The sequence below is a fragment of the Candoia aspera genome, chromosome 3 (assembly GCF_035149785.1).
Source record: "Candoia aspera isolate rCanAsp1 chromosome 3, rCanAsp1.hap2, whole genome shotgun sequence".
In the NCBI taxonomy this organism is placed as follows: domain Eukaryota; kingdom Metazoa; phylum Chordata; class Lepidosauria; order Squamata; family Boidae; genus Candoia; species Candoia aspera.
Window position 1 is genome coordinate 41,640,436 of NC_086155.1, and position 1,153,433 is coordinate 42,793,868.

The 1,153,433-nt window shown below is 38.6% G+C and overlaps 2 protein-coding genes, 4 long non-coding RNA genes and 1 pseudogene across 7 annotated transcripts in view; 6 read left to right on the forward strand and 1 right to left on the reverse strand.

The window, feature by feature from the left end:
• The first annotated feature begins 413,936 nt into the window (after positions 1 to 413,936).
• Positions 413,937 to 897,091, forward strand: PLXNA2 (plexin A2). The gene is made up of 31 exons (XM_063297455.1): positions 413,937 to 415,199; positions 418,732 to 418,914; positions 580,670 to 580,804; positions 674,595 to 674,695; positions 680,576 to 680,699; positions 682,359 to 682,512; positions 686,097 to 686,193; positions 691,325 to 691,439; positions 719,221 to 719,421; positions 733,936 to 734,032; positions 740,551 to 740,750; positions 760,741 to 760,892; positions 781,285 to 781,402; positions 794,641 to 794,777; positions 802,434 to 802,601; positions 805,322 to 805,415; positions 815,100 to 815,339; positions 817,206 to 817,349; positions 827,402 to 827,636; positions 830,844 to 830,986; positions 833,336 to 833,604; positions 861,453 to 861,519; positions 862,079 to 862,225; positions 862,948 to 863,107; positions 864,183 to 864,286; positions 875,511 to 875,610; positions 880,598 to 880,788; positions 881,442 to 881,611; positions 891,635 to 891,847; positions 894,012 to 894,162; positions 896,629 to 897,091. The coding sequence occupies exons 1-31, from the start codon at positions 414,015 to 414,017 to the stop codon at positions 896,722 to 896,724; spliced, it is 5,691 nt and encodes a 1,896-aa protein (XP_063153525.1). The 5' UTR covers positions 413,937 to 414,014; the 3' UTR covers positions 896,725 to 897,091.
• Positions 897,092 to 943,275: 46,184 nt separating this feature from the next.
• Positions 943,276 to 952,287, forward strand: LOC134494836 (uncharacterized). The gene is made up of 2 exons (XR_010067703.1): positions 943,276 to 943,365; positions 951,976 to 952,287. It is a non-coding gene; the product is annotated as an uncharacterized LOC134494836 (long non-coding RNA).
• Positions 952,288 to 1,014,410: 62,123 nt separating this feature from the next.
• On the forward strand, positions 1,014,411 to 1,049,285 carry CD34 (CD34 molecule). The gene is made up of 8 exons (XM_063297456.1): positions 1,014,411 to 1,014,697; positions 1,031,770 to 1,031,916; positions 1,033,940 to 1,034,193; positions 1,035,742 to 1,035,825; positions 1,041,750 to 1,041,885; positions 1,043,925 to 1,043,977; positions 1,046,082 to 1,046,246; positions 1,047,963 to 1,049,285. Exons 1-8 carry the CDS (start codon positions 1,014,619 to 1,014,621, stop codon positions 1,048,152 to 1,048,154), a joined length of 1,110 nt encoding a protein of 369 aa, XP_063153526.1. The 5' UTR covers positions 1,014,411 to 1,014,618; the 3' UTR covers positions 1,048,155 to 1,049,285.
• Positions 1,049,286 to 1,094,013: 44,728 nt separating this feature from the next.
• LOC134493151 (uncharacterized) lies at positions 1,094,014 to 1,098,607 on the reverse strand. Its single transcript, XR_010067554.1, has 3 exons — positions 1,098,514 to 1,098,607; positions 1,096,722 to 1,096,842; positions 1,094,014 to 1,094,978 (listed from the first exon to the last, which is right to left on the reverse strand). It is a non-coding gene; the product is annotated as an uncharacterized LOC134493151 (long non-coding RNA).
• A 7,146-nt stretch (positions 1,098,608 to 1,105,753) lies between these two features.
• On the forward strand, positions 1,105,754 to 1,134,347 carry LOC134494837 (uncharacterized). Of its 2 annotated transcripts, none has more exons than XR_010067705.1 (3): positions 1,105,754 to 1,106,250; positions 1,133,703 to 1,133,771; positions 1,134,159 to 1,134,347. It is a non-coding gene; the product is annotated as an uncharacterized LOC134494837 (long non-coding RNA). The 2 variants fall into 2 exon arrangements; XR_010067704.1 differs by lacking the exon at positions 1,105,754 to 1,106,250 and adding an exon at positions 1,113,353 to 1,113,661.
• Positions 1,112,729 to 1,112,887, forward strand: LOC134495065 (U2 spliceosomal RNA; annotated as a pseudogene).
• Positions 1,134,348 to 1,150,249: 15,902 nt separating the features above from the next.
• Positions 1,150,250 to 1,153,433, forward strand: part of LOC134493160 (uncharacterized) — an 8,878-nt gene continuing 5,694 nt past the window's right edge. Inside the window, exons 1-2 of the long non-coding RNA XR_010067559.1 lie at positions 1,150,250 to 1,150,426; positions 1,152,807 to 1,152,918. This is a non-coding gene — a long non-coding RNA (uncharacterized LOC134493160). The remainder of the gene's footprint in view (positions 1,150,427 to 1,152,806; positions 1,152,919 to 1,153,433) is intronic.

Below are 1,153,433 nucleotides of genomic sequence, written 5' to 3' on the forward strand. Positions count from 1 at the left end.
TTTGAGTTTTACTTGGGGTTTGAATTTAGTTATAGTATTTATTATTATGGGGTTTTTTGCCTTTTGTTTGATGTTGTAAGCTACACAGAATCCTGTGAGACTGGGGCAGATTGTAAATACTGTAAAATAAATAAATAGCAATATTTACCTCTGTGCAAACATTTTTAGGGTAGCACTGCAATGCTGTTTGTGAATTCCTTAAAAAAACCGGAATGTAGAGAGCATTAAAACAAATCATAGCACTCCTGAAATTAATGTTAGAAGATACAGGAAATGTTTTTAATTGAAAAAGAAATCTGGCAGACTCCAATTCATTATGAGCTATGCCACTTTTTATCCATGGAACTTTGATCTACTTAACATTTTCCTTTAAATCCTCCAGCTCAACCCCTGTGTTGAAATTAATCTTCCCCATTCATATAACAATTAGCTACTAACTGATGGTAAAAATATGCTTGTCATTTGCCATCTCCTATCTAACATACTAGATAAAATGATCTTGTGACAACATCAATATATCTTATGTGAAAGGATGTGCCTTGCGTCTATCTAGATGAAAACATGCATGTCAGCCAGTATCAATAGAGATATATATTGTATAGCAGGAGTGGTGCCAGTTTATGAATCAAAACTTGTCAGTACCATGAAGATTCATGTAATATGGTTAGTGTGTTGTAGTTGGATTGGCAGGACTCTGCTGCTACTGAATGGAATTCACAGATAATTCCTTTTTGGCCAAGAAAGCTAGGACATGAGAAAACTTAATTCTAGCTCTTTATCTTTAAGCTGTGATGTCAAAAATGCATGTGTAATTTCAGAGTAACCTTATGCTCAAAGGAAATTGCCAGCACGGTCCTTTTTGAGCATTTGGACACCTCTGGCTTCAGTATTTAAAACAGCTACTGGCACTGAAATTTCATGCATTTAAATATTGCTACATCTTGCATGACTAAGAGAGATTAAATAGTCTTCAATGACAAACATCACTTAGTAATGAAAATTGTCATCCTACAAAGGCTAGGGGCTGTTTTGGAGGACTTTGGTATAAGAACTAGATCAAAACAGACCCTGCTACTTAACCCTTGAAATTCTAGTGTATACTGTATTATCCAAGCAGTACAGTAGGATCTAAGAGTCTGGTGTCTAGTAACAGAAGGACATACAGTAGTCTCTGTGAAAAGCATGTAAATGTAATAAATAGCATTTATAGAGTCATGCTGGCCACACGACCACAAAAGTGTCTACGGACAAACGCCGGCTCTTTGGCTTTGAAACGGAGATGAGCACCGCCCCCTAGAGTTGGACACGACTGGACTTCATGTCAAGGGAAACCTTTACCTTATGTTTTTAACATTTTTACATCCATTATCTTGTTGCAATTCCCTGCAGGAGTTAAACGCTGCTCTTTTTGAGGGCTGATGAAAATGGCTTGCAGAAGAACTGTATGGCACAGGCAAGGTTAGAATTGTGTACTTCCTAATTCATAGTTTAATCTCTTGTCCACATCACTATGTAGAAATGAGGTCAGTGTCATAGGAAAACCAAACAAAGCCTTGAAGTCATGTATATAACTTACATTTTACATTTCTAGATATCAGGATGTAGAAAGTGATGTGAAGTATCATGCTGCATCTAACTTGATGCAACCCTTAGCCTTTTTCTTTGTCTGCCTTCACTCATCTAAATCTTAAATACTACTTTAAATAAGAGGTCAAAGGGAAATGAGTTGAGAACAGAAGATTCTTGCTGAGCAACTTTGAAGATTCTCTAGCAGCAGAAGCACCATTAGAGTACCATTACCACAAATGTCGCATCATCCACCGCCCATTTCTTTAATTATCCTTTCCTCCTCTGATAGAATTGTCTCTATGCAGAGGAACTTTAATTATTGCTCTGAATGTAGCCACTCTTTCTTAGGACCTTGCAGGAATCAATATTGCTGAGAAGGATGGCTTGCATCCAGAATGATCTGCCAGTTTTAGACTTAGTGCCTACTGTATTCTCCCCAATCACCAAGTGACTGGGAGCAGGTACAGAAACAAGGAACTTGTTATGATCTCTTCTCTGATTCAGCACTAACACCAAAGCACTAGGTGAAGTAGGATAAGCTATGCTTGGAAGTGGTGACACTTTCAAAAAGTCATCCAAATCCACTGACAGATAGATAGAAATTGCACTTGAATGCATGTTTGGATACACACTGACATACGGCAAGTGTTCTAAGAAAACACTTGCAAACAAAACTGCCATTGATAGAACTGTGGAAAACAAGACTGGGGCAACTTTTCTTACTGTTTCTTCCAATGTCTGAAGGGTTTCCAAGACTTGTATTTGAGAAAATGAAGGAGATAATTTTGCTTTTTAAAAATTTATTTTCAGTGTGATTGGACATCCTTCATAACCAGGTTTTCTCAGAGCATCAAAACATATTGAAATCACAGAATGAAATGTTGAATAATCATTAAAACACACAATAACATAAACACATTAAAGTATACAATAAAACAGTATAAAACCAGACTAATTGTAGAGCATATGTATTTAAAATTGGCATGTTAATGTTAGAAAATAAAAATGTATTTGCCCAGGATTGAAAAGGCAATGTCAGCATCTAATGTACTTCACTGCAGAGACATTCCAGAACTGGGAAACTATCACTGAAAAGGTGACCCAGTCCCTAGACCAACTAAGGACTATAAAGAGACCTCCAGAGACTCAGAACACTTTGAAACAAATGCAGGTTTACAGCTGTTATTGTTCAGTTTCTAAATTAAAGGCTGTATTCACTTACACTTGGATTTTGAAGAAGCAGGATAGGAAGAGTATTGACACCTTTGAACTGTGGTGTTGGAGAAGACTCCTAAGAATACTATGGACAGCCAAGAAAACAAACTGATGGATCATCAAACAAGTCAACACAGAGTTCTCACTCAAGGCACAAATGACCAGGCTCAAATTATCCTACTTCAGGCACATTATGCAAAGCCCAGCTGTCTGGAAAAGGCTCCCATGCTTGGAAAGGTAGAAGGAAAGAGAAGAAGAGGATGATCAGCAGCAAGGTGGATGGACTTAGTTACAGTAGTGATGAGTGCACTGTTGGGAGGCCTGAAAGAACAGATAAGGTATAGAACATCATGGAGAAAATCTGTCTATGTGGTCACTAGGAGTCAAAAATGATTTGATGGCACATAATGAACTGAGAGCAAGGCCCACTCCCTCTTTGCACTGAAGATGTTGCCTAGTCTGGCAATGAAACATCTGCAAGAAAACAACAAGGCTCAGAGAGCACCAAGGACTCTACAGTTCAACCCTGAGCTACAAGTATTCTCTTTGATTGGCACATAATCAGTCAATCCATCAATCACCCAAGCATCCATACCTGCCCACTCAAAGTCTAATTGGCTAAGCTAGATTTGAATAAGGTTATCTTATGGGAGCTGCAAAAATCCTGATGACTACTAGGTGGGAACAAAGAGAGTTCTTTTATATCTCTTTGTCATTATTAAGTTGTCATCTGGAGTTTTGCTGACCACATATGATGGCCCTAGGTTTGAATTCCAGAAGAATTGAGGCAGAACATCAATTCTCTGTCTCTGTCTCTGTCTCTGTTTCTGTCTCTGTCTCTGTCTCTGTCTCTGTCTCTCTCTCTCTCTCTCTCTCTCTCTCTGTCTCTCTCTCTCTCTGTATTAGTCTGTGTAACGGCTCCAAAGGACTAGAATTTCCACACACTTTCTTAGAAGTTAAAAAAGCTTTCTTGGAAGTTGTAAAAGCATGAAGGCTTGAGAAATCCTTCTTTGGCACTTTTCTCACACTTCCTTAGAGTTTTCAGCTAGAATATTATTGCTTTATCCAGTTTACATGGGAACCATTTTTGTTTTGGGAACTATCTTTTGTTGTGAGGATTATATTCTGTACCTTCTCAAAGCTATCATTGTCCACATGCTGCACAGGCTGAAAACCTCCAGAGCAAATCTTTCTGCCTCCATGGCCTGCTTTGAGTGGGTCTCACATACTCCATCTTTCGTGCATGTCTGTTCATATAAATACATGCTAAAAAGGTACTTATTACCACTCTACCATGACATAATATATAATCTGTAAGGGTTGAGTCTGACTCTTAGGCTGAGGAAGGGCAAATCGAAACCTGTGCTCAGCAAAATTGGGAAATCGAAACACAGAGTGAGTCAGCAGAGTGGGAAAGTCCAAAACCAGGAACTGGATTCAAAGCCACCATTCAGTGCAAGGGAAAGGTGAGCTGAAAGATGCGCCAAGCAAAAGGAAGCTTAATTGGCTCCAGAGGAAAAAAGGCATGAAGGGAACACAATAAAAAGAAGCCAGCGCAAGGACCTGGCTGCCGGAGACAAATGTTCCACTGAGCTAACAGCTTCCAATGGAGAAGAAAAGCTGGAACTGTTCTCAGAGCCCTGCCCTGTAGCCACTACGGAACCAGAGCCTTCCCAGCCTTCCTAACCCTGCCTTGCTACCTTGCAGTGAGCCTTGCTTTGCTGTCTCACCATGAAATCCAGTCCAGCCTTGCCTTGCCATACTGCCATGAAGCCCAGTCATGTCGAGCCCTGCCGCCTTGTCCCAAAGCTCAATTGAATCAAGCCTCGCCACCTTGCCACGAAGTCCAGACCAGTCAAGTCCTGCTGTCTTGTCACAAAACCCAGTCAAATCAAGTCTTGCCACCCTGCCATGAGGTCCTGCCAAGTCCAGTCTTGTCGCCTTGCCATGGAGTCCAGTCGAGCCTAGCCTTGTTGCCTCATTGCGATCCAAGCCAAGTTTTGCCTTGCAGTCTTACCTTGTTCTCCAGCTGAGGCTGGTTCAGTCATCTTGTCACCAGTTCCTGCCGAGTCCTGTCACGCCTCCTTGCCACGGCCTCCAGTCGAGTCCTGCCTAGCCGCCTTGCCGCAATTCCTGATCAAGTCCAGCCCAGCCTCACTGCGGTGTTCTCCAGCTGAACCTGACTTTGCTGTCCTGCCAAGCACTCTGCCATTGCCCGGTTGGGCTTGAATTGAACTGAACTGTTATTTAAGAGACATTTACTGATAGTATATAGTTGTATTGTAAATAAAGAATTCCATTTTACTTCCTGGTTGCCTCATAGTCTAAACAGAACATAATCACTGGCATTACATGCATATTAGTAAAAAAAATAGTGGAATTCATACACTTATATATAGTTAAGATTTTATAACACTGGATAGCTGTTTACCACATCCCAGCATGGGAAAATACCCAAAACAGGGCCCCTGAAGTGGATCTTAAGCTGTGGGTAGGAACATTTGGGAGGAAGATCACATTGTGATCTCAGCCCAAACAGCATCTTGAATAAGGACCAGAAATATACTGGGAACTGGTGAATATCAGATAAAAGTCTTGTAATAGGTTTGTAATGCCCAGTCTCAGTCAGTCCTTTTGCTTCAGTATTTTGTGCTAACTGAAGCTTCTGGACTATCTTTAAGTGTAGCCTTGTGTATAATGCATTATAGTAATCTGAGTTATTTAGGCATAGGTTATTGTAGTAAGGCTACCTTTTTGATTAGGGTCATAGCAGGTGCAGTAACATGAGCTGGTAAGAGATAAAATGCTAACAAAGATAAATTTGGAAGATGGCAAAGTAAGTTTTCTATATCAGGGAATGGATTTGGGAAATTGTTGTTCTGTAATAGTTCTATTCTCCAGCACTATAAAAATCTGTGATTGTCTTTAATTCTGCTACTTTTGAAACACTGAAAACAAAATCCACTGCTTAACTAGCCCACTATCCACTGCTAAGAAATAAAATAGATTGACCCCATGCGTTTTTGCACTCATAGCTGTCTCCTTTTTTAAAATATGATGATTCTGATGGCTTGCTTCCATGTGCTCAGTATTTGCTCTGATGGAGCAAATACTGTGAGATTTTAACCTTAGAGGTAGATCTCTTCAACTGGAGTTGCACAGTTCCATGCACAAGATGTCAATCACACTCACAATCTGCTCCCTGCAACAAATGATCTGCTCCCTGCAACAAATGAATGTTTTCAAATGAGATTTTGAATTGTTTGGGTAGTCCAATACAGTCTAGAATTGAAGCATTCTTTCCATTGGTTGTGTGCCATGTAAGTTAGCATTTTATAGGGTATTAAATATTGGCTTTTTCCAATGGTTAGCCCATTCTCTGCTGTAACTTATAACAAGAGCAATCCATTATCATTTAGTTCTCCATGTGCCAAATTTACAAGTGTGTTTTCCCATCCTTCCCATTTCTCCAACACAAGCATTTAGATCTCCTACAATGATGATCATATTACTGTGTTGCAGGGAGTCCAACGTGGCTTGGAGTTGGGAGTAGAATTTATCCTTTGCTTTAGCAGAGCTCATCTGAAATAGAACCAGAAACCAGCTGCATTTGAACAGTAATTAATGAGGTGAGCACAGCAACTTGACTCAAAATAAGTTGAAAAGGTACAGGACTATAAGATGCCTTTCTGTTTGCTGCAAAACCAATGCATAACATCATTCATTCTTCACCAGCCATTCTTCACCAGCCAGATAATGTTGTCACCAATATTCAACAAAATAATTCATGCACAATGATTTCTTTCCAGCCAATAAGGAAGCCAGTGAGGACATTCTAAGAGCCAATGTTGGTTATTTCTTTGGGTTGAGAATTATCCATTGTTGGCCTTGACCAATAGTTAATTTTTCATTGCACCCTGGTCTCAGTTATCTGCCAATGCCAAGGCATCAGCTGAAACCCCAGACACAGTAGCATTTCTTTCTCATGCCTTGTGTAAGTTCATCCTCATTTTGTGATGCCTCAACTTTCTGTTACCATCCATATGGCTGGGTTATGTATATATATATATATATATTTAAAAATGTATCAAAGTGAGAAAGAAAGTTTATTGTATGTTGTACAATAAAGTGAATAGATTTGGATTATGGAATGTGTTGCATGAATATTTTTATTTATTTAATTCACCAAATTTATATGGTGCCCATCTCACAAACAAGTGACTCTGGGTGACATACAACAGAGCTAAATAAATTAATATTTACAAAACAATGATTATTATTACCATTATTATTAAAAACTTTAAAATTAAGAAAAACAAAAAATAAAACAATAGTGGGCAAATATGGAATTGAAGGTTGGTTGGTGCATGAGATATAAGTGATATATAATGCAGGTAAAGCCTGAGTTGACATTAATAGAATGCTTAGCGAAAGGTTCAACTCTGAGCATGAACTAAAGTAAGAATGTGTGATGTCCCTTTGGTTATTTAAAGTAATTATGGATAAATATGTAAATAATATTTGAAGTGAGATTAGAGTTGTGTTAGCTGGGGATGAATATGTGTGTGCTTTTGTATACAGACAATGGCATGTAGACAATAGCTGAGAATCTGTCCTGGCCAACTAGACTAGACACGGAAGAGGTGTGAACAAGATCTGTTTATTGCAATAACTGTTTATACAGTAACTGCACTGATAAATCTAGCACAGTCTGGACTCAATGGTCAGAGGTCTTGCACCCAAGGTGGGCTCTCTCTGACGAGTTGCAGTGTGGATCTGATGTGGCAGCTGGCTTGGCCTCAACAGTGTAGGAAGGTGCCACAACAAGGCAGGGCCGGTCAAGGCAGTATTGAGAGCAAGGCTGGAACAGCAGCAAGGTTGGTCTGGAAGACTGAGGTCAGCACAGCAGCAAGGAGAGGCAAGTCTAGGCAAGGCAAATGCAATGACAAGGCTGGGGCAGCAATGAGATGGATCTGCAGGTTGGTAAAAGCACAGCAGCAAGGCTAGACACAGCAAGGCTTCAAGCGAGGAGCGGCACGGCCACGGTACAGACCTCAAAATCTGGAGGCAGCTTGACAGCAAGGCAGGAGTCTAAGGCTAAAGGCAGCATGGCATTTGCCCAGAATTGGAGGCAAGGAGCTGCTTGGAGGCTTGGCAAGTTTCGGAGTCCGGGTGGAATGGAGGAAGACAGTCTGGTGTGGAATCGGAAGCCAGCAGAGAAGGCTCTTCAAGAAAGGTAATGAACTCGGTCTCGGCAGCCTTGCTCAAAGTCAGAGGGGGTAGCGAGAATGGTTGTCTCCAACAACCTGTTCCTGGGCCATTCGCCTTTTAAGGAATTGAGTTTCCCACCATTTGCAAGCGGGAGCCAATTGCCTTTCTTTCTGCTCGGCTCTTCTTGCCACTTTTCTGGCACACGCGCTGATTGGTGGTGGTGATTTTTCTTCATTGCTTCTACCAACCAGGGGCTCCAGATTTTGCAGCTTGGCTTCAAACCACTGTTCCTGCTCTTCCTCTTTCGTGCCCTCCTCTGCAACTGTTGGCTTGCCTCCTCTGCCTCAGAGTCAGCCTCCATCCTGACAGAATCTGAATAATTTGCATTTAATGTTTGATTGTATAATTCAATGAGGATTACAGCTTTGAAAAGTAATATATCAAAGTCCAAGATAATTGTGTTGGAACAGGGAAAATGTTGTGAGTGATTGCAAGTTAAACATAGATGGTGAAAAATATACCAAGTAGATGAGCTGTGGATACCTTGAAAGATTACAGTTAATTGCTAAAGATTAGAAAATGGATGGAGAAATCTCAAAATATGCCAGAGCTGGCAGAAATGCAGTGAGTAGCATGTGATCTGTTGAAAGGAAGGGAGGTTTGTTGAAGGAAGTGAAAATGGCTTTATATTACAGCCATATATAGTGCAGTGGAATGGGTTACTTTAAATTGTGTGTGATCAGACAGGAAAAGAGGGAGTCAGAAATGAATGGGGTGCTGAATGAATATGGACTGAATATAAAAGTGAATAACCAATACAAAAGAAGAGCACTGAGGTGATTTGGTCATACTGAGAGAGTAAATAAAGACTGAATTACAAAACAGATATATGAAGGAAGAGTTGATAGGTTGAGAGGAAGGGGAAGACTAAGAAAATTGTAACTGGATGGAATTTATGATAACCTCCAAAAGAAACAGGCAAGAAATTTAAAGAATGAAGGACTAAGCATCAACCAATGTATGGACAGAATGATAGAAATAAGATGTTTTGTAAGATGGGGAATGCACGGAGCACTATAATGAATGTGTTTGCATAAATGAGCTCACTGTATCTTCTTACCTTATATCTTTGATTTCTTTGGCATACTGTTTTTCACTCCTTCTATATATTGCATAAGCTTTCTTATTCCAAAAAGACAAAAACATGATGGGTATGGATGTACTGTACATATGAACTATAAATTAAATAGTAACTTATCAGGTTGCAAAAAAGAGTATTCTGTATTGTTTTTGTTTTTTTGTTGCTATCATCTAGGGTTTTTTATAGCCAGATGTAGTAGCCCTAAAATCAATCCATCTTAACAAAGAATAACCAGATGATCTACATTTGGATGCTGACTTTGGATGAGCATCACAAAAGACCCCAATTATTAATATTTAAACCCATAGTCCAAATACAATATGCCTCCAGAGAGAGGAATGTTCTTTGACAGTTCTTCAAATAGAGGATTGTCCTCTATAATGCAAGACAGAGTAGCACTCTAATACATATTCTTTCTCTATCAAACAGGTAGATGTTTTGATATATTTCCAAAAGCTGTAAGCCAAGTTGTTTGAAATCTTTTCCCAAAATCTTGTGAGAGTGAGCACTAAATTACAGGGGTACTTAGTGAGAAGTTCTTCATAAGTCTGACATCAGATCACAAGTACTAAGATAAGCAATCAGGGAAAATATTCTGTCAACAATTCTGATTTAATGTAACCTTCATTGGTGATGAATGGGAGGAACAATCAGTTTCCCTGATACATGACAGCCTTTTAAGGATGGAATAACAGGAAGCGCAGTGGTGCCTTTTGGCTCATGTGTGAGGTCTTATTTTTTAACCAAATGGATGATTCTTTAATGAACCAAAGGACTTAGTATCCCTATTGTCAGCGAATAAATATAATAAGTTTCAAAATCAAAGAGACCAAAAACAGACTGGATATTTGCAGCTGGGCAATTCAATAGTGAGACTGCCAATTATACATTTGATTTAAGGACAGTAAGTATAGCACCTTAAGGAGTATATATAATCATTCAGTTGATACAGTCACAAGGAGGTGGAACTAGTGAAAGAAAGAAGGAAATATAAAGAAATTAAATTTCATCAGTGTATGAAGGAAAGCTCCTTGCACCTTGCTATAGCTTATAGGTGTTAGCAAAGGGCACATGTAAACTTTAAGTGAAATCTCCATTGCTAGAAGGTTATCTTCAGCAGAACATGGAAGAAGAAATTCCTCCACCACCTTCTGCCCACATGCCTCAAAACTTTCCATTTGATTTCACCACTGTATATTCAATGTCTGATGAATATACATGCAAGAGAATTGCTTTCTTTCTGTCCTCAACTTTGCAACCAGCACCCTTTCAAATAAAGCTTTAAAGACCAATTGAGAGTCTCCTTTAGAGTTGTAGCTTCTTGTTTGAAATTCTACATCTTCTGCACAGTTCTCATCTTCAAGTATCCTAAATTGTACTGCAATATATCATTTGTATGTGGTTACCATCCACTTCAACAGCAGCAAAGGACCAATAGCAAAGGACCAATAGACCTGTATGTTATACAATTTTACTGTATGTAAAACCCAAATAATTTACAGCAATTTTTATAATTTGCCTAATGGCATCATTACACAAATTAGGTAAATTGGCATAAATGATATATTTTTGCAAATAATCTCTACTATTTTGGATACAACGGACTTTGTCCATTACTTTGGGGTGATATCTAGAGGAAAAATATCTCCATTGTATCTGAGGTCTGCTAAACTGATTTTGGGGACGTGGCAAGTCAGTTCTCTAAGATAAGTATTAAGACCTAGAGGAAGAAGAGCTGACCAGGTAGAATTTTTGTACCATTTGAAAATAGTGAGTGTTGAAATACCAGTTTAGAAATGGGGATTGCTACCCCTTCTGTCTAATACTATCTGCAAGCTTCCTGAAGTCATCTGGCAGTAAGCAGCTAAAAAAAGGATAGTGAAGTACAGTTGTAAGGCAAGATGCTGTTTATAGCCACTTGAGAGCCAATGCTGCTAAATCCAATTGCTTTTGATAGAGGCTAATGAAAACAACACATCCATATTCCTATCTTCTAAGTGTCTGCATGTCTATCTAGGGAATGTCCTGAAAACAGCAACTTTAATTTTAGAATGGATCCGGAATGTATTACACATTTCTAAAAATTCCCTGCCAAGAAGAAGAGAAAGTCACACATTTGGTCTGATATAGAATAACAGTAAGAACTTCTGTAAAAAGGCTTTTTTGGGGTAGATTTGTGAGCAACCTAAACTGGAACAATATGTTTAGGCACGGCTAGCTATTAAAAATGAGCTAATTCAGAAGAGCCGCATTTAAATAAATATAATGCAAAGACATAATGGCTCAAGATAATAGTTTTGAATGGGGAATTATAATGACTTGGAGTGCATTTTACAAGGCAATTAATACACACAAAAATGTGGTGCCATTCAGTTAATGGAAGGCAGGGCAGAGAGGGGGGCGAGAGAGAGAAAAGAAAAAGGTTACATCAGATAAAAATAGGGGTTGATTTTCTTTTCGGAAGGATCACTGCTTACAAACATAATACAATGAGAGGGGTGAAAAATAAGCATGTCAGGTTCTATAATGCAGCTTGTAACACCCAGAATGATTAGTTTCTCAAGACAGGCGAATAGGCTGCTTTTGCATATGCATGTGACTTCTGGGGAGAAGGCAGTTGCTGATTCCAATTCTGTCCAACTTATCCAATAACACGCCTAAAATATATTTTATTCTCATTAAATCTCGTGTATCATCCCTTTCATTTTGTGAAAGGGACTATTGCCAATGCAAATGCCCTGGATGCTCTTAAGAGATTATTAGGCTTTATTGACTCTAACAGAAGGTAACAGATGAGGGAACATAAACTGGGTAGGCTTCTGAGAAAAGCCTTAGTGATATAAAATGGAAATATTTCACAAAAGGACTATTATTCCTCACGACAGGAGAATTGGCAACTGTCTATATGGCTAGAAAGGCTACCGACCACCAGCACAACCAGCAGCAATATAGGACTATTATTTCTAAAAGAAAGGGAATATGTACATGAATGATACATGAATGATACATTGAAGCATAAAAAGCTTGCAATGTATAAACTCCCAGTGGAGTCCCTGCTCACTTCCCCACCCCATTTTGATCAGAGATTTTCCTCCTTTTTCCAGAATTCGTTGCATGGGATATTGCAAAACTCCCTCTATTGCCTCTCCCTTGCACAGTATCACCGATCCCCTAATATTTTCATGCATATAATATTTCATGTACAGACAGTTTTATTGACTTTGATGAACCAATTTTTGCAGCAAGGATAAAGGACTGAGCTAAGGAATAACAGCCCAGCCCTTCCATCTGTAATATGAGTATGTGTGTGTAAGAGAGACAGAGAGAATGGATGTCCCTGTGTGTGTGTGACCAGCTGTTCTAGGGAAAGACCAAATGCCCGACTTCTACTCTGTAAGGTTCGATACAGGGTGCAATAAAATCATTCTACTCTGCCCAAATTGGGAAGTGGATTTTAGAAATCAAAATGTCTTCCACTGGAGTATGAACACCAACAACAAATACCTAGCTGAGTCCAGCCACCATGAAAAAGGACTCTCCCTCACCCCAAGTTGCTCTGCAAGCACAAATCTACTTTCAGAGCAGGTTGGAAGTACAGGGGCTCCGAGGAACAAAGGAAAAAGCCAGGTTCCATTCTACAAACTTTTATCCATTCACATAATGGTTGTATATGCTGATCTAATACACTAAGATCACTATGTTTTCAATGCAGGGTGCTAAAACATCATGTATTAAGTACAAGGATTCAACATAAAAGGCTAATGAGTCGGTATGGGGGTAATGTGATAACTATTAATCCCATTGGCATTAGAATGTGGAAAGCAGTAAATACAGAAAAGTTTCAGAGAGGTAAGGGTCTCAAGTAGGGTATATAATGTCTTATTTTCATCTTTGCTCAGCATGGAAAGCCACATTCTTGATTAGCATGAATGTACTTGCTGCCTCTTCCTCTGAGCAGTGGTCTTTTTTTATGGTGCGGTCTGTCCTCCAAACCCAGGACACACACAATTTGCAGACAAAACTAACTGCAGAAAGCCATGGCCAGCTTATTTTCTGTGATTAGTTCCAGCTGGAAGCAATATGCTTCCTGTGTTGAGACAACATGCTTAATGGTTAACGAACCACCAATGGTCTATAGGAGGGAATTGCAAAATCTCTATTTAGGATACACCATAAGGATACACTAAGGTAGCAATTCAGCCAATTGATGGCCAGAGTCCTATAGCTCAGAGAATCATAAAATCAAAGACTAATAGAATTTGAAGAGGCCATTTAGGCCATGAAATCCAATATCCTACTCAGTGCAGGAAACCAAATAAAAACTGTTTCAGCAGATGGCCGCCTAGCCTCCACTTGAACACATCTGGTGAAGAGTAGCCCACCACCTTCCTAGGTAACTAGTTCTACTGCTGAACTGCTTTTACTATGAGGAAGTTTTTTCTAATACCCAGAAATTGCCTTCTTGTAAATTAAATCCATAGAGTACAGGTCTTGGCCTTCTTTGTGAAAGCCTTTCAGGTATTTGAAGAGTGCTTCTCAAGACTAAACATTCCCATTTCATTTGTGAATCTCTCTTCACAGGACTTAGTTTCGAGTGTTCTTATTATCCTCATTGCCCTTCTCTGAACCTGCTCCAGTTTATCCAAATCCTTCTTAAGTTGTGGTGCCTGGAACTTGAGGGACAGATTCTGACCAATGTAGGAGGAGTGATTATGTCCCATGATTTGTAAATTATTCTTCTAACCCAAAGTTACATTAACTGGCAACTACATCACACTGCTGATGTATATTCAGTTTGAAAATATTTTTCATAGGAAATATTACAAAGCCAAGTATCAATTCATTCTCTTCCTATGCACTTGATTTCTGTTTTCTAAGTTAAGAACTTTGTGTTTAGCTCTGTTAAACTTCATTTATTTTCAGTTAAGATTGTTTTGAATTTTATGTTTCTCTTATAGGGTATTAGCTATCCCACCCATTTTGTGCCATCTGCCAATAAGCATTCTTGCTACCCATCCCCTCATCCAATCTCTCTCTCTCTCTCTCTCTCTCTCTCACACACACACACACACACACACATACTGGGTACCACCTGACTGAATTAGTCCCCTAGGAGGCTGTTGAATCATCATCTTAATGACTACATGCATACATGTGTACCTCAGACCAAACCAATAGTGCTCTCCCCCTCTTTGGGAATAAAAAGAAGTAAACTCTACTTGTTTATTTGAGCCAGTCTGTCTCCAATATTCTAAATAGCAATGAAATATATTCTTAGAATGTGCTTTCATATTTCTGTTATAATCTTTTCATGGCATGAAATATATAGTATAGATAGTAACTGAGGTTTGTAGTTCTTCCCACCTAATTTGTCAAAACATTCAGTATGACAATTGTCTACCAATTTTAAAATCCTTCTAGTAGCTGCATCGCTCAGCAGTCTTGATATGCAAGTTGAGCCACCTTAAATAACAATAACAACAACAACATCTGCCTATCCTAGGTCCTTGGGAAGGACTCGGTGGATAAATATGCCAGATCCAGTCTAAACAACTATAATAATAACAACAACAAGCAGAAGTAGTTAGCAATAATTTCTCATCTGATATGCAGAGATTCTGTCTTGGTTATAATTCCTCTTGATTTCATCATCAAGGAGACACACAAGCACAAAGGTGTCAAAGAACAATCTGTCAAAATATTGAGGTGCTTAATTTAAAAACAAAATAAAACAAAACAAAAAAATAGATTTTGCATCTTTAGTCACTAGGAGCCCCTAATATGTCTCATTACTCTGTTTTGAGGACTATAGGCTATTAGAGGATCTCAGCGAATATGGGCTATTATGTTTGCATATATTGCATTATGGTCCCAATTTGAACTAGAGGCCCCTGCATCTGCAGATGGAAGCACACATATACTGAACATCCAAAACTAACAGTGAGAGGAACATCTTTTTTGTTTCACAAATAGGAGAGCATTTAAATGTGCAATCCCCAACCTAAAATAGTTGTTGGAAAATGTCCAAATCCATTAGAAAAAAAGAGTGAGGAAACAGTAAGAGAGCATCTGAGGGCGTATGTAGTTGGGGATGCAATTTGACAAAGAGAAACATCAGATCTGAGTTAAAGACATTTCCCCACCTGATGTGTCTGCATTCAGAGTTGCTCCTCCCCAAAGCATTTTTTCCCCTTTAAACACATGAATAAATAATATCTGGACTCAGTTACAAACATTTATATTTTCATGGTCCTACAGTCAAGGAAGGGCTGTTCTATGTGATATTTTTGAACATATAGAATGACTCACACACATTACTGCTTTGATGGAATTCTACTTTCAAAGAAACCTTCTGCATGTCAAATGATGGTTTTATCAAGGAATGAATAGTTCATTATATTCTTACTGAAAATAAATCTTGCTTCTAGTGTTTATGCTCTTGGCTTTGACAGGAATAATATTGTGCTTCTGGTAAAATTTTTTGGCTACATATATGAAAGGATATTATAGTTTTAGAACCAATATATAATTCAGTGAAGAACAACTATTTTTCAGAACATTGTGCTTGCAATTTAAGTCTTCTGTTTATTCTTTGTGATTTTAAAATAGTATTAATGTAGTTAGCTCTCCAACCATCATCCCAGGAAGATCGATGCTTTTGAACTGTGGTGTTGGAGGAAAATTCTGAGAGTGCCTTGGACTGTAAGAAGATCAAACCAGTCCATCCTCCAGGAAATTAAGCCAGACTGCTCACTTGAGGGAATGATATTAAAGGCCAAACTGAAATACTTTGGCCACATAATGAGAAGACAGGACACCCTGGAGAAGATGCTGATGCTAGGGAGAGTGGAGAGCAAAAGGAAGAGGGGCCGACCAAGGGCAGGATGGATAGATGATATTCTAGAGGTGATGGACTTGTCCCTGGGGGAGCTGGGGGTGTTGACAACTGACAGGAAGCTCTGGCGTGGGCTGGTCCATGAAGTCACGAAGAGTTGGAAGCGACTGAACGAATAAACAACAAAATTTGTTCCTTGTTCCTGATATGCATCCATCATATATCAAGATCATCAGTGTGAGAAGTCCTGATTCATGGAAACACTTGTGTCAATAGTGGTTAACGTTTGCCAGAAACAGAGCATTAAACAGCTGTTTGTTCAAAAAGTCATTTGCAAAACTGTCATATAATGTCATATAGTGCTATACTCTATCTTTGAACAGCATACTGTCTAAACCAAGTAGGTATATTAGAACCCTTTAGGAACTGAAGTGAATGCAGTGTTTCACAGAGAAAGCAAGTGAAAATGTACTGCAGAATTGAGTGACTCCAAATGGGAAAGGGACCTGGCATTCCTCACCAACATTACACAGTACTGATTGTGCTAATCATCAGGTTGAAGGGGCCCAGTCTGTCTCTACAGTCACCAGTAAGAGCATTTTAAGATGGCAAATAGAACTTTCAGAGGATTGTTTCCCAGCACTAAAAAAAGAAACAGACAAATTTCTGACAATAAAGGGTCAGAATCAGATTCAATATCCAAGGGTGCAAAAATGCACTTGGTACTTGAGAGACTGCTGACATGACTAAATTAACATGTCTGATTAGGGAAGGAATTATAACTGCTGTAATGAAGATTGGAAGTCACTTCTTTAGATATTTTTCTTTCTTTTTTCCCTTCTCTTTGACTTTGACTGTTTTTAACTTTTATCTTTTCATATATATTTTCTTTCTTCTAATTTTCTCTTTATATTTCTGTAGTTTTTAATCTTGTGTGTATATATAAATATATACATACAGTATATCAATAAAAAATATAGGTAGGCAGGTATGTATATAATATACTTGATAGATTTCAGTAGCAAAACAAATAAAAACAAGAAAAAACTTTTTTCAACATGTAATAATGTTGAAAACAAACTTTCACCATGAATGTGAGACATCAGTGGACTAATGATCAAGTACAAACTGCTTGCAATGTTGTGGAACTGCTGGAATTCTACAAACTATGTTCAATTTTTCAAACATATCCCAAAGTGGAGGACATATTGCTGTGAACTGTTCTTCTCAAGACTTTCTTTGTAAAGAACTGTTATTGTGCTGGAATGATAAGCCTCAATTTTTAAAAGTAGTTTAGAATAGTAATATCATCAATTCCACAAGATATCATGTGGGTCTCTAAGGTATTAATTTGATCTCTGTATATGTGTGTATCTACGTGTGTGTATTCCTTAAGTTTTTAATTGCTCATTTATATTTATGCTGGATTGCAACTCAGAAATGTGTAATTTCTGACAAATCAATATCTAATGTGGTTCTCTACCTAAAAGATATTGCCCACTTCTGTTTTAAATCATTAATAAAATTAAATAAAATGTAATGATGTTTGACCAGCATCAGAAAATCAGATGTAGGGAATGCAGTCTTCCAATCTTCAGTATGTTATCAGTTAGTTGATGTTATTATTTGGAAAAATGTATACACTATACTTCTGGTCTAGAAAGTCTGTGACCTATGGATAGTTGAAAAGCCTAAGTCTAAGTTTTGAATTAAGCAGTAAGGCAGCATATTTGTTCCTTCTTCCAAGAGTCACTGGGAATCAGTTGGTAAATAATATAAATTTATTATTATTATTATTATTATTATTATTATTTTTATTATTATTATTATTATTATTATTATTATTATTATTATTATTTCTTGCTTCTGATCTGTTAGCTACATTCTTTGTGCCACTCTCAAAAAATGTGTAAGCAGACAGGGGCATCTTTGCAAACAAAATAGCAAACCATGAGCTCTGATTATGGTGGTAGTGGTGTTGCTTTTTGTATCTACCACAAAATTTTACATATGCATATATGCATATACATGGTCTGTAGCCCAGTTGTTATAGAATGCAGAACAATTAAATTCTGCAACAACTTCAATCATTTATTTATTTGGAAGATTTATACGACTGCTTAACTTGTGTTAATGGCAGTTCCAGGTGACCTATAAATGACTGATAGACACTTGTGCCTGCCTATGGTGTTAAGACAACAGTTCTATGAGGGAAGGAAAGAGTGACAAAGGGAGGTGAGGGATCAGAAGGAAGGGACATGATAACATCCTTTCCATTTCATTGACTATGATGCAAAGAGCCCCTGCTAGCCTATTATATTATTAATAAAGGTCAGGACGAAGTGCCATAAATTTCTTTTTTGATTATCAAGATGAGACATTTAGCCTTCAAATAATGATTTTCATATAAATTGGAGCATTGAGCAAAAAATTATCATGAAAATCTGGTTTATCTGAATTATCCAAACTAGTACTGACTGAATCATAAAACAGGCTACTCAGCTTGTACTAAACATGTGTTTAGTCCAGAAATTTGTTGGCTTATTTTGAATCAGAGAGGAAGCTGATTCCAATAGAAAATAACCCTTCAAGTTTAACAATTCATGTATTCTAATTCATGCTCTCTTAGAAAGTATCCAGGAAGAACAAAAAGAATTATCTGGACCCCCTTCAATCAGGTTTCAAACCTGGGCATGGGACTGAAACAACATTGGCCACACTTTTGGATGACCTCTGGAACAGGATGAGGGTAGTGCACTCATCCTTGCTGTACTTGATCTCTTGGCAGCCTTTAATACCATCAATCCTGGTATCCTTCTGGACTGGTTGCCGGGGTTGGGGGTGGGCAGCACTGTATTGTGCTGGATCTCTTCCTTCCTCTGCAGTTGGTTCCAGTCAGTGTTGATCAGGAGTGAGAGGTCACACCCTTGGCCCTTGTTAAGTGGGGATCCACCAGGTTCAGTTCTCTCTCCATTCCTGTTTAACATCTACATGAAGCCATTGGATGAGGTAATTTATTGCCATGGGATGAGATACCATCAGTACACTGATGATACCCAGTTGTACATCTCTGCCCCTGGCAAATTAAGTGATTCTGTGAAAGTCCTGTCTTGGTGATTGGAGACTGGGTGGTTTGGATGGGGAACTTTGACTCAACCTTGGCTGAGTGAGTGGCTGAGTGAGTGGCTTTGGGTTTTGGGACCTCTGGGATCCAGGAATTTATCATCCTTGGTGCTAGATGGGGTAGCACTGCCCCAAACAGACCCTGTGGCAATCTGGGGGTGCTTCTGGACTCACAATCCTGCTTAAGGATCAGGTGGCAGACATGGCTAGGAGGGCCTTTGTTCAACTTCAGGTTGTGCACAAGTTGTGTCCATTACTGGATCAGGAGGTTTTATTTTTTGTCATTCATACCCTGGTCACCACCCAGGTACATACTGTAACATGGTCTACATGGGACTGCCCTTGAAGAGCATCCGGAAGCTACAGCTGGTGCAAAATGCAGCAGCATGGGCAGTTATGTGCGCTCCAAGATCAGCACACATTACACCTCTGCTTCACAAGCTGGGTTGGTTGCCAGTTTGCTTCCAGGTCCAATTCAAGGTGCTGGTTATGACCTATAAAGCCCTACATGGCATGGGGCCGGGTTACTTGAGAGACCACCTCTCCCCATAACATCTACCTGTCCCATCGGATCTGGCAGATGGGGCATGTTGCAGTTTCCATCAATGAAGGAGTTCCATCTTATAGGGCCCAAGAGGACAGCCTTTCCTGCCATGGCACCTACCCTCTGGAACATCATCCCCCTGAGGTTAGATTGGCCCCAACCTTCCTGACCTTTAGGAAGTCCCTGAAGTCATGTCCCATCAGGCCTGGGGATCCCATGGATGTGGGGAGCCTGCAAGATGGTGAGTTGTAGGTTGGTACTTTGTGCTGTGCTTTTATGTTTTTGGTTAATTGTTTTAATTTATCTATTGTTTTAACTTCATTTTTTTAACTTGTGAGCCACCCAGAGCCACATACTGTAAGTGAGATGGGTGGCTATACATATTGAAATAAATAAATAAAATTGGAATCAATTTTAATAATAGTTGAGCAGTGAAGAGCAAATGAATCCAGATGAGCTTCTCAGACATTTTTGGATACGTTGTTAAAAAGTCACATGGCTGAAGTCAGCAGCACTGTAGCAAGAACCAAGGTTGAGAGGAGCTTAGCCTCCTTTGCACTCTTGGATGGTTCTGTTCCCCTTTCATCTCACATTTTTAAGCTGATTCTCATGTAGAAGCTGCATGCTATCAACAGCTCTCTTCTGCTTGTAATTGCCTTTTTATCTGGTACAGTTGGCAGTGTCCAGTTCATATTTGCTCTTGATTCATTTCATGTAAACATCAGATGCATAGAGATTTGAACTTCCTAACTGTGCAAGCAGTAAGACAATAGAATAAACTTAACATGACCTCTCAATATATTTTCTTTTCACTTTCTCCTCTATACATTTTCCCAGTTGCTTTCTGAATGCTCTGCCTTCTCTTCCTGATTTCATACAATAATTTGTTTTGTTGCCTCTTTTCATGGATAGGTAGAAAAAAAAAAAACACCAATGGTTCCAATAGAAGAGAATATCTGTAGCTCAGGGTTAAACTGTGGAGTCCTTGGTCCTCTCTGAGCTTGGTTGTTTGCTTGCAGATGTTTCATTTCATTACCTGACTAGGTAACATCATCAACATCTGCAAGCAAACAACCAAGCTCAGAAAGCACCAGGTCTCCACAGAAAGCATGGCTTACACAATAGGACATAAATAGGACCTTATTTATATATTTATTTATATTTCAAATTACGTGCCTAATTCATGACTCTGGGCAGATAACAGCAATTAAAAATACCATATAATCACATATAACTAAGATTGAATTTGAAAATGAACTGTGTACAAATGATGAACATTCTGATTATAAATGTATAAACATTTGTTGAAATTTGAAACTGTAGAGGAACAAGTTAGAAATTGCTTGATAAAATGGGCTAAGAATTTTGGTTATAATGTACAGATGGATTAGTAGGAGAGAATGTGGATAAAGGGACTGAAACTCGCATTGTGTTATAATTTAAGAGATAACTTTTACAAAATGATGTACTGCTGGTATATGATTCCAGAGAAATTATCTAAGATGTATAAGGTACCTCTTCTCAGTGCTGGAAATGTGAAAAACATGAAGGGCCATTTTACCATGCATGGTGGACTTGTGAAAAAGCAACAAAACAAAACAAAACATGGAAAAAAATAAATATGATGATACAAAGAATTTGAAGATTAATACTGAGATGAAACCAGAACTTTTTTATTGGGAATTATGGATAATCAGTTAGAAAGACTTACAGAAGATTTATTTTATATATGGTAACTGCAGCAAGATTATTATATGCACAAAGATTCAAGATAAAAAGTCAAGATAAAAATGCCAGCAAATTAATGATACATTAGCATCTGGCATACACTATACTGTCCTGTTCTGGTTACTACCTTTGAAAAAGAATGTAATAAAAGTAGAAAAAATACAGAAGAGAGAAACAATCAGGGGACTTGAAACATGTACCCTACAAGAAAACAGTAAAATGTTTGGGACAATTTGGCTTGGAAATAAAGGTTAATGGGAATAGGAGAGAGAGAAGATGACTGAGGCATATAAAATCATGCATAGCATGGAGAAAGTGGACAGGAAAAACTTTTTTCCTATTCTAATAAAACCTTAGAACTAGACACCATCCATGAAGCTAAGTGCAGGATGATTTAGAACAGACAGATAAAATAATCCCTTCTTCTCAAAGCAAGTTATTAACCTGTAGAATTTGCTACCACAAGATTCAATGATCTACTAGTTCAACAAGTCAGCTTGAATGACTTTAAAATGCGATTGGATAAATTCATGGTAGGGGGCAAGACTATTAAAGAGTATGAGTCCTGAAAAATCAATCTTAGCTACAGGTCTGGGTAGTATGCCTCCAAATACAAATTGTAAGAAAGCAACAGCAGGAGAGAAATATGTCTCCATGTCCTGCTTGGGAGTATCCCAGAGACAGCTGGCTGGCCACTGTGATAAAAACAACAACGACAACAACGCTGGACTAGCATGGGCCTTGACCTAATCCAACATCATTAAGATTATATTTTCAATTCTTGGTGAATTAATAGGTATGTCCCTATGTTTTCTAGGCAAAAATATGGAAATGGTTTCCCACTGCATTCTTCTAGATTTTTTTTTTTTTAACTTTCCAGTCTAGCCTACAACCTTGGTATTTTCTGGAGATCTCCCATTCAAGAAATAAAGCTGGCTGAACCGTGCTTACCTCCAAGCTCAGACACAGCTGGCTAGGCCTCACCACCTTCATTTATATACAGCTTGCCTAAAAACAGATATGGACTGTATTGGGCATTTTCAGCAAGGAAAACTTCAGTGGTCCCTATTAGAGCAGTTCATACAAGAGACTATGATCTAATACCTTCCTACTTTAATAAAGAAACCCAGGAAGGACAGGACTCACGACTCCTGCTTGAAGAGCAGGTGGCAGCCATGGCCAGGGGATCCTTCACACAGCTTTGTGTTGTGTGCCAGCTACGCTCCTTCCTGGATTGGGAGTCCCTCCAGTCAGTCACTCATGCCCTAGTCATCTCCCATATAGACGATTGCAATGCACTCTACATGGGGCTACCCTTGAAGAGTATCCGGAAGCTACAGCTGGTTCAGAATGCGGCTGCGCAAGAATTCTTAGGAGCCCCAAGGAGGGCACATATAACACCATTGAACTGCTTCCAAGTCCAATTCAAGGTGTTGGTAATGACCTTTAAAGCCGTACATGGCATGGGGCCAGGTTACCTGAGGGACCTCCTCACCCCCAGAGAGGGCATGTTATGGACCCTGTCTATGAGGGATTGCCGATTGGCAGGGGCCAGGAGGAGGACCTTCTCTGCCGTGACCCCCATCCTGTGGAATAAGTTACCCCCAGAGGTAAGGCAGACCCCCACTCTCCCAGCCTTCCGGAAGGGGGTTAAGACCTAGTTGTGCCACCTTGCTTGGGGTGGGAGTGGGGGATACCCAATCATGGGGGTGGTTGGCACCTTGATGGGTCTGATAAGATCATTACTTGCCATCTTGAATTTTATATTTTATATTTTTGTACTATTATATATATACACACACACACACACACACATACATAGACATACATACATACCTACACATACACACACACACACATATACACATACATACATACATACATACACATACTGTATTGTTTTAGTGATATGTTATTTTTATTTTTAATTGTCTGTAAACAGCACAGAATCATTGTAATACAAGATGGGTGGTAGAGAAATATGACAAATGAATAAATAAATATTGTTTCTATAACAAAATCAAATAACAACAAATAATTGATAAATGGCAATGCTATTTTGTGTCTCTTGAAAGTATAAAGCTGAAACCGTCAGATAGATGTTAAATGAGCTACTGCTCGGTAGTACAAAATATTGTTATTTTGGGAAACCTGTATGCTAGTTGCAATATACTGCCATAGTGTGTCAAAGAGAAATGTAAGGAAAGGGAGTTCCAAAATTTTTTATGGAATAGAAGCAATGACATTATCTACTATAGAACCAGGGAAATTGCCAAGTAAATTATTTCACAGTGAGATTTTTCAGGTTTTAATATTATTTGTGACAAAATAACATCCTAGATGTCAAATGATGAGATAAATATACAGAGGGTAGATATTTACTTCCTTTTCTTTGTTAGTATTACTACTTTACAACATTCATCAGCCTGAATGGAAATATTAGAAACATTCCCATTTAAATGCAAAAGATAGCATTTCAAAAGCCTGAGGATTTTAGGTAACTATATGTTGATGTCATGATTTGTAAATGTAACTGTGAAATGTTATCAGTGGTTAATTTGTTTTGTAGAGTTTCTGTATTTTATTATGGTGTTGAATACAAATAGTAGAAAATAAGCATTCATAACTATTTGAGGTACAAATAAGACAATTTAAATATCAAATGTGAGTTTAAAGAATCACATGAATGCTTCTATGATTTAAAAATTGAAAATGTGCTCTAGCAAGCAAGAGTGAGGGAAATATTATGAACCTTGAACCAGAACCCTTAGCAAAAATCAATAATTGATAATAAGGCTTCAGAGACAGGAAAATTCTGGGCCTGTTCACATGGTACCTGAATCACTAACTAGCCAACCAGATTTTAGTCTATATTTTCTGTGAACCCAGCTCATGTGGTTAGTGTATGATACACTGTGCTGCATTAATTGGGTTAATCATGTCAACCTTGTTTGTTAACCATAAGTGTGTTGTGTGAAAACAGCCACTGTTAGAAGTCCCTAGAAACAGAAGACAAGTTACCACCTCTGAAGCAGAGGAAGGTTATGTACAGATCTTACTTACATCCTGCTAACTTAACATCAGCCACAGTTTGGGTAAAAATGTAGTGTTTTCAGGGAACTTTCTAGACTAGGCATGGCTAGCAGTTCTACAGAAGAGCTGTTGAGTAAGAATTGGTGCTGAAGCAATGTTGTTGCTAGAGGTTTTGTATTTATTTGCAAAGCTTTTGACCTTCAACATTGCAGATTGTTTCTTTATAGCTTCTGATTCCCTGTGTATTTATTGTAACTTTGTCCTGTATAACAGGTTGTATCTGGTGTGTAATGGTTACCTTGTTCCCCAATAAGGCACGGACTCACTTAGATGGGGCTAAGGATTTCCGTTTATTGGGTACAAAGTGCATACGCGCAAAAAAGACGGGAATGCGGGCGTGGTTGCGGGGTACCTTGTATATACCCGCGGTGCAGACCTTGCCGTCCACCCCCCCCATTGCCCCACAAGCTGGATCCGGACCCTTGATGGGCGATCTGGAAGCGATACCGGTCAGTTGATGGGCGATCATGAGGATCATCGCTGGTTTCCTCTGTCTCCTTCCTGTGTCCGGTGCAGGTGTGTCCCCCGGGGTAATGTGGAGATGTTCAGGCGATATGTTGATGGCTCCTCTGGTCCGGGCAAAGGTGTGCCTCCTTTGTCCTTGTGATTTCTTTAGCATTAAAGTGTTTAAGGGATTAGGATTATTCCTTCCTCCTTCCTTCCCCCTTCCTGAAAGGCATGTTCCCCGTTGTGATGCATGGGTGCCTTGCAACAGGGAACATGACACGGTGTCTGATTTTCAGTTTCACAGGCTATTTGCAACCTGAGGATAACACCTAGAGCATGGATGTCTTAGCAATTGGAATTACTACTCTGGAAATGTGCTAACCAGGTTGCCATCTCTGTTAGCATAACATGCTTATCCATGGATAACTTAACTTTTAACTCAGTTTTCTCAATCTAAATGAAAAACTGAACTGTGAACTAAATATAGGTACTGGCTTTGTACATTGTTGGGTAGTTATAGTTTAGTATGCTACACAAACATAGCTACAGTCTTTTCCCCAGAACTGATCTCAGGGGAAGCTGAATCTTTCAACTTTCAGAAGAATTGACTGGCTAGGAGCCACTGACAACCAAAATCCATTAAACCCAGATAAATGTTTCAGCTTAAAAATTGTGGGGGTGTGATGTGAGTTTTAAGGCACAAAATCTGCTGAAATTTCAAGTGTACTGAGAGCTAAACACTGGGGGAATGAAGAGGAAAGCTGAAGTACTGAGTAAAGCACCAGTTTCTCATTCATATAGACAAACACCCAGTTGGACAAATCAAACAAAACAAATACCGGCTTTTGATTCAAGTCTGAAATTGGTATATGGATAGGATGAGTAATTGAAGTCATATGTTGGTTTAAAATTTATCAGTTTCATAGCAGAATCATTTTTAAAAAATCACTCTTCAAAGTGATGTTAGGTATGAAAATACCCACTTAGATCAGTTATTCAGAACAGAATAAATGTAAAGAATGGAAAATTGGTTAATATTCTTAGAATCAGATACAGAAAAGGGTTTTGGCAAGATCAAGAATTACACTGCCAGAAGTAATTCCTATCCAATAAACAAATAAATAATGGTGAATATTCATTTGTAAGAGATGGCTGTAACATCTGATCAATCAGAATCCCCCATCCTTTCTTGGCTAGCTTATAGTGTCCCAAAACAAGAGGGGGCCAAGTCAAATAGCATTGGGAAACTTGTCCTTAAAATCAGCATTTTCCTTTTAAATTTTTCTCTAGCAGATGAGTAGATACAAAAGTGATCACTGCATAATTCATGAATAGCTACAGCCAGTTCCAACAACTGTTGGGAGGTAGCAAGCTGCAAGTTTAATGAGGTGGTGACACTTGAAGGGCATACATATATCCATGGGACAGATAAATATTATGAAGAAGAGATAGTGAGTTGCCAGTGATATACTGTGTGAAAATCAAGAGCTGGACAGGGGGGAATTTTTTCACCCTTTCCCAATGCTATTTTCTTTGAAGGGCAATAATTGAACCTCTGGGATTACAATTTGAAAAAGTTGGGTGGAAATAAGTGCTACCATTATTTTTCCATCCTGCTCACAGGTGAACACCGTAACTATCATTGATGGCTAGCTTAACTTTCATCAATGGCTGTTAGGTTAAATTAATTCACAAAGGGTACATAAATAATTCCCTCTTTTAATTACTTTGATAGAAAACTCCAGCCTGGATGGAACCAAAATAGAGCAGCTGAGAAACAAAAGGGAGATATTAGCATGCTTGGGTGAACCTCAACATTTGCAAAAGGGGGATAACATGACTTTTTAAAAAATGTAAGTTGAGCACATCAAGAACCCATAGAATGCTGAATGTCTCAACTGGAAAAAGAAAACTTGAAAATTGGGAAGGGATGAGAGGTTAGTCATCTTGAGCATCTTACAGCTTCTAACTGCCTTCCCCAATTTTGGCATCTTCCAGAGGTGTTTTACTAAAGCTTCCGTCATCTCCAGGCCATATGGCCTTACAGTATCCAGCAGGAAGCATTGATGGCTTGAACCCTGAACATGAAGGTATAGCATATTGACTTAGCTCCCACTTGCTGATAACTGCTAATTGCATGAAATCAAATGTATCCATTTTCAGTAACTGTTTAAATTTCAACTTTGTTTCAGAGCATCTAATTACCTAATTAGATATCTATATCTAATTTAGATATCTATATCTAATTTAGATATGTATATGTATAAGTATATATATATAATATATCTCATTTAGATATCTATATCTAAAAATATCTAAAAAAGAATAGTAGATTTCAAGTCTCATTCTTATTAGGATGTTTTTGTTTGAAAAGAAAATGCATCTAATATATCTGTGGCAAAAAAGAGCTATTGTATTGTGATGATGAACAAGTTGTCTGTAATCTGCCAACAGACATCAGTGCATACCTGATTCCCTGCGCATATGATGGAAAATGAGGCAATTCAGCCACTAGTTCTTAATGCATCATAATTTCTCCAATGATTAGTTTCACAGGAATAGCAGCAGCCAAAGAAAGTGTCAAAAGGGTAGAAATCTATCTATCTATCTATCTATCTATCTATCTATCTATCTATCTATCTATCTATCTATCTATCTAATTTGTCACCGCCCATCTCTTCCCACCAGAGGGACTCTGGGCAGTTTACAACAAAATTGTCAGTAAAACAATAAATGTACCATCCAATTACAATATCTAAAACACACTACATAAAATACAATTACAAACATCTAAAAATATAGATAAAAATAAAGTCCAGATGGCTATGATCCAATTCAGTCCTTGTGTTGGAGGAGCAATTTTAGGGCACTAGCCATCCCCAGACATAACTATTCCCCTCCCCACCCCAAGCCAGGTGGCAGAGCCAGGTCTTCAGACAGATAAGGGATGGGATATGGCCTTATATTCCTTATTGGGCTATTGGTCCTTATACGGCTGTTGGTCCTGAGGTGAAGTTTTTACTTTAAAGCCTAATGATCGATACATTATTTCAGAAGCAAAAAGGTACTCATGCATGTGTTTGGTACTAAAACTCAAAATATACAGTATTACTAATGTAAAAGAAAGTTATAGATACTGGACGTGAGCTTAACTGTCCTAACAGCCAGGAACCACGCTGAGACAAGGAATAGGTCTCTAGTGCTTTATTACTGCTACATTAGACAGAAAATCCTAACAAACTGAAGAAGCATGGGAAAACCCAGACAGATAAACCCCAAAAGTCAAGGTGGGTCTGTTCTGTGCCTCTTTGAATGGCTGCTTAACTCCTCAGTACTACGCATGTGTTTTCCCCCCTGGATAGAGCCCCCCTCCTGCTCACCATCAGTACTCATGCCATTAATTGATTCTTAAATGTGCACTCTAACTCCAATTGACTCTTTTGGAGAAAAAAAAAAAGTCTGATGCACAGACTATGGAAATCAAACCTGATTGGTCAGCTGCAAATTCCTTATGTATTATCAAAGCAAGCATATCTTGATGATGCCTCACCAATTTGTTGAATGGTTTGAAGTATTCTTGATTTTTGCAGATACCAGGTTACACAGCTTCTGGCAAATTGCAGGTATTTCAGCCTTTGCATCTTCTTTCTAGACTTTATTTTGTTTGAGAAAATATTTTGTTTAAAGATAGATAGGAAACCAAAAAAGAAATTCTAATAAACAGTTATTTCCTTTTCTAGTGTTATCTCTTCAGTTGTCTAAATCAATTTAAAAGGTTGACATCAGTCAACTAAGTTTTGAATTTGAACTCAGAATTATTTGGCATTCATAGATTCAGGTGGAATAAATGAAAATTAGACCTTAACTTAAAAAAAGGAAGGGAGGGAGGGAGGCAACCAAGGAACAGGAAAACCCCAAGGATCTTCCATTTTACGTTCTGCTTTGGTAATGCCAGGGAAAACTCCAAGGGTACTTGATAATGATATAAATCCACATAGCTGCCATCTTTCACTTAGCCTCAGAGAACTGCTGTAGACTTTCTTGGCTGGAGCCTGAGAATATCTAGCACATGATTTCCTGCTGGTGATACTGAGGTTTGTAGTTAGGGAATTTCCCCTAAGTTTTACTGGTCCTCATTTTTAAACTAAGCTTTCAAGTTTCTCTTTGTGCTTTAGCAAGGCAAGTGTAAACTCCATGCCACCTGGGTAAGATCAAGGAAGCAAGAACTGCACAGATTTCCATCAGATATCCTTAATGCTAGCCAGGGTAAATACAGAATCTTGGAAACTGTAACAGGAATTTCCCACCCGTTTTCACACTGAGTTATTTAAAGCAGAGTTTCTTTGATTTGAAATGCTTCTCCCCAGATTGTTTGCCACCTGGCCTAAGGTGCTGTTTTTGAAATGTGCTGTGAACTGACTCACCTTCTCTCTCTTGATTGTTTATGCCTACTTTCTCTTCCATTCCTTTCCCAGCCTCCCCACAACCTTTTGCATTCAAGGAAGGGATGAGCACTCATAACAACGCACATGGCATGCATATACTCATACAAATCTTAAAGAAATCTTCATAAATTCCTTTAATTCCTATCAAGGGATGGTCTGGACAAACATGGGAAGTAAGATGGGACTGTACATCATTAGAGCACAATGATGTGCAGGAAAGAAATAGCTGAATGTTTTCTCTTAATAATAAATTGAAATAATATTACTGGGAAAAGTGGATTTCTTAGTTCCTGAAAAGATTAAAAATATAAATGACCAGCAGACTTCATAATTCATGGACTATTGGGAAAGTTTAACAGATCTGTGCATGTTCAGCTTACAGAAAAGATGACCAAAGGGAGATATAATAGTAGTATTCAAATATCGGAACAGTTGTGACAGGGGCATTATGAAGAAAGAGACTCTTGATAAGGCCTAAGACCAAATTCATTATGAATTTTTTCCAGTAGAAGACTGTTATAACAGAACACTTACGTCACTTAAGGAAAAAAAATTCACCACAATATCAGAGAGAGACTGCTCATTTTTATATATTAAAAATTCATTGAGGTTGGAGTAGATAAGATTGCTAGCCATAGGTTGTATCTAGTTTTGTCTACTAGTTGATGAAATACCAGTGGAACAGATATCCCCTTCTGTGTGTGTGTGTCCCCAAATCTATTCTGGAGGAAGTAGAATGCTTAGCAGCAGATTTGAAAAGCATGGGTTTCACCAAGAGAAGAAAGGAAATCCTTTTCTGTGAGAAAAGCCCGTTCACATAAGATTTGATGTATCCCCACACATTCAGATCACTATTTGCCCTATATCTCAGTATCAAGTATTCTTTATTATACACACACATACTTTAGTTGAAACGAGACAATCTTAGTATATAAAAATTGGAAAAAAGTAACTGGGCTTGTAGATTTTGTGCATTTTCTTAAAATAAAAGAACAAAGGGCATATGTAGTTTATCTGAGCATGTACCAGTTTCTGAATCACATGAATCATGGTTGTGTCTACAGATCCAAACTGCTATAGAGCAGACTCAGAACCTTGTCAGAGATCTGGATTGGCTTGACTCTTTTCTATTTCCAGAAATTCCATTGTTCTTCTTAAATTTTAAGTTATTGCTACATCACACTCAGGTTTATCACTGGCCAGGAAAACACCAGTAACTCTTTATTCTTCAAGCAGTAGTCAACAAAAGGGAAGTAGTGGGTTGTTTCCAATGATTTTTCAGCTTTCTCATCAATAAAGCTGTCCCATGGTTTCCTGTTTATTTATTTTCTAATTACATATCACCGTTTCTAATTAATTTACTAGGACCCAAGATAGTTATCCCATTCACAGGACAGGACTGATAAGGAAAAGTATTCTAGATGCTTGTGCTGATAAAAGTTCCTCCTTTCTGGTGGTGATTAATAAGTCCTTTCAGCTAGGATGTTCCAGCCAATAAAGCCATTTCACAGAGGTTATCAGGACAGTACACATTTTCATCTTAGTTGGACAGATTGAACAAAGTACACACATAACCTTCAAATAAGGTTAGAATAAGAATTAGTGACAATTCATCTGGGCAGAAAGCAAGGAAAGCTTTCCAAACTGGAAAACTGGGCTTTCCCCCTTCATTTAACTAGCAAATAATAATAATAATAATAATAATAATAATAATAATAATAATAATAATATCATCAACAGCAAGTTTACTGAATCTGTGTTGAAACAGGGGGCTAGCAGAATGTGCCTGACTGATAGCAATAGCAGAGTTCAATCCATACTAATTCTGTTAGAGATGTATATTTTTGACCCTACATTCCCAGAACCTTCAGATAAGGAAGCATGCTAACAAAAAAAGAGAATGTCACATAGAAGAAAAGTATGGAATATCTGTGCAATGAATTATTCCACTGACAGAAGGAAACAGAGGAATGACTCATTCAACACTGAGTGTAGTTAACAGCATTAAATTGTGTACAAAAATTAATGCCATTATTAGCACCTATATAAGTTCATTATACAGTTCATAATAAATATCTTTATAAAGTTGTGGGGGGGGGGTGCAAGTAGCAGGCACAGGATCTGTCTAATCTAACCTCTGTCTTCTGCATGGTCATACTTTTTTACTTTTTAATAGACTTACTTTTGTCAAAGGTATGTTTGAATTTGACTAGAGCATGGCTCCTGATGACTACATAAACACAATAGAAAAAGTTTGCTATTGCCAATTTCTGGGATATTTTTCAACTTCTCCATTTAGCCTACAACCCTGGGATTTTCTGGTGGTCTCCATCTAAACACTAACCAGATCTGATCCAATTTAGCTGCTTTTTTTATATGCCATTGAAGTTTGCTTACTACTGCCATCTTCTATATTTAAAATATAGCTAGTAATAATGTTCGTATTCAAAGGAGTTCCATTTGCTGTTATAAGTGCTCTTTCACTGTACAGGGCTGCTGCTACTATGGAAGGCCCATTAGGGACAGAGTTACTCAAATACTGGCATCACATACGCACCCATGCACAATATTAACACAGATACTTTATATATATATATATATATATAAAACCTTCAGAAGCACTTATCAGTCCCCACCACAACCCATTTAAATCATTCAGATTTGTGGTTCAATTTTGCTAAAGCAAACTTGGGTAACAATGGAAGTATCCTAGGACATCTTGAGATATTATACAGTAACACATCACCACATTTTGATAGCATAAAGAACTGTGAAATTGGTCACCACCTAGCAAAAATACATAATTTGTCCCTTAAGTCAAGCTCAGTGCCAGAGGTTTAGAAAACAGTCAATGTGACACCAGTTTTTTAAAAGGGACCCAGGGGAGAACTGGGAAAATTTAGCTCAACTTCTGTTCCAGGCAAATTGGTAGAAATGATTACTAAACATTTGGGGAAAAAAATGGGCATGGATTCTGCAAACTCCTACCTAAACAGATTTCTAGGCTTCTCTGAGAATGTTAACAAGCATAAGGATGGAGATGACCCTGTCAACATGGTATACTTGGATTTTCAAAAAGCGTTTGACAAACTTTCTCATTAAAGGCTCCTAAGAAAACATAATGAACATGAATAAGAGGACATGCCCTTTTATGGATTGCTAATTAGTGTTTGAGTGGGAATAAATGACAATTTTTTTTCCAGTGGAAAAAAGTAAGAAGTGGAGTCCCTCCAGAATCTGTTTCTGAAATTGGGTTTTTTAACTTAGTCATAGATGAACTTGTCTTAGGGGTAAGCACTGAGCTGGCCAAATTAGTGGACGATACTAAATTGTTCAGGTTGGTAATATCCAAAAGTAAATGTGAAGAGCTCCAGGAATCTTTAAACGGAATTAATGGCCAACCAAATGGCAAATGTGGTTCTTGTTAAGTGTAACTCCTCTTAAAACACAGAATCTGTTTTGGGTTCAGGAGCTGGTTCCTTCCAAAATCTCCCAAGCAGGATTCCTTCCAGCACATATATAGTTTACTTTAAACAAGCCTGCTGCCAATCTCTAGCTAGCAGAGAGCTCTAAGGGGCAACATCTCCCATTCCTATTAGAGCATCCAATAAGAAAAATATTAAGACTTCAGTTATGAACAGACAGAAACAACTTTACAACTTGCATTAACAAAACAACCATACAGACAGGATCTCACAACAATAATTTCAAACAACATTGAGCTATTGAACTCAATGGGATGAATCTCCTTGTATCTTGCTGAGAAGGTTGTTCAGAGCTAGCAATTCATATATATGATAGACTGAGTAGTCTCCTTAAAGGTGCAATATATTTTGAAAGCACAGTATATATTTAAACCAATTCTGTTCCCTCCCTTGCAAAATACCCACCGCAGCAACAGCTATCCTTCAAAAATTCTCATCTAGCTGGTTTTCTCACTCTCCCCTGCTTGATTCCTTCTCTTGGGTTGCACTGATCCTTCAAGCTTCAAGCCTTGCCAGATGATCCACTGGAAGGTTTACTTACTGGTGGAACTTGCCTCTGTCAGCTAATACTCCCAAATCCTTTGCACTCATTAAGCTTCAGGAATTCCAGCTAGGCAAAATGCTGCAGGGAGAAAAGCAACATGGTTTTCCCTCTTTCCCTCCTGCTTCTGGCTTCTTCCAGGTATAGACCTGTGTGAGCAGAGTCATGTTATTTGCTTTACTGTTCCTAATAATTCCTGCCAGTTTGCACCAAACTTGAATGTTTTTTATTTACTTCTCAAATCTATTGTAACCTTCTGGGTTGCAAAAGGAAGTGAACAGTGATGCACATTGGGGCAAAAAACTGTAACTTCATATATAGAGGTAGGTTTGAGTTGCCTGAAGCCAAGCAAGAAAAAAGATCTTGATGGGCAGCTCAATGAAGAGGTCAAATCAGTGTGTAGCCACTATGAAAAAGGATACACAGACACACACACACATACACACATATACATACACACACACACACACATACATACATACACACATATACATATACACATACACATGCATATACATATGGTATCATTAGGAAAGGGACTGCAAATAAAACTGCCACATTATAACATCATTATATAAATCTGTAATACCTCCACATCTAAAATACTCTGTACCATTCTGGTCACTTTGACATTCTCTGGGAGACAGGTGGTCCCTCATGTAACTGAGCCCTGTGCCATGTAGGGCACCTTAGATTACACCAGAAAGCAAATTGGCAGCCAGGCATGCCCTTCACTGCCAGCACTACTGCATTCTGGACCTTTTGAAGCTTCTGGGTGGTCTTCAAGAGTGGCCCTTGAATAAAATAAAGTGTATTAACTTGGAAATAATTCCATTTAAGTAGGCGAGCTTGGGATAAACACTTTGACTGCTAAAAAAGTGAAGAAACTCAAATTGCCATTCATTTGCAATTCATTGTATAATTAACACTGTATCATTAACAATAATATTTAGCGTTGCATTAATATTTGCATCACTACTAATATAAGAAAAAGTTGAACTCCTGTTCTGCATGTAAAACCCACCCCACATTTCTGTGGCAGAAATTTCTATAAGCCATGTCATCCTGCTCCAATAAAGCTACTGTGTAATAAGGACAGAAAGCCTGCAGAGCAGAATATTGGTTATTTTGTGGAACAGAAAGAAGAGATGAGAAAATAAGTGAATTTGCTGAATGAAATGGAGCAAATTGAGGGAAGGGCTGCCCTTTCCTGTCTCCTTGCTGTATTTCTTCCTTGGATTAATAAAGCATTTCAGTCTCCAGGGCTGCCTGCAACTTCCATTCATTTTAAAGGGATGCACACAGTCACGTGGAAAGAAAAGCTTCGTCTTGACTTATTGAGTAAATTCACTAAGGAAGCCACTGAGGGAGAATAACTTCCTCAGCATGGAATGTCATTTCCTGGCACTTTAATAGCACAGAAGTAAATGTGCACATGCAGTAGAAAGTGAGAGAGAACCATTTTTTAAATAATAATAATAATAATAATAATAATAATAATAATGGGTTTATGTAGAAAGCCAAGCTATCTGCAAGAAGCATCTGGTAGAATACAATGCATACCACTCTCTTCTGACAACACAGCTCTGCATCCTCTTGGTACGGAAATGTGTATTAGGGCAATTAAAAAGGCTGGGGGCGTGGGGAGGACACAAATATTTGTATTTGCAGTGAATCCTGAGAGAAATTGTTAGATTTATTTCCAATTCAAAATCTGGAGTGTGGGGAAAAGTTTAGTGCTTTATATACTGTATAGTAACAAAACTAGAGAAAGTAGGGAGAAGCTGGACTGCCATTAACAAACTATGCTGAGTAAAAGTAATTTAAAGTGCATTTGTGACCATTGATTGAGAAATCTAATTGCCCAAAGCAAATTATTAATGCACTACTTATATGTCTGTATGTAAGTAAGGTATGTATGTAACGAAATTCAGATGGGATGCCTGAAAGGGTCAAAGAACTGATAACTGAATAAAAGTCCTTCTTTTACCCCAGGGTATAGAATCGAAATGGAAAACCGCTCACATATGATGCTAATTTGCTATACTATCTAATGGTTTGCATTTCACAGAATGTCTGCATTTTATTTTATTGACATCTTTGATCTTTTCTGAAGAAAAGTAGAATATAAATATTTTCAAATCAATAGATATAAGCAGTCTGCCTGGACTAATTCTACATGATTTTTGTTGTTGCTGTTGTTATTTAGACAATCCTGATGATCAATCTGAGAGGTTTTCCATGATGATCCCTCTGTGAATTAAATACAAGACAAACACATCATTCACTGAGACAATGTGGTGCCTTGAACTATGTACAGCATGATTTCTGAAACACGTGTCATTGCAAACATCCATAGGCTTAATTAATGTGATCGACTAGAATAGTTCATGTCAGTCTCTTCTCGTGTTTCAAAAAGTCTGCATTCACATGGGAACATGTTTGCTTTTCATTTTCCTGATATTTCATAGACTTTCACTCACTTGAGAGTAATTTGAAATACGCTGATACTGGTGAGACCAAAACAGAGCACAGAAGATCAATACAAATTAAAAGCAAATTAAAAATCTGCAAGGGCTAAAGCATGTTGTTCAAAATCCATTAGCTTCTGGTTTACAGTTTGGTGACCCGTGATTGTTTGCTATGGGATAAAAATGATCAGAAAAAAAATCTATTAAATTCCTTGGTACGCTTGGAAGCTCTTGGTCCTATAGAATTATTTGCTTATTTTGATAAATCTAAAGTACCATTTAGATTAACAGAAGATCATCTCAGCAACCTCAAGAAAATATCAGAATTTGGTACTGGAGCAAATGAAGATGAGCTTGATTTGGAATTATTGAATAGTCACTAGCTTTAGCTTGGGAATCAAAAGAACTTGAGTATTATTAAATTGCCTGAAATGATTCCATACACAGAGATATTATACGATAGCAATTTATTATCAGTAACATGTGGATAGACTAGCATAGAATTAAATTATATGGATACACTAGCATTAATCTTTAAAATTATGTGAATACACTAGGATATATTTTTTAAAAAAATGTAATATGCCCTTGTTATGCCACATAAACAGATTTGCTTATTACCAGTTTTAAGAAGGTCAAACATAATCAGTTGAGAAGCAAAATATAAACTAAAAAGGACTGGGTTTTGCTTTCACGATGATTTACTACATGCTTTTTAACACTTCAGAAAATGTGTAGTTTTAGCTGTTCAGAATTGCATTACACTGAAATTCAACATTTAGGAACAGATCCAGAAGAAGTTCTTTGGACCTTGTTCAAGCACAAGCATAACACTTCTCTACTATTCCTCAAAGCTTCCCCACTTTTTTTCATCCATTTATATGAGCCTAAAGAAAAAAAAAGTGTGACCACTTTAAGTAGTACTTCTTCTTCTTAGTGTTATTCCCACGCTCTGGCAGGGTCCTCTTGTTGGCATATCCATCTCCATTTGACTCAATCCAAGGCATCTTCTGGAGTGACATTCATGTGTTCCATGTCCTCCTTAATGCGGTCCATCCACCATTTCTTGGTCCTACCATGGGGCCACTGGCCACCAGGGTCCAGGCACATGGCAGTTCTCACCACCGAGTCTTCTTTGCCACATACGATGTGTCCATACCATCTAAGCCTTCCTTCCCATAGTTTTGCCATGATTGGCATGACTCCCAGTCATTGCTGGACATCGTCATTCATGGCGTGGTCGAATCGTGTTAGTCCATGGCACCATCAGACCATTCACATTTCCATCATGTGCAGGGCCTGTTAGTGCTTTGCTGTCACTGGCCAGCACTCCGATCTGTAGAGGGTGACTGGGCACACTACCATTCTATAGACCTTTGACTTGATGCATAGGGGCATCTGATGATCACACAGGACTCCTGTCACCTGGTGTCACTTCATCCAGGTGGCGTTGACATGGGTATGGGCATCCGAAAAGCTATCACCATCGCTGCATATGAGGGAGCCCAGGTACTTGAATTGCTCTATTTTTTTCAAGTCTTCTCCACCAATGCTGATGGTTCCATCAGTTTTGGGGCCGCGTTCCATATATTCCGTTTTCTTGATGTTCAGTCGGAGTCCAAATTTGCTGAGCCATTCATTCCATTGCTGCATTTGCTCTTGGAGGCCTGAATGGTGTTCATTCGCCAAGAAGACATTGTCGGCATAGAGAAGTGACCATGGATGAGGCAATTGGAGGTCAAGCATCCCAGTGTCCATGCAAAGGATGAATAGTAGGGGCAAAAGTGCTGATCCTTGATGTACTCTGATGTTGATGGTGAAGGGAGGTGATATTCCCACTGCAGATTGGACCATGCTGGTGATGCTGCGGTACAATAGTTGAATCTACCAGACATAGGCTTTGGGGACATTATGAGATTGCTTTAAGTAGCACTAACAACTTAATGCATGAACCCCTTAAAGCAGCAGCATCTTTTTTCAGACTCATGCAAAAATCTGAAAAAATCATACTATTTTAATAGCAGGGAATTATGGTACCACTCCTTGCCCAAGATCCTAAATACTTTTTCCAAATGGTTTTTAAATTGTGCACAGTCCTAGTATGCAAAATAAAGATTCCTCCAACAAATGACTATCCTGAAGATATTTACAAAGTAATGATGCCATATATCTCAGCCAAACTGCCAGCAACAATCACATCCTAAAATCCCTCCAGAACAGTTCAACTTTCACTAGCTTCCAGAAGACCATTACTTTTCAAGTCAGATGGGTCAAGAAGCCTGATGGGCAGGAGGTGTTTGGGTGTACAGTGATATCAAATCCTGCTTTAAGGGATTGCCTCTCCTCATAGACATCAGTCTGGACTGAATCTGAAGAACTTCTAAAGTTCTTCCTAATTTCCTACCAAGCAAAGTGTGCAGCTACTAGAGAAAACATAATTTCCATGGTAGCATTCCAATTATTTATTTTATCAGCAGTGGCTAACCTGTGTTCTTGGGTTATTTCAAGTCTTTCTTCCTTAGCCCTTTAATTTCTAATCAGTAAACATAAATGCTTTACATGACCTGTAAATCATGTGTCTATTCCAGAGTGTAGGTTATATGCGAATTCATTGCTGGTAGTTTGCATTACCCTTTGCAGCTAGTCTTTATGCTGCGATTGGATTCAGTGTTTTACTTATCAGCTCTGAAAATAAGGTATTCCCCAATAACTTTTTAAGGAGGACAGCATATCAATAAACTGAAGTACATTTAAAATTAACACATACATAAAAAAGATAAAAATATTTGTTCAGGTTTCTGCCTCATATCACTGTATTCCTACTAGGGTTTGTTTCAGAAAGCTCAGAATGAGTGCAACCTTGAATTACTGTGTTGGGAAATAAGATTCCTCAGATCTTCCATGGATGTTAACTGTAACATCAGATAACTAAGACTTACATTTGTTGGTGATTGGTGGTATAGGGCCCCTGCATGTGGGAATGTACAGATTACACATAAGTACAAGAAGAACACACAATAGAAATAAAACTTAAATAGTGGGACCAAGTGGGCTGCTAAGATTTTGTATATGCTACTGTGTCTTCTTCAGTCTACTAGCACTGCCTGACATTGATTGGTAGGAGTCCTGTAGATAAGTAGAAGTAGTGTAAAGATTATCTTTTGCAGCATCTCATTGGTGTTGCCATATCAATACCTGATATGTCATCAAGTAATGCTTGCTGATCACATGTGATTGAAAGATATTTTCAGATTTTCAGAAGGAAATATCAGAGACAGAAGACAGACAGACAGACACATTTCAAATGTGTGCTGGTCAAAAAGATTAAACTAAAAATGACTTTTTTTTCCACACTAGGCCCAGTGGCCCATAAGCTCCTCTTATTCAGAATGGTAGCTCCTGCTGATTGATGAGAAGTAATCATTTCTTACAAAATGTAGCCACCAACTGAGAAACTAATGGTAAAATCAGAGCACTCTTCCTTTCTCTCTTTCTCTTCCTAGCCTTTTTTTTTTAAAATCTTCTTGGTTTTGAACATATGTTGTGGATGACCAAATAAATTCAGCATTCAAAAATCAGTATTTGCTAGACTTCAGTTAAAAGATCTGCATATGAATTCCAGACATAGTTGTATGCTTATCAAATAAGCTGATGAATATGCTGTCTCTCCCCCCCTCTCCCCCCGCCCATACCTCAAACTTGGGATGAAAGAGATGAAATTCTGGATGGAAGGCAGGTATGAGTAAGCTAGCTTTGAGGAAGAAAGTTCCTGGTTATTCAGGAAAATCTCAAAAATCTTGGTCAGCACATATTTGAGTAATGAAAAAAGTATGAAAAACAGTGGGCCTTTCCTAATACCGAGTTATAGTACTATCTGCCAATGAGTAGAAAACCATACTAGCATAAAAATATTTGCCTCTAATGCTCATCCCTACACTCCTTCTATTGCCTTTGTTCCCACTCATTGCCAGTCACCTGACTCTGTCCGAGTTAATTAGTGAAGCTTAACAAAGTTTACATACCTGAGATGAAAGTAATTTTTTTGAAAGGCCCGGTCCTGATGATGTTGCCATGTTTGTTTGATGGATACTTAGAAATGAACACATGACTAGTGTGACTGACAGATCTACAAAACTGCAAGCAAGCACAGTGGAGGCATCAGCCCCAGCTTGCTCTTATTGTTCTAATGCTGATTCTTCTTCACAAGGACCTGCTTTTAATTTTAGTTTGTCATCCGTCACATGTAATTCTCTATCATTCATTCATACATACATACATACATACATAGCTAACCTACTGTGCTGTGTCACTGTAAGGAGCTCTTTCTTCTTACATTTGTAAGATGCATATGACATTCTGAATGCAACTTTCTAACTCATGCTGTTGCCATAGAAATTGAAGCAGAAGGAATCTTTGAGTTGTTTACTCATGCCCTCTGGGATTTTAAATGTTCCAAGACCTTGCTGCTTTATGTTTACCAAGCTCATACCATTTACTTTGGGAGAATAACCTGCCAGGTTCAAATCATAGAGAGAGAGGAAAGGGGCAACTTTGCAGATCTAGAAAAAGGGTCATCGAAACACAACAGATACAATGCAAAACAAAACCCTCAGAAAGTGATAGATACTAGCACCACAAATGAACTTTAAAATAGTAGGAATAAGAAAAGCATTAGAGGACAAGCACAACAATGAAAAATCTGATTATTTAAAATTATCTGTGGCTAAGAAATAATATAACAGTTCATAGGACTACAGAAATTGTGTGTGTGTGTGTGTGAAACATATGCATAGATACACAGTTTCAAATGCAACCCACTAGGTCAGATACATTAGTATATGTCTGCTGTTCTTTGATGTAACTAAGTATGGTATTTTGTGGTTCTTCATAGCCATAGTTCCCCTCTGGGCATTTCTTTTGCTATGCTATACTACCCTGTCAGAGGTCATGTGGTGATTATATTATTCTTATCTTCATTATGCTGTGTAACATCTTACTGTATATGCTTCAGTAAATGAACAATCTCACAGTAAGAAAACAAAGTCTATTCAATGAAGCAATGCCTTTTTTATTAGTCTTAATCTGAAGAAGATGAACAATGTGGCAACTCTACAAAGAATTAGCAGTGGAAGGAAAGGGAAAGGAAGGGAAGTAAAATCCTTCCCAAGAAACAGATGCTGGTTATCTGGTAAGTACCAAAGGCATTGCCTTACTTACCTCTAGCAGGAGCAAGGAAGCAGAACCATAGGAAGAACAGCATGAATGCGTCACACTTATTTTCAATCCCTTCCAAGCTATTCAAATAAATGACAAGTAGAAAACATTCTTCTTTCCTTTATTTCTTTTTTAGAATTCTGTATTGATAAAAAGATCTTCCCTATTTTAATTGAATCTCAACTATGTGGTATATTCCTGGGACTCTACCTGACTGAAATATAGTTTAGAGTGCACTGCCTGAGGTCCCATGGCCACATGACACTCCTGAAAATATTGAGTGCAGCTTCCAGAGACATCAAGTTGCTTTGAATGTGACAAAAGAGAAAAATGATTCAGTATGGAATTAGAAGAAAATAAGTATATTTTTCAATTTTAATCATATTTAAATATAAATGAAATCAAATACAGTTTTTTCCTGACCTCCATGTCCACTTCTGTTTGGAGTGCAGCCCCTGGCACACCACTCAAAGCCCAATGGTAGTCCTTGATTTGTCTTAGAGGAAAAGGAAAACAAGAACCTGTATATGGAACATGGAAAAGTGAGATGCAACCTAAAATCTACTATCAAAGGAGGATGTATTTCTGATACTTGAAGTGGGCCTTTGCATGTTGAAGACTCCAGCCTCTCTGTTAGATCATGCCATGCTATTTGACTTCAACCGGTTTTTGCACAATACATCATTATTTTCCGAATCTTTTAATGAACCTGTGCAATTCTCCCAAGGCAAGACAGATCTGAATTACACCAGTATTTATGCTTTCAGAAATGAGGGTAGAAGTGGTAAATTATTGTTGTTGTTGTTTGTCCTCAAAAGCTCCATATGATCAAGTACCTGCACTATCACTGCAAAGCTATTTAATTCATCCTGCAATATCTGATTCTGAAGAGCACAACCACAACAACTTCTGGGTCTTCAGAAGTAGGCAGTATAGAAATACCATAAATAAAAATAACAGAATAAAATATCTGGTTCCTTCAACCTGCTCTCATCCCATGCTTTTTGGTGACGAATAGTAGTGGAGAATTCAAAGGCTTGCAAATGTTTCCATTGCATTTTCTTTGATAAACTGTCCATCTGTGAATTTGGAGTTCTAATCAACAGCGTGCATCTAAGAAATATATCTAGTGATGTCTGTTTGCAGGACCAAGGACATGATGGAATAAATCTTACTTCTTTTAAAGTAGTAGGGTAAGAATATGATAAGACAAAATGAGCTATAAGATAGGGAAGTAACCATGTGTGTTAAGAAGATGCTGCTTTCAGAGAACAAGAAAAAGGCTGAATTCACAGATCTCAGAGCACTATAATTTGTTATAACCTTGCTTGTTGAATAAGCTACAATAATTGACTTCACATACTGTACCAAGTCATTAACCATGTTTTGCAGCTCAGAATGGCTGGGTTCACATAACTTTCTAAGCTAAAACTAAACAAACCACATTATGGCTTTAGTGGCATAGGTATGCAATACCAACAATGATGAGGAAAATATTGTGGGACATGCATTGCATGTCATAAGGCAGACCTTGTCCTTTTATATGTGCATTCTGATATGGGATGCAAGTACCTAAATTATGGTTTGCATCATGATATCCATTTCATCATTTTCCCCCTCAGCCTTCCCCACCCCACTGTGGATAACTGTGCTTAGTGGGCTTGTGAAAAATAAAAACTCAACTAGGTATTTTGATGGTTTCAAGTTACACCTAACATTTCTGATATTAACATACAAAAATGAAAATATGAGAAAATGATTGACTGATCTGATGTTTCTCCTATATGTACTCACTCATTTAACATTTTATTGGCAGCAAACTACATTGCATTTTTAAAATATTTTATTTATAATTACAGGTCTGTGTATTTTATTGTTGCGCTTTCTGGCCCAAAGGCCATAATAAAGGTTTGACTTGGTTTATTTGAGCTCACTCAATAAAAAGGGAACACAACTGTATTTTGTATTGCTATAAAACTGTTTATATTTTATATTTTATATATATATTTTATATGTTTAATGTATACAGTGGGGGGGTTGGGGGGTCTTTTTTATGCTGTAAGATGCACAGAGTCATATTGTTTGAGCTGGGCAGCCTTATAAATCTCATAAACAAACAAACAAACAAACCATGATTCTTTACAAATGCTCTGAAATAATCATCTCTCCTTTCTTTGACTCTCCTTAATCCAGCAAGGGTTTCTCTGGACTTTAATTAATGAGATAATGAAAGGGAAACATCTAATGAGCAATTCTACCCCCACCTTCAAGTTGAGGACTTTATCTGTGTTTTGCAGCTGCATCTTTCTTTCTCTTCCAACCTCTCTTAAAGCTGTATTCTGAGTCCCATCAATACAGTTTCCCATTAAGTTAAATAGCTTATTGACTGGGAAGAGACGTTTCCATGAGCCTGATAGGATCTGCATGCAGCACTTTCTCAGTGCAGACAATGGCAGGTCACTGTACAGTAAATCAGTCTGTAATGGAGTTTGAACTCAAAGAATCAGTTCTGTGTACCTTTTTTATTCGTTTTTAATTTGTATCAATGGTAATTCTGTCAGTTTCAATTTATATGATGGCAGCGCATTGAGGAACCACAGAAATGTTGTTTGTCTTCTGAGTGGTCTTTTCAAATGTGGCATGGCAGTCAGTGCAGCAGATGCCTCTAATATTTTATGTTACTTCCTTTTTTCTGAGGAGCACTAGCACAGAACACAATGGCAATTAGATGAATATGGAACTATGATCTATAGGGTCATAAGGTGCATATATATATATATATATATATATATATATGGGACAAGAATGGACGTTTTTTAGAAAAAGTAATAACTTGGCCCAATAACAGAGAAGAGCATACAGCTTGGAATGTAACTATTGAGAATAATCATTTACATATTTAATTGCCCCATGTAATCAGATGCCAGATCCATGCACAGATCCTTGCACATTCTACCCAGTGGTCTTTTGTCCTATGCTCTTACCTGTATCTTGAGGTAAGCACACAGTTAGGATCAACCTGAAGATAACTTCTGGTGCTCCACTTTAAAAGTGGTAGTTTCCTTACCGTCTCAGTTCAGCACGGTAAGGCTCAGCAGAGAGTAGCACACAGCAGACCCTGTCCTGGCTGTATAGTACAGATACACTTTGGGGGAACCTGATTTAAAGTGTCATGCTTTCCCACTGTCACCAGCATGGGATGACAGCAGGCCTTTGAAGCTTCATGAATTTTATCAGTGTCTATATTGTTATATAAATTTCATGTGACAAAGAAAGAAAGATTTATGGGATTTTGTAAATACTCAGTTTTACAGATGATTTTTTAACCTCTGCAACTAAAAACAAACATAAACTTTTATTTTAGACATAACAATGTCTTTCTGTTTTCTTAGATAAAGAAATGATCACTATAGCATGTAATCTGTAGATATTTTCCTATTTCACCATATTTTCATTTCCCAGAATTACTTTGGCCCTTTACCCATTTGTTCAAATTTAGCATTTATGCTAAGTCCAAACAGCATATTAAAAGGAGTAAAGGTGTTCATTATATTTGCCAGTGGTTGCAGTGCATCTGAATTAACAAACTTGATTTCTTAATCATTACTATAGAATAGGGCTCCCATATCTAGATAAAAAAAAAAAATCTTAATGCAACAAAGGCATATAGGAAATTCTCTCTTTGCTGCCAACCTAAAGATGGCCCAGTTTATCACTTCCAAGATATTGTAGGCCTACTATAGAAATATTCTTTATGGCTACGCCATCTCTTGTAACATAAATATATTAATACTAATTTAAAAATATATCCTATTTTCCTTAATAAACCTTAGTTCCAGAAAAGCATCCATAAGATATATCATACATACAAACATGCCCATCATGCCATTTCCTTCAGGGATAGTTATGCAAGTTATACAACATGCAGAAAAAGAGTGCAGAATAGTCTGCAAAGAATATTAAAAGCAGGAAAAGTGAGCTGAGGAAAGGTATATTGCTCTATACTTTGCTATCCCTACAAATCATCCCTGCTTCCCCCATGTCCCTACACTGCTTCGTACACTGCCTTAGAGCTAAACATTCTCATCTCTCATTTTGAGGATCTTATCAAGTGCATCCAGCCATTACTTTTTTTAGTCTTCTCCTTCATCTTGACACATTCTCTCTTCCTTCATAGATTTATTCTGTAATGTAATCATTGTTCATCCTTTCTATATAACCAAATAACTACAGTGTGCTTCTTTTGCACTGGGCAGGCACTTTTGTATAGAGTCCACATTCATTCATCACACATTCATACTTGAACTTGAACTTATCTTTTCTTGTATTTATTTATGCAATTTATATGGCTGCCTAACTGCCAAACTGTGATTCTGAGAAGCTAACATAGGATTAAAAACACAAAAAAGGTAGCCAATGAACATAAACATTTCAAAAACAAAACATAAAACAGCACAAACCATGATCAAATCCAGCACATTCAACAATGAAAATCATTTACCAGAAAGACTCACCCAACATCCTGTCCCAATGCTCAGGGGAAAACCAATTTTAAAGCCTTATAGAAGGCCAATAGGGGTGGAACCATCCGAATCTTTGCAGGCAGCACCATGACAGAGAACGTATACCCGCTGGGTCCTCCTGTTAGATAATACTGTTGTATTAAGGAAGCACAAAGCATGCTAACTCTGTCAAATTTTGGGGATAAGTAGACACAATCAATATGAGGTCCCACAAATATTCCAGTCCTGTGCCATGAAGGGTTTTATAGGTGATAACTAGCACCTTGAATTCCACTTGGAAGCCTATAGAAAAGCAGTGCAGCTCACAAAGTAGTGGTATACTGTGGTGCACCCATAAGTACCTTTGTCAATAAATTCTGGACCAATTATAGCTTTTGTGTAGTCTTCAAGGGAAAACCCATGTAGAGTGGATTGCAATAGTCCAAGCAGGTGGTGACCAAGGTAGAAGAGATTGTGACAATGGGCTCCAGATTCAAGAATGGGAACAAATGTGAAGACCTTCTTGGCCATGGCTGCCATCTGCTCTTTAAGCAGGAACTGTGAGTCCAAGAGGACTCCCAAATTGTGCAGCAACACCATTCAGAACTAAAAATAGAAGGTCTCCTGGTTAAGAGTTCCCTAAAACCAATAGGGAACCATTTTAGCTGAAGCCTGTTCATTCCCATGCAGACCCCTACAGCCCCCAGGCAATGGGAAGGAACCTTAATGGCATCACTTGATTGGCCCAGGATAGAGATTTATAACTACATATCATCTACATACTGATGATACTTAACCCTATGATGACAGATGATGTAGAGGAAGATCAGGAAATAGTATGCAATGTTGTTATATGATCGTGGGCTTAATATGTCCCACTTAATATGTGTGCTATTGCATTTTATACTAGTTATAGTTTCTGGGTGGTCTTCAAGGGTAGTTCCATGCTGATCATACAGTATTACATTAGTCCACTCATGAGGTGAAAGGGCATCAGTGATAGTAGTCAATGTCTTCTGCTCCAGGAACTGGTATACCAGCCAAAGCTGAACAAAGGCTGCCCTGGCCAGAAGAAGCAGAAAGTCCAGGAGCAACTTCAGGCTGTGTATGTGTTCTTTCTAAGGGAGCTCAACCCCATCTTGAGTTAAAGTTGGCATTGTCCCATGCCATAAGATTTCAGTAAGACTCTCTGAAAGTTGTCTACACCTGCTAGGTCCAGTGATGGACACTTGAAGAGGGGGTACACCTTTCCCTCCCTCAAAGAGGAAGTCACCACCATATGGACCTAACCACATCACCTCCTGAGAGGCCTTCACTAACCAGGAAGGACAAGAACCTAACAAACAGGTGGCCAGGTTAAAAGTCCTAAGGACCCTGCCTACTTCCTTGGGAGTAACAGAATCAAACTCATTAGTTGCCTGGGTGAACTGATTTAATATGTCCAACCTCCTTGTGTTGGGTGAAGTATCAGCAAGACAAAAAGCAGCCAGAGAGTGAGCTGAGCATGACAAAGGACTCACTGAAACATCTTCTTGCAGATTACACTGCAAGTGCCTTGAGACAAAACCAAGACCTACCATGTAACCACCTGTTTGGATGAGCCGTGGTTGCCATGTTGGATATGAACTCCTCAGGCACCTCTGATTTAATGCCACAGAAGAGCAGTCTGTGTTCTCCCTATAGTCATCTCTGTGCTAAAGCAGAGATATTGCTGCGTGGCAGAGAAAGAGGTACAGCAGCAACAAAACCAGCCATTCTTCAACCATAGGGCCTCACGTATGGTTATCTGTGGCACGGGGCCTCTGAAAGCCATTAAGACTTCCTGGTTAACAACTGCCACCTCACCCACCCCCCAGGGTTGCAGCTGGGCTTATTTCAGCAAGGGACACACATACACACCCAGATCTTAGTTATACATGCTAGGTCGGCTGCCTATCAATGAATCAAATCATGGATGAGGGCAGCTTTATTAAATATCAACCAGGCATTTAGTACAATAGTCCAAAGCCACTGAGGATATGTGACTTAATATTGGGGACAATTATTGAAGGCCAAGAGGCAGAATTGGATGCAAACACTGACACTGCTTTTCCCCCTTGTAGTCCACCCTCAGATTCCCATCATTTCTCTCTCTCTGCCCATCATCACCCAGAGGTCACTACATTCCCTCTCCATTCCTGGAACCTTGCCCTCTCCCTCCCAAGTCATAAGGCCCATCTAACCTAACACATCCATTCCACCTCCAACAACACCACCATAACTATTCCTGCTCCTGAGCACTCAGCAGCAGTTGCCATGCCTGCTTGCACAGTCACATATCTTACATCCCCACACAATCCATTTTCTACTACTAGCCCCAAGCCATCCAAATCAGCCATTGGCAAAATCCATTTTTATCTTACAATCCTCAGTCCTCTATTTAGTCCATGGTGGTCTCCCATCCAGGTCTTATAATTAGACAGGCATCTCAGCTGCTGACAAATGAACATACAGTAAATCCACTGGAGTGATTTTGTTTGACAGAGACCTGGATGTAGGCACAGAAGACCTATGCCTGGGCAGCTACAAGGCTTGGACCAGATATGTCCCTTAGCCTGACCCTGCTTCTGCTGTCAAAGTTCCTTATTGCTGTACCTCAAGTCATTGCTGGAGGGGAAGCACACTTCAGATACAAAGGTTCTTGCTGCTGCAGCTCCAGTTGTCCACTGCTCTTCTCAGGCTGAAAAACTCCATTTGAACTTCTCTCTACTGATGCCACCAAATGTATGCCAGACCTGGATGTGTCCACCTCCTAGTACCTCACCTAGCATGCAACTCCATTTCATTCTCTACTCTTGCTCCATAGCTATTCACTGTTCTCCATTAGTATTTTCATTCATACAAATACCACCGCTAACATACCTCCCACAAATTCTGTGAACATTTTCAGCTCCATCAATTCTGAGAATACAACAGGCAACCTACCTCTGTCACCCTGCTAACATTCAGTCCTTCCCAGGTCCCATCTTGGGAAAAAAATGAATAAATAAAGTGTCTTTAGTTCCTACAAGGTTTACCTTAATGAATTTCCACCTCACTTTATTATACTGAAGCATAGACCAGGCTCAGGTTCACTGTGTTCAGTGGGAAGCACAGTACACCCAAGTGAAGCTTGCTTAAATAGCTTGGCTGCTGGGAAATTGCATAAAGTATCCTGTGTTTAAACAGGCATCATGATTAAAACTAAGCAAGGGATTCCCTCAATAAACTTTAGGCAAGATAGCCTCCTTTATTGCTTATTCATCCACCTGCTGGAAACCTTTAGTTGCTTAATGGCTTGACTGAAGTGGTATAATGAGGCAATTTTGTGTCAGGATGTTAAAACAGGGTAAGACATTACATCTGAGGAACTTTATCTGCAATAGCTGAACTATAATGGTCAGTAAGTGTCAATGAAGCTACCTTCAATATTCCTATCGACAAAGAGCCATTCTAAAGTCTGGCTGCTGGTTTAGAGAGCTGTCAAAGCAGGAGGCATCATTGCATCTTCATGACATTTTGCATTGCAAAAGGAGAAACGGAGGCAAATGCTTTCTGCTATGTTGACGCGCATACAGAAAGACAACACACGGTGCTTCTCAACAATATTTTGGGAGTGTTAGGAAAACTGTCACTTGTACAACTTCTCTGAAACCAGGGTGTGATTTTTCATTGTAACTAAGTTATCAATCTTAAACAGAATGGAGCCAAGCTGGGGAAATAATCCAAAACTGCCTTTATAATGATGGAGTGAAAAAAGCTCCCAGAATTAAATCAAACGCTTCACAATTAACTGCCCCATCCTAAACAGTCAAAATGGTTGAGGCCTGGCTAGGTTGACATTGGGCTGGCTGAATCTATGTTATATATAAACCTGATATGTTCTAAAAGTCAGAATCAATGGCTTTTGCTGTTCCGTTGATTCAAATTTACCTAGGACTATCCTCAGCCTTAAATTTGTGTTTGAATTGCATTCAACTTAACCATATCTAGGGTGTGGATATGGTATAATTCCTTTTTTATTCCCAGCCCAGCTCTATCCTTTGGAGGGGGTGTGCTTTTTTAATGGTATATCTTTACATTTTGGAAGAAATGCCTCTGCTAACTTATTTTGGAGTCAGTTGATGACTCCAAGAGACTTCTGACTCAACCTAGCCCCGTTCAGTCAGTGTTTGTGTGAATATATGTGTATGTATATATAGCCCTCCTCAGCTGGTGTGTGTATGTGTGTGTGTCTATGCATAAAGAACAGAAAACAATGCATGAAGAGATGCATGAATACTGTAGAAGTAGGCATGAACCTGAAGGACAGAAAATTTAGGAAGAGTGCACTGAATTGCATTGATGTAAACTGAAAAAACTTTTAGCTTGAACTTTAAGAAATCATTTCTGATGTGGGACTGGGATGTAACTGTATGAAGTTGAAAAATATAAACAATACATATCAAGCTATAGTTGATTGCCTAGCAGATTGGAATCAAGTTATAAAAGAAAGATATGTTACAGATAATCAGGCCCAATGGTCTTTTGCATTCCATAAAAAACTGATCCATCATCTAAAAAGAAAACACCTGTAGTGCTCTCTTTATACAAGCTAGAAAGAGCTTCATTGAGACAGAGTACCAAAACTAAGATGCTGAAAAAAGAGGAAGAAGTATGATGAGGAATAATGCAACCACAATAAACTGGTGTAGGCTTTCACAGCTGGTTAGCACTGGACTTCAGGGTTTACTGACTGTGGTCTAGACAACAGATTTCCTGATGTTTTGCTGGCAACTGTGGTTGGCAACTTCACAGACAAGGTGATCTGCTATGCAGACCACAGGCTTAACTAGCATTGAAAATGATCATACTCTATTGACTATATTCCATAGAAAATGTCAGAAATAATTAACAAAATATCAGGGGTATTCATGGGAGATGGTAAAAAAAAGTCAAGATGATGAGCATAACCATATGATTGAAGCCCCATCCCGTTTTTGCATGTGGGACAAGGCTTTGGGCATTTGCAGCTGCCATCTTGACTTTTTTGACATCACTCCCCTGCAGAAGCCCTGTTTAGCATCTGTAATGTTTACAAGTTTTTGTCTCCATCAAAGGTCACAAAATCTTATTTTCAAATTTCAAAAACTTTTCAAAATGTGAGTGGAAAACCTCCAATGTTCATAATTTCTCAGCCTAATCTTACTCTCATGATTGTTTTGGTAAAAAAAATAAAAATAAAAAGATGGAAGAAGAATCCATTATCAGCAGTATATTGATGATACATACCTATAACTCTTAGTCCCAGGCTGACCAAGTGATCCTATCAAGATCTTGTCACAGTATCTGAGTATCTGAAGGTTCTCTGGGGCTGGATAAGGAGGAAGAGGCTGAGGCTGTTTAGATTGCCCAAACATCTGGAGTGGTTCCATCATTAGCCCTGAATAGGTTGCACTTCCCCATTCAGAGCTGGTGCACAATTTGAGGGTCTTCATGGACTCACAGCTCCTGTTTGAATAGCAGATGGCAGCTGTGGTCAGGAAGGCCTTTGCACAAGTTCATCTGATGAGCCATTTTCACCCATATCTGAACTGGGAGGCCCTTATCCACACTTCAATCATCTTGTATTGGACTATTGCAATGCACTCTCTATACGGCTGCCTTTTAAGATCACTCAGAAGCTGCAGCTGGTCCAGAATGCAGCAGCTTCGGGCATGCCATGATATACTGTATCTAATACTTCTACTTTGTGAACTGCACTGGCTACCAGTAGACTTCTGGGTGCAATTCAAGATTCTGGTAAACACCTATAAAGTTCTTCATGGCCCAGGGCCTGGTTATTTGAGGACTGCCTATCTCTGGTAGTTTCTGCCTGTCCCAGAATTGGCATGTTCCATATATTGTCATCTGGTGGGACTCAGGAAGCAGGCCTTCTCTGTTATGGTGCCTGCTCTCTGGAACAATATTCCCTTTGAGATTTGTATGGGCCCCACCCTGACATTATTTAAATGGACCTTCAAAACCTGGCTGTTTCCCCAGGCCTTGGGTCAGAATAATTGATGGATCCTTTGTACAGTGTTTTGTTTTTAGTTGGTGTTCTCCCAGACTTTTTTTGTTGCTGCTGTTTTGTATTTTCTGAAGGCTGCCAAGAGTCATGATAGGTTGGGTTGATCTATAAACAAGCTGGGAGAGTGGCTCCAACATACCTGAGCAATGTCAAAGTTCTCTGTCCAGAAGAGTACAATGCTAGATACAGCTAAGATACTGCACAAAACCCTCAATCCTCCCAGGCCTTTGGTAGGGGACTCAAGGTTTAGGAAGATACATACCACCCATAGGGGTGCGAAGGAAATCTCTCTCTCCCTCTCTCTCTCTCTCTCTCTCTCTCTCTCTCATCCACTGCACCAGTACTTCAGATCACTTACACCATGAGAAATTCATAGCATAGCTCCAGGTGCATGTGAGGGTACCTATAGAGCAAAATCAAGGAAAATGTGTTCAATACACATTCCAGAGGCATTCAATGCATGCAGCACTACATTAGCATACAGGTTTTTTTGGCTTATACTCTGATAAATAATTTGAATTGTGGGGAGGATCACATTTGTTGCATATGGTTTGCACTAGTAGCTTTAGCCTTCAAACTCTGAAGCTTTGTGCTTCATGCCTAATCTGGTTCACATTTCTGAAACTTCAGTAGATGGCTGAAATATTAATCATTTATCCCATATGGAGTATATAAAGAAACCTGACAAGTTTTTTTGGAGGTACAACAGGAATGCTAATACAATTTAGTGAGTATTTTCTATGTAAGGGCTGTAACTCAGGCATATACAGTATAAACCATTCAGTTCAGATATTCAAAGTATGTAGTTGGGAAAGAATGTTGCATTTTAATGGCTGGTCCTATTCCAATCTACATTTAATCAGTGTTGTACAGCTTTTAGAATTCTCTTTCAAATATGGTATCGGTTTGTAACCGGAACTGGGCTAAATCAGACTAAAAGCCTATCTATGGGAAACCTACAAGCAACTAGTATTCAGAGTCATACCTTCTTATTCTGAAGATAGCTTATAGACATCATAATTCATAGCCATTAACTGGTATATGTTCTGTGAATGTGTCCAATTTCCATAGCAGCAGAAAATTCCATCATTTACTTATGTTTTATGCACAGCATTTCCTTTTTCTGTTCTGAATTTTTCACCATTCAGTCTCACCCTGGCCGTTACTAGGATTAGAAGGAGAAAAACTGTTGTGAACATGCCATCCCTTTCTACATGGATTAAATGAATAAAAATAGCTAACCTTGCATGGGGCGGGAACACTTTGGTCATATAGTGGGATTCAAGAGAGTGGCAAACTGTGGTTCCTGACAAAAGACATCAGCTGGAGATAGCAGCTCCCTAGCATGTAGATACACTCACGGGTGTTTCTTTCTCAATATATAGTTTTATAGCATATTGCTTGTTCAAGTGCACTCTGTCAGCCCTTGCAACATTATAGATTTTTGAGGCAAAAACACAAAGAATAAATAATATATTTTCTTTTAGCTAAAATAAAGTTCCAAAACATACCTCATAGGAAATATGTTTATAAAACCTTCATATCAATAATCTGTATCTATTGAGCACCCTTGTAAAGAAAATAAATGAATGCAGATTTGCCATGGCTTGAATGATAATTCCTGCTGAAGGGATGGGGATGTTCATCAGTTCTCCCAAGTATGTGCAGTGGCTGATTTTAACTACTACTATTTCCTTCCCTTTCCATCTACTGAAGTGAGAATTGAGAGCATATTACAGAAAGTGTCAATGGAGGAAAGAGATGAAAATCACATATTTGTCAGATTGTTTTCTTCCTCAAAACCAAAACCAAAACAAAACACCTGAGCTCTTTAAAACACCTGTGGATCAGGTCTTCTTTATAGATTAGTTAGTCATCAAGAAAATATTTCTGTGTGGATGAATAAGCACAAATAAATTTCAACAGTTCCCCAACTTGCAGGCCTGCCGGATCAAGAGAAATACTTCCACTGGCATCCGTTGTGCTAGAAAAAATTCTAACTGCCAACTTTTTAGAAAGTTGCATAAACTTTGCAAGGAAGTGATTTAAGGAAAAGTAGGTTAGAACTTTATAATAAAGCTTAATTACACTTTACAATGGTGTGTTTTATAATAGAGCACATATTGCAGAAAAAATATGTAGAAATAGTACACAGTATTGGGAAATTCGCATTAAAAATACCCTATATCCTGGATTAGTTATATTAGCACAGCATAGCATAAGCTTTATTATGATCTTGGACCAGGCATTATAAATAAAATACATAAAATATGCATAAAATTCCCCATAATTCATTAAAACAAAATAAAAGGGAAAAAGGGAAGGAAATAAAGTTAGGGCTGGGGTTAAAGTTAACTTTAAAGACAGGGGAGGAGTACAGTTGTGATAGACAATATTTGTTGCCTCATTGTTATAGCAGCCAGACGGAATTTTCCTAGATCAATCCATACAGTAGAAATATACATTTGCCACAAGCAGAGAGACAGGTACAATGCCGAAAGATGCTTGTAAAACTAATAATTCCACATGCCTCAGGCTAAGAAGCCAAACCACATACTGCAGGAGAAATTGGGTCAACTCCTTCTTCATAGCAACCATATACTGTAAGTCCTATGAGACAACTTTTTACTCTCTCTAATTCAGTTCTTTATATGAATCAAACCTGTGTGATATATTTACACCAAGTTTCTTTTCACTCAAAGCAAACCTCTAATTTCTTCCCAGCTTCCTTTCTTACTGACAACTTCTCAGCTACCTTGTCTTCTAATCTGTATGTTCATTTATATTATGGATGTGCTTTGTATACAGCCAACCCTGAACCAGGAGAAATCAGCTGTAAGAGGTAAGGCAGAATCCTTATGAGAAAGCAGAAAATGAACCAGACAACTTCATGGTAGTTCTGTGCTTTGTTTGTTGTTGTTTATTCGTTCAGTCACTTCCGACTCTTCGTGACTTCATGGACCAGCCCACGCCAGAGCTTCCTGTCGGTTGTCAACACCCCCAGCTCCCCCAGGGACGAGTCCGTCACCTCTAGAATATCATCCATCCATCTTGCCCTTGGTCGGCCCCTCTTCCTTTTGCCTTCCACTCTCCCTAGCATCAGCATCTTCTCCAGGGTGTCCTGTCTTCTCATGATGTGGCCAAAGTATTTCAGTTTGGCCTTTAATATCATTCCCTCAAGTGAGCAGTCTGGCTTTATTTCCTGGAGGATGGACTGGTTGGATCTTCTTGCAGTCCAAGGCACTCTCAGAATTTTCCTCCAACACCACAGTTCAAAAGCATCAATCTTCCTTCGCTCAGCCTTCCTTATGGTCCAGCTCTCGCAGCCATATGTTACTACAGGGAACACCATTGCTTTAACTATGCGGGCCTTTGTTGTCAGTGTGATGTCTCTGCTCTTAACTATTTTATCGAGATTTGTCATTGCTCTTCTTCCAAGGATTAAGCGTCTTCTGATTTCCTGACTGCAGTCAGCATCTGCAGTAATCTTTGCACCTAGGAATACAAAGTCTTTCACTGCTTCTACATTTTCTCCCTCTATTTGCCAGTTATCAATCAAGCTGGTTGCCATAATCTTGGTTTTTTTGAGGTTTAGCTGCAAACCAGCTTTTGCACTTTCTTCTTTCACCTTCATCATAAGGCTCCTCAGTTCCTCTTCACTTTCAGCCATCAAAGTGGTATCATCTGCATATCTGAGATTGTTAATGTTTCTTCCAGAGATTTTAACTCCAGCCTTGGATTCCTCAAGGCCAGCTTGTCGCATGATGTGTTCTGCATACAAGTTGAATAGGTAGGGTGAGAGTATACAGCCCTGCCGTACTCCTTTCCCAATCTTAAACCAGTCTGTTGTTCCGTGGTCTGTTCTTACTGTTGCTTCTTGGTCGTTATACAGATTCTTCAGGAGGCAGACAAGATGATTTGGTATCCCCATACCACTAAGAACTTGCCACAATTTGTTATGGTTCACACAGTCAAAGGCTTTAGAATAGTCAATCAAACAGAAATAGATGTTTTTCTGAAACTCCCTGGCTTTTTCCATTATCCAGCGGATATTGGCAATTTGGTCTCTAGTTCCTCTGCCTTTTCTAAACCCAGCTTGTACATCTGGCAATTCTCGCTCCATGAACTGCTGAAGTCTACCTTGCAGGATCTTGAGCATTACCTTACTGGCATGTGAAATGAGTGCCACTGTTCGATAGTTTGAACATTCTTTAGTGTTTCCCTTTTTTGGTATGGGGATATAAGTTGATTTTTTCCAGTCTGATGGCCATTCTTGTGTTTTCCAAATTTGCTGGCATATAGCATGCATTACCTTGACAGCATCATCTTGCAAGATTTTGAACAGTTCAGCTGGGATGCCGTCGTCTCCTGTTGCCTTGTTATTAGCAATGCTTCTTAAGGCCCACTCAACCTCACTCTTCAGGATGTCTGGCTCTAGCTCACCGACCACACCGTCAAAGCTATCCCCGATATTGTTATCCTTCCTATACAGGTTTTCTGTATATTCTTGCCACCTTTTCTTGATCTCTTCTTCTTCTGTTAGGTCCTTGCCATCTTTGTTTTTGATCATACCCATTTTTGCCTGGAATTTACCTCCAATGTTTCTAATTTTCTGGAAGAGGTCTCTTGTCCTTCCTATTCTATTGTCTTCTTCCACTTCCGCGCATTGCTTGTTTAAAAATAATTCCTTTTCTCTTCTGGCTAACCTCTGGAATTTTGCATTTAATTGGGCATATCTCCCCCTATCACTGTTGCCTTTTGCTTTCCTTCTTTCTTGGGCTACTTCTAGTGTCTCAGCAGACAGCCATTTTGCCTTCTTGGTTTTCTCTTTCTTTGGGATGTATTTTGTTGCCGCCTCCTGAACAATGCTGCCAACTTCTGTCCAGAGTTCTTCCGGGACCCTATCTACTAAGTCCAGTCCCTTAAATCTATTCTTCACCTCCACTGCATATTCCTTAGGAATATTAGTGAGCTCATATCTAGCTGATCTGTGGGTCTTCCCTAATCTCTTTAGTCTGATCCTAAATTGTGCAAGAAGAAGTTCGTGATCTGAACTACAGTCAGCTCCAGGCCTTGTTTTTACCGACTGTACAGATGTCCGCCACCTTTGGTTGCAAAGGATGTAATCAATCTGATTTCGGTGTTGTCCATCTGGTGAAGTCCATGTATAAAGCCGTCTCTTAGGTTGTTGGAAGAGAGTGTTTGTTATGCAGAGTGAGTTGTCTTGGCAAAATTCTATCAGCCTATGTCCTGCTTCGTTTTGTTCTCCCAGGCCATACTTACCTGTAATTCGAGGTGTCATTTGACTGCCCACCTTTGCATTCCAGTCTCCTGTGATGAAAATAACATCTCTTTTAGGCGTGTTGTCCAGTAGGTGCTGCAGATCCTCATAGAACTGCTCTACTTCAGCTTCTTCAGCATCTGTGGTTGGGGCGTATATTTGGATCACTGTGATGTTAGATGGCTTGCCCTGAATTCGAATTGAGATCATTCTGTCGTTTTTTGGGTTGTATCCAAGCACTGCTTTAGCCACTTTACTATTAATTATGAAGGCTACTCCATTTCTTCTGTGGTCCTCTTGTCCGCAGTAGTAGATCTGGTGGTCATTTGATGTGAAGTGGCCCATTCCAGTCCATTTCAGTTCACTGACGCCCAGAATGTCTATCTTTAATCTTGACATCTCACCAATAACCACATCCAATTTGCCCTGGCTCATAGATCTTACATTCCAGGTTCCGATGGTGTGTTGATCCTTAGAACATCGGATTCGCCGTTCACCACCAGCACCGTCGGCCGCTAGCCGTCCTTTCGGCTTTAAGCTAGCTGCGTCATCACGTCTGGGGCTAGTTGAGCTCATCCTCTGTTCCTCCCCAGTAGCATTTTGACCATCTTCCGACCTGGGGGTCTCATCTTCCGATGGTATACCGACATATCTCTGGTTGTACTGATCCATTTAGTTTTCACGGCAAGAATACTGAGGTGGGTTGCCATTACCTTCCCCAGGGATCGCATTTAGTCTGACCTCTCTGTCATGACCTTCCCGTCTTGGGTGGCCCTTCACGGTTTAGCTCATGGCATCATTGAGGTGCTCAAGCTCCAGCACCACGACAAGGTAACGATCCTTTGCTGAAGTCTGTGCTTTGTAATGTTAAGAAAAAATAGATAGTAGACCTGTTCAGACCTTTGAATGCATAAAGCAATCAAGCTAGGAAGAGAATGGGAGCATGCATGTAACTTTGTTTGAGGTCTGAAGGAAAGCTGTACCTGTACAGGCTTGAACACTTTCATAATACTTCATATGATCCGGAACCCACATAAGGCTGAATGCTGGATCATGCTGGTAGCTATACTTGTATTCAAGTGAAGATAATTACAGCTTCCTTTCAGACTCCCTGCTTGAATGCATGGAGGCAGGGAGAGGGAGGGGCAGGGGCAGAATTATGTATGTTTTCCCATTTATTTCCCACTTGAGCTTTCATGCATTCAGGCCAATACCTGAATAGAGTGTCTGTTCAAACAGGTACATTGTTAAGTCAGTAATCTGGTGACTTACAGTAGCGCAGAAACCAGACAGTACATGAGTTTCAAGCAGATGAGACATTAAGAAAAACAAGCTGAAATATCAGAGTTCCTGAAATGCTGTATCTGGAATGGCTATAGCCAATTATAACCTAGTTTACTCTTTCTTTCTCTTACTAAAAGGCAATCATATGACAGCTATTATTGATAAAAGCCACGATGAGCAGCAGAACTCAGTATCTAGGGGCCTATCTGTGATAATAATGGCATATGGGAGATTGTGACTTAAAACATTAGGTGAGTAAATTTTGAAGAGTATCAATTCAGAAATGAAATGAAGAAATATACAATATGTTGTGGGTATGTGAAACTAAAAGAAAGTGGAAGAATTAATAGATCTAAATGAAGGTGGTTTGATTGGGATGGATTTCATGATTATAGGTAGGGAAGCAAAGATGTAGATTTAATTATGAGTAGGAGGAGAAAAATGAAAACTATGAATTGATGTCATCTACAATGTTGTACGTGTGCAAAGTAAAAGTGCAGAGTTTAGTGATAGTTGCATGTGTTAATGTAAGAATCAGATATGAATTCTGGGAAAATTGTAAGACATTCTGAATGAATGCAGTCCAAAACAAAAATAATATTGTGCTAGATAACATGAATCAATTAGTGGGAATGAGGCAAGTGAGTACACAAAAACAACTGAGTCATTTGAAATCATAAGAATAAATTAGAATGATATCTGCTTAGAAAAAGATGTATTTATTTCACACATTTGGATTAAGGATAAGTTTATTCACATTAACACATGGCAGAGGAAGGAAACTAAATCCAACAGAAAGATTGATTTGATTGCTTATGATAAAAGACTGACAGAATTATTGAAGAGCAAAAGGCTGAAGAGAAATTTGGAATGTGAGATAAACATTTTCTCTAATTTTAAAGATTGGATTTGGGGGAAAATTGATTTCATAAACTGTCCTCTTTCTCTTGATATTAAAAATATATTGTCATATTTGGATGTGCACAGATGGACAAACTAAAGAGTTTTTAAGCACTTGGTGCTACAAATGATTTGTGGCTCAGAAATGTTTTACACAAACAAAATAAAATATTCATTCTGTTCCAATTTTAAAAAGTGAAGGGAAAAAAAATCTAGCCTGGAGAAATAAAACACAAAACTGCATGTTAAGATTGTCTCAATGGATTGGCAGCCACTTCTGAAAAATTATCAGAGATTTTGGCTTTATTAAATAGCCTTCAGTTATATTTATGAAAGCAAATGCAGAGAGATGGGAAAAGAAAAGTGAGAAGAAGGGAAAATATCTAGCTCTTAAACATTATTAATATCCTGTTCTGGGAGCACTCACTAAGAGTATTTTGAATCCTTTCCCCTGGTCATCTCATTCCAGGAATCAGTGCAGTATAATTTACTATTTGCCACAAATGTTTAAGATTATTTTTCTAACAATGATTAAAAAAAAAAGCCATTGGTTCTTTTCAAGACCTGCTAGGATATAAAATATCTAGTGTCCTAAAAATGTCTAAAATGAGGATTCCCAATATTCTTTCTTTGTCTTCTTACATAATGAATATGAAACTATGTTTCAGAACCAAATGTAGGATTTTTTCCTTCCTTCCTTCCTTCCTTCCTTCCTTCCTTCCTTCCTTCCTTCCTTCCTTCCTTCCTTCCTTCCTTCCTTCCTTCCTTCCTTCCCCCTTGCAGGCTTCTTTATGCACATAATATTTTGGTCTGCATATATAGAGTTTTACTGGTTTTCTTCCACATGGCAACCTTAAGCTGGTTGCATCCTGTGCATAAACTGACTGGAAATGAAGCTGGGTTAAGAAATTCTTTGGCCAAAATGATGCTTGAGGCTCTATCTGAACACATTTATCATTGCCTGCAATTAGTGGATTCCCCTGCTTCTTTACCCCTCCTGGACTGGTTAAAAAAAAAAAAAAGGAAATCACCACCATTCTTCTTGGGTCCCGTTACTTGGGCTAGAAGGGGAAAGGAGTAGGCCCCTTGTCATTTTCATCTCACTTTTTTTTAGATGGGCCCATGTTTCACTGTTCCATCAGTAAACTTGTAAAAAACGAAAAGAAAAGAAATTGGCTGCAGAGAGCAGCAATTGGTGACTGGAGGGGAGAGGGCATTTCTACCACAGTACACAGCAGCCAGCTGGAGTGAAGATATATGAGAAACAGGCAAACTAGATAGCCCAATTTAAACCAATGCAGGCCAGAAAACACCACTTTTGATATATAACAGAAAAAGATGGGCTGAATGTGGTAGGGAATGACATCATGCATTCTTGCCCTTGAGAAATGGTTAGTGGCCTGTACTCGCACTGGGGCAAGCTGGTCATGCAGATCCACACATCATATCTAATGACATCCATTTTGCAATCTTCGGCTAAAACATATTCACAGAAAACATTGCTGTGAGTCAGTTGGGGAATTGTCTATTCTCCTCTCCCCTGTCAGCTCAGCTGACAATAACATATTAAAAATGATTGCTTGGGATCAAGAGACCCCTTCCACTGGAAAATGCTTCTGTAGATTTCGGCATCAAAGATATCTTCTGTGCTACTCTTATTAACATCATAACTCAACAGCCTGTCTTGTCTCTACAGCAAAATATTCCAAAACCTAGAGATGCTATTGCTGGCCATTGCTGAGGATTTGGGCTTTTCATTTTGCCAATTCAAGGATCAATGTTTAAAGAAGCTCCACAGTGCACCTCTCTATTTTCAGCTGCTACCTTGATGGAAAAATAAAAGTAATGGTACTAATGTCAGTTTCATTGAAGGTAACTTTGAACTCTCTTACCCTTTTCACTGGCAACATCAATTTCTGTGAAAGGCTGGAACTATACTTAAAGCATCCTTGAAGTTTGCTTAATTGCTACCTCTCATAGCACCTCACCAATCTTCCCTTCTCTCTCATCCCCAGTACAACTTCCCCAAAGAAGCTTGGAATTTGTTCCAAATAACTTGGTATCAGCTGTTCCAGTGATAGTAATCCAATCTAATATTCATTGGATTACATTGACAGTCATTTCAGGAACATAATTAATGTTATAAAATCACTTCTTTAGGGAAGTGTTGTTATGGATCCAAGATTCCTTTTGAATACTAGGGATCTATGTTTCCTTGGGAGGCCTTATAGGACAAAGTAATTCCTAGGAGTCAATATGCCCTAGGGGTTCTTTCATGCACAACTTTTTCTTTCTATTGACTTTGTTTTTAGACATGATAACAACATAATGGAATGAGGAATTGAAGTGCATAATAGAAACTGAAGTGAATAGTAGAAGAATTAAAACTGGATGCACAGGTCAGAAAATATGGTATGATATAGGTATGGTGACCATATTTTCTTGGAAAAAAATAAAAGACAAACCTGAAAAAGGGGCAAATCTGAAGGAGGTTCATAAGGATGAAAAAATTCAATTGTTTATGTTTATAACTTTGTATTACAAAGGAAAATTCAAGAGCAAAAGCAAGAAAAACTTTACAAAAGCGCATAGTCTGATAAAAATATCTAAAATCAAACAGTATATGTAAATTTATTTTTAAAAGACAATTCAAACCACAGTTCTGTGAAGTAGGGTGGGCAGAAAGAGAGAGTTTTCATGGCCAAGACTGGATTAATCCACCACCTTAAACACTGGCTCTGTGAAAACCCAATTACTAAATTCTTGTAGAAAGAAATTGGAGGAAAAGATCTTTTTGTTGTTGTTGTTTATTTGTTCAGTCGCTTCCGACTCTTCGTGACTTCATGGACCAGCCCACGCCAGAGCTTCCTGTCGGTCGTCACCACCCCCAGCTCCCCCAGGGACGAGTCCGTCACCTCTAGAATATCATCTATCCATCTTGCCCTTGGTTGGCCCCTCTTCCTTTTGCCTTCCACGCTCCCTAGCATAAATGATGATATAGTAATCCTGTGCTTAGCTCTCCCTTCATTTTGCTCTTTTTCTAATGTTTCCTGGTAGGAAATGTTAATATAATTCAAACTTGTTTACTCTCAGCCTTAAACAAAATAAAGACTTCTAGAGTGTCAGCAAGATTGGGAAAGGAAAGGAAAGGAAAGGAAAGGAAAGGAAAGGAAAGGAAAGGAAAGGAAAGGAAAGGAAAGGAAAGGAAAGGAAAGGAAAGGAGAGTCAGTATTCCATAGCCCATCAAATATTCCTCATCTTCTGGGGAACTTCCAGATGGCTGGGATGATGATCAGGGGTGAGGAATTAAGCAATTTCCCATTAGTCCTCTTCCCAGAATCTCCATTTATTTCCAGGAAAGGGGATCTAATTTACTAAACTAATCCAATTCACCAGGTGAAAAGCAGTAATGCTAAGCTTTGGTTTAGCATGACATATTTAGAGCTGCAAAAATTGAATGGCATCAGAACAGCCTTACAGATATTGTATTCATGCCAAAGAACAGCAGTATCTATTATCGTGATTAAATTGCATTCTTTCCATACATACCAGTGTGTTTAGGGAAGGCAGATACTGAGTTCAGATCCATTTGCAAGGAAAACAAAGAGGGAAATCAAGCAGCAATCTGGGTCTCTGGTAATCCTGTGGCATTTAATTAATATAAGCACAGTCACAGTTCTCAATGCATTTGTCTGTACAATAGAACTTCCTATGCAGCATAAAAGACATTTTCACTCACATGTACACATACAACCCTACACTCAAATATACAGCCGTCAGTAAAGAAAATCAAGTTCACATGCTCATCCAGTGATGGTGGGGAGAAGATAGCAACCATATTTGCCATGGGAGGAAAATCCAAAACAATGCATCAGACTTACTGAAAATTTGTAGAAGGAGTGCAAACTTTGAAATTTTCTAGGATTCTTAATAAGGCAAGCCAATTAGAAGCAAGGGGAAAAAAGGGTGAGGGGAATATGGCTGACACTCATTCCATGTTTGTATCAGGTCATACTATAATGGAAGGGAATCACCTTACTCCATCCTAGAATGGGAAGTAAAGTGAAATATGTAAAGTGAAGAATGTACTATTAGATGAAAAACAAAAACAAAAAACAGAAATCTGAGTTCAGCTTAGCTTTATACTTAAGAGAGCACTGATAATGTTGCTGGGATTCCATGAAATAATTGTGGGGAATTCCTCACTTATGTTTTGAAAAAATCCAGCCTTCTGCAATATCTCCCAAACTTTACATAATGAAATCAAAAGCAGTTGTTTATTATTGTTAGGTGAGTTCCATTTATAAAGGAAAAACAACAAATCAAGGTCAGGTAGCTTAAAGAAAAGAAGAAAAAGCTTTAAGGCACCTTCTGCCAATCTTCCCCAGCCATAAAGCCACTGACCAATCGCATTGAAAACCTGTGTACCATCTCTCACAGTGGAAGAATGGATGATTAAATTAATGGAATTGGCTCAAATGGCAAAGTTAACAGCATTGATAAGAGAAAATACCACGTCTGGATTTGTCTCTACTTGGCAACCACTTTTAGATTATTTGCTTGTGTCTGAAAAAAATGAAGTTTTGATTTTGGGTTTTGATGATTAAATGGTTTGATCTTACAGAAATAATGTTACTAAGATTTAATTAATGGTAAGAGATTATATCTGTATAATATGCATTTATATCTGTATTGGAGAAGCTCAGAAGTCACTCATTTTTCTGCTTTCTACCTAAATTTGCACCTTTATACTTTTTCTTTTTTCTTTAGTTCTGTATTCTATCTTATCTATACTCTATATTTTGTATTTTAACTATACTTTGAAAATCAATAATGTTCTTTAAAAAGAAAAAGAAAACCTGTGTACCATCCAATCATTAGAGGAACCTTTGGAATAATTTGGGATTCAGTATGAAGGAAAGTTACAGTGAAAAGAGAATTGGTGAAATTTCAGGGCAGAGTTCAAAACCTCCATAGATCCATCAGTCTCAGGATGCGACAATGTGGACAGTGCCTGTTTGGTGCCAATCAATTTTAAAAATATTTCCAAAACTGGGAAGTGAACCGTGTCCCACGGTCGCTGACCAAATGGGAGGGGCTACTGTGGAGACAGTAGATGTGGATAAGAAATAGGCAGGCCAATTGCGGGGCCGACAGGATGGACGCACATGGAATGAAATGGGCTTGTTTGGAGAAAAAGTCTTTTACAACCCAAATGACAGTTTTCTTCTGACTGGGGGGTAAATCCACAATAAAATCCATAGAAATCTCATCCCAGGGACGGGATGGGCTGGCCACTGGCTGCAGAAGCCCCTGTGGTTTACCCCCTTTACGCTTTGACATGGCACAAACAGGACAGGAAGCAACATAGTCTTTTACATCACGCCTTAAGGTTGGCCACCAAAATTGATGGTGAACCAAATGCAAGGTTTTAACAATACCAAAGTGTCCAGCAAGCTTGTCATCATGGGAATGCTGCAAAACATCAGCCCTCAAAGTTTCAGGCACATAAAGGCGGGGCTCCACCCACGCTAGACCATCTTCAAAAGAAACATTGTCTCTATTAGCTAGCAACCAAGTGTCAGATTTCAGTGCCTGGAGAAAGTCCTTCTGTAACTGACAAGGAACTTGCATTTTTCGCCTCCCAGATGGGGCTGGGGGCGGGGTTGCCTGTGCATGGGTCTGGCTCCAGGTGACGGCAACCAAGCTCAGTTGTGGTTCACTAAGAACAGTCCCCACTATATCTGCCATGTGGTCAGAGTCCTGAGGTAAACCTGACAAAGCATTGGCCAGAAAGTTTTTCTTTCCCTGAATTAATTTTAACTGGAAGTTAAAGCGACTGAAAAATTGAGCCCAGTGAATTTGTTTAGGACTGAGATGCCAGGGGATGCAGAGGGCTTCCAAATTCCTGTGATCAGTCCAAACCTCGAAAGGGCAGTTAGCGCCTTCCAGGAGGTGACGCCAGGCTTCCAAAGCGGCTTTTACAGCAAAAACTGCTTTTTCCCAAACATGCCACCAGCGTTCAGTTTCAGAAAATTTTCTAGACAAATAAGCACAGGGTTTTAAGTGATTGTCAGAATCCCTCTGTAACAATATAGCCCCAATTGAGGAGTCAGAAGTATCAACTTGGACCACAAAGGGGCGTTCAGGATCAGAGTGCTGTAAAATAGGCTCAGCAGTGAAGAGGGCTTTTAACTTCTTGAATGCCGCCTGGCATTCAGGTGTCCAATTCAGCACTGCCCCAGGGTTTTTCACCTTGCGTGTCTCTCCCAAACCCTTGGTACATAGCAAGTCAGTAAGGGGCAAAGCAATCTCAGCAAATCCCTGGATAAACCGCTGATAATAATTACTGAACCCTAGAAAACTTTGTAGTTGCCTCCGGGTGCGGGGATGTTCCCAACTTAAAATCGCCTGAATATTTTCAGGGTCCATCTCAATGCCTTTGTCAGATACCCTATAACCTAGATAGTCAAGTTGAGTTTTGTGAAATTCACATTTGGAAAGCTTGGCATAAAGCTTGGCATTTCTAAGCTTACTTAACACCTGTTTGAGAAGGCGTTCGTGTTCCTCCTCGGATTCAGTGTAAATGAGCACATTGTCCAAATAAACCAGGACCACTTTAAACAAATGATCATGTAATACTTCATTAATCAATTGCATGAGGACCCTGGGTGCCCCTGCTAACCCAAAAGGGAGGACTGAAAGGAACCCAATGGGCAATTAAAAGCAGTTTTCCACTCATCTCCAGTTCGTATGCAGATGCGAAAATAGGCTTCACGAAGGTCGAGCTTGGAGAAAATCTTGCCCTTTGACAAATGGGCTAACATGTCTTTCATTAGTGGTAGAGGATATTTGTTGCAGATCAAGATGGAATTTAACCCCTGATAGTCCATACAGAGTTGAAGCATGCCATCTTTCTTTTCCCAGAATAGCACAGGGATCCCAACTGGGGAATTTGCAGGTTCAATAAACCCCCTTGACAGATTTTTGTCGATAAAGTCCCATAATGCCCCAAGCTCCTTCTGAGACATTGAATAAATTTTTGGCTTGGGCAATTGAACGTTAGGAACCAACTCTATGGCACAATCAGTTTTCCGATGAGGGGATAGCTGATCTGCTTCCATTTCTCCAAAAACATCTGCAAAATCTTGGTATTGATCGGGCAAGCCCTCTAAACATGCCAAACTAGGGTGCAGCATGGCAATTGCAGCCCTTTCAACCCCCGCTCTTGAAGCCCTCTCTGCGGCAGGGGCTTGGTAAAACCCATCCTTAAAAGTCAGAGTTCTGTGTTCCCAATTTATATGGGGGCTTCGGTAAGTCAACCAGGGAATTCCCAGAATCACTAAGGGGTTGCCAACGGGTGCTACTATAAATTTTAAAGTCTCACAGTGGCTGCCCATTTGCATTGCGACAGTTCCAGTGAAATGGGTCGCCCCCCCCGCCATTGAACCATCCAACTGTGTGAAGATCAAAGGCTGCTCGAGGGGAAAGCTAGGCAGATCCAAAGCAGCAACCAGATCAGGCTGAATCAGACACGTGGAACACCCAGAGTCAACTAAAGCCCAGACCTCTGTAGTCTTTGTGCGGGAGCCCAATTTCACTTTTACTGCTAGAGTGGGACAGTTAGCACTCACCATAGCATCTTTGTGCCCATCCTCCTCCACCTGCCCGCAGGTGCTTTTCAGGGCAGGTGTCTGGCGTTTCCCGCCGGCTCCTTAGAGTTGTCTTCAGCCTCTCCTGAGAAGTAGGGTACTTCTTCAGCATCGGCCGCCCCCTTGGCTGCCATCATCCGCTGGGATGAGGGTGGCGATTTGGCTGGCAGTTTGCCCGCTCAGTCTCCAGCCTTGGCTTTTGGCAATCAACTGCTTGGGGCCCTTCCTTTCCACATTGGAGACACTGACCCTTCGCATAATGCTGATCTCTCTCCTCTTCCCAGGCTCTATAGCCTGGCTGGGTAGCAGTTGTGGCACTTCGGGGTCCCGTCATGGTAGCTGATTGCTTTTCAGGTCATTTGGTTTGCATGTAGGTATGCTGGGCCTCAAAAAAACCAAGATTATGGCAACCAGCTTGATTGATAACTGGCAAATAGAGGGAGAAAATGTAGAAGCAGTGAAAGACTTTGTATTTCTAGGTGCGAAGATTACTGCAGATGCTGACTGCAGTCAGGAAATCAGAAGACGCTTAATCCTTGTGAGGAGAGGAATGACCAATCTTGATAAAATAGTTAAGAGCAGAGACATCACACTGACAACCAAGGTCCACATAGTTAAAGCAATGGTGTTCCCCGTAGTAACATATGGCTGCGAGAGCTGGACCATAAGGAAGGCTGAGAGAAGGAAGATCGATGCTTTTGAACTGTGGTGTTGGAGGAAAATTCTGAGAGTGCCTTGGACTGCAAGAAGATCAAACCAGTCCATCCTCCAGGAAATAAAGCCAGACTGCTCACTCATATTAAAGGCAAAACTGAAATACTTTGGCCACATCATGAGAAGACAGGACACCCTGGAGAAGATGCTGATGCTAGGGAGAGTGGAGGGCAACAGGAAGAGGGGCCGACCAAGGGTAAGGTGGATGGATGATATTCTAGAGTCAACGGACTCATCCCTGGGGGAGTTGGGGGTGTTGATGACCGACAGGAAGCTCTGGCATGGGCTGGTCCATGAAGTCACGAAGAGTCGGAAGCGACTAAATGAATAAACAACAACAATGCTGGGCATGCTCAGCCTTGCCAGCCAAGCAGATCCATTCGTACAATGTCTCTGGGTCGTCTCTACACAACACCCACCTCAGGATGTCCCTGTTGAGTCCCTCTTTACATCGTTCTATTAAGGTTGACTGAGACCAGTCGGGGACTTTCCCAGCTAGAGCCTTAAACTCCAGGGCATAATCAGCTACAGACAATTGGCCCTGGTTAAGATCCTTCAGTGCCTTTTTAGCCCTTGCCTTGGCTTGTGGATCCTCAAAATGCAGCTTTAATGCCCACATGAATTCCTCAAAATCCTCAAGCTCCGGGGAACTAGCCTCACTTAACTGAACATACCAGTCAGCCACTCGTCCCTTCAGCTTGGTGGCAATGGCAGTTATTTTAGCCTCTTCGGAAGGGAAGCATGATCCAAACTGCTTCATATAAATTTTAGCATTAGTGAGAAAGAAAGACAACTTAGTTGGATCCCTGTCAAACTTGACAGAAAAGTCTTTCAACCCCGCTCCTGTTGGAGCTGAATTAGCACCTGCTTGAGTGGTTGGGCCCCAGGTCACAGTAGTTCTCCTGTCTCGGGGTGGGGACACTGATGGACAAGCTCTGCGGGATGGAGATTCATCCCGGCGTCATCTCCGGCCCCGCTCCGCCGGTGGTCTGGGTGAGGGGATGGAGGATGATTGCGTAGAGCTGGAATCTCCTTTGTGCCTCGGCTGCCCCCCCCCCCATGACAGAGACAGGGCTTTAAGCATGTACTCCATCGATTCCAATTTAGCCTCTACTACTCTTAGCCTTTCAGGGGTTTGAGATTCTTCCCTCCCTCACACGTTAGGCTGTCTCCCTTCTAATACCATGATGTTTGGGGATAGTGGGACCCGATACTTCCAGGACACCTGGGACATCCCTGCCTGGGGTTCTTCCATTTCATCCCAGGTGATCAACTCTGCGGGCGATTCGCTGGGTGCTGGTTGCTCTGGTGCTCTCCCATCTTCGAACTCCTCTCCCTCAAGGCTGGAACTCGAATCCGCCCATAACCCTGAAGGTTCTGGGGTGAGGCTCCGTTCTCTGCTCCTGACTGTTGACTTGGGCATCAAGCCAGTCGGTTCCTCAAGTCCCCCAGTTGTGAGCTTGGACTCGGCCATCGTTAACTATTTTCCCTCACAAGGAACTAATCTTGGTAGGAGCTAACGGTACAACTTTGGTGATTCTCAGCTTTATGTAATGGTTGCCTATTCTAAAACACCATCAGACTCATGAGCAGGATCACAAAGATATCTGATTTATTAAAGAATAGTATGCAGGATCACAAAGAAAGCTGAGAATGGGAAAAGCATGCCAAATGCAAACTAAAAAACCCTTGGTACAAACAAAATCCCTCCCCCCGTAGAATCTTCCCAGGCTCACAATCCCAGGTGCTCCTAACGGCTTCTGATGGTCCGCGGGAAAAGTCCTTGAGCAGAGCACATAACCCAAACACATTCCATTGAAATGAACATAGATACAGAGCTTGGCACAAGGTTTCACAGCAGCTCCCTCCCAACAGAAACGCGTGTCAGCACCATGGCATGTGAAACGTTATGATCTACATTGCACATTGAAACAGTGAACATAACAGAAAAGAGAACTGGTGAAATTTCAGGTTTGATGGAATGAGCCAGTAGGACCACATGCTTTGGTTTAATTTTGGAAGACTTCTGCAAGAGAGCAGTTAGAAGCTAGGATAATGTATCATTCACTTTAAAGAAAAGTTGATCCTTAGCTCACATAGTCTGGAAAATATAATAGGAAACACCATTGTGCTCCCTACCTCTTCAGCTCTTCAGTTTTATATCCATTTTAGCAATGTTTCATCGCTTACAACAATCTCTCTCTCTCTCTCTCTCTCTCTCTCTCTCTCTCTCTCTCTTTCTTCTTTCCCTTCTTTCCTTTCTCACACACATGCCTCTTCTTAATTGGCTCTGCCTGAACAAATACTAAGCCACTAGATAAATGATGATTCAATCATTCATTGCATATTTAGAGGTGTAAAATCAATAGTCACACATAGTTAGCTTTATCATATAAAATCATTATGGTCCAAACAGCTGTGTGCAAAATGGCTGTTGTGCACTAGTGCTTCATGACACTGCATCATACCCTCCCATGGGCACTCCAGGAGGTATGAAAAACCAGGTGGCCATAGAATGAGAGCTTAATGTCACAATGAATGATTGCAGGGTTAGTTTTAACAAAAAAAAGAGCAATGGAAGGGAAATTTCAGCTACCTTGTAAAATTAAAAATGATAATCAGCAAAAACCCATTCAATGGTTTGCCCAGACATTTCAGGGAAAATTTTGGTTTCCAATATCACCTCATGAATTGTTGAAAACTCCCTATAAAACAAGGAACATAAAGCTTGCAGTTCATAACCTGGAGGGGGAATGTCATTTTAATAATCCTTGCCTTCTTAATGCATAGTCTTCCAGATTGAAGAACACTTCCTTCCAGTGTTCATGTATAGAAATGTGTTTGTGCAGAAGAGTTGTGTCGTATATGTTAAGTGATGCAGAGCATTGTTGGAGGATGTGCATAGATCCAACTAAACTTCATTGTTCAGGTCATAGTTTTTGGCATACAAGTAACTAAAAAATCATTGCTATGTATTCTGTTGCCATGCTTGTCAATTTCTTTATAAAACATTACTACAAAGTATTGATTGTTAAGGGTTGCCCAAGAGTGAGGCAAAGGAAAGCACTCCTCATTACAACTTTTCCCTTCTATTTTCCATGCCCTTTCTGTTAATTCAGTGATAGGGTGTATGACCTCCCTCCATGCTTGCCATGCTCCTAGCCTTATCAGACCGTAATTTTTTAAATCGTATTTTAAATGTAAACCTGACATGCTCTAAAGCAAAGTTCCACCTCTAAATTTATCTTCATTTACAAGAATGGCCTCACGTAGACTTTATAGGCATTCTTATAAAAATGAAAGGCTGCAGCCTATGTCTTTGTTTGGGCCTGCTCAGAAACACCATCTTAAGCTGGGGTAGAAGAGAGCATGTTAGAGATGGGAAAAGGATTGCAGAGGACAATCTCACTAGTTTGTCTTCTGGAAAATGGATGTTTTGTGACATGTCATGCCCATCATCATATCATATGGGAACTGGCAAACCTTCTGAGTGTTGCCACTTTGCACTAGTCCTATTAAAATTCCAAACTGTAAATCAATATATAATGTTTGCATACCCTGTCCTAATGGCATTTTTTACAGATGGGAAATAACAGCCTGCACTTTGTGCTCACTGAATAAGCTGTATAATAAGCTGAATAATAAAATCATGGATCATATGCACTTAGTGAGCTTCCTTCCTTCCCTCCCTCCCTCCCCCTCCCCTCCCCTCCCCTTCCCCCTTCTCCTTTCCCTCCCCTCCCCTCCCCCTCCCCTTTCCCTTTCTCTCCCAAAAGAATATTCTAGGTCTGGTGATGATTTGAAACCCAGACCACTTGCAACAAAGTAGCATTTTCTGAAATATACTTTATTAATTAAATGTTGGAAAAGTGAATTTCAGGCTAAACTTTGGGGCTGTTACGAGCTGTCTTTAGCAAGTGGATTACTCATACATCAGTCCTTCCTTTGTACAATGTGAAGTTCTGCACGAATTGCCTTCAAGGCAGTGATCATCCTTAACTCTATCCAAAAGAAGCGTAGAGCATTTAGATAATCAACTCCATTCTGATAAAAATCCACACCATGCAATTATTTCTTTCAATGTGATATTTTGGATGAGGACTGAGATCATAAATGAATTGATGTTAAACATGTGCATTTGTGCAGCTATCCATCACTGTATTTTTTAACCATGCAATTATAAACTAAGGACATAGGAATGAAATTAAGAAAATGGAAAGACATGCTGTGGCATCAGGATGAAAAATAAAAGCCTAAGGTCAATTTGTCTATGGAGGAGGAATGTTCTTCGGGGCCAGTTTCAATAATAGGGGAGCTTGACATGTATTTTGTGTTTGGCTGACGTAACCCTAACAGACTTTTTAGCTCAGGACTATAAAAGCAGTAGAAGCAGAGGCTTGTGAGGCTGTCAGGTAGATAAATAATGCCCCAAGAGCTGCAGAGGAGGAACAGCCTAATTGTTTAAAGGTTTCCTCCATTGCTACAACTAAAGGACATTGTTGCTATGGAAGTGCTGGGCAGGCAAATCACCCAGCTAGCTAACCCACAAGAATAACTGCTCATTGGCCAATCCAGCATCCTAGTGGGTGGCTAATATTTGTCTCTGTGTGTGTGTGTTCTCTGTAGCCAAGCTCTCCATTCTTTGTCCTGTTCAAAAAGAACTAATCCATATAATTATATTAGGATAGTTTTAACATTTAATTAATATTTATTATTAAGGATTCAGTACAGCAGAAATAAACTTAAAAGAGGCCTTGTTATGCTTAACTTTAAATATCCTTACAGAAACCAATAATTATATGATTGGGATTTGCTGCAACTCCTTTTGGAGATGCATGGTATCCTGGAATGGTTAAAGTTAGCCCAGTATTTGAGAAAAAAACATTCAGAAATTCTCTTCTCTCCTACCCCTCCTCTCCAGATTCAGTACTACACATACTAGGTACCACACAATTGATATATACTCTCTCTCTCTCTGTGCGTGTGTGTATTCTACTTCTGGAATTCACTTATTATAAAGTATTTCTGAAAGTACTGTCTGATATATCCATTAGAGAGTAATGTATACATATTGTCAGAGAGCCAGTCTGGTGTAATGTTTAAAGCATCAGGCTAGAAACTAGGAGACTGAGAGTTCTAGTCCCACCTTAGGCATGAAGCCTGCTGGATGACCTTGGGCCAGTCACTCCATCTCAGCCCTAAGAAGTAGGGAATGGCAAACTACTTCTGAAAAACTTTGCCAAGACAGCTGCATTCACTTGTCCATGCAGTTGCCAGGAGTCAACACTGACTTGAAGGCAAAAACACATATTAAGTTTTGTACTTTCTATGTCTTGTTAAAACAGGATGAATTCCAACAAGACTCCATCAACTGATGAGAATATGAGTAAACTGGTAGCCATAAAGGTGGGTTTTGCCCCTACATTTCATAGCCAGCATTGTGTGGCCTTATTTTCATTTGGGCCTTTGCCTTCTTCTTCCCTCCCTGGACATCATAGCTTTGTTTATATTAATTCAGCCTGGAACAATCATGCTACTTGTTTTCAGAATGCTGGTTGTTGATCACTTCTGTATAATTACATATATTGCAGGTCTTGAACTAGCAACCATTTTTAATATCCTTGCTCCTTGAATGCCAGAAATCAAAACAGATCAAATGTAAAAATTGGGATTACTGTAGAATAACCCGTCCTGAGTTACAAATTAACCACTGATAACCCACTGAAGTCTGCTTCAATATACTTTAGGTAGTTGTAATAAAAATGTTTTCTGACATGGAAAAATAATCTATTGATGCTATCTTGCCATGCTTCTGTTCTTCACAGATACAGAATTGAAAAGAGTTGCATCAAACTGACCTTCTGTGAATAGATATTGATGATTTGGAATTCCTTGCAAAGCAATTGACATTTAAGAAATATTTCAGTGCATCCAAATGTGAGCTATATCTCCCTGTAGCCAACTACATCTATTCTACTACTTCTCTTGTTTTCATCAGGCCTTTCCCTGTTACTGAGTTGGACTGCTATCTACCATTCTTGGATGGGCAAAAAATTAACTGACATAACGTTTCTTGCCCCACTGCTGATCTCATTACCAATTATCTCCATTTGGTGAGTAAACCTAATACGTTTATGGGTCCTGAGGCTGAGCTTAGATGATGCTGGGATGGGAAGAGAATTGCCTGTATAGCTAAGGATGATTTAAGACCTCCTCACTCAAGGACTGGATACAAAATGAAGGCAATATCACAGCAGGAAAAAAAAATGTTGCCAAGACATGTTTGTGACTTGTAAACTTCTATTACTTAATGAGTTACCATATAGTTTTGGTCAGTTTCTGGGGTATTGTATAAATTCTGTGTTGAAAAATAATGAGGAATAAATGAGGAATAGAAAACGAAGAAACTAATACATGCCCATAAGATGGATTAGCATCCTGTACATCTGTCTCCATCTCTTTGGCTTTCAGAGTAGGAGTTCTAGCATTCATACCCCTTGTATAGCATTTCTGTTGACAAATGATGCACAATGCACAATGATGACACCCAGAGCTGTTTAAGAGGTTTCAGTAATACCAATAAAGCTAAACATTGCTATCAAAAATAAAACTGTGTGTTACTCTAAATGTAGTTCTCTAAGGCATAGATTTTAGTAAGTATGTAGTAGTAAATAAGTAGTAACTATTTTAGTAATAGTAACTACTACTATTACTATTACTAATAATAATAAGTGCAAAATAATAGGACTAACAATTTAAAACAAAATAATTTATCTCAGCTCGGTAGTGGGATTAACTTTTCATATGAGGGCTAATTATTGCAAAACTTACTTTAAAAAATGGTACATACTTTTTAAAAAACAAATCCTGAGAATGGAGCAATGTTGTACACACTGCAGTAGGAATGTAAATAAAAGAAAATCCATGTTTAGATTTTACAACTGAAGACAAGGAACCCTAAATTTAATCAACAAACAAAATATCCAATTTTAAAACAGTCAATCACACAAACTTCAGTTCTTTCAAGTATCACTGATTACAGTGGAAGAGATTTAAGCTTTAGCACATGTTTAACTAAGCCATTGTATTAACTGGAATTAGAAGAGATCACTAACAGTCAGTCTTTGAACATTTAGAAAACATTATTGGAATTATGAAAGACTCAGCATAGTATTTTGAAGAACACTGTACTACTCAAATAATATTATCACCTGTTTTGATAATGTTATTAGCCTAGTAGACCTGGGGAATGCTTTATGCTTATAATATCTTAATAAATTCTACTGTGATAATTTTGTTTGCAAGTTAATAAAAGATGCTATCCTGTTAAGTTGAATTATAAATGCGTAGTTATAAATGGTTTGACAATATGCAAAGCATGCTTATTAGTACTTCCAATTTAGAAAGTAGAAAAATGTAGACAACTTACATTAGGCTGGGCCTAATATTGTCCAACCTTTTAAAAACTGATTTGAATAAAGAAAATGCTCATTAGAAGAAGTATGGACTGGTGGAAGAGGAGATTTTATGGAATGTTATTTTCAGCATAAGTATTTGGGTGAGTTTTATTAGAGTACCACTAATCATATAAAACTCATCCAAATACTAATTAATTTTAACAAAGAGTTCTCAGGGAACAAGAACCCAAACTTCACCACATCTATAAGGCAAAAAGTATGGTAGGGAATGCAGGAACCAGGTGCCTGCCTCACCCAAGGAGACGCTAGTACACCCCCTCCTCAAGAAACCATTGCTGGATCCAACTGTGTTGGACAATTTTCGTCTTGTCTCCCACCTCTCCTTTTTAGGGAAGGCGGTTGAGAAAGTGGTGGCATTGTAATTCCAGAGGATTCTGGATGAAATGGATTATCTAGACCCCTTCCAGTCAGGTTCCAGGCCAGGATATGGGACAGAGACTGCATTGGTCGCACTTATGGATGATCTCTGGTGAGAGTGGGATGGAGGGAGTGCATCCATCCTGGCTCTTCTTGACCTCTCAGTGGCTTTCAGTACCATTGACCATGGTATCCTTTTGGGTCGGCTCAGGGAGTTGGGGGTGGGTGGCGTAGTTTTGCGTTGGTTCACCTCCTTACTCCAGGGCCGGTCCCAATCGGTGGTGACAGGAGAGGAGAGATCTGCCCCTCGACCCCTTCATTGTGGGGTGCCGCAGGGTTCGGTTCTCTCTCGTCTCCTATTCAACATCTACATGAAATTGCTAGGTGAGATCATCCGTCACCACGGGATGAGGTATCATCAGTATGCTGACGATACCCAATTATACATCTCCATCCCGGGTGAGGTAAGTGATGCAGTAGCTGCCCTCTCCAAGTGCCTGGGGGCTGTGGGGGTCTGCATGGGGAATAACAGGCTTCAGATGAACCCTGGTAAGACCGAGTGGCTGTGGGTTGATGGCTCCTCTGTATCCAGGAAGTTATCATCTTTAGTTCTGGATGGGGTTGCACTGCCCCATTCAGACCTGGTATGTAATCTGGGGGTCCTTCTGGACTCATGACTCCTGCTCAAAGAGCAGGTGGCAGTCATGGCCAGAAGGCCCTTTGTACAATGTGCTGTGCACCAGTTATGCCCTTTCCTGGATCGAGATGCCCTCCAAACAGTCACTCATGCCCTGGTCATCTCCCATATAGACTACTGCAATGCGCTCTACATGGGGCTACCCTTGAAGAGTTTCTGGAAGCTTCAGCTGGTCCAGAATGTGGCCATGTAGGCAGTTATTGGTGCCCCAAGGTTGGCACATATGACATCACTGCTGCAGGAGCTGCACTGGGTGCCAATTTGCTTCTGGGTCCAATTCAAGGTGTTGGTTATGATCTTTAAAGTCCAACATGGCCTGGGGCCAGGATATCTTAGGGATCATCTCATCCCCATAACATTGACCCGTCCCACCCAGTCATGCAGAGAGGGCATGCTACAGACCCTGCAAGTAAGGGAATTCCAATTGGCAGGGTCCAGGAGGTAGGCATTCTCTGCAGTGGCATCTGCCCTCTGGAACATTCTGCCCCTGGAGGTGAGGCAGGCCCCTTCACTCCCGGCCTTCTGGAAGAATTTGAAGACCTGGTTCTGCCGCCTTGCCTGGGGTGGGAGGTGCAATAGTTCTTCCTGGGGGTGGCTGGCATGGTAGATCCCTCCTCAATGAATGAGATCTTTGCTTCTTGGATTTTGTATCTATTTTATTCTTATTTATTGGTCATTTATATTGTAATTTATATTTTTTTATGCCTTTAATTGCTGATTTTATTGTAAACTGCCCTTTTTGGGGGAGATGGGTGATGATAGAAATTTGAAAAATAAATAAATAAACAAACAAACAAACAAACAAATAAATAAATAAACTCTAATGCAAAAATGTATCATAAGCCCAACCCCAAAACAATATCTTAAGCATAACATACATCTAGGTATACTACTAACCATAAAAATACCTGCTAATATTCATTGTGACATGATTTTTAACTAGAATCCTGAATGAACCTGAACTCTAATCATAACAACACCATAGCTCGTCATAAATGTAGTTCAAATGTGATCCCAGAAGACAGTTTCAATAATGACAGCTATATAAGCTGACCACTAACCATAAAAAACCAGCTAAATACTCTGGCTGAGATTAATTTTAACCAGAATCCAGGAACTGAAATCTTAACCCTAATTTCAGTGTATCTGATGTACTGTAAACCTAACCCAAGCAAAACACCTCAACTGTTAACATCTATATCTGACTACCACTCACATAAAAAACAATAATTTTAACCATAACCTAATACAACCCATACAGTACAACCATATAAAGTAAACCATACCCCTTAATAAATCAGCCATAATATAAATCAGTGTTAACCTGTAAGTACTAAAATGGACTTTTACACCAACAGTGATTTTAAATTTAGCCTTAAAACAGTGAACCCAAATCTTCCTCTAATTTCATCATATCTGCAATGTAAATGTGTATTATAAACCTAATCCCCAAAACAAATCTTGACAACAGAATGGTGGGTGAACGATAGAGGCTATTCTGATTGAATTTTTACATGACACTACATTAGAGACACCTAATAGTTTAGTTGTCAGAACCTAGATTGAACCTAGAGAGCCAGTTTGGTGTTGTGGTTAAGGCACTGGGCTAGAAACCGGGAGACTGTGAGTTCTAGTCCCACCTTGGGCACAAAGCCAGCTGGGTGTCCTTGGGTCAGCACTCTCTCTCAGCCCTAGGAAGAAGGCAATGGCAAACCCCTTCCAAAAAACCTTGCCAAGAAAACTGCAGGAACTTGTCCAGGCAGTCTTTGAAAATTGGACAAGATCGAACAGATTAAAAAAAAGTTTAAGAGTCAGAACATTGAAAAGATTCTTGATGAGGTGGGGAACTCTACCAAACTAACAAAATAAATTTTAATAGAAATTAGATTTTGCTAACCATCAGGCTAGAATGTAATGTTTATAAAACACAAAAGTTGGAATGTATTAAAGGTTAATGCAATTCTAATGCACCAGACGATGTCTAAATTTTAAGAAACAATTGAGCTTTTTTAGCATCAAAAGTATTGGGCATACAAAATAGAAGTGATCAAAATTGATGGAAAGTCTGAAAGGGTCAGAAGAAAGTTTGGAGTCTTCTGAATAAATATTAGGAAGAACTTCCTGGTGATATAAGCTGTTTAATAGTTAAACAGTATGCCAGAAAATTTGGCAAAAATCTTTGCAATTATTGAGATCTGACTTAAAATGAAATCTACTGTTGTTCTCACAGTTTTTAGCTTTATTACCTTGTGTGTGTGTGTGTGTGTGTGTACATCCCTTTTCTTTCCTTTTTAAAAAAAACCAAATTCTAAAGCTGTTTGAAAAGATTCTGCATAGAAGTTATCTCCTGCTTGGAAGTCCTCATGAGAATGCAATACAAGGTATGTACCAGCAGGTTTTAATCAACAATCTGCATATAGTCCAGCTGTTTGATCATTGTTGCAAGGCTTATAGAAGCAGCAGGGGTTTCTGTATTTTTCCTCTGCAATTTCCACATTCCTGGCTTAACTCTGCCTAGATACAGTTGTGCATCTGAATGTACTGAGTTTCAGATTGAATCAATACTATGATTTATACATAAAAGCTCCCAAGCCCAGTCACACAATTATACTACTAATTTTTCATGAAGCAGACTTAAAATGCTTGCCAACAGGCAAAATTACTCTCTTGTTAAATGCTCTGTTGTTCTCATGCCTTTCCCCCTGCTCTCCTATGTAATCCTTAATATTAGTAAGTGTTCTTCAGCACCAGAGAACATTAGCATTTATGTCTGTATTTATTTATTTAGACACATTTCAAATACACCAAACTTCCTCTCATATTCATAACTGAGTTCAAAGACAGCTGAACAAATTTGTCTTTCCTTTAAGCTGTCCTTTTTCATTTACGTAGTCATGAGGATGCATTCACATTTAGTGGCTTCAGGTAGTATATAAAAGAGACCCAGATTTCTGTGGACTGGAGTTGCAAAATCTGCAAAAACATATTTTACCACAGCAGGGGCAATAGCCTGCCTGCCTGCCTACCCAGAGGACTCTGCTAATACAGGCAAACAACCACAACATAAAACCCATGGCGCCCAAGGATAAAGCCATAACCCCACTCAAATCCACACACACACCCCCGCCAATCAACAGCAGAGCTCAAATCATTTCAGTTGGGTTATGATAAGAAATCTTTAAAAAAAATCTGTTAACAATCTTGGTTCTTCTACTACCCACTGGGGAATATATCACATTTTTATGTAAGTTAATACATAATTTGTTTTAAAGCTACATATAGATTTTTCATTTTATTAAGTTATGGGAAGCCCACCTTCTTTGTTTAAGAGATCTTTTGTGAAAACAGCTAAATGTGTACATATCCCTTAAAGGACATTTACATTTCCTTCCTTTCAGTCAGATATAATATTGTTCTGTAACCAAATTGCAAATTATAAAACTGCTTAGAATTTGCATGGTCTAGAGAATCTTGCAGCTGCCTTCAGCTACAATCCAGTCGCTAATTAGGGTCAGGCAGTTAAAAGCCAAGGTCAGTGAAGTGATCTACTATTATCATTTAAGATGACCTTTTGGCTTTTTGCGTGCTTGTGGCTTTTTTTGTTCATACTGGCAAGTCAATTTAATTTTGTTAAAACCTCAGAACCTGATAATAATAGTTCCTATTCATTTAAAGCCTGCTTTATCTATAACAACAGAATTCTATTTAGCTTCAAACTTTTGCAGGGAAAAAACTAAGGAATTTCACCAAGAACTTTTCTTCTAATATATTATTGGTACAAAATAGTATTCTAACACAGAATGGCAACAGCAATATAGGAAGAAGCAAGAGACAGTTTATCACTTTAATGACAATAGGAAAGGCATCATTTCATACTGGATACATGCAAGAGACGGCAATGGTAAACCACTCCTGTTTTTTTACAAAGAAAACCACATGTACACCCAGTACAAAGTGATTGATGATATAGTGCTAGATGAGGGGTCAAATCAAAGAGCACTCAGCATGATACTGAGAAAGACCTAAGAAGGAATGATGTTGCTTTCATAGCCAAGAAGGATATAGCAAAGACAGCACCTGGGTACAATGTAATCAATGACCATAATATCAGTGAGAATCATCCAAAGCAGAATAGAGCTCTACATAGAAAGGGAAATACTAGGTATTCAACTGGTTTCAGTAAAGGTCAAGGAACAAGATATATCCTTGCTCTTGTATGCTGAATAATTTAATAATAATAAAGAATACTAAAAAGAAATCAACATGTGCTTGTGAAATCAACATGTCCATTGACTATAAACTTTGACTTTGCTTGTAGCATATCGAGCTGTGGAATGCACTTAAAAAATGGGAATCCCAGAACATCTCATTGACCTCATGCAAAACCTAACATAAGACAGGAAGAGACAGTCTGGATGGAATGTGGCAAAACAGACTGGTGTTAGGTTGGCAAAGGAATAAGACAAGGCTGTATGTTATCTCCTTATTTATTAAACCTATATGCTTAGCAGATATTGAGGGAAGCTATGGTGCTGGTGACATTACTCTGATAGGCGAAAATGCAAATGATCTAGTAATGCAAGTCAAGGAGCACAAAGAAAAAAATGGAACTAAAATTAAATATGAAGAAGACAAAATAATGACAACAGGTATAGTAACCAGCTTTTGAATTGGCACTAAAGTTGCTGAAGTGTTGAATAGCTTCTACATTTTATGATCAACTATTTATTTTATTTATTCTCTATCCCACCTTTATTATTTTTATAAATAACTCAAGGCAGAAAACATACCTAATACTCCTTCCTCCTTCTATTTTCCCCAAAACAACAACCCCGTGAGGTGAGTTGGGCTGACAGGGAGTGACTGGCCCAGGGTCACCCAGCCAGCTTTCATGCCTAAGGCAGGACTAGAACTCTCAGTCTCCTGGTTTCTAGCCTGGTGCCTTAACCATGCTTTCCTGTGTTCAGATTACAGAGTATAAAAGAGACAATTAATCATACAAATAAACAATTTGGAGTCAGGCAATGTTTGTTATTATGAAAAGAAATAGATGCTTTTCAAAGCAACATAAAAGAACAGCCCTGTGCTTTTCTGCTCCTATGTAATGAGTGCATTTTAGGTCTCTTGGATTCATTTATACAGTGAATGAACAGTTACTACGTTTTATTTTGAGGATATATGTGGTATTTTGAGATGGGCGGCTATAGAAATCAAATAAATTAATTAATAATTAAAAAAATCTTATGTATTTTTGGATCACTTCTATTACAAAAGTAAAACCCAGGGCAGAAATACAAGTTTGTCTGATAAACTGTGATAAACTATATTAGCAAGCCAAGAACATCTTCATTGACTTTTTCTGCAACCCAGAACAAAAATCAGTGCATAAGTTAGCAAGCACATAGACACTTTTTTTTAAAGTAAGAAATTGAATTGTAATTGTAATGCCACATTTTCCAGGGTGATTCTGTAAATTATAGAAAATGATAGTATGTGATGACAGCTGATGAAATTAATGAGCTTGAATTCTTAAGCAATAAAATCAAATAAAGACAAGGGAGCATTTACATTAAATATCTCTACTTTAGACACTATGGTCTAGTTGTCAGGTTGACCTTGTTTTTAAAAATAATTTAACTTCTTTTCCTTTAATATTTCTCAAACAGATGGTAGCTCCACAGATGTAGTATCAAACTGATTTTGGGGTAGTAATTTTAAAGAAAGTTGTGCCCACATACAATTCTATGTTATTGAAAGATAAATCAATTCTAGGGATGAATGAGGGCTGAAATGGAACAGGAGTAGCAACTCCATCTCTCACACAAATAAAATCTATGCCCTATATGCTACTGTGACATTGCAACTGAAGTAGTCAAGAACAAAGAACAAAACTGGAGAGTGCAAATAAATGAAGGCTCAAAAAAATGTCTCTAGGAGACTGTTTGTGAAACCATTCCAATGATGCTAATGAAACTTCAACAAAATAGACTAGCCAGAGTCAGTGAGATGTGAGGGCCTTCCTTCCTTCCTCCCTTCCACCTTATAAGCCAATATAATATGCCCACAACCCACCAGCTAGAAGGTATATGCACTGTGTGACAGATTCCTGTCTTCCTTTCCTTTTCCGTTGCTTATTTTGATCCAGAAACAGGATATTTAGGAAGAATTGGGGTAAACTGCAAGCTGCTTTCATTTTGAATTCACTAATCTGTCTTTGCAAAAGTCATATGCCTCCTCAGTGTCAATCTTCTCCAAATGTTAAGACCAGGACCATGTCCACCTACTCAGTTACTCAGTTCACTTCAGACTCCTAGACAATACATTCTCAGGTTTATTTAGTATGAAGTGTTTGTAATGGATACAAAAAGAAAAAAAAAAGAAAGATTCCCAGCTTATGATACTCAGTTATCAGTTACTAGGCCGAATTTGCTATAGGAGGATTTTAACGGAAACAGCCTAGTTCTCACTCCTGGGCCCAAGGCTTGAAACATTGGACATGTGGTTACTGTGGTCATCCAACCTTATTATAATCAATTGTTTGTCTCTTGACTGATAATTCCTGCAGTCTCAACAGACTCACACAACAGCAAGTACTTGAATTTCTCATTTGGCTCACTAGCTCCCCTTTTATGGCAACGTGGCAGACTGACAGCAAAGAAAGTCAATATAAGTTTAATCACACTTTACTGAAATCGCAGGCAAGCAATTTTACATTAATACATTAAAATCATAAAGCAAATACCAAAAATATTTACAGATTGCAGGTTCATGTGAGTTGGCCAAACTGACTTGAGCCTGGTAAAACAAAGAAGCCAAAAGGAGGCAAGATGCAGAAAAATAGGGTACAAATAGGGTGGCCAGGTCCCTCTAGAGGAGTGCTTCTCAAATGTGGCAACTCTAAGATGGTTGGACTTCAACCCCCAGAATTCCCCAGCCAGTAGAAGTCCACAAATCTTAAAGTTGCCACATCTGAGAAACACTGCTTTAAACTCTTACGCAACAGCACAGTTCTTTTATCCTCTAAATATTCAAGCTGCTGGCCTCACCTCCCTGAATGAGGCTTCCTGTTGGCTCTTTGTCTGCTTTTTGTCTTTTCTCCCAGATTGGTTATCTTGCAGCTCTAGCCAATAATCTTATCTCAGGCTTGGTTTGTGTGTATTCTCTTACATGTGTCCACCCCAGCAATGTACCAAATTCCCAACAGAAAAGTAACATTCAGAGGTCACCTCCTTCTGTCCAGCGACTTGCCATCTGTTCCCTTATACTCACCTTCCTTTGCAGATTCTATACAATTTCCGCTCCTTGTGATTTAAGCTACATTCTATTATTTACTTAGCTTTTGCAGTTTTAAGTTGACCTACTTTTGCTCTGAAATGTGTTCATAAATGCTATCAAGAAAAAGAATGGGAAAAGTATACTTTTTCTAATAATGAAATGGATACATTTTTTTAAACAATAGCAGAAGCAATCATAACAATAATAATCACAGATAAAGTCATTGGAAATGACAGCAAAAATGGATGGGATTTTAAAATTCAGACTGAGTGATGCCTGGAACATAATACAACAGATATTACTATCATTAATGTAGCCGTTTCAAGAGGCAGTAATGTTGAAGATAAGCAACTGGAAAAGGTTACAAAATACAAACAGAGATTGCAAATATTTGGAAGAAGTTGACAATAGTACCAATTATTAATGGGTCACTAAGTTCAATTTCATGAAGGCTTAGAAAGAATTTGGATTATTATAAGTTGTTCCAAAATATGACAGCCCAAGTAGAAACAACAGCCTGTTGGGTATCTCATACATAATTAAACACTACTTTTATTATTTCAAGTCCATAGGAAGAGCTAGGATCATGAAGAAAACTGGCCAATATTGGCTGTGACACATGTTTAGTAGAATTGGAATAAGGATAAATTAAAGGAAAATAGGGCTGTTCCTAATGTTACTTGATAATCAGATATATTGGATTTAAAACTTTGTAAGCCCCTTGTAAAGAATATGCATATTGTTGGGGTTTTAGCGAATTGAAACCAACCACACTTAAAAGTCATCAGTATCAGAAAGACTGATTGATTAACCATGTGCCATCCAGTCAGTGTTCATACTTAGTGACCACGTAGATAAACCTTATCTAGAATAATCTGTCCTCAACCTGGCCTTTCAAGTTTCCCAATGGTCAATCCATTGCCACTGTAATCAAATACACCCATGTTGGACTTCTATTTCCTTTCATCTTTCCCAGCATTATGGACTTTTCAAAGGAAATGGGTCTTCGTATAATGTATCCAAAATATGATAATTTGAGCCCAGTAATTTCTACCTTGAATGACAGCTATGGAATGATCTGATCCAAAGCATCTATTCTGCTTCTTCAGGTCCAGCTTTTGGCTCCATAGAATGTTACAGAGGAAACCATTTTATGCATGATTCTAATATTTGTAGATATAGATATGGCATGGCATCTGAATATCTTTTCCAAAGCTTCATTGCTTCTCTAGCAAATACTAGTCTGCAGCATATTTCCTGACTGCTAATACATTTACAGTTGATAGTTGTGAGTTCTAGTCCTGCCTTAGGCACAAAAGCTGGCTGGATGACCTTGGGCCAGTCACTCTCTCTCAGTCAAACTCACCTCACAGGGTTGCTGTTGTGGGGAAAATAGGAGGAGGAAGGAGTATTAGGTATGTTTGCCACCTTGAGTTATTTATAAAAATAATAAAGTTGGGATAGAAAATTGTGAAGATGTGAGCTGTCCTTATATCCCTCAAAGAGACTTTGTCCTTCATTTCAGGGTCAACTACATCATTTTATCCCTGCAAAAACTGCAACAGATCTGTACTAATAAATATCTGTAATTGGAAGATTTTAGAGACAGCATAATGCAATCTTTTTGGACTATGGGGTACACTGAGCCAATGAATAATATGCAGAGGAATTTACACCAAAACTGAATGAGCCAGAACAAAATTTGATTAAATAAAAAACATTACATTCAGTTAATGTTAAATCCAGTTCCTCTTTCCCCTCAAGTTAAAAATTAGAAGTTGGTAGTGCCTTGTATGGGATTTAGTAGGGTGGCATGAAGCCTCTCAGCTGTTGTAAAGATAATTCAAGAACCTTAAATACACAAAATATTAGGTAGGATAAGTATTCTCACACTTAATTGCTGTCTTTCTCTCTGACTTGACTAATCAGTTATTTAAAACTCATAAGAGAAGTGGTAGTAAAAATAAACACATTCAAATGTACACATAACTATTCTAACATGGATGAATAACACATTCAGTAGTAAAACTAAAATAATTGACAAAATTGTAATTTCTCCCCTTTCACCCCTGGAGTGGCTGTGGAAATAGCAAATACAATACCACTTAAGGCTGCTGCTTATTAGAAAAAAATGTAATTTATCTTAAGACATAATTATGTCAATCTTCTATATTGATTATTTTCATTATTATATATAATGGTTATTATTGTTATTAGGAACATCAATCATAAAGAAGGACTTCATTGTGCAATTGCCTCTAAAAGAGATTTAATCTACTTAGCACACTTGAAAAAAGCCAGTGGTAACTCAGCACTTAGTGTCCCAAATCCTTCAATGAAGTCACTAAGGTTGGGGAGTGAGTGAGGGACTTTTCTGAAGGACTAAATAGGAACTTTTGGATTAGTTAACTTACGTAATGCATCTAAAGATGAAAAGGGGTGGTGGTTAAACCAAATGTTTCTTTGAGTGAGGGTTCACACAACATGTTAAATTATTATATGGCTTTTTGAAACCTGATCGATTTTCTGCTGATTGTTAGAAAACAAGAGAGAGAGATTTTGTGTTTAACCAGAAATTAATATATTTGTTGATCTTCACATGGTAGTTGGATGACTAAAATGTTTTTCCAACATTACCGTCTCAGGTTTCATTGTGAACATTAGCCCTATTTTCTCTTTTAAATGTGGAATTCCATACAACAAAAGTCTTGTTCAGACAATATTTTCACAAGTAGATCTCAGCACCTGAGGTGTGATGTGCAGCTCCTCTTTCTCTAAAATTCATACTGTAACATCACTGATATTCATAAGTACAGACTATTAAGTACAGTAGTAAACCTTCATATACATACAAATATGGCTATTTGAGCTTAAACCCAGGTTAGAGATACATAATCACTCTTTTCAGAATGAAATAAACATGTCAGGAGATTAAATATTGTACAAAAAGTAGAATTTTATGTACACCAATGAATGTAGTAATCATTGACTCAGATTTTTAACAATGATATTTATATTTAAGATTGGAAAATATTGAAAAATGACAATGTCTTTGACACTCCTGAAGCAAAGGTGACAATAGTGCAGTGGAAAAACTGTAAAACTCCTGGGGGGAAAAATGTTTACCTGCAGAAATGTTTAAACAAATTATAGATTGATGTGTTCCCATTCTGACACAATTGTTTATAAGGGTTTATAATGATGAAAAATACATCTTGAGCTCAAGTCCTTTCCTATTGCAGGCAGAGTCCATAAAAAAGCATTGGAAAACAATGTAAAAATTCAGAATAAAACAAAGCAAAAAACAAAAGCAAAAAGCAAAAAAGCAGGACCATGGAGAGCTCTACCCCAGTTGTACAGTTCATAAAAGAGAGATAACAGTAAAGACGGATATGATATTTTTAAAGTCCTATTTGCTACTAAATCAACTAGAATCATAAGAAGAATGAAACATATTTTGATTGTAATATGATAATTCCTCCAAGATCTATTATGAAAAATTCTTTTGTTCTTGTGCATTTCATCTCTAAATGAAATAAGCAATTTGTAACCTCTGTGGATTTCACTCACTCATTTGATCTGATTAATCAGAAATGATCAAGAAGTAGGCTAGCACAAACTAATAGTGGTTATGGGTCTCTTATTTTGATGAAAAAAAACTGTATCTTCAAAAATACTGCACATAAATATGTTTGATGCAGAATTTAGATCCATGATTTATAATCCATAAAATTGATATAGAATGTATTTTTCAACATTTATTTTTTTAAAAAAAACATTACATTAATAATATTGTGGAAATGATGGTTCTTAGGGTTTTTTCCACCCAAGAATCTTTGTCTCTATTTAGTTATCATAAAGATTAGCTTAGCTCAAAAGATGCACATTTTTCACCAATCTTGCACTATAGCTAAGGATGAATTAATTAGCATGGGGAAACATCTATGTAACTCACTGAATTTGTAATAACAGCATACAGTTCCAGTCAGAAATCATTTATGAATATTCAGAGACAAAGGACAGTAATATTTTAGGCTTCTCCTTGTAGTTTTAAGAACTGTGAACAGAGAAAAAACTTTAATTTGCCTTGTCTTAAGCAGACAAGTAGACTATTTTGGCTGACAACAGAATAGGCACACACTTAATTAAACAATCAGTAGAAAGTCTGAAAGTGGCTTCTATCCTCAACAATTTCCTCCCAGTTCCATAATGGGGGAAGCCCGTGAGATGATTATATTGTATGTAGGATGCTGGTCTATTCTCCTGCAGTTTTATTTTTATTTTTATTCTATTTTTATTTGTAATTGTGTCTAATTGTTTTTAACTATTTCTTTAATTGTTTTGACTGACTGCTTACTGTACGCTGCCCAGAGTTACATTTGTGAATATGCTATATAAATCTGATAGATAGATAGGTAGATAAATAAATATGCTAATCTCCTATGTTGTGTTTTAATAAAAGTATGACATAAATCAACCCATTCCAGCTGTATTATTTCTTTTTTCGAGGGATGGGTTATATCTAGTAAATACTTCATTTTACTTTAGAGATACGGTAATGGGCACAGCTGATATTGCTCACACAGCTGCATTTTTTTTAAAAAATCTCATTATGCCTACACTAAATGTATACTTTATAATTCTCTGAGCCAAAGTAGACATTTTTATATCTATTCTTAAACAATGAAGTAGCTTTGGGCATGAGCAATGAAGAATAACTAACTGACCCTCACTCACCCAGGCCTTCTTCTGGTTTAAAAGAAGCATCTAATATTTCATGATTTTAAGGTGGTTGCTTCTTCCCTCCAATTGTCATCTGAAAGCCCCAGGCATCAACACTTCTTTTAAACCTTAATGCTATCCTCTCCCAGAGCCCTAAATTCTATTCTTCATTTACCCAAGCCTCTTAGGCTTGTGGCAGCAGGTATTATATTCAATACGTTTTAAGACTTTAAAAAGGATTTGCCTTGGGGACAAAAGAAGTTGATGGTTAAACCACATGGTAAAAATGAAAAGTGTTTCTCCAGAAATAACCATCAACTTCTCAGCATACCTTCTCAATGACTGTAGGAGTCCTGGAAGCTCTCATGAAGCTCTCCAAGTTAGCATTTTTCAGTCCATTCAGTGGAATGGCATTCATTTGAGAGAGGCCTTTTGTGCTGACGCTCTTCTTGTTGCATCCTTTTATGTGATCCCAGAAAGCAGAGAATTTGAGAGAGTTGAGAGTCAGAAGCCAAATGAGCCTGAAGGCTGTATAAAAGCAAAAGGAAAAAGGAAAAAGGAAAAAGGAAAAAGGAAAAGACTCTGAGGGCTTTTCAGTCAATAGTTAGCTATTCACTTTGTATTTAGCCAATTAGCTGTAAGAAATAAAGAGATCACTTTTTGAGGAAGGGGATATTAATGCCTATATGCCTATATTCTTCCCTTAACTGTCTTTTCACAGATAAATTGTCAAATAGCCATAAAAGGGAAAAGGTAAGTGGCCATTTATGAGGGAATAATAGTTATCCCTACCAACCTACCACCGCCACAAAATAACAGTGTTTTCTTTTCATAATTTTGACATCATGGGCTTTACTAAAAGAGTAAATAAGTGAATTACAGATTACAAAATCCAACCATGACAGAACCCAGCTGGTCGCTGTCTCCAGTTGCAAGCATTTTCCCACCAGTCAAACACAATTTTATGCTCAGGAGATGTGCATCGAGACCGTACTACTTACTGTTATTGGCCTTGACTGTTAAACTGTAATATTTAAATTTCTTTAGAATGAGTGAATGAGGGAGCTATAGATGGCAGCTGCTCCTTGAATTTTCTGGGATGTTTTTAAAAGTTTGTTGCTCCTAGATGCATCTTAGGGTAATTAACTTAAGGAAGAGAGCCAGTCATATCACATTCACTTAAAGGGAAATGACAGCCAAATGGAGGCAAGGGGTCACTGCAAATTAAGAGGTTATGGAGGAAAATGCCATTCACGGTTGTGAAAAGCCTTGAGAAGGAAGAAATAGAATCAAGTCTGAAACCACTCTGGAGAGAAGTAAACTTAAGTGAAACAAATTTGTCTCCTGTATCTTAAGAAACATTGCTACTCCTGTGTTGGACTTTCAAGAGAATGTAATTCACAGCTTTGGCTCTGAAGTATATATTTCAAGCATGACGTCTGCCTAACTGTCGAAGGTATCTTTTTCTAGTGTTTTGGTATATTGTCACAGAAATAAAATTCAGCAGTGTGATCTTTGAAGTTGGTAGTTTTCAAATTATCTAAAGAATTTCTTTCAGGGTTCTTCCTTCACACTCTTCTCCCTGCTTCACTCCAAGATACTGCTGGTTTCAATTTCTTTCAAAGAACTACAAGTTCATTTTATCCAACTATGGAGTTTTGCTTTTTCCCTCTTTTGTAGCCACATATAAAGCTCAAGAAAGAAGAAAGTATATTAATTTAAGTGTAAACATTAAAACTTGACCATAAATCAATCTGATAAATTCAATTTGGATTTCAGGAATTCCATTTAAAATATTTGCATATGTTTCCTTGTAGGAATTCTGATATTGAGTTTGAAGCTCAAATAGTAGTTTGTATTCTATGACACTTAATCATTTAAGTCTTTAAAATGCTTCAGGCCTCATTTTGATTGTTACTGTTATGTTTATGCATTGGTTTCACTGAACCTCATAGGTAAAGATAAAATAATCATCTATAAATTTAGTATACCCAGGAGATACTAAGGCTTAGGCAGCAGCATTGCCAACCGACAAAACAACCAGACCCAAACACCTCTGTGGAACTGAAAACTCAACCTGGTAGGTTGAAAACCCTGATGTGTCAGATGCTTCAGTGTGAATTATTAACTGCAGACCTAAACCTAGATAGTGTAATGAGTCCACAATGACTCAGTTAAAATCCCCATTAATTAGATATTAGCTCTTTAAGCATTGATCTGATGTGCCAATGCAGGTAATACCCTGGTATGAAATTCTGGAGAGGCAAAGGAGTGCTAGATTTCTTTTGCGGCATGGTTTCCCACTTTCTCTAAAAGGAATAGATGATCACCTCACAACTTCAGTTTTGGACTATCCATATGTGCTACAACCATTAGCCAGCCTCACAGTTCTTCCTGGCTGTAGCTCTCCCAACATTTCAATATTTTATTTTCTTATTTTAAAAAATGATTACTTCCTTGTTTTTCCAGAATAGAAATTGAAGTTTGGGATTATGAATAGGCAGAGAAACAGGACCAAGAGACATACATCAACCCTCAGAACTTTACTAAAATCAACTACTATCCATCATCTGCTACAATTTGGTGAGAATATGGAACTTAGCTCTTTCAGAAAAATTACCACGTAGTTTAGGTCACATTAATCTACATAGTTTTCTGTTTAAATATTTTGTTGATTTATGTTCATCTTCTGAAAGTCATCTTCAGCTGGGTCCTCTGCAACTCAGTAAGCATCCTGGGGAAGAGGAAGAACTCTGTGTTTAATCCTTGAATTTTCAGGACAACTTTAGTATGTTAAACAAAGGTGCATAGCATGACATGAATTCTGCGCAACATATATGACCCCACAGCATTCTTTTTGTGAACTTCAGATTATCGAAAGTTCAGCAGAGGAGGCAGTGGCAATATTTTCAATCTGGGATCTATGTGCTGGGGTGGTTTAAGGGGGGTTAAGCCTTCCAAAAGCTTGCTAGCTAGCTATCTCCATAAGTTTGGGATTTTTTTTAAGGGGGTACCATTTTTCCCCTTAATATTTTTTAACATATTCCCCAAAAGTTTGGGGGAAAAAGTGGCTCTGCTCATTTGGGGGACACATACCATCACTCAGCTTTGTGATCTTTGGAGCCTTTTTTCCCCCTCAAAAAACAGAAGAGGCAGTTCCTGGCTACTATAATGAAATGTACCTTTGCTGTAGAACACAAACTATAATTTTGCCTATCTTTCATTTCTTATATATCATAACATACATTTAAATTTTGATTACCTTACCAGTTTTTCCACCAGTTTTTTTCAAAAATAGTAGTGTTATGCAATCTAGTCCTGGATTTTGTATGCTTTGGGCATTTTGCCTTTAGACTAAATTTTATTTAACATATTCCAGAAATGGTGCCTTCCTCCACTGAACAGGAGAAGGATTATCCTAGTACTAATATAACATCTAAAATATTACATTATGGTTCTATGTGATGGAACTCAACTTTGTGATCTCTTGATTACTATATGGCAGAACATAAATAAATACTTTATGATACTAATATCACTCTTCCATTAACAGAGGATTTATTTCTACTATTTATAATAGATGACTTTCATATTGACATGAAACAGTCCTTATGACATGAAAACATAAGGCTTGGACACAGATGAACAAAGGGTAAAGAAAATAGAATATAGTTTATAGTAATGGATCAGTTTGTAAGAAAATGGGTCAGCTACTGAGTAATGTAAGATATATTTGACTGGATCATTTTTTATCCAGTAGGAAGCTACTTGATGGCTTGCACTGCAAATTGCCAAAATATTGTGGCTTAATACATTACCCATCACATAGCAGCAGAAAGCACATACATTTGTATCTTTATAAAGACATACAGACAAATAAAGTACAAGGAAGATGAACCTTTATGCAAAGCAGTGGTAGAAGACCTTTTTCTGTACCTCCAAGAACTCACAAATGAAAACAGTTCATGGGTAACTTTCCTATTTTCCTGAGGATGCAGTTGAATGCTGTGGGTGTGTTTTAGCTATTGATCCCTAATCTGTTGTGCGGGAGAAAGAGAGGTAATACATTTTATTGCCTAGGCCAGTGCCTCTCTTGCTATATTTTATTAGTACTTTCATTGCACATTGTCACTGGAGAATAGTACCTCCATCCTAATCCAGTTCAGATTATATTTTCTTATTCATGTTTGGGTTAATAAGATAAAGATATAGGGATCACATTGAAGATAATGTCATGCAAATAAGCAGCATCTTCATTTGAATGGGTACAAGTACTACATTTACTTCAAGGGGGTGGGCATTATTTCCTACTGTAATTTTCCAACCACAGCTTTGCCTAATTAGTCCACTAAGAGTAAGTGAATCATGGTAACAAACCCTAACTCCAGTTGTCTTGCCAATGGGTCCTACAGCAGCTGAAATCTGCATAACTAATGAATATTAATGTGACTTGTCTTCATTCCTCCCTTCTAATTTCCACAATAGCAATAACAAATCTTGCTCAAGGATTTGGAAATATTTGAAGACGGTACACAAGCTACCTTTATATATATGAAATAAAACTAAGCATTTTCATTCTAAGGCAGGGGTATGTAACCTGGGCTCCAGGGGCAAAATATGATTCCTCACAGCATGTCCAGAAACTCCAGAATGGGCAGGGAAAAAAAAAATAGTTTATTTCAGGTGGATAAGGAGTTTTAAAGGAGTTTCATCTACCCTTCCAAAATCTTTTCTATGCTGTTGAAAGATGCTTTGATTTGCTTTGATCAGGTGCTTTGTGCCATGAAGGTGATGCAGTTTGCCTCTCAGGTGTGAAAAGGCAAAATATGATCAGCCTCTTCCAACTATTTCAAGTGCCAGAGTTGGTTTCAGAGAAGCTGCAGAAGACAGCAAAATGAAGCAACATGGCCACTGTTTTTAGAAGCAAGAGGTCTGTGTCGATTTGTGAAGGAGCTTTGAGGTTCTTTGTCTGAACTTTCATCAAAGCAAATATCCCCTTGAAGATCTGCACAGCCCTAATGTGTTCAGCTACTGTTTGCAATTTCCTTAGTTTTATCATGCCTGAATACGGCTTTACTGTAGAACCTTCCAAAGGATTTATTTTCCTAGGTGCACATTTTAAAAACTTATCAGAAAACAAAGATTCAGTAAAAATCCTCAACTCTAAGTGGTTCTTGGAAATGAAAGAGATATCTTTCCATCAGATAAGACAGTGAGCTGTACATTTCTTTGGGCAATATATTTTACATAATTTTATATCACAGTGAAAAATGATTGCTAAAACAGTCAGTTATCAGCTTCCAGAAAAGCAAGACAATTAAAAACTGAGATTAGGGTAAAGCAGAGTTCCATCTGAATCTTGGTTTTGATCATAGCCTCTATAGAGTGCTTTCATAGTGATCAGACTAAATCCAAACTGTTTGAGGATAACCCCAAATGCTGGTGTGGTTCCCCTGCCAACTCCCCCCCCCCATTAACTCCAGATTTGGAGATTACCTGAAAATGAGGTTGTCTCTCCTGTGGCTCCTGTGCTTCACAGCCAATAATTTGTCTTCCAAAAATATACCTTGAAGATAGTTCTAAAATAAAACAAGGAAAATATTATTCCAGGTGGGGAGTAGCCATGACTCATTACCCTGGAAAAAGTAAACTGAAGATTAAAAATAAAAGTTCTTATGGTAAAAGAGATTAGGGAAGACCCACAGATCAGCTAGATATGAGCTCACAAATATTCCTAAGGAATATGCAGTGGAGGTGAAGAATAGATTTAAGGGACTGAACTTAGTAGACAGGGTCCCAGAAGAACTATGGACAGAAGTTTGCAACATTGTTCAGGAGGCGGCAACAAAATACATCCCAAAGAAAGAGAAAACCAAGAAGGCAAAATGGTTGTCTGCTGAGACACTAGAAGTAGCCCAAGAAACAAGGAAAGCAAAAGGCAACAGTGATAGGGGGAGATATGCCCAATTAAATGCAAAATTCCAGAGGTTAGCCAGAAGAGACAAGGAACTATTTTTGAACAAGCAATGCACGGAAGTGGAAGAAGACAATAGAATAGGAAGGACAAGAGACCTCTTCCAGAAAATTAGAAACATTGGAGGTAAATTCCAGACAAAAATGGGTATGATCAAAAACAAAGATGGTAAGGACCTAACAGAAGAAGAAGAGATCAAGAAAAGGTGGCAAGAATATACGGAAGACCTGTATAGGAAGGATAACAATATCGGGGATAGCTTTGATGGTGTGGTCAGTGAGCTAGAGCCAGACATCCTGAAGAGTGAGGTTGAATGGGCCTTAAGAAGCATTGCTAATAACAAGGCAGCAGGAGACGATGGTATCCCAGCTGAATTGTTCAAAATCTTGCAAGATGATGCTGTCAAGGTGCCAGCAAATTTGGAAAACACAAGAATGGCCATCAGATTGGAAAAAATCAACTTATATCCCCATATCTAAAAAGGGAAACACTAAAGAATGTTCAAACTATTGAACAGTGGCACTCATTTCACATGCCAGTAAGGTAATGCTCAAGATCCTGCAAGGCAGACTTCAGCAATTCAATTGTTAGATGTACAAGCTGGGTTTAGAAAAGGCAGAGGAACTGGGGACCAAACTGCCAATATCCGCTGGATAATGGAAAAAGCCAGGGAGTTTCAGAACAACATCTATTTCCATTTTATTGACTATTCTAAAGCCTTTGACTGTGTGGAACATAACAAATTGTGGCAAGTTCTTAGCAGCATGGGGATACCAAGTCATCTTGTATGCCTCCTGAGGAATCTGTATAACAACCAAGTAGCAACGGTAAGAACTGGCCACGGAACAACGGACTGGTTTAAGACTTGGAAAGGAGTATGGCAGGGCTGTATAATCTCACCCTACCTATTCAACTTTTATGCAGAACACATCATGCGACATGCTGGGCTTGAGGAATCCAAGGCTGGAGTTAAAATCGTGGAAGAAACATTAACAATCTCAGATATGCAGATGATACCACTTTGATGGCTGAAAGTGAAGAGGATCTGAGGAGCCTTATGATGAAGGTGAAAGAAGAAAGTGCAAAAGCTGGCTTGCAGCTAAACCTCAAAAAAACCAAGATTATGGCAACCAACTTGATTGATATCTGGCAAATAGAGGGAGAAAATGTAGAGGCAGTGAAAGACTTTGTATTTCTAGGCGCAAAGTTTACTGCAGATGCTGACTGCAGTCAGGAAATCAGAAGACGCTTAATCCTTGGGAGAAGAGCAATGACAAATCTTGATAAAATAGTTAAGAGCAGAGACATCACACTGACAACAAAGGTCCGCATAGTTAAAGCAATGGTGTTCCCCATAGTAACATATGGGTGCAAGAGCTGGACCATAAGGAAGGCTGAGAGAAGAAAGATCGATGCTTTTGAACTGTGGTGTTGGAGGAAAATTCTGAGAGTGCCTTGGACTGCAAGAAGATCAAACCAGTCCATACTCCAGGAAATAAAGCCAGACTGTTCACTTGAAGGAATGATATTAAAGGCAAAACTGAAATACTTTGGCCACATAATGAAAAGACAGGACACCCTGGAGAAGATGCTGATGCTAGGGAAAGTGGAAAGAAAAGGAAGAGGGGCCAACCAAGGGCAAGGTGGATAGATAATATTCTAAAGGTGACGGACTCATCCTTGGGGAAGCTGGGGGTGGTGACGACCGACAGGAAGCTCTGGTGTGGGCTGATCCATGAAGTCACAAAGAGTCGGAAGCAACTAAACGAATAAACAACAAAATGGTAAATCTTATCTGTTTCCCATCTGCAATAAGTCCCTGTCAGTTCAGAGGAGTTTACTCCCATCAAAGTATGCATAGGGTTACAGCCTTAGCTGGAAAACCGCTATTAAGAATGGATGTTTCCTGAGTAATATAAATTAAAATACACTATATATATGCTGACAAGTTGGTTTACAATTTATTTATTTAATCTTCTAGGTCTCCTGGCACTTGACAGATATTCATAGCATTAAATATTCTTGGTAAATATAAATATATCAATCAATCAATAACAATCCCTCAACCCAACTCCCAAACCATTCACAATACAAAAAAAAAGCCAGATGGCAGCCACTCAGTCCACAAAGGCTGTGCAGAACAGTCCCATCTTCAGCATCTTCTGAAATGAACCCAGAGGGGGCCACCCTGATCTCAAATAGGATCCTGTTCCAAAGAGCAGGTACTGCCACAGAAAAGCCCCTTTGTGCCTCAATTACCCTCAGTTCACAGAACTGGGTACTCCCAAGCTCTTACCCCAGAATGATTGGGTCAGTTGGGCTGATTCCAGATGAAGTGTGCAGTCTTGGAGATATCAAGACACCATCTTGATTTATATTTCTGATGTCAGTTGCATACAGTTATGGAACTTAGTCTCATCTCAGTGTATGTGGGATTGCAACATTGCAATAGATTGTGCATATCTACTCAAATGCAACAAGCAAGCTTAAACATTTGCAATTAGTTTTTCATAAACAGGACAGAAAAAGAGACTGAGAAAAGGATTATAGGGAGAAAACAAAACTGCCAGATTCATCCATTTCTAAGGGGAGTTGTGACTTTCCTATGCAGGCTAAAGATGTGAGGAACCAAAACTGGAAGCAGGGATCAAGCACAGTCACAAAGTATAATAATTCTATATCTCATCTTGATAGCAGTGGTGGCTGGGGAGTTGGGGGAAGGGTTAGGCTGTCAGCTGTGTCTCAGCCTCCCTGCTCTTTTCTACTTGCATTTTATCATTCACATGCCCCCAAAGGGCAGAGCTTATGTCATAATGATTCAACATCCCTTGAGTTATTCTGAAGAAACTATAATGTTCCTGTGGATGCTGTTGCTTGGTTGACATGCATAGTGGGCAACAATGTAGATGCCCAATGCATGTTGTTTTTTTTCCTAACATAAGAGCATGGAAAGTGTGTTTGGATGTGTGTGTGCACATCTCTCTCTCTATACCAATATAGATATTTGTCAAGCCTGATAAAAATTATCAGTTTCTTTCAGAACTCCAAATCAATTTGATTTGGATATCCCCATCAGATCAGAAAATTGGAAGGAAGGAAGGAAGGAAGGAAGGAAGGAAGGAAGGAAGGAAGGAAGGAAGGAAGGAAGGAAGGAAGGAAGGAAGGAAGGAAGGAGAACTTTTGCAAGAGGCATTGCATTGGCAGATCAAATAGGAAGCAATTGATCTAATTCAATAATTTGATACAGATCAGCAATGTGATTCAGAAACTAGGTTTAATTTGGAGATTTGATGAAATCAATTTCAAATTGGTTCTTCAAAGCAATTATTCATACAGCCTTAATACATTCACAACCATATATATATTCACGTGCACTCCGAATCTCAACATATACTGCTTGTTATTTTCTTTGGGCAGCTGAGAAGAAAGATAAGAAATCACCATTTCCATATTTTAACATCTATATTCATCAGTTAGTTGTTTAATCTAACTGTGGAATGCAAAAGAGGCTCCTGATCATACTGAAGTAGAAAGAAGGATATAATGACAGCCTAACCTTACCATGTTAGCATGAATGATTTGGGAAGTCCCATGTTTTCATATCGAAGCTACTTTCAAACTTGCATCTAGTTTATAAACCTATATCTCATCTTGATTGCATAATTTTCAAACGTCCCTGATTACTTCTTTAAAATCAGTCCAGATCCTGCTAGATAGGCAGAACAAAGAATATCCTGAAGAATCAGAAATTGGTTACCATATTTATATACAGTATAGAGAGTTAGAAACATTAACATATCCCAGTTTTATCAGGATTATGTACTTATTAACAATATTCCTATGCTGCCTCATGTCAATTAATACCAGTTGCAGCAACAGAGGCAACATCTTTAGTGTGTGAAGTCATCCTCAGCTCCAAAAACACGTGACTGCAAACCAAAAAAGCACTCTAACCTACTCATTCCCTGGTTAGAAGACCGTATGTTTTCCTTTTCTAGAGATCTTGGTGAAGGTTATTAAACTGCTAACAATTAGTTTATTTTATTTTAAGAGCCTCCCCACCATTCTGAAGCTTCAAAACATCAATGTATGTATGTGTGATTTTAGGGAGTGGAAGGTCACTTTGAGGCCAAAAAGTAAAGCAAATGAAAACATTTTTACAGATAATGATCAGGTAATGATAATGAACTACTATATTGGCTTGTCCTAAAGATCAATTAATTTCTTCAGCATTTGTTCTTCTGCTTTTCTTTCCTGCACATAGTCTAGCCTCCTGATGGGAATTTCAGCTGCCATGTTTATAATCAAATCAAGGAAGCACTCAGGTAGACTGGAAATCTTTGCAGCTGTTTCATGTCACACTTAACATATAAAGGCATTGTAAGAATGAGAGACAATCAGAAAACACTTCAAGGCAGAAAATAAAACAAAAATGTATCTGCCAAATCATCTGCTGGACATAGATAATCAATTCGGTTGGGCTCAAAGCAGTTCATTAAAGTGCTAAACAACAGTAACAACAACAACAACAACAACAACAACAACAAGGAGATTTATCTGAAAGAAGTAACCTATTCAATTCAATCTGGTACAGTGATGCTGGAGAACAACTTGTCATACTGTTACTTCATAAATCATTCTGCCCTTAATTATGGAGGCATGATATTATATACATAAGGTAGCATGCATTATATCATACTTTTGAAATAAGTGGAAGTTTTTTTCCTGACATTAATACCAAGTTCTCATTTTGCCAATCTTTTTTTTTTCTCTTGGAATACTGGGTTGTTACATCTTAACCTGTGCAAAAAAAAAAATCCAACCTGACATTAGGAGCTTCCTGCACAATCAGCATTATGGAAGAACTCTAACCTAGTTGCAGGAGGGGCAAGGAGAGAAGGAAAAGGAAAAGCAAGGAATGAGATTTAATTTAGATAGCTGTGGCTGGGGAGGGAGAGAGATGCTGCATATTTTGTTTGTAAAAATTCTACATTATGAACTAACAAATACGTAGATTTCAAAAGATGACAGGAGCAAAATAAATGCAGAGAATACCAACAGTACTTCAAATATGGCTTATGCCTGGTATCATACCTTCTGATTAAAAGTAAACCAATTAGGTACTTTATGATATGAAAATGTAAAATGATTTTCTCTATGTCCCACTAAGATCTCATCAAGCATATTTGAAACTAGTGTTTGAAGTATGAATTAAAATAAAATTTCATTCCCAATTGAAAAGCCCAGTGTAGTTTTCAGTTCTTATTAAAACAAGTGGGATAGTATACACTACCCTGTATCTTCCCACCTCTTTGAGTACAAGATCTAACCTAAATCTATCAGCACATTTGCTATCAGCAAAATAAAATTTAAATAATTTTAGTCTTTAACTGTGTTATTGTATTTTGCACCTTGCATTTTATTTCCAGTCAGCTGTCTTGAGCATTCATTTAAATTGAGGCAGGATGCAAAGGTACTAAATAAATAAATTCTCACCACATGGACCACATAAGCATTTATAGCTTAGATAGGCTTTGTCCTTCTTCATTCTCACCCTATACACAAAAATGGTTAGGATGATACTGGGAGGATATCTTGCAGACGTTGCTAACTGACATAGCAACTGACAATACAAATAATTATGTTACCAGAGTTTCAGTTAAGTACTGTTACTGTGATGCATTTCCATTCCATCCTTAATGTTGCAGGAAACAAATTGTGTTCAAAATTCTGGATGTGGCAAGTAATTGGAATTCCTTTCCAATATGCCAGATGTGCAGGATCTGCTAAGGTTGTTTCTTAACTGGACTATTAAAATGCATAAATTAGTAGGACAGCTACAGCACCTCAAACTCCAAAAATGCAGATTATGAAGACAGATAAAAAATTGGCACCCATACCTCTTTGCCCAAATGTAGGACAGATTTACATCATGTTCAGACCTGTTTCATCACTACATGGCATAGCCATTCAGAGTAGGCTTTGAAGAAACGACAGTGTTCAGCAACTCTTAATTTTGCAGACAAATCTGATTGAATTCAGCTCACTTTGGATTCTAGTATCATAGGGAAGTACCTTCAGCAAATACTTTTCAAGTTTCTGTGGATTTTTTTCATCTTGTCAATCTCAAGGACACATTGAAAACCTTTTCTGCAGCCTCATGTCCTCAGAAAAACCTACTGAGATTTGACAGAGGTGATCCATAATACAAGGGTTCTCAAACTTTACATTTTGGTGACCTTATAAAATGTAAAGGACTTTGGTAACTCTTTCCCCCAGGGATAGCAAGAAATAACTATACCATTTCATATTAAATTTTAAGCTATATATCAAATAACATAATATTAAACCATTCAACTTTATAAAATAAACAATTTTCTCTGGAATTAATGAAGAAAACATTTCATTTCAAACCATCTTTTTTTAAATGAGAAGGATGAGCTGTTTTAGTTCTGCATAATTTCTGAAAATTGAGTTTTATTTTTGATAAAGCCACTTTCATTACTCATTTCACATTTGCTTTGGATCAATATTTGCTTTTGATTGCAGCAACTGTAGAAAATTATGGATTTGCTGCCAGCTTGTCCATCCAGAATAAGAACAAATTTTGGTTGTGGTCCACCTCTGGGCATGCACACCATGAGGCTCAGTAACCCTTAGCTTTTGCTTTCTTTGCTTCTCTGCCTGGACAAGCCAGTTCTAACCAGACAAGAAGACTGGAGAGAAGGCCAGTGAATCAGAAAGTATGCTTAAGGCAGAAGCCATTTGGCTTCTTGGTGCAACAAACTGAGATATAAGGTGGGCTGTGGGCATGATCTCCTCCCATCTGTCAACACAAATTGAAACCAGCCACAGAGAAAGGAGGAAAACCACCATAAAATGGTACCTTCCACCTCCAACCCATGAAGCCAGTCCGAAAAGGTACTATGGTCGATGGTACTGAAACCCACTGAGAGGTCAAGGAGCACAAGCATTGACACGCCACCCCATCTGGGCTCTGCCAAGGTCACCAACAAGCACAATGTCATCTCCATATTAAACCCTAGTCTGAAACCTGAATGAAATGGGTCCAAATAATACACATCCTCTGGGATCCTCTGGAACTGAAGCCTGACTACCTTCTCTATCACCTTCCTGAAAAAGGGAAGGTTGGAGACTGGACAATAATTGTCCAGGACCATTGGGTCCAGCAATGTCTTTTTGAAGAAAGAGTGTACCACAGCCTCCTTCAAAGTTGAAGGGATCACACTTTCCCTCAAATGATGCTTTGCACTCCAAAGTATCAAGTGCAACCCAATATATTTTGCAAATGTTTCCATACTTCAGTAGTTTTTGAAATCTTTTTTTGGAAATGATGTGAACTTCTGTATGGCTATTGGTAAAAGGACAGTACATTTGCTTGCCTAAACAACTTCTTTGCATTTGTACAAATAGTCATTCTAAGGGTGGCATCTGGAGGGATAAACATCTGGATCCTCCTTTCCTAGCAAGGCAATATGACATGAACAGCTAAAAAATACAAATTGAAAGGATGGAGTGGAAGAATGGTTGTGAACATATTTGTTACTATGAAAGGACAACTTTTGTAGACCCACTTCTGGTTTCCTAAATTATGGTATTATGTTATTTATGGTATTTTTTATGGGAAGTGATGCATTCTGCTGGAATTTCTTATCTGTTACCATACTGGCTTGGAGTTTCGAGTTCCTCTGCAATGAAGAATTGGAAGAATCCCAATTTCAGGATTAATGTTGCACTGTTAACTTGTTTGGTTATATTTATGGATCAATAGATAAATTGAGGAAAAGAAAGAAAAAAATGGAATAAATAAGCACACAGAGATATTTATGTAGTGAAATTCCCAAGACTTTCTGCTCAGGGATATGGAGCCAAGGGTCAAGATTCATCTTTGGGATGTCCTCTAAATCATATCATCCCATCATTCAATCAATGATTGAATGTTCACCATTCAATCAAACCTGAGAGCTAGGGTGATGTCACCTACCTAACCTACAGGTACATTATTTTTATACAGACAGAAGTAGCTTCCTGCATAGATACTTTGCATATCCTACTCCAATCTATTTTCTAATATTTTGCCTTTTTATATATTAGCAACTATACTATGAAAACATTAGCAACAATATTGAAACTCATATTTTCCTGTTTAAGGATAATTTCCCAAGTCCAAAGATTTATTATTTTCTCTGATTCAGGCGTTGAAGATAGAATATATATTTTACTTGATTCAAGCTTGAGGTGATACCTGGTATTGTACACTTTAGGAGACTTTCAGTTTATGTAGAAAATAGTAAGGTATGACCACTATGTCTCCTGAGTTTGAGTATGCACAGCTAAGGGGGAAAAAAAATAGCTTATCAGGAAATGCCATGAAGAATCAAAGCTTCTAGTACTAAGGGACCAGCTGCAAATGGAAGAGCTATGGTTTTTCTGACACTTCTTTATATACAACTGTTCAATTTTTTGGCTCAGATTGGTAACTGGGAGAAATAAATGGCCTAAGCCAACTATAACCTAATAGATTTCCTATAACTTAATGCCAAAGTTCTTCAATCACCCTATTAATGCGTATAGTAAATGTAAGGCTCAAAAGAGCAAAAAAGAATAATGTTTATACATAAATATACATGCATTAGACTCCTGCTGTGTGGCAAACATGGATATGCCTTGGAGTGATAGAATGGCTCAGCCTCTGATGTCATATCACATGGAAGTATAGACATAATCCATTAGTAAGCACTCTCCACAAGCCTTGTGGAGGAATTGTATTTCTACTGAGCTTCTTGTGACAGGTCTCTCACATATAAATACACAGTGAAAGAGATTACTGGAGGCTTGAGCCTCAGTTCTTATGATTGCTGATGCTACCTGGGCACTTTTAGAGTAAGGACAGAGTAAGGGAGGAGGGCAGAATCCAGATGCGGAAGGAAGATGGGACAAAGGATGGTTCTCAGGAAAGACAATGAAATGTCTCAAATCTTTCTCAGATTTTGCAAAATTCTTGAAAAATGTTTGGGTGAGAAGAGTATTTGATGTAAAATGTATGATGCAAACTACTAAGTTATCTCTTTTCTTTCCTTCTGAACCCGAATTTGTTCTTGCTTTTCCAACTCTATTCCTTTGCTTCCAAATATACTGTATCTGTTCTTCCCACAAACACAGCAAAATGCAGGCTTTGTCAGTGAAAGAGGCAGTTTAGGGGTAAGATATATGCAATTTGCTTGGAAATTGCCACTGTTAATGAAACCAGTAAAAGCTCCATACAAAAAATTAAAATTTCTACTAAATTTAAGTGTGGTGTTGTCCTTAATCTCATCACTAATCTCATAGGTTGGTTGAAATGAGGAAAAATTGGGTGGAGTTCTACAACTACTTCCTTAAATTGTTGGAAGAAATAAAGGATACATTATCAGTAAAATATTTCCGTTAAATTTAGCTGTTCAACCTCTTATCTGCAATAACTTGTAGTTTTTTACTTGTACATACAAGTACAGTATATGCATATGGCTCATGGAATACAGAAAACTGGTGCCATAGTTTTTCAATTGCTTCTACCAAACCCACTGCCATTCCACTTGGTTTCATTCGATGGCCTTTAAAAGTTAAGAAAAGATGAACAGACGCTCTGTAATTAGCATCCTCTTTTGGGGGAGATGGGCAGTAACAAAATTTGAATAATAATAATAATAAAAAAAAACATGTATTCTTATCTTCCATGAATATGCTTAATGCCCTTTCAGACTCATCTAAGACATTTTACCACTTAACTGTATACTGGGTGGGAAGGATGCTTGTCTGTCTTAGATTTTTAACCAGTCTTTATTTCTTCTGATAGAAATCCTAGAGTTATGAAGGAGGGAGATAACATATTTTTCAACCCAAAGTTTCTCCACTATGGTGACCTCTCACTGGGTCATACTGTAATCTCATACTTACCAGCCTCGATGAATGAGTAGCTAGAGAATTATGGCAGTGGCAATAAAATAGTGCTGGATGGCATCATGATGGGGAAAGCTGATGTAATATATTTACATTGCTTTAGCCCATTTTAACCTTAAAAACCTGGACAAATAACATTTCTTATATTATTTTTCCTGCTCATGGCACCCTGAATCCATGCACCTAATTTTTCATGATATTAAGAACAATCCTTTCTAAAGAGGTTTTCCATAAGTAAGAAATAAGCCATCCAGTGACGTAGGTTCATGGAAGAGATAATGAGTTGTTCAAGGTTACTTTTTGAGATTCATAGCTGAATGGGGATCTGAACTAGCCAAGCATAAAATCCTACATTTCTAGCTCCCTTGGCTGAATGGGGGATAAGTAGGAAGTTGCCCCAAATGTCTTCTTATGTCAAAAGGAAAAAAAAATCCACCAAAAGGGTGGACATAATTTAAGGTGTTGGATTAGGATCAGAGTGTTCCAGATTATCAGCCGTGGACTCTCATTGGGTGACTTTGTGTTAATCCGGCCCACTCATTCCAGTCTACCTTGCCAGGTTTGCTGTCATGGAAGAGGGAATGCTGCCACCCTGAGGCCTTAGAGGAAGAACAAGATATAAATATAGTTTAAAACTTAAAGAAGAGCCATATAGATGCATGGTTGAACAAGTGCCTTGAGGCCTCATCCCAAGCAACAATGGTACCACATGTTTTATTTCATGCAGAAATATCAGCTGTAGTAGTGGGACACATTATATTTCTAGTCTAATCAATATCTGACATTCTTTGGGCATGTCACAATATTTTTAAATATAATAATTTTTATGATATGAAGTATTATGGTTGATATGAAGTATTATGAAGCCAGATATAGGAAATGTTGTCCTCAATACCTCCAGTTCCATTTCATCATCTTTCCATGGTGCTATACAAGGCACCTCGATCTTGTAAAATAAGTTTGCATTCAGTAAGACTTTCTTTTTTGCAATACATATTGCAGAGGTGAGAATTTTCACTTGGAATGGGCCTATTCCCTTCTTTTCCTATTTAGATTAGATTATTCATTGAAAATACAAACATACAACATGTACTTAAAGATAGGTCAACATACAAGGCCTTGGTGAAATTCAAGAAAGGCAAAAGCAGTATTATTTTACAAAAAAAAAAAATAGTTAACTTTTTGAAATTCATCCACTCAAAACATTATGATTACCTTCATTTTCAGAGATAGCTGACCACTGCCTATACATTTTGGAGCAGAAACAATTGACCATGTGAAGCTTGTAAGCTACCTGGAAGCAAATGGATGATAGACTCAATGGGTCATTGGTGTGACCCAGCAAATGACTTGTATACATTCTCAGCTATAAGCAGAGGTTTATTGGAAAAATATGTCAGCCAGTAAAGTTCATTTGATATTGATTTCACTGCCTTTGCTTCAATTCTTTTTCAGTCGTTCATTTTAACAAAGATGTTATCATTCATATGCTCTTGTTCATATTCTGCATGGAATCTATTGTTTTATTGCTGCATAAATATTGGCAAAATATGTATACTATGAATTTAAATGATTTAATAGCCATTCTTTTGCCCTCCCAGATTTATTGAGATTGTAATTCCTGGGAGGACCAGGAATCACTACAATTCTGAGCACTAGTAGAAACCACAATTTGTAGCCAAGCTACAATTGCAATCTTCTTGGACATGAATGCACTCCAGAATAAAAAGATGAAGCAATAGCCCTGGAGCTGAACTACCACATAAAATTCCTGAACTTCAATTAAACAAGATCCTACAACTGTGTGGGATACCAACTCTTGTAAGAACTATACCAGAGCTATCTGTTAGGGTTCTTTCCTCCTTTTCTTCCACTTTTTCCCAGGCTAATAAATAATAAATGGCCAGTTTATTCTATAATATGTGTATTTCAATTGTGAAGTCCCAATATTTCACAGTTTTTCCAGTTCCTTTTGAACTACTCTGGCATCGCCACATCTGTAAATAAAGTTTACTTTTTTTCAACTGCTATGATATATGCATGTTGTGTTCTAGATGTTGGTCTGTTGGTCTGAATTTAGAAGTGTCATAATTGTTTTTCACAAAAAGAAAGCCATATGATCATGTCTTGTCATATAATCTGGGCAATTTTATTATAGCTGTTTATTAGATAGTCAACAGTCTCATCTTTCTCTTTGTGTAATCTGCATTTGCTGTTTAGGGTTTTATTTTTAAGGGAAGTGCTAGTGCTTGTTCTGATGCTATGAATATTAATCCTTCTGTTTTCTTCTTGAAGGATCCAATCTGAAGCCATTGCCAGATTGTGTAACTATTCATATTACCTAATATTTCTTGGCCATCTTTTATTGGTTTCTCTTTCTAATTTTTCATTCGCTGTTGTTACTGTTCAGTTTGTATGCCACCTTTGATTCTGTCATATTCAAAATGTTTTCCTTGCAGACATTTATTAGCATCCTATCTTTGCTTGCTTTTATGTAATCATTTGACCTCTGATTCCATTCTCCACTGTCTGCTTCACTTGCAACAAACCATGATCACCAATTTTATTTGTATGTATTGGTAAATACAAATAATCTGTATCATTTGGGGGTTATAGTGCATGATGCATTACCACAGGTTTTCAGCTCTTGCAATCTAAAGCATCTTGTTCAGCTTGGGCCCAGTCAATTATGCTTGCTGTATATCTTATTACAGAGATCGCCCAAATATTAATGACATTATTAATTGTATTATAATGATTCATCTTCAGTTTTAAAGCTTTTCTATATCTTTTTACATATTAAGAGCTGGTTTCCTTTTTCAAATCATATTTTTTCAAAATATTGTTTGTTTCTAAAACACCCAGATACTTGTAACTATCCTCAATTATCAATGCTTTGATTTTAATGTCATTCAATAGATCAATTTCACCTGTGAATTTAATTTTTTTCATTTTTTTATTGCCAGTGTTGCATATTTACCCAATTCAAGTTCTACTTTGATATAATCATTAAATATTTAAGTAAACTGTATTTAAAAAGTAAATAGCTTGCATATAGTTTCAAATCATCTATTCTAAGTAAATGCGAAACTTATGTCTCATACCTGGGTAATTCATAGCCCAATGACATTTTATTTAAAATTGTCAATGGAATCAGAGTCATCTTAAAAAGTAATGGATAAAAAGAGTCTTCTTGAAAAAATCCTGTTCTGATTTTCACTTCTCTAAGTTCTTCTGTTTTCCATGAATGTTGTTTTCCATTTTTTCTATTGCATTCTTTAATTTTTTAAATAATTTTCTTATTAATTCCAAACTTTTCCAAACATTTTTAATACAGCTATGTGGGAATGAGTTGAATGTTTTTGGTAATCAATCAAGGTCATGTAAAGTTTTTTTTAAAAACTTTTAGAGTTTTAAAATACTGTTTTATCAGTCAAAAGTTGGTATTTTGTACCTCTTGAATTTTTGAACTTTTTGCTGTCCAGGGTACAATGAATTTGAGATCAGGTGTTTATAGATGTTACTGGCAAGGATTCCTATGAACAACTTGAATGTTGTAGGCAGAGAAGTGATTGGATGAAAATTATTGTCTGTTGCTTCTTTTGTTTTGTCTTTCATGATCAGAAATATTCTACCTGTAGTGAACTACTCGTTCATTGATCCTGGGTGAGATGTTTGATTGAAATGATTTGCAAGAAATAACAGAAAATGGATAGATGTTTGAGTGCAAATCTATGAAGCTTGTCTTTTCCTTTTATACTCTTCTTTATCCTCCCCCTCTGTTTTAATTCTTCTTTGACTTCTGCAATTGCTTTGCTATCCCTGTTGTATTGCTTTTTCGAGCTTGTTTCCATTTTCTCATTTGTTTCAGTTTTTGTTGATTTAAGTTTTGTAAGTTGCTAATGCCATTTTGTAATGGATTTATTTTATTTATGAACCTAATTTCCACTTTGGCATCTGAGTTTTGGTTTGTTGACTTACTTTTAATTTGTAACCTAGTTCTTTGTCATTCATTTTTCAAGGCTTGTTGATCATTTTTGTCATAATTGATTGGACAACCATATTTGCATCATGCAAAATTTCATTTAAATGTCTTGTTTGAGTAAATCCTTTACAATTGTCTACAATTTCTTTCATGCACTCCAATTTTTTTTCTCACAGTTATTTTTCAAACTATTGTAGTTCAGTTTCATGGTTTTGATTTGGCTGTTCAAAATTTTCATTGGGTCTGTACAAATTGCTGTTTATATTTATTTATTTAAAAGATTTATACAGCTGCCCATCTTAAACACAACTCTAGGTGGCTCACAATCAATAATGTTTTGTTTTTTTTGTTTTTAATAATTTTATTGAAAAAAGAAATATTTAAAGGAGTGACTTCTGATCTCCTTCTCTCTAGTCTGCAGTTTCTCTTATGACTTAAGGTAGACTAAACAATTTAGTTACCACAAAGGTGCTGTTTATTTATATAATTATTTCCAAAATCTTATAGCAAAAGTCCTAATAATCCAAATTCATTTGGCCCTTAATTCATTTATAAATTTCTTGGATTAAAGTCTTATTTAACTTTTTGCCATTTATTTCAAATTCTTTAAATTCTTAAGCTTATAGTTAATTTTTCTTTTATTCTGGACTGAAGGTAAACTCACCAGGTGGCTTTGCAAACTTGTTGTTTTGAAAATCTCTAATAGCCATAAAATGTCATGAGTAAGGATGGCGAGCAGGGGGCTCTCACCCAGACTGTCAAGCGCATGCGTAGCACTGAGGAACTGTTCAGCCATTCAAAGAGACACAGATCGGGACCACCTTAACCTTTGGGGTTTATATGGCTGGGTTTTCCCACGCTTTCTCAGTTTGTTAGGATTCTTGTTAAGTACTACTAATAAATATTAGAGACCAAGTCCTCGCCTCAGTGTGTTTCCTGGTAATCAGGACATAAAATAGTTAAATAGGTAATTTCTGAAAGTGATTAGAAAGTGAAGTTAGCTAACCCAATGTTCTTTAAAAGACTCCATTGCAGTTGAAAGCAACATGGCTTCCCTTCATCTCCTGGTACTCAAACTCACAGGAAACCACTGTCCTGAAGTCTCCTTCTGAAGAGCAGCCATATGGAGCACAAATGGGGCATTATCTCATCCTCTCCTTATTCAGACAGTTTCCATGGGATCAGTCTACTCGCCGGACCTTCAGTTGTGGCCATGACATTATCTCTGCTTGTTCGGAGACATGCTAGCTCACCATTCTTGACCCAGAAGTCCACAATATGTCAATAATGTTGACTTATCCTTCCATAGTTTTTGTAGCATATTTTTATTTATCAGCTTCAAATCTTCTGTTTTCATTATTTTTTTTATTGTTGCTCCAATCCATTAAGTTCAATGGAAATTGTTCTGAATATGAAATATCTCTGTTAAGTTGTTGTACAGTAATACTTCATTTGAGAAATTTCATTTTCCAAATTTCATACATTTGTTCCTGGGACTTTGAGTCAATGGGTCTGAGTTATAATAGCATTTCATAATTTTTTTATTTTAATTAATTGCCAAATTCTTCCCCAGACAATCTCCTACCACTAGCATTGTAGTTCCTTGCTCTGGTTGTCTAAAAGAGAGAGTTGAGCCCTGTAGCCCATGTGTCACCTGATGCCCAGGAGTCATAACTTTAGATGCAGCCCTTGCTAACCTGGGCAACAGGAGATATAGTATGGAAATCTGTTTTCTAGCTTTCACCATTTGGAATAGATAATTGGGATGTTCTTGATTTGATTATCTCAGTAAAAGTCTGTCAGTATCTATGATACCACCAGCATAGCTCTTTGCTTCACTGAGGACCTTAAGCAACCCCACCATGACAAGTGGCATTTCATGATAGGATTTATGACTATTTCTAATTTTCTTCCTTCTTCCTCCTTTCATATTAATGATGTCATGGATGCTCACTGGCCAGGCAGATTCCATCTGGAACTCAGAGATTCCCAGATCTTAAGCCATATAAAAATAGATTTTAAAAATGGCAGAATGAAGTAATTCCCAGTTAGGAACCTATTCCTAATAAGGAAGCACAACCCTGTCCAGAGCCAAAGAAGGACTTTCTCCAAAAATCCAGAGCCGCTCCAACTTACTTGAATTTTATCTAATTATTTTCCCCCATCCTAACAGTTTCCAAATACCAGCACAGAACTTTGACATCTCCTGATTGCCTGAAAGTGGAAATCTATAATTGTGCATCATCAACATACTGATAATACCTCAAACCATAGCAGTAGTTGACCTCTCCAATTATGTAGATGTTAAATAGTAAAGGGAAAGAACTGTGGAAAATTCCCCATCCCTATCCTCAAACTGGAATCAACTGCTTAAAGATCTACAGCCTGTCTTGGTCAATGAAATATCCCTTGCACAAGATCTCAGTAGCAAGCAATAGTTGTGTGTGTGTGTGTGTGTGTGTGTGAGAGAGAGAGATTCTTTGCCTCCAGTTTTCAAAACAATTCAATTACTTTTCACAATTCCCCCCCCCCCTTTTCCCTATCTTTACTCCTCAAGTTTATGTGTCAGTGATAAAACAAACATTCACGTATGCATGCTCTGTACCCAGGAGTGTGCATGGCCTACACTGTGAATCAAAATTAGGCATCAATAAATCAAAAGAGTCCTAGACAGGGATAGAGCAGGTTTTTAATTTCTATCCCTAGATAATATCAGCCAAGTATTCATCCACATTCTGAAACCATCTGTGACTTCATTATGCTGAGGGCCAGAATCAGCTCCTGCCCCCCACCCTCCTTCAGCTCAGGCAGATGGAATAGTTTACCTGTTTGCTTGGATGTAAGCCTCACTGAACTCACTGAAAATTACTTCAGATTAGCTGTCCATAAAGTGGTGTTATATGCCTTCAATTTGCATTAGGATATGCAAAGCTTAGTCATTAATCTGCATGAACGCTGGCCACAATCCAACTGGTACACTTCAGTTCATTAATTCTGATGGACTTACTGTATATACCATTTAATATTGATTTTTTTCCCACACATTTACATGGTTGTTTTGCCAGAACTGGGCCAACCACAGAGGTAAAATATTATAAAATATCAGAGCACATACTCCTCACATATGTACATAATAGCTGGATTATATTATTAGCTTTCTGATTTCTAACAGTTCCTTAAGCTAGATAAGGCTGTATGAGGGAACCTAGAGAATTAATCACAAAATCAGTTGAGAATGGGATTATTATCAAGTTAAGATTAAGATTTCACCTTTTCTAATCTCTGCTCAGCAGATAAAATAGCAAATGGAGAGGAGGGGAGTTTTACTTGTTTTCAGGGTTGAACAACCTTTGTAAACCCACTCTGTGTTTCATTTTATATCATACCTAATATTACACAGTCAACAGTTAAGTGAAGTCAGGATTCATTACAGCAGTGCAGCTTTCTTCCTGGTTCAGGCTAAAAGCTAGGCCAGGTGTGAATAGATTTATCTTGGTGGTCAAAGAAACATGTCAAACAAGGCATTCTCTTTTTCACCACTGTAACATAGAAACTTAAAGAGTCTAGAGACAGACAAATCTATTTTACTTCCTATAATAATCTTTTTTTTCTTCAAACAGTCCTGTTTCTGCATTAGTTAATGAATGATGGTGATGGCTGTTAAAGGCTACACAACCATTTTTGTGCATTTTCTTTAGTGCATCTTGGGAGTACTTTTTCTCTTGTGATCATGCAGTTTCTTTAAGATAATCAGTAGCTTATCAGTGGTTGCCATTTTCAATTAGCACTAACCAGAATTTGAAATCAGTAAGTTCAGAAATAATAACTACTCTGTGTTTGCACAGCAGGCTTACCACAGAGGAGCCAGTGACTGTGATTAGGAAGTTATGCAAGAAGTGGATAAAGAGCTGATGCACACAATCACATCAACCACCTAGTTTAATGTGCCATGGAAATTTGTAGAATGGATGCTATTTTTCTCATGTACAGTTTTTTTTTTGTATGCAATCTTCCCTGATGTATGCATTCTTTTAAAATTGGAAAAGTGTATCATAAAATCCAGAGAGGTATGGAATCTGAAAAGATAAATGTCTTAGCACAATTTAGCTATGTTTGCATCAGACTGTGAACTGAATTTCTCCCATATCCTTAAAGAGGAGTTGGCATACATTTTGGGATTTCATTATTAGAAATATCTACTTCTATATGCAAAGAGGGTTAGATAATGGGTCTTCTGAATATTAGAAATTCTCACAGGAGGATCCCATCAACTCTGCCCATACAGGAGCAACTACATAATCAAGCTATTTCTCCTGCAGAATGATCTATTCTTTGCTGAGTGTTTTAGAAGAAGATGGGGGAGGGGAAAATTCTCTGGTACACCCAGCCTCTGAATTGACTGAGGAACATTGCATCTTGACCCCAATCTCTTTATGCCCTGAAGCATGAGGATGTTAGCAGTTTTTATGCTAGTGCAGTTGGGGAAGTTATTGTTATGATCATTGTGGAAGCACTATTTTTCTCCATATTGTAAGAAATAAATTTCTATTCCAAGTACTCTCATCGTTTTGAAAAATTATTGTTGTACATAATTTCTTCCCTCTTCCCTCACTATGACCTCCAGAAAAGCTTAAAGTATTATTTGCCATTTGTCTTTCTATAGAAAACAAAATGTAGAAAGGTAATAAAACAAAAATAAAGTATGATGACAGCCAATCTGATCATTCAAGTTTCTTTCTCTATGTTTCTGATTAGCTTTCAGATGCACAGTCAAGCAGACCAGACAGAACATATGGGAGATTTCTATGTGACTTGCAGGGAATGAGGAAGGGTTACTCACTTCAACTGTTTTTACAACTGAACAAAGGTTGTTCTGCCTTTCTCTCCCTTGCATTGCTCGGAAAAATTAGAATAGAATAGAATAGAATAGAATAGAATAGAATAGAATAGAATAGAATAGAATAGAATTCTCAAAGACTAGGAATGGATTTTGAGTGAAAACTGGGAATTTGTTCAGAAGTAATCTTTATTTTTTTTTTAATACTTCTAAATATATGTTTTTCTACTAAGCCACTATGTGACCTCAATTCAAGTGGTAGAACATAGGAAATATATAGTAAAACAAAATGGCTTCCATATACCTGAGGTCTGCCTCTTAATGCAGGCATTAAATAACCAGATTCAGAAAAGGATCGGATTCAACTTGTATTCATAACTGTTTGGAGAAAACAATCTAATTTGGAAGATATAGTTTCCTGGATATTTAAAAAAAAAATTGCACCAAACCCTACATATGGCCATTCTAAGCTGATTCTGGCAAACAAGGTAAACCCTTTTGAAAAGATGTCTGTATTTCCCTTGAAAAACCAGGAAAATATCAAAAGCAAAGAAGGCAGTGATGATATAAATTACACTTTCTACTGGCAATTGAATTCAAAGAAGTTTATAATCAAAGACAGAAAAAAACCTGAAACTAATATTTGGAATAAAGAAAAGAAAGGAAAGAAAGAAGGAAAGAAAAAAAGAGAAAGCCAAAAGTGCAGGAAAAACAAGAAAATATAAAGAAGTAGCTTCTGATTTTCTTTACAGCAGTTATAATTATAAACTTACCTCTTCTTCTATGGTTACAGCATGACTTTCATTTTTTCTATAATCTATTTTTTAATCATCAAAACCACATACCATCAGTTCATTAGTTTTTGTTTGTTTTTATCTTTATTAAAATCTTAATAAGGTTATATTGAAAAAAGAAAAAAAACATGAAACATCAGAGCAATTGTAAGAAAAAAACTGAGTTTTAAGTGTAAAAGAACATACAGCTAAACAGATGAGTGTTGTCAAGCAAATCAAAGGGAAAAAGCAAGCAGAACATGAGGTGCTATTGTGGAAGATTTTTGTTATGGTGGAGAGATTTGGTGGTGCGCATAAATTATTTCTCTGTGCCTTTATATATAATAGACTTGTTTAAAGCAACTGCTTTTTCTCCATTTTCTCATTAGCTGGCTATCTAGAATTTTTTCCATCACAAATTCAGGCCAGCCATACTTTAAAGCCAGCCACCTGGAGGGAAGAGGGAGAGTGTGAGGATGAGAAACTGGCACCAGAGGAAGGTTTCTGATTCTGATTGATAAATGAATCTAAGCAATATACAGTAAGTCCCTAATTAGGATCATGAAATGGTATACAGTAAAAAGTTTGGAACTTTCTCAGAGGTAGAAACTAAGCATAAACTGAGTATTCCAAACTTTTTTTTCCAGCAATTTGTCTTGGCGTCCTTCTCTTAAATATCTACTAAAACAAATAAATTAACAGATGACATATAACCAAAGTTATCCAATCTAGTGTCTTTTGTTAAAGCAGTGTGCATTTATGTGTGCATATATCTGTTTACTGAAATGTATCAAGACCTATTCTATATCATCCCAGAGTGTGGGTCACAAAATTGTGGATTTCAATCACAAGAAGGCAGATTCCAACTGAATGTTGGGGGGCAGGGGGTAAGTGCTAATAGTAAAAGAATTACTCCAAGAAGTAATGGGTTCACCTCACTAGATATATTCAAAGAGAAGTTGGATGCCAATCTGGTTTCATTTGGACCCTCGCCCCTCCCCCCATTGATCAGGGGTTGAACTCATTGACCTATTCAGTTGTATGATGGTATGGTATAATAAGCAAATGGGAGACAAAACTGGTTTTTCAAGAAAGTCATACATAGCTTTTCCATATTCAGATTGTGCAAAGTACAGATGCATGTATTAATAAATCTAGCAGTGGATCTGAACTATATTTCTAAAATGCATCAACCAGTAAACTTACTAGAGTTATCAGTGGTCATGGTTCATCCTTATTCAGTTATTAAACTAAACATTTCCATTGTCTCCATGGTGGTCAGCTTCAGCCCAGAACACTGCTGCCTATATTCTTCTTCTTGTTTAATTTCAGTATCTGTAGGCAAGGGGGAAGAAAACAGTTAATCTTTCCATGGAGTTTACTCTATGTCTTCACCTAATCTATTCTCTATGTCATTTTTTATTACTTATTTAGAGCCTGCTGTTTATCTTGTTTTTTGTTTTTTGTTTTTTTTTTAATCCTCAGCATTTTCCTTATTACTAGATAGCTCATGGGGATTGGTAATTTATGAGATAGGGAGCTTTTCACAGCAAGGTCAGTGGCTCAAAATTACCCTAAGTTACTGGCAAGAAGATGTTACCAGAAATGTGAGAACTGTGGAACAAAGCTGTAGGTTCCAGCTCTTAATCAGGATGGGGCAAGCTGTTCAGTAGAGTTCTGGTTAGCCATTGATTTTTAACAAGAGTCATATTTTAAGCTGTGGGACAGCAATACTGCAGTCCCCAATTGATTCACTACACAGAAGCAAAGGGTTCCTGACTCTCTTCCTTCCCAGCAGCTTTCCTGATTATTTACTTCAGCTGCTCATGCCAAGACACAAGAAAACAAATGACAGCTTTTGCAGCAAAAGTTTCTGCAGAGTTTTCTCCTTTCATGATTTTTCTGTCCTTACATAGAGACTCTTTCCAGTGTTTGGATATACATTCTACCTACCATCTGAGTATATAGTTATATATATAATCAAGCAGACTTTAGTCCAAAAAGGTTTAAAGTACCTAGTGAACCTATTTCCCCCCCCCCCAAATGTCTGTTTTTTTCTCCACAATTCTGTTCTTCTTTGCTCCTATGTAAGACACAGCCTTAAATAATTCATTTCTGTTTATTTTATATTTAATTGAACATGGTCTAGGAACTGGAGTAATTATTCTCTTACCTTTACTCTCTCAAGCACTTTTCTGTTCTCTTGAAATACAATCAATGAAACAAGGTGCCCACTTGCACATGATGAACTCTTCTCTATTCCCTAGAAATGTAATATTGTGACTTTGGAGAAATCTCATTCAAATGTATTTTGATGGAAAAAACAAGTTAGCCTTTGGCTTAAAATAGAATCAATGTCTTTTCATGCAAATACATTACAGATAGGAGTGACCTCTCTAGAACTTAGGTTAAATGTGCTTTTCTGTAACAACAGCATAAGCATTGAAACAAAAACAAAAAACAAAAAGGTCTATTTGGTGTGTTTGTGTGTTTAGAGAAAAAAATCATTTAATGAAAATGTATCTGTGTTTTCCTATATTCCACCTGGAACCACATAGATCTCCTGGACCTCATCAGATGATACGTTCCCAAGCCTCAGGGAGCTCCAGTATCTTAAAACCCAAAACTGAAGTTTTATGGTTTGAGATTTGGAGCATTCAAAATAGGGAAGAAGAAAAAAACAGCTTTGCTACTCAGAAGAGATCTAAGGTAGAAACCCAAGAATATAGCAGCACTGCAAGAGCCATTCCAAAGGCCCATCTGAAAGATCATTAAGACTCTAAAAGTGCAGACTCTAAAACAAATTAGCTTCATTTAAAAAGAAGTGGGGTGGGAGAGAAGAAAAATCAAATGCATACATATACAGTTGTTATAAAATTATATAATAGACTGTACACAATTCCAGGTATGTTGTGGCTTTTTACAGATACAGTATAACCTAACAACCTACATTATTTCCTTTTTTAAACAAAATGATAACTACTCATAATGAAGAACAATACACAGGATTTCATCAAACTATTATTGACTATGAAGATTTTTTAAAATAACCATGCTTCATAGTTTGAATGTATTTTGATAGCAGCTTTCACATTTTGGGAGGGACTAGCTCAAAAGTCTTTAACATTTAGAATTAGCAAGTCTGGAATAAGCTTGTCTGGGAATTAGTACAACTCATCCACCAGCTGTAGCTTGGCATCTCTTGAGTTTATGAAAATGATGTGTAAATGATGTCTATTACATGGAACTAAAATGGGCAAAACTGCAGGAGCCTCCAGTTGGCGAGGATGATGTTCCTCTTTGCCAAAGGTTTTCTTTGCTTTTGTAGGAAGCATTTATTTCCTCTTTTAGAAAAACAAATATACGTTACCACAAGTATATCATATAAATAAATGTATAACCCTCAAATCACAACGAAATCAAGTTAAGCAGAGATGAAGAGAAATTAAGACAAAAGTTGCTGTATTGCTTATGTATTCTATTCACTTGGTTTACATAATCCATGTTGTTTCTGTGGGCCAGATGTTTAACTTGAAGCAACAGAGTGATATAAAAGCACCCTTCCACTCTACCTAAAGTTGCTGAAGTCTGAGATAGTAAATCAAAGCTGAGCTAATCTAATCCTTATTGATTTCTGGAAAACCACACATGTCTAGAAAATGCTAGGGTTTTTCAAAAAACTTTCCGATGTCTCAATTTTGTAGTTTATTTGAAAACTCAAGTGATTTTTTTGTGTCCTAAACATCATTATTTCCCATGCTATCTCCATGGTCAAACAGCAAAAGAGATAAAAGAGAACGATTTTCTGCAATTTGTAAAAAGTGTATATGTGAACAGCCTGGGTCCATCAGTAAGCAATAGTTTCCTCTTCTCCTAACAGCTACCTTATGCACATCTGACCTGCATGAAGATTTTTTTTTCATGATAAAAGAGTTAGTGGAAGCCTTGTGTGAGGACTTATTCTAGAAAACATTGTACTCAAAACCATCTGATCCTTTTATTTCTCTATATAACATGATTGATCTTCATTTAGCATTATGCAACACAATCTAATATGCTATGGACTACCATCCTGAACTGGGGCTTTTTTAAAAAAAAAATACTTATTTAGCTTATTTACAACCTGTATACTCCCAGCAGAGTCAGCCCATAGCAATTTCCTGCAAGAATGCTGAAGAAAGTTAACTCCCACCTGACAGATCCAGACTTCATGAAATCAGATGCCTTTCCTTCTCAACGAATCACACAACATGGTTTAGGACTAGATTTCATTGTAAGTAGAATAGCGACCAATTAAGGCTAAATGATAGTGAGAAACTCTCAATATATAAACAGATCCAAACTGCTCTACTTAGTTTCCAGCTCCTCTAGCATATGTCAGTGAAGATTCTCAGTCATCCAGGTGGAATTGTCTGTAGGTTGAGTCATGGCAACTGGATTTCTTTCTTTTGGTTGAAACATTTCGCTGCTTGTCCAAGCAGCTTCTTCAGTCTGGGCAGAGACTGGTAAGGGGACCCTATATATGTCTTCCAGGGTGGCTGCATTGTCCCTACACCTGAATGGCTGTTAATTGTGCCATGGAGGTGTGGATTGTCCTCTAGCATGCTATTTCTCCTCCCCACCCCCCACCCCCCAGGTGTAACTTCCTTGCTCTCTCAGTATTATCCCTAGAGAGATCGATAAAGCACTATCCCTTCTGAATACCCTGACAAAATGTCTAAAACAGCCTTTTCAAACTTGGCAGCTTTAAGATCCATGGACTTCAACTCCCAGAATCAATAGCAAATCCAAAAAAATGAAATATGTCAAATATCATAAAACACCACATCCTAAAAAGAATAATCACAAAATCAAAATTATTTATAAAAGGCAAAAATACACCATCAGCATCAAAAGGTCAGGCAGCAGACTGAAATGCAGCCTCAGTGAGGGAAAAGCTATGGTATCAAAATATTGTTTTTTAAAAAAATGTTTCCTAAAACATCTCAGAAGACACCAACTGAACAGATAGGGAGAAGAAATGCCATGGTGCTGGAGTAACCACTTAGCCCTTGTAGATTCATGTGAGCCTCCTGCTATTCTTTAGAAAGCTATATGAAAACATGTTGAGGGAAGTTAACCCCCACATAACAGATCCAAACTTTAGGAAATCAGAGTTGTGAGAGCTGAAGTCCACATATCTTAAAGTTGTCAAGTTTGAAAAACAGTGGTCTAAAAGTTGGCATCAGGTATTCCAAAAGTATTTTGAATTACCATACAGTGTACCAATTGGAAGGCATTTATGTAATAAGTATTAGCATATTTGGATAAAAATGCAAGTTGAAAATGTAAACCCTTTCAGTACTGTCAGTATTGCATGTAATAATATTTTTCTATAGGCTGTAATGTATATGTATATAAAAGCCCAGAAAACAGGTTTCACTGTATTGATCCAACAGGTATTGGATGGGACCTTTCCACTCCATAGCAAATGGCAGAAATGGGATGGAATTGAAAAAGGGCTCATATAATAATCTAGCAAAAGAAATTTCTGGAAACTGTTTTCAAAGCTTTACATTTGAAATTAAGTATGTGATATACAAATGGGTACTGAATTTGTCCCTGAGAATGCATTCAGATTTGCTACAAAGGGTTAAAGCAATATGGATTTCTTCTGCAAAGTTTTTCCCCTTTCTTTTCTTTGCTAGAGAAGATTTGACAAGCAACACTTTAATTTAAACAAACGTTCAGTTCAAGAAACTGACTGAGCCAGCAAAATTCAATGTTGCATCGAACGGGTACCTCATCAATTTTGCACCAGAATTTTAATTTTATCTGGGAATAAAGCATAAACTTCCCCATTTTGCATCATCCGTTCCTGCAAAAAGCTCAACAAACTAAGAAAATCAATAAACTATCTTTCCTCTAATATCTAAATGGACATTTTTTATATATGTGTATCTTAAACTCAGTAATGGTTTAACAAAGGTCAGCACTGATTTGAGTCAGACTTTATAACCAAAATTGCTTTTAAAAAATAATAAAAAAGAGAGGGAGGAGGAAAAAACAGTAAAGGAAAGTATTACTTTCTTCCTGTACTGGGAATGCAGAAAGATATAATTCATATAAATGTTCATTTATGTTTAGAATATCATTATACACTGCACTGCTGAAACAGCCCTATAAAATGTTAAAGGAGACTCAAGATATTGTTATCTTGCTAGCAAGGTTAAGTTAGGGACTGTTAAACAGTTTCCACATGTGACAGGGACTCACCTGATAAATGGAGTAGCATCATCAATCTATACAAAATGGAGACACATGTGAAAAATTGCTGGACCAATGATCTTTGCCCTGCTTTAATGTTTGCATTGTTAGGGTGCATGACAGTCTTTCCAATGATGGATCTTACTCCTTGGAAACTCATCTTCTTAAAATGAATCCATTAGAATAGAAGTCCTTGGTGTAAACAGTATCAAAACTTGGAGTGAGTAAACCCAGGGACTCCAATATGATTAAAAAATAATGTTTAATTGTATAGCAATCTCTATTTACATAATTCTATTCATTTATGTGGACCACCACTCACAGATAGGGAGGCCTCTAACAGAATTGATGCAAATGGGAGTTCCCAACTGAAGATTTACATTCATTTGCAGGAAATTACATCATTCAAAAGTATTGGATTTTGATTAACCATCTTGGATTAAAATTCACTGCTCACAAGTTTTGAATTAAAATACTTTATTTTAGTGGCGACCAAAAAACAAGATTCATATTGGTTCAACATATTAGATCTTTTTTCCAGGCTATTCATAAATGTGCACAGCATTATCGGTACACATGTTCATATTTCTTTGTATATAAATAGAGTTCTTAGGTGGGGGGAAAGGAGAACTTTTGAAAAATTTAAAATAATGTCATATAGCCCAAATATTCCTGAGTGCCTAACTCTTTGAAGGTTAAAACTATTTCTTCAGATGTAGGAATACTACAAAAATGTTCACTGTTTTATGAATAAATACAGTAGCCATCACTGATTCGGTTCCATGTCTGATTCCACAATGTAAAGGAAGCCTGATGTCTTCCTCATATTTATCAGGGTGGGGTGTGGTGGGATGGGATGGGGAACTAACTTGAATGTGAATTTAAAGGCGGCTGCCTTCCAATACCACCCATCAAATAGATACTTAGTAAACAGTAATAATGTTTATCAACAGCATGAATTGTGGCATAAATGCAAATTCTACTGTAAATACCATATAGATCAAATCTTATCATGGAAGATATCCCTAATTTCCAGAATGTAATTTGGCAGCTCAGAGCACTCTTTATAATAATTTCCATGATGTTCTGCTTAAACATTTCTGTCTTTGTTTTGTACTTTCCTTTTATTTTTCCACAACAAAATCAGATTCCTCAAAATGTATTAACTATTCAAGGGAAAATATTCTATTTTTCCAAAAGATAATCCACTGTGGTACTTTTGTTTATTCTTTGTTTAATTTCCTCAGTGGGTCTGTACTATCCCAGCTACCAAAGCAGTATCTTCTGTGCTGTCCCAAAAGCTTCACCATTAATGGAGCAATCCCCCTCAGGACTTTCCAGAAACTTGTAAAAACTTGGCTGTTCTGGGGGTCCTTGGGACTTAAGTGTTTTAGAGCCAGGAACATTGTATTAATTGTAAATTTTAAAACTATAATTATATATCTAAACTAATACAATACAATAAAATACAATATGTAGCTGCATCTGCTTTCTAGCTCTGTGAAAGTACAGAGGTATTTCACTCAAGCTCAAAATGCTTTGTCCAATGTTCTCCATGGTCTTGGTACTCAATAATCAATATATTGGAGAGTGCTGACAAAACTTTGAATGAAATATCCAAAAGCCTTGGAAAGCATCACATTTCTCCTAAAGTTGTCATCAAATGTAATTTTTTAGATGAGAGAAGGTACAAATCTTAAATACATAGGTTACAGTCATTACAGTTATGCAGCAATCTGGATTTGAAGGACAAAATGTGAATCCAGCTATGTGTCTTTTCCCAGGAACACTTATCAGCTGCAGAGAACAGCCACATGACTTCAGGAAAAGACACAGCTGCTTTAAAGTGTTCTTGTTAGATGATACATATAAGCACAGGAGTATTCAAGTCATCTGGATCTCTGTACAGCCATAATCATACTAACTTAATTTTTAACTGATTTAGTTTAATCAGATTTGGTTGGCCCCTAGTACTGCATACTTCGATGCATGCTTTTCCTGACATTTTTATCAAAGGCCTTCAAAATAAAAAGAAAAAGAAAAGGTGTTTGTTTTTTTTTAAAGGAAGAAATAAAGTTGTTGAATTTTGACAAGCCAGCAGACCAAAGTTTTTCTTTCCAGGAAGTCCAATAGCTTGACTGGAGATTTAACCACAGTTTAGAGCAGCTGATGTTCACTGAAGTGAAAGACAATTATTATGTTTTAGGAGAAAATAGATCATTATTTAAAAGAAACTTGTCAAATTCTTCCTGTGTCATCTTCTAGGCGTCCAAAGTTATATGTCCTTTTTCAGATCTGATACCAGCAAAATAATTTATTAATTAATAGCACTGGTTCTGTAACTATGACCAGAGGTGAAGTCAGGAAGAATTTCACCATTTATATAGGGCAGTGCAAGACAAAAAATAAGTTCATTGACTTTGAAATTCAGTCAGATTAAAGAAGAGAAAATTAAATGTTCAAGAATTAAATTTTGTCTACATTCTTAAGCACACTTAACTAATTCATAGTTCCTAGACAAATATGTAAATGAATGGGAATAGAGCTAAGTTTCACAACACAGTTTTTGTCACATAAAAATAGGTAAATATTCATTTAAAAAGTAAGTAGCTGTGTATTTTGTGAAAGCAAGTGTTTAAAATATGATTGCTGTATATTTTCTTAACTGCAGAATTAGAACTGAAACAGATAGATAGATGATAGATAGATAGACAGACAGACTCCTGTACAGTCAATTGTAATCCATTCATCTGCAGAGCAGCAACCCATCCTTTAACCAAAAGGCAGCTGGTTAGCTTGACCATGATTTGTTTTCTAGACTGTAATGTCGTTATGTCATAATTATTGGCCCCAGACCTTGCTGGACGTTAGAAGCAACTGACTTTTGGTAATATAGAATGTTGGAGGTGGGGAGCATAGTCCTCACAAGCTCTGAGTAAATAGTGTGAGAAGTTAAGAGGAGAAGAGGGAAGAGAGAAGGACAGAGGTAGAAGTTTGAGAGAAATTGGGGAGGCAATTCCAGAGGCAGAAAGAGGTAAGTGAAAATAAAGTCTCCTTCATGCACAGGTTCATATAATTTTCTTTATGGCCTTGATCTTTGGTAAAGTATGAGAGAGTGAAGATTAGGGCAGCTATGAGTTGCCATCTCGCTGGGCAAGAAGAACAAAGGAAGAGAAAAGAAAAGGAGGAGACAAACAGGAGTTGAGAATGGATAGGACAAAATGAGATAAAGAGACTGAGTCATATAGAAAGAAGACAGATGGCCATCTTGCTTTCAGTTCAACTATGTACCACAATGGAGATGGATGGGTGTGTGTGTGTAGGTTATGGCAATGCAACAAGTAGTACACCTTAATTCAAATAAAAAGGGCTACAAAAGCAGTAATACTTTTATTTTATTACATTTCCTGCCATAAAAAAAAACATATGCAAGAGGAGAGATTTCAGAGAGATGGTTAAATAGCTACTTATCTTAGATAATCTGCAATGAGTAGCTATGATATTAACACTAAGAAGGAAGTCATTCTGTGATGAGAAATATTCATTAGTGACATCCTAATGCATCCAAAAAAGTAGGTGAGTGTGACTTACCAAAAACATCAGTGATATTAATTATATTCTTGATAGAGAATTCTGTAGCCACACAGAGGACTGATTCCCGCCACATGATGTTTTGTCTGGTGGAAAAAAAAGTGCAATGTGACATCATCAATCTAAGCCAGAGAATAGAATAGATTTTCTGATTATGGGGTTAAGTGATGCATCAAGATGGAGCAGACTTGATCATTGCTAATTTAAATTTAGGAAGACTGAGTGCTATGACATTATCTGAATGGCATTAAAGAGTGGCTGTTTGATGTCAGCTATTTATATGTGTCTTTTCTTCTCTATGTCTTTATTTATTATGCTTAGATGAAGGAGAAGCAAAGCTAAGGCAAATTAAGCAATTTTGCCCTTTGGGCTCTGTTCACAAGTAGATTTAATTAAGATCAAAGCAATAATTTCATGAAAAGACTTTTGGACATTAAGAGAAAGATTCTTCATCCACTTTAGGCTCTGTAAGCCTCACTGAAGCAAAATCTTTCATATATACAGAGTGTGTGTGTGTGTGTGTTCTCCAGCATATAACAATTAGGGTGTATTAGCCATCCTGTTAGCCAGGCAGCCTAATTCACTTGCTACTCAAACGTAGATTTCTAATGTGATATTTTATAGTGTAAATCATTACAGTTTCTCATCCTGAATATTTTCTATATAACCAAAGCAACTTTAAATTGTACGACTCACGATGATACTATAAAATGTCCACTTATAAAACAGTATTCTACTGTTTCCCATGAAATACAACAACCCATAGAAAATTTTAGTTCCTAATGAACTATCATTACATGTAGGACACTTTTAGTTTAACTGTTTCATAAATCAATTACACATATTTAATTATATCTATTGGCTACTTTTTTTTTTCAAATTGGCTTTCTTAGATTTGCAGCAAAGTTTGCAAAAAAGATAAGGCAGTGCATGGTTTGGAAAGGATTTAGAAGATGTGCTTCAGACCTTGTATGAGCACTGCAGTTCAAATTATCAAATGAAAAAGATAATGGTCTTGGCCAAAACTGCATAATTGGCTCTTTGATGCACACAAGATAGAATAAGGAAAATATTCCAAGTGACTTGGAATGGTGTTCCCATTTTGTGGGTGTATGAAAGTTCAAATGGAGTATGTAACTAATATTCTGATATATCAAAGAGCTGAACAATTATTCCAAAATCTTTCTGCACACAAGGGTGTAGGCTGATACCTGCAGTCATAAAATTATTTCCGGTGAAACAATTAACACAGCTTTTTTTATGATACACAAATCGACCCTTATCGCTACAGTACATCATTTGAATAAGTTCAAGACAAGTTCATCAGAGCAATTTTAAGCTGCCTACGCATGTCCCAAATGCAGCTCATACAGCCAGAGATTGGCCTTCAAGGAGTGGAAACAGGATTGGTTAACTATTGTCAACTACTGGTGAAGAACTACTGGTCTCAGTGGTTTGATTTCTCATGTACTCCTTCAATAACATTCAATTTAGAGGAAATAGGCAATACTTTTAAAGACTGGCTCCCTTGGTCTCTCCCTAGAATTCTTACTTTCCTTGAGTTGACAAGCAACCTAAAGTGGCACTAAAGCACTGAATCAGGGTTATAGCTCACCAAGAAGAATTAGACTTACAAACAGAGGCAGCTAGAAAGCAAATTACATGACTCCAAGGAGAGCCTGTCAGCCATCTTTCTTCTCCTTTATTTCCCAAATACAGGAAAGCATTTTCAGAATTAAGATTTGATGTGGTTCCTTCTACTGTCCTACAGGGCAAATTTCAAACCATCCCTTATAAAGAATATACATGCCCTTTTGGACTGGAAATTATAGAAAATGCTGGCCAAGTTTTACTCTATTGTGCCTTCTACAGAAATTACCACACCAAGTAAATCACAGCCTTCCTGTTGTATTTCCAGTTCAATCAGAGCAAATGTTTGTTTCCCTACCACTATCAGGTAAAAATGATTTTATAATAAACAATGTTACAACATCTTGTATGACAGTCTGTAGAGTTTAGCTCAAGATGACATCTAGGCCACCTTTGTAAATTGACCACTAGACTGTTAGCTGATCAATCTAATTTGATTGTTTGTCTCAGAGTGATCTTAAAGTATAAATGGGTATATGGGGATGTACAGCTAGATTATGTTGGTATATTCTCTAATAAGTGATTTATTGTTCTTGTATTATTGCTCCATATTGCTAAGCGTTGTATCTGGCTGCCCTTTTGCTGTAATAAACTTCAATTTCAAATAATAAATTTCAGTAATTAAAATGGCTATAACCTTTACAAGATTTTTGTCCATTTTAGCTTGGAAAAAAAATACTGTTGCATAAAGAGTAGAATCTTTAAAGCAAGTCATAAGCAATCATGGAAGCCTGGAAAAAGACATGCCTGCTTTAATGAACAGCAGAGGGGTGATATACTTGCACAGAATTCCAAGTCTGCATTTTCCTACAAAATGATCCGTTAGATAAAAAATGGCCTTTTTATAGTCTATGCATTAATCCTATTGCTTCCTGTGGCTAATGCATATTATGGACATATACGTAGCATGTAAAGTAAAAATGCATTATTTTGTATTTCATGCCATTCTGAATGGTATCTGTGGCTGTGAAATGCCCTTCGACCAAAAAAAGGAAAGGACATTTTCAATGAAGGATAGAAATGGATGGATTTTCATTCACACTTCTGGTCAAGGTGAAGTGTGAATGAAAAACAGCTAAAATGGCTATCTCTAAAAATGTCCCAGTATGAGTTACTATTGTCCATTAAAAACAAAAACAAAAAACTTATTTTATGCCAGTGCAGCACTTTTGTACTTTGCACTCTAGTTTTATATTTTCCGACCTATCCCTCTTGTTCCAACAACCATAACCCTAACATTTAGCAGAGGACAAAAGTTGTAGGTCAGTGTGATTGTATGCTCCTTTGGCAATATTCCCATCCATAGTAATAACTTTTTAGAATCCAGGCTGAGAACTCATAAATTTTTTTCTCCTTTGATTTCATAAAGGACAAGAGGAAAAAGAAAGGAAGAAGAACTAGGTTGCAACCTTTAGAAAGATTTTAATTATTTTCTGAGCTAGTGTCATTATGTGGTTAAAGAAGTATAGTCTTTAGATGAGATAATATGCATGTGAAGATTCAGACTCATAAGGAAGAGATTATAACTGGGAAGCCTTGTAGAAACTAATATTGCTCACCCCCAACTTTGGGAAGTGACTGTTCAGGGCACAACAGAAAGAAAAGATAAGTAGTAATTATGGAATTTGGTGGTAGAAATTCATGCCCTTATTACCATGTAATTAGATTATTGCTGCATGTTCTGTGTGGCCCTGGAAGACAATTTGGAAGTGGCAGCAAGGGAAAAAACATGTTAGCAGGAAAAAAATTGCTGTTACTGTAGAGAAACCCTTATTTTGTGGTCACTGCATTGGCTGCCAGTAGGTTTCTGAAGCCAATTCAAGATGCTAGTTATCACTTATAAAGTTTTCTACCACTCCAAGTTACATCAGGGTCTCCCTCTCCAATATGAGACATCCATAGATGGCCTGTCAAGGATTCCACCCCCAAGAGAAATAAGAGAGGTGTGAACTAGGAAGCAGGCCTTCTCTGTAGTGGTCCACATTCTATGGAACATGTTGCTGCCATTGAATATCTACCTTTTTGGCATTCCATAAAGCATTTAAAACTGAGCTTTTCAGACCGAGCAGCCCCTGGAAGTTAATTCTGAGTGATTTTTACAGTTTAATGAATTATTTTGCTGTTTTTATGTAGAGGATACAGATGGACTTTTATTGTCTGTACACTGCCGTGAGTCTGAGAGAGTGGTATATCAATCGAAGCAAATATAGAAAAGCCAAAAGACAGAACACCTCCTTGCCAGCAATCAACACCCAGATATGCAAAGATTAACACCAGGATTAACACCAGATGAACAATCATACAGCACAAGTTACCCTAATCAAGGAAATATTAACTCAGTCAATCAACCAAGCAGCAAACAACAGCCCAATCAAGGAACTCCCAAGGAGAGAAAAACACCTCCACCAACACAAGCTGGACAAACCACAGTATATAAACAGAGAGCAAGGCCCACTCCCTTTTCACACTGAAGATGTTGCCTAGTCTGGCAGTGAAATGTCTGCAAGAAAACAACAAGGCTCAGAGAGCACCAAGGACTCCCCAGAGTGGTATATAAATATAATAAATAAGAAAAACCAACAAACTTGGGAAGTATTTGGCAAAGGTTAATCACCCCAGATAATATAAAGTTTTAACTTCAGTTTTTGTATGGCAAAGTAATCTTGTCATCTTTTCTTGTTAGGTATATCAACTTAAGAATACTGCATGGTTGTGATGGCTAAAAGTAATTTGATACAGAAATGCACAACCAGATGCTTCAGGGCTGAATGTGGTCCCTGAAAGCCTTTAATCTGGCCCTTCGAGATCTCCATAAATTGTTTGCAAATTGTAATTATAAAAAAAAGTCAGAAGGGAGGAATTATGAAATACATGCCTGGAAAGTTATCATATCACATATTTTTAATTTTATTAGATTTAAATGTTGGCTATATCAAATAAACTTCATTTTCTGTCTTGTCCCCCTTTTTAGAAAGGCAGCTACCAGCATGCTACTCAGGAACTAAGTGAGATTCTCATCAGGGAAATGTTGGGCACCCACAAGCTATTCATCTTTATTCACTTATTTGCTCTTGACTGCTCAACAGATTTCTGTAATTGTCATCTTAACCTACAGAAAAAGAAAAGCTATCAAGCAGTTAATTGGTATCAGTTCTATACTTCAGTTTGTAGCAAAGAAAGCAGATTGAAATTGAAGCTCAGCTTATAGCAATAAACTATAAAGGTGTCCCATAAAAATAGGAAGACTTCAAAGCATGAAGAGAATGGGGACATGCATGCTTTCTTTCCCCCATCCTGTGGTGGGTGCAGCAGGTCACGATGATGACAATGACAATGCTTGCATGATGATATCGTGATGAAACTCTCACCCTTACACACTTGATACTGATGTCTAATGCATACAGGTGAGTTGCAGTATTTGCAACACAATGTCATGAAGCACACAAAACGAGGAGGAGCGTTGTTCGCACCATTGTGGCTGCCACCTTTACACCCCGTTCTCCAAGAGTTTAGTAGTAGGAAGTCTGCAGGGAACCTATACTCATATTTCCTTGAAAATATACCTAGAACAATATTTCTTAGGGTGCTGAATTGTGAAGAATTTTTTACTTTCATTAACCTTATTCTCCTTCTGAATTCCTGGCTCAAATGGAGGGAAATTGGGGAAAATAAGTAGCATAAAAGACTGACAAATACCTAAACAGAGGTCTCAGTAAGAAACAATGAAAGGAGAAGGAAAAAATGAATGATACTTGTTAGAGTACTTCCCGTTCTCTAGCTACTTATGTCTGGGAAAATATCACCCAGCACAGCTGTGTCCACCTAAAATATTGTATAGTGCAGTCACATTTTGTCAAAATAAGGAGTCTGGGGATGAGAACTGACAGCTAGCCAAGAAAAACTTGCATGGGTATTTCTCATCTCTGGGACATTCCTGCCTTTGACAGCTTCAATCTTTCATTCTGAGAAGTATATTGATTGGCTTAGGAATCACTGTACACACACTTCTCTACAGGGGAGTGATAACAAAGCAAACTTTCCCCCAAAGTGTCATATCCCAATAGGATGAGAATGATTGATTTTTGCACATCGAATGCTTAAATTCTGCACATTTCTATCCAGCCAATTTTCTTTCTAGAGGCCCCACTCCAGTCCACTTAATGGTGTTTTCTAACCACAGAGTTGAGAAGGATATGTCACTGTAACTCTTGCAAGCAGGCACAAATTTCTTTAAGCCAATTCTTTTCTTTTGCAGCTTTGATAATATCAGTGGTGATTTGGTGCCTGTTAAGAACAATGAAATATTATATTAAATTTTATGGGAAATAGAAAGATTAAGGCATTAAGAAATAGATTGCCCTAGGATGTATGTGTTTATAACTTTTATTGAAGTACAATTACTGCAAATACAGCCTTCTCCTTTGGTCGGAATAATACATGTTGCCTGATTCTGATTTCCAGATAATAGCTTAGGAAGAGCAATTGAAATACTTATTTCCTCCAATTTTCTTAGAACATTTTTAGTATTTATGGTTTATGTCAGTAGAATAGCATCTAGAAGCTGCAAGAAGTCTTGAAATTGGATCTATATATTAGATAGATGATAGATAGATAGATAGATAGATAGATAGATAGATAGATAGATAGATAGATGATAGATAGATAGATAGATAGATAGATAGATAGATAGATAGATAGATAGGAGAAAGATAGAACCACATGAGAAAATTCCCTATTGCAACTGCAACTGGTTCATCAGGAGCATATGAATATCCTGATACCCAAAGGTGGACAAATGAACAAAGGAGTTCTCATTTGAAGTATGAATTCTGGGTAAAAGGAGAAATGCTCCCTCCATTATTTGTGCTTCCTTTGGGAAGTAGAAATAGGGTGTTCCAGTTGCTGTCATTAGGTGAATCCTACGTGGTTGCAGCATCCTGCAGTCATGTGATCACCATTTGCAACCTCTTGCCAGCTTCCCCATTGACTTTGCTTGTTGGAAGCTGGGAGTGAAGGTTGCAAATGGCGATCATGTGACCATGGGATACTGCAACATTGTAATTGTGAGCTGGTTGCCAAGCACCCAAATTACAATCACATGACTGCGGGGACGCTGCAATGCCTGCAACTACAGGGACCTGTCGTAAGTCCCTCTCATTCAGTGCCATCAAAACTTAGAATGGTCGCTGAATGAGTGGCCTCATAAGGCCTAAATATTGCAGATGCCCTACCTGTAGAGATAGGGGATATTCAGTATTGTAACCTGTATACCTAAAACCTGATATGCAGGGAAAAAAGAATGCTAGTGGATAGGCACATTAGCAAAAATGTTCTGACTAGTCCCATTATCCTTTCGGAGTGGTTTTGTTGTTGATTAATTTATTTACTACTTGGATATCACATATTTATTCTTGAAACTCTTCTTACCAGTGGCAGATTTAGGATGGGAAAGAAGTCCACCAAGGTGATTGGGCCAATATTTTATACATTGGTGCCTCCAAAAATAAACTCAGGATCGGTGTCCACCAGTACTGTCTCAGCAGACTTGGAAGACAGTCTCTGCTAAAACAGAAATGCACATCTTAAGACCCCAGGGCTGGATGCTTCCCAAGTTCTCCAAAAGTAGCTATGAAATCGAATGTTTAATGTGACCAAAAAGGCGAATTAGTAAAGCCTCATAAGGAACTGAATTATCAATAGTTAGCTTAACAGAAATGGAAACCAAAACATTTTTTTAGCCTGGACTCTTTTATTGATTTTGCAATTATTATCATGCCACTCAAAGGCCAAATGTGATCCTTAGCTTCAAAAATAAATATAAAAAATGAATCCATTCTAGGAAGAAGAAATTCTGTAAAAGCATTCTAAAACCCAGCACATAACATCCTCCTTTATTCTTTGTTGATACTGATGCAGGGATGAGCAAAGAAATCCGCTACACAAAATGCCATGCCTTGGGGTGTTAGAAGAAGATAAGAAAGCCTGCAGGCCTAGATTTCCCTGGATTTGTATTTCATGGTAACAACTAACAGGGACATCAAAGCTCTCATTTTGTCCTCTTGCAGAAAAAAAAAGGGGGGGGGGAACAGCTATAGAGTTCAATCGTATACACAGACAAGTGTATCAGGTAGATCTTGTTATAAGCTAGGTCACCCACCAAACTTTCAAAAGTCCTTATATAATTAGCACATTCTAATTAGCACACCAAGCATCATGTTCATGGGTAATATAATGAATTCCACCCTTGTTCTTTGTGAGCCATTCAAAGAAGGGGCTGAATATTTCAAAGTTTCCATACTATAGATCAGTGTTTCTCAACTTTGGCAACTTTAAGATATGTAAACTTCAACTCCCAGAATTCCCAGCCAGCACCCAGCTAGCACTGGACATGATACCAACAGCTTAAAAGACTGCAGCTGTAACAGAAATATATGGACATCAGATTGAATGTTGCACTTTGTCAGTGTCATGTTTCTTGATCAGCATCAGTTGATGAGGCAGGATACCAAATTGGTCTCATGGAGGCCCTTGTCTTTTATGGACTGGGGTGGAGAGGAAATTGCAGGCTTTCAATTCACTCTGCCTCAACTTCTTCTTTCAGTCGGCTTCTGAGTACTCTAAATTTCCTGTGTGCCAGCTGATTATTTTTGGATCAATCACACACAGAAATAGAATGTAGTTTCTTGCTGAGTTTTCTTTCACCACCACAGTCAGTTCAAAGGAACTTCATCTGGTAAGTCATAGATATGGATCCAAGCTTCTTGAGGATGCAGTCTGTAAGGATTCCAAACTTGCTCAGGATTTCAAGTCAAGGCTGCCAGAAAGGCTTGCAAACATAAAAAACATATCAGTGCAACATACAACAATAAAACATTCTATAAAAGAGCCAACTCAACAGATTAAAAACAATAAAAATCCATCCATCATCCATAATGTCAGTAAGTGCTAAAACTGAAATGTTATGTTGGATGTAATGTAGATCCAGGAAGCTAGATATATTGATCAGTCTGTTATATGTGCAGCAGCTTCAGTCTGGAGAAGATTATTGTGCTCCAGAGAAATGGAGCACATGAGTTGACTGATTGCTTTTGAGCAGTCAGGGGGTTATTTACTTAATTTCTCAGCCTTATTTGAAAAGTGAATCCTAAAATACACTAGCTAAGGCAACATCGTAGGTACTGTGCATTTAAGAATCGGTTTTGTTTCATGAGATGAAGCTTGGTCGCTCTCTCTCTCTCTATATATATATATATATACATGTATACATATACATATATAAACACACACACAAACACATTTGACAATTAAAAATAAAACAAACCCCAGCAATAGCTCTGGAATAAGAGTCTATTGGTATAATATTATATACATTTAATTAGAAGTAAGTCCCATAATATTTTGTAAGGATATTTAGAATTCAGTCTTTAGATGAAGAACTGCAATCTTTTTAGAAAAGTCAGCATGTTTTGCATTTACACAATACTCTGAATAAATCTGTTTTGCCATTAAGCAAGTCTATCATGCTTGCTTGGCCCCTCTTACCAGCAGGAGTGGTGAAAGAAACCACAAACATCTATTCTGTGGTTTGTATAGCATGATATGCAAACCAGGAATTCTGGCTTAAGGTGATGAATGAGTCTGATTTCTTGTTTTACCTGTGATATATTACTAAATACAACACAGAAGGATCTTCCATCATTTAGTCACACCTGTAGATTTGGAGAATGGCAACATGCTGCTTCAATGTAAGTCAAACTCCTGTACAGTTTTGGCTTAGTGTGATGACTTAGTGTGATGAATAGATGTAGCTACTTTTTGAAGTTGACTGTAGGGACTGAGAAAGTACAGATAATTACCACAACATTGCTCACAAATGCATCTGAGTATATGTCAGCCTTCAAGGTAGACCAGGCCAGGAAAACAAAGTCATGCACACTAATGCTACTTTTATTATAAGGTTATAGTAACAGAATCTTGCAAGTCTGAGATGCTTACTCAGGCTACAGTTCTGGCCCGGAATCAGTTTCTTTTATCTGACCATTGTCTTGGTAGTGTCTTTTCTTCCTGTTCCTCAAGTTTATTCCTTCTGACCATTATAATACAGGATTTGACAAATACTGAACAGGTAAATATGTATCTTTTCTCCTGAGATTCATACCCCTTAAATATTTTCATTCTCTCCTTACTTATTACTTGATTACTGGCTGATTATGTGGCATTAAGTCAGTGTCAACTCTTAGTACCACATAGATAAATCTTCTCCAGAATGTCCTATCCCCAACCTGGCCCTTCAGGTCTTCCGATGGTACTGTAATGGGCAGAAGGAATAACCCTGACAAACAGAAGGAAGAGCTACTACCAAGACAATGGTCAGATAAAAGAAACATGAGTCTTAGACAAGACCCTCCCTAGTTTTCCCAAAGATAAAGGGAGGGAGGGGAAAGTGCATTCAGACTTGCAAAATCCTGTTACCATAATCTTATAATAAAAATAGTATTGGCCTGTATGACTTTAGTTTCCTAGTTTGGTTGACCCTGAAGGGGTAACAGATATATCCATTACTGCTGTAGTGAAGTCCATTCATCTTACTGCTAGTCATCTTCTTCTTCTGTTTCCTTCCATTCTCCGAGTATTAGAGATATATCTAGACAGTTAGGTCTTTGCATAATGTGTCCAAAATATAATTTGAGCCCGATCATTTGTGCCTCAAGTGAAAACTCTGAATTGATTTGTTCTGTGATCCACCTGTTTGTCTTCTTAGCTTTCCACTGTATTCTACAATATCAATATTCAAAAGCAGCAGCAGCTCCTGCTTTTTCACAGTTCAACTTCCACTTTCACAAAGTGTCATAGGGAAAATCGTTGCCCCCATTATTCTAATCTTTGTAGCTATAGACACGTCATGGCCTCTGAATATCTTTTCCAAGGATTTAATTGCTACACTACCAAGTGCAAGTCTGTGGCATACTTCTTGACTGTTTACTGTGCCTAAAGGCAGAAGCTATCCACCACTTCAATATCTCCATTGTCCATTCTAAATAATGAGGAGAAGGAAGGGTGTTTTTTTTTCCAATGCTGCAACAAGAGAGGACTCTGGCAAGACAATAAAGGATTGTCACAATTGTTAATAAATATACATCTGTATCAATTTTTGAGAGGTTCCTGGGGACATCCAAGGCTCTTGGGGCCTAACATGGCCCTTGCACTGCAGGATTTCCATCCCCATTCTGTATAAAACTCATATTACTACACAAGCAGAAGGCTGACTCTGACTGTGCACCTAGCAGAAAAATTTTAATTCCACTGGAAACTTCCATGAAGGGAAAGGAGAGAGTGATTATTAAAAACCCCACCCTTCTTCTACAGCCTTTCACATGCCACCTCCTCTACTGCTCCACCAGGTCTCCAATTTAGGTGACTCAAAAGAAACTACAGAAAGAATGGGAATTCACAACAAAAGCCACCTCTTCCTCTCCCATTTTTCTGCTCACAATAGCCTCTCCTGGATTAAAGATCCTTCCATCACTGGATGGGACATAATTTGCTACAAGCCAGAGCTTGGCTTTGTTTTTTGTTTTAAATCAGGAATATTCTATTTTTGTTCAGGCAATAGAGAGGGGAATTTTATTCCCCAGGCAGTAAATCAGCAAAGCATTTTAAATCCCTTTGTCCATAATACTGAGACTGGTTAGGACAAAGCCATCTGCAATTGATCTACGGTATCATGGGTTTGCTGGATTATTGACAAAGTGTTCTGTAATCATCCCACTGGAACAAGAAAGGAAACAAGACAAGCCTGAGGAATGGAGAACAGATCAGATGTTTGTCATATATTAAAGACTCAATCACTGAGACTGCACGCCTGATTAAAAGCAATATTGGAGGAGCAGTCAGGCTCTCTGCTGTAAACACTTTCAGCTCATTTTTTTTTTTTTTTGCCATAGTGTGAGAACTCTCATCACTCAGACAACTTGCTCTTTCTCTGCTCTTAATTCCTACCTATCACAAAGACAAAATGAGACATTTGGTTCAGGAGATGCTCCTGAGTATATTTGCCTTGACAGATTGGGGGGCGGGGAGGTGTTCTGTTTTCAATGAAATCTTCTTTCAATAAAAGGAAGATTCTTCCTCACTATTGTACAGATGAAAGTATCCCATGGGGTGTGGGGCAAGATAATTCTACTGGAGCAACAGCAGCAACAAAATCTTAAACACACAAGCATATAACAGTACACACACATATCAGACACATGTATCAATTGTAGTTCATTCAGATATATTAATTGAATTTACTTCTTTATTCAATATACTTATCACCTTTCCTCTAAAAGCTCAAGGCTGTGTACACCACACTCCCTCCACCATTCTTTTCCCACAACAGAGATGTTAGGTAGATTGAGCTGACTAATGCGTAGGTAATCTGCTGAAAGTCACCCGCTGAGTTTCCATAGATAAGGATGAACATGAACAAGGGTAGTTTAACAATGTGAAACACTATATCATATCTATCCTAGTCCCCATTTCTAATTTCCTTTATGTCTTGAAGCATAATTCCGCAGCAGGGAGCTGTATCGCAGTAGGCTACCGATGACGTTGACATGTAACACTTAGGATGCAACAATAGGATCAATGGTTTCCTGATGAGAAGTAAAACAATAAGGGAAGCCGGGAATGATGGGTGAGCAAGCGTGTTAAAGAGTAGATGCACCTGTGCCTGAATGTTTGCACAATTATGGTTCCAGCAGCACGTGAGCCTCTGGAGGTAGCAAGTATTGCCAAACTCTGCGATAATAAACCATGAAAAGAGCTTCTGTAGTTTCTTTATCCTCTTCTTTTGGCAGGAGAATGAAAGCAAGAATAATGGCATGCACTTCTACACTGATAGACATTCCACTGCTTTAGCATTGAAGAGCATTTTGTTGGCATGGCCACTGGTGGACTAGAGTCTTACAGAAAGCATTGTTATACAAGAAGGAATGTAAAGCTGATGATTTGTTCTGCAATGACAGAAATACCATGAGAAGTGAGATAACACTTAAAAATCATGGTTCAGAAAGCATCTAAGTGCATTATTTCTCTATACCCAAAGTGTGTGTTTCATAAAATTAACCTTCTTTATATAGACAGTTGGAAAGGGTATTTGCTTTTCTGAATAACAGGGAGTTTCACCATGTTTGCTCTAACACCACTTTTCTTATATCCTTGAATTAAGGTGATGTTTGAATTCTAAGACATTTGTTCCACTAATACATCTATTAACTGGTACAAAAGAGTGCCAATGGTCTTGTACAAGCCTCTTTAAGTCCAGTGGCACTCGAAAGGAATGACACTTGAAAGGAATGCCACATCTGCTACTGCTGCAAACTGAAATCCAAAGGAGATATCCCACTCTCCTGGGGTTCCAGAAAGTCCTTAAGATCTGGCTTTGCTCCCAGGACTAGGATGAATGTATTTGTGGGGGGCCTGTTATGTTTTTATTGTTATGGTTGTTTTTAGTCCGGGTTGTCACATTCTATTTTATGATTTTTTAAATGTTTTTAACCATTTTAACTGTGTATTTGGATTTTATAAGCCACTCAGAGTCTACTGGAATGGGCATCCATAACAAATTTAATGACATTAATGAAATAAATCCCTCTCTATGTCTCAAAAAATGTAACACTGAGAACTGGTTCTTGTCCATGAGGTAGCTTATTCACAGCACTGGCAGCATTTAGCCTAACTTGGCTGATTTGGGAAGCTAAGCAGAGCCGTCTAAGGTTAATATCTGACTGGTGGACCACCTGGGAATTTCAGGGCAATTGGCTAGACCTAGAAGTTGGGAAAAAAAATCTGGAAGAAGGCAATGACAAACTATCTTTGTAATGTTGCCAAGAAAACCGCAAGACTGCAGTCATCAGGAGCTGAACACAACTCAGGGGCATCTGGAATTTTGTAGCTTGTTGAAGCTCATCTTGGACATGATGAAGAGATTTCATTAAGCCTTTTATAACCTGAGTAGTCATTTAGTATTCAGGTACCTAGGAATCCAGGTACCTAGGGATCAGCTTTGGACACTCAGTGAAATAAGGGATAGGGATGTGTGGAACTGTCTAATACTATCAGGTTGCTGAATTATTTATTCATTTAATCAATTTAGATGGCCATCCAACTTACTGAAACTCTGGTAAGCTAACAGAGAATTAAAACCAATACAAAGACAATATACAGAACAAGGGCAAGCCACAGCTGAGGCCAACCCATAATCATTCTATATCTACTCATTTTGCACTGGCTCATCCACTCATTAATTTATTGCCTGGATTTGCTTGATACATTAAACCATAAACTCAGGTTGGGTTTGTGCAACATATCAACATGCAAGTAAGCCTAAGTAAAACCTAATCAAACTTAGCATGTTATACAAGTGTATCCACTTGGTCTTTAATGGACCTGCTTAAATATGCTGTGTCAATTCAGCCTCAGTATGCATTCAAGCATTTATCCATTCTATTTTTTTTCTTCCTAGATCATTTTTTTTTAAAACAAGGCAAAACAAACACAAAACAACCCATTGCCATTGCAGTATATGATGAAGTTATATCCATTTTGTAGTTATTTTTCCTTAATATACAAATATTTGAACATCACCTTCCTCAAATGTATTTTTATGCAGCCCCTCCAGTATGTTCAGTTTTTCTACACATTTTTCTCAGATTGCACTTTCATTTTCATCATAATGTGCCAACTTCATGTGTTTCTGTATATAACCTGAGAGCCAAGAAATATTTTAAATTGGTTACTAGTGAATTCTATGATTTACACACCTGTCTATGCTGCAACTAATTCCATTCTTATCAAATCATACAATTTCATGGAAAATTAAATCTATCTCCTATTAAAAAATAAAGCAAAAATATGAGGACATATTCCAGAAGTCTAGTTAGGATCTTTAGCTGTCCTGTACAGTTGAGTTTCATACATGCTTCCTTTCTTTCTAGTATTACAGTGCTGAAATATTGTCAGTCCTTTAAGCTGGTTTAATTTAAGGTCCTTTTTTTAGCACTAATAATGGGAAAATAACATTATAGATGTCCATATGGGACAGGAGAGGAGGAGATTGTGGGTTATAGCTTCCTATTCTGACCCTTTTATAAAGATAATCCTGTTTGTTTGTTTGTTTACTGTGCTCATAGACTACTCCAATCACTGACACCTCTTAGTGCATGCATCTGATATCTGTAAATCAGATATAAAAATAACATTGCAGCACAAACATCAAAATGCACCTATCATCCACCCACCCATCCATAGATCTACATCTACATCTACATCTGTCTGTCTGTCTATATATCAGATTAGGCAAAGCCAGAGGGAACACTATTAAAATGTCACAACAATAAAACCTAATGGAACAGCCAAGATTTATGGCCTTCCTTAAAAACAATAGGGAAGGACCCACATGGATTTCTGTGGAAATGCTATTCCCCAGTTGGGGGGAAGCAATTGAGAAGGTTCACTTATGTAATCCTGGTTGATGATATTCCCTGAGACAAGGGATACCAAGATAATCTATACTACTAGATCTCATTGGACAGTAGGCAGCCCCAAAAACACCCAGGTCCTAAACCACCTAAGTCTTCAAGACAACCAACACCTTGAATTGTACCCAGAAGTCAACTGGTAACCAGTACAGCTCTCAAAATAATAGTATTCTATGGGTGAATTAAGATGTTCCCAAGACTACTTGAGCATCTGCATCCTGGTTTAGTTGTAGCTTTCAAATGTTCTGCAAGGGCAGTCCCCAGTAGAATGCACTGCAATAATCCATATGAGAGGTTACTAAGGCATGAGTGGCTGTGAGGAGAGGTCATAATTATGTAGCCAGGAAGAGTCATAATTGATGCTGAAGGTGTTGCTGTGTGGGGGCCTCCTAGCCACAAGTGTCACCTGCTCATTGAAAAGGAGCTGTGAGTAAGGGAGGGCCCCAAATTATAACCCAGTTCATATGGAAGAATATGAACATCCAAAATCAAAGATGGAATCTCCCTGGATTAGGATCTGTACCAAAGTCGCTCTTGTTATGATTGAACTAAGCCTTTTCCACCTCCTTCACTCTGTAACAATCTCTAAGCACCAGACAGCATCTTGAAGACATCATTAGTTTGACCTAGCAATTTTAAAACTATTGTCCAGTAATTATTTCCACAAGTAAACAGCAGTGACAACAACAATATTATAATTGGGCTACCAGGAAACATGAGTTTGTTTTGCATTTCCCCCAATAGTTTCAATGTGTCTAAAGGAAAAGAAAATGAACCTAGCTATTTCCAGCTATGGAACCACTTATTCAGACTACTGAATGCTGCAAAATTCACCAGAGAACTGAGTTTTGACAATGACTGCTAAATGTGGTAGGTTGAAATTGTCCTTTGAAAGCTTACAGGAGTTAGCTAACTGTTCTCAAATCCAAGGATGTGAGTTCTAGCCTAATCACCAGAAGTCCTCCTGAGTAAATAAGCTGTAGATTGCATTCTGAATCATTAAAACACCTGTGATTATACTGCTCAAAATTAACCTAGAAGGCGGTTTTTAAATGTGAATTGATATCATTATAACGCCTGTCAGCAGTTATTAAAGAAAGGAGAGATGCTAAGTTAAGCTTTGTATTATCCTGTTTGCTCTGATGGTGCTTATGGCACTCTATCCTGTGGAAAAGCTCTTTTCAATTTATTTTTATTGCTTGCCTCTAAAAGTATTCCATTAAAGGAATATTACACTGTATGAAGTTTTGAGCCACTGTTGGCAGTTTATTTGCTTGTTTTTCTGGAATGGAATAAACAGTTATTCATTTAGCTGTTATTGCTGCTTCATGTTTGCAGTACCATAGTTAAGGGTCAATGGATGTTTGTTCTTCACAGCACTGTGCCTATATGCTACATATCTTTGTTTTCAGGATTTTTTTAACTTGGATCATTCATCAGTCAAATTCAGCAGGGAATGTTGGGAGTTATCTGCTAATACAGAACAAAGGACTTGGGTGAGGCTGTATATTTTAATTGGTACATGAATGGCTAGGTTTAAAACAGCACCCTACTGGGTGAGCTGAACCAGTAATAACCACAGACTCAAGATTTGAACAGAACATAATTCTAGATAAAGGACAGTAAAGAAACAAGGAAGCAAATAGAGCTAATAAAGAACTAGATAAAAGCCTAATCTAAGGAGAATGAGTAAGAAATACTAAACAAGACAAAGAATTTGGTAGAAGTAATAAGAACTCAGTGGAATTCAAATGAATGAAGTCTTTGTAATATGTGTCATCATCCTAAATTTTCTTCAGCAAGCCAAAGAAACTAATTTTCATATTGTGTTCTAAGTTGCATAGCATTCTCATAATCTAAGCAATTCATGACTGTCAGAGTCTGTACTTAAAAGAAAAATTAATGGGGAAGGAAATAATGGGAATTTCTGTTGTCAAATTCTGTTCAAGAAAGAGTTAAAAAAATAATAGCATACTTAATGTATCTGAAGTATGAAAATTAAACCATGATCCTCATGGTATTAACATAACTACCATGTATAACCAAAATCCTGTACCTTTGGAGAATGCAGGTATCTGAAATGTGGAATATTATATTTTTCCCAAGTGCAAAACTGCATATTTGAGTAATCTCACATATTTGTGTCACAATGCAGAGCACAATGTGCTCCTTTGAGTCAGGTGCAATGGTGCTTGATTGGGGTAAATAGCATTTCTCAGGATTCTGAAGCCACATTAAAGGCATTGTTCTTGCTGTCATGTGTGATATGAAGAACAATACAGGCAGCAATAATTGGAATTACATTCTGCTTTTCAACCTCATGTCAGATACCTAGCCAGCACCAGCAGTTCTCTGACCCACATTTCTACCTATCTGCCAGCAAACACTATCATATTTATAAGAAAATCAGTGTTTATATCATCATATATTATGATGACAGCTACTTCTCTAGCTTGAGATTCTGTGGGTAATTATGCATTTTATGAACACCTTTTCGATAGGAAACCACCCTTCAACTACTACCTAGCATATCCTCCAACAAGAAATCCAAAACATTACTGTTATCTTACTTAGCTGGCTTAATGATGCTAAAAAAATTTCATGGAAATGCACATATTCCTCTTGCATATATGAACATTATCACTGCTGCAAATAAAACCAAAACTGTTTGGTTTATTTCTTCCAAGTGTCTTCCAAAGTGTGCATGTATTGGGGGTGGGAAAGAGCTTCCTTGTCCCTTACTAGAGGAATTTTGCTATATTGTGAAGCCTTCATCTGAGGAAATTTTGCAAATTTCCTATAGCTATAATCTGATAGCTCCTAAAACTGCATGCCAGAAGCCTCTGAGTTTATTGTTTTCTATATCCCCTCCTAAATTCAAAGTCAGTTTTCTAAGCAGTGAACTGGACCCAGAATAGGAAGGACTAGGACTTTTTAAACCCTTTGTTGTATTAGTCTGAAATAATTACATAAATAAATAGGTTTGTGTGTGTGTGTGTGTGTGTGTACAGTGCAAGTCCTCTTTGCTACTATTTTCATATGGAAATACTTCTGATAATAGATGTAGGACCTTTGGTGTCTGTATCAGCTCTAAAGTCTCATCTCAACAGGCTCTGCCCCTTTCCTTCTTTCATTAAGCTGGAAGGTCCACAGAAGGCTTTTTTCACTTGAATGCATTTAGCTGAATGTCCTACAAAATTCCTGGTTAAGAAAAATATTGCTTTGCACATCCAGCTGAATGCAAGAAGAATTCTTTTTAGGATTATTCCTACTCAGTAAAAGGAGATCAGGATTGGACACAGTGGGAGGAGACATCAAACGGCTTATGAGCCTGAAGCTCTTTCACACTTACTTTCTCTATGATGATTGAAGAAGACTTGTCACAAATAATATTCTGCTTAAGGGACAAAATCATTCCTCCAAGTCATGATATGAAGGTGCAGCAGGTTGATAAGTTACACTGATCGAAACATGCAACTGATTTCAATAGTTATCAGATACAAATAGGGAACAGAGAGAAATAAATATTCCCAAAGAGATATTGGGATTAAAAAGACAACAAATGCAAACCTCTAATAAATGATACACTAAGTGATTTGCATTGGACATGCCACCTTAACAATCCTGGGCACAGCATGCCTTTATTTTAGAATAGATAAATAGATAGATGATAGATAGATAGATGATAGATAGATAGATAGATAGATAGATAGATAGATAGATAGATAGATAGATAATTTAGACCAATACTCTTGTTATAGACTGAGTTGAATATTATTCTAGATGTGGAGTAAAGTGAGAGTCAGGTTGAAGGAAACTCCAAGGCAGATTGTTCTTAATGAAACTCCAAGCCTGCCTTCTTAGTCTCAAAAGGCATACTGTACACAGACATATGCAGACACACAAACACATTTATATACAACTTCTATAAATAAGTAAATCACAGTGAAGGGCTTGGTGTCCAAGTATAATGCAATGTGCCTTTTTGTTAATGGAGGATCCTAATAAGAAGAGTTCTGTGTTAACTTCCTGATAGGGAAATGATTTCTAGAAATCAAATGTTGAAATTCTGAGAATGTTGTTTTAAACTTCAGAGAGCAGTGTAGTCAATGCAGTAAGCAATAGGTATGTGACTGTATAGCACAGCAAGCAATGATGTCAGGTTTGGGAATCAGAAAAATTGCAGATAACAATGGAGAAGGCAAGTGATCCTTGAGGAATATAAACTGATAGAATGAGATGAGGTGGATGAAAGCTCCTCTCCCATTTTTAGGCAAAGTGGAATGGTGCTCATTAATATTAGGAAATTTCCTTACAGAAGTGGGACAGAGGACCTCAAAGGCATGTTAAGGATAGGCATGCTTGGAGGGGGGGAAGCAATCAAAAGTTTGAGGGCACTTTTCAGAGTAATAAGTTTATTTGGAGTAAAGTTTTGCTGAAGGGAAAGATGTGGAAGCAGAGAACACAGTAATGAGGAAAAAGTAGAAATGTTCAAAGATCTAGTCATAATCTGTTATTGAGGAAACATTTCTGCATTAAATAATACTGAATTCAGAAGGAATAATTTGAGCATTTGAAATCTGTAGCCCTGCTACAGATGCTACTAAACTAGAACTTGCAGCAGTTGCATTCAGTGATGAAGGATGATTTACAAGGAAGCATCAAAAACATCCTATTTATGCACAGAATGCCATTTATGTATAGGTCTCTGTAAGTTATTCACAATTCCTGGATATCCCTGTTATTTTCTGGGAGTTCCAAGTCTCCATCAGTTCAACACAAACATATACAAAGGCTTAGTATGGCTGGTGATATCTTTGCCCCCTCTCCCCCCTGGAATATTCCCTTCCTTCTTTAGTCTCCCTTCCATCTGATCCACCAAACACTGATAAATTGTTTCATCTGTTGCCCTTGAGCCTCACAAGCTTCTAGAAGACTGGAAGCTATAAAAGGTTGTGCTACTATGATGGATGAAAAAGCAGCTTTTTCCCAATTGTGTCCCAGACAGTTTGAATGGCTGAACAGCTCTGTCTGTTCCCTGAATTCTTTTTTTTCCCCTGAAGGATCTAGCCCAGTCTAAAATTTATTCCCTCCTCCAGGATTAACCCAGTTTTTTCATCACTTAATGGAGCCAGTAATTCATGTCTGATGGAGAGCATGTGGGTGACAAATAGGTACACTCATATAATCCATGTGAAGGCAATCTGTCAGTAGTCAGCTCATTCTCATCTCTGCCCTAATTATAGGCAAGGTTGGAAAAGCAGTTCCCACCATCTTCTGACAATGAACCATATACATCACTTCCTTGGGCAGCTTTCCAGTGAGTAAGATAAGAGAGCAAAGAGGAACTCCACTGGGAAAAATTGCAGATATCCCTGGAAAGCACCATAGCCACTGCTAAACTGCACATAGTATTTTTGCTAGGACAAACCCTGAAATTGTGGGTTTTAAAGGCAAACAGCAGCAGGACAGCCTTACATCCATTAGATTGTTCAATAGAGCAGGACTTTTCAAACTAGGTTCTGCAGAACCCTAGGGTTCAATGAGAAGTTGATGGCAGACTAAGGGGAACAAATGTTCACACAAACACAGCCATTTTTCTATCACTAGAGCTTTGCTTCATGATGAGGGTTTCTGGGAAATTTCTTCAATCCTTGGATTGGATGGTGGTGCACTTCATCTTCAAGAAGCCATTGCTGAACCCAAATCCTTAATAACTTCTGGCCAGCCTCAAACTTTCTTTTTCATGGAAAGTTGTTGAGAAAATTTCAGAGACCTCTGGAGGGCAAAAATTATCTGGACCTTTTTTACAGTATACAGGCCCAGGTTTGGAATTGAATCCATATTAATCACTCTTGTGTGATGGGACCAGGGCAGAGGAACTCTGAACCTCCTGGTTTTGCTTGTTCTCTTTATCATCAGTGATACCATCAATCAAGGTATCCTTTTGGACAGTCTGCAAAGGTTGGGAGTCAGTAGTTGTAGGTGGTGAGAAGTAGAGACTTAGGGCCTTCTGTTGTGGAGTTCCTTGAGGATTGATTCTTTAACTTCTATATGAAACTACTGGTGGAGATCATTTGCTGGCACAAAGTCAAACATCTTCCATGATTCAGGATTTGATAGCTATGGGACTGCCTTCTCTTAATAGTCTCTGCCATCCTTTAAGAACTGGAAAAGATAACTATCCTGACCCTTAAAGAATGTTAACTGGATCAGCCCTTCCTTGTGCTTTCTCCCCTCTCTAGAAAAGCATTCCTCTGGAAATCAGACAAGTCCCAACCTTGAAGGGTGAATGTTTATATGTGCTATGGATTTTCCTTAGCCATAATTTTCAAATAATTTCTGCTGTATTTGGTTTTAAATCCTATCACTGTTTGGAGGTCTGTAAGCCACTCAGGGTCATGATTGGAGCAGAACAGAAGCATAAAATTAAACAACTAAGACTCTGGTAGGCATAACAAACTTATTTTACATATTCTTTCTGACTCTTTTTCCTCAATATTGGGAGAAAAAAAATCTAAAAATTGCAGCATGAGCCTTCTGATGATATCATTTAATCACTGCCATGCTGCCCCCTGTTTTAATTTTTTTTTTTTTTTGGCCATCCAAAGAAGCAAAACTAAAAAGGTGACTCTACTGGCCAAGCAAATATTTCCTACCTATGTTCTAAAAAGTTATTATAACACCTGCTTTTTGAATAACACCTCCAGAACACACAAGCCTCAATGAGTCTTCAGTAGTTGCCCGGAGTGCCATCATATCTAGCAAAAAATATTTTGTATGATGGCCAGGCTAAGTATACCAGAAGGAGCACTCTAGAGCCCAAGCATATTAACTTGGTGTGGAATGGGGTCACCATGCTTGGCTTGCTATTCTGCATTTAATTCTATCATCACAGCTTTAGGCAGGAGAGTGTAATTACTTTGACTCAGTAGGACATATCACTCTACTGCACAAACATATCACACTCAGCAGAATTAAATAATTAATTTAGTAAGCCTTATCTGACATGAATCCTTCTATCCCAAGCATGTAGATGCTAGTACATAGTGCAAGAAGAAAGCTGAAGGCCCAGAATCCATCCATCCATCCTTCCTTCCTTCCTTTCTCCCTCCCTCCCTTCTAATGTTTCATTTGGGGTCTCTGTCTGGAAACAGTCCCATTTCAGTCCCACAGTGCTCTAGTGTAAGTCCATAATGCAGATTTAGCTCTTTTTCCTGCAAAATACAAAGAAGGAAAATATACTGTATAACCATTTTCTTCTTTCCTATGTGAATGATTCCATGCTGATTTAGCCATTGTGGACTCCAACTGAATTGCTTGTCTAAGAAGGAGGTGGCTGTGGGGAGGAACAGCATGAATCTGAAATGAAATTTCTAAAAGAGGGAAAACGAAAACATGGCTTTGTTGTTTTTTCCCAAATCTGAAGGATTGTTTTTTTTTTTCCTGTATCATTCTTTCTTAGTCCTGTTTAGTTTACATTCTTTCTTTTCTATTAGATGATAAGGTGGAAAAATAATAAAGCTTCTACCTATTTTTTTAATCAAGGACTTAACAGAAGAAGAAGAGATCAAGAAAAGGTGGCAAGAATATACGGAAGAGCTGTGTAGGAAGGATAACAATATCGGGGATAGCTTTGACGGTGTGGTCAGTGAGTTAGAGCCAGACATCCTGAAGAGTGAGGTTGAGTGGGACTTAAGAAGCATTGCTAATAACAAGGCAGCAGGAGACGACGGCATCCCAGCTGAACTGTTCAAAATCTTGCAAGATGATGCTGTCAAGGTAATGCATGCTATATGCCAGCAAATTTGGAAAACACAAGAATGGCCATCAGACTGGAAAAAATCAACTTATATCCCCATACCAAAAAAGGGAAACACTAAAGAATGTTCAAACTATCGAACAGTGGCACTCATTTCACATGCCAGTAAGGTAATGCTCAAGATCCTGCAAGGTAGACTTCAGCAGTTCATGGAGCGAGAATTGCCAGACGTACAAGCTGGGTTTAGAAAAGGCAGAGGAACTAGAGACCAAATTGCCAATATCCGCTGGATAATGGAAAAAGCCAGGGAGTTTCAGAAAAACATCTATTTCTGTTTTATTGACTATTCTAAAGCCTTTGACTGTGTGGACCATAACAAATTGTGGCAAGTTCTTTGCAGTATGGGGATACCAAGTCATCTTGTCTGCCTCCTGAAGAATCTGTATAACGACCAAGTAGCAACAGTAAGAACAGACCACGGAACAACGGACTGGTTTAAGATTGGGAAAGGAGTACGGCAGGGCTGTATACTCTCACCCTACCTATTCAACTTGTATGCAGAACACATCATGCGACAAGCTGGCCTTGAGGAATCCAAGGCTGGAGTTAAAATCTCTGGAAGAAACATTAACAATCTCAGATATGCAGATGATACCACTTTGATGGCTGAAAGTGAAGAGGATCTGAGGAGCCTTATGATGAAGGTGAAAGAAGAAAGTGCAAAAGCTGGTTTGCAGCTAAACCTCAAAAAAACCAAGATTATGGCAACCAGCTTGATTGATAACTGGCAAATAGAGGGAGAAAATGTAGAAGCAGTGAAAGACTTTGTATTCCTAGGTGCAAAGATTACTGCAGATGCTGACTGCAGTCAGGAAATCAGAAGACGCTTAATCCTTGGAAGAAGAGCAATGACCAATCTTGATAAAATAGTTAAGAGCAGAGACATCACACTGACAACAAAGGCCCGCATAGTTAAAGCAATGGTGTTCCCTGTAGTAACATATGGCTGCGAGAGCTGGACCATAAGGAAGGCTGAGCGAAGGAAGATCGATGCTTTTGAACTGTGGTGTTGGAGGAAAATTCTGAGAGTGCCTTGGACTGCAAGAAGATCCAACCAGTCCATCCTCCAGGAAATAAAGCCAGACTGCTCACTTGAGGGAATGATATTAAAGGCCAAACTGAAATACTTTGGCCACATAATGAGAAGACAGGACACCCTGGAGAAGATGCTGATGCTAGGGAGAGTGGAAGGCAAAAGGAAGAGGGGCCGACCAAGGGCAAGATGGATGGATGATATTCTAGAGGTGACGGACTCGTCCCTGGGGGAGCTGGGGGTGTTGACGACCGACAGGAAGCTCTGGCGTGGGCTGGTCCATGAAGTCACGAAGAGTCAGAAGCGACTAAACGAATAAACAACAACAAAATTTGTGAAGAAATTACTACTTGTATTCACACCTTGCAACTAGAGATTAAGAGAAATGCATTTAGTTCAGAACTGAATGCAAACTGATCCAGTTTGGTATTCTAAACCAATGCATCAACTAAAACTTAGTTATCATTTGAAATTCCCAGTTTCCCAAATTAGGTAATGTGGTTGCTAGTAATAAAAATGTATTAAGGCAAAAGTCTATATAAAATTATATATATGCATATATGCATACCCATCATTCTATTCCCTTTTAGGGTAAAGAACATACATATTCATAAACACAATGTATAAAAGTGCATCTAGGGAAAGTTGTCTGCAAAAACTGCAATTTGCAAAGTTGCAAGCAAAAATATATATGTTTAGAGAAATCTGCACCATATATAAAAAATCTTCAAGGTTGGCAAACAGGATATGACATTTTCACAAAAATGAGAAACCAAGAGAAACATAAATTGACAGATTCATTTCTATACACCACTCAGAATGGCAGGTCTGGCCCTGAGTTGGATGAACTTGCATAAAGGACCTTGGCAGTTGGGGGGAATACTTTCAATCCTTTTGTCCTATTAATGCCTTAAAGGGCTCTAAAAACATCCATAATGGGAGAATAACCTTTTATACATGAAATTTATTTTAAGGTAAGTAACATCCTTGATATTCTTATTATATTGTCCTGGTAAAAATCTGATTCATAGAAACATTGCGCTTCTTACATTTCATGGTCCTTTGACCTCAATGCTTATCTTTTTGTTGTTGTTGTTCTCTGTACCTTTATATGTGTTGCAAGCTAAGGAAAACACTTATGTATTTGAAAATGAATGCTTTTGTTTCCTTAATGAAACCATACAGTATAAGAGGTTTTTAAGCTCCAGGTTTTTGTGATTATGAGCAAGATATACTTTAAAAGGAAGTGGCATTTTAGGCCTTTGAAACAAAATATGAATTTTAATCTGTTTTAAAATATATTTTTAAATGCATATTTTATTGTGCTTTTTTTAAAAAAATGTGTATATGTAAATACACATATGAAATGGGATTACAGGTAAGAGTATGGAAAGCTGACTTGGCAATCCCTAATGGCAGCAAAGGAATTGAACTTTCCCTCTGATACCTATCCTTTTATGTCTTGAATGTTACATTTTGAATTGCTGTTACAGCTGGAATATTCACCCATGAATATATTTCTTAGGGGCAAAAGTAATGTAGCTGACACACTAAAATACCTTGCATAGTGCAAAGATCTGGTCAAATGTGCTACAACATAGGCAACAGAAGACAAAACTTCAAGAAATTGGTTCTCATTGAAGCACGTCTAGTTGAAAGAAATTTCTCTCTTGACTATTGGCTATCTATTGGCTATTTAGAGAACTTAGGTGACACCATCTGCTATAAACTGTATAGAAGAAGGCACAACTCTACCGCTAGTAACTTTGTACTTTAAACCAGGGATGGTCCATTTGTGTCCTTCCAAATGTTGGTGAACTCAAATTCTCATCAATTCTAGCCAAAATGATATGGGATGATAAGATTTGTAATCCGGCATCCCCTGGAGAGACCCTTATTGCTCCTTTCTCTTTTATAGCTAACTTTCTGATTTCTAATCCAAACAAATCCTTGTGAAAATCATCTCTGTGTGAGCCTACCTTGTGATTTGTATGGAATTCAAACTATATGTCAAAATAAGATTGACAATCTAGCCAACTAGGTCACATCAAAGCCCTCCAAACAATGTATACATAATAACTCTGACTGAAGTCCTGTGAAGAATGTTGAAATAAGCAAGCCAGGATATTCCTCCCTCTGTAAAATAATTTGTTCACAAATTCAGGGAATGTTATTTGCAACTGCATTTTCCAGGAAAGAAGAACTAAGGCAATAAGCCACCAATTCCTCAATGTGCACTGTTTCCTGGCTCTTGGACATTTCTGTGTTTCCACAGTTCTCCATCCAGGCCACCTCATCTACCCATACATGAAACACATCCCACAACAACAGTGGACTACCCCCTCCATATATCTAACCAGGCAATCAGCAAGACCACACTATTTCTTCTTGCATTAAACTCATGATGAACTGGAAAAACAAATTGCAGGAAACTTGTCCAAAAATCTGCTTAATTAGAAATATATATGATTTGCACTTTTTGAACCTACACAAACTGAAACCTTACTGTTTTCTAATATTTACATTTTTTTCCATTTTTGAGATGGACACTTCCAAAGAAAAAGAATGTTTACTAATCTATAGATTAAGGAATAATGTATAAAGAAATAATGTTTAATAATGTATAAATTAAAGAAAAATATGTTCCGATAGGTAGGTAGGTAGGTAGGTAGGTAGGTAGGTAGATAGATACTGTTTTTAAAAATCCATTTACAAAAGTGAAACTAATGAGGTTTCATTAGTTTCACTTTTGTAAATGGATTTTTTTTTTTAATTGGATATGCCCATTATGGAAGCTATATTGTGAGCTCAGCTGTAATAACTTTCAAAATTTCAAGTAGACTGATTGGCCCAAAAGAGTGGGGACCATTGTGTATCAGCTACATACCATAGATAAGAGCTGTGAAACCAGTAAAAGCTCATCTGCTGTGCTGTTCCTTTCTTCAAGTGCCAACCAGAGAGAGATGAAAAGCATAGTCTGCTCCATCAATTTTGCTGAGAAATCAGCTCCCTTGGGCTTCTCCTGTCCCTGAACTGTTTCTATTCAGACTGATTATCTTTTAATACTAAGAAGTGGTGTCTAAGTTGGCTTGCTTTTTACTTTCTTCCCCATTTCTTTTTCTCTTTGTGTCATGTCTTTTTGATTGTATACCTAAGGACAGAGACTTGTTTATTTTTGTTCTCATGTAAACTACTCTGGGAGCTTTTCCCACTGAAGACTAGGGTTTAAAAAGTGTTTTAAATCAATCGTGCAAACAATCAAACAGTCTCTGTGTACTTTGCACTGGCACAGGGATGGCAGGCTTAGGGGACGACTTTAATAGCAAAAGCAGGACATGACATGGGAAATTCATTAACAGGGAAAGTAAACAAAATTTCCCTTCAATCAAGCTTGCATCCTTATGATTATAAGGAAAAAATGTCCAATTTTGATCAATGAACACCTCAACCATTATAAGGGGATTCTTTCTTCTTCTTATATCACTCTCTGATCAAAATCCAGTTGCTTTTTCTTGAACTCTGGGCACATCCACACAACCTCCTCACCACACTGACAGAATACCACACCACCTGTCCCAGAGTATGTGTTCTCATGTCTCCACCTGTATCTCACAAAAAAACCTGCAGCGTGGGCACCTGAAGACAGTTTCTGGTGCTCTACTCTAAAGGTGGTGATTTCCATATTATAATATCTCAAGGCTCTGCATGTAGGTAGTATAAAATAGGTTGATACTGATGTGGGAACCAGTCGGCAATGATGAATTTCATGGTGGTAAACATTGTGGGTCCCGCTGATTTTATCTGTTTCCTATGAGACTACCCCTTCCCATCTAATCCCTGTCCTCTTCTCCTCCTCCTCAGTCCTCTTTTGGCTGTGAGAGTAGCCAGTCCCCCAGATTCCACAAACACCTTTCTTTTTCCATTAATGAACATAGTGATCAGCCAGATGATTGATCTACTAAAGATTCTGACTAGCCCATAATGCATATAGGGGAAGTGTAATGAGAGAATTGCTCCACAAGAACTCATCTCTTCTACTTTCTCCATGGATGCCTTCCCCCCCCCCTTAATTTTATTTTATTATTGTAAAAACTGATGACCATGTAGTTAACATAAGGACCCAAGAAGTGGTCAACACATCACCCTTTGTGCTCAAACACAATCATTCAGTATGAGGGAACATGATACATGTTTATATGATGCAACCTGCCATTCTGGGTGATCTTTCAGTTACCTTGTGATAGGACCATGCCTTATAAAGTGGCTTGTTTGGAACAGTAACAAAAACTGAACAGTACATCTAGTTGCTGTTACTCAGTGCATTGGAGATCAGTCACCTCAACAACTTACAGTTGTAGTCAATGGTCAATGGAACTCTGGGGTTGGGGAGAAGACTGGTCAGCAAGGATGGACTTTGGGGGCAGCCTGATTTAATGTGTCATGGTTTCCCATGAGCACCAGCATGGAATGAAAGCAGGGCTACATGGTTCTATGAATTTGGCCTCTGAGTACCTGGGCAGAAAGTTATTCAACACCCTGTCCTTTCATTTCACTATATCTTATATGCCTTTTCCCTCTCTCCATAGAAGTTAATAGTCCAGTAACTTTGAATGTATGAGAACAACTAAAATGCTAAACTATTAGAATTCAAATAATTATGTTTACTGCTTTGAATGAGAAGTATCAGTCCCTTTATTATTTTAAATACTCAAGTTTGAATGCCCATTATATGTAGGGGTGTTAGGGCAATTGCACCTCTTATCCTTCCAAAAGCCTGTTAAAATATGTTAACCATATACAGTATGACAACATTAATGAAGGAACCATATATCAGCATAATAGTGTCAATATATTTTCACCAGCATGTAATATGTCACAATCATAATATATTGCCATGGCAAAAGGAGACTATGTAGCTTTTTGTCATGTATTTGGGTGAATGGTGAATAGACATGTAGGAAAGATGGTGAGATCCACTCAAAGCAGACAAAAAGGGCAGGTTTGCTTAGGGGGATTTCTCCTTATGCAGCATGTGGAAAATAGTTGGAGTTTGAAGGACAGCCAACAAGCTCTGGTTCCCAAAACAACAGACTGTTCCCACATGAGCTGAATGAGCCAGTGGAACTCTGGTGGAAAAGCACCAGAATGTGTGAGGAAAATGCCAATGTGGAAGTGATCAAGCTTCAATGGATAGTATAAGACTGTTTGGGAACTGTAGTTGTTGGGATTCATTATATAAAATGAGGTATTCTGTACATGGGCATCCTGCCTCTTCTGGAATTCAAACTTAGTTTGGCCAGCTAGATTTTGAGTTGCAAGGTATGCATGGGTGTGTGCACATGTGAATGAGCAGAGTTTTTAGTTCAGAAAGTGCATAATAAAATGATAAGCCAGGATTTGTTTCCACTTGTCTGAGTTTCTGATTAAAAAAAAGAACAAGTAGCACTAAAGGTGCTACATGGCCCTCAGTGGGACAAACCTGGCCAATACCATTGTATCATGCCTATGTCATTTTCCATAGCAAACCTTTTAGTAGCTGAAATGTGCTAAATTGTGAAAATAGCAGGGAAGAGGGTTAAGCATCCTTCTGTTCTAATTAATATGTCACCTTCATTACTATTTTAAAATAGAAAGCAAGCCTGAATATCTACCACGTCCTGTCTATCACAGCCACCAGGCCAAGAGAGATTCTACTTCCCTGCTATTAATACAAACCTCACTCTTAATACTCTGTCACCTTCTTAGTGCATTGGGGCCAGGATGTAAAGATCTTGATACAAAATGAATTTCAAAATAAGTTCTGTCTTGACCTCTACCAGTTTGTGCTTCTTACATGTTCTTAATGGCAACATGTTGATTCCCATGATTTGTTACATTATTATTGCCCTTTCACTGCCTTTCCCTGGGGTGATCATGGTAATGTCAAAGTACCAAACCTATTTCTTTTGAAACTGAAGTGTAAAATAGAAGTGCTAGATTAGACTTTACAGCATAAAACTGCTTATGTTATCATTTGCCAAGGATTCTGAATGTCATTCTACTGTTAACATCTTGAAAACTTGTATTGAGGGTGATTGTTTTTTCTTATAATCCCCATTTGTAAGCATTTTTAGAGTGATACATTTTTAAGTGCCTGGGACTTGGAGTGCACTTTGCAAAAAGGAAAAGGTTGGAGGGAAACTGAATCAATTACCCCAGTAAATGCATCTAAATAATAATTACCAGATGGCCTTCCTTTATTAGTAGATTTTCACTTCCCCCTCTCCCCCCACCCACACAATTTGGGAGAAGAGCAGAAAAGCCAATATAGGGTACAAACACAATTAATGAGTATAGCACATTCACAGTTAAAACCTGTACCATGACTACAGTATGAGAAAATAAGTGATGATAACATTTGGCTGTCAAAAAGCCCCCACTGAGTGGTCTTACAAAAAAGACATCAGTTCCAATGTCATTTCTTGTACTGTACAGTCAATGTACAGTTGACAGGCAAGTTGGACAAAACTTTTATAGCCTCTCACGTTTTTTTCTGAACTTCATCCCATCTTTCCTTTGGAGAGTTCAAGTTGGTCTATTTTATCTCCCACCACAATAATCCTCTGAGATTTGTTGGACTGAAGGAGAATGACTGATCTAGAATCACTCAGGGAGCTCCATACAAGGAATTGAGTGAGAACATGAATCTGGGTATCTCTGATTCAAGCCTAGGACATCACTACACTGCACTGGCTCCTTAGATAGCCCCTTAGTTCTGCTCCATATTTATGGAGCTTTTCACTGTTGCCTCTCTAATATTTGATAATTATAATCATTTTCTGATTAAGGAGTTTTTCTTATTTTTCTCTCTTTTTTTTTTACCATTGACCCAGAAACCATTCATTACTTTTTATATACCATGGGAGCACATTATTATTCTTATTATCTATGCTTATGTATTTGAGGGTAAGCTCAGGAAAATTTGGTGGGACATATGTCTGAGTAGATCTGCAATTTCAATACACTAGATAGATATAAAGGAACCATGAAGCTAAGCTGGTTCCCCCTGAATAGATATACCTGCAGTTGTGTATTTATTTTTGGATTGGGAGATGTGCTTGACTAATTCTTTTTTAAAACTTGGAAAGATTTTTTTATTGTACCTCCCCACTTTGTTATTGCCCTGCTGACATTCAGAATTTGTCCTATGAAATCTTTCCTAAATTGGTGTTTAGCTGGAAAAGGTTTGTCGCACTTTTTACAATAAAACATAAAACATAAACTGGGTTGGCCACCGCTATTCATATCTGATACACAAATTGATTTGTTAACTTAGTTAAACCCACCACTACTGCTGCATCTTTCCAATGAATTGCCTGACTAGAGTCATCATAACTGCAATATAAAATACAATGTTGCAACTTGAGTGGACTGCCTTGATTTCTTATTTTCTCATCAGAGCTTGTTTCTGAAGAATTATATATATATATATATATATATATATATATATATATATATTAAAGAATCCTAAATTTTAAATAAAAATAAATGCCAAAAACCACAAGGAATGATATGCTGATTGTCCTCCACAGGGCTCCACTTAATCACCATTTGAGGCAGGCTTTGGTGCAAGACAGATCATGATAAAGGTTTTAATTATTTAATGCCAAAAATAGAATTAGAAATTGACAGCCTATCTCAATTTTGACTCAGATTCATAAACAAATTCCACTAGATTCAGTAAATGTTTGCTCTCAAATAGGTGCTCATAACTAGGTAGAAATGTATTATCAAAAACTCTTCTGTCTTTCTCCTCTTATTTTTCTGAATTGATAAGTAATTTCTTCATTAAATAATATATTGAGGCACCATAGTAATTAATTCTAATGTTCTTTCTAATAAAATGTATCATTTTGTTTACTCCAGTTTCCAGTAAACAAAAGGAAAATAGAATCAGAAAATACAGACATAAAAGAACAGTTTGGTAGGATTCTGGTCTCTTTCAGAAAGAACAACTGTTAAAATTTTAATGTGTTAAAAAGAATTGTAAGAACATTTCATTTACAAAACAGAGTGGAAGATGTGCTTTTTCATATACTCACATTTAGGAGGTGTTAAATGTACTGGAACATAGCAATAACCATAGACTGCAACTATATTGCAAGCTAAAATTGTCAAGGCAATCAGAGCTGGAAAAAGGGGACACAAGCTTTTTCTCATCTTCTCAACATCCTAAGGGCTGGTGTTGTTTAATCCAAATGAAAGACTTTACTTTTAATTTGAAACTAATGCTCCTTAGTAGAGATATCCAACTTGGCTGACTTCAGAACACAAAAACTGCTTCTTTTTGTCCCATGATACAAAACTGTTGGACTTTTCTGATTTGACAGACTTATTCCAAAATTGGGCAGGTTTTCCTGTGAATTACTCAAACTCTTGATGGAATCTTTGAAGTGGGTCATTTCAGGTGTTTGATATTCGCAGAGTAAAGCCTTTTTTCCATATTATCCTTTTGATGTCCTTCTGCTATTCTGGCTCTGAAAAGGGATTACCACATTCTGCATAGTATTTAGCATGCCAAGATTTGTGTATTAAGCTTATCCTGTTCTTCCTTCCTTCCTCTCTCTCTCTCTCTCTCTCTCTCCCTCTTTCTTTCTTTCTTTCTTTCTTTCTTTCTTTCTTTCTTTCTTTCTTTCTTTCTTTCTCATACTTTTCAAATCATTGAAGTGATTTAAACCATCCAAATAAACATACATTTTTACAATTAATATGGCAAAGCCAGCTAGGCTATGAAATCTGCAGGTACTTTACAAGTGTTAGCTATTTTCAAAAAAGGAAAAACAGTCCTGGGTAGATAAATTATTCTGCACATTTTTAAAAATCCAGTTTGATGAAAGTTAATTCTCTTTTTCCCCCCAAAGAGAAGAGAATTCTCATGGTGGGGCATGGCATTCTTGCCTTACTTAGTTACAAGGCAGCCAAGGAATGTGTTATGCATAATTTCATGTCTTTGAAGTACAGACATCTCCCTTGAGATCTTGCAAACATTTCCAACATCTCAATTAAATCCCAAGAGTTATTATAAAGGAATTCCTTCCACTGAACCTTGAGCACTGGTACTATTGTCATTGCTAAAATAAAGTTCTGTACTTGAGCAGTTGTTGGAGAATTTCTCTTTCCCTCAGAGAAATTATAAGTTCTTCACCCACAAATTTGGTGAAGAATTTAAAAGTCCATTTATGGCCAGGTCTTTAAAAATGGGAGAAGGGGGATGATTCATTATTTAATTAGGGCGATAAATGGTGGCTTGCTCTGTGTAAGACATCCAGTAATAACTTTAAAGACAAAGTGTTTCTTGCATAGATACATTATCTGTTTATTAAATAGTGCTATTGTTTCAGATTAGATACTGATGCATCCTTTGTGCTAGGGCTGAACCAGTTTTTCCTCCATCTACCACTTGAATTTGAATTTGCAAGAATAAATAATGTCCTCCCCCTACATCTGTGGATCTTCTTTTATTGGAGTCGCTCTGAAAGGCATCCAGGAGGTACCGGGACACATTTTTTGTGCATAACCACCCACGCTCAACGTGTTTTACAGACAAACATGTATGGGTATTCGATGTTAACAAATTTGGTCAAGAATTATCAAAATAATGGCAGTCTTTTTTAGCAGAGTTAACAAATTTTAAACTATTTTTTTATCCGTGGTCAAGCAACACAGAGGGAGCATTTATGATACGAAAGGGGAAGCCCAGGATTCTGAAGCCATTTTTTTCTCTTCATTCTGTTGACTTGCATAGATTAAAATTTTATAGGTGCACTAGATTGATATGCTAATTTTACTTTCTGCTGAGAGTTCATGGAAAGTATCTAACTGGTCAGAGGATTCTTGTAATTTTTGATGATGCAAACATGTGGGGTCATTTGGCTGAGCATGAAAGGGCTGGTTGTGAAAGCAGAATGAACACTTTCCTAATCCTAGTATGCACTGAGTGCAGCAGCTTCCACCAGGGACAGTGCCCAAAAAGTCAAATGGCAATTGCACTGTGATTGAACCCCCATCTCTTCTGTATATGTGGTGAGGTTTGAGCCCACTTCTGACTCTGAAAATGAAGCTTATCCAGAGTCAGAAGGGGAAAACGAGACTCATCAGGAGGGACTTGGAGAAGCTGAACCAGGAAGTGACTCAGCAGAGCGGGAGAATCTGCAGACGCGGATTGGACAAACTCCGGAGGGGAGTTTGAATCCTCCAATCAGCACTCAAGACAGGAGAGCAGAGAAGCACGTGAATCAGAAGGCAGCTCGATTGGCTTCAGAAGGGAAAAGGCACGGAAGGGATTGCTTTAAAAGGCAGGCGTGTGAGGAGCAAGCTGCCAGAGACAGCTGATCCTTCAAGCTCGCAGCACTTGCAGAAGAGTCCTTACCAGCTTCAGAAGCCTTGCCTGTAGCCAGAGTGGAACCAGTGCCAGCGCCTTCTGCCATCGCGGACTCAACTCCTGCACAAGCTGCTCCAGTTGAGCCTCTCCTTGCTGTCCCTGCTAGGTACAGTCTTGTGTCCACCAGGTGTGCTCCCAGATTCAAGCCTTTCCTAGACTCCCCAGTCCAGTCCAGTCTTGCCTAGCCTCCACGTGTCAGCCCGGTCCTATCTGCGTGCCAGCTCACAGAACCTTGCCTCCAGCTTCTGCCTTGCCACGCACCCTAGCTTCACCAAGCCTGGCAGCTTCAGTCAGAGAGTTAGCTGAATTCTGCCTCGCTGTTCTGCCACAGCCTGATCCTGCAGCCTTGCCTGTTCATCCAACATCGCCTGGGTGGTCTTGATTGAAATTGCTTTGCTTTCTTTATTCACCAGGACTTTACTGTTGTAAATAGTTGTTTTAAATAAAGAGTTTGATAATTCTGTCTGGCCACCTCATAGTCAGAACAGGACATATCTGCAAAGACCTAAAAAGAGATTCCTTGAAATGCTAGTGTTAGTTTATGTCTGTTTCATTGATGGATATTTTGATTAAATTTCTCAGGTTGGAGAAGTCTGTTTTCTCTCTGCAAAACTTCTGAATGGACACAACCTACATACTTCCCATGACCTACCTTTTGGGGCATTGTTTCCTTTTGTTCTCTTCACTTCCCTTGCTATTATTGTGCTATGTCATTCTCCTGCAACAGAAAAGGCAAGCCAATGGGGAGAGGTGGTTAAAGTACTGGACTGGAACTGGGGACATCTAGGGTCAAATCTCCACTGAATCATGGGTTTCATTGGGTGAATTTGTGCCTGTCGCACATTCTCAGCCCAGTCTATTTTACTGGGTCATTTTGAGAGGAAATAAGCTGAGAAGAGACTACTATGTACACAGCCTTGAGCTCTCAGAAGAAAGATGGGATTTAAATGCAATAAATGAATAAATGTTGCAGAACACAATAAAAGCATAGGGTCATAAACAGGAGTCACCTTTTCTTAGAGCTAGTTCATATATGCACATGCTGTATATCATTTACTCATTTCTCAAGAGACCTTCATATGAATATGTAAACAGAGATGGGTGAAACAATCTGTGTCTAATGCAGGGCAATTTTACATATATTCAGTCATGCATTTCATCTATCTAGCTTCCATGTTAGCCTCTAAACTTTTTTTTTAAGTGTTAAAATCATGCTTTTTTTGCTACAAAATTTCTGTTAATAGAGTCATTCTGTATGCCAGCTTCCCTAGTATAAACATTTTTGTACTAAATGTTATAACATTTGGAAAAATCTGTGATCATTTGTATAATTGTGTTCCAATTTACTTATTTGTCTAGAATGTATGATCCAGGTATCAATAAATGATCATCATATTATTTAAACCAGCTTTTAGATTTGCCTGGTGATTTTACACCAGCTCAGAATTTGTATTTGCTGTCTTCATATACCTGAAATGTATACATAACAAATAAGTAACAAATATCACAATCAGCTTTGCTTCATGGTTTTAAAAATGTTCTTTTTTCCTTTATTATGACTGATATAGTGATTAACAGCTGCAAAACAGGTTAAAGTTCCATTTTGGAGGACAATCTTGCACTTCTCTTTCTCATCTAGGATATACTGTGCTCTCTCTTTCCTTCCTCTGCTCTCTTTCTCTCTTTCTCTTTTCTTTTCTTTTCCTTCCTTCCTTCCTTTCTTTTCTTTTCTTTTCTTTTCTTTTCTTTTCTTTTCTTTTCTTTCTCTGTGCTTTTTGGCTAACATGCAGCTATTAATAGCCCAAGTCCTGCCTGGCAAAAAGGAGGCAACAACATTTACCAGCTTCTGTGCCTATTCTGGCAGAAGATATTCACTATTCATTTATTTTTTCAGATTATGTATATGGGAACATTTTTTAAAAAAATCTCAGTCACTGCAGACAACTGGTGGTTTTATTTCAACTCATGCAAAAATAATATAGGATAGTCATAATGAACCAGTTTCTGGGGTAGAATTAATGTGAGATGGTAATTGTGATTAGATAATTATTAAGTACTGTTAGTATTTAACCTTTCCTATGACAGACACATCTGGCATTACCTGAGTTCACATAGACTCTCTGAAAAGAATTAACAGTTTTAAATCAAGGTATTTAAGCTGTTAATGAAGAATTTTAAAAGAAACTCTAGAGAAGAGCAGAGCATGTGCATTGTCCTCATGTTTTTAATATTTTGGAATTACTTGAACCCAGATTATTATTATTATTACTATTATTATTATTACTATTATTATTATAATTCCTGCTCCATGCAAGGTTTTCAGGATAGGCATGCTTATTGGCATTCACCACTACTGGGATGCTGGACTCAACACATTCTGGATGATAAACATTCTGGACTCTTCACATGCTTCCTTGTCCTCTAATTCAGAGGAATCATCCTTGCAATTAACCACAACTTGGGGGGCAATAGGAAGAAAAACTTTTTAGTCCTCATGGAACTGGAGTTTTCTGAGGAGGACACAACCTGTTGTTGTGGGGAAAATAGGAGGAGGAAGGAGTATTAGGTATGTTCGCCTCCTTGAGTTATTTATAAAAAAAAATAAAGGAGGAATAATTAATAAATAAATAAATAAATAAATCTATTTAATTTTCCTTTAAGGAGACAAAATTACAGCACACAGCGTTATAAACTACAAGTTGAGCTGTCCATGGTGCTGACTACATGCATATTTCTCCCATGACTGGCTTGTTTGTCCCTGGAAGCTCTAGTTTAGAGGTCCAACTAGTGTAATAATAGCTGCTGGTATCCACTGTAGGAATGACTAGTTACAGTTATTCATATCCTACAATGTTAATTAATATATCGCCTCTAATATTAGTATGCTGAATTACTGCAATGTTTACACCTGAGACATGCAATTGGTCTTCTGTGTTTCTCATTAAAAATATTAGTGAAAAGGGAGAATGTTGAAGGAAAGCAACTCTCTTTCCTTCCCAAAAATGCTTGGCTCATCACTTCCTATCATGAATTGAGTCCACTTTTATGTAATATCACATGATGAATGATCACCACAATTCAGTAAGAGGTGACGTGGGAGGCAATAAGAAAACAAAATCTATCAAGATATATAAACTTTGTCCTTCTGTTGGAGAACTTGTTCATCTGACTTCTGTGCCTCTATTAGGAAGGCAAATGAGAAATTAAAACCAGTTAGCTCTGCTGTAATTTTTAATTATGATTGTTTCTAACCAGATGTTATGCATTTCCCTGCAATTCTTTTTTGCACTGAAGAGAAAATGTCTTTTATCTGACATTAAAAGAAAAAACAAAAGTTGTTCCCTTCATCTTCTATTTAAGAACTTTCAATGTAGAGTAATCTCCTCCTATAGAGATCAAATAATATCTTAACCTTCTGTCTGGAAGAATAATTACACTGATGGTTCAGTCTTCAAAACATGTGCCAGATTGCCTTTAAGTAATCAGATCTAAGACCAGCCTAATGCAAGTGCAATATTGTGCAAAATGAAAGTGAAATATTCTATTACTTATTTTAATGGTTTTACAATATTATAATCTAGCAAAAAAAATAAGCGTTTAAATGTAGAATAAAAAATATTTGACATGCATATATCAGATTTGCCCATGTGTATAATTCCATTTTTCATTGGTATGAACCTCTTTCTAATACACAGATTTTTTATTCATTCTGTATTCATCTCACTGTATCAAAGAGTCTTCTTTCTTTGTCTTTATTAGTAGTCAGTAATATGTTAATGCATTACTTGGTGGAAATGTGCTCTTAACTGTTACCCTGGTCACTCATTTAACTGAATTTGGTAGTGACAATGACATTGGAAAGGTTAATGATCCAATCCTTTATTTTATCAAACAACATTTAATACTGTGTTTCATGATGTCCTAGAAAGTTGTATTTACTATTACTTTGATAGTACAATGACATCCATGCCCTTTATGCAATCAGCACCATAGAATTATTCTCTATGTCCTGTCACAATTTATTAGTACTGTGCTGAATTATAGAATGATTACTGTTACTTTCTGCTTCTATACTGGGAAACAGAAAAAAAAATAGGTAAAACCAAAGATGCTGAATTTTAGGGTAAACCAACTAAGTGCTCTTTTTAGTAGATTTTCAATAGCCCTTTCATTAATACCAACTCCAGCAATCACTTATTTTCTGTCCTTTCCAAATGCTGATTTTCTTGCAAGTCAGTTTTGACTTATTTTCCAGAACTTGCAGGACATTTCATTTCCAGATCACTCACAGCGGAATTAACATGACAAAATTTCCCATACCAATATTTTGGCATGGACAAAATCCTCAAAGTATATCATATGTTCATAAATAATGTATTGCATAAATTCCAACAAAGAGAGATTGTTCTCCTTCCTGGACCTCTAGAAATCATGTAACCCTTTCTGTGACAGCAAAGAATTCACAGAACTCATATTCTTTGGTCACTTTGAGTTTGACTTGGAAGCCTATTAGTAATCAATCCATCAACCTGATTATACCCATTAACAGCCAGACATCAAAGAAGAAAGCAGCAGAGAAAAGACACTGGTGAACTAGTATAAGGGAAAATGTTAAGAGAGAAAGATATGGGTGATCCAAAGTGAAAGCAAAAATAAACACTAAAGATAAGGCAAATAAATAAATAAATAAATGAGCACAGTTAGACTTTCTAGAATGAACAAAAGGTTGTATTTAGATTTACAGTTAGAATAGGATATAATTGATATTTTTGAGGGTAGTGCTTGCATAGAAAATCTACAACTAAGATTACAAACTGGGCGTAGGGAATAACATTGGCTGAAACAGGATTCTATTTAACAAAGTATGGCTTCCTCACTAACCATCTCAAAAATAGTTTGTGATGTTGCATTATGTCTGCTGTTCAAGAACACCAATGTATAATGTTTAAGTTGCCATGAAAAGCTGGTTGCTGCCCTGGATTTTAACTACATACTTAAAAAGATTCAATGTCAGGAATTTGTTTCTCTAGATAAAAAAGTATTAGTACTCACATGCATACAGTATTCAAGGCATCACCCCTAAAACCAAGATGAATAACTGCAGAGGTTGCCTGTGCATTCACACAAGCACATACACACACTCACCCTTTCATCTCCTTTCTCCCAGAGGTGAGTTGTGTTCTCCCTGGGAACACTAGAAGGAAGGGAAACACAAGTCAAAAAAAAATTCTTTTATCCCAAATATTCTGTTCACAGGCCATTCAGAGTAGAAGTCAAATTCTCCCTTATTTCAAGTTTCAGCAGGGTCATTGGAAGGATGAAAACCTTCATTTCTCTCTCTGTTATGGTGTTCAAGGACATTGGTTCTCTGGCTAGCTAATTACCTTGTGCCCTTCTCTCCACCTGGCATCTGATTAGTATGATGTATTGGCTGGCAAGAAATATGGTTAGCTTTCTACTGCTGATTAAGGGAATTAATAGAATTCATAGAAAACATTCATGTAGATGCCCAATTAAACCTTATATGTGCAAAACACACCAGTGTATAATGTACATTATGAAACAAACAAGCTGAAGGGGTATGGGGAAGGTGATGTATGTGTGACAGTCCATTCAGGGCAGATACACAGTAGCTGAGCAATGAAAGAATTACATCTAGGAAAAGAAATGGTATTTGGTGTCACTAGGCTGGAATCCAGCAAAAATATTCACCAAGGGACTTGGAGATGCAAATTGCGTAATACAAGAACCCAAGATCTTGATAGTGGTTGCTATTTATCCTCCTACCATCTTTTCTCTTTCTTTGAAATGCCTCTTGATTGAGCAGCATCTGCTTCTTTCAAACTTGAACATGATTCTCTTTATACATCTCCATGTGCCTTTCCAGCAAAGACATGCAAGCAAAAGAATGCATATGCACAGTGAAAAGATAGCCTGACTGGTTGCAGTGCAAATAAAAAAAAGTAGAAGCTCTATATAAAAGCATTGAGAAATCATGTCTATTCAGTATCATCATGAGCAAACAACAAGACCCAAAAAGAGATTTCTAACTGAAGTAGATGAATTAAGCAGAATTGTTCCTCAATATAGAAATTTAATAGAACAACTACAGAAAGGATCAGCCACCAGTTTATTCACAGAGTCTGCAGAATTTAGTAGGCATACTTTCACTATACCCTCATTGAATGTGGTACATGCTTTTCTAAATTTTTTCATCTAGTGGACACTGATGTTCTGCACAGCTCATGATGAAACACTAATGTTCTGCAACATCCTATCTGGAGATGCCTTTCAGCTTTCAGATGTACAAGTTGATTTGATTCTTCCAAAAAGTGATTTTGTTTTCCCTAAGACATCTACCTGAGTTTCAGTAGTTCACTTTATTTGATCTTTCATTTGTTTATTTATTGAATATATTCATTATTTGCCAAATATTATAATATGCATTAATTAAAAACAGAATAAAATAATAAAGTAGATGTTTAAATCCTGTAACACTAACCAGTTTAAAATCCAAATATGTTTGACTTCCAGATGAAAAATAACAGTCCGATCATCCATAGCAGAGAGCTGTAAAGCCTAAAAATGCCATATTCTCCCCTCCCCTCTAAACACCTTTGGGAACTATCAGGAAAGATCTACAAATTACAGATCATTAGCAGCAAATTCCTCCTGGAGATCTTGATTCACATATGGGAAACCACCCTTGAATGTGCTCTTTTGGTAAACAAACAAACAAACAAACAAATCTCCTTCGGAAACCCAAGATATTGTCCACCCTTAGGGAATATAAGCAGTACATTAACCTATTGCAATTGGGGCACCTTCCAAGCACATGGACACTAACTATCAGAATTCTCCAATCAGCATGTTCATTGAGAGAATTCTGGGAATTGAGGTCCACACCTCTGGAGACTGCCAAGATTGGAGGGGGCTGCAGTAAAGATCCTAGGTTAGTTAATGGCCAGATGAGGAGCATACTGTATACCTAACAGATATAATTCCTTGTAAGTAGTATACTACATATGAACAAGGTCCGCCCTGTAGATCAAGCCAATCTTTAACATTCTACAGCTAAACTGGAGTCACCATGTGTGAGTTGGGCAGCCTTATAAATCTGTTTAATAAATAAAAAGAAAATAAACTTTGAATGGGGCTCTGAGAATTCAACTACAAAAACTCTTGTTCCAGATTTCTACTAGTTGAACTAAAGCCTTTTGCCCAATTAACTGTTCATTTGCTACTGTATTTTGGGTTTTTTTTAGTTAAGCAATAGCCACTGAAAAGGCTATTTCTCAGAGACACTGTAGAGTTGGGCAGCCTTCTACATTTAAATTTAAATAACTTCTCTCCAACTGAGTTTCCAGTGATGGAGAAACAGAGAGGTTCCTTTTACACAGAGCAGTTTGTAAGGGAGAATAAGTGTTTCAAATAGTTTGGTACCAACTCATGCAGAACCTTATAGGAAATAGCCAGGATGTTAAACTGTTTCTGGAAATGATCTGGTAGTCAGTAGAGCTTTTTAAAGAGAGTTATACATTCCCTATCTCCAGTCCCAATCAATATTTAGGTAGTATTATCTTGGACCAGATGTACTTTTAGAAACTGATTTTATAGCATTAAGTTTGTCCTCTGATCCATTTAGTTATTAAGTCTAGACCTCAGCCACCCCAGCTTGGTTTATTTGAGTTTTTCCCTTTGTAATTCTCCAGTTCTTAAAGTTGCCCCTACTCTGTCTCTGTTAGAGCTGTTTTGCTCTAGCTTGATTCTAGGGTTGTAGAGATGGGGTAAATGGAGGAATTCAAAATGTGTCCTACTTGTATTTCAAGTACAATTTAAGCTGCCTAATTTTTAATATGCCTTAAAACGGGGTTCATTTTGCATTCCACCAACTACACCAACATTCCCTTTTGAAAATGGTATGGTAGGGTTTTGAAATCTGGCCATTTCAGAACAGTAAAATGCCTTCTTATCATAAAGAGTTGGAATAACCTTATAATATTTTACTAAACTCTCAACTCTATATATGGAAATCTACTGTATGTATGTCACTCACAGTTTTAAAGAGCCTTTGCCAGCTCATTCATTGACAGCGTGAAATTTGGACTATTTTATGACAGTACAGTTGCTTCCAGGCATGACAGACAGTTTCATCATCTATGGTGTTGTAATAGGAAAAGCTGCTTATTATTGTAAAAAAAAAAAAAATCCAAGCAATTCTATGTCCAATACAATACAGTGGCTGGACATCAATCAATGATATATATTTTTGTTATCTCCAGTCAGTTCTCCAGTTTCATGGTACCATGTAACTGTTCACTACAATAAAAAAGAAAATTTACCTTTAGTTTTTAAAGTGATCTCCATTTATGATCATTTAGATAGATTTTTTTTTACCCCTGAGCTCAGTTGTTTAAAATACTTCCTCTCCTGACCTTTAGCAATACTGCAAGGAGATTTGCTACTTCTTTATTGAAAACTTCCTCATTTTTATCAGTATTCCTGTCCTTGCTCTGGACTGCTTGCCTTGCATCTTTCCTAGGCCAGATGAGATACAATTTTAGAGCTGCAGTTATAATTTTGCAGCTGTCACTTTCTTAGGCCTTCAAGGTTCTTTGTACTTGAATAAGATTTAACCAAGAAACTGGTAAGCAGCCCTAGTAGAAAAATCTCTCTCTGTACTAGGAATATGCGTGAATTCTTATTACCATTTCTTCTCTTGCTCTCCTCTCCCAAACACAAAGAGCATGTCCCTTTGACTATTGCTGATTACTAACTCTGGCTCAGGACCAGCAGTCTGGCAGGCTGTGCCTGTCTCTGAACCACTTTCTGGACTATCCTTTGCTTTGCTTCCTGGAATTTAAACTAACTTTTGCTCAATATACCAAAATTACTTAGAAGTAAGTAAGCATTCCTTCTTGTAGTTTCCTTTGATTTCTGATCATGCTCTATTTCTCTGGATACTTGAGTTGTTCTGAAGTCACAGTGAACCTGTATGACTCTTTCAAACCAGTCAATTGCTTGACCTTGTATCAGATCCTCTGATAACTAGGCTTGCTAGTGAAGACTGACACAGTTGCAGCTTCAGCTTCTTATAGATACAAGTCACTTGAGCAGTAAGAGACTTTAACTGGAAAGATACAGCTGAATAGTATATATGGTAACAGTGAATTATGCAAGGCTACAATTTATACATCATCAATGCATTCAGGCCACTTCCTAGCTTGATAGAAATAGATACATAACATAACAACACAATAACAGAACAGAACAGAACAACACAATACAACATAACAATTGGAATTTCATTTCAAGCACACAGTGTGTGTTTGCTCTTTTTTGTAGCTTTGGTCAAGCCAATGACAACTAATAATTTGGCTGATAGATTGCTAATTATTTCCTCTTCAAGAGGTAGGTTGGCAGGCTGATGTTTTATTTGAATCTTGAAATAAATCTATAAATGTATCTTTAACATTTAGAGGCAACATGCTATTTCGTAACTGGAACTCAAATAATAGCATTATCATAGAATATCTAGAAGTACCTTAATATATTATATGCTTCTACAGGGCAATCTTTAATGACTATTTCTCAGACTACTTAGTACAATAAAACCCTAGTCAATTATTTTCAGGAATTCAAACAGCATTAAACTACTGTAAGGGCCTACTATTCCTTTAGAATTTGTTTGTTATATTACAAACTAGGGCCTCCCATAACACCAATGCTGTCTGGACATTTACCCTACAGGTTATTAAGAAGGCTCATACATTCCAGAAGTCAAAAATAAAACTATAATTTGTAACCAATCAATGCAATTTATTAATTTTTCAGACTAATGGTATAAGGGCAAATAACCATGGTTGACAATTTATGGGGAATATAGCACAACTGAATTGATGGCTTTCATGCTGGCCTGAACAAAAAGTTACTAAAAACTGTGGCCCAAAAAAGTTTTACAGACTTATTTTGGTTAACAAACAAGGTTCCAAAGAAGGGCCAAAAGTTTCCAAGGAAGAATGGATCAATCATTGAAAAGCACAGCATGGCACAGGAAGAGTTCATGGCTCTGACAACATTATTTTATGCAAATATTCTTTTCCTACATCTGCTATTCTTTTAGCAAGACCTACTAACCAGTGATGCACAGGAAAAGAGTTGAGGGGGATATCTGCACAAGGGAATGACTGTTTGGGGAATGTCAACCTTGGATTTTTTAAAATATTTGTATTCCCTATCCTTACCAGAATTGCTGTCTGCAGGAGATTATGGGAGTAGATATTGAAGGTACCCTGCTTTTTTTTTTCCAAATTGGGCTCCCTTCCCCAGTTAGACATGCCTGTGAGATGACTCTGAACACATAAGGATAACAGTTTTACTGTAGAAAGTAATTGTTCTCTGTGATCAGCATTTTGACCTCTGGGATTAAACACAGTATAATATTTGCACAAACACCAAGCCAAATTGGGGATACAATTTAGAGGAGAGGGGCAAACTATATAATATTTTCCAATACTTTGATTAAAATGGTGCCATAAGATGGAAAAGAGACCAGAGAAAGTGGTTTGCAATTAGAAGAGATGACCCTGGGCTAGATGGCCAAATTGTCTAATTTAGCAGAATTATATTCTGCCTGGTTAAGTTTTGTTTTGTTTTGGAGGGTAGCTTATATGTAACTTTTAGTCCTACTACCACTTGTAAGATAGAGAAAAGCTCAGAAATATGTATCCATGCAGTTTCAAAATAGTAGGCACTTAACAGCTGTATACATTCCATTGTTCAAAACAATTGATTCTATTCTGTCCACTCTAGAAACTGGTAAGAGACAAGTCTGTTTTCCATGGCTAATGTGTATTAGGCTAATTTTGGGGGAGGGAAGAGAGATGGGGGTGTAGTGGCTAACAAACCAAGATGGATGTTTTTACAGGCATTGGCTGTAAAAAAAATGTTGTTTATTTCCAGGAATTGCCCAAGTGGATCAGGGAGTCCTAAGACAAGACCCACTGAAGAAAGGAGGAACTATGGAACAAATCTGTGAGATGGTCTCCATAGGGGAGAGTGAAGTTTGGAGAGTTAAGATTGGAGATGCCAAGTTCTACTAGCCAGAGACTGAATTAATTCCAGCAAGTATAATTAGATCTGTCTTATTTCTAATTAGAAAGTAGGTAAAGAACACAGAAGTAGCAACATTTATTTTGGATAGCATGCTAGGCTATATGCTTAACAAAGTAGACTTGGCCAGAAATAGGAAGCTTCACAAAGCTAGTAAGTAATGCTTTACTTTAGAATGATTTACCAGTTGAAAATGGCTCAAGCCTTGATTCATTGCCTCTGTCTTTTTTTCTGCTGTTTACCCATCAGTTGGGCAGAAAAAGCAGAGAGAAGAGTCTATCTAGTTGTGAATATCTCTTGCAAAGGAATGATGGCTAAAAGCAAATGTGGAAACCTGTTTTGTTTTACATTGTTATCCTAATAAAGAGAGAGAGAAAGACAGAGAGCAAGTAGTGTTTGATGTTCTGTGTCTTGTATCAAGTCTTATTATAAATACCTTTAATATCATATTCATAAAATTCAAGCTTATGACATTATCCTTCCCTATTCAGATCTAAAGTTACCCCAAATCTCTCAGTGAGGCCTTTTGTTTATCTCATGAATACAAATACAAGTCACTTCAGGTTACAGATTAAATCATTATTAAAGCAATATCTATTCTACGTGGGACCATCAGGTGCTTGTATGTGGGTGGGTAGGGAATCTCAGCCATGAAGCTGCATGAGAAAAGAGAGTTGGCAGGTCAACAAACAGGCAACCATAGGGGTTAAACAGGGACATTGAAAATGGTTGTGGAGTACCAAAAGCAGTGATTACAGCCCAACATTCACAGCTGGAAGCACAGAGTTAGATTTTTTATTTTCCTACTGCATAGAGAGTGATACACTGGAGTATAGGATGGAAATTGTTATTTGCACATGAAGGATCCATATAATAAATGTGCTTTAGGACTTCTCAACAGATGTGGACAAGCTTAAATCAGCCATCCAAGAGGTTCAACAACACACCGGATCATGAGCCAGTAGGACTATAGCATAATGGTGTGTTTGCCTGCAAGCTGCATTTAATGAAAGCCATTCTCTACCCAAATTCCTCCTTTGTTTTATTTTGTTTTTCTCAGTTCCAAGATACTGGCAATCATTTCCAAGTCTATTTTTTTTAAGCATCACCTATAAGAAGATAGACTATTATTGAACAGTCCCCTGCAGCAGCTTGTGACAGTTTTACTGCCATTTTTGTTATCTCACAGGAGGACGGCAGCTGCATTCCTCAATTGAAATTCAGGTTGTAGATTGAGCCACAGAAAGCAGAATACATCCTTTTCTAAGCATAAGGGCTGTCCCATGGTGGGATGATAACTGAACTGTCTGAATTTACACTAGGATGATCAATGAGAAGGATCACTATAGAAGTTTATGTGTCACCAAAATAAACTCCTTAGTTAAATGTAGAGGCACCAGACTTGCACTCTGACTCCCCATTCCCTTCTTTATATTGGCTCTTCATAGTCAATTTGAAGATACTTCTAGAGGTTGGGTAACAAATTCTCAGGTTTCATGGAGAGATGGCTTTTGTAAATTCAGAGGTCATGGCAAACTTGGAGCTTTCTGTCTCACAGACAGATGTCTTCATTCTAGAGTCTCCTTTCTGTTTTTAGTCTAAATGCTTTTGTGTCACATTGTCAGTGCATACAGCTTCTGTATGATTCTTGTCTACTGAGCTAATAGTCCTGCTAATATTCAGAAATAATAAATTCATTTTCTCAATAGGAATAAGAATCTGTGGCAGTACTATGTGATTTATTTATTTGTTTGTTTGTTTGTCAAATTTTGCCACCGCCCATCTCCCCCAAATTTTAGGAGTCTGCTTTGCTCCAAATATACTCTGTTCAAGTTTGATTGCATGAATACCCTAAGTCTTCAATATTCTCTCCTCAAAAAGTAACAAAAAACAGAATAAGTAGTATTCTGCTGGGATCTGTTCCTCATTCAGGTCTGTGGGCAGTACTTGATGTATTCATAAATCATTAATATATTCACAAATATTTGTACATTGAATAAGATTATATTGTCCTCCTTTATAATGTAATCCCTAAAAACAATGAACATTTCTCCCATTTATCTTCCATTTGTTTTTCCACTGTTTTAGAATTTTATGTATAACTATTCTCATTTATTATAGGGGTGAGAGCTTTGATGCATATATGAAATTCCCCTGGTAATTTTCTGATACCACTAATTTCATTGAATAATGCATCCATGTACATATATCTTTTCATACCTTCCTTTAATTTTTAAATTAATGTGCAGCTCCTGGGTACTCAAACACTGTGGGGCTCAGAGGACAATTACCAGTAGTCCAAATTGGGATATGTACGTTTATTTCTGGTTACTGAAACAACTTTGATCTTGGAACTTGTGAAAGTATTCCCTTTCTATATTTTTGTTAGCTTAATTTGTTTATCCCATCTTATCCAAAAGCTTTAGGGAGCTAACATGAGTAAATTATTTCTCTTTTGTTTGGGTTTTCCCTGGGTAGCATGGCAAACTCCACTGGTTCTTCTCTTTCTATTCTGGCAAAATAACTAATAGCTGTAGTAACTTCCCAAAATGTTTTGGGAGGGGGGAAATGATCACATAATCTGCCAAAACAGAATCTGTTGCAGCACAAATAGAGACATAACTTACAGAGTCCACTATCATCCATCTTATAATATTTCTTAACTAAAACATTGCATATCAAAGGGTATAAATTTGGGGAAATGGTGCACAACACTGGATACATTCGAGGAAGCTATATATGAAAACAGATAAGATTTTTTTTTGCTGTTTATAAAATGAGGGGAAACTTTGACAGAACTGGCCAGTGATTGAAGACATATGATGCTGATGTAGATAAGATATAGTCCATCCGTACAGGTCTATCTGACATGCTCTTAAAAATATTTGTTTACCTGCGTAAGATATATCAGATGATATATCCCTCACAATAGCCTTTTGCCATTTTCATAAGCCAAAGCAGACAATCAATCTAACAGATAATATATGTCAATAAATTGAACATTTATAATGCAGATGTTTAGTTTATTGCCATATTTATAATGCAGATGTTCACAATCTGGAAATTGTGAATATTCAATATTCATACTGAATTCATATAGTGAATATTCAATATTCATTATAAAGGAAGACAATATAATCTTATTCAATATTCATAAACTGAATAATATTATATTGTCCTCCTTTATAATGTAATCCCTAAAAACAATGAGCCTTTCTCCCATTTATCTTTCATTTATTTTTCCACTGTTTTAGAATTTTATTGTTTACCTGCGTAAGATATATCAGATGATATGTCCCTCACAATAGCCTTTTGCCATTTTCATAAGCCAAAGCAATCAGTCTAATAGATAATGTGTCAATAAATTGAACATTTATAATGCAGATGTTAAGTTTATTGACATTTTTATAATGCAGATGTTCACAGTGTGGAAATTGGGGGAGGATTTATTTTTCTGGGTATTTCTGGGTACATTTTTTTGTTTAAATGAAAGAACAAATGGGATGAAGCTCAATAGTCTGAATCAATGCACAAAATCTATCACATATTTTACAGTTTGAATGAAGTTTTATGGTTGGTTCTGTTTTGCAGAAGGCATTTCTACCCAGTCAGTAAACCAGTTCTTTAGTTCTCATACTTTGAGTACTAAATATTTAGTTTACAGGACCAGACAAAAATTACTAAGTTGAAATTTAGATTTCAACTAAATATTATCATATTCTTCCTAAGGGAATGAATCTTTCTGATAATTCAACAGTTTGTCATAGAGTGATAGGCTTTTCTTCAGTGGAGGTATTTCTGGACAGACCGGACAGCTTTTTATTAAGAATACTGTACTTAGCATTTATTATTATGGTCACAGCCAGAATAACAGTAGACATGTGAAAATAAAGAATTAGAAACATTGCACATTATCTTGCATTATTTATACAAGAGAGATACAGAGGCTATGAAGAATTGGTGGGTATTGATGCTGAATGGGATCCTGCTACATACACATTCTGAGCTATCATGAAATATAACGAAGTGGCTGTTAATTGCTAGTGTATTCTGCTGCTACAGCAGATTTAGTTACATTTTAAATTATTTTTGAATTGTGATCAGACAAGAGATGTTGAACATAGAATATATTAGGATGACTGGTGAAAGTTTGAATGTGGGCACTAATAGCTTTTCTCAGGCTTCTCTATAGGAAAAGCAATATAAAAGGAGGTGGAGCAAAGTGCCACAAAGTTAGCTTCCCATGTCCTAAGAGTGCCTACTATATTTATGTCCTTCAATGCAGATCCCTTCAAAACTTTCCTACTCCATAATGCTATATAGATTCATCAATCTGTGCAGAGCAGCCCTATTCTGCCTCAAGCATGACTTTGATCTGGACTGCTGCAGGCGGTGCCTCTGTTTGAAAAAAAATAAGTTGTTCCACATTAACAGTGCAAGCTGAAGATTTTCTTGGCTCCTATTCAGGTCCTTTCTTCACTTCTAGCCCCAGAGAAAATTTCGTTTCTACTGCCTAGAGTCACTGGGAGTTGGGCGGCATATAAGTTTAATAAATTATTATTATTACTGGATTTCAGAGGCAGCTCTGACCCTTTTTTCCTAGAATTACTGCCCTGCCATTTGAGGATTGCTTGGTTCTCTGCTTCTTCTGGAACCAACCTCACCAAAACCATGTGGCTATTTCCAGTTTCCATCTTGCTTGCATCTTCCAGCATTCTTTCTTTTTCTTCCAGATGTTCTTTTCTGTTGATCTCCTTCCATTGATCTTCATTTCACATCCTTCGATTCTCTCCTTCCCTGTTGACTCATTATTACCAGCAACAGGGGGCTCAGGAGTACATGTTAGGCCTGGGAAACTTCTTTTTTCCTTCACCCCCTTGAAGCTTGGATTTTGCAGTCAATATGAACTCACCTGCAGTCAATATGAACTCAGCAATATATACATACATACATACATACATACACACATACATACATACAGGGTGTCTGATTGTAGCTCAGCCTCTGCAACTCTGAATAAATGTGGGGAAAGAGGGTCTGCAATACCCTGCCCAAGTGTGTGAGGTTTTGCTAATTCACAGCAATAACATAGGAAATAAAGCTGGCTGATTTTTCATTGCTAGACATTGTTTTGTAACAAGCTTGTATTGTCACCAGTCTAAAACCCCATGTAGGTATGGACTGTCATATTTCATTCATTTCAATTGAATAAATTGCAGAGTTACATCATGTATACTGGAAGCCCTTTGTAGGCAGAAATGTCAGGTTTATGCTATATCCAGCAGTGCATCAGAAGATTCAATACATTTTGAAATATTTTATTTCTTTTAATATTGACCCTGATTTGAGGCATAATGTAATTGTACCTAATTTGTCAAATATCAATTCCCAAATGCATATTTTGGTCACCTTTTTCTACTTGCCTGTCCTTCCTGGTCATTATATCTCATCTCTCATCTGTACAGCTGGATTATCCTTGAGTGCATGTCACTGGCCCTCTTTCCACAAATCCTCCTATGTACCTCTGACCTATAAGAGCTTTTCATTTGCATTGGTTATAGCCATTGCAATCAGTCTTATCCAGATTCTGAATACACAATAGCCGTATATGCTTTTTTTAGAACCTCAGAGACAAATAAAATGACCTCATTTAAAAATGTTTTATTCAAGCCTTTTGCAATTGAACTTCTGTACTTTCCTGCACTCCCCCTGGGCCTTTCTCTCAAACCTCAACTGGAGTCTTCTTGGAATAGGCTATGTATTTGTCTCTTGCTTCCTTGCACACCCATTATTATGTGGAATGCAGGAGCTCAGCTCAGCACCTCTGCTTAGTGGCTCAAAGTGGGTTGAATTGTAGCCAGCGGCAGGGGGGAATAAATGTAGTGTAAGATGTCTTTTTCCATAGCAAACTGCAAATTGCCTCAGTAGCATGGTGCACAAAAGGTTCCTGTGGAGTGAATTTATCTCCCATTGTTGTCCCAAAGAGGAAAGCGGATAAGACCAGGCATTTTATTTCTAAAAAGTCACATTCTGTCTTGTTCAGCTTGGAGTCCACAGCACTTTAAAGGACTTTCCATGGGGAAAAGAACAAAAAGGCAGGGCTGAGAATGCAGCTAAGATAAAGAGATTTCTTTTTAAACAGCAGACAGGGTTCATGGCCACGTAAGCATTTCAATTTCTAAGCCTCTCTTTTTGGATAATATAGTGTACCAATGTGAGTGTTGTGTCACACAATGACCCATGAGGGGAAAAGGTTGGTAGAGGAGGAAGGGGAATAGAAAAGGAAAAAAAAAAACCCTAATGGTCATCACATTCTGTCTTAAAGGGGCAAAATAGGCCCAACACTTACTTTGCATCTTGATCCCAATTATTGCATTGCCATTTACATAGAGCTGTCACATACAAATAAAAGGTTATGTCACCCAGTATGTTGTTCAGCAGCTAAGATTACAAATATCAACCACCTCGTCACTTCATAATTAATAATTAAGTGGGAAAGCAACATATCTCAACAAGTGACAAAAGCTTAGTAGGGTTAGTTATTATACTGGTTAGTATTTGAATGGGAAACCAGCAAGGAAGACCAATTACCTAGGCTAGAAGGAGAAGTAAACAAAATGCAGAATAAGGCAACTACTTCCTTACTGATATCATAAAAACTATGTTAAACAACCCATGAAGTCCCAATAGTCAATCTTGGTTTAAAGGACATTTGATTTTACTGCAAGGAAAAATCACCACATTGCAAAGATAGAACAAAAGTGATATAACAATGACAAAAGGATCCATCAATAATAGAAATCCATTCATCTATATATATTTTTTCAGAAATAAAATATCTTGAGTATAGGCTAGATCCTTAGCTTTTAACATATTATATAATATCTCATTTTTGTACAAAATTCATTGTGAAGAAACTAAGTGATTATCACTGAAAAAGTTGCCAGTTTAGAAGATACCATTCTTGAACCTTGGTACCTTGTCCCTTCTTCAATCAGTTCATTGCTTTTTTTTTTTTAATCCTTCAAATGTAAGTGAAAATGTCATATGAAGTGGAGATTGGAAAGCCACCAATGTCATTTGGATTAGTACTATCTGTCAACTTTTTAAGATCAATCCTGTGATAAAATGCTCAATTTCAATAGGGTATCAGGCCACTCTAGACTTCAGAAATATGCAGCATAAGATGGTAGTCATAGGACAGTGGTCAAGAAAACAACATCTAAACCAATTTTCTCTATGCATTTATTTTCTCTCAGGCTAGGGGAAAACAGACTGGCCCTTTTATAATTCATTGTGCTATTCTGTGCAAAGTCATACACTTGCATGCCATGATTATATATACAAACATTTTATATGTCCATTTTTATAGAAATATTTATTTAAAAAATGAAGAGAAACCACTGCAAGGTTGCTAAATAGCATTCAAATGTATCCCACAATGGAGAATGTCATGGATGGACTCTTGAGAACAAGTACTATAGGTCACAAACAAGGTGATTTTGTAATGTGAGCACTGTAGCATATTAAACTTTGTTACCAATGAGAAATAAATTGCATTGGGTCAGGAACATAATCATGATTTCTGCATTAATAAATGAAGAAGTAAAACAAAAAAATAATGATGAAAATCCTTTCATGTCATGGAACCAGATGGAGCTCATATATCTGAAGGAAAGGTAATGAAAACAGTAAAGTGGGAATTCCAATCCATAAATCTGTTTTTTTGTTTTTGTGTTTTAAATCATATAAACACAATATACTTCCTAATATTCTGGCTCACCAGTTTTTCACATGAAAGAAGTGCCTTCAAGTCTTTCAGCAATTCTTTCCCCCCCCCCCTAACATTATGTTAGTGAATGTATTGTCACATTAGTTATTCTGTTTTATTCTCTCATTATGTCTACCCAGTTGCTAATTGCTTTAAGCTTGCTGCTGTCTAAGCTTCCTTCATCTTTAAGTTGAGAAAGTGTGTACCATGCTTTAAATAGCATATGTTCTAGCATCTGAATTGACAGAACCTAAGTGAACAATTAATGTGATCACAAGTGGTTTTTGGTGTGTTATGGATTCATAAGCCTGGCTCTGAAGCAATTACATGCAGTAAAATGAGTCAAAGTGCCTCATGTCTATTCAGAACAGCAAATATCTTATACAGTGTTGGTTATTGGTGTTATATATTCTGCTTGGTCAGTCAAGCAGAAGTACATAAAATTGCTTGTTTTGATTATTTCTCAAAAATCCTTATTAGTCAAAATGGGAGATATTCTTGGTCCCTTTTCTCCTGTCTGTCTGTTTGTTTACTTATTTATTTATTGAATGTATAACCCACCATAGCCATAAATAGACTCTTGGCTGCTCACAAAAGAGGACAATAACTTAATGTTACAAGATAAAATGCAATAATTAAAAACCCCAAAACAATAACTGGTGTTAACCCCCAAACACTCTCCAGAAAAGCTCCATTTTCAGGTGTTTCCAGAAGGCAGACAAGATTGGAGCCAATCAAACTTCCCACTGGGGGCCATTCTGGAGAGCCAGTCCCATGACAGATATACAGTGCCTCCTTTTTTTTTTCTATTTCATGCAAAAAGTCCATAAAGGGTTTCCAACATTAAATGTAGATACTTTCTTTTCTCTGTTCAAAGAAGTCAATTTAGCCATCTCAGCAAGTTCCATCATCTTCACCAGCCATTCCTCCATTGTGGGTAGTACCGAATCTTTCCATCATGAACTTATGATTTATGGTTTTGATGATGAAACAGAATAGATTATAGAAAAAAGAAAGTTATGTTGTAAACACAGAGCAAGAGGTAAATTTATAATTGTATTTATAACTGCTGTAAAAAAGATCAGAAGCTACTTCTTTTTTCTTTTCTATTTTCTATTTCTTTTTTTTTCTTTTTTGCACTTTTAGCTCTCTCTTCGATTTCTTTTTTCTTCTTTACTTTTTCTCACTCTGTATTAGTTTCTATTAGTCTTTATCTTCTTTCTTAAAAAATCTAATAAAATTATATAAATAGTCCCTTCTCACCCCTATGGGTGGTACGTGTCTTCCTCAACCTGGGTCCTCTACCAGAGGCCTGGGAGTTTGAGGGTTCTGCGCAGTATCTTAGCTGTCCTAGAACTGTACTGTTCTGGACAGAGAGCTCTGATGTTGCTCCTGGGATCTGTTGGAGCCACTCTCCCAGCTTAGAGTCACAGCCCTAAGTGCTCCTACCACCACTGGTACCATTTTGGCCTTTATTTTCCACATCCTCTCTAGTTCCTCCTCCAGGCCCTAGTACTTCTTCAGCTTCTCATACTCCTTCTTTCTGATGGTGCTGTCACTTGGCATTGCTACATCTATCACCACTGCTGTCTTTTGATCTTTGTCTACTACCACAATGTCTGGTTGATTGGCCAGTACCTGCCTGTCCATCTGGATCTGGAGGTCCCATAGGATCTTAGCACTGTTATTCTCCATGACCTTCTATGGAATCTTCCATCTGGACTTGGGAGGGTCTAGCCCATACACTGTGCAGATGTTTCTATACACAGTGCCACCTTCTATCTATCAATGGCAGTTGCAATGTCTGTCAAGTTCTTCTGGGCCATTACTCAGGTTGCATTAGAGGAAAGAGGAAAAGAGGTGTATCTTATTTAAACAAAAACAGAAGAAGTAGAGTCTGAAATACTTGGAATCTATTTTCTGTAGCCTAACACATTTCAAGGAACGTTTTTTTTCAAGGGTATTAAAATTAAGATACATTTATCAGAACATTTGATTCCTGAATTTGTTATAAGTATTCAACAGACATGGAGCCTGAAGAACAATTTGTAATTCTATCTATCTATCTACCTATCCATCCATCCATCCATCCATCCATCCAATGTCTCCATGATTTTACCTCCCCAAAATAGGGGACAGTCAGATGCTTCTCCAAGCAGGATCCAAGAGTCAGGCTGACTCCATTGAATTGAAGAGACCTAGACTTGCAGGTAATTGGGACCAAGCCATAAAGGGCTTTATAGGTTAAATGGCACATTAAACTGCATTTGGAAGCTGATGAGAAGCCAATGCAGAGCCTGCAAAATTAGTGTAACATATGCTTACTGGGAAGCACCCATGAGCACCTTGGCATTTGCATTTTGTATCAGTAGAAACTTCTAGGTGTCTTTAAAGGCAGGCCCATATAGAATACACTGCAGTAGTTTAAGTGAGGGGTGATGAGGGCATGGGCCACTGTAATCGAGCCTTCCTGCCCCAAATAAACCTGCAACTGGCACACCAGCCAAAGCAGGGCAAAGGTTTCCCCTAGCAATGGCCTCCACCTACTGATCTAGCAGGAGCTGCAAGTCAAGGAGGATCCCAATTTGCAGACTTGCTTCTTCAGAGGTAGTACAACCCTGTCCAGAGACAACAAAAAGGGCATAGAGAAACCCCAATGCACAAACAGTAGCTCTGACTTACTAGAGCTCATTTTGAGCCTGTTCTTTCTTATCCAGGTTCCAACTGCCAAAGGAATTAGCATAGTAATTTTCTAAAACTTTGGGGATGTAATCAGTTTGGTTAATGTCCAAACCAATCTAGATATTCCAAATCCTGTTATCTATGAACCTACTTGTTCCCACCATCTCCATCCTTAAACAACAACCACCAGATACCTTGTTTCTCTTTGAACACCTCCTACTGGGTTTGTGAAAGCCACTGAAATGATGAAAATATAAGTAGAATACATCCCAAAAACTCCTGAGGGTATTGGGGATGATTTTCATGAACGGGCCCTCAAGCTATGGATTCCCTGCAATGGACTAATAACTTTCTCTTTCCTATAGTAGTTTACAAAGTTGTAGACAAAGAAAAGGAAACAATAAGTCAACTGAAAAGCAAAAGTTGTAAATTATCTGTGATCTCTGGGTGGACTTTGACTATTTCATCTGGCCAGGAATTGCTCATGTGGAGCTTTTCTGGTCATACAAACAGGCTTTCCTAGTCTGGAGATCAAAGAAGTCTAATGTCCTCTGAAATAGGAGGCTGTGAATGATTCCTGTACCTGAACTAGGATTTTCTTAGCTGTTCAAAGCCATAATTTGGGACCTTGAAGTTTGATTAAGCTGGCAATACCTCTTTCAGTAGTGCAAGTTAGTCACACAGAAGGCCAAGATTTTATCTCTATCCTCCCAAAGGTAGGACATAGAATAAAGGATTTAAATTATAAAGATTCCAGATGAATTTTAACTAGGCTGACCATATTTCCTTGAGACAAAAACGGGACATTGGGATGGCAAAACGGGGCAGGGCTGGGTGACGGGCTGGATCAGCAGGCAGAAACTTCTCCAGTTTTCTCGGGCTGGGAATCTTCAGATTCCTTCTTTTGCAAGAGGCAAGGAGAGTCTAGTGAATGGTTGTCCCCAACAAGCCATTCCTAGCTGTGCTTTTACATTCTTTTCTTCCCACCGTTTCAAGGCAGGAGCCAATCAGCTCGCCCTTTGATCACCACCTATCAGCTGATTCTGCTTTTTTCTTTTTAGGTTTCCCTCCAGGTTGAGCTCTGCGGCTTTTTTCTGGCCATTTCTGCTGAGCTCCCCCTCCTTCCACTCAAAGTCAGACTGCATTCTGACAGGTTCGTGGGAACTTTCAAATTTTTAAGTAAGATTTTTAAGAAAACAGGACAAAATAGACATTTATATTAAAATGACGGGACAGTCTGGAAATGTTAAAAAAAATGGGTCTGTCCCATTCAAAACAGTATATATGGTCAGCCTAATTTTAACAGAAAAAAAAATTCATAAAGCAATATTGCTAGCAGAACCTATGCTCCAAAATAATGGCTCTATTTTATTGGATGTGTTCAAGAAGAGGCTGGACAGATGTCTATCAGAGATGCTTAGATCTGAATACCTGCATGGAACAGGAAATTGGACCTGACACCCTAAATGGTTCTTCCAACTCCATAATTTTGTGACCTGATTGAAATGAGGCCTTTGTATACCTGGCAGTAATTTTCTAAGTTTTCAACTTAATATCACATACTAGAATGACATTTTATATAACAAATACCTCAAGTTCAAATATCAGCTTGCTTCTAGGTTTTAACTTTAAATTTACCATGCTGTCCTTATATCTTAATGAAGCTCAGGCTCTGTACTCATTTTGAAAAGGGTCATGTCTTTTTTACTGATCAAATAAAGAATAAGAGATAGGGTTTTCCTGCTGCCTGCATTACTGAAACTTTCAATAGAACAAACCCCAACGAGCCTGTGAGAATTACACCATATCCAGGTAGCCCAAGAAAATCAAGCCACAATATTATATCCAGGCATACTTAATTAGTCAATAACAGCTATATCTCTCATACTCTACAAAGAGGGCAAGTAATAGACATATTTTGACATCTTTTAAAAATTCAAAACAAATGTTAATGCAATATCATAAATGTGATCTTTCAAACTCTGCATTTTTATTTATTGCTAATGGAAGTTATTCAGACACAGATTGAAATCTCATAAGCAGTATAGAACTATATGATGTAGATCCCATAAGCTATCCATTTAGAAAAAAGATCCATCAATTCAACAGGAACTTATCTATTTCTCTAATTATATAGTCCTCTTGTTCCCAGACATTATCAGTGAATACATTATAAGAAGGAAGAGTTAGAATTCAATAATTAACAAAGGTAATAGAGTAATCATTAAACTGACAGTACTTTGCCTGGTAGTGAGAAGTAAACTATCTTTCTTAATTTGTCTGCTGAAGAAACTTGCCATCAAAGGCAGAAAGTCACATATTTCAATTAATTAGACATACAAAACAAAGGGGAGACCAAGACCCACTAAGCCAGCACTTAGATTAAGATGCAGTTAATATGACACCTGCTATCACATCTACGTTTTCTATGAAAGCAAAGGTGGTTTACTGAAATAAGCGATGGGTGGAGTAAGTTTTCTAATGTTCAGTACCATCACTGAATTCTATGAAGGATTATTTTGGGAGACCTTATGAAATAAGAAAGGAATGGATGGAAGGAGACAATGTTCTGATTTATTTTAAGACTCAGAATATTACAAAACAGTGTCAAAGTGTAAATGGGAAGGAAATTATTTCCTGAAATGGGTGATTTGATAAATTACTACTGTTCGCTGTAGTTGCTGTGCCACTTTGTTAATTTTACTGGTCCACTAGCAACAGTTATCAAATGAGGTGGTCCTTTCCCCATGGATTTTAGTTTTTCAGTAGTACATTATTCAAACATTAAATCACTTGTCTGTAAGTGCCCCAAATAAACCTTCAACTCTTTTCCTACTCATTTTGCTTCCACATATATTTGACTTAACATTATTTGCTCTGGCTTTTCATACTTCAAGTAGTTTACAGGTCTGCTGAGGGTAAATGACCTTTCGGGTAGATTGAAATGAAATCTCTATGGTCAAAAAAGAGAAAATAGTTGAAGAATAAGAGAACAGCATTTGTAGATCTTGGTAGTTGTGAATTACAATTCAGCCAAACAAAGAATGTAGAAAACATAATATATTGGTAAATTGTCTAATTCTGGATAGGATCTGATCAGCCTTTATCTACAGCTAAAACTTAAAACTAAAAATCAAATAATCTATAGAGAATCTTGGCCTATTAATCTATTTATATAGTGTCCAGTTCATATCAATAAATCTAAAAACAAATTATCTTACAGTACCTCATGAAATCTATACAGTCCTGCTTCACCATATCCTGAATGATGTCAGCCAGAAGTTAAAATTACTTTTCTTTAATTTGGAGGTATACTGAAAGAATCAAAGTAACGTTACCTATTTTAAAAAAAATAGGCTGTCCTAATAACAAAGCTAGAAGGCAACTAAAACAAAGGTTAAAAGCTAAGATTAAAAAAAATATTCACATAATTTTGGAAAGCCCATAAATAAGGTGACTATGTTCTTTAATTGGTTTGCTACATTTAGGCTCCTGAAGATGTTATGTTTCAATAGATATAAATTGCTAAAAATAATTGTCAGATAAACTTGTCCCAAGCTATTTATTTTATTTAAATTAAAACCAGCTCTGTAATTTGACCAAGAAACAGACTGATTATTGAAATGTATATTCCTAAAATGACAATAGCACTTGCTTCTAATGAGCTTTAGGGCCCAAACTGTATTGAATGAAGACACAAAAATGTACAACAATGAAGCTGTGTGGATTTCTTCAGTCCTAGCTATTAAAGGAGAGTATAAGCTAGCACCAACTCCAGGGACAAAGTATTGATGATCCAAGCTTTTGACCACACATTTAGATGCTGAAAATGCCTTTTCAATCATTTCAGCTCCACTATTCTAAGTAGGTGATCTATTCAGGTTGCAGAAGTTTCCTTTGCCCTCTCCTGAGTTCTGTGACATTAGATGGGAAGTCTTGAAAATCCCAGCAAACTTCAGGAATTTGGGGCAGGGGTTGGCTACTGGAAATTCATCCACCTATGAATCAATCAAAAGTTGTGTGCCGAAAGTTAACATGTAAATAATTCTCAAGTGGACAAAAAACGGCCAATATTAGTTGCTATGTCTCAAGCCCCTTTGGCATTCAGAATAGTCTAATATTGCTCTTGGAAACCACTGAATTATATTTCTCCATTATTTTACTCTTTTGCCATCAAAATCCCATGCTGCTGCTGCTGCTGCTGCTGCTCCTCCTCCTCCTCCTATAAAAAGTTGTTCCTATCAAAAAGATCTTCCAAGGGGACAAACCACCTTGAACTGAGGGTAAGGCCAATATGGTGTAAGATATTGGTATGATCATCCTTGTTGTTAAGGTCAAAAAAGGAAGACTTAAGCAAAGCAACCCACAACAGGGGTGAGAGTAGATGGAGCTCTGAAGTCATGATGCAGACTCTCAATCCACCTATGAGAAGAATCCCCTCAAACTCAAAAGACAGTGATGGGAAACAACTTCTATATTGTTGCCACGTAAGCTGTATGGATTTGGCTCATATACTGAGACATATTTGAGTGCCAGATTATGAAATCCTGATCCCACCTCCAATCAGAAATCACTGTTGTAGTTACTGGGGAAGAATGCAATCTTTCATGAATAGATCTGGAGGTGATGATATGGTGAGGCTAAAGCTGCAAAGAAATCTGGTTACTGATAGGGCCAAGTATTAAAAGACACATTCCACATTTTACAAGGACACATGCAACTGGGACATCAACTATAAGAAATATGAACAACAAGAAATCATTGAATTTTTTAAAACAGGAATGAAGTATGCTAAATTAATTATTTAAGTAAGCTTAGATGTCCAGAATGGGCAACTTTAGATCAGACAATTATGTGCTAATCATGGGACCATAAAAAGGAATGTAATGGCAGTGATAACTTTAAAAGAACACAACTAAGTATGTGCTCAGCTATAATCAAATAAACAACAGGATCACCTCTATTAGAATTAATGGCTATCTAGTGAGTTATACAAGTCTATGATCATTCTGCAAATGTAGTGGTGGAAAATGCTGAGGAATTCTATGGTGAATTGCAAGAGGGGAATGAAACATCTAGAAAGGACATAGTACTACTGACAGACTGGAATGCCAAGTTGGAGACATAGTAGAACATGGAATTACAGGAATATTTGGACTGGGTAACCACATAACTGGTAGAGATAGTTAATAAATTTTGTGAAAGGAGATCTTTGTTCATTGCCAACATCTGCTCCTAGCAACAAAAATAAAAACTCTACATTACCAGAAAAGCAATGGTAGAATCAAATAGACCACATAAGAGGAAACCGAAGTAGCACAATCCAGTCAGTCTGGATGCTTCCATGTGTAGGAACAGAACATGAAATATTGGTGTCAAATATATGGATTAAATTTAGAAAATTAAAGAGAGCAGGTGCACCAGCAAAAATTGACCTGGAGTTCATGCAGGCAGAATACAAGATCAATGGAAGGAATAGATTCAGCATGGTTAACTTATGTGAAAAAGAACCTGAGGAGAAGGGAAAAAAATGTATCCCTCAAATTTCAGAAAGAATATCACAATGGCCAGGAAACCAGAGAATAAAGGCATTGTTAAAATGAAGGATTGATGGTAACTGAACTCAGACTCCCAAGACATAAAAGTACAAGGGAAATTATCTTAATTGAGAATACGAACACTTAAAAGAAAATTACAAGAAATGAAGAATGAAAAAAGAAACAAGACAAACTTTTTAAGAAGATCAGAGAAATCACAGGAAAATTTACAACTGAGGCAGCACTACTCAAAATCACAGAAGAGATCTCATGGAGATAAAGGAGGTTAAAGGAAGATGGAAAGAGTATACCAAAGCACTGAAAATAAGATTATAGAATGACAGAAACATTTGGAGAGAGTGAATATATACAGGAAAGACTGTGCTGAAAAGTGAGATATGATAGGCAAGGAACTAGCTGTCAAATGCAAAAGCGTCAGGCACAAAATACCCTCTGAACTAAAACTGTAGGAGAAGAAGCATGAACAGTTCTATGTCAACAAAAATGAAATAAATCTGTGCAGCCTAGAGTTTGGAAAAGATAAGTGTGTGTATACAGTACATCTATACTGAAGAAAGGGATTGAAAGAGAATGTGCAAATCACAAAACTATTGCACTAATCCCCCAAAATGTATTTATGACTTGACAGAGAAGAATAGAGCCATATATGGAAACAGAAATGCCAAGTGAACAGGCAAAGGAAACAGAAAGCAAATTAGACAGTTGACTTAAGATAGATAATGGGGAGAATGAGAGAATATAAGAATGAGGTTTACCTTTGCTTTATTGACCAGAGTGTATGGATCATGCCAGAATGTGGAGCACATTAAGCTAATTATTCTTTAGTCTTCCCTTTACAATTAACAAGCAGCTGCTATAGAAGTTGAGTTTGGAGAAAGGGTGCTCAGAATAGGGAAAGAAGTGTGGCAAGGATGCATATTCTCTGAATCTGTTTAACTTGCACAACAAGTACAAATATGGCCAGACTGGAAGAGACAACAACTGAAATCAAAACTGGAGGTTGAAACACTGACTATATATAGGCGACATCACTCCATTAGCAGAAGGTAATGGAGTCTTAAAACAGCTCATTTTGAAAGTAGAAACAGAAATTAAAATCTGGGATTATGTTAAATACTAAAAAGACAAAGGTAATACCAATGGATAAGGTGGATCAGTAAGATCAGGAATATCAGTGGGATGTCCTAGGAGAACCATGGATTGTCACCAGGTACAGATAGGAATGGAGGACATTTCTCCACATGTTAATAGGAATTGGGCAAGTGTCGCTCAACTAATTATGCAGTAAAGCATGTAAGCAAAGAGTCACCAAGGTTCTCCTAACTAAGATCCAAAACTCAAGTTTAATCAAAGGTATTCTCTCCTTCTAGCAAAAGGGATTTCCTGGCTCAGCACATATGATTTACCCAATGTTGGACAGAGAAACTGAAACGCCTCTGCAACTCTGGTCTGTTTTAGTCCAATGTGAAATGAATGTAGCCCCTTCTCTCCATGAGCTATACTTCCATAAGATCAAGCATCCTATCAAACATTGAACTCTCCATGAATTCAAGGAGGGTGGTCCATGAGGGTGGTCCATCATTGGGGAAGACGCCCCGGCATTTGGTACTGGTTGGTGTTCCAGCCCTCTGCACTTAGACCCGGGCCCTGGACAGCAGACCCATCAAGACCCTGTCTTTCGGTTGCTGCTTTTGAATGCCAGGTCGGTCAACAACAAGGACCCCCTCATATGTGATCTGATCTGAGGAGGGGGCAGACCTGACGTGCATCACTGAGACCTGGCTGGGCCCTGAAGGGGGGGTGCCCCTTTCAGAAATGTGCCCAGCTGGGTTTACGGTATGGCACCAGCCAAGACCCCAGGGCGGGGGAGGAGGGGTGGCTGTGGTCATCCAAGAGTATCTAGTGGTCTTCAGGGGCACTGCACCACAAGTGGCTGGCTGTGAGATCCTGTTTTTCAATTTGGGCTCCCAAGAACAGTTGAGAGTATTGCTGCTGTACCAGCCTCCTGCTGCATAGCAACCTCCCTGCCTGAGCTGCTGGAGGCTGTCTTGGGGTTGGGGGTGGAGTTCCCCAGGTGGGGTTGGCGGTGGAGTTCTGGGGGACTTCAACCTGCCATCCCTGGGGTGGGCCTTGGAGGCAGCTCAGGAGTTCTTGGCCACCAAGGCGGTCAAGGGCTTGTCCGAGATTATTCAGGACCCAAATCAAGACAGCGGCCTCACCCTGGACTTGGTTTTCTTGTCAGAGCAGTGGCAATGTGATCTGAGGGGAAAGTTACAACTGTCCCCATTGTCATGGTCAGATCACACCCCAGTGGCCCTGAGATTCTCTTATACCACCCCCCTTTGCAGGGGGGCAGGACCCATTCAATTGGTCTGCCCCTGGCAACTGATGGACCCAGCAGGGTTTCAGAGGGAGCTGGGGGTTATACCCAAGGAACTGCTGCTCGGTCCAGTGGAGGCCCTGGCTGCTGCCTGGAATAGAGAGGCAGCTGGGCCTTGGACAGGATTGCACCCATGTAGCCTCTCTTGTCCCATCAAACCCAACACTCCCCATGGTTTACAGAGGAGCTGAGGGTTCAGAAGAGGATTAAGAGACATCTAGAGTGTCGCTGGAGAAAGACAAGGACCAAACTCAACTGAACACAAGCTAGAGCCACTGTTAAGGCCTACCTTGTGGCAGTAAGAGCAGCAAAATGCCAGTATTTTCCCACTCTTATTGCACCCACAGAATACTACCTGGTGGCCTTAAGATAACCCAATCTCTTTTAGGGAAGGTGGATCTAGAAACCCACCTGCAGGACCATGTGGAGGAGTTTTCTCAGCTTCTGGAGGATAAAATCACTTGGATTCGTTCAAAGTTGGATGCCAAGTGTGGTGTGGGGTCTGGAGAGATGCCCAGGGAGCACACTTGCCCAGTTATCTGGGAACAGTTTGATACTGTTGGGCCTGAGGAAGTGGACAGGAGGATTCCTGGGTCTGTAAGTATCACCACTTGCCAACTAGATCCCTGTCCCTCCTGGCTGGTGAAGGCAGCTCAGGAGGTGATGTGTGAGTCCAGGCAATGGTGAATTCATCCTTAGGGGAGGGAGTGTTTCTGGCAGCCTTTAAAGAGGCGCTGGTGTGCCCCCTCCTCAAGAATCCATCACTGGACACTACTATTCTGGACAATTTTTGTCCAGTCTCCCACCTTCCCTTTTTAGGGAAATTGGGTTTCAGGCCTGGATATGGGATGGAAACAGCATTGGTTGCACTTATGGATGATCTCTGGTGGGAGCGGGATGGGGCAGTGCATCCATCATTGCTCTTCTTGACCTCTCAGCGGTTTTCGATACCATCGACCATGGTATCATTTTGGGGCAGCTCATGGAATTGGGGGTGAACAGTGTGGTCTTGCGCTGGTTCACCTCCTTCCTCCAGGGCCAATCCCAATTGGTGTTGATAGGGAGTGAGAGATCTGGCCCGTGGCCCCTCAGGGTTCAGTGCTCTCTCTGCTCCTTTTTAACATGTACGTGAAACTGCTGAGATCATCTGTCGCCACAGGGTGAGGTATCATCAATATGCTGATGATACTCAATTATTGGCTGTTAGGACAATTATACATCTCCACCCTGAGTGACATAGGTGACGCTGTTGCCACCCTTTCACGGTGCCTGGAGTCTGTAAGGGTTTGGATGGGGAACAACAGGCTTCAGCTGAACCCTGGCAAGATGGAGTGGCTGCTGGTTGGGGGCTCCCAGGTATCTGGGAATTTTCCATCTTTGACTCTGGATGGGGTTGCACTGTCCCAGACAGACCTAGTTTCTCCTGGACTCATGACTCCTTCTCAAAGAGCAGGTGGCAGTCGTGGCCAGGGGAGCCTTTGTACAACTTCGTGTTGCACACCATCTACACCCTTTCCTGGATCAGGAGTCCCTCCAAACAGTCACTCATGACCTGGTCATCTCCCGCATAGACTACTGTAATGTGCTCTACATGGGGCTACATTTGAAGAGTATCCAGAAGCTACAGCTGGTGCAAAATGTGGCCACAGGAGCAGTTTTGGGAGCCCCTAGAAGGGCACATATAACACTGTTGCTGTGTGAGCTGCATTGGGTGTTTGTTTGCTTCCAGGTCCAATGCAAGGTGTTGGTTATCACCATTAAAGCCCTACATGGCATGCGTCCAAGTCACCTGAGGGACTGCCTCACCCCAGTTACATTGATCCATCCCACCCAGTCAGGCAGGGAGGGCATGCTACAGACAACTGTCCATGAGGGATTGCTGATTGGCAGGGTCCAGGAAGAGGGCCTTCTCTGCCATAGCACCTGCCCTTTGGAACAAGCTACCCCTGGAGGTAAGGCAGGCCCCCACTCTCCTGGCCTTTTGGAATGAAGTAAAAACATGGCTATGACACCTGGTCTGGGATAGGACAGAGGACAGCCATTCATTATTTTAGACTTTGTATTTGCATTTTTTATATATTTATATTGAATTGTTTTAGTGACTCACTATTTTTAGTATTTGTAAGCCACCCAGGGTCACTGTGTGCAAGATGGGTGGCAGAGAAATTTAATAAATAAATAAATAAATCCCCTTGCCATTGTGTGCCCCATAGAATGCCAGCCATGTTGATGCATGGATAGCAACTATCTCCATATTCAAGAACAGGAAACTATTTCAGTCGTACCCTTTGAGGGCACCTGCTCACCATTTTCTTGGCTTTCTAAGTACAGAATCTGATTTCTGCTTCTAATAGACATAAGCTCAATGTAAAAGCAATTAAGATGGCTTAGTGGATATCAATGCACCCTCCAAATTTGAACTTAGTTCTTTGCATAGGTGTAATTGAATTGGCTTACATAGTTGAAGGGAATGAAGCATGATATTAAATGGAGATGCACCTACAATATTTCACAAGATTACATAAGTCAAGCAAGAAATGGGGAACTCAGCTATTTGTCTCAAATTTATGGAAGCACATTATGAAACAGGGTTGTTGCAATTTGAAGGTAAATGCAGAAGCACTGCCTTTTAATCTCAATCAGTTAAAAATCTAAATTACACTAGCATCTGATTAAGTTCAAAGACATTTTGTACCCATTTAAAAATATTTCACATTTCTGTTATCTGTTTCTATTGTTGTTCTACTCACAAGTTATTTGAATACCCCAGCAAAGGTAATAATTATTGAGTCAAAGATCTGCTGCCAGATATTTAACTAAGGTTGTTTTAGATCTGTATGTGACACAAGCAAAGTGCCTTATCCAGAAAAGAGAGAAAGGTCCTAGCTTCTTCCCATTATGGGGTATTATTTCCAATTATTTCCAATCCTTCATCCATGACTTCTTTCAGCCACCTTGGCACCCCTTTCTATTTAATATATACATATACATATATACATATATATACATATATATAACCATTTTTCTAGCAGTGGTGCTAACTGGAATAAACTTTTCAAAACAAAGGAAAACCCATGTAAAAACTAATGAATTATGTCTGTACAAACTGGAGCTAAGTCATATATGATTCACAAAATTGAAGAAAAGCTGGATGACACTGCAAAATACTAAGTCTATAACAGCTACTGTGGAATACAGTGAATGCACTAAAAGCCTACAATGTTTGTTTTGGTTTTGTTTTGTTTTGTTTTGTGTTTTGGTTTGTTTTTTTTTTTTTTTTTTATGATTCATTCTTAAGATTTAAAGTGGAAGTAGCAAGCACCTGGCCAAGATACTAACGGAAAGAAAAATGCCAGAGCAGATGAGAATGAGGTCATTCTTCTTCAGAAAGGTGGCTGGCTGTGATCAAAGTGTAACTGTCAATGGTGTTTCAACTTTCATTAGAGGCAGAAGAACACCCTGATTAATGGGAGAGGGGGCAGGCTGCCATTGATCCTGATGAACTGAGATAAACTCAGATGAATTCAGGGGGAATCAAATTTCAGAGAGTTTGCAGTAATCACAAGAAACTTGCTGGCAAAATCTGTAAATTATTGCTTTCTTTAGTTTAGTAGAGAAAGTAGAAAAGTAGAGAAAGATACACCAGCTACATACTAGGAACCCTTTCCTTTTAGGAAGTCTGTTTCAAAACATCACTAGGCAAATGTAACAGCCCTAATCTATTTTGACATTCATGGCATCAAGAACTGTGTGATGATCTACCATTCCTTCATGAGCGGTCACAGGTGAAAACTAGCTCAGCCATTCCCTAGTTCCACACAAAGAATTCTCTTTATTTGCAACTCTGAAAATTGGCTCAGAGACAGGAATCCAGTGTGCATTACCAACTGCACATGCAGTTCCTCTTTTGGTTTGGGATCTATGCTGAACACCTGCTTGTCTACTCATTTGGCCACTTGAAGGACTTTGCCACAGATGTAGAACAGTATCTATTGTTCTAAAAAAACAGGGCCGTGATGCTGTCTTGTTCAGAAATACCAGGTTTCATTCAGAATTTCTCCTCGGTGGCAGAAAAAAGAAATCAAAAGCATGTTATCAACCTTAAAAACTAATACAATAGTGAAATAATGAAGTAGCAAATTAAAACATCTTTTAACACAGAAGATCATTGAAAATTGAAATCTTTCTGACACATTATTGCTGAACCCTACAAAAATGCGGGGTGGCATGGACTTGCCAAATCATACTGGGGACAGCATTCCAAAAATGTCTTTATTATTTATGTTGCTATCCTATCCTATCCCACCCTAATTTATACTTTATTTCTATAAATTCTACCCATAGTCCAAATGCTAGGTTTTATACCCTCTGCTAAGCCTCCTGCAGAGACAAGGTAGATGTAAACAGAAGAAAAACTGTACACACATAAAACAATATTACCAACACAATGTAGCCTCAATATTAATAACAATGGCATTAAAAAAAGGAAAGCAAGAGAACACATGGGAAGCAAGCAAAAAAAGGAAAAAAAAGCCTGAGAAATTATGTTACAATTAGAACAACTCCATACAAATTGGCCTTACTGATCAACACTATTCTTTGCTCTTGTTTGCAAATAGTTTGCATGTTGATAAACAACACATATCAGCAATTTAGATGGATCAGGTGAAAATTTCTCCTTCCAATAGAATATGATCTTTTAAACAACTCCTCCTTCCCATTCCTGAAAAATCCACAATTGTTGATAGATTCTAAATAGTAAGGATAGTGCTAGGAGTATCCAGAGGGTGACATAAAAAAGAAAATATAGTGGCCATGATGGTGCATTGCACATAATAAACAGGTGGCACTTTGATCACATCATCACAGCTGCCATCTTGACTTGTTTTAGCACACCCTGCACCCTTGGATAGTGCCAAGACAGACAAAGATGTGAGAGATAAGATGCTAGCCAGAGGCACTCAGAGCAGAGTTCCCAATTATGTCAACTGCCAGCAACTGGTCAGTTTCAAGGCCATGTAGCATAGGGCAGATAGTCCTTTGAAATGTGGGGAAAAGAAGCAGTGGGTTAAACTGACATTGATCTATTAGCGAGTTACACTCTCAGGCTGACAATAACAGTCAGTGGTTCAACATGGGTCAGTCCTGTTTGTAATCAAGATTCTTATGTGGCCACAGTGTGTCAAATATCTAAGATGTTTGGCTAAATTTGGGCCTACCAGTCTAGTTAAACTATGTAAAATTGGGAATTGGAGATTAACCCCCCAATCCTAATCTGACAATTTTCAACTTTAACAAACAACAATAAGGGTCATAGTATCTACCCTGTGGTTTCAGTAAAAAATAATTTGGCAAGTCTCAAGCATGTCAGTTTAATGTTTCAACTTCTGAGTTGTATGTCTAACAACAAAGTGATACAATCAATTATTAAATATTCTTTAATGGTTAATAAGATTAAAACAGGAAAGGCTTTTTTTCCCAGTTGTTGCATAAATAATCAGTTTCATTAACTTCAGCTTCCATAAAGAAGGGTTAGTGCCTTTCTAGCCACTATACTTCCTTGGTTTCTACTTATACAAGTGGAACATTTTGCAATATAATATGCTAAGCAACACTGCTTGTTACCTGGAAATAGAGGGAAATGAAAATAGTGTATCAGCAGCAGCGCCTGATGAGGTTACCTAGTTGGATAATGAAACATCTGCAAGCAAACAACCAAGCTGAGAGAGCACAAGAATTCCACAGTTCAACCCTGAAATATCAAAACATCTTATCATCATTATACAAATGATGCAACATAAATTACATAATTTGTCTAATTCGTGCAATGATGAGCTGGCATGTATGATATTACTATTGCTTGTACCAAAAGCCTATGCAGCAAAGTTGTTTGCAGAGGCAAGATACTCTCCATGTAGCAGGCTGATTGACCGCAATGAGCTATTTCACTTCAAGGGACATGACTTTTCACATGTGCTGCTCATGTGAAAAAGCCACTTTGATGAGTAACGCTAAGTAGTGTGGCTACTCTGCTGTTCAGAAGAAGAGTGCTTCAGCATTTCCCAGAGGCACTTCAGAGGAAAATGCCTTTTTGAGGATCTGTTCTAATGAACAGATCTAAATCTAGAACTTGTTTGGTCCTAAAAATGCAGAGATGATTTTTGAAACCTTTGTATTGCCAAGTACTCAAGATATGTCTGCAGATATGATCTTATACCATTCTACTATGAGACAGCTTGGGACTGGAAATGTTCTGGTTGCTAATTCAAAACTGACCAGATGGAGCAATAAGCAGAGTGGGTGGATTAGAAATTCATGGGACACATCATCTATGTTTGGGGATGAAAATTATTGTACCAGCTGTTATTAATAATGAGATATTTTTGTAGTGCATATGGCACTTCTCTTACTTCTATGACACCTGCCACATAGTAAATGTGTTGGTCGACAAAACATTATTGAAGGAGTCATTTATCATTTGCACAAAATCCTAATTAACATTATACTCAAGTTTAATCTATAAAATATATTTCTCAGTAAACAATCCAAAGAGTCAAATTGCAGAGTTCACCTTTGAAGCAATTCAGATAGAAAAGACTGAAGCAAGTGAGATATTCTGCCAACTTTACATTGCAATGAAAACAGGCAAAAACCCTTCAGACTTTTTCAATCATCGTTACATTCCAAAATCCAGAACTAGTCAAGTTTTGGCAGGGAGTAGGTGGGTAAAGATGATGATAATGACAAGGACACACATGCAGGGTTACATTCATATTAATTAATTAGGACTATTCTTTACAAAGTAAAGTTCCCCTCAGTTTGAGCTTGACTCCTGGTGGCTCCATGAACACATTCATGTAGTTTCTTGGCAACAATGTGTAAGTAGTTTTATCATTGTCTTCTTCCATAATGCTCAAGCAGTGAAGAATTATTTGAGCAGTCTATCCAGAAATAATTTATTGGTTTGGAGGGATGATTGACTACATTGATTATATATGCACAATATGTGAGGAGATATAAATCTCCCACTCTGTCTTTTTATTCTTTATTCTTTTTCATTTTTGCAGCTTAGGAAGAAAGGAGAGTGGGTATCTGGGTGTTGTTTACATGTCCCAGCTGAGAATCCCTAATAACATAATTGCCATTTTAAAAAGTGTCCTGGTTTGCTATGTTGTATCTAGCTTTGTTTGTAGAGCTGACTTTAGTCTGATTCATGCATTTTTGTTTTCCTACATTGGCTGCCTATGATTATATTTATTTCTTAAGGTTACTTATTTATAAGAGGTTTCTTTTTCTTTTTTCTTTTACTTATATTGAATATAAGTTAAAATATATCCGCTCAGAGTCCCTCTTGGGGGGGGGGGAGATGGGTGGTAGCAACAATTTGAGAAATAAGTTGAGAAATAAATATTATAATGCTTAAGATAAAGTTTCAGTTTTCTGAATTTTTGAAAACTTGTACTGTAGACCTGGGATCTAGTCTGATCACAGCTCCAGAAAATAATCTCTCTCTCTTTCTTTCCCTCTCTCTCTTTCATGACATAGAATCATGAAGGTTTGAGAAACATAGCTACATATTGGAGGATTTTTAAAAATAAATTGAAGGCAACAAAGTCTGAAGATTGGTGTCTCTGTTTTTGAGAAACCAATATATGAGAATTAAATTTGTTCCAGTGGAAATGCAAAATCAGATAATATGATTCCATATTCATATTATAATATATCCAAAATCTTGGATTCTTGTTTATTTGTTTTTCTTTTCAAAATGTCTTTCATTCCCCTTTTTAAAAAAAAGTTAGTTCTGCTTAGATTTCTCCTTCTATGTGTATAGTATTTCCTACAACAGAGTTGTAGTTTACATGTAACTTTGTTATTACGTTGTCAAATGTAATGTCTTTATAAAATTTAATTTTAAAAAGTAGGAAAAAAAGAATGTTTCTCTCGATGGGTATTCCTCCTTCTCTTTAATCCCTCCACAAGGAAGGGTCTGATGTAATTTGATGCTATAGTACATTCGGCATGGATCTTTCTCTTCCTCTTCCAGAAAGTTGAATCCCTGTGTTCTCTGGTTACAGTGATCTCATATAGCAGGGTGAGAAAGATCCATGCCTGAAGCTCTTAAAAACCTTGGTACACAGTACTGATTTAGTTGGACCAAAAGTCTAATGCAATATCAATCTTTTTTTTTTTAATGGAAAGAGCAAGTTTCAGGTAGTTTTTTAGTCATCTTGCAATGAAAGAAGTATGAGGGGGAACCAAGGGCAGAGAAGGTTGATCTGTATATTTCTTTTTAATTCTTTATTCCTGCAGAGTCACTGAGAATTTGAGTGGCCTTAAAAATGTGAATTATAAATAAATAAACTTCAGCAGAAATGTGGAGAGCATATAACCAGAGCTCCTAGTTATAGCTAACCCAACGAATACCAGTGTTGCATGAACTATATGAATTTAGAATGGGGGCATTTGAACTGCTTTGGAATGTACAACTTTCTCATACAGTAGAAATCATTGTGGTTGTTATTATTAGATTTTATATGCTGGCAAATACTGAAATATCTTTGCTGTTTGCAATAAAGAATTGATATGAGAATTAGAAAAGGTAATGGCAACTTCTACATTTTAAAGCAGAGGACACTCCAGTAAAATATTTCAGGAAAAACTTTAGTGCTCTAAACATCAGGAACTGCTGTTTCAAAAATGAATGTTAAAAGGATATTAGACATGAACAGTTACTTTAATTATGAAATGAACACTTATGTTTCATTTGCCATTGGTATTTTTTTTTAAAAAAATAGCTGTATTCCTGAGCTTGCTTTCATTTCCAGATATCTCAGCTTTTCATAGAGGTATCGAATTATTATAGAGCCGTTATAAGGCAAGGACTCTTGAATATCCAGTTCTTTTAATGGCTCCTGGGAATTCTCTGCATTGCACAAAGGAATTCACCAACATTACCTCCTGTTTGGATAATATTCCACTAAATATGCTATTTTATATTCATTGTCATTTCTATTTAGCCTGTGTCTAGTTCCTTGTCAAGCAAAACATAAAACTGTGTTTCATTTCATCACTTAGGCTATAATTATTCCTAAAGATGGTCATATTCCAGAGGATGATTGCAAGCCACAGCTTCTATCATAGTTCTGTAATGGTAAGAGATGTCTCTCTGCTGAAACATTCATCAGAGGTTTAACTGAGGTGGGTTAAGGCAAAGCTATTTCTATAGCTAGGCCTGGTGAAGCAGCCATTTTAGAAATCTGACTGTAAACATCATGAAGAGGCAGCAAATTGTTAACTATTTTATATGGTTTTACAGATAAAGAGGTAAATAAGGGCTTATAGAATTGTATGCCCCAGTTATCAAAATAACTTGGCCCCAATCCTGGCTTGGTTATTATTCATCTTGATTTGGGAGGAAGACTCATTTGGGTCATTTCCACATCAATTCACAATTTTTCTTCATTCTTTAATCATACGTTCATCACGTATACTTACTATATAATATATACACATTTGTAATCCCCAGTGTATATATTTTGTAAAGAGAACTTCATTATATCTGAGAAAAATGTGAGCAATCTTTCCTTTTTTTCCCCAGAGGAATAAGGTATACTGCCTTTGTATTAGCTAGACCCTTTGGGTCAAAATTTTGATTCTTGAAATTGGAAACACAGGCCAGCTAATTGGCTTGTGGAATTATTAAGAACAAGAGCCATATTAGTGTCATTGTTTATGTGTTTCCTCTACTAATTAGGTTAAGAGTAAAACTACTTCTTCCATTATTTATATTAAAGGGAATTTTATAGAGACAATGCATATCAAATTCCCAAAGACCATCATCTTCAAAAACCATGAGGATGGGTCAAAATCAAATTGACCAGCCCATGGCTTGATGAGGAAAAGAGTTAAATCAAGAATTTCAGTCCTTAATTACTGTCCATTTCAACTTTGGCAGCCTACTTGCAGCCTGCTTGCAAGAATGATCATGCAAAGCAAAAATCTGGTGAGATTTACTTCAGTGTTCCAGATGAACCACTTGGTGAAGAATTGGCACTAATATGCAGACCAAAACAAACAAGGCAAGTTCCAAAGTGCCTGGAAAATGTTCACTGGTTGTCCGACCATTTGAGATGAAGGTTTTTATCAAGGGCATTACTTATTTTTAAAAAAATGGTTATCAGAACATTAGATAGATAGATAGATAGATAGATAGATAGATAGATAGATAGATAGATAGATAGATAGATAGATAGATAGATGAAGAAAGAAAGAAAGAAAGAATGAATGAATGAATTACAGGCTCCATGTCTGTTGAATACTTATAACAAATTCAGGAATCAAATGTTCTGATAAATGTATTTTAATTTATAATACCCTTGACAAAAGACATTTTGAAATGTGTTAGGCTACAGAAAATATATTCCAGGCATTTCAGACTCTACTTCTTCTGTTTTTGTTTAAATAAGATACACCTCTTTTCCTCTTTCCTCTAATGCAACCTGAGTAACGGCCCAGAAGAACTTGACAGACATTGCACCTGCCATTTTTTTTGGCACTAGATATATTTCCAATGCACTTGCTCATCTCCTTTTCTGGATATTCTGCATTTGATTTGACACATGATTGGCCCAGAATCAGCAACGTAATTCTTCTTTCCTAGAACCATTTGCCTGTTTCAAGAGGAAGAACAGTATAAATATAAAGTAATAAAATAATTTTTCCTTGATTTCTAATCCTTGGTTCCTGGATTAGGACATTTGTATTCTTTACCCCACCTTGTTGCCTGGTTTACGTAAACATGTATATTCATTAAAAATGTGCATGAAGTGTTCATATTAGGAATAAATGCATACAGAAAAAATATATTGGTGAATACAATATACAAAACTATGCATTTATTCATTGATATTGTTAAATATAGGGGTTCTTTTACATGTTTTTGTGTATATCATCTAAAGTACATCAACAAAAAAACAAAACAAAATACAAAAAATATTATTCCAAGAATATTTATATTTTCATGCATTCTGCTTTAATATTCATCAGTTACAGTAAGTTTTAAGAATATTAAAAATCATTAAATCTAATGAAAGTCATTTTAACTCTATTAACTGTAAAATACAAATATAGTTTTACCATCAGAAAAATGGGATAACCTGTTAAACTTGGTTATGAAGTTAACCCATTTCTGGATTTATATAATACACTAAACAATAAATTAGGGCTACCAATCCAGATGACCAGTACCATCAAATACTAACTCTTTGTTGTCCTCTAAAGTTCAAGTGGATCTTTGCATCCATATGTAGTAGCCGTACAATACACTAATCAAACAGAGCTAGTCCATTTAACAAGCTAAGCTACAAAAACACTAAGCTGAACAGGTTATACCATGCAGATGCTAGGTCTGACATATCTAAATGTATTATGTAAATATAGACACGGACTAGTATATCAATCAAAATAAAATAAAGTATATTTTATACTAGAGCAGTGTTTCATAACCTTGGCAACTTGAAGGTGTGTAGATTTCAACTCCCAGAATTCCTCAGCCAGCATGAGTAACACAGTACAATAAAGTATTAAAGTCAATCAAAGGGCAATCAGATTTATTCCCACACTGAAGTAATCCAGGGCCATGAAGGGTTTACCTCAGTCAAATGCTGTAGATTACTGTAATAGTAGATTCCTGAACTTGGCAGTAGATTGGGTCTCCAAGATCCCTTCCAACATTTACATTTTATTTTATTTAACTTGTATGCTGCCCAATTCTCAATGACTCTGGGTCAGTAAAATTGAGAGATTTCATTTTATTGGAAAGGAAGGGAGGAAGGATACATTGAAGTTTTACAAAATATAAAAATTACATAAGAATTTACAAACTCTAAAGAAAACAAAGAAATACATTTCACTGTTATTTGTACAAGTAACATTAAATTGGAATCAATAAAAAAAAAATAGTATATCAATTTGGCATAATATTTGAACTAACATAATCAAATCAGAAATAGACTCCCCAAAAAATTAAATGATAAATATTAACATACCAGCCATAACATATGTGTGTGTGCCTTTAAATCATTAGTGACTCCTAATGACTACCTGGACAAGTTCCTGCAGTTTTCTTGGCAAGGTTTTTCAGAAGTCGTTTGCCCTTGCCTTCTTCCTAGGGCTGAGAGAACGAGTGACTGACCCAAAGTAACTAGTTGGCTTCATGCCTAAGGCAGGACTAGACCTTACAATCTCCCAGTTTCTAACCTGGTGCCTTAAACCAAACTGGCTCTCAGCCATAATTTGGTAACTACCAAACCCAGCCCAGATTGTCCCCATCTCTCTGTTGTTGTTGTTTATTCGTTCAGTCGCTTCCGACTCTTTGTGACTTCATGGACCAGCCCACGCCAGAGCTTCCTGACAGTCATTGCCACCCCCAGCTCCCCCAGGGATGAGTCCGTCACCTCTATAATATCATCCATCCACCTTGCCCTTGGTCGGCCCCTCTTCCTTTTGCCCTCCACTCTCCCTAGCATCAGCATCTTCTCCAGGGTATCCTGTCTTCTCATTATGTGGCCAAAGTATTTCAGTTTTGCCTTTAATATCATTCCCTCAAGTGAGCAGTCTGGCTTTATTTCCTAGAGTATGGATTGGTTTGATGTTCTTGCAGTCCAAGGCACTCTCAGAATTTTCCTCCAACACCACAGTTCCAAAGCATCTATCTTCCTTCTCTCAGCCTTCCTTATGGTCCAGGTCTCACAGCCATATGTTACTACGGGGAATACCATTGCTTTGACTATGCGGACCTTTGTTGTCAGTGTGATGTCTCTGCTCTTAACTATTTTATCGAGATTTGTCATTGCTCTTCTCCCAAGGATTAAACGTCTTCGGACGTTACTGCATCTGCAGTAATCTTCGCACCTAGAAATACAAAGTCTTTCACTGCTTCTACATTTTCTCCCTCTATTTGCCAGTTATCAATCAAGCTGGTTGCCATAAACTTGGTAGGGTGAGAGTATACAGCCCTGCCGTACTCCTTTCCCAATCTGAAACCAGTCCAGTGTTCCGTGGTCTGTTCTTACCGTTGCTACTTGTTGTTATACAGATTCCTCAGGAGGCAGACAACATGACTTGGTATCCCCATACTGCTAAGAACTTGCCACAATTTCTTATGGTCCACACAGTGAAAGGATTTAGAATAGTCAATAAAACAGAAATAGATGTTTTTCTGAAACTCCCTGGCTTTTTCCATTATCCAGCGGATATTGGCAGTTTGGTCCCTAGTTCCTCTGCCTTTTCTAAACCCAGCTTGTACATTTGGCAATTCTCGCTGCATGAATTGCTGAAGTCTATCTTGCAGGATCTTGGGCATTACCTTACTGGCATGTGAAATGAGTGCCACTGTTCGATAGTTTGAACATTCTGTAGTGTTTCCCTTTTTTTGTATGGGGATATAAGTTGATTTTGTCCATTTTTATGTTTTCCAAATTTGCTGGCATATAGCATGCATTACCTTTACAGCATCATCTCGCAAGATTTTGAACAATTCAGCTGGGATACCATCATCTCCTGCTGACTTGTTGTTAGCAATGCTTCTTAAGGCCCATTCAACCTCACTCTTCCGGATGTCTGGCTCTAGCTCACTGACACACCATCAAAGCTATCCCTGATATTGTTATCCTTCCTATACAGGTCTTCTGTATATTCTTACCACCTTTTCTTGATCTCTTCTTCTTCTGTTAGGTCTTTACCATCTTTGTTTTTGATCATACCCATTTTTGCCTGGAATTTACCTCCAATGTTTCTAATTTGCTGGAAGAGGTCTCTTGTCCTTCCTATTCTATTGTCTTCTTCCACTTCCGCGCATTGCTTGTTTAAAAATAATTCCTTATCTCTTCTGGCTAACCTCTGGAATTTTGCATTTAATTGGGCATATCTCTCCCTATTGCTGTTGCCTTTTGCTTTCCTTTTTTCTTGGGCTACTTCTAGTGTCTCCGCAGACAGCCATTTTGCCTTCTTGGTTTTCTCTTTCTTTAGGATGTATTTTGTTGCCACCTCCTGAACAATGTTGCGAACGTCTGTCCAGAGTTCTTCCGGGACCCTATCTACTAAGTCCAGTCCCTTCAATCGATTCTTCACCTCCACTGCATATTCCTTAGCAATACTAGTGAGCTCATATCTAGCTGATCTGTGGGTCTGATCCTAAATTGTGCAATAAGAAGTTTGTGATCTGCACTACAGTCAGCTCCAGGTCTTGTTTTTACCGACTGTATAGATGTCCGCCACCTTTGGTTGCAAAGAATGTAGTCAATCTGATTTCAGGGTTGTCCATCTGGTGAAGTCCATGTAGAAAGCCTTCTCTTAGGTTTTTGGAAGAGAGTGTTTGTTATGCAGAGTGAGTTGTCTTGGCAAAATTCTATCGGCCTATGTCCTGCTTCATTTTGTTCTCCCAGGCCATGCTTATCTGTAATTCCAGGTGTCATTTGACTGCCCACCTTAGCATTCCAGTCTCCCGTGATGAAAATAACATCTCTTTTAGGCGTGTTGTCCAGTAGGTGCTGCAGATCCTCATAGAACTGCTCTACTTCAGCTTCTTCAGCATCTGTGGTTGGGGCATATATTTGGATTACTGTGATGTTAGATGGCTTGCCCTGAATTCAAATTGAGATCATTCTATCATTTTTTGGATCATATCCAAGCATTGCTTTAGCCACTTTACTATTAATTATGAAGGCTACTCCATTTCTTCTGTGGTCCTGTTGTCCACAGTAGTAGATCTGGTGGTCATCTGGTGTGAAGTGGCCCACTCCAGTCCCTTTCAGTTCACTGATGCCTAAAATGTCTATCTTTAATCTTGACATCTCACCAATAACCACATCCAATTTGCCCTGGCTCATAGATCTTACATTCCAGGTTCCAATGGTGTGTTGATCCTTAGAACATCGGATTCGCCGTTCACCACCAGCACTGTCGGCCACCAGCCATCCTTTCAGCTTTGAGCTAGCTGCATCATCACATCTGGGGCTAGTTGAACTCATCCTCTGTTCCTCCCCAGTAGCATTTTGACCATCTTCCGACCTGAGAGTCTCATTTTCCGATGGTATACCGACATATCCCTGGTTGTACTGATCCATTTAGTTTTCATGGCAAGAATACTGGGGTGGGTTGCCATTACCTTCCCCAGGGATCACATTTAGTCTGACCTCTCTGTCATGACTTTTCCGTCTTGGGTGGCCCTTCATGGTTTAGCTCATGGTGTCATTGAGGTGCTCAAGCTCCAGCACCACAACAAGGTAACGATCCTTTGCTGAAGTTCCATCTCTCTAGTATACACTAAAAAGAGACAGAAGGAAAGAGGCAATTGTCCCACCAACCACGCTAGCAAAGCCTCACATTTATTTCTCCTGCCCATAATCATGTCACCATATCCACAAATAAGAAATTTGAACTGGCTATTGCTCTGCCTTCTTCTCTGTCTCTTACTGTAAGCCCTGTGAGGTAGTCCAGACAAGAAGTACAACCAGGAGTACTAGCTCTATATTATAAGATTACATTAAGCAAGTAATGTAGTTATCTCCTCCTTTCCTTTACTCTCCAGAAAGCTAAGGAGGGTTCCTCTTGAAATGCTTCCCATGGCCCCTCCTCTCCTGTGGATTGAGTTATCTTTTACATGCTAGTTGTTCAGTCTGCAGCTCTCCCTCCTGTCTCCCAGGGTCATTCCCACTCACCATTACACATATATAAATTTGGGGAGATAAATCACATCCCAAGCAGAGTCCCACTGCTTACCAATTCTTAAAGAACAAACTGCTACTGTCATTCAAGCAAGACCTTGAATGTTTAGGAAAAGATACAAAATATATTTATTTACCCAGGCCTTTTAATGATACTGTTTTTGTTTTGTGTTTTGTATCTGCCATGCTTTTAATGCTCTTTCTAAGGATATTTTTATTTATATGTGCAAACTATCTAAAGCCTTAAGGTGTATAAATCTGGTAAATAAATACATATTATAATTACTGGGAACAAGGATCATATACATAGATTGCTAACAACTGTGAACTGAATGACTTGGTGCCTCAGATGACCAGTAGAGGGAGATAAAACAGCAGTTGCAGAAACTGAGTTTGTTTCTTATTCAGTACATCTGGAGAGACAAAGAAATTAAAAATATTTTTTTTTCCTTCCTTGTTTGGGTTTAAAAAGAAATCTGTGCTTTGGTTGCCATATATAGTAAAAGACCTCTCCTTGTGCCTGAATGTTCTCACCACCCAGAGGCAGTGAGGAAATACACTGAAAACTTAAAGCCAAGTATCTGACAATTTGGTTGGGATGTGGTTTTGAGAAATGAAGAATGTTACTGCAACCCAGATTCTCCTTTCAAATCTGGTCAACAAACACTGATGTTAATAGAGACATTCCAGATTTAATCCTTCATCTTATCTAATCACAAAGGAGTGTGACTTCTTGTATGTAAGAATGTATGAAGTAAAATCGATTGCATAAAAATTGTCTATAACTACACTGTCTTTGAATGATGCTAACCTCAATGTATATACACAGTCTTAAAATAAAAATATCTAGATTGTATGCACTTGTACCAAGTGGAAGAATAGCCCAAAAAAAGTTATTCCAAATGTTTTATTATTGATTGATTGGATTTGTTAAGACCACCCAACTCCAAGAAGGCTCTGGGTAATGTACAGTACAGTAAGTCCAATGCATAGATTAAAGAACATGTTAAAAACCACATAATTACCCAGACCAAAACATTACTCCCCAACATGCAAAAAACTCAACTGGGTCTCCACAACCACCCTAACCCCAGGCTGGGGAACAGAGCCAGGTCTTAAAGAATTCCAGAAACCAAGGAGAGTTAGAGCTGTCTGTATCTCCAGCGGGATGCTGTTCCAGAGGGGCAGAGGCCGTGACAGCTTGCTACTATAATTCTTCTTTTTCTTTCCTTTCTGAAGTAAGACAAAGAAAGATCTAAACAATGAAAGTTGAATCCATACTATTTTTGGAGATGGGGCATTATTATTTTTTTAGGCTGAAGGTAAGCAACCTGCTGTCCTCCAGCTATTTTGCACCATCCTCAACCTTACCTTTGCAAACTGGGAGTTGCAGGCAAAAGCATCAGAGACAAGTTGCTTATCTCTCCTGATATAGATGCTCCATTTTTATAACCACAGTATTTTCCTACAGGTTTTTGTGTTATCAAAAGAAAAGACCTTCACACCTCTTCCCACCACTATTAAAGAAATCATTCTACCTTTCTTTAAAAATAAAAAAGACCTTGAGTGGAGAGCAGTCTCATATATCTCAGTTACTTCTTTTCAGCTGGGTTTTTGATGATGATTAACTAATTGGAAACCAGCATAAATTCTGAGACAACATAAATGTTATTTTTCAGGATCAAGCTGGGCCAACAGTTTGTCTTCCTGAAACATTCTTCCTGCAGCCTGCTAGGAATACATTTTCAATATTAATGAATTTTATTTAGAACACAAACCAGTTGCTGTTGTATCCAATTTTTCCACAGGCACCTAAGTATGCATCACATCAAGATCACCTGCATTCTGAAAGAGTGTGAAAAGTCATACTAAAGGTGCCTTCAATCCAGCATTCACAGATGTTGCTTCAACAGAGCAGCTTCTTCCAAAGGAGGATTTAGATGTCTGACCATGAAAAAATTGCACACAACAGATGTTGCTGTAATGGACATTTTGTAGCTCAGTGTCTTTACACAAAGCATTCTTGAGCTTTGATTCTTGATAAACACACATTTGTTCAAAACTCCACCAGCAAAGGAAACACAAGAGGAAGAATAGTTTGAAAAGCAAAAAAACTCAAGTAATTATTAAAGAAGAGTAATGGGTTGCTTAGCAGATTCCTTTTTAAGGCATGCCTTCATAGAAGCTTTCTTGGAGCAATAATTCAAAACACTTGATATTCTTATTGACCAAAATTTGATACCTCTGGTAGATCAGGAGAATTTCAGCCAGAACAGGTGCAAAGTTCACTAAGCAAAAGAATTAGTATCATATTCCACTATAACCTTGTGTTTGTTTTAACTGTCATTATGCATCTTTCATGTGCTTATTAAATGTTCTTAGCCAGGTGTATAAAATATTATAAATCAAACAAATGAAGAGAGGATATGGTGCTTTTGTGTTTCAAGCAACTGGTTCAGAGGGGTGCTTTAAAAAAAACACCTCTGTCAAATGGTTTTGCATAGGTTTTGCATAGGGACGTGGTGGTGCTGCAGGTTAAACTGCTGAGCTGCTGAGCTTGCCGATTGGAAGGTCAGCGGTTCAAATCTGCGTGACGGGGTGAGCTCCTGTTGCTAGTCCCAGCTCCTGCCAACCTAGCAGTTCGAAAACATGCAAATGTGAGTAGATTAATAGGTACTGCTTCAGCGGGCAGGTAACAGCATTCCGTTTAGTCGTGCCGGCCACATGACCACAGAAGTGTCTATGGACAAATGCTGGCTCTTCGGCTTTGAAACGGAGATGAGCACCGCCCCTTAGAGTCAGACATGACTGGACTTAATGTCAAGGGAAACCTTTACCTTTACTACTATATAAAATGTTCAGATTATCAATATTTCAGGGAGAAAGCATTTATTGTGGGGTAATCAAAATAACAATTTGTGACTTACACCAGTACATCCCTTTTTAAAGGCTAAGGGTTATTGTAGAATAGCACTGAATATGATGGATTATTCCAGTGGCAGCCAGGGGTAGGGGATGGGGAGTGGAATGATGAAAGCAGAGTCACACCCTCATGATGCAAGCCCCACCCCTTTTTGTTTGGGCTTCCTGATACTGCATGTCCAAGGGGGTGGACAGTACTGCATTACTTTCATTATTTTGATGAAAGCAGTAAGATCCTGTTTTCAACCCATCAAGAATAGGATTAAGTTGCTTAGCTGCAATCCTAAATATAGTTATCTGTTTTATTATTATTTTGCACACAATGGGATTTACTTGGTAGTACATTAAGCTATCTATAATTATCTAAAAATAGGCAAGCAGATTTGTTACATATGTTTCAGATCATTGGTTTTATGATCCTAGCATTCTTGTCTCTCAAAAGTTTATTGGAAATGATGTAGATGGCATTTAGGTTTGTCATATCTTTGAAAGCAGGATTTTCAGTGCTTTGCCTTCCTTTCAGTTTGACTTCATCCAGGTTCTGCCAAGTGAAGTTTTGTTGATTTTGTTGAGATTATGAAACATACAGATAATTTCTTTCAATGGTGTTAAGTCACCAGCATACCTCTGTTTGTTTTATTTATCTCTCTAGCCATTTTTTTAAAGGGGCCATGTAAGACGTCAGGTTTCAAGATTCTTTTTCAGTTTTACCTGATTATAAGTTTCCAAATTCTAATAGATCTCTACAGTATATTTAATGCTGAAGCTTTTTATTTTATATACACATTAATGTATCTAGAAGGTTGTTGGATAAAAAGTCTAAATTATAATGTGCAGCCTGCTAGGATACAGTCTTTTATTAAAAAAAAATAATTTACTTAAATGTAATACGATTGTTATGTTTTTGAAAGAATTTACTAAACATAAATTTTGGCACGTTGCTCTTGAAAATTGCACATGGCAACCATATCAATGACTACAATTTCACAATGACCGGAGCTATATTTCTCCTTTCAGCAGACTTGCCAGATCTTCCAAGTACAGTAGGTTAAGTGATTTCTTAACCTTCTGTTTAATGCAATAAACTTTGTCAGATGTTGTTATCCTTTTTTCTGTGAGCACTATGCAAAGTGTAAAATTTGCATAAAATATGCCTTGACATAGTGAACACTTTAACTAGGAGAGAAACAGAGATTTAAGCAGGCAGTTGCCAAGATACCATTTATTTGATTTAGATAAAGCATTATTTAAATAAAATAAAATAAAATGTCACTGAATTTCACTGCAAAATTGTTATTTGCACAAACAATGTAAAATGAGGGCAATGGTGGTCAATTTTCCCTCCCTTCATTGCAGTTGGATGTGTATTGACTCTCCAATGTAAAGCTTAATTCCAACTTAGTAGGCTTGCTCCTCAGAAAGACAAGTTTAACATTCCAACAAGGTTAAGGAAATAACCACCTAAGATAGCCACAGCTTGTCATAGTTAAACTGTAGCAAATTGATGCAAATATCTAGATGACCTATGGAGATAAATAACATAATCCACTCATGATGCTTCTGAAATTGGAGGGATAGCAAAATAACCCAAAACAAAACAAAAAAGGCCCTCTGGAAACATAAACCTCATTAAGTACTTTGGAAACATAAGTACTTTGGAAAAATACTTTGGAAACAAAAACCTCTTTAAAAATGATTACAATGTTATTACCCCTAACAGATTCATAGGGTCACTATTCTTCTATACGTATCTTTTTTTTTTTTTTGCGGGGAGGTCCAAGGTGTCCTTCTGTAACTCAGTCTATCAGAAAGAGTGAATTGGTGGATGTTTGGTTCCAGATTCTCTTTTTTTTCTTCATACAGATTTATAGACTTAGTCATACAAATGCAACAGAACCATGAAAGCAGACAAAAACTGATGATATTTTTTTAGTAAGTAAGAAACCTGAAATGAGGTGGCCACTAATGGTGAGGTGGAAAGACAGAGCTTTGAGAGGACAGAGAGGACTTGGGGTTTGGAGATTTTATTTGGAACCCTGCAAGGTGGATGGGTCAGTCTAATGACCCAGAAGAGGCCAACAAGCCAAAAATTAAATTATCATTCTGCACTCTACAGTTCCTGATATTGCTCCTATGACTGCTGTTTACATTTTCTTTATGTTGCATTAATGGAATTAACATCCCATCAAATTACATTTGAGTTGAATAGCACAACAATTAAGTGAACACATAGCAGGCTTGAAAATCATACTCATAATTATTTGTTCTTCAAACTCAGGAAAGGTTTCAAGGGCTCTGCCACAGTGTTCAGTCCTATATCCTCTACTTTTCAATATTTTAAGTAATACTTTGATGAAGAGGTAAAGTTTAGCTAAGTACAGATGAAACAAAACTGGATGGGTTAACCCAAACTCTAGGAAACAGAAGAAATTATCAAAATTTTCCTGGTAGGTTAAAGAAATGAAAGTAATAGATGTAAATTTAATAGAGAGAAATGCAAAATTATTCATTTAGGAAACAAAAATCAGATGCATAGATATCACATGGAGGATATCTGGCTTGGTAATGATACTTGTGAAAAATATTTTGGAATAGTAAATTATTTTTATTCCATAGCAGTCGTGTAACAGCAGTCTGGACAGGTTGGTTCTACTGGAAAAAGTGGTCTTAAAATTATCTAGAAACCAAGGCATTTAGGGCTTTCAAGATCAAAACCATTGAATTGACTCTGGAAAATCAGTGGCAACCAGTGCAGTGCCTGCAATATAGATTCAGTTCTCAGCTGTCAGCAGTGGGCCACTACATTCTGCATCAGCTGCAACTTCTGGGTAGTCTTCCAAGATACCCCCATGTAAATGGCCCCTTCAAATGTTATGATTCTATAATTTAATTAAATAAATATTGGAATATTTATATGCAAATATTTCCAATCTCTTTTCATTATACACATATATGAACTTGCATGTGTTCACTTGCACAACTAGTCATCAAAACAAATCTTTTCATAGAAGTGTAGACACACACAAGGCTGAATTCGTGCAGTGATGGTTCACTAATTTGAGGAATAATTACTCCTACTTTCTATTAGCTCAAATTTTCATTCCAATCAAAAAATATCAGATATTAGAGTGGACATTAAAAAGTATTAACATTTAGAAACAATATGTAAAGATTACCTCAGACATAAGAGTTCAAAATAACAGAGGAGCAATAATTCATTCAGGGAAGAGAAATATGTCTTTGCTAGCACAGATCTCCATCATAGGTAGGCAACACAACACAAGTCATATTGGATATAAGCAAATCCAATATGACTTATTTTATGGTGCCTCCAAAGCAACTCCTCATCACACTACCAAAATTTGATAGCAGAACCACTAATTTCAGTGATGCAATGTTTTGCAAAATAAAAGACAAAATAGACTCAATTTACTTATTTTGTCCTTGAACTTCCCAACTTCCTAAATTAGACCACTATCTTCTTCAGTGATACCTTGACCTGCTAAGCCCCTCAAAACCCTTGATGGCCCCCCAAGTTTTTTTTTCTTCTGGTTCTTAAAAACTGCAAATTTTTTGCCCATCTATAGTACATGATTTGTATACTAAACCTGTTGTTCCTAACTTAAAAATAAGTCAGAGTTAGGGGGAGTTAGCATTTGTAATACATTGATTGGAAGTGGACATAAAGGAAATAGTAGGAATTCAGCAGCTCTACAACCCAGAGGGCTGGGAAACAGAACAAGGGCTAGAGCTAGAAAGAGAGTCTCGACGAACCCATATATTCTGCTATATCTCAACTGTGTCCTCTAAAGTGTCTGGTGAATTGAAAAACCATAAGACCCCCTGAATATAATGCATTCTATGCTTTTCAGACGCAGTGGCACTGCGGGTTAAACTGCTGAGCTGCTGAGCTTGCCGATCGGAAGGTTGGCGGTTCGAATCCGCATGACAGGGTGAGCTCCCGTTGCTAGTCCCAGCTCCTGCCAACCTAGCAGTTCGAAAACATGCAAATGTGAGTAGATTAATAAGTACCGCTTCGGCGGGCAGGTAACAGCATTCCGTGTAGTCATGCCGGCCACAGGACCACGGAACTGTCTATGGACAAACACCAGCTCTTCGGCTTTGAAACGGAGATGAGCACCACCCCCTAGAGTCGGACACGACTGGACTTAATGTCAAGGGAAACCTTTACCTTTACCTATGCTTTGCAGAACATGCACTCAAAATGTAATCCAAATAATCCAGTTCAGACACAACTGGCTTTGTGTTTGGGCCTCTAAATGCAGAGCAGTTAAACTAGTGAAACTAGCTTCAACATTATTTTTTTATTAGTTCCTTAGACCACTGACATTAGGAAGGATCTCATTGTCAAACTATTGAAAAACAAACAAACCCAAAACATTGAACTGCCAAAGCAATTCACTATTTTTATTTTTAAAGAATGCCTATGTAGAATCTGGAATCACTTTTGTAAATATGATGCTAGAAGCCAAGGGTCTCTTTGCAGCATGTCAACTTACCAAGTCTGGTGGGATAGGAGAGTCGGTATACAATCAAAGGAGAAATCCATAGGCAATAATTAGCCATGAGAATGAGATTATGGATAACATAGTACAAAAATGTGTGGAAGACATCAGCTTGCTTCCCATGATCTAAGCCATCTCACTGTGCAGTTGGAGGGTAATAGAGTAAAAGGACATTCCTAATTCCAAGGAGACAATGAGGTATGAAACTAAAAAAAAAGTTATTTTCTACATAAAGTAACATGTAAATCAGAGCACCAATTCAGCTGTTGTAGCATGAGTTTCCATTTATACCAGAGCAGCCAATATGACAATCTAAGATTGAATGGCCTGAAAGTGAGCAAGCAACAGGTTTTCCATTACACAGGTCAATGGGTAAGACTCCAACTCTCAAGGAAGATATTCATCACAGCAATTGGATGAAAAGGAAGAACCATGATACCATCCATGAAGTCAAGAATTGTCTGTGATATATTTAATCTTATCCAAGGTTATCCAAAGAGACAAGGAAAGCTGGAAGGAAGATAACAATAACAAAAAAAGAGCACTTAAGAATGCACTTAGCTAACTTTGAAAAGGCTCTGGTTTATACTGTCCACTTTAAGAGGAGGAAAACAAATGAATGGGGTCATGTAGCTACCTTGAAAAATGAGAAATCCCAGTTTGGATTTTTGTTTGTACTTTTTTCATTTGTCACTTACAAAAACTGACAAGGACATCACATCACAGAAGCAAGAGCTGAGAAGAGGGCAATCTCCTAACACTTGAATTGGAGAAAACTTTCCATTATAATATTGACAAAATGCACTCACTGCCTTATTTTGACTGATAGCTCCATACAAGAACAACTGGTTTTGACTTTATGTACAATGTACAATGGTTGAAACATTGCCTGCAGCCTTCAGCTGTTACACACAAATAATGAATAAACCATAATTGCCCCTGAAATAATAGTGTTTTGCAAAGTGTGGCAGGGATAGTACTAAAGGAGATAGTGTATCTGCTTTATTCTAATGAATTAAATTGGATTTGTAACATTACAGCATGCCAAGTGTTGGATGAGGAGTGGAAGAACACTGGTTTACAGGTCCAAATCATTATTCAACCAATAGACTAATAAAATGTGCTTAGTGACCTTGAGCTATGCATTTGCTTCTTGCTTGTCAGGTTGGGGAGAGGAGGAGGAGGAGATGGAGATGATGATGTTATGGTCCTAAGCATAGCCTATATGAGGAAATATTATTATATGTAGCCTCATTATACTGAGTTATTAGTTGACATCTATCTGTCCCTCTCTCCATTTTTAGTACCATCTTCTCTGACTAACAGTGATTGTTAGCCACAGATCACAAATCACAGATAGGAGGAGTTGTTTAATTTTTTTTTTTCCAATTGGAGCTTCAAGGAATTAAACCCAGAACTTTTTTCATTCAAAGCATGTGCCCAACCAATGAGTTACCTCCATAAAACTGCACAGATCTGCTCTTTTTGAAGTACTTATCTGTGATTCCTCTATCAAACATTTCAACAAAAAAGGATATTGATTTTCATGTAATCAACATAATTTATATGTATGGATGCAAATGTTTGAAAAGTATAATGAAATTAAATTAAAATGCATCTCATAGTGGGAAAGACTAAGATGGAGTAGCCCACATACTTATTTAGTCTGTTCTTGTAATATTAACTGCTAATAGGTAACTTCAAGACACCTAATCTACCTTTCTATGGCTAAATCAAACTTCAGTTAGATTACAAAGACTGTCCATTAAAAGCCTTCAGAGGACTAATCCCTACTTTTAAAAAAGGACAGGTGGTTACCCTAATCCAGATATTATTTATTTTTTGCCATTTTAGCCTGTTTTTCATTGAAAGCAATGTCAAAGGGTATACAATGAAACAAAGCAATAATCTATAAGAAATTATGAAAGGTAAAACCATCACATAGGAACATGATAATTTTTTTCAACAAATACCAGTGGCAAACCTTAATTAACTAGTACGATTCACTGTCAAATTTTGGCAAGTTACTATGCCTACAGTAGATGTCATGAAACTTTAAAACTGCACTATTTTATATCTGAATTATTGCTGCTTTTTCAAAAAAGCATAAACCAGAGGAGAAAACCATGCATTTTTTTTTCAAGAGCATGCCTATAAACATCCATTTGTTTTATTAGTTTCTATAAGAATCATAATTATCCCTCAGTAGGCTGACAGCTGGCAACTCAAAGTTTCAGCTTGATTTGAAATGGCTGAGAGATGAATTCTGGACTAAAATAATCCCAGCTGTGTAATGGACATACTGACAGAGCCTTTAACTGCAATGTTGTTCTTCACCATAGCAAACAGCCTTTGCAATTATAGGTCAGGAAGGAGAGCTGTATTTCATGTGATTAAAGCTTGTTTACATTCCTCTCCATTAGAAAACAAAAATAGGAGGGAAAAAGGCTGTATAAGGTATATATATAGGAGATTTGCTCAATTTCTTGTTAAATCAATCTTACGAGAATGGCATTACAGCATGGTCAGATATGTGAAGAGAAAAATGATGACCAATAGAAAGTTTGAGAGTTGGTTTATAGTAAGATACTTAGAAAAATCCCTAATCTAGCTTGAGGTTTGTAGGTACAGAAGTTACAGCAGCTACAAAAGGCCATTCTAGTGTTCCCCAATGACAACATCCTCTATACCAGTGTTTCTCAATGTCCTCTATGCCAGTGTTTCTCAACCTTGGCATGCTGGCTAGGGAATTCTGAGAGTTGAATTCCACCCATCTTAAAGTCATCAAGGTTGAGAAACACTGCTCTTTGCCATTGGCAGTGCATTATATCACCTATTCCATTTCAAGATGGTCTCTTACTTGACCCATTTCTGTAGCTCTCTACCATTCTTTCCATAAGCTGAGTGGAATTCTTTCTCCTTATGGAAAGTTTAAATAATTTGGGATCATGATCAGATTGGCTTTGAGAGGCCTCTCTGCATAAGAAAAAGTGCTTCTTATTTTTCTGAACTGGCCCATAGTGGCAGCTGGAGCACACATTTTTATTCCTTATACTAACTAAGGCAGAGCATCAAATGATACACCAATGCCTATGAATTCGTAGTAACTAAAGCCAGCCAAGTTATTCTGTTATTTAAAGGGCAAAAAAGCTCTGCTACCATATTTCACTTCTTGACAATAAAAGGACAATGGCAACAGATTAAATAATGATCATTTTTTTCTCTTTCAGAGGAACCAGATTCTGTGGCCTGAGATATAGGCCTCATTCAAGGAATTCTGCATTTTTTTCAACTAGTTTGATAAAAAAAAAACAATTAGCTTTAGAAATGCTTTCAGAGCAGAAGAGAAATTATGATGGATGGAATGTGGTATTATTTATTTATGAGATGGCTAAGTGGTGTGCATGTGTATGCCCTTTTCTTTGTTGTATAATCATCTTCCTTGTAGTCTACACCTTCCCTAGTTTCAGATGCTTCAAGTAAATCACAGAGAACCACATCATGAAGATATTCCTTCTGCTGGGCTTTTTCATTAGAAGTGCTGCTGTCACTGCTAAATGGAGTCCTTCCTTTTGAAAAATTGTTGAACATATTCTTCCCATGGAGAAACTTGGGAAAATTGTATGCCCAATTTCTCTGTCCACAAATTTCAGTACAGAATTTAGAAAAAAACGTATGTTTAAATTACATGAAGAATATGAAACTGTATTTCTACAGTGATCCACAGATTACCACATTTCTAATCACCCCCCCCCCAAAAAAAGACTACAGCTGCTATTGTTGTTGTTGTTGGTCACACTGTCAGCCAGATGTTAAGACTGGATTTGGCATTTTTGTCCACCTATTGAGTCCTTCCCAAGGACTTGGGATAGGCAGATGTTGTTGCTATTATGTTGTTGTTATTGTTGTTGTTTTACAATTTAAGATCAATTTTTAAAAATATTAGAATATAACAATTTATCAAACAGAAAATAATAAGCTTGTACAGGAAAGCCTGAAACAATTAGTAGTGTGAAGGAGGTACCAGGTGACTTCCATGAGGTATAACTATTGTTAGAAATTTGGCAACCTTTTTGGAAATAGCTGAGGTTTGATCTCCTAGGAGGAAAGTAACCCAGTGCTTCAAAGTATTCTTCTGCAAAACTGCAGGCCATTACATTTAGCCCAGATGACCAATGATAGCAGTGGATACCACCTACTGAGTGTCTCTAGTTTAGGAATTCAAAAACAGACAGCTAAATGATACAGATTCTTTTAAAGAAAAAGAAAAAGGATAGAACAAGCTATAGCATGCAACATTTTCTTATTTGTATTTGGTTCAAGTTGGACATTTATTATTTGAATTATTAATGTGGATTGTGCCAAATCCACCTTTTTCCCAGCTGAAATAACCGCACATTGGCCTTGTCCAGCCCAGAATAAATCAATAAGCAAACATACCCTTCTCCATTTAAAAGAGAAAAAAAATCTATAATGATGTCTGGAGGTGGAGGAGGAGGAGGAGGAGGAGGAGGAGGAGGAGGAGGAGGAATAATAATAATAATAATAATAATAATAATAATAATAATAATAATAATAATTGTGGTTCTTATATCAATATATTGGCAGCCAGGAAGACAATGTAATGGCCAGCTTGTTCTAGCATGAGAACAGCCCACTGGTTATTTCTAGAGAGCCAGAACTCTACCTGCATCTAGTCTACCTCCACCCATCTTTTTCTGCTTCTCATCATAACTACTGTTTTCTGGGGTGTGCAAAATCAGGCTATGGTTCACCTGCTGCATTTCATTTCATTGTAGGCAAAAATCTCCATTTGGTTGCTGTGCATTATGGCAGGAATGTTCCATCCCCTTCAGTCACTGATTGCTGCCCTCCACAGCCATTGTGAAACAATCATTCACCAATGGACTAATGATTATTTGTGTTGGCACTTTAACTCATATGTTACGGTCATGTTCTTTGTTATACTCTTTTTGAAATAATGTTATACAATATGTTGTCAGAATTATCAGGAAAATGTTAGTTTTTAAAGAAATGCATATTGTATTAAATTACAAACCTACTACTTGGAACTTAACATGTTCTGAAGAAAGATTGGGGACAGTGCTCTAGGAATAGAAAAAATACTAATCCTTAGGAGATGGAAAATGCTATAAATCCAGATATAAAGGATCGGATTTTAGAGATGTGTGAACTAGCAATTTTTGAGAAAAATATGTATTCTTTCAGTCAGAAAATATCATATTATCTTTCCATTTGGAAAAATTATTGGACAGGCTTGGTGAATTTTGAAAGCTTAATTTCTTCTTTTGAAAATTTATAAAATCAGGTGAACTTGAAATATATTTGTAATTACAGCCTTTTTTTGTCTTTTTTCTGTTTTTATTTGTTGTTTTGGATTTTTTTCCTTTCCTTTTGAATGGTATGCTGTTCATTTTATTTTATGTACATTTATTTGAAAATGGGCTGGCTTTCCTAGTATCTATCCTTAAAATGACCACCAAGCTGTATAGCAACCAAGAATACTCCTAACTGGTTGGTTCTGAAGTCCATGGGTTGAATATGGAACAAGGAAACAAAGAAATGATGTATGAAGAAAAAAAAATCTTCCTCAGTTCAGTGAATGTACCAACAAGTAGCTATATATGTCTTTATATTTTTATTTCAAATATTAGCTTGCTGTTTCTCCATGGAAGCTGATTTATTTGAAATGTTATTACTTGAAACACCCTAATCTTTTTGTAATAATTCAAATACTGGAGATTACAGTTTTGGAAGGCAGCCCAGCTTCAATCCTATTTATGGATTAAAGGATTTGAACAGCCTTGCAAGCTAGATCTCCAACAGCAAGGATAATGTAAACCCAGTTCCATATAAAATGCTTTACCTCTGGAATAATAACCCTATTAAAAGCCAATTGTTGGAGGATACTGAACAGGAGGATTTTTTTTTTTTTCTCATTACATGGGATAGGGATGTCCTGAGTCCTGAAAAGCATGTTCAGAGCCCTTATTAGGATCCCCCTCAACTTCCTTTGACTGTTTTGTCATTTATTTGGAAGGCTGTCAAAACAACTAATTATAGAACCTTTAAGAGAGATTCTAGAAATTCCCTTGTGTGCCTTTTTCCTTAAAAGAATCCTTCTTTCTACAGGAATCTGAGCTATCATGATGGGGAAAAAAAATCCCATTAAACAGCATATATTTCTGAACTTTTGCCAGAACAATGCAATAAAACATTTTCCAAATCAAAGGAAAAATCCACTCCTCCAATTCCCCCATACTGCAGTTAGGCTTTTAAAAATCCTCTATTGGCCTTAGAGAAAGCTATTGAAAACAGCAATAAAGGAGGGTTTCTCTGTCCCCAATATCATGAGTTAAGCCTAAGGTAAATTTCTGATCATCAGCTGGTAGATGATCATAACTTTCCCTGGCATGGGGATCATGTGTTGAGTTCTGGATTGTAGCCTTAAATTCTTATTTTAATTGACTTCCCCACCAAGCCATTTTTCCATCCTGGCTGATTGCTAGATGTTGGTTTTATTATCTAAAGCCAGCAGGCTCTGCTTCTATTACCACCATTCCCTCCTCCAAGCTTTATTATAATTATACCAAAATAATAGTATTTTTAATTATTAAATCTTTCTGCCTTGCTTACACAGAACTGCAAAACATGTGGATTAAAAAATACTTGAAATTTGAAAGAGTTGTTTCAAGTTCAAAACAGGTTGTTCTTATCTTATATTGTCCTGACCATTCCAGAAATGTCTAAAGCTTCAGCCAGGTGTTTCCAAATTTTAAAGGGACGTGGGGCTGGAGAGGTGTTTTCAGAATGCTCAGAACAGCTATTTTAACCTTTCTGGACTGAGCATTTCAAGCTTGAAATATTTCAAAACCAAAACCACTCCAGAATAGAATGTCCTCATAGCATTTTTTCAAGTATTGAAAATACACCTCTTTGGGGAGTGTATTTGTATATCAAACATTGACCTTTATTTGATAGCCAATTTTTCAGCCAAGAAATTATTTTAAATGGACATAACTGCAATACAGTATTACATAAATACCTGTTACAGTATGGATGTGGGTTTAGTGGATTTTTCCCTTGAAAATCAGTATGTGACTGATTTCTTTTACAACGCTTCATGGTGATACAGCAATAAGAAGCACTGCTACAGCTAGTCCTTGTTTAACAACCACTTGTTCAGTGACCGTTCGAAGTTATGATGGCGCTGAATGAGGAGACTTACAGCCTGTCCGAGAAGTTGCAGCTTTTGCTGTGACCCCACTGTCACAAGATTGTGATTCAGGTGCTTGGCAACCAGCTCACAATTACGATAGTTGTAGCATCCTGTGGTCACATAATTGACATTTCCAACTTCACTGCCAGCTTCTGACAAGCAAAGTCAATGGGGAAACCAGCAGGAGGTTGCAAAAGGTGATCACATGATGTTGCTCCTAACGACCGCATAGGATTCACTTAACAACAGCAACTGGAACTGCCACAATTGCCTCTCTTAAGTTGGCACAGTCACATGATGTCACGGTTTACAGCCACGTCACTTAGCAACAGAGTTGCTGGTCCCATTTACTGTTGTTACTGAGGACTACCTGTACTGCAAAATGGCTGCCTGATATCAAAGCACAGAGCTTCTGTCAGAAAAAAGCTGCTAATAGTCTTTAACATCTGTGGTTGAGTGAAACTGATGCTATGCATCATAGAGACAGTCTGCTGATGATGCCTACTTTATTTTCTAATCTTGATCAAATGGGGGCCCCCTAAACCCATTTTAACCCCCATCTGTAAAATGGCCCAGGGGCAACATGTGATTGGGTTCTAGCAGTGGTTAATTCATCCTTGGGAGAGGGGATTGTTCCTCTACCTCTTAAGGAGGCATTAATTTGCCGCCTCCTCAAGAAGCCATTGCTAGATCCCACATTCTGGATAACTTCTGTCCAGTGTCCAACCTCCCTTTTTTAGAGAAAGTTATGGAGAAAGTGGTTCCTCAGTGTCTTCAGTGGACCCGGGATGAAGTGGATCATCTGAACCCCTTTCAGTCAGAATTCAGGCCTTGATGTGGGATGGAAACAATATTGATTGCTCTTCTGGATGATCTCTGGCAGGAGCAGGGGTAGTATATCCATCCTGGCACTACTTGACCTCCTGGTGGCTTTTATTTATTGATTTGATTTCTATAGCCACCCTTCTCAGCAAGTAACTCAGAGTGGCTTACAACAATAAAAACTATAAAACAATTAAAACAATTTCAATTAAAACAACTAAATTACAGAATAAATATACATGGCCACCAAGCAAGCAGTGTATAGATGTTAATATAACCAAGAAACAGGACCATTCACATGTTCAGGGCCCCAGACCTGGGCATATAACCAGGTCTTCACGGCCTTACGAAAGGCCAACAGGGTTGGGGACATCCTAATCTCTGTAAGGAGGATATTCCAGAGGGCAGGTGCTACAGCTGAGAAGGCACGCCTTCTAGTCCCCGCCAACCGACATTCCTTGGCTGACAGGACCCGCAGCATGCCCAACCTACCAGACCGAATTGGACAGGCAGAACAGGCAGAAACAACTGGGAGAAGACGGTCCCTTAGGTACCGTCTTAAGTATCTGTTGATACCACCAACCATGCTATCCTTCTGAATCAGCTCCAGGAGTTGGGAGTGGGTGGCACAGTATTGTGCTGTTCTCTTCCTTCCCTAAGGGGCCAATAGCAGTCAGTGTTGATCAGGAGTGAGAGATCCCACCCTCGGCCCCTACTCAGTCAGTGCTCTCTCCACTCTTGTTTAACATCTACATGAAACTGCTGGGGGTGATCATCTATTGCCATGGGGTGAGGTAACATCAGTATGCTGATGATACTCCATTATATCTCTCCACCCCTCATGTCCTGGTGCCTGGAGGCTGTGGGTGCCTGGATGGGGAAAAACAGGCTTCAACTGAACCCTGGCAAGACCTCTGGGTTTTAGGGCCTTCTGAATCTGGGACTTTACCATCTTTGGTACTGGATGGGGTGTCACTGCCCCAAACAGACCCAATGCACAATCTGGGGGTCCTTCTGCACTCACAATTCCTGCTTGACTTTGCCTTGTGCATCAGATTCCTGGATCGTGAAGCTCTGCTCACAGTTACACATGCCCTGGTCACCTCTCAGATGGATTATTGTGATGCCCTTTACATGGGGCTGCCCTGAAGAGTATCTGGAAGCTTCAGCTGGTGCAAAATGCAGTGGCACGGGCAGTTATGTGTGCCCCTAAAATGGCACACATTATACCTCTGCTCTGTAACTGCATTGGCTGCTGGTTTGCTTCTGGGTCCAATTCAAAGTGCTGGTTTTGACCTCTAAAGCCCTACATGGCATGGGGCCAGGTTATTTGGGGGACTGCCTCTTCCCAATTACATCTACCCATCCCATCAGGTCTGGCAGGAAGGGCATGTTGTTGGCTCCATCTGTGAGGGAGTCCCATCCATTGCTCCTAGGGAACAAATAAAGGTAGGAAGAATTTACAATTTCAGCCTATGTCCTGTTCCTGGACTCTTCATCTGGAAGCTTCAGCTGGTGCAAAATGCAGTGGCACGGGCAGTTATGTGTGCCCCTAAAATGGCACACATTATACCTCTGCTCTGTAACTGCATTGGCTGCTGGTTTGCTTCTGGGTCCAATTCAAAGTGCTGGTTTTGACCTCTAAAGCCCTACATGGCATGGGGCCAGGTTATTTGGGGGACTGCCTCTTCCCAATTACATCTACCCATCCCATCAGGTCTGGCAGGAAGGGCATGTTGTTGGCTCCATCTGTGAGGGAGTCCCATCCATTGCTCCTAGGGAACAAATAAAGGTAGGAAGAATTTACAATTTCAGCCTATGTCCTGTTCCTGGACTCTATACATTATTCATACAATTGTCTGTATAATCAAGAATCAAGGGCAACAGACAAATCCTTTCCACATCTGCAGTATCACTGACTCTTGATACCCAGTACAGATACTTACTCGATGGGTAGAAAAGCAATTCTATCTCTGTGCACCAAAGCAGTCAAAAATACAAAAAGTACTAAGTCATAATACTTTTTGCCATGGGTACTTATACACTAGGGTGATGTTTATCAGAAGGAATATTTTATTCCTTTGAAACCAGAAAAGAAATTATGGAAAGATGGAAATACTTACGGGCTTTCCAGCAGCCAAAAAATACTGGCATATTTTATTAAGCTCCCGTATGTGAAAAAACATCTACCATATATCTATATAGAAAGCTATGGATAACTGCTTATAGAAAAAGAAAGGTCATCAGTTCAAGTTTTAACACTTAATTTAAGTACACCTGGGTTTCTTTTTTCTCCAATAAACTATAATTCAGCAGAAAAGATATATCCAGGAATGGTAGCATTCTGGCTATTTCAGTCTGTAAGCAAAACACTACATGTGGTATCCTGTATGCTGTGCATAGATGAACTTTGTGTTCTGTTAGTTCAAGCTGCTCCTATACTTTTCCTGTAAACCCAAATAGGTTACTATCACCATATGAGAAATAAAATGCTTTGGATAGCCTTCTGTGCCATTTTTGTAATTATTTTTCATGATATCAAGATTTCACTTTACGATATCCTCCTAGTGTGATGTATGAACCTGATCCATAATGTATTTTAATTTTGGCACATTCTGATGCATGAACCCAGCAGTTATGGTTTAGCATAATGGGTAAAGCAGGCCATCATGATTCAATCATGGATTTAAAAAATCCTGACGTGTGACCATAGTCTACTGCAAATGATCTAAAGTAACCTAATTATCCCACTTGCAATGCACACGTTTGTAAACAATACTGCCCATGGAAGAATTTTGAAAATCATTTATGTTTGGAGCCTATCCTCCCATTGCTTCATTTTGCATAATGTATTTATTTGTGACTCAAATTAGTCTGCCTCCCTTTATTGTTTTGAATTTTGAATTCAAGAAAGTCTATTCTGCCATTCATACATCACTGTGACTTACAGGCAGAACGTTCTTTGTTCCTTTTATTTCTCTTTAGTATTTTAAATGCTCCCAAACAACACTGCAGACAAAATGATTCATTTAATGCCTCCTAAATGCTTCTGTAATAATTCATGCAGCCTTTTGATGCAGCCATGTTCTGGCTGACAGCCCAAATGTTTAATGAAATCTCAGATGGAGCTTTGATGGAGATTTGTATGACTTGGGATGCTTCTACAAATAAACAGAACCAGCATGGCATCCCTGCCTACATACATATACAAACACATTAACCCAGGGGGAGGGGGGAGGGACTAATTTTACCTCTGCTTTGAGAATATAGAAGAATCTGTTCAGTTTAGCAAAATGGATTCTGTGTGTAGGCTATTTTCTGCCTATCCAGCTAGGGCAGATGGTGAAAAGATGGGCAGAGTCAATCTTTCTAAGATTTAGAGAACACTTACATAACAAAGCAGGGGGCTCTCTAATCACACTGCTGTACAATACTACAAAAGGCAAATGATGCTCTTCTGAATATCTCCTATCCACATTAGAGAGTGATTAAGGAAATGAGAAGGATAAACACTATTCCTGTATAAAAGGCAAATGTATTCCACTCGATCCTTCAGTTTGTTCTATAAAATTTCATTCCAGGGCTCCCTTTTCATCACTGGAGGACAAACTACACAGGTTTCATCTGCACAGATTGCAAGAACATAGGATGCATCTGAAGCACTTGGTGCATGGTCCCTATATGACTGATGTGCATTAAGGGTTTAAAATAATAATAATAAAAAACCCTTCCCTCTATAGTTCTAAAATCAGGTACTTTTAGTATCTTTATCTTGAGTTTATATTCTATAGTTCTAGAGGATTCTTAAGGTAACTAAAAATGAAACACTATGTTTCATATACAACATGTAACATGTCAAGCAAGCAAGTTTAATTTTTATGTATACATTCACATCATGAGATCTGAATACAGAGGAACTATCTATGTTTAAAGGGCCATGTCTCCTCATAGGGGAAAGAATGAATTTTAGAGGAGAACTTTTGTTTTTAACTGTCCTATGCTTATTTTCATTTATTTTCATGTTTTTCATTCTTCAAAATGACAGGAAATTGTGCTGTCAGCATTCAGCAGTCATGTTCAAGAAGGACCCCAAGGGCTCCTGAAGAGGCACATGGAGACCACAAATTGCCCACTGCTGCCTTAGATCATCAGCAAGGCCCTTCATAACATTTGTTTGATTATTACATAGGTATCTTACTTTTCACCAAGTACTCAAAGTGGTATACATAAGCATTCCCTTCCTTGAATTCTCTCTGCAATAACCTGTGAATAAATTTGGGTTGAGAGATATTGACTGGCCCAAACTCATCCTGCAATTTTTATAATTGTCAAAAGTATCTCTGATGCTAATCCAACATCTTAACCACTTCCCTATATTAGCTTTCTTACCTTTGAATCTGAAGTCCTTTCTTACCTTTGAATCTGAAGTCCACAAAGCATGGTAGTTAGGTCCTTTCTAGGCTGGTTTAGCTGGTGCTTATTTCAATTACTTTCCAGAACCTTTATTTTCCCAAGGTATTAATATTAACTTTGAGAACAATTTACCTTCTATTGTGCATGATTCAGCATCAGTCTCTCTGAGAAATCCAGGGTTGGGCTACATTCTTGCCAGCAGGGTAGAGATGAAGGAGAAGCAGTGAGTGTTTCTCTTCCCTGGCCATTATTCAGCTAACGTCTTGAAGGGCACATAAAACAAATCCCCAAACTGCAACAAATTTATCCTTGTTCAGTTGGACACAGAATCAGTAGTGCATGTCCTTCTCTTTTGCTCTTGGTATAAAAATATCAGAAAATGCTTTATCCATTGCTCATTTAAAGACTTAAAGAACATGCAGTTTTTGTATAATATTTTACTTCAAGAATTATCACATTCATTACTATTAATGTGCTTAAGCATCTAAAAGCAGCTACATGGCTTAAACCAAAGGTAATGTGACTTTTGACATTAATGACAGCACACTCTGAAATGTTACTGTATACATTTGCTTTGATTGTATTTTTATATTTGAAGAATTTATAGTTGTGATTCTACAGCATGACTATATCAGCTTCCTGTATTTTTTTTTCCTGGTAAAAATAAATAGAAAAGACTCCTCTGAGTCACACTCAACTCTTAATGCCATCTTCAACACATAAGTGTAGTTTTCTTGGAGATAATATGGAACCATTATTTATTCATTGGGATTTCTCCCAATTTGGAGGACAGTTTGGGAATCAACAGAATCTGGATCCAGAGGATCCCACTGTTCCTTCCACTACCTCTCCTGTCCCATACTGGATCACCTCCTTTTAATGTCATAAAGAACTGCCATTGGACATTTTTATGAAGATTGCATAACAGCCTAAGATTAGAAGCCTAAGATTTCTTCTTTCAAGGTCAGAGTTCCCTCTACAATCTGAAAGGGAGAAAGAGAAAAGAAAGAAAACTCCCATGGCTATTGGAATGTTCAAAAATCCAAGGCCCAATCTCTGGCATTGCCAGGTAGGCCTGGAAAAAGCACCCATTAACATTAAGTTACATGTTTCTTTTAAGAAAGAGCTAGTAGCTGCATCACAGTTCCACTTACTGAAATATCTGGGGACATTATTTGGATTCCAAACCTAGCAGGTGTGATTTGGAGCTTTCTTCTTTGCAACTCTGAATGAAATGCAAAGGTAATGTGAGGAAGAGGAGAAAACAATCACAATTTTCATTGACAAAAAGGATGCTCGAACAAATCAATCTTTTATGACAGTACCAAATACAAACACAAAGCCCTCAATCTAGACTGATCCTCCATTGATGGGCAAAAGACTAATATACCCTCATACACTCAAGCCCTGGTCCAGACTGAGCCCCTCTCCTGGCATTTGAATTGTAAGGGGAGGAAAACATAGCTGACACCCATGTCTTTAAAATAAAACTCAATCCTATGAGCCTGGAGAGGTGGTATCATTAGTTAAGCAGCACTGAATTAAATGGATCGAAGGTCTGACTCAGTCTGAGGCAGTTTCTTAGATTTTTCTCCCATTTTGCTATCAACAGTCATACACCAGCTGTTTTCCCTTTCATGAAGAAGAAATATGCATCTATTAAACTTTTTCCATTTATGGAAGAAACAAATTCCTTTTTTAAACAATTAGTAACTTATATCAAACTAAAAGGATACATGTGCATGTGTGTGTATACACACCACACAAACACATAGTTTTTTTATCAATGTGATGTAATATTAAAAGCAAAGAAGAAAAAAAGGAATAAAGGAGGAAAGAAAACACTGGAATATTGTATCATAAACAAAACAACTGATCAAAGTCATCAGCATTTCCACCTTTAATGAGGAGTTCACAATGGAATAGGTATAGCCACTTGTCCCCATCCTCACCTGCCACTTTTCAGTAACACACAAATCTACCTTTTTCTCCATCGTTAAAAAAAAATCAAAATCAAAATCCATAGATTGGGACTAAGGCATTTTGTGTTTTACAAACTAGGGGGAACAACCATTCCCAGCTTGACACTACTAGCACCTAAAATTAGCAATATATGAATGCCATCCTAACACTAAATGTAGTTGTTAAGTCACTCTGGATATGCCCTGATTGATTCAAATTCAAAAAAGGGATGGTTCAGTTTGAGCTGAAAATTATTCAACATTAGTTGATTTGATTTCAGCTGATTTGAAAAATGATTCTTCCATACAATATAAAGGGAAGGCATCAAAATACCTGGACCTGTTTCATTTCCTGGCAAACTGGGATAAAAGAAAGAAAGATGGTGTACCCTGATGACATTAACCTTGCCATGAGTTTCACCACAATACATTTTGGAAACATTCCCCTGTACCACTTTTCAGCAGAGATAGCAAAAATGAGGAAATGCTGGAATAGCAACATCCAGATTATCCAACAAAGAGCCTAAGATGTACTGGGCAGTGTAGAAAATGTCTTATTTTAACATAAAACTTTCAACTTTCACTTGCTTTTCTGGAGTAACAGCCTCAACAGGATGACCAAAGAATTTGTAGGGTGGTATAGTTTTGCTCTGTCAGATCATGGGTTTACTGGTTGACAAATGTGGTTCTTCTTAGGAACTGTCCCCTCATCACTTGGCAAGTTTGAGCTCTTCTGGGCAAGAATTGGTTGTGTCAGGATTATATAACCATCTTTACTTAAAAACAGTAAACATTTTGGCCAATACTTGTGTTTGTCTGGTACCTATTCACTCATTGTCTAGAGACTTAAACCTGCCCCACTAATACAGAACTGAAAAGTAAGAATGGAAACAGGAATGTTCAGCCTTCAACCTATATTCAGAGTGTGAGAGCTGAGTTTAATTCCCAGTTGTGTTGGCAGGATCAATGCAGAAGTGCTTCTTTCCATTAGCGAAGAAAAGAGCAAAGGCAAGGCTTGTAGCTGGCCATACTGAAGAATAACTGAGAAAATGGGCGAAGCCCAAGACAATATTAACCTCATGACCCATAAGTGGCTGGGCTAAAAGCTATTAGCTATTAGGATGCCAGAAAATTCATGATGAACTCTACTGCCCTCCAAGTTCTTCAGGTATGGAAGTAAGCTTGCATATTGTATATTGTCTGTAGTGATCTGAGAGGCAAGAGAAAAGCCATCAAATCTGCAAAGGGCTTTGGAAGGTTATGAAGTACTTCACAGCCACCTCATTCAGTTTGCTGCATTGAAGTAAATTTGCATTGAGGGAATGATTGAATCAAAGTTTTGTCAAACTGAAGTACAAACTGTGCATAGTCCTGCTGGTTTAAAATCTGCATCAGATATTTTTAATGCCTTCCCCTTCCTTTGCTTTCTGTGGCATCTTGACTAACAGAGAGAGTTCTGGAGAACTCAAAAGCTTGCATACTCATTTGGGTCATTTCACTCGATACTCCTAAAGATATCACCCAACAGAACTATACGCAATGCCTCATTTTGACCCTAATATGGAAATTGCTGCCGATACCAATTTTATTACCTTTAAATTATTACTACAGTTTGGTCATCAATATACCAAACAGCAGTCAGCAGTAGGATCAGATCTGGTTTTACTATTAATGGTCTTTGTTCCTAAATAAAGGAATTTTAGACTTTGGCAGCTATGTATCCATTATTTATTTATAAATGCTCAGCATGTCTGCCTTTGAATTTACTTACTATAGACTTGAAATAATAACTCCAGGTTAAAGCAAAGCATCCAGGGAGGTAAATTTAATCTTAAGATTGGGGGTGGGGAGGTACTAGCTACATTTAGCTGAGTATACTTACCAATTTCCCATTCATCAGGAACCTAGATAAGGTAGGAATCCAAACTGGACGGAATTTCCTAGTGCACAGTGATAGGCATCCTTTAACAGTTCTTCAGACATCTGTGTTCAGCACAGCTGGAAATTTAAGAAGGCCATGCATTTGGGGTTTTGGAGGATGCAATTTACCTGTAAAATCCCTCATCCTAGGCAGTTTTAGAACCACTGTATGCAGAAAACTACCTGTATAATGCTGTAACAGTGGAGCAACCATTTATAGCCCTAATTGTCTTCCTGCATGAATAACTTTTCTCTAAAGAAGCAATACACATTCATAGACACTATTGGGTTTTAAGGAAGTCCCTATGCAAGGTGTCTTGAGCACCTTCTGCTCCTACCTCTCTGTTTCTTCTTTTTCTCTCATCACTGCTGTCCATCACTTCCTCCTTTTCCTCATCGTTACGCTCATGCTCCTTCTGCTCCCTGCACTGGTACTCTAGGACCCTCTCCCACTCCTTGGCTTCTGAAAATATAGTACTGTAAGTATGACAGCCTATTGAGGCTGCTGTACGTCATTAGAAATTGTATTGTTTAATGTAACAATGAGCTTTTGAATCAAATATTGCCTTTGGAGTATATAGCCAACAAAAGCACTGGTATAGCAAACACACTTACCCACAAGGTGCCCCTGTATCCTCTTCTCTTAACTCCAGAGGATAGGAAAATACTGGCTTTTAAAGTACATGGGGCTGCATCTCAACAGATGTCCATAATAGGACTTCCCAGAGGTAAAAGCAACAGCAGCAGTTGACACAGTGGCAGCTGCATCTATAGCATGTTGTTTCTACTGAGGTGTGTGTGTGTGTGTGTGTGTGTGTGAGGAACCCACCTTGAACACAATTACAATTGGACAGATAATATATGATTTAAAAACTAGTATTGAGGTCATCACAGATTAGATCTAAGGCAATGATTTACAGATCCAAAAATTTGAATCTGTCTGTCATTTTTAAATACACTTTCAGATCAGTCTCAGTCTTGTCCAGTAAAATTTGTTCCTCTTCCATAACATCTTTTAAATACAGTATCTATAGAGGAAGACACTCTTAAAATTAACTTCTGGGTTCATTGTTCTTTTAGTATTTTAAATGAAAGGATTATTTTTTTCAGTCTCAGTTGTTTAAGTATTTCAGATTAGCCATCAGAAAAAGATGAATGTTGGCTGCTTATTTGTATGTCTGAGCAAAATAGAAAGTTGGCATGCCCTGTCACTTGAATATTTGAAGGGAGTGGTGTTCCAGAGAGATTCTGTCTCGGCAGTTTGGAAATCATAAAGTCATTCTTTGCAGCGCCTACCAAAAAATTGGAGGCTGCTCTTGATAATTACAGTGTGACATTTATAACAAACAAAACAAAAAAGGAAGGGAAGATAAAGGATAAGAGCTTTAATGTCCTTGCTATAAAAACCCAGTGATAAATAAAGAATATTGTAATTCAGAGTCACAGAGTTGTTTGTCTGACAGTAAAATAATGGCTAGTGGATGAGTTGTTGAGGAGCATATCAGAAAATCTGTGTTAGAAGATAACATTCAAAGGCTCTCAGAACCATGCTGAATGGTCTGTGTAAATTAAGAGGAACTGAATGGTACATGGGAGATGGGAGAAGAGATAAATATCTGTTTAACATTTGCAGAATAAGATGTTGTCCCAAAGTGTGAATCTCTTATTTTCTGAGATACTCAAAAGCAAATTATGCAAGTTAAACATAGGAAGTTATGAATTACAGTACTTCTGCATCAAATAACTACCTTCTAAGAAAGGGAATTGGAACAGCCAGGCATATGGCACAACAGCAAACAGCATTTCATTCTGTTATACATAGGGTCGCCATGAGTCGTAAACGACTCGACGGCCACTAACAACAACAAAAAGGGAATCACATGTAGATCTGCACATACATGTTAATTTCATGTACTACTTTTCAAAACAGATGAACAATGGGGAAAAAAATAATGAAACTGCTCTGGATTTGATATGACTTCCTTGGCTCCATGAATGTCATGAGCTGCAACCAATAGGTGCCTTATCTATGGGTATTTTCTACTCTTGGTTTCCTTTTTGAGAAGATGATTTGGATTTCATGAAGCTGCTCCTAAGAAAGACTTTTTTTTTTTTTCCTGACCCATTTGAAGAAACCTTACCTGTGCAGGAGGGCGTGCTCCAGGTCCCTTCCCTTGAATGTTGCCATCTGATGAGATGTGCCTTTTCCATGGCTTCCCAACCCTTTGGAACAGCCTCCCCCACTAAGATTCAGAGGGCCCCCATCCTATTAGCCTTCCAGAGGGCTGTGAGGATCTGGCTTTTCTCCCAGGCTTTGGACTAGGACAGAGGTAAGCCCAGCAAATGAAAGAGCATGGGGAGTCTATGTGATGTTGCGGCATTGTGGTTGGGATACATGGTGTTGTCATAAGATTTAGTCTGCTTTGATTATTCTGCTTTCATTGAATACTATTGTGAGCCATCCAGGATTATCTCGTATAAGATAGGCAGCCATGTAAGTTTCTAAATAAAATACAGGTAGTCTTCATTTAGCAACCACAACTGGGACTGGTAACTTGATCGTTAAGCAAAGCAGTCACTAAGTGAAACTGCAACTGTGCTTACAATCTTCCTTCAGCTTTCCTTTGTTTTACAGATCTGTGAAGGTCCTAAATGTGAGGATTGGTCATCAAGTTACTATTTCATTAATGGTGTAACTGCAAACAGTCACTAAATGAGGCAGTTGCTGAAGAAGGTCTACCTGTAAACTACAGTTTAGTGGATGATGAAACTTCTTTTCCTGCCTTATTCTTAAAATACCATACACACTTCATCTTAGCCAAAAGGCTAAGAAGTGCACACATACTGTACACATTCTGTAATCATGATGGGCACTTTTCACACATACTTTCAGCATGGCAGCAGTTTCTGGACTGGCCCTGTGGCTATTGCTGGAATATACAAAAAGAGCCCTGTGTTTGGCAAATATGTCCTAGTTATTTTAGAAGGAGGAGGAGACTCCTTGGCCACTGATAAAAGAAGGTAAGCATAAACATGCTTGACTTGATTCCCCCCACCATGCACACAAACTTTTTTGTGTTCCCCTTGAATTGTAAAAATAGAGAAGAAATCTTTGCACAACAGCCAGAAACAAAAAATAAAAAAGCCTGCTTTCCCAGAAAACATATGAGAATCCAAGTGTCACTCTTGCAGTGATGAAATTATCCTGCTGATTTCAGTGCTCTAAAAATATTACATTTGTTCACAGCTAACATTCCTTTACACATAAATTCTAAGAAGCATGAACAAAGTGGCACAAACAATGCAGCTATTCAGACTGCAAGGCAATTTCACCCTAGATCAGCATTTCCAACACTACAAAATACAGTTTTGTTATATAATGAAAATAAGGAGTAATAAGTGACAGGATTTATCTGCTAGTATGTTGCTTCTTGGCAGAATCAAAGAAATCCCTCCTCATGCCTCCACCAAAAATATGCTTTTATTTGACATTTGTTTGTTGTTCTCTCCTAGCTTGTACTTGGTTCAGTTGGACCCTGGAGAACTGGAAGTTTGTGAAGGTCAGCGGATGGTTCAGTAAGAACAGGGGAGCCCATCTGGCAAAGGGAATGGGATAATATAGTGTGTAAAGCTGCTCAAAGATTTGATTGGCAGACAGGGCTGTAAACCCACCTGGAATGGCTGTGAAGAATAGAGCCATTTCAAGAACACCACTCCTTCTTTCTCTTCTAAGCACCAGGAGACTTGGAAATTCTATCTGCAAAGCTTCTGTGAAACTGTCAATGACTATATAGACAAAGCCAGCTTCTGATGACTTAAACTTTATTTAGCAGTTGGTCCTTTTCATTGTTTAACCCCCAAATGCTCAATTATTAGAGCTATGCCAGCTGAGTAGTAGGAACTGAAGCAAAAGAAATGAGGAGACTTCTCCCAACAAACTTTGAACAAGAATGGGAACAGGTGGGGGTGCAATTGTCAGCTGCCTGCACAGCTGGTCCAACACAAATCAGTTTCTTGCCAGCTTAAGGATAACTGCTCCATGTTTTGGTGAGGCCTCAATATAAAAGAGGGAAAGGGTGCGGGGAGATAAAACTCCCAGTGCTTACATTGAACACAATTGTTTTTAGGTTACCACTTCAGCAAACATCATTATCACATACAGTATAATATTATCACATATAATCACAAATGGCTATTTGAAAATTTTCACCAAATTTGAGGGCAGTGAAATTGGGTTGATAGTTTTTCTCTCCAGCAATTTCTCAAGGGCAAGACTTTCACTTTTTCACTATTGAAAAAGCTAAGTAAAATGGTTCCTCCATGATTATATTCCTTTCCTTGAGATTTAATGGAGGCCAGAAGCAAGGGAGGCTGCAAGCTGCTGGAGGAATTATTGTAAATAATAATAATAAAGAAGAACAGAATATTGACACATGTACCTTGGCCACCTCATAACTAAATCAGTACATGAACACAAGGTTTTATTTATGAGCATTTCTCTGAAATTCTTTTTCTCCTTTGAAAGAAATTCTAAAGCAAATTTTCAAGAGAGAGAGGAGAATTTCTCTGCCTGGCTGTCGCTTTATTACATCAGATTAAAAGTTAGACTGGAATATATAAAAGCTCTGTTGGCCACATTCAGGACATATTGAGGCTGCCACCCGATTTCTCAGAGGTAACCCATAATATCTATGGGAAGCTTACAACCAGAGTATAAGGTGCAGTGGCATCCTCACAGTATTGTTCCCCAGTGATCAATATTCAGAAGCATAGGGCTACTGCTAGTGATCCTAGAGATAGGATACAATCATGTGTAGTAGCCATGTGAGGAGTGAGCCAATTTGTTCATTCCTCTATTAAAGCAATTTCAGGTACGCACTCACCACCTCTTGTGGCAGTGAATTCCATACTGAATTATGCAGATGTGACAATGTTTGTCCAAATCTCCCACCATTTAGCCTGAATTGATGATCACAGCTTGTAGTCACTATGCATTATTTTATAAACCCATTTCAGTTTCCTTTTTTTCTGAACCGTTTCCATTCCAATATTGTTATTGTTTTGGGGTCTTTCAAAACCAGTCTCTCTCATTGCAATAAGATTTTTCCCCTTTCCTTCCTAAGGAATTTGGTTTAGTTAGATCTTATCCTAACCTGTACAAAGAATTACCTGACTGGAAGTTCACTAATCTTGTTATTCTTCCAGCTAGGAAAAAGGTGGACAACCTGTCTAAAAGGGAGACAGAAATTTGGTCAGAATCTGAGGGGAACAATAAATCGGTGTGGTACGTTCAGATACACATACATATACATCACAGAGTGCTTTACTAAATATATGTCTGCCCATCAGATCTGGACAGCTAGACAGTGTCTGGTGAAAAAGGGATCAGTCTTAAAAATCATCTTCAAGTTGATTTTAGCATCAGCAGAGAGAAGAGGTGTGTCTCCTGTTGTTTCTAGTGTAGCATGAATAATACTAATCATAGCAGTATTCTCACTTGGTGGCAGCACCTTGCTGATCTCAAAAAGCTAAGCAGAGTCAGAATAGAAATCTTTTCAATGACCCTAAAGTAGAGCCGCTGCACATCATGGTTGGGTTTCTTTCTTTAAAGTTGCCTTTTCTAATCTGTCACCCCTCAAATGAATTGTAGATGTCAGAATTATGGCTGCCAGCCAGCCTATATTGTATGAGAGCTTGAATTAAACAGGGAAGTGGTGGACAGAAAAGAAGTTCTGAGGGGCTACCAACAGCAAAGCAAGGTAAAGCTGCAAGATCTGGGCTTCAGAATTCCAGGTACTCACTACACGACAGCAAAGAGTTGTCATTTTCTGAATCTCTTTGTTTCCATCCAGTTGCATTCACAAATCTGGTAGCCTGACTTATACAAACTATAGTACCTCTACATCTGTGAAGGAATATAGAGATAACCTTGAGAATAGGGAAGAAATGAGCAAGCCATTGGGGGGAACTTTGTGAAGAGTTTACTCAGTCATGAGAAAGAGGAGAATATGAGAAAGAAAATAAAAATAACCCCACCTTGAAGTTATTTAGTACTGTATAAGATGGGTTTAGAAAAGGCAGAGGAACTAGGGACCAAATTGCCAATATCCGATGGATAATGGAAAAAGCAAGGGAGTTTCAGAAAAACATCTATTTCTGTTTGATTGACTATTCTAAAGCCTTTGACTGTGTGGACCAGAACAAATTGTGGCAAGTTCTTAGTGGTATGGGGATACCACGTCATCTTGTATGCCTCGTGAAGGATCTGTATAACGACCAAGTAGCAACAGTAAGAACAGACCACGGAACAATGGACTGGTTTAAGATTGGGAAAGGAGTATGGCAGGGCTGTATACTCTCACCCTACCTATTCAACTTGTACGCAGAACACATCATGCGACATGCTGGGCTTGAGGAATCCAAGGCTGGAGTTAAAATGGCTGGAAGAAACATTAACAATCTCAGATATGCAGATGATACCACTTTGATGGCTGAAAGTGAAGAGGAACTGAGGAGCCTTATGATGAAGTTGAAAGAAGGAAGTGCAAAAGCTGGCTTGCAGCTAAACCTCAAAAAAAACCAAGGTTATGGCAACCAGCTTGATTGATAACTGGCAAATAGAGGGAGAAAATGTAGAAGCAGTGAAAGACTTTGTATTTCTAGGTGCGAAGATTACTGCAGATGCTGACTGCAGTCAGGAAATCAGAAGACGCTTAATCCTTGGGAGAAGAGCAATGACAAATCTCAATAAAATAGTTAAGAGCAGAGACATCACACTGACAACAAAGGTCCGCATAGTTAAAGCATGGTGTTCCCCGTAGTAACATATGGCTGCGAGAGCTGGACCATAAGGAAGGCTGAGAGAAGGAAGATAGATGCTTTGGAACTGTGGTGCTGGAGGAAAATTCTGAGAGTGCCTTGGACTGCAAGAAGATCAAACCAGTCCATCCTCCAGGAAATACAGCCAGACTGCTCACTTGAGGGAACAATATTAAAGGCAAAACTGAAATACTTTGGCCACATAATGAGAAAACAGGACACCCTGGAGAAGATGCTGATGCTAGGGAGAGTGGAGGGCAAAAGGAAGAGGGGCCGACCAAGGGCAAGGTGGATGGATGATATTCTAGAGGTGACGGACTCATCCCTGGGGGAGCTGGGGGTGTTGACAACCGACAGGAAGCTCTGGCGGGGGCTGGTCCATGAAGTCACGAAGAGTCGGGAGCGACTAAACGAATAAACAACAAATAAGATGGAACAGAAAGAAACCTGAACAAGCTTTCAAGCTTCTATAATTGTACCATACTACAATAAAGAGCATTCCTGGAATCCTGCTGCACCTGTTTCTTGATCCTGCCTAACTCAAAAGGCTGCCAGCACCTGAAAAGCTATCTATAGTTCTGGCTGCCATACTTGGAAAATGAAATAATAGAGCTGGAAAAAGTGCAGAAGGGAATCAGTGCAGAAGGGAATTTGGGTGGCTTTAAAAAAGGAGTGGATACATTCATAACAAATAGGTCTATCAAGAGCTGCTGGTCTTGAAGTTTCACTGTACTTCCAGGTTGGGGTCAGCATGACTCCGAACACAAGTTGCATGGGAACAATAGCCAGAGAGGGGTATGTCTCTGTCTTTGGTTTGCAAGCACTTTAGAGACTGCTGATTGGCCACTGAAAAAACAAAATACTTAACTAAGTTGGACCTTGGCCTCATCCAGCAGAACAGTTCTTATGTTCTTACTGGAGGTGAGCCGAGCTGGGGAGAGACAGTGGGAATAGGTAGGAAGAACAGTTGAGCCCTTCTACTCTTACAACTGGATATCAGACAGACATGCATTTTTTAAAAAAAAGTCACTCCCTACCTTGGTCCTTTGGTAAATCATAGTCTCTCCCTTTAACCTATCTCATAGGGGTATTTTTAAAAAAGGCTATCAACCTTGGAAACTCACTGACTGATTTGGGGCCAGTCACTCTCTTAGCTTAATCTACATTATTGGGTTATTACTGTGGGGTGAAATGAAGGGAACTCCTGGGAAAAAAAGGGATGTGAATAGCTTTATCCAAAAACATATTTTATTTAGAAATCAATGGTACATATCTTCCAAATAAACAAGAAAATGATTGGGGACTGCCATGGTCCTAAATATTTGAGCAACATCTGGAAAAGATATCCATTACTATGTACGTAACTGCTCTCTTGTGCGCAACCATCTCTGGGACTCAGTATTTTATTAATGCGGTGTAAAGAAATGCCTACAGCTAAAAACAAATAGAATACTTTTGCTGAGTTTGAGAGAGGGAATAAAAATTATACTTCTAAATTACATGAACCCCACAAAGATTGCACTTAGGGCTAAAAGACAATTATGCTGATTATACATCTTCCAGCCATTAAATACCGATTTGTTTAGCTCATAAAATTATAGCTGAGAATTGTCTGTTTAATTTATTACTAGAATATTATAAATGTATATCTTTTTAATGAGGATTTAATTGTATATCTAAATGACCAATGCAGTTTTATTATTTATTAAGCAGAAGTTATTCTTCAAGGCTTTTCAAACTTTTAGTAAAGGAATAATACCATTAATATAAAATATTTAATTTCTTTAATATGAAGGTCTTGATAAATGCTTTTTTAATTAATTTCAAATTAATATTAAATGAAGTAGGAAAGGTATAATTGTTTTCTAAAGGTATTGCTGTTTCAGTGGATATGTATCAAAGCTACAGCTATTAATTACTTTAAAATACTGGCATAGTAGTAAAAACAAAAGTATTTGTACATCTGTTAGTAGTTTTGATATTTTTACTAGAAAGTTGAGGTTAACTGTGAAAAATGCAGCCAAAGTCTGTCTGAACTCTCAGTTAAACTTGATGGTTTTGGAGAAGTTACTGTTTCTTGGCCGCATCTATCTCAGTCTCTGCAGGTGCTAAACTGCTGATAGCTTACTGTTATGTGTGGACGTAGCCAGCCAAAAAAAGAAAGGAAGGGGAGGGGAGGGGAGGGAGGAGAGGAGAGAAGGGGAGAGGAGAGGAGAGGAGAGGAGGGGAGGGGAAAACATGAAACTCTATTGTGATAATATACTTTCCTATGCAGTATAATCCCTTTCTTGTTCAGGCAGAAGATTGTTGAACTTAAATAACATGCCCATGTAAATGCCTATAGAACAATCTGATAATATATAGTTTGTTGAAACTGACTTGATGAAACATAATCAATCAATCAAATACTCAACCTATGAGTTCCCTGGGCATTATGTCAGCATTTTTATTTTTAAAACATGGACATGAGTGTCCATGGAGAAGGTCAAGTGGGACATTGACATGAATAAAAAGACTTTATTACACAAATGCCAAGTCTTATGTACTACTTTCAGGTGTCATAATGCAAATACATAATCATGGTACCTTCATGATTACATCATTGTATACATGTTTTCATTTTGGTATCACTGTGGTTTGTTACACTGCTGCTGAGCATGGAATATGCTTTTTTACTTATTATTTTTTATTAAACATGTTAGAAAAAAGAAAAGAAAGAAAAATCAGAAAAGAAACAGAAAAACTAATGAAAGTAGAGTAAATTGAGAAGAGATTTATAAATATTATAAAACTGAGGAAAATGAAATAAATTCAGTATAAATTTTCAGAGGAATATTAATTCAGTTCTATATATTTATTTATATTATTCATTTATTTATATTTCAAATTTAGTCACCACCTATCTCACTCCAAAAGTGACTCTGTACATCATTTTTAAAACTACGCTTCATTATTAAAATCTTTACTATGTGAATATCAACAACAGCAATCAGCACAGTATCAAAGGAAATCAAATCAAATTTCTTTTTTATTTTGATTTCAACAAGAAAAATTACAATAATTTCTGGCTTGCAAATAAGAAATATATCTATATTTAACAGATCATCCAAGGTTTAAATGTTAAGTTTTATGTTAAGAGAAACTTAAGTTTCAGAAGGGGTACAAACCCATGGGTAAAACTGTAGTCCCAAAATGGTTTCCATGTTAAATTAAATTCAATATCAGATTCAATTTTCAAATACAAGGCTATTTTAGACATCAAAGCATACTCCCCCAATGTAGTTTACCATTCTTCTACAGAAGGAATCGTTCATACTGTACTTTGCAATGAGAAGCATAAAGTATCTTAACAGCTGTTAGCACATACAAAGCTAATGTACTTTGTGGGAATCTAAGGTTTAATGGTATTTAATGAAAAGATGATAGGTTATAAGTTCAACTTTTATAATTTGTTTCATTCTATTATACATCACTTTCCAAAATTGTTGACCTTTACAACATTGCTACCAAGTATGGAAAAATAATCCAACCTGATCATTACATTTCCAACAGTTTTTAGAATGAGTTATCAATTCTAGCAGTCAATACTGGAGTAATACCATTGGTGAAACCTCTTATATCAGTTTTCTCTAAGTGTGATATTCACTGAATTTAAAATTTATTCACTGATTTTAAAAATTTTCTTCCACTGAAATTCCCATTGTTGTATATCAGTTGTTCTATCCAAATTCTGTTATCCATTTAATCATATATTTTTTAACTTGTTCAGATTTTGAGAGACATTTCACTAGCAACTTCTACATAAGGCCCATTAAGTGCTCCAGTTTTTGGTAATAAGCTGTCCTGACTAAGCAAAGACCTTGCCAAGATGAGGAGAAAGTCTTTAGTGTTTTATTTACTGCTATTGTAGACAGAAAATCCTACAAAACTGAAGAAGCGTGGGAAAACCCAGACAGAGAAACCCCAAAACTCAAGGTGGGTCTGTTCTGGGTTTCTTTGAATGACAGCTCAAAGTCTCTAAACTACTCATGCATTTGCCCCCTTGGATAGGGGCCTCCTCCTGCTCAGCATCCCTACTCATGACATAAGCTTTTCAAATTCAGTCAAATCTCTGAGTGTTCCACCTAGTTATTTGTAATTTCTTCAGAACTGTAGAGCTTATCTGAAGATATTAGAATCAGTCAAGAGGTTATGACCCTTACAAATAAAAAAAAAAATCTCAGAGGATTTCATCTTTGTGTGGTTTTAATTATTATTTAATAATTAAATCTTGCAATCTGTATTATCATCTCTCCACTGACCAAATTTTATACATTTCATTGTAAGTTTTTCTTTGGTTATCATTTGTACCAACTTCCCAGAAAGTATGTTCTGCAGTTTCTCCTGGGTTACTTTTATTTATTAATGTCACACTGGTTACTTTTCTATTGATTCTTGAATTGCTTTACATTTGTAAAAATGAGAAAATGAAACAATATAATTCTTTATGGTCTAGAATTGATAACATGCTAAAGGACTGAGCTAGTTCTATATTAATTTTATACAGATTTTTTTTCTTTTATGTTTAGTTAATTTTAAACATGCTATTTAATATTAACTGTTATAGTTTTTTCTTTATTACATCTTGGTTATATTTTACAAAAAAAAAATTAAAAATTGACACTGAGGTTGATTTTGGGACATTTCATGTTTTTGCTAGGAACCTTTCATATCCTGAGGCCCAGAGTTCCTTCTGGTAGGGACAAACAAACAAACAAACAAATTTCTGTTATTTTAAGAACTCCCAGGTCAATGCCATTTTGTTGTTTATTCGTTTAGTCGCTTCCGACTCTTCGTGACTCCATGGACCAGCCCACGCCAGAGCTTCCTGTCGGTCGTCAACACCCCCAGCTCCCCCAGGGACGAGTCCGTCACCTCTAGAATATCATCCATCCATCTTGCCCTTGGTCGGCCCCTCTTCCTTTTGCCTTCCACTCTCCCTAGCATCAGCATCTTCTCCAGGGTGTCCTGTCTTCTCATTATGTGGCCAAAGTATTTCAGTTTTGCCTTTAATATCATTCCCTCAAGTGAGTAGTCTGGCTTTATTTCCTGGAGGATGGACTGGTTGGATCTTCTTCAATGCCATTAGGACCTGGTAATTTGTTTTTGGTAGTTTTCAAGATATCCTAGAATGTCTTCCCTTGTTACCTCAATTTGTTTTGTTTCATTTCCCTCCCTAAGAAGGTCAGTAAAGGCTCAAGTATCTGTCCTATAACTTCTGAAGTAAAATAAGATGTAAAGGACTGCAGAATCTATATCTTCCTTAAGCACTCCTTTCACTCATTTTTATTTTATTTTATTTTATTTCCCACCTTTATTATTTTTATAAATAACTCAAGGCGGCGAACATACAAATACTCCTTCCTCCTCCTGTTTTCCCCACAACAGCAACCCTGTGAGGTGAGTTGGGCTGAGAGAGAGGGACTGGCCCAAGGTCACACAGCCTAAGGTGGGACTAGAACTCACAAATCCCTGGTTTCTAGCCCAGCACCTTAACCACTAGACAAAACTGGCTCTCCAAGAGACCAAACCTTTGTTCTCTAATGGTCCAGAAAACTCCCCTGGATAGTTTTCTATTTCAAATTCTTGTTTTCCTTATAATGCCCCCCCCACCCAAAAATAGGGAAACTATGGATAATTAGTAGATGAAAGAAAATTGTTCAGACTAACTATAAACAACATCATGACACAGTAGCTACTATGATTAGCACAAAAATAAAATTTTCCAACTTTACTAAATGTGGTATGATCACAAAATTGAAAAAGTTGTTGAAAATGATGGTGTTAATATTTTGTTGGATTTTCACATACATACTGATTGCCAGCTAGAATATAACACCAGATATAACACTAATTGAAAAGAAAATACTATGTTTTGTAGATGTGGCAATATCTAGGGACAGCAGAATCAAGGAGAAAGAATTGAAAATAAATACAAAATATAGAAATCTAATTATCAAAATGGGTAGATTATGGGAAAGGTCTTGCAAAGTCATTCCTACAGTTATTGGTGTATAGGGCAGAATAACAAACAGATTAAACAGATTTTTTAAATATTTTGGCTATTAGCAACTGTGGATTTCCGAAATCTACCTCACTGGGCGCATGTTGTATCTATCATCTTAATTGAATAATTGCTAGGTTCTTGGCTGGAACTCAATTTTTCAAAGGACACCAGTCAATGATGTGATTATTATTGTTTGTTCTTTATATTTCCTTGATAGAATAAAAACAGCTCCGTACAGAGATCACATTATCACAGATACAGGAAGCAGATAGTGGACACAATCCTCATTGAGAACCATTCTTCAATTTAACATTCTCCTAATAAAATTGGCGACCACTGTATAAATCCAAGCCAGGGTGTCTTGGGGGGACGAGGGGGCTGGCTGAGGATTATTGGCCCTGTAGTCCCCATACCTGTGAATGTAAGGAAAGGATGAATTACAATGTGGAAAAAGGACACAAGCATTAGAAAGTATGATTATTCTTCAGACAGATACTTTGTACTTCATAATGCTACACATGTTGAAAACTCTAAGTGTATTCTACTATCATTCAACTTTTTTTCTCTTTTTTTTCACTGACCTCTCTGGAATAACTTATATGACTTGCAGTGGCAATTTTTTTCCCCTGTGCAGATTTATTTTGTGTGAATGGTAACTGAAAATCCTTTTGGCACATAATCATAAAAAAAATAAACCATGTGTTGTTAATAATAATCCCCTGTTACAAAGAAAACTTTTTCAGCACAGCAAGTTCCTTAAGCATCATATGTCAAGAATGTGATCTGAAAGTCACTTGGGGGCCAGCAATGCAATTCAGTGAATCTTATATACAAGCAGCTGTTCCCAGAGATCATTTATTAAGTGTTCACCAGCATTAGTCAAGGAACACTGAAAAATATGCATTGGGCTTTGAAAATAAAACATTAAAAAGAGACAAAAATATATTTCAACCTGCAATGTTCAGAAAACACAGCAAATTTGCAGCAAAGTGATCAGAGACATGTCAGAAAGCCCCTATCAAAAAATTCAATTTCAAATTATAAGAGTTTCCAAACAGAAGCAAAGATAATTCAAGAATCAAGGAGACACACTCAGTAAGTTATTGGCTCTTTCAAAATAGAAAAATGTGGTCAATTTTTTTTTAAAAAAAAGCTTACTTTGGAATGAAACAAATAACAAGTCTCAGTTTGGTTTTAGAGGGAGAGGTGATATAATTCCCTAAAGTTTTTCTTTTTCCTGTGTGTTGCACTGTAACATACTTATTAGCAATCTGTAGTGTTTCAGATTCAATCCTGAAAGGTGCTCCAGAGCACACAGAGACATGAACATAGCACCTGCCTGCAACTCTTTCAAGCAGATGTATCTTTTCCCAAAGGTCTTCTTGCAGCTATTGTGAATCCTGAAAAAAGACATCACTTCTTTAAAGAGTTGCAGGCAAGTATCATCTTTGCACCTTTGCATATTCTGAAGAACAAAGCATTCCACAGATCTAGTATCAGTTTACTTTTATTTATTTGTGCATTTAAAGACTTTTCTTTTAGTTGCAAACTAAAGAATGCTGCCAGATTCTCAAGTGTGCATTTGGATACATAAAGAAAAAATGGGAGGAGAACAGTGGCAATCTGCATTTAGTTAGTATTTTTAGCCTTGTTAATATGTTTTTAAGTCTATTTCTTTCTTCTTCTCCTTTTCACTGCTAAGAATTCTTTTATTTTTCCTAAACAGAAAGAATTCTAAATAACACCGGTATGTTTCTCATTCCAGCAATCCTATGAAGACTCCTAGATATCTGAAACCATCACAGCCTCTGACAAAGTTGAACTGTTCATGTTTGCAGTCCCTTCCCATATTTCATCTTAAGATAGTCTCTAAATGTGGGTGTCATGCCTTTAATACCAGTTATTTCCCTTTCCTTTTCCCAGTTCATTTATCATCTTGGCTGATGACATCCTCTAGGGAACTCAAAAGATTGTACTACGTATTGGGCGTTTTAAGCAGACTAATTTAGGTAGTATCTAAATACTGAATTGGGAAAACAAAAGTAGATGCAGAAAAGCATCTGTGCAGGTACACCTCATGGCCGCTGAAACTTTGCCAACTCTCTCCCTCAACATAAAATCAATGATAGCAAATAATTACAATCCAGGGCATCAGGATACTCTATGTCCATTCCCTTTGTTGCATACTTAGAATGCTTCAAGGAGCAAAAAAAAATTCCTGCCTGCATTTGTTTCCTCATTCAGAAAAGCAGATTTTGACCAGACAGAGCAATCCAAACAGGATGAGGAAAAAAAATCCATATAAAGGAACAACCAAATCCTAAAACTCTGCCAGAAAGGAGGTGGCTGCCTGCAGGGAATTTTTTTTTTTCTTTCTCCTCCAGCCAAATTCATCCTTGAAATGCTCCTTTTTGCTGGTCCTGCCAGAGGAGCAATTGCTTATTTTTATCCACACTGCCTCCCCCTCAGCTTCCACCATTATAGATGAACACAGAGTGGCCTTATGATCTTGGTTATATGAAAAAATTCTGTGCATATTTATTTGGGAATAAAGCCATTTAATTCCATGCTACTAATTCTCAAAAAAGTCTGCATAGGACTACTGCTTTCAGCTTCACAGAGCATAGAACATCTTCTTCAACCCAGTACCCTCCAGATGTGTTCAGCTGTAGAACCAAGGTAGTTGGGGGAGTGTATATCCACAAGGATGGGCAATGGGAGGTGTTGAACTGGCTGTTAAAGGAGAATGGAACCTGTAGTTTGATGCTAGTCCTTGCTTCTGGCCCATCTGCCTTCTATCAGTCCACATCACTGGATGCCTTAGTCTCCAGCTGTTGTTGGTTAATATCAAGTCTGTTCACAATAAGATCACATTCATATAAAATCTGGTGGTAGATGATCATGGTCTGCATCATGGAAATCTGATTAAGTGAAGACGGATGTGGCTATATTCAAGATTTGCCCTCTTGAGTTCCAAGTATAAGAACACCTATGAATCCAAGACCAGGGAGGTGTCATGGTAGTGATTTTTCATGAGTTCTTGGCTATAACCAGAGGTGCTCCTTCTCAGGCAGCTAGAAGTGAGAGGTGAGCTGGGGTTGCTGCTACTGTACCATATACACTGCTGTCTGGCAGCAGCACTGCCTAAGATTGATCTCATATGTGGGCTGATGGTAAAATTCCCCAGACTCTTAGTGCTAGGGGAATTCAATTTTCATGTCCTTGGGAGGAGAATCCAGAGGGGCTTCAGATTTCATGGCCTCCATGGCAGTCATGGCTGTCTCCAGAGCTCAGACCTGACACATATAAGTGGTCACATGCGATACTTGATATTTACCTGAATACTTGAGACTTGTTAAGAATATGGAGGGTATTGTCATCAGTCCTTTGTTGTGGTTAGATCATTCTTGTTCACATACATATTGTCACCATGCTTGATCTCTACAGGAATGAAGTTCTCATCAAAACGGTCTGACTCTTTAGGCTTTTCCATGCAATCAGGCACACCTTGCCAGACTCTACAATTTGGAGTCAATGGGGCATTAATTGAGATTTCTCCAAGGTAGCTCTGATCTATGCACAGATGCTGAGGGATTTCATGGTTCATGGAGGAGCTGTGGGAGATGAAACAACTGAAGACAACATATCTAAAGAATGGTAGTAGAAAACAAAGAGTAAATGTGAACAAATAAAGTTGTATACCCACTATCAGAAGTGTGAATACTTTTCTGCAGATATTGCATCAAACGATTCTCATCTAGTGGCTCTGTTCAAGATTACTTTGGGGAGAAGATATTCCTGCAGGCTACTGTGACAATTTTGCCAGATTCTTCAGATACTGTATAAACTGTTCACATTGACAATTCCCTGGACAGAAGATTTGGGCAATGTCTTGTGAGACTATGTGAGATTCTTTTCAGCTTGTGGAATCTAAGGAAGTGACAGGGTTCTTGAAGGTATGAGCTCTGCCACCTACGGGATAGATTTGGGAGATTATTAATGCCCCTTGAGGGAGGAGTTGATACCTTCTGGTTGAAGAAGTCAGTGATGTGCCCACTCCTGAAAAGGTCATTTCAAGTTCCAACAGCCTTGGCCAACTTTCACTCAGTTTCTCTTTGGAGGAAGATTTTGAAGAAGGTAGTGACACTTCAGCTAAAGAGGATCTTAGAGGAAGCGGTTTATGTAAGTGGGACAAAAGAAAGCCAACAAATCACAGAAAGAGGGAGATGTAGTTTGTAGGTGATCAGTCTGATTCAATTCAGGTTCTAAGACTGATGCTGGAAGGGGTTTGCACTTACCCTGAAGAAGCAGGTCTACAATTTGGGTGTCCTGGACTTGCAGCTTCTTACATACAGAAGTCTCATTCACAGGGGCCTTTGTCAAGCTTCAGTGGTGTGCCAGTTGCAGGGCTTTTTGGACTGAGAAGCCCTTATGAAAGTGATTTACATGCTCATCACCATTTAGATTACTGAAATGCATCTTTGAACATGATTCAGCAATTATGGTTACAGAAGTAAAGTGGAATACTTTGGTTACTGCTTTGGATACCAATAGGCTTCCAGTCTAATTGAAAGTACTGTTCTTGACTTATAAAACCCTATATGGCTTGGCCTCTGTGTATCTTCATGAATAGTGTTTCCAAATTCCCAATAGAACTTTGGGATTCAGGAATTAGAAATCAGAATTCCCAGGAATTCTTGGGAAATCCTAAAATCGTATGTTCTGTATTTTTCCTAACATGCAACCTGAAAGAGCTTTACACTCTCGAAGTCATCCAGTTAGTGCCAAGGCATGTCGTCATGTGTTCACTGATCTCCAAGACTGAGATAGAGGCCCTTTGCACCTCCTGTAAGGCTTAACCTGCAGGAGGAGGAAAAGGAAGAGAAAGTCAACAGGAGGAAAGCCAAGGACCTGTTTTATTGGGTCTGGTTATACCCAGGGTACCTTTTGTGTCAGCTTGGGTGTCAGCTGCCCCAAGCAGGAAGTGTTCCTCAGAGCTCCATTTCCTAGGACCTACAAGAAAGCCACACTGCCTTCCAAAAGCTACAATCAGAACAGTATAGGGCACCTCCTAGCCAGTGTCCTCAGCACTTTTCTTCCCATTTTCCTGATTTCTTAACTGATTTTTCTCAGGATTTGGAAAAACGTAAATTTCCAGAGAAATGCAGAAGGGATTCCTGCATGGAAACACTGTTCAGGTGCATCTTTCTTTTCCAGATTTAGTCCATCTTGTGCATTCATCCTGAGAACGGAAGTTGAGACATCACATTATGTAACAGTTTCCCCCTGAGGTTCGGGGTGTTGATGGACTATAGTAACATAGCAGGTTCTCAGGAAGGAGGGAGCACATTCCAAGTAGAGGGTGCGGTGATACAAGAGACAACACAGTCCTGAGTTAGATCGTGGGAAGAGTAAGAGATTTAGAATAGCCACTCCCTAGAATCTCCCAGGGTATATCCATTAGGTTAGAGTTATGCAGCTTTAGTCTGGCAAGATTCTGTCTATACTCTGTAAGCAAAAAAAGAACTGAACTTTGGCTGGATTGCTTCTATGTCATTCTTGGGCTGAGCCTGACAGGGGGCCACCATCCTAGCTGGCAAGACCATACTATACTAACAAGCTTTTGGTGTTGATAGAGGGTATAGCCTGCCTTTATGTTTTGATACATTTTGAATACTAGGTTTCATTGCTATTTTTATATGGCATATACAGTTGTAAAGAAAAAAACAAACAAATATAGATACTGTATATACAAACATAGATAAATAAGTAAAATATTTACAACAAATTATAGAAGCTGAGTTCACTAAAGAGATCAAAAGCAAAGAAAAAGAAAACACAAGACCACTGTATATGTTTCCTTACCCTCCTTAAGTAAAATTATTCTTCTTAGTTTTATGAAAACTTCATCCTGAAAGCACAAAGCAGTTGTATTAGGTTAGCAAGATTGAGTTGTTTAAAATTTCAGGGATGTCCGCCAAAAAAATAATAATAGGAAGTTGTATGGAAAGAAATGTGCTGACAGCAGTAATGTTTTGGTAATAATTCATGTGTTGTAGATGATGCTCTGGAACGCAGCCCAGCTGGCTAATGCAGATTGGTGATGCTCTTTTGCTGATGGCTGTACAATTGATTGACATTTCTGCTCCATCATGAAATCAGCTTGCAAATTAAATGGAAAGAAATAAAAAGGTAGGAGAACTTAAAAAGGGACTTGGTGCCTGAGTGTTTTACAGCATATAAAGTTTGGAGGGCTGATTTTTTTCTCATAAGACACAAGCTTCATTTCTCAGCTCAGTTTGTTTTCAGCTGGGATTCCACCATCCAGCAAATATATGTGCTTATCTTCTGCCTGTTCCACTCCATCTCTTCTTCCTCCAATTCTCTGTATTTCATGTACTACTGCCATTATATAAATATGCAACTCTTGGACTTCACCAAGGCCTATGTCATTCTGATTTTTTATAGGCAGTGTGCTTGTAAATAATAAAACAGGGCATCACTAGCTGAAGATAACAACTTCTCTTCCTGAAACTTCTTGTGGGACAAAAATACCACATGCTGCTTGCATAGAATATTGCCCTCCAGGTAACAAGGAGGCTTTAAAACACTGGCACTACTTGATGAATGATGGTAGACAATGACTTGATGCCATACTTTTCACCTAAGGCATGAGTGTCCTGCAACTGTTTTAGTTTGTCTTGTGCTTGATCATGTGCTTTTGTAACTTTATGAAGGTCTATTGAGTAAAACCTAATAGGAAGTCATATACATGTTGTAACTAATGGGATCAACTTCAGAGTAAAGATTGGATTATTATTTTTTTTAGCTGCATCTATGCCACATCTTAGATTAAGCCTCAATGGGTTATGCAAGTTGTAGGAATTCAGCAACTGTCTTGCCATGTTGCATGGACCAGGCCATTGTGTTAATCCATAATATGGTTGTTATTTGGGGGGGTCTGCATGCTAAATAAATAAGATTTTAGGCACTGAGTTTACTCAAACAGCAGTAGTTTCTCAACTTGGATTCATCAAATAACCACATCTGCATCAATTTAGGCTAGCCCTTGCAAGCCACAAAAGAACTGTACAAATCCATGAATCAGTGCCAGCTAATCCATTGTAGAACAGGGAAATTGTAAACTACAACATGTATTAAATTCCAGAATTTTGTACAGTGCAGTACCTTTTTGCAAACATAGTTCCCACATGTTCACTATAGTGCTAAAGCCTGAATTTGGATTTTGAGAAATTCCTATGTAGAATATGGTTATTTACTTAAATCTGGAAACCAGTTTTATTGTGTAACTCTCCTGCAAGCTCTGCACTGTACACTGAGTTAGTCGCCCATCATGTAGCATTATGGTGCCAAATCACAATGAAAACAATGCTTCCTCACTGTTAAAGAAAAATGGTATACATTAGTACTCAGGGCTTGTCTGGACTTATGTGTCATTACAGCACTCAACTACCTTTGAATTGCTAGTTCAACCACTGAAAGTGGCATCAAAATCAGGAGTGTAGATGTAAGAATTAGTTAGGATTTGTCTCTTATTTATAAGTGTTACTGTAATATATATCTACCTAAATCCAAACTCATCTTCAAAGGTTAATAGACTATTGCTGTTTGAGTAAACTCCGTACCTAAAAGCATAAAACGTATTCAGTCCTAAGGATGAATTAACCAAATACAGTTTTTGTACTTATTTAGCCCTAATAGCCAAGGTGCTATCTAAAACTTGACATTTTCTTTCCATACTGAGTGAAGGGGGGAAATCCAAAAGAATCAATGGGCTCTGGGACCACTGTTCAGGAACAATAAAATGGCTTTCTTAGTAGAGTGCAAAATATACAAGACAGTATTGTGTGTGTGTGTGTGTGTATCACAGTAGTAATAATAATATTACAAGATCATACAAGTCTCATATCCTTGGATATTCCATCCCATCTCTGTATTAGATCAATAACTTTGAAGCATCAGGTAGATATCAACTGATGATATATCAACCTTTATTTAGATAATTAAAACTGAATAACTAAATGAATGTTGTGCTTTGGATGAGGTAGTTTCAGCCTAAGGGCCTTCATGCATTGCCCATTTATCCAGTCACCAGAAGAGGCAAGCAATATTTCTGGAGAGCATAAACAGATGACATCTCCAACTTTTAATCCCCTACTCACTGTCAAAATGACACAAGGGCATATTTTTCTTGTGTAGTTCTATGCTTTTCCATATTATGTAGCCTTAAGACTCCTGTCAGTTGGATAGTGTGCTTCAGTTTGTTGCAGGTTAACCACAGCAGCTTATTGACTACTTTGCAGGTGCAGGAATGCCCCTTCAACTCAGTCATTGCTTGCTATGCTCCCTAATATGTTTAGAGCTGATTTTTGTTCTAGATACTATAGTAGCATAATGGCTATAACTCTTGCTTTGTAAATAGAAGGTTGCTTGTTTAAAACCCAACATAAATGTTTTTGTTCAATTCCTTTTTTTTCTTTTTTTATAAGAATTTTATTAAGTTTCAAGCAAAAATAAAAGCTGCAGAGAAACAAAAAACTACAATGAAAAAAAAAACTAAAAAAGGGTAGAAACACAAGAGAAAATTTTCAAAATTACAAAAAGAAGTGACTTCTGACTTTTAACAGCAAGAATATAAAACTATTTTCCATAATTAATCCCTTACTGTATATTAAACCAAAATCACATTATTTCTATAAATTATTCCATTGGCACATTATAAAAATCACTAAATCAGTTGCTCCCTCCCCTTAAAATAATATATATTATATTATATTATATTATATTATATTATATTATATTATATTATATTATATTTTAAGCTGATTAGGAGATATATATCTCTCCTAATCAGCTTCCCCCCAAAGTTAACATTTATTTAATTATCTCCTTCTCACTACTATTCTATATGTTCCTGTCTACTATAATAAAGACCATACTAAAATATATATATAAATTGTCTGCCATTATACTTGATAATACAACAACTTTAATAATCTTAATCATATTAAACCCAAAACCAAACATTTATTATTTTTTTAATTATAACTTAATAATCTTAATCCAAATGATTAAAGATAAATGAAATCAGCCAAACCCTAAAAACAATCCAGACAGCTATTCTTAAACCCTTATCCCACTTCAAAATAAACCAGAGTGTTTACATATCCCCACAATATGCACAGAGCTATTCCTCCCCACCCCCCACCCCCGAACCTCCTACTTTTCCCTATGCCTGCCTACCTTTTCCAGCTCTATACTGCTTCACTGTGTTTTGGGCTAACTGAAAGCTGAGTGTGAAACCGTTCTACCTCATGCGACTAGAAAAATGGTGAAACAGTGCACTACGGGGAGGGAGGGAGGGAGGGAGGAAGGGATGATAGACAGACAGACAGACAGACAGAGATGCATTCCTGCTAGGTTTCAAACCAGCAACCTTCTATTTACAATGCTAAAGATATAGTTATTGTCCTATTGTGCTCATGGTAAGGATAACTCTAAAAAACATTAGAAAGGAATAAGATTTTTTTTCACTTAAACATGCCTGTTATGCCTGCATGAAGGTGCATCTTGATGCTTTAATTTGTATATATGTATACAATTTAACTCTGTATGTATGTATAAAAGTATATATTTTTCTTAAGGCAGCTTAGAGTCAAACCAGCATTAGCACAGGAGAGGAATGGTATCATTTAAATAGTAAGTGCAGATATGCCCTAAGTCTCCTTCAAGTTGAGCCTAAAATGAAGCAGAATGCTACTTCATGGAGATTTAATTAAAACATTTGAGAAACATATATAATTTAATGAAGTTAACTTTTTAGGCAATATTTGATAAGCATGTACCTAAGAGTAATTTGCTGGATTATTAAGAAAATCTGTGAAACTGGACTGCAGATGAATTTGATGGGATGACACATAGGAATATGCCAACAAAACAGACAGTGTCCCTGCACAGTATTGAGAATTGGGTAAATTAGTTGACAATTGCTAGTCCATCAATGTCACCATCCCAGGTAAGCCCAGGGCCGCAACTAGGGTCTGTGTCACCCGGGGGAAACATGGACTCCGCGCCCATCTTGGTGCCCCCCCCCAGCGCTCATTCCGGTGCCCCACCAGCGTGGCTGCCCAACCCCCTAGTTGCGGCCCTGGGTAAGCCCCCAAAGCTCATGTTTTATCAGTTTCCTTCATTGTACATTTTCAGCATTAATTTGATTCCTGATAACAGTTAAATATATTTTGAAGTATTTTTCCTCCTATTATTATCTGTGTGTGCCTTCAAGTCAGTGTTGACTCCTGGCAACTGTCTGGACTAGTCCCTGCAGTTTTCTTGGCACGTTTTTTTCAGAAGTGGTTTGCCGTTCCCTCCTTCCTAGGGCTGAGGGACCCAGTTGCCCAACTGGCTTTTTGCCTAAGGCAGGACTAGAACTCATGGTCTCCTGGTTTCTAGCCTGGTGCCTTAACCATTAGGCCAAATTGGCTCTCTTTCCTATTGTTGTACCATTCTGTATTTAGTTTAATTAATAATCAGAACAAATAATCCCTCCATCTACTTTTCCTTGTGACAGTCAAAGTGCTAGCAAATAACCTAATCATGGAACTGTTTGATTTACTTAATCCTGAATGCATACCTGAGTTTGATCATGGTAAATTATCTGTAAAATTCTATGGGAGCAGATATATCTATTTTGAGATTGAAGAATGTGATCTTTAAAATTTCCCCCAAATATGCTGGTAATATTTTCAAAAAAGCCTTTTCCTGGAGTATGGAAGTTCTGGCTCCATAAATATCATTTTGCATTTTTTGTAATGATAACAATTTCAGGTTTATGTATTTTTACTGAAGAAGCATTATTCCCCAGTTGTCCTCTCTGAACTAACTTTTAAAAAAATGCATTTGGTCCAACCACAGCATCTCCATCAAGCTGAAACTTTTCTAGAGAACAGTAAGACAGTTCTACCAGATTCTCTTCAGCATTAGTAATTTAATCTGGCATTCAATGTAGGCATCAAGAGACGTCTGTAACAAAACCCAAGGTTTCCTCCTGCACAGCATCTTTTCTTATTGTAATAATATGCTTACTGAATTTCCTTCAATAGTCATTAAATAGAAAGGTCTCTATAATAAAATAGATTATGCTGTGTTAGCACAATTTACTTGATAATCAGAAAATGTATAATTGGATGTGCAGTATACATTTATATCTCCTTGGTCAAGAACTCAGCTGGTATAATATATTTGATTTTTAAAACATGTAACAATACTTCAATTATGGTTTGATCTAGTTTCTAGCAAAAGGCTATTAATCACTTAGCAAAATTGAAATATAGAAGTTTAAAAGCAAAATGGTTCAGATTTCACTTTTTCAGCTGTGTTGAAACAGAGTGCAGCAACCAGTATGATAGTTACATATTTTTTGTATTACAATATTCCAAAATGTAGCATTGGTTGTATATGACTGATAGCAATTATCTTTCATTTCATGTAGTATCATTGATCTGTTCTGAAATCTTTTATATGGTAATGTCTCTGGATCAAATGGCATAGTATTGAAAAAACTGATAACTTGGGCTGTGATTATTGGAATGGAAGGCTTTACAGTAGGTTGCTCTATTTTTTCTTTCAAATTGCAAATTTATGGTTTTGAAAATTTGTGCATAGATCAGTTGTTGTTTTAGTTAAATACATTCAACAACATAAATGTGCAGTGATTTTTTGTTGTTGCTGTTGTTGTAGTATATAGTATGTTCTGTCCATTATAGTACTTTGGAAGTTTTTTCTAGGATAAATGCAAGTGATGCAACTTGGATTCACAAGGATATGGTCCAGAGAGATTTTGGAACTTCTGAATTTGTGGCCCTCCTAATGCTATAGTAAAAGATTTATTGACTATTTTTTAAGGCAACATTAGCTAACAATGGACAACTGACAGGAGATGGTGGATGGAAACCTTCCAGCAAAAGGAAGCATCTTTATTTTTTGCATGATTCACTGCTTTGGTAATGACTTTCCTTTAAACAAGGTTCTATAATATTATAAGTTAATATTATACTCAGTTATATATGCAGAATATTCTCTTCACAAAGATATTTAAGATATTTCTCCCTTTCTCTTTCTTTCTCGTATTTATGCTATAAATACATTTTATTCTGATAGTCAAGCAATGCTCTTTATGAATTTAATACAACAGGATTTCCAGTCCTGTTCCGGTAGATGTAGACAGTAGTAACTATTTCGTATTTTTCACTCTAAGAATTTCAAGGAAAGATTTGTTTAGAATTTCACTTTTAGTGCTAAATTAAATTTGATATAGTTGATGTACTATGTGAACTATTCCAGACTTTTTTGCCCTTTGCCAAGACTACAACAATATCATTATAGTTTTACCACCACACTAGATGTATGCTATGGATTTTTGAGAATGTCCTTTTCAAGTTTTTCCCCCAGATATATTTAAATAAGAAAAAGCCATGTGAAAATGGCTGTATGATTTACTTATTATCTACAAACTGGGGGTTACCTATGTGGATTTAAAAAACCCTTTGCAATTATCTTTCAAACAGCAGCTGAAATCCATGCTTTTCATCCATGTAAGCTCACTCGTATTTTACTGTTTTCAGCATTTTTAATAACCATTATAGGACAAAATGTCCTAAAGTGTCATACAGTTGAGCCTCAATGTTTAACTGAGATTTTGGCACCAGTCCAGCTGTCTGACCTATCTTCCTTTGTTTCACATTTTGAAAAAGGAAGTTCCCAAGATTTTGTAGGAAGGAGGACTAGCAGGGCCAGGATATTGGGCAGAAAGCTGAATGAAATGCTGACCTGCAAAGATGTAGCAGGAAGGAAGAGGAAAGCAAAATTCCTAACTATGACAACATGAACATTTCGAACAAAAAAAGTATAAAGTCTTGAAACAAAACCAACTCATTCTAGAAGATTCTAGGTTAGATTTTGTAATCCTCTTTGATTTAGTGTATTAAGCTACCTAAGCTAATGGGGACACACAACAGGTATTGATGAAAAAAGAAGGGGTGCCAAGACAACTCCCATAGATGGGGAGAAGGCTGCAAACCAGCTTGTTTAGCAGCAGACTGAGCCAACTTATTGCCTTTAATATCAGGATGTGCAGGAACTTTATTATTGTAATTGCAGAAGGAATAGTCAACAGAGAGCTCAAATCAAAGCCTCATGTTTCAAATTACTAGTAATAAAGCCTCTATTACCTCATAGCTGTCCAAAATCATACAAATGCCAAAAGCATATAAAGAGTCTGTATAAATATTTCCAGAGACTGAGCCAGTAATTTGAAGTACATGACAGAGGGCAAGTAGTTCAGCTACCTGAGCAGACACAGCAAGAAGGATGGTATGAGCTTCCAGAACATTACAATTGGTAGTAATAGTATATGTGGACAGATGCTTGCCATTGTTCACAACAAAGCTAGTACCATCAGTATACAATTCCCAGTCAGCATTAGGCAGAGGAATGTCTTTTAATTCTGAGTAAAGTTTAGTCATTGTTAAAGTAAGAGTTAAACAACTGGTATGTTCTGGTACCCTATCAGTATGTTCCAAAAACTGAGCAGAGTTCAGGCCAAAAGATCTTTTGACAGTCACATTAGGAATTTGTAGCTGGAATATATCCCAGGTTCTTAAATGAGGGGTGGTCATTAGTAACAAATGACCATGTTGTAATAGAAGCACCACTTATATGACAAATAAACTATGGGACGAGTATGGCCCCCATGCTCCTGCACTAATATCCCATGAGCTAACACCCCTTTCCATCCACATACAAAATAAAGGGTTTGTCATAATCTGTCATAATCCCCAATAGAGGAAGATCAGTTTTTAAGGTATCATACAAAGGCTGGAGCAAGGCAGCTGCATCTGGTATCCAATATCAATTAATCCTAATCTGTCCAATGAAATAACAGATTTTTTTTGAGCAGCAGATGGGGGCTGCAGAGTACAAATGACATGAATTCTTGTTGGGTCCAGGCACTTATCTTGTTCTGAAAGGAGATGCCCAATAAATTTTACTTCAGCATGAGTCATCTACAATTTCTTCAAATGCCCACAATATCTGGAGTTCTCATGCAAAGGCAGAGAAAAGAAAGCATAGGTCAAGTCAAGGATAGAAAAATTACACATTTTCCCCAGGAGGGCAGGCAAAACAGTATGTGGTTTAGCAAGTGGAGGTGTTTGTTTATTTGCTGCTGCATTTACTTCTCATAGATCATGCACCAGCCTGTATTTAGGAGAGCTATTGGGAGAGGTTAAATAGATAGAATAGAATAAAATAGAAGTACAGCAGTATTCTAAAAAAAATCTGTAAATGGGCACACTAGGGGAAAGAAAGCATTTTAGGATGAATTATTGATCATACTTTCAATTAAAAAAACTATGACAGGGCCTGGATGAGCCAAACAAAATTGCATCATCAGGTAGTAAATATTGCATTAAGGAATAAAGCATCTCTACCTGATAGGCTGTTTATTAACTATGCTCTATTTCAACAGCCACTTTGAGGTTCAGCAAACTTATTGTGGATATTTGCCAGAAAATATGCCATTAATGTGAAAGATTTGGGTATGCATAGTATTGTTAGAAATTAATAAGGACGACAATGATGCTTGAAAATGGCTCACACTCAACAAGCTCTCATTTTAAAAACCGCTAATCATTAAGAGGCCCAAAATCATTTTATTTATTTATTTATTTATTTATTGGCTTTTATCACTGCCCATCTCCCCCAAAAGGAGCTTCTCTCCGAGATCTCATCCCAGGCAGCCAGATAAGAACACGAAGTGGAATAAGAATTTTTGTCTTAAACTATAATCTGAGCCAGAATAAAATTCCTTCACCAAATTTCAAAAATCTACAAATTACCCACAAATGCTATCGCAAGTGGAAATTTATATTCTCTTGACCGTTTGATGAGCTGAGTAAGAGTGACTATATGATCAGTAGTACTGTACTTGCTTCTAAAGCCAGCCTGCTGTTTCTAAAGTTCTTGTAAGACGGTTTGTAATCACTTTTGTGAATAGCTTATAGACAGTCAATAATAAGCAAATCGGCCTATAATTTTTGAGACCTTTGCGATCTCCCTTCTTGTACAGTAGGACTGTAGTAGACTCCTTCCAGCAGTCAGGAATTTTTTGCATCTCTACATACCAGGTGAAGTGCTCCGCCAGTGCTTTCCATAGTTCGTGACCTCCAGCCCTCAGTATTTCTGTTGTTATACTATCTTTTCCTGGAGCTTTCCCCAGTGTCATCTGATGCAAGGCATGCCGAACTTCACTCATTAGAACGGGCAGTATATGCTCGGTCGTGATGGTCAGTGGCAATATTGGAATGTCCAAACGGGATGCAAACAAGTCCGTGTAGAATTCTTTGCAGATTTGCTCAACGTCTTGCTTTCCTGTCTTTTCCTTTCCATTTTTATCTTTTAATGCTGCTATTGTTGTTTTACACAGTGCTATTTCCTGTTTGCACTTTCTGATGCTGCTTCGCTTATTTGCTGCCTCAAGAAGTTTCTGCTCTTGGAATAAATACTAATTAAAATACAGTAAAACAACATCAAATTTTATTTTCTCAATGGGATTTACTCTCCAGTAAGAATGAACAGGATTGCTCTGCAATACATTCCTAAACATATTCACTCAGAAGTAGGTCTCTCTGTGATTAATAGACTTGCTTCTGAGGAAATGTGTTTGCCATTGCAGCCTTAGATGTAATTCTAGTCAGATATATACGAGAATATGGACTGACAAAATCTTGCCACTCCTGTGGACTAGTGTCATGGTATCAGCCACTGATAATGTACATTATAGACTGCAAGTTCGCTATGATCCCATTTCATGCAGACCTTAACCCAGTTTCATGCAATGAGGGAGCAAGAAAGGAAGGCATTGAAAAGAGAGAGGAGGAAGTAGCAAATAGAGAGGAAAAAATTGTGAACTGCAAAAAAGAGGTAAGATATTGCAGAGTCAGAGAGATGGGACTGGTGTAAAAAGAAAAGAAGTAGCCTCAGACTTCACTGGTTTTAGTCCCAGCCATTTTTGGCTCCAGCCCCAAACATACATGCATGCATACATTTATATATATTGATTTATATGGCTGCCCATCTCAACAATGTGACTCTGGGAGGCTAAAAGAATTAAAATGTAAATATAATTTACATTTTAATGTAAATATAATTTATACCATCTTTTCCTGGAGCTTTGCTCAGTGTCATCTGATGACAAACTTCACTTATTACAACAGGTAGTAATCATCATCATCATCATCATCATCATCATCATCATCATCATCATCTCTGACTACATTGCACTGCTCAAAAAAGCAAATACCAACTGCTTCACAAATATTACTCTCTTCGAAACTGAAATACGAATACCAGTGGAGAAAAGTATAAAGCAAGGCGATACAATTTCACCTAAACTTTTCAACACTTGCTTGGAAAATATCATGCACAAAGTGAACTGAGAAGACAGAATTGATATAAATGGAGAGAAGATAAACCATCTCAGATTTGTGGACGATGTTGTACTGATTGCAAAAGATGCTCAAAATGCTTCGACCACTTGACATCTGAAAGCAGAAAGGTGGGTCTAAAGCTGAATCGCACTAAAACAAAATATATGCAGATAGGGAACCTTCCAAAATTCCAAATGAGGCTTCAGAATGAACTCATCAAAGAGGTCAACCACTATGTCTACCTGGGACAGCTAATCAAAATGAACAACGATCAAAGAGAAGAACTGGTCATAAGAAAGAAAGCTGGATGGGCTAGATACAACTCTATTAGAGAAGTCTTACAAAACGAGAAGGTTGATGGAAAATTGCATGCTAATCTTTTTAATCAACTGTCTTATTGGTGGTGCTATATGGAAGTGAAACACGGTCATTAACAAAGGCAGAAGAGGAAATGCTTTCAAAAGCAGTAAGGGCTATGGAAAGATCCATGCTGAAAGTTTCTCTCCGAGACCACATCCCAAGCAGCCAGATTAGAACATGAAGTGGAATAAATGATGTCGTTGTCGAATATCAAAAATGGAAGCTACAGTGGGCAGGACACATCATGAGCGTATCAGATGGCCATTGGACAACAGCAGTTAGCAAATGGTATCCAAGAGAAGTAAAAAGACCTACTGGCCAACCTCCAAAGAGATGGGAAGATCCAATAGTCAAGGACTTTGGCCAAACCTGGAGAAGAAAAGCCAGGAATTGAGATGAATGAAAGCGAGTTGCAACCAGCAGGACTCGGTCTGGCGACAGTCTGGTCAATCGAGTTGATTGAGGTGACCAATTACCCCACCTCCCAACACACACACACAATGCGCTAGCTGGGTTATTTTCTAAAGGATACTAGGTTTTGTTGGCAATTGCCCAGCTTGTTTTTCAATCCATTCCATTATGAGTTGTGGGGGGGTATGGGTAGTGATCCACTTGTAGACAATAGTAACTAACATGATTCTGATAAATCTTATACTGAGCAGTACTTCCTACCTGAACTTATTGCTTTGTCCATTGGACACATACTCAAACTGCCTTAAACTATATATAACAAATCGCACTGGTTGGAGTACTATAACAATAATAACCCCAAACCGATCAAGCTATATTAGGATAGGAATAGCCTAAAAGCAAATGTAGGTGGTTACATACATACACACATACATATTGTCATGAGTAAGGATGGTGAGCAGGGGGCTCCCATCCAGGCTGTAAAGCGCATGCGTAGTACTGAGGAATTAAGCAGCCATTCAAAGAGACACAGATCAGGCCCGGCTTAGCCTTTGGGGTTTATATGTCTGGGTTTTTCCCATGCTTATTCAGTTTGTTAGAATTCTGTTTATGTAGCAGTAATAAACATTAGAGAACTACTCCTCATCTCAGCGTGTGTCTCACTGTTAGGACATCAATCCTAACAAACTCCTACTCCCATCGAAAGAGGGAGGAACAAAGAAATTAAAGGAGAGACATTTGGAAAATGTCTTCAGAAAACCAAGAAATTTGGCTTGCCATCCAACAATTGGCAGCAGCCCTGCAACAACACCAACAACAGGTAGATCTACAGGTCAACACATTACAAGCTGCCATGCTACAGCAGTTACAACAACCAGCTCCGATTAACCCACAACCGGTGCCAGCAGCAGCAGCAGCAGCTCCGCTAGTAGTCTTGAGATCCCAGGGCAGTCTACCAGAGAAGTTTGGAGGAGAAGCGGACAGTTGAGAACCTTTCTCACACAGTGTACAATGTTTTTCGACAGCAGACCGGCAGAGTTCCCCACAGACAGAACCAGAGTCACCTTCATCCTAAGTGTGCTAAAGGGACCAGCAGCCAAATGGGCTATTCCCATGGTGGAGAACAACGACCCAATTCTCAACGACTACCAGAACTTTTTGGCAGGGTTCCGAGCACACTTTGACGACCCAATCAGAGAGGTCACTGCCAGCCGGGAAATTTGGAAGATCAAGCAAGGTAACAAGAGGGTGGGAATCTACATTGCTGATTTCAAGTTGTTAGCAAGAGATCTGGACTGGAATGAGAGTGCATTAAAAGACCAATTCAAACAGGGGCTGGATGAAGAAATTAAGAATGAATTAGTGCGCCAGGGAACACCTGCTAACCTAGAAGTCTTATATCAGTTGTCTGTGGTCATAGATGCCAGGCTAGAAGAGCTCAGACAGATGCAGCCGGGGAGAGGCAGGGGCCTCAGGATGCTCCCAGAATTTCCAGCTCTCTCCGTAGCATCTCCACACTCAGGACCAGAGGAGCTGATGCAGATTGGGGCAAGCAGGAGGCTTATTTCTGAGGCTGAGAGGCAGAGAAGGAGAGAGAGAGTCCTCTGTTTCTACTGCGGAGCCCAGGGGCACATGGTGAGAGCTTGCCCAGCGAGAAGCCAAGCAACTTCAGTAAGAGCCCCAGGGCAAGCAGCTGAAACAAGAGCCATCTCTGCCTCTGCTTCCAACCAGGGAAACTCCGTCGGTCTCCCTCCACAGAGCTCAGCAGGGAGACCATCAATCAATTAAGGAGGGCTCATTCCGAGGATTCCAGGCAATCCTTTTACTACTTACCAGTAATAATGCATGTCAACCCAGAGCACCAGGTCAAGCTAGAGGCCCTCGTGGATTCCGGAGCTTCAACCAATTTTATTGATGTGCAGACCATACAAGACTTCAACATCCCAACCATAGAATTGCCACGCCCCATAAAAGTGGAGACCATTGACGGCCAGCCCCTCAAGGCAGGGCTGATTAGAAGGTTCACAGAACCGGTGCAACTGACAACAGGAGACCACACTGAGTGGATCCAGCTTTATGTTACTGCATCGCTTAATGTGCCTGTAATCCTAGGCACGCCTTGCCTGAGGATCCACAACCCATTGCTGAACTGGACTACAGGAGCAATCTCCTTCCCAGCTAAGGAATGCCAGCACCACAAGATTCAAGCTGCTCTCCACTCTCCAGCAACCAACACAGTCACGGAAGCAGGGGGGGTCCAGTTGCCAGCCAAGTATGCAGATTCCGCAGACATTTTCAGCGAACAAGAGGCCACAGCACTACCCTCCCATAGGGACTGTGATTGCACCATTGAGTTGATACCAGGAGCCAGGATTCCAGCAAGGAAACAATATCCCATGTCTCCCAAGGAACTAGGCACCTTAAAGGATTACTTGGATTCTAATCTCCAAAAGGGGTTCAGCTGACCATCTACTTCCCCAGTGTCTGCTCCTACCTTCTTTGTACCAAAGAAGCCTGACCTGTTGGCACCTGCAAACCAGGAGACACCCATGAGAGTGGTCCATGATTTCAGTTTTTTAAATAAACTCACAAAGAAAGAAACTTATCCACTGCCCCTAATATCTGATCTGCTGGATCGCTTACAGAAAGCACGCATTTTTACCAGGTTGGATCTCAGGAATGCGTACAATCTGATCCGGATGAAAGAGGGGCACGAATATCTAACTGCCTTCAACACCAGGTTTGGTAAATTTGAGTACCTTGTTTTGCCCTTTGGCTTGTCTAATGCAGGAGCCATATTTTCCCGATTTATGAATCAAATTTTCTCTGATTTACTAGATAAGTATCTGGTCATTTATCTAGATGACATATTAATTTTCTCTGAGGATGCTACAACTCATGTAACCCATGTACGTAATGTCTTACAAAGACTGAGAGAGAACAAGCTATTCGCCAAGCTAGAGAAGTGTGCCTTTGATTTAACTGAATTACATTTCCTGGGCTATAAGGTATCAACAGAAGGCATATCCATGGATCCTTCTAAGGTCCAGGCAATTCTCTCTTGGCAACCTCCCCGAAATGTTAAAGATGTACAAAGATTTCTAGGATTCTCCAATTTCTATAGGCGGTTCATAAAGAATTTTAGTGACAGGGCTAGACCCCTCACACAGCTTTTGAAGAAAGGATCAAAATTCATTTGGGGGGAGAGAGAGCAAGCAGCCTTCCAAGAGTTTAAGCAACTCTTTGCATCCCAGCCGCTGTTAAGACACCCTGATCCCACGAAGCAATTCATAATGCATTCAGATGCTTCCGATATTGCCATTGGGGCAGTGTTATTGCAATATACAAACAAAACCGAGAATACATTGCTTCCGTGTGCCTTTTTTTCACGCATGCTCTCACCAGCAGAGAGAAACTATGATGTTTTTAACAAGGAGTTGCTGGCAATTAAAGCAACATTCCAAGAGTGGAGGCACTGGCTAGAAGGTGCAACCTTTCCTGTGAAAGTTTGCACCAATCACAAGAATTTACAGCTTCTACAAAACACCAGATCCCTCACCCCACGCCAAATCAGATGGAGCCAGTTTTTCTCCCATTTCAATTTTGTTATTTCTTATGTGCCCAGGGCGCAAAACTGCTTGGCAGACGCCCTGTCTCGATCCTTTCAGGCAACCCCCGCCACTCACCAGGAGGTACAGGCTACTATATTACAACCTCACAACTTTGATCAGTCTATGAGGGGGAACCAAACAGAGATTTTAGCAGCAGGCAGACAAGCAGAGGGCCTATTTTCAAGAGCCAGAGCTCAGCAGCAACAGGACCCATATGCCAGGGCCAGGATGGATGACCTCCAGAGGGGCCCGCAAGACACTGCCCCCCCATTCAATGTGGAGGCAGGAATCCTCTGGCATAGTGGGCGATTATATATTCCCCTTTCATTGAGGGAAGAAGTACTGAGACTTTGCCATGACCATCAAACGGCAGGCCACAGAGGTGTTTTCAAAACTCTCCATAGAGCTCTGAGAGACTACTGGTGGCCTAAGATGACTGCAGACATAAAGGGTTACGTTGCTTCTTGTCACACCTGCAGACAAGACAAGCCTCTCCCAGGGAAGCCCACAGTACTCTTGCAACCCCCTACCCACCCCCAGTAGGCCTTGGGATACAATCTCCATGGATTTCATCACTGATTTACCCCTGGTCCAGGGCTGACTTCCATACTAGTGGTGGTGGACCTTCTCACAAAAATGGCACATTTTATTCCTTGCAAGGGCCTCCCATCTGCACAAGCCACAGCACAGTTGTTCATGGACCATGTTTTTAGGTATAGAGGCATGGTGAATCACTTGGTGAGTGACAGAGGCCTACAGTTCACTTCCAGGTTCTGGAGGGCGCTTTTCCAGTCATTAGGGGTCCAGATCCACCTATCATCATCGCATCATCCAGCTAGTAATGGGCAAGCTGAGAAAATTAACCAATGGTTACAGCAGTATCTCAGGTGTTACACCACTTATCAGCAAGACAATTGGCCAGCCCTACTCCCCATGGCAGAATTTACTTATAACAACTCTGTGCAATCCTCGACCAAGATGTCCCCTTTCCAGGCACCTTACGGGGTTAACCTCCTCCCAGCAGGGAACTGTTCCAGCCGCGGCTGATTTTCTTAAAGAGCAACAAGCCGCACAGGAGTTGTTAAAGGAGCAGTTGAACAGGGCAAAGAGTGCTTACAAGAGAGCTGCAGATGCTCACAGACAAGAGGGGCCAGCGATTGCGGTAGGAGACAAAGTGTGGCTCTCTACCAAGTTTTTGACCTCTACCAGACCCTCCAAGAAGTTGGACTCAACTCAATAATTGTGGAGGGGGAGGAGGAATACAAAGTCGAGGAAATTCTGGACTCTATGAGGAGGGGAAGGGGCATCCAATATTTCATACACTGGAAAGGGTACCCTGAGGAAGAGTGCACGTGGGAGAATGCCAGAGATGTGCATGCACCAACGCTGGTTCAACGCTTTTCCCTCACAAACCCAAGCCTCGCACTCTACCAGAGATTCCTCACTTGGATGAGCAGGCAGAGGAATTAGTAAGTTTGCACCTTCCACCCCCACCTGAAGCCTTGACTCCAGTTACAGAGGAGGGGGGGGCACAGCCCTCCACCTCAGGCGTGCATTTTCCAGGGGGGAGGGGGGACGACTCTTCTAATTATCTAGCTATTTTCCAGCAGCAGCCACCTGGGCCAGAAGTGTTATCAGAGCTGGAGAGCAGCACTGATTCATCCTTGGAGGAGTTTTCCTTTGAAGACTTTCCATCCTTGCCCAGTTCCCATGGGACCTTAGAAGGAGACATAGACTCTTATCAAGCCTCTGGAAGGGAGGGGGCTGAAATGGAATGTGAATCTGGAGGGGAGGGTGATGTAATGAGTAAGGATGGCAAGCAGGGGGCTCCCATCCAGGCTGTAAAGCGCATGCATAGTACTGAGGAATTAAGCAGCCATTCAAAGAGACACAGATCAGGCCCGCCTTATCCTTTGGGGTTTATATGTCTGGGTTTTTCCCATGCTTATTCAGTTTGTTAGGATTCTGTTTATGTAGCAGTAATAAACATTAGAGAACTACTCCTCGTCTCAGCGTGTGTCTCACTGTTAGGACACATATATACAGTACATATATATTGGAAGGTTGGTGGTTCGAATCCGTGTGACGTGGTGAGCTCCCGTTGCTAGTCCCAGCTCCTGCCAACCTAGCAGTTCGAAAACATGCAAATGTGAGTAGATTAATAGGTACCGCTTCGGCGGGCAGGTAACGGCGTTCCGTGTAGTCATGCTGGCCACATGACCATGGAAGTGTCTACAGACAAACACCCGCTCTTCGACTTTGAAATGGAGATGAGCACCGCCCCCTAGAGTTGGACATGACTGGACTTAATGTCAAGGGAAACCTTTACCTTTACCTTAGCCCTTGTTTAACCACTGCAGTTGAGACTGGCAACTTGGTTGTTAAGCAAAGTGGTTGCTAAATGAAAAATCACATGACCGCAACTGTGCTTATGACTTTACTTCAGCTTTCCTTTGCTTTACAGCTTTAGAAGGATATGACCCTAAACAGCTGGGTGAGCCCAAACGGCAGGGAAGGTTTCCAGAACTCAACTCACGAGGAAGCCAGATAGAAGGGCAAATCTTATAGCCCTTTTCCCCCACTCTCCCACCCTTTGGAATGCTCACCTGGTGCTGGGCTAATTAACAAGAAGAAAATTAGTGTTTGTATTTACATTCATTGGAAAGGAAGGGATCACAAGAGAGTAAGCAGGCACACAGTGGGGAATACACATCAAAAGGAATGTGCTAGCACTGTTTTTTGCCCAGCCTGCTCATAGCTGCAAGCTGTGAGAAGCTTATGAGTTAAACAAAAGCCCTTAGTGTGAAACTGATTAGGGTCTTGTCAGTGTCAGGCAGCAGTAGTCCAGAGGGTTCTAATCAACTAATTAAGGTCACAGAGCTGAGCTTGTTAACTTGCAGGTAGCACATTTTAGGGACATGCTGCACTGTGGAGAAAAGTAGCTCAGATTATTTAGGCAATCTTTCCACTCTGCGAGGCAAGAGGAGAAAAAAAAAAAAACCAGGTCAGGCACAGGGCAACACATACTAACTGACTGTAATGATTAACATGTGACTGACAGAGACTCTGTGAAGGTTGTAAATGTGGGCATTGGTTATAAAATTACTTTTTCATCACCATCAAAACTGCAAATGGTCGCTGTCTGAGACAGTTGCTAAATGAGAACTACCTCTATAAGTACTCCTTTGTCTTATTCCCATACATACATTCATATCACTTAGCAGAATCAATTTTTCCCTGGATTCAGAATGTGGCAAATTTCTCCCAAAATTCATACCTGGTTCTTCCATTATATCATTTGCTGAATCATAACATACAACTATAATCAGCTAATGGATTCCTACTTTCATATGCACTCACCACAACCTAGATTTATACCAATTCATACTTATCCATATATTCTATTTTACTCATAATTAAGCCTACATTTTCAGTTTCCTGGATGTCTTCACTCCACTCCGTAAGTTCAGACCACTTTCATTCAGATCTAATTCATCCGTCCTCTTTTTCTTAGTTTCGGAGACACACAACATATTTATTCCTTTTATTCCTTATTTCAAAAATTCATGCTTTTTACCATTTACTCCTCTTATATTCTATGTCTCTCTGCCATGATATTCACCAGATGGGCTCATAGATATTGACCTGCTCTGTATATTATCTCATTAGACAATATAGGCAGTGAGGGTCATTCTACAAAAAGACAACTCTGGATAGTAATAAATGAAGCAGAGTCAGCTGAGCAAATCTAAAATCTATTTTTTAATTTAATTTAATTTTTAATTATTTTTCTATCCCGCCTTTATAAATAACTCAAGGTTGCAAACATACCTAACACTCCTTCCTCCTCCTATTTTCCCCACAATGACAACCCTGTGAGGTGGGTTGGGCTGAGACAGAGTGACTGGCCCAAAGTCACCCAGTTGGCTTTCATGCCTAAGATGGGACTAGAACTCACAGTCTCCTGGTTTCTAGCCTGTTGCCTTAACCACTAGACCAAACTATTATTGTATAAAAATCAAGATCTTCCACCCTGTGATTAATATTTGTGATTTTTGCCTGGAAAATCTGTGGCAAGTAAAATCTCATCTGGAGGACTCAAAGTGATGTTCATTTGTACATCTATTTATTAGCACTTGGAAGGTAAGGTAGTTGTAGAAAAGGAAATAACTTCTCCATTGTCTATAGTCCTACACCCATGCTTCTACTTAGATGAATCCCATTATTCTGCTGTATAGGATTTTCACGTCCCTTGCCTCCATACATTCCCACTGGCTTTGTGAACCATGAAATAAAATTAATAATTAACATAGGCATGGAATAGATGAATTTCCACAGTATAGGTCTGGATGGAAATATCCTGACCAAGCTAGCAGGAATGGATTTCAACAGAGATCCCTGAACTGAGAAGATTATCTAACTCATTACATGAATGAGAAATGAAATTTCTTGCTCACTTTCTCCTCTTTATGATGAAGTAGCTTGTTATATATCAGATATATGAGTTGCAACAATAGTGAAGTGTGATGCACAACAGAATGTATGTTTGAGAGTAGTAAGGAAGGAGAATAGCTTTCATAATTATAGTCTGTCAGATTGACCATGATCAGTCTTTGTGAGGATAAATTTGGCTGGTTCAAATGTGGTTTCCAACCATATATTTGCATTTGTACATATATAAAGAAAAGCAATGACTTTTCAGATTAAAACCTATAGCAATCTTTGGTAAAGAACAAATTCAGCCAGGGTCAGTTGGTCTGTGTATGTATGCATGCATATAAATATATATTCCCTTCTCACCCCTATGGGTGGTATGTGTCTTCCTCAATCCTGGGTCCTCTACCAGAGGCCTGAGAGTTTGGGGGTTATGTGCAGTATCTTAGTTGTTCCTAGCCCTGCACTCTTCTGGACAGAGAGCTCTGATGTTGTTCCTGGGATCTGTTGGAGCCACTCCCCCAGCTTGGGAGTCATAGCCCCAGGTGCTCCTCCCACCACTGGGACCACTTTGGCCTTCACTTTCCACATCCTCTCTAGTTCCTCTTTCAGGCCCTGGTACTTCTCCAGCTTGTCATAGTCCTTCCTGATATTACTGTCATTGGTACCCCTTCATGTATCACCACTGCTGTCTTCCGGTCCTTGGCTACTACCATGATGTCTGGTTGCTTGGCCAGTACCTACCTCTCTGTCTGGATCTGGAAGTCCCTGTTATTCTGTGAAATCTCCCATCTTGACTTGGGAGAGTCTAGGCCATACACTGTGTAGATGTTTCTGTACACAATGCCAGCTACTTGGTTGTGCCATTATGCTGTTCCTGCCTGAATCTTTTATATATATATATATATATACATATATATATATATATATATATATATATATATATATATATATATATACATACATACATACATACATACACACACATATATACATACATACATACACACACACACATACACACACACACACACACATACAAATAAATAAATAAACAAACAAACAAATAAATAAATAAAAATCTGGGTGAACAATTTTATCCATGCCATTCAAAATCCATTCAGAATTTTTTCCTGCAATAGTGACAAGATCCACATAATATCCCATTAATTCTCAATCTTTAATTATTCTTTTTTATTTTTCAAAATTCACATTATTATTATATATATGAAATAATCTTAACTATTATTGGAATCATATCAATGATCAATAATTGACAAAAGTAGCCAATATAGTAAGAATCATAAATCAGAATAAATAATAGAAATTTCTGTCAAATTGAAAGAATTGATCCTTACTATGACAAACAGACAAGACCTAATATTTTAAAATTTTGCATGTAGTGCAAGTCCATGTGTGGAAGATAATCCATAAACAGTTTCTAAGTTAAATTAAATTCTGTAACAGACTTTTTTTAATAGGAAATTATTTCTGACATCAATGTGAACTCTACAACTCTGCCATTCCTCTACAGAAGGGATTGTGTGTGATTTCCAGTAAGAAGCATAAAATATCTTGACAGCTGTTATCATATATAAAGCCAACTTGTATACTTTGTAGAGATATCCTTTATGATTCCCCAGCCCCATCTTTAACTCATTCATATGCCACCATTCTTCTTCTTACTATTTTTTGTTAAAAAGGTGAAGAAAGCCCAGCTCCTGGTGACTTCATGGACACTTCCATGAAATTTTCTTGACAATAATATGGGAATGGTTTGCCACTGGATTTTTTCCCCAGTCTATTTTACAACCATGAGACTTCCTAATGGTATCCCATCCAAGAACCAACAGGCTTGAGCTTGCTTAGCTTTTCAAAATCAGCCTTTTGAAGGTCAGCTAGATGCAGCACAAAAAACTCCAGGTACTGTCCGAATAGAGGATTCAAATTACTGGAATAGTGAGAAGCACAAAGGTGGCAAAAGACTGGAAAGGTTTTCTTTTCCTGTAATCCCTTAAGTACCTGATACCACCTGTTCTGTAACCCCTAGACTGGGCCTCCAAGAGAGCAGAGTACACTTTGTCTATTATCTATATTACTTTGTCTATAATCAAGATATTATTAAAACATATAATGCAGAATATAAGATGGACAGAATACAAGTCTAAAAAAGAAACAGGAAAGGCTAAAACAGTGCAGGAATAAGCAAAAAAGCATATCAGACCAATTATCAATGTGGAAACAGGATTCAACTGCCAGTCCAGGTATGTTGTATAAGTGAAATGGAGGTTGGACAACCCAGTTAGCAAAACGACTTGGACAGGACCTGTTGCGTGTAAAGGAAGAACACAATTAAGATAAATGGATAGCCATGAACTAGAAGTTGAAGCCTTGTTGGCTTGGATTAATAACCAAACCAGAGAAGAAAACTTGAGAGTTGCAATTATGTATACCTGAGGGGAGCAACTGTCAGGCACCTATGTTAATACTTTAAGCTGAGACTTAGTACCTTGGTAGCCTAAAAGCCATGGTTGATTAACTCATATTTATACACACAACTTTAGAATTATTAACTGCATATACTATATAAATATCTCATATTTTCTCTCACAAAGTTGTGGAGCTGAAATATTTGATTAGGGAAAATAATCAATAAAGTGCACTTAATTTATACAATCAGAGAGAGAAGAGAGAGATAAATTATATTGTAACTCCCTGTGGATAGCTATTTGAACGGGGAAAAGCACTTCAAATCAGCCAAATTGAACTAGTATTGGCTGATATTGAGTTCAATGTACTTTATGAATAAATTAGTGAAATAATTCATTTTTAGAAAAAGAAACTTGGTGCAAAATAAAGTACAGTCATGGGAGGAAAATCTACCCAATGTCAGTATGAGAAGGATCTCTGAAGCATGGGACTCTACGAGCTGGTCAGTGTCAGTGTCAGGGAAAGAGTCTGTGACAGAAGTCCAGGATTCCAAATATATTACCATAGTTTGAAGTAGGTAAAATTATATGTATTAGCACTGAAAGCAGGAAGCTGTGCTTCATTTTTTTAATATATTGTTTAGTCTCTGATGGGCTAAATGTACGTCTGGTCATGTAGTGATATCACCTGGTGGGTGGGGCCAAATTTTCTGACCTTTCTGTGTTTTATTGGATTGGGGGTAAGCATAGACATTTGTATGTTTGCCTTTCAGGGGCTTAAGCCATCCATTACCATCTTTATTTTGCTAAAAACAGCAGAAAATGTGCAGCTGAAAAATCATCATGTTGATACCAAGCAGTGCTGTAAGGACTACAAAATGGATGCTGAGGGACTACATGCAGCCTGGAGGTTATGAGTTGCTCTCTCCTAATATAATGAAACAGAGGCCATAACAAGTCCATTATTTAAATATGCTTAATTATATGCTTTAGGGGTGAGCTGTGGGTGGTAAGAGTAGACTGAAGGAAGACTCTTGATAGAATAAAACACTACTCTTCAGCCTAAACGTTATTTTCTTCGAACTGTGGGGAGGAGTTTGAAGATCTACTGAGGTCAAGTGAGCAGATCAGAGGCAAATAATTAAAACACTGACAAGAAAACTTTAGTAAATTAAAATTAAACAACTTCCAATTTTTTTTGAAATGCGAAGACAAGCAAGGTAAAGGAAAAAATAATTTTAAATCAGACCAAGAAGAAACAATCTTTCTCTCTCTCTCTCATCTTTATTTGTGGTAATTAGAGGCTACTTATTTTCATTTTCATTTCATATATGAATAAGGATACTATTATTAAAACTGCATAATTGATAAAATACTTAACATCTGAGAGCATTGTTAACATCTGAGAGCATTGTTAATTTGTGACCAGAAATTTTATTGACTATCTGGTAGACCAGGATTGTCAGATCCAGAATATTAATAGTTTTAATCACTTGATAGTATTCTTGGTTTCTTCTATATACATTTATTTACTTAAAGACATTAATAATTTCATGACAAAAGGATTTTACCTCAGATGTTCATTGCAAAAAATAAAGAATAGAATGTAAAAATATAATATAAAAAAAAAAGAAATGTATATATTATTATAATATCTAATAAAAATTCTACACTTTTACCAATTTCAACAGAATTATTGCTTCAAAGTCTATAAAAAACTACTTAATACTAAAAGTCTCAGTTGTCGTTCTTCCCTCGCTAATGTGAAGAAATGCAATCAATTTAATCATCTCTGCCACTTTGCATAATTTAATTAACCATTACTTTAGGCTTGGAGCCTTAGGATTAAATAATTTTTTTTCTGCCCCCAAATGTCTGTGGAAATATAACTTGTGTCTTCTTCCGATTCTTCATTCTGGCAATTTCATTTATACCAGTCCCGAACTTATTTTAACATTTTCATTCTAAGTATAATTATGATAATAGGATCAATATTACAGAACTCTTGGATAATGTGGGCAAAGCTATTCAAAATCTTATTTCAAATATACCTTATTTCCAAGAAACCTCACAAATAGGCATAATGGTAGTTCAAAATTCAAGGGGCTCAGAATAGTTGCTGCTACTGCTGCTGTGTCATGCAGAGCCAGAAAGTACCTCCGCTGCTGATCGTTCTTTTTTATCTAGAAATTCAATACACAGAAACAAATGCAAGTTTACAACTTCTCTCATTAGCTTTCTGAGCTAAAGGGTCTACTAATTAGCACATTCATATCCCTATGTACTGTATATAATCTATCAGAATGATATATACAGTCCACCTTCCCTTAAATTCTCACAGACAGAGAGAATGTTACATTATATCATGCCCCTCTGTATGAGGTTTTAAATAACTTTATCCCCCCACCTCACTTTAGGGGAAGATTCCTCTATTTTTGCACAGTGTTTTCACTGTCTCCTGGTGGTCAACGCAACTTAAATCCCCATGCATATGCATTTCCATATCTAGCTGGCTAGTTAATGTTTAAGATCCAGAAGAATTGAGGTGGAACACCAACATAGAACATTTGTTCCATGCGATGGCCTCCTGAGAACTAGTTCCCACGTACACATTTTTATATCTTCCAAAAGATTTGACCAGTCCCAGCTTGGCCCTTTCCTCACACTTCCTGGTATTTTCCACCCAAAATGCCATTGTCTTACCAACTTCACATGGGAACTATCTTTTTTATTGGGAACTAACTTGGGTCTTGATCTGACTCATCATTCCGATGCTTTCCCAATAGCTATATAAGCTGAAATCTTCTTGAGCAAATATTTCTGCCTTTATTGGCCTGTTTTAAGTGGATTTTGCATGCTCCATTTTTCATGCATGTTCATTCATACAAATACATAATGGTATACATTATTATTATACCATTGTGCTATATTGCGATTAGCATTATGTGTTAGTAACTTTATATAGTCATTAATATATTGATATACAGTTCATTAATTAATGGGTTATGCATGGTTAACATATTCTAATAGCAGCTGCTACCACCACCACCACTCTTACTACTACTTCTACTACTACTGCTATTTGGTGTTCTGAAAGTCAGTGATATCTAACAGGACCCTCTGTGGTTATTTGCAGTTTTCAATTCCACAGGCAATGGTAAGTTCTAATATTCCATGCCTCTCAAAGTTGGTTCTTCATTTTAAATAGCTCAATGCCAAACACTGCTTTCCTAAATAATGAAATGTTGGAATGAAATTAGGGTTCCCAAGGGAGTACTTTTGGACTTCCATGTGCCATGATACCGTTAGGACTCCTTGTACCATCTGAAGTTTCTGTAGTGATTGACTATTGTTGGCAGATGCTGGGAAAGCCTTTAGCCCAGGAGAGGTCAACAAAAGTCACACACCAAGCATTTCTATAAAAATAACTTATTTACAGGAAGCAAAAACAAAAGCAAAACATTTAAAGGACTTAGCTCCCTTTGGAGCAAGCCTTGCTCGCCTACATTGCCGGCAGAAGGAAAAAAAAAAGAGGAAGTGAGAACAAGTCCGGGCAGGTTTCCTCCCCCCAGGCTATTTTGCATGAAGCACGTTAGAGGAGACAATCTAATACAACCTTTTAACCCGGCCAAAATGATTAGGCACAATAGCAGTCTTAATCTATTAGTAGGAAAACCTCAACACTCCCCTTTTTACACTACAGATTAAGATGCATAACCAATCTTCTCTGACACCTTTATATGTCTTTCCATTCACATTACTTTACCATTATCTCCCCTTTGGTTTAACAGAAAGCTACCATTCTTCTTCCTGTGTTTTTCCAAACCTAGGTTATTATAATTCCAAGGCTTTTTAATGTGAAATGGCTTTTCATGCAGGCTTCAAAATCAAGCCTTTGTTTTTCTGTTGATGTGAACAGCAGCAAATCATCAACATAAATGCAGAGATACATACAGCCTTGTTTGTCCTTCTTCATATATACACATGGATCTGCTTTTCCTTTTTCAAAACCAAAATTCTGCAGTTTTTCATCTACTTTTTGGTTCCAGGATCTAGCAGCTTGTTTTAACCCATAGATTGACTTCTGCAGTTCACAGACTAGATTCTCCCCTTTTTCATAGCCAGGGGGTTGCTGCATGTATAATTTGTGATCTAAATCTCCATAGAGAAATGCAGTTTGAATGTCATAGTGGTTAACTGACATTCCCTTGAGTGCAGCAACTTTTAACAGTAATCTAATTGATTCACCTTTAGTAACTGGTGCAAAAGTCTTGTCAAAGTCTAAATCTTTCCTTTGAGTGAACCCTTTTGCAACCAACCTTGCTTTATATTTTTGAATTTTGCCATCAGCATCCCTTTTCAGTTTGAAAACCCACCTACAACCCAGACAGCGTTCATTGGGAGGTAGATTTACCAGTTTCCATGTTTTATTTTCTTTCAAGGATGCTAATTCCTGTTGCATGGCAGAATGCCAATTTTGTGCAATCTCAGGTGGTAAAGCATTCACTTGTTCTAAAGACTCAGGTTCTGTGAATATGTGAAAAGCCTTTACTGTTTCAGCCTGAAAACGTGATGGAGGAACGCCTTTATTACTCCTCTGAGATCTGCGAGGTAATACAGGGCTTACATTTTGACTCCTATCACTTTCCTGAGAAGCATCTATCTCATCAGACAGATCTTCAGTTTGCTTTTCTGGTTTAATGTCCTCATCAGGCAAAAGATCACCATCAGCAAGTCCTTGCTGTTCTCTTGTGGTGGTCAGTTCAACTGGAGAGCTAGAATTTAATCTCCCCCAGTTTTGTTCAGCAAAAGAAGCGCTTTTGCTAATTATTAATTTCTCTCCCATTATGAACCTGTAGCTCCTCTGGCTTTGTTCATAGCCAACAAAGATGGCTTTATTTGTTGTGGGGCCTCCTTTCCTTCTCTGCTGTTTTGGAATGTGAACCCATGCAGTGCTACCAAACACTCTAAGATGGCTTACCTTTGGTTTCACACCATAAAACAAATGGAATGGAGTGTCCTGAATCATAGAGTTATACAACCTGTTCTGAACATAAGTGGCAGTCGATATTGCCTCTCCCCAGAACTTAAAACATAATCGTGAATCTTTTAACATGCATTCCATCGCATTTTGCAAGGTTCTGCCCTTTCTTTCAGCAACACCATTTTGCTGAGGGGTGTAAGGGTTAGAAAGAATTTTTTCTATCCCCTTTTCCACTAGGAACCTTCTGAATTTGTGAGAAAGGTATTCTCCTCCTCTATCACATTGGAGTGCAGATACAGGCCTAGGGAATTTTCCATTTGCCCATGTCACAAAACTTTTAAATTTCTCAAATGCCTCATCTTTATGTTTTAAGATGTAGATAAATGTGTATCTTGAGAAATCATCAATGATGGTCATTGCATACCTTGCTTGTCCAAGACTTGGAGCAAAAGGACCAATAATGTCAGAGTGTACAATTTCCAAAGGTCTAGTTGTAACTCTGTCACTGTGCTTACTCACAGGAGCTTTTAGTGTTTTGCATTCTTTGCAAACTACACAGTCTAAGTATTTATCACAGGGTTTTATCTTTAGGTCAGCACACAGCTGTGGCATTTGTGCTATATACTTGAAATTAGCATGACCAAATCTCCTGTGCATCAGGTGTACACATTGGTCATGACATGGAGTGTTGCCAACTGCAGCCTTGCAGCTTGGCTTCCTTGCATTTTGCACAATGTACAAGGAGTCTTTTAACATACCAGTAGCACACAATTTCCCATTTTTCCGTATCTCACAACCATTTTTCTTAAATGTTATGATATACCCTGTTGCAGCCAATTGTGCCACAGATAAAAGGTTTGATTGTAAATTTGGCACATACAACACACCTTTTACAGTTTCTCCTAAGCAGGATAAATACAAGTCACCTTGTCCCATAATTTTGGTCACAGACCCATCAGCCAAAGATGCACTTTGTCTTTCAGTTTTAGACAGTGACACAAAAGAGCTTTTACAATTACATAAATGACAACTGGCCCCAGAATCTAACACCCATACATCAGAATTACCCTTCTCAGCAACCTGTGCAATTTGGGTTGTCTGAAGAGCCTTCTTCTGTGTTGCCCTTGTGTTCTTCTGCTCTGTCTTTCTACTCTTGGGTCTCATGGCACAGTCTCTTTGCAAATGTCCAGCTGAACCACAAGTGAAGCATCGCTGGCTTGCTAGCGCTGTGGCCTCAGGTTCTTTTCCCTTCTTTTCCCTCATTTTCTGGTCTTGCAGCTTTCCAGAAGAGATGGGGGGGGGGGGATCTTTCCTCTCTCTTCTCCCATTCAGCGAGTAAGCGCTGTGTAACATATGATGGGGTGAGGTCTGCTTCAGGCATAGCCTCCAGGGTACAAATCAGCGTGTCCCACGTTTCATTTAGTGAGGACAGGAGGATACATGATTTTGTGAGAGGTGTAAATTCCATTCCTCTCTCCTGCAACTCAACAAACAGCTGCTGAATAAAATGCAGGCGCTCAGGAAGGCTATCTCCTTCTGCAAGGTAGGCTCTGTACAGCTTTTTCGTCAGAGTAACTTTACTCCCTGCTGTTGCCTTTACATATAAGTCTCTCAAAGCGTCCCAAAGTTGCTTTGCAGATGGCATGTCTCGCACGTGGACTAGCTGATTGTCCTCAACTCCCAAGATAATGGTGGCTCTAGCCCGCTCATCCTGTCTCAGCCATTCAGCACTGGGATTTTGGGGGGGGGTTTGCTCACCAATTGGCAGCCAAAGATCCTCTCTGCGAAGATACATTTCCATCTTCAGGGCCCAATTCAAATAGTTGGTCTCTGATAGGCGCTCCAGAGGCATCGCTGAGGGCTGGGAGGTAGCCATGGCTTCTTCCTTCTTTTGCAAGTCACTTCAGCTGGCTTCTTTGTCCTGTAGACTGGCAGTTGCTGGAAAATCTCCAGGTGGCTCCAAAGAAAATTTTCACAGGTCTTTGTTACCTGCCTTTAAATTGTGCATGAGGTGTGGAGCTGATCTCTCTTTTCTCTCTGGGTTTTACTGGGCTTACTGGGCACATAACCTGTTGGCAGATGCTGGGAAAGCCTTTAGCCCAGGAGAGGTCAAAAAAGTCACACACCAAGCATTTCTATAAAAATAATTTATTTACAGAAAGCAAAAACAAAAGCAAAACATTTAAAGGACTTAGCTCCCTTTGGAGCAAGCCTTGCTCGCCTACATTGCCGGCAGAGAGAAAAAAAAAGAAGTGAGAACAAGTTCAGGCAGGTTTCCTCCCCCCAGGCTATTTTGCATGAAGCACGTTAGAGGAGACAATCTAATACAACCTTTTAACCCGGCCAAAATGATTAGGCACAATAGGAGTCTTAATCTATTAGTAGGAAAACCTCAACAACTATGCCATGATGCCAGCCATTTCATGAATAGTTAAGCTCTCCCACCTAGCACAGTGTCCACAACTTGTTCTCAGTACTCCATGTGTGCTCACAAACCAAAAATTTATCAAGACTTGCTAATTTGGATTAGTAGCCAGTTGTATTTGGTTCTCCATCACAAGAACACATCCATTGGTGAATTCCTTTTTCTCTCTCTCTTAGGTTTGTTGTTGTTGTTTATTCGTTTAGTCGCTTCCGACTCTTCGTGACTTCATGGACCAGCCCACGCCAGAGCTTCCTGTCAGCCGTCAACACCCCCAGCTCCCCCAGGGACGAGTCCGTCACCTCTAGAATATCATCCATCCATCTTGCCCTTGGTCGGCCCCTCTTCCTTTTGCCTTCCACTCTCCCTAGCATCAGCATCTTCTCCAGGGTGTCCTGTCTTCTCATTATGTGGCCAAAGTATTTCAGTTTTGCCTTTAATATCATTCCCTCAAGTGAGCAGTCTGGCTTAATTTCCTGGAGGATGGACTGGTTTGATCTTCTTGCAGTCCAAGGCACTCTCAGAATTTTCCTCCAACACCACAGTTCAAAAGCATCGATCTTCCTTCTCTCAGCCTTCCTCATGGTCCAGCTCTCACAGCCATATGTTACTACGGGGAACACCATTGCTTTAACTATGCGGACCTTTGTTGTCAGTGTGATGTCTCTGCTCTTAACTATTTTATCGAGATTTGTCATTGCTCTTCTCCCAAGGATTAAACGTCTTCTGATTTCCTGACTGCAGTCAGTGTCTGCAGTAATCTCTGCACCTAGAAATACAAAGTCTTTCACTGCTTCTACATTTTCTCCCTCTATTTGCCAGTTATCAATCAAGCTGGTTGCCATAATCTTGGTTTTTTGGAGGTTTAGCTGCAAGCCAGCTTTTGCACTTTCTTCTTTCACCTTCATCATAAGGCTCCTCAGTTCCTCTTCGCTTTCAGCCATCAAAGTGGTATCATCTGCATATCTGAGATTGTTAATGTTTCTTCCAGAGATTTTAACTCCAGCCTTGGATTCCTCAAGCCCAGCTTGTCGCATGATGTGTTCTGCATACAAGTTGAATAGGTAGGGTGAGAGTATACAGCCCTGCCGTACTCCTTTCCCAATCTTAAACCAGTCCGTTGTTCTGTGGTCTGTTTTTACTGTTGCTACTTGGTCGTTATACAGATTCTTCAGGAGGCAGACAAGATGACTTGGTATCCCCATACCACTAAGAACTTGCCACAATTTGTTATGGTCCACACAGTCAAAGGCTTTAGAATAATCAATAAAACAGAAATAGATGTTTTTCTGAAACTCCCTGGCTTTTTCCATTATCCAGCAGATATTGGCAATTTGGTCTCTAGTTCCTCTGCCTTTTCTAAAGCCAGCTTGTACATCTGGCAATTCTCGCTCCATGAACTGCTGAAGTCTACCTTGCAGGATCTTGAGCATTACCTTACTGGCATGTGAAATGAATGGCAATGTTCGATAGTTTGAACATTCTTTAGTGTCCCCCTTTTTTGGTATGGGGATATAAGTTGATTTTTTCCAATCTGATGGCCATTCTTGTGTTTTCCAAATTTGCTGGCATATAGCATGCATTACCTTGACAGCATCATCTTGCAAGATTTTGAACAGTTCAGCTGGGATGCCATCATCTCCTGCTGCCTTCTTATTAGCAATGCTTCTTAAGGCCCACTCAACCTCACTCTTCAGGATGTCTGGCTCTAGCTCACTGACCACACCATCAAAGCTATCCCCGATATTGTTATCCTTGCTATACAGGTCTTCTGTATATTCTTGCCACCTTTTCTTGATCTCTTCTTCTTCTGTTAGGTCCTTGCCATCTTTGTTTTTGATCATACCCATTTTGGCCTGGAATTTACCTCCGATGTTTCTAATTTTCTGGAAGAGGTCTCTTGTCCTTCCTATTCTATTGTCTTCTTCCACTTCCGCGCATTGCTTGTTTAAAAATAATTCCTTATCTCTTCTGGCTAACCTCTGGAATTTTGCATTTAATTGGGCATATCTCCCCCTATCACTGTTGCCTTTTGCTTTCCTTCTTTCTTGGGCTACTTCTGGTGTCTCAGCAGACAGCCATTTTGCCTTCTTGGTTTTCTCTTTCTTTGGGATGTATTTTGTTGCCGCCTCCTGAACAATGCTGCAAACTTCTGTCCAGAGTTCTTCCGGGACCCTATCTACTAAGTCCAGTCCCTTAAATCTATTCTTCACCTCCACTGCATATTCCTTAGGAATATTAGTGAGCTCATATCTAGCTGATCTGTGGGTCTTCCCTAATCTCTTTAGTCTGATCCTAAATTGTGCAAGAAGAAGTTCGTGATCTGAACTACAGTCAGCTCCAGGCCTTGTTTTTACTGACTGTACAGATGTCCGCCACCTTTAGCTGCAAAGGATGTAGTCAACCTGATTTCGGTGTTGTCCATCTGGTGAAGTCCATGTATAAAGCCGTCTCTTAGGTTGTTGGAAGAGAGTGTTTGTTATGCAGAGTGAGTTGTCTTGGCAAAATTCTATCAGCCTATGTCCTGCTTCGTTTTGTTCTCCCAGGCCATGCTTACCTGTAATTCCAGGTGTCATTTGACTGCCCACCTTAGCATTCCAGTCTCCTGTGATGAAAATAATAGGTTTATAAATGATAAATAAATAAGTTAACCCCAAAATTGCATTTTGTAGTCACTTGAGAACTTTCAGCAAGTGGAGCAATTGCTTTACCTTCTATCTCAACCTACATAAAAGAAACCAAACAACTCATTTGACACTCCTAAAGTTACAAAAAAGAAATATTCTGCAAATAATCCAATCACTCTAGACTCCAGTTTCAGTTTCTCAGCTAGAGAAGGAACAAGATGGGTAAATTGATAGCTTAAGACCTCTGTTCCATTATATAACAACCATTCTTCACATGAGTTTATTTAAGCATGAAATAACCTAAGCATTTCTTAAAATGCTAATAAATTTATTAAGTGTTACTGGAATCCTTGTGGAGCACAATACTGAGGAGCCTTGTGTTTATTAATCACAGCAGGTGGCAATATCTAGACAGTCTTGGATGATCTTGAAAAGTTGACTAGGGTAAGGTAAGACCTGATTTGTATAAGGATTACCAAAAATCTCAGAGCTTTAAGGAAGTAAATAAATAAATAAAATCCTAGAAGAAGGCAGTGGCAAAGTATTTCCCTATTGTTGCTGAGAAAATAACATGGATGTTTCCCTAGGGTCACCAGGAGTCAAGCTTGACTTTAAGAAGTCTACTTGTGTTTATTAAATCTATCCTTTATGCTGTATAAAGATTAATTAAAATATTATGTATATCATATGAGCTATGGCCATGCAGAAATTTACAAGTAAGCACATTCAGTTTTATACAGTGTTTTCTCTCTAGCATACTTCTAAATTATAAAATGGTGCTACACTGTTGCCCATGCCACAACTATATTTTGACGGGATAAAGATTCATTTATTTCAAAACAATAGTTTGTACAATGTCAAATCCAAATAAATGAAGTCAAGCAAGAAGCTAGACAGAGGATTTTATAGAAGAGAAAGCATTCCACTGTGCTATATATTCACTTATGTATACCCATTTATTGTTATGGGACTAGATTTACTCCAGCACACACGAGCCTTCTGATTTGGAAAGGACTTTCAAGCAAAGCAATGTAATACGTTGAGCATTCCAATATTTTAAAAACGTTTTTCTTTGTTTTGTGAGTCTCTCTCTCTCTCTCTCTCCCCCCACACACACACACACCACTTCTGAAAAATTAAAAAGCAAGCAAATGAACTACGTGAAAATGACAGTAAGGCAGCATTTTAAGGGTTTTTTGCAAATTATTTTGAAGGTCTAAATTAAAGAGATGTGAGCATTTCTCTCCTGAAATGCTGAGGGAGTGGAAATTCTGTTTTAACTCTGAAGAAATAGCAGAATGTGGGAATAAGGCAAGATTATGACCTTTCCAGCATCCTCCACAGACAGGCTTTGTACTGTCAAACTGGCCTCTCCTGTAGATCTTAACACCCAGGCAATGTAATATGAGGGAAAACAGCCAATTCCTTAGATAGCCAAGTCCTGAACTATTTAAAATTTAACTTGAGACCAGAAAACAATTGCTAATTAGTGCAGATCTTTCAATATACTGTATTTGTGATACTCTGTAACAGCACCCTATAGATCACGTTACTTATTTTATTTATTATAAATGCTTTTATGCTTCTTCAATCACTTTGATAGATTCAAAGCAGCTCAGAAGCAGCAAAATATAAACGACAACAATAATACAATAGTGAATAAGAGATTATATCAAAATATATAATTACATAATAATTCAAATCATAGCAATTCACAGGCTTAGCATCACAAAAGATAACACTGTACATCATTAGAACTTTTCGTCACATACTCCAGATACCTCTATTTATTCATACCTCAGTCTCCTAATGCTCGTTGGAAAGGTCACATTTCAAAAAACCAAAAATTAAGTATCTGGAGTGAGGGTGCAAATCTTGTATCTGATTGGAGGACAACCCATAAGAGAGGAGCTCCTGCAGAAAATGCTTGCCTCTGAATTTCTTCTTGCTGTATTTAGCAGAGCTGCAATGGGGGGATTTTGGGCAAAACTGCACTCTCTGCAGGCATTACTGGGGCAGGAAAATTTTAATCTGAATAAGCAGTCTCACAGATGAGCAGGCCCCAAGCCATATAGGACTTTAAAGGTTACAACCAGCACCTTCAGTTCCATCTGGAAACAATCCTACTGCCAATGCCGCTACTGCAGTATGAGCATTATATGAAAGCATTGGTTTGTCCTTACTATTAACATGTGGACCTCTGCATTTTGCGCTACTTGCAGTTTCCAGTTAGTTTCAATGGCAGTTCCCTATGTAGCATATTGTAATAGTTGCCTATGGGGTGACAAGTTCATGACTTGCCTTCTGTTCCAGGAATGGCTGCAACTGGCACACCAGCCAAAGCCTGGCAAATACTCTCTATTTTTTTTCATAGAAAACTTTATTAAAGCATTTTCAAAATACAGAGCTTTCTTATTGTCAATTTCAAATTCTACAACCTGCTTTAAAAAGCCCAAATATTAGTCCAAAATCGTCCAGCCTGTAGAATTTAATTCTCTTTCTTGATCATGGTGGGGTGGCAACACTGTCTTCTTATCTTCAACTTCTGACAGCTCAATTTTCCCTTGACTATTTAAACCTAAGTCACCAATTCTCATATTTTTCTTTGGAGAAACCTCTTTACTCTTAAGGTGGTTTTAAGCCTTATCAGTTTCTCTCGATTCTTTTGACAATTTGGACTCCACAAATTCTGAGAAATGCTCCAAGACTTGAAAAACAGCATTGTAGAGATCTTTAAATATCAAATTAATTTCCTCCATATTTCTTAACAATAAGATAGGTTATGGCACCTTCTAGTGCTTCAGGAAGGTTAAGTCATTAACACTGTAACTGAACACTCTCTCCAGCCTTTTTATCTCCGCTGTGGCCAATCAGGAAAATAAAAAGTAATAACAAACAGCATTCCCATGGGAAAATGAAAGCAAATAGATCAGAACTCCAATCCACAGATTCAACGAAGAAGATAACATTTTATATTCCTCAAAAATCACTTTAATAAAAAAGCAATAAAAAACAAAATTATTTAAATCTCAATTTAACAAATTATATATAAAAAGCCAAATTACCAAGTTAATAATTTTCAAAAATAATGACTCACCAAGAGATTCCATATTTCTTTGTTGTAGAAAGCCTCTCTTTGGTAAAGTTCAAACAAACTGACAAACAAAAAACCTTAGTGCTGCAGAAATGGGGTGGGCAGCTTTAAGGTCTGTTATGGCTTCAGAGTGGCTTGGGAAGAAGATGATGGCCCTGCCTCCCAGCTAATCTCTTACCAGTCAATCGCAAAACACCGACTGGAGAACACATGGGGTGATTCCTGCGGTTCTCCTTAATCCGGAGGATGCTTCTGGGCTCCAGGGAAGTTTGCTTGAGCGCAAGAAAAAAAGCCACTCTGACATGTCAGTTCGTAGACAGCAGGAAAAAAAAAAAAACAGCTCAAGCAGCCATTGTCCCCACCGGAAGTGGCAAATACTCTCTTGACAATAGCTCTTCCACCAAGACTTGAAAGATTATGCAGCATCTCTTTTAGAGGGAGAACAACCCCATCCAGAGGCAAAGTTGGTATTATTCCAGAATCAGTTATTTTCTGAAAGCATAGCCACTCTGTCTTCTAAGGCTCTCAACTTGACTTGAATCTTGGTCCCGCACAGTATTGATTTTAGTAAAGATGTACAATTGGGTATCATCTGCATATTGATATCGAACTTCAAAGAATTCTGCAACTTTGGCTTGCTATCCCTCCAGGTAGCTCACACCTTCTCCAGCTTCACTATCAGCCAGGTCAATAGGATCCGACTTTGATTCCTCCATTTCCACTCTGTCCTTTTTAAATTCAATTTAACTTTTGTTGTGTTCTACACTTTACACAGCTCAAGAGATTTTCTAACAACTTTCAATCCCCCCCACCTCTAAAAAAAGGCTTTGTTCACCGTTACTACTTGCCTAAAATACTTTCTCTTCCTCTAGTGGTATTTTGCGAGGATTAACACTTCTTCTGGATATTTTTCTAGGATAACTCTATGTACAGCATGCTACAATAATCAAAACATTATGTTAGGAAAATGAGGGAGCACTAAAAATAGTTGTACAAGCACATTCTGCATCACCCTTATTTGTAGATCCAGAGCTAGAATAGATTAAGAAGTGCACCAAAGCCACAGACTAGATATTTCAGTGGAAACCAAGTTGCGCCTTCATGCTGGAGAGATCCATGAGTTGGATATGGACTTGAATGGCAACAAATGCAGAAACATGTACTGAATTTCATTCCCATTATTAGGATCTTGTTTAAGCTGGGAAGAATTTCTTTCGATCAGCAAAACCTATGCTCTAAAATTTTGGCCAAGAACCTCTTTAAGAAGAAATGACATTTTGCAGGTCACCGTTACATTCCTTCTCCTCTCTGGCTGTGATTCCCTAAATACAGCTTGTTTCCTTCTGGGTTGGCAGATGTTAAGTTAGATTTGATTCAGTCCTAAGTTTCACAAAACAGCATACCAGGGTTTATTTTTCTCTGTCTTTCTACCATTGTGATAATAAAAGGAATAATGCCACTATCCATGAAGAGACAGAGTAAGCAAGTGAGGTGATCCAGTATGTTACCACATGAGTTCATTGTAGTGAATAAATTGTTGCCATTTTGTACAAAATTTTGTTGCCCCAAAATTCCTCAGTCTCTGATGAGATTGGTTTTGAATGTTTTTCTCCAAATATGTCAGTGATGTTTATCAGTCAAGCTGTGCATAAATCTGTTTTTATTGCCTTTCTTTTCTTTCTTTCTTGTTAAAACAAAAAAACAAAAAAAATTGCAACCATAATTCCAGCAGAGAGTTCACAGGCAGCGTAGTTGCCGTGAAAGTCAAATGCAGCAGTGAATTTCAATCTGTGCAGAATGACTGCTGAGTTGGCGACCCCAAAAATCTCCTTCCACCTGCTCATCCTAATCACACTGTTTCCTAAATCTGTGCCTTGAACCAACCTCCATGCTCACGAGCTCAAAGTGGGTGTGGCAGGTAGCCAAACAGCCAAGCCAGGAATAGCATGCCTGTTTATATAAGCCATTCCAATAGCACAGAGCAGCAAGCATCTGTCCAAGTATTAAGGATTTTGATGGTTATCCTCTTGCCTGAGCCCACTGGATTTGAAAGCATGTTGTTTTTAAACATGTAATTCGAATTTCCTTCTTTCCTTCTTTCATTCACATAAACACAGGGGTATATAATCTGCATCTTTGCTGCTGAGAAAAAATTGCTTTTGGGGCAGCATTTGGCTCATCTTTTATTTTACTTCATTCTTGTCCCTTGTTACATTTTTTTAAAAGTTTTCCTGTATATTCAGTTCATACATGCTTCCTCCTTCTAGAATGTTTGGAAAGTCAGTTTTTCAATGAATACTGAAGTGCACAGATCTACCATACAGGCATACATCTAGAGATATCTCAGTATTGCTTCTCCTATTTATTCAACATTTATTTATTTAATTAAAATGCTTTAGATAACTTTGGGAGTATGCCTTGTGAATACCAAGCTGGGTGTACGTAATAAAAGTAATATTCTAATAAAGTAATATCAAAAATTAAAAACGTTAAATGTGAGTGAATCATCAATAAGAATTCAAAAGCCCCAACTGACACTCATTCCAAAAGTCTCTCCCTTGGTGCTGGATAAATAAGAAGCTCAACTGATGTCTGCAGAACACAGGCAGACTGGCACAGCTGAAGATAATCCTTCAAATAGCATGGGCCGTTCTGGCAGGCCTTAAAATTCAAAAACAGTATATTTATTTATCTGTCAAATTTCTAGGCATCCCAACTCCAAAATGACTCTGGGAGCTGCATAAGGTTAAAAGAGACAACAACATTATGCATAGAAAGCCCCTGACATTACATATAAACACAAGAATCATCTGAGAAAACAACATAATATATATCCACATCACCAAACCGTCTCCCCTCAACTATTACCCCAAACAGGCTGAAACAAGGCCTGGGCAGGGAAGAGGAACACGTTTCTAGAGACTGCTTGAAGGTAGTGGTTGTATGGATCTCTGGGGGATGCTATTGCAAAGGGCAGATGCAGCAACATGCAAGACCTTTTCCTAGGTCCTGCTAATATCATTAATTGATGGGCCTGAAGCAGGCCTCCTCTGTCAGAGTGAACAAGACAGGCAGACACTAGAAAAGACAGCCTGTTCTCACATAACTGGGCCTCATACTATTCAAGGCTTTATAGGTGATAACCAGCACCCTGAATTGCACCTGGAAGCCAATTGGCAGCCGGTGCAGCTTGTGTGGTCCTTCTCCCCAACCTAAAGGACCTAATAACCAGCTGAGCAGATCTCTGTTAAGGCAAAACTGTCTCCTCATCCTGCCAGGTTTCAGTAATACATGCCCAGTCTGCTGCTTGATCCACCACCAAATTGTAAATGAAGATGGTCTTACTGCAAACAGGTCTGGCATTAACCATCAGTACATTGAGGCCAGTTGCATCAGCAGTGCTGCCACCTGGTCCCCAGGAGAGGATAATCAGGTCAGAAACAGAGATCACCCATATATTGGAGGTCTTCTTTTCCTTGAAATGGCCCACCTGATCCCCCCACCCCTGACACTATATCCCTCAGCCCAATACTATAGGAACATAGCTGCCAAAACTCTCATCCTAGTTAGAATAACTAGTTCCAAATAGGGATAGAATATGTAACCTGCCTTAAAGCAGATGGTAGTGCATCTTCTCTTGAAGAGGCCATCTTTGAATCCGGCCATAATTTTCACCCAGTCTCAATACCTTCTATTTCTAGGGAAAGCTGTTGAAATGATGGTGGATAATTGGATTGCAGTGAATCTTAGGAGACAGAATATTATCTGGTCATTTGTAGTTAGGATTCAGGCCCAGCTATGGGACGGAGATGGCATTGGTTGCTCATTTGGATGATCTATGTCAGGACCTAGATGGGAGAAGCATGCCCCTTCTGGTTCTGTTGGACCTCTCAGAAGTTTTTAATACCATCAACCATGGTAGCTTGCTGGACCACCTACAGGAGGTAGGAATTGGAGATATTGAGAAGATGACCTCTTGCACTGATGATGTTACCTAGTTGGGTAATGAAACATCTGCAAGCAAACAACCAAGCTCAGAGAGCACCAAGGACTCCACAGTTCAACCCTGAGCTACATATATTCTCTTCTATTGGAATTGGAGGTATTGTTTTGCAATTTTTCCCCCTCAGTGGGTGATTTCTCTCAGTGATTGTAATGGTATGTGGGAATGACCTTGAGAGGCAAGGGGAAGAGATGCTACCTAGAGAATGATCAGATAAAAGCAGGAGGAGCCTGCAGCTGCATAACAGACACAGAAAGAAACTTAGAAAGAGATGGCAGGAGATTTGTATTTTCAGACTTGCAAGATTCTGTTAATGTAACCTTAACAATAAAGTAGAATTAGCTCATCTTATTGTGTTTCCTGTCTGGTCTACCTGGGAGGCTGACAGTGATAGTGGGGGAGGAGAGATCAGCCTGATGTGTTATGCCACAGGGGTCAGTCCTTTACCTCTGCTGTTAACATCTACATGAACCACTGGGTGAGGTCACCCAACATTTGGGATATGATATTACCTGTATACTGATGATACTCAATTGCACATTGCTATTCCAGGCTATAGAGAGATGCCATTGATGTCCTTTCCTGGTGCCTGGAGGCTATAAGGTTCTGGATGGGAGACAAAGGTTGAAGCTGAACCCTAGTAAGGTGGAGTGGGTCATTTATCCATCAGAATTCTCTGTTGACACCATGGTTGCTTCTTAGCAGATGGGCACTACCCATAAAGTAGATATCTGTAGGTTGAGTCACAGCAACTGGATTTCTTTCTTTTGGCTGAAACGTTTCGCTGCTTGTCCAAGCAGCTTCTTCAGTCTGGGCAAAGGTTGGTAAGGGGACCCCATATATGTCTTCCAGGGTGGCTGCATTGTCCCTACACCTGAATGGCTTTTTAATTGTGCAGTGGAGGTGTGGATTGTCTTTGGGATGTCTTACTCCTAAATCCTTCACTCATCCCCAAGTGGATCATTAAGTGTGGCCTTCCTGGTGAACTTGTGAAGTGGTCTTAATCTTCCTAGGGACTAATGAAAGAGCAGCATGAAGAATGGGGGACAAGTTGTGTCTGAGGCCTCCACCTCTATTGAGGGAAGGATTTTCCACTTTGGCATGAATGGATTCCTTAACCTCTCTCTCTCAAACCACCTATCTTCTCTGTCCAAAATGTGAACATTATTGTCCTCAAATGAATGTCCTTTTTCTTTTAGATGAAGGTAAACTGTTGATTCTGGTCCTGTGGTGTTGCTGCTCCTGTGTTGGGCCATCCTCTTGTGTAAAGGCTGTTTGGTTTCTCCAATGTAGAGCTCAGAACATTTGTCACTGCACTGGATTGCATATACCACTTTGCTCCTCTTATGTTTCAGTGTTCGATCTTTAAGGTATACAAGCCTCTGTCTCAGTGTGTTGGTGGTTTGAAAAATACAGGTATGTGGTGTTTTCCAAATATTCATTTTATCTTTTCCAACATGCCGGCCATGTAAGGAATGACCAGGTTCTTCCATTGACTCTGAGTCTCAGCTCTGCCTGCCATTGTTTTGGGTCTGGGGGTAGACTTAGATTTAATGAAGGCCCAATTTGGATACCCACAGGCCTTCAGAGCTATCCTCAGGTGCTGGTTTTCTTTCTTTTTGGCATCCATGGAAGTGGGAATGGTTTCTGCCCTGTGAAGTAATGTCCTGATGACTCCTGCAGTGGATGGTGGGAGTCAAACATCAGGTATTCGACTGTGTGTGTGGGTTTCCTGCAAATTTCTATTTCTAGCTTGCCACAGGTCCCAATAAGAACCTCACAGTCTAGGAATGCCAGCCTGTTGTCCTTGATGTCTTCCCTGGTGAACCTAATGTTTGCATCTATGGTGTTTATATGGTCTGTGAAAGCCTGTACCTCCTGAGCCTTGATTTTTACCCAGGTGTCATCCACTTACCTGATAGTGAACTTCTGGATTCACAACTCCTGTTTAATCAGCAAGTGACAGCTGTAGCCAGCTTTGGCTGGTGCCCAATTACACCTTTACCTAGGGAGGAAGACAAGGTTACAGTAACTCATATGCTCATTACACCCTAACTGCAGCTGATTCAGAATGCTTACTGGTGTCATGTTGAGCTTGGACTCAGATGAGGAGACAGACAATGAGTAGCCTGTTCCAGAGTTACTGGATGAATCACCGCCTGAAGATTTGGCAGTTTATTCTTGTTGTGTGTGCATGTTCATTTGTGCTCACACTCTCCCTGCTGCTTGGGCACTTGTCTCACAAAATCAACAGTAAAGTTTGCAACCACCTCTCTTGGTTTGTGTGTGTGTGCATATTTGGCCTGGGACAGGACAACTGTTGGGAACATATAACAACTCTGCAGGACCCACATTGGTTACTGATTGGTTTTCAGGTACAATTTAAAGTGCTGGAATTGACCCATAAAACCCTTTATGGCTTGGCACCTGGATACCTACAGCACCTGCTGCTTCAAACAGTATCAGCCTGACATTAAAAAAGGCAGGGAGAACTTATCACCATCACATGTTTTCAAGAGGTTCATGGAGCTGAAACTAGTAGACATTGCTTATCTTTGACAGTGTCAGTACTTTGAAACAACCTCCTGATAGGAATCAGGCTGGCCTCCTCCTTTCTAGTTTTCTGGAAAATGTTCACTACTGAATTGTTCCAGAGGACCTTTTCTCAAGTTTATACCAGATGCCATTTTGTCTTCTTGTTGGGTTCTTGTTGCTTTTTATGTTTTTATGGGGTGTGTGCGATCTGGTTATTGTTATTATGATTTGTATTGGTTTTAACCCACAGTAACTATGGATATTTTAATTTTGGTTCTACATATACTGTAAGCTGCCCAAAATTGTTTTGATTGCAGTAGGGAAGACATATGATAAATACATACATAAGCATTTATCTTCTCCCAAACCTGGCCATGGATGCATTGCCTAGCAGATAAACCACTGGGTGTTCCAGTTAGGGTATCATAGGACTCCGTCCTTTATTCAACATCTATATGTGTGTGTGCGCACACACACATGTGGAACAGAAGCTTGAAGAACTTCCACATAGGAAGTAAATGCAAAATGAAAAAAAATATCTTCTTCAAAACATTAGAATTTCTTGCTTGCTGACTTTGCTCAATGAGTCCATATATATAACCTTCCCCCACCAAATTTTATCAGCTGGCTGCTGTTTAAAGTCTCAACATTCTCCCCTTCTCTCCATGGTTAGAATGTTAGTTGTTTTAATTCCAACGCAAAGCAAGATTGAAAGCAACATGACCTGAATTAAAAATGATCAGCAACTCTGGCAGATGAAGAAATACAGGAGTTATGGCTGCCAATATCCATTTATTTAGAATGTTCTGTGTAAGAGGAAAGGATGGACACAGCCATTTGGAAGGTCACAATGACTTGCTTAAATCATAAACTGTTTTACCCTACTTTGCATCTCTCCAGTAAAGATACTTTGCCACGTAAAAAGAACCACATTTTGCCTCTGTTTGTTAATGTATTAGCTATAAGAGACATTTTAATAATAGCTCTATTAACCTCTTTGTTTATCATGAAAAATGTAAGGCTTTCAGAGGCACAAGTAGAATAAAGAAAACTGACATTAATACTTTACACAATTAGACTTGTAAAATGACCTCTGTACATTTCATTAAGATAATATCAGCTTCAGGAATGTCTTACAAAGTCTTCTTCATAGTGGAAGAATGCACAGGTCGAATTAATCTACTTGAAATAGTATTATAAACAGCTGTTTAGACATGCTAGTAAAATTACTACCTGCATTTCTTATTCCTTTTGTTTTTAAGTATAGTATTTGATATAACTTACCTTTTTCTCCAATGCTTCAGCTTACAATGACAGGATGATCTTATCTCAAGGTAACCTAAACTTCTGGAGGGCGTGCATAACACAATTCTTTCAGCTGCATACATTACATACACATGGGGATGGCTCACGCAGATGTTCCATACAGTGAAAGAATAAGCTAGGAAGAATGGCAGGGTGGTACTTGTTAGACCAAACCCTGTCCCATGGCCACATCATTTCTTCTTGGATTGCTAAAGGGCAAGAATCAGCCAATAGTGTTTTTGTTGAGCAAGTTAATCTAAATGGTTGAAATATTGTGATTGAAAAGTTCTGGAATAAAAAAAAAAACCCATAATATACTATCCAATAAAGGACTGGGCTACCCAAATAAATCCTGTACATCATGGCAAGAAATGTACATTCTTTTCTGACTGTAGGAACCACACTATCCCATTTATATTAGTGACAGCTGGTTTGGAGGATCAATAATGCAGAAACCATAAATTTGAATAGATCCATGCTTTAGGAGAATGATATTATTAGATGTTCTGTCCTTGATCTCTCTCTGGTAATACTTGCCTAATGTACATGTCTATCATAGTTCAAGTTTATTACAGTAATTGAGCAATTTTTATACAAATATAAAATTATAAAGTTCCAAGAAAATTAAGAACCAAAGGAAAAGGAAAAATAGATACTTGCAGTATGTAAAATGAGTTTAAATGAGAATAAAGTAATAGTAAAAAGAGATAAGATATACCAGCATATGAATAAAATATAATTATGCAGATATTAAGAGGTAAATTAAGAACCCCCAAAATATTGGTATATCAAGAAAGAAAAATTATAAACCATAATCTCCTAGAAAATCAGAGGTGACAGTGAGTTTCCATAAAATAAAAAGAAATTAATCAGTGTTCTGGGGGAGGGGATACCTATCATAGAATAGGGTGAGGTGGGAGAGATTCCTTGCAAAAGATTAAAAAAAGAACTTTCTGATGATGGATCAAGTGAAAATGGATCGAGCAAAAATAAAACTTAACCTAATGAATTGAAAATCAATTGTTTGTTTGCAAAAGGAAGTGCTATCACACAGATGCCCTCAAAAATAAATTTGGACAATGAAGTATGAATATAATAATAGCAACCATATATATTTCTTGATTTGCCCCATTATCTTGCCATTATTTCCAAGGATTGCAATTGGGGGACTAACCTTTTTATCTCTGAATTTAATGGTTCTTCCTCCTCCTTTTCTTGTACAAGGCTTTTTGGTTTTTCTGTTTGTTTGTGCATTTTTCCAAAGCAAAAGCTTTTTAAAGAGACATTTTAAATCATTTTTGGGTGTGTGGCACTGCTGAGAACACTGAGCTCCCAAACTGTTAGGAAAAGCGAAGCTCCATGTATGTTGTGTAGAATATCTCACTTGCATCTTGGGTGGATTAAAATACACCCCCAATTATACACTAGGTAAGAGGTGGACCACAGCCCTATTAAAGACCTCACCTGTAATTGGGCATGTCCTACTAGGCTTAGAGCATGAATTTAAAAGATATTTCTATATCAGTTGGCTTTGTTTGGCTTTATTATGTATTCATAGCTTCCAGAAGAAGGGAGGGAAGGAAGGAATGGTAGAAAACAAGATAGATTCTCATAAGGTATTGAATAAGAACCAGATAAGATACTGTCCTAAAAAAATGGCATTCCTAAAAATATACTGTATGTATTCCAATGTATTTAAGTTCTGATAGCTCTTTGTGGCTCCCGCTTATCTAGGAAAGAATACACTGCAGTAGGATCATTTAAATTTTGTAAATGCTTCAACACCTCTGCCTGAGGTATGCTAGAAATGCCTTGAGTATTGCTAACCAAATTTTTCTCCTTCCTTTTCTACTGGTACAAGCAACCTGTCTCTAAGTAACTGCTTAATTTTTTCTTCTTTTGGCTAGATACATGGAAAATTTCTTGGATTATGTCCACCTGACTACAGCAGTTTCTATCAACAGTGACAAAAACTTAAACTAGAATTAGTTGTGGTCTGTTTTATCATTATTTGTCATTGCCTTCTTGAGGCTCTGCCATTTGATGTTTATAGACATGTCATTTAGGCTAACAAGCATATTCTGAAACAACTCTTCTCTTAGATATTTACTTTTTATCTGGTAAGAGTCATTTATATAATCTGGGAATAAATAAAAGGTAGAGAATTTCACAGCAGTTTGCAGGATGAGCTTCCTCAGTGAAAAAATATTAGAAATGTAGACTTCTGATAAAAACTAGCCTATTTACAATATGCAGATTTATATAAAGATTACAAGGTGTAGTATAAATGCAAACTACTGCTAGTTTCAAGTAGAGATGAGAGAAAGAACAAACAAGCCTTTGAGCAGGGGTATCTGCAGGATATGGTCAAGAAAGTCAAGATGATGGCTGCAATGATGCAACTGAAATTCTACCTGGTTTTATGAGTACCGCATGTGTGACACACATAAAAACAATGTGGAGCCGTGATTACACTGTTGTGGCCATCATCTTGACTTTTTTACCATACCCTGAGGACACCCCTTACTTTGAAACTTTTTTTGCAACTAAAATAGTCAGAAACAAGCCAAGCACTTATTCTAGAGTCTACCTGGAAGGGAAAGACATTACGCATCTCAAGGGTTTGGATTTTACAACAAATATCAGGCTCAGAATAACCAAGTTTCCAACTCGCAGCACTAACTTTCATTGTAAATCTTGCTTCCTTGCTTTAAGATTTGTATTTCATCTTGTTACGAACCAGGTTTCCCTAGTAAGTGGCATTTAGGATAGGCCACCACCAATAAGCAGGGGTAAACTTCTAGATGCACCCTTGTCTGTCAGCTGGAGTGTTCTTAGCCCTTCTACCCTGGAATTCCCATTTCAACCCAGCCCTAGGAAAATGGAAAGGAAGGTGCTTTGTATCTTCTTGCCCAAAGTCTAGAAATAAGGAACTTAGCAAACCTTGTTCCAGTTCTGACACACAAGTAGTGCCTACATAACCATGCAGTCTTGCATGTGTAGAAACTTTTACTGAGAAATCCCCTTATTAAACCAATGAAGCCAACCTTTTAGATATAGAAAAGAATGACTGAGGAAAGGGAACTATAGAAAAAGTAAGGAAAAGCAACAACAGAAAAAAAAACCTAGGGAAAGCAACAATCACATATAGTTAGTCTAGCTAAACTATTTACTTATTACCTCTTTGAATATGATGTGGGTTTCAGCCCACATTTAGAATTTACTGGAAACAGTAGAAAGGGACAGAGATCATCTAGGTCTCTGGCTTAAAAAACAGAGGCAAAGGTAGACCTTCTTCCATCGTTGCCACTTTTTTTTCCTTTTTTCTTCTTGAGCACTATTCTTAGTTTTATTGAAAGATGGAAAAATGGAAATCTAGCCTTTTTGGAGAGATTGACTGTTACTTTATGCAAACAAAGACAATTCTCTACTTTTAATGACCTCGGTCAAGCCAGAAAATCAGAAAATGCCAGCTGGCTAAGTCTACTGTCCTAATAACCCTTTGAGGAATGATCAAGGAGCAATCTACTTTGCACCAATTGTGCATTTGTACTGATTATATGAGAGATGAATTTTCTGGGAAATAAAAGCTGTATTCCATCTATACAGGCCAAACTACAGAATTTAGGTGACACTGTTAGGTTATATCAATGATGAGGGTGTTGTCACACCTTTGTAATTAATATTGGCCAACATGCACACTTATGGTCCAACATTGTTCACATTAAGATTTCAAAGCCAGATATATGCTGTTAGCACTTGCTCAGAATTTATTTCTAAAATTAAATTGTTACCAATTGTTGAAGCTGATGGAACACAATATGGAAATATGTTTACAGATGGGCACCAGAATTCAGTTTAATAGCCTTTAATTTTGATTAGATATGGCAGAAAAAATAATTATGCTTTTTTTTTAACTCAAAATTTCCTCCAGATATGCAGAGCTAAGTAGGGCTGGGGGCACTGACTTGCCTACATATCTTACCCATGGCATCTCTACATGCCTGGCTCCTTGAAATATATTTGCCCCTTTAATCTGAAAGGAGGCTGTAAAAATATTCTAGTGTCTACCTGCAACCAGAATATTTGCCGGGATATTTTATGGCAGGTGGGCTTGCAAGAACATTCATTGGGATGCCCATATATCTTCTTTTCAGATCTTTGTTCTCACCATGGAAACATTTTTGTGGGAGCTCTGTGCAATGTGACATGGTATCACCTAACTAAATTCTAACTCAAAAAAATTAAGCAGAGTCACCAAATGCTGGTTAGTATTTGTTTGGGTGGCCACTAGGAAATTCCACAGATGCAGACTTGACTGGGAAATTTTTTAAAAAGTCAATTGCAAACCACTATTTTGATTTTGTTTATTTAATGTATTGATGTATTAAGCCAAAAATACAGCTACCCATCTATCCAAGAAACTCTGGGCAAGATAAAAACAAAAATTCCAGCAAACCATATAGATATAGATATATATATAAACTGTATAAAACTGCATTAAGGCTCAATAAAACCACAAAACCACTAATCACAAAGGCCCCCTGCTAACATCCAAATGCCTGGGGTAAGTGCCAAGCCTTCCTAGCCTTATGAAAGTCCAATAGAGTAGGGGCTGTTTGTATTTCAGGAGGGAGGCAATTCCATAGAACAAGCACCATAACAGAGGTGGCATGTTTCTGGGGACCTGTCAGATGACACTGTGTTATCAATGATACCCAGAGCATGCATAGTCTGCTAGATATGGAGGGGCAGGCAGAAACCATTGGAGAAAGGTGATCCTGCAGGTAGTCATGCCACGCCATGCTATGCCAGGCTTTAAAGATGACAACCAGCACCTTGAATTGCATCCAGAAGCCTATTGGGAGCCAGTACAGTTAATGTAGCAACAGTGTTGTTTGTTTGTTTCCAATCGAAGCAAATATTTGTAGCTCAGGGTTGAACTGTGGAGTCCTTGGTGCTCACTGAGCCTTGTTGTTTTCTTGCAGATGTTTCATTGCCAGACTAGGCAACATCTTCAGTGAGAACAGGGAGAGGGCCTTGCTCTCTGTTTATATACAGTGGCTTGCCCTGCTTGTGTTGGTGGAGGTGTTGTTCTCTCCTTGGGAGTTCTTTGATTGGTTTGTTGTTTGCTGCTGGGTTGATTGACTGAGTTAATAGTTCCTTGATTAAGGTGCATTGTACTGCTTGATTGTTTATCTGGTGTTAATCCTAGTGTTGATTTTTGCATATCTGGGTTTCATGAAACCATCAACAACATCTTTAATGGGATAAAATTCACAAGGGAGGAAGCAAACAACAACACACTACCATTCCTGGACATCCTCATCAGTAGAGGAAATGATGGCAAGTTAGAAACACAAGCCTACAGGAAAGCTACCCACACCAACCAAGTGCTCCAGTACCAAAGTAACAATCCAACCTCCCACAAGAGAAGCTGTGTAAGAACATTATTCAGATGAGCACTTACATACTACAGCAACCCAGAACACCAGAAAAAGGAAACAGATCTTCTGTACAGCATCTTCCAACAAAATGGATACCCACTCAACTTTATCAAAAAGTGCCTCACCACCCAACCCACTACAACCCAACCAACAGAAGCTATGAAAAGGATAACACTGCCATACATCAGAAACATCTCAGAAACTACCAACCAACTGTTAACACCACATGGCATCACCGTAGCACATAAACCAACTAAAACTGTTCAAAACATCTTAAGTAACCCAAAAGACCCAGTAACCCAAGAAGAAAAAAACAGGAGTTATTTACAACATACAATGCAAAGACTGTAACAGCCACTATGTAGGACAGACAGGCAGAAGACCAGCAGAACACATCCACGAACACCAACTAGCAGTCAGAAGCCACGATGAGAACTCCTTAATCTCACAACACATGGACAGACTCAACCATACTTTCAACTGGGAAGCTGTGAGCATCCTAAACCAAGCCAAATCCAAAAACGCCAGAGAATTCCTGGAAGCCTGGCACTCAGACAAAGCAGCCATCAACAGACACATAGAGGTAAACAACATTTACATACCATTCAAAAGAGACAATAGAAAAGCCAAATGACCAGAACACCTCCTTGCCAGCAATCAACATCCAGATATGCAAAAATCAACACTAGGATTGAAACAGTTAAAAACTGTTGGAAGTGCAATGAGCATTGGATTTTTTCCCCAGGTGTGGTGGCAATGTGATAAAGAGATGCAACCATTTGGACTCAAGGAGATGAACTTCATGACTATTTTTCTCTAGGAAGCCACATTTAGTATTAGGCATTTAGGTGAGTACCTTTAGAAAACTCTGGAGATATCAACACTTACATAATCACCCATTTCTGTCTTTGACTTAAATACAAATTACTGTAGAAGCCTGCTATTGGAAAACCTGAATATTTCTATTCTACCAATGATTGTAACAGGGAAATGAAAAAAAAGTCTATTTAAAACAAATAAATACATGTTGATGTTAATAGCAGAGATGCTAGTCCATCTGCTGCATGGTCCAGCGGAGGCCCTGGCTGCTGCCTGGAATAGGGAGACGGCCGGGGCCTTGGACAGGATCGTGCCTGTGTGACCTCTCTTGTCTGAATGAACCCGACACTCACAGTAGTTCATGGAGGAGCTGAGGTTTTGAAGAGATGTCTAGAGCATTGCTGGAGGAAGACAAGGACCAAATCCAACCAAACACAAGCTAGAGCCGCTATTAAGGCCTACCTCGTGGCAGTAAGAGCAGCGAAACGTTAATATTTCTACACTCTTATTGCATCTGCAGAATGCCACCTGATGGCCCTGTTTAAGATTTATATATTTATATCGTATGGTTTTAATGATTTTTAATCTTTTATCTTTAATTGTTTGTAAACTGCCCAGAGTTGTTGCAATACGAGATGGGCAGTAAAGAAATATGGTAAAATTAATTAATTAATTAATCCAATAAGATCTGTCAATTTTCCCAAACAAACAGGTGTTGCAGATTTGTTCATTTACCATTTTTAATAAACAAAACAAAACTGCCATTAACTGTTAATTCTTTGCAGAGCTCTATTTCCTTTTTTATCCTTTTCCCCATCTTCTCATTGACAATACACTCTTTCCTTTTTGATCAAGAATTTCAGCTATTCCTTCTCATTCCTCTATTAAGCTGCTGTATGTTCTCTCAGTTAAAAATAATTATTAAGACTGATGATTTTTATGTATTTTTTTATCTGTTAATTATTGTTAATGCACAGCTTTTCAGTGTACTTTTTTCTATTAATAGAAATAATTTGGTAATATTTTTAGACTGGATAAAAGAACATCAGGAGGCATCCTTGCATAGATTCAGTGAATATTTAATATTAATCTGAACAGAGAATTTCCATTAATCCTGAAGCAACTATACAATAATTAGATTTCTGTGGATCTTACGGCGTAGTGAAATTTCTTTCTGAACTAAACAGGACAGTCCAAAAGAAAATAGACATTTTTATTTATCTTGCTTCTTTTTTCTTCTTTTTCAGTTTGCCTACCTCTCAACTAAATTATAATACAACAGGTTTTTTTTTTTAAACAGCTCATGTATATTTTACGACCTGGACAATAGTGTTTATGATGATGCACTGATTTCTACCTTGGAAACCATCTCTAAGTGGAAACAAATGGATGGCAATATGTCACCATGTTCCTTTGGCAGCACACTGACACTGAATGTGTGGGAGAAACCAACTGTCTTGCTACCAAGTTTTTTTTAAAAAAACAACTTTACACCAACTCTTCTTTTCCATTTGAAAAATTGAAGGCTATGCTAGGATGCTTCTCAAAGGATCTGAGTTTTTAAGCCAGCATTCCCAAATAGGATGGCCTCCAGATGTGTTGTGATTGCACTCTCACAATCATCATGGCCTTCTGGAAGATGAAGTCCCCAATACATCTTGAGAGTTCCAAACTTGAAACAGCTGATCTACTAATAATGATTATTTGGATTTCTCTGTTGGGGTAAATAATTAAGGATTAATTCAATAATTTAATCTCTGAACAAATGAACTGCATTTTTTTTTACAAGGATGCAAGTGAAATAGAGAACATATGCATTTCTGGAATTTCCATGCATCAAGAAGAGAAACAGAGCTGTTGAAAACAAACAAGATTATGATTCCTTGGGAACAAAAATAGTCATAATCAAATTTTTCATACCTTTGGATGGCTCATTTAGAAAGACAATTTGTTTCAGCAGTGACATTTAATCCTAACCACTCTTTTTATCTGAATGTTAATATCAGCCTTCTCCAACCTGGTGCCCTCCAGAAGCAATGGATTAATTAGATGCCATCAGGTTATGTTTGCCTCCTGGTAATTGCACGGACAAATACTCACAAACTCAATCTGTCTCTACTAATAATGTATCAATCCTTCAAGAATGTTCCTGTAATCAACTGAATACTATCCTTCCCCTTCTTCTTCTTCCCTCAATTTTACCAAACATAACTGTTTTTTCCTAGTCTGTCATCCATTTGCATCGCATGTGTGAAGTATATGAGTTTCTATCAGCTTTTATTTGTTCTAGACTGAATAACTGGCATTTCCTTGCAATGCATGGTATTGTTGTAACTTTCTCAAGCTCATAATTTGAGAAAGACAGCTATCTTGTTTCCACATTCTTTCTCAGTGTCCATCTCACACAGCCATATGTAACACTGGAAAGTCCATTACTTTAATTATTCTGACTTTTGTTGTCATTGAAATGCCTTTACCCTTGTCTCGTGTGGCTCAGAGTGGTCGGCGGCAGTACTGCAAGCAAAACGCTCCCCATATAATCTGCCAGGAAAACATCGTGAAAGTGGCATCCCCCCAAAGGGTCAGACATGACTCGGTGCTTGCACAGGGGACCTTTCACCTTTCCCCATGGATTGTCTAAGTTTGTCATTGCTTTCTTGCCTAGAATTAATTTCTTTTTTTACTTTTCTAGCACATTGTTGATTGTTCTCTACTTCTGAGCTGAAGAAAATAAAACTTTCTGTCACGTCACTTCTTCACTGTTTATTTATTTATTTTTAGTATCTATTGAATTTATATGGCCACCCATCTCACAAAAGGTTATTCTGGATGACGTACAACAATTAAGTAAAACAATAAATATATAAAAACAATCATTAAAAATATAAAACAGTCATAATTAAAATATAAACCACTAAAGAATGCAAGCTGACCTTCTCATTGTCTTCCTAATATTTTACATTAACTTAGATTTTTTTTTACTTTCATTTGTTTAACTTTCACAATGAGTTCTTCTGAATATTCTTTATTTTCACCTAACAAAATGTTGTTGTCTGCGTATCTCAAATGTTAGTGTTTTTATCTCCAATTTTAATGTTTTAAGGTTGCCTGTGGAAAAATTGCTGAAATTTTCAGTTGTTTTCCTTCTTTTAATTTACAGGCATTCTTACAGGAATATATTATTACTTCTATTTGTATGTGAGAGCCACTTTGGTGTAGTGGTTAAAGGGACTGGGCTAGAAACTTGGAGTGTGTGAGTTCTAGTCCTGCCTCAGGCATGAAGCCAGCTGGGTGACTCTGGGCCAGTCATTTTCTCTCACCCCTGGGAAGCAGGCAACATTAAACCACTTCTGAAAAACATTGTTCAAGAAAATTATGTGGACTTGTCCATGCAGTTGCCAGGATTCAAGACTGTTTCAAAGACACACACACACACACACACATACACCCCTCATGTAGAATAGCAAAGTTAATACTGTAAGACCTAACACTTCAAGGAATATCATAGAAGTGTGTTCCATCTGCCATCCAAATAAGCAAAATAAATGTTACAACCATTCAGCAAATAAGAAGACACCCAACTTCGGCCAAGCTTTTAGCAACATTACCAGGAATCTGGAGAGTTAGCTGGAAAAACATTTAGAAACTAAGATTGCAGATTATCCAAATAAAGCAAGAGTTTGTTTTTCAATTAAAGAAATAAATCAGTCTAAGTGATCCATCTCATCAGAAAGTTACTGTATTTTCATTCATATGCAGTAAACAGCATTCTCTCTGTCTCCTTCCCTACTCCCTACCCCATTCTCTGTTTTTTCCTACAATAAACACAAGGTTGTGCTAACATCATCCTTGAGATAATCTGAAATTGAAACTTTAATAGACAATTTAAAATCAGGAAAAGCTCCAGGGCTCGATGGATTTTCACCAGAACTGTACAAAATACTGAAAAATAAACTTGCATCCCTGCTACTTAAAGTTAAATGAGAAGGTAGAGAAACAAATCAATTGTCTGGTTCCGTATATGACATACACATTTTGTTGTGTTAAAAATGGATAAAAATCTGATATGCTGGTCAAGCTGTAGACTTGTCTCTATTGATGGTAAGATTATATTGTTTTGAGATTGCTGTTGATTACTCTGCCTGTACTGTCACAATGAATTTTCCTTAAAATGATGCTGGATGAAGCCTGTGTTTGGGTAAAATAACATTAATGGCTAAAAATGTACATTTTTTTTTCTTTAACAGGAATTACAAGAAAAACTGGAAATAAAGATTCAAGACATGAGTAAGTGGAGTAAACTACAAGATCTGAAGAGATAATGGACTGAGCAGGAAACTAGCATGGGTGGATAATACATGAACTGCATGATGCATGAAGATCCCTATCATAGTAATAGCAACCAGCATAGGGGCAAACCATGACTGTTTTTCCTGCTGGCCAGCTTTGATATGACTAAAATGGCAAAGCATTTTTTGAGCAGGATTGCTAGAAGAGAGAAAGGCAAGGTCCTCCTTTTCAGAAAAACTGTTCAAGATTCATTCACTGATTTCCTCATTGGATACAAATTGAACAGTTTAATTGGCTTGATCTGATTCACCTAGAATTTGGTGGAAGGGTTTCAGGAGTCTGGAAAAGCTATTATACATTTATAGTAAAAATCCACATTTAATTCTATTATTTCTACAAACATAAAAATCATATGTTTGTCTTCATTTAGATTTTGAGTATATTTGACTGCTACTTAATTTTTGAAGCTGAGATTAGGAACATATGACATTTGCTACATATATAAGAAGCCTCAAACAATTCATGGCAGCTCTCCACAAACTGGGTACCTTCAAATATATGGACTTTAGCTCCCAAAATTCTCAGCAAACAGCATGCTAACCAGGAATCTGGGAGATGAAGTCTTCATATCTGGAAGACATTCAGATTAGAGAAAGCTGACAAACCCATTACTTGTTTCCTTGTTGTGTAAATATGTTAGTGTACATATTAACATGATACCATCTGTTGTTGTTATTAACATTATTATTATTAATTTCATCTTTGGTTCCATCCAATTACAGGCTAACTCTGGGTAGCTCACAATATAGAAATACAACAAAATAAATAGGAACAAAATAAAGGAAATAAACAAAATGGCAGATCCAGACAAATACATCAGAATGTATGTAACATATATCTAACAAGGAGGTTCTATCTACCCTACCCAAAGTCCTGTGAGAACAGCCAGGTCTTTAAGGCCTTCCGGAATGCAGGCATCACTTCAGAGATGATGAACCTCCTGGGTCCCAAAAGAAGACCTAGAGAACACCTACTCTGTTGGCTCTTACTGGCTGGGCAGAAACTATGGGAAATAGGTGGTCCCTGAGACAACCAAGCCCCATAACTTGTAAGGCTTTATAGGTTATATCCAGGTCCTTGAATTGCGCTTGGTAGTAACCAGTGGCAACTTTGGAAGAACCGTGGCAACCAGTGCATCTTACAAAGCAGAGGTGTCACATGGGCATACTGAGGCAGGTCCCTCAGTGCTATGTTCTGGACCAGTTGTAGTTTTCAAGGGCAGCCCCATGCAGAACGCATTGCAATAGTTGAGCTGTGAGGTGACAAGGATGTGAGTGCTTGGTGCTAGTAGCCAAATGCATTGAAGGAAATTGTTAAATTTGTTTGCACTGAGCAGGAAACTCAACTTGAAGGCCACATGAAGACTAATTCATTCATCTGAGGACAGCAACTCTAAAGCCTTTTTATACACTGATATAAAAGCTTCTAAATTCTTATGGTGCACATAAAAATGGTGCATGAGGTTATACAACTATACTGTTTCTGTAGCTTTTCAGTGCTAATGATATTGCTCACTAATTATAGGTTGTGCAATAATTTGGGCTCTGTCTCTTTCTGAATAGGGATGCTAAAGTCAACTAAGGCCTGCAGAGGGTGCAATGCTGACAGAATCTGCTTGCTATCATGCTATTCAACAAGATATGAAGGGCTGGTATCACAGAATAACATATGCATATTTACCATTGTGATAGCTGAACAGTGATGGTTGGTGGTTTCTATTGATATTACACATGGGCATGTAGTAAAGGCAGAAAAGTCACCTCCCTACCCTGCTCCCACCAGAGCCAGTCCTGGGTTATCATTCTGCACTGGACTTGTGGCTCCTACTATTGCCTGCCTAACTCTGCAGGACCTCTTTACCTACTGTACATGAGACACCACAGCACAGCAGCTCCTTTGTGGAAGATTCAGAATGAGAAGCACAGCTTTGCACCTGGATATTGGACTCTGAAGGGTGGCTGCACTCTTAGCCCCACACCGAGTCACCATCAGAGCTAGAAGCACAGTCTGCTGTAACCACCACTGCTGCACTTCTTCCTGCTGTGGCCTTAGGGAGAGAAACACAGCTCCGTACTCAGCTGTGAGCTGACAGGCACTAGCCCTGCCTGTGATAGCACCATGATTATTTTTTTAAATATCAGTAAATGAATCAGATGAATGTCCACAATTTTGGAATAGAGAATTAGAGTATCCTATAGTGATACAATCACTGGGCTCAGATTTGTTTCTTGCTATTTGAAATCCAGGTTAATCCAACAACAGAAAATCTTCAGGTCTACAGGAACCCCAGCAGATGTTTACAAATGGATGTTATTGTCCTTTATTGGAGATGCATTTAGACTGAAGGTATATTAGTAGATATATTAGGGAATCTGGAATCTTTTCCAGCTAACAAATTTTACTAAAAGGCATAAACTTTTGTGAAACTGCAGCTCATTTCATCAGATGCACAGAGTGGTGAAGTGAGCTGCAACCGCAATAAAATTTGTTAGTCGGAAAAGGTGTTACCAGATTCCTGATTTTTTGCCACCACACACTAACAGGGCTCTCCTCCCACTCGACAATGGTACATACATTGTGGTTGTACCCCTTGGTAGCTCCTTTTAGGTTAGATATTAGGACAGTGGTGGGCCAAGTACTTGGAAGGAAGTTAAATGTTTAAGGAAGTTAATGTATTTTAAAATTATATTCCCAAAGTCTGGATTTTTTTTTTAAAGGAACTTTGAAGGTATAAAGCCTAGATCATTGCAGAGGGGGGGGGGGGAAGTCATTATGTATTCTGGAAAAGATGTATGTGAACCAGACTCTAAGGTTTAATTGAATGAAATTTACCAACTCTCACCTTTGTAATGATTCATACAAACATAATAGTATTACTTTTGTATTACAAAAAAGTAGAAAACTTGTATTATTCTATTTCTTTTTATTATTATTTTCATTTTTTTCCTAGTTTGCATTATTCTTTTTAATGAGTATAGCTTTTTTAAATAGTTTGGAAATGAGTTAATGAGTTTTGTTTTTAATTGCTATCATTTGTATTTTTCAAGAACATAATAATAGCAATGAATAGATTGTCTGGGGATTTATATTACTGTATAGAAATATCTGACCAATGTTAGTACCATCACTCATCTGTGCATTTATTCTCTTTTTTTAAACACATTTTCATATTCAAGTGAAGACAGGAAATATAGTAGACTATATTTAAGAAACTTCAATCTGGCAAAGGCAGATCACAAGCAGTTAATAATCAGCTGTTCAGAAATCTCTGAGAATAAGATTTATTTGTTCCCCATACCTATGTTTTGGGAGCAGCATGCATGTATATATGTTGTGTAGTGGAAAACACACCTAAAACACACACCAGAATAACTACAGAGGATCCAAACAATTGTTTTGAACCCATTGATCTGGGTGGGGAGGACAAAGAGCCCCAATGTAACATTTCTCTCTCTCTCTCTCTCTCTCTCTCTGTGTGTGTGTGTGTGTGTGTGCGTGTGTGTGTGTGTATGAGAGAGAGAGAGAGAGAACAAGATATGCTCAATACTGTGATGCTGATGAGCCCCTAAATTCTGAATGGAAGACACTACAAAGGGTGCTTTGGTGTGCATTGTGTATACTTCATTAGAGCATATATAAGATGCTTAGACGGTGAGTTTTGGATTGAGAACATTATGATTTATGCAGACACCCCACCCCCCAAATTTCAAAATTTGGAGGCTCAATCCCAGCTGAGAACCAGCCTCTAGCCTTACTATTTTGACTGGGTCTAAATACTAGAAAGAGAGCCAGTTTGGTGCAGTGGTTAAGGCACCAGGCTAGAATCTAGGAGACTGTGAGTTCTAGTCCTGCCTTAGGCACAAAGCCAGCTGGGTGATCTTGGGCCAGTCACTCCTTCTCAGTCCTAAGAGGCAGGCAATGGCAAACCACTTTCAAAAAACCTTGCCAAAAAATCTTGTCCAGGCAGGGACTTGTCCAGGAAGTTGCCAGGAGTCAACACTGACTTGGAGGTGTGCGTGCACGCACACACATACACACACACAAGGATATGTAGGCCATTCAATAGTCCTTGAGGCATCTGGTTTCCTAGGACATGAACCTTTGTCATGGATCAAGGAATGAGGCCCTGGAACCCTCAGTTATGCCCAGTTATACAAGTAGGCTCTACCATTAGAAAGTGAAATTAGTATCTTAATATAAGACAATTATTTCAATGAATATTATCTATGATGCATGTATAGTGTGTAAATATGCATCAAAATGTATATGATTAAACTGAGTGTATGGTATGTCTGTCTCAAAATAAAACATTTCAAGTGGCAAATGGCATGCTTAAGGAATAATGTCTTCCATAGTTGCTCCTATCATTTCCTTTTCAGTTGGAGAGTCCATGTCCTGTCCATATCCCCCTGACTCCTAGGTCAGGACTAGAACATGGAAATAAGAGTAATGTAGAGGAAGCTTGGGTTGGATTTGCTCTCATCTGGGGATGGCTTGTGATCACTACATATAACAGAGCTCATACTAAAATGGTTCCGTTTTTTTAATGAGCACAGAATCAATATTCCTTTATATTAATGTTACATACAGATACATAGTTTGTATCTTTAGTATATGCTGTTTTCTTTTTGCTGCATGTTCATACTTCATAATTTTTATTGACATATGGGGTTTTTAGGATCAAACTATCAAATAAATAATTAAGCCAATTAAACAGTGGTCTTGTTGCTTATGGGAAGTATCTGCAATGAATCAGCACATCAGAGTGCTCATTAAAAGCCTGTCTGGCCATATACATAGATCCATTTGCCAGCAGCAAATTATAACTCTGGAGTAAATTATCTATCAACTGAACTATTAAACAGTGCTTAACTCAGGGGCATATGCCAATTTGCTATGCTATAGAATGTCATGGGTTAGCATCTGACTGTGATGCCAGCATCTTTGCCATCACCAGTTTTGATACAGTGTCTATAATGCTATGCACACATCTTTTACTAGTCTGTAATCTGTAATTCTGTTAATCAGAAGGAAAGGAATGCACTGATAGGCTTTGAATTTTGAATACACTGGTCCTAATTTCAAGATCAGATGGGTGGAAGAAGAGGAAGAAAGGTTTTTGAAAGTGCAAGCTTGCTCTCCAGGGTACTTCAGTTGATGAAAATTCTATCCACAAAGAAAATCAACTTTGGAAATCATTTAAGAAAGATCTTTTTTCAAGGCTGCCTGCCAGGTAATTGAGCTCATCCATGTCAATTATCACATCACTGCATTCTGTAATACATTTGCTTATAATATCTGTTTTGGGATGATAAATATTATTTAAAAAAAACTTGCAAGCCAAAATGCATTATTTTTCACTAAAGCAAGGAGGCACAGAGGGCACGCTTTGCCCCCATGCTATGTGTCTCGTGAAGCAGAAAAGCAATTCAGTCAGACTAAAGGCTACAGACAAAGCAGTAGATTCTTAGCAATAAATGCAAATGATTTGAATTCATTTCCTTGCTAAGAGAAAGACAGAGGGAAGGAGGGAAAAAATAAAGCCAAAGATGTTGCAGATCAAGGATTTCAACTTAAGCTGACACAAAATTAGCATAAAAGAAACCAAGCAGCTACAGAGGGCAGAGTGGAAGAAAAAAAATTGGTGAAATAATCTGTGCTACTGAACAGACCTTGTACTATGTTTGAAGTACCACTCTGCATACTCTTTCTTTTTCTCCCCCCCCCTCTCTCTGTCTCCCTTTTTCCCCCTCCCCTGCCCTCTTTTTTCTCTCCTCCCCTCTCCATACAAATAACATCAGGCCTTGGCTGTAATCAGTCTGCTCAGAACAGCTTGTAAATATTTGGATGCTCATTGGCTCATGAGGATAAATCGTCCTCCCTTAACATCAAAGAGTTCTTTTGCTAGTTCCTTTGTTAGGTAACAAATCATTGCAGTTTCTGAAACACATTCAGATTCCTTTTAATAAGTTGTGACATTTTTCTTAGCCTGTTCTTTCTTCTGAAGAAAAGTGAAGTGGTCCACCCTTGATTATTAATCATGATGAAGCAAACAAAAAAAAATCATAATGCAGATTTCTTTCATTTTCATAATGAAGACTAGAAATAGAAGTTTCTAGTGGAAAGATAAGTGGATTTTCCTACAGAACAATTAGAGTATATTCTTGTATATAAGCAGAAATAAACTGAGACCCTCTCTGGCACAGCATCCAGGAACTCCACTGAATCTTTCCTTTCCTTTCCTTTCCTTTCCTTTCCTTTCCTTTCCTTTCCTTTCCTTTCCTTTCCTCCCTCCCTCCCTCCCTCCCTCCCTCCCTCCCTCCCTCCCTCCCTCCCTCCCTCCTTCCTTCCTTCCTTCCTTCCTTCCTTCCTTCCTTCCTTCCTTCCTTCCTTCCTTCCTTCCTTCCCTACAATGAAGTCAGGCACTATTGTTACCCCTGGTGAACTGTATCACTGGGTAACTTGTAACAGTGACTTTGCTTTTTTCTCCATGGTTGTCCATTTTTAAAGCTGGCAATGCTGTGGGTATTAGCTCACTAAGAGCTATAAGGAATTCCAACACCATAATGAAGATACTTTAAGAGCAGGGTCTATAACTTGGTCATGGAATCATGTAGCTGAGGTCAGATTCCAAGGATGGATTCCTTAGGTGGTCATATTTTGAAAAAGGAATAGAAGGATAAAAGAAAGGCTAAAGATTTCATTCAGTTCATTTTTTAAAACATGAATTTATCAATGTTCCACCCATTTCTTCATTAATGGGACTATTTAAATATGGGAGAAAGGAAAACCGGCAGAGTCTTCCATCCAGGCAGATATCTGGCCTGCTTAGGTTCTAAAGGCCTGGGTTTGAATCCCTGAGTATTCAGTTATGCTTATCTCTTAGTCTAACAGATCTATAGCAAATAGGTACAATGTGGTCCCCTTCATGCTTGGAATATGAAATTTTGTTGTTGTGGACATATGATAATTTTGTTTGGTGTATTTTTGCTAGAAGGTCCTCAGATTTGTACATTTCTTCATAAATAAAACAGAAACAACTTGAGGGTTTTTTTTTTAAATAAGAAATGGTGGAGCAGTACTGACAGATCCATCCATGCTTAGGTGTAGGTTGGTACAAGTGGAACTTTGATATGAGGAAGGCAAAGCCATTTAGCATAAAAATCTTGCTGCAGATTTTTCTGAGACCTACTCAAGTTGCTTGTCAGTAAGAGCAACAACTATACAGTAGAAATCTCTGCTTCTTATTTTGTCATAGAAATATTCAAGTAATTTATATACTGCATTGCTACATGATGTCTGTATTTCCAGTTATTTTGAACAGCAGTCAACACTTAAATATTGGACTGTAAGAAGAATCGTAACATATAATCCTCTTTTGTTTTGTTTTTAAGAAAATCACCAAGTTTAGCCTCCTACAACCTGTTGATAGAACTGTAACATTCAGGATACCTCGCTAGCCTCTATCCTGCTATACCAGGTATGTTTAAATAACTGGTAAATCATTTACACATTTTGGGGTTCTAGGAACTGGTCTCCAAGGAATTCCCTGCATCAAATCTGTTCAGCAATTTAAAAGTTCATCAAGTATTGGCAGGCAACTCTATGGTTTTTCTTACTGCCAATCTATTTTTTCTCTTCCTAATCCAGATAACATCAGGAGACATGCAACAATAACAACAAAAAATATAATTAAAAGCAGTCCTTCCTTATAATCAGGGCTGTTAAAGTTAGCTCATTAGGTGCTGAAGGCAGTTAAAATATGCCAAACAAAATGTTCTTGTTTAAACTTTCCCTTTAACTAAACACAAGAAAGGTCAGGAAATGGGACTTGGCAGACACTCCTGGATTTTGCTCATAGGATTTTAGTCATGAGGAAGAGTAACCACTGACTTTGATCCAGCTTTTGTTTCATATACTGTTGCCTGAAATAGATGGCTGGCCTGTTTAGCTATATGTCCAAGAGGATATATTGCTTGAGGAGCACTTGGTACATCTTGCTGTGGTGAATAACAATACAGTATTAATACTTGTTTCCCATTATGTGCATTTTTCATCTTTCACTAATATATATGCTAGGCATTTTGTTACTAATGGACCATAGTAATACCCCCCAAAAAACTCTCACATTGAAAATGAGAATTGTAAGACATACTTTGGTTATTATGGGATCTAAAACGTAGAGCTAGAAATCTAGGATATAGCCTAAACATCCATAGCATAAAGTAGGGGAAAATCTGAGCTAGCAGTATTCTGAATATTTTTCAGGCTGCCAATCGTGTAAGTACAAATTGAATTGTTTATATCAAAATGTTCAGAACATTGATAGACAAATGCAGTATTTCCCTTACTTCACATCAGCAGTTGAGCTGCCTGGGGTTATATCTTCAATCTAAAAAAAATAACTGGCAAACTTTAAAAGATCTAGAGGACGGCAGCATATAGACCAAGTAAATACATACATAAACATTACATTTAATTAATGCAGCTGCCTTTATTGGCAGCTTTCCAGTTTCTCATAGCATTTAAGAGAATTGTATTCATAACTTCCGTGCTAGGAAGGGAGTGGCTGTGGTTTGTGGTAACTTAGACTAGTAGATAATTTCACTGAAGCAAAGAAGTGGGTTGTACCCAGTAGTGGTTTTGTGCCACTGGAAAGCACTAATTTTTGCAAGGCCCAACACCTAAACCTCCAGGCAGATATGGCAAAGATAGGAAAAACTGGTTAAAAACAGATGCTTACATTACACAAACAAGAGTGTTTTCCACTCCCTGCATGATTTATTGGAAACAATGGAACTCTTTTTCTTTGAATCCCAGGCTTCTTCGCCTAAACATAGTGAAGTGATTTGCCTGGTTCCTCTTTCTCCCCCTTCCTTCTTCCAGCTCTCGAAACAGATCTTAATTTCAGTTATTTTATTGCTTTTGATTATATGGTTTCCCTTCTAATGTCTTCCATTTTGTTTAAATATTGTGGCTCCAGTTAGCCTGAATCTTACTTCAAAACTTCATACTAAACTTTGCTAAACACTCCTGATGAATGTGCTGTACATTTACACTAAGTTCACATCTTCATTGCAAAACAGTTTATGTTACATTCTTGATTTCCCTTCTTAGAGTACCCTTATATTTGACAGTTCCATTTTTTAAAAAAATATTTAATTTCATTTTCTATCCTGCCTTTATTATTTTTATAAATAACTCAAGGTGGGGAACATACCAAATATTCCTTCCTCCTCCTATTTTCCCCACAACAGCAACCCTGTGAGGTGAGCTGGGCTGAGAGAGAGGGACTGGCCCAAGGTCACCCAGCTGGCTTTCATGCCTAAGGCGGAACTAGAACTCTCAGTCTCCTGGTTTCTAGCCTGGTGCTTTAACCACTAGACCAAACTGCTCCCCTATTAGAAATATGTTCAATATTTTCAACAGTAACTAATTCCAGAGCAAGTATGCTACATCTGTATATGGATGTAAATCTGATTTTGTGAGGGTATGGGTTTGGATTCTATAAGTGTCTCCTGCTATGAAGGGGAAAAAAAGATCTCATGTAGGTCTGAGCAATGTACATGTTTAACACAACTATTTATCAGTAAGGACTTTTTCTCAAAATTGAGTTTATGGAACGGATGAATCTCCTTACACTGAGGGAAAAAAGAAACTAGTCTCTTGGCCTAATTGTCTCTGTTTTGAGTGGCAATGGTTTTATACATAAATCTGCTGTCTATAATCCTTTAAGCTGGGGTGGGGAACTGGAGCTGGTCCAGGAACTGGATCAAGTCTTTCATCTGCCTCAGTAGATTAGATGGTGTCAGGAGGCTGATTTAAGAGAGGAAAGATGCCTCCTCCACTTAGATTTAACAGATCTGGGCTGCAAAAATACAGGCAACCATTAGATGGCAACAGAGAAATAAAGACATTTCTAACTCTTTGCTGCCATTTTGGTCACTTGTGGTTTGCACCCCAGATTTGGTAGCCAAGGGGAGACAAGATAATTGTGGGATGAATCAGAGGGCCATTTCACAGGCTTTTGCCCTGGAAACCTGGAAACAGCAACTCATCTAGCATGCATATTTCCTGACAGGAAAAGGCATGCAATACACAAATGAACAAGAAAATATATGATGACCAGCCATGATAGGGAGATTGTTGAGGATGTTAAAATGCCTGGGATTAAATCTGAAACCTTCTGCGTATAAATCATATGTTCTTCTACTGATCCATAGACTGGGAGACTCTGTACAACCATGTAAAGCATGTTTATTATTAACCCTGCCTATCTGCTCAAGCACAGCTAACAAAAGCTTTTTAAAAACATAAAATCTACACTGAAATTAATATTAAACAATTAAAAGATGGGCAAAAGTGATGCATATTTACAAATCTCTTAAATATAGAGAAAGTATGAGCTAAATGCACTTCCAGAGGAGTGCTATCCACAACCTAGGAAGAACAGAGAACAAGTCCTCTCCTGTCTGCCAAATAGATGGGCTTCTGATGGGGGAGGGAATCTTCTAAAGTTCCTGTCCTGCGAATTGTAACAACTGAATAGGTTCATAAAGACAGTTCTGGCCCCTGAGATAGCCAGAATGTCAGTTGCTTAGAGCTTCTAAAGTTAATACCAACAGCTTATTTTCTGTCAGTAAACAATTAGCAAACTATGCAGACCCTTCAGTGTAGACATCATGTGATTCTTACAGCTTGTACCAACTGCAACCTCTGGGCACTTTTCAACTGTACCATATGTAGAGCCCATTGTCAAGCTGAGATCTAATCAAGACATGGACAACTGTTGCCAAATCCAATCAGAAAACTGCAACGGAAGCACTAGCTTAAATTGTGCAAAAAGCTGCACAATTGTGAAAATTCCTTTTAAAATGTTATTATGGATGGACTTAACTTCAGCTTTTTCTCTTTTTCTCCAGATCATTATCAAATTTAGTCAATATTCAAGAGTTACCTCTGATTGCTTCCTTGGAGTTGGATAGCAGAAAGCAGTAGAGCTGGATATAATCACCATATTTTATTTTATGTATTAGATTTATATCCTGCCTTATATTCTGTACAACTCTGTGTGCTATACATAATGCCTCCTGTTGTCCCCACAACAACAACCCTGTGATGATTTGGGCTGGGAGGAGAGAGAGTGAATAGCCCAAAGTCATCTAGCTGGCTTTCATGCCTAAGGGAGGCCTAGAACTCATAGTCTCCTGTTTCAAGTCCAGTACCTTAACCACTACACCAGACTGGGTCTCCTTTGATATTGATAGCATACACACCAAAACTCCAATGGCCTTCCACAATGATTTCATATAGATACTGAACATCACAGAAATGAAGATGCTGGTAGAACACTATAGATAGGTGATAAACATCAATCCTCCTGTATCATCTCTACATGTCCTGACAGGGTGGACTGGATCTACTTGAAAAACAGTACTTTCAAGGCCTAATTCCACCAAACAGACTAGAAGGAAACCACTGTATACTAGTGAGAAGGCCAGGAGAAATAGCAGGAAAATTTTCTCCCCATCCAGTTTTTTTTGGCCAGTATGGTATCCTGATAAAAACCAAACTGAAATAAGCCTGATTAATCAGAATCATTTAGATGCCTCTGGAGACATAATCAAGAAAAGATTTCTATATCCTCACACTGTGATCTGAAAAAAAATTATCACTGGTGTGCAGATAACAAGGATAGCACAATCCCCACTTATCAAATTGAATAAATTGAATTAATTTTTTTAAAAAAATTATGCAAATCATACTCTACCACTTTCTCTGATTGATTCCCAGATGTCAATCTCATTATGATCCCACTGAAATATAACATGTAATTTTATCATTAGCCTACAGGCTTTTATATAACAGGACAATCTCTGCACATATATGTGGGTTGGATGTCAATTGACCAAATTGCTTTCAGGTGTACTGCTTTGTGTGTGTGTACACAAACAGAGAGAGTAATTTTGGACTTTCCACAGGAAAAGGTTCCAAGGAAAGATTGGATTGAAGCAAGAGTTAATCAGTTCCCTCTTTTTCTATGGTGTCTGTCTGTCTCTCTATCTTCTATATACTACTCACACATACATATATACTTCTCTCCAGCTGTAGCCTTTTCCTGTTTAAAACATGGCTACTAAAGCAGTGTTACATGATGTAATGTCTGGTTTGACTCCATCAGATCAGACCAATTTCATAGATGTCTTAAACTGACATGATGAGCAGCTAGTACTGAAAAGCATGAAGTCATTTATCTACAGTACTTTCTATGGAAAAAGATTGCAATCTCAGCTTTTTTTTCTAATAAACAGGAATATATTTATCTCTTTTGTTCGAACAGTGTCAAATCTAAAAGTTCTTGATTATCTCCAGGGATAATCTAGGTGTTTGAACTTTTCTGGTAGCTGCAACCAAATTTTGGTAAGCAGCCCAGTAATCACTTTACTCAAATATTTGTTTAAAAGAATCCCTTTTTTCTTGGAAATGTTGGAAAGCTGAACTATTGAGCTCTTGGTATTACAATTTGTTTCAGCTGCCTAATACTAGCATTTCTGAGTTTTCAGAAACAAGTATGTTAGGTCATAGGGCAAAAATACTTACTGTATAGAATTCTCTGGGAACAACAGGCTGTTTATCTATCTAGACCCATCCTCACATCTCCCTCAAACACTGGTATCTATTTTTTAAGCCATGTCCTCATGGTATTGCCTTTATCTCATCCCCAACCCAAAACTCAGGTACTTTATAGTCTTCTCCAATTGTTTCAATTTTAAAGTCATACTTTCCCTCTTTTCCCAACTTAATTTTTGTTATGGATACAAGTTAATGTAATGATCCAATGATTTGTCAACCATGGGAGCTGGCAGGCAATCAACCACCTGAGGCAGACCAGGCAGACAATGAGAAGGAGCAGGTGAGGGCAGATTCAGATGACAAGGGGCCAAATCATGGCAGGATGCCTAGCCTCAGGATGCGCTGGCAATTTCAGAGAACAGAGCAAACATGATCTGCTTGGCTACCTGGATGTCATGTTCACCGTTTCAATATGCATTGTACATCGTAACATTTCGCATGTCAAGTTAAGTTGCTGATGCGTGTTCTGTTTGGGAGGGGTCTGCGAACTCCTTCTGCTGGGTTTGTTATCTGTCTTCCCCGGGAATGGAATGTGTTTGGGTTATCTACTGTGTTCAAGGTTTTCTTCCCATGAGATCAGCAGAACTTGTTACCAGTACCTGGGGTGGGGAATTTGAAATGGTTGGGCGAGGGGAGGGTTTTTAGTTTGTATTTGGCGCGCTTTTGCTCATTCTCAGCTTTCTTTGTATTTGCATACTATTCTTTAATAAATCAGATCTTATTAAGCTCTTGCTTGTGAGTCTGAGTATGTTAGGATAGGCAATCATTACACTGGAAAGCAAGGACAATGCTTCCCCTAACTGAGCTATGCCTGCTGCTGGGGCCACTGAGAAGTAGCTGTCAGGACCTTGCTGTCCATTGGAAACAACTCTTCAGTGAGAGCTGAAGGTACATAGCTGTACCTTGCTATGCTTGTGGCCTCTAGGCTATACAACTTGGACCAGCTTGTAGAACTCTCTGTGTTCAAATCCTAAACTGGCACAGACCATTCTAGATTTTCTGCCTCACCCTGTTTTCCTGAACTGGCACGCTGTTAGCTGCCAACTTCTGGCCCTCTCTTACAAATATGATTCTGGAATGGACTCTGCGGACCTCTAAATCCCTGAACTCTTGGTTTCAAACCTGAATTGGCTGCATTTGCACTGTGCCTCAGTTACCTGGCAAGATCTCACCTCCTCTGTATTTCTGCAGGAGAATGTGTGCAACTGCTCAGCTGGGCATTCCACTTGCCCTGTTAGTTGTTTGAACTACAAACTCATCATTAAACCAGTTACAATTGGCAACGGTGTGTTTGTTCACCCTACAACAGGGCAGAATCTACTCAAGTTCTGTAAGCAAGCCCCCTCTTCACTGGTAACTTCATAGCCATTTTCATTTGGGCTGCAGGACAGGCCACACACTGGGCTTCCACAGATGCATCTGCCCATGTAATAGCTGACTGGAGCTTTTTGTCATGTCTTACATGAGCGCCTCATAAACATGTGCTTAGCACACTTTTGGAAGGGTTCTCAGCTGTCTTTTAAACAAAGATTTCTTGAGAGAGCTATACCCAAGATCACTTTAAACCAGGAAAGACTGCAGATTCTGTCACCTGTCCATTGCTGGTTCTATGACCATTCGGTACACTGCAGGTTTATTTGTTTTGGCTTCTTCCACCAACAAGGGGTTTCATGTGGCAGTACTTTTTACTGTGGGGTGGCATTTGCCTACTCCATTCTGGCTCCATGTTTGAGCACTGGCTATTTCTGGATGATATCAGACATGAGGACAGAACTGGAATTCTGTCTGCATTGCCATGCCCAGGCATCCCTGGTGCTTGCTTGTTATCAGTTGCCTACTTCTCTTTCGCCCCTGTCCCTCGGGCTATTTTTGAATACAGGCTCAGCATCTTTCAGAAGAGCATTAGACGCACATTCAGAAGTAGCCTGTCAGACAGATGATGGGCACAGAATACCTGCATTGCTCCAACTTTTTAGTTAGGTAACTCAGCAGTTGATGTAATACACCATTCTGAGCCCCCTCCAGCACTTGCCCAACCTCACTTCTCTCCATTTCAGGGAGAGTCATTGATAGCTGTTTTCCCAATGCTTTATGGGAGAGGACATGAACCCAGAGGACTCCATCCACAGTTTTCCTTAACTTGTCTGTCACTGAAAAAGTAAGGCCTACACCAATATTTAATCTCATTACCCTGACAGACTAGGAATTCAAATTCTATGCCAACTCAAGAAGTGTTAGATGTCAGTTTTATGCAACTATCTGGCTATGCCCTCTATCTCCTTAGAATGTTCAGTTAGAAAAAGCAGGTCCAGAAACATGCCTTCCTTGGTATATTAGTTTGTTCAGTCAAAGCAAGTAAGAGATTTGTGGCAACTTAAAGTAGAGATGGGCCAACCATAGTTCTCCCAATGATCATGAATACTATTTCCTCCCTACCAATAGTACTGGGAAAATTGTGATCTTAGCCAGAGTCACTGCAGGAGAGAGGAAAGTTTAAACCTTCCTTTCCCCAGAAATCCCAGTTGGCAGCCTAAAAATAGCAGGGAAATAGCAATAGAATTATGAGGAAATTACCATTATGAAGAAAATATCTAGGACAGCAGCATTAACAACAGACAAAACAGGGATTTCTTGCCTGCAGGGATCACTGGGAAGAAAAAAAAAACACTCCTTCTTTGTGAGGGACACCTCAGGCAATATGGCATTGTATGCATGGAGTAAATAGCTACTGGAGTAAATAGGTTTTGGGTCCCTACCTCTTACTGTTCTGCTTACACTTGCAGATCCCAATAGTTCATGGTCCCCAAAAATATCATTTCTGTTCTGAAATTTTAACAAGACTTCTTGGATTAGAGTTTAACTTAATGTAAATGAAGTGCCATTTTCAGTTCATTGATACAGTATAAGAAATATGCATATATGAGACTTTACTATACATATGAACTGAGGAGCCTTATGAGAACTGAGGAGCCTTATGATGAAGGTGAAAGAAGAAAGTGCAAAAGCTGGTTTGCAGCTAAACCTCAAAAAAACCAAGATTATGGCAACCAGCTTGATTGATAACTGGCAAATAGAGGGAGAAAATGTAGAAGCAGTGAAAGACTTTGTATTCCTAGGTGCAAAGATTACTGCAGATGCTGACTGCAGTCAGGAAATCAGAAGACGCTTAATCCTTGGAAGAAGAGCAATGACCAATCTTGATAAAATAGTTAAGAGCAGAGACATCACACTGACAACAAAGGCCCGCATAGTTAAAGCAATGGTGTTCCCTGTAGTAACATATGGCTGCGAGAGCTGGACCATAAGGAAGGCTGAGCGAAGGAAGATCGATGCTTTTGAACTGTGGTGTTGGAGGAAAATTCTGAGAGTGCCTTGGACTGCAAGAAGATCCAACCAGTCCATCCTCCAGGAAATAAAGCCAGACTGCTCACTTGAGGGAATGATATTAAAGGCAAAACTGAAATACTTTGGCCACATCATGAGAAGACAGGACACCCTGGAGAAGATGCTGATGCTAGGGAGAGTGGAAGGCAAAAGGAAGAGGGGCCGACCAAGGGCAAGATGGATGGATGATATTCTAGAGGTGACGGACTCGTCCCTGGGGGACCTGGGGGTGTTGACGACCGACAGGAAGCTCTGGCGTGGGCTGGTCCATGAAGTCACGAAGAGTCGGAAGCGACTAAACGAATAAACAACAAAACAACAACTATACATATGTATATACTTAAGGGAGGAGGTGAAAGAGGCAGATAGGAGTCACTAATAGGCTTTGTAGATTGATGTCAAGCCATCTCCAGTTATCAAATAAAGTAAGATTAGGCAACTTGTGGCAGTCAGATTTTGCTGGACTACTACTTCTAGCAGCTCCAGCTAGCTTGACCATGGTGAGAGATGCTGGAACTTCAAGACAGATACCAGTCATCATCCCCTGAACTACAGCATGTCTGAATTTGACTTCATCCTCTTTCCCTTATATATATTATGTCTCTTTCTTTGTTTGCATCCTGAATTCCTTTCCATTGGACAGCTAGAAAGATGACTGAACCTCTCAATATATTTTACTATTGATGGGATCTTGAATGACTGCCTTGGAATACTGAAACTGCTCTGGTTAACAGAAAGAATTGTGGTGGTTTTTAATGAATATCTTCTTTAAGGTAGCCCTTTCAGTAAGCAGTTATGTGTACACATTATCTATGTGTGCCCACCTTTCTATGCACCTATAATGTATGAAATGCCTTAGACTTATCTTAGCAGCCAAGAATAGATACCATCTTTGCTCAGGATCTGACTGAGAGAGCTTTTTTCAAAAATAGAGATATGGAATCCATAAACTGGTCATTGCCAAAGGAAAGGCAAAATGGGTTGTGGCAAGAGGTGGGGTGGGATGGTAGGGAGGAATCTCAAATGCTTAGTCAAAATAAAGACCACTTATATCCCCAAACTTGCTTTTAAAATGTTGTTTCAGTCTCATGACTGTTTTTCTCAATGATTTCCAAGGTAAAGGACGAAAAGATCAGCTGTATGGCAAAGACTCCATAGGAACCATTTTGACAACATTGCTATTACTGGTTTTTCAAAACCCTCAAAAAGGGCTGTGTTTAATTAGTGTTCAGGTGAAATAAAATGTTAAAATATATGCAGTGGCTGAGTTTCTTTGCTGTACAACTAATCTCCCAACATCCAAGGGCCCCTTGCTGAGTGTTCAACTAAAGATTTTACAGAATATTTGGTGGATCTTAAACATTATGATTGCCATGGAGGTAATCTTCTTAAAATATAAGCCTTAAGAACTTGACAGAGTACCTATTTCTTTATTTTCACTTCTTATTATTGAAGAAAGGTCTGTCAAGTTTAATTGATGTATTGGGTTATCATATGATAAAGGTACCTAGGGAGTTTTAGTTTTTTGGTCCAAAAATACCAGTGGTGATTTCTCTTATATGTTGGACCAAAAAGCTAAAACTCCCCAGGTACCTTTATCGTATGATAACTCAATACATCAATTAAATTTGACAGACCTTTCTTCAATAATTACTAAGCCATACAATAAATCTCTTTCAGTGATAATTTCTTTGCTCCTCACAGCAGACTCTTTTGCATGTGGGAGATATACGTATATCAGCTTGGCAAAGAAGAAATAATTACTATTATTCAGTCACATAACCTAGAATGGTTGTTTTGATGTCTTATATCTCAGCTGCCCATGCATGCCTAAACAAAAGACATATGTCTAGGAATAACATTGTCAGATTACATCATAATTCAAAAAATGCTTTTGCAGTACAAATCCATATTCTTAAAGTATTGAACATAGTCTAACTGCATGTTTTCCTAATACAGTATTGTGCTTTCATATTGCTTCTATTTGTTTAAAAATACAAAAAAAAAAAAACCCCTTCCAGTTGGATTGTGCCCTCTATCACATCTGCACAATAAGAGGTAAAAATAAAGAAATAGGTTCTCTGTCAAGTTTTTAAAGTTTATATTTTAAGATTACCTCCATGTCAATCATAATGTTTAAGATCCCCCAAATATTCTGTAAAATGATAAGCAAACAGGCCATTTACCCAGCTGTACAACCAGTTCTGAATTTTTTGTTAGAAAAAAATGACTTGTTTTAAAGCCATGGATATTATGATTTGCCTTTTCTTCCTTATAGCCTTATTGCTTTCCTCTTTTCTCCCTACCCAATGTGATTTTTTTCCCCAGGATCTATCAGAAAGTAACTCTTCTAAACAGTGTTTGCAATGAAAATAGAATATGTATATTATTTATAATTTAATACTGATTTTTCCTCAAAGAATCTTGCTCAAAGAGTCACAATATGATATGCAAGCAAAAAAAAAAGGACATACAAATTTAAAAATCGTCAAATGCTAAAAAGCAATACCTAAAACCCTGCACAGTCATAATCAATGTCAAGAAGATGCAAAGTCTGTGTGACAAGGCACACTTTAAATTGAACTACTAATGATGCCTGAAATACAAGGAATTCAGTAGTGAGGGTGCCTCAGCTGAGAAGGCCCTCAGTACTCCTGGACATTCATTGACATCAAGCAAGCTCCCAAGGCTCTCTGCAGGGGGAGTGGGGGGTCAAAAAAGTCAAGATTATGGTTGCAACAGTGTGATTGAAGTGTGATTGAAGTCCTTGAGAGATTTCAAAGGCTGGGCTGGTTCACACTGGCAAACGGTTGAAAAAAATTATTAGTTCCCAGCCTTTGTAGAGTATGTTCTCAGGATTTTGATTTTGACACAGCCTATCCATAGCTTTTTGGTATTTCGACCCAAAATACAGTACATAAGACACTGCATGATAATTGTTTTTCCTCATTTTATTTAGCAGACAAAGCAACCCAAGCTTTAGTTTCAATTCCAGGCTGCCCTGCTTGCTGCCTCCTCTCCCACCTACTTTACTGATAAGCTGTGGAAAAACAATTGTAAAGCCAGAAAACACAGTAAAATCAATGCAGGCTGAACTGATACATGGTTATTATTAGGCATTTCTAAACTCAGCACTTCTTTGCTAAGTAAAGTTTCCTCCTCCTGGTAAGGTCTGTGTTGTAATATGTGTAGTCTAGATCATTGACTAAATATGAGTATGGCTATTCCTATATTCTATCCATCCTTCCTATTTAGAGATAAATAAGAGGTAATTTCACTAGATGACCTTCTTTCTCTCTCTCATGCTGACAGTTCTTCTCCCACTCATAGCAGGATGTGGACTATTCCCCTCTTTTCAGTTTCAACCATGAATGGGTGGTGGAAGACAGTTGGATCTAGATTAAGATAGCTATCTCTACCTTAAGGTAGATATTGAAAAACTCACATTCAGCCTATCTCCCATCATCTTCATTATTTGGTTACCAAGTGCACTTTCAGTAACAACAGTTCAATGTACACAAAAAGACCCCCCCAAAAAATAAAATATAAAGCCATTATGAAAACAGCACAACAAAGCCAAAGAAAGCCTTATAACCCATAGTGCTAACTATATTTTCCCTGAAGTGCCAATATGGACATGACCTGCTCTCTTTGACAAGTAGATATTCCTGCTCATTATAAAATTATTTATATTCTGAGTCATGACAGTTACATCCTAAGCATTTACCATAAATAAAGACAAAAACTTTACATACACCCACGTACACAAGCCATCCCAATGCAAGCTTATTCTGTTTGGTTTATTCAAGTACTATATTCTCTAATACAGGTTGTCAACATGAGGCTTGTGGATACAAATGGAAATCTCCTTTGGTGCCACCAGACTCCTTGCCTTCCTTGCTTCATGTTTTAAGAGGAACTTGGTATGCTACAAAGTAAAGAACTACCTTTTAACATTTTTATTTGCAAGAGTGCTTCTAAAATCCACAGACATTCTTAGAAAATGAGAACGGCTGCAGCTCATTGCTTTTTTTGGAAATGGGCCCATCAGCCCCCAAACAGAAAAAGATAAGATAAGGGAGAATGGTGGGCAGCATTTTTGGAGTCTACAGGAAACAGAAAAAGCAAAGTTGCTAATTTGCATTGTGAACTGGTGCCCCCACCAGTAGAGGTTTTATGTGAGCTCACATGAAATGATATCAAAATTCCAAATATTTATATTGCCCTACAATGTTGTCTATCCCTATTTTAGAGTTATCTAGTCTCCTTAAGCAGCTTACCATAAGAAATACTCAAATAACCACACAGACACACCTTAAAAACATGAAATGTAAATTGTGCTAATAAATAATATCAGGAAGGCTAAAATCATCCAAATGTTTAGGATTTTCCTAAGAATCAACAGAGAAAAAAGGTATGCATTTTCCCGGGAGGAGAAGTCCATTCCAGTAATCACCCTGTCTCTTATACTTACCATCCCAATAACTCTTTCTGAAGATGATTACAGGACTGAGGTGGATTGATATGAATATAAGTGATCCATCAGATAAACTGATCCCCAATAGTTATAGCCTTTAATGCTTTAAATTAGGCCTAGAAATTAACTGGCAGCTAATTTAGCTGGCACTGAAACATTTGCAGACTTTCTCTTCTTGTTGAAGTGAAACTCCTCACCATGAGCAGGGAGCAACAACTACTATTCTAGACAGTGGGAAGGAGGGGATGGGATCACTGAACAGTCATGTGACTCTTCCAAATAATGTCTAGATTGGTAACTTTTTACAATTTCAGGGAAAAAATATCCTCCCTCCCCTCCCTTCTCCTGCTGAACTTTCCTTAGAGTTTCTTTTCAGAAGGCTACCTTTCTCACAGTCCATCTCATGGATGTGGATCGCCTCACACAGATTATAGGAGAAAAGGTAAGCAGGCACTTAACAAAAGCCATAAACCATGCTGACTCTTCCCAAATTTTAGTGATATCATAGTTGTCCTTTACCCTTCTAAATAAATGCTAGAGGAGTCAGTATAAAAAGTAAGGGCACCAAGTCCCTCTCTCTCTCCCTCTAATTGAACAACTATTTTCATGTGGGGAAATCTGTATGTATACATAATGCTACATATGAATTATGTACATGTTCACACATGTGTGCATTATAAAACCATAGGTGTCCCTTCCTATTAAGCTCCAAAAAAGCTTAGGGAATTGCTCTGGGCTACTGTGTTCTAAAAGGAGGAATATCTATTATTCTCAAGAAAGCTGTCATTTCCTGGAATAAGGCATGTTTCTTTAAAATAAATGATAACTAGCAATTCTGGCACATACGTATGTCTACACCTGCACTCCTACATATTCTGACAGGACAAGTTCCCAGATGAATGCACAAGTTGACAGTTAAAAGATGTTTAAATTGTAAAAGGAGTAGAATAACTCAGTTTGTCTGTTTCAGCTCAAGAGCTATGGGAAAGTGTCTTTGTTAATTAATCAATAATTGAGTCAAGGACTATAATGGCTCATTCTGATCAGATACAGTCCATTGGGCAAATGTTCAGCAAATGATGACATACTAGACACTTTTATAGGTTCTCTGTTCATCCACAGTCACACAAATTTAATTCAGTTGATTTTTCTTAGATTGGATTCCATGAGAAGCTACAAAACCTAATTATGTATTTACAGTGCCCTAACCCCGAACTACCTTGAAAAGTAGATTCTCTGTGAATTGGAGGATCAATCTCAGAAAACCTGTCATCATTAGTGATGCTTCTTTATTGACATCTTTTGTGCAGAGACACACTCCCAGCTTTCCTCCAAGACAGAACTAGAGATGTTCTGTCTTTGTAAATATAACAGAAGTATAATATCCAGATCATAGGACTAATCCCATTCTATTCTGCATTGGCTATGCCTCATTTTGAAGTACAATGACCAGGACTGGCCTGGATGCCATATTTTACAAAGAACATTGAAAATGCATCCATAGAAGAGTGATCAGAATAGTGAAGGGTCTAGAAACCGAGCCTTATGAGGAATGGTTGCAAGAGCTGTTTGGCCTTGAAAAAATATTAATAGGAGACATAATATTTCAGATATTTGAAGACAGATATTATTCAGAATATGGAACAGAAGGCTAGAAAAAAGAGTAGGAATGGCTGCTGAGGGTAAAAATTACAGCTAAGCGTTAGGAAAAACTCTCTGTCTGCAAAAGCTAGTTGGTAATAGAGCTGTATCAGGAATTGGTGGTTCTCCTTCACAGACTGTACTTAAGTAGAAGACAGGCAGTTACCTATTAGGGATGCGATAGCTGCACTCAGAACATACACAGAGCAGCAGGATGTTGGATTTGAAAGTTTCCACCTTTTAACCATTTGGGAGTCTTTGGCTTTGTTTGTTTTACTATTGTATCATACTCGCTTTTTGTTTGTTTGGAGAAAAATACTTTTTTTTTATAAACCACATTGGGTATATATTTAAAAGAAATTGGGCCAGAGGGTTTATTCAGTGAGAGCACTGATTCAACTCCTTTCTGACATATACCTTAGGGGAAAAAACTATCAGCACCAGACATGCTAGAGCAGAGATACTCAGTCATGGTGCATCTGTGTACAAACACATATCTTTGGGGGAAGAGTCTTTAAATTCAATAATGTATTATATTTATTTAAGGATTGTATATGCTATTTTCTTGTATCCAAGGGAGGTACAAAACTTAAAATTATTTAACATCAAAATAACAGTGAATTTTAAAGTCAGCCAAAGAAACAGCTTGATAATGAAGATGTGTCTTAGCTGATACTTTATATCTGTTTCTTCTCACAAGAGAAATAAAGCCCTAGGTGACCATCATCATACTACTAGTGGAAGGATAGATAAGGAGAGATAAAAGAGTACTTAACAAATTTAAGTAAATTCAAGTCTCCAGGACTAGATGAATCATATCCAATGGTACTAAAGGAACTAGTTGAAAGCCTGCTTAACTTGAATCTTTGAATCTGGAGAAGTGGTTAGGTCCAAGAAGACAGAAGGGGAGCAAATGTTGTCCTTATCTTCAAAAGAGGGAAGAAGGAGGATTCAAGAAATTACAGAACTACCAATTTGATGTCTATGCTGGTCAAGTTCCTCAAACAGAATATCAAGCCAATCGAAGCAAATATTTGTAGCTCAGGGTTGAACTGTGGAGTCCTTGGTGCTCTCTGTGCCTTGTTTTCTTGCAGATGTTTCATTGCCAGATTAGGCAACATCTTCAGTGCAAAGAGGGAGTGGGCATTGCTCTCAGTTTATATACCGTGGCTTGCCCTGCTTGTGTTGGTAGGGGTGTTGTTCTTTCCTTGGGAGTTCTTTGATTGGGCTGTTGTTTGCTGCTTGGTTGATTGACTGAGTTAATAGTTCCTTGATTAGGGTGTATTGTGCTGTTTGATGGCTTATCTGGTGTTAATCCTAGTGTTGATTTTTGCATATCTGGGTGTTGATTGCTGGCAAGGGAGTGTACTGGTCTTTTGGCTTTTCTATTGTCTCTTTTGAATGGTATGTAAGTGTGGTTTACCTCTATGTGTCTGTTGATGGCTGCTTTGTCTGAGTGCCAGGCTTCCAGGAATTCTCTGGCATTTTTGGATTTGGCTTGGTTTAGGATGCTCACAGTTTCCCAGTTGAAACTATGGTTGAGTCTGTCCATGTGTTGTGAGATTAAGGAGTTCTCAACATGTCTTCTGACTGCTAGTTGGTGTTCGTGGATGTGCTTTGCTGGTCTTCTGCCTGTCTGTCCTACATAGTGGCTGTTACAGTCTTTGCACTGTATGTTGTAAATAACTCCTGTTTTTTTTCTTTTTGGGCTATTGGGTTGTTTAATATGTTTTGAAGAGTTTTAGTTGGTTTATGTGCTACGGTGATGTCACGTGGTTGTAACAGTCTGTCGGTGGTTTCTGAGATGTTTCTGATGTATGGCAGTGTTATCCTTTTCATAGTTTCCATTGGTTGGGTTGTAGTGGGTTGGGTGGTGAGGCACTTTTTGATAAAGTTGAGCGGGTATCCATTTTGTTGGAAGATGCTGTACAGATGATCTTTTTCTTTCTCCTGGTGTTCTAGGTTGCTGCAGTGTGTAAGTGCTCATCTGAATAATGTTCTTACACAGCTTCTCTTGTGTAAGAGTTGTGTAAGTTCGCATCCACGAACACCAACTAGCAGTCAGAAGACAGGAACAGGAAGAGCAGGTGGTGTTACAGATTCCAAAAGAGGTGCCTTCTGCAGACTCAACCATATTTTCAACTGGGAAAGTGTGAACATCCTGGGCCAAGCCAAAATCCAAAAACACTAGGGAATTCCTGGAAGCTTGGCACTCATACAAATCAGCCATCAACAACACATAGAGGTAAACAACATTTACATACCATTCAAAAGAGACAATAGAAAAGCCAAAAGACCAGTGCACTCCCTTGACAGCAATCAACACCCAGATATGCAAAAATCAACACTAGGATTAACACCAGATGAGCCATCAAACAGCACAATACACCCTAATCAAGGAACTATTAACTCAGTCAATCAACCAAGCAGCAAACAACAGCCCAATCAAGGAACTCCCAAGGAAAGAACAACACCCCTACCAACACAAGCAGGGCAAGCCACAGTATATAAACTGAGAGCAAGGCCCACTCCCTCTTTGCACTGAAGATGTTGCCTAGTCTGGCAATGAAACGTCTGCAAGAAAACAAGAAGGCTCAGAGAGCACCGAGGACTCCACAGAATATCAAGCACCATATTTGTGAGCATTTGGATAGGAATGAAATAATTATCAAGAACAGCAAGCATGGGTTTGACACAAAAAAGTCATGCCAAACTAATATCATCTCCTTTTCTGGTAGAGTTATACTACATTGAGGAAATGCCTTGGACATAGTATACAGTAAAGCATTCAACAAAGTTTCTTGGGATAGCTTCATAAACAAAATGATTAAATATGGGCTAAATGATACAATTGTTAGATTCATAATTAGCTGAATGACCACATCCAGAGAGTACTCATAAACAACTCCACATCACCCTGGAGAATAATATCAAGTGAAATGCTACAGGGCTCTGTCCTGTTTAACATTTTCATTAATTACCTGGATAAATGGGTTGATGGGATGATTATCAGGTCTGCAGATGATATAGAACTAGGAGGGGTGCCTAGAGAAGAAAAAAGATTCAAAAAGATCTGGACAGACTTGAACAGTAGACCACAATGTAACAAGAAGAAATATCAAATCCTACATTGGGACAGGAAAAAAAAATGAAAGGCATAATGGGGAGACCTGACTTGGAAATAGTACATGTAAAAATGATCTGAGTGTTCTAATAGGTCAGAAATGGAACATTTGCCAACAGTTTGATGCAACTGCTAAAAAGGCAAATCTATTTCAGGGTGTAGTAATATGACCATGGAGTCCAGTTCATCAGAAGTAATTGTTCCACTTTACTATGCCTTGGTCAGGCCCATCTGGAATACTGTGTCCAGTTCTGGACACTGAAGTCTAAAAAGGACATTGACAACCTTGAAGAAGTTCTGAGGAGGGCCACCAAAGTAGTGAGAGGATTGGAAACCAAATCCTATGAAAAGCAATTAAAGGAACTGGGAATGCTTAGTCTGGAGAAGAAAAAAATGAAAGCAGGGGGATGGGGTATGACAGCAGATATCTAAAGGGTTATCTTATAAAGAAGGTAGTTGAGTTGCTCTTTGTTGCCCCAGAGGGAAGAAACAGAACCAGTGGATTCAAACTGCATTAAAGTACATTCAGGTTAGATATCCAAGAGGAATTTCCTGATGAGAAGAAGGATTAACCAGTGGAATAGGCTACCTCATGCAGTGGTAAATTCCCTTTCACTGGAGATCTTCAAAGGTTAGAGAGCCAAGTATTTATTTTATTTATTCAGTGTTGATGCCACCCAACTCCAACCGACTCCAACTGATTCTGGTTGGCCAATTGTTCAAAATGGTTTAGTAGATCCTACATCAAGAAGAGGCTTGATCTAGAAGACCTCTGATGGACCTTCCTACACTATGATTTCATTATTCAGTGAGACAATTCAAGCATAAAAATCAGCTGAAGAAATTGTAGCTTGCCAAAAAATTGTAGCCAATTACCTGCGGCAATTTACTTTTTTGCCCTTTCTATCTTGCCTTTCAGTATTCAGCAGATCAGAGCAACAAATATGGCCCTTCCACACTAATCCCATTTTATCCTCACAAAAGCCTGGGAGGCAGATTAGATTAACAGATAGTGACTGACTGCAACTGCTTTGCAACCTGTATGATACCTGTTTTGGTCTAATTTCAGTGATAAGCATATAGCCTCTGTACATTAAGATTTGAAAATAAATACCAGCCTTCCAGCTAACAGCAAAGATGTTAACAGGCTTTAAGAAGTGTGAGAAACCAATTCATCTCCATATTCAACACACACAGTAGCTTCACTAATGAATCTGCCAAACTAATCACCTAGAAGGAATACTTATTCTCTGCAAATGAATGTCTGGCTAGAGAAGTCTGCCAAATATACAAGAGGGTACTGTAATGGGTAGATTTCTTTCCCTACCAATCCTCTGCCTATTAAATGGAGACAGCATCAGGCACTTCCTCTGAATCACCTTAAAAATGTCTTACTTTCCTTAAAGTAAGGAAAGATTTAAATGGGTTTAACTCATTTGCTAATGAAACTAGCTCTTAGTTCACATTCTTGCATAAGGCACACATTTTTGCTACTGTAATGGTTGCCTATTCTAAAACACCATCAGACTCATAAGTAGGAATTCAAAGATATCTGATTTATTAAAGAATAGTATGCAGGACCACAAAGAAAGCTGAGAATGATGAAAGCGCGCCAAATTCAAACTAAAAACCCTCGGTGCAAACAAAATCCCTCCCCCAGTAGAATCTTCTCAAGTCCACAATCCCAGGTGCTCCTAACGGTTTCTGATGGTCTGCAGGAAAAGTCCTTGAGCAGAGAAAATAACCCAAACACATGCCATTGTACTGATTTCACATACAGAGCTTGGTACAAGGTCTCAGAGCAGCTCCCTCCCAAACAGAAACGCGCGTCAGCGCCATGGCATGTGAAACATTACGATGTACAAACTACATTGAATCAGTGAACATGACAGCTACAGTCAGAAAGCTGGGGTCTGCTATTTTGTCTCCTTTAATATTGTCATTGCTTTCATTCTGAGAGACTTTTCCATTTGGATTGAACTGTCATATAAACATGACCCTAGCAACATTTTCTCTTGTATCCCCAGATGCTGCCCTCATCTCATCCACAGCCCATGGGTGAAACAGCCTTATGTAGTCTTTAACTGTATCAGTGTTAAAGTAGTCTTTTCCCCTTAAACCAACAGCATGGGTGTCTGCATGACAAGAAGGCTGCCATTACTTTGTGAATGAACTCCCTCCCTTTTTTTTTTAATGTGTCACAAGCATGATGTACATAAAATAGGGGGCTTTCATCATGCAGTTGTGGCCACCATCATGACTTTTTTATTCCTCCTGGCATGCCACTTCCCATCCAATCCCCATTAGCCCCATATACCACCATTCTGCCACTGTTTCCCTAAAGAGCTGGATACAGTGGTACATAAAACCAAAAGACTTACCAGGGCTTAAAATGGTCCTATAGGGAAACAGCCTAACACTGAAATAACAGGACAAAACAGCCCTTCCCACTATCTCTTGAGCAGAACACAGCTGAATGTGGAAATCAGTATTTGTTACCTATATGAAGAAAGAAAAGGAAGGTAAATAGAAAAATCCTAAGTAAAAGTGCTACTTGTCATTCATTTTCCTTTGTGATTCAGGTCTATTTTTTTTTTAAACTATACTCAGTGCAGTTTACAACAGAATATGAGATGGAAAGAGGGGCAAGAGAAAGATCCTATAGTTCACAAATGGAATTCTGCTTCCATGACCACCCCATTGCTGTTTCAGTGCCATGACTGGGTGTGGGTTTTCCTGCTGGCTGGAGATATGCCAAAGATGAAGGCAAAACCAGAGGAATCAACCAATTATGTTGCTTGTCACAAAAGCACAACATTGGGGCTGTGTGGTTTGTCTCTGAGGCAAGAGGCAAGAGAAGGAAAGACAGGGATTGGCAATAGGGGCAGCATATATCTTAGCAGAATAATTTTTGGCCCACTTGAGCATGGGCCTTTTAATTCAGCAGTGGGGAACAATCCTCAGAGATAGGTGAGGATGGATTCCTACAGCATTTTCCCATCTCAGGTAAAACTATTTTTAAAAATGAGCAATATACAGTATAAAATAATGAGTTTAACTGAAGAGGAACCACCAGCCTGAGGCAATAACTTCACAGTATCCAATGGTAGGGCTGGTTCTAACAGATAGTGAGAATGAAAAAGAAGAGGAGTAGGACCAGGAGATTGCAGGAATCAGCGATGCAGTCCCTGCTAGGGGAAACTTGGGCAAGTCTAAAGAAATTCTAATGGTCCTAATATTGATCTTAGATAACCATGTTTATAGTAGAAGTGACAAAACAACAGAAGCAAGGATCTGAATGAACTATAGATATCAGACTCACACAGAGAAGCCACCTTTCTTCAACTGAAACTCTAGGCCAGAACGAAAATACTTTACAGACTTTTATTTGGGTTGTGCTGAAATGTTCTATGCTTTTAGACCATTCTCAACCATTTTGAAGAAAAAGCTATTTTTTAAAAAAAAAACATTTCAAATGAAAATTGAGAGAAATTCTCATGGCAATTATGAATGGTACGTCTGTTTATTAGGTGATTGAAGAAGATAAATAAGTGTGCTGTTTTCTATTATTCATAAGGGTATGTGCTGGAAGAGAGTGTCAAAATATGCAAAATGGTAGATTTGGTATCACAATTGAAGTGTGAGTCTGATATCTACGTGAGTCTGATTTTTATCCCCCTCTCTCCACATGGAGGCCCCTGGGTGTTCAGCCATCCGTTTCTCCAATGCTTTGCATCATCTCTGGCTGCCTACATTTCAATTAAAACCCAAGGATAGATCTTCCCATGGGACTTTTTTTTTTTTCAAATTAGAAATTTGGGCACTCAAGGAGATTGCAAAATTATAGAGATGTAATAGAAAAATAAGTAGTAGCATTCTGTGCCACCTTGTAGCAATAAGGCAAGTGCAAAACAGCACTAAAACAAACTGAAATAAATTTTAAAGCATTCTAAGAATAGAAGGCAATTTCACAAGGGAAGAAAATGTTCAGGAAGTCAGTAGACAGATTTCAGAGCAGTTCCATGTGGTTTGTATCATACATAGCATAGGTCTAGTTTAACAGAAGGACAGACTGTAACAAAATATATCTCCAACTGTGTGGATGTGTGTACATATTCAGCTGAATGTCTACTTTCCTTCAGAAACATATTCTAGGACATAATGAAGCATTTGCTCAAGGAAAAAGACTAGATATAAGGTTTTTTCTTACTTTTTAGAATATTAAATGGTAATGTAGAAATCAAAGCAGAGTGCTATTTACTTTGTCCTTTCACAATAATAGGTAATTCCCAGAGATGTAACTAGGAAAGATGTAGAGGGGTATTGCTGAAAAGAATTATGAAGCCCAGTAATACCCTATGGATATTCTACAAAATTATTTCTCAGTTTGGGAATAAAGTAAATGTATATAGAATTGCAGCCAAGTTGAGCATGCAGTTTCCTTGCTGTGTTAACTTCATTCCAAACTGGAATAAACTCTGACTGGTTTTAATATATTGGTCAATGAGTTACTGGACTAAATCAGCCATAATAATGATGGTAATCATGAAGCATCAACTGTAGAAATATAGCTACTGCTTCCAGGACATCAGTAAATATAAGAATGGAAGAACAGCTAGATCAAACCAAAGATTGAGCCAAGAAGCTCACAATGAGGGCATGAGTTCAAAAACACTCTCCCATTGCTGCTTTCCAGTACTGGATATCTAATGTATGCTATATATGATTCATAAAGTAGAGCACAGTCACCAAGCTTAATAGCCACAAAGCTACTCTCTTCTCCATGAATCTCTCTAGCCCCCTTTCAAACCATCTCAGCTGGTGATCATTACCCTGTGGATTCTATAAATTATCTATGTTTAACAAAGTATTTGTTTAATCAGTTCTGGATATCTCTGTATTCTGGTTTTTTTAATGAGAAAACTTATGCCATGCCTAGTTTTATATGCATTTATATCTCTTCTTCTACACCTTCTCTTTATGCTAGAAAGCCACAAAAAACTATAGTCCTTTTTGAATGGCCATTTAAGTTCCTTCCTTTTGCAACTTCTCCATGTCTGTAATATCCTTTTCGAGGTGCAGTAACCCCAGCTGACCTTGGTATTCCATGTGTGGTTGCATAATGGATTTCTGTAAAGGCATTAGTTATTGTCTTCAGCAATAGGATCGTTACCTTGTCATGGTGCTGGAGCTTGAGCACCTCAATGATGCCATGAGCGAAACCGTGAAGGGCCACCCAAGACGGGAAGGTCATGACAGAGAGATCAGACTAAATGTGATCCCTGGGGAAGGTAATGGTAACCAACACCAGTATTCTTGCCGTGAAAACTAAATGGATCAGTACAACCAGAGATATGTCGGTATACCATTGGAAGATGAGACCCCCAGGTTGGAAGATGGTCAACATGCTACTGGGGAGGAACAGAGGATGAGTTCAACTAGCCCCAGATGTGATGACGCAGCTAGCTCAAAGCCGAAAGGACGGCTAGCGGCCGACGGTGCTGGTGGCGAACGGCGAATCCGATGTTCTAAGGATCAACACACCATTGAAACCGGGAATGTAAGATCTATGAGCCAGGGCAAATTGGATGTGGTTATTGGTGAGATGTCAAGATTAAAGATTGACATTTTGGGCATCAGTGAACTGAAATGGACTGGAATGGGCCACTTCACATCAGATGACCACCAGATCTACTACTGTGGACAAGAGGACCACAGAAGAAATGGAGTAGCCTTCATAATTAATAGTAAAGTGGCTAAAGCAGTGCTTGGATACAATCCAAAAAACGATAGATTGATCTCAATTTGAATTCAGGGCAAGCCATCTAACATCACAGTGATGCAAATATACGCCCCAACAACAGATGCTGAAGAAGCTGAAGTAGAGCAGTTCTATGAGGATCTGCAGCACCTACTGGACAACACGCCTAAAAGAGATGTTATTTTCATCACAGGAGACTGGAATGCTAAGGTGGGCAGTCAAATGACACCTGGAATTACAGATAAGCATGGCCTGGGAGAACAAAATGAAGCAGGACATAGGCTGATAGAATTTTGCCAAGACAACTCACTCTGCATAACAAACACTCTCTTCCAACAACCTAAGAGACGGCTTTATACATGGACTTCACCAGATGGACAACACCGAAATCAGATTGACTACATCCTTTGCAGCCAAAGGTGGCAGACATCTATACAGTCGGTAAAAACAAGACCTGGAGCTGACTGTAGTTCATATCATGAACTTCTTATTGCACAATTTAGGATCAGACTCAAGAGATTAGGGAAGACCCACAGATCAGCTAGATATGAGCTCACTAATATTCCTAAGGAATATGCAGTGGAGGTGAAGAATAGATTTAAGGGACTGGACTTAGTAGATAGGGTCCCATAAGAACTCTGGACAGAAGTTCGCAACATGTTCAGGAGGCTGCAACAAAATACATCCCAAAGAAAGAGAAAACCAAGAAGGCAAAATGGCTGTCTGCTGAGACACTAGAAGTAGCCCAAGAAAGAAGGAAAGCAAAAGGCAACAGTGATAGGGGGGGATATGCCCACTTAAATGCAAAATTCCAGAGGTTAGCCAGAAGAGATAAGGAATTATTTTTAAACAAGCAATGTGCGGAAGTGGAAGAAGACAATAGAATAGGAAGGACAAGAGACCTCTTCCAGGAAATTAGAAACATCGGAAGTAAATTCCAGGCAAAAATGGGTGTGATCAAAAACAAAGATGGCAAGGACCTAACAGAAGAAGAAGAGATCAAGAAAAGGTGGCAAGAATATACAGAAGACCTGTATAGGAAGGATAACAATATCAGGGATAGCTTTGATGGTGTGGTCAGTGAGCTAGAGCCAGACATCCTGAAGAGTGAGGTTGAATGGGCCTTAAGAAGCATTGCTAATAACAAGGCAGCAGGAGACAACGGCATCCCAGCTGAACTGTTCAAAATCATGCAAGATGATGCTGTCAAGGTAATGCATGCTATATGCCAGCAAATTTGGAAAACACAAGAATGGCCATCAGATTGGAAAAAATCAACTTATATCCCCATACCAAAAAAGGGAAACACTAAAGAATGTTCAAACTATCAAACAGTTGCATTCATTTCACATGCCAGTAAGGTAATGCTCAAAATCCTGCAAGGTAGACTTCAGCAATTCATGGAGGGAGAATTGCCAGATGTACAAGCTGGGTTTAGAAAAGGCAGAGGAACTAGGGACCAAATTGCCAATATCCGCTGGATAATGGAAAAAGCCAGGGAGTTTCAGAAGAACATCTATTTCTGTTTTATTGACTATTCTAAAGCCTTTGACTGTGTGGACCGTAACAAATTGTGGCAAGTTCTTAGTGGTATGGGGATACCAAGTCATCTTGTCTGCCTCCTGAAGAGTCTGTATAATGATCAAGTAGCAATGGTAAGAACAGACCATGGAACAACAGACTGGTTTCAGATTGGGAAAGGAGTACGGCAGGGCTGTATACTCTCACCCTACCTATTCAACTTGTATGCAGAACACATCATGCGACATGCTGGGCTTGAGTAATCCAAGGCTGGAGTTAAAATCGCTGGAAGAAACGTTAACAATCTCAGATATGCAGATGATACCTCTTTGATGGCTGAAAGCGAAGAGGAACTGAGGAGCCTTATGATGAAGGTGAAAGAAGAAAGTGCAAAAGCTGGCTTGCAGCTAAATCTCAAAAAAACCAAGATTATGGCAACCACTTGATTGATAACTGGCAAATAGAGGGAGAAAATGTAGAAGCAGTGAAAGACTTTGTATTTCTTGGTGCGAAGATTACTGCAGATGCTGACTGCAGCCAGGATATCAGAAGATGCTTAATCCTTGGGAGAAGAGCAATGACAAATCTCGATAAAATAGTTAAGAGCAGAGACATCACAGTGACAACAAAGGTCCGCATAGTTAAAGCAATGGTGTTCCCCGTAGTAACATATGGCTGCGAGAGCTGGACCATAAGGAAGGCTGAGAGAAGGAAGATCGATGCTTTGGAACTGTGGTGTTGGAGGAAAATTCTGAGAGTGCCTTGGACTGCAAGAAGATCAAACCAATCCATCCTCCAGAAAATAAAGCCAGACTGCTCACTTCAGGGAATGATATTAAAGGCAAAACCGAAATACTTTGGCCACATCATGAGAAGACAGGACACCCTGGAGATGATGCTGATGCTAGGGAGAGTGGAAGGCAAAAGGAAGAGGGGCCAACCAAGGGCAAGATGGATAGATGATATGCTAGAGGTGATGGATTCATCCCTGGGGGAGCTGGGGGTGTTGACGACCGACAGGAAGCTCTGGCGTGGGCTGGTTCATGAAGTCACGAAGAGTCGGAAGCGACTAATCGAATCAACAACAACAATTAGTTATTGTCAGTTTCATTTTCAACAGCTTTCCTAATGATTCCTAGCATGAATTAACCTTTTTTACAGCAGTCATACACAAGGTTGACATATTTTCCCTGAGATATCTATTATGGCTTCAAGCACACTATACTACTCAATCATTGTCATGAGATGTTTGCAATTAATTAAATGTTTATTTTGGCAGCCATAAGCATTGTGTTACCTGTTTTCATTTTGCACGCTACTCCAATATGACAATTGTCCATTAATTCCTACTTTCTTCTTACTGTTATTCATCCGCTCAGAAAAAAGTTACTATGAATTTCATCAAACTCTATCAGAATAACAACAGTGACAACAACAGTATAGTAATTTGTTCATTTTCCTTGAACCAAGAGCCTTGGACTGCTTTAAACATAAGCTACTTCAGAGCCCCTGAGTTTTATTTGTCTTCTTGTTAACAGTAAACTCAGACCTAAGCTGAAGTGGGTTGTGCCTAAAGCAGTCCAAGGCTCTTGGTCACAGGTCTTTCAAAATACTGATGTGGATCTGAATTGAAACTACAGTATCCTGAATTTCTCTAAAATCCAATAATATATTACTTTCCTTGATCTGAAAGCCATTTCAAAAATGAATGGAAATAATGGGGTAAGAGATTAATTTGTAGACCAAGCTGGCACTTTAATTAGGCAGAGTGAGGTAGTCATCTCAGTTGGTGGATTCAAAGTTGGTGGATTCTTATCTGTTGTCAGGTATGGTAGCAAGTACTCCAACATTAACATTGCTGAAGAAAGTTTAACTGTCAGTGGGAGAGGTACTGTAGAGGGAGGAGGAAATGTCCTTGAAGGACAGGAAGAAGAGCCACTACCAAGGCAATGGTCAGATAAGAGGGGTTTGGCCAAGACCAAGCCAAGAAAATAATGTGAGAAAATGTCTCAGACAAGCCTCTTCCTAGTTCACATGAAAATGTGAGGGAGGGGAAGCACATTCAGACCTGCAATATTCTGTTACTATACCTGTTACAATAGAAGTAGTCCTGACCTATATGGCATTGGTTTCTTAGTCTGGTCTACCTTATTGGGCTGACTGGTACTCTTTTATTCAGTGCTGAACAGATCAAAGTATCTTTGATTGGTCCTGTATCTAGAAGAACACCCTTTCCATTTTTTCCCTTAGCATAATGAAGGAATAATTCTACAGTTCATTTTTATTTTAGTGAACATCTCTCCCCCTCACCCCATTGGCATATTGATTAAAATGGCACCAGTTCATCTCAGACTTCAAGGTTCAGTTGGGATTCTTTTCATTGTTTCAGAAGATACTCCGAATGTATCTGTAATACTTTTTGCACAATAGGGATTCATGCATCAAAAGATACAAACAATTAGTACATTGGTATGAGTTACCATCACAGTTAAGAAAATGCCAGACAAAAGTATACCATCTGCTGTACTGTTGCCTCACTTTTAATTATGTGGAGAACAAATAATGCAAATTAAGATTCACACTAGCATAAATAGCTGGCATAACATTCACCCTGTTCTTACAGTGTGTCAGCTAACAACATTAGGATACAGCAAAATTCAAATGTAATTTTATCTTTTTCTGCGTATTCTGTCTTCCTTCTTAGAACCATTCTTAAGTAGCTTCTGAAGGCAAGTTAAAACACTATATTATCCAAGCCTTCAATTTTTGATATCTGTGCAGGAAGTGTTGGCAATTGTGTTTTTGACAGCAACAAGACATTCTGTAACTCAAAAGTCCTAGGCATTCTGTTCTGCTGTCACTGAATGTAATGAAAACATATTTCAACAGCAGGGAAAGAGTCTATATCAATTTTTTTTGTTCCATTTAAATGGCAAAGTTTGTTCTTTATAAAATGTTCCTGCAAGGGTTTTGGTTCTGACCATCCCTTCTGGCCATCTAATTTAATTTGCACTTGGGATCCTGGATGCAGTTCTGACCAAGCAGTGCTTGATGACTGTCAAAGTAGAAAACTGGACTGGTATTATTTTTGCATCTAATGTATAAACTTCCTTAAGAGCCAGTCAATGAGAGAGCAAGTTTGTTTCCAGGGTTGGAACTGGGATTCATAGTTGCTGGCCTATGATTATTTGTATTGGATTAAGGGAGATATACTGTAACAATGAAGAATGGGTCTTTCTCTGCTAGATTTTTCTGTGCAATGTAAATCCCCAATTTCTGTTTCCTTTTTGGCTTGTAGATAGTGAAGGGTAATTGTAATATAGCAAAATTATACCTCAGCAAAAGTTCTCCCCCTGTGAATTGTGGGGCATTATGTCTTGAGTTCAGCAGGACAACCTCATTTAGCCATTATATTTTTAAAGCAATCAATGGTGGTGCATCTTGAAAGTTTGACCATGGTGGCATTCTGAAAATATCCCAGAAAAATAGTCAAGATAACTAAGTACTTGTGACTGCCAAGTTCACAAATATTAATTCCAGTTCTCTTTCACAACTTGTCTAGCGTTGATGTAGCCATAAGTGGTTCTTTTTTGCTAAGAAGATGTTTATCTTTTATCAAGAATTACAGTCTTATTCAACTGTGGCCACAAAAGAGATAGTTTGTGCATTTAGCGGTGTCGAAATGGCTTCCATTAAGTATTTCCAGTACATCTTTATCTCAGCTGGAATAACAATTCTGTTAACATAAAGAATTAGTTCCTGTGATAGTGTAAGTCTTCCTGTCTTCAAAGAACCAGTGGAATGTGGTAGGCCTGCATTTAATGGCCAACTATACAACTATTTTGTATAAGGTTCAGTATTGCCTGCAGGTCTGGAGCAGAATACTAAAAAAACCAGTTATAAATAGGCTTTGAAGCATACAGCATTTCTTTATTAGGTCTCTACTTCTTCTAAAAGTTAAACTGAATCTAAGTCAGAGAATTTTAATGGGTGTTTGGGCAAAGAAACTACTATGGTAACTATTTTGACTGGATGATATTCCTCATAAGGGTTATATCTCATCATCCAGAAGACAAGTCTCTGGCATCTCACTCGAACTCATTCTTTTCTTTTCTTTTTTGCAACTTATCAGAAGAACCAATGCCTTCTGATCTATTACAGCCTGAAGAATTCCAATGCATAAAGATACTTAGGAGAATCAATCACATGTAAACTGAAGCAAGATACTTTTTCTTAATTGGGGCATTAATTAGGTCATGGGGCCATGTTTCTGGATCCATGAATGTTCTGGAACAATAGCTTATTGGTCACAGCTCTTTTTCATGGTCTTTCACATATTCCATGGCCACTAGTATAAGTACTCAGAAAATACACAGGTTGATATCATAAAATACACTAGAGCTTTGGTTAAGAGTTGTCTGATATTCATGAAAACTTCATTTTGTGCATGTCCCCATTGACAACTGATGCCTGTTTTAACCACTTAATTTAAAGGGGGCAAGAACTCTGCCAGTCATAGCACAGATGTTCCAAACATTGCACCACACCTCCAAATTTTCAATATGGATTTTAAAAATAGTTTAAATTGGGGTGGGGTGGGGTGTGCTCACTTCATAGACATTCATGTGATGTCCAATCTTTAGACATCATAAGAACATTTGCTCTCCCTCCGTTATAGTGCTAAGACTTTAGACAGTCTCTAGCCATGTTCATCCTCAGTAAGGCCATAAAGCAAGATGTCATTCATCACTAAATAAATATCCTCTTGGGATTATAGAATAGTATACATATATCTTTAAAGCAGCCAGGATTTGCTAGAAATCCCTAAAGGTACTCCCTTGAAGTAAAATAGATGAAAGGGTGTAATAAAATATGTTGGCACAATCTGGTCTAACCGGATCTGCCCAAATCAACTGGCAGATTCTTTATTCACAGGCTATGAGAATATGCAAGCATCTGCAAGATTTGTGGGAATGTAATTTTTAGTAGGGAGGAAAACACATCTGTCTTTTCACAGCTTTGGTCAGCTATTTTCAAACTATATACAGACTTCTTGAACACTTCCTATCAGTGCATACCATTCTACTGGTTTAGAGTTTGTTCAATCCCTCCATGTTGAACTATCGTCTGAATGTCTGCTTTTACTGTAGGGGATAGTGGGACTGATATTTTTTCTGGCTGTAAGGACTGCATATAGAATAGCTCCTTCAGCCTTATCTTTATTGGAAAAATCTTTTAAGTTTTCAGTTTCTGTGTAAAGCTAAGCAGAAGGTCATTCCATGCAGACACTAGGTCCATTGCACCAGATATTACACAACTCAAAAGTTTGTTTAAAAAGTCCTAAAATACATACACTTTTAACTCATATTCTCTGTCTATGCAGTACCTACGCAATGTAAATTGCTCTCACCTGGGCCTGCAGGGGATGCAGTAGTCTGTGGATACAAGCCATGTTCTGGAAACCACTCTAGACAGATCCTGAAAGCACAATTACATCAACTTCTTATCAATATTAGAGTATCCTGCATGGCCATTGACTTGCCAAGACACATCCCATGATCTGGCAGAATCATCTGGACATACATTTGGTTAAGGTAAAGGTAAAGGTAAAGGTTTCCCTTGACGTAAAGTCCAGTCGTGTCTGACTCTAGGGGGCGGTGCTCATCTCCGTTTCAAAGCCTTGGAGCCGGTGTTGTCATAGACACTTCCGGGTCATGTGGCCAGCATGACGACTCGGAACGCCGTTACCTTCCCGCCGAAGCGGTGCCTATTGATCTACTCACATTTGCATGTTTTCGAACTGCTAGGTTGGCAGGAGCTGGGACTAGCAACGGGAGCTCACCCCGCCGCGCGGTTTCGAACCGATACATTTGGTTGCCAAAAGAAATATGTATTGGTTTCATCATGATTTTCAATCACTATGGTATGCAAAGTTACTCATGTTCTTACTTTAATGACATTCAACAATTTAACTACCTTTTGTACACACCTGAACTCAAAATCATCTGCTTTCTTTTTCTTGTGCAATCTCAGCAGATTCTCCATTCTTATGTTTCCTTTGGTGGCAAAAAGACAGTAATCTTTATCTGTTACAGCAGAAAAAGAAACAAGTTCTAAAATGTTGCTCTGTTGCTCTGCCTCTGTCCCTGTGAGATAAATGAACATGCATATCTGGATTTTTCATTTTGCATCTAGTTTGGTAGCAATTCTATGTGGGAGAATCTCTTCTTCCAATCAGGTCATCCAGTATGCCTGCTAAAAATAAAGTCTAGAGTGGGAAAAGTCTTGCTGTGCTAGGCAATGGGGTCCACAAAAGGGGGTCAAAATCTGCAAATTGGCAGGCATGGCATTGCAATCCAAGCCCCGCCCCTTTTGTACTGCATATATGTACGCTCTGCATGAATGTACCAAGCAGGCAAGGCTTTGATTGCGATACCACACCAGCCACCTTGCAGATTTTGACCCCACCTGCTAGGTCTGAAAAGGACTTAGGCTTCAGATGTAAGTTCTACTTACTGTATGCCCAGGAATCTCCAAAGCTGAAAAATGGTTCAGATTTCTGACACCAAGACATGAGACTTACAAGTATTCAGCCTTAACCAGGTTTATTCATAACAGTTATGTTATATATGGCATATTCATTGCTTAAAAGTACTTATCTGTTTTTTCTAGTACATTCCCCAGCTAACTCCAGCTCCTCTATTTTCTGGATTTCTCCTTAATATGTAAGGAATTGGCCCCTCCTTCCCGTGTTTACTTACTGTGCAGTAGTGGATCACATTTCTCTACAGTGGGAAAGCAGCATGCTGCAAAGCAAAAATAAAATATTTCATTCCTTTCAAGGAAATAATACAGACAGAGCAAAATGAATGAAAAACAGCTTACGAACTTTTTTTTGTTTTGGTAATGAGGGAAAAATACAAAGTAAAGGCTTCTTTTTAACAGTTATTTGCTCTCTATTTGTATATGTGTATTTTCATGCTTAATGTTTCCATTTTCTGTTGAAGGCAGTAACTGAGTGGAAATAATTTTTAAAGTAATTGCTTGTGATTCTCCTATAGTAGCAATTACAGTTAAATAATTATTAGCTTCCTTGAATATTACTTTGAAGTGCTACCAGTGCCTCTGAGCAAAGCTTTCTGTTGCAGACTACATTGTAACTGTCTGCTTTGTACCCTAACAGCCCTATAGGTGGTGCTATGTTCTCTCCCTACGATTTCCAGATAAATCAGAAATTCTAAGCAGACACATTCTTGGACAATGCAGGATCAAACATGTATTCCTCCTTACGTATAAGAGAGAATGGATCACTTAATCAATTAAAAAAAATATCAGGAGGAAAAACAGGAGTAACAATGTGTTACTACATCCAAAGGCAAATTTATTGTGATGGTTCAGTTCACTCACTTTGACTCCAAAATAGTAACTCTATAATATTTAGCATTTTTTTTAAAATATAGAGGTCATCCTCTTTTTTTCCTAAAAAAGTTTTCAAACATTTTAATGTGACCATTTAAACAGTAAGCTAAATGCAGTGAAAGGTACAGTCTATAATCAGCAGAGAATAATATGGATTAATTAACAACAGCAATTCATTTTTTTTTCTTCAAATAGTAACCCACAGAATTTTCATGAAAAGTTTGCACATGATCACGAAATGATAGCAAAGCCCCACCCCAACAAATAAAACCCATACCAGAGCCTGCTTGAGCAGAAAATATCAATGTATCACATATTAGGAGAACCTCAGATAGAGGTTGTCTGAAGGTGACTGAGCCTCACACAGGTAATTCTTTAGGTATCCTGTAGTGCCTTGCAGTGAATAAAACTATCAGGAAGCCAATGCTACATTGCCTTTCTTCTGACAAGATAAAAATAAGCATCCATACTTCACAAGAGACAATATATTCTCCATTATCTCCTCTGAAGAAGCTCTAAATGCTCTTCTGAAACCCTGCCTGCAGATAGCTAGGGACAATGTGGAACATTTTCTCTCACAGGTTGTTTTTTTTTTTTAAGGTAAGGAAATTGTACATCAGAATGATTCAAAGTCCTTGAGAGAAAAATGGCTCAGGAAGATGTATTATTTTGGCTGGTTTTGTACAATATACAAAAATATAATATTTAGACTAGACTAAAATGGATTTTGGCAGTTTGTGGTTCGGAGTGCTGTGGGAACCCTGCCATTGCCTGAGCATATCACCTGAACTAGCCCATCATGTTAAGTTGTAATATGATTTAGTACATATAATATTATTATTATATGGGGCACCACATGTTATGTGAACATAGAAATTATGCTTTATTAACCTCAGTTTAGGATTCAGTATGTTGCTTGAATCAGCCCCATATTCTTAAGTCTGGGAAGAAAAAGAAATGGCAGCCAGTGTGACACATACAATCCACCAGCATCTCTTTTGATGTCCCCGGTGGCAGAGATGATGGGCTGAACCCTTTTATTCTTTCCAACCCAATGGAATGTTGGAAAGAAATTATGTAAAGTGGGTCAGGCTCTGGCCATACTGTATACCCATTAGCATGCTAACTCTGAAAACTGACTAGAATGGGGCCAAAGCTGTTGTGGGGGAGGAGCTAGAAGAAAGATCAGGTTCAGGTTTCTCCACAGCAGGGAGCTTGGAGAAAATAAATATTTCCCCAATTCATCCCTATGGGAAAGACAATTGGGCAGACACTCAGAATGTTGGTGATGCAGTACCTCCATTCTAAATTATTTCCCTTCTCCCTCCCAGTCAGGTGACCTCAAGTGAAAAACCTGACCCATGCTTCCTAGTGTACACATACACTTTTTTATAAGCAATATCCAGCCAGGAGGAACATGTCCATGAGTGGATGGAAGATAGTCTTTTGCTATGGAATCTTTTCCTCCCTCATATATATATATATATATATATATATTAATCCATTCAATTGTGTCTAATTCTTGGAGACTGCCTGGACAAGTCCCTGCAGTTTTCTTGGCAAGGTTTTCAGAAGTGGTTTGCCATTGCTTCCTTCCTAGGGCTGAGAGAAAGTGACTGGCCCAAGATCACCAAGCTGGCTTTGTGCCCAAAGTGGGACTAGAACTCACCATCTCCCAGTTTCTAGCCTGGTGCCTTAACCACTACACCAAACTGGCTTTCCTCACATATTAGCTTTGTGTTTATTTAAGGAATGTGAATTCACTATCAAAATTCTATATTAAAAAGTATATTTGAAACCAAATATGCTGCTGAAGTTTTTTTTTATATAAAAAAAATCAGCTAAAACTTCCCAGAGTCCCCTTTTTGGGAGAGATGGGTGGTGATAGAAATTTGAAAAATAAATGAATAAATAAAACAAAATAACATCATCCTAATCCTTCTGCCCATCAAATAGCTGACTCACATAATCACAAATTGTTTGAGAAAAGATGAATGTTTGGCTCACACACATATGTGAATTACATTTGCCAACTATATGAAACCAATTCCAACAGTTCCCTTTCATATGTCCCAACTGTACATGCTAGATCAAGCAATAAATGTGAGCTGTGAACGGGAGTTAGTTTGTATCCAGTGGTAATTGCTTTTTTCTACAGTATGAGTACTAGCACTGTCTTGAATGGTAGATGATCACCCCCAAATTATATAAATTCAGGTGAAAACACGTTTGTGCCCAGACTGTATCTTGAATGCCAAATAATCCTGAAAACTGGTTATACAAACTGCAATATTCATTGCTTTACGTACAAGCAAATACAGGTTATTGAAGACCATGGAAGCTGTTTTTATCTCATCTGCATCCTGCTCATAACATGCAATGGTTGTTAAGTCAGCTGTCAAAACTGCCTTCTCAGAAGCCTCCACTCAGCTGTCCTGTGTGCTCGGAAAAGAAGCAATTTGCAATCAGTAAATAATAGACAGGATGCAGACAGTCAGGCAAGAAGAGAAATGATGGTGATGCTCTAACCCTGCCTTGGGTAACTTGCTGTGTAAGGAGCAACTGCATTAGTGGTATATGATGCTTAACCAATGCAGATTTTTCAATTGGTTTGTAATGGAGTGTACTTCAGCATAAGATGTAGACAACATCTTTAAAAGGCCTCTGTTCTGCTGGACTCCAAATGCCTTTCTCTGGGATCTGCTTCTGGCCCTTTTTTGTTGTAATTCCAATGTTTATTAACTAGATTTCTGTCTCACCTTTATTTTGTACAATACAAGGCAGCATACATAATGCTGCCTCCCCCTATTTTCTCCACAACAGCCCTGAGAAGTGGATTGGGTTGAGAAAGAGTTGACTGGTCCAAAGTTACCCAGCCAGCTTTCATGCCTATGGGAGGACTAGAACTCATTCTCCTGGTTTCAGTCCAGCAACTTAGCCATACACCACTGGCTGTCTAATATGTCCCACATAAAGCATTGGCTTTGGGGACTATGCATAAAATTGTCCAACATCCCTTCATTCAAAAAATATATGACTATTCTGTGTACACTTTTTGTTATGCTAAATCTTATACCCCCTGATTTCAGACTAACCCTAATGAACTGACTGGAACTCACTTTTGAACAAACACAGATAAGATTGTCTTCATACTTACATCCAGGTAAAACATATAAGATCACAGATAGTCCAGGGTATAACTCCCACTAAAGTTGAGCAGCATAGAGTTGGCTTCTCTATTCTACAAAAGCAGCAATGTTATTTTGACATAAAATTGCTCAAACACTCTTCCATTCCTTACAAAAAATACCATATTTACTATGATCATTCTTTTGTTTTTGCTGAAATAATTGAAATAACATGGTTGATTCATTTTGCCTAATAGTAGATCTTTAGGTTATATACATTCCTAATTCAGAAATGTTATTGCCTAAAGACCTGGGAGGGAGAGAGGGAATGACAATTCAAACAAACAAGTTTTCAAACAGACAACAATATTATAGGCAGCAGCCTATAGGCAATGACACCAATATGCCAACACCTGCATGACCATGTAATCATGCAAATGCCACAATTACATACTTGTATCAGCAAGTCTGATGCAAGTGCATAATTCATACTGTTTGCATGATTATGTAATTGTGCATGTTACTTTCCACTCCCAGGCACCCCATGAAGATGCCCATGATGACAGGGCATTCCAAAAGACAAAAACAAGCAGATAAAAATATGTCCAGATTTAGGAAACAAGGACACTGAGAAGAGATTATTTCCCAGGGCAGTGCCCTCAATGATGTCTTAGTTATAAGGGACTTTTTTCCACAGGGACCCAAAGAATTTAACCAAATTTGTGGCTTTCCAGGAATTGGAATTCAGAGGCAATCTGATCTTAGTAGTACTGGTAGTAGATAATACACATTAGGAATTTGATAATGCACATTAGGAATTTCCTCTTTAGAAAGCCATCTAAGTTAGGGTATATCAGTACATCCTGTAGAAACAAACTCCATCATTTAATTAGTTGCTGTGTATTAGTTGCCCATTACCTGTACTCTGAACCTCCTAGCACTAACTCTGCCCTGGTATCACATCCACAGGGCTAGCCTTTGTCCCAGAATACATGGCAATAAAGACTTCACAGTTATACATTAGATAATTATTGAACAAGGCATTGACTGTTAATGAAATTATAAAGGCAGCCTCTTTTCCCTTATTTATGAGAAAAAAAACAGATTTTCATAGACCTATAGTTCTGTTTTATGAGCATCCTATCTCCTTGAAAGTCACTTGAATTTTCATCCCAAACTCATCAACAACACAGCAGCAAGACAAATATTAAATACAAAAATATTAAATACAATCTAGACTTCACATTAAATTTCTACATTTGAGTTAATATGTATTATCCATGGTTTAGATTATTTTTTAGATAATATTTATTTCAGTCAGTTACCAGATAAAACAGAACATATATGAACTAAATACAGCAAAGATAGAAGAGAAAACAATCAAACCATCCACATAGCCATAAGTTAAGTGAATCAGGTACAGGGATGTCAGTGATTTGCATACATTCACAGCAGCTATACAGAATTTTACTAAATTATGGGTATTATCCATAGTAGATATTGCAGAAAGACAAAAGTATACCATTTCAAGACACTTTATATACAATAAAATATTTAATTTTCAATCTAAAGAACTCTATTTGCACCTCTGTATATAAATTAAAAGAGAGAGAGAGACTGGCTGTTTTATCTTTAAATGGGTCAAATTTATCTTTAATGGGTCAGTATGGCCTTCACTTTAAAAAGTAGTCTAAGAAATGGAAGATACAATGTTCTTGTCTTCAGGATCCAAGGGTGGAGCTTTTTAGAAACCTTCAGCACTGGAGTGGGTAATTTGTTGGGAACACCATCAAATACCACAAATAATACCATTCCCTCCTGGCTAGTAAAAGCCCCCCGGGAGGTGACATGTGAGTGGGTACTGGCAGTGACGAATGAATCTCTGAAGGAGGGGATAATGCCCCAGCTTTTTAAGGAGGCTGTGGTTCGCCCCCTCCTTAAGAAGCCATTGCTGGATCCCACCCTGATGGACAGTTTTCATCCTGTCTCCAACCTCTCCTTTTTGGGGAAGGTTTTTGAGAAGGTGGTTGTGCTGCAGCTCCAGAGGATCCTGGATGAAACGGATTACCTGGACCCCTTTCAGTCAGGATTCAGGCCTGGATATGGGATGGAAACGGCACTGGTCACACTTTTTGATGATCTCTGGCAGGAGCAGGATGGAAGGTGTGTGACCATCCTGGCTCTACTTGACCTCTTGGCAGCTTTCGATACCATCGACGATGGTATCCTTCTGGAGCGGCTTTAGGGTTTGGGGGGCACTGTGTTGTCCTGGTTTACTTCCTTCTTCTGGGGCCCTTTCCAGTAGGTGGTGATCAGGGCAAAAGGTCCCACCCTCAGCCCCTGCTTTGTGGGGTGCCGCAGGGGTCAGTGTTCTCTCCACTCCTGTTTAACATCTACATGAAGCTGCTGGGTGAGATCATCTGTCACCATAGGTTGAGATATCATCAGTATGTGTCATGAGTTCTGATGGTGAGCAGGAGGGGGGCACTATCCAGGGGCAAAAACGCATGCATAGTTTAGAGACTTTGAGCTGTCATTCAGAGAGACACAGAACAGACCCTCCTTGACTTTTGGGGATTTATCTGTCTGGGATTCCCCACGCTTCTTCAGTTTGGTAGGATTTTCTGTCTACTATAGCAATAATAAAGCACTAGAGATTTCTTCCTCATCTTGGTGTGGTTCTTGCTTAGTCAGGACAGTATGCTGATGATACTCAGTTGTACATCTCTGCCCATGGTGAGTTAAGTGATGCCATGACTGCCTTCTCCTGGTGCCTGGAAGCTGTTGAGGTCTGGATGGGGAGCAACAGGTTGAAGTTGAACCCTGGCAAGATGGAATGGCTGTGGGTTTGGGGCTCTTTGGTTTCCAGAGAATTACCATCTTTGGACTTGGATGGGGTTGCACTGCCACAGACAGACCCTCTGTGTACCCTGGGGTTTCTCCTGGACTCATGACTGCTGCTCGAAGAGCAGGTGGCAGTCATGGTCAGGAGAGCCTTTGCACAACTGCCTGTTGTGCGCCAGCTACGCCCATTCCTGGACCAACAGGCCCTTCTCACAGTCACCCACACCCTAGTCACCTCCCGTTTGGACTATTGTAATGTGCTATACATGGGGCTGCCCTGAAAAGTATCCGGAAGCTTCAGTTGGTTCAAAAGGCAGCGGCCTGCATAGTTTTGCACAAGCCTAGATTTGCGCATGTGTCACCTCTTTTGCTGAAACTGCATTGGTTGCTGATTTGCTTCCAGCCAGGTCCAATTCAGGGTGCTGGTTATTACCTTTAAAGCCCTACTTGGCTTGGGAGCAGGTTATTTGCAGGACCGCCTTTCCCCAGTTACATCCACCAGGCCCACCAGAGAGGTAGGTCCCTTCAGTTAGAGAGGTACTGTACATCTAGTGGGGACAAGGAAAAGGGCCTTCTCTGTAGTGGCTCCCTCCCTTTGGAACATCATTTCTACAGATATAAGATTTGCCCCCTCCTTGCTCCTGTTCCGGCAAGCCCTGAAGACATGGTTCTGTCAATGGGCCTGGGGACCCCAGGCTGCTTCAGAGCCAATCAAGTGGCTGATATGAATGTGTTTGCTGCCGCTGGGGGGTGTCTATTGTGTTTTTATAGTTTTTAATGCTGTAAGCCACCCGGAGTCACCGTGTGTGAGTTGGGCAGCCTTATAAATCTGTTTAATAAATAAAATAAATAATAAATAATGGTCCTCACTGCAGAATAAGCTTTGAAATGGCTGTCCTGGAATTCTATCCTATGGTCAATTTGACATTAACAGAAAACAAAACACCAGAATTGTCTACATTTCTAATCCAATAAAAAATAAACTGCAGCAGCATCTGCATCAAGTTGGATTCAGACTTTGTCCTTCTCTCCTCCGTGATACATCAATTTAACTATTATAGCTTAAGGAAAATAGTCTGATAAAGGATCTGAGAATTTTCTCTTAGACATTCTTGGGGATTCCCTCTCCCAAGACTCCCCCCCACCCCGCACACATACAGTTTCTCATTTTCTATAAGATGGAATGGCCATTAAAACAGTTTAATTCTGTTGTAGATTTCATTCCATATATACTGTATGTATACTTTCTGTTGTTACAGGCATGACACCTACCACTAGAGGGAATCAAATTACCCTAAACTTACTTTCCCCCAAGAATGTGTCAAGAGAATTAGTTCTGTGCGTAACAAATGCATCTTTATTTATATCATCACTTATTCTATGTGCCACAAATGAAAAAATATTCATGCAGAACAACTTCTGCATAGTAGGAACTTCATCTGCGGATCATTTCAGAAGTGAACTCGAATTTAGACACTATAGCCAATAGCACCTGCTCTCTGCTATAGGTGTGATCATTTAGCTGTCAGAAAAAGATAATGAAAGAGAAAACAGCCCATTGCCATTTCCCTTGGGTTTGGTTGGCTAAAAACCTCAGCTGCTCCTGCACATATGGCTCTCCTTTTGTCATAGTTGGTATTATTTGTACTTTTCTAGATGAGAGACTTATGTATGTCAGATGAATCTCTGGAGTTCTGCGAAGCATTTTTTGTGCTTTTGTTTTGTTTGATTGTTTGTATGTTCAGCAATCCATCTGGAATCATGTTCCTCCAAAACTGGTTATCCTTTGCATAGTGCCAGGATCCTTTTGATATTTGCAATGAGGCAGCATCAGAGACTCCTGACTGCTTGAAATTACCATGTTTATTAGAAGGCCAGATATTCGTAAATGGATTGTTTTCCCCCAGCCCTGACCAATTTGTTGTGGAATAGTGATTCCCCATATGAGGAGCAGAAAAGGCCAACAGGTAAAGAGGAAAGTTTATTCAACAATGATAGAATGAAAAAGAGCAGATACCAGAATTCAATGGTTACAGTACATTTTTTGCATATACAAAATATTTTGTTCCCTTGTCTTGAAAAATGCTGACTGCCCCTTCCTAGAATATCCTTGAATGTGACCTGTCTGTTTACAGATAATGGAGAAGGGCCTTTATTTGTCCATACAAGTGCTCCTACAATGTTACTGGCTGCTTCAGAAAGCCACCTATGCAGGGGGATCTGTGCTGAGGTTAACAAGTTGCCTTTGAGCTGATCAGAATGGAAGAAGGGCAGGTCATCAGCTGAGGTTATATTGGATTAATTCAGTCTGAATTGTTGCTGCCATCCTTCATAAGTGTAAAATTGTCCTTTAATTCTGTCTAGAACCAATAAGCGGGTTGTAATCTCAGACAATGTAGCACACTGATAAAGAGACAGGCTGCTTAGTCAGCAAGCTGCTGAATTTTCCACTGGCTTTCACCTCTTTTGGGCCTAAGGAAATAATCCCTGCATGAATACTTGACATTAGTTTCATCTTATTTGGAAAAGGTTGTGCCACAACATGCATGCTGCCCATGCCATGGCGATCTATCCCACTTCAAATGGGGAGAGGGCTAGCTGATTTCCCCAAATATATTGCTGTATTGTGCACTTGCTGGTTCTCATGTCATATTACGTTTATTAGAGTAAGAGCAATATTATGGTTGTCGTCATCATCATCATCATGACTCTGGATATAATTTATTGTGGTCCAACTGGTAAAGAAAGCTGTGGGCAGCAGACACACAAAGCAGTGTGTGCTGGACACACAAATACATTTTAGAATTCAATTGTCTCTATAAAAATGTTTTTTAATTGAAAATGAGCATAAAGCAAGAAAGGAAGCTGTAGCTAAACATCCAAAAAACTCTAGTCTTATTGGGATAATTCTTCAGATTTCTGGAATATAAAATTCTGGGATTCTTAGGGCTACATTGTTAAAAATATAGTAAGTAGTTTCCCTTAACTGAAAGTAGAAGGAAAATAATGTGATATTTTTAAAAATAATCTTATTAAAGATTACAATTAGAAAAAATAAAAATACAAACTGCAAAAATATAAAAATGAAAAAGTGCAGAAAATAAAAAAACAGGAAAAAAAAGAATAATATAAAGAAGTAACTTCCCCCTTCATCACGACAAGCACAAATAATTTTGGCAACTTATCACCATCTCTTAAAATACAACAAATGCTCTCTTCTTCCCATATCTAATCTCTTATCTATAAACAAAATCTTAAAGTCTCGTCATACATTCCTAGTCAGCAAAAGTCCATTAAGGATTACCAGAGATAATTACATATCTATTTTAACCTTGATCAAATAACCCAACTCTATATTCCTTCCCTGTACTTTTAACAATCTTGGCTTTTAATCCCTTCAAATAAAGTCCTCAAAATTTATGTCCTAACAGTCAGGAACCGTGCTGAGACAAGGAATAGGTCTCTAGTGTTTTATTACTGCTACATTAAACAGAAAATCCTAACAAACTGAAGAAGCGTGGGAAAACCCAGACAGATAACCCCCAAAAGTCAAGGCGGGTCTGTTCTGTGTCTCTTTGAATGGCTGCTCAACTCCTCACTACTACACATGCATTTTCCCCCCTGGATAGGGGCCCCTTCCTGCTCACCATCAGTGCTCATGACTATTTATCTCTTTTCATCTTCTGTCTCCTCTCAGAAAATCCTTCAAAACTTTAACAGATCTCTTTTGTAAATCCAGTAAAAGAAAGTCATCCAAATCTCTCTTCTGATTTGATACTTATATGTCCTTTTCAAATATCAAGACATCAACCAGTTTCATTTGTATATCCAGTATCTCATCTTCTTCGATATGATTCTTGTAACTTGACATGTTTAAATCCACGTTCAAATCAATTTCAGTCTTATCCAGTATAGCTTGTTCCTCTTCTGTAACAATATTTGCACACCATCCATCTATGATGTTAGACATTCTTAAAATTAATTTCTGAGTCCATAGTTCACAAATCTCCCTAAAAATATTTACTGTTAAAGTGTTTTGCTCCGTTCTGTACTACCGTGTCAAATCTGAGTATAAAGTTAATTCCTTTAATGAGAAGGAAGCCTGGACCTAGTTCCAATATTATTATTGTGCAATTCCTCCATGTTACCACAAGAGATGAGATTTTTACATATATTTTGCCAGGAATCAGGAAAATCTCCTTTGAGGTGGGGTTCTAGTCAAAGCAAGATATTAATTTATCCTGATTTACTAAAGTTGCTTCAGAAAAGAGAAAGATGTTTACAAAAGCTTGAACTCCTGCCAGATCAATACAACCTCAATATTTCATGTGTTTTCCAGCTACATTCTGCTTTAATCATCAAGATCAGATTCACAGATTTGATAATCCTTTGAATGCAGAGGCCTTTATCCTATCTTTAAAATCTGCTAATGGACAAGCCTGATTTTGTTTCATTCCATGGAATCTGCAGTGGGAGAAGTTTGAGTGTGCTTACAGCTCTGCTGTAAAAGCCTGTTTTAAAAAATCTCAGTATTCTCCTTTAATTGTAATCTTTAGTTTCTTTGGTTCCCCCTAGTGTCTGAAATTCAAAGTCCCATCTTATCATGTTTTTTTTCCTCCCCAAAACCCAAAACAACCAGTTTCCCATGGGAAGGATTCTTATAACACCCTTTTGCTGTTTATGCCAAAAAAGTAATTATTTTGTAAATCCCTAAACTTGTATTTAAAATTTCTTTTGCAAAGGAGAAGGAAACTCACCCAGTGAATGCAATAAAAACAGCATTCTGTTTTCAAATGTTTTAAAAACCAGGTCTTAATAATTCCAAATGTGATTAAGAAATGAGGCTCAGTCAAGCATTTTGTCCGTAAAGGCTGTGTTACGACTGTGAGCTTAGATGCAATCCCTTGACTCCCAGCTGGTCGACTTATAAGCCAACCACAAAAACCTTGGTTCCTGCAGTCTACTCACAAGGAGAAGCTGTCTGGCATGAGTGCAGGCAATCTCACGATATTTCTTTTCTCCTGAGAGATTTCACTAGCCATGATCCAGCATCTAGCCGCGATCTCTGCCATAAATGCTGTCCTGCTCAGACAGGGACATCTAGCTCATCATGGCCTCACTGGAAGTCTGAAAATAATGTGAATTAAGTGGAACTCTTCATACTTCACTCCTCTCAAGGATTTGGGAGAAAATATGACCTTTCCTTTTTCTCTGGGTAGCACCAGAAGCAGCACTCTAGATTTGTTTGACCTGTTAACCTCCAGTGCCAGCCATGTCTCATTCCATCAATCTATGTGTGTACAGGCAGGTGTGCATAATTTGCCATAACATCCTTACTGTCATGAGTAAGGATGGCGAGCAGGGGGCTCCCATCCAGGCTGTAAAGCGCATGCGTAGCACTGAGGAATTAGGTAGCCATTCCAAGAGACACAGATCGGGCCCGCCTTAACCTTTGGGGTTTATATGTCTGGGTTTTTCCCACGCTTCTTCAGTTTGTTAGGATTTTCCTGTTATGTAGCAGCAATAAAACACTAGAGACCTGTTCCTTGTCTCAGCGTGGTTCCTGGCTGTTAGGACACTTACAGATACATTTTGGTTCAGTCATGATCTCTTTTCTGCTGCTGCTGCATTTTTTCCTCCATGTAATTCCTTTCCTGAAAAGACAGGGCAAAGTGAAAGGGGCCTCCTAACCAACACCCAAAATTATTTGTAGCATGAGATATACTGTATTCACTCTCTTCTTTCTAAGTAGAATATAAAGGCATATCTGCAGGTATACTATTTAAGAGATTTCAGCACATTTCCTGGAGGTCCAACTCATCTACCGTATTTTGTGATGTTGACCAGGGATGAGAAGCTTTTCTTTGTCAGGGTTCACATTTCCTTAAGTGTAATCAGTTGGGACTACATACTAAAACTAGGAGAGACGTGCTCAGAAAGCAAACATGGTGGCTGATTAGAAACCTTCCTCATGCATCATATCTAACCAACCCAATGTTTAGGGTTAGTTGGTTGGTTTTTGCTTTGACATTCCTATAAGGTATGGCTAAGATACAGGGCTATCACTTTATCACTGTAACAGGCAGAGCTAGGTTTTTTGCCTTAGAGGTTTGTTTGTTCGTTTATTTAATGGGGGTAGTGTTGGCACTGAGGAAGTTTTACATGCAGAACAAACCTAGGAGACATTTAATGCCTCTATTCTAGCCCCTCCTTAATGTAAAAAAGAAATACAAATTAAGCTGCTCAAGATTGCCATTTTGCTATGAAAATTGGATGGTCATTTGATCTAGGGGAGAGCTGTATTGGTACAAAAAAAGGACTGAGGCCAATTGGCCATTTCAGATCTAAGCCAACTCTTTCCTGAATAGAACAAAAGTGGAGTGTATCATTTTCTGTGTTAAAGAATATCAATTGTCTGTTGCTGCCCATTGGCAGTACTTACAACTGTAACATCTACTGATATATTGATTTGCACCCATTACATTTTCAGCTTTAGAGATACCTAAAATATTAGAAGTAGTCAGTAAATCTTATCAGACAAAAAAAGCTTCCAATTAGTCCTTATAAGCACTTGTTATCAATAAGTCAATCTGATATATAAATTTTAAAGATGGAATAAAACAAGAAATTGGAGGTCCCAACTTTGTCTGAACAATGTTTTCATGTCCAATAAAAAACATCAGTAGATCTTTAGATTATAGCTTATTCAACAAAAACTATTTTGGACTTATTAGATCTTACTGTGTTTATACAGCAAATGAATCATGTTATTGGACATACAATGAGAATATCACTTCAGTTAACCCTTTTACCCGCCCCCCATGTCCTAAAATGGTTATATTATGAGATGGAAAAGTTAAAAATATTCATTTGACTTTGAAACAGGGTTTAAAACTTCATTTACACATATTAAATAGGGGTGTATGTGTGTATGGTTGTTGTTATTTTGATTTCTTTTTTTGTTTTGTTTTGTTTTTCTGTTCTGTTTAATTACATGAGGGAATTTTTAAAAAGTCAGGATAACAGCAGAGTATGATAATGTTAGCAATGGTCGGCATCTGTTTATAGCAGGTGGCTATCAGATATGTACAGACACTGAAAACTGTGTTTTCATGTCTCATTTTTGCTTCATTTTTCGCTGTTACGACCAATAGACATTGATAGAAATGTCCTCTATAATTTTATGATCCTTCTTTAAAACAAATCTAGAGATTTATACCATATTGTGGGCTGGCAATGAATTTTATAAATTTAGCTGATTTTTTAAAAAATCCATTCTTAGAGAAGATATGATTTTTGTGGATTTTTAAAACCTAATTAGAGAGGGCTAGTACATTTGTTAAATATGTAGTTTTTCTTAAAATTGAAAATGTCAGGGAATCATTCCCTTTATTCTTAAGGGACCTGCCCAGGGAAACAAAGAAGCACTTCACGGCAGCTGAACTTCAGCTCAGGGAGGCCCCTTGTGCAGCTGATTTGATTTGCCTTTTAAGGTTCTTTGTGTCATTCTAAGGCCTCATCCAACCACTCCTGTAGCTGAAGAAGCTTCCAGCATATATTATGCAGATGCAAATACCTCTTCCAGTAGTTCCAAAAGCTGACTGAAAGGGTCAGAAGAGGCATAGGCAGAAGTTTCATCTTGCTACTAGAGCAGCCAGATGTGAGCAGAGAATGGCACAGAGCAGCAACCTGGCCATTGGTTTACAGAAGCACTGCCTGAAGGAACTGCCATAGCCAAGCATTGCCTGTAGGAACAGCCATAGCATTCCTTGGAAGTTTTGCACAGCCCTGGTAAATAGGTGGCTCACTGAGAAAACAACCAGATATCAAGCCATTTCGGAACCATTAACTTTTAAATGTAAGTTATTTATTTATTCAATCACTTGCCATCACAATCAAAAGACTCTTGGCAAGCTACAGTTCCATCAAATTGTGCTAAAATATGCAAAACATTTTTAAATTAGATCAAAATAAGAAATAAAGAGTAACAATTAAAACTCCCATACAATAGCTTATTAAAGAAAACTCTAGAAAATAAAACCAACAAATAGATATCAATATTCATAATTCAAAAGCTCCCCTCAATGGCTCTGTTCTCAGTAATGTCGGTAAAGCTAATAAAGTGGGAGCTGACTGAATATCTCAGGAAGGGTATTCTAAAGAGCAGGCACTACAACAGAGAAATCATACTTGTAAACCTCCATCTGCCTTCTCCACAAAGTGAAGAACTGATGACAAATTTCCCCAGGACCTATGTGTTGGATGGGTGGATATTGGGTGGAGCCCAATATCCTTGAAGCTACCTTAGAACCAAGCAATGTATAGCCTTGAATTGAATTATACTCAGAAGCCAAAGGGGAGTCAGTATAGGGACTGGAGCACTGGAGTCATGTACCCACCAATAACTGGACCACTGCATTCTAGATTAATGCAGTTTCTGGGTGATCTTCAAAATGGCCCCATGTGGAATGCATTACTGTGATCCAAAGAGTGATAATGGAAGCATGAGTCATTGTTGTAAGCTTCTCACATTCCAGGAAAGGCTGCAACTGAGGCACCAGCTGAAGCTGTGCAAAGCCCCCCTCCCTCCCCAGCTTCTGCTTATCTGCCTATCTTACTGCCTATCAAGCAGTAGCTATGAGTCCAAGAGTATCCCCAGATCTTCAGCATGTGGAGAGCCACAGAGATGGATAAACTATGCAACAAGAGTTACAAAAACATGTTTTAAGTCCAGAAAACATGACTGCACCTTAACTCCCTGGGGTATAAGAGGGAGGAAAGGGAAAACACAGACTTTCAAGATTCTGTTACTATAGCCTATATCAATAAAATAGAGTTCCAGTCATGGAGTGACCTGGCCTACCTCAAAAAGCTGACACAGGGACCGTGCTACCCCCATCAAGAAACAATGCAGGACATGACAGAAAACTGCAATAGGAAATAACTCCTCCTTGCTTAGATTCAGCTTTGCAGCCTCCATACACTGGATTGAGCTCTCGATAGCACCTCTTGTTCATCTTGTGATAGCTAGGTACAGTTGGGTATCACTGGCATATTGATGATACTGCACCCTGAACTGATAGATTACCTTACCCAACAACAACACATAGGTATTAAAAAGCAGAGGGAGAGGAACAAGCCCTGTGGCCCCTACAAAGAAGAGGCCACCTGATCAATCCTCTCTCACTATAACTGGAACTACCCATGGAGGAAGGAGCAGAACCAGTGCAAAACAATGCTCCCAACCCCCAGTACTGGCATAGAAGGATATCATGGTTGATGTATCAAAGTCCTACTCTGGAATCTTCCTGCAGAAGAAATATATTTTAATCCTGATTCTTCCCATTCTTAAAAGGCCTGCAAGAAAAGATTGAGAGCTGATCATCAGAGGGAGGAATATTAAGGTAGTCTCATGTTTCTTATAACTCTGCTCTATTCTATTACTATTAATACTATCTATTAGTAGACAGAGAAATACTCTTGTATTTTTTCTGCCAATTCTCATTCAGTGCCATGAGAGAGAATTTGCTTTGGAAATTATTTCAAAAGAGGGAGAAATTCTCAAAAGTGGAGTATGGTGCCTTTGTACTTACTTAGTTACAGGTCTCAGCAAGTGACTTATCTGAACTTGGAAGCTAAGCAGGGCTGGGCCAGATAAATATTTGGATGGGAAACCACTAGGGAATTCCATTGCTGTAGGTTAGATAGTGAAGTTGGAAAAAACAATCCCAGAAGAAAGTAATAACCAGAAGAATGAAAACTTATTCTACAATATATTATCACCAAGAAAGCTGCATATGTGTAATCGTTAAGGGCTGAACTCAACTTGAGGGCATGTTTACCTTTATGGTATGGTAAGGAAGGAAAGATGTTTTGCTCAAACAGGAATGATTTTATCAACAGCTGGCATGGAAAAGAATCTTGGGTGCGTTTTCCACAAATTTCTTCAGGCCATGATATGCTGAGATGCTTAAATATTAGGAATGTATATAGCTGCTTCTAGATGATGTTATGCCATCAGCTATGTCACAGTCATTCTGACTGATTTTAGTAAGAGATTATATACACAAGTCATTAACCAAATATAAATTTGTGCCTTTAATTAGAGACTTTCCCAGTAGTTTTTTTTCTTGTATAATAATTTCACAATTGTTAGTTCTTACTCATGATTCCAAAGGCTTTTTATGATAACACTTTTTTATTGGAGGAAGTTTAAGATACACGGCTTATTTATTGATCAAGCCTGGTATGGAGCTTTATTAATGGAAGAGCTTTTTCCTGCCTGAATACTAGAATTATGTGCTGAGACCAGAAGCAACAAAAGAAAATAATGCAATATTTAGTTGTAGCCCTATTTGTGGAAATGCCTCTCCAAAGTACCTCATTTGTTCCTTCTTCCAGGCCTTTTGGCATGCATGTTAGGCATGCTACAATGCAATCCTGCAATCTGTTCAGAAGTATGTTGCATTCTGTTGTTGTTCATTCGTTTAGTGGCTTCCGACTCTTCGTGACATCATGGACCAGCCCACGCCAGAGCTTCCTGTTGGTCAACACCCCCAGCTCCCCCAGGGACAAGTCCGTCACCTCTAGAATATCATCCATCCACCTTGCCCTTGGTCGGCCCCTCTTCCTTTTGCCCTCCACTCTCCCTAGCATCAGCATCTTCTCCAGGGTGTCCTGTCTTCTCATTAGGTGGCCAAAGTATTTCAGTTTTGCCTTTAATATCATTCCCTCAAGTGAGCAGTCTGCCTTTATTTCCTGGAGGATGGACTGGTTTGATCTTCTTGCAGTCCAAGGCACTCTCAGAATTTTCCTCCAGCACCACAGTTCAAAAGCATCTATCTTCCTTCTCTCAGCCTTCCTTATGGTCCAGCTCTCGCAGCCATATGTTACTACGGGGAACACCATTGCTTTAACTATGCAGACCTTTGTTGTCAGTCTGATGTCTCTGCTCTTAACTATTTTATTGAGATTTGTCATTGCTCTTCTCCCAAGGATTAAATGTCTTCTGATTTCCTAACTGCAGTCAGCATCTGCAGTAATCTTCGCACCTAGAAATACAAAGTCTTTCACTGCTTCTACATTTTCTCCCTCTATTTGCCAGTTATCAATCAAGCTGGTTGCCATAATCTTGGTTTTTTTGAGGTTTAGCTACAAGCCAGCTTTTGCACTTTCTTCTTTCACCTTCATCATAAGGCTCCTCAGTTCCTCTTCGCTTTCAGCCATCAAAGAGGTATCATCTGCATATCTGAGATTGTTAATGTTTCTTCCAGCAATTTTAACACCAGCCTTGGATTCCTCAAGCCCAGCATGTCACATGATGTGTTCTGCGTACAAGTTGAATAGGTAGGGTGAGAGTATACAACCCTGCTGTACTCCTTTCCCAATCTTAAACCAGTCCATTGTTCCATGGTCTGTTCTTACCATTGCTACTTGGTCATTATACAGATTCCTCAGGAGGCATACAAGATGACTTGGTATCCCCATACCGCTAAGAACTTGCCACAATTTGTTATGGTCCACACAGTCAAAGGCTTTAGAATAGTCAATAAAACAGAAATAAATGTTTTTCTGAAACTCCCTGGCTTTTTCCATTATCCAGCAGATATTGGCAATTTGGTCCCTAGTTCCTCTGCCTTTTCCAAACCCAGCTTGTACATCTGGCAATTCTCCCTCCATGAATTGCTGAAGTCTACCTTGCAGGATCTTGAGCATTACCTTACTGGCATGTGAGATGAGTGCCACTGTTCGATAGTTTGAACATTCTTTAGTGTTTCCCTTTTTTGGTATGGGGATATAAGTTGTTTTTTTCCAGTCTGATGGCCATTCTTGTGTTTTCCAAATTTGCTGGCATATAGCATGCATTACCTTGACAGCATCAACTTGCAAGATTTTGAACAGTTCAGCTGGGATGCCGTCGTCTCCTGCTGCCTTATTAGCAATGCTTCTTAAGGCCCATTCAACCTCTCTTCAGGATGTCTGGCTCTAGCTCACTGACCACACCATCAAAGCTATCCCTGATATTGTTATCCTTCCTATACAGGTCTTCTGTATATTCTTGCCACCTTTTCTTGATCTCTTCTTCTTCTGTTAGGTCCTTGCCATCTTTGTTTTTGATCACACCCATTTTTGCCTGGAATTTACTTCCGATGTTTCTAATTTTCTGGAAGAGGTCTCTTGTCCTTCCTATTCTATTGTCTTCTTCCACTTCCGTGCATTGTTTGTTTAAAATTAATTCCTTATCTCTTCTGGCTAACCTCTGGAATTTTGCATTTAATTGGGCATATCTCCCCCTATCACTGTTGCCTTTTGCTTTCCTTCTTTCTTGGGCTACTTCTAGTGTCTCAGCAGACAGCCATTTTGCCTTCTTGGTTTTCTCTTTCTTTGGGATGTATTTTGTTGCCGCCTCCTGAACAATGTTGTGAACTTCTGTCCATAGTTCTTCCGGGACCCTATCTACTAAGTCCAGTCCCTTAAATCTATTCTTCACCTCCACTGCATATTCCTTAGGAATATTAGTGAGCTCATATCTAGCTGATCTGTGGGTCTTCCCTAATCTCTTGAGTCTGATCCTAAATTGTGCAAGAAGAAGTTCGTGATCTGAACTACAGTCAGCTCCAGGTCTTGTTTTTACCGACTCTATAGATGTCTGCCACCTTTGGCTGCAAAGGATGTAGTCAATCTGATTTCAGTGTTGTCCATCTGGTGAAGTCCATGTATAAAGCCGTCTCTTAGGTTGTTGGAAGAGAGTGTTTGTTATGCAGAGTGAATTGTCTTGTCAAAATTCTATCAGCCTATGTCCTGCTTCATTTTGTTCTCCCAGGCCATGCTTACCAGTAATTCCAGGTGTCATTTGACTGCCCACCTTAGCATTCCAGTCTCCCGTGATGAAAATAACATCTCTTTTAGGCGTGTTGTCCAGTAGGTGCTGCAGATCCTCATAGAACTGCTCTACTTCTGCTTCTTCAGCATCTGTGGTTGGCGTGTATATTTGGATCACCGCATAGAAGTTAATAAAATTTACTCATGGCTTACATCCCCAAATATACTTATTTAGGGGATAGTGCCACTAAACCTAGTTGAATTTTACTTCTAAATCAGAATGGCCTTGTGGCTTGGGCCTTCTTTCAGTTCTACTCTTTTTTTGTCCTTTTTAAGACATATTAAAATTGATATATGTTTAAATGCCTTAAGCCTTGTTTGAGTTTGTGCTGATTGATAGTTCTTAATGTATACTTTTCAATCTAAGTTCCATTTTTGCGCCTAGCACAATTACATACAGAATCTATCTTAAAAATTTAGAACATGAAAAGCTTTCTTGATAAGCATTTATTTACTTAAACCTTCCAACTCTATTTTGTGCCTGAGAAATAGTATTTCTCTCACTTTAGCCACAAGTTACAAAGCACAGGTATGAATGTTGTTACCTTCTGCGCAGAACTTGTGTAACCCCATTGGTGATGAGTGGCAAAGTTCCTTCTCTCCCTCAGGCCAGCTCAACTTTGTGAAAACTTAAAACAAGATTTCTTTTAAATTATTTAGAAAGTGACCATTTCCTTGCTGAATCACTCCAGTGCTTTAAGTGGTCTTCAAAAATAAAAGCTTGGGGTTGAAAATCCTTTGTGTGGCAAAACTGAATAATTTGTGGATTTGGAAAGCATACTTAACATGCTGGATTCAGTTATTTGTTTGGCTTTAGTTTAGTATGTTGTGTAAACTCAACCACTGTGGTTTGTAAAACATGGCTTATGGCTTAGTGTGCAAAACCAACCAATTATGGCTTATTCAATCAACCATGGTTTTTCAAACTATCACTCAGCATAATGTGTGAACCCAGTCACTGTTCTGGATTAAGGCTTACTGCAGGAGACCCTGTGCTGAAGCCTTTTCTTTAACCATAATAAATAACAGGGTGCTGAGATTTATACTGAATGCTTGCTAGTCCTTAAATCTCCCCCTAATTGAGCCCAAAGCTTCTGGCTGAGCAGATAATTTACAGTGATTCAGTGCCAGAATTTTCAAGACAGCCTGTGTGGGGTAATGGCTAGAATGCTTGATTTGAACCCTGGAGACTTGGGCTGTTGTGTGTATAAGATGGGATAACCTCACTGGATATTTCTCTGGACTTCTTGCCAGACATTATGCCAGAAATGCAATAAATAATCATACAGTAATGTTGTCATTGCTGTAGGAATGATGAGAAGATAAGAGCCTGCAAGAATTCCACCCTGGAATTCTACCCTTCAACTCTCTTTCTCATTCTCTCTTTCATTGGCAGAGATCGGGCACTGGAAGGAAAGGTTGGAGAGAATTAGTTGAACACAAGCTTTCTGCAGGCAGCGTGAAGCCTGAGTTTGCACAGCACCCTTACTTTCCTTGGGAAAATAGAGGGGGATGAAAGGGTTAGCCTCCACTGGGTGCTCACGTTGCAAAGCAGCAAGGCTGCAACGTCTGACTCTGCTTGCAATCAAGAGGTGGATGCAGCCCAGTTTTGCTGGCTTTCATTTGTTGACTTTCCCTCTCCCTTTGGCTGCTAAATTAAAAGAACCATCTGCAATCAGAAAATCCTTTTTGACTGGAAGAGCAGATTGATTAATCACTTTTTAATGTTCTTTTTCTTCCCGGCTCCTTTGCCAAAGGATCCCCTAAATCATGGTTGTTTGTCTAACAAAGAGGTTTATTCTTGCATGCATTTTAATGTTCACGTTTCCTAATCTGCTTTTTTAGATTGCCACAATCAAATATCTCCTATGAGCGACACCTCTTAGAGCTGTAACGCAGAGACTATTTTTTCTCCGAGCGCTTCTCTAACTTACAGTGCTGTTGACTTCCTTAATTTCTTCTCTTCCTCCCAGGCACCTGCTCACCTTATTCGCTGAATTTTCAGAGAGATCAGGTGAAAATTGCTGTTTTCTGCTTTTGAGGGTAAAGGAGAGCTTATTACATTGTCCCCGCCTTGCCTCCCACGGCGCAGAGGCCTGCGAACCTCAATCTGAGAAATCTCCTTACTTGCAGGCAGGCAGGATGTGACAACTTGTCAAGGCTAAACCCAACAGCCTCCCATATTAGAAACTTCAACCCCTCCATTAAATAATTGCAACTCTCGCCGGAGACTTTAATTAGAACGCGCAACAAGCAGGAAGGAAGCTGAAAAGGCAAGAAAGACTCCCGCGGGTCTCCTTAGAAGGCGGCGATCCCACGCTCTCTTGCTTACTCGGATGAAAGATGAAGCAGAACCCGGAGGCGCTTGCTTCCGAGTAAACCTGCCGGGGATCCGAGGACGGCTCTCGAGTAAACCGCAAGGCTGCAGGAAGAGGCGGCGAGATTCCTTTTACTCTCTTAGATCTCCTTTTAGCCGAATGAGACCCATCCCCTCAAGGGCGGCCCAGTTGTGTACCTGAGCAGGTTGGGCGACGGCAGGCTACCCGCCCCTTTTACCTTTCGGCCCTTTCCCCTTCGACGGCCTCGGTAGGTCGTCCCTTGGGCTGTCTTGGAGTTGGGGTTGCCTCCTTCTCTTCCCCCTCCCAGATAAGCAAAGGCACCAACCTCCCCCCCCCCCCGCAAGTAGCTGCTGTCGATCGATAGGCGAAGAGGGCTGTTCCTCCCCTGACCCCCGGGGACCCCAACTGCTGCGGCGCGGACCTGTTTTTAAACGGTCGGCGGCCCCCGTTCCCTCCGAGCCAGACACACAGATAGACACACACACGTTTGATTTCGCTTGGCTCTGACGTCGCCGGGAGTGGGAGAGGGAGACAGAGAAAAGAAAGGGGGCCCCGAGACTGCAGCAAATTGGGAAAGGCCTGGCATTCTCGAATGGCTGGTCGGGGAAGGGTTAACCCGCTGTGACTGTATGTTAATGAGCACCACCGCGATCCAAGGAGGCCGGCTTTAGCCGTCAGGCTGCTGGCGCTACCGCTCCTGCCGCCGCCGCCGTGCTCCCACCGGTGGGGGGCTGATGAGCGTCGTGCCAGTCTAGAGCCGAGGAAGGAGTGCAGAGCGGCTGTGGCACTGGCAGAAAGCGACCCAGCGAGCGGCAGGCAGAGGGAAAGGGTGGGAGGGGAGGGAGAGGGGGAAAAAGCCGACCCACATCCCCGGAGAAAGCGGCGCTGGAAAGAAAGCCCGCAGGAGCGGCAGCGGGCAAGGCAGGGCTTCTGGGAACTGCCGATGCCAGGCAGGAGTCCGAAAGATACCGGGCTGGGGAAACCGTTCGGCAGCCCCAGCTAGAGCGCCGGCAGCCGGCTCCAGCTGCCGTGCACGGAGGAGCTTCTGGAGGCATGACGGACTGCAGGCAGGCGGGCAGGCAGGCAGAAGCAGCTGAGCGACTTTAGGAATACAGATCGATGCCAGCTCTGGGGACTCGAGCTGGTGGATTTCAGTGACTTGGGGTTCTGGGTGGATTACCACTCCGTAATTCCGAGGCGGAGGAGGAAGAGGAGTGGGGAGGAAACGGGGTGCCTCCCCCCTCCCAGGAAAAAGGAGCGCAACAAGAGAGTCGTCCTCCGAGCTTAGGTAAGTCGCCGAAGCCCGGGCAGCTCTGGCACGTTGGTGCCTTCCGCCGAAACCTGCTTCCCGCTCGTTCTGCCTGCCGCGGGGGGGATAGCGGCGGATGGAGCCCGTCCCCTGGTCATTCTCCCCCGACCTTTGATTTTGATTGTATTGTGTGACGAGCGTAGCGCCAGTCTAGAGCCGGCTGTGTGATTCTGCTCCAGATGATGATGAATTAATGAATTAATTGAATTTAGTCTTCTCCGCGGGCAGCCGGGATTCTACACCAGTCAGTGTTACGGCGGTTAATTTCTAAGTACCGTTAGGACTTGCGCCCCGCTTGGCATTGGCGCTATTCACCGGCAGCTTTCTAGCGCTGCAGGAGGAAGGGTTTTTTCGCGCCCCGCACCTCAGCAACCTGACCCAGGTGAAGGCTCTCCGGGTTCGCTGTTTCACTGCCAGACCGCCGCTATTCCTTCCAAAATCCAGAGGGCTGCATCCTTGCCAGAGCCCGCTAAGGTGGCAAGAACTCTAAAGAGAAAGCAAACAGGTACAAGAAAGTTCCCAGAGAGAAAGAGCGCGCGAGCGCGCGGCTAGTTTTCAAGGGCTTTCAAACGCCAGCCTTTCTCTTCTTAGGGAATCATCTTTCTCCTAACCCCGAAGCTTCTCTTGAGCAAGTAAATGAATCCTAACTGTCCTGGGTGGCCTGAACACTGCTGCATGGATTTTCTCCAGAACCCCATATTATTCGCTTCCCAGTGCAGCCTGCCACGGAAACCTGCCTTATTTCGATGGAGTGCATGGTAGGGACAGCACGCATCGTTCTGGCCTCTTTGCCCGGTTTCTCTTCTTTGCAGTGCAGGTAGCTCCAAAACTTCATCTTTCTGGAGGGTGTGGATGGTTACCTCAGAGAGTAAAAAGTAAAATAAAGTCCCCTTCCATCTGAGCTTGATTCCTGGCTACTTACATGGATGCATCCATGCAGTTTTCTTTCCAAGATGGGGGCATGGGTGGCCTTTGCCTTTTTCCAGGATGGTTTCTTTTTTTCCCCTCTTACTTCCCAATCAAGCCAACAGCCCTTCATAGTTCCCCCATCCAAATGGTAACCAGGGCTGACCTTGCTTAGCTTTCCAATGTCACATCAGATGAAAGCTTGTACATTCATAAGGAACAGAGGGATTATCCCTGGGTGGGTGGGGAGAGATTGATCCCTTTGGTGGCACAGATCGGTACATGGATAAAAGAAGAAAGAAGACTCATTATACACCTATATGCAGACCCAAAGTAAACTTGTATTTGCTACCATTTCCCCAGGTTTTGTGTAACTTGTGACTTGACCAGTTCTGATTGTGGTTGAAGTGCCATCATTGACTGGACTGCTTAATTGATAATACTGACTCAGTGACCTACTTTTTTCCCATGATCAGGAGATTGATAACTGTATATTGGAGCAAAGCAAATGTCATTCAAACCAGGAACATAATTACATCAAACAATTAATTTCCTTCTATGCCCTTTGGACAGCTGAGTTTCATATTCTTTCTGTATCTCCAGGATCATTTGCTTTACTGAATTAAAATCTCCCAGGTGAACCAGAAAGTAACATCCAGTTGAAGATAAAAGAGCAGTCCAGAGCTTTAAGAGCTTAAAAAACAGCATATGGAAAAAAGTTCTCCATTCTATCCAATGCTCACTGCATATGTATTTTAGGTGTCTTTCCATTCTACCTCAGCGCTTTTGTAAAGTTCAGACAAATGACAGATGATTTTTAGAACCTTGAAATTATTTCTTTTTTCTCATCCCTCATCTCTACTTCTCTTGGGGATCTCGAATCACCTCCTCCATTGAACCTGCTCTCCCAATTTTTCTAGAAAATAAATAAGAAACAGCATAAAACAAGATACTAATCCCAACAGTTCCAATCACTCTTTGACTGGTGAGCAAATGTCCCCCCCTGCCTTTGGCTCTTTGATTTTGTTTTAGTAAATCACCTTTTAATACTGGACAAATTGGCTCTTAGAGCAGCTAAACGAAAATAATATCTATATTGGTTGCAGTGGAGACACATGGACCAGACACAGAGCCTTTTGAATGTAATTGAAAGTTTTGGTGCTGAAAGGAACTTTCTGCCCAGTTTCAAGATTGCTTGAATGCTCTAAGACGTTAGTAAGTGTCTCCCACTGCAATGTTTAAGAATTTGTACAGATGTTGCTGAAAAGAAGCTGCTGCTTTAAAGCCAATGTATAACACTTGAAAACAATGATAAATGTTATATTAGGATTAATCAACCCCTCATTACTGTTGTACTGGTATCTCAAGCATTGTGGTGAATGTGGATGAATGGTTTTTCTGGAATTCTTCAATGTCTGCTTAGATACCATATTTGTCTTTTTCTTCCCATTTTTGTAATTGTTCAGAAAGTTGACTTTCTCAAAATGTGTTGCAGAAGGGTATTAGATTCTAGTAGAAACAGTGATGTAACTCCCCCACCCTTACTTCCCTTGCTTACTGATTCAGAGAAAGATATGGATCAATGTGTCCTGGAAGTTCACTGCTCCCACTTTTCTTCTTCTTCACTTTTTTCTTCTCTCTCTCTCTACCTAAGAAATTGCACCAGTTGTAATGCTCCTGTTTCTCACCATCAAGCTTATTCTCTCTTTGGGAAGATTTACTTCTCTGCCTGCTGGTGTTATAAGTTATAAGAACAAAGTCCATCTCCCCAAATTGAGCCTGGGGTGCTTTTGAGACAGGTCCATTTTCTGTTTTGAAACATTACTGATTATTCAACTAATCTTTCTTTCATGGGCACCTTAGAAGAAACAGAGGGAGAGAAAGTGGAAGGTGGTGACACATTGAAAATACACAGAAAAGGTGCTGGCAGGAATATAATTGGCTTTATTCTGCTGACATGAAATATTTATAGCTCTTAGTTATTATGAGGATCCCTCATTTCCTTTGTTTCTCAAGCCATTATTGTTGTTGTTGTTGTTGTTGTTGTTATTTTCATTCCCTCAGTAAAATAATATTTAAACCATTTAATATGGGATTGCTATTTCTGATTCTTTCCCCCTCACCCAGCTGTCTCTGCATGTAGCCACACACAGCTGTCTGCACTCATAGCCAGAGGGTACAATGTACTTCTGTCCATCACTACAAATGGGAAAACCAGGAACTGCTAACCAAACTACACACATCATAGAGGCCAATACATTGTGTTACCTTCTGTTAACTAGAAATATTTCACAGCCACCTTTTTAGCTAGCTAGAAGAAGGGAAACCTACTACCTCTTCATTTCAGGTGCCTGTATTTTGTACCCAAGGGTTGTGTTTCCCCTTGAATGTTCAGCTATTGATCCATTAGATTTGATTTTTCTTCTCTTGTTTGCTCCTTCTTGGTATGCTGCCCCCATCTACTCCCTTTGTTTTAAACTCCCTCCCTGCACAAACCCCCAATAGCCATACAATTCAAATAGTAGTAAATAGATAGAGCTCCTTTAAGGGAAACATTTTTTCACTTAGTTACAAATATTTCATGGCTAATTAAAGTAAACGTTTTCCAAATGTTAATCTCTTATCCACCGTGGCACTTTCTTGTAACAAGGAAAGGCTGAAGAGTATATAGTGGAAGGGGTGGATGGGCCAGCATTCCCCAAGATCAGCCTTAGATATGATCCAAGTTATGTTATTTAGCTTAATATATACTCTGAAGCATATTTATCCAATATAACCTGAACCCATGTTTGACCCAATCTTTACAACACACTCACTTAAATCAGTTGAGCAGCTTAGACATAACCACATTCTATTGATTTTACTGAGTCTGTTCTAAGCACAGCTTTAGTTCAGATTCAGTGGTTACCTATGAAAAAGTAGGCAACTGAAGTTCTTCTTTTACAAGAAATGGTTCAGCATACAGAGAGAGTCAAGGCAGCATATGGTCTTTGTCAGGTATAGACTGCTGACAAATGGAAAATTCATGCAATGCAGCTAAAAATCTGTTCTGAAGTAAGACATTGTTTTAAAAAGCTATCCCCAACCTGGTGCTTTTTAATCCTGTTGGATTACAGCTCCCTCCCATCCCCATTTGCTGTCTCATTGTCAGGTATTTAGGGAGGATGGATATTGTAGTTTAACACATTTGGAGGGCACTAGATTGGGGAAGAGTACTGCAAAACCTCTGAAGTGAAGAGGCTAGTCATTGATCTAAAATTCTCAGTTTGGTGCTTTGATCTCCTTGGGTAACAGTTGATGAAATGTGGTAGCTATTTCCGAACCCCAGTTTCCAATTTTTGTAGAGGAGGCTCAACAATTTTGTCTTATAAAGATGATCAGGAACATGCACTTTAGAAACAAGAGCCATCTGGATGTAAATAAATGAATAAAATAGGAAAATTGAAGTAACCATACTTTCAGTTTTGCTCCAAAGGCCAGTTTATGTTAATGGTGGGGAGATAATGAAGCAAATATTTAGAAATGTTTTTCTAAAGTTCCTTTCAGATCTGTTTTTTAAAAAAATCCTGCCAATTCACTTGTGCATGAACAGCAGCTAGTAGTGATGTTTTTACTTAAAAAAAAATCTACCTATTTGAAGCAGATGGTTCTTGTCAGACTTGGATTCTGTTGTCTCTGTTAAATAATTTGAATGTAAACTCCATTTAAGAGGCTCCAGGTCATCAAGGCCAGCAGAACCTGAAGTTGGCCAGACAGAATTCTGAATTTCAAATGCTAGGTTTTTATGGTTATAATTCCCTCCCTCCCTTCCTCTTGTCTTTAAAATCAGTGTTTCTCAACCTTGGCAACTTGAAGATGTGTGGACTTCAACTCCCAGAATTCCCTAGCCAGCCATGCATGGCTGGCTAGGGAATTCTGGGAGTTGAAGTCCACACATCTTCAAGTTGCCAAGGTTGAGAAACACTGCTTTAAGATATTCAAAGTGTTTTTCAGTAAGTTAACATCTTTCATTCTCTTTGTAAAAGCTTGTGGAAAACTTCAGTGCCACTTTTCCCCGCTAGAGGGGTCTCCTGCAGACTAAGGTTGATATACAGTATTTTGTGTGGAGCATGAGGAAAAGATCCATCTGAAGAATCTACTAAATTTGTCATTTTTGTCTTCTATGCATCTTACAGCACAGTGAGGGGCGTGTGTCTGTGCACACACACATGTTCCTGAGTCTGAAATGTGTAAGGAATTTGAGTTACTGTTTTGTGAAAGCCTAGCCATGAATGAAAATTGCTTTATTGCAGGAGAAAGCAATGGGTACTTGACAAGTGTCCCTGGATAGACTAGGTCAATATTTTCTCTGATTTTATCATGGATATTGGAATCTTTCTAGATTGGTTTTAATCTTCTGCCTCCCCTCCTGTGACTGTTCACACAGATGATGGTCAAATTGTATTTGGAAAACTCAGAAATGTAGCAAAGTAGTCCCCTAGTAAACCAAGCTCAGAAGCAAGTTTCTCTCTAATCCAGTATGATCTACCCTTGCTCTGCGTTGTTTGCTGCTTTGCTTGAATTCTGCCCCATACTTGTACACCATTGATTGGGAGAATATTTGGCTGCTGTTGCTGTGTGATTGTGCAAGCCAGGGATAGGGTGCTGAGAAAGAAGTGGTCTCCCATGGTCTGATCTGATCTGGCCCAGCTCATGTTTCTGAGTTTAATCTCTGCTTCTTTTTTGGTTGAAACTGAACCAGGGGAGGGGGGAAGACTGAAAATATGAAAAGAAAGATAAATGTATCATGTTATGAAAGTTTAATCCTGCTTTGCTGTGGCTAAAATTACATTCAGAGCAGGAGATAAAAGGCATTGGAGTAACGTTATAAAAAGCCAGATCATCTTAAAAGGCAAAGCGATAGTGAGCCAAGTCAGACAAGCTATCAATCTGTGGCTCGCACACAGAGGCATTTCCTGGGGAAAGAAGCAAACGGAGTATGCTGCCTGTTTTTCTCCTGCCTAATATTGCTGACATTCTGCAGGAAGGGGAAAAAGGAGCTTGGCACAGAAACCAGGACCTGGTTGATATTTGCTCTCTTCAGGATATTGGCATAGTCTGTGTCTGTGGTAGAACCTTGAATAGGAGGTGCCCAGTGACAACAGTTCTACAATCTGGGGTAAATTAGTCACACTGGGGATCACAAAAGTTGCTAGGAACCAGAGTTAGCTCACACATAACTCTGCTCAAAAAGGTCAGGTGAAGTAAGTGGGAAGGAAGAAGCACAATAAAAGTGAAACATTGGAATGTTGTCAGTGGTTTGTGTGGCTGAGGAGGTTTGCTCAAATAAGGTTATGTGTGCATTGAATTGCATCAAATTCAATTGTATTAAACTGCTATTGTGCACATCTTTTGAAAAAGCAAAAGTTGGAAGAGTTCACTGCCAGTCTAGTTCCTGATATTTCTAGGACAAGCTTCTTCAACGTGTCACTCTTCAGAAGGGTTAGGCTACAATCCCTAGAATCCTTAGCCAGCATGGCCATGGGAATTGGAGCTATGATCCTAAAAGAAGTTGAGAGTATCTAGAGGTGATTATCAGACGTCTTGGCTTTCCTCCATGTCTCTGTGCTCCCAACCTCTGAAGCCCTTACTTCATTGTACTTCTTAACCATACTTAGGTGACTGAATTGGTCTCCTGTCAGCCATGAGTATGGAAGCTAAATAGCCCAGACTTGAAATTGTCTATCCTGCTTTATTTACTGAAATGTGATATATGGATTAATTATAGAGCAATCCTGTCCAAACTGTTGTTCTCCAGATGTATTTATTTATCGTATAATCTGCTAAGACTTCCAGCAGTTAAAACCAAGTGTGTTGGTGGACATCAGGTTGGGGTAGGCTGATTTAGAGCTCGATAGATTTCTAATTTCTTCTGATATCTTAGCTGGAATTAATATCATCTTCTAAGTTGTTATTAGACTGTGTCAATAACTGATGTTGTCAGTTATGATTACAAAATTTCGTGACATCCCCTACAGACTAAACCAATTCCTGCTAAGTGCTAATGAATAAATTTAATCAAAGCTATCTGTGGGTCACTCACAATGGTTGCAACTGAAATAATGACGGGTTTGCTTGTTTTTCTTCCACTTTTCCTATACCATTTCTGTTTTGTGTGTGTGTGTGTTCAATTAGAACTAACATTTCATGTAAAGGGATGAAGGATACTTATATTAATTTGCATTGTCTTGCTTAAGATGCTTCAACACTCTTTTCCTGTTTTTATGAAAAAGACTAAGATACTATCCCTCTGAAATTCTTTTAAAGAACAAAGATTCTTTATTTTAATTACCACATTTTGCAATTTTGCCAAAAAATTGCAGAGTAAAAATGCTATTAAATGGATAAGGACTTGTGCTGCCTTTTAGCTGACTTTTAATCACATAGGCTGGTTACAGCTATAGGATGTTAGCCAAACACCTTCCTAATGAGCATGAGCATTATGAGCTGGTTTATGCAGGACTCATCAGTGCACATGGTGGCATCCTTCTGGTGACTTATAGAGAGCAGCTTGGTGAGCCTTGCATTACAGCCTTTGTGAAAAAGGCCTTTCACTTCACTTGTAGTTTATGTAGCACCAGAACACCCTGGCAACCCCAAGGTTTGCCCTTGAACAGATGATATGGATCTTATTTCAGCCTTATCTCAACAATCTTATGTTGTTCCTTTAATATCCAGAAAAATGGCTATTATTTTTCCCCTGTTTATGCCATCATAGAATTAAAATGTATAAAGTATATGCTGCTCTTTCCATGCTCTGGGCAATGTGTTCACATAAGCAAGCTAGCGTTCATCAGTCACTGGAAGATTTCTAGAAGATATCCCTCTGTCTTTCAGGATGTCATTAAATACATGTCATTAGCTAGTTACCAGACAACTAGATTCCTCAAAATATTCTCCCTTTCCCATGCTAATGAGAACAACACGTTTTGTTAACCAACCAGGACAGCAATATGAGTCAAGATAGACTATTGTTATCCTGGCAATACAGCATATTGAAACAGAAAAGACTGAGCTATGGTAAAGATCCCTTAGAAGGAAAGGTTCACACATTACTAAAACATACACAGGTAGAGCTTTTGGTTAGGAGAACACCGGTTAGATGGGTAGCAGCATGGGGAGTTTGCCTTGTTTTAACTTATTTGCTATGATTGTGTTTGTATGAATGTAAGCTACATAGAGTCTAGAGAGTAGGTAACACAGAGATAGTAAAAATAAATAAATCATCCTCTGCTTGCTTACCTGGAGGTAAATTCCGTTGAATTCAGTGGGATTGGCTTCTGTGTAGACAGTTACAGATTTGCACTGTAAATCATGACTAATGTGTGTGGTGACCAATAATGCATTTTTAATCCTAAAGTTTTATAGTGGTTAAGCAAACAGAAAACAATACAGCTTCTGCCTGCAGGTTTGCAATTGAACTGGTTCAATAAAAAGGGAATGTGAGATGTTGGAGAAACAAGAAAGCAGGCAGATCCAGAGTTTCCATCCTGCATGAAGTAACATAAATTTATGCTCATGTGGTCACTAATGGCTAATAAAGGAGATGGTTTTCAAATGGGAAAAGAAGGTAAACAGCACTAGGTCGCACTGATCCCCTTGAGAGCTGTGCTGTCAACACCTCTCCTTCTGAGCCTGGTGTAATGGCTGCAGCAAATCAATAAACAAACTAGACATCAAAAATGCCCATAACAACAACAAAGCTTCCATTGCAGATGGACCGGCATACTCATATTTACAAGTATAACTCATCTCCTCCGAACTAGCAAAATGATGTTTCAGTCTGAAAGCTCTGTTTTATTTGTCTTCTTTTTCTTGGGGTGGGAGGCAGGGTTTAAGAAACAGAAGCACATTTATTAGATTTATAGGTATGGCATGAGAAGTGCCACTAAGATGCCTTTTTTATTCACCCTCTTTATTTCCAAAAATACCTTTGAGCCCCATAATAAAATGGCAGGCAGCTGCAACCCAGTGCTTTATTTGGCAGAGTGATTACCTCCCCCCTCCCAAAAAAAGTCAAAGATAAACTCTGTTTAGAAGAAGTGTTCTCCAAGAGGGACAAGACTTCCCAGCATTATTGCTTATGAATTTTCTTCCATGAACTCATTGGGTGAATATCCTTGGTCACCTGGGAATCCAAGTGTAATTAAGTGTAATTCACATGTCAAAAAGCATGTAATGAAAGTGTACCCCACTCCCCATTGTTTAGGCTATGTGCCAGTGTGACCAGTATAAAGTAATGAATGGTGGGGAATCACAAACCAATCCAGTAGGAGACAAGGGAACAAAAACACACTAAATGTAAACAAATATTCTGAAGTCATGATGCAGCTTCCCCAACTTGGTGCTTTTCATTATGTTTAAAACTATAGCTCCCATCACCCCAAATGAGCTCAGACATGCTGGCTTGAGTAACTTAGCTATTGTTGGATATATCCATATGTGCCAGTTTCAGAGAGAGTTTAAAATATATGCAATAAGAATCAATCTGGACTGTTTGTAAAAAAGAGCAGATGGGCCAATGGTCAATAGAACAGATGAGTGACTTGATTTGGCTGGAGAATTAGTGTTATACTGAAGCAACATCAGAACAGAGACTTCAGAAATGGATGGCATGCAAGTCAAGTGATAGACAGACAGACAGACAGACAGATACAAATTTATGGTGAGTCACATACTTAGATAGATCAGAATAGCAGATCAAGAGCTAGAACAGAAACAGAAAGTGAATGATAAGCTCAGTGAAAATGCAAGGAGTTTCCTTAGCTACTTTTGAATCCTGCATCTACTAGACCTGTGGTTGAATATGATAGTCTACCAATTCATGGTTCATTTTCTCCAGGCATTGCACCTTATATGAACCTAGCAGTTATATTTTTATCTCTGGCTTAAGGTTTAGAGCAAGCCTGCATAATTTGTAGAAAATTATGGGGAAAGGGCCAGACTGTCATCTTAAAAATAATTGTGGAGCACGAAGGAACAGCTGGCGTGCTGATCAGCTGTTTGGCAGCTAGTGGCACAGTGGCAGCATTGGAGCTGGCAGTGTCTGTGGGGCCCAGAGGCACTGGAGGCCCTAGCAGTGTGTCCTTCAGGGAAGAAGTGGCTGCAGAAATCTAGGTGGTGGCAGATCCTTCCCAACAGCAGCATTTGTTGGCAGTGGATTATTTTTCAAAAAATGCTGGCAAGCTTCAGAAGGCTGCTTGGTGGGCTGCATGTTGTACAGTATGAACTCAACCAGTTTATAGACTGGGGAACAGAGCTTGCTTTAAGACCACCTGGTAAATTCATGGCTGAGGTATGCTTTCAACTAGTGAGTTTGCTCTCAGCTTAACTCTTCGACATTATATTATTATATTAGTTTTTAATAGCTGTTGGGAAGATACTTTTAATACCTCCTCCTCATATCCATTGAACAGCGTAAGAGAGCTAAACTCCCAGTCTCCTTCCCCTTTTTTCAGGAAGCTGAGAAAAACAGGAAACTTCTAGGAAGCTGTGCACATTCACAGACTGTTCTGCAGGCCAGGATTCTCAAGGAAAGTATGGGCCACTCATTTATTCAGAAATACCAGTCCTTGGTAGGATACTGACTCACTTTGGAACAGTTTATTCTGGGTATTTCCAAGCATGATCTCTCAGAAATAAATGCCTCCAGGAGAAATCTTCATGCTTGCCTGAGATAGTGTATATTTAACTAGAGGTCATTTCCCCTTTTTTATCCTAAGGGGGCCTATGAAATGTAACAAACACTTCAAAAGGCAATAGAAAACCTGCATGCATTTTTACTGTCCTACCTTTGCCATAAAAGTGGGAATTCTGAAAAGCACTGCTCACACAAAACTGGGCATGCAGAAACAAAAGCAGGGTTCCATTCTCTTACATCTAACAAATCCATACTGAGTAAGCTGCCTTCATCCAAAGCAATCTGCCTCTTAAGCTCCAGACAAGTAGTTTTGGGAGGAGGGGGAATTAAGAGCAATTCTGCTCCCCATAGTGGGCTTATTTACAATTACCTTTAGTTACAGCCCAGTAGCAGATTATCAGGTGGGAGTAAGTTGTAAGAAAGTTTAACATGCTGTTATTCGATAATTACAGGCAGTGGACCATGGTGGCTTTTAGATGTAGGTTTCTTGGCCCTAAGGCTGTTTCCTCCTATGTAACTTTGGATAGGGGAGTCTTTCATAACTATCATGCCCAGAGATTTGGAGAGGGAATATATGCTTCAGCCTAGGGCCTTAATATTTTGTCTTTGTTAAGAGTCATAATCCTATGAACCTAAGTTAATACTTCTTAGTTAGCATGCACTGCATTATGCTGTATGTTTTGTAGTCTTTGGTATGTTCTCCCCTGCTTTTGGTTGACTTTAATCTTTCTAAACATTTCTATTTTTATTTAATGCATTTTGGTGCTATTCAGATAACCTAAAGCACTTTGAACATAGAGCCCATAGAACAGCACAGATATGCAGGGTATGATTTTATGGTTTTGCTGCAAATGAACTGTGGCTGCATCATTATGGCTGTATAGAAGGGAAGAAACAGAAGCCACAGTATGCCTCCTTTAACTTGCAGAAGGGATTAATTAAGATTTGTTTGGCTATGAGTTTATGTCACTAGTGGATCACTAAGCCATCTCAACAGTCTCCTAGGGGTCTGGAGCAAGAAGCAAAATTTTGAGAGTTATTAAGCTGTGTGCAAGTCCACACAGCATTGCAGTGTGTAGACAGCTAAAATGCAAAAAAGATGTATGTCCAGTACATCTAGATTACAGTAGTTATTCATATACAAAGGGCACATTTAGATAACATGACAAGTTGTCTTATAACCTAGCTGCATGTATACTAGGAGGATTCACTCTTTCCCTGGACAGCACAGCTACAGCACAAACTACTCATCCATAATTTGCTTTGAGCTACCTTGTTATCCAAATGAAGCGTAATGGTTTCTTCTAGCCAGAGCAAGGCAGAGAATGCAAAATTATTTAAAGCTTGCTTGCTTGCTTGGAACATACTATAGTACCGTATGGCAGTATCACACTAAATCAGTGTTTCTCAACCTTGGCAACTTTAAGATATGTAGACTTTAACTCCCAGAATTCCCCAGCCAGCCAAGGCTGAGAAACACTGCACTAAACCATGCATAGGTCACCACCTATTTTATTGTTTGCATCCATAAAACTTAGGAGTCACCCCCAGGTGCTTCCACAAGTAACCACAGAACAGGTTTACTGTGCGGTCCAAATGTGATCATAGCAAAACATTCATATCAGCCTTTTTTTGTGCTTTTAGTCAAACTAAACAAGTATTTCATACCATGCCAAAATCTACAGCATTTCTTGCTGGAATTCTTCCTGATCATACTTTGGAAAGCACTTTACATACATTATGAGAAGATGTGCAAGCTTCCAAGTTATATACTTTTCACTGGGAAAGATGTTTAATATCCCATAACGCAGCGGTTCCCAACCTTTTTAGCACCAGTTTCATGGAAGACAATTTTTTCCATGGACCGGGGTGGGTGGGGATGGTTTCGGGATGATTCAAGTGCTTCCTCTTTTCCCCAACCTTTTATTCTTTTTTCTTTGCGCCATTTGGAGATAGCAGCCAACGGGCTTGATTTCTCTGACAGGAGGCAAAGCTCAGGCGGTAATGCAAGCGATGGGGAGCGGCTGTAAATTTACACAGGCTGTAAATTCGCTTGCTCGCCCACCGCTCACCTCCTGCTGTGCGGCCCGGTTCCTAACAGGCCACAGACTGGTACCGGTCCACGGCCCGGGGGTTGGGGACCCCTGCCATAATGGATTTGGGGGAGGAAAAGGAAAGATGCCATTGATTTTATGCCATGTCTATGACTTAATGAAGAATTTTTGGAAGTTGATTGAATAAATATGATTCTTCACTATGGTGTGTGCTTTTATATACCTCCTAGGCAACTCATTTTCTTTTTAAACTTATAGAAGATTCACACTTCTGTCATACACGTCCTTCTCCATTGCCTAATGCTCTCAGTATAATGCCGTCTAGGCAAAATTCATGCCCATGCCACCTTTAAAACTGTCTAGCAATGGTGGAGAGTCTGAAATTTCTTTGCAGTAAAAGAACAGTGTAGGAGTTCTTACTTGCTTGGCTGCTCTCCATGTAATAATGTTCTGATAGAAAGGTCTCTGCAACGCAGCTTTTCAAAGCATAGAAATCACATGGCATGGACAATTCTAGTGCATCAGTTCCACCAAATAAATTTTCTGACTTGGAGATGATCACAGATTGTGGCAGCCTAGGCTATAAAGCACCACAACCAGTTCTCAGGTCCCAGGAAATTTTACAATTTAAACAGACGGCTGCTGTTTAAAGACTCAGAAATTGGGGCGGGGGTGAAGTAGAGGGCCAATAAATAATTAAGCCCACCTACCCCCCTGCCCCATAGAGAAGAGGACTGATTGAAGTTTCCTCCTCACTTACCACTGGCTTCTCAAAAAAGACAGTTGTGGCTGTTTTTTGTTTTTTTTTTGTTCTTTTTCTTCCAAGCCATTCCTTAGAAGGAATCTCAGCTTTTAAAACCTCCCTCCACCCTTTATTTTAAAATGTCTTATTGACATTCAGTACACATTTTTAAAAAGAACACTATTCTGGTTCCAAGTGAAATGTTCCATTAGAACAAATAAGCTTGTACAGCAGTAAAAAAAAGCTAGAAGCAGTCAAATCTATAAAACTGCAACAGAAACAAAAGGAATTCTAGGGAATGATTAGAGGGTCTGGGTTACATCATTAACACTTAAGCAGGGTGGTCATTGCCTGGAATCGGGACTGTGTGGGATTCCCTGTGCGTGAGCTAGGAGCAACGTGATCCATTTGCTATATGGGAAGCATACATTTGTCCTTAATATAGGACTTTCCTTTTCTTCAGCATTCAAACCATAATGGTCTTACTCAATTTCTGCAATTTTCACCCATCTCATTGCAGTTACAAATGGAACACAGAATTAGATTGTAATTCTGTAATTGAGGACAAGTATTGGACTGTATCTACGATATCACCATTGCTAAGCACACAAGTGAGCGGGCCTGCACTTCCTTACCATGTTGAAAGCCTTCATGCAACAATTTGCATCTGACCTGAGCCTTGGAATATATTTTCCAAATCAGGAGGCTGAATCTGGTGCAAGAAACTGCCCTTTTTGTTTGAGAAATTAAGCACAAATATCAGGAGATATTCTTGGTCTAATATTTATTTATTTATCAAATTTGTCACTGCCCATCTCCTCCAACCGGAGGGACTCTGGGTGGTTTACAACACAGAATAAATATACAATAAAAATTCAAATAAAAACAGTAAAATTCAAATAAAATCCCATTAAAAACCAAAACAATTTCTTAACTACCCCAGCTCATAAAATCCAGATGGCTATGATCTCTTCAACCATCATGTAGGAGGGGCACTTCAAGGCACCAGCCAACCCCAAGTATGTCGATTCTCCTCCCTGCCCCAAGCCTGGTGGCAGAGCCAGGTCTTCAACTTCCTCCGGAAGGCTAAAAGCGATGGGGCTAATCTTACCTCTGGGGGCAAGATGTTCCAAAGGGTGGGCGCTACTGCCGAGAAGTCCCACCTCCTGGACCCCGCCAGATGGAATCCTCTTATTGACGGGGTCCGCAGCATGCCCTCTCTGCATGAGCGAGTGGGATGCGCTGATGATACGGGGAAGAGGCGGTCCCTCAGGTAACCTGGTCCTATGCCATGTAGGACTTTAAAGGTGATAACCAACACCTTGAATTGGACCCAGAAGCAAACTGGTATCCAATGCAGCTCATGTAGCAAAGGTGTTATGTGTGCCCTTCCAGGGGTGCCAAAAATAGCCCGCGCAGCTGCATTCTGGACCAGCTGAAGCTTCCAGATACTCTTCAAGGGTAGCCCCATGTAGAGCGCATTGCAGTAGTCTACATGGGAGATAACAAGGGCATGAGTGACTGTCCGAAGGGCTTCCCGATCCAGGAAAGGGCGCAACTGGTGCACAACATGAAGCTGTGCAAAGGCCCTTCCGGCCACGGCTGCCACCTGCTCTTCCAGCAGGAGTCGTGAGTCCATGAGGACCCCCAGGTTATGCACTGGGTCTGTCTGGGGCAGTGCAACCCCATCCTGTCCTAACAGCCAGGAACCACGCTGAGACAAGGAACTGGTCTCTAATGTTTTATTGCTTGTACATAACAGGAATCCTAACAAACTGAAGAAGCGTGGGAAAAACCCAGACATATAAACCCCAAAGGTTAAGGCGGTCCCGATCTGTGTCTCTTTGAATGGCTGTCCAATTCCTCAGTGCTACGCATGCGCTTAACAGTCTGGATGGGAGCCCCCTGCTCGCCATCCTTACTCATGACACATCCAGAACTAAAGATGACAAAGTCCCGGATACGGAGGAACCCTTAACCCACAGCCACTCCGTCTTACCAGGGTTCAGCCAAAGCCTGTTGTTCCCCATCCAGACCCCAACAGCCCCCAGGCACCGAGAGAGGGAAGTCACAGGATCACTTACCTCACCTGGGATGGAGATATACAATTGAGTATCATCGGCATACTGATGATACCTCATCCCGTGGTGATGGATGATCTCGCCCAGCGGTTTCATGTAGATGTTAAATAGGAGAGGAGGAAGGATCGAGCCCTGCAGCACCCCACACAAGAGGGATTGAGGGTCGGATCTCTCCCCCCCTATCACCACCGACTGGGGCCGGCCCTGGAGGAAGGAGGTGAACCAGCACAAAACTACGCCGCCCACCCCCAACTCCCTGAGCCGACCCAAAAGGATACCATGGTCGATGGTATCGAAAGCTGCTGAGAGGTCAAGAAGAGCCAGGATGGATGCACTACCCCCATCCTGCTCCCGCCAGAGATCATCCATAAGTGCGACCAATGCTGTTTCTGTCCCATATCCTGGCCTGAAATCTGACTGAAAGGGGTCTAGATAATCCGTTTCCTCCAGAATCCTCTGGAGTTGTAATGCCACCACTTTTTCAACCACTTTCCCCAAAAAGGGGAGGTGGGAGACTGGACGAAAATTATCCAGTACAGTAGGGTCCGACAATGATTTCTTGAGGAGGGGTTGTACCAGTGCCTCCTTAAAGGCAGCTGGAAACACCCCCTCCCTCAAGGATGTATTAGCCATCGCCTGGACCCAACCACATGTCACCTCCTGAGCTGCTTTCACCAGCCAGGAGGGACATGGATCTAATTGGCAAGTGGTGGCATTTACTGTCTGGAGGATCCTGACCACTTCCTCGGGTCCAACAGGATCAAACTGTTCCAAGATAACATGGTAAGTACGATCCCTTGGTATCTCCACAGACCCTGCCTCATGCTTGGAGTCTAGCGTAGAGTGGATCCGAGTGATTTTGTCTTGCAGATGCTCCGAGAACTCTGCATGGCCCTGCAGGTGGGTCACTGCACCCACCTTCCCCAAAAGGGATTGAGTGATTTTAAATAGGGCCGTTGGGCGGCATTCTGCAGACGCAATAAGAGCGGAGAAGTATTGATGCTTCACCACTTTTATCGCCACCAGGTAGGCCTTAATAGCGGCTCTAACCAGTGTTCGGTCGGATTCAGTCTTTGTCTTCCTCCAGTGGTGCTCTAGATGTCTCTTAGTCCTCTTCAAAACCCTCAGCTCCTCCATAAACCATGGGGAGCATTGAGTGTGATGAGGCAAGAGAGGTCGCACAGGTGCGATCCTGTCCAAGGCCCCAGCTGCCTCCCTATTCCAGGTGGTGGCCAGGGCCTCCGCTGGACCATGCAGCAGATCCCCGGGTTTAACCCCCAGCTCCCTCTGAAACCCTACTGGGTCCATCAGTCGCCAGGGGCGGACCAATCAAATGGGTCCTGCCTTCCTGCAGAGGGGGGTGGCATAAGAGAATCTCAAGGCCACCAGGGCGTGATCTGACCATGACAATGGGGATGGCTGTAACTCTCCCCTCAGGTCACATTGCCACTGCTCCGACAAGAAAACTAAATCCGGGGTGAGGCCACTGTCTCGAGTTGGGTTGCGAATAATCTGAGTCAGGCCCATGGCTGCCATGGTAGCCATGAATTCCCGAGCTGCCTCAGAGGCCCACCCCAGGGAAGGCAGATTGAAGTCCCCCAGAACCATAAGCCTGGGGAACTCCACTGCCAACCCTGAGATGGCCTCCAGCAGCTCAGGCAGGGAGGTTGCCACACAGCAGGGAGGCTGGTACAGCAGCAACACTCCCAACTGCTCTCGTGCACCCAACTTGAAAAACAGGGTCTCACAACTGGCCACTTGTGGGGCAGGGCCCCTGAAGGCCACCAGAGACTCCCGGATGACAACTGCCACCCCTCCGCCCCTGCCCTGGAATCTCGGCTGGTACCATACAGTAAACTCAGCCGGGCACATTTCCGAAAGGGGCACCCCCCCTTCGGGGCCCAGCCAGGTTTCAGTAATACATGCCAGGTCTGCCCCCTCCTCAGTGATCAAGTCACTTATGAGGGGGGCTTTGTTGTTAACAGACCTGGCATTATGTAGCAACAGCCAAAGACCAGGGCCCCTGTGGGTCTGCTGACCAGGGCCTGGGTCTGAGCTCAGAGGGCTGGAACACGCCACTGGCAATAAACACAGGGTGCGTCTTCCAAAGATGGCCTGCCCTCTGGCTCCCGCCATAATGTCCCCTACCCATCACTACCTCAATAGTATGGCCCGCCCTACAGCCCCCAGAGCCTCCAAATCCACCTAGCCCCACTCCAGCACTTCCTGAGTCTCCCACTTGGAGTAGAGGTCCCTCCATCCACTCACACACCCTCACACATACACAGTTACCCACAGGGCAATGGCAAGACCTCTGGCGCACCAGCTCATGCTCTTGGCGCCATCTGGGCCCAGCCATCACCCACCCATGCATTCTTCAATCACTCTCTTCCCTGTTCAGCCTCTCTCACCGGTCGGCCAGGGGCATCTCATTCGCTCCCCCTCACCTCCTGCCTCTCACTCAGGAGGTGAGTGCTCTCCCACACTGTCAGACACTTCCTGACTCCCCCCCTCGTCTCTCACCCCAGGAGGGAGTCCTCATTCACACTGGAGGGGCCCCAACAGCTCTCCACCGCTTCCGGCAAGTAGGGAGGGGATGGCCCAGATCTCCTTGCCCAGCTCCCTCCACGTCCTCAGGCCTACAACGCCAAGGCCTATAGCCTTAGGCCTATCCCGGGCTCTCCCTGGTCGGTCAGTCAGTTCACTTACTAGCTGGTAGTCAACCTGCTCCACCAAACCGGGCCTCCAGGCTAGTTCCGCCAGTTCGCTGGGCTGCTGGGCTGCTGCACCACTCACCCGCTCTGCCAGGCTGGGCCTCCAAGGTGGGTCTGCAGGTCTGTCTCACCACTGGTCTACTGCGCCGCCGAACTGCTCCACTGGGCTGGCCCTCCAAAGTTGGGCCATCACACCACTGAGCCGTCCATCTGCCGTGACGCCAAACTGTCCCACCAGGCTGGTCTACCAAGGCCGGTCAGCTGGCCCGCAACGCCGTCGATTCACCGTGCCATCAGGCCGCTCCCCCGTGCCTCCAGGCCACCAGGCCACCGCAGGCCACCATCCAGCATCCCCAGGGGTCACCCCGCCAACAACCCTCATGCCATTTGAGCTTCTGAGTCCCATGCACTGCCAATCTGCTGTGCCGCCAAACCTCCGGGACTCGCCACGTCGCTTCGCGCTGCCGGGGCTCGCCCAGGTCTGCTGCCCCTCGCCGCTCTGTCCAGGGTGCTCCGTCCAACCCCGATCCAACAGGTATGAGGGCCAGGGAGTCTAGAAATCCCCCTCCAACCCCCCCCGATCAGATGAAAGCCGGGGGGGGGGGACCCAGGAGTCTTCCCCTTAGAGCAGCGGTCGGCATCGGCGTCTGCTCCCAGTCGCCATCTTGGATTCCATTTCCTTGTTCTAAATTAAATTCTAAATTTGCTTTAGAAGTCATGGGTCCTAGGAAGATACAATCCTGTGCTCCATAGGAGGGTGGTTATGAATCTGAAGGGTGTTTCAACCTCTGTGGGTAAAATGGCAGGTTCACAGCTGGAAGTCTCCCTAGTGCCATCTGGGCCAGAAAAAGCTAGCTATAGGGCAAAATAGGGAAGACGTTGATCCCAAAGATCCTGTGTTCACATGTCTGTATCATAGAGAGTTGTTATTGTGAAGATACAGTGAGAGGAGGAACTCTTCCTCCCCATGCCATGTCATGCTCTCAGAGAAAAAGCAGACTATAAAGTGGGGGAGGGAGATGCTAGCAGGCTGTAAGATTTTACCAGCCCAAGGGCTGGTAGAATTTATTGCCAATGTGTTTCAGTGGGAGAGGGAAGTTCAAAAACCTAAAACCTTCTAGCAAAGGAATCAAGCCCACCATTCCCTTACCATCCTAACTACTGTGGTGTGACTTCACCACAGATGTCCCTTGGATATGTAGGATTGTTTTGCAAGTGTAGATTCTGTGCATCCTTGTACAGCGTTTCTCCATACAAACTATGTTCAAGTCTGTTGCAGATGCTGGGAAAGCCTTTAGCCGAGAGGTCAAAAAAGTCACACACCAAGCATTTCTATAAAAATAATTTATTTACAGAAAACAAAAACAAAAGCAAAACATTTAAAGGACCTCGCTCCCTTTGGAGCAAGCCTTGCTGAGCTATATTTCCAGCAGAGAGAAAAAGAAGAAGTGAGAAGACAAGTCCGGGCAGGATTCTCCCCTCCCCCAGGCTATTTGCATGAAGCACGTGAGAGGAGACAATCACTTGCAACCTTTCACCCGGCCAAATGATTAGGTATAATAGTAGCTTAATCTGTTAGTAGGGAAACCTTAACACTCCCCTTTTTACACTACAGATTAAGATGCAAACCAATCTTCTCTGACTTTATATGTCTTTCCATTCACATTACCATTATCTCCCCTTTGGTTTAACAGAAAGCTACCATTCTTCTTCCTGTGTTTTTCCAAACCTAGGTAATTGGTCACAACTCCAAGGCTTTTTAATATGAAATGGCTTTTCATGCAGGCTTCAAAATCAAGCCTTTGTTTTTCTGTTGATGTGAACAGCAGCAAATCATCAACATAAATGCACAGATACATACAGCCTTGTTTGTCCTTCTTCATATATACACAGGGATCTGCTTTTCCTTTTTCAAAACCAAAATTCTGCAGTTTTTCATCTACTTTTTGGTTCCAGGATCTAGCAGCTTGTTTTAACCCATAGACTGACTTCTGCAGTTCACAGACTAGATTCTCTCCTTTTTCATAGCCAGGGGGTTGCTGCATGTATAATCTGTGGTCTAAATCACCATAGAGAAATGCAGTTTGAATGTCATAGTGGTTAACTGACATTCCCTTGAGTGCAGCAACTTTTAACAGTAATCTAATTGATTCACCTTTAGTAACTGGTGCAAAAGTCTTGTCAAAGTCTAAATCTTTCCTTTGAGTGAACCCTTTTGCAACCAACCTTGCTTTATATTTTTGGATTTTGCCATCAGCATCCCTTTTCAGTTTGAAAACCCACCTACAACCCAGACAGCGTTCATTGGGAGGTAGATTTACCAGTTTCCATGTTTTATTTTCTTTCAAGGATGCTAATTCCTGTTGCATGGCAGAATGCCAATTTTGTGCAATCTCAGGTGGTAAAGCATTCACTTGTTCTAAAGACTCAGGTTCTGTGAATATGTGAAAAGCCTTTACTGTTTCAGCCTGAAAACGTGATGGAGGAACGCCTTTATTACTCCTCTGAGATCTGCGAGGTAATACCGGGCTTAAATTTTGACTCCTATCACTTTCCTGAGAAGCATCTGTCTCATCAGACAGATCTTCAGTTTGCTTTTCTAGTTTAATGTCCTCATCAGGCAAAAGATCACCATCAGCAAGTCCTTGCTGTTCTCTTGTGGTGGTCAGATCAACTGGAGAGCTAGAATTTAATCTCCCCCAGTTTTGTTCAGCAAAAGAAGCGCTTTTGCTAATTATTAATTTCTCTCCCATTATGAACCTGTAGCTCCTCTGGCTTTGTTCATAGCCAACAAAGATGGCTTTCTTTGTTGTGGGGCCTCCTTTCCTTCTCTGCTGTTTTGGAATGTGAACCCATGCAGTGCTACCAAACACTCTAAGATGGCTTACCTTTGGTTTCACACCATAAAACAAATGGAATGGAGTGTCCTGAATCATAGAGTTATACAACCTGTTCTGTACATAACAAGCAGTCGATAAAGCTTCTCCCCAGAACTTAAAACATAATCGTGAATCTTTTAACATGCATTCCATCGCATTTTGCAAGGTTCTGCCCTTTCTTTCAGCAACACCATTTTGCTGAGGGGTGTACGGGTTAGAAAGAATTTGTTCTATCCCCTTTTCCACTAGGAACCTTCTGAATTTGTGAGAAAGGTATTCTCCTCCTCTATCACATTGGAGTGCAGATACAGGCCTAGGGAATTTTCCATTTGCCCATGTCACAAAACTTTTAAATTTCTCAAATGCCTCATCTTTATGTTTTAAGATGTAGATAAATGTGTATCTTGAGAAATCATCAATGATGGTCATTGCATACCTTGCTTGTCCAAGACTTGGAGCAAAAGGACCAATAATATCAGAGTGTACAATTTCCAAAGGTCTAGTTGTAACTCTGTCACTGTGCTTACTCACAGGAGCTTTCAGTGTTTTGCATTCTTTGCAAACTACACAATCTAAGTATTTATCACAGGGTTTTATCTTTAGGTCAGCACACAGCTGTGGCATTTGTGCTATATACTTGTAATTAGCATGACCAAGTCTCCTGTGCATCAGGTGTACACATTGGTCATGATATGGTGTGTTGCCAACTGCAGCCTTGCAGCTTGGCTTCCTTGCATTTTGCACAATGTACAAGGAGTCTTTTAACATACCAGTAGCACACAATTTCCCATTTTTACGTATCTCACAACCATTTTTCTTAAATGTTATGATATACCCTGTTGCAGCCAATTGTGCCACAGATAAAAGGTTTGATTGTAAATTTGGCACATACAACACACCTTTTACAGTTTCTCCTAAGCAGGATAAATACAAGTCACCTTGTCCCATAATTTTGGTCACAGACCCATCAGCCAAAGATACACTTTGTCTTTTAGTTTTAGACAGTGACACAAAAGAGCTTTTACAATTACATAAATGACAATTGGCCCCAGAATCTAACACCCATACATCAGAATTACCCTTCTCAGCAACCTGTGCAATTTGGGTTGTCTGAAGAGCCTTCTTCTGTGTTGCCCTTGTGTTCTTCTGCTCTGTCTTTCTACTCTTGGGTCTCATGGCACAGTCTCTTTGCAAATGTCCAGCTGAACCACAAGTGAAGCATCGCTGGCTTGCTAGTGCTGTGGCCTCAGGTTCCTTTCCCTTCTTTTCCCTCATTTTCTGGTCTTGCAGCTTTCCAGAAGAGATGGGGGGGGATCTTTCCTCTCTCTTCTCCCATTCAGTGAGTAAGCGCTGTGTAACATACGATGGGGTGAGGTCTGCTTCAGGCATAGCCTCCAGGGTACAAATCAGCGTGTCCCACGTTGCATTTAGTGAGGACAGGAGGATGTAGGATTTTGTGAGAGGTGTAAATTCCATTCCTCTCTCCTGCAACTCAACAAACAGCTGCTGAATATAATGCAGGTGCTCAGGAAGGCTTTCTCCTTCTGCAAGGTAGGCTCTGTACAGCTTTTTCGTCAGAGTAACTTTACTCCCTGCTGTTGCCTTTACATATAAGTCTCTCAAAGCGTCCCAAAGTTGCTTTGCAGACTGCATGCCTCGCACGTGGACTAGCTGATTGTCCTCAACTCCCAAGATAATGGTGGCTCTAGCCCGCTCATCCTGTCTCAGCCATTCAGCATTGGGATTTTGGGGGGTTTGCTCACCAATTGGCAGCCAAAGATTCTCTCTGCGAAGATACATCTCCATCTTCAGGGCCCAATTCAAATAGTTGGTCTCTGATAGGCGCTCCAGAGGCATCGCTGAGGGCTGGGAGGTAGCCATGGCTTCTTCCTTCTTTTGCAAGTCACCTCAGCTAGCTTCTTTTTCTTGCAGACCGGCAGTTCCTGGAAAATCTCCAGGTGGCTCCAAAGAAAATCGTCACAGGTCTTTGCTACCTGCCTTTAAATTGTGCATGAGGTGTGGAGTTGATCTCTCTTTTCTCTCTGGGTTTTACTGGGCTGTTTTACTGGGCCCATAACCTGTTGCAGATGCTGGGAAAGCCTTTAGCCCAGGAGAGGTCAAAAAAGTCACACACCAAGCATTTCTATAAAAATATTTTATTTACAGAAAACAAAAACAAAAGCAAAACATTTAAAGGACCTCGCTCCCTTTGGAGCAAGCCTTGCTGAGCTACATTTCCAGCAGAGAGAAAAAGAAGAAGTGAGAAGACAAGTCCGGGCAGGATTCTCCCCTCCCCCAGGCTATTTGCATGAAGCACGTGAGAGGAGACAATCACTTGCAACCTTTCACCCGGCCAAATGATTAGGTATAATAGTAGCTTAATCTGTTAGTAGGGAAACCTTAACAAAGTCTACTGATCTTGCAACAGATGTTTCCATATGCCATGTCATACAGAATTTACCTGAGTATATTTTTGTTGTTTATTCATTCAGTCGCTTCCAACTCTTTGTGGCTTCATGGACCAGCCCACGCCAGAGATTACTGTTGGTCGTCACCACCCCCAGCTCCCCCAGGGACAAGTCCGTCACCTCTAGAATATCATCCATCCATCCTCCCCTTGGTCGACCCCTCTTCCTTTTGCCTTCCACTCTCCCTAGCATCAGCATCTTCTCCAGTGTGTCCTGTCTTCTCATTATGTGGCCAAAGTACTTCGGTTTTGCCTTTAATATCATTCCCTGAAGTGAGCAGTTTGGCTTTATTTCCTGGAGGATGGACTGGTTTGATCTTCTTGCAGTCCAAGGCACTCTCAGAATTTTCCTCCAACACCACAGTTCCAAAGCATCGATCTTCCTTCGCTCAGCCTTCCTTATGGTCCAGCTCTCGCAGCCATATGTTACTACGGGAAACACCATTGCTTTAACTATGCGGACCTTTGTTGTCAGCGTGATGTCTCTGCTCTTAACTATTTTATCGAGATTTGTCATTGCTCTTCTCCCAAGGATTAAGCGTCTTCTGATTTCCTGACTGCAGTCAGCATCTGCAGTAATCTTTGCACCTAGAAATACAAAGTCCTTCACTGCCTCTACATTTTCTCCCTCTATTTGCCAGTTATCAATCAAGTGGTTGCCATAATCTTGGTTTTTTTGAGGTTTAGCTGCAAGCCAGCTTTTGCACTTTCTTCTTTCAGCTTCATCATAAGGCTCCTCAGTTCCTCTTTGCTTTCAGCCATCAAAGTGCAGATATCATCTGCATATCTGAGATGGTTAATGTTTCTTCCAGTGATTTTAACCCCAGCCTTGGATTCCTCAAGCCCAGCATGTCGCATGATGTGTTCTGTGTACAAGTTGAATAGGTAGGGTGAGAGTATACAGCCCTGCCGTACTCCTTTCCCAATCTTAAACCAGTCCGTTGTTCCATGGTCTGTTCTTACCGTTGCTACTTGGTCGTTATACAGATTCCTCAGGAGGCATACAAGATGACTTGGTATCCCCATACCGCTAAGAACTTGCCACAATTTGTTATGGTCCACACAGTCAAAGGCTTTAGAATAGTCAATAAAACAGAAATAGATGTTTTTCTGAAACTCCCTGGCTTTTTCCATTATCCAGCAGATATTGGCAATTTGGTCCCTAGTTCCTCTGCCTTTTCTAAACCCAGCTTGTACATCTGGCAATTCTCCCTCCATGAATTGCTGAAGTCTACCTTGCAGGATCTTGAGCATTACCTTACTGGCATGTGAGATGAGCGCCACTGTTCGATAGTTTGAACATTCTTTAGTGTTTCCCTTTTTTGGTATGGGGATATAAGTTGATTTTTTCCAGTCTGATGGCCATTCTTGTGTTTTCCAAATTTGCTGGCATATAGCATGCATTACCTTGACAGCATCATCTCGCAAGATTTTGAACAGTTCAGCTGGGATGCCGTCATCTCCTGCTGCCTTGTTATTAGCAATGCTTTTTAAGGCCCATTCAACCTCACTCTTCAGGATGCCTGGCTCTAGCTCACTGACCACGCCGTCAAACCTATCCCCGATATTGTTATTCTTCCTATACAGGTCTTCCGTATATTCTTGCCACCTTTTCTTGATCTCTTCTTCTTCTGTTAGGTCCTTGCCATCTTTGTTTTTGATCATACCCATTTTTGCCTGGAATTTACCTCTGATGTTTCTAATTTCTGAAAGAGGTCTCTTGTCCTTCTTATTCTATTGTCGTCTTCCACTTCTGCGCATTGCTTATTTAAAAATAATTCCTTATCTCTTCTGGCTAACCTCTGGAATTTTGTATTTAATTGGGCATATCTCCCCCTATCACTGTTGCCTTTTGCTTTCCTTCTTTCTTGGGCTACTTCTAGTGTCTCAGCAGACAGCCATTTTGCCTTCTTGGTTTTCTCTTTCTTTGGGATGTATTTTGTTGCCACCTCCTGAACAATGTTGCGAACTTCTGTCCATAGTTCTTCCGGGACCCTGTCTACTAAGTCCAGTCCCTTAAATCTATTCTTCACTTCCACTGCATATTCCTTAGGAATATTAGTGAGCTCATATCTAGCTGATCTGTGGGTCTTCCCTAATCTCTTTAGTCTGATCCTAAATTGTGCAATAAGAAGTTCGTGATCTGAACTACAGTCAGCTCCAGGTCTTGTTTTTACCGACTGTATAGATGTCCGCCACCTTTGGCTGCAAAGGATGTAGTCAATCTGATTTCAGTGTTGTCCATCTGGTGAAGTCCATGTATAAAGCCGTCTCCTGAGTATATACAGAGTGCAATTATATGATGCTCGATAACCATATCTGAATGATTAGGGATTCTCAGCTTAGAATATATTGCTTCCAGGCTGGTCTTAATGCTAGCCACTTTCTCTTCTGGTTATTTACTGCTGTAGATCAGAATGTTTTTACAGCATCGTTACTTCAGCCAGTAAATGACTGTATGTTTGAAAACAGACATCCTCTAACATGTCTGACACTAGTTCCTTCCTCTGTTTGTTTAAATTTGCTTTTAATGTTGAAAAAATGTAAGAAAAAACCTGCAATATACTGACTCATAACATGGTCATCCTTAATTATTCCTTTTCCTTTTTTTTGCTAAGCAGCACCAGCTGTAAATAACAGCAAGTGCTATTCTTTCTCATCAATGAGCCATCTTGCTATCAAGTAGGATATTATGTTGCTTTTCTTCATCTTCAGCTTGTTTTCTGTTTGAAAGTTATTTCTTTATTGTCCTTGCAATATAAGACTTGGGATTTTATTTATTTATTTGTTTGTTTGTTTGTCAGATTTGTTATCGCCCATCTCCTCCCACCAGAGGGACTCTGGGCAGTTAACAACAAAATAATCAGTAAAACAATAAATATACAATAAAAATACAATATCTAAAAATACAATTACAAGTCAGTGATAATTATAAATAAAAATAGAATCCAAATGGCAAATGATCTCAGTCAGTCCTTGTATGCGACGAGCACCCTAGGGTACTAGCCGTCCCCAAACATGATGATTCCCCTCCCTGCCTCAAGCCAGGTGGCAGAGCCAGGTCTTCAAATTCCTCCCGAAGGCCAGGAGATTCCTCTGGAAGGCCCTCCAGGGGCAAGATGTTCCAGAGGCGAGAGCTACTGCAGAGAAGGCCTGACTCCTGGACGCCGCCAGATGGAATTCTCTTATTGACAGGGTCCGCAGCATGCCCTCTCTGCATGAGCGAGTGGGATGGGCTGATGATACGGGGAAGAGGCGGTCCCTCAGGTAACCCGGTCCCATGCCATGTAGGACTTTAAAGGTGATAACCAACACCTTGAATTGGACCCAGAAGCAAACTGGTATCCAATGCAGCTCACGTAGCAAAGGTGTTATGTGTGCCCTTCCAGGGGCATCAAAAATAGCCCGCGCAGCCGCATCCTGGACCAGCTGTAGCTTCCGGATAATCTTCAAGTGTAGCCCCATGTAGAGCGCATAGCAGTAGTCAATATGGGAGATAACAAGGGCATGATTGACAGTTCGAAGGGCCTCCCAATCCAGGAAAGGGTGTAACTGGTGCACAACACAAAGCTGCTCAAAGGCCCTCCTGGCCATAGCTGCCACCTGCTCTTTGAGCAGGAGTCGTGAGTCCAGAAGGACCCCCAGGTTACACACCAGGTCTGTCTGGGGCAGTGGAACCCCATCCAGAACCAAAGTTGAGAATATCCCGGATATGGAAGAGCCACTAACCCACAGCCACTCTGTCTTACCAGGGTTCAGCTGAAGCCTGTTGTTCCCCATCCAGACCCCTACAGCCCCCAGGCACCGAGAGAGGGCAGTCACAGCATCACTTACCTCACCCAGGATAGAGATATATAACTGGATATCATCAGCATATTGATGATACCTCATCCCATGGCGACAGATGATCTCACCCAGGGGTTTCATGTAGATGTTAAAAAGGAGCTAGGAGAGAATCGAACCCTGCGGCACCCCACACAAGAGGGATTGAGGGTTGGATCTCTTGCTCCCTATCACCACTGATTGGGACCAGCCCTGGAGGAAGGAGGTGAACCAGTGCAAAACTATGCCGCCCACCCCCAACTCCCTGAGCTGGTCGATGGTATCGAAAGCCACTGAGAGGTCATGAAGAGCCACGATGGATGCACTGCCCCCGTCCCACTCCTGCCAGAGATCATCCATAAGTGTGACCAATGCTGTTTCCATCCCATATCCGGGCCTGAAACCTGACTGAAAGGGGTCTAGATAATCTGTTTAATCCAGAACCCTCTGGAGCTGCAACGCCACCACTTTCTCAACCACTTTCGCCAAAAAGGAGAGGTGGGAGACTGGACAAAAATTGTTCAGTATGGTAGGGTCCAGTGATGGTTTCTTGAGGAGAGGGTGTTTCAGCGCTTCCTTAAAGGCCGCCGGGAACGCTCCCTCTCCCAAGGATGTATTAACTATCGCCTGGACCCAACCACATGTCACTCCCAAGCTGCCTTCACCAGCCAGGAGAGACATGGGTCTAGATGACAAGTGGTGGCATTTACTGTCCAGAGGATCCTGTCCACTTCCTTGGGTCCAACAGGATCAAACTGTTCCCAGATAACTAGGTAAGTACGCTCCCTTGGTATCTCCATGGACCATGCCTCATACTTGGAGTCTAACTTGGAACGGATCTGAGTGATTTTATCTTGCAGATGCTCAGAAAACTCCTCTGCATGGCCCTGTAGGTGGGTCACTGGGCCCACCTTCCCCAAAAAGGATCGAGTAATTTTAAACAGGGCCGTTTATTTTATAACTCCTGATGTATATGTGTGCATCTGTATGCAAATGCTGAATATCAAACCACATCTGCATTAAGAATGGGATTTTCCAAATCACTTCCTTGGGAGCATAACCTAAGATTGTTTTTTGACTAGTGATAAGGGAGACAGTATTCTTCTTCCCTCCTCTAGTATATGCATGCCCACATTCAGAAATCCCTGATCTGCTAGCTAAGTCTTCTTGTTCAATCACAAATGCTACTTCTGATTAAGCAACAGGATGGGGAAAGAGCTTGAGGAATTTGGGAACTAAGCTGGTTTTCCTGTGTTCCCATGAAGAAAATTCCCATCAACAAATAAGCAGGTTTTGAAAGATTTATCTGCATTCCAGCTGATGCTGGATTCATTTTCTAGGGTTGGACAGAGGAAGGAAATGAGTCACTTACTCTGCAGTCCAAAGTAACTTTGACATGTACTGTACAGAAGATTGACGTGGAGCTAACTTTCTTAAACTTGCTTTGTTGCAAGGCCAGTGCAGAAAATGGTAGTTCCACTCAGAGCAGGACCAGTAAAATGCTTTTTGGTCCCAGTGCAGTCATGTCCCTGAACACAATATTTGCTTTATTCCCATCAGAGCAGAGCTGGACAGTTTTACTGCCCAAGGTTGAGGAAGCCCAAGGTCAGGTCCACCCCTAAACACCCCTCTTCAGTGAGCCAATCTCCCTCTGTCAAACCAGTCCATGTCATGGTTCTTGTTGTGTGGACAAAATGATGGGCTACCCCCACATGTCAGCTACTCTGGTTTCCTGAAGAAAGGCAGGATATAAATCTAATAAATAAATTACAAATTACAAATAGCTTGGGGGCAACTTATTTTAAGGGGTTTTGGAGGAGGATTGCAGGTTGTATACCACTGATATAAATTCTCAGGCTGCGTCACATATCCCTTCATTTTGTTCACCCAAAAAGATGGCTAAAAATGAGGATGAGAGGAAAGGAGATGAACCTTTCCTCTCAACCTCATTTTTAGCCATATTAATATAACATTACCAGGTTATTAGTCCAAATTCATTTTCCATCTGGGCACACTAATTGGTTTAGGTATTGATGTGTGTAAGGCTTTTCTCAATGGTTTCAAACATTAGATATTTAAATGAAATGAATTTTTTGGCCATTCAGTTCTTTTTGTCCAATATAGACATCTTTCAAACCTCAGTCACATCAGAGTGCACTCGTCCTCTGACCTCCGATTTTTTTTTTAATGGTCCTTTGATCCTTGGTTCCTTTCTTCCCCCTGAAACACAGCGAAGAGCCAGCATGTTGACAGGCAGCAGAGTTGCATTTCTGTTGGCATCGTTTGGTGCTTACTGCTCAGAAACTCCAAACATAATCCTAGAATTATTTATCCAGTAACTTGAGAGAATCTTTCAGGGCTTGCTTCTTAATAATATCAGTGCTGGCAGCAGAATGAAATCTATAGCTGCACAGCCAGAATTCAGAATTTTAGAACCTAATTTAAACAAATGTACATTTTCCTGGTTTACTTAGGTAACGGTGCTGTGGCTTCTGTCTAGCCACCATGGGGAGCATTCAAGATAACTAACACCACTCTCTTTTAAAGAGTTGGCACAGCCAAAGGCTTGTGTTGTTTTAATGGGGAGCCTGGGGACTCATTTAATTTGGTGCTGGGAGGGATTGTTTGCTGCCGGTATGTTTTTTTAGCATGCAGCTGGGAGAAAACAAATAATCTCTTGGACTACTTCTGTGATGTGCTTTGTGGCAGGCTTGCAGTCTGTAGGCTGAACTTTGACACCAGTGTCTTAAATTCAATTTATTTTAAGTCAATTTTTGATATAGATTCTCTTCATGACCTTGGACAAGGTTATGTTACTCAGTATCTGTTTTTTTCTTAAATGCTTCCTTGCTGCCATCACCTTTCAGAGCTGCCAAAGAACTCTAGTTTTCTAGTGTTCTAGTTTTCATGTGGAACTATGGAAGCTTAGTTGTTGTTACTGTAATGGCACGTTCACAGTAAACTAAGAGTGTATAGTAACAACCCAACACCTTCTCTTTCTTTGGCCTAGAAGAAATCCATCTGGTTTCCTATGCTGAACCAATTGTTAGGACACTAGGTAGAACTGTATAGTTTCAGTGATGGACAGCCGGAAGTGAAGCAGCTACTTGTAGCATCCTCCATGTTCATGTCTTGAAGAAGTGTCCAAAAATGTAGGCAGTTGCACAATCAATACACACAGATAAATACTATTCACATACATAGGTTCTTGGGAATAAAAGTGACTAGACTCAGTGGTGGTTATTCTTACTGCATTAAACACATTGAGCTTTAACAAAAGGTTTTTGCAAGCTAAAATGCAACCTTTAGCTTTTAATTAGAAATGCCAATAACTTTTAGCTGCTACTGCAAAATAGAAACTCATCTGAGACAAAGTATCCATCCTTTGATTCTCTGTGTTAAATTCTCATAAATTTATTTTTCTTTAGATTTATAGCCCATCTTTCTTCTAGGAGCTCAGGACTCTGTTCATACCATTCTAGTTGCACTAAGCCCCAATTATGGTTTATAATCTACAAGGCTTGGTCTACCCATCATTGCCAAACCAAAACCAAAACCCTCATATTGTCTCTTAATGCAGTGTAAGAGTCCAGCTTTAATCATACGTTGAGTGACCCCACTTAACACTGATTTCAGTGGCCTACACTCAGTACAGCTAAGGCTGGATAGAATCCATCATTCATTTACACCTTTTTTTCTTTCCTTCTCTTTGTTCCTACATTCTTTTCATACAAAAGATATAAAATTACTTGAAAATTCACTTCAAAGTGCGAGAAAATTTTGACAAACAAATAAACCTCTGATTTCCTATCTAGAATTGCTTTCATCTTGAGAGAATTGTCCTTATAAAAAACTTACCTCAAAATTATGAGGTGTCTTTTCAGGTCACTCTGAATCAAGTTTATCAGATAAGTCAGTTGAAGGCAGATGACTCTGAAGTTATGGAAAGTCCTGCTGGGAATCCAAGCTGTAATTTCAGTCTGGTTTCTCAAATGAATCTGAAATGATCTCAACAGGCATGATGTGACAGATACACTATTGGGCAAGAGTTCATTGAGCTGGTTGCAGCTTTCTTCAAATTATTGTTTACTTAAATTTCCCACTGTGCTAAATGTTGTATATATCTAGATCACAAGGCTGAAATTATTACCTTAAGTACCAAGTCACACAATGTGTTTGGATAGGAACCCATGGCTCAGCTAGATACAGTCGTCATTCTGAGGAACAGAACTCTACTCTTTCCGTCTGTACATTCAGGGATTTCAAAAAATTCTGTAGGAAGGAGCCCCCTCTACCATTATCACAACAGGTGCTAGATTGTACATCCGCCCTGCATTAGAAGAACAGAACACTCAAGTGTGTGTGTGCGTATTTTGTTCAAGACTAGCTTTTCCTGATACGGTGCCCACAAAATGTATAGGGACTTCAACTCCTGCAATTAATTCCCAGACATGATAGCCTTGCTAGCTGGGAATTCTTCACTTGTGGCCCCAACACCCTTGGAGGCATCAGGCTGAGGAAGGCTGCCCTAAACAACACTTTCCACTTTTGACTTTAGGTAGTTAAGAAACATGCTTTGTATGAAGATGGCCACTGGTTCATGTCCTGGCATCTGTAGTTGGAGTGAGAAAGGAGTCCTCTCTAAATCTTAGAGAGTTCCTGCTAGTCATTGATAATGCTGAATTAGATGGCCTAATATTTTGACTCACTAGAAGGCAGCTTCCTATTTGGGTTAGGTTGGGGAATTGCAACTCCAAAATGAGACATTCCTTGGCTTGTCTCAGCTCTTGAACATTTTCATGCTTTGTGCCTTGTGCTCCTACTGCAATAAGATGTCTAGACCATAGCAAGAAAAGCTCAATTACTGGAAGTAACTCATTCAGAATCATTCAGTTAGTCACTGGCAAAACTAGAACTAGACTTCCCTGGCTGAAAAACGCTATTCTTCCAAACAATATTGTTCCAGCTCAATGCTGTCATAACTTGCAATTTGCCCACAGCGATGCTTATGGACTGATTCTGCTTCCTCCTTTTCCCCCAGACAAGCAAATGTGTGCAAAGCAGAGATACGGGGTAGAGGGTAGGAGACGAAAAAGTAAAGGCTCATCCGGTACATTTGTTGAAAAAACAATAACTGAAACTGGGACAATAAGTGAGAATTAAGTCCATAATTCACGTGATTATGTTTGTTATCGGGGAAATGCCTTTTCACAGCTGGTTTTCATTCCTTCCCTCCAGCTCGCTCCTCTTTGAACCCCTCCTCCTCATCCTGCATTTTTTCAGGAAGCAATTATCACAAAACTGTACTTAGCCCTCCCAACTATTTCTCAAACTTGGGGAGGCAATGTTGCAAAAATATTATCTTGGTATATAAGTCAACACTGAAAGGGAGAGGTGGATCAGCAGGTCCTGGGCACTAAATGCTACTACAGCTATGCAACTCATCTGTCCTTATTACCAGTACAAATGCATAGTCCCTCTAATGCAGTGCTGGCTGGGTAATTCTGGGAGTTGAAGGCCACAAGTCTTCAAGTTGCCAAGGCTGAGAAACACTACTCTAATGCTTTAACTACTCATCAAAATCACTGGCAGCTTCAGTCTGTTTGGACCAGCAGATTTCTCTTGAGTTTTTTGCCAGGAATGCAGGAAGCTAAGGTTGCTTTTTGCACAGTGCTAGCTGCAGATGGCAAGTCTTCCTCCTAGCCCCAAGATAGGGGGTAAGGCAAATGGAAACTATTCCTTCTTACTGTTGTCATTACTTGCATCCTTGGATGTGACAGGCAAACAGTCATTAAGAATAACATGGGGAACTCTGACTATCTTATTGGCTGTAGACCTTGATTGGTCCCCACCAATGATGCTGATCTGTGAGGCTGATCCTTACACTCCTTTTACTGGTTTGTTTTCTTTCAGAGCTAGCCAGGGATAAAAATCATAAAGTCAACATATATTAGTGAATTATCATATAAACATTAGCATATGGAAAGTCATCTAGCCCAAATGGAGCACTTTTCTACAGCAGCATTTCGATGAGAAAATTGAGCTTACCTCTCTTCCACTAAAATCAATGGGATACGAATTGCTTACACCTGGGTTGATCATGCCCATTTCCCCCTTCTTAATTTGGCAGAAATGTTAGTCCGTCCTAGAACTATAGCTGTGTTTCTATTTTTCTCTCAAGCCTTATAAAACAGGGCAGCTATATAGAAACCAATTGACTCCATTTGCTTTATGGCTAGGAAAATGCTCCTGCTAGCTTGACTGTTTCTATTGCTGCGTTCTTCAGCTTTGTCTGAATCCTGTCATGGGAACAAATGGCCATTCTATATTGTGACAGACAGGATTCATACTCTGCTATGATATACTGGGACTACTAGATCTGGGGTGCAAAAGTTCATCCATCAGCAGAGGCACAGAAAACTTTGCTGCCACCTCATGCTTGTCCAGATTTTTGCAGCCCAGATTGCTAGCATTACTAAAAAGAAATAGAAAAAGACTATGATAGACTCCCAAGTCTCAGAATACTTTTCTTCTTACATTGTTATTCTGCCCTTTGGGGGAGGTGTATTGGCAAAGTAAAGTTAATGATAATTCAGTTTCTGTCACTTTTCACCCAGAACTACATTTACTTTATGTTGCAAATTCGTCATTCTTCCACCAGCTGCTGCAGGGGTAGCTCTCGGATGGGTGGGGCCTGATTTGAAGTTTGGGTTGGCTAAGACTATTAAGTTAGACTGAGCTCCAAATCCTGAGATCCTGTATCTTTGAATTACTGGGGTTCTTTCTTTAGGAACTTTTGTCAAATATTGTTTCGGTTTAAGATTTAACCGAATTCCAAAACTTTAACACCTGCGACTTCCTGTCTCTAAAGGGTAAATATAAATATCCAGATTCCATATCTGTTTTAAATATTTATCATCTTGAATCCTTTGGTTGGAAGGATGATGATATTAATGTGAGAAGAGATGAGTGTCATATATCTGAATTTACAGGCATACTTACTGAAGCAGTTACACAAGAAGAAAAATTTTCAGTTAAGAAATTTAAGAAATGATATTGGGCTGTATCAGTGGTGTCACTGTACTGCTGGAGGTTCTTTCATCCAGCTTAGGGGTGGACAACCTGATATGCTTCAGAAGTTTTAGCTTTGCTGGCTGGGGAATTCTGGGAGTTGAAGTCCGCACAGCTTAGAGTTGCCAAGGTTGAAGAACCCTGGTCTAAGGTATCTGGAAGGCATCTGAATCTTTTACCAGCTCATTTAATTTGAGTTTTGTCCTACTCTAAACCTCATGTTGCTTTACTGTATAGTGAATCACACAATTGGGCCATATACTCCAGTTCTGTCTAATGGTGACTTTTGGAATAATTTTTCATCACTTGTTGAAATAAAAACAAATGATACTAAGAACAAACCTGGATTTCTTGGTCCTTCTCACTTACATAGTTCCCATCAATTCAGCTGAGCCCTTTAGATCCATTTAAGCCACTAAGAAGCTAGAGTAAACAGGAACAGATAACATAGCTTCATAAAAAGTGGGAAAGGTTGAAACTGCTTCAGTAAAAATTCTCATATACATTTTTTAAAGAGTTGAAATCAGTGAGGCTTGCAAGACCTGCCCTTTTAGTGATCCTTATTACAATATATAGAATTCTAGGGATTTTCTGACAGGCTGGTGACATATAACTCTGGTCAGTAGTGTGAAACAGTGCATCCCTCTGTTCTTTGCTAGCCAGTAGTTAATCATACTTTGACATAAAAAAGTGAGTGAAGCAAAAGCATCTGGAAAACTAAAAGGTATTTGCTGGACATCAATTCCATTACAGTTGTCTTGTGATGGTCAACTTATCCATCTATCTGATGTCCATTAATATAGTTTATTTTCAGTTTTCTTTCTGTTTCTTATATTGCTATACTTATTTCCATAGTTAAATTTTTAAAACAATATTGTTGGTATTTAACATAAGCAAGATTCCTGAGCTATCAGAAAAATGTGCATTGAAATATGTATAGTTTTTGTATTTAATGGTGTAGCACCTTAACCTCTTTGAGCATAATCTCTTGTAGAAGCTGCAATATCCAATTAAACCGACTATAGCTATATGCCTACATATACACTAAGAAGCTAGAGTAAACAGAAGCAGATAACATAGCTTCATAAAAAGTGGGAAAGGTTGAAACTGCTTCAATAAAATGTGCTGCTTCAAGTAGCACATTTCTAGCAATTCAAGAACCCATTTGAGTTGAGGTTAGGAGAAAAAATTGAACAAAAATGTTTCTCTTTGAGGATGATGGGGATACCTTGCAACATTTTGTTATAATTTCTTCATATAGATTTGGAACATTATTTTGATAAGCAAATCTGAAAATACTGTGTTGTTTAGAATGGACAAGATGATAGAAACTTTGTGATAGTACTTTAGATTAAGAATGGAAATTGCCACTGAGAAGACAACCTATATCTACATCTTACATAGGTTTATATATGGCTGAAACCTGATACATCAAGGGTTATGTTTTAGTAAGCATTCTAAGGGTTGCAATGTGCTATGTGTATATTTTCTCTTTCTGATGAATCCTCAGATGTAACTATTTTCCAAAATCTGGTGATAAGTACAGAACAACATATAAACACAAAGAATTTCTAGTTAGTCACACAAAAATTAGGATTAGAATGCCAAATCTCTGTCCTTTGTCCATTGGTCATCACATTCTGTTCTATAGATCATGGATTGTTAAAAAGAAGTTACATCTCTTTCAACTCAAACTCAAATTCTGATGAATTCATAGAAACATCCATGTAGTTTTCTTAGCAACATTATGAAAGTGGGTTATCACTGATTTCTTCTATTTCCTGCCTAGCCTATAGCCCTTGTATTACTCCCCTCCAAGTACTAAACAGATCCAACATTACTTTTTGAGATCAGCCAAGGTCAGCAAGGTGCTGCTGTAGGATTGCTTGTTTTGATATTTTGGCAGTCATGTGTGTGTGAAGAATGGAAAGCGCACCACATTAAGTTTTATAATTTCTTCAGAATGTCATAAATTGTAAGAAAACACTATCAAACATGGTCTTATAATCCTTTAAAATATATATCAATCCAGAATTGGTATAATTTCAAATACATATACATATACATATATATATATATATACACACACACAAACACACATTTGTGGGACTTGGTGGGTGAGTGTAGCCTCTTTTTTAAAAAATTGTAGTATAGCCATCTATTTTTTGGGGAGAAAGATCAGAGAACAGAGATCATGTAATGGGCTGTGAAAATAACCTTGAGGAACAGGAGGAAGAGCCACAACCAAGAAAACGGTCAGATGAAAGAAATCTGAATCCAAAGCAGGAATGGGATGTGAAAAAGTGTCTCAGGCTTCATCCTCTCTAGTTCTCTTTAGGATAAAGGCAGGGAGTGGGGAGGTGCTTTCAGACTTGCAAGATTCTGTTACTGTAACCCTATAATAAAAGTAGCATTAGCATTCATAACTCTGGTTTCCGAGTCTGGTCTCCCTTGAAGGGCTGACAGATCAACACAATAAAAGTCATGGATTTAACGGAGTTAAGAGTAGCATTTTTGACTGCAGATAATTTAACATTAGCAAATAAAGGTGGAAATGAGGAAAGGTTGACCTTCTGTTAACTGTTTTTGATCAGCCTCAGTATTTGTTATCTGGAAAATATGTATGTGAATCAACACTTTTTGATCTGGTCATCATTCGGTGGTGCTTTCCAGTTTTAAAACTTTGTGTTAGAATTACTCATCTGTGCTAAATGGGATGTAGAATAGCTCCTCAGGATTTTAGCAAAAAGGAAGGTAAATCCCATAACCTTAACATCCACTCACCCCTGCTATAAATCATGTGACATGGAAATGCATTGATGTAAGATGTTCATTGAGTATTGGGCACTTGTTGCATGCTGCCATAAGAAACCTTTGAAAGGATCCAAATTATGTTTTGATGAGGGTGGGAGAAAGTCAGTTTCTCTGAAAAGTATTTCCTGCCTTGGATTTTTCTGAATATTTGCATATCTCTGAATATGCAAGATTCAGAGCTTCATGTGGGTCTTCTTGGTGTATAATAGGAATCTGAGAAAATAAACCTGTTTCATTTATTTCATAAACAAAGTCATCTAACGTATGATGCACCAGTGTGACAAAGTAATAATCTCCTTAGATCCAGTACCACTTTTAGCTGCAATAATTACAACCAAACTCTTGCTGTAAGTGATTATCTCTCTCACACACATAGTTGTATATGCATTTTATCTTATTTCTCCATGGTGAACTGTTGAACCCAGTAAAAATCGGTGGCTTTCCAGCATGAACTGCTTGTTCCACATCTGCCATAACATATCTATTAGATTTATTTTTCTTTTTTGTATATAATTTTTATTAAGAATTTTGATTATAATAGTAAAATCTAATATAAACTAAACTTAAAGAAAGAAAAGAAAATAGAGAGGAGTAAAAAGTGCAAGGAAAAAGAAAAAGAAAAAGAAGAGAAAAATAATATAATAAAAAAGAAATAAAGTAGTGATTGCCAATCTTCATCACAAGTATAAACAAACTTAGTAACACTTCACCATCTCTAAAGTTACAAACATTTATCTTTTCATCCCATATCCCATCTCTTATTTATAAACAAATCCATAAAACATCACCTTTTCAGTCCTGGTGTCAGCAGAAAGTCGAAAAAGGGGAGCCAGAAATGACAACACGTCTTATTTTAAACTTGATCAAATAAGCCAACTTTTTATTCCTTCCTTTTACTTCTAACAGACTTAATCTTTAGTCTGTTCTAATATTGTCATAGGGTTTGATTCCTCTTCATTTCTTCTTTGTCCCATCACACAGTGTTCTTCAAGGCTTTAACAAGCTTCTTTTGTAAATCCAGTAGGAAAAAATTATCCAGGTTGCTCTCTTGGTTTGTCATTTGTATTTCCTTTTTAAATTTCAAAACCTCAGCCAGTTTCTTTTGTAGATCCAGTGAATCATCCTTTTCTAAGTCATTCTCTTGGCCTGTCAGTTGTAAATCCACTTTGAATACCATCTCTATCTTATCAGATAAAATTTGCTCTACATCTGACATTTCTTCAATAACATCTTTTGGTCATAGTCTGTACATAGAAGCAGACATGATCACTGACATTGTTGATATTGTGGCTATTTTCTGATTCCATTCTTCAAAAGTCTCCTTCAGTATTTTTATTGTCATAACCATCTGGCAAGCCTGTATATCTTTCCTCTACCTAAAATCTTTAGTCCCCTCTAGTGTCCAGTTTTTGAAATCATGAAAGTATCTATCTTGTGTATTGTAAAAACCCAAACAGGATCTATTTCCTATGAGAAGCTGTTTGTACTTTATAATTAATTCCAAAATCTTACTGTAAAAGTTTCAATATTCCAATTTTAACTGGACCCTTAGAACATTTATAACTTTCTAAGGTCAAAATCTTTTTTCTTTTTGATGTTTATTTCAGATTCTTTAAATTCTTAAGCTTATAATTGAAGTTTTCTTTCATTCAAGATTAAAGGCAAACTCACCCAGTGTTTTCAAACTCGTCATTCTGAAGGTCTCTAATAACTTAGAAGTAGTTAATGAGCAATTTCTGAAAGTGATTAGAAAGTGAGGTTTGCAAACTTAGTGTCCTTTAAAAGTCTCCACCGTGGTTGCAAGCAAGATGGCTAATCCCATCATCTCCTGGTGCTCAGACCTATGGAAAACCACTGTCCTGCAGTTTCCTTGTGGGGAACAGCTGTCTGGAGCACATGTGGATGATCTCCCATCCTCGCCTTATCCAGAGAGGTTCTACTCACTGTTCCTTGGTTCTTTGCCATGGTCATCAGCTGTTTTTGCAGAGCTGCCTTCAGTTTGCCATACCTCCCCTGGAAGTCCCAGATCTGTGGGATTTCTATCTGGACTTTGACTTGGCCATTCTAAACACTGAATTTATTCTTCTGCACTTATTCTCCTTTAAACTTGATTGGGTGTTTGGAATCATTGCTTTACTGCATGGGCTACTTGCACTTCAGTTTCAACTGATGATCTGATATTCTCCTCTACAATTCTTTGTTACAAGCAAAATTCATGTTTCCTTCCACAATGACAGTCCAGGTACTACAGCAGCAAAGTAACTATAAACGATGACAGTATCGCTTCCATGCTGGACAGCAGGTATGAAATCCTTATTATCAAATGCAATGCTTGGCTTTGACCAGATGTAACAACACCTGTGTAGCCTTAAACATCCCATCTGTGACTCATCTGATGATAAAATATGCATCCAGATGTTTGGAGTATCATTTTGGTACTTTTTGGCAAATCTAAGATGAACATCAATGCTTGTCTTAGATGGCTTCTGCCTTGCTACTCTCCCATGAACTCCGTTTTTATCCAGTGCATTTCTGATGCAGTGTTTCATGAACACTGACTTTAGCCAAGGCAAGAGAGTGCTGCAAAATCTTGGATGTTGTTCTGTTTCTTTTTTTTAATGACTTACTGAACAATTTTCTCCTGTCCCCTTCATGTTATTTTGACAGGACAGCCACTCTTGGAAAGATCACTTTTGTCCCATGATTTCTATTTCAATATCACATCTTTGAATGTGGATTGGTGAAGCTCAGAACTTTAGAAGGGGTTTTGTGATATTTTTTAGACTGATAGGCATATGCGACTTTTTTACGCAGATCTTCAGATTGTTTTAAAGTAGGGAATGATGCCTGTAAAGTAGGGAATAAAGTAGGGAAAATAAGGAATGATGTCTAGAATCTCTGTGATGAAAACTATGGAGCTACGAAGCCAAAATCTGTGATTTGTATACATGGCAAGCCTGCCCCAAATCAGACCTGATTATTTAATGAAGAATTGGCCCTGGATATGCCTTTAACTGATTAAATGGGAGGAGGGGGAGAGATTATTTTTTCACATTAGCACACTGCATGTTGGATGACTTTGCTTATCAAATAAATGAAAGAGGGTCCATGTTTAGGTGCAATTTGTTCACTCAGACTCCCTTTATATCAAAAGGACCCATATGAAGCTCAGAAAATATTCAGTAGCAAAGACATGTAAATGTTCAGAAAATCTGAAAAGGAACAGATACTTTTTCACAGAACTGTAGGAGCTTCTGGGAAAGAAAAAGGACTTGAATAATTGTGGACAAGAAAGTAAATTTGCCTTTCCTTTCAAAGTAGTCTAGTGTAATGAATTGTACATAACTACAGAATATCCAACATTTTATCTCATTTCCATTGTTTTTTGCAGGAGATTCTCATATGTCTATTCCTAATATTCTTCATATGATACTGATGGGAATCCATAGGATCTGTCTGCTACTAAGAGTGAAAAGTTAGAGAGAGAGAGAGAGAGGAGATTAATCATACCTCCTGCCATCACATGATGATTAAATGACACTTTCCTCTTCTCCTGTCTCTGCCAAGTCTGATTCCTGCTTTTTCCTTCAGTAAGAATCACAGACCTTGGGAACAAAATACCATGGTCTCCATTAAGATAACAGTGGCAGAAAAATCAGCTCTAACCCTGTGATTATGCTTTCAATCTAATAATTATTTAAATACCAGATAACACCTTTTGAACTAATTGAGGACTTTCAGCTGCCTGCCTGTGATAACATGGCTGCATTTACTTCATCTCCAGTTCCTTTACCAAATGGGTCCAAATTGCTTTTAAAGTTGCATTTATCTGCTACATAAATTACAGAGCACTCTCCTCCACACACAAGCCAACCCCATGAAGTGACTGAACAATATAAATTATTTATCTTGCTTGTATATTTGCTTGTATTATTCTGTTTGCAAAATAAGGCAAAGGAAGAGGATAGTGGGTAAATTAGGTGCCACACCTCAAGCAGTAGGTTTAACTCTATTGTATCAGGAAGATAGGAAGAAAAAATATTTGCTCTAAAGATTTCAAGCTGATACTTCTTCTTAAATTAGGGTGGTTTTCTTCACGATTGTGACTAATAGCTCTTGCTATTACTAAGTATTTTATTTTTTTCAGGGAGTTGGGTTAAGGAGGCTGTCTTATTTATTTTAGGAACATAGGAAACTGCTTATAGAGACTCAGTCTCAAATAATTACCCAATTAACCCTGTCTTACTGACTGGTGGCAGCTCTTCATTCCTGTTTTCAGGAATTATTTTAGTCCATCTGTACCTGTCGATATTTGGAATTGAACTGGGGATCTTCTGTACACTAAGCAAGAAGAAGTTGGGCTATACATTTTAATAATATAGATTAATTTATCAAATTTCATCACTGCCCATCTCTCCAAATAGTGTAGTTTTTTTGTTATAAATGAAACGTTCATAAATAATTCTTTAAAACATAAGCCATGGTGACTGCAGATGTCAAGATGGGGTCTCAATGGTATCAGAGCTTTCCTTCTGGTCTGAATGTATTTAGGGTAGTGATACATCTAGAACTAATGCAACAGAAGTAAAACATTGTATAGATCCTTACAGTCTTAAAGATTTACTGATCAAGAACTACCTTCAACTCCAAATAGGATGGATGGATGGATGGAATTTGAAGCTGAAGGGTTCTAAGCGTGCCATGCATCTTTTTAGAGATAAATAGTTCCATAGAAGAAGGTATTATGCAGATACACCTTAACAGAGCTGAAAAAATACTGAAATTGCTGAAATTGTCATAGAATTTCTGTCTTCTTTATCCCAATCCCACTTGCAGTTTTTCTTGAAAAAAAAAATTCTGAACCAACAATAAGAAAATGATAGTCAAGACACTGATGTGAATCATGTTTGATTGGCTTGCTTGACACTTACTTGTGTTCCAGCCTAGCAATTGAAAACTGAGTTATATGGTCTTATAATGACTTTCTATGCTTCTATAATGTTCAAGCAATAGATTCTGCATTAAAAATCTCCTGCTATAGATCTTGGGTCTGTATATTAAATGTCACTATTGACTTTCACTGAATTATATATTAATAGATACAGCCAAGTGAACAGGCTAAAGAGAGCTGGAATAAATCAGATGTTGGTTTGTGTCATACATAAAGAATTATCATGCTATAACTTTCAAAGGAAGCAGTGTTATGCAAAGCACTGAATGCAGTAGGACTAAGAAACAGTAACTTCCTCCCACCCAAAAACAAAATATGTCATGAGAAAAGAAACAGAAAATTAAATTACCAAATGGGCCCATAGATGTTGATCTCCACTTCCCATCCTGGCTTTGATCCATCACTGGTTTCACATAATGCTATTTAGCAAGATAAAGTCTAAGTGTAGACTAGATTACTATCCTTAACTACACTTGTAACACATGCATCATTCCCTGTTAATGGTAAGGACAATATTGCTCAGTTCTGGCAGATTTTGACTAGTATGCCTGAAACGCATCCAGTTTTACCCAAGCATGCTCATGCTATTCTATGCTATTCTATTCTAGGTTCTTTAATCTAGAAACTATCTTACGCGCCAACATACTGTAGCCTGCATCTCATCAACCAGGATCTACTTGTCATGCTCTGACACACTCAGGGTGCAATTTTTTTGTGATTGAGAAAATGCTTTGTTGGAATAATGTTTCTAACAAATTTAAGAGAAAAGACATGTCATCTATCTAAATTCTCCATCTGATTCTAGCTCTAACGTTAGATCTCCTGACAATGCATGCCAAATTAATTAGCACATAGCTATTGAGAAAATAAAGAAAAATGTTAGAACAAAACAGTTAAATATCCATAACCAACAACTACTACAATGTATGTGTGATTTGCTTTGGCTTTGATAAAGACCAGGATAATTTGTTTGGTAGACTAATAAATTACTAGCCAGCAGCAACACTGCAAGCAGCAGGAATTTCACATGAACTGCAGTTCACAAAACAATTCCCATATCTGTTCTTCTTGCATCACAGCACCCGAGGTAGAGTAACCTCAAGTTATAGAAATGGCACCAGAAATGACATGTTGATAGCAACTGTTTTTGTTTTTTGTTTTGTATTTATTGATCAAGTATGAGGCTTCCTCCTTGTGGAAAAGGAGATGGAGTGGATGAAAAGATCTGTTCTCCATTTCCTGATGCAAAGAGGGACTTATTTCTTACTAATCACCATTAATGTGGATTGAGCTACAAATAATTTGCATACAAAGAGAGAATGTAACAGAGAAGAAGCATTTGGAATTAACAAAAGTTGTTTTCATCATATGGAAGCCCTTCCAGATGTATCCCAGGTTTTTCTCTTGGTGATCAGGTCGCCCTATGTTGACAATTCTCATATTTACAGTACATACATACATGCATACATACATCTCAAGTTTTGATTTCCCCAAGTGTGTGTGTGTATATAAAACAAGTTTAGATTTCCCCAAGGAAGAGGTTATTGAAACTCGAAATGCTCTAGATTTCCTATATGTTATTCTTTTTTGAGCACGTTCATACCATCAACAATTGCAATATGGAATTATTTCCGAGGACATTTATTTAGGACTATAGAGTTTGCCAGAATTTACTGTTCCATCTTTATGTACAGCCCAGTATATCCTTTCCTCCGCTATAGAACAGCAGAACAAAGGTGACTGTCTTACTGCATATATTTGTCCTTTCTATGCGTGTGCTCGCACACTCCTTGCCATCTCCTTTCAGGCTGTACTGTCATTTTATCGGAGAACAAAGCTGCTGTCTCCTGTTCAGGTCACTAGTGTTTATTACAGGTTATCGGGCACCTTTTGTACACTTGAAAAGCAGTTTGCAGCCTCAAATGTTTTCCTCAGAGCAGAAGCACCTGAGCCACTTGATTTTGCCCTTTGGAAATAATATTTCTTCAGTAAAGAGGAAGGCGAATTTCATTTTGTAAAAGTTGGCTTGGAAGATTAATGAGAGGAAATATGTGAGTGAGGTTGACTAAAGGGTGAGCCAGGTGACCTTGAATTCCAGTCCCGCTCTGTTTCTACCCTCTAATTTGTGTTCTTCTCACAGTAACTCTCCAACTTCACTGTGGCAGTCTTCTTTCACATAATGACAACTGTAGCTTTCATTAACACCAAGAAGTATCCATCACCGCAAAGAAGAAAAAAAGAAGCCTCCAAGAAGAGAAGTCACTACTTAGCTTGCTGAACTGGCTTCCTGTGCTCATTGTCCTCTCCACCTCCCCTGTCTTTTCCCTGACCCCCAAATGTGTCTTGCATCCTTCAGAAAAACACCTGTCTCTTTGCAGTTTCCCTGTTGGGGAGAAACGCTCCCAAAGCTTAAAGGAGAAACCGTTCAGTGGATCTTATTTAGCAAGTCTTGTTTTGGACAGAGCTTGTGGAATCTATTTAAAAAGAGAAAGGGAAACAAAAGCAATAAAATTAGATTGTTTTCAAAGTCTGTATGGACACTTTGGGATTGCTGGAACTGTATGGCCATTCTTACCTTGCCAATTCTATATGGCTATGTGAGTGCTGGAGGAACTTTAGGTTTCTGGAATCTCCATTCCCTGAACATAAGAGAAGGTTTAGATGAGTTCCATGCCTGTATACAGGGCAAATGTGGAGACATGACCAAGAGTCTTGGGTTCTGCTGCACATGCTTCACAAGAGGGGCAACTGCTCACTTCAAGAGCAATGTCATATGTCGTTTGAACCCAAACAGTGGCGTTCACAAGAAGAAACCCAACACTACTGTAGTTGTTTGCATTCTGTTGTGGTACCTTCTGATACTTTTTGCCACCCCCTCTTAGATGCATATGGGCCATGTAGTCTAGCAAAGAGATTCTCCCATTAGAATAATCTAGTTCACATTATTAAATACTGAGTGCTAATGAAGTCATGTAAATGACTTGGTAGTGTTAATATTTACAACACAGTATAAACAGCAGAGAATACTGGTGTGAAATCTATTATTCAGGATTAAAGTGCAGCTGACTTGCTTGATTTTTTTAAAACTCCAAAATAATTACAAAAGCACATGATTGGGGTGTGGGCCTCTGTGGGACCTAAAGAAGAGGTTTAATTCTTTCCTTCCCCACCTTCCTGCTCCATCTGCAGGGGTGTTTATTTAAAGCCACAGTTGAGATCTTTTTAAAAACTGCTGAAATAGAAAGTGGATTTTAGAGTGATCAAACAGGAAGGGAAAGGTTAAACTTCCATCCCTTGCATGATAGTCCTAATCCAAACCAACCTCTCTGCTTACTTTGGTGTAAAATGAGTTAGAAGCAGCTGCACATTTCATAACGGGCATAAAAACATAAATACATTGTTTCATGTTGTGCTGTTTTGAAAATGCCATCTTTTTTTACCATTCTCATACATACTGATGTAAAGGAAATTGCTTTGATTTGTTTTTCCTCATTATCCCATGCAGGGTTTTTGTACCTATCTTAGTTACAGGATGACGAAGAGGAGGTGTGCATATGAATATTCTCTTTTTCACTCTCTGGTCATCTCTCCAGTTTTTTTTACAGCTTTTTGGGCTTCTTGCACTTCAGTTCAATTCCAAAGAAAGAGCTCTTGAGAGAACTTATCCTATGGACTAAGGAAGAATAGAGAGGTGTACAACCAAAAGCTAAATACCAGCACCCTCCACCTTTGAGCATGAACTAACAACTGCACCAAAAGAAATGTTAAAGTAATAGGAATCTTTTAGACTTGAGATTTTTTAATCTTCTGCTAGAGAAGAAAGCTTTGGAGAAATTAGAAGACCACTTTTGACATGTTAGAGCATCAGATACAGCTTTTGGATTACATGGTAGAACAGTATAATCTTCCTTCAGAAATGTGGCTAATTGAGATACTTAAATTTTCAGTATCAGTTGACTCACACATGCTTATCTGTGGATTGTAGCCTTAAGTTTTTGGAAATGTCATCTGTGGTTTAAGTTGGAGTAAAGGAAGATTAAGCAATATATCCAAGCAATCTGGGAGATGTTTCTGTGATCCAGTAAATTCTCTGCAAGCAAAGTGTAAGATTAGTGTGTTCAAAGTATTTCAAATGCATTATCTCTGTGGGCCTTGTCTGAGTCCTTCAAAGTCAAATCACTGTTATTATACTTAAAATGGGAGAATTGCCATCCACCATTTCTGATGCCTACTCTTACCATTCCTCTGTTGTACCAGTTGTGATGCCTACCATTATCATTCCTCATTTCCAGGTGAGTCTGGAAAAACTATTTTAAAATTTCCCCAGAATCCCTGAGTGGATTTTTTTGGAAATTTAAAATGATGCTTCCTAGCAGCCCAACATCATTAGGTAAGCATGCAGCCTTCTATGGCACAGACATAGAAGATCTGTTGATGAGAATCCTCTAAAATCCAGAAATCTATGGGGTAATTCTGGGTGGAAAAAAGATTTAGATTCTCTATGACATATACAGTAGATCTTCATTAGACTGTGCAATGCTTCAGATTTGACTCTAAAAAGTGCTTTGGGGTGTTTTCTCAGGTTCAAGTAGATGAATGCTGCAGCAGGATTCAGAAAAAGATATAGTTGTATAGGAAGTTGCAGACTGGTGCCATGTGTACATCCCTGTGCCCTGCAAGACAGCTTGCAAGATTCTGTTATTATAACCAGTCTCGATAAGAGTAGCTTTAGCTTTCCTGTAGAGTTGATTTCCTGATCTGGTCTACCGGGTGGGGCTGACAAGAACTGTGCAAGTTGTATTATGCTGTAATTCCTCCCCCTTCTTATACTCCAGTGGATTAGGGAAGCATCTGTTTTCTGTCTGTTGTGGACTTAAGATATGTTTCACCCCTCCTCTCTTTGGTAACAGAGCTTGCACATCTCCATTAAGGTCATCTTCCTTACTCTCTTCAGAGAGAGACTTGGGGGAAGTTGGAGGGCAGACTTGAATATTGATTCATGATTTGGGCTTCTGTGTGCCAGGTGTGCTAACTAAAGGAAGCTTCTCTACCTTTCCTTGCAGAATATGTAATCGGGTTGATTTCAGTGTTGCACATCTGGTGTTGTTCATGTGTAGAGCCAACTTTTAGCTTGTGGGAAGAAAGTATTTGTTATAAACAATGAATTTTCTTTGCAGAACTCTATTAGTCTGTCTCCTGCTTTCTTTCACATTCTCAGCTCAGATTTTCCCATTATCTTGGATGCATTTTTATTTCAAAATGTAGGATTATGTTCTCCTATTATTAGTATGATGCCTTTTAAAGCATTGTATCAAATTCCAACTTCCAGTTCCTTTGGATCTGTGATTGGAGCATAAACCTGAATCACCATAACATTGATTGGCTTGACTTGGAGTTAAACTGAGATCATTTTATCATGGGTGGGTTGTGTCTGAGCACTGATTTTTGATAGCCTTTTGTTAATAAAGATTGAATAATGAATTTCTTCTTCACTTCCTTGTTGGAGACAGAAGATACAATGCTCCTCTGATGTGAAATGACCCGTTTCAGTCCATTTCAGTTTGTTGAGTCTCAGAATATCAGTGTTAGGCCTTGACATTTCTGCTGTGACAACATCACATTTCCTTTGTTCATGGTTCTAATATTCCACATACCATTGGTGTGCGTGTGTGTGTGTGCATACATACATATCTTTGTAGCATAGAACTTTTATTTTGCCTATGGACACAGCTAGGCATCTTTTCAACTTTAATCCAGCCATATCTTAAGCACCAGTGCTACTCATACTTGCAATCTGATTTTGTTTAGTGGATATTTTTCATTGGGGCAGGGGTGGGGAGCTAATCTTGTAGTATCTTGGCAGGAATCTGGAATTAGTTGCCATTTCTTCCTCTATTGAATTGTATTTAGACTAAATGCTAACATTTACTATATCATCCTTCAATATCTTGTTCATAGAGTAATAGGGTGCATATCTTTACCACTACTTCCTTGAAAGCCAAATTGACTTGACTACTTCCAGAAACTTGACTGTCTGCTTTACACAGCTTCTTAACCTACTTTGCATCAGAACTGCTGAATCACAAAAATAAGGTTATGGCAGAAGGTGATCTTTATCTTGAAGCACTAAATCTTGCACTGTGACTTGCTGTATTGTACTTTCAGCTCCTTTCTGCTTTTCTTCTAGCCTGAGGGACAGCTCTAAGCTACAGGTTTGAATTAGGCTGAGCTGTTGCTGCAGGAAACAATCAGATTCCAACCGAGTCAATTCATCCTGTCTTTCTAAGAAAGATAAACAGACTAACAAATGCTCTTCTGATAGAACTCATCTGATTATTACTGTGCAGGAATTTTAGAAATATAATATGGGAGGATTCATGCCCCATGTATTACTGAACATGGTAATTTAGAGCTAGAAAAGATATAGTACCTTCATTAAAGGAAAAGGTAAAATATGGCTTTTAGTTAGGGAAAAGAGATTACGGGAGTGGAATAGGAAAGTTATAATTGCGAAGAGAACAATTGGAATCTACAATGTTGCAGTAAGGAGTGTTCTTCAGGAATCCAGTTATTCCATCCCAGTGAACATGCTTAAAATATTTAAAGGCTTTGTTTCTGTTTTTGAGTGGGGAAGACATGTTTCTTCTGTAAAATTTGGAGCTCCTCAGCCCTGTTGATATTCCTTTCTTGTGTATTCAGGTGCCATCTCATGGCATAACTGATGAAAGTCACTACTGGTAAGTGATAGATGGAATAATCAATATGATTTGTTTCCTTCTAAAGGATGCTGGGATTTAGGCTCATGTGATAAAGTTGATTTCTGATAGTGCTTAATTTGCTATTACAATGTCATGATATCTTAAGATATTGTTATTATATAAATGTATTTGTGGCTATTCACTATGACAACTAAAGGGAACCTCCATTTTCAGCATTAAGATGTCTCTATGTATCAGATAGAGAGCCAGTCTGCTATAGTGGTTCAGGCACTTGGCTAGAAACCAGGAGACTGTAAGTTCTAGTCCCACCTTAGGCACAAAGCCAGCTGGATGACCATGGGCCAGTCACTCTCTCTCAGCCCTAGGAAGAAGGCAATGGCAAACCACTTCTGAAAAACCTTGCCAAGAAAACTGCAGGGACTTGTCCAGGCAGTCTTTGAGAATCAGACACGATTGAATGGATTTTTTTAAAAAAATCAGATACTCGCAATAAAAAAATAGTGTTATTTTTATGTCTTTCTGATTTGATCTAGTAGTGTCAGTTTGGCCCTAATGGAAACAGAAAGCTGCATTAATTTTTGGACTATTTTCTCTCTGGTATAGTGAATACTTAAGGAGGTGTTAGCTTTTTCTATAAGATGGGGTAAACTGTGGTCTATGGGACATTTGAACCCCCAACCCTATTTGCAGAGCATCCCTAGATGACACTGCCAAATTGGCTGCAAAATAATCAGTTTTCAGCTTGTGATTTCTCAGAATTTTTGCATCAATATCAGGAAGAAAGAAGAGTTGGTATTGCATTAGTATAGTGGCATCAACTTTCTACTCCATTTGTATGCTATGTGCCTATCAACTGTTATCTAAGAAAAGGTTACATTCACAGGGCAAGTATGGACATGACTCACCTTTATGGAATCTGCAAGTTGGAGTTAAAAGGAATGTTGCACTGTGGTGATCTCCTGCTCAGTCAACAGAACTTTTCTTCCCTTGGTTTTCTGTTTCCTTTTCTCCACAGAATACATATTGAGACTTTTTTGGACTGCTGGAAAAAAGTTCATTATTTAGGTTTTTCCCCCTCAATATTTTTTGTACTTCTATAACCTTGAGTTCTCCCAAGCCTCTTGCCCAATGATAATGCCATTTTGGCTGCTTAATAATTCCCAGCAGAAACATGTGCAAGTGGAAGAGACAGTGAGTTTGTCAGCAATTGGTTGTAGTTCCCACTTGTAAAATGTAGCATACAAAGGACTGGAAACTGGTGATATAAATTTTCAATACAGAAAATGGCAGTAATTAGAAAGAGAACTGCTTTTGTCTTGATGAAATACTACCCATGTCAAGGTCCCTAGTGGTTTTGGTGGTAATAATCATACAATAAAAGTTTATAATTTCTGTTGCTTTTATGACCATACAATTCCATGAACTGAAACTTAAATTATCACAGTGAAAACAAATAAATGCACACTCCTGCCCCCCACCCCCCAAATCCGGCATATGGGAATACATTGGAACCATCACTCAGATCGGAAGCTTTTTTGAGTACTTTTGTTAAAAGCATATTCACAGGTTTAAGTTAAAAGAAGTTCTGATTTCTGCATGGGTATTATTGTTCTGTAAATAAAATGGTATCACTGCATTCCAAAATGTTTCAGGTAAGCTGCAACTTCTTGGGTGAAAAAGGGATTATGATGCATAAAGCATTTATCTTATTTTTCTTATCCTTATTGTTGTTTTTTCATTGTATAGCTTGAGGAAGGGGGTGGATATTTGTGGAGAAGACACACACAGAGATGCACACAAACACATCTGGCTTTGAATAAGTTTGTATTCCAGAAGGGTGATTAAAAGGCTCCCTAATATAAGTTAGCACTATACAACCAGTGTTTTTCTAGGGCAAAACTCCCATTTCCTAAGGAAATCCTAGTTTTATGATTTCTCATTCTGTTTAACATGGCTATTTTTAAATGAGAAGAAGTAGGAAAAAGGATCTGGAAAAGGTCCAGTTCTAACCCTTGCCACTTACCTCATTTAGGTCATCAATTTAGCATATCAGACACACAACCATAGGAACTTCTGGTAGCTGACTGGTAATTGTACACTGTATTCCATGTAGCCAAACTCAACCCCGATAGACCAGCCTTTCTCAACCTTATGACCCTGAAGGGACCCTTGAAATATTTTTCAGGCCTCAGGGAACCCTTGCACATTCAGGCTCAAATATAGACCAGTAGTTACAAAATTATTATATTTGTTTCCTGTGTAGGCCTGTAAGGTAAAGGTAAAGGTTTCCCTTGACGTAAAGTCCAGTCGTGTCCGACTCTAGGGGGCGGTGCTCATCTCCGTTTCTAAGCCTTAGAGCCGGCATTGTCCGTAGACATTTTCCGGGTCATGTGGCCAGCATGACGACACGGAACGCCGTTACCTTCCCGCCAAAGCGGTACCTATTGATCTACTCACATTTGCATGTTTTCGAACTGCTAGGTGAGCAGGAGCTGGGACTAGCAACGGGAGCTCACCCCGCCGCACGGTTTCGAACCGCCGACCTTCCGATCGGCAGCTCAGCGGTTTAACCCGCAGTGCATATGCATTAATGGTGTTCTAAAATTAAAAATAAAGAATGAAACTTACCTCTTTAATGTGAAGTTGCCCAAATTTGAAATATTTTTTTAAATAAATCATGAACTCCTAAGGAACCCCTAGTGATCTCTCCCTGATACAGACATATCAATTTATTTTCTTCACAGTCATTACCACTTTCTCAGATGGATGTCCTGGTAGTCTCCCATCTAAGTATTAATCAGGCCTAATTCTGCTTAGCTTTTTTGAGATCAGCCATGAACTAGGTTCTGTCATCTGCTAGGAAGAAGCACTGCTTTATATGCCTTTAACTTCCAGGAGTAAAAAGTACATATGCATGCATCCTTCAGTATCTGAGTACACACATCTGGGCAACCTAACTCAATACCCAAGGTACCAGATTTGAGGATAACTTTGCTTTACACAGATTTTGTAAATCTGATATAATTGTTGTATCTGCAATAATTGTAACCTTTAACTGAGCCCTAAACTTCAAGTTACTAGAAATAGATGTGGTGAGTGCTATATAGATCAACATCTGAAAATTGATGTCCATTACCACCAAACTGAGAATCATAGCACTCTCTGATCTTGTCTAAATAATTTCCCCCTTCTTGCAAAAAAGGGGGAAAACATTCTCACCCCATTTGAGTTTTTAGATCTGGTGATTGGGTAGGTGAATTGTCCGCAAAACATTTTTGTTTTTGAAATCATGGCTCAAAGCATATCATGAGCAGTTTAATTGTGTAATAATTAGTGCACAGAGGCAGGCCAGAGCACTAAAGCTTGCACTGCTTACCCAAATTGGAACCTTGCTTATGGTTTTAGAAATGTCTTAGTTTTATTTCAAAGAGTCTTTAATGGAAATGTCTGCTTAAATTGTAACTCTAGGATGAGATCCATCTAATCTTTTGCTCTGTGCATGTGTTCTTTTTCTTCCTTTCTGTAGAACCATGTAAGGAAAGCTGCTGTGGCTAGAGACGCACACAGGGAGTTTTGAGATATCTGCTCCCTTTCTTCCTTGGTCTTCTCCACAGGATGGAACAGAGAAAGCTCTGGCCTCGGACATGGGACTCCGATGGCTGGTCAGTGGCCTTGGTGTTTCTTTTCTTAGTCTTTTCACAGAATATCGACAGCACTCCTGTCTATAATACATTTCACCCTGAGAACCGTGACTGGACTTTCAATCACTTGACAGTCCATGAAACCACTGGGGCAGTCTATGTGGGAGCCATCAATCGGGTTTACAAGCTGTCTGGAAACTTGACTGTCTTGGTAGATCACAAGACAGGACCTGAGGAGGACAACAAGTCCTGCTACCCACCACTTATTGTGCAACCCTGTACTGAGATCCTGACTCTGACAAACAATGTTAATAAGCTGTTGATCATTGATTACTCAGAAAATAGGCTGCTGGCCTGTGGGAGTCTCTATCAAGGAGTCTGCAAATTGCTGCGCCTGGATGACCTCTTCATCTTGGTAGAGCCATCCCACAAGAAAGAACACTATCTTTCCAGTGTTAACAAGACTGGCACTATGTATGGAGTTATAGTCCGTTCTGAGGGAGAGGATGGGAAGCTGTTCATCGGCACAGCAGTGGATGGTAAGCAGGATTACTTTCCCACCCTCTCCAGCCGGAAGCTGCCACGTGACCCCGAATCCTCAGCTATGTTGGATTATGAGCTCCACAGTGATTTTGTTTCATCACTAATCAAAATCCCTTCAGATACACTGGCCTTGGTCTCTCACTTTGACATCTTCTATATCTATGGATTTGCCAGTGGAAATTTTGTTTATTTTCTGACTGTCCAGCCAGAGACTCCTGAAGGCGTGTCTATCAATTCAGCTAGTGATCTTTTCTATACATCTCGGATTGTGCGTCTCTGCAAGGATGACCCTAAATTCCACTCCTATGTTTCTTTGCCCTTTGGTTGTGTCAAAGGTGATATGGAATATCGTCTACTACAAGCAGCTTACCTTTCTAAGCCAGGGGAGGTGCTTGCCAGATCCCTGAATATCACTGCCCAGGATGATGTCCTTTTTGCCATTTTTTCCAAAGGACAGAAGCAGTATCACCATCCCCCTGATGACTCTGCTCTTTGCATCTTTCCCATCCGTGCTATCAATGCCCAAATTAAGGAACGGCTACAATCCTGCTACCAGGGGGAAGGCAACTTGGAACTCAACTGGCTGCTAGGGAAAGATGTTCAATGTACCAAGGCGGTAAGAATGATCATTCTATTTTAAATAGGCTTACTTTAAAGGAAGGTATGGAGAATATTAGTAGCAATGTTAGAAATTCTGGGATCTAAGAATTTGTTTCTTGGCAAGTAGCTTGAGGAGGAGTTTTCTAAATGAGAAAGCAGATTTAAATACTAGCTCAGGACAATGTTTTTTCAACATTTTTTTCAGGCAGGAATTTAAAAAGTTTCAACTTGACCTACCCATTGTATAAAATAGGTATGAATGGGAATGTTCAAACATTTTCCCACTTATATGTGTTGTTATTATACAGTCTTCTCTGCCTGAAATTGAAAACTATATTTCATTCATTTACCATGATAGAAAAGTGATTTTTTTTAATGCTGAAAGTCATTTTGTTACTAAAGCAATGGACGCCAAAAATAATAAGTAATTGGTTTGGAGGCCTTATATTACACACACACACACACACACACACACACACACACACACATATGTCTGGCCAATCAACCAGACATCATGGCAGTAGACAAGGACCAGAAGACAACAGTGGTGATAGACGTAGCAGTGCCAAGTGACAGCAACACCAGGAAGAAGGAGTATGAGAAGCTAGAAAGTACCAGGGCCTGAAGGAAGAACTAGGAGGATGTGGAAAGTAAAGACCAAAGTAGTCCCAGTGGTGGTAGGAGCACTTGGGGCTATAACTCCTAAGCTGGGAGAGTGGTTCCAACAGATTCCAGGATCAACATCTGAGCTCTCTGTCCAGAAGAGTACAGTGTTAGGAACAGCTAAGACACTGCGCAGAACCCTCAAACTCCCAGGCCTCTGCTAGAGGACCCAGGATTGAGGAAGACATCTACCACCCATAGGGGTGAGGAGGAAATCTCTATCTCTATCTCTATCCAAGAAACTCAAGGTTCCAGTGAACAAATCTCAAACATTATTGACAATTTTAATGACATTTTATCCTCTTTGTCTTAATTAATTCAGCTGCCCCAGGATGATAAATACAAGAGAACTGTGGCCTCCTTGCCTTGGTCAGAATAAAAACAAATTGATTTCTAGTATCATAGCATATAAAGAAAATGGAGTGGCTCTTAGAGGCATTGCTTTTAATGTTTTACATGCATGCAGCCTAACTGCACTCCTGGAATAATCAATAGTGTTAACATGAAGCTCTTTCACTCATATTCTTCTTTTGTACCCCTCAAGTATTTGGTTGATGGGGAATAGGATATTTAACAAGACCAACTCTGATTAGAGAAGAAGAGTTTTTCTACTGACTGCAGGGACCTGGACTACTTTTAACTTGCTACTAACTATCAACTCATTCTTCTTTTTGGATGACTGGGAAGAAACAGGAAATATATTAATTATTATATTGCTTTATTGCTGATACTGGTTTATATCGTATAATTTTTTTTTACCAGCACTGCACTTAATTATAAGTTTATACAAAATAAAAAATTCCTCCTCCTCCTCGTCTTCAGCCATCACATCTCTGCTAGATCCCTTCTTTCCTCCCTCTCTCCCTCCCTCCCTCCCTTCCTTTCTGAAAAAAAGTCTTGGCTGCAACTGAATAGGGAGAATCAAATGTAATTGTGAAAATGACAGTAATAAACTAAACTCAGTTTCAGTTGGATAGGTACTTGGCTGAATCTTGGACCTGTTGAATCATGGAAGTAAAATACTAACTAGGGATACAGATAAAAAGAGCTGTGCATGGATGTGGCTTAGGGTGAAGCATGCACCTTCAGATGGAGATGACATCTGAATCAGTTCTATACATACTTCTGGGATTGTTTTAATTTCTACACCCAAAATAATCCATTGATTTTTTGCAGTCATCTTGATGACTCTCTAAAATACACGCTGTATACTTATAACAAAACGGGAGAAGAAAAGTGTATAAAAGTTTTTTCAATCCAGTGGTTTCACATTCTTGGTGGGTAAGTTTTGGATTTCAGTCCTACTGATACTTCTACAGAATAAAGTTTACTGGAGTCATGGATTGGGCTGCATATTAATCAAATAGGAGATAGGGTCAGTTTTTCTCTGAAGGGCAGGAAGGATAATAGGTAGGAATCTGGACAATCATCCAGGGTTACCCAAGAGTACTTTGCAAAGTCTAGATTTTCTTATATTTAATAGAACAAAATTCTCAGAGGAAACATCAGATGCTGGAGAAGTTGCTGCTGGTTTTTTTCTGCTATCTCACTGTTTCTGTCATTTGAGATAATAGTTTTTAACCTAATAATCTTCTTATTAGGCCTATGCAAATCATTTGATGAGGCACTCCTTTAGATTTGCTCCTCAGAGCTGCAATGCACAGAAGACCATGTGGGACCCACAGAGTGGCTGTGATGAGCCTTTCATTGATTGCTTCATCACACTAAGGAAAAACCAAAGAGGTACTTCACCAAACGACTTGCACAGGCCTGATTCTTAAGCAATTTTTGGCTGCCCAGCATTCATTCCTAATGCAGATTTTGTGAAAACTGTGTACAGTGTATTTGTCATCATTCAAACTCAATCTCACTGAAGTTGAAGTATGAGAACTGGCTGACAAGCTCGAATGAATAGAACCCAGCAAAATTAATCTAGGGACACCAAGGGTATGAAGGTCAGTCTTAAGTTTTTAAACCTAGTGAAGGCTGCAGAGAACTAGAAGTCTGAAGGGCTACAAACCACAGCTGTGTTATTAAAGAGGTAAATGCTGAGATGTTTGTATGCATGTGTGAACTTCTACACATGTGATGTGAGTAGATCTGTAAAGTATCTTAACAAAACTGAGACACAGTGAACAGAAACATAAAGATACGTTTGTTTCGATTGGTACATAAAGATAAGCCTTTTAAGAAGCCTAAAGTAGAAACAGTGATACTGAACACTTCTGGGAAAGGCTTTTTGTTCTGAGGAGGGATGCAATCATTCTGAGCCAAGCAAGAGATTTTAGTAAAGGTTCTTATGTAACTTTCTTCCATCTGAAATGTTTCCGTACGTGCTGCTCTTCTTACAACAGACAGACAAATAAATGGATCATAATAGAAAAAAATATCATCTGCACTTACCTCTTGCCCCATCATCTGAACTACCTGGCAACCATTTCCAGAAAGCGATATTGCCCTCCACTGATCTTCCTCTTGCCCTTAAAGCAGCCTCCATGTCATCTGTTTCTGGCCTTCAGAAATGCTTGCAAGCCACTCACACAACAGGGCAAGAAGTAAGTATAGATGCAGCCAAAGAAAGCAAAGCAAGACAGGCCCTTTAAGCTAGAAGCACGTCACCTCAGAACCTGATTATTCCAGATTTCAAACTCCAGAATGTTGGTTATACTCCAAATGAACAATGGCTTGTCATGTCAGATGTTACTTGCAATTGTTCAAAATTTCTACACCAGTTTTTCCATCTTGTCTTCCAGAGGCATTGGGACCAATAGCCATGTTGGCTGGGAATTCTAAGGGTTGTGGTCCCAATATCATGGAAGACACCAAATTAGGAAGTTGGTCTATTGTTCACTGATCCTTGTGTCTAAATATTTCCTCCCTTTCAGCCAGTTCCAATAGATGACAACTTCTGTGGATTGGACATTAATCAACCACTGGGAGGCTCCATACCAGTAGAAGGAGTGACCCTTTACACATCCAGTCGTGATCGGATGACTTCTGTTACATCGTATGTCTACAATGGCTACAGTGTGGTGTTTGTTGGTACCAAGAGTGGCAAGTTAAAGAAAGTAAGACAACTTTTTACCTCTAGGCATTTCATTTCTCTATGGATATTGATGGCTGGAGGTTTTACAAAATTCTATTTTACCTATTTTCAACCATTATTCAGTTTATTTATTTGTTTGTTTGATTTTTATCCTGCCTTTATTTTTGGTCAGCTCAAGATGGCAAGCATACCTGATGCTCGTGTTTCCTATTTTCCACACAACAACTATTCTGTAAGGTGGATTGGGCTGAGAGAATGACTGGCTCAAAGTCACCCAGCTGGCTTTCCTGCCTAAGAAAGTTTATATTGCTGTAGAGCAGCCTTTCTCAACCTTCTTATCCTGGAGGAGACTTTAAAATAATTTTCAGGTCTCGGGGACCCCTGCATATAATACTAAGACTTCACAAAACAATTTACTTCTAACTTACTCAACCCATGTTTACAATATTTACAACAACAGCAAAGTGGCAGGCTGGCAGCTGAGTTGTTGCATAAAAATTCCCACCACTGTGAGCGCTAGCATTGTGTGGCACATAAAGTTCAATGGTTTGTTTGTTTTTCAGTCACACTCTCTCATGTAAGCCCTACCAAACCCCAGTTGAGAAAGGCTGCTTCAGATTATTTTTCCAAACAGAACAAACATGTTTTGAGAATTCGTCATGCAGTGTGGTGTTTTTGTCCTTACCTTAATGTTGAAGCAGCAGAGGAATGTGTGATTCTCTTCTATGTCTTTCCTTATACAATCATCTCTCCAGTCAACCCTAACTTCCCTGGCTACTTCTGCTTCCATTAAATCCCCAAATCATAAGGATCGATGGGAGTTTTTCTGATCAGGAAGCAAGGGCAGCCAAGGAGAATGCAGAGTGATGTAGAGGTATGTAAACTGAAGTCAGCAAAAACAGACATTGAAAGTATGAAAGCAGTAAAAACAGACTATGAAAATAAGGGGACACCGAAAGCCTATGGTATGTAGGAATTATCATTCAGATTCTTGAGTTTTCTTTGTTTTAAAAAATAAAAATACTCTTGCGTTAATGATTGTCAATATTTCTGTTTCATTTGCTTAATAGTCACTGTTTTCTGCAATTCCAGTTATATTTTTAAAAGGCCAATTTATTTTTGTGTACCTTTCAAACATGATCCAAACTTGATTCTATTTCTGCTTTGGGGCACAATATTTTTCAGGGCTATCCCAATTATTGCACTTTTGAAGACACAGGCCTGTACAACATCTCTGTGTTAATGTGATTTTTTTTTGCTGAAACAAATAGCTTTTGAAAAAGTGGCTTTCATTGGAGTCAAAAGATATTTTTTTTTATTCATCTGTCAGCATATGATAGAGCAGTGAGAAGACTCAATCTATATTTTCCTGGAATTATCACATATTCTCAGGAAACTTTTCATAATGGCCTTTTGTGGTCTTTTGACAGTATGGTATTTGTGGATTAGTTTGTAAATTTGTATCCAGAATATAACATGTCTTAGTCAAATGTTTTTGCAACAGTAATCAAAATGGCCATGTATTATAACGGTAACTGAAAGCCTTTGTTTACAGCAGACAAAATATACTCTTACAGGAAAAAAAAACCGAATGTGAACATTTAAAAAATAAACATTAACATATCTGATACTGATATACTATGTAACTACATTTTAGGAGGTGCAATATGTCAGATATACAGGACATGATTTTATTTTCTAATTTATTCTGCCAGCTTGAATGCTGGGTTTTCTCTGGAATACGCAGTGTTTCTGAACTAGAATTTTCTTTTCCCAATCACTTCATCCAGCAGTTAGTGAAACGTTATTTTGATGAAGTTGCATGAATCAGAAGGAATCTGTCACATATCCTGAGCATCTACTAGACCTCTTCCCCTTTTGAAACCAATGCCGCTTTATTAAAAAGTGTACCACGTTATAAGGAAAATTCAAAGTGCCATATTAGGTCAAGACAGCTTCCATTTTCAGAAGTCATTAGATAACAATATTAGGACTTCTGATCTCCAATATTCTAAATATGTAAGATGCTTCAAGTAATACTGGAACAAACAGCTGCTGGGATGAGCTATGGAATTTGGTTGGTGTCATGAGTGCCGTTGAGCTAAAGTCATCAGCGCAATGGCACACATGACAATGACAAGGAAATAGGTGAAGGGGTACAAGTTAAGTAGCCATCAACCTACAACGACTAACGGCCAACAAACAATAGCCAAATGAATCACGGAGCCACCCAAACCATCAGCGGCAATACAACGGGGATCGCCCAGCTGAAAGCAATCAGCAGAGGAATGGAAACCTGATGATGGGCGATCCCGGAAACCCTCACCCACCGGCAGGGCAACGCATGGGACAAAAGGGGGGTGACGTGACCGTGAGCGAGGGGGCGCTGACCGGCGCGGGGTATTTAAACCCCGCACCGGCGCGCTCCTGTCACTCTCAGCTTTTTTCTACCAACGCTGTACCTGCCCTGCAATAAACCAGAGCCTGATTCGCAAACCAGTGTCTGAACGTTATTCAGAGATAGGCAGCGCATGACATAAAGCTGAGAGTCATAAACTCAGCCTCGCCGAGCCCCACCGGACGACAACGAGCCGCGGGAGGAGTAGACGGCGAGAAGACCAGCAAGATGAGGCCGGAACGGCGCGGGCAAGGAGGGCGAGCCGCGCGGCAAGAGACAGAGGAGGACCGACCAAGGCCAGAGGCACCGCGGACTCCCGGAGCCATGGACGCCCACCCCACCCGACCCGAGCCTCAGCTCCAACCCCAAGGGGAGATGGCGACGGAGGCAACCCGACCGCGGGAGGGAGCAGCACGACTTCCGAAACCAGCGGAGGACCCCGCGCCCCACATCGCACCCCAGCAACGGGCGTGGAGCGACAGCCACAAGGTGCTCAACACGGAGGAGGACGACGGAGACACCCATCAGACGGAGGAGGAAGCGGACCCGCGGCAGAGGGACGATGAACCCCACCGGCAACCCACCCCCGAGGACGCGCCAATGGAACCGACCCCAGCGGCGGCGCGGGCTGTGGACGAGGAGGCACGAGCTGAACTCGCGGCCATGCGGGCTCAACTGACGGAACTCCGGACCATGCTCCAGGCGCTTATGCCCCCCGCGCCACCCAACGACGTCCCCGCACAAGCCCACACCCCGAGCGAAGCACCGAACCCACACGGGCCAGCGGAGAGCCAGCAGACGGCACAGGCGGCCGACACCACACCCCGGGAAGCGAGAGGCGGGGCCGCACAAAACGCCCGGGCCCCAAAGGACTTCCCCATCTTCTTCGATGGGACCCCCACAAAACTCTCGTTTTTCGTGACCAACGCTAGGGAGTTCATGGGGAGGCACGGACACTCCTATGACTCCGAGGCCGACAAGATCGCCGCCGTGGCGATCAAACTCCAAGACAGGGCGGCGGACTGGTACGTCCAACTGTACGAGTCCAGCTCCCCCGCCCTCGCCACCTTCCCTGCTTTCATCAAAGAGATGAAAAACTACTTCGAAGACCCCCTAGCTAAAGTACGGGCGAAAAGCGCACTCCAAAGACTTAAACAAGGCACACGCACGGTCCCTGACTACGCCCTGGAGTTCAAAGCCCTCGCGGGGAAGGTCAGCGACTGGTCCGAGACCACCCTGCTGGAAATCTTCAAAAGGGGGCTCAACCGCGATGTTCTCCAATGGGCCCTCTACCGCGACGACCCAGAAACGTTACACGGGTGGATCCACCTCGCGGGGAAAGCCGAACACGCGCACCGCACCTTCCTCATGACAACCACGGAAGACACAAACTATGCCGGGAAAAAGGTACCCGCACCACACGGGGGGATGGCCGGCCCCATATACCCAAAAAAGAAGTTCAACCGGGAGCCCTGCGGGAGGTGTGGCAAATTAGGGCACAAGACGGCGGATTGCTTCGCCAACCGACCGCCGACCAGCGCGCCCAAGCCCACCCCGAAAATTAGCCCCAAACCACCCAACCCGGGGCCGCCTCCTCACCGCCGAATGACCGTGGCCACAGCGACACCGGAAGAGGGCTGGGACGCTTACTGGGGGGAAGAGGACAATACCGACCCCGACCAGCCGGCGGGAAATGCTCCCCGCTTGCCCTGAGATGCGTGGCGAGGCAGGCGGTGGGACAGCAACGCGGACCACCTCAACGGAACGACAAAAGCTCCGTAATATTGGCAGCAATTCAACTCTCTGCCGGCAACGGAGCCACCACGGCCGCGGCACTAGTGGACTCGGGGTGCTCAAAAAACCTCATCCACCCCGACCTAGTCGCCAAACTCGACCTCCGCTGCTTCCCCCTCCCCACGCCGCTGGCATTCCACCAGCTGGACGGCTCTACAGCGGGAGGGAAACCAGCCACGCTACAAACCGAGCCGGTCACCCTGCAAATGGGCACTCACACCGAGCGCACATCGTTCGTAGTCACGCACATCGGACGGCCCATTGCAGTCCTGGGGATGCCATGGCTCGCGAAAAACAACCCGCGGATCAACTGGGCGACCCGCACCTTCACATTCGGCGACGGCGAGTATCGAGCACCAGTACCAGCTGGCAAAAGCAACCCCACGGTAGGACGAGCGGAGGCGACCACACAAGACAACGCCGCTACCACAGCAGACCTACCAGAACAATACGCCGACTTCTCCGAGGTCTTCGGAGAGGCAGAGGCGGACCAACTACCCCCCCACCGCAAGACGGATTGCCGGATCGACCTACTGCCCGACGTCCCCTTACCTAGACCAAAGATCTATTCGATGACCCCGAAGGAGATGGCAACCCTCCGGGAGTTCATCGATAAAAACCTAGACAGGGGATTCATAGAGCCAGCATGCTCACCGGTCGGAGCCCCCGTCTTATTCCGGGAGAAGAAAGACGGGACCCTACGGCTCTGCACCGACTACCGGGGCCTAAACGCGGCTTCCCTGTCCAACAAATACCCCTTACCCCTGGTGAAGGACATGCTCGCCCACCTGTCCACGGGCAAAGTCTTTTCCAAATTGGACCTTCGCGAGGCGTACTATCGCATCCGAATCAGGGAGGGGGACGAATGGAAGACGGCGTTTAACTGCCCCCTAGGCGCTTTCCAGTACAAGGTACTGCCCTTCGGACTTGCGGGGGCCCCTGGGGTGTTCATGCAGCTCATCAATGAGGTACTGCATGAACATCTGTTTAAAGGGGTCCTGGTCTACATCGACGACGTCCTTATTTACACAAAAACACACGAGGAACACGTAACCTTAGTCAGGCAAGTCCTCGACAAGCTCAGAAGGGCGCAGCTCTATGCGAAGCCTACAAAGTGCGAGTTTCACAAAGAGCGCCTAGACTATTTGGGGTATCGAATCTCCGGGGACGGCATCGAAATGGACCCCGCAAAAGTCGAAGCGGTGCTAAACTGGGAGCGGCCCCGCAACAGACGGCAACTACAGAGCTTCCTGGGATTCGCGAATTTCTACAGGTCATTCGCCCGGGGGTTCGCTGAGATAGCCCTCCCCTTAACGGACCTCCTCAAAACCAAAGGGGTGGGGGACACCCGACGCGCCAAGAACCCAGGCACAGTGCTGAATTGGACTCCCGCGTGCCAGACCGCATTCGACAAGCTGAAAGCGCTGTTCACTACGGAGCCAATCCTCGCGCACCCGGACCCAGAACGGCCGTTTGTGGTCCAAGCCGACGCCTCAGACTTCTCCCTGGGAGCCATCCTGCTACAGAAAGACTCCACGGGGCTCCTGAAACCATGCGCCTACCTGTCAAGGAAGTTCTCCGAGACAGAGAGGCGATGGCACGTCTGGGAGAAAGAAGCCTTCGCGGTGAAATCGGCACTAGAGACATGGCGACACCTACTCGAGGGAGCCACCCAACCATTCGAGGTCTGGACGGACCACCGGAACCTCGAGGCCCTACGAACGCCTAGACGCCTTAGCCCAAAACAGGTCCGATGGGCCCAATTCTTCAGCCGCTTTGATTTCCAGCTGAAGTTCATGCCGGGCAAGAAGAACTTCCTGGCCGACGCCCTCTCCCGACTGCCCCAAGACGAAGAGCCCGCCCCAGACACCATTGGGACGGTCCTATCCGCCTCGCAACTGGGGATGGCCGTGACCACCCGAAGCGGCGCACGGAGGCAGCTCGACGCTACGGCGCAGCCGACGGCGGGACAACCGGCGACGGAAAGAAGCCAACCGCAACTACCAGGGGGAATGCGCACGGACCTCGCCGCCGCCCTCAAAACTGACCCCTGGTTCCTGGCGAACCCCGACAAGGTAACGATGGCGCAAGACCTGGCATGGGGGGAAGGCAGAATCTACGTCCCGGACTCGCAACGCCAGGCGATCTTGCATAGGTCACACGACGCCAAGCAAGCGGGATACTTTGGGTTCCTCAAGACCCTACACCTAACACGGCGCCAATTCTGGTGGCCCGCGCTCAGGCGAGACGTAAAAACCTACGTGGCGTCCTGCCCAACGTGCGCTAGGGCCAAACGGGCACCAGGCAAACCCGCGGGGCTATTGCAACGGGTGGCAGAACCCTCCCGCCCATGGGAGGAAATCTCTATGGATTTTATAGTGGACCTCCCACCCAGCCAGAAGAAAACGGCCATTTGGGTGGTGAAGGACTACTTCTCAAAGCAGGCCCACTTCATCCCCTGCACGTCGGTCCCATCCTCACAACAGCTAGCCAAACTCTTCCTCATCCACGTGTACAGGCTACACGGATGTCCCGCACGTGTGGTGACCGACAGGGGCACACAGTTCACCTCCAAATTCTGGCGGGCCTTCCTGAAGCTGACGGGGACCCAACAGGCCCTATCTACGGCTTGGCATCCTCAGACGGACGGAGCCACTGAGGTTCTTAATGCCACCTTAGAGCAATTTATACGATCATATACGAACTACCACCAAGACGACTGGGCTGAACTGCTCCCGTTCGCCGAAGTCGCATACAACAACGCCGTCCACACGAGCACGGGGAAAACTCCGTTCGAAGTAGTCTCGGGGCGCGACTTCGTCCCCATACCGGAGCTACCTCAACCCCCGGAACCCCAGGTGGACGCCAGCGACTGGGGACGGAAGATCGCGGAAGCATGGCCAGTAATCACGGCGGCGCTGAAGGAGGCACAGGCTGCTTACAAAGAGCAGGCCGACAAGCACCGGCGCCAACAACCGACGTTCCAGGCGGGGGATATGGCCTATCTATCCACCAAGTTCCTAAAGTCAACCCAACCCTCGAAAAAACTGGGGCCTAAGTACATCGGGCCGTTCCGAGTCACGCAAATAGTGAACCCGGTAGCAATACGCCTGGACCTGCCACACAACCTCCGGAGACTCCACCCGGTGTTCCACACCAGCCTCCTAAAACCGGCAACCACCTCCCGATGGCACCCAAGCACGCCACAGCCCGCACCGCTAATGATCGACGGGCAACACCACTTCGAGATAAGGGACATCCTCGACTCCCGCAAGCAACGAGGAACTCTACACTATCTGGTCAGGTGGAAACACTTCCCCCACCCGGAATGGGTGGCGGCGCACAACGTTAACGCGCCTGACCTGACCAGAGCATTTCACCGGGCATACCCCGACAAACCGCAACCAAGGTCAGCAAAACCAAACCCCCCCCCGCAGGCCCCCCCCCGCCTCCCGTGCCCCAAGGGAAAAGGCCCCCCCCAAGCCCGCGACTTGGGTGGACCTTCCCCCCCCCGGGACTCACTCCCCCCGCCCCGGGCCCACGGGGTGGTGACAAACGATCGCCAGCACCCTCCCCCCGCCCCCCGGCCGCGGGGGAGTGGCAAGCAAGTCAACGGGGCAACCTGGGGGCAACGCCCAGGAGACACAACAAAGGCGACGCACTCTAAATAAGAAAAGAAGGGCCCTACCTGGAGCTGAGAAGCACCCGACCAGCCACGCCTCTCGCCTCGCCGAACTGAGCCAAACAAACAGGGTGTGGTTGGAGCATGCGCACGCCAGGTCAGAACCCGAGCATGCGCACCATGGACACACCCTGGGAAGGCACGTGGTAGAGGGAGGAGCAAAGGGAGGGGCGACAACTACTCCGGCGGGAACTTTGAAAAAAAAAAAAAAAAAAAAAAATTTGGCGTTTTGACAGCTCCACGGGGAAAACCCAGAAAACCGGGGGAGAACACTATTCGAAAAGGGGGCAGTATGTCATGAGTGCCGTTGAGCTAAAGTCATCAGCGCAATGGCACACATGACAATGACAAGGAAATAGGTGAAGGGGTACAAGTTAAGTAGCCATCAACCTACAACGACTAACGGCCAACAAACAATAGCCAAATGAATCACGGAGCCACCCAAACCATCAGCGGCAATACAACGGGGATCGCCCAGCTGAAAGCAATCAGCAGAGGAATGGAAACCTGATGATGGGCGATCCCGGAAACCCTCACCCACCGGCAGGGCAACGCATGGGACAAAAGGGGGGTGACGTGACCGTGAGCGAGGGGGCGCTGACCGGCGCGGGGTATTTAAACCCCGCACCGGCGCGCTCCTGTCACTCTCAGCTTTTTTCTACCAACGCTGTACCTGCCCTGCAATAAACCAGAGCCTGATTCGCAAACCAGTGTCTGAACGTTATTCAGAGATAGGCAGCGCATGACAGTTGGTCAGCTTCTTGAAACAAATGTGGAGAAATAAATAAATAATATAGAACCCCTTTGTCAGGGATGCATCTTAGACTCCTAGCTGTATAAGGTGCCCAGAAGCCTGAGCAACAAAAGTAGAAGAAAAATTGTATAAGTAATAAATCAGAAATTTTATTTTCTACTATCAGAAATCAGTTAACTGGCTTTTACACTAAAAAGGATTCTGTTCAAGTGGAGAAACATGCAGCTTTTCCAGGTTTTCAGTATTAAAAGCACATCTGGCTACTTTCATAGTGATGTTATTGTCTAGAAGTAAGATGTGCTATATTTAAGGCTCATCTCTTTATGCTTGGTCACATATTTCTGTAGAATATGGATACAGTAATTAATCTCTTCTGAGTTATCCTCTATAGATATTTATAAAAAATCTGGAAAGATGTATTCTTAATTTCATTTTTGCTTTTTAGCAGTCAAAATCCTGGTACTGGCAGCAACTCCCTTCTAATTTTTAAGAAAAATATATGAGTCAATTGGCAATGGTAGTCTTTCAAAGGCCATAGTCTAACACAGGCATTGCTGTTCTACACTCTAATCTTGCTGTTCGCCATTCTGCCCTTTCCATGGACTTTCTCCTGTGACTAACTGACCCATTAGATAAAATTCCTTATGGCCTGCATTACAAAAGCAGACTACTTGCCCAAGGGGCATTCTACATTCCTTTGCCTTTAAACAAAGGCTTCCTTTTGTGAAACTTGGGAAGCCGTGATTCATTGTGGCTTTTTCTTCACACATATTCATGGTAAGCAGTAAAGCTCTGTGGTAAATTAGATGTTCACATAAATTTAAACTTTCCATTCCACTTAGTGTTAACAACAGCTTTAGTTTAGAAATTGGTGGTTTTTAACCAGTCATGGACATAACCTCACTGCTGAGTGATATCATTTCCCATTTGACTGTTGAGAATGCAGCCTGATACCCCAGGTCATAAGCAGTAATAATTTTCTCTTAGGATTAAAAGAAGGGAATAGACAGTGATTGTTTGCCTCCCAGTGCAGACTCCATGCCCCTAAAAATCTGCTCTGGAGAGTTGGATAAGGTTTCAAAAATCCAGATAACCATTGTATGATGGTTAAAAATCCAGATAACATGTATGATGACACAAGTATGTTTTAGTCTAGGAAAGCAGATCTGCTCATTTTTGCACCACCATCCCCATAAAATCAAGTGATACTAGACTAAAAGTTTACGAGTCAGTGCATGAGATCAATCCCACATTGCATAATTAAACTCGTGTGTGTGTGTTTAAATGTAGAACAGTGCAATCCTTTGCATGATTATTCATAAGTAAGACTTATGTGTTCCATAGGCCTTAATCCCATGCAATTGTTAATGTATATTTGTACAGAATTTGTCTCACTGCCTACAATTTTATAGACTCATTCCCTGAAAATAGTTGCACTGAACATGCAAACATCTGAGCTGTTGACCTCTGGCTTAATTTCAAGACTGTAGATGGTTTGTCACTCCATAATTGTTGTTTTCAGTAACACTCTTAATATTGACCACAGCTACTAGTAGTACTATACAGTACTTAGTTATTGGTTTGGTAAGTTCTTATGTAATTCATCTTTACCTGTTTGTCTCTATACTCTGTTTGAAACAACATTTTTCAAAGGTATGCTAATTAAATAGTGTGTGGCATCAGTGTATGTGCGGGTGTGCTTAGGCTACTGCATTTTTGGCTGGAAAGGCTTTACTTTAAAATGCACTTAAAGAGAGTAGCTTGTATCTTAATGTTGGTTATTTAGTGTACCAAGGGAAATTGTGTTTCATTAATTATGTAGGATTACTAAAGGACTGCTCTTTTGGGGTTGGCTTAATCCCTGATGGCATTTCTATAGTGAAAGCTTTTTTCAACGGATGCATTTTTGATGCAAAGTAGATTTATAGGATTTAGGCTGCTTTGCTGCATTTACAGAGTCATATAGGGTCATCACATCTGGGTTGCAAAACTCCAGATGACCACTAGAGTTTTCTGTACCCCTCTACAGATATTTAATCTTGGTTTGAATGTTTGCAAGCCATATATATGGAAGCTCTAGAACAGTGTGTTTCTCAATCTCAGCAACTTTAAGGTATGTGGACTTCAACCCCTACTGAGAAACACTGTCCTAGTGTAATATATAAAAAGATGAAATGTGTATCGATGTTAATGCTTTTTACATTCAAGAGGTCAGGAAACATTTATTAGAAATTAAAATTCCAAAAATTTAAACAAAAATATTTGTATTAGCACAGGTGTTAAGCAGGATTATTAGTAGTGGGATAGGATGCTTTTCTCAGCAATCCTGATTAAAATCATGTTTCCAGAGCAGGAACTAAGCAATTTGTTGCCAGGAATGAGGTTGCTGGAATTGAAGGCTTGGGGGACTTCCCTCTTACTCCCCTCAGTGACCCTGTTCAAACTGCTGATTTTCTCATCACTACATTTTAGTTGTGGGAAGAAACTCTGAGTCTTGAGGGGATTTGCCAGGATATGGTACAAATGTGCCATTCAAGCAAGGGTGAATTTACTTAAAATGTACTTATTGGGTTGAGCCAATGACTTCTCCCTGTAAAAGGATTGTTGTACTTTAGAGCTCAGAGCTTTCTGTGCTCAGTGCTCTCCTAGAAAACTATTTTCAGTGTTTGCTTCTTACCTGAGGGGAGAAGCAACAACAGTTGGAATCGTTTTTGATATTTTTAGGTTAATATGTACTCTAGATGAGAAGAATATAAATGTGGAAATCACTGAATGAGGAATGAATTATTGATGAAAATTACAAAGGACCCCCCCATAAAATCAGAAAACAGGCTTTTATGTTAATTGTAAAAAATCATCAGCATCCTAAGTCCAAAACCTTTTTGCATATCTTTTTACTACCCTGTGTGTTTTTACTGATATTAAGGCATCTGAGGACCTCTGATCTTAAGGTTATGCATGTTTCAGTTCCTCCTGCTTCCTAAAACAGGGACTCGTCTTTTGTAAAAATCTGTTCCTGTGGGTGTGGCCAACAGTGATCGAGGAGAATTTAAATGGTTTTAGGAAATGTTTCTCTCTGAAATTTTATTTATAATGGGAACAGGATCAGGGTGTTAACAATGGATGGGACACAAATCTGCTGTGGAATTATCCAGATACTTTGCAGCTGCCTGCCTCAGTTTCCCAAATGTGGCAAATAGTTTGGCAGTCTTAAAACGTTATGGTGTAGAAGTGATTTGTAAAATAAAATCACCATTTAAAAAAGTATTACTTGATGACCAGTCTGAGTTCGGAACTGGGAGTCTTGATTGCCACAATAATCCATTATCTGTGGTCTTCTGCTGAGTTGATTTTTTTCTCCTTTTGCCCTATGGGGATTTTCTTGCTGGAAAGGATTTGGGATGCTGATTCTGACTGTATCATTTTCTAAACTTATCCCTGTGTCTTATGAGGATTCATAACCGAAAACAGGGCATTATTTCAGTGATGTGCTACTTCCCCTTAGTCGATTAGTCAATATCTGTGAAATCCTTATTGCTAATCTATTTGTCTCTTTTGGCTTCTATGTTGCAAAGCATCTAACAGCAGTTGAAGGAACTGCAGTCTTTTCTTGGTGTAGGCTGTGTCATATCCTGATAGGTGGTGTATCTAATATGCCTAAATTTAACCGCAAAACATTCCATCTTAAAGCCAAACAGAACATTAGGATATGAATGCTGTTCTGACTGTAGTAAACAAATACTGTATATACGTGTCTTGGCTACAATAGCTCCACAACTTGGAGAAAGTCAAAATTGATAATTCAGTTTTGATAATAACAGCTCTTTAGGTACACTTGGGATTTACTGTGTCTTGGCTGGTGGCACATGAGGAACGGAGGAATGGAGATAAAAGTTTAATTCTGACCACCTACAAATTCACAAATCTGCCAGTGCCAGGAATGCCTTTGTCCAGCTTTCATTGTTCTCATTCTCAAGGAAAGTACACATAGCCCCACGTGGTATTTCCAGGTGAAGCTCTTGTGCAGTTGCCGTATCTCATACATAGAGGTTTACAGGGTGATTGAAAAAGGACCCTCCGTTTCTTATTTTCCTGTAATGTCTTCTTTGGTTTATTTTTCCCCTTCTGATAAAAGCAGCCTAGAGTCCTGGACCTCTGATGAATATAATGGATCACTTTTGCAGATAATGCTTTTTTGTGATCCCCCCCCCACCTTTTCAATATTTTACAGAAAGACCTTTCTCTGTGAGAATCATCTAGGATGGTTTCAGATCTTTATTTCCAGTAGTCATCATTTTGGGTCAAATCAAACTGACAGTATTTAACTTCCGGGTTTGGTGAGCACACAGTTTTCCAGTAGGAAAGCACTGCTTAAGATGAAATAACAAGCGATGGGTACTGAAAAATCAATGCTTGTTTATGAAACTAACATTTTGTCATTGTGATTCAAGTCTGAAGCTTTTGGAGATATGGAAACACTTTAGGTCTGCCACCAATTGCAAGGAGGCGTGTGACCGCCTGTGTGTGTGTGTGTGTGTGTGTGTGTGTGAGTCCTGAGGTGGCATTCAGTGCTGTCTTCTCTATGGCTATAAAACCCCTCCCCCTCCCCCTTTTCTCCAGCAACCTGCCAGTCACAGCTATAACTGACTTTTGGAAAAGAGGGGATTCTGTCTGCTCTAAAAAAGCCAGAGCTTAATGCTGCTTCCCCCATAATGAGATTGGCGAGCTTCCCAGACTCCTGCTAGTGAGCTTGCTGTTTGTTTTGTTATTTTATGAGCCCCAGAGGGCTGAGTGAGCTGGGCTTTTGGAAGCTGGGCAAGGCCAGTGCTGGCAGTTTATTTACAGTTTACAACCCGCCTATGGGGGAACTTTATTTTTGTGACAAGTTTAGAGACTACTGGATCCTCCAGGGAGTAGGCCAAACTTTATCCATGTCAAATCGCAGAACACTTGGCTCTCCTGAGGCAAGGAATGAGGTAGACTGGGTAGATCTAAATTCTGGCAAGGGACTAGAAGTTTTGTTCAACTGTTTGAAACTGGGTGTCATGATGCTATCTGGGTAATTCAGCATAATATTTTCTCATGATCCTTTCCCATTATTTTTGTAGTCTCTCTACTACCAGTAATTGTAGTTGTCTTGGCATGCTTCCATATGCACATTTTTACATAAGGCAATTTCAATCATGTTTTACACATGGCTTGAATATGCAAAAGTAGCCAAATCGTAATTTCAGAAATGATGATAGGCACTTATTTAAGTCCCAGAGGAATTTCAGTGAGATTAAACCACTTTAAATTCCATAGAAAATGAGTTTAAAACAATAAAAACTGTTAGCAAGCTATGAGATTTGCACCAGCATTTAAACAGGTGGAATAACAGTAGATATCTGAGAAAACTCTGCCATGGAAAACTTTTCATACTGTTTGGAAATAGAGGAAATCTTGGTGATGTCAAATCAGAGACAACTCCCTAATGAAGGAATGCTGAGAACATTGTTTCAGTAGATAAGGACAAAATAATCTAGACTCCATGATAAGTTGTGTGTCTTTTCATTTGGTGGTTTTTAACTAAAGCACACTGGGCATTTTGCATCTTGTGAGAAAGGTCTTTTTGGGTTCTAGCCAGAAGAGACTTGATGTTTTCTCTCTCTGCCTTTATTTTTTCCCCACATCTTAAATTGGCATCTATTCCATTAATTTCAGTAAGCCAGAAGAGCCTATGATCCCAAGATCAAAAGTGGTCTTCTGGATACTTTCTTGAGATCCACTGTGAATGCTCAGAATTGTCTTGCTTTTCTTCCACTTTCTTGTTCCATCTAACCTAACAATGTTTCTATCTATTAGCAGTGCACCAGCTAATGCACAGAGTAGATGCTATGGTTGCTGGGCCTTTTCTATGGGGCTTTCCAGAATAGTTAGAAAAGTAGTAAATCAGGAGAGGAGGCTTTATATTCCCTCCCTGACAGTAAATTACACTGAAATCACTGGGAGGGCAGGGAGAAGACTGTGTGTGTGCCTGTTCGTGCGCATATATATGGCCATGCATATGCATGGCCCCTGGCTAGGGTTACCAGACATCCAGCAAAAGGAGGATGTGTCCTCCTGTTGGTCATCCTCCATCTGTCAGGCGTAGCCTTGAAATTGAATATTGTCTGACTTTTTGTGGGTTTTTGTGCTTTTTTGGACTGTTTTCACAACCATAGTCTGTCAAACTTTTGTGTACTGTGACCTTGTAAATTGTCTACTTCTTTCTTTCCCTCATCTGCCAACAGACTTGACAGCCTAGATTTATGTTATGTAATTCCTGATTCTAGCAATTGGCTTCAATCCAGCCTCTTCAAATCTATGATCACTGTACTCTATAGATCACATGACTCGTCATAACTTTCTGTGATGAAATTTGAAAAGCATGTCATTATCAATTCTATATTATCACTAGCATATGTTCTTGAAAATAAAGATGTGTTCGAAAAATACTGCAATTGAAAAATCAGCCTTTCTGGTGCTGGAAAACATAATTTCATACACATGTAGACCTAAGTACCTTTTTTTTCAGATTTTGCTATAATTTTTGTCATGGATGCCAAGAAAGTTAAACAATTAGTGTGTCTTCCTTTCCCCCCATTTGTCCTCCTTTCCAATTGTCCATGTCATCCTTTGTCTGTGTAGATATCTAGTAACCCAACCCCTGACTCATTACTCAGCAATACATTCAAATCTCAGAGACAACATAGCTTCCCATCCTGAAATAGACAAGGTGCTCCCACCTTATAGATAAACAATCCTGCAGGGAAGAAAAAATCCCATTCATTCCACAGCTATCTTGGCAACCTATACAATTGCATTTGAAAATGGTTAAAATTTTCATTCTTATGAAATTCTACCATCCACCAGAATCATTTTCCAATGTGAACATAATCATTCCGCTGGTATGGATGACTGTACAAACTCTGGCTGATTGCATGGATGTGTCATGCTCCTCGATCAAATGTTCCCAGTACATCTTATCGTGCTCGCATCCATTTTGGTGCAACTTGTGTCAGCTTGTGAGTTGACCAGCAGGGAGGGGGAACATGCTTGGAGTGTGAATCATCCTGTTTAGACTACCACCTTTCAGCACCAAGGTCATCCACAGAAAACCGTTACAGACAACTGCTGGCACGAGAAGGAGGGGTGTATAGCTAAGGGTGCAGTGGGGAGGAATTTGAACTTTAAGAGTTTTAATTGTAGAAATGTGTGGGAAATTTCATGTGCAACTTTTTCTCTGTATTGGAGTCTTCACACCATTAAAATAGATTTCTAAGCAAAAGCTTATGAGTCGTAATTGAATGAGTGCATGAGCATTCCAGCCATCACAGGATGCATCCATGTATCTCTGAGAAAAATACAGCCATTAGTTTGCCATTACCTTCTTCTAGGATTTTTTAAATTTTCCAGTCTAGCCTGATAGCTCTGAAATTTCCTAGTGTACTCTAAGTCAAGTACTAATCACCATGACCACTCACACAGATACAAATATACACAGAATGCTACTGTTAAAAGTCCTAAGAATTGTATGAAATTAATGAAGTATTACATGCAAACATATGAACACAGATTTCTCTGCAACAACCTGGAAAAGTCCCTTCAAGGACTTTCAAAGATTTTAAAAATATTGTCAGTTTCACCTGTTAGTGATAATGTTTTGCCAAATTGCAGCAGAATTAGGGAGATTGTTGGGCTGTTGATTGCTGGAACCTAAGCCCCAGAGGTAAAGAAACATACTGTGCTTATCTAAATAATGCTGAATTTTCCAGGTTTCAGTATTAATCCTAATTTATACCAAACCATTAAACCATACTGCAAGGAAACAGAGGGGAAAAGAATGGCTTTTCAGGAGGGTAGGGGTGTAACCATTAATATGCAAAGATTATTTCAGAAATATGAGATTTTCTGCAGATAAGGAGTGAAGGCTTGGGAAGGAATAAAGTTCTTCTCAAAAGATGCTAACAAAGTGTAATCAGTAATACAACAGGGGAGGGAAATTGTTAAATATGTTTGGAGTAAACATATATAAATTGTATTTAATTTTTGTCTTGGCTTTTTGAAGGATGAAAAAAAAATCTCATGTCAAATCTGAATTCCAGTGAGTTCTTTACTTACCCACGGCAAGTTGCTGAGACATACCTACCTACCTACCTCATCAGCTTTCCATCGGTAACTAAAGGAATATAGCAAATATAGCAGATGTTTGCTGGATATGGTTTAGAGACATAATGTGTCTATATTTGGAAAATAATGTCCTGGTTTTTGCTTTACTAAAAGCACCAAATGTCTGAGCTGAGCGTATCACACTAGTAAAGGTCAACTTTAAAAGCTGGGGGAGGTGGCTTTTTTCCCCCCCAAGTGTGAGTCATGGCAACAGATATTTAAAGCACTGGTCACAATCTGAGCCTAACTAATTTAATCCTGCTGTATCTGGTTTTAAAATGATCTTCTTACTTACTCTAGTGCTTTCTATTGCTATCTTCTTGTTAGATATACTATTGCCTAAAATGCATTGTGATGGCTTTATTAGAGTAAAGAATCATATGGGAATACAACATGTAAATATTATGCTGGGAAACATTTTGTTCTAGTTGTGGTTCAGATTAATGAAGGGGAACCTGAACTACCCAGAGTCATTTGCCTAGATGGAGAATGGAGAAATGTGATTGATAAATAAATAAATAAATACATTTAAAGCTGATGTACTATTTGATACTCATTTGAGAAAAGCAACAAATATACTCATGCAACTAGGCGTGGAGTAATATCAATATTTTTCACCATTCAGATACATTAGAAAAATTATATGAAAAAAATGTTACGAGTGATATTGACTAATGCTAGTTTTGCTGATTGTGTTTCACTTCACCTTCTATTAGGTTAAATGTAGATTTTACACTTACTCCAGTTTTTCCTTCTAGTCATCACCTCACTAAGTTCCACATGCTTTGCATTCCTCATGTTGGGGTCATGTCCCCTGTTGTGTTACAGGAGGAGAAATGGAATGACTAGGGTAGATTGCGTAGCTCATGGGTGAATAATCAATCTTGCCTTTCATACCAAGAAGTAGTATGTCTTCTTATAGCTAATAAATCAGTGAAGTACCCTTCATCCAGCTCGTCAGTGGAAGACAGTGTTTGTGTGATTGAGAATAAATGAAGGCCAGAGTGCTATCAGGCATAGGGAAGTGTATGTATAAATTTGCCATCTTGCTGTTTATACCTGCTGTCAGAAGAAGAATGAGATTGCTTGAATAACTTTAGCCACAGAGATCATAAGCAGTTGGGGTCACAGAAACACCCAAGAAAAAATATTGCATCAGTAGCTTTGCTGGTGGTTTTGCCTCCTTGTTTGAATAAAACTAATTCCGTGGCATGAAACTTAATCTTCGTGTTCTAGCGGGAATTTTGGGTTAGATAAATGATCTGGATTTTCCGCCTACAGTAGATGAGTCCATCCTTTTGAGCCCAAGCTTCTCATGTCTCAAAGATTCTACTCAACCTATGCTTTAAAAATGTTGTAATTGAATAGCTTTTAATGATTTTCTTTTAAAAAAATAAAGTAGTCTATATTACAAAAAGAAAAACGTATTGATCAATATCTGTGTAGTTTTGTTATGTAATAGTACAGTATCATTCTCTTAGTCAAAAACTGAAGAATACAGAAACAGCCATTGGAGGATCAGGGTAAAGGGCATGGCTGTCCAATATCTTGTGCAGGGCACAAGGACAGTTATACCTTTCCTCTTGCTCTCCCAAAACTGGTATTTGGAGTCTCATTGCCTCTTCTATTGAAGACAGTGTATAACCAGCAACTGATTCAAGTTAGTATTCTTACAGCTGTATTTAGAACTAACTGGTCAGAGTTCAGAGACCACCTCATGTACATTATATAGCAATCTAACCAGAAAGGGAGCAGAACATGGATAATTGTCGCAGAGACTGTTTCTATCCAGGAAAAGCTGCAATAAACTTCAGTGACAGGTATTTCAAACTACAATGATAAAGCCATTGGATCCAATACTTCCTGCAAAATTTGAGCTTGATTCTTTATAAGGACTGCAACCTTATTCAGAATATTATTCACAAACATATTCACAAAAATCAAGAAATTTCAGGTGAAAATCATGAAAATCATCACCTGGTATCCATGGAGGGCAATCCCATCAAGAAATTGAAATCCATATCTGGGAATGGATTGCCTATCTGTCTAGAGGTGTTGTCAATCAGCTACAGTTCCAGACACAAAAACAAATAATAACAATTATAAAACTTAGCATTTATATGTCATGATTTGTTTGTATGCTCTTTTCATATAGATTATTTCATTAATCCTTACTGCTGTGCATTGCTACCCTTCATATTTGCCAGTTCCTCAATCCGTATATAGTTATAGTCTTCAACATCAATGATCTACTTCTTCCAACTCTGGTCACAGCCATTTTTTTCCTCCCAAAATTTCACTAAAACAAACACATGCAGTAAACAGCATATTATGCAAAACTGAGTAATCTGCTCACTTTGTTTTAAACAAATCAGGATTTACTTTCTGGTCACAGAGTATAGAAGCCAGTGAAATCCTTTTCAACCATATTTCACTGAACTATTTTTTTTTAACTGAGAAGTTACCACATTGCTTGGACATTTGCACCATGAAATATGCATTTGTGTGCCATTAAATAAACAATGATACGATGCTTGGAAGTTTGCCAGTTTGCCAAGAGAGTTTAATAGAACAATGTGTTATGTCAGACTGAAAAATGAATCTCTACCATGACAAGCCCAAGCAATTTGGACCAGACACATTATGCTTGTTTTCCTCTGTAAATTTTTATTTAGCTTTTTCCTTCCCCCACCTTTCTTTACATTAGTAAACTGTCTTCCCACCTCTTTATGATCTCAACTATGAATAACAAGTCCATCTTGATATCACTTTTTTATCCCAGCCTTCTTGCAAGTAACTTCAGTGATATACATATCCTGCCCCCTGTCCCCTTCCCCATTAACCTTACAATCCTTTTGTTTTGGCTGAGAGACAGGGACTGATCCAAATCAGCCATTGAGCTTCATGACTGACCTGGGGTTTGAATCTGGATTTTGTTAAGCCTAGTCCTACTTAAGCCTAGTCCTAGACTGCTCTGATCTGCTGCCCTCCTTGTAGTTTGTAACTTTTAAATTGTACTGGAATCTCACACCACAGAGTACCGTTCCAAGTTTCCCGAGTCAGCTTTGCCCTCACATGAGTATGTCGTTTATCCTTCATGATGAAAGATGATAAGTACTGAATGCTTCTCAACAATCTTTGCAAAGCATGCTTAGTGTATTAGTCTAGAGATGCAGGGTAAGTTGAAGAAGGAGATTGAGGCCCCTTTCGTATAAAAACTCTGCACTAATTTGAAAGCAGAACCAGATTTCTATGATCTTGTGATGTCAGCTGTGTTTGAAAACTGAACCAATTTATTTCTGGCTCAGCTGTAATGTATTTGAAAACACAGTAAAACTGCTGAAGGCTTCTAGCTTTGTAGAGCTTATGGACAGTCTGTTTCCTAACTTAGAGAAATATTTGTTTCATCCCACCTTCAATTTTTTGATCGTACAGTAGTACTTTTAAGGGAAAAATGGCTTAACAGCTACAACATTCTGCTCCCTGCTCTCTCCCTGCTTCCTTGCAGGAAATGCTTGGTGGTGATGTCTGTCTGTCTGTCTGTGTAGTGATCAAATGCATAGGACATGACTTAAGGACAAAGCTAGGAAGGGGTCAGACAAGCAATGTTTTAATGTACCTTTTGCATGGAGTGGAGATGAGAGGATTTTTGTTACTTCAGGATCTCCGAGCCAGCCAAACATCAAATGAAGTTCTTTGCCCATTTTTCAGCATTTTGGAGTTGGAGAAAGTGAAGGCAATTATTCATAGTATTCAACTGTTTTGGAGGGATTGGGGAATTGGGGAATAGAAACTGAATCTGTGGCAGGGTGGAAAGATTTGGACAAAAATGATTAGGTATTGGAGTCATTGTTTAGAAGATGAGGCTTTTCCTGTTGGATAAGGAAGCTTTTTAAGCTTTCTTCTTTGTCTTTCATTGTTTGCTGAAGGTAATTCTTCCATACACGCAGCCATTAAAATGTGATTGCACTGAGACATTTTTATTTTATAACTCCAGGTCTCTATGCGGTTGGCTTTATGTAACTATTGAATATTTCAGTGCACAGTGCTTATTGCTATCTGTATTCATAAGTCAACAGGCAGTGGACAATAGCTTCATTTTCTACTTAGCTAAATAATAGTGGGAAATGATGATATTTGCCTTTTTTTCTTGACTGGGTAACTTTAAATGTGAGGCCTTTCCACAGGTGAGCTGAATAGATCTTGTTCAATTGGTACAGCTTAAGGGTCCTTAAACACAAAGGCCTCTGATCACCATCCAGAAAGCAGCAGATAATGGGAGCAATAGCAAAGAGGCCCTCTCACTGGGGCTGATAATGTTTGCTACAGCATCCTTTCTCTGTTCCTCTTCCTCAGAAGTCATAACCAAGGAATGGCTTTCAGTATGCACAGATGCTCATATTATTATGTTCTAAGTATGTTAACAGGAACAAACATAAGTTTATTTTTCTTCTCATGATAACTTATGAAAGCTTAAAACATGAAAGTTTGAAATGCTCGGAAATTGTATTCTTTTTTTTTAATAAGAATTTATTAAGTTTCAAGCAAAGATAAAAGCTACCGAAAAACAAAAAAACTACAAAGAAGAAAAGCTTAAAAAGTGTAGAAAAGCAAGATTTTTTTTTTTTTTCAAAATTACAAAAAGAGGTGACTTCCGACTTTTACCAGCAAGGATATACAACAATTTTCCATAATCAATCCCTTACTCTATATTAAACCAAAATCACATTATTTCAATAAATCATTCCATTGGCACATTATAAAAATCACTAAATACACTTGCTCCGTCCCCTTATATTAAATACATTATATCTATCTATCTATCTATCTATCTATCTATCTATCTATCTATCTATCTCCTAATCAACTCCCCCCCACAATAACATTTATTTAATTATTTCCTTCCTACTACTATTCTATACATTTCTCTGTACTATAATAAAGATAAAACTAAAAATCATAAATTGTCTGCCATTGTACTTGATAATTAACAATTTTAATACTCTTAATCATATTAAACCCAAAACCAGACATTTATTTTTTATTATACCTTAATTATCTTAATCCAAATCACGAAAGACAAATGAAATCAGCCAAACCCTAAAAGCAATCCAGATAAATATTCTTAAACCCTTATCCCACTTCAAAATAAACCAGAGCATTTACACATCCCCACAATGTGTACAGAGCTTCTTTCTTAAAAAATTGAACAGCCCAGCTGCCCCCTCAAAAACCCCAGCTCCCCTTCAGGAGACCTCCCATATATAGTAACCCCTTCTTTTCCATGGTGTTCCATCAGAAGATCAATTTCACTTATGGCTTGCAACTCGATCTGTCCCTTTAATTTCTTCAACTCGACTATCCGATCTTCATCCAGCATTTCAACAGAAGTCCCAATCTCACTCTTAGTAGAGACATTTCCATTGCTGTTAAATTCCTCAGTTTCATCCATGACACCCCCAACCAGATGAAACATGTTAGACCTCATATTTTCCACAATGTCCAGAATACCTTGCATAAAAACTTGGTAGGAATCAGAAAGAATCTGTTTAAAATCTCGGTGGAAGTCAGAGAAAGTCTGTTTAAAATCCTCCATGTCTCATGCAGCAGATTATGGTGCCCCCTAGGAGCTTAACCAGTGAAAGTCAAAGATATGAGTCTGTTTATCGTAAACCTCCCAGAGTCCCTCCTTGGGAGGGAGATGGGTAGTGATAAAGTTTGATAAATAAATAAATGAAAGAATTCTGGAATGTGTTTACACAAGCAAAAGTGAGATTACAGACAGTTCCGCAGGGAAAGTAGAAGCAGAAAACTGAACGTTCAAAACAGCTGATTCAATGTGTAGGAGAATGCTAGTATCTTCAAATTGAGTACAAAAATAATAACAGGGAGACAATTATTTACTTTCAATCTTCCTTAATATTCTTAACAAGATTTTTTTTAAAAAAAAATTGTTATGGAGATCATAGGCGAGGAAGAACAGGGTGCCTTCCAGGGTAAAAATGCACTCATAGCGTAGAAGACCTTGGGCGCCTGGCCAAGAAGTTCAGGCAGGACCCACCTTAGAGTTTCTGGGTTTTTTCCTTTAGAGCCTGCTAGTTTTGCTCAGTTTGGCAAGATTCTGTCTATATGGTAGAGACAATAAAGACTACAGCTTCATTCCTGGCTCAGCATAGTTTCTTCACCTTATTCCTGACAAAAATTTATCCCCCCCCCAAAAAAAACGATAAGCACCAAGAGAATCTGCTTCTCCTTGCTGTAGAAAACCTTTCTTAGGGTATGTGTACTTAAAAGAAATATAAATTGGGTGATTTAGAAATGGGGTGGCCAGTCTTAGTGTCCCTTTAAGGCTACAGTGTGGCTTGGACATGGTGACTTCCCAGCCACCCGGCTGCTCTTAAAGAGTTGAGTGCAAATGCTGTTTGTGATCTTCTGGCTGCAAGCAGCCATCCAGAGGACAGATGGGGTTATTCCAGGTGTTTTCCTTTTTCTGGAAAAACACTCCTGGGCTTCAGGAAATACCTGCCTGAGCCCGAAAAAACTGCCACGTTGACAGTGCTGCCCGCTAAGCCCACGGGCACAGCTATTCAGTCAGCCATGTCCCCACTAGAAGTTGGAAATTGTATTCTTGTTGATCAGAATGGTTGGCAGGAAATCAGAAATGCCAGTTGTGTTATACTTCCAGCAGTCTGTAAGGCCACTTTAAAACCATTGGATCAAAAGCATAAAATTACATTGTAAAGTATTACTTACCATACATGTAATTGTTCAATATGAAACCTCTATGAGAATGTTCATTGTAGTCACTGTGTAAGTGTTGATCTTCCATATACTTTGTAGCATTTTTAATAGGAGTTGGTTTGCAACAAAGGGGAACCCCTCCTCAAAATAATAGCACATGAAGTACAAGAAATAAAAATACGTAAGTTGTTTGTTTATGAAACTAAGAAAAAAGGCAGATATAATTAATTCAGTAAAGGTGTCCTGTTTTAATATAAGACAATATATAGAGAAGGAAATTGTCACAAAGACAGTTTTCATTTTGATACTGTGAAAACCCTTCAATTGTTCTTTCTGACATTTGGATCTATTTTTTATTGCAACATGCAGGAGCCAATGTATGCCATGGACTTTCAGAATAAGTTACATCTTGGAAAGGGGAAATAATGAAGAAGGAGCAAGGACTATTTTACACATCTTTAATCAGGGCTAAAGGTGCCATGGTCTGCCATCTCCAACATGGCTGGAGACTCAGAGGTAGAAAGTCTAATGTAGCCTGATGATGCTATCTGGGATTTGAGTTCATGGATTCTGAGGAGGTAGATAGAGTTCTCTAAAACACCAGCTCTATCACTTGAGGGCTGGATCCATGCCCTGTCTGATTTCTTCAGGTGGCTGGTATGTGTGTGTGGTTGTATTTGAGAGATGGTAAATAGCCCTTTGGGATAGAGGTTGGTACTAGCCATCTTGAAGGGGATGATGATGTCCCTACTCTTAAATAAGATGTAGCTTGATCCAACCATATTAGATAATTTCCACCCAGTATCCATTCTACCCTTTTAGAGAAAGTAGTGGGGCATCAGGTATTAACTATCCTAGATGAAGCAATTTATCTGGACCCATTTCAGTCAAAGTTCAGCCCAGGATATATGAGATGGAATTGCATTGGTTGTTCTGAGTAGCCTGTATTGGGACATGAACTGAGGAAGTGTGCCTCTTCTGGTCCTTCCAAACTTCTCAGAGACTTTGATACCATAAAGCAGAGTATCTTTCTGCACCAACTGGGTTTGGGTGTAAAGCCACTGTTTTGCAATGGTTCTGCAACTTTCTTAGTGGCCAGTTTCAGATGGTGGCTATTGGGGAAGAAAGATCAGCCCAGTAGCAACTCCCAGATGGGATGCCATAAAGATGAATCCTCCCCCATTTTTAAATATCTGTATGAAATTTCTGGGGAAGGTTGTCTGTAGGTTTAAGTGAAGCATAAGCATCCTGAGCCAAGCTGGATGTAAGAACTGACACTTTTGTATCCCAATAACAACCTGATTCATGCACAATTGAAATATGCAGAATTCAGATTTATTGAGAATGTGTACAGATCAAGAGAAAAGCTGTGATTGAAAATTCCCACCTAAGCTACTTAATTAAAAGTTACCAGACACCCCTCTCCCCCATTATATCTCTTCCCACCTAATTCCAATGGACAGTCATGCCAAGCACAGATGTCTCTGATGGTACAACCTCGACTTCCCCCACTTAACCAAACAGACTCCTTGGTGTCCCCCCTCCCATCTGGTTCTTGACCCGTGTTGACTCATCATGGCAGACAAACACGATTAGATGATTCATCAATCATTTGATTGTGGAGTCTGACACTGGAGATGCAGTAGAAGTCTAGGTCCAATGGCTGTAGGCTCTGGGGGACTGGATGGGATGAAACAAGTTAAAACCAAATGTTAGTAAGAGTGTAATGGTTGCCTAATCCCAAATACTCAGTCTCACAAGCTCGGGCTTAAAGATAACTGATTTATTAAAGGAATAGTATGCAAATACAGAGAAAGCTGAGAATGAGCAAAAGCGCGCCAAATACAAACTAAATACCCTCGCTTCAAACCCAATCCTGCCCCTCACCCCACCATAGCAACCACCCCCTCCCAGGTGTTGGCAACCGTCACACATCGGCCTGGGAAAGTAACCTTGAAGACATGTCATAACCCAAACATACATTCCTGCAGAACAGCAAGGAGATTACAGCCTGGTACGGCTGAAATTCCCCTCCCCGCAAATGACAGACACAGAACAGGAGAGTGACATGTGAAACGTTGCGATGTATTCAAACCATTGGAATGATGAACATGACAAAGAGAAAGTTACTGTCTCATGCCCCAAAACCATATGACTCTCTGTTGGTTCCTGTCTGGCTCTGGCTGGGGTGGCATCCCTCCCTCCCTGAAGAAGCAGGGGGACTTGGGGGTTCTTCTGGACACATGGCTACTTTATAATCAGCAGATGAAGACAATAGCCAGGCAAGCCTTTGCCCATCTTTGGCAACTGCACCTCTATTTGGAGTAAGAGGCCTTGACAATGTGACTCATGACCTCATCACCTTGAGGTGGGGCTATTACAATGCATTGTGCATGCAGTTGTTGTTAGAGGCTACTTGGAACTGCAATCAATACAGAATTTGGTTGCCCATGTGTTGGTGGTAATTGCTGTCACAGCCACATGATACAGGTTCTGTGTGTTCATGTGTGTGTGCGCGCATCAGTGTGTGTGCATCAGTTACTAATAGGTTTTTGAGCACAATTCAAAGTGTTGGTTTACCTCTAAAATCCTGCATGGATTGGTTCCCAGGTAACTGTCACTCTCCGATGGAATCCCCTTGTTGGGTGTGCTCAATCCAAGAAGGCATATTTGGGACCTCCTCATGAGATCTGGGGAGAAGAAGCAAGTTTTCTCGATGGCTACCCATCTGTTTTAGGGGACAGCCTTCCCCTAGAATTCAGGATGCCTTCTACTATGCTGTCATGCAGGAAGACTGTTTAAATATAGACCCTTTGGGTTTAATGGTCTATTAAGATTCCTTCATCTGTGAGGGTATTTTATTTGGTTTTATGTAATTATCTGATTTAATCTTCATTGTCATATGATGGTTTATGATGCTATCATTTTGTTTCTATTTTATGGCTGTAAACTGTCACTGTCCAGAGCTGGGATGGAGTTGGACTGCCTAAATAAAACGATAAAGAAATAAACTGTTGAAAGTAATTTTCAAGTTGGCAGTATATAAATAATGTAACAAATAAATATTGCTCACTGCAGATTCCTGGTGAGAGACATTACCACACTCTACATGTCTTTTTAAGATTCTCCATTTCCTAGCAATGCAATGAACTGGGCCAGCGAGATAGGCAGACTTGGTTATATAGAAGAAAATACACTTTCACCATAACAGGCTTTTTGCTGCTTGGGAGCTGTCCAAAGTCCTGAATATCTGACAAATCTTTCCTGGTTCTCCTGAAACTGTGAATCCTAGTCAGCCCATTATTTCTTGTTCTGGTTTTCTCTAGACTACTGAAGAGTTGTTTTCTTGAAACACCTGGTTGGGATTAACATCACCAAAATTACAGAGAAAAGCATACTGTAATAATAAATGGGTCTGTCTGGAGACCCATCACACATTTTGCTATATAGAAATAATTACATACCACCTGAGGCTCAGAAACATAATCTAAGCCCTTTATTCCCATTGATTTCCATTGCAGAAATTAAAGAATGTGAAACCCTCCCACTGAAAATAATTGGTATGAAAAGTGCTTAACTTTGGCTAGAAATTGCTTTAAATCATTTAAAACTTGACACTATTATTTAGGTTCTGAACCCTCCCATAGTTGTTGCAAATCCAATAGTAGTTACCATGATAAATGAGCAATAAATTACTACATAAATGTCAATACACTTCATAGAATTTAATTGGAAAATATACATTGACTATGACTTGGAACATTCTGCTTATGCCTATTAGCTGTAGCAATTCCATTCTGCCAGTAGTGAAGGTCTGTTTAGTGATCTGATCCAGAGCCATAAAACAGATTTTTAAAAATGAATTCTGGTCCTTTTTGAAAATTGGTTTTCTAAATTTCAAGCTTCCTGAAATTTGTACATGAGATAGATCACGTTTTTTTTTCCTCAACACTATGGAACAGAAGACACTGGTTTGTTTATTTTTAACTCTATGATTTTCACAATGGGTTTAATTCATACTCCATTTATTTTAATGGCAAAGCTGTCATAGAATTATGTTGCAGCCATTATAACTTGGAACTGAAACATTTAAGACAATACATTTCACAAAATTTACTAAAATGTTGAATTGGAAATGGAATCTTAAGCATAAAGATGAATCATGGAAGTTTGGGTGTTGAGAGGCAACAGTAATCCTTAGAATAGAAGGAAGCTATTTTCTTTTCTTTCTGATATAAGCAGCTGACAGAATCTTAGAACTTTCTGGGATTTTAAGGTCTTTGCAGGCAACCAGGAATAGCACAGTCTTGAATCTAGCCTTAGTAGCATTATGTTCTGTACCAATTCAATAAATGGAAAGGTAGCTTTGCTACAAATGCACAGTCAATGCTGCACAGGCATTGTTTTACTCCCCCCCCCCCCCCCCCCGCCATTAGTTGTTTTGCTTATTAGAGAATAACATGTTTCACACAGTTTTACAACAATATTGTTTTGTGTTACTGTAATAGCCTATGATCACTATGAAAAAAATATATTCATTGTTTAAGAGTACACATACATATAGGAATGACCCAGTTAAACCAAATGGGACTTCAATCTTCATAAACACACATCAAGTCAGGCTGCATGCTTGCAATAAGCATACTTTCTTGGAAGAAAGCCCCAATTACATTTGAATCAGTATTTGGGGGCTAGGCAGTATGGCAAAGAAAAAGGAGGAAGAGGAGAAGGATTGTAAATTACAATTAAAAGACTTAGAATTAGTGGGATTCCCAAATATGAAGAGTATGCCCTCCACCTTAACTACAACTGACTTCAATCAATACATTTACAAGAGCAAAGTTACTTTGGTACTCATTGAGTATATGGCTTGTCTTTTGAATGTTTAAGCAAATAGTCAGTAGGGAAAGGACCACAAAAGTTATATTTCTAAGGGATTCAGAAAAGAGAAAATAGTATATTGTGGCAAATGTTAGAGATTTTTCGCTGGGTGTGTATTTCAATACTGATTTTCTCTAATTCAAGAGCTATGAACTACAACAGGGATCATAAGTGTCAGTGTGAATTACAAGTGATTTGTAAAGATTTGGCAAGTGGATAAGAGACTGTCTATCTTCTGAGAGTAAATTTTGGAGAACTATTACGAGTAGAAAACTGTTCAATAGTATAGGTTATAAGTGCTGATACTATTTGTTTGCTTCTCTTGCACCATCATGTCACAGGAGATCTTGTTTGGACTTAGTACTTGAGCCATATGCAATAAACTGAGAAAAAAAATCCAGAAGAAGACAGTGGCAAACATCTTCTGTATTATTGCCATGAGAACAGCATATTTATGTCCATGCAGTTATTACAAACTGAACTTGACTTGGTGGAGATTTTAGCTTAACTTGCACTAGCATAATTGGAAACTATAAAATTCCCTAAAAACCTAAATGAAACAAAATACATTACCTGAAACTCTTAATGGTGATCCTATAAACTTGCCCCTTATTACATCATGTCTCCCACACAATCATTTAAAATTGTATTTTTTAAAATAGCAGAACAGAACTCATGTTCCTTCATTTTTTTGTTAGCCAGCAGCCTTTTTCACCAATGTTTAGGCATCCTTTCACATTGAGACTTCAGCAAAGGATTGTTACCTTGTCGTGGTGCTGGAGCTTGAGCACCTCAATGATGCCATGAGCTAAACCATGAAGGGCCACCCAAGACGGGAAGGTCATGACAGAGAGGTCAGACTAAATGCGATCCCTGGGGAAGGTAATGGCAACCCACCCCAGTATTCTTGCCGTGAAAACTAAATGGATCAGTACAACCAGAGATATGTCGGTATACCATCGGAAGATGAGACCCCCAGGTCGGAAGATGGTCAAAATGCTACTGGGGAGGAACAGAGGATGAGTTCAACTAGCCCCAGACGTGATGACGCAGCTAGCTCAAAGCCGAAAGGACGGCTAGCGGCCGACAGTGCTGGTGGGGAATGGCGAATCCAATGTTCTAAAGATCAACACACCATTGGGACCTGGAATGTAAGATCTATGAGCCAGGGCAAATTGGATGTGGTTATTGGTGAGCTGTCAAGATTAAAGATTGACATTTTGGGCATCAGTGAACTGAAATGGACTGGAATGGGCCACTTCACATCAAATGGCCACCAGATCTACTACTGTGGACAAGAGGACCACAGAAGAAATGGAGTAGCCTTCATAATTAATAGTAAAGTGGCTAAAGCAGTGCTCGGATACAATCCAAAAAACGATAGAATGATCTCAATTCGAATTCAGGGCAAGCCATCTAACATCACAGTGATCCAAATATACGCCCCAACCACAGATGCTGAAGAAGCTGAAGTAGAGCAGTTCTATGAGGATCTGCAGCACCTACTGGACAACACGCCTAAAAGAGATGTTATTTTCATCACGGGAGACTGGAATGCTAAGGTGGGCAGTCAAATGACACCTGGAATTACAGGTAAGCATGGCCTGGGAGAACAAAACAAAGCAGGACATAGGCTGATAGAATTTTGCCAAGAAAACTCACTCTGCATAACAAACACTCTCTTCCAACAACCTAGAAGAAGAAGAGATCAAGAAAAGATGGCAAGAATATAAAGAAGACCTGTATAGGAAGGATAACAATATCGGGGATAGGTTTGACGGTGTGGTCAGTGAGCTAGAGCCAGACATCCTGAAGAGTGAGGTTGAGTGGGCCTTAAGAAGCATTGCTAATAACAAGGCAGCAGGAGATGACGGCATCCCAGCTGAACTGTTCAAAATCTTGCGAGATGATGCTGTCAAGGTAATGCATGCTATATGCCAGAAATTTGGAAAACACAGGAATGGCCATCAGATTGGAAAAAAATCAACTTATATCCCCATACCAAAAAAGGGAAACACTAAAGAATGTTCAAACTATTGAACAGTGGCACTCATCTCACATGCCAGTAAGGTAATGCTCAAGATCCTGCAAGGTAGACTTCAGCAATTCATGGAGTGAGAATTGCCAGATGTACAAGCTGGGTTTAGAAAAGGCAGAGGAGCGAGGGATCAAATTGCCAAAATCCGATGGATAATGGAAAAAGCCAGGGAGTTTCAGAAAAACATCTATTTCTGTTTGATTGACTATTCTAAAGCCTTTGACTGTGTGGACCATAACAAATTGTGGCAAGTTCTTAGTGGTATGGGGATACCAAGTCATCTTGTAAGCCTCCTGAAGAATCTGTATAACGACCAAGTAGCAACAGTAAGTGTTAAGGTTTCCCTACTAACAGATTAAGCTACTTTTATACCTAATCATTTGGCCAGGTGAAGGGGTTGCATTTGATTGTCTCCTCTCACGTGCTTCATGCAAAATAGCCTGGGGGGAGGACCTGCCCGGACTTGTTCTTCACTTCTTCTTTTTCTCTCTGCTGGAAATGTAGCTCAGCAAGGCTTGCTCCAAAAAGGGAGCTAGGTCCTTTAAATGTTTTGCTTTTTTGTTTTCTGTAAATAAATTATTTTTATAGAAATGCTTGGTGTGTGACTTTTTTGACCTCTCCTGGGCTAAAGGTTTTCCCAGCATCTGCAACAGGTTATGGGCCCAGTAAACAGCCCAGTAAAACCCAGAGAGAAAAGAGAGGTCAGCTCCACACCTCGTGCACAATTTAAAGGCAGGTAGCAAAGACCTGTGAAGATTTTCTTTGGAGCCACCTGGAGATTTTCCAGCAACTGCCGGTCTGCAGGACTTAGAAGCTAGCTGAGGTGACTTGCAAAAGAAGGAAGAAGCCATGGCTACCTCCCAGCCCTCAGCGATGCCTCTGGAGCGCCTATCAGAGACCAACTATTTGAATTGGGCCCTGAAGATGGAAATGTATCTTCGCAGAGAGAATCTTTGGCTGCCAATTGGTGAGCAAACCCCCCAAAATCCCAATGCTGAATGGCTGAGACAGGATGAGCGGGCTAGAGCCACCATTATCCTGGGAGTTGAGGACAATCAGCTAGTCCACGTGCGAGGCATGCAGTCTGCAAAGCAACTTTGGGACGCTTTGAGAGACTTATATGTAAAGGCAACAGCAGGGAGTAAAGTTACTCTGACGAAAAAGCTGTACAGAGCCTACCTTGCAGAAGGAGAAAGCCTTCCTGAGCACCTGCATTATATTCAGCAGCTGTTTGTTGAGTTGCAGGAGAGAGGAATGGAATTTACACCTCTCACAAAATCCTATATCCTCCTGTCCTCACTAAATGAAACGTGGGACACGCTGATTTGTACCCTGGAGGCTATGCCTGAAGCAGACCTCACCCCATCGTATGTTACACAGCGCTTACTCGCTGAATGGGAGAAGAGAGAGGAAAGATCCCCCCCCCATCTCTTCTGGAAAGCTGCAAGACCAGAAAATAAGGGAAAAGAAGGGAAAGGAACCTGAGGCCACAGCGCTAGCAAGCCAGTGATGCTTCACTTGTGGTTCAGCTGGACATTTGCAAAGAGACTGTGCCATGAGACCCAAGAGTAGAAAGACAGAGCAGAAGAACACAATGGCAACACAGAAGAAGGCTCTTCAGACAACCCAAATTGCACAGGTTGCTGAGAAGGGTAATTCTGATGTATGGGTGTTAGATTCTGGGGCCAGTTGTCATTTATGTAATTGTAAAAGCTCTTTTGTGTCACTGTCTAAAACTGAAAGACAAAGTGTATCTTTGGCTGATGGGTCTGTGACCAAAATTATGGGACAAGGTGACTTGTATTTATCCTGCTTAGGAGAAACTGTAAAAGGTGTGTTGTATGTGCCAAATTTACAATCAAACCTTTTATCTGTGGCACAATTGGCTGCAACAAGGTATATCATAACATTTAAGAAAAATGGTTGTGAGATACGTAAAAATGGGAAATTGTGTGCTACTGGTATGTTAAAAGACTCCTTGTACATTGTGCAAAATGCAAGGAAGCCAAGCTGCAAGGCTGCAGTTGGCAACACACCATATCATGACCAATGTGTACACCTGATGCACAGGAGATTTGGTCATGCTAATATCAAGTATATAGCACAAATGCCACAGCTGTGTGCTGACCTAAAGATAAAACCCTGTGATAAATACTTAGACTGTGTAGTTTGCAAAGAATGCAAAACACTAAAAGCTCCTGTGAGTAAGCACAGTGACAGAGTTACAACTAGACCTTTGGAAATTGTACACTCTGATATTATTGGTCCTTTTGCTCCAAGTCTTGGACAAGCAAGGTATGCAATGACCATCATTGATGATTTCTCAAGATACACATTTATCTACATCTTAAAACATAAAGATGAGGCATTTGAGAAATTTAAAAGTTTTGTGACATGGGCAAATGGAAAATTCCCTAGGCCTGTATCTGCACTCCAATGTGATAGAGGAGGAGAATACCTTTCTCACAAATTCAGAAGGTTCCTAGTGGAAAAAGGGATAGAACAAATTCTTTCTAACCCGTACACCCCTCAGCAAAATGGTGTTGCTGAAAGAAAGGGCAGAACCTTGCAAAATGCGATGGAATGCATGTTAAAAGATTCACGCTTATGTTTTAAGTTCTGGGGAGAAGCTTTATCGACTGCTTGTTATGTTCAGAACAGGTTGTATAACTCTATGATTCAGGACACTCCATTCCATTTGTTTTATGGTGTGAAACCAAAGGTAAGCCATCTTAGAGTGTTTGGTAGCACTGCATGGGTTCACATTCCAAAACAGCAGAGAAGGAAAGGAGGCCCCACAACAAAGAAAGCCATCTTTGTTGGCTATGAACAAAGCCAGAGGAGCTACAGGTTCATAATGGGAGAGAAATTAATAATTAGCAAAAACGCTTCTTTTGCTGAACAAAACTGGGGGAGATTAAATTCTAGCTCTCCAGTTGAACTGACCACCACAAGAGAACAGCAAGGACTTGCTGATGGTGATCTTTTGCCTGATGAGGACATTAAACCAGAAAAGCAAACTGAAGATCTGTCTGATGAGATAGATGCTTCTCAGGAAAGTGATAGGAGTCAAAATTTAAGCCCTGTATTACCTCGCAGATCTCAGAGGAGTAATAAAGGCGTTCCTCCATCACGTTTTCAGGCTGAAACAGTAAAGGCTTTTCACATATTCACAGAACCTGAGTCTTTAGAACAAGTGAATGCTTTACCACCTGAGATTGCACAAAATTGGCATTCTGCCATGCAACAGGAATTAGCATCCTTGAAAGAAAATAAAACATGGAAACTGGTAAATCTACCTCCCAATGAACGCTGTCTGGGTTGTAGGTGGGTTTTCAAACTGAAAAGGGATGCTGATGGCAAAATCCAAAAATATAAAGCAAGGTTGGTTGCAAAAGGGTTCACACAAAGGAAAGATTTAGACTTTGACAAGACTTTTGCACCAGTTACTAAAGGTGAATCAATTAGATTACTGTTAAAAGTTGCTGCACTCAAAGGAATGTCAGTTAACCACTATGACATTCAAACTGCATTTCTCTATGGTGATTTAGACCACAGATTATACATGCAGCAACCCCCTGGCTATGAAAAAGGGGAGAATCTAGTCTGTGAACTGCAGAAGTCAATCTATGGGTTAAAACAAGCTGCTAGATCCTGGAACCAAAAAGTAGATGAAAAACTGCAGAATTTTGGTTTTGAAAAAGGAAAAGCAGATCCCTGTGTATATATGAAGAAGGACAAACAAGGCTGTATGTATCTGTGCATTTATGTTGATGATTTGCTGCTGTTCACATCAACAGAAAAACAAAGGCTTGATTTTGAAGCCTGCATGAAAAGCCATTTCATATTAAAAAGCCTTGGAGTTGTGACCAATTACCTAGGTTTGGAAAAACACAGGAAGAAAAATGGTAACTTTCTGTTAAACCAAAGGGGAGATAATGGTAATGTGAATGGAAAGACATATAAAGTCAGAGAAGATTGGTTTGCATCTTAATCTGTAGTGTAAAAAGGGGAGTGTTAAGGTTTCCCTACTAACAGATTAAGCTACTTTTATACCTAATCATTTGGCCAGGTGAAGGGGTTGCATTTGATTGTCTCCTCTCACGTGCTTCATGCAAAATAGCCTGGGGGGAGGACCTGCCCGGACTTGTTCTTCACTTCTTCTTTTTCTCTCTGCTGGAAATGTAGCTCAGCAAGGCTTGCTCCAAAAAGGGAGCTAGGTCCTTTAAATGTTTTGCTTTTGTTTTTGTTTTCTGTAAATAAATTATTTTTATAGAAATGCTTGGTGTGTGACTTTTTTGACCTCTCCTGGGCTAAAGGCTTTCCCAGCATCTGCAACAGTAAGAACAGACCACGGAACAACAGACTGGTTTAAGATTGGGAAAGGAGTATGGCAGGGCTGTATACTCTCACCCTACCTATTCAACTTGTTTGCAGAACACATCATGCGACATGCTGGGCTTGAGGAATCCAAGGCTGGAGTTAAAATTGCTGGAAGAAACATTAACAACCTCAGATATGCAGATGATACCACTTTGATGGCTGAAAGCGAAGAGGAACTGAGGAGCCTTATGATGAAGGTGAAAGAAGAAAGTGCAAAAGCTGGCTTGCAGCTAATCGTCAAAAAAACCAAGATTATGGCAACCAGCTTGATTGATAACTGGCAAATAGAGGGAGAAAATGTAGAAGCAGTGAAAGACTTTGTATTTCTTGTTGCGAAGATTAGTGCAGATGCTGACTGCAGTCAGGAAATCAGAAGACGCTTAATCCTTGGGAGAAGAGCAATGACAAATCCCGATAAAATAGTCAAGAGCAGAGACATCACGCTGACAACAAAGGTCCGCATAGTTAAAGCAATGGTATTCCCAGTAGTAACATATGGCTGCGAGAGCTGGACCATAAGGAAGGCTGAGCGAAGGAAGATCGATGCTTTGGAACTGTGGTGTTGGAGGAAAATTCTGAGAGTGCCTTGGACTGCAAGAAGATCAAACCAGTCCATACTCCAGGAAATAAAGCCAGACTGCTCACTTGAGGGAATGATATTAAAGGCAAAACTGAAATACTTTGGCCACATAATGAGAAGACAGGATACCCTGGAGAAGATGCTGATGCTAGGGAGAGTGGAGGGCAAAAGGAAGAGGGGCCGACCAAGGGCAAGGTGGATGGATGATATTCTAGAGGTGACGGACTCGTCCCTGGGGGAGCTGGGGGTGTTGACGACCGACAGGAAGGTCTGGCGTGGGCTGGTCCATGATGTCATGAAGAGTCGGAAGCGACTAAATGAATAAACAACAACAACAATCACATTGAGAATGGATCAGCATTAATGTAATTAAAAGAATGGTTGCCAAGATATTATTCATAATGTTTAAATTATCTTCCTTCCCCCTTGTGCCTCTGTGCATGTTCATCCTTCTTATGATCAAAACATTTTATTCCTTTTCCTTGTGTTTCTCTTGGAACAGATTCTTATTGCTTCTATTTGAAGCAGTTGCTAAAGGTTCAAAATACACGTCAGATATACTCATAATCTGGAGCAAAGCCTATAGAACACTAGGCATGTTTTCCTAGTCCTTAAGAGAGTAATTGCCAAATTGAGTGAGTTCTATCATCATCTAAAAATATAAAGATGCCCCCCAGTCAAGTTTGACTCCTGATCACTGCATTCATGGCATTTTCCTGACAGTGTCATGGCAGTGATTTGCCACTGCTTTCTTCATGGATTTTAATGTTGTCTTTCCCAGTTTAAAACAGTCCTAGAATTCCTAGTCAGTCCCCCATCCAAGTACTTAAGTGATCTTGCTTAGCTTTTGAGTACAGCAAAGAATTCCTAGGTGCTGCTTTTTATAATAATTTGCTATGCATGCCTATGTCTAAAATATATACTTGCCTACTCAGCTGTGCTGAATGCATGAAAGTAGAATTAGGTACATGCCTATTTTAAAACTTCAAAAAATATACCAGAAGGATCACTAAGAGTCACTAAAAGTTAAATAAAAGTCTGGTTTTATTTAGTTTGTAATCATGTCTCTGTTGATGGCTAATACTGAAGATTTCACAGGTTAACTTAATCTTCATACCTTATATGATACTGTTATGTTTTTTCCCCTCCAACCTTCCCAAGCAGGCTTACCCCTTAAACACTCTCAGCAAAATGCCTTGCTTCTGTATATAGAAGCAAGTGCAATTATCACCATTGCCCTCTAACCAAAGAAAATTTTGCCATGGATGAATTTTGTGACTCCACAAACAACTTCTTTGTCCGTCCTTTAATGGGAGCTGAGAAATTGTACAATCTTTTATTAAGTTAGAGATTCCCACATTTTCTGAACCAGAAAAACTGTGGATAATATCTTTCAAAGAAGCCAGGATATGTAGCCCATTATTGCTCGTCTTGGAACAATAAGTAATAGTTTCATAGTCCAAATGAAATAAGAACATATGATTTCTGATTTGTTTTCTCATGTAACTGAAGTAAGGCATGAAGTGACAGAATTAATTTATCTATCTATCTATCTATCTATCTATCTATCTATCTATCTATCTATCTATCTATCTATCTATCTATCTATCTATCTTACAAAACTGAAATAAGATTCTCTGAATGTAGCCATGGTTCCAGTCTTATAGATCCATCCTGCCACTTAGTTTTGGGGTAAGGAACATTATGTAAAGCACTGAAAGGGAGTAAGAAATAGTCACAGAAATAAAAGGTGTGAGATAAGGATATAGCTAAAGACAGTTTAAAGCAACTCATTATACATCTCCACATCTTTCTATCCATGCAAATTATCTAATCAACATTTAGTTTTTCTATTCATGGTTACTACCATTCCCTCTGTACATTGGAACAATAAAGGCTTTTTAATTATGAGGCACAGATGTGGTCTATATACACACTTAACCAAATTAGTTCATTACTTTTATTTTTACTTCCATTCACCCTGCTGGAGGCTCTTGTTTAGCACTTTCTTCCACATCCAAGACGATTTTTTAAATTTCCATCAAAATTGCTCTGACTTTCCTCTGCTTCTTTTAATCTTAACTGTTCCTTGCTCTGTTTTACCATATTCTTTGCAATATTTCTCTTTCTATATATATGTTGTTCTGAACAATACCTTTCTTTCAACCTCATTTTCTTTGCATCAACCATTTTCTTAAATATATTTTTCCTTACCCACTGCCTCTTCCACTTCATCATCATTTTACATATTTCCTATTAGCATAACTTCTTTGCTACTCTGTAAAATAATTCCTTTCACTCTAGTCAAAGGAGCTTCAATATCCTCATTTTTTTTATATTTACTTTCCTTTCATTCTGTTGAGAGATTAATCTTTTTTTAATGCTTTTTCACATAGGGCACACACTTTCTCTTCCTTCAGACTAGTCTTTTTCACATCTTTCCCTTTTTTCTATTTCCATGTTTTTCCTGTGATCTATTCTTGACAGAAAAAATGGCTGGTCTCACATCCAGAATTTCACCATTCTTCATTAATTTTCTCAATCTTGCATTCCAACAATCAGTATTACATGTAGATTTATATCCATTTGTTTGCCATATGTACATATGAATAGACATGTTTAAACCATATGTTCACAATAAACAGATTTTTTTTTCCGAAGCAGATGCTAATCAAACTGTTACAATTCTCTTTCATTCTTGGGTCTCCGAATGACCCTGTACCTTTTTCTTATTTAGTTGTCTTATTCCCACCCATCCATTATGCCAGAACAGCAAAACAGTATTTTTGTTGTTGTTGTTCTGGATTATAATCATTCAGAATGTTGCACCATTTTTTTCAAAAAGTAATTGCTTTTCCATTATCACTGATTCCTGGAGTGTAACATACAACATTTTGTTGTTTATTCATTCACTTACTTCTGACTCTTCATGACTTCATGGGCCAGCCCACACCAGAGCTTCCTGTCGGTCGTCAACACCCCCAGCTCCCCCAGGGACAAGTCCGTCACCTCTATAATATCATCCATCCACCTTGCCATTGGTCGGCCCCTCTTCCTTTTGCCTTCTACCCTCCCTAGCATCAGCATCTTCTCCAGGGTGTCCTGTCTTCTCATGATGTGGCCAAAGTATTTCAGTTTTGCCTTTAATATCATTCCCTCAAGTGAGCAGTCTGGCTTTATTTCCTGGAGTATGGACTGGTTTGATCTTCTTCCAGTCCAAGGCACTCTCAGAATTTTCCTCCGACACCCCAGTTCAAAAGCATCTATCTTCCTTCTCTCAACCTTCCTTATGGTCCAGCTCTCACAGCCATATGTTACTACTGGGAATACCATTGCTTTAACTATGTGGACCTTTGTTGTCAGCGTGATGTCTCTGCTCTTAACTATTTTATCGAGATTTGTCATTGCTCTTCTCCCAAGGATTAAACATCTTCTGATTTCCTGACTACAGTCAGCATCCGCAGTAATCTTCGCACGTAAAAATACAAAGTCCTTCACTGTCTCTACGTTTTCTCCCTCTATTTGCCAGTTATCAATCAAGCTGATTGCCATAATCTTGGTTTTGTTGAGGTTTATCTGCAAGCCAGCTTTTGCACTTTCTTCTTTCACCTTCGTCATAAGGCTCCTCAGTTCCTCTTCACTTCCAGACATCAAAGTGGTATCATCTGCATATCTGAGATTGTTAATGTTTCTTCCAGTGATTTTAATCCCAGCCTTGGATTCCTCAAGCTCAGCATGTTGCATGATGTGTTCTGTGTACAAGCTGAATAGGTAGGGTGAGAGTATACAACCCTGCCATACTCCTTTCCCAACCTTAAACCAGTCCGTTGTTCCATGGCCTATTCTTACTGTTGCTACTTGGTCGTTATACAGATTCCTCAGGAGGCATACAAGATGACTTGGTATCCCCATACCACTAAGAACTTGCCACAATTTGTTCTGGTCCACACAGTCAAAGGCTTTAGAATAGTCAATAAAACGGAAATAGATGTTTTTCTGAAACTCCCTGGCTTTTTCCATGATCCATCGGATATTGGCAATTTGGTCTCTAGTTCCTCTGCCTTTTCTAAACCCAGCTTGTACATCTGGCAATTCTCGCTCCATGAATTGCTGAAGTCTACCTTGCAGGATCTTGAGCATTATCTTACTGGCATGTGAGATGAGTGCCACTGTTCGATAGTTTGAACATTCTTTAGTGTTTCCCTTTTTTGGTATGGGGATATAAGTTGATTTTTTCCAATCTGATGGCCATTCTTGTGTTTTCCAAATTTGCTGGCATATAGCATGCATTACCTTGACAGCATCATCTCACAAGATTTTGAACAATTCAGCTGGGATACCGTCATCTCCTGCTGCCTTGCTTTAGCAATGCTTCTTAAGGCCCATTCAACCTCACTCTTCAGGATGTCTGGCTCTAGCTCACTGACCACACCGTCAAAGCTATCTCTGATATTGTTATCCTTCCTATACAGGTCTTTCATATATTCTTGCCACCTTTTCTTGATCTCTTCTTCTGTTAAGCCATCTCTTAGGTTATTGGAAGACAGTGTTTGTTATGCAGAGTGAGTTGTCTTGGCAAAATTCTATCAGCCTATGTCCTGCTTCATTTTGTTCTCCCAGGCCATGCTTACCTGTAATTCCCGGTTTCATCTTACTGCCCACCTTAGCATTCCAGTCTCCTGTAATGAAAATAATGTCTCTTTTAGGCGTATTGTCCAGTAGGTGCTGCAGATCCTCATAGAACTGCTCTACTTCAGCTTCTTCAGCATCTTTTGTTGGGACATATATTTGGATCACTGTGATGTTAGATGGCTTGCTCTGTGATGTCGAATTGAGATCATTCTATCGTTTTTTTGGATTGTATCCAAGCACTGCTTTAGCCACTTTACTATTAATTATGAAGGCTACTCCATTTCTTCTGTGGTCCTCTTGTCCACAGTAGTAGATCTTGTGGTCATTTGATGTGAAGTGGTCCATTCCAGTCCAATTTAGTTCACTGATGCCCAAAATGTCAATCTTTAAGTGAACTAAGTTCACTTAGTTATTAATCCTTTTAGGGCATCTCAGTGAACAAAAGCTGATGGAAGCCAACTAGTTCCATTCTGCAGATACAGTTTAAAAAAAAATCTAGAAGAGATAACAGATAGAATGGATAACTTGGGCCAAATGAGGATTTAACATTCTTCCAACGTTTGCATCAGCAACTAGGAAAATGCTAAGAAGCTGCAGCTTAGAATAATAATACATACAAAATAATTAGTGGACAAGCTGGCTCTACCATATTATCACTGTATTTACCTTTTATCTTTTTAACTGATAGTTAAATTCTTATCTAATTCTTCCATTTGTCTCATGATATGATTCTGCAATAAAATGAAACACATGGATAAAAGTGGGATGCATGTAAAATATATATGGATACTATGAGAGAAGATAACAGAGGTGATTACTTACAATATTTTGAATTACATAAACATACTGTCTAAAGGTCTTATACTTGCTAACCTGATTTTTCTCTCAGGCAGCAAAACTCCAACCTAGCTGGAAGTTGTAGTTCAGCACATCTGGAGAACAGGTTGGGAAAGTATATTCTAAAACATAGAAACAAAACAACACAAACCCTTTGACTGATTAAAGGTGGTAATAATGTCTCCTTTGCCTTCCTTTCTCCAACCCTACTCAATTATTCAAACTGCCATACTTGCTGAGTGGTTACTCATTTGGCTCCCCCTACTATCTTAGAAATCTCAGTAGATGGCAGCACCTGGCTCTCCTTGGCTTAGCATCTTAGCAGGGTTTGGCCTGGTTAATACTCAGACAGGAGATTACCAGGACTGCACATTAGACAAAGAAATCAAAAAGAACATCTTGGAGTAAGGTAATGATAAATCACTTCGCATTGTTGCTTAGAATTGCTGTTCATCTGGTCATCAGGAATATAGCACAACTTGAAGGAGATCCTACTTTTACTATTGTAGAATGAAATGTGTGTTCTGAATCTAAGACCTCAGTTTCAAAAGGTGGATAAAGATGAATTATTCTTCATAGTACAGCTACTTCTAATGAAATTATCAGAATTTAACTTTTTCTGTACTTGCTGTTTCCTCATTCTATCCTGCCCCTTGGATAGGTTTTCTTTTGAACAGTTGGCTTTGAGTAACTTGAAACAAGGACCTATCTGATTAAGAGTGCCTGTTCTCTTCCCCGTTGTTTTTTAATTACAAATCATTCCTGTTATAACCTGTGGTTGGATATAACCTAGGTCTACCATATCTGGGCTCCAAAAATCCAGATGACCATTAGATAGAGGGGTTACATCTATTACGTAACAATATAATGAATCCTAATTCATATGTAATGATTGCTGATTTCTTCGGCAGTGGTGACTCCTGATTTGTAGCCTATGAAATGTGTGATGCTTTTACTTTTAGAATCTGTCAATCACATTGGATGTGAATACAGGTTGTAACGATATAGAAAACAGTCACCGTGGGTTCCCTGAATATAAGTTGCACAATGTCCAAAGAGCTAATTGACAAAACAAGCAACCGATACATATTAGTGTGTGTGTATATACACATATAATCACATACCAGCTGTGTGAATTAAATCCAAGCTTCAGGAAAAAAAAAAACAACCTACAAGTTTCTGGTTTATTGGTAAAGATGGCAATTGATTACCTTGCTTAGGAAAACTACAACTGTAGAAGTGTTAACTGTTGGTCTTTTATTGGTCCAGTTTATGAACAGCATTCCTAGCAATGAAGATGCTTGATTTTGATGGTACGGCAACAGTGGTTTCAGGCAACAGGATGTACCGGCCCAAGTAGAAAGTTTTCTTCCAGAAGTGACAGTTCTGAGATTTGAGTAGGTATAGAGAGGAAGGAGTAGCTTCTCCTTCTGCATTCATTCTCGAAGAAAGGCTGCCTGTCGGGGTCCACCATCCTAGTATTGCCTTCCACCCCTGCCTGCCTTGTTGACAGCTTTATAGCACCTGCCAGCACAGCTATGCGGGACAAAGACATATTACATCAGGGCTGATCTCTTGATTAGCAACCATTACTTTTGTTTAACAGTCTGGTGGTAGGAATTCTAGCCCCCTGGAGAAAGCGATTCCCCCTCATTTTAGTGCTGCCATCCTAATTATGCTCATGCAAAATAAAGTGATCACAACAAGGTTTATACTTCTCGAACTCTGTTTCTGTTATGTCCAGATAGGAAGGGACAGATGGAGCCTATTTCAATAGATGAAAAGATTTGAAGGGAGAAGCTGGGGTAATGAACTCATTTTTACACCTACAGTCGATAGCAGAGTTTGCCCAGCTTATGAAGGGCTATAGACTTTTTGTACCTTATTAATTCCCAGAAAGCTGATGCCCTGATGTCCAAATTGGACATTTTGTGGGAAGTACTGTATGTGTGACTGCCAGGTGTAATTCCAGAGGAAAGGAATGTTTGTGTAATTGGAAGAAATTTTGATATAACTTGTTTGTGTGACATATAATAGGCTGGGATGGTTTGACTGCAAAGGCAGTACAATGCCTATAGTGAAGCGTGGATTACCAGGCCTTATAAATTCTTAGCATATAATCACTTGCCATAAACCGTAAATTCAAGGAAGTGGTCCAAAGATAGAATATTTGGGATCAATATGCCATATTCATTTATTAATGTATTTATAATTTATATGTATAAGGCCACCCAACTCGTCATTGACTCTGGGTGATGTACAGATTAAATCAGATATAATACTTAAAAACAACAAAAATAAACATGTCAGGGTAGAACAAACATACTTCAATCAAAACAGACACTGAAACATGCCATGACTTATCCCAAAGCTTGGAGAAAAACATGGCTTCTCTAAAATCATTTAAGAGTTTGTAAGGTGGTAAAAGTCTGAACCTTGGGAAGGAGGGGGGATGCTATTCCAAAGGGCAGGCTCTGTGACAGAGAAGGCGTGCTTTCTGGGCCCCATCAGATGACATTGCTTAATGAATAGGACACAAAGTGCACCTACTCTGTCAGATCTTATGGGTCAGGCAGAAATGATGGGAGAGAGGTGGTCCCTAAGAGAGTCAAGCCCTATGCCACCAAGGGCTTTATAAGTGATAACCAGCATCTTGAACTGCACATGGAAGCTCATTGGTAACCAGTGCAGCTCTTGTAGCAGAGATGTTACATGGGTGAAGTGTATTCAGGAAAGGGTGCAATTGTGTAGCAAATGAGCCTGTGCAAAGGCCTTCCTGGCTACAGCTGCCATCTGATATTTGAGCTGGACAGTGAATCCAGGAGGATCCCCAAATTGTTTATCAGTTCTGTATGGGTGAGTGCCCCACAATTCAGAACCAAAGAAGAGATTTTCCAGCACCAAGAGAACCATGCACCATAGTACCAAGGGAACCAGCACCAAGAGAACCATAGGCTGAACCACACACAGGAAGGCTAAAACTATGTTTATTGAGATTGTCTATAATAGCAGACTCTTGCAAGTCTGATTGTGCTGTTCCTCCTCCTCTTCCTCCTCCTCTTCCTTTAAGTTCAGTGAGTTAGGGAGGCATCTGCCTGAGCTGCTTCTGAATATTATCTTACTGTTCTGGATTTTAAAAAAGCTTTAGCCCCTTTTGCCAAGGCAGTGGTTTCTGTCTGTCTGTCTGTCGTCTGGCTGAAGTTATTGACCACCCAACTCCAGTGGACTCTGGGCAGTGTATAAAACTAGGAAAAACATGAAAAACAGTTAAAAACATTGAATCACCCAGGCAGCCCACACTGAAATAATCTAACAGATGGCAAAAACAACAGCACAAAACAGGGGCCATTGAACAAATAATAAACCTCAACCCCAGTCCTGGGACCAATGCCAGGTTTTCAAAGCTTTCCAGGAACCCAGGAGAGAGGGTGCTGTCCTTATATTTGGGGGTGGGGATGCTGTCCAGAGGGTGGGGGCTGCAACAGAGAAAGCACACTTCCTAGATCCCACAAGATGGCACTGTTTAATGGAGGGGACTTGGAGCGCACCCACTCTGCTGGAACATACTGGGCAGGCAGAAACAGTTGGAGATAAGCGGTCTCTCAGATATCAGGCCCTATACCATGCCATATCTCCCCCATCTGACTCTCTAAAGAAACTGGACAAAATTGTCCAGAATCATTGGGTCCAGCAAAATTTATTGAGGGTGTGTGTGTGTGTGTGTATCATTGTCTCCTCCAGGCAGACAGAAAGACCAACTTTCTCAGGAACAACAGAATATAAGTATATAAGACAGGAATATAATTTGAAAAAATATAGGTTTGGAATGCATACCCATTTTCCATTTTTCCTTTTTTCATAATTTTTTTTTGAAAATATTATCCAGGCCTTAACTACTTAATGCTACTAATTTCATTACATGTTATCACATTGTCAGTTTTACTTTTTTAATTACAGCATAGGGAGCCTTGTTTTTTTTTTTTTTTTTAAATCAGGAACTAAACTCGTGAAAAGACAGATTTAATTCTTCCCTTCCCTACATTGCAACAAAAAACACCCTCCTATGGCAATTAATTACAGAACAATGTAAATGTTCCCAGTGGTGTCAATGGCAGATTTTTTCTATGACCTAACCCCAAAGGGAATATGGGTTTATGTGGTATTTAAGATGTGTTTGTAACCAAAAATGGAAGGTTGTTTATTCTTCTTATTATAAGTCCTGATGAAGTGGGGGCCTTTCATGCCAACAACGACAACAACAAAGTAATTGTAAGCTCTGGTTCATGTCATGAGCAGTTATGCTATATGTTAGGTAGCTAAATTAGAGTAGAGAAAAATTATTTCAGATATGCCAGAATCAACTGTGCTAAATCAGGAAAACTCAGACTACATGCTGGAGTCACTTGTAGTGAGCGAATCAAGGCTGCATATTAAAAAAGGGGAAAAAGCATTATCCTATCTAAAGTAAAGAACTGTCCAGACTTCAATAGCCATTGATTTCCCCTAATCTGGAACTTTGAACTTTTGCCAAGAAAGTCTTGTTTGGGTCTCCTGCTGCCTTTATCTCCCATCTACCTCTTGCCTTCTGCTCCCTTGGGGCAATTATCTTAATTTTGTGATCTCAGCCAAATCAAATTCTTCTCTTTTGAACAGCTGATGACCTCACCTTATGGCTGATGGCTGCTAGAGTTGTGTGACTCCTACCCATACTCAGAAGGCATTTGCTCTGGCTGCTGTGAATTTTTTCATCAGTTATTCTGGCTGCAGTTCTTAGTTGCAGTGAGGCAACATCACTGGCTAATGGTATTCCACATTTATGTTGAGGGTCACATCTGCAGAGTCCAATTTGGTCATGTAGGGTTGCTATCTAGACATTGGAATGTTGTTTCCTTTTGATTGGGTCAGAAATAGTGTCCGAGCCAGGATTAATGAATGGCCATACACATGTGCTGACCTAAGTGGTGTCCCTCTAGACAGCTTACCTTTGGGTGCCTTGTACATTTGTTCTTTGAATAGTTTTAGTTTCCTCCAGTCTAGACTAGATGACTGTGGGAAGTTTCCAGGAACTGAACAGAGAGTAGCTAACCACTGCAAATTATACATTATTCAAACCACACCAGAGTGCTCCCCCCCTTTTCTAATGGAAAGTAAGAATACACATTCTTTTTCCACAAACTGAGAGATGGACAGTGTGCTGACTGTCTTGGATGTTTTAGGTTTTCTATTCTTGTTCCCTTCTGTTGACTTGAGATCACAACTGATAAAAGACTTGCATTAATCAAAGGGTAGGTTAAAGATAGAGAGCAGCTTTGATTTGGGCAGCTGCTTTGGGCACAGGGGGAGCCGGAGACAGAAAGGGACAGAATAAAATTCAGCCTATTAAAACCCCCTGTTTGGATTAGGGCTTCCTTAGCTTTCCAAAAGGCCTGGATTTGCAATGAGTGATGAGAATAAAATTGCCATGAAAATGGATAAATCCTTTTTCTTTTCCAAGATATTGTCAGTATACCAGAATTAAGGAATTAACAGTTTTTATGCCACAAAATCATTTCATCTCTCTATCAGTTCTACTTTTCCCCCAGCTTTCAGCTTAATCTTGGTCATTCTTTAAAACAAGAAGTTTAGCTCATGTTTAGGAACATTCAGAACAGAAGAATTAATCTGATGATTTTTGGTCCTTGAAAAAGAAGTATGATAATGAAGATTGAATTATCCTCTTTCTGTGCAGGGGTACAGGTTATCTTTCAGGGAATGATACACATCTCAATCTTTTAAAGAACCAAACATTTTAAATACTAAAAGAACCTGTTAATATATGTTTTCTACTACAGATTAAGGTTACTATGGTAACTAATCATTTTGGCCGGTGAAGAGGTTGAATTTAATTGTCCCCTTTTCACGTGTTAATGGTTGCATTGCCTAAGGGGAGGAACCTGCCTGGACTTCTTTTAGTTTCAGTTTCCCTTCTGTGTAGGCTTGCAGAGAATATGCAGCTGAGAGAAATCTCTCCTCTCAACAAACAGCCTTTAAATATGTTTGTTTTCTGTAAATAAAATTATTTTTATAGAAATGCCTGGTGTGTGACTTTTCTGATCTCTCCTGGGCCAAATGCTTTCTAGCACTCTGCCAACAGAACCAACTGTATTACATCCAAAACTTCCCAAATTCACCTTTATCCTTTGGAAGATAGTTTTGTCTCCACTTTTGGTACATTTTGAGAAGTTAGGGGGGTTTTTTTTCCCAGAGAGTTTTTTTTTTTCCCAGAGAGTTTTTTTTTAATTAACTAAATTTAAAAAAAAAAGAAAAAAGAATAACCAGAATTATTTAAAAAAGGTAAAAAAGGTAAAAAAAAGAAACAAAAACATACAAAACATATATTTACAGACATACATATATCAATAAATTAAAGATTTGTTAATCTTCAGCTTTATTAACTAGAAAAAAAACCTTTGAAGATTCAGATTGTTGTGAGTTGCTTGTTCAGTATCAAACACTGATGAGCAGAGACAGAACAAGTTGTCTCTTGGGGGAAATATAGATACATACTGTACATACATACATACATACATACATATACACACACACATGATTTACTCTTAGCTACCAACAGATAGACAGAAAAATAGTCTTTTATACAGACACAATCCATTATTTCATGCAAACACAAGGCACACATATGTAGGAGTATAAAAACTGAGCCTGGTCTTTTGGGCTAGATTCTAAAATATTGCATCCTCCAAACACTTCCTGCGTGGGATGATTCATTGCAATTAGAACAACCTGGGAGGCTAGTCTTATATCTGTTGAGGATAGGAGTCCCCTGTTCTAAGAGTACATAAAGAGTTGGGCCATTTATTTTCTGAGCTGGTTCTGCATGTTTTCTATCTGCAAGAGGTGCAAAATGTAGAATTGGATTTCAGCCTATCTGGCTGCTGTAGTGGAGATTGTGGGAGAGGAGAGAAGGCAATCTACCAATTGACTATAAGGATACGCAGGGTGTATGAGGACCCTGCATGCTCTTGCATTTTCAGAACTGGAACACAATCTGGCCCAAATCTGGATCTTTCTCCAAAGCTATTTTGTAGGCAGGATCATGTCAGAACCCTACTCCATCACATATATGCCTTTTGGGTTTTCAGGAAGAAGCTGACTCCTTTCTGAAAGCTTGGATCTAAAACCCTCTCTGTAGACACAGCATATTTGAAGTTAGAACAGTAGTATTAAACCTCCAGAAACTTCCCTTGATTCCTACCCAATAACTTGTTTTATTAGAGTCTTTTAAAAATAAATGAAATAATGAACTAGAAGTTATGGTACAAAATAACCATTAGCATAATCTTTATTTATCACAAATCCTCAGAGTTCCATGTGGGCCTCATTGATACTTTGAGTGACTTACAGCACAGTGTTTTCTGGGGAAGTTAGCTCAAAAAGAAAAGTAAGCTAAAGTGATAGATACCATCCTTGATGACTAGAGAGAGTGGTGGGGGTATCTTGCATTTTGGTAATGGGTATTTACCAATTTGGGTTATGGAGTGTTCTGGATTCAGTTAGGAAAAGTGTTTTGGAACATACATCAACATGCGTAACTCATCAAAGCATTTATTTTTTAGGACTACATGGCTTCATGAGAAGCCTCTGCTGTCTACTTGGACTTTTTGCAATTTATATATGTGTTTTATGCACACCATTCACACCAGTGTTCTCCCACTGATCATCAGCTATAAGTTGGAAGATTGATGTCTACTGGGCTAAATTCTTGAGTGAAGCTTAGATAGAAAGGATTCCTACAACTAAGTATTACCCTAATTTCCATTAGCATTTGATTGGTATTATTATTATGGTTAATTGCACAGTCAGCCAGATGTTTAGACTGGTTTTGGCATTTTTGTCCACGTACCAAGTCCTTCCCAAGGACTCGGGATAGGCAGATGTTGTTTAATAATATTAAAGGTATCATTGCAGGATGTAAGCTGTTCCAAATAAAGCTGCCTTTTGCAATTGACTGATGATTTTGTCAATGCCGATGGTGTTCAAGTGGTGCTCCAGATGTTTTGGAATTGCACGCAAGGTGCCTATTACGATTAGTACTATCTTTGCTTTCTTTTACCACATAAGTTCTACTTCTATTTGCAGGTCTTTATATTTTGTGATTTTCTCCAGTTCTTTTTCTTCTCTTCTGCTGTCTCCAGGTATCGCAATGTCCACTATCCAGACTTTTTTTGTCTTTCTTATCAACAATTGTTAAGTCTGGGGCGTTGTGTGGCAGATGCTTGTCTGTTTGAATTCTAAAGTCCCAGAGCACTTTGGCTTCTTCATTTTCTATTATTTTGTCTATTTTGTGGTCCTACCAGTTTTTGCTTACAGGCAAGTGGTATTTCTTGCAGATATTCCAATGTACCATTGCTGCTACTTTGTCTCTGCTGCAAGAAGTCTGTGCAATCTTCCTGCAGCAGCTAACTAGGTGATCCACTATTTCTTCATCTTCTTTGCAGAGGCAGCATTTGCTGTCTGTTGCTGTCTTCTCAATTCTGGCTTTATATGCATTTGTTCTTAAGGCTTGGTCTTATGTTGCCAGAATTAGCTCCTTTGTCTCTTTCTTCAACTTTCCTGCTGTTAGCCATTGCCAGGTCTTGTTGTTATCTGCTTTGCCCGCTAGATTTTTTTTCTTTAATGTACTGGCCATGTAATACTTGGCCATGCCATGTCTCTTTTCTATTCTTCATTTGGTCTTTCTTACAGGCCAGTTTGGTCTCCTTGGTATTCAGTAAGCCTTCATGGTATACTAGCTTCAGTGCATCTTCTTCACTGTCCTTCAGACATTCTTCCAATGCCCTTTTTACTTCTTCAACTGCCTGGCATACTTGCAGCATTCCATGCCCGCCTATGCTCCTTGGTAAATAGAGTCTATTATTATTATTATTATTATTATTATTATTATTATTATTATTATTATTCCTATAGGAGACTTTTTTGCTTCTCTGCAGTACACTTAGCCTGTGACTGGGTATGAAATATATATCACAGATCAGAAAACCATGGGATATTGTTATGGCAATTAACTTATTATTGGCAATGCATTTGGTAGCAGTGGCAGAACTCAATTTCAGTTTCACAGCACTGAGCACAGTTGCATACATGGGGCACAGGAGCTACTTCAGGAGAGAAAAAGGCTGTTATGACCAATGTGTTTGTGGATGTATGCATGAAGAATTTGCTCCAGGGAATTGTAAGAAAAGGTCAACAGGTTCGCCAGTAAAAATGATGTGTTGCCTGCCTATTTCTGTGTTCTATTGTCAGGAGAAAAAGATGATGCTTTCCACTTAACCAGCAAAGGAAAGACCTGCCAAGATTTCTTGTTAAGGGAAAAGTAAGAAATAGTAATCACAGTATAGCCTTCAATCACTCTTTTATCTTACAGACAGGTAGGCTGTTGATATAGATGCTGACTTGGCATTCTGAGCTCTTCTTTCTGGGACAAGAGGAGTTCAGAAGGTCCCAAGCACATTTTAACTTAAAATCAAAGCAGTATTTGCTATGTAGAAGGCACAGCTTGGTTTTAGTCCTATGATAGCAAGAGTTGTCTCTCTCTCTCTCTCTCTCTCTCTTCTCCATCTGCATTGCAATCCAAGGCTTACATACTCAGAAATAAATCCCACTGGGTAAATTCAGTGGGATATACTCCAGGCTAAGTGGGTACACAATCACAGCCTATGAATTAAATAAATATACCAAGATGGAAGATACTATTTTGGCTAGACTGCTGGACTGAAAGTCATTCTTAGATAAGCAATAGCTGAATTCTATTTGTAATAGTGACCAAAAGAAACTCCAAAGTATATGCAGATTTTTTTTCCTTTTATTTTAAAGGAAAGTATTCACAGTAAAGTATATTTCATTGGGTGCTTATAAATTGTTTTGTTTGGTACATAAATCAGAAGAGATTAGAGTGAAAGGGGTGGTTATCGGCCAGGAGTCATTCTCTGGGATCATACATCTTGCTAGTCTATAATGGTTTGTTTTGTTTTTTAATTAACTGATGTTTGAATGCACCTGTTGTATCTAGATATATTTTAGCTTGTCTATTTAGTATTGTGGACTACTAATTAAGGAAAATAGACTACCTTGCTATTTTGGGTGTACCTGGAAAGCATACCTTTATAAAAAAATAATAAAGGAGACAATATCTTTTCTAATACAAGGTGCATTTTTATTACCATATTCATTTCCAGATATTTCTCGTGATGTTCCAAGTTGGAGAGGATTCAAGCAAGCAGTAAAAATGTTGAAGGAGCTGGAATTAGCTCCTGGAGATGAAATATGGCTTGCTTAGCCAAGTGATGAGTAAGCAGGACTTGACAAGCATCTGCTGTGAATGTGTTTGAAATGTGCTACGTCCAGACTTTCTGAACTTACTGGAAGAATTGCTTGGAAAAGTTTCCAGTGGAATAGTTGTGGTAAATCTCTGCTATAGCAGAGAAAATAATTTTGCAGCATTTTAAAGCAATTCTTTCCAGAATTCTTTACAAGCACAATTTCAGGTGTGGAAGGATCCTGAGAGACTAAGAAAACAGTATTATGACACTGTTCATAGTAGTATGAAGCAATTTTATTAATCTGCATTGGTGAGGTGACAAGCCTTCAGTCTTGGCCTCTCTGCCATTCTAAAATCATGGTTCCTGCTGCCAATAATAAAGGGAAAATGGCAATCTTTATCAGGATCATTGGGAAAGATGAAGCAAGGACCACTGTTTCCTTGCTGCCAATAGAAATAGGGAAAAGTCATCCTTGAAAGGATTACTCTTCTCCAAGTCCCAAGATCCCACTACAGTTTGAGAATGGGGCTGCAGGAAGGATAAATATATGTTCCACTTGAGCCTCTGTATCTGCAGGTGTAGTTCATCTCATATGCTGGTCACCAGGTTAAAAAAGACAACCCAACTGACAATAAGTCTCCATGATCCAAGTTATGCTTTTGGGAAGTGATGTCATTTTTAGTCAACTATATGAGAAAGTAAGGGACACAGTGGCACTGCAGCTTAAACAGCTGAGCTGCTGAGCTTGCCGATCGGAAGGTCAGCGGTTCGAATCTGCGTGACAGGGTGAGCTCCCGTTGCTAGTCCCAGCTCCTGCCAACCTAGCAGTTCGAAAACATGCAAATGTGAGTAGATTAATAGGTACCGCTTTGGTGGGCAGGTAACGGCGTTCCGTTTAGTCATGCTGGCCACATGACCACGGAAGTGTCTACGGACAAACGCCAGCTCTTCAGCTTTGAAATGGAGATGAGCACCGCCCTCTAGAGTCAGACACAACTGGACTTAATGTCAAGGGAAACCATATGAGAGAGTACCAGTTTGGGGAAAATTGAGCTAGGTTTAGCAAAGAGAATCTTAAAGGCTGGGGTTGAAAAGAAAAACAAAAAGATTGGCTGAGTAAAAGTCTGATGCTAAGCAGGACCTTTCCCTTCAAGTCTCTTTAGTTCCTATTATACCAGGCTAGATTAATATTGGAAAATCTGATGTAGGCGAATGGATTGTTTGCTTTGCCTCATGAGAGAAAGAAAAGGAAATCAGAAGCAGTATGTATCATATTTTGAAACACTTTTTCTTTAATACACTGACCTGTTTTCCCCCCCTAAGAATCTGTAGCTATGTGTACATGCCATCTATAGCTGCAGAAGAGAGATTCCTGTTCTGTCTCCAACAGTATCTTTTCGGTAACTACATACCTCTCATCATATAGGTATAGAGTACAAAGTCAAGAAGTTTCCCTATTGTCTTAAGTCCATGCATGATTGCTAGACCTGTGCATGGTGTGAAAATGCTTCTGAAGAAGTGCTTTGGACTTCATCAGAGGACAATGTAGCAGCTCTCTCCTATTCCTTACAGCAGCCCCATTTTTTTCAGGCCTGTGGGGAAACCCAGAAAATAGTGCTTTAAGAGTCATATTAACTATAGAGGATTTCTTGAAGCACCTAGCTCTTTTTTTTTTCCAGGCTTCTGCAGAGGAGCAGAGAAGTTATGTTCTTGCTTTTCCATCAGGTCCAAAGTATTACTTCCAAATAATTTTTGAAGCAAGCCCTCTGCACTGTGTGCATGAGTTTTTTTATTCTTTAAAAAAAACATTATTATTAGGTCTTTATGCTATCCAATAGGAGTGAATATTTGTGCATTAAGCAAAACTGGCCTGGGAAGTTAATTGTATGTATCTCCTCTCCCTTCATTGGAAGAGAGTCTAACTGAATTTTCAGAAGCAAGAGAACAAAAGACAATCTTGGAGCCTATGATGATGTTTTGCTCTTCACTCAGAAGAGTAAAAAGACTCCTTCCAGTTCAATTGAATTTCTGATGACTACATGGCCATGCCCATTATTTTCTGGCAGCAATACGATTCCCACTGCCTTCTTGAGGAGTGTTTTTCAACTTTCCAGTTTAGCCTAGAAAGCCTATAGGCCTAGAATTTGATAGTGATCTCCTGTCCAAGTACTGTCCAGGTCTAAACCTTCTTATCTTCCTTTGGAATCAGCCAAGGTTGGCAAAGTGCTGTCATTTGCTGAGGCCTAAAGGGAGTTCTTATCACTGTACCTCCCACCATCTCTCACCATTGGCCATGGTCCCTAGAGTTAAGGGGAACTGGAGTTTAACAACATCTAAAAGAGAACCCTTTGTTTATCCTTAGTTTAAAAGATGGAAGTTCTCACCCTGGGGTCTCCTTTGTTATGGACTACAGGAAAGGAAAGAGGAAGTTTCAAGGTAATGTGCTAGAGCTGACTATATAGCCTACTTGACAAATGACTGTATCCTCTTTGGAAAGTTCCCTTTTGTTAACTGGATTCAGAATAGTGATCTATAACAAGAGAAAGCAGGGTCATTTAGCAGCTGGACAGCTGATTGATCAAGCACACAGATCACCTGGTCATTCTTTTTCACAGTATGGCAAGATGCATTTTATAAATGTATACAGTATATGTACGTATAAATTAGCATGTATAGATTCACACCCCCTTTTTGTGGTGATACATTTCTTCTCTTTGTTGAAGTCTAAGTGACCATCCTATAAACTGTGACTTTGTTGCAGCAAATAAAGATGCCACCCTTCTATTAATAATCTGGTACTTAACTCTGAGGATATCTAGCAAGATGGCAGCATCTAGCTGATATCTGCTGGCCACAAGTAGCTATGGAGACTTGGACCTGATTAATATTTAATGTAGATGGGAGCCCCCAGGAAATCCCAGGGCTGTAGACTAAATTAAGAAGCAAACACAAATACATTGATCTGGATTTGAAATGGGGAAAGTGATTTGGAGTGCACAGAGGCACACACATTGCACCTATCACCTTGAATTCTTTTTTGAGAGTAACCAAAGTTTGCCTAGATATAGACTAAGGGTAGGCCTATAGAGATCATCAGAAAAAAAGTGGAAATCTATCAGCTTTAAGCTTGATGGATGTAAACAGTTTCTAATTTTTAAGCATCTAAGGTCTCAGATTTACCCTTTCTATGCTGGATTCCATAGACTTCCTCAGCAGGGAGACATTGCTGTAAAATGGAAACAATGGATAGATTGCATACCTATCCCCACTAAAACCATAGTATATGCTACTTAGTATCCTTTTCTTCAGAAAAAACTTCAAAACTGTCCATTTGGCTTTTGGGCTACAGCATTCACTAATATGGTAATTCTAAGGAACAAGCAACCTTCAAACTGTCCTGACTGGCTTCTTTTAGCCACAGTTCTTGGTTAACAAAATGCTTAGGCTGAAACAGAAGTGAAAGCTTTTAATCCACAGTGGTCAAAGCTGTCCACACCGGGAGGTAAGGGGGCAGGGGAGCAAGACATGAAACCTGGGTTGCAATGTCATGGCACAAACTCTGCTTATTACGTCCTTGTGTGCAACATCACAGTGCAAGTGCAAAAGTACAAATATTGCATTATGACATTGCTATGCATGTTTTATTATTTTGGCATCATTGTACCTAGCTGCAGATGTTTATGCATCTACTCATTCTGTGATACGGCAGTCCAGATACCTGAGCTTATTTAACAAAAGTTACATTTCATAGAAAAGGACCAAGATAATGGACCAGAGTATATTTTTCACATTCCAGATCTCAAGGAGAATCTAGTTTTAAATTATTTTTAAAGAATAACATGAATTTGTGTGTTGCACAGGGGATGCTACTTGGCTACTTTTTATAAACATTAAAATAGTTGCATTTTTTTTAAAAAAAATAAAGCATGGGTGAGAAAAATTAAAAATAATCTATACAGCTTGCGGACTTAACGACTTATTCAGACTACATGTTCTAATCACACTTTTACCTTCTGTGTGATGATTTTGAAAGGCCCATACGAAGATGAATATGACATCTAGTTCGACATGATCAGGAGGGGATCATACATTCTTGTTCTGAGCGTTGTTATATTTGGCTGTCCATATGTTCCCAGCAAGTACAAACAGCCTGGCCAGTGGTGAAAGATGCTTACAATTGTAGTTCAGCAACATCCAAAGGGTGGCTGGCAAGGACTATTTCGAGTTTAGGGTGGAGTGTTATTTATTGTTATCTGAAATACTCCCAGTGGATGAGTGCACCCAAAGAGCCATCTTCATTGTGATCTTGTCCACCCACTGATGCAAACAGGAGAGGGTCTTGTATGTTGAAAATACAGTTGGCAAGAAAGGGAGAGATGCCTTCTTGTTTGTGCTCTAGCCCTTTCCTTATTTGTCTTCTATTATTTTCTGTTGTTTGCTTCTGCGTTGTGATTTTATTTGGGGGGTTTGGGGCTTTTTTTTTTTTAACCTGGCTGAGTGCCTAATTTCTGTGGACATGGACATGCTGAAACAAATTGCCTCATGCAGTATACCCTCAAATATACCAGAGCAGAATATGAAATGAGGAATTACTCCCTGTACAGGGCAGATTTCTGAAAAATAAAAAGCACCCATTTTGTAAAAACCAAACAGTGAATATTTAATGCCACAAGCTCAACTGGATCTGTAGTTTCCACCATTCTGTGAGTGTTTTCGAATGGTTTCTGATAGTCTCAGTTTAATGTGAGATGGTTTGTTCAATTATCTTTATCATTATTGATTTCTAATAGTAGCCCTATTTGAAAGAAACTCTTCAATTGTTGCAAGTAAAGGAGGATAGAGGGCCCTTTAATACAGTGTTTCTCAACCTTGGCATCTTTAAGATGTGTGGACTTTAACTCCCAGAATTCCCTACCCAGCATACTGCCTGAGGAATTCTGGGAATTGAAGTCCACGTATCTTAAAGTTGCCAAGGTTGAGAAACACTGCTTTAATAAATGTACAAGTCCACACACAAACACACCCCATTTCTAAAGAAACAATGCTCCCTCCCCTTGAAACAAAGGGTAATAATGCTGAGAGTGGGCTGTGTATGTAAGCAAAGCTCTGTGTGAGCTGCAAAGTCAGTGGGCACAGCTGAGAAGTCTCTGTCAGACCACATTGATTTTTGTTTTAAAATATTCTGGTATGTGTCATTTCCTGAAATTTAAAACATACAGTTGAACTTTAGTTCAAATCAGAACTGTCCAGAATTCTCATTTTTATGCCTTGGTGTTCTCATATAATCCTTTGCTTTCTTTGGCAATGTACTGAAATTGGCTTTGGGGATGAAGATGTGACAACCCAACAAAATTTTGTAGTTAGCAGTGTGCTGTGGATAGCAAAGCAGATGGGCTTCCATGATATGAGAAGCTGTCATTTTTGTACTTTGATTCCTACTTGATTCTCAAGAACACACTGGGTAGAATCTGTCCAGTTACAAGGGCATTGCCTTGTGAAGTCACTTTGGATTCATTTGAACCTGTGAACTATGAGAAAGTGTACAGGATTCTCTGTGAGTGGAGCTCTGCCACAAGTAGGCTGTATCCTTGCCCCTTCTTGTTGATCAAGGTTGCCAGAGAAGGACTGGTTTTATGGAGGGAAAATGTCTTTTTGAGGGACAGAGTGATCCTGCTAGCCCTGAAAAAAGGCAGTGCTTTTCAAGAGGCCATCTTTCAACCCAGTTACTTTGGACAGCTATTGCCCTGTTTCCAACCACCCCCTCATCTGGTTCAGGACTTAGCATGGGACAGAAGTGGCATTGGTTACTCTTGTGGATGACAAGTAATGGGATCTAAACTGGGAGGATCTCTGTGGTGTTCAATACCATCAACTACAGCATTAGTTACCTGTGATAATTGGGGATTAGAGGCATTGTGTTGCAGTTATTCTGTGTCTTCTTAAATGGACAGTCCCAATCAGTGTTGGTTGGGAAGGAGAAGGTGAGGTTTTGGACACAGTTGTAGTCTTTTCTGGATCAGCAATGTTTTTCCAAATAATTTTAAATGGTAGAGGAGACTATTTAAATGGAAGCAACTGCTGATGGGGGATGATTGTATGAGTGGAGATGATATTATGTTACTATAATTGTTTTTCAAAATTGTTTTTATTTGTATTTTATTTTGCTGATTATAAGCCTCCTAGAATCTAGAATGAATTGGACAGCATACAGGTTTATGCAGCAAACACACTGTCTAGGTGAATGGAATCACCTTGTTTTCCCAGGAGGCAGTTGCAGACTAAAACTCTAAGGGAAACACTAATTTTGCAAAATATTTTTCTCTTGCTGAATAAGTTTTTTAGAACACTTTTGTTTCTCCCAATGTTTCCAGTCATTGACTTATTCCCAGAAAAATCAGACATAATGCACTGCAGCACTTTCTGAAGAAAGATTGTGTGTTACTGCTTATTTCATAACAGCAAACTGTACTGTGCAATCAGTAGCTTTCTAGAACTTGAAATGAGTTGGAGCATGAAAAAGAAGATAACTTTGAAGAGGGAGAATGTAAATCAGTTTACATTTTGTTATGAACTTACCATATTTATGTTTCCTTAATCAAACTGCAAAGCACAGCAGTTGTTCTTTTGTACTTTCACTTTTCAGTTGTGCAATACATTTCCGCAAGCAAAAATGCATGCAGAGGTGTGTGCAGTATGTTAAGGAAAACTGTACAGAAAATAGATATGTATTCCTGAGTCCTATTCTTAAAACAGACCTAGATCCTGAGTGCTTTGTGAAACATTTCCCCAAGTTAGCATTATTCTTCTTGCCCCAACATGAATGGGAAGAGAATTTCACAGATGCCAGAGCTCCTTGTTTATCTAGATGTGTCACCAGAATCTTGGGTCAGAGAGGGGCCACAAATCTATCACTTTCTCTTCTTGAGTTTGGGTGAATTCTCCTGCTGATGGCTCACAGGCAGTGTAACCTTCAACCCCACTCCCCACAGTCTGAATGGATTTGACATGTGTGCCAGAACTTCTGACAATGCTGAACCCTTCTACTACCAGGAGAGAAATGACCTGCCATGTGTGTGCATTCACCTGGGTGGGGACAGTGCTTTATGGAATATGTTTGATGCTGCTAAATGTTAAAATATTGCTTCAGCTGAAAATTTCTCAGCAACTAATTAACATAAGATATACAACGGAACAGGCATTGCATGACGTGGCTGATAGGACCTATGCCTCAGATCTATCATGTGGCTACTTTTTAATGGTGTTCAAATCCTGCCCCAGAGTGAAGCTTCCTGCATAATGGATATAGTTTCTACCCTGAAATTTCAATGTGGGAGGCCCTGGCAGTAGCAACTCTCTCAAATCTTCCTTTTCTTCAACCTCTTCTCCCTCCCCCTCCCCTCCGTGAGGTCAAATTCAGCCCCTGGTTATTTCTGCATTCCAGCTCACCCCATTGCTGTGGTTAATGATGTGCTGCCAGGGACTCTACACTTCCTTCTGTTATCGCTTCATTTATTCCATCTTGACGCTTTCTTTTCTGCAGGCTGTGCTCGCTCATAACAGCATAAGAAGCCAATGGCTCATTCCTTTAAGTGTCTTATTCTTGTGGGTGATAGTGTTTCCCTTTTGAATACCAATAGAAATTACCATTCTGTTTCTGGGGGAAAAAACCCACCAGGTTCTTTTAAAATTGTACTTTCATCTGCATTGCCATAAAAAGAAAATCTTGATTCCTTCGAAAGAGGTTATTCCTATATGGCACACTGCAAAGACCTAGAGTTACTTTCATCAAGAACCACCAACCTCCTTTTCCATTTTTTAAGCCTCTAAGGGCTGTAGGTGGCTTTACAAGGTATTACTGAAGAGGAGGGAGATTTTGAGATCTTTTTTACTTTTGATGGATTTGGCCCCTTTTTTAAAGAAAATAAAAATAAAAATAGGTATAATACATCTATTATAGATTTAATGTATCTATTTTTTGTTTGTTAGTGATTTTAAACAAGGAATACCAGAAAAATCCTGCTGCTGAATTTTGATGATTTTGGGAACTTTGGAGGCTGCAAAATAATTTTGGGGACTGCATATTGTCTGTGGGCTGCTCATCATGTTCTAGTAGGCTTCCTGTTAATGGAGAACCCTGAAAGTAACACCTATCTTTGGAACTGAAGGTAAAATAATGCATTAAGTACATTATAGACTGTGTTTAGCTACAGCTAGCTACTGTTTCACATAGGTCAATGACTAATGCAAAGATAGCAGTTATGAAAAAGAGTAATTGCATAATGCTACTGCTTAACTGTATACTGAATCAAATAAGTTTACATCTAGAATAAAAGGAATTGCCTAACAGGAATAAATCTTATGGTAACACGAAATTTTGCCCTTTTCTTCATTCTAATTTTATTCTATCCAATATACACATACCATTCTGCTTCCTTCTCTCTCTCTCTTTCTCTTGGAGAGAGAGGGAGGGAGGAAGGGAGAGAGAGAAAAACAGACATATATATGCATATAAAAGAGTTGTCTAAGTTCCTGGATCTGTTTTGTTCTTTTAACACCTTACTAAGGTTGGGCATATGTGACCTTATCCACACTTGACAGATGGAGACTGGAATGTATTTAAAGTAAGCCTGCACAGTAAAACTTTTTTTCCTAGTTATTTTTATGTTGTTCTGATTTACAGCATATTTCTCTGCCTTCCTATTCTTTCTATCCCTTGCACATGTTCTCCTCTACTTCCCTTTTGACGCTCTGTTCTAAAGTTAGTTGAGTTGTCACTGGGGTGGGCAGTAGATCAATGGAAGTCTAGACTCCCTGGGGGACTTTGCAATAGATCATCAGGGGTTCTGGAATCCTATTGCTTAATACAGGGTGAAGGGCCAAATTACTCCCATATATATCAACAGTGAGCTAGAAGATGTCATTAGGTGGGGTTTCAAGAAAGGAAAACCCACCCCTTGATCTCATCCCTCTGTTTGAGACCACCACCCATCAGAAATAAACTCCGTTTCTGGGAGTTGATGGGAAAGGATTCTGAGGAGAAACAGGAGAGAGAGACAGAGAGAGGGACAGACAGAGAGAGAGAGGTGAGTTTGAGGAGAGGGGCAGAAGAGAAGGAGCCATGTGAGGGACCTCTGCAGATCAGTTCGAGGCAATAAAAATGGGTCTCGTTTAACAGTGACAACAACAAAGGATTTGGTCTTCTCCAGATTTAGCTGTTAATATCCCTGATATACAGTCACTGAAAAATAGATTCATACCAACTTCTGAGCTACTGTTTTGCATTTTGTTGTGTACACAAACAGGCACATACACATACTGTTCTATGGTCTTGGTAATAAAAAAGACAAAACAGACCTTTTGACCTTGAGGACAGTCCATGCAGGTGAAAAGAGATAGTTTCCCTGTTTGTTCTTTTCTCCAACTGTGGTAAGGATTGTATAGTTGTATAGTAGATGGCGATGGTGTAGCATGATTTCAACGGCTTATTGTCTTTTCTTGTTCTGATATCATAATTGGACAGAAGATCATGAGGTATAAAAACTGCAAACAAGTCAGGCAATCAAATGTCTACAAATTTGTTTTATACAGAAGCTGTATCATCTTTTGTATCTCTGAAAGTGGAGAAATTCACTAGGATGGTATAGCACATTATAAACACATGACAGTTTTGTGCCAAGCCTACGTACAACTCAAAGATCCAATTTTTAGTGTAGTCTAGTGTAGGATTTTGGTCTGTGCCTGTTTTGCACCCATGCAAAATATATAGCTCAGAGTATACTAGGTCTTCACACAGTTTACTGTACTGGTTTCAAGTACGTGAACAGCACTGATGAACAGCCATTAAATAAATATGACTAATAGCATTAGTACAGCGATGCTCCTGGGAAGCTACCTCAAATGGCACAAAATTTGCAGAAAACACAGCCACACATTTCCACTACCAATTATATTCCCTTTCCCATGGGCAATTCCATCTGAAAAGAGAGATCAGGTTTGCTTTGAGCAAGCAGGGGGCTACTGTCTGTAAACATCCATCCCACGATTGCCTCAGGTGCAATCAACTCATCTCTGTTCTGGGAACATTGCCCAGGGAGGGAACAGCAGGACCCCAAACACGGTAAGCTTCTGCAGCTCTGGTCGTTAATAACCTTTCTGGGTACATCTTTCCTGCTGTAGAAACAAGAGACTCTTCCATCTCACTGCCACAAAAGGGTATCTCTCTGACAGGCATTATCCTGATCAAGAGCATGTTCCTGCAAGACACACACTCATGGGGAGCATTCAGTTTCCTCCCTGGCAGGTAGACTCTTCCTTTAATAGAAACTTGTAGAATTCATTTTTCTGGCAAAGAAGGGTTTTAATGCAATACAAAGCTTTCCCTCCCCCTCTTCACCCCATGTACACAAAAGCCCTGTGTGAATAAGGTTGCAGTAAATGTCTCCCTTTCCTAGATTTATTCCTTCATTAGTAATTTAAATAAATTCCACTGTATAGGAGAGACTTCCATAAAACTGGTGCATTTTCCTCTCCCTGCAGAATAAATACTGAGGCTCATCTCTGATAACACATAAACAGTTCTTTTCTCTCTCACTCTCTCTGTTTTCCTGTTATAAGATTGCAAAGGGTAAAAGATTTGTTTCTAGAATCTATGTAGGATCGGTTTATTCAATACAGATCCTCTTTCTCCTGGCTGGATAAAAGAAATAATTTTCTTTGCTACTCTAGTTAAGACACATGCGATACGTGATGATCGTATCTGAATTGGATGACTTGAAAAGGGGATTAGAGGTGTTCAAGAATTTACTGACAGATCCATCATGATAGCTACATGTAATTTCAGTATACAAAGCCATGTGTCACTGAATATCTGATGCTGGGGGGAGGGGATGGGGATGGGGGCTATCATGTCCTGAATTTTCTGGAAGTACCTGGATGGAATCTGCTTCAAATGGCTTGAATTTTTGGTCTAATCCAGCAGGCCTCTTTTATTCATATCCAGCCTGGAACTCAGACTAACACATTTATAAGACTGGTGTTATCTCAGTATTCTTAAAAGCAAACATATTCTCTATAGGGGTTAAAAGACCATCAAGGTATGTCTATTTTTATAAATAGTATTAAGATAAAGCACACAGTTGCATTTTTAAAACTGCCCGCCCCCTTCTTTCATGTCAGATGCAGCTTGCTTAGAAGGTCTTCCAATTATTCTGTTACATCTATGGGAATCCTGAACTAAAACCAATTCCATCTTCCATTCCCTTCCAACATTTCTTCTTGAGGTTTGACTCTTTCTGTTAGAATAGAACTTTCCCCAGAAGACCAGTGCAAGCAGTCACTGAACCAGACAAAACAGAAGCCAAAAAGGAAACTAAAATTAGTCAGCAGAGCTGCCTCAGGCACTAGATCACTTGGGGATTTCTTGATTTTACTTTTAACTTCCTTCATCTCTATTTATAATTTATAGATGATTGATTTTTCCTCCTCTGCATGTGACAATGAAGAACATTATTAGCATTTGATAGGGCCTTCTGAGTCAAGAGAGGCCAAAAAAAGCTTGCACCCAGTGCCTCCCTTCAAGATATGCACTTTAGTCATTCCTACAGCTTCTATTTTTGCACAGAATCTGTACAAAGTGTTTGGGAAAATGAAATATATATCTCAGATCTCTACAAGATTCAGAATCTTGACATGGAGGAACTGATTGTGGAGCTGATGTGTATGACACAGGGTAGAAAATATATAGATTTCTTCCATAAATACGTAATCTATGACTTTAGGTTAGAAAGAAACATCACTGTTTTGGAACTAAAGATTTCTATCTCTGTGATGGAAGACAGAAATGTGCAGCCTTTCATGTCCATCTGCTCTACTGCAATCCGTTTAGCTCAACCTGGGAAAGAACTGCAGTTCCTTCTCACCAAAGTAAACAGTCCAGCAGATCTGAAAGGCTTCAGGTTAGGAAAGGTAGCTTAGTATAAAACAAGTATAGTGTTTGTCATTAGCCCTCCCTCTTAAACATTACTTTATATATCAAGGCATGCTGCTAGCTTCTTGAACATCCCAACTTTTTTTGTGGTTCATTTTTTAAAATCCTAGTCCATCTCCAAGGACTTATCACACATGTCAACCCTCATACTAGGAACTGTGCATCCCTTATTTTTTGAGAATAGATAGTTTTGATGAATCCAAAGAACTCTGCTGTTTCTATACATATTTTCCTTTTTAAGTTCATTCACTATCAGTCTGAGAATCTAATGTTCTTTGTTCCCTATCATATTTCTAAATCTAGTTTGTCAAGGATGTGTAAGGATAGCAAAATTTACAGTATTTTCAGTAAACATGTACTCACCTGAATAGCTTCTTCTGTACTGATAAGCATATGAATGGATTTTCTTATGGCCTTTGACTAACCAAAAAAGTGCACTAAACCCCATAACTGGAATATTATACTTAACATAAATAAAACTAATTTAATATATTCAGTGCAGTTACATCAAAAATAATGGGGTTGCAAAAAAACTTTGCAACCATTTTAGTTATTTCTGGGCTCACATCTACAAGACTGTAAGTTACATAAAAGAAATAATTTATGCCTGAGAATCTAGTGATTTTACAAGTTTCTTTCTTATATCCCAATAGAGGAAGCAGTATAGCAGAGTCACAATTTTGAAGGCACCAGAAACACAGGGACAGATGCCACTTGAGGATTGGTGCCTTGGATATCTCTTCTGTAGGATGGATGAAGGAAGTACATTTAGACAGGCCTTGGTGAAAGAAATCCCCAAAGATAGCAATTTGCCCTTGTTGTTCAAAGGAAAATTATGCCAAAACTGAGGGGAGAACAGATCCCGTGAGCCTGAGCTGGTAGATCTGATATGATAAAGATGTTGGGAAAGGGTTTCTTTTGCTTTTCCCCCTCTAGATAAAATAATTCAAATGGGGAGAGTCCAATTTCCATAATTTTATTATTTATAGAGCCTTGTAATAACAATCAGAGGTAAGAAGGTTCCTGTATCATAGAGGCAATGGGAAACTATCCAGAATAATGCTACCTGAAAATAAGCATGAACAGTAGGTGCCAGGAGTCAAGTCTAACTTAAAGGCAAAAAAAAGTTCCTAGACTTTACATACTGTTGGAAAAGAGCCAGTTTTTAAACTGAGAACAGAGTATGATACTCATCTAGGAACACTCACAATGACTCTTTAAAAATAGATTTATTGTTCCAACTCATCTGTGATATCCTGCACCTATATGGGGACTCCATAAGAAGCTGGGATTAGATTTTGGAATGAAAAATCTCAAGTTCCATAGGAACAAACTGACACCCTTTTGAGTAGTGAAACTGTAAAATAGAGCTTAAAGTGTTCCTCGCTTGTGATAGTGCTGATGACCTGTGAGTATTCCAGTTCAAGGTCTAAAGAAAATTAATACCTATTTATATGTCTGCACCTGTTCAATATTTTTATTTATTTACAAATATTTATATGTTACTCATTCCCACACTCAATACAAATAAATAAACTCACTGAAAAAAAAAATAAAAACCTGAACAGCAACATAAGGGAATATATGAAAGAGAGATTAGCTCTCTATATGGAGACAGTTTCAAAGAGTGGAGGCAGCAGTCCAAAATGCCTGTTTCCTGGATCCCATCTGATGGCATTTTTGCAGAGATGAGAGTTGACACTGTTCAATCTGAGCTGATGGGCAGGTGAATAGAGAAAAAGGTAGTCCCTCACATAACGCAGTCTGGAGTCATGTAGGGCCTTAAGGGTGACAACTTGCACCATAGGTCCAGATAATTTGCTTCTTCTAGAGTCCTCTGAAGTTGCAGCACCAGGGACTTCTGGGAGAGGTATGGCAAACTGAAGACGGCTTTCACAGAGCCAATGACTGTGGCAAAGACCAAGGAACCAGTGAGTAGACCGGTCCCTTGGAACCTCTCCAGAAAAGGAGAGGATGGGAGATTGCCCACATGTGTTCCAGACAGCTGCTCCTCACGAGGAGACTATTGGACAGAGGTTTTCCATGGCTCTAAATACTGGGAGACAAAGGGATTAGCCATCTTGCTTGCAACCACAGAGGAGCCTTTTAAAGGACACTAAGTTCACAAACCTCACTTTCTAATCACTTTTGGAAATTGCCTAGTAACCATTTTAAAACTATTAGAGACCTTTAGAATGACAAGTTTGAAAAGTCTTCATTGGGTGAGTTTATCTTCAACTCTGAACAAAAGAAAAAAAACAAGTGTAATTTGAAGAACTTAAAGAATCTGAAATAAACAGCAAAAAGCTAAATAAGATTTTGATTCTAGAAAGTTATAAATGGACTAAGGGTCCAGACAAAATTGGAATATTGAAACTTTGGAATTTGGAATTAATTATAAAGAACAAACAGCTTCTTGTGGGAAATAGATCTGTTTTGGTTTTTGGAAGACATGACAGAGATAAGTAATTTCATGATTTATAAGCTGGATACTAGAAGGGACTAAATATTTTAGGTAGAGGGGAAAAATGCAAGCCTATAAAATGCAAAATATTATAACAGTGAAAATACTGAAGGACACCTTTGAAGAATGGAGTCAGAAATATCAGCCACAATATCAATGTCAGTAATTATTTCTGCTTCTATGGATAGACTATGTCCAAAATATGTTATTGAAGAAATGATGGATGTAGAACAAATTTTAACTGACAAGATAGACATGGTATCGAAAGTGGATTTACAACTGACAGGCCAACAGAATGACTTGGGAAAGGATGTTTCACTGGATCTACAAAAGAAATTGGCTGGTGTTCTAAAATTCAAAAGGGAAATACAAATGGCAAACCAAGAGAATGGCCTGCACAATTTTTTCCTATTGAATTTACAAAAGAGGCTTGTTAACGCCTTGAGTAACTCAGTGTGATGGGACAAAGATGAAGAGAAATCAAATCCTATGACAATATTTTAATGAACTAAAGATTAAGACTGTTAGAAGTAAAAGGAAGGAATATAAAGTTGGTTTACTTGATCAAGGTTAGAACAAGATATGTAGTTACTTCTGGCAACCCTTTATGGACATCCTGCTGACACCAGGACTGAAGAGATGAAGCTTTATGAATTTGTCTGTAGATAAGAGATGGGGTATGGGATGAAGAGATAATTGTTTGTAACCTTGGAGGGAGTGAAGAGTCACTAAATTTGTTTATACCTATTGTGATGAAGGTTGGAAGTCGCTTCTTTATATATTTATTTTCTCTTTATTATATTCTTTTTTCTTTCTTTTTCTTTTTTCTTTTCCTTTTTATCCTTTCTCTTCTCTTCTTTTTCTTTAAGCTTAGTGTGTATTACATTTTACTATTATAATCAAAATTCTTAATAAAATTATATATGTATTTAAAAAAAGAATGAAGTTGCAGCACCAGCACTTTGTCTACCACCTTCCCCAACAGGGGAGGTTAGAAACTGTTCTAAAGTTGGCCAAAGTAGTAAGAACAAACAATAGTTCCTTGAACAGGTGGTGCACTACAGCCTCTTTCAGAGGAGATGGAAATGCCCGCCTCACCCAAAGCAGCATTGACTCAGGTCCAACCTCCTGTCACTCACAGGGGCCTTAACTAGCCATGTGGGGTAGGTATCCCGCTAAGAAATAATGGAGCTGACACCACAGAAAGCCCACTCCACTCAAACTTATTCCAGATCACTTCATAAAACAGAAACCCAGTCATCTCCAATGATACTAAATAGCCAGACTGCAACTCAGCTTGGATCTGGGCTGTTTAATTTGCCAAACATCACACGAGCCTTTCTAGTGTTCTTGGTAATCATCCTTCCCTAGAAAGGAATGGGTTGCCTTAGAAAGGGCTGCTGGGTGGCATTCAGCAGATGCAATGAGAGTGGAAAGCATTTCCTTTTTGCCACCTATATTGCTACTGCATAGGCTCAAACATGAGCTCTTACCCATGACCATTCAGATTTGAGATGGACATTCTTCCAGCAGTGCTCAAAGTATCTCTTCTGCTAGTTCAGCTCCCTAAGTTCCTCAAAGAACCAAGGAGTCATAGTGCCTCTGGGAGTGGGGAAACGCTGTTCTGGAGCAATCTGGTCTAATGCCATGGTTGCTCTCCTGTGTTCCAACAGACAGTCTTGGTCTTGACCAAAGTACACAGCTGGTCTTCAGGAAACTCTCCAAGTGCTCCCTAAAAACCATCACAATCCATTAGGCACTTGGGACAGACCAATCTAATAGGTCATGCCCTACTGTGTGTGTGTGGGGGGGGGGTGACACTGTGAAACTCAGTGATGATAATCAGAGGGTAATCTATCCATGACAAGTTGCTAACCTTGGATGTCCCCCACTTTCAGATCGCATTGTATGTCCCCCAAGGCAAATGCCACTGGAAAAAGTTTTTTGATGCCTGTAGAAGTAAAGATAGCCAAACCTACTGGAGTACTATTTCTGGGGCTATGGAAAAGTGGTGGCAGATGATTGCTGGCTATTTAGTCCCTAATAGTGGAAGAAGATATTTGAGAAAATAATTTTTCTGCCAGTATTACATAATCTGTAACACTGCTACCATTGATGGAGACATACATACTGTTTATTCTCCATAGATATTGAAGGGCAAATTATTCAGAACTAAAGCAAAGCATCCCAACTAGATGGATCAGGTGGACTCTTGAATGATTTATACTGCAATCCATAGAGAGATACAGAGAAGCAGGATATTTATTCTTCCAGTCACCCCATTTTTAGTGTCTGGATGTTTAAAAAGTTAAATAATCAGAGCTACACCTTGAATTAAATTCACCCAGCTTGGGAAAAATAGTCATAATATCATAATTATATATATGAATCTAATTGTTCCCAAGTAGAACTAATGATATTGGCACTTTGGATGGATGGAAGATAGACATTCATAAGCAAAACTGCCTTTTCCTGGTCTGAATCAAAATAGATGTAAGGGAGCAGATAAGGTAACTAACTGTTCCCATATTCAAAGTCAACCTCACATAGCATGCCAGCCCTGTCTTAGGCCTATCTTTATTGCTGAGTGGGTATACACAGAATATATTTCATAACCATTTATATTCATTTCTTCTTGAAGCCATGTTTCTTGAAATAGCAGAATATCCCATAGATGAATAAAAGTCCCTATCATTCTTCTTCCTCTTCCAGTCAGCTATATTCCACAAAAGTAATTTCAGAGTTTGGCTTTTATCATATTCCCTTCTTGGTACCGTTTGATTAATCACTACACGTGAGCCCATGGAATTTAAAGGGTTGCTTCTATTAGGCTTCCCTAAGTAACATAATCCCACTGTCAGCAAATCATTGCCAGAAAGTGTAGCATTATGTTTGTAACATGTCTCCTTAATGGAGATATTCTCCCTACTGTTATCCATGTCTGGGGATACTGAGTTCACAGGGTGGCTTTGCCTGCTGATATTTGATGTTAGGTCATATTTATCTATACCATGTCTTTTCTTCTTATGTCCAACAAATTCAGAGTAATGTTACAAATTTCTCCACTTCGCATTTTACACACTTCCTATTTAAGTTGTCCTAAATAGCACTGGCTGGGTCAGGAAAGGTAAGATCAGGATGATGATTATTTATCTGTTTTTCTGATTTAATAATTATATATCTTTGGTCTGTCTTTCTTAGGCAAATAAAAAAACATGTGGTTTTCTAGCACCAAAATCAGTACAATCTGGAAGTGATGTAACAAACCCCATCCTCTTCATTTCTCATAATAATTTAGCCATCCTGAATATCATTTGGGACCTTGCTTGCCTGAGTTAAAAATAGAACAGTGGATTACGTATACCTGATTAGTTTGTTTCTAAGGATATCCATTCATTAGCTTTCCTAATATTCAATATTCCAAGTAATTATATTGAAATTAATTTTGTAAAATAACATATCAATCAGAAATATTAAACAAGCCTTAAACCCCTGTTTTATCATTAAAAAACATCCTTTGTGAGAACTTGCTAAAACAGCAGTTTCTGATAAAATACCTTGAGAAATAGAATGAATGGAAAGAGGTATGCCAAGTTCTTGAGGTCTAAAAATTTATATTACATCCAGTTTTTTCAGGGAGTGGGGAGAAGAAAATGGATGCTGAGATGCACTAGCCACTGGGGTTGTAGACTCAGCATTTACAACATTCCTTTTCTGTACATTTTGTTGGTTATCTTGAAGAGAGCAGGAGAGACATTAAAGTGAGAAACTCCCAACCTTGCAGAAACTATTGCTACATTTCCTCTTGTGCAAAATGTCTAATGTTCTGGCTCTCCATTAGGCAGTAAGATGGCTTAGAAGATTGTACAGATGAATACAAGTTTTGGAAACTCCTAAATATTAGGACATGCTGATGAAAAAAAAATAGTTTTCAGTCTAAAGACCTCCTTAGCAACTTTGTGTGAGGAAAAAGTTCCTATAATTGCTCTGTTTAAATTATGGTTCATTATAATTATAATTATTACAATAACCTTGAATTAAAACACCAGTGAGGAGCAAAGGATGATTAAGATGGAGCAAATGAGTGTTGGAGTCTGATTGTGTTAAATAGCTGTTTGGCTTCAGTTAATTAGAGAAACTAACTTGTTTGTGCCAATTTGCAATTGCCAAACAAAATTAGTCTCTTGTTCCTTTTTTGCTCACCAAAAGGTTTTCATGCACCAATCAATTATGCCTGCTTATTTTGGCTGCTTCATGCTTCCCCCCCTCCCCCCAAATGGGTTAGGATTATCAGTTGATGGTTGACAGCCACCTCTGTAAATTTATGTGCCCATGCTGTAGTCACAACACAGTTATTGCACAAATCAGTTATGCCTGCCGTGGGCAGAAACTTTTCAGAAATGAGATTTTAACACTAGTGGTGGGCAAAAAGGGAACAAGAGTCCCAAATTATTCACTTATGTTATAGGGCAAAAAGTGTTGTGGCTGGCAGCAGATATGTCAGGCTATGTAATGAGTCCTTCAGGTCTTCATTCTTACTATTTAAAGGCAGTTTTCCTGAGCTAGTAGGGCTGGCCAAGTAGTTTTCAGATTCCCTGTCCCTACCTTTTGAATCAGACTTAAGACCCTGGTTTGAGTCTTGTTTTTGCAGCTGGTTGTTGGTATTTCTGTTTTGTTCTTCCTGGGATTGTGCTTGCCTTTTTAAGGCTCATTTTCTCTGTCAAGAATATTTTTCAATTTTTTAAAGTTTATCTTCTCCTCTAGATTATTATATTCAGATAATATTTTTGCTCTTTTTAGTATTGGGATGTTTTCTATTTATTTCTTTGTAAATTTTCCTATGACTTCTTGACTTTTTTTTTATTGGACAGCTACCTCACTATACAAATGCTCTACTATCAGTGGGGGAGTTGATTGACTTCAGCTGGTATCTTCTTCCCATTTTTGTGTTTCATCTGTGGTGATGCACTCACCACTTTGTAGCCACTTCAGTCATCCTTGTTAACAAGGCTTTGCATTCTGCTGAAAAGGACTTTGAATTTCTGAATTCCACGCTGAAGCAAGTTCATTAATGCTCACCCTTTGCTTTTCTAATATATGAAAGCTGAGCATCACACTGCCCATCAGGATAATCAAGCTCAGTATTAGATTCTGAAGTCTTGTTCTCTTGTTCGTTTGTCCCATCTTGTTCCTTAGTCACCACTCTAGGTTGTAGCTGACTCATTGAAGAAAAACATTGTGTATTGGCTGCCAGGATAACCTCCTTTTCAACTTGTTTATTTCATTGGCCAAATTATTCACAGCTTCATTATATGCTGAGGAATACAGAGGAAAATGGTCCTACTGACCAGTTATTAGGGATTGACTCTAAGGTAATCTTATCCACAGCCACAGACACTTAAGAAGTACCACAAAGTGAGAAGAAATGTGTAACCTTTTGCTAGTTTATATTATGACTCTTGTCTTTGCAGAAAATATTCTTGAGTATCTTCAAGGACTGGTCAAAACTCAATCTTCTACAACCTCCTCTTGTACAAACCATTCTAATGAATCTTCAGGCAGAGACATGAGAAGCAAGCAGTGCAAAGAGAGAAAGCAGAAACCACCATCTTCATCATCATCCTGTTAATGAATAAAGTTATTTCTTTCAAAGAGAGCCAAAGTTTCAAACAGGCAGTCCTTGCTTATCTTAAAAGATAAAATCAGAAGAAAAATATAGTTGCTTGCAAATCGTCGCCCCTTCTTCTCTCCTAATAAATCGGCTGTGTGGGTTGCATAACCATATTAGTTTTAGAGGATTCCCTGAGATTAGCTTTCAACAACTTCTCCAGGGCTTAGTAAAGTGGCCTTATGCTCTGACCTCCACTCACTTCATTAAAATGTCTGTGGGGAAAAAAAAAAATGAGATAGCAGCAATGAGATTATATTTGCTTTTTTCTAAAAGAAATTAGCAGAGCAGGTCTGCAAGCTAAAATGTACTTGAAACGTAGACCGGCCAACCAACCAACCAAAAATCCCACAAAATGAAAGGCACTTGTTTCTAGCTCAAAAAAACACAACCTTCCTCATTGCCTGTTTACCAGAAATCTCCTATGCTGTCATATATAGTACATGTAGCCCTTTTCTTGGGCTAGTTCTATTTGATACTGGTGCTGAACTAATGTTATAGTTGTGCATCAGAAGCACAATGAGAGGAAGATTTCCCCAACTGTATACATCTTTTGCAGTGTCACTTCAGCACAACTCCTTTGCAATGTATGAGTGAAGACCCTGCTTTTGGAGGAATTCCTGACTGAATAGAGTTCATGTGTTTAAAATTTGTGTGTATGCAAGCATACAACTGAGAGTAAAGTTATCCATCAGTGTGGTCTATGTTCACTTACGCAGATCTATTTTTCATCCAGGTTAAATTTGGGATAGATCTGCAAGTCTTTCTCTGATTTAAATATAAATTATATCCTTTTGTCTTCCATGTGCCAAGCTTAGTTGACATGGAGTTGTTACTTCTTCGGAAATAATTGATTCCTTCCCCCACCCCGTTGCCCTAAAAAAAAAAACTCTTTAACAACTTTGCAGACTTGACTTGTTCTGAGGGCCTCCTATTGTTTTGCAATTCACACTCCCAGTATGATAGTCAGCAGTCTTTTCTATATGTCTGACACACATGTCTAAAATATTAATAGTAATGTGTACAAGTACAGTAGTTATTTTTTGCAGCTCCAATTGTCTAAATAGATAAAGGATGGTCAGAGTTCAGTTAGTTTGAAAACTACATTGGTTAGATTTTGGGTTCCTATTATTAACAAGGAACCTCCATCAAATCTGTAACAGCAAGATCGCTCTGATCATTATGATGCTATAAATTATTCCTCAGGATGCTAAATTTTAAACCCAATTCTCAAGCAATGAGAAATTTCTATCCTGCATTTTTATTTTCTCTGTAAAATGCATGGCTTGCCTCATCATGTAACTAAGTATGCAGGCAGAGACAAAGAAAGGCAGATGTGGACAAGTCATTCTGAGTTTATCCCAGTTGTATATGACAAGTTTTATTTCTGTTTCTTTATGGCAGATTTATTTATTTATTTAGTCAGTCAGTCAGTCAGTCAGCCCCAGCCTATCTCCTCCCATCGGAGGACTCTGGGGAGTTTACAATAAAATAATCAATTAAAACAACAAACATACAATATAAATACAATACATAAATATATCATTACTCTTAATAAATATAAAAATAAGAATAAGAATAAAGTCAAAGTGGCAGAAGAATCCAAAACAGCCAATATGTGGGAGGAGTGGTCTAAGATACCAGCCATCCCCATGTGGAACTATTCCCTTCTCTGCCCCAAATGAGGTGGCAGAGCCAAGTCTTCAGACTCCTCCAGAAGGCCAGGAGCAATGAGGCTAATCTCACCTCTGAGGGCAGTGTGTTCCACAGGGCGGGAGCTACAGGGTCCACTTCCTGGACCCTGCCAAACAAAGTTCCCTTACAGATGGGGTCCATAACATGCCCTCTCTGCATGATCAGGTGGGACAGGCTGATGTAATGGGAAAGAGGCAGTCCCTCAGGTAGCCTGGCCCCATGCCATGTAGGGCTTTAGAGGTGATAACCAACACCTTGAATTGGACCCAGAAGCAAACTGGTACCCAGTGCAGCTCACGCAGCAGCGGTATTACATGTGCCCTTCTGGGGGCACCAAAAACAGCTTGCGCAGCTGCATTCTGGATCAGCTGAAGCTTTGAGATACTCTTCAAGGGTAGCCCCATGTAGAGTGCATTGCAATAGTTTATATGAGAGATAACAAGGGCATGAGTGACTGTTCAAAGGGCCTTCCAATCCAGGAAAGGGCGTAGCTCGTGCACCACATGAAGCTGTGCAAAGGGTCTCCTGGCCACGACTGCCACCTGCTCTTTGAGCAGGAGTCGTGAGTCCAGAAGGACCCCCAGATTATGCATCGGATCTTCTGGGGCAGTGCAACCGCATCCAGAACCAAATATGACAAAGTCCCAGATATGGAAGAGCCATTAACCCACAGCCACTCTGTCTTACCAGGGTTCAGCTCAAGCCTGTTGTTCCCCATTCAGACTCCTACAGTCCCGTTTTTTGCAACAGAATGGCTTCTTACTCTGTTTTGAATTGATCCAGGATTCTAAAAGCAGTCCAGGTGGACTGTTTTTAGATAATGGAGAGGAGAAGGAAGGAGACAAGATATGTTATCTTACAATATTATAATCTACACGTAATCTAATTTTGTTTTCATGTATATAGCAACTAGACTGTATGTGCTGCAATTCAAAACAGGATTCAGTTATCAGGCTTCCCAAATTTGTGATCTGAATATAAAATTCAAGACATTTTTATTCATGAGACTGAAAGAAAAAAACAAAACAAGGCATACTAGGGTGATGGCTAAGAGTAGAGTTTAGGAGCGAAACTTTAACCACAATTTGTAATTGTAGCTTGCATTTCCCTCTGTAAAACAATGTTATGTTGTGGGACACAGGATATGTGCCTTCTCAGCCATAGTGGCTGTACTTTGGAACAGCCTTTCCCCTGAGATCTAGATGGCCTCAAACTTATTGGCCTCCTGGAAGGCTGTGAAGACCTGGTTATTTCCTCAGGCTTTAGGGTCTTGACATGCTCTGTGTTAGTGTGTGAGTTGTTCTGAGGTCCCTTGGTTAATGTATTGTATTTTTAATAGTATTCTGTTTTATATTTTATTAGTATGGTTGTTGGTTAGCCACCCACAGTTACTTGTTTAAGATTGGTGGCCATATAAATTTTCCAGACTAAAAAATTATAAACAAATCAATAAAATAAGCCTAATCACAATATGGCTTGGCATATTGTACAAAACAAGGTAACTGATTTCTAAAGTTGTTTTAAAGACTTTAGGTAAATGCATATGAAATAGTGAATATTTAAAAAAGAGAATACTATGGACAGCCAAGAAAACAACCCAGAGTTCTCACTTGAAGCACAAATGACCAGGCTCAAATTATCCTACTTCAGACACATTATGTGAAGACTCAGCTCTCTGGAAAAGGCTCTAATGCTGGGAATGGTGGAAGGAAAGAGAAGAAGGGGATGACCAGCAGCAAGGTGGATGGACTCAGTTACAGTGGCGATGAGCGCACCATTGGGAGACTTGAAAGAACAAGCTGGGGATAGATCGTCTTGGAGACAATCTACCTATGTGGTCGCTAGGAGTCAAAAATGACTTGATGATACATAATCAAATCAATCAATATAAAATAGTGCATTTTCCAAGTGAAGATTTTGATGCAATCATGTAGAGATATGGCTGTGCTCTACCACATCTCTTTCTTCTAGGGATATAAAAGAGGTCCTTATCCTGTAATGCTGACTTTGATGGAACCATCAGTCTACAGCATAATGAGAAGAAGACAGTTCTTGATTCATCCAAAGAACTTACAATACAACAGGCAGCTGAGTAAAAGTGAAGAAAATGGATCTGATGATGGATATAGAAAGAATATGTATTTCAGTCGGTTACAACTTCTTAGGCTTTGTCCAGTAGGGATGATGACATATCAATGTAGTGTGTATTGTAGAAGAAGAAACAATATAAGTGGTTAGTGTGTCAGATTGGGTGACTTTGGGTTATTTGTATTCAGCAGATTAAAAGAAAAAGGAACGTTAAAGTAAAGTGTGAGCTCCTTGGAGAAAGCGTAGGAAATAAATGTGGTATAAACAAACACAGATCTAAAAAAGTCTCTATTTTTTTTTTTTTAAAAGCATGGGTTTTTCTTAGAATTTCCTAGAGAACATAGCCTTTTGGGGGAAACTGAAAACCAGGCCTTCATACACATTCTTTGCTAATGCTATATGAAATACCTTCTTTTAAGTGTGGCCATTGCCTTTTTTTCTTATTGGCTTTAAGCATTTTTTAGAATTCCATTTAGCCTGTTCAGAATAATGGACCACTTTGGGATTCATAATAAACCCTGTCATGATAGAGTGAAATCTTCAGTGTTGTATGGAAATGAAAACCATGATGATTTTGGTGCTTTTAGTGCCAAAGTTTAAGAGGCATACTTGTTTCTCCTTCAGAAGCAGAATGAGGGAGTTCATTGCAGAAAGCACAGAACGGCTCTCAGAAATAAAAACCTCTGGTGAAAGATATTTTCATATTGAGCCTGGAGAAGGGACATGAGTAGGAGTGTTTCCGCATGAAACTCATTTATGACATTTTTCTGGGGTCCAGACAAATAATATTTCACTTGGTAAGTTTTCAGATGCCCCACTGCTTCTCCCATCTTTTTCCTCTTCACCAGAAAAAGTCCGCAAGGAAAGAAAGACTGAATGCCTTTTGAATGGCACTCCTTGGACATGTCCATTGGAAACACCCTCTGAGGAATTTCATGGGTGTAAAAATGTGCAAGAATCAAATACAAATACGTGATTGTAGTGTCAATGCACTCTACATCATGACAAGGTTTCTTTTTTCTTCAGGAAACAGACATCATTCATGATAAAGGACACAACAAAAGGGAGGCATTTTTCTCTATTTAACATGCATCTCTGTATGTTAGAGATCGTGTTGATGACATTTCCAAGCAAATAGCTGTCCCTTCCATTGATCTTCCGAGTTGTTTTCCGTGTTATTTTGCAGGGAAGATGGCAGTTATGTGGCATATCTCCCCTTTTTGTGACATAGCTAGAAACTGCTGCTAACACTTACATATGGTTTCTGGACATGGTGAGAATTGTCTGCGTACATAGTAAACAAACTTTTCCTGTCACAAAGATTGGATTGGATGCCATTGTCTATTCTAGAATTAGTGCAGTAGCTCATTCTCTTTCCACAGCAACATTCAGTGAGAAAATTAGCAGCTGACACTGACATCAGTCTACCTTTGGATGAAAATCGACATCAATAGAGGGCTAAAAGCATTTAAAGACTGATTCTTCCAACTCTTATTTATGTCACTCCAGCTGTTGGAGTAGAATATATTTGAAAGTCAACTGAATTTACCATGCTAAGCTTGTTCAAATTCAATGTGCCCAATTAAGCCTGGGAGCCATAATTACAAAGCTGACTAATGGTCCTATTGATATCAACACACTAATTGGAAACTTTACCTTTGGACATTAGTGAGGTTGCAGTACACTTCAGGCAACTGCAAGTATCTACCACTTTATATTGCCCAGAATGCAATTTGGTTCAATAGACTCCTATAGAAGATAAAGTCAAACTATAGGCAAAGCAGCATATAGGTGAGTGATGACATAGTAAAATTGGCATATGTAGACCTTAGCAGGAGTCCAAGGAGGACCAGTGATAATGCTAGATCCTGATAAAGCTGTTAGCCTCATAATTCTTATGAAATGTAAAACAGTATTGATCCATCATAGACCTTCAAAGACATTTTTGAAAAGCTGAATTATCATAGTGCTATGGATGCACTGGAGGCTCAGGAGGCATAAATGGAGAAAAATATTATTAAAAATCACTAGCTAAGGAGGTGAAAGTTCTGACTAATTACAAGAAAATTCTAGTTACAGGTCAAGATGAGCTGTAAGTGGCATGTATGAGTAGATGTATGATATTTAAGTGAGGACTTTTTCTTAGCAAGCTTCAAGTCTGGTTTGAGGATTTCTATATTCTGCAGTACACTTACTTAGAAGTAGAGTAAACAGAATCATAGGAGCTATAAGATCTGGATGCATTGTGGAAACTTTCTTTTAGCAATTCAAGAGGTTAAAAGTTGAAAAGCCTAATGTTTCATTCATAATTTAGGTATCAATGAGGCTTTGATCCCTTTCAGGTTAAAAGGAGTGCATGCTGATAAGGTTACTACTGTGATACAGTTCAGAACTTGTGTAGGTTTTCTTTGTCAGGTTTTCTTTTCAGAAATAAAAGCAAATTGTGTGTGGCTCTTCAGGCCTGGTGAAAGGCTAGAGAAACTCCTCTGTTTTGGGTCACTGATTTGACCTTTGCCCAGGTCAGCAGTTGTCAAAAGTCATTATTGTCAGCTTGCTGTTCACTGGTCTGTGAAAATGGACCCCTAGGTCTTAGTTTAGTCCTGCTACCATGGGCAGATGTCCATTGGATGGTTTCTATTTTAGCTAACCAGGCAACTACAGAAGTGGTGCCCTCTAGAATCTAGACACAAGACTTGTAGAGATGGATTTGGTCCGTAACAGATTCATGCTTTCTTTTGAATAGATAATATAGAATATAGCAACTTGGAAGTAACTTGATATCAGAAAGTCTTACCTAATTGGTCTACCTCTTTATTGGTTTAATTACTAACTCAACAGCAGAAGGAACTGGAAGGGAACACTGAATCAAAAGAGAATATGTCTATACATAAATACAGTCGTAAGATTTTTTCCCTTCATTACTTATTTCAAGACTTATTTCAACTTCTGCATAAAAAATAACTTGCACCTTTTTTAACCTCAAGTAAAATGTGTTGAAGTATAACTTTGTTACCTCAAAATGGTATCGCAGAGCCAGTATGGTCTAGTGGTTAAGGCACTGGATTAGAACCTGGGAAACTGAGTTCTAGTCTTACTTTAACTACAGAAGCTAGCTAAGTGATTTATGACCAGTCACTTTCTCTCATCCCTAGGTACTGGCAAGCCATTAATGTTGCCAAGAAAACTGAGGTGGACCTGTCCCTATAGTTACTGGGTGTTAGGGTTGAGTTGATCGACCTAACCCTAACCCCAAAGTGGTAGAGTCCCAGGTAGCTTAATTTAGCAATGTTAAAGCTGAGGACCACTTTTGGCATTCCAAAAATGTATGTTACCCTATATGACTAGGGCCTGGACAAAAACTACTGGATTTAAATCAAATTAAAAAAATTTTTTTGTCAATTATATGTACAACCCTTATTAGTGAATTAAAAACTGTGGCTTGGCAGCAACTGCTTTGGCAGAAGATTCTAGTGGGCCAGATCCTTGACTTGTGTGGTAAGCATAAAAATAGTAACATCTTCTGTCTTTGAAGCCTAGATTAATTCCATTAATTTGATTCAGACTTTTCTTATTGATTGTTCATAGAAGAAGGAATTATAAGCACATACATATTTTTTTCTCAGTTAGAAAATGACTCTGTATTTCCATGAAGCAAATTTCCCTGTCTTTTATTTTCACATCTATTTGGTTTCACATGGTTTCAGTATATGGGCTTATGGGTTTTTTTATGAATGGGTGTTTTTCTGGCAATCTCTAGCCTATGGCCCCAGCTGGCATGGTAGAGATTACAGCAGAACCAGCTTGGACTAGCAGATGCTGCACTCAACTGATCTCCTTGGCTTGCCTTCATGACAGTGAAGCTTCATACCCATTCCATCATTTTTAAGAGGTCACACTGATATTGAAGGGATTAATCTAATCTCACCCTTCTTACCCTAAGCTTATCATGCAGCTGGTTCAGGCTTTTCAGCTGTTAGTGTTTTATGGTCTTCTTTTTTATCAAGTGTTATGAAGCTTGTAGTAGAAACCTCTAGTCTGTAAATGATCATTCTTGCTAAATGCAGCCTAGGTAGGGCTGGTATTCCTACAGATCCAGAATGCATGATGGATGAGTAAGAATTTTTGGCCAGATGAATAGGAAGCTTGGAAAAAGATTTCCAAGAAGATTTGGCAATCTACTGTTTGTTTCTGTAGAACTGGAACATGAACAAGTCATGAAAAGGACAACATTAAAAAATTTGTTGTTGAATGATAAACAAGACTTACTTTGTACCTGTTTCCCAAAATTCCACAGTATACCTGGTTGATTCTGTTGCTGCTTTTATTTATTTATTTATTTATTTATTTATTTATTTATTATTCGGATTTCTATCACCGCCCATCTCCCCCCAAAAGGGGGAACTCTGGGCACTTTACTTTTCAACCAGATGTTTAATCTTCATTTTTAATCCTTGGAAAGAAAAGAATGGCTTTGTCATTATTGTGGATGGTCAAATAGAATGGTAGAAGACAAAGTCTTAAGAAGGTTCACTATTATGTAAAACAGTACATATGTAAAACAGTACATAAATACTATTTATATCAGCACTCTAAGACTGAAAACTGATATGTATTTAACATGGATTATTGCTGCTTCAACATACAGCTGGTAGATAGGTTTTTTTTTTTTTAACATAAAGAAGTACTATTTTATAAAATCCCTGTTAGGAATGGATAAATATATGGCTTTATGTCATGTTACTTTCATTCTGTGCCTACATATAGCCTATTTTTTATTTAGTTTATTATGTCTTTAGAAGCTTTACCCCCATATCTTTTAGCCTCAGCATCTTTGTACAACTTCCTTCTTTTATTCAGTGAAGTTGTGGACTATTATCTTATTTACACTTAACCTACTCTTTTGGAGATGCTGCTTCTCAAATTGCTAATTGAACTTTGCAGTAAGAATTCCCTAAGGCACCACAGTGAGAATCAAAATGACCGTACTCCCATTCTTTCCAAGAACAAAACCTATAATAATAATTTTGAAAAGTTTATCACTTCTTACCAAACTCAGTAGTTTTTAGTTTAAGCAATGAATGCCACCCTTTCAAATAATATTTTTAAAGTTTGCAATACAAATAGAATACATACTTGAAACTCATTCCTGATTAACTGTATGAATGGGTCAGTTATCAATTTCTGCACAAAGACTGAACCCATAGAAATTCACATATGTGTTACTATGGCATTGTTTTCATAACATTATTTATGAAGATGTTGGCTTCCCACCCACTTTTCAAGCTAATAAGAAAATACTAACTTCTGTACAAAGATTGTGACTTTGGAGAGACTCAATATTTTTCTTAACAGTGTGAGGCAATATCCTATGTCTACATATTCAAAACTATGTTTTACTATGTTAGGAATGAATTTGATTACAATAGTAGTTGACTGAAAACTAAATATGAATAAACAGTATAATATGGGTAAACAAAAAAGATAGCTGCATTTTACGTATATCGATAGAAGCATAGTTTCTAAATCATGGGAACAAATGATTCCATTTTATTCTGCATTGTTTAGATACTGTGTCCAGTTTTGGACTCCATATGCTAAAAAGGATTCACAAAAATTGGAATAGGTTAAGGGAAGGGCAAGAAGAATAATTAGGGATTGAAAAGATTAGAGAGTGAAGGAACTAGAAATGGTTAACCTTCAGAAGAAAACACCAAGGAAATACAGTATATGATAGCATTCTTCAACTACCTAAAAGGTTGTCACACAGAAGATTTAAGTTCTGTCCAGAGAGCTTAATATTCCAGTGGAACATGGAATAATGGATTTAAATTATAGTAAAGTACTATATTTTGATAATGAAACCAATTATCCAGAGAAGTAGTAGATACCATTTCACTATGTAGTTTGGTTTGCTCTGCTGTTATCCATATACTTGCTGATTTCTGTTATAAGGCAGAATGGAATCTCAAGTTTTTTTCTGCCTTCTCTCTCTCTCTCATTTAGAATTGTGCTCTTTTAGGGTAGTCTCAAGTTCCAGAATGTCTTACAGTCCTTCACTCCCTCAATCAATTTCTCTCTGTCTCTCTTGAAATTCCAGGAGACCTCTTTGACTACAATTTCCAAAAAATACAATAAAATAAAAATCAGCAGCATACAGTAATTTTCTAGAAATTCAAAGTAGAAAACATATAGAAACTATGGTACACATTAATTGTGTGTATTTTAAGAAAGAAAGAAAATATGACTCCCACCAAATCTTCCTCAAAGTGCCAGGAATTATACAAAAAAGTCTTGCCCTGCCATATTCATGACATGGCCAAGCCACTTTGCATTATATATGCTATAGTTTCTGGTCCCCAAAAACATTAAATGTGGGCTCCAGATACAAGCGTTCCTCTTTCTGATTTAGTTTGCTCAGTAATCTTGGACTGTGTATATTTAACTATATGAATCAGCAATGAATCTATCCATTCTGATCATTGAAAATCAGTCACTGAATCCCAAACGTCACAGTGATATTACAGGTTTCCCAGGATTCAATGCATGTTGTCTCCCAGCTTATATGGAGCAAAAATAAATCAGCAGCTGACAGTGAAAGGTCTTTGTGAATAACTTTCCATCATTCAAATCTGAGAGGTCTGACTGAGTCACCTTGATTTGGGATTAGCAGCTTGTATGCAAATCATATGTTGAAATGAACCAAAATGTTATCTATTCCAGCACCATGCCAAGAAATAGGAATTTTTAATTTATTGGTCCACCACACATCGGTCTAGGCAAGACAGATCACAGCATGCCACAAACCGAGACTACCATAGAAATTTAGTGTGAAATGATGGGGAACCACACACTGCGTGGGAAAACAGCCAATGTGACCTCAAGGAAAATTCTTCCCCTTCATAAAATATAAAGATTAGTCATGCCTGTATGAGTAACGGCTAAACAGATCTTGCCAAAGAACATTTCATAGGCAGCATACCATGTCTGAGACATCAGCACTCAAAGAGGTGGTGGTGATTTACCATGATCTACAAAGGTGCTGATGAAGCTCATCCTTTGAGTTCTGGGGCCTCAAAGTAAAGTTCTGAATCTGAACTGGATAAGCAACAAGCAGTTCCATCACCCCTTTCTCAGTTTCTGGAGGTCATGCCTTTTCCTCCTTGTCTTTGGCTTCCTGCTGCTTCTAGAATTCCAGCTAGGAAAGTGTTTTTGTAAGCAGAAAGATAGTGAGGGGTGGAGGAGAAAAAAATATTTGAAAAATCAGGCAGTTATTGACAGTCAAGGGAAAGTTAAGGATTTATGGAAGGATACATTTGGATTTGGTTTGGAAATAAGACAAGCCCTCTTCTCTCTCTCTTTCTCTCTCTTTTGAGGTAGGGAAGAAAATTACATTCTTGGTTTTGAAATAATCTGAGGCAAGCCAAGAGGAGTTTGGCCACCACAAATGGCATTTTTTTTCTCTTTAATTAAAGGTAATGAGCCAGCTTCATACAATCATATTCCCAATTTCTCAACAATAATTATGTTTATGCACATTCTCCACAATGTACACATTTCATCACAAGGCAGTCCTGCATGACTTGAAACCCTACTAGCTGCATATGGTGAACTGATGAGTGCTTGACAGCCCCTTGTTTTCATAATCCCAGGCAAGCAGTAAAAAATTAAAAGAGGTTTATTGAGGCTCTGGTCTGTCATATGTGGCAGATAATCTAAGTTTAGCATGGCAGGTCGCAAGTTGTTCACACTTGCTCCAGAGACCTTGACAGATGCTCCATACTGCTTGCTAAAATAAACACTTCTGTCTTAAAAATGTAGGAAAATAAGAAAAAAAAATCACAACCTTTTAGGCTTCTTTAAGCCCCCCCCCACCTTTTTAACCAATGTAATTGGTAGTGCTTTTTCTTTAGCATAGTAATTTTCCTTCCATTCTCATTGTCTTAAAGATTTAACTAGTCTTTTTTGTTTTAGTTTTGTTTTTACTCTTTAGTATTTTTAATTGTTTTATATCCTGGCAGCAACATGGAAAGTTTTCAAATCTGGGTACAGTTTTTTAAATAGGAAGGTGGCACAGACTTATAAAGAAATAAGTGCTGGCCTTGGAAAGTGTCTTTACTAGAATGAACAGCCTCTTATTCAGTGAATAGTATTGTGGTGGCTGAAGTTCTTATCATATATCACAAATTTCTTTCAGATTTAAATAAACACTGCTCCACATCAGCTGCTCTGTATTGGGCTTCAAAAGTAATCTGCCAACTCCATTGTTGCATCTCCCCAGTTGATAATAATTGCTTCAAATCACTTCAACTCTCATTAAAGTTTCTTTTCTCAGCGATGGGCTGAGAATTGTTCTAAAACCACAGGAGCAAAGGTGGTAGTCGTAGGGAGAGTAGTTGGGGTGTGTGTGTGTGGAATAGAGCAAATCAGGAGACAGAGATGAGAAACCTCCATGCTATTAGGAAGAAAAAATACCATTTGACTATCTGCCTCTAGCAATCTGTTGATGCTGTCTGTGAACAGTTTTCCTGTCAGCACCCACCAGAATGAGTAAAGTTAGAAGAAGAATGCCAAGTACATATTGGAGAATGAAAGGGTAGTAGCATGAAGAGGAAAAATTCAATGAGAGCTGTACTGGATTCACTTATGGCTTGGATACATCTGGGCAGGGAAGCTCTAATGGCTGTTTAGAAGTCTGTGCATGGCTCAAAGGGCTATAGTACTGTACTAAAGTTCATCCGCTCCTCATACAAATAGTCCTAGGTTCAGTCCCTGATAACTCCAAGTAGATGTATGAAAAGCTCATACCTGAAACTCTGCTTTGCTAGAGCCATTTCTTACATTTCTATGCTTGTTTCAAGGTACTTGGCATACATGGAAGCCCCTTGGCCTTTATACTAAGTGTAGAGTATTGTTTTAATTGTTGGGTTTTAGTCTTTGCACACCGGCCAGAGTTACTGTTGTGAGATGGGCAGCCATATAAATTAGGAAGGAAGGAAGGAAGGAGCGAGCTTGAATGGAGCAATGTGCCCCTAGATAATTCCCCTAGTATCTATTAGCTTCCCTGCCCTACCTTTTTAAAAAAAGATTAAATAAAGACTAAACTATCATACCGCAAAACTTAAGTGGTATCTTATAGCATATTTATGTGCAGGAATGCTTTTTGAACCCACAGAGGTCCCTATGAGAGGGCTTCTCGAACTCTATGATACCATGAACCTTGAAAATGAGAAAATGAATTTGTGCAACACTCCCCCTTGAATAAAACGAATGATTTCATTGGGATTAGAGTTGGGCAATAAATACATATGCCATTTATAGCTAATTTTTTAATCTATACAGTACATAAAATAATTCAATGAGAGAATCTTAGGACTTTTAAAAATAAAAATGCTTCATTAAAAAAAACACAGTGAAATGCTTAGTTTTGCATAATTCCTGAAATCTAGATTTCATTCTGAAGACAGCAGCTTTCATTCATCAAAGAATAAAAAATGAAAAGGATGTTTCCTTGCATTAAATCAGTTTGTCTTAAACTGTCCTATAAATGCTGTAGCTTGCAAAGCACTGGCAGGCTGTGAGTTGCTTTTGGCAGTAATATGAAATACAGTGCATCTGCAGCACTGAAATAACCACCACAAGCCTCATTTCTCTTCCCTTCCTATCTGTTTTAATTCCCCCTACAGTGTGAGCATCAAGCAAGATTTTCAGAGCTTTGCATTAACACCCTATGTCCTCCAGGCATGATTACTGGTCCTTTGAAAGACAAATGCAGAGTGTTAGAAAAATGCAAAAAGAACACATAGGCATTATACAGGGCTCTAGAACAATCTGTATTGCTTTGCATTCAGCATGCTTTTGCACTGAAGTGATAAGCCTGGTCAAAAAGAAATGTGGGGACAGCACTGTCTGGTGAACCTCCATCCACATCTCACATTTTGCAGAATGCTTCCCTTTGGGATGACAGAGAGCATCTTGGGGATTATATCAGCTTCAGGGAAGTTGGTGTTTTGAGACTAGCCGTGCCCACCATGGTAGCAATACTGTGAATAAGCAAGTCTTCCAGCCATTTTGTGAGTATACACACCACCAAATTTCAAAGTGCCCCTCACCCAAAAAGCTTGCCTAAAGCACTTGTTTAGGGAAGGAATGTAACATAGCTACATGCACATGGTGTGCATGTAGAAAGTCTCTGATTCAAATTCAGATGATTGCTGACATCTCCAGGACCTGTCCTGGATTTACCTGTTGCAAGTCAAGGTAAAAAGTACTGAGCTACATGGATCACTGATCTGACCTGGAATAAACAGGTTCGCACGTTCCTGTGTTTCATATTACCACAGGAAAAGATTATGAATACGGCATAGCAAAGAGGCTGGAAACAAAGAAGGAATATTCAAGCTGTTGCTACAAAGTATTATGAGATCTATGAAAGTATCATTGGCAGCTGATATTTAGCTTGCTTAAAGAAACAAATAAATCTACTTGTGGGGGTGAGGTTGAGGTGAGTTTCACAGTAATGCCCAGATCACTGGACTCTTTCCTGTGCTATCAACTTTCTCTAGCTCCCTCTCTTTTGCTTTCTCTGTTTCCCCTCCTTCTCAGACTGTAATCTATCCATCTCTTCCTTTTGCAGCTGCTGACGTATAGCAAATCTAATAATCCATCTAGATGTTCTCTCCAGCATTTCTGTGGCTGGATGGAATCTGCCATTATTTTGAGTGTTAATGCACCCAAAATAGCATGCTGAAGCTCTTTAAAATGGACATTTAAAACCTCCACAAAAAGAATATCTCAGCCATGAAAGAAACTTTCATAAATCAGTGGTATGCCAACTTTGAAGTATGAAATCTTGCCCCTTTTAAAAGTGAGTTGACCTCAGTATTCACAGGTAAGATATTATGAAAAACTCTGAAGTGCAGCATCTTCTTTTATCGCCCTCCCACCCATTATTCATTATAAACAATAGATGTCTTGTGAAAATTAATGTCAGACCTTTTGGGCATATCTAACTAAGAGTAAACTATGCTGGGAATGCAAGTGAAATGACTTATTATTCCTTTATCTCAGCAGAGGAGTTTCTGCATCTTACCCAATCAAGTAGCAAAGAGGAGAGGCAATAAAAATCCATGAAAAAGTGATTGATTAAACAGCGGTGCTAAAATATCTCAGTACTATTCAGATTAAGGAAATCTCTACTAAACGTTCAAAGCAAAACCGAATCTTGTCTTCCTGTACATTAGAATGAATGGTGCATTAGAAGAATAACTTGTATCATAAGATCACAATTGTTTATCTGAGCATTTTCTCATATCTTGTGAATTATTAGTCGACATGTCATGCCTAAGGTGGGAGCTGTAGTTTAAAATTACAAAGCTGGGTAGAATTTATCTTCTCTAGGAAATAGTCATTGACTTTGTGTTTGCTCAACTTCGTTGCTGCCTTTGGATCCATGCAGAGAAAAGGCTCTGTGAATGGCATGCAGTTGACTAAATACCATATGGCGGTCATTAAAATATATTAGAGCCCTGGCTCATGTATCTTTTACTGATTGTGAAGTCCATTCCCTATGGCTGCATGCATATCATTGTAGCAGGAGATAATCATGTGACACATAGGATCTCAACACTCTTAGGGTAAAGTCCACTTTGGTGATTTACGATAAACAACTGCAAACACTAACATATGTACCCCAATGGAATCGATTGACATCATTCAAATGGACCACAAGAAGCTGTATTGCTGCTTTCAGGAACTTTCCTAATTCCCCTGCCCAACTTGTATGTTATTTATTTATGTGTATACATGTTAGATTTATATCCTTCCTCTTCTCCAAGAGCTCAAGGAAGCATACAAGACTACTTTCTCTAGTTTTCCCCCACAAAAATATCTCGTAAGGTAGCGTTTGAGAGACTTGATCTACATCCAGATCACAAATCTGATAATTAAACAGCTGCCATTGCAAGATGATACTATGGCTTGATTTCATTTCAGTTGAGAGATCTGGATTTGTTTGTATGATAACATTTATAGATCACCCAATCTGAAAGACTCTGGGGGATATACATTAGCAATCCAAACAATAAATATCTCCATACTGTAAAACACCCTACATTCAATAAAAGTTATAAGACAAATACAAACCGTAAAAAACCCATATCTTGCCAGTAAAACTCTAGGGCCCAAAGACCCATTGAATTTAAATAGCTTTGAGGGCCTTCCTGAGTGCAAGGAGGGAAGGGGCTAATTGTACCTCAGAGGGTAACATGTTCCATAAAGTGGGGGCTGCTACCAAGAAGGCCTGTCTCCTGATCCCAGCCCGCTTGACTTCCCCTGTGGGCTAAGATCCAAAGCAGGCTCTCCCTCTGTGTCTGAACCAGACATGCAGAGTCTTCCTTGGTAAGGCATTCTATGGTGTGTCCCTGTGCTTCATTAGGGCTTCATAAGTAATAACCACTGCTTTGAACTAGGCTTATAAATCTACTGGCAGCTAGTGGAGTGCAATATTGGTGGGTTTTTTTTTGTTTTTTTTAAATTTGTTCAGTTGTGTCTGATTCTCTGAGATTGCCTGGACAAGTCCCTGAAGTTTTCCTGGCAAGGTTTTTCAGAAACAGTTTGCCATTGCCTGCTTCCTAGGGCTGAGAGAGAGTGACTGGTGCAGCTGGCTTTGTGCCTAAGGCAGGATTAGAACTCACAATCTCCTGGTTTCTAGCCTGATGCCTTAACCACTACACCAGACTGACTGTCTAATATTGGTGTTACCCTACAGTAATGGATCTCCCCAATTCTATTCCATATCAGCTACAGTTTCTGATTTGACTTCAAAAGCAGCCCTTCATCATACAGTCTTTGTGGCTTGCTCAGCTTTCAAGTTATTCTGTGTGACAATTCCTCTTTTGCTACCAGCTTCTCAGACTGCATACTGTCTTTGGGCCCTTTGGTCATTTTTTTTTTTTTTTGGGCTATTACAGTTTCTGTAGGCTATGTGAACTGACTTTGCTAGAAATCTATAACCACTGGCATCTCACAGCTGCACATGTCTACGTACAGAAACAAATAGGTAGTATTTGGAATCACAGATGTCTCAACATGATGCCCATTAGAAACAAGTTGCTGAAGACATCCCTCAAAACAATCATCATACAATTCATGGAGGTAGACTTGTAGTAACAAATCTAGCTAAAGTTATGGTTGACATATGTAATGAATAGATGTGGAGTAACACGGGCTGAATTTCCTGATCTTTGTTGCCTCTGGAAACTGAATCTGCCCCTCAAATTGGTTTAATGTGTATTTCTTCTCCTAGGACCCCTTGAGTGTTGTACAAAGAGGTTAGAAATCTTTAGTAAAATATCTTCAACACTCAGCATTAAACCCCTCAAACAGCACAGGATATAACTGAAGGTTGTTCCTTTAGTATAAATATGGTATGGGGGAAAGTGAGTTCAGTTTGGATCAAAGTAAACTGTATTCTTGTGGTATTCTTGGGAAAACATAAAAAATGGAAATAATGCTTTATAGTCTCCATGAAAAGCAGCTATCCCATAGCTGCTTAGCAGTACCTTTTGCAACCTTTCCCATTCCATTTTGAACTGTAGACTTTTGTGGGAGTGTGTAAGTAAATAAATCATAGATTGGTGTTACCTCATTGTATTGTCTAGAGAGGCCCTGGACATGTGACAGCTGCAAATCATGCACGATGACACAGCAAGCATGTAGGCTTACTCACTGTACCCTCCTTGATTGTCTGCCTCCTCCATTGAAGACTTTGCTGTGTTGAATGAAAGGTCTGAAAAGGTGTTCTACTGACTGGTATAGAGATTGATGGTGGGGCAGGGATGATGTAGGGGTAGAGCCAATATGTCTGTGATTGTGTTGTCTGATGCAGTTTATAGCATTCATGCATTCAGGGAAGAATGATGTGTATAAGATTTTGGAAAGTCAAAATTCCTTATAAATGAAAACAGTAATAGCATTAAAGATAGCTGAAGTCTTCTGTGAAGCATTATCTTCCATATCATTGATATAACCCAGTGTGATTGGGAATAAGTACAGCCATGCTGGATTAGTTCTAGCTCACTACTCTTTTTCCACAGTAGCCCTTCAAGATGCCTGTATGAGTTCCAAAAAAGGAAAGTTGATTACAATAGTCTTCTGCTTGTTTTCCTCAGAAGCCAGTAACCAGAATAAGTAGTAATTACTGATAACCTCTTCTATTAATTTTTCTAATCAACTTTGAATTAAAAGCTGACTTATGCATCACTAAATTTGGGAAGCAAATTTTATAATTTAATTATGCAGTATGTAAAAGAGTTTTTCATTTTATCAATTTCCAATGGGGTGGCTGTGTTAGCAAAAAGAGCATCTATTCCTAACCATAATGATGCCAAAACGATGAAACATGTTGCGATATCATAGCACAAGTTTCAGCCTTTCATATATGCAATATGACAATGCCCCAAGCATTTGGACCAGGAAGTTAGCCCTGTTGTTGATGTGCTTTTTGGAAGATGTCATTTATCCAGGGCACCATGGGTTATTGTTTTAATTGTTGGGTTGTAATCTGTGTATGTCACCCAGATTTATACTATATATATAGTATGCAAATACATAAGATGTGGGGTCTATGTAGAAGTATTACAATGTACATTTCTTCACTTGCCCTCCTCCTGTGGATGTCAATTAAAAGTAGCAAAGCATTCTGTGGCACTATACATAATACTTACTTACAGGTCTTATATGGCTGCCTATCTCTTACAATGATTCTAGGAGGCTCACAGCAATCCATAAAACATATTTAAAAACAAAGGTGCCATTCCCTTTGGGTAAATGTGTTAGACCAGGTTCCTGGATCATGCTAAGTCTAAAAGTGATTATTTGTGGTTTGACATATAATATGAACCCAGCATTGTGGTTTAGAAACAGTGATTTGTGGCTTAGCATTTGTTATTATTGTCAGTCCAGTCAATTGTGCCTTGTTAAGCAAATCACAGCTTAGTGTGGTGTGTGAACCTAGCTTTTGTCCTTAAGATACCACAATACACATTGTTATTTTTCCTTTCATCAGCAGATCAAGTACATCAGCATCTCTTGCTGAGATGTATTTGTTTCAGCTACATCTGTGGTGGTAAATTACAGAGTTAAGTTCCCAGCTCACAACCACAGAACACTGCTTCATGTCCTTCCATTCTTCTATAATTGGGGATATGTACAGTAGACATAAAGGCCTGACTGTTGTTTTGCCTTCCCAGCTGTTCCCCAGCTGTGTTGCAGCCCAAGGCAGATGCATATTCAACTGGAACACACATTTTCCAGGCAGTGAGTTCTCCCCCTGCTTGCTTTTGTTAAAGAGCAGAAGTGCAACAAATTACAGCATACAAACATTACATGTAATTTAAAACTGTGAAAATTATTATTTTTTAAATAGCAATAAGTTATTTTAACATATTAATTTAACCAGGACGATTGACTTTATCATCCCCAGCTTGTAGCTTTTGCATTGTGCATTATTTTTCCTTTAAAGTGATGGTCCTGCTCTGATTCCCCATTATCCACATTTGTACAACTATTCTTTCTTTTGTGCACACAAACCAGCTTGTCAGCACAGCTGCACTTCTGCTGACTTTCTCTGTTTATGTACAAAATCACAGAATCACACAGGTGATATGTGCCATGACTGTTGTTCTTTTTAGTCGATTGGGAAACTGTTGCAATAATAATAATGGACATTCTTTTATTGCTCATACTGTGAACACTGAAGTGGGAAGGTGAGTCATGAAGGTCCAGTTCTAATGCAATGAATTCTTCAGTGATCATTTTATCAATGAAATCAGAGACCTAAAACAGCTATATTAGAACATATGACCCCTAGCTAATTTAGTTGAGAATCCTTGGCAACGGTGGCCAGCTTGATTGATTGATTTCATTTATATATCCTTGTATTTCAATCAATACACTGGGTGGTATACAAAATACAATTAAAATATCCACAATAAATTGCATAAAAATGAACCATCCATAATAAATCAATAGTAGTAATAGCAATAAATTAACTAATAAAACACCCCACTTGATTAATACTGGATGACGATGATGATGATGATGATGATGACGATGACGATGATATTTTTATCCCACCTTTTTTATATAGAACTCAAGGTGGTGAACAATCAAACGTGATGGTGTCATCTCAGTCTAAATCCTCTGTGAAAGAAATTGGTTTTAACAATTTTCTGACTAATATCAGGAAATGGTAGGTCAAAATTCAATTTGGACGGTATTCCAAAAAACAGACACTGCCACTGAAAAGCAGCACCTTCTAGCTTCCACCACTTACTTCCCAGAAGTAGGACACTATTAGCTGCCTTTCCCAAGATGGTTGCAATAGCTGGGATGATTCTTGTTAGAGTATTTGATTCTGGAGGTAGCAAGGTGCCAAACTGATAAAGTTTTATAGGTCAAAACCCCCAGTTTAAATTGCACCTGGAAGTCAACTGGAAGTCAACTGGGAGCCAACACATAGCTCATAGCACAGGAGTAATGTGTTACTGGCAATGTATGCCAGTTAACACATGGACCACTGCTTTCTAGACCAACTCCAGCTTCCCAATTATCTTTAAAGGAGCCCTGTTGTGGAGCACATAGCAGTAATCCAGCTAGGTAATAATGAGGGTATTAGTTACAGTGGCAAAGTCCTCCCATCCCAGGTAGGGCCAGAACTAGTACATTAGCCAAAGCTGAGCAAAAACCTCCTTGACTACAGCCTCCACCAACTGTCTTTTTCCAGTGCCATGCAGCTGCTCTGTGAGCTGTTCCTGTTTTCTCCATATGTGGATGTGTGCAAAGCAACTTTGCTGGAAAAAGGCAAAGCACAGTGGCCATGCATGCACAGATATGGGGAAACAGCTGAGACCTGCTTAAAAAGCAGCTGCACAAATATAGAAAAAGACACGGCTGTTTTAACTCTTTGAAAAAGAATGTTTTGTACATTCTGCCACTCTTTTGAAGGAGTTTGGTGTAGTGGCTGTGGTGCTGGCCTAGAAACCAGGAGACTGTAAGTTCTAGGCCTCCCTAGCTGGCTTGGTGACTTTGGGCCAGTCACTCTCTCAACCCAACCCACCTCAAAGGGTGGGTTATTATATTCTCTCTCTTTCTCTATCTGTATATATAAACAACAATAACAACAACTTTCATTACAACTTTTAATTTCCCCATTATGATTTTCATTTCATATCTAACTTGCGAGAGTGTTCCTGTTAGCAAGATGATCTTGTAAAACACTTGTCAGTCTCAAGTCTAATTACAAAAAGTGCATTGGCCTCCCATATTTATCACTTAGTTTGTAAGGATTAGAGTGTCTTGCCTAGGGATAGTATTATAGCAGTTGGGTTTTTAACATTTGTGAATAGTCTGATTCAATGAGGTTTTGGTACAAATCATTGTCTCTGCTGGTCCCAAGTGGGACAGAGCTGTCTATCTCCTATGTTCTTGCTTAAACAAGTCCTGTACCATTTGAACACCGGCTATCAACTCGCTAGATTAAAGATGGGGAACTTTATATTGCTCAGATGTTGCTAAAATGAAACTTGCAACAAAGAGCTTGGGATGGCTGGATGGAGTCCACCAGCATCTGGAGGACAGGTCTTCAGCTTTCTTTTATATGTTTAGAGAGGTATTTAATACATTAATGGATGTCGCCTCCCTTCACCATCAACGTCGGAGTACATCAAGGATCGGCGCTTTCGCCCCTACTATTTGTCCTCTGCATGGACACTGTGACACATGACCTCCAATCACCTCATCCATGGTCACTCCTCTATGCCGACAATGTCTTCTTGGTGAATGAACAACGTGCAGACCTCCAAAAGCAAATGCGGCAATGGAATGAACAGCTCGGCGAATTTGGACTTCAGTTGAACATCAAGAAAATGGAATATATGGAATGCGGCCCCCAAACAGATGGAACCATCAGCATTGATGGAGAAGACTTGAAGAAAGTAGAGCAATTCAAGTACCTCGGCTCCCTCATATGCAGCGACGGCGATAGCTTTCCGGATGCCCGCACCCGTGTCAACGCCACCTGGATGAAGTGGTGCCAGGTGACTGGAGTCCTGAGTGATCATCAGATGCCTCTATGCCTCTAGTGAAAGATCTACAGAATGGCAGTGCGTCCAGTCACCCTCTACGGATCAGAGTGCTGGCCAGCAACAGCAAAGCACGAGCAGGCCCTGCACATGATGGAAATGCAAATGCTCCGATGGTGCCTTGGACTAATGCGATTCGACCACACCATGAACAATGATGTCCGATGACGACTGGGAGTCGCACCAATCATGGCAAAACTGCGGGAAGGAAGGCTCAGATGGCATGGACAGGTCATATGCGGCAAAGAAGACTCAGTGGCGAGAACAGCCATGCACCTGGACCCTGGTGGCCGGCGGCCCCATGGTAGACCCAAGAAACGGTGGATGGACTGCATTAAGGGGGACATGGAATGCGTGAATGCCACCCCTGAAGATGCCTTGGACTGAGCCAAATGAAGACGGATATGCTGACAAGCGGATCCTGCCATAGCGCAGGAAAAACGCTAAGAAAAAGAAGAATGGACTCCTAAAATGACTAAACCTTTCAAAAGGTTCCATTGCCACAACAGAACTCTCCCCCAAGGCAGATTGAGATGCAGACTGATTCTGTGCCTTGCGCTAAGCCACAGAGTTTTGTTTTATCTTGTTTGCTTCTGGCTTAAGACATTGCACAAGCCCTCCTTTGTAAAGTATTGTTTATGACTTAGCCTGTTGTGTGAACATAGCCAATGCACAACATATGAATTCAGAAACTGTGTCACTTAAATAACTCCTAGGACTGATCTGTAATTCTTACATTTGGCATAATGTAATATTGAACAAGTTTTGACTAGAAACCATTTGATTTGACCATTGTTACTTGGAATCTACAAACATGACATTCAAATCTTGTTTTCTGTTATTTCAGTCAATCTGAGAATATAATTTAGTACTTTGGAGTGCAGCAGACTTCACTTTGATTTCTTCACCAATCTCCAAGGATTCTGTGAAGGACTCTCCAAATAAACAAATTAAGATGAAGAAGGGACTCCATGGTGCACAGTGTAACTTAGTACTGATTGCATTGAGCAGGAGACCTTCCCTCGGTGATGTGGCACAGTTCATTCACTGGTTTATCTATCTCCAATATGAACAGTGCAGTTCAAATAGTGATGAATTTATCATCTTCAGAATATAATGGATGATTTCAAACAGGAGAAAAGATGCCAATTATTAGATATTTAATTACAGTCTGCCTAAAAATAAAGCTGTTCTAGCAGGCAAATTCAGTGTTCAGTTGTTGCATTTAATCAGTTCCAGGCATTCAGACTGAAATACAGGTCAGGCAAAAAATATAAATGAGTCCTTATTGGGTATATTGTTACACACACTAGGTACAATCTCTTCCAAACTCACAATTTGATTCTTTCTCTTTTTCTCTCTCTTTTTCTCTCATACAGATATGTTTGTTTAGGTGTATGTGTGTGAGAGACAGAGAGAGAGACTCTTCTGCAAGCATAGGGATAGTCGATTGTCTAATCTGAGTACCCTGGAACTTTCAGCATGCTGATTCCAAGTTTTACTCCTCAACTATACTGAGGGAACAAAGTCCACATTTTAAAACTGTTGAACTTTATGAAATCATAAGATGTCTCATTTCTTTTGGCAACCTGGGAGTCTACCGCCAAGTTAGCAGTATCTAAATAAGTATGACTTTAATGTGATTCCAATCCCACATACTGTGAATATGAACGTGGGAGAATGTTGAGTTTGGGGAGATGACTGTGCCCAGAAGTTTAGAATTAACCATGTCACTTGAGAGAAGAAGACAGAAAAGGTCTTTATACTGACTCAGACAAATCAGCATTTATATTGACTGGCATTTCTCAGGGTTAAAGACAGAGGCTTTTCTCTAACCCTGCTTGAAAATGCTGAGATATCTGAACACTACACATGGGCTCTGGTGTAGGGCCTTTCAACAGAGATGTGTTGTGATGAGTAGCAAAGATGCTTCTAATCTACCAAACTTGTTAAACTGGACAGGTTCTTGAGTTCTTGGGGTGAGGGTGGGGACAAGTAAATATGGATGTAATAGCTTATTTTTTTTTTCCCATGTGAAAAAATATATGTCCTATATACAGTATATGTGTACCAGTTCTTGGTAATAGGTAAAGGTGAGAGGCCTTGTGGAGTGCACAATAATCACATGTAAGAAATAGGGGGTTTATAAAGATGAAGTATTTTTTGTTCCTTTTCTTTAAAGAGTTGTTGAAACTGCTGCAGTAGGACCTGAGATTTTGCTATCCAAGCCTGTGTTTAAAAATACAATAGCTTAAAAGCAGGTTTCAAATGTTGCTGGGAGGTTTGTAGGTTCACGTCCTAATTAACACAAGCAAATGCAGCAATAGTGCTAAACAAAGGATACATCTGTTAGCATTTAATTACATAAGATAATCCAAGTCTATGATGGCTGCTGTTGGGAACAAAAGTAGCAAGCAATATACAGTGGACTAGAGTTTATTTTTGTAATCTCATAATGAATGAATTTACAGATGCATTATTGGCTGTTTCAGGGAAATCTAGAGGTATAAATGAGCCATGGAATTCTGTTACTAAGGTTGGATAGCTGCCTGCTTCCTCATGATTTTTAATCAATGTCTAGGGAGAAATTGTCACTAGATTCAGAAAGAAGTAGATATGTTCCTTTAAAGAGAAAATTGATCGATTTGACAGATTCAGTGGCACTTTCTGCCATAAGGAGCATACTGAGCTATATTGATAGAAGGTACACAGTCTTGCAAGGCCTTGAATGAATACTCAAGTTGTGCAGCTGTTAGTGATGCTGTTGCCAATATGATCCCTTCCCCACTGAAAATGAGACACAGACTTGAAGGAATTAGACAAATGATGCTATGAATGTCTGTTTTTGCTCCAAGGGTACCTTTAAAAAAACAAAAAAAACCTTATACTTGTTGGTAAGGTTTCAAATACCAAGAAAAAGCACCATTTTTTGCATATAGTTGTCTGCTTACAGTGGTTGTGCCCTAGAATTGTGATTGTGTGATTCCAATGCTCTGGTGGTAATATCTTTTCGTCATCCTGTGAATAGTCCCACTCTTTAAGAGGTGCATTATCAGTTATCAATCCCTAACAAAACAGGCCCAAAATTCTCTTTCAAAGGGAATGGCCTCTAGATCCTAAGGAGGAATTGTGACATTTCTGGAAATATAAAATATAAATATTTAGAACTATAAATGACATAGCTTGAAGTGGTTATGCTGATATGTCCTTAACTGTTTTGTAAAAACAGCATTCATTATCCTAGTTTCTGTTGTGAGTTGCAGTGAACATAGCTTCACTGCTAGCTGATAGACTCACCACTGTATACCCACTCATGTAAGAATGGCTCTTAGTCATGTACATGGTCAGATTTTCCAGTCGTTGCCTCTACTGGAGATATGAGGACCACTTTAAAGGTAGTACAGAATTAAGAAAAGAACTCCAGAGAAGCTGGGGGAAGAGACTAGATAAGCAACAGGGTCATCTCTCTCCTTAAAAGCCTCTGAGGAAAACTCGTAACCCCCAAGATCTGGATCAATCCAGATCTGGATCAATCCAGGGACTCTGAAGCAGAGGATCATTTATTTATTTATCTGTCTGTCTGTCTGTCTGTCTGTCTATCTATCTGATTTTATCACTGCCCATCTCCCCCCAAATGGAGGGACTCTGAGCAGTTTACAATAAAATCAAAATATAATATTCAATACAATTATAAAAGTTATTTATTCATTCAGTCACTTCCGACTCTTCGTGACTTCATGGACCAGCCCACGCCAGAGCTTCCTGCTGGTCGTCAACACCCCCAGCTCCCCCAGGGACGAGTCCGTCACCTCTAGAATATCATCCATCCACCTTGCCCTTGGTCGCCCCCTCTTCCTTTTGCCCTCCACTCTCCCTAGTGTCAGCATCTTCTCCAGGGTGTCTTGTCTTCTCATTATGTGGCCAAAGTTTTTCAGTTTTGCCTTTAATATCACTCCCTCAAGTGAGCAGTCTGGCTTTATTTCCTGGAGGATGGACTGGTTTGATCTTCTTGCAGTCCAAGGCACTCTCAGAATTTTCCTCCAACACCACAGTTCAAAAGCATCTATCTTCCTTCTCTCAGCCTTCCTTACGATCCAGCTCTTGCAGCCATATGTTACTACGGGGAACACCATTGCTTTGACTATGCGGACTTTTGTTGTCAGCATGATGTCTTTGCTCTTAACTATTTTATTGAGATTTGTCATTGCTCTTCTCCCAAGGATTAAATGTCTTCTGATTTCCTGACTGCAGTCAGCATCTGCAGTAATCTTTGCACCTAGAAATACAAAGTCTTTCACTGCCTCTACGTTTTTTTCCCTCTATTTGCCAGTTATCAATTAAGCTGGTTGCCATAATCTTGGTTTTTTTGAGGTTTAGCTGCATGCCAGCTTTTGCACTTCCTTCTTTCACCTTCATCATAAGGCTCCTCAGTTCCTTTTCACTTTCAGCCATCAAAGTGGTATCACCTGCATATCTGAGATGGTTAATGTTTCTTCCAGCGATTTTAACTCCAGCCTTGGATTCTTCAAGCCTAGCATGTCTCATGATGTGTTCTGTGTACAAGTTGAATAGGTAGGGTGAGAGTATGCAACTCTGCCTTAATCTTTTCCCAATCTTAAACCAGTATGTTGTTCCATGGTCTGTTCTTACCATTGCTACTTGGTCATTATACAGATTCCTCAGGAGGCAGACAAGATGACTTGGCAACAATTATAAATACCATAAATATAAATAGACAATTGAAATATAAAATGTGCTAAAATCCAGATGGCTGGATTTCATGTATCAATCCATGAGTAAAGGGTCATTCTAAGGGGCAAGCCATCCCCAGAAATGACTATTCCCCTTCCCACTCCAGGCATGCCTGCAAAACCAGGTTTTTAGTTTTCTTTGAAAGTCCAGGAGCATGGGGGCTTCCTGAAGCCTTCCTTTTGCATTTGCTTCCTGAAGCCTTCTACTTCTGAAGATAGGTGAACTGTCTAATGAAGTCTATTACATTAGGTTATTTTTTTGTTTCTGAATCAAGTCTTATGGTCTAATGTTTTTATTTTTCTAAACAAATTATGAATGCCAGCCTTTTAGTTAGACTTAAAGATATGAGTGAAGATATCACATTTTTCTCTAGAATGTCTTATAATGTCTAATATTAATATAAAATATCTAGCCTGTCTCTTTTTATGGAGTTTTTGGGGCAAAGAATAAGCCATTTGTAGCAGAACAGTGTCATCACACAGACTGCTTGGAGCATTGTATTTTCTTTTACCATTTTGCTTTTTAACTTGCTGTTTTCCCATTATTTGAAAAGCTTTTTTAAAAAATTACCATCATATTTACATTTTAATACTTACAGTTAATAAGCTCTTTTAAATTTTATTTCTCTTTAAATAAAGCTTGATTAAAAAAAAAAAAAAACCTCTGGCGAAATTGGTCTATCTCCCAAGGAAGAAAGAAAGGACTGAACAATGCCTCTACTGTCCACAGCCAGGAGATTGTACTATTTTACTTGTTGCAAGTTTACCTTCTTATCACCAGATAGGCAGCAAAGGCTGTGAGAATGCTCTCTCTCTCTTACACTGGAGTTACAGTGTAGAGTAGCAAATATGTCATCCTCCTGGAAGATAGGTGATGACATCTGGAACTGCTAAGCCATTACCACAAACCAGGCAGCCAAATGAGGGGTTGAAGCCCCTGAAGGCTTCCTTGAAGGGTTTGAGGCCTCCAGACTTCCACCCTATGGACTTGAGCTGCCACTACCTGGCTGCACAAGCTTTGAATTCACTAAAAGAGGCTATGAATTAAATTTTATTGTCATCTAAGATATTTGAGGCTGCCCTTGAAGATAATTGCAAATAGTACAAAATCTATGTGCTTGAATGTCTCATTTGTTCCACATGGTTTGAACTGTTGCTGTTAAATTTAAAATCCTGCTTTAAAATAAGGCCTCTCCCTATACAAACTGTCTATGTCTTAAGATCTTCAGAGGATTCTAAGTTATATAGATACAAGAAAGGAAGGGGAAATGACAGAGAAAGCTTATGGAACTCTCCTCATAAAGCCAATCTTGAAACCTTCTTAGTGCAATCTTTTACATTGCCCAAGCATTTTAATTATTTGCATATGCCTATTTGTTCTTATTTTAGCTGTTCTTCAATTATCTTTAGCGATAATGTAGCTGATGGTGTAGGGTTTTTTAAAAAAAATCATATATGCCCTATTTTGGTCATCCTTTCTTCTTATTTTGTATGGCTTGTTATTCATTCTTTTTATATATTATCTTGGTATCCACAGGAAAAATGACTAATTTAGAAATAAATCCTAACTGGAATTCAGGAAGTCAGCTAGTGGTTGCTGATACATTCTAGACCTTATCTGTTTATCCATTTCAGTTTTAAATGACTTCATCTAATGTATCAAAAAGTTTCTCCAAACAAATACATAAATATATTGATTTATTATTTAATCTTGTTTTGTGTATTCTTTTTATTAGCTGTTTTATAATAATTTCTTTAGGAGCTGATGCAAAATTTAATTTCATAAGATTTCACTAACGTTTCTTTTAAATGTGGCAAGCTTTGCGTTAAGTTGAATCTGAGCTTTTCTGAAAATTGGAGATTTAGTTTTTTGTAAGTTGCTCTGTTTGAATGTAGCAGGTTAATAAAAACAAAATAGCTTAATACTTGTTTATATTTTCTTAAAGCTATTTTAATTACAGAGTAAAAATTTTAGTGGCATTCACCATCCCACCACCTCATCCATTCCACCAAAGCCAAGGATCAGTCAAGCAATATGCCATGTGAAAAAAACAAAAAAAAAACCCACCAACCCGAAAAGAACACAGTGGTAAACTACATCTTTATCACTGACAAGTAGATTACATGCATGTATCTGTTGTTACACACACTCCCAGGTTCAGCTTACAGTCACTCACTCACAGATCGACAGCCTGTTGAGGCACGCAGATCTTGTCAGCCCCCCTTGCTTTCTACCTGGGTTTTCCAGATAGGTGTGGCTAAAGCAGACACACAGTCCTGGTCAACAGCCGGGAAATGACTGGTACATTTGCTCTTTCTCACACGCACACACACTCATCCACATTTACCCACGTCTTTCTCAACTAGGCTACCAGGCATTAGCTAGAGGGATGGAAGCTGCCAAGTCTGGATCCAAAGACGACTCAAAGAGTGGATGGGCTTCAGGATCCCTTTTTATCCCCCAAAGTTCTTGCTTTCTTGATTAGCTGGGACTGGGTTTTTTTCCATGTGCTCAGGCCCAACTTCCATTATCTGGTTCAGGTGACATTTTTTCCCTTTGTTTCCTTAACAACTTGCTTCCTTCTTGTCTACCCGCCCCCTCAAGGGATCTTTTAGACAAGATTCCTGGCCTTTTGTCCTCTCTGCTTATAGTACGTGCCTGCTTCATCTTTAGTTATGGCAGCTTTGGCCTAGTCACATACTGTAAAGTCATTAGGGATTGAGCTTGACTTGAAGGGGAGTTTATCCTTTTTAAATTTACAGGAGTTATTTTAGCTTCCCACAGTGAGCTTAAATAGCCACTTTGTTTATCTTTATTTCTATTTAGTTTTGTTTTTGTCAGAAATATGGCAAGTGACTTTAAAACACATGCTTTAAATTATGTCCTAGTTCTGCCTAACTGGTTTTTATTCTGAATTCAGTGGGATTCCACTTAGTCTCTTAGGGTTTCATTCCACAGGATTATCATAGCAATTCTATGTGAATCCAAAAGACCTGAGGGTAAAAGATTCCTTTAGGAATACTGCAGAGAAGAGGGGTAAAGCAAAATATCCCAGAAGAAGATAGTGGTAAACCACTTCTGTGTGGCTGCCAAGAAAACTACATAGTTATGTCCCTGAAGTCACCAAAACTCAAGTTTGACCTAGAAAGAGACATTGCCCTTTTTTTTTTTTGCCTCAACACAATAGTGGAGAATGGAATAATTGAATAATAGGAAAACTGGGAAATCTGTACTTGAATCTCACTTTTTGCACTGCAGCACAGGGTGGGTTTGCCCAACAGCTTTACCAACAGGAAAGCTCTATTGCTTGGTACAGAATTGCACACTTGAATATGCAGCTCTCTATTCCCTGCATCAATTGAATTGAAATGTGAAATATTTCATCCCCTCAGAAGGACATCTGCTTTGCAGTATGATTCAGTTTTGCCAATATAATAAAATAAGACTATATAGCTATTTGTTATTTAGAAACATGCAGTAAATTACATGCAGTATTTATCTGAAGCTCCAAACCAAAGAACCCACTGTGGGTTCATTAAAAAAAATAATGAAAATGAAAAACAGTTTCATTATGTTTGAATAAATAAATGAAGGACTGTCCTGTTCAAATTCATTGTGGGTTCTGAAGCATTTTTTTCCCCCAATGAACATGCAGGTCATTATATATGACTTTCAGGAAGTTCTTCATCTAATGCTTCTCAAACTAGCTGCCACCATTACAAGGAATTGCATTGATTTTATCTCCAAATGAAAATTAAAGTTGTTAAATTTGAGAGAGTCCTGATTTTCAGGGGAAAACAAATGATAAAACATATGATAAGGCTTTCCACTTGAATAGATATTAGGCCTGTGGAAAGCCTCAAAAGAGCACTTCAACTCAGTTAAGCTTTTACAGAAATGGCCCTTCGATGGAGCTCTGCAAACCAAAGAAATGCCCCATTTCTAGGGGCCAAAGCAGAGCAACTGTGTCTCACTGAAGCAGGCTCTTTATTGGTTGTCAACAGTCTTCTGCCCATGCAGATACAGTTTTGCTGAAGCAAAGCCTGGCTTAGGAGTGACATTGGGCTAGGACTGGGGAGACTCAGATTTAAATTCAGCCTCAACCATGAAAGACCTTGGGCAAGTCACTTTCAGCCCTAGTGGTTTAATTGATCTTCAGACCTGGATACTTACATGGACACCTCTGTCTGATGGTTTCTGCCCTTTCAGTAGGGTCTAGCAAGGTTGGCATGCTCTGGATCTCATCTGTGAAACTGTAGATCAGGGCTTCTCAACCAGGGTTCTGCGGAACCCTAGGGTTCTGCGATAGGTCACTAGGGGTTCCCTGGGAGATCATGATTTATTTAAAAATATATTTCAAATTCAGGTAACTTCACATTAATGAGGTAAGTTTCATTATTTTTAGTTTAAGAACACTGTTAATGCATATATACAGGCCTACCCATGAAATGAATATAATAATTTTGTGACTTGTGGCCTATATTTAAGCCTGAATGTGCAGGGGTTCCCCAAAGCCTGAAAAATATTTCAAGGGCTCCTCCAGGATCAAAAGGTAGGCTGCTGTACAGAATCAAGGAGATGACCTTGAGGGAAATTCGCAAGAACCATTATATAAGCAAAGAGGGCTGAAATGTTCCTTAGTTCTGGGAAACAAGATAATATTTGGAAGAGGGTCGGGCAGGCTCCTCCTTGATTCATTGGAATATGAGAGGGAGGGGAGGTCAAGCACAAACAGGCTTGCATGATACTGTTATTATAGCCTATTTCAATAGTGTAGCTCCAGTCTTCCTATGAAGTCTGCTTCCTGATCTGATGTATCTCAGGGGCTGGCAGAAACAGTACCATCATGTGGAACCCAGAAACATGCCTTCTCTGTGGCCACCCCTACCCTGTGGACTAATGTCCCTCTGGAAGTCTATATGGTCCTGACCTGCTGGACTTTAGAAGAGCTGTACAGTTCTGGCTTTTTTGGCAGGCCCTGGCAGGGTGATTTGTGACCCTGCTCAATGACTTTTTTAATGGTATTGTTTCTTATATTGCTGTATTTCTGTTTTTAATCCTTATTTTCTTGTATACTGCCTAGAGTTTTTTCAGTGACAGAAGTGGTTTACCATGTGGATTAAATAAATCTACCCCCCAAGAATAGGAGACCTATAAATCTAACAAATACACAGTGAAGTACTGCATTTTAAGGTGCTTCCTTTTCCCACATCACAGTGCTGCTTCATTCCAGCCATTGGAGTTAAGTGGTTCTGCAAAGAATCATTTTCTACAATCTCAAGCCTATCCTTGCCAAAGCTCACAGGTTTTCAGTTAAGTTCTAAAATGGCAATAGGCCATGGAATTGCTCTAACTTATACTTTGTATCCAGAGCTTTGCCAGCCTCAGCAAGGGCATTTGGCCTCATCCACTGACATAAAAAAACCATCTATCTTGTTATAGTTCAATGAAGATTAAATGTAGGGACTTGGCTTAGATCAATTGGAATGGCTTTGATCTGACCATGTGTAAAACATCTAAGGCAAATATAGAATGACAGGTTTGGAGTCACTGATCTGAGGCATCAAGAAGCAGAAGAGATAATAAGTGGTAATAAGCAGGCTCTGTTCCAGGTGACTGCAGTGCAGCACCAGCCGTAAAGCCAGAAGGCAGAAGGTCCATGACCGTGCTCAGTGGAGGCAAGGAGACCACTTGTAGATCTGTGTTTAAATTATCTCTAATTGGACTGGAGAAACAAGTTACATTGCATTCCCAATTTAACTTATTTCTCTAGTTAAATCATAAAACCAGTGAATCTGGGACTGTTCAATAATGTCTCAATACATTACTTTATCCTTCCTAGATTAGATATATGTCTGTATATAAATTTAATAGATACCTTTATTATTTTGGAGAAGGTCTAACATCTTAGAATAAGTGATTGAGTAATTACCATAATGTAAAGCAATGGAAAATCAGCCAAGATCTTGCAATAGGACTCTTTGACCTCAAGCATTGTGTCATATTATGAGCAAAGAATCGTGTGCATTTGTTTTGGTGCGTTTCATAATAATCTAACTTAATTAGGGCCCTTCTCATATCAGTCTGAGATCACTGCTGCCTTTGTGTGTCCCCATGCTGCTGTGGGGTTCACTCTATAAGTTAATTAGTTCGGCTCCGATTCTAGAGAAGACAGTGTTAATTCTCCTGCCTCTGCTGTTAATCATGCTCCCTAGAGAATTCCCCCTTCCCCCCAGAAGCCAATATACTGTGGTAGTTTGACTTTATTTTGCTCTCACAGGAGTGGCCTATTTCTTTCTTCCCCCTTCTGCTCTCACCAGCAGAAGACTAGTGTGTGAGGGAAAGAGTGAGAATGGGCAAGAGTGGGAGCAGCACTGGCTGGCTAGAAGCAACACCTTTTCCCTCTCTTACTGGACTGAGTGGATCAGAATGGGGACCGCTGACCTTTGTGACTTCAGGGCTGTGAGGAATAACTGTTTTATTACCATGAGTGCAAAGACCACCAACATGTCAGTTCTGAAGTTTGAAAGCATAAATGCAATTTCCCCATAATGTGTCGGGCAGCTGAGGAAATATAACATCTGCATAATGATTACAGATTTTGCAAAACAATTAGTAAGATTGCTTGACTTTTTGGTGCTTTGAGCTGAAAGTTCATTCATGAGCAAAGTTCATTCATGTTTGGGGTTATGCAGATCTTTTCTAGCTCTGTGGGATGACACTTCGATATTCCTTGTCTCAGATGATTATTGCCACTTCCTGCCTAGAAGACAGGAGTACATTATTGGTTAAGTGATTTATAGTCTTTTAAAACTATGATATTTATTTATGTATTTGTTTGTTTGTTTATAGAATGGAAAGTGCTACGTTAATATAACTTATTCTTGTATTAGCAATGAATGGGTGTAGAATATTTTATATGTACAGACTCATAAAAGTAGAAAATGCAAGGATTTCTGGTGGGAACATGGCTGACTGAACAGCTGTGTCCACAAGCTCCGCAGGCAGAACTGGCATTGTGGCAGTTTTTTTCAGGCTCAGGCTGGTCTTCCTGAAGCCCAGGAGGGTTTTCAGGACCAAGGAAAATGCTCGGAATTGACCATTTATTCTCTGGATGGCGAGTTGAGTCTGTGATCGATGGGTAAGACATCGCTGGGAGGCTGGGATATCACCATTTCCAAGCCATGCTGCAGCCTTAAAAGGGACATTAAGTCCAGCCACCCCATTTCTAAAGCACCCAATTTTTTTTTTTAAGTATTTCTATCCTAAGAGAGACTGTCTACATTAAGGAGAACTGATCTCTCTTGGTGTGTATCATTATTTTTGTGATTATTTTTTTATTTTTTTTAAAGCTTTGGATTTTGCTTTCCATCCCACTAAGGATGCTTGAGAGTATGTTATTGTCTCCCTGTTATTATTTTTGTGCTAATTTTGAAGATTTTTGCATTTTTCCTACACGCTGAATCTGCCATTCTGAATGTTTACTTTCCTTCTGCTAGTTTCTCTGGGGAACTGCCTGGTATCTTAACTCAGTTCGGAAATCTTCCATTACTTTTCACTTCTGCCAGTTAAGTATTTAGGGGGCACCATAATTTATTGCCTCAGACATGGAGGATCTTAACCAGGCTTTCTCTGACTTTCACCAAGATATTAAAGCAGATATTAAGCAGATTTTTTATGATTCATGCCAAGTTATTATGCAAGATATTCAGAGCATTGTGGAAAATATGTGGTCTAAAATGTGCCATCTGGTTGGGGATGTTGTGGATGGAACTGAAGAATCTAACAGTGATGGAAATTCTCTCCTAAGAGTGAGATTTGGGCTTCTGTTGAAATCCTGGATGAAATTGACAATGCTGAATTGAAGAACTTAAATGGAGAAATTGAGCTGCAAGGCATGAGTGAATTTGACTTTCTGATGGAATGTTATGGAAGAGAAGGGGTTATTATGTATGGGAACTTTTTTGAATAGAAGTCTGTGTTGGTGAGGGGAGCAGTTGGGCTGTTTGATCTCTTTAAGAAAATAGCTCTGTGTTTATTATAGGGATATGTAAATGTTTTGGTCTATTTTGAAGTGGGTTAAGGGACCAAAAATATTTATCTGGATGGTCTTTTGGCTTTGAATGTTTTACTTATTGTTAATTATTGGGATTATGATTATTAAGGTTTTTAAAAAAATATTAATATTAATTCATGTTTCTTGTATTATTAATTATAATGGCAGACAATTTACATGCTTTTTTTATTTTTGATCATTATAGTAGACAGGAATGTATAGAATAGTAGTATGAAGGAAATAATTAAGTAATTGTTATACTGAGGGGGGGAGTTGATTAGGTGATTTATACTTTTTTTCATTTAATATAAAAGGAGGGAGCAATGGTATTTAGTGATTTTTATAATGTGCTAAGGGGTTGACTTGTAGAAATAATGTGATTTTGGTTTAATTTAGAGTGAGGGATTGATTATGGAAAATTGCTGTATATCCTTGATGTTTAAAGTCAGAAATCGCTTCTTTTTGTAATCTATTTAAAATTTTTCTCTTGTATTTTCACACTTTTTAGTTCTTTTTTTGTAGTTTTGTAGTTTTTCTGTATTTTTTATTTTTCTCTGAAATTTAATAAAATTCTTTTAAAAAAAGAAGAAAATGCAAGAAAAATGAGTAACTAGATATGACTATAAGATGTCTTTTTACTTATTCACCTCTCTAAGAAATATATTGATGTTAGTTGCTGTTTGGTTAAAAATCATCTTCTCTACTGGTTGATAGCATCATATGAAAGACTCCTTGAAGGGAATATTTTGACAGAAAGTATGATAAAGTATAATAATGTGGATATCTCCCCATTTGCTACTTATGAGAGATTTCGCTAGCTAGAGGGATTAATTCTATAGCATGTTGTAGTACAATATATATTTAATTGCTTTTCACTGCTGTTCCTTTGCATGTGTAAAAAAGTCAGCCTTCTTAAACATTCCACATTATATGGCAGATTTTGCAGCAGAAACCTTTAGTTCACAAGCTATTGTGATTGTTCTCCTCCACAGCCCGTAAGACACCATCCCACTGAAGATAGCTGGAATTTCAGGATGAGAGAGACAGAAAAATTGTTTCTTTCACTTTTGTGATATCTAAGGGTCTTTTAGATCATATCACTGCATGACCCTTTTGGTTCATCATGCAAACATAAGAGAAAATTGCAACAGCCTGTTACCTTTTCTCATCTCTTTTTATAATTTATTACGGTCCTGTGTCAAAACTGTGAATCTTGTTTTTCTGCATGCAAGGCTTGTGGCAATTCTTCTGTCATTCCCAGACATGTGGGTGGATAACATGTGTGGATGTCCAGAAGTTACACATCTAAGCCTCCTTAAATCTATAATGCTTCTTTTGTTGTTGTTTATTTGTTTAGTCACTTCCGACTCTTCGTGGCTTCATGGACCAGCCCACGCCAGAGCTTCCTGTCGGTCGTCAACACCCCCAGCTCCCCCAGGGATGAGTCCATCACCTCTAGAATATCATCCATCCACCTTGCCCTTGGTCGGCCCCTCTTCCTTTTGCCCTCCACTCTCCCTAGTGTCAGCATCTTCTCCAGGGTGTCCTGTCTTCTCATTATGTGGCCAAAGTATTTCGGTTTTGCCTTTAATATCATTCCCTCAAGTGAGCAGTCTGGCTTTATTTCCTGGAGGATGGACTGGTTGGATCTTCTTGCAGTCCAAGGCACTCTCAGAATTTTCCTCCAACACCACAGTTCAAAAGCATTGATCTTCCTTCTCTCAGCCTTCCTTACGATCCAGTTCTCGCAGCCATATGTTACTACTGGGAACACCATTGCTTTAACTATGCGGACCTTTGTTGTCAGTGTGATGTCTCTGCTCTTAACTATTTTATCGAGATTGGTCATTGCTCTTCTCCCAAGGATTAAGCATCTTCTGATTTCCTGACTGCAGTCAGCATCTGCAGTAATCTTCGCACCTAGAAATACAAAGTCCTTCACTGCTTCTACATTTTCTCCCTCTATTTGCCAGTTATCAATCAAGCTGGTTGCCATAATCTTGGTTTTTGTGAGGTTTAGCTGCAAGCCAGCTTTTGCACTTTCTTCTTTCACCTTCGTCATAAGGCTCCTCAGTTCCTTTTCGCTTTCAGCCATCAAAGTGGTATCATCTGCATATCTGAGATGGTTAATGTTTCTTCCAGCGATTTTAACTCCAGCCCTGGATTCCTCAAACCCAGCATGCTGCATGATGTGTTCTGCATACAAGTTGAATAGGTAGGGTGAGAGTATACAGCCCTGCCGTACTCCTTTCCCAATCATAAACCGCTCCTTTGTTCCGTGGTCTGTTCTTACTGTTGCTACTTGGTCATTATACAGATTCTTCAGGAGGTATACAAGATGACTTGGTATCCCCATACCGCTAAGAACTTGCCACAATTTGTTATGGTCCACACAGTCAAAGGCTTTAGAATAGTCAATAAAACAGAAATAGATCTTTTTCTGAAACTTCCTGGCTTTTTCCATTATCCATCAGATATTAGCAATTTGGTCCCTAGTTCCTCTGCCTTTTCTAAACCCAGCTTGTACATCTGGCAATTCTCGCTCCATGAATTGCTGAAGTCTACCTTAAAGGATCTTGAGCATTACCTTACTGGCATGTGAAATGAGTGCCACTGTTCGATAGTTTGAACATTCTTTACTGTTCCCCTTTTTTGGTATGGGGATATAAGTTGATTTTTTCCAGTCTGATGGCCATTCTTGTGTTTTCCAAATTTCTGGCATATAGCATGCATTACCTTGACAGCATCATCTTGCAAGATTTTGAACAGTTCAGCTGGGATGCCGTCATCTCCTGCTGCCTTGTTATTAGCAATGCTTCTTAAGGCCCAATCAACCTCACTCTTCAGGATGTCTGGCTCTAGCTCACTGACCACACCGTCAAAGCTATCCCCGATATTGTTATCCTTCCTATACAGGTCTTCTGTATATTCTTGCCACCTTTTCTTGATCTCTTCTTCTTCTGTTAGGTCCTTGCCATCTTTGTTTTTGAACATACCCATTTTGGCCTGGAATTTACCTCCAATGTTTCTAATTTTCTGGAAGAGGTCTCTTGTCCTTCCTATTCTATTGTCTTCTTCCACTTCCGTGCATTGCTTGTTTAAAAATAATTCCTTATCTCTTCTGGCTAACCTCTGGAATTTTGCATTTAATTGGGCATATCTCCCCCTATCACTGTTGCCTTTTGCTTTCCTTCTTTCTTGGGCTACTTCGAGTGTCTCAGCAGACAGCCATTTTGCCTTCTTGGTTTTCTCTTTCTTTGGGATGTATTTTGTTGCCGCCTCCTGAACAATGTTGCGAACTTTTGTCCACAGTTCTTCTGGGACCCTATCTACTAAGTCCAGTCCCTTAAATCTATTCTTCACCTCCACTGCATATTCCTTAGGAATATTAGTGAGCTCATATCTAGCTGATCTGTGGGTCTTCCCTAATCTCTTTAATCTGATCCTAAATTGTGCAAGAAGAAGTTCGTGATCTGAACTATAGTCAGCTCCAGGTCTTGTTTTTACCGACTGTATAGATGTCCGCCATCTTTGGCTGCAAAGGATGTAGTCAATCTGATTTCGGTGTTGTCCATCTGGGGAGGTCCATGTATAAAGCCATCTCTTAGGTTGTTGGAAGAGAGTGTTTGTTATGCAGAGTGAGTTACCTTGGCAAAATTCTATCAGCCTATGTCCTGCTTCATTTTGTTCTCCCAGGCCATGCTTACCTGTAATTCCAGGAGTCATTTGACTGCCCACCTTAGCATTCCAGTCTCACGTGATGAAAATAACATCTCTTTTAGGCGTGTTGTCCAGTAGGTGCTGCAGATCCTCATAGAACTGCTCTACTTCAGCTTCTTCAGCATCTGTGGTTGGGGCGTATATTTGGATCACTGTGATGTTAGATGGCTTGCCCTGAATTCGAATTGAGATCATTCTATCGTTTTTTGGATTGTATCCGAGCACTGCTTTAGCCACTTTACTATTAATTATGAAGGCTACTCCATTTCTTCTGTGGTCCTCTTGTCCACAGTAGTAGATCTGGTGGTCATTTGATGTGAAGTGGCCCATTCCAGTCCATTTCAGTTCACTGACGCCCAAAATGTTTATCTTTAATCTTGACATCTCACCAATAACCACATCCAATTTGCCCTGGCTCATAGATCTTACATTCCCGGTTTCAATGGTGTGTTGATCCTTAGAACATCGGATTCGCCGTTCACCACCAGCACCGTCGGCCGCTAGCCGTCCTTTCGGCTTTGAGCTAGCTGCGTAATCACGTCTGGGGCTAGTTGAACCTGTCCTCTGTTCCTCCCCAGTAGCATTTTGACCATCTTCCAACCTGGGGGTCTCATCTTCCGATGGTATACCGACATATCTCTGGTTGTACTGATCCATTTAGTTTTCTTGGCAAGAATACTGGGGTGGGTTGCCATTACCTTCCCCAGGGATCACATTTAGTCTGACCTCTCTGTCATGACCTTCCCGTCTTGGGTGGCCCTTCACGGTTTAGCTCATGGCATCATTGAGGTGCTCAAGCTCCAGCACCACAACAGGGTAACCATCCTTTGCTGAAGATAATGCTTCTTTACCCTTCTTGAAAACATGAGACATTTTTCTTCCCTTCCCAGTTTTAAGTCTTTCCTCATGTGGTGTTCTTAAGAAGTGCTATTCGATCATAATAAATTAGTGATTATATATTTTATTGAATGCTGATCTGTACATTGAGTTTTTCCACCCTTTCTCTTGGAAGTTATTCCTGTCTAGGACATTATAGGTAGACCTCACTTACCAACTGCCTCATTCAGTGACCATTCAAAGTTACAATGGTGCTGAAAAAATAACTTTATGATCAATGCCCACATTTATGACCTTTGCAGCAAGCCTCAGTCTCATGATTACCATTACAGTCAGTATGTATTGTCCTGTGTCTGACCTGTTTTTTTCTTTTTTCCCCCTTGCAGAGTGGAGAGATTGGAGAGGAAGGGATTACAAGAGAGTAAGCAGGCACACAGTGGGGAATACACTGGGCTGTTTGCGTAGTGGTTCATGGCTGCCAGCACCCCCATATTCCTTTTGATATGTATTCCCCATTGTGTCTGCTTAGTCTCCTATAATCCTTTCCTCTCCAATGAATGTAAATACAAACATTAATTCCGTTCTTGCTAATTATCCCAGTGTGGGGTGATCATTCCAAAGAGTGGGGCAGTGGGGAAAAGGAAAGCACAGTTGGGGTTACATAATTTCCCACTTAGTGACCACTGCACTTAACAACAGAGATGCCAGTCCCAACTGTGGTTATTAAATGAGGACTACCTCTATCATATTGTTATGTTTAACTATAAAATGATCCTCTGGTGGTAGCGGTGTGATGGGGTGGTGCAGGTAGACTTTGAGAGAACACAAGAACTTTAGATTATAAACAGAGGAAGAGCTAGAAGAGCAGAGCAGAGATCATGCAGTATAGAGAGCCATATGTTAAAGATCATTAGCCCCCTTTCCATGCACTGAGATGTCAGAAGACACTCATCTTGATGGATATCATTGTTTATGTATATATGAAAGAGTGTGTCTTTTCTATGCTGAATGCCCCAGTGCTAGCTCTAATTTTTTGCTACCAAATTAAGAGATTTTAGCACTTTAAAAGATTTCTTTTTAATTTGATGGTGTTATTATTATTTTGAACACTGCTCAGGAATTGCTTTTGCTAAAGGTAATATACATTGTTAACAAATTATTTGGGACCATAATTCAAAAAGATGATCTCATGATTGTGCCATATTTTTCTTTAAATTAATAAGGATGTGTTATGATCTTCTTTTAATTTTTTTAGATCTATGCTGCTAAATAATAGACCACACTTGCTTTCATGCAAGACACATGGATGGTTGGAGCAAATTTAAAGAGCTGCTCAGTTGATGTATTAGACTGATTGATATTCCTAAATAGTAAGGAATTTCACACATTGCTTTAAAAAAATGTTGATTTTAAAGAAACTTACATCCAACAATGTTGCACTCAGGAATGTTGCCCTTTTTTTTCCCTTGTCAAGTCTATCCTGAGTAATCTCTTATGTCAGTTCATAAAATCTGCAAAACAGGTGAAGCATAAAATGCCCCCCTTCAAGGTAACATCTTGCTTTTAAAGATTAATGGTTTAGCAGGACCTCATTGTTCAGAAACCATGATTTGAATCAGCATGCATGCATATTCTTTCTGCAAGCCTTACAGTATATAAATCTGGCCTAGCCACATTGGCACAACTGCCTTTCTGTGTATATGTTGGCAGCTTGTGTGTTCACCTAGGGCCAAAAACATTCTTCAGACAACCTTTCCTGGAGTTTTCAAGGCTTCTCTCCCAAAATAAACCAGGCCACACAAAAATATGTTGGGATGGACAAGTTTCTCTGATTCCATTTTGCAGTTGCTTCATAGTCTGCTCAAGACTACACTTTGCTTCAGCTATATTCCAATTTACATGGAGAATTCCACAGCCAGTGCACATAGAACTTGATCTTGCACATTTTTAAAATTCCATCATAATATCTAGGGACATCCTTGCACAATTGAAAAGACTCTTTTTGTTCAAGAATTGGGGTTTGAGGAGGAATGTGAAACTGTTAATAGAGGTGGTATCACACAAGGGTACTGAATGACAGTTCTAAGCATTCATAGAACCAAGGGAGAAAGCACATAATCATTACTAAACTCAGTATTAGTCTTTTATAGCTTTAAAAAAAATGTTTTAATTCTTTTACTGGGTTGAAGAATTGAAGAGGTATCTTGTAGTATTGGACAAAAGCAGTAGTTTGCCCAATTGTGTGGGTTTCTGAGGCATGCTTACACTGAAAGGTGTACATTGCATAAATATCTGTTTTTCTATTATAGAAAGTCTGTCTTACATAGGACGTAATTCTCACTCACTGGGGATTCTTCTTAAGTCCTCATTCTGACAGTTATGATGTGGTTCATCAAAGTCTTCTCTCTGCAGTTCAAATGCCTCCCTTCAAATGTGTGAAAATAATTAAGCATTAGGAAAAGGAAATTCAATAACTGTGGGAGGACATGCAAGGAGATCATTATATTTCTAACCTCAGCTTTCTAGAACTGTTTCCTGGTGTTCCATGGAATCTTTGAACACATTTTCTTTATACTGTGTCATCCAACATTTTACACTTGGACAAATTTGCTGACACATTTAGTTCACATTAAACCACTATGCAGTGAAATAGTTCTGACCAGTATTTTGGACTGAACGGAAGATTTTGAAAGTTCAGACTTGTTTCCATATGCCATCCTAGTTGAAAAGAATTTTAATTGGCAGGATGTGAAAAAAATTTCACATAAATATAAAAAGACAGAAGTACAGGGGGTGTTGACGACTGACAGGAAGCTCTGGCGTGGGCTGGTCCATTAAGTCACGAAGAGTCGGAAGCGACTGAACGAATAAACAACAACTCTGTAAGGATAGATGAGTTAGTTGCATGTTATATCGCATACTTTCCTTTACATTTTGGGGACCACTGCTATAGAACAGTAGAAGAAAGATCTAGGCTATGGATAGGCAATCTTGTGGCCTCTAGATGTTTCCACTTTACCAGTCTAAACTAGCATGGCCAACATCAGTGGATTTGGGGAGTTCAATCATGTTGCCTTTCTGAGATCATATTTCAAGTGGTCCTCAGTATGCCATATCTTCAGTCTCACTTCCACATTAGTAAAATGGATAATTCAATAACCATGACTTCATAATATAACTTTTGAGTAAGGAAATAAGGAAAAAAAGTTGTAAAGCACATCAGAAGTGTTTTATTTTTAACTGCATTTTTTAAGAAAAAGGGAATTTAAGGCCCATTTCTGTACTGTAACACTATCCTAACTGTTTTTGTACTCTGTGTGTGTTTGCCTTCGAGTCAGTGTGGACTCCTGGCTACTGCCTGGACTAGTCCCTACAGGCTTTTATACTACTGCATGCTATAAATCACTTGTACAAATTGAGATCCATATAGTTTAAGCTCAAATAAGCAAAAATCTTCATATAATAAACCACTGCCTGCTTCTTAGAGCTGAGAGAGAGAGTGACTAGCCCAAGGTCACCCAGCTGGCTTCATGCCTTAGGCGGGACTAGAACTTGCAATCTCCCAGATTCTAGCCTGGTGCCTTAACCACTACACCAAACCGGCTCTCTTATACTTATTTACTTCCCTCCAAATATATAACTAAGTGAAGACATAGCTCTACTGCTGGGATCTTTGCCATCAACTGGGAAAAGATAACAATGTTGGAATTGGATGCAGTAATTATTCATGTGCAGATCCTTCTGCATCATAGTCAAATCCCCTTTCCGACAGGCTGCAGCATGATGCACAACACAGCATTTTGTTGCCCCCAATCTTTTGCCCATTTTTCTTCTTTTCAGGCTTCCCTTGCTTAATACATCCTACTTGCATTTCCAGCAGAATCACTGAGATTGGGTGGACCCTGGCTGGAAAGCAGCTAGGATTAGTTTACGTGTTGTGTTTCTTCTAGAAAGATAAGGGGGAAAACAAGTGAAAGTGCTCAGCAGACAGGTTATGCATGAATCCATTCTGTAAAATTAAAATCAAGAAATATGCCTGAGGCTACCAAAATTTCTATGGGATTTATTTTGGAAATGGAGTATTTTACCTCAGGCAATAGACCTGTCTTCTTCACCCCACTAGCTTCCAATCCAATGCTGAGAAGGCCAATGGATACATTTTCTGCCAGATCCGTGAAACAAGTCTAGCTTGCAATGCAATATTGAGAAGTTTAATTTCATGCTGGGTACAGCAACAGCATGCACCAGTAGCAGCTGTAAAATTTTTATATGAATAGCTGTACAGTATTCAGAAGAGGAAGACCCTTGTCATTTAGGTTTCATTTCCTCTGGCTTCTTTGCTACATGCATATCATCCTTGTGGTCCACAGACCAAACTCTTTTCTGCCAATAAGGTCCGTACAGCAGTGAACATCATGAGCAAGTCCAGAGCCTTTCGTTGCCTTACTTTTCATGAGAAGATCCAAACATGATAGCATTTTACTTGATAGGTAATATTTTTTCACATCCTGCTTTTCTTGCTTGGCTTTAAACCTGAAGAGTGGCAGTAAAAAGACAGAATCCATTAGTACTGCTAAGATTAGAGGAGATTGTTCAAACAATTAGCTCTTTTCATATAGGAGCATTTGGTCTCCTTCTCCTCAAAATGTGAATTCAGCCACGAAAAAAAAATCAAAACAGCCCTTTCTTCCAGTCTTTTTTTTTGGGGGGGCGGGGGGATCCAAGAGAGAGGAAAGGACAAAGACACCACCTACAGCAAATGTGATAAGAGTTGCCAGATATTAATAGGCTAAAGGCATACTAATTGTACCTTTTTCATTGGGATCCCTTTGGAAGATGTTTAAAATGGGTGGACAACCAGTAGTTCTAGACCAGGAGATGGGCCTTGGCCAATATCAAAATACTTCTCACAACTAACAGATTACTACTCAGCAGAGGAAGAATAGCAAAAGAAAGGGGGAGGGGAAGCAATCTATTCTCAGTCATTTGGGCTTAGGCTGTGTCCATTTTGACCATATCTCATAATAAATTCATTTTTATTTGAGGTAAAAAGGCTATGACTGTGTTTAAACAATACACTTATCCATAATTAATGAGTCATGCTGCACTCATTCAACTCAATTTTCTGTACATTGTAGGAAGATAGTTGTATTAGTCCATGGTGGCAAAAAAACAGGGGTTTGGTAGTACCTTTTCCAACTAACAAATTTTATTAAGAAGTACACATTCATGACAGTTTATGCCTTTTAATCAAATGGGTTAGTCAGAAATGGTGCTACTAGACCCCTGATTTTTTGCCACCATGGATTAATATGGTTTTGATCTGAAGATGAAATCTGGTAATCTGAAATTTGAACTTTGGCAGAAATTTCAGCTGATAAACCTACAAAAGCTGCATACATGCTCAGGGAAACAATGCATTTTTTCCCTAATACTTTATTTGAAAAGAGAAGCTTTACATGTTTGCATACTGTATTGCTTCTAAGGATAGCTATATTAGCATGATCACCCAAATTAATAGACCTAATTCACAGATAAATAATCTTCAACTATGCTAATTGTCCATATTAGTAATGTGCTGTAATTCCCTGAGAAGCGACTACAAAGGAGAGAATTTAGGGTCTGAAGGAGTCATCAGGACAACTAGTATAATTGGCTGGGATAACTAAGTTTGTAAATGTAATGAGAAGTATATTCATGAACCAAGCTCTTTTTTCATCTTCTCTCCTTGTCAGCTCTTGGCAATGCTTTTAGCTGAAACCTAACAGTAACAAAGAAAGCTTTTGCATATACTGCCAACTTCCTTGAAGGATGGTGGAATCCAGCAGAATCACCAGATGGACATTGCTTTGTATTAATTAACAGTCGTGATAGGTTTGTCTGGCCACAGGACTGCAGATACTTAATTCCCAGCTGTAATTCATGTTCAATCCACCAGGCTTTGCTGTCACAATAAAAAGCAACTTTGGGCTTGATTTGAGGGTTACACAGTCTCCTAAAATGGGAATGTCCAGAGGAATTAGTAATTTACAATGTGTGTGTCTTTCGAGATTTTTTTAAAAGACAATTATCACTCGTATTTGATACTACTGATTCAAGGGATTTCTAATAGGAAACACACATAATGTTTCAGTGTAAAAACTACCTGTAAATTTGATAAAGGATTAATACATAATACAAAGCTAATCTCTGTCATTTTTTTTCTGTAATGTTCAAATAGAAAATCTCCAGATTATGATGATCATTCTGTCCTTTAAAGGCTCTTTCAGAAGAATGTTTCTTAAAATCATGTTTTCTTCCAGAAGAAACAGAGAATTAAACCTTTATATTTGGAGTAAATATATGACATGATAATGGAATTTCACACACTCCTGTATCCAAATATCTACTCTGTGTTCATTGATTTTTCCTCCTCTGAACAGCTCTGCTGCACAATGGGAAGTATTTTGCTAGCATAAAATAATTCTATGGCTAGATTCACATATCATGTTAAGCCATATTATGTTTTATTTGGTTTAACATGTTAGATGAACCCAGATCTTTGTGCTTTATTCAATAAATGATTAATCAAACCATGGCATAATATAATCTGTGAGCACAGTTTGTTTTCCATAGGCATATACATGAGACATAACTATGTAATAGAAGTTACTTTGATTTCTTGTACCACTATGTAGATTCTAAGTACTACTTGTTCTACAAACATGAATGCTAAAATTGTCACAGGTTTTATCACAAACCTCTACAGCAAGACAAAATCATTTTTCATATGAGTGGCATGCATCTGATAAGCTACATATTGCTATAAATCTGCATGCTTAATTTCTGAGTGTGAATGCATTTTAGCACATTATCTGTATGGACATACAAACTATTTAGACTAATGGCTATGGATTAATACAGCTGGGGAACTCATTAAAGAGTTCAACAGCAAAGCAGCCTCATAATTAATAAAATACGGACTTTGATTTGAAATCACTGCCCAGAGTAGCTTGGTAATAAAGGCAGAACCATCTGCTTGGTCCAGTCAAGTGCTCAGTTTGCACTATTCCTGTGGAAACCCATAGTCTCAAGATGGTTTCTTCCTCCAGATGTTAACTGAAGGTACACATCATGTCCAACAGTATTCCCAACAGTGCTAGTTCACTAAATAGTCTTTATAATGGTTGTGGTAATTTAAAGGAAAAGTAGCATTTCTTATATTTTACGCATGTGGAGTAAGCTGAAAAGAACATTATCAACAACAAAATTTCTTTTCCTGGAAGAAAAAAAAATAGCCAGGCATATATTGTGAGGACATAAGGTTTACAGTTAGTCGGTTTTATAGGTAAACAGATTAATAAATGACATCAAAAACAAATACTCTGTAAATTGCTGCTTCCCACATGTTGAACTGTTAAAGCTCTGAGTAACGGTAAGTTTGAGATAACAAAGCTTTAGAAATTACAATGGTAGGTTCAAACTTTGAAAATAGCTTTTATAATCTGTACCAGCCTTTCTCACTCTGGTGCTCTCTCCAAGACTGTACAGCCATGGACCATGCAGCCAGTTTAAAAAGGCTGATCTATACCATAGTTTTTGCGGTAGAAGAGTTTGGAGCATGACCATGGCCAAACATAGCTTTTTGGTTGCTCTAATTCTGTGGTATCTAATATTCATGTTATTCTCTCAGTGTTCACAAAAAAGGGTTATATTCTGAAGGCATGATTAAGTGTTGCTGCAGCATTTTTACCAAGAATTAAGACAATTCCAGAGGAGTATTTCTTAAATCATAGTATGCTCTTAGGAACTCAGATTCAATTCCCTCTGTACAGAAAACTTTATCAGACCTGTTGAATGTTTTCTATCCTGTAATTTTGTAAAACTATTTCCACTACTTCCCAATGAGTGATCTAATAGTCATCTGTCAGCATGGTTACTATTTAGAGGGTGATACATACATGGTTTCATTGGTAAAAAGTGAAGGAGAACTAGATCTAACAGTGCACCATAAATCTGGTGTATTTTGCTATGTTTTCCAATATTACTGCATAATGTCAAAAGCTTCATATCAGCATGACTGAGCTAAAGTATTTTTCCATCAGTTTTGCTATATAGGATTCATTTTAGTATATATGCAGAGTTCATACAACACATTCATTCATAATGTTTTGCTTAGTCTTGGCTTATGCATGAACTTTGCATTTTTGGCATGTACAAAAATGATTTATTGCTTAGAATGCTATGTTAATGTTGCCAGTTGTGGCTTGTTAACCGAGCATGATTGAATCCACTCAAAAACATTACAATAACGGTGGTAACAGGAAAGTAAGAACTCTGCGAGGCAATACATGCTAATTCTCAGCTTTCCAACCCTAAGAATCCCCAACATGATGCAAACAAGGTAAACATGTGTGGCCATTTACCACCCTCTCTGATGCTTTGTATCAACTGACACGCCCCCTGCAGCCTCCAAAACAGAAGTAAAGTTAAAGTGAAGCTCATTGGCTGAAAAACATTTCCATGTCTGTTCTGGAAGGTTGGTACACCTTAAAATATAGTTAAAGATTTAGGACTTTCCCAGCAGTCTAAACCACAGGATTGGACCTCAGAATGTAATTTGTCAACAAGTCTTTTGTCGGTCTTCATTCTCTGTTCTTAAGAGACTGCACTGGAGAGGCTGAAGTCTTGAAGTTTGGCTTCCTAGCTGTATTCTGTGAAGCTGAATGTAAACCACAACATGTTTAATGAAATGTGATATTGCAGTAACATTTCAGTCTTGAAAAACAAAGCTGTTTTAGTTGCATGTGGACTTTTAGAAAATAATGTAGAGAAGTAAAATAAAACTCTTAGGAAACCAGCCATAACCTAAAAGTAAACACACTGATGGGAAATTGGAAAGAATTGACTAAGATGGTAAAAGATCCTTCAGTGAGTACTCCTGGTCAAAATTTACAAAAAAAAATGTTGAAGTGACAGCTTATGGAAAGGATTTTTAAAACCACTAATAAACATCACTATTTTAGAGAGTCATGTGAAAAAAATAAACGATGTGCAGAATAGTAGCATCTTTTTATCCTGAAAATATGGTAATATAATATTCAATACTGAAACCATAGAGCAAGGCATAAAATTATCCTCCTGGCCTCCAGTGCCTTTATATTTACTAAGTTATTTTTTTAAAAAAAAATAGCTTATACATCATACAAAGTAATATTTCCAGTATAATCTGAGTTGGTTAGAGCCTGTCTCAAGTATTGTGCATAGTTTGGATGCTACATTTTAAGAAAAGTCTTTGGTATGAGTATAGAGAAGGGCAGAGATGATAATCTGAGAACTGAAACTAAGTCTGATGAGAAGATATTGAAGGAACTGGATATGTTTAGCCTTGAGAAGATAATACACAGATGGAATTTGATAGCACTTTTCAAGTACCTGAAGAAATGTCACGTAGAGGACATTCAAGATCAGTTATCTATTTTCCCAGAAAGCAAGACACTGAAAAAAAATGACCCAAAGTTATAGGAAAAATACTCTTCTTGTTAACCGAAATATCCTAACAGTAAGGAAGTTTGATAGTGAAATCAGATATCAAGTGAGATGGTACATCTCTTCAATGGATGTCTTTAATGCAGAAACTGTATAACCACCTGGCATGGATACTTGAATTTGAATTCTTGCATGGAACGGGGAGTTAAACTTGATGATCTAAAATATCCCTTCCAACGTGATGCTTCTTTGAAATGTCATAAAAATCTCCCCACAGCTCGGCATAGACCTTAATTTTGCAAGGTTTCCAATCATGTATGAAAATGTGGAAGGATTATCCTTCTAAAGAGTCATACATTTACTTGAATATGTAAGAAGAAAAGTGGACATTGATGATGTGAGGAAATCAGTGTTCCATATTCCATTCCCAGTTCCATATCCATCCCTCAGAGAAAGATGTTCCTAAATCAAAGTAATTCTTTCTGGAAGTCTCATGGCAGAAGAGGAGCTCCTACTTTATTTTAGATCTCCTTCCTTTGGATGCAGAGTTCTCCCTCTGATACCAAATTGCCATTTTAGCCACAACCCAGCCTTAGGGAATATAGATAGCAGAGAGAACAAAATCTTTATATATATAATTTTTATTAGAATTTAAAAATACGAAGATAAAAAACTAATACAAACTATATATATATATATATATATATATATATACATATACATATATATATATATATACACATACACACACACACACACACACACACCAAAAAAAAGAGAAAAGAGAGAACAGAAAGGAGAAAAAAGCAGATAATTAAAAGATGACTCCCCCTCCCTCTAGACAAGTATAAACAATTTCAGTAACTTAACACCTTCTCTAGTATTTCAATAAACAAACAAAAACAAATCTCTTCTCCCCATATCTCATCCCTTATCAATAAATCATAAAACCTCATCATTCAATCCTAATCTGCAAAGATCTATTAAGAGCTACCAGAAATAATAACATATGTATTTTAGGCTTAATAATAATTTTAAAAATCCAGCAGAGATGGAGATGGGTGGTGATAAAAATATGATAAATAATAAATAAATAAAAATCAATCAATGGCCAGAAGAACTCATCGAAGAAAAAAGTATTAATTGGGAGTAACAAGCTACTCATAGATAAGGCCCTTCTTAAGTTATAAGCAACAGCTCAAGGTCATATCTTGTGGCCTTCAGCTGAGGCTTAGTCAAAACTCAGAGTTCATCAATTTAAGAGTTCTAGTTGCCTGAATAAAGTTTGTCTCTTTGTCTTCTGTTTGTTCACCTGTTGCCTGTTTCTTTTCCAAGCTATTTGTCCCTTGGACTTTTTTCCCCCCGATGATCATTTTAGCTTCATTATAAGCAGAATACAATGTCTGAACTGATCACTTTCCAAAACTTACTATGTTTTGAGAAATGGTATGAGCAATGTGTTAGCAAAAAAGTGCTGAATAAGGGCATGGATATAGATCTTTCAGAATGCCATAGGAAGCATATACTGTATGTAATTATGGGGGGGCCAAGATTAAAATGTATTAAAATCTTTCTAAGAACATATCTAGTCTTCACTAAAGAAGAACATCTCCATCTTATTTGCACAGTCTTTGGGAATTTGGGGCATCTTATTTTAACTTCATGAAAGTCACATACTAGATTTACCAATCTGGGCTATAAAAATCTGGGTAATCACTAGATGGCAATGAATTGATAAAGTGTTCTGTACCTCTTTGCTACCACCTAATGATCATCCTTTTTTTGTAGCCCAGATCTGGTAGCCTTGGCCAGTGGGACCTGTTCTTTGGTTAGCATTATCCATGAACCTCCCTTGATATTTCTACATTCCTATGTTTTTTCCCCCATAATAAGCTATATCTGTACTATTTTAAATGTTATACTTTCATGGCAATTTTAATCACATTTAACAATTACAATATAGAACTGCTTTTTTCAGCAATTTGGATGAAAGAATGATTAGCAGGGTTGATTTTTGCTAAATTATTAATGCAAAGAAGCCTATAATTGTGTGCTACCAAGCACCTTTTTTACCACTCATTTACATATTGCTACAACCACTGCTGCTGTTACTCATTTTATGATGTTGACATACAAAAGGGATATAATCCGTGCCTAAGTTTAGAAATCTATAATGGTACTAGATAGTGGGAAAGGTGAATGACTCATGAATGAGTAGTACACAAAAGTGTCAGTGGAACTGATTATCTGGTGAGAAAGATGGTTTAGAAAAAGCTTTGATGAAGATTACAGTCTGAAAGAAGCCGTTATAGGGGAAAGTAGCTTACATGAGAAGATACTAGGGCTTTTTGAAGCCTCAGAGAGGTACTTTGCTTCAGCTAGAGTTCCCTTACGAGGTTGTTCTGCAAAATGATATGGCTGAACTGGTCCTCTGTGCACATTGGTATTTCCAGCATAACAGCTAGGTAGAGTGAAATGGCTGGCCACAACACCTTGATTGGAGATGCTGAGGTGATGTCTGAAAGTGGATCGCAATCACATATTAAGAGGAGTTTTTAATGGATTGAAAAGTGTGATATCTGCTTTCTCTATGTCTTCCTGCTTTAGAGAGTTCTTATGCATTTATGCAATCTGCAACTTCTTATTTCTCCCTTCTCTTTTAGATTCTGAACTTCTTTCAATGGCAAGAGAAAGTTAGAGAATGTATGGCTTCGTTATCTTCCAGTTAAAAAACTTGGGAGTCACCATATTTCATTACTGTTTTGTTGTTTATTCGTTTAGTCACTTCTGACTCTTCGTGACTTCATGGACCAGCCCATGCCAGAGGTTCCTGTCAGTTGTCAACACCCCCAGCTCCCCCAGGGACGGGTCATCCATCCACCAATATCATCTATCCACCTTGCCCTTGGTCGCCCCCTCTTCCTTTTGCCTTCCACTCTCCCTACCATCAGCATCTTCTTCAGGGTGTCCTGTCTTCTCATTATGTGGCCAAAGTATTTCAGTTTTGCCTTTAATATCATTCCTTCAAGTGAGCAGTCTGGCTTTATTTCCTGGAGGATGGACTGGTTTGATCTTCTTGCAGTCCAAGGGACTCTCAGGATTTTCCTCCAACACCACAGTTCAAAAGCATCGATCTTCCTTCTCTCAGCCTTCCTTATGGTCCAGCTCTCGCAGCCATATGTTACTACGGGGAACACCATTGCTTTAACTATGTGGACCTTTGTTGTCAGCGTGATGTCTCTGCTCTTAACTATTTTATCGAGATTTGTCATTGCTCTTCTCCCAAGGATTAAGCGTCTTCTGATTTCCTAACTGCAGTCAGCATCCACAGTAATCTTCACACCTAGAAATACAAAGTCTTTCACTGCTTCTACATTTTCTCCCTCTATTTGCCAGTTATCAATCAAGCTGGTTGCCATAATCTTGGTTTTTTTGAGGTTTAGCTGCAAGCCAGCTTTTGCACTTTCTTCTTTCACCTTCATCATAAGGCTCCTCAGTTCCTCTTCGCTTTCAGCCATCAAAGTGGTATCATCTGCATATCTGAGATTGTTAATGTTCCTTCCAGAGATTTGAACTCCAGCCTTGGATTCCTCAAGCCCCGCATGTCACATGATGTGTTCTGCGTACAAGTTGAATAGGTAGGGTGAGAGTATACAGCCCTGCCGTACTCCTTTCCCAATGTTAAACCAGTCCATTGTTCCGTGGTCTGTTCTTACTGTTGCTACTTGGTCGTTATACAGATTCTTCAGGAGGCAGACAAGATGACTTGGTATCCCCATACTGCAAAGAACTTGCCACAATTTCTTATGGTCCACACAGTCAAAGGCTTTAGAATAGTCAATAAAACAGAAATAGATGTTTTTCTGAAACTCCCTGGCTTTTTCCATTATCCATCGGATATTGGCAATTTGGTCCCTAGTTCCTCTGCCTTTTCTAAACCCAGCTTGTGCATCTGGCAATTCTTGCTCCATGAATTGCTGAAGTCTACCTTGCAGGATCTTGAGCATTACCTTACTGGCATGTGAAATGAGTGCCACTGTTCGATAGTTTGAACATTCTTTAGTGTTCTCCTTTTTTGGTATGGGGATATAAGTTGATTTTTTCCAGTCTGATGGCCATTCTTGTGTTTTCCAAATTTCTGGCATATAGCATGCATTACCTTGACAGCATCATCTTGCAAGATTTTGAACAGTTCAGCTGGGATGCCGTCGTTTCCTGCTGCCTTGTTATTAGCAATGCTTCTTAAGCCCCATTCAACTTCACTCTTCAGGATGTCTGGCTCTAGCTCACTGACCACACCGTCAAAGCTATCCCCGATATTGTTATCCTTCCTATACAGGTCTTCTGTATATTCTTACCACTTTTTCTTGATCTCTTCTTCTTCTGTTAGGTCCTTACCATCTTTGTTTTTGATCATATCCATTTTGGCCTGGAATTTACCTCCAATGTTTCTAATTTTCTGGAAGAGGTCTCTTGTCCTTCCTATTCTATTGTCTTCTTCCACTTCCACACATTGCTTGTTTAAAAATAATTCCTTATCTCTTCTGGCTAACCTCTGGAATTTTGCATTTAATTGGGCATATCTCCCCCTATCACTGTTGCCTTTTGCTTTCCTTCTTTCTTGGGCTACTTCGAGTGTCTCAGCAGACAGCCATTTTGCCTTCTTGGTTTTCTCTTTCTTTGGGATGTATTTTGTTGCCGCCTCCTGAACAATGTTGCGAACTTCTGTCCACAGTTCTTCTGGGACCCTATCTACTAAGCCCGGTCCCTTAAATCTATTCTTCAGCTCCAATGCATATTCCTTAGGAATATTGGTGAGTTCATATCTAGCTGATCTGTGGGTCTTCCCTAATCTCTTTAGTCTGATCCTAAATTGTGCAAGAAGAAGTTCGTGATCTGAACTACAGTCAGCTCCAGGTCTTGTTTTTACCAGCTGTATAGATGTCCGCCACCTTTGACTGCAAAGGATGTAGTCAATCTGATTTCGGTGTTGTCCATCTGGGGAAGTCCATGTATAAAACCGTCTCTTAGGTTGTTGGAAGAGAGTGTTTGTTATGCAGAGTGAGTTGTCTTGGCAAAATTCTATCAGCCTATGTCCTGCTTCATTTTGTTCTCCCAGGCCATGCTTATCTGTAATTCCAGGTGTCATTTGACTGCCCTCCTTAGCATTCCAGTCTCCCGTGATGAAAATAACATCTCTTTTAGGCATGTTGTCCAGTAGGTGCTACAGATCCTCATAGAACTGGTCTACTTCAACTTCTTCAGCATCTGTGGTTGGGGCGTATATTTGGATGACTGTGATGTTAGATGGCTTGCCCTGAATTTGAATTGAGATCTATCTATCGTTTTTTGGTTGTATCCGAGCACTGCTTTAGCCACTTTACTATTAATTATGAAGGCTACTCCATTTCTTCTGTGGTCCTCTTGTCCACAGTAGTAGATCTGGTGGTCATTTGATGTGAAGTGGCCCATTCCAGTCCATTTCAGTTCACTGATGCCCAAAATGTCGATCTTTAATCTTGACATCTCACCAATAACCACATCCAATTTGCCCTGGCTCATAGATCTTACATTCCAGGTTCCAATGGTGTGTTGATCCTTAGAACATCGGATTCGCCGTTCACCACCAGCACCGTCGGCCACTAGCCGTCCTTTCGGCTTTGAGCTAGCTGCATCATCACGTCTGGGGCTAATTGAATTCATCCTCTGTTCCTCCCCAGTAGCATTTTGACCATCTTCCGACCTGGGGGTCTCATCTTCCGATGGTATACCGACATATCTCTGGTTGTACTGATCCATTTATTTTTCACAGCAAGAATACTGGGGTGGGTTGCCATTACCTTCCCCAGGGATCGCATTTAGTCTGACCTCTCTGTCATGACCTTCCTGTCTTGGGTGGCCCTTCACGGTTTATCTCATGGCATCATTGAGGTGCTCAAGCTCTAGCACCACAGCAAGGTAACGATCCTTTGCTGAAGAGAAAAAGAAATACAGGTTTGTTAGCCAAGATTTGCATGGGTTCCAATGAGAATAAACTAGGCCAAAAAGTTATACTTTCCATTATTAAAATCTGAAGCATAGTCACTACACACAAACACACACACACACACAATAGTTAACACCTTTGCAAGAGAACATTCTGCATTAGGCACTACTGAGGAGCACTTCCCATCCTTCGAAACTAAATGCACTGAGAAACAGGATCAAAAAAGGAAGTATTTGTTTATACAATGCATAGCTAAACTATCATTAGGCAGCCTATTTAGTGTCCATCTGGTCACCAGGAGGTGACTTCTTAAGTTTGATTTGAGAAAGGTTTTATTTTTTAAAACACAATGCCACTTCATTAACTGAAGTAAGAAAAATACTCAGAAAAGCTCATTAGGTAAGTAAAAATACAAAATACATGTTACAAATTAGGAAGCAACAGTGTCAGTCTACTTGCTTAGTGATTCTTGAAGAAGTTGCATCGTTTTCTTGAGATCAAGAATAAATAGATAATATGCTGTAGAAGTAAAGAAGAGATTCAGCACCACGACAAGGTAACGATCCTTTGCTGAAGCATTACTGTTTAAAACTGTTATAAAACTGAGTTGCTCACATGAGAAAAATGAGTCATATAGTTACCTGGGAAAAATTGTTAAGTACATTGAGTGAATAAGATTCAAAATGAGCTGAATAAACAATGCATAGTTTAAGCAAGCTCACTTTGTAAAATTTCTGTTATATTAATTCCACTGTCTGTTTCCTAAAATTAAAAAGGTGATTGCCTTTGGCTCATCATTTTGTACAGCCAAGTATCTTAACAGATCAAGCAAATACTTACACTGAAATGGAGCTGTCAAAAAGAGGCTCTATCAGCCACATTCTCCCCTTTTCAGCAACTGCTAGCTATTTAATGTTTAAATAGGCGCATGTCAAGATAGTTGTGTGGCAGCCGCTAACCTTATGGCTTTTGAAGTGTGATTTGAAAAGCAGCCACAATCTGTTGCTTTGTCGTCCCCAGGACTTGACTTCAGATACAGCTCCACTTGGCTCATAAATCAAGCATGTCAACTCCTGGTTGTGTGTTTGAGGCATCTCCACCATCCTCAAGATGCTGTAAAATGGCTGTTGAAAAATTATTGAACTGATTTGATTGTGCTTGCTACTTTATCACCTGCCAAGTGGCTGTGCAATATGCTGGAGAGAGGTCAAAGCCAGTTATGTAAGTTTTAGCCACTCTTCCTTAGATCTCTGCCCAGGAGCTGAGCTTTTTCTGACCAATCTCCAACCAAAACTTTTGTGCTTCAGGGGCAACAGAGGGAACAGGTCCTCTCCCTACCAAGCAAGTCTGTTGAAAAAAGAAACAGAAAACTAGGCTTTAAAAGTGTGTATGTGTGTGTGTTTGAAGAAGTCATGGAGGATAAGGATTTGGATGGGAACTATGTTGGATGGCCCTGAGGCAGAGACCACAGGCCATTGAGACAGAGGCTTAGGTTACTGGTATTCCATGGTGCTTGCTTTGATTTCCCAGCAGCTCAGTTTCCCAGCAGCTCAGTTAAATTACAAAAACTGCAAACAGACCAAAAAAAAAAGTTTTGAAATAAGTCTCTCTGCTGCAATCACAGTATGTCAATTTGATATCCCAACTGGTGTGTGTTAGCAATTCAACACCTCCCTCCCCTCCCACCAATCATCATGTGTTTAGCTTTGACATGGCTCTTGTGGCTAAGGAAGGAGGATTGGCAGTATGGAGAGAATGACTTGCTTGTAAGTGTCCTATGTTGCTATCCTTGGAATATCCCAGGTTCCTGGGAAGAGGCATACCCTGGAGCAATTCTGCATTTCTTCTCTCTCTCTCCTTTGAAAATTCATGGTTCTCTCAAGCTGAATATAATTCACAAATTTTGCAAAACTTAATTGTTTGGGCTGGCTTGTAGAAATTAGCATCAAGCCAGTAAGAGGAAAATTTAACTTTGTTTTATTTTCTATTTTTCTATTTTATTTTATTAAACTTTATTTCATTTTCTATTCTATTTAAGGAGGAAGGGGGAGAGTTGTAGGATATCTTTATTTGTTACTTTTGGTTGTCAAGATAAGCCCAACTGTAAAGCTCACTGATTACACTTCTAGCAAAACTTAAAGCAGCACAATATTCCTTGAGAAAATAGACTTTTAAAATCTGTTTTTGAATTCTGTTAAGCAGCTCAAGATACTTTATATCCCTGTTTGATATGAATGTATCCAGATGACATTAGATTTAAAAATAAAGCTACCCTCAAAAGATGGTTGAGGCAAAATTTTTGTTCTCACAGTTATGTTACTATACTACTACATTTGATCATGAGAAACAGCCAAGCAGGATGCTGATTTACCTGCCCTTTTGAGTAGTGGAAAAGAAGGCTGAAGCTGTAACTCTGTGCCAGTTGTAAGAGGAAGTCCGAATTAAGATCTTAGGGCGGGGTGGAGATGGATGCTGGCAAAATTTGAAAAATAAATAAATAAGATCCTGGAATTCACTTTTGAATGGAAATGCACATAACTGTTGTAAGCAGCTACACAAGCTATGCAGTTGCTTCTCTCAGTCAAAGCTACTCCATTACAGAGGGTGGGGGCAGCTACTGTTCTTTCTAGGGAAAGTTCAACTGAAGTACCTATCAAGGAACATATACATAAATCACCATGACAGCATGCAGTAAAAATATGTCCCTGTTTTGAGGCAAAGAACGCCACTCTAGAGTTGAGTTAAAATTGCTTAGAAACATTGAGGTTTTCATTTTACTGGTTTATAAGCTCCTCTGTAAGGCACAATGTACTGATTGCATGGCATAAAAGAATGGCACTGATGCTACTCCCAGGAGTGCTAAACTGTAGCTGTAGACCAATTGTGCAATACGTGGAATTCCTCTGAACCGTGTGAACAGATACTGATCACCATCAGCAGGAGAAACAAAATGTATGTTTGAAGTGCCAGACTGCTTACGAGGCCTCAGGAGGATAGCCATTCTGTTATGGGCACTGGGGAGGGAATCCCATTTCACTCTGGAAGAACACAGAACCTCTCTAAAGTGGTCTGTATTGATCTGGGATTCAATATTTGCCCAGATCAAATACTTTTTATGTCTTGTAAGCACATCGCCCTAAATTGCTGTTGTCTAAAGACTGCAGAACAAGGGGAACTAAATAGCCCTGATGTTATCTAAGCTTCAAAACTGCATATGTGGACTGTTTGTCTTACAAGCTGATCTGCCCAAACTCCTTTGGGACAACATATTGGACTTTTTTTCTGGTTCACTGAGGGTACAGAGGGAGTTGTTACATATTTGTTGTTGCAAACTAACACTACTATTATTGAAGTTCTGTCATCAAGCCAGAAGGCTATAATCAATGTCTTGTTTCTTGATGCTTCCCAAGTGTGAGAAATATGAACATTGAGGTGGAAGGCTGGCTCACTTTGTGCAGTGATGGGTATCAGCTAGTATTTTGTTTTCTGTAAGTCAAGCTTTTGTGTGGAAAAAGGTAGTTTTATACAATTGTGTATGATTATTACACAATTTAGTACAGAGCAAGTTCTGGATTGGTAATAAGGAGAAAGTGAGTAATTGTTTTCAGGAGATTTTTAGGCCCATAAGCCTGAATGTGGACCTATCAAAGAGGAAGAATTGTTCATTTGAACAGCCTGGTTTTCAGAAAGGGACAGAAATCAGAATGAAGAGCAGAATTTACAAAATGAGTCTATTTGGGATTTCTTGTTTATAAAAGAATGGGCCACTGAGGTTAATGTAGACACACTGTATTTAGAGAAAAGGAATTTGAATATTAAGGTAAAGCAGCAGGTTTTAACAGGATTCTACTCCACTTCCCACAGTCATGCCATCTGATGTCACTGGAACAGGATCAAAACCTGTTCTCATCACTCCTCCCATGACATTATATGGCTCTCTGAAAAGATCCAGTTCAAAGCCCCACTAGTGCTTTGAAGTGATTCTTCTCTGAGAGTTGTTTTGGCGACACCACATCTTATCCTAAAGTCATATTTGCAAGCCATCTTTGCAAGCTGTCATGGGTTGATTGCTGCATAATTCTTGGATGGCTGATGACATTTTGGGAGCAGATTGATGATATTGGTTTTGCCAACCTAGGCTTTCACCAAGGAGGTGGGGAATTCTGCAGAGGAGCTGAAGCAAAAGTGTCCTTGCAGGTAGAGTATCTGCGAATGTTGCTACTAAGGATGGGGAAGAAAGGGGGCAAAATTCCTTATTCCTGATGTAAGATGGGCAACTCAGCCTTTCCCTGTCAGTTTTGGATCTGTTCAGTTGCACTCATTCAGTTTCCACATGTCTATGCTATTTTTTAAATGCATAAAAATATGTATTCTTTTTTTACACTTTTTTTTCCCAATATGCACATTTGTATTTAATTATGAGCAAAAAGTATATCACAAAATTTAGAAAAGTGTACAAGCCAAATAAGTCTGTCATAATTCATAAATTACTCCAGGAAGTGCAAATTAAGATTGATTTGCTTGAATATACAGTTCAATTTTCCCCCTTTATTCCTACAGATTGGGTTTTCTGACAAAGAAAACAGCATTACTTTGTAGGGAATTCAATAGAGCAGCCTTATATAGATATTCTATTAGTCTATAGGACAGCTACATAGAGTTTCTACTGGGGAATAGGCTAAAGAATTAATTGAATGCTATGAAGCTCAGAACACTTTCTATCAAATACATGAAGAATAAGCATGGAGAGAAATCTATTTTCTTGTGTGTCATTTGTTAGCTAATTCTTTCTTTTTGTGTACTTTGGTTTCTGGAATTCTAGATGTTGACTTCTAAAGTTCAATTCTTTCAGGACCATTCTTTTATTCCTTTCTAAATGTCTAAGCTCTTTGGTATATTTCACAACCACATAATTGGCATATAAAGTTCATCCCTTTCAATTTACATAAGGTTTTTCCCATCCCTGTCCTGCCCTTATGGTTTGATTTTTCCTATGCTGGTTGGGAAACCTGCAAGTTGTAATTTGAACACATTAGAGAAATAACAGTTGTTGAATACATGGGAGGATTTTCAGTTGCATTACAGCACAGTGATGGGGTGACTAATATACAGTTGTAAGAGGCAGCAGTAGATAAATAGTGCAATCCTTTATGAACTATGTTAGCAGAAACAAAGCACCCTTACTCAAAGTCCTTGAAGGACTGTCAGGTCTGCCTCAAAGGCATTCCCTGGCAATGTACATGAACAGACAAATTTCCACTGAAATGCTAGCAAAGCAAATGGGTGATGCCTGCACGCACATGTCCCAACAGCTGAAGGAAGTCTTTGAAGTGCCTATATTGATCTTTCCAGAGGACTCTGCTGCTCTATCCCTCTAAGGAGGGCTTCTTCACTCATGCTGAAGCCCAGCAAGATGGTATCTAGATGCATCAGAGAGTGCTACCTCAGTGTGCCATGAGTTTTTATAGTGTTTTTATTGATTTTTGTTTTATAGTTTGAAGGTTTCTGTTGTTTTTACTGTTTTCTGCACCTCCCAGGGTTGTGTTACAATATGGACAGCTATATAAGTCTTTTAAAATAAAGGGCAGTGCGCTACATTGGAATGTCTTCCACAGCACAAATAGGCAGAAGATCTGGAGTTCTTCACCAATCCATAATTATTGTTTTAAAATATCCATTGAAGAGATATCTGGTTAAGCCATTTAGAATTGTACAGGATAAGTTCTATTAAGAGTCACCTAATTGCTATATTGTGACACATTCTAATCTATATGAAGCAAAATAAGCTGCTTGCAGGTGTTAAATATGGATGTGACTGCTTAGAACAGGAAACAAAGTGATCATACAATCCATTCCAGCCCAATAATTTCTAGAGTTGTATGAATTATGGGCTCCTGTATATCAATTATGGCAGATGAAATAGAGAATAATATATTTTCTTCAATTCTTGCAGAAGTTTGAATTGCAGTATATTTCTCATCAGCCTTCCTCATCCCACATCACCACACAATGTGTATCAAGTATAAAGCTGTGAAAGAAATTATAAGGAGTCTTATTATTATGTCGTTAGCTAATGTGCTTTGTTTAAACCTTTAAAATGTGTCCCACTGTTTTTTCCTCATCTTTGTTTGCACTCTTTACTACATGGAAAAGCACCTAAGATATTTTGAATGGCAATACAATGATGTAATTACATTTTCTTTTCATTCAGCCTGACATTTTTCAAACCTGTCTCTTATTAATAAAAGCAAAACCAAACAAAAAAGCCCCTTGGAATTCTAGAATTCACAGCTGGGTTTCCAGTTAAAGTGACTACATTCTCGAAAGTGTTGAGCATCTGTCACTCTCTCCATCTAAAATCAATCAGAACAGCTTAAGCTCTGTTGCTCTGGGAACCAGGCCATTTTTATGCACAGACCTAAGTGTAGATTCTTGATCCAGCTGTAGACAGATATGTTTCAAGGGAAAAAGCTTGTCCTGAGAAAACTGGTGTGTGAAAAAGTTAATTTGCAAAGTTTGAGGTGCAGATGGGGAAAAAAGTTGCCCATACTGGCAACCCTTCCACTTGAGTTTGATCTGCTAGGTTTATTTACTTATTTACTTCCCAACAGGAATTAAATTGCAGTCTTTTTGCCTGGATGAGGCAAACACCGTACAGTAATACTGTATGAGATTTCAGCCTACTGCACTTGAGAAATCATTCACTGCTATTTAAACCAACCTACAAGGATAGTAGGAAGGAGCAGAGAAGATATGGGAGTTGTTTCTTTGTTAAACTCTTGAACCACACACTTGTATTTCCTAGCTAGCTGTACCTGAAAGGCTATTAAAAGAGTGTGTTTCTGCCTAATGTTGGCAAAGAGGGAGCTAATTATGTTGGATTAGAGATTTCTGTTTAATTACATGAAAAATAGAATGAAGATAACAATCAGGAGGTTATGTGGAGACTGTGTTTGCACACTTGGTTGATCAGGTAAGGTGACCAGATTACCAATGATACTCCTTTCCTATGTTTTAGCTAGAAAAGGAGTGAACTGCACTCCTGAAATTCCTAGTGCTATTAACAGTTAAAACACAGAAGCTTCTGCATTTGATTACACTAAAATATACCTTGATCATGAATTTGGCCTTTTGGGCAGGATCAGACTATAATAATTAGATTCAAATTTAACAGACCCATGAAAATAGAGGAGGAATCTGAGCAGAGGATCTCTCTAAGGGGGGAGAAAGGAGGAAAGAAAAACCACAAGAACAACTTTGCTGAGAGGTTTAGAGATGCTGAATGAGTTTGACAGAGGGGTGACCATTTCTTTGTAGCCTGTGTCATATTTTAATTTTAACATGAATTGAGATGTGCCAGATTGATGGAAGCCTCATATACTCTTTAGCAAAGCAAGCATCTGACTATTTTCCCTGCTCACAAAGAGAATTCTATGGGACTATTGTTTTTTCTTGTTTGGAAGTATGTGGATTATCTAAAAGCTTCATGTAATTCCTACATGCTGGTGAAAATGCTATTAAAATCTAACCACTCAAGGAGTGTCAGTGCCTTGGAGGTTGCAAGCAGAAAAGCTATCAGGTATCACCTTGTTATCCCCTGTGAGGAAGCTTTGAACTTGGCCTGACCCTTCACTCCAGAACTACAGGAACAGAAGGAAGTCAATGTAATAAATTTCTTCTTCTAGCTTTGTATATTTCTGCTCCTATGTACTGTCCTGTGCTTATTTATTCACACTGATTTTATGGTAAGAAGAACATAAGGCAATCTTGTTATTCTGATGCCTTATAATAGTCATTATGGCTGGTGATGTTGGCAATATTCATCCAGTGTTGATGTAAGAGATGCATGCTATGTCTGAATTCAGTCTACGAGCCTTGTTTGCTATTTTGGCAGTGCAGGGATTTGGATTTAAAGGGTAAGAGGTGCTTTAGGATACATGTGGGCACTTCCATAGAATCTGTTGAAAATCCCTTAAAACAGCTGCATCTTCTCCTGGGATCACATGCCTACCTTCCAAGCTTCAGTGCAATCCTGGGAAAAGACACACTTGATTTAAAGAGTTGCTGACAAGTGCTTTTAGAAGCACTTAGAAGCATCTTCCCTCTTCATATCCACAGTGCTTCAATTCTCTATTATCTAGAAAAAATTGAGCAGGATTTTCACTAACATTCCACAGCAGTGTTTCTCATCCTCAGCAACAGGCTGGCTGGAGAATTCTGGGAGTTGAAGTCCATACGTCTTAAAATTGCTGCCATTGAAAAACACTGTTCCACAGTATTATAGGAAACAATTGCTTTCATGAATTGGCCAGAGTTTCACTTAGGATGAGAAGTGTCATGTCTAATCCCCCAAAATAGTGTTGTGCTATTTTGTGCATCTTTCTAGCCTTCAACACTCTATGTCATATTCCTTGTTAAAATACTATATTCAGTTGCATTGTTTTTTATTTTTCCTGCTGCTGCTACCTCCATCTGCAGAAGTGGTACTAGAACAAACTTGTTGCCACCACTGATATTTTTCATCATCAAGTTGCAATTGGAGGCCTGATACAAAATGCAATTTGGGGAGAGAATGCCTGAACCAAATGTCTTATCCAGGTTAAAGCAACTTATTTAAATTGAATGCCAACTCTGTGATAAATTTGAAAGACCTATATGTAGTTTTGTCCACAGCAAAAAAAACAACAGCATACATGTCTAGAATAGGAAACAAAAAACTCCTTCAGCAAAGCCAAGTTTCTACCTGTAGGTAACATTTGGCTCCAACAGCCAATGTGATGGTTTTGTCTGTTGTGATTCTCCTGCACAATAACTTTGGGTCATGCAAAACTGTCCCTATTATAGTTCCTTTGGGCTTTGAACTGGAGCAGCTCCCAGGAGTCATATGACATATCCTCTGTGAGTGTGATGCAGGATGGGGATGGAGAAAATAGTGTGAAACATTTCTTCCCGCTAACTCACCAAGATATTTTTTCAGATGGGGTGTTCAAGATTAGGTAATGATCAATTAGGGAAAATGTCTGAGCAAATATTATTTATAATGATATTAATAACATTTCCAGCTGCTACCTTTTAATTTAGATCCTTCACAACAGGAGGTCTGGCTACATTAGCAATTACCACTTGCATTCTTTTCAAGAAGCAAATAAGACATTTGAATTTAACATTTCAAACAACTCACTAATGTTTGAATCTTCACCAGGAAATTCTCCAGTATGATGATATCATCATCATCATCATCATCATCATCATCATCATCATCATCATCATCATACCACCTTATAGGTGCATAACAGTGAAACGCAGGTTTCTTACAGATTTGTAACAATAGTTTGGAATACATTTCCCCTCTTTCTGATTTGATGCTTATTTCAATATATGAAATCCCAGCATCAAAGATACATTGGTAATATTGTATGTCAGAATTCCTGGCTGTATCTTACCAGGAATGTTTTGGGGACAGGAGAAAACATGATTCTCGGGAATAATTTTTGAAATGTTGATCTAGTAAGGAGATATCTAGCTCCCAAATTACATTTTGATGCTAGATGCTGACTTGTCTATAATATCCTATGGAGATGAATTGGCCCAAGCAAAGAATTCATACTTAATCTTTTGTCAAGCAGTACACTGAACAGTGACTTATTCCATGTTGCCTAGCCATTCAACCAAACTGAGTTAGTTCAGCCTGTATTGCTGTCTTCTCAGCTGTGAAACCTGTTATTGTGAATCAATGATCTTCTGGGAGAAAAAAATGACAGACTGAAGGTCAGAATATTATTCATGTCAATAGGCTTGGGAAAGCATGAATGGGCAATACTTGAAGGGCTTTCCATACAGACTTCCTAGCTTAAAACTGAGAATCCTGAAGTGATACTTTTCTGTAGTTCTTTGTATAATGTTTGCTGACACTATACAATACATATACAATGCTTATAAAAAAAGCCATAAGCTGTATGATGCTAAGGCCATTTCAGATAGGGATAAAGGTAGTATTTCCACCATAAGGCTTGGTATCAGTATGTTCCTGTTTCAAAGGTCCAAATTTCCCTGTAAGTAATTCTCCTAATTGAGTTGACATTACTGGAAAAGATTTAAGCAAAGATGCAGATACTGTATCATCTTACTGTGTTTGGAATCCTCAAGGAAATGTACAGAACTAAAAAAGCTCCATAAGTCTAGGCCATTAGGCACCATCAGTCTGGGCTTAACTACTGCCAATTGTATAGAAAAATGCCCTCCATCTTGACCTGCCTCCAATGACAATCCATAAGTCTTCCAAAAACATGTCAGTGATTTTGTTAATCTCATCCATACACTGTATCTGTTTTCTTCCCTTTCTATTTATCTCAACTTTATTTATTTATTCATATATCAAATTTTATCACCACCCATCTACACGTCAAAGGAGGGACTCTGGGCGGTTTACAATAAAACAGAGTTAAAATTCAAACAATTATAAATACAATAAATACAATAAGAGTAAAAATGAGATAGAATCTAGATGACTAAGAGTTCTTTATCAGTCCGTGAGTATAATGGGCACTTTTAAAATCATTCTGTGGCACTAGCCATCCCCAGGAGTGGCTAGTCCCCTTCCCGTTCCAGGCCTGCTGGCAAAACCAGGTTTTTAATTTTTTATGGAAGTCCAGGAGTGAGGGGGCCTGTCTCACCTCTGGGGGAAGAATGGTCCAAAGGGCAGGAGCTACCACAGAGAAGGCACACTTCCGAGACCCCGCCAGATGGAACTCTTTTACGGATGGGGTCCGTAACATGCCCTTTCTGTATGACCGGGTGGGACAGGTCGATGTGATGGGGAAGAGGCAGTCCCCAGGTAACCTGGTCCCATGCCATGTAGGGCTTTAAAGGTAATATCCAACACCTTGAATTGGACCTGGAAGCAAACTGGAACCCAGTGCAGCTCACACACCAAAGGTGTTACATGTGCTAACCTTGGAGCACCCAAGGTTTGCACATGTAATAAGCACATGCTTATTATTAAGCATAATAATTTTTCTAGTTCATCATCTACTTAAATCTTACACCCAAAGTATGTGTGTATCTACTCCAAGAAAGCCGTCAGGTGGTAACTGATCCAGGACTAATTGACTGGTTCATCTTTTAGTCCATAGTACTTTTAGGTACCATGTCCAGGTCCCTAAATCAAAGGATTTATTTCTCTCATTCTGTTTCAGTATAAATCTTTCAGCACCATACAGTATCACTGGAAAAAAAAAACCAATTTTTAACTCTTCTGGTATTGATCGTCATTAGAATACCCTCCATACTTCAAACTCCTTGTCTAAGCTTATTGTTATCTTTCTTCTGAGGATGGATCTCTCTTTAGTTCTCCATTACTTTGTCCATATTAATCAAATCCCCCCCACAAAAAAAAATCCTATTACCAGTTTCATTTCTTTGTCATCAGTTGTAATTCACTAAGCATATTGGTTGACATTAACTGTATTTTCTTAATATTTAACATTAACGTAGACTTTTCACTTTTCAGTTTACTATCATCATGCACTCTTTTAAATGTTCTTTACTTTCGCATAACAAAGTGGAGTGGTCCTCTATCTCAAACTTATTTTTTTCAACCTCCATATTTGATTCCAGGGTCATTGCCTCCAATTCTGCCATTTTCATTTTAACTCTAAAAGTTAAACAGACTGGGGGTGGGGGGGGGCAAAATTCATCCCTTCCCTATTATGAATCAATGTGTGATTCTTACAGTAGCTTATTCTTCACTGTAAAGGTTCCTGAAAATAAAAGCACCTCAAGTGTTCTGGCACGCCCGTTGCACTTAATATGTTCCACATTCTGGCATGATCTATACAGTGAAAGACCTTGTTATTGTCACTAAGGCAAAGGTAAATCTTAAATTCTTTTGCACTCTCCATTGTTCGGCTTTTAATTTTGGGTCCTTCTGCCTTTTATGAAACCTGGCTGTTCAGTTGGAATTTCTCTAAGTTTGGTTCTGTTCTTCTGTGTAAGATCTTATGCAGAACTTTGTTTGCCTCAGGAATCTGTGCATTGTCCACATTCTCCAGCATCCTCCTCCCTTTGGTATAGGTATATACACAGATCTTTTCCAATCTCAAGGCTGCACATTCTTGTTCCATACTTATTGACACAGAGCTGTTAGCACTCTAATTGTCTCTTGTCTTGCAACTTTAAACAGTTCAGTGAATATTTCATCTGCACCTGGTGCTTTCCTATTTGACAGCTGTTCTATTGACTGTTGTACTCACTAGATAGAAAAGTTGGTTCTCAATCTCTGAGAATGTTTCTGTCATTCTGAAATCCTGTTTGTGAAAGATTTTAGTATAGTCCTTTTATCTTTAAACTCATGTGCCTCTACTAGATCTCAGTGGTTGCTCTTGAATGGTTCTATCCTACCTGTACATTTTCCTGTAATTTCTCTGAGTTTTTTTTTAAAAATAGTTTTTTTTCCTATTATTTTCCTCTGTTTGTTGACTTTCTCAGTTGAGATATCATTCCTTGTCTTTTTTCCTTTGACACTGGAAGTCTGTGTTCACTCGTTTTACATCCTTCTTGTTACTCAAGGTTGTCGTCCTTCATCTTTCCCTGGATATCATGACAGTGTGTTCTGAAAGACTACCTGTGAAAATTAGATGATCTTCCCCAGTAACTAGAGAAGTGCCTTCCAACCTGGGGCCTCATCAGTTGGTATTCATATTTGTCTAAATGTTATAGACATAACAATTTTCTTGGTTTGCTATTGCCTTCTACGGGGTTTAATTGTTAAATTCCTTTACCCAGATGGCTTGACTTTCTTCACCACTGCAGTGCCCCACCTGCCCTCTTTCTCTTTGTGAATTACTGTTAGTTTCACTATTTCCCTTTGAATCATGCTTGCAAGAATGACCCAACCACAGGTTCTCATTCTCATTAGCATCATTCTTGAGGTTAATGAGGCTACTTAGCCCTTCCACTGTGTTAAGCTGAAAAGCCTCTGGGAGGGGCCATAGGACCATGAAGGGTTTCCCCCCCCCCTCTCTTTTTCTCCCTCAGTGACTAAGTTGTTACATCTCAGTGTGTTGTGTAAACCCAGTGAGTGTTTGTTGGGTGGCTTAGTTGAATTGATGGACCCAACCAATGTTTCTGTGCATATACTTTGAGCCATGATTACTGTCAATCTTTGTTGTGCTCTTTTGTATTGCTTCTGCTATTTTATAAAGGCAAATTAAATGATTGTCCAAAATTGAAACTAAAGAACAGAATCAAGTTCCTATCACTTGGAGTTAACCTGTTATATCTTGTCTTCAGTCACACGTCATCTTCCAGATATTTTGGACTTCTATAACCAGTATTCCCTGGGGCTGCAGAAAATAGGGAGTGTATCCCAGAATATCCAAAGGGCATCATGTTGAAAAAAGCAGTCTGAAAAAAGCAGTTATTCTGATCAACAGACTCATGGGGAAAATAAAATATCAGATCTTGATAAAATCTTGTCAACCCAACTCTCCAAATTTTATTCAAATGAAACTGTCCCCAGATGAATAGTACTTAATTAATTAGGAGTTCATTTGCATGAAGGTGGCACATTATTAAACTTCCTTTACTGCAAGCTGAGATATGACATGGTGTAGTCTGACAGATTTTCAAATTAAAAGAAGCCTTTTAAAAGGTATGAACTTGCTGAACTTCTGCTTTGTTTTCAGTAAGCTTTCTCATGGTAACACATTAAAAATATGGGGAGGCATCTTGTTAGCTTCTTCCATATTTCATCTCTGAAATAGTTGTTGAATTAGAAGAGATGGGGGGGGGCAAGAAGAATGAGAGAGGCATTATGTTTGAGCTAAATTCAGTTTGTCTCTTTATAATAGTTTTGTTATAGAAAGGTAAATGAGAGAAGAGCAGAAAAGAAAAGAAAACTGAATCCAGATTCCATTTAAACTGAAAGGGAAAATGTTATATTCAACAAAACAAAAAACAACAAAAAAAAGAACATTACCTTTAAGGATTTGGACAATTTCAGTTGAGTAAGGCAGGACAAAAGAGGATGAAAAGGTCATATCTATGCCAAGAAACTTTAGAGTTGGGGGTTAAGCTAAAAACCAGCCAAAAAACAAAGCCATTCTTTGCTGACCTCTCTTTAAATTTTTAGAAGAATTTGGGATCTATATAAACAAAAACCATAGGAATAGTGCTGGTCAGTAAAATATCCTTCAAATATCTGATGATGGTGGTGGTGGTAGAGATGATGATGATGATGATGATGATATACCATCAAGTCAGTGTCAATACTTAGCAACCCCATAGATTTTCTCCATGATGATGAAAATATATACTGAGAGTAAAATCTTCCCCTTTTATTGGTTGGGAGGGGGGAAGGGTTGCTTCAGCTTGAAGCATGTATTTCCTTCTACCTTAGAGATATTGCCCCAAATGGCAAAAGTAGTTCCAAGGTTGCTTACTTATTTACTGGTGTGAAAAGATGCTTCCCTTGTGTTCTTGGCATGGCTGACAGAGAGCAACATTCCTCTCTTCCTTTTGTCCTCAGAATCTATTTAACATGGCTTGTACCTTTATCTCCCTTCCCAGGCCTGCCCTGCTCCTGCCACCCTAAGGAGCACTCTAATGTACATATTGAGAGGTGTGTGTGTGTGTGTGAAAACACTATGTTTTCTCTATAGTCATGGGATAGAATTAGGTGATTTTCTTGCTCATGGTTCAGCCGTTTTTCAGTCATAGTGCAGAAACTATAAGCATAATTGCTAACAGAGGTGCATTGAATCCAAGTCTTCTCAGCTTCCCAGAATTCAAATTATTTAGTGATTTTGTACAAATGTTTGTCCTTATAATAGGAGACTACTTATGCTGTAAGGGCTGACATAAGCAGGGATTCTCTTCATTTTTCTCTCAGGGTTTTTCCAGTGAGAATGGGTAAATCTTTCTTTATTCTTCATTAAATTTCTCATTTTCCCACTTTTTCCAGACTTTTCAGGCTATTACCAGTTCAGCTCACCTTTGAAGGTTCACACAAACATTACCTGACTGCTTTGTAGATGTGTTTTCCAATATGCACATTTTTGTACAGATTTTGTTCATATTTTTTGTGGGTACTTCCAAAATGAAAATCTGTTTTAGCCTGTATTGTTTATTTGCAGCTTTTTAGCCAGAATGCCTTACAAAGAGTTCACAGAAAAGGTGCTATTAGACTAATAAAACAAGGCACCCTTTTCATTCTTTCTTACAGCATATCACTAAAGTCCTAATAGTGAAAATACTGGAAACCATCTTACCTTACTGGGCATTATATTGTTTTATTTTGTAACTAGCTTATTTGGTTGAAAAACTGCCAGACAAAGATGTGTATTGGCCCCAATGTTATTTATCTATTCTATAAATTCATTGGTACCTTAGTTTAGTAAATCTGCCTTCCAGGCTCCCAAACTAAGCCATAGGCATATTAGTCTATTACTGTTTGCTGATGATGCAGTAATTTTGTCCTTGATCCCTACTGGACTTAGAAGAGCTTTGGGATCACTCATCAGTTCCTGCACAGAGGAGATCCTGACAATAAACTTTACTAAGGCCAAGATTCTTACCTTCTCCAAATGTCCAAAACAAAGAATTTGAAAGTTAGAAGCAGGTTAAGGCCTTTAAATATTTAGGATACTTTTTCAAGCTTCTGGAAGCCTAAATGCTCATTTAGATTATCTCAAAATGCACAGAAATCATCATCAGCCATCTAAGCTTCTTATTTCACCCACGGGGCCCTGTTTATACCTGCTGCAGTTAAGTTGTTTGCAGCTAAAGCCCAAACACAATTGCTATATGGGGTTCAACTAGTACCATACAACAACATAGCTACCCCAGAGAAAGTCCAAACTAAATTTTTAAGAAGCATCTTACTGTGTCCCAAATGCAGTACTTCAGCAAGAATCAGGAGTCAGTAAACTGGAATCCAGACTTCGGATAAATATTTACTGGTTGAAACTACACTAGAACCCCATTGGGCTGATTCACCTAATACCAGCAAATAATTCCAAATCCTCCTGGGAAAAAGCAATCCAAGAGAAATTGGGCCGTTACAGCTTTTCCAGTGGTACTATTTTACTATTAGGGTCAGGTCAAGCAAAATTAGCCTTAAAACAAAAGGATTTTAATCATAGAAGGTCAAATAGAAACTGCTGCCCTCCCATGGGTTGATATTAATAAATGAGCTAATTTTAGCTCCCAAATCAGTTTCAGATCTATACCACACTTGGACCCTAAATTCTGGAGAGCTTTAACTCTATCCCATTTTAATGCCCTCCCCACAGCTGTTTTGGAAGGAAAATATAAGAGAATTCCCTCTGAAGCATGATATTGACCCTGCAGCATGGGTGCAACAGAAACGATGGCCCATGTTCTTCTTTATTATCAGTTTTATAGAGACCTTTGTCACTAGCTGATTCTTCTTCTTCTAACTAAATTTCCAGGGCATTCTGATAATTTCTATTTACATTATCTATTAGATGATCAAGATAACCCTATCTCTTTAAAAGGGGCAGCATTTTGATACATTACGTGTAAAGTCCACTCACAAATGGCCAGTTATTGACACGGTTAGGTGCTAAATTTACTTCTGTTTTTCAAAATGTTATTTTATTCTGTATATGCTGGGCTGTGGCTATAATAAAGACTTAATTTGCCAGCTTTCTCAGCATTAATTAGTAAAAGCCCTCAAAACATATTTTATGTATTCATGGAGGGTTCTAGAGCTGGTGATCAGTAGACCCTATGGTAATCTATTCTGTTGCTTTTTGCAGCAGTCTTGGATTAAGAGACCTGTTTTATAACAAATGGTACAATGATAATCTCCTCTAACAAGCCATATAGTAATGGTCTTGCACTGTATATGCCAAAATGTACAATAAAGTAATATACAATAATGTACATTTGTCTATTCATGCACTTGCATGCATAGGTTTAGTGAGAGGCTGAAGACATTTCAATTCCCATTTTTTATTTCAGGAAAATGTTTTTGTAACCAAAGTAAAGAGTACTGGTTGTACTAGATGTGTTCTTTCCCACACAGGTTGCTGGCCAAAGGGGAAGCCTGGGCTTTTGCTAAGTAAAAGCCATCAGTGCTACCCTCCATGTGACATTCACCTGGACCGAGTAGAGGTAACTTTGTCTCATGCTTTGCCCACAGCCAAGTGCCCTTGAAGGGTTTTGGCCATGACTAAAGCTTGTAACAACCAATATCCTCTCAGTTTCTATACCTATAGAAGACTATTCTATATTGTTGGCTCAGAAAAAAGGGAATGTTCTCGCCTTTTTATTTTTAAATGAAATGATCATTAAATTACCTTGTATCAATATATATATTCCAGAATGCTAGTTTGGAGTTATGGTAGAATTGCTGGAATTCTGATGTATTTCTGAAAATATATCTCCATGTATTTATATTTTACCCACTGATAAACAATGGTCACATATAATATATGTGGTTAAATATTATATAGAGCAAAGTGCAACCAAGCATCATGGTAATTATTCGCAGTACTTCTAAATGGCTTTTTATGACTACTAATGAAGAGGTGTTATCAGTTTGTTATAATACTAATTTATGTGTGTTTGCGTGTGTGTCCGTACGCACCTTCAGGTCAGTTTTCACTCCTGGCAACTGCCTGGACAAATCCTTGCAGTTTTCTTAGCAAGGTTTTGGAAGTGATTTGCCATTGCATGCTAATTAGGGCTGAGGGAGAGTGACTGGCCCAAGGTCACCCAGTTGGCTTTGTGCCTAAGGCAGGACTAGAATTCATGGTCTCCTGATTTCTAGCCTGGTGCCTTAACCACTACACCAACTGGCTCTCTTACAATGCTATATCTAGTATTAATTTCTTATAGAAAAGTGTCTCAGAGTACTGCAATTGTATGCTGTATATCCTGACAAAAGTCAAATCATTTCTATGTGTTAAGTCTATTGACCAATGCTCAAAGGTAGAGATGGGCACATACTGCTTTTCATATATAAAAGAGTCCCTCTTTTGGGGGAGATGGGGGGTAATTAAATTTGAATAATACATAAATAAAATAATAAATATAGTATATTTCAACTCCCACTAGCCCAACTAATGTGGTCAGTGGCATTGAGCTATGCTATTGTATTCTGCATTATGTGGAGAAATCTAGATTGTTTCTCCTATTCTAGAAAATGGAGAGTAAATGTAGTTTGTAAATAACAAACAGTCTAGTATGGTTTATATAGTGGTTGAGAAAACTTTTGATGACAATATAATGGTTCACTGAACGGAAATAAATTAGGGACTGAAGGACCTCCATAAAAATGTGCCATATTCTTCAGCTGGGTGCATGGTACCATTATGCAGTAATTATATGACAGCTCCCTTTATCTACATTTACGTATACTTAAGGGTTTCAGCAGAAAACATTCACTTTTCCATTCATTCTTATGAAGGATAATTTGGAAAAGTTGCACCCAGAATGGAAAGCTTCCACTTTTTAAATCAATAAGATAGGCTAATGTTTTGGTGTACAATGTCATAGAAAATAGGAGGGATAATAAAGCAGCAAAATATATGTATCTTAGAAAATCTTTATTAGAGAAGGCAGATGAGAAGTTATAAGAAAAGTATACTGCCTAATTTTTGAACAACACTAAGTATACATAGATGTCTTTTATTTTATGTTATTTTATTGTATTTAACATATCTCTATCTTAGAATTTTACCCCTATGTCTTAGTTTTAGATAAATAATACTGTTTCTTAGTTCTAGAGACTTGGTTTACACTGGTAATTGTTGTTGTTTATTCGTTCAGTCGCTTCCGACTCTTCATGACTTCATGGACCAGCCCACACCAGAGCTTCCTGTCGGTCGTCAACACCCCCAGCTCCCCCAGGGATGAGTCTGTCACCTCTAGAATACCATCTATCCATCTTGCCCTTGGTTGGCCCCTCTTCCTTTTGCTTTCCACTCTCCCTAGCATCAGCATCTTCTCCAGGGTGTCCTATCTTCTCATTATGTGGCCAAAGTATTTCAGTTTTGCTTTTAATATCGTTCCCTCAAGTGAGCAGTCTGGCTTTATTTCCTGGAGGATGGACTGGTTTGATCTTCTTGTAGTCCAAGGCACTCTCAGAATTTTCCTCCAACACCACAGTTCCAAAGCATCTATCTTCCTTCACTCAGCCTTCCTTACAATTCAGCTCTCGCAGCCATATGTTACTATGGGGAACACCATTGCTTTAACTATGTGGACCTTTGTTGTCAGTGTGATGTCTCTGCTCTTAACTATTTTATCGAGATTGGTCATTGCTCTTCTCCCAAGGATTAAGTGTCTTCTGATTTCCTGACTGCAGTCAGCGTCTACAGTAATCTTCGCACCTAGAAATACAAAGTCTTTCACTGCTTCTACATTTTCTCCTTCTATTTGCCAGTTATCAATCAAGCTGGTTGCCATAATCTTGGTTTTTTTGAGGTTTAGCTGCAAGCCAGCTTTTGCACTTTCTTCTTTCACCTTCATCATAAGGCTCCTCAGTTCCTCTTTGCTTTCAGCCATCAAAGTGGTATCATCTGCATATCTGAGATTGTTAATGCTTCTTCCAGCAATTTTAACTCCAGCCTTGTGTTCTGCGTACAAGTTGAATAGGTGGGGGGAGAGTATTCAACCCTGCTGTACTCCTTTCCCAATGTTAAACCAGTCTGTTGTTCCGTGGTCTGTTCTTACCGTTGCCACTTGGTCGTTATACAGATTCCTCAGGAGGCATACAAGATGACTTGATATCCCCATACCGCTAAGAACTTGCCACAATTTGTTATGGTCCACACAGTCAAAGGCTTTAGAATAGTCAATAAAACAGAAATAGATTTCTTTCTGAAACTCCTTGGCTTTTTCCATTAACCAGCAGATATTGGCAATTTGGTCCTTAGTTCCTCTGCCTTTTGTAAACCCAGCTTGTACATCTGGCAATTCTCGCTCCATGAATTGCTGAAGTCTACCTTGCAGGATCTTGAGCATTACCTTACTGGCATGTGAAATAAATGCCACTGTTCGATAGAGTGAACATTCTTTAGTGTTTCCCTTTTTTGGTATGGGGATATAAGTTGATTATTTCCAGTCTGATGGCCATTCTTGTGTTTTCCAAATTTGCTGGCATATAGCATGCATTACCTTGACAGCATCATGTTGCAAGATTTTGAACAATTCAGCTGGGATACCGTCGTCTCCTGCTGCCTTGTTGTTAGCAATGCTTCTTAAGGCCCATTCAACCTCACTCTTCAGGATGTCTGGCTCTAGCTCACTGACCACACAGTCAAAGCTATCCCTGATACTGTTATCCTTCCTATAAAGCTCTTCCATATATTCTTGCCACCTTTTCTTGATCTCTTCTTCTTCTGTTAGGTCCTTACCATCTTTGTTTTCGATCATACTCATTTTGGCCTGGAATTTACCTCCAATGTTTCTAATTTTCTGGAAGAGGGCTCTTGTCCTTCCTATTCTATTGTCTTCTTCCACTTCCGCGCATTGCTTGTTTAACAATAATTCCTTATCTCTTCTGGCTAACCTCTGGAATTTTGCATTTAATCAGGCATATCTCCCCCTATCACTGTTGCCTTTTGCTTTCCTTCTTTCTTGGGCTACTTCGAGTGTCTCAGCAGACATCCATTTTGCCTTCTTGGTTTTCTCTTTTTTGGGATGTATTTTGTTGCCGCCTCCTGAACAATGTTGCCAACTTCTGTCCACAGTTCTTCTGGGACCCTATCTACTAAGTCCGGTCCCTTAAATCTATTCTTCACCTCCACTGCATATTCCTTAGGGATATTAGTGAGCTCATATCTAGCTGATCTGTGGGTCTTCCCTAATCTCTTTAGTCTGATCCTAAATTGTGCAATAAAAAGTTTGTGATCTGAACTAAAGTCAGCTCCGGGTATTGTTTTTACTGACTGTATAGATGTCCACCACCTGTGGCTACGAAGGATGTGGTCAGTCTGATTTTGGTGTCCATCTGGTGAAGTCCACGTATAAAGCCGTTGCTTAGGTTGTTGGAAGAGAGTGTTTTTTATGCAGAGTGAGTTGTCTTGGCAAAATTCTATCAGCCTATGTCCTGCTTCGTTTTGTTCTCCCAGGCCATGCTTACCTGTAATTCCCAGTGTCATTTGACTGCCCACCTTAGCATTCCAGTCTCCTGTGATGAAAATAACATCTCTTTTAGGCGTGTTGTCCAGTAGGTGCTGCAGATCCTCATAGAACTGCTCTACTTCAGCTTCTTCAGCATCTGTGGTTGGGGCATATATTTTGATCACTGTGATGTTAGATGACTTGCCCTGAATTCGAATTGAGATCATTCTATCATTTTTTGGATTGTATCCAAGCACTGCTTTAGCCACTTTACTATTAATTATGAAGGCTACTCCATTTCTTCTGTGGTCCTCTTGTCCACAGTAGTAGATCTTGTGGTCCTTTGATGTGAAGTGGCCCATTCCAGTCCATTTCAGTTCACTGACGCCCAAAATGTCTATCTTTAATCTTGACATCTCACCAATAACCACATCCAATTTGCCCTGGCTCATAGATCTTACATTCCCGGTTCCAATGGTGTGTTGATCCTTAGAACATCGGATTCGCCGTTCACCACCAGCACCGTCGGCCGATAGCCGTCCTTTCGGCTTTGAGCTAGCTGTGTCATCACGTCTGGGGCTAGTTGAGCTCATCCTCTGTTCCTCCCCAGTAGCATTTTGACCATCTTCCGACGTGGGGGTCTCATCTTCCGATGGTATACCGACATATCTCTGGTTGTACTGATCCATTTAGTTTTCTTGGCAAGAATACTGGGGTGGGTTGCCATTACCTTCCCCAGGGATCGCATTTAGTCTGACCTCTCTGTCATGACCTTCCCGTCTTGGGTGGCCCTTCACGGTTTAGCTCAAGCTCCAGTACCACAACAAGGTAAAGATCCTTTGCTGAAGACACTGGCAATAGTAGTGATAAAAATATTCTGAACTATTCCTTTAGCTTGTGTTTTATATTTAGCCCTCCTCTTTTACCTAAACAGTTTGTTAATTAATTGTTTTGTTCTATGCTGCTCTTTGACCAAAATAAACTTTGACTGACTAACTGACTAGCTACCTAAACTATTTCATTTTAAGTTTTCTGTCATCTGCAATTTTCTTGGATTTAGGGGCAGACTACAATTGTTCTTCTAGAGTCTCAGAGTTCTGAGTTAAGACTTTGAACATTTAGTTAACGTTTCCAGATATTGGGCTTGTGAGGCATGTGTGTGTCCAGACAAAAAAATGCACAGCTGTATATCTTGACATAAGTGTTGAAATTATAAAAGCCTTGAATCTATAAATAATGTGTGTCATAAAGACTTATAAAAATAAACCTTGTGGCTCCATTTTTTTTTCCTTTCTTCCAGCACGGATTCTGCTGCCATACTCATATTTCTACCTCTTTAGGTTGTTCTCAAGTTTCTTAGATCGGATTCCCAGCTTTCTTTGTACTTTGTCCAGTGCGGCTGCTCCTTTAAGGGTAGTGAATGATTCACAAAGCATGCCTGTGTTTTCTTCCAACAAAAATATGCTCACATACACTGATCTCATAAGCCAGGGGTTATCAGGGACTATTATTAAAAAAAAGAATGTGATAGAGGGGTCAATAGTTATATTTTTTCTTTGAGCTCCTGAAAGAAAGATAGGATTTAAATCTAACAAATAAGTAAGTAGCCTTCTTTTTAAACAAGGCATAGCAGAGGACAAGAATGAGAAGGAAGGTATGTCAAGAAATGACCAGGCCTGAACAGCAGAGCAGACAAGCTTGCCTGGCTTCATGCTGGTTTACTGCTTCGTTTATTTTATGCCCAGCAGTGTAAGGAAAAGGCTGAGATGTCAAGCTGGATTTGCAGTCCCAGTTCAATTGTCTGCTTTTGGTTGCAGTCCCAAATCATACTTTAATATTCATGGTTGCCCATCATTGTGGCTTTTAGAAGCTTTTTGCAGAACAGGTGTTACCACGTCAGTACTATATAGGCATAAGGGGCCACCAAATTAGTTCTATAAACCTATTTATTTAGTATATGCTGGTTTTTTTTAAAGTAAAAAACACCTCAGTTTGCTTCGTAATCAGATAAATTACTAGCTGCATCTAAACTTTGCTATACAAAAGAAGAGAGAGCACAATTCTGTGTTTCTGCTTCATCTCCTTGCAATTCTTGATCCATCGTGGATAGTATCTTACTGGATTGATTCTTTGGGTTGGATGTCAGAGACATGGTGATACAGTGATTCCACTCTGCCTGTGGGGTCAGAGGCTATCCACGCTAGCAATTTATAGCATTAGCCAGTCATTGCTGTGGTGATATATCACTAATGTGGATAGGCCTTATTTCGCTACAGTGATGGCTGGATGATGCTATAAATCACCAGTGTGAATAGCTTTTAGACTCAGAAAGTGGCATTGGGGTAACTTTGCTTAGCCACATAACATCTGAGATGCAGCACCTACCTATTCTTCAACATCTGTGTGATGGCACTGGGTGAGGTCATCAGAGAATTTGGAGTGAGGTGCCATCAATAAAGTGATGAAATTCATTTCTCTGTCATCTGAATCAGATGAGCTAGCCCAGGCACTCTACTAGTGTTAGGAGTTAGTAATGAGCTAGGTGAAGTTCAATAAATTCAAGTTGAGTCTTGATAAGACAGAGGCCCCGTGGGTAGGGATTGAGTGTGCAGCCTATTTTAAATGGCATTTTTCTTCACTAAAAGAGCAGATGCATTGTTTGGAGCAGTTCCTTCACCTCTCTCCTCATGGAAGTATAATTGGTGCCAACATTACAGTTGTTTTGTCATCAGTTAAAAACCGGTTTTGTTTACACAGTCATTTTTATTGTTTTATTTTCTCTATTCTATTGTATTTGCTTCCTTAACTGTTTTTCTTATTTTGAGTTTTAATCAAATTTAATTAATGAATTATATTTATATATTGTCTTTCCTCTAAGAATCACAAGGCAGCATTCCAAGCTGTCTTTCTTATTTTAATTTCCCACAACATCTCTGTGAGGTTGAATGGAGAGAAAGTGATTGGCCCAAAGTTACCCAGTGGCTGAATCTCCTTGGTCCAAGTCCAGCACTCTAACCCTTTACATCTTGGTTGTGCACCCTACAGTATGCGCAAGCATCAATAAAAATATGTACATATATTACTTCTGGTGGGGACATGGCTGACTGAACAGCTGTGTCCACAAGGTCCGCAGACAGAACTGCGGAACAGCAGTGCTTTTTTTTTTCTTTCTGGGGCACGGGCAGGTTTTTTCCCAAAGCCAGGAGCGTTTTCACAGACAAAGAAAATGCTCGGAATCATCCCTTCTGTCCCCTGGAATGGTGACTTGCAGCCTGAGAATTGCAAACAGTGTTCGCGTTGATTGGGTAAGAGTTGCCTGGAGGCTGGGACGTCATCATTTCCAACCTGTGCTGTAGCCTTAAGGGACACTAGGTTGAGCCACCCTATTTCTAAATCACCCAATTTATGTATATATATATATATATTTAAGTTATGTACCCTAAGAGAGACTTTCTACAGCAAGGAGAAATGATCTCTCTTCGTGCTTGTTGTTATTTCTGGGATTAATTTTCAAAATCTTTTAGAGATTTGGCTTGTTTTCCCATTTGGATATTGAGGAGGATTGAAAATAAATAATTTTTTCTCTGCTATTATTTTTGTATTATAGTGGACAGAAATATATAGAATACTGGTAGGAAGGGAAAAATTAAATGATTTCTGTTTTTCGGGGGAGCCGATTTGGAGGTTTATATATTTCTTTTTCTTTTAATATAAGGGGAAGAAGCAATTGTGTTTAGTGATTTTTATAATGTGCTAATAGAATGATTTATAGAAATAATGTGATCTTGGTTTGATATAGAGTAAAAAATTGATTATGGAAATTGGTGTATATTCTTGTTGTTGAAAGTCAGAAGTCACCTCTTTATGTAGTCTTCAAACTTCTTTTTTCTTGTGTTTTACACTCTTTTAGTCTTTTTTGTAGTTTTTTGCTTTTTTGTAGTTTTTATCTTTGTTTCAAATTTAATAAAATTCTTATTAAAAAAAAAGAAAACATACTTGGATGCCAATTTGCAAATAAATAAATATATAAAATATGTACATATATTAAAGCAGGGGACGTGGTGGCGCTTGGGGTTAAATTGCTGAGCTGCTGAGCTTGTTGATCGGAAGGTCGGCGGTTCGAATCCATGTGACGGGGTGAGCTCCCTTTGCTAGTCCCAGCTCCTGCCAACCTAGCAGTTCGAAAACATGCAGATGTGAGTAGATTAATAGGTACTGCTTCGGTGGGCAGGTAATGGCATTCCATTTAGTCATGCCGGCCATATGACCACGGAAGTGTCTATGGACCAACTCTGGCTCTTCGGCTTTGAAACAGAGATGAGCACTGCCCCCTAGAGTCGGACACGACTGGACTTAATGTCAAGGGAAAGCTTTACCTTTACCTTTACCTACATATATTAAATAATTAAACTATGACTTAGAATCCAGATCCCACTCTCATTTAACTGTGCAACTACTCAAAAAAAAAAAATGGTGTTCTGCACATCAACAGAAATCTTTGTTATTTAATTAATGCTCAAAATAGGAGGAAAAACAAGAGATAACAAAGTAAAGGTGGCAATTGTTGTTTCCCTGATGTGAGTTTCAGCAATCTGCTTGGGAGGGGGGGGTGATAGCTCCACTTGGGGATGGCTGGTGCCATAGCACCTCTTAGTGATTGTGTTCCATCTCCACTTGGATTTTACATTTGTTTTTATGTATATTTTAATTGTAATTTTTACGGGACGTGGTGGTGCTGCGGGTTAAACCGCTGAGCTGCCGATCGGAAGGTTGGCGGTTCGAAACCGCGTGGCGGGGTGAGCTCCCGTTGCTCGTCCCAGCTCCTGCCAACCTAGCAGTTCGAAAACATGCCAATGTGAGTAGATCAATAGGTACCGCTTGGGCGGGAAGGTAACGGCGTTCCGTGTCATCATGCTGGCCACATGACCCAGAAGTGTCTATGACAACGCCGGCTCCAAGGCTTAGAAATGGAGATGAGCACCACCCCCTAGAGTCGGACACGACTGGACTTTACGTCAAGGGAAACCTTTACTTTTACCTATGTTTTTAGTGCTATTTTATTGTAAACCGCCCAGAGTCCCCCATTGGGGGAGATGGGCGGTGATATAAATTTAATAAATAAATATAAATAAATAAATAAATCTTATTGTTATTTGCTTGATTTATTTTGCCTTGTTTTAATCCTAATTATGTGTGCCTTGTAAGCCACCTAAGTTGCTATTGTGATTGAGCTAACCAATAAATTGATTAAATAAATAAAATGATAATTGCCTTTAGAAAGTCTAGTACTTTTTAAATTGCATAAATGTATACATATTAAGCCTTTGAAGAATAATTTTTCTTTAAAAAAAACATGCCTATATAATGATGTAGTATAAGAAAGGCTACACTGTAATCAGTATGAGGTTGATGGTGATTATTTATCTTCCATCCCTATTAAAGGAACTTGACGTAAAGTCCAGTCGTGTCCGACTCTAGGGGGCGGTGCTCATCTCCGTTTCAAAGCCTTGGAGCCGGCGTTGTCCATAGGACACTTCCGGGTCATGTGGCCAGCATGACTCACGGAACGCCGTTACCTTCCCGCCGAAGCGGTACCAATTAATCTACTCACATTTGCATGTTTTCGAACTGCTTGGTGTGCAGGAGCTGGGACGAGCAACGGGAGCTCACCCCGCCGCGCGGTTTCGAACCGCCGACCTTCCGATCGACAGCTCAGCGGTTTAACCCGCAGCACCACCGCGTCCCTTTTATTAAAGGAACTAAGTATACATATTTAGTGTTTTTATCAGGACTAATATATAGTACTTACGCCTGAGCAAAATACAGCAACATCTGTAATGGAATACTAGCTGCAGTGTCTCAGTTCTTAACTAACCAGTAATGAGTAGGAGGATCCCAAGAGTACTCACACCCTTGAATGTGAGTAGAAGCTTCCTCCCAGCCAGGAACCTGGTTTAGCAAACCTCCTGAGTAGTGTTTGGAAAGTGATCTTCCTCCAGTTTCTCCACTCAGTAAAGGAAGTTGGGGCTATAGGCGCGAAGGCAGCAAAAGTAGCTATATACACAGCCCTCTGCTCCTTAGATAACTTGCCATGAATAGATCTTTAATCTCTAATAAACTCTGAAATAACTTCTCTGATCATAGATTCCTTCTGCTTTAGGGAGGACTTTGTTGCGTATTGTACACTTTTCTGCCTTTTGCAGAGAACATATTTTCACAGAACCATTTTCATACAACCTATTGGTCACCTTTAAAAAACAGACCTGATGCCTTCCCAACAACAAAAGGACATGATGTTCCCTATGAATGATTTTATTCTTTCATAATTCAAGGCTAAATAGTGAAAATATGACAGAGATGCTGAGGTGAGGGGACCTTCAGGTAATTCAATTAATTGGATACGCCAATGTGAATTGAATATGCGTGTAAAGAGTTGTCCTTAATTTCCTTATGGACGTATCTGTGAGTTAAAGGGAAGGTTTTTAATAGGATTAGTATTTCATTTTTAATTTCAAAGTGGAAGCTTCCCACATATAAGACAGGTCATTAAATCATGTCAGGGTGAGGTGGGGAAATTAAGTTGCAGCCATTTATGGGGCTGGGTCTTCCAGTTTTTGTAGTAGTGATATTAGCAGCCTTGGTAATTGCTGTAATAGTAATAGAGAGAAACAGAAGCTATGTGGTGGTATGCTGTAAATACGAAAGAGTCTGGTATTGTTACAGCTAAATCAACATTGTGATAATTAGTCACATGCCATGTCATGACATTCTACATATATAAGTTTTCTTGCATGTTTGATTGGGGTGGGTTTTTAAATTTTTTTTCTTCAAGATATCAGAAATAACTACTGTTAAAACAGGGAATGCTGCACTACAATATATATTTTTTTCATGGATCATGGAATATGATGTCTATAAGAACTGGGTAGAAAAGCATGAGATTAGGTGGCATTTTGGCATCTTCTAAATCTATATTAGAACTACCTGCTGTCAAGAAAAAAAAACCCAGTAGTCTAATTATTCATATATTTCTCCTTCTCTTTACTCTTCTATTTCTTCTTCCTCTTTGGGCCAGTTGACACTGGTAAAAAGGAAAGTTGCGGGCTCTTTTTTCCCTTTTTTTGCCTGCAATTCCAATTTTTGAATGATTTTCAGCTACGCATTTATCATGCCAATAGTGACATGATAAATTCTTCCCTCCACCCCACCTTTTTTAAAAAAAAGATGTTTGCTGCTAGCTATGGTAATGTCAGGAGGAAGAAAATGCTTTTCAGAGGCAACCAATTGAGAACTTCCTTATTCCCACGTTCCCAAATAATTCCTCTGGATATTAGATAATCATTATTTAGGCTTTTATTTTCCACCTTTCCACCAAGAGCTCAAGACAGTCTACAAAAGGAAGGGGATGTCTCAATTTTATCCCCACAACAGCCCTAAGAAACTACATCCAGATTTAGCGGGTTTCCTCATGAATGATCCTTAGCAGAACCCAGCTCTTGCTGTAAGGATGATAATAAAAGCCAAATGGAAGCCCTAGCACATATGCATATACATTTCTTCCCCCCACCCCCCATAGAAGGAAAATAGAGGAAAACATTTGAAAAATCTCAGAGTAACAATATTGTTTTGTCCACTACCAGGTTTGCTTTTGCAAACTTTGATCTGGCCCTATTTGGTCCAGCACAACAAGTCCCACTCTCCCCCCAATGCATGTATGCATTATTATAACCATTATGGATTATAACCATTTCCTCTCAAGCTGAGACAAGTCCTATATGCTTTGTGTGAAGGCAGCAGAGGGCCATTTCAGACAAAGTCTCAGATGTGCTTGTGAAACACACTCATTGCCTTCCACTGTGCAGTCAATACCATTGCCGGATGTATATGATCACATCTGGTCATAGCGTACTTCACTAAGTCCCATGAACAACCCAAGCAAGTTACAGTTAAGTAGGGGTGCTGAACCAACATGATGTACCAATAGAATAACTCTGGTAAGCCTGCCTTAATTATTACTTATACTGATAAAGAGGAGTTAAGGAATTCTCTGATTGGCTTGGCTCTCAAATGTCTGGAAGCAATCTATGTTGTTCGCCTTTCAGCTGTTCATTTTGAATAGTCCCTATGTCTCAACAGGGTTAAATGTAGGCCTCTCTGGATTATTTTTCTGTTTTGTTTTATTTTTTAGGGTTTTTGAAATAACCACATGGGAAAGTAGCATGCTACAAAGGACCTGCCACTATTGTCATGTTTATCAGAATATGTGTTGCCACATACACCCCTCCAACATAGGCCATGTAGGTGATCTCACAAAATAATAGATACAGTTCAGGTTTTATTGTGGATTTGGGGTCTATTGTGACAACCAGTATGATAATTTGTATTAAGATTAGTGTCCTGTAACTAGCTATAAGGAAAACCTTGATTTATATCTAGTCATTTTAATGTGGGAGTGGAAAACAAGTGAATATTTTAAAAAGGCTTGAAGGGAGGATGGGAAAATCACAGAGAACACACAAAAGCAAAAGATGTGAACAAAAAGAGCAAATCTGAGTCCACAGATGAGAATATTCTTCTCATCAATCTTGAAGTGCACCCTTGATCATTCTACCCTGTTGGGAAGTAAAATAAATTAGGGTAAAATTATGTGCACTGAGTGCTTTGTTTAAATGTCTGCTCACATGCCCAGAAAAAAGACAACATTGAGATGGCAAGGAGCATTCTAAGAAGCTAAAGGTGGCAGGCCTTGTCATATTGCTTTTGGTAAATGGATATTTTGTTATTAGCTAGGCCACCCCCCTCTCCCAGTAAAGCTATTTCATGAATATGACAACCTTTTTACAGGAGTATCCCAAATATGACGTAAAATCCAGACATTCCCACAGCTCAAGAAAGAAAAATTACTTTCCTCTGATTCAGTTGGTCTTTTAGCATAGTTATTGTCCATTATCCTTTCATAAATATTCAGTGGGCTAAAGTTGCCAAGAACTGGTGAGGTTGGAGGTGTAGGCTGCAATAAGGGATCCTTATAAGTAAAAGACCATCTTTTTTTCTTTGTACTTCTGAATGTGTGACAAGTAGCTGCTTCTATAGAATAAATGCTACTTTTTAAGATATGAAGCTTGGGGCAGGCACTTATTTAGCTTTTTTTTTTCTCCTGACATCAAACACTTAGTCATGAGATCCTGTCTCACTGAAAAATTCATAATGTAAAAAGTTAGGTAATTTAATCATGGAAAGTACCCACAAATAATTGTTAACACCCTTTAATGAGAGCCTACAAAGAAAAACTAGAAGGAGTTGCATGCCAATTGTAGCTTAGTTATAATGACAGTTGTGCCATTGAGTAAAATGCTGAATAAAAGACTCAGTATAACAGGCAAGTAGAAGCTTCAATATTGCATTAGCATATTGAATAGATCAGATACTATCACCAGGGGTGCTACTCTGTAACATAGACTCGACACAATGTGGTGTTCTGCTAATCTTTTAAAATAATGTTGAGTTTATGCCTGCAGTCTGCACTGTAGGGGTATTAGCCAGACAAATCTCCTCTGAAGCACTGAAATTTCTGGAATGCATTTTGCTTGATCATGTGCAAATGTTGTTCTGGCCTTAAATGCTTTGAGCTGGGATTGATATTTGGATTTGCAGATTATGTTGTTAGGTTCTTTTCAAACTGTATTTGCAAACACACATGAGCACTGATTCAGGAAACAAACTCTTTCCATCCCAGGAGACTCTTTAGCATCACAGCTGAATTTGAGTGGAGCCTTCCATTCTTTATAGCATAAACAATTCTGTGGGTTTCCATTGGAAGAATTCATGCCTTTTCTCATAAATCTTGTCCAGAATTCTGGCAGATCACTGAATAAGTGGGTTTAGCTTAACCAATAAATGGTTAAGGGATTGCTTTTTTGGAATACAAATTTTTAAGTAGACACATTAAAATGTTATAATGGCACTCATTATCTCACATAATTTAAAGCATTATCTCTCCTTGCACAGTCATCATCTTACATCTATGATCAAATATACTGCTATTTTTCCCCCCATTTTTTTCTGGGGCCAGTCAGATCTACTTCCTATTTTGCATATTTACCCTTTCCCATTTCAAGGTCAAGAGAAAATATTAAATATGCTGCTGAATTGCAGCTGCCAACATCCTCAGTTAGAATGCAGATGCTTGTGGACAGTGATGCTGCATTTCCCTTAAAGATCGGGAACAAGAAGTAACGAACGGAGTACATACATCAGACTCTCAACATACATACATCAGATCAATTATATATATAATTGATCTTGCAAAGCAGTTTTTGTGCTCTTAAATTCTTAGTTATACATTGAACTGCCAATATTTGATGACTTATAAATGGATATAGAGAAATCTGTCAACTTTCTGACAAGTGTTTTTAGCCAAAAGTTTTTATTTTGTTTCCATTTTCAATAAAAATTACACCCAAAAAATATCTGCATGCATTTTGATAGATATGTCTTAAAATAAATGCATTTTGCATGCATTTTTTTCTTAATATTCAGGCTTATTGAAAATGTTTCTCCTTATGCAATTCCTTATGCACCTTTCCCTAATATACACATTTTAATTCACACCTTCTTTAGTATAAAGTTTTGTGCTCATTTTTTTACTTGCAAACCTTTTGCAAAATCCTGAAAGTACATATGTCTGAAAGTTGAGCACAGCTGGAAAAAAAACCCAGGGTAAACCATCCCCCCCCCCCATCCCTACCTATATAGTATTCCATCCTATACTGGAAGACATGTCCATATCCAGCAAATGTGTGCCTTGCTGATTTTTTATTCAGCAAGTCAAAAACAGATGAGAAAGACCTTGGAAACAGCAAGATTTTTTTTCCCCCTACATAAAAAAATGTGCTGCTGGATCCATTCTATGATTTAGGGTGGTGGGTAAATGGAAAAGAATTTGATAAATAATATAATACTCTTCTCAACCTTGCTCCTAACTGAGGATTTTGTGCATCAAAAGGATTTCTAGTTATGTAAAGTGGAAGGAAGCATGTCCATTGACAATAGTAATGGGTGATTTAAACAGAAGGTGTTAATTTTTTTTAATCACATAGGTTACATTTACACATTGTTTCTCCACAAATATGTATACATTATTCCTTGAAAATATTATTTATTATTATTCCCTACACATTATTATTTATGCAAATATATAAACATGATTATTTATGCATCTTTCTCTCCCAATATTTATGCATTATTTATTGAAATTTATAAAAAAAAAGTTTATGTTTATGCATTATTCATAATGTTAAAGCTGTATCAGTGTTTTATAAACTAAATCACTTGAGCCAAGTTCAAATCTTTGCTTAGCCATTGCACTCTATTTCTTTATGTGGCATTCTTCACATTTAAATGCTATCTTGAATTTCTTGGGCAACAAACCAATAAATATATGCATACATACGTATGTAATATGTACACATACACACACCTTAATCTAGATATTCTTTTGCAGGTAGGCATTTTGGTGTGTGGAAAGCAGTTATAAAGTCAAGCATTTTAAATCTGTTTCGATGTGAAAGTCTCTAAAGTGAATTTACATAAAGAAAGAGTCTGATGCATGGAAGTACCTGCCAGAGAGTGTCATTCAAGCTAGTCAAACTATAAAGCAGCTTTCCATTGAAATGCATCTAAGACCTCTTTTTGAAATAATGTGCAGATAAGATCTAGATAATAGAGTAGCATTTTAAAAACAGCACCTTCTCAGAAAAGATTAGCTGACATTGCTGGCATAATACTATAGAGAGTCTCTAGTTTTGAGTGGGGGATACAGCATTATAGTTGACTTAGAGCATTTTTTCTCAGTTGAAAAGGAAGAGTATTTCCTATTTTATAGGGAACTGTAGATTATCTATTTCTGAAAAGGAGAAGACAATACAGAAACTTCAAATTAATCATGTCTTCTAATCAAGAAATGCCACCATGCCAGACCTAGCAACACATTGCCTGCTGGCCTATGAGGATTAATTAAATTACAATCAGACATTTTAATGGAAGGACATTGGAGGCTGTTGTCTTGGCAACAGTTTTAAACAGCTGGTTTAATGATAGGTGGAGAAAGGGACTGCTGAAAGACTTAGGCTTAGGGACAGAGTTGTCTGCTTGCCTACAAATAGTAAAGTGGAATTTTATTTATTTATTATTTATTTATTACCCCGCCTTTATTATTTTTTATAAATGACTCAAGGAATAGTGATATGAGCCTTTTCAAATGACTTTAAGCTTGCTTTGCCTGTCAAGCACCATGAAACCGTTTATCTCTTTTTGGATGTAAGCAGCATTTTTAATAGAATAGTACATGTATTATTTCTATTCATTTAAGACAGGAAATTCGTTCTGTTAATGTTCTGGTTTTCCTTCTTGTACATTTCTATTCTTTTGTATTTGTTTTTGACAATGAAAATAGAGTTTAAAATAAGTAATTCCTTTTCTGGAGTTTCAGCCTACACTAAAATTTCCTTTTCATATGTCAGCCTTAACACAACTATCAGAAACCAAATCATTGAGCAGCAAGATGGGATGATGAGTAACAACCAGGCATGAGATTGAAGCCGACAGATTCTTTGTGAAGAACAGCCCTTCATGAGCAATGGCTTAGTTTCCACTTCCATCTTACTAGCATGGTAGTGCATCCATATGCTTTGAAGCTTTCCTGCATAATGATGTTCTGCCCAGCAAGTAAGAGAATCCCTGTCAGTGAATACCACTGAGCCATCAGATGGCTTCCTAGAACTTGGACTCCCTAAACTGATGTTACAATATTTGCAATTTGGTGTTATATAAGCATCTGTTTGTAATAAATTAACACTCAAATATGTAATTCCCGTTAGAGAAAATGCAGTGTAAAGTGTTTGTTTCTCCTCATCTCTTCCCCAAGGCCATCAATTATTAACATTTGAAAAGAGAGCCAGAGGGTGCTGAAGCAGTGGGGTGGGTCACAACTACAGAGTTTTTCTCTTGTGAGTGAGATTTGCATGATCAAACCTAAAGTATCGCCAATATGAACAGAATAGAAGACTTTCATAATAAAGCATCCAAATGGTCTTCTCAGTAGTTTATCTGCTGAAATTTGAGTTTTCTTTCCTTCAAAGAGCAAATTTTAGGAGTGAGTGAAGTGGAGATGTGGATAAAAATGCAATTACATTAAAACAAAAATTATAGATGCTAAATCAGATATTTTGACTTTGTTATCTAAGGCAGAAAATTCAAATGATAATATTATTGATGATAAAAATGTCATAACAAGCAGAACTATTCAGAATGAAAGGTATCAAGTAATTTGATCTAGGACTCATTCCCAAAGGGTGCATCAAATTTAAACATCTGTTTGTTTGTTTTTTTCCCTAAAAGCAAGCAAAAACAACAACAACAACACTAAACATATGTTTCACTTATGTTGGGGGTACTCTTGTTCTTTATTTTATTTTCGAGTGCTGTCATCTTTTATTTTTATTATGGCTAGAAGTCTCAAAAGCTGGAAGTAGTCCAAGCCTTTATAGATTGCTGATAGGGCCTGATAATAAATGAAACCCTTCACTGGTCACATATCCTACTTTACAGAAGATACTTTATATGAAAAATAAATGTGTAAAAATGTTAATATTAATACCTGTCATTTGTGTAAACCTGATGGTCCTCTTTTTCATGATTTTTTTCCCTTTTTTATGTTATTATAAATGACCACCCCAGACATCCATCTGGCATCCTAGGGAGAGCAAGGTTTTTGTTTTGTTAAAAAAATGAAATAGAAATTTCTGCTAGCTTGTCATTATTTAAGTTTCTAGCTATTATTATTCTTAAACTTCAGTTATATTGCCAACTTGGGTATGAGAACTGCTGTGACACTTGTTTATATTGTGTACAACTGGTTCAAGTCTTATGTAACTATATACCTATATATTTGAATGAATGAATATACATATACACATACACATACACAGACATGCTGAAATATGAGATTCTTGTTACTTTCATGCTTTGGAGAATGCTGCCTGAAATTTTAGAAGGTGACAGAAACATACTAAAGAGTTCATACTGACTGAAGTGTGCATTCAAGGTGTGCACTGTGACTCTCTCCCCAGTTTCTGTGTATTCAGCAGAAGATCTGAAAGTGAGCTATCCTCACAATCTGGCCCCTGATTTATTAGAACTTGGCCTGCATGGGAAATGGTACTCAAGTTGGGTCCTGCTGTCTTTCATACTGAATGCTTGGAGATTAGGACAAGAGTTTAGGAAGATAAAGGCTTCTTTGTGACCCCAGTTTGTTTTCATGCATTCAGCAGAACTCCTAAAGAGTGTTGTCTAATTAGATGGCTACTTATTTAATTTTTATGCTGCTTTTCAGAAGGTTCCTAGGCCATTTATAACCATATAATAACACATTTTCAAAAAGTGATTCCATGGTTATCTATGTTTAGATTCAGTTCTGACAGGCAGTGTATGAAACTAGGTTTGGCTTCTGTTTGTATTGTACAGCCACATCTGCCTATATTTTCCCTTAAATTCAGTGACAATAACTAACCTATAGTATGTCTGACTTTATCCTAGATCCGAGCAGATGGGCCTCCTCATGGTGGTATTCAATATGAAATGGTGCCAATTTTCAAGGATGGGAGTCATATCCTCCGTGACATGGCCTTTTCCACAGATCATAATTACCTCTATGTCATGTCAGAAAGACAGGTAATTCTTACTTTTCCACACCTAAGTGCTTGTATTTTTTAGCTTCACAGCAGTGGGAAAACACTATACATTCTACAGTGTCCTTAGCATTTATTTCAAATGTGGAGATCGTCTACAGGAGATATACTTTTATCTGGCTGAAGGCAGATGTTAATGTACCAGGAGGGGAGGAGTTTTCCTTCTCATTGGCATAGGACTGTTTTTCAGGAATGGAAGTTGAACAGAAGCACTATGACTAAAATAGTGTTTGTGGAACTGGGCTCCATTCTGCTAGCAAAGCCCATCTTGTTGAACAGAAGTCTCACCCATTCATTTCTCTCCATATGTTTGGCAATAGGCTACCTTTACATAGAATTGTATTCTGTTGTGGTTTTTTTCTGGATTTAATGTGAGAAAAATGTTTATGGTGACCAAATTTTACTTTATGTGGTACATTTGGATATTATTAGTTAAGAAGTCCAAAGTAGCCTTTTTAAAATGAAAATTATAATTTTGATTAATTTTATTTACAAATATAAATAAGGCTCCTCTGATCTCCTTGCAAAGCTACTGTTTAAGAATCCATTGGACTCAAATTCTTTTTGAATTCAGTTTAACCAAGAATTATTCAAAGGTTCAGTTCTTGTCTTTAGGATTCTAATGTGTGTGTGTGTGTGTATGTATGTATATGTATATATGCATGTCAAGTTAGTGATGCTCATATTCTCCATCAAGATGTGAAGGGTTAGAGACAGAGACCTGCTTTGCTAAACCACTGAATCCCAAGCTGTGTCAGCTTTTTGATATTTACTGTCTGCAGAGCACTTGCTCTGAACGTGTTTATGATCCTGATAAACTGTCCCCTGAAAAAAGGAACCAGATTGTACCTAGCAATACCTAGCAGTGATTGTAATGGAAATTTATACCCTTTGCAGTCCACTAGCGTCTCTTGCTTGCAGAGCCAGTACCATGTAAATAATCCAGAACACTGACTCTAACAGATTGACTGTATTCCACTCCTGTCGGAAATGAGAAAATGCAAAGGTTCCAGTCATGAAACCGTACTCTTGGGTTCACTGACTCTGTTAAGCATTTTAGTGGCTATCACTCATGACTTGATAATATTGAATAATTTCTTTAGTACTGTCTGTAGGGCAAGCAATGAGGGTATCCAAATTGCACTATATATTTCTGTGTTGAATTTAACATAGTAGATACGAATTTTCAGAAGCCAGAGCAAAGAACCACATTTCCAAATCTAAGTGAGCACAAAGTGACAGAGAGAGCGAGAGAGAGAGAGATTTTTTGAAAGTGCTAGATATGAAACAGCTCATACTATGTCCCCTCTCCACAAAAAGCCCACAAGCAGTATAATGAATAGACAATAATCAACTGCAATAACAACTGAGTTGGCAACCCATTTTCCCTGTGTTTTCTTAGCTTGTTTGATAAAAATTTGTATATATCAAATTGTCAGATGTTGTTCATTCATGACAGAGAGTTACTCATTTTTCTAGTGAAAGAGAGGCAATGATAGAGCCACTTCTCTTTGCAGTTATAAAAGAGACAAAGAATGTTGTGCTTGCTCTTCAGAACTGGAGGAGACAGCTACTTTACTTGTCTGGTTTGTTAACCCTCCCCTCCCAGGCTATTCTAATGTACAGGCTGACAGGACCATACGAGGATAATATTTTATTGTCTGAAATGGGTCTCCACCTTTATCTCTTGACCATTATGCTATCTTATATATAACAAGCCAACCCTTTTATGCTGTCCCTGCATACATCTATGAAAGTAAGGTCATGCAGGCTCATTTTCTTATGGCTGTTCCACAATTAAGCCATTCTATCCCCAGTCAACTGATCAAAAAATAATTCTAAGAATTTATAGTAATGCTCCAAAATGCCTCCCTCTGTATGGCTAGAATGGCTTCTGATTTGGCCAGAGTGATATTTTCAACCAAGACTAAGTTTTTTTGCCAGTCAGACAAAGAAAACATAGTATGTTTTATATTATATGAATCATACTCAGAAATCATGGGAGAAACCCTGTAGAATTATTAAACATCATAAATGTAATAATAATGGATATAAGTTTTCCACCTGATTTTTAAACTTTTAATCAGTTTTTATTCTAATGACCTTCCTTTATGAAATTTGAGTTCACTAGAAATTTATTAATCATTTATTTATTTATTTATTTATCAAATTTATCACCGCCCATCTCCCAAAAGGGACTCTGGGTGGTTTACAATAAAATCCTGCAAAGTATGGTTAGCTAAAAGCTAATTTGATTAATATCCTTTCTATAACTCTGCAAAGGTAATGATAAGATTCGCTCAGCTAATGGCAAAATACTCTCAAAGATTTTGATGGATTTGAATTGTCATAGTATATTTTATCTTCAAATTCACAATTGATAGGCCTGTTCTCTCATTACTTATCTATAGTAAGCACGAGGGATTTTTTTTTAAAAAAGGAAAATTTGAGATGGTACATTATATGTGATTTAATTCATTCATACAATGCATGATGCATTTTTCTTGAATGTGTATGCATATTTTGTCACGAAGAGCCATGTGACATTTGGAAGCCTATATAATGTTTGAAATCAAAAGAACATTATTTTCCATCTTCATGTAAACATGAAACTTTATTTGCAAAGACTGAAAAATAACAGCAAAAAGCTGACACGTAATCTTTTTACAGGCCTATAGGTATTAGCTGCCACCTTCTTCTTAGTATACAATTACATCAGGCCTTGAAACTATTAAAGTACACTTGTAAAGAAAGGTTTAATATCATATATGTCACAAAAGAAAACAGTAGTACTACATTAAGCAACTGGAGAGTACTGCTCTTTGGTGATTTAACTCCTTTCTTCTTGCTCTAGGGAAATCACAATGTATGTATTATTATGTATTGTAAACATTTAGAAGCAGGTGGTAAAATACTCCATAGCATCGAGGCTGCCACCAAGAAGGTGTGCTTCTGAACTCCATGTGTGTAATTCCACTTGGGTTGTGGACTCAGAGAAGCCACAGGACAGGTTAATTCTGGTCAGGAGAGAAGATCCACTAAGCGGATGGGTGCCAAGCCACACAGGCTTTAAATGTTAAAACCAGCACTTGAATTAGGCCCAGAAACCTATTGATAGTCAATGGAGAGACCTCCAGTTAGATGTCATGCTGCTGAACACTTTTTTCTGTCAGCAGTTAGGTTGTTAGAACCATTTGCATCTTCAAGCCCAACAACAGAAGGAGGTGGAATAGACAAGTATATTCCAATTCTAAAAGCAACAATTTTACTATTTTGATGGGAATTTAAAATTTCAGTGAGACAAAGGCAGGAAAGTAAAGTAAAATGTAATTGTGCTAATATGTTTGTTTAAAAATTGCATTTCAAAGTAATCTAATCTGAATAACAAAAAGTTCTTGCTGCTTTGAAATGGCAACACTGACTTCATTCTATCACCATATTTGCAATGTGGTGCTATGGACCTCTTTGTATGTGAAATATGTTTGATAATATTTGGGATATCTGGTGACCACAATGTGTATTCTTTCACTATGGTTAAATAGTTTAGTTTCGTGCTTAGTGTTTAGTTTGTTAGTCTATGTCAAATGGTTTACAAAATATTAAAACATAAAAGCAATCATTAAGATATGTTTATGATAGCTAAAAGCTGCAATAAAAGAAAACAAAGAAATGGGAACGTGTGTTTTCCACAACATGAAGAATAGCTTTTCTCTTTTTTACATTTAGTTCTGGCTTAGAACCATTTCTCAGTATGAGGTGTTATATAACACTAAATCACATATTAAGAAAAGGAAAAAGTAAATTGTCTCAGGTCAAGCTTGACTATGATGATTTCATGGATCCAACCATGTCATTTTCTTGGCAATAGTAAAGTAGCTTGCTGTTGCTTTCTTCTGGGATGCTTTTGGACTTCCCTATCTACTTTGCAGACCTGGTGTTCTTTATGGGTCTCCCATCTAAATATTAACAAGGCCTAAACTTGCTTAGGTTTTGAACCCAAAGGTGGCCCAGTACTTTTGATACTTAATTGGAAAATATTTTATTTCAAAATCTTCTGGGGAACCATAATTCATCATAGCAGGATTCTGCAGTTCTGTAAAGGTTGGTCCTTTCATTCTTCCTACTTGTACCTGTTCACACAAGGAAACTTCTGTTCTGAGTAAAATGGTCTTCTTAACATAAATATCATATATGAGTCAAAAATCTACATTTTTAAAAATAATTTTAAAAGTGTTTCCCACTTTTTAAAAGAACAATAGGACATCGAGACTCCAAATCAATGAAAGGTGCAATCTTCTTGATGTAAACAGATTTGGTAATAAGGCACCACATGCAAGTTCTAATTATTGGCAGTTGAATATTGCATTTCCATGAAGCTATTTTATTTATTTATTTATTAAATTTCTTTGCCGCCCATCTTGCATATGAGGACTCTGGGCAGCTTACAAAAAGTAAGAATAGCAAATCACTAAAACAGTATCATATAAATACCTAAAATATAAATACATATATAAAATATACAATATATAATATACAATATACAATATACAATATAAAATTCCAGATGGGAAGATTTTAACCTTGGCACCCTCATGGGGCCAATCACCCCCATGAATAACTGCCCCCCTCCCATCACAGGCCAGGTGGCATAACCAAGTTTTTACTCCCTTCTGAAAGGCCGGGAGAGTGGGGGCCTGTCTTACCCCCAGGGGTAGCTTGTTCCAAAGGGTCGGTGCTATGGCAGAGAAGGCCCTCTTCCTGGACCCTGCCAATCGGCAATCCCTCATGGACAGGGTCCGTAACATGCCCTGTCTGCCTGACCAGGTGGGATGAGTCGATGTAACGGGGGTGAAAGCCAGGGCCTCGATGGGTCGGCTGTTCAGGGCCCAGGCCTGAGTGCAGAGGGCTGGAACACACCACCAGTACTGAACACTGGGGGTGTCTTCCCCAATGATGGCTTGCCCTCCAACTCCTTGACCTGCCACCACATGAATCACATAACCCACCCTAAATCCCCCAGAGTTTCCATTTCCCCCAATCCCAACCCTCCAGGGACCCTGGTTAGGGTTCCCTCCATCCCAACATACATTCCTAATCATACACCAAACAACCATGGGGTGGTGGCAAGGTGGCATTCCAACTCTCGCTCTAAGCGCCATGGGGACCTAGCTATCCCCCCACCACATCCGCTCTACCACCTTCACCAGCCTCTCTCACTAGCTGGCCAGGGGCTCCACACTCTCTTCTCCTCCCCATCTCTCAGGAAGGGAGGATTCCCACACACTTAACCCATCCACTCTTGGGCTCCCTCCCTGCCTCTCACACCAGGGAGGGAGTACCCACTCCTCACACAGGAGGGACCCCAGCCCCCTCACTCCCAGGGGTTCGCTGGTCCACCAAGGTCTTCACTTGAGGGCTCAATCGTCCCTTGTCTCCCCCAGCACTTCCAGGCTCAGTCCGGGTCTGCTAGGTCCTCTGGGCCACCCCCAGGGCTCCCTGCACCATCCAAATTCTCTGCCGCATTTTATGTAAGATTGGCAGATTTTGATTTTTATTATAAAATGTTAATTTCTAGACTTATTCAAATGGTTGGAAAGGATTTCATGGCAACAACTAAAATTTCCAGCTTTGCAGAATCTAGGTAGCATACAAGCAGTTGTTAGCATAATCACCATTGAAAACTTCAAAACAAATATAAGGATTTTTTTTTTTTTACATTTTGACACACGGTAACTACCTTCAGACAAATCCAACTGAATTTAACAGAGAGTGAGACAGCATTACTCTGCTCCTGGTGAGAAATAACCATGACTTTAAAGTCTTAATCTTCAGCTTTTACACTGATTAAAACAATTACTATTTCATAATTGTCTGCAATTATGAAACATTAATAGATTTTTTTAAAAACTTGGGCAAATGCTTTAAGGAATCACAAGTACTATTATGTGTCAAATTACAGAGGCAAAATTATCTCTTTGTTGGCCTGGGTTTTTCTACTTTCCTCACACTGATCAAGGCAATCTTAAAATAGGCCCACCCTTTAGGTTTTGTCTGCCTTGCAGTCTGTGAGGAACTTGCTTTGGTCACAGTGTTTGGTGACGGCCAGTTTTAAGGTTGCTTACATTCAGTGAATTCTCATGTGATATGCAATAGCAGGATTTGTGGTGGGGCAGCTCCTCCTGAGAAAGAAATTCTTACGTATGTCTTGATTATTATGCCCAGCTTCACTTTGGAAAATAATGGGATCTCATCCAGCTGTACTGGAATCCATTTTGAACCAAACTACTGTACTGGGTGGTGAACAGAAAACCATCTGTTCCCCCATGTCTTCCTTTTCACAGCTTCTTGAAATGTCTCCTCTATAGCTAATGCTAATTACCTGGTCCAGTGAAAACTTCCCAGAATCAAGTGGAGAAAGCATCTCCTTTCATAAACCTTGGCAATTTAGGTGAAGTTGTTCATTCCAATCAAGTTTTCTTTGAACTGAACTATGCATATAATCTGTCTTTTTAGCTATAATTTAAAGGGAAAACGTCTGCTTATCATCTTTTCATTTAAGTACAGTTCAAGGGTCTGTGCCTCCATCTCTTCCATGCAGAGTTTACCTGCCCCCTCCCAGTCTTGGGGTAAGCAGTTCTATCATTTATACAAGCAGAACCCTAACCTTCTCTTGCCTTTGACTGTTTTGCCCTTCTGGGTGCAAGTGAGGAGAATCTTTACAGCATGGCATTAATCTTTCCCCACCTCCTGCAGAGTGAGGCATGACTGCAGCTCTGTTCATAATATTCTGCATAAAAGTCTTTAAACTACATCAGACCTGTGTAAAAATGTCACATGAGCCATGACAAATAAGTTTCAGGCGCAGTATTGCCCATCTTCTCTTTTTCTTTTGATGAATATTTCCACAGGGGAACTCTAAGAAATCACCTGGCATTCTTAAAGCAATCACTAGGAAGAAATTGGAAACAGCAAGCCTCCATTTTATGTCACAGCCTCAATGTGCTACGGTGGGAAAGCAAAAAAAAGTTAATTGTGGAACATGAAGACATGCTTAAATATACTGATGTTAAAGGGTTTTACATGGAAAGGAGGGTGAGGAAAGCTGTAGATACAAAGCAAAGAGATTGTTCTGGTGAGCAGTCAGTGAGCTCTGGTTATGTGAGTTTTTACTTAAATTATATCAACTTCACTGTTAATACATGATATATTTGGGCCACCACTGAGGCCCAATATCATTTGTGTTGGCAGTTGTTATCTTGAGTCTCTGAAGGCTCTCAGAGGCTCTGCTCCACAGATAACTGAATGTGAGGTTTTGTGGCTGGGCTCTAGGGAACAGTTGGGATTGCTGCTGGTGTACTGCCCTCCATTCTGCCCAGCAGAATCCCTGCCTAAGCTGCTGGGTTCAAGTGGAGTCTCCAAGGCTGTTGGTGCTCAGGCATTTTAATCTGCCATCTGGTGGTGTAGAGTCCAGGGGGCCTTAGGAGTTTGTGGCCTCCATAGCAACCATGGACCTGTCCCAAATTATCAATGGTCCAAAACATACCGGTGGCTATATGTTCGATCTGGATTTTGACTCTGAGCAGTTGGACATGAACTGGTAATAAAGGACATCTGTCTGTTGCCATTGACTCTTTGATTGCCTTCTAGCTCACTGGTGCCACCATCTCCTGAAGAGAAATAGGATCTGTTTGATTGATTACCAGGCAACTGATGGATCCCATGGGATTCCAGAAAGAGCTCTGGGTTTTCTCAAAGGATCAGGTGGTCCAGCAGAGGCCTTAGTCATTGCTTGGAATGGGCAAATGCCCAGGGCCTTGGACCACATTGCTCCTATGCAGCCTCTAACTGTGCACCACTCCCAGGGCAAATCTTGGTTTACTGAGGAATTCCAGGAGATGAAGTGCCAGAAGAGACACCTGGAGTACCACTGGAGGAAATTCAGAGTGAACCTGACTGAACACGGGTAAGAGCCCATATTAAGAATTACCTTATGGTGATAAGGGCAGCAGAACATCAATATTTCTCCATCCTTATTGAGGTTCTGGGTGTGATTCAAAGAGCTGGTTGTTACCTATAAAACCCAGTTATCTGAGGGACCATTTGTCTCCCACAGTTTCTGTCCAGCTGGTATGATCTAGCACAGTGGGCATACTCCAGCCCCCCTCAGTTAAACAGTATCATCGTTTAGAACCCAGGAAGCTTGTCTTCTTTGTAGCAGTGACTGCCCTCAGTGCCTGAGATCCATTCAGCTCCCACCTTGATGGTATTCTGGAAAGTTGTGAAAAACTGACTGTTCTCCCAGGCCTTGGGGTAGGGTGGACAGGACTCCCCTGTCTGTGATGTTTTAGATTTTGATGTATTGTCTGGGTTATCATCTTGTAATTATTTTGTAATTTGTTTTGGTCCAATTTCTTGTATTTCATTGGTTTTATGTTATTCTTTACTTTGCGAGCCACCCAGAGTCAGTTGGGGTTGAGTGGCATCCAAACTCAAATATATACAATTTTAAATAATAGAGCATAGAAAATTTAAACAAGAGACCACAGCAGATTGCTGCTGCCTCTGTTTCCAGTCTGGTATCTATCCAGGTTTGGCAAACTAGAAGAAACATATACAGCATTTGAACTGTATCTGTTGGTCCTCATTTCCAGAAGAAATTAGATAGGAGGATATCTATGTAGTTATGTAAACATATATATCTCACAGACAAAGATTTGAATTTAAGATTTAAATTTCAAAGACACATTCTGTTCAAAGGAGAAGAGAAGTCAAGAGCCAGATCTTATTATTCCATCATTTGAGAAGGACTTTGACAGGACTTTGCCTAGTCCTGTCAGCTAGAAACTCCCACAGAACATTCAGGAATCCTTTGGGCAAGTAAGTGTCATAGAGGAAGGGACTGGTACTCTGCTCATGAAAACAAAGTTTTCAAATACCATCTCCAATAAAACAGTCTTCATAAGGTAAAAAGCAAAACCCAAATCCAGATCATGATTTGAAAGTACCGAGCAAGTCTCCTTGAAGACACCATGGATGCTGAAATCTTCCAGAACTACCATCTTTGGATCCACTAACATCACTTTTAAGATCATTTCAGGCATGAAGAACTTGTACTGGACATATTGGGTCTCCACACAAGGAAGATTGATTTCTATGGATGATGGCAACTCTCCCTACTGTCTAGCTTGATTTTATCTTGTTAAAACTAGTTCAAATCAATCTCACCAAACCCATTTATCCAGGTTTCTGTAATATACACCAACTCAGTCTTTTTATTCTGAGTTGTTAAGAATTGGGGGCATACAAGCTTATAAATAAATAAATAGTATTTGACTTACAAATGATAATTGTTTTATTATAGACCAATTTGTCTTTAAACAGCATCACCAGGATAGCTGAGAGGGGCTGGCAAAGTAATCTGGGTCTTTAGAGATGGGAAGGGAAAGTTTATAAACTTCAAGCCATTATCCCATCTTATCATCACCTGTCTTATGATACTTATTCAAGTGAAATAGAAAGCTTAATCAATATTGAGTAATCACTGTAAGTCAAATACTGATTGATTGATTGATTGATTGGTTATGTGCCATCAAGTCAAGTGCCAATTCTTAAAGACCACATAGATTTTTTTCATGACGATCTGCCCCAGTCTGGTCTCTTCAGATCTTCCAACAGAACATCCATCACTGCTGTAATTGTGTCCATCCATTTTGTTGCTGGTTATCCTCTTTTTCTCTTTCCTTCCACATTTCCTTCCACAGGATTATAGACTTCTTCAGAGAGCTAGGTCTCCACATAATGTGTCCGTAGTATGATAATTCAAGCTTGGACGCTTATGTTTTGAGTGAAACCTTTTGGTTGATTTGTTTGATGATGCATTTGTTTGTTTATTTGGCTATCTATACTCAGCCTTCTCCAAAACCAGAGTTCAAAAGTGTCACTACTCTTTCTATCTGGCTTCTTCAAAACCCAACTTTTGTTTCCATAGAGTGTCATAGGAAATATCATTGCTTTGTTGGCAGAGTGCTAGAAAGCATTTGGCCCAGGAGAGATCGGAAAAGTCACACACCAGGCATTTCTATAAAAATAATTTTATTTACAGAAAACAAACATATTTAAAGGCTGTTTGCTGAGAGGAGAGATTTCTCTCGGCTGCATATTCTCTGCAAACCTACACAGAAGGGAAACTGAAACTAAAACAAGTTCAGGCAAGTTCCTCCCTTAGGCAATGCAACCATTAACACGTGAAAAGGGGACAATTAAATTCAACCTCTTCACCCGGCCAAAATGATTAGTTACCATAGTAACCTTAATCTGTAGTAGAAAACATATTAACACTCCCCCTTTTATACTACAGAATAAGATGCAAACCAATTTTTTTTGACAACTCTGTACGTCTTTCCATTCACAATATTTCAACATTATTTCTCCTTTGGTTTAACAGAAAGCTACCATCCTTCTTCCTGTGTTTTTCCAAACCTAGGTTATTTGTTACAGTTCCAAGGCTTTTTAATGTGAAATGGCTTTTCATGCAGGCTTCAAAATCAAGCCTTTGTTTTTCTGTTGGTGTGAACAGCAGCAGATTATCAACATAAATGCACAGATACATATAGCCTTGTTTGTCTTTCTTCATATATACACATGGATCTGCTTTTCCTTTTTCAAAACCAAAATTCTGCAGTAATTCATCTAATTTTTGGTTCCAGGATTTAGCAGCTTGTTTTAACCCATAGACTGACTTCTGCAGTTCACAGACCAGATTCTACCCTTTTTCATAGCCAGGGGGTTGCTGCACATATAATTTGTGGTCTAAATCACCATAGAGAAATGCAGTTTGAATGTCATAGTGGTGAACTGACATTCCTTTGAGTGCAGCAATGTTTAACAGTAATCTAATTGATTCACCTTTAGTAACTGGTGCAAAAGTCTTGTCAAAGTCTAAATCTTTTCTTTGAATGAACCCTTTTGCAACTAACCTTGCTTTATATTTTTGGATTTTTCCACCAGCATCCCTTTTCAGTTTGAAAACCCACCTACAACCTAGACAGCGTTCATTGGGAGGTAGATTTACCAGTTTCCATGTTTTATTTTCTTTCAAGGATGCTAACTCCTGTTGCATGGCAGAATGCCAATTTTGTGCAATCTCAGGTGGTAAAGCATTCACTTGTTCTAAAGACTCAGGTTCTGTGAATATGCGAAAAGCCTTTACTGTTTCAGCCTGAAAACGTGATGGAGGAATGCCTTTATTACTCCTCTGAGATCTGCGAGGTAATACAGGGCTTAAATTTTGACTCCTATCACTTTCCTGAGAAGCATCTGTCTCATCAGACAGATCTTCAGTTTGCTTTTCTGGTTTAATGTCCTCATTAGGCAAAAGATCACCATCAGCAAGTCCTTGCTGTTCTCTTGTGGTGGTCAGTTCAACTGGAGAGCTAGAATTTAATCTCCCCCAGTTTTGTTCAGCAAAAGAAGCACTTTTGCTAATTATTAATTTCTCTCCCATTATAAACCTGTAGCTCCTTTGGCTTTGTTCATAGCCAACAAAGATGGCTTTCTTTGTTGTGGGGCCTCCTTTCCTTCTCTGTTGTTTTGGAATATGAACCCAAGCAGTGCTACCAAACACTCTAAGATGGTTTACCTTTGGTTTCACACCATAAAACAAATGGAATGGAGTGTCCTGAATCACAGAGTCATACTATCTGTTTTGTACATAACAGGCAGTAGATATTGCCTCTCCCCAATACTTAAAAGATAAATGTGAATCTTTTAGCATGCAGTCCATCGCATTTTGCAAGGTTCTGCCCTTTCTTTCAGCAACACCATTTTGCTGAGGGGTGTAAGGGTTAGAAAGAATTTTTTCTATCCCCTTTTCCACTAGGAACCTTTTGAATTTGTGAGAAAGGTACTCTCCTCCTCTATCACATTGGAGTGCAGATACAGGCCTAGGGAATTTTCCATTTGCCCATGTCACAAAACCTTTAAATTTCTCAAATGCCTCATCTTTATGTTTTAAGATGTAGATAAATGTGTATCTTGAGAAATCATCAATGATGGTCATTGCATACCTTGCTTGTCCAAGACTTGGAGCAAAAGGACCAATAATGTCAGAGTGTACAATTTCCAAAGGTCTAGTTGTAACTCTGTCACTGTGCTTACTCACAGGAGCTTTTAGTGTTTTCCATCCTTTGCAAACTACACAATCTAAGCATTTGTCACAGGGTTTTATCTTTAGGTCAGCACACAGCTGTGGCATTTGTGCTATATACTTGAAATTAGCATGACCAAATTTCCTGTGCATCAGGTGTACACATTGGTCATGATATGGAGTGTTGCCAACTGCAGCCTTGCAGCTTGGCTTCCTTGCATTTTGCACAATGTACAAGGAATCTTTTAATATACCAGTAGCACACAATTTTCCATGTTTACGTATCTCACAACCATTTTTCTTAAATTTTATGACATACCCTGTTGCAGCCAATTGTGCCACAGATAAAAGGTTTGATTGTAAATTTGGCACATACAACACACCTTTTACAGTTTCTCCCAAGCAGGATAAATACAAGTCACCTTGTCCCATAATTTTGGTCACAGACCCATCAGCCAAAGATATACTTTGTCTTTCAGTTTTAGACAGTGACACAAAAGAGCTTTTACAATTACATAAATGACAACTGGCCCCAGAATCTAACACCCATACATCAGAATTACCCTTCTCAGCAACCTGTGCAATTTGGGTTGTCTGAAGAGCCTTCTTCTGTGTTGCCCTTGTGTTCTTCTTCTCTGTCTTTCTACTCTTGGGTCGCAAGGCACAGTCTTTCTGCAAATGTCCAGCTGAACCACAAGTGAAGCATCGCTGGCTGGCTAGCGCTGTGGCCTCAGCTTCTTTTCCCTTCTTTTCCCTCATTTTCTGGTATTGCAGCTTTCCAGAAGAGATGGGGGGGGGAATCTTTCCTCTCTCTTCTCCCATTCAGCGAGTAAGCGCTGTGTAACATACGATGGGGTGAGGTCTGCTGCAGGCATAGCCTCCAGGGTACAAATCAGTGTGTCCCACATTTCATTCAGTGAGGACAGGAGGATATAGGATTTTGAGAGAGGTGTAAATTCCATCCCTCTCTCCTGCAACTCAACAAACAGCTGCTGAATGTAATGCAGGTGCTCAGGAAGGCTATCTCCTTCTGCAAGGTAGGCTTTGTACAGCTTTTTTGTCAGGGTAACTTTACTCCCTGCTGTTGCCTTTACATACAAGTCTCTCAAAGCGTCCCAAAGTTGCTTTGCAGATTGCATACCTCGCACGTGGACTAGCTGATTGTCCTCAACTCCCAGGATAATGGTGGCTCTAGCCCGCTCATCCTGCCTAAGCCATTCAGCACTGGGATTTTGGGGGTTTTGCTCACCAATTGGCAGCCAAAGATTCTCTCTGCAAAGATACATCTCCATCTTCAGGGCCCAATTCAAATAGTTGGTATCTGATAGGCACTCCAGAGGCATTGCTGAGGGCTGGGAGGTAGCCATGGCTTCTTCCTTCTTTTACAAGTCACCTCAGCTGGCTTCTTTGTCCTATAGACTGGCAGTTGCTGGAAAATCTCCAGGTGGCTCCAAAGAAAATCTTCACAGGTCTTTGCTACCTGCCTTTAAATTGTGCATGAGATGTGGAGCTGATCTCTCTATTCTCTCTGGGGTTTTACTGGGCTTACTAGGGTTACTGGGCTGCTTACTGGGCCCATAACCTGTTGGCAGAGTGCTAGAAAGCATTTGGCCCAGGAGAGATCAGAAAAGTCACACACCAGGCATTTCTATAGAAATAATTTTATTTACAGAAAATAAACATATTTAAAGGCTGTTTGCTGAGAGGAGAGATTTCTCTCAGCTGCATATTCTCTGCAAGCCTACACAGAAGGGAAACTGAAACTTAAACAAGTTCAGGCAAGTTCCTCCCTTAGGCAATGCAACCATTAACACGTGAAAAGGGGACAATTAAATTCAATCTCTTCACCCGGCCAAAATGATTAGTTACCATAGTAACCTTAATCTGTAGTAGAAAACATATTAACATGCTTGCATATTCTGATCTTTGTAGGTATAGACATATCATGGCATCTGAATATTTTTCCAAGGCCTTCATTGCTGCCATAGCAAGTGCTATTCTGTGGTGTATTTCTTGACTGCTTGTTCCCTTACCTTTAACAATCAGTCCTAAAAGATAGAAACTATCGACCCTTCGATATCTTCATTGTCAGTTCTATGTCACTTCGAACCAGTTCTGGTTGCTGCACCTGTTGTCAAATACTAAATTAAATTAAATTAATTAAATTGTCAAATACTACATAAGTCAAATACTTGAGCCAGAACTCATTTAAATCTCATTATGTAAAAACCAGTGATGGGAGTGAAATTCATTTGATTCACATTTGATAGAAGTTAACTTAAGCCACACTTCTTGAACTAATATGCAAGAATACAGTACAGTATACATTCTTGAACTAATATAAATACAGTAAATCTAATAATTGTATTATTTTATAATTTAGTTCTCAGATAAAAAAAAATCCATACATAGTCCATAAAAATTTGTCAATTTTTAATGTATTACAAGGAAAATCTCTGATATACAGTGTACACACACACACACACACACACACACACTTTGGCATACCTAGCAATGTACATTTCCATGCAGCATTAAGAAAAACTGATGGACAAAGGAATTCACAATAGAAAACAATGCAATAATAGAAAGTAAAGCAGACATATTCATGTATAGTGAAACAGTTTTACAGACTTGTTGCACATTTAGAGATATACATTTAGACTGACACTGATATTTACTCAGCAGAAGGAAGTTTGATTAATTTAATGGAATTTGCTTCAAAATGTGTATGTTAAAGGCTCAGCAGAATGAACCTGCCTCCAGTATACAGATGTTCAATTGCTGTTTTCTCTTTAACTCTTCAACCACTATTTAATCACTGGGTTGCACTGTTAGCTCAGGTCCAGATGCAACATTCTTGATGTGTATTCTTGAGGCTCATTAATTTCCGTGGAATAATAATAATAATAATAATAATAATAATAATAATAATATCTAGTAGCAACAAGTGTCCAAAATTTAGACTGTATTTTGTTTAGACAGCACCAATATAAAAACATGGTAATTGGATTTGGGTGTTGCAAGACTGCTGCTGCTGGGAAGAGAGCTAAAAATAGTTTTTCACAATTTCTCCTCTATACATGCCCCCCCAATTTTAATTTTGGTTGTAATACTCACTGTTTCTAACAACACTTTTTTATTGTAAACTGCCTAAAGAACTTCAGCTATTGGGTGGTTTAAAATTTAGAATAAATAAAATAAATACTGCATATCTGGTATCTTTATCCTGCTCTGAAGAAAGATCAGAGCAACCAGGCCAATGTTTCTTCTTCCACATAGTAATTAAAGATAAGAAAGCCTTGCCCTCTGGTTATCCTGGATATATAAATAACAGTGTCTGTCCCTTAAGCTATATCTTATGTTACAATAGAAAGGCCACTGGCAGATGAAGGATGACTGGTCCTGATAACAAGAAGAAACGGACTTAGCTCAGTGATAGAATATAAACTTCCTTGTAAAAGTCCAAATTCAACAATCAGCATCTCCAAATTTAAATAGACCAAGTAGAAGTTATGTTATGTTACCTGATAAGCTGATTATTGCCACAGATATTAGGCTAGGTAAAGCAAGGATCTGACTCATTTAAGGCAGAAGACAATCTGCTGCCCTGCAGATATTTAGCACTCCAGTACCCACCAGACCCAATCAACATGGTGAATGTCGTGGAGTTGTCTATTTCTGCTTTAAGGCAATAGTGGTAGAATATAAAAAGGTGCTGGATTCAACCTCCACCAGTGTAGAAGAAGCAAATATAAGTAACAGATTGCAGATGTGCAAGGATTGTCAGGAGAAAATGCTGACAAATTGCCTATTGTTTTGATAGTATATAACTTTGTGGAAGAAGGTCTCATAAGCTATGGAAACCTCTGAAATTCATTCAGGAGTGTGAAATCAATCAGGCTGTTTCAGAGATGGAAGGTGTTGCTACCTTTTCTGATAACAGGATATCAAAGAGAAGTATTTTAATTTTCCCTGTGGAAAGGATTACAAACACTTTAATCGAGAGAAGTAAGTAAAAGGGTCAACTGGGAGAACGTGCTAGAAATTAAACCCATGATCCCAGCCTCTAAAATCCCACTCTTATCTGACTACTTCTACAGTACTCCCAAATCTACATTGCTCTATCCAAGGCTTTGTTTCATGGTTACTCTAAAACACTGATGTAGATATTATTTTATTTATTTTTATTTATCAAACTTTATCACTGCCCATCTCCCTCCCGAAGAGGGACTCTGGATGGGTTACAATAAAAACAAAATTAAAATTCAGAACAATGATAAATACAATTTGTTGTTTATTCATTTAGTCGCTTCTGACTCTTCGTGACTTCATGGACCAGCCCACGCCAGAGCTTCCTGTTGGTCGTCAACACCCCCAGCTCCCCCAGGGATGAGTCTGTCACCTCTAGAATATCATCCATCCACCTTGCCCTTGGTCGGCCCCTCTTCCTTTTGCCCTCCACTCTCCCTAGCACTAGCATCTTCTCCAGGGTGTCCTGTCTTCTCATTATGTGGCCAAAGTATTTCAGTTTTGCCTTTAATATCATTCCCTCAAGTGAGCAGTCTGGCTTGATTTCCTGGAGGATGGACTGGTTTGATCTTCTTGCAGTCCAAGGCACTCTCAGAATTTTCCTCCAACACCACAGTTCAAAAGCATCGATCTTCCTTCTCTCAGCCTTCCTTATGGTCCAGCTCTTGCAACCATATGTTACTATGGGGAACACCATTTTTGCTTTAACTATGCGGACCTTTGTTGTCAGTGTGATGTCTCTGCTCTTAACTATTTTATCGAGATTGGTCATTGCTCTTCTCCCAAGGATTAAGTGTCTTCTGATTTCCTGACTGCAGTCAGCATCTGCAGTAATCTTTGCACCTAGGAATACAAAGTCTTTCACTGCTTCTACATTTTCTCCCTCTATTTGCCAGTTATCAATCAAGCTGGTTGCCCTAATCTTGGTTTTTTTGAGGTTTAGCTGCAAGCCAGTTTTGCACTTTCTTCTTTCACCTTCATCATAAGGCTCCTCAGTTCCTCTTCACCTTCAGCCATCAAAGTGGTATCATCTGCATATCTGAGATTGTTAATGTTTCCTCCAGTGATTTTAACCCCAGCCTTGGATTCCTCAAGCCCAGCATGTCAGATGATGTGTTCTGCATACAAGTTGAATAGGTAGGGTGAGAGTATACAGCCCTGCCGTACTCCTTTCCCAATGATAAACCGGTCCTTTGTTCCGTGGTCTGTTCTTACTGTTGCTACTTGGTCATTATACAGATTCTTCAGGAGGCATACAAGATGACTTGGTATCCCCATACCACTAAGAACTTGCCACAATTTGTTCTGGTCCACACAGTCAAAGGCTTTAGAATAGTCAATGAAACAGAACTAGATGTTTTTCTGAAACTCCCTGGCTTTTTCCATTATCCAGCAGATATTGGCAATTTGGTCCCTAGTTCCTCTGCCTTTTCTAAACCCAGCTTGTACATCTGGCAAATCTCACTCCATGAATTGCTGAAGTCTGCCTTGCAGGATCTTGAGCATTACCTTACTGGCATGTGAAATGAGTGCCACTGTTCTATAGTTTGAACATTCTTTAGTGTTTCCCTTTTTTGGTATGGGGATATAAGTTGATTTTTTCCAGTCTGATGGCCATTCTTGTGTTTTCCAAATTTGCTGGCATATAGCATGTGTTACCTTGACAGCATCATCTTGCAAGATTTTGAACAGTTCAGCTGGGATGCCATCGTCTCCTGCTGCCTTGTTATTAGCAATGCTTCTTAAGGCCCATTCAACCTCACACTTCAGGATGTCTGGCTCTAGCTCACTGACCACACCGTCAAAGCTATCCCCGATATTGTTATCCTTCCTATACAGGTCTTCTGTATATTCTTGCCACCACATCCAATTTGCCCTGGCTCATAGATCTTACATTCCTGGTTCCAATGGTGTGTTGATCCTTAGAACATCGGATTCGCCATTCACCACCAGCACCATCGGCCGCTAGCCGTCCTTTCACCTTTGAGCTAGCTGCGTCATCACGTCTGGGGCTAGTTGGACTCATCCTCTGTTCCTCCCCAGTAGCATTTTGACCATCTTCCGACCTGGGGGTCTCATCTTCCGATGGTATACCGACATATCTCTGGTTGTACTGATCCATTTAGTTTTCACGGCAAGAATACTGGGGTGGGTTGCCATTACCTTCCCCAGGGATTGCATTTAGTCTGACCTCCCTGTTATGACCTTCCTGTCTTGGGTTTAGCTCATGGCATCATTGATGTGCTCAAGCTCCAGTACCACGACAAGGTAACAATCCTTTGCTGAAGGATAAATACAATAAATGCAATAAAAATAAAAATGTGATGGAATCTAGATGGCTGAGAGTTCTTTATCAGTCCATGAGTGTAATAGGTCGACTGAAAATCACTCTAAGGAGCTAGCCATCCCCAGGTGTGCCTATTCCCCCTCCGGTTCCAAGCCTTCTGGAAAACCAGATCTTTAATCTTTTGCGAAAGTCCAGGAGCGAGGGGGCTTGTCTCACCTCTGGGGGGAGAATGTTTCAAAGGGCGGGAGCTACCGCAGAGAAGGCACATTTCTGAGACCCCATTAGATGGAATTCTTTTATGGATGGGGTCTGTAACATGCCCTCCTGGCATGATTGGGTGGGGTGGGTCGATGTAATAGGGATGAGACAGTCCCTCAGATATCCTGGTCCCATGTCATGTAGGGCTTTAAAGGTGATAACCAACACCTTGAATTGGACCTGAATTGGAAGCAGACTGGAACACAGTGCAGCTCACCCAACAAAGGTGTTACATGTGCAAACCTTGGAACACCAAAGATTGCCCACACAGCTGCATTCTGGACCAGTTGTAGCTTCCAGATAATCTTAAAGGGTAGCTCTGTGTAGAGAGTGTTACAGTAGCCTATATGGGAGATTACCAGGGCATGAGTGACCTGTCGAAGGGCCTCTCGGTCCAGGAAAGGGCATAACTGGCACACAACATGAAGTTGCGCTAAGGCCCTCCTGGCTACGGCTGCCATCTGCTCTTTGAGCAGGAGCTGTGAGTCCAGGAGGACCCCCAAGTTCTGCACTGGGTCTGTCTGGGGCAGTGCAACCCCATCCAGCACTAAAGATGACAATTTCTCAGAACCCGAGGTGCCATTAATTGACAGCCACTCCATCTTACCAGGGTTCAGCCAAGGCCTGTTGTTCCCCATCCAGGCTCCCACAGCCCCAAGGCACCTGGAGAGGGTGGTCACGGCATCACTTACTTCACCCAAGAGGATACTGTGTTACTATGGCATTCCATGGATGCAATACATCAGAGCATACTGATGATACCTCATCCCATGGTGACAGATGATCTTGCCCAGTGGTTTCATGTAGATGTTAAAAAGGAGCTAGGAGAGAACCAATCCCTGCGGCACCCCACAAAAAAGGGGCCATGGGCTGGATCTCTCACTCCCTATCAACACTGATTGGAACTGGCCCTGGAGGAAGGAGGTGAACCAGCGCAGAACTACGCTGCCCACCCCCAACTCCCTGAGCTGACCCAAAAGGATACCATAATCGATGATATCAAAAGCCACTGAAAGGTCGAGGAGAGCCAGGATGGATGCATTACTTCCATCCCGCTCTTGCTAGAGGTCATCCGTAAGTGCAACCAATGCCATTTCTGTCCCATAACTGGGCCTGAAACCTGACTGAAAGGGTCTAGATAATCCGTTTCATCCAGGATCCTCTGGAGCTGCAATGCCACCACTTTCTCAACCACCTTCCCCAAAAAGGGGAGGTGGGAGACTGGACAAAAATTGTCCAGTATTGTAGGGTCCAGTGATGGTTTCTTGAGGAGGGGGCGCACCAGCACTTCCTTAAAGCCTGCTGAAAATAACCCCTCTCTCAAGGATGCATTTACCATCACCTGGACCCAACCATATGTCCCCTCCCGAGCTGCCTTCACCAGCCTGGAGGAGCATGGATCTAATTGGCAAGTGGTGGCATTTACAGTCTGGAGGATCCTGTCCACTTCCTCAGGCTCAAGAGGATCAAACTGTTCCCTGATAACTGGGTAAGAACATTCCCCGGGCATCTCCACAGACTCTGCCTCACGCTCAGAGTCCAACTTGGAATGGATCTGACAGATCTTATCCTGCAAATGCCCAGAAAACTCCTCAGCTCGGCCCTGTAGATGGATCTCAGAATCCCCTTTCCCCAAAAAGGATCGGGTAATCTTAAACAGGGCCACTGGGTGGCATTCCATGGATGCAATAAGTGCAGAGAAATACTGACGTTTCGCCGCTCTTACCTCCACAAGATAGGCCTTAATAGCAGCTCTAGCTTGTGTCCAGTCAGATGTCTTCCTCCAGCGGCACTCTAAGCGTTTCTTAATCCTCTTCAGAACCCTCAGCTCCTCCTCCATATAGCATGGAAAGTGTCGGGTTTGATGGGATAAGAGAGGCTGCATAGGTGCGATCCTGTCCAAGGCCCTATTATGCACTATTGATCCTGATCCAACTTAGTCCACCACTGATTTTTTTTCATTTATGGCTTAATGTCTTAGCAAGTGGCAGCACCAGGGATTTTCAAGGAGATAAAATAGATTAGGAAGATTTTTTGTTTGTTTGTTTTTGTTTTTTTAAAAAAACCCTTTCAGGACAGTGGCAATAGTGAACCACTTTCATATGAAAGTTGCCAGAAGCCAAGCTTGACTAGAGTACATATTTACCATTTTATAAGAACTGCCACTCAGAAATAAAGCTTCCATGTTTTAATTATATGACATTCCATGCATTAATTGATTTGTTAGTGGACTAAATTTACATATGTATAGTAATAGTTCTGATAAAAAAATATTTCAGTCACTTATTTTACCTTAAAAATAAATGTCTAGAATTACGTTTTATTTTATGCCTTCTGTTGCTTGGTATGCTGCCACAGGTACTCAGGATTAAATTCAGAACACAGAGTTATTATTTGTCTTGTCTGTCTTAGAGCCATAGAGATCTCTAGGTTAACACAACCTTCAGTGGCTTGCAGCATGATGAAACCATAGTATCTAGTACAGGTCACAATATTGTTGCATGAACAGCAGAAATGATCTAATCTGTGTCAGTGGCATCATGGTGCAAAAGACATACAATATGTGATTTGAAACATTTGCATGAGGACATCATGGCAGGTGTGATGAGACTTGTTCCCCCTGTGGATGGCTAAGTCTTAGAGCTTGCTTGTCTTTTTCTTCTGTCAACAGCAGCAAAAGGAAACTCAATTTTCTTTGCTCTTCTGGCAGGTCTACCCACAAAGAAGTGAAAAAATATTGTTATTTAAGTATCACTTATTTAGATACTATGAGATTTGTGCCATCTCCTTTGAGTTTTAACTGGATTTAGAGGAAGTTTATTTCCAAAGTTTATCATGATGGGACAGACCAGCTTTCAGTTCTTAAGCTTTGAATTATTTCTTTATAGGCTGAAAGGAAAGACCAGCCAAAATGATTCTGTGTGGTCAAAGTTTATTTTGTAGTTTAAGAACTTAGTTCAGAGGAGTGATCATACAAATAAGTGTCATTTTAAATTGTGAAAACCACAGTTGCAAAGCATTTAAGGCTACATTTTACCTAAGATGTTAAACCAACACATATTCTGTTAGCTTCATGTAGCCTGTTTTTTTTAATTGCAAATCAGTTTGGAGGGAAAATGCAATCTTTGTCCATTTTTTTCTTCTTTTTGCTTTTCCTTTCTTTTTCTTTCCTTTGCTGCCTATGAAGCAATTGCCCATCAAATGATTCTGGATCAGAGCAGCAGAGGCATAAAACTCTTTAGAAATGCCTTAAGATATGTAAATTCCATGAGAATAATCTGATTTTCTGGCTGTTGAGTCTGGATAGGATCAGAGTTTTAGTGGGAGGAAGGAATAAATGTTAGATGCCCAGATGATTTACAAGGAATTAGGACTGGATTAAGTGTTAAGAAAAGTAAAGAAGTGTCATTAATCTTGGACCAGAAGAGCCATAAATGTTTCTGGTGTCCTTAAAAGAACTGAAAGAAACAACCACCCAGAAACACAGACAGCTGGAAGGCTAAGGGATTAAAATGGAAGAAAGGAAAAGGATAGAACCCAGTCTTTCAACGTTTGAACTTCATCTGTTTTTCTGTATGGCTTTTAGACATGATCTTGAATAAATTTGTTGCACTGAAACAGCAATACTTGTTTTTGTTAGCTTAAGCATGTATTTTATATCCAATATTTATTATGGCTGTGCAAATCATTTGAAAGAGGTCTTTTGGCACACACAAGAGAATGTACAAAGTACATCATTTGAAGAATTTGCAGCAATGCTTGCTTCAAAAAATGAATTGGAAGAAGTCCTTTGGACCTTGCACAAGGAAGAGCAGAGCACCACTCTGCTATTTTTTTAAAGCAGCCCATCATTTAAAGGGATCCACACAAGTCTGAAAATTAGATGCTGCAGCTTTAACAGTCAACTTCTTAAAGAAGTAGCATTTTTTTCAGACTTGAAATTTGAAAGAAATGACAGACTGCTTTAACAAACAGCAGAAAAGTGCTGTGCTTACACTTCTGTGAGATCCAAAGGACTTCTTCCAAATCATTTTCAAAGCTGCACATCCCTAATATTTATACTTTTTTCCTTTGAGAGATCTCATCCAATAATGTTTATGCTGAATGAGTAGATAATTCATAATCCTGGAAATAGATGGCATTTTGAAAAGGTCGTTTTAATCAGGCATTGGTTATATATTTAAGATGCAAAAGCTGAATATTTAATGGAATTGAAAACATACTTTTAAAAATTGAAATATGTTCCAATCATGCCAAGCTTTAGGCAGTCATGATATTAAGCCACTTTTTGATCCTGTACAAAGTGCTCACAGCTTATAAATACATATGTTGTGTAGAAGTGCAAAAAATAATTTGAAATTGGGTGAAAACCTGTCCAAATGTTTCACTGAAATACCCAATGCTATCACTGATAAAAAAAATAGGATTTGCGGATTTTGAGCATATCTAGTTTGAGAAAATCTGGAAAGCTTAAAAGTGAGTAGCTCTTGGCTTATTGGTTGTAAATCAACCAAGAGAAAAGAGATGAAGCCATGATGTGAGAAGGAACAACTAATGGAGTCTCAGTGTGTTAAAAGTTTCAAAGGAGATTGTCAAGGAGAAAAGCACTTTCTGTCATAATAGTTGGTAAGTAGATCCAGGTAAATTAGAAAAGGGTTCTAACTCCTAATACATTACTTCCCTCCCAAAGCTTTTCCTGCCCCAGCTGTGCTCCTGCAGATATGAAGAAAATTTCAAGGAAAACAGGAGTAGTTAAGTTTGCAAAAGGAAACAAAATTCAGAGAGAACTGCCCAGGGGCATCTTTTTCATCAATCCCTTGTCTTCCGTCCTGGACCCCTGTTATATACTTGGCTTCATCAAGTGTTTCTTAGATTTCCAACGAAAACCAAAGGTGATCCTGGAAGTCTAAGTTCACCTGTCCCTGCTCTACAATTGTTTAATGTGTTAGATTAGGACTGGGGGAATTCTGGTTCTAGTCCACCCTCAGCCATGGTCAATCACTGGAAGATTTTGGGCCACTCCTTCTCAGATCAACCTACTTTATAGGCTTGTTGCTGTGCAAATAAAAAGCAAGATCCCCATGCATGTCATCTTCAGCTCTTGAAGGAAAGGTGAGATATAAATCTAACACACACACAAAAAAAGTAGTAGCTGGGAGCAACAGCCTGACTGTATTTAACTTTCTTCCCAGTTCTGATAAACTGCTCTATGTAGGTAAGAAAAAAAAAGGTTTTTTTATTTGTTTTTATGATACTTCCTATGTATAGCATAGTGTTCTTATGGAAAAGATGCCTGCTTTTTTGCAAACCATTTCCTTTGTTTCCAGTTGTATACTGTAGTATGAACATGAGAAGCTGAAACCAGAATAAGGCCTGGCTTGTGCCTTTAGATGCTGTCTTACTTAACTTTGCAAAATGGGTCAAGGTAACTTACCCAAATGTTAACACTGAGACTAAAGAGTGGTTTCATTTTACCTGTCCTTCATATATGCATAGCATACATGATATGTTGAGCCCAGAAAAGTCAAAGATATTATACAATCACACCTGTTCTTTAGAAGTGGTCCAATCTAAGGAGTTCTACTATTTTCCAAGAATTATCTCATTCTGTTAGAAGGACATTTTACAGAAAGGACCTAAACGTTGAAGAAGGGACAGTAAAGGACAGATCAGAGAAAGCCTTAACATCTTAAATCCTTCATGTCACAAATGAAGAATTTCAAGTACATTAAAGGACACAAAAATAAATTTAACAACACTGTTAGGTTAGTGGTTTATAACAATACTTCTATATCAATATACAGATTAAAACTAGATTGTTTGCTTATCAAGGCTTTTACTACCCTTTCCCTTCTCACTATGATTCTTAACTATAGATTATTATACAGCTAGGATTCCTTTTTCCTGTAATCATTTAGTAGTAGTAATAGAACAATCTAACTAAAATTAATTTCAGGTCATATAAGCCAAGCTACCTGTCAAGTAGGGTAGGTTAATTACTTTTAAGTTTTGTTTTTTTTTAAAGCCCAAACAGGTGCATAACATACTGCTGCTTTTTCTCTTCTGGTAGTAGACAGTGTGTCATATTTTGGAGCAATAGCTTTTAAAACACTTGTCCTTGTCTAAGTCAGTTTTAGGGCTTTTCTAAATTGTTCCCTGATTTGCAAAAACTTACCCACAGGCCTTGTTATCTATTCTAAGAAATAAAGTTTTAATGCAATCTGATTTTCATCTTTCAAATGACATATACATCTTTCAAATGACCTATTTTTGTGTGATCATATGTATCTGAAAAAACATAATTTGCAAGCTGCTTTTGTTAATGGAAGTTTGGAGCTGGACTTCTCTTCAGAATGGGGAAAACCAAGCAACATTTTCTTTCCAGAAGAAGCAATTGTTAATAACTTCACCTGAGCTGGCTTTTCAGATAGGCAATTTTAAACTAGAGTGGTTGTCTGTTGGTCTTTTCTCTTTTCATTTCTGGTCTGTTATTTAATTTTCCCCTTTAATCTTTTCCTACATGGCTGTCTCAGCTGCAAAGTTTCTAGCAAGAATTACCTTGATGTTCATTTCCTTTGCCATTTTTATCTTACCCCTCTTGTTTCAGATCAACAGTCACTGCTTTCAGAGATTCCCACCCTTCTCGAAAGAAAAACATAGCTTCTGTGAAATGTCAGTGCAAAAGAAAAGGAAAAATGGCAATTGCTTTTAGTTATTTACAAAATTTAAAATTCAGAATAAAACAGCTTTGCTGCAACTATCATCTGCATGAGACTGGTGGTTGACTTGCTTACTGATTCCATTCCTCCAACAAATGAAAATGAGGAATTTTGACCCAGTATCTTACATTAAGGTGAGGACTGCTACTGCTGTTTTTAAAAAGAGCCAAGGTGGGTAAATGTACTAGCAGCAGTATCATGTGTTAGACTACGAAGGAATCATAGCCACATGGAGACTAGAAGGGAGATGGTGAGACAAGAGGAATTTGTGAGTGGTGGATGAGAAATACCATCCCCTCTTTTGTGGCTTACCTCTCTGCATTCCCTCTCCCCAAATATATACCTATCAAACAGGAGCAGCAATCTTACCAGTCCTGGCTTGGAAGAAAAAGTGTTGACACCATGAGAAGTAAAGTTATCGGAAAGGTGACAATTTTGTATTTCACTTCTGTTACACACCTCTTTTATTTTTAAAATCAGAACCTATGTTCTGTTTTTTATCCATCTGGAACTATGCTGTGTTTAAACAGAAGGAGCACTATACATATAAAGGGACCCCAGGGCCCTACTTTCACTATCAGCAGAAAGTCCCATTATTTCAAATTCAGAAATTACAGAATCTGTATCATCTCCATGCATGCATGCATGCATTTATTATCCTGCTTTTCTACACTGGCAAGTACTCAAGGGACTAGAAGTATTTAACAATCAAAAGCCTAGGAAAAGATATTCATTTTTATAGATCTTTTTAAACTTTGAGAGAGTAGGAAATGCATCTCCTGAGAGAGTACATTCCAAAGTTGAATGCAAGTTGTAGCTGTCTCCCACATGTCAGGAAGACAGTTGTCTTGACAGTGATAGTATCTTTAAAAGTGCCCATCCTGCAGATATTAGCTGATAGGTTCATATGGGAGAGATAGTCCATTAGTTAGTCAAGTCCTAGTCCACCTAGGGAAGTATAGGTCAGTACCCTTTAACCTAGGGTCTGTAAATGACTGTCAAATAGGACAAGTATTTTAATATAGACATCATGTAATTCCTATGTCTTGCAACAGTTAGCTGCCACATTTTGCACTAACTGCAACTTCCAGACACTTTTCAAGGGTACACCCATGTAGAACTCACTGCAATAGTCAAGAGACAATGCAACCAAGGTGCGAATGCCCATCACCAAATTCAACCAGTTCAAGAAGCAGCTAGCATGCTAAGGATATTTATGCAAAGGTGCCTTCACTGTAGCTTCTACCTATGAATTTAATGATTGCTAAGGATAACAGCAGTCTTAGGATGTGAACTTGCTTTTTCAGGAGAAGTGCAGCCACATTAGAAATAGAATGAACCTCAATTCTAGTCTGATTTCCTAACTCCAAAATTCCGGGTGGTTTCAGTATTAATTGGGTTGGGGGGAAGCAAGCTGGAATCATGGTCAATAGCCAAATATCAAATAACAACAGTTCCTTAGCACCCACCTTCTGATCATGACTCAACAGGATGGATTGGAACCATTGTAATGCAATGCTCCCCAAGGACCAATTCTGTTCAACTATACAGAAGGATATTGTGGTCAATTGTATTAAAATCTGCTTAGTGTAATGATTGCCTAACCTAATTGAACCAGACTCACAAGTGTAACTTTATGAAATCTGATTTATTGAAGGATTAGTATGCAAATACAGAGAAAGCTGAGAATGAACAAAAGCACGCGAATTACAAACTAAAAACCCTCCATGCGAACGAAACCCCTCCCTTTACCCAACTGGTTCAAACTCCCTTATCCCCAGGTGCTGGCAATGGACAGTGCCAATCGCCTGGGAAGAAAACCTTGAAACCAAAGCGTAGCCCAAACACATTCCAATCCTAGAAAGCAGATAAGCAGTCCAGCGCAACAATGCCTAACTGCACCCCCCAACCCCGCGTCAGTGAAAGGCATGTGAAACATTACGATGTAAAGCACTCATCGTAACAGGGAACATGACATACCACCCCCACCCAAAAAAAATTAAGGAGCTGGCTTTGAAGGATAAGCCGAGTGAAAACGGGTTACCAGAATTGGAGCAGAAACATCACGAGCAGCCACCCACTCCGGGTGGGGAAAATGCTTCCATTTGACAAGGTATTGAAGAGTCCCCCAGGCTCTGTGGGAGTCAAGGACCTCCTTCACCTCAAAGTGTTGTTGTCCATCAATCATGATGGGAGGAGGGGGAGGAGGCTGGTTATGCCACTTGTGAGAATGGGTGACAGGTTTGAGCAATGAACAGTGAAAGACAGGATGTAAGCGTTTGAGGTTATGAGGCAAATCCAATTTGAAGTGACAGGATTCACAATCCCCACAATAGGAAAGGGACCAATGAATTTAGGAGCCAACTTCTTGGAAGGTTGAGGGGACTTAATGAACTTAGTGGATAGATAGACTTTGTCCCCAATTTTAAAATCAGGTTGGAGAGATCTGTGCCTGTCTGCATAGAGCTTGTACGTAGCTGGAGCATCAACCAAAGCCTCTTTGATCACGGGCCAAGCATCAGCAAGTTGTGCAGCCCAATCAGAGGGGGAGCAGGTCTGCGGAGCAGGCTGAGGCAACTCTGGGATGGGAACAAAGTCCCGTCCGAACGCAATGCGAAATGGGGTGTGCCCAGTGCTCTGATGCACAGCATTATCGTAAGCAACTTCAGCAAAAGGGAACAAATCCACCCAATTGTCTTGTTGGTAATTAACAAAGGAATGCAAAAACTGTTCCAGGGTTGAGTTAACAATCTCCGTAGAGCCGTCAGTGGATGGATGCGAAGACGTGGACAAAGCTTGGGTCGTGCCAATCAATTTTAAAAATGACTTCCAGAATTGTGAAGTAAATTGTGTGCCTCTATCAGTCACCAAACGGGAGGGGGTCCCGTGCAACCGGTAGATGTGGATCAAAAAGAGGCGCGCCAGCTGTTGAGCTGAGGGAATGGAGGCACATGGAATGAAATGGGCCTGCTTAGAAAAATAGTCTTTTACAACCCAAATCACTGTTTTCCTCTGACTGGGAGGAAAGTCTACAATAAAATCCATGGAAATATCCTCCCACGGGCAGGAGGGACTCGCAACTGGCTGCAGGAGCCCTTGGGGCTTCCCCCCCTTCCATTTAGACATTGCACAAACAGGGCAGGAAGCCACATAATCCTTAACATCCCCTCTTAAGGTGGGCCACCAAAATTGGCGCCTTACCAGGTGCAGAGTTTTAACAAAACCAAAGTGCCCAGCCACCTTATCATCATGAGAACGAGTGAGGATTTCAGCCCTTAATGTTTCAGGAACATAAAGTCTATTTTGTTTCCAAGCCAAACCATCAGTAAAAGAAACATTGTCTTTATTACATTGCAACCAAGTATCTGTTGACAGCTCTTGTACGAACTGCTGCTGCAATTGAGAGGAAACTGGCAATCTCCTCCCCCCCGACGAAGGCTGAGCCGGAGGCTGCTGCGCTCTGGTGTGACTGCCCGTGACAGCCTGAAATCCTAATTGTGGCTCGGTCCAAACAGTACCTACTATAGCCGGCGCAGGACCAGCGTCCTGGGGCAAGCGGGATAGAGCATCAGCCAAGAAGTTCTTTTTGCCTGGAATGAACTTCAGCTGGAAATTAAATCGGCTGAAAAATTGAGCCCAGCGAACTTGCTTAGGACTGAGGTGGCGGGGAGTGCTGAGTGCCTCCAGATTCTTATGGTCTGTCCAAACCTCAAAAGGACATGTAGCCCCCTCTAAAAGGTGGCGCCAAGCCTCCAAGGCAGCTTTTACTGCAAAAGCCTCCTTTTCCCAAACATGCCATCTACGTTCAGTTTCAGAAAACTTGCGGGACAAATAGGCGCACGGTTTTAGGTGATCAGATGCATCCTTTTGTAACAAGAGCGCCCCAGTGGAGAAATCAGAAGCATCCACTTGAACCACAAAGGGTCTAGTGGGATCAGGATGTTGTAAAATTGGCTCAGCAGTGAACAGGCTCTTAAGCTTGTCAAAAGCTGCTTGGCACTGGGGCATCCAATTCAGAAGTGCGCCTGGATTTTTCACCTTACAGGTGTCACCCACCCCTTTGGTTTTTTAGAGATCAGTGAGGGGTAGAGCTATCTCAGCGATCCCCTTTACAAATTGGCGGTAAAAATTGGAAAATCCTAAAAAGGATTGTAATTGCCTTCTTGTGCGTGGGCGCTCCCACCCCATGATAGCCTGGATCTTGCCAGGGTCCATCTCAATGCCTTTAGCTGAGATTCTGTATCCTAAATAATCAAGTTGCAACTTATGAAATTCACATTTGGAAAGTTTGGCAAACAATTCTGCATCTCTGAGTTTGCTTAGAACCTTTTTCACTAAAGATTCATGCTCCTGTTCAGTTTCAGTGTAAATCAAAACATCATCTAAGTAGACCAGTACCCCCTTAAACAAATGTTCATGTAACACTTCATTGATCAATTGCATAAAAACACCTGGTGCCCCTGCCAACCCAAACGGCAAAACCTTGTACTGAAATGAACCCAATGGACAGTTAAAAGCAGTTTTCCATTCATCCCCCTCCTGGATGCGTATGCGAAAATAGGCTTCACGTAAATCCAATTTAGAAAAGACCTTCCCCTTGGACAGATGTGCTAACATATCCTTTATTAAGGGGATTGGATATTTATTCAATATGGAAGCAGCATTTAATCCACAATAATCTGTGCATAATCTCAATGTCCCATCTTTTTTCTCACGGAAAAGGACAGGGGCGCCAACCGGCGAGTTTGCCGGCTCGATGAAACCCCTGGCCAAGTTCTTATCCACGAAGTCTCATAGCACCTCCAGTTCCTTCTGGGTCATGGCGTAGATTTTTGGCTTGCGTAACGTGGCATTGGGGACCAGCTCTATGGCACAAAGCATTCATCGTAATGGGGAACATGACACTTAGAGGTCCAAAAGAACTAGCAGTCACACTCCCCCTTCCAGTCTCACTGTAGTACATTCACCAATGTGGCCAAAGCAGTTTTAATCTCAGACAAAAGCCTACTTGGAATGAAATTAGTATAATTTAATTCTGCCCAGAGCTGTGAGTTTTCTGTTTGTTTCTTTTCTTTTTTTTGCAGAACTTGAATATTTGAGACTGACTCTCCTGGGTAAAGGGATGCTTTCTTCAGCAGAGATCTTTTTCCTGTGTCCTTTAGGCAGGGGAAACACATTCCCTTTGCAAGAAATCTTTGACCAACTTTTTCGATTATGATGTCTTAGCAGAATTTAATGGGCCAGGAGGTCAAATAACCCTCATCTCTCCACACATTCTGTCTACATCTTTGAGTCCTACAACACAAAAATAATCCAAAATAAGAAAGACATACAGTCATCAAAATTATATTTCTATAACTGCCCCACACTGGAGTTCAAATGAGACGAGTCCAACTGACTTTATCCACAAAGAAATATGCAAATTGCTCACAGTGAGTCACCAACTTTTCCAGCTCATTCCCTCCAGTGTCTTGGAGGGGGTGAAACAAAGTATGGAAAAGTAAAGCCAACCCTGTTCTGTGTTGAAAAAGTGAACCCTCTTTCTTCCATCCACTGCAGCAGGGCAAGAGTTCAAATTGAATTTTTGGTGGGCCTCACTTTCTAATGATCCAAACTGAGAGTTCTCTCATTTATGCTCCAGCTGACATTCCATACACTTTATCACACACAGCTTCCAGAGCAGATGTGACAAAAAAGAGAGCTCTTAGGAAAAATAATATAACAACAATATAATAACAATAATATGAGCCTTCTAGACTGTCTTCATATTCCATGGATCAGTCAGGCTATCAACAGTATTGCTGACAGACAATGTGGGAAATTCTCCCAAGACTTTCAAGAAACCCTCTGAACCATCAGGCACCTGGAACAGACTATTTTAACTGGTTCTCCACCCACACAGAGGTTAATACTAGCTGGCATTCTTAACTTACCATGGAGTGATCTGTCCATGATAAAGGAGTCACATAGGGCTCTTCCACCTACAGATTACCATTCCACCTGAACAGAATATCGATTCCAATGTGTGCTGTGCTGCATGAAGGGGAATGGATACTAGCTGTGATGAGTTCATGGTCATCACAGAAGACATGAAATCCTGAGCCACTCCTGACTGGCAATCTCATCAAGGACATTGACATTTTTCAATGCCATGATTTGCATACTTGCATCGGATATCAAAATATGAGTACCCAATGGCATCATGTATATAATGATGTCACCATGGAGATACTATCATTTTGACACACTGTGGTTTGTTATGGCCATCACTACTTTTACACAGTGGAATGGATGATATATTAACATCGTTTTGGCCACCTAAACAGAGTAGCATGCACTGGCAATTGGAGGACTGCTAGATGGAGAATTTGATCAGAAGGTGAAATTTCTATAGACCACCACCACACCATCTCCTCAGCTTCTAATCCTAGCCTGCTGTGTGGCAGAGTAGTCCATTAGAGCTGAGAAAAATGATTTTTTTCTCCTCTTCTCACAGATAGGTCTCCATATAACCTGCCATACCAGCATTCAGGGTGAAATCTTGGATAACAGAAGTTTTACAACCAACTAGCCCTTTTAATTTCTTTGTATGAATGTAGTTCCACATATACAAAAAAAGGGACTCACTGGTACAGAAAAGATTAGCCTTCATGGTTTATTATGCTTGTTTTGTTCCCAAGGAATTAATTAAGTGCCTTTCTTTTTCTTTTTAAAGGTTGCAGAATAATTATATGTGAGGGCCTCAGGATATGGTTTGTGCATTCCCATTTTAAAAATCAAACAGGAACAGATTCAGCCACCAATGCTATTGTAATCTGAAAGCATAGATATCTTATTTATCCACAGCCTATTGAGAAGATCCAAACTGCATGCTATCTAAGACTAAATGTAAGAACATTCAAATTTCACATTTCATGACTTGGATCTTTCCTATTTACTGTATTTGTTTTAAATACTTCGATGTTACAGATATTCCCAAGGTAGCTTGCAGAATAAAATAACACAACAATATATGTCAAAGTTAATAAACACCAAGGAGAATAAAACAAAACATTTTGCCTCAAATACTAAAAAACAAAAAACCATGATGCATTATGGTCTCATAAAAACATAACCTAGGAAATGTCATAGAAAATAAATTAGTCTCAGAGCTTTCCTAAAGGCCTTAATGATGGAGTAGACCTCTTCTTTGGGCCCCCTAACTATTCTTAACAATGGACAAGCCAAGATTGTGCTTGTTGAAAGCAGACTGACATAAGAGAGGCTTTAAATTGGACTCAGAAATGCACTGAAAACTACAGTAGTATAACTGGTGCCATATAGATGCTCCATGAATCAACCAACTAACTCTCTATGAACTGACCAATTAACTTTCAGCAGGCCTTAGATTGCTACATTCTGCACCCACCATAATTTTCCCTGTGTCAGTCAACATAGGTGTTGGGGGAGGGAGGCAAGTGAGAAAAGGTGACACGGCTTCATGATGCAAACTCTGCCACATATGAATTTGTATGCAGTGTTATGATAAAAATATGAAAAGATGGACCACAATGCAATTTCATTTTGGTGTCATTGTGGTTAGGATCAGATGGCTATGTCAATTATTCCTACTTCCATATATCCACCACTAATAAGGTTGTGGGTTGTTAGACTCACAGGTTGCCTGCAGTGGTTTAGGGATTTCCACCTGATGCAGTGGCATGAAAAGTTACTTTTAAAAGACCTCTGTCCCATTCCTGGAATTTCACAGTTGGTCTTCTAATCACTTACATATTTGGCCATGATTGGATGAAAATGAAAGTAAACGTATTTTCAAACAAAGGTTGGGATGTAGGAAGATATCCTGCCAAGCTGCTAGTCTGGGAAGTGATAACAGGTCCAGGTTTGATTAAGTTTCACAAGAATATAATAACAATATTGGAAAGTATATTCTCAAGTTAGGTTTATTTATTTATTTATAGTATGGCACATTCACTTCGCAGTTCAATAGAATAAAAACACAGATAAAATACAAGGTATAAAATATAGAGTAAAAAAATTATAGATATATGTCTAGATTACAAATATAATTTTTTGCTTCATTTGTCACGGCTAGGAAATCAGTGAAATCTCCGCTATAGGCTCTGTTTTGACACTCTGTCACTTTATGTTGGATAGTTTGTTTTTCAGCCCCACAGCTGCAATTTGGTGATATCATTTTGCCCCACTTATAAAGGGCATCAGCACATCTACCATGGCCTGTGCGGATTCTGTTCAGTGTTGTCCATATCACACAGGGCTGGTCAAATCCAGACAGTTTCTCTGAAATGTAGCGTAAACTTCAATATTGTGGAGGGCAATTTTCTAGCCAATACTGTTTCCACATATAGTGGATGTTGAAGTCATCTTCTGTAAGTGATTTAGCAGTTGAAATGGCTGGATGTCTCAGCCTATTTCGTTCCAGGCAGATTACGTCACTCAATATTAGCAGCTGGGGGTTATCAATAATCTTCTGGTATTCTTGAAGGAGGGCATTTTTCCATCTTGCATCCGGGGGTGTTATATAACTCAGAACAGGCAGCCAGTATGTGGGAGTAGATCATATTGTCCCACTAATGATGTGCATTGACTCACGCAGCTGTGCATCAATCCTGCTTGTGTGCGGACTGTTAAGCCATACTGGGGCACAGTACTCTGCTGCTGAGTACACCAAGCTGAATGCAGACACTTGCAAGTAATTACCTCAAGTTAGGTAATTACTTTAAAGACAAAACTGAAGAATCCCATTGCACAGGTCAAAAAGTATTCAATGATGAGATTTAAAAGCAAACCTCAGACTCCTCCCCTCTCTGTTAGGACTTCCTTCTCCATTCAGCTCCCTTTGAGTGTTACTATTGCTGCTAGAGAGTTGTCAGTAAATGAGTTTGGAGTCTAATAGCTGGTGAAGAAGGGGAATTGTTCACGCTGGGCACTAACAGAAAAGAAACATAACTCACAATATGGAGAAGGGAGCTTTGAAATTGCGCAAATGATGCTATTTTATATTTTAATTAGTTTGAATTAGCAATGGGAATAGATACACAAAATGATCCAGTGAAGGATGAAATGGGGAAAGGGATATGGTGTAGTGTATTATGAAGTTTGCAGGGAGCGAATATAGACAATTCTAGCTGCTGAAATTCTAGTCGTGCTCATTCATGAAGACAAGTGAGGATGCATAAAAAGTTGTCCTATGAAGAATTTCAGGCAAGTTCATGAAGGATTACTTATGATCACAACATTCTGCCTTTATTAACTAGGAGGCTTTTTTTAAAAAAAAGAAAAGAAAAGAAAAGTATGCCCATCAATTCATGTTATCATTGGAAATTTCCTTACAAAGGCATTGTACATGATGGTTTTAGAGGTTTCACAGATGTGAGAACACTAACTTTCAGTTGAGAAACAGTGAAAAGAAAAAAGATGAAGGTTCAAGCAAAGCAGTCCCTTGCAGCTGCCTTGCAAAGCAATGTGACCATCTCACATCTAAGGGTGAAATGAAGAGACCATTTTGCTTTGCTTTGCTTTGCTTTGCAAAGCTTTTGGTGAATGCTTTAAAGGACATGCTGCTCATCTCCTCTGGATTGCCCACTAAAAGCTTTTAAAGAGTGGCCTTGAGGAGATGAAAGGAAGAGAACAGTGTGTCCTCAGTACTTGTCAAAGGAGGAGGCAAAATAACACTTCCTCTACCTCACTCAGCAGGCAGCACTGAAGAGGATGTGCCACTTATCTGTTCCAGTAAGGTTCATCCCAAACTTTGGTGAGTTGTGTGGGAGAACACAACTGTCTACCTTCTCCAGTATGCTCTTCTCCAACCCAAAGATGCATTCTGGCCAGTGTTGTACCTATGCTGCAGCCTGCGAGACAATAAGAAGCTCTGAGGCAATACAAAGTACTTTATCAAAGCAAACTGTGTTTCTTCTTTGTTTCAACAAAGAGAATCATGTTGCCTCTGTGGTGCAAATCTTTCTCTCAAAACAAATCTAAGTTTGTAAGCCTTGAATACTGCTAACAGTACTGTAAGCTTCTCAAATATGGAAGTTGCTACTTGAAAACATACTTTGATCTACCAAGAGTTTCTGAAATACCTGCAGGTAGCAGATTTTAGATAAGAACTTATGTACAATGTTGAAGTATTCAGCAATAAGTTAGAATGCTGTACAGATTAAAATGTGGGATTGAGACAAGGGACTCTTCTGTTCAATCCACCAACTGACTGAAGCTTATTGGGAGACTTTTTGGGTAAACAACTGTCAACCCAACATAATTCTTGAGATCGTTGATGCAAGAATAAAATGAGGGAAGATCCCCTCTGTATTACCTTTTAATTCCATATATATATTTCATCATTCATGCATGCATATACAGTATATACAATGTGTGTGTGTGTGTGTGTGTGTATAAAAAACAAAGGTTAGTCATGACATCTTATATGAGATATTTCCTTATTTCTCATCAAAATAGTATTTGTCATACATTTACTAATATATTTAAAATATAGTGTAGTCCTACAATCTCTCATTTTGCAAAATGGTAAAGATACTGTGTGACTTGCCCAGGTCATGTTGGAGTTTATGGAGAGAAGAATTATATCTTCTATCAGTCTATATCCTTTACAACAAGCTAAATCTTCTGAATCAAGCTACTTGCTGCAATAAAAGTTTTGGTTGGCAGGCCAGTTCTATATTCAGTCCAACAGAAGGAGGGGAAAAATGTTTGCTTATGAAAAGAGTCACTCTATTCCATTTCCCACAGAGCCTTTGACGTTCTTCAGAACTGCTTGATAACTTTGGCATCTCCTGGTGATACTGCTGAGGAAAAGCAGTTCCACTTACAATCTTCTGTTTATCATAGAAATCTAGGAATGTGCCAGGCAGACTAAACATTCTGGCTTCCCCTCTCTACCTCAAAGCTCATAGGAGTAAGGAAGTGAGCAGGGCATGATGCCAGCATCAACAATGCCCACTGCTAAGCCTGCAACTTTAAATCTGCCAAGTTGCCAGTGGCCTTGCTGAGTGTGGAATGTAATGCTCACTAGCCCTTACATAGTGGGTGTCTGGTAGGACTTGAATAGTAGTAGCGTGAGAATCTTTCAGGGTCTTAGGCACACAGCTTTAGGATGGGAGGGACAATGAAGTATACAGCTTCCTGTCATTTGCCTAGGCTTTGAGCTTCATTTTCCCCCTGTTTGAAAGAAGGGTAGTAGTTAGCTAGACACAAAGGTGTTACTGCATCAATGAAGGTGAACCCATTCATATTTATGGAATAATTTAGGATTCGGATCTGTAAAAAATATATTAGAAGGTCTAGGTGCTTCAAGATGTCATTGGATAATGCATGATTAGTACTGCATGGTTGTTATAAATATCCCTTTATGACATAGCATGCATGCTGAAAACATCTGGCTGAATTATCTCCCCACCCACCCCAAATTGCATGTCATAAAGAAGATAGCAGCTTTTCCAGGTGGGCATTAGCAGATTGAGCCAAATTCCTAGTTTATATGATAAAGCACTAATTTAAATGCATTATAGGTTTCTTGCATGCATTTGAGCATATTCAGGAAAATCAAGGCTAAGCCAGGAATATTTCAAGGGCAATTGAAATTGCATGGTTTGAATCTAGACTGACAATTTGTCACATCCAGATTGTTGCTTATCCTAAATTCTTTATTCACCTCTTTGGGAGTGAACCTCACTAAACTCAGTGGGACTTCTGAGTCAATATTAATAGGGGCCCACAGAAAATAAAGTACAAATCTGTGTGCATGTTTACCCCAAAGTAAATCCCACTGAGTTTAATGAGACTGTCTGTCCTGTAAAAGATTATATCCCTATTTCTATAACATCCTTACTACAATACCTGCAAGCTAAATATAATCATCCCAATATGAATAAATAATTAAATTCACTGCTGGGGTCCATAGGAGTAAAACATTGTGTCTGAAAATGATTCTATCTAATTTACAGCTCATACATATATATTAAGATAATACATTTTCAAAATACAATATATTCAATATTCTTACCTATCTATATGCTTATCTATCTGTACTTACCTATTTATACTATACTGAATATAGATACAAAGCCAAGGTTTTCAGGGCTGGAGACAAGTCTGAGGGGTCCCAGACAAGGACATTCTGCATTAGGGTTTAAAGTATCTTTAAAAAAGGAATGAGCAATGTTGGCCCAAGTGACATAATTCATTTTCTTTATCCTGAAGTTCTCTGGCCCTTGATATGATGTCAGTATAAGGAGAAAAAATAGGGAGTACATCCACATAGTTCACATTTTTCCTTTCTATCTCGATCCTTCCATTTTTAAAGTTTAAAAATTAAAACTTATTTAAAATAATCTTGGTCTCAGGCCTGGTGAACCTTCCAGTGCCCTTCAATCCTGGCATTTGCCTGGCTGTGTTGAGTGTAGATGCTAGCTCAAAATGCTTCACTGAGGTCATAAAGATGAAACATGATGCAGCTCAGGAAAAAAAAAAGACTACATCCTATTTTTATTGCATAGTGTATTTCATTAATTGTTTTAAATTATTTATTTCTTTTCTTGGAAGTAAACTTTCAAGTGACTTTCAAAATTGTTGTTGTAGCATAAAGCAACAATTTAATAAAGAATTAAAAGAAGGGAAGCTATTAAAAACAGCCATGGCCAAACCTGTGAAACATCACAGTCTGTGTCAAAAATAAAAGAGCATAATATGTCTGAGTCATGCAGCTAGAGTGCCATCATGGAGAAGTCCTTTCCAGAAGCTTTGAACTCAAGAGCATCACCTTAGGAGACATAAAAGAATTCATTGACTGCCCTGTTTGTAAAGATGACAGTTCTTTACATTCTGGAAGCCAAACTGTTTACTGTGTTAAAGATAAAATCTAGCACTTTGTGGAAAATTCAAATAAACAATAGAAGATCTTCAAGCATTCGAGAAATATGTTCTCAGTCATTGGACTCTTCAGTATAACAGACTTATAGCTGTGTTCTGTGCCAGTGTCTGCTGCTTTCAGTTTTCAGAAGCAATGCATTGGTAATGCATAGCAACATCCTAGCTTGACATTATCAAAGGATAACAGAGACAAGGTTAAGCTGTAATGTTTCCTCTCTAATTATGTATGGAAGAAATATTCAATAGGAAAGGTTAGAAAGGGGTGTGAATGGCCTGTTCAATAATATAACTACATTTATTTGACCCTGACTGATTTAAGCAATCAGCACTTAGAGAATGATTGTTTTGCAGAAGCCTTTCCCATCTACAGTGTTCTCCTGCCAAAATTGGAAAATGAGAACAACTAGTTTGATGGCACGTAGTGCCAGATAAAAATTGTTTGAAGCTGGGAAGTGTACTTGACACACTGGCACAACATGACTTGCTTACAATTTTTCTGTTCCATTCCATTTTTCCTCCTTTCTTTCTTTAACTGCAAGTTATAATCCCAAATGTTGCTGGTAGGGTACAATGCTTAATGTTGAACTTAGCTAAAAGTGCAAAACTAGGCAGGGAGCTCACAGGATAAAACTTGGGCAAATCAAATTATCTCTGCCTAATCTGACTTTTAGGGTAGGTGGAAAATTAGGTATATTGCCCTTTTCTTTTCTTTTTTAAAAAAGTGGGATGGATGGATGAGCATATGCATACATAAATAAATGGTAGTACAAATTGCAGGCACTGGCTGGGAGCATGCATTGTGCTAAATCATGATTTGTTAATAACCTATAGTGAATGGGATTATGCAATGCAGAAAACCTTAAACAAACCAGCCACAATATTGTGTGTAGGTGTGTTGTGTGAGCCCAGCCATTGTCTAAAACTGAGCCATCCACTCTGTTTACAGTCAAGAATTGTGGGTTTTCTGGTGTAAGAGTAACCTTACTAAATAGATACTTTAAACCTCTGTTGTATAATAGTGAAACTCCTGATCCTACTCCTTCCACCTTAAGAAGTTTACTACTTGAAGTAGGCCTGGCAGACCTTCAAGGTAGGCCAGGTGAGGAAACACACAGCTCACGGATTACAGGAATGCTACATTATTGTTATACCTACCAGGATCTTGAAAGCTGGCCAGAGTTTCCCTCTGCCCCCTCTGATACCAAATAGCATCAAGATGGGGTTATCTTGAGTCTCTTCCTTACAACTTTTCCTTTCCAGAACTTAGTTGTCATGTGTTTTCCTTTAACTGCTCCTGTATACCTTTTCCTCATTCCTTACACATATTAATCCTACTTCTCTGAAAGGATAATACTTTTTTTAGAGATGAATGTGGTAGGAATGGATTCATAATCAGTGTGAGATGGTTCAGGAACTGTGTAAATTCACTCTCAGTGTCTATGGTATATTTAGAATTAACCACAGAAACAACTTCAGTCCTGTATTTAATGGGATTTCCACCTTGAAGTATATTTAACATTGCAACCATTTTAATGCCATTTTAAGTTGTCTGTTGAGACCGAATAGAATTAGCAGTCCAAAATAAAAGAAAATAGTTGGGTTTATATGTCATCCTAAGCCATAATGTGGTTTGTGCTGTGTTGTCTTGGCATGTTGTGTGAATCCAGTTATTGTAGCTTTTATGGTTTAACACAAGGTACAAATTCAACCAAATTTGATTTAGTCAACAAATCATGGTTCAACAAAGACATAACTAGCATGCTCTGTGTACCAAGCCAATGAAATGGATCTCTAAAACGAACTATCAACTGTCAAAGCTTTCTGTCCTTTTCTCTCATTTATTCCTCTTTCTATCTTCTACTTTGCTGTCTGAAGTGTCTGGAAACTTCCATCTTTATAGACATTCCTCCTCAGGTACAGATAGTCTTTTAGATACTCTATTTTGGAAAACTGAATGCATTGATCTATATTTTTGGCAACACATTCATTCTCAGGATAGATCTGACTAACTTCACAATATGAAGCATTTTGCACTGGTAAATTTGATTGTGATGTACTGATGAAAGGTTATGCAATTGGGCAAAGCCACTGTCTAAAATCCAATCCTCCTGCTGTGATTGCTCATCTCTCCTTGTTGAATGAAATTGGGCTATTTCAGTACATCCAGAAGACAGCAGGAAAGAAATTATGCATCAGATTATGGTTATCTTCCAACTCTGAGGATTGCCAGACCAAAAAGGAGTTTGTCAAAGCACTCAGTTGCAGAGAAGTCACTACCCGCATTTCAGAGTTAACTGGGAGTTAGTGCATAAATAGATGCTTTACATGGTCTTTGGTAGAAGGAAAATACTATTTATTTCATGTATATGTCACTGACAACAAGGCAGTGATATTGTATGTGTCACAAAGAGAAAGAGAAAGATTGGCAGGCATAAGAAGAAATCAAAATACGTTCTTTCATATAAAGTTGCAGGCCTTGATACTGGGCTGGTCTATGTATGGTCAAAGTACTTTCTGATATTCCACTGATAACATCTGCCATCAAAATTGTGAATAGAATGGTTTTCTATTCTGATTTTTAATATATAGTTTGTGTGCTTTATGCTCTAATTCTTAAATTTAGAGCAAATGCTTCCTTTTAATGAAAATCAAGCTAAAATCTTCAGTGAGATTATATAACTTCTCCTGTTTTTTAATGTCAGTGCTCAGTATTATGCACTTTTTATTATGCTCAGAATAGTAATGATGGTGGGTGGTTTAGGGAAGTATAACTCCTGGGATTTTTTAAAAGTAGGAATAGTGAAACCATTTTCTGTAGTACCAGAGTAATTGACAGATTCCCTTTGCTCTGACAGCTGAAAGAGGGGACAGCGAGACTTCCATTTTGTCTTCTTGTTTGTGACAAATTAACATATAGTCAGAGAACATGGAGAATATTTTTACTGCCCATGACCAATTTAAATTGTGATATTTCAATTCAAGGTTGCTTGCATTGCTAATCAAAAGTTAGAGGTTGCATTTCTGCTGGCTGAAGATTTTCAGTTAAAGGTCAATGTATTTTAAAAGTTAAACCGTACTCTCAGAAGTAAGAACAATTGAGTAGAACTTCTCCCTGGTAGCTATGAAAGGATTATAGTTATACTGATCTCAATAAGTTGGATATTATTTATGTGCGGTTACTGTTTGGATTGTGATTAAATATGTGTATATGTGTACAGTATGTATACACATCTCTCCCTCATGAGCATACACACATACACAAACTCCTTACTAAAAAAGGTACTATTATACCGACTGTACAAAAGTTCACTAACCCCAAGTGAAGTTGGTTTCGGCAGCTTCATCCTTCCCCAGAATTACAGCAGTGAGAAACAGGAAAACAAGACTCATCATAACTATCAGTTTAGGTTTCAAGATCTGAAAACCTGAGCCTCAGCTTTTTACCAAATCAGCCATCAACAGGCACATAGTGCTAAACCCTGTCTAGCTACCATTTAAAGGATACAACCCAAGAAGGAAGGAAACGAACAGGCCAGAGCACATCCTCCCTAATAGCCAATATCCAGATAATCAGGAAACAGCATCAGATAAATCATCAGGAAAGAAATAATATCCTAATCAAGGAAGAAACCACACCCCAATCAAAACTGGCAGGGCCAGCTACTATATACTATGTAAACAATCAGCAAGCTCCACTCTCTGATCAACTGATGATGTTACCTAGCCTGGTAATGAAATGTCTGCAGGAAAACAACCAAGCCCAGAGAACACCAAGAACCCAACAACTTCAAGATCTGTGACAGCATTCAAGCATGTTGTTCCCATGTGTGTTACTTTGGTATGGCTACCAAAATCATATTTTTCAGCTGCTCTAGACCCCTGATCTTTTGAACATCTCTATTCAGGAGACTTCCATTTAATCCAGTTTTCTCTGCAGTGCTTCCTGTTTCATACATAATGGCTGTCATGTCCCAATTATAGCTTTGGGAAGGACCACTTATGTTATGATTGTATGTATTGTCCTCAGTTCATTAGTGCAAAGACAAGAATCTCAAAACAGATTGAAAAATAACAGAACTCCTGGGCTATATCACATTTCAGGGAGCACAAAACTTCTTGTCCAAGCACTAGCTTATATAATTCTTAGATTGTGAGTTAGGGAAGGAACTTACTGGAGGTGAGAAAGGCTCTGAGAGTATTATCAACCATACAGTGCATGACCCTCATTCATTGATATTGGTTGATTGATTCTGTGGGGAAAACACAAGGTCATAATTGGCTGATGGTGGTATAATTGTCCAGGAAGTTTTGTAGTTTTATATTACTTCTAATAGCTACCAGTTCTGCTCCACATTACATATTGCTGCTCTGAGTTCATGGAATGGCAACTATGCCATACTGCTATAATGACAGATGAGACAAGCAAAATGAAATGATTTTATTAGTTCTTCCAGGTGAGTCCAATAAAATACTGCTGAGCTTTTATTCCAAATGTAAAAATTATGGCCATTTTATACAAAATAAAATGTATTACATAGAGATCGTTTCTGTGTAACCTCTGTTTTCACACACCTGGAGGAATGCACCCTTTGCATGCAGGGTGTGCTTTGCACATTTGATTCAAGCAATTTCATACAAGGAATTGGCTTGGCCCTTAAGCGATGGCTGCATCTGGCCAATACATCTCAACTGCATCCAGATGCTGTCCTGGTGGTAATGTAAGGGGAATGGTAAATATCACTTGACCTCTCCACTGCTGATTTGTGGTTTTACACACATCCTTACTAGCCTGACCTAAAGATGGAGTGGGTTTTTTTGTAACTCTAAGGGTCAGCTGAAGTCAAGCTGTAATTCTATAGAAGGTCAGGCTTTACTTCATTGTGCACTCTGTGTATAATCATATTGATGGCAGCAGCATAATGTGCTTGAGTTATTGGTGCATGAAGCAGAGGGCAGCATCTCCTTTCACTTCCTGTTATTGCTATCTCAGGATATAAGGAGCAAGATATGCAGGCTCTAGAAGAAAAGGTATAAATTGTAATCACAAACCATTCCAGGATAATGAAGCCCTGGAAAAGAGGTGATGGCTTTCCACGTTTAATCTTGCAGCCAAGATTCCTTCTTCTCCTGTTGTTTTGCCTGTCTTCATATATTGCAGTAACAAGAATGGTTTTGTTGATCTTGAATAAGTATCTCAGACTAGTATTTTGTTTTAATGTATACTTTTGGTGAAAATTGCAATGTCTTTTTCTGTAAAAAGAAAAAAAATACAAAGGAAAATGTGAAAATGGGTAACACCCAACTCACCTCATGGGGTTGTTGTTGTTGTGGGGAAAATAAGAGGAGGAAGGAATATTAGGCATGTTTGCTGCCCTGAGTTATTTATAAAAATAATAAAGGCAGGATAGAAAATAAATAAATACATAAAATAAGTTGAACTGGACAAACTTTGCACATTCTGCTGTTCAACCTCTTTCTCTATATAATTTGAAGCAATAGAACCTTGAACAAATCATCTGAAGAAAAAAAATGCTGAATAAATTGATCTCATATTACATTTTCTCTGTTGATGGGTCTGTCCATACCCTAGAATTGGATTGCATTCAGGGACATGTTTGATAGGATTTTATTTTGCTGCTAGGTACCATCCCTTATTATGTAAAACAGGATTGTCTTGATCCTGTTTTTTCTGTTATTTTTGCCAAAATGTATCTATACATTTGCATAATTATTGAACTTGTTAGAATACATCCTAATAAATGATTGTGAACATAATGACTTGTTTTCAGATCCAGGCCACATAAAGGCAGCGCAATCCTTGCAGGAAATATCTGGGTTAGGGAGTCTTGGAACTCCTGAATTAATATTTAAGCATAATAATTTGAGAGGTATTAGAGTTCCACTTGTTAGTTATTAAATAGTTTTTATTAAGGAGACACAATGTAGTTAACTATACTGATTTTATTATGATATCTGACTACAGAGAAGTAAGGAAGAGATAATACTGTTTTTTATACCGATAATATGTAATTGTTGTTAGTTCTACTCTGGCATTAGTACATCATAAAACTACAGGGGATCAAGGGTGCACCAGGACAGTATGAGATAGCAGTTCCATTAGCCTTAAAGACTATATTACAAGAGTTAAAATCAGTGCTAGAGTTCCATAGATTCAGGAGCATCATTCATCCTAGATGGAAATTGCCAAGAATCAGACTTCAGATGAAAATGTGTTTACCGACACCAGACCAGTCATGCTGTTCCTTTTTTGGAAAAAGCAATGTAATGCAAAGCACAGAAAATTAGTAGGAAATACTAATGGTTTTCTTTGGCTTACTGAGATAAGAAAAATAAAAATTAAACCAGTTTAAAGCAGCACCATTTATTTTCCTTCTCCATACTTTCTATCCCTCCCTACTTCCATATTGCAAAGTGGGCAGAAGCATGCTCTCATACGCAGCCAGTTTTGTGACTTTCAACAAGCATCCATTCCTTATAACAAACCACATATTAGCTACTACATTTCTACCAGCTTTTGCATGTCTTAACTTTCCCTAACAGTTTTCCCATCTCATCTTCAGTAAGCATTCCGCCAAGGTGCACAAATTTATCTCCTTGCTCTAGTTTTTCCACCATTTATGTATAATTTGCCAAATTATAAACCCAGTACAAACACACTTCCTTTTAAAAAGAATCCCATTAAAGTCTGTGTACTTAATGGCTTTATAGGAAGAGGGTTTCTCTGAATAGTGACATGTATCCCTTCAGAAAGGGATGTGAGTGGACCCTTGGGGACATTGCAAAATGTTGCGGAGGTAGCATCACTCGCTGCAAAAAGAGAATATGGAGCCCAGTAAACTAAATCAGTACATTCTACTTCAATTCCCTTAACTGAAGTGGAGGAATGTAACAGCTTATATACCATATCAGCAATTACTCACTAGTGCCAACATCTTGTCCCTGCTTTATGAATTAGCTTCTTATGTTCTGCCATTCCTTGTCTCAACCGCTGGCAATTTAAACTTGACCTTTTTCTGACTCTGAATATTGATCTTTCTAACAGGCACACCTTCAGACTGACAGCCTACTTAATTCACTCAGTATCCACCACATTTGCAGTTGCAACTGATGTTCTTGGAGAACACTGATAACTGATTTAAACAACCTAGTAAATGGCATGCTGATAATCTTGTCACATATTGTGTATTCCACTGATGGAATCTTTTTTTTTTTTTTTTAAAAAGAACAAGAAATAAAACAACTTAATCCATTACATGATTTCAAATAATGAAGCTATCCTATCCTATGCTAATGTATATTTAACAATAGTATGACTGTCTTAACTTATCCTGGCAGAATCTTAATGTATATATGATTTGTATAATATATTTTAAAAAAAACAGAAATGTTACTGTGGTGCATTTTACTTCTGCAGATTTGTCTTCTATCCTTAATAATGATTTACTGAATAAACATAATTGACTTGGTTTGTGCAATATAAGTCAATGTTTACAAACCACAGTGGTTGGGTTCCCTCACTGTGCTGCTGAAAAACAAATATACTACCTCCTATATTTATACATTTTGGTGTTCCATGATGTGTGTGGATCAGGAGCATACAGAATGACTTAGAATGATGGCAACTATTTGGTGATAGCTTGTTTGAGTTGCCCACTGCATCTCTCAATGACGATGGCAAGGATAAGAATGATAAACCTCTTAAGTTCATTTATATACTGATGGGGTTTGAGCTAGTAATGACTAACTAGGGAAGGAGTCTTGTAATTGCTATAGAAAATTCAGTGAAGTGATCAGTTCAGTATATTGCTGCTTTGAAAAAAATGTGAAGATTGTTAGGGAAGAGATCAGAAATAAAACTGTATTTTAATATTTTTGTGCTTGAAAGTTTATGGTACAATCACACATGAGATAAATACTGTGTCTAGTGCTAGTCATTGCACCCCAAAGAGGATATTGTAGATTTGGAAAAGGTACAGAAAGAAATAATAGAAATGATCAAGGAGTTGAAGAAATGCCTTTTTGCAGGGCATTTTTAGCCCAGAAAAATGATGACAAAAAGAAGCATGTAAAATTATGCAAGGTGTAGAGACAACTGATAAGAAGCTCTCTCACTCTCCCTTACACACACATACACACACTCACAACGAGATCAGATCAGAAAGAAAGAAGTACACTTTCACATGATATATAATCAGATTAGATGTTGGTCACCAGCTTAAATGACTTTAAAAGAAAATTAGCTAAATACATGGGCAATTCATATATCAATGCTTATTGGACTTGACAGCTATATATTCCCTCCAATATCAGGGGGACAAGAGAAAGAGAGGGCAATTGCACATATCCTGTTTGTTAGATTCCTTTATGAATCTGTTTGGACATGGTGAGAGCAGAGTGCTAGACTAGACAATTCTGTGATCTGGGAACTGATCCACTAGGAGTGTTCTTATATTCGGTGGGAAGGAAAAAAATCAATTAGCCTGTCTTCACTGGGCTGGGTCAGTTCTTTCACAAACCTGGTGATCCTGCTGAGAGATGCTTGTAAGCATACTAGTCTCTTGAACTGATGGTGCTTCTGATGTACTGGGGAAGAAAACCTGTTTTACTTGCTCAGCATTGTTGATTGGCTAACTTCTAAGCTAAAAGTGCATTGTTCTTAATAGACTGAGCATATAAGCAAGCCATCTTGTTTATTTCTTTCCAGTGCCTGCTCCCCTGAGTGTGTATGTGTGTGTAAGCAATTGTTGGCATCCATATTTCCTAATGAAGGGAGTATAATAGAGATAAAATTAGAGGTACCTAGATGGGATATATGGCAAAAGATTGTGATTCATAAGATCTACATAAAACAGAATAAAACTGCATGTGGTAGACAGGATACAAATGCAGGTAGAATAAAAGCATTCTATTTTGTTGAAAAGATGTGAAGTTTTCATGGTTTTGTATTCTCTTCATCTCTTGCCTGGCCCAATAAATGCATGTTGCCCTTTCCATTTAAATGAAGGCTTTGAACATTTAATACATTTTTGTTTTTTAAAATGCTAACTAATCTTAATGTTGCACACTCATATATTCTGTAATTGAATGTGCTTTATTTACAAATTAAAATTTAGGGCCACTTTGGATTTCCAATTATTTTTCAGTTGGACTTTGAGGATCTGACTGCTTTGTCATCTTGATATGCACAAAAGAGGGAAACATCAGAGAAGGCAACAGCAAATTATTTCTGAAGCTGATTACTAAGAGCTGATAAAATAGGATGACACAGAGCCAAGCAGATTTCATGGGAGAAGTATACTGAAGCAAGTTAAGATTTAAGTCAGGGATGAGTTTGGTCTACTGTCCAAATGCTTGGGAAGAAATTATTGGCAATAGAAGAAGAAAAGACAAGACTGACACAGGTGTGATCTGCTATGTCTGTTGGTACAATGAAATCCTAGTGTTTGGGGATACAATAGTAACTGAAAATGTATTGATGGTGCCAATGCCATTCTGAATTAGCTGAATCTGAGTGGACCTAAAATGTGAGACTGCAGCTCAGTGCTTGCGAGCTTTGAGGCAGACAAATCAAGAAACAATATGAAACAGCTCTCTAATTTCTCAAGTTGATAACAGTTTAATTCAAATGCATAAAGCAAGAAGGGAGTAGTAAACTTTTCTGGAGAGTGAGGTTATGATTCAGTATACAAATGTTTTAAACAGTAAGCACCAATTGATTTTAATAGATTTATTGCTGAGAAGAAATATATTGTATGGCTGTAATCCTCTGTAATTTCTTTGGAAAACCTGGTTGCAGTCTCTTAGATAAAACATCCAAAAACAAAGAAACAAAAAAAACCACAAAATAGTCCAGCATTTAACTGAGATAGCTCCATTGAACTGACAGTAAGTTTAGCTGAACTCAGTCTGATTTGTTTCTAAGTAATCATGTGCAGGATCAAGATATAAGGTACACCAAAATAATTAAGTTGGGGAACGTGGGCACACCTCGTTGTGTTAAATCCCACCTTATTTTCTGTCTGAACAAGAAAAGGCCCATGAGTTACAGTCTGAATTTTTATATAAAGCTTTATCTTGGATCCTTCATCCTCTCTGCAGCTCTGCCATTCCCAAAATGTTTAGGTTATTTGAAATCTCAATCTCACCTAGGGTGACAAAATACTGTGAGCTAGTTCTGTTTACCTGCACTGCTTTATTTAGGAAGAGTAAAACTAAATTAAAATATTTTAAGAGAAGATTAAAGATAACAAATACAGCTTTTTTTTTTTTGCATAAATTATTGGTAGGCACAACTAGGGGTTGGGGAGAGTCAGCTATCCTGTTACCCTTTGATCTTAGGAGAATGGTGTTTAAGGTTGGATGCTCTAAAGGACATACTATTTTTGAGGCAATGAACACTGTACTAAGGTGAAAGTCACACATATGGAAACTTTTGATTCTGTCACTGTTAGATACCCAGTACAATTTCTTTCTTTCTTTTTTTCTTCCAACTGCAATAAATTGTACAAGGAGCCTTGCTTGAAATAAAGGTCTGGTAGAAATAGAATGAGTATTTAATTTTATTTCATGTTGGGAAGACTGTGGGGAACTTCTGAGTGGCTAAAATGTTTCTACAGACATAACATTTGTCCTCAATTTATAGCTCAGTGCGTTGTGGACTGAGCTATGAGAAAGATTCTGAAATGAAAAATCAGTTTATTGTAAAAGCATGCAGAAAATTAAACCAAAACTAGAAACCAATTAATGGAAATCAAAGTATACTTACATTGTTAACGAACCTCTTAATATACAGTATATAGTGGGATGATCATTCTTGTCAACATTGGATTTATTATTATTATTATTATTATTATTATCTGATGAAACTGTGTAGTCTACAATGTATATCTCCCTAAATGCATGTATTCCTTTAAGTGGTGTCTAAGGTTCTCTACATCTCTTGCTGATATCTGCTGAGTTGACTGTGCACACCATAAGGATGACACAAGTTCTGCAGGTTTAGCTCTCCACTTTATTACTTTATATCTTTCTTTTGTACATTCCTTTTTTAGAATACAATGAACACTCGACTTCCATAATGAAATGCATCTCAGAGCATTGCCATGAAATTACCGAAAAGTTTTTGCTAAAAGGCCAAGTTTGCAGTTTGCAAACCATTCTATCATCTGGAGAGATCTGAATTGTTTCAGTAGGGAGGCCACTTACGTTACAGTGCTGATATTTTATCATAAGTATTTGAACTAAACTGAGTTTACCAGCCTCCCATTGTTCAGTTACCCTTATAGCTCATTGAAACACAGCGTGGTTTGTTCTAAAACACAAAGCTGTTTGTTTCTGGCTTCAATTTCATTCAATCTCTATAATGAAATCATTAATTAATGGTGTGTGCTGCGCGGCATGTGGGGGCTTCAGCACACAGCTGGTTTTATGAAGGCTGAATAACCTTGGAGATTCTACAGTGGCCAATATGGAAGCATGTATATTGCCAGAAGGACAAATTGGCAAAGCAACACTGATATTATTAATTCAACTACCCCATGCCAAACAGAAAACTGAAACACAGTGTTTTCTTTCAACAATATGTTAATAGAAGAGCCCCTACGAATGATTAATTCACCTAGAAAGAATTTGGTATAATCCTGTCAGGTGATAAAAATAATTTTGCACACCAAATGCAGATGTAACTATTTTGTGTTTGCTAGTTTTAGACTGCACAATCATTAAGGAGTTTTAAAATATTAGACAATGGAACACCTTGGCACATGGTATTTCCAGTACCTGCCCAAGCACTGTTGTGTTGATTTGCATGCAGATATATTGTGATCATCTGCAACCAAGGGAATAACTTGCCTCTGCCACACTTGCTGTATAATGATTTAAGTTAGTAGGTTTTCTGTATAAAAAGGAAGATTGGATAGCAAGTTGCTTTTAGCAATCATTCCTAAAACTAAGATTTTTCTACATACACACACACATACAGACACACAAACATTATGTTGCCCAAAATGATTTTCTGTATGTGAGCTAGTCCTTAGCTACAACATCTAAGGGAAATAGAGTATGAATAGCATTTTGTGCCTGTGGCAATTTTATTGTTCCAGATTATTTTGTTTTAAGGCATGGATGTACCAACCTTTATTATATTTATCTTATTCCTAAGGCAGTTCTTCTCACAGGTTGTTATAAGTGGATCTGAAAAATCAGGTTATAGACCCTTCTTGTACTGATGTAATTATATTAGTAGAGGTTGGGTTGTATGGGTGTAGAAGGATAATGTGATTTCTGTCAAATCCTGATTATAGCCTATTTTAATAAATAAAGCCATCTGAAACATGACCATCTCCAGGATTCCCATGTGATTTATAACGAAAAAGTATGTGCTTTCTGCATTCCTAATTTTTTTTTTCAAAACTACATATATAGTATTGAAAAGGCACCTGGGTTGTTTACAAACACCACTTCAGTCCTTTTATTTCTCAGATGCAATTTTACTTTCTCCATACATTTTCTCTGGAGATGTTTTTTTCCTACCACATTCATCTCTTGCACAGTGTAATCGAGCATCCAGCAGTCTTGATTTCCTAGCAGATGCTGTGATGTGGTCACCTACTGCAATGCTCCATTTTCTGCATGGATATCAGGAGAAGGTTCATACTTCACAATGGTAGTCAGGTTTGTAAATTGTTTTTGACAGCTAAATGAGCTGATATATAGAAATGGGCAGAATGACAGAGGAAAAAAAAGGTCCTAAAACAACACAATGGAAGTCATTTTAGAAAATGACACCAGTTGTCTATAACCCAAAGGGTAAATGGACAAGTTATGAATTCTCTGGTCATATACATTTCTATAAATTACTAGGATGTCATTGGAAATGGTTTGGAAATTATACTCAGTGATATGATTATTATGATTTAAGACATTTGAGATATGTTTTTGTAGTCTGTCCCTTTTGAAGATTGGGAAAAACTTCTGAAAGAGTTTTCATTACTTTTCTTATTTATTTTTCCTTCAACATTTTATAAAATATCTAAAATTCTCTTAGAAAAGAAAACCTAATTAATTGACTGCATTTCTTAAAAGAAATTTGAGATAATAATTAATGTAAGGTGTTTAGCCTAGATGTCAGCAATAATGAATGTGGATTTTTAAATAATCATTGCTTTCATACTTTTGCTCTTCATGATGATTTCATTATTAAATCTGAGATGATTTGGACCTGTTAAGTGCATATTCTGTTTATGTATGGTCAGAGTAACCTCCCTGGCCTGCAGGTGCCATAGAATTCAAGAAGGACTTCCTTAACCTGCTCAGTAGGGATGAAACTTTGGGGGAAGCCATGTTCATTGTTCCAGGCTTTTTCACTCAAGGACTCTTCATAAGTTTATAACCCAGTGTGAAAATTAGTGTATTAAGAATTTTGTTCACTATAATCTGGACACTTTCTTTGCTTTTATGATGTTCTTTGTGAAATATCAAGACAACGTATTCCTGTATGAATTAGAATTTCCTAACACTGATTCCATGAAAATCAGTGTTAGGTAGTTTAGAGCTCAAAATATGCATTCTGAATAATATTGTGAATCACAAAGAATTTTAGGAAGGAGGATAAAGAATTGTAAGAAACATTTGTCACCAGTGGAGTTGCTTACTTTCTCTCCTTATATCCATGTTATGTGCTAGAGAGAAAGAAAAAGTTAAGCAGATTTCATCTTTCAAATGTATACTTAATTTTTACTGCTTTAATCTCACATTCCCCACCTTTTTTTTTTTTTTTTACTATTGATCCAGTATATGTTTTGAGCCAGTCTGGCACAGCAGTTAAGGCACCAGGCTAGAAACAGGGAGAGTGTGAGTTCTAGTCCTGCCTTAGACACAAAGCCAGCTGGGTGACCTTGGGCCAGTCACTTTCCCTCAGCTCTAGGGAAGAGGCAAGGGCAAATCATTACTGAAATCTTGCCAAGAAAACTGCAGGGAGTTGTCTGGGCAGTTGCCAGGAGTCAATGGTGACTTGAAGGCACATGCACACAAACAACAACAAAAAAGTTATAAGGGTTTATGTTTTTGGTCCTTCTGATCCGGAAATATTGACAAATCTCCTCAATATAGATGCTTTCATAGCATCAAAAAATGATCTTGGCTAGCCTGAAAGCTTGTTCCATAAGAAGATGGGAGAGGCTATCAAGCTGGTTTGTTTAAACTACACAAAAAAGGGGATCCTGGATTCTAGAATTAAAATGTGGCCAGATCTCCCATTCTAGAGTAAAATTATTATTTCCTACTGTGTAGAGGAATAAAAGCCAAGGAATTATTTACACTTAGGGTTAAGGTTACATAGGGATCAAGTTACACAGGGAAGAATAGTGTAGTTTTTTCTCATTTTATTTTATTTTTATTTATTTATTAGGAGATTTGAAATAAGTCATGAATGAGGTAGGAACATGACCAACCTGTACAATTAGCTAAAATATTGTGAGAGAAGTTACCAAGATCCTTTCCCCCAGTTCCATTTGTTCTGGACCCATATCTACTCATTTTTCATGCCCTATTTTCTACTACCTGCATATTTCTCACAAGAGAAGAAACAGCTAAGTAAGCTGGTTCAGTTGCTTTTGCTATACAATCTTGTTGGCATGCTACAAATGGTCTCATCTGTACTGTTTTCCCCAACTCCATCTTAACTATCCTTTTTTCATGACCAGTATTACTTATTTATGCCCTCCATAAGCTACCGAGGACCCTTGCTGGTTTTTCCTACCTTCAAGGCCCAGGAAGAGATGAAAAGTTGATTTTTGTGCCTCCCTTTGCTTCACCTGAAGGGAAATTCCTTCATTCAGCCCAGCAGGTGGTTACCAATCCACTGATGAAGGATGAGATCAGCTTGGCGGGATGGACCCGCTCTGTAAGATTTCCCCTCCCCACCCCCTTTTCTTAGTAATTAGAGTTTTCAGAATTAGAAGGATGGGGCAATCCTGCTAACCTCATTCCTGACTGATTGTCCTACAGAGAAAACTCTTTGTATCAGTCAATTTTCATTTGGCTTAGATGGAGAATCTACAAGAAGGGAATCGGTGCTTCAGGTCTTTCTGCATTGCTGCTTTATATAGAAATAAATAACCAACACTAGACTTGAATGAACTTAAGATGAGTATTGCTTGGGACATGATCATATTACAGAGGGACTTTTTCTTATTTTATTTTTAATCTTAATTAAGAGGGGTTTTTTTTCTTTTTTTCCTTTCATCTTTGACCTCTTCTCACATTGTTTTTGGCTTATCTGTGTACCCACAGTATCTATTTTGGCTAACCTATGTACCAGATTGGAAGGGGAATAGGTGATTCAGACACATATAGGTGCCTGCATAGCACCAATAAGCATCTCCTTAAATTAAACATACCTTTTCCTCTCTTGAATCTGGATCATTGTACAACCTTATTGCCTATGTATCTATAAGACATTTTACTGATTAATTTATTACTGAATTTTTATCAGTTATTTATTGATCAATTCATTTATTGATAATGTCAGTCTGATGTTTAGACACACATACACTCAGGTACATTTATTCCAAGAAATATAACATAAGTCATAATAGCAGTATGGGAGTTTCTTAAAATACATAGCTTGCCCTGAAGCTGTGGAGAGTTCTTTCCATCTCATATTGCACTATTATTCTTTGGTGCATTTTACCAGAATTTTACCAGAAAAAAATCCCATAATTTCTTAAAGAATTCAGAGCTTCCCCCCCCCCAGTTTTGTTATGTTTTACCACTACAGCCTTTGTTCTCTATATTATTAATATTAATCTTGTAGCAAATGAAGCATAGAATAATGGCGATTGAAACTGTACAGGATGAACAAAAAATTCAATAAGTAATTTTAAGTAATCTAACTATATTTATACAGTATATGTATAATACTTCATCAGCTTTCTCCAATATCAAAGTATTTTCCATTCTCAATCATATTTAGAGTCAAAATACTACCAAATACTGGTTATTTTTGTTTGTTTAGAGTATAAATAATTTGTATTTTTTTTCTTCCATACAGGGGACCCAAGGAAGCATTAAAATTACACAATATATACAATGCAATTAAAAACAAAAAACAGCAAATATATCAAATTGATTTAGGAAAAAAAAAACAAGGATGAACTTGAGACAGGAGTTCTGTCTTCTATTCAGCTCTGGATAAGCTGGCATCTAAAGCACCAGTTTAGTTTCCCCTCCCCCACTTTCTCTTTTGTGTGAAGTGACAGGCAAGGGGTATTGGTTGCAGCAGAATCTGCAGCAAATCAGGACGGGAAGTGATTTTCACACCTTGCTCTCAGTATATCAAACCAGTGGAAGTGGAGACAATTACGGATCTCCTCCAAATGATTCCTGAGGGTTTGGGGAACAAAAGCAGTGGCATTGTTTGAGGTACTTTTATATTCTTATATAATGTAAGAATATAAAATAGAGGCATCCATTCTTCTGTTGAGGAACTTAGCTTCAATTCCAGCTTGAGCTTTGGGACCAGGCAGTGTCCCGAAGCCTTCTACAGCTTGCCTCTCCAAGTATGGTTAGACTTCATTAGTCTCTGGTCAAGCTTTAGGAGACTTTTAGACTTCTGGGCAGAGAGTGACAGTAAAACATCACAAAAAATGGAGCTTAGGCAATAAAAGAGAGCCAGTTTGGTCTAGTGGTTAAGGCTACCAGCTAGAAACCAGGACACTGAGAGTTCTAGTCCTGCCTGAGGCATGAAAGCTGGCTGGGTGACCTTGGGCCAGTCACTCTATCTCAGCCCAACCCACCTCACAGGGTTGTTGTGGGGAAAAGAGGAGGAGGAAGGAGTATTAGGTATGTTCGCTGCCTTGAGTTATTTATATAAAAAAAATAAAGGCAGGATAGAAAATAAATAAATAAATAAATAAAAGGGTTTACACCAGGCTTTTACACCTCTTGATAGCTGTAAAGACTTGTTTATGACTTTAATATTAGCCTGTAGTTTCTCTGTTACAGGGGTTAGTTCATACAGTTTTTCTGGGTACAAATATGTGGCCACTGGAGCATCATATGATATGATTGACTTGAGCATTCTGTGGCTTGAAAATCATAGAAAGTTTATTTTCTCTGTTTGAAATTGGTTCTTGAATCCCTAAAGATGATACATAATAAAGCTGTCATGGCCTAACAGAGGTTAATGGTTTCCTTCATCAAATATATGAGAAAAATGTTATGTCAGAAACCAACATCCATATAGATTTTGCAGTTTCATACAGTATATTGGCACGTAATGCTCCATTATTAGTCTTTTCAGGGTAGTTTCCAACTCTGAACTGGTCATTTATATGATTACACAATGTTCTATGTGAGACCAATATGCTAAACTTATTTGACTAACTCACTGATCAGCTTCTTAACCAAGCCTCCTGTAGCTTAGACAGCTGTTTATATTTTTAAGAAGGCTAATAGGAACCTTTTTGTATGTTCTTACCTCTTGCTCCCTGGAGTGCTGCTGAACTACAAATGCTAGTATTTGTTTTTCAGTGTGCAGAAGAATGGAGGAAAAAATATTTTAATGTACTTGACTAACTGGTAGAACCAAGAACTATTCAGCTCCTAGAAGAAAATTTGAATTTATATCAAGGACTGTTTTTTGATAGGATGCTGCTAGGTAATGTGTTTACATTGCTACAACCATTTCTCATTGCTCCCATCCAAGGAAGTGGCATATATCAAAACTGAGCTCTATTTATAATAATTCATTTTGATTTCTTTTGCCTCTTTTTCCCACCTGCTCTACTTAAAGGGCTGGAACAGGATCTTTTTCGGGTGGAAGATAGTTTCCATCTGTACCTTGTGTTTATAATGACATGATTTCGTAACAGGTTTAGTAACATTTTGACTGTGGCAGAACTAATGTTCACAGGAAGGAAGACATGAATCAATACAAGGGCAAATTATTAAATCTTTTTTTTAATGAACTAGAATCTATAACAAAACAGTAACAGGGGTATGTGGAAACATCCCTTTTCCTGGAGAACAGGCTTTGCCTATTTTAGTAATTCCTGCTTCTAGGTTTCAGACAACCAAATGCTGATCCAATGTTTCATACTCTGCCCATTTAAGTGTGGCCTAGAGACCTACCTGGCCCAAATGTTATACCTGCCCCTTTGGGCCCTTTGCCACCACAAAATCTTCCATGGTAACTGCACTACCTGCCATGTAATGACCAAACAGTAAGTGATGTATAATGCTTGCAATATGGAAATGCCCTGTCACTGGTCAGGGCACAATAAAACAAATACAAAGCAAAACAAAACAAATCACTCATACTACTTCTATAATAGGCAACCAACTAGTCCCATATTATACAAAGACGGGATGTCTTGCCACACTGAAAAACAATGGGTAGGAGAATGTAAAGGCTTTATTTCTTGCCAGCATCCTGGCATCAGATGTTAGCAATCAACTTCCTTGGGTTTCCTCCCCCAGAGAGTGGGAAGCAACCTCATCAGTAGAGTGATTTTGTTAGGCTAGTAACTCAGAATGGTGGATTTATGTCTCTTCAGGGGAGCTAATTGTTATAGTCTCCCGACACTTGGTATGGGTATACAAAGCTGCAGCTTATAAGAAATAAAGAACTGAACAATGGCTGAAGGCACCTTGGTATGCAGATGATGTGTCCTTCTGGCACTGATGAGAGCTAGCAAATCTGCTCTCTTACAAGGATGCCTGCTATTTATTTTTATTTGTGCTCTACTTGCGTATTTGCAAATGAATTAGCCCCTATAATGACAAAGACATCAAGGCTAGGCAATATGAAGCATTAATGTGTATTTTTACTTTTCATGCTGATTGTAATTTGTAATAATGTATTTGGGAGGGAAAAATACAGCTTCTCTTTCCCCTTGCTTTATTTTGTGGTTAAGCAAATTCTGTTTCCAGGGCTACTGTCACTCATTCTCACTGGTTGACAAGTCACTGTAGTTTTAAAGGAAAGAATGTGCAAGGCCTACTATTTGACTCACCCTTCTGTGTGCATACTCCCAAACTCTCGGCATAAATCTGTTGCAGAAAATGATTTAACCTGAACTTACTCATTTCTTCTGTAGGAAATTTCATTATTTAAGATTTATAAATGTACTGTATTGGAAAGGTCATCTGTCCCCTCAGCTACAGTGTAATAGTGCATGTGACTCTCCTGTCTTTTGGAATATTTCGACAGAATAGGAGATCAGAGGCAGTGGGAAGTTAATTTGTATTTTCAAATAACATGAATTTCATCTCCCTAACCTCATTCATGGTGACCCCGCTCCTTCACTGGACTTTTAAGAAATGACAGTTCATACTTTGAGGAATTCTGTTACTTGAACTTCATAGCTATGTAGGCATAGTCAAAAGAACTCTCTCCAGTTACAGGATGACATAGATGTGTGTCATATTGTCTCTGTTTTTTAAACAAATTTGCTAAAAAATATTAGAAACTTCTTTCTCTAACTGATCAGCAGAGAAATGTCTTTTCTTGGTCATATGAAAAACAAGTATATATTCCCTGTGATTGTCAACAAGGCATTCTCAGTTCACTGTAGCCTCTGGTCAATAGCATTCCCAGATTTTTCTAGTTCTTCACATGCCCACAACACTTGTTCTGCCAGTAGCGACAATGAAACAAAACATAGGTGTGTGATTGACCTTGGAGTCAATAAGTAAATACTACAAATTACTATTTTCTGATTACACCCTTACCAAAATTAGTCAGGTGTGACCAATCAGGTGTAATCATATGTCTTAAAAGATAATGTTAATATTTGTCATATCTGGTTGCATTTTTCAGCATCTTTCTGTGTTTCCTGTATCTTTTTTCTCACCAAATCTCTTCTAATAGCCTCAAACAGCACCGGAAGAGAGTTTGCTTTTCCTAGAATATGGCTTTGTTATTTCTCGATGATGAGTAATTGAAATAATTTTATAGAGTCTGCTAATGCAGTGTCCAAGGGTCTAATCTATCTGCTGGATATTTATAGGTAATATTCCAGGGCTTCTTTCATTTATTACTGCTTTCATTATTGCTCTAATCCCATTTAGAGGCTTGTTTGTCATTTTAAACTCCTCTGGTTAATCATGCCCTATCCTAATCCATTTTCAACAGCACAGCTGAACTGAGGGATTTCTGGCAGCTGCAGACACCAGGAGGGGTTCCCTGCTTTCTGGCATATGGTGGCTTTAGAAATAGTTGGTTTCTTGTGAATTGATGGACCTTTGTCATTATGGGCAATGGGCAACATTGCCAAAGGAACGTTTAGTCATAAGTAACATAATAACGGGGAGGGGAGATATGATACTCATATCGTGGCTTGTTGCAACATGGAAGCTTTTTGTGGGGGGGGATTCAAGTTCAAGCTGGCTTATGAAGCTTTATGAAACATACTCAGAAGAGTGATGTATATACCTCTCTGGGACAATACATTGGGACAGATACATTTAGTCAATTTGAAATCTTGCCAGAGATTTTGAAACAGTGCATCTTCTGATCTCAAGCAAAGTGCCTTATGCATCCACTGGCATTGAGCAGTGGAGCAAAGAAAATTCTTTGCAGATAGCTTGGATGAAGCTATGGTATTAATAAACCACATTATTTCTTCTTCCAGAACAATGGTCTGAGATGCAGAGTCAAAGTCAGGTTATGTTGACCAAGCCACAAGTAGATCTATATTTCTAATCTTGGCTGCTATAAAAAATACTGAATGATTACATTTGCTTGCTTACAATTAAATGTAAATTTTAAAACATGGAGGCATCTGCTTTATAAATGGATAAGACAAAGGAAACTAGAAAAAGAACTTTGTTGTTGTGGTGGTGGTTTATTCCTTCAGTCGCTTCCGACTCTTCATGACTTCATGGACCAGCCCACGCCAGAGCTTCCTGTCGGTCGTCAACACCCCCAGCTCCCCCAGGGACAGGTCCGTCACCTCTAGAATATCATCCATCCACCTTGCCCTTGGTCGGCCCCTCTTCCTTTTGCCTTCCACTCTCCCTAGCATCAGCATCTTCTCCAGGGTGTCCTGTCTTCTCATGATGTGGCCAAAGTATTTCAGTTTTGCCTTGAATATCATTCCCTCAAGTGAGCAGTCTGGCTTGATTTCCTGGAGGATGGACGGGTTTGATCTTCTTGCAGTCCAAGGCACTCTCAGAATTTTCCTCCAACACCACAGTTCAAAAGCATTGATCTTCCTTCACTCAGCATTCCTTATGGTCCAGCTCTCGCAGCCATATGTTACTATGGGGAACACCATTGCTTTAACTATGTGGACCTTTGTTGTCAGTGTGATGTCTCTGCTCTTAACTATTTTATCGAGATTGGTCATTGCTCTTCTTCCAAGGATTAAACATCTTCTGATTTCCTGACTGCAGTCAGCATCTGCAGTAACCTTCGCACCTAGAAATACAAAGTCTTTCACTGCTTCTACACTTTCTCCCTCTATTTGCCAGTTATCAATCAAGCTGGTTGCCATAATCTTGTTTTTTTTTGAGGTTTAGCTGCAAGACAGCTTTTGCACTTTCTTCTTTCACCTTCAGCATAAGGCTCCTCAGTTCCTCTTCGCTTTCAGCCATCAAAGTGGTATCATCCGCATATCTGAGATTGTTAATGTTTCTTCCAGCGATTTTAACCCCAGCCTTGGATTCCTCAAGCCCAGCGTGTCGCATGATGTGTTCTGCATACAAGTTGAATAGGTAGGGTGAGAGTATACAGCCCTGCCATACTCCTTTCCCAATCTTAAACCAGTCCGTTGTTCTGTGGTCTGTCCTTACTGTTGCTACTTGGTCGTTATACAGATTCTTCAGGAGGCATACAAGATGACTTGATATCCCCATACCACTAAGAACTTGCCGCAATTTGTTATGGTCCACACAGTCAAAGGCTTTAGAATAGTCAATAAAACAGAAATAGATCTTTTTCTGAAACTCCCTGGCTTTTCCCATTATCCATCGGATATTGGCAATTTGATCCCTAGTTCCTCTGCCTTTTCTAAACCCAGCTTGTACATCTGGCAATTCTCACTCCATGAATTGCTGAAGTCTACGTTGCAGGATCTTGAGCATTGCCTTACTGGCATGTGAAATGAGTTCCACTGTTCGATAGTTTGAACATTCTTTAGTGTTTCCCTTTTTTGGTATGGGGATATAAGTTGATTTTTTCCAATCTGATGGCCATTCCTGTGTTTTCCAAATTTGCTGGCATATAGCATGCATTACCTTGACAGCATCATCTTGCAAGGTTTTGAGCAGTTCAGCTGGGATGCCGTCATCTCCTGCTCCCTTGTTATTAGCAATGCTTCTTAAGCCCCATTCAACCTCACTCTTCAGGATGTCTGGCTCTAGCTCACTGACCACACCGTCAAAGCTATTCCCGATATAGTTATCCTTCCTATACAGGTCTTTCGTATATTCTTGCCACCTTTTCTTGATCTCTTCTTCTTCTTTTAGGTCCTTGCCATCTTTGTTTTTGATCATACCCATTTTTGCCTGGAATTTACCTCCATGCATTGCTTATTTAAAAATAATTCCTTATCTCTTCTGGCTAACCTCTGGAATTTTGCATTTAATTGGGCATATCTCCCCCTATCACTGTTGCCTGTTGCTTTCCTTCTTTCTTGGGCTACTTCGAGTGTCTCAGCAGACAGCCACTTTGCCTTCTTGGTTTTCTCTTTCTTTGGGATGTATTTTGTTGCTGCCTCCCGAACAATGTTGCGAACTTCTGTCCAGAGTTCTTCTGGAACCCTATCTACTAAGTCCAGTCCCTTAAATCTATTCATCACCTCCACCTCCATTCCTTAGGGATATTAGTGAGCTCATATCTAGCTGATCTGTGGGTCTTCCCTAATCTCTTTAGTCTGATCCTAAATTGTGCAATAAGAAGTTTGTGATCTGAACTACAGTCAGCTCCAGGTCTTGTTTTTACCAACTGTACAGATGTCCGCCACCTTTGGCTGCAAAGGATGTAGTCAATCTGATTTCGGTGTTGTCCATCTGGTGAAGTCCATGTATAAAGCCGTCTCTTACATTGTTGGAAGAGAGTGTTTGTTATGCAGAGTGAGTTCTCTTGGCAAAATTCTATCAGCCTATGTCCTGCTTCATTTTGTTCTCCCAGGCCATGCTTACCTGTAATTCCAGGTGTCATTTGACTGCCCACCTTAACATTCCAGTCTCCTGTGATGAAAATAACATCTCTTTTAGGCGTGTTGTCGAGTAGGTGCTGCAGATCCTCATAGAACTGCTCTACTTCAGCTTCTTCAGCATCTGTGGTTGGGGAGTATATTTGGATCACTGTGATGTTAGATGGCTTGCCCTGAATTCGAATTGAGATCATTCTGCCATTTTTTGAATTGTATCCAAGCACTGCTTTAGCCACTCTACTATTAATTATGAAGGCTACTTCATTTCTTCTGTGGTCCTCTTGTCCACAGTAGTAGATCTGGTGGTCATTTGATGTGAAGTGGCCCATTCCAGTCCATTTCAGTTCACTGACGCCCAGAATGTCTATCTTTAATCTTGACATCTCACCAATAACCACATCCAATTTGCCCTGGCTCATAGATCTTACATTCCAGGTTCCGATGGTGTGTTGATCCTTAGAACATCGGATTCGCCGTTCACCACCAGCACCGTCGGCCGCTAGCCGTCCTTTCGGCTTTGAGCTAGCTGCATCATCACGTCTGGGGCTAATTGAATTCATCCTCTGTTCCTCCCCAGTAGCATTTTGACCATCTTCCGACCTGGGGGTCTCATCTTCCGATGGTATACCGACATATCTCTGGTTGTACTGATCCATTTATTTTTCACAGCAAGAATACTGGGGTGGGTTGCCATTACCTTCCCCAGGGATCGCATTTAGTCTGACCTCTCTGTCATGACCTTCCTGTCTTGGGTGGCCCTTCACGGTTTATCTCATGGCATCATTGAGGTGCTCAAGCTCTAGCACCACAGCAAGGTAACGATCCTTTGCTGAAGAGAAAAAGAAATACAGGTTTGTTAGCCAAGATTTGCATGGGTTCCAATGAGAATAAACTAGGCCAAAAAGTTATACTTTCCATTATTAAAATCTGAAGCATAGTCACTACACACAAACACACACACACACACAATAGTTAACACCTTTGCAAGAGAACATTCTGCATTAGGCACTACTGAGGAGCACTTCCCATCCTTCGAAACTAAATGCACTGAGAAACAGGATCAAAAAAGGAAGTATTTGTTTATACAATGCATAGCTAAACTATCATTAGGCAGCCTATTTAGTGTCCATCTGGTCACCAGGAGGTGACTTCTTAAGTTTGATTTGAGAAAGGTTTTATTTTTTAAAACACAATGCCACTTCATTAACTGAAGTAAGAAAAATACTCAGAAAAGCTCATTAGGTAAGTAAAAATACAAAATACATGTTACAAATTAGGAAGCAACAGTGTCAGTCTACTTGCTTAGTGATTCTTGAAGAAGTTGCATCGTTTTCTTGAGATCAAGAATAAATAGATAATATGCTGTAGAAGTAAAGAAGAGATTCATTCTAGGAAGAAAAGCAACAACCTTAGAAAAGATCATGAAAAACAGCGGCATTTCTATATTTAACAAGGATCAGAATAGTTAAAGCAATAGTATTTTTGGTGTAATGTACAGTTGTGAAGCTAGTTACTGAAAAATAATGAAATAAAGAGATTGCCACTTCCAATTATGGATTTGGAGAGAGTTACTGAGAATCACTCCTTTTGGGGGAGATGGGCGGTGATACAAATTTAAATAAATAAATAAAATAAATACCATGAAAGGAAAACCAGTCAATCATTCCTGAACCAAAGGTTGATTGCTTCCTTGAAGCAAATTTCTACCTCAGCAAGTAGAAACGCATGAAGTTATATTATGTAATGCAATGTAACACACTAGAAAAATGATTGTGCTTGGCAAGGTTGTAGGAAACAGAAGTAGAAGAAGCCAGCAGATAAGATAGATACACAAAATAAAGAAATTATTGGAATATCTTTAGAAGAATTAAAAGTTATTATTATTAAAAACAGGTCAAAATAATAAGCATTTGTCCATGCAATCAAAAGGAATCAATCCTGATTCAGTGGCATGTAAAGATCAGGCAATAGCTACTTGTCTTCATGATTTTTTTTTCCTTTTTTTAGTTATGGTCAAATACCAAGACATGAAACACAACACAGTCAGAGAAAAATTAATTATAGACTATCTGGGCAGAGATCAGTTTGCCAGCAAACATGGCTAATGTTAAACCTGAAAGTTTCTCATCGCAATCCTAACTGAGCAAAATTTGACAACTCTCCTAGATATTTCTCTAGATCTGTCTGCTAACAAAATGGAACATTCTTCTCATTGAACCAGCATAAACTTGATCCTAATAAGGGCACTACTAATTCAGAGTGCCATGGGTTGATAAGAAGGACAGTTCAATAGAATATGCAAAACTGTCTCAATAACAAACCAGAGGTGATCATGTGATGGTTTTTGAACATGCTCCAAACCATTGATGGCAAAGCATTGAGACCAGCTAACAAAAATATTATTTGGTGGGGGGGAACAGATAAGATATTAGAAAAGTAATTAGGTGAGGAGAAAATCAAATTAATTAAAATTAATTAAATTTAGCGTATTCAGCTAAATTAAGCCAATACTTTAGTCAGCAGGCTCTTATGCAAGCTCCAAATAAGGTCATTAGGTACACTGAGGGGAACATGTAGTACAATTCATAAATCTAGATGTCCCATTAAAAGTATGAAGCAGACTATACAGAAGGAGGTGGTTTGGTAAATTCCTTGGGCCTAGGTATGTAAGGTTTTATTCACCATCATGAGAACCTTGGATTGGGCTCAGAAGGTGAGATACAATAGTGTTGGGAAGCTTGCCAAACACACCTGTATGGCTACAGTATGTCACAGAATGCTGAGTTAGTCAGTCACTGGTGTACTCCAGGAGGGCTCTTCCTTAATTTATCAGTACCTTCCCAACCAGTGTGATAATTTATAATTGGTGTGGTTCTCTCCTCTTTAATTTCCCCATATGACCTTGAGTGAGTTTAATAAAGCAGGTATGTGTATACGTGTAAAATTAATACGTGAGCTGAAATAGTTCATGTACAAATTACTTTATAGTTTAACATGTTAAATGCATGTTCAAATGCACACTCAAGTCCACAAGTCTGTAATCTACAACACAGCTCTTGTACTTGAAGTGAGGAACCAATTTCTGGCTTGAAAGAATAGCTATTAGGGCACAAGGCCAAAAAACGAGAAGGTAGGATTAAGAAAAGCAAATACATTCCTGCCTAGAGCTATCTGAAGCTCAGAGGAGAAGCATTAAAGGAGATAGTACAAAGTAGAGATTTCCCTGGTTACATCTGGAGACAACAGAGTTACAGATCTGTTGTCTATAAGATGACCTTTGCAGTCTGACCAAAGAAACCAGTTCTTTAGACTAAAGCAAACACCCAACCTTTGATTCCTTCCCATTCCTAGAGGCAATAATATGCAATCCTTTAATATGGCAAAACAGCCTTTTCCTATCTTTCTTCTCTGATTTTTCCACAATCTCCATAGTCACTTTTGGCTATTTTGGGATGTGTTTTTGCAAAAAAACCCAAAAAAGCGAGAGATGGAAAAAACAGCTTACATTTCCCACAGGGATGTTGGAGGAGTGGGGGTGGATTACCTGTAGCATTAAGGCAAGCTTAAATTCTTCAGAGTGTATGGAGTCTGATCCCAGTCGGAGTTCCAGGAAATCAAGGCATTGTGATATTAAAGATTCTCTGGCAACATTGTGATTAAAACAATAATTTTAATAAGCATAGTTCAATTGTTAAGTGCTCACTGAACACATAATTATACTGGTTATATCTCTAAAATTACTTAAAATCCCTTTTCTTTTCCTTTTTTCTACTTATACCTTGAGAGGAAGAGTTGCCTGCCCAATAATTATCCCCATAATTATTATTTGTCCTTAAATAACTCTCAAATGTGCTTCAGGTTTTGCAGTAAGGATGGGAGAAAAAGTTGCAAGTTAATATCAAAGTCTACCTGCACTGGACAGTTTTCTTCCTTGAGCTGAGACATTTTTGAAGATTGCTCTCTCTTTATCCTTAATTATTTTCCATCAAAGTCAGTGGGTGGAAGATTAGCAGAGAGGATATTTTATATACAATTGTATAACTTGTGACTTTGAATCTATTACTATGTTTGAAGAGAATGTTTATTTGTAAAGGCAAAGGCAGTGCCTGTACTGAGAAGAGAACACAATCAGGAATGATTGGACAGGTCAGATCAGCATTCAACCTCTTTGATGATTATTTATAAAAAACAAGCTACCAACATTTTTTTTTCTGCTAAAAGTAAATTGAAGGAGGGATTATAATCAATACCTGTTGCTTTAAAAAAAAAAAAGCAATATGAATATTTTAAAGTGGATCTGTTATATTTCACTGGCATTTTCCACGTCAGTTTTTGGCATCCAGTGTTTAAGAAAAACAACCTGTCATTTTGTTCTCAAAGTAATAATGTTTAACCAAGCTTGTAAAATAGTGAGAAGACTGCAGAATGACTGTGGCTGGCAAGACTTAGTTTATCATGACCAATCAGATTTCAGTATCAGATTCTCCAGTATTTGCAACTTGAACCTAAACAAACTGGCTTGGAGGCCAAACCTTAGATCTGTTTCTCAACCTTAACACCTTTAAGATGTGTGGACTTCAACTCCCAGAATTCTAGCTGGTGAATTACTACATTACCTACCTTAGATAATGGTTGGGTTCAGACCAAGTCATAATGTGGTTTATACGTTTATGGTTCGGAGTAATGAATGATTCCTATCTAATATGAGTTACCATTGAGTGAGGAACAGTTAAAATAGGCTCTTCAGCAAACCACTTTTTTTAAAAAAAAGAAGTGTTGTGTGTGGATGCATTATTAAAGCAGCTGTGCTGAATGTAGCCATGAACTGTCATGAAGGCTCTTTAGCTTTCTGCGACCTCTCTCAGAAAGATAGAAAGTGCTCAAGCACCTAAGTGCATATGTCACTGAGTTAACTCAGAGGCTGAAAGAATTGTTGCCATTTTTGTTTGCCTACTTGTTTTCCTATTCTTCAGCAGTATCTTTATTTATTTATTTATTATCCCACCTTTATTTTTTTTTTATAAATAACTCAAGGTGGCAAACATACGTATTACTCCTTTTTCCTCCTATTTCCCCAACAACAACTCTGTGAGGTTGTTGAGAGAGAGAGAGGGACTGGCCCAAGGTCACCCAGCTGGCTTTCACCCAGCCGGCTTTCAGGCCTAAGGCGGGACTAGAACTCTCAGTCTCCTGGTTTCTAGCCTGTTGCCTTAACCACTAGACCAAACTGGATCTTATACAGGGAAGAGAAAAGACTTTAATGTAGTTCATTGGATCACATACAGATCCCATGGAGGCTAATCATTTGTATAATTATTATTCCATGCTTGGTTCTTCAGCATGAATAGCTCATGTCATTTAGTAGCTGCTATAGATTCACGTGACTTGCTTGCTTGAGAAGGAGGAATCATCCCCCCCTCCACCCTTAGGAAGGCTGTCTTTACAAGTTATAGGAGAATTATCATAGCTTTTAGGATTGATAGAATCTGTAAACCTAAGCACATTTTTGGAGGGTTGGTAGGTTGCTGTACAGTATAGTACTATCCTTTGCTATGCAAACATATCAGCCTCTATAATCAGATGCCTTTTTAGAAAAATTATACCTCTGCAAGATTTTCCTAGGGACACTGGGCTGAGTCAAAGTGGAAAGTTCTAAACAAAAAAAGCAGCTGCTGTGATGGGTGGGGAGGGACAGGATATGATCAAGAGAGGTGGCACTAAGTAACAAAAATAATTCTTATGGTTCCTTTGCTCCTAACAATAAGTATTTGGCAAAATGGGACTACATTTTAAATTCTTTAGTAAAATACTACTTTATCATTTTGTACCTTTGTGTGTTTGCAGATGGACTTTCTCCCATATCAAAACATTTTTTTAAAAAAAGCTTGACTTTTAAGCAGACTACAATTTAACCTGTGAGTGGAAGTGCAGAATTTGGTGCTCTATGCTGACTCTGTTCAAAATCAAAACAGATTTTATGACCTAAAACAAAACAGTTCTAAATCACTACATCTGGGGATCAGACTCTCTCGTCTCTTTACTCTGACACAACTGCTGGTTCAGCAATGGGCTTTCATCTGTGACATGTGTATGCACAGGATTGCTTAAATAGCAATGCCAGTGGCAGAGCCAGGATACTATAAAGATTTCAGCAGCTTATTCAGGTTGCCTGAGTGATGTGTTTGGAAGGAGTCATTTGTTTATGTAAGGCCAAAGTTTGTTCACTTTATGAAGCTTTTCTAAAAATGACGCCATGGGTGGTTGCAGTGGGAAGGCTGGAGGGAAATTTGATCCTTTATATGTTAGCCACATTTTAGAGCATATGTACCTGTGCAACAAGTTTTCAATCAGGATGGAGATAATAATTAAAAAGTAGGGGACTGTCTGCAGACTAATGGCTGGATGATAAATTCTACATGTAATATGATTACCCCTCCCTGGACTTTTCCCTGCTCCCAAGTGTTTGTGTGCTCATTCCACTTGTTGAGTTCACCAACACAGAATTACTTCTAAATGTATACATACTGTATGTACTGTATATACTTGAATATATACACTTTTCCATTTTAATCTTACTTAAGTCATCTAATCATTATCATGATTATCTTCATGACTAGTAGACTTTGTTCTACTAGATCAATATAGAAGGCATTTAGCTTAGAATAAATACCATTTTGTGGTACAGGGTAGAGTGTGTGTATTTAAAAAATTGGCACATCTATCAGTCTGTATAGGTTATAACTTATACATTTAACTATAAAATTAAGAATCAGCTACATTGCAGTAAGCAGTGTCATCTCAGTAGCCCTAGTCTTGCTGGCCCAACTACTGATGCTTTACCTATTTGCTGCTGTGCTATTGTTTGCTACTTTCTGGGTGATTGTCTGCTTCAGGGTCTTTAAAGCACTGGACTTAGAACCAGTGGTCGAGCCCTAGCTATACTAGTGAGCCATCTCTGTAGTCTGAAATCATCTCAGCATCCAGTTCAATTTTTCATTTTCCTTCCCCAGGTAATGCTGCATGGCAATGCTACACAACTTCTACTGGCCATAGCAGACTTTGGCTGGCATGTTAAGGGCTCAATTCCAAAACTGGGTGAAACCAGGCCTTTACTTTGGAGAGGAATTCAGGAGTTTGTGAAATGGGGGGATGTAAAAATCCACAAGATTTAAGGAATCCTTTTTGTCCCCTTAGAGTCCTGGAAAACACCAATAGAGGCAAAAAGTGTGTCTTGACTTAGTCACCTAGTTGTGTCATAATGAAATAAGAACAATTTCAAAAACTTTAAATACTTCATGTCTTCCATAAATGAAGCAGCTTATGCAGGTTTCCTGAGTTCAACTTCAAATGCAATAAAACAGAAATTAATTCAGTTAACAGTAAGGTTAGCCTTTTACCTTGTCAAACACATGCTGTATAGGGAAACAGACACTTGCAGTAAATGCTTAAAGCTTCATTAAGTCATGGACAGAAGTAATTGGCAATATACTGGAGCAGTCATTCGGATTGCTAAAAATAGCATGAAGAAAGCCATTCCAATATTGTTGTTTTTAGTTTTCATTTATTTATTTGAGAATTGTATTTATATTAAAGCAGTCTCCTCCTCAAACTGGGCATAAATTAATTTCAAAGATTTAAATAGTGAACAATAGCTGAACATTCCTATGCTTCTTCTAGTTTATAGTTCTGTAACTGTATTTTTTTCCATAGCTAGGCTCCAAGATAAGAATGCCAAGGCTGAAAGAAAACTGGTCATACTTGTTTGGAAGAATCAGGGTGAAAGCTGATCGCTTCACCTATTTCAGGTTAAAATTAGAGTTCCATCTCATCACTCAAGTTATACATGAATTGAACAATCACAAGTATAAATTTGCTATTCGCAGTTGTGTCTATTTTAGCCTGGGATTGCTAGAATAAAAGACTCTGATGTCTTAAAGGGAGAAGCTAGTGGCTTGAACCTGAATGGGTCTTGCCCTGTACCATCTTTTCTGGAATTAGAAAAGCTTCTACCCAATTTTCTGTTTTACTTCAATACATTTCATTGAGGTTCCTCAAGCAACTCCAGTGATTCACCAGAGCTGTTGTAAGCTATAGACCGACAGTTTTTTACTCTATAATTCAACAAAAATGTTTATTACTGTTCTGGATTTTTCCTTAAGCATTCTGTTCTATTTTGAGAAACAGCCTAAACAGAGTTACCATAATGTGTAATAACTTTGATAAGACAGTTGAATTCATTTATGGAATGCACTTCTAAGAGATGTGATGAATGTCCTCAAGCTTAAAATGCTTTAAAATGGGATTGGATAAATTTCATAGTGAATTTTTTTTCCTTGGATATTAGCCAAGCAATATTCCTCTGAGTCCCAGTTGGTGGGAAGGGAAGGCAGAAGAGGATTGTTATCCTCATGCTTTTCTTGAGCATTCTCGGAAGTTTCAAGCTTGAGAAAGAATACTGGACTATACAGACCTTTGTCTTAGTAGGAAGGGTCAAGACTGACAGGCAACAGTTACTGTGTTACGCAGGAGTTTTACTATTCCTCCCTGATGATGCCAGTGACTGAATCAGTTGCATGCACCACATGCAGTCTCTATCTCTGAGACATCCTTTCTAATGTGTTCTTCATGCAGCGTATCTTTTCTATTTCTTTTATCAAACTAAGCTTGACCAGATAACTAGGTGTAATAGAAATAAGTTTTATTTTACCAAGTTCATATAGTGCTTGCTTTCCAGTTTCTTTCACACTAGTCTTCAAAAAGACTAAAATATAGATGTGATCTCAGAAAACCAACCCAGCTACTGATTCTAAGTGAGCTAGAAAGGAGAACTCCAGTTTTGATTCATTTGGATCATTCTTGCAAGCCTTCAGGCTTCTTTGCAGATACAATCTATAACATAAAAATTAAAAAAATCATTTTCAGATAATAATTATTGCCCAAAAATTCACAAGGCTTGATTTCTCACTGTTGTTCCTAATATAGACACACTAGCTGGTATAATTAAGATTTACCAGTAGTTCATACCATGTGAAACACTGAGTCCAAACCAATTACAAGGGGAGTTTGAATTATGAAAATACAGAAGGGTTCTATGGCAGTCTTCGATAACCCAAATTAAAGCGGGTGCCTTGTTGACCCTAATGAGCCACAATAAAATTATTAAAATATAAATCTTCTAAAATTAATCCAACCCTGTGAAGGTAGCATAAATATGCATGTTTAGTAACTGCCATAATGTCATTGTGCAGGTAATCATACAATTACTGTCATCTGTGTGAAATGTTGACCTTTAAGGACCAAAGAATTGAAATAACTGCCTTTGGGGGCCTCCTGGTCTCAATTCTGCGACATCAGTCAAACCCTGAGAGATGCCTCTGTCCTTCCCCTACCCAGTTTGAAGCCAACTTTTTCTTATGGATCAAAAATACATACCGCAAACAGTTCTTCAGTTGTGAGTTTGGCTAAAATGAAGCCTTCCTCCCTCCTGCCCAAGCTTTACACCAATTACTGGCGAGACTGGCATCCAGAAAAATCTTGGTAACAGACACTGATATAAAGGTTGACCCAAACCAATAATTTCTTGCAGGTGTGAATTTAACTGTATCTATGTACTTTCCCATCTAGGTAGGCAGTGAGAAATGAAAGTAAGATGAAAGCCATAATGTGATATGTTTGGAGTTGGCTAAGTATAAGTGTGCCCATCCATTGTGCTTTAGAACATGGTTTATGGTTTAGCTTGACCCAATCAATTGTGAATTATTCAATAATTTAAAACTTGTGGCTTAGTGTCATGTGTGAATCCAGCAAGTGATTCAGGTAAGTAAAAACTAATGAGTTGATTATATGGCTATGTATTGAATTGCATTACTTCTTCTTTTTAAGGACTATATCTCAAAATCAGGCCTTACAAACCCAAATCTATAGTTTTCTCTCTGTTGACAATGACACTACCATGTAATTATAAACATAAAATATAACGTTCACTGTCTTTTAGTACAATCCAGGTTTGCCCCTTATACTTATTTTCTCTAAATTCATACTGTATAAAACATTAAGTACTTCAAAATGATGAGCTATGCTGTCTACATGCACATAGCTATACACTGATTTTATTACTTCTGCTGGAGTATGTATGTATGTGCATGTATATGTATATGTATATATCACAGGAAAGTTCATCAACTTCCAGCTCTTACTCACTGAGTGATAGATAGCTTTAATTACACTGAATTACTCAGCATCTGCTCAGAACTCCCCAAAGTCATTAAAAATAGATTTTCTGTTTGAACTCCTTTCACCACAACAGGTCTCCAAGGTGGTGTGCCAATGACAGGAAGGCTCATGGGTTGAATTCTAGTCAGAGAGGTCAGCTGCTTGTTTTGGTAGCAATCACAAAGGCGGTATTGGAGGAATAGGGGAGGGAGGGCCAGAATATCACCCAGGCAGACACATACTTTTTATTTAATCCATTGTTTCCAGTGTAATGGCTTATGGCTTTGGTGGCTATTCAAGAAGAAATGTGATTCTAAATACAAGGGTCTGTGGAATGTCCCTATGGATTCTGAAAAACAGAGCCAATCAGGCAATCAAGGAAAACTGTAATGAATCTTTATCATTTAATTACTAGGTAGTAATTAGGGAAGTAAAAAGTGAGCCTCAAAGCTGCTATGTCAACTAAACAAAAAAGGTCGCTGTGCTCTAAGAGTCTTGTCGAAAAGTGGGAGGAAGAAATGCCAGGTTAATGCTGACGTTTTCATGTTTGTAATAGAGAATGTTAAATAGCATTCATTCTGAAATGGCCAAAAATGAAAATAAGCGATATGTTAAACACTAGGACATATTATTTTGCAAACATTGTTACATTCTTCTTTTAATTAGAACAATTACCAAAATTGTTAATTACAAAAAATAATATATGTTATTTATGATCATAAGAAAAGGAAGGAAATGTTGAGGAAATGTTCTGAGGACATGTCAAGTCTTGTTTGGACTTCACTTTGAGATCAAATATGCTACCATAACAAGCTATTGCTAATGTATAGCAGATATAGTTTTTAAGCAATTCAGCTCCTTCTAGCTACTTGTTTTGTCTCCACCAGTTTTATCATAGGCAGTGTCAGCTTTTGATAACTTACAGTCACACTGTTATCAGTTTGATACAATAAATCATATGCTGATGGTCCTCATGGTTGAAGAGGATATTTGACACTCATTAGCAAAACCTCAAAAGCTTCAGTAGAGCACCAAAAGTTGATTACATACCTTTATCAACCTATGCAAGCCAGCATGATAGGTAATACTTTGGAAATTTTAGTTTCCTATTTCTCATCTGAGGATATACTTAGAACTCTTCAGTGATTCAGATTTCAAGGGGAAAAGATGCTCAGGAGCATCTCACAATACTCATTAGCAGCTCCTTAAAGAACTTGTGTCTTGTCCTGGAATTGCTCAGTTGCTGCCATGTGACAACAGGTGCTATGTGATTGCCCACACGTGTTCCAAATCATCTTCTCCCCTTTGAATCCAGATTGCTGCAGCATTCTAATACTAGTCAGCTGCTTACCACAGGGCAGCTACAGTATGTCTCCTACTTGATATCAAGAGCTGTCATAAGAGATGGCTGAAAGAGGGTTCTCTGTTTAAAGGACTCATATATTTGAAGGACTGTCCTCTTCAATCTATTGTTAAGAGCTGTAAGAAAGAACTGGAGTGTTTAAGTTATCCATTAACAGTTAAATCTGCACAGCAGACTGAGTAGATACAGGCAGTAGTTGGTGATTTTCCCCCATTATTTGAGATATATTTCTTTTTAAATCTAGTACTTCTATATTTGCATTTATCTATATAAATACATTCTGCTTAATCTGAGTCCTCTTCTTCCTCTTTTTCAGTGATGTTTCATGGCTTTCTTGATCAATGATTTTTTTTTAAAATTAATCCGTTATTGTAGTGTGATCCTTCTCCCCCTAAATTGGAGGAAGACTAAAGCTATATTTTTGCCCATTGAAGTTTGAGTGGAAGCAATCTGGGGTGTTGATCACCTAGGAGGGAAATGTTTTAACATTGATGAATGCAACAGAAACAGAAATGTAAGAAATACAAAGTGGTAGGAGTTGAGACTAAGGTTCTATTATTCTGGAATCCTGCAGAAGCATTCTTCGTCTTTGGAACTGTGTGGCCTTTTCAGCTCTCTTTCTTTCATCTATTTGCAATTTCTAAGTCTGGAACTATCTAAACAGCTTTGTGTTCTCAGGATGAACTTAGTGAAGGAAGAAGGAATCATTGATATTTTTTGGAAGAGGATGTAATGGCTGTAATTTCACCTCTCTCCCTTGCCTTCTAGTTTAGATCATCCATCAGGAAATAACTACTCCTTTTTTCATATGTCAGTTCCATACACTAAAATTCCAACACCCTGTTCCATTACTTTTTACCAAACATGTTGTCATTCAGACATGCAGGCACTGAGCAGTGCCAGCAGAGGCTTCTTCATGAAGCTACATAAAGTATAAAGCATAAAGGAACTCTTGGATTTCACAGGAGTATTCTGGAAACAAATGTGGCAAATATACAGTATGTACAGGAACTGTTTGGGAAAATATTGTAATTCAAATCTAATAGGAAAGAATGTGTGTCTAAGGAGCAGTTCAGTTGCCTATCCCATAACTACAACACAGCATAATTGTAAGGCAACTTGTGCATAGATGCTGATTGCTAGTTTGGTTTGATAAGCTTCAAGGACATATTTCATGGAACTAACATAAATTTATGAGATTAAAATGGCTAGCTGGAAGTGGCAGAGCTTTTGTAGTACAGGTAAAAGGGCTGCTGGTAAATTAATGTGGTTATATAATCAAATGTCAGACTCTTCACATATGGAAAAGCTTTGCCTTTTCCTGCCTTTTTAAAAATACCAGTAGGAGACAACAGTAAGCCAGATGGCTTCCATGCTATTTTTGAAGAAAGGTGAAAACACTACCCTTTATTAATTTGCCTGTGATTGTTAGAGACAGCCCCTTCCCTGCCTTTATCACTTGGAGCATAAAATGGAGATGGATAGAAGAAAAAAGTTGAAGCATTCTTTGTATTCTTCCATTTCTGTCCTCAGTGTCCCTGGGATTTTGTGTTGTGTGATTGACACCTTGCAGCTCCTTTCAGTCTCTGTGGGAGAGCTAGGGAAGCTCAGGCAGGAGCAGGTAGAAGTGGGTACATTAATAGGTCCATCAAGGCACAGCAAAGAGACTTCTTGCTCCTCTAGTCAGGAAACAATTCCTGTATAAGTATACAAAGGGTCAGGGATTGAAGTAGCTATGCATTTTTAAGATTCTTATGGGGATATCACTTGGAATTTGTCCTAACAGTCAGGAATCACACCGAGACGAGGAATGGGTCTCTAGTGTTTATTACTGCTACATAAGACAGAAAATCCTAACAAACTGAAGAAGCATGGGAAAAACCCAGACAGATAAACCCCAAAAGTCAAGGCGGGTCTAATCTGTGTCTCTTTGATTGGTTGCTTAATTCCTCAGTACTACGCATGCGTTTTCCCCCCTGGATAGAGGCCCCCTCCTGCTCGCCATTAGTACTCATGACAGAATTATTCATAAAGCAAGAATTACTACTTTTCTATCTTAGATTTGTATAGATTTTGTTTTCTGTTAAGGTGAGATAAATATGGGATATTTGGTTTGCATCTGTCTTGGTCCTCCAACCATCTCTCATTCTTTTCATTCCCACCATTGCATCTGACCACATACCTCCCCTGAAAAAAAGATGGGATACAAATAGCTTGTTTTTAAGAGATGAAAACATATGTACTATATTAAGTACATATAATAGAAATGAATTTTCCACAATCATGAGGAAAACAGTACTTAGATTTTTATTCTAGGTTTCTATATGAAGGGAGATATTGGGGTTGGTCTGCAGGCTAATGCCATTTAAACCTGAAAACAATAGTCAAATATACCTCTGGTTAAAATTTGCTTTCTGGTCAATTGGTGTCAATTGGCGTTTCCTAATTGGCTATGTGTGGCAAGGCCATCTTATGAATAGGATGGCCTCCAAGACAAGCAACTTCTTAAGGGTGGATGCCATGTAAAATGTCAAATATATACAAGGGCCCCAAAAGTGTGGGTACTCATGGAATATGCAACATCAGTGAAGATGAAGTAAACATTCTTATTTATTCTGGAGATTCTATTATGTAATGCTCTTTACAAAGTTTTATCTTGTAAAAAGAATTACAATTTTTTAAAGAGATCAATGTAATATATCATTCTATGCTGTGATAGAAATGGTGTGTTAGAAAATTTATTTTCCTGTCAATCCATACCCATCTGATTCAGTGCTAGATGTGCTTGTATATATGTGTATGTGTTTGGCTTCAGCATTTCATTTGGATGAGTCTGATAATTGAGGCAAATAATTTGTCATACTCTGTTAAAGCTTCTTTCTGCATTCAAGTCTCTGATCTAAAATGGGACATTAGCTAAACAGTTAGTGAAATAAACACATGTTTTAATATGTTAGCTACACTAACACCAATGCTGCTATTACTAGCTTATACTTTCTCTCCAAATGTACATTTTTCTGTGTATATGTTTATGACCTTTACTGCTTTAATTGTATCTCTCTGTTCAACTCCTCTCACTTAAGAAACATGACTATCAGGTTTGAAATAAATATTGCATTGGCCCAAGATTTATGAATTGGGGTGGTGGTGGAAGAATTAGGATTTAAACTCAGAAATTTCCAAGAGAATGTAAAACAAAGAAGATAATCTCATCTCCAGTCTGGGCTTTCTCTGCAAGAACTCTGTTCTTGCAAACATATCTGTAAATGAAATGCAAAGAAAACAAGTAACGCTGGGCTCATAAGAGGGCTATTTATGAAAGTATAACTAGTCCTGCATAAAATCTGATGCCCACATTCTCAGAAATAGCTGGGTGTCTTCTGAAGGCAGAAGAAGGAGATTCATGATTCAAATCACCCTCCCTTTTCTCTGGAATTGCCACCTCCCAGCACTGGAATTCCTGTCACTCAGCAACATTGTGCTTACTGACATCCTATGGTGTTTTAATTAAAGCAATTGTCATGGGACACTATGCAGGATGTGAATTTTTCTTTCACAGAGTGGTAAAGCCAGAGCTGAGCCTGTCACGTGAAATGTCTGCCAGAGGCCACAGAGGCTTTATAACCGTGGCTTTTTAATGTGATGAAGCACTTTGCAGTCCTGTCATGCCTTTCATCAAGGATCTCAAAGCACAATAAATTAGAATTTGCAATCTTAGCTAGAACATTAGGCACACAGCAACACTGGACAAAGCCACTTGACATGAGAGTTTATAACCAAGATGGGGTTGGGCAAACTTTCACAAGGAGGGAACGTAACACTAATACTGAATTAATTAGCTACAAAAGCATTTCCTGGTTCCTTTCTTATAGCATCTTTGGGGTGCACTCAACTTGCCTATTTAACCTTGCACAACCAAAGGATAATCCCTTCCCCAAAGGTGTATCATGGAAGCTATAGCTATATGTAAAGATCCGTGACCTTTAGATACATCTACAGTTTCTATGATACATAGGAGATCCCTGACCTTTATCTAGATATGATTCTACAGTTTTGTCCTAGGTGAATTTTACTTCAAGATATATTACACATTATTTTGTATTTGAGTGTTTCCCCTGAAGGTGGTTCGTACATTTCTTTGGAATGGCGAATGCATACATAGTAACTGTATTTCATAAATGCATGCATAGGAACTTGTTTCTGCCATTCTCAAAATCTTTATTGTGAGTCAGATCATATACATGTAAGTACCTAATGCAATAAGCCCAGCCATGTCATCCAACCAACAAGAAAAAGGTGTATTGGTGGTGGGGAGAGTATATGAACCTAAAGTTCTTCCTCTGTCTCACTGGATATCTACATACCCTTGCTGTGATCAGTCATAGGATGCCTGACACAGTTCTTTTTCTTCACATAAAGCAACTTAAGATTTATTTGCCATAACCAATCAATTATGAAAATGGGTATTTGCAAGATTTTTCCAAGAGGATAGGCAAAACTGCATGTAGGGTGTGTTATCCCACCACAGTCAAAAGACTCTCAGCAGCTTCCAAAATGCAAAAAAACTGAAACATGGTACAATTCAGCTTTAAAAAATTAAATATATATCATAAGTTATAACCCAATAAATCAACAACAACAATCACAAAAACAAAAAGGCAAAAAAGAAATCACAAAGCCAACCTCCCCCCCAAATAAAATACGGTGAATTCAACTAGAACTCTGTCTGAAGGAGTCCAGTTTTTAACATCCATCAGAAACTCAGCAGGCAGGAGGCTAGTCTGATCTTCCTCAGAAGACTACATCAAAGCACTGGTGGTGCCACTGAAAAAAAATGCCTCCTGGCTTCAGTTCCCTTTGCCTTCTGGAAGTTCCTGGCAGGATGACCTGGAGTTCCCCCAAAATCATTGGGCTGATTCAGGTTGGAGCAAGCAATTCTACAGATACTCAGCTGCCAAGACATAAAGGGCCTTATAGGTTACTGTAAAACTAGCACCTTAAATTGTACCCAGAAACCAACTGGCAATCAACACAAGACCCACAGTATTGGCCTTATATGTTCCCAACACAGGTCACTGCATTCTGGACCAGTTGTAATATAAAGTGCATTTGTCAGCACCTGTTCATTCAAGCATTCACACAATAACAGTCAGGAGGCTGTGTTCCTTTAACTGTTTTAACGAAGCGAAATGAATGGTACAGAGGTCAAGCTGCGAATGGAGAGTTCCCGCTTAAAACTAGATTTAAAACTACATTCCCTTAACTGGTTCCCTTTCCCATGAAAGTATGTCACCCCCACTCCCATCCAGGTGGTGTTTCTGGTGTATCTCAAGTCATTGTCCTTGATGTCTCCCATAGCCATAGTAATCCACTTCACACTCCAACCTCACACCCCCTCCCATCTGGTGACACAGAGTCTACACCCATTGAGAAGGAAACGATGGCAGATGCTCTGATAAGGGGTTCTGTGAATCCTTTGATCGGGGGGGTGGGGGGGTGGGGGGATCTGACAGCATTGCAGTAGTCTGAATGGCAATGAAGGCATGAATTACTGTAGTTAGATCCTCCTGTACCAGGTAAGACTTTGTGCACTACACAATCTGAGCAAAGGCCCTTCTAGCCATGTCTTGCTTCTGCTGCTTGAGCCGGAGCCATGAGTACAGAAGGAACCCAAATTGTAAACCTGTTCCTGCATGGGTTGTGGAAGCCTGCCCAAATATGACACTGGTATTGATACAGAATCTCAATACACAGCAACTCTGTCTTGCACGGGTTCAACTTCAGCCTGTTCTCTTTAATCCAGATCCTTACAGCCTCCCTGCACTGGGGTAAGATGTTGACAGCAGCCCCTCATAACCTGGAGTGGCAATGTAAAGCAGGGTATCATCAGCATATTGATGATACCACACCTTAAACTCTTGAATGGCCTTTCCCAGCAGCTTCATGTGGAGGTTAAAGATTGAAGAGAATGGACTGAGCCCTGTAGCAAACCATAAGTCAGAGGCCATTGGGCTGACCCCTCATCCTCCACCTATAAACTGAACTTCTCCACTGAGGAAGGAGTGGAACTAACGTAAAACGAAACCTCTAGTGTCCAACCTCTTCAGCAAAATAGTCAATGATATCAAAAGTGCCGATAGGTACAAAATAACTAGGAGAGGTGCACTACCCACACCCAAGCCCCAACACAGGTCATCCAGGAGAACAATCAGTGTGCCTCAGTCCCACACCTGGACCTGAGCCCTGACTGTAAAGGGTTTAAATAACTGGCCTTTTCTAGAGTGCATTAGCTGACTTGGCCCTACCTTGCCCCATAAGGAAAGACTGGAGAGCAGCCAATTGAAAGAAACCATGGGATTGACTTCTGGTGGGGACATGGCCGACTGAACAGATGTATCTGCAGGCTCCACGGACAGAATTGACAACACCACAGTTTTCTGGGCTCAGGCAGGCTTTTTCCTGAAGCCCAGGAGCATCTTCATGAATAAAGAAAACACTGAGAATCATCCCATCTGTCCTCCAGAATGGCTACTTGCAGGAGGAGAATCGCGAACAGCGTTCACGCCAATCTGGTAAGAGCTGCCAGGAGGCCAGGACATCACCATTTCCAAGCCACGCTGTAGCCTTAAAGGGTCAATAAGTCGAGCCACCCCATTTCTAAATCACCCAATTTGTATATATTTTTAAGTTTATGTACCCTAAGAGAGGCTTTTTACAGCAAGGAGAAGTGATCTCTCTTGGTGCTTATTGTTATTTTTGGGATTAATTTTTAAAAAATCTTTTTAAGTTTTAGCTTGTTTCCCATTCAAATACTAAGGAGGATTGAGAATAAATAATTTCCTCCCCACTATTATTTTAGTATTGAATTTGAAGAATTTAATAATTTCCTATATGTTGAGTCTGCTGTTTTGAATCTTCAGGTTTCTGTTGCCACTTTCCCTGGGAGCTGCCTGTTAGCATACTTTCACTTGTGTCAACTTCTTTCAGAAAGTTTCCATTAACTCATTAACTCCTACTTTTGCTGTCAAGTATCTAGGGGGTGCCATAATCTACTGCCTGAAACATGGAGGATCTCAAGCAGACTTTCTCAGAGTTCTGTTCTGAGCTTAAACAATCTTTCAAACAGATCTTTTTCAATTCCTGTCAAGCTATTTTGCAAGATATTTGGGACATTGTAGAAAATATCAGCTTTACAATGTGTCATCTGGCTGGGGATATCATGGAAGAAGTTGAGGAACTCAACAACAATAGAAATGTTTCTACTGATAGTGAGATCGAGGCTTTTGCTGATGATGACCAGATTGTGGAAGTGAAAGAATTAGTTGGACAGTTTGAATTGCAAATCATAAATCATAAATGGAATTGTTTTTCTGATGGAAAGTTATGGGAAAGAAGTTTTTTTTTTCCTACGGGAGGTTTTTTGCTGAGAAGTCGGAGTTTTTAAGGGGGGCAGTTGGGCTCTTTGATCTCTCCGAAAAATGCCTTGTGTTTATTGTGGAGATACGTGAATGCTTTGGTCATTTTGAAGTGGGGTAAGGATTTGAGAATGTTTATCTGGATTGCTTTTAAGGCTTGTTTAACTTCATACTCTTTTTTAATGATTTGGATTAAGATTAATAAGGTATAAACAATAAATGCTGGTTTTAGGTTTAATAGAATTAAGATTGTTATAATTGCAGTATTATTAATTATAAGAGCAGACAATTTATATGTTTAGTTTGATCTTTATTATAGTGGACAGAAATGTATAGAACAGTGGTATTTATTGCTAATGGAATGATTTATAGAAATAATGTGATTTTGGTCTGATGACGGATTGATTATGGAAATTGCTGTATATTCTTGCTTTTAAAAGTTGGAAGTCACCTCTTTATGTACTCTTTAATTTTTTTTTCCCCTTGTGTTTTCACACCTTTTTAGTTTTTCTTCTTTTTGTAGTTTTTTTTTCTTTTTTGTAGTTTTTATCTTTGCTTTAAATCTAATAAAATTCTTACACAAAAGAAAAAAAACATGGGATCCAGGGAGACCCTCTTCAGAAGGGGTCACACCTAACCTCCTTCAAAACTTGGCAATTTCTCTTCCCAATATGAGACATTGAGAACCTCCCAGATCCAGGTGGTCACACCTCCTCCTGCTATTCATTAAAGCCAGGATGGGCAAGGATCCAAGATATGGCAGTGGGCAGGGTAGATCACATTGTATCTCCTTCCTTGGTGTTCACAGGCCCAAAGAATTCCCAGATATCTCAGCAAGATGATATCTAGCTGCAGCTAAAGATTCTGCCCATAAGACGTCAACACTGGTGAATCTTACTAACTTCATTGGCAAAATCCAGTGTAAATTGGCCATAGAGGTTAGACAAGGATCCTCATACTAACTCCTCCTTAAAAACCCACCAATGCAATAAGAGGAAGAAATGAGAACGCTTTGACTCTTTTATTGTCACAGTGTAAGTCCAAACATGAGCATATACTGTACCCGTATATGCCAGCAAAAACTGGATTTGTTTTTTCTTTTCCTCCACTGGCAATCCAGATGTCATTTCTGGTGCTTCATTTCCTTAAGGGCTTCAATGAACCACAGTGCCAAACAGGATCAGCCCTCAGAAAGATGCTGTCCAGGAGCAAGCACATCCAGTGCTCAGCTTTCTTCCTGTTGCCAGTGCCTCACCAAGCACCAAACTAAGCCCTCCCCACAAAAGCAGGGAAGATCCCAAAGTGACTTTTGGAAACCAACTGGATCCTATATATGCTAGATTTTGTTTGCACACCTATTTTCTTTCTTTGATTTCAAAACTAAAGTAGATCAGTCTTAAGAATATATTGGATCCCCTCCTACTCAGAATACAACCTGTTTCTTAAATTTAACAACTTATCTTGATTAGGAATCCCATATTTTATAACAGGAACATGGGAACTTTCCTTACCCCAAGTCAAATGATTTGTCCATCAAACTCAGTGCTGTCTACTGGCAGCAATTCTTGTTTCCCAGTCCACTCTGGGGAAGCCAATAATTAAATTGTGGATTTTCAGTTTGCAAAGCAAAGCTCTGCTACTAAGCTGTGGACCTTTCCATTACCCTGGAAACATTGGTGAACATTCTGTCAGTGGGTTTTTGTCCCTCCCCCCTAATGAAGACAGGTTTGTCAAAAGATAAACTGTTTATATTTTATATTTTATAACTCTTGTTAGTGAGTCCTGAAGTCTGACACTTCAGTTTCCCAGTTTATAGTATGGAGTATTCCTTGATCCTCTATGTCAATGGAAATTCAAGTTGTTTCCCTATGACAAAATGCCTTTGACCAATTAAGACTTTTATCCCAGTTGTGATTTACAATGTATCTCACTTTTCCACTGAAATGAACACTTTAGATGGCTAATAAAAAAAACACAAGATAAAACTTTACATATAAAGTTAATGTTAAATTAAACTGTTAAAAGCCCAGAGTTAAAACATGTCTTTACCAATTTACTAAATGTTGAGAAAGTTGGGCCAAATTCAAAAGGAGTATGTTCCATAATCAAGAATCAACTCAAGAGAAGGCCTTCTCCACTTTGAACTCTGAACCTATACACTTCAACCTCTACCCTCAATGCAACCTCCATCATGTGATCCCTGAGAAAAAGTGTTCCTAAACAGAAAATAGCTTGCCTATGACCTTGACTCAAGACTTTATTTTTATAACTGAACTATTCTAATCTACTATGTATGGTATATAGGTGTCTCCAGAAGTTGTAGTTATTGAAAATGCAGTTAGAATGGGCTGTAATGATCACATGGGACCTGTGCTATGCTAGCTGCTGGGTTTCATATGTAGACATGTAGAAATGCTTCCCTGATTTTAGAGCTTCATTTATTTACATTGTGATTGCTTATGTTTATTCATAAGTTAAGATCTAGTGAGTCTAATTATTCCCAGATAAATTGGAATCAGATGATAGCTACTAATTGATTAATTGATTACATTTCTAGACCACCCAGTAGAAAAAAGCCAACTCAGTGGTTTACAAAATAGAGTTTTTCTTTTTTAAAGAAACTTAACAAAGTCTAATATCAAAACTTATAAATAAATAGGTCTAGAGAATAAAGTAAAATAAAATCATAATAAAATTCACAGGATGGAATCATTTTAATTTTAATTTCCATTTCTCTGTAAACCAGCCTGGGAATGTAACTGAAAGACAATATAACATATATCACATTAAGTAAATATATAAGTAATGGATATGGATGGTGGTAGCAGAAAAACAAATGATGTAAACATATTTTTAAAAGTGAAATAATGAGGGTAAAGCAATTCTCTTCACAAAAGGAAACACCAAAAATAGTGTGCAGAAATAGCAAAGGCAAATTAAAGCATGCAGTCATACCAGTTCCTGGCCAGTGTATGGCAAAAATTAAAATACATAAAAATAAAGTGAAGATATTAAGACAAAGTTATATCTATACTGGCAAAACAGAATACAAATTGTATTCCATTAGATTTTCCCCTCATTTCTGGAACTTGAGTGATATATAGATAAAGCAAGTATAGGGATAAAGCAATGCAATTTATAAATGAGCAGGACAGAAGCTCAAGTAACAAATTTAAGAAGTATACAAATTAAACCACTTAAATATTCAAATTCTAGATTAGTGACATTGGGGAAAAATCACAAGTGTTCCATAAATGCAATATGAAATGCAGGTATAAAGACAAACCCGCTGAGCTGAGACTCCAGTTGCAGATTTTGATGCACAAGTTGTACTTGGGCTTAAGGACCGTGACTAATTTAAACACGTTGTAAAAGGTTAATTGGGAAATTTAGAAGAGCAATGCAATGATGAAAGATATTACAAAGCCTGCATTTCAAGACCCCAGTTGTTTACAAGAGCTACATGCCGTAAAATATATCCATAGGTACCACTTAAAATTCCAGCAACACAGAAAATTTTGGTGGCACTGACTAAAGGAAATGAAAAAGAAATAAATGAAAAAAAATGAAGAAACAAACTAGAAGAATCTACAATGTAGGACAATTCAACAATTGGTTTGTAGGAAAGTCTGGCAAAGACTAGATAAGAATGAATTTGGAACCAGGAGATACAAATAGAGCAATTCGAAGAGAACGTGTTCAGATGCCTTTAGTAGAACAAATCTACAGTCAGTTAACAGGAACAGAACTATTTATAGTGTCTCAGGTCAGTACTGGATTTCCACAAATTCAGCTGAATGACAAAATTTTCAAATTCAGTACTTAAACCATCATTTGGCTTAATCTGAAGAAGCTGATGTTGCTGTCTGCTCCAAGATGTCTTTCTCACCAGACTCAAAAACAGAAGCTTAAACCATTTCAATCAATTATTTGCTTTTAATTATTAAATAAGTAATAAGAACTGCAATAAAATGTAGCACTGTTTAATGCTCCAGCCAGATAGGTACATCTTCCAGGGTACTGTACTCTCATTTCATCCCTGTACTTACTCTGTGCTGTTATGGAATTAATATAAGATAATAAGAGATTGGAATTCCTTTTGATACTTCCAGGTTTACTTCTAAAAATAAGATAGAATCAAGGTTCTGAAGACTTAAAGTAGGAAATACTGAATTTCATTCCTATGTGAAACAAACTTATCTAGCAACCAAATTATATAAAATAAGAATGTGGAAATATATTTATTGTCAAACATATATGTTCAGATAGAACACTTGGTACAGGTCATAATGCTGTTCTCAAACCTTCATAAATAAAAAGCTATGTTGCCTGTAAAATTACCAAAAAAAAAAAAGTTACAATTTCTCAGAATGCAGTGTAGACACCTGCAAAATGATGGAGTAACATATGACCCCAAGTTAATTTTTGAGTCAGGCTGATGAAGCAGCTGTCTGCAGGAGGAACAGATCTTCAGAGAAATAAAGAACTTGAACCATGATAGATGAAGCAACTAAGATTATAGGCTCACCTCCATCAGACACTGACAACTAGAGTTTCAACAGAGAATGATGGAATTGTTATATCTGAATGAGCCAGTGAGAAGTCATAGGAGCTTTTGAACACTGAAATATCTATGATAACAGAAGAAGAAAAAACGATCAACTACTAAATATAGTTATCTACTTTTTAACAGATCTGTAATGGCATTAGAAACAAAATGTTCAGTGAGTATCTGGAGGAATGGAGTTCTGGAAACATCAGTGGAGAACTTAAACCCAATGCGGCAGTCATTTCAGGAGTATTAAAAGCTGTACAGTTGAAGGAAACTGAGAAACTGCAACAGGTTTAGGATGCATCTGCCAGATGTTTGTCCAGGGTTTTGCATTGGGAGCATGTGACCTTCTGAGCCAATTTAAAGTGCTTGTTTTAATATATAAATTCCTTTACAGCTTGGGTCTTCCTGCCTAAAGGGTGCCTTATGTCGTCATGTCATTCATCAACTGAGGCTGTGCTCATCTTCTATGGATATATGATGAGTGCCACCTGAAAAGGAAACCCAGGTAGAAACAACTGAGGTCAGAGCCTTCTCAGCAATGGCACTGATTCTCTGAAATGCCATCCCCCCAGATGAATCTGACAGTTTTAAGAGAACCCTAAAACATACTTGTATAATCAAGCATTCCTCTCCTGATTTTGCACAAAAATTGCAGAATGGAATTCTGTCCCCAAATTATGCAGCTCAGTCTATATGAATTGCCCATTCAAACTCATCCAAGCTGAAATGCTGCACTCAGGCACTTATAAATATTCTGTACTCTTGCATGGTCGTGCAAAATAAGCATATAGTTTGCATAGTTAATAAATAAAGTGTGTTTTTTAGACCAGGATTCAAGAACCAGAATAAGGTAACCCTATTCTTGTATGTGTCTCAGCACATGCCTGACCTTGTCTGAGTTAAGAATTAAGCAGGGCTAGCTTTAGTTATTATTTCAATGGGAAACTACCAGGGAATCCCCAGAGATATAAGCTATAAAGACTATGAAGATGAAAACACCTCAGAAGAAGGCAGGGACAGACCAGTTCCATAATGCTGTCCAGAAAACTGCAAAGTTATTTATCTATTTATTTATTTATTTATTTGATTTTTATCCCACCTTTATTATTTTTTATAAATAACTCAAGGCGGCAAACATACCTAATACTCCTTCCTCCTCCTCCTTTCCCCACAACAACCCTGTGAGTTGGGTTGGGCTGAGAGACAGTGACTGCCCAAGGTCACCCAGCTGGCTTTCAGGCCTAAGACAGGACTAGAACTCTCAGTCTCCTGGTTTTTAGCCTAGCATCTTAACGACTAGACCAAACTACATGTATACCCCCAGGGGCTGAGCTTGATTTGGGGGCATCTTGACCTTTATTTTTGGATCCTTTATTTATTTATTTTTCAAATTCTGCCACCAGAAGAGATTTGTCATATTTGTCCTTGTTAGTTACTGCAACCTTCATTTACACCATCAGCCACAAATTTTGGCACAGATCAAACAAGAGCACTGTTTCCCCTACAAAAGGATTTAACACTATGTTTAACTCAACTGTGGCAGAGCAGCAGGACTCTTAGAATGTTATAGCTACACTTACTTACTTGTTCCAAAGGGACTTGAGTTGCATCTGACTCCATACCCTATTGATTTTACTCTCTTAACTCTTTTTTTTTTCTCCTCTCCCCTGGAAAAATCTGTTAAGTAGGGCCCAGGAAATAAGAGAAAGAAGGGCCTTATTGGTTTCAAATGTAGAGAGGAACTGAGTTCTCACTGTATCAAAAGTATTTGGCATGAAAGTAGCCTTTGTTCCAAGACACACTGATTCCTTTCAGCTTCTGACTCTCCAGCTGCTGGGAGCAGGACAGTGTTTTGACGGACTGAGCAAATGCAATGCAGTCAGTTGTTTTAATTCTCAGCCAGTTGCCGACATCACTCACAGGATTCAGAAAAAAAAATGGAGAAAAAAGAGACTGGATTCTTAACTTTAGTTTGCTCAGCATAAGAACTACATTTGGATGGAAGGTTGGAAAGTGAGCTGATTGCTGAGTGTAACACATACAGCAGGCAGCACTTATACATGTATGTGAACTGGAGCAAGAATCAGACATTTCTTCTCAAATCTACTGGAGCATGAAGCCCCTTTTGGGGTGTGGGAGAGGAGGAACATTTTTCCCTTCACTTTCATTTTAGCCCCAGGGAGATCCTTTCTCTTTTAGCTCTTCCTGCCCCCCCTTTTTTTATTATAGTTGTACATATAGTGCCAAAAGGAAACACACACAAATCTTGCTGTTTTAATGTAACCGTAATGTACATTCTCGCCTCCAGAACTTACTTTCTGCCTTGCAAGCTTCAGAGATTTTAACAAACTACCTACATTAGATTCTAGGGCAAACACATACTTAATAACTTAGCTCCCAGACTAGATCTCTTCGTATTTATCTCTGGGAACAGACTTGGCAATAGAAGCAATATAATTGCAATAATGAAAGTAAGATATTTAAAAAATCAAAGATCAGCAATGGAGAATTTATAATGGCTCCAATTTTTTCTTACAATCTGATGTGTTTGTGTAGCAAAATAGTTGTGTATAATTCCTCATTTATTATGCAGATACCTCACTTCAGAATTTGTGTTAAAGAGCAGGCATGTTGTTCTTTCCTTCAGCTTGCAAAATCAGAACTCGACTGCTTGTTTAGTGATATTGTCCAATTATTAACTAGTCTCTTTTCAGGATCAAACCCTGACATAACAAAGTATACAATATGAGAAAAACAATTGAGTATCAAGCAGGCCATGAAAGCATGAGGTAGATACATCTAGAGATGAAATAATTAGCTGGAAATTATGGGAATTATAATTCAATATATCTGGAAATGGACTTTGCAGAAGCAGGATACGAACAGTATTGACATATTTGACCTTTGGTGTGGGAGAAGACTCCTGAGAATACTATGGGCAAGCAAGAAAACAAACCAATGGATCATTGAACAAATCAACCCAGAGTTCTCACTCAAGGCACAAATGACCAGGCTCAAATTATCCTACTTCATAAACATTATGTGAAGACCTAGCTCAGTAGAGAAGGCTCTAATGCTCCGAAAGATAGAGAGAAAGAGAAGAAGACAACCACCAGCAGCAAAGTGGTGATTAGGGCACCATTGGAAGACTTGAAAGACCAGGGTTAGATCATCATGGAGAAAATATGTCTATATGGTTGCCAGGAGTTGAAAACAACTTGATGGCACATAAGCAAGCAAGCAAGCAAGCAAGCAGTACCTGGAAAACCCAGACTGAAGACGGTGGACCTAGATGGTATGGGATCCCAGAAGCAAATGAGATCAATACTTCCAAGTAAAGAGAGGAATTCTCATGTCATGGTGTACATTTATTTTAATTGCTAGATTAAGCAGGGGGAGGGGGAGGAAGTTTGCAACAGAAAAAAAGAAACCAGAATTGTTTCTATCCTGAGGCTTTTGCTAGCCAAATAGTAAAAACAGTATGTAGATTAGAACTCTCAAAGAATGTTTTCCCCACAAGTTTAACTCCACTCTGGAAAGATATGGTTTTATTGTATTTTTAACTAGTATTTGTTCCTGTTTTTACTGTAAACTGCCCAGAGATGCTCTGTGAGATGGGCAGTGACTAAATCTGAAATATAAATAAATAAATTTAAATAATATCTGTTCATATTTTCATTTTTCAGACATGTTCTCTACATTTTCTAGTCATTTTTGTCTAGACACCCATGACTTCCTAGTAAAATTGGCCAAAATACTGCATATTATGCTGGGTGGATGGTCGGATTTCTGAGTAGCAAACTGCATTCCTTGGTCTAATTTCAGAAGACTTCTGCAACAGATAGAGTAGGCTTCTGATAAGAGACAGCTGTCTGTTTCTCACAGCATGCTCCTTGAGGGAGAAAAACCTGGGTATCACAAAGAGGATGAGAAATGGGGAGGTCAGAAAGAAGGAAACACTGACAGAAAAGAATGGGTGACCTATCTACTGCTTGCTTGAGCTTTTCATACCAGGCAGGCCTCAACAGATTACTCCCTGATGGAAATGTGGCCCTTGACAGGGGAAAAAAAAGATGCCATCCCTGACATAATAACTGATATGCAACACCAGTCTGACAACACCCCTCCTACTCTCTTGGTTTCTTATGTCTGTGAATTTTTCTGTTTATAATTATTTTTAATGGATCTTGTCAACTTTGCAAAGGGAAATGGAAAAGCAGGACTCTGGTCTCCTACCTCCATTCCAAATGCATGGCTGAAATGGTTGCCCACATTGCCAGAGGCAGAAAAGAATATGGCATTCTCTGACAATATTCAGAAAGGCCTTCAAACAAAGTGAACTAGAACAATTTAGTCCAGCATCCTGTTTCCACAGTGACAGACTAGATGCCTATGGAAAGCCCACAAGGAGGACAGAAGATAAATAGCTGTCTCCCACTATTATTCAGCTTCTGGGATGCTCTTGTTAGGGAGGCATCCTTATCACTGAATAGCAATAAATGTGTATCAATTTACCCTCTTAATTAGACCATAAAATTATCTTTGGCTAAAAAAATGTGTTTTCCTGCCTGAAAATGTTCGGCAGAGACAACTATTTTGGCCATGATTCTACCCTGTCTGGTACATTTGGAAAAAAATCTGCCCTCATTAGGGGGAATCTGGCTGGGATATGACCACCAATGAAACTTCTTTTTCTCAGAAGGCTTGGAGATGAACACAATTCTTAATTATTCATGATCCTTCAGACAATATTTTTGTTGATGATGATGATAATAGATGATCGTACAAGCTCATCTGCTAAATAAAACTGAAGAATGTTCAATAAAAGCATAGTGAATTGCAAGATTTTACAGTAAGTTAAGTCTTTAACTTAAAGTGCTCATATTATATCAGATAGTGGCTTTTATATATTTTATATTATTTCTAGGCTACTTAATGTTTTGTTTTTTATTTTATGTGTTAATTAACTATGTTCTGCCTGTGAGTTTCAATTATTAGGCAGATTAAAAATACAATAAAGTATTACTATTATTACTACTATTATTGTTTTCCATCAGGTTCCTTCCATTAGTAGTTCCTTCAGGCATTGTTATTAACATTAATAATATGCTCCTGTGTGAATTTATTTAATTCCCTTTTAAAACCATGTCAGGTAATGGCCATCACTACATCTTGCAATAACTAATTTTATAATTTAGTTATAAGTCAATTAGCAATTTTATCATGTGTCTTCCTGCACCCCCAGTTGCAGTTTTATTGAACTTGAAAATCCCAACTAACTTCACATTACATATAAGTCATTTGAGCTTCTCATGCTTATGGTCCATTTTCATTGCATTTTTTCAAACTCTACAACATCCCTGTATGCTGGGAACTTTACCAATCTACTTTCTGAAATCATGGAGTGAGGTCTTATGAATGAGATGGTAGAGTATATTTTTCCTCCAGACGGTGTCAAATATCTTGTCATCTTTAGTCACACCCTCCTTCCTGATAATTCATGAGGTTGGACATTTGGTAGAAGAGCTTTTTAATCTGAAACTCAGCCAGGAGAAGTATTGCTTGAGGCACTAACAAACAGGTTCCCCTTGCATAAGCCAAGAATTGATCTTTGATGTGTTCAGCTTAGACTGCTGGGCCATCTGTCAATGCAGGCTGTACCTTGTTTTCTGGCCTTGCTAGATTACTCCATAATTGCTCAAAGTACCAACAGGCAGTAAGATGGCATCATTAATTTGTAACTGATCAGTTTTTGCTACCCATTTTCATCCCCTTCATTTTAACTTCCCTTTCTATTACATTTGCCAGCTCCCATGTTAATATTCCTTACTGCCGAGAAACACCATGCCACGTAACAGCTTTAAATCTGTGGATTGCTCTGAAACTGCCCTGCTTTTAGAGTTACTAATAGGCCAAGTATCCATAGGCAATTATATGTAAGTTTCTCATGATGTATGTCACCTGTGAAGCCAAGGGAGTCATCTGGATATGTATATTTACTGCAAGAGGGAATTCTGCTTTTATTTTGAAAGTTCAGCTATCACCCTGCACAAGTTTACCACATGTTTATAAGTAGCACTGTGGGATGTAACAAATAAAATGTCATGTACTTCTACAGAGTCTATTATTGTTCATCTGTGTACTGATATGAATTTGAACTGCCTCCTAATATATTCCATTCTCTCTGGAGTTTTTGTCTTGGTTTTGCTGTTCCATAATCCTGCATTCAGCTAATAGGATGGTGTTAAAATAGGATCTTGTTAACTTCAGCAATGTGAATATTGCTTCATATCTGGATATGAATGTCCAAGGGTTAAACTCTTTTAATAAATGGAGAATCTCATGGGGTTTAGGAGTTCTGACATTCTCTTAACACTGGTTCACACTGTGGCTTTCAACAAATTGTTTAATCCTCTGCCATTATAGAGTATTGCAGATTGGAAATATCCTGTTAAATTGATATACAATTGAAAGATAATATATTGGCTGTCACTCTTGAGCCTTGTTTCAATACTGCATTCTGCTGTTAATTCTTAGGAAACAATAGAATTTTCTTAAACAAAATTTGCTTAATACAAACTTGATGGTTCTACTTACATATTTCATGTAGGAACTATTTCTTATACAGAATAAGACTTTGGCATTGTTGCCACTGCTCAGCATTTCCCTCTTGCCATTACCAGTCTCCTTTGGAGGAAAGATAAAGGAGAACTTTCAACTGCATCTCCAAGACTGTTTTGTATGTGTGCCAAACTGCTATAGCTCTTTGAAATGCAACAAGAGAAGTGTTAGCAGTGAAGGATGAGGAGTCCTTGGTGCTCTCTGAGCCTTGTTGTTTTCTTGCAGATGTTTCATTGCCAGACTAGGCAACATCTTCAATGCAAAGAGGGAGTGGGCCTCGCTCTCAGTTTATATACTGTGGCTTGCCCTGCTTGTGTTGGTTGGGGTGTTGTTCTCTCCTTGGGAGTTCTTTGATTGAGCTGTTGTTTGCTGCTTGGTTGATTGAGTTGGTAGTTCCTTGATTAGGGTGTATTGTGCTGTTTGATGGTTCATCTGGTGTTAATCCTAGTGTTGATTTTTGCATATCTGGATGTTGATTGCTAGCAAGGCAGTGTACTGGTCTTTTGGCTTTTCTGTTGTCTCTTTTGAATGGTATGTAAATGTTGTTTACCTCTATGTGTCTGTTGATGGCTGCTTTGTCTGAGTGCCAGGCTTCCAGGAATTCTCTGGCATTTTTGGATTTGGCTTGGTTTAGGATGCTCACAGTTTCCCAGTTGAAACTATGGTTGAGTCTGTCCATGTGTTGAGAGATTAAGGAGTTCTCATTGTGTCTTCTGACTGCTAGTTGGTGTTTGTGGATGCGCTCTGCTAGTCTTCTGCCTGCCCTACATAGTGGCTGTTACAGTATTTGCATTGAAGGATGAGTTAGGAGGAATTTGTTCATTTAAAGAAGTTTTTAACCAGTGATTTTGCATTGTATTCATGTTTGGTCTTGATTTTTCCATTGTATTATTGAATTTTTGTTCTGTTTCTTGAATTGTTGATTTTGCCTTATTCTAATTTGCTTTTCGGTTTTATAGCATTTTTAAAAATATGAGTAATATTTAAGCTTGATTTATTTTGGGTCACTTTTGACACAAATCACTATTGAAAAGTATATATACAAAACAAGTTAAAGAAAGAAATCATTATTTATTGTATGACTGACACAGACTTCATGGGGTTTCATTGTGATTATCTGGGTTTTAACACTCTTACATAGCATCTTGTATGATTTCGCTAATTGGGGGAAATTGTCAGCATGTTCGAGGGACAGAGTTGATCCTGTTATAATTTGCTATAGCCTGGAATATTTTGTGATAATTAATCAGAAATAATTTGTTAACTGAATATAAGTTTCATTTCAGCTCAGCAGCTCACCAGAGCTCCATTGACCAAGCATATTGTTTAAAGGATGCTAATATTTTTGAAAAAAATCCTAATGATATGTAGAATGATATGAGAATGAATTAAGTAAATTGGCTAATGCAGTTCATACTGGGTTACAGCAGACACCTGTTCTCCATAGTTAGCACATTGGGGCATGTTCTTTCTCCTGACAACCATTCCTCTCAATAATCCATTCCACTTTATTTACAGTTAAGGGACACTTCAGCACCTCTTTTAATTGTGTTTAAGGTTAAATATAATGTCCTTCTAATAGGTATGTGAAACACAGTTTGAATGTTGTTTCAAATATTAGCTACTGTAGCTTCATACATTGTGCTAAACTTCACACAATGTGTGAATGTAGCCAGTAGTTAAAGTGACATTCTGGTTAAGCAGAGGTATCAATATATTCCTTATCAAAGAATTGCATTTAGGTGGTGGCATTGTCTCCAAAGAGTAAAGGAGATATATGGAGAATGCATAATTCATTTCCAAAGCTGGCTTCTGAATAGATAACCACACTTAACAAGGAGTCATTGTTATATCTTATTTACCTTTCTGTGTGTCATTTTTCCTGTCATTTCAGTGAAAGCAGAGGGAGACAGGGCAAATTATTTATCTATCTAATGCTATGACTCTTACATTAACATTGATGACTCATTTTATATCAAATTTAGCAGTGTTAGGCTTGCTTTCTTGAGTTACTACAGAAACAATATAAGTACAATTGCCTTAGATGTTTGCTTTGTTCTTTGTCTCTCTCTAGGTGTCCCAGATCCCTGTTGAATCCTGTGAACAGTATACAACCTGTGGAGAATGTCTGAGTTCAGGAGACCCGCACTGTGGCTGGTGTGCTCTGCATCACACGTAAGTTCAGCATCAACAAAAGATGGTTATTGTATGATCAACCATACACCTCTTAACTCATTCCACATGCATCCCATGTTATTATTTAATAAAACCCTTACAATTCCTGTAGGGATTTCTAAACTGTATGTATCATTGAACTTCAGCAAATGTCTGTCTTGTAAAGGAAACATAAATACAATTAAGATAATAAAGATAAAACAACTGATTTCAGGAATGGAACCTAGAATATACCAATCATTTAATCAACAGAATTATAACACTATTTTAAAAGAATCTGTGAGCAGAATTAGTGTAATACTGTTTGTAGTGAGACAGGAATTGTGACACATCATTTAGCCTACTAAATAAAGGGGTGGTGGGAGATCTCCAACTCTTAATTAAATTACAAAGATATGTATTTTTACCACAAAGTAAAGGTATTTATGAGGGATTTTATTTTAACATATTCAAGAAGCAACCACAATCTCTAGCAAAGACAATTCATCTCAGGCTGAATTTGTAATGGCAACTGCCTTTTCCATACTATGTTTTCTTCTCCTGTCTGTTCTTTTTCACAAAGCAAGCTAATGCACACCTGCCAAGAGACTTTCCTGGCATCAGTCACTCACTTCTTTTCAGCTGTAACTTAATAGAATCACCGCTTAAATACCCCTTAGAATTTCAGAAAAGCTAGATACTTCAACCCTTGAAAAGCAATGAAATTGCCCCAACTTGCTAACCTAAGTGATCTCTCCTGAACTTGAAGATGTCTGTTAAGACAAAGGAACAAGGTTTTCTAGGCAACGTCTTAAGGGGATCTGAGGAAGCTGTGCCCCTGAATTATTGAAGTGGTTAGTCTCCTCCTCCTCCTCCTTTTTGCCTTAACAACGGCCATGCTTGGTTAAGCAGAAGAGATCTCCAAAATCTAAGAGGGAGAGGCCAGGAGTCCACTTACAGAAAAGAGAGAGGATTTGTCTATTTGTTTATTTTAAAAATCCTTTTAGGCCCCCTGACAACACTATTAAATGTAGAGACAAAGTGGACCAACACAACAGCAGTTGGCAAAAGGGCTGTGCAACAGGTGTTGAAAGAGGAAATAGTGGAGGAAGGCTCCACTGCAATATCTTGATTGGATCAAAACCCCACATGCAGCAGGTTTAGTTCAATGCCACACTGTGCCATGAGGTGTTTCATTACCAGGGGTTATTACCATCTCCTTAGAAAAGAAAAGAAAAGAAAAGATGCCACTTTTTATCACCACCCTGTACTCAAAATGAAACTGTGTCAGAGGTGCTCACATAGCATCTTTCAGCAGCCTCTTAAAGCAGCTGTGTCTCTTCTGGGGATCCCACTGCAGCTGCAGGAGGAAGCTGTGCAACCCCAGGAAAAGACACATTCAGTTTAAGCAGTTGCCATAAGATGGACGCATTATATACAAATTGTCCAACACCTAGAGGGCCAACGTATGATGTAAATCTTTGCCTTAATATTTAAATATTTGATAGCATTAATACTTAAAAGGGAGGACGGTTCCTCATTTTCTTCTGTTTATTTTCATCTGGCAGTGGCCAGCACCCATGAGAAGGCTGCTAAAGAATCTCCTTCATCCCATGATTGCTCTAGCATGCTGGAGCTCCTCCATATGCTGCCGTTTTGCTAGCATTGTCTCCAGGTCTATTTATTTCTGTTGGGGCTGTTGCCATAAATACTATGATGAAAAAAAGAAGAGCCACTGCAGCAAGTCAATGAGATAAAGGCTCCACTCAAGAACTCACAGTTTAGAGCAATCTCACAGATTCACTTAAAGCGCAATAATTCTTTTCCTTGGCAGCATTCATATTTTGGTCTGTTATTCAAGTCGGGGAGGAGAGGAAATAGCGGTATCATTTGCCAGGTATTTCTGGGGCTGTTTGCAAAGGAAAAATGGTTGGTGCCTCCCCTCCTCCCTCCAATCATCAAATGCTATTCCTAAGTCAGAAGCAAATGGGTTTTTAGTAATAAAGACTCCAGTTTTTGTGATCTGTTCTTGTCGCCTCATCTGGAGGAAGTTTGTCACAGGAAGATTAAGATTCTTTGTTGAGCAGTCAGCATGTCTGCTAATGTAGATGTTTCATCTAAGGCTGAATCTAGCTGTCCCAAATGGAAGAGAGTACGGTGGAAGTGGTTTTTGCAGTGTGCATCCTTTCCATTAAATGTGTGCTCAGCAGTAGGTGAAAAACAAAATCTCAGCACATCAATTATACAAACAATTGTTTCTAGAAAAATGTGCTAAGCGCTACCATGCAGCCTTCTCCAATTTGGTGCCCTCCAGATATTTTGGACACCCACTTCCATGAGTTGTGTTAGCCAGTGTTTATGGGAGGAGGTCCAACATACCTGAAGGGTACTAGGTTAGGGAAGATAGTTCACGCAGCATTCAGTGTCTATCCAGAACTGCAGCATAGTCAATACAGATTTCGAGGCAAGATAAGGACCCAGAGGACTGCTAGGCACCATGTTCCTGCAATACACTACAGAAAAGTAATTTATCAAATGGGAAGAAGGCAGCCCCACCTTTGCCAGTGCTTTTTATTCATTCAGTGCTAGCATTCTTAAGTAATGGTTGCTTGAAACCCTGAGAAATTCCAGGAAAAATGTTACGTTAGTATTTTTATGTGCACTTTTAAATTATATTGTTAATCATAGAATTCTGTGACTGTAATGTTGGAAGGAAACTGAAAATCATGTCATACAGCCTTTTCCCCTACTACTAGCTGATTGGTCAGTAACACTGAGCATATGTAAGTGGCTTAGAGTAGCTAAGAATAGACATAAACAAGATTTGTGTACCAAGTATGCTTGCAGGATTTTAAGGCACACCCAAATAACTAAAATGAGCCAATCCAAATAGCAAAGAACACACTTAACTAATGGGATAAACAATGACTTGAATGATATGCATAATAGCAAAGCCCATCCTTTAAGCACTCTGTGGAAGGAAAGACTGGAGGCTGCTGATGTGAGTTTTCCTTCCTTGTGTTCCCTGGGACTTTGCGAGAGCAAAGGACCACACCTGTTCTGCAGGGAGATAAAAAAGAAATGCTGAAGGCACAGAGTATGGGTGTCAGTGGAAGAGAGAAAGGGGAGTGTGTTGGAGAGCTAAAGCAGCGTTTGTATGTGGAGGAAGTGAGACCAAAACAGTTGGTGGAATAAGCAAAGAGTCTTGGAGGCTACTGCAGCTGAGAAAGGGGTAGCAAAACCTTGGGAGCCTTCCAAAGATGCAGACCAGCTACAGCCAGCCACAAGCATTTGTTTTTTCCTTCCTACAAAGGACTGAGGACCAGAGAAGCAACTCAGTAACTGGGCTACTTCAAACTTCAGCAGTACCTACTGAAGTATAAGGGTTGAAAGGTAGAGGATCGTACAGGGCCAAGTGTAGAATAAAAGCACATTAAGTCCAGAGGAAAAGGAAAGAATTCCCAGTCCTTACAGTTGAGGGCTAGGGAAAGAACTATTGGAATACTGCTTTATTGCTGGAACAAGTGGGCAGTTAAAAAAACAGGAAAAAGGGAAACTTATTAGTTTGTAAAGTATTGTCACTTTTTACTTATAGGTATGAGATTGTCATTTATAAATATATCATTAGGCACAGTTGTGTATATTAGGTTTAACAAAGTTTTATTTGTTTTATGTTTGTTTGTTATATGCCTATTATGTAATAAACCAACATTGTGTAAATATCAAAGGAAAGCATTCAGCCTCTTGGTCTGTGGTTTGTACCATAACTTAAATGGAACCCTCCCACCACCCACTTTCCAATTTTTTACTTAGCTTTCCTTTTTTAGAACAATATCATCCATCACCTAATGTTGTCTTTAGTTCTGGATCTTCTAGTCAAGCCTCATTGTATACATTACTATACATCATGCTGCAGTATCAGAGACAGAGCAAACTCCATAGTGCTGGGTGGTAGCACTTCTTCTAGCAGTTTCTCAGAGTTGTCTCTTGGTGTGCTCAGTGACCTCTTAACCTCTCATAATGAAGGAAATAGAAAGATGAAAGGATTAGCCTTTTCTCTATATTTTTCTTCAACTTGATAGATCTTGAAGAGTTTCAGTCCTCTCAGGTCTTTCTGCAATGAAATGACCTTGGTGATGAGCCAGGTGTCCAATGCATGCCAGCTGCAGTGCACATAATTCAGCTTGTGACATGTAATGGCTTCTACTCAGGAGGTGGTGGGGGAAAAGATTGCACCTGGGTGATTCAGGCATGAATTTAATGCCTTCAATGTGGAGGGAAGGAATCCAGGCTTCAGAACCCTTCACCTTTATACGAAGGAGATTAATTAACCACAGATTTGCTTTTTAATTAAAGGATAGATAGTGCAGTGTTACTGCTTTCCTTTTTTTTTTTTTTTACGTGTCACTAGTGGATCAAATGCTTAGGAAAGATGATTGGCTACTGGTAGGCACAGAACCCAATGGTGTCTATTCAGTTTACATGACTGAGAACTTGTTTTCAAGCAATTAACATACAAAGTCTGCAGAGTGTGGTAATGGTCCACTTTTAGGCTTCAACATAGATAATCTTTCAAAATGTGATTATCTCCCTGGAAACTCTGTTCCCAGCTAAGGGTGCCAAAGTCTTTAGAGAATAACTGCTTGGAATCTGAAAGCCTTAAAATTCACTTGTTTCCCTTCCCCCTGTTCTCTGTACTGAAAATAGTTACAATTAATGTACCAGATCTGGACACAATTTCATATAGAGAAGTTTATATACTAAACAATTGAATTTCCCTCCACTACAGTAACATTTTTGCATGTGGGCCCACATGTGTTTTCTATTTGTTTATTTATTTTGGTGAAGTCCCCCAATGGCAGATTACTTCTGTGATGATATCATTGGATTGATTGAGCCCACAATTTGCAACCCTTTCTTTTCTTTTGAAGAGAAGAGGAAAGGATAACAGAGAGATGAGACTGAAGACAACCTATCCTATCCTATTTGTTTTTCTAGTTTGTGTTCTCTAGATGTTTGCTATTGTTTCAGCAGTATGATCTTTGGAGGAATTGCAAAAAGGTGGCTGAAAGTGGGATGTGGCCACCAGACATAGGTTGCCTACTCCTGCCCTACAACCTCAACGAAGTTTGAACCTGAATCTCTCTATTTGAGCCTGGAGTGGGGCTACTTTATTTCCATAGTATAGTTAGAGAAACAAGCAAGCCATCTACTTTCTGGTAGTGAGGGTCTTTAACGAAGTCAGCATATTCTAGCAGAAAGATCTACCCATGCATGAGACATTGCATGTTCAGTGTAAAAACAGCTATTACTTTGATGTACAGTTCCCTCAACAAGCACACCTTGATTAAAACTCTATAGAAACAATTGGAGCAAATAAAACAGCTTCACTGACTGTATAGCCACCTATACTGGCCACCCCTGTTTTCTTTATTCTAATGCCCTGCTCTTGGGTTTTCCATAGCTGGGCCATTTCTGCTTTATTTGATAGCACTTTCCCTTGTTTGAGACTAAGGCCAGGTGTGACTAATCCATTTAACATTGTGAAAGTATCTAAAATAACATGTGGTGAGTACATGACTACATAAAATGTAATCATGTACTACAGTGGAAGGCATTGTAAATAAGACATTGCTGAGAAGCCTCGTATTATAGCTAAATACACTCTGCCATCTCTCGTATCCTCTACTCACAAAAATGAGATAAATCCCTAGAAGAGATGTAGGCAAACATTCAGAGTATATCATAAAATGCTGGTAGAGGATCAGTTGTTCCATAAATGTGATCATTTTCCTAGTATCACATGTTAACAGTTACTATTGGAAGGAGATAATTAGGCTATACAAATAACTTTGGATGTACCCATTATATATTTACATTATCCTATGCACTTCGTTTCAGATGTTCACGGAGGGACAAATGCGAGCGAGCCAATGAACCTTTCCGGTTTGCAGCCAGCATCAACCAGTGCATGAGTATCATTGTTCAACCTAGCAGCATCCCAGTTTCTGAGCATAGCCTTCCGGTAGGTAGCCAAGGCAGGTAATTGCTTGCTTCTTATGCTCATCATCTGGGTTATTAAGAGAATTTAATCTCCTTTAGTCTTGGATAGTACCACTAAAAGAATTTTACCTATCATTTCCTGCTTCAGCTCTGTATAGGTAGTCATCACTTAACATCTGCCATGTTTAGGGACCATTCAAAGTTATGATGACACTGAAAAACTTTACAACTGGTCCTCACACTTACGACCATTGTAGCGTTCCCCACAGTCATATAATTGAAATTTGGGCACTTTACAACTGGCAGGCGTCACAGGGTCCCACAGTCACATGACCACCATTTGCGCACTTCACAGCCAGCTTCCAACAAGCAAAGTCAATGGAGAAGTCATCAATTGCAAGTCACGGTCATGTGAGGTCCTGCTTAACAACTGCAGGTGAGTCACTTAATGACTGCAGCAGAACTGACATTGTAAGTGTGGCATGGTCACCTGATGTTTCGCTTAACAACCTCTTCACTTAGCGACAAAGTTGCCCATCCCAGTTGTGGTTGTTAAGGGAGGACTATCTGTAATACAGATTGAAACAGTTAATTTCATTCCATGTCTCAAATCCCTGAGTGATTTTATTCACATCATTGTGAATTTGGGCTTTAAGAAATCTAATTTTGGTGCATTTCTCTTTGTGTGTAAGTTTTTTAAAAAACAATTTCCTGTTGTTTTTTTCCAAATGCAATATGGTATGCACATATTGAAAGTATTTTCTTCTAATGAAATGGAAATATTCTATTTCTTTTCCTCATTTGTACATTCTGAAATACATTTTTTTAAAAAAACAAACTTTGTTTGAGGAATTCTAAAAAGAGCAAAATTTGAACACAAATGCATTCTGGTTTTCATCTACAGTATGTTTGAGAGTGTAAATTGGGGAAGACCAAATAACTCTTGAAACAAGCAATTTTCTCTTCTATTTGACAATTACATTGTTTTTTCAGAGGCAAGACCTATTCCATAGCCATTTCGTAGAAAAACAGTTTGAATTATTCCATGTTAACTTTCAGCTGGAAATACAATGCTTTGAGGTGACCACTAATAACCCAATGCTGATTAGCTTTTTGCACACCATTGTGAATGGGTTTGGGGGCTTTCATTTTGGGGTGTAAACAGCCAAGTCATGCCAAGTTCTGTATAACACATTCTGTATATGCTAATGAGGTAAATGGACACAAATGATGGGGAAATGTTAATTATGCAATTGTGGACATAAATTACATGAATTCAGATTTAATGGATGCCCCTTCTCCCGATTGGTCTGTTATATCAAGCCTTTACTGTATACTGATTGGAGAAGTTGGGAGAATAGACCTCAAAGAAATATCTGACAGATCAACCTCCATTTTATTTTTTTTTAAAGTTCTAATTTCAAATGGCACATGCAAGAGGTTTTCCTAGTTGAAAGCGGGGAAGTCTGCAGTCTTATTAAAAGCCTTGTACTTCCATGCTATGATAGAAATGCCACCTCAGCTTCTACCTACTGGTATTAGGTCAGTGAAGCAACTGCAGCTGCAATATAATGATTTTAAGAAATCTTAAAACATTTTGCTGTGGTTTTCTTGCAGGATAGAAAGAAATATGCATATTGCCTTCTACTTTATGCCTCTTCTTTTCATTATTTTTTCATAGCTCAGCTTGCTGGTGAATGATGCTCCTGACTTGTCAACTGGCATAATATGTGTATTTGGAAATCTCACTGAAGTGGAAGGCCAGGTTCTGGGGAACCAAATTATATGTATTTCCCCAGCCTCTAAGGATGTCCCTGCCATACCTGTGGACCAGGGTGAGCTGGCTTCTCTTTGGTAAAACTTGTAGTACTTACAGCAAGAGTTTTTGGTATAAAGAACCAGGAGATGGGTAGCTGATGGTCTGCATTATGGGACTGATTTAGGTTTATTTTGTTGCTGACTTCTCCAACACTGGCCTACTGTCTACTCTCAGGCACTATAGAGTGGCACCCATTAACTTGTGGAACACTTGCCAAAAATGTTACTATTACAATCAGACTTGCAAGATTCTATTCTTATAGCCAATCTCAGTAAAAATAGTTTTAGCCTTCCTGTAGAGCTAATTTCCTGGTCTGGTCTGCCTAATGGGGTTGACATCAGCTTTGTATGTCTGATTGTACTATATCTCCTCCTCCTTTTTCTAGTTCAGTGAATTAGGGAGGCATCTGCCTGAGTTGCTTTCAAATACTATCTCATAGTTCTGGACTTAAAAAGTTTCAGCCCCTTTTGCATAGATAACCGTTCCTGAATATCTCCACCAAGGTAATCTTCCTTACATTATTTGTAAAAAGTCTAAGAATCCATATATTTTAGAGATTAATAGTTTTACTGTAACATATATTGTCACAAACTATATTTATTTAAATGTGGTACTCTCCAGATGTGTCATGATTGCTTATTCTCGAATTTCAGAGATATTGGCCATGCTGGTTGGGAACTGCCCAGAGTTGTTTTCAAGATGGTCGGTGGAAAAATACAATAAATAAATATTTTTTTAGAGCTGTAGTATAACAGCTCTGAAAGGCTCTAGATTATTTAATTATTTCATTACATTTATTATAGCCACCCACTCCAACAATCTGGGTGGCCTACAAAACCTAATACTAATTAAAACAATTAAAGGATACATTAAACAAAACAGCCTGGACTAAAAACAGCCTAAAGCAGACTGAAATGAGGGGAAAGTAAACTAGAGCTTCACTGTTCAGTACATGAGGTACAGTATCTGAATTGGCAATATATGTATTTAGAGGGAACAAAAAGTTCATGAAATGCAATGAGCAAAAGTATCTCCCTCACATTTCTACTCAGAGCCAAGATCTATGTAACAAATGAGCAAACTATTCACACCAGATTTAATGTTATTTTTCTAGCTGTGCATTGAACAGAATTGAATTGAAACTGGATTTAGTAGCTTTACCTTGAAATCTTTCTTCGTACCATTTCCACTGAAATGTGATGTCACCAAACCAGCAGCATAGTGCCGTGGGAGACTGAAATATTTTCCCACTGTTTTGGGAATGTTGACTCTTTTATGCCACATTTATATCTTTTTAGCTACTTGCATAGAAAGAAACTATTTTGTATAATGTAAACTGGACTAGGGCACTTAGTTTTCAAGCAGTGCCAGATATCACAGTAGAGGAAGATTAAGACTCAATAAAGGAATGGTTGATGTTAGGATCTGTAACAGTGCTGTCTAAATAGATGTGGCAGTTTGTTAGTGGGCCTAATCCTGAATATCTAGTGCTCTGCTGATGCTGATAAATAGTTGGTTTCAGCCACAGGGCTGTCTACAAGCAATTGTATTTCCATCTAAGTCCTGTAACAATATAATATGAATGTTGATGGTAAACTTTTATGTTTGTGTTATAGCAATGTTTTGCTCACTTTAATTTCCAGGAGAGTACCATTCTAAAACTGTCCAGATGCTTTGTTTTAGGAATTCCTTTCATAAAAAGTTAGTTGATACTTATCACTTGATTTTGGTTAGTGGACAGAGCTTTAATCCCAAAAGAAGGCAGGAAAAATGCCATCTACAAAAAAGTCTTCTGTATAGTAGGTGTAATCTGCTTCTAGCAGATTGTACACACCCCACACATTTAAAAGTCAGTCTTCAAGCCATCTGCTATCTAAGCTTACTTATCATTAGGGGTCTTAGTCTTGTTATTTGAGGCGGGCAAGGAACAAGGTAATGTGGGTGTTGCTCATGCTCCGAAGTATGACTCAGTCCCCATGCGTGGGTGAAGGTTTCTATTTTTTGGATTCCTTCTTTGTTAATGTAATTGCTATCAAGTTTTCTCTCATACCATTACCAAACAGCTAATTGTTTGAAATTTGTTTTCTCATTGTGTCATTTACAAGTAGCCATCATTTCCTGCAATGAAAGTATTTAATGAATGTGCACGGAAATTCATGAAAGATCTGGCCAGTGCTGTAGAGCAGAAATGCCAGTAAATGGCTAGAAGGAAGTGAATGCAATTCATGGCAGTCATGGCTATGTGCCATTTTACCTGGAGGAAGGATAGCAAAAATCAGCAATTCGCATACAATATCATGATGCAAATGATCTTTTTGTCTATTTCAGAAGATGTGGTTATTGGCAGGTGCTGCCTACCATGCTGCCAGCCAATTTCCATCAATCTTCCTTCACTGGCACTGGATGGCATTACAATAACTGCTTCTGATTTGAACAGAACCCAGCAGAGAAAGTATAAATTCATGTTGTAATTTAATTAATGGGTGTATTTCCTGTCTCTTTCAGTCTTTTTCCAGTTTTTCAAGGACTGTTTCAAAGACATCAAGGTTAAGTCTCCCCCAGTTTTTCAAAGTCATTATCTCCTTTATTAATGATTTTGGACTTTCAAAGGAATAGATTCCTATAATATTGTAGCAGCCACTGTGAATACCTTTCTTTGTGTCCCTGACATAGGTATATGCTATTTGCATGGAATATTCAAGATTTTACCTATCAATTTTAGGGCATCTCTGTAAAAATTCTAGCAGTACCATATATTTTCATATGCTTGGGCAACATGAAAACTCTTGGGCTATGGAAGCCCTAGCAACTCCCTGGCTTATTTCACACAAGAAGCACAGTCCTAAATTGGAATTAACACAACACAGTTGCTGTGTTCATAACACACTATGCCCAAGCAAATAATCTTAAAATAGATTAACATGATTAACTATTTTTCACAATGTTAAGAGAACAGCTGTGTTTCCCATAATAACTGATCCACAAAATACCCAATTAACTTTAGACTATTATGTGAACCTAGCTGCACTGTCTGCATTAGCCTCCCAGAAACCAGATTAACAGTGGCATGGGAAACGCAGCATGCATTTATTTTCTAGTGCTGCTCACATAACCCTATGGCATCAGAGGCAAGACAGCTGCTTTGGCACTCACCTTGAAAGAGTAATGGGAGTACAAGCCTTAAAGTTACTAAGAAAACATAGGAGGATATGTGGCCTTGTTGGTTTATAAGCTCCAGTTTTTTGAGGGTTTAGAGTTAAAAAGTTGGGATGACTTTAAAAAACCATAGCTGAAGCATTGGAAGGGTGTAACCCAGTGAGTCTCTTGAAACAGTAGACAGGTTGCCACAGATTGTTCCAATAAAGCAGATTGGCCTAACATAGAGCATATAGTGCATTAATTTGATATAGCCTTGTTTCAAGAAAAATGCAATCTCACCAAATATGTAGGAAAGAACACTTTTGAAAGATCAGTGAATAAAGAAGATGAAGAAACAAGACTTGAAAGATAATTTAAAAATGCATTAAACATCTGTAAAAAGCTTACCTTATGCCTGTCCATATTCTTTCAATAACTACTTCCTCTCTTCTTTTTTTCCAGACTGGTTTGGCATAGAGCTTCTGTTGAAATCCAGAGAGACAGGCAAGATGTTTGTCAGCACAGAGTTCAAATTTTACAACTGCAGTGCCCACCAGCTGTAAGATATCTCCTAAAGTTTCTGTCATTGAATGCTTTACAGTTACATAGAGATTTTCCCTCAATTATTTATTTGTTTGTTTGTTTGTTTGTTTATTTATATTTTATTTATTTGTCATATTTTGCAGTAAGAGCTGCAAAGTTGCTATGTGTAAAAGGGCCAAGTTTACAACCTACTAGGTAGGATTCCCAAATATTTACATGAAGAAGAATGCTTATTTCCCTGGTTTGTTAGGATAATTGATTTTAGGTACACATATATATTATGAGCATGACTTGGACATCTTGCCACTACACCCATTATAAAAATGGTTAGATTTCAAAGACAACCCTCTATGATATAAATATTTGCAATATTGTGATGTTCAATTAAGACTTAAGCTTCTTTAAACTTGTTCTGCATAATTGGCTATAAACAGATGACACAAATAAATAAAACTAATAGATCATGTTTTATTCAACTGCATTGTCAATGATTGGTGCTTCACTAAACCCTCAGTTACTGAAGGACTAAACTTTAAAAGTAAAATTTCACAGGTAATTTTCTTTTTGTGTTGAGGTAATGAAAAAACTTCCAAAAAACTAGGAACTCTACAGAACAATGGCCACTCTCCATGTAAGAAGGGAATTCCAAGCTAACTCAGAATAGAAAATTACATTCAGTGCACCACATAATAAAATTGTATGCTCAGTATCAGTATCTAATAGCAGCACTTACATGCTAAGATCAGAAAGATTCATTTTGATCTGGGAAATGGGAGCTAAAGAGCATGTGTCACTCAAATTCCTGTCACGAGAACAAGAAAGAGTGAGAAATGTGTCAAATAAGTGAATAATTAAATACGTTCATGCTACTTAATATTCCTGTCCATTAGATTTGCATTTGTATGGTTAGAATACATTTTCTAAGGTCATTACAGAAAAAGCAAAAGCAAATTGCAGTTGAGGATTAAAAATGGACAAATGGGATTAATGTGTGTTTTTGCAAAGGAAGGGTGGGGAAGCTCACTGCACTTTTTCATTTGACAATAAAGAATTGTTTGAGATACTGAAATCCCTCACAGAACTCAGATTAAAGTAAAAATGTAAAGTCTCCTTCAAGCTTGATTCTTAGTGACTTAGTCATGTCTTTTGTTGGCCATAGCATGGAAGTGACTCATTATTATCTTCCACCAGGATGCATTTTTGACTTCCCAATATAATCCTCAAACTTGATATTCCATGGTGGCCTCCGATCAAGTACTTACCAAGTCTGACCCTGCTTGGTTTCCAAGCCCAGAAGAGGTCAGCTAGGTGCTGAGGTGATAGACAGATAGACAGACAGTTTAATCATCCACAGACCTCCATAATGGCTTTAAAAATTACTAATTTTTGCACTGCCAGCAGTTGCTGTGGGAAAAGAAACATACAAGCTTTTATGTCATGAAATGGGGAAAGTAGCACAAGGAATTGGCCTTGTACATCCTTTCAAAATATAAACTTTCCCATTCCCCCCCATCATTTGTAATACTAGAAAAAGAAGCATTAACTCTTCCTTGTGGTAGAAGGAGAAATGTTCATGATTCAAATGCTGTTTAGATGTTTGTCCCACTGGGAGCGGCTACTTTCAAAATATCCCAAGGTCAAAAAAAAAAAAAAAAATCCACAAAAAACATCATCTTAGTGCTGGGAAAAAGAAAAACTGCATGCACTGCAGGGTCTAACCAAAGCCCTGGGCAGAATCTGGAGCAAATATATATTCATATTCATTCCTCAATCTTGGGTCCTCTAAGAGTTCAAGGTTCTGTGCAGTATCTTAGTTGTTCCTAGCACTGCACTCTTCTGGACAGAGAACTCTGATGTTGTTCCTGGGATCTGTTGAAGCCACTCTCCCAGCTTAGGAGTACAGCTCCAAGTCCTCCTACCATCACTGGGACCACTTTGGCCTTCACTTTCCACATCCTCTCTAGTTCCTCCTTCAGGCCCTGGTATTTCTTCAGCTTCTCATACTCCTTCTTCCTGATGTTGCTCCAGGCATTCACAGCTCCATGTGTGTGGCACTGAGTTGTAGGCTTTCCTGTAGTCAATCCAGGCTGTGCTCAGATTGAGCTGTCTAGACCTGAAGTCTCAGGCGACTGCTTATCTTTGAGCAACTGGTGTTTTGAGCCTCTGGTATTGTTGCCAATGTCCTTCTGAGTTGTGCTCATGTACTGGCCCATATGGTCCTGTAGCCTGGCAGCGATTATGCCTGATATGACTTTCCATGTTGTGGGGAGGCAGGTTATTGGCCGGTAGTTGGACAGTGCTATTCCCTTATGGGGGTCTTTCATGATCAGCACTGTCCTTCCTTGTGTTAGCCAGACTGGGTGGGAGCCTGCTGCTAGCAACTGGTTCATCTGTGCTGCTAGGCATTCGTGCACTGCTGTTAGTTTCTTTACCCAGTTGGTGTGGATCATGTCTGGGCCAGGTGCTATCCAGCTCTTCATGTTCTTGACCTGCTGTTGGATGTCTGCCACTGTGATGGTGACTGGTTCCTGTTCTGGGAGATTGCTGTGGTCTGCTCTCAGGACCTGCAGCCAATTTGCACTGCTGTTTCTGCTGTTGGTGGCTTTGCTGTTACTCTGTTACTCTGTTATTGCACTGCAGCTGGGAGTACACCTTGGATGGTTCTTTGGAGAACAGGGCATTTATCTTCTTGGCCTCTGCTTCTCTGGTGTATCTCCTTAGTCTGGTAGCCAATGCTCTGAGCCTTTGTTTAGCATTCTCTAGGACTTCAGATGCAGTCAGGATCCCATATGTTTTTCAATAGCTGAGTCTTATCCTTAATCTCCACACCCTTCTGTAGTTCCACCAGCTGACTAACTTCTCTCCAAGTTGCCTTGATATTAGCCTCCAACCTTATTTTCCAAGGGGGGCTGTATCTACTGCTGTTCTTCTTGATCGTGTAGCCAAGCATCTCCAGGATTACAGTGGCTGTAGTGTATGCCAGTTCATTGGTTTAAGTTATGGTTGTAGTAGAGATTGTCATGAGGGCTCTAGTGGAGTATTCTAGCATACTATCTGATACTTCTTCTCCACTGAGCCTTGGTAATCAGTCTCAAGAGTTGACGGTAGCTAGTTTATCCATGGTCCTATCCCTATTATCAGCTGCTGTGCTCTGTAATGGAGGGGGTGGTAGTGAAGTTCCAGTTGTTCTTTCAGGTCTTCTTGAGTTTGGGATGTAATGTGTAGTTGGTCTATCTCAAGTTGTGAGAGCAGCTTCCTCTTCACTAAGTTGAAGCATTGGATAACTAGCTGTTTCTCAGTTAGCATGGATGTAGGTCTTCTGTCCACCCACAGTTCCCTCCTACATTTCATACATCCCTCTCATTAGGTCTGCTGTTATAGTAGCATTTCATCAATTCCAGGTTCTCTTGTCTCGTCCATATATGGTTTGTTCCAGTAGCCCACTTATCATCAGATTGTCCTGGTTCCCCAATATCTGGCACAGGCCTTGTTAATTCAGGTGACGTCCAAGCCAGCCTGACTCTCTTAGTACATGTCATGCTCATATCTGAAGTAGGCAGGTAAAGTGTTAGGGGGTCTTTGCCCAAGGACCCCTACTGGTAATGTAGGTACCAGCCAGGGTTCAAACCCCAATCTCCTATGTCAAAGGGTATAACCACTATACTATCCAGCTGCTTTATTTATTTATTTTTCCTTAAGCTCAGACTGACCTAGATGGCATTAAACTATTGCTATTGCTTTCAACTCCCAAAGTTGTTCTGTGCAAGTGCCTTGCTAGTCCAGTACCCACCTGCAATACTGTGAAACTTTCCAGAGATAAAACGAGATTATATGAAAAGCCAGTCACTAGGAGATGGGTTGTTTTGGACCTGAGAAGAAGTTAGCAGCATTCTGAATCTGTAGATTAATTAGCCAGCAGTCCAGGAATGGGAAAAGAACCCTAAGCTTGCAGCTGTCATTTGGAGAAAACTGTTCTCTACAATTAATCTAGTGAACTCTCCCTGATTTGGTGAGAATTAGTTGTGCTTAGGTAAAGACTAAATGAGTGTATATTAGGCCAGTGATGTTTTGCCACAACATATCCGGGCATGGTTTATTTCTTGTATGTGCAATTGAGAAAAGTCTTGAACATTCCCAGTGAAGGAGAGCGCATAATCTCCTACTGTTCCTTTTTTGGGGGGTGGGGGGGGTGGGGAAGTAATATTCCATTGGAAACTGCCTTCACAAATTTTAAGAGTGCTGTCATATGCCACCTCCAATCTTTTCACCATAATACTTAGTTTCTAATCCCCTTATCAGAAAGCAGAGGTCTGATTATTCTTTTTTCATTACACTTTTCAGCCTTAAATGTTCCCCTAATGTGAAACACAGCCATTAAACTTTGATACGCAATATTAATGGAATAGAAGGAACTCATTTGGGCCTATCCAAGCATGAGGGCAAGATGCTTAGGAAGGTCATCTGTATAGATTGAGTACCTTGACATTTCATCTGGTTCAGTTCATAAACACTTCAGCTGAAACAGAAAAACTTATCAGCGACATTTGCCTTTTTATTTGTACTGTACTTTTAAGACACCAGAGTATATGCTCTGGATTGGAACCAGATTGAACTGGGATATCAGAGTTTCACGGAATAATTATTCATAAGAATCAGGTGTTATTATCCCTATATCATGGATACAAGCCTAAGATTGAGAGAATATCTTTGGCAACCTAGTGAATTTTGGGGGAGCATGAGATTTGAATCAGGAAATTTTCTTAGCTTTTGGGAATCTAGGATATGATGTATTGAAACAAATGATCTTTGCAATAAACCCAATAATGCAATAACCTGAGTTATTTGAACGTAATCAGTTTAGACTAGAGGCACTGGACATATGCAAAACACACTGAAAACTTACATGGTAATGCATCTCATCACCCCCAAGAGACAAGGATAAACTCCATTTTTCTACCAAGTCTTTATCATAAAGGCACCTTTGTGCACTAAAGTGGTACATTTTTTTTCAAATAAAGTGTTTGTTCTGTTTAAACAAATATATACATAACTTTTGCTGACTTATCAATAATATTGCTACTGGATATTCCATAATTATCAGGCATTATCAATAATAAACATATTTGCCTGTGTTCCTTTCTTGGCAGGTGTCTGTCTTGTGTCAACAGTGCCTTTCGCTGTCACTGGTGTAAATATCGAAACCTGTGCACTCATGATCCAACAACATGCTCCTTTCAGGAAGGACGGATCAATGTTTCTGAGGTATAAACACTGGATTTAGGAACTAGACAGCACCATTTGTTATGGTGCAGGTCTTAAATGTTACCCTTGTGATACAGCTGGACTCTCTCTTCCCATTCCCACCTCACACTGTGATTCAGGAGGGTGAAAGAGAGAGAGCCTTAGGAGATCAAAATCTTGGTTGGTGGTTTCATTTCTAGGCAAGGGATATGTTGGATAATAATAATAATAATAATAATGAGATTTCAGACCTGCATAGGTTCATAGTACAGTTGAAATCAGACCTGGAGCTACATTTGGAAGAAGACCATCTGTGAAAAACACTAATGACTCTCTGTTGGCTGTAAATAACATATATTTGATATGATAATTCCCATCACCTATTTTAGGAAAAATCATTTTTTCTACCTGTAGGCAGTAACACAGCATCAGTTTACACAGACAGAAATCTAGACAAATTATTCTGGCAGCATTCTGCCACTTCAGAACCATAGGATATATATTTTGAAAGCTGTTTTCACCATGCTTCTAACTGAGAATCTCAGTCATAGAAATAAAAAGAAGAGGATTTGTATGTTATTAGGAGGACAGCAGTTGCAAAAGCAGCGTCCCCCCAAAGGGTCAGACATGACTCGGTGCTTGCACAGGGGACCTTTCACCTCACAGTTTTGGAGGAGGCTACACTCTGATGTACATTTCACCCTCACTTACAATGATTTGATCATATTCTTGATTTCAATGTTTGTGTTTTGGTATGGTTGGAACTAACTGAAGTTTCTCGGTATTATTTATAAGCATATTTCTTGATGCTGATACAAATTCAGATTAAGAATGTCTGACCTTTAGACTGAACCTGGGAAATTATGAATAGTGAGTGAAGAAGGGGTGGCTTTAGATTTAAGCAGGGACTGAGTAAACTGCAGCAGGAAAGGGTTTAGGATAGGCAGCTGGCCAAGCTTACTGAATAGGTCATCTTGCCCTGACATCCCGCACAACTAAATATGCCCTTTCCTCAAAGGAATTCACAAATTGCCAGCATGGTGGAACCCAGTCTGAACTGGGACCCTGATATAATGATAGAGGGGCATTCATAATTTGCTTCTTATTTTGAAATTGGGAAAAAAGACCCACACCTGTAGTTTGCACTGGAAATTATGTAATTAAAGACAGATCATTTGGGGTTAGTAATTGAGAAGGATGACATAGTATCCATGGGACCAAGGGAAGATTTTCATTGTTCTTTTTCACCGTAAAGATGTTACGCCATCAATATTTTGAAAAGATGACAGGTGTAAAGTATCTGCCTTTGATGAAAAAAATTAACATATATTTCAGATTGCCAGTAGAAATAATTGGTTTTAATTGAATCTCATAAATGGGAAGTCTAACCAACAGTGAGATTGAAGAGAATAAAATGCAAGAAAATAATAAGGAAAAATTAAATTTCCTTTCTGGTTATAATACAGTTAGACTGCAAAGACACCCAAAGAGAAATAGCAAGCTTAAAAAAAGGATATTTTCTTGATTAGTGAAGATAGCAGGTGTATGTATCCACAATATGTACATAAAAATTATTAGGGTTGACAACAGAAATGCATGATTAGGAATGGTCATTATCTTATTTATGTCTTTTATTAGAAGTAAAGCCAAATTGCATACAGTGTGAACTTCAAAGTGTTTTGTCCAGGCAGATTTGTCAGCTCTGAGGACCAACAAAAAATTGTTAAATATTTTGATATAAAAACAAAGATTCTTCTTTTTTTTTAGAAATGGCAATAAGTAGCATTCCACTTTTATGAATATGTACTTTCTCAGCTGTTCCCCAGCGATATTATATTTTGCACCTTGGATGCAAAAGTTCCTACTGTTGTATGTTGCTGTTACTACTCCAGTAGAAATAGGAAGTGGAGAAGAGGGAAAATTACATAGAGGGAAAGGATGATTTGTCCAGTCCAGAATAAGGAAGTGACAGAACTGGGATTCCATCTCCAAACAGAATCTTAGCTTTTATTGTAAAAATTCTTGATGGACTTATGGAAGATGTAAGGACAATTTATTGAGTAAGCTGAGCTGTTCTAAAATACATGGCTATATAGGAATAATTGTGGGGTGGAGGTTTAGCATTTGTAAAAATTATGTTTTTTTTTTAGAATTCTTTTAATGATTCAAAGACTTACATAGGATAAATTTGGGAGGACCTTTGTGCTTAGAAAATCTCTCTCTGAATGTTTATTTATCACTTCCTGACTATTCTCTGTTGTTGGCACATCCTTTCTCTCATTGGTTTATGCTGAGCATATGCATTAAGCTACTTTGAGGAATCATCTTACTAAGCATAATTGTGATGATACAAATAAACCATTGTTCCTATTTTCTCTATGCACCTATACGTACACACTCATCTAACTCAGGAAACTCATTTGTTTAGCCTCTTCAAAGGAATGAAAATGTTGAATATGAAAACTACAGTGTAACCTAGTTGCTCTGTCAAAAGCTCTTTGCAGATAGTAATGCTCAGATGCCAGAATATTTCTGTTTTTATGCCTTTAGCATTACCCTGCTAGCAAAGCCCTTCTTACTTCTGCCTTGATATATTATAAGAGAACTCAAATGCAAATTGACTTCATTAGCAAAAACAGTAGCATTTGGAAGCAAAACAAAAACAATATTTCCATGAAACTAGTTCTAGTTCCTAGAAAAACAGCATACACAACACTTTTCATGTGAATATTAGATAGTATTTAGCTCAATTTGTTCTTTATTCATTTAGTCGCTTCCGACTCTTCGTGACTTCATGGACCAGCCATGAAGTTCAATATTAGCTCAATATTAGGATGTATATGTGAGAATCTACTGTACCTCTACAACCATTTGGTTGCATTAGTTAACACATCTCTGAAAGGATAAAATCATCCCTTTCATCAGACGTTAATCAGTGGTAAGAATCATTACACATAAACAATGGTTTGTTTATGGCAGAATGAGAGCAACCTTAAGCCTTTTAAAGTAAAGTTATACTTTTCAAAATTACTGAAAAAGTGGCACTTTCATGTTTTACCATTTTGTTCTCTATTAATGCTTAGAGGCAGATCTGCACTCTACAGCCACTCAAGTAAATTTGCACTGTGTGAATCCTTTTCCTCTTTGCACTCTGGCAGACATATTATTTAACACAGTTAAACAACTGTACACTTAGGCTGTGAAACTAGCCAGCTCTGACAATGAGGATGTATGACTCAAGTTTTGTCCAAGGCATTCACTGAAGTCAGTATGATCCACTTTGTGGCCAGAATCAATTGTGACAATGCTTATTTCTTAAAGTGCTTCTATCCTACCTTTCCATCTAATACCCTTCAAAATGAAAAACAGACTATTTAAAAAAGATATAAATCAGCCACAAGAGAATTTTTAAAATAATTCCCCAACTATCCAAAACTGAAAATAGCAGTAAATAATACTTTTCTAGAAGAAAGTTGATTAAAAAGCCAAGTTTTAGCTCTTCACTGAAACATGAGCAATGAAGTATCTGTAAAAGTTCTTGCAAACACATTCCATGGTCCTTCCTGTCTTATTTTCCTACCTACTGAATTTCAGAAATTGGATTTTGGGGAGAATAGGGATAATCTACAAGCCAAGCTGTTGAACAGAACATTTGAGCAGACTCTCATAGTATAAAGCAATTAATTCATTAACTTTATTAAGTCTTTCTCAGATACATATTCTCAAGTTTTTCATTGTGGGGAGGGGCAGGAAGGACACATTTCCATCCCAGTAGACCAGTGTTTCTCAACCTTGGCCACTTTAAGATGTGTGGACTTCAACTCCCAGAATTCCCCAGCAAGCTTGGCTGGCTAGGTAATTCTGGGAGTTAAAGTCCACACATCTTAAAGTGGCCAAAGTTGAGAAACACTACAATAGGCAATTCAATCATAATTCACACTTGTGGAAGTTGTTCAAGCACTATGTATTAATCTTTGTACCTGAATGGCTTCCATAAGAGCAGCAGGGTAGGGGTAGGGAAGTTGCATTATAAAAAGGCACAGAGATATATGGTTCACAATGAACATACAAACACTGGCTTGGAAAATTAAAAAAATATGTACTCTCTTCATGAATTCATAGTTAACATGGGGCTCAGTATTAAGTGACAAGTAAAAATAGCATGGACCTGGACTCTGCCCTACAGATTTAGCACCTCTGTTGGTAAATTAAACAGCAGTGAACCCAGCTGGATTTTAAATTTCACACTTTTTGAAGGAAAAAAGATAATTTTGTTGGTATGGAACAACCAGCAAAAATATATAGAAGTACTTGGTCCTCTTCATCTTATCAAAATTAACTATTCTGATTAATGCCTGTCTGTCAAAAAATGACCTTTTGTCAATGCCATAATTTTCCATATTCTGTCAAAGCAAGTCTTAGCAAAATTCCTGGCAAATCTTTCCCATCTCTTTTCTTTAGGGATTGAAAGTAACTAGTAACCCTCCAACTTTACTCCAAACTCTTCCTCTTCCTCCTATTATTATTATTATTATTATTATTATTATTATTATTATTATTACTACTACTACTACTACAACTACTGAGAAAGTGAGTTACTTTGTCATGTATTTCTTGAATGTATATGCTTTCTTTCCACCAAACAATGGTGCACAAAGAAGCTTGCAATGTTACAATATTGATTGATTATGTGCCACTGGTTGGTATTGACACTTAGTGACCATATAGGTAGATTTTCTCCATGATGATCTGTCCCTAACCTTCATGGCTTCCAATGGTGTACCTATCATCTTTTTAACTGAGTTCATCCACCTTACTGCTGGTCTTCCTCTTTTTCTCTTTCCTTCCCTCTTTCCCAACATTAGAACCTCCTCCAGAGAGCTAGGCGCTATCTTTGCATAATGTGTCCAAAGTAGGATAATTCGATCCTGGTCATTCATGCCATGAGTAAGAACTCTGGGTTGATTTGTTCAATGATCCACTAGTTTGTTTTCTTGGCTGTCCATGGTATTCTCAGGAGTCTTCTCTACCACCAAAGTTCAGAAGCATCAATACTCGTTCTATCCAGCATCTTCAAAGTCTAATTTTCACTACCATAAAGTGTCACAGGAAATACCATCACTTGCACAATTCTGATCTTTTAGGTATAGACACTTCACAGCATCTGAATATCTTTTCCATGGTCTTCAGGACTACTCTACCAAATGCTAGTCTGTGGTATATTTCCTGAGTGTTTGGTTGATCCTAAAAGACAGAAGCTATTTTCCACTTCACTATCTTCATTGTCAATTCTAAGGCTTGTGGTTGACCTGTTGTCATTAGTTTAGTCTTCTTTATATTTAGTCTTAGTCCCATTGTTTCACTGTGCTCCTTGACTTTTATTAGCGCATGAAAATGCAAATAGATCCTTTGCATTTTCAGCTATCAGGGTAGGGTCATCAGCGTAGCACAGGTTATTGATGCTTCTTCCTCCAACTTTAAAATGATGCTCATATTCTTCCAGTGTAGCTTTCCTTAATGTATATTCAGCATATATTGCAAGTGGAATAAATAAGGGGAGCGTATATAACCTTGCCTCACAGTTTTACCAACCTGGGATGTGTGTGTGTGTGTGTGTGTGTATACCTGCATACACATACAATTAAAAGCACACAACAAAATCAACTTATACAGCAAAAGCCACCTCAAACAAGATTACCAAAGAGAGAGTAGCCCAAAAGACATAGTCTCTCATATTCCCACCAAACTTACCTCCTGCAAGATTAGGAAAAGGTTCTCCTCTTAATATTTTAAAGCATGTTCAAGCTTTTGAGGAAGGATTCAGTCTTTCAAATATCTTGGCTTTGGGTTGTATAAATCTTTAGAAAGTCAACCACTTCCTTACCCTGAAACAGATTATTGGGATTTATTTATGCATTTATATCCTGAACCAAATCATGTTTTAAAAAAAAACCTCTCAGCAGCTCACAACATGTAACAAAATAATATATAATTAAAAAACACAAAAACATACAATGCAAAACAAAGGAATCCAGTCCATCCTCTCCTACTGATTTCCATTCAATAATCTGGCCAAAGAATTCAAGTCTAAATATTTTCCCCATATAAACAATATTATGTGCTCCATTCGCTGTGAATTAACTGTAAGATATTTCAGATTCACTCCTGCTAACTACTGAAATCAATTCATACATATTGCAAAGTTGAGTGTGCCACTTCCTGTTCAAGTACTGTGACCCATTCTGTTCAAGTTCCAGGAACTGTAAGGAATGAAGAAGTGGGAGAGTACAGAATTGGCTGTAGCTGGTCTTTGCCAGAGAGGAAGGTAATGGAGGATGAAGGAATGTTCAGTTGGAAGGAGGAGCAGAAGGGGAACATAGGAAGCTGGAGGAGATTCAGATTGGTGATATCAGAAGTCCTGGTACCAGGCTGAATTCCTGTCACATTGTTATGCTTTTGAGCAGAAGTAATCCTCTTGAGTGAGAAAACTAGTGGCTACATATGTGCTGTGTTGTTGGCAGATCTGCCATGAGTGAATTCAGGAGGATGATGGAAGAATATTGTTGACCTATTGTCAGTGAAGTAATGGTGAGAGCATGAACAGCCAAGGAATTGGATCTGAACTCCATACTTTATTTGGTCTTCTTAATCAGTGAGAGGGACAGCAGCAGAGCTGGTGAATGGAGATTGACTTGGATGGTAATTAATGGTAGAAAAGGAAGAGTCAGCTTGAGAACCATCTCTTGCTGGAGCAGGCTGTAAATGATTCCATCTTGAATTAAACTACAAAAGCTAACCAGCTAGAAAAATCACATTCAGACTTGGATGGGTGTTAGGATGTGCTCTCAAGGTGAAGATGGTCCTGTCCCCTATAGGGAGAGAAAATGAGGTATTGAGAGGAACTCTGTCAGTAGGATGATAGGGAAGTAGTTATTTTAGCTGGGGTAAGAATATATTTTGGTTAGGGTAAATAACAGGAGAAGAGTGTGTGATTGTTGGGGCTGAGTGTATATACCGAGCTAAATCCACAGAAGTGCTTGCACAATTGCTGATGCTGGAGAGGTATTAAGGAATGGAAAAGGAGAAGGACCATTGTAGAACTTCATGGAAGATTTACTGGGGGTGGAGATTGAGACCATGATAGGCAGTGGAAAGTATGATGGGATCGCTAGGTAGGATGTTGAAGGAGAATGGAGACCAGGATCTTGATGCAAGTATCTTCTGCTAAGCCAGTCACCTCAGCCCCTGTATCAGGTGGCTGAATTATGGGCACCTTGGTTCTGGGCTGCTTTTGGTGAACACTAGGTCTGTGCAGAATAAGACTGCATCCATCTAAGATATAAGAATATATGAACACAGAGACCTGGCATTTATTACTGAGATCTGGCTAAGTAATGACAGGAAAGTAGCCCTGTTGGAAATCTGCCCTCCCAGGTTTCAGATTGTGCAGCAAGCATAGCACCAAAGCTAGGAAGGAGTGGAAACAGTGGTTGTAAGATATCTGCAGGCTTGCCAGATGAGTTTGTGAGTTTCCATGTGGTTAAAGTTGCATGCATTTACCCTGGCTTCTATAAGCTAGATCCATGCTTTCCTGGATCCTTTGGGCAACTAGGAAGGATGACAGTGGCTGGATTTGAGAGCTACTTTGAAGAAATATGTGATGCCACCTGCCTTGAAGGGAATAGTAATGCAACCTCTTTTGATGAAATCTCTTGATTTGGCCATATTTAATAACTTTCTCCATCAAATATGGAGTCACCATTCCTTCCCTTTTTGGTTGTGGAGAAGGGACTCAGCTACAGAGAACTCTAGAGGCAGTGGTTTATCTGGATCCTTTTCAATCAGGATTTAGACCCTGGCATAGGATGAAAATGGTCACATGGATGAACTACTACAACACATTCTACGTAGGGCTGTCTTTGGAAACAACTTAGACAAGTTGCTTGCAGAATGCTGCAGTCATACTATTTATGGGTCAAACCCAATTTTGCACGGTAACATCAATTTTAAGGTTGTTGCATTGGCTACCAGCAGGCTTCCAAGCCCAATTCACAGTGCTAGTTATTATCTTTAAAATCCTATACAGCGTAAAACAGGAACTACCTTGCCAATATTGAATCTGCTTCTCTGGTCCAAATTTCTAGAAAGGACCTGCTGAGAGTCCTGCTTCCTCAAAAGGTACATGGAATGTAGGCTAGGTTTCAATGGAGGATCCCATTATGTTGAATATCATCCCTGCCAAATTACATATGCCTTTAATAGCCCTGGCTGAAAATTGCAACAATTGTATTAAAATCTTAATTGATTGGGATAATTCATAACTATAGTAAATCAATTAATAAATTGTCCCAATTGACTTTTTGAATTATCTACTATTTCTTTTCATGATCCAAAATGTAATAAGCTTTTGACCAGCCCCCAAAACGGATTGGACATGTTTGTGGAGGTGCTATAGTAAAGGGAAATAATTATGTTCTTTTCCTTCATTATTGCCATAGCATGGATTGTCACTCAAGTTTCCAGCAATTAAGAACATTATGCCACTGAAATGAAAGAACTATGGAATTTGTCTTTCCTACAAATACAATGGATTGTTCAGTTAAGCTGTCACACTAAAAGCCTTTGACTGAAATGCTGTTAAACAACAGCATTCACTGAAGATATCTAGCATTAAATGAGTTCTGTTACATGAAACATTTATGTCGGCAAAAAAAAAATGGCTATCATTTTATCCTAGTGTGGAAATTATGACAAAGTGCCTGTGTAGATGTGGGGAAAATATAAAAGGTGGATAAGAAGTCGTAGAAATATAAAATAATATTTTATTATTATAAAATGAAACATCTCTGTACAGTCTCATCTCAGTGGATTGATAAGAAGAAATAACTCCATTTTTATTTTTGTTTGTTGTATTTTTATCTACCCCAAAATGAAACCTCTTGGGGTAGTTGATAATTATTCTCATAAATTTGGGGATAATCTTCCTTTGGTATCCATTTTGTACAAATTGTGTTTTTACATGTGTGACACTAAATCAGGCAGATGGGAGTATTCACAGATTTTGAAAGGTTAAACTGGAGGCACATTCTATTTCTTTTCCATGGAAATGTTTAGATAATATTCTCACCTGGGAAATCTCCATACCTGATTGTGTTTTCAGCCTGGTTTGAAATTCCTTGTAATTATAATCATATTATAATCATTGTTGGAAGCATCAACAACAAAAACTAAAGCATCTGCCTGACCTTTAAATACCTAGATCTTTTAGCCAGAGGCTGAAGCCCATAAACAAGTAAAGAGTCAGGCAGCATATTCATCATCTTTTTTCCCTGACAGATTTTGCAAATATATGAAACTTTAATATAAATCAACTGCCCATAAAGTATATGATAGAACATCCACAACCCTAGTCATACATATATCTCATTATAGTTGAATGTTGACTATTTCAGAACCATATGTGATATACATTAGAAAGACCAATGTATGCATTTGGTTGAGTTCCATTTAATCACTAAACTACGTTTTACACACTTCTGAGAATGAAAGGTGCATTGTAGGGAGGTATATATCTGGAAAGGCTTCAAAACCTAGGTGTGTAATCTGTTAGTGCACACAAGTAATTATAGTGGTTTTGTGGCTTTCCCTTCTGTTGAAACTAGAAATCCTAAGCCAGAATTCATTCTGTGGACAATGGAGGTGCTATTGCCCACAGGATCCAATGCCCACTCATTTCAATGGAAACTGAGCAAACCTACATTAGTAGTAATAGTAGTATGTAGTACACATTTAAACATGTATGCCACCCAACTCTCAACAACTCTGGGTGGCTCACAACAATCAAAGAAATTACAATCAAATCAATAAAACATAAAAGTTAAAGATAAAAGATGGCAAGCACAATGAAACGAGGGCTCTCAATCTCCCTCACCAAAGGCCTGGGTGAAGAGCCAGATCTTCATGGTTCTGCTTAAACAAAAAGAGACCATAATGGAGCTTGCTAGTCAGGTGAAGCAAATAGAAACATCTGTTCCTGTAGGGTCTTCTGGAATTCACACAATGAGATACATAATGTGTATGTGTGTATGTGTGTGTGTGTGTTTTTAAGCAGTACTTTTCTGAGCATTTAATTTAAAAAGAAAAGATGCAAACTCTATTAATTTTCTGGACACATGTTTGTGAGTAGGAATTAAAGAATTTATCTTCTCCATCATTTACATTACTTTATCCTAAGGGTGTTTGTTACCATAAGCCAATTCAGTAAGTTATACCTCCCTAGTGATCATCAAAAAGTGACAAATAGGAGGCATTGTTTAGTGTGTTTCTATATCTTTTAGAAGAAAAGGATGCTTTAATCCACTTACTTTGAGCTTGTCAGGGAAATGATTTTTCTATTGATTAGATTTATTAGATTTATGTCACACGTAGCCTAGATTTCTAAAATGTGTCTAACTGAGAATCTCAGGAATAATAAAAATTTAATGTCTAACTGATCATGATCCAGTGGTATGTGTATATCAAACTGATGCCAGAACTATGCAGAGTACTCACTGTACTTCATGTTCTCCTTGGGAGAGACAGAGTAGAGAATAAACATTGAGAAAGAAAGAAATCCTTTTACCTTGCATTGACTTTTAAAATTACAGAATAGCTTTTCTTTGCATGTCGTAGCCGAATAGAAGCTTTCATTTCTCCAACATCACTTTTTCTTCTGTTTAAAATGTTCACCTGGCCATACAGTGCTGCATAGTCAATTGGTCATTATAAAGAGAATAACAGAAGAAAAAAGGTGGTGATGGAGTGATAGTTCTATGCCACCATGAGAATAAATGATCCAAGATTTGAATAAGAAAGGTAATTGGAAAAGTATTTTTTCCTTACTCCAAATTCCAATCAGAATTCTTCTATGGCCTTTGATGGGGGAAATAGTAAGAAGAAAAATAATCCTGTGAATATCAGGTTCTTGATTTGGCCCAGCTTTAACACATCTTTTTCCTTTCCTCTTCAACAGAAAGGTCTTCCATCAGTTTTTATCCTCCATAATTTTTGAAAGAATGCTTTAGATTAGAATACAGAAGAATAAGTATTAAAGATAGAATAGCCAAAGCAAACAAATAACAAAATGGGAAACTGCCTCATACAAGGTCTGAGCATTGGTTCATGAAGAAAACCAAAACTGACTAGATTTGTATGTCACACTAATCCTGGGCTTATTTTAATCATGTTTTGTTGAATAAGTTGGAGTGTCTGAATTCCACAACATAGTAAGTCAGAAGCAAGCAAATGATAAAGCATAATATGTGAACCTGATGGGTGATAGCTCTGTATGGTCTTTCACAGCCCTTGCTAGAAACTGGTCATTGGATTTGCCACATACAAAGCAAGTGTCACTTCTAATAATCACTACATTTGTTATGTAGTTGCACAGGTGTATAGCTTCTTTAAACTGGGATCTTGGCATCTTAGAGCTTGAACATTTTGTATATCTTTCTTTGTGGTTTCATTATTCTTGCATGCTCTTAAATAACTAAATCTGATTTATTAAAGAAATCATGGTCAGTGGGATTTCCATAAATGCTGGCCACAGGGAGAACTGAAACAAGATAAGAGGAATTAGCAATGCTGTGCTTAGGAAAGTTGAACAGAGGGTATGTTGTATTTGGGGGAAAGTACTATGCTATAAAACATATAGTAAATATATATTTATAATATAGTAAAACTATACACATTAATGAGTTGCAGGTAAAGAGGGACATACTTGCTCAAAAGAAATTGGTTGACTGTGTCTTGAATTATTAGTAATATTTAATCATCTTGGTAAAATGTATTTGCCTGTTTGCAAGCAAAGGCCACACATTAACTTTTAATAAGCATTTGATTTTTCTAAAAAAAGAGAGAGATTAGAGATAAGATGATTTTGGTATATTTTTTGGCTGTTCATGAATTTTGTCTTTTAAATTAAACTTTCCAAAGGAGGACATTATTTTTTTGGATTCAACCAAAGTAAATTAGGAGTTTGTTAGTAAAATCAATTGAGCCAGAACAACCTGCTTTTTAGTCTTCTACCTTTCAAATTTTTCAGATTGACTTAGACATCTAATCTCAGGTTGTGTTATGAGTACGGATGGTGAGCAGGAGGGGACCCCTAACCGGGGGGGAAATGCATGCGTAGTTTAAAGGCTTTGAACTGTCATTCAAAGAAACCCAGAACAGACCCGCCTTGAGTTTGGGGATTTATCTGTCTGGGTTTTCCCACACTCCTTCAGTTTGGTAGGATTTTCTGTCTACTATAGCAGTTTAATAAACACTAGAGACATTCTCCACATCTCAGCGTGGTCTTTGCTTAAGCCAGGACAGGTTGTTTTTCAAGCAGTCTTTAAATAACAAACAGTGTGGCTCATTGAGGGCTCACCCCCCCCCCCCCCCGTTGTCTGTATCTATGCTAGGCTTGGATAAAGATAACTTTAGATCTTTTTTTTTTAATAAGAATTTTATTAAGTTTAGAGCAAAGATAAAAACTACAAAAAAAGCAAAAAACTACAAAAAGAAAAGAAAACTAAAAAGGTGTAGAAAGACAAGAAGAATTTTTTTTAAGATTACATAAAGAGGTGACTTCTGACTTTAAACATCAAGATTATACAACAGTTTTCCATAATTAATCCCTTACTTTATCTTAAACCAAAATCACATTTATTTCTATAAATCATTCCATTAGCACATAATAAAAATCACTAAATACAATTGCTCCCTTCCCTTATATTAAAAGAAAAAGAAAATATATAAACCTCCTAAACAACTTCCCCCCAAAAAGCAATACTTATTTAATTATTTCCTTCCTACCACTATTCTATACATTTCTGTCCACTATAATAAGAATCAAACTAAAAAGCATATACATTTTCTGTCCTTATAATTAATTCTACAATTATAACAATCTTAATCATATTAAACCTAAAAACAAGCATTTATTATTTACTTTATTAATCTTAATCCAAATCCTTACAGAAGAATGACATCAAACATACCTTAAAAGCAATTCAGATAAAAATTCTCAAACCCTTAACCCCACTTCAAAACAGACCAAAGCATTCACAAAGCTCCACAATAAACACAAGGCATTTTTCACAGAGAGATCAAAGAGCCCAACTGCTCCCCTTAGAAACTCCGACTTCTCAGCAGAAAACCACCCGTAGATAACAACCCCTTCCTTCCCATAGCGTTCCATAAGAAAGTTGATTTCCTTTATGGTTTGCAATTCAGTCTGTCCCTTTAATTTCTTCAAGTTGACTGCCTGGTCATCTGGCAATTCAGCAAAAGCCTCAATCTTGCTGTTAGTAGAGACATTTCTGTCATTGTTAAATTCCTCAACTTCCTCCACAACATCCCTAACCAGATGACACATTTTAGAACTAATGTCCCGAATATCTTGCGTAATAACTTGACAAGAATCCAAAAGAATCTGTTTGAGGTCTTGATGGAACTCTGAGAAAGCCTACTTGAAACCTTACATATCTCACACAGTAAATTATGATGCCCCCAGGTACTTAACCAGTGAAAGTAGAAGATAATGGAAAGTTTTCAGAACATGTTTACAAAAGTGAGACTCTGGTAACAGGCAATTTCCCAGAATAAGTAGCAACAGAAAGCTGAAGGTTCAGAACAGCAGATTCAACATGTAGGAAAATATTAAAATCTTTAAATTCAGTACAAAAATAGTAACAGAGAGACAAATATTTACTTCCAGTCCTCCTTAATATTTAGATAGGAAACAAGCAGAAACTTTAAAAGGTTTTTAAAAAATTAATCCCCAAAATAATGATAAGCACCAAGACAGATCTCTTCTCCTTTCTGTAGAAAGCCTCTCTTAGGGTACATAAACTTAAAAAGATAAAAATTGGGAGATTTAGAAATGGGGTGGCTGGTCTTAGTGTCCCTTTAGGGCTACAGTGTGGCTTGGAAATGGGGACGTCCCAGCCTCCCAGCGGCTCTTACCAGATTAGCGCAAACACTGTTTATGATCCTCTGGCTTCAAGTCGCCATTTTGGAGGGCAAATGGGATGATTCTGAGCATTTTCTTTCTGTGAAAACACTCCAGGGCTTCAGGAAAATCCTGCCTGAGGCTCACCCTCAAAAAAACACCATGTTGTCAGTTCTGCTCATGGAGCCCACGAGCACAGCTGTTTAGTCCGACATGTCCCCGCTGGAAGTCAATAACTTTAGATCTTGATTTACAAGAGATAGAACCAACATTTATCATCACTACTTTGAACTGATGGACCCTTCTTTCATTATTCCCAAATATCTATCATTTTTAGTCATGTTTCACAGGAGGGTCTTTACATTGGCAAATCTGGATGCTATCCTATTAATGGTACTGTTGGATAGATTTTGTGGTCTTCCTTATCAAGACAGTTTATATATCTGCTCAGACACTGCAATTGAATCAGCAGCATGTGTTCTTTTCCATAAACCCTATAGATTATGTTTCTTCAATCACTCATCTGATAAATACAATAAAGATGGCCAAGGTAAAGGTAAAGACTTCCTCCAGTTGAGCTCAACTTCCTGTGGCCATTTGGGCTTGTCCATGTAAATTTTTTTACAACAGTACAAAAGTGATTTGCCATTGCCTTCTTCCAGGAATTTATTATTATTATTATTTCCTACAAATCTGGGATGACCTGATGGTCTCTCATTCACATACTAACCAAGTCCAATCCTGCTTTGCTTTTTCAAAATCAACCAAGATTACTAGGTTACTTCATCTGCTGTGTCAAAATGGCTAGTAGTGTGGCTGTATTCTGTTGCAGCTGGTGATGTAGCCTTGCCTTCCACACTTTTAGATCCCTTTATTACTTCAATCATTGGAGCTGTCAAACAGTACAAATGTCCTACATTCTCCCATTTCCCAGAGTAGACTGTACTTATGGGATGATAGTGCTTTACATATTTCTCCTAATGAAACCTTTGCAATGAGGAAAAACCTCCATTATGTTCTCCATGGATCCAATAATCCAAACCCTTCTGCAAGTAACATTTCCAACTCTACAGATCTGATCTATGCTAAAAGAAAAAGGAAATTATCACTATCCACATTCTTTTTGCTCTAGAAAAATGTTTCTCCCATTTTATTTGTTTGATTGTCTAAACAATTTATATAGCTACCCACCTCACAGTGAACAAAAAGATTAAAAGCAAAAGAGAAACACAATATAAATAACAACCAGAACCAAGATATAAAATATGTACAAGGTCTAATTCTATGTCTAGTCCAAGGACTAGAACCAAACAAATCAGCCATCAAGACTCATTTAATCTTCTCTCCCAAAAGCCTGGGGAACAACCAGGTCTTTAATGCCTTAGGAGAGGTCAACAGGGGCAGGACTATCTGGATCTCTGGTGGGATATTAGCAATCAAAGCATCATAGAAATGATTCCCCATCACACCACTGATCTGGGGGGATAATGGGACATATAATATAGTTCCTTTACAAGAACCAAACTCTGTGCTATGGTTCAGTGGTTTTTTTTTGTCTTTCACAATAAGCTTAATCAATGTATTTCTACAAAATAGCATACTTCCTTAAATTTCATACTGTAAAGCTTTAAAAGATCACAGGTTAATTAAATCCCCATTATTTTGTCACAATACTGTTTTGAGTAGCCCAGTCTTTAAAAGAAAATGAAAGAAATGATGAGTATAGACAAACTATGGACAATCAAAGGGCATAATAGTAGATCAGCCTGCAATCTCTTTCTCTCACACCCTCTGCTTCTCCCTATGTATTTATCAACTTCAGGAGCCCTTGTAAAAGTTTTTCCTAAGACCTTACTATGCCAATAGTCTAAGCACCATAGATAATTGAAGCATTATTGTGAACCTATGCAAGCTTTCCCCAATCTGGCATCCACCAGATGGTCTGGACTACAACTCCCATTATATAAACCAGATTGGCCAATTGCCATGTAGGTGATTGTATGATAGGAATCATAGTAGTCCTAATGCACCTTTTAGCCCTTTCATTTATAATTACACCTACCTCTTCATTTCTCTCCATGTAATCATCAACCCCATTCCTCAAAATCAGGCCACCTTCATTAAAATCTATTACATTCTTCCCCTTTCTGTTAGTTTCAAAGGCATACACCATACAGTGTCTATCCTTGAGTTCATTCATTAGCTCCTGCTCTTTAGCATTTTCTTCTATTACATGTCACAATCTTCCATATGCCATGGTCATCACCAGAGAGTCCCATAGACCTACCCCTGCTGCTGTGGTCATGGCTATGGTCAAGTGAGATATTCACATAATGCTTTTTAGTTAGAGAAGTATAGGCTGGAGTACCAGTCTTACTTGAACCTATGTCAATGTGAACATATTCTGTGTGCAGTGTTGCAGGAAATTGCTACTACAGATGGGTGAATCTCCTCCCTTTGTAATTTATGCCACCTTTCTCATCTTTGATTCACAGTTCAAGTTTTTGTTTGTTTATATTACTCTGTTTGTTTATATTACTCTTCAAATTTTCAAAAATATTTTCCCAAAATATGCATGTAAATATGTATTTTAAACACAATTTACACATGCATTCTTACATTTCTCTTTAAATGCACACTTCAATACAGTTGATGTGCCAACCAACTTTTTCAGGGCTTGAGCAAAGGAGGGAAAGAAGGAAGGAACCTGCAGGGACAAAGTACATCCCATATTGACCAGCAATGTCATGGGAGGCCACAATAGAATCCCACTGGCAGCTCTGCGGGAAGGTATTACAGTGAGATATTTGAGCTGAAGTTCAGTTCCCCAAAGTGAAGTTTAATGTTTAGTCAGTTTAGTCATAGGTAAAATCTAGTAGAGGGAAATATGCCAGTAACAACACCTGAATCTACACATCATGCTTAGTTATAATTTAGTTTATTTAATTTTGCCTTAAGATGTTGTAGTTCGTAAACCATAGAATGATCTATACCAAATGTGATTAAGTCAATATATCATGGTTAAATGGACCAGTTTTTAGAATAATGTACAAATTTAGTATATAAGTTTATATGTATGAGGAAAAACCTTTTATATATAGGTGCACAGACAGCAACATAAACATAGTGTATGTTAATGCATGGAGTTCTCTTTCATCATTTAAAGCAGCTGCATTCTTTGGAAGGCTCACACAATTGCTTCAAAAGCTATTGTCAATTGATTATGCATATTCAGAGACAACTCTTCTATTTGTTTTTATGTTTTAAATAATTTGTAAACCATTCAGAGTTGCTGAGAGTCAGGAGGCATATAAATTTAATAAAGAATAAGATTAAGATTTTTATTTTATTTTTTATCCCCACCTTTATTATTTTTACAAATAACTCAAGGCAGGGAACATACCTAATACTCCTTCCTCCTCCTGTTTTTCCCACAACAACCACCCTGTGAGGTGAGTTGGGCTGAGAGAGAGAGAGTGACTGGCCCAAAGTCACCCAGCCGGCTTTCATGCCTAAGGCGGGACTAGAACTCACGGTCTCCTGGCTTCCAGCCTGTTGCTTTAACCACTAGACCAAACTGGCTCTCCAAATTAAGACTAAGACTTGAACCACCAGCAAAGTAGCTGTGCTTGCACACATGAATAGACAGTGAGAACTAGACCTTGAAGATAATGGTTGCCTATTCTAAAACACCATCAGACTCATGAGCAGGAATTCAAAGATATCTGATTTATTAAAGAATAGTATGCAGGATCACAGAGAAAGCTGAGAATGATGAAAGCGCACCAAATTCAAACTAAAAACCCTCGGTGCAAACGAAATCCCTCCCCCCGTAGAATCTTCTCAAGTTCACAATCCCAGGCGCTCCTAATGGTTTCTGATGGTCTGCGGAAAAGTCCTTGAGCAGAGAAAATAACCCAAACACATGCCATTGTACTGATTTCAGATACAGAGCTTGGTACAAGGTCTCACAGCAGCTCCCTCCCAAACAGAAACGCACGCCAGCGCCATGGCATGTGAAACGTTACGATGTATAAACTACATTGAATCAGTGAACATGACACTGAAGCAGCCATGCAAATCTTTAATGATTTGAGAGGAAGTGTTTCACTAATGCTAACACAAGTTCTAAAGCATGTCATTCTGCACTGCACACATTGCAGTGGTGAAGGGGCTTGTGCATTACAACAATTCTATGAGCTATAGTGTTGAGAGTGTACACTCCCAAAAAGGTCACCTATGATGATCATGTCATAGATGAGGGATCAGACTAAATATGATCCAGTGAAAAAGGAAATGGTAATCCATTCTAGTATTCTGTCAGAAAAACCAACAAGTTATTCATAATCAGGACAATGTCAGGAAAATGACCCTGCAAATCAGAAAGAATCCAGCAAGCTACTGGGGAAGAGCAGAGGGCAAGTACAGACTGCTGTTATGCCCAGAGGAGAAAGGAAAGTTCAGTGCTGCAAGGATATGTGTACAATTGGTACATGTTAGAACCATGAACCAAGGCAAACCTGATGTTTTTGGAATAGATATGTTGAAATTGAACATGAATACTCTGGGAATCAGTTAACTAACATGAGCTGAAATGGATCACTTTGTATCTGATCATCTACTGCAAACAGGAATCAGAAGAAATGGAGGAGCTATCATTATTTCAAAAATGCTATCACAGCCAGTGCTTGGATACAACCTCAATAATGATAGAATGATCTCAAGTTCAAGGTAAGGCAATCAATATTGCAGTGATCAAAGTCTATGCTCCAACCAAAGATGCAGAAAAAGCAGACTTTGCCAGCACAACTCTAAAAAAAAAGTCATATGTATTACAGAAGACTAGAATACTAAAGTTGGAAGTGAAATATCACCTGGAGTAATGGTAAAATCTGCCCTTGATCTACAAAATAAAGCATAAGAAACAGACTTCTGATCAGGAAAGTCAAAATGTATAGCCAATACGTTCTCTCAATAGCCTAAAAGATGGACTTCACTGGATGAAAACATGAAAATCAAATTGATTATATATTGTGCAACCAAAAGTAGAGAAACTCTATCCAGTCAGCAAAAACAAGACCTGGTGCTGAATGCAGCCAAGATCACAAATACCTTGTGAAATTGCAACTTAAATTAAAGAAAACAAATAATCAGACAAACAAGGTACAATCTCAGCAATATTCCATATGATAAGGCAGTAAAAATAAAGAATACATTTAAAGGAATTGATTTGATAAGGTACCTAAAAATCTCTGGACTTAAATTTCTGACATTGTTAAAGATGAAGCCAATAAAAATATTCTGAAATGCAAAAATCAAAAGTCTTGTTTTGGCTGCTGACATGTTGAAAAGAGGTAGAAAACAAAAGGCAATAGAGACAGAGGAAAAGCTGCCCAACTAAACATTGACTTCCAGAGAAGAGCAGGAATTATATCTAAATCAACCCAGCAAAGAAATTGATGGGAAATGGGAAAGACAAGGGGTTTATTTCAAAAATCAAGGAAAACATTTATGCAAAGCTGAGAATAATGAAAGACAAAGAAGGCAAAGAACTACTAGAGAAGAAGATATAATGAAGTAGTACAAATATACAGGAAACTCTGCAAAAAAAAATTCCCAAATTGATAAGTAGAAAGGTTTGACTACATTCTAGAAAGTAAAATTAAATGAGTCCTAGAAAATATAGTTAATAACAAAGCTTCAGGAGTTTCGTTGTTGCACTTATCACACTGCAATTTAATGATTCTCTATAGCCTACACAAAGTATGCAATAAAAAAATGGAAAACATCCATGAGAAGCTTGACTTAATTTAACAATCATAATATCCCCAAAACAAATACACAATATAACCAACTAAAATAGAACAGCAATGGGATAAATCTAGGAAAAGATCTAATGTTATTAACCATTCATTCATTCATTCCTCACATTTATATAGCCATCCATTTCACACATGTGACTCTGGGTGGCGTACAATAAAAAAACAACCATTTCCCTGAGGTCTCCAAACCTGTTGATGGAGCCATGTTTTAACTTCCAGAAGGCTGCCACGGATGGGGCCAGTCTTTCCTTAGGGGGGAATGATGTTCCATAGGACAGGCCCATCTCCTGGGTCCTGCCAGATGTAACTCCTTAGCAGACAGGACCCATAACATACCTCTCCTGCCAAACCTATTGGGCTGGGCAGACATAATCAGGAATAAGCAGCCCCTCAGTAACCTGGCCCCATGTCTTGAAGTGCTTTAAAGGTCAAAACCAGCCCCCTGAATTGGACCTGGAAGCAAACTGGCAACCAATGCAGCTCATGGAGCAGAGGTATAAGGTGTGCCGTTCTAGGAGCACATATAACTGCCTGCACCACCACATTTTGTACCAGCTAAAGCTTCCAGATGCTCTTCAAGGGCAACCCCCTGTAGAATACATTACAGTAGACCACCCAGGAGGTAACCAGGGCATGAGTGACTGAGCAGAGTCTTTTAATCCAGGAGCAGGTGCAACTGGCACACAACATAAAGCTGTGGAAAGGCCCTCCTAGCCATGACTGCCACTTGCTCCTTGAGCAGGAGTCATGAGTCCAGAAGGACCTCCAGATTCTGTTTGGGGCAGCACTAACAAATGCTCAAAATATCAAAAAATTGCACATATCTCACATGCTAATAAGATAATGCTCAAGATTTTGCACATTTGTTCAACAATACAAGGAAGAAGAAATATTAGAGGTTCAAGTGGGATTCAGAATAGGCAATCACATTGCTAACATACTTTTGAAAAAGGCAAGGAAGTTCCCCAAAGACACTTATTTTTGTTTTATTAACTACGCTAAGGCTTTTAATTGTAGAACAAAACAAATTGTGGGCAGTCCTCAAAACATGAGTGTACCAGGCCATCTCATTTGCCGATTGAATAATTTGTATGAATGACCAGGAAGCAACAATTAGAACAAAAGATGGAACTCAGTCGTTCAAAACAAGGAAAGGAGTGTTCTGAGGTTATATGCTATAAATTTATTTATCTGACTTACTGTATATGCAGAATAAATGATGAGAAATGTTCAACTAGAAGAAACAGAAGCTGGCATGAAAACAATCCCAGAAATATGTCTCTGAAAAACAATCCCAGAAATATGTTTCTGAAAAACAGAAACATCTGTTGGGTCACAAATAGCAGGAAGCGACTGAATGACTAAACAACAAATGACCAGTGGTTTCAGTTCTCTTGGACTGTTCTTCAAACAAAACGATGGAATGTTAATGTAGCTACCTGCCAATTCCAGTTTTAACTGGGAGTTAGACAAGTTAATGGAGTAGAAGGTAATAAATGGCTGTGAATCATGATGGCTGTATATGCTTCCTCTGGGTTCACTGATAATATGCTTCTCAGTGCTGATTACTTGGGAATAGTACTGTGACTGTATAATTGCACTCATGATCTGTTATGAATTTCCCATATCTATAAATTGAGTTCCCAGAGACAAAATGGGAACAGATTGCTGATTGGGATGTGCAAAAGACTGAAAATCCTATCTGATTTACTAGATCTATTAGTAAGTAACCACTTCATCTTTTTTTAAAAATGTAAAATATGAATACAAATGTCTTATCTTCAAACTCCTATCTCTACTCTCTCTCAATCCTGCATCCTCTGGAATGAGCCACAGGTGCCTATTCTCTGTTTGTGGCTCTCCTTATTGTAAACTCTTGTCTCAAGAACCGAGTGTTTCTCGGCAGGTGTATTAACCAACTAACTAGACAACTAAATGGCTAAGATTATTTTCACTGGTTGGATAAGCAACCAGATCTGATGTATTGCTCTGATAATCTGGAAGCTTTTCAAGCCATAATGTGAGTTATCATAAGTCTGAAACTTTGGCTGTTTTTAAGCTTATAGTTGGAAGGTTCTCAATACCCACTGAAAAGCTGAAAAACAAACATTTCTAATACTAAAAGCTTCTTTGAACAATTCCTACAAATGGGTTCAAAACATTCTAAAGACTCAGGAGCTAAAGAAAAATAAATCTGAATAGAATATTCACTATGCTGGTTATAACCTTTTAAAAAGTGCTATAAAGTCTTAATTTGAAAAAGTAATATCAGGGAAATAAAGTATTATACAAATTGTGATGTCATAAACTGAAAATTTCCATGTGCTAATTAGCAAATAGAAGGGTTGTTATTTCCTGTTAACAAATCACGCTGCAGGGCACGCTATGCAATTGCATGAGTGATTTATTCTGAAAGTTGTGAGTGCTTTGAATTATATATTTTAGCTTTCTTGTTTCTGAAGCAAATTAAATGAAATAAAGTATAACTGAAGAATTTCTTAAAGCACATTAATATACTAAACCAATGTATTTGTGTCTGTCATTTTGAGAGCTGCTTCGTATTGCTGTTCTAAACAGAACAAATCCTTCTTTAAGAAGAAACAGTCGCAGTGTCCTTGCCTGTTTGAAAGGCGTGCCATTAAGTGAAATGTGGCTCAGTACCAGTTAAGTGGGGAAAAACTATAAACTTTTTTCCCCTGATTTTTCAGGTGACAGGATTTTTACAGAAACCTAAATTTTATTGAGAAAGCAACTGGAGACCCTTAATGTGTTTTTCATACGTTTGTTTCCTGTATTCATTACACAGAAATGTGTGGTATGTTCATGCCTATCTGACTGAAAAACTGCCTAGCTATATCAGAGATACTTAGTACAATTGTATTTTTTGAAAAAAAGTCCAGCCTAAATTAGAAATCGCATGTGAACAGGACTAGGTAAAGGTGCTGGATTCCAATCACTCCAGTCACTGTAACCATTAATCCATTTTAATGGATCCCCTGGCTATATCTTCATTCAAAGGTGAGGCAATTACTTGGGATTCTGTTGAACATGGTTCAGTGGGCCTGCCTCTGTCACACCCAGAATAAAAAAATCAATGGCAATTCAGTCCACATTTGACCTAGAAGCACTGAACTGCTACAAGCGTGTAAGTCTTAGAATTCAAAGAGACGAGAAATGAAAATGTGCCTGATTGCAAGAGAACATTTTTCTTGTAAGCAGCACATCTGTTCTTGTCGAGGCACATCTTTTCAGGAACTATTCCTTGTTCCTGAGTGACTCTTTTGATTACTTACTCCCAGATGAACAGTGGAGTCTCAGTGAAGAGTTAAAAAACAGAGGAGAGATGTTTTTATTTGGGAGTGAACCTTTGTTCTGTACTTGCTCTGCCATCAAATTTAGGAAAAAAACAAACTTTCATTGAAACAACATCTATGACAGCTTTGGTATACTACTACTAGCAATTTACTTGTTAGTTCCCTGATTTGATGTTACTTGGGCCTGATCTCTTGGCACTCCTAGACCAAAACATTTGCCTACTAACTCAACTTATTCACAAGTATCTCCCTTCCCTGAAGATGAATATTGGATTAACTCACAGCCTTGCTTATAACTCTATAAGTGTCATAGTACCTTGCCCTGCCCTTGCTAACCCAGCTGTAGATGAGTCACTATCCCTTATACCAAGAGATATTTCAAAGAGAAATTGGTATGTACCCACTTTGAGTCATCATTATAAGTTATAATAAATCAAACTTTTTAAAATTAAAAAAATAGATTAGTGATCTCTGTATCAACTTTAATTCTTCATCAAAAATATGTGATATACCCTCTGAACATCACTTTTTGTGTGTGTGTGATGGTGAAGAAAAGTGCATGGAGAACATGGTGACTTCCCTTCTACTGTAGGTCTTCTTGAAACATCTGTGGCCTTTCTTGAAAGTAGGATGCCAATGGACTGGATAAGTGTTTGTTCTGATTTCTTCTGTTTTTACCTATGTAATTTCATCACCAAAAAACATCAGAAGAGTTGCCATTGGTTTTCATTAGGGTGAATTCAGAGGATCCTTTTTTGGTGGTTATCTCTGAGCCTCTCACCTTCCCTGAAGAGACCTGTTCAGCACCTTGGAAGGTCCTTGAAGGCATTTTCTTTCAGTTCACTTTTACTTTTGGTAGGATTCAGTTATTGCCTTTGGTTAGTCTGCCCTTCCATGTATTAGAAGATTTTATAGCATTTTAGTATGACATTTTATGACACTGTATTAGACGACTTTTCTTTGTTGTTGTTTGTAAGCCATGTTGGAAGAACTCTTAAATTCAAAGTAGGCATTTAATTTGGCATTCTCCTTCCAAATGAATATTGCTTTTCTTTATTTTGGAGACAGTACTTCCTGCCATTGAGGGAAAATGGCACTCCCAGGAGCAGGTTGGCTAGGAGAGATATTACTTTGTTGTTGTTTATTCGTTTAGTCGCTTCCGACTCTTCGTGACTTCATGGACCAGCCCACGCCAGAGCTTCCTGTCGGTCGTCAACATCCCCAGCTCCCCCAGGGACGAGTCCGTCACCTCTAGAATATCATCCCTCCATCTTGCCCTTGGTCGGCCCCTCTTCCTTTTGCCCTCCACTCTCCCCAGCATCAGCATCTTCTCCAGGGTGTCCTGTCTTCTCATTATGTGGCCAAAGTATTTCAGTTTGGCCTTTAATATCATTCCCTCAAGTGAGCAGTCTGGCTTGATTTCCTGGAGGATGGACTGGTTTGATCTTCTTGCAGTCCAAGGCACTCTCAGAATTTTCCTCCAACACCACAGTTCAAAAGCATCGATCTTCCTTCGCTCAGCCTTCCTTATGGTCCAGCTCTCGCAGCCATATGTTACTACAGGGAACACCATTGCTTTAACTATGCGGACCTTTGTTGTCAGTGTGATGTCTCTGCTCTTAACTATTTTATCGAGATTTGTCATTGCTCTTCTCCCAAGGATTAAGCGTCTTCTGATTTCCTGACTGCAGTCAGCATCTGCAGTAATCTTTGCACCTAGGAATACAAAGTCTTTCACTGCTTCTACATTTTCTCCCTCTATTTGCCAGTTATCAATCAAGCTGGTTGCCATAATCTTGGTTTTTTTGAGGTTTAGCTGCAAGCCAGCTTTTGCACTTTCTTCTTTCACCTTCATCATAAGGCTCCTCAGTTCCTCTTCACTTTCAGCCATCAAAGTGGTATCATCTGCATATCTGAGATTGTTAATGTTTCTTCCAGAGATTTTAACTCCAGCCTTGGATTCCTCAAGACCAGCTTGTCGCATGATGTGTTCTGCATACAAGTTGAATAGGTAGGGTGAGAGTATACAGCCCTGCCGTACTCCTTTCCCAATCTTAAACCAGTCCGTTGTTCCGTGGTCTGTTCTTACTGTTGCTACTTGGTCATTATACAGATTCTTCAGGAGGCATACAAGATGACTTGGTATCCCCATACCACTAAGAACTTGCCACAATTTGTTATGGTCCACACAGTCAAAGGCTTTAGAATAGTCAATAAAACAGAAATAGATGTTTTTCTGAAACTCCCTGGCTTTTTCCATGATCCAGCGGATATTGGCAATTTGGTCTCTAGTTCCTCTGCCTTTTCTAAACCCAGCCTGTACATCTGGCAATTCTCGCTCCATGAACTGCTGAAGTCTACCTTGCAGGATCTTGAGCATTACCTTACTGGCATGTGAAATGAGTGCCACTGTTCGATAGTTTGAACATTCTTTAGTGTTTCCCTTTTTTGGTATGGGGATATAAGTTGATTTTTTCCAATCTGATGGCCATTCTTGTGTTTTCCAAATTTGCTGGCATATAGCATGCATTACCTTGACAGCATCATCTTGCAAGATTTTGAACAGTTCAGCTGGGATGCCGTCTTCTCCTGCTGCCTTGTTATTAGCAATGCTTCTTAAGGCCCACTCAACCTCACTCTTCAGGATGTCTGGCTCTAGCTCACTGACCACACCGTCAAAGCTATCCCCGATATTGTTATCCTTCCTATACAGGTCTTCTGTATATTCTTGCCACCTTTTCTTGATCTCTTCTTCTTCTGTTAGGTCCTTGCCATCTTTGTTTTTGATCATACCCATTTTGGCCTGGAATTTACCTCCAATGTTTCTAATTTTCTGGAAGAGGTCTCTTGTCCTTCCTATTCTATTGTCTTCTTCCACTTCCGCGCATTGCTTGTTTAAAAATAATTCCTTATCTCTTCTGGCTAACCTCTGGAATTTTGCATTTAATTGGGCATATCTCCCCCTATCGCTGTTGCCTTTTGCTTTCCTTCTTTCTTGGGCTACTTCTAGTGTCTCAGCAGACAGCCATTTTGCCTTCTTGGTTTTCTCTTTCTTTGGGATGTATTTTGTTGCCGCCTCCTGAACAATGCTGCCAACTTCTGTCCAGAGTTCTTCCGGGACCCTATCTACTAAGTCCAGTCCCTTAAATCTATTCTTCACCTCCACTGCATATTCCTGAGGAATATTCGTGAGCTCATATCTAGCTGATCTGTGGGTCTTCCCTAATCTCTTTAGTCTGATCCTAAATTGTGCAAGAAGAAGTTCATGGTCTGAACTACAGTCAGCTCCAGGCCTAGTTTTTACCGACTGTACAGATGTCCGCCACCTTTGGCTGCAAAGGATGTAATCAATCTGATTTCGGTGTTGTCCATCTGGTGAAGTCCATGTGTAAAGCCGTCTCTTAGGTTGTTGGAAGAGAGTGTTTGTTATGCAGAGTGAATTGTCTTGGCAAAATTCTATCAGCCTATGTCCTGCTTCGTTTTGTTCTCCCAGGCCATACTTACCTGTAATTCGAGGTGTCATTTGACTGCCCACCTTAGCATTCCAGTCTCCTGTGATGAAAATAACATCTCTTTTAGGCGTGTTGTCCAGTAGGTGCTGCAGATCCTCATAGAACTGCTCTACTTCAGCTTCTTCAGCATTTGTGGTTGGGGCGTATATTTGGATCACTGTGATGTTAGATGGCTTGCCCTGAATTCGAATTGAGATCATTCTGTCGTTTTTGGGGTTGTATCCAAGCACTGCTTTAGCCACTTTACTATTAATTATGAAGGCTACTCCATTTCTTCTGTGGTCCTCTTGTCCACAGTAGTAGATCTGGTGGTCATTTGATGTGAAGTGGCCCATTCCAGTCCATTTCAGTTCACTGACGCCCAGAATGTCTATCTTTAATCTTGACATCTCACCAATAACTACATCCAATTTGCCCTGGCTCATAGATCTTACATTCCAGGTTCCAATGGTGTGTTGATCCTTAGAACATTGGATTCGCCGTTCACCACCAGCACCGTCAGCCGCTAACCGTCCTTTCGGCTTTGAGCTAGCTGCGTCATCACGACTGGGGCTAGTTGAGCTCATCCTCTGTTCCTCCCCAGTAGCATTTTGACCATCTTCCGACCTGGGGGTCTCATCTTCTGATGGTATACCGACATATCTCTGGTTGTACTGATCCATTTAGTTTTCACGGCAAGAATACTGGGGTGGGTTGCCATTACCTTCCCCAGGGATCGCATTTAGTCTGACCTCTCTGTCATGACCTTCCCGTCTTGGGTGGCCCTTCACGGTTTAGCTCATGGCATCATTGAGGTGCTCAAGCTCCAGCACCACGACAAGGTAACGATCCTTTGCGGAGAGATATTACTAGGAACGCAAATGATACAGCATGCAGTCAGTGAAAAAGATTGCCCAGGAAGTCATGTTTCTTTCTTGGTTCCCTCCTTAGCTTTCACAATCCTGGCTATTTGAAGTAAAAATAACTCTTTACAGAGTTTTCAGCCCAGTCCTAGATGCAATTTCATTTGGGAATGCAACAACTTTTTGGGAAAAACTAGACACAAGACTGGGTAATTGTTTTTATTACTCGGGTACAGTTTCTCAAAATCTATACTTTTTCAAAGTTCAAATATATTTGAAGTATTAAATGCCCATATTTGTATCTGAATAACATTTTTCTGTTTGTATTTTCCAGGACTGCCCACAGTTGTTTCCTACAGAAGAGATTTTGATCCCTGTTGGTGAAGTGAAGCCCATCACACTGAAGGCTAGGAATTTACCCCAACCACAGTCTGGCCAGCGTGGATATGAATGTGTCCTCAACATCCAAGGTGTGATTCATCGTGTACCAGCTCTTCGCTTCAATAGCTCAAGTGTGCAGTGCCAGAACAGTTCGGTAAGATGATAAAATTTGTGAGATGGGAAGAAGCAATACAAATAGAGTTTAGTTAATGTAAAAAAAAAAAAAAGAAGTTGGGGATTTATTTATTTGCTATATTTCCAGCCTTCATTAAAAAAAAGTGATAAAATAGTTTATCCCCACTCCCAAGAAACTGTAAAGTACAAAATAAATCCATTTAAAACAAAGGCAGTAATTTAAACCTACTTTACAGCAATACCACAGAGAAAAAAAGAAAAAAATCAATTCATTCTGAAGGCTACAGATGACACAACTGCATCATAGGACTTAATAATTCTTCTGCCTCCACAAATAAAACAGGGAAAAAGACAGACTCCTTAAGGGCATATACTTTATAACATTGGGGCAACCAGAAGTAAGGTCCTGCTTTTAATAAATACCTTCTTTCTGAAGGATAGCTCCAAGTGGCTGATCTCACTGGCAAATGAAGTGTACCTAGGAGAGGTATCGTATAGGTAGTAGAACTGATATAAACAAGACATAAACCTGTGAGAGAGGAAAATAGGCCTTGCCAGTGAGCCTCATTGCCAAAATCATGTAAGCTGCCACTAGTGTCAGCACTAGAGTGTGGATGACTAAGAAGATCTTAGACTTGCATGCTCATTGCAGATGTCAGGGGATAGAGATAAAAGGAATCACCATGTTATAAACAGGGTTAGCCGGCCTGATGCCGTTACTTTCTCAGGTCTTGATTGATATGTGGGAACTGTATTTTCTTTTTTTAAAAAGTGCTAATAAAACATAGAGTGGATGAAGAGGCAAATGCAGTATATACAGGTGGGATGAAATAACTAAATAACTAATTCCTGTTAGGATAAATCAGTGTATTTTCTTTTCCTCCCTTTCTCAGGTCTATAATACAATTAAATTATATAAGGAAATTATAGGTTGACATAGCTACAGTGATAGTCTTGGTAATATTCATTTATTTATCCCAATAAATTTATCCCAATAAAATAGATTGACAACTTTTCTTTATACATGGGTACCTTTCCTTATTTATAACAAACTTTAAGTCACTGATGAATTATGTACCTATATCAGACACCGAAGCAACTTGAGAGATTATTTGAGGATAATAATTTGTTCATTCATAAATGATGCAATAGAAAAGGTTGTGTTACTATATAATACTCATGCTGTTAAAAATTGGGAAAGGAACTGATATAGTCACTGTTTGGTCCCAAGCAAAAAAGAAAAATCAACTCTGTTTGGTACAGGGTTGCCTAAGAAACTGGACCACTATTTAACAAGATCTCCCAGGAATAGGAACATAAACCACCAAGTATGGGCCATTTATTTCTTCTGTCCATTCATCATAGTTGCCCATTTCCTGACGCCACAGCAGGCTGTTACATATCACCATGCCATCTTTTCTGTCTAGTCCCTTTCAACAAAGTATAGTTTTGGTTTGTGGGCTTGTTTTTCTTTTCCCCTCTGTTTGAAAATGAACACTTTTTAAATGATCTTTGGTAATTGAAAATCTGTCTTGCTTACATTTGTTCAGTTTCCCAGTATTAAAGAGCTTGCTGCCCGAGATGAAAAGGCTACAGATGAGGCAAATGTAGATGGTAAAAAAGAAAAGGACTTAGAAGCATTTATGCCAGGGTTAAACTAATCCTGAATTCCAAGCGGGAATGTGCTACAGGCAAGTGAGGTGTTTAATTAGAATCCTAGCCGCAGAGAAGATCTTTTATCTGTCAGCTTCCCCTTTGACTGGGGGTGTCAGGGAAGGGGGGAATTGGTGGGGGGACATATGACAAAGGTGTTAAGGCAAAGCTAATTCACACAGGAGAGATAAAGAGAATTGCAGGCCTCTTATCAGGAAGCTGTCAGATTCCAGGCCCCAGCAGCTTGATAGAATGTGTAACACTGGAAAGCTGTCTGTTGCTTGGAGAAGACAGGGAAGGAGCAGGAATGAAACAGGAGGAAAAAGAATTAAGGAAACATAATCTCCCTTGAACAAGCACCATAAAGGAGGCCACTGCTCCCTTGCTTGCAATGAAACAAGAATGATCCCACAAGAGTGTCCAAGTTAACAGGAATGATGATGGAATCAAACACACCAATCACTACTGCAGTCCCAAGAGCAGTAAAACCTGTTATTGCTGTCATGCCAGAATCAACAATTTCAGAATTGTTTTATGGGAATTTTCCAACAGATTACTTAAGGGGCCATTGTAAACTTTTCCTTTTAAAGTAAAAGTAAAGCGTCTTGAAGGTAAATCCTATAGAGGCCAAGTACTCCCATGAGAGAGTTGGTCAATAAAGGTATCACAAGTATTATAGTTCTTACAGCACAATCCTGTTCAGAACTAAATCCTATTGAGGAAGTAGGAAGTAATCCCATGTAAATATATATGAGACTACTAAATATAAGATGGTTAAAAACAAAAATATGTTTTTCTTTTGTAGAGACTTGAACTCTGTCCACTTTTTACATCATGGAATCTATTATTACAAACCATTCAGATAAGGATTTTTTGGAAGGGCAACTTAGACCATACTGCTAATTATCATCCAGTCAATCTATTAAGCACAGTCAGTAAAATCTATGCCAGATATCTATACCGGAAGCTCATAGATTGGCTGGACTCAGAAAACATCATGGCAGAGGAACATGCCTGGATATAGTGGCTTCAAGTTAAACTTAAAGCCACTACAGTTCGCTATTGCTTACTCATCTTACTTATCTTATCTACAAATCCTATGACAATACTAATCTGAGGGTAAGATGTAAGTTAGCCAGTCATTTGTTAGGATTTAGGCCCATTGGAAAGGCATTTAACAAGAATGTAAGTTTGCCCCATCAATATTGTTTAATTAAAGTGGAATTTCATCTACCAAAAATTATGCATAATTTAATTATTATATGCTGATGGCATAGCAATTCTCTCTCATTCACCAAGAGGTCTAAGGAGGGCAGTGTGAATCTTAGCATTTTAATGAAGGAAACATATTTTGCAAATATATTTTGGTAAAACAAAGATGATAATTTTTCCTAAAAGATCAAAAAAGCTTACCTGGATAGTTAATGAACAGTAAGTAGAGCAGGTGGCATGCTTTAAATATCTGGGGTGATTTTTCACTCCACAGGCAGTCACTTACATACCATGCTCCCCAAAGCACTGCAGTTAGTGTCATTTCTCTGTACAATAGAAGTGCCTATTACACCCCAGCTGCAAATAAGCTTTTTGTTGCTAAATTCCTAGCTCACACTTCATATGATGCTAGACTTGGAACAGGGTCCATAATAGCCACTTAGAAGACAGCAGGGTCTTTTTGTTTTTTTTAGAAAATTGTTTCAAGTGGTCCACTATGTGCTCAGTTTGTATAGAAGCAGGTTTATTAAAAATAAAGACCTGAACATGTATTAATACTGTCAACTTATAGGTGAAGAGGATTTTTTTTTCCATGAGGTCTTAAGTCCTTGAATAATTGCTGACAATTTTGTAACCTCTGGAAGCATGAAATCAAAATGCTTGGATATGGGTTTCTCCACTGTCATTGAAGGAATTGGTCTATGGTCAAGCAAAGATTGCAGTAAAGCAGAAAGTGGTAGCTGTTAAGGATCAGAGTAAGCATAACATCTGCCCCACAAATATTATGGTAGGCTTCCATGAATCCTGTTTTAAGCCTACAAAGTATCTTGATCAGCTCACTCCCCTCTGAATGCCACAGAATATTTGCACTCTCTCGGTGTAGCACTGGAGAAGGAGAGCCTGCCCTCCTGGTTCAACTGCCATTGAAACACTGAGCATATCCTTCTGTATTGTATATTTTATACAGATAAGCTTAACAGGATAATATTGCCCCCAATTAAGAATATTCATGGATGCCCTGATGTGTTAGAGTTTATCTTACTAAAGTTGACAAAAGCTATTCATTTCCTGAGTAGGTAGTTTTTTCGTTAATTAAACTCACTGCATATACATTGTGAAAGAATTCAAAACTTTCTGAATCCTTTCCTAAGTTTAAACTGTTGGAGTAAATCACTCACAGAAGTCATTATTCAGTCTTGTGCTGACCCTGTAGACAGTCCTAGATCCTCCAGTGCTGGGAATGACTGATGATATTTTTCTAGTAACATCTGCTTCAGGAAGTTCCGTTAATAATTCCATCTCATTCACCTGCTTACATTTTGCTTTAATAAAAAAAGTGTTATGTTCTGAATCTTAGGGCTGGGAAATTGGAAAGTATTTCTTGGCCATTAGTGCAAGTTCACAAAGATCTGGAGAGGGTTAAAAGACACGCTATACTTAAGTCCTAATATACTTATGGCTCTCAGCCTCTGACATGGTAAACTTACTTCTTTATTGCCTAATCTGCTTTTCTTTGTACTTTATTTGGCCCTTTTCCCATTGATGAATTAAAGCCCTATCCACCCATCCTTGAACTGGCAAAAATATATACTGGCATGAAATGTGCTGTTCCCCTTGCCAATCCCCATCCTGCCTTTATTGCCTCTGTTCTGACACACACCCAAATAGCACTATCCTGATTTTGCATGTGCAGCTCATGATAAGCAAAGTGATTGGTTGATTTCTTTGTCTTTACTGTACTCCCTCCTCCACAGATTACCAGGTAGAAAAAAAAATGCCAATTGCAGCTCTGCACAGGAATGGAGCAGGTTTAGCTGCAGAACTGACTATCAACTATAGGCTCCTTCCAATGGCCCTCTTTCTACATCCCATTCTGAGCTAAATAAAGTGGTTTTTTTTTTAATCACCTACTATCAATCATGGCTCCTCCTTGTTCTCACCCTCAAAGGTGTCACACCTAGCCATGGCCATCAGAACTGACAATGGCAGTAGCTCCTGACAGATATGATGCTAGTGGAAGTAGTAATATATCTCCCTCTTTCCTCCTTCCTCAGTAGGTCTGTTCCTTCTTCTTTTACTTGGGAGCTTTGATGGCAGTTCTTCTTCACTCTCAGCACCTTCTCACTGCTACAGCAATCAGTTCTGAGCAGCACATCTCCCTCTTATCAGTTGCTATTCTATACACTAATCAACTCCTGGCCTTACACCCTTCCCTTCCCCTTGCCTCCTCGTCTCCCGATCTTGTTTGTGTCTCCTGATCACCCAACATAATTGAGTTGGAGAGTCCCCTTTGGAAGTCCTAAGCCTTACCACCAGGTTTGAGCCAGCTCATTTTCTAAAATTATTTTCCATTGTCAGCTGACTCAACTCTTAGTCCTTAGTTTCAGCAGCAAATTTCTGCAGTTCTTTCCATCTGAGGGCCTGATTTACAGTAGCTACATTTTACAGGCTCCAAGGCAGTGCTACATATTATCAGAAACACTGTGCTCTTGAAATCCCAAATAACTCAACAACTACTACAGTTACTGTCCTAACAACCAGGAAACACACTGAGACAATGAACTGGTCTCTAATATTTATTGCTAGTACTTAACAGGAATCCTAACAAACTGAAGAAGTGTGGGAAAAACCCAGACATATAACCCCCAAGGGTTAAGGCGGTCCCGATCTGTGTCTCTTTGAATGGCTGAACAATTCCTCAGTGCTACGCATGCGCTTGACAGTCTGGATGGGAGCCCCCTGCTCGCCATCCTTACTCATGACATCACCCTCCCCTCCAGATTCACATTCCATTTCAGCCCCCTCCCCTCCAGAGTCTTGATAAGATGTGCCGTCTGCTTCTAAAGTCCCATGGGAACTGGGCAAGGAAGGCAAGTCTTCAAAGGACAACTCCTCCAAGGACGAAGCAGTGCTGCCCTCCCAATCCGATAACGCCTCCGGGCCAGGTGGCTGCTGCTGGAAAACATCTAGAGAGTTAGCAGGGTCAGCCCCCCTCCCCCCTGGGAAATGCAAGCCCGAGGTTGAGGGCTGTGGTTCCCCCACCTCCTCTGTAACTGGAGTCGAGGCTTCAGGAGGGGGCGGGGGGAAATACACACTCACAAACTCCTCAGCTTGGGCTTCTTCAGCCTGCTCAGGTGAAAGAGGAATCTCAGGTAAAATGCGAGGCTTGGGTTTGTGAGGGAAAAGCTGATGGAATCGATGAACCAGTGCTGGAGCATGTACATCTCTGGCATTCTCCCACGTGCGCTCTTCCTCAGGGTACCCTTTCCAGTGTATGAAATATTGGATGCCCCTTCCCCTCCTCCTAGAGTCCAGAATTTCCTCCACTTCGTACTCTTCCTCTCCCTCCACAATTACTGGAGGTGGGGGGGGGGGTAGTTGCGATCGCAAGTTACTTGGGGGAGGGTCTTTGGCTAGCAAGGCTCTGTGAAACACTGGATGGACCTTCATGGATGGTGGGAGCTGTAAACGATAAACGATTTATCTGCTGCACCACAGTGAAAGGGCCGACAAACTTAGAGTCCAATTTCTTGGAGGGTCTGGTAGAGATCAAAAACTTGGTAGAGAGCCACACTTTGTCTCCTACTGCAATCGCTGGCCCCTCCTGCCTGTGAGTATCTGCCGCTCTCTTATAAGCACTCTTTGCCCTGTTCAGCTGCTCCTTTAACAACTCCTGTGCGGCTTGTTGCTCTTTAAGAAAATCAGCTGCGGCTGGAACAGTTCCCTGCTGGGAGGAGGTGGGCAACACCTGAGGGTTAACCCCATAGAGCGCTTGGAATGGAGACATCTGGGTAGATGACTGCACAGAGTTGTTATAAGTAAATTCTGCCATGGGCAGCAGGGCTGGCCAATTGTCTTGCCGATAAGTGGTGTAACACCTGAGATACTGCTGTAACCACTGGTTAATTTTTTCGGCTTGCCCATTACTGGCAGGATGATGCACTGATGACAGGTGGATCTGGACCCCTAATGACTGGAAAAGGGCCCTCCAGAACCTGGAAGTGAACTGTGGGCCTCTGTCACTCACCAAGTGATTCACCATGCCTCTATACCTAAAAACGTGGTCTATGAACAACTGCGCTGTGGCTGGTGCAGATGGGAGGCTCTTGCAAGGAATAAAATGTGCCATCTTTGTGAAAAGGTCCACCACCACCAGTATGGAAGTCAGGCCCTGGACCAGGGGTAAATCAGTGATGAAATCCATGGAGATCGTATCCCAAGGCCTACTGGGGGTGGGTAGGGGTTGCAAGAGTCCTGTGGGCTTCCCTGGGAGAGGCTTGGCTCGTCTGCAGGTGTGACAAGAAGCAACGTACCCCTTAATGTCTGCAACCATCTTAGGCAACCAGTAGTCTCTCAGAGCTCTATGGAGAGTTTTGAAAACGCCTCCGTGGCCTGCCGTTTGGTGGTCATGACACAGTCTCAGTACTTCTTCCCTCAATGATGGGGGAATATACAATCGCCCACTATGCCAGAGGATTCCTGCCTCCACATTGAATGGGGAGGCAGTGTCTTGCGGGGCCCTCTGGAGGTCATCCATCCTGGCCCTGGCATATGGGTCCTGTTGCTGCTGAGCTCTGGCTCTTGAAAATAGGTCCTCTGCTTGTCTGCCTGCTGCTAAAATCTCTGTTTGGCTCCCCCTCATCGGCTGATCAAAGTTGTGAGGTTGTAATATAGCAGCCTGTACTTCCTGGTGAGTGGGGGGTTTTGCCTGAAAGGATCGAGACAGGGCGTCTGCCAAGCAGTTTTGCGCCCCGGGCACATAAGAAATAACAAAATTGAAACGGGAGAAAAACTGGCTCCATCTGATCTGGCGTGGGGTGAGGGACCTGGTGTTTTGTAGAAGCTGTAAATTCTTGTGATCGGTGCAAACTTTCACAGGAAAGGTCGCCCCTTCTAGCCAGTGCCTCCACTCTTGGAATGCTGCTTTAATTGCCAGCAACTCTCTGTTAAAAACATCATAGTTTCTCTCTGCTGGTGAGAGTAGGCGTGAAAAAAAGGCACAAGGAAGCAATGTATTCTCTGCCTTGTTTGTATATTGCAATAACACTGCCCCAATGGCAACATCTGAAGCATCTGAATACATTATGAATGGCTTCGTGGGGTCAGGGTGCCTTAAGAGCAGTTGGGAAGCAAAAAGCTGCTTCAATTCCTGGAACGCTGCTTGCTCCCTCTCCCCCCATATGAATTTTGAGCCTTTCTTCAAGAGCTGTGTAAATGGTCTGGTACGGTCACTGTACTTTTTTATGAAACGGCGATAAAAATTGGAAAATCCTAACCATTTTTGTATATCTGTAACATTTCGGGGAGGTGGCCAAGAGAGAATTGCCTGGACCTTAGCAGGATCCATGGATATGCCTTCTGTGGATACTATATAGCCCAGGAAATGTACTTCAGTTAAATCAAAGGCACACTTCTCTAGCTTGGCGAACAGCCTGTTCTCTCTTAGTCTTTGCAAAACATTGCGTACATGGGTTACGTGAGTTGTGGCATCCTCAGAGAAAATTAATATGTCATCTAGATAAACGACCATGTACTTATCTAGTAAATCAGCAAAAACGTGATTCATAAATCTGGAAAATATGGCTCCTGCTTTAGACAAGCCAAAGGGCATAACAAGGTACTCAAATTTTCCAAACCTGGTGTCGAAGGCAGTCAGGTATTCATGCCCCTCTTTCACCCGGATCAGATTGTACGCACTCCTGAGATCCAACCTGGTAAAAATGCGTGCCTTCTGTAAGTGATCTAGCAGATCCGAGATTAAGGGCAGAGGATAGGATTCTCTCTTTGTTTATTTAAAAAACTGAAGTCGTGGACCACTCTCATGGGTGTCTCCTGGGTTGCAGGTGCCAACGGGTCAGGCTTCTTTGGTACGAAGAAGGTAGGAGCAGACGCTGGGGACATAGATGGTTGGATGAACCCCTTTTGGAGATTGGAGTCCAAGTAATCCTTTAAGGTGGCTAACTCCTTGGGGGACATGGGATATTGTTTCCTTGCTGGAATCTTGGCTCCTGGTATCAACTCAATGGTGCAGTCACAGTCCCTATGGGGGGGTAGTGCTGTGGCCTCTTGTTCGCTGAAAACGTCTGCAAAATCTGCATACTTGGCTGGCAAGTGGACTCCCCCTGCTACTGTGACTGCGTTGGTTGCTGGAGAGCATGGAGCGGCTTGAATCTTGTGGTGCTGGCATTCCTTAGCTGGGAAGGAGATAGCTCCTGTAGTCCAGTTCATCAACGGGTTGTGGATCCTCAGCCAAGGCATGCCTAGGATTACAGGCACATTTAGCGATGCAGTAACATAAAGCTGGATCCACTCAGTGTGGTCTCCCACTGTCAGTTGCACCGGTTCTGTGAGCCTTCTAATCGGCCCTGCTTTGAGTGGCTGGCCGTCAATGGTCTCCACTTCTATGGGGCATGGTAATTCTCTGGTCGGGATGTTGCAGTCTTGTACGGTCTGCGCATCAATAAAATTAGTTGAAGCTCCAGAATCCACGAGGGCCTCTAGCTTGACCTGGTGCTCTGGGTTGTCATGGATTATTACTGGTAAGTAGTAAAAGGCTTGCCTGGAATCTTCGGAATGAGCCCTCCTTAATTGATTTATGGTCTCCCTGCTGAGCTCTGTGGAGGGAGACCACTGGAGTTTCCCTGGTTGGGAGTAGAGGCGGAGCTGGTCCCTGTTTCAGCTGCTTGCCTTGGGGCTCTTACTGGAGCTGCTTGGCCTCTCGCTGGGCAAGCTCTCACCATGTGCCCCTGGGCTCCGCAGTAGAAACACAGGGCTCTCTCTCTCCTTCTCTGCCTCTCAGTCTCGGAAATCAGTCTCCTGCTTGCCCCAATCTGCATTGGCTCCTCTTGTGCTGAGTGAGAGGATGCTACAGAGAGAGCTGGAAATCCTGAAAACGCTCTGAGGGTCTTGCTTCTCCCCGGCTGCATCTGCCTAAGCTCCTCTAGCCTGGCATCTATGACCACCGATAACTGATATAGGGCTTCTAACGTAGCTGGTGTTCCCTGGTGCACCAATTCATTCTTAATTTCCTCATCCAGCCCCTGTTTGAATTGGTCTTTTAATGCACTCTCATTCCAGTCCAGATCTCCTGCTAACAACTTGAAATCAGCAATGTAGAGTCCCACCCTCTTGTTACCTTGCTTGAGCCTCCGAATTTCCCGGCTGGCCGTGGCTTCTCTGATGGGGTCGTCAAAGTGTGCTCGGAACCCTGCCAAAAAGTTCTGGTAGTCGTTGAGAATCGGGTTGTTGTTCTCCACCATGGGAATAGCCCATTTGGCAGCTGGTCCCTTCAGCAGGCCTAGGATGAAAATGACTCTGGTTCTGTCTGTGGGAAACTCTGCGGGTCTGCTATCGAAGAACATAGTACGCTGTGTGAGAAAGATTCTCAGCTGTCCTGCTTCTCCTCCAAATTTCTCTGGTAGACTGCCCTGGGATCTCAACATTACTGGTGGAGCTGCTGCTGCTGCTGCTGCTGGTGCCGGTTGTGGGTTAATCGGAGCTGGTTGTTGTAACTGCTGTAGCATGGCAGCTTGTAATGTGTTGATCTGGAGATCTACTTGTTGCTGGTGTTGTTGTAGGGCTGCTGCTAATTGTTGGATGGCGAGCCGCATTTCTTAGTTTTCTGAAGACATTTCTAAACGTATCCCCTTAATTGCTTGTTCCTCCCTCTTTCGATGGGAGTAGGAGTTTGTTAGGATTGATGTCCTAACAACCAGGAAACACACTGAGACAATGAACTGGTCTCTAATATTTATTGCTAGTACTTAACAGGAATCCTAACAAACTGAAGAAGCGTGGGAAAAACCCAGACATATAACCCCCAAGGGTTAAGGCGGTCCCGATCTGTGTCTCTTTGAATGGCTGAACAATTCCTCAGTGCTACGCATGCGCTTGACAGTCTGGATGGGAGCCCCCTGCTCGCCATTCTTACTCATGACAGTTACTGACTGATTATCAGATACTGTTCAGCACCCTGGGAAACTTGTGAATATTAGCCAGCCTTACCATGTGCATTAGAATCTCGCCTTCTACAAAAACGGGAAAAGGCTATAGAATTAAAGCATTTATTTATTTATTTATTTATTTATTTATTTATTTATTTATTTATTTTATTAGATTTATATTACAGCTGAACAATGTAGTGCTACTGTGCAATTATGTCCAATTTTCTTGGGAACCAGTAGAATAACAGCATATGATTCTGACTGGGAACCAGAGAGGGGGGTTTTATGCTATTTTTATCCCACCCACTATTGATCACCACCTCCAACCAAATGTGTAATGAAGGGTAACAACTTTTATAAACCTTGCAACTGCCATTGGATGCCGTTAGCTTTGGGGAGAAATACTATTGGGGAAAAAGCTTCTTTAACACTGCTAGAAGTAAGAACAGCTTAAGGCTGGGGACAAGTTGAAGGTAATGTCATGATGACACAGCAGAAAAAAGTTGTTGCCAGAACAATAGGAAAGGGTCTGTGTCAAACTTATCTCCTTCAATCTCTGCTCTGTTATGGATAGCCTAAAATAGGGTTCTGTGATAATGTGCTTATTTTGTGCATTAAGACAAGTTCATTATAATGCATATAACATATGCATTAAGGTAAATGCATTAATGCAAATACACAATCTCCACATTGGGTTGGAAAGGTGTTGTTACTGTTGTTGCTGTTTTAAAGAAGAGGCTTATGGCTTTTCTCATGGACATTTTTGTGCACTTGCTAACTTTGAGATTTCTAAGGCCTGATGACCTAAGTCTTATATATGGATGTACTGTTTGGGGTATGTACCTCAGCACTCACTCTTGAATAGTACTAATAAAGAGCACAAAAAACAAACTAAAGGTAGGAAAATGTTGTGAAGTTTCCTTTTCAGAGCTAGCTAGCCAAACCTGCCTTTTCTGGAATACCTCATTTCAGTTAACTCCCAGTTTTCCATCTCTCCAACCACCTCCCAGGCACTCAGCATTCTATGGCCATTGAGAATGCTCAGCACTCCCCGGGCTTCTTCAGCATCCAAAGAATAAATTCATTATTCATATATACAAGCAAAACCCCAGGAGTCGCATAAGATCTGAAATGTCATTTGTTATTATATTGGTGAGAAAAGGATATCTGTTCTCTAATTAATTGAGAAATTCTATGAGGTACTTAATTTGCTCACCAATTTCTTACGTGATGATTCTATCCACAGTATAATAGGATTTGGTTGGTTCTGGCCACTGTAGCATAAACTGCACTTATTATATTAGTTGTTGAACATCTGTCAGGAATTCTAATTGTAGAATTTAATATTTTTTCTGTTGGCAGTTATAGTTTCACTTCCCAATGCTAGATGTTACTGTGTTAATGTTTGATCTGAATCGCCTGTCATATTATGTTTTGACTTTGATCCGTGACCAAAGAGAGCTATTATTTTTCAATAGTTATTGCTGTCTGACTTGTTGAATAGGGTACAACTTGTACAGTCACTGTGTCATTAGCAAAGTGTCAAGAATGTTTAAAAAGTTCTTTAAATAGGGAATGTTCTCCTTCTACTATTTCTTAGAGAACAGACAAAGTAACAGTGTCCTTTCATTGAGATCAATTGAAGCAATTTTAATAATACATAGAATCTGTTGTTTGCATATGCAGGTGAAGTACTGTAATATATTTGGTCCATATTCTGTTTATTAAAAAAACCTGTTTGGAATCAAATATATATTTTAAATATACACTGTATAAGGCAAATTATTTAAAAATATAAAGAGAAGGTAACCCAAACTTAATGATGCAGCTTAAGAAAATTACTTAATATGCAAATATATAAAAACATACTCCCTTCTCCTTGCATCCTCTTTTACCAGTCTTCCTCTTCTTCCTTCCTTTCCTTTGCTACTGACTATTATTCTCTGCTAATTAATTGGGAGAGAAAAGTTCTGTTTAGAATCTTTGTTCAAACATTTGGGGCTGTTCGGTTACAGTTTTCTTGGTTTATTTTTATGCAATCAAATTTTGTTCAATTTTTTTCTTGCTGTTTATATACCTGCCGCCAAAACATGTGTATAATGGAATACTTTGAAGAGACCCGGGGCCTTAAATGCCTTCCAATTCTTAATGGCTCCACAGGTGCCTTGGCCTTTTAGAGGCAAATATATGGGAAAGAGACAGATAGAAATAGTGACTTCCAGAGTTCCAAGATAATTATCTGTCCAGAAGAGATAGCAGCTTGGTAGAACCTCATTTCCAGCTCCTTTATCACCTCTGTCAAATTAACTTGCTTCCTTCTTATCTCCCCTTAGGCATAAACATGAGTCTCTTGGATTTGTCGGAAACCCACACTCAATTCATGTTCAGATTGAAGAAAAACATTAAAGGAATACAATAGGAATGAGAAATTGAATAGTTGAATAGATATTTGAAATTCCAAACCAGGAACATCTCACCTTTGATGTGACAAAGTAACTACTTTACAGTGGGATCCCCCAGTGTGGTACTTCTTGGCATCAGTTCCATGTGGACCCTTCCCTTGGTGACCTAGCAGCCATTTGTGAAAGGGCAAACCTTCCACAATTAGCAGCCACAGACCCCCAACATACTCACAGAATTCCAAATGCACCACTCATGCTCCCTGCCCCCCCCCATGTGGGGAACCATAATTTTATTATGGTTAGCAGAGAGCAAATCATGATGCCATGTAGAACTTGGTTAGGTGATCCAAAGACTGCATGTAGATATGATTTTGTGTATCTCTTATGTCTAGAAAATAGGCTGCAAACGTATTGATTTAAATGGAAATTACTTTGCCTGTCTCTGGCAGAGTTAACACTTCACATAGCTTCCTGGGGAAAGGTGCATGGCACTTTCAAGGAAACTATAGATGCCACTTATCCTGATCAAGAATGGTTATAACATTAAAATAAAAATGGGTAATACGGTATGTGGCTGTCCAGATATTGCTAATTTGCACTGCCTGTCATCTCTTATTACTGACCATGGTGGCTAAGAGTAGATGATGGAGTTTCTCACTTCTGCTTTAAGGAAATAGATTCAGTGTTGCAGGTGTCAGGGGAGCAGCCACGTTTGTAGGGTTCATGTCATTTTAAAGTCTATTAACACATATGTTTTCATGAATCACAGTCTACTTGGCTGAAGGAGACAAGACAGCACAGTCTGTATCAGCCCAGTGAGCTACCTCTGAATGAGACACTTTTTTTTTCCAGAGCTATGATCTCATTTATTTCTCTACATGCTGTCTAAAACATCAATATGCTGGTATTTTCCAGGTACTTTACAAGAATAAACTAGCGTATTTGCATAGAGAAAAGCTCAGTGTAGCTTTCTTAGAGGGATGTGTAGGATTTTCTTTTTCGTCTCATTAATTCTTTCATTGATAATGTGGCTTTATCAGAAAACCCAAGATTGAATGGTGAGAATAGTCTGCATGAAATGGATAATTAATCTATTACCTCTCTCCAGGTCTGTCAGTTGATTTAATTATCCCTCTGCGGTAAAACCATTCTCTCTCTCTCTCTCTCTGGAGATGTACAGTAAATCTATGTTAAAATAGCTAGACTTTCCAAATTTGCCACATGTCCCTAAAGTTGTATATTGTAAAATTCTAAATTGTCCATTCCTTGGCTTCCCAACCTTCTCACACATTTGTCTGAATGTTTACTTTTCTTATTTCCTAGTACCTCTATGATGGAATGGACATAAGTAACTTAGCTGTAGATTTTGCTGTGGTTTGGAATGGAAACTTCATTATTGACAACCCAGAGGATATGAAAGGTAAAGATTTTGTAATCTATTCTGTTATGTTTTTATTCATTTATGTCATATGACTTGAAGTCTAATAGAGAATAGGAAAATTTGTTTTCATCCATCTGAAATCATTTTGTTGCTAAACTGCTCCCCCCATCCATTAAAACAAAGATAATCATGGCTGTGAGGGAGTGCCTGCTTGTATTATTTTTTGAGGTGTGCACAGTCTTAATGTAGATTGAAATGCTGATCTTCTAAAAAGTTAGCATTTTTTTTTCTTTTTTGGGACAAAATAAAATTCAAGGAGTTAAATGCAGCAGTATAGTTACCTATATCCAAAAGCAGTCTTACAAACTGAAAAAAAGAAATAGAAGAAGCCACTCAAATTAAACATTATATTCCAATCAGTTATTACTATTAATATACAAGGCCTAAATGATCATCACATGGAACCATCCCTTTTAAATACAGGGAAACATCTATTCCATATATTTTCTTATTATACCCGGGATAAAGATAAGGCACAAATCAGGGTCTCTCTAGTTATCTCAAGGTCAAAAATAGGGAGGCACCTAGCAGGAGAATGATGGGGAAATTAAGTGGATAAAAATATGCAGCTGTCTCAGTCATCCTTTTGTATTATTCCTTCGTAAGAGTTTTTGGAGAAAAGCCAAGTTTGACCCTAGCAGTGAAACCCGTAACTTGCATAGGACACTAGCTGAATCACAAGCTCAACACTTGAGGCCTGAAGGTAAAGAAGCATTAAAATCCTCCTTGAAGGGTTGTGAGGGTAATAGTTCCTGAATGGTTAAAGCATTTATTTTGCAATGAAGAACTACCCTAACCTTAAAAACATAATTCCCCCACTGGATGGTGATGTTAATACTGTCTGGCAGGGATGGCAGCCCACTTGGGGCTCTCAGACATAGAGGGGCTAGATATGCCTTCAGTCTTTAAAAATATCATACCTGGTCATGGTTGGCTGCAGGTGCATGTCCATAGAGAAAACATGGGTGGCAGTGATGCAACAGGTAGAAGTGGACTGCAGGAAGGCACAACAGATCACTTCAGTTCATCCTGACTAGGGCAACTGTCCTAACAGTCAGGAATCACGCTGAGACGAGGAATAGGTCTCTAGTGTTTATTACTGCTACATAAGACAGAAAATCCTAACAAACTGAAGAAGCGTGGGAAAAACCCAGACAGATAAACCCCAAAAGTTAAGGTGGGTCTGATCTGTGTCTCTTTGAATGGCTGCTTAATTCCTCAGTACTACGCATGCGTTTTCCCCCCTGGATAGAGGCCCCCTCCTGCTCGCCATCAGTACTCATGACATCAACCATATATAACAACAGCTGGACACAGAAAACTCTACTCTTTGCTATTACCTCTTTGTCTTCTACTCTGCAACTGACAAATACTGTATTAAGCTGACCTGCCTAGAATTTTCTGGGTTCCCTTTTTAAAAAAATAATCCCAATTTTCTCTGAGAAAGGCAGTACTGGCTCAAGTATCTGTCTTAGATGTAAAGAATTTGTTGAGTTTTTCTCAGTTTCCACATTGTCCTTGAGCCCCTCTTTCACTCATTTGTTTTCTAACAGTCCAAACTCTTTCCTCCTCCCCTCCCCCTCCTTCTCACCTTACACTTCCTGTTAGAATTTGTGCCCTTTTTGTTGGACAGGCTTCTTCTCATTTCTTGAAGGAAGCCTTTTTACAGCGTTTTACAGCTTCCCTTTAAAACTGCCAGAAAACCATATTGGCCTCTTCCTGGTCTTGGCTGACCCTTCCCACATTGTGGATCTAACTTACATTTGCAGCCGAATATTACTGGCCATAGTGATTCTGGCCTTCCAGTGTTCTGATTGTCCTGTTCAGACTATGAGGTGGCCAGACAGAACTATTATTAAAAACAGCTATTTACAACAGTAAAGTCCTGGTGAATAATTAAGGCAAGCAATTTAAATCAAGACCACCCAGGCAATGATGGATGAACAGGCAAGGCTGCAGGATCAGACTGTGGCAGAACAGCAAGGCAGAATTCAGCTAACTCTCTGACTGAAGCTGTCAGGCTTGGTGAAGCTAGGGTGCGTGGCAAGGCAGAAGCTGGAGTCAAGGTTCTGTGAGCTGGCATGCAGATAGGACCAGGCTGACACATGGAAGCAAGGCAAGACTGGACTGGAACTTCTGGGCAAGGCTTGGCTCTGGAGGCTAAGACGGGCTGGACTGGAGAGTCTAGGTGAGGCTGAGATCTGAAAGCAAGGCTGGACTGGACTGGAGAGTTTAGGCAAGGCTGGGAACAAGACTAGACTGGGCTGGAGAGTCTAGGCAAGGCTTGAATCTGGGAGCACACCTGGATCATGCTGGAGCAAAGCGATGAAGCTTTGAGCTGGACGCGAGGCTGTGCTCAGCAGGGATGGCAAGGAGAAGCTTGACTGGAGCGGCTTGTGCAGAAGATGGTTCCACAGTGGTAGAAGATACTGGCGCTGGTTCCATCTGGCTACAGGCAAGGCTTCTGACGCAGGTAATGGCTCTTCCGCAAACGCTATGAGCTCGAAGGATCAGTTGTCTCCGGCAACTTGCTACTTGCGCACCTGCCTTTTAAAGTGATCCCTTCCACGCCTTTTCTCTCCTGCAGCCAATCAAGCTGCCTTCTGATTCATGTGCTTCTCTGCTCTCCTGTCTCAAGCACCGATTGGAGAATTCAAATCCCTCTCCGGAGTTTGTCCAATCCGCTTTTGCAAGCTCTCGTGCTCTGCTGAGTCACTTCCTGGTTCAGCTTCTCCAATTCTCTCCTGGTGAGTTTTGTTTTCTCCTTCTGACTCCATATAAGTTTCGTTTTCGGAGTCAGAAGCAGGCTCAAACCTCACACTGAGTTTCTTTAAGAGCTTCCAAAGGGAACGGACACACTTTTGTTTTACTTTGCTGTTGTTGTGATAAACAGATTCCAAATATACTGTATTATCAGGAACCCTAATTCCTGTTAGAGTACCTGAGAGTTGTAGTTTACAATCTCTCTGGAATTAAATGACTGGAAGTGTTAATGCTACAACTCTAATGCAATCGTACAGAACTATGAGTTTTTAAATAAAATTTAGTGTCATGATTCTCTTGTTACTAGCAAACCCTCCCTTCTGACATCTCCCTTCCTTTTAGCATAAAGTTGTTGTTTAGGACTGTGGTGATTAAGGGAGAAGACTGGCCAAAAAGAAAAAAAAAGCTATCAGGAGATAAACCAATCTCAGGGATATCTGCTCATAACTGGATCAGAGTTTTTCTACTGGTCTTCCAATTCCAGAACCGGTATTTCCATACATATTTATTTAGAAATTGTGATGTTTCCATTTCAAAGTTCCCAGGACATCCATCGTTTTGATTAAAATCCTAAGTACTGTATACAGGTTACTTGAAGTGAAAGATGAACCTCTACTGCAGGAGGTTCTGACATGACTGAGACTGAGTCTTTGTTTCCAGTATTATTCAAATGTTTGCTCTCATAGACCTTTTCTAACTACATGATAATGGAAGCTACATTTTGTTAGATGGGATCCATATGAATATTTTTATCATTAATTTAGGTCCTTTCCAAGCCATGATTTTTCTTGATTATCCAAGGTCAGCCTCATGTAATCATAATGCCCTCACAATTTCCAGCTAGCATTCCCAATACATTTAAAGGGCCCCAGGTGGGAAATCTGTATTAAGTAGACATCTGCTTTGCCTAATGTATTTACACATAGCACAATATTACAGCTCTGATGCTTGTATAATATGGACATGAAAGGTAATTTGGACAAGGCTAAATCTGGCACAGAGCCCAAAATCTAAATTATGTTTCCTCTTTTCTTCCCTAGATTTATTTATATTTCAGGACAGACTAATAATGCATGTGTGGTCCATTGCAGATTATTAGATTTTTTTTGACTTCCCACTCTAGGGCTGAGATGTGACTGGCTCAAAGTCACACAGCCAGGGAGGACTAGAGCCTGGGTCTCTTGACTTCTAATCCAGTACTTTAACCACTAACTACACTGGCTCTCATACATGTGTGATATGAGTATATGTATATTGGTCCCACACACCATACTAGCTCTCATGTGTTTATGTGTGTATTTATGTGTTCAACACATCTTCAGGTCCAGGGCCAATCTGTGTTTGAAACTCTAAAGGTCCCTTTTCACTGGACATTTTACATTAAAAAGAATGATTGTTATTATTAAAAAACAAAACAAAACAGGAAGCTCACATGCTACCAAACAAAGTTCTAGGGTTTAAATAGTACCACACATGCATTCTAGCAATTTTCTTAGGAATTAAAATGATTAAAATGATGAGCAATTGAAATCCAGTGATCTCTGTAGTAGTGTACCCACCTGCCCAGAAAGAGAAAGAAGGTGTCTGTGTTGGAGGGGGCTAAAGAAAGTAGAGATAGCATTCTGGTAAATTGTTTATGTCCTCATAGTAGTTATTTTGTGAATGAGCAACACTCCCTCAGACCAGGAACTTGAAAATGTATGCACGACATACAGCATTCTCAAAATAAGAAGTGTACCCATCAGCCCCAAAGGATTGGGTATCTCTGGTCTGTATTTAGTATATAAAGAAAGCTGTGTAATGGAAGCTATTGCTCTGGTGGAACATCTAAAGAAATATGCATAGAATCAGAGAGATTATATGACTAAAATTGTGGCAGTCTAGCCCAAAATCTGTTTTACTCCATGAAATGCATATCATTTAAAGAAACTATTTTTATGGCAACAAAGAATCTATTTAATCGGTTTTTATTTTATCCCACCTGAGCTATATTTTGCTTTTGAGTGCTTTTGAAGTTTACTATGAAACCTGATATATTAGAAGCCCTGCCAAACACCCTGGGATCATCATTTTCAGTGAAGTGAAATAAACTAAACAAAGAAGCCTTGAAGATTATGGTCCAAATGAGGCATGGAAGAAATAATATATAACAAAAAACATATGTGGAAAGGTTCAACAAAAGCAGAAGAGTTTATAGGCCCCCATTATCCAAGCTCTTATGCTCATATGAAGACCTTATATGACCTTACCTATAGTTCTTGAATTCAGCTTTTTGTTGCATCCTAGCTGGCCCAATTTATTTTCATTTGAAGGGAATCACTTAAGCAAAGAGAGAAATCCTTTCCTCTACAATCATGCAATAACTTATTGAAAATTGTCTCGATCCTCAGCAAAGAGAGAAATCGTTTCCTCTACAATCATGCGATAACTTATTGAAAATTATCTCGATCCTCACTTCATGAGTATTCAATCCCATTAACCTTGCCACTTCAAAATGTAAAGTTGGTCAGAACTTTCTGAAAATCATACATCCTTAAATGTGTCACATACCCAAATCAAATGTTTTTTTAAACATAAGGCAAAAAGCTATAATAGGATGTCCATTGTTACAGAGAGGCATATTTTAATCAGACCTCGCTTATCCATCCATTTATTATGCTACCCACAAATTTCAGTTTCATAGAATTTGGAAGTATGGACAATTTAAAGGAAATTACTGCACGAAAGGATTTTGTGAAGATTAACTATGGAACCATTAAGACTTTATGTAAAAGAAGGGGAGAAATGGACCCTTATATTTATAAAGTTTTTGAGAATTTGCTAGATTAATTTGCATTTAATTCCACCCAGCAATCCAGAAAGAGTTGGATGGCTGTAGGTCATTCAGACTGAGGCCTCATTTCAGGCTACAGAACTGCAGAACTCTAGTATCTTAGAGTATCTAAGTTGTGCTAACACTGGCATCTTGCCTCTAAGTACAGCTGGACATATTCATCAGATTCATGCTTGACCAGCAATAGTTTAGCATTAAATTAGGGTGGGAATATTGAAATACCTCAGGGGAACTAGCAATAAAAGACCAGTTCATAAGCATCAAATGTCTTCCGTCCTTTCTCTTGAATGACTGTGGAAACAGGAAAGTGTCTTGTGACACTTTAGTAACTTACAGTCCATGCAAACATACATAATAATCTGACTCCATCTGTGTTTGTATGTTCCTTCTTTTCTGAAGCAAATGTCATCATGTGACTTAGAATTGTCATGATAATTAGAACCAATTTTTTTAAAAAAGAAGATATAGGCAGTGAGTGGATGGGTAAGCTTAACTTAACAAAATGTCATATAAAAATATAAAATAGGTAAAGTTATTGAGCATGCCAATATTGATTAAAATTAACAAAACCTGTTAAATATTTAACAGCTAAGAGGTAAATCAACCCACCCACTTACACATAGAGCAGATAAATTAAATCCATATACTCCAAGCCCAGAGAAATAGGCTTGTGTGCCAAATATTAACAAATGACAGATCTTCCTTGGAGAGTTGTGCAGCAGTTAGTCTGCAACAAACAGAAAAAGGCTAATCTCCTGCCTCAAAAGCACTCAAGGTGATTATTTCCGTTGGTGGCAGCTTCACACGGTAGCTTCAGGCCATGCTCTGAGCAGATACATCCCAGTTTGCAGGAGTCTGCCCCCTCTCACTTTCAGCTCAAGTCCCTATTCTCTCTCCACAGTTCATCTGTACAAATGTGCAGCCCAGCGGGAAAGCTGTGGACTGTGCCTGAAAGCAGACCAGAAATTTGAGTGTGGCTGGTGCACTGGAGAAGGAAAGTGCACTCTACGTCAGCATTGTCCCTCCCCTATCGGTGGATGGGGAAGGTGGCTCGACTGGTCAAGCCGGAATGTCAAATGCTCCAATCCACGCATCACTGAGGTAATGACATAATTCTCCTCTATTCAGTCCTGTCCCTTGTTTTTGTTACCTTTTTTTATTAAAAAGCAAATGTGTCTGCATCCTACAGTTGTCTTTATATAGATTAATAAGGTGCAGTTATCTCTATATGCCTAAATCAAGCCATTCTTCCATACCCTTCCCATCAGCTGAAATGTAACAGGAGAGTTAATCTGCAGTGCTGGGGCCTTCAGATCGGAGTAATCTTCCCAAGAAGGCTTGCTCTCCAACTTTTCAGCACACAGAAAAGACTATGTTCACAGTATGTTCAGCTTAAAGCAGTTCTATAGCCATTATGTTTTTTTCATGGATTTGTAACTGTTTTCTTAAATACTAAATATATTTTCATTGTCTGTATTTATATTTACCGATTTGATTATGTGCTGTACCCAGGGAATTATACTGAGGTCTGAGATATGAGCCCACAAAATAAATAATGCCTAAGACTGCAATCCTAACTTCATAATATGCACTGGTCTTGCTTTCATCATACCTCTGCAGACTTTTATCCATGGGCCAATCTTTTCAAGTATCCTTAAGCAGGACATCCCATAAACTCATTGTGATGATTTTGAAACCAGTTAAAATCTTGACTGCTTGTTAACCTTTGTCTTTTGAGCTAATTCCATTCCATTCCTTTCTTTTCTTGGATATCAATCATGCCAAACACAGTATTTAATGGTATATAGCAAATTCAAGTTTCTTTAGTGGATAAAAACACTTTTAAGAGTTGTTATTAATATCACTTGTATCTCACCTTCTTCCAGTGGGGTCCAGGTAGCATTCATAACTCAAGTTTTGCCCACTGAACAGTGCTGTGAATTAGGAGGAACTATGAAAGAGGAAGTTACTAATACAGTAAATTTCATGGTTGGATGGAAATACTAACTTCCCTGACCAAAATGGCTTTCAGTTCCTATTTCAGATCAGTTTTATTATGAATGCTATTACTAAACATATTGCACCGAGGAAAGCTCCATTCACTACAATTAAATTTCAGTTAAATCCTAAACACAGGTAACTAGGAATACATTCTATTGAACTCAATATAACTTACTTCTGAGTAGACCCAAATAACATTGCATTATCAGTTCCACATCCATATGATTAGGAACCTTCTTTCACTTTGCTCGTCCAGATGTAACACATTATTCTTATTACACTAAGGAGGAACAAATAAAGCAGCATGTGCTTTCCTATTAAATTAATTTGTAGTGTCTTTGATGCATGACCAGTATGCACTTTTACTGGCCTTGATAAACCATTTTCAGTTGTCAAACTCAGCCATCAGTATGGGGGTGTCCTTTCTGCCCTTCGGCAAGCATACTAATTAAAACAGGGAAGTAATTAGCCTGTAATTGATTTCTCTGGATTGCAGGCCATTACAGGGGCAATAGTCAGGAAAACTTTGTTCAGTCAACAGCTATCATTGGTACAAACTGTGCTAGCAGTAGCTTTAAATAGCATGTTTAAGATGCCAGATCAAGAAACCATGAGACCAGTATGTCAAGGAGGCTAACTTTTCTCTGCTATCCTATTTTTTAAAAGCTGAATTGCCCCATCATAAAGCAATTATTTGACTTACGAAAGAAAATTTACAGCATGCTTTTTGAACAGGAAACATGACCTGAGGTTGAGGGTTAAGTTTGTTCTTTCAACATGATCCTGTGATCCAAACTGTGCCCCTTCTAATAATTTATATTAACTCAAGATACCCGGCTGAGAGGCAAAGAGAGAGGGAGGGAGAGGGAGATGGTATTAAAAAGAGATTAGCCATCTTCATGGAAGATAGACAACGCTACTGTATTTGGGCTGCAAAAATCCAGACAACACACCAGATGGCAGGAAAGAGACAGAGAAAAATTTAACTCTTTGCCATCATCTAGTAGTTGTCTCAATGTTTGCATCCCAAATACAGTATACCTAATAGATTAGAACCATTGTCTTAGTATTTTTAGAGAGTTCCCAGATGAATTTGCTTTGCCATAGGGTGAGAAATAATGATAAATTAGAATAACTAGTTTTTTTTTTATATTACTTTGCATGCAAGAGAAAAAAAGAAATGGGAGAGAAATGATCAAATGGTTCTCTCAATAAAAAGTTGATGCTGGTGGATACTTGACAAAGCATTGGTAGGGGATCTATAGTGTTCTAAAATTTAAAGATTCATTAATAATCAAAACTTAAATGAAGTCTTCCTTAAAGCCATGCATACTAGATATGCTGCATGGAACAGGTATTTCATATCCATCTATATGTCTTTTCACAGCCATCATCATATTTATTATAGTTACCCTTAATTTTGAAAACATTTTGCTAAATTAAGAGATAGGGAAGAAGGAGACAGAAATTCAGACTTAAGTATCTGGGTATGTACCGAAAGAAGTCTGATTAATAAGTGGACATATAGTACTTTTACAGAGAACATTCAATATTATATTTCTCAGCAAGTCCTGCAATATGTTTTATTTTGGCTCATTCTATAGAGCTGTAGTTCATTAAATTGCCCAAAGGCAATTTGGATGGATAGCTCCCTTGACCACTGTTTATATGAATCCCTTCCTACTGTCTTTGCAGATAATTTTTATTAATAAAACATGTTTAGTAATCAATGTATTACTGTTCACACACAAAAAAAATTGTTCTTGCAAGTTGATGAGTCTCAATTAACTTCACTTGATCAACTTCAGAAGTACCAGGGCCTGAAGGAGGAATTAGAGAGGATGTGAAAAGTGAAGGCCAAAGTGGTTCCAGTGTTGGTAGGGGCACTTGGGGCTGTGACCCCCAAGCTAGGAGATTGCCTCCAACAGATCCCAGGAACAACATCAGAGCTCTCTGTCCAGAAGAGTGCTGTACTATTAAAGCACTCTTAAAGAAGAGGCTTACTCCTTTTACAACTTCTCATTGTTTTGAGATGTAGGGAAGATCTTGCTAGTCCTATCTTGCATCAGGCTTCCAGGAGAACATAGCTCCTTTAAACAAGTCGTCAAGACGCTTTTGCAATGAAACTGCTTTTTAAAATCTACATCTATTTTAATATTATGTTGTAATGATATAATTCTATTAGTGCTTTCTCTTTAATTGCAGCCTACTTCAAAGACAATTGTCGAAATATGATCTTTATGTTGCCAAGCAAATAGGATAAGAAGGCCTATTGCTTGAGATGGTAGGAAGACTGCCAGTTCCCCACTTGTGGCCTTCCTATTCATCCTTTCCCCAGTGGCAGCATCAGTCATTCTTAAACTGATTGTCCTAATAAGCATCACTATCAGAAGAACCCTTTCTAAATATGTTGCTTCAAGGAACCCACTGAGTGACACACATAAGAAAGCTAGCTGAGTCCAATCACCTTGGAAAGTTTCATGCCTCTGAGACAAAGAAGCAGTTGCTCCTGGTGGGACCTTAGCTTCAGTTAACCACCCATTCCATTTTACTACTTGAAGCAGCTGCTTCGTTTTGCCTAATGGAAAAGCTAGCCTGAATAGGACAGTGAATTAAGATCTGTTGTTTATTGTCTGATTCGTATTACTAGATAGAAGCTTACTGATCTATTCCTGGGGAAGAGCCAGGTCATAACCACCTTCCTAAAGTCCTATAGCATTGGGGCAGCCATATGTCTAGGGGAAGATCATTCCAAAAGGCTTACCTGAGACTCTTGCTTCCTCTCAATTTAATCTACCTGATACGATTATTGAAAAGTTTTAAAAATTCAGAGGGAGGGTCATCTAAGGTGTCCTGAGTCCCTTGGAGTAATGGCAAGATAAAAATATAGTACATCAACTTTCTCTAACCTAGCACCCTCCAGATGTATTTTGAATGGCTGGGAATTTGATATCCAGTGATACCAAATTGAAGCAAGTTCTTACAAACAAATTTCTGGATCAGAATAACTGTGTTTTTGGTACTTTGTTAACTACAGAATGAGAATTATTTCAATAAATCACATACACTGAGCTGGCTTGCTGCCCAGCACTGAATATTTCATTCTCCATTTATAGCCACTAGAAACCTAGTAATACTTCTTTCTTTCAGCTTGATTCTCTGTAACAGTCAGATCCACCCACTCTGCCAACGTAATGGTCGCAGTAGATTTTACTTTCATCCCAAGGGGGGTTGTTTCCATGTTTTTTCACTTTTAATCAAAACCTAGAGCCCTCCCATAAATAAATAAATTTGCCTTCTCAGCATTTTAAGGTTGCTCTTCTCACAGAACTCTAAGTGATAATATTAAAGAATTGAAGGTGGGAATTGCAAGTCACCAGAAACAAAATTGCTCATGATTATTTTAAGTCTAAAAAACTGTTTAAACATAGATACCATTTTTAAAAATCAGAAGATTTGGGATTTTTTTCTGGAGCTAAGCAGAAGGAAGAAATAATTCACTGATCTAACAAAGAAATATCTCATAGCAAACGCTCTATACATTGGTTGTCTGTCATTGTTCCTGGGATGGTCACATCTCAGAATCCACTGCCTTGCATTAGGATTAGCCAAAATGCCACAAAACAATTATCAAACTTTTGAGTTCTCAATATATTTTCATGAGACTGGTTGTAAAAATAAATAGACATTAGAGGCAGTTAGAACTAGCTTGATGTTGAAATTGCAAACTAGTAGGAGTTGCTGGCAAACTAAAACAGAATTTTATCCATACCTTAGAAATTAGCTGCATTAAGTACAATGGTAGTATTTCAAGGTAAGGAAAAGTTGCAGTCCTGAATGCATTTATCTGCAACAGATTCCACATGTGTTTTCTTGCAACAAATCTTGGTAGAAAGAATAGAACTTATTTCTGAGTAGACATGTTTAGAACATCACTGTTAATTGGATTAGATTCTACTACGTGGTATGTAGATTTCAGATTGGACCTAGGATTTGGAGGATAAAGATACATATAGTTGTTGTTGTTTTTAATTTATACCTAGCTACCTAGGCAAGGCAACTGAAACATGATGGATTCTGCTTTTTTGAAAGAGATAAAATCAAATAGTAGTACTAATGCATTCCATTAAGATAGAACATTCCTACTTGCTTGAAATTATAAGAGCCAGTATGATGCAGTGGTTGAAGCATTGCACTAGAAGCAGGGAGTCCCAGGTTCTAGTCTGACTTCAGTCACAGAAGCTCACTGGGTGACTTTTGGCAAGTCATTTTCTCTCAACCAAACCTACCTCACAGGATTGTTTATGTGGTGACAAATATGTAGGAGGAGAGGGTGCTATGTATGCTACCTCTTGGTCCTGAATGAAGGTTGAGATATAAATCTCATAAATAGATTTATATTGATCACATTATTCCCTTTTGATATAAGCAATATTATGCAAAGTTTCAGAAAAAGAGTAAGAAATTATAAGGAAAATAAAGTACTATGCATACTAGCCACTACCTTTCTACCTGCATTTCTCCTAACTTTTTCCATCCATTTTTCTATCTTTAGTAGATTTTCTAGAAAAGTAGATAAATTCATCTACTTGCTGTAATTTGTCATCATTTATGTAAAACTTGTAATCACTGACTCCATTTTTCCTGTCAAATACAACTATCTTTGTCTTTGATACATTAATTTTCAGATCTATTCCTCAGTGCATCATTCAATCTATTCAACATTTGATGTAAGTCATTTGAGTTCTCAGCCCACAATATGGCATTGCCTGCATACAAAAGTAGATATACTTTCACATCCCCCACCAACACATTGCTAACAAAAGCAGAAACATTCTTTATACATTTATCCATAAATACATTAAACACCCAAAGGGACATTACATATCCTTGTCTTATTCCTGACCAATAATGAATCATTTGCTAAGCATTTCATTTATTCTGACATGAGTTTACTGCAACCATAGACCACGCTTACCTCATTCAGCAGACAACCATCAACTCCATGTATGTGCAAAACAGGCCATAACTCAAGGCTATTCACTTTTTCATCTTTTCTCTAAATAACAATTCATTTTCTTTCTCACATTCACATATACTAAAGAGCAAAAATCTGGTCTGCACACCTCCTACTTGGCATGAAGCCACACTGGACTTCTCAAATTTAGTTCATTGTCATTGTAACATTTCAAATAGAATTCTTCCCAGGCACACTTAACAAATTAGTCCCCCCACCCATATATTTTTTTCATTCACTCTTGTTATTTGTCTGTTGGTATAAACAGCATTTTTCTAGTCACAAGGCACAGATGCAGCCTTCACATACACCTTAAACAAGTTGCACATCTAGTCTATAAGCAAACATTTCTCAAGTTATGCCACCTACACATGCATTCTTACAAATTTTCAATATTCTTACAGCATTTATTACTTTCTTTTCATCAGTTTGTTTTCTTGAATACTAACATTTATAGCATTTGTTTCAGCTCCATTGTTTCAAATATCACCATATAGTTGCCATACAATTTCCATTTATTCTATTGTAAACTCCTTGTTTAGCCTTCTTCATCTCTTCCAAAACATCTTTTTATTTCCATCAAAATTTCTCTGCACTTTCTCTGTATTTTTTAATCTTAATTACTCTTTGCTCTCTTTGATTACATTCCTGGCAGCTATTTTTTTGTCTATGTACATTATGTAATATTTTTCTCTTTTCCTAATTTTTGGCATTCTTTTTCACTTGCTTGAGGTCTTGCAAAATCTCTCTCCAGTCTACTGGATTCTACCCTCTTAGTCTAAACCACAGATGATGCAGAATCAGCCATGGTTACAGCTAATTAAGATTAGCAATTAACCCAGGTTTTGTATCCACTATTTAAACTGTATTCAGATTCTGAGTTGAGTAAAAACCTAGCAAGCTGTAACCATAGCCAATATCATGACACATTTCATAGTTAATCATAGCTAAACTCAGCAAAGAAAAAGGACTGTGTTTGAAAAAGGTAGTATTAGATGAGAATGTGTTTCATGAAACACTGCATCTCCGCAGCAACCTTTAAATATCAAATTATAAATGAACATTTAGCAAAATGAGATGAAATTTGTCAGAAATAGATTGTTTCATGAAAAGTTTAAGCAGTTCATTGAAGAGGCAAGCTTTTAAAATCGTAATAAGTCAAGAGGGAATAGAGATTAGAGGGATCTTTACTTGTTGACATAAAAAGAAAATCAATAATAGCATGCATGTTAACACAAAATCTTTCCCATTCATATAGCATGTCATTGGGATCCATCCTATGTTCCCCCTGATAGCATAAATCTTCCCCTGTTGCCTGCAGCCTCAGTGATTAAATAAATAAAAAATCAGCTTCCTTATGAACAAGCAGCACTCTGATCTCCAATTCATTTATCTGCAGGGCTCATTAATATAACATTACTGCAACAAACAGCTGAAGCGGGTAGGGGAAGCAGTGTCAGGCTGAATAATAGAGTTGCTCTGCTGAGATAACAGTTGGGTTTGGAATGTACTATCAACTAAGACAGAGACAAGGAATGATTGTGCCAGGCTGATAAACTAGCACTGTGGATGTGCTGAGGCCTTGCTGGGCAAATCCGCTGGGATGTAGCCAGCTACAAATAGAATGGTAGAACAAAATTAGTATGTTTTGGTTTAGCTTTTGCCAAAGCTCTTGTCCAATAGAATATGGTGCTTTATGTTTATGTTTCAGGAACTAATGCTGTATTGTGTCACTATTGCATTACAGAAGAATAATCTGCAATGCTGTGATGGCATAGTGGTCAATGCTACCCATTTTTATGTTGCACTGCATCCCATAGGACAAGGTCATTAAGAAGTATGATGGGATAGAAGAACTGCACAATTCTTACTCTTCAAGATGCATTTGTTTTATGGGAAATGTTTTTTAATCTAATTTAGATTATTTGTAGAAGATTATTATTATGATTAATTCATTCAACTCATTGTCAAGTCATTGTCAACTCTTAGCAACCACATAGATACATTTTCTCCATGACAATCTATCCCTAACCTGGTCCTGCAGAAATTCCAATGATGTGCTCATCACTACTGTAACTGAGTCTATCCATCTTGCTGCTGGTCATTCTCTTCTTCCCTTTCCTTCCACCTTTCTCAGCATTACAGCCTTCTCTAGAGAGGTAGGTCTTTGCGTAATGTGTCTGAAGTAAGATAATTTGAGCCTGGTCATTTTTGCCTTGAATGAGACAACTCAGGGTTGAATTGGGGCAACAACTCTGGGTTGATTTGTTTGAAGTTCCAGTGGTTTGTTTTCTTGACTGTCCATGGTATTCTCAGGAGTCTTCCCAAGCACCAAACTTCTAAAACATCAATACTCTTCCTATCTTGCTTCTTCAAAGTCCAACTTTCGCTTCCATAGAGTGCCACAGGGAATAGCATGGCTTGTACATTTCTGATCTTTGTAGGTATAGACACATCACAGCATTTGAATATCTTTTCCAAGGCCTTCATGGCTGCTCTACCAAGTACTAGTCTGCAGTGTATTTCTTGACTGCTGGTTCCTTTACCGTTGATGGTTGATCCTAAAAGCACAACCTATCCACCACTTTAATATCTTCATGTTAATTCTAAGGCTGGTTGTTCTACCTGTTATCCTTAGTTTGGTCTTCTTGATATTTAACCTTAAACTTTTTTTTTTTACTGTGCTCTTTGACTTTTATTCCTAGGGCTTGCACACCCTTTACATTTTTGGCTATTAGGGTAGTGTCATGAGCATAGTGCAATTTATTGATGTTTCTTCCTCCAGTTTTGAACCATGCTCATCTTCTTCCAATCCACCTTCCCTTAATATATATTTGACATATAGGGTGAATAAATAAGGGGAGAATATACAGCCTTGTCATACTCCTTCCTTGGAACCAGTCTATTTCACCATGTTCTGCCCATACTGTGGCTTCCTGACCCATATATAAATTTCTCATGAGGTCAATGAGAAGTTTTGGGATTCCCATTTTTATGAACACTTTCCATAGCTTGATGACTGACACAATCAAAGGTCTTTCTATAATCTATGAAACACATGGTGACTTCTTTTTGATATTCTTAAGCTTTCTCAATTATTGAGTATGCATCATCAATAATGTCTCATGTTCCTCAGCTTTTTCTAAAGCCAGCTTGAACATCTGGCACCTCTTTTCCCATATAGAGCTCTAATCTGAATTGGATGATCATAACCATTGTTTTGCTAGCATGTGAAATGAAGGATATTGTACAATAGTTTGTAAGTCTCCCTTTTTTGGCATTGACCTCTTCCAGTCCATTGGCCACTGTGTCATTCTGCATATTTGTTGATTTAAGCTATCTATGGACTCAAGTAGGCACTTAATGGAAATAGGAACTAATACAGCGTTAGTTATGAAGAAATCATTGGAGTGGCAAAAAATGATAAATTGGTCTCCTGCTTCATTTTGGTTTCCTAAGCCAAACAATCCAACTACATTTTATTTATTTATTTATTTGATTTGATTTGATAGCCACCCATCTCAACAAGTGATTCTTTCATGTTTCCAACTTTGGCATTCTAGTCTCCAGTCACAAGCAGCACATCATGCTTGCATGTTCTGTCAATTTCAAATTGAACTTGATTATAACACTTATCAACCTCCTCTTCTTCTGCATTAGTAGTTGGAGCACAAACTTGAATGATTATCATATTAAAAGGTTGTCCACAAAATCTAATAAATGTTATTCGGTCATTGATTGCATTGTAGCCAGGTACTGTTCTTGCTATACCCTTCCTAACAATATAAGCAATGCTGTTTCTTCTTTGTTTTTCATGTCCTGAATAGTAAACAATGTGATCTTCTGACTGAAAGTGTCCAATCCCAGTCCAATTCAATTTGCTGATGCCTACGATGTCAATTTGTAGTTGTTTCATTTCATCTTTCGCTGTGTTGAGTTTTCCCATGTTCATGGTTCTTACATTCCATGTTCCTGCTGTAATTCTGTCTTTGCAGCTTCAGATTTTCTTTTTCTGTTTTGCAACTAGACATTCCAAAGACTTTAATCTAGCCACAGCACAAACACCATTGTGTGTGTGTGTGCCTTCAAGTCAGTCTTGACTCCTGGTGACTGCCTGGATAAGTCCCAACAATTTTCTTGGCAAGATTTCAGAAGTGGTTTGCCATTGCCTCCTTCCTAGGACTGAGAGAGAGTGACTGGCCCAAGGTCACCCAGCTGGCTTCATGCCTAAAGCAGGACTAGAACTTATGGTCTTTCAGTTTCTAGCTGTTACCTTAACCACTACACCGAACACTACACTACAGTGGCTCACCAAACACCATCTGAAATATCCTCAGTAGCATGTTGGGTGCCATTCCACCTGAGGGGCCCATCATCTGACACTATAATGTCAATTGTTTTATGTTTTCTGTTAATGCAGTTTTCTTGGAAAATATGCAGGATTGTTTTCCTATTGCCTTCTCTCACGCAGTACGAATTGATGCCTTTGCCATTGTCACTGAGCTAATAATCTGCCTCCAGCACCTTCCTATATTGCTGCTGCCCAGGATAGGTGCTTGCTTGGGCAGCTGGGATCACCTTCATGCCTTGGGTGACCATGCTGGGAATATTTACTCTTGGCATACACTCTTATTCTTCACTCATCCCTCCCAGGACACCACCACCACCCCCACCACAATGAGGCAGCAGAGCAGGACTTGGGAAAGGGGAGGGAGATTACTTGTAGGTAGTTCCTGTTTCCATTTAAGTGCCTTCTTGAGTCCATAGGTAGCGTAAGTCATATTTCAGTTTGGTTTACAGCTGCAAACTTTTTAGTAAAAACAAAAGGAGAAGGAAATAATGGCAATATCATAGTGAGAGGTCTTAAAGAAATCTCAGATTATGCTTTCACAGATCAAATTATTTTGAAAAAGCATGCATACAATATTATTTTGGGAGGTGGGAATTTCAACTACCCAAATATTTTTTGGTGTAAAACTATATGAATAATATAAATAAGTCTCCAAACTTATTGTCCTGCTGAAAATTTTAACTTCCAAAATGTGAAATAAGGGACAAAGGAATTGGTGAACCTAGACATGATCTTCATCAACTGAGAAAAACTGGTTGATTGGAAAGCTGAGTATAACTTAACCATGTTATCTTGGAATTTATGATGCTGAGGAAATAAACAATATATCCATATTATTTGCAGGCTACACAATAGTTTTTCATGTGTATTTTTAACCAGCTCTGGGATACCCCCAAAGCATTCTTTAATAACTTCTAACAGTTGATAGGGCAGTGACCAGCAGGATGGAATTTTGCCCTGATCAGTAGTTTAGTCTTTTTATGAACAGAAACACTATGCTAGTAAAAAGGTGGTGGGTGATACTCTGCTGATACTACAGTACTAACAGAAACCTGAAGGTGGACTGAACTTGTGTAACTAACCAACTTCTATTAGATTAGAATTCAATAGCTAGTATTGTTTGTTTGTTTAAGGTCCTGATCTGGATTCACAGCTAGGGCAGCTGCCTGGATTTCTGGCCTGATCCATTTTTTTTTTAAAAGGCCCTATATAAATAGGATCTTTAAAATGTTGCTACCTTCAGTGATTATGACTGAATTTCTCCAGCTGTAATTAATTGAATGCATCTGTTCTAACCCTGCAGCATCATTTTGACACAGTTCCTTCAGAACTGTTCAATTAGTGGCAGTTAAATCTAGGTCAGATTGGATATCTGGTTTGGGTATTTTCCAGGTCAAGACATTTAGAAAATAGAAAGGCAACACAGCCTTTGACACTGTAGTCAGGTTTTGTTATCTCAAGTTGGTAAGAAATTTGAACAGCCTCTCAAAAAGGAAAAAGAAAAAGAAAGTCAAGCTGTGGGTTTACTGAGAGGGGGCAAAACATCTCAATTTGTCATGCAACCGCTTCAGCAAAAGCATTTTTAAAAATAAGCATACTGTTGTAAGGGAAATAACTGTCAAGAACCATAAAACATTGCATATAGGTGATCTGTAAACATTAACAGTAGCAAACCTAAAGAGTGCGTAGTATAACATAATGCAATTTGATTTTTGTATTATGTCTTTTGTAGACACATGATGCTTTGCAGAGGAAAATGATACAAGACACACTACAGAGTGTGAGTTACAGAAAGCAGACTCTAACAGACACTACATGATGAATAGATTAAAGCTTTTTGTCCCCAGACTGAATGCATGGAAGAAAATGGGAACTGAGGCAAAGACAAGAGAATGAAATAAGTGTTTTTAAAGCACAACTAAGCCTATATGAAATGGAAAGTATATGATTAACAGTCTCTGTAAATGGGGATTGATATTAAGTAATATGGATTTCAAGTTCTAAAATAAATTGAGTCAGAAATAAAGTGGAAAAAAGTTAAGAAGACACCTTAGAGAGGAAGGAATAGAGCAAGGAAATTGACTACGTTTAGGCTGGGCTGAATTCACAGCTAGTCCAAGATATTTGCCTCCCTGTGGCAGGGCAGCACCTCATTCATTTTAGACTTCAGATATAATAATGATAGACTACTTTTTGGCCTGGTGGCTACATCTGGAATTAGAAAACATGTTGTGAGCACTTCCATAAAATGGCAGTCATAGGTACAGGTTGTATTTTCAGAAAATAACTGTCATGATAGGTGTAGCCAATCACAAAACACACATTTGGCAGAAAATAAACTAGTCTTTCTTGCTAACAAGAAGCATCTGCAGGATCCTGCTGCTTGAGCAGACTGACAAAAGCAGTGGCATGCTGTTGCACCACAAGTACCATTTTAGACATACATGCAGCATAATGACACATGTAAAAAGCGGGGCTTGTGTTGTAACACTGTGATCCAGACCATCAGTTTGGCCTCCCTTGCACCACCTTAAATCTCTTAGGATATTCTCTATCCTTAAGGGTTACATTTATCTCCTTTTTCTGAACATATCCAAACAAAGTACCTGATGAGGCCACTGTTTTCTAAGAAAGGTTATGGGACATTCTTGTTTGTTTGTTTTTTAATATGATATTAGAAATATAGTGCTTTGGTTTTCAACTTGGCAATTCCCCTTAAGGATGGCAGGCCAGACAGACTAAGAATTTGCTCCAAGTTAAATAGTGGTTTAAATCTATTTTATCCCCTCATTTACAATGGAAGAAAGAAAATACAGAACCAAGAAGACTACAGAATGCTATTCCTTCCTGCTTCCGCATTGCCATACTGTTGCTGGCAAGATGCTTGGAAATGTCAAAAAACTGAGGTTTGGATGCACGTAGACTTACCCTTTTACATGCTAAGTAAATCTTGCCTTAGGCAATTTTTGCAACAAATGTAACAGGCTAGGAATAGATGGGTTCATTTACTTCAGAATGTGGGAAGCTAGTTCATTTTTGTTTGAGGTCCTAGGTTTTTGGCCCATTGTCCTGTCCTGGTGACAACAAAAGGAAATCTAATTCCCAATATGCGGAATAGGGTAGAATTTTTACTGGAATGGAAAATTCACTCTGAATGTGATCAGTGGATGGATGACTCTCCAGCATGTAAGGAACAAAGAAAAGAAAGGTGAAATCCAACAATGAAAATACATTGAAAATTCATTAAAATGAAGCTCATTCAAAATATTGTATAATCTCAGTTAATTTTGCTCTAGGACATGTTCTTTGATTTTATAAAACAAAGATTTTTAAAAAACTGGATGTTCAAACAAAAATTAGGATTGTGACTTAGTTTATATGCTGAAACTTTTTGAAAACATGAATTGCAATGTTGCCTATGCCAGACCATAATGTGCCAACAAGTTGAGTCAATACATTGCTATGATTGTTCCAAAACCTGGCTGTCCAATTTTAAAGAAAACATTTACCCAGGTTGTACTGCAAGCCCTCATTGGAACCAGGGATTGGTATTATATCTTCTGATTACTAGTGCCCGTCTGTTGTTAACCTCATAAATACTGGGAGATGGTTGTAAAGATACCCTTTTCTGGATTTAGGAATTGAAATGTCTATGTCAAAGAGGTACTATAAATAGGCTGCTTTTAGTATTTAAAAAAGACATTTAAGGAGGTGTGATACCCTAATAAAATATGGTATTTAACATTCAAAGCTTGTCCAAAGTGGAACTTAATGAAGTTCTCCAAAGTAACTGTCAAGCCATTTAAGGTTACTGGCTTTAACAGAAGTCTATAAAAAGGAAGCTTACTTTCTCAGCAGAAGTTTCTGCCACCAGCTGCAGCCTCCCACAAGTTTTCTTACATTTCACCATAATAGGCATAGCAGCTGCCTCCACAGTTCTTGGTTGTCTGACATGAATCAGAAGCTGAAGGAGCAGGATACATATGCTGGATTAGATATTACTTCTAGCCTTGAGAGTGGGTTAGAATTAGGTTCATAGCAGCTAGAACAGAAGAAAACATTGCATGATAAAATGCAATTTAAGGTCTAGTGGTTGCTTAAAAGAGAGCTGAGTTTGCTGGTAATACCTTTAAATAATATGCCATGCAAACTCACATATCTGGTTTGAAACGTCTGAGCAGGCACAAGTTGATGCAGTTGTTGAGAAATTATCCTCAAATCTATATTCGAATGATGGTTTATTAGACTGAGATCAAATTATATCACTATATAAAATACAAAGAAATAAAGTAGCTGGATACATACATACATACATACATACATACTGGATATATATATACATACACATATACATACATACATACATACATACATATATAAATTTTACATAGATAAAAGATAAACATGAAAATGTATAAAGAAACATTAGAAAAAAGAAGAAAAAAAAGTTCAAAAACCAATACAGTTAGAAAAAGAAAAGATAATTAAAGAAGCAAACTTTGCAGCAGCTACAAACAAGCTTATTATTCCTACTCCCTCTTTAAGATTACATTACAGAAATCCCTTGTCCCATATTCAATCCTTTTTTCAATCAGCAAATCCAGAAATCATTTCAAATTTCAAATTTCAGCAAAAAGTCCATAAAAGTTTTCAAGTCTTTTATAAAAGTACTTATTGTTTTATCACTGACCAAATAGGTCAGTTTTGCCATTTCTGCTAATTCTACCATCTTTACAATCCATTTCTCCATTGTGGGTATTTCAGTTGTTTGTTTCTTCATCATTGTGTATATATTAATCCTGGTGCAGTTACCATATATAAAATCAATCTTCTGTAAGTCTTTTCTAATTGATTAACCATAAGTCCGAGTAAAAAAAAAGCTCTGGTTTCATCTTAATATTAATTTTTAAAATTCTTTGCATCATCATATGTATTTGTATCCCCCCCCCCTTTTTTTTTTTGCTTTATCACAAGTCTGCCATGCCTGGTGTAATGTCCCTTCATGTTTTTCACATTTCCAGCATTGGCCAGATGTACCTTTATACATCTTAGATAATTTATCTTGTGTCATATATCAACAGTGCATCATTTTATAAAAATTCTCTCTTAACACAATGTAAATTTCAATCCTTTTCCCCACATTCCTTCCCATTGATCCATCTGTATGTTATAACCAAATAACCAAATTGGTGAGTAAAGAGATTTTAAGCTTTATTATTAACTTATGGAAACAAATTTAAACAAAACCACAGTTTAAGCAGATTAAACAGAAGCATAAAAAGCATAGCAGAAAGAAAAAAATCATAACATACCAAGCAAGATGATACCCAATCTCCCATAGGCTGTCAGGAGCCCTTTAATAAGGACAGCGGAGATACCCCAGGGAAGCTTAATTTCCACAGCAACCAGTGCTCAGGTCTGTGCAGAAGCTCCCAGCAAAGATGCCCCAGGGCGGCTCTATTTCCAGAGCATGCAGCCCTGAGTCTGAGGGGATGCTTCCCAAGACCATTTTCCACACAGCACCCAGTATCAGGGTCTGTGGCCAAGCTCTCCACTCAAGAGGCAATCCTAAGGTTTTTATCAAAGTCTGGCCCTAAAATCTCGTGGCCCTGTTTCCATGGTACCGAGACTGCAGGATCTGACCTTGACTAGATAGTTGCTAGGATCTGGAGCGCCTGTTTATGACATAATCCAAGAACCAGGGAAGCTATACAGATAAGCTAGTGCTAACATAAACAGTCTTGGGGTTTTCTCTCCCCCATTTCAAACAGAAATAAAAAACAATAAGCCAGCTAAACATAAGTATAACTCAAAATAAACTCTAAGCTTCTTTGTGTGAAGGAGAAAATCAAAATATGTCACTTATACTCCTTGAAATATAATTGTCTTCCGCATAGCCACCACACAACTCCAACTCTTTCTGTTGAATTTTATAGTATAAAAATTATTTAGAGCAGGAACCAATATTATCTTGTAAACATTATTGCTGTTCAGAGGCTTGGATTGCGAGAGGTAAAGACGTTTTGTGTCTTCTTGCATGATTTTTCAATAGTGCTTCTACAGTAGTGGTGATATAGTATGCTGGGTGGGATAAAATAAATAAATGCCTTCTCTTATAAGCCTGCAGAAACACACATATATCTCTAAGAATAGCCTCTTCCTCTCAGTAATAATATGATTCTATATGATTATAGAATCTATAAACATTTCCATTAAAATGAGCATTGGAAGATAAATCAAATGCATTATATTCAGTATGAATGAAAATCACACATTGGGCATTTGTGGATCCCTGTAGTGCAGCAGACACAGTATAAGAATTAGAGGTGTTTAATGAGCACCTCTAATGAAATAGATGAATCTTTTTGGTGTTATTTCATACCCCACTGCAAAGGGGAGAAATGAAATTTTGCAAAGAGGCAAATATCTAAGGAAGACAGAATGTATCAATGTATTTCCAAGGTAAATTGGTGTAATGCACCTTCATACTGCAACATGGAGATAGTCATATAAATGTACCCCCCACAAAGACTTAATTTACTACATGATTTTTGCAAAATTTACTAAAAGTAGGGGAAGTAGGAAATGATGCCAGTTCCTGCTACTTATATGAGAACCTATTTTAGTTTTTTAAAGCATTGTTTTAAATACTGTGTGCTGAAAATGTGAGAATCTCAGTTTTCCTTTCTTAATAAAATAACTTTATCACCTCAGTAAATGTGGAAGAAAATTTAAAGATGGAATTATATCACAGTGTTTAAGGCAGTACAAAAAGAGATTAAAACTTAGAAGGCAATGAAAAATTGGAAGTATTTAGGCCTTTAGCATGCATCAGTCTCAAACACTGGGATTTTGAGGTGACAATTCAGATTTGTTTTTAATCTATTAGATGTAGGGTTTACATTAGTATGAATTATAATTAAATATGCATAAGACTCACTCCTTATAAGTATTCTTTCAGTGATGGGAATTCCTTTTATATGAAAAAGAGAAGAGAAGCCAAAATGATCAATTTGAAATATTTCTAAATCTGGAGTCAAGCACTCCTTTTAAAAGAAAAGCTAAACTGTTACTACTTTTTTGGGATTATGTACTCTCTAACCATTAGTAATACTTTTCAATCCACCTTCAATTTGTTTCTTATATTCATTAATAAAATCTTGGTAGATTCTTATTTACTTTTGTTCCTCATGAGAAATGTATTATTTTCAATTAGACCTGGTGACAGTTCTAGATCATTGCTGGATTTTGTAGTTTCAGAATGGGAGGTTAACAATTATTTGATTCTCTGTCCAGCAGCTCCTGATATTCTACTTAAAAAAATAAGCAGTACTTGAATTAAGTCTGCTATCTTTTCCTATATTCCCTCTTGAGCTAAAATTGAGCTAAAATTAGTAGAAATGAAGAGTTAATAAAGAAGGTAAACCAAGAGCAGAAGAAAATGCACCACTTAAAAGAAAAAAATGAAAGATAATAGAAATTTGCTAACAATACAAAGCCTATGTGATCCTAAAGACAATCATCTATATTCATCATTTCAATACAGAACATTTGTTCAGAGAATGTTTATCAATTAAGAAAATATTGTAATAAAAATATTGAATGATGATCAGCTCTGAATAAATTCATCCTTAATTGTGATGGGTTTTTCACCAAGGTTCTCTGTTGTGTTAATTGGTTAATTCTTCAACCAAATCAAAGGAGAGCATTTTTATATAAAATAAAACTAATGAAGGCTGTATTTTTACTTCCAATATTTTGCTATAACAAATTTAGCGGGCAACAAAAGGAATCAAATCATTTTATTTTGCTCATTAATTTATATGCATAGGGACAATAGGCCAACAGCAGAATCCATTGTGAATGATGTTGAGTAATTTCCCTAATTTCTTCATAAATGTATATCCCTGCCCCCAGCAAAAAAGTAAACACATCTATCATGTTTTTGGTTTTACTTTTTTAAAAACAATACACTGGTTTGTTGTTGTTACTAACTGGGCATTGCCACCCAGATATACTGTATATCAATTACAACCCCACTAATACAATCTAGAAAAGTTACAATTTATAAACTACCACCTAACAATTATCTTCATGACCAGTTCATAATCACTTGCTGAAATTGATTTAAATAGAATTTTCTGCCATCAGGTATTCCAATTCCAAAATTATCCTCCCAGAATTTTTTGAGATTTTCAAGACAACCTATCATGCTAAATATGAATGTTGCAGAATGAAATAGATGAATACCATTCCTCAAATGTTCATAACTGATGAGATCAAATTCACCAGTGAAGAAATTGTTGAACTTTACACACTTGAAATCAAATTGGAACTTGTAACCAATCATTTTGCCAAATGTATATTCAACAGGAATGATAATAGTAATAGGATTTCATTATAAAGCTTTAATTCTATAAAATCCCATTTTTATTGATAAACTTATTTTCATATTTTACAAACATTTATCAAGAAATAGGAGAACAGAAATATTGTTTCACTTTACTTCCAAATATGGATTTGAGATAATACATACTAATTTCTTAGTATCAGGAGAAAAGTTCTTACCATAACTGGAGTCCAGTGTTTAGAATAACTTCCTTTGTACCTATTGACATGTTAATTCCTAAAGATATGAAATGTCTCTGCTGAAAGGCATTTCAGATTTAATCTGCCTAAATCTTTGTCATCCTTTTGTTTACATTATATGGTTTGCCTAATCCTGGAATTGTATAGTATACAGTATTAGGATATTTTGCATTTTACCTCAAACGTCCGTTTGTTTAGTAAAAAAAAGGGAGAAAAACACTGAAGCTAAATGTGATAGTTTGACTTAAACAAGCTAGCATGTTCTTTTCTCCCTGCTTCTGGTTTCCCTTCCTTGTTGCTTAACCTGCTGTTTAATGAAGAGTTCTGGAGACCATGCTTGCTTGCTCTTTTTGGCTTATTCTGATAACAGTATTGCCAGGGTTGATGTTTTACAGTCACAGACCATTAAATTATTTCTGCTTCTGCAATGTTCAGAGACCATATTCAGATGTGCTGATGTTCAAATTGCTGTACCTGGAAAGACTGCAGATTTCTTGGGCAACTCACACTTCATTGCATATTAAGTGCCATTTAATGCTTCATTTCCAAGCATCTTTGCATAGTGCCTCATTAAACACATCTCCCCATAGTGATCCTCTCTGTTTAGGTGAACACTTCCCAGTGTTCTTCATATTAGATGTATTTTTAGGTATGTATGTGTATTTTATAGTTAACTCTAATAAATTGAATGCTATACAGCCTATTGATATTCTCTGAGACATGTATATGGATATATGCATCATGATGAGATTCTACATGTCAAAAGTAACCACTAAACCACTGTATATGACTTTTCATATTCATAAGCCTAGGCTGAATATATTGTTTCATCAAAGCACTTAGGGCAGAACTATACAGCAGGAATGTGTTGTCTCATCCTTAGCTACCTCTAGACATATTCATTCAAGCTATTCATTATGATTTCATAAGTACATCCACATTACATTCCTAAGAACAGAGGTGTGAAAGTACTGTATTGTACCAATCAAAGGAATGGTGTGGGGAGAACTGGAAGCTAGATCTTTCTCACAAACTTTGCAGAACCATCTTTATTTTTCTCACCAATTTTTTCTGGTTTTATAGAGCTAAAGTTTGTTTCCATTGTCAACACTGTGTTTTTCTTACTTCCCCAGATCCTAACACTGTCAGGTCCACCAGAAGGAGGAACACAAGTGACAATTCGTGGTGTTAACCTGGGGCTGGATTTCTCTGAGATAGCCCACAATGTACAAGTAGCTGGTGTGGAATGCACCGCACTAGAGGACCAGTACATTATTGCCGAACAGTGAGTTTATGTGGTCTTTATGTGAGCAGATACCCAGATAACAGCATTTAATATAAATACTGTTCTTTCTTACAATAAAGGCAAAAGTTCAATTGAATAGACCAGTGCTAAGAATATTATGGTTAATTGTCATTGTTAAATTTCAAACACTAATTGCTTTAAATAAAGTTATAAGTATAGATAAACCATTATGATAAAATAAGATTTCTCAATGAACTGGATTCCTCGGAGTCATTTTTATTAATGGAGGAAGCAGCCATTGGCCAGTTCCAATTGTGTTTACCTTTGCTTCACAAAACCTTTGCCTGAGCTCTGCTGGCTAGTTTTAGTACAGAGATTACTGGGAACAGAATAGATGAGCCAGTCTAACTTTAGCCATTGCATTGGAGGATCTCTGATGCTTGAGACCACCACAGAAACTGAGTTCAGAGATACAAGAGAAATGGGTGGAATCCCTCATAGTATATCTCCTTCTTTCTCTGCTCAGGAGCTTTCATTTGCAGATAAATCTGCAGAGGTATTGATATGCCTCCTTCAGACACAACTAGTCCTTCCTCCATTCCTCTGGTCATCAAAGGGCCTGGACACTGAGCAGATAGAGTGGGCAACTGGTCTTTCCATTACATGTTGTTGTGGAAAACATTTCTTTATCTAATAATGGAAAGTCCAACAGATAAGGAGAAGGCTCCTTTTATTGTAACAGCAATGGCTATTGGATCTCTCTGCAGGAGCAGATACCACCACTCACGTTCATTGGATTTTTATTTTTGTTTGTTTGTTTGTTTACTTGCACAATACATTGGTTATTACAATTTCATTGGTTACCATAAACTTATGCCAATATACGCTTGAACTATAATAATAAACTGGAAAGAGCCTTCAACAAGCCCCTTGTTCATGTGCAGTTATATATTTCCTTCAGCTATATTTGTTTTAAGGGAAATGTAACTGGGAAAATCACATGATTTTGAACAACGTACTGTATAAGAATGGGAAAGTCCTAAAATAGCTATCACTTTAACCATTGCCTAAGATGAAAATATGCGTACTTTAGTTTGCATAAAAGAAAATGAGGTTTAATATCAAGTAGATGAAGTTTATGCTTTTTAGGCCATTGTGTTATGACTAGCATCTTGTTCTATCTGAAATTCTGTAATTGGGTAGGGTAAGTAATTCTGAATGAGCTCTCCATCCAATATCCCCAGCTATCTTACTTCCTCCCTTCCCAGAATTTGGGAAGATTTAAAAAGTTGATTGACCTTCTGGTGCCCACCGCCTTGACTTGTAAAATGGCCATTTTTTCTCCCTTTAGCTTTACAACCAACTTGTGCTCCTGGATGAAAAGGCTGACTCTTGTTCAGTTTCCTAGTCCTCCTCCCCCAACTGCAATAATCTGGGCAGAATCACTTCCCTGACTTCTCAACCACCAAGAAAAAGGTCACTAAAGGTGACTTTCCATAGTACTGACCTGCTCAGCGCTTCTCTCTCTTGTCAGGCTCTTCTGACTTTCTTGCCTCCCACTCTCTTCGGATGGAAGGGAGGTGTGTTATTGGCTGATGAGGAGGAAAAGCTGATTTTACTATTCTTTTAAAATAGGGTGCGCAAAACATCAGAAGTTAATCTTCCTCCCAAAGTTGCCTCAGAGGATTTCCAAAAGAACACCGGAGTGATTGAGGTTTTCCTCATTGCTATTTTCCTTTTCTGGAGATTTTCAATAATGTGATAAATAAAATAGACAACTCCAGGAAAGGCTAAAGGGTGATTTTCTATTACTAACAAACATCAGGGACGCAGTGGCGCTGCGGGTTAAACCGCTGAGCTGTCGATCGGAAGGTCGGCGGTTCGAAACCGCGCGGCGGGGTGAGCTCCCGTTGCTAGTCCCAGCTCCTGCTCACCTAGCAGTTCGAAAACATGCAAATGTGAGTAGATCAATAGGTACCGCTTCGGCGGGAAGGTAACGGCGTTCCGTGAGTCATGCTGGCCACATGACCCGGAAGTGTCCTATGGACAACGCCGGCTCCAAGGCTTTGAAACGGAGATGAGCACCGCCCCCTAGAGTCGGACACGACTGGACTTTACGTCAAGGGAAACCTTTACCTTTACCTTTAACAAACATCAAGCTGTTCCTTAGAAGATGTTTGATTCTCTCAAGGTCCTTAGTGGAAGCTCTCATGGCTGCCTTAGTGTCTGCAGCTATCATTATACATGTAGGGGAAAATGCCTAAACACTCAGGCAACAGAGGAAAAGAGAGACTTCTCAGGAAATCTCATGATTTTCTACATTATCTATCGATCAATCATTACTCCAAGATTCAGAAGTAAATCTCATCTCTTGAGGTACTTGGCTTAATTTGGAGAACCAATGTAAAATACAGCTAAGCTGCAGACAAGAATGAAGCCTTAAGCATAACAGTTACTCATTACAAAGCAAGGAATTCAGAGCATTTTTATATCTATGTTCCAAAGTTTAAATTCTCAGCTTCTTTCTCTCTTCTTTCTGAATTAATGGATACTTGGAATTTCATCTGATGATCTTGGATGGCTGTCATATGTTTACATAAGGGACCTCTCTAGCTTGGGGTTGGTTCCTACCAGCTTCAGCTCTTATACTTTCAAGGCTGCTACAACCACCTCTAATTTTGCTAGTGCTTCCATCCTATGGCTAAAATAGTGGTTGGAGATCATCCATATGGTTCTTCATGAAATTGGACAGATAATCAATAAACTGGCAAAGGCTGTGGCCTTTCTGGCTGATGCCAACTTAGGCATTATTCAATTCTCAGTCAGGGCTATTGCTGTAAATGTTACAGCAGTCAGCAGATGAAGTATTAGAATGTGGATTCCAAATCAAAGTTGGTCCACTCAAAGAGGGCACTTACAGAAGACACTTTAGATGAGGTTTTAATTGAGCCCTTGCTGGGTATACGATATGTATTGTTGATTGGATGTGCCATCTTGTTTCTTCCTATGTTCTGTCTTTGGATTACATGTTTGTTATGTGGTTTTATGCTGTGAGCTACCCACACCACAGTTGACTTGGGTCAGGCAGTATTTAGGTTGCAATGAATGAATAAATAAATAAAACATAAAAAGTTACTTCTTCCCTTCTAGAAGCCTTTTATGTTTCTTTAGTCCAGACCAGAACTTCAGATGTCAAAGACTGCAAAACCCATTGACCTTACTCCAGATTTCAGCCCAAACCATAATAAACTGAATCATGTGATTCTTCTACTAGTTAAATCCACAGAAAGAAAGCCACAAACATCAAAATCTAGTGGGAGGAAAAGATAAGGTGCTTTTGTTCCATTGTAATATTAAGTTGCATTGAATGCTTGACTCCTAAATACACTACACTACAGTGATGCCGTAAAGTTTAACCTTTTTTCCCTCTGCCAATGTTAGTTTCATTCACTAAGTCACACTTGGTGAAAAATATTAGCTGTTGTTAAATCCATTGAATATCTTCTACAGCTCAGTGTGATAGAGCCAGTGCCATCAGCAGAAAAATTATACAGCACCTACTCAAAGTTTTCACAAAATAGGGACTGGAAACAGTAAGACAGAACTGTCTTCCCTACACTTACAGCAAGCGTATCTTCATATATGTATTCTACCCAGTCAGTAAAAGCTTCTTAGTTTAAGAACTAACTAAACTAAGGATTCTATGCAGATCTCCCACTCAGCCTACCTTCTGCACCCTGGATTTGCACCAGTGATGATGGCTTATATTAAGAGTCAGGGAGTAAATTGATTGCCTTTTCTACAACAGGGACTGAGAGATGTGCAGGCAACATTGACATGTTTGCAACACCTGGAATTCTTAGTAAACTTTGAGAAGAACTATCTATCTCTTTAAAATTGCTTACAACATCTAAAGGAAATTCTGGACATGGAGAAAGCTATGGTGTTTCTTCCAGAGTTAAGGAGACAGATCACACAACAATTTGTTAGGTTAGTCCTTCAAGGATTGATCTTTAGTCTATAGTGAGACTTCAGGGTATGTGGTGGCCTGAATAAGTTCAGTGCCATGGGCAACAGCCCATTCTCAGCCTCTGCAATGTCTTCTTCTGCCATTCTAACCCAAACTTGTTTCAAAACTCATTCAATTTTGCTAACACAAACTAGAATGAAAAAATTGATACTTTGGTGGTTTCATCCATCCTCCACTCTAAAGAAAGGAAATGTGATATAGGTATCAAATGTAATTCAAATTGTCACAGATGCTAGTGTATGACACTGGGAAACCCATAGGTAAGGCAGATCCAGGACGTCTGATCAGCCAAGAAACACAGGCAATCAGTTTAATGGAACCATTTGGTCTGGCATGTTTTCAGCCTCTGCTAGTCCATCACAATATTCTACTCACAGTCAAAAGAACTACAAGAACATATATTGAGCATCAAGGAAGATCCAGATCCCTTGTCTGTTGCAGGCAGCACTTCTGATACATTGATAGGCAGAGCTTCCTGTCATCAAACTTTCAGCAGAGTACTGTGTATTTCTGGAATGTTCTGTTCATTTCAGTTGCAGATTGGATCAGTCAGGGGGACCTAGATCCAGGATAGTGGAGTCTGAGTCCTGCAGTCTTTGGTAGGATTTCAACTCAATTTAATATGCCCTTTGTGGACCTTTCTGCATTACCAATCAACCACAAAAGCAATCAAAGCACTGACACAGATATCCCCAGGGTCTCCTATATGCTCTTCCTACTGTTCCTCTAATTCCCAGAACGTGAAGGCTTGTATGTTAAAAGAGGACAGACATGATCTTAATATCCTACTTCTAGTCCAGGAAGCTTTGGTGTTTAGCTCTGATACACACTTGTCTTGCTAAACATGATGGCCACTTTTATTGCATCCAGATCTTCTTTCTCAGAAACACATTCAAAATCCAGATCCCAGGTAATTACAGTTTCAAATCTGGAGGTTAAGAGGAAACAGCTATCCCATTTCCATTATGAACAGGGTTCCATCCAGACTATCCTTTTATCTAAAAGAGCATCCATAGTACGTACTTATGAGCTGACCTGGAGAACATTGTGACAGTAAGAAAATGTTGTCTCCCTATTGGGTCTTCAATGGTGATGTTTCTCAGATCAGTATTCAGTGGAGCCTGCATCCTAACAGTCTTAGCTGGCAGGTGTTTTTACATTTTCTGTTATATTGCATTGTATTTCATAAGTTTTTGTAACATCTCATCAGCATGTCAAAAAGTTTCTGCCAGGACCCTCCTTTTGAAATCTCCTGCAATGTAAATATTTCCCTCCTGGAATTTCCATTTAATGTTGAAGGCATTTAAATTATTAGAGAGCCAGTTTGGTGTAGTGGTTAAGGCACCAGGCTAGAAACTGGGAGACAGTGAGTTCCAGTCCTGCCTTAGGCACAAAGTCAGCTGGGTGACCTTGGGCCAGTCACTCTCTCTCAGCCCTAGGAAGCAGGCAGTGGAAACCACTTCTGAAAAACCTTGCCAAGAAAACATCAGGGACTTGTCCAGGCAGTGTCCAAGAATAAGACACAACTGAACAGATTTTAAAAAATGATTATATTTTATAAGTTTCTTTCACCTGGAAGGTGGCCTTTGGGTGCTGTTATTTCAGCAAAATCTGTAGCAACTCAAGTTATCAGATGTCACTCTCTTACTTCTTCTGAAAGTTTTTCTCTCAACCTGATGCCTATCTGTTACTGCTTAGCTTTGATTCCAAGACTTGCTTCTTTCTGTTTACAGTGAAACACTGTTTCTTCTTTGATGGAATTTCCTTCTTTCTAGCAAGACAGTCAGATGTAAGCTTATTAAATAGAATTCCAGTATGTAGTTTTCAGCAACAAGCAGTCTTTACTGATAATGCAGAAGTGACAATTATCTGGTATCATGATCATTTGTCCCATTTATAATGAGGTACTTTAATTTAAGTATAGTTGGGATGACCTTTGTAGATCTATTTGCAGTGACAGTCAATCACAGAACTAATTTAAACTTCATATTATACCAGTGGTGTAAGTATAAAATATCATTGTTCCTTCCTTAACTTGCCTCCTTTTCAGATTCCCGTGGTTAAACCTCCTGAACTCCTAGTTAATCCAGCTTTTATTTCCTTTCAAGATTAGTCAACCCGCTCTTCACCTTTCAGTTTAATATCTGCTCAATTATCTCCCCAACTGTCCTTCTCTATCAACCCCAACTGACTCCAACTGAGTATCTAGAACTACCACTAGTTGAAAAGCAAAGTGGTTAACTATTTCTTGCCAGCAGTGGCATAAACAAGTTCCATGCTTATAACCATTAAACTATGTGTAGTCAAATTATGTGTAAACAAACAGTTCCCCACATCATTAGAACTATGGGACCCTTTCTTTCAGAAAAAAAGTTATGTATCATCAGGAAAGACTATTGTTCTTTGCATGGATCCTACAAAGTGATTTCTTCCTTCCCTAGGAGTCAAGAATTGTTTTTGCCTTCTTTCCACCCACATCCTAAGGTATCTTTAGAAAAGGTAGGAGTGTGTTGCAGTTTCCACATAGTTCATTCTACCGGAGTGCTTTTATTTCTTCAGTTTTTACTCGTAATCCAGTTTCTATTACCTCTATGTTGGGCACTATAAACCCAGTAGCTGAACCTTGGCTGAGATGTCCTTTGGCAGGCAGATTCTCCAGGAGACTGTTTATTTTCTATTAGACATAGTTCATTTGCCCCACTTTTGGGGACTGTCCTCTGCGATGACATTCTCCCCTGTTGGAATACGAAACATTGCATTTTCCATGGAGGCTTTTTTCCCCCCCTGTGGTGCAAAGAGGATATCCTAGGATGGTTCAGAGTGGTGACATTTTAATTTTTATCCTGATCAAGTAAAGACAAAAATATTGACCTAGTATCTCAGAACAAGTGGGGGAGCAACACTCTGTAAGATGTCTATCTCCATCATTAAAAAAGGAGTCTTCATTGTAAGTCTAATAATCTATTTGCTACTTTATGTTTGTAGTAATAACGGATAATTTGATGTAGTCCTCTTATATGTGTAAAAACACTTTATTGGCCGAGTTTTGAGATGAAATAGACCCTAATTAAGGTGAAGTTGATGATAATGGTGACAACAGTTGCTACAATTCAATATATATATTTTTTAATGATAATGATTCTCAGCCTAAATAAACTGTTCATCTAAGTGTCACTGGGGTTTCTTCCAGAGTTCCTTTAATGTAAGAGTGGATTACTCCTGGGTAATACTGCTGTCCTCTCCCTCCCCTTAAGGCATTGGTATAGTTCTTCAAGCTTCCTTCTCAATTATCATTGGAAATTTAAGCATGTACCATTTGAAAACAGTCTCTCACCTGTTTATTTCTATAAACTTAGATTATAAAACTGAAAACAAGATCCCATGCAATTTCTTACATGTTACGTATACTAGTGCCCAATTTCCATACAGTATGTGCTGTGTGAATAATAATAAAATATCATAGTAATAACCACAAGTCCCCAGTCACTTCAATAGAAGAGACAGTCCCACGTTTGTTGTCAAGCTGCATTCTCTAATAAAATTGGTATGAAAGCTACCACACATTGGACCTTTAGACATACACAATGGCGTATATTGAAATATTTTATTTATTGATTGGTTTATTTGATTCAGCATTAATTTATTCCCTATTTTTGGTAGAGTTTTTTACCTTTTGGCCTTTCTGCTTTTTCTACCATGCAGACCCACTTTTAACGGCGTTCCGAGTCGTCATGCTGGCCACATGACCCGGAAGTGTCTATGACAACGCCGGCTCCAAGGCTTAGAAACGGAGATGAGCACCGCCCCCTAGAGTCGGATTCGACTGGACTTTACGTCAAGGGAAACCTTTACCTTTACTACTTCTAATTTAATGCATTTTTTCTTTCTTTCACATAAAGCATATGCACAAATATCAAGCAGAAGTCTAAAATGCAAAACAAAAATCAGTGACTTTTTAACAGGAGAATGCTTGGGATAGGAAGGAATGCTGCAAGGAAAATTCTGATATATGTATGTATGTATGTGAACACATGCATGCATATATGCATGCATGCTACTCCAAAGTTAAGTATACTGGTATACTTTTCCGATGGCACCATTGCTTTGTGTAGTAATGTGTGCTTGAAATTTCCCATGTCCTTTAGATTAAAACTAATTAACGGGGGGAGAGCTTCTAGGCTAGCATTCTGCCTGATGTGTTCTCAGTGTGCATGAGAATTTTGAAACAGAGCCACTATTTTTCTGGAGGCATTCTACTTCTCTTTCTTGCTTCTAGACATCCTTAACGCAAAACTTGGCTTCTTTTCATTGTGCCAACATGACCTGTAAGGCACATTGTTGGGGTGGAAGAAACATGTTACTAACAGTAAATGCTTAATTAACCCTTGATTAATCAATTCCCAGATGACTTCTTGTCATCAGAGAGTCAGCTTCTAGCACAACAATTCACATGGTTCTAAATTCCTGACATTTCCTTCTTTCTTATTCCACTGCACTGTACAGTGAGAACCATGTACCTGTCAGGCCAGATTCTCAGCTAGTATAAATTCCCAGTGATCTAGGCTAGGTTATGCCATCTCAGAGTGGAGAAGCCAGATTTTTAGATCAAGGATTAAATGACCCTTTAAAATGTTTATTTATTAAGCATTTTGTTTTCCATCCAAGTCTGGCCTCCTGCTTTGCTAAGACCCTTTCCTCTGGAGCACCTTGCAGTTTACCTTCACCCTCCTCCCCACTCCAATTGGAATGCATCCAGCCCTGCTGCCAGATGCAGGCATCCATTTGTTAAGCATGTGAGGCAGTGACAGCAGTTTAATCCAAATAGGCCTCTGCTGGAGTCAATTCATTTATTTCACTAAGAAAAATGTCAGCTGAAAATTAGAAAACAGTCATGTAACAAAGGACAGGCAAACAACCCTTCTCCAATGACACGTGTCCCTGTGTTTGCTGCTTATTTTGTTTGTTTTTGTGGAGTTTCCATTCATGGGGGGGCAGGGGGAGTAAGTGTGCTGAAAGAAGGATCATGCTCATCCATGCAGGAAAGGTAAGAAAGACTATGTTAAGGCACTGTGTTTTCACTAACTAAAAGCATTAACAGAAGGATAGCCCACAGCAAAAAACAGTGAAGGACTTGTGGAACTGAAAAGGCTAAGAAGTGTATTATGGCACCAGCAGTTATGAAGTAGAATCCATTTTATGAGATGCATGATGTAGACAGCAGAGGTTAGAGCAGTGTTTGTCAACCTTGGCAACTTTAAGACGCGTGGACTTCAACAGCCAGAATTCTCCAGCCAGCACGACTGGCTGGGGAATTTTGGGAGTTGAAGTCCATGCGTCTTAAAGTTGCCAAAGCTGAGAAATACTGGGTTAGAGTGTTGGACAGAAATGACACTGAAAGAGAACACTTGACCAGGGCCAGTTTCAGGAATTTGGGGGCCCAATGCAGCACCAGCTTAGGACTGGGTTTTTTTTTCCTAACCTTTGCAGGTGGATTCCTGCAAAATTGAATTCCTACGACCTGAACTAAAGGTAAAGATGTGTCTAGTATAAATATATTGGATACACAATCTGAATATAATTACTATTAATTTTGTTAGTGGGATTCTTTTTTTTTTACAGAGAGACACACATTTTCCTTATCTTCTGCCCTGCAAATACTGCTCTTAGTTTATCATCTGTATGCTGAGAGGAAGTATCCTAACCATCCTGCCCTTCCAGTGGGGTATTCCCTGTCTCAGAAGTGACTATAGGAGATGACTTATCATTTTGTCCCCCTTTTTGCTGATGGGCTCTGAAATTTAAGCCTCGAAAATTTTACTCAAGGCGTCTTTCTGTGCTTCACATTTGTGCTGTTTCTTCTATGTTTTCCTTTTCTAAGTAAATATCTCCTAGACATGCCCATCTGTACTTTTACAAAACTGTTGCAGCAGTTGTCTCCTTATCAGCTATGTAAAGAAAGCAGAAAAACAGAAAATGCACTGCAGTCCTAACAGAGGGGCAGCACTGGCATAGCTAGACATGGGCCAGGCACTGGCCAGGCTGGTGGCATAGGGCCTAGAATGCAGTAGGCCCTGGGAGGCAGGATAGGACATTTCTTCCATGTCCATCGGTGATGGCTACTGGGACAGAGTGCTTTTCTCTCCTTAATCTTTGCAGCGGCTACTGTCATTGCTTGCAATATCTATCCTGCTCCTCTTCTGTTGCCTGCTTAGTCTTGTGTATTCATGGTGTACAAGGAAGAAGGCAGAAGGCGCAAGAGACTAGCAGTGGCAGCAAGTAGAGGATCATTGCAACACACAGAGTGCAAGGAGGGAAGGGCTTGCATTCACAATTAGCAGAAGCTTTTAAATAAAACTAAAAAGAGAGAGTTAAATAGAACCTTCTGCTTTATGGGACCTGCCCTCCCTGTAACAATGATTTATTTTATTGTTATTGCGACATGTACCAAAACCATGGATGTGTTCTAGCGATTCAATACTTTTTGGAGTGTGTGGGGTGAGGGTGTGAGACTTTTGAAGCTATAGCACCTCAGGGGGGCACTGCTCGAGTCCTGTTTTAATCTCTCCTATTAGTCAGTCACAGGCAGAACTGATGAGCTCATGGGGTTCCCTTGCCTGTTTACTGCAGTATATTCAAATCTGGCAGAAGAGAGGATAACTGAAGGTCAGTTTCAGATTGATTTGTGAGGAACTTGGGAGTTAAAGTGGAGTGAAACTGTGCCAGTGAAAGTGCTCTCAGTAAATGGAGAAAGGCTCTGCCTTTGTATTTCTAAAGGCCAAAAGAGGTATCTCTTATAGTTAATGTTAAATCTACTAAGAGCTATTCGTAATAGTGATGATCTTATGGCAGAGTGTTCTTAGAATAATTGTATGTTCTGTAGTAGCTTACTGCTGCTCTGGCAAGAACTTGTAAGCAAGGGTACAATCCCTGCTATACTTATTTATTTATGGTCCTCTCTCCAGTGCAATTCTACCAGCTCCACAGAGAGAGAGACTAATAAAAGACAAAGGAGTACTGCTAGAAAATAAAAAAATGGTAACTGTAGCTGTGCTATACTCTGCTGTGGGAATCTGCCTTTCCTTTTACATCCCAGCATCTACAACAGAGGGAAAGTCAAAGAAAGCATGGTGATGGTTACCACAGCCCAATAGAAGCCCTACCCCTTATGTATGTCAATGTTGCATGCACATTCAAGGGACAGAGATTTTACTGTGCTGCTACAACTGATACTTTTTTGACAAATATGACACCCACCCCCTCCATGGATGCCAGTGTTCCTGGAGCCTTTTCACTAATGGGCATACTGAACAGTGGACTTCCATTCTCTCTCCATCAGATGACTGAGGGGGTGACTCTTCACTGCTGCGACCTCTGCTGTCTTATTCTAGAACCTCTTCCCAGCCAGTCTTTCCCATCTTGGTTCCTTGGTGTCTTCCAAAGGCATTGCATTACAACTCTCAGCCTAGCAAGCATGGAGGGGGGGGGGGAAGTGGGGAGATTTCAGGACTTGGAAGTGGACCTAGGAGAAAAGAAGTTGCCAGAAGATCCAGGAACCATGCAATAGGATGTGAAAAGGGGGAAGGGGAAGATGGGCAGGGGCTCTGCATCCTCTCCCTCTTTGTGACAGCACCTCCATTCTCTCCTGTAATACATTCTTCTGGTTCCTTCTGCATAAAAATTGAAAAACCCTTTCTCCACAATCTAACAAAACTACAAAATTATTTTGATATTTGGCCACTTGTATTTTTAATAATCTATACATGTTGATAAAAGTGCAGGAACATTAAGCAAGATAATGTTCTTATACAGTAAAGGCACAAAGTCCTTTTGAGCAACAAATCTATGTGTGTGATTCTATATCTGCTTGTATCTTCAACAATCCAGTTCAGTAATGTGCAAGAAGATAATAGTACGTTCTCAGAACCTCAAGAAATCTCAACTGCTTAAATCTCAGGTCACCTATGTACTCCTATTAGAATCAACAGATTTAGGATTAGCCCACTCCAGATCTTCAGAATTGCAATTGGAAGAATTCTTTTCGAATGTCTCTCCTTATATATAGCCAACCAAAAAAAAAATTACACCTCAGACAGAAAGTCCTAGCCTTTTCCTGTCATCGATTATGTCAATGTTCAATTTATAAGGAGTATTAAAATGTGATTTACCCACTTGCAGTCTGAACTGGTAGAGTCTTTTCTAATAATTTACATTAGTTTTATTCTGCGGCTCGACTTCATGCTATAACAATGTTATATTAAATGAAATATCATTATTAAATGCTAATGATACAGGAGAGCTAGTAGTGAGGTCAAGAGAGGAAGAAACCTTAGGCTTTTGTTTTGTTTTTTCAATTGCCTGTTGCCTGAAAATTGAAGTGAAGTTGTGGAGACAACAGATCTATCAATGTTAGCAAAAATTCACATTGTAAAATAAGAGTTTACAGATTCTGGTTTGAAGAGACCAGAATTCATATGGCTGCTGTGGGAGATTCTGTTCCTAACTCATTCTAGGCAAATCACAAAATTGCTAACCCTCTTGGTTGTCTCCTCTCAAAAAGCAGAAAAGCTATATTTATCTGTTGCTCCTGCCTGGAGTGGTATGGGTGTCCTAGTGCTTGTAAAATACCTTTGATCCTCACATAAAAGATTCTATAGAAGAGCAAAGTAATATTATTACTGTAATAGCTTGAGGCGGTGCACTAATGCCATCATAAGCTAGAATAAGAATGGGCTGCTTAGCCATTATACTTTATATGCCATAGTATTTCATTTTATTTTTAGAAGAAAGAGGGATTATTAAAATTATCCTCTTTTGATGATACTAGGAAACCCTGATTTTATAATCACAACTCTAATTAGCACTCAAGCTTTCAAAGATTCTTAACATCATTAGAACACTTATCCTGGGCAGATAATAGTAAGGATCGACTGCTTTTTCAAGTTGATCTGGATAAAAGGCCTCTTATAAGGCTTCTGTGGGCAGGTTGGATTCTGAGACAGTATTGATATACTATACTCTGTCCTTGCTATCTATCAGCAGCAATTAGGTTAATATTGGTAAAGGACCACTTAACACAGTAATCAGACCCCTAGACCTCTTCCAAAAGCACCATTTTCTAACAGGGTTACCTGTGATTTTTGCCTGGCATGAATTAGCACTTCTATCTCAGATCAGATGGTCCATAGGAATTAATGTTGTTCTTGTTTATTCATTTAGTCGCTTCCAACTCTTCGTGACTTCATGGACCAGCCCATGCCAGAGCTTCCTGTCGGTCGTCAACACCCCCAGCTCCCCCAGGGATGAGTCCGTCACCTCTAGAATATCATCCATCCATCTTGCCCTTGGTCAGCCCCTCTTCCTTTTCCCTTCCACTCTCCCTAGCATCAGCATCTTCTCCAGGGTGTCCTGTCTTCTCATTATGTGGCCAAAGTATTTCAATTTTGCCTTTAATATCATTCCCTCAAGTGAGCAGTCTGGCTTTATTTCCTGGAGAATGGACTGGTTTGATCTTCTTGCAGTCCAAGGCACTCTCAGAATTTTCCTGCAACACCACAGTTCAAAAGGATCTATCTTCCTTCTCTCAGCCTTCCTTATGGTCCAGCTCTCGCAGCCATATGTTACTATGGGGAACACCATTGCTTTAACTATGCGGACCTTTGTTGTCAGTGTGATGTCTCTACTCTTAACTATTTTATCGAGATTTGTCATTGCTCTTCTCCCAAGGATTAAGCGTCTTCTGATTTCCTGACTGCAGTCAGCATCTGCAGTAATCTTCGCACCTAGAAATACAAAGTCTTTCACTGCTTCTACACTTTCTCCCTCTATTTGCCAGTTATCAATCAAGCTGGTTGCCATAATCTTGTTTTTTTCGAGGTTCAGCTGCAAGCCAGCTTTTGCACTTTCTTCTTTCACCTTCATCATAAGGCTCCTCAGTTCCTCTTCGCTTTCAGCCATCAAAGTGGTATCATCTGCATATCTGAGATTGTTAATGTTTCTTCCAGCGATTTTAATTCCAGCTTTGGATTCCTCAAGCCCAGCTTGTCGCATGATGTGTTCTGCATACAAGTTGAATAGGTAGGGTGAGAGTATACAGCCCTGCTGTACTCCTTTCCCAATCTTAAACCAGTCCGTTGTTCCATGGCCTATTCTTACTGTTGCTACTTGGTCATTATACAGATTCTTCAGGAGGCAGACAAGATGACATGGTATCCCCATAACACTAAGAACTTGCCACAATTTGTTATGGTCCGCACAGTCAAAGGCTTTAGAATAGTCAATAAAACAGAAATAGATGTTTTTCTGAAACTCCCTGGCTTTTTCCATTATCCAGCGGATATTGGCAATTTGGTCCCTAGTTCCTCTGCCTTTTCTAAACCCAGCTTGTACATCTGGCAATTCTCGCTCCATGAATTGCTGAAGTCTACCTTGCAGGATCTTGAGCATTACCTTACTGGCATGTGAGATGAGTGCCACTGTTCGATAGTTTGAACATTCTTTAGTGGTTCCCTTTTTTGGTATGGGGATATAAGTTGGTTTTTTTCCAATCTGATAGCCATTCTTGTGTTTTCCAAATTTGCAGGCATATAGCACGCATTACCTTGACAGCATCATCTTGCAAGATTTTGAACAGTTCAGCTGGGATGCCGTCGTCTCCTGCTGCCTTGTTATTAGCAATGCTTCTTAAGGCCCATTCAACCTCACTCTTCAGGATGTCTGGCTCTAGCTCACTGACCATACCGTCAAAGCTATCCCTGATATTGTTATCCTTCCTATACAGGTCTTCTGTATATTCTTGCCACCTTTTCTTGATCTCTTCTTCTTCTGTTATGTCCTTGCCATCTTTGTTTTTGATCATACCCATTTTGGCCTGGAATTTACCTCCGATGTTTCTAATTTTCTGGAAGAGGTCTCTTGTCCTTCCTATTCTATTGTCTTCTTCCACTTCCACACATTGCTTGTTTAAAAATAATTCCTTATCTCTTCTGGCTAGCCTCTGGAATTTTGCATTTAATTGGGCATATCACTGTTGCCTTTTGCTTTCCTTCTTTCTTGGGCTACTTCTAGTGTCTCAGTACACAGCCATTTTGCCTTCTTGGTTTTCTCTTTCTTTGGGATGTATTTTGTTGCTGCCTCCTGAACAATGTTGCGAACTTCTGTCCAGAGTTCTTCTGGGACCCTATCTACTAAGTCCAGTCCCTTAAATCTATTCTTCACCTCCACTGCATATTCCTTAGGAATATTAGTGAGCTCATATCTAGCTGATCTGTGGGTCTTCCCTAATCTCTTTAGTCTGATCCTAAATTGTGCAATAAGAAGTTTGTGATCTGAACTACAGTCAGCTCCAGGTCTTGTTTTTACCGACTGTACAGATGTCCGCCACCTTTGGCTGCAAAGGATGTAGTCAATCTGATTTCGGTGTTGTCCATCTGGTGAAGTCCATGTATAAAGCCGTCTCTTACATTGTTGGAAGAGAGTGTTTGTTATGCAGAGTGAGTTCTCTTGGCAAAATTCTATCAGCCTATGTCCTGCTTCATTTTGTTCTCCCAGGCCATGCTTACCTGTAATTCCAGGTGTCATTTGACTGCCCACCTTAGTATTCCAGTCTCCTGTGATGAAAATAACATCTCTTTTAGGCGTGTTGTCCAGTAGGTGCTGCAGATCCTCATAGAACTGCTCTACTTCAGCTTCTTCAGCATCTGTGGTTGGGGCGTATATTTGGATCACTGTGATGTTAGATGGCTTGCCCTGAATTCCAATTGAGATCATTCTATCATTTTTTGGATTGTATCCAAGCACTGCTTTAGCCACTTTACTATTAATTATGAAGGCTACTCCATTTCTTCTGTGATCCTCTTGTCCACAGTAGTAGATCTGGTGGTCATTTGATGTGAAGTGGCCCATTCCAGTCCATTTCAGTTCACTGATGCCCAAAATGTCGATCTTTAATCTTGACATCTCACCAATAACCACATCCAATTTGCCCTGGCTCATAGATCTTACATTCCAGGTTCCAATGGTGTGTTGATCCTTAGAACATCGGATTCGCTGTTCACCACCAGCACCGTCGGCCGCTAGCCGTCCTTTCGGCTTTGAGCTAGCTGCGTCATCACGTCTGGGGCTAGTTGAACTCATCCTCTGTTCCTCCCCAGTAGCATTTTGACCATCTTCCGACCTGGGGGTCTCATCTTCCGATGGTATACCGACATATCTCTGGTTGTACTGAACCATTTAGTTTTCATGGCAAGAATACTGGGGTGGGTTGCCATTACCTTCCCCAGGGATCACATTTAGTCTGACCTCTCTGTCATGACCTTCCCATCTTGGGTGGCCCTTCATGGTTTAGCTCATGGCATCATTGAGGTGCTCAAGCTCCAGCACCACGACAAGGTAACGATCCTTTGCTGAAGAGGAATTAATGTACCATCTTTAATTTTATACTAGCCTGTGGATGTTGTTATTCAAAGGAAGCAAAGGATTAAAAAGCATTGTTATAGAGGCCTTTAAAAAGAGTGTCCATTGCTGACAATTCTAAGAGTTGAAATTCACTTTGCTGTTAAGCACCCAGATTGGGGAAGAATGCTATCTCATTGTGCCTTCAGAAAATTAAAGAGTTGACATCCATAGTAGGACAAACTGTTGGAAAAAGATGCTTAAGATTGGTGGAAGTTCCTTTAAAAGTACATATTAAAAGTACAAACAGTTCTAATGACGGAAAAAATAAAAGATAGCAGAAGAAGCCAATATGACTGTACAAAAAGCTTAATGGAGATATACAAACAAAAAGGACACATGGAAATGGAAAGAGGAAATGTACAGAGAAATAGTCTAGACTTGTAGATATGGTATTAGAAAGTCAGAATGCTCAGAATGAAGTAAGGTTGGCAAAAGATGCTAATAACAATAAAAAAAGTCTTTGGATATGTTCAGAATAAAAGGACAAGAAAGGGAAAGGAAGGAGCAAAAAACAGAGAAAATAAATCAATTTACCAGCTACTCAGTGAAGATGGCAAAATGTTAGCAGGCACCAAAGGAAAAAAACAACTACTCAAGGGAAAGAGAAAGGGGCAGGATTGAAGTTTAATTCATGAAAAAATCATGGCCAGGGAGTACCTATTTACCCTGAATGAATTTATATCTTTAGGGACAGATCAATTGAATCCTAGGGACTGAAGGATTTGCTAATTGTATGACTATATCATTGTATATTATCTTGAAAAAATCTGGAAAACAGATGAAATAGCAGATGACTATAGGAGAGCAAGTGTTTTCCAACATCTAGGGTGCTGTAGACCAGCCAATCTAATATAGATTCCTGGAAACATATTGCCAGAAATCAGTATTGATTTTTCAATATCTTACCAGACTTGTCTTACCTCATTTTTAATCAGGTAATTTCCTTAGCAGATTGTAAGAATGTTGTAGGTATAATATATCTTAGTTTTAGCAAAGCATTTTATAAAGCATTCCACTGCATTCTGATTAGCAAGTTAGTTAACCCTGGTCTTGATGGCTTGATAACTGTGTATGTAGCTGACTTGAAAACTGTTCTTTATTAAACTAGACAGAGTTATTGAATGGGATGCCCCAAGATTCAGTCTTGGGTGCTCTAGTCTTCCATATTTTTTATCGATGACTTGCATGAAGACATGGACAGAATGCATATCAAATCAGCAGATGACACAGAAATAAAATTCAGAATTGTCTTGACAGAGGTTGGGAGAATCAGAATGAAATTCAACAGAGACAAATGCAATTATGCACTTAGGACACAGAAATCAAATAGTACAGAAGGGGAAATACATGGCCTGCCTATAGTATCTATGGAAAAGATATTGAAATAGTAGTTAATTATCAAGTATGAATCAGCTGTATGATGTAGCTGTAAAAATGGCAATCACAGGTTCACAAAAGGACAATGAGAATGATAAAAAGATCAGAAATAAATCCTTATGAAGAGGGATTGAAGGGACTCAGAATGCTTACTCATGAAAAGAAAAGACTGAAGGGAAAATTTGTTAGCACTCTTCAAATACATGAAGGAATATCCCATAGAAGAAGGCCAAGATCAGTTCAATTGTCATCCTTGAATGCATGGTATAGAATAATGGATTTAAGTTTTGAGAAGGCAGACTTCATTTCCTAACAATAAGAAGACCATTGAGCTAATTATCCAAAGAGGGGTGGTATTCCCTTTTACTAAATGTGTTCATGAAAGGCTGGACAGCTATGTGTCATGGATGCCTTAATTTGGATTTCTGCATAGAACAGTTAATAGATGAAGTGGCCTATGATTCTTTGATATAACAGTTTTATTATAAGAAGTCAAGCAGAGGTGCTAATCCTTTTCGGCTGATAAAATTGGGGCAGGAAACAAACAGACCACCTTAGCCAGCCTTCTTGTTTTTTTATTTTCGTTTCTCTCTTCTTCTCTTGTACACACGTACCCTGGGATTTAGGACAAGGTAGAAACAGTCCATGCAGAGAGAATGAGAAAGATCATATGTGTGTTTCCTTGTCCTATTTCTTTCGGAAAACAAAGGTGCTGACAGCAGAGCCGCAACTAGGGTCTGTGTCACCCAGTGCAAACATGGATTCTGCGCCCATTTTGGCGCCCCTCAGCGCTCATTTTGGTGCCCCCCCAGCACTCATTTTGGCACCCCACCAGCGTGGTGCCCAGGGCACATGCCCCGGTTGCCCCCCCCCCTAGTTGCGGCCCTGGCTGACAGCATCCTTCTGCAGGCATGCCTTTCTCTGTCTGAATCAGAGCTGCAGTCAACTGCTACCCTCACTGATTTTGGGAACCTAGAACTGAATGGTGGTGATAGAATCAAATTGTTAGGTAAAAGTTCTCTCAAGCAATTTTCAAACATCAATCTTATTTGTATGAGAGTTCAGTGTTTGCCTAGAATGCTTGTAGAGCAGTTCATTTCTGAAGGAAACAGTTTTCTCGTTTCCTCATTTTTGACACAATACCTGTTATGATGTCTTACTTTTCAAAGGTAAAATAGGATGGAGTAGCAGAGCCTTTCTTCAGGGATAATGTGTGTGCACAAAAAAGTGAATACAAACTTTAGCTAAATAACATAATAGTAGAAAGCAATAAGTATAAAACTTAATCACTAAGATGAATACTTGAATTGTCTTGTGTAGAAATCAAAAGTATGCATTTTATTTTTAGTCTGCTTAATAAAAGAAATTCTTTGGATTGATGGTAAAGGAAGCATTTTATATAGGAGGGTCTTCCATTCAAAATTAAATTAGCTGCTTTAGACTAAGATTATATGACTAAGAGACAATCTATTGCTAATGATAATGCAAATTTTGTTTGGCATTTTCTCCAATATGAGGTGAATAATTGTATCATGAAGGATGGTTACAGTCTGCTAAATCAAAAAGGTTTATAATATCTGTTGTTATAGCCATATCTACCTTAAAATGTATAATATTTGTGATGCTGTCATGGCTGGCATTCCTCTTTTTTTTTCCGTTGAGTCTCAAAGCACCAGTCTCCTATTGACTTACGGTACATTGAATTAACCATCATAAGGAACAGAGCAACACAATAGCAAAGAAACCCTTAAGAAACAGAGACACACCTTCATCTTGCATGTTTCTCTTTAACTTGTTCAACTGTGCTGGCCAACCCTGAATGCCTGTTGGTTCAATTTTGTCATAGGGCAATATAAAACTAAATGTATAATTGAACACATTCAGGGCCTGCACTCATTCCTGTAAATTTTGGAGGAACCTATATGTATATTGTCCATCTTTGTCTGCCATTCAAGCATAGACTGTAGAGCTAATGGCCACAGTCCCATTCTTTTCCATGTGTTGATTGAGGATGTGAAGAGAAGCTGAGAAAAGGGCCATACATTTATGTTGTCACCACAATTACTTGGTTTGAATACTGATGTGTTACCTTTTCTTTCTCTTCGAATGTGTCATATTCACTGTTTTATCTGAAAATATTATTGCCTTCTGTCAATTTAACTCATTCTCTCATCACCATTACAACATTCTAATGTGGACAAATGTGTCAAGTCTATGATATCCTATTGGAGTTTGTGTGCTTGTTGCTGATTAAACTGTGACCTACAATGCGAGCTGTTCCCATTAATGAACTCATCCATTACTTCAAGAACTTCACACTTTCTTTTCAATAGTATAATGTATTTGCCATTTGTGCTTTGCTTAGCACTCAACTTTACAGCTTGCAATAATTATATCTAATTCTGACTTTCTCCTCTGTTAAATTACTGCACAGCAAAAAAAAAAGTCTCCAAAATTAGCTCATTCATCAGATGAGCGCATCAGCCATACTGTTATGGGGTGAACAATGTGCATATATAGCAATAGCATCTCTTCTTATTATAGAACTGACTATGGATTTTACTTTTACAGAATTGTGTGTGAAATGGGGCAAGCTGAGCCTGACATTAGCTCTGGTCCTGCACTCCTCTGTATTGGAGAATGCAAGTCAGAATTTGTGGCCAAGTCTGCACAGCATTACACATTTGTGGTAAGTACCCTACAGCAATTCTTGTTACTTGATTGATAAACAGACCAAGTAAACTGCACATGAAAGAGTCCTTTCTGATTCTTCCAAATAAAGAAGGGGTGGCAGGGTCTAGAGTCATTAAAATGCTTTTTATTAATATGTTCAAGTGGTAGTATGCTCTATATGGCATTTTACATACCAGATACCACATTATGGTTTACCTCTTTCAGTCACTTTATTTATCTTCAACTATTCTGCAGTATCCATAATGAAAGTTTATCCTAGGATGAATAACTGCAGGTGCCTCACCTCAAAGCCTGGGCCCTCTGGGAAGAATAAATTAGAAAATAATATAAATTGCCCAAATCTTATGAGTTCCTTCCCTCGCCCCTTTCTGGCATCCAAGTAATTGCACAAGATCAAACATTAGAAACTGGAGCCAAAGGGGTGTGTCTCTGTGTGTGTGTGTGTGTGTGTGTGTGCGCATGTGCATGTGTTTTCTAATTCTGACTTATGGCATAATTGCTTGCCAGTGGCTACATTAACTTGTCTTTAAATTCTGCTTGCATTGACTTCTCTAGTTCATGGACCACCGCCCTATACTGATATACAACTCTTGCATTGTTTGACTAAACCTTTTATTTATTTATTTATTTATTGGCTCATAAAATCATGACACATTCTCACCTGGGAGAAAGCCTTTCTAGCACTAAATGCTTGTAGGTAATTCCTTTGACAAACTGCAGCTTTAACAGTTATTAATTTCTTAGATCTTCTTCTGTGATATACTAGACCATGCAACCTTTTTGAGATCGTCTGTGTTATCCTTCCTTTTCAAATTGGAAGGAATAATGTGAACTGTTATTACTACAGAACTTAATTAACTGGAATCAATCTATGGACCTGCCACTTTCCATTATATTATGTATATATTAGAACACTATGGAATAATTTTATTTGGCTATTAAAAACAAACTATCTGCCCCTCTCCCCTTCCTCCCACTGCCCTATTTTCTTTTTATTATCCATCTTTCCTTAATGTGGAAGAATTCTTTTCTACTTAAATAGCAAATAGATGCTAATTCAATAGAGTTTCCATTAGTATGTTTAATCTAGAGTTCCTTTTTGTGGTTTTCCATTCCTGAAACAATCATTGCACTCTTCTGTTATTTAATTATGAACCTTTTTATTCATGTGCTTGAAAGTCACACCTGGGGCTTTCCTTCATCTCTGTTTTGGCCTGAACAAGGCAATTTGGCCTCACTGATTTTGTGCTAACTACATGTTAGCAATTGCCAATTGTCCACAATTTGTAAAGGAAGCAATAGATAAACTGGATTGCACCTGTTGTCTCATTACTTTATGAGCAATGTGCTAGAATGGAAACTTATTTTAGTAATGGCAAATGTTGCACATTTAACACCTTGCAGGAGGGAGTCCCAATTTTAGAGTTACTAAAAATTTTCATATCTACCTGTCTCTCTAACTACTTCGATATTTATAGTCACTCATCTATCAAACTGTGTATTTGGCAAACTATCTTTCTGTTTCATTTCAAAAGTATGCAAAGCAGCAACAGGGTTATATTGGTGATTTATACAGTACTTTAAAAAAAGTATCAAAAAGCTGTTAACAATTGTAATTGTGGGCAAGGGGTAAGTATTTTTGTAAGTATTTCTCTCAGAAAGTGAATGAAAACTTATTTGGCCCTCACTGTGCCTGTATGTGTGTGTGTGTATGTATGTTTGTATGTACTGAAGCTCAAGATAAGCAAAGAGCAAGTGAGGGAATTCCTAGCTAATCTAAACGAGTTAGTCTCCTGGGTCAGATGAATTACACCTAAGATACTGGAGGAACTAGCAGGTAATTGCAGAACTACTTTCTGTAATCTTTGAAAAGTCCTGAAGAACAGGCAAGGTCTCAGAAGACTGGAGGAGGGGTAATGCTATTTCTATTTTCTAAAGGGAAGAAGTGGGACCCAGGAAACTGGAGGCCTGTGAGCCTGACGTTGGTACTCAGCAAGGTCCTTGAGCAGATTACCAACAGCATGGCTGTGAGCATTTAGGCAGGAATTAATTAATTAACAGGAGCCAACCAGATTTATGCTGAACAAGTCATGCCAAAGTAACTTGATCTCCTTTATGACAAGAGTTACTAGCCTAGTTGATTGGGGAAATGCCATGGATGTAGTATACCTTGATTTCAGTAAGGCTTTTGACAAAGTCTCTCATAGCATCCTTATTAACAACATGGTCAAATATGGATTTGACAACTGAATCATCAGGTGGATCCACAGTTGGTTCAAGGACTGTACTCAGACAGTAGTTATAAATGGTGTCAAATCCACCTGAAGAGACATCTTGAGTGGGGTGCCTCTGTTCAGTGTTTTTATAAATGATATGAACAAGGGAGTTGAGTGAATGCTTACCAAATTTGCAGATGATACAAAGCTAGGAGGAGTGGCTAATACTTGGGAGGAGAGGGGGAAAATCAAAAAGACTTAGGCTAGGGGTGCAATGGGTGGAAACAAACAGAATGAAATTTAACAGGGTGAAATGCAAAGCCATATACAAATGAGGGAAATCTGCCTCAAGAGCAACACATATGAGAAGGCCCTGGGTGTACTAGTAGATCACAAGTTCAATATGTCCCTTCAGTGTAAAGCAGCAGCAAAAGAAGGCCAATGACATCTTAAAGAGCATCAAGAGGAGAAAACAGTCCAGATTGTGGGAAATAAAAAATTATCCCACTCTACTTTGCCTTGGTCAGGCCTCACTTGGAATATAGAATTCAGTTCTGCACACCCAGTTTAAAAAGACATTGATGAACTGGAGCAACTCCAGAGAAGGGCTACCAAGATGGTGAAAGAACTGGAACCAAGTCCTACAAGGAATAGTTAAAAGACCTAGGTATGTTTAGCTTGCAAAGAGAAGGTTGAGAGGGACATAATAGCTGTCTTCAAATATCTGAAGGGCACTCACATTGTAGAAGGTTTGAACTTATTCTCACTTGCTCCAGGGGGTGAGACTAAAACTAATGGGATGAACTTCAAGGATGTAGAGACAGATTAGATATTAGGAGGAACTTTATGACAGTAAGTGCTGTCAAGAAGTGGAATAGGTTACCACTTGGAATGGTTTCTTCCCCTTCACTGGAGGTTTTCAAACAGGCTAGATAGTCATCTATTGGGGATGCTGTACTGAATCCTGAAGTGCTCAGGGGGTTGAACTTGATGACCTCTTAAGGTACCTTTCACCCCTATGATTCTATAAACATAACATCAAGCCCGACCCCCTATGCACTTCAGGATTCAGTACAGCATTCCCAATAGATGTCTATCCAGCCTCTATTTGAAAACCTCCGATGAAGGGGAAGAAATCCCCTTTATCAATAAGTGCTTTCGGTCCATCACTGATGGGTTTGGGTGAACATTCCATTTTAAGCAAGACAGTTAACTTGATCTATTTGTACAACATTTATCAGTGATACTATAACTACATTTTCTTCTGTAGCAAAAATCAGCCTAATATAGACAGGAAAAAAGCATAAAAGAGGCAGACAGTATGAAGGGCAAAATGAATCTGGGTTAGTGGATAAAAGGATTTGCTTGCAAATGAAACTTTCCTGAAAAATATATATAAAAAAGAGAAGAGGATTACCTCAATCCATTTAGTATTATAGTAAACAATGGTGACTGATGGTAAGGGTCAATGCCGTTTGCTTTTTAGAAAAGAAACAGAGCCTTCCCACAGGCTGTTAGAGGGAGTCGCCAGAAGACAGGAGGAATGAGATACTGTACATGCAGACTGTAAATTTCAGTTTGGCAAGCAACATCAGAGCTGCCCTCAGAGCTGCCTACATGTACAAAATCTTCCACATCACAAGACATTCTATTTCTGTGCTCACTGACAAACAGTATCTTATCGGTCCTTTTAAAGCTGTTTTCATTCATTCATTCATTCATTCATTCATTCATTCATTCATTCATTGTATACTTTTGTTGGTGAGTACTCAGAGCAGTTTTCATTAAAAAAAATATTTCAGCATGCAGAAGACAATGGTCTTAGTCTACATTTAGTGATAACCAGTGCCTGAATGAAAAATTGAAGCACCATTCAGCAATTTGTTAAGCATACATGAAATGTCATCACATTTTCCACTTCTGTCTTTTTGTCAGTAGAAAAAACAATACACACATAGTTTCTTGTTTTGTTTTGTTTTGTTTTGTTATAACCTCTTGTTTGTTATAACCACAGACTTTATTAGCAACCTTAGTACTGCTGAAACACTTCTGCATCTGAGAATGTCTTTAGATTTCACCTCAGCATTGCCCTTATTACCTAATGCCAGACAGATTTTAATGGCTTGTTTTGCAGCTACTAGAGCCTTTTTCAGGCATGGCAAGAAGTGGTGAAAGTGGTCCTGGGAGAGTGGGATGAATGCTTCCACATCCCCCTCCCCCCCCAGTTACAAGGCAAACATCTGCAGAAAAGATCTTCCCATTTCCTAGAAGCCTGTCCTTGCAACCTAGCTGAGCGCATGCAACTTAAGTTCTCCCAAAATAATAAATTTAGGCACCATAAAACTCCAGGCTGAGTCCTGCACAAGCTTGCTGCTTCGGAAAGCCTTGGCTTAACTGCAGCAGTGAGGGTTGCTCAGTGCCGCCATGGTGCAGACATATCAGGATCTCCTGGGGGAGTGGCCTTCTGCCAGCAGGCAGGCAGTCCTCTCCTGGCCTTTCAGCTGACCTGCTCTGGTTCAGGCCCAGTAGAAGCAGAGTAGACACAACCCCGGAGCCTCCTGTGCACAAAGGAGCCATGCCACACCACAGCCCTGCTCTGTACTGAGAAGGGGCTCCCCATGGGCCCCCTTGGCCTACGTCCCTCCACCCTCCAAAAAAAGGTTTACGTGATATCTGTTGAGTTTCAGGCCATGAAAGGTCCATAATAGTTGTTAACTTTATAAAAATTTTGATTTTTAAATTAATAATAATTAAAGTTTAAATAAGTTCAGAATATATCCAGAGAAGAAGGAAGGAATAAGGAAAGAGAAGGGGCTATCTAAATGCTTTTTCTATAATGCTTTTCTTTCTTTTAAATTTTTCCCTGCAATATCAAGTTCCTCCCCCGCCAAAAAGGAACCATTTAAATGTTTACACAGTATTGATTGCAATTTATCAGTGACTAAATATAGTTGCAAGTTTATATTATGATCTTGTATGTTACATACTATTATACTTACTAGTTTCTATACTTTAATTATGAAATATGTAAACATTTTAAGATGTTGCTATTACATGTATTTGCAATTTACTCATATACTCATATTGTGGGGCACAAATTTGTACTTGATTTGAGGAAAGCTGCACAAAACATTTTTCCTCATACACTACATATCAGAAATTAGAGGGAATGTGGCTTGTAACTGAAGCTCCTGATGTTAAAATGTTCAGTGAGAGCTCCCATATGATGGTGGCAGACATAATCATTCACCTTATACATTCTATTATTTTATCAACAAGTAATTTTGGCTGTCATCTTCACATTTAGTCTGGTCCTTTGATGATAAAAACCCTGAGATAACATTTGTCAATACTTGGTTTGTTTCTGCATTTGGGAGGTGAATCACAAACTTAAGTTAGGTGAGAGACAATAAAACCTTGGAAAAATAAATTCTGTAGTCCTTTCTCTTTCATCCCTGGATTTACTATCCTGGAAAAATGGAAGTAGGGTTGTAGCTCCTGATGGATGTTCACAAAGAAAGAACTGATTTGAGAAATGTGTCTAGCTGAAACACAATGGGCTTCCTTAATTGAATATTCAGAGATGGGTCAGCATAACAGCCATTACAGGAATTCTCTCCTATACTGATGAAAACATGGCAGTAAAACTAGGGACGGGAAAACTATATACCAGACTCATATCATGAACCCATTGCTTGGTATCATGAAGATAGGTTCCTTCCCCCCATTTATGTAAGACTATCTTCTTTTGCTGAGCCCTAGGCTCAGAAAATCAAAGCTCTTTATAAAATGACAAATACCATATTTCAGGAAAACAGTTTAACATCACATTCACCTCCTTAACTATTATATTTCTTTCCAAAGTTTTATTAACATATGCTATGATTTGAAAGTCAAACCAAGCTATTCAAGGGGTTCAATGGACAAAAAATAATATTTTCTGATGAATTCATTTCATTCTTAAGTCATAAAAGGTATGTTTTACAATTTTGAAAACACAGATTCATTGATTTTCCATCATTATTAATAATAATTAAATTTATATGGCGCCCAACTCCCAGTGGCTCCAGGTGGTTTAGAAATGATTTAAAACATGAAAAACAAGATAAGAAAAGCAACAAAAAAGACTAAAGTTGGAAGAATAACAAACCAGGTAGAAACAAAAGAAAATGACCTAGGTTAAAAGGAAGCTTCAGTCATCCTCCCCAAAGGCCTGGATGAAGAGCCAGGTCTTCAGGACCATTCAAAATAACAGCATATCCACAATTCAGTATTCCAATTCTTTATTTTGCAGTCCAGATATATAACTAATGGTAACCTTCATTCTACTTTTTAATTCTTTATAAAATTGAATTATTGGTTTCACTTCAACTATTCCATCACCTCAGGATTACAGGTACCTCTGCAGCTGCTAAAGCATCCAGGACACACTGTTTAGTCAGTACTTGTTTCAACTGTATATATTGCTAAGTGGATGTTTTAGGTAAATCAGATTCCAAATGCAGAGTCTTTCAAAGTCTTTAAAACAACCATTTAAAATCAACTGATTTAAGGTATTTATCTTTTGTTTGGACCAGGCATTCCAACAGAACATGTTCCCTGCTATCTCCAAGTTTGGATTATTCCACAGTGTCAGTTTCTCATGTAAGAAGTTTTGATTTTGGATCAAAACTTAACTGCTTACTTATTAAGAACCAAATAATATTAAGAACCAAATCCTATTATGCCAATTTCTTATGTGATTATGGATCAAAACTTAACCACTTACCTATTAAGAACCAAATACATCTGACAGTTTTCAAGGCTAGTAACAAAGATCTCCAAATAATATAATTGGACTTTAAAAGTAGCCAAGATTTCAAGGGGGTTAGAGGATGGTTCTCCAAAGAAGAAGGGGGTTCTTCAAGAGGGGTTCTTCAAGAAGGCTACATTCAAAAAAGTTTGCATTCCAGAAAAATATAGCTGTTAAAATGAAAACCCAATGGGACAGTTGAAAATCTGGTAGGGTAAAGCTGTGTTCATATCAGGCAATTTCAGTTTGGCCAAAGAAGTTTGAGGGGGTTTGGCCTGCTATAAAAAATGCTAATTAGTTTCTCTGTGCAAAATAGCTGATAGGAATTAACATTGCAATGCCTCTTAGATATACATTAGTTGTGAGTGAATATTCATTTTAATTACATTAATCTTACCTCAGAGATTTAATGAAAGGGTTTTTGGCCATTGAATTATATCTACTAAAACTGCATCTATACATTTAGACATTTTTAATTTAGTATATTTCAACAAAAATATGAACCCAAATATTTTATGGAGTCTGTAAAATTGTAAATCCTAATTCCTTACAGTAGCCTATGGATATTGTGGATCCCAGAAGCAATAAATCAGACTTTTTCCAACTTAGTGTAACCAGACTATAAATCATATTGCTGTACAACTTCAATAAGTTTTACTAATGATACTACAGAATGATCCAAAATGGCTATGATATCATCAGCATATAGAAACAATTTAAATTCAGTACCAAGTACCACCACATCCTAATGACTTGAGACTGTCTAACAAAAGAAGCTAAGGGTTCAAAAACAAGATGAAAGTTAAGGGAGACAAAGGGAATCCCAGGTGCTGTAATACAGCTGGATGGGTCAAGAAACAAATCAATTTGTAGTGACTCTACCTACTGCGTGAAGGTACCAAATTATAATCCAATAAACTAAACATGGTGGAAATCCATATCTTATCAGAACACACTTCATAAATTCATTCTGAACAATATCAAAGGCCTTTTCAGCATCCAACAAGATTAAACTGCTGATTCTAATTTATCTTCCACAATGTCCAAAATATCAGTTGCCAAATGGATATTATCAGATGCTTGTCTATTTTTTATAAGTCCAGACTGAGATGGCTGCAATATGAGACAGAAGAATACATTCAAGTTTTCTTTGCCCTGCAGTGGCTATTATCTGTACTATTATTTAAAATTCCTTAGAAATCTAACTTTTGCACTATAACTATGTAGCATTAAGTGCTACGTAATATTAATGGTTTTATTTTTTTATTTACAGTTTTTAAAGCACTTTTCTCTGGAAATGATCATCATCATTCCAGTGTAACTAAGACAGAAATGATGACTCACAAGAGCCCTTCTGTAAGCTAAGCAGGAATTGGGATGAGCACCTATTTATGATGAGTTCAATCACCTGCTTAGATTACAGCGATGTCATTAGAGCATCATTATGGAGAATAAAACTCAAATCTCAGTGTAAGATGTCTCATAACTGCAGGAAATGTCTGTGATCATTCCATATATAGTTTTTTCCCTAATGATTTCTAAATTCCTTGATGTTGAGATATCTTTTTAAAAAATAGATCTATTCAAAGACAGGGCACTGATTTGTTTGATCACTAAATGAGACATGGCAGCTTGTATGAAGCCTTCTGAAAAATGCAATGATCTGAGAACAATGAAGAAAACAGTCATATCCATTGAATTGTTACAGCACCAAGATGATAGTATCCAGGGAATGAAGCTGGAGTATTGCTGGAAAGCAGATGAGAGCTATAATACAACTGAACAGTTTAGTTATTTATAAAAATTAAAAACAAATATAAAAAAATAATTTTCTACAGCCATCCATAATAGTGAACACACTGGGTGGGTGGGTGGGTGGATGATGTGCCATCAAGTCATTGTCAACTCTTAGCAACCACATAGATAGATTTTCTCCATCATGATCCTTAACGTGGTCTTTCAGGTCTTCCAATGGTGCACTCATGGCCACTGTAACTGAGTCCATCCACCTTGCTGTTGGTCATCCTCTTCTTCTCATTCCTTCCACCTTTCCCCACATTAGAGCCTTCTCCAGAGAGTTAAGTCATCACATAATGTGTCCAAAGTAGGATAATTTGAGCCAGGTCATTTGTGCCTTGAGTAATAAACCTGGGTTGATGATCCCACTGTTTGTTACCTTGGCTGTCCACAGTATTCTCAGGAGTCTTCAAAAGCATCAGTAATCTTCCTATCCTGCTTCCAACTTTGGTTTCCATAGAGTGTCACAGGGAATACCATGGCTTGCACAGTTCTGATCTTTGTAGGTATAGACACATCACAACATTTGAATATCTTTTCCAAGGCATTCATGGCTGCTCTACCAAATGCTAGCTTACAGGGTATTTCTTGACTGCTGGTTCCTTTACCGTTGATGGTTGATCCTAAAAGGCAGAACCTATCCACCACTTGAACAGCTTCATTATCAACTCTAAGGCTGGTTATTCTACCTGTTGTCATTACTTTGGTCTTCTTGATATTTAATTTTAGTCTATTTTTTTTTCACTGTGCTCCTTGACTTTTATTATTACAGCTGCAGAACCTTTGCATTTTCAGCTATCAGGATAGTGTCATCAGCATAGCACAAGTTATTGATGTTTCTTCCTCCAATTGTAAAACCATGGTCATCTTCTTCCAATCCACCTTCCCTTAATATAAATTTGGCATATAGATTGAATAAATAAAGGGAGAATATACAATCTTGTCACACTCCTTTGCCAACTTGGAGCCAGTCTATTTTGCCTTGTTCAGTCTATACTGGGGCTTCCTGACCTGTATATAGGTTTTTCATGAGGACAATGAGATGTTCCAGGATAGGATTGTTGGAATTATCAGGGGTCAACTCAGCATTGTCTCATAAGCATAAGGGGGTCTCTCTAGTAAACGCATCTCTATTGTCCTTGTGGGTCACCTGATTTCCACTTCCTCCTCCTTCTTGGACTTGGGGATTAACAATCTCTATTGCCCTTCTGGCAGACCTGCAAGCAGGAGGTGCTGCGTGCAGCTCCTCCCCCTACCATCTCGCTTGCATGCAGACATTTCTATTCCACATAGAAATGTGCCTACAAAGAACCAGTGATGAATAAATGCTTTCTACTGTGAATCTACCTGTATCTATCTCTATTTTCTTCATCTAACTACAGTGTGAAGACTGAATTTATTTCTGAACATAATTAAGCTTAATGTGCAAGTTCCTTTTTTGGTTCACGCTTCTACTCTGCAAGATTGCTGTTAGCTGCTTGGAGTTCTTTTATTAATTTTTAAAAACTCCATCAGGGATGAGTGAAAAATGTCTGGAGTGTATGCCAAGAGTATGAATTCCCAGAAGAGTCACCAAAGGCATGAAAGGCATCCCAGTTGCCCAGCTAAAGCAAGCAGGCACCTATACTGGGTAGCAGCAATATAGGAAGATGCTGATGGCAGATGATCTTTTTAGTGACAATGGCAAAGGCATCAATTAATACTGTGCAAGGGAAAGCCCTGATAAACCACTCCTGTATTTTTATGTAAAAAAATCACAGAAAGAGAGGGAGGGAGGGAGGAAGGGAAGGAGGGAGGGAGAGATCCTTCAAGACAACCTAGAATCCTGACTAGACCAGTCAATGCAGTTTTCTTGGTAGCATTTTCAGAAGTGATTTGCCATTGCCTTTTTCTTTCTTGGACTGAGAAAGTACTAGGAGAGAGTCCTGAGAGAGTTATTCTTTCTAGAACTGAGGGAGTCCTTCTTCCTCATCCAGCTGGCTTCAGGCCTAAGGCAGGACTAGGACTCACAGTCTCCTAGTTTCTAGCCTGGTGCCTTTAACTACTCTACAGAACTGGCTCTTGATCATTCTTCTTACCATCTTTAAAATAATATGATTTTTCAATCCTGACAAAGTTAATAAAATTCTTAGGTTTATATATGTTTGCATGCATGTATACATGGTCATCTGTCATCAAAAATGTAGAATATTCTACAGTGAGGTTTTTTTTTAATCTGTTCAACCATGTCTAATTCTTGGAGACTACCTGGACAAGTCCCTGCAGTTTTCTTGGCAAGTTTTTTTCAGAAATAGTTTGCCATTGCCTCCTTCCTATGGCTGAGAGAAAGTGACTGGCCCAAGGTCACCCAGCTGGCTTTGTGCCTAAGGCAGGACTAGAACCCTTGGTCTCCCAGTTTCTATCCTGATGCCTTAACCACTACACTAAACTGGCTCTCACAGTGATGTTATCAAATGCTAAAACAGAGAGGTTTGCTTCTACATGTGAAGAGGGAAAGCCATTAGTTTAGGACAATAATCACATACATGGTAAGTGACATTTAGGATTATGTTTTCTTAAGCTTCTTTGTTAGATGCCCTTCCTCTAAACAGTTCAAGCAGAATTTTAGTCTCCCCACAGTAGTATGTTTCCCATAAAACCTATTGGAAGCGGGTGTTTAGGCTATTGAGTCCAACTCTCTGCTCATTGCAGAATCCACATTAAAGCATCTAAGACAGATGGCTGCTTAGCCTTTACTGGAACATATCTAATGAAGCACAGCCACAATTTATCTATACAATTATTCTCTACTATCTCTTACTGTTAGAAAGGGTATTAGGTTCTCCTGCCGTGGGATTCTAACTATCATGGGTTCTGAATTCATTCAAATCTGCTTTTTAAAAGTTCAAGATACATGTCTGACTATGGTCAAAATTTTCCCCTTAAAAATCAAGTGCTCTAGCGTCACATGATCACTTTTCCCTAGTGTTCCTGTTTCATGCAGTTCCTCAACTAACTCTTCTCTACTTAGTACTACCAAGTCCAGAATAGCTGATCCTCTTATGCTACTTCTACTACCCAAAGGAGAAAGTTATCAGCAAGATGAATCAGGAATTTCATGGAAAGAACATGGTTGGCAGAACTTAGCTTCCAACAGATTTGGGGGGAAGTAAAATTTTCCATCATGCAAAGTCATATTTTTTTGAAATATATACAATTTGCTTTCAGAAAGGATAACACACATCTTCTTTTTCATTCGAAGGGTAATATTAGACACCAACAAAAGTATAATTTTTATTTGTTCTTCCATTTATTTTAACTGAAATGCTGTCTACATTTGAACTTCTGAATAGACATTGGTATTTTATCATACAGTTCAGTTCTTCTTTTCAATTGTTTTTGTTTCTTTTGAACAAATACTTTCAATACTGCCATATTTAGGCATGGGATTTATTCCACCCAGTTTCTGTTATACCTATTAAACCAAACTCATCTTATTTACATATCATATTTTGATCATTAAGGCATAGACAACAAAGGCCATGAATTTTATGAATCAATGTTCTTTCTGATTTTTCTTTGAGTAGTTTAAGAGAACCCATTTTAACAGCACTGGCCATTTTTAACAATTCATAAGTTTTCATCTGAGATTCTTCAGGATTTCCATTTCTACTCCCCCCAATATTCCATTTAAATATTCCTAACAAGCTTATTATACTTTGGCTAAACATATTTTCACCAGTTCTTTTGGGGAGTCAATCATCTAGATACCCCGGACCATGTTTCCAGAAACTATCCTGTTGACTCCATTTGCATAGCCAGTCATTGACTTGCAGTATATTTTTTTTCCCTTTCTGGTCTTCATTTATGGATTTGTAGTATAGATGAGAATATCACCAGGATCTTAAGCTTCCTTCTGAAATTTTCAAAGTCTGGTGATATTGTTATTGTGCCTTTGTGGAGAAGGCCCCATTTAATTTATAACCTATATTCTGATATACTGTGTCCTTTATAAGGATACACGGGCCTGTTTCATAACTCCTTATTTGGTGAAGTACCCAGACAATTCTGAAATATTATATATGCAGCTATTCCTGGCAAACCAGTACAATTCAGTTTCCTTGAATGTGGCAGAAAATTTGTTATATTATCTGTAAAAATTTAATATGCCTTGATCACCTAGATGGTATTGTTATAATTTTATATTTGTATTTTATTTTACTTGAAACAGAAACAAATCTACTTTGTTAAGTTTTACAATCTGGTTAGTGACCATAATAAAAAAGTGCTAAAAAAAGTAATAAAAAATTAACTAGTGCTAGGATTATATGTTCATCTATTTCAGTCATGCACCTAAAGATCTCTCTTGTCTTGCTGTCAACTGGAATAACATCACAGCAAAACAACTGAACTTGTTTTATTTTGTTTTGTTTTGTTTTCCTTCCCAAGAATCCTGCTGTGAGTTATTTGAGTCCCAGCCGTGGACCAGAGTCAGGAGGGACTATGGTGACCATTACTGGCCATTTTCTGGGAGCTGGCAGCAGTGTGTCGGTATTGTTGGGTAATCAGACCTGCGAGTTTTATGGGTAAGAGGGCTTGTGGGGGGTGAGTTTATATGAGTATATGTTCTAAATAAACTTCAGTGTACTTCCACAGGCAATGTTAAAGCCACACCAGCTTTAAACATCCAACCTCTAATAAATCACCTAAACTATGCTGTTGCTGATTGTGATTAATACTTATAACAATGAACTGAGTTTATGCTGATTAATTTTATTTATTGCCTTACTTCTCTATATCAAAATCCTGCCTCTAGCCCAAGTCCCAAGCATATTCTGTTGTTCAAATCCCTTTACATGCTCTCTAACCCACTTTTTCTCAGCACAAAATTAAAAGAGAGTGAAAGAAAAAAAAACAGACATGTCTTTCAATTTTCTTACTGTTATTGTAACTATGAAAGCAGAAGCTGTGCGTGCCACCCATTGTGATGGGAAAGGGGTTGAGTGACAGAAATTAAGAATGAAGCTTTACTTTTCTTTTGTTTTGGAACTCACAAATCTATGTTTCATTTTCTCTATTCTTTTAAAGTGGTAAAAATATATCTCTCTTGTTACTTCTTACCAAAAAAGCCTTACTATATTTTTGTCATGTCTACTTAAACTTGCAGTACCATTAATTTATAAATTCTAATTTTGTGCATTTGTATGAATGACATGCTACAGTGGTGATCAATTAAATATCTATGAATAAAATAACCTTCTGCTGTACATAATCACTTATATAAAACAATGTCAGGTTCAATAAGACTTGTAGAGCAGACTGATTGAAATCAGAGGATTCAAGTAGTCAGTACTAACTTAATGTTTACTGGGTGTCCTCTAACAATGATTAATTTTGCACCCAACCCTTTGTCTTTATGATGGAGACCATTGAGTAATGTATGAGTATGTTTTTTTTTATGAGTATGGTTTTATATCTGTGATACAATTCAGAATTTTCACAATATGACAGTCTGTCCAGGTTTTATAAAGATCTGTAGGGTAAACTGCTTGGATTAATTTAACTAATGTTCAATACAGAATCATGGAAAGAGAAATTAACTTCCTCTAAAATCTTAATGTGGGCACAAATTGATTTCACTAACATACCCAGGTTATAATTCAACTTTTACCTCTAGAAGAAATTTTCCTCTAGGAAGTATAGTCAATCCAGGTGTTATAAGTATACTAGGTCAGCCCTGTTATATCATTCTTCACATGTAGATAGAGGGCAACCATCTGTAGTGAAGAACCTCTGCCATCCATGAAAGTTCTCCTTAAATTATAAAACCTGGGTCCTCAATTGTGTGAGTGCTCCATGGATGGAACAGGGTCTCCGGTACAGATTGGAGGTTGGAACAAGACCATAGGGCCAGCACAGTAATCTGTCCTCTCCTTCAAGACATTTAGATTGCTCATACTTTGAGAAAAAAATGAGTAAATAAAGAGCTTCAAATATAATATTAATATACACCACTTTACTTCAAAATATCAAGTGGTATATATGTAACAATACATGTTATGACAGAATAACATATGTACTCATTACTTTGTTGTATCTGTTGTTATAATAAAAATTAGGGTTTGAGATTTCTTCTGCAAACTACAAAGAACAGTAATAACTGTTGGACAACAATCTCTATACAATGCATTTGAATTAGGAATTTCAAGAAAGCATAAAAGTCCAAAATAAGAATGTTTAATAAGCATTCAGTGCTCTGGTGACAAAATGAATCATAAAAAAAAAAGAAGAAGTCACCCTGGATTAATATTTTCTCTAATATCCATGGCAATAGTCCAAAGACATATCATGCAAAAGTCTTTATGAAGCTGGTTAGGTGAGTTTATCATACAGAACATTTCTAGTTTCATCTCTGGCAACTCCAAGTGGGATGGGAAGTATTTCCATCAGATAATATGAAGAGTCCCTGCCTGTCAGTGTCAGTGTCAAGGCAGCTTCCTATGCTCCCAAGTCAGACTCAGAGTGAAACAGCAGCATCGGCTGGATCAAACCAGGTAAGATTGTGGCCATGGTGTCATGATGCAAGAACCATCCTCTTTGTTCATATGTACATCAACATTGCAAAAGGGGTGGGGCTTGTATTTCAACTTTGTGCCCATCATCTTCCCTGTTTTGATGCACAGACACACACACACTATGGATGCCAGGGGTCTGAAGACCATGTAGGAATTCTGTGTATACATTAAATTTCCTGATGAAAATAAAATGGAATATAAATATAAGTAGCAAATTTATAGCAAAAGTGATAGGGTGGTTGGTCATATACTCTGATTTTAATATCTACTTGGAAAGATATAGGACATTTAAGGACATAACTCAGGAAGGAAATGGAAAGCCAGAATTCACCTTTTGGCTGTTCCCCCTACCCTGGACTTAATGCTGGTTAATCAGATACAGGGAGTGACGATTTGCATGCCGCTTGCTGATGCGTCTTTACAGTTTGCCTGCAAGATAACCAACATTTCCAAAGCTGAATTACTGAGACCTTTCATACTAGTGCTGCTTTCTACAGCATCTGAAGAGACAGAATATTCCAGCACCCACTTTATGCCTGAATTGGAAAGGGGAGATAAGGAATGACATGTTAATGAGTCAACTTGATTTAACCAATTTAGTATCTTCTTATCTAATAGGACAGAGTTCATTTGTACCTTTGGAACAGATAAAAAGGAATGTGCATAGTTACATTACAGCAAGTTTTTCGTTTCTTATCTATAGAGGAGGTTTCTTCTTTATGGTATTTGCTTCTCAAATAACTTTTTTTAAATCTGAAGTTATGCAGGAGCTCTCTCAGCTGATGCTGGGATGCAGCACTGACATTTGCAGAGCTCATACTGGTTACATGGCTTTCATTAGCTCTGTTGGCCAACATGACAAACAATGGTATCACATAATATGTTAGCATAAAAAAACCAATGCATATTTGAATATCTTTGAGTAGTACTTTTTCTACTATTCTTGGGTATCAGAAAGGGACATATACTGTATGTATAGGGTCACCCAACAATGTGACTCTGGGCACTATACAATAAAGTAAACAATAAACAGAAAAAAATAACCATACAACATTAAACAACAATCAATATATAAAGTATAAAATAGCAACCAAATATGATAAACAATGAAAAGGAGATTCCACTCAATTGGACTCAAATGCCTGGAGAAAAAGCCAGGTCAGGATACCATGGTCAGTGATACCAAAGATCACCAAGAGATCAAGAAAGTCAGGATGGAGGCACCACCCCCATCCAGAGCTTGCCACAGGTAACTGATAGGTGTGAACAAAGCCATCTCTGTACCATACCCTAGTCTATATCCAGACTGAAAACAGTCCAGATAATCAGCTTCCTCCAGAGCCCTCTGAAGGGCAAAAGTTATCCAGATCAGCTGAATCCAAGGACGGTCTCTTGAGGAGGGGGCACACCATTAGCTCTGAAACCGCCTTCATAGGACTTGCTCAGATGGAGTCCAACTTAGAGCAAACCTGAGCAATTTTATCCACCAGGTCTCGAGAGTAGTTCTCACAGCATTTAGAGAGTAAGGAATATAACCTTGATGGAGATATGCAGACTCTGCTACTGATGAAGCAAAGGCTAAAACACTTTTTTTAAGTCCATAACATCCATGTATCATTCAGAAGTAGCTGAGAAAGGCACCTCCCTAATTCACTGAACTATAAGAAGGAGGAGGAGGTACAGCAAATCAGACTTGCAAGATTCTGTTATTATAGCCAATCACAATGAAAGTAGTTGTAGACATCCTATGGAGTTGATTTCATGGTCTGGTCTATCTAGTGGGGCTGACACAGCAACCCCTCAGATGCTCCACTGATTCATCCTGATCTAGAAGTCAATAGGGTCATTCTGAACAGGGTCCCCACCCCCTGCTCCCTCCCCTCAGTCACCAAGAGTCCCATTTACAAGCCAACCACAAATCCTCCCCATTCAGATGGCAGATTAGTACCAGGGTACTTCTGACCATACACTCTGCACTTCTAAACCAGCCCACTCACCTTCAAAGCCCAACCCTCCCCCTCCATATTCATCATAGATAGGGCAACAAGCATGCAACCTCACCAACCTAAAGCAAGCCACTACTTCCCCTTCCAACTCCCACCCAGGAAGGGGATGAAATAGATGGTTCAAGTCCCAACCCTTCCTCCACCATTGTGCCCCACAATCAGCCTTCACCCCAGTACCAGTCTCCCTCCCAACCATCAGTCCAAGATTCAATTACTCTTCTAGGAGGCAGAGTGCCATAACTTCCAAAGGACTGCAAAGTCTCTGCAACAAGTCCATCTGGCCACAGTAGTAGCATCAGATCCCTTTGGAGCATGGAAATGGCCACCTTATCCTTCCAGACACAAAGTCACCAATGAGGAAAGACGGTTCCTGTCCTCTGGGTATGTTGCTGCAGCTGCAGGACACTGCCTGGACTTTGCCAAAAGCTGCCAGCTAACTTCTGCCACAGACCAGTGCCACCCTAAACCATCCTCACCCTTCCAGACATCCAAGGCCAGATAAGACCAGTCCACCTGGTCACCTGCCAAATGCTGAGCCTCCTTTCACATTCTTCATAGTTTGTCATCCAAGTGATTCTCTTGTGGGCACCTAAGTCACATATTATTTAATCTTCATATTTCCTTCTTTGTGGAATATGCCACCATTTGAATTTATAAAACAACACCTGTATCTCAAGGGAATTTTTTCAGATTCTTTTTTCAATATGCAGATCAAGGAAAAGTTCGGAATAGATTACCCTCTGCTAAATGTATGGTTATATTTAAGAACTCTTTCTAATTCACTATATCATCTAATTGCCCGTATAAACTGGTAAACCAACATTTCTCAGAATCTAACAACATACTGTCTATCCCTTCCTTTCCATACAAGGTCATAACATGGTCTTTTTTCTTTCTTTCTTTTATAAACTGCATGGTTTATAGGTGATGAACTTGGCATGTACTCATGATGTGCAGGAGACTGATTAGATGAAGCAGTTTCTAATGAGATTCACTGTAATTACAGCTTCTTTCTATTCTCCTGCCTCTGATCGGAGGAGTGGAGAAATTCACCATGACGACATGGTAATAGCGCAGAAAGCTAATTAACTGATCACAGGGAGCTTGCAGTAACTCTTTGCCAGCAGTGATGTGTCGCTTTGGATCTTACACAAGGACTAAGCAGACTTCTCTGAAGTCTGGTCTCTGGCATGCTAAAATGCCTGTTCTCACATGAGGCCACTGGTAGATAGAAGGACATGGCAGAAGATTATTCAGCCCCAAGAGAAATTGTCTCTTATTATGGCCAGGTTGCACAGTGATGTGGCAATACATAACCTACTTCCTTTCTCTTTTTTTATTTTTTACATTTTCCATTCCCCTCCACCCATGCTACCATTTATTCATCATCCCCTATTTCTTTGCCCTTTAATCTCTTTACCCATCCCTTGAATCAAGTTGGCAATTTATTTCAGACCAAGAGCTCAAAAAAAGTTTGCATCATGAGGGATTTTTTTTCTTCTCAAATACAATATATCAATTCCAATTCTCTTCATATAACCACAAGTTATGGTACTTGATATTCTATTTTTTTGGGAAAGGTACAGTACAAAAGCCACTATACTGGAGGTCAAGTGTGACCCTTTAACAAATATGGCACCATACAACACATTAAGGATATGACAAAATCTTGTTACACCCCTAGGGTTGTAGGGGTATAACACTTATCAGATACCTTACCCTTATATGGGCCAAGGACACAACAGAAGGTTGTGAGGATTGTGAGGATATTGGAGGTCAGAATGGAGACTGCTGGAGTATTTTGGAATAGGACATATGTACCTGGCCTGTAACCTGAAGAGGAGGACCCATAAAACCTTTTTTTTTCTTATTTGTTCTTCCTTAATTCCAATGGAAAGAGCCAAAAGCTGAGCATAAATTGAAGCCTATGTTAAATATACATCTTCACCCTATATTATGTCAGAACCATGTCTGATCCAAGTAGTTGCACAATTAATTATTGTGTTTATTGATGGTTATTACAATTTGGTTTTTAAAGAAGGCAAGAATCACCTATCTTCCATTCTATGACTATATATTTTCCTACCAGGAATGTTTCTCTAAGCAAAACTAGGTGTACCATGCAGTTGCATGACTTTTCCCACAGTTATTATGTCCAGAAGTAGGACTCAAGTAAGGAAGATGAAGGTTCAATTTAACTTCATTTTTTCTGCCATTAGTTATCCTTTCTCCCCCATCCCCCCCCTCCACACACACACACATAGTGGAAAAAGCACAGGTTTCCAAATCTTTTCTTCTCTGGGGATTAAACCAGTTTGGATGTTGATTTTGAATAGGAAGGGAAATACTTAATTGTCATTCCCTCACTTTTTCTCAAACCAGGTAAAAGACATTTACCCCATCTTCCCTCCTCCCTTCCTTGCACATGCAAATACACATATAGCACACAACAAATTACACACACTTTTTCTCTCACACATAAATATGCACATGCTCATATGATTGGTGAGGCCTTCCAAATGGACAGACTGCCGTTCAAGTTGAAGCAAGCCTCCCCCATTACAGTTGAGAGAGGGCTTCTCTAATTTAGAAGGAGAGATAGAAAGCAAGTCCATTGTTAGCTTATCTTATAAATAGCAACTCAGCTCATATGACAAAAAGCTGGGAAAAAGCATTCAAATCATTCATAGAAACTCAGCCTCAATGAACTCAGTAAAAATGAGGGTTGGACATTTCTCTTGCAGTTTCCAAGATTCTGTTATTTATCCCAAGACTGGCATTAAAGATACTGAGCAAAGTTGGTGTAATCTTGCTTTCTTGATCTTGCCAGCTGGTGTGGAAAGATCACACCTTTTAGATCACTTACTCTTTTAGAGGCCGTTTCAGGCTTTTTAGAGTTTTAGCTATTTTAAATGGTTTTTATGTGTGTGTGTGTGTGTGTGTGTATACATAAACACACATACATATTTATATTGTAAGTAGAGACAGAAGTACAAATCGTTGCATTTCAGGAACGAAGTGTCCTGTTTTTCCTCCAGACCACACAGATGCAACAAATTACTACCAGAATAGTAGACGGGCATGGAGGAAAAATGGAGCCTTCCAGTGTTCTTTGGAATGTTCCATCCCCAGACTGAGTATTTTGCACATCTTTTATTGTAAGCCATTCAAAGTCACTTGTGGGTAGACGGCATATACATTTGTAGCATAAATAAATGAAATTAATACGTATCATGGAATGTATTCAGTCAATTTTTGTCTTCAGAAAAGAAAATGTTGGCAGTATACTTTTATTTTAGCAGATGTAAATTCCAAGGTTGCATAGTCAGGCCTTGCCACATGTTCCCAAAAATGAGAACTGCACCACCAGATTTTTAATCTTGAGCTAATTACAGTCCAAACTTTAAATGAGCTATGCTTATTGTATGCAGAAGTAATCATGACTTCAGCTGAAAATACTTTAGTGCTCATGCTGAGTCTTCATGGCTCATGACTATCAAATATCTACCATATCTATTAAAAAGGCACCATATCTCACCCAAAGATTGTCACTCAACTGTTTTGGAATGAATCCCAAGGATTCTTGTTGTCAGTAGTTCAATAAGTAGTGTCATTCCTTGTTCCCATTTCTTCTAATGAAAAGTTGCTTTGTCTCTTACAGGAGGTCAATTAATGAGATTATGTGTGTGTCTGCACCCTCTACCCATGGTCTTGGACCAGTGCATGTTTCAGTCAGTGTGGACCGGGCCCAGCTAGAGAGCATGTTGCAATTTGAATACATTGATGATCCAAAAGTTCAGCGGATTGAGCCTGAATGGAGCATAGCCAGGTAACTAGGCTTTCTATAATATGGTATCAAGACAAAAACAAGTGGCCTGAAGCAGGGCACACTTATTTCCCCAACCACAACAGAAATTCAACCAGGTTGAAATTTTCAAAGCATTATTCAAAGCCATATGATTTTTGCACTGTTTTACTAGGGTCTGCTTAGAACGCACCTCCAGTCAAGTTACTACCTGTTCTTACCCAAATAATTCAAACGAAACAATAATTGGGCAGAAAGGATTTGGCATTATAATTACTGAGCATACCTAAAGGGCATACATTTTTTTCTTCATGAATATCTTCAATGAACTAGAGTCATTTTGCAAAAATTATCAACAAGCTTAGAATCAGCTGAAAATATTTTGTCTTGTTAAAACAAATGAAATATTTGTTAATTGTTGTTATTTTTGAATAAATGAAGGTTCTTCATCCATGCAAGAAAAACACATCTGAGTGCAATTTTGATGGGCATGGATTTCACAGTCGTGGCGGGGAAAAATCTGTTCAGCGATTATTATGCTTAAAATTCAACAAAAGCTTTGTTCAGATTTTGAAACCATGTCACTATGGGTGATGACTTTAGAATCAACACTGTCTTTATAAATGCTAGTTTAAGAACTGCCCTTCAGTACAGAAAAGAAAGTCTGTGACTTAGCACAGCACAGCCAAGCTCCCAGCGAGAGAGAAAAAGGTATAATTTATAATTCTCCTCGTTTGCTTTCCTCTCCATTGTCAGCACCCAGCTTCACAGCTCCTGGAGGATGTATTCCACCTGTGTAAATATAGAAGATTTATGAATAAAGGTCTAGATCCTTCCAGGAGTATGGCATATCAATTCCTGTGATTTTCTGATTTCCTGGGTTCAGAAGATCTAGACAACTTAAATAAATATGTAAAATGATCACATAATTTGCATTTGCTGACACACACACACCCAAAAAATAGTAGATGTAAAAACTTATTTGAAAACATTTCATCCTTTTCAATCTATTGCAAAAGAACAAACTATCTGGAATAGTGGGCTCCCATGCCCAACCCTGAATGCAATGGCAAGGCAGTTAAAGCATCTCTGCTCCCTGAGTTAGAAAATCAGTTATTAACTCAGTTGTAATTACTGAGTCAATTACAACTATAGCAATCTGTGTCGAGATTCTAGGAGAGCGAATGGAGCCCCACGATCACTTCCATCTGCTAAAGAAATGCACAATTGCTCATTAAAGGCCTCTTCTTAAGAGCATTAGAGAGTCAGGGATAAAACAAAAACAATGGCAACTGATGCGAAAAGAGGGGACAAAAACTCATACATGAGATTACCTAAGCTACACAGCTATACTGTGGAAGAGTACTCTACAGTACAGTTACTGACTGAATACTTTCTAAAACCCTGGGTCAGCTTTTGCACTGCCATTAGCTTTTTCTGGCTTCCACAGAACTGCATGCAAAAGATGAAGTGTAAGCTTGATCACTTTATACTCAAAGAAATGGAATTTTTCATATAGAAATGGATAGTGAAGGTTTCTCAGAAGAGATTCTGGACTGGCTTTAGAAATCCTTAGAAGCATTGTGGTCAGCCTGAAAACATACTGAAGAAACAAATGGAATTGAAGATCTTAAATAATAAATAAACAGGAATCTGAGAGCTTTAAAAACCTGCAAGTTTGAATATCTTAGACAAACTGTGTGTTTAGTAACTTCTTAGTCCTATTTAACTAGATATCCAAAAATATTCTAATTTTCTGTTTGTAAATAAGGCAGAACAAAAACTATTTGACTGACAACAGCCACTTTCCATCCTAGTTCTCTCTAGTTCATAAGTAGGAAAAGGAGTAGTCTGAAGTAGTCTGATTAGATTTGGGACAGGTAGATTTTTGATACACATTCAGTTAGTCACAGAAGAAACTGAGAATAACCTTGGTCAGAAGCAACTGTCAAGGAACATACTGGGCTGGATGAAGCATTCAGACCTTCCTTAGGAACTGGAGAGCCTAAAATCAAAAATATGTTAAAAGATCACAAAAAATTGGCACAACAGTACGAGATCACTGCCAAAAAGTTAGCATGTGCAACCTTGTTAATATCTAGTCAACCTTTTCCAGTCAGCTGATTTTGTCTGGTTCTTTCCTGTTTTAATTATTCCACTATCCATTACTTTCCTACATGTCTGCTATGTTAAAGGCTAGAGGTAAAGTGTGACTTTCAAATGAGTCTCCCTGTGTTGAGCTAGAATGTTTGAAGCAAGGAAATGACCCCCACAGCTTTGGACCATTTCACTTCATTTTTCATCTCCTTAGCATCCATTTTTTTTCCTGTTACCATAGGATTTACAAAATGGCTAGCAAATGTCAGGTTTTTTTTCCCCTACAAGTGCTACATAATGCCCAATTTTCCTTACTTGGGAGCATATGTCATAATACATATCATTAATTTATGGTATTGATTTTTTCCTTTTTGCTCCTTTCTACCATCTCTAAGAAATGTTACATGGGAAACATAAGTACCCACTAGGGGGACAGATGAAACCAAAAAGTCCAACTACCAGGTGAGACAACTGTAGCTAGAGTCAGGATGATGCTATATTAATGTACTCTGTTACCCTATTCAACCTGCAAAAAATACCTTATTGAGATCAACAAACATTTGTATTTGCCAGAAATATGGGCATTAGGCGATACCCCGGTTCTTCTTGCCATACATCATTAACCCAATGTCTTCTGCTTCCTTCAGTGGTCACACACCTCTCACTGTCACAGGGTCCAACCTGGATGTTATACAAGAGCCCAGAATCCGAGTGAAGTACAATGGCAAAGAATCTGTCAATGTAAGTAGCTGCTTTTGCCAAAGATTGCAAGGTATCTTAACCCAGTGGGTACATGATTCTTGGCCGATATGGCCACATTGCAAGCTGTGGGCTGGTTGTTTTTCAAAATTATCTTTAATTTCTTGAAAAAAAAAACCACTGTAGATCAAAATAACTCTGATCTTCTTTGTTAATGGGGCACAAGAACTGCATTCAGAATAATCAAAATTCATTCTAATAGGATTTTCATTAACATGTTTGTATATGATTCTAATTAACTATAGTATTAACTATAGTACTTTGGCTGCATGAGATGGAAGTTTAAATTCTTGCTTTGCTATGAATCTTACTGGTAGGCTTTCTACACACATATAAAAATAATAGATCTTGCTTTGCGACACCACATCCACCATTTTGCCTTTTTTTATAATCCCCTTCCCTATGGATACCAGGGCTGTCTCAGCAAGGCAGAGTTCCTCAGCTTAGACAATCTCAAAAGTTGCTATAAATTAAAACCTATATTCTTATGAGATTTATGTGATATATGGGAGCCAGTTTGGTGTAGTGGTTAAGGCATCAGGATAGAAATCGGGAGACCGTGAATTCTAGTCCTGCTTAGCCATGAAGTTAGCTGGGTGACTCTGGGTAAGTCACTTTCTCTCAGCCCTAGGAAGCAGACAATGGCGAACCACTTCGAAAAACCCTTGCCAAGAAAACTGCAGGGACTTGTGTGACAGAATTCTTGGGAGGGAGGGAGGGAGGGAGGGAGGGAGGGAGGGAGGGAGGGAGGAAGGAAGGAAGGAAGGAAGGAAGGAAGGAAGGAAGGAAGGAAGGAAGGAAGGAAGGAAGGAAGGAAGGAAGGAAGGACAAGATATTGGTGGTGATGAAGATGATGATACATAGTTATTTGCTTGCTATATTGACAAATACCTGGAATTTTTACAGGAGCAACTAACTTGAAGGCTTGTCTCTGTGCCTAAACATTTCTTCCAAGATAAAATGAATGCATTCCTCATTTTGTGAACTTTTTAAAGCAGACTATAGCTTATAGAAGAAGATACCAAAAAATAGCATCAGTGCCTAAGACAAATGTTCATTTCTTTATCTGGAATTGTGAGGTCTGGGAAGCATTGTAGAAAAAATAGAAGAGTTCACACTATCCTGTGCCTTTTTATAACCCTACATTCTAAATCTCCAATATACTCTTAAAAATGCATGAAAAATTTCTATGCAATCATATCTTATGTTACATTGGGTAGATTCCATTTTAGAGTCCTTATCATGAACAACCTTAAGAGTTTGTTTTGTGTTTTATTCCATGGAGCCCTATCATACGGAAAAACTGCATTTAACAGGGAACAATGATGGCATATGGTGCTTGTGTCATTGTGAGGCCCCATCATACATATCCAAGGCACATAAAAAGCCAACAGCAGAAGGCAGAGGTGCTCTAAGTAAACAAGGTTCACAAAAAAAGAAAAAAAAAACAATGGAAGTGATGTTTTACTGAGTCTACCCTTCTGAACACCTGCTTCATGAGAATGGAACAATCTGGGAGAAATATCAAAGCCTGTAGAAGCAAGTGATGGAAGAGACTCCTTAATTGTAAAATTGGCTCTGCCCCATATCAGCTTGCAGATGTATCTCTCTATATCACCCTCCTGTTGCATAGTTTCTGTTCCATATGTTTGTTTCCATCCAAGTCTGCAGCACAATAGTAATTTCACAGATTCAAGTTTTTATGTACCTATGCCCTTTCTTGAAATGTATCTGTATATTCAATCTTTTAAAGTTCCAAAAAGCTCCCATTTTAAACTATTGTTTGTATTCCTGAAGGACTTTTGTTCAAACTAGGATTAACACTGAAATGTGATTTATGTTGTATTTCCATTGCCAAAACAATGTATCTCTGATCCATGACAAAAGCATTTGTGACTAATGTAAAAGCTTCACAGCTGTTCAGATATTTGTCAGCATTACTATCAAACTCAAAAAAATTTGTGGGCAAATTTTAAAAACTACATATGCAGCTGTATGCAGAGATAAGGAGGAGGATGACTAATAGCCATAGGCACAATCCCATCGTAAGGGCACAATTGCTTTCTGACCATAATGGCCTGAAAGATTTCCTAGATGGTGTATTTCATTGACTCAGTCATCCCATCCAGACTCAGTGGTTGCATCATTCAAAATATCTATATTTAAATCTATTAATGGCAGAAAGAATAATTTGCCCCTTGATTTTGCATAGCTAGCCATCTGTGCATAGTTTGTTTTTTACAGAATTTTGGATAAAATGAAACTTTGGATAAAATGGCAGTGTTTACTGTTGCATTACTTTTTTTTAGCTTTATAATCCAGGCTTGTAAATCATTTTCCCCTCACTTTCTAGGTTAACAATGAACAGTTACAGAAAATAAATATTATATATTTTATCAATGGGTACAGAATGTAAGCCCCAAATTCTGTATCTGTAGTCCTACAGCAAGGTATAGAATTAAATACATCAATAGAAAAATGCAAATGTTTCACACTGAGAAAAACACTCTTGTGATCAACTGTCGTGATTTGCAAATAATTAGTCTGTATTTTCAAGAATGCCACTGCACAAAAGCGACACATTAGAAATGTAAATTATGATCTTGATTGATTCAGCCATGTAGTCTAACTTCATTCATAGGCATAGTTGATAGTTTTCATCTTTTTAAAAAGCCTTATTTTTTTTCAGTTTGGGGGCTTTATGATGGTTCGCAGTGTTGGTTTTAATTGAGGAGATGTAATTTAATATGCTACTTGATTGAAGATGCACTGCCATTCAGTTTTAAGATTCTTTCTCACACTTCCCATCCAAAGACTACACTTTGGCTGTGATTCAAGCAGAACAAAGAATATATGTGCACTCTTGCCTCTTAAAATTGTGGTGCTTTTGGAGATTTTATGTTCTTGAATTATGTAGTTTTGGAAGAAATCTGGAACACCATAAAGAAATCAAACTTTCTGGGGCCTTTTAGAGACTTCCACAGCTGCTCCACAAGGAGACAGCTTCATTTTACCACATGGAAACATGACTTTATCTCGGTGCATGTCACTGACAGTCTTTGGAATACAGACCTGATAAAACAGAACCTCTGACAGGATTGGATATTAACTACTAAGAGCATGGGAAAATTTAAATAAGATGGCAGATTGATTAAAGGCATGTAGAGACAAATTGCTGGAATATTTGACTAGACAAACCATGAACTTTTATAGTGACTGTATATATATCATGGGGATGGAGCCACATAAATTTGAAAAAAATGAAGTTCCTGATTATTAATCTTTGGAAATTGATTACTTGAAGCATTTCCCCACTTCTGTCAATATTATACCTGAAACAGTAAAATTAATGGCTGCATACAGTTATTTGCACTCTGATCTCATTAATATCAAAGAAATTTAGGACTACTTAACTGTTATGCAATATTGCAGCTGAGATTTTCAGGAGTCCAAATGATGTAGATTTAAAACAGTGGCAGCAATAGAGCAATACTTTAAAAAGTCTGGTTTGCTGGCAGCATTTCAACTTCTGTTTTTAATTTGATATTTAAAATGCTAAGAGGCATCTGCCCCCCCACACAAAAAAAATCCTTTGTCTGAATACTTCTGAAGCGGAGTAGACAAACAGAAGGACTATTTTGACTATGTCAACAAAACAACAACAGAAAAAAATTAATTGACTTTTAAAACCAAGTAAAATTGTCTGTAAATTCATCCTTAAAAATTTAGGTATTAGTGGAAGGCTTGAGATATTCAGAAAAAACTGTCACCTTTTTAACGACAGTTGGAGTTTATATCTTGTATACAAAATATTCTAGCTGAGACCAGGCACACACATTTACTGACAGCTTGAAAATATTCTAATTTAACCAAAAGTGAAATCCTAGGTACACATTTTTCCCCTCTGTGCAAGCAAGACTTGTGTGATACATAGAAATAATACATTAATTTGAGAACAAAAACAACCAGAACACAGCTGTAACGTAATGTCTATGAAGTTATGCAATCACATCCATTGATGCCTTAATCTCTAGATGCCAGATAGGCTAGCCTAATTCCATGATAATTCTAGATTAATGATATGATATAATGCATTGCTGAACAATTTCCCCCTCTTTCTTTCATTTTGTTTATCTTTTCTTTAAAAACAATCATTTTATTATTAGAAAGAACTGCTTTAATTCACTTAGGATTTGCAATAAAGCTGCTATAGATTCCATACCATCTGCAATATCTCAAGATAGAGTGCATGGGACCCCATAAATTTTAAAAAATATATTTCCAAGAATCAGAAGAGTGCATCAAATCTTACAAGATGTTTTGGGTTTTTACCTGAAATGTTAAGCTTGGGAGACAAGAAAGCATTCTGAAATCTCACAAGATTTCAGACATTTTAAACAATGTTATTAATTTTTGGTGTCTCATCATCTCGCAAAACTACCTAAAATGATTTTTTTTAAATCTTTATAATACACAAATGTTATTGAAAATTAAATATCCCATTTTCTGGAGGAAAATTCAAGTCAAATAAAATGTCATTGCTATTTAAATTTCTAAATAAAATTCCAGCATTAGGAGACTGTAGTGGCAATGCGGAAGACCATTGTTATCTCGAGGAGTGTCAGGGCAGCCACGCTCTGAATAAGACACAGACTCACTTGGAAGGTCTAAGGATTTCTGGCTTTATTAGAACAGAGTGCGTGCAAAGAGAAAGACGGGAATCCTTATGTGGTGATAGGGTGCCCTGTTTATACTTTGCTGGCGGACGTTGTGCTTCTCTACCCTTGAGCCAGGACCGGATGGGTGCTTGAGACTGTGATGTGTCAGCTGATGGGCGATCCCGGCGATCTCCTTTGTCTCCCTGTCTTCGTCCGGACCGGGTGCGTCCCCTGGGGAAAATGGGAAGGAGTTTCCCCGATCTTCCGATAGGCGTTAAGTCCTGTCTGATGGGCGCTCCCATTATGTTGGATATTCCTCTGTGGACATGCGTGCCTGAGGGAGGTGCGAATGCATCCCCTGGGGGAATTGGAAGGCATTCCCCCTATCTCTTTATGGGTGCCCCGTCTGGTCTGAAGGGCTTATCTATTGTGTTGGGGATTCCCTTCTGGATATGGGTGCTTGAGTGATTTAGGGATTATGCTTATCCCTTCCTCTTACCTAATGTGCATGTTCCCCGTTGTGATGCACATATGCCTTGCAACGGGGAACATGACAAGGAGTTAATGACATATGTTGATTTTCTCCCTCACACAAATAAGATTAGAGTTTATGTTGAGTTATGCTGATGTTTAATTGACTTGTTTTTATTTCTGTTTGGCATGAGGAGGGGGGATAGAAAACCCAAGATTGTTAGTTTAAGCACAAGCCCACTCCTCCGACAGCCCTCCAGAAAGTGTGAAGTGGGGGGAGGGGAGATATAAGAGAAAAACTCCAGATTGTTTTGTTATCTGTAAAACTTCCCAGGCTCTTGGATGATGTCATAGACAGGTGTTTTTGGGCCTTGGGAAGCTTCCTAGTCAAGGTCAGGTCTCGTAGCCTGCAACCATGGAAACATGGTCATGAGGATTAAGGGCCAGACTCAGATAAATCCCTTAGAATTGTTTTGGAGTTTGGGAGCTTCTGCACAGACCCTGCGCATCGATTGCTGTGAAATATTGCCACCCTAGGGGGTCCCTGTTGCCTTGGTCAGGAGGCTCCTGGCAACATAAATGGGATTGGGTATCAACTTGTTTAGGTATGTTATGATTTCTTTCTTTATGCTATGCTTTTTATACTTCTGTTTAATCTGCCTAAACTGTGTTTCTGGTTTGAACTATGTTTCTGTTTAAATCTGTTTGCTTAAGTTTATAATAAAGCTTAAAGTTTCTTTATCCACTGGCATGCTTATTATCTCTGGATCTAAAAGAACCAATTGTTTGAGCACCTGATCACTGCTTGGACACTTGGCAGAACAGAGACCAGCTCTCTTTCTGATGAACTGTTCTTGCAGGGGAAAATATAGTTCCAGTACCAATTTTTTACTAATGGGCTATTGCCTTCAATTTACTCCAAATCCCTTGTGATCAACTGATAGTTCAATACAACTGAAATGGGAAAGTTGATCAGATTTGTTACAAGACAGCAATATTAATTGCAAGTCTATCTGAAAATCATATCCTGGAAGACAACAGCACAGCATGAAAGTAGAAAGATGTGTCTGATACAAAACTAATATTATTTTCTTGTTTTCAGTTTAAGGCACTTTCGAATGGCCTGATCCTTGGTTGAGGACAAAATGAGATTCTGGCAATGCCAAACTAAGCTTATGATACTAAAATATTCCAGAAAAAGTTGCTTCAACAGTTCCACGTTTCTTTTCCTAGGATTCAATATCCATCTATTATAAATAACCAGAACATTTACAGATACCTGTTGAATTCTCCCACTGTCAGTTTGCTACAACTGTTGTTCAAGGTCCAGTGTTTGCATTGTTGTTGTTGTTGAGTTGTTAAGTCCTGTGCGACTCTTCATGACCCCATGGACCATAGCACACCAGGCCTTCCTGTCCTCCATTGTCTCCTAGAGTTTACTCAAATTCATGTTCATTGCATCAGTGATGCTATTTAACCATCTCATCCTCTGCCATCCCCTTCTCCTTTTGCCTTCAGTCTTTCCTAGCATCAGGGTCTTTTCCATTGAGTCCTCTCTTCACAGTAGGTGGCCAAAGTATTTGAGCTTCAGCTTCAATATCTGTCCTTCCAATAAGCAGTTAGGGTTGATTTCCTGCAGGATTGACTGATTTGACCTTCTTGCAGCCCCACAGTTCAAAAGCATCAATTCTTTGGTGCTCAGCCTTCCTTATGGTCCAGCTCTCACAGCCATTCATTACTACTGGGAAAACCTTAGCTCTGACTATATGGACCCTTGTTGGAATGGTGATGTCTCTGCTTTTTAATATGCTGTCTAGGTTTGCCATAGCTTTCCTCCCAAGGAGCAAGCATCTTTTAATTTCATGGCTGCAGTCACTGTCTGCGGTGATCTTGGAGCCCAAGAAAATAAAATCTGTCACTGCTTCCATTTTTTCCCCTTCTATTTGCAAGGAAGTGATGGGACCAGATGCCATGATCTTAGTTTTTTTAATGTTGAGTTTCAAGCCAGCTTTTGCACTCTCCTCTTTCACCCTCATCAAGAGGCTCTTTAGTTATTCTTCACTTTCTGCCATTAGGGTGGTATTGTCCGCATGTCTGAGGTTGTTGATATTTCTCCTGGCAATCTTAATTCCAGCTTGTGATTCATCCAGCCTGGCATTTCTCATGATGTACTCTGCATATAAGTTAAATAAGTAGGGTGACAGAATACAGCCTTGTCGTACTCCTTTCCCAATTTTGAACCAATCCATTGTTCCATGTCCGGTTCTAACTGTTGCTTCCTGACCCACATATAGGCTTCTCAGGAGACAGGTAAGGTGGTCCAGTACTCCCATCTCTTTAAGAATTTGCCACAGTTTGTTGTGATCCACACAATCAAAGGCTTTAGCTTAGTCAATGAAGCAGAAGTGGATGTTTTTTCTGGAACTCTCTTGCTTCCTCCATGATCCAGCGAATGTTGGCAATTTGATCTCTGGTTCCTCTGCCTCTTCAAAACCCAGCTTGTACTTCTGGTAGTTTTTGGTTCATATATTGCTGAAGCCTAGCTTGTAGGATTTTGAGTATAACCTTGCTAGCATGTGAAATGAGCGCAATTGTGCGGTAGTTTGAACATTCTTTGGCATTGCCCTTCTTTGGAACTGGAAAGTAAACTGACCTTTTCCAATCCTGTGGCCACTGTTGAGTTTTCCAAAATGTTGGCATATTGAGTGCAGCACTTTAACAGCATCATCTTTTAGGATTTTAAATAGCTCAGCTGGAATACTGTCATCTCCACTAGCTTTGTTGTTAGTAATGCTTCCTAAGGCCCATTTGACTTCACTCTCTAGGATGTCTGGCTCAGCGACCACACCATCATGGTTATCAGGGACATTAAGACATTTCTTGTATAGTTCTTCTGTATATTCTTGCTACCTCTTCTTAATCTCTTCTGCTTCTGTTAGATCCCTGCCTTTTTTGTCCTTTATCATGCCCATCTTTGCACAAAACATTCCCTTGATATCTCCAATTTTCTTGAAGAGATCTCTAGTCTTCCCCATTCTGTTGTTTTCCTCGATTTCTTTGCATTGTTCATATATTCTTATCTCTTGTTGCTGTCCTTCTTATCTCTTGTTGCTGTTCTCTGGAAATCTGCATTCAGTTGGTTATATCTTTCCCTTTCTCCCTTGCTTTTCACTTTCCTTCTTTCCTCGGCTATTTGTAAAGCCTCATCAGACAGCCACTTTGCTTTCTTGCATTTCTTTTTCTTTGGGATGGTTTTAATTGCTGCCTCCTCTACAATGTTATGAACCTCCATCCATACTTCTTCAGGCACTCTGTCTACCAGATCTAGTCCCTTAAATCTATTCATTACCTCCACTGTATAGTCATAAGGGATATGATTTAGTTTGCATCAGTTCTATCTAAATTTCTTCATACAGTTCCAGGCTCCTGAATTTATCTGTTGTGGAATTTTGAATATTGGAGCTTTGTACAAGCTAACAAAATGCCATGCCAAACCTTAGTGACAGAATTCTTGGGAGGGAGGGAGGGGGAATTAGAATCTACTTGTATCACTTAACTTGAATGTTATGTTTATCTCTATTTTGTATATGTCTGTGTGTTCATAGAAAACTAAATTGGTCTTTCTTAGACCCTATACTTAATACGTAAGAGAAATTTATATAACCAGGGTGGTTATTCAGAACCCTGTTTCTACTGGGTTCAGTGCCTGAGGGTACTCATGCTTGTAAACATGATAGCTTGTGAGGTTTTGCTGACATGATCTTCACTGACCTGTAAACACAAATGTGAAACATTGATTTCTTTTCTTCTGTAGTGCTTCATTTTATTTTCAATGGTAAATTTTGAAGTATAAGAGCTCATCGTGGCAGGTTCATTGCACATTTCACAAGTTGCCACATCTCCAAATATACAATATTGATCCAAAAAAGTTGTATATGTGTACAAACATATGGGAAAGATGTAGGCAGCAGAAGAGATCTGATGTTGTATCTCTGATCAGTCATGAAATTCACAGGTGACCACGAACAAGTTACTGTCGGATTGTGGTCTGCCTAACTAAGGGATCCTATGCCATTTCAAATGAAACTTGTCCTCCCACCCCAGAATCTTAGATCATTTCCAGCTATCACTCTGGCAGAGGCTTAATCTGTTTGTTTTTCTTTAAATGAAAAAGCTGTGCATCTTTGTATTTCAGCTTCACTATAACGCTGGTTGTTTCCTGTATACTAAAGCTCTCTCCAACTTCCCAGCATCATACATGCCTATTGGTTATTTTTTATCTAGAAAGGACATTTTTAAATCTGGTAGTGAACAAAACCAGAGATAAAAAGCTTATATTTCACTTCTACAGTCATTCTCACAGAGTACTCTTCCTGACTGATGACAGAACAAGTTATCACATGGCTTGGAAAGGGATTTGATACTTCAGTCTTGCCAAACTAATTAAGGTGGAATCATTATGTGAAAATAATTGTTCTCCTTAGGAAGAGAAATATTTTATTGAAAGTAAAACCCTGCCTTAATTTTCTTCTTCCAGGTTTGTAAAGTTGTGAATACTACCACCCTCAGTTGCCTGGCTCCTTCCCTTACACCACAGTATCGACCAGGTTTGGATGCTGTTGAACGACCTGATGAAATTGGATTCATCTTTAACAATGTTCAATCCTTGTTGATTTATAATGACACCAAATTTATTTATTATCCAAACCCTACCTTTGAACTACTGAGTGCTACTGGCATCTTGGACCAAAAGCCAGGATCACCCATTATCCTGAAGGTAAAGCGATGGCACAATCCAGGAGACTTTTCTACATGCTCAAATCCAGATTTATTCTGGAAAAAGCATTGCCCTACATATAAAATCTTGATCGCATTTCATATATCAGCCTGTTAATTTTCTGTATTGCTTTATATGTATATAAGAAGTTATAAGTGAATGTTTCAAATCATAAACTCTGAATGCAAATCTTAGAGATCTGGAAATTCTGCTTTGGACACCTTGGAAAATATTTGTGGGATTTTGAGTTTCATGCAGAAATATTGGGGGTGGGGGGGGAGTTGATTTGAATTTCTTTAGGAAAGCTTGGAAAATAAATTTGAAATGCCCCTCCTTGCTGTCACTCCTGAATTTACTTCACAGGCATTTGCAGCAGGTCACAGTGACAGCGAAACAACAGCTTGATATCATGATGCAAATCTCTTATGGATTTGCAGCCCAATATTTAACAAAAGTATGTAAGTCAAGGTATTTGATGTATATGTGGCAAGCTGCACCCTCCCCCCAGTTGGCTACATTTGCCTTCCCAACAATACAAAGCACATTACAAATCTTTTTGTTTGACATATGTACTTCTTTTATATAGGAGTTCATGACTGTAGGAATCTATGAGTTGATTCATCTCCAGTGCATATATCCAGGTTTTCCTTTGCATAATGTGTAAAATAGTCCTAGGCTGAACTCCGAGCTATGTAGCAAAACAAAAGTTTAGTAAACTGGACCTAGCATCTACTTCTTAGAACATTCAAAACCTTTTAAATGCTCTTAGTGATATGTCACAAATCTGCCAAACACTTTATTCCTTTCTTGTGAAGATAAATGTAATCACTCTACACTTTTGTTTGCTGGCATTTTACATTACCATATTTTGAGAACCAAACCTAAATCCACATCAGGTTTAACGTCCAATATTATATTAACAACGTCTCACTCCCAGCATTAACATTCCTTCTCCACTTTCGCACTTTTAGTGTTGATGTGGAAAGTCTTATTTTTATGCCTGATGTGTGACAGCCTTGTGTATCACTGAAGCCACAGTGAAGCCTAGAATCTTTTCTTTCTTGTCAAGCAATTGTGTCTCCTTTCCTAATGGAACATAATACCAGTAGAATGCTAGAAGCTGTGCCATGGACTGAAGTGACAAACAGGTTCAGGTGGTTTCTTATCCATTTCTGAATGTATAGTTATGATCCGCATGGTTAGTATTTACTGTGAACTACAGGCTGGTTTTGATATTGTATACTTGGCTGGAATTGCAGATGTATTTTATCATGCTATGTCAGTCATGTACCAGAGCAGCACTCATTTTAATCACAGGCAAGGAAAGACTAATTTTCTCCATCTTATTTTTCACCTTCTCAAGATTACTTCTGCCACTAGCTGCTGTTTCCATGAACTGCCCCGATTTCTCAATTGCCTCTTAGTTGTCAAGTATAGTTACCTTGATTAAACAGCATATTGGTTTTGATACATGAATGGCAAAGAGATGGATAATGGTAAAGAGGCGGCAGACGTATTGCCAGTGGACTTTTCTGTATCCTAGTGTTGAGATGGTAGTTCCTACCCACGACTATGATAAATTTAATACTGAATCTCGGAAATTTGACACACATACACAGAACAAATATAAGCTCAAATGCATTAGAGACATAAATGGAAGTTCCCTCTCACTCAATTACACAATTGCTTATTCAGATATGCGTCACAGTTACAGCTTCTGAAAAGGAAGTGTGCATCAATGTTGATGATGTTGTATCACACAGGTATATAATGCATGTGCCATAATGATGGATATATGTTGAATCAGGGAAAAGGTGAGACGATAACTAAAGCTTCATAAAACTTTGTCTTCTTTCTTTTCAATAGGGTAAAAATCTGTGCCCACCTGCTTCTGGTGGAGCAAAGCTGAATTATACTGTTCTGATTGGAGAAACTCCCTGTGCTGTCACCGTCTCAGAGACACAGTTACTTTGTGAACCTCCAAATCTCACCGGGCAACACAAAGTTATGGTAAGCTTCAAGAATCACGATTTTTTTCTCCACCTTTTGTCTTGTCTATCATTGAAGTGTCAGAGTTGAATCCTTGTCTGCACTAGCTCTCATTCTGTCTTCAGGATGGAAACCAGGAGTGGAAAAAAAAACCTCATCCTTTGGTTAAAAAGATGAGAATCTCCAGTATCACCAATTTTCTCAGTGTCTTTATTTGCAGTCCTGAGTGCTTTTGATTGAGGGCCAATGTAAAAATGACCTAAATATATGCATGAATCTGATCATACAGTTAGGCCAAAGGGCTTTATTCACCACCATTAATTTACACCACCAAATATGCAATATCGTAAAGAAATACCCACGGGAATAGACAAAAGATGTTGAAGTTGTAAAGTATTTTAGCCATCATGTGTCTGTAATTTTGTGCATACGTACACATATATTATCCAAGCACACACGGACACAGCATGAATTTTGCATGAGGATATACATAACAGTAACAGTTAAAGCAGCCCTAACTCTGAACTGCTCACTGGAAAATGCGAAACCCTGCAGCTATCGAAAGACCAAAAGTCCGGTCACATCTCTGAGCCTAACTACTTTTATTGCAGTGAGAGCTTTTGCGGGCAGCAGAACATCTCAGTGGGTGTGTAGGTCTCCAGCATATCTTATCTCAGTTCATGCTAATGGAAGCTACAGTTGAAGACAAGATCAGCTTACTGCCAATTCTGTAAGAGTATGTCTAAGCTGGATATTTTGCAGAACAAATGAGATACTTATTTCTTTTTTAAAATATATATTTTTATTAATTTTTTTTAAAAAATATATTAACTACATTAACATAAATTCAAGATACATATAGAGAAAAAAAGAAAAAAATATAGAAAATACAAAAGAGATCTACTGCAATGTGAATTAGGAGACAGGTACTATACATATGAAAACTGGCCATATATATAAAATATGCCAGATTATAATCTATTGTTGTTGAGATAAATCATAAAATCCATCCAAATTTGATAAAATTGTGGTTCCTGCCTCTGATGGCGCATTAATTTAACTTTGTGATCTTTTATAATGCAGCAATTGAGGAGGCCTTTTTAATCCACAACTCAATTGTTACGTTATCTAGTGTTTTCCAGTGTTGCACATTACTGGCTGCTGAGATTAAATAAATAATAACTTCTGTATTTTTAAGCTTATGGTTTGGTCCTGTAAATAAATGCAGTAAACCTAGCTCTGAGGAGCATTCAGTTATTTGATTAGTGATTATCTCCCCAAAGATTTTACACCAAAAGGGTATATCACATGACCACAAATGAAAAAATGACCCTTTTTTGACAACCTCTCCAATATTCTTGCATCAAAGGTTAAGTGAATCCATCCAGTTTCCATCACTTCTACCAGTTTGTCTCCTATATGGGATTACCAAAATCAGTATCCCAAATTGCGTTTAAGCCATATGATGGATTTCCTATTTCTGATTGCAATAATAACCTATACATTTTTGAAATAGTTTCTTTTGGTTGTTCTAAGTAATGAAGTATTAAATTCTCAAAATTGGTATAGGTCTGTGTTGCTGAAGCTCTAATATTTCTAATGCCTGAAAGAGATTTGAGTTGATGCCAGAAGAGCTATGGTAGCTTGTCATCTATTAGTTGCTCAGTCTGATCTTTACTGAAAGGTTCCCTATTACAATAAAAATCTTTTAGTCTATAAAGATTATATTCTCTCAAAGATTTCATTTTAGCCAAACCATAATAATTGCCCTGAATGATATATGTTATTAGAGGAGTTAAAGGGGAAGTATCCTTTATCAAAACTGTGTATTTACTCTTCCAAATTTGAAACACTGTTTTAGTAAAAAACATTTTCAATCTGTTTTATTCTAGAAAAATATTTTGGGTGAAAAAAGCCATTGATTTATACATTTATCTAGCTCTAACATAGTTTCAGTTTGAATCCATTGTTTAGAAGAGTCTTCCATTCTAAATGGAATCATATGCTCTATGCTGCTTGATAATATATTAACAATTTGGGCATGCCCCAGCCTCCCTGTTTCTGAGGTCTATATAAAATCGTTTTATTTACTCTCAGTTTTTGTGCTTGGAAGCAGAAGCTTTCTATATTTTATTTTATTTTATTTTATTTTGCCAATATCTTATACCCTGTTCTGGAATTACCACTAGGAGGAATTGAAATAAAAACTTAAACCGTGCAAGAATTTTCATTTTTACCACTGCAATTTGCCCTAAAATATTGAAATGTTTTGAAGTCCAGTTTTTCATTTCCTTGTTTAATTTCTTCCATGTTGGTACATAATTATTTATAAAGCTTTATTAATATTTTAGCAATAGTGATGCCTAAATATTTTAAAGAATTATATATTATTGGAATGTGATTTGTGAAAATTACTGATAGTCCTGACAGCTCTGCAAATTCCTGTAACTCCTTCTTAATATAGCGACCTGACTGAGAAGCATTTGAAAGAGTCAATATGATATAATCTGCAAATAGATTTAAAAGATACATCTTATGTCCCATCTTTATCCTGTTAAGGCTGAAAAAGGGCAACCCTGCTTGGTACCTCTTAAAATCATGATGGGATCTAAATCATAACTGTTAAGTCTTATCTGGGCTTTAGTTGGTCCATAAATTTGTTCAATCATCTTATAAAAGCCAGCCCCAAATTTAAATTTAATTAAAAATTATATTTCCAGAGAATCAAAGGCTTTAAATATATCTAAAGAATATATGGCTAATGAAGATTTATTAATTTTATTAATTTGTATAATATTTAATAATTTCCTGATGAGGTAGATATATTTCAGTTTGGAATAAAGCCAGATTGATTCATGTGAATAATTTTACCTATAATAATTTTTAGAACCTGGGGGTCCTCCTGGACTTGCGACTCCTGCTTGAAGAGCAGGTGGCAGTCACAGCCAGGAGGGCCTTTGCACACCTTCGGGTGGTGTGCCAGCTCTGCCCATTCCTGGACCGAGATGCCCTCCAAACAGTCACTCATACCCTTGTCATCTCCCATATAGACTATTGCAATGAGCTCTACATGGGGCTACCCTTGAAGAGTATTCAGAAGCTTCAGCTGGTCCAGAATGCGGCTGCGCGGACAGTTATCAGTGCTGTAAAATCAGCCCATGTGATACCACTGTTACACGAGCTGCATTGGGTACCAGTTTGCTTCCGGGTCCAATTCAAGGTCTTGGTTATCACCTTTAAAGCCCTACATGGCATGGGACCAGGGTACCTGAGGGACCGTCTCATCCCCTTAACATCAACCCACCCCACCCGGTCAGGCAGGGGTGGCATGCTACGGACCCCATCAGCAAAGAAATTTCATCTAGTGGGGTCCAGGAGGCGAGCCTTCTCTGCAGTGGCACCCGCCCTTTGGAATATCTTGCCCCCAGAGATGAGATGGGTTTCCTCGCTCTCAGACTTCCAGAAGAAACTGAAGACCTGGTTCTGCCACCTTGCTAGGGAAGGGGATAGTGATAGCTCCACCTGGGGATGGATGGCACCATAGCATCCCTTAGTGATTGTGTTCCATCTCCACTTGGATTTTATATTCATTTTTTATTTATATTTTAATGGTAAATTAGGTGGTTGTGTTTTTAGTGTTATTTTATTGTAAATCGCCCAACATCCCCCATTGGGGGAGATGGGCGGTGACATAAATTTAATAAATAAATAAATAAATAATATTTTTTTAATCAGTTAGCTACTAGTTTAGTGTACTGAGAAGTGAGACGGGCCTATCAAATGCCAAATCCTGGGAATTTGATTTCAGGATCAAAATTATCTTAGACTATTTCCAAGATTCTGGTAAAGGTTCCCCTTGATGCAAGATATTGCATAAAAATAGAAATTCAGGTATTAAGATCTCTTTAAATTCATTATAAAATTCCCCTGACAACCCATAAAGGCCATGAGACTTTCCATTTTGAATAGTATTTTTTATAAGAATTTTATTAAGTTTCAGACAAAGATAAAAGCTACAGAAAAACAAAAAAAAAGCTGCAAAGAAAAAGAAAAAAGAAAAAACTAAAAAAGTGTGAAAACACAAGAGAAAAAAAAATTAGGTTGCAAAAAGAGGTGACTTCTGACTTTTAACAGCAAGGATATACAATTTTCCATAATCAATCCCTTACTCTATATTAAACCAAAAGCACATTATTTCTATAAATCATTCCATTGGCACATTATAAAAATCACTAAATACAAGTGTTCCATCCCCTTATATTAAAAAAAGAGAAGAAATATACAGTACACACACACACAGACACACACAGACACAGAGTATATAGGACACTCAGGACCTTCCTCAAGAATTCAATGGGACTGTGGAACACAACACTGGAAGTCAACTCAAGGCAGCTCACACAAGTGGCCATCAAGTGTGGTATATACCAAGGTGATGCACTGACCCCATTGCTGTTCTGCATGGGCTTGAACCCCCTCAGCCAGATTATCACAAGAACTGGATATGGATACAAGTTCAAGAGTGGAACTACCATCAGCCACTTCCTCTACATGGATGACATCAAGCTGTATGTTAAGAGTGAATAAGACATTGACTCATTGATCCACCTGACATGGATCTACAGTGAGGACACTGGGATGTCATTCAGACTAGAGAAGTGTGGCCGGATGGTAGTAAAGAGAGGGAAGGTAGTTAAGACTGATGGGCTGGAACTACCAGCAGGCCACATAGCAGACATACAGACCAGCTACAAGTACCTTGGTATACCACAATCTCATGGGAACCACGATGAGGAGGCAAGGAAGACAGCAACATTCAAGTACCACCAAAGGATAAGACATGTCCTGAAGAGCCAGCTCGATGGGAAGAACAAGATCCATGCCATCAACATGTATGCCCTGCCAGTCATCAGATACCCTGCTGGTATAGTGAGCTGGCCAAGGGAGGACATGGAGGCTGCTGATGTGAAGACCTAGAAGCTCTTCACAATGTACAGAGGCTTTCACCCCAGGTCCAACACCCAGAGACTGTACACCAGAGAGTGTACACCTGAGAGTGCCTTGGACTGCAAGAAGATCAAACCAGTCCATACTCCAGGAAATAAAGCCAGACTGCTCACTTGAGGGAATGATATTAAAGGCAAAACTGAAATACTTTGGCCACATAATGAGAAGACAGGACACCCTGGAGAAGATGCTGATGCTAGGGAGAGTGGAAGGCAAAAGGAAGAGGGGCCGACCAAGGGCAAGGTGGATGGATGATATTCTAGAGGTGATGGACTCGTCCCTGGGGGAGCTGGGGGTGTTGACAACCAACAGGAAACTCTGGTGTGGGCTGGCCCATGAAGTCACAAAGAGTCGGAAGCGACTAAACGAATACACAGCAACAACAAAAACCCTTATCCCACTTCAAAGTAGACCAAAGCATTTACATGTCCCCTCAATGCACACAGAACTTTTTTCTTACAGAAATCAACCAGCCCAACTGCCCCCCTCAAAAACTCTGACCAGGAAACCTCCCATATATAATAACCCCTTCTTTTCCATGGCATTCCACCAGAAGATCAATTTCACTTATCGCTTGCAACTCAATCTCTCTCTTTAATTTCTTCAACTTGACGATTCAGTCTTCATCCAGCCTTTCAAAAGAAGCCAAAAAGACATTTCTGTTGCTGTTACATTGTTCAGTTCCATCCACAACATCCCCATCCAAGTAACACATTTTAAAGCTCATATTTTCCGCAATGTCCTGAACGCCTTGCATAAAAACTTGGTAAGAATCAGAAAGAATCCGTTTGAAATCTCTATGGAAGTCAGAGAAAGTTTAAGACCCTCCATGCCTCAAGCAGTAGATTATGGCGCCCCCTAGGAGCTTAACCAGTGAAAGTCAAGGATACGAAGGAGTTACAGAATATGTTTACACCAGCGAAAGTAATAAGCAGACAGTTTCCCAGGGAAAGTAGAATCAGGACACTGAAAGTTCAAAACAGCCAATTCAACATGTAGGAAAATGTTAATATCTTCAAATTTAGTACAAAAATAATAACACGGAAATAATTATTTACTCACAATCCTTCTTAATATTTGGATGGAAAACAAGTCAAAACTTTAAAAGAATTTTTTTTTAAAAATTAATCCCAAAAATAAAAATAAGCACCACGAGAACCAGCTTCTCCTTGCTGTAGAAAGCTTCTCTTAGGGTGTGTTGTTGTTGTTGAGTCATTAAGTCATGTCCGACTCTTTGTGACCCCATGGACCATAGCACACCAGGCCTTCTTGTCCTTCGCTGTCTCCCAGAGTTTACTCAAATTCATGTTCACTGCATTGATGATGCTATCTAACCGTCTCATCCTCTGCCTCCCCTTCTCCTTTTGCCTTCAGTCTTTCCTAGCATCAGGGTCTTTTCCATTGAGTCCTCTCTTCACAGTAGGTGGCCAAAGTATTTGAGCTTCAGCTTCAGTATCTGTCCTTCCAATAAGCAGTCAGGGTTGATTTCCTGTAGGATTGACTGATTTGACCTCCTTGCAGCCCCACAGTTCAAAAGCATCAATTCTTCAGTGCTCAGCTGTCCAGCTCTCACAGCCATACATTAATACTGGGAAAACCATAGCTTTGACTATACGGACCTTTGATGGCAAGGTGATGTCTCTGCTTTTTAATATGCTGTCTAGGTTTGCCATAGCTTTCCTCCCAAGGAGTAAGCATCTTTTAATTCATGGCTGCAGTCACTGTCTGCGGTGATCTTGGAGCCCAAGAAAATAAAATCTGTCACTGCTTCCATTTTTTCCCCTTCTATTTGCAAGGAAGTGATGGGACCAGATGCCATGATCTTAGTTTTTTTAATGTTGAGTTTCAAGCCAGCTTTTGCACTCTCCTCTTTCACCCTCATTAAGAGGCTCTTTAGTTCCTCATTTTCTGCCATTAGAGTGGTATTGTCCACATATCTGAGGTTCTTGATATTTCTTAGGGTACATATACTTTAAATATATATATAAATTGGGTGATTTAGAAATGGGGTGGCCAGTCTTAATGTCCCTTTAAGGTTACAGCATGGCTTGGAAAATGATGATGTCTGTTCAGTCTGCCATGTCCCCACCGGAAGTCATTTTGAATAGTATTAAAGACTTCAGTGATTTCTGAAATAGAAAAGGGAGATTCCATAAATTGTATATCTTCTGGAGCCAATTCTGGGAATGGTAATCTATTTAAATATTGATTAATTTTTATTGGTGATGGATTATTTGAGGAATATAATTGTTGAAAAAAAAGTTTGAATTGTTCACTTATACCTTTGATTTTGGTCACAATTTGACCATTGCTCTTTTTAACTGCACTAACACATTTTTTCTCCTTAGTTTTTTCAGTTTGTTTGCCAGTATTCTAGAATTTTTATTATCATGTTCATAGTATTTTTGCTTGGCAAAAATAATCTGAGAGGAGATTTTATCTGTTTCCAAATCATCCAACACTCTCCTTTTATTTACTATCTGTTTTTAAATACTGTCTAATCCAGTTCTGTTGTAGTTTGCTAATAAATTGTTAATTTCTAAATAAATCTTACTTGCCTTTTGTGCTGATATTTTTTTACTCATGATAGTTATTTATTTGTGAGATTTCTATCCCATCTTTTCTCCAAAAACTTAAGGTGACAAACATAGCAATCCCCCAGATTCTCTCTGTAACAGCAAATGTGAAGTACATTGGGCTGAAAGGGTGACCTGCTCAAAATCACCCAATGAACTCTTTTTGGCTAACAGTAGACTAGAAGCTGGGCCTCCCCACTCCTATTCCAACACCTTAACCACCCCATCACACTGACAAGAAAAAAAGAGTTAAAAGTAGAAGATTTTAGTAGTACCGACACAGAACTTTTGCGGGTGAGGGGGAGATCTTTTGATCTTTAAGCTGTCCAGCACCAAAGATACAAAGAGATCCAAATGGTCTCACTTTCATATTGGCTAATTTTAATGACTGATGTATATGCAGTTCTCTTCGTATTTTGGAATGGTGGATATTTTTGACAAGTAAGAAAGTATGGGTTTAATGGGTTTAAAAAGTCTATTCCAGGCTGAGCTAAATCTCTGGTGATCTCATGGACAGGTCTGTACTGCTTCCTTGGCAATATGGAAGTGCTTTGTCACAGCCTTCTACTGGAAATTAACCTCTAATTTGGGCCTGTGAGTGAATAGACTTCAGTTCAGTAGCTGGTCTTATTTGTTCCAATAAAAATGTCAGAATAGATTATGGCACAGCTGGCACTGAGGTTTGTTGTAGGGATAGATCAGGGGTATACGGTAATTTGGTACTGAGGACTGTGCTGTGCCATGTGTACTGTACTTGCTTAAACACGTATTCATTCACATCATGTACATTAAATACAGCATTGCTGTGAGGGGCATACTCATCTTCTTCTCAATGATTTTGTTGTAGATTGCTAGTTTCCTCCTTGCCATCAATATAACCATGACCCATGGGTTAGATGGTTCCTTTAGAGGCACTTCAGGCATTGCACCCTTGCAGGTGAATGCTTTTTTTAAGTTAGTGAGCTGTCTGCTTGTAAAGCTGTCAGAACTATAAAAGAACTGTAATTTTTTAGAATCCATTTGAAGTCATTTCATATGCATCAAAAAGATGTACAGTTGTAGTTGATTACACAAGATTTTTTTCTGCCTTTGTCCCTGGTAGTCTTGATTTTAGCAAAATACTGGTGTGAACATGTGTTGGGTTACTTTATAAAGCACATCATTTTTTTCATAAAATAAATGAGAGCTGGAGTACTGGGAAAGTAATGCAGCAACGTTCTCCATATAAGACACCATCATCTGTGCATAATATAAATGGAGATTAGACAGACAATCTCTGAAGAAGTTTAACAGAGCTTGCATGATGCTTTGACTGCTGATAATTTTCTCCAAATTTACCTTCAGAACTGAGCTGAACTGAACTGAAATATAACAAAAAAGTACTTTTATTTTTTCATTAGATGAATCTGATGAAGCCAAAAGCAGTAATCAGGCCTACCTAGCGATATTTTAAAGTTTATAGTATTGCAGGAAATATAGCAAATGTTATTGACTTATATACTTTGAATGTTATACTCCCTATTGCAATAATGCTATAGTTATTATCCTCTCCAATAGTATCAGAATTATGTTCTGTAAAATATAACTCCATCAATTACTGCTCCATGAATATCTGCAGGAGTGTAAGAGTGACAAGTGATGTCAGATATGTGATATCATTGCACGAAAGACGAAAACATGAAATTTGTGTCAGTCTTCACATCATCTGTATAGTGATGTCATGATGTACAGTATATGATATTATAAGGGCTTGTACCAAACACCCATGAAGTGCCCTCCAGTTTATTCTTTGGCAGCCCTACAATATCTCCCTCAATCTTGCCCTTCCATTGCTTCTTTCATTTTTTCCTCCCCTTCTCTACTGCCCCTGTACATTCCTTTGTCAATGAAATTCTCATTCTCTAATATCCAATATAATATCTTATAAAGGAAAGCTGAATGCTTATGAAAGTCAAATGAAGAGATCATATAATCAAAAGAACGCAGGAGATAACGCCAGGATAACAGATATATCATAACTCGAAAGCTTTTCTGCGTTTCAAGAAGAATGTGACCTTTGTTTCTATGGGGATGCTATTTGCAAGGTCTTATCTGCAGCTTAGCAAATGAATAGCTTTTTATGACTTTAAAAAGTGTATTTAGCATTTGGGGAATTATTTCCAGAACAGGAGTAATATGTCAGGCTCCAGTGCCTAAAAGCATGTGTTTCTTTTTTTTTTTTTCAAAAAAAAAAAAAACAGCTACTGGACAGAAATTAACAGTTTTCACCCCTGCATTAACTCCCAAGCAGAGTAACAGAAAGACTTATATAGGACAATTGTTCTTTTTCATTGCTACTCCTATTCCCAGCACTTCTTTCACCCTTACTAGCACATTGTTAAGTTCTTTGTACAAATGTCGCCTTTCCAAGTGAATGTTTTTATTCCAAATTAATCTCTATACACACTGTAATGTAATCTTCTGATTTACTGCCGTGTCATTAATGGTTAGGTGCATGTAGGTGGCATCATCTTCTCACCTGGCTCGGTGAATGTGATCTCCGACAGCCTGCTGACTTTGCCAGCTATTGTCAGTATTGCAGCAGGAGGCAGTCTTCTTCTCATCATAGTCATCATTGTTCTCATTGCCTACAAGCGCAAGTCTCGTGAAAATGACCTCACGCTCAAGAGACTTCAGATGCAGATGGACAACCTAGAGTCTCGGGTAGCCCTTGAATGCAAAGAAGGTCAGTATTACTCCTAGTTAATTTCAAATCAATTGTCCAATAAAATATTCAATCCATTCAGGCTTGGGACTACTTGGTTTAATTGTTTATGAGCATCATTTGTATATGAAAGAAAGTGAGTCACAGAAATCAGTTTCAGGTGAGGGAAGCAATCAGAGAGGTGAAGGCAGTACCTAGATTCTTAATCCAAAACCCTGCTGCCAATTTACTGTAAAAAGTCCAAAATACTATAATAATATAATGCAATGCATGACAAATGGCTGCTATGTTCATTTTATTATCTCAGGCTGATTATATCAGCTGAGCTGATCAGTTCCTGACTATGGTAATAAAGTTCCAAAGATCTACTGCTCTTCACCCTACCTTGGTTAGTCCTAAAATAGGTACTGAAGAATGTTACTTCATGCCTTTATGCATTCATAAACATGCATAATTATGCCTATACATGCATACCCATGCCCACATGCACATGCACACACACACACATGTATAATGAAGAACTGTTTAGCATTTCAGTCCTTCATTTAGTTCCTATTATCAGCTAAATATAACACTGACAAATGGCCATGTCCATTAATTCCTTATTATCTTTTATCATCCCGGTAAGAGTTATTGCAGTGTCATTGGCTCAAAGAATAAATTCATTTCAGTCATTTTACTTAACCTATGTAAAACTTCATAAAGGCATGTGCACTATTAACATACTTGAGATACACCTCTTATTTGCAGGAATACAAATACTTCTAAGCTTCAGTATCACTAATCCCCAGAGGTGTCCCTATTTTATTCCTCTGTGAAGAAAAAGGTGAAAGGCCCCCTGTGCAAGCACCGAGCCATGTCTGATCCTTTGGGGGGATGCTGCTTTCATATTCCTCTGTAGTGACAGTAAAAAATTCCATGTGCTCACAAGAGCTTATCTGAAATTAGATTATCCTGGCATAGACTTTCCAACTGAAGAATGCAATTAGAGAGGCTATGACCTAAGAAAAAATAAAGAGCCATGGTTTCATAATTAAGTTATTTCATTACCTATTATTGCATCTAAGGAGAGCCAGGGAAACACAGTGAGTACTTGCCTCTTTCAAACTTGAAACTAAATGCAGATTTCACTTGAAAGGGTCTGATTGGCTACAGCAACCAAATAAATTATTTTGGAATTATTTTATTGATATGATTAATATGATATGATTAAGGTAGCAATATTTGTACTCTTACTTTGGCTTAACCTTCCCTCCCCCATTTGAGCACAGTGGGATTTACTTCTAACACTGACTGGATGGGATATTTCATACCAAAAAACAAACAAACTGCATACTCATTCCCATAAACATGCACACACAAACTCTATCTGGTTTGTCTAATACAACTTTTCTCCATTCATTGAGTACATCTCCAATACTGAGCAGTCCAAGTCTAGTTTCCATGGTAACTGCCTTCTGCTTAACCTATTTCCTTTGATCCAATATGAATTTAAGAGGGCTTGAGCCCCACATACAGCTGTCAAATAAACATTTGGTCAATCTCTCTCAAACACACATATAGTTGTAAAATGTCCTCTTTTGCAGCCAGAGAGGCTTGGAATTCTTTCCCATGAGTGTCTCTATGTCGGAAGACAGTAACAAGTGTATTGAATGCAGAGGCATCCTTTGCTTGACTAATGTGTGGAGAACAGGATTAGCACTTGATCCTATTTCAGCGAGATGTGTAAAATTTGTCGGTGCCAGGTCATTAGGCCTGGCAATCTGCAGATCTTTTTCAGAAGTCATTTCATGGGGATATTAAGGAAAACCAGGATTCTTTGCAATGATCCAAGTGCTGCACAAGGTGAGCTGGAGCTAGGCTATAAAATAATTTGTACACCTTGGTGTAAAAATCAAGAAGCTTAGAATATTAAATGCTGTTACAACATCTGGCTGGCAGAAAACGAAAGGAAAGGAAAGGAAAGGAAAGGAAAGGAAAGGAAAGGAAAGGAAAGGAAAGGAAAGGAAAGGAAAGGCAGATAGAAGGTAAATTGGGCTACCTGAGTGATTTTCCATAGATCAGCATAGACTGAAAAGTCTCAATTATTTAACTATAGCATCAAACAAAAGGTCTTTTTGCCTATTGCCTTTTTCTCTATGAATTTGCTGAAACTGCTCTTCTAGATATTGGAATGTGCCACCACCTCTTGATGGATTTGATATTGTGACTCATGTACACATTTTACACAGATTGATAAAAATTCCCTACTCGCCCCTATGGGTAGTAGGTGTTTTGCTCAACCTCAGGTCCTCTAGCAGAGGCCTGGGAGTTTGAGGGTTCTGTGCAGTATCTTAGCTGTTCCTAACACTGCACTCCTTTGCACAGAGAGCTGGACATAGAGCTGCACTCTTCTGGACAGAGTGTGTGTATATACAAGGGGTGGGGGAGGGAGAGAGAGACAGAGAGAGAGAGAAAATGCAAACAAATATATTTGGGTAGATTGTCACATTCAGCACAGCAAGATTTCGACAGTCCCTTTAGCATGTTAATTTTCATGGTGCTATGATGACTCCAGCACAATATATTAGAGGGGTGAAATGTGATAACTGCCATGTGCACATAGTAATTGTACAGATCTTCATCTGGAGAGGAAGAGATTAGTCAAGTGCTACATGTGTGCTATCCTTATACACATTGCCCTAGTGTTACAATTGGACTATATCAGTTTCCATGCTCTCCCACTATGTACATCAGGAGCACCTTTTGTTAGGAATGTGAATCTTGTTGCAGTATCTCAATTCAAAAGCATAGTTTTCTTCCTTGACCCTGGATAAGCTATAAAACATGGGGATTTTCGTTTCCTTATGCTAGCTACATCAAAAGGACATGAGGAATAGAGGGGGTAGAGTAAGTGAGAGAGCCACACAAACTGATTTAAAAATAGGATCTTTATTTTTATCTAGTGCCTTCCAAGGCATTTTCAGTGCTTACATACAAGGTGTGAACAGAATACAAATTAGCAAGCGTGTTTTATTTCAGCATCTGTTCTTTGCATTGTGCTGTTTCTCTTTCATACTGAGGAAGTGGCTCCCTGCTTCAGGGCATGTCTTGGTGACACAGGGAGGGCTGGAGTAAATGAGCTTCCAGAGTTGGCTCATTTGTAGTCCTTGATAGTTTGTACCTCAGCCACCCCTCTAATATATTGTCTCTTGATTGCCTGTCTTTCTCACTACCTTTCCCTAATAGCTTTTGCAGAGCTACAGACAGACATCAATGAGTTAACCAGTGACCTGGACCGCTCAGGGATCCCGTATCTTGATTATCGCACATATGCCATGAGAGTCCTCTTCCCTGGCATTGAAGATCACCCTGTCCTGCGTGAACTAGAGGTAATAGAGTAGCTGTATGTTCTCTCTGTCTCAGTCGCATCAGGTAACTAGTGATGTTGTTCCCCAGGTCCCTTCTGAGAAGCTTGATTAAAACCCACACAGCTGTGAAAGCACCTTTCTGCCTCCCACGCTGAATCTTATTAGAAGTGCTGGGATAAGCACAATGAACACTGACATTCATTATAACATAAGCCTTGCATTTTATATATTTTAAACACAGTTTGTTTCCTTTTGATTGCTTTTGTGTAGCTGCTGCCCTGACATTTTTTTTCCATTCTCTCTTGCTAAAACTCCATGACTAGTCCTCCATGACCAACAGCAAAAGAGCTGCATTTATTACCAATGACTGCTTAAATTCTCTTTGAATTCTCCCTTTGTGGGGGGAAAAAAAAGGCAAAGGGGAGCTTGGGAAAACTGTTCTCTGGTTCGCCAAGAGGAATAAGCCTCCCATTTTGCAAAGGAGCATTTCTACATCTTGTCCTCCACTTGGCAAAGCTTTTGTGCAAGAGAAAGACCTTGGTCACATCACTTCAGCTTTGTCTATATTGTATGCTGAGTTTACTAAGCACATCACCAGACATCCCAGTTTTGAGTTTTTTCTCATGTTGTTAAAGCAACTGCAGGAGCAGATGGGACCCATTATTCTGTATGAAAATGCTGCTGCTGACATTTGACCATAGAAAAACAATGAAGGGGAAACTCCATCAGAAACATTTTTGCACATTCATTATAAACACTGCATGTGTGAGAGTAATAACATGGGAATACTCATGCCTCAATCAGCCACAAGGGTGCCTTGTGAAAATAGTTTTAATTTTTTGCTGCTGATGGCTCCTGAAAAGACATTTGCCATTTCACTGCTTTCTTTGTCTGAAAAGCTAGAGCTCCTTCCTTTCTCCAGGAAGAAATTGGTTGAAAACTTGGTTCTTCTGGCCATATACTGTAGCTTGCAAAGAAGTGATACCTCATGATAGAAAGAATGCATAGTCTGCATTCTTACAAGGAGAATTACAGTATCCTACCTATTGCTGGTTAGTATATTGATTATTATAGGAAGTCTTTCGCTAGGGCTTCAATTAAAATAAACTGGGCAGGTACTGTTTGTGGTCATATGTAGTCCAAGGCTGGAGGATCAAAACTTGAGTTAAAAAAGCACTGTTAAATATGCTTAGTTTAGTAAATTCATTTCACTTTTTCTTCTTTCCTTCTTTTGCAAAGATTGGGCGTTTTTATATCTTAAAATGATTTAGGTTGCCATCAAACACATTTCATTGCTTTCCCTAATTTTCTTAATACACATGGTAAGAGGAAATTCACTGAATTGTTTGAATGGGTGTATCAGAATTATACCTGGGAATACTAGTGTTTACATCATCCATCATTCCTTGTTTTCTCTTGTATGCATTAGAAAATAGCAAATAAAACTGATGGTTGAAACTGATTTTGACTTTCCCTGGAAAGCTATGATAATGTGTCACCAATACTGCCCAGAGTCCCTGTGGTGGGAGGAGATAGGCAGTGACAAATTTGATTGATTAATTAATTCTACTGCTGCTTAGTTATGTAATATGAGTAACTTGAAAACGTAAGTTAGTGAAACTTTGGAAAAGAATTACATATAGTGTTTTATTATTTTGGTTTATAATTTATTGCTTACATCAAGGACTATCAGAAAAGCTTGTGTGTGTGTGTGTGTATTAGAGCTTTACAATGGAGTCTAAATCAGTACCTTGCCTATGTGAATGTCACTTCTGTGCAGCAGCTCACAACTCAAGTATATTTTGTTGTAAACTTGGAACACAGACAACATAACAGCATAAGAAACATTACTCCTTAAAGTGATTCTGAAGAACACGCTTCCAATTTTTAATTATTTTAATTGAATATTTTAAATAAAATTTGTCAACAAGCATAAAAGAGAACATGAAAAAGAGTAAAAGGTATAATACAAGTAATAAACAAGGGGTTTTTTAAATGTCATGGAGGTTACAGCTTTCTAATATATCATTAATTAGTTGTAAATATTTTAATATATTTCATATATTATGTCATGTTAAAAGATTAAGGGTCGCTATTAAACTAAAAGTGAATACATATCAAGAATGATGGTCAACACAATATAAATCACTGAATGGAATTATAGCTATAATAAATTCAGTCCATATTACTAAGAATCTATTCTGATTTAGGTATCTCATAAAATTGAGATAGGGATTTTATGCATGGTTAAACCCAAATTTTGGATGTAGTACCAATCCATGTATTATATTATAGTCTAAAAGTGGTTTCCAGTTTGAGTTGACATATTTACTTTTAGGGTATAAAGTTAACACTCTTGCAATTTTATAGGTTCAAGGGAATGGACAGCAGAATGTTGAAAAAGCCCTGAAGCTCTTTGCCCAGCTACTCAACAATAAGGTCTTTTTGTTGACTTTTATCCGTACCCTGGAATTACAGCGAAGTTTCTCCATGCGTGACCGTGGCAATGTGGCTTCCCTCATCATGACAGGGCTTCAGGGAAAGCTAGAATATGCCACTGATGTCCTGAAGCAGTTGCTGTCTGACCTGATTGAGAAGAACCTGGAGAACAAAAACCACCCCAAGCTGCTTCTGCGCAGGTAAGAGTGGACAATTTGGAACCTTGCACAGGAAGACGGTAGTTTCAGAGCAAAAGTGGTTGTTTACACAAGTGTGAGTTTCAGGGGTGAGGATGGGACTGCTTCCTCAGATTCATTTATCAAGTATAACTTCAAGATCCTATGAGGTTACTACTGCAATTTGCATCTAGGAAAACTGGTGCCTTAGTTAAAATGCTTGATATGCCTGCCACTGTTCTTCTTTCCCACTGACTGCTCTGAAATTAGCATTTGACTGGTTGTATTTGTTGACCAAGCAGAGATAAAGAGGATGAGACTTCAACTGTGCATTTAACATTTCTGAGTGAGCAGACACAGAACAAGGCAACAGTAGCAACTTATATTAGAGCTGGCCAGCAGGAAACAGGCAGGTGTTGTACAGCTCAGTATTATAGTTATTGTAGATAGTCATTTGGTTAAACTAGAAAACTCACCCGTTCTCCTGTCAAGAGTTGATACTGTGGGCCATTTTCCTGTTTGAAAGGCATGTAACACTAGCACATAAGTAAGAGAACTTACTTACATAAGTAAGTAACAAATTCCATGTTAGTTTTATTTAATTAACATTTGCATTCCAAAGATCTATGCTAATTTATCTGCTAATCAGTGAATCATAATACTATGCCAGTTCCTATATGATGTCACATTTTATGATGCTACACTAATATAACTAGTGTTGGGCCAGAAAAATGTAGTAAGTGACTGTAAGTTCTGATATGTGCTATTTCTGGTATTCAGGAAGTATTTGGATTGTGAGCAATCCAAATAACTCTTGTAATATTCAGTAATGTCAGCCTTTATAGGATATCTACACATATGGAGTCTGGAGGGGAAAGTTTTCAAACAAACAACTGAGCATTTGTTGATTTCCATGATTCAAGAATTATTCTTGCTATATATTGTACTCAGGGCCAGCTTTAGGTTAAGGCCCAATAAGCACTGACCTGTGATACCAAAGCTTAGGGGGTGCCAATGCTGCCCTTCTTTTTGAATCATTCTAAAAATGCAAAAAAAAAAAAAAGCCAGTGTGATATAATGGTTAAGCTGCTGGACTGCGGGGTGTGGGTGGCATGTGGACACCTAGATCTAGTCTTCCCTTAGACATAGAAGCTGCCTGGGTGACTTTGGGCCAGTCATTCTCTTTCAGACCTAGACTAGGAAGTTGAAAACCATCTGTCTACCAATCTGCACTGGATCTGTATGGTCGATTCCAGTCCATAACTTTCAGTGAAGATGCCTTCATCCTGCAGTTGATTGATTTGAGCTGGTAAAAATATAGTATTTGTAATTAGATAGGCAGACATCTCATATTTTTATGTACACACATACACACATGTATAGGCATCCTGTAGGAAGGATCATGTTTGGGTACTGTGCAAGTAATATGTGTAATTTTTAGTTATTGAAACAACTGAATAAATCTTTAGATAGTGGTACTTTTGTTAAACTTTTATGTGTAACTAAATATTGGAGATGGATTGATTGATTGATTGATTACATGCCACTGAGTCATTGTTGAATCTTCATGACCACATGAATAGATTTTCTCCATGATGATCTGTCCCTAACCTGGTCCTTCAGCTCTTCCAGTGGCACCCCCATCGCCACTGTAACTGAGTCTATCCACTTTGCTGTCCTCTTCTAATCTTTCCTTCCACCTTTCCCAACATTAGAGCATTCTACAGAGAGCTAGGTCTTTGCATAATGTGTCCAAAGTAGGATAATTTGAGCCTCAAGATTTTTGCCTTGAGTGAGAACTCTGGGTTGATTTGTTTGATAATCCATTGGTTTGTTTTCCTGGTTGTCCATGGTATACTGAGGAGTCTTCTCCAACACCAAACTTCAAAAGCGTCAATACTCTTCCTATCTTGCTTCCTTAAAGTCCAACTTTCACTTCCATACAGTGCCACAGGGAATACCATACCTTGCACAGTTCTGATCTTTGTAGGTATAAACACATCATGGCACTTAAATATCTTTTCCAAGGCTTTCATGGCTGCTCTACCAAGTGCTAGTCTGTGGCATATTTCTTAACTGCTAGTTCCTTTACTGTTGATGGTTGATCCTAAAAGGCAGAACCTATCCACCACTTCAGTAGCCATATTGTCAATTCTGAGGGTGGTTGTTCTACCTGTTATCATTAGTTTGATCTTCTTTATATTTAATTTTAGTCCATTTTTTCACTGTGCTCCTTGACTTTTATTACAAGGGCTTGCAGATCCTTTCCATTTTCAGCTATCAGGGTAATGTCATCAGCATAGCTCAACTTACTGATGTTTCTTCCTCCAGTTTTAAAACCATGCTCATCCAGCTTCCCTTAATATATATTCAGCATATAGTTTGAATAAGTAAGTAGTATACAGAGAGTATACAGCCTTGTCTCACTCCGTTGCCAGCCTGGAGCCAGTCTGTTTCAGCATGTTCTATCCATACAGTAGCTTCCTGACCTGTATATAGGTTTATCATGAGGACAATGAGATGTTCTGGGGTTCCCATTTTTCTGAGCACTTTCCACAGCTTGACATGATCGACACAAATATTGGATATTAATCTGCCCTAATTATAATATATTATAATTACTTTATACCTGAAGTTCCTGAGAACTTGAAGGAGGCAACCTATTCAGAGGGGAATAGGTTTCTCAGTCCACAATCATTTCAGACTGGGAACTTTAATCATCACATATCAATATAAATACAAACAAAAATGTGTTTTTTTAGTCCCTGTGATCAGACAATAAAGAGCAAAGAATTCTCAGTCTAGAAAGAAACACCATATCCCCATGTGATTTCCTGCTTTTGTAACTGCTGTTTTGTACCACCTTTGGTGTCTTAGAAACTGTTGGAGATCCTTACAAGAGCTTTTCACCTGACCTGCATCAGAAAGTTCTTGGAGGATTCTCTGTTGTCAAGGAGCAGCTCCACAAGGGGTGACCCTAGGTGTCAGTAATAAGTAAGAATATGTGGTGGAGGTTCTGACAGTTTGACAATTTAAATGCATTGTTCAGCTTCAGCAGCCTGACCCTGACCTGCAAGAACATTAGCCATATTATTCTACATTTTCCAGATGTCAGTTTTTTATTCCCAGCTCACTCCATTTCTAGCTTACCTGATATGTTGGTAAGAGTCTGCATTCCACCACCACTACCACCCCAAAAAAAACTAGTTATTGTGAATGGTCAAGTAATCAGAGGGGCCAATTAGGTCATGCTGAGTTCTTGTTTTTTTCCCATGGGACCTTACATGCATGGATTTCAGCATACCCAATTCTTGCAAGCCATTGAGAACACATTTTAAACCTTGTATAGGTTCCTTTTTTTTCAAACAAAATTGCTATACATTGTAAAGTCACTGTAGGTGGTATAATGTACTGTGTATGGTAGAAATACTGTATATGGTTTCTCTTTTTCCCTCTGACTTTCTGTCTGAATACAATCTTATGGGGAGTGTCAGAAACAGACAACTAACATTGCTTTTTTATCAATGTATAGCCTGATAGCTCCATATCTCTACCTACAGTGGCCCACATTTTAGTTTGTAAGGCAGCAGTAGAAAGGTGACAAGGCCCTATAAAATGTATGGGGGTATTGTGTGTTGTGATAGCTCTTCTCTGCTCTTCAAAAGGGAAGTATTAGAGGCAATCATTCTCTTTTATCCATCTGAAGACCTTGATGTAACCACCAATGAAATTATACAATAAAATTAACATCTTGTTACTGGGTACAGAAACGGGAAATGAACTGGCTGTTCAAGGCCTCTGATGCAGAGTAAAATTTTCCTTCAAGCCAGAAGCTGTGTAGAGCACAACTGGGACATTATGCTACATTGGCCGCTGAGCCTTAAGGCAAGGCACTTCTAGAGCATATGAGATGAATACCTTACTTTCCAAGATGCAGGTCATTTTTTCCCACATAGGAGGGTAAAAGCACAGAAGAACCATCCATCTCAGCACTGCCTTAAAGTTACACAGGGCTTTAGGTCACAGACATACTCAGACACTTGTCCCTACTCCCTATGGCCACCAATTCCACCTTTCCCCAGCCTACTTCATCTTCTGTTAGGACTGTCAAAAGGAAGGGAACAAGATGAAGGACAAGTATATAGGAAAACATGTTTCCTCAGGAATTTGGAATGGACAGGAGATTAATCTAAGGGGAGATCCAGGTCAAGGATTCAGTACACCTAATTTATCTGAATCTCTGAAGGAACATTGTCTTTATGACAAAGCCATTTCATGTTATGTTATGTTTTTTTGGTTTGCTTCACATAAAAGAATAGCACATAGGCTAATCTTCCCAGTCAGCAATAAAGTTTCAGATTTCTATCCAAAAAGAGGTAACCCCAGAAGAAAGACTTTGCTCAATACATGTAATTCCTATTAGTCCAAGGAAAGTTTCCTCACACATATTTTTAATAGTCCATTTGCCAGGGCAGTGGCCATGTGCTGTATAATACTCCACAGATTTACTCAGTGTGTTCTTGTCTCTTTAAAGTCTGCTCACACTATGATATGAGAAAGATACTAATGGCTGTAAAACAGCAAAATTTGCCATTATTGCTTCATAATATTCTTATGCATTCTAATAAACTAAGTTTGAGAGAAGGATTTCAATGTACATCCAGGAGTTGTAGAATTAAACAGATGGTGTAAGTAAGGATATTGTATGTACTATAAAAGGATTCTGCATTAGGAATAAGTTCCAAGGTCATATTTTGAAACTGCACTATAGTGTTTATGAATGTTAATTATTTTACTATGGGATGGCCATAATAGGAACACTAAAGCCTACTCTATTTTAGATTTTTTTTCCAAATATAATAAGTGCTCCTATTTCCTATCTAGTGCTTTAATACTAATTAAATAGTATTAAAGTACAAATGACAATAGTATTAAAGTACAAATGACAACTAGACACAATTTCATCCCCAAAGTTCTGTTGAAATTTTCTCAAAAAATCTTTGTGATGCAAGAAGCTAAGTAGCATAGTTTGGTTTTTACTTGCTTAGAAATGTGACCTTCATATTTGGCTAGGATAAATGGGATGATGTTAAGTTTAAGAACAAACCACCAGCACTCTTATTACAGAGCAATAACAGTGGGTTTATCTAATCCCACTCTCCCATTTCAAATTAGACTAAAAACTCTGAGATTCATATTTATTTGGATTTTAAATGCCCTCTGAAGTCAGAAAAGCAGTGCAATTTCAGAGCAATGCTGAAAGCAAAGTGTCTTCCTCCTGTGTTTTTAAGTTGTGGGTTACCTGATTCTGTGTGCGGTTTCTTTCTCTGGCCCTCCAGGCCTTCTGCTCAAACAGTGCAGAGATGAAATGGCATAATTCCTCAGACAGACAGATGCAATTTTAACTTGTAAACAGCAAGTGTTGGGCTGTCTTGATGCATGGAGCTACTGGGGCTTGAAGATTTTATTAGTGCACATGGTAAAATGAGACCACCTGATCTGCACTTCCCACTCAATTGTGTGAGCCAGCTGATTCTCTAGGTTTTATATTGCAATTCTCATACAAGAAAATATAAAAATGCTTGTAACGTTGTAATCTATTTTATATAATAATTTCTATCTTGCTTGGGGTATTTTTGTACTTTTTTTCCTTTGTTTTGTTTTGTTCAATTTGTATAGCCAACCAACTGCAAATTGCAACTCTGAACAACTTACATAGGCTTAAAAAAAAAGAATAACCAAACAAGTAAAGCAAAGAAAAGAACAAAATGCAACCAATCATAATCTCTTTATAGATGGGCTCATCCAAAAACCATGCCCAACGTCTAGGGGAAAAGCCAGACTTTCAAGGCTTTATGAAAATTCAGCAGGGTCAGGCCCATTGTAATCTCTGGGATTAGGCTGTTCCATAGGGCAGGTGCTATGACAGAGAGGCATAACTCCTGGGACCTACTAGATGACATTGTTTCATAGATAAGACTTGAAGCATACCCACCATGTCACATCTTGCGTAATGGGCAGAAACAATTGGAGTTAGGGGACTCTGTGTGATGAAGAGTTTTACAGGTAGTAATCACTATCTTATATCACACCCAGAAAAGTACTGGAAGCTAGTGCAAATCACAAAGTTACAGAGTTACATGAGTGTACCATGCTGTATCCAACAATACTCTGCTGCAATCTGGAGCAGATATAGCTTCTGGATGTTGTCAAGAGCAGTCCCACATAGACACACTGCAATAATCCAGATGGGAGGTGACCCCAATAAAGCATTGTGTATAGCTCAGCTATGCTGTGGTGTGTCCAGTCCTTGGAAAGTAAAGAACCCTCACAAGCAGGACCCCCAAACTGTGTACCAGTTCTGTCTGAGGGAGTGAAACCACATCCAGAATTAAAAATGGAAGTTGCCCAGATCCATAAGGTTCTAAAACCCGTAGCCACTTTATCCTACTAGGACTGAGTCAAAGCCTGTTCTTCCCCATATAGGCCCCCATAGCCTCCAGACACTGATAAGAACTTTGATGGCATCACTTGGTCAACCCAAGGTGGAGATGTATACCTGAGTATTAACAGCAAACCAAGGATACTTAACTCTGTACAAATGGATGATCTCACCCAGTGGCTTTATGAAGATGTTAAATAGGAGGAGAAAGGATGTAGAGCCCTGAGTGACCTTACAGAACAGGGGTCTAGGGAGCAAGTCCCTAACTTGAGCCAGTCCTGGAAGAAGGAGGAGGAGAACCACTATATCATAATGACCCCACTGCTAAGTTCCAAAGGCAGTCCAGAAGGATACCATGGTTGATAATATTGAAAGCTATTGAGAGATCAAGGAGGGCTAGGATGAATGCATCATTTCCATCCTGGTTCTTCCAGAGATCATCTACAAGTGCACTCAATGCCATCTCAGTATTATATCCAGGTTTAGAACAGATTGAAAAGGGTCCAGATAATCTTCTTCCCTTCCTGCTTTCTTTTTTACTTTTGAGAGTACCTTATAACATTTTTATATTTCCAGAATACTGTTAAAATACATTAAAAACACTGAAATACAGTGTCATTGCATTATTGTTCCTCTGCACAAAGGAAAAGATAACAAAAGTGAATAGAGAAACTACAGGGGGCTGGGCAGAGGGAATCATTTTCTTAAGTGTTCTGGGAAATTGGCAGAATTCTGGTGAAAAAGGGGGATACAATGATCAAAATTTGAGGTGTACAATCAGACAACAGGGTGTGCCTATCAGACCTTTTATCTTCAAGAGGTCATAGAAAAATACATGAATGTGAGAAATAAACTATTGTATATTTGTTGATTTAGAAAATGCATATGATAAAATAAATAGGCTTGGATGTTGTGATGTTAGAGGTATGTTAGGGATGTGAATGTGTGTGTACTTTGGCCATAGACAATGCTGCTTTGTTTGCTGAGAATCTATATGTTATGTAGCAAATGCTAGATTCATTATGTGATGCAATGAGGAATATGTATCTGAAAATTAATGAATCAAAGATGAAAATAGTTGTGTTTGAGAGGGTAAATGGACTGAATGATTGCAATTTATACACAGGATTTGGAAAACTACAAGTCCAAGTATATGTGCAAAGTTTACTGACGATGAGAAAATGGACGGAGAAATTTTAAGACATACTGTAGAAAAGCTGATAGAAGAGCAGTGGATTTTATGTGCTCTATTTCAAGGAATAAATATTTGTCAAAAGAAGTGGGAAAACAGTGTTTATAAAGCATGCTTCTGCCTATTTTTCTATATGGAAGTGGGAGATAGAGATATGTCAGGAAAAACATAAAAGTAAGTTTAATGCAGTGGGAGTAAGCTACTTAAGATGTGTGTGTGGTAAAATACAAAGAGAAGGGGTCTCTGGAGAGGAATGGGAGCTGGATGAATGTAGATTGAATGAAAAACTGAGTGACCAGTAAATTGAGGTGATCTGGTCATATTAAGAGAATGAATGAGAAATCACAAAATAAATAAAGGAAGAATAAATGAGTTAAGAGGAAAGGGTCCATCATGGTTGGATGGCGTCAGTGCAATCCTCAAAAAGGGCAGAAGTGCAAGAAACAAAAGGTAACATACAAGGAGTATATGGGCATGGTCCAAACATGGATGGTTTATAAGAATAGAAAGATATGAAAACATATAGTAAATAGTATTGGGTTAAACCAAATATAGCTTATTTCCTTTTCTCTTATTGCATGCCTTTAATTTCTTTTGCCTACGATTTCTAACCATAACCATAACCCTAACCCTAACCCTTTTCTGCACTTTGCACAATGTTGCTCACCCAAAACAGATAGTTATTTACAAGGTAAGATAAAGTAAAGGTATTTTAACTGCAGTCTTATAATCTTATGGCCCTCAATAATATAAAAAGAGAGGGGATTTTCAGAGGAGAACTAATGTTAGATGTAGAAATTTGGAAGAATCAAAAAGGAGGGAGATAGACACTTTGAATCTGCAGGTCTAAGTACAAATGACTTGGAAAGGAAGACAGAATTGTTGCTTAATCAATTCTAGATTGGAATCTATGTATCTGACAGTGCTTCTGTCCCTGCTAGTCATATCTCAGAGATTGGTCATAAATTCCCCCCACCCCTTCTTTCTCAGCTCATACCTTATTTTTATTTAATTTATGGGTAAAAGAGGAGAAGAACTTTCTAAGAAATACAGCTTTGGTAAAATTGTTTTCTAAAAGCTACTTTTTGAGATGGGCAGCCATACAAATTGAATGAATGAATGAATGAATGAATGAATGAATGAATGAATGAATGAATGAATGAATTCCAAAGCAGTGACTCATGAACTTTTTGTGGAAATTCCTGCAAAAATAAACTAAGTTGACTATGTTCAGAAAAGTACTTCACTATCCCAAATTGTATGAAAATGTCACTACATGGCTGGTTCATCACCTTAAAAGCATTACAGAAAGCATCTAAAAGTATCTAATGAGAAATCTTGTAACACTGAATAAGACAGAAAAGGTAGAGAAGACAGGAAGGTGATAACTTTGAAGACTCCTAGTGATCTTCTACTCTAATCTGTCCAGTTATAGCTTTTAGTTGATTTAGACCGCCTATGCTTAGGAACAAACCATGGTGGGGCTTGGGCTTGCATATTTAAATCTCTTTCTCTGCACATAAGAGGATAAAGCTACTTTGTGTAAGAGGGAAGTCTTTCCCTCTTCTCTTAATATAAATGCTGATGAGAAGGGAAAGAGACTGTGAAAATCTCAGATTCCCTGTACCTCATTTTCAATACCCTAATTCATGGGTTATTTTTATTTATTTCAGTTTAGGCATCACCCAACTTCAACTGACTCTGGACAGCTCACAATGTATTTCCAATAAAAATCCAGTATTAACTAAAACATGATAGGATCCAGCCACTAGATAGAGCTGAAACAAAAATAAGCCCCTCCCCCACAACAAGGTGGTATCCATGGAGGTGATGGTGATGGTGAAGATGATGATGATGGTGATGATTTCAACATTTTCCAATAATATTCCAACAGTACCAGAATTTCTTTATAATCCAGTACACCACATCAAAGCCAACTTGGCCACTTTGTAGACTGATTCCTCATGAAATGGAGCAAAGAAGCAAGAAACAACAGGTCTACAGAGGCAAGCTGTAGGGCTGCTTTTATATTCTTTTGTGTTTTTTTGAAGTGTACATGACATGTTTTATTTGACCACTTATTGCCAAATCCAGCATCTTGAATGTATCCAGTTGTGAGCTGTAAAAGTATCTTTGAGCTGGAAGAGGGAAAATTAAGCTGGATATAGATGTTTTGCTGAATAAAGGAGGTCTTCAAAAATCCCTGACATCCTTTGTTGTGACATAGTTTGAGTCTGGAAAGCTGGGCTCTTAGAACTGTATGTATGTATGTATGTATTTAATTTGTATCCCACCCTTATTATTTTTATAAATAACTCAAGGCAGCGAACATACATAATACTCATTCCTCCTTGTAGAGTATAACACAAGTGCTGCTTATCTCCTGAGATACCACAGATGACCTTAACCTAGCATATATGTACACATTGGTCAGTATGATCTGGGGAAAATTATTGTATTCTATGGCTCCTAGTCCCCAGCATGATGTTCCCAGGGACCAGTGTGTCTTATAACCCCTCTTCTGGTTGTGTCTTCTTGATCCACCTGGCCTAATTTTTCTAGATCCTTTTAATTAAAGAGAAAATTTAATTAAGGCTGCAAAGTCATCAAATTTAATTTTAAGAATGCCACTAAATCTTTGGAGCCCAGATACATGATTATAAACCAAAAATGATGGGTAGCTGCAAGCTAGGACTTTGTATGGAAGTGCACCTATCTGTCCAGAAAAAAAGACATAAGTAAACTGAGATACTAAAGAGCATCTTGTGGGGGAAGGCTAAATAGGATGAGGAGGAGCAATCTAATCATTTGGCCATCTGATAAAGACCTTGGTAAATACCATTAAATGGTCTCAAAATTCCAAATGTATCACTGGCCTAAAATACTGAGAATCCCTGATATAGCAGGAGTGTGTGTGGCCTTTAAAATTTCATGTGGATATTAGTAATAGTTGAATTATGGGTGAGCAGCATGGATCAGAGTTACTTCTTTGGCCATTTTTACAACCCAGGAGGGACATACATCTAGGAAACAGGTGGCAGGCTAACAGCACAGAGAACCCTGTCCAATTCCTCAGAAGTCATCAGCTCGAAGACATCCCAGATCATACTATCATACTGTGCCCCAGGCACCTCAGCCTGGCCTACCCTGCCCAGTCAGAATCTAAGTTGGAACAAGTCTGAGCAACCTTATCCACCAGAGAGCCTGAATAATCCTCACAGTGGCCCAGGAGATGTTCCAAGGGGCCCTCCCTACCCAATAGGGACTGGGTCACCCTAAACAGTGGATGCAATAAGGGTGAAACAATATTGGTGTTATTGCCATGAGGTAATCGCTTACCTGTGTCCTGTCAGGCTCACTTTGAGTCTTCCTCCAATGGTGCTCCAGGAGTCTCTTCTGGTTGTTCATTTCTCAGAGCTCTTTGGAAAACCAAGGTGCACCCCAAGATTTCTACACAGGGAGAAGCCACATAGGAGTGATAAGGTCCAAAGCCCTGGCCACTCCACCATTCTGTGACTAGGGCCTTGGCTGAACGGCCTTGGCTCTCCCCTTCAATGCCATAGAGTCCCCAGCACTGCCACCACAGTCTTGGAACATAAGATGGCATCCAGCCCATTGGAGAGAATTCTTGTTGTGACTCAACCTCCTATACTTTATCTTTCCTTTTCCATGCTGTTAACCCAGATCAGTAAGTGGCAGCAGCATTCAAGCTTTTCTCTCCAACTCTCATAGAGATTTAGCATCTTGCTCCTGGAGTTTCCATTGCTGTAGTGTGTACTATTATTTCTTCTTTCCCTGTTCCCATCAGTTTACTAACATGCTGTCAGAGTGACAACCATTCAAAGTGATAATGTTTTCAAATGCTAGATTTTTGTCATGCTCCATGCACAATTTAGACTCTTGAAGATTTGAAATGTAGGCTTGCCAACATGGCAACTGCACAATGTCAGATAAGCTTCTCAGACTTTTAAATGCATCCATTTACATTTTTACAATATATATTCCCTCATCACTAGAGGTTACAGATCACAGGTGGTCCTGTGAAACGACCCATTTGAAGAACTGCCTTGCCTTGCCTTATCACAGCAAGTTATTTTATTTCCTTTTCCTTGAAGACAGTATTTAACAGTGCTGAGGTCCACAGAGTGAAAGGCTAAAGATCCCAAACTCCTCTGCAAGAAGCCCTCTGGATCAGATCCCTCTGATCCTATTTCTACCCCTGTTTTAGTTGGTGCTTCACCTAGAGTCTATCCCCTAACCACATTATTTATTTATTTAATTAATTGATTTGTCCCTGCCCATCTCCTCCCATCGGGGGACCCTGGGCGGTTTACAATATAATCAATTAAAACAATGAACATACAATATAAATACGATATATAAATATATCATTACTCTTAATAAATAAATATAAAAATAAGAGTAAAAATAAGAATAAGAATAAAGTCCAAGTGGCAGAAGAATCCAATACAGACTGTATGTGGGAAGAGTGGTCTAAGATACCAGCCATCCCCATGTGGAGCTACTCCCCTCTCCGCCCCAAGTGAGGCAGCAGAGCCAAGTCTTCAGGCTCCTCCAGAAGGCCAGGAGTGATGGGGCCAATCTCACCTCCGGGGGCAGCATGATCCACAGGGCGGGAGCTACTGCAGAGAAGGCCCGCTTCCTGGACCTCGCCAAACAGTGTGAGAGGTAGGGTTCTCACACACTGTGTTGCCTTTCTGGTGATTAAAAAGTCAAAATGCAAATGTTGAAATAATTAATGTAGAGCAACCTCCTGGGTGTGTAGTTTATAGGTGTGATGAGTAGAGGACTCAGCCCTTCCTTCTGCCCTTAGTAAAGAAATCAGTCTCACAGGAGATAATCAAAGTCAAAACTTTATTAAAAAGAAAAAGAAGTGATAAAATGTAACTCCCTGAGCCCTCTTGTAAGTATTAAAATACAGACATGCAGAGGGGAAAGGAGCTGCCCCGATCATACAACAGCATACAAATTAGGTAAGAAGAAAATCTAAAATGCAGTGTTTAGAACATATTACAAATGAAGAAAATTCTGCCCCAAAATTTTGAGTCTGTGTACACAGAAAAGAGGCATCTTTCACTTGTAGGCATGCGGATTGTGAGTCTGCAGCCTACACTTTCACATGGAAGCTATATTCACAACAGGGGGAGTGAAAGGATTCCTGTCAGGTAAGTTCTCTGAAAACTGACTACTAAGGTACTAGTGAGTGAGTAGTACTAAATAACTGGCATTTTATATAAGCTTTAGACCACACTGTTATTTATTTATATTTATAAGAGTGTTACCCAGTTTAGTTCAGTACTTCTGAATCAATTGTTAAATATTTCCTCTTCTTCCAAAAACACAAATGCCCAATAAGCTCAGATGGAGAAAAGAGTTCACATTCTCCAGCAGCATGCCCAAATTGTTCATCTTCACACCCCTGCTAACTGTGCCCTTGTCAACAGCCACTTCTATGGCAATGGTGCCTATTGTGTGCCCTCCTATTGCTGCAGTCATCATTAGCAAGATCCAGGATGAGTGGCAAGGAGGCCAGACAAGTTGGAGGAGCCGAAGTAGGAACCAGGGCAGAATGAGTAGTTTCCATCAGAACTGATTTGTTGCCTAATATAGATAAACTCCTGCTCTAGACTTCCCAGAGATTTGGCTATGCCATAATTATACTGCTGTAAATATCAGCTTAGACCTTTAACAAGGAAATATAAATCAGAAGTATTTTTACTTAATTTTAACATACCTTAAAAAGAATTAAGAAACAAAAGAGCTGTTGGCATGGAAAGCCATAAGCTGCTATTTTCATTTCCACCTACATAATATTAAACTTACTGGGGGCTTGACATCATTAACTGGGTTCTTTAGATATGTTTATGTATTCTTTAGATATGTTTAACTTAATAAAACCGTAATTGATTGGGTTTATGTAACACTCTAAGCCAAAATGAGATAATTTTTCAGGGTATATAAATATGTGTAGTTTCATAAGGCACACATGATTCTATAAACAGCTATTTGTCCAGCTGCTATGAGTATATTATTCTAAAGCACCAGCCTATAAAAACATTAGGCAAGAAATTACTTTCTGGACACTTGGACTGTGTCCATATTTAAACTTCTCTGCTAGCCTGTTTTCTTTTTTGCAGCCATTTACTTTGACTTGTAAATAGATTCAGGAAGAGGAAGTCAGGTGCAACTCCTTAAATTTCACAGAGAAATTTCTGAAAATTGATTCCCTTTCTGTTATGCAAATTCAAATTTTTAAAAAAAATCTTGAAAGAAGATACACTGGTCTGTTCTAGACTTAAAAGTAAAAAAACAAAACTGTGATCAGGCTAAATCCCACATGGAAAACAAAAACTTTGCTTGCCAGAAGTTAAATCAAGCTATTGCAATGATGGAATTCAATTCATACAGTTTCAAAAACAAATACTATGGTGTAGTTTTCCAAGCCTCTGGAACCTGAAATCCCCATCAGGACTATGTATCCCAGCTATAGATTAGCCTCAGCTATACAAACTATCTATTTTATTTAAGGTGCATTGTTCATTCCAGCTGCTGTTATTTACAGCTAAGGCTCACACTCAGTAATTGTACACTGCTCAATAAGGGTCATACATTGAGACAGCAATATTAGAGAAAGTTCAACCCAAATTTGTGAGAAATATTTTCCAGGTCCCTCACTGTGTCCCAAATGTGGTGCTTCAGTGTGAAGCAGGAATCACTAGAGTTGAATCTGGCCTTTGAATTATTATCTTTTGGCTGAAATTATTACATAGTATCTTTAACCATAGTAGATTATTTCAACTCCACCTGAAAAAAAAGTGATTTCCAGGATATTACATTTCTATGGTTTTTCTTGGGATATCTTTTCCAGTGAGTTTAGAGCAAGCCAACTTAATTTTGGGACAAGGGATTTTAGACATATCAGTCAACTGGATTATGTCCTTATGATGTAGTTATTTACAACCAGTTTATAAAATACGAACTGTCCAGTTATTCAGAAAAAATCACTCTTTTGTAATTCAGAAGTTTTATCCTTGGCTCATTTTAACACTCTTCCCACAGCAGGTTTGGAAGGGAAATCCCCTTTGCTGAACAATGATGCCAAAGCTCGTGTTTTGTTATTTTGCCAGTTCTATAGAGATTCTTATTTGCAGTTGATTTCCCTGCATTTCTCTAAATTCCCAGGCATTTTGACTTACTTTATTTAAATTACTTTTTAGACAATAAAAACAATTCTGTGTCTCTAAACATTGCTAAGTGTTGTTATACCGTATGCAGACTCTGCTGTGACTGTAACTGTTAAAGCTTATACAATGTTTTACTATGATGGTCTTTTGTCTTTTGGTGTATAATTATAACAAAGTTCATTCATTTTCAGAAAGAGCTGGGATTTGGTAAGGAATCTTCTTCTTTCCTTCAAAGAATATTCAGTATTTAAGCTAGTAATAGCACATTCCAATTATTTCTTTATTTCTTTTAAAAACGTCTGTACCATCCCAGGTTCAGGATGAGGTATAATCAGTATGTTGTTATACTCAACTGTATCTTTCCAGCTCAACCCAGGGTGTCAACGTACAGTTGAATATCAGCAACGTACTGTTGATACCTCACCCTGAACCAACATATAACCTCTTCCAGCAGTTTCAGAAGTTGAATCATATGGGAGAGGACCAGGCCCTGGGTCAGTCAGTTTTTCCCAGTGACTTTCTACTGGAACTGCCCAATCAATTAGGAGCAGAACCACAGTAAATTGGTACATCCAAGCCACATCCCTCTCAGGTAGTCCAGAATGATAACCAGGGCCAATAGTATTAAATTCCACTGAGAGGTCCAATAGATCCAAGAGAGGCACACTCCCACCATCTAGGTCCCAACAAAGATCATCTACTATAGCAACCAATGCTCTTTCCATCCAAGGTCCAGGCCTGAATTCTGACTAAAATGGATCCAGATAATCCATTTCCTCTAGCTTCTTTTCTATTTTCCCACCATCCACTCAGCAATTCCCAACAAAAAGGGAAGTCTGGAGACTGGGCAGACATTGTCCAATATGGCTGAATTGATTTTTACATGCAATCTAAAGAAAAGTGTTGTTACTTAAGAATATTGAGGAAATGATATGAAGCCTAGATCGGAATACAGAAGTAGATAGAAACTATCAAGAATTTCAGTTCTTCGTTGTCACAAAATAGACTGCATGTAACTTTTGCACTGAATTTTGGTCAGTTATGCAAGAATTTGTAGAATGTAATTTTCAAAAAGAAAGGTATTCTAAATATATCTGTAGGGATTGGTCTATGATAGAATACAGACAGATTCCATGATTAGGGTAGATGAGAACTGAAATCAGCAGATTTAATAATTCTTTGAGGTGGGGGTGGGAGATGTATCTTGTTTGCAAAGATACATCTCTCATTCAGGCATGCTCTCCTGGACATCAGTCTGCAGCTTGTTGCATTTCACAAACCTGTGCTTTTTCTGAACAATGTAGTGCCTTCAACGATACACTGACCTTCCCATTTTTCCTGCTGTAATATTAACTTTAATGGATTACATGCTGCTGAGGTGGAAAGGGGCAAGCATATGGTATGATAAAACCACAGCAGCAAGCTCAGAAGAGTTAATGAACAGGAGCACTTAATCATAAGACAAGGCTATGATACAAGGAGAAAAGCGTAGGAAAGAGCAAAACAACCTAAAAGCTTGCTTTATTCCATGAAGATAAAACATTTCAGTTAGAAAGCTACAAATAAAGAACTATTTCAGTGCTGTGGATTGGCTGACTCTTAGAGTTTTCTTTTAAAAATATGCAAAATATTATGATGTGGAACATTGTTTTCTAAGTTAATAATGAACAACCACAAAGAGAAAGATTATTTTATTTTTGAGATCTCAGATGGAAGTATTTTCCAGCTAGCACTCTCTTCACTCCATCCATCCCATCTTTCATTACTCTAAGCTCTGGGTGGGGCAGGAGTTGGTTTTAAATTAAACTGCACTGCATATTTTTAGAACAAGGGGCAGGCAGTGGTTCAGAGTCTCTGACAAAACCAGGAAAAATTACTAAAATATGCACTGATTTTTCAGGGATGCCCTACCTTTTTGTTTGTCTTAGTACTAGTTCCCTGTGCAGCCAAAGAGTTTCTGTTTCTGGCATCAGGCTTCTGGGGGTTGGCTGGGGGAGGAAGCCAGCTCATCTGTGGAGTGTCCTTGGCCTTTTTATGTGGTCAGTATGAAAAGGATTGTCTATGAATGTGGGAGTGGTCTCCTGTTGCTTGAGTCTTTGGTACTTCACTTAATATTTTTCAGAGGAAGATCTATAGCACTCTTTTCAGAGTCTATGAACTAATAGAGATACTTATGTGGAGGGTCAATATAGTGCTCCAAAAAATCTACAGTGATAGATCAGAAAGGCCTGTTTAGTATAGGAGAGAATAGCAGAGGTCCCACCAGGACATGACAGGGAAGGATTAAGAGACAGTTCATGGGACAGGTTGCTGAAATAATTAATCAGAGAAAAATTATGTGCTGCCAATGAGCTCAATATAAGTGGGTGGTATTCTGGAGACAGATAGTTATCAATTCTGAGCTTGAAAATAAGCACAAATTGCTGTCATATTTTATATTGATAATAACAAATAAATATTATTATTGGTATTGGTATTGATATTCTCCAAGTGTGTCAGTATCTGTCAGTGCATTGCATGCCCCTGAAAGTCTGTAGGACAAATCCTAGTGTGTATAGAATAGCATAAGCGTACTTGAAATAAAAGTGGGCTTCAATTGCACTTCAGGAATACTGACCAAACTGTGCGTAAAGTGATCAGTCCTATCCTTAGTATTAGCAAGGAAATGCGGCCTGTGAATTGAGTATGATTCATACACACAGCCTCCCTACAATGGTGTGAAGATGTCCCACTTACCATTGGCCAAGGACATGTCTTCACAGTGGAGTCTCCATCTCATAGGCAGCCTGCTGCTGAGATATGCTGAAGCCAGTCCAAGTTGTTTTGGCAGAAGAGTAATGTTCTCCTGGGGAAAATGGAAGAAGACTTAGCATCTAAACAGTCCGTGACAGCTTGAGGTGATGTGATCAGTTGGCTAGCTGCTCAACTGCTCAGCTACAATTAGCCCAGTAGATGTCCTGGGGGCCACCCCCTTCTTTTTGTTCCCTGAGCTTGTTTCCTGTTCTGCAGTGCTGTTTTGACAGCAAGGGAGTCTGAAACCCCTCCTCCTCCTCCTCTTCATCACAGGTTGGTTGGTGCATCAAATGAGAGTGCAAAGCTCTGGAATTGATTTGTCCATTCCTGGATCAAAAAAATGTCTTCAAAAGTAATTGAAAGTATTTGCCTTTGTGCTTCTGTGGCCAGTGGGAAATTCCCTTCCCAGCTGTCCAAATCTGGGTAACTAGTAGATGGTAGCCAAGAGAGGCAAAAACACTCATTCTTTGTTGCCATCCAACGGTTGATAGATTGACTGGTCCACAGGTCAGTAATCATTTCAGAAAAATTATGTGGACATACCTGAGAGCATTCCATGGCTGAACACATCTCACACATATCTCCAGCTCCAAGAATGCATATACAGCATCTGCTGTATAAATCCAGGTGCCTACCACAGTGCAGTTAAGAGAGACAAACTCTCTGCTGCCTTCTAGTGATTATTAAGTCAATAGATCAAGAGTCCTTTAGGGGAATTAAAAAAACAAAAAAGAACAAAATTTGATTGGATGGCGCACCCAAACCTTAGAAACACCGCCAATGCGCTATTCTGTATAGCGATTGGCAGCAGCTTTTCTCATGGTTGGTGACATTCACATTTCAACTCAAGAAAACCACCAATCACAGCCCTCACACTGCTGTGCAGAGAAGCCACACAGAGAACAGTGTAGCATGTCCCCATTCTGGATATGTGTTTAAGAGCAGTGCAATTTATGCTGACCTGATTTTTGTCCTAATTCCAGGACAGGAAGAAAGCATGGCAATATAACTGTGTAGATGAGCCCTAAGGCTGGTAACCTTTTCTATCTTACTAAAAAGTGCTTTATGTGAAAGCTTCACCTGACCAAGGCCATGATGGGCAGCGGAGGTCCATTTCTATGGGCTCATCTGCTGAAGATAAAAGGGAAGGATGTAATAGATTGGAATGAAAGTTGTCTGACCTTGTGGCTTAGAGTTGATAAATACAAAGTGAAGCGAAGAATGAAATGAAAGGGCTGAAATGTATGTTAGAAAGTATAAATTAGTGTCATCTAGGTTGTACGTACATACAAAAGTAGAATTCTTAGGCTGATGATAATCTCGTATAATACTCCAATGGATGATGGCAATGGAAGAATCAGGGATATAATCTAGGAAAAACTAAAGCTGAATGAATGCAATCCAGAGGGTGGAAAAATATTCTGCTAGATGATAAAGAAGGGCAGGTGAGAACAAGATGAGAGTGGGTACAAAAAAAAGTGTTTGCCCCTTTTAGAAATCCAGGAATGAATGAGAATGGCAGTTTGCTGAGCACCGGCTTAGAAAAAGTTTTGTTTGTAAAATATGTAGTTTAAGAATGTCTATTTATATGTACATGTGGTAAAGGAATGACTAAAGCAGCATTGTTGATCTAATAGTTAATGCTGAAAGTTTAAGAAAATAGCAAAGGCTAGCAGGATATGACAGACCATTATCTGGTGGAATGAACCTTAGGAAAAATGAATATGGTAGGAAAAAGAAGAAAGAAACAAATGTGAAAGAAGAATAACTGCAGGAAGAGAAAGTATAACTCCTATATTGAAAACAAGTAAAGATAGATTAATCTGCTAAAATAACAAATGGCAAGAGGTTGTGGAAGCAACTTGGAGCAAAGAAAAAGAACACTAACAGATTGCTATCAACTTGTACAATGTTACTGTAATGGGAAATATGAAAAAGGATACCTGGTGGAATAATGAAGTGAAAGAGGCCATGCGTGAAGGAAAATAATCATATTAGTGAACATTATGAGTGCAAAATGAAAATGATTTTATATAATATACGAAGAGAGGACAAAGAATGCAGTCAAAAAGAGCAAGGAATACTTACAGTTAAAAGAGGGAGAGAAAATGCAGAGCAACTTTGATAGAAATAAATAATTTTGAAACTGGGTTAAAATGGCTAAACAAGGAGCTTCCAGCAGAGTTAATGGAATTTAAAATTAAAATGATGGACTGATTCAGGATGAAAGTTAAGTGACAGAATGCTGCAAAAACAATTTTTGAAATTTTCAGGAGGATGAAAGTGGTATGTCAAAGAGCAGAAATGAAACAGATGCTGTTATGTTTATTTATTGATTTCTCATATTTCTACACCGCCCATTTTGCAAGCAACTCTGGGCAGTTTACAATTTAGTTAAAATAACAAGATTAAAAACATAAAAACAAATACATCATAAAAATATAAATATAAAATATAGAAAAATATTTAAAATTTATATAAAATATAAATTCCTCAGAACCACATCATGGCACCAACCACCCCCATGATTGGCTATTCCCCCTCCCACCCCAAGTGAGGTGGCAAAGCCAAGTTTTCACTCCCTTTTGGAATGCCAGGAGAGTGGGCGCCTGCCTCACCTCTGGGGGTAACATGTTCCACAGGGCGGAGCCTGTAGCATGCCTTCTCTGCCTGACTGGGTGGGATGGGTCGATGCAGTGGAGGTGAGGTGGTCCCTCAGGTAACCTGGAACCATGCCATGTAGGGTTTTAAAGGTGATAACCAACACCTTGAATTGGGCCCAGAAGCAAACTGGCAACCAATGCAGCTCGTGCAGCAAAGGTGTTATATATGCCATCCTTGGGGCTCCTAAAATTGCTCACGCAGCTGCATTCTGAACCAGTTGTAGCCTCCAGATGCTCTTCAAGGGTAGCCCCATGTGGACCGCATTGCAATAGCCTATGCAGGAGATGACTAGGACATGAGTAACTGACCGGAGGGCCTCCAGATACAGGAAGGGGCATAGCTGGTACACAACACGAAGTTGGGCAAAGGCTCCCCTGGCCATGGCTGCCACCTGCTCTTCAAGCAGGAGTCTTGAGTCCAGGAGAACCCTCACATTCCACACCAGATCTATGTGGGGCAGTGCAACCCCATCCAGAACCAAAGATGGTAAATTTCTGGATACCGAGGAACCTCCCACCCACAGCCACTCCATATTACCAGGGTTCAGCTGAAGCCTGTTGTTCCCAATCCAGACGCCCACAGCCCGCAGGCACTGAGAGAAGGTGGTCATAGCATCACTTAAGTCACTCAGGATGGAGATGTATAATTGGGTATCATCAGCATATTGATGATACCTCATCCCATGACAACGGATCATCTCACCCAGCAGTTTCATGTAGATGTTAAAAAGGAGTGGAAAGAGCACCGAACTCTGCGGCACCCCACAAAGGAGGGGTCGCGGGCTGGATCTCTCCCTCCCTATCAACACCGATTGGGACCAGCCCTGGAGGAAGGAGGTGAACCAGCGCAAAACTGCACCACCCACCCCCAACTCCCTAAGCCGCCCCAAAAGGATACCATGGTTGATGGTATTGAAAGCCACTGAGAGGTCAAGAAGAGCAAGGATGGATGCACTGCCCCCATCCCACTCCTGCCAGAGATCATCCAAAAACGTTACCAATCCAGCAGCTCAGGCAAGGAGGTTGCTATGCAGCAGGGAAGCTGGTACAATAGCAACAATCCCAACTGCTCTTGGGAACCCAATTTCAAGAATAGGGTCTCACAACCTGCCACTTGCAGAACAGTGCCCCTGAAGGCCATCAGAGATTCCCAGATGACAACAGCCACCCCTCCTCCTCGCCCTTGGATCTCAGCTGATGCCATACCATGAACCCAGCTGGGCACATTCCTGAGAGGGCTACCCCCCCTTTAGGTCTCAGTAATACACACCAGGTCTGCCCCCTCCTCAGTGATCAAATCACATATGGGAGGGGGTCCTTGTTGTTAACTGACCTGGCATTCAAGAGCAACAGCTGAAAGCCAGGGCCTCCATGGGTCTGCTGTCCAGGGCCTGGGTCTGAGTACAGAAGGCTGGAATATGCTACCAGTACCAAACACCAGGGGCATCTTCCCTGAGCAATCACAGGGTGGTGGCAAGTTCCCCAGCACTTCAGCTCCTGTTCTCAGCACTGCAGAAACCCAACCATCACCCCCACATCTATTGTGCCCCCTTCACTGACCTCTCCCACTAGCTGGCAGGGGGCACCCCACCCACTTCTTTTCCTCCCTGACTCTCACTCAAGGAGGGAGAATCCCCACATACACAACTCATCTACTCTCGGGTTCCCTCCCCATCTGTCACACCAGGGAGGGAGTATCCCACTCATCACACTGGAGGGACCCCATCAGGGCACTCAGCTCCTCACTCCAAGGGACTCACTGGCCCACTCAGGTCTTCACTTCAAGGTCCCATCTGCCATGGTGCTTGTCTCCTTATTCTGGTGGTCTGGGGGCTCATGGGAGACCTGTAGTCAACCCACTGGATCTACTGGGCCACCTTGAAGGTCCGCCATACTGCTTGGTTGCCACGCTGTGCCTCCACTGTTCTGAGGGGATCTGTCTGGGACTGTGGGGCTGCTCTCCAGGGGGCTCCATGCTGGGTCTGCTGTGCCATTCTTCCCGGCCTCGCCACAGACGCCTGTGCCGCTCGGCTGCCGTGCTGTGCCTCCGCTGCTCTGCCACTCCGCCACTCTGGAAAGCTCCATGGGACTCCGTCTGGCTCCTCCAGCCCGCAACACATCAACCAAGGGGGTCGGGGCACCCCAGATATCCCCCCGAGACCACTATCCAGTAAGGTGGGTGAGGAGGAGTGATATTCATAATTGATCTATATGGACTGGTCACTTTAACTTCTGATTACAGTAAATCTGTACTATTTACTGTCATGGTATTTCATGACAGTGTATTAATAATATTTCACTTCTAAGACAGCTTTCCTCAACACGATGCTCTTTCAGCAACTACCAGAATTTCTAACCAAGTTCCCAAGCTGAGTGGGAATTGTAAGGGGACAGATGCCTTAATCCATGTATTAGTTTTCCTGTTTCTGACTTGGATGACAAGCAAAGCAGCTAGTACATTTTAAATAATAGCCATTTATTAAAGATGTTTCTGCTTCATAGCACACTAAATGTTATTTGCATGTATCTATCTTTGAAGTGACAGATCAAAATGACAAAAATAGCTAGCTTTGCAAAAGCTGTAGCATTTGTTTTGTGACTATAATTTGCTGGTAATGTGAGTATACTGTCCGTGTCCATGATGTTCCTGTATTAAGGGACAAACAGGATACATAAATAAGATACTGTCCTATAAACTTACAGAGTTACAATACTGAATAAACTAGAAGAATCCTTGGAAAAAATTACTCTGATACATAGTGATTTTCTCTCTTGGAAATTCAGTTACTTTAAATGGATCATTTCTCCTATTATAGTTTAAGTTAATGTAGAATTTGGTAGCTTTCTTAAATATCTGTCCAAGACTTAAAAACTTGCCATTATTACATGGGTATCCTAGTATATGTGCAGTACACATAGAGGTCATAAGAGCTTTATTACCATACTTGTTATTGACAAACAAAATACCTGAAATGCATGTAGCAAGTTCCTAGTTCCAGTCTTGTTTCCAAGTCCTGTTTCACCATTTTTATTGAGCCACAACAGTTTTCTTTCTTAAACCAGTCAATATATTGCAAAATCCCAGTGACTTCTAGAGCCAATTGTGGATTCAACCTCCAAGACTGATTAACACAAATTGATGCATAGAAATGGTTATTTATAAATAAGACATTAGCAGTGGTTAGAATCACATCAGTGGTAATAAACCTCATCCCAACAGAGATTTGTGATCAGCTAACTCATGTTCCCACCTTTGTTGTCCTTTTCCAAATAATTGGAACATTCCGCTCCTACTGTGGGATTCAGTTTTTGGGCTTCAAAATTTACTTGGGTTGAGGGTGGGCTTTTTTGGGGTGTGGGATGGGGTACAGTGTGTCTAGATTTTATTTAAATGTTGCTTACTATAATATGATGGCTTTCCTGGACCCAGAATATTAATTTTGATGTTCCAAAAAAGAGTGTTCAATTTGTCCCATAGTCTCTATTTGTTCAATTATCTATGTGGCAATAATATACAACAATAATATACAATATTTGTGTAAAAATAGTTTGTCTTGTTCCCCAAAAGAATTTTCTTTTAAAATGAAGGTTGTCTTAGACAGTGGTAACCACAACCAAGCTCAGTAGTGATTTGCATGGAGTGGTGTCATTATGTAAGTCCCATCCTTGCATACCTGACATCTGATACAAGTATGCAAGTGGTGACATTTGCTTAATGACATTGCCAGGCATGTTTTGTCACTGGTTCCTCTTGTCTTCCCACAAATTCACTGAGAATGCAGTAAAAGAGGGTTATAATTTTTTTCTTGGAGGGCAGTCTTAGAGTACAAACACCTTCTTCTGGTTAAATATAGTAGAGTACAAATAATTTGTTCTTCCAATAAGCTGTGGCTTCTCCTTTTTCTGTACAAATTTGACTAGAACTAGATATTCATTCATCAAGTAGCAAGAATTTACATGAAACTACATGAATAATGTAATGCTGATTGGTGTAAATGGCTGTATATTCATAGAGGGAAAATTGTTTTCTGCAGGTCTGACGACCATTTAATCTGCTAAAAAGGGTTCTTACTGAATTACGGTATGGTTTATTGTCATTCCAAACCATACATCCTCACATATCAGTTCAAAATAATGGGAGGATGAATGATGCTGAGAAATGCCATGTGGTGGTGAGGACAGATGGATATGATTAGGGACAAGTATGCAATGGAAGAAAATCTAGGAAAGTAACGATAAAAAGGCTATAGTGACTATTAGGAATTAATTTGAAGTACGCTTTTAATTGGTACAGATATATAGCATATCAGCACCCTGACATATCCTATACCAGAGCTCTGTTTTTTTCTCTGATATTTCATTTAAAAATTGTCTGTTTCCTAGAACTGAAGCTATAACCCCTTTTACAGAAGAATCTGAGCAGGCATTACAAATCAACATTAAGAGCCTTTATATTTAAATTAGAGATAATCTTGGGTGCAGTGTGGGGAACTAGTCCTGGGTGTGGCTCTTGAAAAAAGCTGCAATTTCCCCAGCTATTGTCACTCTGTTGTCCCTGATTGTCACCAGCCACAAATTCCAGTGATTTACTGAACCACAGGGTATAATTTCCATCAAGTGTAAGGAGTTACAGCTCCACCAAAGATCCCCTCTAGAGGGGCTGCTGATTGGCTGTCATCTGGGCATTGTTACATTCAGTTTGTGGGCAATTTGCATTGATCTTTTGCTGCCAGTGTGAGATGGGTGGGGCAGAGTAAGGGACAAAAACACTGAGATTAGCTTTGCTATCCCATTGATAAAAAAAATCAAAGGTGGGACCTTCTAAGCACTTTAGACTATAGCATTAACTTCCTTTTTATAGTTTTTTTTCTCTTTTTTCTTTCTGCTCTGGACCACATGGCAACCACATTTTCCAAAATACTGAGAGCAGGAAATAGACATGTGCTAATAATTACTATTATTATATATTTTCTCATGCTTCCTTCAGGGAGTTCACAGAGGCATTTTAGCATTAAAGCAACCCTCATGAGGTGTCAAGACTAACCTTTGCTAAAAGCTGCTCTGTAAGAGAATTTGACAGCTGACTAAGATTAGAATTCAGGACTAGATCCCTGAAAAGTAGGCACTAATTGACACTGATAAACGAATGTATACTGGGTGCTTCTTATTTCAGGGCTAGATCTTGAAAAAAGGGCATCTTTCTTAACACAATCATCAGACTGACAGCTCATGATAACTATACTTAGTTATACTTTATTCTATTCAAATCATTTGTTCAGATTTCTTCTAATTCTGTATAGTACCTAGAGTTACATTATATCAAAGGCAATATATAGATATAAGAGGTTCCAAGGCTAATAATTCTAGTCCTGCAATTTTTCTATTTCTAAATTTTGGCATGAGGATGTCAAACATATACTGTTGCTCCCATAGCAGGTGTCACAGAGTACATTGTCTCATGTCAGCTAAAGTTAGGTGTAATTAAATCTGCAATGCTTTCCTCAGTGACTTAAAGATGGAATGGAACAAACAAATTATCCCAGTGAAAGTACTCGTGCTCAAGTTTGTTATCACGAATGTGCTCCACTGGCTTCAGCAGAATATGCAGAACAATTTTATTAGCATTTGTACAAATCTTCTCTATATCATGAACAAAGGACTTCAAATTATCAATGCAGATGGGCCATTTTCCAGGTTTGTGCAGCTGTTTTGGAAGCTACTGTCAGCTGTCTGCACACACATGCATCTTTTTTTCCAGACAGCTGCACAAGGCAGGAAGGAGATGCATCTGCTTCAACAATTCAAAGAGAGGTGCTTCATTTCTGTACCCATGTTTTGTAAAGCACTTCTTTCAACAGATTTGCATAAGCATAAATTCTACACATTTTACTTCAGAGTAAATTCTACTCTGTTTAACAATATGATGGGCTAATCGCCTGACTTACTCTTAGCCATTCTTAATTCTCAATAAGTCCACTTGCAAACATTGAGTTATTCCAACCACTTTCAAGATGTTATATAAAACTTGCATTATACGTAATCTCTCCGTGAAAGAGGAGCCAGAAGTTTACAAGAATTGTGACATACATTTATTGGCCTGCTTATTTAGTCAGGATTTCTGATCATAACAAGCCTTTGTTGCTTTAAAATAAAGTGTCACAGAGATCTGTGAATATTCAAGTGCACTGGAACCTACATGGATCACCTACAGTATACATTGGCTTCCTTATCTATTTCAATAGAGATCCAACCTTTGTCCATACACCTTTTCAAGTTTGGATTTGGTGTTTGAATAGCAAAATTATTCTTTCCCTGGAATTCTTCTGGATGATGATGATGATGATGATGATGATGATGATGATTTATCAAACTTGTGCCTTTAGGTACATTGGATTGGACTTTCACTTCCAGAACTCAGCCAGCATAGCCAGTGGCTGGGAATTATGGGAGGTGAAGTCCAAATTCATCTGGGGATCATGTTGAGGAAGGCTACGTTAAGCCATTGCTGAATAAATAACTTTCTGTAGATGGAAGCTGTGCCAATCTACTCTCCTCTGTTCATGTGATGTTGCAGGCTTGGGAGGCTGAGCCCATTAACTCTTGGCTCAGCTCCTGTTTCAGAGGAAATTCTGCAGAGCTTTGCAGTATCTCCTCTGGAGCTGCAGGATGAGCGGTTTGTCACTGGTAAGGATTCCTGCCTGGCCTCACCTCATGGGATTTCACTTTTTCTGCCAGGTGTCAAGTTCTCTCATTCCTTCCACCATCTGATGTTCTCCACAATCACACAGCTTTGCCATTGAACTCCCTGTACATTAGCTATTCAAGTCTTTTGAAACTTCCTTTTCCTGCCACAAAAATAACTTATGGAGAGGAAAGGAAGGGGTGACATTTTCCCCATTGGCCAGCTGAAGGGAATATTGATCATCTTAATAATGGGAAAATGAGATTACTTGGAATCAAAAATATTCAGGGGAGAAATGGAACAGGTTTAAGAATTCTAACACTAGTGTTTGTGGCCTGATGCATACGTGGCTAGAGATAATAAAAGGAATCAATTCTTATGTTTGTCTTTGCTGTCAGATTAGAGTGTGTGGATTATATTTATGCTTATATGAACTGTTTGTTTCTGAGATGGAGAAGGCATCAGATGGCTTTCTGTTAGTTAATGTATTACCTATGGCTGTTTTCTTTCTTGGTTGTTTTATTAAAAAGGAGAAATTCTGAAAAATAAAAGGAAGTGCATCCCCATTTGAAATTGGTCTCCAGCATCCCATCGTAGATATACATAGAAAGGAAGGACCCTTGGCAGTAAGTAATAGTAATCAAACTATTACAGGTATTGACCAATTTAAAAGCAAAAAGAAAACAAATTCTGAGACAGCAGATATGGCAATCTTTTTTTTTTTCCTTACACAAGGAAGAAGTTACGCTAGTTCTGTCAGGACCATTATTGTACAATCACTTTCATCTTTTAATATCTCTTTCCCAAAGTGAGCAGTGAGTAGGACTACTGAGCAGAGAATAGATACCTGTCATTTCAGGTAGTTATAATAAAACTATTTCTAATTTCTTCCCAGGACGGAGTCTGTAGCTGAGAAGATGTTGACTAATTGGTTTGCTTTCTTACTCCACAAGTTCCTAAAGGTAAAGAACCAGCTGCTTTAACCTTGTTTCCATTTTATTTGTTCCATACTTTTTGTGTTTTGTTGATTATATTTAATCTTTCAAGAGGATGATGGAAATCCAACCCAGATGCTGGAAGTAATGATATGTAAAACAATAAATGTTTCATTTTTAAAGTTGCTTTTTAGTTGCTTTACTAATAATACTAATTAATAAATTGAGTATACTACTAGCAGAGTATTTGACATGCCATTCCTCAAGTGCTTGCTCAGTGAACTGAACAATAAGATGGGTTTAGCTACATAAGACCGCCTCATTGGATTATGTATTTTCAGAATAAATGATAAGATTTTAAAAATCCATGCTTCCTTTGTCGTCAATGAATACTACAAAAAAAAAAGAAGTTAGCATATTATATCTAAACCATATTGCATTTGGAGCAAAAAAAGAAAAAGTGAATTGTCTGAATGGCTTGATTATAAAAAAGAAAAACCTAAAGAAAAACAATGTTAACATCTAGATAGTTTTTCTTAAATAATTATTTCTTTATTGAAGTCCTCTCCTCTTCTTTATGAACCAGGAATGTGCTGGAGAGCCACTCTTCATGTTGTACTGCGCCATCAAGCAACAGATGGAGAAAGGCCCAATTGATGCTATTACAGGGGAAGCACGTTATTCCCTGAGTGAGGACAAACTGATCAGGCAGCAGATTGAGTACAAAACACTAGTGAGTTGGTGTCTTCTCTGAATAGCTTATGCTAGCATCACCTGCTGATCAACATGTGAAACATTCAAAGTGTTCATTCCCTGGATCCAGATATGTATTAAGCCAAGAGTCTACATTGTGCCTCTTAGAGTCTCTGATAGTAGATCTTTCTCATGAGTAAACATTATATTGGGCAGTTTAGAGCACAAATCAAAATAGAGAGGCTTCATTAAAACAGATGAGGAAGGGAATGTTTTCCTGGACATCTCCATGAACAAAACCAGGTCTTATACTTTGAGGCCCTCTACTTTCAATAGTGAAACCCAACATTCCTAATTGTCAAAAGTTTTTGCTTCTGTTTCATAGGTTTTATTTACTGTTTCTATGTATAGCTGAAAAGGTGAAATTAACATCCCAAAGTATTGTGTATTTCACTTCATATAAGCAAATTTTATCCATATTTGGAAAATATATAGGCACACCCTACTGTATTTCTGTATATATATTTAGCAAGTCTTGTGAAGTTTATTTCCTATTTCCACATCAAAGCTCTTTTATCTGAAATAAGCGATTATTTTCCCTATGTAAAAAACACTAAATTTAACATTCTAGATTTTCTTGTTGGAGCTACACAGTGTAAAATATTTCCAGCTTATGGTGAACATTTCTATGATTAAATGCAGATGGTTTCTTCTTAGTTTTTCCAAGTTCAGCTTACTATTTTAATTATTTTGTTCTTTTAGATCTTGAACTGTGTGAATCCTGATAATGAAAATAGTCCTGAGATTCCTGTGAAGGTGCTGAACTGTGATACTATCACACAAGTCAAGGAGAAGATTCTTGATGCAGTATATAAAAATGTCCCATACTCACAAAGGCCACGAGCTGTTGACATGGACTTGGGTAGATATCTCTTTGTTTTGTGATAGCAGAGAAATATATAAGTGGGTTTGGGTTCTGTCTATGAAGGGATCACCATATTTAAGGAAGCCATAGAAAATCATACAGAAATTGCATACATATAGAACTATGCATTTGGTTATAGTTATATTGTACTTATTCATATTCTATATGTAGGAAAAATATTCTATGTATGATAAAAAATGTAGTTGTCCTTATTTGGGTAGGATCACTGAAGGATGGTCCAGTGTTAATACTGTTTACTGCCACTGTGGACTTGGTTTCTTCTTTTTTCACTACTTCCAAAATATATCAGTTTTGGATTGATTCAGGTTCAAACAACATAAGAGAATAATTGCAGAGGGTACACCCTCATATTATTCTAAACTAAACATGCAAGGTCTTAGTGTGGATTGGAAGCAATTGGAAAGAGCTAATCCCCAGCCTTGTCGTCTGATCTACCTCATCTTATATATATAAACAAGAATAAGCTCAGATGGTAATAATGGACAGTTTCTACTAAAAATAAAAAATACATTGTGGGGTGAATTTTGGAATTGAAAAGTGAAGAGGTAAGGTTTTACCCTCCCCAGCCCACAATACATGATTCTGATTGTGTGTTTAATATGTCCAGAGTGTGTTTAATATGCCCAACAGCCCAGAGTCCCTCTTTTGTGGGAGATGGGCAGTAACAAAATTTGAATAATAAAATAAATAAATGTGACAAGAATAGAGTCAGCTGTGAGCAGTGTAATTAATGTATATGTGTATCTGACTCTTCTTATGCCACCTAATTCTTCAAGATCCTCCTAGAAAGTTCCCTGTATAGATGGGAGAATGCAACAGATCGTCTGCAATGTGTTACTGAAATATTGGGGTCAGTCTCCTCAGTCCCATCTGTTTGAAGCCGGCAAGCATCAACTGCAGTTGCGCAGGAGTAAACAGCTGTTGAATGTCATTTCTTATTCTTCTTCTTTTTTTTTTTTTTGAAAGATCAGCATTTTGAGACTCTTCACCTCCCACTGCAATTTCTAGGCTTCTGATTTGATTCATGAGTCTGCTGTTACTCTCTCTACAGAGTGGCGCCAAGGACGAATAGCACGTGTGGTACTTCAGGATGAAGACATCACAACCAAGATTGAGGGTGACTGGAAGCGGTTAAACACATTGATTCATTATCAGGTAAGCAAACTAAACCTAGCATGCAGGCCACAGAAATCAGCTGAGTGGACAAAGTGGGGGAAAATGCCTGAAATCTAATTCTACAGCATCTCTTCTAATAAGACAGGCAGTGAGAGGCATATTTAGATGATAAATCAGAATGGTTCAGCATGTTCACGTATTAAAAAGGAAAACAGCCCTGATGCACATCTCACAGAAGCAAGCAGAGCTGAAAATTGAGTAAATTAAAAATGCCAGCTATGTTCCTAAGACAGACAACATATGCAGATAAGCTGAAGTTCCCAGCTCTAAGTTCATAGAGGCCCATGCAGATAGTTGTCAAAAATGCAAGACTAGCTTGTAAAGGAGGAACATAGTACTGCAGTGGGAGTAAGAGAAAGCAACAGTCAAAATAAACATCTCAAGCTATCAAGCTGCATGTGCAATTGATTTACCACTAACTTACCTAGAAAGCTTTACTATATCTAATTTTAGGAAGACTGGCTTGTTTTATATCGCACTGTCTCCATACTGCGAAGATCTGAATTTCACCTGTTCATTCTGGAAATAGTCCCATTTGCCAAACATACAAATTCTGACTTTCTGATTAAACAAGCAATGACTATGGCATCTCAAAATGGGCTAGTGATGATATGTCACCAATTTCTCAGTATGAATATCAGCCAGGCCCATCTTCTTGCTCAAGTCTGGAGTACACATGTGGTCACCCTTGATGAACAGCATTCCAAAGAGTAGATATGGCCCCTACCAGAAATTCTAACTATGTTATCATTTTTATGAGTGAACATTTTATTCATATCCATTTAGTCTCCTATTTACTAACTTTTCTAAGGGTAGAAAAGAGTGGGAGATTGACTGTTGCTCAGCCATATGTTTAGAATTTAATGCAGGGAGGATATGTGATTTTTGTCAAACTTGGTTATACAGGAGATCATACCTAGGAAATGATTAGTTCTGCCTGAACATAAATACTATGTATCTATTGATTCTTCTGGATGTTGTATCCTCTAAAAAGAAAAGTTTAGTTACAATTTGGTCCTTTAGGAAATTTTAGTTAAACTGATAACTATGTATGGGCTCCCAGGTCAAGTTATGTATGTTTTCAATTTAGCTCTTATCTCATGAGATATCTATTTACCTACCATAAGAATAAATAGTCACATGGAAGATAGAAAATACATCTCAATTGCCAGATAAAGTAATTGAATTTGAACATCAGAATTGTTATTTGGCCACCTTTAACCTACAGCATAAGCCCTCTTGACCCTCACATGATCCAGCATGAAGAAATCTTAACAAAATTACCAAAGAGTAAAATTGTCCTCTTGACCCTCCTTCTGAGGTTGTACAGCTGCTTTTGATCCCAAACACAATGACTGTACGTTAGTGTGTAGAGTAAGAAAGATGACTTTGATGGAGATAGGCAGAATCTGTTGTCTAGACAAAAGGGGCTGAAACAGCCTTCTTGTGGTGTTGATTACCTGGTCTGGTCTATCTAATGGGACTGGCAGTTAGGCATGAATACAGGAAAAAACTGATGTGTAGACTTCTATACATGTAGACTTTCTCTGATTTGCATCGTTGCACAGGGTTCGGCATATAGGCTTTCTTTCTGCTGGCATTCATGCTCAATACATGAACACATTGGGGAGGGTGGAGCAGAAGCCACATAAGTCTCCTCCCCTATAAAGAACCTTGTATGCATATATGACAAAGTTTTCCTACTCATGAAAAAAACTAGGATTAAAAAAAATGTAAAGCAGTTGTGAAGTTAAACTTGTCCTGAACTACAATAGTTCTATTCCTATTCATTCCCATAATTATTTAACTCTATTTCTCCTAATGCACTGGGCTTCTGAAATCACTATGCTTTTTGGGATTCATCTAGGTAGCATGTGGCAGGAAAGTTGTATTTTCAGGGTTAGCAAGTAAGTTGCCAACATCCCTCTTTCAATAGAAACATGTATTATCCATATCTACATAGCAGTTAAGTGATAGTCGTGCTGATTTTTAAATTAAATAATATGAAAGTCCAGGCAAGTGCATGGTACTCTGTTATAAATTTTTAAAATCAACATTGTCAAATCTGTGTCATCCAATTAGATGAATGATTACTGAATTTTTCTTATGCATTGTCATGAATTTTACCATAAGTACAATGAAGCAAATCACTCTGCTGTTATAAAAAAAATCATATAAATCCATTGCAGTCCTTAACCAACTTTGTTTAGAACACATTCAACCAAGTTAAACGAGACCTATGCAGAACCTGCACTTAATACTTCAACCTAAGCACCTTTCCTATTTTAGGAAAGATGCATTTTTCTTACTTAGCTTTTGTTATTGTTCTCTGGTCAATTTTGTGCCCAGTACAAGGATATGTGGGCCCCCAGAAACACTTGATGTCACATCAAGTTTATTTATATTCAGTCAGCAAATAACTGAGTCAGTTTCTTACTCAACTTCTGGCCACCTTTGCAATCCTAGCAATTCATTGTTTGATAAATCCATTTCCCCAAGGATTCAGTGTTGTGACATGCACAAATCACATTGTGCAGGCAAGAATTGTATGGCAGAAGAATGTAATGAATTTTCAATTGCAGGTACTGATTAGGGTGAAGTAAAGAATACACAGAGCTCAGAAAGTAGATTTAGCCCTTGCTGCAATAAGATGAGCTCATCACTGAGCTAAGTGGGAATATTTGAAGGTTAAGGAAAGAACTAGATGTTGGAGATCACTGATCATGCTATAACTATTTTCAAACGGAAAACCATCTAGTTAAGAAGATCTGCCCTACAAAATAGAAGAAAGAGGCCTGAAAAGTACCTTATGTAATATCAAGTTTTAAAATGAGACCCAGGAAGACTTGAGTGGGTCATCTCAATGTTTCCTCCAGGCAAATTATTAGAAACAGTAATCAAAGAAAACTAAGCATGTAATAGAATACAGCAGGGATTATGAAAAATAAATCTTGCCTCACCAATCTTTCAGAGCTTTCTGAGAGGGTCAACTGGGACATAGATGGAGCTGACCCTGTTGATGTTGTATACTTGAACTTTCCAAAGGTCTTTGACAAAGCTCCTCTTCCAAGGCTACTGAATAAACTAAACTGTCATGGGGTAAAAGGACCTGCCTGTCGTTTTATGGATTGCTAACTGATTAAGAAACAGAAAGCAAAGGGTAGTAATAAATGAACAATTTTCTTAATGGGAAGAAGAAGTGGAGTCTCTCTAGGATCTGCACTGGGACGATGCTTTTTAACTTGTTCATAAACATCCTTGAAATAAGGGTAAGCAGTGAGCTGGTTAAATGATACCAAGCTATCTGGAGTGATAAAAATCAAATGTGATTATGAAAAGCTCCAGGTGGATCTCTCTAAACTGTGAATATGACACATGCAGTTCAATTTAATGTGCAACATGATCCACATTGGCACAGAAGCCTAATTTCATATATATATGCTGATGGGATCTGGGTTGACTGTAAACTAACCAGGAAAAAGATATATTTTAGATATACTGTATATCCCACCTTTTTTCCAAGCTTACATAGGAATCTCCCTTCATTTTACTTGTGACATAGAATTGGACTAAGATCCAATTCACTAGCCCAAAGTCATCCAGTGATTTTCCATGGTGAGGATAATTCAACACCTTAAATGTTATGCCACACTGGAGCTGTAGTGAATAATTCAGTGGAGATGTCACCCTAGTGGGTGATGGCTTTGAAAAGATAAAATCTGTGCTAGGAAACATTAGGAAACCATTGAAAATAAAACTGCCAACATTGTAATGCCCTTATGTTACTTTCACCTCTATAATACTGTCTTCAATTTTAGCTACTGTATTTGAAAAGGAATATAATAGAGCTACAAAAAGTGCAGAAGATGCAACCAAAATGATGGGGAACACTTTCCTTAAAAGAAAAGGCTTGAATGAAAGGGATTGGAAAAAAATGACTTCAGGGGAACATGATTGAGAGGTATAAAGCATGTCTGCTATGGAGAAAGTGGGCAGGGAGAAGTTTTTTCCCACGCAAATCAGTAGAACCAGGGGTCATCCAACAAAGCCAATTGGTAGGAGATCAAGAACAGATTAAGAACAGATAAATGAAAATACCTCTTCACACAGTACATAACTAACTCTGGAATTTATTACTGCAAGATATGATATGATGATGGCCACTAGCTCAGATGGCTTTACAGGAAGATTGGATAAATTCATAGAGGTCAGCCTCCCAAGACTTATTAATCTTGGAGACTCAAGGTTATCTCTAGATTAGGAACATCCTACCTCCAAATTCCACTTGCAGGCAGGCAATGGCAGAAAATGGATACGACTCCATCTCCTATTTGAGAGCACCCCAGAGGGATGTGGTTGACTGCTGTGAGAAACAAAATGCTGGACCAAGATATGCAGAGGCATCTATTTAGTACTAGTTGCCTAAAGCATGTATTGCAGAGATGCTAGTATTTTCCTGTGCTCCTGGTTTGCCCTTTACATTAATCAGACTGTTGCCCCAGCTGACAGTAATAGCTGTTTCCATTTCATGAGAATGAAAAAGAAATAATTTGCCGCTAAATGTGAACAATCCATTCTTAACATATACCAGATCATTTATCAGCTCAACTCAACGTTGTTTAAGCTGTAGGGAGCACCTAGCTTTTCTGAAATAGAAATCTTATCAAAGTGACACTTTAAAACACAATAGTCACAAGTTATTAGTGATTTTAAAAATGAGTTATCCGAAGTACAGAACTTCAAAATAATATAATAAATGCTGATGTTTGTTATCTAATGCTCAGCCAAGATAATTTGTTTTACTGTAATTAATAAGGGCCCTAGAACTTCCATCTAGTGATTATTTGTAACCAAGGGATACTTTTTCTTAGAAGGACCATGTATACAGTCTGAGATAGTAGCTGTGTCTAAAAGTGTGTTGTATCCATTTTTGCTCAGTTGCTAGCTGTAGCTCATTCTAAAAACAGTACTATGATACACAATAACACCTAAAATAGATTCACACTTTATGGAGGTCAGCTTTTGAATCTTTAGTTTAGCATCATGGAAGTGTATGAAACAATAAAAATATATGCATGCTTAGAACAGAAAAGCCCATGTACTTCTCCCCCTCCATCTCATAGACACACAAAATATACAGCTTTTCAGATAGCAGTTTTCTTCTTTAGCCCTGTGTCAGCCCTACAAGGTAGACCAGATCAGGGAACCAGCTCCACAGGAAAATTAAAACTGTACTTTATTTAGATAGTCTATAATAACAGAATCTTGCAAACCTGAATGCAAATCCCCTCCTGCACTTTGGATAACTCCCTCAGGGAGAAGCCTGCCTGAGTCTCTTCCAAATATTATCTTCCTTCCCAGGACTTAATTAAAATTTCAGCCTCTTTTGTGTACATAACAGTTCTTGCCTATTTCCCTCAAGGTCATCTTCCTGACTCTCTACACCCTATACCCATCCTTTTGGTTTTCTGTTATGCTTTTGATTTTCAGGATCAGGGGATAAGCTATAATGTTTTATTCAGGCATGTAACTTTGCCCCTTGAAACCAGAGGCACAGCATAATATAACTAAGCATAAAATGATATCCCTATATTTGAGTCTGTGTTGCAGGAGCAAGATTTAATACAAGATCTGAGTTTGCAGATAATTCCTCTCTGAAGTGTGGGGGACATTCTGACCAGGAAGCTGATGAACCCAATAGATTCCAGGGAGACAGAAAAGGCAACTCTGTGGGTTTTCATGGATCTTTTGAAAGATTTCAATACCATCAACCATGGTATCATTCTGGAGAGGTTTTCTAAGTTAAATGTGGGTAGAAATAGCTTTGAAAAGTCAGAACAAGAACAAAATCTAGACTATGGCCATTCAGCCTGAAAGCTCATCACTGCTTCAGCTTTGAAACTGTTCCATTTATATCTGGTTGGCCAACTCCAGAAGGAGATGCTGGGGGATTTCTGCATGACTTCTTGGCTTTTGCACTGTGTGGGTCCGCTGAGTTCCATTTTATCCTCCATGGTTTCAGTATCTAATAAGGACATTGAGTGAAATCATTCACAGATTTAGAATAAAATGTCATCACTATGCTGACACTTAACTCTGTCTCTCCATTTCATTGGATTCACACGAGATAGTAGAATTGCTGAAGCAGTGCCTAGCTGTGGTGCTGTGGTGATATCCAGGTTAATCAAGTTCTGAATATGGTTGCATTCTCCCAAAGAGTCAAGGTTGTACTTTGAGGATGAATCTTGATCCATCCTTGTCATTAGAAGCATAAGTGGCCTCCGTGATGCAAAAGTCCTTTTGCCAGTTTAGGCTGGTGTGCCAGCTACAGTCATACTAGAATAGAGATGATCTGTGCCCTGGTAACTTCTCATAGAGGTTTACACAACATCTCATGTACTGTCAGCCTGCCGTTGAAGACAGTTCAGACGTTTCAGGTAGTACAAAATACTGTGGCAAGAATGCTGACTGAAACAGGGTAATATGCCAGTTTCTTATTATTTTTTACCAGTTCAAAATTCATTTCCAGTCCAATTTAAAGTACTGGTTTAAACCCATAAAGCCCTTCTGGCTTGCAATCATAATATCTGAAGAAACAGAATGGTTAGGAAGCAATATTTTAACTACTCCTGTCAGTATGTTACAATGTTTACCTGTCTCAGGTTAGGAGCCACTTGATTATAAGCCAGATTGACCATCTCATATTTTTTATTTGTCCCATTAAATATAAATATTCATTGCTCTGTAGATCAAGAAAAAAGAATCAATCACCTTTACAGTTTAACTAAACATAAATGTGTATGAAAAAAAAAATATCATGTGTTTTACTTCAGAAGTTATTTTAGTTAACAGGAAGTAGCATCCTATAAAGGATTAGACAAATCAGTCAGTTCAGTTCTGTGTCAGCTGGGAATGAATTCAGGCATAAGTCCATTCTATGTAGTTTCTGCATCAATCGGGGGGGGGGGGGTTGCCAAACGAAAATGTGCATATATTTCAAAATACAATTTTCTCTAAGTAGTGTGTATATAATTTTATAGCACATCGATTCTCATATGTAACTTTCCAGTATGTAAATTAGAATAACTCATTTAAACATGCAAATATTTTGAATTTTCTTCCAAATCTAATTCTGGAAGGAAAGCTTGAAAAATGCCAATGTTGATGCCAAAAAAATTAGAAATTTGATGCTAGAAACTTAAAATTTGAAATATTAGTCCAGTTCTGTTTAATTGGTAGAGTAATGAATGTATGTATGTTTAGAATTCATTTCTTCTGGATTATTCCAGCTTTAAAATAACCATAACCACATCCATACAAACCCAGAGGTTTGGGAGCGACTTTTAGTTTGTAAACTGCCTTTTATAATCCAGCTGCTAGAAATTAAATTAAATTAGCAGCTAACAACATCCTGCATTTGTTAAAAGTTGATATTGATATTTGGAATTTTTAAAAATGCTGAAGTCCTTTATTTACCAGTTAGCTGTTGATCTGAACTAGGAATTATCACTGAAAGAACTTTTTCCTCATTCCTTAATAATGCTAACCATTAGTATAGCATTTTAAACTCATTATCCTATGATCTTTCATAACATCCCTGGAAATAAAGATCACATATATTTATTGCAGAGAGAAATTATCTAAAATAATATAAAGCATTCTTGCACACTGCATTATTTGCAGTAATATAGCAAGTAAGTGTGACATTCTAACAGCAACTTATTTTTTAATAATATTTTTTATTAAAGTTTAGAGATACAAAGATAAAAAACTAATAGAAAGAAATATATAAAAGACTAAAAATAAAACTAAGTGCAAAAAATTTAAGATATATACACACACACACACACAGAGAGACACTGTGTGTGTGTGTGTGTGTGTGTGTGTGTGTGTGTGTATTGAGATATATGGAGGGAGAGAGAGAGAGAGAATATAAAGAAAAACAAAAAAGATATATAAAGGAATTACTTCCCCCTTCATCATGACAAGTACAAACAATTTAAATAACCTTCTCTGATAGTAATTAAGGCTCTGGACTAGAAACTAGGAGACTGAGAGTTCCAGTCCTGCCTTAGGCATGAAAGCCGGCTGGGTGACCCTGGGCCAGTCACTCTCTCTCAGCCGAACTCACCTCACAGGGTTGCTGTTGTGGGAAAAATAGGAGGAGGAAGGAGTATTTGGTATGTTTGCCACCTTGAGTTATTTATAAAAATAATAAAGGCGGGATAGAAAATAATAATAATAATAATAATACGAAATATCTCTTCTTCTCATGTCTCGTCTCTTATCTCTAAACAAATTCTTGAAGCATCATCATTCAGTCCTAATCAGCGAAAGTCCATTAAAAGTTACCAGAAATAACATATGTATCTTAAACTTAATCAAATAAACCAACTTTATATTCCTTTTCTTTACTTTTAACACAGTAACATCAGGTCTGAAAATGCATCAAAAGATCTCTTCTTCACATATCTCTTGTCTGTAAACAAATCTTTAAAGCCTCATCATTTGGTCCTGGTCAACAAAAATCCATTAAGGGTTACCAGAAACAACTACATATATATTTTAGTCTTGATCAGATAAACCAACTTGTATTCCTTCTCTTTGCTTTTAACAGTCTTGATCTTTAATCCCTTTAAATAGTGTCCCAGAACTTGATTTCTTTTCATGTTCTCTCTGTCTCTTCTCAGAACATCCTTCAAAACTTTGTCTCTTTTGTAAATCCAGAATAAGAAAATTATCCAAGTAACTCTTCTGGTTTGTTATTTGTATCTCCCCTTTAATTATTAAGACATTTGTAAATCCAGTGTAACATCTTTTTCCATATCATTCCTGTAATCCACATATGAATCAGCCTCAATCTCAGTCTGGTCCAGTAAAACCTGTTTCTCTTCTATAACCTCTTTTAAATCCATTTTTATAATAGCAGACAATCTTAAGAGTAATTTCAGAGTGCATTGTTCCCAAATATCCTTGAATTCTTCCAAAGCTAGAATATTTTTTCTCAATTCTGTATTAGTGTGTCTCTTCTCCTTTAATTATTATGTTTAGTTCTTTCAGGTTCCCTCTAGTGTCCAAACTTCAAAGTCCCATCTTAACATTTTTTTTTCTAATCAACAGCAGTTTCCCACGGGAAGGTTTCTTATACTGAATTTCAAAATCTTCATATATTTCTTATAGTATAGAATTCTAAACAACCCACAGGAAGAATTCTTGTAATTAATTTCAAAATCTTATTTCAAATCCATCTGGCCCCTTAGTCCATTTATAACTTTCCAAAATCTATGTTCTAATCACTCTTGCTGTTTATTCCAAAATAATAATTTTTAAGTCTTTAAACTTGCATAAAACTTCTCTCACTAAGAATTGAAGTAAACTCACCCAGTGTAATAAAACATGCCATTCTGAAGTTTCTTAATACCCAAAAAACTTAACCAGCAATTTCCAGAGGTGATTAAGAAAGGATGTATGCAAACCCAATGTCCTTTTGAAGGCATCAAAAATGGCTTGGGCAAAGATGGTGATCCCTTGGCTCCTAGAGCTCTAAACCTGCCAGAGACTACTGTCTCCTTGTGGGGGGGGGTGATCCCGAGTCCTCTCCTTGTCCAGAGAAGAATTCCAAGAAGCCGGTCCATTCACCGGCTCCTTGTTCCACCGTGGTCATTGGCTCCACTCTCAACAGAGCCATCTTCAGTCTGCCATTGCTTCCCCAGAAGTCACAGCAACTTTATTTATGAGTACAGTAAAAATGTTTATACTTTTCCTACTATAAAATTCATTACTCCTTCCATAGGAGTTGGTCCTAAAGGTTTGAAGCCCCAGCAGGGGGGTGGGGGGAATTATGGCTGTGCTACTCCTCTACTATATTTCCCAATAGCAAACGAACCCAAAGGAAACCTCCAAAATCTCACAGAAATTTATTTATTTATTTATTTATTTATTTATCAATCAAGTTTATGATAAAATGTTATTTGTTAGGAACTGTTATCTTTGTTACCTAATAAGAGCAGGCCATGTAAAAAGCTTTTGATAGAGGACAAGCAACCCAATGCCCTTCAGATGTTTTGGCCTACAACTGTACCACCTGAGTGCTAATTTTAATAGATAGGGAGGATGTAAACTAAATAAGTACAAAAACCAGCCACCATATCAATACAAATTACATGAATCCTAAAAACCAATTTTCATCTCTAGTGGATATTCATATCACCTTCAAATATATGTCATAGATATCTCTCATTAAAAATAAAAATAGAATCTGTGTGTCTCTTCACAAAAATTAGTGTTCTGATCTGATCCCACAAAGTAGGAACATCTTTCCTTGTGTTATTGACTTCAAGAAATGAACTTACAGAATTATCTGTATGCATAAAGTTACTAGATCAGGCTCAAAAATAAATGGTTTGTTTATGATTTGGATGGCTAATTGGATAGCTTGAATAAATAAGCACCCAGTTTCAGCCAAACTTTGCCATTTTATTTTCTGCAATGCATTTACTCTGAGATTATTAATACATAATTTAGAGACATAAGGTCTGTTGATAAAGATTAGTTACAAGCGTCGTGTCTCTTACAGTTATAGGGTGGGTAAAATTGAAGATTACCAGTAAGACTTGCTTTAACAAAATCTTATTATCAGTATTAATATGCATTTATAATTTGATTTCCCCAGATTTATCCTCATCACCCTTTGGGGGGGGGTGCAGTTGTTGGAGTGGTCATTTAAGATCCCCAAAGATGATTTTATTACTTGTTCCTCTATAAATCAAACTTCAAAAGTTCATAAAAATAGCTAAACTAAAAAAATGATTTAATAGGAATGTTTTATGGTCCATAACATTACTATAGCTGCTTTATTCCCAGTGTGTTATTGCTTTAATTGGGTTGCTACAATTCTTAGGAATCTCTGTTTTTATTGGATCAAATATAATCCTAAATCAAAATGACAGAGAATGCCTTCAATATGTCTTTTCATTTCTCAGCTCTTTTCTTCAGGGACAGAACAGGCCAGGAGGGAAATATACCCTTCATTTTCTTTACTCTTCTGACACTTCATGGCATTCCATATGTTCCTGCCAACACTTCATTATAAGATTTATAACTTTCATCATTTTCAGCTAACAGTACAATATGAATATGTTTTAGTACAGCATTTCCTTGCAATGTTCTGTCTGCTTACATGCTTTTTTTTCCCCTCTACCAGGTCTCTGATCGCTCTGTGGTTGCCCTTGTTCCTAAACAGACATCTTCTTATAATATTCCTGCTTCTGCCAGCATATCGCGGACCTCAATTAGCAGATATGGTAAGGCTGAAAGTTGCTTGTTTTAATTAGAAAGGTTCTAACTATCTTCTTCATACTAGCGTTTTCCTGCAGGTGCAGGGTCTGCTTTTTGGATCAACGAACACCATTTCATGCGATCAAATGCAGCAAACAGGTCCAACTGGATGATTTTCATGTCCATGTTGATTGTGTCCTGCCACCTTTGTTTCAGTCTTCCACATGTGCATTTGCCATCGATGTTAAAGTAGTTGGTGGTGCAGGCGATGGTGTGGGCTGCTGCTCGTAAAACATGGCCATACCACTGTAGGTGTTTTTCCTGCATTTTCTTTGTTATTGGTGCAATGCCCATCTGCTGCTGGACTGTATCATTGCTGACATGGTCAAGAAGGGAAATGCCTAATGACCAATGGAGCATGTGCATCTCCATGGCATGTAAAGGGAGCTCAACACTTTTAGTGCTTGGCCAGCACTCAGCGCCATGCAATGCTACTGGGCAGACCATCATTTTATAGACTTTTAACTTTAGGTGAATTGGCATATGCCTATCACAGAGCACTCCAGTGATCTCCTTCCACTACAGCTATGTTGCATTCACCCTCATGCGCATGAACTCATTAATGCCACCATCACTTTGCATATGGGATCCTAAGTAATGGAAGGAGTTTGTCTTCACTATATCTTCACCATTGACCTGGATGGTGGAAGTGTTGTCCATCATAATTACACATACCTTATTAATTTATTGATTTATATTTATATTTTTATGAGATTTAATAAATTTCTATAATAAAGAGATTTGCCACTGTGACAATTGTAGCCTTCCTGCACACATCTGAAATGTCCATTTAGGTCACTGCAGGGAAGCAGCAAGTCTTCTTGCAGGCATGTAGATACACAATTTTCTATTTCCATCCAAAACTGTTCCTTCTCTTCTTTGTAAAAGTTCTAACTATGTTACTCTCAAATTAATGGCCTAATCTGATCATTGTGCCCAGTGTCAAGTAGCTAGCAGGTTTATTAGCATTTTATTGGAGCCTTGTGAAATATACCTTTTTAAATATATGCAGGGAGGCACTTTTTTAAACCACTGAACATCCAAAACATCATATGCATTCCTTGTGTGCACTGAACAATCAGTGCACACAAGGAATGTTTCACTTACAGTAGTTGCGTCTACCTCTTACCTGAATTATAAACTATGTCTGTGTTTATGAAGTGGGAAAACCCACTGATACCTTCTGTGCATATATCAGAAACACTGACCTGGAGCAATTTCTCCTGAAATTGTCATTATCAAACAAGGAATATGTTAAGTGCACAGAGATATTATTTTTCCTCACTCAAAAATAAGTGAGGAGGACTATTCCATCAGTTGACAGCTCCTGACATCTAGCCTGAATCTACTTTCTTATAGTTTTAACCATTTGGTTCTGATCCTGCTGTCTGTGGCAATACAAAATGTCATTTTTTCTTCTATGTGAAAACCCTTCAGGTATTTGAAGATTGCTATTGTATTTCTCTTTAGTCATCTCTTCTGCAAGCTAAACATATCCATTATTTAGCTGTGTTTGTCAACCTTGGCAACTTTAAGATGTGTGGACTTCAACTCCCAGAATTGAATTGAATTCTGGGAGTTGAAGTTATATCTTAAAGTTGCCAAGGTTGAGAAACACTGCTTTAGCCAGTCCTCATAGGGCTTGGTTTCCAGACCCCTCAACATCTTGATAACTCTCCTCTGAACTTGTTCCAGTTTGTTACTTTCCTTTGGGAAACGTGGTACCCAGAACTGGACACAGTATTCCAAATGTGATCTGACCAGGGCAGATGAGAGTGGAAAAATTAATTCCCATTACCTGCATCTCCTGTTGATGCAGCCCAAGATAATACTTGCCTTTTTAGAAGCTGTCTCTGCTGACAGAGACATCACACTGACAACAAAGGTCCGCATAGTTAAAGCAATGGTATTCCCAGTAGTAACATATGGCTGCGAGAGCTGGACCATAAGGAAGGCTGAGCGAAGGAAGATAGATGCTTTGGAACTGTGGTGTTGGAGGAAAATTCTGAGAGTGCCTTGGACTGCAAGAAGATCAAACCAGTCCATCCTCCAGGAAATAAAGCCAGACTGCTCACTTGAGGGAATGATATTAAAGGCAAAACTGAAATACTTTGGCCACATAATGAGAAGACAGGACACCCTGGAGAAGATGCTGATGCTAGGGAGAGTGGAGGGCAAAAGGAAGAGGGGCCGACCAAGGGCAAGGTGGATGGATGATATTCTAGAGGTGACGGACTCGTCCCTGGGGGAGCTGGGGGTGTTGACGACCGACAGGAAGCTCTGGCGTGGGCTGGTCCATGAAGTTACAAAGAGTCAGAAGCGACTAAACGAATAAACAACTCCCACCCACCCACCCACCCAAGCTTGTATCATCAGCAAACTTGAAAAGTATCCCCTTAATTCCCTGTAGTACTCCATTTAATACTTCCCTCCTAGTGAAGCTATTAATGAGCACTCATTGGGTATGGTCATTCAGCCAACTGTGAATCTGTCTAACAGTAGTATTATCTAGCTCATATTTCATCATTTTATTAAGGGGAATTTCATAAGAGTTTTAATCAAAGACCTTGCTGTGGTCCAGGTACATGTATTTATGGCACTCCCCTAATATACTATGTCTGTAACTCTAGCAAAAAAGAAACACCTGCAATTCACATCTGAAAAAAGAAGACCCTTTTTCCTATACAAATCACAGTTATGGAGGGGATGTGGACTGGATCAGGATCACATATCCCACTCTGAATTCCTGCACTTTTAAATAAAACAAAGGAACTTTTTTACTGTATTCTTATTTTATTGTATTGTTGTACTGAAATGGTTTTAAGTTTTAACTGCATTTTATTGTAAACCGCCCAGAGTCCCCCATGAGGGGGAGATGGGCGGTGAATAAATCTATAAATAAATCTACAAATAAATAAATAAATAAATAAATAAATAAATAAATAAATAAATAATAACTGCCATATGTGCATAGTAAATGTTTACTGTTACCCTGAGTTGCTCATGCTTGTTTTTAAAATTTCCAACCTGCTGCAGTGGATGGTGAATTAAATATACAAGTTCTCTGATTTTATCTCTGATACTGAAATGCTAAGTTTACAAAACAAACATTTCAGTAGGACCACTTCAAGTTTTTTTGCATTTGCAAATATATTTTGGTTTCATTCTGGAATAATGATAGCTTGCTAGGTCATCATCTCAACCCAAAAAAACATGCTTAATCTGACATCATAGTTTACAAAATTGGGCTTTGCTTAGTGTTTATCTGTGATTAATTCGAGGAGCAGAACGTTGTCTTCTCATGATCATGCAGAAGGAAGAGAGGAAGCATACAAGTCTAAATCTTTCTGTATCATTTTTATAACACTATATTATGCTTTAGCATTAGTTGTAAATTATGGCAATTAAAATAGGTTGCATATTCAGTTTGTGTGTGTGCTTATATATATTTATGTATGTGAGTATATGTGTATGTGTATCAGAATGAAAGTTTATTCTTATTTTTTTATGCATGAAACTTTATCTCTTTGTTGTGTGAGGTAACTGTCATGTCAGAAGTGCTAGAATATTTAAACTATTCCCTATCATATATATTTGGTAATGTTCTGATGTTAAAAAAATATTTTAAAAAAAGCAATTCAAATAATGGGAAATATAATCACTAAAAATCTGAAACTGAAATTAGTATAACATTTGAGAATTGATATTTGGTTATTTTGTTCATTTGTCTATTTTTACTAAAAAAAAAAAAATGTGGTTGTTGTTATTTTGTTTTTGGCTGGAAATATTATGGCACCATATAGCTGGCAAGTTTTTGCAAGTTTTCCTGAAGTTACAACTTGAACAGATTTTAATCACTTTCACTTTGCAGGCTCATTTGTGAGAGGGAAAACAGCCTCCATTCTTGTTCCTCTAATTTGTAAAGCATTTCTTTCAAAGCACTAAAGACAACATTTTCTAAACTGGAGGTGTATTCTCTAAAAATAGCAAGCAAAGATTTTTATTTTGAGGACACAAAATAGTTGTAAAGCAGGATTTGTATTTAACTGTTCAGAGTCAGAAGTTAAAGAGCATTTGCACACATGTGACTATTCAGTTGTTGTGAATGTTGATATTGATACTTCTGATTGCACAGATGACATCAAGCAAACGTGCGCAATTACTGTCTACATTTGCATTACGTATTGGTGCAAAGTTTCATTTTTAAATAGAAAGATTCAGTGCTCTCACCTCTTTGGAAAAAAATGTAATGATTCACTCATTCTCCTATTAATTTATGGGGATCCCCTTAGTCCTACTGTCACCAAAAAGGAGAGTGGAAAATTAGGAAACCAGATTAATTTGGTCACAGTGAAAGAAACATTTGCTCGAAAATGAAAAAAAGATCAAACAGGTGTAATATATATTTGATAGCCTTAACTATCCCAGATTTTTCACATGGCAAGGCATTTCATGGACAATATGCCCTGTAAGTTGATGCATCTACTACATATTGTCAAGTATAGTAGCCAAGATTGCTACAGGTCAGAAATTTTTGGTTTTAGTTTTCTGTGGAAGATAACCTCTGTTCTATGCATCAAGAATGACTCCAGAAGATCAAATGCATAATAAAACATTAAAAAAATATTTCTATTTTTACTAAAAAAAATTGTTGTTATTTTGTTTTTGGCTGGAAAAATTGTGGCACCATATGGCAAGTTTTTGCAAGTTTTCCTGAAGTTACAACTTGAACAGATTTTAATCACTTTCACTTTGCAGGCTCATTTGTGAGAGGGAAAACAGCCTCCATGTTCTAAACACTGGTTTAGCTTTCTGAAATACTGTGATTTGATAGTAATTTCTTTCCTTAAAAACTGAAGTTGCATTCACTGTTAGAGCACTATGGCAAAACCCAAAATATAACCAACCCTGTCTTCCTTTGTGCCTTTCCATCCTCTTTTTCATTCTTCCCAGATTCCACATTTCGGTACACAGGTAGCCCAGATAGTCTTCGTTCGAGGGCACCCATGATTACTCCTGACCTAGAGAGTGGAGTGAAAGTCTGGCATTTAGTCAAAAACCATGACCATGGTGACCAGAAGGAAGGTGATCGGGGAAGTAAGATGGTATCAGAGATCTACTTGACACGGCTGCTAGCTACAAAGGTAATTCCAAGTCTTATATCCTGTACCTCCTTTCCATGTGCTGAAAGTGGTAAATATTAGGGCACATACTGTCATGCTGATTTTGTCTTTTTGCATATAAATAATAAAAACAATGTTTAAGTTAACAATTTTTTTTTTATCTGTTCAATCGTGCCCATTTCTCGGAAACTGCCTGGACAAGTCCCTGCAGTTTTCTTGGCAAGGTTTTTTGGAAGTGGTTTGCCATTGCCTGCTTCCTAGGGCTGAGAGAGAGTGACTGGCCCAAGGTCACCCAGCTGGCCCTGTGTCTAAGGCAGGACTAGAACTCACAGTTTCTATCCTGATACCTTAACCACTACACTAAACTGGCTTTCTCAAGTTAACAATAAAACAATTATAAACCAACCCCACAAGTGAATGTATAGTAGAAGCTAAGTAGAACAGACAAAAGTTGTTTTTTCCCTGAACTGTCTTCATCCTAAGAAGAGAGAGATACTATCTCATGTTACATAGGCAATGGTTCCTTCCCCCCATCACACAACATGTTAACCTGCTACACCTCACATCCAGGGATATAAATTAATGGGAGCAACTCTGCAAATGGCAATGCTGTTTTGCATCAGCTGATTGTTTATGGTACAATATCCTCATACTTTGGTCTCTACTTCCATCAGGGTACGCTGCAGAAGTTTGTGGATGACCTGTTTGAGACTTTGTTCAGTACTGTGCATCGAGGCAGCGCTCTCCCACTGGCTATCAAATATATGTTTGATTTCCTAGATGAGCAAGCAGATAAGCATGGCATCCATGATACTGATGTGAGGCATACCTGGAAGAGCAACTGGTGAGAGGGACACAATTTACTTACTTACTTACTTATGGATTATATATTTCTCAAATCAAAACTGTCCCTGAGCAGCATATGTACATAAATAAGGTTAAAAATACAAAGTCTAAAACACACATAATAATATAATACAAAAATACAGCACTGTAAATCAATATAATTCTGCATTAATGAAGCTCCATATTACAGGAGGGAGCAGTTCACAACACTGCCACCATCAAAGACTAATGAAAAAGCCAGATTCTGATGGACTTTCCACTCTATCAGGGTACAGCTTGTCCAGAATTCTATTCCAAATGGGGGAGGGGGCAGCAGTTGAAAAGGCCCACCTCTGAGGCCCCTGAAGATGGCAGTCTCTAAATGAATATACCTGAAGTGAGACACTTCTGTAAGGTCTTATTGGATAAGCAGAACCAGTTGGAGAAGATGGTCGTCTAAATATCCAGGTCCTACATGATGACTGCTTTATGGAGAGCTCAGAAGAACTGAAATAATGGATTGTTTATTGAAGTCCTTGTGGTCAAAATAATATTTCTATAATTCAAAACAAGTCTTCCTAAACTCATCCCGTAACTTCTTATAGCTTGTTTTCTCAAGATTAATATATCAGGAAGTTTTGATTCTTTATTATCTTTACTCTATACAAAATAAAATATGATAGCTCTCAAATGAAAGTGATAACTTGTATTTCATTTGAGAACTAGCATTAATATGTTTTGTTTAGTTCACCAGTATTTCATCATTCTCCCTAATATATCTTCAAATTATTCTAGGACTCCTGAAACATCCATGTCCTTTTGTTATGCTTTAACCCTAACCCTAATCCTATGTTGCTTTCCTTTCTTTCCTTAAATTGATCTGCTTGTAGAAGCCATCATCCATATGTAATCTTAGTCCCGCTTTGAGAAACTGCTCCAGTGTTTTTCAGTTTCAGGGACGTAATGACAATTTGTACCAATGGCAGCTTATAGAAGCTTATAAAATGCTGCTGAGGATGTTCAAGGAGCAGAATCTCCCTTAAAGCAATTGCCTTTCTTATGTAAAATTGTAATCTCCGAACATCTGCTTTCTTTACTCCAAATGTGAAGCATCAGAGAAACTTAATTCAATTTAGGCACTATTCAACTGACTCTGGGCAGCATACAATAAAACCAGTAGAATAGAAAATACAGTACAATAATCATAAAAGAAATAAGAAAGAATTTTTTAAAAAACAAGAACCAACGGTGAGTCTAGCTAACCACATCCATACCCTCAAACAATCCAACCAGGGCCCCAAGCACCCTAACCCGAGGCCTGGAAGAACAGCCAGGTCTTTAAGGCTTTCCAGAATGCCATCAGGGTGGGAGCCACACAGATATCAGGGGGAGCCTCATTCTAGAGGGCAGGAGCCATGACAGAGAAAACACATTTCCTGGGTCCCAATAGAAGACATTGTTTAATTGAAGGGACCTGGAGCACACCAACCCAGTTGGATTGAACCAAGCAGACTGATACCATAGGAGATAGGTGGTCCCTTAAGTAACCAGGCCCTGTATCGTAGGGCTTTATAAATCATAACCAGCAGGTTGAATCATACCTGGAAGCATGTCAGTAACCAGTGCAACTCACAAAGCAGAGGTGTCACATGGGCACACCAAGGTATGTCCATCACTGTCTACCCTGCTGCATTCTGGGCCACTTGAAGCTTCTGAGTGGTCTTCAAGGGCAGCCCCATGTAGAGTACATTTCAATAGTCAAGCTGTGAAGTGACTGGCAAGAATGACCATAACCAGTTGCATCTGAATTTTGCTTGAGATAAACCAAGTTGAACTAAACTAAGGCAGAATCAGTGGTGTGCTGATGAATTGCCCTTGCTATTGCTGCACCACACCACTAGCCACAGTTGCTAAGGAGTTGCAGCTCAGCTCAGCATTCAACCAGCTCACAAAAGTCCTGAAAATTTAATAATTGGTTCTCACAAGCTGGTATAAGTCAGCTCCAGCACATCACTGGGTAGAATAGATCCCACTGGATGTAACTGGGCATTCTTAATCAACCTGTACTGAAATAGGTCATTTCAAATTCACATACTAGAATTCCAGTTCTAGTATGAGATACTGTATTTCTAAACAGTTTTTCAAGCTTAACAAAAAAAAAATCAGTGAAACAAATAAGGTGTTTCTTGAACATTTTTCTTCTATTACTTCTGGAAAAAGAAAGATTTTTATTGTACCCAGTTCCCTTTCTAACCAGGCAGTTGCTGACACTTTTATTGTTCATTTTTTTCTCTGTTATTTCCTAGGTAGTCAGTTTACAGTTTAGCACCATCTGCTTTCTCCAGATAATAACACAAATTATATCTAGGCAGTCTTGTGCCAACTTTGAGCATAGCAAGTTTCTTTTACATGGCATGATCAATTTATAAAGAGAGCCTGAAAAACATCTACTAAATGTTATGTTATATTACTTCTCATCATCCATGCTACTAAAGATACAGAAAATATCTGTTGGTAATAGGTTTGTTTTTCCCATTTTTGCTCTCTAGTATAGCACTCACATGGCCACAACTCAGCATCCTAATGCCAAAATCTGATTGACTTGTAATGGTCTAAGATGATAATGGCTTACCTCATTTGATGCAACGGTGATAATTTTAGTCAGCAACTAGCCTGGAAAGGGGATAAAGGTAAAGGTAAAGGTTTCCCTTGACGTAAAGTCCAGTCGAATCCGACTCTAGGGGGCGGTGCTCATCTCCGTTTCTAAGCCTTGGAGCCGGCGTTGTCATAGACACTTCCGGGTCATGTGGCCAGCATGACGACTCGGAACGCCGTTACCTTCCCGCCGAAGCGGTACCTATTGATCTACTCACATTTGCATGTTTTCGAACTGCTAGGTGAGCAGGAGCTGGGATTAACAACGGGAGCTCACCCCGCCGCGCGGTTTCGAACCGCCGACCTTCCGATCGACAGCTCAGCGGTTTAACCCGCAGCGCCACCGCGTCCCTTCGGAAAGGGGATAATAACTCAATTATTAATGGCTTTTAAATACAAAGCCTCAGAGTCTCAGTTCTGAGGTTCTCTGTATACTCTATAGGACACACATATTGTTCCTCTAAGCAGATAACCCTATCTGAGTGGCCTTCATGAACACTTTGTTCTTGACAGTGATAAATCCTACTGTAAGGCTTCAGAGAATGCACAAGATTTTCATTAAGCAGGTAGAGAATAATTTGAAAAACTTTAAAATTTGAAGTCCCTTGCTACATAACCATTTATTTTCAAACCGAGGCTTGAGATTGATTCATGCCATTTTCTCATTAATTATTCTGCACTTATTAATTATTCAATTGAAAGTGTTATCGCATCTAGACGTGATTGAATGATGTACTTTCAGACTGTTGAATTATAAATGCAATCTTTATTACTTAAACAATGGAGTAGGTCTAAAGAGAAAAAGCAGTGTTCAACCTGGTTAGTGAAAAGAGGCATTAGACAAGACAAGAGTAGGTGTAGAAAGCCAACATTTAGGCAATATACACACATATTGAAAGTAGAATTCAGCTAAATTTCTACGAATTTCATGAGCTAGCCTTCTTATACCAGGTGGAAGCCTTGGGGGAAAAGCCAGGATGAACAAATTGCTCCTAAATGGCACAAGGCTTTCATAGTTTGTATCAAAGACAACCAGTTTTCAGTTAGATGAGTCAGGGAGCTCTCCTTGGATTGGTCTTGGTTTTTCCAAATCCCTAAAGCCTTAAAAATAATTGAGATACCATCTGAATACCTTCTTTTGTATAATGCTTTGTTTCTAGCACTTGAGCAAAGTAGAATTTACAAGGTGCTATCAGAAATGCAATAACTAAAGAAGGAGAACCCAGATAGAGAATTGTGGCTACTTGTATCTGCTTTCAGTTGAGTAGCTATATATAAGTGATTGTTTAGGTATCTATTTCCCAGATGTTTTTGAAGATGTCCAGTCCAGATATTGTATATAAACTTGTGCTCAAGCCAAGTATAACTTCAAAGCAGCAGTTTGTATTCTGAATTTTTAGAACAATTGCTGCTTTTGCATCTTTCTCTTGGCTGTTACTTTAGGATTAAAAGTTCCCCAGGTTAGAAATTGGCTGTGCACAGAGGATAAATACTCATAAAAATGGCAACCAGATGTGTGTGTGTCTGTGGATAAACCACACATGTAAATTCCTTGTGGTTTAAAAAGCCTCTAATCATCTGGTCTGTCAAAGCCAAATTGCCTGCTAAGGCTGTAGGGAGCTAAAAACAATTTAGCAGAAGCTTTAGGGAATGGGTTTTTGAGATAAAATGTTGGAATCCTGAATAAATGACATTTAGTAACAAGTGGTACTGATGAGCTTAGATTTCCCTTCTACTTCCATGGCTGCCAGACAATAGAGGCCTTTAATACAGAGAACTTCTCAACTGTTGTCAGTTTCTCTGTGTATCAGCTGAAAAATAATCTGGACTGGAGAAAGAGAAGCTTTACTTCCAACAAACTAAGGTGCTTTGGATAGGATCCAAACCAAGTTCATTAAACTCAATTCTTGTTGAAATACTGGACTTAAGTCATAACTTGTTTTCAATGGTCTTAAATTCATCAATTTATATCTACCTGTAGGCTATCCTTTAACTGGAAATGCCAGGGGTTAAACCTAAGGAATTAATACATCTCTGTTTCCAGTCCATACTACTTATATTTTGATTCAATTTTTCAGTTAATATGCAAAAGTTACAGTTGTTTTAATATATGTATTTAACATTTTAAATTATATTAACCCACATATGACCATTCCATATCTTTTATATTCAACTCCTCATATTTATGAAATGTTGATTTGATTGGGAAATTATGATCGTGAGCATCTCCTGCATACAAAACACTTAAAGAGAAATGTTACATTTGCTAAATTGGAAAGCTGGTTAATATAAAGTAGTTATTTGAGGTAGGAGCAAGAGTAGGCACATTCCCTCTTTTTGCCAGCCTTGGACAGGTGAGGAACGAGAAAAGGAATGTTTTGCCTGCATTTTTCCCTATCAGCAACCATTTGCCCCTGTGCAACAGAATTTACTCTTTCAAAAGATAGCTTGTGTTCTCTTTCTCTTCTTCTTTCTGCAAAACATTTTTTTTTCTCTGTACTGCCACTGGATGGACAAAAATAACACATCAAAGCCCCATAGAGAATAAGGTGTTTTGCTGGCAACTGAAGGTCAGGCAGGGCTAATGTTGAATGAAAAAAAGTGTAATAATTCATCGGGAATTACACACTTCAGCAGAATGCAGAAAGCTCACTGGACACAATCCAAGTAAGTTTGCACAGCAGAAGCATCTAGCTAGCATTGGGTACACATTCATGACAGTTCACCTGACTACAATATAGTTTACTGTTTTATTCAGTCTAGATGAAAGGTAGCAGTAAAATACAGCTTTTTGTACTTCATTACAAAAAAGATGAATCATGGTTCAATTCTGGTTGCTGATGCCTGATTTTAAAAGACCAGTTTCTAGTATCTTCTCAAGAAGTTTTCCTGTGCTTTTTGGACAGAAAGACATGGCCAAACACTAAGAAAATAGCTATAAGTAGCCTAAGACTTGCATTGTACAAATGGCAGGTGCCAATCTGCCACATGGATTATGGGAAGGCTCTTCAAAGAATTTGACTGATTTTTTTCCTCAGTGTTGCATATCTCCATGCACACATTAAAAAGAAATCTGTCTGCAATCAGTATTAGGAAAATAAGGTACTGCCCCAAAGTAACAGTCTTAATAAAATACTGCATAGGAGTCAAGCGGCCAGCCATATTTCTTCAAGGTGTGTGGTGCTGAGTACATGTTTTCTAACTTCCATATTCACACAGTGGATCAGCTGACTTCAGTACAAAGGAAATCCAGAACCAAAATCTCTTTGGGTAAACATAGGGTTTAGGTTCATTTTGTTGGGGGAGGGGGTATAATAATTTGTATTGAAGTTTATGGTTACAAAGATAAAAAACTAATACAAACTAAATATATAAATATAAAAGAATAAAAAGGAAAAGGAAAAACTGCAGGAAAAAAATAAACAGAAAAATAGAAAAGAAAAATATAGTAAAAAAGAAAAGAGTTATATAAAGAAACGACTCCCCTTCGATCAGAACAAGTACAAACAATTTCAGTAACTTATCACCTTCTCTGATAATACAACAAAAGATCTCTTCTTTCTATATCTCATCTCTTGTCTATAAACAAATCTTTAAAGCCTTGTCATTTGGTCCTCTCAGCAAAAATCCATTAAGTTTTACCAAAACAACAACATATAGATTTTAACCTTGATCAAATAAACCAACTTGTATTCCTTCCCTTTGCTTTTAACAGTCTTGATCTTTAATCCCTTTAAATAGTGTCCCAGAACTTGATTTCTTTTCATGTTCTCTTTGTCTTTTCTCAGAACATCCTTCAAAACTTTGTCTCTTTTGTAAATCCAGAATAAGAAAATTATCCAAGTAACTCTTCTGGTTTGTTATTTGTATCTCCCCTTTAATTATTAAAACATCAGCCAGTTTCATTTGTAAATCCAGTGTAACATCTTTTTTCATATCATTCTTATAGCCTGTCATTTTTAAATCCACATTCAAATCAGACTCAGTCTCAGTCCTGTCCAGTAAAACTTGTTCCTCTTCTATAACCTCTTTTAAATCCAGTTTAGAAATAGCAGACAATTTTAAGATTAACTTCTGAGTCTGTTGTTACCAAATTTCCTTGAATTCATCCAAAGTATTTTGCTCCATTCTGTATTAGTGGGTCGAATTTGTTATATATAGATAACAATTCTAAACAACATTTTCCCACAGGAAGGATTCCTGTAATAAAATCTATCTGAATTTCCAAAATCAATGTTCTAATCACCCTTTTGCTGTTTATTCCAAAATAAGAATGTTTTTAAGTCCTTAAACTTGCACAAAACATATTTTGCTAGGGACTGAAGGAGACTCACCTGGTGTAATGCAACTTGCTATTCTGAAGGTTCCTAATATCCAAAAAGCCGTTAACAAGCAATTTCCAGGGCGAAGATGGTGATCCCCCAGCTCCCAGAGCTCTAAACCCACCAGAGACTGCTGTCTTACAGTATCCTCATGTGGAGCTACTGTTTGGAACACTTGTGGGCGATCCCGAGTCCTCTCCTTGCCCAGAGTGGAATTCCAAGAAGCCGGTTCATTCACCGGCTCCTCATTCCACCATGTTCTCCATTGCTTCCCCAGCAGTCCAATATATGGTTTAGTTTATACCTGGTCTAAACTTTCTATTTTAAAAAAAGCAATACTATTTTTCATGTTGGAAATATACCAATGTAATGTGGGATATAAATTCTACAAATAAATAAAATTAAGACCAGCATATTTTTCTCAAGCCCAATTTATGATGAAAAACTGGACACAGAAACACCTCAGCTCTCAGATTACACCATAGGGAAAACATTAGTCCAGCACTTCTTTCTCTGTGAGTGCTCATACTCTCTTACAGTTGATGTATCAGCAGAAGAGAGATGGCGTAGGAACCTCCATACTCAGCTGTGTGAAAAAGTATTTGTACACTTTCTTTGCCATTGAATGTTATCTCAGTTCACTAATATATAAAGGAGTCTGAGTGAATAGAGAACATAAAAGTTTGGTGCTTGATTCATTTATTTCATAAACAAAAACATCCAATAAATGAGATACCAGTGTGAAAAAATAATTCCCCTCTAGTTCACTAAGTTCTGTTAAAGAGCTAACTAGGGCCAGTTATGTGAGTACTTCATTAAACAGTCTGAGTTGGGTGAGTCTTCCCTTATGTACATCTCACAGATATCACAGGGAAGTCCTTATCATGCTGATTCTAGAGATACATCATGCCCTGTTCAAAAGAAATTTCTGAAGACCTCTGTAAAAATGTCATGTATGCTTATCAACCTGGAAAGGATTGCAAAAGCATTTTCAAAGCTCTGAGGCTCAGCCAAACCACTGTCAGAACTGTCGTGAAACAGAGAAGATTTGGAACAATGGAGAATCTTCCCAAGAATGACTATTCTGTGAAAATCATGTCAGGAAGTCATTTAAAAAAAAAAAAAAAAAATTTCCAGAGATCTGCAGACCTCTGTTGCCTCAGTATTTATCCAAAAAAGGCCCCCACTGGGAAAAAATGAGCTTCATGGGAGAATAGTAAGGCAGAACCCATTGCTCATTAAGAACTTTGATGCTTGTGTCAAATTTTCCCCAAAGCATCAGAATCTCCTTCCAGATTTCCATAGGGATGTTCTATAAGCAGATAAGTTAAAACTGAAACTTTTGGAGCTAAGAAGATAGTCAATAAACCAAACATTACACTCCACAATAAGAATTTCATATCAACTGTCAAGAATGGAGATTGCGATGCCCCAATTGTCCAAGTCCTGAGGCAGGAAAGCATCCCCAAATTAGTGGTCTTCCTACAGTTGTGATGTGAGAGACTGATCACCAATTACAAGAAGTGCTTGGTTCCACTAATGGCACTTACAGGTACTTCAACCAGTTACTGAATTTAATGGGACCATTACTTGTTTGCACTGGCACCTTGTAGGTTGAATTACTTTGTTTATGAAACAGCACAAAACATTGGTGTAGTTTGTTCATTCAGGCTCTCTTTATATATCATAGGACTGACATGAAGCTCTGATAACAATCAGTGGTAAAGATATGCAGAATCTCAGAAAACCAGAAAGAGGGAAAACTTTTTTTGTATATGAGGTCAGTCTGCTTGCTTATTTAGCTCCAAACTCTATATTTTGACATGCAGCAGCTGCCCAGAGTATAAAGCAGAGATTTTTCACATCAGCTGCAACACAGTCTAATTGGAAATGCCAGCAACTGATTTTAGCAACTTCTGCATGTTATTACTGATCTAGACTACCTCCTCCACAACTCATGCCTAGAATGCTGCAAAAACAGCAATCAAGGTATCCGGAGCCTCGGAAAATTGCATTTCCTCAATTTCCTGGTGTCTGGGTCTTCAGTGAAGCAGAGTTTTAACTAGCAAGGATAGAGAAATCAAAAGACGAAAAAGATGCTTTTCTGGTTTGCTGTTGATTAGGGTAGGATAGAGATATTTTTCTTTGGCTTACAGAGAAAATTGAAGGTATCTGATTTTACTTTTTGATTTATATTTACAGCAAGCTTTACAACACTCTATTCAAAGCAATTGGCATCTTTGACAATGCTGGTTTTATTTCCCAGCCCTGGAAAACAGAAATAAAAATGTGTTGCATCACCCATATGCATAGCTCTCTTTCTGTTGCTAGTTATCCTGGATTTTATATTACACAGAGAACATCTTCAGGGTTTGGGCTACTTTTCCCCTCAGAGCATAATATTGGTATTTATGGGCAAAAGAGACATCCAGTGGCATCTAGTGATAGGTTACCTTACTACCCATTACTGTACTACCCATTGCCTTTCTATATCATTTGCATGTCCTATTTTTTTTTCCATCCCTTTTCCCATCTTTGGTAAACATTCGACCATGGTACCTGCCAAGCACAACGAGTGAAGAGTGTCTTCCATCTTAAGATTAAAAAGAAGAGGGGAACAATTAGAAAAAAGATCATCACTGAAAATATTTAGGTTGGAACACACTACTGTAAAGAGACATATGGAGAGCAAGCGTAGAACAAGACATTCAAGGGGGAAAATGGGATTATCTCAACTGACAGAAAGTCAGAAAGAATCCCCTCTTTGGTTAGGCCTCTAACCCGAATAACCCAATGAATTCAAATCCAATAGCTCCATCATAATTCTGTATCCTGATTTTAACAGTGTATAGGAAGAGGATATTCAGCTTGGCTGGAGTATAACGCTAAAGATGGTTAAAAACTCACCTTCGTTGCCAAACACTGTTATGATTACTACATTACTCATTACTACTATTACTACTACTATTCTTATGTAACATTTTTGTGGAAAGAAAAAAGGAAAGCTATGATTGGAGAAGTGTGCTGCTGTTTTTAAATTTACAATGCATATTTATGTCATACAGTCTTCCTCTTCGCTTCTGGGTGAACGTAATTAAAAATCCACAGTTCGTCTTTGACATCCACAAGGGAAGTATCACTGATGCCTGCCTCTCAGTCGTAGCTCAGACTTTTATGGATTCATGTTCCACCTCAGAGCATCGTCTGGGCAAGGATTCCCCCTCCAATAAGCTGCTGTATGCCAAGGATATACCCAGCTATAAAAGTTGGGTAGAAAGGTCAGTATTCAAAATAGAAGGTATGTGCTGCATGGCAAGACTCTTCAGCTATGCTTCCCCAAGCTTGCAGTTCCTGAGTTTAGTGCCATTTCATTGTGCGCTTGGGTGGCATTCAGAGTGGCAGTTGTGTTTTCTTCCTTACTCATAAAGGTCAGTATTAAGGATCCATTTACAGATTCCGAAACAATTGCAGCATGAATCCCAAAACCATTTCCATTAATGTTCTTGTTTCTGTGCATGTCTATATGTACAATATATATAACAGATTTTATTATTTATTTAATTTATTTAGCTGCCAGCTTGCCATATGATTCTGGGTTGCTAACAATCCATTAAAAATGACTATGAATAATTTTAAAAATTAAAACAACACATCACAGAGTGACACATAAGCCACACCATCAGTCACCAAAGACAGGTCCACCCAACATCCTGGCCCCCAGCTGAGGGGATGAACCAGGTCCTTAACACCATATGAAAGACCAGCAGGCTTGTGGCCATCCAAACCTTGGAGGGTCTGCTGTTCCATAGGACAGGTGCCATGACAGAGAAGGTATGTTTCTTGAATTGCATCACCCTGTCAAATCTTGTGTTGTGGTCAGAAATAATTGGAGACAGGTAGCCACATGCATAACCCAGCCCTGTGTCATGAAATGCTTTATAGGTGACAACCAGAATCTTGACTTGCAACTAGAAGGGAGCCAGTACAGCTTAGGAATTAGGGATGTTACATGGGCATACCAAAGTGTGCCCATAACTACCCGTGCTACTGTATTCTGGACCAGCTGTAGCTTCTAAGTGATCTTTAAAGGCAGTCCCATGTAGAGCTTATTGCAATAGTCCAGACCAGAGGAGCCAAAAGCATGAGTGACCATGAATAGGGCCTCCCAGTCTAGGAGTGGCATAATTGGTGCACAAGATGGATCTGTGCAAAGATCTTCCTAGCCACAGCTGCCACCAGGTCTCCAAGCAGTAGACAAGAGCCTAGGAGGATCTCCTAACACCAGCATCATCTGGGGGAGTACTAACCCATTTAGAACTAAAGATATTAAGTCCTCAGGTGGTGGAGGTGGTCCAGTTTTGCTATGATTGAGCCTGAGCCTATTCATCCCCATCCAGACCCCTACTGCATTCAGATACCAAGAAAGAATCTTGACAGCATCACTTGGTCAGCCCGGGATAGAGATATATACTTGAGTATCATCAGCATACTGATATTACCTGACTTCCTGTCATCATATCACCTCACGCAATGGCTTCATGTAGATATTAAATAGAAATGGAGAGAGAATAAAGCACGGATCCCTGCTTTGTGGAATCCCACAAAGCAGGGTCTTCAGTCTAGACCTCCCCCAGCCAAAACTTACTGGGGTCAACCCTGGAGGAAAGAAGAAAACCACAACAATGACATGTCCCCCACTTCCAACCACTGTGTTCATTCAGAAGATCCAGAATTATACCATTACTGATGGTATCAGAAGTTACTCAAGGAGGGTGAGGATGAATGCACCACTGCCATCCTTATCCAACCAGAAGCCATCAACAAATGCAATCAAAACAATCTCATTACTGTATCCAGATCTAAACCCTAACTGGAAGGGGTCCAGATAATAAAATTTACTGAAAAATAAAATAACATCAGTGTTACAGCAAAAACAATATCAAATAGAAAAGCATAAACAAATTATTATTGTCATTTGTCAGCTCCAGCTGTCATCTTTTGCTTCCTCACATAAGTCTTTCTGTACTTTTAACTAGATCTAGTTTTTAGCTTTATTACTGGGCTTCCTCCTATCCAACTACAGAAGTGCTTTATACATGGAATTGGTTATTTGTTATCCTTTTATCACAAATATACATTCTACATGTATATGTACATGGTACTATACATTACTAATAGGTTCTTCTGTCATTTAAAGATTGTGCATTTATTATGGCATGAGCTTAGTAGGAAAAGAATGTATTTCACTTAAAGGTTCATCCCATATCCTACAAAATCATCCTGATGCTTTGTTCATTCTAACCTTTCTGTTGCACAATTTTCCTGCAGAAATAACTTGTGGGTTCAACCCAATTCATACCTGATTGCTTCTTTTTTCTCTCAAATATTTGTGCTAGAAGTATTCAGTTCTGTTTCTGAACCATTATTTCCATTACTTTGCAGGTATTATGCAGATATTGCAAAACTCCCAGCCATCAGTGACCAGGACATGAATGCCTACCTCGCAGAACAGTCACGTCTACACTATGTTGATTTCAACATGCTGAGTGCACTCAATGAAATATACTCCTATGTCAGCAAATACAGTGAGGAGGTGAGAAACTTCTGTCTTCAAACAGAACAAATTTGTTGATTAAACACTTCACTGCATAAATATTGCCATAAACAATCTATGTGTCTTCAATCTACAAGATACATTAAATATCTTGGCAGGAGGGCTTTAAGGTTCTCACCCCATGTGTTGTCCTCATATTCCCTAATTATGGCTTTCTGGGTTCATGCTATTTGTAACCTGCAGCCTATTTCATTGTTGAACTTTGTGGGCTTCCTGACTTCGTTTGCTTTTGGAACTCATTATAATCTAGATCAGGGCTAGACAGTCTTTCTACAGTTAGAGGAAGATAGTTCAATCTCCCTTTTTATTTTGATCCTCCCTCCCTCCCTCCCTCCCTCTCTCCTTGCCACTCCAATAGTGCGTAACTCTATGCAGCTGACATTCCTCAACCCAGTAACAATATTAAAACAATAAAACAACATAATAACAATTATATCAAAGCCCAAGGAACAGCACCTAATAACAACCAGACGTTCTCACAGCAGGACAGAATAAACTCAAATCAAACCCCAAAGGCCCTCTGTGCGCTAAACCAACTGGAGAAATAATGCACCTATTTTTCTTAATTTATCACCAAAAATTGCTGGAAGATTAAGCCACCATTATTTGCACTATTGAAGTCTGGCAGCAAATTGCTTATCTTGCTGGGTTTGGAGAACCACAAAAGAAGGATTCAGTGCTACAGGCAGCACACAAGTCAAGGACTCCCCTCTCCAGCACAGACTAACTTTACACTAGCTTCTGCTTCCATGCTGATGCCATGAATGACTCAAACTGCTAGCTAGGACTAAGAATAGCGCAGTTCTGTCAGTATAGGACACAGCCTCATAGTATACTTTTGAAAGTACCCTTCTTTTCAAATACAGCTGGCTAAAGCTTATAATGCCCACTTGAGAGGCAGACAGTTAGGAAAATAATTCCAATTTATTTTCAGAACAGTTTGTAACCATAAAATGAATGCATAACACAAAAATACAAGTATACTACAAAATATGAAGGACTGATGTTCACCACAATGAGTTTTTATTTATCACAGCCTGGGCATATTAAAGTACTTTAGTAAAAGTAAAAGAAAAGTAAGAATAGAGGAACAATTGTGTGAATTCACAATGAATTAAGCCTTTAGTTTATTGTGGACACAGATATGTGATGACCTAGTCTCTTATCCTAAAATTGGGCTTATGAATCCTCTTGCTATTGTTTATTAAAAACAAGCATCTTACTAAATAAACAAACAGAGTGACTTATGTTAGGAATATAATCTTTTTTTACTTATTTTTGTGTTGTGTTGTTTCATTATATTATCTTGGCCATTGTCCAATATTTATTTCAAACAGAATGAAATTACTAATGGCTAGGGATGGGAAGGAAATACTAAAAGGCAAACCAAATCAATTAACTAATTTAATTCACATGTTCCAAACTAATAAGCAAGCCAAAATTCAATTTATTTCATTTTTCACACTTCTCCAAATTTTGCTATGTTGCTCTCTGCTCAAAATTGGCATATAAAAAGGATGGATATCATGAAATAAAGCCTATAAAAGGAATATATTAAGAGAATTTGCTTGCAAAATATCCCTAGTACAGTAATAACTTTTCATCATTAAGTGATTAGGGCAGTCTTTAGATAAAGCAGAAGATGGGGCTATTTTAGTTGTTGTTATTGAACATTTGTATTACTTTCTGAATGCCTGCAAAAATCTCTCTGGTTGTCTGACCATATGCAGTGTTCCCAGAAACAAATGGCATGGCACAATCAAATCCTATATATTTTACAAAATATTACTATTAATACATGCTCTCTTCTGATGGCTGCATCACTTGAAACCTAGGTCCCTACCATCTGTTCAACCCTTTAATTTGCAGTGTTAAGAAATGCCTATTTTGCAGTTACAACCTTTAAAGGCAAGGCTTTTGTCTTTCAAATGCATGTATAAATACATGGTATAGTACAGCAGCCATTTGCTAAATGTACAGGAAATGTAGCCTCCAGAATATAATTGCACCTTTTGCTGGCAGTGTGAGCCAACATGGTAACTCAGAAATAAGGAGGGGTTTATAAGCAGAATGAAATTCTGTGTTTCCTTTCATTTCTTACATTTTCTCTAGAAAGTAGAGCTATAGTAAAAGACTGGGTATTGGCTAACAGTTCTATATTATCATTTTACTTCTTATATAAACATTCTAGAGACCCTTATGTATTCTCATTCACAGATTTACTGTAAGTATTAAGACAACCATGAGGCTAACATTTCAGAGTATCACTCCTATGCATTGTGTTCTTATCAATGTATATTATATAGACAAGGAAATTACCATGAATTTCTAAGACCATTTCTTTGTATCAATTGTTGCTTCCTTTGCCTTTTAGTCCATCTAAACCCAATTCATTCTTATTCGTTTCTGTCATTTCTAAAATGTTTCTATTGATTTTGGTTCCAGATCATTGGGGCTCTAGAGCAGGATGAGCAGGCGCGCCGGCAGCGCTTGGCATACAAAGTAGAGCAGCTTATTGGTGCCATGTCTATGGAGAGCTGAAGAAAGGAGCAGGAACTCCTAGGAAAAACATAAGGAGTGATTGCAAAGACTTTGGGGAATTAAGAAGGAATCCAGCAAGGAGGCCACAAGGAACATACCTGAAGTACTACAAGAACCTCCAAAAAGAAGCAAAAGTTGCCCCAGATTCTTAGCTCAAAACTCACCAAATTCCAGTTGAAAGGAGGAAGGGAAAAAACAGCAGCTGTGCATCTCAAATACCAGTTGGATTTATCAAGACGTTCAGCAATTCATGCTGTAACCTTGAAGGTCTTTGGAAGCTTAGGCTTCTCCATGACTGCTGCTTTGCATGAAAGTTGTTTGATGTATATTAAGAGATAACAAAAACACTATTTAAAGGTTTTCCTTTTTTTTTAAGAAAAATAAAAGAGAGAAGAAAAACGTAAAGGTAACAAAAACACAGTGGCTATGTCTTGTTGAAGATTCCACTGCACATTGCCCCTCCCATCACAGGAGACCTTGTTCGTGGCTCAGATGGATGGTTTGCAAGTAGATTCTCGTATCTGAGGGAATGTTTAAAAAAAAAAACCTCCACCATTCCTCTGCCTGGGAACTTAAAAAATATGCCCACGAGCACAAATTTGCACCAAATGTTTTAAATAGTGCAGTTGGGAAGGAAAGCCCAGCACTCAGTATCTGCGAGAGTCGTTCAGCAGGAATGTATATGAGTGGAAAAGCCATCTGGTCATTCAAATCATCTGTGCTGAAATCCAGCTTCAACTATGTATTTATAGAGTACTGATATTTTTTTAATACTCCTTATTTACCATTGAAGGGACACTATGATTTTATGAAAGTCCTTCATTCCTCTTCTACTTTGCCACAAGACTCCCCTCATTGAAATGATTCCTTCCTGTTTTTATGTATCTGACAGCTGTGTTTCTAAGGAATGTCTGGTCCTTTTGAAGCTAAGGAAGTTGTGATGGTTTAAGATGAAACTGGTGCATTATGCACTTTTGTAGGTGCAATTCATATAAAAACTGATTGGCTTTCTTAGTTGCTTAGAGTGTGGATTGATCAGTTAGCTTTTGGGTTGTTTGTTTTTCCTAGTCACTACGTGATTTTTTGCAGTTAAAAAAGTGTTTACAGCAAGCAGTACTTGAACAGTGTAGACCTAGTGAGGTGACATATTTATTGCTTTCCTGCTTTGAATTCACTTATGCAATCAGAACAAATGGCATTTGCATTTTTCTCACATCTTATGAAAGGTCATACAGAAGTCAAGCATAAGACTTCAATGTCTCCTGGGAGAGGGAAGTGAGGGGGACCTTCCCTCTGGAAAAAAGGAAATGGCACACTCTACATGCTGGCTAATTACTGTAGCCTTGTCTGTGTCCATGTGTCTTGTCTCAGATTAGGTTTTTTAATTGACCCTAGCAGTCCATTTCTAAGTGATCAGTAGAAGGCTGGTGATGTCTGTGAGTTGTCGTTGCTCTTTACAAAAAAATTAAAAAAAAACCAAAGGCCTTTCAAGAGTGCTAATAGCAGGTGGGATGCTGTAAACAGTTCTGTCCGTAATAAATATTGACATTTGGGCAAGCTACAGTTAAGAGGAGTGATAAGAAGGGCAAGGTGATTAGACCTAATGGAAGGCAGAATATTGGCCCCATGAGTGCAGTTCCCAGGAGTGAAGAGAACAAAATGGCTTTCTCGGTGCGTCTGGGGACAGGCACCTTGGCTTGCACTATGATTCTACCCACATTTTTTCACATTTTCAGCATAAGAAAAATTTGGTTAGAGCTGTTTCGAATGGAATTAGAGGATATTATCACTTGTCAGGTAAAATTTGTCAGGGCTCCAGTTCTAAAATCTTAAGGGTTTTTAGAAGTGGAGGTTTTCAGAAATAACCATTAGCTAGTACTTTATAATGTTTGATGTAGGGAAATCTCAAAAGTCAGAAGAACCCAAGCTTTTGCTGCTGATCCATGTCCATGCTGGTCTGAAAGAGAATTCAGCCTGAAAAGGGCAGCTGTCATCAGACTTCATTCATGATATCCGTGAAGGAAACTCCACAACAATTAACATGAGGGTGGCTGAGCTGTTGACCCCATCTTCCAAAATGACTTTCTGGACATCTACAGAGGGGAAGCCTCTAAATCTATTACTCTATGTCAGTGTTTCTCAACCTTGGCAACTTTAAGATGTGTGGACTTCAACTCCAAGAATTCCCCAGCCAGCATGGGTGGCTGGGGAATTCTGGGAGTTGAAGTCCACACATCTTAAAGTTGCCAAGGCTGAGAAACACTGCTCTATACACGTAGAGCAAGTTGATGCACATGGAAATCTATTTCAGAGGTGAATAGCTATTGCTTTATTACCATAGCTCAGCTTCTAATTAATTGTGTGGAGCCCTTTTATAATGGGCTTCATATACTAGTGTGCTCTGGTTAGCCACCACATCAGGAAGGAGGAAATAGTTCCTGACAAAGTAAACCCATTTTTCCCTGTGGTATGTAGATGTGTCCTAGAAAAATACCACTCTGATTCCTCCCCCCCCATCCCCACCCCAGCAATGGAAAGATTGCTTCCACAAACAGCTGTGGGTGAGTTTGGTACCACATACTTCAACTGAATTGCTTACTTTGTGAGAATCCCCCTAATCATTATCCCGAATGCTGCCAGCAAAGGGGTAAACAAAAGGACCAACTTACTGCTTTAATTATACAGTAATTCATTAAAGTGGTATCAAACCCCTTTTCCCCTTGATAATTCACTTCCATAAGTTTCCCTGGGCCCTTTTAATAGCCTGAAAGAAATACTAATGACTGACCTTGTGCAATAAGCCAAAGCCTTTTACATTCTCAGCAGTCAAAGATTTGCAGCCAAAAAAGTCTGATTTACACTGACTTGGCAAGAGCAGAGACCAGGAGCCGAATGCAGGAAATATCTCAGAAGGACAGCATATTTTCAGAAGCATTACCTCCATGTCCTTTAGCAGGAGAGGGACTTTGATTGCAAAGGAAGAATTGTCTCTTTTATTCCTGAACTTAATTGGTAAAGTTTAGCAGTTCATTTTTATCAATTGAATTTCTACTTTTTTTTAGACTTTTTATCCCGCTTTTATTATTTTATCTTGCCTTTATTTTTTATTATAAATCACTCAAGGTGGCCATACCTAATATTCCTTTTTCCTCCTGTTTTCCGCACCACAACCACCTTGTGAGGTGAGTAGGGCTGAGAGAGCGCGACTGGCCCAAAGTCACCCAGCCAGCTTTCAGGCCTAAGGTGGGACTAGAACTCACAGTCTCCTGGTTTCTAGCCTGGAGCTTTAACCACTAGATCAAACTGGCTCTTCCACTTCCCCAGTTGCAGGCATTTCACAATTAAATCTCTTTAGGCTTCTTCCATGCACTTTTATTTGTATTACCTTTTACTGATATGAAGCTTCAATATTCCAGACTAAGGCTGTATCTAGATAGCAGTTTCTTACACCTTTAGTCAGAAATGGGAAAAGAGATAACTCAACTGGATCTATTATCTAAAAGCAATTATTTGTTACTATAGATACCCTGATTTAGACTGTACCATCAGTGCTGGACCTGCTCGGTCTATTTAAATTAATAATGAACAGGTTAGGGATTGGATAAATCCTCATGGAGTTAGCAGGAATCAAATAAGTTGATTCAGGTATATTTGCTTGCTTATGTCCTCTAACAGCACCTACTGCTTTCTACAATCATGGTTTTCCATTGCAGATGGGTAACATCTATTCCTAAGGCTGGATCCTCCAGGCAATCGTACTTCATCCAATAGTTTTTGCATGCTAGTTTGATATAACTTATCCTAAAGCAAATTTGGAATCAAATGTGTGGCTTTCATTTCATGGTTAATTTACATGACTATAAACAGTATAAACTGCTGCTACATGACCTTAATCTTCCCAATCTGAACCATGCCCACCCATGCTCAAGAGTTGGTAAAGACTGACCAGATTTACAGGCATTTACCTAAATATTGTCCCAAGGATTTCTAAGTTTAAAGTGCTCATTTCTTTGAACAACAACAAGGCTTGAGCATTTAGAACCATCATGATTGCTTTAGGTGACATTCCCTATCCTGCTATCTTCCCCTGATATGTCAGTCCCAGTCCACCATTTCAGGTCTTTTTACATCAAAGCTAGAGATTACGCTCCTGGAATTTCTGTGTCTAAAACTTCTTTTCTGAATAATTCCATTTTTGCTTTCACTAATGAGTGCTATCCAGAGCCATCAAAAAGCTTAAAGCAAGGAGATAGTGATGTGCTAATCAGATATTTATTTCCTTTTGAAGACCTTTATTTTATAAAACTTTATCATGTTAGCAGACTTGTCTGCATCTTCTGTATTTTTTCTTTTGTCTTAGTACTAAAATCTGCAGCCTCACCTGCCAGATCAGCAGATCTCTCTAACTTATATAGCTTCTTGCTCAATAGGTTCCATTAAAAGGTAACTAAAAGGGTAAGCTAAAGGCAAAACTGAAATACTTTGGCCACATAATGAGAAGACAGGACACCCTGGAGAAGATGCTGATGCTAGGGAGAGTGGAGGGCAAAAGGAAGAGGAGCCGACCAAGGGCAAGATGGATAGATGATATTCTAGAGGTGATGGACTTGTCACTGGGGGAGCTGGGGGTGTTGACGACCAACAGGAAGTTCTGGCGTGGGCTGATCCATGAAGTCACGAAGAGTCGGAAGCGACTAAATGAATAAACAACAACAAAAAAGGGTAAGCAGCTGAATGTGCTATAGATGCACTCAGAATAAATTAACAATAGAAGTGGTAAAATAACTTAGAAATTAAACTGTTTCTCTCTTCCTTATAGATGATATTAGTAGTTACAAATTCTCTAATTCAGGATAGTGACAGTCTTAGCCTTATTTAGAAAGAATGTACTGGTGAAGAATGGCAAATGCTCATTGCATCCCTGTCACTATGGAATGCCTTTTGATTTCCTATCAGAAAATCTAGGAAAACTTCTAGGTCTTTTTATCAAAGTATCCTCCCATTCCATGTTGCTGGTACTCTTTAAGTCACAGCATAAGAAAAGTGGCCACTGTGATACGTGATTCTGGTTGTAGAGATTCCAAGCCATTAAAAAAAAATCTTTTCAATAGTGGCTATTTCTGTAAAGTACTTCTAAATAGTACGTTTGAGTTTAAACTGAGCTCTTCTTCTGTGCTGATTATAGCGTAGATATCCCTATCTGGACTGAGATACTTTGCAAAGGCTTGCAAAGGATTCAGTCTCAAATGTACACTACCACAGCCTCCCATTGGACAATTCTGCTGCTGCTTTGCCCTCCAGACTTACCATTCCAGGAAAGCAATTATCACTTGCTTTCCTTCCTACATGTGAAATTTCCTAGGAATATATGTTTGTGTGTATATACACAGATAGACCCAAAAATATATCTATACAAAGTAAATTTATATGACAAAATTATAGCATTAAAATGTACATTAAAATGCAGGGACAATAATCAGCTTTAAAACAAAAATTCCTTTCCTGTATTTGGGTCAATAAAGTCTACTGCAGCTGCTGAAAAACAGGAATCTCAGTAGCATGGTGGTTATAACATTTGCCTGACATGTAGAATGTAACTAGTTCAAAACCTAGCAGATTTTTTATTACTATTTTTATTTCCCAAAGTATGAAAGGAGAGGTTCATAGTGGGCTGCACAAGCCCTTCTTTCCTTTTTCTTTTCTTTCTTTCCAGAACTTTGAAACAGCTGAATTAACTGGATCACCCTGAATCTCCAACTATAAAAGAAGAATGCCTTCTCAGAGACTGTGTTCATATGTTAGGAAGAGGGAAAAGGAAAGGTGACAGGAGAAAAGAGGAGGAAAGCAGGAAATACCAGGACAAAGTTGGCTTGGTGCCATGTGCAGCAGTCAACTGTCAATGCAAAAAAAAAAAAAAAATTGGGCATGGATTGAAATGTGTAAGCAGCCAAAAGCTGAGTGGAGCGACACAGCTCTATAGCTATGCCAACTCCAGAAGTGCCAACAGCCAGCTGGCAGCTCATAACAAACTTTTTGCATCCCAGCCAAGGGACTGAGAGATATTTAAGTCCCTACAGCAGCTCAGGACAGAGGCACCCGTTCTTGGCAGAAAATCCCCAAATCCCAAGCCAGTAACAAAGCCAGCCAAACCTAGGACAACATAAAGGGGATCTAAAAATCAAGCTGAGGAGTTCCTTCCAGTTCACAGTTGGGAGATAGAGCCAACTGGGCCTAGTAATTTACACAAGTGTAGGCAATTCAAGCTGGTAAAAGAAAAGGGGGAAAAAGAGGAAAAGGAGTTAATAGAAACTCACCAGAACTATAGATAAGAATCCTTAGATGCATAGCAAATATAGAAATCATAAGTATAGGCACATAAGTAAATATAGCAATAAGAATTAGAAATAAATTGATATTATCAATTTTGATTAATGAAGAATTGTTATTTTTGTGTCATAAATCCTCACCTGTAACGAAGTGTGAAAAACACTATGTCTCAGCACACACTAAGCTTACTACTTTTCCACTAGGCCAATGCACATATCAGGCAAGTGTTTTAACCACTATGCTATTATAACCACTATGCTATTAAAAATTGTGAAATATAAAAAACACAAGAAGCACTTTTGAGATTGCTGTTTCTCAACAGTAACTGCAGCAACTAGAGAGCTACAGGGCAGCAACCATTAAATCAACTGAGGGGGCAGTCCTGCCTCTGTGCACTAGCCAACTGAAGTGCAGGGATTTACCTAGAAAAAGGAAAATGTAGCAGGCAAACTAGAAAGTAACACTTGGATTAGCATCAACATGGAAACATTATTTCTAACTTGGAGCAGGAAAACATGAGCAGATTTATGGTAGACTGCAGGTGAGTAGAAAGTGACATCCATTCCTGCCCTCCAGAAACTGTTAGTGGCCCTTTAGTGAGGATAGAGCAACCCAGAAATGTGGACATTTCCCCGTCAACATTATATCTTCTGGATAACTGATCCTGAATTTGTTTCATTTGAACAAAGGAGACAAGGTTTTGACTTGATAGTATGCTTTGCACAATTCAAGTGGATTCTGTTTTCATTGGAAAGTTAATCTCTAAGCAAGGTTTAGTCTACAAAAGGATATATCTAATCAAAAGAGCAAGCCTAGTGCTACCTATACAACTTTTTGATCAAGCATACAGTGTCTGAATGGATGGAAGCATTAACAACTGCATTTACTGGTAAACAGTCCCTTATGTTTCCAATTGCAGTTGATGCAGTAATTGAAAAATCATAGTTGCAGGATTTGTTATGATGGCTTACCATTTTGTTGCTTTCTATGCATTGGACCAATAATTACAAAATGAATGTTCATGAGAAATATTACCCTTTTGATGTTGTTCAGTAAACATAGGTATTTAGGCCCATCTAAGTATGCCTTAAGAACATTAAAAGATCTTTGATAAATCAAGCCAAAAGCTAGATCAGCATTTGGTTCCCAAAATGGCTATGCAAAGCCAATAAGCAGAACAATGATGAAAGGCATAGTTCTACAGCTGGTACACAGAAGCATCTTGCCTTCTATTATATAGCCATTATAAGCCTTGTCATTTTTTCTGATCCTCTTACACTCGATAGACATCAGATTCTTTTGCAGTAGAGAAATATAGCTCAGGGTCTATATGAAAAAATACATTTTATCAGTACTGGATCTCAGTGTAATTGATTGACCTACAGTAATTATCATATCACTATGACTTATAATGTACACTTTTATCCTGCCTTATTTGCCTTCGTTTCCAATTAAAAAGTCCCCAAATACTGAAATCTTACCTTATAAGGAGACTTGACTCTTGAATATTGTAGCAGGTAAGAAGCCTTACCTTCCACCGCAGTATGGAAAGAACAAAAAATGCATCCCTAAGAAACAGAGATAGGGTAGGAATTTAAATTCAGAATTATCATGGGAAAATGTAAGGGGAGGTTTGGCCAAATAACTCCTTGTTCTCAGTACCTGCAGGGTGCAGGTACATCTTTGGAGATCTACGTTGAGAAACCTTCTCGTTATATAGGAATGAGAACATTTTTCATTAGCAGCACCAGATGCTGTGATTTCCCTAGTGGTCCTTTCTTTAGGCTACAGTATTATCTACATCCACCTGTCAAGGGGATTCAGCTCACTAGACAAAATGAAATAAAAATAGCCTGAATCTGCTCTGGGGGAAAAGGAAAAGACTGAACGGGGACCAAGCCCTAGAGGAAGATGTGACAGCAGCAGCAGCAGCTGGAAAAGAATAAATAACCAACGTGAAAGACCATTTGAACTCCATGAGAGCTAGAGTCTATCAGATTTCATTATCCCATTTGTATTATAAACTATAAGCTGGTAAGAATAAGGAGAGATGTTGTATATTTATTTTCTAGTTAAAAGAGGGAGAACAAACTGATTTTCTAAATAGTGGCTATGTCTTCAGAGATAACTTTACTTTAGTTTTACCCACCCAATACAGAAGTGGGAACTAAATGATAAATTAAGAGACATGTTTCAACAAAATTAGCTAATTTATCTCCAAATATCTTAATAACACAACGAATTCCCTCCATCTCACCTTTTATCTGTGTGAGATAATTACCTGTTCCATGCCAGTGTAATACAGGTAAGACCTGCCATTGTAGACAGTATATAAAAGAATTTTGAGCTGAGTTTAAAGACATTTCTGAAAGAGAAAAGGCTCTGTTAAACATAGATCAATTCAGTCGTAGGATAATCAAGTTTACCAAATAGTATTAGAGTGTATTTTCTTTTAGGAGAGAAAATGTTTAATTTCCAGGGAAAGTATCTGTGAAGTGTTTGGTAGCATTTAGAAATGTGGTAAGCTTTTCCTGTGGGCTTCTTCCCTTGCCCAAATGCCACTTTTACTTAGCAATATTACATGGTACAAAAAACAGAGGGAAAGCATGGGATTCTACCTTTTTCACTGTGCATTTCCCACATAATGTATATAGTGGCCTTACAATTCACCTTCAGGGAGAAAAGGCTTGCTATTTCTGCACCCAGGCTTTAGATACTTCACTAAAAGAAAATAATGCAACCTCCCAAATTTATCATTCCACATTGTACTTCGTTCTAATGTGCCATGCCACTGATTAAGCATTATTTCCAGATAAATTGCTGGTTCAAATACATCCCAGAATCTCAAATATCATTTCTGTTTCTTTTATCTGCTATTGGAATCTGGTGGCCATCTGAAAGACCCATTTACCAGGAAACCAAGTAGATGCTTATCCTGTCTAAGGAATAACCCAGGGACAACCAGGCTTGGGTATGTTGTTTAGTCCCTGCTAGCAACAGAATCAGCATCTGGAAAAAGTGGATGAACAATTCACTTCATGAGGTCACAAAAGAGAGACCAAACCACCTTCAGACTGCACATGGTATTAAATTGTGATGTATATTAGCCTCATCCCCTCAATCTCCACCTAGCAAAGTACTTTTGCTCATGTTTATTTGAATGGAGTCCCAATCAGGCAGAGGTTTCTACTCCCATTAAAATAACCTGGAGCAAAACTCCTATTAAGAACTTGTTATCAGGAATTATGGCAGCAAGACCAATATTGACAGGAGGCCAGGCCGGTGCAGAAAGTTCCATCCCTTCTCTAGATAATAAAATGCCTCAGACTGAATGCTGAATGCTGTTTTTCAGTATATTATACAATATCAATCAGCTTACTTAACTGAAATGAGACACAGTTATTTTGGATGTTGTTAGTGCTTAGTGTCTGTATTTGTCTGTTGTTGTTGGTTTGGGGATTTTTTTAACCAAATTTTCCCTTATGTTGTCTGTATTTTGCCTTTTTCTATGTATTTTCCCCCCACACAGGTGAAGCCTGATGATAGGCTAACACTGAAAATGCAACTCTTCCAACAAACAAAAAGTGTGGATACTTAAAACTTTCTATATCTTTAATTTTGTCTTGTCACAAGATAATTGGGCTCTAGAGAGGTTAGCAGCGTTTTAAAAACTAGCTGTTCAAACAATATTTTAAATCTAGTTGTTGGCTAAAATTGAAAGTATTTTTGTGGGAGAGAGAAAGGAATACCAAACATTTATTCATAAATAAAATAACATTGGGGAGTTACCTGTAAATTTTTATTCCCAAATTTGATTTGCCCTTTGTGAAAAATGGAGCAAGCTGACATCTCAATACTTGCTATTAAGATTCTGCTTAGATGATCGCCAAACACATTAAAACTATGTACAATGTCTGAAAGAGTGTTTTTGTTTTGAATTTTAAAAATGTTTGCTATTTGCCTATGATGTACGATCTGCTCATAACCTTCACTGCATCTGGCTGAATAATGAGGCTTCTTCACAACCAAGTTTGTTTTGGGAGCAGCAATGGTGGGATCCACTGGGCAGCTCCTACCAAGCATTGTTAAAATGAACAGAGGCCTCAAGGATGTATGCTTAGTGGATTTCATCCTAGAACAACTATGACCAATTTTATTCTCATTTTTACTTTTTATAAAAAAAATAATAAAAGAAAAATAGTAACAGACAGGACCGCAGTCTTGTGCATTTTCTAATAAGGAACTAGTTTGAGTACAATGAGGAAGATTAAGGGGAACGTGAAAAATGTGTTATTAATTTCCCCTAGAAGTGAATTGACAAGGACTCTATCAAGTACTCTGATTCTGTATTTCATAATACCCTACATATCTTCTCATTTCCTTTCGCCTTCTTTATACTTGACACACTGGAGTTCTGTATTATAATTTTTAAAAAATTGTTGTCTGTTTTTTGTTGTTTTTACAAGTGTTGTGGGGGAAGGGGAATGTAAGAAAGCTGAAGTATTTAAAAATGTTCCAAGGGGGAAAAAAGGTTTTTTTGTTATTATTCTAATATATTATTGTGTACCTATTGTAAATATGAAACACTCCTATTTTGCAATCCAAGGACTCACTTTGTACTGTTCTTATATATAAATAAAGTTTACTGGATAAAACTGGCTACATCCAATTTTTGAACAGGCTTGACTCGGGATAGATGGAATTTACTAGTCCACATACTTGTTAAACCAGTAAGAAATGTAATCTTCCTGTATTGCTCCAGTAATGAATTGATAACAAGATCCATAACTAAATACATAATTTCTAAATTCATTTTGCAACAGGTCAAGCACTTAAAAAACTCAAAATGCTAAAGAAGGTGAGACACTGCCATCTAGCTGCAAGTACTGAAAAAAGATGGGGGATTCATTTGCTTTGCTTCTAATCATACAAAAGGGCACACTGGCCATAAGAAAAATTCCAGAAACCATGTTTAGGCAGTTCAACAATCATGAAGTGTGCAAGCTTTTGAAGTCTCCAGATCTCTTATCAGACAAGATGTTGATGTGATTTATACCACATTTTTGAAAAATATATTCTTCAGCCATAACTGCTGTTGTATTTGCTCCTGCCAGACAGAAAAGATAATTTTCAGGAAGTTCAATGGTGCTGCATTCTATTGGCATTTTAATCAATGCAATAAAGAAAAAGCTTTTGTTTTATCTGAAAATGTTAACTTTTTTAATAGGAAAAAGGAGTATCTGTGACCATAATGACTTAGATGTGCCTGTTTCTGCTTTTGAGTCTAGGAAGAAAATGTATTGCTTATATGTCTGCTTCTTTTTATATTTAAAAAAATGTATGTATGGCCCCAGTCAGAAAATCAGCAGGTGCATTAATCAGCAATAACAGGAGATAAAGAGGGATCAGGTTCAATTATCTGGTCCTTCCCTTGAATAGCTGATTAGCATGATCTCTAATTATATGACAGTAGTACATGTTTGCACCTACAGGTGCCATGAATGTGTGAAGCTGGATTGTGTGAAGCTATTTGTTTCCTTATTATGATGCAAGAAACTAGGGCTGTGTACAGCTCCAGCATGAAGATGATTAATTGTCAAATTGGATCTTTCAAACAAATTGCCAAATCAGTTTAATGCTTTGTAATTTATATGGTAACTCAATGGACTTTTGTACAGGTATGCCTACATTTTTATCATATTAGTGATTTAAACTGAATGAACTTTGAATTAAATTGCAACTTGGAATCAAATCACTGAGTCAAATCAATAATTCTAAATAGATCTTGCCTAATTTGCACAACCCCTACTACAAATTTCCAGAGAGATCTGAGTTACTTTATTCCTCAGTATCATCAATAACCATGAAGGACAGAAGGACAAAACAATTCATCCAGAGAACCACTCAGCAAGCATTTTGAGAAATAATTTTTCAGGAGAATTCAGTGTTGATGTTGCTTTAATTTCTGCAGCTACCTCTGCACCAAAAGTTGACCTTTAAAAGTAAACTGACAATACTTGGCACCAATCAGAGACACTTTCAAGTGGTCTCTGAACTTGATCCTTTGAAATTCCAGATTCTGGCCTGTAAGACTGCCACTGGTATAGCGGCAATTAGGCATTCTGGACATAAACTTCGTTCGTTTGTTTTGTACTAGAACTATGCAGCCAAAATTACAAACAGCTGTAGACTCTTTTCCTCAATGAAATTGCTCAACCTACCTTTAAAGCCAAATTATTGGGCATTTGCTAAAATATGTAGTAAATTTAGCTGCCCCTTTTTAGTTAAACATCAAAATATCATGATCCTGTGAATAAAAATGAACACTTTGCTGCTCACTCTTAATTCCAAATGATTTATGAACCACTACAAAGTAGTGCATATCCTATTCTCATATATTTAAAAAGGGGTTTGTTCTAAAGCAGCAGATTACAAATCTAGCAGAAGAGGAAGGGAGAGAATGATGTAGTACTGCAGGAAAAAAAAAGATTCCAACTATAATTCTGAGAACATATACACAAGGGCTAGGTCCACATGTTAAATTTAAACCATGGTTGCTTTGGCCATAATTTATTGAATACACCACATTCACAATATGGTAATCCCAAACAAGCAATGAAGTGGCTTAATATAATACGTTAACTGAGGATACAATATATTCCTAGAGTATATGAAATAAGCTGTTATTTTAGCTGCAAGAGTAAAGAAATAACATTAAAAATGCATTACCAACTTTAAGACATATGGGAGAGCTCCAGGGGTATCTTTCATTTGCTTGAATTAGGGAAAGTTCATGAGAACCTTGCTTACTTCTTGTAGTCTTGAGTTCTGAGCAGTTCTTCCTCCCAGAAACAATTGTTCATTGAAATAAAAATAATCACCTTCAAGCTCAGCTTTGAGCAAGCACTGGGAACAACAGTCAAATGGCAGAAATCAAGAGTGCCTTTTGGCTCCAGCTATAGTAACAAACAGCCCCAAATTTCTCTAGTGATGAGAGGAGCCTAGTAAATGGAGACTTTTGGGAGACAGCAGAAAGGAAATTTACTAATCCAGGGAAGGGGTGGAAGGCAGGGGATATTTTCTTCTTCTTCTTAAAAACAAATTTGAAAAAATTTAGAGAGACCCTGCAAGTGAAAAGTTCATCTAACAGTGAATATGGTGTTGGAAATCTCATGTACTACTGTGGTTAAGGTGTTGATCTAGGACTGAAAAGATCCAGTCACTGGGTGAGTGTGAGCCAGTCCCTTTCTCTCAGCCCATGTTATCTCATAGCTTTGCTCTCTGGAGCCAAATTAAAGGTAGATCCCCATATTAATTGCCTTGACTCCTGGAGGGAAGGTAGAATATAAATCTAACTAAATATAACTAAATGAATGAATTCAGGGAAAGTTAAGCTAGAATAAAATTATGTTATCAAAAACTGCTGTTGCCAGGGATCGTTGGGCCTTTCATTATTGTTGCTATTTGGATTTCTATGCCACCAAATCTATTTGACTCACAGTTACTAAAAAACACAATAAAGCATTCATGGAAAAATAATAAAGTTCAAGACAGTTCATAAAATTGAAGAAAATAATATACAATTATCAAGGCAACTTGACACAATTCAGATAATTCATTCTGTTTGAAAAAATGAAGGTTCCTTATGAGCAGAAGCCCAATGAATTGCCATTCTGATTTAGAGGCATCTGCTTCAGTTCAACCTTGAATCAATTCAACAATGTTATTTACAATGTGTATTTAATTTCAATATTTGATTGAATGGCTTTCAAATCCATTCAATATTCAAATCTCCCAAATGAACATTTGTACATCCCTAAAAAGTACCAGTATTCTGTCCCCAGCTCCTCTATTAATTGCCAGGCAGCACTGTTATCTGGATGATCAAAGTTTGAGTACTTCCATGTGATTATATGTGTACCTTTAAGTTTACAGTTTCTTATCTCTGAATACTGCTTGTAATATACTGGAGTGAGCCGAACAGAGCCATTTTTAAATGAATATACATTTTAATCCATGTGCCTTTTTCATTATTTTAATAGGTAACAGTAGCTTCGTCCAGTTGTTCACCATTTCCTTATACTGCAGCTTCAGCAAACTTTCCAATACAAATTATACATCTGCTTATGACAAATTTTCTGAGAGCAAAGTCCAATTTTACATTTGCTGACTTTATATTCTGAACTGCATGCACGTGGTGCATGCACATCTCCACAAATCCCACAATGTGAGCCTTCAGTCAATAGTCACCCAAGGGAGAATGCTGTGTCTATGGTGACCAAAAGACAGTGAGCTATAAGGCCTCTTTTTGAAAACAAGATATAGGCAAAGATCCCCCCCCCCAAAAAAAAGCTTTTATAGTTCAGTGCTGGGGAGCAATTAAACAGCTGCAGTTCAGTACTGGGGAACAGATAAGAGGCATCTGGGCAGTACACACATAAGATATCATAAAACTTTTTTTTCTCCAAATCTTTCCTCAGGAAGGTTGTTTTTCTCCTTCAACTTTTGGGTTATGAAAGAATCCAGAAGTATTTGGAGGTGGCATGGCCATTTATATTCCACGCCATCTTGACCAGACCTATCTATACTTAATTAAAATTATATTTTGGTGTGCACTTAACAGAGCTTTATTAGCACTGACCAGGTCAAATGATGCTTAGGAAAGTTAGTACCAAGTACAAATAGTGCACTTTGTTCAAAGCCTTCATCCTACTAACTTCCGTCTAGCACGGACCGGCATTCAAAAGTGCTCCTGAGGAAAGTTCAAAATGGCATCTGTGAAAAGTTAATCCTTTTTTACAGCAAAGCAGAATATTTAATCCTACCTGACCTAAATTGTGACACACATTTTAATACCTGTTGTACAGAGATGGTTGCAAAGCAGGAGAAATTTGTTTATCCATTTTGGCATGGCAGCTAATCTTTCTGGATATGTATGTTTGGAGATGTCACTCATAAATGCTAAAAAGAGCTTCTTCTGATTCCATTCCTGGAAGCTTTAGACATTAACATTAAATTGGGAGAGAGGAAGCACAAACCAATCTCTCTTTTACAGCAACTCAGGGTTTTTTGTATGAAAGGAATTATTGAGACAAGGTTGCTTACTACTCAGAGGAAGTAAGATTTTTGAAATGTTGCAGATGGTTTGCAGAGCAGGACTTGCTGTGGAGGATTGTTTTGGAAGGAGGGAAATCCCCCAGGATTTCCCCATACTTTTGTTCCAGGAACATGGCTGGAGATTTGCCACAGTGAGGCTGCTGTGGTCTGGATTCTCTGTCACATCTCTTGGTGACTGGAGAGCTGGAGGCAACTGACAATTGCCCTCCTCCAGACAGGATGGTAGTGCTGGAGACCTCAGAGAGCTGGTGGAGGAGTTGGGATTAGGCCACTGCAGCCAGTGAGCTAGTCAACTGTCTGGCAGCTGGCTGCATGGTGCAGTGGCAGAACCGCAGCTAGGTGTTCTGGAGGGACCAGGCAATCTAACTTGGCCGGTTGGAGGTGATGTGAAGGACTGGATGGCTGCAGACTTCTGGTATCAGCAGAGCACACAGAAGGGAACCATCAGCAGAGGAATCCAGAGTGGGCCATTGTTAGCAACACAGAAATGACTTGCACCCAGTGGCTGCTGGGCAGCTCTTTGCTGTAGCTTGAAAGCCATTCTGCCTTGCCACATGGCCATCAGATCTAGGACAAAACTGCAGCCTTTGGTGTGTTGGGCTGTATGCGTAGCTTTGGGGGCTTTCCATTTTCCCTCTTGGGGAAAGTGATTTGGGAGCTGATGGATTGTGCATATTTGGGTAGATGGGAGTGGATTAAAGGAGGCAAGTGGGATCATCTATGGAGCTGCTTGGATCTCCCCTGGGAGAACAGGAGCCCTTTCCTCTTCTCTGATAACTGGAAGTAGGCATCCCTCGGCAGCTGGGTGAGAGCTGAATGGGGTTGGAGTGATCAAAACGCATGTATAGGGGATGGGGGAAATGTAGTAGCTGTTCAGCTGCTAGGCTGCTGAGAGCCACAGCAGATGACCTGGTGGTTCTTCCCTTTGGAACACATTCCTTGGTGTGGAAGAATTTATTTATTTTTTGTTTATTAAAGAGATTTATATGGCCACCCAACTCAGTCACGGTGACTCCGGGTGGCTTACAAAAATAAAACCCCAAATACGAAACCCACTACACCCTCAACCCCACCCCTGGCAGCAACAGTACAATTCAAACAAAACACTTGATGGCCTCCACATCAACCTGAGATCCCTAGGCCCACTGGCAAAGCCTGTCTTCAGGGCCTTTAGGAAGAGTATTAAATATTAATTTGTATGTTAAGGAAGGTATCCTCAGACTGGAGGATGGTCAACAGATAGCTGATGGAGGGAAGGGGTTGAGGGCAGGCAGGAACACCGATTCCCAGTCATTGGAAACTTCAGAGACCCAGGCTTTCTGCTGTTGCTACTAAATGCCAAGTCAGTCTGTAACAAGGCCTCTCTCGTCTGCAGTCTGATTGTAGTTGAGATTTGGCATGCATTATTAAGATCTAAATGGGCACAGGATGGAAGGGTCCCTCTTGGAGATGTGCCTGCCTTGGTTTCAGGCATGGCATCAGCCAAGTCCCCAGGGCAGGGATGGGGGAGTAGCTATGGTCATCTTGGACACCATAGGTAACTGGATGTGAGACCCTGAGTCATACAGTGGGATCAATTGGAATTGTTGCTGATGTACAAGCCTCCCTGCTGAGTAGCATCCTTCCTGTTTGAGCTCCTTGACTCAGTTTGCCTTCAGGATAGTTTGGGAGTTTATGTCCACCATGACAGCTATGAACCTGACCCAGGTCACTGAGGGCCCAATGCATAATGGTGGTCACAGATTTGATCTGGGTTTCTTGTTGGGGCAGTGGTGGCATAATCTGCATTATGGAGTTGGAGTTGGGGGAGATTGTCATCACTCTCTTGTCATGGTCAGATCACTTTCTGATTCCCTGTCAGCATTTCAACATTCCCTCATGCCACAGGAATTGGTCTCCCCCAAGTACCCTATGGACCCAATTGGGTATCAGAGAGAACTTGTTCCTGAAGGTTTGGTGCACAGCTGACTGAGACTTTGGTGACCACTTAGCATGATAGGCTGGCTGAGGCCTTAGATAGATTGCACCTGTGTAGCCTCTATTTTCTCATGGATCTAGGAGCTCTCCCTGGTTTACCACAGAGCTGGGGGAGATGAAAGGGGTTAAGAGAACCTAGAGTGCCACTGGAGGTCAACAAGGAGTGAACCTGACCACACATGAGCTACAGCCACTATAAGAACCTTCCACATTGCCATAAGGGTGGCAAAGCACCAATACAATGGCCCTGTTTTGAGTGACCAGTCCCTTCTTGGAAAGAGGCAACTGGAGACTTGTTTGTGGAGCAGGTGGCAGCTATGTCCAGATAGGCTTTTGTACAACTCCATGTTACAACAATGTTGTCCTTTCCAGGATCATGCAGCACTGCACATACTTTGGTCACCTCCTGAGTGACTATTGCAATGTGTTCTACACAGGACTGCTCTTGAAGATCTGGAAGCTGCAACTGATCCAGAATGTAGTGACGCAAGCAATTTTGGGTATGCCTCAGTGTACCCATGTTATACTTTTGCTTTGTAAGTTGCACTGGCTCCCAATAGGCTTCCAGATACAAGTCAAGGTGGTGGCTATCACCTATAAAGAACTTATGGCATGAGACTGAGCTATTTGAGGGACTGCCTCTCTCCAATTGCCTCTCCCTGTACCATCAGATCTGGCAGTAGAACTGTGCTCTAGGTCTCACTGATTGTCATCTGGCAGGACCAGGTAAGAATTCCTTTTCTGTAGAAAAAATCCTTTTCTGCCTGTCCTCTGGAACACTGTTCCTCCCAACATTAGCTTAGCCCCAACCCTGCTGGCCTTTTGCAAAGCCCTTAAGCCCTGGCTTTTCTGACAGACATGGGGTCAGGAAGGGAGTAGTGAGCCTGTGAGCTGAATGTATTTGTTGTTGATTTTTTATCCTTGGTGGCCATTTTTTCTTTTGCTTTATGTGTTTTATTTATTGTAGCATGTTATTGTAGCATGTTATTGTATTGATGTTTTTATTGCATCACTTATGTGAGATGGGCCACCATATAAATCTATGGCTTATTTATTTATTTAAATCCAATAAACAAATACATAAATTTGAAATTCCATGCAGGGATTTTCACCATCAGGACAGTAATTGTCTTGGATCAACAACCAGTATTCATTGCCTTCCCAATCTTGCTATCTTCAAAGACACCAAAACTTGGTGGCATTTTGATAGCTTGTGTAATTAGAGTCACTTATCAACATGGTACCTATATGAACTAGAAATGTTCTTAATATTTGGCAGAATGATCAGAATATAGCATATTCAGCACATTAAAATGTAACCACTTTATGATGATATGAGTTATTGTACGTTAGAAAAGTAGGAGCTAATTTGTGAAAGCTTATGCCACAAAAATCTCATTATTTTTTAAGTTGCCAGTTACTCTTGCTACATCTGATTCTACACAGCTGCTCTTCTGGAATTTGTCCCTTGGGTATCTTAGCTCATCATCATGAGACTCAGCTTTTATTTAGCCTGTTCTTGATCTTTCTAAGCTGTATCATATTAGAAAATTTTCTTAATTTCTTCCTGTTTGCCTTTCATGATAAGCTAATGATTGAGACATTTTTAATTATCAAACTTACAACCACTACATTAATTTTGGCCTCCAATAATTGAAATCTCTACTAATGTACTGCTGGAGGATATGCCATAACTGGATTTAATCATAGACAACTATTTTAAATTGATAATAATAAATAGAAACTCACTGTATCTCATTCTCATAACTATTCCTTTGAATTAACCTGTACAGATTGGTCATGAGTTCGAAATTTAAATTTACCAAAACTAATGACAGGTAGCTCAATGTATTCTAAAATATTCTTCATTGCACAGATCTTCAGAGCTTGTTTTCTTCTTTGGGGAGAAAGGTTCACAGGAAAAATATCTAATTCTCCTAATCATAAGATTAGCTTTTGGGTCAACATGTAGGACTCTCCTGAGGTTTAATGAATGTATTCTCCAGCCCAAATTAAAATGGCTTATTTATAGAATCTGATTACTTGTATACTTACATGGGAAACCCTAGACTGATTCAGCACCTGGGATGCACCAAGGATATCATTAGCAAAAGAGTCATGTGAAGGAAATGTGTTTTTGATTCTTCAGAGGATCTTTCTATAGTTGCAACATTTAGTTAATTATGAACTGTACTTTACTCAAATGGTCCATGGTAGAATTTAACCATTGATGAGGTTAGCAAAAACAACTCGATCCCTGTTTCCAGATTAGTCCTTTCTGATTTCACCACTGTCCCAATGGATAGTGCTCTGTTTTGAGCATTTAATACTGCTGGTGTGCTGACTTCCCTATCAGCCTTTAACTCTGCTTGTGCAGGCCACTCCTAAAAATGAAGATTCCACTTCTAATTATTTATTACACTTATTCTAATGAAATTCTAACTGCCTGTAACCAATTTTAAAAACAAACATCCAATGGTATGTTCTTTAGCTCATATGATAATCATACATATGTTAGGAAAACTTAGATTACATACCAATATTTGCTAGGCCCCCACTATTCAGAGAGAGACAGCATCATCTAATGTAACCACGAGAAACCACTTATCTTTAGACCAAATGCAGTCTGCAAAGTTTCTCCTCTTCACAGGTCTTCTGTGCATACCGTTTATTGTATTCCATGATGCGTATTGTGAGCATGGCTTCTATAAGTCACACAGCATAGACAGAAAGGGAATTGCTCATGAATAAAGAAAAGAAATCACATGTAAGGGGCAAATAGGGAATTGCCCAGGGTGGGGGGGGATGCTCTTTTCCTCTAAAGAAAATAAACTGCCTTTCCATGCAATGAGCAGGGGGTTTATATGCATGTGAACAAGTGCTACATTTATGTTTCATATTGGGGGCATGTTTATGTATACAAGGTTTATTATATATGTAAATGATACATGGACGTGTGCTGTGAGTTCCTGAATATGTATGCCCTCCTGCTGTTCAGGTTTATGGTCTTAGATTCAAAATTTTGTTCAAATGATCAGACTTCTGTCTGAGGCTGTAGGAAGTTTTTCCCAATCATAATAAAAATATTGTGATAGATAAGCAAATAGCCTGGCCTGGCCTATTTTTAGCTATGCTTGATTCCATCTGTTGCAAAATTTATCTCTCATAAAGGTCATGTCAAAATTCAATTATCAGAATAATTCTAGCCAGAAAAAGGTAAACAGCTAGAATTACCTCCCTCAAAACCTCTGAACGTCTATATAGTGTTTTAAGTTCCTAACCAATTAGCTTACTAGAAAACATGGAATAATTTCAAATGAAAAACATAGGATTCCAATGCAAGCTGTATTAGGCCACTTGTCTTGGGGCCAAACACAATAATGATTTCACATTTGAGGGTTTATATTCACCATTTCCCAAAAGGTTACCAGGAATGTGGGTGAAACCTATGAACCACCTAACTAGAAGCAAGGCAAATAGTTTTAACTCAGGCCTATGAAAGCCCTACTTCAGTTTACATTGATCTCTTTCACTAAAGTAATAAGAAAACCTCAGAGTTGCAAACAAAAGTCTATATTTGATTGAATCATGATTGATTTCCATCCTTCTTTTAGATCTCATAATACATACAACTCAGAGGGGACTGCTTGTCCTGCTGGCAAATAACTTTTCCTACTTTCCTGGGCATATCAAAAAGGCCTTGCATCTGTAGACATTTTATGGCAGAAGATTATAGTATTTGGCTGCCTAATATGAAATCTGTCACCCAGGAAACACTGCATTCTAAGACAATATCAATAGAAATACTTTCCCAGAATTTGAAGGGATTATTTTGTAATAAAAGAGGAAAATCCTACTTACTCTGCGTGAATTTGCTTTCAGTCTTACAAGTCTCTTTTCAGAAGTTGGGGAGTGGGAGAGAGTATTCACGGGCAGCTCTGCCTGGCAGGAGGAATAGAATAATAATTTTCTCTATAAAGTGTATTCATGATGGGTTTGAGTTCAATAGAGGAGGGGGTCATCTCCATCACTTAAAGTAACCTTGGCTGTACAGTTGCAGCTGCATCTTTCCAATTGAAGATTGTTTGCCTTTATTTTATTGCTTGGGAACATAGAATTTGGGGGGGGGGGAGAGAAGAGTGGGTGCTACAAGTCAATCAGAACGGTGGCCTGATGCATCAATCAGTCATGCCAAAGATATGGAATAAAAACGATAGGGATATACAAATGAGTAATGTCATATGTTGTATATTATGCTTTCAGCACATTTGATCTTTGAATATGTAAGTGAACAATGGGAGGTTCATTAGAAAAGACTGAGTTTTGTAAAAATGGTTAATGAAATGTTATTGGCATATTATTGTAGTATTTTCAGTTAAGTAGTTCTCTCAACATTGAAGTGACAAAATAAGAAACATTCAGTGTAGTATATTAGTGTGAACTTTAGGTGTCTTAAGGCTGAAAGTGGTTCTAATGAATATACATACTGTATATCCCACTGCCATTCCTGTTTTTTTATTATTATTATTATTTTAAGTTCTAATAGGTCAGAGACCCAGCAAGCTTATCAGAGGCAAAAGTGAGAGGATATTGACTTCCATTTCTGAAAAATCATCTGATTTGGACTAGTGTCTGAATAGCAGCTTGCAAGAAATTTAAATGAATTATTAGAGTATCTCAAAACTACATTATTAAAATTATTTGCTGGGATTTTCTCTCTTATGCAGATCAGTTCACTCAAAAATGTTCTTTTTCTAAATGGATTCTATACACTTATGTGCTATGGAATTCTACAGAAACTTATGAAAATGTGGGAGGGTGCGATACTTTCTCTATAAAAGTTCTCACACATACATAAAATAAACCTACTCACGATCTGTTCCAGGCCTTCGTCTAGGTGACTTACGACATTCATGCAGCTTCCCCATTTCTGCAGCTCTCAGAGCTTCCCAGGTTCAGTCAAAATGCTAATTATCAGCAGAGCAATTTTTATACAAACTTCACTAGATTTAGTGCTACAGTTGTACCATTAAGAAAATCCCCAGTTGTTCCCACACCAAAAATATTCCCCCTTTCCACTTATTAAAAGCATTTATCTGCCACTTCTTATTTTTAAAATATCAAAACAGATCTTTTTTTTCTCTTGTAATGGTATACAAGATATAATTTGGGAACTTATAACTGAATAGATAATTAGGACTGTGCAGTCTGTATCACAGGCTTTCACCTACTGGTTCGTTTTCTTTCTCTCATTAAAAAAAAATCCCTAGAATATCCACATTCATTACTGTTTAGCATCCTCAACATACAGAATTTTGTATGTAACTGCGCCAGTATATATAGGGTGTGCAGCTTCTTCTCTGCAGTTTTCTCTCAACTCCCAATAAAGTTTTGTTCAGAAGACCAACCAATAAACATTTTTAACACAACTTCTAATGCTTTTTTTGCAAGCAACTATCCTAAATGCATGTTTCTTTGTGAGAACTGCTGCACAGAGATTAATGCAGCAACTCCCTTTGCAAGTGCTATATTAGTCCAGGGCACAGAAATAATGACACTGTAATTGGGTTGCACTGGGAATTGTTTCTGAGATTCTCAAGCAAATGGGAAGTAAATTTCAAGAGATAACCTGCCAGTTCTGAAGTTGCTAAGCTGATCTATGAAGGAGACTGAGCCCTACTGAAGTAAGTTCTACTTCCAAGTAAATATGAACATTAGGTTCATGTGAGGTAACTTGGATTTGTCTTGATGAATTCTTTCATGTGATTGTCAAGGTGAAGACCCAGTGTGAATCTCTACCTAGCGCTTTGCGTGTCTGAATATCTCAAACAGTGGTTCTAAGAGCTACAGGAGAATTCCATGCATACCCAGAAATGTTTTATGGCTATTGGTAAAGGAGGCCTTGGAAGAAAAGTAAAGCAAAACAATCTGGTGACTTCAGTCTTTGAAGGGGGTTGCATTGCTTCAAGAAGCAGCTTCGTAAGGATGTTTCATTCAAATCTTTGTCAAAACAGAGTGCCCTTTCAAAATTCTGCTGCACAGCTCTGATGAGGAATAAGCCTTCCAGAGCCACTTGTTGAGATGGGTGGCTATAGAAATTGAATAAATAAATAAATAAATCTTCCAGCAAGTGTGTCCCCATACAAATAGTGGAGAATATTTTACTCACGTTGATTCAAATCTGATAATACTTTGCTTCAAATTAAAAAAAAAGTTTAAAGTCTTATATTTGCAATGTTGTCAACCATACATATTTGTTCATAGCGACAGCTGGACCATAAGGAAGGCTAAGAGAAGGAAGATCGATGTTTTTGAACTGTGGTGTTGGAGGAAAATTCTGAGAGTGCCTTGGACTGCAAGAAGATCAAACCAGTCCATCCTCCAGGAAATAAAGCCAGACTGCTCACTTGAGGGAATGGTATTAAAGGCAAAACTGAAATACTTTGGCCACATAATGAGAAGACAGGACACCCTGGAGAAGATGCTGATGCTAGGGAGAGTGGAAGGCAAAAGGAAGAGGGGCCGACCAAAGGCAAGGTGGATGGATGATAATCTAGAGGTGGGGGAATTGTCCCTGGGGGAGCTGGGGGTGTTGACGACCGACAGGAAGCTCTGGCGTGGGCTGGTCCATGAAGTCACGAAGAGTCGGAAGCGACTAAATGAATAAACAACAACAACAATGGTAAGTAAGGTTTTTACAAAGCTAATTCTTGAATAAGTACAAATTGTTTTTGTTTTCATGGGGAATAAAGTCAAATATAGGCCCTTCTATTCTGATGTGAAAACAAAATCAATAAATGTTTTCATGGACCAATTGTACTTTCAAAGCTGTAGGTGTTAATTGAGTTTAATATATAAATTATTTGAATACAGTTTTAATTGCTCTTTACATACTGAAGTCAATGAAGCTTGCATTATAGTGCTTGTTTTTGAAGTTCGTATAATCCCAAAAGTAAAATTCAAATCAAGAAATTATTGCTACAAAATAAAATAAATAGCAGAAGACAACATAAAACTAAAACCAGAGTAAAGTCTTAAACTCCATCGTTAAAAAGAAAGTGCTAACCATCATTTTAATCAGGTTGGGGTCAAATGTTTCTGTAGATAGGAATAGTACCACAGCTGGGGTCTCACCCAAAAGATACTAATAATCCCCTAACAAGACAGAGGACACCCATAATATTGTGGCCACAGATTAACTGACTTCTGAAGCACATTTTTTTTTCCTTTGGGAACTATTTCTGCTTTTATTTTGTTTACATCTAGGGAAGTTGACTGAGATTTATGAAAGTTTAAATTTATTAGTTATTAAGATATACAAAAGTTGTTTTGTTTTTGCTGAAAACTGCTACCATGACTATTCCTCTGGAAATTATTTTATCTATACATGGAGTATACTCCTGAAATTAGCTTCTCTTTTAACTAAACAGATACATTCTGTATGCTTAATTGTAAGTTATCTCACATAAGAAATTATTATTCTTTTCCATTATTCTTAAAAAAAAAAAGTGGGGGAGCTGCATATTTTGATACAATGCAATATATATAAGTTTGCATACACAAACAAAAAAAGGGTACAATTGCTGTTCAACATAAATTGGCTTTTAGAATGAGGTCATCAATTTGAAACATAATCAAAGACTATTTTTATTTTATCTGACTGTGAAGAAAATGGGGACTATTTGCACTGCATTTCAGAAGAAATGCAGAGAAGTTCATCAGTGTAGTTGACTGAAAAAACTGATTAGAATATACATTTGATTTTTAAATTTATTTTTTTAAAAACTTACATAGCCACCCATATTGTAACAACCACCCTGGGCAGCACACAAAACAGTAAAAACAAACAAACACACACCCAAAGCATAAAATAAAAATAAATCCCATATAAAACTCATGGCCCCCTGGGGCAGCACTATCCCATACATCCACACACTATCTTGCTGGGCTCTAGCCTCATGCTACCCAACACCCCGACCAGCTCTTCAAGGCCTTCCAGAAGGCAAGTGGGAGGGGGGGCTGTCAGATCCCTGGGGGAAGGGTGTTCCACAGGGCACGGCAGCTACAGGGAAGGTGCAAATAGCCATCTTCTACTTACGCATTGCCAATATTCATAAGCAACAGATTCTATCAAAAATAAATGCCCTTCATGTCAAATGGAAGATGCATGTCCCAGATCCATTTTCCCCAACCACAGGTATGAACAAAACAATCATATCTGTATAATCAGAAGGATGGCTAGATTCAATAGAGCTTATTCTTAGATAGCTGTGTAGGAGTGCAACCTAAAAAAAAAGGAAGTCTATATTTAAGAACTCCTAGTACATTGGTATAGAGGAATAGGGGAGAAAGGAAATGGCTTCTCCTCCATTTCTGAAGGCGGGAATATCCAGTTTACAGAATTCAGCTCTACCCAACTCTGGATCCAGCCCTTTCTTTTTCTGTTCTCAGATGATCTTGCTTGAAGAAGGGTTCCAGTTTCCAGGATGCCCATTTCCCCCCACCCAGTGAAGAACCCAGCAAGAGTCCAGTGAGATCTCCTACATATTTATTACAATGGAAAATATTACCCATCTTTCCATCATGCTCACAGAGGCCTTTTCAAGTTTTTGTGAATCTTGTCTCTGACTTTAAGTGCTATAGAGTTGTACAATAGGAGAGCCACAGAACTGTTGAAAGCCTGTCACCTGTACTGTATACTGGGAATGAGAATGCTTCTATTTCACATTCATTTAAAAAAACACAAACAATCCTCTTAATAGTCATTGGTGCCTCCTGTCCAAAAGCTTTTCCCTTCTTCCAGGTGAGGTTGTTTCCCTAATGCTACCCAAATTACAATTCTGCTCCAGCTGCTTGTTTCTTAGAGAAAAAGAAAAACCTTTTCTCCCATACTAGATCTCAATTAGATGTGGCTTTCAAGAGAAGCTATGAAACACTTAGCTTTCCTTTTTGCCCCTTCCCATTTTTTTCTTGTTCTTTTTAATGCCATGTTCATCTTCTCCAAAGGGATGTTTGGGAAAGGAAGAGGCTTCAAAGCGGGGATGGCTCCTGAAAGAGCTCTTCAAACATTCTTTTGACACAGTGATTTGATTTTTGCAGCTGGAACCATCAGTCTGCCTGAACTAACTACACAGGCATTGCCTGAGGCAGAACAAGAGTTTATATAGCCTAGGTCAGAGTTCCTGATGCAGAATTTATAAATACTGTATTCTCGAATGGTGCTTTAGCCTTTGGCAGGCAGGAATAGGTCAGAAAGGCAGCTGGGGACTGAAAAATAAAGCACCATCTTTCTCATGGCCAGAGTAAAACAGCAGAAAGAAATTTTGGAAGGACAGGGGATGTTACTCCACACTTCTAAATTATCCTTGTGTTTCTTCCACCTTAAAAGTCACAGGAGTTTCGTTTTTCCATTTTTAAAAAAGAAAATTAAACACTAAAGAACAGTGGTTCTATTATGTGCAGTGATTAATCAAATGGATACTCTGGTGCATTTTCATGATTATCTTTCCAACTAGTGTCATTTTAACACTGTTTAAAACTTCTTATAATTCCAGGTAGACAGCCTGTGGTGCCAAAGCATACTGTATAGTGATAAAAGGCATGATTTAAGAAACTTCCTGTTACTCTTCACTAAGGAAAGAGATCTAATTACTATGTTTATCATGAAAATCCTGTCAATTGTTGTGACTCAATACTCTATTTAGCTGAAGAAGTACAATCTGATAATAGAGAAAAGGTATATTAAAACAGTGACTAGGTATGTTAAAAAATCACTAAGGATAGCTACATTTTTTCAAGGATCTGGGTTGACTTTCACATCCTAAAAACCTATCCAGATATTCCCATTTTGTAATACAGGGAAGGCACACTTATTTCTTTTGAACATTTTTTAAAAAATCCTGATGGGAATTTATTCTAGCAGCATTTATTGTGACCCTAAAACCATAAATAAACTTCAATCTAATTTCAAAAATCGTTTGGAGGATGAATTTAGACCTTTGACAAAAGTGACTTGTGACTCTCCTGACAGTCAGGGGAGGCAGAATCACATCGGTGCCAGTTATGGTTCTGGCCTGCCCAGCAATGGCACGTGAACCCCAACTATTAATCTCAGGAGAATTCAACACTTAAAAGATAAGGGGAGCCATTACAGAAAGTTCCTAAGACATAAGGATATCATACCTATTAAGATACACCCAAAATCTGGACCTACTGTAGGTGACCATCTGTGCCCCAAGTCCAGAAACATCACAGCCTTTAGATGTAAAAGGGTTTGGCACCTTTTTCTGAGTCTAGAAAATAAACTCTGGATGAGAGGGAGAATGCTTCAGAGGCATAAGCCCTTGATAAAACTTGCTCTCACAGTGGTCTGTCCCATGCCAAAAGACTGCAAAACTGTGTTTAAATCACAGGAAATCCTCACAAAGCTGCCTTCAGTAAGCTGTGTATACTCCCAGGGTGTCATGTTCCGACACACCTCCTCTGCCTGTTTGTAAAACAATCTTTTTAATTTTCTGGATGGCTTGGCAAATCACAGCTGCTCGTTCCCCAGAGCTGCTGAATGCATTCGCTCAGGTTCCTATTTACATACAGTTGGGCTTTTAATTTCCTTCTCACCACACATTTTATAAAGAAGCCATCTGAAATGTTGCAGATGGCTTGGGGTGGGGGGTAGGGGACAATCTTCAGGTTTCCAAACTGAAAGCTCAGCATGAAAAAGGCAAATTTCACTTAACAACAGAGCCCCTGGTTTGTTGTGGCTGCCCCATGGCGAGGGTTGGCTTTCCACTCATTATTGCTTTAACTCAATAGCTTTACAGTTACCCGCCTGAGCCAAAGTACTTGAGTAATAATTGATACGTGCCACTGAGAAAGGCTTATTAAACACAGCTTTGAGGGGCGAAAGTGGTTGTCCTCACAGGTGGTAAGGAGAAAGTGAGAGACGCCCAAGACTGGGAAAAAAATTAGCTCTCCTTCAGCATCTGTTAGTGCAATTATAATATGAAAAAGGCTGCAACAAGAAGGTTCCTCCTGCTAACACCCCCATGCCTGAAAATGATAGGGATTTTCTCAGCTTGCTACACTCTGCAGCTGGGTTAATTGCCATCATTTTTTCCAAGCACTGCCCGGTCCCACCACCAAACAAACTCTGAACGGAAATATAGGTTTGGGGGACTAAAATTACTAATTCAAAGAAATGAAGCTGATTAGCAATAGGGATCCTCCTTCACAATTTGGGGGAGGGGAATAATTGGCACTCTGTAGTGATTAATTCAGTACAATTCATACACATGATGATTATGTAGATTATTTATACATTCCACCAATATTCATTTAGTTTCTGCATTATTAAAATCCTATTCAAAATATTTCTGGATTTCTCTCACCACATCAGAAGTATAATATAGATGAGCATTGTGAAATAATTTTTGAGGCTACCCTTTAATAGCAACAAAGCTCAAAATTTCAAGACTAAACAAGCTTTATTGGGCTTTGATCTGTTCAGGTTAGGATATCATTCATACATCACCTAAAAAGAGGACCAAAGAAGGTGCACATTTACATAAGATTTGCATTACCTAATTTAGATATATACATAGAAATTTAGAAATCATAACTGTAATTTAATTTTAAAAATCTATCATACAATTATAAGAAGACTGTGGCCAGATGACTTTTTACCTATCTTCTCTGTCAGCACTTCAGATGTTTTTGATGGCTTGGTTTTGTTCTCTTTTCAGAGAGCTGCATTTTTTCCATATAAGAAGGGGAATGTTGCCTTTACAGTAGCATACTTGGTCACTTTAAAGATGAGACTAAAGTTTTGAAGTCAATATCTTATATTGTCCATCAACTTTCATATGCTAGTGTTTCTGCTCATAATTTCTTGACCAGCTATCTTGCAGCATCTAGTTGACTGTTGTTAAGTTTGAAAAGTTAGGTATGGGTTAGACCTGTTTAATATTTGGATGGGAGACCATCAGGAAATTCAAGACTATCTAGACTGTAAGTTAAAAAACAACAACAACAGAAGGCAGCACTGGCCAATAACCTCAATATTATTGGTATGAAAACTACATGGATGTATCTTTGAAGTTGCCTGGCCTCAAGCTCGACTTCAGAAAGACTTTACCTCTTTTGAAATAATTTCTTAACATATTTTTAAACGATTAATTTTGGCTTTACTTCGTAATCTACTTTTGTATTTAAGAGCAAAGGTAATCTATTCTCTCATTATACGTAGATGTGATAATGAGCTAATCTGGCCTATGGACTGATCTGTTTTATGAAGAAGATGACCGAGTTCTATTTCTGTCTCAGCACTTGACAATCAGCTTTACAGCATTTAGTCATTTGTTCAAAATTTGGCAAGGCTGTTTCCCAAAGAAGGACTGACTCTTGCTCAAATATTATCACACTCCATCCCAGTGCAACCAAGTTAGAGGTACATTAAAAAAAAATTAAGGAGAAATTTTAATGGAGCATAGCTCAAAAGGCTCTTCATGTTTCTTCTAGAAAGTGTGCCAGGTTTCATTCCCCTCATTATTTAAACTTTCCTGAAAATGTCATCCCATTTTGCTTAGTTTTCTTAAAGTCATTTGTATTGTTTTTTTCTTCCTATGATACAGTATAGGAAGTATACAGCATAGGTGAACAGAGCTCAGTTTTTCCAAACCTCCCCTCAGATCTGGGCATCCAGTTGGATTGGTTGTCTTCTGGAATGACCCACACCACTGAGCTCTGTTTTAATAATCTCTCCAAACTTCCAGTGAATTCTTATGTGGGTGGGAATAAGCTCCATAAAAGCAATGTGTCTTACTTGTCATTAAGACTTCTAAGTAATTATGCTTCAGTTAATCATATTTACTCAGAGGTTCTGGTAAGTAAATTTACAATTTCATCTTATGCTTAGAAACAAATTGAAGAAATTGTTCACAAAATGATTCATTTTGAATTATAGTATTTACTCTGAATATAGGACATTTTACCTGGAAGTGTGGTGATTTTTTTCTAAATCCATCTTCTCATTTAAAAGGACTTGTGTTATTGCTGGATCAATTGCTTCAATATAAATGTGAACACCCATTAATGAGAAAGGGATTATCACAAAGAGGGAGCAAGGAACTGTCTTTATTTCTAAACCTTGAATCCTGATGCCTTTCTTCTTTTTCACCATAGAGATTAATTCATCATGCCTCATCTCTACAGTATGTGTTTACAAATCTCATGCATTGGTTATCGGCAGGCCCAGCAATATCATTATGAAGCATCAAAGAAACACTGAAGCCTCTCTTCATAATTGTCCTTATACTGAGGGGCCAACCAAGTGTCTTCATGCTGTGGTATTAATATTTGAGCAGCTTTCCTTCTAAAAAGCCAGACATGGGCATAAATATTTCATTCTGCAAAAATAAACTCCATCCCGGACTTGATAGAGGCTCCTCTGGATGTTAGCCAATTTAGCAAAGCCCTCTGCTAAGGCTGCAGAAGAGGAAATCAGCAAGCAGTGGAATGCAAGCTCTTTGGGGCATAAAGGGACAACTAGAGTGTCCCTGGGACTACTTATCTGGCCCCCTAAGCTGCAGTATCCATCTCCTCACTCCCCACCACTGGAGGCTTTGTCCTTGCTGAATTTGCAAGGTAGGTAGGCACAGTTTAAGCTCAGCACTTGAACAGATGTTTAGTAATCCTCTATGTCTGTTGGCTTGTTTGTTTAAGAGAAATATGGATCATTGCTAATGCTAATCTGTCAGTTCTGAAACCAAATGAATTGCCGGAACACTGTTTATTACCGTCCAGGGGGACTATAATGTGGTCTAGAACTAAATAACTGTGCAGTTATTTGCAAAACAGTGGGACAGAGCGTCTTCCAATGCTTTATAAAATTCTGAGATTGCAAAGAGCCTTGGAGATGTCCTTGAGGGAAATATACAGAAGCCGTTATAAAAACAAAAGGGGCAAAAGTATTCCTTAAGCCATGGAGAAAAAGAGGTAGGATTGGGAAGAAACTCAGACTGGCTCCTCCCTACTCACTAGGATAGGGAAAGAAGGGGAAGAAAAATACAGATTTCCAAGATTCTGTTAGTACAGTCTGTCTCAATACAGCTTAGATTTAGTCTCCTTGGGAATCTGTTTCCTGATCTGGACAACCTCAAAGAGTTGACAGATACATTGCTTTGGAATCAGTAAAAATAAAGCAGGAATCCTACAGAGGTGGGGTATTGTGGTCGTTTCTGTATTTGTTCCACACAGTTGTGTATTATTATTCTATTTTTGGATGCTATCCATTGAATGCATCATCCCCAACCTCCAAATTGTTTTCTTTATGGTACAGAATAGAGGAGGGATCAGCCAGTATCTTACTTTCCATTTCTATTCTGCTGCTGTTATGCACCTAAAAGGGTTAAGGCTGGGATAACCAAAGCCCTTTGGAACTGTCCATGCTAATTACCCACAGTATTATGTCCAATAGTTCTGGAAAGCTCTGTGCCTTTCATAATATATATTTTTAAGGTAAATGGTTGCCTGTTGTTCATGTCTCTTTTCCCCTGTTTTTGCCTGCCTTTTGTCCTGTTTTTGCTAGTTAAATGTTTATGATGTTTGGTGATATTTAAGAAATCAAGCTATATTTTCTGCTAGCTAAACTAGGTGGTGGGTATGTTCGCTCTGCTCTGGATTAACTGGGAATGTGCTGGATGCAAATTATAATGGAAATTACCACAATTATTTTTGCAAATTTTGTGACTATCAACTGTTTTTGTTTTTTTGCCAAAGGAAGAGGCCATTAAAAATAGAAGTTCAAAACAGTGATCTTTTGTTTCTGTTTGAAGAAAACAACATGAAAGATGGATGCCTTATGCAAAAGTGAAAACAGCGCAAAGTTTTTAAAAAATGGGGACAGGAAAAACATGAAGTAATACTTCAGAATAAGGAATGAAAAAGTATCTAATTGATGAATAATATTTTTAGAAGCACAAACAATAAGAAAAGTTTACAATAACTTTACACAAATTGGATAGAAAATGTTTCTTCAAACTGCTAGCATTTGAGAATTGGCACATTCGTTTCTGAAGCACTTAAAGCTTAAATTTTCCCCAAACAAAAAGTTCTGTCAATCTTGCAAAGTGCTTTATGATGACATAAAATGTGGGCAAAGTGGCATACACAGAAACCTTGAAAAGAAGAGGAACCGTTCCAGTAAAGGGCTTTTTTTTGTTGACACAAGATAATCAGACAGAATAACTCTAATTTCACTTTCAAACACACTACCCTCTAAGAGGCTTTTTACTATCCCATAAAAAAAGAAAGTCTTCAGAAAAGTGCAGCATTTGTTGTCTATACTAGAATGTGTACATTTTGAAATGATATCTTATTCTACCTAAATTAATAGTACATTACACTTTAGTTTCTGATTGCTTAAGCTTTCTTTGGGCATTCAAAACAAGAGAAGGGCAAAGGTGCCAGGGGCCAGCATTGTTGCTGCTGTCTTTTTGTCCCCACAAACTTCCAGTAGTGAAAAAACAGTGACATGGCTGTGTCTGCACAAGCATGGAAAGATAGGCAGGAGCAGCTTCCAAAACAACTGCACAAACCTGGAGAACAGACATAATTCTTTTAATAATTTTGTGTTTCCTCTATTGATGAATGTGCACTGCTCTACTATTTTTAGATGTGCAGTTTCAGATTGGCAGAGAAGTATAACTGTACCTCCAATCAGACTCAAGGAAGACCTAAACTCCCGCATGACTACAGTGACCTAGGCAATTGTGTCTGCATGGAGGTGATCAAAAAAGTCAAGATGGCAGTTGTGATAGCTCAGTCAAAGCCCCAGCTCCCCTTTGTACAAGTGTACAATATTGACACACAAAAAGAAGGGGTGGGACTTTGACCTGGGAGGCGGCCAAAAAGAATGTAGTTGAAAGCTTTAGAAGGGGTAAGAGTTTTCTTCTTGTTCCTGTCTGAAATCACAGAGCTACTGATTGAATAAAGGTAGAAGATTCATCATTGAGAAATGATTGTCACCTTGCTGAAATTTTATTGAAAATCACTTTCTCAAGAGCTAACAGCAGAAGCTCAGCAGACTGTCAGCAGTTATCTTTCAAGGGAGAATAACTGAGCACAAATATATTGCTTAGACATACAGGTTCTCTTTGGACTTATGCTTTGCTGCCTTATCTCAGCTTGACGTTATCCTCAGAATTTAATTTCATTTTGTTTACATTTTTGTTCTTGACAAGGTAGAACCACCAGAATCAAAAATCTTTATCATTAAGTGTGGACCAGCAGTAAACTGTCAATGAAACCTTATAGCCACCACTGTCTAGATACTAGGTGTCCAATCTTATGCCCTGAATTGTCTTCGGTATCTCTCTCAGGACCTCATACTTGGATTTGGTTGTAGGCAGATATAGGGTTTTCTTGATTACTTGTGGTCATATGCTTTCTAAGACCAAAGAACTTTTTCCTTGAATCACTGAGTTGCTTTATTACTCAGGAAACTCCTTTTATCTGTTTCATCTTCAATAAACACTTGCTGAGCCTGATTCTGCAAATGGCACTAGTTGTCTATAAATTATTATCATCCTTCTTTGGTATCTGGCAAAGAGCTTTCTATATGCATTTCTTTCACCAAAACCAGTCTTGGATATATTCTGGTTTTCAATCCAAGTCTCTAGAGCAGCACTTCCCAATCTTTTTTCTTTATGCTGAGCAGTACATCAGCCCCAAATGGTTTAAGACCACTGCATAAGCCAAGATTTATAACAAGGTTTCTGTGGGTAGCATGGAATCTGTGAATTTCCCAGGCAACATCAGCAGGACCCCAAGTATACTATTTCAAGAGAGGTGTTTCTGCCAAAAAATCTTGCAAATTTTGAACAAGGACATCAAAATCATCATAATATTTTGAGATTTTTTTGAGATGTGGGCCTTTAAGTAAGAGTTGTGTGCTCTGTCTCACACACCCACACACCCACACACACACCCAACACACACACACAGACACCAGCACACACACCTAGACATGCTTCCAGTCAATTCCTTTCCCAGAATTGCCTTTGGAACCCTGTGCTGCAGTTTGGCAGTCTAAAAGCCCAGTACATGTTAATAGCCCAGTGCACAGAAAACAGATTGAACTCCCTACCCTCCCACTACAGAATGCCCCATTTCAAACAGTTGGGTCTACAAAGTTTCATGTACTGTAGCAGTTTTTATACTGTCCTCCACCTTGCTGCTTGATCCCTCCTTCATACCTCATCCATGGCATAATGAAACATCCATATCTCTTTGCTCTAAGAGCTTAAGGGAAGGTGGATTGTATATACGTTCGAGGTAGTCCAGACAAGAAGCACAACTATGAGTACTAACTCTATCTTTAGTGTAATGTTACATTAACAGAATCTTACAAGGCTGAGAGTATTCCTCCCCTCCTCTCCTTTTACCATCTGAAAACTAGGGTGGGTTCCCTTCTGAAACACTTCCCACACCTCCTCTCCTTCTGTGGGCTGAGATATCTTTTACATGCCAGTTGTCCAGTCTCCCAAGGTCATTCCCACATACCATTACAATACCATTCTAAACATAGAGTAAATCTTTAACTCTCAGCCTAATCTTACAGCCCCCTTGTCATTGGCAGGTCATGAAAAGTCTGTGACATTGGATTCATAATTCCAACAGCTAGTGGGCGGACAGGCTAAGACATGAATGGCTTTCTTGTTTGCTTGTGTGTGTAAAATAAACTCAGTGTTATTTGGAACTTTAATACATTAGCTGTAACTAATGATCTCTTTCATGGCTTCTCAGTCCAAACAGTAATAGCAATGGGTTTGAAGAAAGCAATTTGCAAGATAATGCAATACATTTTCAATCTTGATTTAAAATTGGACAGATCCCAAGTCCCAAACTATGTTTTAGGGAATGTTTATTTTCTATTCTGAACAGTTTCTTTAAGACACCTTTCCCCTTACACAGAATGAAGTTCATGCTAGCAAGAGTTTAATGCCCTACTGTTGAAACGTGTGGAAGGATGGTTCAGTAGCATTCCCTACTCAGATCACCACTGCATATGTGCAGAACTAGCCATTGACTCAACGGTACATATTCTGCTGCACTAACCATTATATCAGGATTGGTGAACTCTGATATACGTTCTCCTTGCCAAACCTACAGGCTGGACTAAGTTTGAGATTATACACTTCTTACTAGGAGACACCTGTACTACAATTCTTTAAATTGTTAAATTTTGCTCCATTGCAGTTGCCATCAAAAGCCACAGAGCAGTGGCTTTAAACCTGTTAAAGTTTGGGGAACCTAGTTGTTTGGGGTATTATAAAGGCAACTAACAGTTGCTATTTGAATATAGGTTGGTCAATGTTCTCCCCAACAGTTGAGTCATTTGGGGACCAAACTGACTCAGTTGCTCACCAAAAAGCAATACATAAGTTTATTGTGGGTGCATCTGACCAACTGAATAAAAAAATCTTTTAGAGTGGCTTCTGGCTTTTTATATGAGTGTAAACAAATTCCATTACATCTTGGACAAAAGACTTCTGGTTATAAATGGATCATGTATTTGCTATAGAAAATCAAGCTGAAGTCCTGATTTTAGCCATTAGAGCTCCAGATTGTGATTCTGCATTGTACTCTCAGGGATGCTTCTGAAGGCTGATTTAGTACAATGAGAATTCAGACTGCTAAAATATCACCCGGATTGAGACAGCTGCTAACTTTTTTTAAGAAGCAGCAGATTCTGAGATTTCTCTTTGCTTATGTAGCAGTCAACATTCGGTTTATCCTGGAGCATAAAAGGTGCATTTTGAAACAGTCTATTTTACCTAGACAAAATTGTTTTCCAAATTTTCTGGTTGGGAACTCAGACAAATGAGAAGAGTATTATATAAAACTTTGCACCTCATGTAGAACTCAGGGATAAAGGAGCCCAGTTTACGAAAAGCTTTGCTAATTCACAATAACTTAACATTTCAAATGTACTATAGGTACGAATAAAAACTTTGTAACTCAAGCCACTGAAGAAAATAAGACAAGTTAGCATTGTATACTCATGAATTATATCTAAAACAGGTTGTTATTGCCTGCTTCACCCTGTGCATTAACACACATGAAGAAATATTCCCACTCAGGAAACAATAAGTATATCCACAGCAATTCACTTGAATTTTTGCAATGGGCATAATATCCATGAAGACTTTTGGAACCATAACCTGACCCTGTTTATTCCTGTACAATGCATGTATCTTGAGGTGTAAAATACACTGAAAGTACTAGAATATTTAGTAACATAATGGGAAGACTAGTTTTTCTCTATTTGGGGAGGTGAGGCCCAATGGAAAGAGAAGAGGCAGCCATGAGAAGTTGGCTGGGCTTCTGTTTTTTGGGTCAATTGGATAAATTCATTCTAGTATGATTATTTTATTTATTTATTTATCAAATTTGTCACTGCCCATCTCCTCCGACCAGAGGGACTCTGGGCGGTTTACAACACAGAACAATAAATATACAATAAAATTCTAATAAATATACAATAAAATTCTAATAAACTCCCTCTAAAACAATTTCTTAACTATTGATCAACTATTCATTTAAAATAAAAGGTCTATAATGGGTGGATAAACACACACCCCTTTTGTTATTGTGGTTGTTGGCTGGCTAACCTGAAAAAAGAAAAACAGCAACATGATTTTACTCTCAACTTTTGATAGAGAGTATTGATCACTGGTTTGACAAAAATGTAATCACCTTGCTTTGTGCAGTAACATCAGAAGAACAAATAGCATCGATGGTCACTAACCTCCAGCAGGAGACAACCCTGAGAGAACGTGATTTTGGACTAAGGGGCTGCTTTGGGTTTGGCTATTGTGTGTGTGTGTGTGTGCATGCGTGTGTGCGTGCATGCATATTTTCTTCCGAGGACTTCTGCAATAACAGAATTCTATTTCTTGTAAGGGCACCTAGGTTCAGCAAATGCAAGCCTCATACGGTGAGGTGTTTAACATAGCAGTGTGGGGGCATTTTATTTGTTGTATGCTACTTATAAAACTAAGTCATTTGTTTCCAACAAAGCTAAAGAGTATAAGCCTTTTAGAAATTCTCTTCAGACAAAAAATGGGAACCTCCATTAGACAGTCCTTTGTCTTACAGCATGGAGCCAGTCCCAGCTGGGAAGAGAACAAAAGCTTTGAAATCCATTCAACAAAGGTTTATTACTTTCCTATCGGAGGAAAAAGAATCTCACATCAAAAAACCTGGGTGGTTATCTAAGTGCTAGATTTAACATTTCTCTATCAGGATTAAATAATTGTTCCACCTCAGGTAGGTAGGTAGGTATGCCACTTACTGAAACTAAAGAGAGTTTTCTTTCTTTATAAAAGCCACAGCTTCAGGATTTCAGAGTGCTGTTTTACATTTTTCCTCCGCCAACAGATCATAAAATTCATGCCACTTCACCTTGCTGGGGCCAGTAACAATGGCAGGCAAGATTTGGCTGGCTGAAAAATGTGCAATACACCTTCCAGGGCAGGCTGCTGCTGCTGCAGTGTTGTCCTACCTAGGAATAACACAACAGACTCAGAATGAATTGACAAAGGACATGCTTTGCATGCAACAATCTAGTCCCTGCCACTTCCTCCTAGGCCAAATGAATTTTATAAATAAACAAATAAATAGTAAACCACTTTTTTGCAACCAGGAATGGCCTATTACTTTTACTTTGGAGGGGACACCTGACAGACACAGATAGATTGGTAAAGTCATCCTAGGGAACAGCCTGCCTTTAATTTTATTGCTTTTTCAGGATTTGGAGGTGCTTTCTAAAATGTTAAATGGGTAAATTAATCCTAATGAATTTAATTTAATTATTTGAGTTAATTTGTTGAATACTTAAAATAATATAAAATATGCCACAGATTTTCAGCATTTTGATGAAGAATTTTATCAGTATGATCTTGATAGAAGAATGGGGAGGTCTTTAGAGACTACAAAATGGTCTGGGCCTTGCAGTTTGCCTGCTCCTAGGGTTTCCAGGAGGCATAGCCTTAAAATGAAACATTGCCCTGTCTTTTGTATATCACTTCCTGAGCAGCTTTTCTCGCGGTGCAGCACTTCCCTAATAAGTGCTAAGGGCAAGTTAACAAGCCCTGCTCTGTGATCTTAGTTAGTACTGTCCTGTCCAGGCTACTGCCTGAAATTGACAAGACCATAATCAATTACATGCTGAAGGCTTTTGCTTCCTAAGGGGCTTTAGCACATTCCTGTCAATGTGTATTCCCCACTGAATGCCTGTTCTCACTTGTAATCCCTTCCTCTCCAAAGAATGTAAATACAAATATTAAACAGTTAGTGTGTCCTCCTTTCCCTCCCATTTGTCCTCCTTTCCAATTGTCCATGTCCTCCTTTCCCTGTTCAGATATCTGGTAACCCTACCTACTCCTGACTTAAAAAAAAAAAAAAAAGACTTACTTATGAAACCACAAAGAACTAGTGCCAGTCAGTGTGTTAACAATACTAAGCTATATGGATCAATATTCTAATATAGTAACATTCTATACTATGAATTGTCAAAATTCAGCATTTGAAGTGAAAAGAGGAAAGCCTAGCATTTCCACATGACATTACTATTCTAGAATGAGCTCCTCATCTCTCTGATCTCACTTCATTATCTGTGTTCATGTAATGGAATGTGAGAATGACTTTGGAAAACGGAGGAAAGAGATGCTGCCTGGGAAATGATCAGATAAAAGGGGGAGAAGCCCACAACTGAGTAATGGTCAGAGAAAGAAACTTAGAAAGGATCCGCCCTAACTTGGCAGGTGGTAAAAAGGGACGGTAAGAGATTTGTACTTTGAGACTTGCAAGATTCTGTTAATGTAGCCTAACAATAAAGTAGAAGTAACTCATCTGGTCATGTTTCCTGTCTGGTTTACCTGGGAGGGTTGACAGTTCAACAACTGAACCAATTTATTTCTGACTCAGTTGCTTTGTATCTTGGGTTACCAGAGGTCCAGCAAAAAGAGGACATGTCTCCTTTTTGTCCTCATGTCCTCCATCTGGCAGGCATAGCCTTAAAATAAAATATTGTCCAGCTTTTGAGCATCTTGAGGGTTGTTGTTTTTTTTAATTTGTGGGGTTTTGGACTGTTTTCTCATTAGTCATTCTTACTTTCATGTATTGTGTCCTTGTAAATTGTCTGCTTCTTTCTTTCCATCATTCACTGACAGACTCAACAGCCTAGATTTACATTAATTAATTTATTTCCTCATTCCAGGAATCAGTTTCAGTTCAGCTCCTTCAAATCTATAATCACTGTAGTCCATAGATCACATGATATGTCATGGGATTCTATGGTGACATTTGGAAAGTGCATTATTGATTTTATATTATCACTAGCATATGTTCTTGACAATAAAGATTTGATGGAAAAATGTGATTGAAAAACCAGTCTTTCTGATATGGAAAAAGTAATTTCATATACATGTAGGCCGAAGTACGTTTATTTTGCAATTTTTCACTCTAATTTTGGTCATGGATGCCAAGAATGTTAAACAGTTAGTGTGTCCTTTCCCCCCATTTGCCCTCCTTTCCAGTTGTCTGTGTCCTCCTTTGCCTATTCAGATATCTGGTAACCCTGTTTGTATCCGAATATGCTATAAAGCTAGGCTTTGAAATGCTGAGACTTTGTGTAGCTGGTAGGTAATCCATTTCCTCATTTGCACAATCACTGATGTCATCTCAACTTCCAGGCTTCAGCTGACTTAATAGGTCTTTTAAAGGAAAAAGAGGTCTATTTATTTATTTATTAAATTTATACACTGCCCATCTCACTATAAAAGTGATTTTGAGTGGCTTACAAATAAAAAAGTCATTAAAAACCATTATGAAAATATGGTATTTTTTGTATTATGAGAATACAAAAATTACAAAAGATAGAAGAAGATAAAAAGGGGAAACTAAAAGGAGGAAAGAGTGTCTTTAAGCCACGAACCACCCGCAGAGCTGCCTATCGCTCTTGGATCCCCAAGCTAGTTGGCAGAGCCAGGTCTTGGCACTCTTCCTGAAGGCCAGAAGAATGGGGGCCAACCTCACCTCAGGGGGCAAGATGTTACATTTATGGTTTTTCAGCTCTACTCCACTGGAACTTCCCTGATTTTTTTTGTATACAACTAGACAAATACACAAAATAAGAAGCAATTCATTTTCCCCCCTTTGCATGGATTGGGAATGAGGGGGGTTGTTATATCAGAAGCTGCAGCAGCTTGGGACAGAACCATGATAGAAAAACAGTGAAGCAGTTGTCATTACACCATGACGTTAAGCTTGAACTTTCATAATTGTGTCCCAATATTGCACGCAGTTGTATAAGTCATGTAGTTCGCACTGCGCCATCACAACCCACATGTCATTATTTGACCCCCTTGCCCCTTCTAAAGGACACAGACCACATAGGACTACACAATGCATTCAGAAAAGTACTCTAAAAGTATGTTAGTGTGCATGCACACTCATGTGCAGGTAATACTTCCATTGGGAACTCCAGCACAGTGAAGAGGTGCAACTGCACATTGATACACAGCCAGAGAGCCTTCGAAGCAGCCAAGCAAACTTTCAAAAAACAGGACTGCTTCAATACTCAAATATGTTCACTCAAGTTAACATTTTGCAAAGCACCGATTTTAAATGCTTTGTGCAGCCTTCTTAAATAACATTCTTTGTTTCTTGTTTTCAGAGAGGTATAAGTGAAGATGATCATATCTTGAGGGACTGATGAATGGAAAGATTGGTGGCTTAGAAGAACCCAGCTTATCCCTGCAATTTTGTAAAATGTAAAATCTGGCAATGCAGAAGATACCCCACAGAACAAGAAGTTCAGTGGGTGAACTAAATTGGCATCCACTATTGTGTAGGGAATTATGTATTTTGGGGGTATACATATTGATGTGGAGGAAGATATCACTGGATTCTTGTTTTGAATGCAAGACATGGGTAAATGGAAAGGGTCGCTAGAAATCCTTAAACTCTGTATCTTCCCAGGTTGTGAACATCTGGACCAGAGTATCCTCAGGCTATAAGTGACATTACCATTTGTGTTTCATCTGAAGAATAATACTTTAAATTCATAGGGTTTGTGGGTTGTTTTTTTTTAATGTGTTTTTAGTTTGGGCATCTCCACTTAATACACCCAGCCTGAACTGTGAGTCTTAAACAGAAAATGAATTATTTTTTCAGACCCTGGGGGATTCTCCATAATAGAACAAGGTTTGCACAATTTATTCCTTGGTAAAGAAATACTTCATTTTATCTTCCCTTCTATTTTTCCAGTTCACTGCCAACATTTCCTCTATAATATATACTTTTTTTTAATTTAAAAAATTCATTTTCATTTTTTACAAAATAGGAAGCTCATAGCAAGATAAGAAGCTCCATCTGCCTCGAAGAAAAAGGATACAGGGTTTTATGGATTTTTTTTTTTACTAATCCAGTAGTGTCTTAAATGACAGTGCCACTTAGAAATGCTTTCTCCATATTTATGAAATGATTATTTGACAAAGAGACATTTAATATTGTTAAAATAATTACTGTGTCTATTTAGTATACCAGTTTGAGTTATTATCAGGCAAACTATACAATGCTGGATAATTTCATAAATTATTATAAAGCCTTTTACAATTGGCTTCTTAATAGCGTTGTTGCTATTTTTGTTATTCTCATATTTTGTATAGAAGTAATAATTGGATTTCTGAAACGAACAGGGGCTGTGTGTGATGTAGGGAAGAGAGAGGAGATAATCCAAGCCTCTACCCTCTGATACTTGCAAATTGATACACCAGAAGATTGTGAGCATCAGATCTTATAGCATGCTTTGACTACTACTTTAGAGAAAGATCCATCTATTTATCTAGAAGTTCAGCAAAGTCTATTTTTTAGTGATGGTTGCTGTGACATTGATAAATTACTTTTCCAGCATCTCTTATTCACAGTAACTTTTTATTCATTATTTTTAAGGAAATGATGTGACTCTTTACTAGAGGTGGAAGTTGTAGGAGGCGATCAATGTTAGCATCATAGTGGCAAAAAATCAGGAGTCTGACAGTACCTTTTCCAACTAACACATTTTATTAAAAGCATAAGTTTTCATGAGCTGCAGCTCACTTCATTAGATAAATTATTTACTCTGATGTAATATTGTACAAGTTAACATACTTATATGAAGTAATATTTGAATCAACACTCTCATTCTGACAGTGATTTAATATCTTATAGCCCATAAAAGATGGTTTATAAAAATCAAAACACTGTGTAGTCAAAACCCAACACACCAATTCTGCTAAAAGCAAACCTGGATTTAAAAATAACCAGAAAACAAAGGCGTTTCTAACCCATCCTTAAAAGAAGAAGGAGGTGTGCACAGCCTCTCCCATCTAGTTCACATGCAATTCCCTCCTAAAGTCTTGGGTGCATCCCAAAATTTTGGGTACAGCTTCCAGAAACCATCCACACATTGCCATTGAATTGTAATTTTTATTGTAGCAAAGAGGTAGTGTAACAATACTAACTATGTTCAATTAATTTAATTTAAATATAATGTAAGTTTATATTGAATCCAATTTAGTTCTGTACCTCGATCTGCCAACTTTTTGGAGTGTGCCCCTCTCTATGCCACTCAGAGGCCAAGTGTGATCCCTAGTCAACCATCTCTGGAGTAGAAAGAGAAAGTGGTCCCTCTGGTGGAAATTTCATATTTTGTTCCAGTATTAGCAGCATAGAAAGCAGGCGCTAGGATGGCTAAGTTCATATGGATAAAGGTGATCCTTTAGATAACAATATCCCAAACTGTTTAGGGCTTTCAAGTGAATCTGGAAACAAATTGATATCCAGGATGACTAGTGTAGGATATATGTTATACATTCTGGATGGGTACCTTATGTATTGTGTTGTGTTGATTCTATTCTATTCTATTCTATTCTATTCTATTCTATTCTATTCTATTCTATTCTATTCTATTCTATTCTATTCTTATAGCAGCCCACTCCAACAGACTCTGGACTCTACCAGCATCATAGAATCAACCTTTTCAAGTAATCAAAGCTGTTTCTGAGCTGTCTTTACGGGCCACCCACAATACAGGGCAGTGTTTCAGTGCCACTAGTCACTCCCCTCTGGCTCCCTTCTTGGCCAGTTAGCTAACTTCTAGAGAGGCATCTACTTGCATAATGCCTGATGAGGCTTTCCCTAGGGCTTCTCAGGTCTTATGTGTGCTCCTTATGTTCCCAGGTTTAGTTCTCTTTTGAAAGAGTGCTGGTCCTGTGTCTCCCAGTAGATCAATTCAACCAGAAAAGACAGAAGATCTGCCATTTGTTTGTTGCTGGTTTGGTCATTGTTGGGTGTATTACAGGTTTTCTGCTACTTGTGTTGCCAAGGGGGTTCATGTGGCCATAGTTTTTATTATTTTTATGATCCCTGAGGACTCACACATGAGTGCTACAACTATTGCCATCACTGTGCAGTGCTCTCAGGACCAGTGCCATACAGCTGTAGTTTTCTACAGTGGTTGCTGCAGCACACCATTTTGGGGTGGAGGGGCATCATATTGCCTCTCCCATTCTGGCTTTGGCTGCATTAAATGCTTTGGTGATTCTTATGATTATGGGGGAGTCAATCACAGTTGTATGCTTCTGGACACCAATTCCAGAGCACTTGCTGTCCATGGCAGTTCCCTGGTTAACTCCAGGTGTTGCCAGCTTTGAAATGAGAACTGAGCTTCCTGGTCACTTGCTGCCAGTACCACTCTTTCTTCCCAGCTCTGGTTGGGACTAGAGCTTGCCTAGTAGCAGTCAATTCCTCCTTTCACCCCTCTGGGCCTGTAACTTGTCAGTTGAGCTAATTTGGAACCCAGGTTTAGCACTTGTTCGGAAGAGTATCATATCTATGTTCAGAAAAGGCCCAATTCAGAGGTAATAGAAGTAAAGGCGGGATTGGGAAGGCTTGGTCCCATCTGACTCCAAGAGTGCCCCCCCAGCACCTGCTGTGAGTAGGCAGTTTGACAGGGAATCATCTCCCCCACCCCACCTCACCCAGTGGTAAGGAAGTCGATGGGTAGTTGTTTTCCTACTAATAGAGGATGCTGGGTGGGAAGGAAAATGAAGCAAAAGGATCCAATCAACAGTTTTCCTTTACTTGATCTGTGTAAGGAGAGCACCATTCACTGATCAGTAATGTGAGCAATGCAATTTATGCTAGCAGCACACTTTTCTGTCAGCTCAAGGACTGCTTGACAACATTTAACTCACTGTGTGGAAGAGCTCTCTAAAGCACAAAATCTGTTTTCTACTTTTGAAAATCAGAGTCTTCCAGATATAATTTACTTTTCCTTTAATCTGAAATTGAGTTGTATCCTCAGTGAATTGGAGAAGACTGTTCCTCTACAGAAAGCCAGGCAGCCAGCCTGCTCTGACTTAACATTTCGAGCATAAGACCTACTGTAACCTTATGTGATCTAGCTAAGATTGAATTACTAAAATTGATATTTGATTTTAGTGTAGAGCATGGATATAGCAAGAACTATGTTGTATATTTGGACACAGTCAATGGTTATCATGCTTACTTTCTTATTCTCTCATAGATCTTTCTTGGTCAAATGGTGAATCATTTATTCCCTCAGAATTCTGGAAAAGATATACAGTAAGTTCTGGTTGCCACCTTTGAAGAAGAATATAATACAGCTGACAAACCTGTAGAAGAGGGCAACTAAACTATGTGATTCAAACACCTTTCTTATGAGAAAAGGCTAGAAGATTTAGAACTTTTTAGCTTACAAAAAAGGCAACCAAGTGGGGATACAATTGTGGTATATAAAATCATGCATGGCATGGAGAATTTTTCTTCCACACTCAAAATACTAGGACCAGAATCATCCAGAGATACTGATAAGAAGTTTTAAAAATGCTTCTTCACACAGTGAATTAACCTGTAGAATTAATTACTACAAAATGAGCTCATGGCCATTAACTTTCTTGCAGGGAGCACTGTGTGGGACTGAGGTATTTCTGACACTTAGCTTGCAATATGTCAGGTTTGCTTGTTTGTTTAAACATTTTTTTAGAATTAGAGTTAAGCAGTACAGTGAGCTTGGAGAGCATCAAAAAAAGATGCTTACAGGCATATTTGTGCTCATAGATGCCCTGTTGCTCTCAGACCCCAGGCCAGGCACTGCTATCAATCGCTCAGAAACTCAACCCTCCATTTAGGAGCTATATACAGAAACGTCACAGACTCAACACTGCTAGATAAGTTGGTTTATTGAGGACAAGAAAAAAACATGTATGCAGAGATCTGTCTACTGCAGAACATGGATATCAAATCATATGTGTGTGTGTGTGTGAGAGAGAGAGAGAGAGAGAGAGAGAGTCTCAGGTTTTAAATCTTAAGCTACTTTCTCCCACCCTTTTGAGTCAAGAGAACTTTGGCCATCCCTCCCACCCCATCCTGTGAACCCACACGCAGTTGAGGTTGGGAGACATCTGCTCAGTGTTTACATAATGGTTCTATCCAGAATGTGCAGTGCTGGTTCCTGCCTTGCAAGCTTCAGCCTTACAGTTCTCTATTGCTTCTCATGACTGGCAGATCTGATCAAGCACTTTTCAAATTTCAGTCTTTATCAGACATGATCTAAGTGTCCTCAAGGTTTCCTTGGCAACCATGGAAGCTGAAAATGTGTATTTAAATGGTAGCTAATATTCTCAAAATGCTTGACAGCTGCATCAAATTCTTTTCTTGTATAAATTCAGTATACATGTAAAACGCTATAAAAGTCTGGCTTATATCTATCTTTCACAGTTGAGATTTTACTAATTGTTCTTACTGTTTATAATCATGTTTTGTAACCATAATCACATGTTGGTTAGTTTTTTGTTTTTGTGAATTAAACGTTGCCTGGAAAGCAATGTTCATTTTAAAGGGGTGTAAGCACTGTGTTTTTTCCTTAGATTTGTGTGTGTGTGTGCATGTGTTTTTGTTATTATTGGTTGTTGTTTTTTTTAAATTTTGTAAGGGAAAGTATAAATTGTACTTTTTAAAAAAAATCTGATCTTGAATTTTCTGCGGTGGCTTTTTGGGGATTTGCAAGGGAGCATCTGGAACTGTTGGCTGAGCAGTACATCACATTTTGGTGATGCTGTCACTGAGAGACGTGGCGGAACAAAAGCATAAGAGGTGACAAATTGTGCACCCCTCTTCATAATTAGCCAAAATATCTCAGTATGAAGCAAAGCATGGCTCTTAATTAAGAGGCATGTGGGAAGTTATTTTCCATTTTAAAAAGGCCTTTCTGTTTCTCCTCCCTCCCCAATCATTGCACTAGGAATGGAGAATGATATTTAAGTCAGATGCAGCAGACTGACGCCCAGTCCCCAGTGTGGCAATTAATATTTCACACCTGCTAAGCAGAGCAGAGGCAGAAGGAGAGAGGGGAATAGCATTGAAAAGGGAGGTTGAACTACAAGGGTCTAAGGGTTTTAAAGTGTGAAGCCACAAAAAACAAAATGCCTTTTGTCATGCAGAGAACCGAATGGTGAGACCATTGTTACTGAAACTTGGATAGTGGGAGGGGGCTTTATAAAAAGGAATAATGATTTGGAAGTAAATAGCCTGTGAACTGCAGCATCTGAAGATCTGAAAGAACATCATCTCTGAATTGAAAGAGAAAGCCATCTGCAGGTTTTAGGATCAATAAAGAAAACTTGGTGTGGTATTCTAAAAACGCCATGGCCTGAGTGCTTTGAAATTTGAATGCCACTATCTTCTTAAAACCACCACCAGCTCCCAATACATACACCTCAACTCCCCAGGATATGGAAGGCTCATCGAAATGATAATTCACACTAGCCATTGGGGAGCTTATATTCCAGGCAAAGGATGATAACTTGGAGGAAAGGAGAGAAATCTCCAACTGGCCTGTGTAAATTGGGCCACAGATTACATTCTAGCTGTGTATCTGCTCTTTGAGTTACTTCACATACAGTATAACTGGTGTTTTTTTTTATTTATTTGTTATTGGAAATTCATATCCAATGAATTTCCTATAGAGGATTGGAATTATAAGCAAACTGCAGGTACATTTGCAAGTGGCATTTTTTTACTTAGTATATTCATGAACATTTGATGTATTATTTTTAACCAGAGTACCTGAAGTATTTCATAATATATATGAAAGTATAACAACTTACAATTTAGAAATTATAACCAGCAGTACTTGAGGGTGGGGAACAAGGGGGGCAAAATGACCAAAGTAGAGTCATACCAACACAATACAAATCTTTATGTACATGTGTTGTGACTGGATGCTTCCAATTATAAAAATCAAACACACCAATGAGCAAAAATGAAGAGAAAGAGACAGATTGGGGTTGTTGTTTTTTTGCATATGCATACACAAACAAAAACAACTAGAAAAATTGGACTGTATGTCTGTGTTTTTCATTAACTGGCATTCCTATCCCAGTCTTCCCTAAGCTGGCATTCTCCAGATTTCCTATCCAACATGACCAGAGGATAACCTGGGACCTACAGTCTCAGTACATCCAGGAGGGGTTGGGAAGGGCTCAAAGAGAAAATCCAGACTCTTGTTTGCTACTGTTTTTCCAATAGAAGAGAATATACATAGCTCAGCATTGAACTGTGCAGTCTTTGGTGCTCTCTGAGCTTGGTTGTTTGCTTGCAGACGTTTCATTACCCAACTAGGAACTGATGATGTTACCTAGTTGGGTAATGAAACGTCTGCAAGCAAACAACCAAGCTCAGTGTTACTGTTTTGTTGACAACTTCCTTCACTTCCCTACTGTGCTATACCCAGTAGGAAATGTATGTGCTCACAGTGTATAAACAGACAATTCCTTCATGACAACTGTTGTTCCTACAGCAACCTTTTTTTTAGACCATGTTGGAATCCTGAATATTTCATGTATGTAAATAATAAAAACCCTGTAAGAGACAACCTCCTCAGTCTATTCATTGGTCTCTTTAGCAACCAAATCAGCCAGCAGGAATCATTATTGGTTGCCAAGTTCATGGAATTTTTTTTCATATTGGCTGGCATGCACCTTCAAAGACCTCTAATATCTTTGAAGGCTTGCTTCATACTGGAAAATTTCCCATTTCTAGACCCCCTCCCCTCCCCTCCTCCTTTTCCCCTTTTCCTTTATTTTGGTCTTCTGCTAAAATTTAATATATGTTTTTGTGTTTTTGTCTTTTCTCTGAATTAAAAGTACCTCAGGACACCATTCTTCCTTTCCCATTGCAGTGTATGTGTGAGCCACTGTGAGAAATGCCTCTCATTTCTTATGCTTTCTGCATGTCCTCAGTTCTGTACAGTTTCATTTTATAGTCAGGTGTCTTGCTAGACCAAATTTTACCACTGTTTGAGTTACAGGACAGCTCTCTCAAGAGAGATACAAGACAGATTGCAATGTTCAGTCCTCTAAATAGTAGACCTGAGGAATGGATTTGTTCAACTCAGGGGAGTTTGAGGGGGGGAAAAGTATCTGATTGGAGTTTCTGTGAATGTTTCTCTACAAACAGTCATCATTCAATTCTGCTTATTCTTTGAGTTACAGATTCTTTTTGCTTACAAATTGTACAAATATGATGGACAAGATTCATCCATTGGGAACAAGCTTTTACCACTTTCTAGCTGATGCCTTCCCCCATCCCCTGTCTTGGAAGATGCTCAAAAAAGCATTTGTTTCCAGTACTGAATTTTCTTGCCTAGGTGATAAAAATCTGCAGCAGCACCTTTCACAAGAAAAGTAAGAATCTTCATAAATGCTACAAATGTCAGAGCACTCAAATGCCAGAACACTTAATTAACAATTCCATTGATTGAATTTTACTATATTATTAATAGTGCAACTGTAATATTTAAAGTGTGATAATAAAAGATTTATTGTTGCTACTTTTGTAATGTACTTTTCTGGATGGACTAAGGATAGTAATAAGAATATGGGGATAGAATTGGTAATTATTTCAGTTGATTTATTCCAAAATGAAAGGAGATGTTCAAGAGTCTCATCCTCTGATACTTGGGGAATGAATAACAATTTCCTTTTCTATTAGAGGCACGTCAAGTAGTTTTCTCTTTGTTCAACTCATGGCATTGCTGTAGTATTTAAAGTTCATTTCATAGGCAGGGACAAATACAATTGGCATGATGAGGAAACAGATTTGGCTTGATGTAGAAAACAATCCCTATATGACAGATGACCATAGGAAAAGCATCATTCAAGTCAAGCTCATGCACTTAACCATCTGCTTAATCCATGTATTTGTGACAAAATAAATTCTTTCTATTCCTATGCAGAGTTATCTTCATATAGGGGTTGGGGGGGAGCAACAAAGCACTATACTCTGGTTGTTCCCTAGTTCTAAGTGAGATTGCAAAGAAACAAGGAACATTATGATGACACATCTAGATTTTAATTATCTTTGAAAGCAGGTGAGATTAGGCAGACTTGTGTGGCATAAATATGCTCCAGGCCCATATGTAGCAGAAGGAATTATAGCATACACCCACTGATCTACAGAATTGTATATTCCTGATTATCATTACCAGTGATGGATGAAGCCCTAAAGATTTGCAGTGGGAAGAATATCCAGCTAATTTCTGAAATGCTAACTTCCCTGTAATTTAGGAATTTATGAGGTTCTTATCACTGTAGCATCATTAAATTGTTTTACATGCACAGTTTATTTATTGTTGTCATGCTCAGCCTGCTATTTACAACTAAGGAAATGGAAAACATGAGTGATCAGGATTATACGTGGAGAAAATTCCAAGGGTAAATGTAAAGGGAATTATCTTATAACAATGTGCATTAAATTCCTTTACTTGGGAAGTTGTGATATCTAGAGAATTTTATTTTCAGTTATATCTTCAGTTCTCTTGAAGCTTTTATGGAATCTTCCAGCTAGAACCCCATGGAGCAGAATGAATAGAAGGGACCCAGATGCAACTTATTAACTGAAAGTTAACTGATAGATGTTACCAGGTGTTGAAAACCCATGGAGATGAATGTTCATTTGACATCATCACCCTTGCACAAGTGTGGGCACGCAGAACCTCAAAAGCTGATGGAGCATTTTTTTAAAAAATTGAGCATCAAGAGTATGGTAAGGAAATGGTGTCTTAAAGCTTGCATAAGCTTATAGTATCTTCTGATTCCCTTAAAACCTCTGAAACTCAAGTCAAATTTATTCTGTCCCCATCAGCTTTTCATATTTTCATCCTCAACATGCCCCCATAAAGCTTGGTGTAGATTTTGAAGTGACAGAAGTTATAAACTCCTGGCCTAAAGTCCAAAGTTATTTAGGTTTTTAAAATGATATATATTGTCAGTTATCTATAATCACTTAATGGAATATTGAAAAAAAACATTTTTATATTTGTAAATCCCTTGTTTATTCACCTAATTCTTTTCCTTTATCTTTTTTTTTGTTCTTTCTCCCTTTCTGTTTATATTTTTGTCATAAAATTGTTCAATAAAAATCTATTTTAAAATTTATTTAAGTAAGTCAGTGCTCCTAGTAAGGCAAAGAACGTCTATCCTCAGAGTCTAATTTAGAATAGATTTGAAAAATCTGGCATAGAAAATAAAGATCTATAGAGAAGAAAAGTTTGGTCTACTGGCCATTTAGGTCTAGTGGTTTAGGCAACGGGCTAGAAACTAGGAGAAGAGAGTTCTAGTCCCACCTTAGACCTGAAAGCTGGCTGGGTGACCTTGGGCCAGTCACTCTCTCTCAGCCTACCTCACCACACAGGGTGGTGGTTGTTGTGGGGAAAATAGGAGGAAGAAGGTGTATTAGCTATGTTGGCCGCCTTCAGTTATTTATAAAAATAATAAAGGCGGGATAGAAAATAAATAAATAAATAAATAATAAAGTAAAGTAAAGTAAATTGTCAGTAATCCTCGCTCTCTGGCATCATTCAGAATTATGCCATAGTTTTCAACAACCGAGCTCTGCTTTATCAGCTGCCTCATTGTTTTCATCTTACATGCTCCATGTCAAGGGTGGCACTCTGTTGTCTTCCAGTACTATATTTTACCCACTTCCAGTGTCATGATTAAAGAATAACACACGTATAAGTCACTGCTGAATTAATTCTTATCCCTCAGGTTGTGCTCAATGGCTGCTCTTATGCAAATACTGTAGATACTACTTTGAAAGAGGGAAGGAACCACTGATGGTTTGGTTTCCTTGCACTGAGGCTGCATTTACTATATCCTTGCCACTTCAAGACTAGCTGTGATAACCTCCAGCACATGCACACTATTATTTTCCACTCCACAGGTTCCAATAATAGAATTTTCGGTCTGCAGTGCTAATGTTCCCTTGCTTTGCAGGAGAAAATCCTTTTTACTCTCTACTCTGGTGGAATGATCCTCAGCATCCATCTCTGCTTTAAGCTACACATATGGACATTTCCTGTTCTCTTCCTCCCTTGCAAGTCTTGGAAAAACTTTGCTGCTTGCACAAATAAAAGTTACTCTATTTGCTGTGCTTTATTACAAGTTGCTTTAATCTGACACCCATATTCCCTTCTGATTAAAGGAAGGCAAACTGCAATCCTATCAGCAGTTTTGAAACTCAGCAGGAGAGGCAGAGAAACCAAGGCCCTTTCCACTGACCACCAGACACAACTGCCACTGACTCTAAAATCATTCAGCAGGCAGCAATTCTGCAAAAGAGGGAGAGGCAGCAATATTTCCTCCAATAGTCTGGGTGGACTTATGTCTATGTAGCCCTCTATTAACTTGGGGCCCTTCTGGGTTCAGGACCTCATTTATTTCAAAGGCCCTGCTGGACTTTGTCCAGCTCCTATTGCTTCCTTTAGACAAAATTGGCACCTTGGATAGTCCACCCAGGGTCAGGACTTGGCAAAAAGGGATAAATCCCTCTAATCCCTCTATGGGAAATTCAGACTCGATAAAAGAATGCCACCTCATATTTGTGAACAGAAAAAAAGGTCCATTATTAATTTTATTCCAATAAACTACTGAAATTAAACATTTAACATAATGAAGTTACTATAGTAAGGCCAGCCCAAATCCTTTTTTATTTCAGTTCAACTAAAATTAACACTAGAGAATCCTTTTGTACCTTTAAATCTTTCCTAGTAGTTTAACCCTTAGGACATTTATTGTGAGGAATCAATTTTTATACAAAAGAGGCAATGAGTGGAAGGAATTGTATTTGATCCTGGCTCTGCTATTTAGGCTGATTGGCCATTTGGGGTAGGCATATGCTAAAGCCTTACACTTCACAAACTTGTTCTTGTGCTCCTACTTCAGATTCTCTCCTGGCTCTTCCATCTTCCTTCATGCAGTCATTTAATCCTCATTTATCCTAGTTGCTTCACTTTTTTGATCTCTGACCTCTCTCTCTTGATAACTTGGAGTGCCTTCTCCTGTTGTTCTTTTCCTCTCAACTCTTCTCTGACTGATCTGGCACCTCTGTCTCTCTCATCATTTTTCTTCTGCTCACCACTAGATGTCTTTGGTTCACATTTTTCTTCTCCAGATTTCCATGTAGACAATCTCCAGTACTTGGAATGTCTCCTTTAATCATCTGGGGGGGGGGGGACCTCTTTCTGCTTCTCTCCCTTATTTTCTTGATCTCTTGCTAGATTCATTTTTCCTGTAGGATACCTCCTCCTCTCCTGATCACTTCTCATAATATCCTTCTCAAACAAATTCTTTGCAACAAGCTCTCCTTGTAAACCCCTACCAAAGGATGCATGTATTTTCATACTATTGTTTCTTTTTTTTCCTATTGAAAAAAAGTTGGGATAGAAACAAAGAAACCCTAGAGTAATTGTGTAAGAAATCACACTGGTCATTTTTTAAAGAGCTGTGTGATTCAAAAGCCCTGCCACTGTACAAACAATAATCTGGCTGCAACTGTTCTGATTTACCATAGTGCTAACTTTAAATTTTTTGTTCTTATATTTTTTTACTTTGCTTAGACTTTGAAATCTCCATGTGTTAACTCATAAAGCTCAACAAATGTAAGTCTCTCAATAAATAACGCCCTTCTGGCAGATACTGAGAAAGCATGGGTTGAACTGGCTCTATTTTTGGTTCTTAGAAGTTAGGATCTGGCAGCAACGTAAGACTGGACCTTCTCTGTAGCTACCCCTAAATATTGGAAGACAACCCCTATTGAGATAAGAGGACTGACATCACTGGTATTTTTAAAGAATGCCTTAACTGTGCAAATTATTTTTATTTTTGAAATATACAGTATGTTACTTCAGTTGTTTTGGTTTTGATTTTTTGGGGTTGTAAATTATCCATGAACAAGAGATTGGCAGTATAGGCATATCAAGCAACAGTGATGAAAATAATAATATCCATAATAACTGCTATTCTTCTGACAAGGAGAAACAGTAAAAGCAGAGGGATATTCAGCTGGAGAGAGCAACTGGGTTTTATTAAAGACTACTTCTTATGTTATAATACAAAAATAAGCTTGCATGACTTGTATTTCAGAACATACATATCTACTAACCAACTAGTTCTCTCAATTTTCATTAATCATATCAACATAATTTAACTCATCTCATTCCTCATACAGCTGGACATACAAGTCATGGGAGTTTTGAAGCAAAGCCATTTTGCCTTGGTACTTTTCCCAAATGGCACATCTCTGACATGCAAATGTTTTTTTACACCCCTGCAAGGTCAAGTTGGACCAGCAACTTGTTCCCATCACTCTGACTTTGCCCAGAAATATCTTGTTTGTGTATCTCTGTACCTGGCTCTTGACAATCTCTGAAGCTGTCAGAGCTCATCAGCTGTCATTATAATGTTGGGCTGTGCCATCAGAAAACTGGCTGGAGAGAGCACAAACAGAATAAATAGAAACATTTGCTCCCTGATAGGTGCCTAGAATGAGAAGTCTTCTGGGGCTATATAGCTTTTGATGGCAGCCCTGATTATATGTCTCCTCTCACTGCTGTGTTTTTCCCAGGCCAGATTCCACTGTACATGAAAATTCTAAACAAAGCCACATACTTCATCCCTTGATGCAAAAGGTGATCTCAGCAACGTGTTTTGAAATGGCTTTGCTCCCAGTGAAAGCCAGCTTGATGATTTCTGACAGTTATGACAAACCTCAAATGAGACAATTAATATTTCACAGCTGTCAGATATAGATGGTGACACAAAAAGGGGAGGAAAAGAGTGTTTGACAATGACAATTTGCTCAAAATTTACAAACAACCATCAGTAGTTCTGAGCGTTGATAAACAGGTTACTTGAACAATTGTTCTAAAAGGACTACTGTTTGCCTCAAAATGATTTTTACTCTTATTCTCACATTATACTTCTTCTCTACCTTAAAAACAGTGCCAAGTTAAATGCAGAACTGATCACACCTAGACTATACAAGAATAGGCCGACTTTGCCCCATGTTATCCTCGGCATCTTTTCTAAGATATTCTAATGTAAATTGTGCCATTAATCTCTACCATTCCTTCCTATGTCAATTATGCAGGGTGTGTGTGTGTGTGTGTGTTTCTTCGTCGAATGGTGTTAATAACTCAATTCTATATATGTCTTACTCAGAAGTAAGTCCCATTAAGTTTTGGGAGGGGTTATGCCTACAATCTGCATAAACTCGTTTTCACAATAGATAAGGTGATCGTCTGCTGAGGTACAGAGCCACAGGCAAATAACTCAGTTTACATTCATGACATTTCTCCACCCACAAACTGAAAAATCGCTATAGACGTTGATTGAAATAGGAAATGTTTTGTTTTTTCCCTAGATGCCAAATGCAAGTCAATTTATCAGTGGCCATGACATTGAAAGAGACAGATTAATTTATGTTTATTTATCGGATGAAGAGACAGCAAACATGACATCATGGAACACTGCATCAAGAAAGGACAGGAATGATAAATGTCAACAATGAGAAAGTTTCACAGAATTTAATTGATATGTGGAAAGAAAACAAAAAGCAGAGAAACCAGGCAAATTAATAAAGAAAAAGAAGGTATGAGGGAAAATATAATAATTTTGCCCCTGCAGTAATAATAGTTTTGCCAGCATCAAAAATAAATGATGCATTCTGAACTTCTATCTCATTCCTGGACGAATTTTGTTACATGACAGATTGGGGCATTTTGATACCCCTCCATGTTGCCTTAGTTCTTATGTTGACCATTAGAGAATACCATCTCAATTCCTTGAAGGAACCTTAAACTCACTGCCCTCCCCCTTCACCCCAGGATCACTATCCTGCTGTGCTTTTCTTAGTAGGATGAAAACGAAGACTGGTGGAAAAGTATGCTTCAGGAGTAGTTGATCTGTGCCTGGTTATCAGAGGCAATTCCAGGTTTGAGGAAGCTTAAGTGGCATGCCTTCTGAGCTTGTCTTTCCTGGCTATTATCCTGATTGCCTTGCCCATCCCAGCACTCCAGTACTTAGAGTGCTGCCTGCTAGCACAGCATGGTAAAAGAAGGTGCAGCACCAGATGGTACACCCCTATTACTGCCTATGTGGAGGTTCTGGGTGGTTCTCCTTGAACCACAACATCCTCAACTTATGCTAACTGTGTTCAGTGCAACCTCCAAAGCTACCTCCACCATCTTATTATGACTCTTCTACAACTCTATGATTTTCTTCACTTTTTAATTAATAAGTTCTGGCCCTATAAATGCTTCATTTCAATATGGTTCCTAGCATTCTGTTGTTGTAAATGATTTTTTTTCCTGTGTTGTAATCTGACATGTTTAATACATGGAATTGTTGAGGAAAGTAATAATTTAGTCTCATATCCTGTTGAATAAGGTGGACACTAGGTTTATATATTGCTCCAATAAAGCAGCTTGTTTTCACAGCATCCAGCATATCATAATGATGACAGAGTATCTGTTTGTGGACAATTTAATGTTTAATCCTAGTTGGCAATAGGACAAAAGGGATGCACAAAATTCTTTTTCATAACTGAGCAGAGAAACCTATGAATGGAGTCTCAACCAACCAAATCAATATATCCCACTTAGGTTTGTATGAACATATATAGATATGACAGCTTAGTGAATTAGTAATGTTGTGCCTCTGATTTCTTGAATATTCATGCAATAGCTTCTCTGGGCTCCACATTGAAGAAAGGTGCGGCTGTCTTTAGCATCCTGATAGTCAATAGTTTGTTTCAGATGAAGTAGCCAAAATTAAGAAAGAGAAAATAAGAAAAAGCTTGCTTGATGCAAGACATCAAAATAAAGCTTCCCTTAACTCTAGTTCTAGTGCTATCCTCTCCTGAAGACTGCCAGCAAAAGAGACACATATCCCAGATCAATAGTTTTATTGTTGAATGCTTCTAACCCACTAGAATTTTTTCTCAAGATCATTGTATCCTTTGTTACTTGGGTCTGTTAGATCTAATTCTTGTGTCTGAGGCAGCCAATATCAACTTTTTGTTCTGTGTAATACTCTTAGAGGTATTTGAAGAGGTTGATATTTGAAGAATTGTCTAAACATACATACAGTTGCACTGTTCAAGCAAAGACTGTTAATTAAAGCAAAATGTTGCCTGTTATTCAGAAACATCCTTTCAATTTATACAGACTTAATTAAAGAAGCCTTTCTGCCACATTATTTTTGGTATACAACTGGGTGTACATTTAGCTATGACATTAAAAAAACCACTTGTTGAATTATTGCACCACCTCATTAACAGCACCAGTAGACTAATAATCAATCAGGCTCCACATATTCCTGAAGGGGTGCTTGACCTCAGCAGAGACTTGTGTGAAGCATTCCCTGGAAACATTGTGGTGCAACAACACAGGCTCCCACTTCTAAACAGCAGAGGGAGCTGCATTGTTCTGCTAATGGGAATACTGGAGGAGATGCTTCACGTTATATGAAGTGCCTCATCGAAGATAAGTGCTTTGTCTCTGTCCATCAATAAGGCAGAGTGTATCACCTCTATGGTTCAAAGTGTCTTATCAAGGTGAATCAAGCCTGCTTCACATGGCTCTAGTAGTCAGTGTTGATATATCCAGCCAATAAATATAACCCTTGAACAACAATCCTTTGTAGCTGGTGTGGTGTAGTTGTGAAAGCCTGAGATGTAGACAAGACACTGATAGTTAACTTCACTCCATAGCAATAAATCCATGAATAGTCTCCATGCTTTAAAAATAGTCACTAAACATTAATTTACTATTATTTTGGATAAGCACATGTCCATGTAAACTACAAAGGACCTAACCACAGTTTAGCATGCCCAGCCAGTTTTATTAGTTTATGGTTCAGTGTGTTGTGTGAACCAGAAAATTGGATTAATGTAGTAAGGCACAATTAAGTTAACTATGGATTATTGTGCCATTTGCATATGTGCCCTTGTTTCAATGTATCTAATACTGAATAAGTTCCCAGGAGACATGTATGAAGTAACCCCAGCCTAAATAAACAAATAGATAGAGCTTTCTACTCTGGGGAGCACAACCTTTTTCAGGTTGAGCCCTGAACTTGGTTTTTTAGTTTTACACTTTGGCTGCTCTGCAGAAAAGTAATTGGAGCCAAGACAAATGCAACATTTAATTTAATTCAGTTTAATATAATGACATGTGGTTAATAAAATTACTCCCCATGTATTTAATAATTTCTTTCTTCTGTCATATGTTGAGAACGTATTTCTTCACCCTGGCATACAAGATTTTATAATGTATTTATTTAGAATGTAAATTTCTAGGGCTGTCCAGTCCTTGATGGCTTTGGGTAGGGATTCAAAACCAACGAATATACATGAAAATCACTGATAGATGATGGTCCTACCAAGGAGGAAAAAGTCACTGTCAGCCCTTCAAAGCTAGGTGAGATCAGGAAAGAGGCACCATAAGAACTACTGGAACTCTATTGTTAAAGGGTATATTAACAGAATCTTGAAAGCCTCTCTTGCCTCTTATACCAAGGGGAATCAAGGTGGGACAGTCTTGATTTTTCTCTCTCACTCTCTTACGTTCCAGGGCTACTTTGGTGTTTGTATAACAACTGTTGAATTCCTTCTTCACAATAATCTCCATACCCCACTGTGGTCATTTATACAATGGATATGTCTTCCATTATGGGTTCACATCCTGTCCTAGCCTAGTGCCTAGAGAAAGAGCTAGGTCTTCGGGGCTGTATTGAAAGACAGTAGGGTTGGAGCTGACCGGCCTCAGCAGCAATGCTCTTCCAAAGGGTTGTTGTTTATTCTTTTAGTCGCTTCCAACTCTTTGTGACTTCATGGACAAGCCCACACCAGAGCTTCCTGTCGGTCGACAACAACCCCAGCTCCCCCAGGGATGAGTTCATCACCTCTAGAATATCATCCATCCATCTTGCCCTTGGTCAGCCCCTCTTCCAATTGCCTTCCACTCTCCATCAGCATCTTCTCCAGGATGTCCTGTCTTCTCATTATGTGGCCAAAGTATTTCAGTTTTGCCTTTAATATCATTCCCTCAAGTGAGCAGTCTGGCTTTATTTCCTGGAGGATGGACTGGTTTGATCTTCTTGCAGTCCAAGGCACTCTCAGAATTTTCCTCCAACACCACAGTTCAAAAGCATCGATCTTCCTTCTCTCAGCCTTCCTTATGGTCCAGCTCTCGCAGCCATATGTTACTACGGGGAACACCATTGCTTTAACTATGTGGACCTTTGTTGTCAGTGTGATGTCTCTGCTCTTAACTATTTTATCGAGATTTGTCATTGCTCTTCTCCCAAGGATTAAGCATCTTCTGATTTCCTGACTGTAGTCAGCATCTGCAGTAATCTTCGCATCTAGAAATAAAAAGTCTTTCACTGCTTCTACATTTTTTCCCTCTATTTGCCAGTTATCAAACAAGCTGGTTGCCATAATCTTAGTTTTTTTGAGGTTTAACTGCAAGCCAGCGTTTGCACTTTCTTCTTTCACCTTCATCATAAGGCTCCTCAGTTCCTCTTCACTTTCAGCCATCAAAGTGGTATCATCTGCATATCTGAGATGGTTAATGTTTCCTCCAGCAATTTTAACTCCAGCCTTGGATTCCTCAAGCCCAGCATGTTGCATGATGTGTTCTGCATACAAGTTGAATAGGCAGGGTGAGAGTATACAGCCCTGCCGTACTCCTTTCCCAATCTTAAACCAGTCGGTTGTTCCGTGGTCTGTTCTTACTGTTGCTACTTGGTCGTTATACAGATCCTTCAAGAGGCAGACAAGATGACTTGGTATCCCCATACCACTAAGAACTTGCCACAATTTATTATGGTCCACAAGAATAGTCAATAAAACAGAAATAGATGTTCTTCTGAAACTCCCTGGCTTTTTCCATTACCCAGCGGATATTGACAATTTGGTCCCTAGTTCCTCTGCCTTTTCTAAACCCAGCTTGTACATCTGGCAATTCTCGCTCCATGAATTGCTGAAGTCTACCTTGTAGGATCTTGAGCATTACCTTACTGGCATGTGAAATGAGTGCCACTGTTCGATAGTTTGAACATTCTTTAGTGTTTCCCTTTTTTGGTATGGGGATATAAGTTGATTTTTTCCAATCGGCTGGCCATTCCTGTGTTTTTCAAATTTGCTGGCATATAGCATGCATTACCTTGACAGCATCATCTTGCAAGATTTTGAACAGTTCAGCTGGGATGCCATCGTCTCCTGCTGCCTTGTTATTAGCAATGCTTCTTAAGCCCCATTTAACCTCACTCTTCAGGATGTCTGGCTCTAGCTCACTGACCACACCGTCAAAGCTATCCCTAATATTGTTATCCTTCCTATACAGGTCTTCTGTATATTCTTGCCACCTTTTCTTGATCTCTTCTTCTTCTGTTAGGTCCTTGCCATCTTTGTTTTTGATCATACCCATTTTGGCCTGGAATTTAGCTCCAATGTTTCTAATTTTCTGGAAGAGGTCTCTTGTCCTTCCTAATCTATTGTCTTCTTCCACTTCTGTGCATTGCTTGTTTAAAAATAATTCCTTATCTCTTCTGGCTAACCTCTGGAATTTTGCCTTTAATTGGGCATATCTCCCCCTATCACTGTTGCCTTTTGCTTTCCTTCTTTCTTGGGCTACTTCTAGTGTCTCAGCAGACAGCCATTTTGCCTTCTTGGTTTTCTCTTTCTTTCGGATGTATTTTGTTGCCGCCTCCTAAACAATGTTGCGAACTTCTGTCCAGAGTTCTTCCGGGACCCTATCTACTAAGTCCAGTCCCTTCAATCTATTCTTCACCTCCACTGCATATTCCTTAGGAATATTAGTGAGCTCATATCTAGCTGATCTGTGGGTCTTCCCTAATCTCTTTAGTCTAATCCTAAATTGTGCAATAAGAAGTTCGTCATCTGAACTACAGTCAGCTCCAGGTCTTGTTTTTACTGACTCTATAGATGTCCGCCACCTTTGGCTGCAAAGGATGTAGTCAGTCTGATTTCGATGTTGTCCATCTGATGAAGTCCATGTATAAAGCCATCTCTTAGGTTGTTGGAAGAGAGTGTTTGTTATGCAGAGTGAGTTGTCTTGGCAAAATTCTATCAGCCTATGTCCTGCTTCGTTTTGTTCTCCCAGGCCATGCTTACCTGTAATTCAAGGTGTCATTTGACTGCCCACCTTAGCATTCCAGTCTCCTGTGATGAAAATAACATCTCTTTTAGGTGTGTTGTCTAGTAGGTGCTGCAGATCCTCATAGAACTGCTCTACTTCAGCTTCTTCAGCATCTGTGGTTGAGGCGTATATTTGGATCACTGTGATGTTAGATGGCTTGCCCTGAATTCTAATTGAGGTCATTCTATCATTTTTTGGATTGTATCCAAGCACTGCTTTAGCCACTTTACTATTAATTATGAAGGCTACTTCATTTCTTTTGTGGTCCTCTTGTCCACAGTAGTAGATCTGGTGGTCATTTGATGTGAAGTGGCCCATTCCAGTCCATTTCAGTTCACTGATGCCCAAAATGTCGATGTTTAATCTTGACATCTCACCAATAACCACATCCAATTTGCCCTGGCTCATAGATCTTACATTCCCGGTTCCAATGGTGTGTTGATCCTTAGAACATCGGATTCGCCGTTCACCACCAGCACCGTCGGCCGCTAGCCGTCCTTTCGGCTTTGAGCTAGCTGCATCATCACGTCTGGGGCTAATTGAATTCATCCTCTGTTCCTCCCCAGTAGCATTTTGACCATCTTCCAACCTGGGGGTCTCATCTTCCGATGGTATACCGACATATCTCTGGTTGTACTGATCCATTTAGTTTTCATGGCAAGAATACTGGGGTGAGTTGCCATTACCTTCCCCAGGGATTGCATTTAGTCTGACCTCTCTGTCATGACCTTCCCACCTTGGGTGGCTCTGCACGTTTAGCTCATGGCATCATTGAGGTGCTCAAGCTCCAGCACCATGACAAGGTAACGATCCTTTGCTGAAGCTTCCAAAGGGTAAGCACCAAAATAGAGAAGACATGCCTCCTGGGTCCCATAAAATGGCATTGCTTAATAGATGGGACCTGAACCAAGCCAAACCCATTAGAGCTAATGAGACAGGCAGAAACAATTGGAGACAGCAATCCCTCAAATATTCAGGCCTTATGCCATGAAGGGCCTTATGGATGAAAATCAGCATCTGGTTGATAGCACTGTTCTTCTACTAATGGCCATTTGTTACAGACAGACAGACAGACAGACAGACAGATGATAGATATTTACATCTTTTGTTATTTTATGTTTTATTGATTTTAAATTGTATTTATTTATTTTAGAGCTTTATGTAGCTTGGCAGGCTGTATAGAAATATGTTAAATAAATACATTAAAATTTATAATCCTAGGGCCTCAGAGCCTTAAGATATGAATGCCTTTTTAGATGGAGAGGCTTTCAGAGATAGATGGTCACATATGGGATCTAATTATGTGTAGAAAGAGAGAGAAAGAAAAGGGGTTATAGAAAGTCAAATTTTACCCTTTAGGGACACAGATAACAGCTCTAAAAGAGACAGGAAATATTTGAGAAAAGGGATTATAAAGAAAGTGAGTTGAGATATTTCTGCTTCTAATGAAAGACAGACAAAGAGGGTCTCCATATGGGATTATGTGTGATTTGGGGGTTCATATGATAGCTGGAAACTGTTTGTAGTTCTCTGTGAATTACAGCTTACTAAAGTCTGAAAGGCAAATCTATATGCATTCACCTGAATGAGCATCCATTTTTCACATGAGTAGGAAACTTTATCATGCAAAAACACAGATTCTTTGTCCAAATTTTCCATGCTTGCAACATCTGAACACACAACAGAAGCTTTTCTCTCTCTTTTCCTCTCCCTTACAGAGAGACATGCAGAGAGAACTCTTTGTGCCTGCATGCAGAAGCAGATTTTATTGCACCCTGTATTGTTATTGTTGGTATCTAATGCCCTTTGACTGTTTCAATATGAGCTTTTACTTGTTGCTTTATTTTCCATTTATTTCAAAAAATATTAAATGTCAAATGTTAAAAATATACTGTTTGACAGTGAGTGCATCAAGAAAAGTCATCTTAGTTTGCATATTCAAAAAGCAACAGATCTGTTTTCTTACCTTTAGAAAGGAGAATTTGACTGATCCTTTAATTTGCTTTTCCTCCTTGAGGAATACTAAAAGAGAACAGAGAATGATTTTATGTTTTAAGACTATGCTCAGACTTACTGTGTTTATTTGCTTTTATTTTCTATTAAGGAGTTGTCCCAGGTTTTCACATGTAATTGTGATGTGGTGGATCCATTGTGAGCCTCAACCAGTGATGAATGGTGGAAACCACAGCAGTGTGCTATGTCACTTGGTTGTGATTAAAGTTTATTATTGAGTTTACTAGAGGTCAAAATCACATATTCCGCATAGGAGGTTTTCTGTCTTTATTTTTCCCCCCAACAGTGATGCCTATGACTTTTGTACCCTTGATTTCGACTGAAATAAACTATACTTATAGTTTGCTTTTGAAAGTGAAAGAAACTCCTTTCACCACATTCCAAATTATTGTGATAAGCAAAAAATAAAATCCCTGGACATCTAGGAAGGCTGGCTGTCAGTATTCTGCATACTTTATTTCCTCTGAAGTTTCTCTCTCCAGCATTCTTCCTATGTCCAATGCATGCAAGATGTTGTTGATTAAATATATAGGGCCAATTAAATCTACAGTTTTAATAAAGTCTGACAGAACATAATGAAGGGATTTTCTTTATGATTTTCCTTTTAGTCTTGTTCTAATTAAAGGGGGCCAGGATTGATTGTAAACATCTCTGCATGTTTCTATTTCGGTCTGTACAAACATACCACATGCACGTATGAAAATGGGAGTTTACATATAATACAAGGATTGATTTGTTTCTCTAAACTACAGGTATATTTTCATGGTTCCCAGAACGGTAGCTGTGTTAGTCTTTTGCAGCCCAAACAGCTGAGTCCAGTGGCATTTTAACCACTAACAAATTTATTATTGCACAAACTCTTGTGCATCCCAATCCACTTCAGATAAATACAGACCTAAACACACACATACACACACTTAAGATGGAGGTGAGAAGTACTTAATGTGTTATAGATCCTATTTTGATTGCACTGGGGCAATCCTCCTTCCTCCTCTTCCTCAGCAAAACCCGCTGGACACAGATGACTTACAGCAAATGGAGATTAGCAGAAACAGGCTCTGGGGCTCTGTGCAGCTGAGCATGTCCCATCCACCCTTGTACTCATCACAACAGCAGCATGTACACAAAAATGAACAGCTAACATGGCCAGCTGACTGGGAACAAACATAGTTGGTATGTATATATAAAAAAATATATACATAAATATTGTGTGTATGTGTGTATACATACACACACATATGCGCACGCACACACACACAGACACACATAATCATACTCATACACATACCCAGGAGAAACAGTCAGGCTACCTTTCTTTCTTTTTTTCAGACATATTTCTGAGATGATGATGATGATGATGATGATGATGATGATGATGATGATGATGATGATGATTTCTACTTCTTACGGTCTCCCAGGGAACAAACGTGTTACCTGTATTTAAGTGAACAGTCAGATACCCTGCCCTGCTCAGCTACTCATTACACCTTCCTCAATAAAATCAGAAAGCAAAGAAAGAAATGGCCAGTGGATTTTAAATAAAGCTGCACAGAGTTCATGACATGCAGTATTGTGCTCTTTGGTCCTGAAGATTGATTTACCCAGAAAAGGTTTAAAAAAAGAAAAGAAAAGAAAGGTAAGGGAAAATATCTCATTCTGTGCAAAGCAAAAAACCATTTTTTTTTCTTTTAAAAAGAGAATTTTCCCCAAAGAAAGGCAGCGCTTAAGGGTCCAGATGCCTGTGCACCAATTGACAGAGGGCGGGGAACAAACAGGGAGAACGTGAAGTCTTAGTACAGGTAGAATGGAAGTCAGAATATAGTACTGGAAAGATATAATCTGTTCAAAAGCAATAGAGCCAGCAAAAAAATGGGGGGCACTTTCCCTGTAAATAATGTCTATACGTGTGTGGGAATTCATGACATCGAGGGTATAGGCCCTGCTGAAAATGTCCAGGTGAAAACCAAGAGGAAAAAAAAAGTGACATTGTCCTGGGTGTACATGACAGGCCAACAAACCAAGCAGAAGATATAGATCCAATCTTTGTAAATCAGATAGCCAAGGTGTCCTGAAAACCCACCACTATAGTGATGGGAGATTTTTAATTACAGTACCTACACATCAACCAGGAATCAAACTCTGTAGAATTGGGAGAGCCAACAAGTTGTTCAATGCCTTGCAGACAGCTTCATCATCTAAAAGGGGAGAAAGAAACTAAGGGATCAGCTATACTGGACTTAATGCTGAAAGGAAAGAAATGGCTGAGAAAGCATGCGGGAATCTTAGATAATGTCATCCTGCAATTCACCATATTGAAGGCAGGGAGAACTTAAGGTAGCAAGATAAGTGTTTTAGATTTCAAGAGAGCTAACTTGTAAGCTAAAGGGAAAGGTAGGAAGGATTCCATGGATGGAAATCCTGAAGGGAACAATTCTGGAAAACTCTCCAGTTTCAAAAAGAAAGAAAAATGAGAGACACCCAATGAAACTGGCATGTTTATGTAAAAAGCTGAGAAACAAAAAAGACAACTTAAAAAGAACAGAAAGAGGACATATAACAAAAGCAGAAGATCAGAGAATAGCTCAAATCTATATGCATGGGGTCATGTAGGCTAAGGCTCAGAATGAGCTTAGACTTGCAATGAATGCCAAAACAAAGCATTATTTTGGTATGTGTGAAAAGCAAGGAAATGGTTGATCCACTGGTTAGAGAAGATGGTGAGATGGTGATGAGGAACAGAGAGAAGCGGAAGTATTTAATTCCTATTTTGCACCTGTCTTTTCACAAGGGAAAATGTGGTCCAATCTGTCAAAAAGAAGACTGGAGGGGTGGGGGGACAGCAGAAGGCAACTGCAGGTCAAAATAGCTAAAGAATTGGTGAATCCTTTCTTCTCACATTGCTTAATAAACTTATTACGTCTCTCAAATCCTGTGAGGCAGACAAATTCAGGAAATAAGGATCATTTGGATTTCTAGAAATATATTTATTGCTAGTAGGGTAGAGCACAGAATCTTGAAAGCCTGCTAATGCCAATTCTCCAAATCAACTTATACCTGGCATAATTAAGGCAAAGTTACTCTGAATCTCTTTCTCATGTTTCCCCCCTTCCTTGGGCTGACATCTCTCTTTTGAAATGGTCCCATTTCCTCCCCCATGTTTCCAGGTGTGCTACACATTCCATCACAAAGTCACAGGATTGTCTACATAGTTTGAGAGTCTACTTATCTTGATGGGTCCTAGCTATTATTGGGATGCTAGGATGATCCCTGTTTGTTTTTTTTAAGATATAAATTAAAAAAAATCATTGCTCATAGTCATCTATCACAAGCTATGATGATAAAAAATTATGAAATGTATGTTGTGATGTAACAATACAAACCTGGCCTTTTGTAGTTGCATTGTGATGTCAAATACAAGGATCAAAGTCATGGTATTTGCACTGTGATGTCACAACATACATTTGATCATTTGCCCCTCCTTACTACCACTGCAGATGCCTAAGTCCACTGATGTTAAAACAGGAAAGTAATGTATTTGAGGAGCAGCAGGATCCTAGAAGAAAAGGTAGATTCATTAAATAAGAAACATTTGGCTATGTTTCTGATGCATCATGAGATGAGGTTCATCCAACTGGGTCTAGAAACAAATTCCTTTGAATTAGTTTAGATAGCAAAACAATTAACCTTTTCCCTACAGGAAGCAATTCCTTGCTGATTCTTATTCATCATGGTAACCTGTACTAAAAACGGCACAGCAATGCCAATAAAATATATGCTGCATTACTGCAGGTGCTTGGGACAAGCCAGACTTTAATCTTGTTTAGCCACTGACAAGGTGTCAACATGAGCACAGAAAAGATGAATCTGTTTCACTCAGCTAGTATCCATCAGATCTGACATTCATTCTGTATCTCTAGACAAATTAGGCATCATTAATTCTTCATTATGCTGGGGAGCCTGATTCCGTCTTGGGTATTCCTAATGTGCCTATTATATTCACTCACTGCAAATACAGTTAACCTCAAGGCCATTGGGCATCAAGATATATGGCAGGCAGATGAATGGAGAAAGCTAATGGTACTTCATATCATATGCCTCATTATAATACACAAGTCCTGAATCTTTTGTTTTATTGCAAAATTATTCTAGCATTTACAAATTCCATACCCTGTTGTTATAAAATATTAGCATACTGCGATGGTCTCTTTTAATCTGAAAGCTTCTAAGCAAAGGGCTACATCAAAAGATTTAAAGAAAGAGGATTGCATGAATGCTAATGACTTTATAGCAGAAGGCTGACCAGGCAAGTGTCAGATTCAGTTTGCACCTGGGTTGCACCATATTTTTAAACCTAAAAGGCCTCATGTTTAAAACAATATTGCCATTTTCTACAATTTAATTTTTCATTTCCCTTGCATGTTGCCTACTGTCATCAGTTCAAAGTATTTCATTCTCTTTTTATCCAGACTTGATCTTGAAATATAAATAAGATAGATGTAAACTCTCATGAGGCTGGTTCTTTCATAAATATTTGTACTTGTCAGCTAGGAAAATAGTTTAGCTCAACAAGGCAAAGCAGAAAGGTAAGCCTGTTAGGAAGATAGAAGCTAAAATCTCTTGCTACATATCTCCAAAATTTTCAGTGAAAGTTCTTTTTTTCCTTTTTTAAGAAAGATGATTAAGTTTTGGATGATAAAAAACAGCCTGGTATTCTCTGGATGATTGGGATTACAGACCACATAATCCCTGCCCATTGGCAATACAGTTCTGGACTAAAATCTCTAGAAAGCACTTGTAGAATGAATTAGTAACAGATCAGTCATTGATAATGGCAGCTACAGATTGTTGCAGAAGTAAATAATTGCAAACAACTACATTGTAAATGGAACTCTTGTCTGGCTTGGCTCATCATAATAGAAAGGAGGTGTTTTTTTAATGTATTTATTTACTTAAAAGATTTATATGGCCACCCATCCTGTAAAACCAATTTTGGGCATCTCACAACAAATGTATGCATTGGTTCAAGAATGTAGTAAGAGACAGTAGTAAAAGTGTTTACAATTAGAATATAGAAAGGATGCAATTTTTAAAATCAACCAGAGAAATTGAATAAATAGAATTTATAAGAATTTATACAATTTATAAATTGAATAAATGAATGATTTAATGATTTAATAACAAGAAAACCAAAACTACAGAGCAAACCTTTTCACTTTTCCCTTGCTGAAAATTTTAACACTCTTGTGACAATAGCCAACTCCTTTTTTTATGGACTTGGACTGGTGGAATTGGGAGGTTTTAATTTCATTATTTGCTATAGATGCTATGTATAGGATGCATATATCTGCGTTCACACAAACACAAGTCTGTGCTTATAGTTATATGCACAATGATGGAAAGATCCACAAATACCTATGGTTGAAGATTGGATTGTGAAACTAATGGACTTAGCTCAAATGGCTAAATTAACAGCTTTAATAAGAAATCATTCTGTTTCTGCATTTATATCAACTTGGCAACCACTTTTGGACTACTTGCTTGTAATAGAAAAAAAATGATGTTTTGATTTTGGGTTTTAGAGATTAAATGGTTTGCTTTAATAGAAATAATGTTAAGATAGGTTCATTAATTGTAAGAGATTAGATTTGTAAATTTATCTATATCTGTATCGGGGAAAGTCGAAGTCACTTTCCTTTTCTGTTTTTCTCTCTACTGACACTTTTATAGTTTGCTCTTTTTTCTTTAGTTCTGTTTTTTATCTGTTCTATATCCTCTTTTGTTTGTATCTTAACTTGAAAATAATAAAGTTTTTTACAAAAAAAACAAGATTGTGCTTATAATATAACATCAGAAGGTGCCTCTCTGACATCAAGAGGTGCCTGCAGCTTTTCTAACTGCATCTAAAGTTCAAACACATCAATAAATAAATGGCATCTGAATTTAGTAACATACTCCAAGTGCTGTTATAGCCACTTTTCTTTATCTAGGTCACCACACAACTGCAAGTTTGGATTTTTTATAATTCTCAATTTTATAATTAAAGAAGTAGGAGCCAACTGATTTTTCACCCAAACAGAAATATGGTTAAAACTCTTTGCCTACCTTCTCATCTGGAGTTTTGCAACTGAGATCTGGCAGCCCAAAACAACATCAGCAAGTCAGGAATGCGGAATGAATGGCAAAATTCAAGGGCTTTTTCTATGTTGCCAATTTCCATGATTTCACAGTAGGTGGTTATATACTGGAAGGCAGATATTACAATATGAGTTTATAAGGTGTTGGTAGAGGCTCAGGGAAGGTGGCAATATTTGGCGACTTTGGTTATTCTTGAAAAAAGCTAAGCTGGGTCATAACTAGTTAGTACTAGGGTAGGAGTCCACTAAAAATTCCTAGGGCTGTAGGATAGACTGAGAATTGGAAAAAAAAAATCCAAGACAAGTCTGTGACCAGCTATTTCTATACTGTTGTCAAGCCTGACTCAGAGGCTTTACTTATATGGTAGAAAGGTGAGAATCAGTGAAAATCCTGCCCATCTTATTGATGCATCTACCCAAATAGTTTCTAGTTAGATAAATTCTACTTTAAGGAAACAGCTGAAATTATGCAGTTGTTATTGTATAATTTTTTATAAGTTGTATGGATTTTTTTAAATTAAGTTTATGTGACTATGTAATACAGATTTTTTATTTCTATACCAGTACTACTCCTACCTATATGACAGGATCAATGCAGCCACTCAGAGGGCCTTTTCAGGTTATCTGAGCATAAATAGATGAATCTTCTGCTGAACTCTGGTTCAGTAGCAGTCTTAAAGGAAGTGATGTCTATGCATGTTCATACATTATTGAATTACTTGGCCAGCCCCTGAAGTGGTTACACTGAGCTTTCAACAGGATGTATCATATCTACACTGCAGTGAGGAGGAGGTGGCATCATTCTGTGAATCACCCTTCCAGATTGTGTGCAAAACTCTACTAACTCTGTACTCCATCGACTTGGGAAATTCTTCTAGAGGTCACATAAGCGTCTGCCATCTGCTCAGTGCTGTTCTTGATCAAAGGAAAGTCAAGCATCTTTATATTGAAAATGTATAACCATCCTTAATCAGTTTTAATTGTTTTGTAATTACCCTGTAGATAGCTGTTTGTTGCATAAGTTACATGAATGGTGTTTTGTAACAAATGTCCCCCATGTCAGGTTGTCTCTTTCAAGCTACCTCTTAATTCTTCACACTCCTATTTAAGGCTTGAAATAAATGTATACAGAAGGGTAAAATATCTAAAAGATAACATGAAAAGGCCCTCTGAGTGGCTGCATTTATATACAACCATTGTATATAAATATTCAAAACAGCTAGAAGCTTAAGATGTGGATTAAGTTGATAATAGACATAACTACATTAATATAGAAAAATATGACTTGTATTTCAAATATAATTTCTAAAAAGTTATCTAAACCCTAGGAGTATACTATTTTCTCTTTGGATTTCAGAAGAACTCAAATCTAGGTAAAAATTATATCCGTGGAACTTCTCACTATTCAGAAACATAAATTTGAGGGAAAAACTAGTATTTTACAGCACAGAGAGACCCACTGAAGACTGTGGAAGTTAGGACTTCCAGTGGGGACATGGCCGATTGAACAGCTGTGTCTGCGAGCTCCGCAGACATAACTGACAGCAGTGGGGGGGGGGGCATTTTGGGGGGTGCAGGCAGGTTTTTTCCCAAAGCCTGGAGCATTTTCACTGCCAAGAAAATGCTCGGAATTATCCCATCTGTCTTCTGGAATGGCAACTTGCAGCCTGAGAATCACAAACAGCATTTGCGCCGATCGGGTAAGAATTGCCAGGAGACTGGGACATCACCATTTTGAAGCCACGCTGTAGCCTTAAGGGACACTAGGTCGAACCACCCCATTTCTAAATCACCCAATTTAGTTGGGCTGTTTGATTTCTGTATGAAAAATGCCTTGTGTGTAATATGGAGATATGTAAATGTTTTGGTTTGTTTTGAGGTGGGATAGAGAATCAAGAATGTTTATTTGGAATGATATTAAGGCTTGTATGATTTTATCTTTCTTTAATGATTTGGACTAAGATTTACTGGATTGCTTTTAGATTTGATTTTTAAGATTTATAAGATATAATAATATTTGCTTGGTTTTAGGCTTAATAGGGTTAAGATTGTTATTTTTGTTGTTTATTCATTCAGTCACTTCTGACTCTTCATGACTTCATGGACCAGTCCACGCCAGAGCTTCCTGCCAGTCATCACCACCCCCAGCTCCCCCAAAAGATTGTTGTATTATTAATTATAAAAGTAAACAATTTAAATGTTTTTATCATTTGATTTCTATTATAGTGGACAGAAATACAGTATATAGAATACTAATAAGAAGGAAAAAATTAAATAAATGTTTTGGGGGGGGAGTTGATTTGGAGGTTTATATATTTCTTTTTCTTTTAATATAAGGGAAAGGAGCAATTGTGTTTAGTGATTTTATAATGTGCTAATAGAATGATTTATAGAAATAATGTGATCTTGGTTTGATATAAAGTAGGGGGTTGATTATGGAAATTGCTGTATATTCTTGTTGCTGAAAGTTGGAAGTCATCTCTTTATGTAATCTTCAAAATTCTTTTTTCTTATTTTATATTCTTTTAGGTTTTTCTTTCCTTTTCTTTTTGTGTTTTTTTTTTGCTTTTTTGTAGTTTTTATCTTTGTTTCAAACTTAATAAAATTCTTATTAAAAAAAGATCGTGGAAGTTAGAAGCCACATTTTTTTTCCAAGTTCTGTGGGGGGATGATATTAATGGCACTGTAAGGGGAAGTTCCCAAAATTAACCCAGTTTCTTTTCCTTTTGGGTTGTGTTAACCCTCACAGAAATGCAATGCACTCATTTTACTTCCTAATTCAGTAAAAAGTGCATAATCATAATAACTGTTGGTTTTGCCACCAAATATCCGTGGCACAATCTGAGACTTCTAGAGAGGTCCATATGCTTTAAAATAGCATTTTAGGAGTATAACATTTGTATTTCTTCTGACTCTGGTATCATGGATATTATATTAATTTAAATTTATTGGCTGCCCAACTACAGTGGGCAGTGATGCTATTCCTATGACCCTTAAATGCCATGCACTATACCCACTATGCAAGAGTACAGGGCTGATACTTTATTTTGGCAGTGTTGGACTTTTGTGAAGTGCAGGTAAAAATGATGAAAGCTTGCACTGCATAGATACAAAGTAGCAACTACCTTTGTGTGAATGGAAGACTTCTTCAATACAGCCTTATCTATTCTCAGTGCTCCAAGACAGAGTCAAGTTAATCTACAAAATTAAATGGCATTCCTAAAATTACAAGAAATATGCAAGTTCTAAACTCTACATATTAGATATGATGACGACAGTGATGACGATGATCCTTACTTTTCCACTCAGAGGCCATTAGGTGGCAAGGTCTACCTGCATTGAATAGAATTTGTGAAGCATAGTTTATGACTTATTGACTTGTGAGTCATAATCGCAATAGTTCTGAGAAGAAGGCATCAAATTTAAGTATCTTGTCTTGAAAGCTACATTACCAAACCCACACATGCCAAGAAATCTTGGTCAAAGGCAGACTATTCCAATAAGCATGACTGCTGAGCTCAGCGTATCTGTATCTGTCTGGTATAGTCTGTTATTGACCTGCTGGCTCCAAAGGATTGTAAATCACTTCTTTTCTTAAGGTTGCCACAGATGGACTGCAGAAGTCCAAATGTCCACTAGATGGCAGCAAAGAAATACAGGAAACTGATGTGTTGCAGCCCACATCTGGTATTTCTGCCTTTTATATATTTTATTCATATTGGATTAATCCTTTCAAGAGTACAAGCTTTTGAATAATCAAGGTGGTTAATCAAGGCAGAATCTGGTTCGGTGAAAAGGAACTAAATTTACATGCCTCTGGGTTTAGTTTTGTACTGACTTACAGTGTATATGCCTGCCTCCAATTGAGCTACCAGTGTCAGTAGCTTTACATTTCTCTCCTTTCAAGTACTGTCAGCCTCTACTAAGTGTTGCTTGCAAGGTTCATAAAGACTGTCATTCATGGTGGTGTAGCTACATAAACACCGATTTGTGTACTCGAAATGGTAGTGACTTCAGAGTGGAGATATTCCAAACAGTAAATCTGTTATACTTCCTTTCCTATTGAAAGATATTGCCACTGCTTTCAGACTTTGCTTACTCTAAATAAACTACAGCTGGAAGGGAGTTTCTCTTTTGAATGATGTAATTCAAAGGATGTTTTCTCCTCTTTAATCCTAGTTAATATTACTTTTCTTACTCTGCCAGACTATCCAATTAGATCTAATGATTATTTACAAGTACTAGCACATTCAAGTGTTCCATTCCTCAGCCACTTTTGTCCTTTAAAAAAAAAAGTACATGCAGCATTACATTAAATGCTTTTGTAATCTGCAGCTTTTACAAGCTAACTGAACAGATTGCAGTCTTTTACCGCAGTTCATCATCAGAAGCAAGAAGAATCATATGCCCCTAGATTTTCAAAGAATGATATAGGAAAAGGGATTTTATTCAGTGACTGTGTACTACATTGGCCCCTCTCAGAAGCAAAGGACAGTGTATGTTGTATATTATACACTTAAATTATATTAATCTTTGTGGGTGCTTTTGATATAAAAATTGGTAGTATCACATATATTGCCATGAAGCAAGCAGTTATTGCCCCTTGTTGTTTATTCGTTTAGTCGCTTCCAACTCTTCGTGACTTCATGGACCAGCCCACACCAGAGCTTCCTGTCGGTTGTCAAAACCCCCAGCTCCCCCAGGGACAAATCCATCACCTCTAGAATATCATCCATCCACCTTGCCCTTGGTTATTGCCCAGATTGCAACTAATATAACTTGTATTGCATTGCATTTAACATGCAACTGTTTTAATTTTAATATGAGCTTAATAAAGATGTATCAACATAGAGGTGTTCAGATGGTTGTGTGTGTGTGTGTGTGTGTGTGTGTCTGTGTGTTTAAGGTTGGACATGTACTTCTGATCCTTGCTGTAAATATGAATAGAGATTCTCTCTCTAGTCCACACTGAGGGAAATTATATAATCAGGAATCCTCTCTAGCTGTGCTTACAGTTCTCTGAAAAAAGTGTTTGCCTCATTTTGGATATTCAAAATTTTTAGCATACCAGTCACTGAATGTTATCATAAAACAATATTTAGCAGGAGTCTGAGTGAACAAATAACACTTCAAAGTTTGGTGTTGGTTCCATTTCTTTTGGTGCTGGTTCCATCTATTTCATAGCAAAGCCATCCAAAATGTGATGTGCCAGTGTCAAACAGAGGGACAATTACTTTTTCAGTCAATTCAGTTAAAGAGATAGTTAAGGTCAGTTGCACAAGTACTACATGAAACAATTGAATTGTACCAGCCCTGTCATATATAAATCACACAAACTTTGGTTCCATTGTCATAATGAAGTTCTCATCACAGATTAGATTTTAGAGGGACATTATGCCCTGCTCAAAATAAGTTTCTGAATACCTCCATCCTACATGCCTATCAGTCTGCAGAAAGTTACAAAACCTCTGGGGCTTCACCCACCCAACATCAGAGGCATATTCCTCAAAAGGAGAAGATTTGAAAGAACATTGACTCTTCCCAAGAGTCTCCATCCTGCCAAAATCATTCCAAACATTCAGGATAAAATTGTCCAGGAAGGGACAAAAAAATGACAAAACAACCTCCAGGGATCTGGAGCCCTCAATTATCTTGGCTTAAACCAGTGTTCATGACTCCACCTTTAGAAGAATACTGAATAAAAATGGGATTCATGGAAGGCATCGGTCACCAAGAAGAACATTGATGCTCATCTCAAGTTTGTCAAAAACCATCAGAATAATCCTCCAGATTTTTGAGGGTGTGGTCTATGAGTCAAAACTGGAAATTTTGGATCTGAACAGATAGCATTATGTCTGGCATAAACCAAACACTGTCCTCCACAATAAGAACCTTATATCAATTGTTAAGCATGGAAGTGTTAGTATCATGGTTTGTAAACGTTTTGCTGATCTGGGTTACTTGCCATAATTGAATAAAGCATGACTTTTGTTTGGTACCATAGCATACTATAGGAGACTATCAAGGCATCTCTCTTTCAGCTAAAGCACAAGTAAGTCATGCCACAAAACTATATCCTCAAACATGAAAACAAATCTAAGTATAGACCTAAAATACGTGGAAATGCAGCAGGACCTAAAACAAAGTTAATGGTAAAAAAACTCTCAAATATTACTGATCTAAAGCAATTTGCTTTGGAAGAAAGGAGCAAAATTCCTACACAGCAATGTGAGAGACTATATACCCAGATACATGAAGTGTTTTGTTGCAGTTTTTGCAGCTTCAAGTGCTGTGACCAGTTTCTGAGTATAAGGGGGTAATTAATTTTCACACTGGTACATTGGATGTTGGATGTCTTTGTTTATGAAATAAAGGAATCAAGCACCAAACTTTAGTGCCATTTGTTCATTCAAGCCCCCTTCAGAATTCAGGGAGAGGAAGAATTATCCAACAATAAGTCTCTAGCAATTCTTGTGCATGGAGAAGCAGATTGAAAGGAAGAGGAATATAGGCAATTGACTGTTGCGAGGACAGACTATTGTCCACTTTGCCCAGCGTTATCTATTCTGACTTGCAGGAGTTCTTTAGGGCACCAAGTAGAACATATATTTAAATGTCTTCTAATCCTTTAGGATGTGTGGTTAGCAATGAGTTTTAGAGGATGGCAATAGTTACAGCCTGGCTCCTACTACCTTATTGGGGGTCATGGCAGTACAGATAAATACAGTGGACTGCACAGGATATTGTGCATTATATAATAGTCTCTGACAGATATGACATAGTAGTATTTCACATGGAGCACATTCCATGGGGAAGCTGTCAGGCATAATGAATTGATAGTTCTAATGAGATTAAAGAGACTGAACCCCAGATGTACTACATGCAACATAGTACTCTTGTCTGAGTTCCCCATGTAAAATTGGTGCTCTACCACTCAGCTATGGTTGGGCTCCAGCCTGAAGTGCAACAGAAGTATGGTACATTTGTATCAAATGTACATAACTTTGGATTCCTGGATTTCCATGTGTGGATCATTGTGGCCCTGGTCAAGCACTATAAAGCTAAATCAAACATTCAAAAAGCTGCTGTGTAATGAAGAATAAGAATTGGCTGTCAAGAACATTTCCACCTAGGTATAGATTCTTGGATCACATCCCAGAATGCTCTGGGTGGTCTCTTAAGACCACATTGGATAGTCCACAATCAGCTACATATTTTGGCAGGGCTATCATCTTTTTCATGATTACTGCCAATGAGAAGATGGAAAACATACCAAAGATTTGTAAGCCTTTTCTTGAAAACATGCCTTAGTGAAAAGAGAGAATATTGAGAACACTGGGTTAATGTTGTAAGGATGCCAATTTACTTCAGAGTGGGTTCTAACACTCCAAGGAATAATTGAACCATAAAGCATTCCTTCTTTACTATGTAATTAGCCAAGCATTCTATAGGGTTATAGTACTGAAATGGCATTGTGTGTTCTTGTTATATAATAGTGCATTTTCTATGTATTTTAGGACTGCAGATTAGTCAAGACCTGATTCAAATTTGGGATTCAAAATTCAGAGAAGGCAAGATTTGATTCAAGTGGATTTAAAATTTGAGGGCTGCAGGCAGGTGCTGGGGGTGCAGACAGGCTCTAGGCAGTGCGGGAGGGCCAGCAAGGGTTGTGTGTGGGCCGGTGAGGGGCACGAGCAGGCACTAGGGAGTGCAGGCAGGCAGGGGTGATCTCGTACTCTCTAGTGGAACTCCTCGGGAAAAAAAGCAGCAGGAGTAACTTACAGGAGCAACTTGCAAACTTCCCTGCCATCTTCTCCATTGACTTTGCTTGGGGGAAGCCAGCAGGGAAGGTTGCAAATGGCAATAATGTGACCGTGGCTCACTGCGATGTCATAATTGCAAGCCAGGCAATGAACACCCAGATCACGATCACATGACCATGGGGATGCTGTGATGAATGCAACTTTGTGGACCAGTCATAGTCCCCCTTGTTCAGCACCATCATAATTTTGAACGGTCAATGAATGAGTGGCTATAACTCAAGGACTACCTGTATATCAAACTTGCCATATTTCAGGGAGATAGTTCCAAGGGATTCGCAATAACACTTTTCTCAAAATACCCTTTCTACATCTCTTTTAAGGCAGAGGTAGCAAGAATGCAGAAAGAGTTCCAACCTAACTTTGACATCAAAAACTGCTTTAAAACCCAAATTCCATTAAAGATTCCTCTACCCGCTGGTCTGGCAGGCTTGTTGGCATTGCAAGGTTAGCTTCTTCTGGGAATGATGTGTCATGTACTGCAAACTTATGGACTTTGGAAAGAGAATTCCTAAGGATGCATAGGTATAAGATGGAGACTACTTAGCTCAGTACCTGTGAAAAGGTACTTGGAATTGTAGCTGATCACAAGCTGAATAGCAATCAGCAGCATGGGATGTCTGCTCAAAAGGCAAATGCAATTCTAGGTTGCGCCACGTGTAGTTTCCAAAGGTGGGGAAGTAATAGTTCCACTATTTTCTACATTGATTGATCCGACCTGAATTACCCTGTGCAATTCTGGGTATCACATTTTAAAACAGATTCAGAGAAGCTGAACAAGTATAGAGAAGAACAATTATAAGAGGATGAGGAAACTGGACATGAAGACTTATGAGAATGAGAACTAAACGCATTTAGGCTTGAAAAAAGATAACTGAAGGGGACATAATAGCATTTTCCAAGTATGTAAGTGGGCATCATATAGAAGAAAGTTAATATATGTTCTTTATGGCCCTAGACTATTGATCATAGAACAATGGCCTAAGTTACAGGAAAGTAGATTCCACAGGTAGTTCTTGCTTAATGACTGCCTTGTTTAGCAACCATTCAAAGTTAAGACAGAGCTGAAAAAGTAACTTTACGACCAGTCCTTGCACTTACAACCATTGCAGCTTAACAATCATAGTGGAACCAATGTCGTAAGTCCAGCACAGTCATGTGATGTTTTGCTTAATGTCCGCATCACATAATGAAAGAGTTGCTGGTCCCAATTGTGGTCATTAAGCAAGGATTGTCTGTATTTGCACATTAGGCATAAATGCTAACAGTAAGAACATTTCAACAGTGGAAGCAGTTACTAAGGGAGGGGATGGGCTCCCCTTCACTAGATGTGTTCAGGTAGAAGCAGAATAAATTACTATCTGTTGGGGATGCTTTAATTTGGAGTCTACAGGGGGGTTGAATTTGACGGCCTGAATGGCCCCTACCAACTTGATAACAAGAGAAATGAAAAAATGGGGAAGATGACCCAAATTAATTTTGTGAATGTTCTTGTTTTCAACAAGCTGAAAAAATTAAAATAAAACAACAACAACAACAAACTTTCAGTCACAGTTTTGTACTTTTTTTTTAAGGGATGTAAAAGGAACTTATCAAATTATCTTGGGTGTTAAGTTTTTTTAATAGCATTTTATGACTGTGTATCTGTGGCAGCTGCAATGCTCAGGGCTTCCAAGAATGACATGCAAACCACTATTAAGAGAAAGAGGCCTTTTTTTCTGATGCCTGATATCAGCTTCCCATCTAATATCAGCTAGAACAGAGTAGGTTTGATATACTTCAATATTTGTGTTGGGGGGGCAGGTAACTCTTTATACTTTTATTTTTTAGTGTCTAAATAGAATTTGTCAAAACTTTACATTGCATTTGGTGACAAGTTAGTTAAATTACTGCCAGTAGTTTTCTTCCTTGATAGCAGGAGCATATTTTTGAATCAGTCAACATCAAAAGCTTAATCGCAACAAAGGTATGGTAAGATGGATAATGCTAATCTTCTTAGGGGAAGAACCCAAAGTAAGTAGCAATTTTTACCTTAATTTGTGTATCTTGTATAAGAAACTAGCATTCACCACTGGCTGGGCAAAAATGGAATGGAATAGAAAGACTTTCCTGCTGCTGTCATTGTGTAAGCTATATGTATCATGAGAAATAGACATTTGCATGCTTTGGACAAGAGATTTACCCCCTGCAAGCATTCCATGTAGATATCATAATCCATGAGTTAGCATCTGTTATGCCACACTGGCATTAGCAAATATTTAATCTGTAATTTATACAGTTCAATCTACGCACAGCATAGTAACACAAACATTGCATTTGCTGATGTAAAAAGTAAGAAATATGTGAGGATCCATTTTTGATTTGTTAGATGTGACTGCCCTTTTTCCTGGAATGAGTAACATTCATACATTTTTAAAGTTGGATGTCCCACCATCTTTAAAGTTACATGTCCCATCAAGATGATAATCTAACACCTGTGCAATATAGACAAATTTCTCTGTTATATCAACATTAAGATTTGGCTAATATTTGGCTAATATGTGACTTCTTAGAGATTATCCAGTGATATAAGACTGCAAGTTAGGGATATGAGGTATGACATACTTAAAGTATGAGATGGGTCACACCTCAAATAGAAGACGGTGTGCAGAATAAGACAACCATGAGGGAAGGAAGAGTTACTACACATAAAATCCTTCTAGTTGTTGATCATTGTTTTAAAAATGTCTATGGGCTATCAGTTGCAAAATATAAAGAGTAGTATCAAAGCAAATCAGAGGATTTACTCTGCAGAATTTCTGAGGGATGGTTTACCATTTTCTACTCTGATTATTCTGTTTTGACCATTGGAGGAATGAAGAGTTACATGCATACACATATTTCCTACTATTCCTCAGATAAGGATAAGCAAGATGCTTTGGACTACAACCTTGACAGTACCTGACTGTTGATGATATGGCTATGCTCACAGGAACTAGAGTTAAAATATTAGGTACCTGAATCTGGCTGACAAAATACTTCCAATATAATATTTTTCAGGGTTTCCTGATGCATAATTTTGCTAATCTACCTTGTTTCTATATTTGAGAATTTGCTGTCAGGTTTAACTAATGGTAAATATTGTTTGGAGTTGGGAACTACACATTAACTCCTCTTATACTGTATATGCCTTTCCTGATTTGCATAATCTCTAAAGTTAGCATATCTGGACTGCAAAAATCCACATGATCAACTGATGGCAAAAAATAACTTGTATTTTCTGTATCACTTTGCTGCCATCTCAGGATTATCTGCATTTTTGCATTCCAAAATGGTAGCCCTAGTAATCTCAAGAAGTTTTAACAAGATGCCTGCTGACCCTAATGACTTGTGTCCTGGATTTTACTAATTCTTTGAGCAGGAGCCGTGAGTCCAGGAGGACCCCCAAGTTATGCACCAGGTCTGTCTGGGGCAGTGCAACCCCATCCAGAACCAAAGATGACAAAATCCCGGATACAGAAGAGCCATTAACCCACAGCCACTCCATCTTACCAGGGTTCAGCTGAAGCCTGTGGTTTCGCATCCAGACCCCCACAGTCCCCAGGCACTGAGAGAGGACAGTCATAGCATCACTTACCTCACCCAGGACAGAGATGTACAATTGGGTATCATCTGCATATTGATGATATCTCATCCCATGGTGATGGATGATCTCACCCAGTGGTTTCATGTAGATGTTGAATAGGACAAGACAGAGAACCGAGCTCTGAACCAGCACAAAACCATGCCACCCACCCCCAACTCCCTGAGCCACCCCAAAAGGATACCATGGTCGATGGTATTGAAAGCCACTGAGAGGTCTAGAAGATGGATGCACTGCCACCATCCTGCTCCCACCAGAGATCATCCATAAGTGCGACCAATGCCATTTCCATTCCATATCCAGGCCTGAAACCTGACTGAAAGAGGTTTAGATAATCCACTTCATCCAGAACCCTCTGGAGCTTCAATGCTACCACTTTCTCAACCCCTTTCCCCAAAAAGGGGAGGTGGGAGACTGGATGAAAATATGGCTCTTTTGTGCTCTGCTCAAACAGACATAACGCCACCATGTTTGTTTAGAGTTATTTAGAAATAAATGTGTGTTGGGAACAATATGAAGATACAATATCTGTTGGGGCGGTAGTGCTTATTACTCAAGTTCATGTCCTCCTTTGCATTTTGTTTCCCTGGAGCAGGCATTCAAAATCAGATGCATGATATATGTTTTGAACTACAATTCCCACAGTCCTTTGTCATTGGATATGTTGATTGATACTGAAAAAAGGTGAAGTCCAATAAATCCAGAGGACACAAGGTTGCCTCTCCCTTCTTTCCAGCCATATTTCCAAGGACAATCCCCACTGAATTTTTGATATCTCCATTTAAAAGGGTGCAACAGCTGATAAGGTAAAAAAATCTGGAGCATCATTGCCACCAATTAAAGTATATAATACTTGCTGGATGGAGTGCCTTGCCTCATATAAGTAATTTCCTTTCTTGTGGCATTTCTCCTTGTTCCTGTGACACAGCAATCATAGGAATGGCAAACAGATTAAGAAAGGGAAAGTTAATGTATATTTTCTCAGCACAGAGAGGGCTCTAAATGTTCCAGGTATACCAAGGAGTAGCTAGGATTATGCCTTCCCAAAAATTTTCATCTGTAATGCTAACAGTAGAATGCACCTGTCATGAGTAAGGATGGCGAGCAGGGGGCTCCCATCCAGACTGTCAAGCGCATGCATAGCACTGAGGAATTGGTCAGCCATTCCAAGAGACACAGATCGGGACCGCCTTAACCTTTGGGGTTTATATGTCTGGGTTTTCCCACGCTTCTTCAGTTTGTTAGGATTCCTGTTAAGTACTAGCAATAAACATTAGAGAACAGTTCCCTGTCTCAGAGTGTTTCCTGGGAGTCAGGACATCAATCCTAACAAACTCAAGAAGCGTGGGAAAACCCAGACATATAAACTCCAAAGGTTAAGGCGGTCCCAATCTGTGTCTCTTGGAATGGCTGACCAATTCCTCAGTGCTACGCATGCGCTTGACAGTCTGGATGGGAGCCCCCTGCTCGCCATCCTTACTCATGACAGCACCTATGTTATTTTAGCTGGGTTTCTACACCCCCTGCAGTTCTCTTTTGATCAGCAGTTTCGCCCTCTAGTTTTCTTGGGTGTTAATGCTGTAATAACACAATATTGAAGAGTGACAGATATAAAATCAATGGCAATATGGGTTGGCTGACACATCTGAGGTATCATCTTCTCTTCATTAGCATTTCTACATCCAAAATCATATTCATGCACTTTTATATATTGTTTTTGTGATTTTTATGCAACAATGCTGCATTCTGCTATGCCATAAGAAATAAATAAATCATAGACTCTAGATGTTGTATCCCTAAACTTAGTCACATTGATTAGAGATGATGTTCTTCAGCTAAAACTGCCAGTTTTTTCCTTAGACAGGGTTGTGAAATGTTAAACAAGTTCAGATTGCCTTTGAAATATTCGTTCTAATTAGCAGAGTCCCTTCCTGTGGCCTTGTATTTTGCTTCAGTTCTAGCCCTCTTTCTCTGCTGCAAATACATCCTGGGAGTGGACAAACCATCAGAGTGCTAAGATAAAAGAAAATTAGCTTTTCCTATTCCCTTTGAGAGTTCTTTCCCCCTGTTAAGGCACCTCCCTGTAACAATTACTTGGGGGCAGCCCATGACCTCTTCACATTTGGCATTTGTCCCAATAGAAGCTTAGCACAGCACTGCCGTATTTGCATGAGACTATCTGAATGAATGGGGTTTTTTTCTTGCTTGCCTGCAGGTCAGTTCAAATCACAATATTTCTGTTTTGTGATTTGCAGTTTGGAGCTGTTGGCAGATTGCTAGGAAAGCCTTTGGCCCAGGAGAGATCAGAAAAGTCACACACAAGGCATTTCTATAAAAATAATTTTATTTACAGAAAGCAAAACATATTTAAAAGCTTCTGCATTCTTTCAGGCTCTCAGTGAGAGCTGCTTAACTCTCTACATGCCTACACAGAAGGGAAACTGAAACTAAAACAAGTCCAGGCAAGTTCTTCCCCCCAGGTGCAAAAATTAACAACTGAAAAGGGGACAGTTAAATTCAACCTCTTCACCTGGCCAAAATGATTAGTTACCATAGTAACCTTAATCTGTAGTAGAAAACATTAACACTCCCCTTTTTATACTACAGAATAAGATGCAAACCAATTTTCTTTGACAACTCTGTCTTTCCATTCACATTATTTTAACATTATCTCCCCTTTGGTTTAACAGAAAGCTATCATCCTTCTTCCTGTGTATTTCCAAACCTAGGTTATTTGTTATAGTTCCAAGGCTTTTTAATGTGAAATGGCTTTTCATGCAGGCTTCAAAATCAAGCCTTTGTTTTTCTGTTGGTGTGAACAGCAGCAAATCATCAACATAAATGCACAGATACATACAGCCTTGTTTGTCTTTCTTCATATATACACATGGATCTGCTTTTCCTTTTTCAAAACCAAAATTCTGCAGTTTTTCATCTAATTTTTGGTTCCAGGATCTAGCAGCTTGTTTTTAACCCATAGATTGACTTCTGCAGTTCACAGACTAGATTCTCCCCTTTTTCATAGCCAGGGGGTTGCTGCATATATAATTTGTGGTCTAAATCACCATAGGGAAATGCAGTTTGAATGTCATAGTGGTGAACTGACATTCCTTTGCGTGCAGCAATTTTTAACAGTAATCTAATTGATTCACCTTTAGTAACTGGTGCAAAAGTCTTGTCAAAGTCTAAATCTTTCCTTTGAGTGAACCCTTTTGCAACTAACCTTGCTTTATATTTTTGGATTTTTCCATCAGCATCCCTTTTCAGTTTGAAAACCCACCTACAACCTAGACAGCATTCATTGGGAGGTAGATTTACCAGTTTCCATGTTTTATTTTCTTTCAAGGATGCTAACTCCTGTTGCATGGCAGAATGCCAATTTTGTGCAATCTCAGGTGGTAAAGCATTCACTTGTTCTAAAGACTCAGGTTCTGTGAATACGTGAAAAGCCTTTACTGTTTCAGCCTGAAAACATGATGGAGGAACGCCTTTATTACTCCTCTGAGATCTGCAAGGTAATACAGGGCTTAAATTTTGACTCCTATCACCTTCCTGAGAAGCATCTGTCTCATCAGACAGATCTTCAGTTTGCTTTTCTGGTTTAATGTCCTCATCAGGCAAAAGATCACCATCAGCAAGTCCTTGCTGTTCTCTTGTGGTGGTCAGATCAACTAGAGAGCTAGAGTTTAATCTCCCCCAGTTTTGTTCAGCAAAAGAAGCACTTTTGCTAATTATTAATTTCTCTCCCATTATGAACCTGTAGGTCCTTTGGCTTTGTTCATAGCCAACAAAGATGGCTTTCTTTGTTGTGGGGCCTCCTTTCCTTCTCTGTTGTTTTGGAATATGAACCCAAGCAGTGCTACCAAACACTCTAAGATGGTTTACCTTTGGTTTCACACCATAAAACAAATGGAATGGAGTGTCCTGAATCACAGAGTTATACAATCTGTTTTGTACATAACAGGCAGTAGATATTGCTTCTCCCCAATACTTAAAAGATAAATGTGAATCTTTTAGCATGCATTCCATCGCATTTTGCAAGGTTCTGCCCTTTCTTTCAGCAACACCATTTTGCTGAGGGGTGTAAGGGTTAGAAAGAATTTGTTCTATCCCCTTTTCCACTAGGAACCTTCTGAATTTGTGAGAAAGGTATTCTCCTCCTCTATCGCACTGGAGTGCAGATACAGGCCTAGGGAATTTTCCATTTGCCCGTGTCACAAAACCTTTAAATTTCTCAAATGCCTCATCTTTATGTTTTAAGATGTAGATAAATGCGTATCTTGAGAAATCATTAATGATGGTCATTGCATACCTTGCTTGTCCAAGACTTGGAGCAAAAGGACCAATAATGTCAGAGTGTACAATTTCCAAAGGTCTAGTTGTAACTCTGTCACTGTGCTTACTCACAGGAGCTTTTAGTGTTTTGCATTCTTTGCAAACTACACAGTCTAAGTATTTATCACAGGGTTTTATCTTTAGGTCAGCACACAGCTGTGGCATTTGTGCTATGTACTTGAAATTAGCATGACCAAATCTCCTGTGCATCAGGTGTACACATTGGTCATGATATGGAGTGTTGCCAACTGCAGCCTTGCAGCTTGGCTTCCTTGCATTTTGCACAATGTACAAGGAGTCTTTTAATATACCAGTAGCACACAATTTTCCATGTTTACGTATCTCACAACCATTTTTCTTAAATGTTATGACATACCCTGATGCAGCCAACTGTGCCACAGATAAAAGGTTTGATTGTAAATTTGGCACATACAACACACCTTTTACAGTTTCTCCCAAGCAGGAGAAATACAAGTCACCTTGTCCCATAATTTTGGTCACAGACCCATCAGCCAAAGATACACTTTGTCTTTCAGTTTTAGACAGTGACACAAAAGAGCTTTTACAATTACATAAATGACAGTTGGCCCCAGAATCTAACACCCATACATCAGAATTACCCTTCTCAGCAACCTGTGCAATTTGGGTTGTCTGAAGAGCCTTCTTCTGTGTTGCCCTTGTGTTCTTCTTCTCTGTCTTTCTACTCTTGGGTCTCATGGCACAGTCTTTCTGCAAATGTCCAGCTGAACCACAGGTGAAGCATCGCTGGCTGGCTAGCGCTGTGGCCTCAGCTTCCTTTCCCTTCTTTTCCCTTGTTTTCTGGTACTGCAGCTTTCCAGAAGAGATGGGGGGGGAATCTTTCCTCTCTCTTCTCCCATTCAGCGAGTAAGCACTGTGTAACATACGATGGGGTGAGGTCTGCTTCGGGCATAGCCTCCAGGGTACAAATCAGCGTGTCCCACGTTTCATTCAGAGAGGACAGGAGGATATAGGATTTTGTGAGAGGTGTAAATTCCATCCCTCTCTCCTGCAACTCAACAAACAGCTGCTGAATATAATGCAGGTGCTCAGGAAGGCTATCTCCTTCTGCAAGGTAGGCTTTGTACAGCTTTTTTGTCAGGGTAACTTTACTCCCTGCTGTTGCCTTTATATACAAGTCTCTTAAAGCATCCCAAAGTTGCTTTGCAGACTGCATACCTCGCACGTGGACTAGCTGATTGTCCTCCACTCCCAGGATAATGGTGGCTCTAGCCCGCTCATCCTGTCTCAGCCATTCAGCACTGGGATTTTGGGGGGTTTGCTCACCAATTGGCAGCCAAAGATTCTCTCTGCGAAGATACATCTCCATCTTCAGGGCCCAATTCAAATAGTTGGTCTCTGATAGGCGCTCCAGAGGCATCGCTGAGGGCTGGGAGGTAGCCATGGCTTCTTCCTTCTTTTGCAAGTCACCTCAGCTGGCTTCTTTGTCCTGTAGACCAGCAGTTGCTGGAAAATCTCCAGGTGGCTCCAAAGAAAATCTTCACAGGTCTTTGCTACCTGCCTTTAAATTGTGCATGAGGTGTGGAGCTGATCTCTCTACTCTCTCTGGGTTTTACTGGGCTTATTGGGCTGTTTACTGGGCCCATAACCTATTGGCAGATTGCTAGGAAAGCCTTTGGCCCAGGAGAGATCAGAAAAGTCACACACCAGGCATTTCTATAAAAATAATTTTATTTACAGAAAGCAAAACATATTTTAAAGCTTCTGCATTTTTACAGGCTCTCAGTGAGAGCTGCTTAACTCTCTACATGCCTATACAGAAAAGAAACTGAAACTAAAACAAGTCCAGGCAAGTTCTTCCCCCCAGGTGCAAAAATTAACAACTGGAAAGGGGACGGTTAAATTCAACCTCTTCACCCGGCCAGAATGATTAGTAACCTTAATCTGTAGTAGAAAAGGTGAGGTTTGGGAGTGGACTGCATTTCTCCCCCTAGCTGAACTCCAAGCTTTTTCACAGGACACAAATCTTCAAAGGGCTTTTCATTTTGATGAAGGTTCGTACAAAGATCTTATTGAAGTTGCTTTGTGAAGTAGTCCCTGCCTACCCCTCTGCTTCTAAAAGTGAAGCTGCTGCATTGGTTTCCTTCTATTACTCTAAGCACCTAGTCTGGTGGATCTGGCAAATGAAAAATGTCTGTGTGTGCACAGCGCATACCCAGAAATCTCTTTCAGGCCTCTGAGACATCTGGTGGAACCAATGAAAGCCTTTTTCAACTACTGGGACTACTAGTTTAGGCTTCAAGGCATGTTGTTCAGGAAACTCTGGCTCCTTACCTATCACCCCTTTGAGGTAGTCCAGACAAGAAGCACCAAGCATGAGTACTAACACTACCTTTATTGTAAGGCTATCATAAGCAAGAATCTTGCAAGTCTATAAACACTTCTCTCCTCCCTTGTCTTTACAGTCCAAGAAACTGGGAAGGGTCTCTTCTGAGACATTTGCCATGCCCCCATTCCTTCTGTGGGCTCAGCTGTCTCTTATCTGACTGTTGCCTAGTCTGTGGCTGCCGCTGCCTCCTGCTGCTGCTGCTGTCTCTTAAGGACACCCTCACAGACCATTATATCACCTCTGTGAGGAGGTACACCACCTCCATATTATGAAGATGTACCAAAGGCAAAATGCAGCCGCCTCTCAGGCCTCCTTCTAGTCAATTTCACATCCTTTTAGTTAATTTCATGATCACTGTTCAAAAAAAGCTATCAGACTTAATTTCCCCATTTATAAAAGCAGAATGCTTTGAATCTTGCTTCATCCCAACCAAGGCCACAACTGGGGGGGGGCAAGCGGGGCATGTGCCCCAGGTGCTGTGCTGGGGGGGGTGCCAAAATGAGTGCTGGGGGTGCCAAAATGGGCACTTGGAGGCGCCAAAATGGGCGCGGAATCCATGTTTGCCCCAGGTGACACAGACCCTAGTTGAGGTCCTGATCCCAACTTCATCTCACTTCTACTTCCAGCCTCCAGCCTCAAGCAAGCCAAATGTTTTGGGAGAACTGGAGAGTAAAAATGGTATGTGGGAAAGTGCCTGTTTTCTCATTCATAAGAATGCTTCCCCAATACATACATTTATATGACTGTGATACTAAAAACATATGAGTGGAAAGCAGAAAAGTCAACTAAATGGGTCCTTTTTTCTACAAGATTGCCAAAAAGATCAAGGAATTCCTGTATAATTGGGCTCATGATGAATTTCCACCACGAACAGTTTTAAAATGGAAATATAGAGGGCAGTTACTACAACCTACAAGGTGAAATGAGATATGAGAGAAAGCAGGAAAAAAGATATTTGAAGTTTAGTGAAAAGTTGTGCTAGTAGAATTTCTATAATTTCCTCAATTTGTTAAGAGAATCAGGATTGAGAGAGAGAAGGGAATTTTCCTGGAATAAAAGCAGGAGCTTAGCATAGATTAGGTGAGAGAAATTGTTAGAAGGATGAGGCTATATACAGTATAAGGGGAACAGATGCAAAAGAATTTCAGGCAGATCTATTTCCATTTGTCTCCTCCTGTCTGCCATGTTATTTTTTGGGTGTGCTCTGGTTTAATACTGCTGAGCAGTCTTGTGATTTAGCAACACTAATAAACACTGTTCAGTGGATTTTAGTTAACAGGGTTGTACAGTACAGCATTTGAACATTATGTAAAAGAAGTGTTTCTGGCTTTGGGCAAATCTAAGTACAGCACCTCTACCATTTATTAAAGCAGCCTGATTTTCTCAGGCTTCTGCAAGGGGTCAATTCATTAAAGTTAATGCTGCTTTTAATGTACCATAAATTTTGTTCAGGCTTACAAAGAAGTCTGAAAAAGCAGGGCTGCTTTAAGGAATAGCAAAAAGGTCCTGTGCTAATACATTGCAGCATTTCTTTCTAATAATGTTCAAAGCATACACAGTTCTATTACTTAACCTGTTGATCAGTGGGCTACTTCTGAGACAATTAAAGAAATTAATTGTCAGGGCCAGCCCAAGAACAATGTTGAGTCAGTGTAATCCAAACTCCAATACTTTATTGCTTTCACCGTACAGACAGAATCTTGCCAAACTAAAGCTACTCTAACTGACCTAAGGGAAAATAACATGGGAAGGCTCTAGGGCGGAGCTACCTTGAACCTCTTAACTTTCCCAGCAACAGTCTCGGACTGTGAATCCTCTTATCCGCCTGGAATGCGCTTCCTCCTCCCTGGGAATCAGCCGGCAGCGCTGAAATCCACCACATCACACCTTCCTTCAAGAACACATTCCATTAATTAATTGTTAATTTATTAAATTATTAATTAAAAAAACATTCATTACTGAGGTTCATCAAGCTTATCAAATTAGGAGTACATGGGTGTACAATATTCTCAACGTGGCTTCCTCCTACTATTTGGAACCACAACTCCCAGAATGCTTACACTACTACGCTATCTGAGCTGCAAAGTTCCAGATGACCACTAAATGGCAGCAAAGGGGTATAGAAAATTCTGTTTGCTGCTACCTAGTGGTGATATGGATCTAGCACTCATGGTTTCTGCAGGCTAGATACAGTAGCCTGACTAAAACTGGATTGGAATTCTGGATCTTGTTTCCCAACTTATTTGAAGGATACTAAGTTGGGGGACATTGTATTAAGAATTGTTGCATCAACCCTTGAACAAGTTCCCAAGCCTTACGCTGCACTTTAAGTTACCTATTTAACCAAGATCACTTTATCTGGCAGAAAACATACTGTAGGCTGAGCAAATTATAAAATTAAGCTATACAGCTCACCCATGCCAGGTCTGTTAGAGAAAGCAAAAATCACTTATTTTTTTCTGTCAGAATGATGCATACTGCTTGATTTCCCTCAGCACACTATATAAAGAAGGACTGTACAAATCTTATCTATTAAAGAACGCCGTTGTGATTATGATTAATCATGAAAGACTATTCTAAGTCAGATCATGAAGCAGGAGATCTAAGAGAACTTTCACTTCATCTGTGTATGTAGTTGTTACTGACATTTGTTTTGTGCTATGGTGGTGACATTAAAATTGTACAACTAACTAAGAATTTGTGAGGAAAATGTTTTTGTATATGTTGATACACCTTTTTTCTTTTTGAGAAAGAAAGGTTAAAATCATGAGATGTATCACTAACATAGTACATTATAGCAAGATGTGTAGAAATGTATGTTGATTTTTTCGTTATTTTGTTTTGTTGAAAAATCTTTTTGTATATATGTCTTGTAGAATTTTTTTGTAGAAAATTTTTAATGAATAAAAATTATTTAAAATAAAATTTAAAAAAAGAATTTGTGAGGAAAGAAAAACATTTTTGAAATGTTGGACTCTGCTTGTAAGAAATAATAGCAACACCAGCCACAAGAGGGCACATTACACCATGTAATCCTTATTCTAAAATTATTTGATGGCGCATAATCAATCAATCATTTTTTTTAAAATGTTGAAAGGAGATCCTGGACCCTAAAAATGAAACCTATGTGAAATACTTCTTCTTTCTACTTGGGAGGTTCATGATAAATGTTATTTGGAAATTGATTGGTCAGAAACCTGGATTTTTTCCCACATCAGATATATTGCCTATATTTTGCTAATAAATATCCACCTTTCTCAAGGTGATCGCCTCTCGAACTGTTTAGGCCAGAAGTTCCAACATCTCAAGTCAGAATAGCTATTTGGCTTATTGGCTGGAGCTGAGGGATTATTGTCCTATATAGCCAGAATATGTCAAGTTGCACAAGGCAAAGTAAAAAAGATTGCCAATCACTATGATTCTTTAAGATATCGAATCCTTCCAGATAGACAACTGTGACTGCTACTTATTCAGAAGATCATACAGGTATTCCATCCTCCATCTGCAATGTATTTCCTTGTAAGAGAATAAAATGGAATAAATGATGGAAAGACATAGGGTAATTATAAATGGGAGATGAGGTGCTCCACACACACACACAAGCTGTAAGGTTCTGTGCATGAAAAAGCAATTTTACAAGAACAAAACAAAAAACTCAGCCCTAAACAAACTAAAAAACACCCACCCCACCAACCCGTGTTGTTTTAAAGAGAGAGCAAGAGCTTTTAGCAGCAGTGGTGGTAATCATTTTGTGTTATTTACATTACAAGAAGGAGAGTTATTTTGATTTAATAATTATGCTGCATATTATGTTTGGTTCAAAATCACTTTATACCCCAATTTCTATTATGCTACAATATGTTGTCCACGGGGATCACATAGGCCAGTTGTGCCTCATTCAGTTAGGGATTGCCAACCATTTTTGTTCTGGTTTTGCTTTACAGAAGCTTGCATACTCAATGCCTACATGTGTTTTAATGTACACAAACCAGCATAAAACATTTAATGAGCAGCAGTTGACTGTGATATTTTTCCACATTCAGGTTTTATATTTTGACATTTTGTATTATCTCACTTTAAAACTGTATCTGTGCCTTCAGTGGCTATAGCATGTCAAATGTAGGGTTCAAAATTGGTCTAGTGGTTCAGGCAATGGGCTAGAAACCAGGACTCTATGAATTCTAGTCCCACTTTAGGCATGAAAGCCAGCTGGGTGACCTTGGGCCAGTCACTCCCTCTCTCTCAGTCCAACTCACCTCACAGCGTTGTTGCTGTGGGGAAAATAGGAGGAGGAAGGAGTATTAGGTATGGAGTCCTTGGTGCTCTCTGAACCTTGTTTTTTTCTTGCAGACGTTTCATTGCCAGACTAGGCAACATCTTCAGTGCAAAAAGGGAGTGGGCCTTGCTCTCAGTTTATATACTGTGGCTTGCCCTGCAAAGCACTCAGACAAAGCAGCCATCAACAGACACATAGAGGTAAACAACATTTACAAACCATTCAAAAGAGACAATAGAAAAGCCAAAAGACCAGTACACTCCCTTGCCAGCAATCAACACCCAGATATGCGAAAATCAACACTAGGATTAACACCAGATGAACCATCAAACAGCACAATACACCCTAATCAAGGAACTATTAACTCAGCAATCAACCAAGAAGCAAACAACAGCCCAATCAAAGAACTCCCAAGGAGAGAACAACACCCCCACCAACACAAGCAGGGCAAGCCACAGTATATAAACTGAGAGCAAGGCCCACTCCCTCTTTGCACTGAAGATGTTGCCTAGTCTGGCAATGAAACGTCTGCAAGAAAACAAGGCCCAGAGAGCACCAAGGACTCCACAGTTCAACCCTAAGCTACAAATATTTGCTTCAATTAGTGTTAGGTAATTGAGTTATTTATAAAAATAATAAAGGTGGGATAGAAAATTTTAAAAAATAAAAAAATCCTGAGGATATTATAATAAATTGTCTCTGACTTTTAAAATGCAGGCAAGATGTCTCTGTCTTTCCCTTCAGCATCATTCCATAAGTGACGTGGCTGACCCTAGAATTCTAATCCTAGAAATAGTTGGCTGATCTATATCCAAAGGTAGGCTAGTCCTGAATCCTTTCTCTCCTGCAGTATTGAGGCCACTCTGCATGCTGCAGTTTTGATAGCAGCCCCAGAAAGATTTCAGTATGCAGTAGGACAGTGATAGTTATGTTTCACAATTTGGAAGAGTGGGAACTTCAGAGTTTGGAAACCAAGTGGGTCTGAAAGAAAAAAATATATATTGCCATATGAAATGTTCCAAATGTGAAGCCATGTCCTTTTTCAGAATATCTGAACAAGCAATCAGTATTCCATAGTTTTTGAGGATGGTCAATATTCATTAACCTTTGTTGGGTTCCTCATTTTTTTTTCCTTTGTATTTCTACAAACTGGGTCAAATCTAGTGATACTTCCAGCCTGCGGGTGAGTACTGTTAATTCTGCTACATATGAAGAGAACAGGTTCACTTTTAGTACAGTATATAAGATAAAATCAGTCATTAGATTATTACATTTCCAGATAAATTTTAATATTGCATATTTATTTTTGGGAGAGGGGAGGAACATACAAGTTTGAAATTTGGCTGATGAAAGAATTCAATTGGAAATTAATAGATTTTGGAACCGGCGTAGATTGATCAGCATGTATCGAATAAATAATTATATGTGAACGTAAAGGACTAAAAAAGTTGAGCATAGATGATTAATGGTTTCCTTTTTAAAATACTTATTTAAGTAAAATCATAAGTAATATCTACTAATCCCAAGTCAGAGGCATTCATTCAAAAACTGAGAAAAGAAAGATGTCATAGGAAGGAAGGTTTTAGTGAGAGTACAGTCACGATAGTGATATGAAAAAGGAAACCAGAATCTATCCATCAGTCGCCAGCACCATTTCATTCAGCCCTTTCTGACAGCTTTAACAGTGTGTTTACATACAGTATATAGATCTGTTTCAGCCAAGGGACAAATGCCTGATGGAAATAAAGAATAATTATTGTAGAAGTTAATGGATGAGTGAAACTAAATAGTCATAAAACTTGGTACAATTTTGGTGCTATTAGCTTTCAACCTCCCAAAGAAAGTCCCAAGAAATGTCCAATCCTTCCTAATCCCCTTTCCTTTCCTTTCCTTTCCTTTCCTCCAAACATTATCATGCAGTACATCAAGAATATGGCATTGTTTCCTTCTCTAATAGCTGTATATTAGCAGTAACATTTGCATTTCAGTTACTTGCATTAAGATCTGTTGCTTGTAACTGCAAGATACTTATCAATATCTAATGGTTTAAACTGAAAAATGCCAATCTATAAAATAATATGTAGAATATTTTTTTTTTAATTTCTTGAAAATTAAAGTTAAATTAAACACCTATCCCTGGTAGTAACAGCCTGGTTTTGCCAGTCAAGACTGTTGATGGATGGAATATCTGACTCATAAATCTAGTGCACCTCTTTATGCAACATCCATAAATGGGTGGAATAAATCACAATCAGTGGTCTGCACAGCAAGTGTGGGAAGCTAGGCTGTGTGCTAAATTAGGATCCTTATGCTTTAATGATTTTTATTGCTGTTTTGTTGTGATGCTGTTTATTATAGTTAAGTACTTGGACCATGAGGCACTGGAGAGCAGTCAATGAAAACCAACCAGGTTAATGGGGCTCTGACATCATATAAATGTTCTAATAAAGAATTAAGAAACCCTGACCAGTAAATCTCAGTCTGTCTTTAGATGTCCTTTTTGGTTTCCTATAAAAAAAAACTAGGCTATCTTTATCATTGACCTTTTTTGAGCATATTTTCACTAAATCTGATCTCTATGATCTTTGCTTTATCATAGAGACAGATGTCTTTTTCATGTTTAACTTGCTTTTTCCTAACTCCATTTTTTTCTCCCCAACTGTTGGGCATAGAACTGCTGGTCAAGAGTTTGAGGTGGCCTATAAGAATTGACTATAAGATTTGCATAGTTGTATTGATACAACAATTAATACAATAATACAATATTGGAAACAGTCAGTTTCAAGTGGGGAAGTGAGTGGGGTTCTGATTGTTTTCATTGCTTCAATAATACATTATTAGCCAGAAGGAAATTCAACTTTGCACTGAATATACAAGGCCAAAATTGAAATCAGCAGGTACAAAAAAACTGAGGATGGAGCTTGTGCATGTGACTTCCTTTTTTTAGCCTCCCCCCCTCCCCCAAATTGCTGGAATAGAGTTAAAGTTATATTCATCTGCGGAATAAATGGGTAGGAATCACAGAAGCCACATTTTATACGTTTAAAAAGTTGAAGAAGGCAAGGTTTATTGAATGAGGGATTTATGCATTCTTATAAAGAGAAGCAAATCCACTATGGGAGCACTTTGCAGTCATCCTTTTACACATGAATACAGACTTACAGTTCCAGTATTGAGAAAAAAAAGTAATTTATTGGAGCCACAACATGTAAATCCAGTTCCTAAAGAGTATGTTCCTTTTAAACATAGTAGGAATTAGTTTTGAGTAAATATTGCTAGGATTGTATTGTAAGATTGTGTACTGTTACTGTTCCAAATTCATTCTCCTAAGTTTGTTGAGAATTGGTAATACCTTTTCTCTGCAGTTTAGTAACATGTAGATTAGCCTTCAGAAAATTTTAGGGAGGAGAAATAGATATGTTAAGCTTACTATTTGTTCAGAGTTCTTATAGTTTGAAATAAATGTCACAAAGGGAAAAGATGCACATTTTATCTAAGATGGCTCAAACAAGCAAAATCCAGTATCTCTTACCTACCAAATATTGGGGGGGGGGGCAGATTGGAGTGTGGATTCTTGTTGTTAAAAAAATAAATAAATCTGGAACTGATGTATAGAAGCCCAGAAAGGAGGTGAAATGTATCATATAACTTTATTAAAGTTTTAAAGAAGAAAAATAAAACTAACATAACAATTTACTAATATTTAGAATAAAGAGAGGGGAAAATAAGAAAAAAGATAAGAAAAAGATAAAGCCAAAAGTGCAGAAAAAGAAGAGAAAGAAAATATAAAGAAGTGACTTCTGATTTTCTTTTACAATAGTTATAAATTCAAATGTAAATTAACCTCTTACACTATGGTTACAGCATTACTTAACATTTTTTCTATAATCATTTCTTTTCTAATCATCAAAACCAGATATCATAATTTCAGAAAGAGGTGAAATGTATCAATGATCAGTTGATCATATGTCATGATCAGTTTACTTGCATATAAAATAAATGCTAAAACAGTCATTGGTATTTCTGGCATGCAATGATTTCTGTGCAATTACTTCTAACAACCTCAGATGTTTAATAAGCAGAATGAGAAATTAATAATGAAATCTTAGATAAGTTTACTCAGAACAGCTAGGTAAGTCTCACTATTAGAACTTTCATCTAAAAATATTAAGATTGCTAAATATATTAGGGATTTATTTGTTTTCAAAAACTGATCACTGGAAAGCAATCACTTTTTAAAAGGTTTTATGTTGAAATGCTCATGTCAAATGAAATCAAGACAAGAAGATTTACTCTGGTTCCTCAAACAATGATTGTCTCTTTGAGGCCTGATCATTGGAGACGGAGAGTAGAAGTCTATGTAATTTTAGAAAATCCAGGTTCTGTTGGTCTGTATACTAATATTGTGTAAAAGCACAACAAAACCTAAAGCGTTTGTGTATCTTCCTATAGAAAAGTGACAGAGATGTTCTGACACTTCTTTTATATATAAAAAATATATTGCTTTTTCATATATTTGATCAATCGAAAGAATACATTTCATAAATTTATTGTGCAGCAAGAATTAAACTGACTAATGACTAGCTCTTATTGGTATATTGGGACTACTTATAGTCCCAATATACCAATATACAGACAATATAATATTTACAGTATATTGGCATATTGGGTCTGTCTAATTTAAAAGCTGAATGACATGTACAAATTCAGTAGGTGACATTTCCTTCAGCATATGAAATGAAATTCTGGTTGCCATGTAGCTGAAATATAGGCAAAATGTATAACTTTCTCGGACTTGTTCATATCAGACTAGCATAGACATAGGTGTCTACAGCAAGCCACAATGATGTCAGAATGACATGTTCCTCATGATGCCATCACAAAATTATCATGATTACGTCATAACATCTGATGCAAGTATATAAATTATGTCATTTGTATCATGATCTCGGGATGCATATGTTGTCTTTTGCTACCCTAGCAATGCCTCTAGGTATAAAGATTATACTGTAAGGCATTAAAAAGTTTCTCATACATGATATTGGAACACCAAGAATTAAGTAGTAACATTCTTATAGAGATCTATTTTCTAAGTCTTGGAATCTAAGAACAGTTGTGTAAATAATGATATAATTGTTTTGATATTTATCATTACTTTGCTTGTCATGAAGGTATTCTCTCTTTTCTTTCTTTCATTTACTTGCTGTAAATGTTGCATAAAGAGGTTGGAAGAGTGTGTCCTTTTTCATGCCACCCACAAAAAGCAGGTGGCTAAGTCATAAATATCAGAAACTGATGAAATATTATTTAAAAGGCTGGTGTACATGAAGCATAATTTTCTCTCTTCACACTATCATGGGTCTCTCTCTTAAGATAATCCAATCATATTTTTAAAGCATTTCTGTTCCTTTGCTCTACTTTCCTGGACAAAATCTTCAGTTCCTCAGGAAGCTTTAGAATCACTGAAGACTTTGGATGAAGCAATTTGGGTTTCACCAGATGTATTGGACTTCAAATGCCATCAAATTTGATCCAGCAAAAGGAGGGGAAAGAGCTACTAGAGTAATAGTTCAACCCAACATGAGGGCATTGAATTGCCAGCTCCAGCCTAAAGTGAATTGGAAGAGAGGTATAGGCAGGACTGGATAACATACTCACTGCATTTAAGTAAAGGGTAGGAGGAAGAAATGGCTTATTAATATTAGCTCTCCAGAAATTCAAATTATCTCTGAGGGGGCTGTAATTATGTGATCACTATTACTAAAATGCTTGAAAAATCAGTTGCCTTATGATATTAAAGGATGAATGTAGTCATCACTGAGTGCAGAAACATCATAATGACTTCCATGTATGAGAATGCCAAAAGCATAAATGCACTTCAAAAAGTACAAAAAGACAAAATGTACTTCAAAAGCACAAAAGCACTTCATTTTTATCTGATAGGACCTCAGTTACAATATATTTTAATTGAACTCCATCACACTTTCACAAAATCAGTCTGAGTGATATCAAGAAACATATATGTATGGTTGAGTCAACATTTGACATAAAGGAAAATTGAATATGCCTCTACAAAAAAAATATATTTTTTTTATTTTTTATTGTAATTGTTTTAATTGTAATTGTTTTATGGTTTTAATTGCTGTAAGCCACCCAGAGTCACTGGTTGAGATGGACAGCTATAGAAATTGAATAGATAGATAGATAGATAGATAGATAGATAGATAGATAGATAGATAGATAGATACTGCTCAACATTTCTCAAAGGAAATTAGGTATATTATTTTTCATTTGTTCATTAAATGCATCCATTTTATTTAAATTCAAACTTCAGCCCTGTAAGGATATTTAATGTGTGACCAATATCAATAAGCTGTGACTATAGATTTGAGGGCAGAGCAATTTTTGAAGCCAAAGAAATTGATTTCACTAACACATATTTATAACAATTCCCCATACAGCAACATAATTGTATTCTGTGTTGATTGCTCATTTACATCTTAAGTATAGTAATCTTCAGGATTTCAGATCTTCATGTCAATTACCAATATTTAGCATGAACTACTAAAATATGGCAAATCAAAAGCAAAACAGGCAAACTTTAAAGATTCTACCTGTTGCCAAGCATGGATTTCAAAGCCCTCTTCTAACACCAGACACACGTTATTACAATACCTTCATATAATAATATGAACCATATGCTATGTGAATCCATCCCCTGTAATTTGTAAACCATGGCTCTTTCTTGGAAGGGTTCTGTTTTATAAAAGCTTTAATGTCCTATAACATCTGCTGCTAATTTGGTGCCCTCCAGATGTGTTAGACTTCAAAATTCCCAGGAATAATATTTGTTGCAGGACCAATTAGCTCATGCAATGACGATGGTTCCTCCAAAGCTGAAGTTAGGCCTGTTTTAGAATTTGGAAAGCGAAGATGGCTATTGTTAATCAAATGAGATAATTTCCTACATTTCAGGCAAAACTGTCTGTTGATTGCCATTACTAATAAAGCTTGATTTCAGCCTAGCAAGTTGACATATATGCATATGGTGAATTAAGTCTCTCCAAACTATTTGTTTATATAGTCTTTCTTTAAAAATATAATTTTGGAATTAAGGAAGAGAGAAGACACCCCCCCATACACACAACTAGACAATAAAATACACTTCCCTTTGTGTGTTAACACAAAAGCAGTAGCTTCAAGATGCCTTTATATGCAGCCAAAAGTAGCTTTTTTCTTTCCGAAGCAACAGGAAGTGAACAATTCCTAATCAGCAATGCTTCTTGGCCTTCCAAAAGATGCTTATCTCTCTTTCCCAGGCTACCAACTGTAGCTTCCGGAATCAGACAGATTTATTTCTTTCACACACATATCTCAGCCCCCACATGTGAAGAATGTTCAACTGATGATTATTTTTGGAACAATTTACTTTTAATATTTAAACTAGGTTTGAAATGTTTTAAAACATATTTACTAGAAAAGCAGAAGAAGGTGAGGATAATAAAGACAGGCGTACATGAGGAGAATCTCATGATTATTTCAGTTTTTTAGAGCTCCTTATGGGGTCAAGGAGAGGGTACCAAAGCTTTTGTAGAGAGAAGAGAAGGCACTTAACTTAAGCTGACAAAAAGTGATTCAATCTAATGATGCTGATAAAATCAGCTTGCATTCTAAAAGCAAATTTACATGTTGCTAGTTGTTACTGGAAAATCTGTTGTTGCTACAGGGAATTCCCCAAAGAGAATTTAAAAAGCAGGGCACTCCTACAATCCAACCTTCCATTCCAAGTGCTTTTGAGCTGCTATGCTACAACATCAGGAACTGATGAGATCTATGTGCAGCTGCTCATTTTGTGAACCATGAAAGTGCAGAATGCAGATTCTCATTTAAATATCACTTCAGAGCATCACCTTACTCAGCCTGGCTAATTGATCACCCTGGACAGGAACACGTGTTTTCTGTTGCATATATACCTTCCCTAACCAGCAAGATTTCTCTGAGATTTCAGGTATTCTGTATCCTTTGATTCTGATTTCTGTTTTGCTCTCTGTTCCCGCTTCCTGGCCTGACTTGCTTTTTTGTTCTGGCTTACAATAGAAGGATTTAAACTGTCCTTCAGACTTTCCTCGTCATTAAGTTATTCACTTTTCTAGCTAGTGGACCCAGCTTCATAATTCTGGGGACATCCTTCTTATAAATGTTCAATTTTCATAGTATTCTAATACACCCCTACAAAGGTTATTGTGATGAACTTTGAAAGTCCACCTTATTTTCTATGTAACTGAAAGCAATTCTTTGGGGGGTGGGAGGTGGAGAGAATTCTATTGGGATCCCCACCATCAGAAAATTTATAGTGAGAATGCAAAAAGGACTTTCTTGGTGACCACTTTCAGATTTTAAAATCCCCTATTCAAAGACCAGCAAGTCTTTAATGCAGCCCTTTTATTGATAGACTAGTGGGATATACATTAAATGAATGAATAATACTCAGGGTTTCTTGAAGTTAATATATATGTGATTTCATCTTACCAGTCAGAGTATAAGTGACATGTCAGCCTTAACAGGTAGACCAGATGGGAAACATGACCAGATAAGGTAATTCTACTTAATTGTAAAGCTACATTAACAGAATCTTGCAAGTCTGAAAGTACAATTCTCCCACCGTCACCTTTACAGCCGGAAAACTTAGGGAGGGTCCCTTCTGAGCCTCTTCCTCCACCCACTATGCAGCTGTGGGCTATGGTCCCTCTTATCTGACCATTCCCTAGGCAGCACCCCTTTGCCCATCTCCCAAGGTCATTCTCACATACCATTATATGACAAGAGCATATGAGGAGGGGAGCAGTTGATATATTTGTTTTTGGACTTCATATTATATAGGTACAATTATTGAACTTTTGGCATAATTTGGCAGAGTTATTTTTATACCTAATCTCATTTTCTAGGCAGAATGAACATACTGTAATTTGGACAATGAATATTCCTTCCTCTTTTTTGAATTTAAACATTATGCTATGTAGATGTATAACATTATGGATCCAATCAATAGAAGATCATGTTTATTCTGTCAACAAGAACCTCTGCCTAAAATGCTAGTAAATTAAGTTGCAGTGGATTCAAGATGAATTCTCTTCAGCACAAAGAAGAATCACCATGAACAACCCTTTCAGTTTACAACTTTCTCCCTTCTCTCACAAACATGGACATGTTGAAATATCTAAAGAGCACTGTTGCAAAGCTGAATAATTCACACCTTCTTCTATCTTTCTTAGAGAGTCCTAGCTAAATTGTCACCTTCTTTCATCACATCTTATTCCACTCAGTTTTCTTCTTAATCCAAATAATAAGAAGACGCTTTTACCAAAATATAAACAAGGTAACTTCATAATGTACCTCTGTAGGGACGCGGTGGCACTGCAGGTTAAACCGCTGAGCTGCTGAGCTTGCCGATCAGAAGGTCGGCGGTTCGAATCCGCATGACGGGGTGAGCTCCCGTTGCTAGTTCCAGCTCCTGCCAACCTAGCAGTTCGAAAACATGCAAATGTGAGTAGATTAATAGGTACCGCTTCGGCGGGCAGGTAACGGCATTCTGTGTAGTCATGCTGGCCATATGACCACGGAACTGTCTACGGACAAATGCCGGCTCTTCGGCTTTGAAACAGAGATGAGCACCGCCCCCTAGAGTCAGACACGACTGGACTTAATGTCAAGGGAAACCTTTACCTTTACCAAAATATAAACAAAGTAACTTCATAATGTACCTCTCTCCAGTAGCTTCTTATAAAGCAAACCTCTCTTGGTTAATTCACTTATGAATCGGGAATGAATTTCAGTGCTCCTTTTCCCAGCACTTTACAAAATTTATCTGAAATATTGACTGACTGATTGAATGATTGAGTGATTGATTAAAAAAAACTCTCAGAGGCCTTGGGAGTAGGGGCTCAAAACAATTACCTCTCTTTTGTATAGGGAAATGATTGGGTCAAAATTATTAAGCTATCTCTATTGCTGGATCCAGTAATGATAATTATAGAAAACATGTTTTTCAAGTTGCTAAATTCCTAATCATCTGTCATTTGCATCATTCTATATGAGATCAAATAGGCTATATAGCATTCACCAATCCTTTTTGAGAGCTGCATATCAGTTCTGCCTAAAAAGGCTATTGGAACTGCAAAAACCTGTAAAATCTATTACAAAGGACAACATCTATTTACCATAAGCAAACCTGGACTGCATATATTTTCTATACAAAGCAATCATTCTTTCAAACCAGCCTTCAGTGTGGGACAAAGTCTGCTTCTAACCTCTCTGACTATTAGCTATAATAGATAAGAATAGAACAATTCATCTTCTGGGTTATTAAATTCTGGAGACAAGCCACTAGTACTTGGAGCACAGATGTGTCAAACATAAGAGAGAAAAAAAGAGAAAGAGTGAAGAAGGTGGTCTTCTTTCATATTTTCCCATCATTCATGGAACAATAAAATCATCATTTGAACAAAGTTACTGATTGAGGGAGTTCAGTTTAATGGCAGAACTGTGTATCACAGTTTCCATGTTTTCTCTCTGTTGCATAGCTATTTGTATCTTAACATGACTACAAAATCAGCAACGTTCCATCTGAATTCCAATATTGTATCATTTAAATTTCCATCATAATATGTAACAAGCTGCCCTACCCAGGAAATTTATTCCATCAAGAAAGTTACATCTGAAACCAGTCTTCATTCATACTAGGAAATATCAACCTTTCAGGTTCTCACACCCAAGAGCGTGTAAGTTGAAACTATCCTATTTTTAGTATGATGCATTATTTTTAGATTTCTTTTGGAAGGAAAGGCGAGTCAAGGTCCGGATGGGCTTGCTGTTTTCTTTTATTCAATCCCACACTTCAATGTAATGAGAGAATACTAGGAAACCAGGCAGTGTGGACAGGAGAAAAACTGAGTGACTGAAAAGAGCAGGCAGGAAATAAGAAGGTTGAAGGTGATGAAAATAATGACTCTTCTACAATGCCACAGACAGGAACTGATATCAGATTTGTGGAATTCTCCTTTATATGGCTGAAACTCTGGATTCAATTGACAACTCAAAACCAGTTCTCATTGCTACTTCTTCTCTGCTTCACTTTCAAGGAAACAGATGTTTCTGTAGCTGTTGCAGTACACACTTCTGCTTGCCACACAGGAAAAGAGCTGACAATATACAGGTAGTCCTCAAGTTATAACCATTCATTCAGTGACCATTTGAAGTTACGATGGCGCTGAACAAAGGGACCTACAACTGGTCCTTGAAGTTCTGGCCATAACAGCACCCCCACAGCCACGTGAATAAAATTGGAGCACTTGGCAACCAGCTCGCACTTTCAACAGGTTGCAGCATCCCACGGGCACATGATTTCCATTTTTGACCTTCCCTGCTGACTTCCCACAAGTAAAATCAATGGGGAAGGTCACAAGTTGCTCAGGTAAGTCTCCCCCACCCTGCTTGCATGCACCATGCCCTCCTTCCCCCCTTCACTCACACGCACACTACACCCTCCTTCCTCAGCCTCCCTGCACTCACACACACCCTGCGCCCTCTTTCCCCAGCCTTCCTGAGCATATGCTGCACCATAGCACCCCCTCCCCCAACTCATGTGTGGCCTGCACTGGGCATCCGAGGACCTCCCCCATGCCTCTGCAACACCCTCATACTCTTTAACTTGGACTCTCCACTTCCTGCTTAACGACCCAAACATCTAGGAGTTACCAGGACTGCCTTGATTGCTAAGTAATGCAGTCACATGATGTTGTGCTTTAGTAACTTGAGAACTACCTGTAGTGCTGAGATGCTTGTTAGAAATAAAATTAGTGAGAAATTACTTCTGAGTACTTTTCAGAGCACTGTTAGACTTATATATCATTGTTGGTCAATTTCTATTTCTTCAAATAAGAACAGTCCAAATGCTTGAAGTGTAATGCCCTGGGGAGGGTGTCAGTATAACCCTCTTCAAGGTACTGTTTCTGGATTCATCTTAGATAACAGCTCAGATTAGATAACTACTGCCCAGTCTTTAGATCCCCCTTTTTGGTGTACCATCAACTGTAAAAGGCTCTGGAAAAAAATGGATTACCTGGACCTTTTTCAGTCAGGCTTTGGGACTGGGCATGGAAACTGCTGTCACCCTATCAGGTAGACAAGACTGGGAAACAGACACTGTTCAGATCTAAAGCTGCTTTTATTAGAACAGGTATAGTAACAGAATCTTCCAAGTCCGAATGTGCTGCTTTCCTCCCTCTTTCATCTTCATGAGAATTGGGGGGGCAGGGCTGTGGAGATAGTTTGAAGCATTTTTACAAACTACTTTATTGGCCTGGGTTCAAGTTTTGTTTATCTGATTGTTGCCTTGGTGGCAGATCTTCCCTCTGTTCTTCAAGGCCATCCTCTCTATTCATGAGAGCTACATTGTTCACTCTCATTGTTGATCTATTGCAGGGCTTAGATGAAGGAGTGCAACCCTACTAGTTCTAGATCTTTCAGTGGCATTCAATACCATTGACCATGGTATTCTTCTGCAATGGTTAGGAGGATTAAGAATTTAAGGCACCATTCTTCAGTGGTTCAGTGTCATGTTCACTGTTTCAATGTGCACTGTACATCGTAACGTTTCACATGCCATGGTGCTGATGTGCATTTCTGTTGGGAGGGAGCTGCTGTGAAACCTTGTGCCAAGCTCTGTATCTAGGTTCATTTCAATGGAATGTGTTTGGGTTATGTGCTCTGCTCAAGGACTTTTCCCGCGGACCAGCAGAAGCCATTAGGAGCACCTGGGATTGTGAGCCTGGGAAGATTCTACGGGGGGAGGGATCTCGTTTGTACCAAGGGTTTTTTAGTTTGCATTTGGCGCGCTTTTCCCATTCTCAGCTTTCTTTGTGATCCTGCATACTGTTCTTTAATAAATCAGATATCTTTATGAACCTGTTCATGAGTCTGATGGTGTTTTAGGATAGGCAATCATTACATAAAGCTGAGAATCACCAAAGTTGTACCGTTAGCTCCTGCCAAGATTAGTTTCTTGTGAGGGAAAACAGTTAACGATGGCCAAAGCCAACCCCACGACTGGGAGACTCAAGGAGCCGACTAGCTTGATGCCCGAGTCAACGGTCAGGAGCAAAGAATGGAGCCTCATCCCAGAACCTTCAGCTTCATGGCAGCATTCGAGTTCCAGCCCGGAGGGAGAGGAATCTCAAACCCCTGAAAGGCTAAGAGTGGTAGAGGCCAAATTGGAATCGATGGAGTACATGCTAAGAGCCCTGGCTCTGTCATGGGGGGGGGGCAGCCGAGGTATGAAGGAGGTTCCAGCTCCACGCAATCATCCTCCATCCCCTCACCCGGACCACTGGTGGAGCGGGGCCGGAGACGAAGCCGGGATGAATCTCCACCCTGCAGAGCCTGTCCATCAGTGTCCCCACCCTGAGACAGGAGAACTACTGTAACCAGGGGCCCAACTACTCAAGCAGCCGCTAATTCAGCTCTGACAGGAGCGGGGGTGAAAGACTTTTCTGTCAAGTTTGATGGGGATCCAACTAAGTTGTCTTTCTTCTTCACTAATGCAAAAAATTATATGAAACAGTTTGGACCCTGCTTCCCTTCCGAAGAGGCTAAAATAACTGCCATTGCCACCAAGCTGAAGGGACAAGTGGCTGATTGGTATGTTCAATTAAGCGAGGCTAGCTCCCCTGAGCTTGAGGATTTTGAGGAATTTATGTGGGCGTTAAAGCTGCATTTTGAAGATCCTGTAGCCAAAGCAAGGGCTAAAAGGGCACTGAAGGATCTTAGCCAGGGCCAACTGTCTGTAGCTGATTATGCCCTAGAGTTTAAGGCTTTAGCTGGGAAAATTACCGACTGGTCCCAGTCTACCTTAATAGAATGATTTAAAGAGGGACTCAATAGGGATGTCCTGCGGTGGGCGTTGTACAGAGATGACCCAGAGACATTGTATGAATGGATCTGTCTGGCCGGCAAGGCTGAGCATGCCCAGCATACCTACATGCAAACCAAATGACCTGAAAAGCAACCAGCCACCATGAGGGGACCCTGAAGTGCCACAACTGCTGACCGGCCAGGCTACAGAGCCTGGGAAGAGGGGAGAGATCGGAGCTATGTGAAGGGTCAATGTCTCCAATGCGGGAAGGAAGGACACCGAGCAGCTGATTGCCCAAAAGTCAAGGCTGGAGACCGAGCGGGCAAACTGCTGGCCAAATTGCCGCCCTCATCACGGTGGATGACGGTGGCCAAGGTGGCGGCCAATGCTGAAGAAGTACCCTATTCCTCGGGAGAGGTCGAAAATGACTCTAAGGAGCCAGCGGGAAATGCCAGCCACCTGCCTTGAAAAGCGCCTCTGGGCAGGTGGAGGAGGATGGGCATGAAGATGCTATGGTGAGTGCTGACTGTCCAACTCTAGCAGTAAAAGTGAAATTGGGCTCCCGCACTAAGGCTACGGAAGTCGGGGCCTTAGTGGACTCTGGGTGTTCCAGGTATATGATTCACCCTGATCTGGTTGCTGCTTTGGACCTGCCTAGCTTTCCCCTCCAGCAGCCTTTGATCTTCACACAGTTGGATGGTTCAACGGCGGGGGGGGGGGGGGAGGCGACAACCCATTTCACTGGAACTGTCACGATGCAAATGAGCAGCCACTGTGAGTCTTTAAAATTTGTAGTGGCACCTGTTGGCAATCCCTTAGTAATTCTGGGGATTCCCTGGTTGACCTATCGAAGCCTATATATAAACTGGGAACACAGAACTCTGACTTTTAAGGATGGGTTTTACCAAGCCCCTACAGCGGAGAGAGCTTCACGTGTGGGGGTTGGAAGGGCTGCAATTGCCATGCCACGCCTTAGCTTGGCACATGTAGAAGGCTTGCCAGATCGATACCAAGACTTTGCAGATGTCTTTGGGGAAATGGAAGCAGATCAGCTACCCCCCCCCTCATCGAAAAACTGTGCAATAGAGTTGGTTCCTAATGCTCAATTGCCCAAGCCGAAAATTTATCCAATGACTCAGAAAGAGCTTGAGGCATTGCGAGACTTCATTGACAAAAATCTGTCAAGGGGGTTTATTGAACCTGCAAATTCTCCAGTTGGGGCCCCTGTGCTTTTCTGGGAAAAGAAGGATGGCATGCTTAGACTTTGTATGGACTATCGGGGGTTAAATTCCATCTCGGTCTGCAACAAATATCCTCTGCCTCTAATGAAAGACATGTTAGCCCATTTGTCCAAGGGCAAGATTTTTTCCAAGCTTGTCCTTTGTGAAGCCTATTTTCGCATCCGCATACGAGCTGGAGACGAATGGAAAACTGCTTTTAATTGCCCATTGGGTTCATTTCAGTACAAAGTCCTCCCTTTTGGGTTAGCAGGGGCACCCGGGGTCTTCATGCAATTGATTAATGAAGTGTTACATGATCATTTGTTTAAAGGGGTCCTGGTTTATTTAGACAATGTTCTCATTTACACTGAAACCAAGGAGGAACACGAACGCCTCCTCAAACAGGTGTTAAGCAAGCTTAGAGATGCCAAACCCTATGCCAAGCTTTCCAAATGTGAATTTCACAAAACCCAACTTGACTATCTAGGCTATAGGGTATCTGACAAAGGCATTGAGATGGACCCTGAAAAAATTCAGGCGATTTTAAGTTAGGAACATCCCCGCACCCGGCGGCAATTACAAAGTTTTTTAGGGTTCAGTAATTACTATCGGCAGTTCATCCAGGGATTTGCTGAGATTGCTTTGCCCCTTACTGACTTGCTACATACCAGGGGTTTGGGAGTAACACGCAAGGTGAAAAATCCTGGGGCGGTGCTGAATTGGACACCTGAATGCCAGGCAGCATTCGAAAAGTTAAAAACCCTTTTCATGGCTGAGCCTATTTTACAGCACCCCGATCCTGATCGCCCTTTTGTGGTCCAAGTTGATGCTTCTGACTTCTCAATTGGGGCTATATTATTACAGAAAGATTCTGAAGATCACTTAAAACCCTGCGCTTATCTGTCCAGAAAATTTTCTGAAACTGAACGCCGGTGGCATGTTTGGGAAACAGAGGCTTTTGCTGTAAAAGCTGCTTTGGAAGCCTGGCGTCACCTCCTGGAAGGTGCTAAATGCCCTTTCGGGGTTTGGACTGATCACAGGAATTTGGAAGCCCTCCGCACCCCCCAGCGTCTCAGTCCTAAACAGATTCGCTGGGCTCAATTTTTCAGTCACTTTAACTTCCAGTTAAAATTTATTCCAGGAAAGAAAAACTTTCTGGCCGATGCTTTGTCACATTTGCCTCAGGACTCTGACCACATGGCAGATATAGTTGGGACTGTTCTCATTGAACCACAACTGGGCTTGGTTGCAGTCACCTGGAGCCAGACCCACGCGCAGGCAACCCCGCCCCCAGCTCCGTCTGGGAAGCAGAAAATGCAAGTTCCTTGTCAGTTACAAAAGGACTTTCTCCAGGCACTGAAATCTGACACTTGGTTGCTAGCTAATAGAGACAATGTTTCTTTTGAAGACGGTCTGGCGTGGGTGGAACACCGCCTTTATGTGCCTGAAACTTTGAGGGCTGATGTTTTGCAGCGTTCCCATGATGACAAACTGGCTGGACACTTTGGTTTTGTCAAAACCTTGCATTTGGTTCACCGTCAATTTTGGTGGCCGACCTTAAGGCATGACGTTAAAGACTATGTTGCTTCCTGTCCTGTTTGTGCCATGTCAAAGCGTAAAGGGGGTAAACCACAGGGGCTTCTGCAGCCAGTGGCCAGCCCAGCCCATCCCTGGGAGGAGATTTCTATGGATTTTATTGTGGACCTGCCTCCCAGTCAGAACAAAACTGTCATTTGGGTTGTAAAAGATTTTTTCTCCAAACAAGCCCATTTCATTCCATGTGCGTCCATCCCGTCGGCCCCGCAATTGGCCCGCCTCTTTCTCATCCACATCTACCGTCTCCACGGTAGCCCCTCTCATTTGGTTACCGACCGCAGGACACAGTTCACTTCCCAGTTTTGGAGATCATTTTTAAAATTGATTGGCACCAAACAGGCATTGTCCACATCATCGCATCCTGAGACTGACAGATCTACGGAGGTTTTGAACTCTACCCTTGAACAATTCCTAAGGGCATACATAAATTACCATCAGGACAACTGGGTTGACTTGTTGCCCTTTGCTGAGGTGGCTTACAACAATGCTGTCCATCAGAGCACTGGGCATACCCCTTTTCGGGTGGTTTCTGGTCATGACTTTTTCCAATCCCTGAGCTGCCACAAGCCCCTCCCCAGTCCTGACTGGGCTGTTCAGCTGGCTGATTCCTGGCCAGTGATTCAGCAAGCTTTGGCTGATGCCCAGTCTGCTTACAAATTCCAAGCCGACAAATGCCGTTCTGTGCAACATGATTTCAAAATTGGGGATCAGGTTTATTTTTCTACCAAATTCATAAAGTTCCCACAGCCATAGAAAAAGCTTGCTCCCAAATTCATTGGTCCTTTCCCTGTTATTGGTATTGTCAATCCAGTTACTGTTAAGTTGGATTTGCCTCACAATTTGAAACGTTTGCACCCTGTTTTCCTTTGCAGCCTTCTCAAGCCTGTCCACCACTCTTCCCACTGGCATCCCCAACCTCCTCCTCCTGCTCCGATCATGATTGATGGGCAGCAACACTTTGAAGTCAAGGAGGTCGTTGATTCCCGCAAGCTTCGGGGCACCCTCCAGTACCTGATCCATTGGAAACACTTTCCTCATCCTGAATGGGTGCCTGCTCGCCACGTTAATGCCCCTGATTTAGTTAACCGTTTCCACTTAGCTTACCCTTTGAAGCCTGCCACTTAGTTTTCTTTCTTTTGGGGGGGCGGTATGTCATGTTCACTGTTTCAATGTGCACTGTACATCGTAACGTTTCACATGCCATGGTGCTGACGCGCGTTTCTGTTGGGAGGGAGCTGCTGTGAAACGTTGTGCCAAGCTCTGTATCTAGGTTCATTTCAATGGAATGTGTTTGGGTTATGTGCTCTGCTCAAGGACTTTTCCCGCGGACCAGCAGAAGCCGTTAGGAGCACCTGGGATTGTGAGCCTGGGAAGATTCTATGGGGGGAGGAATCTCGTTTGTACCGAGGGTTTTTTAGTTTGCATTTGGCGCGCTTTTCCCATTCTCAGCTTTCTTTATGATCCTGCATACTATTCTTTAATAAATCAGATATCTTTATGAACCTGTTCATGAGTCTGATGGTGTTTTAGGATAGGCAATAATTACATTCAGCTAACTTTACAAGTGGTTCCATTTGGTGTATATGGGGATGAGACTTTGAGCCATCAGTCACTACAATATGGAATGCTTCAGGGCTTGATCTTCTGTAACATCTACATGAAGTTAGATGACCTCCAACTGGCTTTTGGAGGTCATCCAAAAGTTTGGAGTTTAGTATCAGCAATATGTTAATGATAGTCAGTGATACAACTCTACTCTGGGCTGTCCAGGAAATGTAGTCAAAATCATGACTATAGTGTCATGAAAGGACAGTAAACTGGCCATTATTTAATATATTTTATTGTATTTTTACTGATTGAAGAAGAACTTATGGGAGTTTCTGTCTCAAGTGCCAAAATATCTTGGCCAGTTTTGATTTGATTTGGTTAGGGTGGAGTAAGAATTCTATTTGCCTTTCTGCTTTTGGCAGTAAAATGTCTTAAGTTGCCATTATCAATACTGGTGAAATGGTGGAGAAAATCGCAGCAGAGGTCATCACCTTTAGTTTGGAAAAAGTCCTAGAATGCAATGAGAATAGCAGAAGTCCTATAAGATATGTTTGAGAAACCGTATAAATCCTTGAGGAAACCATCAAGTTGGGCACTTTCTTGATATTTCATCATTATTCTACCTCAAATTAGCCTCATTATGAGCTTGAAGAATTTGTGTGACAGAAGAAATAACCTGAATATCAAAATCAGTGAAAATACTATTTCTTCCACAGATGATCTGTATTTATGAGGAACAGAGATGTCCTCCAATCAATCAAGTTGACAAACCATTCTAAATGTTTAGGAATTAAGTGTATAAAGTGAAACAATGATAATCCTTTCCTAACATTTGCTGATCCAGCCTCTTTTCTTAAAACCTGCCCTTTCTGCTGGAAACAAATAGATTTCTCTCAGCACAAATATCTAATAATTTCTCAAGGAGCAATTTACAATACGTTAGAGTCACATCTCTACAAACACAACAGCAATCAGATAATAATTTCCTGTCTTTTCCTCACTACCTGTGGGTTAATAACAGCAGTCAGTTGGCCAGCTGGAAAATTGACTGGTAAAATATTTTAACTAAAAATCTTAGCAGGAACTGAGGCATACATTTTGACCTTCTATAAGAGCACAAAGATGAAATATTTACCTGGGGCTGCTGCCTAGCTGATGAGTCATCTGGGAAAAATGCAAAACATTAAACATGAGAGACAGAAAAAGGATTTCTAACAGTATTTTATGTAAATTCAGAGCATTTAATATTTAGAAATACTGCATACAATACATAATATAGGTGCTTGTAACACTATAAAGGGTAAACAAACTGTTACTGTATATGTGTTATGTTACTTTGGAAGTTATTTGGTACAAAATATTGCTTCCTCCCTTCTCACTCTAATGATACTCATTATTTAAAATCCTAAATGATTAACAGAAAATAATAAAGGCATAGAAAAGCTGTGTGATTGGATCCTGCTGGCTGACTCCTGAGTTGTACTGTTTTATTAATAAACTCATTTGAATTAATGGTTCTGTCGCTGGTTTTGTTGTATGTGGAGAAGTTGAAGTCAGAGCATGACCACTGATTATGTAGAAGGCAAATCCTGCTACAGGCATGTTCCTAAGATCAATAGATGTTTGTCAGGTATGCTAAGGAACTGTGGGAAAGAGAAAACTAATGGTCTTACTTGAGCTCCCCTCCCTTTCTCTTTCAACAGTACAAAAACAGGAAAACGATAAAATACTTAGGCCAAAAACTGCATCAAGAGCTTTTGGTGTGGGCTGTTTCAAGACATACAGCACATGGTTTTAAATTGGTGAATATTGCTATCAACAGTTGTAGCAGCTGTATTTTGTGGAAGCTACCAAACCAGATGTTCTTTCAGATACAACAATGTTATATTTGACATTTACTAAATCAATAGTATTAATGAAGTCACTGTCAACACCACCACAAGATCTTTCCGTCCCTATATTGGCATGAGTGTATCTGCATAATCCGGGCTTTGTTATATAGAGAAACTACTATGGAGGACATCTGAGGCCCATTTCTACATTCCATATCAGTCATATAATGTTCAGCTTCTGAAAAAAGACTGTTTGATCCTGAATAGATGGAAACAAGCTGTGCTTACTCAGTGCTCAAAGAAATGACTACTGTCCATGCTCAGGTATATTGTTCAGGGTCATCTGTGGGGGAGGGGAGGTCCAAAAAAGTCAAGATGGTGGCCATGACTGTGCAATCAAAGCCCTATATTTTTTTACATGCAATGTATCTTGACTTTTTTCACACGCACTTCCTCATCACTGCAGATGCCCTTGATGCTGTTCTTCTTTTACTATGTGATATATTCCAAGGGACATCACTTTTGCTGAAATTGAATCCTAAACCTTGTCCTCAACTGAACTTCTATAATTTGTTTTAATTGAGTATGTAAGATATGCTGGGGTGTTTATTAAAACCGACAGATCAGTAACATGGAAAGTGTAACTCAGACTGCTTTGTGAAGTTTATTGTAACATGATGATTCTGTCAGAAATATACTTGCACATTCTATTTCCTATAACATTCAGAGTAAATATCTTCTGAAGTTTTAACAAACAAGTTTTCAATATATTTTCTATATGCACCGGTATATTTAAATTTAAAATTGACCTGTGTCATCATAAAGGAGAAGGAAGATAATAGATTTTGCAATTCAGACTTCAACAATACATGGAAGAAGTACAGCCAGATGTGCAAGTTGGATTCAGAAGAGGCAAAGGCACATGAGGTCACAGTGCTAACATCCAATGGATAATGAAAAAGCCAAGGGAGTTCCAAAAAGACATCTGTTTCTGCTTTATTGATTACACTAAGGCTTTTTACTATGCAGCCCACAACAAACTGTGGATAGCCTTTAAAAACATGGGAATACCATTTGCCTAGTAATATGATGACTAGGATGCAACAATTAGAATGGAATATGGTGCAATTAAATGGTCCGAAATTGAGGAACTAGTGCCCTTATTTATTTAACTCTTTTGAAAATTATATCATGAGGAATGCTGAACCAGAAGAAATAGAAATTAGAAATAAAATTGCTGGGAAAAACATCAGATAAGCTGATGATACCATTTTGATGGCAGGAAGTGAGGAAGACTTAAGGAATTTCTTATCGAAGGAGAAAGTAGAGATTGCAGCAGCCCATCTGGTACTCAACAATAAAACAAAACAAAACCTTGTATCAAAAAATAATGCCAAAATGGAATTAGGTGATGGAGAAGTTGAAGTAGTTATAGACTTTGTCTTCCTAGACTCAAAAATTCACAGGCATGTGGACTGTGGCCATGAAAAATGAAATATCTGCTATTTCGGAGAAACACAATGACAAATCTAGACAAAATATTAAAGTGCAGAGACATCACACTGACAACCAAGGTCTATATTGCCAGTGCTATGAATTTCCCAGATGTAATTAATAGCTAAATAAAAAAAAGTTGATGCCTTTGAACTGTGGTACTGGAAAAAATTGGTGAGCATACTTTTGACCACAAAAAGAACAGTTGATTCAGTACTAGATGAAGGGAAAAAAAAAAAGACTGCTCACTGGAAGCATTAATGATGAAGGTAAAGCTTAAATATTCTGAACACATAATGCCACGGAAACTTGAAACAAAATCTATAGTCTTTTCTCCAATTTATATGTTCCAATAGAAGCAGGCAATATATTTACATATTTGTTTCGGGACACTTTTTCTTTCTGCATAAAGTTATTTTCAAAGTACTGTATCTCTTTATTTGCATCTTTGTATATTCCTTTTTTGGCTCTATTGTAGATCACTGACAAAGAAGGAGTCATTTAAGTAGCCACAGTTAATCACTAAATTTATGTGGTGTCAGCCTACTAATTAATATATGGGAGACATGGAACACAGGACACAGGATGGTTTCTTTCAGTCCAATAATTTTTTGACACTGTTCTTATATATCCAGCTTGAAAAGTACACTCAATATATATATCAGTGGACTTTAATTCTAAGTCATATTCTGTTGTACTGCATTTGTGTGAAGAAGATGATACAGGATTTTATATTAAATATGAAAGTTAAATGCAGCTTTTGAGGCCTTATATTTTCCAAACCAACTTGGCATGGATTTGAAATCTACCCAGAGGATGGGATTTCATTTTTTAATTTTATTTTTCAATTATATTTCATTCACAGTTTTTACTGGGAGGGGTTATGTTTTATAACTGTTGTAAAATCATACTAGCTAAACATTACAATATAAAATAGCATATATAACTCTGTTTGTTTGTTTTTTTAAATGGCATAAACTATCATAGGAACAGATGTTTTCCCTGGAAGGGTAGTTTCTAGTCCTATGCTAAAATAAGAACTATCTATGAAAGAATTTGTTAGTCATTAAAAAATTGTTTTTCTTTACACTTATAATAATAGAGTTGCATGGTTACAGTGGTATAGAAATTTAACAAGTAAATAAATATTCACAATAATGTTTCTAAATTTCAAGCTTTGTTTAGATCGTTAGCTGTGTCAGGATGTAACAGTGAAATAGCATATGATAATAATAACTGGTTACTTAACAGCAGTTCATGCCTACTGTCAAATAATCCCTACTTATGTCCTCTGCCTTGTACAAGAGATTAAATTAATCAGAAAGGAGGAAATTAAACCATTCCTTGTTGTTCTTTCACAAATGACAAATGGAAAACCAACTTCAAACTCTGATTTCAGATTCTGAATCAATATTAGCTAGAGCTCTTGGTTCAGACATTAACAAGTATTTTGCTTTCTTAAGTTTTGGGTTGGTTTCCCCATTCCCTCTGATGCAGCTGTTTTCTGATACCTGAATTCCTACTCATTACAACTGAAGGAGCCAATCTGTATGTACATTCCTTTGTTCCCAGGGACTGACTAATCCTCACACCCACATGTAGGAGTTCCAAATATGCATCACAGCATAACCTGATAAAAAGCTGGAATAGGATGTGACATTTCTTTCACAGGAACAGTCTACTTTATCAGATGACTTTGTTCTGTATACTTTGTCTGGAATTACATTCTTCATGAATTGGATGTCCTTTGGTTAGATAGTAAATTGAAATGCCATAGTCTTTTTTAATTCCACTGCAGTAGAGTCAATTGGTTATTGTGGCAAGTTTTCCCTTTGCATCAGTTTGATACAATGAATGAGATAAGCATTTTCCAGCTGGCATAGTATTATTATCTAAGCAGGGATTGTTGTTTTATTGGGAATGTTTATTACTCTGTGATGTCTTCCAGTAAAAAGACAGGACTTTGTTAAGTCCTGAGTATATATAAAAATCAGTAATGAATCATTGAAAAAATATGAAAAGTATTTAGTTTACATACTACGACGGCATTTGGAAAATATTTTCAATCCAGCTGTGAACATGATACATGATTAAAGCATCAACAGAACCTCATTGTATATATATTTCTTAGTAATGATAGTCCTTGCTTTGTGCATGTTTTTCAAATAATAATATCACATAGGATAAAGTAATATATCCTGGAAGGATTTATGTTCCAACCCTATCAATTGTTACAAGTGTGGAAGTCACCCAGGAATATGCAGTTATTCATTTATTCCACTGAAGAGCCAGCTCTTCAACAGCAAGTTGTGTCCATTTAAAAAAAAAGAATTTTATAAAGACATCATAGCTGATAACACATAATAACAAATACATATAAACTATAACACTATTATAGGAAATACTGTAAGCAATATTAACTAAAAGGGGGTGTGGGGAAAGAATGAAAAAAAACATTTTTTTTAAAAGGAAACATAACAAAAAAGGAATCCAAGATTTCAAAACTTCACCACTGTTCTTCAATATAAAAGTCTTAATTATGTATTTGTATTAAAATATTTGTATAAATTTGTATAAAAATCATTACTATTCAAATTTTAATTACTGAATTAAACTCATACCATAGGGAATTATATGGTCTAACTTTGCATCTTCATCACAGCCAATCTAATTCAAAGGCTGAAAGTTGATAAATTTAATTGAATCAACATTTAGAATCCAGTACAGTATTTTTGCTGAATCAAATTAATTTTGAAATCATACAAAACATACTTGACATTTCTTAAAAACTGAAGCCATTGATTTTCAGTATAAGATATTCCAACTTGCCATTGCATATTTCTTGTGCATTTCTTGTCCACATTTCTTGTAGAGTTTTAATTTTTGTACAACAAATGTTGATTTGGTCTCTATAAAGGCATTCTCCAATATATAATGCTTCAGAAATGTTGGAGGGCACCAAGAAGGCATCAGGGCCAAACAATAAAACTAAGAGGTACATAAATTGACATTTGGTTGTTTTACGCAAGTTATATTATTTTTATAATGTTTCAAATATTGTAAAGGTGTCATTACATACTAGTTTGACTGAAAGCATTAATCCCACTTTCTACTCAAATTTTGCAGTTTTCCAATCATTTTTAAATAGGATTACTCCATAGCATCAATTTTTATGGTATTTGGAGTCAAATTTAATTTTCTACCCAATAGGGCCCCTTCATTCCCTGCTATAGTAAGAATGAAAAACTTGCCAGAACCTTACAGTACCAAGTAATATTCTCCACTAAAGCCCACAGTGGTGAAATATCAATGTCTTTTTCATGTCAAGTATTCTTTAAAGTTTAGAAAATCAGAACCATCTTCACACATGACAGCCATAACTTTAAAAGAAAAGTCCTGGGTATTTGTTCCTTCCATAAAAAGTTCACCATTAACTTGTCATTGCATTGCATTGCATTAACACTGGCCATACTCTCAAAATGTCTGTGGGTTAAACCTTTTTATTTTTCAGTAGAGGTGAATGAGCAATGACCCTCCTTAATAATTTCTACAGGGACATTCCAGCTTTGGCCTTTTGGATTTATCTACCTTTTAAATCCAATGACTTCTGCCTAGCTGAATGGCTTTTATCCAGGGGTGTTATCTGAATTAGATCAGCAACAGGTTCCAACAGCAACAACTAGTTCTGTCCTGGCTCATCCTCTTCCTCCAGCTTGGCTGGCCCACTGCTGGCTTCTCAACCTGGATCTTTTCTAGCAGTGAACTGGCCTAGACTTGTTTTAAGCTGCAGCAGGTCACATTTGCCAACAGGGGCCATGACTGAAGAGAAAGCAGCCAGCAGGGGCACAGGCAGCAAGTGTGTAAAGGTGAGCAGTCCAATCCTGCTGCTGGAAATTATGAGCTCTCCCCTCAACTGGAGCCTGCTGGGCCTCTGTTCTGTTAAGTGTCCTTTCTCACATTTAATTAAGTTTATGAAGATTCTTAAGAACAGTGAATCTTCTGTTCAATGGGAAACTGCTACCTGCCCCAGTAAAGGTCACTCTGCTGGCTTTATCACATTTTGTTCTCAAGTCCTTAAATTTCACTATGCTTCTAGCTAAAGTTGTCTCCTGGGTTGACTTGAAGTTAATTAATATTAAAACATTCATTTTGTTTGCATTCCTCTCCACAGAGAAAATCTTACTATAAAAATGCCGTTCAATAGTCAGTAATTTATTTCGTTTTTTAAAAAACATTGCAACAAATCAAACTGATTTTAACAGAAGAAACATGGTTTTAAAATTCTCCAGCAGTGCTCATGTTAGACTACACAGAATTTTTGTTCCCATATTTGTATATATGTTCAAATCTTAGGTCCTGTCCATAAAAGAGGCAAGGAAAGGGTTAAGTAATGTGCTATTGTAGGGTGAGGGGAAGTTTAACAATGATGTTGACAGACTCTTCTGAACTATATAAAGCTATGAGATCAGACATCAGAAAACTCCACCTTGCAATCTTGAGCCACAAGCACATCTTTTAGGAGGGAATCCTATCCCATAACGAACTGACCTCGAATAGCTTCAGTTAACAGGAAGAAACGCTGAAGCCTCAAGAACACGACAGAGAAACTAAATCTGAGGGGAGCTCTGAGAATCGTTCAGTTGTTAGTCATAGCCACTGCTTCTCTACTGGGAATGATGCTAGTCTGGAGTTTTAAGATCATGAAGAAAAGACAACTCTTCTGGGCAACCTTCTGTGTTTTGTGCCTGCTGGGTGAGTATCTGAAAAGAACATACAACTGATTAACCTCTTATGCACAGAAGTGAAAGAATGGAATGAGTCTGTATTCCATAGTTTATGGAATAATAATAGAAGCATGTACTTTTTTAATGTAATGTCAATTCATGTGAGGTTCGAAGGGCAAATAAAAGTAGTAAAAGACTGTGGTATGGAATCAAAATCTTCTGAATTGGCAATTTATAGACAGAAATGGTTACAGCTGTGTAGCTTCCCTTTATGAGGAAATGCTATACAGAAGCATACAGATAACAGATGCAGGTGTTTATTCACTGCTTTGCATCTGTAGGATCCTTCCCACAGATCATCAAGAAAGCTTAGTTATCCTAGCATGTATTTTCATCATTCATTCTTAACCCAGACTATGTAACTAAATGCAAAAATAGTTTGTAATAGTTTTTTTTTAAAAATGCTATGCTTGTAATCCTCAATGTCTATGCTATACAATTTATTGCTTAAGTAGCCTAAAGCAGTAGATTCAGTTTGCTAATTAGTGTATTTATTTAAGGTTAGCCCTTAAAATTTACCCCCCAAAATCCCCACTGTCCAAAGTTTGCACTATTTATCAGTGCCATTGCTAATTATTATCTTTCTGCAAACACTTAAAAAATATAGCATGATAAAATATATTGGGGAGTGTGTATGTGCTTGCGCGCATGCCTTCAAGTCAGTGTTGACTCCTGATGAATGCCTGGACAAGTCCCTGCAGTTTTCTTGGCAAGATTTCAGAAGTGGTTTACCATTGCCTCCTTCCTAGGACTGAGAGTGAGTGACTGGCCCAAGGTCACCCAGCTGGCTTTGTGTCTATGGTGGGACTAGAACATGGATTTTGATTTGAATGTGTTGTATACTGCAATATCCACACTTTTTAAATAAATATTTTACTGAAAAACGTTCATTAATATGGTCAAAACCCCCCACAATAATAAGCATTAAAGCAGATGAATACATTCACCAGTTGATACTGCATTTCAGAGTTTATTAGACCAAATGTGAGAATATTTCACCATTCAAAAAGTCCTTCCATGGTGAATCATGGGATGTGGGTGATGTGCCACTGTATTGTCTTTTTTTTTCCGATTCATTTTCATAGTTAATAAAGTTGTATCACAATGTGAAGAAGTTGTCAGATGATGATGATGATGACAACGACATTGCTCTTATTTGGATGAGAATGGCCCACAACTGATTGGACCAAAGGCGAACTGAAATGTTTTGTCCAAAAAAATCAACCAGCCTACTTTAATTTCTCTTTAGCACATCATTAGATGGTACATCCTATCAGATAGTATACTGGTCTTTTTCTGAATGTTTTGTATCTGTTGTACTTTGAAGCACTCCCCAAAGGATCCCCAACTGCTCTGTAGTTGACATGGCTACTTTTTTGTATTTTGCAGCTTTTCAGATTTAGTTAAATCCACCTGTCTTGAAGTCAAGACACAGTTTACATAGCAATTACGTCTGCTTCTCCAAATACCCAGAAATGTATATTTGACACCTGCTGGGAACCTGCACTTGGTCCAGATTCCCTGACAAACATCCACAGTGTATTTGAGACAAGTGCCTACTGTTAAATATATTCCTAGAATAATATATCTATCATATAAAGCATTTACAAGTTTTTATGGAATAGCAGACATATAGTATAAATGAAACTTCTTTTTAAAAAATTCAACTATACGTTGCTGTTTTACTGGATGCAGATAATCAGTGTCTTAGTATCGGTAACATATTGGGGTGGGGAGAACAATATCTGGCCTGTAAATAACTGGAATAAGTAAAATGTGTTACTTTGAGCCATCCATCTTTGTGCCCTGATTTGCAACTGCTGAGAATCTGATATGCCTGAGAAAGATGGGAAATCTGCATGTGATATTCATGTAATAGCTTGAATCCTTTTTTAATGTCACATATGAAAACTGCCTCATAATTAACTCAGTTGCTGTAATTATATCTGGTTTGGTCTGAGTGTGTGTGTGCGTGTGTCTATTTCTCTATTCTATGCAGTATTTTCAAGTACTTTATTAGCAATTTAAAAATTTCTCATATTACTGGAAGAGCAACTTAACTTCCCAGTTTCTACGTGCAGGTTTCAATCCATAGAGTGGCCCTTAAGTAGAAATGAGAAAAACATGGAATCGGTTTTGCAAATGTACAGCTGATATACAGAAAAATGACTATATGGATGTATATTTCAATCTGCCTCTTAATTTCATTCATGTTCTACTGAAAGGTTGAGATGCATCTTGAAAGAAAATGCATCCGAGGCATTGAATTGGGGCCAAGAGAGAAAAGGCTTCCAAAAAGTGGTTGTGATTGTTTACCATTTCAGATATGCATGTGGAGTTCGGGTTTTGGAATTTGTTGATATTTGGCAATCATTTTTAAGGAGATTATTGTGCTTATGGATTCTTGAATTCTTTCCCACCATCTTTATAATATTTTCACCCCTCCCTCCCTCTCTTTGGCAAAATGTGCAGAAATACACCCAAGAGAGATACCATGTTCAAGTTTCTTTGCATAGATGTTCAGATATATCCTAAGAAATCAGGTTGTATTTCTGTGTCAGAAGGGTGGATGATTTTCTTTTAGACATGTAAACTCAGAAGTTTACTAGAGTTATGAACAAGCCAAACCTTTTCATCACATTCCATGAATGTAGCAAAGAGGAAAATAATTTGCTAAGAGGCTTGATTTAAATTGTCAGGGTACTATCTCTTGGAGTTTACGAGCTAAAGTTCCTCATTGCTTAAGAAAGATCAGAATACTGTCTCTGACAAACAAAAAACAAAACAAAAACAAAAACAAAAAAACAGAGCAGACAATTTCTCAGAAAAGGTTTGGTTGCATCCATTTTTTTTAAGTGATGTCTATTAATACTGAAGAACCAGAATGACTTAGAGACACAGACCTATGGAAGTAAAAATAAAAGATGGCATCTGGCATGTGAGAACATATTTTCTTTTGATAATATTACAGAATCCACAATCAAGAATATGGCCTGTTGGAAGCAACTTTAGATATGAAACATGCTCTAATTGACATGTGGCTGAAAAGATGCACATTTGTTTGTCCAACAGTCACATTCCAATGTTCCATTTTAACTTTCCCCTATCTGCTTTCAGCATCAATTGTCTTGGCCATGGCCACACTGGCAAATTGCTGGGGTAAACGTAAAGGGCAAAAGAGAATTGAGCGCTTCCACATTCTGAACTTCCCAGCTTTGGAAACAAGCATATTGTACATTGCATTTGTTTACCAATTACTTAATCAAACAATTATTCATTATTTATTTGCTTGTTTGGGTCATTTAACGAGACAGTTATCTATTGTTGCATATTTTTCTTCTACCTTGTTTACCTCAGCAAACAGAAATGTCTGAAAAAAAATTTAAATGCTTCTTCATAGACTTATGTGTGGGGATTTATTTAGTTGTTTGTTTCTTCTGTTTGTTTCCTTTTGTATCAAGTCATCAAATGATACTTTGCTTTGAATTTGCGAGGATCTAGGAGACAGCTACTGTAAAATGATACGATTATCACTTCACACTGGTTTTACTGAGAATAAGACCTATATGGGTATGTAGCTTCCCTTTTCATCAAGAGAGCATGTGCTGTAAAAGCATATTACTTTAGGGGATCTCAAAGCTGTCATTGCAAATTGAGATGCATGTATGTAACATATTGCTAAAATACCACCTTGACTTGTGTATTTTTCTTTTATAGGTGCTTCACATACTATATGTTACGTGTCTAAACTGTTTTCTATTTGCATTGTTGAAGTCTAAAGGAGGGCATCAAACATATGCATGTAATGTATTATATTCTACCCTTGCCAGGGCGCTGAAAATGCCTGTAAGCCTGATAAACCATTGGTTAGTAATCAATACTGCCCAGAGTCCCTCCTTGTCAGGGGAGATGGGGGATGATTAAAAATTTGATAAATAAATAAATAAATAAATAAATAAATAAAATACATTTGCCAAATATTGCACTCAAAAGAATCCTCTTACATGGTCATAATGGTAACTTAAGAAATGAACTGTGACTATAGAGTGTTGTATGATAGTATCACAGATAAAAAAACCAGTATTTGAAGATCAGACTGAGCTTAATTTAGTCCAGATTTTCGAATGGACAATGATACAAATTCTAATAGGAAAATAGGAGGAGGAAGGAGTATTAGATATGTTTGCCACCTTGAGTTATTTATAAAAATAATAAAGGCAGGATAGAAAATAAATAAATAAATAACTGATGGCACAAATTGTTATATTTGGGATGGCACAAATTGTTATAATTGTTATATTTGGAATAAGAATATTTCATTCAAAGGAAGTACTGTTAATTAAATTATTTAGAACATGATATAATTATTCAAGATGACTATTTGGGGGGGGGGGGTGATATACTTTTGAGGTTATCTTGGGCCTCATAAATAATACTTAAAAATTAGTTAGAAATAAAAAGACATTTCAGAAAGTTTTCAGGAGCATTAGAATATGAGCAATCTGAATCTGAAATCCGCATATATTATATTATATTGATGCTAAATTTAATTTTAGCACTTATATGTTCATTTTGTTTCTAGCGTATGCAACTTGGAATGGTGTGGGAAACTTGGAAAAGTGTAGAACTTTTGTTATAGTAAGAATTATTTCAGGCTTAATTCCAATCCTAATAAAATTTAAAAGTCAAATTACTTGAGCTAAATTGAAATAGAATGCTAAGCAGTAATACCCTAATATTATATAATCAGCTGTGCTCTGGGTGTTTATAGAATTGGTTTTTAAAGTTTGAAAGATGACAAAACTCAGATGTTCATATCATATATAATTCATTGACTGAAAAGTAAAGTATTTATGTAGTAGGCACCTTAGCTGTTGCATTTGAGTAGACTGTTGATTAGCTGAGCATGGAGCTTGCTTAACAGGGTGATGTAATGTTTTAAGTTGTCATCTTCTCTCCTTCTCACATTCTCTTCAGTCTTTTCTTTGCATCATTCGTGACTGTTAAAGCCCACACCCATATCCTGCCTAGGGCCATGTGGAAAAGGAAAAAGCATCTGGAGGAGGGAATGGGTAGAATTTTATCAGATACTTCCAGAGGGAAGAGGACTCCACCCTTCTGAATTCCTGCCACGTGGCTGGAGAAGAGCAAAGTTAAAGATTCATGAGTAATGTTGCTCAGAATCCCCAAAGGTGGTACTCATTATAGCTATTGGCAGAATAAAACATAAATACAAAAATCTTGGCTTCTCTAGTTCGATTTCCCATTTCCTCCAACAAATGAAATTCTGAACCTCATCTTTGCCCACACGGCAGTGTGATATTAATTTCAATCTGTTCTTCTATCAGTAGAATTCTCAGTTACAGGTGGTCAGGTGGTCAGATAAGAGGATATACAGTTTTAGAATATCAAGGATACAGAGCCATTCTTACATTGCTTTATAGCTTTGCAAGGGCACTCTCTGGAAGGAATGAAAATTCATACCAGCAATTTACAGCATATCCAACCATTGTTGTAGTGATATATTATTCATGAAGACAGGTTTTAGGTTGCTACAGCTAGGGCTTAGTGGTATTATAAATTGCTAGTGTGGAAGTCCTCATACTGAAATAATACAAGACTTACTGAACATCAGTGTTATTGAGCTAAAACCTGTACACAACAAGACTTGGCAATTGATTCAAGAGCTTTTGGAGTTTCTCACAGACACACTTATATATGTGTATATATGTACAGTATATGCACACACATATACATATGTACATACACACCCACATAAAATTTCTCACATGTATATATTCTATGTATCATCAGGTCCAATTCTAATTCCTCAGACTATGTTGTTGCATTAGATATGATATAATATTAAGCTGTACTTATGGTCAGCATATGGAGGCAAGGAAGATTTACTACTCTACTTAAACAGTGTAAGTCTTGCCTTGCTTTACTTTTTTTTACATTGTTTTAAAAAGTACATGGTTTGAACATGCAAAGCAAAAGCAAGTTTACAATGCAATTTGTTCCATTTAGCAGCTTTAGCAATGAAATATACATTAGTATATACTTATTCCACTCTATTCCTAGGATGAAGGGTACCTTGTAACTGTTTCATCAAAGGCATATCTATCATAGTCACAAAATGATTCACCATCTAACAAATGGGTATAGGTGGTTTGAATATAGATCATCCTTAAAAAGAGGAAGCGGTCATTTTGCAACTCATCATTTTTCCCTTTTATTTGCTTTTTCTTAAAATGAGACTCTATCAGACATGTGCAATTTGATCTAATTCTGTTCAGCCTTCCATTTTCAGAACAGAAACAAAGGCAGATGCATTACAAGCCAGTACCTTCTCTGCATTTTAGTCTGTCACCCATAGTTCCAACGTGCAATACGTGTAATGCAGATGACTGACTTGAAGATTTCACCTAAAAAGGAGCAAGCAAACTTTCAGGTTCCAAAGCGATGTATGAGGAAATTAGTTGTAGCTCAGGAAACAGTGGCAGGTAAAGGGGGATATGGTGATTGTTCATCTGGTTGCTTCTTTCCTTCCTTATAGGACAGTTTTATTTTCCAAATAGCTGTTGCAAAGGGAGATGACAAATGCTGCAGGTGTGATGATTGTATAACCACACTCAAAAGGAGAGGACAAAACTTAAATATAGTAGTTAATACTCTAAATGCAGCAACTGTAAGCTTCATGGGTTCAAAGTCAGCAAGGCAAAGGAATGTCTTATCTGAAACTGATACTCTGGTAGAATGGTGGAGAAACAGAATCTTGCAGAGTATTTCTGACTATTTCAGGATCTCCATCAAATTGAAAACTGTGATTGGGAATGAAGGAGACATGTGATGGCCTGATGCCTTTTGACTTCTCTAAGGCAAATTCTACAATGGCCAGAGCAGCGGCTAGCCGTTGCTGTATAAAAAGGAGGACAATTGCATGAGACCCAGGATTTTGATGCTAAAGTAGGATTTCTAAGTCGAGACTTGAATGTAAATACAGTATTTTGCCTCATACTTCCTGGACATGCTCTTTAAATAACAACCCCTCCCTTTCCTCAATAACTGCAACAGACCTATGGTTTCTGTTGCTTCTTTTAGGGAAAGCAGAGAACAATCCTTCATGACATACAGACTGATGAAGGATTAACATGTTTTTTACCCTCCTTAGAGTAGCTTTGTAAGGTCTTCTTTAAAGTTACAATGTCTATAGTTATCACATTTATTAGAACCAGACAGATGTGCCAATAAGAGCCAGTAAGAGAGCAGCTTACTAGTAACCATAGAACAGGAAAAATTGATGACAGATGTATCATATAGTAGATCAATGGCTCCTTAGCAGGTCTAGGCAGCAGTGCATCTGCTCACAATACTCCAGGTTTTACTACAGGTAGTTGGGCTTAAATATGAGCATAAGGCCAAAGAACACTTGGATGCTCAGAAAGCAAGGAATTGGATCTCATATATCCATTTTTTACATACTATACAATTGTTGACAATATTCAATAGGGGTGTTTGCTCTTTGTTATCACCCTAAGAGGATAATTTGCCATATTAAGTATTTTTTCAGTTGTAAAGCATAAATGTTTTGGCATTATTCATGGGTTTAAAAGGCAGTTTTCCTGACCTTTAATAATAATTCCTGCCTTCTATCAAGCATTTTAAAGGGCCCAAAGTATGTAGCTATATTACATTACTGCTTCCTACAACAGTTCTATAAAGCTGCCTTTTCCATCTTGGCAACCACCATGTATGCAAATCAGCGCTTTTAAATGTAGGCAAACTTTCCAGAACTAATTTTAAAAAGCGGTGCAGAAAATTGTGAATATTTTGGACATTAGCAACAGTGGAGTATCAATGCCCATCACTTTTGTAAATCTTACCCTTTTTACAATAAAGAAGAAGAGGGACCTAGTGATATCTAATCATCTAGAAAAGTCTGCATGTTTTTATTCCTGTAGCTATCCTGACCACTAAGCTGATTTGTTCTTTCCATGACATTGCCCATCCAAGAAGGTTCACAAAGATCCAAGCCCTCCAAGAGTTGGCACATAGAAGTAGTTCATGCTATCCCCTAGAGAACTATTCCTCATGTATCTTCCCTGGAGTAGAAAGGCATATCAACAGTATTCTCCTGGGAAAGAGCACTGTACAGGAACAAAAACTGTCTCCTAATGCCTGGAAGAATGGTTGACATAGAACAGGGGCTTAACTTCCTGAAGTCCCTTCCCTTGATGTCATTCAGCTTTTCAGGGAAGTGTGATGGATGGGTGAGACTGAGTATGAACCCAAGTATAGACACATTCCTACTATATTTTAGGTGGCATAATACTATTATAGTTTATGCATAATACCATCCTTGTTAATCTTATTTTTAATCTAATATTAGTTAATTTTCATTCACCCCATTTATTTTTCAAGAGAATGTTATCCATTCTATTTGCCATGAACATTTTCTTCTGACTTAAGGAAAGAACGATAATCTTTGCACAAAATGAATTGTTAGGTTTCACAAATTAAAACCTACTTTCTAAAATTGGTCTGTCCTGTGTTAATCAGAATAGTGGCTAGTTATATGAATAATCAGATTAGCTACAGGGAGAGTGGTACAATAAGCGTTCAAGTGGATTTAATCAATCAATTTGACTGTATTTATAACTCGATTTTCTATAAAGCATGTTCTAAACAGCTAATAAAAATGGACCACAATAACTATAAATACAGTATATAATGTAAGTAAAAGACAACATGAAAATGTAACAAAAGAGCAGAAATCTGCATTAGTTATTCATAAAATATTTTTAACACACAGCATCAGTCAGAAATTGAAATCAAAACAAACCAGCTTAATTTATCAAATGCAAGTAAAAAATTACAATTATTTACCCAGGGATGTACTTGCATAGCCTGGGTGTCATAACAGAAAAGGCCCTTTTACTGGCTCAGTGTAATCTATTTACTGTCATCTATACTCAGTGATTCAGGCTGTAACCTCATGTTCAGGTAGAAGTGAGTCAATGGAACTTGAGTAGACATTCTCTTAGACGAGTAGGCTTAATTTTCCCATTTTATTTTGTTCAACAGCTTGGGTGCTGCTAATAATGATGAACCTGCTTTTTTTGCATGAGTTTATGACTGTTGTGGGTGCGGAAATTCTTGCATTGTGGTTGCTGTGATCTATATTCAGGGCCTTCCTGTGGGAGGCACAGGGACAGAATGTTCATTTGAGCATGTATGCACACACACACACACACACACACAAATTAATCCTGTGTTAATCTACTTTTCCCCATTTTTTTTATCCATCAAAGCTCTATAATCCAAAGTGTGAGTGGTATCCTGAAATACTGAAATAACCATTGGCATTATGTTTCAACTGATTAATTTTGCTGCCTTGAATGAAAGATATTGGTCCATCATCTGAAATACTGAATTACACTCTGTCTCCACACATGTGAGGCTCAGTGCAATTGCTCCCATCCCTGTTAAAAAGGCATTGCTGTACTAAGTCTCCTCTGAAATAATAATCATTCAACTGAGCAGGTCATCCAAGTATCTCAGCATTGAATTTCATGCCACAACCACACATTAACTACATATGGGCTATGTGATCCAAAAAGCCCAAAGATCTGCCACAGCACTTCAAACCTTCTTTTAGACTAAAGGGTCATCACATACTGGAGTGTATTCAATTCAGCACAATTATTGTTGGGTGCTCAGATAGATCCATACAATTCTTTTGCCCCTTTAGAAAAGGCATAGACTAAGTTTCTCAGGATTTTATTTCAAGTCCCACATTGTGTCTGAAATGTAATCCTATGTCATGAGGCTGGCATTAGTAAGATTGAATCCAGTACCTGGATACACATTTTCACATACTGGACTAAACTGTTATTTTCCCTGGCAGGTCTAACTCCTGGGTCCTTTCTGATAAATTTGTTTCCTTTTGGGCCAATGTGATACCTAAAAAACTGGAACTTCTGGGTTTTTCGTTAACTCAAGTGTACACGTAAGGGCAAGATTGCACAAAAAGAGGCAATCGAGCAATGCCTCAAGGACATTGATATTCAAACAGACCTGATGTCCCTCTCTAAAGAAGTATTTCAGACCCACCAGATAACTTAGAGTTCCCAGAATAATAGGGCTTTAACCCTGGCATAGTTCAACATGCTTCTATTAGCAGGCTTGGGAGGGAGATAAAAAGGCATCCCATTTAAATTCAGACTTTGGCTATGCGGTGAAAGAAGGTATTTTATGAACTGGTCACTGACCACAATAAAGATGATCCTCCTCCTCCTCCTCCCAACTGCTTTGTGTACAGATCCTATCCCCATTCAGATTAAATGCAGTTATGTAGGTGCAGCCTACATAACCATCCTTTTAACTATAAAAATCTATCTTTACACAGCATAACAAGACATGGATTCTGGGAAAATATATGTGTATTCAGTCATATTCAAAATGTGGTAAGAGCTGTTGCTACAAAATGTGCAACTCTTTGTGCAAAATAATTGCATTCTGATGTACACAATCCTTAACCTATTGAGTCTATGAAGTTTGCTGACTGGAGCTGTAACAATTTTTAACAGAAAACATTTTCCATATTATGTAAGAAAAAAGAATAGATAAGGTACTTCTATTTTGGCTTTGTCCATAAAACGGCAGTGTCAGAATAAAATTTAATGTCATGTATGGCTATATTCATGAATTATCAAGATACATACTAGATATTTTTGCAGATTTTTCCCCAAAGTATCAAAGTCTTCTGACCTACCTAAAACAACGGGCTATCATTGGCAATTTTAATTAAGTAATGATTACTTGGCAAGCACAGTTATATAAATAGTCTAAGACATTCCATGTTTAGGATAAACTAAAAAGGGTAACTGATTTTTTTTAAAGCCTCTAATTCTATAGTTCAATTTATGGATTAAAAAAAGAGAATATCTCATATATTTCCACTGATTTCTAGAAGCATGATCATTACAGAAGGGCCTTTTCTGTTAGCAAAGTCAAAAATAGAATGTAGAGGCCTTGTTTAAGCTACTAGTGACAGTTTCTCTGCAATTAAAGTCTTTTGCTTCATGCAAAATTAACTGCACTTGAATTATTGGCAAAACGTATTTTAAAGACTGTATTTTTCTGATCAGTTTAGGCTTACTTTGTATTTAAGATAAGGACAGAATTTTCATGATACTATTTTAAGTCTCAGCCTAAACATTGTGTCAACATTATAACATTGTGTCAACTACAGCATTTTGAGCGTCCGTTCACTTCTCCAATTGTAATTATTTTTTGGAAACATATCTTTTAAGTTTACCCTTCCATATCACCTGGAAAGGGTTAAATAACAGTAGTGCAATTCCTTTTTCCTTGGGTTGGCACACTGTAGGATTTGACCTAGGCCTTTCATTTGCAGTTTTCTAGCAAAAGTACCTCTAAAAAGAACTGAAGAATACTGCTCCTGTAGGTGAGATGCCTGATGCAAATTTATGCTGATCTAGAGTCACAGCTATGCTAGCTTACTTCATGGGACAAACTGTCCATTTTCAGAGCCTTACTGCCTCTAGATGAAGTCACTGTTTCCTGAAGAAATATGGCAGTGATTTTTGGATTAAATCCTCCTTTCAGCTACATGTAATATTTTTGCTGGAGGAAAGTCTTCTGAGAAAGGATAGCTATTATTTCAAGTAAGTCTATTTGTTGTTAAACATGTCGCCATGCTTTGTATTGTTTTAAAGGGTGCAACCAGATGAAATAGCATGAGATCCATGGCTGGATCTCTCTTTTTTACAAATGCAGCTGTGAGTGGACCTGATTCAGATTAGGGCACTATATGACAGAAAGAGCTTTAGCCTTTTCCTTTTGAGGCATTTCCCAGTTTCACCTCATCCATACAGACAAGCACAAAACTATTTTCCCAAAAGCACAATGAAGGTGTTTGATTCTGTAAACAGAGCAAGTAAAGAGTGTGAGCTCCCTTTGTGCTATGGCCCTAATTTGACTAGATGTCAACAGCTGCTTTTTAAACAATCATAGGAACCAAGATCTTGGAGTTCTGTCCACACCTCAACTTGTGCCTCACAGATGTGTGACCACTCCACTAATAACACCTCTCAATTTCATCATAACACTGAACACCAAGCACTGCACTCTTGTTCTCTGTAAAATCAAGTATCTGGTTAGACTTTGTGAGACACCTCCACAAACATTACAAATGCATTTTTAACTTCCAAAGTTGAAGCACTGCTACCACTTGTTTGATTTACAGCCATTACTAAGCCTCAGCTTAAACACATGAGGATCCAGACTTTTGGCTTCCACCTTTAGAAAAAGACAAGTCCCCTTTTCCAAGACTCTCCTTTTCTCTCCTTAAAAATCAAGTAAGCATCTATACCTAGGAGGCAGGCAAAAAGACCAAATGTACTCAAATTCCTAATTCAGTGCATTTATTAAAGAATCTAGCAGAGAGGGGGTCAGGAGTGGTCAGTAGCAGTTTAAAATGAAATTTAAAACACAAAGTTTACTACCTAAAACTTAAGCTACTTAAACTTATTAGGTACCTTAACCTTTGATATATTACAGAACAATTCCTTCGGTTTCCAAAGCATATCTAATCATTACTCATTACCATACTCTTGAAAATGCAGGTTTCTTGTGGGTGGGAATAACTTCCAAGAAGAGAAATTCAAACTGATCAATCAACCACATGGGTAATGTGATAACCTGTGTTCCTGGAAAATCCTACAGTATTTCTTTATCATAAGGGACAGGAAAATCCTGTGGATTCATGCACATCTGAGAATGCCTGGGCAAGTTCTTTGCCTACAGGAATGGTCTACCAAGCAGAGAGGGGAGTCAGAATCTGTCACAGTTTTATTGTTTCATTCTATTTGTTTTTGTCTAGTTTCTCTTTGTGATAGAGACAGGCATTGGAATTGAAGAAGGAGAGAGGGATCTTGTTTACAAAGTAGTAAAGCAATGACAAAAACACATGAATTTTACTCCATTTTTTACAATTGATGATGGCATGCCATTAAGTCATTTTTTAGTCCTAGCAACCACATAGATAGATTTTCTCCTTGCCAACCTATCCCTAACCTGGTCTTTCAGCTCTTCCAACAGTGTACTCATCGCCACTGTAATAAAGTCCATCTACCTTGCTGCTGGTCATCCTCTTCTCTTTCCTTCCACCTTTCCAAGCATTAGAGCCTTCTCCAGAGAGCTAGGTCTTTGTATAAAGGGTCCAAAGTAGGATAATTTGAGCCTGGTGATTTGTGCCTTGAGGGACAACTCTGGGTTGATTTGTTCAATGGTCCATCGGTTTGTTTTCTTGGCTGTCCATGGTATTCTCAGGAGTCTTCTCCAACACCAAAGGTCGAAGCTGTCAATACTCTTCCTATCTTGCTTCTTCCAACTCTCACTTCCATAGAGTGTCACAGGGAATACCATGGATTGCATGATTCTGATCTTTGTAGGCATAGACACATAAGGGTGTTTGAATATCTTTTCCAAGGCTGCTGTACAAAGTGCTAGTCTGTGGCATATTTCTTGATTGCTTGTTCCTTTACGGTTGATGGTTGATCCTAAAAGGCAGACACTACCCATTTGGATTTTAATTTCATTCATTTTACTGTTACGTTTTATAGTATACAGTATTTTCTATTTTGTTTCAACTATTGTAAGTTACCATGATGCTTACATCAACAGAAAAGCAGGATATAAATTTAATACTAAATCAAATGAAGACTATAAATTTGATATTTGTTAGCATGCAGTCGGTTATATTAAGAGTCTGAAACAGATTTGCCATATGTTTGGCAGTTCATACAAACAAATGTAAACCAAGTACTCAGTGTGTGTGTGTGCGCGCACACGCACACACACACACACACACAAATGAACATGTGATAGTCACATGTGTACAACTTGGGTACAAATATATGAATGTTAGTTCTTTTGCAAACTGGAATGTGTATACAAATACCCATTCACGCTGTGAATACAAAATAATGTCTGGCTAACATTGTGGTGAACCTGCAGCATATAATACACACATCCTGAGCTGTGTCATTTGAGACATCAATTACCCTGTTTCAGGCACTTGGCTCTAAACATTTGTTCTAGATTAATTTTAAGATAATCCAGAATTCTTGGCAGTAAGAGTGTATCCTTTTGCACAACAGAATGTTCTTTTAATAAGGCTGGTGGATATAAATATACAACTTACCCAAACACTGGAAAATAATTGATTTCTTGTTCTGCTTCTAGCCTTTTGACTTGTAGAAGAAAAATACCACGATCAAAATTCCTCTAAAACGTACTTTCAAACAATTGTAAGGGAATTTAGAGAACTATGGTTCATGGTACAAGAACATGAAAAATTGCATGCTATCGGAAACAATATGGTCAGCTAGTTCACCATAAATGACACTAGGTATCTGTAATATTTTCACAGAAGGGAACAAAAAAAGTTTTGCGAAATGTGGATTATAGAAATGAAGATTTAAAACTTGTTTTCTTGTTACCTGAATTTCAAGGCTGTCTTGACTTTTAAAGAAAAAAAATAGTACAACTATAATAGTCTGAAAATCTGAAATTGTTAACACTGCAGTTGTTCTCAAAATCAACTAATTTTTTAAAAAGTTTTTGAAAGCTTGAGTGCATTTAACCTAAATGACAAAATAAGTAGGAATTTTAAGGTATCAGAATTGTAAATGGAAATATTATCTTAAATATTGCATGAAGAATTACAAAGATTTAGGTTAGGGATAGCTGTCCAGATGTTGATCACCTCCAGCTTCCATGAGCTACTGCCAGCACAGTCAAAACTAAAGGGCTGTAAAGTTGCAGTCCAGTGCTATTGTGAATAGTGCAGTGCAATTTTCCAGACCAAAACTGCATCAATTACTAAGGAACATGTGTGTACAAATGCATATATTGTGAAATAACACACCTATTCTATTACGGAACTTTCTTGCAAAAAAAACAAGAGGGGTGTGTGTGTCTGCACGAGCATGCCAGTTCTGTTTATACAGATATTCAGAACATCTCCATCTTTATTTCTTTAATTTCCTTTATGTCCTGTATCATAAACTCCTTCAACTTGCAACTACCTTTCATTCTCTCAGCACTTTTTCTCCAATCCTACCTTTAATGCTTTCCTATCTGGTTTCTCCCACTAACATCCACTGAATGGCCCTTACAAAAATTGTTTTTGATGCCCCACTTCCCAATCCAACTCTTCTCGCTCCTCCACCTCCATTAGATCTGTTCAGCCTTTGATATGGTTGGTCATCCTCTTCTGTTTAATTTCCTGCTTGCTCAAATTCTTCAAAGTTGTCTCCAGTTGGTTCTCTTCCAGTCAAGCTCTATCTAATCAAACTCTTACAGTTTTCAAGAAGATGTTTTCTGTCTTTGACTTTTTCCCTCTCAGGGCTCTGTACTTGGGCCATTGTTATGGTTTCTGTCTGTCTATATTAATTTTGTCATTAATTTTTATCAAGACAACCTATGATTTTCAGATGTGTATTGATGGCATTTAATCCTGTCTTCCCAGAACATTCTCCCATTATTCTATCCCAAATCCCTAGATGCCTTTGTCATGCTCCCATTTTAGGTCAAGAGTTTCCAGCAAAGGGCTGTTTTTGACCTTTGAGGAGTATGCTGGGTGTCTGCACTCTAGATGTAAGTAGGGTCAGAACAAAGAAGTGGGTGAGGACAGGATAAAAACATCTAATTTAATTTAATTTAATTTAAATTACTTACAGTTAACATAAGTACTACCCCAAGACATAATAATTCACCTCTTATTTCAAATTATGAATTACAAGTGGGTAGGACACATCTATGGCTTGGGAAGCCACAAAGAGCCCTGACATTTCGTACCCCTGCATTAGCTGCGATATTGTAGTTTTCAGTGCAATATGTCCCCTAGTCTTTGTTGTCAAGGTCTGCTTTTACTCTTGCCATTCACCCTGTTGCCCAGATAAGAAGCCTACGCTGTCTGTCTCCCCTTTCCCCTGGGTCTCCCACTTCCAAATTGTGCAACCGCAATGGGGAAGAACGTACATGTGGTTAATTGCCCCATATACCTTTCTACATGTGTACATTACATGCTCGTGGGCTTGGGGGAACATGATCTTTCTTGTTGAAATGTGGATTTATTTGTTCTTTACAGCCTCGCAAGGGAAATACATGTTGGAAAATATAGTAGTGTCCCCAATGCAATCCCCACTTTTAAACAGTTTTTTTCACCCTGCTGTATGACAAGGTCCACTGCTGCAGAAGGAGATCTGCGGAAGGTTTTAGGTTACAAAGGCGTTACTTCTGGGCTACAGGAAACTCTGCCATAGTATGCTTTTGCTTATCTGCTTTTATATTCTGTCACATTCCTTCCTGTAAATTTTAATCATCCAAAGGGCTTTTGCTCCACCCTTTCATCTTTGGTGTTCTAGAGGAAGCTGTCCTGGACTAGATACTCCTAGAACTGCCTCCCTGAATGCCTTGATATACCTGGCTGTCTCCCCAACATTCACATTTTTCAAGATTCTTTCAGAGTAACTTTAATCTAAACTAATGTACATGCAATTGAAATAATAGCATGTCTTTCCCACATTTATCTCTCTCCCCTTCCCGTTCCTCAGGTTCTTTTCCTGTTTATTTTAAACTGTGAGTCCCTATGGGGACTTGTAAATTCTGCTCTTTGTAAAATTCCATGTATTGGGATGGAATTCTATAAATAACAATAAACAATGGATCTGCCTCAATTTCAGATGTGCCAATGCATAAAAGGAAAAGAGGAAAATTTGATTTGTTGAGAACTAGTGACCATTCTTGCAAATATGTAATTTATCATTTGCATCAGGTAACATATCTGCCATGAACAAAAAGGACAGGACTGCATATTTTTGTTGTTGTTGTTGTTGTTGTTGTTGCAGCAGTTCTACTCTGAGCCCCATCAAAGACTCTTTTACAATGTCAGATTGTACTGATGAACTACAAATATTTTTCATTTCTTTCCTTTTTCTTTTATAGAAAATCCAGTTTCTGGTGATGTTCCATCCTATTCAAGTACTATTTCGCCAACTGCTACCACCACTGAGAAGTTGACGACAATCATTACTCCTGGCTCTACTTCTAATTCTATCTTTTTAAATTCTATAGTTACAACACCACTAGCAGGTAAATAGGCTTCAACCTTTCTATAGAACTAGTTTGACTCATTTATTTATTTATTTATAATAAAAACACAACTTCCTCGAATATTGCCATCTATGTTTTCCCAGTTTTCCCCATCTTTTCTCAAACTGCAGAAAATCTGTCTTACCTAGAAGAAAAAAGAAAGTAGTGCAATTTTCATTTAATAGTTCTTAGTGTAATTTTCCCAACTTTTCAAGAAATTATACAATTTCTAAATATTTTATATTAGGAAGGAGATGTTATAGTATACTCTTATTTTACCAATAGATATCAATTTATTGCTTCTCTCTTCCCCCACCCCCACCCCCTGGCCACTGTTTCAAATCAGTTTTTTACCTGATGCTAAAATGCTTTGCTTATATAAATGTATTGTTAAATATCTGAAATCTTCACTTCAGTTTATTATGGTCATAGACCAGCTCAAAATAAATTCAAAATTAAAACATAATTCCCAAATAGTGAGTAGTAAAAATAAACAGTAGCATACAGAACTGTGAAACCTAAATGTGAGTGACAAATTAAAAATAAAATAGAATAAAACTAAAAATAAGCAATCACCTTGTCTGGGTCAAAAGATATTCAAAAGCTGCTTATTGATATGTTATGGCAGATACTACAGAATTTAGCTATGTTCAGTAAAACAGAGTCCAATTGTTCAGTAAGCAATAGGGGAAGAGAAAATGAATCTGAGTAACCAGGACATTTGTCTAAAAATGGGGATAATCGCTACTGACATGAAACAACATAATGGGAGCAGTACAATATAATACAATACAACATGGCTCAATGTCTCTACTGTTCCTGTGCCACAGGGGTGTAGTCTTTGCTCCAATGGAATGTCCTTTTATCTCCCCTCAGTGACAGCTGTTGGGAAGGCATTAAAATTAGCCAAAGAGAAAACTCTCCTAAATTTGGAGACCATTATTCAATTAAGATATTGTGCTGGTTGGAATGGATGAGAGAGACTGCTCAAAAATATCTTTTTAGGTAGGGCTGACCAATCCATCTGAAGCTCCAGTCAGAATGTGCTGTTTGAGACTGTTAAATGCACACTCATAGCCCATCAAAAGAATAACCAGCAACAAGAAAACTAAAGATTTTAGGATCATGAAATATTGTCATGTTGCATTGATTAAATCAAAGTTTTGTAACACTGTAGGATATTATTATTCCTTTCCCCCCTTCTGCTTTCTGACTATTATCAATTTAGTAACTTCTTTCTCTCCAATCCATAACAAACATTAAACATTCCGGGTTTTGTTTTTACATTTCATGGGGAGCAGTTGTGCAATTGTTCACTAACGTGCTTTGGTAGTGAACTAGAGTCAAATCTAGGTCAGTCCTTAACTAAGAACTCTTAGTCCTATGACCTATCTATCTGATAGCTCGCCCCTTTTTAGCTATTCTTTGCTGATAATTATCAAGATATAGAATACCTCATTTAAATGGGTGTTAGAATCAAAAGGCATAGGATTTTCCATACATTGCTATGTTGTTATTGCAAAACAACTAATGGAGAAGTAATTTTGTTTAGCTTTAAATTTCTTTCTCCCCACTGCCCCATACTGCTATTTACTTCATAGGGTATACTCATAGGGAACACTCTGGTCTTCACAGAACTTCTTTGAATTAGAAATATTGAACAGCTAGTCATGGCTTTCTTAGAGTCAAATCTAAGTCAGTCCTTAACTTCAAGACTGGAGGAAAAATAAAGTTTATGTACATTTAGAATAGTGAGCATATCACATGTGAAAACTAATCATCCTTAGAGGGAGACTCCATGCTTCAGGAGCCTATAATTGTCTTATTACTTTGATTTCCTTGAATAAGTAGTCTTAGGTCACCTAGACTTGCAAATGACTTGATGGCACATAATCAATCAATCCATTCTTGATGGGCTATTCTTAATGCAGTCTAGTAACTGCAGTGATGTAGTTTATTGTGAGAATATCTCAGACATTCACAGTGCTTTTGTGTCCTCCCTTTCCCCTTTATTTTTTTCTAGAAACTTTAAGCAGTGCTACCAAGCCAGAAAATAAGACACTTGTCCATAGCACACCAACACACTTAACTTCTACAAATACAACAGCAGAGTCATTTACTACACCGTGGAATGGCACAATGACTCCTGCCAATGAGACAACAATGACTCAAAATCCAACTTCAACACCACATCTGACACATGATCATACTGAGACAACAACATGTAATTCCACTGACTTTCTTATCACAGCCACAACTGATAACAGCAATGCAACGGTAAGATTGCGTAAATTTAAGATTGTTAAGTTGGATGTAATGAAAAGAAGGATGATCAGTTCCCCTTACTGGGACATTTTTGTGAATCAATGATCGATATATTAATCAGTTCTCATGAATTAATCAACATGCTACTTTAGTTACTTTTGCAAAATTGCCAACCCATACTCTTCAGCTTCCTGGATGGTTCTCACAGGTTCCCATTTACTTCTTTGAATGTCCCTTAGCTATTGTTGCTCTTATTACAATTTATTGGGGAAGGATGAGGATGAATGTCTTTATACAATGGTTTTCCTCAGCAGAGGAAGCTCCCAACAGCTGACTGGCAAACTGCCCAAAGCACAAATGTGCTGGGGAAGAGGGAACATAAATTTACAACTCCCAGCTGTGGTCTTCTCCCATGTGTTTTCCCATGTTCAGGTTTTTTGATAGCATTTGACATTCAGACACTGATTCAACAATGTAGTGTTCTAAATGGCTATTTTACTAGCTGCTGCTTTGCCACTATTTTCTATTCAGAAAATGTGAATAGTCACATAGTCTCATCTTACTACATGAAAATGTTTCTGAGTACAGATAAAGCTAATTCAGTGCAATAACAATTGTTATTGCGTAAACATTGGCCTTAGTATGAATTAACATTGATTCTGCCCTCGGTATTACAATTATTTATTTATCAAATTTGTATAGCTGTCCATCTCACAAGTGATTCTGAGTGGCGTACAACAATCAAATAAAAACAATTATATAAATACAATCATTATAAAAATATAAAACAAATGTTATTAAAATTGAAAATACAATTACAAAGCCAAATGTTCCTAAGACAAAATAAACTGATGCTAAAGTAACATATTCCATGCTACTAACCCTTCTTTTACATACCAGGTAAGTTTGGCTGTCTTTGAGGAAGCTCACCTATGATTTCAGGTCACCCTGTATTCACCGATGGTCTTCTTAGCCATGTAATGCTATTTGCCTGATGGAAACATATGAAGTTTTTGAATTATGTCCCCTTTCAGAACAGGGATGAACGTTTTCTAACATTGTAGAACCATGAGATGATTTCCTTAGATAATTATCTCCCGCATATGGCTGCCAGCCTGAACCTTGTGATTCTCTTCATAGGGTCCCCACCACATGAGGTAAGGTAGTACTTCAGGAAAAGGCTTCTTGATGTTGGCATCTCTATTATAGAACAGCCTCCTTAGAGATAGTTGCCTAACACTTTCTTTATGGTCATTTCTACACCAAGCTGCTGGGTTTTTTGTTTAATACACCTAGGTTTTTAAATCATTTGTAATTTTCAAAAGGCCTCCTTAATCGTTTCTGTTATACTTTTGGATTTATTTTTTTCCACCAGAAGAAAAACTTACTTGTGCTTCTTTTATGTCACACTTGAGCAATGTCATTTTTTCTTTGTTCTGTGAGTCATTCAGGAAGGACATGCAGATTAATTGGTCATTTCACAGAAATGCAATTAGCAAATAAAATGGACTAGACAAAGGGAAGCGCAATGATACACTCTTCCATCCTTTCTTTTTCTAGTTCAACATCAAATGTGTGAAAATCAAGCAGCTGGATACCACCACTGAAGTGATATGCTTGGAACTCAATGTGGCCCACTTGTGTGTAAGTAGGCAGGGAAGTAAAAATGGCAAGGGAGCATTCATTACAATGGAGGGGTGTTTTGTTTTGCTTTAAGAAAAAAAAGTTTGGGGGGAGAATTTCTTGCTGCAGAAGTTCCAGCATGGGAAAGTAAATGTGATGGTTATGCTCCATCCACCTTTAAAGCAATAGGTGCAGTTTGCTCACTTTCCACAGTGGAAAACCACATGCATTTCAATTCATCATTGGAACACCCATCTGGTTCCACACTTTGACAATGCCTTGTTCCTAAAAGTTCATTCATTCCAGTTTTTTTTAAATTTATAAGTTGTCCAAGGGATTCCAGCATCATATTTTATTGTATATGCTTATTTACATACCAGCTGTACAGTTTTTAAATAATTTCTATAACCCTTTTCTAACACCATAATTTTGCAGCCAGGCACTTTTCCCAATAGCTGTATCCATAGTTGTAGGAACAGTGTAGAGCTTCTCTATATGAGTAAGAGGGAAGGGGAAAGAGAGTAATGGCTCGTTTGAGTCCAATGGCTGGAGCATAGACATCTGGGCAAGGGGACAAGGAGGGTAAGTGATGAAATGTGCATTATGGGATTATGAAACAATCCATCCATTACGTACTTGTATGTGACATTGTGATGCAAGTATGTTTTTGCATGGTGATGTCAAAATGTACATTTCTTTATTTTGGCATCGCTGTGCTTAGTTCATGGTGCCTATTCTAGAAGGTAGACTGAGGTAAGAATTCATGACATCCTGTTTTTATAAGAAGGAAAATTAAGCTGGGGTGGGGGAAAGAATTGTGAAACTGATTAGACATTGACTAGAAAGTGTTAAATCCAGTTGGTTGACAGGAGTTGAGTTCAAGCAGCAGAATGCTGGATAAAGCAAGAGTTCCAGAAATAAGAGAATGACCTATCTGAAGGCCCACAAAATTTCTGTCTTGCAAATCTTGACAGGGAAGTTTTGCAATTTGAGCTGTACTACAGCTAAGCCAGTAGACAATTATACGTGAGCATAAGGATGCAGTGCAGAGGCAGATCCCATGTTGAAATGTCCAATAACACCAGTCATTAAAAGTCCATATTAAAGTAATATTTAGAGAGATCTGATATGTGGTGGGGTGTATGAATTTTATGTAAGCTGAAAGCTTTTCAAGAATTATGCTTATCATCTGCTGAAATAAACACATATGGGAGTTTATTTTTATAGCATAGGAGGTCTAGTGGTTAAGGTTCTGGGCTAGAAAGCAGGAGTCTGTGAGTTCTAGTCCCGCCTTAGGCATGAAAGCCAGCTGGGTGACCTTGGGCCAGTCACTCTCTCTCAGCCCAACTCGGTGCAGTGTAGACTAGCCTCCTCGTGGTGCACCCCAGGCAATGTGACTTGTCACGGCTAAATAGTCTACACATCTGGCTGCTGGACCTCACAAGCATTTCCCAGCAAGAAAAAGCAGCATGAACACTGAACTGCTATGCCATACAATTAAAAAAAAACCTAGTGGGTGATCTTTAAGCAGAAAAGCAAATAACATGCAATTGTGCAAGTAATTCATTTGGGCTTGTGATGATAAAATGCAGGTTAGCTATCCATTCATTTACATCTGTACTGGGGATCAGCATTAGGGAAACTTGATCAGGATTGATCATTATTGTTATTTGAGTTACCATATCTGACTGAAAAACAGCATTACTTTTCTGCAGGACTGACATAATTTACTGTATATATTGAAATCATTGATTGGGAAGGCTGGAAGCTGAAGTTCTGATACATGTGGAAGACATCAAGTTAGGAAAGACTGCCTACAATGAATCAGGATGTGAATCTTCATACAGAAATAGCCATTAGACTAAAGTTCCAGTTTTGTCATTACAAGTTTTGTTATAGGCTTGTAAGCCTTGGAAATCACATACTAGAATTTTCCCAATGCTTTATTCAATAATAACAATTCTGATATTCGTAACGGCTTGTAAGTGCTTCCAATCCATTAATAACTAGGCAATAGTGCTGTTCAGGCTAAGAGTGCACTATGTAGCATTCAGATATGGACAGCTAATGATCAGATTGGTAATTAATTAACTAATTGATAATTGTGAACATTAATTTGTTAATATGAAGCATTATAAAGTACTCCATAAATGGAAGTCACAGACCACTTTTTGATTTCCCTTTCAAACGTTTACAGTACTTTGTGTATTTTCTTATTTTCTGGTACATGGACAGGTTTTTTTGTAAATAGGCATTTTCAATGGATGACTAAGAATACAGGTCACTATATTTCCTTTAATTGTGATGACCATGCATGCCATTGGAGGAAACACGGAGGAGGAGGAGGAGGAGGAGGAGGATGGTATGATGAACAGGAAGCTATTATAAAGTTCATATTTGAATCATCTATTTTTGTAGTTTTTCCTAAGCTGTATGAAAGATTTTAAAAAATCATGCAAAATCAACTCTATAGGTGAATACTGTGATTATTGCCCTAAATGTAAGGCAAACTTAAATTTCCTGCATGTCACTTATAGTTTATTGTTTTATAGTAATTATTACTACTCAATCCTAATAGCTGAAATCTTGCACCAGCCTTCCCCAATGGGAGAGAGATTATGGTAGCTGAGATTTCATACATCTAGGAGGCAGCAGTTTAAACGTGTAGGTCTATGAGCAGCAGTTCTTTCTTCTGATCTTTTTCACCAATCACAGAAACTGAAATGGTACTGTTATGTATTATTGTCCTGAACACATACACACACACAAACACACACACAAACACAATTTGCAGGTTTCTCTCTTAGCTAACTTTTACTGGAACCTGGGATGAGGCCATTTGCTTCTCACTTTGTCTCAGGAGTTATTTTTAAGCCTGATTGCTATGTTTGAGCCACAAATAGATAGAATGAACTCTTTCTCTTGTTTGTCTTTCTGACAGGCTTTTCCAATAAGCTGCTTCATTCACTAGAAAGGAAACTCTGACATTCTCTCAAGGATCCTTTCCACAGGAAAGGAAAAAAAATACAGAAGGGTGTTTTTCCTCAATTTTCCAAACAAATATCTGAGGGAATGGTTTGGCTAGGTTTTATTTTGACTCTTCTATTTCCCATGCATAATGTATTCTGTGACTGATAACATTTTTATTTCTCCTTGGTAGCTTTTGTTTATGCCATTGGGCCAAGTTAAGTCAATGGTCGAGATTTTTTTGGAAGCCAGTTAAACTGGCTGAAGATATATTTAAATGGATTGATATGCGTAATCCTAGACTATGTGCCTACCTATCCATGTATCCCCCAGCCAGTAGAAAATTATATACAGGTAGTCCTCATTAGCGACTGCCTCATACAGCGACTGTTCGCAATTACGATGGTGATGAAAAAGTAACTTTGTGACCAATTCTTACATTTAGGACCTTTGCAGGTCGGTAAAGCAAAAGAAAGCTGAAGTAAGATCATATACACAGTCACAGTTTCACTTAGTGACCACTTCACTTAATGACCGAGTTGCTGGTCCCAATTGTGGTCACTAAATGAGGACTACCTGTAGTTCAAAGTGGACTAGGATGGAACATTTGTCCCTGACATATTAGGTTTGAGTTCTTGTTTTATTTAAGGGAAGGTACTGGCAGGGGGTAAGATACGGATATTATGCATGACCATTCAGAAATAACACTTCTTCACATAACTTAAAACTAGGCAAACTATTATAATATCTTCACTTACTGCTTCATATAATTTATCACAACTTGGGATATTACATTCTAACATTAACTAGACTACTAGTCTTTAAAGCAAAATTAAAGCAGGCCTTTGTCATTTATTCACCTTTTAAAGAGAAGATGGAAAGAAATTATAAAGCAGAAAGTTGAAGGGCAAGATGATTCTGAAATCAAGTGGAGAGAGAAGCCAGAGATATTGTTTAAAATGAGAAATGATTTCTTTATAATAGATTGTGGTTAAAAGTAGGTCCTGCATCTGTAGAGATGCTGTCTATGAATTAAATGCTGCACATGGAAGTATTTATTTTTACCCACCATGAAACCTCTTACAAGTGAGCTCCACTGCATGAGGTTTCAGGGAGGGCAGAATTCAGGAGTTCAGTATCCTTCCACACAGACACAGCACCAGAAAATGGTCTTTGAATAGGCAAGGTCTCTTGCTGCCAGATCAGTAAAGTTTTGTGTGTATATCTGTGCTGGGGGACCTGTACTGCATATGCTCTGCTCTGCGTGCTGCCTGATTGCCTTTCCCATAAGGATGCATAGGGAAGGTTTATTAGGAATGTTTTTTTTCCACAGCTCCCAAGCAGATCCACCCCACTTTAGAACTTTCTTTTACCTGCTTCTCTTCCAAAGCCAAATTTAGCCCCATTTTGCTCAGTTTTCTGAGGGTTATTGGGCTGATGAACAGACAGATGGACAGAATCCCACCCTCCATACATTTTTTTCCAAATTCCACTGGGTTAGAAAGAATTAAAGAAGAAAAAAAATAAGAGGAGAAGAATTTTCTGTTACTGAAATTGCTTGAATTGCAACAGGTTATTGCATTGTTGCTGAAATAAAAACAGGATTGGAGAAGGTATTGGGAGTCAGATAGAAGAAAGCAAGCTGATACAAGTAAGTCATGTGAGATTAGTAAACGTGGTATGTGACTTCCTAAATTTCTGACTGATGGTAGCTGCAGTTTTTTATTCACTGAGTATATTAGCTGAATATATATTATACATGAAAAACTCAACAACCAGGTGAAGACTTACTATGTAAACTCTTAAACTTTCTTTAGCATATTATTTTAGCTGAGTATATTGGCTGAATATATACTGAACATGAAAAACTCAACAGCCAGGTGAAGACTCACTGTGTAAATGCTTATTTCCAAGCTACCAAACCAGCCTATATTAGAACATAAATTTTCTTTAGCATATTATTTTAACTCTCACTTTCCTGAGTCTGACTGACCTGTGCATCTTCTTTGATGTCCAAATTGACCAAATGGAGGGAAAAATCTACACCCACACAATTTTCTTCCTGTCTCCTCCTACTCATGAATCGTAACTGTTTGGGAAAGGGAACTTCTTATTTTAATCTTCATGTGGGAAGATTTTGTCCTTGCAAAAAGTGCCACGAAAGAACCATCTGAAATACTCAAGGCATTTCCAAAACAGGAAAGCCAAGTCTGTGCTTGTAATTTTGTCCTCCCTGGTGACAGTGAAAAAGAAGATGGGGCTCATGATTTCAAAACATTAAGAGCTGCCTTGGCTTGTTCAGGATATACTTGCAGAATGAACTATTATAGTGACGTTAATTATTTAATCAGCAACTTAAATTAGATTTAATTAGCAATCGGTATTCACAGAAACATGTTGACAAATATTTCAGTACATACTCTCTTTATTTTGATTTATTTTAATTTTTAATAACTGGACATCTAATCCTCTCCATCCACTATAGTTCAGTGAAGCAAATTAAGAATCCCAAGAATATAGCTAAAACATGCTAAACTTTCTCCTAACTTCTGTATCTCTCTTTAAACCATGTATAAACTTCTGTAGGTTTTCATGTATAAACCATGATAATCTGTTCCATTAGAGAGATGTAAACATCAATTTACCATAAAGAATATTCCTATGCATGAATTTTTGGTGGTCATAACTAGGAAACAGGGACTCTATAAATGGAGTTGCTATGCCTTCTTGGGAAATTGTTTTAAATGTTTATGGTTTCTCTTAACCCTTACAGATTTTGAGCCATGAGATCCACAAATAGCTATTACTGGGAGAACACATTTTAGCTCTTGGGAATATTTTGATGTCTACAGAAGCCAGTAATAATTAATATGCCACTTGACATATTGGTTAGTGGGTTAGTGTAAAGAAAACAAATGAGAAAAAATGTTCTACAATAGTGACAATGTATCTGGGTTGGTTTGTTTGTTTTTTGGCAGGAAAACTTTAAAACAAACAAAGGGGAAGAACTGAGCAAATTGGTTTGTAAAAAAAAAGAAATGCCATGTCTCATTGAACTAGCAGACTCTGATGTGAATCGCCACTGCATGTTGTTGGTTGCCGTTAACGATAAAGGTTAGTTGATCTGATTTATTACAGCTTGTGTAAATTTGATAGACGCAATGAGTGATTTGTTAAGATTGACTAGATTTCACATGTTGCATTCAGTCATTATTTTACCTATGGTTGGTTGGAGAAATCATACCTACATCACATATAGCCCAAATCCAGCAATTATGGATTAGCGAGATTGTTTTGGCTGTCTTCTTCATCCTTGGATTAAGAGGTGATGCAGAAAGTATTTGAAAAACCAACTATTTTAGAATGTATTAGCTGTCCTCAGTAGGTGTTACTCCTACTCAACAGCAAATAAAGGTCAGGAAGTGGTTTGGTTTGTTTGTTTTTACTTCCCAGTTAGTCCACAGCCATGGGATTTCCATGTGGTCTCACATCTAAGTGCTAACCAATCAATCCTAGCTTAGCTTTTTCAAGATCAGCTAAATGTTGTGACCAGCAACAAGTAAAAATATGTAACTGCCCTGCCCCCACCTTCTTGTCATTACTATATTCCAACCAATATGTGGTATATATTACAAAAAACATTCAAGTATTAATTTGAAACTATGACTGGATTCACAGATTGCATGGGCCATAATGTTTGTTATTTAGTTTTGTTTTAGAATTTTGTGTAAACATAGTCATTTTGATTTGTAAACCATTGCTTATAACTTATTTATGTATTTATTATGCTTGTATTTTGTCCATTCCCATAGGCTCTAGGCAGCTAAACAGAGGTAAACAGATAAAATACCCTGCAAATCCCTAAAATACATATAATTATTTTTAAAAAGCACACACAAATATAGCATAGCCCACCTTTCAATCAAAAAGCACCCTCCTCATGTGCAAGACAAAACAGGTCTGAAGCCTAAGAGTGATGTGACATTTCTATTGGGAGGAGTTCCAAAGAATGCCTGCCTCTGGGGCCCCATCAGATAACAATCTTGGAGAGAGTAGACCTGGAAGAGTTGGCCTTATTTGATCTGTTTGGGCAGGCAGATGAGTGAAGGAGAAGGTGGTCCACAGATAACAAGCTCAGATCCATATGGGATCTTAAATGTGACAACCACCACCTTAAATCACACCCAGAATCCAACTGGTAACCAATGCAACTCCCTTTACTTCTTCAGCTACCTCATTCTGCAGCAGCTGTGGTTTCCAGAGGTCCTTCAAGGGCCATCACTTGTAGAGCATGTTACAATAATTTAAACAAGAGGTGACTAGAGCATTAATGACTGTGAACAAGACCTCCCAGTCCAGAAAATGCTGCAGTTGGTGCACATCATGTAATTGTGCAAAAGCCCTTGTAGGCCCAGCTGCCATCTGCTCCTCAAGCTGAATTCCCAAGTTGCAAACTACCTTTGAGCAGAGGAATACAAGCTGTTTAGTGTTAAAAATGGAATTTCCCTGGAATTGTTAGATCCACAGATCCAAAACCACTCCATATTGGAAGGATTCAAAGTCTGTCCTCCCCATCCAGACCCAGACAACCTCCAGAGAGTCAGTTAGTGTGATGGAATGTGAGGGCAGCCTTGGGGAACAGAAGGAAGAGATGCTGCCTAGAAAATGATGAGATAAAGGAAGGGGAGTCCAAGAGAGGGTAACCCTAACCCTAAAGAAGAGACTTAAGAAAGACCCTCCCTGACCACTCAAGTGATAAATAGGGAGGGTGGGAGATTTGTACTTTCAGACTTGCAAGATTCTATTAATGTAGCCTTACAATAAAGTAGAATTAGTTCATCTGGTCATGTTTCCTGTCTGGTTTACCTGGAAGGGCTGACAGTATTTCTACTGCATCATCTGTTCAACCCATGGACATGATGTACAGGTGAGTATCAGCACCATATAATGATAGTATGTTTTATAATTCTAGTCAATTGTGGTTTATTCAATAAATTACAGCTATATAAGCCATGGTGTAAAGTAGTCTTTGAATCAAATCTATACAAGTGATGGCTATAAATGTTGAAGCTGCTTTGCTTGATAGATAATTCCAATACTTACTGTATTCCCTAAAAGTAAATTTCAATTTTTCTCTGCTTTGGAAAATACAGGTGCAAAAGCATTGGGTGGCTTTCTGAATGACAAGCAACCTGATTTGAAAGCGGTAATATATTAATGTTCTTATATATAGGAGTTGGGTGAGGCAGAATAAAAAAATTAAAAACCTAAAATATTATAAAATCTGGATGAAATGCTTTGCATGCCAGGATCCTCTATCACTAAAATCATATAAATGAACAGAGGTATTTTTTCCCCCAAAGAATGTGGATTAAAATTTCAGTATTTAATAATAAGCAGTTACTATAACAAGCAACTAACTGTGGGAACTCCCCAGTTTCCAGTTCACTACATTTACTATTTTTAGAAAACAGACCAAAATTTAACATTTTTAAAGCAATAAGCAATATGCATTTCCTGGATTTGAGATGTTATCAACTTAAAGCCTCAACTGACAGTTCCACTGGGCAGAAAAGGCTTCTGTGCATCTACTCTGCATGTGAAGAAACCACTTTTAGCTATCAGAATTGCCAGAGAACATTTCAGAAGAGAGCCAAAGTGAAGCTGCTTTCATGGAGTTGTTTTGCTCATCCAAGAGAAACGTGGCTTTCAGAATCTGCAGAGTTCTAATACACAGTGCAAAAGAAGTTTCAAGAGTTTCTAGAAATGGCATCCTGAAAATTAGTTTCTTTTGTGTTGCCCCTAACTGAACATACAAAACATATGAAACACACAAGCCTTCTCTCTTTCCAGTCTACCTTCCCAAACACATAACACCGTAAAGCGGTGTGGTTCGACTTCAGGGAGACTCAGACACTTTCAAACTGAATCTTCAGACTGAATTCTTGAATCATTTGAAAAAATCAAATTGAAAGAGGTGACTTTGAATCATTTTGGATTGAGAGATTTGATGGGGTTTTTTTTAATGTTGCTGCCATTTTCCTCCCCAAAATGGACAAACCTGAGTATGACGGGCTTTCTAATACTAACATTAGGGCTGAGCAAAGCATCCCAAAGTGACCTTGTGAACCATATTGCTATGAGCAAGGCATTTGGTTTCAAATCACTGAGGCAGCTGCATCCTCTGGAAGGCTCAGCCGAGCTGTGTCAGAGCCTTTCCTAGGTTGTCTCCACATGAATGTGCATGCGCAACCATTTTGTTTCATCAGCAGTGTTGTCTGTACATGCATACACAGGCAACCCAGGGGAAAGTTCTCAAAATAACCACGCTGAGCTTCCTGGAGAAAGCAGATGCTTCAATACTTTGCACAGGTTTAATTGACATTAATAGCTGGCCAAGAGTTGAATCATTTGCACAAGCCCTGCACTGTCAGATTGTTTGGCTACCTATTTAGGCAGGTTGGGAGTGCAAAATTTATTCTACCAGTGGTTGGTTGGTTGCACTAATTTGCTCTTAATTATATAATCCTCTTCATTTCCCCCAATCCACATCATTTTATTATTTGTTTATTATCTATTAAGATAGATTTATATATATTCACTAAGCACTCTGCTTGTACTGGTCTATGACTGTAATAAATAAATTGAAGTCTGATTGATTGATTGATTGATTGATTGATCCTTTTATTATTATATTTCCTTTACTCCCAATGTATTTGTCTAGCTGAAATATAGCCAATCGGCCCATGTGCCTAATCTGTCTGCAGTTGTTTATTGCTGTTTGCCCTCCCCTTTTGTGCCTTTTTAGTCTCTGCATTCCCCTCAAAGTTAAAAACATTTTTTCTGCTACTTATCTGTCTCTGTCTTACTTTGTACTAAGTCTGTCTCTGACCTAATGTAGTCATACCATGATGTAAAAAAATAGTCTATGTATTATATGTAATAGCCTATTGCTTACACTAGCAAACAGTATGTGAAATATGTAATAGTGATAACACACGTATTTTTTAGGATTTAAAAAAAAAATGTTGCATAAGCATCACAAGCATCATTCCCAGAAGAGGCTAATTATGCCTCTTCCACCTTTCCAGCCCAGAAAGATAAATGGCAGAGGGTTGTAGACTCTTCAATCTTTAGTAAGAACTTACTTTTAAAACCTGTTTTTGAAAGGCTTTATTTTTAAAAGACATAAGCTGTAGTGAGTAAAACATGTCTAATGACCTTGAAGGGTCTATCATCTCTGCTATTTGCATCCCTTGCAGGTGTTTTCAAGCTTCCTCAGTTCAATCCTATTTTGTTTTTCCTTTTAGCTTGGGATAAAGTCCCACAAGCGGGAACCCATTGAGACTCACCAGGTCCATTCTCAGAAGACCCTTATTGCCTTGGTCACCACTGGCCTGCTATTGGCATTTTTAGGATTGGCTGGATATTATCTTATGAAACGACGAAGCTGGAGTCCCATGGGAGAGAGGCTGGTTAGTGCTTATAGTTGGCAAAACAAGTAGAAAGCTGAAGACATGCAGCAGCAGTTGTAGAGGAAAATGTCAGGATTGTTATTCTTCCATTATTATAGGTTGTATGTTCATTTCCATAGAATATTCTACAATTTTAAGTCATGCTTACTTTTTATTCAAACAATTTACAAACACCATCAAGAGGGAATCACATTTTTCCCAACATTCTCATGCTTTAAATTCAGATTAGACATTCTCCCCTTGTTTCTGCTGTACTAAAGACTTTTCCTAAGATTTTACCCCGAATGATGACAATAAAGGATGTGAAGAAAGATAAATTCTTTTTTCTTGATTCATTTGTTGCTTTCCAATTTCTGTTTCTTCTGTCAAGGTTGCTGGCACCCTTTTGGTTTTAACTATATCAGTTAAATCCAATTGCAATTGTGATTAATCTTCCTTTTTATTATTTGGAGATGTGTAAATATTGCTCCCTTCTTCCCAGAAGAAGATAAAATAAAGTGGAGAAGTGGCACTGGAGAGGGTGCTTAATTCTCCTCCTACCTGCTATTTTTACTTCAACACCATTCAGTGGGGTTTCAATCTAATCCAAGTCAACTGGGCAGATACTTTCCCAGGAAAATCTCTCACTGAGATATGATAGTAATTTTGGAATAAAAAACATCTTGAGCTGTTCAGAAGATAAACTCTACTGATGAACCTCAATCTGTGTGACATGACCACTTTCTTGGTAAAAAATACAATAGAGTTTCTTTTAAATGGAAGAAAAATCTTTCTATTTAAACATCAGCCTCTTTCATATAGTGAATTTCTAGAGGTCACCTTCATTAACCTGGAACTCAAACCCAGAGCCATGTAGGGATTCATAGCCAATTTTCAAAAGGTGTTTTAGAGCATTTGGGAGTAGCACCTGTCTGCAACACCTTAAAGAAGCTGTACCTTTTCTCAGAACTGAACCCAAAGCACTGTACAGCCCTACCATATAGTATTAAATGTTGGCTAATTGAATGCCAGTGTCATCACAACAACAATAGCTAATGAATAACCCTGTTATTCCATTTATCTACTTATTGGACTATACATCAGCTAGGCTACATTAGCTTTCAGAAACTTAACTATCCTTCCATTACTGCAAATTAATGATATTACTGTCAGTCTCTATAGTTAGGAAATACAGATGCATGTGAGACTGTGCATGAATCATACGGTGGAGAAAGAGTCAGTACAAGACCTCTTACAATCCAAGGGGAGGTTTCATAGCTTATTGTTAAAACATATGTTCTCTGAGCAAAAAGCCCCAGATTAATTTTCTGGCATCTCCAGTTTAAAAAAAAAAATCTGGAAGCAAGCTATGAATAATATTTTTCCTCCAAACCCTAGATAGACCTGTTACAATCAGAAGGAAGATACCAGGATAGATAGACAAAAATATTAATTCAGCACTTTGCATACAGGATTCTCGGTATTTTGTCCAAGCTCTCATTTTATTGACATGTTTATGTTCAGATAAGTTGTATTATTACCATTGATCACATAGGCCACTGAAGTATCTTTCACACATGAACCAGGTCTTCCTGTTCATCCCATCAAGGCTGTCTTCATATACTTTTTCTAAATCCCTGATTGAAGTGCCTGACTGAAAGAACAAATGTTTCTCTTTTATGTAGAATCTAAACCACTTTGACTGTTTCTTATTATTTATACCTCCCACCCCTTTAGGGTGAAGATCCATATTACATCGAAAATGATAGCCATGGCAACCCTGTGATCCCTGTGGCCTCTCATGAACAGTCTGACCTGCAGGATAAACCAAATCTCAATGGAGGGGCTCGGGAAAATGGGACTGGCCAGCCAACCTCAAAAAATGGACACTCAACCAGGCCCCAGGTTGTTGCTGACACAGAACTGTGAAAAAGCCATGGCCTTCTTAATGCAACTGGAAAAGCTCGACTGCACATACAGAGGAGCTAGGATGCAAGAATGTCCTAAATGAAATTATAATACCTTTTTTTAGAAAAAAAATCTTTAACATCTCACACTAAAGCATACATTTTTCAGAGGGTGACACAGCACTTGTGTATGAAAATTGTAAAAATAGCAAACTGCTTCAGTGGAATTAGGCATGTTCCTAATGCACGTGGAGTTTTGGGCTTTCTAATTTTTTTATTTTTAAATGTGACATCCCTCACAATAGTTCATCCAAGGAAAATGTGAGGCATGTTTCCTAGAAATTAAAGGAGATATTTTACTATTAGAGATTTGCTTAATATCTACCTGATGCTACTTAGAGTAAGGAAGGACATGATCACTTTTTAAATATGTAATTTTAATTTAATATTAAAATATAACGGAAATATAACATTGATGGCCCCAGAGTAGCATGCAGCCTTTGAAAGTCCCTAGAGACCTCAAAAATGACATCACCAAATTGTAATTTGTAACTGCAATTATTAAATAATTATAAGCACTATACATTTATCGATTTAAATATAAATTTAACTATAAACAAAAATTTAGTTCCTGTCCTGGCCCCAATCACTATTTTTCATGGAGCATATCCCCTAGCTTGTCACTCAAAGGTCAGTGTAGACCTATCCTCAGATAAAGCTCTGCCCAGTTGTGCAGTGAGACTTACCAATACATAGTGAGGTATTCTAAGTTCTAATGCACATGATCATTTTACACAGCAAAGTCAACCTGAATGAATCAGTTCTGTGAATGCTCAAATATGCGGCCATATTATGACTTGTCATAAGCCATATTTTACATGTTTCAAGATAAAAGGATTTGTCACTTTGGTCCATGTTTATCTGTTACAACTTTGGGAAACATCCCAATGCTATTATTCTTTGGTAGGGTATCAATACCCATCCCCATATCCAACTAAGACTGTCTTTCTTGCCTTTCTGCATATATGCTGTGCTGCAATTTGTACTTAATGTAAACTGATTGTAACTCTGCAACTCATCAGAAGCCTTCTGAAATATGGCTGAAGCAGTTCTTAAACAACACAAAATAAACTCTTCACTAGATTTGAAAGAACTGAGTACCTTTTCACTTTAAAAATATTAGGAAATATTAGGAAATATCTTTTATAATATGAAACTGCAGTAGGCAATTGACTTAAATCTGCTTTGAACTTGGTTTTCTTTGTCCATATACATAAGAACAAGCAAACAGCATAAAGACGCAGGACGTTTTTTCCCTACATGTTGTTGTTTATTCGTTTAGTCGCTTCCGACTCTTCGTGACTTCATGGACCAGCCCACGCCAGAGCTTCCTGTCGGTCGTCAACACCCCCAGCTCCCCCAGGGATAAGTCCGTCACCTCTAGAATATCATCCATCCACCTTGCCCTTGGTTGGCCCCTCTTCCTTTGATCCATTTAGTTTTCACGGCAAGAATACTGGGGTGGGTTGCCATTACCTTCCCCAGGGATCGCATTTAGTCTGACCTCTCTGTCATGACCTTCCCGTCTTGAGTGGCCCTTCACAGTTTAGCTCATGGCATCATTGAGGTGCTCAAGCTCCAGCACCACGACAAGGTAATGATCCTTTGCTGAAGGATCTTTTTTTCCTACATAGCACTTTCTAAATGCTTTGGGACTGCTACTCCCCAGAACTCATAGCAAGCACATCCTTTGAATTCCAAGAGCTGTAGATCCAGCCAGCAGGTTGAGGGAGGCTGCCATAAAGCCACTGATTATTTAATATAAAGGAGAAAACAAGTCTTAAAAAGTTATCCTCAATCTGGATAAAGTTAATTACATTGAAATCAAAGGTGGCATTAGTTGTAGTTACATTAATCAGAGTTGCATTTTTCTGAGCTTACAATCCTATTTATAATGTCCTAGGATTTGAATACAATGCAGTTTACTTCTAAGTAGAAATTTATAGGATGGCATGGAGCCTTTGAATCTAGTTTTCAAACAAAACATGTGAGAATATATCTGTAAACGTAAATGCAAATGTAAATATAGCTATATTTAAGTCATATGCATAAACATATCTAAGATCTCAATTGTCATGCTTTAATTTAGCCTGTATTCTAATTAACCCTCTTTTCTTCCCCCAGATATTTTTCTCCATTGCTTTCCCTCCCCTCAGTGCCATCCTAGGATTTAATGACTATGTAAATATTATTTGAATATAGAATGTAGAACAAAAATGTGACTAGGCTCTGAAATGAATTCTCTTTTTTATGCTAATTATTACGGATACTGTTGATTAACAGATTATAACTGGAAATACTTCAAGGAGACCTAACATGAATAATACTGCCTTGTTTACACTTGTCATTGGAAGCATTCGCTAGATATGGGATAATGAACATAAAAATAAACAGCCCACTAGTGAAAGGAAGACAGTCATATATTTCTTATCTTTAATTCAGATTTCCCCAGTCTGCTATCGTCCAGATATGTTGGGACCAGAATTCCCAGAGTTCCTTGCCAGGTATTGTCCAAATGCTGGTGCTGGAGAATAAATCAGTCATTTAGCAGATTAGTATAGGGAGTCTTTAAGTTTAAATTTTTGTGTTAAGCAAGCAAACATGGTTTGTTAATATGGTATAAAGGAAGCATGTATATTGGAATTGTCTTTACTGTAAACTATACATAATATGCCTCCTTTGCACATTATAGCAAGCTTCTTCCCATGCCACTGAAGTATATCTAAGAAGGACTTACTTGGAAGCAGTCCACTCCACAAGAACACCATTTGTGGGAGGATGGGGAGTTCTTGGCAAGATAAAAGCCATAAACATCTCTCATGTGAACCAGGATTCTTGCTGAAATATGATGTGCAAGAAGGACGGATAATGTAGCAGAATAACTTGGTTCCTTAAACAGCTTAATGGTTAATCCTTCAGTGGGAATGCATAGGATAAAGATTTATATCCATTTTGCAGTTTCCTTCTGTGGAAAAGTGGAGAAATGAACAAATGAATTTGTTACCATAGTAACAGATAAGAAATACAGTTTTTTTCCTTGCTTGGGAAGACTACAGGCAACATATGTTTTCATTGCTTTGCATTTATGTCCCAAAAAAAATGGTATGTGAAATTTCATGGGTGGGATGGGAAGTTGGGATCACCCTTCATCTTTCCATTCCTTCTCCAGTTGCTCATTACCTTTTCTTGGAACTTTTTTTCTTAGCTCTTTCTTCCCTCCCTTCCTAGTATAGCCAAAACACATACCATCAAACTCTTTTGTTTTTTCAACTTTGGTTTTACCTATTACTTCCTCAAAGAAATGAATATCAACATGCATTTACGCAAGTAAGAGTAAAGAGAAACACCATACATTCAGCAGTTCAATTACAGCAGCTCCTTATGATCTCAGCTATTAATATCTAACCTTCTTCCAGAGTCATATGACAATTCCAGTTTCTATTTCTTCATGACTTTCAAATCAGCTGAACAGAATGAAATGTTAGGATTTATTTATATTTATACATGTATGGATCATGATTTTTTTTTCACATTTTACTTTCTCTTTCCACCATCCTTTTTCCATGAATCCTTGATTGGCTGGTTATGAGCTATTAAGTTGGTATCAATTCTTAAGGAACAATAGACTTCCTCCAGGATGATCTATCCCCAACCTGGCCCTTCAGGTTTCCCAACAGTCCACCCATTGCTGGTATAATTTAATTTATCCTTCCTGCTGCTGATTGTCCTCTTCTTCTCTTTCTTTCCAACTTCTCAGCATTGTAGACTTTCAGGTTGTCATATAATGTGTCCAAAGGATGATAGTTTGAGTCTGGTCATTGTTCCTCAAAAGAGAACTCAAATTGATTTATTATATGATCCATTTGTTTGTTTTCTTGGATATCCATGGTATTTTCAAGAGTCTTTTCTAACAACAGGTTAGGTGATATAGTTTTCTAACACCAAGGTTCAAAAGCATCAATAGGCTTGCAGAATCCTGACTGTGAGAGCTATCAACACATCGCAGCATCTGAGTATCTTTTTCAAGGCCTTTGTTGCTATTCTACCAAATGTTTGTCTGTATTTCTTGACTGCTAATTCCTTTACTGTTGATAGTCCTAAAAGCATTGCTTGCAAAGTCTAGTTTATATTATTCAGTCATTGACTGCATTTCACCCAAGTACTGCCTTTGCTATATCCTTCCTGGCTATGAAAGCAACGCCATTAAGTCTTTGTTTTTCATGTCCTGAATAGTGAACAGTATGATCTTCTGACCAGATGTGTTCAATTCCAATCTATTTCACTTCACTGATGTCTAAGAAGCCAGCCTGTAGTCGATTCATTTCATTTTTCACTCTGCTGAGCTTTCTCACATTTCGAATAATCCTTCAAAATGAGGCACATGAAGACATGAGTTCAGGAAACCGAGCAAGAGGTAGCCTGAATATAACTACCTTATTTCTGAATAAGGGAAACTCTCATGTTCTTGAAAAATCATTGTGGTCTATGTTATGCTCTGGTCTCCCAGCTTTGGAACATGAATTCAAAAAGGAGGCCATTTACCCAACTCTGATCTACCTAAAGGGCATTCTGAGATTTATGATATGTCTAATATGATTATCATACACAGGCATATTTCTCCCTTCACTCTAATTCTTTGTGATATGGAGATGAAGGGTGCTTACAAAAATGCAACATTTTCCTGTACGTTCTATGCCTCAAGGGTCTTGAATGGCTGCGATTCCTGCCCTTTCCCTCCATCAGTTTTTATGCCCGGCACATCTGCCTGCTAGTAGCCAACCTTGCTAATGCAGGAGTAATATAATGCTTTAAAACTCCCCTATTCTTACTAGAGATCCTTAGAGGTTGCTAATTGGAGAAACTAGCACAATCCATAAATTGTGTATGCAATAAAGGTTTGTTTGTAAAAACAAATGTAACTTCTAGGGCTTAGTCATAATTTTCCTCACATTTTACTAAATCTTTTCACATAACTTGTCCTATCTCTAACAAATTTCTCTTCCCAGAAAAAAAAAATGTCTTGATTTATACAGGGGTAAGAAAACAAAAGCTGTTCCCAAACTGTCTGAAGCCAGAGGAAATGCAAGGCACGACGCCAACAGAGGTGCAGAATATGAGAGAACGCCAGTCCGGAAAAGGCTGTGCTCAAACTACAGGAAGTTTTCTCTGAGTGTATAAACACTCTCGGCTTTGGCTTGAGCACAACTGAAGGTGTTATTACTTTTTCCCTTATCAACCCACATGCATTTCTTCCTTGCAAAAATTCCTTCTTAATCTTTTGTTTTGAAAAGCATGCTGCTGATAATGGTTTCCTCCTGCTCAGTTTCTGAACAGTTTCTGTACTGTGATGAGAAAAGTGCAATATGGTATTTATCTCCTTTGCATTCATAGGTCTCCTCCAATTCAAAGGAAAAGGGCCTGATGCCTAGTTCTTCTTCATTTAATTTATGGAAGAAATCGTGATGTGTTATTTATAGCAACATGCAAGAAAAATAGTGGGCCTAGAACTCCTTCCATCAAATGATGTTATTCACATTTTATTCCATTGTGCTTTGCTGTAAAAGTATCCAAGTCAACATTCAGTTTTATCAATCTCTAATTAACGGAAGCAAAGCAAAAGGGCTAGGAGACTTTTGCCTGCAACCAATTAATTTGGTTGGCATTTTAGTTAGATGGGCTCATATTCTGACTCACTGTAAGGCAGATTCTTATATCTTATGTTTGACACACTGCAAGAAATGTTTAGAAAGATAAATAATCACTCAAATTCAGCTTCATTCCTGGTGTCTACACAGACCTATCCATATCATTTTCTTGAGTAAAATATGGAACTGATTTGCCAGTATGTTTTTTAAGAATGCTTTTCACATCAACAGTCCTGGGATTCCCCTATAGTTCTCCATCCACATACTAACCAGATCTAACTTTGCTTTGCTTCTTCAAGGTCATCAAAGATCAGCTAGAGGACTGCTACATGTTGTAGTTCAATGGACTTCGTATTTTTCTTGGAGGACTCAAATTTCTAATAATGAACATAATGTATACAATTATTTTCCATTAGGTTGGTTTATCTTCTAGGTGGGCTTGTCCCCATTTTAAAACCAAAAGAATTTAAACAACTTTCATCTTGGCTGTTTTATTGAATAATATACATTTAGCTACAGTGAGAATTGGCCAAATAACTAGTGTAAATCTATTCTAGAAAGTGAAATGGTAGTCTACAATGGTCACATCCACAAACTCTCTAGACTGGGAAAGATTTGAAATAAACGTTCAGCAGCTAGAGAGGGCTTTTAGTCCTGTAACCAATTAAAACAGCATAAATCAAAATCTGTTGTTAACCACATTTGATTTTCTGTTATTTTCTTTTCTTAACAACCCTTCTACTGGTGGGATTGAAAGCTATTAGGGTTTCCCCTGCTGAGTGTCTCTGAGAGCCTGTTAATAACAGTGTCTAAGGAACAATTTCCAGTCATTAATAAGCTGTGGTTTCTGGCAGTCCACAAACACTCCACCCCTTGCTGGTGTGAACAGGGAGTCTGAGATTCTTATATGAAAACAACAAGCTGAATGCCAGTGTTTCTGAAATATGGGCTCATTTAACTACAAATTCTATGTTTTGTATTTTTATTTTATTAGTTTTATAAAATACAAAATATATCCAAAATTTAAAATATATCCAATCTTGTTCATCTTTACACAAAATAAGCTCTTACTGATGTGCTTAGGAATGTAGACTCAGTTCCTTAAAGCAGCAGAGAAACCTCTGTGACCCTTCAGATGCTACTGAAGCACAACATGACCAATGCTGGTAGATGCTGGGAACTGTAGTTCAGCCACACCTACATGACCGGTTTCCAGCCCCTGTTCCCCAGTAGACTTAAGGGAATTGTTTACAGTTTATTGAACAATAGATGCATGTATCTCATGAGTGATACAGAAACATAGCAGCATAAAATTGGAAGAGGCCATTCAGGTCATTGGGAGCAATCATTTGCTCTGCACAGGAATTCAGTTTAACTCATCCTTGGAAGATGGGTCTATGAGAACACAAAAGCACTTCTAAAGCTATTGGTTCCACTGCTGAACTGCTGTTGGAATTACTCCATCCTTTAAATCATAAAACGTAGGCACGTCCCTCTTCTGTAAACTTTCACATATCTGAAAAGTACATCATGTGCCTCTTCAGTCTTCTTTTCTCAAGGCTAATCCTCTCAGTTCAGTCAATTTTTCCTCATAGGACTTAAAGTTCTTATAATTTCTGTTGCTCTTCTCTGAATTTGTTCCAGTGTGTCCTTTTAAAGTCTGGTGAACTGAACTGGACACAGCACTGTTTATCAACCTTGGCAACTCTAAGATGTGTGGACTTCACCTCCCAGAATTCCTAAGCCAGCATGGGACACAGGATATTAAGTGAAATCTGATTATTATTATTATTATTATTATTATTAAGCAGTAATATCTATTTCAGTCATCAACACTCATAAAATAACAATCAATGATTTCACAGCCAACCCAATGTGACAGTAATCTAATCTATATACTGTGAGAAATGACTAAGATTTAAGTGACTAACACAAACTATAAAATCATAATACTAATACTATTAGAATTGTAAGATTAAGATTATGAAAACAAGAATGAGTATGGTGCAGTCTAAATGTACATAATTTGGATGTTACTGTATAAAACTATGGAATAACAACTAAAAATAATTAAAATAGCTAACACAAAATATACTGTAAAATCACTACTTCCCTAAATTCTACAACTAAAACTATTTATATAAAATATTGACTATAAGAACTATAATAGTATTGTATAAAATAAAATAGTGTATAAAACAGAATGGCAATAACACTAAAGGACTAAAGAATTAAAAATAGAATCCAAATGTATGGGCATAGTCTTCATCAGTGCACAAATAAATTCTCTTCTTCGGTGTTTCATTTTATTATCTCTTCTCTCCTCTTCCTTCTACTGTTAATTTGAGTCTCCATTCTACTGTTAATTTGAAAATGGGCTTTCAGCTAAGATAATATAGCTTCTGGATATAGTTGATCTCCAACTTCCATGGAGTTAGGATTCCATGGAGACCATGGTCTTAAATGATGACTAAATCATTTAAGACCAACGTCTAATCCAATGTCTGGAGCCCATGGTTTGCCACTGTTAATGGCCGACTATGGGATTGAGAATGGTTACTCAGAAAGTCATCCAGAAGAGTTCAGTCATATTGACTCATCAGTGGGTGTGTTTCTGCAGCCTTATTGCAGGATTTTGATTTATAATAAAAAATCTAATGGATTCCTGCATCTTTAACAGGTCCCTGACATTTACTTTTTCAGTCAAACAAACAAATTTCATGTTTGTTTTTTCATGTTAATTTTTTTTCTCGATAAATTTCTACACAGTCCAAGGACACAGCAGTGATATTAAATTACTATCATGGTAGGATTGTAATGAAGTTGGAGGAGGTGCTAATTTAAAAATGGAATGTTAATGGCCTTTTTTCTGCCAGTCTGCCTTCAGCTTTTATCCTAGTACCATAGATATGAAGTTACTCATGTCCCTAAATTATGAAATTACATTTCTGCTTTTCTTCCTTCACATATTGAGACAAGAACGCTGGAGGAAGAGGGAGCTTTTCTCTTCCTTTCTGGAAAAAAAATGCATGTGATTCTATTTTCCTTTGTACAGCTTGGCTCTGCTACAAACAGAGCAGTATCTTTAAAACCACATCTGCTCTATGATAAAGTGCATGGCTGGACTCAAGATGTTTTCCCAACAGATGTAGGCAAGAACAGAATGTGATTAGATGAATTGGCTGGTTAAATTGAAGACTTTGTACAAGTTGCAAGTCAAGGGACTCATACTAAGACTACAGTAAAGCCACAAACATATATTTGAAACACAGATAATCCACAACAGATCAAGGCACCTTCAGACTTGCAATCACCATTTCATAAATGGTTGTCTTTTGAATCTGTGGTCTACAGCTTTCACTGTGTTTATTTACCATTCATACAGTAGGCAGTAGGATTTCTGCTGGGAGTCAAAATGGGATCCATACGTATCTCATTGTGTATTTAGCTTCTTATTTACTATTGATTTCTGGTACAGCAGAAAAGTTATTTTTTATTGAAATAATAAATAAATCAGCTGAAATTAAGTGGAGAGCACTTCATAAAGGCTGTTAATTTCACAGAGTGATACCCATGCAGCTAGGTTTTGGCAAAAAGGTATTTCATAATACAAATCTTCCTCACCAGATATTCTCCAGATGTATTGGATCAACTCCCATGAGCCCAAGTCCATGCTATCCAAAACATCTGGAGGATATCAGCTGTGGTAAGGCTTGTCTATTGAATAACCTTTTTGTCATATCACATTGAAACAAGTCCACATGGATACAGTGATCTTTTTCTGTCTTTCCTTGCTTAAGTGATTCTAGAATACAACATTAAAAGAGATTGGTTGTTTTGGGCCTGCCCTGAACTTCCCAGTTTTCCTAAGGCACTCTCCAAGCCTCCTTAATTCAAACATGTATTTTGCTGGACTGATTGGCCACTGTGAGAAGCAAAAAGCATGGTCCAAGGTTGAATGTGGCTTACCAATAACATTTGGGAGGCCCCAGAATAAATGAGTCCCCCCCCCAAAAAAAAGCTCAGTCCTTTTTTATTCCTTTTTGGAAATTTAGGATTTTGTATTGTACCATTAACTATTCTGAATCTTAAAGCAAATTTAAATTTAATCCCTTAACTTTCCCATCCCCCACCCAAATTCCCCAAAGAGGTCCTGGCAAACCCTTCTGCAGCTCTAAAGCCAATGAAGGTTACATGTTCCTACCACAAGGCATTGCTTACAAACTATATTGGCTGTGTTCTGAAAGCATACTTGGTTAAAACCAAACAAATTATTTTACCAGCCTAAGTGTCAAAGCAGAAGCTTGTAAATTACCCTATTCAGGCATGAGGATAATTTCCCACATTTGTGCCTCAAAACACTCTCCATATGTCATTAGGGCTAACATTACTTCAGGGGCAGACAAAGTACTTATGTCCATGGGGCAGAAATACACTGCAAAACTGCAACCTTAAATTTCTGTGGGCCTTACTTTCTGATGAGCATTGTGCTGAGCAAAAGAACCCCAGAACCTTAGCTTTTTCTCTCACAGCTGATTCATGTCCTTAACCAACATTTTGGGCTATTCCTGCTTCTATGTTCATCTCTAAATCCTGGAGTTTCAAGATTCAGTTGCTTTGGAAAGCAGAAGAGCAAACTAAACTTTTCTTCTCAAAATGTGCCCACCTGGATTGGGAAGCCAGTTAGTCTTCTATTTATTTAAAAAATGTTATTTTCCTTGCTTTTCGTATTGTTTTTGAAATCTTAGCTGCCAATTAATCAAAAGGACTTTAATGGAATTGCATTAAAATAGAAATTGTCAGGCCTGGGACTGAAATATTGAAAGTGCATGCTTTACATTGATGTTGGAGTACAAGTTGGTAAGAAGAGAAACATTCCAAAAAGAAGTTTTTGTTTTAATTTTCACATTTAGGGGGTTATTCAAAATTAAATGAGGTCTGGAAAAATGAAGAAGTTCTGCCCTGAAGGCAGAAAATGTTTTGCTTTTCGACATGATCAGTATACATGTAACAGAATGTGCCTTAAGGAGGGCTGCCAGCTTTTGAATAGTACAGCTCTATGTCTTGAAAAGCTCCACTGCTGATTTCCATACAGATTAACCTACTGGTTAGAGGCAAAGGAGCAGCTGTTTTCTTTTGGGGGGACATATCTGCAGTTAGCATATAAGCTGCTCCTGTCCTGTACTCATGCTGGCTTGACTCTAAACTGATTTAAGAAGATCCTGTCTGGACTGAGACATTCTGGCAGCAGCTTGAAATCCAGTCTGAACGGCAGACTACCATGCCCTCCCACTGGACGATTCACCTTCTGCTTTGCCCTTCTATTTTTGTGTTCCAGAAAAATAATGTCCAATTGCTTTCCTTCCTATAGGTGTGTCTTCCTGGACATATATACTCTTGTGTGAATGTACCCACCTACATATAATTTTATATTTACAAGATTAAAGCATAAAATGCATATAGATGCGGGCACAACAAACTGCTTAAAAATCCTTTTTTTCTAGCATGTACTCTAATACATTTGGTATCTCCCTACCAGGATTAAGGAAATAACATAATGGTTAATATCTTTGTTTAACATAAAATAAGTTGCTGATTTAAAAGCCAGCAATGTTTCACTTTGTTTTAATTACGATTTATCAAGGGTAAGTAGTTTTTCTAATTTTGTCTTTTAAAAAAAAAAAGTCCAGAGTGTTACCATTTTCCCAGTCATCTGAAGTAGAGCAGTTTATCCCCCAGCTCCAAAAGAGTCAAAACACATTTGTGTGCTACCTGGAAGATGGGGAGAAATCCTGCCTCAGGTGACTGATAAAATTAAAATAAAAAAAATAAAAATGGTAAAACAGTAAAACTCTGGACTTACTTTGTTAAGAAAAAAAAATAGAGGGAGAAACCTACCTGTTTCAGAAAGATAGTAATTTGGGGAAAAAAATGTTCAGTCAGCTTTTGAACCAGCAACCTTCTCTGTGCTAAGCAAAGATTTTTTAGCCACTTTCTATCATAGCTTTAGTGGTCTTTTAGAAGATCACCAGATCCATGTTTTGAAATAGCCCAAATGACAGGTCACAGATGTGAATGGGGGACTGCCCAAGCAGTAGCACTGTAAGAACTCTGTGCTGTTTCACACCATGCCGCCCCCGCATCAACGATGCCCGCCACTTACTAGCTTGGCAAATTGACAGGCAGCTAAACCTGCTGTCTTAAGCACTCACCTACAGATGTCAAAACTTACCTCACAACTGTTTAGGGAAAGTGATTTGTGTTTGCTTCTCCAGCTGGCAGGTGACACTTGCTGGGAGGGGGAAAAGGCAGGGGAATCAACCAATCACTTTCCTTAACTTGGCTCACAATAAATCAGTAAAGACAGCACCACTCACCAGTCCTGTTACTGTGGCAGAATAGAGATCAGCAATGGAGATAACACAATTTATTGTGCTGGCATACTTTTCTGCTGGATCAAGGACCAGTGAGTTGCACTTTAACTTGGCTATTTGAAAGAGCCCTATAATATTTAGTCACTCATAAGCAGTAGCATTTATTCCAGAGGGATGCACAATTTGTTTAACATGGTAATTTATGGAAGGAAAAAGAGATGCATTTAAAGCTGATGCATGGTACAATGCTACCCTCTGCTGTCTGCTCTTGGCAAACACGTATCATACATTATCTATAATTTAAAGATGGGTGAAATTAAGAGAACCATTGATGGTGAAGAATGCTCAGAACTGTGAGCTTGCTTGTCCCTAAGACCAGCCATCTTCCTTGATAGGGCAAAAGATGGTAAAAGTACCCCTTTTCCCTTATCCTCTGATATTCCCTAACAGAAAAAATACAGAAAATTGTCCAAACATTAAAGGGTAAGGAGGATTACCTAGACATTTTACATCCTTTGAACATTTATATTTATCTAGAAAAATCCTGAACATAAATAAACTATTATAACTTTATTTGATAAAAAATAAAATGGCTTAAATACCAAAATCAGTTATTTGTATTAGAGACTCCTGTGGATTAGCTTCCCAGTTAAGGCCACCAGTGCACAGATTAGGAAAAGTATTTTGAAAATATGGCTTAGGGGGCATTATACCTCCTTTGTCACAGATGTTTAAACAAAGGTTGAGTGGTTGGATGGTCAACTATCATGGATGCTGTAGTAGTATATTCCTGCACTGGGCAGGGGGTTAGACTAGATGATCTCCAAGGTACCTTCAAATCTTTATGTTCTATAAGTCTATGATAAATTTCACTTCATTTCCTGAATGTTGATGGGATATGCCACACAGAAGCCATAGTTTATCCAGTGATCAAAGATTTGAGGGCTGTAGTTTTGCTGGTTATATCAGAGACTGTAGGACAACACTGGCTTCTCTGAAATGCGACTTCAATTTCCTTTTTTAAAAAAATAATTTTTATTGAAGATTTCCTAACTTCAATGGTCAATTCCATTTTTATTTATTACAGCCTTTATCCAGCAAATAAAACAGAAATAAAAAGGGGAAAAGGGTCAAAATAGACAGACACAAATAAGCACAGACAGCAATCCAACTTTAATAGTGATATGACTTCCCTATCGAATAAGCAATTTATCACATCTGTTTGGGTAGCAGTCAGAACAGAAGTTTTCAAAAAGTAGAATGGTAATTTCATGAATATATGACATCCTTTTATTTCATATTCATGTAAGCAATTTATCAAATTATACTTCAGTCTGTTAATTAACTATGGAAAATATTTTTTGAATGAAGTTTTTAAAAGATTTGGCCAGTACATCATAAAGGAAGGATTCTATAAATTTAAATTACTTAACAGGTTTGTAAAAAGTAAAGTGGTTCCTTTAGATTTCTAGGCCCCAAGCTGTTTAAAGAGTTGCAGCCAATCCCAGGAATAAATTCAGCTTGTCTAATAACTTAGAATGTTTAATGTACAGATGTTCAAGAGCCATATAATGACACAGGTATTTATCAAAGGCAGTTTTTGAAAGAAAAAAAATTACAATGATGTCACCCTGAATATTGAAGCAAACATTATTCCTGCTTGAATCTTTAACTGAATTCCAAAATGTTTCCACAGGTATGCTATACTGAAATGTGCGCTCCTTCGATTATATCATAAATGGAAAAGAACACATTCAAGCATAAGTGAAATATAAAATTTGTAATACATGTAAATATTTTACTTTCCTACTCTTATAATGATCTTTTGAGACCTCCATTAAGCTTTTAGAACCTTACAGCCATTTAGGAACAAAGGTGGGGCCTATTATTATTGTTATTATTATCCCACTTTTTATATATAACTCAAGGCAGCAAACATACCTAATACTCCTGCCTCCTATTTTCTCTACATCAACAACCCTGTGAGGTGGGTTGGGCTGAGAGAGAATGACTGGCCCAAAGTCACTCAGCCAGCTTTTATGCCCAAAGGAGGCTTAGAACTCAGTCTCCTACTTTCTGGGCTAGCACCTCAACCACTACACCAAACTGACTGTCATAATCCTCAAACATTTCTAAGAAATAAGTTCTTATAATGAATGCAATTTACAACATCCCAGATGCAGGAGAATGCAAAGCACCACAATATCACTGCTGTATCTGAAGCCAACAGTTTCAAGACTGTTTCAAGAACAGTTCGTTTGGTCTAAGTAGAATGGACTCCACTATCCCAGGTTATTTCAGTTCTTTTTCTAATTATTGTTTGCTTCATGAACTTACTGGATCATACAGTCCCAAATACTGTATAAAGCTGTAATGTTTATAGAAAAGATGGCAAGAAGGCAGTCCATTAAAAAAAATGTTTAAGTCCTTTATGAAGTTCCAGTCCCAAGAGGGCATGAACCTGGGGGAAAGTCTTTTTTATACTCTTATAGAGTTATTTTGGCATCTTATTGGTCATGTCAAAAAAGATACTTTGTTTGCTGTTTTTTTTTTTCTGGATCCTATACTTGAGATATAGAGCTCATTCTCATGTCATGCTAACCATGGCATGAAGACACCCCAGGAACCATTGTCGGATTCCCAGCCTACCGTGAAGGCAGCCTAAATTCATCCTTACCTGTTCCAATTTTAAGAGTAGCATTTTTTTTCTATTCTCCTAACAGAAGTCTTGGCATACAAACAATTTACCATGCTTCATTCCTGATCTTGGTAAAGATGCAATCAGGGCTGGCATCTGCCAAACTCCAACTGGCCACTTGAGGTTGCTGTGGGCTCCCTTCCAATCACTGGGCACATTCTTACTGAAATGTCTAGAATGAAGCAGTTTGATTACCAATAGTATTATCATATGCTTTATTTCAAAGTATCTTACTTTGTTCAAGTTCCATTTGAAGATACTGGATTTGCCACTGAAGCTCTGTTACATCCCTTCTGAGGAAAAAAAGCATAAAATCACCTTCCTGGATCAAGCCAAAACTTCATCTAGTGTTGTGATCACACAAAGGCCATCAGGATGCTTATGAGTATTCCACAAGCAAAGCATAAATGGAACAGTACCCTGTCGCGTCGCGCGACCAGTCCTTCGCCCTTCGGTCTATGGGATTCCCTGGGGGGGAATGAGCCAACGATTCCCTCGCAAGGGTGAGGTCGAAAAAACAACGGTAGGTACAGGATTCTTTTGTGGTGAGAGACGCTACATCTCAGGAGGTTGCTGGTACTGCCTCCCTCGTGCCACGCCCCCACCTCCTTTTATTCAGCAGTTCTATTAGGGCGGGGGAGTGAGTACAAAGAGAATAGGGAAATACAAGTCATGCCCTTATAAGGGAATATACAGCATTCTGAGGCTACGTGAGAGACGTGCAATCTAGCTGTGCAGTAATGGAGTCAGGTTCGTCACATTTCTACCTTTTTTATTTAATTTTGTCCTCCCCCCAGAGGGTCTGAGTCGGGGAGCCAGGGACTCTTCAGTCCAAGGAGACCCATCCCAGCGTCCTCTTCCGGGGGGTAGTGTGACTGGGGGTCCTTGTCCATTTCCGATTCACTATCAGAGGACCATCCCAAGAGTGGTGTTTTCTCCATACCTACAGCAGTGACCAGGTGTTGAACAGCAAGCTTTGTCTCGGATACCTCTGAGTCCAATGTATGAAGTCTCTGCTTTAAGAAGCGGAGAACGCGACCCAGCACACAGGGGCCTATGGTGCATACGAGAATCAATAACAGGAGGGGCCCCAACAGAGTGGACAGCAGTGTGGTTAGCCACGGAGAAATGCTAAACATATTTTGATACCATGACATGGATTGTTGGCGCTCCAATTCCCTTGTTTTTAAACGGGAATCTAGCTCTTTCATAGAGTCCAATACTACTCCTGAGTTGTCGGCATAAAAACAGCAGTCTTCCTTTAGAGCAACACACAGTCCCCCTTGTTTGAGGAACAGAAGGTCGAGACCCCTACGATTTTGCAAAACCACTTCGGATAGAGAGGTAAGGGAATCTTGTAGCGCCACAATAGATTGTTCGATGGCGCGAAGGTCAGTGTCAATGATAGCACTAAGGTGACGCAGGTTCTGATCATTGACAACAAGGGCTGACACACCGGTGGCGGCTCCGGCCGCACCTAAGCCCAGTAGGACTGATAAAGTTACAGCAGTCACTACTTCGCGCTTAGCTTTGAGGGGGTAATGAGGGGGCTCTAGGATGGAGATAAGTTCGTCAGGGGAATAGATGGAGATTTTGGGGAGTAGGAGCACCTGAATACAAAAGGCGTTAGTTCGTAACAAAGTATCACCATATACACATGCGGTGAGGCCAGAAGAACATGCCCAAACAGAGTTGTTCCCAGGGATAAAGTATTGCCCTGTCAATCGGGCAGAGATATTACCAGAGGTAGTATAGAGTACACCGTAGCCACCATGGCCGGTGTAACCGTTGATGTTCAAGCGATTTTTTGGAAGATAGAGGGCACAGTGATCATGAGAAGAATTAAGGCAATATTGAGTATAGTTAGCAGGAACACGGCCAAGGCAGCAGCCCTGCCCTATTATAGAGGTGATAGTCAACGTAGTGTTTTGCCAGCGGCAGGAGGAGGCTGAGGTAGAGTTTCGGATAGGGTCAGGAGAACCGACTGCTTCATAGAATGGTGGAGAGGAAGACAAACAAAGCCAACATCGAGATGTGTTAGAAGCGGTGTGAACAAGGGAAAAGGAGGAGTTAAGAAGAGAGACAAGGGGGTTTTTTTGTTTGTTGAGGGGTTTAAGAAAGGTGGAGTGAATGTCGTCGGCATTGGGCCCAACAGGTGGGGACTGAGGGAGAGTGACCTGTCGTTGAATGTAGAATATGTTGCCATAATGAAACCCGGGCCATGTGCCATACACACGACCTCCCCATTTCACACCTGAGTCCCAGGCATTCCCCTGAGCTTTTCCTGCAGCAGTGAATTGTACAATAACCGGATTACATCTATTCCAAGCCCAGGGTCCTGCCGCACCCTTTCTGCCTGCGGTGCATCTAATGTCCTCTCTCAACCGAGTGAGAGTGATGTAATCAGTCTTATATGGAGGGGTCCAGTAGATGTAGCCAGTGGAAACGCAGGACCAAGATTTGCAAAAGTAATCTGCTAAGCCTCCGCAGTCGTGCACGTGATCAGGGCTGGTGTCATGTCCTGGGCACACGTACAGGGAATCTTTTTTAATGGCGGAGTGGCTGGGCTCTGGGAAGCCGTCCAGCCTCCTGTAGGCTGTCACTCCTAGAAGCATTTCTGCAAAGTCAAAATACAGATTAGGAAAACAAGATATAATTGGGCTATAACAGGAGGAGGTATTCAGGGCCTGACCCAAGGCATCGCGGATTGTCCAGGTGATACTGTAAGGGCGATGCGATTCCTGGGCGTCGGAGGCCAGCAGGCGTCGTCCCTGCCAACGGGCGGGCTCAGGAAGGGAGAGTTGAAACAAGGTGAGCGTAAGGCGAGATGAGGTGGCGAACCCCTTAATTAATTTTGTTATTTCACAGTGATATTGTCCTAGATCGGTGAACTGTACGTTGGTGATAGCAAGGGTAGTTTGGCGAAAGTGATAAGTGATGGAATAGGAATCGCCATCTTGGAGAAGGGTGTTGTTGCGGAACCAGCGCCAGAAGGTGCCTTTTCTTTTGATGGGAGAGCGTTGAAGACATTCCATGGCGTTGGATGCTGAGCTGCGGCCGATGGTGGCAGGGTAGCGTAAACGATGGGTTCGAATGAGAGAGGTTGATTTAGGGTTCGTTGTGAGGGGAGCAGAGGTGGAAGAGAAATAACAGAGAAGGAGGATCAAGGAGGTGCTTGTCAGGAGGCTGCCCATGATATGGCCGGATACAGCGAGCAGGAACCCAGAGCACTCGATCAGGAAGTTGCACAGCAGCGTAGCCTTTTCCCCAGGTGACGAGTTGCGCAGGGCCTTTCCACTCAGGGCTGGGCAGTTGCCTAAAATAAACAAGGGGACGGGAAGAGGGAACTACTGGCTTAGAGAAGTGTCGAGATGCGGCCGTAGCAGGGGGGGTACCGGTAAGATTAAGGAAATTCAAGGTAAACAAGGTGAGATTAAGGAGATTTTGTAACATCGGGAGGCTCGGGGGGCCTAAGGCCTTTTTCCCTGTTTGCCGATCAAGGGCATTCTTTAGGGTCTGGTTAGCCCTTTCCACAATAGCCTGACCTTGGCTGTTGAATGGTATACCGAATCTGTGGGTAATGGACCACTTACGGCAAAACTCAGCAAAGGGAGTGCTGACGTAAGCAGGGCCATTGTCAGTTTTCAAAGTTTTGGGACATCCCGATGTGACGAAAGTGCGAATACAATGATTGATTACGTTTTTCGTGGCTTCTCCTCTTTGCAAAGTTGCCAGGATGAATCCCGAATAAGTATCCACAGATACATGGATATACTTCCAAGGTGCAAAAGAGGGATAATGAGTGACATCCATCTGCCATGTGTCACAAGCTTGGACACCCCTGGGATTAACTCCCTCAGGGATGCACTTTGCCTGCAAACTGCAGGTTGGACATTGTTGAAGAATGGCGGTAGCTTCTTGATATGTAATGCCAAATTGGCGCACCAAGGCTTTTTTATTTTGGTGGAAATAAGCATGGCTGTCCCCTGCTAAAAGCTGCGGAGGAAGAGGGGAAGAGGCCATAATTTTGCAAGCCTCATCTGCCATGTGGTTGCCTTCGGACAGGAAACCGGGTAGCTGTTGGTGGCTTCTAATATGCGCTACAAACAAAGGGGATGTTCTGTCCTTCAGGAGAGTTTGAAGCTGCAAAAAAAGCGTCATAAGAGAGGGGGGGGTAACAGGGGAAATATATGCATCAAACATGGCCACAGCCATTTGAGTGACATACATACTATCTAATATAACATTCAAAGGCTGTTCTGGGAAAAGAGACAAGGCTAACAAAAAAGCGGCTAACTCAGCCTGTTGGGCAGATGCTTGTGGGGCTGTTAGGCGTTTATGCCATTTGCAATTATTTTGCCATGTGCAAGCCCCTATGGTTTTGGAGCCGTCTGTAAAAACAGTGAGGGCTTCCTTGAGTGGCTGCTGAACGAACGGCGAGGTTAGTGTGAAGGGTACTGTTCGCAACAGTTGCAATCGAGGATCAGGGGGAAGATGGCATGACACCTGGCCACACCAGTCCTCCAAGGCATCCTGCAATGTAGGAGGGGTTCCCATTGAGTAATCTTAAGGGGAATGTACAGGGTGGAAACATCCAGTCCCATTAGGGCTCTAATCCTCTTCCGGCCTTTCTCAACAAGAGAGGCCATTTGTGCTGCTCTGGTGATGATGGATGTCTTAGGTGTGTGTGGCAAGTGTAGCCATTCTAAAATATGTAGATGTTTTTTATCAGACGTTTGGACAATGATGGCAGTTAATAATTGATGTGTTGAAAGAATGGCAAGAGAGGGTGGTTTGTCAGTGAGCGCACGGTCCACCCATTGGGTCGTAAGGGCGGCATTAACCTGTTGTAGGGCATGCAATTGTTGTTCTGTAAGGTACACCTTGTCAGCTGGATTTGTCAAACCCACTAACGCTTGGAATAAAGGTGATAACATGGGTGTAGTTAAAGCGAGGTATGCGCGGGCCCAGTTAATGACCCCCAGACATTGTTGTAATTGGACCAAGGTGGTCGGCTGGGGAAGCGTGAGCATAGGTAGAAGTGGGGCAGCCGTGGAGGCTAAAACTTTGTGGCCTAGATATTGCATTGGGTAACGAGACTGGACCTTTTCTGGTGCAATGTGCAACCCTGCCGTTGCTAGGGTGGCTAAAAGAGTAGGAAAAGTTTTTTGAACTGTCCCTTTCGGGCCCTCAGCAGCGACTAAAATGTCATCCATATAATGATACACAAGAAAATGCGGAAATTGGGATCTATAGGGTTGCAATGCTTTATCAACAAAAAATTGGCACATTGTGGGTGAGTTCAACATGCCTTGTGGGAGGACCTTCCACTGGTACCGAGCAGTAGGCTTTGAATTGTTGAGCTCCGGTACCGTAAATGCGAAAATAATTCTGTCCTTTTGTGCCAAAGGTATGGAAAAAAAACAATCCTTGAGGTCTATTACAATGAGGTCGTGCCCTTCCGGAATCAAGTTGGGGTTGGGAAGTCCACACTGCAGAGGTCCCATGGGCTGAAGGATGGTGTTGATAGCCCTAAGATCCTGTAGGAGGCGCCATTTGCCAGACTTCTTTTTGATGACAAATACCGGAGTATTGTATGGGCTGGTGGAGGTTTCGATATGGCCTTCAATTAACTGCTGCTGGACCAGGATATGTAAGGCGTCCAGTTTCTCTTTGGTGAGTGGCCATTGATCAACCCATACCGGCACAGAGGTTTTGAGAGAGAGAGAGAGAGACCCTAAAGGGTCCTGCAAAGCCATTAGGGAAGTTGAATAAAAGCGTGGAACTGTGAAAGCAAGTCACGGCCCCATAGGTTACAGTGCAAAGGCAAGATATAAGGCTTTAGATAAGCTATAATATTAGAATGAGCAGTCACAGCAGAAAGCCAATGAGAGCTGACCTTAGCGGCCTGTGCTCCGCCTACTCCTTGCACCGAGGAGGCTTCGGGGATAGGCCAGGAGGAGGGCCATTCAGCGGAACGAATGACAGAGACGTCGGCGCCGGTGTCAATCAAGCCTTCGAAAGAGCGACCATTTAGTGTGACAAGGAGGGTGGGTTTAGAGGTTTGGACTGGTTGCTGCAAGGCAAACAATGATGGCATATCAGGAGAGGGGAGAAGTATGAGCGTGGCGACAACTGTTCCTTTATCTAAGGAAAAGCACCTATCTCCCACTCCTGCCAGAGCAATTTGTGTCAAATCTGACGAGTCATACAAATAGGGAGCAGCAACCATTCCCTCAAGCGTAAGCGAGGAGTTGGGAATGAGCAAAGCAGGGGTAAGAGGAGGGAGGGGTTTATTCAGCGTGACAACGAGAGGAAGGGAAAGGACAGCCCCCGGATCGTCATACAAAAGATCCTCTGCCAACTCCACAGGGAAGCTGGTGATGGGTAATTCAGCCTTTGGGGCGGGGTTAGCTGACAACCCCCGATCTAGTTTTCCGAAGGCTGGTGAGGGGAGGAGTTGTTGCGACACTGCGAGGCCCAATGGTAGCCTTTACGGCACCTGGGACAAGGAGTTTTAGGTTTGGAAGGGGGGGGCGGCCCCCTTTGAGTGGGAGGGGGCGCCCCACCTCCCCCGGGTGCACGGCATTGATTCTTAAAGTGGCCCGGCTTCCCACAATTGAAGCAATTTCCATGACGAGTGACTGCGAGGGCTTCCGGGGAATGGAGCTGAGGGGAGGGGTTAGTAGAAGGCAGCGAGGTGGTAATGGCGGCAGCGAGAGCGCTCACTTTATGAGAGGTGGTACCAACGATTCTGCAGAGTTGCAGGAAGTCTGCAAGTTTTACACCCGGTTGATTGACTGCGGGTTGCAGAATGGTCTGGCAGTCATGATTAGCGTTAGAGAAAGCAAGTTTCATTAGCAGCTCTTGTTTAGCCGTGGCATTATCAATTTGTCGGTCTAAAGCAATCTGAAGGCGACTTATGAAGGAAGCATATGGTTCATTTGGTTCTTGCATAATTTTCAAAAACGTTTGGGTGGATTGAGAGTCGGAATCATCCACTCTTTTGAGAGCATTCATGGCGCACATGTGAATGATAGCAAAACTACGACGGGGGGAGTTCTGTTGCTGGACTAAGGTTGCGAATTGTCCCTTTCCTAATAATTGATTTGCGGTCACCCCTGCGGGAAGACCTCTTCTAATTTCTACTTCCACCCCTTTGTCGTATTCAGATTGCCACACAACGTATTGCGCCGGGGTCATAAGCATAGAAAAAAGCATTTTCCAATCATACAATAACATAACAGTGTTAGCAGTAACTAAAGAGTCTAAAACTCCCCTAGTAAAAGGAGAGTGCAAGCCATAGGTGGTTACAGCATCTTTGATTTGTTTCAAGACTTTAAGTTCAATATTGTTATACAAATTTCCTCCCGCCGCCCCTAGGCCGATGGTCATGGGAAAGGCAGAGGGACTCTCCATTTCCAATGAGAGGGGGGAGGAGAGGAGTTCAGTGATGGCGCCTCCGAGGGGGCGGTGTTGAGGGGAGTCGGGCGTTGGAGCTGAAGGGGGAGGAGGAACGGCTGGGTATGGAGGGGGTGGTGGTGAGACAGCATCGAGATGGGCGGCAAGAGGGGGTGGGGTTTTTGGGTCGGGAGGAGAAGGGCAAGTCTCCGGGGAAGACGGGGGAGGGAAAAGAGTGTTGATGGCCGCCATGACAGCCTTCCAGGCAGTCAGAATAGGCACGGGTGCTCGTGGGGTATCATGAAAATATTTTCCTATCCTTTCCCAAGTGGATGCTTTGAGCGACCCCTCTGAAGGATAGACAGGGCAGTGTCTCTCCATGTACAGTAGGAGTTGAGTCACCGATTTTTTTGAAATGGGAAAGATGGTCGTACCGTTAGCCTTTTGACAAGAGTTAGCCTTCTTCACTAAATCATAAAGTTCGTCCCTATGAACTGACGAAACTTTGGAGAGTGGGGAGCCCATTACTTACGATTGCAGAGCCTTTTCCAGGTGCGTAGTAACGAGAGTGAAGGCAGTGCACCTCTAGACAGAGATCACACCGTGAGACCGAAGGGATCCCGGACGAGCCCCCAGTTGTCGCGTCGCGCGACCAGTCCTTCGCCCTTCGGTCTATGGGATTCCCTGGGGGGGAATGAGCCAACGATTCCCTCGCAAGGGTGAGGTCGAAAAAACAACGGTAGGTACAGGATTCTTTTGTGGTGAGAGACGCTACATCTCAGGAGGTTGCTGGTACTGCCTCCCTCGTGCCACGCCCCCACCTCCTTTTATTCAGCAGTTCTATTAGGGCGGGGGAGTGAGTACAAAGAGAATAGGGAAATACAAGTCATGCCCTTATAAGGGAATATACAGCATTCTGAGGCTACGTGAGAGACGTGCAATCTAGCTGTGCAGTAATGGAGTCAGGTTCGTCACAGTACCCTTCTGTTCCAGAATGACTGTAAGGACCTTTTGTTGCTGTTGTTTCTTCTCCTTCTGACATCCATTTTGAAATGAGCAAATACAAGTTTATTCCACCAAGCTTTGAGAGCTGTTTCACTGTTTTCTCTTCTTTGGTCCTACTTGATTTTCCTTTTAAAGGCAGGATTTTAAAAAATATTCTTTTAGAACATTTTAAGTATTCTAAAACACATTGATCGCATTGTGTGAGCTACTGTAGAAATATTTTGTCTGAAAGGGAATAAACTCAATAAATAAATAGCATTTTAGTTCTAGAGTAGAATGGTGAAAAATACATAGTTAATATAAAAATGTCTGTTACAGAATAGGAAGTAAGTAGAGTAACCATAGACTTGAAAAATCGAGGAAATAATTATCTAAATTCAGCTGTAATCCTTGGAAGGATTCTGATGGGCTGCTGGTTGCTGCATCCTGCTGTATAGCCAGAGGGGAAGATCTCCTTGAAAAACAGAAAGTCTGCCCTTAAATTTCCCTAGATTATGGGGTGAGTGATTAGAGACATGTTGAGGAGAATTGAGGACTGAGAATCCATAAGATTCCAGCCTCCTGGTTCCCCCATTAGATTTTCAAACATAGTTGAACATTAGCCTGTGAGCTGGTGTAGTAAAATGTTTTCCATTGGAGTTAATCAGAGTGAGGAAAAATCCTGCCACCTTCTGTATAGCTATGTTAGTCAGGAGGATTTCAAAAGATGAAGTACTTTCATATTCTTGGGGTCCCAGGAGCTACAGTTCATTCAGAAAATGAATATTGATTCAAGTAAAGATGAACTCAACTCCTGGTGTTTCTGTAGATGTATTTCTTGGCAGCAATACTTTCTCATGAGAATTGTTTCAACTTCCCAGTCTAGCCTGAATTGCTGATATTCGCTAGAAGTCTCCCATCCAAGTTTTAACTGGACCTGACTTTTACCTTAGCCTCCCAGCCAGAAAAGTTCAGGGTATATTATGAATAATGTATAATATTCAATATATTAGAAAAATATATGCATTATGGGCATATAAATCTGCTAAGATCTAATTTGAACTTGAGTTTCAGGATTTGAAGGTATCAAGTTTAGGCTTGAAATAACAGACTTTAAGGCAAGATTCAATTTGAATCTAGTCAAAATTTGGTATGAATTTGGAGAAGAGTAATCAGAAAACCAGACCTAATCTGTCTGATTGACTATCTATTTTTCTCTCCCTATCTTTTCAAAAGAACCTGCCCCCCAAAAAACTAGTTGTAGTGTGAGACCCAAACACACTGCAAATGCTTTCATACAGTACACGGGGTTTGCTGAGAATATAAAGCTCACTAATAGTTACTCAAATCAATATCAGACAATTCATCGTACCACTCAATTCCCCCTTCCACTCATATATGAAAGGAAAGCTGCAAAAGACACTGCAAAGCTAGAAAATACACCAGATCACTGAATCACTATTTAATTTCTCTTAAATAATGCAAAGACACCATCCTCAGTCTAATTTAAAGCTTCAATTCAAAGGGGCAGAGAGGCATGTCCAAGAGAATCAACAAAAAGCAGCAAATGACAAAAGCAGTGTTGCACCCATATAAGTTTTGTTCTTTTTGTACATGTGTCATGATATCACGTGGACATATGAAAGGAGTGGAGCATGTGTCACTTTCGTCATTTTAACAGGAGGGCTGGATCCTACAGATGCTACTGCAAAGAGCAGTATGATCAAATCTCTTTTGAATTCATTCACCACTCTGCAGCTTTACACAGCCCTACAGAGTACAGAACTAAATATATTTGGGAAAGTTACAAATGACAGCACGTTTTCTGAATTTTCTGAATTTTCTTTTTAATTTACAATTCAGTTTAATTCACATAATTATTGAAAACTGAAACACCAACAAGGTTTAGATTTAGATCAATTGGCACAACCTTTGAGGATGCTGAGAAAGAAATGTGAAGAATTTTAGACATTAAAAAATGACAGGTAAGGGAGCTCATTAGTTATTATCAAATAAGCAGCAGCAAGCAGCAGAAAGCAACAGTTTTTCCTGAAGTCCAGGAATGTTTTTCTGGATAAGGAAAACACCTGGAATCACCCCATCTGTCCTCCGGACGGCTGCTTGCTGCCCGAAGATCACAAACATCATTCACGCTCGCCTGGTAAGAGCAGCCAGGTGGCTGGGAAGTCACCATGTCCAAGCCACACTGTAGCCTTAAAGGGACACTAAGACTGGCCACCCCATCTCTAAATCACCCAATTTATATTTCTTTTAAGTATGCATACCCTAAGAGAGGCTTTCTACAGCAAAGAGAACGGGTTTCTTTGGGTGGTTATTGTTATTTTTTGGGATCAATTTTTTTTTAAAAAATATTTTTAAGTTTTGGACTTTGTTTTCCATCCAAATATTGAGGAGGATTGAGAGTAAATAATTGTCTCCCTGTTATTTTTGTACTAAATTTGATGATATTAGCATTTTCCTACATGCTGAATCGGCTGTTTTGAGCGTCCAGGTTTCTGCTTCTACTTTCTCTGGGGAACTGTCTATTATCTCACTTTCACTTGTGTAAACACATTCTAAAATTCTTTCATATCTTTGACTTTTCCTGGTTAATCTCCTAGGGGGCACCATAATCTACTGCTTGAGACATGGAGGAGTTTAAGCAGACTTTTTCTGACTTTCACCAAGATTTTAAAAAGATTCTGATTCCTGTCAAGTTTTTATGCAAGGCATTCAGGACATTGTGGAAAATATGAGGTTTAAAATGTGTCATCTGGTTGGGGATGTTGTGGAGGAAACTGAGGAATTTAACAGCGACAGAAATGTTTCGTCTAAGAGTAAGATCAGAACTTCTGTTGAAATGCTGGATGAAGATCGGATAGACAAGTTGAAAAAATTAAAGGGAGAGATTGAGTTGAAAGCCATAAGTGAAATTGAATCTCAGATATTTCTGCTGAAAAGGATAAGGTAGGAGGTGATAATCTTTCCTGGGTTAAATTAAGGAGATTACCAGTTTTGTTTTTTTAAAGTCAGTTGTAGAATTCTTTCAAAAGACGAATAAAAGTAAGTTTAAAACAGGTCTTTCAGAAAATGTTAAACACCTGAATATAAGAAGCCTATATAACACCAAATCAAGTATTATGTAGGCTGTTGCATCTGCAGCAGCAGGGTGTCCAGTCTCTATAGTAGCCCAAACCACACTTGTGCATGAAGAAGGGCAAAAACACAAAAAGAGATCTGCTAAATACAATTTTCAGCTCCCAGGGACTGGGGTAGGGATGAATTGAATGTGATGTCATGAGGATACTGTATGTCCTCTAAAAAGTGTAGCAGGCCATTGCTATGCCATGGTTAGCAGGACATGATATGAGCCCAGAGGAGCAAAAAGCTTATCTCCCCATCCACATTTTTTAAGGAGGTCATCACTTAACTTCTTAATCACTGCTACTCACATGCCAACTATACATATTTTTGTTAACGGTATACATTAGAGAGCCAGTTTGGTCTAGTGGTTAAGGTGCTGAGCTAGAAATCAGGAATCTGTGAGTTCTAGTCCCACCTTAGGCATGAAAGCCGGCTGGGTGACCTTGGACCAATGTTCTCTTTCAGACCAACTCACCTCACAGGGTTGTTGTTGTGAGGAAAATAGGAGGAAAAAGGAGTAATAGGTATGATCACCGCCTTGAGTTATTTATGAAAATAATAAAGGCAGGATAAAAATTAAATAAATAAATAAATAAATTCACACAGAAGTGTACGTTTAAAGGAAAACAGAAAAAAGCCCTGCATCCTAATTTATGTATCTTGAAAGCAGCTCCCATTCCATGCAGTGTGGCTGCATCTTAAACTTTTTTATATGTAATAGTAATTTTATTAAAAAGTACAATTGCAAAGATAAAAAGTAATACAAATTTTAAAAAAGAAACAAAAATAGAAGGTGCAGAAAAGAAAAAATAGAAAGAAAAATAGAAAAGAAAAAAGAATATAGCAAAGAAAAAGAAAAGAAATAAAGAAATTATTTTCCCCTTTATCACAAGTATAAACAATTTTAGTAACATATCACCTTCTCTTAAAATACAACAAATGATCTCTTCTTCCCATAACCCATCTCTTATCCATAAACAAATCTTTAAAGACTTGTTGTTCAGTCCTGATCAGCAAAAGTCCATTAAGGGCTACCAGAGATAACAACCTACATATTTTAACCTTGATCAAATAAATCAACTTTATATTCCTTCCATTTACTTTTAACAGTCTTGATCTTTAGTCCCTTCCAATCCCTAAAACTTAATTTCTTTTCATTTTTCTTGTCCCTTCTCACAAAATTCTTCAAAGCTTTAACAAGCCTCTTTTATAAATCCAATACAGGAAAATTATCCAGGTCACTCTCTTGGTTTTTTATTTGTATATGTCATGAGTAAGGATGGCGAGCAGGGGGCTCCCTTCCAGACTGTTAAGCGCATGCATAGCACTGAGGAATTGGTGAGCCATTCCAAGAGGCACAGATTGGGACCGCCTTAACCTGTGGGTTTATATGGCTGGGTTTTTCCCACGCTTGTTCAGTTTGTTAGGATTACTGTTATGTATTAGCAATAAAACATTAGAGAACAGTTCCCTGTCTCAGTGTGTTTCCTGGGAGTCAGGACAGTATATCCCTTTTAATTATTAAGACATCAGCCAGTTTCTTTTGTATGTCTGGTGTAGCATCTTTTTCCATATCATTCTTGTAGCCTGTTATTTTAAAATCCACTTTCAGATCAGTCTCAAACTTGTCAGGTAAAACTTGTTCCTCTTCCATAACATCTTTTAAACACAGTCTATCTATAGAGGCAGACACTCTTAAAATTAACTTCTGGGTCCATTGTTCAAAAATATCCTTCAATATGTCCAGTGTTAAAATACTTTGCCTCATTCTGTACTAGAAAGACAAATTTAAGTGTTCTTCTCCTTTAATTGTAATCTTTAGTTCCTTCTGGTTCCCTCTAGTGTCCAACCTTCAAAGTCTCATCCTATTGAGAGTTTTTTTTAAAGAATTCAAAACAAAAGCATTTTCTCATGGGAAAGATTTTTATAATTAATTCCAAAATGTTATTTCAAATCCATCTGGACCTTTAGTCCATTTGTAATTTTCCAAAATCAAAGTTCTAATCACCCATTTATTTATCATATTTCTTCACTGCCCATCTCATGTTGTGACGGCTCTTGGCCTTTTTTTTTTTTTTTTGGCTGTTTATTCCAAAAAAATACTTTGTTTTAAAATCCTTAAACTTGTATTTAAAACTTTTTTTTGCTAAGGATTGAAGGAAACTCACTCAGTGTTTTCAGGCTTGTTGATCCAAAGGTTCCTAATAGCTGAAAAGCAATTAAGAAGCAATTTCTGAAAGCGATTAGAAAAGGAAGTATGCAAACCCATGTCCTTTTGAAGGCACTGACTATGGTTTGAACAAGGTGGCTATTCCCTCATTTCTCAGAGCTCTAAACCTGCCAGAGACTGTCTTGCGGTCTCCTTGCAAGAAGCAACTATCTGGAGCACTTGTGGTGATGTCAAGTCCTCTCCTTATCTGGAGAAGAATTACAGAGAGCCAATCTACTCACCAGCTCTTCATTCCACAGTCATTAAGTGGAGCCATCTTCAGTTTGCCATTTCTTCCCCGGAAGTTGCTGCATTTTAAACATCTTGAAGGGAGAGGACACTGCTTTATTTTTAAAAGCTCCTGTTTCCCACTTCCACAAGTGCTTCTTTCTTGATTTCTATTTGTCTAATGACTGTATTCTCTATTGCCTGTCCTATACCCTACTCTAACTACTAACTACTCTACCTTCCCCTCTTTCTCCTATCCCAATTTAAATCCTACGTCAATTTAACCACTGTATTGCATCTGATGAAGTGAGCTGCAGCACACAAAAGCTTATACCTTTAAGTAAAATGTGTTAGTCTGAAAAGGTGCTATCAGACTGGTTCTGATTTTTGGATACTATAGACTAACACAGCTCTCCTCCTACAATTATTACATGTTTGTTTCCCAAACAAATTGTTCTAGTGTTACCAGTGAAGTCAGGATATCTCCAAATAGTGTCCGTATAATATTGGAAGGAAAGGTTTGGAAGCAGTTTAGCCTTGCTGCTGTATTGCCAAACTTCTAATGCCAGAATTGTAAAAATATCCATTTATGGCAAGTAAACATCAAGTGAAAATTGAACGTCCAGGACAATAAACCCAGGTGTACATGGGCTGTCCTCTTTGAAGATAAACAGTCTGCTTGGATTCATTCCTATGGAAAGAGCATCTCTAGAATAGACTGAAGACTTTTTCCTTCTAGTCCCTAGCAAAATCAAATTGTTCAAGGCATGTTCTTACTTATCTATAGAGCTCCTCCTCTCTGGAAAGGGAAAGCCCCAGGGCATTATCATCATATTAACTGAAGCCTGTATGTGTCTCTCCAAACTCTGAGGTTCTCCTTCTTAACTGGAACCCTTATGCACAGTTCGGTTCCCCAGGTATCTTAGCCCCTCTCTCAATCCTTAAAATTGACATGAACAATATTTTTGCAGCCAAGCCCCATATGTGGTCTTTGAGTGATATGCTGGAAAGCTGCATTCCACATAAGTGGGAAGGACCAAGGGCAAAACTAAATTAGATTTCATTTTAATTGACATACAATTAATTAGCTAATCTTGGAAATTTAACATGGATGGCAGACCACCTACAATCTGGAAGAAAGCAGGAACAGAGGCATTTTTTACCATTTTTAATTAAATAGAGTAAATATGATCATCAATTAAAAATTAGCTGGCCATTTTGAAGGGATTCTCAAGGCTGCACCAAAGTCTTATGAGGCTGTGTATGTGCAAGTTGTGTATTTATGTCCTGAGTTCATTCAGAAATAGTTACATCTGCAGCTATCTATGTTTTCATTGTTCTATATTGTTTATATTAATCTCCGACTCTGGGTTGTTGCTTATTTTCTACTTAATAGAGTCAGCTGTTAAGATATTACTTTTCTGCAATTTGAGCATCTTATTTCCTGCTGTTATATACCAGGCCTCAAGGCTAAAGGTCTGCAAAACATTTATTGATCCTGTAAACATAAATATTACATGCATGAACTTTTCTATCTCTGCCTCTTGAGGAAAAATGCTTTCCAAAACTTTAAATACTTTATCATATTTATTATTACAGCTTCAGTTTATTGTTGAACTGTATCCAAGTCTGGTAATGATGCAGCATGAGCCTGAAGCTTGAATAGACAATTTTTTTTTCTTCTGCACTACCTGAAAGGTTTTATAGAAAGACAAAAAAAAAGAGAAAAAACATAAGAAAGGTTGAAATATCTATCATCTGAAGAGGATAATATTATTGAGATAATAACAACACTTTACAACAGAGATTTCTGCATTCACCTTTTTTAAAAAAAAATTGATTTGCTTTTCTCAAATGCTCCTTCACTACATGTAGTTAATGCTGTGTTATTTGCTTGCAAGACTTATGAAGTATAGTATATACTTCACTACATTGTCATTCCCTTTCCTTATCTTTCTCTTTCAAATTTTCAAACATTCCCCTTTCCTTTGTTATCTGTTTACATACTTTATCCTTTTCAATCCACAACCTGGCCAAGAATCAGTTTTTCTTTGGCAACATGCTATCTTGTGGAAAGATAATAAGGTGTCTCATTAGTAGATTAATTAGTTGTACAACATTTTAATAGCTTGTTACAGGAAAAATTATTCAAAGGCATTTTACCCTTGTTGTGCAATATAATTTATGATTGGGTCATAAAATAGTTTATTAACACTTCTTCATGTTAAAGGGATGTTGTCAGTTTACATTTTTTTTCCTGTTAATATGAATAATGACTTGTAAAGGTTAATAAAAAAGTTAGCAATTTTTTTCAGCTGCAACATCTACGTTAAGTAACAGCACCCTTCCCCAACTTGATGCTCTTCAAATGTAAGGGACAACTTACAGAATTCCTAGCTAGCATCTGTAGTCTTACCACATTTGGGAAAGAATGGGCTAGAGTTAGGTAGTGTTCCTCATATAGGGCAAAAATTATGTCTTATTGAAAGTATAATCTGAAGGCCAACATACAAATTTAGGAAACAGATTTATGTCATGCAATAGCGCTTCCATAGCTAATAACTGGTAGCACGGCTTAGATGTAGAGTCTCTGATTATTTCATAGTTACAATTAAGTTACAGTACAAACCACCAGGGCTGAATGCTTTTCCTTTGATATGTACACAAGGTAGGTTAATTATACAAAATATACACTTCTAATGTGTTAAACCTAATACATACAACTTATCTAGGCCTAATAATATATTTATAAGTGACAGTGTTTTGGCTATAAGTGACAATACTTAACAAAGTTACAAGTTCCTTTTTCACCCTTTGTTCTTAACTGGCCACCTTTCCTACCACTATTACCACAGTTCTTTCCAAAGCCCTCACCTTTAAGGACTGGAAAATCTATTCCCTTTACCCAGGGCTTAAAGTCCTTTTACCTTACACTTAGCCCTATATTATCATCCACTCTCCAGCTCTTAAACTTCAGTAGGTCCTGCTGGAGGTTGAAGTAGCCTGGTAATTGTTCCCTTTTACTGAGTTGCTTCTCTGTCGCTCAATCTTTTTCAGTTTATAGAAAGGAGAAAACAATTACTAGTTGGCTGGTTGTAGCTGGTCCTTGTGTTTGTGAGGCTGTAAGGCTCTGCTATTCTGCTACTCCTTACTCAGCTGTGGTAGTTTCAGAGTCTTATTGCGCACCCCACCAAACTGTTTTAGTTTCACCTCCTCCATGCACAGGTGGTTGCTTTAGTTCTCCAACACACTCTCCTTTCTCCCTTCCACTGACACCCACAACCTATGTAGGCCTTCAGCATTCCGCTTCTATCCCTGCAGGACAGCTGTGGTCCTTTGCTCTCTCAAAGTCCCAGGGAACACAAAACCATAAGGAAGTAAAACTCACATCAGCAGCCTTGAGTATTTCCTTCCACAGTGATGCAGAGAACTTTGCATAATACTGACAGATCCATTTTTAGTTGGGAACAGAAAAGTCTAAAAATATTCTACGATTTCTGGTGCTGCTTTAGTATGATGACTTGGGCTAATCTCTCTCTCTCAGCTCATCCTCGATGAAGAATAGTTTCTTTGAGGAAAAAATGATGGGAAACCACCATATATTTGCCCTTGAGCTCTTAAGAAAAAGAAGGATATGAATGCAACCATTGGCCATTTTAAGTTACAACAGTGTAAAGAAATAGCTTTGCAACCAGTGTTTATCAACCTTGACAACTTTAAGATGGGTAGACTTCAACTCCCAGAATTCCCCAGCCAGCACTGGCTGGAGAATGCTGGGAGTTGAAGTCCACCCATCATAAAGTTGCCAAGTCTGAGAAACACTGCTTGTGACCAATCCTCACATTTACAACCATTTCAGTGCCTGCTAACATGTGATCGCCATTTGTGTGCTTGGCACCTGGCTTCTGACAAGCAGAGTTAATAGAGAAGGCAGAAGCAAAATTGTTAGTCACTGTCACATGAAGTTTCACTTAACAACCAAAAGGGAACTGAGGTCATAAGCCCACTGGGTTGACATGATTTTCTACTTAGTGACTGCGGTGCTTAGCAACGAAGTTGCCAGTCCCAATTGTGGTCACTAAGCGAGGACTACCTGTAACTGTTTCCGGCCCAGGCAGCTGTGAGGGAAGTCTCACAGATACAAAGCTCTGGAGTAATTCCACTCCCTCCCAAGAATCAAGGCTTGAGGCAACTTTCAGGTTTTATCACTTGAATTTGTAAGTACAGACGGGAAATGTTCCCAGGCAAATCTGTTTCATTTTTAGTCCTAGGTAAGAAATCCTATTACTTATACTGTACTTCAGAACATCCCTAAATTGCAACTGATTTTGCCTTGCAAATCTTTCAAAATGTCCAAACCCTCTTGACCAGAGTTTCTCAACCAGGGTTCCATGGTTCCCTGGGAGATCATGATTTATTTAAAAAATTATTTCAAATTCAGGCAACTTCACATTAAAGATGTAAGTTTCATTCTTTATTTTCAGTTTAAGAACACTGTTAATGCATATATACAGGCCTACACATGAAATGAATGTAATTGTGTAACTTGTGGCCTTTAGTTGAGCCTGAATGTGCTGGGGTTCCCCAAGGCCTGAAAAATATTTCAAGAGTTCCTCCAGGGTCAAAAAGTTGAGAAAAGCTGCTCTCGACATTGGCACAAGAGTTTCCAGCTGTGGTTAGGCTGAAATCCCATCTATATTTACTTGACTATTTCTTGCTGAAGCATTAATGTCACAATTGTACTGCTTTGGATTGCAAGTACAGTACAGGACTCAGTGCTGCTCCATTAAATAATATTGAGAATGTTTCTTCATCAAAAACTAGATGTCAGAGAAAAGGGGTCTAGCCTAATCCCAAACCTCTCTGTAATATGCCAGTTTTGTGTGTGTACATATGTATACACCCAAACTCACATAATTTAACTCAATTCCTAACTTCAAGTCTTAATAGTGCGTAAAAATGTCTTAGTAAGTTTAGACTGAAATTTAATTATGAGTCACAGACATAATATATCTGGAACAACAGCAAAACAAACGGGGAACAGGTTTAATTACTCAAGTACTCAGTGATGAACTGAGTGAGAAGCTGAACAGTGTCAACCTGGGGAAAAGCGATACTTCTTTCTTATGTCTACAATTAGCCCGGAACCTGCGAGGGTATAAAACATGCAAACAAATGATAGCGTGTTCTTCTTTTCCTCCTTTTCCCCTCAGCCAATAAAAATGCGGAGGTATAGCAGGCAGAGCCAATAGCAAAGCTGAGTGGCCTCTTCAAGACTCACTTGTTCATTCTCGAAATAAACGTAGAGAATGGTGGGAGGCAGGAAGTTCTTGTGCTTTTTAAGGGTCGGGTTGTACTTTTGTTGGAGAGATGTCCTGCTTCGCCTCCACGTCTGGACATGCTTAAAAAAAACGGGTGGGGGAACGAATGCAGCTAGTAGGCGGTATACAGAAAGGTGTTCTCGGTTTTCACCATCTGACGCAGTTGGCGTTCTGGGGTTGAGAAGGGAGCCAGTTAAAAGTCGTGGCAGAGGGAAGTAAACAAAAATGTTTTTGTCATTCGAAGGAGTGACCGCCGCCGCTGTTTATGTAATACGCTAGTGCCAGAGAATTGCAGAGGAGGAGTTTGACTATCACACTGGAAAACAATATCTGTAATTTGAAACTCAATACAGCGGAAGACCTGTATGGGAATGGCAGCCCGAGAAACCGAAGTGCGTCAGAAGAAGAGAGGAGATAGATAGTTAAAGACGGAATATAAATGAACGCTGCTAGGGAGGTAAGATCACCAATCGAATAACTAGCGTGGGATCTGGTCACTTTTGAATCTCTCCCATAAAGATTTGAGGCATCAGCGTGTCATTGCTTTGGTTGTCGGAGAGAGAAAAAAACCTACAAGGGATACGTTTTCGTTCCTTGCCCGTGGGGAGCAAAGGCTATCGGCTGTCGTTTCTGCCCACGTTTAGTTGATCGGTTCCTGATCCTGGGTTTGGAGTGTGTCGGAATGGCGTTGCTGCGCGCAGAGCGACGGGGTTATTTTGTGTTGTTTTCGTTTTGGCAGGCTGTCACGAGTGCGCGGCCCAGTTAAGATGGGCAGCCACGTGGTGGAGCCGGTCGGAAGGAGAACAGCTCGAGCCTGCCTAAATGCGGGGGGGGGGGGCGGAGAAAAGAACGCCGAGCTCCCCGAGGGAGGGAAATGTTCTGTTCTGTACCGCTCGCTCCTGCAGTTGCCGAGGCAATGAGAGGCTGCGCTGATGATGCAAATGGTGTAAACCGGTTCAAGAGGCCCGTAAGCGCCGCCCAGATCCTAAATCCAGCCGACGCTTCTGAACCAGCCCGCAGCCGCCGTGCTGAATTCGCAGGTGCAGACCTTTTCTCTGCTTCTTCCTGACGGTTGTCGAGATGATATAGGACCGTACTGGAAAGGGAAGGGTTGTAAAGCTGCACTACGTAAAAGCCCTTCGTTAGGTTTTGAGGAATAGGAAACCACGGACCATGATGGTGAAAGCTCTTATAGTTGAAGTTTACAAGATCCGCAGTGCTGGATCCTGCGCCCGCTCCCTTATTAATAAACCTTCTGTTCAGGAGGATTAGCCCTAGGTAAAATAGGTCAACTTCCGAGGTTAAAAAAAAAGCATATTTATAAACAATGTGTATTTCCAATGTTGGAAATATTTATACTGTATAAAATATAGGACATAAGCTACCCAGATTTAAATATGGTTAATCTCAATGATTTGGGTATGGGAGAAGTACGGAATCTTACACATTTCACAATTATAGCAGTATATATAATGGAAAAAATGTAGATGCTAATAATGATTCCTAACTGGCACATTTTCAGTTAGCATCTTACATTTTGCTTTGGGGATGGATTATTTGCTATGCATTCTGTTAATTATGAAGCTGGCTAAAAGAAACTCTGAAAAAAGTAAATTATGGAGTTTTCATGAAGCTAATAAGCCACTGTGTGTCACTGTATATTTTCAAAATACTTTGCTCATGCTTATGGTTGCAGTGGTGAACAGCTATATTTCTCAAATGTACTTTTTTAAAAAAAATTGTATTATGCATTGTGTTACGTAAAAAAAGTTATGTGGAAGTAATCCAAAATTCATAGCTGAGTAGTCTTAATAAAGCTGTGACCAAGCTATATATTTTCAATTTTTTCCCATGGATTTTTCCCAATAAATCTATGATTGTTTCCTATAATGACTAGCACTGCTGTTATTGAGGCTTAATAAAAACCCAAGGGAAAGCCAAGATAGTTTGAGTAAAAACAAAGAAGAACCTTGCAGGAGAATTCACCAAGACAGCCTAACCATTACTAAGTTATGTTATGTTACTAACTCAGGTTAACACAGGTTTCCAAATAATTCTGACAAAGTGGGATCTGCAGGAAAAATTATCATAGAAGATTCCTGACTGTTCAGCATTCCAGGTAGCCGTGCCCTTTTCAAGGGTTTATCTCCCCTCCCCCCTAAAAGAAAAGACACAAGTGCTCTGTGCTGGCATTCTGTGGTAGTGAATGTGCTTAGTAATGGTTAGGCTGTCTTGGTGAATTCTCCTACAAAGTACCCACCTTCTTTGTTTTTACTCAAACAATATTGACTTTTCCTTGGGTTTTTATTAAGCCTCCAGAATTTTGGATATGGAAATTTCGGTGGGTAGACCAATGATCATGTTACCTAACATTCTGGCCTTGGGAATAAATCATGGGAGTAACAGTTAATCCCGACTTCCGATGGTTTTCTGTGGCCGGAATACTTGAAACAGTTCAAGTTTTATTCTGTTGAAACACAGCAATAACATTCTGATGAAGCGTTTTAAGAGGGAGTATTTTGTTCCAAGTCCAGAACAAAACATTTTTTTGTATTTGTGTATGACCCTTGTGATGCTTCCAGCTCCAGTTGCAGTTTTGCTTTCAATATGATTGGCTTTTTAGTATGAAATAAACTAGTTTTATTAAGGAATAATCTGACTTACTTCCTTATTTCCTAAATAATAATAATTTATTAAACTTGTATGCCACCCAGCTCTCAATGACCCTGGGTGGTTCACAACAATTAAACAAAGGAATTACAATAAAATCAATGAAACCGAAAAAATAAAGATAAAATATGGCAAGTGCAATCAAGCGAGGGGTTTCACTCAGGCCTTATGGACCTTTTAGTGCCGAGTACAAATTACTGTGAGTATTTAAAAGGTCTCATGATGCTCAACAAATAATTTGCCTTCTCTATTATAGAGCCCACCAAAAATAGACACTTCTAATGGTATAAAAATATGTAATAGAATAAAGCATCAAATGAAGTTTCTGTGTAATGCATATAGAAAGCAGGAAAGCTATAGTGAATGAATAGTTCCATTTTCAAACATTTGGATGTGGTAAGGTGTAGGATTTCCCCACCATAATGATTCTTTTTTTATAAAAATATGTAGAGGAGATATGCGATTGAATTGGGGGAGTGGGCTGGCTTGTAACCAGCTCCTTGAGACAAAATAAGTCTGTTACTGGTTAGTTTTTCTCTTCTGCTCTGCTGTTAACAGTTCTTCAGCCTAGGCTGTTTTGTTTGAGGGCAAACAAAGCCAGAGGTATCAAAAACAGTCATTGAAAAGCACAGTGTGTGTGTGTGTGTGTGTGTGTTACCACAGTGATAAGAATGTCACTTTTTTCGTGAGATACTGGAAGGTGGTTTCAGTTCTGAAATGAATTTCATTTTTTTTTCCTGATGTTTAACTATATTTATACTGCTGCTTTCTACGTGATGTTCCATATCTAAGTGTCAGCTCCAAGGGAAATTTACTAGGAAATTTTGTGGTCTTGTAAGTAGTCTAATTACTGTAGTTTCTGCATCAGTACTGCCTGGAAAAGGCCAGTCCAAAGTGAAGGATAGGAAAAATCAGGTGCATCACTCATCGTATTGGACTGATTATTGCTTAGAAAAAAATTGTTCACTCTCTTTATAGTATTTTTAGGCTTTCATGTCTTTCTTGAATAAAACTTAAATTATGAATATGAACAAGAATTACCTAAAGTTGATGCAAAACTTTGTTGTTTTTTCTCCTACTGTTTTGATGTTCTGCCTCGTTCATTATTTCACAGGAGTTGTTTCAGGTATTTCATTCAAGAGGACCATAGCAATCACAACCCATGCTAAAAATACACCAATGGTGAGGTTGCTTTCTCTGTGTTTGAGTGCTTTGAATGTTTTATCCAAATAAATATTTAGCTGTTTGAACTTTAAATTCTTTGCCTGACCACCACATAGTAACTTACCATAGGATGTTACCCCACCAGACACTGGAAAAGATATTAATGAAGCTATCAGTGACAATTTCACTATGCATGGGACTAGGCTTCATATTCACCAGGTGTTTTGGATAGTAGGTCAATTGGCAAATGGATTTTTCTAAGTAAGCAAATAGAGCATTGAGATGAGTCATGAAAAGAAGTGAAGGACTGTGGCCATGCAAATGAGGATTAGGCCCCCAAATAGAATAGTAAGAATTCCAGGGAATATATTTGGGTACTAAGTGCACCCCAATCAAACCTGTGCCAAATTACAAGGTTGGGAGTGGGATGAGTAGTCAGAGAAGTAAGCAGTTACAATGTTTTGAACAAAGGCTATAAATAATTCAGTGGTTCTGGGGCTAGACTCATAAGGAGCACAACAAAGGGACTATGGGATATGCTGGAAAGAGAAAAGAAAACTTGGGAAAAGTTATTAGCTGTTTGATTGCTTTTGGATCTGTTTAGTGAACAAGAGAGGTGTTGGCAAATACACTACAGAAGGTCTGAACTACTTGATCTGTAGGACGGAGGTATCACTTCAGCATTAGGCCAGTTTCTACAAGGGATCTAATTTGGCCAATTCAAAGTCTCCCTCATGGGTTTACCAACAAGCTTTTTTTGATTAGATAGGGCTCTTCAGTGACACTAGTCCAGTTCCCATTTGTAGCAGTTTCCAAGTGTTTGCTTGGTTGGATTTTTCAGAAGAAAATAGAACCTTTTGAGTGAAGTTAGCTAGGTAATGAATATGGAAAAATCAAGATACAAACAGCATGTAAACAGAAAGGCAACACATTTGAATGTTGTGTAGCAGTATAGAAGTGTCTGTATGGATGTCTGCACATGTGTATATATATTGCTGCTTCGTGTAGAGTAGTTACTGATACTGTAAAGACATCTTCTGTATGCCTTTGCTGTCTTTAAAAACTAACAGCTATTGACATGGAGATATTTTATGGACTATTCTAATGGTTAAAAATATTATTTGCCCCCTCCATGTTACTGTATCAGTATCTGATACTGAGCTGAATGAACTTAACTTTAACCAGATAAAACAACAAAAAGGATAAAAGATACTTCACATGGAACAGTTGTCCAAGTGCTTTTCCTATCTGGTTGACAGGTAATAATACCAGAGTATTTAACTAGGAATAGCAAAAACATGTTTTGTAAACATAATTTCTGCTTGTTTTCCTAGATCAGATGCACTTATGAAAGCTCTGTTCAAAAGCCTTCTCTAAAGGCTGCCAGAATAACTACTTCTATAATTGTAATTCATTTTTTTTTCTGATACACCTCTTTCTGGTTGCCAAGTAACCAGTCATACTGCTTAGAATCCATATTATTATAGTATCTTCATTGTTATTCCTATGATCTGCCCTTCTTCATTTTATTTTGTGTTTTAATTATTCGGTTTAATGAAACAAGGAGAGGACATTGATATACATGTTTGAAACACTAGAGATGACTAAGGGTATGATTTTAGACACCCTCTGCAGTAATCAGCTAAACAGGCCCCTTGCTATGAGAATTCAGGTTGCTACGGTTACCTATGGAAACTAGGACTTTGGGTTAACTCAGGACATGGATGCACAAAGCTCAATACCTCACGTCTCAACATCCGCTAATGTGTCCTTGCCTCTGTATCTGAGTCCACACCCCATCCCCGGATTTTAGTTGTAGGATAATAAGTTGAAATTTACCTAAGAGAATCCACCAATTCTAACAGTCTGCATTCAACTTAACTGAAAACAATGGAACTGAGACCAGTATACAAAATATCATTCCAGCTAAACTGACAAAAAGAGAGCTGTTTAATTTGTGATCTGGGAAAGTTTCTGAGCCCAACATAAAATGTCATTTTCTTTGTCCATTAGACTCTGAAATAATATCATGTGGTAATATGTCCCCCTCTGAGAGAATAGACAACAATAGCATTAGTAGGATTTCATTGCATTAGTTGCAAAAGAATATTAAATAAATATGAATAAAAGAAAAGGAGAAATCAAGTTAAGATTTAAAGTTTAGCAACTAAATATTTTGTGTTTGTTACCGGTAGCGTGTTCTAGCCCTCTGCACTCAGACCCAGGCTCTGGACAGCAGACCCATGGAGGCCCTGGCTTTCGGCTGCTGCTTCTTAACACCAGGTCGGTTAACAGTAAGGCCCCCCTTATACGTGATTTGATCATTGAGAAGGGGCCCGGCCTGGTGTGTATTACCAAGACCTGGCTGGGCCCTGAAGGGGGGGCACCCCTTTCAGAAATGTGCCCAGCTGGGTTTACGGTATGGCACCAGCCGAGATCCCAGAGCAGGGGAGGAGGAGTGGCTGTTGTCATCTGGGAATCTTTGGTAGCCTTCAGGGGCGCTGCTCCACAACTGGCCAGTTGTGAGACCCTGTTCATGAAGTTGGGCTCCCGAGAACAGTTGGGATTGTTGCTACTGTACCAGCCTCCCTGCCTGAGCTGCTGGAGGCCGTCTTGGGGTTGGCAGCGGAGTTTCCCAGACTTATGGTTCTGGGGGACTTCAACCTGCCATCCCTGGGGTGTGCCTCAGAGGCAGATTGGGAGTTCATGGCCACTATGGTGGCCATGGGCCTGTCCCAGATTGTTTGGGACCAACTCGAGATAGTGGCCTCTCACCAGACTTGGTTTTCTTGTCAGACCAGTGGCAATGTGATCTGAAGGGAAAGAGAGATGTATCCCCTCTGTCATGGTCAGATCACCCCCTGGTGACCTTGAGATTCTTGTATGCCGCCCCCCCCCCCCTGCAGGGAGGCAGGACCCATTCGATTGGTCTGCCCCCAGCGACAGGTGGATTAGACATAGCTTAGCATGGATGTTTATATTGACCTTACCAGGATTCCGTCAGGATCTGTGTAGGAAAATGAAATGTACTGGTGCATATTCGCAATGTGGTCAGGCCATATCCCCTCCTTCTGCTGTTGTAAACTTCTATTGCCTACATTGGCAAAATAATGGTCTGGCTGGAAATGCAGTGCTAGCAAATGAGTTATTGCTGGAGTGACTGGAATTGCTATTTTACAGATGCCTCCTCTGAAGGTTTGTTGCGTTGTACAGAGTATAGAAAATTACCTTGATGGAATATGCAAGAACCTAGGCAATTATCTAGGCAAAAGGGACTTAACAATTTTAAAGTCCTGAGAAATGAAACTATATTCCAAAGCAGCTCAGGCAGACACCTCCCTGATTCACTGAAGTGTAAGAAGGGGGAGGAGGTATAGCACAATCAGACTTGCAAGTTTCTGTTATTAAGGCCAATATGAATAAAGTTGGCCTTCCTGTGGAGTTGATTTCCTCGTCTAGTCTACCTAGTGGGACTGACATAGATGACTGGGGCTCAGACGAAAATGATGGAGTGTCCTGATGCTTGGAGACATGGTAGATGAGCTGCTCTTCCATTATGGAAGAAGAGTGTGAGTGGTAAGTTTAAACCTTTGTCTACCCAGGACACTTTGATTCTTTACTGCCTTCTTTACTGTCTTGATCACCAGAGAATAGAACAGCTCTATCAGCTTTGTTACCATCATTCTCTGATAATATGTCCAGCTATTTCATGGCCATTTTCTCCTTTAATAACTTCATTTTCTCTAACTTTGCTTTTGAACATCTTCTCCATATAGTGTCATGCAACTGTTACTTTATCATGGCTGCTATTTCTCATTCCCATTTTTTCAGCTTTTACAGAAATGTCCCCAAATGTCCTTTCATGTTCAGTAATAAAATGTGACACATGTTCTTTGTCAACATTTAAATTGGTCTTTTTTCAACAAAGGGGCAAGTAAGAAGACTTATCAGCAACATGATCAAGTTCTGTTTATAACTTAATTTCCAAGTCATTTTTCTTCTCCCTTTCCCCATTTTTTTCGTTTTTATTGCTATGCTTATCAATTATGAGATTATATGTTGATAACTTTAAAACTGTTGTATTTGTACTTTTGTTAATTATCTTTCCATATGTGGTTGTTAAGAGTCATCAACAAGTTGATGACACATATTCAAAATACAAATTTAAAAATAGTAAAACCTCTCTTTCTACGTTGGTACAAGTATTTTATAATTGAAAACACTTCTAAAGGATGGCTACTAGAAATTTGGACTGCATGTATTGGCTTATGTGGTTAATTTCCTACTTTTTCCCTGATGTTTATTGATAAACGTTAACAATTTAATTATATAAGGCAAAATGAATATATATGTAAGATTAATTTTGATTAGGATATGTGTGGGTATGTGTGTATATATAGTTTTTTCTCCTCTGTTCATTTTTTCTTTATTTTGCATATGTGTCATTCTGTAGATATGGATATGAAGGATGCCAGTTCTTCAAAAATAAAACTCTGCAAGCATGATTAGTTGAATATTCATACTTCATTTTAAAAGTAAAAATAAAAGCCATGATTACTATGGCAGAGGATTTGTTTTGTTTTGTTTCGTTTTGTTAACTTTTCCACCTATTCTTAGGAAGACAAAATTCTTAGAAAGATGGAAGTATATAAAGCTGGAGTTGGAAAGATGTACACACAAACTCCCAATATACCAAATAAGATACCAAATATTGTTAGTTTTCTAATTCTTATTTGTGAAACATTGTGTTCAAGGCCTGTTTTATAGGCTGGCCACATCTGGAATTAGTTCTACAAGAGTGTTAATTTTTAAACTAGCCTTTGGAAAATTCAGTTGTTTTTCTTCACATTATTTGAGTGATTAATATAAAACTGAACAAAACAGCAGATTTGTATTTCCTTATGTACTACATTTTGTATTCACATTGGAAAGGAAGGACCTTAAAGCAGATAATCTGGATCTTATCCTACTCTGATCTGAAATATAATAGCCCAGAAAATTAGAGTTATAGAAAAGATCTATCCTTTGTTTTGTTGCGTTTCTGTTCTCTAAGTTAAAAGAAAAATAAAATGGGCTCTTGCTGTTTGGACATCTGTCTCTTTCTTCCCACCCTCTCCATTCATGAGTACTCTATGAGCTCATGAAACATGAAACCTAGGAAAAAGTTGAAGTGTGGCTGTAATTGGGATTATTCTATTTTTAGTTAATCAGCAAGCAGTGTGCTGCCCTATCCATGTCCCAGTAAAGAGATTACATAACTCTCTTAACTCTATCTGCTGCAGCACCAACTTCCTGTTTCCTTTGAACTTTTCTTTCTCTCCCTTTTTAAAAACTTAAATGTCACTTCCCTTTAAATAACAGAATATTAAGGAATATCCTTGTGTATCTGTATTGCAAAGTTGAATTGAGTGTAACAAACTCTGATACACTCTTACTTCCATAATATCATGGTTGTGATCTGTTCATGTTAATGTTTTAATCTGTATAGAGCAAAAGATCTCAATTTTTCATTAGGGTGGGTAAAAATACCATATTTTTTGTTCTTGCACATTTTTCAGAAGACAAATTGACCCATGGTTTTCCATGTAAATAAAAAGTTGAAATGAGTAGGAGAAAGAAGAGGTAAACGGTCATGGTTCCTATTTCCATTAAGGGGTAATATTCACTTTTATGAGAATATGGCTCCTTCAGAAACATAGGTAGCATTTTGGTTTTTTATATTACAAGAAGCACTGCTGTTAAATAAGCATTTGCTTGATGCTTTTCAAAAAGGACTCTTTAAAGTGGGAAGTTAAGGGGTGCTGACATTTGCAGTTTTATTACAGTAGAGTTAGATTCTGAAGCTCCTGACAGATTTATCAGAACTAACAGTTTACTATCAAATCTGTTCTGTGCTGTTCCATCTATTGATTCAGATGGTGTTAAAATGTTTATTTTGTAGTAGAATATTCTAAATGTATCTTTGCCCTTATGGTAGTTCAGCAGGTTAATCCAGGGATGTGCAAATTTTGGGGGGCTAATGTCACTCAAAATCTGAGTGTGACCGTCACTTTCTATAATTTTACTGGATTTGAAGCAAGATTAATTTATGTTAATTCCCCAGTGCAGTTACATGCTATATGGTGCCATTTAAAAATATGTATGTGTGAGAATATTCGTTTACTTTACTCGAAGTGAATAATTGGTGATAGATTAACTTCTATTACATTTCTTATATACTAGAAAAATGGATTTCAAAACAGAATTCTTTCTGTGTGTTTCAGAGATAGTCAGATGTTCACATGGCAGATATGAAGAATCACCAATTCCTCCCACAATGACAACATAAAGAAGGGATATAGAAGCCCACTGAATGTTGTACCTTCTTTTCTGAATTCTTGTTTCTTGCAATTGTCTTTCTGTGCTGGGAAAAACTTGTACATGTTTTTTGGGGAATAAACCTGAGATGCCACATTCAGTCTGGAATCTGAATAAACGTACTTGTGATTGTACTACAGCTCACCAAACTGGAAACAGTGTAACCTAAGAAGAAATTATATACAATCTTCAGTTTGTTGAATAGTAATACAATCACCTTGCACTTCCCTACCTTCCTAACATACAATATAAGCTTGCCTCTAGAGTTTTTTTTCCTTGTGTGTTTCTTCCACGACACATGAAGTGCAGGGTGCCAAGCACAGAGAATGGCTATTCCTGTGCCACCAGTGCAAGGTCCGCTACCTCCACTTATGTTGTCAAGTAAACGTCCATTGTAGGAGGCACCCCCTGTGTTCTTTGTTCTTAGCAACTCATCATGGAAATGTCTTCAGCATTACCGGATTCTCTGATTCAGAAGCTTGTTTCCTTTCCTACTTGCAGCTTCCTGACATTTACTCACCTGTAGAGTGGGTAGAGGTCCTCAATATTATATCTCTACTCTACAGTTTCCTAAAATAGTTCCCATTCCTGATGCTGTCATAGCTATTACACCAAGATATTTATCAATTGAATATATTTTACATATAAAATTAAATGAAGAACTGCAGCATCCCTTTGTGCCAAAGGACACTTCTGAAACCCGCAATTAATTCCTTGAATGTGATTGCATAATTGTTTCTTATAAGGTTTACAATCCTGCGTTGTCTCAGCATTACTAGGACTTCATGTTCTGTATATTAAGCCTGCTGTTAAGTTCCACTCTTGAGTTTTATTGCTGTTTGTTGCTGGATGTGCAATTTCTTGTACTTGTACTTCCTAAAATTAGTTTGCAAGCATTTTTGCAGCTATGCAGTATAAAACTTGTTGTCTATTCACTGAAAAATTATCTTTATATTCCTTGATAACTTGAGCATACACATTTTGGATAGTAGATACCGAGCTTTAAAAATGCTTCAAATTTACTGTTAAAAATAAATTCAAATATTTTAAAACTTAAATCTTACTAAGGCAACATCCTGTCTTCTATTCTCAAAGCACTGCACTTTATAACTTTTTATAGTTACTACATAGATCATTCAACAGGACTTTTTCCCCTTCTTTATTATAGCTATTTTTATAGAGGTTTTGCAAAACTTATCCAGGGAGCTTCTCTAGCTGAATACAGACTCTGAATCTGGGTCTCCCTTGCTTTAGTCTAGGATCCTAGCCACTTCATCATAGCAGCTCACAGTGCTCATGGGGGGGGAGGGGGGAGGGTAATCTTTATGTATTCTAGACCAAATCTAAATGATTTTAAAGATCAAACTTGCAAATCTAATTGAACCCATAAAAGAATTGAAGAATTAATGTTACATGTTCTCTGTAAATAGGACATTTTTAATATTGAAACTTTACAAATTTAGTATAGAATCACTTTCTGGATTTGCATACATTAGATATGTACTGTATAACTTCCTTGCTAAGAGTTATTTTAAAAAAAGAAAAAAAGATTAATTCCACATTTAATAGCAATCCCAGTTATCAGCTGGAATATGATTTACATACTTAAAACAAAAACATCCTCAAAGTAGATTAAAGTCAAGGCATACCTGCTCATTATTCTTTATCTAGAAAAGATTCTTCTATTTGTAACTCCTAATGTCTTCTATCTATAACCAGCCATTTTACTACATGGAGGTTGGGATAAAGAGTTTATGTATCAATAGCTGCACCTCAGTTATTCCCAGGAAGGAACTTGTTTGGTGCTGCATATGCCCTTGGTGTTGTTTCATCTTCAACTTCAGGTTAAATAAGAACCTTGAACTGATTTTAGCCATTGTCATTTTTTGAACCTACAAAGAACTTGCAGAGGTTATGTAAATAATAGCTTGAGCTATTTTTTTTCCTAAAGTAAAAAAAGTAATTAGTATTCTGTTGTATCCCTAGACTGCCTTTTGTAGGTATTATAGTAAGTGCTGGTGCTACTGGTGGAAGAATTATTAAGCACAAGTGTGGCCTTTAGATCATTATCTCATGTTCCATTTAGAGAGCTAGCTGATGTGAAACAATTACGTTGTGCAGGGACTGAAGAACGGGAGTTTCCCATACCTGGTTTCAAAGAAGACGTGGTAAAATGCTCTGTAGGAGTTTGCAGTTCTCTCTCTCGTGATTTGATAATTCTGCTGACCCTCTGGTAATGCTTGTTTTGTTCTTTGCATGGAGTTAAGTTTCAGTGGCATTTATTCTTGGTCTGCTCATACTTAATAGTTAATAAGACATTTGCCTATTACATGCTATCTATCCTTCTTAAACTTCTGATTCCTGTGATTGAACAGTTACACTATAATTTCAGTAGTTGTGAAGTAGTGGGGAAGATTACAGATTTTCCATTTTTAAGGGTGCAGCTTTCACACTTTTCAGTACATTTGTGCTGACTTTTTTTAAAGCAACAGTGATTTATTTCCCATTTTAAGTTCAGCCCTAGTGTCCTTCTCTAATATTGACACTTTGGGTATTAGACTACTGTTGCTCCTCATGCTTTTGCCTTCATTCTGGGAAGAAAAGTAGAGATTTTGTTCCAATGAAAAAGAGGGTGTGAAGGATTTTTCCTTTTAAAATGTACCCAGCTGTTTCTGTGCAGGAAAACAAAAACTGTTATAGTTGTAACTGTCTGCACTGCTATTCTCAGTCTTTCTAGGGCAAACAGTAATAAACTATGTCTGCTTACTCTGTGCTAATTTAATATTGAACTACCAGGTCAGTGGAAAAGTTATAGAGACACATGTGGTTTTAGGTTTAGGAACAAACTGATGCACATTTCTGGTGCAAATGTACTCTCCCATGGCTGCCTGTAATAATTGTGGCATAGTCTTCTCTTTGTAAATATTACCCACCAATACTGTTGCAGATAACCTCCCCTGTTTTAGCTCAAGAGAACACCATTGTGCCTTTTACACTATAATTTGTCCATTACAGGTTGCTCTTTATTATAAATTAAGAAATATATGGCCATGCTTCATTTTTGGAACAGTTTGTACTCATCAGTCATGTGAAAGCATGGCAGGCTTTTTTTTAATTTTTAATTTTTTTTATTCTTGTTTTGGTGAAACATCTTCTGATGTGTACTAGCCATCCAATGGCAGGTCTAGGAAGCTCTGATTCTTTGGAAGAGCTGTTCTCTCTGAGATTACTCTCTTAAAGTTCTATTCATTAAAGAATTTGGGATCCAATCTAGTTTTTTCCAAAGAATTAAAATATTTAGTTTTCTGCTGTTTTGCTGACTTACTGATAATTTATGATTTCATCGCTTTGTAAAATTAGTCATGGCTAGCAAAAGATAGATGCCCAGCAACTCAAATGGGAATCCCATTCCCCTGTTTGGATCCATCTAGGCATCATACCAGCCTAAATTCATTTGAATTTCAGTTAAAGAAGATTGACTGAAACCATGGAGCATGAATAAAGGAAATGGCTGAAGAAATGCTGCTACAAGGAAGTTCTGTGAGAGTTCTTGGTAGGTTCAGTGGTGCTTTGGCCTGTTTCTCTGTTCAGCAGCAGTTCTCCTTCGCTTTTCCTTCCTATGCATTCTGAGCTTGGCATCTCAGCGAATTGCTTGGCATGTGAAAGCTTGCAGTTGTTTTTGTATTCATCTGTGCATAACAGATGTCACTATCAGGCTTGAAGGACTTTAAAATAGCTCAGTAAAGAAGGGGATGAGGAAATGTCTTCCAGCTCAAGAATTAAGGCGGGCGTATTTCTGTGTAGGACTGATCACCCCAGGTTTTTCTTTCCTCTACAGCAGCCTTTTTCAGCCTTTTGACCCTGGAGGAACCATTGAAATATTTTCCAGGCCTTGGGGAACCCCTGTACATTCAGGCTCAAATATAGCTCACAAATTACAAAGTTGTTATATTTGTTTTACAAAATATATTTGTAAATTACAAAATTATTGTATTTGTTTCATATGTAGGCCTATATATGTGCATTAACAGTGTTCTTAAAAATAAAGAGTGAAACTTACCTCCTTAATGTGAAGTTGCCCAAATTTGAAATATTTTTTTAAATAAATCATGATCTCCCAGGGAACCCCTAGTGACCTCTCACAGAACCCTAGGGTTCCATGGAACCCTGGCCGAGAACCCTGATCTATACGGTCTCTTGATTCAAAGGAAGCTGTCTTTCATATTCAATTTGTGTTCTTTTGTCATGTACTGATCACTTTCCTATTTTCCTTAATGTTTCCAATGGTTTTCCTACACAGTTGGAACAGGCCTTTAACCTCCCAGCATACTTACCAGTCATAGAGAAGGGATTAATTCATTGCCTGAGGTTCAAGAAACATTGCCCACATCCTTAGGAACATTTTGAAGGGAAACCCTTTGCTGCTGTCTAGTCCTGCAAAGCTCAAATGTTTAGCTGGTAAATAAAAAACAAATGAACAAAAACACTTGAGCATAGCACTGCTTGATGACTTGGACTTGCAGAGTCATATGTATTTGAATCTATCTCTGCCCCCTTCCTGGACAGAGGTATTTTATCCTTTCCCCCTCACTGCCACTTCTTTGAATGGAAAGTGGAAGGGTTGACATTCATAACTACTCATTCATATAACAAAAAAGTGAAACACATGCTGGACAGTGTGCCCCATCCTGGGGGAAAGCAACTGTTTTCTTAGAACCGGCGAGTGTTCCCTGTCCTTTAAAGGGATTAATTCAGACACTGCATGGCTGTTTGGAAAGTACAGTCTTTTTTGAGGGCAATTTTATTTGTTTGGGTCAGTTCTCCTGCACCCACTAGAAAACAACTCTGCTTCCACTTCTGCTGCTCAAGATTAGAACCTTTAACTGCCATTTCTGAAAGAGTAAACCGAGCAAGTGTAGCAGTGTTGGAGCCACAAGAAGCTGATGATGCAAACATGAGGGAAGGGAAGAGTGGAAACGAAGCAGAGAAGCCAAGGTGAAGAGAGAACAGGGAGATATAAATAACTTGGGTGCTTAGCTGGGGAGTGACTTTCTGTCTTGGTTTGTCCGGCCCTGGTACTGCTGCCATCGGCTCTCTGGGGGAAAGCTGCAGTTCTGCTGTTAAAACACAAGGAGCAGTCTGGAGAATTTTGAGCTGCGTCACACAGCTGAGAGGGAGAGAGGGAGAGCCAGCTCTGTCGATAGGTCTACTAGCAACAGCCTACTGCAGCAAGAGAGACAGAGCATGCAAGAGAAGTAATAACAACATTGGGAAGCATGGTTCTTTTTCCATCCAGCATGTTTTTTTTTTTCTTTAAAGAAACATTATTTGGGAACTTGTTGACGATCAGTGGATTTTGTCCACTGACGGTACCGGAAAGATGCGACGCAATTAATCCCGCAAAGGTGGGGGGGCAGATATAGGAAGGGTTAATGGGAGGAAAATTCTGGAATGTTCTATGCTGCGGCAGAGCGAACAGAGGGTTGAGGACTGCACAGGTGTAGATGAACAGATCTCATGGTTCCTCTTTTAAATACGTACGTACTTTTTTTTATCGGAGTGGGGGGGGGAGTTGAACTGACTGTCTCACTTTGTATGTGTGTGGCTAGAGGTATCTTTCTGCCCTCCCATCCCTCAAACTTTTCATCCAGTATTATTTTCCTGTGGCTGAATGTTGTTACTTGTGTCCTGCATCAGACCAATGGAATGAAGGCACAGGTTGTAAAATGTCAGTGCATAGCTAGCTATAATGCAGAGTCAAGAAGGGAGGAAGGTAAAGAGAACAGTAGCTTTGCAGAGGATACCATCTAACACCCCCTTCCCCAATTTCCTTTGCTCACTTTTAACACTTGGTAAATCAAGAAGTTGGCAGAGGGGTTTATCAAAACACTCTGAATTTTTAAAGCTGAAATTCTGTATCTGCATAGTTCAGAAAGTGGCAAATAGACAAATGATGACGCAGTGATCTTTGCTTGGCATGTTGTTAGGTTTAAAAAGCATTGGTTGTGGGGGAGAGGGAACAGGTACATTGTGAATCCCCAGACCAGCTGACAGAGGGTGAGTTAAGAAGGGAAGATTGCATTTAGGAATTAAATGTCATCATTTTGGCGTCGGAAAGTTGTTTACCTTGCTCTCTGCGTGTCTCCATGTTGGCAGCCTTCCAGCTCACATGTGATAGTCTTCCCTGTACTGCTGCATCATTAACTGAGTGCCTGAGCTTGCACATGATTGGCTGGGGAGGGCTTTCACTCTAAACACTGATTTTCATTGGAGGGAGAAGCGGTGGCAGGTGAAATGCTATCTGAGATTGGTTAGAGCCAGAATATCAAATCTAAATGTTCCATTCCAATTGCTTTTAAAGAGGTTCTGAACAGTTTGTGACTTAAAATGTTGGCTGTTTGCTTTTATTCCCCACCCACTCCTCTCCTTTAGAGCAGGCACTTTGGAATGTGTCTGTATTCTCAGAGCTAGTCTTTTAAAGAAAAGCAAAAAGCAGGAGCTTGTCTATTGTAGGCTAGTTTAGTTTATTACTGGTGCAAGTGACGCAGAAGGAAAAACAAATATTCTGTGACTCGAGTTGCATCAGTGACAGGCATATTTCCGGCTGCTGTGAGACAAGCCATGATGACGTGACATTATTATAGCTTCAGAGGAGACAACAAAAAGAGACCTTGGTGGGTATCTATCTCTGCCTTTGTGTGAATAAACTTCTAACTAGATCAAGCAGTTTTCTTCTGTTATAAACTCTTGAGGGCAGAGAGATTGCTTGTTAGAGAAGTATCTGTAAAACGCTGGACAGACCTTAAAACAAAAATGTGTTTTAGGTTACAACACTGTGAATCAAAAGTCAGTGCTGGATTGAATGACAGCAGAATGTAGTGGTAAGAAAAACAAAGTTTACTTTCTGTCTTTTTATTTTGCTTTTAAATGAGACATTTGCGAGTTCTAAGATGGTGGAAGATAGTTGGGCAGTTGCGAAGAATAAGCCAGATCAGGCAGGGGGTGTTGGAAACCTGTCATATAGGATGCACATCTAAGTAGATGCTATACTTTAATCATTTCAGATCAACCATATTTTCCCTTCTGGCCTATCCCAAAGCCAATTCCAGATATATAATTATTATGGAGGATGAGGTCTATGTTCTTTTTTTTTCTTTTTCTTTTTTTGGAATTTACAATGAAATCCTAAGCAACAAGCATTATCACAGAGCATGGGGGACTATTTCCTGTGGCATGTTCTCATGAAGTGCTTCAGTAAACTGAAGGGTTTACAATGATAGAAGAATCTGTGTGGGTGACTCACTGGCACTGAGAGAGTCAAGTATAGCCAGTTGTTCAGCAGCAGTTTTCTGGCTTTGGAACCAGATCAGATACATTTTGATTCGCCATCTTGATTCTTCTAGAGTACTCCCGTCTTTTCAAGTATAGTTTCAAGATGTTTATAGCTTGCAGGCTTTAATAGCCCCAGGAAGAATGAATAAGCATAGTCTGTTATTCAGAAGGAAGGAGAAATAACCAGGAAGCCATACCTGGAAAGGTACATGATACGTGAAAGGAGGAAGAGGGATAGATCTGACAGATACCTCCCTCCTTTATTACTCCCTCATACATAATTTCATTTTTCTTTTTTCTTCTCCATTGTCAAGTGTTATGCCTAATTTAAAATTCTTTCACTGGAGGTGCACCACCTTCTGTTTCTCCTTCTTCCCCACTGAGAGTCCTTGCTCTGCAAAGCTATCTCCTCGGGAGGCAGTCTTGCATCTTGCGGTGCTAACTCTGCAGGGGAGAGCAACCAGAGGTCCATCTGTGATGACTGCTTCGGTGCAGGGATACATTCAGGATGAGATTTTGCTTCTTCTGTCATGAGCAGGAAAAGTGAGTAGGCTGGTTGAAATTGGGTTACTTTCATTTTGACTGATGCCATCTAAACAAACATAGCTTGCGTTTTCTAGATACAGCCACTAGGGATTGTATATTGGGGCGGGGGGGGCGTTCATTTGCTTTTTCTTGACACATGGTGGTCTGTAATAGCGTACCTTAAATATTTTAAGAGTGAGTTGGATTTGTACAAGAGGAAAATAGTACATAATTTTTCTTGATTCCCCCAAAGAAGTGCATTTTCTCACCCAAGGATTGAGGGTTGAGTGTGTGTGTGTGCGTCAGACTGAGAGCTTATTTTATTATTTTTGTAAATCTGAATGAAATTCTTAAACACTTGCTGCTTCAGTAAGTAACTGCTCATGTAAAACTACTTTAATATATGAAAACTGAAGCTATGGCGAGTGAAACAGCATCACTTTTGCTGTACTGTTGGGGAAAGATTTGACAGTCCATCCCATATGTCTCAAGTTAACAATACAAGTGTACCAGAAGCTTGTATTAGAACTTGTCTGCAGGTGGTTTTGAGGCTTCTGGTGCCATCTGGAAGCCAGAGGTTTTGGCTTTAGTACTTTCCTCAGCTTTGCGACCTTGGGCTAATTTGCTATTTTCTGCTTTTCTCTGCCATCCGCAAAGTGGGCATGATAAGATCTGCGTCACAGAAATGTCGAGACTTCTGTTTGTTTGTTAATAAGAACCATGGAGTCTCCTGCAATGAAACGGCTTCCTTATAACGTAGGATGATTCATTTATGTTAGGATTCCATAGTGTGGATGAAATTTACCAAGGCCATGCAATAAAGCATCCTCTGTAGCTACTGCTATTTTTATTTTTTGTTGGCGCCATTTTGGCAAACAGATGGACCCAATTCTTAACTGTACATTTTTTGCTAGTGATTGATTGTGACGCATCTAGATTTGACTCTACTATTCCTTTAACAAGGTAAAATATATTAATGAAAACAGTTTGTGGGAAGGAGGGAACCTATCTTAAAAATTATATATCAAAACTTGTGTTCTTAATTAGAAATGTTTTGGTATCAGCATGTATTGCTTTTACTCATGCTAACAGCAGGAGAATATATAGTTGGCAATATGACTCTCCTGTCCATTTTATTGCTGGTGGAATAAATTCAGAGCCTGTGATACTATTGCTGTTAATTTCTGTCGTACAAAACCAGTCCTGGATTTGTGTCAGGAAGATACTTGCTGTTGCTGGGAGCAGGATCATTTTCTTGAGGTAGTTTCCCTCTTGGTTTTTGCGTTTTTATTTTTAAAGAGCTCATGAAATAGCATTTGATTATAAACTTGATGTCTCCCTTTCATTCCCCTCACCCCATCCCAGCTAGAATACAGACTTAAAATACAGTCACATTTTGCATTTTCTAATCAGGTAATCATTTGTATTGATTTGGGTGTGGTAACTCTGTCTACCGTTTTCCCCCACAGCTTGAAAAATAAGAATTTGATGGAAATATTACGTTGCATTTATAGTTGGGGGAAAATGTTTGCTAGAGTAGCACATATCAAGCTTAAGTTTCTGTAAGGAAGATACAATATGTAGAGAATTGTGGTTTCCTCCCCCCTCTCCCCAGGATTAGCTTTTTTAATATTTATTTTTAAATTGAACATTTTACTGTGCCTTTGCAAAAATATATTTTTTAGAATAAATGTTTGTATTTGAAGAAGAGAAACAATGCCCTACAGCTTTCTGGGTAGCCATTTTGCTGCATCACCATCTGCTATTACCATATTCCAGAATCCCAAATTATATTTACTTGTAGGTCTGAGGCATAACGCCCAGGACCAAGTTACAGACTCGGTTACTTGTCTTTTCTCTATAATAGACTGAACATAAATACAAATTCAATAGTCTGTGAAGCCCTAAATTATAGCCAGAATTAATTTTTTTTACTATATTCTGTTCTCTGGTAATCTAAGATTTGCTTTCATCTTCTTACCTATCTGTATTTATAATCTTACTTTCTTCAGCACTGTATGTTCATTTGCCTGTGAGATCAGTAAATTGTTCTCCAGTTGTAAATATTCTCACCAAAATTATTTATTTGCATCACATTAGAACATCCAGCTTGATATTCATTAGTGTACAGTAATGAAGCCAAGATGGTGGGTAGCTCCATAGTTGCTAGCACTCTGAATGAGCAATAATCTAGCATGAAAGCAAGACTTCATAGATTACATTCCTTACTTTTGAATGCAAATAGGAAAAATAACTATTTTCTTAAAAAAAGAAAGAAAAAAAAGGAAAACATTGGTATGTAATAGACAGTTGTCACTATTTCACAAAGGTGTGCAGATTGGGCCTATTTGCATTTCTGTCAGTCTTCGATGTTACAAATCTCCTGCTTTACTCTGTGGCTGCTTTTGTCATAGATGGTGGTGTAAGGTACTTGCCTATAGCTGTACTCCTATTTTGGGTTGAATTTCTCATATTATGTGTCCTGATTACCAGGAAACACACTGAGACAATGACTTGGTCTCTAATATTTATTAGTAGTACTTAACAAGAATCCTAACAAACTGAGGAAGCGTGGGAAAACCCAGCCATATAAACCCCAAAGGTTAAGGTGGTCCCGATCTGTGTCTCTTTGAATGGCTGAACAGTTCCTCAGTGCTACGCATGCGCTTGACAGTCTGGGTGGGAGCCCCCTGCTCGCCATCCTTACTCATGACATCATGTCTCCAAAGAAGCAGGTACATTCCTTACTCTGGGAGACTTTATTTTCCGTTCTATTCACTGCTGTGAACTATTTTTCATAGCCTTTGCAAATCAAGGAGCCTGGATTTTTTCCTTCTATTGTTCTTTTATGGTTATTGATGGCAAACTTTTCTTTATAGTCATAGTGTATGGGTTAATAAGTGATTTTGCAGCACACTAATAGATGAATATCTCTAATCTGAATACACTACAACATCTTTCCTTAGTATTAGTTTCTCAGAATAGCTTCAGGCGACATTGGTCTTTACATTTGGATTAAACAAGTGGCATATAAATTACAATGGTTCTTTGCTTTTCCCTTGGATATGCATTGTTAATATAATGCTAAATTGAAATATTGCTTATATTATTTGTGCTTTTCTTATTTATTCAGGTTGTTGGGTTAGTCACTCCAAGAATTTATTCAAAAATGAATGAAAGTCCACTCTAGTTTTAAGAAGAGATAAAAATAATGTATATACTTTACAGATGCTCTATGATGTCAATTCATTCGTTCTGCAAGGATTTATCCATTGTACATGTGGTTCTGACCCCAGTCCAGACATCTATAAATACCATTGTCAGCTACATGCCATGGACTTAGAAGTAATCCTTTTCCCCTTAAATTCAGATTTGTGTCTCAAAACAGGAATCCTGTTATTATTCTATTTGGCAAAGGGAGGATTCTGGAAATGCTGATGATATTGCAGATGGGTTGATTGGAAATAAGTTGCTCATTATGGCGGGGGGAGCAAAAACCCATATAGTTCAATTAATCTATATATAAATCAGACTAGTATATTTTGGCTGAGATCCGAAGACTTAGTTCTGTATGCTCAAATTACTTTCACCTAGTGATTTATCCCCATGGCAGATAATATTTCATACATAGACAGCTTTCAAAAATCAGTTTATTGCAATTCGAAATTGAGTGGGTTGCCTCTAAGACTATACAAAATTCACAGAGCATGCTGCATTATCTATGTGTCTATGCAACATAGAAATTTTTCTACATAGGATTGTAAACAGTTCTATACTAAGGTCAAGCAATAAACACAAGATTTCATTTTTTTCCCTCCAGGAGGGCATTACCATTCTCACAAGAAATGAATCTTGTGCTTGCTTTGCTTGTGGGTTCTGTTGTTTAATTTTGTAAAGAGCGAATATGTTCCTGCCAGCCTTACTAGACCTCAGAGGACTGAAAGAGCAGTAGATAGGGCAGATGACTACTTATTTCTGTAGATATTCAATCACAAACAAACAAAAGAACAGATTGTTCAGGAGAGCAGAGTAAGGGCAAAGATTTTGGATCTGCAAATAATTCCTCCTCTTGTGAATATCCATGAGTCTATTCTTGAGGTCCCTGAAAGAACAATCTAGCATGTAAAAACTGAATATTTATTTATTTAAATTCAAGGGTTCTGAATTTAGCATATTAAACTGTATTTTAGTTATATTAGTATTTTTAATAATCTGTATAAATTACAACTTCTTATATCTTGAGGCAAAATCATTCCCAAACTGAATTTTAACTTTATGACTCAAACATAATTATAAATTTAATATACCAAACATGATTACTTTATGAGCAAACCAGTTATACATAAAATGTTTACCTTCCTAAAGTAATAAAGCATCTTTAGGTTTGTAAGGAATGTTGAAATCCGGTTGATTAACTTTTCAGAGTAAAAATAAACAAAACTTTTCCCTTTTTCCTTTCAAATGTTTTGGAAATGCTCACGGATCTACTCAAGAGTCAGCACCTTCAGTCAGTGGCCTTAGACCATCTTCAGTGCTCTAAAACTTGGCAGGACAAGTTGATGACCCACAGGATTTCCTAGGTTTTCTCCTTCCCACTGTTGCTCTAGCCAATCATTCAAAGAACAAAAACAGCAAGAAGAAACAGCAGCCTTCATTTGATGTGAACTGAACAAAGAGACAGTTGAATGGGTAGTCGTAATTGTGGTTATCAGTGTTAACTTTAATTTTGCACTAGCTCTAACTGTGATTAGAAGTAAGGTTTGTATTTCACCAAACTTTGAACTAATATTTAAAGCAATTTACAAATCTTAATTATAAAGGATGCTCACTAGCATGGATAATGAAACCAATATGTAATAACTTTAATAAATAATTCAATGAGTTATCAACAAAGATATTTTCCTTTCCTTTCATGATGGAAACTATCCTCTGCTTAAACAGTGTTGTGAAACATTCCGTGGTATAAGACAATACAAGTTGTTTAGGAACTAAAATACGACAATTCTGATGACCCCTCTCTTCTCACCAACAATGAGTATGCTCAGTCATTGTCAGGTATTTCGGGGAGGTATGAGGAGAGATTTTTCAAATTTTCGAAGCAATATAGTTTTGTACACCTGAGTAGACTCACTATATATGCCGAAATTGTTGTTTTGTTTCTGTATGCCCCAATTTCACTACCAGTTTGAAAGATATAACACCATCAAGTACCATATTATGCAAAATTCCTATTCCCCTCTAGAATACTTTTACGGCATATCAGACATAGCCTGTGTCAGAACAATTATTTCTGGCTTCTAGCACTAGTTTTGAAGCTTAACAATTTCATAGTCTTTTCTTCCGAAGAGAGAATTTCATAGTCTTTTCCTCCAATTACTACTGCCTACCCTGATACTTACTGTACAAGCAAGGAAAAAGTATTGCAAAATGCATCAAGGCTGTTTCCAAAAATGAATGGTTTGTGTACTGCAGGGGTTTTCTATCAATACAACCCAATTTTGATAGCTATCCTCCATGATGCAGCAGATAGTGCTGACTACCTTGGAAACTCTTAAGGAAAGGTCCATGGGGAAAGTGACAGTACAAAATGTCCATGTTGTTCAACCTTGCAGTGGTTAAAATTAGCTGGACAGTATGAGGGGACATTTGTAATTCCCATTGCTTTTCTGTATCAAAAGCTGTTTGAGAACCCTGGTAACATCTTATATTTCAAAGGACTTTGGCCCTTTAATGAGGGAGGGTGTTTTAAAAGCTTTTGGGGCTTTACAAATTAAGAGTACAAATTAAATTTGAGATTTTGTTTTAATTTGCAGTTTGTAAAAATTATGTTAACTACTATTTCTTCGTTCCAACTAACTTCCTTTTTCCTTCCTTTTTCAGCAGTATCTTGTATCAGGTGTCCAAATGGGCTATGGAGTTTGAAGACAATTTCTGATAGAAGCGATCACATTTCTTCTGCTGTAAAATAGGATTTGCTGGTCTTTAGTCCCATTGAAAACTGCTGTGGTAAGGTACAAGAGTATGCATAAGTTTATCTTTTTAAATTGTTATATGGTTAGATTGTGCTTTATAAGAACAGGCTTCCAATTCTTACTGATACTGATTAGAATTCATCCACTAAGGTCAGTAACTGAGCAAGTTGAAGTAAATGAACCATCATAATCTGTTGAGACTATGTTAATTTGTTTATATCTGCCCCTTATTCTTACTTCAGACTACATTGTGGGAATACCCTGATGGGATTCATTATTCAAGAAAAGCTGCTTTTAGATTTTTTTTTTCTTTTGTGGAATAAAAAAATCTTCAAGTTTAAAACAAAATGTGAAGTCATTCTATATGTACATTTTAGTCTGTCTCCATGGCCTTAGAAATTTCTTGTTTAGAGGTGTACAACTTTTTTTCATACCAAGGACTGCATGTGGCCTTTGAGTACCACACGGGAGCCACATTCTAGAAAGTGGGTAGGGCTGAAATAAAGAGGAAACTCAGTACAATTTCACCTAAATGTAACTAGAATTAATTAAATTAATTCTTTTCATATGATTAAGGCCAGGTATTTAACAGTTTTTTTCCTTTGTGACTGAACTTACAGTATGATAACTTTAGAAGGGTTTTGAGGGTTGCACTCCCTGAGGCCATAAATCATGCACTTTACTATAAAACATTTATTCCTGTGACGCCTAAGGGTACCAGTGCACCAGTACATCCACAGATACTAGGGCTATGCTAAGCCTTTGAAAAAGGTGCTGTGCAGTGTAGAATGTCTATGAAGCAGCTCTTTTTGAAACTTTCAGGCAGCTGCACCATTTGTAAGGTCTGTGTGGCTACTTCACGAACTACTTCTGGGTATCTCCACATGCATGTGCATTTTGTTTTTTTCCCAGTGAAACAAAGTGGCGCTGTACACACAGGCAACAGGAGCTGCATGTTTTGTTTAGAAATGTGGCTACTTGCCCAGATTAAAGATGAAAATAAGTCCAAGCACTAGTAAGGGTAGTAGAGAGCATCTTGCAGATGAGATTGGTTTTCAATAACTGGTGCTTTGTAAATAGTTAAGTCCTATGGAAGTCATTTTGTGAAAGGGCAATTCTATACATGCAATTATTTTGTGAAAGTTTCTACATATTCTTAAAATTCCAAATGGGCTGATCAGTCTAGAAGTACTACGGATTATTCTTTCAATCTATCTGAGCTATTGCCCTTACATTTGAGATGGAGAAGAGATTTTTACCTTCTCCATTGTCCACAGTGTGGTTAGGGCTTGACACATATGGTTTCAGAAGCATGTTGTGAGAGGTGGAAGTAAAAATGTTGGAATGAAAGAGTTGAACAAATATGGAGATGAGTTCTAGATAATTTAACAATCCCATTAATTTCCACTATTTAATAATACTGTATCATTGTTTGAATTCATTTATATATGTTTGTCAGTTCATATCATTACAGTTCTTTTGCTTCCTTTCTCGTTCCTTCCCTCTTGTGCTTTTAAAAATACTTGTAGTACTTGAGAAAGGGAGGGGTGAGGGAAGCATTATTAAGGTAGATGAGTATTAGCATACTGTTTTTCTGGGATGCCTTGGGAATCCCTCAAGCCTCATTCCCTGGGAATCTAGTAAACACGGCGAAAACCATTTTGTGCCATTTTATATGATGATGTAGGTATAGAGATAAAGTTTTGAGTCATTGTTGACTTCTGTGTGGTATGGAAATGCTATTGCTTTAATCAAATGGTATTTAGAAGTACAATAGTGAGATAACATTTGTAATGACTTTGGAAAGTTGAAATACTTTTCGTTATAGGGTCTCAATCTCTCTATTTCCTCTCTGCACCCCAGTGTATGTTGTTTTATGAGTAATTCATGAGGATTATTTGTTGTTGTTTATTCGTTTAGTCGCTTCCGACTCTTCGTGACTTCATGGACCAGCCCACGCCAGAGCTTCCTGTCGGTCGTCAACATCCCCAGCTCCCCCAGGGACGAGTCCTTCACCTCTAGAATATCATCCATCCACCTTGCCCTTGGTCGGCCCCTCTTCCTTTTGCCTTCCACTCTCCCTAGCATCAGCATCTTCTCCAGGGTGTCCTGTCTTCTCATTATGTGGCCAAAGTATTTCAGTTTTGCCTTTAATACCATTCCCTCAAGTGAGCAGTCTGGCTTTATTTCCTGGAGGATGGACTGGTTTGATCTTCTTGCAGTCCAAGGCACTCTCAGAATTTTCCTCCAACACCACAGTTCAAAAGCATCAATCTTCCTTCTCTCAGCCTTCCTTATGGTCCAGCTTTCGCAGCCATATGTTACTATGGGGAACACCATTGCTTTAACTATGCGGACCTTTGTTGTCAGTGTGATGTCTCTGCTCTTAACTATTTTATCGAGATTTGTCATTGCTCTTCTCCCAAGGATTAAGCGTCTTCTGATTTCCTGACTGCAGTCAGCATCTGCAGTAATCTTCGCACCTAGGAATACAAAGTCTTTCACTGCTTCTACATTTTCTCCCTCTATTTGCCAGTTATCAATCAGGCTGGTTGCCATACTCTTGGTTTTTTTGAGGTTTAGCTGCAAGCCAGCTTTTGCACCTTCTTCTTTCACCTTCATCATAAGGCTCCTCAGTTCCTCTTTGCTTTCAGCCATCAAAGTGGTATCATCTGCATATCTGAGATTGTTAATGTTTCTTCCAGCGATTTTAACTCCAGCCTTGGATTCCTCAAGGCCAGCTTGTCACATGATGTGTTCTGCATACAAGTTGAATAGGTAGGGTGAGAGTATACAGCCCTGCCGTACTCCTTTCCCAATCTTAAACCAGTCCGTTGTTCCGTGGTCTGTTCTTACTGTTGCTACTTGGTCGTTATACAGATTCTTCAGGAGGCAGACATCTTGTATACCAAGATGACTTGGTATCCCCATACCACTAAGAACTTGCCACAATTTGTTATGGTCCACACAGTCAAAGGCTTTAGAATAGTCAATCAAACAGAAATAGATGTTTTTCTGAAACTCCCTGGCTTTTTCCATTATCCAGCGGTTATTGGCAATTTGGTCCCTAGTTCCTCTGCCTTTTCTAAACCCAGCTTGTACATCTGGCAATTCTCGCTCCATGAACTGCTGAAGTCTACCTTGCAGGATCTTGAGCATTACCTTACTGGTATGTGAAATGAGTGCCACTGTTCGATAGTTTGAACAGTCTTTAGTGTTTCCCTTTTTTGGTATGGGGATATAAGTTGATTTTTTCCAATCTGATGGCCATTCTTGTGTTTTCCAAATTTGCTGGCATATAGCATGCATTACCTTGACAGCATCATCTTGGAAGATTTTGAACAGTTCAGCTGGGATGCCGTCATCTCCTGCTGCCTTGTTATTAGCAATGCTTCTTAAGGCCCACTCAACCTCACTCTTCAGGATGTCTGGCTCTAGCTCACTGACCACACCGTCAAAGCTATCCCCGATATTGTTATCCTTCCTATACAGGTCTTCTGTATATTCTTGCCACCTTTTCTTGATCTCTTCTTCTTCTGTTAGGTCCTTGCCATCTTTGTTTTTGATTATACCCATTTTTGCCTGGAATTTACCTCCAATGTTTCTAATTTTCTGGAAGAGGTCTCTTGTCCTTCCTATTCTATTGTCTTCTTCCACTTCCGCGCATTGCTTGTTTAAAAATAATTCCTTATCTCTTCTGGCTAACCTCTGGAATTTTGCCTTTAATTGGGCATATCTCCCCCTATCACTGTTGCCTTTTGCTTTCCTTCTTTCTTGAGCTACTTCTAGTGTCTCAGCAGAGAGCCATTTTGCCTTCTTGGTTTTCTCTTTCTTTGGGATGTATTTTGTTGCCGCCTCCTGAACAATGCTGCCAACTTCTGTCCATAGTTCTTCCGGGACCCTATCTACTAAGTCCAGTCCCTTAAATCGATTCTTCACCTCCACTGCATATTCCTTAGGAATATTAGTGAGCTCATATCTAGCTGATCTGTGGGTCTTCCCTAATCTCTTTAGTCTGATCCTAAATTGTGCAAGAAGAAGTTCGTGATCTGAACTACAGTCAGCTCCAGGCCTTGTTTTTACCGACTGTACAGATGTCCGCCACCTTTGTCTGCAAAGGATGTAGTCAATCTGATTTCGGTGTTGTCCATCTGGTGAAGTCTCTTAGATTGTTGGAAGAGAGTGTTTGTTATGCAGAGTGAATTGTCTTGGCAAAATTCTATCAGCCTATGTCCTGCTTCATTTTGTTCTCCCAGGCCATACTTACCTGTAATTCGAGGTGTCATTTGACTGCCCACCTTAGCATTCCAGTCTCCTGTGATGAAAATAACATCTCTTTTAGGCGTGTTGTCCAGTAGGTGCTGCAGATCCTCATAGAACTGTTCTACTTCAGCTTCTTCAGCATTTGTGGTTGGGGCGTATATTTGGATCACTGTGATGTTAGATGGCTTGCCCTGAATTCGAATTGAGATCATTCTGTCGTTTTTTGGGTTGTATCCAAGCACTGCTTTAGCCACTTTACTATTAATTATGAAGGCTACTCCATTTCTTCTGTGGTCCTCTTGTCCACAGTAGTAGATCTGGTGGTCATTTGATGTGAAGTGGCCCATTCCAGTCCATTTCAGTTCACTGACGCCCAGAATGTCTGTCTTTAATCTTGACATCTCACCAATAACCACATCCAATTTGCCCTGGCTCATACATCTTACATTCCAGGTTCCAATGGTGTGTTGATCCTTAGAACATCGGATTCGCCGTTCACCACCAGCACCGTCGGCCGCTAGCCGTCCTTTCGGCTTTGAGCTAGCTGTGTCATCACGTCTGGGGCTAGTTGAGCTCATCCTCTGTTCCTCCCCAGTAGCATTTTGACCATCTTCCGACCTGGGGGTCTCATCTTCCGATGGTATACCGACATATCTCTGGTTGTACTGATCCATTTAGTTTTCACGGCAAGAATACTGGGGTGGGTTGCCGTTACCTTCCCCAGGGATCGCATTTAGTCTGACCTCCAGCTCCAGCACCACGACAAGGTAACGATCCTTTGCTGAAGATTAGGATTATTACCTGTTTGTTTTTTCTTTTATTACAAACTTAAAAAAGAGTACACAAAAAAACCAAAATCCAAAAGAAGCCCCAACTAAGAAACAGTAACAAAAAACAAACAAGAATTATAAACGATATAAGCATATCACCTATATATCAAATATTAAATTGTGTAAAAATTTCTAATATAAAAAAGAATTTAGACTCTACATAAAATACCATGAAATCTGTGCCGAAGGAAGACTACTGCATCATTTTTTGATTGGTAAAAATGTTTTCAAAAATGGATAAATTACACATCTCCTGAATCCAAACCTTAATATCTGGAATAGTAGTACTTCTCTAATTTCTCCAAATAATTCGTTTAGCAATTTCCCATACCCAGTATATCCAAAGATTCTCAAAAACAGTCAGATTTCACATTGTTGGAACATAATTCAACATAACGTTCACATTCTTAACATTGAGAGATTTCCCCATAAATCTACATAAATACATGCATACATACGTACAGATAAAATAATTGCTTCAAAAAGATGCCAGTAACTCACAAGACCAAATCATGTGAGTCAATGACCCCTCAGAGTTTTTACATTGCCACAAAGAAAATTTGATGTCCATGCTTTTCAAGACATTCTTTGGGGCATCCAATAAACAGTGTCTTTTGATGAATCCATTTTAGTCCAATGAGACTGATTTTACATTCTTCAAAACATGTGACCACTGAAGTTCCATCATCAGATATTCCAGTTCTTTAGTCCATGGTTCACCTTCAAAATTTTATTTAATTTTTGGCACAAGTAAAATGTAGATTGAGTTTCAGGCATAAAAGGTAAAGGTAAAGGTTTCCCTTGACGTAAAGTCCAGTCGTGTCCGACTCTAGGGGGCGGTGCTCATCTCCGTTTCAAAGCCTTGGAGCCGGCGTTGTCATAGACACTTCCGGGTCATGTGGCCAGCATGACTCGCGGAACGCCGTTACCTTCCCGCCGAAGCGGTACCAATTAATCTACTCACATTTGCATGTTTTCGAACTGCTTGGTGTGCAGGAGCTGGGACGAGCAACGGGAGCTCACCCCGCCGCGCGGTTTCGAACCGCCGACCTTCCGATCGACAGCTCAGCGGTTTAACCCGCAGCGCCACCGCGTCCCTACAGTCCATCAAAAGAGAAAGCACCTCAGCTTTTGTTTTGTTTTTTTGTTTTTGTTTTTTTGGGAAGCAGCTAAACCATCTGGTCCATATGGAGCTGTGGAGGCATGCCTGAATTGAGTATAGTGCCGTTGTGAAGGGCAAGTAAAATTTGATCTGAAGTCAAGAAAAATATTTAAAATAATAATTACAAAGTAATTGATTTAAAGTAACTGTTTCAGATTCTGCCCATACTTTCCCATAGGGTGTTTTGATGCTTAGTTTTAAAGTAGAATTCTTCCATGCAGTTAAATATTCATGAGCCTTGGCATCAAAATCCAATCTATGCTTCTTGGCCTTTTGGCTAAGATCAAGTTTAGTATCTGTTCTTACCAGTTTAATATTGCCTGGTTTCTGTTTTAGAATGTGAGCACTACTGGGCCATAGTAGCTTTGGGTTACATATGAAAATGGCACATGTCATTTCTTTCTGGTGTATCATATCATCATCATATCAAAAGAAATGGGATGCATTTTTAAAAACACGAATGTGATAAAACTAAATAGAAGAAAAAATGGCTTTGAAAGAATGTTCAGCTTGAAACAGATAACTATTTGATGTACGAAAAATGGTTGCTAGGTGTAACTGTTAATAGCTGTAAATATAATGAGTTATGAATATCTCTGTGGAAGGGGAGGATGAGGGGGCAGAAGCAGAGGAGGACTCATCAACAGAACAAAATGAGTAAGAACATAGAAAAGAGCTGTGCCAAATTTCCACAGTTCAATTTAACTGTTTACTTTACCCTTTTTATTTGTGAGAAAAGTCCTGCTCCAGAACAGCAGAGATAAAGCTCTCTAAGGACTGAACCAAGAATTGCATGATCTGAGACTGTGTGATAGGCCTTGTAGCACAATCCTATTCTGAAATAAATCCCACTGAGTTTAATGGATTTTATGTGGGAGTGTGTATTAACTGCCTCAACAATTCTTACAACATGTTATAAATTAGATGTATTGTATTGAAGCTATGCTCTTGTTACACTGCATATAAAATGAGCCATTATGTTGTGCTCAGCTTCAGAGGCCAAAGAGGAGGAATAAGGAGTGTGCAAAACAGTCCAGTGATTGGCAGACAGAATTAAACTTCTGGATTGCTTCAGGAATGCTATAAATACCAGACCCCTGGAGTTACTTCTTCAATTGTGCACTTTCTTCTGAAGACATAGACAGACTTCAGGCATGGTTCAGAGTATAATCCTTGGGCCAGCAGTTCATGTATGTTCCTTTTATATAGTTTACTGCTATAATCTAGATGAAGAAGTACTTCTTGAACTTAAGTCATTGATTTCATTATGGAGCCTTCATTCATTATGGAGATCTTCAGTCATTCGGAGATGTACATGTACTTCAAAGTTCACAGAGCAGATATAGAAGTAGATTATCACACAGATGATGCCAGGGGTGGTTGCATAAGCAATAACGAGGCATGGCCCTCTCAGAAGAGAGAAACTCCTTCTTTCTTTGAAAGAACAGGAGAAAGAAAGAAGCTAACCATTTTGAATTGCCTAAATATAATGTTCATATATGAAACAAGAAATACTTGTTGGGATTCTTGCGTGATCACACTAACCTTTTGCTTAATAAACCTTAATAATTTGAATTTAGAGAGACTTGTTCCTGAGATTTTATTGTTTATTGCTTATTGGTAGAAGGCTCTGATAGCAGTAAAAGAGGAAGATAACTCTATGTAATTTTGTCTCCTGATTTTCTCTATTGGGAATAGCTGTCCACAAAATTTAAAGGATGTTGTAGTAGCCCCTCCTGCATTGCAGATCCTACATTGGGTAGCATGATTTCAAAAATCTTCCAGCTGTATATTCTGTGAATACCAGATTTTGTGTTTATTTTTATTTAATTTATTTTACAATATTCCATATTTTCAGTGTTACAACTATTCAAAATCTAAGTTTTCCTATTTGTATTGCTTCAATGGTTGTTGAAGCAGTCTACTGAAAATGGACCAGAGATTGCAAACCAGGTCCTTATGTAAACAAAATAAGTTTTTCATTTTTAAAATTCACTTTGCAGTAGTCTTCAGTGACAGATTCAACAGGTTGTAAATTAGGCTTCTCTCTTCAATGAGTGTTGAGACAGATCATTGCAAAAATATACAGGTAGTCCTTGGTTAACAACAGCAATTGGGACTGGAATTACCATCACTAAGCTACTGGTTGTAAAGCTTGATGTCATGTGACCACACCACTTAGCAATGGCAATTTGGCAGTCCCAGTTGCCATCATTAAGCAAATCACCATAGGTCATTAAGGGAGGGTGTCACATGGTCGCCATTTGCACCTCCTGCCAGCTTCCCGATTGACTTTGCTTGTTGGAAGCCAGCAAAGAAGGTTGCAAATGACGACCACATGTTCACAGAATACTGCGGTGTTGAAATTACAAGCCAAGCACCGAGATCGCGATCACATGACCACAGTGATGCTGGAACAGCCAGAACTCCAAAGACTGGTCAAAAGTGCCACCCATTCAGTGCTGCCATGAGTTTGAACAAGAGGTCAGTAACCAAGGACCACTTCTAAAATAAAATTAGATTCTGGGTTCAATTCCTCTCTGTGTGTTAGTCTTTCAAGGTAGACCAGACTAGGAAACCAATGTCATGTAATTCAATACTACTATATTGTGGGACGCTGCAAATCTTGCAAGTCTGAATATACTTTCCCCCACCCTCCCTTTATCTTTGTGAGAACTAGGGAGGGGTCTTCTGAAATATTTACTCATGCTACATTCTTGCTCTGGACTCAGGCCTCTTTTATCTGACAGTTGTCTTGGTATTGGCTCTTCTTCCTGCCACTCAAGGTCATTTCCTCTGTCCTCTATGCTGTGTCATACATTTTCTTTGTATAGCGGGCTACAGTGTACATAATACTATGCCTCAATTTCATAGTGATATAAATGAATATTAGATCCTTAGTTCAGCACAATTTCCATTCGAATATACATATTGGAAGCATAAAACTAATTTTCAACCACAGTGAGTTGCAGAACACTTTTTATATTGTTAATATCCTATCTTAATTTCAAAGCTAATTACAAATTACAGGTAGTCCTCACTTAACTGCTGTTTGTTTAATGACAATTTGGAGATATGAGGGGGCTAAAAAAAGTTACTTATGACCCGTCCTGGAAGTTATGACCGTTGCATCACCCCTGTGGTCATGTGATCACAATTTTGGCACTTGGCAATCGGCTCACATTTACAACCATTTGCAGTGTCCATGGTCATGTGATCACAATTTGCAACCTTCCTAGCTGGTTTCCAACACAAAAAATCAATTGGAAACAACTGATTTGTTTTACGACTGTCATGATTTGCTTTACGCCATGTGACTCACTTTACAACTGCTGCAAGAATGGTTGTAAAATTGGGTCTGGTCACATGGTGCCTCACTTAGTGACCGCATCGCTTAGCAACCAAAATTCTGGTCCTATTGTGGTCTTTAAGGGAGGACTAGCTGTATTTCCCTGATATGCTAGAACAGCCTTTCTCAACTTTTTGACCCTGGAGGAACCCTTGAAATATTTTTCAGACCTCAAAGAACCCCTGCACATTCAGGCTCAAATATAGGCCACAAGTTACAAAACTATTATATTTGTTTCATGTGTAGGCCTGTATATATGCATTAATAGTGTTCTTAAACTAAAAATAAAGAATGGAACTTACCTCTTTAATGTGAAGTTGCCCAAATTTGAAATAACTTTTTAAATAAATCATGATCTCCCAGGGAACCCCTGGTGACCTTTCGCGGAACCCTGGTTGAGAAATCCTGCACTAGAAAATATCTAATATGGTCAACATTCAGTTTAAAAGACCTTGGTTTGGCAGATTTCAGATCCAGTGGACAAAATGTGTCTGTAAGCTATATGCTTCTACATATATGTAAAATCCCATTTCCTATTTAATACATACAGTATATAAAATATGAAAAATGCACATGTATAAAATTCCATTTCCATTTCACATGTGTGTAAAATATGTAAAATCTGCATGTATAAGATCCCATTCAGATTTAATGGACATTCTGCTTTAACAGACAAGCCTTCCCATTATTCTGTAAACTGAGAGTTTATTATTTCTATATCCTTAAAATAAATGTTAAAATTTCTTACCCCAATCTTAATTTGAAGCAAATTTAGGCAACCTCTTCTTCTATCTAGCAGAAGAGAACAATAATGTCAGGCAAACTTAATCAGATCCATTGGTAGAACTGCCTTGAATACAAGTTCTTTACTTATGCAACAGTAAAAACATATTTGAAATATCATTTTATTAGTAATTGTTTGATTAATTGTCCTTTATTATTTTCCAAAGAGAACTGCAAATAATTCTTTACACTGTGAATGAATTATTGAGCCAAAAGTTACATTCAGTCTTTTGCATGTAGGCTTGGAACATGTACACGCTTTTAGACAACCCTACAGCAGACAGACCAGAGAGAAGAACAGCTTTAGTTGCCAGACAGTTTGGAAGATACATTGATACTGCAGCCCTGAGTGAGACTCGTCTTGCCAATGAAGGTCAGCTGACTGAAATTAAAGGTGGATACACCTTTTTCTGGAGCGGTTGTGGCACTGACAAACATCGTGATGCTGGAGTTGGATTTGCTGTCAGGAGTCACCTTGTTTGGAAACTTGTTAATCTCCCCAAGGGTGTGAACAACCAGCTCATGATGCTGCAGCTTCCACTAGACAATAGAAATCAAGCCACCCTGATCAGCACTTATGCCCCCACAATGACCAACCCAGATGAGATGTAAGACAGGTTCTGTAAAGAACTAGGTGCCCAACTATCAGCAGTGAGCAGCATCAACAAGCTGATCTGGCTTGGTGACTTCAATGCAAGAATAGGGTGTGATTCTGCAGCCTGGCAGGGAGTCATTGGGAGACATGGAGTGGGCAAGTATAACAGTAATGGCACACTCTTACTGAAGACCTGTCAGCACATGACCTCCTCATCACCCGTACAATTTTCTACCTGCCTACCCCTATCAAGACTTCCTGAATGAACTCCTGCTCTAAGCATTGGCATCTTATTGACTGTGTCATTGTCAGGAGGAAATACAGGCAGGATGTCAGAGTGACCAAGGCCATGTGTGGTGCTGTTGGACAGATCACAGGCTCATTGTCTCCAAAATGAAGCTCTACATCAGACCCAAGAGGTGTACACAAGGAAGCAAGGCCATGAGAAGAATTAATGTGGCCAGGCTGAGGAACCCCAGCACTGCTTCAGCACTGGCTGAAGACTTAGCAACTAAGCTTGCTGACCTACATCTTGCTGGCTGTGCTGAGGATGACTAAGAATGCTTTAGGGATGTTGTCCATTCATCTGCATTGAAGATGCTAGGACCCTCTACTTGCAAGCAGCATGATTGGTTCAGTGAGAATGATGAGGAGATACAGGCTTTACTTCTCGAAAAGCATCACCTTCATTGTGTTTATCAGAACAACTTATCACCAGCTGCCAAGAAAAATGCCTTTACTTTACTTACTGAGTTTTTGCCTCAATGGTCGTTGCATAGTTGTCAGTTGCCCTACCTCTTGTAGACGTGTCAAAGGTCTCCCTGAAGTAGCTTGACATAGACATGAGCACCTGAGAAACACTGGCAAAAAACATTCTACCTGGCGTGGCCTCATCCGTAAGGGCTGTCAAGCTTATGAAGTAAGGCACATTGTGGAAGCACAACATAAGCTTGTGCAAGTCTAGAGCCATCAGTGCAAAAACTGTAATGTCTACACATGTTTGCCCAACATGTCCCAGGACATTCCATGCCCAAATTGGCCTAGCCAGTCATCCTCAGACACACCAGTTTTAACATGACTAATGGTGTTGAGGTCTTCATCAACAACAATGGACAAACAACAATGGTTGCATTTCAAAAGTGGATGCAACCAGGAAAGAGTAGAAGTGGGCATGGTCAGAATGAAAAATTCTGGATATACCTTCATATTCAATACATTAAAATGTGTGAATACATTTTCCCGTTATGGGACTTCCAATGAGGATTCATGGTGAATTAGATGCCTCCAAAGAAGTGGAGATGGCATTGCAGTGAGATCGCTGGCCAAATAGTGATTTCTGGCTGTTTAAGTCTCTCTGGTAAAAAGAGAGATCATGAGATCGCCCACTTGTACTCCAGAAGCTGCTTCTCGTGTGTAAACTGCAGGAACTCAGGTTTCTACAGTTAGCTCGGGTTGAGCAGCTGGGAGTCAAGGGATTTCTACAAAGCTCACAGCCACAATATAGCCTATATTATGGACACAAAGTTCTGCCAAGCCTCATTTCTTAATCACTTCTGGAAATAGCTTCTTAACTGCTTTTCAACTATTAACCTTTTGATCAACAAGTTTTATAATACTGGGTGAGTTTCCTTTAATCCTTAGCAAAAGAAGTTTTAAAGGTAAGTTTAAGAACATTTTAAAAATTTCTTTTTTCTTAATAAATAGCAAAATGGTGATTAGAACGTTGATTTTGGAAAGTTATAAACTTTTGGAAAGAAAATATGGTAAGATGGGAATTTGAACATTGGGACACTAGAGGAAACCTGAAAGAACTAAAGATTACAATTAAAGGAGAAGAACACTTAAATTTGACTTACACAGAATGGAGCAAATACCTTAACATTAGATGTATTGAAGGATATTTTTGAACAATGGACCCAGAAGTTAATCTTAAAAGTATTTGCCATTAGAGATAGACTGTGTTCAGATGTTAAGGAAGAGGAACAAATTTTACTGGATAATTCTGAGTCTGATCTGAATATGGATTTAAATATGATAAGCTACAAGAACAATAGGGGAAAAATATTACGCTGGATATACAAATGATGTTTTAATGATTAAAAGGGGTATACAAATGACAAAAAGAACAACTTGGATGACTTTCTTATATTGGATTTTCAGAAGAGACCTGTTAAACCTCTGGAGGAAGTGACAAAACATGAAGAGAAAATAAGCTCTAGGACAAGTGTGTCCAACCCACAGGCCGCATGTGGCCCTGAACAACTAGTAATGCGGCCCCAAAAAAGCATAAACCTTTTAACATTATTTTGCTATTTTTTTCATGACTTGATCACGCCATGCTCGAGTGCGGACTGTGTAGTTAGAAACAACAGAATGCTGTGTAGGGGAGGAGGCAGTGCAGTGCTAATGCTGCCTCTGCCTGCTACACACTTCAGCTTGTGGCGACTTGGCATTATATATAATATTTCAACCTACCTACACGTGTTCTGTGACAACAGGCTTTTATTGTTGCTATTATTAAGTAGACATGTAAGTTTTCTTATTTAACTTTGCTTTGTTTATTTGCCTACCTAATAATTTACGATGGGCTTGTTGTGTTACTTCTTAAAAAAGTATATTTATTCCTAAATATATGTATTCCAGCATGGCTTCAACATCGTTTCAACAGAAAACAGAACCCAAAACAGAAAATAAAAAAGGAAAATTGTGGATGAAGGAAGAGTATTCAATGAAAAATGGACAGATGAGTACTTTTTTGTCGAGACAAATACTAAGGCACTATGCTTAATTTGTAGGGAAAATGTGTCAGTTTTCAAAACTACAATTTGAAAAGGAAAAACATGCTGCCAAATTTCCATTATATGGAAAAACATGCTGCCAAATTTGAAGCGTATCAAGGAATTCGTCGTAAAGACAAATTAGCGGAACTGAAAAAAAGTCTGTCATCTCAATTTTTTTTAAAAAGTCACAATTCAAAAGGACTCTTACTATAAAAGCTAGTTATTTGGTAGCAAATCTGACTGCAAAAAAATCAAAACCATTGACTGATGGTGAGTTTATTAAGCAATGTATGGAAAGCGTGGCAGATATAATTTGTCCTGATAAAAAAGGCGATTTTTCTAAAATCAGTTTGTCTCGCCAGACTACAGCCAGGAGAACTGAAGAAATAGGAAAATCTGTCGAAAGAAGTTTGAAGAGTAAAGCTGCTAAATTCAAATTTTATGGTTTTGTGATGGATGAAAGTACTGATGCTACAGATATGGTTCAACTTGCCATTATTATTAGAGGTATTGATAAGGAATATAATGCCACTGAAGAAATGGCTTCTTTGGTGCCATTAAAAAGACACAACTAAATCGCTTGATTTGTATGAAGCAGTAGAAATAACATTAAAGTGATTTTCTTTAACCATTGTCAACATTTATGGTATATCTACTGATGGCACCCCGGCAATGGTTGGTAAAAGTGAGGGACTTACAAAATTGATAGCAGACGATGCAAGTGCCGCTGGCAACTCACGTTTGATGAAGTATCACTGCATTCTACATCAAGAAAATTTATGCGCGAAAGCTTTAAAAATGGATAATGTCATGCAAATTGTCATCAAAGCAGTGAATTTTATAAGGGCCAAGGGATTGAATCATTGCCAATTCCAGGAGTTCCTTAAAAGTATGGATGCTGATTATGGGGACATAATTTACTTTTCTGAAGTACGGTAGCTAAGTCAAGGTAAAATGCTGAAACAATTTTATGATTTGTGAAATGAAATCGTTTATGGAATCAAAAAGGAAATTTGTGCCAGAACTTGAAAATGAAAAATTTAGCATTTAGATTTAGCATTTTTGGTGGATTTGACCACTCATTTAAACGGGTTAAACATGCATCCTCAAGGTGAAAATCAACTTATCACTGCAACGTTTCAAACCATAACAGCATTTGAAATGAAACTTTAAAGTATGGCAAGCTGAAGTTATGGAAAACAATTTTATACGTTTCAATACATTGGCTAAACACAGTCCTGTGAACAGCGAGAAATATGCAGTCTTGCTTTTTGGTCTGATACAGGAATTTAGAACAAGTTTCAAGATTTCTGGAAAAATCATCAATATTTTGGTATATTTTTTACTCCATTTTCATCGACATAACTACATTACCTCCAAATTTTCAAATGGAATGCATAGAGTTGCAATCAGACATTCAACTCAAAGAAAAATTTGATTATGTCTCTTAACTGGACTTTTATAAGACCTATCTTCCCAGAGGAAAATATCCCTCATTTTACAATCACACCTTATTCATGACATCGCTTTTTGGAGCACGTACATTTGTGAACAACTATTTTCAAGGATGAAGCACACGAAGAGTAAAATCAGAATTAAAATTTCTGACAAGCACCTTGAGAACTCACTGAGAATTGCAACTACTTTCATTGAACCAGACACTGATGCATTAGTTTCACAAAAACAAGCTCAAATATCCCACTAGTTTTATCTTGCCCTCTTTTTTAAAATTTTATAATAAAAATATTTTTTAAAGTTTTATTACTTATATACATTAACTGTATTATATATTTTATGTGCGGCCCAAGAGAATTCCTCTTCACTCAATGTGGCCCAGGGAAGCCAAAAGGTTTTTTGTTTTTCCCACAAAAAAACCATGTTCTACGACATTATTTGAAGGGATTAAAGATTAAGATTAAGATTGTTAAAAGTAAATGGGAGAAATATAAAGTGGGTTTATTTGATCAAGGTTAAAATAGATATGTTGTTATTTCTGGTAACCCTTAATGGACTTTTGCTGACCTGGACTGAATGGTGAGGTTTTAAGGATTTGTTTATAGATAAGAGAGATCAGGCAAAGAGGTTGTTGTACTACAAGAGAAGGTGATACGTTGTTAAACTTGTTTATACTTGTTGTGATGGAAGGGGAAATCACTTCTTTATATTTTTCTTTTCTTCTTTGCTATATTCTCATTTTTTCTTTCTTTTCTATTTTCTCTTCCTATTTTTATTTTTATTTTTTCCTGCAATTTCTATTCTTTATCCTTTTATTTTTTTGTAATTTGTATTAGTTTTTATCTGTTTAATAAAATTATTATATTAAAAAATAAATTTTCCCGTGATAATGGCAGCCAAGATGCAGAAGGGCATCCACGTAGGGAACAAGGGGAAACAAATAATTGCATGTACATGACTAAGTCATCACAAATTCTGTGACTTATGTTAGACTTTAGGACACAAGTACATGAGGTCAGCATTTTTACAATATCAACATGCATGTGTATGTTGCATGGTTTTTTGCAGGCACCACTTCCTTATGACAATATGAATGTGCTTTACTCATGTGGTAGAAAACTCACCCAAATAAACACCTACAACTGGAGAGGATACCACAGTTGTTTCATTTTCTGAAGCTAGCAGGTTAACAGTGAGTCACTAGTCTCTTGCACCCAGATGAGCCAAGAGCAAGAATCCTGAGTTGCATAGGTCTTATATAGAATATTGATCAAAGATCATTTGAGCATGTGTATACAGTAGCAGAAGATCCCAAATACAGAAAAAAAAAGTTTTCTAACTGATAAAACTACAAGGTAACAGAAAAGGAAAGACAGATATTTTTCGAAGTGTGAAGCACTGCATACCATCTCATCGTCATGATCAGATTGCACCCTGGTCAGGTTTCAATTGATAGTCTCCTGGGACCTCCATAGGTCAGTAGAATCAATTCAGTTGGTTTGCCCAGGCACACCTAAAGACATAAAAGTATTAGAAACACCTAGAGCATCAGTGGAGAAAGACTAAAACCGAATCAAAGCAAACAAATCCATATGTACCTACGTTTTGGGCCTACACCGTGGCAATAAGGGAGGTAAAGTGTTCCTACTTCTCCCATATTATGTTGGGGAGCTGCCATCCAGCAGCCTTGTTTAGGATTGTCAGCACTGTTATGGGGAGGAGGCAGATGTGTGATCTTTCCCTGGGCTACTGTAATGAGCAGTACGAATAATCTTGAGGAACAGGAGGAAGAACTGCAACCAAGATAAAAGAAATTTGAGTCTGAGGCAGAAATGTAATTTGAGAAAGCAGGTCAGACTTGATCCTCCCTAGTTCTCACTACGAGAAAGGGAAGGAGGGGGGAAGCGTATTCAGACTTAACAAGATTCTGTTACTATAACCTTATAATAAAACTAGTATTAGCATTCATAACTTTGTTTCTTAGTCTGATCTACCTTGAAGGGGAAACATCTACTATGAATAATTTGCAGCACGCTTCACTTATAAAGTTGTTTGGTTTTGCTGCAGCCTTGATTCTGCATGGATGGTCTTTGGTGGTGACTAAGGCAGGGACTTACCCCGTTTTCTGGGACTACTGTAAGATGTTTACAGTATTTGGGGCTGCCTTTAAAACCTACTTGGAAACTACATTTAGTCCAAAATGCATCAGCCTGCATACTTTCTGGCTCTCCTGGTTGAAAGCATATAACAGCTGTTTTGCAGACCCCTCATTGATTGCCTATTGGTTTCTGCATGCATTTATGTTCTAGTTTCAACCTACGAAACCCTTTGTGGTTTGGCACCTGGATATCTGCAGGACCACCTATTCTAACCAATGCCAGCATGACCAATTAGATCAAACAGAAACTGTTACTGATCCCATATTTTTTAGAGGTTGGGGGTGCTGAGTCAAGAAGGTGCTGCTTTTCCTTGGCAACACCGGTGCTAAAGAACAGCCTCCAGTTTTGATCAGGCTAGTTCCCTCCTTATTGATGTGTCAGAAGCTTTTAAAAATGGAGTTGTTCCAAAAAGCCGCCTCCTGATTTTATCATGCCAATTTTATTTTCTATTTTTATTGTTTGTGTTTGTTTGTTTTTTAAATTTATATGCTGCCAAGCTCCCAATGACTCTGGGCAGTTTACAGAATTTTAAAAAACATTTAAAACAAGAAAACTTCAAAAAAAGATGGCAAAGATAACTAACCCAGATGGGGTGGGGGGAAGAAGAAAAGGGGGCTTCAGTCACACTTGTCAAAGGCTTGGACTAAGGGCCAGATGTTCAGGGCCCTTTGAAACACCAGTAGGTTGGGGCTGTTCAAATCTCAGGGGGAACCTCATTCCATAGGGCAGTTGCTGCTACAAAAAAGATGCACTTCTGGGTCCCAATAGATGACATTGTTTAATTGAAGGAACCCGGAACACACCAACTCTGCCCGAATGGATCAGCTGGGCAGATACTATGGGAGGCAGGTGGTCCCTCAAGTAACCAGGCCCTATGCCATGTAGGTCTTTATAGTAACAACCAGCACCTTGAATTGCACCTGGAAGCAAACTAGCAACCAGTGCAGCTCGTGAAGCAAAGACGTTAATATGGGCATTCCAAGGCATGCTCATCACTGCCCATGGTGCTGAATTCTGGACCAGTTGAAGCTTCCAGGTGGTCTTGTTTTACTGTTTTTATGGTTTTTATGTTTTTATGGTTGTTACTATTTTACTTGGTTCTTTTATAATCTCTGTAAGTCACTGAAAGTCTGGATTGTGGTAGGTTAGATATGTGAAAAAAAATAATAATAAAAAATAATGCAGTCCCATTCTTCAAAATGGAACATAACAGCTTTAATAGAGAGGAGGTGCCAAGGCTCTAACTGTTATTTTGACAAGCTGACCATGCACTTTACTGTGGAAAAAGGAAGAAAGAGATAAGGAAGCAGCATTATACATCCTTGAATCAACAGCCTCTGTTAAAGTCATAAATTCTTTAAGTATTTAAATAATTAACAGCATATTATAAAATTCCATACTTAAAAGAACTACCAGAGAGATGCAGCTGAAGGCATACAAGCAGTACTATGGTTGTATACAAAGCAATCCTAGAGAAACATACTGTAATCAATTAAAGCTAAAATCTTATTTCAGTTCTGCACACTCCAGCCCTTGAGTCAGGAGGAAACTATGTTGACAGAATACCCAGAGCTATGTTTACTATACCTCAGCATTTGGCTGCCCTTACCTAATTTAATGCAGGCTAATTTCAGGGCGGGAGCCAGTTTGGTGCAGTGCTTAAGGCGCCAGGCTAAAAACTGGGAGACCACGAGTTCTAGTCCTGCCTTAGGCACAAAGCCAGCTGGGTGACCTTGGGCCAGTCACACACACTCAGCCCTAGGAAGGAGGCAGTTCAGGGCAGAAGCCTGCCCTGCCAAATTCTTCCCTCTCACCCAGTATATATAGTGAGGTGGGGCTTCAGGGGTGGGCTCAAGCCCTAATTTGTACTTATTTGGCCTTAATTTTTGTTATTTGCGGTGTGCTTTTTCTGACAGGACTGTTAGTCTCCCAGGAACTCACTGGTCCTGTAAGAGAGAGAGAAGATCAGTGTAGCCATGTCAAACATTCAGGTGTCTGTCCAAATGATTAAGGAAATATCTTTATGCTATGACAAGCAGGCTGCAAAGAGGGGCCTCATGTTTTAAAAAAAAACCTTTGAATTTACATTTTTATTTCAAAGCAATATGGTACAGTAAATGTCTGGTCTAAAAATAAAGTATACAAATAATACATTAATTTTCATAACACTAATTTTGCAGCTAATAGACCTTTCAAGCAATTTTTAGGAAGAATTGTGTGATAAAGGGGGAGAGAATTTTAGGAGAGAGAATACTTGGGCAAAATAAAAGCATGAAAATAGAAGAAAAAGGGTTCTTGAAGATGGCTCCTGGCCACCTAACTTTTGTATAATCACACAGATTAAGATTCTACATATTTTTTTAAAAGGAACAAATTAGTACTTGTGTACTGCATAGCAATTTAATTTTTTCAGACTATAATTTGTGTTCATTTGGTAGTTTAGTTTACTACAAATCATGAGTTTAATGGGTTATCTCTTATATGCATTACCTGCCCATTGTAGAAATTAACAGTAACAAAATAAGTAAAACATAAAAGGAATAAATTGGTTCCTAAATAAAATATACCTCTGTAAATATAATGCAGACATTCACATAGACTGATATGTGTTAGCATACTCAAAAGTTTATAGTTCTTGATGAAGCTAATCTAGAATTGTTAAATTGTTTTATTGTATGTTGTGCAGCTAGGTATACTATCTCTTTCAATTTAAGCAGTAAAAGGGGCATTTATTTATTGCAAAATTTTATAAACTGCCCTGTTGTTCACAAACAATAAAACATGCAATAAAAATAACTCATTTGATTCCCTAAAAACTCATTCCAATTAAAAACGCTGCAATACAATTAGATTTTAAAATGTAAAAATCAAGTTAACAAAAATCCAGCAAAAGGAAAACTACTTAGGTCCCAAATGCCTGGTGCAAAAAAGCATATTACTGCCTTCCTAAAGATCATCAGAGGGGCCTGGCTGAACCACTGGGGGCAAGTTATTTTGTAAAAGTGGTGCAGCTACAGAAAAGGTATGCCTCTGGGCTCCCACCCCATCACTTCTCCTGAATCTCAGACCTGCTCCTTTAAGGGTTGCTCAGGTCCTTCCAGAGCCAATATAGGAGCTGAAATGGAGCCAAATGATTTATGCACGAACAGTGCTTCCATTGTTTTGGGATTCAGTTTTAGCTTGTTTGACCCATCCAGTCCCTCAAAAACTGGGGAAAGGCTCCTCTGCATCTCCAGTATGGCTTGCATGGAAATGAACTGGGTTATTACCAGCATACTGATACGGCGCCCTAAGTTGATGGATGAGCTCTCCCAATGGTTCTACACTGAGTTTAAATAAAATGGGAGAGATTGCTGAGTCCTGTGGCATCTCAAATTGTGGCCGTCATGGGCTCAACTGTTCAATCAAAGAGAATAGTTGTAGCTCAGGGTTGAACTGTGGAGTCCTTGGTGCTCTCTGAGCCTTGTTGTTTTCTTGCAGACATTTCATTGCCAGACTAGGCAACATCTTCTGTTTATAAACAGAGAGCAAGTCCCACTCAGTTTTGAAGATGTTGCCTAGTCTGGCAATGAAACGTCTGCAAGAAAACAAGTCTCAGAGAGCATCAAGGACTCCACAACTCAACTGTTCTTCATAACTCCAACCTGAAGTGCCCATTCAGGAAGGAAAGAAACCATCATAAAACAATGCTTGCCACCCCCAACCCTCATAGGTAGTCCATCGTAGTTCTGAATGCCACTAAGATGTCTAATAAGGCCAGGAAGGTTGAAATCCCTCCATCTGGGTCCTGACATAGTTTCTCCCCTAGACTGATCAATCCAGTTTCCAACCAATGCCCTGACTGAATCCTAGATTCAGAAAATCTAGTATTCTCTGCAATTGATGTCCTTCCAGCTTCTCCAGAAAGAGGAGATTAGAGACTGGGCAGAAGTTGCCTAATACAGTTGGATTTAGAAAAGGCCTCTTCAGGAGTAAGCACATCTCCTTCAAGGCAGCTGGTATCACCTCCTTTCCCAAAGAGGTATTAATTGTTTGGTATATTGTTTTCTGCTACAGACATTAATGTCACCATGGTAATTGAGTACTTCCTTAAGTATCGGCAGGGTGAAGAGGTCGAATTTAATTGTCCTCAATTTGGGTGTTAAAAGCTGCCTTGCCTGGGGGAGGAACCTTGCCTGGACTTGTTTTAGTTTGTTTTCCTTTTTTCTACACAGCCTCCTCCCGTCCTCTCAGCGTGTGTGTGAATGCACAGCTTGTAAAGTATGTTTTTGTGCTTTCTGTAAATACATTTATTTTTATAGAAATGCCTGGTGTGTGATTTTTCTGATCTCTTGGGCTAAACGCTTTCCAGCATTCTGCCACAGGTTATGGGCCCAGTAAGAAACCCAGTGAACCCCCAAAGAGATCAGCTCCACACCTCATGCACATTTTTAAAGGCAGGTAGCAAAGACCTGTGAAGATTTTCCTCAGAGCCGCCTGGAGTTTTTCCAGCCACTGCCAGTCTGCAGGACAAAGAAGCCAGCTGAGCTGACTTGCAAAAGAAGGAAGAAGCCATGGCTACCTCCCAGCCCTCAGTGATGCCTCTTGAGTGCCTATCAGAGACCAACTACTTGAATTGGGCCCTGAAGATGGAAATGTATCTTCGCAGAGAGAATCTTTGGCTGCCAGTTGGTGAGCAAACCCACCAAAATCCTACTGCTAAATGGCTTAAACAGGATGAGTGGGCTGAAGCCACCATTATCCTGGGAGTTGAAGACAACCAGCTAGTGCATGTGTGAGGTATGCAGTCTGCAAAGCAGCTGTGGGGCGCTTTGAGAAAACTTATATATAAAGGCAACAGCAGGGAGTAAAGTTACCCTGACAAAAAAGCTATACAAAGCCTACCTAGCAGAAGGAGATAGCCTTCCTGAGCACCTGCATCATATTCAGCAGCTGTTTGTTGAGTTGCAGGAGAGAGGAATGGAATTTACACCTCTCACAAAATCATATATACTGCTGTCCTCATTGAATGAAACGTGGGACACGCTGATTTGTACCCTGGAGGCTATGCCTGAAGCAGACCTCACCCCATCAGGTGTACACGTTGGTCATGATACGGAGTGTTTTATGGTGTGAAACCAAAGGTAAACCATCTTAGAGTGTTTGGTAGTACTGCATGGGTTCATATTCCAAAACAGCAGAGAAGGAAAGGAGGCCCCACAACAAAGAAAGCCATCTTTGTTGGCTATGAACAAACCCAGAGGAGCTACAAGTTCATAGTGGGAGAGAAATTAATAATTAGCAAAAGCGCTTCTTTTGCTGAACAAAACTGGGGGAGATTAAACTCTAGCTCTCTAGTTGATCTGACCACCACAAGAGAACAGCAAGGACTTGCTGATGGTGATCTTTTGCCTGATGAGGACATTAAACCAGAAAAGCAAACTGAAGATCTGTCTGATGAGACAGATGCTTCTCAGGAAAGTGATAGGAGTCAAAATTTAAGCCCTGTATTACCTCGCAGGAGTAATAAAGGCGTTCCTCCATCATGTTTTCATGCTGAAACAGTAAAGGCTTTTCACGTATTCACAGAACCTGAGTCTTTAGAACAAGTGAATGCTTTACCACCTGAGATTGCACAAAATTGGCATTCTGCCATGCAACAGGAGTTAGCATCCTTGAAAGAAAATAAAACATGGAAACTGGTAAATCTACCTCCCAATGAACTCTGTCTAGGTTGTAGGTGGGTTTTCAAACTGAAAAGGGATGCTGATGGCAAAATCCAAAAATATAAAGCAAGGTTGGTTGCAAAACAGTTCACTCAAAGGAAAGATTTAGACTTTGACAAGACTTTTGCTTGACCAGTTACTAAAGGTGAATCAATTAGATTACTGTTAAAAATTGCTGCACTCAAAGGAATGTCAGTTCATCACTATGACATTCAAACTGCATTTCTCTATGGTGATTTAGACCACAAATTATACATGGAGCAACCCTCCCCCCCCCGGCTATGAAAAAGGGGAGAATCTGGTCTGTGAACTGCAGAAGTCAATCTATGGATTAAAACAGGCTGCTAGATCCTGGAACCAAAAATTAGATGAAGAATTGCAGAATTTTGGTTTTGAAAAAGGAAAAGCAGATCCATGTGTATATGTGAAGAAAGACAAACAAGGCTGTATGTATCTGTGCATTTATGTTGATGATTTGCTGCTGTTCACAAAAACAAAGGCTTGATTTTGAAGCCTGCATGAAAAGCCATTTCACATTAAAAAGCCTTGGAACAGTAACAAATTACCTAGGCTTGGAAATACACAGGGAGAAGGATGGTAGCTTTCTGTTAAGCCAACGTAGTAAAATTCAAAAGCTCCTAGAGGATTTTAACATGCAAGACTGTAAACCAGTCTCTACTCCCATGATACCAGATTTTCAGAAAGGCATAGGAGAAACTCAGTTAACTGAGGCAGAGAAATATAGATCTGCAATTGGAAGTTTACTGTATGTTGCAAATCACTCTCACCCAGATATCTCAAATTCTGTGGCCATTTTAAGTAGACAGGTAGAGAAGCCTACATCTACTGGAAAAGCAGCATTGAAGAGGCTAATCAGGTATTTGCAAGGAACAAATAATTATTGCCTGAAGCTAAATGCCTGTGAAACAGAGAAATTGCAGGCTTTTGCTGATTCTGACTGGGGAGCAGATGTCAGTAACAGGAAATCCACTTCTGGGATTTTAATTCAATTTGCTGGGTCAAGCTTGGGCTGGCATTCTAGAAAGCAAACACTTGTTGCTCTTTCCACTGCAGAAGCAGAGTTTTATTCTCTAGCACAAACCTGTAATGAGCTTGTATGGTTTAAACAGTTGTTAAAAGACATAGGCATGGAAGTGAAACAGCCTATAACAGTTTATGAGGATAATCAAGCTTGCATTGCAATGGCAAAATCTGAAGCCTGCAAGAATAGGACAAAACATATCAATATTAGATATCAGTATATCAAAGACATGATAGCTAAAGGGGAAACAATGTTAAAATATTGTGAATCAAAAGACATGATTGCTGATATTTTAACCAAACCTCTTGCTCTACCAAGACACAAAGAGTTAACAAAGCAAATTGGTCTGCATCTCATTCCGTAGCGTAAAAAGGGGAGTGTTTGGTATATTGTTTTCTGCTACAGAAATTAATGTCACCATGGTAATTGAGTATTTCCTTAAGTATCGGCAGGGTGAAGAGGTCAAATTTAATTTTTCTCAATTTGGGTGTTAAAAGCTGCATTGCCTGGGGGAGGAACCTTGCCTGGACTTGTTTTAGTTTCAGTTTTCCTTTTTTCTATACAGCCTTCCTCCCGTCCTCTCAGCGTGTGTGTGAATGCACAGCTTGTAAAATATGTTCTTGTGCTTTCTGTAAATTTATTTTTATAGAAATGCCTGGTGTGTGATTTTTCTGATCTCTTGGGCTAAACACTTTCCAGCATTCTGCCACGTTAATCACCTCTCAAATCTATCTAGACACATGCCACAGACACCTACACTGCCTAAAGGAGTCAGATAAGGCATGGATCCAACTCATTAATGGTAGAGTTCATGCTGCAGTTGGGTTTTGTTTTTTAACATCTTGTATGCTTTAGTTAGCTTTTCATTTGGGGTGGTCTAGAGTGTGCTGCTGTCATGATAACTATTAGTGTCAGTTACTTTGCTGATAATGATGTGTTTTCAGTAGGGCAAGAAAAATTGATGTGTGTTCTGCCATTCTAGACATTATATGGGAAGAAATTATTCATTCGACTATTTTTTCCAGACCTCCTTCCAAGAGATCTATAGTTATATTGGTTCCCTTTGAGCTTGAAAGTACTGTTGGTTAATAATAGGACTGTAGTCATTCAGAACTTGATCACGGATAATCAAATCAGCCATATGTTTACTACAGATGAAGTACTTTCCATTTGATAAAGCAGATGGAATGACTCTACCAAATTTCAAAACACTGATCAGATGGGGAGATGGGTCTGGTAATCTATCAGGTTATTCTGTATAGATGTACTAGGTTTTAAATTGCTAATACTGGATTTGCAGAAAGGGATAAAATTTCTGTCAGTGTACCTAAACTTGTCAGGTTAATACCGGGGTTGAGTTTATTACTGGTTCAAGGAAGTAATGTCCAAGCCAAAGCCCATGCTGTAGGGGCAGTTGAGAATGTTGTGTCCATTATGGCTGTTAGGCACCTTTCTTTTTTAGTTTCTTTCCCAGCTCATGAAGGTGATGCGCTGATCTGTGATGATGGAGATAGTTTAAGATCACTCCTTTGTCATGGGGAGATCACTTTATGATATTGCTTAGATTTATTGGAGATGTAAGGCTAACTTCTTCAAGTATGGATCCTATCAGAATTATCTCTTTTGAAATGTGCACTCTGTTTGAATCTTGTCCAACACAGTGTCTATTTACAGTCTGTGGATCAAGCAAAGGGATAATCAAAAAGCAGTTGAGTAAGTCAATCCAATCAGTAATCCAGGTAAAGTTCTGAGGGATGCAAGGAGAAATAAGGTCAAGTTGGAAGCCCGGGAATCAGTTGGAAGGTAAAGTTGGAAGCCCGGGAATGAGAGTCAAAGCACAGGATGCATGATACTTGGTCAGAAAGTACGAAATGTACAGTTGGTTTTCCAGTAACACATTTGCTCTTGAAAAGAGTCTTTTATATAGGAAGAGGATATGCCCCAACTAAACTCACTAATTTCTCACTTATTAATTGCTTATGGAGTTTAAGTCTCCAAGGGAATAGTCACTAACTCTCAAGGAAGTTGTAATTTCCAAGAGGCTTCTGGTGGTCTTGCTGTGTTCTCCTTCTCCAATTTTTAGCACAGATTTGCCTTGATTTTTCAGGCAAAAAGGAACTCATTGGTTCAACAGCTGCTTCTTCCTCCCTCTCCAGTGACAACTCAATTCAAGGATTCAATTATGCATAGTTACATTTAAGTTGGAATATACTTTGCATTGGGCTGCTCCTGAAGCTTTCTCAAAAACAATGAAGAGTGAATTGTGCCAGTGATCATATAATCTCTGTATAATACCAATGAGCAACATTTTTTAGGGGGAAAATTAGGGATGTAAGAGACTTGTGGTAGTGACATATGGACAAATTTAGAGGAGCGGGATCCAAAATTTTCAATACATATTTTAAGGCAATGGGAAGGGAGTCTTAAATGTCTGATAGTTACGTTGTTTTCTATTTTGGTTTTTAAAATAGGGTTAGGGTTTGATTTTTGGGGGTTTTATTTCTGCTGCTGCACCTTATTCATTTTTGTAATGCTACATAAACTCCAAGTAAAGATAGATTCCAGGTGACTTCATAGATATGGCTGCGCAGTTTTCTTTGAAGTGGTTTGACATTGTGTTCTGGGATGTGTTTCAAGTTATGCTGGTCTAATAAAGATTGTGTTGTGATTTGATTTGATTTGTTTCAAATTCCCTTTTTAGTTTACAGCCCTGGTATTCCCAGAGGTCTCCCGTCCCAGTACTAACCAAGCTGAATCCTACTGAGCTTCTGAGCACAGACAGGTATTGCTGCTGCCTGTTATGTTCTAGTACCACTATATCCTAATTTAGCGTTCTGTCTAAACTAAACAATACATAGATTATTGCCTAGCTCATCTACCTTTTTTTATATGCAGATATTTGGTTGAAGCATATTGATTCATCTATTGCAAAAGCTTTAAGAAGACCCACAAGAGCTTTGTTAGGAATGTTTGTATAATGTTACATTAATCATAACTAGCTTTCCAGAGAATCATCACAGAGAAATAGTCCTTCAGGATGAGTACATCAAAGAGAAATTATTAACTGTGTAAGATAGTTGCCAGAATTCTTTTTGTTGGAAATTAATACAGTTCCTGGAATTAATGTGTATCTGCTTCAAATGGTTTTCCTACCTGTACTGCAAAACAAAACGTCGAATTTCTGCATGATCCTAAGTAATATGAATGAATATACCCCATAAGAGGGCTAGAAGAACAATTATCTTAGTGCTGTTTGTGCTGTTATACGCTGTTTGTGCTTCCATGATATACCATTGATACGGTTTTTCTCTGTAATGTTTTTGGTCTTTAAAACAGGAAAATAATCCAGCTGTTTTGCTACAGGAAAGATGAAACAGCAAAGGAGAAGTTGAAAGGGAGAGTGGTGATGGAAAATGTGATGGAATTGCTCAGGTGGATAGAGTATGAGTTAGAAAAACACTGTCTAGAATAATAGAAGACATTGAAGGAATGAATCATATTTTAGTTTGTGAAGTTGAAAACATAGGAACTATAACAAAATCTTGTGACTTTTTTAGCAGATTCTTTCCAACCTGACATGCTTTCCTCAAGGATACTTTATAATATAATAAATTCAGTGATATCATTCCACACCTACAGCCTTTTCTGCTTTCTTCTCCAATTTATTTGCAACCACTGTCAAGGTTTCAGTGCATGCTAAATCTTTCTTTAGGTTTATCTTTTAGAGTGGGGCTTTCCCATTATGTTATTTATTATAAGCTGCTTCCGCTTCTCTAAGTATACTAATTCTTCTAACACGTCTCTTATTGGTCTTTTTAGATTAATACTTTTACCAAGAACGGTATCACAATCTGGATCTCCATCTTTTGTATTACTGTGGTCTGTATCATACTTTAAAAGTGCCAGGAGAAGAGCATGCATCTGGACATATTTCCTTCTAATTGGAGACTGGGACTGGATATCCATGGCTTTCTCCTATGTGACTGAGATAAAAAGGGTACTATTATCAGCAGGAATAAACCTGCCAATTTGGTCAGGTTTCATATATATATATTTATATTTATATTTATATTTATATTTATATTTATATTTATATTATTTGGGGAATTGCCAGTACTCACTACTCAGTGCATACAGAGTGTGATAGGTCCAAACTGTTCCAGGTGAAGTGTTTTGATTTGCTTCTCAGATGGCAGAAATTCAGAACTACCTTCTAAGTCTGTGTGTGTGTAAATCATTACCCGCAGAGGGTTTGACTATTCAGGAAATAATATATATTTAGAATCCTGTAATATATTCTAATTGTATTGGTATATTTTTATTAATAAAAAGAAATAACAATGGTAGACATGTCAGAGAGGTCTAAACTGCTGTAGTACCAATGTTTTGATTTTTCAGAAAATAGGAAAAAAGTTAACTTTGATGTCTTGGATACAATCTCCATTGTGTGAAGAGACAGATACTGACATCTTGTACAGTATGATCTGTTGAAAGAACTGAGGTTTTAGGATTGTAAAGGTAAGAAATAGATTGAACAGTTTCATGTAGCATAAAGTTTGCTTTTTAATCATATAGGATGATAACAGCTTGATTTTTCATTCACATGAGCTTGTCAGGATGCTTGGTATGATGAGGAAAGTGCAAAGCTGATAACTACCAATATCCTCTTAATGTAGTTCTTTATTCATTAGATGTATTAGCCATTGCATAACAAGAAAGATCTCAAGTGACTTATATAACCCACATAAAACACAAAATTCAATGAACTATATATACATGTCAACTTTAAAAGCAGAAAAAGCCATTCAAATCAGAGATTATGCTGTTTTAATATGCAGCACTAATCACTAAATGTCCATATGTCTTACTGAAAAGAAGCTCAAAACATGGACTTGACAGCAAAATCATACAACTATTTTAATGGTCTACAAGAAAAAAGAGTTACCAAAATCTTTTGCCAAAAAATATTACAATAGGCATCAGACTGACCTCTTTGGAAGCAGACTGCTTGTGTGGTAGGCTGTCACTGAGAAGGTTCACTCATGGATAGCTGCTTACTGCATCTTAATATCTGAGGGCATCCAGAGCAGGGCTTTGGATGACTCTCTTAGGACATTGGTGGGAGTATATATCTTATTTTGAAAATAACTGATATTAATGCATTACTTTGTACAAATGGCTCCATATGATAAAACCATTTTGTCTGACCCAGCAGTGAATCTAGATTTTTATTGTAAGCCCTAGATCATACATTTGATTTATCTAGAATAAGTATTTGTCTGATACGGGTATTTCCCTGCTGGAATACCTCTTGTTAAGTTTGGGGGGACATAGCCAACAAAACAATGAAACATCTCTTTCCATCCCTGGCAGAATAGAGTTTGGCAGGCTTTCCTGAAAGAAACAAAAAGGATTCCTGTTGAGGCAGATTCCTTTGAATAATACTTTCTTATTATTATCTGCAATGAATGAATACCTCTCACTGCTTAATATCTGGTGTGGCTTTTTCAGAAACGAATGGGGAAGTTTCAGAAGAGAATATACTTTCCTAATCATTCTAACCTTTGTTTGATAAGCTTTGGATTCAGATTTATTTCCACAATGTGTTCATCACATTTTAAAATGCTTGATGATACTAGTGTAACATACACATTTTGCAAATAGCATTTGGATGCATTCTCAGAATAGGGTATATAACAAGGGTGGGATTCTTTTTCCCTTATAGGTTACTGTATTTTTGTCAGTGGCACTGTGTCAGGAGCCCTGTGCTAGTGATAAGAAAGAAGGCTTTTGAACCAGAAATGGTGAAACTCCTCCTCTTTTTGACATATTTTCTTCCTTCAACCATTTGCTTTACCACTATTTTTCCAGGCAATTGCCAGTAAATTATCACATCATTCTTCCTGGAGAAAAGAGATTGTGAGATTAGTCCTAGGATCACAGGTTGTCCATCCAAGTTCTAAAGACAAAACGGGCTCTCATCACTAAAAATTAAAATCCCATAGATGTTATCATCCAAAGAAGTGAGTTAAAAACAGTACTGTAAAATATAAAAAGCAAAGGGCACATCTGTAAACATAAATTTTATTTTGAATTATACACACTCATAAGGACTATTGAATATGGTGAGACTTATTTCTAAGTAACCTGACTTATGATAAGACTGCAAGTTTAATAATGCCATTTTCTAGAGAAGTGAGTTAGGAAAAATAATTACAGATCAACTTCTATAGACATGTAGGTACAGATGATTTTGGAAGTGTCTGGAGGTTAGGATAAGGGTTTCGAAGTAAGACACAATATTATGAAGTTGTGTCTACAGTTTGTGGGAAAAAAACTTGTGCTAGGAAATATGTTTTCACATATCAGACACCTCAAATATCAAGTCTTGTACTGTATTCAGATTGCATGTTCCATTTTAGTAGATCTGTCCACATAATCAACATCATGGGTGCCCCCCAGAGAGGACAGAAACAGTGTCATATTCGATATGAATGTTTGACTTGATATGATTGTGCCCATATCAGAGTCCCTCTACGTAGCTTGCCTTGTTTTATTTAGTTGACATTTGGAAGGGAATGAGTACTGCTCAATCCCCAAATTTGGTTACAGGCTAGGAAGGATCTATAGCACTGAGCCTGAGAAACACAAGTCAGTACAGATAATACTTAGACAAATTACTGATGAGACTGTATATGTTATTGTAATATATTCCTCATTGTGCGATTATATATGGCCATCTACTATACAAGAAAGCAAGAAAAATAAGAAACCAAACTGTTTTGATATGTATTGCATTATCTTTCCATTCCATTGTTTAGAAATTGAGCAGCTGATTGAAATGGTGCAAGGTATGTCTTTTTGTAAATTTACTTGAAAGTAGTACTTTTTAAAAAAAAATCTGTATATGCTTTTTGTGGACACAGTGGGAAAGTTTATCTGCTAAGCCTAGAATTATTATTGGAACTTAACTAGCCTGGGATAAGATACAGATTATACCAGTGAATAAATTATGATGAGATAGACAAAATAGTGTCTGAGAATAGTATCTTATCCACAAATGTCTCTTCTGAGATCTCCCAGGATCTCTGCTCCTAGGTTATTTATTAAGTCTCATAATTGAAATAATAATAAATGGTAAGGTGTAGTATTGCGAAGCAGTTGGCAAGCATTCTTTGATTTGATTTGATTTCTATCCCACCTTTCATTGAGGAGCTCGAAGCAGGCATCCCATTTTTCCCTATAGCACCAACCCTAGGATCTTCTTACACAAGCTCCCTTAGTGACTTTTTAATTTTTCAAATAAAAATAATAACAAAATAAGGATGGTGAGTGGTTGCAGTTCTGTGCTTTTCAAATATTGGAACGTACCCCAGAAGAAAGAAAACTGCTGCGATGCAGTTACTAGGACTGAGGCTTAATTCAAGGATATCTGACTTTTTAGTACCTCCTCAGAGATATTACACAAGTTTGAATTTGGCTGCTTTTTGAAGTCTTGTTTTGCTTGTTTCCATTTATATTGTGTTCTTAGAGTAGATTTGTATATATGAGAAAGAGTATTTGTCCCCATGTGGCTGTGAGGATCTCATCAGGACAGCTGTTTGTGTACGTCTGTCTGTCTGTCTGTCTGTCTGTCTATCTATATCAGCTTTATATTCAGCCTTTCTGTTCAAGAGCTGAAAGCAATGTACATAGCCCCCTTCTCCTTTTTTTGCTATAGCAACCTATAAGTTAGGTTGGGCTGAAAGTGACTGGCCCAGTGTTGTGGCTAAGGGTGAACTAGAACCTGGGTCTCTCCACTGCCTTTCTAACACTTTAACCCTAGTAATAATTATAATAATTTGGGCAGCTGGTGTATTGCAAAGCAATTCACAAGCATTTATTTATGTATTGCATTTATATGTATTTAAATATATTTACAAATACATTTGTATTTAATACATACAGATTTCTAATATACGTATTGCCTGTGTATGTGTTTCTGCTCTCCTCTTGTGCTGCATCAGTATGTGCTTGTGTATATGTGTGCACTGGGAAACACAGGGTAGGATACTTCCACTCTTGGTCCTCTTCCATAGGGATACATTAGGGGATTTTTTTCTGGAATTTTTACTCCACCTCCCCCCTTACTAAATCTAGCTTTAGTAGGAAGAGCCCTTTTGGGCTCATTCTGGATTGAAAAAGGTTCACTTTTACTGTAAACTGGGCTGCTCTTTGTTGACCCATAAGCTAAATTCTGTCAGTTTATTTCTGATACAATAATTTGGGAATATTAGGTTAATGAAGATCAGTATTCATCTACCCTATTTCAAACTATTTTTATTGTTATGAAGAAAAAGATCTTTATTATTGAATCACCTGTAAACTGTGTGTGCCTTATTTAGATTACATGCTTTCCCAGATTAGTTCAAGGTTCACCTTGTTCTAGAAGCAAAGTAATACAGCAATCACCAGGAACTGTGGATGTGCAAAATGTTTCATATTCCAAGTCTGAAACATCCCGTCCTGAACTCAAAAGAGCTATTTGAGTTCAAAATCAGTTGCTTTGAACCTTCTGGGAATGTTCCAGCTGTCCTGTTCCAATCATTCCAGAAGTTCCCATGTTTGAAATATCCCTGTTTTGAGCTCAAAATGTTTCTGGAATAGTTGAAACAGTTCCATTAAGGTTGGAACAACCCATTTCAAAATTAGGACATTTCAAATTTAAAATATTCTGTACATCCCTAATTTTAATATAATTAGATGTTTGTTCCCTGTTTAGGTGTAATTTGCATGTTAGAAATGTTGCCAGATGGAAGGACCATGGGGAAGGTCATATGGCATGCTTAATTCCAATTATCCAGACTCTTTATTCTAACACTTCATTGAGAGTCAAATGTTTCCCCAGGGGCATGTTTTTGGAGCTGTTTCTACCAAAAGTGATAAAGGCAAAGGTACATTCTAGCCCCTTTACTTTTCAATCTGTACATTAAACCAATAATTCAGGCTCTCTCATTTTCTAATCATCACTCTCCAATGTTAAGAGATTGTGCAATTCCAGCTTTGCTATATGCAGATGATTTTGTAATTTTGTCCATCTCCCAGGTGGGAATGAGAAGGGTATTGGGGTACTGGCTTCCTTTTGCCTAAAAGAACAACTTGTAGTAACTTATCAAAAAAACTAAAGTGCTATTCTTTGCATAACACAACAGTAGGATGCATGAATGGCAAATTAATGGGACCCCAATAGAGCAGGTGCGTACTTAGAAATATCTTGGGGTGAAGTTCCAGGCTTCCTTATCTTGGAGCACATATTTCTCTTATTGGGCAAGTGTTGCCCAAAGTAGCTCCGCAGCTGTCTTAATATTCTTCCATTCAAACAGGACACATTTTATTCAGGCAGCCTGCAAGGTTTTTCTTGCTAAGGTTATTTATCAGCTTTTGTTATGGTGTTCAGATCTGCATTTTTACAAAGTTTAATACCCTGGAAGCTATCCAGTCCAAATTTATAAGAGCTCTACTTGCAGTTCCAAGAGGCATCAAGAATTCTGCCTTATGGTTAGAGACAAGTTTGGTTTCTGTGGGTTCCAGAGCCTAGTTCTATCTCCTTAATTTCTGGTTAAAATTGATCCCCCCACCCCCGTTGGTTTGGCTCCACTGGTACTCAGATACTGTTTTAAATCAACCTGGCTAACAAGAGCTTATAGCAAATTCCCATCCATAGGTCTCTCTTTGGAAAGCCCCTGTCCATTAGGGTTTGAAAATGCCAGGAGTCATCTTAAGCAACATATTTTCAAACCAATCTAAGCCTAGTATCCAACCCCACCACAGATCATGGATTTTTCTCAAATGTGCATGTGCCATCATCTTATCTCTCCTCATTCTAATTCCTTTATATATAGATACCTTTATTACAATTTTTAAAAAGAAAGATAAAAACTAACAAGAACTAATATTTAGAATAAAAAAATAGAGATAAAAAGAGAAGAAAAAATCAAATACAAAAGTGCAGGGAAAAAAAGAAAATACGATGAAGTAGCTTCCAATTTTTTTTTACAGCAGTTACACGTATAGATGTAAATTAACCTCGTACTATATGGTTACAGCATGACTTACATTTTTTTCTACAATCTATTTTTTTTTCTAATCATCAAAACCATCTATCATTTTTTTGTTTGTTTGTTTCATGAAAAAAGTCTAAAAGGGGTTTCCAGTCAGCATTAAACTTAGTTAATGTATTTTCTCTGATCAAAGCTGTCAATGGCCATCTCAGCAAGTTCCATCATCTTCACCATCCCTCCCTCCATTGTGGGTAAAGCCAGATCTTTCCACCTTTGTGTATACAATAGTCTCGCTGCAGCTATCATGTATAAAAATAAAGTTCCATGACTTTTTTCCAACTATTTATCATTCAGTCCCAAAAGAAAAGCCTCTGGTTTCAATTGTATATTAATCTTTAAAATTTTACGAATTAATATATGTGATTGAGTCAAAAATTTTCTAGCTTTTTTGCATGTCCACCAAGCATGGTAAAATGTCCCCTCTTGTTTACATTTCCAACATAAATTTGAGGTACCTTTATACATGCTAGACAATTTTTCTGGTGACATATACCAACACTACATTTTATAAAAGTTATCTTTATGATTATAACATAATGTAAATTTAAGTCCTTTCAACCACATATTCTCCCACTGTTCCATTTGTATATTGTAACTAAAAATTTCAGTTCATTTTATCATACATTTTTTCACTACTGTCTCTGTTTCAAATTTCCATAAAAGTTTATATATTTTAGCAGTAACTTGTTCATCATTTGTACACAGCTGTATTTCAAACTCAGTCTTATAATGCTCAAAACCACAAGTTCTTTTACCTACTTTAAATCTTTCTAATAATTGTACATAAGAAAACCATTGACAAGTGTATCTGTCTGCGGCCAGATCTTCTCTTGAGTTTATTTTGTATCCTCCTTGACAAAATTCTAATATGTTGCAGTAAGTCAGCCATTTATGTTTACTTATCATTTCTCTTCTATAAAATGCTTCTTGTGCTGAGAGCCACAAAGGTATTTTTGGGCACAACCTGGGTTTATATCTGTTTGATATTCTTAGTATGGCACATCTAACAAAATTATTTTTATCATTCTAATTCTGAAATTTCATTGGGCCTTCACCCTGGCCAGGTTGGATGCACTACCCTTCGCAGTCAAAGGGGTGTGTGTGGGGGGGTCAGTATAAAAATATTCCTTTTCAGCAGCATTTATACATGTGTGGGGATGGCTCTGTAGAATTCCTAAGCCACCTGCTCCTTTGTGGCCCTTTTTACAGGGAATCACAGAAGATTATCTGTGATTTTATATTATATTATAAACATATCCCATTTTAAAGAACTACCATGGTAGAGAGCACAATGCATACCCATTACTACTTCTATTTGACCAGGACCCTGATGTATCTTTTTTTATTTTTGTATATATATATATATATAATTTTTATTGAAGACTTTTACATGAATAAAAGATAAACATAAGAACATTTATAAAGGGCAGTTCAGAAAAAAAAGATAGATGTATTTTTAATGTATTTATTGAACTGTTTTTAACCATTGTATGCTGCCCAGATTCACTTGTTAAGAGATGGGTGGCTATATAAATCGATTTAATAAAATAAATAACTAAATAAGTGTAAGAAACAGTATAAAGAAAAAAAAAGTAATTCGAGATGCAACTTCTGATCTTCTTTACAGCAATTACAAACAGATTTATTATCCCTCCTTCCTTAAGATTACATCACATAGTCCCTCTTAATCAGGAAATCCAAAACTTATCATTTCATTTTTTTCCATTTTTAGCACAAAGTTCATAGGTTTCCAGTCTTTTATAAAAGTACTTGTTGCTTTATTCCTGATCAAACAAGTCAGTTTTGCCATTTTCCCAATCCATTCCTCCGTTGTGGGTATTTCAGTACTTCTCCGACATTGTGCATATAATAGTCTTGCTGCACTTACCATATACAAAACACAATCTTGCATTAGTCTTTTCTAATTGATTATCCATAAGTCCCAATAAAAAAAAATTCTGGTTTCATCTGAAGATTAACATTTAAAATTCTTCGTATCGTCATGTGTATTTGTATCCAGTTGGTGGTGGTTTTGCTTTTTCACAAGTCCACCCTTTGTGTTTTTCACACTACCAACATTGATTAGAAGTACCTTTATGCATCTTAGATAATTTTTCTGGTGTCATATACCAAAGGTAGATCATTTTATAAAAGTTCTTAAATTATAACACAATGTGAATTTCAGTCCTTTTAACCACATACTTACCCATTGATCCATCTGCGTATTATAACAAAAACTCTTAGCCCATTTTATCATGTACTCTTTAACTGGTTGTTCTTCCATTTCAAACCTCAACAAAGTTTATACATTTTAGCAATCACATGTTCATCATTTGTACATAGTTCAATTTCGAATTCCATCTTATATTGCTCAATTCATTACCTTTCTATCTGTTAAATCTTTCTCTTAATATCCCTCTGCAGTCAGTTGCTCTCATGATTTCACTTTAAGTTCCCTGTGTTCCTGTACTAACAAATCTTGATATGTTAACCATTTCTCTTTGCCTGCTGTTTCTTTTCTATAAAATGCTTCTTTTGCTGAAACCATTAAAGGTATTTTCAGGCACAACCTGAGTTTATATCTATACCCTATTCTTAATATGGCACTTCTAACGTAGTTGTTTTTAAAGTCTACATTAACTTTATCATACCATAAAAAACCATGCCACCCAAACCTCAGGTTGTATTCTTCTAGTTCTAACATCCTCTTATTTCTCAACAGTACCCACTCTTTCATCCAAACCAAACAGCAGACTGCAAAATGCAATTTAAAGTCAGGTAGTCCTAATCCTCCTCTTTCCTCTGCATCTTTTAAAATTTATATTTAATCCTTGGTTCCTTCCCCTGCCATATAAATTTGGATATATCTCTTTGCCATTGCTTAAAAGGTGCATTATTCTTCAAAACAGGTATTGTTTGAAATAAAAACATAATTCTAAGTAGCACATTCATTTTTACCACAGAAATCCTTCCAAACAATGATAATTGTAACTTTTCCCATCTTAATAGATCTTTCTTAATTTCACTCCATACCTTGACCTAATTATTTTGAAAAACGTACAATTCATGTTAGTCATAGTAATGCCAAGGTATTTTACTTTTTTTAATCTGAAACCCAGTTTTTGCAATCAGTTCTTTTTTATTTTCCATCCTCATATTTTTTGTTAACATCTTCATTTTCTTGTTATTAATTTTAAAACCAGCTAGAGCACCAAATACCTTAATTTCTCCAATAATATATCTATTTCATCCATAGGATTTTACAAAATTAAACCTAAGTTGTCTGCAAAAGGCCTTAACTTATATACTATTTTTTTAACCTTCACCCCAGTAATTCTCTCATCTTTCTTACGTTGTTGTTGTTTATTCGTTTAGTCGCTTCGGACTCTTTGTGACTACATGGACCAACCCACACCAGAGCTTCCTGTCGGTCGTCAACACCCCCAGCTCCCCCAGGGACGAGTCCGTCACCTCTAGAATATCATCCATCCACCTTGCCCTTGGTTGGCCCCTCTTCCTTTTGCCCTCCACTCTCCCTAGCATCAGCATCTTCTCCAGGGTGTCCTGTCTTCTGATTATGTGGCCAAAGTATTTCAGTTTTGCCTTTAATATCATTCCCTCAAGTGAGCAGTCTGGCTTTATTTCCTGGAGGATGGACTGGTTTGATCTTCTGGCAGTCCAAGGCACTCTCAGAATTTTCCTCCAACACCACAGTTCCAAAGCATCGATCTTCCTTCTCTCAGCCTTCCTTATGGTCCAGCTCTCGCAGCCATATGTTACTACGGGGAACACCATTGCTTTAACTATGCGGACCTTTGTTGTCAGTGTGATGTCTCTGCTCTTAACTATTTTATCGAGATTTGTCATTGCTCTTCTCCCAAGGATTAACCGTCTTCTGATTTCCTGACTGCAGTCAGCATCTGCAGTAATCTTCGCACCTAGAAATACAAAGTTTTTCACTGCTTCTACATTTTCTCCCTCTATTTGCCAGTTATCAATCAAGCTGGTTGCCATAATCTTGGTTTTTTTGAGGTTTAGCTGCAAGCCAGCTTTTGCACTTTCTTCTTTCACCTTCATCATAAGGCTCCTCAGTTCCTCTTCGCTTTCAGCCATCAAAGTGGTATCATCTGCATATCTGAGATTGTTAATGTTTCTTCCAGCGATTTTAACTCCAGCCTTGGATTCCTCAAGCCCAGCATGTTGCATGATGTGTTCTGCGTACAAGTTGAATAGGTAGGGTGAGAGTATACAGCCCTGCCGTACTCCTTTCCCAATCTTAAACCAGTCCGTTGTTCCGTGGTCTGTTCTTACTGTTGCTACTTGGTCGTTATACAGATTCTTCAGGAGGCAGACAAGATGACTTGGTATCCCCATACCACTAAGAACTTGCCACAATTTGTTACGGTCCACACAGTCAAAGGCTTTAGAATAGTCAATAAAACAGAAATAGATGTTTTTCTGAAACTCCCTGGCTTTTTCCATTATCCAGCGGTTATTGGCAATTTGGTCCCTAGTTCCTCTGCCTTTTCTAAACCCAGCTTGTACATCTGGCAATTCTCGCTCCATAAATTGCTGAAGTCTACCTTGCAGGATCTTGAGCATTACCTTGCTGGCATGTGAAATGAGTGCCACTGTTTGATAGTTTGAACATTCTTTAGTGTTTCCCTTTTTTGGTATGGGGATATAAGTTGATTTTTTCCAATCTGATGGCCATTCTTGTGTTTTCCAAATTTGCTGGCATATAGCATGCATTACCTTGACAGCATCATCTTGCAAGATTTTGAACAGTTCAGCTGAGATGCCGTCATCTCCTGCTGCCTTGTTATTAGCAATGCTTCTTAAGGCCCATTCAACCTCACTCTTCAGGATGTCTGGCTCTAGCTCACTGACCACACTGTCAAAGCTATCCCCGATATTGTTATCCTTCCTATACAGGTCTTCTGTATATTCTTGCCACCTTTTCTTGATCTCTTCTTCTTGTTAGGTCCTTGCCATCTTTGTTTTTGATCATACCCATTTTTGCCTGGACATCTTTCTTATACTGTATCTCTATTCAAAACTTCAAGAGCCAGAATGAATAACAGCTGTGAAAGCGGACATCTTTGCCTTGTTCCTTTCTGTATTTCACAGGGCTTTGTCAATTCCCCATTAACTATACTTTGTGCCTTTTGTGAAATATATATCAGTTTCACACATTTAGTACAGTTTTCTCCAAAGTCCATGTCTTCCGAAATTTTAAACAGGAAAGTCCAGTTCAAATTATCAAATGCTTTCCCCATGTCAAGAAATATCGGTGCATCTTGTTTTTCATTGTGATGTTCCAGGTATTCTAATATATTAAGAATATTTCCAATAGTGTCTTTTAATTGTCATTTAGGTAAAAATCCATGTTGATCTTCATGTATAAAGTCTTGCAATACACTTTTCATCCTTTCAACTAAAATCATTGTAAATATTTTGTAATCATTATTCAATAAAGAAATTGGCTGATAATTGACCCTGATGTATCTTTCCAGTTTGCCCAATTTCGTGCTACCATTTGTTCTAATCATCCTACCTAAGACTGAACATCAGTACAAATTTTGGTGGTTGCCAGTGTTATCTGTATGGTTGTTACTATACTAATTTATTTTTATGTAATTTTATTATATTTTATGTCTACTTTTTAGTTTTATTAATAATTATAGGTGTATATATTTTTATCATAGTCTTCTCTGGCCTAAAGAGCATAATAAAGGTTTGATTTGCGGTTCCACAGTATGACAGCCAAGTTAAAGACAATAATTGTCTTAGCTTGAGAAGATTTACATCATATACATTTCCCACATAAACTGCCCATGACTCACTTTAGCATAATGAGATCAGAACTGAACAGGAACAAACTGTAACTCTTAGAGACAATTTAAACATCATCTTCGGAACAAATGGAATGGAACAATTAACAGTCAGTCTGCTATATAGCCAGTAGAAAAGACAGAGCAGCTTTAGAGCAGAATTCCAACATGGGACACTTTAATCCATGAGAGATACTCGGTGCATGTGGATGATGCTCATTACCAGCATTACACTAAATATAAATGACTATTTGTTCATGGATTATTGTCTGTTGCCATTCCTGGTGAGCAGTCTTTTCTTTTTTAAAAGATGCAGTGAAAGTCCAAGAAGGCAAATACGGAAGTTTAGATAAGTTTTTGTTTCAGTTTTCCTAATGGCTTGTGGCATTTTAGCCACAAATAAATGAACAGAAAATATACTGGTGTTTCATAACCACTTCAGTTGGTCCAGTTTCAATTAAAGAAAAAATGAAGTAGTACATATTAGCTGTTGCAAAACATCTTGCGTGGCAGCATGATGATTTGCATATGTTGCAGAGGCATCGTTGCACCGTTCATGTTGACATTTTACATGTCCTTAAAAGGACTCAGGAAGGGAGATGAAGGCAGCTTGTAGTGTTTATTACACGTGAAGCGATTAGCTAATAACAATAGCTTTTGATGTGAACAATTTTCACAGATACTGTTCGGTTCTTTTGAAAGACCATCTGGCTGAAGAATGCTCCTTTTAAATAGAGTCTGGAAATTATTTTTATTCCAGGATTGATAAAAGCTTTCCCCTATGCCAGAGGGATGTTTCATGCCCAGAAGTTTAAAGCCATGCAGTCTACCTTCCTAATACATTATTTATTTACATATATTTAAATGTCTGGCTTTATAATTTGCATTTCAGTGCAACATATAAATTCAAGGCAGCCCACGCAGGGCAGCAGTTAGGAAGAGAGGTTAAGACATCCTCTAAGAATTGAGCATTTCTTTTTGTGTTTTTAAAGTTTGCATGTAAAGAATGACATCTCTTGTAAGGCTGCATAAATTCAAAAGATTTCTTTAATCTACCTTATGAAACAAAAAAGAGTCAGCTGTTTGTATAATGTCTTTGTGTTGCAAATTTGTAGGGCATTCGTATTATTTTTCATTGGGCTTCCATTCCTTTTCTTTACAACAAAGTAAACTTTTGTTTTTCTTTAATGTTCAGTCAGGCTTGTTCTGTGTTCCAAGATAGCTAAAATAGCCATACGTAATTACTGCTATAAGGAAAATATGTTTCTGGACTAATGCTTGCTGATGATATGTATGGCAACTACTTCACTACATAGAATTCCTCCCCTCTAAAGGAGACTGGGAGAAGGAAATCTGGGCCCTGCATGTTGCCATTCGTGTGGTAGCCAGTTAATCAAGATTACATTTAAATGTCATTTTTGTTGTTACTGTTATTCCTTTCAGTCATTACACTTCATTCCACCCCCAAAAAAGCATTTGGGCATGTTAAAAAGTGTAGTATTTTTTTTAAAAGGAGTGAAAAAGTGAATAGTTCAAATGCATCATAGCATTTGTTCCCATTCATCCATCAGTTTTACTTTTTTGCTTCTTTTACACCACCCAGTTCACTCTTATAATTTAGATAATTAGCTTGTTGAGGCAGAGAGAGCCCTTGTTTTGTGTATATTGATTAGTAAAAGGTTTTATATGCTGAGTGCCATGTAAGCAGCAACAACAACAAAATCAGTGATCTTTCTTACTTGTTAGTGAAATATCTTAAAGATAAATATTCAAGGGGAAAGCTGTCAGTGTACTTAACTGAAGTGAATAAAGGAAAAAAAGTATTGCATATCCATGTAAGTTTTCATGCTTAATTACAGATACTTAATACAAAGATGGTTTTCTTCATCAGTAGTAATTATGAAAGTAGAGTTCACACTTTTGTAACATACAGTGTCATTCACAAACATTTGAAGCATGAAGTTAGAATATATTGATCACAGCCTAAATAATTTTTAGTTAGGACTCTAAATTAATATGGTAGAAAAAAATAATATTTCATTGGACTGAAGAATGTACTGCTTCCTTCTTTGAAAAGAAAAGAGAAGGAATTTGTTACCAAGCACTTGAGCACAAATATCATTACTGGTATCACACTAATGTGCTTTGGCAGCAATCATAGCAGAAATGTTACCTCATTTGCACAATCATAGTAGGTTGTATATCCATATTTTAAAGAATGAATATAATTTTTAATCAACCAGGCATCCATTTATGCTACCATCAAAAAAAATCTTCATTATGTAATTGCATGTTAACCTATATTCATTCACAATACAGGTAGTCCTTGCTTGGCAATCACAATTGGGGCTGGCAACTCTGTCACTAAATGCCACAGTTGCTGAGTGGAAAATCATGTCACCACAATGGCCTTATGACATCACTTCCCATTCAGTCATTAACCAAAACATCACATGATTGTGACTTACGATTTTACTTCCACATTCTCCATTAACTCTGCTTCTCGCAAGCTGGTTGGGAAGCAAGGAAATGGTGATCACGTGACTGTGGGGCACTGTGAGAGTTGTAAATGAGAGGATTGGTTGCAAAGCTGTTTTTTTTTACACAGTTGTGATTTCAAATGGTCACTAAACAAGGCAGTTGGTAGGCAAAGTCTACCTGTAAAATCACGAGTATGCTAGATTGAACCAGTAAATTAAAGCATTTGTCGTAAATCAAATCTAATCCATTTAAATGCTTCTCTCATGAAATCATCTGTAGTGAAGACCAAATACCAAATCTGCTATTTCCTAAAATATAATTTATTTGTGAGGAATTTACTGGCATAGTAACTCCCTTCTAAAATATTTTCTTCCAAAAGTTCAGTGGACTAGTTGAGTGTCTGATGGCATAGTCTGTTCAACTTCAAATCCCATACCAACTGCCCCAGGCATGATCCAACAGAGCAGTATACAGTATTCTTGAGTGAAAGCATGCCTTCAAGTGCAAAATAGGTTGCCAGAGATACAAAATGAATTTAATTAGTTATGCAAACACTCGACAAACTAAAGTCATACTTGTAAGGTAGATAAATCAGTTTGAAAACTGACCCTTTGCCTGCATTACCTATGCGTCAAGAAAAATTCTAAACCCGCTGAAATGGAGCCTTTCCATGTGAGATTTCACTTTCATTGATCTTCATTAAAAACCATTATTCTGCATACCAGTATAGGATTCTTCAGGTTGATTTCCAGAGTTGAGTAGGCTGCTAAAGAGTAATAAGGTTACTTTGCAGGCCTGTGCAAATCCTTTGAAAGAGGTGCTTCATATGTACAATCACTTTGCTTGGAAAAAGGTAGAGCAATGTGGCCAGTGCATCTTCCAGAGCAGCCATATGAACCTTGCAAATGATGTGGCTGCTTTAATTATTTGAAAATAGGTACAACATATATGTTCCTGCATGCTGCAAAATATCAGTTTTGAAGGCTTTGCACAGTATAAAGGTAATAGTAATAGTTACTTGATTTTTTATTTAAATGAAATAGTTATTTAGCATTTAGACCACCTACCAGAAGAGTTAAATTACATCACAGTTGTATTTGCAAGTTGTATTATAATCATTGCCAATATCCCTCATGCACATTGGTAACCAATAAAGTAAAAGTAAGCTGAAAGCTATGGCAATCTTTACAGTGTAGTGGTTTCATTTGGAAAGAGTAGTTTGATGCTACTCAGTAAAGATCAGGTAATTCTTAATTCCAAAATCTGGAAAAAAGTTACAATGAAGAGAACAATATCTAAATATCCTAACTAATACCAAAAGTTACTAATGCTTCCAAGTTCTAACCTAAATAAACATGATGGACAAAGGAAGGAGGAGGAAGATGCTAAATGTTGATCACGACAAAAAAAAATCAGCTAGAAAAAGCAAGAATGAAAATAATTCCTTTGTTATTCAAAAATCATTGCTTTCTTTTTAAAAAATGGGTTAAAAACAATACAAGAAGCTGGCTGGATTGATGAGGGAGAGGAAAATTCTAGGAATATACAGCAGTAAGATTAAAAAGAACAAAAATAAAACATACTGCATGAAACTTAAGAAGAAAATGTCTGAAAAGTGAAGAGGCCAGTGAGGAATTACATAAATGTGAACTGGAAAGACATCTAAAACAAGGTATGTTCAACTCCTGGCAATTTTATACCACATCTCCATCATTTTCTTGGCATAAAATCAGAGGTGTTTTGCCATGGCTGCTTCTGGATTTTTTAAACTCTTTTTTAACTTTTAAGTTTTAAGTCTAGCCTACAAACTCAGTATTCCTTGGTATTGTTCCATCCAGGGACTAAGTCTGACATTGCTTAACTTTCTGAGATCAGCCAGGGCATTACTAATGAAAACAGGAGAAACAGAATAAGAAGAAAGAATAATGAATCATGCAGAAGAATTCTAGACAGCTTATAATAGCTGAAGAAAAGGATTATAGAAATAAGATTAAAATTAATTTAAATAGTCATGAAAAATGGCAAATAATTTTTGGCATCTTGAAGTCTAACAACAATACCTATACCTCAGAGAGTAGCAATGAAGTTACTAAAGGGCCTTTACTGAATGTACTGTATTATTTACATTCATGGTGCTTTCCCAGCTAACAAGAACAAAGACCTCTAGCTCATATAACTTGCAACCTAAAAAGTCAAGAGCTCAGGCAATAAAAGGAAATGACATCTGCTTAATTAGATTGTAGTCCTATAATTAAAATTAACTCGTTACAATTCTATTCTGGAATTTATTTCCAAGTAGATATATATAGTATTTATATATTGTATTATTTAGTTTTTAAATTCAATTTAATCCTACCTATCTGTTCACATTGGTTAATCTTAACTCACAGATTAAAACCAGTATTTAAACTGTAACAAAGGCCTGGTAAAAAAGATACGTCTTGTCTGCTTTTGTAAAGGCAGAGCAAATGGTAATCAAGTACAACTCCCTATTGAGTGCATTCTATTGCTTGGGAGCAAATCAAGAGAAAACATTTTCCTGGTAGTTGGAGAGCAGAAGTGGGATGGGAGGGACGGGGGTGGGCAGGGACAAGAATCTTCAGAAATGCCTCAGCTGCTGATCTGAATATGCAGACAAGTTCATAATAGGAGATGGCAGTTTTTCAGATAATGAGACCCAATGGTAATTAGTGCTTTGATTTAACCCCACAACCTTAAATGGTGCCCAGAAAACAAAAGGCAACAAGGAAAAGTGTTTTAATACATGTAATGCATATTGGCTAGCCAACCGCATTTTAGCCTAGCATCTTTTGTGAGTCCAGGGAATTGAGTTGAGTCAATAATGGTTACATTAACATGGATAAGTATGTTGTGGAAACAAAGTGGGAACAAAGAAAAGAAGCTGGATTCTAACGGGTAGCACCATACAGTAAAGCATGATCAGCTCTTGCCAAAAGTAAAAATGCAGTTAAAGAGGATAAATAGAGAGTAAGAATATTTTGGATTAACAAGTCTGTATATTATCAGTGGTTTTGATAAAGGACATTTCAGTGGAGAAAGCAGTTATGTGGGCTCAAATAATGAGTTTGAAATAAGAATTTTAAAGCAAAATAGAATGCATATAGCAGTTAGAAAGGCAGGATGAACCGCTAGGTGATTTTTGTCAGAATAAAGAATATTATGGCAGGCTGGGATACATTCCCAAGGGAAACTTAGAAATAGCAAGATGGGTCAATTACGTGACATGCAGAGGAGGAGATAAGCAAAAGTCCACAAGGGAGTAAAATGAGAGGGACTTGTTGAGGGGTTAGATGAGGACAACTGCTGAATAAGAAGACTGGAGGGAAAAGAAGGGGTTGATGAAATTGTAGGAGAAGGAAGGGCTGGAAATGAATGCAAAGCATATAATTGAGGGACAAAAATATTTCAAAAACAGCTTCAAATTTTGAACTTTCTATGTGGAATGAATTACAGAAACGCCTAGTTACAGCAAGTTAGAGGAAGGCAAGTTTATGAAAAAAATCAGTTTGGTACTAACTCTGAGAAAATTTATCAGCCAGATATGCATTCTGAAGAACTGATGAACAAAATAAACCTATTTGCATACATGTATTACTATATAAAGAAAAAAAACAATGAATAATTAAAGGTATAATAAGGGGAGGAAATTAAGACAAAACATTAGCAGAAATTGTATGACTATTTAATAAGATTAGAGCGAACCTAAGAATAAAAGAAATAAAAATTGAATGTATATAAAGGATACCAAAACATAGAAGGATCTTTAATATTAAATGCACAAGATCCAATAATTAGAATAAAGAAGAAAAGATTTGATCCAGATATGGTTCTAATATACACAAACAAGCTTCTTCAAAGAAAACTTGATCCAGAATATAAAAATGATGGATAACGAGCAGATGCAGAGAATAAGTTGAATAAGAAATAAAGATGGGAAGCCATTAAAAGAGCATATTGTGTTTAATATCAAATGCAACCAAAATTGGTTGAATTAGCATCAATACTTCTTAATTTCATTTTTACAAAGACAGAATCACAGCAGAATGAAACAACTAAAGATGATAATGAAGAACAAATAGCTAAAACTTTCAGAAAATATGCTTGGTTGGATGCTTGTGGCTTACTACAAGAGATAATAAAATGGTAAGTGCCATAGGAGTACTATCAGATATACAGATAGTCCTGGCTTAACAACTGCCCAGTTAGGAACTGTTCAAAACAGAGCTGAAAAAGTAACTTTATGGCCAGTCCTCTCATGACCATTGTGGCATCCCCATGGTCACATGATCGAGATTCAGGCATTTACAACCATTGCAGCATCCCACGGTCACTTGATAGCCATTTGTGAGCTTCACAGCTAGCTTCTGACAAGCAGAGTCAATGGAGAAGCCAGCAGTGAAATCACAAGTCGTGGTCACATGATGTCTCACTTAACAACCATGAGTGATTCGCTTAACCATGTCACTTAGTGGAGTTGCCAGTCCCAGTTGTGGTCATTGCAGAGAACAGTTATGAGGCCAGTGCTTCTGGTAGGATTTGGCAATAGGGGGAGAAACAAGGATCCAAAATACCTCTGGAAGAGCAGTAAACAGTTACTTGGGGAGGATTTAAAAAAAGAATGAACCTTCCTTTCTTGATTGGTTTTTGCTTTGTTTTGG

Coding starts and splice junctions, on each gene's coding strand:
- PLXNA2 (XM_063297455.1), top strand. CDS start 414,015: ATGGAACAGAGAAAGCTCTGGCCTCGGACATGGGACTCCGATGGCTGG. Junction 833,605..861,452: donor CCCAAGCTGCTTCTGCGCAG/GTAAGAGTGGAC, acceptor ATTTCTTCCCAG/GACGGAGTCTGTAGCTGAGA. Junction 894,163..896,628: donor TCAGCAAATACAGTGAGGAG/GTGAGAAACTTC, acceptor TTTTGGTTCCAG/ATCATTGGGGCTCTAGAGCA.
- CD34 (XM_063297456.1), top strand. CDS start 1,014,619: ATGATGCTAGTCTGGAGTTTTAAGATCATGAAGAAAAGACAACTCTTC. Junction 1,034,194..1,035,741: donor CTGATAACAGCAATGCAACG/GTAAGATTGCGT, acceptor TTCTTTTTCTAG/TTCAACATCAAATGTGTGAA. Junction 1,046,247..1,047,962: donor GTCCCATGGGAGAGAGGCTG/GTTAGTGCTTAT, acceptor CCACCCCTTTAG/GGTGAAGATCCATATTACAT.